A 1008743-nucleotide genomic window follows, 5' to 3' on the forward strand; every position below is an offset into this window, starting at 1 on the left:
ACAGTGTTTGGTTCCCACCAGCGATGGGGTCTTCTCTCCCTGGAATTCTGTTAACTTACCTGTTGAATAGCATCTTTATAAATGAGGATGGAAAGGGGCGTGGGGAGACAACTTGCTTAATATCCCTTTTCACTTAAAGTTTAACGAGAAGAATAAAATCAGAAAACTAAACTGGGGGTTCTGGTTTGCCAGCCAGTATCATCTGTCCCAGGCACTCAGCACAAGCCAAGCCTCAGAACCTCAAGGAAACCAGTGGTTAAATCAATTGGTAGCAAGAGGTGAAAGAAAAGTCTTCCCTCCTTTAATATAGCAGCCATCGCAGATGCCGGAGGACTCGGGTCCTGGAACAGCAGCTACCGTGCACACTGACCACCACAGGCCATTGCAGCTTCGCGAAGCCGGCATGACCCTCGTGAGTCGCAGTAGGCCTGTGAAATCCTCCGTGACCCCTGCGGGCCTCCGTAGAAGCGCGCTCTCAAGATGGCCTCTCGGGTCCCCGTGGCGCCCCACTCCAGCGTCGCGCTCCGTGACAGTACCGCCTAGAGACTGAAAGCTTTGACTGCAGCTCCGCGCGAGTCGCTTCCGGGGATGGGCGTGGCTCCACCAGGCTCCGCCTATTTCGGGCGGGCGCTCGGCCTGGTCCGTCCCCGCCCGTCAGTCCGCCCGGCGGGGCGGGCCGCAGACCCGGCCTGGGCAGCTGCACCGGGAACGCTGAACCGGGAGACTTCTGACCGGCCATAGGGCCGGGGCGCACAGGCGGCGGCACCATGTTCTCTCTCAAGCCGCCCAGACCCAGCTTCAGGTCCTACCTCCTGCCGCCGGCCCAGGTAAGCGCTCGCGACCCGGCGGGGGGCTCGGGACCCAGACGAGTCGCCGGCAAGCGCGCCTCCCGGGAGCCACGGGCGCAGTAGAAACTTGTAGCGCTCCGCGGCGGCGGCCATTCTCTGGCCGAAGTCCTGCGGTCCCTAGTCCTGCCGTGTGACGAGATCGTAGAACCGTCCGGAGCTGCATTTCTTTCCTTCCTTCGGGGCTGGGCACCGACCCTGCGGTGACTGCCAGATGGTTGCAGCGCTGTGGACACCTCGCAGAGCTTACCTGTCTCATAGCTGTGAATTCTTGAAAGCGGCTTGGGCTGTTGTAAATATGTTTATTGTGAGGCTCTCAAGTCGACGAGAAGATCTTAAAACGATCTCTATTTGGACCTGAAAGAGTTTTTAGTAGGGGATATATGTCTGTTGCATGTGTCATCACTTAGAAAATCTGCCTTAGTATCTTGTGACAGGGCGGTGTTTGGATTTTGCTTTATTTTGTTCCTGTATTTCAGACTGACGATAAGATCAGTTCCGAACCGAAGATTAAAAAGCTGGAGCCGGTCCTTTTGCCAGGTAAATTTCAGAATTTGAATGTGCCTTGGACTGAGATTGTACGGAATGGTATTGTGTAGTTCTCTTTCCCTTTCCATTATTTTTAACTTTCTCCAGAGAGTTGGCTAGACATAATTGATGTTTGTCTCGGAAAGTTTAAAGTACAATAGAAGACTTTCAAGAGAATAACTACCTCATTTCTTTTCTGTCTCCTGAAAGGGTAGTTTTGAAAGATGAATCTAATTGCTTGGGTAGTGAAAGTTCTTATGCTTTCCATATGTGTTACCACCTAATGAAATCATGATTAATAATCCAATCATTTTAATGTGTTTTGATAGTATGAAAAGCATGTCTGTGTTCTAAGATAATGACAAAGCTTAGCAGACATTGACTGACTCTGTAATTGGCTTTTGAAGTTGTCAGCTGTCTGCAAGTTTGCTTCTTTCAGTTTAGAACTTTGTTTCCCAGTAGAGACACTATTGACCTTTCAGGCTGGGCAATTCTTGTGAGAAGCTGTCCTGAGCTGACAGCCATCCCTACCTCTTTGGCCTCTTATCAGTTCCATGATAGTGGTGCCCCCATCTTCTGCTAACTGCTAACATCCTCAGTACAACCAGAATGTCTCCAGGCATCCCCGTGTGTGTGTGTGTGTGTGTGTGTGTGTGTGTGTGTGTGCTCGAGCCTCTTGGAAATCATTTGTTAAGAACAAATTTATCTTAGATGGAGACCTTACAAATAGAAGTAGGGATTCATAGAAAACAGTTTTACAATGTAGAAAAACTATTATTTGATTACTATTTTTGAATTGTGTAGCAATTACACAATAATTAAAGAAAAATCGGTGTTTTAATAAGATTATTGGGGCAAATAACCAGACATTTAGGAAGGCCTATCTATCTTAAGCTTAAATTATGATCAAATACCAGTTTTGTATGTCAGAAAAAAAAAGTCTCAAATTCATCCCTTTAATAAGAGAGTTACGACTTCACAAGTGTGGGAACTTGAAGTGTAGTAGAGATGAACAGTTAAAGCGTCAGCCTTTGGTTCCGTATGGCAGATGCCAACTCTTAAAAGTTCTTGTAGACTACTAGAGTTATATTTTTTCTGGCTTTTGTTAGTGTCTTCTCCTCAGTGTTTACTGATGAACCCTTTCTGCTGGTCCTGAGAGTGAGCTGAAGCAGTACTGAGCAACCCTTGCCCCCGTGCATGCTCCGTGTTGGTATTCGCCACCGTAGGCACAGCAGAGACAGCCAGGGGAGCAGTATGCGTGTTGACCAAGTGTCTGGAAGCTGTTGAACTTTGCCTTCGCTTTGAACTGGTTTTTAGACAGCCAGGTCTCCCCTCAGCAATTCTGTGCTCTGACACTAAAAAACAATGTAGTCCTAACTATAAATACTCAAGTTTTGTTTTTTTTTTAATTAGCTTTTAAACTTAAGCTATGCTTAGGAAAAATGTGATTATGAATATGGTTGAAGAATTTTCTTAATGAAGAATTAGTCTTTGAAATTACTACTAATACTACTACTATTACTACTACTACTACCATTTCTGGGGAAGATTTTAACCCCGGTTCCTGACTGTGAGTAGTATACTTTTCGTAGAAATAGCAGTGTCTTTTGTTCAATGCCCATTAAAAAACTTGCTGACCTGAATGATAACCCTGATTGATGTCCAGTTTTTCTTTGCTCCCTGTTTATCTACAGAAGACTGGGCTGCTCCTGAACTGTAAAGCCTTGCCCCTTGCCTAGCCTCTGCTGTTCTTACCGTCTTGTCCCCACTTTCCCAATGCTCTTTGAGGTTGCGCTTTGGCTGAGCCTCCCATTCTGGTCTCCCTTTCCTGCCTTAACTCTAATGTCAAATCTGCAATTCCTGCTAAAACCCCAGTGGTATTTCTTCGGCCTACAACGTGGTACTCTGCATGTGTAATCTGGAAAACGAATAGAAAGTATTGTGATCTAAGCCTGGGCTAGGGTGATGAGGCTTGCAGCTCGTGGTAGAGTATGTGCTTACCATGCTTGGCGTGCGCAAGACACTGGGTTTGCTCCCCACCACCACAAAAATGACAGTGAGCAAACTATAAAGACCTAAGCTAGAAGAGCACTTTTGACTGAGGGCGTGGCTAATACAGTTCTGCCCTTCATTGCCACTGGGGGCAAGAGAAAATCCTCTCAAGTCTCCTGTGGCTTTCTTTACCCAGGTACAAAGAACAAGAAGTAATTGTTCCGTGATATAGTAGCATACACTGCGTTTTGGCTTACTGCCTTGGGTCCAAGGATATCCTACTACGGTTGCCCGAAGTTTGAACTTTTAATTCAATAAGCAGATGAAAATTAGAACACAAAATCAATTGTTTACTTGTGGGCCTTGATCATGTGCTCCGTTGGGCCTCAATGCCAAGTTTAAAATGGTCCCCATCATTTATTAAGTAAAGAAAATTGAAGAAAATGATGAGTAATTGAATTCAGATTCTGGTTTATATTAGTAATTCTCAACTTTCCTGATTCATGAAGCTCTTTGAGATGAGGATTGTATCAAATATAGCTTTGTGAACCTGTTACCTTAACACAGTGCCTGAAATGTGACACTATGCTATCACTGAGTGAATGACTGGACAGTAGGACCCCACCCTGCTCAAACTGTTACCTTAGGTGTGCCTGCATGCAGAAACCAACTCCTGGATTTAGGAACAAGAGAAACACTGCTATTTCATGCTAGACATCTCCTGAGAATTACATCTGAACCTGTAATTGGAGTAAAGTACTGTGTCAGCTTAGTTACCATCTGAGCCGGCATTCTCTTTGTCATTAGCTCATTATATGAATCCTGTTCTCTTATTGTATAGATGTCAGTCATCCCATGCTTTTAGAAAGTACAGAGTATTACAGTCAAGTCTGTAACTCTGTATGTTATTTGTGTATGGGAACATATGAGCACTATCCAGGTTTTGTGTAGAAGGGAGAGTTTCCTGAAGTATAGTGAATCTGGAGGTTGTGGTCTGATAACCGGTTCCCAGATTCCAGGCAGGGCCTGAGTGATGTTTAGGGTAATTATCTATCTATCTATCTATCTATCTATCTATCTGATTGGTTGAAATCATATTGTCTATCGTGGTGTCAGACCCTTGGGGGCTGGCACTCCAGGCCATTGTGCTCTCAGTCTCAAGTGGTGTTTTCGCTAGGCTATGGTCAAAAGAAAAGTTAGGAATATAGAGCTTTTTTTCATCAGTTTGAAGTAATTTGATTTAAAAATTGCACTGAGATTACCTCCTAACTTCTTTGACATACAAAGTTAGGAACTCTGTTTTGCCCCCGAAATTGTTTTTAGGCATAGACATGGTTTGGAATGTAAACTGGAAACTGTAGGATGAGATTATTGTCAGTACGGTTTAGTGAGCACCGTGTAGAGATGACTAGTTACTTTGTCTGTATAGGTGTCCTCCCACCATCTTTCAAAACACATCTCCTTTTGACAAATTGTTCTAACCCAACTCTACGCAGCCATAATTCGGTCCTCACAGTACAGCTCTGCTCCCACACAGGCATATGTCCAGGTTCACACAAGGAAGGTGTTTGGCAGTGCTGCCTGTATTGTAGTTCCAGAAAATCCATGCCAACGAAGGAAGAACACCGAGGGGCTAGCATGACAGTGCGCAGGCAGAAAATCCATGCCAACGAAGGAAGACACCGAGGGGCTAGCATGACAGTGCGCAGGCCTTTGGGCTTTGCTGCCCTTGATATCCAGCTAACACAGAGCCACAGAATGTCCTCCTTGCTAACCTTGCTCCAGGCATGCTTCTGATACCTGAGCTTGAATCCTTGGCTGATAAACCTTATAGGTCAATCCTCACAACAGCTCTGTCAGGCAAGGTACTAGTTTGTCTTCAGTTGACAGGTGAGAGAATTCCTAGCAAGAATTAAGGAAGCTGCCCAGTGTTGCATAACCTGCAAAGGCAGAGATTCTCCTGTGCCTGCCTCCCACACTGTGTGTGCTGTTAGCCACTAAGCAGCACGGCCCACCTCGCTCCATTGGTGACTTTCACAGTCAGGTTTTTGCTTTGGAACTGTGGAGGGCAGCCTGAAAGCCAGTCAAGAGAAGATTCTTTTCAAGATTCTGACTTGAAAAGAGCTCTGCTTTCCTCACGACAGTGACAGATTTTGACCCAGCTTGAAGAAGAACTTTCAATGTCAGCTGCCAGAAAGAAAGTGGAATGTCTTCAGAGGTAGTGATTTCCTGTTGCTGGCCTTGCTGAGGAGTGGCTGGTAGAGTGCCACTGGCTAGCTTTGTGTTTGGGATGTAAGATTGCAGTGATAGGGCTCCATGACCTTTGCCCTCCTGCCTCCCTGAGGTGGGATCTTTTGAAGCATCCTGGAGGTGGGAGGAAGAAGATTGAAATGCAGTGACTAACTATAATGGATTTCTTTGTTCAGCAGGTGTGGAATGTATGCGAGTGTTGCTTGGCAGAGGGTTTTGGTTTGTTTTTGTTTTGGGAAGGTGGTGGGGCAGATAGAGTCTGCCCTTACACAATGTCTGATCTTTGGGGAAAGTGCCGCAGTGGATACCAAAGCTCGTGAGGGCCCAGGGTAGTCACCTAAGTCAGACCTGGGGCTCACTATGGACTGGCAGCAAGCTTTCCCAGGGAATGTTTGTGATCTGAACTTTGAGTGTCAGCTAAGCCCAGGCCACTGCTCTGAAAGGCCTGCGTCGGCTCAGCTCATTCTTCTCTTTCCCAATACAGAACCAAAGGCACTTGAGTTACAAACATTAGCTGGTAGGTCGGTAGCGCATGCCCTGACCAACAGTTCTCTTGTAGTCAGACCAGGGCATCCGCAAAGCTGAGAACATGTAGCTATCCTAATTTATACATATTCATTGTTTGTGCTGTTTCGATATTGTTCTTGTCTTCTGCCTCACCCTAAGTCTCATTTCCTCTGTTGGGTTGTAAGCCACTCTCTGGCAAAACATAAAACAAAACTGTCTCTTGACTCATATAATACCCATTCAAAGATGGCTACCTAGATGACAGACTGATTTTACTTCCACAGTCCCAGGCTTGACCATCACCTGGAGGCATCCTGTGTTTACAGCTGCCCATTTCTTATGCTCCTGCTAAGAACCTCAGGCCAGCATGATGCTAACTCTTCATACAGTCTTCCCACTGGTGCTTAAACGCTTTATTAACTTCTTAAATAAACTCTACCTTACTAATTTGTGTGATCCCAGGCACTGATGCTTGTTTCACTTAGTCGGGCCCTCTGCTGCCTCCCAGATACTTTATTCATGATTTGGGTCTTTGTTACTCTGACCACACACTCTGTACATCACTTTCCTGTTCACTACTGCATCCTGGTCCTTTCCTAAGACCTGCACTGGAACCCTGGTCCTGCTCCCACTGTGTGCTGCTCCCACTGGGTGCTGCCCTTACTGGGTATGATACCTGCTGATAGGCCTTTTTTTGTGTTGTGTATGCCCTGTAGGGTTACTACCAATGGCAGTACCACACATTTTGTTTACCTAATACATAGCTCAGACTTGCAGTTATAACTTATAAAACTTTAGGGTGAGTCACCGGTGCAGCTCATCCCATACTGTCTTTTAGTGCTGTAAGCCCCATGCCCAGGGAAGGCTTTCTGTATCAGGGAACTGGGGAGAATTGGTCCTCCTATTTTAAGTCATGTGCTAAATTACAGAAGATTTTACCCTTAACTATTTTCCAGCCTGCAATTTATGGGAAATTTTATTTCTATTTACCAGACATATATTGCCTTTTTAATTGCATGAGGAATTAAAGACAACATACACGATCCTTTTTGATATTGGAGATTAAAATTTTCCCTCTCTATATCATTTGGAGACTATTCTCTTTACATTTCTTTCTCCTTTTTTCTGTAAAGTGCCACACAATAAATGTTGTAGGTTTTCTGGGATAAGTCTATGTTACAAGTACTCAGTCTTGCCCTTGTCCTATGAAGCAGCCAAAATTAGCCCAAGAATAAAATGTCAGTAAAAGAGTATTACAAAGGCATCCGTGTAGCCCAGGGGCTGTGGTTCCCCATCCCATGGAGCCGCCACCCACCAATGCTCTTCCTGTGTCTCATCCTCACTGAATTCGCAGGCGCCTGCCTTGCTCCTGCTGCATGGGTAAGAATCCAGTGGCTAGAGAAGGGCTGTTGTGGGGCTGAGGAGAGATGGGCAGGTGGGTGGATGGATGGACGGACAGGTGGACAGACAGATGATTTGAGCTCAGGCACGGTGTCCTAGTCCAGAAGTTCTTTCTCCGTTTCTTACCATGAGTGCTTCTGCTCCCCGTCTCAGGAAATCCTGCATTGTGACTGGACGCTGTTGTTTTTAGGTGGTTTTTATCTGAGTGTAACATGCATGCAAATGTGAATGAATCCTATTTCATTGTGGCTCCTGACTTTCTGTAGCATTGTTTTCAAAGTCCCAGTTCAGGTAAATCAGTTGAGGGATGAGCAATGTGCGTTTGGGTTACAAAAAGGTGACTTCTGTCTGCAGCAGAAATAATTAGTTCCCTTATGAAAGTCTTATAATTGACAGCTAAGACTGGGGAAAGTGGTTGACTATTCAGTAGCCCAGATTGTGATAAGGCAGGTGATAAGCTCTCTGTGGAGGTTAGGAACAACATTGAGTCTTTAATTCAATGTTGGTACTTATTCCAAGTCACTACAACACATGTCCATTTATGAAAGTTTGTAGAAACAAGGACAGAATGCTTTTGTGACTGCGTTCCATATATGTGGAATCAGCCAATTCTTGGTGGCAAATCTCTGATCACAGGTACTGAACATGCACAGAGTTGTGTTCTTGTCCTTATTCCCTGAATACTGTGTAGCAGCACAGCACATACATTTATTAGGTACTTCAAATCATCCAGGATGCTTTAAAGACTGTAGGTAAGTTGTATGCAGTGCCCTACCATGTATATAATGAATGTTAGGTTTACAAGGTCTGAGAACCAATGCCCCATGGGTGCTGAAGGACACTTGAAGTTTCACATTTATTTCTGTCTTTAAAGGCTTAGGAGTATGTAAGTGATTTAACCTGTTCAGTGCCAAATGCCTGATCTTTGTAGTAGAGAAAACATCTGCCTTTCTTTCATAGAGGCTATGTAAGAATCAATCAAGATAAGCACTGCGTAGCCACCAATCGTAGATTACACTGTTCCCTGTGTGTTGGGGGACAGCCGTGGCAGTTCTGTTATTACATTCTGCCTTTGCATATCCAAACAGTCCTCACCTCCCAACTCAGCTGGCTGCTGGACCAGAGGAATTACTGGTCCCGCTTCTCTCAGAGCATCGTGAGTTCCACGGCTGCTGGTTGTCTGCTAGGAATGTCCCTCACTCACATTAAAAACTAGGCTAGAGAGAACAAGCTCCCTAGAGAAATAGAGTTAGGAAGTTTGGTGGTTTATTTCTTGGTTTGTTTTGCTGTTGGTCTAACTTAGGGTCTTTGTACATGCTCTAACACTTAGCTGTGTCCCCATCTATTGCATTTTAGGGACAGTCTCACTGTGTACTCAGGCTGGTCTTGAACTCTGGATCCTTCTGCCTCTGCCTCCTTAGTGCTGGGTTACACTGCCACATCTGATTCAGTGAGATGATTATAAGTAATTTATGTTTTTTATCCATTCAGATCGCTGGTTTTATTCCTTCTTTTGTAAACCAGAGGTACTAAGTGGATTTCAGTCCTTTATTCAGCACGTTCTTAACAGCCACCAACATGTAGTAGATGCTGTTGCATGCGTTGCAGTTTCAGCAAATGTCCATTTCCTCCCATCATTGGATATATAATCCTGACTGAGGCAAGCATGAACTTAAAAATAAACGTAAAAAGTAAACGTGTGTCAAGTTGTAGCTGTGATGAGCAGGGCAATTAATTACAAGTATATAGTGCTGTGATTAGGGAAATTTCATCTAGGCAGGGAGATTTATTTTAAGGCATTCTTTAACACAGTCACTGTCTGAAAGAAAGAATCTTCCAAGACAGGAGTGTGTTCAAAGACCCATAAATGGAAGCAGTGTGGTATATAAAAGGGGTTCACAGAAGGCCATTGTGGCTGCAGCGGGAGGGTAAGAAAGACAGCTGAGCAGGACTTGGCATCCAGGGCCTTCAGCCATGTGAAAGAAGCTTGTATTCAGGATGGAAATTTTCTCAAGTGATTTGAGCCAGGAATTTGACATGAGTCTATGAGTTAAATCCTCAAGTAAATATTAGCGGCTGTTCTTAAAATTAGCCTTATGAATTTTTAAGAGGGTTGAGTAGAATTTATTCATTGTCACTCAGTTTATTGTTAGCATTTTTGTTGGAGAGGGTTGTTTTGAGACTAAAGTTCCATTCTTCATGAATGAGGTGTTTGGGGATTGTCAGCAAACAGGTTCTGGGCATCACTGTGAAATCAGTTTTCTGATAATAGAAAGTGCAAAACAGATTGTATCCTGGCTTTCTGCCATTGACCAAAGAGGCTGATAGCTTAAAATGTGCCTTGTCTCATTGCATTGTAGATCTAAAGTGATGATCACGTTCTAAATGCCTTTGGAGAAATTACTCCTTTCCACGGCACGTGAGAGCCCTTGCTGGGGTTTCCAGTGTTTGTTCTTCCAGTCTTTCCTTTTAACTCAAGCTTGACTTTAAAGTTTTATTGTTTACTCTGTCACAGTTTGAGTGCAACGATTTCATGAAGTGTACTTTAAAGCAGATGAAACTGGATACTGGGTCTCATCCCTTACAAAATGATCAAAGACATGATTGTTAGTGAATGTCACGTCTTAATAAACCCAGATGTCCGTCACAAATGTCTCAGGAGTGCCTTGGGGGCTAGCTAACTAGAGGCAGCAGAACGGCTGAGGCCACCTTGCTGGTTCTGTCAGCTCCGACCCCAAAGCTTTTGGGGCCTCATTCTGTACCATACCCCAGTGCCCACGAATGCCAGCAGCCATGGCAGCTCTTCTTCACAGTCATTCTTTCAGCCACCAGCAGCCAAGAAGTCCTCTGCCAGCTCACACAGTGCTTTCAGGATTGTTGGTATAGTGTTTGGCTCACTGTGATTTCTTTTTTTCTTTTTAGGAGAAATTGTTGTAAATGAAGTCAATTTTGTGAGAAAATGCATCGCAACAGACACGAGCCAGTATGATTTGTGGGGCAAGTTGATATGCAGTAACTTCAAAATTTCCTTTATCACAGATGACCCAATGCCATTACAGGTATTTGCTTGTGTACTGTTTAATTATGTTAGGGCTTTAACTGTAAGTAGACTATACTGTTATATAATAAAAGATTTAGAAAATAGTAAGAATCATCAGCAATGCATTACTGCTAGAAATACACTGTAAACGGTGGAATTGATCGACTTAGCAAGACGACACAAGTTTGTGTGGGTAGGCAAGAAGTGACCGATCTGGGAGGAGGTGAGTGAGGGATGAATATGATCAAGATATATTGCACAAAATCCTTAAAGAACGAATAAAAATAATTTTAAAAAATCAAAATACAGTGAAGGAGAATGTCACAACTTTGCTTGAGGAGTAGAGTGAGTGGGTTATGTGATTGTTGGTTTGGTTTCGTCTGCTGTAATATTAGAGATCAGACTAGGGTCTTTGCACATGCTCTGCTACTGGGCGGGATTCCACTCTACAGAATCCCCCTGGATAGTTCAGACTGCCTTTGAACTCTTGATCTTTCTGCCTCTGCTTCTCAAGTACTTGATTACACCTCATATTAAGCTTAGTGAGATGACTTTAAGTCAGTTTGCTTTATTTATCCTCTGGGATTACTGGTTATAGATCTTTTTCAATAGGAAAGTTATTTTTTCCTTCATTTTTAGAAATATATTTAAAAATATTCCTTTTGACTAATCATGAGAGAAACTTAGTGATTTGGCATATGATATTATAAATGGTGAACAGTTTACTGATTTATTTGTTTGCTTGCTTGTTTTTTTTTTAACTAGCTAGCTCTTTTTCCCAGAAATTTAATTGATAGAATGTTTCTTTAATAACACAAGCATTTATTTGAGTGATCTGTATGTAAGTATTTTATTTCATGTAGTCATTCACTAATTTTTCAATATTTTCTGTATATTCATATATGTGTTAATCTGTTGAATTATATTTAGACTAAACTTAAGGCATTAACAATGCTGGGTATGCAGGCATACCAGCTCACCCGATGTGAATGTGAGTTTTCCCTTTGCTTTTGCCTTCATTGAAGAGTCTCTGGCCGCAGACTCCATTCAGTGAGCTGGGGAAACCTATACCTCGAGTAGCTTCTCACCTTTTCCAGGCTCTCAAGTGCCCCAGGCTAGCTGCACACTCCATGCGTAGTTGAGAATGACCTTGACCTTCGGATCCTTCCACCCCCTACCTCCTGAACCCAGGGATTACAGAAGTGTTCCACTTTGCCAGAATATTACGTGTTACTGAGAATCAAACCCAGAGCTGCTACTTACATCCCCACCCCCAAAGCTTTTTCTAAGGTTATTGTACTTAGAAAACTGAGGCAGGAGAATCACAGTTTTAAAGTGAACTGGAGCAAGACTCCTATCTCAAATCAAAACAAATCTTTTTTAAAAAAATGTTGCCGTCATTATGTTCTATGAAAGTCATTCCCCATACTAACTCTGTATCACAGAACTCAACTGTGATTTGACTCCTTAAAATCTGATGACCTAAGAGCCCCCTTTCATTATTTTGTGAAGATTCTTCTTAAACTAGGTATGTACTTGTTTACCTATGAACTAATTGATCACATTCCATCTCTCAGATGTTACAGTAGAACTGTGGTGTACATTTTAATTTCCTTCTGTTAGAATAAAAGTGTGGGAGCTAGGTATGGTGACCTGTGCCTATAATCCTAGCATCTAGGCAACTGAGGCAAAAGAGTTCTCAGGAGTTAAAAACCATCCTGGGATACCTGGTGAAACCCTGCCTCAAAAATCACAACACATATTCTCTACCTCAGCTTTCAACTGACCTGTGCTGTCAGATGCCATTTCCTTTGGATGGTCCTTGCTGCACAGCAAAGGTTTTTGTGCTCCTTGGCAATAGTATACTGAATTTCTTATTACATTTAACATAAGGCTTGTTATTACCAATTTGATGCCATTGAGAAAAGAATTCATATGAATATCATTTTTTTTTATTTCAGAAATTCCATTATAGAAACCTTCTTCTTGGAGAACATGATGTCCCTTTGACATGTATTGAACAGATTGTCACAGGTATGTAGATTCTGCACGTGCTCTCTCTAAAAGTCGAAGCTGCATGTGATAGCTCCACACATAGGATATTGGGAGCTACTTGGGAGGCTGAGGCAGAAGGGTCACTTGAGTCCCAAAGCTCAAGGTGAGATCATTTCGTAGAATGGAATGGGCCTCTAGCGGTTGATTGAAATCCAGAAGTATTCCTTAAAGGGCCAAGGTCTCAGATAGTTGAGTTGGAGTTTTATTTCTGTAGACTCACTTTTACATTTACTCCTTTGTAAGTCCCAAGAACTCAACTGAGAATCAAGACATGCTTGTAAAATGGAGATATAATTTTTTTTAGTTTATAAATTGTATTCTCTTTTTAATTAAAAATTAAATCATGAAGTGTATCAATGCAAAGACACTGTAAAATATCTCCAAACTGAGAGTTAGAGTCAACCTTCCAAAGTGCTCGGAGCCTCAGGCAGCCATGAAAAGGCAGGGCCCCAGCAATGGGTCTGCTCCAGCAATGGCGGCAGGGCCCCAGCAATGGGTCTGCTCCAGCAATGGCGGCACGGTGCTCGGAGCCTCAGGCAGCCATGAAAAGGCAGGGCCCCAGCAATGGGTCTGCTCCAGCAAAGGCGGCATGGTGCTCGGAGCCTCAGGCAGCCATGAAAAGGCAGGGCCCCAGCAATGGGTCTGCTCCAGCAAAGGCGGCATGGTGCTCGGAGCCTCAGGCAGCCATGAAAAGGCAGGGCCCCAGCAATGGGTCTGCTCCAGCAATGGCGGCATGGTGCTCATCTATAGTTCTCGGAGCCTCAGGCAGCCATGAAAAGGCAGGGCCCCAGCAATGGGTCTGCTCCAGCAATGGCGGCATGGTGCTCATCCATGCTGAGAAGCAGTTAGAACTGTAAATGAGCACCAGCAAAGAACTTTGTCACTTTTATTTCTTCTTCTTCTTCAGTGAATGACCACAAGAGGAAACAGAAAGTCCTAGGTCCCAACCAGAAGCTGAAATTCAATCCAACAGAATTAATTATTTATTGTAAAGATTTCCGAATTGTCAGGTTTCGCTTTGATGAGTCCGGTCCTGAAAGTGCCAAGAAGGTAATGCTGCTAAGCTGTATTGTTTTTGAATTCTATACTATTTTACCATTTTTAATCAGTAAAAGTTGCTATTTAGATAGAAGTATTCTTTATTTCATTTATTTGTTATGTATGTATATATACAAGCACACATGTGGCTGTCCAAGGGCCAATTACTGTAGGTGGGCTTTCTTTCTACCATGTGAATCCTAAGGATAGAACTCAAGTTCTGAGGCGTAGCTGGAAGCACCCTTACCTGCGGAAGCCTCTCCTGGCCATGTGTGCATGTCTTAGTTGCTTAGGAGTTTTAGAAATTATTATTAGCTATCTCTTCAAGTAAAACTAAAGCCAAACATATTAAAGGAACTATTTTCCTTTATAGGTTCATAGATACTTTAAAGTAATCTGGGTATTTTTTTATCAGCTGCTAAAAATATCAGAGACTCATATGTCTATATATACATATGCACGCATACACATAAACATACATGTGTGTGTGTGTGTGTATATATATATATGAAGAAATGAGTATATTTCCTTCTTTATGACCGCTACTAGCCAGTTCCTTTCTTGGCTGAAAAAAAGTTGGAGATCTACTATCATTACAATTAGTGAGGCTTTAATTTTAGGATCAGAGAATTTTCTGGACAAAGTAAAAGGTAGACTCTGGCTTCATACAGATTGGATAAATGGGTAGGTGTAGGAGGGGCCCAGTGATTACTGGTAGTTTAAAGAAGCCTTAATGAATTCATCTGGAATAAGTGGTACAGGGGCAACTCAAAGCCAGATACTTTGAATTGACCAGTTTTCCCCTTGACTTCTGGGAAATGTTTCATATTTATTCGTGGAGTAAGTCAAGAGCAGAAACCATTTCTTTGGTTCCTTGTTTTAGCTTTGTCAGTAGAATGAAGCCTGGAGGCCACCTGCCTCTCTGTTCAGTTTGATGCAGAAGACATAGAAAGCTAAGAGAACCCCTAGGAGAAAGTCTGCTCCCCCATTAGCAGGCACAGAGCAGCAGTGTCCTTCCCGATGGCCTGGGACTGAAGCTAGGTTACCATGGGTGCTGTTGTTTTCCATGCTCAGTAGACTGCAGGAAAATTCCTGTTGTTGCCAGTTAAGGCTGTCAGAAATATCTCAAGGCAGCTGGCTGTCTTCACATCCTCTGGTGAGGAGGTGGCAGATGTGTGGAACGCAAGCATGAGATAGCTCTCTAAGAATGCATGGCTGCTGGTGCTGACCTGAGTGACAGCGGTGTATCTGAGCAAGTGTCTTTATCCACAGTTGACATAACCATCTATCATGAACATTCAGCCTGGTAACTTTAAGGGTCTTCTCAGTAGATGGATTCTGCTGTTTCTGACTTTGGCATTTTACATTCACTATGCCTGTTCTTATATAGAAAGATTTCAAGACTGATTAAGTAAAATACTGCATGTAAAATATTTAACCAAGTCATTTTCTCAAGCTTAAATATATGCTCATAATTTCATTGACCACAGAAGCTGGAAGCCGTGAAAACTTGATCGCTGTGATGCACAGCTTGTTGAGAGTAGGGTTCGCACAGGGCTCATGAGATCAAGTTAGAGTGTTTTACCTTGAAATCCAGAGATGGCCTAAGTTTCTGTCAGAAAGTTCAACGCTCTCCCACTCTTACTATATTTTTCAGATGACGAATTCAGTGAATGGAAGTCATAATCATTTGGGTTGTTCTAGAGAACTTGTTGGTTATGTTTTGGTGTGTACTCTGTGAGGAAGCTTCCATTTTTCAGTTGCTCACATTCTTCTGGGGTGTCATGGTTAGAGTTTCTATTACTGTGATAAAACACCACATCCAAAGCGAGTTGGGGAGGAAAGGGTTTAGTTGGCTTATACTTCTACATGGTAGTCCAACATTGAAGGAAGCCAGGCAGGAGCTCAAGCAGGGCAGGAACCTGGAGGCAGGAGCTGATGCAGAAGCCATGGGAGGGTGCTGCTTACTGGCTTGCTCCTCAAGGCTTGCTCAGCCTGCTTTCTTACGAGCACAGGACCACCAGTCTAGGGTTACCCTGTTCACAGTGGACTGGGCCCTCCCCTACTGAACACTAAGAAAATAACCTACAGACTTTCCTACAAGGAGATTTTATGGGAATATTTTCTAAATTGAGGCTCTGTCCTCTCAGATGACTTTAGCTTGTGTCAAGTTGACATAAAACTCTCCAGCACTGGGTGTGTTGGGGTTAGGGGTATAGCTCACTCACACTGTGCTAGATTTTCAAGCTGGGAAAGACAGGCAAGCTATATCTTCTTTCCCTAAAGAGTGGGGATTTGGTCAAGGTGGACAGGGACAGTCACAGCATGACATACTGTGCCCATGGACAGTCACTGGTGAGCAAGCGCAGGAAGTGCCTGTAAGTTTAGGGTACCCATCCCTTGTTTGTAGTCATTGAGCTGTCCCTCCACCCAAACAGGCCAGGCCTTCATATGTTTTCCCTCAAAGCCTAGCTTCTAACAAAAATCTTTTGCCAGTGTCTTAAAAAAAAAAAAAAAAAAAAAAAAAAGTTTTACCTGAGGCCGGAAAGATATATGGCTTTTCTTTTGTGCAGTGATAGGAAAAATGAAGGGAAGAGGGGAAGCAGGGAATGAAGCTGAAGAATTTCCCCTGGTTTACCTGTTTTGAATATAGAGTTATAGTGGGTACCAGAGCTTACTGGGCTTTCTTAATTCATTGTTATGCATATCCGTCTGTGTACCACATGTGTTCCTGGTACCTTTACAGGGTGGAAGAGAGCATTGGATCCCCTGAAACTGGAGTTACTGCCATGTAGTGCTGAGAATCACACCTGGGTCCTCTGCGAGAGCAGCTGGTGCTCTAACCACCATCTCTCCAGCTCTTGGGTTTTTCATTTCGAGTGAAGGTTTTTGAGTCCGTTCAGTGGGAGCTAACACCATGGCATATACCTGTATTCCCAGTTACTTGGTAGCATGAGACCAGAGGCTCTAGAGTTAGGGTCAGCCTATGTTACAAACTGACATTCCATCTCTGAAAAACAATGAGCCCTGCATTTTCAGCTGGGCATGATTGTGTGGACCTATGGTCCCAAAGACAGGCTGAAGCAGAAGGGTTGCCTGACCACAGCCAGGAGTTCCAGGCTGGGTAAGCAGCACAGTGAGACCCTCTCTAAAGTCAGAATGCAGTGAGCGTCAGTGGGGGAGTGAAGGCTGTTTATTTGCTTCCTGGAATCTCTAATGTTAAGTTCCCTATGGGAACGCTTTGGCTTTTGTTAAGTTCTTTTAAATGGCTCGGATCCATACTTGGCATTCTGTGATGCGTGAACCATGGATCAGTTTTGAAATACTGAAAGGGCTTCTACTTTTTGTTTGAAATAAGAAGGCTCAGAATACTCGATAGCTCACTCGTTCACATTTTGTCAAGTATTGCCCTAATAATTGCTGGCTGTCTAATTGGCTCTCTGTCAATTGTGTCATGACTAAATTAGGTTAGTTGGTACAGCTGTAGCATAGCACTGTTCATCTTTGCTATTCTTGTGCTGTCATGGGAAATAATGATATTTGGTGAAGGTCTATCCATAGAAAGGAGTTTGAAGATACAAAATTTGACATTTTCCTCATAGCAGCTTTGAACCACCATTTCCTTTGGATATACCCTTGCTCAAAACTGAGGTGTAAAAAAAAGGGATTTTTTTATTAAAATATTTTAGATTATCTTTAATGATTTATTACTTTAAAAATACATAGGTAAATTGATGAATGGTTATTGAATTAAATATCTGACGACTCTATTTTATTCTCAGTTACAAATAAATTTCATTAATCTAGTTAAAGAAAGGGGCTGGAGAGATGGCTCAGTAGGTAAAATGTACCTCTGCTCTTACAGAGTCCCCGAGTTCAGTTCTGAAGACCACGTGAGGCAAGCTCGTAACTGTCTGTAATTCCAGCTCTAGAGGCTCTCACACTGTCTCCTGGTCTTTGTGGACATGGCAGGCATACACACACACACACACACACACACACAATTAAAAAATAAACAAAAACACCAAAAGGGGAACAAAGTTGGAGAGCCAGCCAGGCATGGTTAAATATCTCAGCATTTGGGGAGAAGGAAAGTACGGAACCTACAGGCAACCTGAGCTACATAGTAAAACTCTTTAAAAACAAAAACCAAATCAAAAGACCAAAGCCGTCAGTATTGCCCTGTGTCTGTGTAGGCTAAGGGTCAACCTCAGGAGCTAGCTACCTTTTTCTTTTTTGTTTTGTTTTGTTTTGTTTTGAGACGGACCTAGAGCTTGCCAAGTAGCAGACTAGGCTGGCTGGCCAGTGAGCCTCAAGGACCTGCCTGTCCTCCCCTCCCCACCTCTGGATGACATGTGGCCTCCATTCTTACTGTGGTTTGGGAGATCAAACTGGGCTTTATGACTGAGCAGCAGGCATTGTATGAACTAGCCTGCCCCACTGGCCCAGTTTTCCCAAGCCAGTCTCACTCTGCAGCCTTGGCTGTCCGTAAAGTGGTAATGCTGTCTCAGTCTTCAAAATGCTGATGTGATTGCAGGTGTGAGCACACCTGGCTGGCTGTCATTTTTGCCTGAAACCTGACACTCCTTCTTGGCATTAAGCCACGGGAATATAGGAAACTCTGTTTGCAAATGTGATAAGCTGGAAATTAATCATCTCTTGCATTTGATTTCTCCAGTGCTGTGCTTCCATTGAAGATAAATCTACCTTGGGTTTTTCCTTTGAAAATTATTAATTAGGGAATATTTATATAATAAGAATAACTTTACATGCAAACAAGATCTTATGAAGTCCCTTACAAGTAGAAGCTAGAAATTCTAGCATAGGCTTTTAAAACAGTGTGTTGGGAAGAGTGCAAAACAACGTACATCTGGCTTTCTCTTTTCTTGGCAACCTGACTGTCCTCTTGATAGGCAAGTGAACATCTCCCTGTGCCATACAATAATCTATGCATGCCTGCAATTACAGTTCTGAACAGCAAATTCAGTTTCGTCTATAAGCTCCCTCCTTATCAGAAAAGCAGCTGTCATGGAAGTCACTGAGCCAAGTTCCAATTTCACAATATTATTTTTTGTCTTTAAGTGTACGTGCTATTTGACATACTTGCTTCCTAAGCTAATGTGCCACTGTATAATTTTAAGGGAGACTTAGAAATAGTCTGTGTTGGGTTTTGCTTTGCACACAGGCTCTATGCTCTTGTGCTTCATAAACATACGTTCCACCATCAGTGATCTGTGAATTTCTCCTGTGTAAAGGGGCATATGCAGCTTTCTAATTTTATTAGAAGACACAGTAGAGTAGTTAGTGGTGGGTAGCACTTTCATGGTTCTCCCAATAACTGATCTGTCTACTGGCATGTTCAGTGCTGTCATCACTAGACACAGTGCCTGTCTAGAAAGTCACAGGTGATGCTACAGCATGCACAAGTTTCAGCTTCTTGAGCTCCAACAAGGAAAGTTTGGTAAGAATCATATTGACCAGACATGGCTGTTTATAAGTAAGGATGGCAGGCTGAGAGGAGCAGTGAGCATACAGAGGATCAGGCAGAATGTATGCGGGCTGGCCATAGGTGACTAAGGGAACCTTGGAAAAGTAAGAGTTTTCTTGTGAAGGGAGCTATGCAAATGACATGGAAACCAAGTTTACTGAGCAGATTGCCAAGACAGACAAAGAATTAGCAAAAAACACGTTTTAGAGACAGTAGTTAAGTATAAATTTTTGGAATTCAGAGAAGTCCATAGAGGTACCATAAGATATTTCTGGCTGGCAAAATAGAGCAGTCATGAAAATTTCATAGTGAAAAATACAGTGTTTGTATATGGAGTAAACCTGGTGCCCAAAGGAATAAGAAGAGATGCAGACTTTGTCAAGGGCATAGACTGCAGAAGGTTTTGCTGCTGGGAGTCCTTCAAGGAAGACTGTCTCAGTTTCTCTTCCTGTTGTTGTGATAAACTACACTGGCCAAAGCAACTTGAAGAAGAAGGGTTATTTGGCTCACAGTTGTGGGTCATAATCTGTCCTAGCAGCAAAGTCAAGTCACCAGGAGCTTGAAGTAAGCGTCAGCTCACATCACACCATAGTAACGAGACCTGCACCTGCACAGTTCAGGATCCCTTGCCCAGGGAATGGTTCTGCCACAGTTAAGATGGACCGTCCCATATCTAGCCTATCAGGGCATATCCAGAGTCTCATCCCAGTTAGTCTGGGTTCTGCCAAGGTGACAGCTAACACGAAACAATATACAGATTGGAGTACAGACTAGGAATTGCGAAGAGGAATATGGGCAGTCTTATAGAATTGTAAGTGGGACCTTACAGGATGCTCTGTGGTTGGGTACAGAGAAACCAAGGCAATAAACGTTTTAGGGAGCTTTTCCTTTAGTTAAAAAAAAACTAACGATAAGTTTTGTCTCCTTGGTTTTATGTTTTGACTTTTTATGGTGGGAAATGTTATTATCTGGAAGATGCTTTAAAATATAGTTTAAGCCACAAGCTGACATATTTAATGGTTAATAGATTTTTCATCAACTCATTCCAGACACCACTACTATGAAATGAGCTAACAATTAACTTTTCTTGTTTGAAAAGCATTTTATTCTTGTTTAATGCTTCACATCTAAGTCATAAATAACCACTTTAAGAAAGGCCATCTACCCTTCTTGTTCAACACACATCTCAGCTTTCTTTTCCCTCTTTATTCGCGTGGGGATGGTTTCTTTCTTAGTCTCATTCACAGCTTTTGAGCGTGGGGCACTGTCTTTCATTCTGTCTAGTAGTTTTTGAGAATAATAGCATTTCCATATACAGAGTTCCTTTGAGGCCAGGCATGCTCAGGTGTTAGTGTTAAAACAGCACAGGAATCTCCATCATTTCACAGATTAGGAGACTGAGGCTATGAGAAAAGAAACAATTCACACAAGTCCTAGCAAGTGCTTAATAGAGCTCTGACTTCCACCGTGACTGGTCGGTTTGCTGGCCATGCTTCTCTAGTCTCAATCCATTTCACTTTCTACATGCGCTTCTCTGGGCTGCCATGTCTTTTACCTCTATCTAACTATAGATATTGCTAACTTTAGATTTTTTACAATCCACTGAAATTGAAACTTGGGGTCTTGTTGTTGTTGAGTGGATATTATGTTTCTGTCATTTTGGAGAATGCTTCTTTAGCCTTCAAGTTTTATTTACCAGATAAAGTTCTTCCACTTGAAAAATGAACTCAGCAAATGCTGAATACTTACAGCATACTAATTAAAGATTAAGCATTGTTGTGGGGACAGAACAATGAATGAGATACTTGGCCTTAAGTAGTTCATTCATATTCTAGGTCAACAGAAAGCCATGTAAATAGTATCCGTAGTCACTGCCCCAGGATAACTCTCCCAGCGACCAAGGCCTTGTTGTACATTTCATTTAAGAAAGTGTGTTAAATTCAAATTCTAAATGTAGAATTTTTCCTAGGTATGCCTTGCAATAGCTCATTATTCCCAGCCAACAGACCTCCAGCTACTCTTTGCATTTGAATATGTTGGGAAAAAATACCACAATTCAGGTAAATATGAAAATACTAAATATTGTGACTAACTTTACATGTGTCCATTTTATTTGTATGTTTGTTAGTGTTTTAATGAGTGTAGGCTTATTAGCTTTGTAGCTGCTAAGAAATAAACACAGTGCATAAAAGAGCCATTCTCAGAGTTTCTTGAGAAACGACCAGACAGTCATGAGCACCAGTTTACAGGAGTCCAAGCACCTATTTCACCTGTAGGCACTCATTTGTATTTTATGCTCAGTAGATCTCTAGCTATTTTTATTCCTTAGTTGGATTTTAAAACTGACAGAAAACCAAAAGATAGTTGAAAACCACAAAACTTCTGGCAAAATATGATTTTTATAAAAAAGCTAAAATGCTTAAACCCTTTTAGAGAACTTTGTTAAGATTTCCAAAATTCTGACTTTCTGTTCTGAATAAGATCAATGGAAGGAATATGAGCATTTGTCAAAAACTAGAAACATTCTAGGCAGTATTGAGGTAACTAAATGATTTTCTCCACATATCTATGTTAACTATGACATCATCAAGAAAACTTAGATTCAGTCGTATAACTCCATTTTAAATAGTATGTTCCAGATAATGTAAGTGCTAACACAGAGGCCATGGATCTCCTGTTAGCCTCCCAGTAGGTTAGTGATTGCACAGTGACGGCCGCCTGAAGCACACATTCACCACTGTTCAAGGAAAGAAGATTAATGAAAGGTCTCTCTACCCACCATGCCTAGGGCAGTGGTTCTCAACCTGTGGGCCACACCCTCTGTGGCAAACTGCTTGCTCCAAAAGTATTTATATTCGTAACAGTAGCAAATTTCAGTCATGAAGTGGCAGTGCAAATAGTTTTATTGTTGGGGTCACCACAACCTGAGGAATTGTAGTAATGGGTGGCAGTATTAGGAAGGTTGAGAACCACTAGTCTGTCTGCAGTTTATAGATTATTAGTTGTACTGAACTTTTGCATTTCTTACCTTATTACACAAGGTAGTAACTTAAATAACTTAGGATGCAAGCGTGTTCCTGGTTCACTGTGGTACTGCTGCATTAACACTGCTGTTAGCACTTGGGACACAGAAGCTTTAAGTCCATCTTCATTACTTTGAAAGGTGCTTGTCACACTCTAGAAAGGATACATGAAAATAATGTCTCAGAACAGCTTTCAACTTGTACTTCATAGAAATTGGATACCACAAGTATCTGTGGCTTAATTTTTCTTATCCACATGCATAGTAATTATAATTTAGGCTTTAACAACAGTTACTTTTTGAAGTTGATATTTTTATGTAAATTCACTTCCTGTCTAAAAACCAGACATCCATCCTTGACAGTCAGCTACAGAGCAGTAATTATGAGATACCCTGTTTCCAGAGAACAGCTAGTGTGAAAGTTTCCAGAGTCAGTCTTGAAAGCCTGCTTCCGTTTGTTTGTGGCACAGCCCGCTTCTTCTCACTACTTTTCTGCTAGGAATAATTTGGTGGCTAGATTATGACTTTTGCATAAATATGGTAGCTTGGGTTGTTAAGTACAGCCATGCAGCTGGTGACCTGATGCCTGCAGTTACTTTTGACCTCCTTCATTTCCTGTGGGTGTCTCCAGTCTATGAAATTTGAAGTACTTTATGTTTTCTTATAAACTAGTCCCTCTTGCTTTCTTATAACTGGCTGATTAATAATTACTTAAATTATTAAGGAGTACTTTTTAATAGTTCTCCTTCAGCAAACCCTTCATAAGCATAGTTCTGGCCACAGCTATGCTCAGTTTCCTCGAGGGTACCATCCTGTGATGTCCTTCCATGCTCTTACAGAAGCATGAGCTGCATCCCTAAGAGCCAAAGGAGCCTGAGCTTTGCATACCCCGCAGTCAGTTCACTAATTTGTGAGTGAGAGATGCTCGGTTACCCTCTCTTGACCCTCTGGATGGCTCCCTGACTCACTGGCTGGATTAAAGAAGCCCCTTTTCAGGCAGGTAGGTGACAAAGGTGTTTCCACCAATAGGATCTGAAGTTGGAGAGTGTTCCCTGCAATTATCTGAAGAAGAGTCTCCTGCTCTCCTAGGTCGTGTGAGGTTTTCTTCTGTGGCCAGCATCAGATGAGTCAGAACCATTTCTGAAAGGATCAGTAGCCACACACACACACACACACACACACACACACACACACACACACACACTTCAGTGAGTATCCTGAGGGGTAGGGCAGTGTGCACACAAACACCTCAGCAGGTTAGCACAAAGGAGAACACAGTTCTGCCTCTCTTATTTTCAAAGAAGCTGAGGACCTCACCGTCATCAGTCAGATTGTTATGAGGCAGATGGTGTTCTAGAAAAGTACAGATTCACCTTTGTTCCAAAGCTGGCAAGGCGTCCGATTTTGCGCTGGACTAGAAGACCTGCAAACTTCACGAAGTTATGTGCAGGCTCGATGTTAGCAGCTTTCCATTACAACAGACAGCTGAAAATGCACTGCGGTCTAAAGCTGCCCATTAAAGCATGTACACTTCTAGTGAACTTCAAGACGTTTGTTGCTTCTAGCAATAGAAGTTTAGTATTTCAGAGTTTGTTTTAAATGCTTATTTGAAAAAAAAAAAACGTGGTATGCAACTATTTACAACAGTGTAGGAATTGTCAGTTTGTTGCTTGGGAACTAGCGTTCTCAGTGTGACTATAAATGATGTGATCAATCTTGTCTCTTGAATGCTAGCTGCCAAAGCAGCAGACTTGCTGGAGGGGCCTGTAGCAACAGAGCCATGCTGGCTCCCTCACAGGCTCTCAGGGTCAGAGCCTTCACTAAGAGCAGCCTCAGTATTCTGAGGTTACCTAGTCCCTTCCTTGTCACTTCTAATTCCCACTGTATATCTTAGTGGTAGGCTTTCTTTTCATATACTGTTCATTTTTTCTATCTTTCTTATTATATAAGGCCAGACTGGGTGCCAGTGTGGTCAATTACATACAAGCTCTAAAATAATGTCATCATTCTAGGGCTAGATTTCTGAAATACCGTAGAAAATGCCAGCCTCAAGAATGCATAGTGCCTAGGTTCATTTAGTCTGTTGAAGAGCTGCGTTGTAAAACCTCAGTCAGGTAGCCATCAGGAACTCCAGGTCTCCTAATATGACTCTGCTGGACAGGCTTGCTGCTGTGATCACATGGATAGAGCAGGCCTTGGGGCTTTTGTAGCCAGGTCTTTATTTAATTATAACAGTTTTTTGTTTGTTTGTTTGGTTGGTTTTTTGAGACAGGGTTTTTCTGTATAGCCCTGGCTGTCCTGGAACTCACTTTGTAGACCAGGCTGGCCTCGAACTCAGAAATTCACCTGCCTCTGCCTCCCAAGTGCTGGGATTAAAGGCGTACGCCACCACACCCGGCTCCTTGGGGCTTTTTAGGAAGCACTAGAATTTGCAGTCTGAGCCATCCTATTATTATCACCCACTGCACCATGAACTCTCTCCAGAGGAGACTCAGAGCTAATGACAGTGCAGTTCCAGCTGTTGGGAAACCTGCAAAATAGTGCAGATACATAGGATCCTAAAGAGCTTTCACTTTATGTTCAAAACAATCTGTCTATTCATAAGTAGGCCTAAAGATCTAATCTCATAAATGGGACAGCATCCTCAGTGTGGCTTCAGGAGTTCAGAAAACTAAACAAGAACTCGGCTGCGGATTTGCTGCTGAAGTTCTCCCCCACCCCACCCCAGATGAGCTCTCTGTTTATATCTGTGTTTTGGTTTCATGGTGGTCGTCCTGGTAAGTGGCCAAACTCTGTGCTACGATGCTGAGTAACAGCAGAGCTGGAGAGACGGTGCCACTTCTGTCCTTGGTTTTAATGTTAATGCTGTTCGCTGCAGGCTCTAAATAAACTTGATAACTCTTTATCAAGATGAAAAAGATGTCTTTTTAAAAAATGAGCCCTACCAAAAGTTTTTCTGTACTTACTGAACCAGTCATATGGTTTCCCCCTTACATTTGTAATGTAAGTCGCTTAGTTCTCTGGAACATTGTATTAATCAGTCACCTGACAAGCCTGTCAGCCAGCACAATTTCTAGATGATATGGTCCATAGAGAAAGTACTGAAGTGGAGTGGGATGTGAGGATACAGGCCAGTTAGCATGATCATCTCTGTCAGACCATCGTAAAATCAGACTCACTAAGTCTAAAGTGGAGCCATGTAGCGGGTAAAACTCAGACTTCCTAACATAGCACATCAGACTCTTGGTGATCTAGACTAGTGCTGTCCAGTGGTAGAAGTATCCCTTCTTCTGCATTGTCCTTAGAGGACCCACCAGCTCTGTGTGGCTATTAAGCATTTGAAATGTCCTTAGTGTACCTCAGTGACTAGCATTAGTTTTTAGTTCATTTTCATTAGTTTCAGTAGTTTACGTTTAAATGGACTCTGTGGCTGGTGAATGCTTCCAATGTCAGGTAGTAGGCCTCATGTACTCTATAGCTGCTCTTCCACCATGTCTGGCTTTCCTTCTCTAAGTATGTGGATTTCCTGAGGCTTTACCACTGTCCCAGTCTCTGCTCATCATGTCCACCTTCTCCTTCCCTGGCAACTCTTGATGTTTCCCTCAGGATTCTGTTCAGATGCTGTCAATCAGGACAGCTTTCATGGTCATCCTTTCTTGCACATAGGTTTTGGTGCTCATAGTTTTAGTATCTACCCCCTATTGTCTTGCTGCTGCTTTCAGAATAATAGGTAGAAAACTTGCGTTTTTGTTCTCAGGACTTAGCTTATCATAAGTTCTTCAGATGTGTCTGCCTCGTACCAGGAGTTAATAATTAACCACTGAGACTGAGGCTCGGCATGGCCATGTGATAGTTAGGCATCAGCACCGCTACAAGCTGCAGACAGTGGGAACCTACCGTTGCGCGATGGATCTCTGTGTCCCACAGAAGCCATTTAGATTGGATTCTTTTGAAAAAGGAGCATCATTGGAAGGTTGGGGTGAAACACCAATATCATAGAAGCATTATTTTGTGTGAAAACACTATTGAGCTTCATCTAGTCAGGACTGTCGGAGTAGGAACTGCCACTTAAACCTGTGGCAGTAAGACGCTGGACCAAGAAGAGTTTTGCCATCACCCTAAGGCATATCAGGCTGGTTGGCACAGCTCCTCTCCTGATGTTTTTCAGGTGCTCCCGGGCTCTAGGTACGCTCCTGTCTTGGGACACATTTTTTGCTAAGAAGTGAAGTCTAGACCTCCCTCTGACACACCATGTGGGACAGGGCTGTGGCTTTTAATGACGTACAAGCAGCTCTGTCAGCTTCTCAAGTTGAATAATTATACAAAGACAAGAATCATTTAGTGAGCAGATGAGATGATGCTTGAAAAAATAAAATATTTTGAGGACTTGAAAATTGTTGGGTGAATCCATGCACCCCTACTTCGTAGTGGAGAAAGTAAGCAGATGGCAGATTTCCCCTCAGTTTGGAGCAGTGAGATACTTGAGGCTCAGAAATAGTTTCCATAATTTGTTAGGAATGGGAGAGACTGAAAAGTAAGGGCAGTCAATGGAGACAAATATGGGCAGCAGGCTTCTGTTCATTGAAGGAAGTACCTAGTAGAAGAATGAGCTGTGTGTGGCACGGCAGCATTAGCAGCAAGTGGGATGGGGGAAAGGCTTCAAAACCAAGTTGAAGACTTGCTCAAGACCTGCTCACCTGCAAGCACGCAGGAGATAAAGCCAGTAGAAGATGAGGACAGTAAAAGGTGTCTATACAGTAGGAAAGTGCTGGGTGAAGACCCGGGTGAATTTTAGACGCAGAAGGCCACACATAGGACATGTATGTGATAGAAGACAGAGCAAGCAAATTCTGGGTGAGAAGGGAGTAGTTCAACAAAATTAATAATATTGCCTTTCCTATAGCCAACAAGGTTAATGGAGTATCCTCAGGAGGTGGAGGAGTATGGAGTGGAGCTGGCAGTACCGGCAGCCAGAGGACGCCACTGTTCGAAACTTACTCAGATTGGGACAGAGAGACCAAGAGGACAGGCGCTTCTGGGTGGAGAGTTTGTTCTATCAACGAGGGTTACATGATATCTACTTGGTAAGTCTTATTTTAACTTATGCATAACACAGACACACACACACACACACACACACACACACACACACACACACACACACCTGGAAAAGACCTCTGTGAAGAATAGTCTAACTCTATGTCCATTGATAAATTTGCCAGTTTTGGTTAATACCTGCTTTAAATGGGGTTTAAAATAAAAAAAAAAAAATTAAAGTTAAGGCTTTTGTAATATAAGTACACCATCCATAGCATTTAAAAGCTGTTGACAGCAATTCTTTATTAATGTCAGTAATCTAGTATTTGTTTGCAGTTTTTTTTTACAACTGTCTTTTAAAGTTGTCTTTTAAACTGTCTTTTAAAGAAAGTTTTACTCTAAATTTGAGTGATGTGTACCATAGGTTTTTTTATTTTTATTTATTTATTTTAATGGTTTTAGAGCTTTATTGTAGAAAGGCAGAGAGAAAGAGAAAAGGTAGAAGGAAAGAGGCTGTCCGTGGCCACGTGGAGAGAAGGGGAGAAAGAGAGCTAGAGATAAGAGTGAGAGGTAAGAGCTTAAGAGCCCCATAGGCTTTTTAACATACAATGTTCTTGTCTTACCTCTATTATACCTACGCCTTTACAGATAAAACCAGGTTGTTGTTCTATGGAGTTTCCCACATTCTGCCATTACTGGTTTTACTTCTGTGGTGTTCTTTAACATGTTCTTCTGCATCCTGAGGAGGAATTGGATCAAGCCTTAGTGTTTTTGCAAGAATTCTTCAGGTGGTGCTCTGTCCCCTGGGCATCCCATCCAGTCTCTGGCTTGCTTGCTGTATCTCCTCCTCTCTGTCCCTCTCTGCCTCCCCTTGGTCACTGTGTCTCTGTGTACTTAAGTGATGACTGACCGACAGGCCCCAAGGGTTATGTCTGTTTAATCTGTCTAGTGTAAAAGTTCCATTTTTTTATATCATGGTTTCAGTGTTCCAAGTAGTTTTCACACAGTGGAGGATGGCTGTATGGGTCTGCTATCTATGGTTACTTCTAGTTATATCCTAAGTCTGCCATCTGTCTACTTTCTATCAGACTTTATCCTTCAGCTCTAAGTATCATGAACTATAGTTCAAATAAAAAAACAAGATAACCCAGGCATGTTGGTGCACGTCTTTAATCCCAGCACTCAGGAGGCAGAGGCAGGTGGATTTCTGAGTTCCAGGCCAGCCTGGTCTGCAAAGTGAGTTCTAGGACAGCCAGGGCTATACAGAGAAACCCTGTCTCGAAACAAACAAACAAACAGACAAACAAGAAACAACCAAAAACCAAGATAAATCTTTCTTTTACCCAACAGTTTAGAATAGTGAGCTGGTGGCCTAGAATTTGATGGTACACGCCTTTAATCCCAGCACTTGGGAGGCAGAGGCAGGCAGATTTCTGAGTTCGAGGCCAGCCTGGTCTACAAGGTGAGTTCCAGGACAGCCAGGGCTACACAGAGAAACCCTGTCTTGAAAAACCAAAAAAAAAAAAAAAAAAACAAAAAACTGACTAGGGCTTTTCGTTTCTTTGGTTAACGTAATTTAGTACTGGAGAAATTTTGAGAATGCTTTGAGACCATTGAAGTCTTCATTGGCTTGTACTCAGCTTTCTTGGGGGCAAAATCATGCTGCCATTTACTGATCAGTGCTGTCGAGGGACCTCCTCGGTGTACATGTCTAGGTAGGTGCTTCGGATCGTGCCTTCTTTCCTTTGGATTTCACTGTTCGTCTTTCCAGCATGTGCAGCTGTCTGTCCTGTGAAGCACATGGCACAGCCTGGTTGGGCCTGCCTCTGTCTGCCTGCTGGGCTGTGTGGAGGAAAGAAAAGGACATGTTTCAAAGGGCAGGGAACTTTTCCACCAGTAACTGTGGTCTGGAGAGTGTCTGGGCGAAGAGGGTAGAAGAGGAAGACAGTGAGGGCCGTGAGCATCTTTGTAGAGTCATGGGCTGTCTTGTGCACTATTTTATTGCTGTGAAGAGCCACCATGACTCAGGCAACTCTTACTATAAGAGAAAGCATTTGATTGGGGCTGGCTTACAGTTTCAGAGGTTTAGTCTGTTATCATCATAGTGCTGAGTATGGCAGCATGCAGGCAGCCACCGGACAATAGCTCAGAGCTACATCCTGATCTGTAGGCAGAGAGAGCAACACTGGTCTTACTGTGGGCTTTTGAAACCTCAAAGCCCACCCCCCAAGTGACACACTTTCTCCAACAAAGCCATACCTCCTCATTCCTTTTCAAATAGTGTCACTCCCTGATGGCTAAACATTCACATATGGGCTTATGGAGGTATTCTTGTTCAAACCACTACAAAGGGCTTTGGTTTAGTTTGCCTGCTATCTTTTTTTCACCCCACAGCCTATCAAGATGTATATATACACAGAAAGATGCTTCCTAGACAGTGTATATGTATTTGATAGTCATTCTAGGAAATACGTTAAATTGTTCTGAATTTTTCTCATGGACAGAATTTAATTTTATGAGGACTGTGCACATCACACACATACACCCAGATGGTCTGGATTATCAGTGCCTCCTGAGATGGATGCAGTGCCATCCAACCAAGTGGAGATAAATGTGATTCATTCTGGATGAGGGCCACAGAACACATCACTGTGTCACAATTACGGGACTTTTCTTCCTTTTAAAGAAGTCGGTTGTGGTGGAGTGTATGTGTGCATGTGGAGGCCAACCGCTTCCAGTATCATTCCTCGGACTTTGTGCACCATTTTATTTTGAGATGGAGTGTCTTGGTTGGTTAGGCGAGGCTGGCCGGCCAGTGAGCTCCAGGAATCCACCTGCCTATGCCTCCCCAGTCTGGGATCCTAAGCAGGTGCCACCCATGCCAGCTTCGTCCATGGCTTTGGGGACGTCAGGGTCTGGAGCTTCAGTGGTCGAAGCTTTACTGCCTCACTTGTCTCCCAGCTCCTGCGACTAAGATTTTAGTTTAAAACAATGGGTTTCATAGTGCCGTTTTCTTACGTATGTGCCGTTGTATTTTGTTCTAAATCATCCCCAACCCCCACATTCCTCTCCAGTTCCTCTGTCCCCCTCTTGGTGGTTTCTTCCCCCTAAGTAATGCCCTCTTGCTTTCATGTCATGTGCATTTCATTACCTTTCCCTCTTCCCCACTTCCTTAACACATTTCATGTTTCATTTCCCCCATGGTCCCCTTCCTAGTTTCATGACCTTCACATACACTCCTCATAAATCTAGGTTTGACATTGAAAAAAATGTAGTATTTGTCTTTTTATGTTTGGCTTGTAACGCTTAACAAAATGATTTTCAGTTCAATCCATTTTTCTGCAAACGTCATGATTTCATTCTCCTTTGCTACTGAATAAAATTCCCCTGTGTATATGAATCATATTTTTATTGTCTAGTCATCGGTGATGGGCAGTATCTTAGTTAGGGTTACTGCGCTGTGATTAAACACCACGACTATAAGCAACTTGGGAAGTAAGGCTTTATTTTGCTAGTACTTCCACATATCTGTTCATCATTGAAGGAAGTCAGGACAGGAACTCAAACAGCACAGAGACCAGAAGACAGAAATGGAGGCTGAGGCCATTGATGAATGTGGTTTGCTGGCTTGCTCCTCATGGTTGGCTCAACCTTTCTCATAGCACCCAGAACTACCATTCTAGGACTGGTACTAACCACAGTGGGCTGAGTCCTCCTACATCAATCATCAATCAAGAAAATGCCTCAACAGTGTGCCTGCGCGCCAATCTGGTGGAGCATTTTCTTAGTTAAGGTTCACTCTATTATGACTAGAGTTAGAGTGGACGTAGGTGAGCACAAGACTCATGCATGACCTGTTTCTCTCCCTTCTAGCCTTCCAGAATACTTTGTTGTGCCAAGTTCACTAGCAGACCAAGACCTGAAGATCTTTTCCCATTCCTTTGTTGGAAGAAGAATGCCAGTAAGTGACTTCTGTTGGGTGTCATTGATGCTGAGGTCCAGCTCCTCTCCAGTTAAGTGAGGATTCTGCTTGTCTCCTAGTTCTGGTGCTGGAGCCACTCTAACGGCAGTGCTCTTGTGCGGATGGCCCTCATCAAAGACGCGCTGCAACAGAGGAAGATTGACCAGAGGTAACTGAGAGCAGGGTTTGTCTGAAAGGAGGCAGTAAGCCTCTTCCTAAGTGGGAATAGTTGGTATCACCGCATATTATATACAACAATTACCATTTTGAAAAGAATAAATATAGTAAAATGATCTTTGATAAAGCATTTGTCTTTGACATTGAAAGTACAGTGATTTCCATATTTTCAGGATAAATTAAACTTCTTTCAATTTTCTGCATCTTGTTTAGGTCAATGAAGTCAGAGTAGCTTAGAAAATGGTTTTAATGGGTCTGCGCATACAAGTTCAGCAATGTCTATAAAGTCAGCAGTAACCTCCCTGTTACTAGGAGGAAGCTTCTCTTGCTTGCTCTCATAGCTGTTTACAGTTGACCAGCTCTCAGTGCCCAGGATCCTCAGCTACTGCCTTGTTCCTTGCTGGGGCTGCATCCTCCACGGCTGGCTCTCATGACTTCTCCTTTTGATCTGTGTTCCTTTCTGCAGAAGGACACCAACGACTGGCTTTAGTAACCAGCACATTGACATCATCTCTAGTTAGCTTGATGTCTGCCATGTGGACACCTTCAAGGCCCTTTAAACTTTATGTCTAAAACTGAACTCAGGGATCTGCCCAGCATGTCTTCCGGCCAGATGCCTCTGTCTTCGTCCCGTTTGTCCACTTAGTTTTCCAGGAACGTTATAAACCCACGGACTGCCCCCCCAGCTTCGCCCCCGTGTGTTACTGGTGCTGTGTTTCTCTTTCTATGTTCCATTTCCTGGGCTCCAGCCACCTGAAATTACCTGGTCTTTTCACTCTCCCAACAGGGCTCTTCCCTCCTGCGTCACCTTCTTCATGCTCCTCCATGAACACGCTTCACCCCACCGCCTTGGCCTCTCTACCTCTTAGTTCTGAGGCACCTCACATTCCATATGCTTTATGTGTGATGGCCGTTTAATTACTGCCTGTCATCCTTACTAGGCCCCATAGGCTGACACCATTGTATGATTATCCCAGGAAGCATAAAATACTTTTGAATGTAAATGTCTACTGTTGAAGAAATGGATGAAGAGATACTAAAGGATTTTGTCTTTACTAGGATCTGCAATGCCATAACTAAAAGTCATCCACAGAGAAGTGATGTTTACAAGTCAGATTTGGATAAGGCTTTGCCCAACATCCAAGAAATACAAGCGGCATTTGTAAAACTTAAGCAACTGTGTGTAAATGGTAATGACATTTTTATTTTGTGCCTGTATCTATTTCTTTCTATCTATCTATCTATCTATCTATCTATCTATCTATCTATCTATCTATCTATCTATTATTTATCAATGAATGGTAATAAAAAATTATGTTGGAACAATCAGGAAAAGTGATGTTCCTTAAAAATATAGAAGATACATCTAAGGAGAGACTCAATCCCTAGAAAATGAAGTCTAAATTTCTCTTGGTTTTGGAGAGAAAAAAAAACAAACCTGTTAAATTCCCCCCAAATCCTGAAAGATATAGATACCTTAAAGAAGCGTTTGCTCAGCAGACAGATATAACTGAGATCCCAGTGCACACGCTTAATTTCAGGATGAGTGGCTCAGCTGAGTGTGTATTGTATGTGTGCCCTTAGAGTTCTGCCTCATAGACTCGGGGTTGCACTTTGCTCTGAGAAGATGTCTCATGGAAGCATCTTTGGAGTAGAAGGCCTGTGGAGCACTGGCTTTGTGGCAGGTCTTGGATGATGAGTAAGCCTTGTTATGGTAGGAGATCTTAGCAGTGTGTGGCCTTGAGTGGTTATGTGCACCCTGGGCAGGGCAGTGCTTGATCCAGGGCTACATGCACACAGAGATGACACTGGCAGCTGGGAAGGCGAAGAGACATCGGGAAGATGGGACCTGGGGCGGCAGGATTTCCTTGAAAATGCCAGAGGGTAGAAGACAAGACTTGAGGGAATGCTGTCTTCTGCTTCAATATAGCATGTGACCTTGGTGCAGTGGCCCATGTCTATGACTTCAGCATTTGAGAAGGTGAAGAAAGGGGACCCAGAGTTTTGAGTCCAGTCTAGGCTTCATGGCAAGGCACTGTCTTTAAAAAACCAAAAACAAGAATCATAAGCATGTCTTCCTAAGTGCTGACTGCAGTACAAGTGTGTGCTATTTCCTCAAAGCTAATTGTTTAATGTGTGTGGGACATTGCTTAACTCTGATGTTGACTGTATGAAGCTAAGCTTAACAGCACTGTTCTATGTAATGCAGAGCCTTTTGAAGAAACTGAAGAGAAATGGTTGTCTTCACTGGAAAGTACCCGGTGGTTAGAGTACGTCAGGTTTGTCGACTTTTCTTTTTTACTTTTTATTTTGAAATAATTACAAGCTCACATGAAGTAAAAGATAGTAGAGGTAGCCACGTGCCCTTCACCTAGCATCCCTCAGGGTAACCTTATCTAGCTGGAGGGCAGCATCCAGCCTGACCACCAATGTTGCCATCATCTGTAGATTTCATTAGCGCCCCCTTCAGCCTCTCCCCAGTCTTCCCCTGGATCCCTGCCCTCTGACAACCACTACTTCATCCTTGCCTCTGAAGCCGTGTTTCCTGAACATTATGTAAATCAGCCTGTTTTGTAATACGTGGTTGGTGAATTTCCCTGATACTATTCCCTAAAGAATCATCCTGTTAATACCAGAGAGAGCCATAAAAATCAAAAGTGTGTGCATAGAGGATGGGGAGCTTTGCTTGATTCTAAGCACGGTTAAAATATATTTATGCAGGTGGACAAGACGTCACAGCAGGCAAAGGCGTGCGTATGTGGCACAAGCTTGATATCTAACAGGGTTTTTTCCTTCTTTCTCTTCAGGGCTTTCCTTAAACACTCAGCAGAACTTGTGTACATTCTTGAAAGCCAGCGTCTCTCTGTAGTCCTGCAAGGTAATTAAAATCATTCCTGAGAATACTATAGGAGCCCACTGTGGCTCCTGGCTGTTCACATTAACATAAGTCTTAGCTGTCTCTTCTGCCACAGTGCTGCCGCACCACCCGGCACACTGCAGATTGTGACTGTGTCCTGTCACGCTGGACTCTCCCACTTAGTACGTCTTTCCTCTTTACTGGGAAAATGGGTCCCCATCCCTGACCTGACTGATATTCAATGTTAATTTGGACAAGGCATCCTCTCTAATCTTGCTATTTCTTATTCACATTAAATTGTGAACCTAAGGAAATAATTAGAAAGTACAAATTCAAATGAAATAGACAATGATTTTTCTCCTCTTTACAACTGAGTGCTCTCATCTTATTGGGAATGAGCCCCAGTTTCTCCATGCACACAGGCTTTGGGAGTACTGAGCCTGCTTTGCTAACACTTTAATGTGGTTTAACCCATTAGTTGGGGTATGATACATATTGAGCATACTGGTAACTTAGTAAATAGAAAGCCTCAGTATTTTGTTTGTGACTGTGGTCACACAAATGCAGTGTCGCCCAGGAGATCTGAGGAAAACCCTGAATGGTGGTTTTTGCCTTTCACGTTGGACAGGGCTTCTTTTGTTCATTGCTGTGCACAGCAGGCTAACTGGCCTGCAGGCTTCCAACCCTGCTGCTTCTGACTCATCTCTCAGTAGGGGAACACAGGAATTCACATGCCTGTCCTACCACTCTATCTGGCTTTTACATGGGTCCTAAGTACAAACTCACATCGTTCGTCTATACAGCAAGACCCTGGCCCACTGAGCCATCTTCCCAGCCCCAGTGATAGAAGTTTTCATCATTCTAAAGGTTGCTTTGTTTTAAGAGGTGATGGGGACAGTTGAGACAGGATTTCACTATATAATCTTGACTGGTTTGAAACTTGCTGTGTAGGCTAGGCTGGTCTTGAACTCACAGAGATCTGCCTGTGTCTTAGCACCAAATCAGTAGGCTACTTTCTGTCTCTGTAGATATGCCTTTTCTAGATAGCTTATATAACTGGAATCACACTGTATGTGGTCTTTTGTCTCTGGCTTTATTTATCTAACAAGTATTTATGATTTTCACTCATGTCATATGTATGAGTGATTTAAGAAAATTGATCCCATTGTTTGTAAATCAGTTTATGTATTTCCCTGTTGGTGGGCATTAGGTTGTTTCTATATGGGGACCATTACAGAGTGTGCTGTGTGGAATAACCATACAGTGTGTTTGGGATAGTTTTATGCTGGTGAGTTATGTAGCATGTTCACCTTGTTAAGAAACAGCAAACTATGTTCTAAAGTGGCTGAGTAATTGCAGTTGGGGATCACAGTTTGTGCACCAAGTCAGGTCTGGCCACTCATCCTCAGTGAGCCAGTAAAGGGTTAGATTAAAAGTGGAAGGTCAACTGGGTGTGGTGGCGCACACCTTTAATCCCAGCATTTAGGAGGCAGAGGCAGGCGAATTTCTGAGTTCAAGGCCAGCCTGGTCTACAAAATGAGTTCCAGGACAGCCAGGGCTACACAGAGAAACTCTGTTTCGAAAAGCAAACAAACAAACAAAAAACCAAAAAAACAAGACAAAACAAAAACAAAAAAGTGGAAAGTCGGGAAGGGGCTTATTCAGTGTGACCATATTGGGAAGAGGGACAGAGATCCAGCAAAAATCCCTCAAGTCCATCGGACTGAGTCCCGAGGTGAGATAGATCAGTGTTTAATAGAGGGCGTGCACAGCTAAGCCGTCCAGTCAAGGTGTGCTCCCACCCAGCACTGTCTGAGTCTCAGTCCCATCCTGTTCAGTGTCTGACCAGTTGTTAGTACTCTCAAGTCTCTCCCTGGGAAACAAGCTCACCCTCTGACTAGCACCTTTTCCTCCCCGGTACAAGATTCCTGGGGAATCCCCGTTTCTCTGGGGTCTGATACTCAGATCTAGAGATACAAGTGTCTCTTTAGACTATCTTCACCTGACAGACTAGTTACAGCTGGCCCACATTTTCCTTCTCAGCGTGGATGAGGATGCTGGCGTCCACACCCTTACAGCTCTGTTGGCTAGCGCGCCCCGCTCAGGCACAGGTGAAGGGTGCACGTCAGTGTGCTTTTCCTTTACGTTTCTCTATGGTGTTTCACCTGCTGTTGAGTTCTAAGACTTAGATATGCATTCTGGATGCACACTCTCTTAATCCTACACGATCCACGAGCATTTTCTCCTACAGCATCCTGTCTGTTCATTCTTTTGTCTTTTGAAACACTAATTTAATTTTTTTGAAGTATAATATCTCCATTTTAACGGATCATATTTTTCTTTATCATATTTAAGAACTATTTGCCCAACTCAAGGTCACAGAGGGACATTTCCTTATGTTTTATTTTATAGAATGTTTATATAATTTTAGCTCTTAGAATTTAGTCCTTTGATCTATTTTGAATGAATTTGTGTGTGTGTGTGTGTGTGTGTGTGTGTGTGACAGAGAGAAAGATAAGAGACAGAGAGAGAAGGTAAGAGGTTGAATTATCTCTTTTATGTGGATATTATGTGAAAAGACTTTTTTTAAGGTTTATTTATTTATCTGTAAGTACACTGTAGCTGTCTTCAGACACTTTTTCTTCTCTCCAGCCCTGCTTGCTCCAGCCCTGCATACTCTGGCCCAAAGATTTATTTATTTATTGTATGTAAGAACACTTTAGCTGTCTTCAGACACCCCAGAAGAGGGCATCAGATCTCATTATGAGAGCCACCATGTGGTTGCTGGGATTTGAAATCAGGACCTTCGGAAGAGCAGTCAGTGCTCTTAACTGCTGAGTCATCTCTCCAGACCCTTGAAAAGACTTTTATTTCTCCATTAAATTGCCTTGTTTTAATGAAAATCACTGAATGTAAATGGCAAAGTTTATTTTAACTATTTTACTCGGTTGAGCTATGTCAGTTCTTTATGCTACTACCACATTATCTTGAGTACCATCCTTGTTCAGCAAGCTTTAAAGTTGAGACTTTTAACTACACAACATTGTCTTTGAAACTGTTCCAACTACTCTGGGTTACTTATATTTCCATGTAATTTCTAGTGTTAAAAAAAGGCCCACTGGAGTGTGTATATGACTGTGTCGGTTACAGATCAGTTTAGAGAGGATATGTCTATGGAGTCCTCCAAACTGTGAAGGGAATGCCTCCCCATTTACTCTGATCTTCCTTCATTTGTTAGCAGTGGTTGCAAGTTTTACTGCACAAGGTTTAGGCGGAGTGTATTAAATCTCTTGAGTATCCTTAATGTATTCTTATGTTTCTGTGATTACAGTGTTTTCTTAACTGCAGTTTCAGGTTTATTCTATACTCATTATTTTAGAGAGAGAGTTCTTGTGAGCTTACTCTTTTATTTTGGTAGTTATTTTCTGAACTCAAACATTTTTTCTGGTATATGTGTGGTATGTTATGTGCATGTTCATGTGTGTAGAGGCCAGAGATCAACATTAAATGTCATTGTCCATCACTCTCCGCCTCCTTTTTTGACAGTGCCCTTCATTGAACCTGGAGCTCATATATTTGGTTAGCCTGGTTAGCCAGTGAGCTCCAGGGATCCACCCAGCACTGGGCTCATAGGTGCTTACTCAGCTTTTTATGTGGGTGCTGTGGGTCTGATGCAAGTCCTCCTCCATGCATGGCAAGCACTTTACTCGCTGGGCCATCCCTCTCTTCCCCATCCTTGATCTTTAACATACAGGGATTACAACTAATGACAAGTACAGTTTTTAAATCTCTTTGATACTTTTGCCTTTTATTTCCTTTCCTTTGTCTAATTGTTCTGACTCAGCCTCTTGTACAGCATGCTGTAGAAGTATTGATGGAGACATATTTGTTTCATTTCTGATTTCAGGGGGAAAGCATTCAGTCTTCAACCATTATGCATGGGGTATTAGTTGTAGGGGTTGGGAGAAGCCTCTGATATGCTTTCCTTTAATTCCTAGTTTGCTAGGAGTTTTTTTTTTTTTAAATTAAGAATAAATATAGAAGTATATCAGATGGTAGTTTGCCTCTAGATAATATTATTACATTTTATTTTATAATTATACTATTTTTTTGTCAAATGCTAAAGCAATTTTGCTTTCTGGGGAAAAATTCCTGGATTTTTCATAGTAATTTGTCTTATTAATATTTTATTAATGAGTATTACATTTGTATTTGCAAAGGCTGTCAGTTGATAGTTTTCTCATCATTTTACCTGGTTTTGATGTGAAGGTAATTCTAAACTCATTTAAAAGGACAATAGCTGCATGACAAGATGCACAACTGTGATATTAGCACTAGAGACATAGATATAGAAGGTTCATTGCCACCCTTGGCTTTATTGCAAATCTGAGGCCTGTATGGATTACACTGACACCTTGTCTCAAAAAACAAAGATCTGTGGAGAAACGGAAACTAGCTGTAAAGGGCAGGAAGGAAGTGCTTACTACCTTTTCACGTGATGGAGACAGTTCCGCGCCATCATTCACTTCTGAGTCATTGGCACGTGAAGGACGTTCTCTCTGGAGAGACAGTGTGTGGGTTGTCTTCTTTTGTTTGTTTGTTTCTCTGTATAACCCTGGCTGTCCTGGAACCGCTTTGTAGAACAGACTGGCCTCAAACTCATAGGAATCCACCTGCCTCTGCCTCTTGAGAGCTGGGATTAAAGACATGCACCCCCACTGCCCAGTAGAAGACGGTGTTTTATTTACTATCCTTGACAAAACAAGAGCAGAATGCATCCTAGAAATACATTCTACCCTAAACTATGAGAAGTAAAAGATGTGAGCACTGCTCTGCCTGCCGTTGGACCCTTTCCCTCCTACTGGGTGGCCTCGTCCAGCCTTCGTGTGAGGAGAGATGCCTCATCTTCTTGCAACTTGATATGAAATGTTTGGTGGATATCCCTGGGAGGCATGCTCTTTTCTAAAGGAAAGGAAGAGTGGATGAACGAAGGAGGGGTGGCCAGGACAGGAGAACGGAGGGAAAACTGGTTGGGATATATTACATGAGAGAAGAATAAACAAGAAAAAATGTGTGCAGTGAACTGCTGTTATCTGCCAATAGTGACATATGAGAGTGCATTTGCTACTGAGCCCCACGGTCAGTGCATCAGGGTGGAATGGCATCTTCAGTGTGGTGGAGTGAATTAGCATAAATATTGTGTTTAGTTTTTACTTACTGATGACTTGCTCTGATACTTCTCTTGGTTCATATAGATTTCCAATAAATATAGAACATGACTTGTAAAAAATAAGTTTATTATATTTGAGAGCTGCTGGAATCCACTAAATTTTCTTACATAGACTATTTTGAAGGCAATTTAAAGTATAGAATGTTGAATTACCTAACTTACATTCAGGATTTCTCTTGGTCTTCATTTTCTTTCCATTTTATTGACAGAGGAGGAAGGCAGAGACTTGAGTTGTCTGGTGGCTTCTCTCATTCAAGTGATGATGGATCCATACTTCAGGACAATTACTGGATTTCAGAGTCTGATACAGAAGGAGTGGGTCATGGCGGGCTATCAGTTCCTAGACAGATGCAACCACTTGAAGAGGTCAGAGAAAGAGGTAACTAGTCCTGTTGCTTTCCTAGCACTTTTCAAAAGTTTGTTTATTTGTGTGTGTGTGTATGTGTGATGATTAGTGTTATGAAATATAGTGTGGCAAGGAGATATGTTGGGCCCATGCTAAGGTATGCCCTGAGGAATTACACTATTGGGAGAAGGAAGGGGGAGTGAGGACCTAGAGAAGGGGTAGAGGCAGACAGATGAGAGCAGAGCCATAAGGGTAGAGAAGAGGATGGGGCACAGAGGACAGAAAGAGGGGAGGGGAGAGAGAAAAACTGGGTACAGAGAGATTGGGGGCTGGAGTGCCTGGCAATCCCTTTATGGGAAGCCTGCCACCTGGTGGTGGTGGTTGGTGTTGTAAGCCCTGGGAGGAGCCTAGTGGAAGCACCTATAATCTGACAATTAGGGCATGCCAGGACATGCCTGTAGAGGTCGGAGGACAACTTTAAGAACTCAGTTCTCATTCTTCATGAGATTTTTGGGGTCAAAATCAAGTCTTCATGTTCATGTGGTAAGTGCAGTTACACTGAGCCATTTCATAGACCCCCAAACTAGCACCTTTCAAATATGTATGAGATAAATTTTTACCATTGTGAAAATGACAAGGGCCTCTTTAATTTTTCAGTATTGATTTAACACATTGTAGCTTTATTAAAGCCTAACTAATAGATTAGAATCCACATTGATGTAGAAGATTACCGTAGATACAAAGATGACCCCCTATCCTCTGCATCTTAGAGAATAGAGCCAACAACTTCTCTTCAAGCCAGTTGCCTGTAGGGTGTGTTGCAGTTTGTTCCCTCATCCCTGCACCTTAAACACATGGTCGAGTGGCTACCAAGCTGCACTGCAGCCCAGTTGTCAGAAAGTCAAACCTAGTGTGTCTGCACCATGGTGAGTATTTCAGCTGAAAGAACACATGGCCAGTGTCCCACTCAGTCCTATGTAGAAGCACAGGAAACAGGAGAAAGCAGAGCAGCAGGGCCATCCACTGTGTAAGTCCACAGTAACTGAGCGGATGATAATGACTTCAAAAGAATGATTATACGGATGATCAGTGGAATCAAGGAGAGGGTTGAAGACCAGAATGTATTGGAAGAGAGTACAGATGAACAGCTAGATGTAACAACAGCAACAAAGACAACTCAGGATGTGAAAGAGGAATTCAAGTGTCTCCAAAAATATTGAATTTTAGAAAAATGAAACAATAAATTGAATAAACTTTGTTGGAAGCCTCGCCAATATCAAGCATCAAGTGAAAACAGATTACCAGGATGTGAAATTGTAATAGAGGAATGAACTGAAACATTCAAACAGTAAGTTTTTAAAAGCAGGCATAGTACATGCAGTATTTTTGGAATATAATTTAAAACAACCAAACAGTTTAAAAGCTGGACATGGTGGTGCATGCCATAGAGACAGAGGCAGATATCTCTGAGTTCAAGGCCAGCCTGGTCTACAGAGTGAGTTCCAGAATAGCCAGGGCTACACAGAGAAACCCTGTCTTGAAACCCCAGTCTTAAAAGACCAACTAACCAACCAAACAAACAAAACAACTTAAGAGTCATGGACATAGAAGAATGAAAAGAGATATGAGCCAGAGACTACTGAGTAAAATAATAGCAGAAAACCTCCCAAGTTGGGAGATGGACATCCAGATACTGGGGATTTTAGAATCTCAAGCACTTATGACTAAAAAAGTATCCCCAGCTATCACAATACAGCTTTAAAGTGTGTGTGTGTGTGTGTGTGTGTGTGTGTGTGTGTGTGTGTGTGCGCGCGCGCGCGCGCGCACACATGCAGTGCCTGTGGCAGCCAAGAAAGGGCATTAGAACTAGACTCTCCTAGAACTGGAGTTAGAGGTCCCTGTGAAATCACCTGACATTGGTACAGGGCATTAAATGTGGGTCCTCTACTAGAATGGTGTTTGCTTCTCTGTTTCTGTGATAAATACCATAAACAAAAGCAATTTGGGGAGGAAAGGGTCTATTTCCCCTTATACTTCTAGAGGACGGTTGGTCACTGAGAGAAGTCAAGGTAAAAAGTATGGAGGAATGTTGCCTATTGGCTTGCTTCCCATGGTTTGCTCAGCTGTTTTCTATATAACACAGGATGGGATAGGACTGGCCTAGGGGTGGGATGTCCACAGTGGGCTGAGCTCTCCTATAATGACAGTTAATTTCAAGATGCTCCACAGACACCCACGGGCCAGTCCAATGGAGGCAGTTTCTGAATTGAGGTTCTCTTGTCCCAGGCTGACAGAAACCGACCAGCAAATGCAGCAAATGCTTTTAATCACTGGATCATCTCCCTAGCCCCACAGTAAGGTAGTTTCTAATAGTAAGCGTATAGGAAAATAAAAAAGACTCTTGAAGGTTGCAGCCTATTGTAATAGCAGCGGATTTCTAAGCAGAAACTCAAATACCCCCCCCCCCCAAACAAACAAAACTATAAACCCAGGTTATTGATACCAGCAAAGTTATGCTTCATAATCAAAAGAGAAATAAAGACCTTTCATCATAAGCTTAATTAACTAAGTTAATTAAAATCCATTAAGGAGTCTCAGCAAAGGGCACAGAAAGGAATCCTAGACACTGAGGAGGACGAGAAAACAACCAGGAAACAATATGTCTCACTAGAGGGTTTGATAAGCAGATAAGACTGAATCCAGAGTTATAACAAATGACAGGAGCCAGTTCATATTTATGAATAGTAACTCTAGCGTTTTAACATTTCAAGTCTCTAACTGAAAGACGCAAACTGTCAGAGTGTTAGATTAAAAACCAAGACCCGAGTATTTACCAGCTGCAGTAAATATACCTCACAGGCAGTAGAAGGATAGAAAAGGATACTTCAAGCAAATCGAGTCAGTAAGGAAGCAGAACGAGCCATGCTCACACCCAACACAGCAGACTCCAAAATTAGTTATGAGACTTCACGAAATGAACGATTAATAAAAACATTTAACAGTTATAAACATGCATGCATCAGATTCCGGAGTTATACAAAGCCAACATTACTGGACATAAGTACTGATCCCAATACAACAATTATGGATGGCATAACCCTTTGTTACAGCATGAATATAAAAATGGCCCTTTTAGGTTTATATGTTTGAACTCCGTCCCTGAACAACAGGTTGTTTTTTTTAATTTATAATGGAACCTTTATGAGGTAGATCCTCACTTGATAGGTGAGTCACTAGGGTGGGCCTTGGGGTTTTTAACCTGACTACCCCCTGGTCCATGGGATAAACCACTGCCCAGCTTGTACTGAAGAGCCAGCCACCGGGTGGCATCTTCCGTACCATAATGCATTTTATTCCTTCAAACCACCAACCCAAATCAGTCACCTGTAGGTTGCCTTCTAGTCAGGTATTTGTCATAGCAATGGGAAAATTAAGAAAGGGAAATTTGATAGCAATCAGTGGAGCCACTGGTTGGCATTACCTGACTACAGTTTTAGGCCTCAGAGCTGGTGCTGTAGGGATGTTGAAGCACTTGGAGGTTCAATATGACAGCCCTAGAACTCTCTAGACAACTGATGGGCCATTCTGGTGTGAGTGGGAAAGACAAGAGTGTGGAAACATGGAGAGTGAAGGCCATGTTCAGGGCTTCAAAGGGCAACAAGGACTAGCAGCCATTCCTGTGTGTCAGACAGTCTAGCAGTGCTATACTCGGGTCCTAAGCCTTGAATAAGACAGAGCGCACAAGAGATGGGCTATTTTGTTTGGAAAAACATTTCAGAGTACCTGGCTGGCATACAGCAGCCAGGAAAGTGCTTGCCTAGGTTCATTGGCAAGGTACTCAGTACTAGCACCAAAATACTCAATCTGCAACTGTGGTCCAAGGGATTCAAGCAACACCGTGAGCTGTCAGTGAACCTGTTATTGTCCACATGGTCATGGTTTTGTAGGCAAGCAAAGTGCAACAGTGGGAAGGAATGGGCTGTTAGATGGGGGTTTGCACCAATTTCAATAAAACCATGTAACAGGGATGGCTTTCCTGTGTGGACACCTAGGCGTGCCATACCTGAAGCTGTGAAGGTGATACCTAAGTTGTAGTGGGTTCCCCAAGATACTGGAGATGCCAACAAGCTGCAGGCATTGAATGGAACTGACCCAAGAGAGGCCGTGTGTGTCAAAGGCACTGGAGCTGGAGGCTGGGCTACAGAAGCCCATCTGAGAACATGTGATCTGTCACATGTTCCAAGTGCCAGGCAAGGTTTCAGCCATGCTTTGGTACAGCCTTTTCTTCTTGTCTTTTTGTTGTTGTTTTTCTTGTTTGTGTTTGTGTTTTTTTTCCTTTGCTCCATCCCTGCCTTTTGAGTGGGAATGTTTACTCTATATTAGTCTATGTTGGAGGTAACTTACTGTTTAATTTTATAGGGGCTCACCAATAAAAGTTTACTTTGAGCCTCAAAAGAGACTGGGCTTTAACCTTTCAAATAATGTTAGAGCTGTAAGATAAAGGGACTAAGGGAGCTGAACAAAATGCATTTTGCATTGAGCTGGCCAGGAACCTATGGGACCATTGGCACAGTGTTGAAGTTTGAAAGTGAGCGTTTCCCATAGACTCATGTATTTGCACACTTGGTCCAACTGTCCTGCTGTTTTGGAAGAATCCCCACTATAGGAAGTGACTTGCAGTGTTGGACTTTGTGGTTCATAGCCTGGTACTGCTTCCTGTCTGCTCCCTGCTCCTTGTAGATATGTGCTAGCAGCTGCTGTAGCTGTCACTCCTACCCTGCTTTCTGCTATGCAGGAGACACCTTCAGACTGTGAGCCAGAATAAGCCTTTCCTCTGTGACTGCTTCTCGCCAGGCGTTTGAGTCCAGCCATGAGAAAAGCAGCTAACACCTCCCAGATTTATAGGCCATTGAGAAAAATACAAGCAAAACCATGACAATTAAGCTGCATTGCAGATCACATATGGACATCTACAGAGTATTCTACCTAACAGCTATCCGATACACATTTTTCTTAGTAGCTCATGGAACTTTCTCCAAAATAGATCCTACTTTAGGACAAGGATTATTAGCAGAAATAGAAGCAGCAGTGCTAGAGGTACAGCAATACTTCATCTCGAGTCTTACTGTAGAGCAAAGCTAACAAAACCAGCGTATGGCTAGCACAAAGGGAAAGAAAAGACAAGACAGCAATACTGAACTAAGAGATAAGTGCATGCAATTACAGCTATGTGATTTTCAGAAGTACGGAAAATCTACACTGAAGATAGTCTCTTTATTAAGTGGATGCAGGGGAAAACAGATTATCCACATTCAGAAGACTGGAACTTGATTCCTTCCTCTCCCTGTTAAAAAATCAATTCAGAATGAATTAGAGACCTTTAATATAAGCATAGCATCGAAGCCACTAGCGGAAAGCAGAGAGGAAGTGCTGGCATAGGCAAACAGCCAGTGCTGTTCAGATGAGTGCTGGCAGGAATGTAAACTAGTGCAGTCCCCACGGGAATCAGTATGGAGGTTCCTAAAAATCTAAAACAGGAGCTACCCTATGACCCAGCTGTGTCACTCCTTGCTGTATACAAGGAGGGACAACGATACTGTCCACGTTTACTGTGGCATTATCCCAACTTGGTAATGGGTAAGGAAAATCCAGCATATGTATGTATACAAGACACGGTACTGCACCATGAAAAAGAAGGAGTGGTGAGGGAACTGGAAATCATGATGGTGAAGCAGAATAGGCCAGGTTTGGGGAGACACATAGCACATGTTCTCTTAAGTGAGGAGGACTGCTGGGGAATGGGGAGGGGTACTGTGTAAGAGAGCAGGTGCTGACAATCCAAGGCACCTCACACATGTATGCAAACACCATTATGCAGCCCCTATTGTATACAGTTAGATGCTAAGAGTAACCCAACTAACTAAAATCACCTTTGGTGTCTCATTTCTGGGAAATGAGATTTTGAGAGAAACATCTTTCTAACACCTGTGTGGCTTCCTGGGCTCCCTGTTTGGCTGCAGAAGGCCAGCAGCCAGGTTGGCAAGCACCATGGACAGGTGGCAGTGCATCCAAGTGAGGCCCAGCAACTGCCTCCCAGGGGACTCCACATGGCCTAGGGCTGATGCCAAACTCTATAATCTTGGGGGAGTTCCTGGATGGTGAGCATGCAGATCAACCACAAGTTACAGAGTTTGGCTGAGTGCTTTGTGTTGTGTAGGACCGCTTACAGGATGTCTGAACCTGTTTGCTTTCTTGCTTCTGCACATGCCTGCACACTTGTTTGTTTGGTCTTACCACACTTGCCAAGCACAGCTCCCCCTTTTTTTTTTTTAAATTAAATGTGTGTCTTGACACAGATAGGCTTAATCTGTTCAGGTGGTCTTAGGTCAGCTCTGCCAACTGTTTGAGGCTTAGATTTTTTTTTTTTTTTTTGTTAGCCTCTATACCAGCAGTAAATCTGGAAGTAAATATGACAACCAGAGAGCAGCATTAAATAACCCCTTTGTCTGTCTGTTCTTGCCAGTCTCCTTTATTCTTGCTGTTCTTGGATACCACGTGGCAGCTGCTCGAGCAGTACCCAGCTGCCTTCGAGTTCTCCGAGACGTACTTAGCAGTGCTGTGTGACAGCACCCGGATCTCGCTGTTCGGCACCTTCCTCTTCAACTCTCCTCATCAGCGGGTGAAGCAGAGCACAGTAAGTGACATGCTGGCTGCAGCTGCTGTCTGTGTGTACTCGTGCGTACCTTTTGTGTGTAGCATACGTGTATGCATGTAGTCACGTGTACGTGCAGCTGTACGTGCATGTGAAGGTTTGAGGTGGATTGTGGTGTCTTCCTTAGCCTCTTCCACTCTGTTTTCTTGAGGCAAGTCTTATAAAATCTGGAGCTTCCAGTCTGTCTTATCTAGTTAGCCAACTTGCCACGGGAAGTCTCTCCATCTCCTGGGTTTGAGGATCACGGTTGCCACCAGACCTGCCCTATGCTTACATGGGTTCTGGGATCCAAACCGTCATGCTTGCACAGCCGGTGCTGTGACTACAGAGCCAGCTCTCCAGTGCCCCTCCCCACTTTACAACTTCAAAATATAACTGAAGTACAGTTAACTGTATGCTTAATATGTATAATTTAAACTTACCTTTCAAATTTTTCAGAATACATTAAAGAATTTAATAAGTTTATTTTTATTAGTGACCATTTTATTTTTGTCTATAAATTGCTCATAATAAATGTGTTTAGCCTGGCGTGGTGGCGCATGCCTTTAATCCCAGCACTCTGGAGGCAGAGGCAGGTGGATTTTTGAGTTCGAGGCCAGCCTGGTCTACAGAGTGAGTTCCAGGACAGCCAGGACTACACAGAGAAACCCTGTCTCAAAAAAAATCATAAAAAAATAAAAATAAAAAATAAATCAATGTTTTTAAAGATATCAATTAGTTTAACCACTTTAAATACACTTTTGGATTTCTTTGGTGAAACATCAAACACCAGGCCTTGTACATGCCACTGACCTACAGCCCTAGCTCAGTGCCTCCCCACTGACATCTTTTATTGTTTCTTGCAATACTGAGACAATGTCTGGCAGTTACTCAGACAGGCCATCCCTCAGCCTTAGCCTCCTGCATAGCTGGGCTCACAGACCTGAGTACTTCACTTGTACTTTTGGGGTTACTCGTTGCATATCAGAGTTGTTGACCAACAATTAAAAACATGTATTTCCTTATAGGTCAATAGAATAAAAGTTGTATTCCATCTGTTTCTTAAGAAGTTGTGGAATAAGTAGTTTAGACACAATGTTAGACTGAAGTTCTCTGCAAACACTATTACACTCCAGAGTACCTCAGGTCACGTGGCAGCCACTGTGGGTGGGATTGCATCTGTAGGACAGTTCATAGAGCTGGAGGACGAAGATGGAGGACTAAGAATATGGAGCCATACTGGAGACCCCCCTTCCTACTACTGGTGAGAGTGTTCTTGGTTTGTCTCATCCCTTGTGAACCCACACTGGGAAGAGCTCAGAAATGCTGCAGTGGCCGGGGGCTAGGGGGAGCCGAAGGGTAGCTTCTGTAGGCTTGAGGGAAACTAAGCAGGAGTCACCCGTTCTCTGGCCTTCGGCTTCAGCTTTGAGATCCCAGTCTAGGCAGTAGAGCCTCCGAGTACAAATTCATATATCTATCCCCATCTAGAAAATGCTAGGCCCATGTTTCTCTCAGAAATAGGCCCATACTCCCAGCTCCACATCTGCCATTGTGGCCATCAAGTGCCCCTGGCCTCATTGTGTATAGTGGCATTGCCAACTGTGATGCATTCACGTGTCCAGGTATGAGAGACAGAGAGCACAGCCAGGCTGCTTTGCCTGGGAACGAGGAGCATCCTAGAGAAGACTGGGCCTGAGCCTTGATTAAGGAGAGAGCAAATATTGGGGGTAAGTAGGGTGGGTAAAGGCCTTGTCTCACACTCACATGAATGTCCCCGGAACACAGAGGCACAGACTGCTCAGCACTGTGGCTTTAGGGAACCCAGAACTCAAGAGAAACTCTTGTTTCTCTGTTAGAGAGTTTTTAGATTGATTGGTTTGAGAAGGAAATTTTGTGAAATTTATTCTGTCTTCCTAGAAAGATTTAACATTTCCTAATATAAAACTGGGACCCAAAGGCTTCTGAGGTATAGAAAACTTACGTATCCCTAAGTTAAATGGGCTCCCAGTTGTGCGCCTGCATTCTTACCGCCTCGTGATGTATGTGCCTTCATTACTGGGAACTTATTCCTGCTGCCCTCAGCCATCTCTCTCTCTCTCTCTCTCTCTCTCTCTCTCTCTCTCTCTCTCTCTCTCTCTCTCACACACACACACACACACACACACACACACACACCTTCATGGGCTTACAGCTCTGTGTGCTCTTATAACCTGATTACTCTACATTCTTCTCATAACATTTATAATTTGCCCCTTCTCTAATTTCAAACAAATTCTTGGCAGTGTTTGTTTGTTTGTTTAAGACAGGGTTTTATCTTTACTATGCAGTCTAGTTGTCCTGGAACTTACTCTGTAGATCAGGCTGGTCTTGAACTCACAGAGATCCACTTGCTTCTACTTCCAGAGTGCTGGGATTCAGCGTGTGTACCACCACTGCCTGACTCAAATTCTTGGCCTTTTTAAATGAAAAAGTTTATAAAAGATTAAAAGGGGAGCTGGAGAGATGGCTCAGTGGTTCAGAGCACAGTCTGCTTTTCCAGAGGTCCTGAGTTCAAAACCCAGCAACCACATGGTGGCTCACAACCATCTGTAATAAGATGTAATGATGCCCTCTTCTAGTGTGTCTAAAGACAGCTACAGTGTATTCATACACATAAAATAAATTTTTAAGAGATTAAAAGGTACCAAGTAGACAATAAGAGTCAGTCATATTTTTTTCTCATCTATTTCTTTCAGGGAGCTATCTTATGTGAACTTGATATAACCTGCTGTCACTGTGCTCAGAGGAGGGTCCTTATTCTGTGTCACTAAGGTGACTGCTTAAGTTTTTAGAAAGCTTGAGGACTGCCTTCCAGAGGAGCCCATGTCTGTCCTCTGCTCCAGGAGGAGGACATGCTGTCACACAGCTGTCTGGGTTGTTGCATTTGCTGTGGTGTGAACCCAGGTCACTATGCTCAAAGCCCAGAGTAGGACATCGGTGCTGTCTAAGGTTTGCAGCGCCATTTCAGTGAAGGTGTTCCTCTCCGCCTAGCACCTTCCCTGCCCAGAGTGTAAAGCCTCCTTGGTTCACAGCTGGAACATGAACAGAAGTGTGCGTTCCTTACTCAAGTGCCCATCGTCCTCAGGGTGGTGCTCCCATGAAAGCCGAGTACTCTAGCAGAGAACTCCCCTTCGGGTAGAGGTGTGAGAAAAAGTGGGTGTGCCTCTTCTCACACATGTGCTTTGCTTTGCAGGAGTTTGCCATCAGCAAAAACATTCAGCTGGGTGATGAAAAGGGCTTGAAATTCCCCTCAGTGTGGGACTGGGCTCTTCAGTTCACTGCGAAGGATCGCACTCTTTTCCACAACCCCTTCTACATTGGCAAGAGCACACCTTGTGTTCAGAACGGCTCCAGGAAGTCTTTTAAGCGCACGAAGGTAAACTGTAGATAGCAGCATATTAGCAGTTGAGACCCTTGTTGCTGCAGCACCAGACAGTGTCTTTGTGAGTGTTAGAAATAGTCGCTTCGCCAGTAGACAGTGCAGCTTTTAACTGACGTGACAATATCTTGATGTTTTCTTGGTGAGCGAGGCTCTTAAAGCCCAGTCAGCACAAGAGTTGACAGGTGGCAGCCCTGAGCTGACTTCCAGCTAGTCTGCCCATTCTTGCTAGAAATCAGCCAGGTTAGAATTTCCCCTTACCCCTAAAGTCTTAGGAGCATGCATGTAAACAAATAAATAGACAGGCTATTCATGCCTTCCTCTCTCCCTCTGACATAGTAGTAACCTGGGAGAGTCAATCGAAAATACTGGTTCCAGAGAAGACCAGCCTAAGTGCCACAGGGGAAAGGACCATGTCCTTCAAGTCTAAACCCTCCTGTCACCTCTTTATCCCAGCTGGGTGCCATAGTGCCAGGAGTTCTGTTGGGAAGCAGCTGCTCCAGTAGCGTAATGCCAGTATCTGTGTTCTGTGCAGAAGAGCTACAGCTCCACACTGAGAGGAATGCCCTCATGCTTGAAGAATGGGATCATCACTGACCAAGACCTGCTGCCTCGGAGAAACTCCCTCGTCCTGAAGCTGAAGCCGGACCCGCCTCAGCACACCGACAGCCAGCACAGTGGAGCCGAGCAGTATTTTAAAGAGTGGTTCTCCAGACCAGCCAACCTACACGGCATTATCCTGCCACGTCTCTCCGGAACACACATAAAATTGTGGAAACTGTGCTACTTCCGTTGGGTCCCTGAGGCCCAGATCAACCTCGGGGGCTCCATCATGGCCTTCCACAAGCTCTCTCTCCTGGCTGATGAGGTGGACATGCTGAGCAGGATGCTGAGGCAGCACCGCAGCGGCCCCTTGGAAGCCTGCTATGCAGAGCTGGACCAGAGCAGGATGTACTTCCGGGCCACGGGGCCACATGACACGCTGGGGACACCAGAGTTCCTCTCCTCTTCATTTCCATTTTCTCCTGTAGGAAATCTGTGTAGACGAAGCATTTTAGGAACGCCATTAAGCAAATTTTTAAGTGGGGCCAAAATATGGTTATCTACTGAGACACTAGCAAATGAAGACTAAATTAAGGTATTTTTCTGGACATATTGAGAGAAGCTGGACATTTCCCTCTCTGAACTGAAATTGCTAACTGAGGCATTTAAAACATTTTATATGTAAGAAATTTGCACAAATATTTAAACCATGTTTAATCATGCTGCCTTCAGTTATTCTAAGGGCAGTGTGACTTTTGGGTTTGACCTTTGGGTCTGGCTCATTTGGGTCATTTGCAGCACGAATTTCCCATTGTTACACTTGATATCAAAATATTGAGGTTCCTCTGCCATGCGAATTTTGCCAACTTCTATTTTCCAACCTACTAAAGGTGATCTGATAGTCAGATTACAACCCAGAGAAAGTGGATAGGGAAGTTAATAAATTAGTGTATTTAATGCATTTCTAGATCATCTGATAAAACTCCCAAGAGGCCTCAGTTGGCATCCACGTGTTTAGCTAATATTCTTAGCTTGTGTTCTGGGTTTAGATTTTAGTTCACCTCAGTTAGGACCTAAGATCACTGTGTTTCAAAATCATGGATTTGCTTCAATTCCATACAACTAACTTAAAAGATGCACTGTAATTTTAAAGCATTCACTGTAGCTATTTAAACCTAGAAGTGCCTTTGACATTCAGATAAAAGTAGCAAAGAAGCTAGAATAACAAAATTTTCAAAATTGGGCTCTTTAGACCCCACTGTATAGTGGAAATAGCTTTTTGCCAACAAGCTTACATCAATAGCCAGGAGTCTCCAGAGCCACAGTTTTGTCCCTCAGAAAGTCACCCTGCCATCTTAGAGGCTCTCCAGGTAGAAGATGCCCAGCTCCAGCTGTGGCTGAGGGTGCCAAGTCCATGCACAGGAGCATGCCACAGGCAGACCGCAGGCTGTAGGGATGCTCTGGCCTCCTCCTGAGCACCTCAGCTGTCATGCTGACGCAGGCCAACACTTCTCCTCAGAAATGACAGGCAGGGTCACGAGATGGACACATGCACAGACTAGAGAGGAAGACTTCCTCAGTTGTTGCCATTTTAATACAGAGATGCACCCCTTCCTGGCTTGGGGGCAATGCCAAGAGGCTGAGAATCTGAAGCCTTGATCCAAACCATGATGAGAACCTGGTCAGCTTCACCCAGCCCTGTGCTTCTGCACTCACGAATGCTCGTGCGTGTGTGCAGGGCTTCTTCTCCCTGTTTAAAGGTGGACATGTCCTAATGGACAATGGCAGTGTCTTAAATTGCCACCTTGGATTTTGAAATACTTTATAGTAAAGTGTTGATTTAGTTTGTTTCTTTTTCAAAAACTGAATTTCTCAAAATAGTGTGACCTGTCTATATGCTGTTTAGCCATTTCTACTAAATTGACCTTTTCTAACTGTTTAATAATGTCTCTGCATTTAACAGGGCAGATGTTCTTATGTCTAAAAAAGTTCTTATCTTATGGCTAAACTTAATGTTTTCACTCATCTGTTGCTATAAAATAAGGGCTCTTGTCTACTTATACAAATAGCATTATCAGCAGTGAGGATGCGCCAGCCGTTGGCCACACAGTTAGCCCTGGTCCGAGACACCGGGGTGTCACCACTGGAACCTGACAGTAATGGCCCCCATTTTCATGAAGCTGCTTTGCTACTTCTATAAGTTGTTCTAGATTTATTTTGCGGTTGAGAATTCGTTTCTTTGTAATTTTCATCCCTCACATTTACTTCAGCTCCTTTCAGAACTTTTTTGCCAACTTACAAGAAGGTCAGGTACTATTAACAAACACTACTTTATGATGGAAATTGCATATTTTTGTATGGTAATCAATTGTAAATGTTCTTCTATTTTAACTGGGTGGTTGTTACATCACGATTATTGTACAACAGCTTACTATGTGAAACAGCTCCAGAGTCCTAGTGTGGCCTATGGGACAGCTGCCTGGCACCTCTGCAAACAAAAGTGACCCTGCGGTGACAGAAGAGGTAAGCGTGGCTGTGAGCAGCATACCAAAGAGCTCAGAAGCACTCTCTCCGAAGCCACCCGGGCAGAGCCTGTGCTGGCGGCGCCCATGCAGGGGCTGATGACACTGGGCATCCTAATGCTGACTCCAGAGGTCAAACTGTCTTACTGTTGCTTTATGTTGGGAACCAATTCTAAAACCAAAAATGCCTAACTTTACTTAAGGAAAGGACATTAATTTCTACTGACAGAAGATGAAAACTGTTCAACATGTTTTTCAACAAGATCCTCTTGCTGTAGCAGTAACCTCAAGCAATTAAAACTTGGTGTCGAGACAAAACTAAACCCTTTGTGCCTAAATCCAACTGCTGAGCCTAAGCAGGCTGAGCAGGTTGACTGGATCCTGCCCAACAGAGTGGATGTAAAGGGCTCTCTGACTGCTAAATAAAATCTCCATGGATACCGTTTGTAGTCGTCACCAGTATGAACCCATTAGAACACAGACTGGTGATGGAAGGCTGCAGCTCCCACCTGGATGCACACACCCTTCATTCGTCTCTTTTGAAAACTCTCTAAGGTGGGGTGGACTAACAGCTTTCACGTCAGTTCAGAACGGACTGCAGCTCTTTTGTTCTTCCCATTCACTAAAAACTAACATGGGCATTCTGCTTCCTCGAGTCCCTGGAGACTGGGACCCCACATTGAGTTGAGCCAGATGTACAGTTAAGTCACCCTTTTCTAGGTCCTTTGTCTAACCTGACTCTCCCAGCAGTGGTCGTGAGCAGCCCCATTACATTTACAGTGTATCAAATTAACCTGATCTAGCCAATGGAGATGTTCCTAAAATAAATGTACAAATGCCTTGGCATTGGTCTTGCCTTTGTTAATCTAGTCCCAGGTGCTTATAGAATAGAGATATAAGTTACTGGCATAGTTTTATTTAGTAATAATGTGTTATTAACAAGGAGTTTCTCAAAGGCCACTGTGGCCCAGGGAAGCAGGTAGCCTAACTGCAGACCTTCACTTCTCCCTGTTCTCCAAATCCAATCCCCCAGTCTCACCCCCAGCTCAGGCACAGACCACCTGCTACAGACTGTTCTTCCCTTCTGCCCCATCTCCACTAGCTCATCTAGACCTTCTCTTCCACCCTTTCCCCTCCTCATCCCATTATCCCATCCCAAACAAGCGCCTGCATACCCCTGCCTCATCCCTAACTGTGTAGCTAACCACCTACTGTGACCTCTTACTCTTTCCTGCTCCCATCTCCAGTGGATCACATAGTTCTTTTCCAGCCTTCCTCCCCACGCATCCTGTTACCCTAACCACCAACTCCAGCGGGCATTCCTGGGATCCTGCCGCCAAGCCTGCTACAGAAGCCAGTAGGCCAGTGAGGCAGGTAAGTGAGCTTCAGATCTTCATTCTCCCTCCTCTCCAAGTCCCATCCCCTCCTCTCATCCCCAGGTCTCTAGCAAACTACCTCTTATGGCTTCGCCTCCATCTCTGCCCCTATTTCCAGGGCACTAAGCAAAATTTGGTAGAATACCCTGTTTTCTTCCTTCATGTGAACCCCACTTACCCCTCTACCTCATTCCCTTTCGAATGCTAAGTGGCAGCTCCCAATACTTAGAATCATATTTTATCCAGAACCCCCAGTGGTCACACCTAGCAGTATCCCAGAATTCCCCTGTAGGCAGCACTCACCACACCATCTTAAGAGCCATAAAGGGCAACAGAAACCAAGGAACAAAACACCCACCCAATGAAGATAAGACCAAATGTCAGCGAGTAGAATTACGGTCATCTCAAACTCCTCCACATCAGCATAAAACCACATTAATAGCCAGGATAGTATGTCTCTACCGGGGCCCAGAAACCCTACCAAACAGTAGGCTCTGAGAATTTTAAGACAGCAGAAGAGCAAGACAAAGGCCTTAAAATAACCTTTATGAACAAACAATTGGCAGGAAATGCGCCAAGCCGTTCAAGACCTAAATGTGGAAGCAGAATCAACAGAGGAAGCCCAAGCTGAGGGATAGCTCAAATGAAAAGGAATACATATACCCAAACTTACGGAGCACAGTGGAGTCAGCTCTAAGAGCAAGTTCACTCCTGAACAAAGAAATTGCACCAAGAGGAGTGGAAGTCAAGGAATAATCAAACTCAGGGCTCAAATGAATGACACAGAAACAGAATACAAAGAATCACTGAAACAGAGTTGGTTCTTTGAGAAAAATCCCAAGATAGACAAACGCTTACCCAAACTAACTAAAAGGTCAAGAGAGAACATCCAAATTAACAAAGTCAGCGATGAAAAGGGATATGACATCAGACACCAAGGAAATCCAGAGAATCATACGGTCAAACTTTAAAAGACTGCAATCCAACAAACTGGAAAACTTAAGAGACATGAATAACTTTCTCAGTAGGTATCACTTTACCAAAGTTAAATAAAAACTGGTTAAACAATTTAGATAGACCTATAACCCCTAGTGAAATAGAAGCAGTTATTAAAAGTCTCCCAACTAAAAAATAAAAAAAGTTAACACCAATATTCCTCAAATTATTCCCATAATAGAAATAGAAGAAACGCTGAATAATTTTTCTTCAATCAGATTCAGCATATCTGCCTTTATGTTGAGGTCTTTGATCCACTTGGAGTTGAGTTTTGTTCAGGGTGATAAGTATGGACCTATCTGCATTCTTTTGCATACAGCATGGAAAATTTTGGGAATAGCCTTGAACTCCTTGGCATAGGAAAAGACTTTCTGAACAGAACACTGTTAGCACAGTCACTAAAATCAGCAATTAATAAATAGGACCTCATATATTTCATTTCATATATATATATATATATATAATTTAACACAATGTCCTTCAGGTTTATCCATGTTGCTATAAATGATAATACTGCCTTATTTTTAAATCAAAATAATATCCCATTATGTTAAATAAAATATACTAGAAATATTCAATTTTTTTCTCACTTTTAAATTTTTCTCGGGCTGGTGAGATGGCTCAGTGGGTAAGAGCACCCGACTGCTCTTCCAAAGGTCCAGAGTTCAAATCCCAGCAACCACATGGTGGCTCACAACCACCTGCAATGAGATTAGATGCCCTCCTCTGGTTTGTCTGAAGAGAGCAACCCTGTCTCAAAAAACAAAAATAAAAACAAACAAAAAAAATTAAATTTTTCTCTTCACACTGAAGTTTCATTACTGTGCATCTGCATATCATTGCATCGAAAGCCACAATGCCTAGCTTAGAATTCTGGACTTGCTACTGTTGTACTCTGGGAACATTACTTAACCTCTCTTGAGCTTCTCATACTGTGATGTGTGGGTAGGAAGAGAACCTTATCATGCAGGGATGCGTGAAGCCCTGGACGCAACCCTCAGACGTGCAGCAAAGTAGTGCACATCCAAATAGTTCCCACACTACAATATGTGTGAAGTAGTTAGAACCATGGCTGGAACTCAGTAGGAGCTACAGAATTATTTGTTTTGATATTATTAATTATTTGGGAATATTACGATAAGAGACATTCTAGAAACTTATACTGGAGATAATCTCAAAAAATACTAAAAAAGAATACTAAAATTTCATCATGAGTGCATTTAACATGGATGCATAATAAGCCAGAGAAAACCTTGAATGTATCAACATAAGATGAATAGATAGGTGCCTTAATAGTAAGTAATAACTTCTATTGAACTCTGCTCTTTAAATAGGCGAAGAGGTTGATGGGACTTAGGAAATTGACAAAATGTCCCATGTCTGGGAAAGTGAAAACTGAAAAGATTCTCAGAGTCCATTCTGCGGCATTTTAAGATGAGGTAAGCGGCAGCTGGCGGAGGACTCTGTGGAGAGCTGCCTGCCCGAAAGCTGTGCAGAGCTCTGGGTTCTGGCTCTCAGGAGTTGCTGCCTGTGTTGGAGGTGGGCTTTTGGGGTGGTATAGCTGCTTTTGTGAGTTATCTTTGTTCTATCAGCCACATTTCTGTTAATAACCCCCCAAAATTCATCAGCTTACCAAAATAAATAATCAACCAAACAAATTATATATATATAATGGGACTTGATGAAACTGCGAGGCTGCTGCATGACAAAGGGCACTGTCATTCAAAGTGGCAGCCTAGAGAAAGGGAGAAGGTGCCTGACCAGCTTCACATCCAATAGAGGACTAAGGACCAAATATAAAGAACTCGGAACTAGGTGTCATGAAAACAGATAACCCAAATCAACAATGAGACACATTGCAATGGCTCTCAAAAGAGGAAACTCAAACGGCTGAGAGTGCTTCATAAGCTAGCCGGTGTGGTGGCAACGTCCTGAGACCCCAGCACTTGGTAGGTGAAGGTAGAAGAGTTCAAGGCCAGCATGGGCTACATAAAGCTCTGCTCCAAATCTGTCCTGTCATGACAAAAACAGCTGCCAGCGGGACAGACAGCTGGTTTTGTCATGCTGCCTGAGCCCTCTTGAAGTTCTTTCTGCAGTCCACTGGACTCAGGTGGCTTCTGACTTCCTCATCTATCTGTGATGGCCTCCTTCTTAGGCCACATCTATTTCAGTAAGTCCCAGGTTAGTTTTCATGCATAGAAAGTTTCCTCCTTTCTGCATGGAGGAAAGATGAACATCTGAGATGGCTGCAATTTGGTTTGGTTTGTTTTTTAATGTAAGGGATCAGAAAAACCAGTCAGTATCAGTTTTGTTTTGTTTTGAATCTACATTTAATACTCTTAAAAAGAGTATTTCTGACACTTCAACTGAAATACTCTGGATCCTTCTCCACTTGAAATAATTTGTTTCACCCCCACCCCCATTAAGATCAGTTTTTGGGGTCAGAGTGCCTGGCTTAATATCCTGGCTATTTCCATCAGACCTGCCAATAGAATTATTGTAATGCCCACCTCCAGCTATCGCACAAATTCAAACAAAGCCCACTGAGCGTTGTTAACGTCTTAAACACATTTTTATTTATTGTGTGTATATGAGCCTGTGTATACCATGGCACATGGGTGAGGTACATACAGAGTCTGTTCTTTCCTACTGTGTGGGTCTTAGGCTTTACTAGGGTCTGGCTTGGGAACCAGCACCCATGCTTCCCTAAGACTTCACACCTCTTTGCTTATCAATCTGCTTGATCCACAGCACAGAGTGAGAAGAGCACTCACAATGAGCTGCTGCTTCCTTCCTTCCTTCCTTCCTTCCTTCCTTCCTTCCTTCCTTCCTTCCTTCCTTCCTTCCTTTTTCTCTCCCTCTCCCCTTTCTTTCTTTTCTGTCTTTCTTTCTGTCTTTCTTTCTGTCTTTCTTTCTGTCTTTCTTTCTTTCTTCTTCTTCTTCTTCCTTCTTCTTCTTCCTCTCTCTCTCTCTCTCTCTCTCTCTCTCTCTCTCTCTCTCTCTCTCTCTCTCTCTCTCTCTCTCTCTCTCTCTCTCTCTCTCTCACTTTGTAGCCTGGTCTGACCTTAAACTCAAGGTAATCCTCCTGTCTCAGCCTCCCAAGTGCTGGGATTACAGGTGTGAGCCACCATTCCCAGCAACATAATTTACTTTGACTAGCACAAACATTTTTATCCTCTAAATAAAGTCCCCCACCCCTTTTCCTTCCTCTAGTAACTGTTACCATGTATTGTATTGTATTGTATTGTATTGTATTGTACTTGGTTATTTTCATAGATTCCTCCTCCCCCAAAGCTTCTTTGTGACCACAGGAGACAAAAATCATATATTACCTTCCTGGCTTTTAAACTCCTATACCTGGCATACAGTAGCCAGTCAGTTCATGAACACATGAGTCGACCTGGTAAGCAGCTCCTTGGCAAATGGGCAGCAGAGCACAGGTCTCACTGTCCGTGCTGGGGCTGGGCTCAGCGAGGTGAGCAGGAGGAGGCGTGGCCAGCAGAGAGTCGACTTCACTTTCAGGAATGGGCTAATTCAGTTTTCTTTGATGAGGTAAACCATCTCACAGTCAACTGTGAGAGCTGAGTGAGGTTCCAGACCAACTTCTGGCAAAGTTAGGATACCTCAGGAAGGTACTGTTTTCTAATATCTTGGCACACATTTTTAATCACACATAATCCAAAAGCTTGAAGCTTGATACGTATTGTGATCCTTCCTCCCTTTAAATGAAAGAATTTGTTTTGGTTGTTTTTACTTTCCCCCTATGGAAATCAAAATTCCTACGGGTTCTTCCCTTCTTGGATAACCATAAGACAACCCCAAATTCAGGGATCACCATTGCCAGTGCATTTAGTAGAGAGACATTGTGTATTAAAACCTAAAGTGTCAACTAAATTCATCACGCTCATTTTCCCTCTGGCAGTTTTTTTTAAAAGCTTAACAACATGGAAGCCTTCAGCTCCTACGGCATCCACGCAGACGTCTATATTTTCAACAGCCCACCCACCCACCCACAGGGGATCCAGTGTTCTCCAGCAGAGACCAAGTTTTGCGACACACAGAAACTGTACAAGGATGAGTCATTCCAATCTCAGGTGTCAGGACAAGTCCAAGTGGAGCCCATGCAAACAGCTTTATCCTGTTGACAATCTTGTCCCAGTGGATGGCCAGATGTCCCCAGTGTGACAACTTTTATCCATCTGAAGATCTTGTCCCAGTGGATGGCCAGATGTCCCCAGTGTGACAACTTTTATCCATCTGAAGATCTTGTCCCAGTGGATGGCCAGATGTCCCCAGTGTGACAACTTTTATCCATCTGAAGATCTTGTCCCAGTGGATGGCCAGATGTCCCCAGTGTGACAACTTTTATCCACTTGAAGATCTTGTCCCAGTAGATGGCCAGATGTCCCTAGTGTGACATCTTTCAGCCAAGACCTTTGCTCTTAGCACCAACTGCAACCACATGGCACACTTCTACATCAGCCCCCAGCTTTTGGAGTTCGTACAGCCAGATCATCTGCTTACATGAAAGTCGATCACTGGGGCCTTTCACCTCCACCAGCTGCAAGAGAAGTTTCCAGACTCATCATCTTACTGATACAGAAAGGGCCCAATGAGTTTAAACTTAACTTAAACTGCTGCCTATCTAGATGAGTCACTGTACACATTTACAACAAATAGATATGCATCTAAGACATGCCTTAGGAAATTATCCTGTTGGGAACTAGATAGTACTTGAGTAAGAACTGAGGTGGTTTGAAGGTGCACACTGGGTTGCTCTTTCCTACTTTAACCCCCATTTGTTATGCTTGCATCCGAACCTAAACTTAACATTACAATATAGAAAGAAAGACCTGGTCCCTGCCAGTCAGTCCCAAGGCTTCATTCCCTCCAGTCCTATCCCCACCCAGGACCACATATGCATTTGCTGAGGACACTTCTCTCCGGCTCCCACATGCATTGTTTCTTAGGACTCAAGGCTCTGCTAATCTCACCTCAGAGATCTTCCTGTGCACCTTCTCATCATCATAAGACCAAACTGTTCCCTTTTTGATGTTTTTAAAACACTAGGGAGTTATCAGAGGACAACTTGCAGTCTGGCAACTTAACTCAGGTTGTTAGGCTTGGTGGCAACCGTGTTTACCTACCGAGCAGAAACCCAAGGTGGGAACCTGGACATAGAAACTGATGCAGAGGCCATGGAGGGGCGCTGCTTACAGACTGCTCTCATGGCTTGCTCAGCCTGCTTTCTTCAAGAACCCAGGACCACAAGGGGTCACAATCATCCTGTAATGCTAACATGCAGGAAGTGAGGATGGGGTTCCCAGAGCAAGCTGCCTAACTAGCTAGACAAGCTAAACTGCTGAGCATGTGGTTCTCTTAACAGACCCTGCCTTGACATATATGCTGGAAAGGCATCAAGGAAGAAACCCAGTGTCAAACTCAAGCCTCCATAGGCATACTCACCCGAACACATATGTACCCACATACATACATGTGAGCACCCCTCCCCCCAACACACATAAGACTCAATTATATGCTTCTTGGCTTGGAGAAATGCTTCAGTCAGTAAAGTGCTTGCTTTTCAGATCTTATTCTGGGTACCATGGGGGACCGCTTAGTCAGGCTCACCAGCCAGAGGCAGCTCACCTCTGACCTGGAAGCTTACATAAATGAGAGTAAGTGGACCTTGGCAAGGAGGAGGCTGTTCTTTCAAGGTCACAGTGTTAGATTCTGTCTGATACCAGAAAAAAAGCCAGTGTGGGAAACTTGGCATTCATGGAGATCTTATGCCCAAACCTACAGGGCAAACATTTCAGCAATAAAGAAGCCAGGAAGTTAGGTAACTTTTATAGCTAAACATTAAGGGAGAAACAGAAGCCCAGGCCAAAGAATATATAAATTCAGTTCTTCACTCAGTAACTCTGGAGTTCTACTGCATGAGGAACAAAAATATTCTCAGCAGAGGCAGCACCAATGGCACCAACAGTCAGCTACTCCCCAACAAAACAAAAAACCCACATCCCGGGCAGACAGAAGAAAGACCTAAACAGATCACAAAATATATAAAATGTAAACACAGGACTTTTAGAACAAAACATAAGAAAACCTCTTCGTGGTTTCAGATCAGATATCTCACACCAAAGGTATGATCCACTAAAGAACACTGAATTTAATCAAAATTTAAAACTCTGGTCATCAAAAGATACTATGGTAATAAAAAGATAAATCAGACTAGGATGAAATCTGAGTCAGAAAAAGGGGAGAGAAGGGAAGGAAGGAGGGGCAAGTGTGCCTCGCAGCTAGTGGCTTGTTCTAGTAACAGAATGTTGTACTGGTCGACTATCACCTCCATGATGGGCTGACATGAGACTGCCTGTCTTGCTTGCACCCCAGCTCCTCAGCCTGGTGGCTATCAAGGAATTTGATCCTTCCAACAGTCAGAAGAAAATGTCCAGCACGTGAACTGTGACATAGCTGCTGCTGAAATTACAAATGGTGTTCTCTACTGACCTTGCAATGGTGGCTCTGAGAATTCCACACCACCAAGTCTGGGAGGCCCCCTCGGCAGTGCCGAAAGTCAGCAGCCAGGCGCCTGCACACACCACTGAGGACAGGACCCCCGAGGCAGGAGACAAGATCCTAAGCACGATACAAGAGCAGAGTTAGCCACCTTGAGGACAGAAACACCAAGATGGGCTTGAGCGGCCATCAGAGGACACCAGTACAATTCAACAAACACGGGCCCCAGGAACCCCAGAAGTAGCTCTGCTGCCGACCAGGCTCCAGAGAGGCTAGCAGAAGCCCATAGGCAAGCTCTCCGTGGTCAGTTACCAACCTCTGCCTGGTGCGGGCATCCTGTGGCACATCTGACGAAGAGGGAGTGTGACTCAGCACTCAGGAGTGATGAGACCTTCTACAATTGCCAGAGTGCAGCCAGCACTGTGAAGGGATGACTGACCACATCGCGGGAAAGTAGTACCTGAGCTTGCTGTAGGGAGGTGAAGCGGTCCCAGCTGACCAGAGAGGCCACTCTGCCTTGCTGGGCCTGCCATGCTTCGCCCACCCAGGCCCGCAGGCTCTCAGCAGGGGCGCTGTGGATCAGCTGCAGCCTGGCTTCCAGGGCCTGCTCCCTGCTTGCGAAGAAGCTGTCCGTGAGCAAATCCAGTGGGGATGCCTGTGTGGAAGAGAAAGGGAACTTTCCTAACATGCCTGGGGAGGGCGCTTAAAAACAGGGGATGCTGGAGTTCCAGGAGATCTGGAAGCTGGCCAATTGGCTGACACATTTTTTTCCCCCTCAGAAGAGATGAGTTAAAATTATCAGACTCAAGGAATCTTAGCCTGGGTTTTTAGTGATTGTTTTTGCCCTGAGTGGAATTGGTTGAGCTCCATCCGGTGCTGGTGGGACTGTGTGTGAGAGCGCTTGGTTGGATGCTGGCATGAGGCCAGGTGCCCAGCTCAGGGTTCTCGGTGCTTGAGTCAAATGTAATACTGAAGGGAAACTAGGCTTGGGGTTAAGATCTACTAGTTCCTGTTTAAAAACAAAAGGTTTTTTTTCCAATGCAATTAGTACTACTGAGGGTAAAGCCCAAAGATGACCAAATGCCAGGCTGCTGCTGGCTTGAGACCCTGGTGCAGAGGAAGGCGTGAGGCACAGGCATACAGAGGAGAGGCCCTGGCACGATGGTGTTAGGAGTTACCTGGTAGGCATTTCTGAAGACGTCTGGTATTCCATCCATGAAGATGATATCCCACAGCAGGAGGCCACACAGGGTGCTGAAGGTGGACCCTTCTCCATGAATCCCTACAGCAGCGCCACAGGAGGAGAAAAACACCTGCTTTATCTGGTTGTTTAAGAAAATTGTGATGCCAACCAAAGAGTACACATGGAGGGACTCACGGCTCCAGCCGCATAAGCAGCAGAGGATGGCCTAGTCGGTCATCAATGGGAGGAGAGGCCCTTGGTCCTGTGAAGGCTCTATGCCCCAGGGTAGGGGAATGCCAGGGCCAGGAAGTGGGAGTGGGTGGGTTGTTGAGCAGGGGGAGAGGGGAGAAGATAGGGGGTTTTCAGAGGGGAAACCAGGAGTGGGGATAACATTTGAAATGTAAATAAAGAAAATATCTAATAGTAATAATAAAAAAGAATATCATGATGACCTAATGTAAATTTTTCTCTTTCAGGGAAAGAACTGAGATATTAGAATGTCTGAAAGACATGCTACTTCCAGCTTGCTCTTCACACTATATTCTTTGCACATAGAAGCTTTATTTAAGGAGAAAACTTCAAATGGGCATTGGAAGGTCACAGAGCAGTGGTTCTCAATAAGCAGGCTCTGGCACAGGCCTCTGGCAACCTACAAGAAATGATTCCCGAAGAGGGAATGACAAAAGGCCAGGCATTTGAGAGAGCCCCGCAGCCTCAGGTTTACCCAACACTCTTTCCATTCACAGGGCTCACCATTCATAAAGCCAATTTGGCCTGATGAGGTTACTACGGTGTTGCTGATATGCAAGGCTTCTACGGAAACCGTCATCTGTAAAGACCACCTAGTTCTGGTGCCTCCTCGTGCTGAAGACACAATCACCAGGAGACATCCTCATTGAACAGCTGGGTCCTAGGCCACTGCAAGGCAGCAGCACGGTGTGGAGAGAGGAAGGTCCTGGTATAAACTTCAGACCTGTGTCCCCGAGTGCTGCTTTATCAAGCTCCTCTCTCTAAGCTGGGTGTCTCTGCACAGCCACAAACAGCCCAGCAAAGGAAGACAGCTATGTGGTCATCTTTCCGCCTTCCTATCATGCTCACACTGGCAGCAAAGCTCCCAGGGAGCACAGGGGAGAAAGCAACGTGGGAGTCAAATGCTGGCACACTGGTCCTCCTGCCAACCGGGAGGCTGTGGCTGTAGCCTGTGGCTGTGTTCTATCCTGAACTCCAGAGCTGTGCAGGGCCTTGTTTGTTCCCTCCTAGTTCTGGCTCCCTTCCCTGTGGCCTGTTTCCATGGTACAAAAGGATGCAGTGAACAGGGCTTGCTCAGCCTGGCTGAAACAAGCCCTCCAGCTACCAAGAGCATTCACATCAAGGTACCAGGCTCTGGCCTGCCGGGAAGAAAGCTAGCTGGACCTAACTTCCAGGTTTCCATCCCTGTGTGAATAACGCTCCATCACTGACACGGAGGTCAGACTCATTCCTGACCGCTGTTATGCTCTGAATTCTGACTGAAGTCATTTTTTTGGAATAATCCTCCTGATCTATTCAGAAACAGCTTCCCCTGGAGGGTTTGAAATTTCCTCTACATAAATCCCTCTACAATAGAACCCAGCAGCAAGTCATATCAATTTTCCAATATATTAGAATGTAATATAAATTTAAAACATCTTATGTGGAGATATCTTATGTTCTGGAAAAAGAATTCCCTGCTGTTTTTCAAGCTCCTGGATAAACTGGAAATATTTTCCTGTGCTGAATTCCTCTGGCCAGGAGCTGGGACAGTTGACATGTCTGTGACATCACCTAGGGCCTGGAATTTCCATCCTCCTACATCTCTAAGCTTTTCAGGCTCGCTGCACAAGGACAGGATTTGGCTGTCCCCATGAGAACTCCTCAGCAAGCACAATGAGTGGACATCTCGGGCTGGCTGGTTAGATCCAGGGGGAGAGGCAAGAGGGAAGAGGAGGATGTGAGATGCTGAGTGGGTGTGGCTAGCACATACTCTCGGCCACCGCCACCATCTCACAACACTAGGATGAGTATTGTCCACCACAAAGCAGTCCTTAAAAATATAAAGTAAGCCAGGCGTGGCGGCACGTGCCTTTAATCCCATCACTCAGGAAACAGAGGCAGGTGGATCTCTGTGTGTTGGAGGTCAGCCTGAGCTACAGAGTGAGTTCCTGGCCAGCTGGCTACCCAGGGAGACCACCCTGACAGCCTACCCCACTGCGTTCCTTGTCTCTGGTGCCGACAGGGAGCTTCCGCTCTATTTCGTTCCTCCAGGGTTGACTTATGTTTTCCTGATTACTACGTTTTACAAAGGGGCCTGGGGTGGACATTTGATTTTTCCAATTAGAGGGCGTGTGCTCAAGCTTCCACTTCTAAAGCATTACTTGCAGTAAGTCTACTCTCTGAGACAAACTCTGAAGAAAGGCTAAAACGGGGAGAGAAACAGGTAGCGGGAAACGTACAAACTCAAGGAATTGCCAACTGACATTAGAAATGCACTATTTAAAACCAAAAGCCTCTTCACGCCTGTAATGCAGCAGGTCTCTCACACTGACGAGGGAAGCCAGAGCTGCTGTCACTCTGCGTGACTGTACCAACACTCAGCTCTGCCCACGCACATCGGACCACGACACTGTGGCCTCGCTATCCCACTCCCAGGAGGCATCCTGTGGCCAATGGCCCCTGCAAGAGCCGCCTATACACAGGCCAGCGAATTCTAAGAAGAGCTTGCCTGCCTGGCACAGAAGGCCCAGGAACAACCAAGTCAGGAATGCGGAGGTGTGCTGAGGGTCTGAGTGTGTATCATGTAATGAAGCACCCCAGAGCCCTAAGGGCAGCATGGCAGGAGGACAAGTGATGTGAGGGGCACCGTGGCAAAAGGACTCAGGGTCGAAGCCGTGTGGTGGCTGTGCAGCTGTTGTTGAAGCCAGTAGCATGTAGGCAATCTCACGACTCTGCATTGGTCAGCTCGCTACAGCAGTTTCTCAGTGGACATTCACACTCAATGGGCAAACCAGCAGGCCCTTCAGCACCCTCCTCTCCACCGGCAACAGACCACCAGGCTCTCAGCTCCGACACTTGTGTTCTTGGAAGCTAGCAGATTTCCTCTCAAGCTCCTCACACCTATGAACTTACCATGTGCCCACTGAGATATCTATGCCCCTCAGATGCATCCATCCTGGCCCTCAAGGACAGCTTCATTACCAGGCAGCCTTTTACAGGACAACTCTCTGTCCTCCTTCACATCTCTCCCCAATGCCAGCCTCTGGTAGCAAAGGCAGTCTCCTTACAGCGATCACCCTATCACAGAGCACCATCCACACAGCCGGCACAGTTGCACAACAATAACGGCCAAACACCAAGAGACAAACACCCTGACAACCAACCCAGTTCTTTTTCACACACCTCTAGTCAGCTGTGGCTGCTACTGAGGTCAGAGAGGAGAGCATCACCATTACTGATGAGCCATCCTGCAACACTCTTCCCCGACTGACCGGCTAGGATGCAGGAAGCACTGCTCAGCTTACCTTGGTCAAAGCCACTCTGCCTGTAATAACCCAGGGCCAGCTCCTCCACAGAACACAGGACTGTGGTGGGGTTGGCGCCGTCTCCACTCTCCATGACAAACACAGACTTGCCCATGCCATGCTGTGGGCACAGCCTGCCCGTGATGGTCACCTAGAATGGTAGCAAAAAGCATCAAAGTCGAGCATGGTGGCGCATACCTTCAGTCCTAGCACTCAGGAGGCTGAGGCAGGTGGATTTCTTTGAGTTTGAGGTCAGCCTGTCTATATAGTAAGTTCCAGGCCAGTTAAGGCTACATAGTGAGACTCCCTCAAAAACAAACCATCTGATTAGCCCCTGGAGACTTGCGTGCAGCATCCTGGGGATAGACCTGGCTACTGCAGAGCAGGAGTGAATGGTATGTGAGCCACACTGGCACACTCTGAAGGATGTGACTGTCCCAGCTTCTGCAGAGCATCTAAGAGGCCCCCCAGAGAAGCAGGCAAAAGCAGTGGATGTTCACGATCTTACTCAGAAGCTCTGTCACCCAGCTCTGGTGTGGCCATACAGGGTAGCCCAGACATAGCAGAGAAGAGGGCGTTAAAATGAAATGGACACAACGGTGACACCGCTATCCCAAATGAGAATCAGACCATTCTGAGTCCAAGATGGAGTTACATACTAAAAGGATTCAGGGGTGGAGGAGGCACACAGAGGAATCTAAGTAAATACGTTTAAATCAAGGGCACAGCAAGGAGAACTGGACGAGGCCTGGGTTTAACCAACAACAAACACAAAAGCACCCGAAGGGCACCTACATGCTTGACGTCTCCCACGGCAACCTCGGGCAGCCGGCTGAAGAGGTGCTTGTACTTCCTGCAGCTCGGAGACTCTCGCAGGCGCACGGCTCGCTGATAAAGAGAAAGTCGGTGTCCTGTCCTCACGTGTGGGTCTGCCAGGCCTTCCCTGATGCACCTAATTGCCTAGCAATTAACAAGTCACATGTCAACATCCCCAAAGTCCCAAGCAGCAGCTGTCAATTTACTTTGACAAGAAACCTCAAGACTAATTATTCTATTTTCACAAATGGGTAAACAGTGCCTGGAGAAAGGCAGGCTATTTCCTTAGGTCTCTTTTCCATGTCTAACCATGACCAGCCATCATTCATGTGGCCAGAGGAGAGCCACCTGGCAAGAGGGAAGACTTTGTTTGATTTTGTTTTGTTTATTTTTGAGACAGGGTTCTCTGTGTAATCCCAGAACTTGATCTGTAGTTCAGACTGGCCTTGTACTCACAGAGAACCACCTGCCTATGCCTCCCTAGTACTGGGATTAAAGGTGTGTGCCACCACGCCCACTGTAATGAGACATTTGGGCCCTTCTCTTCCTCAAACTAACATCTCCCCAGGTCTCAGGTTGGAAGAAAAGGCTGAGGCCCTGGGGCCAGCCAGAAAAGGGGCTTGTCTCCTGGAACATGATTGTACACAGCCCTGACAACTGGTCAGACCACCCTGCAGGAGAGGTTGGAGCTGAGACAAGGCTAGTCCACCATGCAGGGTGACACCGTGCCCAGCCAGATCTGTGTGGCTCTGCGGCCTCTTGGCCTGTTTTCCTTTGTGTACACATTCAGTTTTATCTTTTTTCTTTTTAAAATATTTTTTTATTATTTTATCTAAGTACACTATACTAGCTGTCTTCAGATGCACCAGAAGAGGGGGTCAGATCTCATTACGGTTGTGAGCGACCATGTGGTTGCTGGGATTTGAACTCAGGACCTTCAGAAGAGCAGTCGGTGCTCTTAACCACTGAGCCATCTCTCCAGCCCCCAGTTTTATCTTAACAAAGCAATCTGTATACTTTTAACATAGAAAACTGAGTGTCACCTTTGTCCCCAAAGTGAGAAAAAAATATATAAAATAACAAAATTACAGTGAGCAGTGGGGCTGGAGAGGTGGCTGAAGAAGGGCCCCAGCTGCATTACCAGAGGTCCCAGTCTCAGTTACCAGCATCTACACAACTATCCCTAATTCTAATTTCAGGAAATCCGATGCCCTCTTCTGGCCTCCTTAGGTCCTTCATGCATGCAGTACACAGACATAAATGCAGACAAAGCACCCATATACACAATAACTTTAAGAATCACAATAAAGAAAGTTAACTTCAAATAAAATTATTCAGGCTCTGCCGATCTCTCACATTGAGTGGCAGGGCTCCAGCCATCATTAGGAGAGAATTTTACAAGTGTCACCTTAGCAGGTTGGACAGAAGTTAAGAGCACTTGTTCTTGCAGAGGACCTGGCAAGACTGAGTTCCCAGCACCCACATGATGGCTTACAGCCGTCCTTAACTCCACGTACAGGAGACCCAATGCCCTCTTCATACCTCCAAGGGCACACACATGGTGAGCATGCATGCATGCAGGCAAAACACCCACACATACAAAATAAGTCTAAAAAAGAATTTCTAGTGTCATCTTAAAGTGTATTGTCTATTAAACACCTCAATTATACAAGCTGCAAGAGAAACTAGGTTGTCAAAAAAACTCCTAGGGGCCGGGCGTGGTGGCGCACGCCTTTAATCCCAGCACTTGGGAGGCAGAGGCAGGCAAATTTCTGAGTTCGAGGCCAGCCTGGTCTACAGAGTGAGTTCCAGAACAGCCAGGGCTACACAGAGAAACCTTGTCTCGACCCCCCCCCCCAAAAAAAAAAACACCAAAAAACCCCCCAATTCCTAACACACCCAACACCCCACCCTACCCAAGCTGACTTTCCATACACTTAAGTTTTTTCCCTTTTTATTAAAATGAGAAAATAGACAGATCCATGTTGGTAAATAGTAACCATTCATATTCACACAGAGACACAATGTAGTCTCTGAGCCCTATATACAAAAGGAGGAAAACCTAGTAGTGGTACTCTGGCAAGGCACAGGAGCAGGGTTTTCCCCACAGGCACAGCAGTGCTGTGGGTTCCACATGTGGGTTTGTGTTGAGGCAAGAAAGGATTCATATGAATTTAGAGTAGGAAAGTGGAGATTCTGTTTCCACTGTATTTTGCTTAAGTTAGGTTTTCCTACCTAGGTTGAGAGCTATGGTATTAAGAGACCTCAAAGCAGAGCAATTGAGCAGAATAGGGAACAACTTTTACCCCCCCTGGCTGGAGAAAATGAAGAAGGAAAAACCTTAAGGGTTAGACCACATCAGTGCTCAGCATTTTCTTGTTCCTCTCTCCTCCCCTTCACCATCATCCTTATCCCCTGCAGCACAATGGGTCAGGCCCTCCCCCAACTCCTACATCATCATCTTCTCCTCCATTGGCAAACCAGGAGGCGGTTGCACTGCAAGAGATCTGGCCGAGTATCACCTCTGACAACCTTCTCCTATCCAAAGAGAATGGGCAGGAAACCGCGTGATGAAAACCCCTGGTTCTTCTGGCTGCCTCTCTGCAGGCCGGGACTGCATTTGACTTGGGTTTTGTGGGGTCCTTTCTGAGTTTCCACCTGATGTCAGTGATGTCTGAAGTCAGATGGTTACTCTCACTGAGATGAAATTCTCTGGAGAGAATTTTGTTTGCAGAGTTAAGGATTCTCATGCAGATAAAACCCTGCACTGCACCCTCAGCTTCTGTCTCTTCTCGCCTGCAGATACTGCAACACCCCGCCATCCTCTTCTCCAGGCCGTGCACATCCCTGCAGAGTTGACAGATGTTCCGTAAAGGTCTGGGATTTGGACGATCAGCTCTGACCTCTTCTTTAAGAACAGTTGGCGAAGTTCGTTCTATTTCTGTTCTGCTCTCCATGTTCCCTCGCTGCCTTGTTCATTAAGTCTATTTCATCTGGCTCAGTATGTTCAACTGTTTCTTGATGTCCCTTTTCTGAGGTCTCGATGGTCCCCTCCATGATTGAAAGTGAGCTCTTTGTGTTGACTGGCGCCATGACGGTGCGGCTGGATCGTGGAATGGGGGAGAGCAGAGAGCTCTGAGGGGCATTCGCTGGATGGAGCTGGCTGCCTGGCCTTGGCTCTCTGCCCTGGAGGCAGGACTTACAGCCAGCTCCAGCCAGTGAGTGCCCTTCACAGCAGAGCCTTGGCTCTCTGCCCTCTGTTGACCCTGAAGAAGGATGTGGGTGGGGTGGGGTCACAGGACCTCTGCATTTGTTCCTTTCCCAATGTGGCTACAGCAAGTCCACAGCATGGAGAACGCTCTTTACTGTTCATCGCCTACAGTCGGCCTACATTGACAGAGCCTAGCTTGTCAGAGCTGTCGGTGCCCAGGTTCTGATCCTTACCACCCCCTCACAGAGACCATGGCCCGAGAGACGGCCAAGCCACAGGCTAGAGAGGACTTCCTGGAAGCCCTGGCTCCGAAGTTCTCAGGACACAGCTGGGAAGCTGGGAAAGCCACACACACCTGACCTCATTGACAGAGGCTGGGGGTCTTCAGAGCAAGTTACACGGTGATTCTAGATGCAGGCAGGGACAGAGTCAGCAGGATTCTTTACGCAGAGAGAGGAACCTAATGTCCTGTTTTCTAAGGTTCTTCCATGTTCAGCAAAATACAAAGGCTACAGCAGGACACCATTCCTTATCTTTCTCTACTCAGTTGAAGATGCTCAGAAAGTAAAAACTGTCTCGTGCTGGCCAGGATGTGGAAATCCAGAGCCCGAGTGGCTTACTGGCGGGAATATAAAAATGGAGGGAACACTGCAAACAACACTGGCAGCTTTCCTTTCTTTAAGATTTACTTATGTATATGAGTGCTGTCTGCGTGTATGTCCGTACATCAGAAGAGGGCATCAGATCCCATTACAGATGGTTGTGAGCCACCATGTGGTTGCTGGGAATTGAACTCAGGACCTCAGAAAGAACAAATGGTCAGTGCTCTTAACTGATGAGACAGCTCTATAGCCCTCAGTCTGGCAGCTTTTAAAGAGCCAAACATAAAGTTGCCACAGGAGGTACGTTCCTAGATCCATCCCTAAAGAATTGAAAATAGGCACTTGAGAATTACTCCATACCCACATCCACAGCAGCAATATTCCCAACAGCCAAAGGGCGGAGGGAGCCTGAGAATCCATTTACAGGTGACTGTACACGCCACACCACATCCATCATTCATCCATCATTCATCGCTGACAACAAATGAAGTCACAACATGCTGGAGTAACGATGGAACTCTGATGCAAACACCAAGGCAAATGAACCAGGAAACCGGGCCATGAGGGTGGCCAGCAGGATTGTTGGAAAAAGGTTAAAAAGAGCCAGACATTGTCAGCTTCCATGGGCAGGAGCCCAGGGAGACAGCTCTGTAGGTAAAGCACTTGGTGCCCAAGAGTGAGGAATCCTCGGAATGCATGAGAACCAGGGCACAGCAGCGACCATTCTTTTGTAGTCCTAGTATTCCTGCAGCAAGAGGAGGGGAAACAGGAGAAGGACCAGCTAGCCTGGGCCATGCTGCAGTGAACCAGACCTGCCTCCAACACGGTGAAAGCTGAGGCCCACCACCTGAGGTTGTCCTCCTGATCTCCACATGCACACTGTGGCACCTGCATAAGCACGGTCACGCGCAGAACACACACACACACACAGATACACATGCAGATATTCATGCACAGATACACACAGATACACAAATGCACAGAGAAATACACACAGATATTCATACACAGATATACACACACACACACAAATAAACACACAGATACCTACACACATAAAAACAGACATACAGATATGCCCATATACAGAAAAACACACAGATACACACACATAGATATACACACACACACACACAAACACACACAAATGTCCACACACAGATACAGATACACACAGATATTCACACAAATACACATACAGATACACACACAAATACAGAAACACACACAGAAATACACAAAGATACACACACACACACACAAATAAACACACAGATACCTACACACATAAAAACAGACATACAGATATGGCCATATACAGAAAAAAACACAGAGATACACACACACACACAGAGTTAAAGAGGCAGAAAGGCTAAGTTTAACTCTACTCCCAAAACAGCGAGGAAGCAGGAAGCCTATGGAACCCGAGGGGGAGGGTAGAAATGGGCAAAGACCTCAGTCTTTTCGTTTGCACTAATAACTAAACAGGTACAACAATGTAAGTATAACACACACCACAGAATCATATCTAAAGTGGCGTAAAGGGCAAACTTTGCACACATTTTATCCTAATAGAAAAATGAGAGACGGGCAGGATGGCGCAGTAGGTAAACCCACTGCAGCCAAGCCTGAAAACTCAAATTTAGTCCTGGGACCCATATGGTGGGAGGAGAGAAATGACTCCCCACAAGTTCACCTCTGACCTGCCCATGTGCACACGCACATGCATACACATTCTAAATATACTTTAAAACTTTAAAGAAAAACTTAAAAACAAAACGAAACCAAAGCCCGAGGAACAAACGGAAGCTCAAGCCTGGGGAACTAATGATGGGTGTAAAGGAACCGAGACGGGCGAGCAGGACCCTGCCGCGTATGCTGGTCCTGGAGAGGGGACCTGGCGTGGGGAGGGGTGTGTCCCTGCACGTGTGCCCTGCAGACAGACAGAAGACACAGAAGACAGAGGATGTGGGCACAGGGTAACAGGAGCTGTGTGGATGGTACTAATGCACTGGGAAAGGGTTAAAAGGAACTAGAACTTTCTTAGCATCCATGAACAATGAGCTCAGCGGCCTGTCTGGCCCTATGACTGCGGCAAAGGTCTGCAGAACTGTGAACAAGGAGGGATGAGTAACATCCTCGGCCATGAGTACAGTGAGAGCCGAGAGGTAGCACAACAGACACACGTGCTCGCCTTCCCAGGCTGGGTGCTGGTCAGCCCCGCCCTGCTATGCAAGCCTTAGCGTGCAGCAGGAGGAAGAGGCCCCATTCCCACCTCCAGGACAGAGATCAGTTTCCGTTGGCTTTTCATGGGCACCAGAGGCAACAAGGTGCTGGTTTAGTAGAAAGCTGTGAAAAAAATCCTACGGCATACCTCCACATTCCATGGGCAATTTTTTCCAGCCCTCTTTCCCCCAGATTCACTAAATGTACCACTGGAAAAACAAATCCTCCCTGAGACACAGTCCCTTCCATTCAGTTCAAACACGGGGCTGGAATGGAGACAGTCGGGGAGGGAACCCACAGGCCGCCACACAAAGAGTCACTGTTACCAGCCTGGCTCAGAGGCAGTGGCCTCAAAGGCCCCACCCTGCCCAGCCACAGGAGTGACAGGATCTGTCTATTTCAAGTCCCCAAGTTCCCTGGGGCCTGCCAGAGAAGGTGGCCTGTTCAGAGATGGGGCAAAATGCCCTGCAGAAGCACAGAGGATACTCTTCAAGCACCTGCAGTGAGAAAAGGGAGAGACTGACTCCCATCAGCCTTTGTAACAAGAAGCACTGAGCAACAAGTCTATTAAGCCACCATCTCCAGCCCAGACTGTGGCTGAGACACAGAGACAGACAGAGACACAGAGAGAGAGAGAGGACAGAGACAGAAGAGAACCACTATGAACCTGCAGACAGCTGAGACACACCGGTCCTCTCTCTCCTTGATTGCATTTCCTGGAGCCCACTATCAACCCCTTTCCTCTTCCACTCAGAGCAGACAGACATCTCCTGCCTTCATTTAATGCTAGTGTTAGAATTACCCCTGCTTTCCTGGGGTAGGGGATGAGGTTGGAAGAAATCAAAGAATGTTAGCCAAAGGAAAAATATCTTCTAATTATATTTGGAAATTTCATTTATTAAGTTTTGATTTGACTATCACATTTGTTATATTAGTGGTTTCTAAAGTTTTTTATAAAAACTAAATATTTAAAGGCTTTTGTTTTTATCTGGAGTAATTTTTCCATGTGTTATAGAGAAATACATCACTATTAATAAAAACCATACATTTTACTATTTTTTCTCAGGACCATAAATTACTTTTTTGGTGATAGCACTAACACAGAAATTAATGGGAAAGGAGAAGGAAAGGGGGAAGTGGTGCAATTACATTTTAATTAAAGTAAAATAAATGGCCAGTACGGTGCACGCCTTTTACATCAGCAACGGAGAAGCAGAAGCAGGTGGATCTCTGGGTACTTGAAGCCAGCCTGCTATACATGGTGAGTTCTAGGACAGCCAGAGCTACACAGTGAAACTCTGTTCTGACAGACAGACAGACAGAGTTACACAGTGAAACTGTACCCCTCCAACAAACAAATAAGCTAATTAAAGGAAGGTGCTTTCGTAGGCTTTGGTAGCTCAGTGGCCAAGTGTTTGTTTAACTATGCCTTGAGTTCCATCCCCGGTGCTGAAGCACTTAGAGTTTGCCATTAAGAACCAAATAAGCAGCGGGGTATGCTGCCAGTACCTCTTCCAGACGCTTCAGGTGCTGGTGCAGGTTAAGAGCCAGGCGATCCCACCAGCGGCCTCTGCTGTCAGGACAATAGATTTTCTGAGACAAGAGGTTTTCAAGTTCCTTGACAGCTTCCTATGGCAACAATGAAAAGAAAGGTGGTTAGATGCTGGGAACATGGGTTCTAATCACAGTCAGACGCCAACAGGGTTGCTGAGGTCCATCTGCAGTGAAGGCCAAGGACCAGCCCTGACAGGCAGCAGTTTGAGATGTTCTCCTGTATGACCATAGCTGCCTGAGCACCTGTACTTGACCCCAGGTCTCTGCCTAGTGATGCTGAGCCCTCAGAGTCTGTGGGCAGGTGCTGGTCTTCTCCACGTCACCTCTGGCAGCCCAGCCACCCAGGGTCCTGGCTATGTACAGGGAGCTAAGCACTGGCTGGTGCTGCCATACCCTGACACTCTGGGAAGCCAGCAGGCTCTAGACCCTCTGAGATTTGAGGCACGCTGTCTGTCAGGAAGGACAGATGGAAAGGGACAGAGGAAGGGAGAGGAGTCCTTCAGTCTGGGATCTGGCTGTGAGTCAGAAACTTCAACACAACTGATGAAGCATAACTTGCCAGGAGAATGCTCCTGTCTTCCCAGAGTAAAAACAGCAAACCAGGTGCCCCTGACCTTCACCCTGCCCCAGCTGTGTACCCAACAAAGCCACCTAACAATGTCAAAGGGAATCTTTCTTAAGATAAGGGAAACACCTTGAATTAATTTAATTTCCAACTTTGCTTTACCTTTAAATCTTGTCAACTCTAATACGTTCCTTGTGAAATGGGGGAGCTTTAAGAGCTTCCGAATGACAGATGCGGCATCTTGTCCATGGATCGTCCTGGGATTCAGGGGAGCTAAGTCAAAGACCCAGCTTGCCATTTTCCCGTTGTAAAAAGCATATACTAATACAGAAATACCAGACACAGTAAAAGGGAACTCTGGGATGTCTTAAGCTAAGGATGTCACCAAATTATTATTTGCAGCTACATCTCTAGACAATACCCCACAGATGACAAGGGGGTACGAGCTTTTTACCCACAAGATCTAGGGTAACTGAGTCTCCCACCAAGCTCCGAGACCCAGGTAAGCTGAATGGGCTCCTCCCAGGCTCTGTGCATGGCCAGCGAGCCTTCCCAGTGAAGGGTGGAGGAGGGTGCTCTAACCTCGTACATGTGAAGCCTCTCTAGGACTTCAACAGCCCGAGAGGAAATCCTTGTGTAGATCCACCCGACGGTAAAGCAGCGCAGGAAGGGCGGCAAGGCCTCGTGGTACCTGAAAGGACAAGGCATGCCAGGGGTTAGTAACTGGGCTCATACAAACTGTAAAAAGTGACAAAATGTGGGATTTCTATCTTTGAGATGATATATTTCAATACTTTGAGTTGTGTGTTCCATTTTCTGGACTATAAAATTAGATCATCACAGCCAAGCCCCTGTCTCAGGATGCTAGGAGAGGTGAGAAGAGAAGACATAACAAGATTTAAAATGGAGGTCAGCATTTAAACCTCATCCACAAACCTGGACAAGTCTTCACATTTCCTAAAGCCTGCAGCAAACGGTGACTTTACCTTCTTCAAACATCATTTAAAAATACACTCTACTATTGACCCTTCTGTATATGTTGCCACGACTACTTGAAACTAAGTTCATTTTGTAACTGACATATAAACACACAGAAACTGCATGAGGCTCTAATACATGCCAACTCTGTATCCAAGGTGAACGTTAGACATTTTTCACTTCTGTTTTGGGGCAGTGTCTCAGTTGGGGTTATTGTTGCTGTGATGAAAAGCAATTTAGGGAGGAAAGCTTTTGTTTGGTTTACACTTCCACATCATTGTTCATCACTGAAGGAAGTCAGGACAGGAACTCAAGCAGGGCAGGCACCTGGAGGCAGGAGCTGATGCAGGGACCAGGGAGGGGTGCTACTTACTGGCTTGCTCAGCCTGCTTTCTTAAAGTTCCCAGAACTACCAGTCCAGGAATGGCCCCACCCACAATGGGCTGGGCCCTCACCCATCATCACTAATTAAGAAAATGTCCTACAAGCTTGCCAAGAGCCTGATCTCATGAAGGCATTTTCTCAATTGAGATTCCCTCTTCTCAGATGACCACAGCTTGTGTTAAGCTGACATACAACTAGCCAGTGGAGGGAGGCTGTGTACGTTTGTGTTCAGGTGTGTGCAGACACACGTGTACAAGGATGGCCAGAAGCTGACACTGTTCAGGTGTGTGCAGACACACGTGTGCAAGGATGGCCAGAAGCTGGCACTGTTCAGGTGTGTGCAGACACACGTGTACAAGGATGGCCAGAAGCTGGCACTGTGCCTTCCTCAACCCTTCCCCTTGGTCTCTGGGTTTGCCTTTAATGTTGTTAAGTTATTGACTATTTCATATATGTTATACAATGTATCTTCCTTTCTCATAGCCTCCCTCCACCCCCATTACCTTCTTCTACCCCTCCAACTTTCTCTGAGCTCTGAGCTCAAGCTATGGGTCCCACCATCATCACAGGAAAGCAAACAAACAACAAACAACAACAAAAACCCACCCAAACACTCACCTCAGGGAAGGGTGGCTTTTCAGTTGTTCCCAGTCCCTTTTTGCACTCCGAGCAAGCTCCTTAGCGTCCTCCCAGTTCCCACTGGCCATGGCAGCTGAGATGTCACTCAGCATGTGTGCGGCTGCTGCGTATCTAAGGAGAATGCCATGCAGGTCTTAAGTGGAGGAACACTTACAGGACAACTGCAACCTCCTGGCCACTGGGCTTACCCAAGAGGAGAAAAGCATGTTTGTGAAAACTCAGGGGACATGGGGGGCACGGCGGTGCTCGCCTCCAATCCCCGCACTGGGAAGCAGAAGCAGAAAGAAGCAGGTGGATCCCTGGGTTCTAGTCCTACAACGTGATTTCCAGGCCAGCTAAAGCTACCCAATAAGATCCTGCCTCAAAAATTAAACAAAACAAAACGAAATGCACTAAGTGAGTATATGTAAGCTGCATCCTAGCAATAACATAATATAGGTCTCCCCTCTGCTCTACAAGAAAGGCAGAAGCATCTACACTGTAAGCTTACAAAGTTTGCCCCATTACATAAATGCCATACTGATTGAATCAGAGTTCCTGGGTCCTGGCATTCATCTATCCAACAAGCTGAGAGCCACCAAGCGAATGTGGAACTGAATTCAGCATTGTAGCGAGACGGCAGTTTGACACAGTAAGCAACGTAATCAGAGGTGCCATAGAGATACTGCCCAAGCCCACAGAACTGCAGGGTATTTCCAAATCGGGAACGCTTCAGGGAGAAGGCAATGATGAAATTTCATTAACTATTTAGTGGAGAAATATGAGGTTTCATTACTTCGTTAGATATGAAAACCAAAGACACGTGACTAACAGGATCTGAGACACTGAGAGCATAGTCACTGTATTTTGGAGAAGAACAGCATGCAATACCAGGAATACAAACACTAATATTAACAAGAAAGCACCTGGCAACCAGAAGTCACATTTGCTCACAAACCCACAGACCCAACTATTTAGGATAGTCTACTAGACTCCAAGGTCAGTAAGAAAACAGAAAAGCATGGGTAGGGGCTGTAGCCCAGTGATAGACAGAGCATGTGCCTGCCACACACAAAGCCCTGGGTCAATCCCAGCACTGCATGCAAAGGTCTGGATCAGTATTGATTAAATGAGTTACAAATCTTACATCAATGACCAAAGTGATGTCAGGAAATTCATTTTTCTTATAAAAATTGCCTTTTCTTTTTTTTTTTTCTTTTTAAGGAAATACACCAACATAGTGGTGCACACCCACATACACAACGGTCAGGAGTGTTAGGAGCAGAGGGCAAAAGGGTTGTGATTGCTGAGCCAGCCTAGAGTCCTAGACAAGAAAATTCCTATCTCAAAACAAACAAACAAACAGATATTTCTCTCTTGCTTTATGACCTCCACCATTTTTTCAATCAAAGCTCTTTTTGCTAATCAAGCCAACATTCATAAAACCCATGAAGTGCTGTGTAGACTCACACGTTCCAACTCACTGTGTACACACAAGCTCTCAGCAGCCAGGGCTGAGTGCCGTGACTGGAAAAACCACACTCTTGTGCCTTATTTGTCCCAGCAACCAATGCACAAGGCAGGGCTGTCAAACATCTGTGCTACAGAAGTGTTTCCTGCCACAGCTACTCAGGAACATCACCTAATGAAAATCTTTTGTGGCTTTAACTCAGAACTCACTGACTGGCGGCCATCGGCTAAGTGCACGTGAGCATTCTCCAGGTAGGTGCAGACGTGCATGCGAGGAAGAAAAAGGATGATAAACCCACAGACGTAAAGATGCCTGTGGCATGCACTCCACATTTCCACACTGGCAGGCAGGAGACAATAGTAAGACCGTTTCTTAAGTGTTAAAATGAGCACAGGTATCAGAGAGACTTAGCACGGGTATCAGAGAGACTTAGCACGGGTATCAGAGAGACTTAGCACGGGTATCAGAGAGACTTAGCACGGGTATCAGAGAGACTTAGCACGGGTATCACAGAGACTTAGCACGGGTATCACAGAGACTTAGCACGGCCCCACCTGATGAGGTCCTCTCTGTCCCTGAAGATCTGGGTCTTCCGGCAGATGGTGTACTGAGGAAACTCCATTCGGCCCAGATTGACCAATAGCACAGTAGACAGCTGACCTTGACCCCCACAAGCAGCTTCTTCGTCTTCCATGGAATCAGTCAATGAGAACAGAAGCAAGATTCGGGCAAACACAGCCCTAGGGCCTTTACAGACTCGAAGCGACCGGCCAGCCAAGTCTTTGGCTCTAAAATATGTACAACACAGAGTTACCTCTCTAGCTTTGAAGCATTTGGATATGAGATTTTACAAATTATCCTCAGTTAAAATGAAGAGAAATGTCAGTCATTGTTGGAAACACGCAGCATTTAGCATCCCCTGCTTGTGACAATGGAATGTTACTTAGTCTTAGAGCTCAGAGACGTACTTAGGGACATGGAAAATAAATAATTCTTTACCTCCAGTGGTTTCATGCATAGTTTTACTCAGTAATGATGCTTTCTCCCCCAGCCACATGTTATGTAGAGTTTACCATGGACATGAACACTAAAAACACCAGGGAAAACTCATAGGTGAACATATTGCCTCTGATATTAGCAATTCTCATTTATTGACTTGAATGGTCATCTAAAGACTAGGAACCCCTGGGACTGGCCCTCGGCACCACAAACAACACAGACCCCTTCCTTTGGGGCATTCACTTACCTTCTCATGGTGTCCATTACTGTAATACCAAACTCTACTCAGAGAATTCTAAGACCCCAAGCTCTCCAGCAACCTCTACAATAGGCCTTCTTTAAAAACAAAAGTACGTGTATTTCTCTATTTGTGTGTATGTGCACATACCTGTGCGGACACACCCATGCCCCGTATGTGTAAAGGTCAGAGAACACCTGTCAAAGCTGGTTCTCTCCTTCTACCATGAGGGTACTAGGAATCAAGTCAGGTTCTTGGAGACAAGCTCTTTAACTAATAAGGATTTAATTCTTCTCTAGGTCAATCCACGTTTTGTTTCCTGGTACTAGGGATTGGACCTGGCTGGGGTCTTGCACACACTAGGCAAGTGCTGACCACTGGGCTGTAACCCACCCTAAGACTTTATACATCTGAAATCAACTTCTTACATACATGATTTATTCAAAGGGAGTCATTTATAACATATGAAATATACAAGTATCTCATTTTATCCTCCACTGCTTTGGAATAATGGGCCCCATGTTAATGTAGATACACTTGGATTTTATAGATTTCACGGTAAAAGAACTCCACAGGTTTTTATGGCCTTTCCAAAAGTAACAGCTCAAGTGCTTTTTAAAGATTAACGAAACCGCCAGAGTTCTAGGTAAAACTTTTTTAAAAATGATGCATATTAAGTCTGGCTCATAACATTCCAATAAAAAGTTTACTAAATTAAAGGTATGACTGACAGTTTGCCCTAAAGTCTGTAAGAGCAGGCATTACAGCTATTGGAACATCCTCTCCTATGGCACATCTTAGATAATACATCATGATCATTTATACCAAAGGTTCTTTCTTTACTGCCCATATTGTAGTCTACCCGCCTCCTCCCCAGGAGCCATTTTGTTCCATGTCTGCCAGCTATTTCACATTGTTGCTGTAACATGCTTGCCAGTCACTGATACAGAAAAAAAACTTAATTCAGAGCAAGGTCATGCTGATCACATGTCCTATTATGTTTTGAGATTTGTTAATCTTCAAACAATTCTTTTTTTTTTAATATTCATTTCATTTATATGAGTACACCGTAGCTGTCTCCAGACACACCAGAAGAGAGCATCAGATCCCATTACAGATGGTTGTGAACCACCATGGGGTTGCTGGGAATTGAACTAAGGACCTCAGGAAGAGCAAGCAGATAGTGCTCTTAACAGCTGAGCCATCTCTCCGGCCCTCCGAGATTTGTTAATCTTAAGAAATTCCACAAAGCTTTATGTAGCTTTTACCCATCAAATTAAAAGTCAATATGAACTGTTATGTCTAAAATGGCTTGAATCAGAGCCAACCACTAGGCAACACTTCCTGCACCTGCATATGAGCTCACTGCAGTTTCTGTGGGTTTTTTACATTTTTTCTTTTATAAGCTGACAGAGAAAAATGTTCATCATCGTAGCTTCAGATAATTCTGAGCTATGTCCCTAATCTGATCAGTATTAGGGTGTCCGCTCAATAAACGATCCCTGTCTGGCTGAGAGCAGTGTTTGTGTGGTTTATGGGGCAACTCATGGACCCCAACAGCATACTGACTTTCTTACTTCCAGAAATTAGCATAGCCTTACACGAGAATTTTGGAGAAAGCACCAATAAAGCCCTGAGGAAAGGACAGTGAAGGCTTTCCACTGTCAATCCCAATACAACTGCCACAATCAGGCACAGTCTGAAAAGTTACAGAGTCTAGACTATCCAGTTAGCGTGTTTACGGATACAGCAAATGTTTTCACTGACACGATGACCACAGACCTTTTTAAAATCACTGCTCGGATTCCAGGCTGAGTCTTGCCCCACGTGCAGACTGAGCGCTGTTTGGCCAGTTTGTGAAAGGCGTCTACCAGCTGCTGCTTCTGCCCACCGGGACTCACCAAGTGGAAGGTTTTGGCCAGGGCTTTCAGCTCAGGAGCAGAAAGGAGTTCAAGTACATCAGAGAGTTCTTGCAACTCAGATTCTGCAACAGTTAAGACAACCAAAAGTAAGTTCAAAATAGTTCCCTAGAATTTCCTGTCATCTAGCATTATTTACCTGGGGTGGGAAGAGAATTAGCTAGATGCAAATGAAACGAAATTTTTCCTCTAGAAATTGTAGTAAGCTTTCCAAAACAAAGTGGAGTTTGTCAAGTATTCATCAAACTCTTTCCATTAAAGACTACAGTCAACAGCACAGTGGTGGTGGTACAAGGCCTTGAATCCCAGCACTCAGGAGGAAGAGGCAGGTGGATCTGGGCTGGAGACCAGTCTCATTTAGAGTCAGTTCCAGGACAGTGAGGGCTATGCAAAGAAACCATGTCTCCATAAAAACCAACCAACCAACCCTACTTCAGACAACAAACTATGAACAAAGTTTACTGGGCTACACCTTCCATCTTCCTCATCTGTAGCCATGTGAGGGGCCTCTCCGAACAGAGTGAAGTGGTCCTCAGCTCTCCTCCACTGCGCCCTCCGCCTACCATATGATGCAGACTGGGAAGCCTTACAAGGGCTCAGTCCTCCAGCATCCTGCTATGGTGCACACCCCAGATACCACACCAGGGGGGTGCACTGGGCTAAAGCAGACCCAGCCATGTGTCACCATGGTGAGCCAGGTCTTTGACCAAAGGGAGCTCATCTCCTACCACAATAATTACTCATGCCAGGCAGTAAAAGGTGGTAAAGAAAAGCAGAGCTAGGCACTGGAGAGACAGCTCGGCAGTTAAGAGCACTTGCTGTTCTCCCAGAGGACCCGGAATCGGTTCCCAGTAGCACAGGAATCTAATGCCAGCTGCCAGTGACCCCACACCTCTGGCCTGCTGTCAAGCACATAGTCACATGACAAACTCAGCGACACAAAAGTAAAAATAAAGCTTTTTCTTTCTTTCTTTCTCTTTTTTTTTTTTCTTTTTTAAAGGAAAACCAAAATTGTTCGAGGCCAACAAAGCCTGACAAGGAGGGTGGTTGCTTTACATACAACAGTCACGCAGATGTCTTCTAAGGATAGAATCAAATGTAATGTGGTTAAACAGTGGGCACTGTCCTATGCAGAAAAGAAATTAAGTCCAAGGTTCTGCACCAAGAACGCATCCACCATGGAGACCACTGAGGACTGAACTGTGGCTGCAAGAGGCAGAGGGACAGCCATGAAGGGTCCATAGTGAACCATCGGGGCTCTGGCTTTGTTCAGGCTTAGAGGTAAGTCCCCAGCAGCAGTCAAAGGGAGTGCCATCTGTCAACATGTTAATCTATATGCACTACATCTTCCAAGTCAGGAGAAAGCAAGATCAGCTTCCACCGGGGAATGAAAAGTACTGCGGGCCACTCAAGCTGAGCAGCTGCCACACCTCCCCATGCTTACCCAGCATGTTCCACCTGTATCCCATCCAACCCCACCCTGGCAATCACCCCAACGTCTTTACCTTCTGTTCCCACTATAAACTCTCCCCACTGAAGCCACCTGCTATGATTTGTTTATTTTGTCAAAAGTATCTACCACTTGACCTTGGGTGCCCACCCCTCCTTCTCCCTATGCCCATTTGCATCCCATACAGTACAGGATAACCCACGGTATCACAAGAGAAGGCGGATTCGCTAGGGTTCACACAGCTCTGACTAAACTCTAATGAAATGCTAAGGACAATCCGCATGCAGAGGTGGCATGTGTGCACAGGGTGGGGACAGATGTTTGCTAGAGGAACACTGGTTTCATCCCAGCTGGCTTTATTTTGTCAGAGATGAGGAGTTTGAGTAAGATTCAATCAAGCGCTCGCTGGAAGGTGGGGGCTCAAGAGGAATGGCCTCTTCTGAGGCCCATCCCATCTCCACGTGACTGAACTTACACCAGGAAAGCAATGGCAGTCCACCCTTCATGGCCCTTTCAGCTATCACCCAAGCACCCGAGAGCCTTAAATCACATGATAACCCACTGTCCTAAGTTAACAGCACTTAGATCTTTTTTTTTTAAAAAGTAGTTGCTATTTAGCAGATACTAATCAGGATACCACACCAACATTCCCATAAGTCCACTGAAAGTGAATCTTGGTGTTTTGGTTTGTTTGTTTTTTGTTTGTTTTTGTTTTTGTTTTTTTCAAGAGAGGGTTCCTCTGTGTAGCCCTGGCTGTCCTGAAACTTACTCTATAAACCAGGCTGGCCTTGAATTCAGAGATCCAGCAGCCTCTGCCTTTCAAGTGCTGGGATTAAAGGCGTGCACCATCATTCGGCATGAAAGCCATTCCTTAAATCCCATTTCCTTTTCAGGTCCTCCTTCTAACCGTACCTGTCTGTAGAAAGCCTGAGTCCTTCAATTCTTCAACCACAGGGGTTAAGTCGGAGGCAATCTCTTCATACTCCAGTTTACTCATTTTAATCCAGGTTAATTTACGTTGAAAGAGCCTCACATACAACTTTTGACCACTAGCTGCAACAAAGGCAAGAAAAAAAAAAAAACAGCAAAAAAATTTATTAACTTTCTTCTAAAAAAACATACAGATTCCATTTACTTCTAGATATGAGGCAAATATATATTATTAGAAATATACACATATACACACTAGCCAGCCGGTAGCCCATGTCTTTAAACCCAGCACTTGGGAGGCAGAGGGATCTCTGAGTTTGAGGTCAGGAGGCCAGCCTGGTCTACAGAGTGAGTTCTAGGACAGGCAGGGCTACACAGAGAAACCCTGTCAGAACAAAAGAACGAAAGAACAAAAGAAAAGAAAAGAAAAGAAAAGAAAAGAAAGGGAAAGAAAGGGAAAGAAAGAAAGAAAGAAAGAAAGAAAGAAAGAAAGAAAGAAAGGTAGGTCAAAGAAAGCTACTGCCATAGTAACTGAAGTACTGTTTGCACAGCAGATATCACCAGGCACAAGAACTGGTTTTAAATGGGCCTCTCCTTGACACAGAGAGCCAGCCCGCAGTACTCCCACAGTGACTCCTCGTGGTGGTCATCAGACTACTTACTGGCCCTCCCATGGCACACAAACCAGACGAGGAAGCTCTGAAAGCCAACAGGCCGAAGGTACCTGACAACTGGTAAAACCTGGTGATAATCGCCTTCTCCTGCTCATCGAAGAGCTTCATGTCCTCTTCGTTCCCAAGGAGGGCCTGCAGCACCACCAGGAAGCTCCGCAGGTAGTACGGGTGACTCAGTGCCAGTTGAGCTGTCTCACTGGGGCCACCGCAGCTGGACCCCTGCTCCAGAGGGCAGTGTAAGACACTGCCAGCTTCCCTGACAAGCTCTTGGTTGTTACTCCACGTAGTCATGTCAGACATGTCAACATCGGTAGGACCATTTGATTCTGCCTCCCCAGACACCAGCGTTTTGGCCGCAGCATCGAAAGTCATTTGTACTTCTTTGTGACTGCGCACCTCGAGCGGCTCAGCAAGCCCTACATCTGCCCTTCTGGCACTTTCTTGCTTTACAAGAGTGTCTCCCGGAGAGGATTTCGTGTTACTGACGAGAGTTGAATCTGAGGACAGTAATATGGAAGCATGCTCTGCAGATGCAGGGGTGAGGGCTGGCTCCCCGCAGGAAGCTTTCTGGCTTTCATCTCCCGTTATTTTATTGTTCTTTACCTTCTGTTCTGAAGCATTCTCTTCTTTTAGAGGTGCACATGAATAAATGTTTTCCTTTTGGGAACTGTTCAAAACCTCATCTTTGTCTTCCATCTCTGGACAGTTATCAGTCAGGCTGGTGCCAGGTGTGGACGGAGAAGTCTGTGGGCACTGACTGGCTAGTCCCTCATTCTTAGCGAGTGATTTTTTAGCGTTTAAGTATCGTCTGGACAATTTCGATGTCAGACTTCCCAAAGGCATAATTTCTACACTCTGATTTGGAAGCTCATTTTGATCTTTGGACACTAAGGCATCTTTAAAGTAGGGACTGGTCTGCTGTTGTATGCCCAGTTTTGAACCACATTGGACAGAAATTAAACTTCTCTTTGGTGGTGATAATTTCTGAGGTGTCACATTCTCTAAAGGACCACTGGGTAAATCTGATGTAGGCACAGTTGGACTCATTAATCCAGCCTGAGCAGGCTCTACTTGAACGTCATCACCAACACCGTTGTTAGCACAAGACTCATCAAGGTGCCGAATGAGGTCATACCTGGGCACCATTTTATGACAAGTTGAACATGCAAGTTTAGCAGGTGGTGCACTGTTAAAATACGAAGTAATCGAATGACACTGGCTTTTTGCAGTTTTGCTGGTAGATAAGCTTCTACGGGGTCTTTTTTGATCAGGTGATTTCCTTTGTGACGGCATGACTATTAGAGAAAGTGGGCGACCCAAGAAGAAAATCAGGTCATCTCAGGTAAGGACCGAAATGTTTTACTTTCATTCACTTGGCTTGAATTAGTAAAAACAACAACAAAAAAAAAGGGTCCCTGCTACCTCCTCATCAGTTAATACAGCGGCCACCCCAGGTGAAGGACCCTAAAGGGTTACTTTTACTCTCGCCGTGAACTAATACAAAGTGAAATAGCATTTGATGTCGTTATTCGTTCAACTTCTTCCTACAAAATAAAATACATGAGTTAAAAATATTTTTATACATTTACGGGGTCGGCCGACAACTGAAACGTAGAATGGCAACTTCTGGAACGAGAACCCTGAAGTGGATACAGATCGGAGCGGACCTGCAGCTCCGCGCATGCTCTGTGTCCCTCGCTTCGGAAGGACCAAGCTGCACTTACTTTCAGGGCCTTTCTAAGAACCGTTTGTCTTAAAAAGAGGACGCTGACTCGCTCAGACTCCCCTGAACTCACTGCAGCGGAACAGGCTGAGTCGCTCTCAAAGGGCCACAAGGCGGGCAGTCGCTCTGCGCAGCCCGGACCAGCCAGAGCAAGGCGCTACAGGCATCCCCAGCCGATCCCCGCGTCTTCGCTCCAAGGCTCAGCTAGTGGAGGACAGAGTGATCGAGCAGAAGGCGGACCAAAAGAGAAATGGAGTGTGTAGACTGAGGAAACTGTGACATGATTGTACTCTACTACCTCAAGAGCTTTACACTAAGGTAGCAGAACATTAACCGTTGTGGTGGTAATCCCTTTTTGTTTTGTTTTTTGAGTAAAGGTTTCTCTGTAGACCTACAGACTCACTCTGTAGACCAGGATCACCTCTAACTCAGAGATCATCCTGCCTGTGCCTCCAGAGTCCTGGGATTAAAGCCATGCCGTCATCTCACCCAGCATTCCTAACACAACTAAAAATTAATGAAACGCTATGATACGCTAATCATGATAAATATTTTATGATTAGTTTGACTTGACATGAAAGAAGGACCAGAGAAAGTTAGATGAACAGAGAGAAAATAAATAGAAAAACCAAATAAATCAGGTCAATAATGACAGGAAATGGTCATGATTAATATACTTTAAAGGTAAAACTAGTCCGATTAGACTTAAAATGTAGTTCCTAACTATGTGCACATACAAGAGCCTGGTATAGCAAATTGTTAAAATTTCCACAAAAATACAAACTATGTAATAGTTAAATCACTGCTAAAACTAACACCTTAAAGTGTGGGGAGATGAGATAATTACTCAAAAGTATTTATTCAGAGGAAAAAGATAAATCCTATTTTGAATAAAATTTAGGATGTTTTTGGGCGTGGTGATACACACCTTTAATGCCAGCACTTGGGAGGCAGGAGCAGGCGGATCTGAGATGGAGGGCAGCCTGGTCTACAAGGCTTCTTGTGGCTGCATAGTGTGACTCTGTCTCAGAAACAAACACCAACTTGGGGAGATTTTTAAATGTCCTATTAGTGGGGCCATAGTCAGAGAATGGCCCCCAAACTCATGTGTTAAAATATAATGGCTGGGACTGAAGAGATGGCTCAGCGGTTAAGAGCACTGACTGCTCTTCTGAAGGTCCTGAGTTCAAATCCCAGCAACCACATGGTGGCTCACAACCATCTGTTAGGAGATCTGACGCCCTCTTCTGGGGGTGTCTGCAGACAGCTACAGTGTACTTACATGTAACAGTAAATACATCTTTGGGCCGGAGCAAATGGGACTGAAGAAAGAAGAAAACGTAATGGACAAAGGGGAAAATGTTGGCGTATTTGTTGTATTACATCATTAGGTTCTCATATCTTTACCTCAGTTCCATCTCTTATTCCACCCTTCTCCCTTCCACCTCCCTAACGCTAGGTAGGAAAGAATATTAGAGGGGAAAGGAGGCATAGACTTCTATAGGCTACTTTCTGTTGCTGAGGGTCGTCCATCCTTCTTCATCAGAGTATCCAGCAGTCCAGCAAACCAGCAATTCAGCAATAGCAGATGCAACAGCAGCAGAGGCAGGAGCATGGGGAGCAGCAGCTACCACAGGCTCTCTCCGGGCTCTGGCATTTAGACCCTCTCCAGAGTCCCAGAAGTAAACTATCTGCAACTGGTAAAATCCCCCTAACCCCAACAGAAGACAGTAATATTTCACAGCTGTATATAATCTGAAGCAGCCCCGTATCCCACACCTGGGATTAAAACAAAAACATATTCATATAACCTAACTGGATTTTTAAAGAAACCAAAACTACAGGGGAAGGTGTAAGCCACACACATGAAGGTGCTGTTTTGTGAAAGAAGACACAGTAGTGGGAGAAGAAAATCAAGAAGTCAAAGCACTATGTACACAGACAGCTGGTTATGAGCAAAGCGGCAGGCTCTGGGTGCTTCTCATAGCAGGAAACACGGTGAGAAAGTGGAGAGCACCAGTGCAGGGAGAGGGTGTGGAAGCTCAGGCCTGTTTCACAACCACAAAAACCCACACGCTTTCTATTATTTGGTTTTTGTTCTTCTAGGGTCTAGTGTGATCCAAGCTGGTGTCTAACTCACTATGGAGCTAAGGAAAATCCTGAATTTCTTATCCTCCAGCCTCCATCTTCAGAGTGGCGACATTATGGGTATGCGCCACCTCTGGTCCCAGAAAGGCATTCCAATTAAGTTTGCCACAGCACCATGAAGTCTCAAACAGTTCCCATCAAGCAAATAAGGGTTATTTTTTGTCAACTTGAGGGGAAAAAAAGACCTCAGTTAAGAAAATGCCTCTAAAGACTCCTGTAGGGAAGTCTGTGAGACATTTCCTGGACCAATGACCGACAAAGGCAAAGCCTGGCCCACTATGGGCGGTACAACCCCTTAGGAAATAGTGCTGTGTTGTATGTGAAAGATGGGAAAGCCAGAGAGAACAAGCCCGTAAACTGTTTCTCCATGGTCTTTGATTCAGTTCCTGCCTCCGAGTCCCTCAGTGATGGACTGTAAACTGTAAGATGAAATAAGCCCGTTCCTGTACAAGAGACTTTGGTGATGGTCTTTATTAAAACAACAGGAAACAAACTAAGAGAGGGCTCAGGAATTTTATTATAAAACATAACGATGACAGAAACTTACAGATTTATACATTATATTTAAATATATTACAGCTTTAATTTATGAACAGAAATGTCCTGTTTTTTCTTCTTTATCTTCTCAGGCTGTTTTGCATCATTAATTTGCATTTTTACTTGATCTTGTAATTTAGAAAAGAATGCCTGAGATGACTTTAAGGGCTTATCTTTTCGTTCATCCTGCAGTTAAAACAAAACAGAGATGTTATAAAATGTGGTTATGTAAGAAAACCCAAAGTCTATAGCAGTACATTATGATTACAACAATGAATAAATGCATAAATATGAAAAGCCACTACAAGAATTCAACCAGCTCCCTTAACAAATATTTTCCAGTATTTCAACACCCTTGTATCTTAAGGGGGAAGAAGAGAGAAGAAAGCTTGCCGCCAGACCTGTTTTTGTAAAGATCTGAGAGGCTATAAGATGCTGAGACCACCCTTGAGTAGTATGTCTCTAGAGTGCAGAGGCAGCTCTGACATCCTAGTTGAGAAACAGCCCAATGCATACCCTGCATACTCCCTCGGGCTTCCCCTTATTTACCTTTAACAAGGACACCTTGCCCGTTTTGGTCAACTGTTTGAGCTTCTCTGAAGCTGCTGCTCTGCTGGACTTAGACTGATCTGGGTTGTTCTTTTCAAGCAATTTTTTCCGCTTCTCCTTCTCCTTTATTTTCAAACGCTTCTGATATTTCTTTTTCCTTCGTTCTCGTTTCTTGTCTGTAGCTGTTTTCTCAGCAGCTGTTTTTAGATCTCCAGCTTTATTTTTCTCCTATTAAATAAAACGAACAAACAAACCCTAAACCACCACCATACTAATTGCTATTCTTGATTGTCAACATGACTATACCTGGAATGAACTCTGTCTGCTAAGGGATGAGACGAGCACACAATGGCCAGTGACTGAGTGTCTATGGCAGTATGTGAGATTGCAGAGCGAGCCTTGTTTGGTTCCAACCTCTAGAAACTCTTAAAGCCTAAACTATGTTCTTTGCCAGAACTCCAAGTAAGAGTTCAGCCCCAAACTCACAAAGGAAACAGAGCTAAGGTCTCAAGACCCCAGATGCTCTCCAACATGGGTCACAGGATACATCTGTCTCAGCCTTCGCTCTAAGTTGTGACGACAGGTCCTGGGTTTGGACTAGTGTATCCCAGATATCAAGGAAGAGAGGAAGCAGGGAATCCTGTATCCAGTGAACACTGACTTCCTCATTTCTCCTGAGCTGTCAGCTCATCATACTGGCTTATCATTGGCATAAGATGGCAGAGGTTCTGACACAGGTAGTAGCTATATATTAACAACGCAGGCGAGACAGAAAGAGACCCCGATGCTATTCCACCAGAGCAGATATGGGCCTGCCAGAAGCCACTGTCTCTGTAAGGTAAGAATTTTGATGTTCTGGAGTCAGAAGATGTCAGCACCTGATTATCCAATGTGTTCCAGTGTCCAAATGGTCTACTGGATTCTAGATTATAACACTGCACTACACTAATATTGCACTAGCCTTACATTGCAGTTTATTATTATTACGGGCCAGGCGTGGTGGCACACGCCTTTAATCCCAGCACTCAGAAGGCAGAGGCAGGCGGATTTCTGAGTTTGAGGACAGCCTGGTCTACAGAGTGAGTTCCAGGACAGCCAGGGTTACACAGAGAAACCCTGTCTCGAAAAAAACAAAGCAAAAACAAATTTATATATATGCATGCAACTTTGATTGAGACTTGAATATACAGATTGATTTTTGGTATTGTATACTCATTTGGCTCACTATGTAGGTACCCATAGTCACAGAGGATCAATCCCAGGCCCCTGTAGACAGTCCAAGTTACTACATGCTCAAGCCTTATATATAAAATCAATCATTTATATCACCTACATTCAAGCTTCCATACACTCCAAATTGTGTATGGATTTGATCAATTCAGCTTCAGCTTTGCTGAATATTTTCAAAGTGCAATTAGCCGAATGCATCAATGTACAACTCAGGAGTATGGGGGGGTGAGGGGGATATACCTAGAAATTACTGAGATCTAAACCTCAAGGGAAGTCGCATTAAATCAATGCAGATCTTACTTGCAGGGAGTCACTAAACATCCCCTTACTGGCTTCTTACCTTGATTTCCTCTGGAGCCAGGAGGGCTGCATCACTGACACTCACTGGGGCCACTTCCTCCATGGTTATGGCTGGCAGATTCGATACAACTTTAATTTCAGGTACAGGCTAGAAAAGAGATAAGGACATTTAGTGGGGAGAAGGAAATGGAGCAAGCAAACATCCACACTCTTATTTTTATAGAGTCGACTTCCTCTGCATAGATGTTAGGGTTGTTGGCTTGGTGTCTGGGGAGTGGGGACTCCTGACAGTGTGAGGGGGAGTCTCTGACTCTTTCACTTGCTCTTACGACACTTTCCTCCTAATGGGTTGCCTCACCCAGCCTTCATGTGAGGATTTTGCATCTTGTGCCCTGTTGGGTTAAGATCCCTGGGAGGGAGATGGAAGAGGGGGCGGGCCTGGGGGAGAGGGGTGGGTGGTGAACTGAGAGAAGTAGAGGGAGGAGAATTAAAAAAAAAAAAATCACACACTGAAAACAAAACACCGTCCCACATCCCCCCAAAAACCCAGAAAACAAACAAAACATTACCATGCTGACTGGAATGACTATGACAATGGGCGACATTCCAGTAGCATTTACACCTACATATCCACATATCTCTGCCTCAGCCAAATACCACTCCACGTTTACCTATGTGGACATTTTCAAGCAATCCCATCCACTTAATAAAACTTGGTGATATGTTATGATGTTGCTTTTTGTTGTAAAAAATATCTAATCTTTCTGACGAAATATATGAAAAAAAATGCTTATGAGAAAAATACAAACTATTCAAGCTACTAGAAACCTATCTTTATATATCATCATGTAGTGGTACAAAACTATTTATAAAACCTAAAATAAGGTATATGAGAGAATGTTAGTATGCTCAACCTTATGAGAGGTACTGTATAGCTACTATCATTTCAAGATACCAGTGTCCAAGTCAGGTACAGGGGACAATGTTCTGGGAAAACGTCAGAATAGCAAAAACACATGAGAAACAGAACAGGAGTCCAGACTCTAAACAAGAAGGAAATGTGGAATGTGAAAAACAATCCCTTCCAAAGAGGCCACTGTCCAAACATGAGAAATACTGTGCTCCCCCACAGTCAAAAACAGAGAAGAAATCTCAAAATACAATACAACATGGCAGCTGGTGAACAGCTCATACCTGCACAGAGGGTGTGTAAAATACGGACACACATATGCAGGGGAAATAGTAAAAGACCTGTAACAGCCACATGCACTCCTAACGAGTTGAGGGGGAGACAACAGAAAATCCTTAGACCAAGGCAAAGCAGCGGCTGTGGAAATGGTCAGGGGGCTAGGTGCTTGCTATAAAAGCGAGATCACCAGTCTCCATGTAAAAGATGGGCATGCATATGTGCACAAGCCCCTTAAGTCCAGCTGGCGAAGAGGAGACAAGCAGAACCTGGGAGCTCACTGACAAGTTAGTCTATCTGAAATGGTGACCTTCAAATTCAATGGAGAGATCTTGTCTCAAGAAATAGGGAGGAGAGCAATAGAGGAAGACACCTGATGTTACCCTCTGGCCTCTGCATGCCTGCATCTAGCCTGGTCTTTAGTTCATCACAGTCAAAAGGACGGCAAAGGGCAACATGTGAGCAAGCACCAACAGGATGGTTCAAGCCCGTTTCAGGGAACTACAGACGGCTCTTAGTAGATGGCCTTTCAAGGAGTCAGTAGATTCTCAGCCAGCCCAGGAAAGATTCAGGACTGGAAAGGAGACTGAGAGGTCTGGGACTGGCTGGAGCACATTAAGCAGTGCAGAGCACAAGAGCCCAGTATTAGTTCTGCCCCTCCCACACCAGCTTCAGAGTGCATCTGCAAAATGGAAACACTTTCGAGCAGCCAAAGTGATGTAAGCAAAAGACTTAATATGACTTGCAGCGGGCACCAATCAATGTGAGGGACAGACACCATCACACAATTAAGCACTACTGAGCACCAGGAGGGGAGGAATCACTGAGGCTCAAGGCTGAAGGTGACCAGGGGCCTGCTGGAGACCAGGTTGCAGCAGGATGGAAGGCGGAATTAACCCAGGAACAAAGGGACGCTCCCTTACAGAAGCCCTGTTGTAACCTGCAGGTGTGTGTCCTGACACCAACTGAAATTCGAAGCTCTCCAGAGCTCAGAGCTGTTCAGTTCACATATGCTGTTTTTTCTACCGCACTGTAAACTCACATACCGGTTTGGGGATGAAGTGGAAGTTTGACAGGGCATCCAATTTTAGGAAGAGAGAATCCATCATCTTCTGAATTTCTACATGCTCTGGATTGTCTTCTTCTTCAGTTTTTTGCTAAATGAGCAAGGTCAACATTAGATGAAGTAGCTTAACAACGTAGCACAGGAAAAACACTACAGGCAATGAAGTTTCTCAGACCCACAGCTTTAACTACCCAGCAACATTCCAGCCCATCCTGGCAGCATGCCTTTAATCTCAGCTCTCCAGAGGCAGAGGCAGGCCGATCTCAGTGAGTTTGGGGTCACACAGGGCTACACAGTGAGATCTTGTCTCAAACAAAAATAAAAAACAGAAACCAATCCCAGTCAGGGATAATGGTGCTACCAGTAATCCCCCCACTCAGGAGACGGAGGCAGGGGTAGGAGAGAAGAATGTCCCCAAAGTAAAATTACAGGTATCAACACCATGATGGTGCCAGTGCCTGCCAAGGTTGCACATTTTAGCACCCATTGCCTCTGACATGTAGAACAAACAGTAAATCCTTTGGCATTTTCCAACAAGAGTAAGGCTAATCAGAGCAGGATCACTAAATTTAAGGGATGTTAACAAATGTTGCTGAGGATGAAGAAATTAGATCCCTGGGAATTATATGAACCCAAGGAAATGAAAGCAGAAAAACACACATACACACACACACACACACACACACACATACACACACACACACACGTAGGATTTGCTATATCCAGAAGTAGTGCAACAGTCCACACGTTCAATTAAAAAAAAATGAATCAAGAAATTGTGGCACATATATAAATGGAATATTATCCAATAATAAAATAGAAATGAAGTGCTGCTGGGCGTGGTGGCGCACGCCTTTAATCCCAGCACTCGGGAGGCAGAGGCAGGCGGATTTCTGAGTTCGAGGGCAGCCTGGTCTACATGAAAGTCACAAATTACATGACTTCATTTATACAAAAAGCCCCGAAACAGGCAAATTCGCAGAACTGTAGCAGAGAGGGTAGGACTAGGAAGCCGTACATCAGTGAGCTAGGATTTGGGGAACTACAAACAGGCAGCACTCGCTTAAGACCTGCGGTAGCTGCTTCTGAATTATCCATTTACTTAGTCCTGCCTTTTCCAGACAGTCTCACTATGTAGCACAGAACCATTGCAAAATATGACCATGTATCAGTCTTTGAGTCCTAGCATTTCAGGAATGTGCCATCACGCCTGACAGACTGTCTATGGAAAGCAAATGTTTAATTTTATGTTATGTGAATGTAACTTGTTAAAGATTTACTCAGACTTTTCCCATTGATATGGAAATGCCAGCCATTTAATTTTACAGAGTCAGGTTGTTTTATTTATATTTGTTCTTCCTCTAGCACTAAATGTGCACTGTGAAAGGTAAAATGGTCTTTGCTTGTTTTTCTTTGTCATAATTACAACATAGTAGAGGTGCCGGGGGGGGGGGGGGGGGGGGGCGCGGGGCGCACAGGAATAGGAAGTGAGCGGCTCTGCCTGTGGCCCAGGTCAGATAACATATGTCATTCATCCCAATAAACCCAGGTGAAGAAATAAGTCTTCCCCAGGATATGGCCTTGTTCTGCTATTTAACTAGAAACTAATTTTAGAATTTAAAAAACAAAAACAAAACAAACAAGAAGAGCCTAAAGGTCCAGATCATCTCATAAAGAAATAAAATACATCAATTATTTCAAGTATCAAGAAAATATGACTTCAGAATTACAACATCCTTTAATTGCCAGGAAGTCAATAGCTGATTATATAAATCAATGCTTTTGTAGAGCAAGCCCCAACTTGCTCACACTCAGTGGGAACACTGGAAGTCCTCTATTCCTACCATGTGCTGTGAAACAGGTATCTGAGAGCTAGGTTAGATCAGGACTGGCTGACGATCTGGTTCTTCAGTCACAACCGTGCCTTGGAGGTCACCTTACCTGGTTGAGTTTGAGATATTCCTGCTCATAAATCTCAGCAAGGCTTAGCTTACTCTTCTCATGGTCTAAGGTCAAACGCTTTTTATATTCATACGCATCCTCCTTAGGTTTTTCTTTTCGTTCTACGTCATCCCAAGCCTGAAATGCAAATAAGTCAATAGAATAACACATCTACTTCTATGCTTAGTAAGAAGTATAGCAAAGAAATTAATTTTTAACCTCAAAAGTGATTATCTGGGGCTACAGCTCAGGTGGTAGAATGTTTGTCTTGCCTACATAAAGCCTTGGGTTCAGTCCCTAGCCCCACAAAAACAGAGCATGGTAGTCCATGCCGGCTATACCAGCACCTGAAAGGTTGAGGCAGGAGGATCAGAAGTTAAAGATCACCCTCAGGCTATTTAGTGAGTTCCAGGTCTTTCAGGAGTACATGAAACCCTATCTCAATAATAACAACAACAATAATAATGATAATAATAATGACTGCTCAATGTAATGGCCCATGCCTTTAATCGCAGTGCTTGAGAGGCAGAAGTAAGTAGATCTTTGACTTTTAAACAAGCCCAATCTACACAGTACTCCAGGCCAGCCAGGGCTACATAGTGAGACCCTGTCTCAAAATAAGTGGTCCTTTTTTCATATCACAAAAAAGCACGATGAAAAGTAAAGAGAACATTAGCTTAAGTATTCCTTCTGCTTTTGTTTTAAATCAGTTTTTCTCTTGATACCAACTTTAATTTCCTTGTCACCATTTGCTAGGAATTTAGCCAGAGCTTCATACGGTTCTACCAGAGCCATACCACCAGTCCTTAGATTTCTTTTAGAGCCATTTCTCCAGCCCATCTTACTACATGGTTAAATAAACCTCACGTTTGTACTTCACTCTCACATGGTACTGTCTTGCTCTTGCTCCTCCATTTTAGACACACTAAGGAAGCATCTCTTACTATGCTTGTCATAGAATGCCTTTTCTGGGCATTAGATTTTCTGGGGCTGGGGCTCAAGTGGCAGAACACTTATGGCATTTAGAAATTTTATTCTAGGCTTACAAAAACAGATCAAGTCCCAAAAATTCTTTGGTAGGTCATTAACATCTGAAAAGATGGACCCTTAATTGACTACAGCATATCCTGTGTCTAGACTGAAGAAGGGTCTTGGATATGACCACAGCAGGCCAGATGCCCTAGAGTCCGCCCACTCAACAAGATTCAGAACAGCTGGTACTGGCCACCCTTCCTATCAGGCTCATTACTTTCTTGGGTATGAGCAAAGAGAGTGCCCTACATACAGTGAATGCAAAAATATCCATGTCCAGTGTCAAGGCTTTAAGGTCAAGAGGATCAACTAAAAATTTAAAAAAGCATCGTTTCTAAAAATTGCAGTGAAAACTAAAATTCACTCTGTTCTTACTGACCTGATCTCGTATCCTCTGTTTAATGATATCTTCTAGATGGAGGGTGGTCTCCTCTGTGATTACAGGGGCTAAAAGAAGCATATCATGTTTGTTAGAAAAACTACATATCAGACCAGGAATTCTCAAATCCTTATTGGACCCACAACATAAGCAGTACCTGTGAACTTACTAAAGAAACAAAATCTCAGGCCAACCTTACACCTTCTAAATCAGACAGTGGAGAACTACTCAGTGTTTTGTTTGTAAGCCTACACCCTGCACAGTTCACTGAATTGTTCACAGTTGAAGTAAAAACCCTGGCTATGTCATCAAGTTCTTGTAGCATTAAGTTCAAAGCTGGGAGTGGGGGCGCACGCCTTTCATGCCAGCACTGGAGAGGCAGAGGCAGGCAGATCTCTGAGCTCAAGGCCAGCCTGGTTCACAGAAACCCTGTTTTGAAGAAAAAGAAAAAAGAAAAAATAGAAAAGAAAAATTCTGTGTGTGTATGTGTGTCTAGGCTGGCCTCAAACTAGCCAAGTAACCTGAGGATGACTTTGCAGATCTGTGGAACTCTGAAACTTTTGCCTCAATCTCTCAAGTACTACGCTAGGCCACCATGCATTGTTTCTGTGGTACATGGATTCATATCCAGGAATTCAAACATTCTAGGCAAGCATTCCACCAACTGAACTGTATCTGTAGGCTCATCTGGGATTTAACAAGCCTTCTGATGTTCCTCCAAGTTTAAGAACCATAAAACGTAAATGGATCTGGTAAATGATAGCACTTCTATCCCAATGCCCTAGGACACCCTCCTTAGCAGTTAAGTGCCAAGATATTGGCAGCTTTCCTTCTGTGTGAGTGAGCACATGAGCACACATGTGTATGTTTTACGGAGGCCAGAGGTCAACACTGGGTACCTTGCTGGAATGCCTTCCACCTTATCTTTTAGACAGGGTCTCTAACTGAACCTATGACATGAATTCTACCAAACAGCTGGTCTCCAGCCGTCCCCCCATCACTGCCTTCTCAGCACTAGAATCACGGGAGCTTTTTGGTGGGGAATGGGGATCCCAATTTAGGTCCACATGTTTGCAGAGCAAGTAATTTACCAACTGGAACACCTCCCCAACTCTAACAATTACTTTTTAATGATGAAGAGCACATACAATCACAAAGATGCACAGGAGACCAAAGGCCAAGATTTCAACCTGTTACCAACTGCTGAATTCAGTTAAATGGCACAGGTATTCACCGCACTATTTTTTCAACTCGTATGTTAGCAAGTTTTTAAAACAAGCAGAGGAAAAAAAACGATCAGCACTCAAAATCTTTCTGAAAGGAACTACAGAAAAGCACAAAAGTAGACATGCTGTAGAAGCTCAGCAGACACCATACCCATCCTGACTGCATGGTCAAAGTGGAGGGTCTCTTCCAGCAGGCTGTTCTCTGGCCGCTTCTGCGCTGTCACTTCCCCTTGAAGCTGCCAAGGCTTTTTATCCAATAACTCTTTTTCCAAAGATGCGATTTTCTCATTCATCTAGGACACGAGCCAGGAGTTAGTTGCGATGCTGTGCTTACTGAGGTGCTAAGCTCCCTAGGAGCACCGTGGTTTACTTGGGGACTCTGTTCTGCTCAAATGACCTACATCTTCACAAGCCACTGGTATGCTGCATTATCACAACTTCCTAAAGTAATTTTTTTTGCCTGGAATATTAGTTTTGATGGAGACTGGCTCTTGACTCCACAGCCAATTTTCTCATTTCTACTCCACAACAGACATTTTCAAAGACATCAACAGACACAGTGCAACTTGATCTTACAGAATCTTCCTGTTTGTCTACTCGTCCTTCTGCTCACCTGTTAGGTCTGAAGTGGTTCTTATTCTGCAAATAACAAGTGTTTACTTTCACCTTATCCTTTGTTTCTTTACTGACAAGTCCAAAATAGAAGTTAGGTGACAGTGGGGACTGTAACGTGGACACTTTGTCCTATTCTTATTAAAGCAATGTTTCTAGAATCTAGCCAATAACCATGATGGCAGCTTGTGACCTGATGAATTTGTAGTTCACTGAATACAAAAAGGAATAAAATTTGGTCAGATCTCCCTGACTTATCTGCAGCTGATCATGTTTTACTCAAATGATCTAAATCTCTACAACAAGAATTATGCTTGATTCCCTAAAACTGAATTAAAAGAATGAGGTCCATCTGACTTTGTGGCAATGCTCTCACCAAATTCTTTTAGATTCTTGCTTTAGTACTCAACAATGACACTCAAGACAATGTGGATACTTACATGCTGAGCCAGACTTAGTCCCATTTATAAACACTGCTTTACTCTTTACATGTGGTTATCAACTAAACATTAATTACTTATTCCTCAAAGGTCTGTATAATTCCTCTGTGAAACCAAGTATTTTTTGGGATGTGGGGAGAAGTGATGTGGGAAGACATTAAGGTAGCAACACATTATAAAGCTATTTCCTTTAGACCGTCTACATCTTCTAGGGACAAGGTGACAATCGTGGACTTCAAATTGCCTTTGAAAAATAATTCTTTAGGTAATTGTAGTATTTCAGTTTCTACTTGCTCTCACTTCTGTGTGATGTAACTTTAAGATGAATTAATGACAGAACCAAAGGACAAGGGCTAAACTAAAGTTATTACAACCAGTTACATATTATCTGCCTGGTACTCAATAGAGAGACACCTCCTAGAGCAGCTCACATAGTTAAAAGAAGGTCACGGGATGGCTAAGCAGAAGCTCACACAAACAGGAAAACAAGAACAGAGAAACAGAGAATTTACAAAGCAGGCTCCAAATGAAGGCTACTGGCTAGAACATGGAGGTACTAACTTATGCAGATTACAGGGTGTTCTTCATGAGGTATCTATGTACAGCATATAGAGCACTGTTACTATTATTATTTCTACTTTATGAGAGAAAGTCAGCTACAGTTCGCTACTCACTATGTAGCCCAAATTCGCCCTGAACTTGACATAATCTTCCTGTCTCAGATTTCCAAATGTTGGATTTAAAGGAATACTCCATAATACCTAGCTCGGTATGCAGAACCTTTAGAAAGCAAGGTCTTTGCTTTTAAAAGGATAGGTTAGTTGTTTGAGCTCCTACCATGTTAAACATACAATATTCCTAATAATTACCTTCTCCTGTCTTTTTTCAAAAGAGGATTTAACTTCGTCAGATTCTTGCTTTACAGCTAAGGGACTTGTATCTTCAGCCTCATCATCTGGCAAAGCAAATGTCACTCTTTTCAAGCTGCCTTTATGTTGATCACTATTCTCATCTTCTTCCAAGTCATTATCTTCATCCCTATAATACCAAGATGGATCAAAGAAAAAATAGAAGCTACTAGAAACTCAAAGATAAATATCCCAATTATAAAGTACTTCTTAATACCCAATGACAGTCAACAGCAAACTCTCAGGGTCACTAAGTCTCTATGGAGCAAAAGACACTCTTTGTTTTTTTTAATTTTTATTATTATTCTGCATACATGACATGTATGGGTATATGCGTAGCCCACAATGTAGAGGTCAGAGAACAATTTCAGTGAGCATAGAGGATCAACTTTTCTGATCACTCAGGTTCCAAGGCTCACACAGCAAGTCCTTTTATCTGATGAGCCATCTCACTGGCCCAAAAGGAAGATTTTTTTCTTTCTTTCTTTCTTTCTTTTTTGGTTTTAGTTTTTTGTTTTTGTTTTTAAACAGGGTCTCTATGTAGCTCTGGCTGTCTTCAAACTCTCCAGGTCAACTAAGCTGGACTAAAACTCATAGAGATCCACCTCTACCTTCCAAATGCTATGACTAAAGCTGTCCATTATGATTAAAGGTGTACAAAATTATACCTGGCTAAGAAAGATATGCTTTAGGTGAAATGCTTGCTATGTGAAAACAGGAAAAAAAGCACTAATACACCAAATCCACACCATACTCCCTTAGAAAAATAACCCTGGGAGCTGGAGAGATGGCTAAGAACATGAGGATCAGGTTCCAGAAGACACATGGTGGCTCACAACTGTCTGGTGGCTCTGTATCTCCAGCTCCAGGGGATCTGACACCCTATTCTGGCCTTTGCAGTCACCACACATACATGTGGTGTATAGACATACATGTAAAAAAACCACTCATACACATACATTTTAAATACTTTAAAAAAATGTTTTATTGGCACAAAACCCAATGCAAGCTCCTTCTTTATAATATAAAGGACAAGCTGGGTAGTGGCTACACACATCTTTAATCCCAGCACTCAGGAGGCAGAGGCTCTGTGAATTTGGGGCTATCCTGCTCTATAGAACGAGTTACAGGACTTCTAGGGCTAAACAAGAAACAAACAAACAAACAAATAGCTGCTACTGGTGGTGCAAATTTTATTCTTTAAATGATCTTCAATGTTCTTTGAAATTCAGAGACATTTTCTAACTGTCTGATAGCAGAGAACCCTTTACTAGATTTGGAAGTTAACTTGTTATGTATCTGACAACCTGAGAAATACCTTACAGCTCTGACTGGATCACTCCTGCTTAGAAACTCAAGAAGAATTTGAAATGCTCACGTGTCAGAGATGCTTTCGTCTGCTTCCTCAGCGAACCCTTCCTCTTCCTCTTTCTCTTCGTCTGGGCCCAGCTCTTCATCAACCCCAGTTATGTCCTCGTCACTTTCAACTGGATCAAAGAAGTCTTTGTATTTCAGATTTCTGCTACTTTTATTTGACTAAAATAAAAAACATTTTTGAAAAGTTTAAAGATAAAAAAATATATAAACATACTCATGTGCCTATGTATATTACACACACAAACTGGTTCCTAACATCACCACTACCCCACCAGAAATAGTTATTAGGGAAACTGGCAACTAGTTGACCACCATAAAACCATAAGGACAACTGAAGCACAACTTAGCAAAGGCTGGCTTTGAGAAGCCACAATCTTCCTGCCTCAGCCTCCCACTTCTGAGGATTACTACACTCCTGCACCACTGGCTCAGCTCTTAATTTTAATTTATTTCTTTATGTTTGTTTGTTTTTTCCTTACTTCATTTGGGCTCAAATGAGGTCTGAGGCACATTACATTTCTCTGTAGGAAAACATGACTTGTACTTTAAAGAAACAGTTTTTGTTTTTTTCCAAAACATTACCTTAATCTTCTGCCGCCCAAACAGCCCTCCCTCGCTTTCATCTGAATCAATGTCTTCAAAAAGGTCAATGTCTTCCTCGTCCTCCTCTTCACCATCTGGTCTTTTTTCCTCTTCTTTTTCTACTTTTTCTAAGAAGCTCTCCATTTCAGACAGTTTGAAGAACTTATCATCTACGACAGACTTTTCTCTTGGTTTTCCAGGTGGCTTGATTTGCATCTTGGTCTGCTGCTCCAATTTGCCAATATCAAAGTCAAGGTCAGAATCTTCATCACTGAAAACTGGACTTTTCCTTGGGTCAGATTTCCTGGAGCTTTTGGCTCTGTCCCTCCCTTTAGGAACATCACCACCCTCGTCTGACAGTTGTTCTTCATCCAAGTCTGTCTCTAGGTTCTCCTGGTTGTCAGCCTCCACCTCTGAGGCATCCTCTTCGCACTCCTCATCTTCACATTCTGGGAGAAGGCTGATATCTTCATCCTCAACTGTCTCACTAACTGCATTCTGGAAGTATTGTAAGACAGGTTCATTTTGCAATTCGAGTTGTTGCCAAATCTGCTCATCATCAAAACTGTTTATCTCAAGTTTCTGTAAAGGACTTCCAGAGATTCGGCCATTCTCTAATACTTTATTAAAATCATATAGAACTTTTGTTAAAGATGTGAAGTTTGATGCTAGTCCATTCTGAATTCTATTGGAAAGAAAATTAAGTGAGAATGAATTATACACAATAGCATCAAGCATTTTTAAATAAAAGAAAAAGACATATCGTATTTGCAAATTAAAATGTAAATGAAGCATCAATTTTAAGTACAGACTCTAGTTCCCAACAGTACCCTGCTGATGAGCCAGACCGTAAAAACTAAAAACCTGACTTTGCTGTATATACTGAAGCTTACGCATCTACTTGCCTGGAGATACCCAGGAAGTCAGCCTTAAATCCTCAAATCTGCATCATACATACTCCTCACCTATTAGTCGTTTGGCAAGTGATTCCCACCTGGCTTTAAGCTTGAGAAAAATTATCTAAGGATATGATATCTGAAATGGGATTGAGACCTACAGGTAAAATAGAGTATCCTGTACAGATGTGGAAACACATAACTCTGGTTTTCAGACAATGTGAAGAACAGAAAGACCAAGACAGCTGTAGTGTGACTGAGGAGGCAGAGTGTACGGCTGAGGTTATAGAAGCTGGGGGGGGGGGGGTGGCAAGACAGAAACCACGCAGAGTTCTAAGACAGGAACACTTTAAGCGTAATGAGAACAGAGTTGCAGGCTGAAGTTTGAAATGATAATTTACAATGTGGAAACAAAAAGCACGATAGAGTTGAGTTGTTAGAAAGCTGATGAAGCATCGCAAAGGATTTTTATGTTGGAGACGCAGTCAGTATGACAACTAGGAATCAGTGTCTAAATATAGCGTAGGCAGGATGCTAAAGGGGATAGAGAAAATAGGACAGAGAAAAATGAAAGCATCAAGGAAGCAGACTAGCTGAATCTAAATAAATGAAATGATAGAACTGCCTTTTCGTGGGGCCGTAAACGTAATGGAAACAGGGAAATGACTTCAGGGGAGAGAAGAGTACAGGAGGGGGTAAGGAGCTCTATTTTGGACACAATGAGTCTGTGATACTGTTGCTAAGATTTTCATTATAAGTCAGAGTCATACGCAAACTTTATATGCCCCAGTACAGGGGAATGCCAGGGCCAAAAAATGGGGAATGGGTGGGTAGGGAAGTAGTGGGGAGGGTATGGGGGACTTTTGGGATAGCATTCTAAATGTAACTGAGGAAAATACGTAATAATAAAAAATATTTAAAAAATAATAAGTCAGAGTCATAATTTTACAGAACTTAATCAAAGTGCTGGGAAGAAAGAAGTCTCTCCTATTTTTTTTAAATTTATTTTTCTTTCCTACAAAGCATCCCAATTGCAGCCTCTTCTCCCTCCTCACCTCCTCCAGATCCACAGTACTCCTCCGTTTCTCTTCAGAAAAAGTAGGCTTCCAGAGATATCAACCAAACACAACCCCTCATTTCAAGGCAATCCGGCAGGGGTACAAGAGCTCCAAGAGCCTACTGCCACTGCTACAAGTTCCACAAAAATCCCAAGCTTAACAATCACAATATATATGCAGAGGACCCAGCGCTAACCAGCGCAGGCTCCTTGATAGCCAGTAAAGTCTCTGTGGGCCCCTCCCTGAGCCCTGGTTAGTGGATTCTGTGGGCCATGTTCTTGTGGTGTCCTGGGACCCCTATGGCTCCTACAGTCACCCCTCCTCCCTCTTCTGCGGGCTTCTCCGAGCTTCGTCTACTGTCTGGCTGTGGGTCTCCACCACAAGTCATGAAAATGCATTGACAAGCAACAAGTACGTACTTTCAGTGTGTATTTTGGGGACAAATTCAGAAAGCATATTCCGCCCTCAATGAGCCTCTCTGGACGCGAATAACTGGGCTTAGTGCAATAGCCCACAACTAGGAAATCTGCACCGAGCCGCTTTTACTTTTAGCATTTTGACAGGCCAACGGAGCAAAAACTGTCTGAAGTTGGGGCTAAGCGACCTGTACTTTCCCTTCCTGGCTTTCAGAAGTTGCCATATGCTGGCCCGCCCAGCACCGGTGAGATGCGCGCTGCTCTCTCCCAGACCTGGATCTGTACTTACGTGAGGAAACACTCCGGTCGGTTGGTGGCTTTCCTGATTTCCCTCAGACACCGTTCCAGAGTCTGTCGACGAAACACGCGAGGCGCCATAGCTACACACTACGGCACCACGCGAGTGCTGCGAGCCGGCCGGCCGGCCGGAAGCAGTACGCCAAACACACGCCTTATGCAACCTGAAGCTCAGAGCCTAAAGTTCCGCCACACACAGGTTCCGGCCTATAGCCGCAAACACTTCTATTGGGCATGCGTAGGGGTGGGGCAGACCACCGAAAAGAGCCATTGGTCATCTCAAGCGCCTTGGCACTTTCTCCAAATGTTTTGTATTTCTAAGACCACAGTGGTGTCGCGTGATTGCTTTCTGCTTTTGCATTCGATACAATAAGTATTTTAATGTAACGAAAAAGAAGGTCGCTTCACGCCGCACCCGCCACTCCCCCGCTCGTCCCGCCGTCAGTCAAGCTCCGCGTCTCGTGACCCCGCCCCAGGTCTCACGCCCCGCCCCTTGCTCGCCCAGCTCTCTTCAGCGGTCTAGCTCCCTGAAGGGTATTGGGCACCCCGGACTCGCGCCCCGTCCCTGCCCCGTTTCCACGCCCACTTCAGCTTTGACACGCCCCGGGCCTCAGTCCCCGCCCCCTGCCCACTCTCCCAGTTGTCTCTGCCCTAGGTCGCTGTGCAAGCCTGTAGCTTCTGGACATGAGGCGTGTAGTGAAGGCCGCCGCGTTGGCTGCGGGCGCTACAGGTGAATACGGGGCACCATCAGGGGCTCCGGGTGCGGGGCACGCTGGACGGGAGGCCGCGGGTGGCCAAGGCCTGGGTCTGAAGTGTTGGGCTCCCGGAGCTGCACTCTCTTAGCACGGGAGTTCCTTATTGTCCTCTGTGCACAGGGGTTGCCCTTGGCAAACGTGGACCAAACAGGTAATCTGCCTAGGAACACAGCAAGTCAGGACTTGCAGTAAATCTAGAGGGGACTTGAGTTATTTATTATATGTGTGCTCTAAGAGATAGGAGAAAAGAGCAAAGTGGCGAGTCCTGAAAGTGACTCCAAGCCTGTTTTACACACGTACCACACTAAATGTTTTCATCTGACATGAGCAGGAAAGGAACAAGCGGAAGGATTTGTAAGTTCCTTGAATTCTTTCGACCTCCATCTCTTTTATCGATAAGCAGAATCTTGGTGACAGATGCCCAACTTTCCCGCCTGTCTCACTTTCTCTTCCATTTTCTTCTTTCTTCATGATGGCAGTTACTACCCTCAGTCTGAGATTGTCTACCTGGAAGAAAATATACGGCAGTATGGTTCCAGAGTTACTCTGCTACAATTGTGACAAATCCATTAGCTAGCATGCTTAAAGGGTGTTAGGCGAATGAACTGGAAGGCCTGGAGAGTTCTGTCTGCTCACCTGTGGAAACTAGTCATCTTTCCAAGTCTGCTCTTAGGTTGAATTTGGTTTTTGTGGAACCCTCTAGCCTTTCCAGTCAATCACAAAATTCCTCGTCTGCATTAACAAACAAGTCTCCAAGGCAAAGTCATGGGCCACAAACACCCCACCCCCCCACCCCCCCACCCCCGCGCAAAAAAAATAAATAAATAAAGCTGGGCATGGTGGCGCACACCTTTAATCACAGAGGCAGTGGTAGGTGGATTTCTGAGTTCGAGGCCAGCCTGGTCTACAAAGTGAGTTCCAGGACAGCCAGGGCTATACAGAGAAACCCTGTCCAAAAACAAAAACAAAAACACCTTAGTACTGTGTGTATGTATATTGTAGCAAAAGCCAGAGCACAAAAGTGAAAATGATTTTCTGATTAACAGTTAATGCTGGAGTTTTGCTAATACTCCCTGTTGTATATATGCCGGGTCAAATATAAGCCACCTTCTTAGCTCACTCATCATACGTTGGGTTTTTTGTTTGTTTGTTTGTTTGTTTTTTTGTAAATATCTACTAAAGCAGAATCACTCCTCTCTTAGCAAGCTCTCTCTCAGAAATTAGGCATTACTCGTCAGACATACTAATGATACTAAAGACTGAGAATCTGGGCTGAGACTGTAGCTGAGATGCTGCAGTGCTTTCCTAGTGCACAAAGCCTGGGTTCAGCCTTCGTTCCCACATAAACCAGTGTGGCGGTGCATACCTGTAATCTCAGCACTTGGGAAATATGCATGGCTCCATCCTCCGGTAAACACCGAGCTTGAGGGCAACCCAAGATTCATGAAACTGCATCAAACTAAAATATGATTGTATTTTTCAATTGAGGGAAAAAGGGGTTTGCAAAGGACTCTGGGTATAATTTCATGAGAAGTACTTGTCAAGTTATATAAGGGCATAGGTTTGATTCCCAGCATGGAAGGAAAAGGAGTGAGTAGAACACATTAGTTTCTCGACATCAACTCTGATGTCTGACAAATCTGGACTCAAGCCTTTGCCATTTAAAGTGATGTTGCAAAGAACCTAATCTTGATAGGCCTAATTCCAGATTTCTAAAAATGGAGGCCATAATATCAACCTACAGAGTCCCAACAAAGATTAAATAGCTCAGGTATTCAGTGTGCCTATTTTATGGCAGTGCAAACTAAAAGGCAAGGCCATGCTACCCTCCCACCTCAGAGCTTGTGCTTTCCCAACCTAGTCCCAAACTACATTTTACGTTTGTGACTTCCCAAGAGTCGGAATACAAATATCTTTGAAAAGTTAGCTCGAGGCTGGGGGATGGCCCAGCCAGTAAAGCGCCTACAGGTGCGATGACCCAAAGTGTGATGACCTGAGTGCTGTTCCCCAGCACACGTGTAAAAGAAGTTAGCCATGATTGCACACATCAGACCGAGTTGTGGCCCTGGGGAAGGAGCACAGGCAGATCTCCAGAGCTCACTTACCAGCCAGTCTAGCCAGTCACCATGGGATTCATTTAGAGACTTGTCTCAGAAACAAACATATAAGGATAATGTAGAGGATACTTAATTTCATCTTCTGGCCTTTGTGAACACACACACTTGGCTTAATGTGGTAATTCATAATATATACTTATATCAGAACACCACATTGTAAATTTTCTCAGTGGATATGATTTATGCTCGTCAATCATACCTCAATAAAATTGAGGGAGGAGTTATATTATTTTAAACCTTTTATTTCCAGTTGCTTGGCCTACAAGATTTTATCCACAGCCTCTTACTGCAGAATCATAACTCTTTCTCCTTTAGATAAAGCTCACAGAACTATTAAAAATGTGCAGCATTTATTAGATTCATCATGTTGTACATGTGCCACCGTGGTCATGTTGTAAATGTTTTCATAACCCAAACAGAAGCCCACGTGTATTAAACAGTCTCTCTCCGTCTCAGTTATATTTCTATTGCTATGAAGACACCACAACCAAGGCAACATTGGAGAAAGAATTTATTGGGGCCTTGAGTTCCAGAGAGTGAGTCCATGACCATTACGATAAGGAAGCAATGGCAGCAGGCAGGGAGGCAGGTATAGTGCTGGAGCAGTAGCTTGGAACTTACATCCTTATCAGCGAGTGGGGAGCAGAGAAGGAGACACTAAGAAACCTCAAAGCCCACCCCCTCTGGCATAATTCCAACAAGACCACAACTCCTAACCATCCCCACACAGTTCCATCAACTGGGGAGCAAGCATTCAGATATATGGGTCTATGGGAGCCACTCTCATCCAGACCACCCCAATCCCCAGTCTCTCTTCCTTCCAGCCTTTTGTAATCCCGTTCTGTCTGTCTCTGTGCTGTGAACTGTTCTAGATGCTTGATATAAATGGGATCATACTGTGTATGATCTTATGTCCAGCTCTTATCATTTAGCATGATGTTTTAGAGGTTCTTCCTTGTTAGAGTGTCAGTAAGGTTGAGTGATAGACCATGGTTTGTCTGTGGGAATATGGCTGCTGCAAACATTAGAGTATCCATTCTGTTTGAATTTTGCTTTTCAGGTTTGTTTTGAGTACTCCAGAGTAGATATTGGGTGCTGTGATAATTCTGTGTTTAAATTTTGACTTGAGGAATTGCTGAACCATTGCATGACAACCACACCATTTTACCTTTTGTTCAACACTGTACAAGGTTTTTAATTTCTTTTTTTCCCCTTGCTTTCTTGTTGGTGTGAAGTGCATCTCACTGTGTATTCTACTTGCCTTCTCTGACAGTCACCTACTGGAGTGTCTGATGTGTCCATGGACTATTTTTGTATTCTATCCTTTTTGTTTGCCTATCTATCTATCTATCTATCTATCTATCAGTTTGAGGCAAGGTCTCGCTATGTAGTTCTGGCAGGCCTGGAACTGCTCTGTAGATCAGGCTGGCTGTGAACTCCTGAGTGTTGGGATTGAAGGTGTGCTCCCCCATGCTCCCTGGCCCTTCGTTTTTAAGTAAATTCTGTCACTGAGTTTTCACTGTTATCAGTTTTTACACCATTCCTAAAATATATGTTTTAAGGACCAAAGAAAGCCAATAAAAAGATATTTTTTTCCTCAAGTCAGTTTTCTCATTTCTAGAGAATCTAGTTACCACTTATTTCTAGAGAGAAGATGGTGTCAAAGGCTTAGCAACTACGACATAAAGATACTGTTGTCTTTCTCCCATATTAAAGAAAGTTTGTTTTTGGAAGATCAAAAGAATGAGCTGTTCTATTGAACCAAATGATAGATAAGAAGCTACAGAGAAAGCTCCAATAACTGCTGCTTGCACTTTTTTTGGTGTGCCGGAGTGTATGTTGTCTGTAGAGCAGAATGTATGGGTTATTAACGTTTGCTTTCATTTGACCACCCTATCATGTGCTCCTTGGACATTTCTTTATGTTCCTATTAGCAGTAGGACATCAGAGATAGGACCTGGACTCATTTTCTGACCTTTCCCTATAATTTCTTACTGCACACACTATCTGGAAAGCTTACTGACATTATCCATCTATATTGTTTTAAAACTACTGTATTGAACCCATTGTAAACTAGCACCTTCAGGAGAAATGCATAGAAGGAGAGGGGAAGGAGTTCGACTAAAGATGTTGCTCCCATGTGTGCATTGTCCTCCTGTGCGGGGTCCTGGAAACCTGACTGGGGTGACTCAGGAATAAAGAAAGGACAGACACACATACAGAAAAGCTAGGATGGAGTATGCTGTGCTCACTATGATGGAGGGCGGCAACACAACCTGGAAACTCAGCATGTGTTTTATGTGCAGCAAGAAAGGGGTAGGTTAGCTATTCTAGGTGGAGGTCTCTGCAAAGGATCAGAGTCAGGTTGCAGTCATCTGGGAGGAGGCAGCTGCTGTTGCTAGATTTGGTCCACATTGGTCAGTTGTTCCTAAACACACTCCTACTTGGACCAGAGGAAGGCTTGGTCATTCCCATGGGTTACCATTGGGGTCCTTGACATGGCTGTGCTCATGTCAACAAGACACATTCACTCAGGACTTCATCCTGTCTACCACACATTTGTAATACTGTGCTCTTTTGAAGTAGGTTTATGGAAAATAGTTCATGCAATTCATTGGCAAGCCATCAATGTATGTCCTTAGCTGACCCAATTCCCTGAGTAAGTGTCCCAACTGGTAAGGTATTGAGAAGGAGAACTAGGGATGCGAAAATACAGAAGACAGGGATCTGGGGCCAGGAGGCCTTGCACAAGCTGATGACTTATGCCAAGGAAGTTTATGAAGAAGTACAAAATATTATGTACTATTTATAGGGTAAGAACAGGCCATGGAGAGCAGAAAGCTCACCAAACAATAGTGACTAAGAGAACATAGCTGCCTTAGGACTGATAATTACAGGTCTTCAGAGGAGAAATTCAGGCTCCAGGAACTGAAACGTTAACTCCACGGAGGCCCTGGATCTGGTCCTAGACCCAGACCTTGTCAATTCTGCCCCTGGACAAGGACATAGAACTAATATCCCTTTGTCCTTCTGTCAAGGCCTTTGGTGTGACTCCCAACACTCAGCAGTGAGAATTTGGGAATTCACTGTGTACTTCCTCTAAGTGTCTGACATTGAGTTATGATTTTGGCACCACCTGTATACTCTTCACACTAAACCAGAACATTAAATATTTAGTGGATGGCCCTACTATGTTTTGAAAACAGAGATAGAATAGAAAACATTATGGCATTTCACTTTGTAAAGATTGGATATTCTCTTTGTGGGGATTGAGTTTCAATTGTACATTTCTATTTTTGTATCTTGGGTATTTATAAATTTAGATTCCATGATAATACAGAGAGTACATAGCATTGGACTACATTAACCTCTTGGTGATGAGCACTTTTGGGTGTTCTGGTAATTTGTCATACAAACTAAGTTGTAGTAGAAGACCTTCTTAAGCTAAATTAAGTGGTATATTTTTACAATATAATAGTTACACCATATGTATGTAGTTTTCATTCTGTAGAGCCTGGCTCTTAAAGCTTAGTGTTTAGGAAGTAGAGAAGCAAAGTAACAGATAGGGGAACCACCCTCCCCACTACCCACCACTCAGTCATCTTCTCCAGTTGCTGAATGTCTTACTAAAGTCTCGATTGCTGTGACAAACATCACAACCCAAAGTAACTTGAGGAGAAAATGGCTTCTTTTATCTTACCCTTCAGGTAAAAGTCCATCACTGAGGAAACTCAAGGCAGGAGCTCAAGGCAGGAACTGAAGAGGAGACCATGGAGGAGTGCTACTTACGGGCTTGCCTCTCATGGCTTGCTCAGCCTGCTTTCTTCTTATACTCAGAACCACTATCTGAGGAAAGGCAAAACCCACAGTAGGCTGGACTGGCCCACATCAGTCACTAATTAAGAAGATTTCCCCAAAAGCCCATCTGGTGGGAGCATTTTCTCAATTAAGATTTCCACTTCCCAAATGACTCTACCATGTGTCAGGTTGTCATAAAACAATCCAGCACATCAAAGAGGGCTTCTTCACAGCCCGAAGTAGTTCTGCTTCTATTCTGTCAAAATTATATAAAGAAATAATGTAAAAAACGACAACAAAAAAAACCTCTGGCTCAGAAGAAATCCCAACATGTTATATATACCTTGATCTTGTTTTCCACCAAAAAGTTTTATATATATATATATATATATATATATATATATATATATATATATGCATGCTATATTTTGGTGTAAAATATACACCAAAAGTATGGCATAGGTATGCCTTTTGTGAATTAATTCCCTGGTGTGAAACAAACAAACAAACAAAATGTGTACAGATTTGGAAAAAAATTGCCTGTTCTTCTCATTGAGTGTGTGTCGCTCACTATCACATTCAGATTTATGTAAAATGCAAACATCACAGAGTATTCCTAATATACAATTACTGTGCTAAGTGTTAGACTAAATATAGATTACTATGAAAAGTGGTGTTCTTTGTTCAGAGTGAAAGTGAAGCTTAGAATTGGATTTTTTAGAATGTGTTTTATGACTTTTAGTTATATGGATGTGTGTGGCTCTATGTACTTCAGTACACAGGTGCCCTTGGAAGTCAGAGGCATCAGATACCCCTGGTGCTGAAGTTACAGGTAGTTATTAACTGCTCAACATGGGTGCTGGGAACTGAACTCTGGTCCTCTACAAGAGCAGTGAGTGCTCTTTAACCTCTGAATTATCTCTAGCCCCGAGAATGAGATTGTAATTCTAGACAAATAGCTCCCTCCGTCCCCCACTGCAGTTTAAACCTAAAGCCTAATGCTTAATAGGTTACCACTAAACCATTCAGTCCTCTGAATAGTCTCAGTCCTCTTTATTTTTAATTTGGAGATAGTCTCACTAATCTGCCCAGGCTGGCCTTGAACTCATTCTGCAGCTTACTTCTTAGGCTTTGAACTTCCAACTCTCTTGCCTGTGCCTCCAGAGTAGTAGGGATTATAGACCTGGGTAGCACACAGCTCTATAATTCTTGGCAGAGAAGGGTGAGTAGTTTTCACACAAGTTTTTCCAATTAGCATCAAATAATTAAAAAGCATAGATATCATAAAGAATGAGTTTCCCAGCTCTTTGTTTAATTTTTAAAATTAAATCTAGAAGGACATTAATTCTCAAAAGAGAGATATCAGTTGCTGTTTCATTTTCCAGGGCTTTTCTCCAGAGTCCAAACTTCAGTTGCAATAGGGAGAAGTTTTTCCACACCACAGTCCCAGTTTCAAGAATCCAGTCCTGTGTGGAAGCTGGGTCGGCTCAATCACGTGGCTGTAGCAGTGCCAGATTTGGAAAAGGCCTCGTCATTTTACAGGGATGTTCTAGGGGCCCAGGTGAGTGAGGTGGTCCCTCTGCCGGAACATGGAGTATCTGTGGTTTTTGTCAACCTGGGAAATACCAAGATGGAACTGCTTCATCCACTGGGGAGTGATAGTCCAATCACAGGCTTTCTGCAGAAGAACAAGGCTGGAGGAATGCATCACGTCTGCATCGAGGTAGCCTGTCATCTCAATGTCTGCTCTTTGCAATCTTTCTCGTGCTTTTTGTGCTCTTGAAGATTACATGTGACCAGAAACTTTTATTACATTTTAAAAGGAACAGGACTATTCTCTCTCTCTCTCTCTCTCTCTCTCTCTCTCTCTCTCTCTCTCTCTCTCTCTCTCACACACACACACACACACACACACACACACACACACACACACACACACACATTCTCCTTTTAGGAAACTATAACAATAATGGATGAATTTTGAGGACAACTACATCCAATAGACTTAAAACAGGCCACCAAAGTGGCTGTTTGGATTAAATGTGGCCTCTCTTGTAATAGGAATGGAAGTGCTTTTCACTGTTACTATGAGGCAGTTAGGCACATGAAGAAAGTCACTGTCACTATGAGGCAGTTAGGCACATGAAGGAAGTCACTGTCACTATGACGCAATTAGGCACATGAAGAAAATTTCTAAAATAAGAATTTCATCAACTTGCCAAGGTTTGAGTTACAGTGCCAGGGATTGAACTGAGGGCCTCATGTAGGCAGGCTAAGCATGAGCTAGACACTGGTCTACATCCCAGCCAAAGTGTTCTTATAATTCTGTTCTAGCCTTAAAAACCCGAATGACTTGCTGCTTATTATAAAACCAAATCATTTTTAATTACTGATTTTTCTTTTAAATGCCCCTACTCCCAGTACCATGCCATGCATGTAGAAGTCAGAGGACAGCTTTCACGAGTCTGCTTCCATCGTGTGTATTCTGGGGATCAAACTCAGGTCATCAGGACTGGTGGCCAGCATATCAACTCACTGCACCATCTCTCCGGGCCCTGAATTGTAATGTCTCCTAAGCTGCATTTTGCTAAGAGCGACTGAAAATGTGAAGAAATGTTTGATAAGAGCATTCTCATCAGGGAACATTTATCTGTAGATGGTCATGTTTGACTGGTAGACTACCAGCAATGCCACTTAGGCTTTAGTTTAAAGTAATTCCATAGGACAATTCATTGGCTAGGCATAATCAGAAAATTAACAGAAAAGCCTCAGTCCTCATGCAGAAGAGAGTAGAATAAATCAAGGATATATTCATACATGAGTGTCTACGATCTGCCAAGTACCTGGAATTCAGCAAAATGTATTATAACCTGTCCCCAGTGAAGAGGGGGTACTTGAACAGTCAAGAGGACTCTACTATGATAGGGGAATTAAGATGTGCATCTTCTCTGCAATACACATGAGGTAGAAGGTAATTGCTCAGGCCAAGGAGCTGGACAGTGTCACAGGGCATTGGCTAGAAGGACTGTGAAGGAATCTCCCAGAGTGAAGGAGGCAAGAGCTACTACAGTAGAGGGATTAGCATGGGAAGGGCTGAGAGCCATCCTAATAGCTAGCAAACACATGACATACCCTTTGGCAGATATAAAGTATTTGATGTACATTGTTTTCTGTCATTCTCATTGTTGCTCTATTAGGATGCCACTGACCCATGTGACGGGTGCAAAAACCAAGACTTGGTTAACGTGCCCACAGATGTACACGGCAGGGCTTAGGTTCAAACCCAGATTTATTCTGTTTCCGGAGTGTGGTCTTAGCCGTGAGGCCAGTTGCCTTCATTGTATTATCAGACCTTGTAATTTGACCATAAGACCAGGGACTACACAGGCCTGATGCCTACCATATCTTTCATTCTTGGGAGGTTACTTTGGCCTCACATTTTGTCAGTGGTTTGTGGGAGCCCCCCAGGATGAAAAGCTGAACCATCTGCCTTTGAGTCTGCTCTCCTTTCTCCTACACTGTGGTCTACGTTCCACATCAAGAGCACTCATGCCATCAAAGGAGGCTAGCTGTGAGTCAGAAGTTCAGCTGAGTAGAGAAAAGTGGGACTCTAGTCAAGTAGCAGCCAATTCAAAAGTGGGGATGAGAAGAGGGAAATAGAAATGTTATGAAGGTAGGTGATAGCGTGGAAAGTGGTCAGTCACTACTTCAGTCAGATACTCGTCAGACCTGAAGTTGCCACACAAAAAAAGGGGCTTAATTACATCAATTTTATTTTCTGGTCCTGAACGAATAAACTCATGGTTTATCAGACTGCCTCAGGCATTGCTGTTCAGCAGCCAACTGGAAGGGATATCGGAAAGAGAATCAAGGCAAGTGCCTATGAGGTCACTCAGGCATTTATCTGTCACTTCAACTCATATCCCACTGACCTGAACTTAATCATGTGGTACATTTGGCCACAAGAGAGGCTAAGATAAGTAGTCTGTGTCTAGGCAGCTCCATGTGCTGTTGAAATAATAAGAAAGGTTTTTAGAATTAAAGGGAAGAAAGAGAGCATCCATCTGGGCCAGACTTGACTACCAATCTCTGCATCACTTGGCAATCGTATTCATTTATTTTTTTAGGATTTATTTTATGTGTTTGGGTGTTTTGCCTGCATATGTGTCTGTGCACCACACGCATGCATGCATGCAGTGCCTGTGGAGGCCAGAAAGGGCATAAGATCCCTTGTAACTGGGGTTATAGATAGCGAACCACCATGTGAGTGCTGAGAACAGAACTCCAGGCCTCTGAAAGAGCAGCAAGTGTCCTTAACCACTGAGCCATCTCTCTCCAGCCCCGACTTGGCAGTTTTAAAAAAGAAGTATTTCAAAGAGAGCCTACCCTTCTTTCCCAATAGACAGATAGTGCAAGATGAGGACATCGGAGGGTTGTTACTTCTCTCAGAGCTGTGGCATTTTCAGATCATGGTGTCATGAGGTGGACGGGGCTTGGTTCCTTGGAGAAGGCAGAGAAAAAGTTCTTGCCTTTCCTTGAACAGAAAACATATTTATGAGTATAAATATTGAGATTTCACTCAGTGTATTATAGAACTGCGGCCAGTCTATCTGGCTGAAGGCCCTGGGCCTTGAACTGTCTTCTAAAGTATAAAAATGCGATAAAATCAGCGGTCCGGCTCCCGTGGAGTGGAGTGGAATCGGCAGTACGTCAGGAGCATGCCAGAGAGCTGGAGCTCTGCTGCACAGTTCCTGCTCACAGCTCCTCGTGTGAGCCATGTGCTGTCCCAGATGCCTCGCTCGTGTGACTGGTAGTGAGAGCACTCTTACAGCTTGGAGCTCAGCTGGACTTCTTTAAGCTAAGCATAGTCCTGAGGATGGCTGGATTTCCTTCTCTCGAGTATATATGTGTGTATCCCCACAAAACCAGGGATGACTGTGTGGTCCCTTCTGATGGAACCTTCTGCCATTGCCTGTTGGCAATAGGTAGGTTTAAAGCAGGCCTTTTGTTTGTTTGGTTTTTTGTTTGTTTTTGAGAGCAAGCCCTAGATCCTGACTTTTATTTTTTTAAAGTGTGTATAAGTGTTTTGCTTGCATGTGTATATACCTGGTACCTAAAGAGGACAGAAGAGGGCATAGAGGGCACCGGATCCCCTGGAACTTTAATTACAGGTGATTGGGAGCTGCCACGTAGGTGCTGGGAACGGAACTTCAGGAAGAGTAGCCAAGTCAACTTGCAAGCTCCTAGATCCCGATTCATGGTAAGAGCCATGCTTTCAAAGAGCTAGAGCCATGAATGTGTTCTGAGGAAAGGGATAATGTGAAAATTTTCAAAGCTCTAAAACGATTTGAATTTCAAAATACCAGAAAAGAGGAAGTTGAGACCAGCAGTCTTCACGTACGCAGGAGGCAACAGCATAGATGTCTAGCCCTTGTGAACGTAAGAAGATTCAAGAGTGTTGACACTTGACAAAGTAGAAGGTTCATAAGCACCATAGCACGAGTTGCTTTTCCTCAGCTTTCTCTAGCATTTTGGTCATATACGCCTTAAGATATGTATATCTTTTTCGTTACATGACTTTCCTGGGGAGACATGAAAGAAATTTCTGTCTGGATTCAAGGGTATCAACAGCCCAAAGATTAACTCATCCAACTCCACCTTGATGAGTAGAGTGGCTTTAATTTGGGGTTCACTTACCAGGTGGTGGGTGGCTAAGGAGGACTGTATCTAATTGCAAAATTGCCAGCACCCTGCCTACCAAACCCTTATTTTATATGGCTCTCATTCTACAGCAGAACTGATGCCATAGACTTAGAGCACCACCTAGTACTAAAACAGCAGAAGTGACTCTGGGCTTAGATAACAAGGCACAAGCAAACGCAGAGCCAGCAGAGTTATACTTATGGGCAGTCTGTTCTTGCCATTACTGGGGATTCTGTTGGCCTCAGAAAACATTGTCCCGTGGAAGATGCCTTTGTTTTTCTGTAGGCTGGAACGTAGACAGCTTAATGCAGCTAGCTGCAGAATGGAGTCACTCTGGGTGGGGTTTGGAGAACTACACTCTGTAGGTGTTCCTAGTTCTTCTCTAGTGTACTATGTCTTTTGCCATTTCTTTCATAATACCATCCTTTCCTTGGTCCTCATAAGCCCACTCATTGGAAAATTTTGGCTTCCTTCTGTCTAGTATCAGGTATGTTCTTTCTCACTAGGACCTCATTTGAAACCTCTGATTGTGTAGTGTCTGAAGTGGACACACTTCATGGCTCGGGAAGTGTGTGGAATCAGCATCTGTTGATTGTAACATGCCCAGTTTCTGGCACCATGTGACACAGCTTGAACAGATGAGACACAGCCCTGTGTAGTGAGTGGAAGCCATACATGTTGAGAGGTCCACACTGGATTGGTGCATACATAAAGCAGTTTGAGGGAGAGTAGTGAGAGATTCTGTGTGTGTGTGTGTGTGTGTGTGTGTGTGTGTGTGTGTGTGTGTGTGTGTGTGTATGTGTGGAGATAGAGACAGACAGACAGACACTGACTGGTGGCCTCAAGGGGGTTGGTTAACCAGGTGAGTGGCAGCAATGGGAACAGTTGACAAGTACCATCACACTGGCTTTACATCAAGTTCATGTCCTCAAACTTGTGTGTCAAGTGTACTATGCTATCTTTCTGCTATCTTTTTAAGATTTATTTATTTTTATTTATATGAGTACACTGAAGACAGTTGCAGTGTACTCATATAAATAAAAATAAATAAATCTTAAAAACACACACAGCACTAGTTATACTTTTGATGTTGGCATGGTCACATAACAGGTGGGCTCTTTTCCTGTTATTGTTTTTATGTTTTACAGGTCTTTTTTCATTGAGCCATATATGCCTTATGAAAGTTATGTGACTTTAAAGTAGAAGGGTACTGAGGAATGTTCTTCAACCAAGAAGAGAGAGGTCTACTTTCAAAAATCCTAGGGACCTAGAAAGATAGCATAGTACACTTGACACACAAGTTTGAGGACATGAACTTGATGTAAAGCCAGTGTGATGGTACTTGTCTACAATCCCAACACTGGGAAGGCAGAGACGGAGGTGTCCCTGGGATTCACTGGCCAGCTAGCCTAACCTTATTTGTGGACTCCAGATTCCATGAGAAACCCTGTCTCAAAAAAAGGTAGAGAGTGATTGAAGAAGATATTGACCTTTGACCTGCACACGGTCACACAAATAACATCAGTCTACTCCAATGGTGTCACACACCTGTTTTCCCATCCATACTTGAGGCTAAGGCAGGAACATCACTTAACCCTACACACTCAAGGCTAGTGTGTGCAGCATAGTGAAATAGCCTTTTAAAAGTCTGTTTTCTTTTTGGCAATAACCTTCCTCAGGAAATCCTCCTGCAGTAGGACTGTGCCACGGTCTCCTGGATGTGGACATTTCATGGGACGGAAACATTTACAGAGAATGATGCAAAGCAGACAAACGGGGGGACAGTTTGGTGAGGTTTCACGTCATACTAACATTGTTTTATTAGTGTATTTTACTACAAAGAAAGATGAAAGGGCAGGATGTCATCAGGCTTGGTGGCAAGTAAGGAAGCTCAGGAAACGAGTGTCATCAGAAGTGGTTCCAAGGATATGCAGGGAACCTCTGCAGAGACGTTTAAAAGATTTATTATTCTAGGGGCCCGTGGAGGCCAGAAGGGGACACTGGGTCTCATGGAACTGGATTTACAGGTGTGCCTAGCCACCCAGCGTGGGTGCTGGGACCCAAACTCTGGGAACAGAGCTTGGGTGTTCCAGAAAAGCAGTTTGCACTTCAACTGCTGAGCAATCAATCCTGGCCTACTCAGAATAATGTTATGTTTACGCAGTTCACTTAGATCTAGCCTTTAGGGTAGGATTGGAGCATAAATATTTAATCTAGACTTTTCACGTAGCTTTAATAGATTTAAATCAGGTGGAAGACTGAATTCATTCATTATTGATAGCAATTAGCAACATTGTATTTTCATGTAAAACAAAGTCTCTGTTGAATCAATCAAACTATCATGAACTATTAAAAGTGGCACAATGTTACTTGTTTATAAATTTTGCTTGTTTATCAAACTGAGACTTATGTGCCTTAAGGATACAAGGTAAAACTTGCCAACCAGCCAAGAAAATATCACTGCCGTTTTATTTATTTATTTTTTTACATTTATTTATTTTATTTTGTGAGTGTTTGCTGGCATGTTTGTATGTGCACAGCTTGCTTGCCTGGTACCACGGAGGTCAGAAGAGGACATTCGATTCCCCTGGAGCTGGAGTTACAGGTGGTCGTGACCCACCACTTGGGTGCTGGGACTAGAAGCCAGGTTCTGTGCTAGAACAAGGGCTCTAACCACTGAGCCTTCTCTCCAGCCCCACACTGTCACTTTTCAATGGGACCATTGAGCACTTAAGGTGATGAAAACTTACCTGAATATTCTGAATCCTAATTATGATAATCCAAACATTTTCAAGCGTCGATAACTGCCATGCTTAACTCAGTGTGAGATGGGAAAATCAACCTCGGCTCCAGATTCTCATTGACAGACTCAGTTTCGGATAAGAAGTTAAAGTGGGACTCGGACAGCCCAGGCTTACACTAATACCACTCAGACCCCAGGGAGCTATCAGACAGTTCTGCAAGTGCTTTTGGATAGCAAAGACACTGTTAAAAATGCATTATATTGACCATGTTGTTTTTATTACTTAGGGGACTAATTCATTTCCCACAGCAAATTTGTTTGATGTTGTTTTGTTTACATTTCTTATATAGCTATTACAAGTACTTTCAATTAGAAAATACAAAACTTTATTTTATACTTTTGTTGGGGTCCAGGAGTCACCCCACAAACCACAGGAACACAGATCTCAGTCAGACAGGGATGGTTTATTGAACACACCTAAAGACTGATAGACCAGGGCAACAGCTCAAAGCTGTGCTCTGGACATTTCTCAGGGCCAGCTTCTAAAGGCTAAGAACACAAAAGCCACAATGAGCTCATATGCAGCTGCTGGAAGTGCTGCCTCGGTGACTCAAGCCATTTTAGACAGAACAGTTCATATTGACCTTTAATTTGATGGGTCCTATGTGAAGCTTATAGTTGTGTAATTTCTTAAGATTAACAAACCTCATAATATACAGAACAGAACAGAGTATGTGGTCAGCATGACCCTGCTCTGAATTAAATTATTTTTTTGTGTCAGTGACTGGCAGACATATTACAGCAATAATATGAAATAGCTAGCAGGCATGGAACAAAATGCTATGCTAGGGGACTAGCCTCAACACTTTTGTAATTGTCAAACAAAACTTCATAGTATTCTTAAAGAATTGTACATTTGGAGCTAGAGCAGTGGTTCTCAACCTGTAGTCATAACTCCTACAGGGGTGTCAGTGGAAAACATAGGTATTTACACCACAATTCATAAAAGTAGTAAAATTACAGTTATGAAGTACCAACAAAAATAACTGTAAAGTTGGGGGTTACTACAAAATGAGAAATTCTATTAAAGGGTTGTAACATTAGGAAGGTTGGGAACCACTGATCTAGAGAGATGCTTCCGTGGTTAATAGTATTTGATGCTCTGACAGAAGACTTGAGTTTGGTTGTCAAAAACATTTACAACCTCCTGCAACTCCAGCTCCAGAAGATCTGATGCCTCTAACCTGCAGTCACCTACACTCACATGCACATACTACACTCAGACACATAATTACAAACAATTAATATTAAAAATAATTGAAATTTTCACAGCAGCATTAATAGAAGGATGATGGATATACCACAAGATCTTTAAAATGAAAATGAGTCAATGAAAGAATTGGAAATAGATGCTGGTTTAATACTAAGATTTTTTTTAAAAAGTAACTTGTTACATCTTAGAAGTGTTTGCTAGTGTGCTGGCTATGTTTTTGTCAACTAGTGTCACCTAAGAGGAAGAAACCTTAACTGAGGAAACGCCTCCCTAAGATCAACCTGAAGGTGAATCCGTGGGGGATATTTCTTAATTACTGATAGATGTGTGAGGCCCTGGCCCATTGTGAATGGTGCTACATCTAGGCAGATAGTCCCAAGGTGTATAAGAAAATGACCCAAGCCCTCAAGAATAAGAGTGCCAAACAGTGGGTGAGGTGTTAGAATAATAGATAAATAAGAAGACAATGACAAAGCTGGGATGAGGAAGTCTTGTGTAAATGGCCAAGGTCAGCATAAAGCTGAACCAGACACTATTCCCTTCCTCCCCGCCCCCATCAGAGCCTCTAGAAAGACTTGGATTGGTCTCAACAAGAAAACAAGCCAAAGGAGCAAGACAGTAAGCAGCGTTCCGGCCCTGACTTCCCTCAGTGATAGAGTGGGATCAATGAGCTGTAAGATGAAATAAACCCTTTTCTCCCCAGGTAGTTTTTGGTCATGCTATTTATCTCAACAGAAGAGAGCTAATTAAAGCATTTAGTTTAGGATTACATCCTGGATTGTGGACAATTAAATAATACACCAGGATACAGCATCTAAACTGTGGATATTTGTGCTTAGCTAGAATGGTCTATAAATTTTTGCCATAGTTTGAATAGAAGTTATAAAAAGGCATTAAACTTATAAAATTTCAGCATGGGAAGTAGGAAAATGATGAACCCCTAAATTCTTACCACTCAGATCTAACAGTTCTTAAGATCTTGTTACATCTTGTTTCTTTGTTAAACCACCTCAAAGTAATTTCCTCTATGTCATTTTGCCCTTACCTATCAAACAGCACTCATTAGATGACATTATGCCAACCAGAATTGAAGGTTGCTCTCTGAAGTGAGCATCTATACACAGTCTATAAGTCAAACTAGAAAACTAAGTTATAGATGTCATTTTACGGTTGACTTCCTCTAACCAGTATTTAACAAGATCCAGTCTTTACAAGTGTGATTGATTTCTTCACATTATTTGTGTTAAAGAACTTCCTTATGTTAGTGGGATACCTCTGTTAGACTTAATGAACCAAGGTTCAGCCACGATTAGTAAAGTCTAGATTTTGTTTCAACTTTCATACTTTTAGCCGGGGCCTTTTTGCTTTTGTTTTTGTTTTTTCAAAACAGGGTTTCTTTGTATAGCCTTGGCTGTCCTGGAACTCACTCTGAAGACCAGGCTGGCCTCGAACTCAAAGAGAGCCACCTGCCTCTGCCTCCCGAGTATTAGGATTAAAGGTATGTGCCAGCATGCCCGGCTCCAGTGTACCTTTTGTTTTTGTTGTTCCAGAGTTTCATATTAGATTTAGCTGTCATGTTCCCTTAGGCTCCTCTTGCCCGTGACACTTTCTCAGACTTTGCTTGTTTCTGGTGGCCTTGACATAGGGAAGCTTTCTAGTTGCTTTAAACTGTCATTGAGAGGCGCCTGGTGTTTTCCTCCTGGTTGAACTGAGATTGTTGATTTGGAAAGACGAATGCCAGTCTCATGGCCTCACATCAATAAATATGACACAGTCAACAAGACACTGTTAATGTCATTGTTGACATTAACCTTGCGAATCTACCTGAGAAGTCAGTCCACTTTACCACTGTAAAGTAACCATTCCTTCCCCCACATCCCCCATACTCTGCCTTTGGAAAGCAGCCATCATGCAAAGTGGAAAGATGCATCGACCTGAACTCATGGCTATAGCCTTAGCTCTTGGGAGCTATTTAGATCTATGTGGGTTGACATATCACACCATTTTTTAAAAACTGCTTTCTATTATCTGAGGTGGGAGAGGTGGCTTGGCAGTTAAGAGTACTCGTTGCTCTTCTGGGAGACCGGTTCTGTTCCACATCTCAGCTCACAACTGTTTCTGGGTGTGCTTGTTGCTGTTGTGTTCCAAGCTGACTAATAAATGTATCCATATGTCTTAGTTAGGGTTTTACTGCTGTGAACAGACACCATGACCAAGGCAACTCTTATAAGGACAACATTTAATTGGGTCTGTCGTATAGGATCAGAGGTTCAGTCCATTGTCATCAAAGCAGGAGCATGGCAGTGTCCGGGGAGGCATGGTGCAGGAGTTGCTGAAAGTTCTACATTTTCATCTGAAGGCCGCTAGAAGACTGGCTCCCACATGGTTAGGAGGAAGGTCTCATTGCCCATCCCCACAATGACACACAATTCCTCCAACAAGGCCACACCTACTCCAATGAGGCCACACCTCCTAATAGTGCCTCTCCTTGGGCCAAGCATATTGAAACCACCATACTGTAAGAAAACACTGTAGAAGACATGAGTTGCCACTCAAAATCAGGAGAAGTGACCAATAGGTTCTTAGCAGTTTGCACATAGTAGGTACTCAGCAAATATGCTTTCCTGATTCCACCCCACCTCCCACCAACCTCCTACCTGGTTATGACCTTTGTGATTAAAAGTATAAATGAAAACCCTACAAAGCTGCCATCAAAATGCTGCTCTCCATTACAAGACCCCAAACTTGTACACTGTCTCCTTCAAAGGCATAGCCTGAGACCTTCCTCTAAGCCTGGCTAAAGGCCCACTATCTCCCAACAGCACCACCCTGGGGAGCAAGTGTTTACTAGTGAACTTTTGGGGAACTTAAGATCCACACATAACAACCTCCTTTTTTTTCTTTTTTTCATTATAGATGAGAAACACACCTCCCTGTGAAAAAGTTTGTTCAATATTAAAAGAAATCCATAAAGTATAATATACACAATGTAGGTTACAAAAAGAAACATCTACCAATATAAAATGTCTTCGGTGTTGTAGTTTTCATATTTTTTTTCTACTGAAAAACTTAGGCTTATTTTTGTTTGTTTGATTGATTGATTGATTGATTGATTGATTGATTGATTTTTGGTGCTGAGGATGGACCTCAGGGCTGACTACATGCACTCTGGGCTATGCTTCATGACTGAGCTACCCTACCCCAGCACATGTGATGGTTTAAGAATAGTCCTGTCCAAAGGCAGAGGAAACAGATGGCACAAGATCAAGCCAAACAGTAGCATTCGGTGTTTTATGATCTCAGATGCACCCATATTTTTCTCCTTTTCCCAGGTGGACAACATCAGTGCAGCTGTGATGGATCTGAAGAAGAAGAAGATCCGTAGTCTGAGTGATGAGGCCAAAATAGGAGCACATGGGAAACCTGTGATTTTCCTCCATCCCAAAGACTGTGGTGGGGTCCTTGTAGAACTGGAGCAAGCATGATTTATAATTATGAGAAACTTAATTAATTGACCCAAGCAACCCTTATCAATATTATCAGATGTATTGTGCTACTACTTCCACTACTTTAAAACTTTAATGGCAGAAAGATTAAAATATATGCACATGTATATACATTCATGTATTTGTTATTTGAATTTGGATGAAATCTTAATTACCAAGTACTTGACATTGTTAAAATCATATTCATAGGCACTTCATTTAACCTCTCCACTCAGACAGATCTCCCATATCCTTCTCCAGGATCTAGTCTAGTGAGGTTCCATGTTCTTCTTCATTCATACCTTCTCCTCAACCTACCAGATCCAGCCCAGGTCCTACATTGAGTTTCTCAGCTTAGTCAGGCCTCCTCTACTTGCCCTGCAACGGATCTCTAGGCTTTTGCTTTGACAGTCCTACCTATCTTCTAACTCACAGGCCCCTCCCATACCACATCCAACCTTTGTACCCAGCCATATCTATCTCCACACCCCTAAGCTTGGATGAGTAGGAACATCCCATACATCACCCCAGTCCTGGTGGTCCACCTGATTTGTTACACCCAATCCACTTCCAACAACTACCAATCTTCCCTTCCCCCACCCCCAACACCCTCTCATGTGCCCCATCCTGCTCTGTCCATCCTAGATAGACAATTAACCAAAGAAACCCACAAGTCCAAAGCCCATCGAAGACATACCAACAGTATGAAAGATCCAGCGTTAAAGATAAACACTGCCTTAGAGTAAAAGAATAGACAAAAGTACTCCAATTAAATGGCACCAGGAAGCAAAAGGGCACTGTCACCTGAATATATGACATCATAGACTTCAAACTAAAACTGATCAGAAGAGGTTAATTGGGGCACTACATTCTAATCAAGGGAACAGTTAACCAAGAAGATATTACTATCTTAAACACATATGCACTGAACCCAGGGGTACCCAATAGCATTTTTTTTTAAGCACTACTAGATTTAAGGACACAAATTCACATCAATCCATGAAGAGTAGGTGATTTCAGTATGCCACTTTCTCCAGTAGACAAGTGATCTGGACAAAAATAAACAGAGAAACATTTAGAATTAATTGACACCATACATCAAATGTACTTCACACATATGTACAGGGTATCCCACCCAAACATCAAAGAATGCACACTCTACTCAGCAGCATACGGAAACTTTTCTGAAACAGACCATCCTAGAACACAAAACAAATCTTTATAAATTCAAAGAGATTAAAATCACTCCTTGGATCCTATCTGATCACAATGTAATACAACTTAAAACTGACAGCCAACAAACCTCTCATAAATATACAAACTCATGAATATTAACTCATTACTGAATGAGAAATGAGAAAAAAAATCAAGAAATAAAAAATTTCCTGGAGCTACACGAAAATGAAAACATGACAAAACTTCTGAGACATGTCGAAAGCAGTCCCAGGAAGGAAATTTATAGCTCTAAGTGAGCACACTTAAAGAATTAGAAAGAGCACAAGTAATGGCTTAATAATGAAACTCAAAAAGTTGGAAAAACAAGAACATACCAAATCCAAACCCAGTTACTTGCAAGAAATAATAGCAATCAGAGTAGAAATCAGTGAAATAGAAACAAAAGAGTCCAAAAAAAAACCAATGACTCTATTGAGCTAGTGCTTAGAGAAGACAAAAAGATTGACAGACCCTTAGCTTAACTAACCAAGAGAAAGAGATGATCCAAATTAACAGAACCGGAAATGAACAAGGAAACATTACAACAAACACTAAGGGAAGTCTGAATATTATAGGAAAATATTTTATAACCCTGTCCTCCATTAAGCTGAAAATTTAAAAGAAATTAATGACTTTCTAGATTCAGTCAGATCATCAAAATTAAATCAGAAGTTAACAGCCCAAACAGACCCATAACAGAGGACATTGAAAAGTAATAATAATATTAATAAACATCTTCCAGCTAAAAATAAATGTCCAGGGCCAGATGGATTCACAATAGAATTCTACCAGACTTTCAAAGAAGATTTACAACTATTCCTTCAGAGACAGAGACAGAGAAGGACACACACAGAGAGAAGGTGGAGGTTGGAATTTCTACAAAGCAGGAGGGGGGAATTTCTACAAAGCTATTATCACTCTAATATCCAAACCAGATAAAGGCACAACAAAAACTATAGGCCAATATCCCTGATGAATATAGATTCAAACATGCTCAACAAAATACTTGCAAATCGAATACATAAAAATATTGCACACTGTGATGAAGTAGGCTTTATTCTTGAAATGCAAGGATGGTTTAATATATACAAGACAACATACTTAATAAATCACATAAGTGGAATTAAAAGCATTATCATCTCCATAAATGCAGAAAAAGTGTTTGACAAAATCAAACAGATCTTCATGATGAATGTTCTAGAGGGTGAAGGGCTAGAGGGAACATAACTTGGACATGATGAAAGTTATATACAAGAAGCACACAGCCAAAATCATCCTGAATGGAAAAAGATCAAAGTAATCCCATCAAAGTCAGGAATAAACCAGGGATGGCCACTATCCTCACTCCTTTTTGATACTGTGCTTTAAGGATGACCTAGAGCAATAATATTTAAAAGAAAGGGAAATTCACAGGCTATCAACAGGAAAATAAATTGAACAATTCCTACTTGTAGATACCATGATACGATACATTGGAGATCCCCAAAATTCAACCAGAAAATTCTAGAGATGCTAACCAAATTCAGTAATTTGGCAGGATACACAATCAACTTGCACAAATCAATAACTTTTCTATATATCAAATAAAAAAAATGTACAGAGAAGTGAGTCATGGACACACTCCTAGTCACAGTAAAAAGAAAAAAATATCTATGAACAAACCAAATGAAAGAAGTGAAGGACCTCCACAATGAAAGCTTTAAACCTCTGAAGAATGGTAGAGAAAGACACTAGAGGATGCAAGACATCCCATGCTCGTGAATTGGTAGAATTAATATTATGAAATTGACCATTTACCAAAAGTTATTTACAGATTAAACAAAATCCAAGTCTCTATCTCATTTGTCACAGAAATAGAAAAAAAAGCTATCCTAAAATTCATATGGAGCTACAAAAGATCCAAGAAAGGCAAAACAATCCCGAGCAAAAAGGAGCAATGCTGGAGGCATTACCATTTCAGATCTTAAGATATATTACAGAGCCAAAGTAATGAAAATAGTGCGAGACTGACACAAAACCATCATGTAGACCAACAGAATAAAACCAAAGGCCCAAGATGAATGCACATAACATCAGCCATTTAATATTTAACAAAGATTCCAAAAATGAAAAAAAAAACAACTTCAACAAATGGCCCAACCTAACACCATCATAAGAAACTTACTTAAAATATATAATATATTAATGGGTTAACAGTGAAAGATCAGAAGAATGACTGTCATGCAACACATCTTCCAGGATGACTGGAGTGGCAATGTTCTTGCAAGGTGAGTAGACCTCAGAACAAACAAAATGCCAGGAAGAAAAAGATACATTATGCAATAGTATAGAACCTCCAAGCACAAGATGACAAGTACTAAAATTATGTATAAGAAAATGATACAACTGGAAACACAGGACTCAAAATTGACACAATAAAAAGCTCATTGTGGTAACAGTTTGTAACATCAATGATCTTTTCTAACAACATATAAAAACCTTAAACAAATAAAAACCCTCTAAAGAACTGAACTGTACCACCTGCTGGTGCTGAGCACGCTTTTCTTTGAGCACGTGAGGGAGCTAACTGACATCATCAAACAACACGTACAGGGTTAGTGAAAACCTGCAGGCTATGTCTTAGTCCCGACTGAGTCAAATTGTGTCAGTAAAAGATAGCAGCGGTGTTCCAATAGCTTACACATCGAGATGAAGCAAGTATCATGGGGGCATGAAGGTGGAAGTGCAACAGTTATAAAATTCATACGTTAACTTATACATTTCTACTTTCATGAGTAGAATTAAGGAGTAATATGCACAAGATGGTATATATGTAGGTTTTGGAGAAATCTAGTACCCATCACTTTTTATGATTTTGTAAGATATTTGTCTTTATCCCTACCCACGTACCTGAAGCCTCAGGAAGACTGCCCTGTTGAACCTTAATTCCATCATTCTTGCCAGCGGTAGATGATCAGATCATCCATACCTGGACAAAGTGTGTGGGGGGGATGGGAGGGGGAGGTTCCCTAGAAGGATCTGGAAATGTTCTCTTCTACTCCTAAGTAAGAAGGGTAGAGGTGGAAGAAGTTAGCTTGTCATATCAGAGGTGAACAGGGAGACAGATATCTATGGTTGCTGCTAGCAACCATCCAACACCATGAAAAAATTAGAGTAATTATCCTTGTTGGCAGGGTAATGTGAAAAGGCTGACATTTAAAAATGTGTTTAGTATTGAATAGAAAATTAATTTAGTTATATTTGTGAAATGTTTAAAATTAAGAAAAAATTTTCTAGTGACATTATTTCTTAAAGTGCTAACTATCCAATACATTTACATAATTTTAAAAAGCTTGATTACGAGTCTTTGAACTTAAAATGAGCAAAATAATTACATCTTAATAAGTACCTTAGCCATATCTGTCTATTTTTGCTCATTCGTACATTTTTCCTGAAAGATTTGATATAAGTGTTGGGGTTCAGAAACCACCACACAAACCATAGGAACACCAATCTCAGTTAAGCAAGAAGAGTTTATTGAACACATATCCCAAGACCGAATGTTTAGGACCACAAACAGAACTCAGAAGCCTAATTGTGTCACTCAACCATCTGTCCTGAGAGCAGGGTTTTTACAGGAAAATCTGGGTTCAAACATTTTAAAGGCAAGAAGGGAAGCAATACAGCATTGTGGCTAACTAGACAAAGCATTATCAGCTAATCTTTAAGCTGACTGCTCCTGAGTGAGGGACCAGTAAGAGGGGAGGGGTACAGGTAGTGAACCATGGAATTCCAGTACATTAGGATAACAGAGCATAAGTAATTCAACCGTAACTTTTGGCTCATTAGTAGCATTTCCTAGTGTCAGCTGTGGATGCTCACTTCTGGGAAACAGAGTCTGAGAACCTGAACTTAATTTTACCTTAGGAACAAAATGGAGACTGAATCCAAAATGGTTCCAGTTGTTTTAAAAGGAGCAGGTCTCAACTGTAGGAAAATAACTTTAAAAATAAAATTTTCGTTTTTAATGTCAGTTTATAGTTAATATGTTGAAAATTGCTGATATCCAAATAATTGACTCTTTCTACAGATATACCATATACTTCTTTTCAAACAGACTCTACATTCTAGGGCAGTTTGGGGGCTTAGAGCAAAATTCAGGATAGCCTCATTACTGCCAGCCTCTCCCCAAAGTTCTTTACAATGAAACCTGTGCTGCTACAGCAGTCACCATCAGGTTCTGTGAGGTGCATGTTATGTGGTTTGAACGTATGTATGATGTCACGTACCTTCCACTCAGTTATACAGAAAAGCTTATGCCTGAAACTCCTCTGCGCTCTCTGTCCAGGTCCTGCCCCAACCTGCTAGCCACTGAGTGTTTTAAATCTCCATACCTTTTCCTTCCCTCCCTCCCTCCCCCTTCCTTTGTATTGTATTGTATTGTTGTTTGTTTGTTTGTTTTGTTTTGTCTGTTTGTTTTACTTGAGACAGGATCTGACACTGAAGCCCAGGTTGGCCTAGAATTCACTATGTAGCCCAGGATGCTTAAGAAAACGACAGCCACATATTCTTCATGTGGGTATGGTCTCCTCACAAGAGAGGTCGCTTCTTTTGGAATAATCTTAGTGTTCAAGGGATCTTTCCTGATGCCTCTCTCTCATTTCCGACATTAATAACAACTGCGGGGCCCTCTTATTGAGTCTGAGTAGAACCCACTAATTCTGTTGATCGTCTTCAAGAAGCAGCTTTTAACTTGATTGACTTCATTTTCTTTCTGCCTTCTGTTTGTGATGCCACTCACTTCTGCTCTAAGATTTACTTGTTTGTTTGATTGTTTTCTGGGTTTCCACGCAGAGAATGAACCCAGTTCTCCTTTGGGTACTCCTTTGTTGTGGCATTACTCCTCTGTGTAATGAGCTCTTCTTTGTCCAGGTCCTAAGCTGGAAGCATAGACTGTTAATGTTAGAGATTTTGTCCCCCCACCCCCAACATATTCATTCAATGCCATAAATTTCAACCTAGTTGCAGCATTTTTTATTAGTTCTGAGTATTTTTAGATTTGTCATTTCCTCACCCATCTGTGATATTTACAAGTGCCATGCTTAATCACTAAGCATTTTGGGGCTTACTAATTATTTCTGTCACTGGTTTCTAGCTTGCATGGATCTGAGAGCATCAGCTATGATTCCCCTCTCTTCAAACTTGCCCAGGCCCGTGCCCTGGTACAGAGCATGCTCTGGTGGCAGTTCCATGTGAGCTGTGGAAGAATGGACTCTGCCGTTGAATGAAGGGTTACAGATGTCCGTTAGCTCCAGCAGAAAGAAAATGAAGTCAATCAAACTGATGCTATCGAGTTTAACTATCTTTGCTGATTTTCTGCCTGGAGTTGAACTCTTTATCACAGTGTATTTGTCTTTTTGGCCTCACTTTTTAAAAATCCGATTTCCTCTCATATATTGGTGCTCTGCTATTAGCCACACACAATGGAGATTGTGTGTTCTTGGAGAATTATCCTGTTATTTTATCTTTCTGAACAGACCTCTTTATCTCTGAGAATTTTCCTTGCTTTACAGTCTACGCAGCCTGAAGTTAATACTGCTGTTCAGGGTTCTGAAAGTGGACATCAGCTTGTCTGTCTTCCCGGTAACTCTCCTTGTACTCTGAAGGTGCCTGGACATTTAAAGCAGATTTCTTATAGACAACATGTAGTTGAGTTGTTGTTTTTTTCCTTCTGAGACCGTTAATTGTGCATCTGAATGATCGCTAGTGTAGTAGAAAATACACCATTCACCTTACAGGCTATTGTTTTCTATTTGTTGCTATTTTTCTCATTATTTTTCTCTTTTATAATTTTTGTACTTTTGTGGCTTTAATAAACATTTTTAGTTCTATTTTCTTAGTTTCTCCTTTCTTAGGTACAGTACTGGCTAGTTTTGTGTCAACTTGACACAGGCTGGAGTTATCACAGAGAAAGGAGCTTCAATTGAGGAAATGCCTCCATGAGATCCAACTGTAAGGCATTTTCTCAATTAGTGATCAAGGGGGAAAGGCCCCTTGTGGGTGGTGCCATCTCTGGGCTGGTAGTCTTGGTTCTATAAGAGAGCAGGCCGAGCAAGCCAGGGGAAGCAAGCCAGTAAAGAACATCCCTCCATGGCCTCTGCATCAGCTCCTGCTTCTTGACCTGCTTGAGTTCCAGTCCTGACTTCCTTGGTGATGAACAGCAGTATGGAAGTGTAAGCCGAATAAACCCTTTCCTCCCCAACTTGTTTCTTGGTCATGATATTTGTGCAGGAATAGAAACTCTGACTAAAACAGGTACCCCCAATGATACATTTTGAAACTTTCTTAGCAATAGTCCTGCCATTTGTAATAGCATTAGCAAAATATCTAACTGCATGGATGATAAAATTATTCAAGGTGTACAACATGATGTTTTTGACATATGTATATACTGTGAGATAAGTGCTGCAACCAAGCTAACTAGCATATCTATCACCTCAGCTAATTACCTGGATATGTATAGTTTGAACACTTAATATTTATTTTCTTTGAAATTATATGATTTTCTCATACAATAAATACATTTTGACCATATTCTTTTCCCTTCCCACCACTCCTCTCAAATCCATCCCTCTTCCCCATTATCCACCTACTTCTCTCTTCCAGAGTCTCCATTTGCTACGCACACTCCAGTGAAGTCTGCTTGGCAGGCCGAGAGGCCTGGAAGCACTCACGAGGCAAAGAGTTTCAAGGAAACTCAACCTCCTGGAACCTTGGCATTCTCATAACCCGTATACGCATACCCTATCCCCGTGTTAGTCTGGTGTATGGATGCACATGCTCTCTTTTAGTATTATTTTATTATAAGTGCCCTTAAAGATTGAATTCTTTGCCAGCATTCCAACATCCCAGAAAATCCTTGAAGCCGACAAACTTGGAATTCAGTAAGAATGTTACCTATTCAGTAATGTTCAAATTTACTTCTAGTAGAGACGGTGAAACTAATTAGGCATTACAAAGAACGGAGCTAGAATAGCTCAGGACTAGTCTGCAGAGTGATTACTTAGGACAGTAGCCAGTCTCACCCAAACAAGGGAATACACAATGATTAGTTCATAATGTTGAACTAATCATTGTGTATTCCCTTCACTGGAAAGAGAGGCCCATTGGACACGCAAACTTTATATGCCCCAGTACAGGGGAACGCCAGGGCCAAAAAGGGGGAGTGGGTGGGTAGGGGAGTGGGGGTGGGTGGGTATGGGGGACTTTTGGTATAGCATTGGAAATGTAAATGAGCTAAATACCTAATAAAAAATGGAAAAAAAAAGAACAAGGGAATACACAATGGCCTAGCTAATAGGTGGGTTTACCATGTAAAAGTTAGGGACTCCCACTGAGACAGGAATCTTCACTACAGCCAGGTATAGCAGGCTACATTGTATATTAGAAGCAAGTTGGTGAATTCTTCTGACAAATGGAGAGTCTCCACAGATACTTAAAAGACAGCCAAGTTATACTCATAAAAGAATATACCAAGGCCTAGGAAATAGGGGGGTTGTGGTATTGCATTATTCATGAGAAGGTCTGCTAGAGCAGAACCCCCTGGTGCTAGCTTTCACAAGGCTCAAAGGAGTAGCACAAATTGTGACTAGGGTGTAAAATCCTTACCTGTCATTAGCTGCCCCTAGGCAGGGCAGTTTTATCTTTACTGTAAATATTACCTGGTTCCTGTAAGTCCTTTTGAAGTCATTCCTTTGTTTTGTGTCAGGTAACTTCAATGTACTTTGCCTGCTGTGACATCCTACCCCTCTGTTTTCTGTATTGTATAAGACTGGTGTTCACTGTGTGACAACACACTCAGATTCTACACAATCTCCTGTGTGCATCTGTCTGTCATTCATTTGCTGACTCCTTGTCCACCTGCAACCAGAGACCCGTTCTAAGACGGGGACCAAAAGGGTCTGTGGCATCCATTGAAAAGTCGTATTTAATATGCGACTTGGCTTATTTTCTTTGCAGCTTTCACTATTCTCTTTTTGTTCTGTACATTTGGTGTTCTGATGATTATGTTCCAGTTTATTTGTGTTCTGTATGCTTCTTGTGCCTTGATAGGCATCAGTTTCTTTAGACTGAGGAAATTTCTTCTATGGATTTGTTTAAAAAATATTTTCCCTGCTTTTGACTTGAGTTTCCTTCCTCTATACCTAGTATTTATAGACTTGGTCTTTTCCCTGGTGTCACAGATTTCCTGACTGTATTGTGCCTGGATATACATATATACATATAAATACATGTGTGTACATATATATGCATATATATATATATATGTATGTATGCATATATATGCCTATATAGGTGCATATATATACACACACACACACACACACACACATATATATATATATATGAAAATTGCATACTTTTTTCTTTGACTGGACTATTTCTATCTTGTCTTCAATATTAAGATTTGCTCTTCCATGTCTCCTAATCTGTTGGTGAGGCTTACTTCTCAGGGTTTTGTTTGACATCCTAAGGTTTTTATTTCCAGTTTTATTCCAGGTTGGGTTTTCTTTAGTGACCTTTGTTAGGTTTTACTTTCATGGCTTGAATTGTTTTCATTATTTTATTCAACTGTTTGTTTTTTTTACAGACTAAGGGATTTATTCATATCCTCTTTGAGGCCCTTAAGCATAGACATAATTGCTATTTGGAAGCCATTGTCTTGTGCTTCAGCTAAATTGCTTTTCTTAGAGCCCATTGCAATAGGGCTCCTGGATTCTGGAGGAAGCTTGTTGTCTTAGTGTACTGGCTGGTTTTGTGTGTCAACTTGACACAGGCTGGAGTTATCACAGAGAGAAGAGCTTCAGGTGAGGAAATGCCTCCGTGAGATCCAGCTGTGGGGCATTTTCTCAATTAGTGATCAAGGGTGGGAGGGAACATTGTGGGTGGTGCCATCTCTGGGCTGGTAGTCTAGGGTTCTACAAGAAAGCAAGCTGAGCAAGCTAGGGGAAGCAAGCCAGTAAGAAATATTCTTCCATGGCCTCCGCATTAGCTCCTGCTTCCTGACCTGCTTGAGTTCCAGTCCTGACCTCCTTTGGTGATGAGAGCAGTGTGGAAGTGTAAGCTGAATAAACCCTTTCCTCCCCAACATGTTTCCTGATGTTTGTGCAGGAAGAGAAGCCCTGACTAAGACATATACATAGTTATTCACATTTGTGTTTGTGGATTTTCCAGTTGTTCAGTGTTTTGATTCGTAGGGTTTACTGGCAGCTCCAACTCCTTCCCTTCATAACTGCAGTTTTCAGAGTCATTTTTTGTTTGTTTGTCTTTCGAGACAGGGTTTCTTCTGGCTGTCCTGGAACTCACTCTGTAGACCAGGCTGACCTCGAACTAAGAAATACACCTACCTCTGCCTCCTGAGTGCTGGGATTAAAGGCGTGTGCCACCACTCATTTTAAACCACTAGATTATTCATTTCTGAAATACTCATTTTAAACTATCTTTAAAAATTGTTTTGAGGTTCCCACATGATATGTTGGTGGTTAAAAGCACTGGCTGCTCTTTCATGGAACTCAGGTTTGATTCCTGGTATATGGTGGCTAACAACCATCTGTAACTCCAGCTCCTGGGGATTCAATGCCCTCTTCTGGAGTCTGAAGTATTGAGATATGCCTGTGGTACACAGACATACATAAAAGCAAAAAATGCCCTCTTCTGGAGTCTGAAGTATTGAGATATGCCTGTGGTACACAGACATACATAAAAGCAAAAAATGCCCTCTTCTGGAGTCTGAAGTATTGAGATATGCCTGTGGTACACAGACATACATAAAAGCAAAAAAAAAAAAAAAAAAAAAAAAAAAAACAATAAAATAAAAAAAAATTTTAATTATTTTTTTTTAAAAAGATTTATTTATTTATTTATTTTATGTAAGTACACTGTAGCTGTCTTCAGACACTCCAGAAGAGGGCGTCAGATCTTGTTACAGATGGTTGTGAGCCACCATGTGGTTGCTGGGATTTGAACTCCGGACCTTTGGAAGAGCAGTCGGGTGCTCTTACCCACTGAGCCATCTAACCAGCCCAAAATAAAAAATTTAAAGGCCCCAAAAGATTATTTTGAAACAGGGTTACACAATGCAGTTCATTTGGCCTGAAATTTTTTTATGAGGTTCAGGTGGGCCTCAACAATCAAACCAGCCCAAATGTCAGCAGCCCTCACCCCTTACATAGATGCTATTAGCTGTAAACAATTTCTGGGGGAAGAGAACCATTAGTCTTTGAGGGAGTGGCCACTGGTAGGTTTCCCATGCCCAGTGGATGCCCCACACAAATCCTTGTATGTGCAGTACTGACTGAGCTTACTGGGTTTTATATATATATATATGACGTGAAGAACCTGGGAGGAGGATATGTTGGGAAAGGCATTTGGAATATTGAGGGAGGAAATGGGGGGGGGGCAGATAAAAATCACATTTTGTTGTATTCTGAAGAATAAAAACATTATAATTAAAAACCTTACGGTTGCCCTGCCTCAGCTATCACAGTCAGCATTGAACTACAGTTTATACAAGCCAGTTGAGATACTTGTTCGAGCTTTTTGATTGTGTGCATGTATGCGTGCACACTTGTGTGTGTGTCTGCATACTAGTGCCAAAGGGTGTGTTTGTGGAAGTCAACCGTGTGGGGCCCACAGACTTTTTGGAAAAAACCTTTACCTACTGAGCCATTTGGCCTACACAAATTCCTTATTTTTACAGCCAACTTGAGTCGAAGCTTCTGTTGCTGGAACCTGAAAAGATTCTAATTACATAAGTATGAAGTACACAAATGCCAATGGAAAAGACCCAGCACCCATACTGATTAAGTCAAAAGTTTTCCAACAAGGGCAAGAACATGGAAATATCGCTTCACGTAGTGTCTGCCAATGGGCTCTAAATTGCATACTATCTTTTGAAACTTGATTTCAAATGCTTGATTAGCAGTGATTGTGGTTGGTCCTCCAGGAGTACTTCAGGGTGTCAGTTCAGTAAAAAATGTGCTATCGATGCTCGCTTAATTTATGGCAAAGACAAGTAGGTCATTTACTTTACCACAGCCCAAATAATCTAGCCTTGCCTAGTGGTGAAACCTGAAAAGAAATTTCCTCTTTACAAAAGCTCTCAGTACTTCAAGAATTTCATATGTCCTCCAGTTCATCTCAGTGATGGATATGGACCGTACTCCAACGTCTTCCCTGCAAATGTTTCTCTGGTACTAGTGGTACAGTGGTACAGTGGTACAGTGGTACAGTGGTACAGTGGTACAGTGGTACAGTGGTACCAGTGGTACCAGTGGTACCAGTGGTACCAGTGGTACAGCGGTACTAGCGGTACTAGCGGTACAGTGGTACAGTGGTACAGTGGTACAGTGGTACAGTGGTACAGTGGTACTAGTGGTACTAGTGGTACTAGTGGTACAGTACCAGAACACACCAGGAAAAGCGGTTGTTTAAGGCACCGGGGATCCTGGATCCACCGGAAAGAAAATGAGAATGTCACACTCTGGGACCTGGGGTCACACCCCTTGAGAGAAGAAATGACAGAGAGGAGACCAGGCTCCTCCATTAGGGGATCCAAGGAGGGGAAGCACACAGCTTCAGGTAAACAGCTCAGGGGCTTTGGCTAGAGCCCCCGGAGGCTCTGAGAGTGTCTGCTCTGCGGCGCCACAGAGCCAGGTAAGACAATCCTGCCAGAAAGCCAGCAGCAAAATATGATTTGGAACAGCAGCCTCCAAATTGCATGCCTTATAAAACCACCAGGTAAAGGCTAGCCACATGTTTGATCAGGTAGAAGCCCTTGTGCCCCTGCCTGGTGACCTTATTTCCATCTGGATCCCACAAGGTGGCAGGAGAGAACCAGTCGGAGAACTATCCTCTGACCTTCCTTGTGTACAGTGGCTGGCATGCAACTTAAAATCACACGTTAAAACAATTGTAAAGTCTATGATCTTTGGAATACTATAAACACTGTCTTTTAAAACCAAAGTGAATTGGTCTTTTTACACTTACCAACATAATTTTAACAGGCTGGAAACGGCTAGGGTGTAGAGGTGGCTTAAGCTGGTCCCTCATATGTGCATTCTTGTACTGAGAATTGGTTCTCAGTGCAGTGGAAGACCTATGGGTGATGCCAGTGCTCTCTCAGAATGGTGGGACACTAAAGAGATGTGATTCCTTCCCTCCATACTACAGCAGTTTCCTGTTACTATCATCTCCAGGAGTCTGGCAGCCAATGGGGAACCTTGATGAAGTCTGTTTAAATTCATAGCCTCAAAGCTCAGAGGTAAACAAACCTCCTTACTGTAGATAGCCTGCTTTAGGTTGCTTATTATAGCAACAACTGAAGGGACCCATGCACTGCAGGGTGTGCCCTTCTGGACACAGACCACATCCAAACACCAGTTTCCAACACAAAGAGATCTTTCATTAATCAGAGTCAAGATGTCTGAATCTGAATTGGGCAGAAACATCAGCAGATGGCTTTGCAGGAGTGATTTTTTTTAAAAGGGGGGAAAGGGAGAGGTCAATTTTAGGATGAGCTAGGATGAGTTGGTAGGCTCTGATCAGACACATTAGTCAGTGTAGCCAAATAGGAAATTTTGACTGCTGGACCTTGGTGATTAGCCTCAGGAAAGAGTCAGGCTTAAGGAAGTGGCAAATATTAGGAAATAGGAAATAGAGCTTTGCAGGCCAGCCAGCTTTAGGAATGTGGAGGTGCCTAAATGAAGGAATCTAACAGTTTCGAAGGGAAGAGGGAAGGGCAAGGACTGCCAGTTAAACCCTTCAATAATCATGTGGTCTAGGAACAAAGCCTCCTGTTGTCTGCAGTAAAAAGACCATGTGGAGGACCAGAAGTTTGTGCGTGTGCATATGACATTGGCTGTAGGTTAACTGTGTCAGCCTTTTGCTACACTGAAACACTGTCCTCCCTTTTCCCCTCAGGCTTTTTATTACAAAAGGTGCTGGATATTGTCAAAAAGCCTTTTCTGCATTTATTGACACGATCACGTGACTTCTGTACTTGCGACAATTCATGTGATGGATTATATTTATTAATTTGCTTATGTCGAACCAGCCCTACACCTCTGGAATGAAGCCAACTTGATCTTAGAAATGATCTTTTGGATTAGTTCTGGAATTTGGTTTGCATGTATTTATTGAGAACTTTCATAACTATACTCATCGGGAAGACAGGTCTCTCATTTTTCTTTTGTTGTCGTTGTGTTGTGAAACCTAAACAGGAACAAGAACCGTACACCTTCCAAGTTAGTGGGAGACCAAAACAGGAAACATATATCTTGCAAGTTAAGAGTTCTGTCTGCCATAAAGAATAAGTTCCTAACTTTGTCTCTGTAATTCCTTCCATGGGTGCTTTGTTCCCAATTCTAAGAAGGGGCATGGTGTCCACACTTTGGTCTTCATTCTTCTTGAGTTTCATGCGTTTAGCAAATTGTATCTTATCTTGGGTATCCTAAGTTTTTAGGATATCCACTTATCAGTGAGTACATATTGTGTGAGTTCCTTTGTGATTGGGTTACCTCACTCAGGATGGTGCCCTCCAGGTCCATCCATTTGGTTAGGAATTTCATAAATTCATTCTTTTTAATAGCTGAGTAGTACTCCATTGTGTAAATGTACCACATTTTCTGTATCCATTCCTCTGTTGAGGGGCATCTGGGTTCTTTCCAGCTTCTGGCTATTATAAATAAGGCTGCTATGAACATAGTGGAGCATGTGTCCTTCTTATCTGTTGGGACATCTTCTGGATATATGCCCAGGAGAGGTATTGCTGGATCCTCCGGTAGTACTATGTCCAATTTTCTAAGGAACCGCCAGACGAAAGGATGGACCATCTAGAGACTGCCATATCCAGGGATCCACCCCATAATCAGCTTCCAAACGCTGACACCATTGCATACACTAGCAAGATTTTGCTGAAAGCACCCAGATATAGCTGTCTCATCTGAGACTATGCCGGGGCATAGCAAACACAGAAGTGGATGCTCACAGTCAGCTATTGGATGGATCACAAGGCTCCCAATGGAGGAGCTAGAGAAAGTAACCAAGGAGCTAAAGGGATCTGCAACCCTATAGGTGGAACAACAATATGAACTAACCAGTACCCTGTACTCTGGACTCTAGCTGCATATGTATCAAAAGATGGCCTAGTCGGCCATCACTGGAAAGAGAGGCCCATTGGACACACAAACTTTATATGCCTCAGTACAGGGGAACACCAGGGCCAAAAAAATGGGAATGGGTGGGTAGGGTAGTGGGGGGGAGGGTATGGGGGACTTTTGAGATAGCATTGGAAATGTAATTGAGGAAAATACGTAATAAAAAATATTTAAAAAAAGAAGAATAAGTTCCTGTTTGTCAATGTTTCTTTGACCCATCTGCACCCGACGTGTTTAATCACACGTGGGAGGGAGATTTGTGGGCAGGGAATATGTCAGGATATTGCTTGAACCTGATTGGATGTAAGCAGGAGGTATAGAGGCAGCAAGTACGTCAGGATATATGCTTGCACCTGATTGGACCTGACTGCAAATATGGTGGTCTCATTGTTTTGCCTTTTTAAGCCCTTGCAAAATGTGAATAGTGGCTGTTTTCTGGGAACCCAGAGAAGGATCTGGCCAGAGTCCATCCTTCTGGCCAGTATTTAATTAAAGCTAGCTTCAAAGTTGGCTTTAAATAGTGGTAGTTGTCTTATTCTTGAGCAGTGGGATTAATAGTGTCATTTTCTGGCTTTGATATCAAGGTAACACTTCATGCTGTAAAGCCCTCCCAGAAAGCTGCAGTGAGTCTATTCGGAGCTGGGCTTTTTTTTTTTTTAATTGGAAGACTTTTAGTTACTGCTTCAATCTCATCACTCAATGTAGATCTGTTTATGTCTCTCACCTTGGTTTAACTTCAGGAGGCTATTTGTATCCACATAGCCATTTCTTTTAAAATTTCTACTTTGCTGGAATATACATTTTAATATCTTTATATTTATTCACTTGTGAGTGTGTGTGTCTGTGTGAAAGAGAGACAGACAGAGACAGAAAGACAGAGAGACAGACACACAGACACAGAGAGAGGGGAGGGGGACACACATGCATGGATATGTCTGATCTCTGTGGGGGTCAGAGGAAAACTTGCAGAGGTTGTTTCTCTCCTACCATGTGGATTCTGGGTTTGATGAAAGGTTTTAGGGCTTGGCAGCAAATGCCTTTACCCTTTTCATCTCTAGTTTCATTATTTTGGTTTCTTCTTCCCTTGTGTGTGTGTGTGTGTGTGTGTGTGTGTGTGTGTGTGTGTGTTAGGTTAGCTAAGGGTTTGTCCATCTGGTCTATCTTTTCAAAGGTCCAACTCTTTGTTTTATTGATTCGTTGTACTATTTCTTGTATTTTTATTTGTTTGTTTTGATCTCAATAGTTTCTTCCCTGATTAAATATTTTATTATAGCTGCTGCTGTGGCGTTGGCTTGTACTTGTTCTCGAAACCCTAAGGTGCATCACTAAATTATTTATTTGTGAACTGTTTTGTTTGTTACAATTTTACTTTTATTTTAAATTACGTGTGTGTGTGTGTGTGTGTGTGTGTGTGTGTGTGTGTGTGTGTGTGTAGGAAGTGGGATGAGTGCAAGTATGCACAGAGGCTGGAAGAGAGTGTTGAATCTCCTGGACCTGGAGTTCTAGGCAGCTGTGAACCATCCCATATGGATCCTGGGAATGGAACTTGAGTCCTCTCAATATTTGTTCTTACCCACTGATTCATCTCCACATCCCTCCAGGCTCCACTCTTATCCACTCTCATTTCTTTAAAAATATAGGCCCTTAAAGTCATAAACTTCTCTAGTAGGGATATTTTCATTGATCCTTATTGGTTTGGATTATATTTGTTTTTTTCTTGATTTTTTTTTGGGGGGGGGGGGGTTGTTGTTTGTTTGAGACGTGGTTGCACTGTATAGCCTTGGCTTGGCTGGAATTCTCTATGTAGGCTAGGCTGGCCTTGAACTCCAAGAGATTCACCTGCCTCCACTTTCCAGGTGCTTAGCAGGACTAATGGTGTGTACCAAAAAGCATGTCATTTGTCACGAGTTTGCATGGTGCCTGTGGTTTCTACTGCAGTTCATTTCTAGCTTTATTCTGTCATGGTCAGATTGAATGCAAGTAGTGATTTCCATTTTTCTGTATTTGTTGGGACTTGCTTTGTGTCCTAAGACATGATCAGTTTTAGAGAATGTTCGGTGTGCTGCTGAGAAGAGTGTTCGTTCTGTGGCATTTGGGCAAAGTGTTCTATAGAAGTCTGTTAAGCCCATTTGATCCATTTAAAACCAACATTTCTCTATTTAGTTTGTGTCAGACTGTTCTGTCCGTTGGTGAGAGTAGCGTATCAATGTCACATACTGCTTTTGTGCTGGGTTAACCTGTGGCTTTATATTCTTCAGCATAGCTTTATGAGATTGGGTGAACTGAGTTTGATGTGGATATGTTTAGAACTGTGATTCTCTCTTCCTGGGTCTTCCCTTTAATTGGTATGAAGTGACCTTCTTTCTCTCTTCTTACTAGTATCAGGTTGACATCTATGTTGTCAGATATTGGAACAGTGCTACCTGCTCCTTTCCTAGGTCCATTTGCCTGGCTTGCTTTTTCCATCCTTTCTTCCAAAGGTGTCATTTGTCTTGAAGGCAGGTAATGGATCCTGACTTAAAATCCATTTCCTAGTCTGTGTCTTTGGACTGGGGGAACTGAGACTATTAATATTCAGAGATATCATGGGAAGGTATATGTTAATTCCTACCAATTTGCTGATTTTGTAGTGTTCAGCTTTTTTCCTCCTAATCCTCTTTCATTTTATAATTTTAGCATCTTTTTTTTCTTCCGTGTATCCTCTTAAATGTGTTTTTTCGTCTCTTTGATCTGAAAATTTCCTGCCAATTTTCCACAGAGAGCTAACTTAGTGGTTATAAGCTCCTTTAGTCTTTTATCGTGGAATATTTTTATTTTTCTATCAATTGTGATAGCTTTGCTGAGTATTGTATCTTGGGTTAGCCATCGTGGTCTGGACTTGAAATACATCTTTCATTACCTATATGGCTTTTAAAGTTTGTATTGAGAGGACCAACTGTTATCCTGATGGATTGCCTCTGTGTGAGTTAATGTTTCTCTAATGTAGCTCTCAAAACACTTTTTTTTTGCTCTATATGCATAATATAATATTATGTGCAATTTTTTCTGATCCTACCTATTTGGTATTCTATATGTATCTTAATACAAGGATGAGTCTTTCCCTAGATTCAGGAAATTTCTTCTATGGTTGTATTGAAAATATTTTCTATACTTTTTGCATAGGGTTCTCTTTCCATGTTTGTGATTCATGCATTGGTCTTATGTCCTGGATCTTGCATATTATATTCCTGTGTGCCTTTGAGTTTATTGCCCCTGACTAAATGTCCCAGTTTCTCCACCTTATCTTCAGGCCCCAGTATTCGGTCCCAAGATGCCCTGATTGGTGGGGCTTCCTCTGACCTTCTTTTATTTGACTTATTGAAAAATGTCATGCTCAGTATAATTTCACTTTGGGTTTTTTGGTATATCTATCTCTTTCTAGAACTCCATTTTTATATCCTGCATTGACTTCCCTATTTCATTCCTCTGTTTTCTTTTTAGACTAACTCTGGAATTCTTTCACGCCCTCTTTCATGTCTTTGAACTTAGTTTTCCATCTGTCTTCTGAACTCTTTTTCTGGAATTTCATTTAAGTCACTCTCATTGGGGGTGTTTCCTCTGACTTTGGTAGATCTTAGAGAGGATATGCTGTCTTTGTTTTCCATGTTGATTGTGGTGTTTGCATTAGGATTTGTGTGTCAGGAGTTAGACCATTGTATGAATTAAAAAAAAAACTATTTGGATTACCTTTCTTCTTTCAGTTCAAAGTATTTGTGATGTTTTGTAAGAAGTAGGTCATAGTAGGGCTGGGGTGTTATTTTCCTCTATAAGACCAGTATCAGAGGACTCAGTTCTACCACCTGACTTTCTCTGTTGCAAGTCACTCTCAGGGGGATAAACCCACTTTGAAACAGAATAATAGCCAACTATACAAAAATGCTCTGCAAAGTGCCACTCATTTTATAGAGGAAAGGAAACTGATAGCATTATACATACTAACATACTAGTTATTGTGGGTATAAGTGGTAAGAAAAAGAAAATAGAAGAAATAGACACAGGGAGACTAGTGATTAGTATTGGGATGAAGGAGAAAGAGAGAGTAGAGGTGGAGGTGTGGATAGGAAGTGGAACTGTAAGATAAAATAATGGGAGTGAGGGAATTCAAGCTAAAGGTGAGAGAGAAACAGAGAGACAGAGGAACACAGAGATACACACAGAGACAGACACAGAGAGAATCAGAGACAGAGAGATACATACAGACAGAGGCTATCAAATAATGTGGAACATCTTTGAGAGACTGAAACACAGGGACCCTGAGAACCTAGTCAGACTATGTTTTTTTTCTTTTTTGAGGGAAAAATGAAAGAAAAAGATTAAGGAAAAAATGTGGAGGAAGGAACTGCAAAATAATAAAAATCAAAGAAGAGATCAGGGCCAATTTGGCCTTGGGTACTGAATTCAGATGGGTCAGATGGAGAGAGAAACCTGAGTGGGCCTGACTGTGGCTGTGTCTAGAGTCCAGCAGCCTCTGTCATGAGGTGGTTTTTGGATCATAGAGTACCATTCTCCAGTCCCTGGCTGTGCTTCACAGGTGGAGGCTCTGATGTGTTCACATATCTGCAAATTCCTCCTGGGAGCTGGATGTCAATGCTGACCCCACCTTGTGCAGCTCTCACTAGTGTCCTGCATGCTGATTGGAGCCAGTGTGTAAGTTCCATGTGACTTAGGTTCCCACCACCATCTTCTGCAGTCTTGACGCGTTTTGTTTGCCAGGGTTTCAGAGTTTACTCCAGTCCCACTTTGAAGTGGAATCTTAAGAGATCTTTGGAAAGTCATTTGGATGATGTTTTGCTGGGGCAAACACATGAAGGAACTTTTAGCTGAAGTGGAAACAGATGAAAGGCTAGGGCAGACTCGTAAAGGAATGTTTGGCTGAAGCAGACATAGAAGAGAGGATGTTCTGCTAAAGCAAACATGTAAAAGGATACATGGTGAAAGAGTCTTTGCTAGCAACACACATAATTGGTCCACCTTACATTGTGTAGTTGAGCTGCATTTGTCAAGACTCCATAGAGAGAAACACATCAAAAAACATCTGGTGGTGTGCTGCAGACTTGGGCTGATTGGCAGAATGATATGAGCTGAGACAGGTGCACATGCTGAGGCAAGACTCGTGGAAGACATGTGATTTTAGGAGGGAGTATAAAATGTACTTGACGGGCAGTGACAGAGGCTGAGCTAGGCTTGCTTATAGAACTAGTTGTGTAATACTTGGGGGTCTCAAGTCTTCGATGATCTTTGCTCCCCTGAGAGAGGCATGGCTGATGTTCCTCCTGGTCCCTCCACTGACTTGTGCAGAGGCTGAGGCCTGGCTGTCATGTCACCACTGTTGCTAACCCCACTCTACCGAACTGGACTGCTGGTGTTATCTGTGAAGTATTTGTGAGTGGAGCTGCCACTGGCTGCTAACCTGTGAACTGAACTGCTGATTTCCTGAGAACACAGGTGGGAGTTTTTCCAAAGAACCTTTCTAAACAGGTCCACTCTCCCACCCCACCCCCAGACCCCCACACCCTGTATCCTCTCTTTCCCACTACCTGTGGTGGGTGGTGGGCTGTAAAGGAGGTTTAAGCATTTAAGAACCATCATTAAAACTAGGTTTTGAAAAAAGTTACCCTCTTAAAGTTACCCTCTTGGTCTGAGTTTCTCCAGAGCATGGCTTACTAAATGTCTCCAGCTGCCTTGGAAGTCATTTAGTATGCTTTGTCAGTGGCCAGTGCCAGGCACCCAATGCTAGCAGGGAGGAATTTTTTGGTTTCTCAATCTTCTATTGCTGCTGCTGACCTGGGCAAGAGCGTTTCTCCAGCTCTTTGGTGCTGTCCATTATTTTTCTGATAATTTATTTTTCAGTTTTCCCCAGATTATTCCCTGGAGCCTCACCCTCTGCTTGAGTGTCATCCACCATCTTGGATTCCATTTTTACACGTGTGTGAATGCCTGCTGATGTGTAGATAAACAGATACACATATATGCATGCTTCTGTGGAGGTCAGAGGTTCACCTCAGTGTTGTTCCTCAGGAGCTGCCCACTCTGTTTTACTGGGACAAGGCTCCTCACTGGGACCTGGAGCTTGCTGATTACACACGTCAGATTGGCCAGAGAACCCCAGGGATCCACTCGTCTCTGCCTTCCCAGTGCTGAGATTACCAGTGCGATCTCCACACCTAGCCTTATGCATAGATGGATTCCAGGGGTGCAACTCAGGTTCTCACGCTTAGGGTGCAAATGATTTACCACTAGAACCGCCCCCCAGCTCCTTGTCTCAACTTTCGAATGAAAGTTTTACCTGCTGTTCTGGCTGGGCAGCCTAATGCATTGCAACATGACAGCAGACTGGAGACTTTATTGAGGGCTAAACTATACTGCAGTGTGAGAGCATTTCTCTTGCTAAGTGAAAAGCTCCAGTCAGGCTGAAGTGGAATGGGGAGATACTTGGCCACCATCAGTCCCACTACTCTATGTCCTTTAAAGTAGGTTACTTCACCCTGGTATTGGACCTACAGGTTATCTGTTCCTCAGCAGAGACTTCTGATACCTCACTGTGGCCTGGCTTGTTCTCCCATCCTGTGGCCGTTTGTTTGTTTTTATCTGATATTTGGGATATTTGTGCTTTAAAAAATTATGCACATCTTACTTCTTAAAGTTTAAACTGAAGGTGTTGTTCATAGACTTACCACCTAGCAAAAGCCCAGCCCTCGTGATAATCCTTGCATGTTCTTGGAGACAGCAATGTTGTCATCTCAGCTTCTGCATCTCCTGGGTTCTGGTGCTTGGCTCTCTGTTGACCTGTTTCCAGACTCTTCCTCCTATGGCCTTTTTGTACACGTTGCTGCTTGTGTAGCTATCTGGCAAGAGAAATTATATTTGTTTTGCAGCCTCCATGCATTGCCTATGGGTTTCAAACTTTATTATGACAATAGTGCTGGCTTCACTAACATCAGGACAGAGCTACAACATTCATTTTAAAACAGCTTCACTAGTATGGGTTTATAATAAATAGTGTGTACAATCTCATAAGTGATTATTTTTTCTTCTGGAACCAAATATCCTATCAGATAGATGATTTGTTTGTTTGGTTGGTTTTGGTTTTTTGAGACAGGGTTTCTCTGTATAGCCCTGGCTGTCCTGGAACTCACTCTGTAGACCAGGCTGCCCTCAAACTCAGAAATGCACCTGCCTCTGCCTCCTGAGTGCTGGGATTAAAGGCGTGTGCCACCACGCCCGGCGATTTTTTTAAAAGTATTTCTCTTCCATTTCTGTGTCTTGTCTTTTAATCCTCTTAACAATGTTGACTGTGGAACAGTTTCTCAATTTTAAAAATATTTTGTTGAGTCTTTGTGAGTTTCACATCATGCACCCCCAATCCTGTTTATCTCCTTGTCCCTTCATATCTACTCTGTGCCCTTACAACCTCTCCCCCAAAATAAAATACACACACACACACACACACACACACACACACACACACACACACACTAAAACAGCATAGCAGAATCTCATGGAAGCTGTAGTGTGTCACAGTATACCCCTCTGTTCAAACATCTTCCCTTGTAAATGTTCATTGCAATGAGTCATTGGTCTGGTTCGAGGTCTCTGGCTTCTGTGACATCATCAATACTGGATCATCACCAGGCCTCATCCCAGTTATCCTGTTGTTGCCCTGTGTCATGGAGATCCTGCCGCTTCGGATCAGCAGGACTGGCCCTTTCATGTGCCCCAACAGTTCATGGATGATGTAGACTTTGGGGTGGGCCAACTCAAAGCCCTGGATCTGAGACTGGGTGGTAGCTGAAATGGTCAGCTCATTGCCTCTCCCTTATCCTAACCACCAGAGTGGGCTCTCCAGAACTGCTCCAGCTTGGTCACCCAATGCTCCATGCTGCCATTGGCAGGAGGGAGGGCCAGCTTTCCTGTTCTCTTGTCCTCAGGGCTGGCTCACCAGCACCCATACCTCCTGATCTAGCTCCATTGTGCTGCCCATTCAAGGCTTGGGTACACTCTCTCAAATGCTACAGCTTTCAAGGGGCTGAGCCAGCTTTCTGGCTCTCACAACCTTGAGGCTGGCTCTTCTGAGCCTTCCCATCAGGGCAGGTGTGCTTTGCTGTCCAGGTGAGGAGCAGAACCAGGTCTCCTGCTCTCATGACGCCAGGGCTAGCTTTCCTGACTGCCAGAAGTGGTGAGGGGCAAGGAGGGTGAGGAGGGCATCACCTGCACACCTCTACCACCCCACAGCAGATGAACGGCAGGGTCAGCTCTCCTACACTCAAACTCAGCTGTGCCCCTGCTACCGGGGTCAGCTCCTGCTGCACAGGGCCTGCTCTCCAGAGTGCTGCCACTATTGAGGAATAGGATGGTGCTGTGGGTGGGCCTGGTGTTGTTCTTGTGAATCAATCCCCTAATGAATAAAGGAGCCAATCACTGGGCGAGTAGGAAGAATTTCTGGGTGGGATGGAGGAAGAGAGGAAGCAGGAGAGAGTTAAGTCCTTTTTGGACTTGGATGGTGATAGCATGAGGACAAAGTGTAATTACGAGTGTATCTTGGTTTCAATGGTGGATCTCTTAGGATTCGCCACTAGAGGATTTAGATTTAATAAGGCTTACAAGTTAGGATTTTACTTGTTGCACCCAGTGATTGAGTTATCATTGTTTCTGAACTAAGTTTGTGTTGTGTTCTGGGTTCAAAAGAGAAAGGTATGGTGGCAAAGCGTGGATTTGCCCAGGTGCACCACAAAAGGCCGTGGGGGATTTGAAGCAGGGAGTTGGTGTGGTAGCAACCTGCGAGTGAGAACTTAGCAAGCTGGGTGGAGACATTTCAGGAGCTCATGGCCAGAGAGTCTCCAAGAGATAAAAACAGGTTGGCCATTGACAGCCAGTAAATGGCTGGCCAGGCTGCTGGGACAGAGAGTTGCTGGCATAAGGGTGTGCTGGTTCCATTTTTAATATTTAACAGGGTGGGGGGGGGTCTCCAGTGAGGGGCAAGGCAAATTGTCCTCAGCCCCTGGACATCCATGTGCACCCAGGCAGCTGCCCAGATCAGAAGCATCCCCATGGTCTCTTGGAGCAATATGAGCCCCAGACAGCTACACTGACCCCTGGTACTGCATAGCTATGGCCCAGACATGGACCCCAGTGGCAGGACGGCAGGGACTTCACCATGGCCTCAGGTGGCAGGACTGGTTACTCACACTAGGCTATTCCTCTCATTCCTCCCACCTCTGGTTCCATCTTTCTTCATAATGCTCAAACCTTTCAGCTTCTCTTTCTCTCCCATCTGACCACTGCACATTTGTACATTGTAGTGGCTCCCACTCCAGGTGGGCCTTGTGGCTGGCAGGCCTCTGGGTGAACTCCACCCTTGCAGCATGGCATGGCGGCAAGCTGGTGTCTAGGTATCTATAGCCCATCCTGATGGCATGGCGGCAGGCAGATCTGTGAATGCCTTACTCCTCCCACACCCATGGGATGTGGCAGCAGGTGGGGCTCTGGTCTTTTCCTCCTCCAGCCCTGCATTGCATGGCAGCAGGTGGGGCTCTTTCTGTCTCCAAGTTTCTCATTTTTCTGAAGCTTGTTTATCGGCTATTTCTTCTATGACTCATGCATTCATATATTGCCCGAAACCCTCATTGAGTCCAAGATCACAGTTTCCTCTTAGGAAGCTAGAACTTTTATGAGTTTAGATTTTACGTTTAGATATATGGTCTATTTGAGGTAATTGGCTTGTACTGGTGCAGGATATTTGATTACATTGTGAACCCTGAGATCGTATACTGGAAAACCCCGTTTCTAGTTGTGGTGTGCCTCAGCTCTAGCCTGCCCCTTTCATCCAAGAGTTTTCTATTTATTAAATAAAGTCAACCATAGGTCAAGACTGTATTTAATTACCAGCAAGCCACCAGTTGTCAGAGTCTGAACATGGGGGGAAACCCATAGAGAGTGAGAGGAAGTCAGAAGGACGGAGAGATGCACAGGAAGTAGAAAGGATGGGCATTCAGGGTGAAGGGTTTTAAAGCAGTGTGGAGAAGGAGCATTTCCTCCTGAGATGTCGGTTGAGGAGGAAGGCCAGCTAGGTGGTTTCTCTGCCTATCGGATCAAGTAGGTTATCACCGAAGTACCTGGCTCCCAAGCTTTCATTTGGAAGTATTGAACGACTGAGGTTTTGTTTTAAAAACAATGTACAGTGCATAATATGGCTTAAAGTCTATCTTTTTGTGTACAGATACACCTTTATTCAAGCAATCTTTTTTTTTTCTTCAAATTTATATAAAAAAATCAATTACCTATTAGGAGAAGTATAGACTGGCGCAGCCTGGGGACTTGTTGACCAGCCAGTTTAGCTAAAATAGAAAGCTCAAGATTGAGAGTAGAAAACCCTGTCTCAGAAATAAGGTAATAAGGTGAAGATAGCTGGCCTTCATATGTGCTCTTATAGGCACAGGCAACACACACACACACACACACACACACACACACACACACACACACACACACACACAGAGCAAGAAACAGAGAGACAGAGACAACAGAGACACAAAGACACACATAAAGATAGACAGACAGAGAAAGAGACATAGGCACACAGAGAGACAGACAGACACACACATTTAGCCCATTGCCTATAGATGTGTGGTTCCACTTGAGGGCTGTATTCAGGTTTGTTGGTCTCTTTGTCTCTCTTTCTGTCTGTCTGTCCTTATGCTAAAGTTTTGTCACCTTTGTGATGTCTTTCTAAAACATACTTGTTTTTTTTTTACTTTCCCTTTTAAAAATTATTATTTTGTTTTTATTTTGTGGGTCTCACTATGTAGACTTGACTGGCCTAGAACTCATGTATAAACCATGCTGACCCTGAACTTACAAAGATCTGCCTGCCTCTGCCTCCGCCTCCTAAATGCTAGTAAAATGCACAGACAGAATTCCACTGACAGAATACCACTTGAACTAAGGCAGTGCAAAGCACTCAGCCTTGTGTGTCAGAGCTCTATTGGCTATTGTAGTCCTGCCTCAAATAAGTTAGCTCATGCTGTGTCTGTGTCTTGCGAGGCAACAGCACCCTACTCAAAGCTGGTATTCTTGATTGTTCATGAGGCACTGTGACCTGGGAGAACGGAGCCAGTAAATGAGGCAGACTGAAGTCTCATGTGGTCGCCAACTTTATTCAGAGCAACAGATGACTTATACATTGAAGGTGAGGAGAGTCACACAAGTGTCCAGTCACAAGGGCAAACCTCAGGTGGCAAAGGCATGCTTTTGCATAGAGGCATATAAACAAATAACAATACCCAGTGTAACGAATCATCCGAAGTAAGCTCACTTTCCTCCTGGGAGGAGCAGGAAGTCATGACCTAAGAGCAGTTCCATGGCTTTGGAGGAGCTGAGACTGTTGCCTTAGTCGGTTAGAGTTACATGCACTCAGAATTCTCACACAGCTCCTTTCCTGGACTGTGTTCCGGCAGATACAAACGCTGCTTTGTTTTAACTGTAGGAAATGAGCCAGCACACGTTACTAGTTAGCTGGTTACTTAAAGCAAGCAAGCTGCTTCATAAGCAGTCTGTTTCTGAAATATAGTAGTCACTTTATCCACCCTCTCCTGCAGTGTTGAAAACACAAAGTAGGAAATTTCAGAAATAAATATCTTCTGAGTCTGCAGTTGTGTCTGGCCTGAGCATTGTGACAAAGCTTGGTATTGTCCCTCACTCGGGCTGTGATGTGACTTCTCCCAGCCTGGTCACACTGCCTGTTTACCACTTACAGTCACTTTTCACTGCTCAGTGTTTTCTATTGAGCTCCCACTAGAAAAGACTTTTCTGTCTTTCTGTCTCTTCCGGGACACCCACCTGCTCCCTCCTCCCTTTCTTTCAATATTCCATTTTCCCATCTTCCAAACATAATTTCATGTAAATAAAAAAGTCACAGTGTGATCAAATATCCTTCAACAGTACATGACAGTTAACTCAAAGAGGCCATACATCTAAATGTAAAAATCTAAGCTCGTAAAAGTTCTAGATTCCTAGGATGAAACTGTGACCTTGGGCTCAGTGAGGGTTTCAGGCAATATATTAATGAGTCATAGAAGAAATGGCTGATAAACAAGCTTCAGAAAAATGAGAAACTCGGAGACATGGTATATGGCAGCAGGTGGGCCTCTGAGTGTCTACTGCTGCCAGCAAGTCTCTGGTCTCTTCCTCCTCCAGCACTGCATTTCGTGGCAGCAGTGTATCTGTGTGTCTCTGAGGTTTGTTTCAAAGATCCCTAGGGGACCCAGTCCATCCTGGTTTGAAAGGATGTCTGTCTGAGCATGAGGACAGCCTGTCACATCCCATCAGCAGTCTGGAAGCATATGGAGGACAGGAAGTAGGGCCAGACTACAAAGCCTCAAGTCTTACCCCTAATGACTTATTTCCTCTACCAAGTCTCTGCCTCCTGTAGGTTCCATGGCTTTCCCAAGCTTCCCCAGCAGCTGGGGACCAAGCACACAACCCAATAGGGGGGCATTTCATATTCAAACACAGCAGTCATGCTATTTAGAACACGCTGAGTCAATTAGGAATGGTTTCAGTTGCAAGAGAGAGAAACCATCTGAAGTGGTTTGCAGAAGGGGAGGTTAACATCTCAGAAAATGTGAGGTAGCATCTGAGGGCATTGGCTGAGAGACTCCATGACCTCAGGCGAGCCATTGTCCAGCCTCTCCTCCATGATTAGCACCCAGCTGTACAAAGACCATGTCTGCACATGCAGAGGAAAGACAAAGGAGATGTGGGAACAGACTTTACAAAGAAATTGATCCCAAACAGACATGGTCCTTTGACATTATTCTAAGTCTTGCCCATGAGGTCAGTGTGGCTTCTTCAGTGTTAGGCTAGTCAGTCTCCCACAGTGAGCAGTGAGTCAACCCCAGGCTCCCTCTGTGGCAGGCCGTGCTGTAGAGGCATTGCCCTCCGCTCCTTTTCCTAGAGCAGATCTCTAAAGAAGGAACTGTTGATGACATCATTTACAACATCCACATTTTTGCTAATGCCACCAAAGCAATCCTTTGCATTGCCACCTGCCATTTATAGAAAGAATGACTTGTTTTACTGAAATCCTTACCAAGTTGTGGTGTTATCTGAGTTACTAATGTGCCAGTGCAGTGGCAGGAAGTGGCAGTTTATTTTAACTTTAATTTCTGTGATTATTGGAAAGGCTCAGTCATCTTTTTTGCTTTGCTTATGGTTAAACCCAGGCCGTGTGCACACTAGGCACGGCCTCTCCACCCCCACTTCTATCAGCAGCTGTGTGTAAGACTGCTGAACAGGTCTATGGTTGTGTGTTTGCTTTGTTGTTGTTGTCGTCGTCGTTGCTAATTACCCGCCATGTTCTTGGCCATTTTTTCCCACCAGCAGGCTTGCTTGTTCCTACTGACTTCCAGGAGTCAGTGCTGTGATTGCTACACTAATTACGGACTTGGGAAGCATTTTGAAGTATTTCTGTTTGTGATTTGTCGTTTATTTTAGTGTGCTTGCTCTCACACTGGAGCTCTTTTTATTTTTTTTTAGAATTTTATTTTTAATGAAAATATAAATTATATCACTTTCCCATTCCCTTTTCTCCATCCATCCAATCCCTCCCATAGCCTCCTTTTGTTTTATTATCATTGTTTAAAGCATATACACACATATATATATGTGTATATTTGTGTGTACATATATGCATATATGTGTGTATACTGGATGGACTCAGCAGGTTGTATGTATATATGCATATAATACATATTAATGTATATATTATATATGTGTATATAGCATATGCATATACATACATACATACATACATACATACATACATACATACATACATTCTGCTGAGGCCATCTAATGTGGTTAGTGCATGTGTTTAATTCCAGGGCTAACCACTTCATATTGGATAACCACTTAGGAGGCTCATTACTGGGCAAGACTAGTTGTACCTCTTTCAGTGGTCCTTAACAGCTTGTATACCTTCATCGAGGGGTGGGATGAGGTGACATTCCCCTTCCACATTAGTATGTCTATTGGTGGTGTCACCATTCAGGTCTTGTTTAGGCAGCTGTGTTGTTCAGGTATCAGGAGTGTAGCTTTCCTGTCACCTGTTTGTTTGCTTTTGAGACAGTGTGGCCCTAGATAGACTGGAACCATGCAGGCAAACTGGCTTGGAACTTGGGGAAATCTGCCTGCCTCTGCCTCCCTAGTGCTGGACTGACAGTGTGCACCATCATGAAGGGCTCCCTTTCACTTAGACTTCCTGGTCCTCTGGCTCTTATAGTCTTTCTGACCCCTCTTCTAAGATGTTTCCTGAGCATTGGGCGCAAAAGTTGTGCTGTAGATGTATCCAGTGGGGCTGGGCACACCACGATCAGCTGCTCTCTGCATTTTGGCCAGTTGTGGATTTCTGTGATGGTCTCTGTCTGCTATAAAGAGAAGATTCTCTCTCACGACCACAAGTTAAGGCTTTGGGATAATAAGCTCTAGTCATGTTGTCTTTTTCCATTGTTATTGTACAAAGTACCTGCATTTGAAGGCACTTTCTTCATGCAGGTTGGGTTTAGTGGTCTCCTTAATGAGTTTAAAGACACTCTCCTGTATTTTTTCTAGTTACTTAAAATTACTTTAATGAATTTTTCTCTGATTTTTATTTTTAAATTATTTCTACATGGTTCAGCTAATTTCCCCTGTACTGTTGACTAGATAACAAGTTATTTGTCTACTTATTCCAAATATTCTTTCCAGTAGCTAAAATAACATCTATCTGTTGTTGGGTATTTTGTTTAACATTTTCTGTTGGCCCAATCTGTCCCTGAGTTAGTATTAAAGCATTTATTTGTTGTCTGTGATAAGGTTTGAGGGTATAGCTCAGTGATACAGCAAGCACTTAGCATCCATGAGGCCTTGGGTTAAATTCCCAACATGACCATCAAAAGCAGCAGCAGCAGCAGCAGCAGCAGCAGCAGCAGCAGCAGCAGCAGCAGCAGCAGCAGCAACAGCAACAGCAACAGCAACAGCAACAAGAACAGGGAATGTAGTAAGTCTTGAAACCAAGTTGGTAAATCCATTTCTCGGGATCAGAGTGATTCTTTTTTAATGCACTCTCAAGATGACTGTGAAGACAATTTGTTTCATACAAAGCCATTGAATTCTGACTGTGGTTACACTGAGATGTGGATGAACACCAGGGTCAATGATCCTCACAAAGCAGATGCTTCTGGCTTGGCCACTGTCTTAGCTGCACTTGTATTGCTTTGAAGAGACATCATGACCATGGCAATACTTATAAAGGACAACATTTCATTGGGGCTGGCTTACAGGTTCAGAGATTTAGTCCATTATTATCATGGTAGGAAGCACGGTAGCATGCGGCAGACATGGTGATGCAAAGGTAGTTAAGAGTTCTACATCTTGATCTACAGACATCAGGAAGTGACAGTGACTAGTGCTGCTGAGACCTCAAAGCCCAACCCCTAGTGACACACCCACTCCAACAAGACCATGCCTCCTAATGGACCTATGGGGACCATTTTTATTCAAACCACCACAGCCACTCACCAAGCTAATATAGTTAATATAGGTTTTACTACTGTGTCTTCTTTCATCTTATTTTTCATTAATCATAGATGTAGTACATAAAACTTTTGAATTTTATATATCTGGTATTGTGTCGGATCATCTTACTAAATCCATTTGATAGTTGGTTTTCTTAAGATTTCCAGGGAAGCTATTCTCTGTGAATAATAACGAGCGCTCGACATCCTTTCAAGCATTCATTCACCAATTCTTTTTTCTTTCTTGATTACAAATACAATGTTAGTCGACAACACTAAAAATCAGCACCATTATATTATTCCTGACTTAGGGTGAGAGACTTGAGCCAGTCTGACTCTATCACAGGTTGTAAGATGCCAGTTCAGGGGACTAGGCCTATGTTTCTGTTCCCCCAAACTGAACAGACCATTTCCAGGAAAAATCATAGCTCACCATCTGGCCTGAGCAAGAATAGTCAGCACATGGTTCTAGAAAGTACCCAGGCCCCCAGCGATGGTTTTGGAAAGCCCCTAGAGCCCTGACCAAACCCAGAACTACTCATACCCCTAGAAATAGAGCCAACCAATCAGGATAAAGAACACCTACTCCCTGGGAATTTCCCTAATAGGCTTTAAATTGAACCTGTGAGCTCATCCCAGGATTGCCATTTCGATGAATGGTAGACCCTGCGTGTTGGATTTCTGCAGAATAAATGGTCGTTGCTTTTACATACTATTCAAGTCTGGGGTGTCCGTCTTCGGTGATTCATCGACCCTTTCATGGAGATTTTGTTATTTTTATTTTCACTAAACATGATGCTTGCTATAGACTTTTGGTGGGCTTATCAGTTAGACCTGCATGACCAAATAGCCAAGGAACTCACTCAAATGTCCTGTAGATATACAGGCTGCGTGTCTGCCACACTGGTGTGCTGAGGGGTGTTGACGCTCTGCAGCTTTCTGGTTCTGTCCTAGGTGGCTCCTGTCTTTACAATGGCAGGGTGGCCACTGTGGTTGAACTGGGAACATGAAGAAGGGGAGAGTCAATAGGCATGCTTCATCACCATCTGACAAGTCCAAATATTTCAAGGCTATACTTTAATTTTCATCTTTTGGTTGGAGCTTTGTCATGGTAGCATTTTTGCCTACCTGAAAATAAGTGTTTTTAACTACGTGGTGGCCTCATTTGTAATAAGGAAAAAGGGAGAAGAGATATCATATTAGCAACTTAACAGTTCTGCCAGAAGGCTGTTTTCAGGTGAAGGATGCCCTTTGCTGGCTCAGCAATCTTGCTTATTCTTATTGATCACTCAGCATGAAATTTAAGTAGTTTTGTTTTTAATAACATCAGTTGGATTGCTTTTATCGTGTCATAAATTTTATAATGTGACATTATCTTCACATCTCCAGGATGAAAGAAACACATTTGGTCCTCTAACACAGTTCTTATGTTTAATAATCACTTTTCTGAAGTATGCACACATCATATACTTTGAGAAATTCCACAAAGCAAACCCATCCACATCCTCCTTTTCCAGGACCCTTTCTTTGCCAGGTTTTGAGCTGACCAACTTCCAGTACCACTCATAAGCTCTGCTTTATTTTGAGTCTTAACTTCCTGTATTTTTATGGACCAGCATACACTGCTCATGCGCTCTTTTGTTCATAGTGACTGTGAGCTTCACCCTTGTTATTATGTAACGCTTCCACTTGTCAGGTTTCATTCCTCTATAATAGTCCATGATAGGAAATCAAAATTTGCTATGTGCTACTTAGGTTGTTCTTAGATCATGTATATTATAATTAATATCAGGAAGAACACCCCCCCTCCCATGTGGTTTTGAGTTATAAGATATGTGAGTCTCTGGCTTTCACAGATATTGGCAAACAGTTTGGTTTGGTAAAACATTAAATCAAGTATTAAATAGCCCTATTGTATAAGGGCTAGGGAGATGGCTTAGTGGGGTAAGCATACTTACTGTGCAAGCATGAGGACTGAGTTGGGATCCCAGTACCCACATCAAACATGTCAGGTCTGGATACATGTGCTTCTGTAAGGGCTGTGTGGCAGAGTGAGGGGGATCCCTCAGGTTTGCTGGCTACCAGCTTTGCTCCAGGTTCAGTGAAAGATCCTGTCTCTAGGGAATAAGAGAGAGAGAGAGAGAGAGAGAGAGAGAGAGAGAGAGGCACTGGAATTCTCCTTTGGCCTCTGTAAGTACATAGGCATGCACACTCACACACATGTGCACATACACCACACAGTCTATGCTCACAATGCAGCCCGCCCCCAAAATTACTGAATTACTGTAGATGCTCATCCCCTAGCCTAGCATGATTTAGGACTTCATTGGATTCGTGGCCTGGCTAGTACTTGGTGTGTGTTACCTCTCTCTTCAAGTTTAGATGTCCTGAAAAGTGAATATTTCAATGTGAGTGTTGCTTGCCTTTGCAGTGTCAGAGATGAAGTCACTGCACAAGGCCTTGCACATGTAGGCAATCACACTACCACAGGGGCACATCTGCAGCCTCCCGCTGTGGCTTTATTGTGCACCTCATTGATTTATATGCACAAGTACCATCTTGTATGTTTCTAATATTTTGAGCATTCTTTTGTTTATATGTGCCTGTCCAGTCTTTTTTCTGGTTGTTCCTATTGATTCTCTGCCTTCTTTTTGTTGAGTTTCTTGACTATCTATAAATCTCAAGTGTGACACCTTTGTCACTCTGTACCTCTTCTTGGGTGATGATTTTCTGACCAACACAAGTCCTCCCATTCAAATGATAAGACCTGTCTGTATGCACACAGGATGCCAGAGTATTTTATTTTATTTTATTTTATTTTATTTTATTTTATCAAGGTTTCTCTGTTTAGCTCTAGCTATCCTGGAACTCACTCTGTAGACCAGGCTGGACTCACTCAAACTTATGGGGCAATTTGCCTGCCTCTCTCACCTGAGTGCTGGATTAAAGGAATATGGCTTAGTTTAATGTTTTTTAAATGATTTCTATTGTTTGCTAGTTTACAACTATAAATGGAATTAATGTTTGTGTGTGGTACAAATAGAGAGAGCTTATTTTTTTCATAGTTGACCAAATATCATTTATTTAACTAGAGCACCCTTGACCCATCTCCTGCAGCCTTCTTTTCTAGAGACAATTGAATGATTACAAATGTGCTGTCTACTTCTGGACGTGCCCTTCATCATACTGACCTGTGCCTGTGATTGCAATCACTAGCATGCTGACTTAGTTACAGATTGCTATAGTCTCAGCCCTTTGCACTTCTTATAACTAGTGTGTCAGTAACTAGGGTGTCACCATCCATGTGTGTGGCTCACATGCTCACACACAACTACCTAGATTTTGATTGAATTCTACTGAATCCCTCAGATGATATTACATAACTTTATATCTTCCCATCTCCACACAGTAGACACTTGAGTATATTCCTATGTATGGGGTATTAAAAATGGAATTATTCCACTTGTCTCTGCCAGTACTCTCTTCCTCTGTCCTCCCCACACCCGGTCCCTCTGATTTCTCTCCCCATCTCCTTCCCCATCCAGTATCTCCCTCCATGCCCCACCTTACCTATTCTATTTCCTCTTTTCAGTGAGATTCACATGTCCACCATTATCCCTCCTTGTTATTTAGCTGTTTTGGGTCTGTGGATTGTAGTATGGTTATCCTTTACTTACTGCTAATAGCTACTTACAAGTGAGTGTACACCATGGTTTTCTTTTGGGTCTGAGTTACCTCACTCATGATGATCTTTTCTAGTTCCATCCATCTGCCTTCAAATTTCATGATGTCATTGTTCTTAGTAGCTGAGTAATAATCCATTGTGTAAATGAACCACATTTTCTTCATCCATTCTTTGGTTGAGGGACATCTAGGTTGTTTCCAGTTTCTGATTATTACAAATAAAGATGCTATGAACATAGTTGAGCAAGTGTCCTTGTAGTATGATAGCCCATCCTTTGCATATAAGCCCAGGAACAGTATAGCTGGGTCTTGAGGTTGGTCTATTCCCAATTTTCTCAGAAACTGCCAAATAGATTTCCAAAGGGGCTGTATAAGTTTGTAGTCCCACTAGCAATGGAGGAGTGTTCCTCTTGCTCTACATTCTTTGCAGCATGAGCTATTGTTTGAGGTTTTTTTTTTTTTTTTAATCTTAGCCATTCTGATACATGTAAGATGGTATCTTAGAGTCATTTTGATTTGCAGTTCCCTGACAATGGAAATGGGGGGAGAGGGCAGGATCTCTGCAATGAGCTAGAGACCCAAGGCAATGGAAACTCCTAGGTATCTATGAGGGTGACCCTAGCTAAGACTCATAGCAATGGGGGATATGGAGTCTGAACCAGCCATCTCCTGCAAGACTTCCAAAGGAGGGATTGTGTTACTAATTCAGCCACAAAACCTTCAATGTACAATTTGTCTTGTCTACAAGATGTACAAGGGTAAAGATGGAGCAGAAATGGAGGGAATAGCCAACCGATTATTGGTCCAATTTGAGACTCATGCTATCAGAGGGAGCCCACACATGACACTGCTAATGACACTCTGCTACACTTGCAGGCAGGAGCATAACTGTCGTTAGGCTTTGAAGGAACCCCCGAAGGGAGACCCTCACTCCAGTCTCAGGAATCGCGAGCCCAGAAAGTCACAACAGTCAAGCTTGCTGCAAACACATGAGGTTTTAATGGCACACAAACCAGTATGCTGAGGTCGAGACCCATACACCATGCAGGGGTAGAGGAGTCCGACCACGACCCTATTTTCCAGCAGGCTTATAAAGGCAAAAAACACAACCTAGTGGGAGGATCGGAGAGGAAATAGGGGAAGTCTAGGGGCGGATATTTATTTCAAGGCACCTGGGACATTGAAACATTCTGTGGCTGTTTTTCCCAAAAGTTCTGGGGAATTAGGCCATCTGGCTGGGGGCTGGGGCCCATGTTCTCAGGGCAGTCATTATTTTATTTTATTTTTTATTCTTCAGCTTCACCCAGAAACTGATAGAAACTGATGGTGAAACCTATCAGAGAGGTCAAGGACACCACAAGAAAACCTATATTACCAACTAATCAGGGCCCACAGGGGCTCAGGGAGACTGAACTGCCTTCTAGAAAGCATGCCCGGGACGTACCTAAGCCCTCTGCACATATGTGACAGTTGTGTAACTTGATCTTCATGTGGCACTACTATTAGTGGGAGCAAGGCCGGTCTCTGATTCTGTTGCCTGACTTTGGGACTCTTTCCCACTATTAGGCTGCCTCTTCTAGGCTCAACAGAAGAAGATGCACCTAGTTTTACTGTAACTTGATGTTCCAAGACTGGTTGAAATTTACAGGAGGCCTCCCTTTTTCTGAAGAGGAGTAGTTTAGGGGCATTGACTGAGAGGAGAGGAGGGAGGGGAAACTGTGGTCAGAATGTAAAACAAATTAATTAATTAAAATAAATAAAAATAACATTTTAAGACAAAGAGGAATTATTGCAAAATTTTACCTAATTGTTTCTGTTAATGTAGAGAAATATGGTTGAATTTTAACAACATTATCTTTATATTACTAATATGAGTAATAATATTAGAGCATGTATTGCTTAAAAAATTTTAAAATGAATTTTATTTGTATGAATGAGTTCTTTGTCTGCATATATGTCAACACACCATGGCCTAGTACCCTTGGAGTCCAGAAGAGGCCATCGGATCCCCTGGGACTGAGGTCATGGGTGTTTGTGATTTGCCAGGTGGGTGCTGGAGGTTGATCCTGGATCCTCTGCAAGAGCAGTCAGTGCTCTTATCCTCGAAGCCATCTCTCCAGGTCCTTATAGATTATACCTATGTTTCTTTTAATTCTAGACATCATCTGCAAATAGTTACATTAACTAAAAACTTTAATAATTATATAATGTGACAATTACTTAATACCCAATTCTAAAAACATAGAATTTGTTTATGTGTTATGTGTCCTTGGTGCCCTGGAAAGAGCTGTGAAGTGTATTTTGAACTGAAAGTGAATTGTGTTGATTTTGATAGGCACTGTCTGGTCTATTGTTTTGTTTTATTTTTTTTTCTTTTGAGAGAGAGAGAGAGACAGAGAGAGACAGAGACAGAGAGAGAAGAGACACCAGTATTCCTTTTTGAGTTTATGTGCATCTTGTGTGTGCACTTTCCCAGAGAGGTCAGAAGAGGGCATCAGATCATTTGCTCTGGGGTTATAGATGCTTGTCAGCTGCCTGACGTGAGGTCTGGGAATTAGACTTGGGATCTTTTGCAAGAGCATCGAGTGTTCTTAACCTCTTAACTATCTCTTCAGACCTTTGTTTTGTATTTTTGAGAGAGTTTCTTTATGTGGCCTTAAACTCACTACTATCCTCCTGCCTCAATCTCACCACCATGTCTGCTTTTCCTCCTCCTACTCCTCCTCCTCTTCCTCCTCTTCCTCCTCCTTCTTCTTTAAGAAGAAAATTACTATTTTAAGTCCAAGGAGGACTCTTCCTCCTCCTCTTCTTCCTCTTCTTCTTCCTCCTCCTCTTCTCCTTGAGACAAGGTCACTCTCTCTAGCCCTGGATGTCTTGAAACTCAAAATTTAGAGATATTTGGCCTCAAACTTAGAGATCCCCGTGCCTCTGCCTCCTGAGCGCCAAAATCAAGGGCGCATGTCACCACTCCTGGCCTCAGGAGTCTGTTTTTTATCACTAGTCTCAAGCATGAATTTACTACTTTCCTTTAACCTATTTTATTTGCCATATCTCTGATGTCCCCTTGAGGGAGGGAGTGATTTTATTACGTGAACACACAATGTTGTGTTGATAGTAGATGAATCATGACTCCATAGAGAAGTTAAGTTCTATAGGCCAGCTCCCAGGGCTGTAGGCCAATGCAGATCAGAGTGGGGAGAAGGCTCAATGTCCTGGACTCTAGCTGGGCCCATGAGCTCATTCCAGCACTTTTGTGAGGTTTTCTCTCCTGTCCTAAGTCCTCCATACTGCTGCCTGTTGTAGACCTTGTGTCCCAGGCTTCTGCTGCCAGCTCTGTGTGTCTCATCACCAAACTGTGGTCAGCTTCGAGCTCTCATCTGGTTGGGTTGTGTCTGTATCCACCAGGCTTCTCTTCTCAGGGTGTTCCCATGGCCCTGCCGTGGTTTGTCTCCCAAGGGTTTATGTGATGAAGGTTTTGTTCCCAGTGGGATAGTACTGAAATGTGGTGGGGCCTTTGTGTGAGAATGGAGGCAAGTCTCTTGAGGTGGGCTGGGTCTCAGGAAATTCCATACAGCAGGCTGCTATGACTGAGCCTGGCTCCTCCCTGGTCTCCTACTCCCTCTCTAGTCCTGCATCTCAGTCTCTTCCCTGCTGCCCCTTCCATGTGGTGCTATGTGCTATGAGGGTCACACTGCTTCCTTGGAGTTCAACAACCACGAGGAATGAGAGCCCGTTTTCCTCTCTAAGATACCGAGTCTCCGTTATTTGGTTATGGCAGCAGTATCTAGTCCCTCAGCAGCCTTTCTTATCCTCCGTGTGTGGAATATCCGCTCCATAGAATGTGCCTAGTGTTCTCAGTGGCTCTAAAGCCCAGCGTTTCTTAGTCCTAAGTGTGTACCAGAATCATCCGGTGGGCTGGTAGGCGAGTTAAAGACTGCACTGCGCTGAGAATTTTTGGGTTAGTGGATCTGGGGTGAGGCCTGGGATTTTGTCCATGACATCAGCTATGAGGCGATGCTCACACTGCGGATTGGGAAGCAGTGTGAAACCCACTGACCGAGGCCCCGAGCGAGCGGGGAACCAAATGCGGTTCACTCCTTTTGTCTTTCATTTCTGAAGCGTTAATTGAAGCAAATTTGAAGCCAGGAAATTGTGTATGCTCTGATCTTTGCCAACTTGGGGATCGTACTCACAGCCAGTAATCTGAGCTGTTGCACGGGGAGAAGGGTGGGGTTCCTGGGAAATACCACACATGGACGGGTACATCTAACTTAGCTGCTGTTGGGAGGCGAGAGCCTGCTGTTCCAGTAGATAAACATACTATGTCATTGTGACCGATATGCTTTCTTCCCTGTAGTTGTTTTTCTCACTAAGCAGAGTAGACTCTGGGACTTAGCTGGAATCTGGCGCAGTCACCCAGAGAACACAAATGTCACACACACTATGAGGTTCAGAAGGACCTCGGAAGAAGAAGATCGAAGAACTTCAGATATCTCAAATGGGCAAAGATGGAAGTAAAAAAAAAAAATCCAGGTAGCCTGCCTCGCCGCACCCTCAGTTAGCAGGAGTTACTCCAGCATTGCATCTAGGTCCAGAGGTCCCTCTGGTGATCCTCCACCTTCCTTCACTGCCTTCTTATGCAAATGAGCCCTCACAAGTCACATACTATAGATGGCCTGGTATACTGGCTTGGTATTCGAAATAACTTAAATCTCAAACATGTGTTAAAATGTGAAACTCCACTAAGGTGTAGGAGGAAGACACAGGATATAGTAAATGCAAGTTCAGGGTTCTCATAGCAACCATGGAAACATATTGGAGCACCCTCTTCCTCAACCTGGCCCTCCTTCAGCTCTGCCTGTCTCCAGGAAGGCCACCATCTTCCCTCTCACTGCACAAGCCAGAGAATGGAGAGGAATCCTGGCAGGGCCGCTCCCTCAGCAGACCTCCCGCTAAGAGCACGCACACACTCACACACAGGCAGCTGACAAAGGCCTCTTTCTTTAGCTCTCAGTCCATCTGCCATCCGCTATCTCCCCCATCCCCCTTCATCTGGGCTTGCAGCATCCACTCTGGTCCCCACAATCTGTTCTGCACTTGGCAAAAAGAGTGTTATGCACTTGTGTGTCTATTGATTATCTATCTATCTATCTATCTATCTATCTATCTATCTATCTATCTATCATCTATCTGTCTATCAAAAGCACACCTGTGCTAACAGAATCATAGAAGCATGGCAAAAGATTCTCTGCCTCATACACAGTGAAGCAGACTGGCTCCAGGACACCCTGAGCTGCTATTTCTTACTGACCAGATTGGCAGAGATGAGAATGGTTTTATAACACTGTTGATGGTTGGGGGGCAGAGGGAGTGGTCAGCAGACACTGTTATATGAATCATGGCCCCTGAACGGGGAGGTTTCTGGTCCACAGTACTGTTGCTATGGTAGTTGGCAAGTTTGGTCCAAGTTACACATCCTGATATGGCTTGACCCACTTCTAGGTACTTATAGGGTAGAGTGTTTGTGATGACAACAGTTCGTAATGCACGTGGGTATAAACAATCTAACAGTGAATCACGAGGTGCTGGGTGGAGGGCACATCTGTTCATGGAATTCTATAGAGCTTTAAAAACACCCAAAAAAATCGTCTATGTTCCTTACCATATATGGGTATGTGAAAAAGGGACTTTGGAAAGGTGGTGTGAACCTACATATCTTTTTATCAGGCTCTTAGGGAAACAACAGGGCCCAGTGACGTAAAACCCTAACAAGCCAACCAGGGAGGAGGCCACCCACTCCTTATGTCCTCTGTTGCTCCTTCAGAACTTCAAACCAGACTCATTGCACTGCCCATTCCAAAGCGGTGCACAAGTCTTTCAATGCATGCTGTCAGCACTGACCAGGTAACTAGCACTTAGTGGTGCCTCACAATTTGTTGAATGGACAACATGCTCTCCCCCTACAGAGCACGTACCATGCTTAGCCATACTGTGATTTCAGGTGCACTTGCTCCAGGCCTGGCTGCCAGCCAAGGGTACTCCTGGGAATTTGAGGGATTTGGGGATACCAGATGCTTTCTGTCTTTCTTTTCGCTTTCCAGCCTCCATAAGATGAACAGTGTGTTTGCCCAGTGCTCCCTGCCATGATATACCCCATCCCCCACCCCCACCCCCCATCCCAAACAGTTGAGTCAGTCACAGGTGGAAACTGTAAAACTCTGGGCCCAAATAAACCTTTTAGCCCTCTAAGTTGATGGTCTCCATTATTTTCCAGGATAATTCTTTGCATAAAATGTTGCTCCCAGAGTTGGCAAGCTAACTAGCTCAGCTGCCACCCAGGCCCAGAGCCAGGGTTTGAGTTGGCCCACCCCAAAGTCTACGTCATCTGTGAGCTGTTGGGACACTTGAGGGGGCCAGTCCTGCTGATCCAAAGCTGCAGGATCTCCATGACACAGAGCAACAACAGGATCAAGTATTGATGGTATCACAGAAGCCAGAGACCTCAAACCAGACCAATAACTCATTGCAATGAACATTTACAAGGGAAGATGTGTGGACAGAGGGACAGAGGGATATACTGTGGGACACAATGTAATACGCTACAGCTTCTGTGAGGAGATGTTTTCTATGCTTTGTGGTTGTTGTTTGGTGTGTGTGTGTACTTGTGTTTTATTTAGTGGGGAATACAAGGGTGGAGGGTGCATATGAAGGGACTGGGGTACATGATGTGAACATGTACAAAGGATCAATAAAAATCAATAAAAAAAGAATCAATAAAAAGTGTTTTAAAGAGGTACTCTCAAATTTGACAACTCAAAAGAAACAATATTTCTTATCACCACTTTCTATGAGACAGTGGCCTAGGCATGGCTAGCTTGGCTGGGCATGGCTTGGTGAGTGCCCATGGCTTCCATCTCTCAGGAGATGGCAGTCTGATTACAGAGGGTGCTGCTACAGCCCTGGGGAGCTCAGCTTATAAATGTGGGTCACCAGGGTCACAACCGTGATGCCATTAGGCCTGGGTGTAAGAGAGGACATCACCTCTGTTGCCTGAGTGCTTTCTCAGTGTGGCAGCTGGTCAGCAAGAGGGGAGGAATGGAAGAGCACCCCCAACAGAAGCCATGGTCCACTTGTGAAATGCAGAGTCAAAAGGGTCACCCATCACTGTTGCTGGATTCCATTAATCAGAATTAAGTCAGAAGGTCTCCACACTTAAAAGGAAGGACGTGGGTCTCAGAAGGCATGAGCCCAATGGCTGTCCATGTCCTTCATTAGGATAAAGTGTTTGCTAAAGCTGTATAGGCCTGGTCTACTCCCTGCATACCACAACCACCCCTTCCATTTCTCCAGCCTCTTCCATGTGATCTCTTTTTATGTTCCTTGTGTGAAGTACTTTTGGACAGTCTCAGTGCCTCTGTCCATGATGTCCCTTCTTCCTGCAGCACAGGCCCCTCTCCCATCAGGAACCTTCCTGACATGGAGCCATCCCTCCTGTGTCTGCCTCATTCGAAATTTCTCTCTGCTTGAGTAACTGTTGCACACATGCCCATCTCTCCCACAAAGCTTCAAGGCAGTGAGCATATCTGGTCTTGCTACAATGGCACCCTCAAAGCCTAGCACAGATTGTATAGTGTGATGGTTTCTTTCAGGTGCCAAGTGGACCCAGGGGTGGAATACCCAGAGAACTGGTGGCATTCATCTCTGGAAGTGTCTGTGAATGTATGTTTACAAGGGTTGGGCATATGAATCACTGAACTAAGTGGGAAAGATACACCTTCAGTGTGGGTGAGTGCCAGCCAGTCAGCAAGGGACAAGAGGGAACACACACATAGGAAGGGGATTGGCTCTCTAAAGCACTCTCCTACCTTAGACACCAGAGATCCAGGCTTACATGTTGTATGACTTTACTTGGGGAGATGTGACTTAACATCTATTCACCCCAGATCAGTCTCCAATAGCAGATCAAATGAATGACTCCACTAGAATCCATAGTCTTGAACCAGTGGTCTTACTGGGGCTAATTATGAGGACAAAGATCAAGGGTTACATAGAAGAGTATGGATGACTCAAGATCAGCTGCATCACTGAAAGCCCACTGCAGCATGAGTGATAACTCAAAAATGCTCTTTTGTTGGGCCTACAGGCAAGACTCAAAGTCACCTTGGCTGCCCAAAGAATCTTTCCTCCTCAGCAGTTCTTATTGCTCACACAACCTTGGTGATAGAACTTGTGAATCTTGGTTGTTTCAGGAACTTCCTGAGACTTGTGAGTTGCTTACTTTGCCAGCCTACTTTTATTTACTTCTTGAGTTTTAATAAGCCTTGGTCCAGGGTGGGATGCTTTAATTAAAAGGAATTATTACTTCACAACACAATAGGAACTCTTCCTTCAGCCTCCACAATTCTGAAGCTGTTCAACAGTGACATGACCTGCATCCCAGGGCCCAGCTGGACTGTGTAGGATGCTCAGCCTCCATAGTCACACAAGCCATTTCCTTTAATATGTCCCATATTGCTTCTCCTTCCCTTTCTCTTTCTATTCCTCCTCCCCTTCAGTCCCCTCTCCTATCTACTGAGTCTGTATTTCTGGAGAACCCCGATTTATTCAGATAATAATACCATATAAAGTCTAGGTGAATAGATTAAGTCATTCTCTTCAGAATTGTGTAGGTCATGGTGTCAGCAGGAAGCCTGTAGTAATTTAGATAAAATAGAAAAGGGAAATTCAGTGAAAAGACTATTAGCAAAGGTGCATTGGAGCTAAAAGCCTAAAGGACCACACCCTGACGTTAGCAGCACAGAGTAGTCATTAGCATTCCAGGCCTAAAGGAGAGAGGAGGGGAATACTTTCTGGAACCCAATGAGACTGGGAAATGAGACTGAGCTGTGGGAAAGGGCTATAGGGCAGTGTCTTTAGTCTAGCAGGAGCCCCTGGCCAATTCACTAGGCTCTATAAGGAGAGCAGAAGTCAGGGAGAAACCCAATACCACTTCAACTCTCATGTCTTCTTACAGTATTCTCCACCAGACTAACCCAAACATTGGGCTAGGAGCTAGGGCTAGTTTGCATTCTATTGCTGTGATAAAATACCATCACCAAAAGCAACTAGGGAGGAAAGGGTTTATTCGGGTTACACTTCCACATCATGGCCCATCATTGAAGGAAGTTGGGGCCTCAACTCAAGGAAGGAACCTGACAGCCAAAACTGAAGCAGAGCTCATGGAGGAATGCATCTTACTGGCTTACTCTTCATCACTTGTTCATTCTGCCTTCTTACACAACTCAGGACCACTACCCAGAGATGGAACCATCCATAGTTGGCTGTACTCTTCCACATTAATCACCAGTCATGAAAATGTCCCATGGAGTTACCTAAAAGCCAATCTGATGGAGGTATTCAAGTTTTTCAATTGAGGGCCCCCGTTCCCAGATTGTGTCAAGTTGTCAAAAATCTAACTGGCTCAGAGTTAACATCTTCATGGAAATAGGGCACGGTAGGAAAGGGGGCAGAGTAGTCCCAGAGGAACAACAAAGGGACCCTGTGCAGCTCACTGCTGTTCCCGGGGGTGGAGAAATCCCACCAGCCAGTCAGTACATGAACACGATCATGTACTCAGCTATAGTTTTGCTTGGAGCCTAAGATGCTCACTTGTTCCATCACAGGAGGGAATGAGAGAAGCAATTAATTAATGCAAAGCTGGCCGGGTGCCAGGGACCACATTGTATGCTGTAGTCTGGCAACACATCTGGCATGATTCTGGAGCCACATCTGTAACAACAGGTGCAGTTGAAGTCATATCAAATGTACGGAAGTCCCTTATTCTCCAAGTCTCACAAGACATCTATCCAGAGTGAAGTCAAATCAAGTGGGAGGGAACAGCCAGCCCATTCTTACATCAGACCATTCTCATCCCACTAACAGAGGTCTCTGCAGCTTCCTTGTGTGTGTGCTCGGAGTGGGAGGGCGGGAGGTGGGTCCTTGGCCTACTCTTCCTACCAAGGCAGGAGCTTGTTTTCTGTGGGTATCGAAATAAGAGGGCCCACAGTGAAAGCTGCAAGCTGTTCACATATTTTGTAGGGCAAACAGAGCCTGGGATTAAAGGGAAGATTAGGGGTTAAGAACAGCAGAATCTGGAGCACTGAGGAACATGAAGAGGGCTCTAGCAGGGAGTGAGATAATCAAGCTAGACAGATAACGGGAGGGACAGGGCTTTGAGCCAATGATAAGCAGACCAGCTGGCCCTCAAAGCCCCCAAGGAACAGATATTAGGCACTCTTGTCTTTTCATGCATCATTGCTTCTAATGCAGCTCATGGTGGCAGACTCCATTGTAGGGATGGCTGTTAACAAGAAGTTTCCACGTAGGACACCATCCCTGACCATCCTATAGACAAGGAACTGAGTTTGACATAACAAGAAGGGCTGCGGCTATATCCTAGAGACTGGGATAGAGCTAACTTTCTGCCATGGTACAGCTACATGCTGATTCAGTAAATGTGACAACGAAAACAGTACCTGAGATACCTGCACGTTAGGGCAATTAATGCTGGCCGAGTGACTGAGAGCTAGCAGACACTGATGTCAAAATTGAAGCCAAAAATGAACTGAGCATGGCTTCAACTACTCCTGAGTGGGCAGCTCATGAGCAGCATATGAACACCACAGAGCATGTGGACACTTCCTTCCACCAGCATCATAGTCCAGGTAGCAACCAATCTCTAAAGCTGTTACCTCAGTCTTTTGTCCACTTTCTTCCCTTGCTCTGTAGAGACTCTGGGCAGAAGGGATCCTAGGATCTTCTCCTTCCTTGAAACCCCTCCCAACTCTTGGGAGTTTCTCACAGTTTTTTCCCTCACTTAAGTTCTCACTTTTCCTCGATTTCTCACTTTTATGTAATAATTCTTCATCAAGCCTGTCTCTGTTTTGTATACTCCCATGAAGAGCTGTGTCATTAATTTTCTCTAGAATGAGACAATGAACTTGGAGCCCCTGTCCTAGATCAATTTTGATGGCTGTGAGGGTCTGGTATCTTGGGTACTTGGTCATATACAACCAGGCTTTGAAGAAAGGTCTTGTTTAACTAAGAACACTGCATCACTACTGCGCTGGCCCTCGACCCATGGGTTGGGAGGGCCTATGGTGAGGGTGAGGGGCTTTGAATGTCTGTCCCTGTCACACTAGTCAGAACTGGGAGTAACTCCAGGGTAATACTTCAGCTCCAGGCTTGGGTCAAATGCCACCTGACTACCATGAACCATCTTGGCAGCTGAGCACGGTGACCTTTTGTTCATCTAAGGGTTTCCTAAACATGTCCTCAGGCTTAATGTCATTTTAGAGCTCATGTCTGAAAGTCTCTAACAGGTTTTGACATTTCCCTTATTCCAGTGCACATGTGTCCCTAGTAAAGGGCCAAAGATGTCTATAGGGAGGAGCTAAGGGGGAAGATTACAGCGTGTGATTGTTACAGTTGTTAAAAGGTCTTCCTGGGGACATCCTAACTCCCTGTGTAATCAATATACTCTGAGGTTTTCTTTTTTTTTTAATTTAAAATTATTATCATTTAAAAATGTATATGTATGAGTGTTTTGCCTGTTGTTAGAGGGCACTGGATCCCCTAGAATGGGAGATACAGATGGTTCTGAACTGCTACCTGGGTGCTTGGAATTGAACCTGGGTCCTCTCCAAGAGCAGCCCATGTGATTAACTGATGAGCATTCTCTTTAGTCCTAAGACTCTAGTTTTCAACTTTGTCTTCAGTCTGGAGATTTGGCTGCTATTTATTTCACCCCTGGATGAACTATCTTTTTTTCCCCCATGTTCCTGAAGGCTTTGCTATGGTCTATGTTTTGGTCTGAATGTTGTGTGTCCACAATATCCATAGGCTGAAACCTAATCCCCAGAATGCTGGTATTAGGGTGGCCTTAGAGGGGCAATTAGTAAATGAAGGAGCAGCCCCAAGGAATTTGATTAACACCCTTATAAGGGGGTTGCTTCAGCTAGTTTTCTCTTCATGTAGAACACAGTACAAAGGCAGGCCATTTGCAAAGCATGAAGATCAGACCCCAAATCTGCTTCCACCTTGATATTGAACTTTCTAGCTTCTAGAACTATGAGAGACAGATGTCTGTTGTGTATAAGCCATTTGGTTTCTTATTTTATTTGTTAACTAATAAAGTAACTAAATTAATTCATGGGAATGCTCACACACTACAGCATTTGCATGGAGGTCAGAGAGGACTTGTGGGAGTCAGTCCTCTCTTCATTATGTGGGTCCAACTCAGATCATCATCCTTGGCCACACACATCTTGACCTGCTAAGCCATTTCACTAGCCCTCTTCTTTTGTTATAACGTCCTCTGGAGACTCAGGTAAGCTGTTCAAAAGATTCTGGCATGTCAGGATCTCAGGTCAGTCTCTCCTGATAGTGATATCAAGAGAGAGATTACTCCTTAGCAATGATAAATGTTTAGCTAGCTCTACTGTGGTGACAATCCAAACTCTACTGGTAAGCACAGCCTTCTTCTCACTCTTCCCAGGTCTCCTTGCGACGGCGCGTAGCTTCCCAAGGACAAACAGTGGTATGAGTGGATGATCCATCAGACGAGTCCTCTGGCTCTCCTGTGGTCTCATACTTGCTCTATACTGTGTACTCTCTGGTAGGTATCAGTGTGAAATACCAAAATCTTGTCATGTGATACCTACTCTCATGCTCTCAGGGCTCCATCTACTGGGTGGGAGCCACATTATGGAATACCTAGTCTTGTTTCTTAGGCTACAATCAAGCAGTGAAGCATTTGCTACTTAAATATTTAAGCTTAGATCTCTTCTCTTCTCTTCTTCAAAGCGAGAGACCAGCTCTATTGCTTAAAGTTCTGCTCATGAGAGAAGTTCTCTTTTCTTTTTCAGGAATCTTCTGAGTGGGGCCCACCCCTTACCTATCAGGGCCCTGACCATGGCTCAGAACTGCTAAGGCTGTGAATCCAACCACCTCCAAGGTCTTGGTCCAGGTCTTCCATGGTTTAGGGAGGTGAGGGTATATTTAAATGCTGTCACTTGACTCATCTGGTCATCCATCAATCAACCTGAGTCACTTTCTCTCTTCTCTTCCCTTCAGTCACCAGATGCTCACAATGCAGGTATCATTGCCTTCCACTTGGCTTGTGTTTCCTACAGGTGAAGGCCTCAGGAGCTTTAGAGCTCTGTGACATGGACCACAAGTTTCAGGGTGCCTCTCCTCTGCCCCTGCCTGACCACCTGTGTACCTCTGAACCCTAGCTTCAGTGCTGGCCTCCTGAACCACTTACATCCCATGCACCACTAATGTGCTCCAGCACACCCAAGATAGAGCCTCCTGAGCAAGCGCCTCCCTGCAGAAGTGTGCCCAATAAAGGGGGCAGAGGGCTAGCAGGGCAGGGCAGCAGAAGATGTTGAGTTGAATGATCCCTAGTGAGTTCCAAGCTGTGGCTGGGTGCCATGAGACACTGTGGAGGATCTGGCAGCTCTGGATGTCTGTTCTACCTCAAGATAAGAGGGCTCCCAGACACCTATACCTGCTTGAGACTTGGCATAGGGAAGGTGGCTAGTGACAGTTCCAGTTCCGGGCTTGAGAAGGCTATGTGACTCTGGTGGTATGAAGGCAAATGCTCTAAGAGTCTAGGCATAGGCCTAGAAGAGAGTTTAGTGTTATGGATTGAATGTAAAATGTCTCCCATTGGTTCTGGTGACTGCTTAAAAAGGGGAACTCTGAGGAGGTGGAGCCTCCATAGAGGAAATTAGTCACTGGGGGTGAGCCTTGAGACCTTATAACCCAGCCCCAGTTCCTGTTAAGTCTCTGCATCCTGAATGTGGATAGCACGTGACCCCCCCTGCCTCCATGTTTCTGCTACTATGCCTTTCTTACCTCCTGTCATGTCTTCTCTACCATGACAGACTGTATCCCTCTGCAGCTGTAGGCCAAAACAAACTCTTTATTGCTTAAGTTGCTGTTGTCAAGGTATTTATCACAACAACATGTACACAAGACACCTACCCATGAAGCTGGTGGACACTGCATGAGACACCTGCTGAGCACCACAAGGAGGCTTCTGTGTGCCCCTACATCCCTATTACAGAAATGTAGCCTTTGCTAGTGTTGTAACAGTAATATACAGTTGCTGTCACTGTTTGTGGGGAACTGATCCCAGACCCCATAATAGATGCCCAAATGCATTTGTATACGCTCAAGTTTCTTGAGTAGTAGTTGTACAGAACATATACCCTGTGCTGTGTACTTTAAATCATCTCTAAATGACTTACAATATCTGATACAAGGTAAATGCAGAGGAAATTATCATTTGAGTAATGACAATAAACATGTCTGTACATGTTTACAATTCAGATACTTTTTTTTCCAAATATTTTTGCTTTGAGGTTGGTTGACCCTGCAGATATGGAATTTTCAGTTGTGGGACTGGCAGATGTGGGCAGTTGGCCATACCACAGATTACCCAATAATAATCAAATAACAGATAGTAGTTGTCCCACCATTTTGGAGGTTACAAGTCCATGATCAGGGTGCCAGTGGGACTGATTCCCTCTGAGACTGGAGGAAGAATGTGTTTCCCTGATGGGTTCCTAAGATTGTATCTGTGTCCCTGACATGCCAGCATTGTTCACTTGCTTTTCTTTTGGGACATGTCTGTTTCTGTGTCCTGTGTTCTCTTGATTGAGGACATCAACAGCCATCTAGTAGGATACCTTCCCTGTGATTCCAGTTTAACTTGTTTATCAGTTGCAAATAAGGCCATATTCAAAAGTGGTTGGGGATGGGGCTTTCAACATCTTTAGTGTGGGACAGTGGACCATGTCACTGGACAGAAAACCTGGTAAGGTCAAGAAGATTCAGGAACCCTGGCAATTCTCATAATTGAGATCAGTAGGCATTTAAATTTACTTGTGATCAGGTTTCTGTCCTGGAACACAGGACCACAACACCTCATTGAGAAGACTGACAACCAGTCACATAGGGACAATACCCAGAGTCCTTTAACATGCAGATGAGGCATCCCTAACATCTCAGACCAAGCCAATAGAAAGCATCTGCCTCTAGACCCCAACCCATCCTCAAATGTTTATAAGTCCTATCCACATAGAGCAAAGTACATGAGTTACTTCACCAAAGATCATCTGAGAGTGCCTGTCTTATTGAGCTGTAACACTCCAGGGAAGAGTTTTCTCTTACCAAGCTGTTGTCACTGGACCTCCTCTTGGCCCAACCAGCTGGGCGCATGAACTTGACCACAGCCACTTCCAGCTAGGTGGCCTCGACCTTTGCCCTGACCTTGGCTGCTAGCTGCCCACTGCTCTTCACTGCCTGCCACAGACTCTGGGGCAATGGCAGCTCACCTTGCTCTGGCTTCCCCTTGGAGAGCTGTAACACTTTAGCCATTCTGGCCATGCCTAAGCCCCAGGAGATCTTTTGCTTCCACTCTCCAGGCAAAGGAGTCCCCACTGGCTGTGCCCTACACAGACCGGCACTTTAGGAGGAGACACAATGCAACCAGTGACAGATGAGAAGCATTCTAAAGCTTTAAAGTTAATGCATTATGGCCTGCTCTGGAGTCTTCTAAGATAAGTAGATGCATGCATGCATGTTCATACAGTTTGATGACAAAAACCCCATCTCCTAAATGCATGACATAGCCCTTCAGTTGTATATGGCACTGAAGTAGCATCAAGGTGAAGTCAAACCTTAGACCCTGGCGAGGAATGGTAGCAGGGATCTATAAGCCCAGCTATTTAGGAGGAGAGTGAGTTTAAGGCCCACCTGGGCTATGCAATGAATTTAGAAGCTGGACAGATGACATCATGTGACTCTTGTTCTAGTTTGCTTTCTGTTATGGAAAAAAAAATATTGATCAACAAAACTTTGGGAGGAGAAGGTTTAATTGCTTATATACCCTGACCACAGACCATCACAGGGAAGCCAAGTGAAGGAAGCCGAGTGAGGCAAGAGCTGATGCAGAAGTCATGGAGTGCTGTTTGCCCTCCATGGTTTGTTCAGTCTACTTTATTGTAGAACACAGGACCACCTACCTAGGGGTGGCACCACCCATAGTAGCCTTGCCCTCCCACTTCAATCATTAATCAAGAAAATGCCCCACAGACACACATGAAGCCAATCCAATCCAGGCAACAACTCAACTGAGATTCCCTCTTCCCAAGTGTGTGTGTGTGTGTGTGTGTGTGTGTGTGTGTGTGTGTGTGTGTGTGTGTGTTGGAGACATGGAGACAGTGTATCCTAGTTAGGGTTTTACTGCTATAAACAGACACCGTGACTAAGGCAACTCTTATAAGGACAACATTTAATTGAGGCTGGCTTATAGGTTCAGAGATTCAGTCCAGCATCATCAAGGCAGCATCCAGGCAGGCATGGTGAAGGAGGAGCTGAGAGTTCTACATCTTCATCTGAAGGCTGCCAGCAAAATACTGTTTTCCAAGCAGCTAGGACAAGAGTCATAAGCCCACGTCCACAGTGACACACCTCCTTCAACAAGGCCACACTTCCTAATAGTCCCACCCCACTGGGCCAAGCATATACAAACCACCACACAGTGTTTCTCTGTGTAACCCTCTCTGGCTGTCCCAGAACTCTCTCTGTAGACCAATGTGGCCTCAAACTCACAGAGATCTACCTGCTAAGGAGTGTATCGCCAGTGCCTAGCTCCCAGATATGTTTATGTTTGTGTCAAGTTGACAAAAACTAACCAGCATAAACCCTTTCAAAATAGAAACAAAAAGAGGGCTAAGGCTCTGTCTCAGTGGAAGAGTACCCTAGGGCCCTAGGTTAAATTCCCATCAATGAAAACAAGCCAGTGAATAAGACCCCAAACCCTTTGATTATCATGTTATAGGAAAGATCATTCATTCAGAGCTGGGCCCCTAGAGCTGGATCCAGTTCAAGCAGCTGGGGGCTCCATGCTCTACTGATGCCCTAGCCAGATGCAGTTTCCCGTCCTGCCCATGGTGACTTGAAGGTCCTATAATAAAACCAGGGAAGGCTGATCTACGTCCTTAACCTCTGTTCTTGATGTCTCCACATCTGTAAGACAGACCATTAGGAGCCCTGCCTCCGAGTATCCCCAACACCCGGGGTCTCTATGGGACCCGTGTCTGGAAGGAGCTCCTGTGCTTGGTGTCAGGTGAAGCCATGCTGTGTGGCTCTCTATCTTGGTCAGGAGTCTCCTTTCTCCCAACCATTGCTCCCATTCTTTCTTTCCCTCTGCCAGGCTTCACTCAAGTCCCATTGTGTCCTCCAAGAACAACTGAGTGAAATGAATATGGGGTCTTGTTAGAACACTTTTATTTAATAGGTGGTTGGTAGTTAAAGCTGAGAGCACACTCGAGTCAAATAAAATAGATTTGGGGGATAAGAAAGATCTTGAAATTACTTCTTAAATATTTTGTGTCCTCTGCTCACATGTTCAATTGGCAAACCTTTACTGAGTGACTACTTTGCACAGGCACTGTTCATGAGCTGAGAGCACACAGTGAATATAGTTATCTAAGCAGGTCAGCTTGTCTGAGTGCAGGGAACTGCTACCAGTCTCTATGGGCCTCCTCTGGTATCTCTGGATAAATAAAGGATTGTGGATGCAACAGAAGTGAAAAATGGAAGGTGCAGGCTAAGACAAGCAAGCAGTCAACATTCCCAGGTGCAGGCTAATTATGTGGGCAGTGTGTAGAATAGAGGGCTTTCTTGGAGTACTAGGGAGAAGGCCCTGAAGGAGACATCAAGGACACCAGCAAAGGTCTCCATCAGGGACTGGACATGGCTGAGTTTTGTAAGCTGTAGTCTAGCAGAGACTGAACTTATCAGAGCATCCTGGGGTCCCTGCCTGCAAGGCTGGCAGGAGTGGGGCTGGAAGCTGCCAGGCCATGCTGGAACTGAGCACTAGGAAGGGTAGGCGCCCTGTCTTGTATCTTAACAAAAGCTCCTCTGAGAATGCATCAAAGGACTGCAGCAGAGAGGTGCCACCCCGCTGCTAAGGAAGGGCTCTTCTTTCTCTGGAAACTAGGAAGGCGCTTCCTAGGTTCATACAATGTCGTCTAGAGTGTGCCAAGAGCGTTTCTGAGCCAGGTGGCCAGATCGTGGACATGAGAGGAATCTAGCAAGGCCATTGGTGCAGGACGAGACACAGAGGACTGGTGAGGTGGAGAAATGGGGTGCAGGGCAGCATGCCTTCTCCAGCCCTTAGCTCATCGGGGAGTCAATTGCTGCCTATCTGCCCTCCATACATGTGTTAGTGATAGCTTGCTTCTCAACACTGGTCCACCAGGCCAGCCCAGGCTGAGCCTCAGGTCCTCTTTCAGGAGAACCTGAGAGAGAAGGACATTGAATTTGTTCCTTCTTCCTGTGCTGAGAGCATTTGCTTTTGGGTCAGGATGCTCCTTATCAGACCTGGTCTCAAGGATGGCCAGAGAGCAAGCAGAGTATGGGTGTGGCTGACCCACATCTACACTAGAGTAGTTTGCTGGTGACTGGGCAGACTGGAGAAGCACAGTCACACTTATGGTAGGCTTCTTAGAGTGTCTCTGGCTGAATCCAGGGGCTCCCTTTTGTTACATCTCTATCACCACTATACCATTGAAATGTAGCAACAGCTTTCCTTATTCTCAGTCACTCCCAACATGTGGCTCAAATTCTTATATTTGTACAACATCCCCCATGTAAATGGACAAACACATTAGAAGGGGCACAGTAGAACAAATGCATTACAATGGGTTTGTCAGTGCCAAGCCTGATGGCTCTTGGCTTAGACACATGCACCTTTCTCTAGACAGTTCTTCGGTGTCCTGCCATGGCTACCACTCTTCTAGGATTTGAAAAACCCACCTCTAGACTTTGTCAGATCATCACAAAGTTGACACCAAATGACCACTGACTGACATCCTGGATCAGTCCTCATATTCTGAGAGGGGACTGGGGAAATGTGGTCACTCGTGGGTAAGACAAGTTCATCAAGTGGTCACTCTGCTGTCTGTACTATCTACATGGACTCAACTGTGTATTACAGTCACTGCTGTCTGTACTATCTACATGGACTCAACTGTGTATTACAGTCACTGCTGTCTGTACTATCTACATGGACTCAACTGTGTATTACAGTCACTGCTGTCTGTACTATCTACATAGACTCAACTGTGTATCACAGACACTGCTGTCTGTACTATCTACATAGACTCAACTGTGTATCACAGTCACTGCTGTCTGTACTATCTACATGGACAGCAACTGTGTATCACAGTCACTGTTGTCTGTACTATCTACATGGACTCAACTGTGTATTACAGTCACTGCTGTCTGTGCTATCTACATAGACAGCAACTGTGTATTACAGTCACTGCTGTCTGTACTATCTACATAGACTCAACTGTGTATCACAGACACTGCTGTCTGTACTATCTACATAGACTCAACTGTGTATCACAGTCACTGCTGTCTGTACTATCTACATGGACAGCAACTGTGTATCACAGTCACTGTTGTCTGTACTATCTACATGGACTCAACTGTGTATTACAGTCACTGCTGTCTGTGCTATCTACATAGACAGCAACTGTGTATTACAGTCACTGCTGTCTGTACTATCTACATGGACAGCAACTGTATATTACAGTCATTGCTGTCTGTACTATCTACATGGACAGAAACTGTGTATTACAGTCACTGCTGTCTGTACTATCTACATGGACAGAAACTGTGTATTACAGACACTGCTGTCTGTACTAACTACATGGACAGCAACTGTATATTACAGTCACTGCTGTCTGTACTATCTACATAGACTCAACTCTGTATTACAGTCACTGCTGTCTGTACTATCTACATGGACAGCAACTGTATATTACAGTCACTGCTGTCTGTACTATCTACATGGACTCAACTGTGTAATACACTCACTGCTGTCTGTACTATCTACATAGACTCAACTGTGTATCACAGTCACTGCTGTCTGTACTATCTACATAGATTCAACTGTGTATTACAGTCACTGCTGTCTGTTCTATCTACATAGGACTCAACTGTGTATTACAGTCACTGCTGTCTGTACTATCCACATGGACAGCAACTGTGTATTACAGTCACTGCTGTCTGTACTATCTACATGGACTCAACTGTGTATTACAGTCACTGCTGACTGTACTATCTACATAGACAGCAACTGTGTATTACAGTCACTGCTGTCTGTACTATCTACATAGACTCAACTGTGTATTACAGTCACTGCTGTCTGTACTATCTACATAGTCTCAATGTGTATTACAGTCACTGCTGTCTGTACTATCTACATGGACTCAACTGTGTATTACAGTCACTGCTGTCTGTACTATCTACATAGACAGCAACTGTGTATTACAGTCACTGCTGTCTGTGCTATCTACATAGACTCAACTGTGTTTTACAGTCACTGCTGTCTGTACTATCTACATGGACTCAACTGTGTATTACAGTCACTGCTGTCTGTACTATCTACATGGACTCAACTGTGTATTACAGTCACTGCTGTCTGTACTATCTACATGGACTCAACTGTGTATTACAGTCACTGCTGTCTGTACTATCTACATGGACTCAACTGTGTATTACAGTCACTGCTGTTTGCACTATCTACATAGACAGCAACTGTGTATTACAGTCACTGCTGTCTGTGCTATCTACATAGACTCAACTGTGTATTACAGTCACTGCTGTCTGTGCTATCTACATAGACAGCAACTGTGTATTACATTCACTGCTGTCTGTACTATCTACATAGACTCAACTGTATATTACAGTCACTGCTGTCTGTACTATCTACATGGACTCAACTGTGTATTACAATCACTGTTGTCTGTACTATCTACATGGACAGCAGGTGTGTATTACAGTCTCTGCTGTCTGTCCTATCTACATAGACAGCAACTGTGTATTACAGTCACTGCTGTCTGCACTATCTACATAGACTCAACTGTGTATTACAGTCACTGCTGTCTGTACTATCTACATAGACTCAACTGTGTATTACAGTCACTGCTGTCTGTACTATCTACATGGACAGCAACTGTGTATTACAGTCACTGCTGTCTGTACTATCTACATGGACAGCAACTGTGTATTACAGTCACTGCTGTCTGTACTATCTACATAGACTCAACTGTATATTACAGTCACTGCTGTCTGTACTATCTACATGGACTCAACTGTGTATTACACTCACTGCTGTCTGTACTATCTACCTAGACAGCAACTGTGTATTACACTCACTGCTGTCTGTACTATCTACATGGACTCAACTGTGTATTACAGTCACTGCTGTCTGTACTATCTACATGGACAGCAACTGTGTATTACAGTCACTGCTGTCTGTACTATCTACATAGACAGTAACTGTGTACTCCAGTCACTGCTGTCTGTACTATCTACATAGACTCAACTGTGTATTACAGTCACTGCTGTCTGTACTATCTACATAGACTCAACTGTGTATTACAGTCACTGCTGTCTGTACTATCTACATGGACTCAACTGTGTATTACAGTCACTGCTGTCTGTACTATCTACATGGAGAGCAACTGTGTATTAGAGTCACTGCTGTCTGTACTATCTACATAGACTCAACTGTGTATTACAGTCACTGCTGTCTGTATTATCTACATAGACAGCAACTGTGTATTACAGTCACTGCTGTCTGTACTATCTACATAGACTCAATGTGTATTACAGTCACTGCTGTCTGTACTATCTACATAGACTCAATGTGTATTACAGTCACTGCTGTCTGTACTATCTACATGGACTCAACTGTGTATTACAGTCACTGCTGTTTGTACTATCTACATAGACAGCAACTGTGTATTACAGTCACTGCTGTCTGTGCTATCTACATAAACTCAACTGTGTATTACAGTCACTGCTGTCTGTACTATCTACATGGACTCAACTGTGTATTACAGTCACTGCTGTCTGTACTATCTACATAGACAGCAACTGTGTATTACAGTCACTGCTGTCTGTACTGTCTACATAGACTCAACTGTGTATTACAGTCACTGCTGTCTGTACTATCTACATGGACTCAACTGTGTATTACAGTCACTGTTGTCTGTACTATCTACATGGACAGCAACTGTGTATTACAGTCACTGCTGTCTGTACTATCTACATGGACTCAACTGTGTATTACAGTCACTGCTGTCTGTACTATCTACATGGACAGCGCTGTGTATTAGAGTCACTGCTGTCTGTACTATCTACATGGACAGCAACTGTGTATCACAGTCACTGTTGTCTGTACTATCTACATAGATTCAACTGTGTATTACAGTCACTGCTGTCTGTAATATCTACATGGACTCAACTGTGTATTACAGTCACTGCTGTCTGTACTATCTACATGGACTCAACTGTGTATTACAGTCACTGCTGTCTGTACTATCTACATGGACTCAACTGTGTATTACAGTCACTGCTGTCTGTGCTATCTACATGGACAGCAACTGTGTATTACAGTCACTGCTGTCTGTACTATCTATAGACTCAACTGTATATTACAGTCACTGCTGTCTGTACTATCTACATGGACTCAACTGTGTATTACAGTCACTGTTGTCTGTGCTATCTACATGGACAGCAGCTGTGTATTACAGTCACTGCTGTCTGTACTATCTACATGGACTCAACTGTGTATTACAGTCACTGCTGTCTGTATTATCTATATCGACAGCAACTGTGTATTACAGTCACTGCTGTCTGTACTATCTACATGGACTCAACTGTGTATTACAGTCACTGCTGTCTGTGCTATCTACATAGACTCAACTGTGTATTACAGTCACTGCTGTCTGTACTATCTACATGGACTCAACTGTGTATTACAGTCACTGCCGTTTGTACTATCTTCATAGACAGCAACTGTGTATTACAGTCACTGCTGTCTGTGCTATCTACATAGACTCAACTGTGTATTACAGTCACTGCTGTCTGTACTATCTACATAGACTCAACTGTGTATTACAGTCACTGCTGTCTGTACTATCTACATGGACTCAACTGTGTATTACACTCACTGCTGTCTGTACTATCTACATGGACTCAACTGTGTATTACAGTCACTGCTGTCTGTAATATCTACATGGACAGCAACTGTGTATTACAGTCACTGCTGTCTGTACTATCTACATGGACTCAACTCTGTATTACAGTCACTGCTGTCTGTACTATCTACATGGACAGTAACTGTGTATTACAGTCACTGCTGTCTGTACTATCTACATGGACTCAACTGTGTATTACAGTCACTGCTGTCTGTACTATCTACATGGACTCAACTGTGTATTACAGTCACTGCTGTCTGTACTATCTACATGGACTCAACTGTGTATTACAGTCACTGCTGTCTGTACTATCTACATGGACTCAACTGTGTATTACAGTCACTGCTGTCTGTACTATCTACATGGACTCAACTGTGTATTACACTCACTGCCGTTTGTACTATCTTCATAGACAGCAACTGTGTATTACAGTCACTGCTGTCTGTGCTATCTACATAGACTCAACTGTGTATTACAGTCACTGCTGTCTGTACTATCTACATAGACTCAACTGTGTATTACAGTCACTGCTGTCTGTACTATCTACATGGACTCAACTGTGTATTACACTCACTGCTGTCTGTACTATCTACATGGACTCAACTGTGTATTACAGTCACTGCTGTCTGTAATATCTACATGGACAGCAACTGTGTATTACAGTCAACTGCTGTCTGTGCTATCTACATGGACTCAACTGTGTATTACAGTCACTGCTGTCTGTACTATCTACATAGACTCAACTGTGTATTACAGTCACTGCTGTCTGTACTATCTACATGGACTCAATTGTGTATTACAGTCACTGCTGTCTGTACTAACTACATGGACAGCAACTGTGTATTACAGTCACTGCTGTCTGTACTATCTACATGGACTCAACTGTGTATTACAGTCACTGCTGTCTGTACTATCTACATGGACTCAACTGTGTATTACAGTCACTGCTGTCTGTACTATCTACATGGACTCAACTGTGTATTACAGTCACTGCTGTCTGTACTATCTACATGGACTCAACTGTGTATTACAGTCACTGCTGTCTGTGCTATCTACATAGACTCAACTGTGTATTACAGTCACTGCTGTCTGTACTATCTACATGGACAGCAACTGTGTATTACAGTCACTGCTGTCTGTACTATCTACATGGAAAGCAACTGTGTATCACAGTCACTGTTGTCTGTACTATCTACATAGACTCAACTGTGTATTACAGTCACTGCTGTCTGTACTATCTACATAGACTCAACTGTGTATTACAGTCACTGTTGTCTGTACTATCTACATAGACTCAACTGTGTATTACAGTCACTGCTGTCTGTACTATCTACATGGACTCAACTGTGTATTACAGTCACTGCTGTCTGTACTATCTACATGGACTCAACTGTGTATTACAGTCACTGCTGTCTTTACTATCTACATAGACAGCAACTGTGTATTACAGTCACTGCTGTCTGTACTATCTACATGGACAGCAACTGTGTATTACAGTCACTGCTGTCTGTGCTATCTACATAGACTCAACTCTGTATTACAGTCACTGCTGTCTGTACTATATACATGGACTCAACTGTGTATTACAGTCACTGCTGTCTGTACTATCTACATGGACAGCAACTGTGTATTACAGTCATTGCTGTCTGTGATATGTACATGGACAGCAACTGTGTATTACAGTCACTGCTGTCTGTGCTATCTACATGGACTCAACTGTGTATTACAGTCACTGCTGTCTGTACTATCTACATGGACAGCAACTGTGTATTACAGTCACTGCTGTCTGTACTATCTAATAGACAGTAACTGTGTACTCCAGTCACTGCTGTCTGTACTATCTATATAGACTCAACTGTGTATTACAGTCACTGCTGTCTGTAATATCTACATAGACTCAACTGTGTATTACAGTCACTGCTGTCTGTACTATCTACATGGACTCAACTGTTTATTACAGTCACTGCTGTCTGTACTATCTACATGGACAGCAACTGTGTATTACAGTCACTGCTGTCTGTACTATCTACATAGACTCACTGTGTATTACAGTCACTGCTGTCTGTATTATATACATAGACAGCAACTGTGTATTACAGTCACTGCTCTCTGTACTATCTACATAGAGTCAATGTTTATTACAGTCACTGCTGTCTGTACTATCTACATCAACTCAATGTGTATTACAGTCACTGCTGTCTGTACTATCTACATGGACTCAACTGTGTATTACAGTCACTGCTGTTTGTACTATCTACATAGACAGCAACTGTGTATTACAGTCACTGCTGTCTGTGCTATCTACATAAACTCAACTGTGTATTACAGTCACTGCTGTCTGTACTATCTACATGGACTCAACTGTGTATTACAGTCACTGCTGTCTGTACTATCTACATAGACAGCAACTGTGTATTACAGTCACTGCTGTCTGTACTATCTACATAAACTCAACTGTGTATTACAGTCACTGCTGTCTGTACTATCTACATGGACTCAACTGTGTATTACAGTCACTGCTGTCTGTACTATCTACATGGACAGCAACTGTGTATTACAGTCACTGCTGTCTGTACTATCTACATGGACTCAACTGTGTATTACAGTCACTGCTGTCTGTACTATCTACATGGACAGCAACTGTGTATTACAGTCACTGCTGTCTGTACTATCTACATGGACAGCAACTGTGTATCACAGTCACTGTTGTCTGTACTATCTACATGGACAGCAACTGTTTATTACAGTCACTGCTGTCTGTAATATCTACATGGACTCAACTGTGTATTACAGTCACTGCTGTCTGTACTATCTACATGGACTCAACTGTGTATTACAGTCACTGTTGTCTGTACTATCTACATAGACTCAATGTGTATTACAGTCACTGCTGTCTGTACTATCCACATGGACAGCAACTGTGTATTACAGTCACTGCTGTCTGTACTATCTACATAGACTCAACTGTGTATTACAGTCACTGCTGTCTGTACTATCGACATGGACTCAACTGTGTATTACAGTCACTGCTGTCTGTATTATCTATATCGACACCAACTGTGTATTACAGTCACTGCTGTCTGTACTATCTACATAGACAGCAACTGTGTATTACAGTCACTGCTGTCTGTGCTATCTACATGGACAGCAACTGTGTATTACAGTCACTGCTGTCTGTACTATCTACATAGACTCAACTGTGTATTACAGTCACTGCTGTCTGTACTATCTAAATGGACAGCAACTGTGTATTACAGTCACTGTTGTCTGTACTATCTACAAGGACAGCAGCTGTGTATTACAGTCTCTGCTGTCTGTACTATCTACATAGACAGCAACTGTGTATTACAGTCACTTCTGTCTGTACTATCTACATGGACTCAACTGTGTATTACAGTCACTTCTGTCTGTACTATCTACATGGACTCAACTGTGTATTACAGTCACTGCTGTCTGTACTATCTACATGGACTCAACTGTGTATTACAGTCACTGCTGTCTGTACTATCTACATGGACTCAACTGTGTATTACAGTCACTGCTGTCTGTATTATCTATATCGACAGCAACTGTGTATTACAGTCACTGCTGTCTGTACTATCTACATAGACAGTAACTGTGTACTCCAGTCACTGCTGTCTGTACTATCTACATAGACTCAACTGTGTATTACAGTCACTGCTGTCTGTACTATCTACATAGACTCAACTGTGTATTACAGTCACTGCTGTCTGTACTATCTACATGGACTCAACTGTGTATTACAGTCACTGCTGTCTGTATTATCTACATGAACTCAACTGTGTATTACAGTCACTGCTGTCTGTACTATCTACATAGACAGCAACTGTGTATTACAGTCACTGCTGTCTGTACTATCTACATGGACTCAACTGTGTATTACAGTCACTGCTGTCTGTGCTATCTACATAGACAGCAACTGTGTATTACATTCACTGCTGTCTGTACTATCTACATAGACTCAACTGTATATTACAGTCACTGCTGTCTGTACTATCTACATGGACTCAACTGTGTATTACAATCACTGTTGTCTGTACTATCTACATGGACAGCAGGTGTGTATTACAGTCTCTGCTGTCTGTCCTATCTACATAGACAGCAACTGTGTATTACAGTCACTGCTGTCTGCACTATCTACATAGACTCAACTGTGTATTACAGTCACTGCTGTCTGTACTATCTACATAGACTCAACTGTGTATTACAGTCACTGCTGTCTGTACTATCTACATGGACAGCAACTGTGTATTATAGTCACTGCTGTCTGTACTATCTACATAGACTCAACTCTGTATTACAGTCACTGCTGTCTGTACTATCTACATGGACTCAACTGTGTATTACAGTCCCTGCTGTCTGTACTATCTACATGGACAGCAACTGTGTATCACAGTAACTGTTGTCTGTACTATCTACATAGACTCAACTGTGTATTACAGTCACTGCTGTCTGTACTATCTACATGGACTCAACTGTGTATTACAGTCACTTCTGTCTGTACTATCTACATCGACAGCAACTGTGTATTACAGTCACTGCTGTCTGTGCTATCTACATAGACTCAACTGTGTTTTACAGTCACTGCTGTCTGTACTATCTACATGGACTCAACTGTGTATTACAGTCACTGCTGTCTGTACTATCTACATGGACTCAACTGTGTATTACAGTCACTGCTGTCTGTACTATCTACATGGACAGCAACTGTGTATTACAGTCACTGCTGTCTGTACTATCTACATGGACAGCAACTGTGTATTACAGTCACTGCTATCTGTACTATCCACATGGACAGCAACTGTGTATTACAGTCACTGCTGTCTGTACTATCTACATGGACTCAACTGTGTATTACAGTCACTGCTGACTGTACTATCTACATGGACTCAACTGTGTATTACAGTCACTGCTGTTTGTACTATCTACATAGACAGTAACTGTGTACTCCAGTCACTGCTGTCTGTACTATCTACATAGACTCAACTGTGTATTACAGTCACTGCTGTCTGTACTATCTACATAGACTCAACTGTGTATTACAGTCACTGCTGTCTGTACTATCTACATGGACTCAACTGTGTATTACAGTCACTGCTGTCTGTACTATCTACATGGACAGCAACTGTGTATTACAGTCACTGCTGTCTGTACTATCTACATAGACTCAACTGTGTATTACAGTCACTGCTGTCTGTATTATCTACATAGACAGCAACTGTGTATTACAGTCACTGCTGACTGTACTATCTACATAGACTCAATGTGTATTACAGTCACTGCTGTCTGTACTATCTACATAGACTCAATGTGTATTACAGTCACTGCTGTCTGTACTATCTACATAGACAGCAACTGTGTATTACAGTCACTGCTGTCTGTACTATCTACATGGACAGCAACTGTGTATTACAGTCACTGCAGACTGTACTATCTACATGGACTCAACTGTGTATTACAGTCACTGCTGACTGTACTATCTACATGGACTCAACTGTGTATTACAGTCACTGCTGTTTGTACTATCTACATAGACAGTAACTGTGTACTCCAGTCACTGCTGTCTGTACTATCTACATAGACTCAACTGTGTATTACAGTCACTGCTGTCTGTACTATCTACATAGACTCAACTGTGTATTACAGTCACTGCTGTCTGTACTATCTACATGGACTCAACTGTGTATTACAGTCACTGCTGTCTGTACTATCTACATGGACAGCAACTGTGTATTACAGTCACTGCTGTCTGTACTATCTACATAGACTCAACTGTGTATTACAGTCACTGCTGTCTGTATTATCTACATAGACAGCAACTGTGTATTACAGTCACTGCTGTCTGTACTATCTACATAGACTCAATGTGTATTACAGTCACTGCTGTCTGTACTATCTACATAGACTCAATGTGTATTACAGTCACTGCTGTCTGTACTATCTACATGGACTCAACTGTGTATTACAGTCACTGCTGTTTGTACTATCTACATAGACAGCAACTGTGTATTACAGTCACTGCTGTCTGTGCTATCTACATGGACTCAACTGTGTATTACAGTCACTGCTGTCTGTACTATCTACATAGACTCAACTGTGTATTACAGTCACTGCTGTCTGTACTATCTACATGGACTCAACTGTGTATTACAGTCACTGCTGTCTGTACTATCTACATGGACTCAACTGTGTATTACAGTCACTGCTGTCTGTACTATCTACATGGACAGCAACTGTGTATTACAGTCACTGCTGTCTGTACTATCTACATAGACTCAACTGTGTATTACAGTCACTGCTGTCTGTATTATCTACATAGACAGCAACTGTGTATTACAGTCACTGCTGTCTGTACTATCTACATAGACTCAATGTGTATTACAGTCACTGCTGTCTGTACTATCTACATAGACTCAATGTGTATTACAACCACTGCTGTCTGTACTATCTACATGGACTCAACTGTGTATTACAGTCACTGCTGTTTGTACTATCTACATAGACAGCAACTGTGTATTACAGTCACTGCTGTCTGTGCTATCTACATAAACTCCACTGTGTATTACAGTCACTGCTGTCTGTACTATCTACATGGACTCAACTGTGTATTACAGTCACTGCTGTCTGTACTATCTACATGGACAGCAACTGTGTATTACAGTCACTGCTGTCTGTACTATCTACATGGACTCAACTGTGTATTACAGTCACTGCTGTCTGTACTATCTACATGGACAGCAACTGTGTATTACAGTCACTGCTGTCTGTACTATCTACATGGACTCAACTGTGTATTACAGTCACTGCTCTCTGTACTATCTACATGGACTCAACTGTGTATTACAGTCACTGCTGTCTGTACTATCTACATAGACTCAATGTGTATTACAGTCACTGCTGTCTGTACTATCTACATGGACTCAACTGTGTATTACAGTCACTGCTGTCTGTACTATCTACATGGACTCAACTGTGTATTACAGTCACTGCTGTCTGTACTATCTACATGGACTCAACTGTGTATTACACTCACTGCTGTCTGTACTATCTACATAGACTCAATGTGTATTACATTCACTGCTGTCTGTACTATCTACATGGACTCAACTGTGTATTAAAGTCACTGCTGTCTGTACTATCTACATTGACAGCAACTGTGTATTACAGTCACTGCTGTCTGTGCTATCTACATAGACTCAACTGTGTTTTACAGTCACTGCTGTCTGTACTATCTACATGGACTCAACTGTGTATTACAGTCACTGCTGTCTGTACTATCTACATGGACTCAACTGTGTATTACAGTCACTGCTGTCTGTACTATCTACATAGACTCAATGTGTATTACAGTCACTGCTGTATGTACTATCTACATGGACTCAACTGTGTATTACAGTCACTGCTGTCTGTACTATCTACATGGACTCAACTGTGTATTACAGTCACTGCTGTCTGTACTATCTACATGGACTCAACTGTGTATTACAGTCACTGCTGTCTGTACTATCTACATGGACAGCAACTGTTTATTACAGTCACTGCTGTCTGTACTATCTACATGGACTCAACTGTGTATTACAGTCACTGCTGTCTGTACTATCTACATGGACTCAACTGTGTATTACAGTCACTGTTGTCTGTACTATCTACATAGACTCAATGTGTATTACAGTCACTGCTGTCTGTACTATCCACATGGACAGCAACTGTGTATTACAGTCACTGCTGTCTGTACTATCTACATAGACTCAACTGTGTATTACAGTCACTGCTGTCTGTACTATCGACATGGACTCAACTGTGTATTACAGTCACTGCTGTCTGTACTATCTACATGGACTCAACTGTGTATTACAGTCACTGCTGTCTGTACTATCTACATGGACTCAACTGTGTATTACAATCACTGCTGTCTGTACTATCTACATGGACTCAACTGTGTATTACAGTCACTTCTGTCTGTATTATCTATATCGACAGCAACTGTGTATTACAGTCACTGCTGTCTGTACTATCTACATGGACTCAACTGTGTATTACAGTCACTGCTGTCTGTGCTATCTACATAGACTCAACTGTGTATTACAGTCACTGCTGTCTGTACTATCTACATGGACAGCAACTGTGTATTACAGTCACTGCTGTCTGTACTATCTACATGGACAGCAACTGTGTATCACAGTCACTGTTGTCTGTACTATCTACATAGACTCAACTGTGTATTACAGTCACTGCTGTCTGTACTATCTACATAGACTCAACTGTGTATTACAGTCACTGTTGTCTGTACTATCTACATAGACTCAACTGTGTATTACAGTCACTGCTGTCTGTACTATCTACATGGACTCAACTGTGTATTACAGTCACTGCTGTCTGTACTATCTACATGGACTCAACTGTGTATTACAGTCACTGCTGTCTTTACTATCTACATAGACAGCAACTGTGTATTACAGTCACTGCTGTCTGTACTATCTACATGGACAGCAACTGTGTATTACAGTCACTGCTGTCTGTGCTATCTACATACACTCAACTCTGTATTACAGTCACTGCTGTCTGTACTATCTACATGGACTCAACTGTGTATTACAGTCACTGCTGTCTGTACTATCTACATGGACAGCAACTGTGTATTACAGTCACTGCTGTCTGTACTATCTACATAGACTCAACTGTGTATTACAGTCACTGCTGTCTGTACTATCTACATGGACTCAACTGTGTATTACAGTCACTTCTGTCTGTACTATCTACATCGACAGCAACTGTGTATTACAGTCACTGCTGTCTGTGCTATCTACATAGACTCAACTGTGTTTTACAGTCACTGCTGTCTGTAATATCTACATGGACTCAACTCTGTATTACAGTCACTGCTGTCTGTACTATCTACATGGACTCAACTCTGTATTACAGTCACTGCTGTCTGTACTATCTACATGGACTCAACTGTGTATTACAGTCACTGCTATCTGTACTATCCACATGGAGAGCAACTGTGTATTACAGTCACTGCTGTCTGTACTATCTACATGGACTCAACTGTGTATTACAGTCACTGCTGACTGTACTATCTACATGGACTCAACTGTGTATTACAGTCACTGCTGACTGTACTATCTACATGGACTCAACTGTGTATTACAGTCACTGCTGTTTGTACTATCTACATAGACAGCAACTGTGTATTACAGTCACTGCTGTCTGTGCTATCTACATAAACTCAACTGTGTATTACAGTCACTGCTGTCTGTACTATCTACATGGACTCAACTGTGTATTACAGTCACTGCTGTCTGTACTATCTACATAGACAGCAACTGTGTATTACAGTCACTGCTGTCTGTACTGTCTACATAGACTCAACTGTGTATTACAGTCACTGCTGTCTGTACTATCTACATGGACTCAACTGTGTATTACAGTCACTGCTGTCTGTACTATCTACATGGACAGCAACTGTGTATTACAGTCAATGCTGTCTGTACTATCTACATGGACTCAACTGTGTATTACAGTCACTGCTGTCTGTACTATCTACATGGAGAGCAACTGTGTATTAGAGTCACTGCTGTCTGTACTATCTACATAGACTCAACTGTGTATTACAGTCACTGCTGTCTGTATTATCTACATAGACAGCAACTGTGTATTACAGTCACTGCTGTCTGTACTATCTACATAGACTCAATGTGTATTACAGTCACTGCTGTCTGTACTATCTACATAGACTCAATGTGTATTACAGTCACTGCTGTCTGTACTATCTACATGGACTCAACTGTGTATTACAGTCACCTGCTGTTTGTACTATCTACATAGACAGCAACTGTGTATTACAGTCACTGCTGTCTGTGCTATCTACATAAACTCCAACTGTGTATTACAGTCACTGCTGTCTGTACTATCTACATAGACTCAACTGTGTATTACAGTCACTGCTGTCTGTACTATCTACATGGACTCAACTGTTTATTACAGTCACTGCTGTCTGTACTATCTACATGGACAGCAACTGTGTATTACAGTCACTGCTGTCTGTACTATCTACATAGACTCACTGTGTATTACAGTCACTGCTGTCTGTATTATATACATAGACAGCAACTGTGTATTACAGTCACTGCTCTCTGTACTATCTACATAGAGTCAATGTTTATTACAGTCACTGCTGTCTGTACTATCTACATCAACTCAATGTGTATTACAGTCACTGCTGTCTGTACTATCTACATGGACTCAAACTGTGTATTACAGTCACTGCTGTTTGTACTATCTACATAGACAGCAACTGTGTATTACAGTCACTGCTGTCTGTGCTATCTACATAGACTCCACTGTGTATTACAGTCACTGCTGTCTGTACTATCTACATGGACTCAACTGTGTATTACAGTCACTGCTGTCTGTACTATCTACATGGACAGCAACTGTGTATCACAGTCACTGTTGTCTGTACTATCTACATAGACTCAACTGTGTATTACAGTCACTGCTGTCTGTACTATCTACATGGACTCAACTGTGTATTACAGTCACTTCTGTCTGTACTATCTACATCGACAGCAACTGTGTATTACAGTCACTGCTGTCTGTGCTATCTACATAGACTCAACTGTGTTTTACAGTCACTGCTGTCTGTACTATCTACATGGACTCAACTGTGTATTACAGTCACTGCTGTCTGTACTATCTACATGGACTCAACTGTGTATTACAGTCACTGCTGTCTGTACTATCTACATGGACTCAACTGTGTATTACAGTCACTGCTGTCTGTACTATCTACATGGACAGCAACTGTGTATTACAGTCACTGCTGTCTGTACTATCTACATGGACAGCAACTGTGTATTACAGTCACTGCTGTCTGTACTATCTACATGGACTCAACTGTGTATTACAGTCACTGCTGTCTGTACTATCTACATGAACAGCAACTGTGTATCACAGTCACTGCTGTCTGTATTATCTACATGGACTCAATGTGTATTACAGTCACTGCTGTCTGTATTATCTACATGGACTCAACTGTGTATTACAGTCACTGCTGTCTGTACTATCTACATGGACTCAACTGTGTATTACAGTCACTGCTGTCTGTATTATCTACATGGACTCAACTGTGTATTACAGTCACTGTTGTCTGTACTATCTACATGGACAGCAACTGTGTATTACAGTCACTGCTGTCTGTACTATCTACATGGACAGCAACTGTGTATCACAGTCACTGTTGTCTGTACTATCTACATAGACTCAACTGTGTATTACAGTCACTGCTGTCTGTACTATCTACATGGACAGCAACTGTGTATTACAGTCACTTCTGTCTGTATTATCTATATCGACAGCAACTGTGTATTACAGTCACTGCTGTCTGTACTATCTACATGGACAGCAACTGTGTATTACAGTCACTGCTGTCTGTACTATCTACATGGACTCAACTGTGTATTACAGTCACTGCTGTCTGTACTATCTACATGGACAGCAACTGTGTATTACAGTCACTGCTGTCTGTACTATCTACATGAACTCAACTGTGTATTACAGTCACTGCTGTCTGTACTATCTACATGGACTCAACTGTGTATTACAGTCACTGCTGTCTGTACTATCTACATGGACTCAACTGTGTATTACAGTCACTGCTGTCTGTACTATCTACATGGACAGCAACTGTTTATTACAGTCACTGCTGTCTGTACTATCCACATGGACAGCAACTGTGTATTACAGTCACTGCTGTCTGTACTATCTACATGGACTCAACTGTGTATTACAGTCACTGTTGTCTGTACTATCTACATAGACTCAATGTGTATTACAGTCACTGCTGTCTGTACTATCCACATGGACAGCAACTGTGTATTACAGTCACTGCTGTCTGTACTATCTACATAGACTCAACTGTGTATTACAGTCACTGCTGTCTGTACTATCGACATGGACTCAACTGTGTATTACAGTCACTGCTGTCTGTACTATCTACATGGACTCAACTGTGTATTACAGTCACTGCTGTCTGTACTATCTACATGGACTCAACTGTGTATTACAGTCACTGCTGTCTGTACTATCTACATGGACTCAACTGTGTATTACAGTCACTTCTGTCTGTATTATCTATATCGACAGCAACTGTGTATTACAGTCACTGCTGTCTGTACTATCTACATGGACTCAACTGTGTATTACAGTCACTGCTGTCTGTGCTATCTACATAGACTCAACTGTGTATTACAGTCACTGCTGTCTGTACTATCTACATGGACAGCAACTGTGTATTACAGTCACTGCTGTCTGTACTATCTACATGGACTCAACTGTGTATTACAGTCACTGCTGTCTGTACTATCTACATAGACAGCAACTGTGTATTACAGTCACTGCTGTCTGTACTATCTACATGGACAGCAACTGTGTATTACAGTCACTGCTGTCTGTACTATCTACATGGACTCAAATGTGTATTACAGTCACTGCTGTCTGTACTATCTACATGGACTCAACTGTGTATTACAGTCACTGCTGTCTGTACTATCTACATAGACAGCAAGTGTGTATTACAGTCACTGCTGTCTGTACTATCTACATAGACTCAACTGTGTATTACAGTCACTGCTGTCTGTACTATCTACATGGACTCAACTGTGTATTACAGTCACTGCTGTCTGTACTATCTACATGGACAGCAACTGTGTATTACAGTCACTGCTGTCTGTACTATCTACATGGACTCAACTGTGTATTACAGTCACTGCTGTCTGTACTATCTACATGGAAAGCAACTGTGTATTACAGTCACTGCTGTCTGTACTATCTACATGGACTCAACTGTGTATTACAGTCACTGCTGTCTGTACTATCTACATGGACTCAACTGTGTATTACAGTCACTGCTGTCTGTACTATCTACATGGACTCAACTGTGTATTACAGTCACTGCTGTCTGTACTATCTACATGGACAGCAACTGTGTATTACAGTCACTGCTGTCTGTACTATCTACATAGACTCAACTGTGTATTACAGTCACTGCTGTCTGTATTATCTACATAGACAGCCACTGTGTATTACAGTCACTGCTGTCTGTACTATCTACATAGACTCAATGTGTATTACAGTCACTGCTGTCTGTACTATCTACATGGACTCAACTCTGTATTACAGTCACTGCTGTCTGTACTATCTACATGGACTCAACTGTGTATTACAGTCACTGCTGTCTGTACTATCTACATGGACAGCAACTGTGTATTACAGTCACTGCTGTCTGTACTATCTACATGGACAGCAACTGTGTATTACAGTCACTGCTATCTGTACTATCCACATGGAGAGCAACTGTGTATTACAGTCACTGCTGTCTGTACTATCTACATGGACTCAACTGTGTATTACAGTCACTGCTGACTGTACTATCTACATGGACTCAACTGTGTATTACAGTCACTGCTGACTGTACTATCTACATGGACTCAACTGTGTATTACAGTCACTGCTGTTTGTACTATCTACATAGACAGTAACTGTGTACTCCAGTCACTGCTGTCTGTACTATCTACATAGACTCAACTGTGTATTACAGTCACTGCTGTCTGTACTATCTACATAGACTCAACTGTGTATTACAGTCACTGCTGTCTGTACTATCTACATGGACTCAACTGTGTATTACAGTCACTGCTGTCTGTACTATCTACATGGACAGCAACTGTGTATTACAGTCACTGCTGTCTGTACTATCTACATAGACTCAACTGTGTATTACAGTCACTGCTGTCTGTATTATCTACATAGACAGCAACTGTGTATTACAGTCACTGCTGTCTGTACTATCTACATAGACTCAATGTGTATTACAGTCACTGCTGTCTGTACTATCTACATAGACTCAATGTGTATTACAGTCACTGCTGTCTGTACTATCTACATGGACTCAACTGTGTATTACAGTCACTGCTGTTTGTACTATCTACATAGACAGCAACTGTGTATTACAGTCACTGCTGTCTGTGCTATCTACATGGACTCAACTGTGTATTACAGTCACTGCTGTCTGTACTATCTACATAGACTCAACTGTGTATTACAGTCACTGCTGTCTGTACTATCTACATGGACTCAATTGTGTATTACAGTCACTGCTGTCTGTACTAACTACATGCCTCAACTGTGTATTACAGTCACTGCTGTCTGTACTATCTACATGGACTCAACTGTGTATTACAGTCACTGCTGTCTGTACTATCTACATGGACTCAACTGTGTATTACAGTCACTGCTGTCTGTACTATCTACATGGACTCAACTGTGTATTACAGTCACTGCTGTCTGTACTATCTACATGGACTCAACTGTGTATTACAGTCACTGCTGACTGTACTATCTACATGGACTCAACTGTGTATTACAGTCACTGCTGACTGTACTATCTACATGGACTCAACTGTGTATTACAGTCTCTGCTGTTTGTACTATCTACATAGACAGTAACTGTGTACTCCAGTCACTGCTGTCTGTACTATCTACATAGACTCAACTGTGTATTACAGTCACTGCTGTCTGTACTATCTACATAGACTCAACTGTGTATTACAGTCACTGCTGTCTGTACTATCTACATGGACTCAACTGTGTATTACAGTCACTGCTGTCTGTACTATCTACATGGACAGCAACTGTGTATTACAGTCACTGCTGTCTGTACTATCTACATGGACTCAGCTGTGTATTACAGTCACTGTTGTCTGTACTATCTACATAGACTCAACTGTGTATTACAGTCACTGCTGTCTGTACTATCTACATGGACTCAACTGTGTATTACAGTCACTGCTGTCTGTACTATCTACATGGACTCAACTGTGTATTACAGTCACTGCTGTCTTTACTATCTACATAGACAGCAACTGTGTATTACAGTCACTGCTGTCTGTACTATCTACATGGACAGCAACTGTGTATTACAGTCACTGCTGTCTGTGCTATCTACATAGACTCAACTCTGTATTACAGTCACTGCTGTCTGTACTATCTACATGGACTCAACTGTGTATTACAGTCACTGCTGTCTGTACTATCTACATAGACTCAACTGTGTATTACAGTCACTGCTGTCTGTACTATCTACATGGACAGCAACTGTGTATTACAGTCACTGCTGTCTGTGCTATCTAAATAGACTCAATGTGTATTACAGTCACTGCTGTCTGTACTATCTACATCGACAGCAACTGTGTATTACAGTCACTGCTGTCTGTACTATCTACATAAACTCAACTCTGTATTACAGTCACTGCTGTCTGTACTATCTACATGGACTCAACTGTGTATTACAGTCACTGCTGTCTGTACTATCTAAATGGACAGCAACTGTGTATCACAGTCACTGTTGTCTGTACTATCTACATAGACTCAACTGTGTATTACAGTCACTGCTGTCTGTACTATCTACATGGACTCAACTGTGTATTACAGTCACTTCTGTCTGTACTATCTACATCGACAGCAACTGTGTATTACAGTCACTGCTGTCTGTGCTATCTACATAGACTCAACTGTGTTTTACAGTCACTGCTGTCTGTACTATCTACATGGACTCAACTGTGTATTACAGTCACTGCTGTCTGTGCTATCTACATAGACTCAACTGTGTATTACAGTCACTGCTGTCTGTACTATCTACATGGACAGCACTGTGTATTACAGTCACTGCTGTCTGTACTATCTACATGGACAGCAACTGTGTATCACAGTCACTGTTGTCTGTACTATCCACATAGACTCAACTGTGTATTACAGTCACTGCTGTCTGTACTATCTACATAGACTCAACTGTGTATTACAGTCACTGTTGTCTGTACTATCTACATAGACTCAACTGTGTATTACAGTCACTGCTGTCTGTACTATCTACATGGACTCAACTGTGTATTACAGTCACTGCTGTCTGTACTATCTACATGGACTCAACTGTGTATTACAGTCACTGCTGTCTTTACTATCTACATAGACAGCAACTGTGTATTACAGTCACTGCTGTCTGTACTATCTACATGGACAGCAACTGTGTATTACAGTCACTGCTGTCTGTGCTATCTACATAGACTCAACTCTGTATTACAGTCACTGCTGTCTGTACTATCTACATGGACTCAACTGTGTATTACAGTCACTGCTGTCTGTACTATCTACATGGACAGCAACTGTGTATTACAGTCACTGCTGTCTGTGCTATCTACATGGACAGCAACTGTGTATTACAGTCACTGCTGTCTGTGCTATCTAAATAGACTCAATGTGTATTACAGTCACTGCTGTCTGTACTATCTACATAGACAGCAACTGTGTATTACAGTCACTGCTGTCTGTACTGTCTACATGCCTCAACTGTGTATTACAGTCACTGCTGTCTGTACTATCTACATGGACAGCAACTGTGTATTACAGTCACTGCTGTCTGTACTATCTACATGGACAGCAACTGTGTATTACAGTCACTGCTATCTGTACTATCCACATGGAGAGCAACTGTGTATTACAGTCACTGCTGTCTGTACTATCTACATGGACTCAACTGTGTATTACAGTCACTGCTGACTGTACTATCTACATGGACTCAACTGTGTATTACAGTCACTGCTGACTGTTCTATCTACATGGACTCAACTGTGTATTACAGTCACTGCTGTTTGTACTATCTACATAGACAGTAACTGTGTACTCCAGTCACTGCTGTCTGTACTATCTACATAGACTCAACTGTGTATTACAGTCACTGCTGTCTGTACTATCTACATAGACTCAACTGTGTATTACAGTCACTGCTGTCTGTACTATCTACATGGACTCAACTGTGTATTACAGTCACTGCTGTCTGTACTATCTACATGGACAGCAACTGTGTATTACAGTCACTGCTGTCTGTACTATCTACATAGACAGTAACTGTGTACTCCAGTCACTGCTGTCTGTACTATCTACATAGACTCAACTGTGTATTACAGTCACTGCTGTCTGTACTATCTACATAGACTCAACTGTGTATTACAGTCACTGCTGTCTGTACTATCTACATGGACTCAACTGTGTATTACAGTCACTGCTGTCTGTACTATCTACATGGACAGCAACTGTGTATTACAGTCACTGCTGTCTGTACTATCTACATAGACTCAACTGTGTATTACAGTCACTGCTGTCTGTATTATCTACATAGACAGCAACTGTGTATTACAGTCACTGCTGTCTGTACTATCTACATAGACTCAATGTGTATTACAGTCACTGCTGTGTGTACTATCTACATAGACTCAATGTGTATTACAGTCACTGCTGTCTGTACTATCTACATGGACTCAACTGTGTATTACAGTCACTGCTGTTTGTACTATCTACATAGACAGCAACTGTGTATTACAGTCACTGCTGTCTGTGCTATCTACATGGACTCAACTGTGTATTACAGTCACTGCTGTCTGTACTATCTACATAGACTCAACTGTGTATTACAGTCACTGCTGTCTGTACTATCTACATGGACTCCACTGTGTATTACAGTCACTGCTGTCTGTACTATCTACATGGACTCAACTGTGTATTACAGTCACTGCTGTCTGTACTATCTACATAGACAGGAACTGTGTATTACAGTCACTGCTGTCTGTACTATCTACATGGACAGCAACTGTGTATTACAGTCACTGCTGTCTGTACTATCTACATGGACTCAACTGTGTATTACAGTCACTGCTGTCTGTACTATCTACATGGACTCAACTGTGTATTACAGTCACTGCTGTCTGTACTATCTACATAGACTCAATGTGTATTACAATCACTGCTGTCTGTACTATCTACATGGACTCAACTGTGTATTACAGTCACTGCTGTCTGTACTATCTACATGGACTCAACTGTGTATTACAGTCACTGCTGTCTGTACTATCTACATGAACTCATCTGTGTATTACACTCACTGCTGTCTGTACTATCTACATAGACTCAATGTGTATTACATTCACTGCTGTCTGTACTATCTACATGGACTCAACTGTGTATTAAAGTCACTGCTGTCTGTACTATCTACATCGACACAAATGTGTATTACAGTCACTGCTGTCTGTACTATCTACATGGACTCAACTGTGTATTACAGTCACTGCTGTCTGTACTATCTACATAGACAGCAAGTGTGTATTACAGTCACTGCTGTCTGTACTATCTACATAGACTCAACTGTGTATTACAGTCACTGCTGTCTGTACTATCTACATGGACTCAACTGTGTATTACAGTCACTGCTGTCTGTACTATCTACATGGACAGCAACTGTGTATTACAGTCACTGCTGTCTGTACTATCTACATGGACTCAACTGTGTATTACAGTCACTGCTGTCTGTACTATCTACATGGAGAGCAACTGTGTATTACAGTCACTGCTGTCTGTACTATCTACATGGACTCAACTGTGTATTACAGTCACTGCTGTCTGTATTATCTACATGGACTCAACTGTGTATTACAGTCACTGTTGTCTGTACTATCTACATGGACAGCAACTGTGTATTACAGTCACTGCTGTCTGTACTATCTACATGGACAGCAACTGTGTATCACAGTCAGTGTTGTCTGTACTATCTACATAGACTCAACTGTGTATTACAGTCACTGCTGTCTGTACTATCTACATGGACAGCAACTGTGTATTACAGTCACTTCTGTCTGTATTATCTATATCGACAGCAACTGTGTATTACAGTCACTGCTGTCTGTACTATCTACATGGACAGCAACTGTGTATTACAGTCACTGCTGTCTGTACTATCTACATGGACTCAACTGTGTATTACAGTCACTGCTGTCTGTACTATCTACATGGACAGCAACTGTGTATTACAGTCACTGCTGTCTGTACTATCTACATGGACAGCAACTGTGTATCACAGTCACTGCTGTCTGTACTATCTACATGGACAGCAACTGTGTATTACAGTCACTGCTGTCTGTACTATCTACATGGACTCAACTGTGTATTACAGTCACTGCTGTCTGTACTATCTACATAGACAGCAACTGTGTATTACAGTCACTGCTGTCTGTCCTATCTACATAGACTCAACTCTGTATTACAGTCACTGCTGTCTGTACTATCTACATGGACTCAACTGTGTATTACAGTCACTGCTGTCTGTACTATCTACATGGACTCAACTGTGTATTACAGTCACTGCTGTCTGTACTATCTACATGGACAGCAACTGTGTATCACAGTCACTGTTGTCTGTACTATCTACATAGACTCAACTGTGTATTACAGTCACTGCTGTCTGTACTATCTACATGGACTCAACTGTGTATTACAGTCACTTCTGTCTGTACTATCTACATCGACAGCAACTGTGTATTACAGTCACTGCTGTCTGTGCTATCTACATAGACTCAACTGTGTTTTACAGTCACTGCTGTCTGTACTATCTACATGGACTCAACTGTGTATTACAGTCACTGCTGTCTGTACTATCTACATGGACTCAACTGTGTATTACAGTCACTGCTGTCTGTACTATCTACATGGACTCAACTGTGTATTACAGTCACTGCTGTCTGTACTATCTACATGGACAGCAACTGTGTATTACAGTCACTGCTGTCTGTACTATCTACATGGACAGCAACTGTGTATTACAGTCACTGCTGTCTGTACTATCTACATGGACTCAACTGTGTATTACAGTCACTGCTGTCTGTACTATCCACATGGACAGCAACTGTGTATTACAGTCACTGCTGTCTGTACTATCTACATGGACTCAACTGTGTATTACAGTCACTGCTGACTGTACTATCTACATAGACAGCAACTGTGTATTACAGTCACTGCTGTCTGTACTATCTACATAGACTCAACTGTGTATTACAGTCACTGCTGTCTGTACTATCTACATAGTCTCAATGTGTATTACAGTCACTGCTGTCTGTACTATCTACATAGATTCAACTGTGTATTACAGTCACTGCTGTCTGTACTATCTACATGGACAGCAACTGTGTATCACAGTCACTGCTGTCTGTATTATCTACATGGACTCAATGTGTATTACAGTCACTGCTGTCTGTATTATCTACATGGACTCAACTGTGTATTACAGTCACTGCTGTCTGTACTATCTACATGGACTCAACTGTGTATTACAGTCACTGCTGTCTGTATTATCTACATGGACTCAACTGTGTATTACAGTCACTGTTGTCTGTACTATCTACATGGACAGCAACTGTGTATTACAGTCACTGCTGTCTGTACTATCTACATGGACAGCAACTGTGTATCACAGTCACTGTTGTCTGTACTATCTACATAGACTCAACTGTGTATTACAGTCACTGCTGTCTGTACTATCTACATGGACAGCAACTGTGTATTACAGTCACTTCTGTCTGTATTATCTATATCGACAGCAACTGTGTATTACAGTCACTGCTGTCTGTACTATCTACATGGACAGCAACTGTGTATTACAGTCACTGCTGTCTGTACTATCTACATGGACTCAACTGTGTATTACAGTCACTGCTGTCTGTACTATCTACATGGACAGCAACTGTGTATTACAGTCACTGCTGTCTGTACTATCTACATGAACTCAACTGTGTATTACAGTCACTGCTGTCTGTACTATCTACATGGACTCAACTGTGTATTACAGTCACTGCTGTCTGTACTATCTACATGGACTCAACTGTGTATTACAGTCACTGCTGACTGTACTATCTACATGGACTCAACTGTGTATTACAGTCACTGCTGACTGTACTATCTACATGGACTCAACTGTGTATTACAGTCTCTGCTGTTTGTACTATCTACATAGACAGTAACTGTGTACTCCAGTCACTGCTGTCTGTACTATCTACATAGACTCAACTGTGTATTACAGTCACTGCTGTCTGTACTATCTACATAGACTCAACTGTGTATTACAGTCACTGCTGTCTGTACTATCTACATGGACTCAACTGTTTATTACAGTCACTGCTGTCTGTACTATCTACATGGACAGCAACTGTGTATTACAGTCACTGCTGTCTGTACTATCTACATGGACTCAGCTGTGTATTACAGTCACTGCTGTCTGTACTATCTACATGCCTCAACTGTGTATTACAGTCACTGCTGTCTGTACTATCTACATGGACTCAACTGTGTATTACAGTCACTGCTGTCTGTACTATCTACATGGACTCAACTGTGTATTACACTCACTGCTGTCTGTACTATCTACATAGACTCAATGTGTATTACATTCACTGCTGTCTGTACTATCTACATGGACTCAACTGTGTATTAAAGTCACTGCTGTCTGTACTATCTACATCGACAGCAACTGTGTATTACAGTCACTGCTGTCTGTGCTATCTACATAGACTCAACTGTGTTTTACAGTCACTGCTGTCTGTACTATCTACATGGACTCAACTGTGTATTACAGTCACTGCTGTCTGTACTATCTACATGGACTCAACTGTGTATTACAGTCACTGCTGTCTGTACTATCTACATAGACTCAATGTGTATTACAGTCACTGCTGTATGTACTATCTACATGGACTCAACTGTGTATTACAGTCACTGCTGTCTGTACTATCTACATGGACTCAACTGTGTATTACAGTCACTGCTGTCTGTACTATCTACATGGACTCAACTGTGTATTACAGTCACTGCTGTCTGTACTATCTACATGGACTCAACTGTGTATTACAGTCACTGCCGTTTGTACTATCTTCATAGACAGCAACTGTGTATTACAGTCACTGCTGTCTGTGCTATCTACATAGACTCAACTGTGTATTACAGTCACTGCTGTCTGTACTATCTACATAGACTCAACTGTGTATTACAGTCACTGCTGTCTGTACTATCTACATGGACTCAACTGTGTATTACACTCACTGCTGTCTGTACTATCTACATGGACTCAACTGTGTATTACAGTCACTGCTGTCTGTAATATCTACATGGACAGCAACTGTGTATTACAGTCACTGCTGTCTGTACTATCTACATGGACTCAACTCTGTATTACAGTCACTGCTGTCTGTACTATCTACATAGACAGCAACTGTGTATTACAGTCACTGCTGTCTGTACTATCTACATGGACTCAACTGTGTATTACAGTCACTGCTGTCTGTACTATCTACATGGACAGCAACTGTGTATTACAGTCACTGCTGTCTGTGCTATCCACATAGACTCAACTGTGTTTTACAGTCACTGCTGTCTGTACTATCTACATGGACTCAACTGTGTATTACAGTCACTGCTGACTGTACTATCTACATGGACTCAACTGTGTATTACAGTCACTGCTGTTTGTACTATCTACATAGACAGCAACTGTGTATTACAGTCACTGCTGTCTGTACTATCTACATGGACTCAACTGTGTATTACAGTCACTGCTGTCTGTACTATCTACATAGTCTCAACTGTGTATTACAGTCACTGCTGTCTGTACTATCTACATGGACTCAACTGTGTATTACAGTCACTGCTGTCTGTACTATCTACATAGACAGCAACTGTGTATTACAGTCACTGATGTCTGTGCTATCTACATAGACTCAACTGTGTTTTACAGTCACTGCTGTCTGTACTATCTACATGGACTCAACTGTGTATTACAGTCACTGCTGTCTGTACTATCTACATGGACTCAACTGTGTATTACAGTCACTGCTGTCTGTACTATCTACATGGACTCAACTGTGTATTACAGTCACTGCTGTCTGTACTATCTACATGGACTCAACTGTGTATTACAGTCACTGCTGTTTGCACTATCTACATAGACAGCAACTGTGTATTACATTCACTGCTGTCTGTGCTATCTACATAGACTCAACTGTGTATTACAGTCACTGCTGTCTGTACTATCTACATAGACTCAACTGTGTTTTACAGTCACTGCTGTCTGTACTATCTACATGGACTCAACTGTGTATTACAGTCACTGCTGTCTGTACTATATACATAGACTCAACTGTGTATTACAGTCACTGCTGTTTGTACTATCTACATAGACAGCAACTGTGTATTACAGTCACTGCTGTCTGTGCTATCTACATGGACTCAACTGTGTATTACACTCACTGCTGTCTGTACTATCTACATGGACTCAACTGTGTATTACAGTCACTGCTGTCTGTACTATCTACATGGACTCAACTGTGTATTACAGTCACTGCTGTCTGTACTATCTACATGGACTCAACTGTGTATTACAGTCACTGCTGTCTGTACTATCTACATGGACTCAACTGTGTATTACAGTCACTGCTGTCTGTGCTATCTACATAGACAGCAACAGTGTATTACAGTCACTGCTGTCTGTACTATCTACATGGACAGCAACTGTGTATTACAGTCACTGCTGTGTGTACTATCTACATAGACTCAACTGTATATTACAGTCACTGTTGTCTGTACTATCTAAATGGACTCAACTGTGTATTACAGTCACTGTTGTCTGTACTATCTACAAGGACAGCAGCTGTGTATTACAGTCTCTGCTGTCTGTCCTATCTACATAGACAGCAACTGTGTATTACAGTCACTTCTGTCTGTACTATCTACATGGACTCAACTGTGTATTACAGTCACTTCTGTCTGTACTATCTACATGGACAGCAACTGTGTATTACAGTCACTGCTGTGTGTACTATCTACATAGACTCAACTGTATATTACAGTCACTGTTGTCTGTACTATCTAAATGGACTCAACTGTGTATTACAGTCACTGTTGTCTGTACTATCTACAAGGACAGCAGCTGTGTATTACAGTCTCTGCTGTCTGTCCTATCTACATAGACAGCAACTGTGTATTACAGTCACTTCTGTCTGTACTATCTACATGGACTCAACTGTGTATTACAGTCACTTCTGTCTGTACTATCTACATGGACTCAACTGTGTATTACAGTCACTGCTGTCTGTACTATCTACATGGACTCAACTGTGTATTACAGTCACTGCTGTCTGTACTATCTACATGGACTCAACTGTGTATTACAGTCACTGCTGTCTGTATTATCTATATCGACAGCAACTGTGTATTACAGTCACTGCTGTCTGTACTATCTACATGGACAGCAACTGTGTATTACAGTCACTGCTGTCTGTGCTATCTACATGGACTCAACTGTGTATTACAGTCACTGCTGTCTGTACTATCTACATGGACTCAACTGTGTATTACCGTCACTGCTGTCTGTCCTATCTACATAGACAGCAACTGTGTATTACAGTCACTGCTGTCTGTGCTATCTACATGGACTCAACTGTGTATTACAGTCACTGCTGTCTGTACTATCTACATGGACAGCAACTGTGTATTACAGTCACTGCTGTCTGTACTATCTACATAGACAGTAACTGTGTACTCCAGTCACCTGCTGTCTGTACTATCTACATAGACTCAACTGTGTATTACAGTCACTGCTGTCTGTACTATCTACATAGACTCAACTGTGTATTACAGTCACTGCTGTCTGTACTATCTACATGGACTCAACTGTGTATTACACTCACTGCTGTCTGTACTATCTACATGGACTCAACTGTGTATTACAGTCACTGCTGTCTGTAATATCTACATGGACAGCAACTGTGTATTACAGTCACTGCTGTCTGTACTATCTACATGGACTCAACTCTGTATTACAGTCACTGCTGTCTGTACTATCTACATGGACAGTAACTGTGTATTACAGTCACTGCTGTCTGTACTATCTACATGGACTCAACTGTGTATTACAGTCACTGCTGTCTGTACTATCTACATGGACTCAACTGTGTATTACAGTCACTGCTGTCTGTACTATCTACATGGACTCAACTGTGTATTACACTCACTGCTGTCTGTACTATCTACATAGACTCAACTGTGTATTACAGTCACTGCTGTCTGTACTATCTACATGGACTCAACTGTGTATTACACTCACTGCTGTCTGTACTATCTACATGGACTCAACTGTGTATTACAGTCACTGCTGTCTGTAATATCTACATGGACAGCAACTGTGTATTACAGTCACTGCTGTCTGTACTATCTACATGGACTCAACTGTGTATTACAGTCACTGCTGTCTGTACTATCTACATGGACAGTAACTGTGTATTACAGTCACTGCTGTCTGTACTATCTACATGGACTCAACTGTGTATTACAGTCACTGCTGTCTGTACTATCTACATGGACTCAACTGTGTATTACAGTCACTGCTGTCTGTACTATCTACATGGACTCAACTGTGTATTACACTCACTGCTGTCTGTACTATCTACATAGACTCAACTGTGTATTACAGTCACTGCTGTCTGTACTATCTACATGGACTCAACTGTGTATTACAGTCACTGCTGTCTGTACTATCTACATGGACTCAACTGTGTATTACAGTCACTGCTGTCTGTACTATCTACATGGACAGCAACTGTGTATTACAGTCACTGCTGTCTGTACTATCTACATGGACTCAACTGTGTATTACAGTCACTGCTGTCTGTATTATCTACATGAACTCAACTGTGTATTACAGTCACTGCTGTCTGTACTATCTACATAGACAGCAACTGTGTATTACAGTCACTGCTGTCTGTACTATCTACATGGACTCAACTGTGTATTACAGTCACTGCTGTCTGTGCTATCTACATAGACAGCAACTGTGTATTACATTCACTGCTGTCTGTACTATCTACATAGACTCAACTGTATATTACAGTCACTGCTGTCTGTACTATCTACATGGACTCAACTGTGTATTACAATCACTGCTGTCTGTACTATCTACATGGACTCAACTGTGTATTACAGTCACTGCTGTCTGTACTATCTACATAGACAGCAACTGTGTATTACAGTCACTGCTGTCTGCACTATCTACATAGACTCAACTGTGTATTACAGTCACTGCTGTCTGTGCTATCTACATAGACTCAACTGTGTATTACAGTCACTGCTGTCTGTACTATCTACATGGACAGCAACTGTGTATTACAGTCACTGCTGTCTGTACTATCTACATGGACAGCAACTGTGTATTACAGTCACTGCTGTCTGTACTATCTACATAGACAGCAACTGTGTATTACAGTCACTGCTGTCTGTACTATCTACATGGACTCAACTGTGTATTACACTCACTGCTGTCTGTACTATCTACCTAGACAGCAACTGTGTATTACACTCACTGCTGTCTGTACTATCTACATGGACTCAACTGTGTATTACAGTCACTGCTGTCTGTACTATCTACATGGACAGCAACTGTGTATTACAGTCACTGCTGTCTGTACTATCTACATAGACTCAACTGTGTATTACAGTCACTGCTGTCTGTACTATCTACATAGGTACATATGTACTATCTACTATGTATCATCTATACTGTAGATGCTGTCTAGAGTCACACTATATCTGTGACCTGCTCTCTGTTCTCGCCACCAGAGAACAACAAAGATCTATACTGTGGTGATTTCCACTCATGGTAACTTCTCTTATAACAAGCAGAGGGCTGCTTTCTCCCAGCACATCAGTACCACACTGTGTCTCCTTCCTTACAGGCTCTGCCTCACTGGCAAGGGCTCTGTTCATTCCCCTCCTCAGGCTCCCTGCCCTTCAGTCTAGACACTGTGGCTCCACAGGCCAGGATTTGGAGGGCTGGGGACCAGAGGCTTCTACTTATGACTGTTCATTTGTTGCTACAAAGTCCTGTTTTTTTTTTCCTTTTCAGAATCTACATCCTATACTCAGCCAAGAAATCAGTAGTATTTCCTTCTTCAGAAGGTACTTTTCTCCTGAACCCATCAGAGGCATTCCCACGCCCTATATCTCTGTCTTCCAATACAAGGCTCTGGGCTGTAGAAGAACCTGTCAGCGTGTGCCCTGATGGGTAAATTTCTCGTGCTCTTAAATCCTAACTGTAAGCGTGCCTCAGAGCATCAAGACATGGTTGAGCTTTGCACTTCTCTTCAAATGTCCTGAATGCTAGGGATTTGAAGCCAATCTCACTAGAGAAGGAACAGAGGCGGACACTGCCGTACAGACTCTCGGCCAGCAGTTCCTGGCTCACAGGTTGAGACGGGTCCCATATCAGACATCCTGCATGTCAAATACTTGTGATTCATAACAGTAGCAAGCTTACAGTTATGAAGTAGTATTGGAATAATTGTATGGTCCCGGGTCACCACCATATGAGGAGCTGGAGTAAAGGGTGGCAGCATTAGAACCAGGACTCTAGGTGATTTGCCTGAGCACTCACCATACAGGGGACATGAATTGAGACAGACTTGAGCCTCGTTGCTGGGTCATAATCCTTTGGACTGTGGGGTGAAGAAGAGAAGCTCAGTGTCAGGCATTAAGGAAGGTGGAGCCCCGAGAGACGGATGCCAGCAGTAACTCTGGGATAGGGAGATGGTCTACCAACTCCACAGAACAGAGATGTGTCTTTGTCAGTCAAATGCATTATTTACATAGTCAGCATGGGAATAAAAGAAAAGTTTTCAGTTGCTTGCAAGTTATTAAGGTATAGCATCCTTCCCAGTATATAACTCAAAATGTCTATATTCTTCCCTACAGAAAAAGCGGTCTATGTTATTTTAAGAAATAAGTAATGGCAGAGCTGAGTAATCTGGCCTGCAGAGTTCCAGTGCCTTGCAGGAAGTTTGGCCTAGTCCGGGACTCCTCCCCTGCAGACACTGGCAGCAAGCCTGCAATTCATGAATACGACCATTAGGTGGCGATAGGTAGCATAGCCGTGTGGCCGAAATACACCTGCTACTTAACCTACTTTGGTTTCTCTCGCCAAAGAAAGGGGCCAGAAATTTCAAGAGTCCCTCAAAGGCCTCGTTAAGGCATGCTCTTGTGCTTGGCACTAGTGGACATTAATGGAACCGTTTAGGGGCAGGGATGCGTAGTGGTAAGTCTTCATGTGATTGAGGAAGTACCTGGAAGGAGACTTGATCCCCATCCTTTCCCATAGCTCTTCTGCTTCTCCTGACCAAAGGAGCAGCTTTTTTTTTTTTTTTTTTTTTTTGCTATGTTGAGATATCGTAAGTCTTTTGTCCTCCAAAGAGTTAAGAACTGAAGTTATGAATAATTAAAAAACCCAAATAATCTAATATTGGGTATTATACAGATATTGGATAACCAATGGAAACTTTTTCTGTTATTCTTATTTTAGCCACTATTTTTTATCCAGAGATGGCTGGCATCCTATTAATTTCTTGTGGTCTTCTGAAAGAGGCTTACAGTTGAATGAAGGCATCTACTGAGTTAACCTTTACTCTCTCCTCTCTTTGACTTCAGTTTTTCTGTGTACTTCAGGGTTATCTTGAACTAAATCCTCCTGCCTCAGCCTCCCAAGTATTGAGATTTCCATGTTCTGCTTCCTTTCCCTTTAATCACATACGTGAACACGCATGTCTCTCTGCTCCTTGTTCTTCGACTTAACAATATGTCCCAGACCCAAGCCTAGCAGAGTTGTCATTGAAGAGACCAGAGAGACTTCATCTAGCAACTGATGAGAACAGATACAGAGTCCCATCGCCAACCATTAGGAGGAGCTTGGGGAGTCCTGTGGAGGAGGGGGAGGAAGGGTTAGAGGAACCAGAGGGGCCAGGGACACCATAAGAACACCGGCCTCAGAATCAACTGACTGGGGCTCAGAGGGGCTGGCAGAGATCAGGGAGCCTGTTGGGGTCTGTCCTAGGCTCTTTGCATATGTGTTATGGTGGCTAGATCGGTCTTCTTGTGAGAATGCTAACAGTGGGAGTGGGGGCTGTTTCTGACTCTTTGCTTACTTGTTGGACCCTTTCCTTCTACTGGGTGGCCTCATCCAGCCTTGATGTGATGGCATGTGCCTGGTCTTATTGTAGTGTGTTACGAAGTGTTCAGTTGATCTTCCTGTGGCCTGCACTTTTCTGAGAGGAGGTGGAACAGGGAGAGGTGAGTTGGGGGGGGGTGTTGGGTGGAGATACCAGAGAGGGGAGAGAAAGGGGAATCTTCAATCAGGATGTAATATATGAGAGAATATATATATATATATATATATATATATATATATGTATATATATATATATATATATATATATATATATATATATGATTTCAGTGATTTCAGTGTTCAAATATTCCCAGTGCACATAGCTGTCCCCAATTCATGGGCACTAAAGCTGCTGATAGTCCCTTGCTTTATAGTGACCATGCTCCCAGCCCCTTTGCACATGAATACTATTCCTGTAGAAATGCACATGGAGATAGAAGTAGGTTAAAGGGCTTTCTGCCATTTAGGTGACAGCCTTCCAAAGCCCCGTGTGTTAAATATTTGTTCCCCAGTCTGGCAGGGTGAGGAGGTGGGGTTCAGAGGGAGGGAGTTAGATTATTAGAGGTGTGTCCTTCGAAGTGGGCTGCAAGTCCCCTGGTGATCAGCTTCTTCTGCAGTGTACTCCTGCCTCGGTGTCCTGTTTCAGCAGAGGTCAGGACCAAGGTCAACTGACCAGTGGACTGGAACCTCAGAGACTGAGCCTAAATAAACATCCCTTCTAAGAAGCTCTTTTTACAGATATTTGTTAAAAAAAGCTGAGGAATGCAAAATAATGGGCATGTGTGGTTTTAATAAGAGTGGTTGGATTTTCTTCCATAGATGTTGTGCACTTTATACTCCTGTGGCTTGTGAGGAGGTCTGCCAGCTTTCCCTTGACTTCTGGAACATACTGTGCTATTGACTCTGGAGTCTCTGACAGGTAAAAGCAATGACAGCTTAGTGTGGTTTCGGTTTTCTTTTTCTTTTTCTTTTTCTTTTGTGATGCTGGGGTGGATGCCAGGGTCTCATGTACTCTACAACGGTGTCCCATTGTGGAGCCACACTCCCAGCCCCTCGTATGTTTAATAGTTGTTTGTAAGCTGGTAGGATGGCTCAGCAATTAGAGGTGTCTGCAGCCAAGCCTGATGACCTGAATTTAATCCCCAGGATCACATGGTGGAAGGAGAGAACCAACTCCTGAAAGTTGTAATGACCTACACACACACACACACACACACACACACACACACACACTCATACACACACACACTCACATACATACACACTCAATACATACACACACTCACACACACACACTCATACACACACACTCATACACACACACTCATACACACACACACACACACACACTCATACACACACACACTCATACACACACTCACACACACTCATACACACACTCACACACACACTCATACACACACACTCATACACACACACTCATACACACACACACACTCATACACACACACACACTCATACACACACACACTCATACACACACACACACACTCACATACATACACACACTCACACACACTCATATACACACACACACTCATACACACACACTCACATACATACACACACTCACACACACACTCATACACACACACACACACTCACATACACACACACTCATACACACACACACACACTCACATACATACACACACTCACACACACACACACACACACACACACACACACACACACACACACACACTCATACACACACACCCTGAAAGGGTAATAGAAGTGCTAAGAGATTAAAAGTCGTTTGTATTTCCTTTCTTGTGAGTTGCCCATTTTATTTTTTAACTTGGGCAAGGTCCAGGTAGGGAGGTGGAGTGCTTGCTAGTGTGCACAATGTCCTGTGCCCTGCAGAGCAGACAGACACATCTGGATCTCACACTTAGCAGTCAGTGCAATGGAACAGTTTTGCATTTAGAGCTGAGCTGAACTTTTTGTCAGGGGGGTCAATAGAATATTTAAGGTGATGGACAACAAGCAAGAAGGAATGGTCAGCTCTAGGAGGAGGAAGAATGGCTCTAGGGTGGACCTATTTGGTCCCTGAGCTGCCAGAGCTGCTCTGCTATTGACTGGTGAGGTAGGGGTGGGGGGTGGGGTAATGGAGGGTGAAAGAGAGGGAGGCAGACAGGTCCCAGGCCTAGGAGGTCCTTACTAGGTCTGCCCCTGTATTCAGTTTTTCTCCAGGCCCTTCTCGGGGTCACCTCTGTCACTGTGGGCATCAGGAAGTTCTTTTCTCACCCCACTCACCCTCCTCTTCCTTTGGTGACATTCCTCTGATCTTCTGCCACCTGGCCTTCATCTCAGGCTAGGACTGAAGGAAGAGAGAGAGGAAGAGGGAGAACCAGGCCAATTGGAAGCATTTGGGGGCTGAAGTGGAGCCCCCCATTCCCTAAAACAGAGCACCCTGTGTGCCTTAAACCTGCAAGTTGCCACAAATGCATAGGGCTGAGTGAAAGGTCAAAGGTGACAATAAAGCCCAACGTTCAAGAATTTCAAGAGGTTTGTTTCTTACTGAGGGTAGCCAACTGGTTCTCATTGGGGGTATTAGAGGTTGGGGCCCTCTCCCTTCTGGACATCCCAGGCAACACAGGTATCAGAGACTCGGTGGTTATCAGGGACCGGGTGAGAAGACCTTGTGTGTGGTTATCAGGGACCGGGTGAGAAGACCTTGTGGCCAGAAGGCTTCTGGTGATTGACTGTGGGGAAGCAGGACAAGGCTTGCCCCTCAGGAAAGGCTTTCTGGGGCCACAATACCCTAGAGAGTCAAGGGATTCGGGCCGGCCGGGGCTCCGCATAGAGCGGAGCTGGCAGAGCAGGGCGCGGTCGCCGCAGCCCCTCAGCGCCGCACGCTCTCCGGAGCCCGCCAGGGGGCAGCGCGGCGTCAGGGGCAGGGTGCGGGCACCGGCAGCATCTCCTTCACCTGTTCTGCCTGCCCAGGACCAGACTGTTAAGGCTCCCCAACTGGCCGGTCCCAGCTCACTCCCAGGAACCTGTGTGCTCCTCAAGGGGCCACCGCGACTCGCGGAGCCTATCTCAGCCCGTATCCCAAGGACCCAGGTCCCAGGTGGGCTCGTCCGCTGTCCCCGCCGCTGTCCCCGCGCCGCACCCGGAGGCGCCGCGCTGGGCGCCGAAGCATCTTTGTCTGCGCTTTGCGCGGCCGCGCGGTCTTGAATCCCTTGATTCCCTAAGGTCTCTTTAGAAAGCGTTTCCACCCCGCGTGGCCGGGCGCAGGAGGAGCGGGGGCGGTCGGTGTGGCGGCGGATAGGGCGGTGCGGGTGCGGGTGCTCCCGGGCCGCGCCGCGTGCGCCCGGTAGAGGCGGCCCTGCGTGTCGTGCGCGGCGTCCGGGGCGCGCCCGCCGCTATCCAGCTTCCCGGGCTCATTAGCAGTCTCGGTGTGCGGCTCGGCGCGGGCTCACAAAGAGCTGCTGCGGCGCCCCGCTCTCGGCCTCGCCGACCCAGTCGGGGGCGGCGGCGCATCGCGCAACCCGCGCGGGCGCAGGTAAGTGGGGCCCGGGGCGCCAGAGTCTCCGCGGCAGCAGCCTGGGTTGCCCGGTTCCGCGTGGGGGGAGCCGGGGCGCAGTGGGGGGCGCGGATGCTGTGGTCCCAGCGCTCCCTTTCGGACCTTGTGGGGCTCTGGAGAGGCAGAGGGGCATCGTCGACAGAGCGGGCCACCGCTGGGACCGGGGGGTGCTACGGACCAGCGCCCCTCTCTCTCCGGACCCACCGGACCCTCCGAGCCACTGACCAGCGGCCGGGCGCGGCAGGGATCAGCTGGCCGCTAGGTTATCAGGGGCTTGCGAAGCGGCGGCGCGGGGCTACCTGGTGTGGCCAGAGGAGATGGTCACTCGTCTGGGTCCCCCTATTATTGCGTTGGGGGGGGGGTTGTCTAGAGGGGAGCTGCTTGGCACTGATTCCAAGTCCCGATGCTGGGCGGCAACTCGGGAGTTTGGGGTCGCTGCTGGGTTCGCTGCTTCCAGGCAACCGGTCTTTGATCTGTACCCCTCCCTCCCCTTTCCCTTTATAATGAGGCCCGGGGGAGAAACTCAGTTAAAAATTCCACACCCCGTATTCTCTGGGGGGATGCGGCGGGGACATGCCCCTTATCCTGGCTGCTTCCTCTTGGCAGGCAGAGCCCGGCAAGGGGACTTGGGTATGGAGGATGAAGGGGAACATTGATCCCAGCTTTTTTCAAGCCTTGTTTTCACAGGGAGCAGTATGGGCAGCAGGCCTCTATATGCCAAAGCTGTGGGTGAACTTCCCCTGAGTGCGGTAGGGATAGGAGCAGGTACCAGTGGGGCTCTGCAAGGGCTTGCCCTGGCTGTAGGCGCCTTAAATAAAGCCTACTAGTCTTAACTTAGAATTCAGTTATGGAAGACTTTTAATTCTTTAATATCTGTTTATTTGTATGTGACTTGACAGAGGCCAAACTTAAATTCGAATTTAAATAAAGCCAGCTCACTCAGGCCTTGTGCACGGTGAAGTTCTTAAACCTTGCTTGTTTTTCTTGGCCTTTCTTCATGTCTGAACTGATTTGTCCCGGTCCCCTTAGACCCCAAGACCCCTTCTTCCTTTATGGATATAGATTTGAGGAAGGATAGTGGTTTCGAAAACAAAGACCCGTAAGCTTTAAGGGTCCAAGTGAACAACTTTTTCTGAAGTACTGATCTGCAGGTGCCAAGAACCAATGGGCAGGCTCCCTTTGGGGCCCGGTCCCTCCAAAGAGGCAAGGATGGGGCTTTCCTGGACAGCAGCAATCTGAGGCAGGGGACTCAGGGCAGAGTGGCTGGGTGACTTTGTCCTGCACTCAGATTGCTGGGTGGTCATGGTGTGCTGCAGAGGGTCTCCTGAACTTTGGAGCTCTGGAACAGAGGGGTGAGTGACACAGACGAAGAACCTGCAGGGACTCCAAGCCACATGGAAGGGATTAGTGGGTCGTGGAACTGGCTATGAGCTGGAGGTACCAACACCTCTCCTTCCATGGCACCACCAAGTCCTTGTCCGCTTGTCCTTGGGACAGTCTCTGAGCTGGGTATAGCCATGTCCCCCCACCCCCAGCTTTTCTCATCTCTCGGGTGTCAGGCAGCAGTAGACTTACCCCACTGCTGCTTTTCCATGTCTGGGGTGCTGGGCCGCACTGAATCAGATGGTCTGTGAGTGGGTGTGAGCCTGAGTCTTTGTGCTGGAAGGGGCCGACATTGAGGACCATTCACTTCTGCTTGCCTTCTTCTTTCCCCTGTGAGGCAACCCCAGACCCAAGTGGTAGCTTGTTAACTAGTTGGCATAACACCCTTCTGTTTCTCTTCCTTCCTTCCTTCCTTCCTTCCTTCCTTCCTTCCTTCCTTCCTTCCTTCCTTTCTCTTTCTTTCTTTCTTTCTCTTCCTTTCTTTCTCTTCTTCTTCTTCTTCTTCTTCTTCTTCTTCTTCTTCTTCTTCTTCTTCTTCTTCTTCTTCCTCTTCCTCCTCCTCCTCCTCCTCTTCCCTCTCCCCCTCCTCCTCCTCCTCCTCCTTTTTTGAATAAAATATTAGTTTCACAGTAATAATTGGTAGGGATGGTCTGTGAAATGGAGGTGCATAAATGTCCAATTTGCCAACTGAGCTAAGAAATGCCAGATAAAAATAAAAGATAATTGTAAAAGACACCAATCACACCCCTGGAGGCTGAGAGGGAGTGTTGAAACACCTTGACTTTTCCTAGACAAAACTGAGGAACTCAGAGGAAAAAAGCATTTGATAGTAAGGCTAGCATCTACCAGGCTTTGTTTAGGTTGGGCACTGGTCACTGCGCCCTGTTGGAAAGGCAGAATGGGGGTAGGATCTACCTGACCACAGAGGAATCCTCAAGTCTTCAATTTACTGCTGCATCTTGTCTGTCCCCTGCTCTCATGAAGTTCAACAGGTGAGGGTCTCCACCGATACCACGTTCTTGACGATCCTAGGGACAGATGAGTGTGGAGGTTCTGAACAGCCTCACTGGCCTGGAGGGCCTTCCAAACCAAATGGCAGATACTTGCATATCCTGCCTGACAGCCTCCGTCCTTAGTATGGTGGCAGCCTGGGCCGTGTGCCCTCTTTTCCTGCTCCCGCCTCCTCTTCTTGCTGGTGATGAGGATTAGAGGCATGTAAGCCACTGGTGAGGAGTGGTGTGGCGGCTGGTTGGCAGGCAGGCATTTCTGACATAGGTTATACTTGGGATGCTGGCCCGGGGGCAGGGGCTAGAAGGGTGCTTACTCATTCCCTTGGAGGAAGATTAGGTGACAGCTAATCTGGGGGGGGGGCGGGGGGCTTCTCTCCTCCAGCTCCTCCTCTCTGATGCCCCACCCACCAGCTGGGCCAGGGCCAGCAGGAGTCTCCAGGCAGCCTGCTGGCTGAATCAGCAGCATTCATGGCTCCTCGCCTCTCCTGCAGCTGGTCCTCACTCTGTCCCTGTCCGGACATTCAAGGGAACACTAGGAGGACAGCACCCTCAAGGTCATGCTGTCAGGCTCTGTGAAACTTCACCCACTGGTGGATACAGATGGGTAGCCCTATCTAAGTAGGTTAGGCTTGACTGTGGATTTGTGACAGTTTTTTTTTTTTTTTTTTTTTTTTTTTTTTTTTTTTTTTTTTTGGTGGTTGTTGTTGGTTTTTGTATTTGTTTGTTTATGTGGCAGGGAACACACACATGCCACAGAGTAAAAGGCCAGAGGACAGCTTGTGGGAGTTACTGCTCTGCTTCGATCATAGGGGTTCTGGGGGTTGAATTCAGTTCATCAGGTTTGGCTGCAATGCCTTTACTCACAGAGAAAGCTGGTTCTGGGTTATACTTTTCGTGCTTGCCCTGAGGTTTCCTGGAGTTGAACTCTTGAGACTGGTCCACCTCAGTCAATTGGAGCAATGTTAGGCTCCTAAGTGGTCAGTGATTCCCCACTGTCCACTCCACCCACACCTACATCCTCTCGCAGCCTGATTTCTGTAGCTTTATTTCCCTAAGCACCATCCCTTGAAGCTGCCCAGCTCCTGGCAGACAGCCCCTGCCTGGTTTATCCTTGTTTTACCACCCACCCACTCTGCCACAGTCTTCCACCGTGGCCAAGCCGTAGTGTTCTTCCTTGATGACTCCAGCTAAGGTGGGCTCTTACCCTCTCATCCCTTGACCTCAAGTTGTTAGTCTTGTTTGTACCTCAGCATGGATTCCTGCTCTGTGGCCCCCTCAGATGCCTGCTTGGCTTGCTCTATGATTTATTCCATTGTCTGTTTATATACCAGCTCCCTGACCCCCCCCTCCATATGTTGGCTCTGCTTCCCGATTGTTAATGGAGCTAGTGTCTCTCCTTAGCACCCAAACCCATTGGCTCACTCATATATGCAGCACTCATTGTTTCTTGTCTGTCTCTTACTACTCAAATGTAAAGACCGTTCACTCCTGTATCCCTAGCGTCTAGAACTGTGCCTGGCACATGGCAGATCCTCGGTGCTATTGTGGGATGAATGGATGCCTGAACCCCAAGGGCGTTGTTATCTTTGCCTTTCCCTATAACTACGGCTGGAACCAAATGGTCTTCATATTTGGATCCTGATACCTAGTGCAGGATCTCGAGGTCAGGAGTAAAGCAGAGCCACAGTACTGGACCCTGCTAGCCTGCTTTTGATGGAGACTAGAAGAGAATGTGGTATAAGGCTCGTCCAGCTCATAGAATAGGCCTTCTGGCTTCCCACTGAAGGTTCTTTTGCATTTTTATTGGCTTAGATTGTCTGCAGTCAGGCAGCCCCCCCCACCTCGCCTCCCCAGCTACCAGAGTTAGCCTTTCTTGCTCTTACAGGTGCCTCCACAGCAATGCATTGGGAGGCAGGCCTTCTTGCTCAGGTCTCCTTATCTTCTTTCTTTTCTTTTCTCTAATAGTTTATTCTGTCCCCCATTGTTTGTTACATTTTGGTACCCTCATATGTGTGTGTATATGTGTGCACGCTTAGGTATGTGTGCATGCTTAGGTATGTGTGCACACTTAGATACATGCACCTGGAAGTTAGAAGACAACTTGGAAAGGCCTTTCTTTCTGCCTGGGTTGCTTAGTGTCAGGTGCCCTGGTTTTCTGAGCTGTCTTTCAGCTCTTCTCTCCCTCGCTGGATGTTTCTAAACCTGTCTTGTACACTGTCAGACCTAGTGTCTCAAGGGTGCTGAGTTTTTGCCTGTCTGTTCTGGCCAGGTCTCCATGCTGGGTGCCCTTTCTTGCCTGACTCCATTGCCTGCGTTCTGACCTATGAGCTGCCCTGGTTTCCCGAGGAAATGGAGGTAGGAAGAGAAGATGGGCTCTAGAAAAACAGGAACTTGACTCCAGCCTGCCCCTGCCTCTGTCTCTGGGGCTGTATGCAAGTTTTTGGCCTTGGAACCTTTCGCTCTGTCTAAAACTGTTTTGAGGCACGGATGGAAACCAGTATTGAATTCATGCAAGCTTCTGTTATGATGGCAGTGGCTTCATAGGGGTGCCTCTGTGGCTTCAGGCTGATTGTGGCTTTTTCTTCTTTGACTGGGGAATGGAGGTTTGTGAGTTTCAATGGTAGCCTGGTAAGAGAACCTAGCATAGATGCTTTCTGAACTCTCAAGTGTTAATCCAAAGCAAGACATACCTGTTGTTTTGTGATTGAAAGATCAGACGAGAAAGATAAAAGCATGCGGTTGAGCTGTCTTCATTGACTGACTACAGAAGTGTTCCTAGACACTGAAGCACTCCAGCATCTGAAGGTGGTTTGATGAAGAAGCCAGCAGAAGCGAGTCTGCATGGAACAGCTTTGCATGCAGAACTTTGGCTCTTAGTGTTTACTGTTTTAAATGATTTTCTTTCTCACTGGAAGTGCCTGGTCTTGCCGTAATTTACAGGTGAGAAGCTAAGAACCTGGAAACTGGAATCAGCCTTGGGGCTTGGAGAGGGTGTGGGCACATCTCCCTCCCACTGTTCGTTGGGATAGGAGGGATCATTTCCTAGGATATTATAAACTGGGCGACTCTGACTAGGATTTGGGACCTTTCCCTCTCCTTAGTGCGCACAGGGTTAGTTTGCCGTATGTGTTTGGAGAATCGGTTGCTGGATGGACAGGATGTCAAGTGCCATAGCGATAGGGATGGGGCTGGGGAGCAACCAGAAAGGCTGCCATTGATGGGACCCTGGGTGTTTTCCATTTCTGGTCTCCAGAAGCAATGGCAGAGGGCATGCTTGGTTTGGAGCCACCCAGCCACTTCTGAGCAAACCTAAATTAGTAGGCAGCTGCTAGGAGTGTGAGGCTGGCCTTTAGAAGTCTCAGTTGATGTGAGTACTTATATATGTGTGTTTATGTGTGCATGCGTTTTATTTTTGTTTCACTTGTTTGGCTTTATATGCCTGGAATTGATTCCCAGCAAGGGAACGCTAAATATGAATGACTCTGAACCATTGTGTGCATTGTTAATTTAAAAATATATATAGTTTATGGCTTTTCCCAGTTGGCTTGATTAGCAATTTTCTTGAGGAATTTATTGTTTCCCAAACAGGAGAGCCATCCATTGAGTGAGTGCATGCATTTAGGAATGATGGACTTCTCAGGTCTCTCTGACAGCAAACGTGCACGTTGTTCACATGAAACACAGTTTCTGGGTCTTTCGGTGTAGTAAGTGAGCCATGTGCTGTAACATCTGTCCGTATTATCCAGAGCTGCTGACAGCTGTCACGGGTAGGGCAGAGCAGCAGAGTGGGACGAGTGTGAGGAATCGGAGGCTTGGGAGGGTGGGCATGGCCTGCCGTCTTCCTTCCAGTGTGACTAGGCTTGTCCTGAGAAGGGCACACGTACATCTGCACTACTTTCTTCACCAGCCAGAGAGTGACAGTAAGGATGAAGTGGAATCTGCATGTGTGCACACGTTCCTCAGGCAGTGTAGTCAGAGTGTACATGTACATGTGTGAGCGTGTCATCTGAGCCTGTGTGTGTGTATGTGTGTGTGTGAGAGAGAGAGAGAGAGAGACAGACAGACAGACAGACAGACAGACAGACAGACATAGAGAGAGACAGACAGACAGACAGACAGACAGACACACACACACACACACACAGAGAGAGAGAGAGAGAGAGAGAGAGAGAGAGATATCCTGCCTGCCATGTGTCAGATACCTGGTGCCACCTTGGGCTATGGCTGGCGACCGTGGTAGCTGCTGCCTGACGGATGTGTAGGCTGATTCCAGCTGTGAGTCTGTCTTGGTTTCTGTTCTCCAGGGAATGGCACTGAATATGGTCAGTTTTCTTAACCCACCTCCCTGCTAAATGTCTCGCTTTGTGGTAAAGATTCCCCTGGGAACGCTTTCTGCTCTTGGAGTGCCCGGGCACCGTAGCTTGTGTGTGTGGGCTGCCATTGGATCTGGGGCCCTGTCTTTGTGATGTTTTAAGTTGGAAACTGCCAGTCTTGACTTACTCCTGGGCATTAGCAGATTTTAGCTTTGAAATTAATTCCATTTTAGAAAGTCCTGATTTTCTCCTTGATCACTCACAGGCAGATCTTGGCTTGATCAGCAGTGGTGAAGGAAGCCGCTATACTTGATTTGCTCTTCCTTGGGGCAGTCCCATCCCCCAACTTGCACTGATCCCATGTGGAGGGCTGTTCTGAGGGGGCCTGGACTGGTAACGTTCCCTGCCCTTTGCTTTGTGAAACTGTGCCTTTAGTCCGTGTATATATCGTTTGATTTATCCATCATATATACTATTTATTTAGTACAGGAAGTGGGGGATAGGAAGGTTTCTGGGCATTTAAGGGTAGCCTCTCACTTAGCCATATCATTCACTGACTGGATACACAGGAACTTCTCTATGCTCAAACTGAGGAGTCAAATGCTTTACTTTAATTGCCTCTAAGACCCTTTGTTGAGGGCTCTGCTCATCCATCCATCCATCCATCCATCCATCCATCCAATGGATATTTTCTGAGTACTTGCTAAATTTTTCTTCTCTGTGCCCTATGTAGAGCTGTATGAAGTTGTCATGGAGTGGGGTGGGGGTGGGGGTGGAGGTGAGGGTGGGGGTGGGGGAAGCTGCTGGAGAGTGTTTCATGGTATCAGAGCTGAGTCCTAAACATAGATCCAAGGTTTTCCCAGGAATTCATAAACTGGGTGGTGTGAGTGTGGGGCATGGGATGGGGGTACCGTTCACAGACCTCATTCTAGAGGAGGGGCTAAGTTTGCCCTTTTAGAGCAGAAGGGCTATCCTTTGTGGGGAATCCAGGGCACAGGGGAGGGACTAGTTTCCTGGCATTGGGATTAGTTAGTCTGTGTTGGTCAGGACCCAGATGGGTGCATGATATTTATGCATCCTGACTGATAGGCCTGGAACGGCCTTGGGTGGTCCTGAGGGGTTGGGAACAAAGCAGATGGAGTGAGCAAGCTATAGTGGATTTTCTGGAACTGTGCCTCAAGACCTGATAGTAGGATCATGGGTGAATGGCTGGCTGTTAGGGGCCTTATGATGGTCACATCAACAGTCGAGGTGATGCACACAGGGATATAGGGCAGAATAAGGCTCAGTTGGGGACCTGGGACCATGTTAAGGTCACCAAGAGGGGTTCTCTGAGGATATAAGAGCAGTTTTGCCAGGGTCCCCTTCTGTCCCCAGGGTGCTCTGTAGGAGGCCGTGGCTGCTGCATCCTGGCCTCATGAGCTTGGATGTTTAATTTCACCCTTTAGAGATTTATAGGCTTGCTAGATTAAATTGCCCCTGCACTTCTACAGGCACGACAAGATCTATGAGAAATCATACATCATATTATTAATTTGCTCACACAGAGTTAACCTGTGCAGCTTTGCCTGACTTACCCTAGGCTGGGCGCAGACCCCAGGAAATATGTTTCTGGTTGTCTGCTGAGAGACGGTGGCTCTCAGGACAGACTGTGGTAGGAGGTATCAGCCAAGCACCTCTTTGTCTGCACACAGCCAGCCTTGGCCTAGCTGGGACACAGGTGACAATTTCCTGGCCTCCCATGGCTTTCTGGCTACTGCCACTTCTGGGCTGGCTATGGCCCAGGCTTGGAGCAAGGCAGAGCTGTGGTTGTGGTCAGATATCCTGAACCCTTCTGCTGGGTGGGAGTTCCCAGCCTTAACAGCATAGCAGCAGTGAGAGGATGTTTGAGTGCTTCCTTGGTAGCCCAGAGACATGAGGGCTGCAGCTTCCACTTCCTCTTCCCCTTTAGTTTCCGACAGGATGAAGCAGCCATTATTCTCTTTGGGCTGCTTTTCCTCCAGCATGCCAGGTAGCAGTCTGGGCTGCAAAGGTACCCGTCTTTGGAAATGCAGCCGGCCTGTTTTATTCTTTGGCTCAGTGTGAAGGCGTGGAGCCCTGTTCTTTCCCATGAGGTCATAGTGCCCCGTCACCCTCTGGCTTCGTATTCTCAGGTACTAGAGCTGGGACTGACCTGCTGATATTTGGAAAACAGGAAGCTTGTACTTGGGGTGTGTGTGTGTGTGTGTGTGTGTGCAGTGTGTGCAGACCCTCCTGCCATCTTGATGGTTTTTATCAGACACTTGGGGATTCTACTGCAGTTCCCACTGACTGCATCTCCAGTCCACCTTCTTTGACAGCATGATGTGGTTAACGTCTCACAGGCCACAGCAGAACTGTTTTATTAACACGGCCACCTTGCTGTGTCCACCCTGGTGCGATTGCAGTGGGAACCAAGGCTTTATTCCAGACATGGGTCTTTGCTGTGTTGACTTGGTCAGCCACTCCCGTGGCACCAGGAAGGACCCACAGAAGTCACACCTAGCCGTGGAAATGCAAGCAGAATTTATTCTCCTAGTGACTGTCCCTCAGTCAGTAGGCAGCATCAGCTTTGGTTTCCAGGTTTAGATGGAGGCTCACTTTTGTCCTGTTCACCCAGTTCCCTGCAGTGAGCAGCGTACTGTCATTTGTATTCCTTACTGGAAGCCATCCAAGCTGATGTTCACCTGGAGTCCTTGATGGATATTCGTTTTCTAGAGTTAATGTTAACGGATTGTTCAGACCTTACATCTGAGACCTCAGCACCTTGTTTTTTTTTTTTTTTTCTTTTGCATATTTGTCTTCAGCCGAATATATTTTAGCAAATACTTAAAATTCAACAGTGCATTGTGTAATCTACAAGGAAAAAGCCAGGCAACCACATAGGGAAAGGGATAGAGAATGTTATATATGCACAGTACACAAATGCCCAGACAGACAGACAGACACACACACACACACACAGACACAGACACAGACACACACAGACACACAGACACAGACACAGACACACACACACACACACACACAGAGTACAATACACAGACAAAACGGTTCCAAACTCTGTCTAGCTATTAGGGAAATGCAAAGCAAACCCCACATACACCAGACTAGCTGTGATCAAGAGCAGGCAATGATAGGTGTAGGGAGACCATGGAGCAACTGGAATTGTAGTTGCCTATTAGGTATAAATCCTCACAGCTGCCTGAGGAAGTAATCTCATAGTATCAGCTAAAGTTAAACTCCCATGTTCAGCTTCATGAGCAGTATCAATCCCAGTAAATGTGCAGTGTGCATGAGGGCCCCAAACACTCAAGTGTCCTAACCCCTATGGAGGTTGCCTTCAGTGTCAGTGATTTACAAACTGATTAAGGATCAGTAAATGAGAGACTCCTGGGTTATCTGGGTAGGCCCTGAATACTGCACTAAGGGTCCTTATAGGAGAGTCAGAGGAAGGCTGTCCACATAAAGAAAAAGGGCAGTATACTGGGTAAAGTCAGAGATTCCTACCGTGCAGCTGCAATGTAAGGAATACCAGTAGCCGCAAAAAAAAATTGGATGACACAAGGGACGGACTGTCTCCAGGAGCCTTCTGTAGAGGCCATGGCCCTGCTGACACCTTAATGTCCACCTACAAAAAAAAACACCAAGAACTGTGAGAATGTAATGTGTTTTAAGCTACTCAGTTTCCTGACGATGTGTAATAGCAGTCAAGAGAAACTAACACAGCTGCCTGGTGTTGACACGCCATGCAGACACAGCACATAACTGTCTGCAGAAGAGAGGGTGAGGATGCTGGGCTTAATTCTCACACGGACTACAGTGCAGTGCAGCAAGTGGGGAACAGAGAATCTGCGAGTATGCGTCATGGGACCGATGGGTCTTTCCACAGGATGTCAAAGTCCTAAGTCCTAGAGTCTGTGCTGCGTGCATCAGTTTACATGGTGTTCAACGTCATCCATGTCAGGTGCTGTCCTTGCAGGTGGTGAGTGGAGGCCGCACAGGATGGAAGTGGACCGCCTTGGGGGCTGGTATGTTCCATGTGTGATATGTAGAGCCTTTTGCCCACAGACTGTATTTTAGTAAAAAGTAGAATAGTGTACCGCTTTAAAAATTTCATGGAGAACTTCAGTCGACTGACTGCTAACTTATTTTACTGCTGCCGTGACTGGGGCACAATGTGAGGTAAACTCTTCCATCACAATGAATGCTTATTCATTGTTAGACACCAACCGTGTTTGGAGAGTAGACAAACCAGGCAGTGCACTGAGATCCTTCCAGATTTAGTTGTGTAGATATGTAACTTAGGTAATGTGAGCTTTTCTTTCTGTACGCAGCACAAGTTGTGGTTTGGACGGGCATTCTCCAAAGGCCAGCTTCTTTCTAAAGCAAACCAGACCCAATTAACCCAAATGTCAAAGCATCCAAGTAGCTTTTTCATTGAGCGGGAATCCAAGGGCTTGAAGAAGTGTAATCAGGTACTTAATGCATGGACAACTCCTAATTGCACGGGACATCGCCTTTCCAGTGACAGTTCTTTCGGTCAGTCCCACATTCTTGCAGCCCAGGGATCATGGGTGGAGGCTCCGTTTAGACCAGGGCCCATCATTCTAGATCCCCAGAGGAGCTGGTTCTCTTTGTGTCTCTCCCTGGCATGGCCACCCTTCTGAACCCATGGACTTTGTGTTAGCTTTTTGTTGCTATGACAAACTTCCCAAGATAATCAATGCAATAAGAGTAAAGAGCATTTATTTTGGGTCATAGTTTCAAAGGTCTCACTTTGTGTCCCTTGGCCCTGTTGCTTTTGGCTTACAGCAGGGTGTGGTGGGGGAGCTGTGGTAGGTGCCAACTGCTTATGTCACAGGGGTCGGGAGTCAAGGAGAGAAACGGTGTTGGCGTTGGTGTATATAAAGTTCCAATTTCTCCTTTAAGAGCATACTACAGTGTACTCCTCACACTAGGCCCCACCTTTTAAAGGTCCTGCTACCTCCTAACATTGCCCCAGCCTCTGGAATCAAGCATAGGCAACCAGGGGACCCCCTCACTTACCCAAACAATATCCAGCTCCTCATTGCTCTAGACTCTGCTTTAGCCCTCCCTGTTCTGTGCTTGGTTCCCATGTACTGACTGTGAACCCATGACAGGTCCATGACTGTAGAGGGTACTCTTGCCAGTCCTGGCCACATTGGTTTCATAGGCTCGAGCTGGCTGACAAGTGTACCACCATGGCCAAGGGTCATTTACACCTTTGTAGAGTCCACAGTGGGCTGTTGAAGGCTTTAGTATTCTGTGTGTCCACCCTGCAATGAGAGGCTCAGCGCGTGCATGCATTTGTTTCCTCCTTAAGGTCCTGTGAAGAAGAAACAGCTCAGTGGGCTGTTCATGGTCATCCCAAGGTTTTGGGATGGAGGTGCCTCTGTGTGTGTGTGCACACTTGGCTATGGTAACCCTCATACCTGCTACTACTTCTTGGCTATGAGAGTCCGGTGCTGAATCAATCCTGCTCTATGTAAGAACAGATAAGAAGATGAGGGTCAAGGTCTAGGGATAGCAGAAGCAGGTAGCAGAGGCTGTGCCAGGACTTGACCTCATGTCATGGGTTCTCATGACCCTTCTCCCTGGCCTTTCCTAGTCTGGCCCGGGTTCTCCAGGCTCCTTAGACCCAGTTGATAGCATGGCTCTGGGTGGGGATGGTAACAGTGCCATTTCCTGAGTATGAGCCTATGGTGTTGCGCTTTGTGAATTAACCACTTGGTGGTGGCAGTGCTGGATGAATTCTAATGAAATGTGCTATTACCCTCTTAGATGCTCTGAAGGGTGGCATGTGCCAGTCCTGGTTGTAGACTCCAGGTCTCTGTATAACAATACAGGGATGATCTCTCACACTTGTTTCAACTGGGCTTCCATATCCTCCTTAGTATTTCCTGTCATCTTGATATTGTACTGTTGTGATGTGTCTGGTGACATTGTGACTGTGATTATTGTGCTATGCCGCATTTGGTGACATTGAGACTGCAGTGACTGGTGACATTGTGACTGTAGTGAACATACTGTGCTGTGTCTGGTGACATGGTGACTGTGGTGATGCTGGTGTGGTGTGCCTGGTGACACTGTGACTTCAGTGACCATGCTGTGCTGTGTCTGGTGGCATAGTGACTGTGGTGTTGCTGCTGTGGTGTGCCTGGTGACATTGTGACTTCAGTGACCATGCTATGTGGTGTCTGGTGACATCATGACTATGGCTATTGTGCTGTAATGTATCTAGTGACATTATGACAGTAGTGATGCCTCTGTGGTGTGTCTGGTGGTATCATGACTATAATGACCATGCTGTGGTGTGTCTGATGACATTTTTGCTGCTGTGGTGTCTGGTGACATTGTGTCTGTGGATGTACTGCCTGCTCTGATTTTTGCAGAGCTTCTCCAGATGTGGTGATGGGACAGCTGGACTCATTCAGCATGCTTTGACACCAGTGGCCCAGCAGATTACATGTGCATCCTGTTTTCCTTTGTGGGATGTCTGATCTCATCTGTTTTTTGTCACCGTGCAAGGACTTTGAATGTCAGACTCTTTGGAACCGAATAGCTGTTTGGTGGAGAGGGAGGCTCTTGTCTCCTTACCCTAATCCAAAGGCTATGGATGCTTCTTTGGACTGTCCATTGGCATGTCTTTCATTTGCGCTTATACTCTTCATCACCCTGACCATGGCTGGGGCTGCTCACGGACTCTCAACAACCCATGCTTTGCCTTTAGTTTAGTAACTGCTCAGTCAAAAAAAGGTCAAACATTGTTTCCTCAACTTTCCTACCCTCTCTGCTACACTGAAACTGAAGGATCAGGCACAGGTCTGCATCAGCAACCTCTTCTGCAGCTGTTCCCAGAAGATCAAATAAAATAAGATAGTGGCATGTGACAGGAGTCACTCTGTATCCCTGGCTTCACTCTGGGGCTCTCCTCCAGCCCTGGAATCAGAAAGTACAATCATTTAGTCAGTATCGTGGAAGCTTAGAAAGTGCATCCATATTGTTCCCCTGGACAGGCAGAATATTGGGTTACTGTGCCCAGGGTCTGGCACCTGAGCCCTTAGGATCCAGCCTACATATAGAGACCCCACAGCTCTCTTCCTGGGGATGTGTGCTCAAAGTGTACATGCTTATGATATGGATGGTCTTCTACCTCTAGGGGTCCTGATGTTGCCTTGACCATGACTGGAATTTTATGAACAGGACTCACGCGCGCACACTCTCTCTCTCTCTCTCTCTCTCTCTCTCTCTCTCTCTCACTACATACTCACCCACACACTTATGTACATGTGCACGTACACATTCACATACACATCTGTGAGCACACACACTCACACCTACACGCTCACACCCACACTCACCCACATACTTATGTGCACACACACACACACACTACATACTCACCCACACACTTATGTACATGTGCACATACACATTCACATACACATTTGTGAGCACACTCACACCTACACGCTCACACACACACTCACCCATACACACACACACCCAGAGCTCCAGAACTGAGTGTAGAAAGTCAGTTCTCTGAGTGTTCTTGTGCTTTCAGTCTCAGGTCTCCATCTGCATCTATTGGCATAGAGACTGTTGATCAAACTTGAAGGATGGAGTGGTCCAGAATGTTAGTCCTTTTTAAATTCCCCCTTCACTGATTATAATGTTGCCAATAGTTGTTTTTGCCCTGGACAATAAACAGAGGAGCCGGACTCCTGACAGAAATTCACCCCCCCCCTCCGTGTTGGCTTCTCCAAGGCCAAGACTTCTCACCTGTAGTGAAGAACTCAGTGATTTTTCTAGGTGGTTCTGGCACACATACCAAAGGCAGAGTAAGGAAGACTGGTTTCTGCCCTGAGGGAGCTTTGGATGTGTGTTGGTATATAGGTGGATAAAAGGTCAAACTCGGGGTACAGCAGCATGAATGCTTGGGGTAACGGTTGATGACAGGAGCAAAGCAGGTGACATTGGTCTTACACTTCAGGGGTGGGCTTCACACTGAGACATCTTGCCAAAGCTCAGTGTGCAGAAGGGAGACCAAGATGCTGCTTATCCTAGCCTAGTGGCCAAGGTTCACAGCCTCAGTGAATCACTAACAACATGTCTGTGGTACCGTGTGAAGAGAAAAGAGGGCTTGAGGTTTCTCTTCCTAGACCCATAACCTCTGTGTAAACATGAGAGAGAACCCCTTTAGACAAGTTCCAGCTGGGTGACATTTGACATGCTACCTTCCTGGTAGTCTTTAAAAGTGTCTAGGTCAGAGGTTTTCAACCTATGGGTTGTAGCTGTTGGGGGCTCCCATATCAGAGATCCTAAATATTACATATTTACATTACAATTTATAACAGTAGCAAAATTACAGTTACAAAGTAGCAACAAAATGATTTTATGGTTGGGGGTCACCACAACATGAGGAACTGTGCTAAAGGGTTGTGGCATTAGGAAGGTTGAGAACCATTGCTCTGGGTCATCATAAAGAAGGAAGGTCTGAGAGCTGTCACAGCCACAAGGAGGCAGATGACTGAGTCTGGTGTGCTTCTCTGGATAGGGACTTGGAACAGAAGAGGGACATTTGGAGAAAGGGCTTAATTAGTTATAGTGGACCAGTCTCGCTTCATAAATCGTGATAAACATATTGTCATTTTCCTGTAAGGCTCAGCCTTCAAAAACCATAAAGCTGGGGCCGGGGAAATGGCTCCTGGAGTCACATACTTGGCCAGACAAGCACATGAACACATGAGCAGGCACAAAGATCCAGTGCCCCAGTGGTCACATCCATGCTGGCAGGACATAGCTTAAAGTAACCTTGGCACGCAGGAGGTGGAGACTTCATCCCTGGTGCATGGTGGCTGGCTAGCCTAGCCAGATCAGGGAGGGTCAAGAGACAGACCTTATCTTTCACTATAATGTAAGAAGTGATCAGAGATGCATCTGACATCAGCCTCAGGCCTCCACATACATGCACACATATGTGCCTGTGCACCTGCAAGCACACACACACCACATGCATATATATATATATATATATATATATATATATATATATATATATGCACACATAAAGCAAAACTACAACCCCAAACCCCTATAAAAATCTCTTAAAATTCCAAGTCATATTGAGTCGCATTGCCCTTGGTGGTAGCTCCAGAGGTGGAGCTGGGACATCCGCTCTTGGCCTCTTATTTCCAAGAAAACAGGGACTGTGTTAGGTCTAGTGTTTGAGGTAGTCAGATTTCCATCTCTGTGACCGAGTATCTGAAGCAGAACTTAGAAGCAGAGAGGACTGAGAAGGAGAGAGGAGAGGACTCATGGTTTTAGAGATTTCAGCATCTTGGTCCCATTGCTCTGGGCTGGTGGCAAGGCAGGGCATCACCGAGAAGGGTCAGACAGACAGATCTCTCACTTCATGGTCATCCCGAAGCACAGGGTGAGCTTCTTTTTAGAATACTGTCTGTCCCCCGAGACCCTCTGAGCTGTTGCTACCTCACTGGATGAGTCCACTAACGAGGTCAGAGCCCTCCCATCTGGTCATCTCCATCTCTGAGCAGGGAACAAGCCTTCAGCACAATGGTGTGTTGGGGGTGGGTGTATAAGGTCCAAGCTATAACAACATTTAGGATATATATTTGTGTATGCCCCAAGTATCTGAGTGCTTGAAAAATTTTCTCTGATATAGTCCCTCTCCTTACTTAGAAATCATTGTCAAGAGAAATAAACCCAGCCACATGAGCATATTTCCCCATTTTCTGGCACTGGGTGCCTGGGGAATTGTACCACTCTGCCCAGCCCACTCAGGGTATGGTCACTTTTGATTTTTTTGATGACTTTGGACAGCTGAGCCTCTGACCTCTGCTTCTCTCTTATAATTAATCCCTGGGGCCACAGGAGTCTTTTTTTTTTTTTTAAATATCGATCCTAGTAGACAAAAGGCTGATGTGTGGTTGATGGTCCATCGAGAAGGCAGAAGGCTGAGTGTCTGCGTGGGTGGGTGGGGCTGGCGCTGGAGATTTATGTCCATGGTCACACCGATCCATCTGTTTGGTTCCCAAGGAGGAGGCTGCCTGAAAATTGAGCCCGGCGGCTAAAACCTTGGGCTGCAGAAGTTAGGTTCAGGTTCTTTCACTTTCCTAACTGTCACCTTCTACGTGTTTAGCTGAGGCATAGGAAGAAGTGGAAGGGAGAAGAAGCCTTTAAACAGGCTCAGACCTGCTGTGCAGTCTCAAAGTTGGCTCTGGTTCAGTGGAAGTTCACCTGGGCCTGCCAGGGACCCAAGCTGTCCCCGCAGCCTGGGTAGGTAGCAGTGCTTGTCCATCATCAGCTCCTCCCACCTGCAACACCAGTAACACCCTTTGCAAGATCATAGGAATGCTGAAGGACATGGGACTTGGTATGTGGTGCTGTGTTGCATGGGGCAGGGGAAGCAGGCAATAGGCTAGAAAAGGAAACATGCCCCTTAGAAGGCAGAAGACCCACTCTACTGTGGACTAGGGTAGTTTGGATAAATGTGCCTTAAAGGCGCATGTGTTAAAGGCTCATCCCAGTGGTCTGCCGTTGGGAGGTAATAATGTGGAGGACTTTTTCAGAAGAGGGGCCTGAATGGGAGTCCCTTATGTCGCTGGAGGCAGGGTGTTCCTCTAAAGGGGAGTATGAGATGTGTGGCCCCTTCTATCTTTGTCTTCTTGGCTATGAGGTGAGTAGTGTGCTCTGGAGCGCCCCCTGGTAATCCACCCGAGGCCCAAAGCAATGGAGCATCTATGTATGGAGTGCAGCCTGTAGAACTATGGACAGAATTTAGTTCTCCCAGGGCTTTCCTTATGGGGACTGAAAGCTGCTAGCATGGAGACCCTGGGTGCCCAGGGCTTGCTTGCTTGCCTTCTTTCTTTCTTTCTTTCTTTCTTTCTTTCTTTCTTTCTTTCTTTCTTTCTTTCTTTCTTTCTTTCTTTCTTTCTTTCTTTCTTTCTTTCTTTCTTTCTTTCTTTCTTTTCGAGACAGGGTTTCTCTGTGTATCCCTGACTGTCCTGGAATTCAATCTGTACACCAGGTTGGCTTTGAACTCAGAAATCCACCTGCCTCTGCCTCCCAAGTGCTGAGATTAAAGGCGTGCGCCACCACTGCTCGGCTCTCAGGGCTTTCCTTACTAGGAAAGCCTAGGGATTGAGAGCTGCTAGCATGGGGACCCTGGGTGAGTCAGAGTTCCCTCCTTTGTCCTGGAGGCCTGTCAGAGGAAACAGTTCCTACAGGTCTTACCACTTCTCTGGAGTTTTGGCAAAATTAGATGGAGCCATATGAAGCTGTTATTTTTATATGTCAGACTGATCAAATATAGGTAATTTCCTATGCTTCAAGCTCATTTTTAGCATTCAAGCAGCTTTGGTAAGAGAACATTTTTATTTTTAAAAATGTTATTTTTAGTTATTACATGTATACAATTCAGTGCATTAGGGGGAAAAGATAAGAAAAAAAAAAAACGGGCTTGGAGCTCTTTCCTGCTGGGGCTGATTTCATTGCCTCCTTCCCCTGGGCTTGGGCACGCAGCCACCAGCACCCTGTGTCTCCATCTCTATGGGGGCTTCATCTGTGTTCACAGACCCTTCATTTTGCATCCTGTCCTCTAAGCTTGTGCTGTCACATTGAACTGGTTCCCAGGGTTGTAGAGAATGTTTTCCTGTTATAATTGATGTCTTTGTAGTTGTGCTCTGTCTGTCTGTCCATCTATCCTCCTGTCTGTCTCTCTCAATCTTTTCCTCCCTACTACCCCAGCCTCTTCCCCTTTTCCTTTCCCTTCCTTTTCTCTTCTTTCTCCTTCTTCTTCCTCTTTCTCGTCTTCTTTTAATACCCAGGAGTCTTTCTTGTGCTAGGCTTCCTGAAATAGCATCGCCGAGTCAAGCCGCCATGCTTCAGACCACCCTAGAAATGTTTTGTTGCCCATGACCTGTGGGAGAGGTGGGGCTTCCTTCCTGACTCGACCTGCCTGTATTGCATATTTGCTTCCCTTCTTCCTTCATTCTTCTCTTCCCTCTTTCTATCCCTTTTGGTGTATACACGTGTGCTTGTGTTTATGTGCACGTAGAGCACGTAGAGGTCAGAGGTCAAAGGTCAACTTTGGATGTTGTTCCTTAGGTACCATTCATTTTTTTTTTGGTCTGCTTTTCTTTCTTTTTCTTCTTTTTGGTTTTTCAAGACAGGGTCTCTCTCCATATTCATGGTTGTCCTGGAACTTGCTTGTAGACCAGGCTGGCCTCAAACTCAGAGATTCACGTGCCTCTGCCTCCTGAATGCTGGGATTAAAGGCATACACCACCACCTGTGTTATCTTGGTTTTCTTTTGGTCTGGAGCTTGCAGAGTAGGCTAGGCTGGCCGGCCAGAGAGCCTTACAGATTCTACTGTCTCTGCCTCCCCGACACTGGGATGACAAGCACTTGGCTACCACTTCTAAATATTGACGTGGTTTCTGGGGATAATCCTAGTGATTTCATGGTGAGCACTGCACTGACTGAGCTAGCCCTCTTCTCTCATTCACTCATGTTTGTTCCATACCCCCTCCTCATCTCTCTCATTGGAAGACCCCACTGAGAGGAACTAACACCTCACACCAGCTACCATTCATATGTTGCTCCATGGAACACAGCTCCAACTTGGCTGGTGCTGTCTGGAGGGGAAAGCAAGGACTTGTGGAGAAACTTCCCCTTGGGTGGTGTTCCAGGGAGCCATCATTGCCCCTGGATGCCCTTGATTAGACCCCTGGGCTCTTGTGCTTTTAAAGATGTATTTCATTTTCCCTGTCACTTGGTAATAGACAGAGCCACAGGGGGCATCTGGGTCAGATGGCTGGTAGGAGCCGTTGGAGCCCAGCTGGTGTCCAGAGCGGCTGGCAGCCCTGGGCATCGGAGGAAAAGCTGCCTGGTTCTGTTTCCCAGAGGATCTTTGTCCTCCTTTTGCAGAAGTGATGAATTCCTGGATCCGCTCTGCTGGGCTGGAAGCAAGAACTTTTAGATTTCCTCTGGTTGAGGAACTTAAAATGGAACAATTTACAGCAGTTCCTCCAAACTAGACTTTGTAGCCATTTTCTATGCATGGAAACACATTCCATGGGAACCCTCTGGTGATGAATTTTAAAGCTTTTCATTCCCAAACACTGTGACCTCTTACAGACCAGAGGGTGTGGGACTGGGGATGAGGTCCATGTATGGGGGCAGTGCCCCCTCACCCAGAAGGAGAGAGAGGTGCAGGTCCTTAGCTTCACTGGGTCACTGGGTTGTTTGAACACCCAGGGCAGGGGAGGTGTGTGTGTGTGTGTGTGTGTGTGTGTGTGTGTGTGTGTGTGCGTGGTTGTGATCATTCCTTTCAGCTCCATGCAAAAGCTCACAAAGACTGCAACAGAACTGACTCCCCACAAGCTCCATGCTTCTGCTGTCTGTGGGAGGTGGAGATTTTGTGTATTGTTTCATTATCTAACAACAAAGAGCTAATAATGAAGATAAATAGATGTGACACTCCTCTGTGTGAAAGCCTGCCTCCGACTGCAGTTACCCTCTATCTTTAGAGGAGACACAGAGAGCTGTTTTCTGGCATCAGAGCTGGAGGATGACAAGACCTTGGTCCTGAAGGGACAGGGACTTCCTAGACTCAGGCACCATTTGCCTTTCATTCTGTACAAGCAGTTTTTTTTCCCACTTACTTTTTTCTGGTTATGACACAAATATGCACTAATTATAAAAATTAAAAGTGTAGAAATAAATAACCAAGAAAAAGAAAGCCTTTCTCCTTCCTCCCTTTTAACCCCTGCTTAGGCAGATATTGTCAGCTTGGTATTTAATCCTCCCATTTTTTCTCTATGGGAATTTTTCAACCCAAGGTTTTTTTGTTGTTGTTTTTTGTTTTTTGTTTTTTCGAGACAGGGTTTCTCAGTATTACCCTGGCTGTCCTGGAACTCACTTTGTAGACCAGGCTGGCCTCGAACTCAGAAATCCACCTGCCTCTGCCTCCCAAGTGCTGGGATTAAAGATGTGCGCCACCACTGCCTGTCAACCCATGTTTTATATGAATATATATACTTATTATTTTTAATATTTTTCAACAAAATGAAATCAAATTATAGGTTGAGTATCCCTCTTCTGAATGCTTCAAAACCTGAAACTTTCGGAGCAATATGATGTTGCAAGTGGAAAATTCCAACTTTCTTCCTTATGTAAATCTCACATCACACACAAAAGTCTTTTAAATACCAAATAAAACTGTCTACAGATAGAGTATTTCTAGAGTTCATATAGTTTCATACGGAGCATGGCTTTTTCATTTAAACTTCGGTCATAACCACAAGATAAACCTCAGCAAATATTCCCAAATCTGAAACACTTGGAAAGCCACACCACTTCTGGGATGCCAAGCCTTTAGATGAGGGGTCTGTACCCCATTTAGAGACTGTGATGTCTCTGTAGATGCAGCCTCATCTGGAGCAATGTGTCTGGCATGTTGTCGCCCTTTGTCAGATGTGCAAGGAGCAAGATGGATTCCAGCACTTGTGCAAGAGATGGCCATGGGCTTACTGAACTCTAGAGCACTTGCTTTTTCCCAGCGGTGGAGTGCAGTGTCACAACCGTGTCCTCGATAGCCACTACTGTGTTTGCACAGCACAGCACCCCTCTGCTGGGTGGGGAGGCTGATCATCAAATGTGAATAGGAAGGGTATGTACAGGTACGTATTGTGCAAGCATATGTGTACAGGTGCACACATGTGTGTTTGCATTTGTATAGAGGCCAGAGTATCATATCTTAGGAATTGCCCACCATATTCCAGACAGGGTCCCTTGGCTCAGAGTTTGCTGACTAGGACTGGGTTACACTGGCTGACTCATAAGCTCTAGGGAATCTACTTGTCTCCACCTCTGGGCCTCGGATGGCAAACATCTACTACCATACCTGACTTTGTGGTGACAATTGTAAGTGATGCTGGCTGTGTGGGTCTGCAGCTGCATGGTCTTGTTGCTAATGACTCTATCAGTCTGCAGCTCTACTGATCATGTGAGCGTCCAGTTACAGCCTTGCAGTAGATGCTCATCTGTAGCTCTCAGTCCCGTGGTTTCAAGTTACCCATGGTCACCTGTGGTCCTAAAATAGAAATATCTATCTACATCTGAGAAGGGGGCGTAGATGGAGAGGAGATAGAATATTCATGTAACATTTTAGAAGGGTGTTGTAATTGTTCTAGTTCATTATTAGCTCTTTCTGTGCCTAATTTGTAAGTTGACTCTTGTCATTACACACATACATTTAGGAAACAGTGCTGACAGTGACATTCCCTCAGATGGCTTGGTGTACATACCCCTAAAATAAAGATTTTTTTCTTTTTTTGTATGTCACTGTGCTACTTTTAAAATTATGAGTAAGGGCCAGAGATGAGACTTAGTGAGGAAGGGTGTTTGATGTACAGCCATAAGGATCTGAGTTTGGATCCCCCCCCCCCCACACACACACATAAAAAGTCAAGCATCACCCAGTGCACATGTAACCATAGTAACTGAACAGAGAGAGGTAAGAGGATTTCTGTGGCTAGCCCAGCTCCAGGTATTGGGAGAGACCCTGCCTCAAAAGAGTAAGGTAGAAAGTGGTAGGAGAGGAAGCTCAACTCGCTCCTCTGGCCGGAATTTCCATACATGCACATATACTCTCGCACAACTATACATACAAGTTTTTTTTTTTATTGCCAATTTTTTTAATTAGGTATTTTCTTCATTTACATTTCCAATGCTATCCCAAAAGTCCCCCATACTCTCCCCCACACTTCCTTACCCATCCACTCCCACTTCTTGGCCCTGGCGTTCCCCTGTACTGAGGCCTATAAAGTTTGCAAGACCAAGGGGCCTCTCTTTCCGCTGATGGCCGACTAGGCCATCTTCTGATACATATGCAGCTAGAGACACAAACTCTAGGGGTACTGGTTAGTTCATATTGTTGTTCCAACTATAGGGTTGCAGACCCCGTTAGCTCCTTGGGTACTTTCTCTAGCTCCTCCATTGGGGGCCCTGTGATCCATCCAATAGCTGACTATGAGCATCCACTTCTGTGTTTGCTAGGCCCCAGCACAGCCTCATAAGAAACAGCTATATCTGGGTTCTTTTAGCAAAATCTTGCTAATGAGTTCTATAGGCTTCTTGTATGTTCATGTGCATCTCTTTCTTTGGGTTTGGGAAGTTTTCTTCTATAATTTTGTTGAAGATATTTGCTGGCCCTTTAAGTTGAAAATCTTCATTCTCATCTACTATTATCCGCAGGTTTGGTCTTCTCATTGTGTCCTGGATTTCCTGGATGTTTTGAGTTAGGATCTTTTTGCATTTTGCATTTTCTTTGATTGTTGTGCTGATGTTCTTTATGGAATCTTCTGCACCTGAGATTCTCTCTTCCATCTCTTGTATTCTGTTGCTGATGCTCACATCTATGGTTGCAGATTTCTTTCCTAGGGTTTCTATCTCCAGCGTTGCCTCACTTTGGGTTTTCTTTATTGTGTCTACTTCGCTTTTTAGGTCTAGTATGGTTTTGTTCATTTCCATCACCTGTTTGGATATGCTTTCCTGTTTTTCTTTAAGGACTTCTACCTGTTTGGTTGTGTTTTCCTGTTTTTCTTTAAGGACTTGTAACTCTTTAGCAGTGTTCTCCTGTATTTCTTTAAGTGAGTTATTAAATTCCTTCTTTATGTCCTCTATCATCATCATGAGATATGCTTTTAAATCTGGGTCTAGTTTTTCGGGTGTTTTGGGGTGCCCAGGACTGGGTGAGGTGGGAGTGCTGTGTTCTGATGATGGTGAGTGGTCTTGGTTTCTGTTAGTAAGATTCTTACGTTTGCCTTTCGCCATCTGGTAATCTCGGTGGTCCAAAGATCATGTGGAGAGTCCTCTAGGGGACCTTGGAGGTGTTCGCAGACTCTGCACCCAAGATGACCCAGTGCTGGCATTGAATGGAAGGGACTTGTACATACAAGGTTTTAAAAATGTCTGTCAAATAGAGTACAGATGATAAACAATCACAAGCCAGATTCTTGTACTTGATAAGAGTTTGAATTTCTTCTTTAGCTGTTGTTGCCTCTTTCTCTCCTGATCTGCCCAGGGTTTCCCCATGGATTTATGGGTGTGTTTAGCATACCAGGGCTATTTCTCCTTTGTCGTTGACATTGTAAATATTTTCTCTCAGATGTCTCGGTGTTCCTCAAGTCTGTTTAATGACATCTTTGGCAATGCAAGAACTCAGAATTTTTATGTTATCCAACAGGTTCTCTTTTATGGCTCCTGAATTTCCTTACAGAAAAGATATCCTTACCTTACGTGCAGATACATACTCTCCATCTTTATTTTCATTTATTTCTACTTTAAGATAGGGTCTCCTGTAGGCCAGGCTGGCCGTGAACTGTTTTTGTTCCAAAGGTGACCTTGAACTCTCAACCCTCCGGTCTTTACCTCTTGAGTGCTGGTTGTCAAAGGTGTATAAGGCTTCCTTTCTTTTTTATACCCAGTGCTTACACACACACACACACACACACACACACACACACACACACACACACAGACTTTTTTTTACTCATCTGCAGTATATTTTTAGATACAATGTAAATTGAAAATGTAGGGTTTTTTTTCACATCAACATTCAGTTTTCCCATGTTACTATTAATGAGCTATCTTTATATCTCTGCTTTGATATCTTTTTTCCTTCTTTTGTTGATAGGGGTTGAATCCAGGATCTCATGCAAGCTAAGCATTCATTCTACCTTTGAGGAACCGCCAGTACTCCCTCTTCATGACACTGCTTTGTTAGATAATCCAAGGCCTTGAACGTGTAGAGTGTGAGTATTGGTTACTTTCCATAGTGTGATAAAATACAGAAATAAAGCACAAAGGCTCACAAGGCTGAAAGGACTCACTTTTGTTCATACTTTGAGGGTGCACTCCATCACCATGGCAGGAGCCTGAAGCAGCAGATTACTTTGCATCTGTGGTGGGGGCTCAGAGGGAGGGAGACGAGAGCTGATGTTCAGTTTACATTCATTCTGGGACTCCAACTCATGGAATAATGCCTGACAACAGTGGACAAATCTGCAGCTTCTATTAACTAAGAAATCCCTCACAGATAGGCCTGCCTGGTTGTTCGTCCACTCCATGCTCCAGATCCTCCAGGTTCACTGTAGCTAGACTTTTAGCTGCTGTATGGTTCCTTTCCCTTCCACTCTTATTCCTTCTTTATTCCACCCCCCAATGCTACATAGAAGAGAAAGAAGGCTAGAAGGAAAGGGGGCATCAATATTGGTAGAATACTTTCTGCTGATTGGGGCATCGAGTTCCTTGGGGCAAGTTTGTTCTTCACCATCAGGATATCCAATTTCTTCTTCTTGAGTCTTTGTGTATGACCATTTGACAAATGGCGACAAAACTAACCAGCAATACCACTGCCACCACTAGCAGCAGCAGCAGCAGGAGCAGGAGCAGGAGCAGTAGCAGCAGGAGGAGGAACAGCAGCAGCAAGAGCAGTGGGAAGAGGAGGAGGAGGAGGAGGAGGAGCAGCAGCAGGAGGAGCAGCAGGAAGAGGAGGAGCAGCAGTTAGCAGGAGGAGAAACACAGGAGGAAGAAGAGCAGTAGCAGCAGGAGGAGGACCAGCAGCCAGCCATCGCCTCTCTCAGGCTCTAGGATTTATATATCCTCTCAAGAGCCCCCAGAATTTTGAATGTCATACACTTGCAGAAACTATCTGTCACTGGCAAAATAATGCCCCTGCCAGAGCAGGAGGCAAATCATAGTCTGCTGCTCTGGACAATCTAAAGCAGTCCCATATCCCACACTTGGGATTAAAACAAAAACATATTCGTATAACATTTCTGTGTTTTAAAAGAAACCACAATTCTTAATACATTCACAGTGTTAGTCATTACAGCATGCCTAGTTACTAGTTGTTGAGGTGTTTGGGGCTATTTCTCCATGTGTCTAGATTCTTCTTTTTTGCTGTACTTGCTTATTCTTACGAAAATATCAGCTGTTAGAGTTGCTATGACTTTCCTTGTGAGACCAACATGGGGTGCCCTTACTGAGGTAGTTGTGACATCACTATATCAGAATTTAATTATCTATTCACTTTACATCCCAAAATCAGCCCCCCCTCCTCCCAGAAGCCCCTCACACAGATCCTCTCCCTGATTCCCCTCTCCTTGGTTCTCAGCCCTTCCCAGCACATCACATCACTGCAGGACTAGTTACATCCTCTCCCACTGAGGCCAGACAAGGGGGCCCAGGTAGGGGAATAGGATCCACAGACCGGCCAAAGATTCAGGGACAGCACCTGCTCCAGTTGTTGGAGGACCCACATTAAGACCAAGCTGCACATCTGCTGCATATGTGCAGGGGGCCTAGGTCCAGCCCATGCTTGCTCTTTGGTTGATGGTTCAGTCTCTGGGATTCCTCAAGGATACTAGATATCCCTCAACTGAAGAATGGATAAAGAAAATATGGTTCATTTGCACAATGAAATACTACTTAGCTTTTAAAAACAAGGACACTATGAATTTTATATGGTTGAAACTAGAAATATACTGAGTGAGGTAACCAGACCCCAAAGGACATGCATGGTATATAAGTGGATTTTAGCTGTAAAGTACAGGATAACCATGCTACAATCCACAGACCAAAAGAAGCCAAATAACAAGGAGGGCCCAAGGGAGAATGGTTGAATCTTTCTCAGAAGGGGAAATAAAATAGAATCAGAGGTGGATGGGGGTGGGTGGGAACTGGGTAGGAGAGGGGATAAGAAAGGGAGCAGGGCAGGGTAGGATCAATGTAGGGAGAGCAGGGGAGAGAACGGAAATCGTCTGTGGGGGGAGGGGCATCTCTAGGACTTGCCAGAGACTTGGGGGGAATGTTGGGACAGAGACCCCAGGATAAATATGTGGTTGACTATATCAGAATTTTATGGTCATACCGTGGTTTATATTGTTGACAGAAATGGCTCGTAAGCACGGGACTGCTTTGTTATCTTAGAGTCATGACTTCTTTCATTTTCTTCTCTTCCCATACTCCCCAAACTTTCTGTTGTGTGACTTTTCCTAGGGAAATGTGAACAATGTCTGTTTACCTCAGATGAGCACCCATGGCTGACCAAATAAATGAACCCACCAAAGTCCAGCTGAGTGAATGAAGGAGCTTACTGGGGTCATTTATGCAGCACGGGTGACTCACTGAAAAGGCCACCCAAGCACGTGTGTGGACTTCTGGGACCTGAGTCCTGTTGGAAGGAGTTGTCTTAATGGGTGTGTCTCCCCTTTACAGCAGTTGTTATTCTTGATAAACCTGGGGAAGCCCCTTGTGAATCCGACAACTTCCTTAGCTTCCATAATCTTTGTCATACATTGACAGATTATCTTGAGAGTAAGTTACTTCATCTCCAGCTTCCTTGGGATTTCAGCTGGAATGGCTCTGTTGGTTGATGCATAACAGAAGAGATGCTGTCTTTCATTTTTCTCCTTGTCTGGATGTTTTGATTCTTTATGCCCTTCACTGGGGCTTTGCTGTTTTGATTGTATACAACTGTCACATCTCTGGGTAGATTCCCATTTCAATTGCCAGACTCCTGTTATTGTTGTCACCAGAATCATCCCAGTCCCTCAACCCATCTTCTAGCTGGTTATGGAAATCACTAAACCCTGCTGGCTTTTACATATGGCGACTGGTTACTGGCTTGGGTAGGGTGTTATTGCTGTGAACAGATACCATGACCAAGGCAACTCTTTTAAGGACAACCTTTAATTGGCTTGGGACCCACTTGTCCACTCTGGCCTTTCTTTTGGATGTTCTTTCCTTTTGATACTTGTTTATAATTAAAAAAATATATATAGACATTTTGCTTTCATGTATGTCTGGGACCCGAGGAAGCCAGAAGACGGTGTTGGGGCCCATGGAACTGGGATATCAGATGGTTATGAGTCTCTATGTAGGTGCTGAGAATTGAACACTGCTCCTCTGAAAGAGTAGCCAGTGCTCTTAACTGCTGAGCCATCTTTCCAGCCCCTCTTCATGTGCTTGTGAAGAAGAGCATCATTTAATGAAATTAACCAGCCAACCTAGTTTAGCCTACTAGGTCTCTTTAGGATGGTTGTATCAGCTTGGTCCCTTGAGGGCTGGTTGGTAGGTGTTGTTTTAAATTCACATCTTCCAATTAGTGGGGATCAACAGGGACAGATGGCTCTGTGCTGCCCACTGCTGGGCAAATATGAGATTAATCTTCCTACTGCATGGTTTAAACTCACTGAGTCAGAAGTCTGATAGAAAGGAGAGGAAGCTGGCCTAGAGGTGTGGGCTCGCTTAGAGCTTTTATTTTATCAAAATTCTATCTACTAGAAATCTGCGCATTGTAGCATTCCATAGGATGCTTAATTTTTCATCTTGTTCAGTCTGGATTCCTCTGCTTACAGGGAGGATGTTGGGGTAGGGGTGAGGTTGTGGGAAGAACCATTGTCAGGCTATCTCAAGCCAACTGAGGCCAAGGTTGGCCAGCTTTGTGGAGGGCAGCCAGCAAGAGGATCATGCTGCCTGAGGGCAGACCAGAGCCAGATCCAGAAGTGCACATGGGCAGAGCTGGCTTCTGGGATGTGGGAGGCTGTAAGGGACATCTCTGGAGTTGGTAAGAGATGAAAGGAAGGAGCCATGCTCTCATGTTAGTGGTCAGTCAGGAGGATTGATCTCCTTTGACTCCAGGGTCTGTGAGCCTAATCATTAAGCTGCAGGATCACATTGGAAACCAACTGAGTGCCTCCAATGAGGCAGTCAATATACTTGACTTTGGGAATGGGTCATAAGAAGAAGATGACTGTGGGTTAAAATGTATATACTAGACCAATTTGGCCATCTTTTAGTGTGCTTTTCAGAATGGCCTATTTTCTTCCTATTATTATTATTATTATTATTATTATTATTATTATCTTATTTACTTTACATCCTGTTCATTGCAACACTCCTGGTCATCCCCTACCACAAACCTCCCCCCATCCCTTCCCGTCTTTAAGCGGTTGGGCACCTACCCCATCCATGTACCCTCCCAACCACCACTACCCTCCCAACCACCACCCCCCTCCCGGCACATCAAGTCAGTGAGGCTAGGCATATTCTCTCCTACTGAGGCCAGACAAGGCAGTCAGCGAGAAGAGCATATCCCACAGACAGGCAACAGCTTTTGGGATGGCCATCCCCCTTCAGTTGTTTGGGATCCTTATGAAGACTAATCTGTACATCTGCTACATATGTGTGGGGAGGCCTAGGTCCAGCCCGTGTATGTTCTTTGGTTGCTGGTTCAGTCTCTGAGAGCCCCAAGGGTCCAGGTTAGTTGACTCTGTTGGCCTTCTTGTGGAGTTCTTATCCCCTTTGGGGCCTGCAATCCTTCCTCCTATTCTCCCATATGAGTACCCAAGCTCCACCCACTGGTTGGCTGTGGGTGTCTGCATCTGTCTGAGTCATCTACTGGGTAAAGCTTCTCAGAGGACAGCCATGCTAGACTCCTAACTGCAAGCAAAACCAGTTTCATTCATAGTGTCAGGGATTGGTGCTTGCCTATGGAAAGGCTCCCAAGTTGGGTCAGTTATTGGTTGGCCATTCTGTCACTCTCTGCTCCATCTATCCCCCCATCCCCCTGTGCCTGCATTTCTTGTAGACAGGATAAATTTTGGGTCAAAAGTTTTGTGGGTGGATTCATGTCCCTATTGCTCCACTGGGGTTCCTATCTAGTCATAGGAGCTGGCCTCTTCAGGTTCCATATCCCAAATGCTGTAAGGTCACCCTCATTGATTCTTGGGCACTCCCCTTATCTCAGGTCTCTGTCTCGTCCTGGAGATGCACCCCACCTCCCTACCCCCTCAGTTGCAGATATCCATTCATTCACATGGCCATCAGCCATCTCTCCTTCCCTCTTCACACCTGATCCTGATCCCCCCATGGCCCTCCCCATCCCCTCTCCCATCCAGTTCCCTCCCTTCATCTGGCTGTTAGGACTGTTTCATTCCCCCTTCTAAGTGAGACTCGAGCATCCTCGCTTGGGCCTTCCTTCTTGTTTAGCTTCTTTGAGTCTGTGGAGTGTATAGTGTGTATTTTATGGCTAACATCATCTTAAAAGTGAATATATACCGTGCATGTCCTTTTGGGATTGGGTTACCTCACTCAGGATGATATTCTCAAGTTCCATCCATTTGCCTGCAAAATTCACGGTGGCTTTGTTTTTAATAGCAGAATAGAATTCCATTGTGCAGATGTACCACGTTTTCTTCATCCATTCAGAATGACTTGTTTTTAAATTAAATTATATTATTTTTAAACTTTTTAATTGATTCTTTGTGAATTTCACATCATGTACCCCAATCCCGTTCATTTCCCCATCCCTTTCTATACACCCCCACCCCAACATACACAGCCACAGTTGATCTCATGTAGCTAAAATGTCACAAAAGAAGGAAGGGGACTGGTGTCATGGACAGTAGCCTAAGCAGGGTACCCTTAGTACCTGTAGTGCTGTTGGTTGCTGGGGTTGTGGATTGTCATCTGTTGGGTACCTGCAGGCACCTGTTCGCAGGCTGAGGGTCTTGGAGCTCAGACTTCCCTCAGCTCTGCCTAGTTTTTTCTTTCTGTTTTCCTTCCTTCCATCCCTCCCTCCATCTCATCCTCCCTCCATGTCTTCCTCCCTCCCTCCCTTCCTCCTCCCATCTCTCTGTCTTTTGATCCAGAGAATTAAACTCAAGATCTTATATGTGCTAGGCAAGCTCTCTAGCCCTAAGCCACACCCCTTCCCATTTAAAAAAAAAATCTGGGTTACCCAGGGTGACCCTGGGCTCTTGTTCAAGCTCTGAAACTTGCAACAGAACCTGTGGTCAGAGGGTTCCTTGGCTAAATAGGAAATTGCTTTGTCTCCTGTTCACCTTTGTCTGAGTGCGGATGCCTCTGTCCGTAGGGTTCTATACACTGCCCGGTATTTTCTGGGACCGTTTGACTTTCCTGGTGGCCCTATCCAGATGACTGACATTAAGGGTTGGCAGGTTCCTGTAATTCTAATGGGAATCATTCCTCGCCCCACTGAATGTGAGATCTGCTTCATTTAATCCATTCCTTCCAGTTTGGGATTGGGTTCTAGAATTGTAGGGCAAATGCTGAAAATAGGGTGGCTTTTGGTGACAATAATGTTGGCTTTGTCAGTCACCCTTAAACTGGGGAGACAGCACTTTTCCAGGTAGGGATTCAGCTGGCACATCCCAGTCAAGAACACAGCATTGGCCCTCCTGTGTCTGAACATTGCTTGAGGGTGAGAAATCAGGAGTGACTTCTATTAGGGATTCCGGTACTCCTCTTGGGCAGCCCTTCGTGTGGGTGAATTTAACATCTGCCCACATGCACATCATTTCCTTTGTCTAAAGCTGTGCAGTGGCTCTTTGATTTTCAATTTGAAACCCTTATCTTCTGACAGCTGGGCTGACCCGGAGCACAGTACTGGAAATGGGCTGCCGTCGCAGCGCTCCTAATGGGATAGGTTTGATTTTGAACGGCTGCACTGTGACAGCCTTAAGCTGCCTTTGTGTGACTCTCCTCACAATAGCCCACTTTTCTCCCATTTAATGAGAACTGCATAGCTGAAGCCTGCCTTACAGTTCTGCCCCCATGGTGGCCTGGGTGGATCCTGACTTATCTCCTAGGACCAGGGTCAAATAGACCAGCCACAGCCCAGAAGGCTTGGGGCAGAGGAGAGACCACACCTGACCTCAGGGCCCAAGTGGCCTTTAGTGTGCTTTACACAACCCAGAACATGTTGTATTCAGGTCAGGATTGCTTTGCTGCAGGGTCCATGGGCTTCTGGATTGTGAAGATGCTTCCCCGATGAAGGGTCAGGGAGGAGGGCCAGGCAAGAGGTTCACTGAAGTGTTTCAGCATTTAAAATGATTTGTGTTTATGGCTGTCTTACCATCAGGAGATTAGTGTTGTTTAGGAAGGGTGGAGCAAAGATGTTGGGTGCCTTCTACCAGTGTGGTTCAGAATGTTTGGGGAAGGAAGGGGAATGAAGGGGCGTCTCTCAGCTCAAGTCTGGGAGCCTCAGGGACTCCCCTTGTAGCCTTGGTCTGCTTTTCACTAAATGGGTAGGGGCAGATGTTGTGCCTCTGATGAAATCATATCAAGGAGTATGCCAGAATGTCAGGACTTGGGCTTTCGACTGAACTGAGAAACAAGACTTTCTTTTTTATATATTTATTTTTTCCAATTTTATTAGGTATTTTCTTCATTTACATCTCAAATGCTATCCCTAAAGTCCCTCATACTCTCCCCCTCCTACCCACCCACTCCCACTTCTTGGCCCTGGCGTTCCCCTGTACTGAGGCATATAAAGTTTGCAAGACCAAGGGGCCTCTCTTCCCAATGATGGCCGACTAGGCCATCTTCTGCTACATCTGCAGCTAGAGACACGAGCTCTGGGGGGAGGGGGGTTACTGGTTAGTTCATATTGTTGTTCCACCTATAGGGTTGTAGACACCTTTAGCTCCTTGGGTACTTTCTCTAGCTCCTCCACTGGGGGCCTTGATCCATCCAATAGCTGACTGTGAGCATCCACTTCTGGGTTTGCTAGGCCCCAGTGTAGCCTCATAAGAGACAGCTATATCTGGGTCCTTTCAGCAAAATCTTGCTGGCATATGCAATGGTGTCGGCACTTGGAGGCTGATTATGAGATGGATCCCCGGGTGTGGCAGTCTCTAGATGGTCCATCCTTTTGTCTCAACTCTAAACTTTGTCTCTGTAACTCCTTCCATGGGTGTTTTGTTCCCAATTCTAAGAAGAGGCGAAGTGTCCACACTTTGTTCTTCGTTCTTCTTGAGTTTCATGTGTTTTGCAAATTGTATCTTGGGTATTCTAAGTTTCTGGGCTAATATCCACTTATCAGTGAGTACATATCATGTGAGTTCTTTTGTGATTGGGTTACCTCACTCAGGATGATATACCCAGAAGATGTTCCAACTGGTAATAAGGACACATGCTCTACTATGTTCATAGCAGTCTTATTTATAATAACCAGAAGCTGGAAAGAACCCAGATGTCCCTCAACAGAGAAATGGATACAGAAAATGTGGTACATTTACACAATGGAGTGCTACTCAGCTATTAAAACAATGAATTTATGAAATTCCTAGGCAAATGGAAACAAGACTTTTTAAAGTCTCTTTCAAAACTGTCCTTTGAGGGCTCAGGGATGTTTCTCTGTGGAGAGTTCTTATTTGGCATGCTCGGGGACTAGGAACCACTTCCCTGCACTGCATTGCACTGAACAAGCAAGCAAGCCAGCAAGCATGCAATTGTGCCAACTTTCATGCAGTTAAAAATGTCACCTTGTCACTGGTGGCAACATTCTCCTATGTCCTGTTACTTCTCTGACATGCCTGTGGGTGTGGGCCTGGGCCCATTTTTAGTTGTTGTCACAGGCCTGGTGCCTGGTCTGGTACCATCTGCTAACTTACAGTCGAGCTGAGAAGGTCATCTGTGTTCCTCAGTTCTCATCTCTTCCTGTGGCTCTCAGGGGTGCTCCTCTGAGCTCTTATTCCTCATATGTGTAAATTTTCCCCTTGACTGTTCCAGGCTCATGGTCACTCCAGGCTCAGGAATAAGTTGACTGACATGGCTCTCTTTTGATCTTTCATCAAGAATATCTTTATTTTTCTTAGTTAAAAACAAAACAAAACAAAACAAATACCTTATGGTAAAATACCTATAACATGAAATTCCCCATCTGAGTCATTTTTATCTGGGAGGTTAGTCCGTAAAAAATGCCTTCTTTCTGCTGTGTGGAAGTTGTTCCCCTCCCTGCAGAACATTTCACCTTATCCATTCAGTCATAACTATTCATTCCTCCTGTACTGGCTAGTTTTGTGTCAACTTGACACAGGCTGGAGTTATCACAGAGAAAGGAGCTTCAGTTGGGGAAATGTCTCTATGAGATCCAGCTGTAAGGCATTTTCTCAATTAGTGATCAAGGGGGCAGGGCCCCTTCTGGGTGATTTCATCTCTGGGCTGGTAGTCTTGATTCTATAAGAGATCAAGCTGAGCAAGCCAGGGGAGGCAAGCCAGTAAAGAACATCCCTTCATGGCCTCTGCATCAGCTCCTGCTTCCTGACCTGCTTGAGTTCCAGTCCTGACTTCCTTTAGTGATGAACAGCAGTATGGAAGTGTAAGCCGAATAAACCCTTTCCTCCCCAACTTGCTTCTTGGTCATGATGTTTGTACAGGAATAGAAACCCTGACTAAGACACCTCCCCAACCCCAGGCTGCCACCGTTTCACCTCTGTCCCTATGAATCTGACATTTCTCCACACTTCAAGTAGACTCAAACAGTGTCTGACATTTTCTGCTTGGCTCATTTCCCTTAACATGATGTCCTCAAAGTTTACTCATATTGTACCTGTGCCAGACTTTCTTTCTCTCTATGTACATTTATTTTTAACTGATTCATAGAAATCATTATATTTGCCTTTTAACTGATACTTCTACAAACAGAAGCTATGTATCTGTCTTAGTCAGGGATTCTATTCCTGCACAAACATCATGACCAAGAAGCAAGTTGGGGAGGAAAGGGTTTATTTAGCTTACACTTCCACATTCCTGTTCATCACCAAAGGAAGTCAGGACCAGAACTCAAGCAGGCCAGGAAGCAGGAGCTGATGCAGAGTCCATGGAGGGATGTTTCTTATTGGCTTGCTTCTGGCTTGCTCAGCTTACCTTCTTATAGAACCAAGACTACCAGACCAGGGATGGTACCACCCACATGGGCCCTCCCCCCTTGATCACTAATTGAGAAAATGCCCCACAACTGGATCTCATGGAGGCATTTCCCCAACTGAAGCTCCTTTCTCTGTGATAACTCCAGCCTGTGTCAAGTTGACACACAAAACCAGTCAGTAGAATATTTAAAGTACTGTGCAAAGTTTAGACACATGTATACATCATATAAGATTTAAATCAGGCTAAACATACATTTTTCTCAAACAAATACAATTTCTTTTTGTTGAAAACCTTCAAAAACCCTTCTAGCCTTTTGAAATGTACAGTATATTATGTACATTACTATTTATAATAACTCCTACTTTCTCTCTGGCTTACCTGTTTAAGGTGGAATAATATTTCATTTTATGTATGTGTTACCATTTGTTAACTTATTTATCAGCTGGGCACTAGAAGCATCTCCTGTAGTAAAAGAGGCCAAGAAGCAAGAGAGGGCTTAGTCCTTGGGTGCTTATAGTTTCTGCAGAGGCCGTCTCTGTGGACAGAGAAGGCAGAGTGGGGTATTTGTTCCTTCTGCATCTGAACAGCGACTCCCATGAGCATCCGAGTCTGTGCTGAGTGCAAAGGGTGCAGATGACCTCCAAGTCCGATCATACTTATTAGTGCCAGCTTCTACGCTGGGAGAGTGGAATGCAAAGGCAGGGCTTGTTCAGAAAGAAGAGTCTGTATCCGTCCTGGAAGCTGAGCACGTCCAGGCTTTCAGATGAATGTAGCTGTGTGCTCAGAACTGAATGGGCCGCTGGACGCCTTCGGTCTTTCTCGAGCTCTTGGAAACAATAGAAAACCGTATTGGTAAGAGCTGGTGTGGCCATGACCACACCACACCACACCACACCACACCAGGGCTCATGAGGTCTGTGGCTTTGGAGCTCCCTTGTCAGATGTGGATGTTGGTAAAAACTCCCTGCAGCTACATATCTGGAAGCAAAGCCGAATGTGTTTCGAATTCTGGGAACCACCAGGAGAGGAATTAAAATGGGGAGTGATAGGCGAGATTGCAGCTGTGGGCTGGGAAACCCAGACTGGGTGACATCATCTGCAGGAGACGTCTTGTGGCACCAGGTCACTTCAGTCTAAAGGAGATGATTGTCTTAATTCTTTGGGGCCATGCACAACAATCGGGTGGCCATCTGTCGACTTGCTCCTTAGGTCTCTTGGTAAGTGGGCGTTGGGGTATCCATTGATTGACAGGTAAGACAAGAAAACAGTCACAGTGGAAGATGTCCAATGACACCAGGCAGGAAATGGAAGGTGTCAGTAGTGGCTAGGGCCATGGGTTTGGCACAGGCTTTCCTGGCAGATGTGGTAGCCAATCATTGGAGGTGCTGTCCACAACAAGTATGGTGTGTTTTGAGGTAAATGCTTTGTCATTATCCTGTATATCAGGCAGTGGATCTCAACCTTCTTGATGCTGTGACGCTTTAATAGTATGGTGACCTCAATCATAAAATTATTTTTGTTGCTACTTCATAATTGTAATTTTGCTACTGTTATGATCTATAATATGAATATCTGACATGTAGGATATCTCATATGCGATCCTCTATGAAAGGGTCTTTGGACTTCCATAGGGGTCCCAACTCACAGATTGAGAGACACTAGCCTAAGGATTGGAGATGTTTCTGCCTATGGAAGGTTCTGGGGAAGGTGGTTGCCATGTAGCACTCTGGGCATGCTCAGTGCTTAGACCACAAGGCCTGGGTCGGCTGGGAGAGCCCCACAATGCTTCTCTGTTAACACTGGGCATTTGGGAAAGGGCTTTGCCTTCATAGGACCCACAGCTGGGTTCTAGAACATTCAGGAATCCTACTGAATAGCAGTGATTTTTTTTTTCCCCTTTTGGTTTGTCTGTGTAGTCACATCCGGTTCAAGTTTATTTCCTGTCAGTTGCCAGATGTCACTCAAGGTAGTTTGCCTTCTGTAAAACGGGATCCACTATTACTTGAAATTTAAAATTTAAATATTCAGTATTTCAGAGTTTAAAAGTCTTGGGTTTCGAGTAATATTTCAGTGTCATCCAGCCTCTTGAAAAAAAAAATCAACATCACGGAAATATTTTTCAATAGGTGCCTTTTAGAGAGAAAGAGCATTTCTATAGCGGCATCTAGGTTTTGTCATATGAAACGCCGATAAGTCGATGCTTGAAAAGAACCTCAAGCAGATGAGGTTCAGCTTTGACTTCGGCAGAGGCTGGCCGGCTGCAGCATGTTCTCAGTGGCCCTGGAGCTGTGGCGGGGGTCTGCTGTGCTCCAGGGGGGCCCCGGAGCTGTGGCGGGGGTCTGCTGTGATCCAGGGGGAGCCCTGGAGCTGTGGCGGGGGTCTGCTGTGCTCCAGGGGGAGCCCTGGAGCTGTGGCGGGGGTCTGCTGTGCTCCAGGGTGGCCCCGGAGCTGTGGCGGGGGTCTGCTGTGCTCCAGGGTGGCCCCGGAGCTGTGGCGGGGGTCTGCTGTGCTCCAGGGTGGCCCCGGAGCTGTGGCGGGGGTCTGCTGTGCTCCAGGGTGGCCCCGGAGCTGTGGCGGGGGTCTGCTGTGCTCCAGGGTGGCCCCGGAGCTGTGGCGGGGGTCTGCTGTGCTCCAGGGGAGCCCAGGGTCCAGCAGTTTTGACATCACTGGCTGCTTTCCTGTTCTCTGCTCATGTACACAGAATCTGAGGAAGAAGACACACAGCCACCAGCCCTGCGTCAATTTGCATCTCCAGAACAAATCCGTTTGTCACTTAGCCACACTGGGGTGATTGCCTATGGCTCAAGCTTGTCCGCCACCCTGCCTGGTGGAGATAAGATGCTGAAACCCAGTGGGTTATTTAGGTGCCACAGAGGAAGACGCTTAAATTAGTGCATCCTCCCTTACCAGCCTCCCCAAACCCATGTACTGTTCTGCTGTGAATGATACTGCCTCATTTTCTCTGGGGCTCTGTGTGGACTCCTTTTCGCTCTTCATTTTAAAGGACCGTTTAAATTAAAAAGCGCGTAGTTGGAGCCATTTGCTGATGTTTCACATTTAAGAAAACAATGGGTTGCAGTGGGTCCCTCAGCACCGACTCACAGTACAGCATAGCCTTGAGGAGAGTCCCTTCTCTTGTCTGAGGCTTTCTGGTGATGCTCTGAGCCTAATCAGAACAGCAGCAGCTTGGGGGGAATGGGGAGGGGGAGAGACGGCAGGTTCCTTTCTGTTTAAGTGGCAGAGAGATGAAGATGGATGTATTCCTGGGGTGGCCATTCTAAGCAATGAGGGTGTGGACTAGCTAGATTGGACATCACTTAGAGTCTCCAGATGGGTGCAAAGAGAGAATTTATTATTTTAAAAGAGGTTTTTACAAGCATTTCTGAAATCTAATATAGTGATTAAAAAAAAGATTTCTGTTGTCTTACTTCTGTTGCTATGTTTATTTGAATCGATTTGCAACGATGGGGTTTTGCTACATAGCCCAGACTGGTCTCAAAGTGGAGATCCTCCTGCCTCTGTGCTCGGATTACACCTGTGCACCATCATGCTCAGTTTTGTTATTAGTTTTATAACAATGCTCTGTAATAATGTACTTGCTTAAGATATTTGCCTTCTCTGAAATGGGTTTGAGAGGACCTTATTTTAGTAACTTTTGTTACTTCCTGGAAGACCTGAAAGTGTTTGCAGTGTTCATACTTGGATCTTAGAGATGCCTTCTTTCTACTTATTCTGTGGAACCAGAGGCCCCTCTGTCTCATGGGCAGAGCGGAGGAGAGAATTTCTGTGTCTCAGATGATCTCACAGTATGAAGCATGGGGCACTCTCAGGTCTGTGCTTTCCCACTTTGAATCTGAACTGTGGGAGCTGGGGAGGGGTTTTCATGTCCTTGGATGGGACTGCATCATGGGTTTGGGATCTGTATGCAGTCTGTAGAGCTTGCTGATGGCCACGCCCCGTGAAGCCCCATTCCTGGCCTCTCAGCTTTCACAGGACGGAGTAGAAGGGCACACACAGGTGACAGAGCCTGGGTTAGTCTGTGGAGCTCTTCAGCTCAGGCCTTATGATATTCTCAGGCTGTCCTTTCTGTTCTTGCTCCTGATCCAGGGAGATACAAGAGGAGTGAGCTTGTTTCTTGTAGGCCTTCAAAGGGCTAAGGAGCATCCGCTTAAGCCCCTGGTTAGTCTCCAGATCTTTATGCTCGTTCCCTGGGCCTTTCCCTGGATGGTGCCCTGAGACCTTGGACATTTACGTCAAACTACAAGGAAAAGATCAGAGACGTGGCATTCTCACAGTTCATTCATTCCCTTGTTACTCAGCAAATGCTTATTGAATACCTACTGTGTGCCAGGCCCCTGATGGGTAAGCCATAGCCAGATTGTATTCTGGTATGCTAGGTATGTACCCCAGTGTAGTCTGGGACAGGGGCTATATGGCTTTGCTATTTACTTAGTTAGGTTTCTAATACTGTGATCAAGACCATGCTCAAAAGTAACTTGGGGAGAAAACGGTTTATTTGGGTCATGTATCCAGAGTCATAATCCACTGAGGGAAGCCAAGGCAGAAATTCAAGGCTGGAACTGAACGGAGGCCATGGAGGAACACTGATACTTGTTTTATGCAACCCAGGACCACCTGTCCAGGGGTGGCACCACCCACAGTAGTCTGTCCCCTCCCACATTAATCATCAATTAATAACCCACACACTTGCCTACAGGCCAGTCTGACAGAGGCAGTTCCTTAATTTTTGAGAGTTCTTCTTTCTAGGTGACTCTAACTTGTGTTAAGTTGATTAAGATAAACATAATGACCAGCAGCCATGCATACAGTGGAATGTTCTGCATTGGCATTTGTCTATGGGAGGTCTCAAACCTTCTGTCCTACAAATGGCTAATTGAGGTATCCATTAATAGCCAACTCTGGCCTCCAGGTTCCCCCTGAATCCCTCGGCCCCTACCTGTTATGAGGTTTGGCTGACGTGCCCTACATTATACCCTAAACTTCTCCAGGCCAGGGCTGGGCTTGCCTCTTCACAGCTCCTCTGGCCCCTGAAGAACTCAGCCATTTTGGCTATGCCAGTCTCTTGGCCCAGACATGTCCCATTTCCCCTCCCTCCTTTCTCCACATGGCTCAGCTCAGGGTCATGTCCACTCTGGACTTTCCAAGCTGCCCCTGCCCCTGGCTATGCTCCCCTTTTTATCTGCAATAAAGTTTCTCCTCCACCATACTTAGGAATAGTCACGTCTCCCCACCTCTTTCTTTCATTCAGTCTGTATTGGATATGGACACAGACTAAAGCAAGAACTTCTTGACCAGAAGCAGTTGACTTGCATCAAGTGGCTCAGTGGCTGAGGTTAAAGTATTCTGCTATCCCAACCTTCCTGCCGTGGCTACCTCAGCTTCTTGTCACTCTGCAGTTTCCATGGCTTCCTGCTGGCTTTGTCTTCACCATAGCCAGAGGAGTGGCATGGCAGGTGAGGTTCTAGTCTAGTTCACTCCTCACTGGGGACCACAAAACTACCATTCTGCATGTGTTCCACCCCTAAGAGCATTTAGGTTTCAGTTCCTTGGCCTGTCCATTCCTTCCTCCTGAATGCTGTGGACCATCCTCTGATTTCAGCCAAGGAGGAAGTCCCTGGGGGCTTTTCTCGAAGGAGCTATGCCCTCTACCTCCTGGTTTGTCACCACCAAGAGGTAGCATGGGATAACTACTCAGTCACTTGTTAGTAAATTATTCTGCAGTTGAGTTCAACAGGTATTAATAGGGGCAAGACTATTCTTGGTTGTCAACTTTACTACATCTGGAATTAACTAAAATCAAGCAGCTGGTTTCACCTGTGAGGGATTTTTGTTTCTTATATAAATCATCTGAAGTAGAAAGACTCACTTTCAATCTGTATATTTTGAGCTGGAAGATCCATCTTTAACCTGGGCCACACCTTCTGTTGGCAGCCTATATAAAGGACACAGAAGAAGGAAGCTTGCTCTCTTTATCTGCTCTTGTGGGCAAGTCCATTCCTTCACTGGTATTAGAGTCTACTTCTGCAGTAATTCCAGTGTATTACTGAAGACCAGCTGAGACATCCAGTCTCATGAACTGAACAACTACTGGATTCTTGGACCTTCCATTGATAGATAGCCATTGTTGGGCTGCCTGGACCACAACCTGGAGGCCATTTGAATAAATCTCCTTTACCTGTCTGTCTGTCCATCTGTCCATCCATCTGTCTGTCCACCTATCCTCTTATCTATCTATCTATCTATCTATCTATCTATCTATCTATCTATCTATCTTTCTATCTATCTATAGCTCACGTTAAGTTGTATTTAACATTTGCAAATCAAGCAAGGTTAAGGTCATTTGTAGAGCCTTACTGTCTTTGCCTGTTCTGGGCATGCCTGGTCATCATTTTAAGTGAATGTGTCTTTATGATTTCTGTTGTTATTTCAGAACTTGAGAATAATTTCACCAGTTGCAGCATAAGACCACTTAAAGCTTAGTCTTTGTGTTTGGAGTTGAAACCTCTTTGGCATATTCTGCTCTGTGTCTAATGCTTGTTCTGGTCTAACATCTTGGTAAACAAGAGGCTCTATTCTCTTCTGGGCTTCAGGGACAGGGAATGGGTTCTATGTCACCCTCTAGGGGACACACACACACACACACACACACATACACACACACACAGATACCTTCCCCCCTCCCTCTATGAGGAAAGTCTTGAGAGGGTTCTTTAGAGAAATGGCAACTTTGGGAAAGATTTGGGGTTCCTATTATGTCTGGTCTGTGAATTACTTATTTACTTATGGTTACACTAAGATCAGAAGGATTGGAAATCCTCTAGGAGTTGCGGTTAGCAGTGTCTGGCATGCCATGGTTAGATGGGAGACAGAGGAGAGGCGGGGTCAGACTCTTGCTCCCTTCCAGTGCTCTCACGTCATGCTTTGTCATTTCGGACCTCAGCAGAGCAGCTCAGTCTCAAGCACGGGTTAGATTTGGCTGCAACCATATTAGGTCCCGTGAAAGGAAAACAGGTTTTGAAAGATCTGTATGTAGGAAAACACTTTGTACCTGAACACCAGCTCTGAGGCCTTGAAGCAGTTGCTTCAGTATGGGTAGAGCCTTTGGACCATCTGGGCCTTGGTTTCCCATGGTGTGTCTTCTTCTTCTTCTTCTTCTTCTTCTTCTTCTTCTTCTTCTTCTTCTTCTTCTTCTTCTTCTTCTTCTTCTTCTTCTTCTTCTCCCTCTCCCTCTCCCTCTCCCTCTCCCTCTCCCTCTCCCTCTCCCTCTCCTTCTTCTTCTTCTTCTTCTTCTTCTTCTTCTTCTTCTTCTTCTTCTTCTTCTTCTGGTCTCCCAGTCTCTCATTTGCTTCTGCCTTGCTAAGCTCTTGATGAGTGAGCTTGGAGTGGAGCCATGACACATGTACCATGTCCCTTTCTCTCTAAGTGGTATCCTAGTGCCTAGGAGGGCCTCAATGGTTGGGACTTGGCCACTGAGAAATTCATATCCTGAGGCTTGTTAGGTGCAGATGATCACTGGCATATGTTACAAGCTACCAATGTGCCTGTTCTCTATAATGCATATATACTATCTATAGACAGATACTCCATACCACAGACAGATACCCCACACTACAGATAATTCAAATCACAAGCACTCCATGCTGCAGACAGACCCTATATTATAGACATTTACCCTATACTACAGACAAATACCACAGACAAATACATTATACCTTAGACAAACCTTGTAGCATAGATATCCCATACCACAGATAAATATCACATACCACAGACAAGCACTCCATACCACAGATAAATATCCCATACCACAGATAAGATATTCTATACTAGCCGGGTATGGTGGCTCACACCTTTAATCCCAGCACTTGGGAGGCAGAGGCAGGCGAATTTCTGAGTTCGAGGCCAGCCTGGTCTACAGAGTGAGTTTCAGGACAGCCAGGGCTACACAGAGAAACTCTGTCTCAAAAAACCAAAAAAAAAAAGATATTCTATACTATGAACAAATACCCCGTACCACATACACACATCACACTTACACACACACACACACACACACACTTATTCTGTATCCCTAATAACACATCACACCCACATACTTGCATGCGCACATGTGCATGCATGGCACCTCACACCACACACCTTACCATTCTGTCATACACACAGACACACTCATATGTATCATGCCCACTCCACACTTAACAGACTATATTCCTTAATATGTATCAATATCACACCATATGTAGACACTGTAGCACATCCCGCACACATTCATGCACAGGCTCCAAGTGGATCCCGGGATGGAACTCAATCAAGGATGACTTTGCCAGCTGACTTTACGTGTTGTCCCCAAGTACTTTTGAGTGAAAAGAAGAATACCCCAAACCAGGGAGCACAAGCTGCCAAATGCAGATAGCAAGCTATCCTGCTGGCTCTGGACTGGGAAATCCTGCAGTTGGGAGAAGTTTGGGGTCCAGACAAAGGCTGGCATGGTCCCTGAGGCCTTCTGTGATGACCTCTCCCCTCCCTTCCCCTCCTCTCTTCCTCCCAATGAATATGGAGGAAGAAAGTGAAATTTCAAGGATTCTCATGAATCTTCTTCAGACTGAAGGGAAAGACCATGGCAGTGGGGAGCGTTAGAAACCCAGGGTCTGTTTGCACTGCCTTCTGGGAAAACTTAGCTCCATCTTCCAGCTTAGTGGATAGCTCACTAATTATGCCCATTCTTACACTTAGTCCCCTGAGTACCATATCACATAGGGTATTTTTAAAAATTAAGCTTTCTTTTCACCAGTTTTAGATTTGTAAAACAAAAAGCAAAAAAGCAAAACCCTAAGCATCAAGTTTCCAGTCCGCTGGCCATCTCCTCAGTGTATCCCTGGCTCTGCCTGCTCTTAGCATCTGACCTGGGCCACACTGGCCACACATGAGGCTGCATAGAACATGTCGCTATCTGCTTCTGTCCGTGGTGTATGTGGTGGCTCCCTTTGTGTGGCATTTGACAGAGTTGCGTGATTCGTCTAACTCATCTCTTTCATGCAAACACCTTTGTTTCATTAACTCACTCTTGTTTGAGGAACATCCCTTGTCACATCCTTTTTCATCTTTGCTTCCCGTGGCATGGGGAAAGGACCAGAAGTCCAGCTGTGGGGCTGGTGGGCTGGTGCAGAGAATGATGCTCACTGTATCCATTTGCCTCTCTGGTCTTAGCGCCTTCCCTGTGTTCCTCTGGGGAGCCTAGCACAGCTGGTCGCTGTTTAGGCTCCCTTGTGATGCACCAGAGCTTCCCCAGTTCCCTCCCTCAGCAAAGCAGACCCCCACAGTGATGGCGACAGCGGAGTGGTTTGTAGTACCTTCAGGAGGGTGCAGATGACCCTAAGAGCCTCATGAGCATAGGCCATCTCCATGACTCATCCCACAGCATTGCAAGAGGTGCGAGGTGCCTGTGTCCATTCCCTGGGTGAGGGAATTGAAACAGAGAGCTTAAGAGAAGAGGCATCCCTAGGATCACAGAGCCCAGGAAGTGGCAGAGCTGGGACTTACACGTAGGCTCCAGAGCTGCTTCTCTGCTCAAGAGTGACCAGTGGCCCACTGCAATGGTAGCTGGCATATGAGGCATGGCCCATACATTGTGGGAGAGAAGACAGGAGCAATGCTGATGTAATATGCCCCTCCCCCTTGTGTTTATATGTTCAGGACATTGAGGATCCTAAATGGGAGACATAGGGACTAGGCCTCCTGGCTGGGAGGTGCCCCTTTGCCCACTCCTTATCCTTCTTGGATCCTTGGTTTCTTTTGTTTGAGAACATTCTGGTGGGATGGAGTGTTTTCTGTCTTTTTTTTTTTGAGTTATGAATGGGTGAGTGGGTGAATGAGTGGGCATGGGTGCCTGGAGGCTGGAGAGGACCAGGCATTAGAAAGGGAAGCGGGGCAGTAGCCGTTGCCAGCTCTGCTGCCCCATGATGGAGCACGAACGGGTGACAATGCTATATTCCTCTCGTGGCTGCTGTCACTGCCCAGAGGGAAGCACGGTCTCCCATATCCCAGGAGTCCCATGTCATTTTCATGTCCCCGTTCCTGCCAGCTCACTGTGAGGATGAATAGACACGGGGTGGGAGGGGATTTTAGAGATTTTTCAGCCCCTCTCTTTGTTGAAACAGGAAATAGCCTGGGTGTGGGTGGCTCTGAGGAACAGGCTGTCTTCCTCACCCTTCAGGGAAGCTTGGCCTGTAGCATTTGGCTACGGTGATTCAGAGAGCAGAACCCTCGCCAGCGCTCAGGACCAGCTCCTGTGCAGGAACAGATCCTGGGGGCCTGTAAGGAGGTCGAGGAAGCTTTGGCTGCACCACCAAGATGTAGCTTATGGCTGCACTTCCAAGTCACACTCAAGGTTTCTGACTTATCTTGTCCCAGTGCTGGGACATAGGAGGGTTTGAGCATTCATAAGTAAGTACATCTCGGGGGTGTGTGTATTGAGTTGTGAGTGAAGCCTCCCAGATTCTGAAGTTGGGTCACTCAAGAAAACATTGATTTTTCTGAACTCTCAGTTCAGGGGCCAAGCCTGTCACTGAGTCCACAGTCCCTGGGTCAGCATCAAGTCCAGTTGTAAGTGTTGGGATGCATACCAAGGGACACAGCAGATGAAGACAGAGGACTTCTGCCCCGGTGCGTGAGGACAGTGGCAGATACTGACCTTGCTGTCAGACGTGCGCAGGGATAGGTGGGCGGGGCACAAGCGGCATCCACAGCACCCCCCCCCCCCCAGGAGGCCAGCCATGCTGGTACTCACCAGAAGCTGACCTGGTGGGGCTGAGGAATGACAGTGATCCCATGGGACTGGGACAAGATAAAGGCCAGGGGGTATGGAGAAAGACAGGTCTTTCCAAACAGTCTGAGGACTTGCTCTGGAAGGCAGTTGGGGTGCATCAGAGGAGGACGAGACCTCACGTCTGGTTGCTGTTTTACTAACAGTTTAAGGAGTTATAATTCACATATCTCCCTGAGGTTCGTCCCTTAAGGTATCTGATCCAGTGTTTTTAAATGTCTTCATGACTTTCACCATTGACCTCTACTGAATGAAAAAGAAAGAAATAAAAAGGAAAGGAAAGGATATGACTATTCCTAGGTGTATGGTGGAGGAGAAAGTTTATTATAGATATGTGGGAGAGCATAGCCAGAGGCAGACACATCTGGGAGAGTCCAGCATGGACATGAATGGACTGACTTGGGTCATGTGAGGAGATGGGTGAGGAGAAGGGAGAGAGAGGAACCAGGTAGCAGCAGGGAGACCAAAAGGTACAAAGAGGATGGACAAATAAAATGGCTGCATTATATAGGGAAGGGGAGGTGGGAGAAGGGCATCCCAGTCCCTGGGCTAGAGAAGTTTAGGATAGGGGGCAGGGTATGCCAATCTGAGGGCCCTGTAACAGGTTGGGACTGAAGGATGAAGGGAGAACTTGGTGGCCAGGTCTGCTTTGATATATTAAATAGGCACCTCAGCCATTTGTCCCAAGTCTGAAACCTAATGTCTGCATGTGTCCATTTCAGTTACTCCCCCATCTAATGCTGTGCTGTCTTTAATTAAGTGTTTGGTGTGCATTATCCCAGATAGGCCTGTGATTGTCCTGCTTGTACAGAGAGCATTGGTTTGTATTGATGGATACATCCTAGAAGCCAGGCAGAATGGACTGGGCTAGAGGTAGAAGCTCAAGACTGGGAGATGCAAGCTAGGGTAGGAGGTTGAGGCCAAGGTCCATGATGGAGGCCAGGGTGGGGTTGGAAAGGTTGTGGAAGAAGAGTCCATTTGAAGCTAGAGCCTGCTAACTCAGGAGGAAGGGCATCTAGAGGGACCTTAGATGGGTAGTGTAGCTGGGAGAGGGAGACTGTGGTTGGAGCAGGGTCCTGTAAAGGGAGGTGGTGCCCACCTTGCACCACTGAAAGGCAGTTGCCTGTAGATGTGCCTTGGGGAGTTGGTTAGGTGTGAACTCAGAGAGTGTGCAGCTGTCAGCTTAGATGAGCGCTGTTTGGTCCATGGTCTTGTAGTAGATGCACTGAGGTATGGAAGTGCCTCTCAGTCTCAGGGCCTCAGCTCCCAGCGATGGGTGAGGCCATGAGGAAGATGTAAGCCAGTGGTTTGAGGGTTCGCCATGTCTAATCTTCACGTGTCTGAGAAGCCACACAGGTGTCAGATTACTCTCAAATGTCCCCCAAATCTTCATCTGTCCAGTGCAGAGCACTTCATTCAACACACAGAGATATATAGCTCCTTTGGAGACTTTGTGCAAAACTTGTGACATTTCTCTGGCTTTTCTGCCCCTTTGATCATCTTGAAGATGTTTTTAGAAAAGGAGAATCTTCCTGTTGGTATAAAACAAAGCCCTCCTCTTCTCAAGTGCTGACAAAGCAGAAAAAGTGTGACTGCAGCCTCACGATGACCATGGATGTTCACTGAGCCCAGGTTGCTCCCAGCACATGGCGATACGCAGAGAGCTTGCGGGGCCCTAACTCCACTGGGACTTAGCTATGAGATGTGGAGCCAGTGACTGGCTGGTGTGACAGGACAGAATGAGACTAGAATTCCCTCAGGCCTGTCACTCTGTTCTGGCCTCCCTCAGGGGAGGCTCTGTCACTGCCAGCTCTCCTCATTGCAGGTCAGCCTGGAACTCTCCCAGAGGTAGATCCTCCCAGGCTGAAGTTTCAGGGGGCAGGCCATGCATCAGAATGAGTCTCCACCAGGGTCCTGGCCCCCTTCCCTGTGTGCCCCTCCTCACTCTCTGTGGAGAGGGGTTCATGCCCCTCCCACTCCATACTCTAAGGCATTCAGGGCTCTAGGTCAACACTTTCTTAAGTGGTCTGAGCAGTTTTGCCCCTGGTGCTTGTATAGGTGGTTCTGCCATCTTCAAAGCTTTTGGGACAAGGCCAGAGAGCAGCTGCCCATAAGGAGGGTGAGGGTGGAGGTTGTTCCCAAAACATGTCTGGCTTCCATGACTATTTGAAAGGGACCAGGACATTTTGAAGAGTTGAGAGCTGTTGATTTGAGAGCTTGGGATAGAGAGCAATTCCCCCCTCTCCAGTGAGGAGACACAGACATGGCTACAGTCAGTAAAAGGTGGGTATAGGTTGGGGCTGGTGTCAGGGGGAAGCACTAAGCTGAGCTGGGTAGGGAAGGCTGGGGGCATATTGTAGATTAAATAGTGTGGCCAGGAAGCTGGCACTTGCTTGGTGGAGAGAATGGAGGAAGGGTGCAGACATCTGAGAGAATGGCCCATGCAAAGGCCCTGGGGTAGCCCTGTTTGTCTGTTCAAGGAAGAATAAAGAAGCCAGATCATATCTGATGAGATTAGGAGCAATGCTGGCTTGTTTGTGGAGTTTAGAGGTGGAGCCTACATGGAATATGTGGGGGTGATAGAAGGAGATGGGTTCAGGGTGTAGATGCAGATACTTTGGAGGAGACCAGAGTGCTATCAGTTCATGCGGCAGGGGCATTCAAGTGGGCTTTCAGAGGAAGACATAGGAGGGATTCTAAAAGAGTTATTTGGAGCAGGGGTGTCCAAGGGGTAAGTGGTGTGTGGAAGATGCTCTTGCTGGCTGCTGTTTGGCTACTTGGAAGCTAGGTCATCTCATTGTCCTCCATGTCTGCAACCTGTTCCCTGTGCCCTGGTCCATGCAGTCCTGTTTGTATCAGCTGACCTACATGCCATGGTCTCTCACTCCAAAAGAATCTCCAGGACTTGGTGGAGAAGGGCTCCCGGAGGCTCCTGGGAAGGAGCTGGTTGGGGACACCCTAAGAGTGGAACATGGCTGTTGCCACTGTACCCGCTGACCTCTGTGAGTACACACGGGGTCAGGGACCGGGCTGGTAGCCAGGCTATAGCATGAGTAATGTTAGTCATTGCAAGTACTAACTCTAATGAGAGATGCAGCGGCCCTGACCTGGAGTCCCTGACCTTTGGAGCATGGCCTGGGGATGAAAGCTGGGTGTTACTCTATCTGGGCCTTTCCCAGTGGGCCATGTCACCTCTAACTGGCTTGGCGTGGCTGTTTCCACCTGGTCAGCATTCATAGTGAAGTGAGCCATGGTGGGTAGTATCAAGTGGCATTGAAGCAGCTTGGGATTCGGGAGCCAATCTCTTCACAGTGCTCTGTGGGTCAGGTATGGGGGAGGGGGAAGCAACTGGCCCTGGGAACTGTGCCTCTGTTGGCTGCTTTATACAACTGTGGGGATTATAAGAGGCCTAGAGTGGCCTGCACATCCCTGCAAATGTGCTTCCTGGGTGGGCCTGGAGTATGGCCAGCCTGAGAGAGAAGGGCAGGATGCCAGGGTACCCAGGCAGAGGAGGGTCATCTGCTGGGCAATGGTACATGGAAGAAAGCCAAGTACCTAAGCCCTGCTCCAGAAAGCCTGCCCTAGGTGGCCTACCCCACCAGGATGGAGGGCCTTTGAAGCTGTCCTGGCTCTCAGGCGGCCTCCATTTTCCCATGGGACATTCCTGGAGGAAGCTGGTGGATCTACTTTTAGCCCCAGGGACACATTGCTGGTGACACTCCCAGGTTAGTAAGGGCAGCTGTGCAGAGTGACAGCGGTGGGCGTCTGTGTTTGGGAGATGGACAGGCAGCTCCTGGATGCCCAGGATGCACGGCCAGGATCCAGAGGAGGCAGCCAAGGTCATGGGGACTTTTTCTTTGCATCTTTTTTTTTTTTAAATCTGGAATAATTTTACAGCACATCCTGGGTGGAGGGAGCTGCTTAGTGAGTGTCCAGTCAATCTTCTACAGACTCTACAAGTTCTTCACTAAGAGAGACCCGTGCCTTCTGTTCTAAGGCACCCCCAGTGAAGCCTGTCTCTCCCAGGTCATCATGTGCCTCACAGACACAATAGTTTCCTCCTATAGCCTGAAACCTCTCACGGCCCTCTGTGCCAGTGAGACAAGAGCCTGGAGCTGGCTTTACAGTGTCCCACCTTGTGGGTGCCCTATGAAACAGGTGCTTCGTCCCTACCCTTAGAATGCTCCCCTCCCCCCCTCTGTGAACGCATGTGTGTAGGCATATGTGGATGTGGACGTGCATGCACGTGGGTATATATGCACAGGTACGCTCCAGGTTGATTCTGGGACTCAACCTTAATGGGCCTATCACCTAATTCCTTGAGGCAGATCTAGTCAAACCCATGGCTGATGGTACCGCTAGCCATCTTGCCTTTGGGATACTCTGTTCTTTAGATGCTGGAATTACAGTTGGGCTAACACTCCCAGCTGGCGTTTATGTGGGTTCTGGGGGAGGGGGGTGTCTGAGCTCCTGTCTTCATGCTTGCAGGGCACACAGGTTAATCATGGAGTCTCACCCCCACCCCAGCTCTTTTGTTTATTTCATCTCCTTTCCTTTATTCTCCATTCTTGGAGGCTGCCATCGAGGTTTGCTGGTGCTGAACTACTTTCTCTGCCTTTTAAAGGTTGGGCCCTGGTGAGGCTAGGCAGGGTCTAAGGCGGAGAAATGAGTCCTATGGGGGACAGGGGAAATGTGAGCTACAAGGAGGCCAGGTGCAGAGCGATGTCCTTACCAGAGTTCAGGGAGAAATCCTCAGTTAGTTTTAAAGCATGACTAGAAGTGTGCTGGGGTGTCCATAGGAATAAACAAAGGAATACTAAAGATGGCGGCGGGCACGCCCACGCATGGCGTGCAGCCCCTCCCTCCCCGCCCACCCCCCCCCCCCCCCCCCCCGCCTGCGTGCAGGTGGGGTGAGGCCGTGGGGCTTGATAGGGCAAGGCTGTAGCTGTGCACGGCGCCTGGGTCTCAGTCACCTTGCGTGCTGTGGTTCAGAGTCAGTGTCTTGTATCTCTGCTGTATCTCCATCTATGCCGTGAGAGTCGCTGAGCAAAAGCAGGTTTCTCTGGTTCGCTGTGGTAGGTCAGGCACAGGTCTGGTTAGGCTCATGTTTCCTCCCTCCTCATCCTTGTGCATCCTAGTGGATCCCAGACATTGGGGAGGCTCCAGCTGGGTGACCCAGCTCTATGAGCAGGACAGAAAGCATGTCCGAGGAAGCAGCAGGAGAGAACCCTACCGTGGTCTGCCTTAAAGCTCAGCGAAACTCTGGTTCCCAGGCAGCAGCAAACTTTCACAGACAGAGCATTAAAGGAGGAACCAAGGGCATGTGCAGAAGGTGGCGCACAAGTCAAGTTTTAGGCCCCAACATCCTTTGAGGCTCAGACTCATGCGCAGCCTTCTCCAGCTCTCCCTGAAGAGCTAAGATGGAAACCAAGGTGTCTGTCTGTTTTTGTAGCTCAGGGCTGAAGAAATAGCAAGCCACTCGGGTGGACGTTGTATCCCTTGCCCACCCAGTGTCTCACTCCAAGCACTGAGCACAGTCACTGTTTCTTTGCAGAGTCCCTGTTCATCGAAGAATCACACGTGTCGAAAACACTATTGTGAGAGAAGTCACTTGAATCACCCAGAGCTCTGGGCCTTGAGTAGTATTTTGCTACTTTGAGAAAAACAAGCTGGGAACAGAGCCTTGGTGTGTGGGGGAGGGGATGCGGAGGTGGGTGGGTGGATGGAGGGATGTTTGGTTGATTTCAGGATCTTCCTGCAAAAGGGCTTGAGAAGTCGATTCCCCATATACTAACTGTGGCTCCAAAGTAGGCCTGTTTAATGGTCTATGCTGACCTTTAGGTGTGAATATGAAGGGCTCCCTTGAAGATTCAGGAAACTCATGACCAGCTGCATGCTGTGTTTCCAGATGATGTCTCTTCTGGAGAATATTAAAGTTCTGAATCTGTCCTTGTCTGTGAATGAGTGGACTGCCTTCCCAACCTGCTGACACCGTGTTATCTTTTTATCACAGTTCTCTGGATATTGAGGCACTGTTGAAGCTCAGCCAGGGGACCCCACCCCTACCCCCAAGCCGTCGGTGGTAGACTTTCCTGCAGACAGGGACAGGGAGAGCCATCCTGTGTGTGGAGACTGCCGGTGAGTAGGATACATTTCCCATCTCCAGCTTTTCCTCGTGTACAATTGGGACAAAGCCCCCATTAACATGCTAAGGAACAGCCTCGCCTTTCTCTACCGAGACTGTAGTGCATTCATGCTGATCTTCAACTTTGTTGGGTTTGAAATATTCTCGTTTACAGTTGTCTCTTGGTATCCATGTGGGTTGGTTCCAAGGACCTCTGAGGGTTCCTGGATCCGAGGGTGCTGCAGTCCCTTATGTGTGCAATGCTCAGTGTTTGCACAGGGCATGTAACACATGACTTCTGGTACTTCATATGTTACAGCTACTATGTGAATACTTGTTTTATTGTTTAGGGGATGGCAAGAATCACACTTGCCTGTGCTTGGTATGGACTGGTATGGACTGGTCCATTGTAAGCCCAGTACTATAGCACAAGAGGCACAATGCTGTGCTGTAGGGACATTGCATGTCTGGAGGGTTTTGTAGGTGAGAAACATTTTGTGTTTTTAAGACCTGTAAAAAAAAAAAACAACAACCAAAAACATCTTGATTTGTGTGTTGGTTGGATCCATAGATGAGGAGCCTGCATTTACAGAGGGCAAAAGACACAGAGGAGAACCAGGAGTATTTGAAGGACAAATGACCAGGAGGTCTTCTATTTGTGTCCTGCCCATGGGAGCTACTGTTCCTGGGTCTGCTCTCAGGGTCCCTCCAATCATCCACAGTGTATTCTCAGAGATTGTCCCTCCTGGTCAGTGGTGATGGTCTCAGAGCAGCCATTATTACCTCTGCAAGGGTTTCCGGAAGCAGGAGCAGACAGGGAATGGGCAGCGTCTCTGCTCTGTGTGGCAGTTCTTAAGTTATTCCGCATCCAGACCCATGGTATGACCCAGGTAGTCAGTCCAAGGCGCTGTGCTGTGGGCAGACCCAGTCAGCAGAAAGCAGGCTGGGGACTATATGGAAAGTCCCAAGCAAGTGCATCGGAAGCACCTGCAGCTATGTGAAGATGTGTTATCTCCAGGGCACCTTCCGCTGGGGAAGGAGAGTGGCCAGTTCTGAGTACCTCCAGCATGACAAAGTTATCACAGGCTGGGTGATTTAAATAACAGAAGTTTGTAGTCTCTTCGATTTGGAGGCCTGAAATCTAAGAAGACCAAGGTGCTAATAGGGTGGTTCCTTTGCGGGCTCAACAGGAAAGGTCTGGTGGTTTGCCAGGCACCTTCTTTGTTATTTGGTTTGCAACAGCACACCTTCACATAGCTTTCCTTTGATATGCCTGACTCTTACCATTGGTGTAGGAAGGAAGGGGCAGATGAATGCCATTCTGAGTCCTAAGGTTAACTCCAAGGCCAAAATCAAGACAGGCCATCCTTTGGACTGTCGGGCATCTCCTCAGGGATGGTGCAGATCTCGGTGAAAAGAAAAATCAGTCACTCGGGACTGTCTCAAGGGTCTACTCCTCAGAGAGTGCTTTTTCTTTTGTGATAAAACCATGTGTCTGCTTGAACCTACTCTCCACCTGTGGGTTTACTTACAATTTATTTTAAATGATTTATTTTTATTTCATGTGCATTGGTGTTTTGCCTGAATGTATGCCTGTGTAAAGGTGTCAGATCCTGAAACTGGTGTTATAGACAGTGAGCTGCCATGTGGGTGTGAGGAATTGAACCCAGGTCCTTTGGAAGAGCGGGCAGTGCATTTAACCACTGAGCCATCTCTCCAGCCTTGCACTTACATTTTTAATGCAAGTCCATGGTTCATTTTTAACAATCTGTTCTTTCACTACTGTGTCTTGTTTAGTTCAGTGTTTGAGACAAACGATAACCACTACCAACAAACCCACCCCGCCAAAACAAACTAAACAACTGCTACATAAAACACCTAAGACATAAAAAAAAAACCAAAAACAAACATAAAACACTGTATCACAGGAGACCCGCGAGCTCTGTCTAACAGGACACACTTCCCTTTTACTTTATATGATCATCAATCACATTACTTTCTATTCCTGTTGCTGTGATAAAATACCCCTCGAGAAGGAGCTTATTTTGACTCCTACTCTGAGGGTACAGTTCCCCATGGGGGCAGAAGCTTGAAGGATCTGTCTACACTGTCTGCCATCAGGAAGTAACGGGAGGTGAATGATGTACATCAGTAAGCTCGCTCCTTTTTATGCTGCCTAGGACCCCAGCCCAAGGAATGGTGCCACCCATAGTTTGGATGGCTTCTTCTACCTCAATTGATCTAGTGTAGATAATAGTCCTTTATAAAGTGCATAAAGATGTGTGTGTGTGTGTGTGTGTGTGTGTGTGTATGTGTGTGTGTGAGACTCCTCCATTGCTGGTGGGATTGCAAGCTTGTACAACCACTCTGGAAATCAGTCTGGTGGTTCCTCAGAAAATTGGACATATATAGCACTACCGGAAGATCCAGCAATACCTCTCCTGGGCATATACCCAGAAGATGTTCCAACTGGTAATAAGGACACATGCTCTACTATGTTCATAGTAGCTTTATTTATAATAGCCAGAAGCTGGAAATTACCCAGATGTCCCTCAACAGAGGAATGGATACAGAAAATGTGGTACATTTACACAATGGAGTACTACTTAGCTATTAAAAACAATGAATTTATGAAATTCTTAGGCAAATGGATGGATCTGGAGGATATCATCCTGAGTGAGGTAACCTAATCACAAAAGAACACACATGATATGCACTCACTGATAAGTGGATATTAGCCCAGAAACTTAGAATACCCAAGATATAATTTGGAAAACACAAGAAAATCAAGAAGAAGGAAGACGAACGTGTGGATACTTCATTCCTCCTTAGAATAGCAAACAAAATACCCATGGAAGGAGTTACAGAGACAAAGTTTGGAGCTGAGATGAAAGGATGGACCATCCAGAGACTGCCCTACCCAGGGATCCATCCCATAATCAGCCACCAAACGCAGACACTATTGCATATGTCAGCAAGACTTTGCTGAAAGGACCCTGATATAGCTGTCTTTTGTTAGGCTATGCCGGTGCCTGGCAAACACAGAAGTGGATGCTCACAGTCAACTATTGGATGGAACACAGGGTCCCCAATGGAGAAGCTAGAGAAAGTACCTAAAGAGCTGAAGGGGTCTGCAACCCTATAGGTGTAACAACAATATGAACTAACCAGTACCCCCAGAGTTTGTGTCTCTAGCTGGATATGTAGCAGAAGATGGCCTAGTCGGCCATCATTGGGAAGAGAGGCCCCTTGGTCTTGCAAACTTTATATGCCTCAGTACAGGGGAATGCCAGGGCCAAGAAGTGGGAGTGGGTGGGTAGGGGAGCAGGGCGGGGGGAGGGTATAGGGGACTTTCAGGATAGCATTTGAAATGTAAATGAAGAAAATATCTAATAAAAAATTGAAAAAAAAGATGTGTGTTTGTGTGTGTGCGTGTGTGCATGCACGCATGCATGTGTGCATGTAAATGATTCTAGATCCTGTTAAGTTGAAAATATTAAATATCACATCAGTCATACCAAATTAAGATGCAGCCTAATGGCCTTAATTGACTTTGATCATTAGCAAAGATGTTATATATATAAAGAGTGTCACAGCATAAGTTTTGAGAGTCCGGACCTCAGCATTATTTGGGGGCAGCACAGTATCAACTCATAAACACTCCCCTGCTTCAGTAAGTCCAGGGCCTGTTCTTGTGTTCTCTATGGGGTCCAGTCCCTTGCATAGAGGTGAGAACATTGCTGTCATCTGAGTAATAGCCCCACTTGCCCTTTTCCTGCTGGGAGTTCCAGGCTCAGGATATAGCAGCACATGGCTCTGCTCTTTTACCACACAGCCTTACCCTGGGCGTACAGTCTAACTCAAATTCTACCTGTATCTTTCAACACTGGTTCTGCTCAGCTCCCATCCCACAATACTTTCTTGGCTTTTTCCCCCATCCCCATCCCTGTCTCTGTCCCCGTCCCTGTCCCCATCCCCATCTCCATCCCCATCCCAGACCACATTCCCACTGAGCCAGCTCAGTTCCAAGACTACAGCTACCTTCCAGGGAGTGTCCCGACCTGCCTGTCCCAGGCTAGCCTGCTCTTGTCTGTTCACTGCTTCCCCCTCACTACATAATGATATTCTTGGTCAACAGTGGGCCACACACAGGAGTGGAGCTGAAGCCTTCCTATAGCCTAGGCTGTTGTGCTGTCACTGTCCAGCATGTCATCCATGTGTTTGCAGGCTGCACTGCCAGTCATGTGACAGTGCAGCTTGCAGCGACTTGGTGACAGTTGTTGTCATTTGGATCTGGAGTGTCCCATGAATTTCAATATATTAGACACTTAATCCCTGGAGTCGTTCCTTCATGAAGTTGTGGAACCTTTAAGAGACAGCATAGTGGGGGCTCCTAAGGTCACTGGAGATCTGCTGTAGAAGGGACAGTGGTACCCAAACCCTTCCTTTTCTTCCTCCTTCTGTGTGCCTCTTAGATGAGTAGCTTTGTTCTAACATGTGCTTTCTGTCATCATGTGTTATCTTGTCATAACCTAGAAGCAATAGGGTCACCAACTATGAGCCCAAACAAACCTTTCTTCTTTGTAAATTGATCACCTCAAGCATTTTGTTACAGTAGTAACGCTGGATTACAACACATAATTTACTATGTGATTGGCTTATGTATTTATACCTATATTTCTAAAAAAATGTATGTACCATATGTGTGCATGTGTGAGTGTGCACGTGTGTGTGTGTTCCATAGGAGTAAATCCAAGGCCTCTATGCATTAGGTTACTTTTCTACTGTTGAGGCATATTCCAGCCCTACACTGGTATTTCTTCAGTTCCTATTGTGGCAAAGGAGACCTCAATGCATAGCTTCTCCATCTTGGAGCTATACCATCTAACTAATGCATTTCTATAGTAAACTGCCTAGTGCCAGTCAGGGCAGTCAGAACCATGCTACTCTAACAAATACCTACCAGGTGTAAGGTGTAGGCAGCCACTGTTGATTGCCTTTCAGTCTGCCCTGTTGTGGGCCCTGGATTTTCCAGACTGAACAAGTCTTTCCAACAGCTCAGATAGTCATTAGAACTTTGAGCAATGTTTTCTAATGGGATATGTATGGTGTATATTTTTTAGCCAGAGTGTTATTGCACACGTACTAGGCATGGGGTGATGTAAACACAGATCTTGCATGCACCAGGCAATGAAAACCTCCATGACTGACTTTGTTTTGACATTTGATTCATTACGGTCGTCTGGAGCTGAGCCTGGATAACTTGGAGTATATCAAAGGACAGCTTTCTATCCTGGGCACAGGGCAGGGACAGACAAAGTTGGTGGCTGACACTGGATCTGGTGAGGGGCAGTGGAGCTGAGAACCTTAGCAGAGAGCACCCAGATTTCCTGCTGTCCCCCCATCTAGTATCCTCTCCCCTCGAGTTGCCACCGCTGGCCTCCTTGCAGCAGGGCCTCCTGTCCTGACCCTTTCTCATCTCTGCTTTGCTGGGGCTTTGTGCTTTGTTTGCTCTTTGGTAGTGAGTGGGCGGGGGGGGGGGGGGAGCTTCTCTACTCCCCTCCCCCAACTGGAGGGCCCATCACTCTGCACTGCCGCTGCTTGGTGCTTCCGTGCCCTGTCAAGAGAGACCTGTGTTTCAAGAGAAGACCCAGGAATGTGTCAACTGCCCCTTCTTAAAAACCAGAGGTCAGGATGGCCACTTTTGGCTTGCCCCATCACCCCTTCATATGTGAGGCCACCTAAGGTGGGGCACCCCATGCACCAAATCTCTCCTCATCTCCCCGGTGCCTAAGCTCTGGAAGCTGGGCATCCTGGCTTTTATCTTAGAGGACTCACAGTACATGTGCCATCATTGGTAGGGTTTTTAAATTGGGGGAAAAATACATATAATACAGAAATTTACCATTAGCCATTTTATTTATTTTTTATTAGATATTTTCTTCATTTACATTTCAAATGCTATCCCAAAAGTCCCCTATACCCTCCCCCATGCCCTGCTCCCCAACCCACCCACTCCTACTTCCTGGCCCTGGCATTCCCCTGTACTGGGGCATATGATCTTCGCAATACCAAGGGCCTCTAGTTGCATATATAGCAGAGGATGGCCTAGTCGGCCATCAATGGGAGGAGAGGCCATTAGCCATTTTAATAAAATGTAGTTTTATTTACATGTGTGTGTATGTGTGTGTTGTATATATGTGTGCATGTGGTATGTGCACCCAGATATTGATATCGGGTGTCCTCCACAGTTTCCCTCCACCTTGTCTTTTGAAACTCTCTGAACCCACTCCCTCGCTCATTGGTTACCTTGGCTGGCCAGGCAGATCCTCAAGAGCCTCCTGCTTCCACTTCCTGGGCTGAGATTACAGATGTGCATTGTCCCCATCTGGATTTTATGTGAGTGCTGGGACCCAAACTCGGAATCTTTACTGATGGAGCTCTATCCCAGCCCCTTGAATTTATTTCCTTAAAAACTGATATGGAAGTGTCAAACTTGTGTCTATGATGACTGGGTGATATTTTGATAAGTTGTGCATAATGTAATGTTCAAATTAGGAGAAGCATCTATCTCTTTAAACATTTATGGTTTTTTATGGAATTTGTGTAGCCTTCTTCTTTTACATATAGTTTGTAGTGTGTGTGTGTCGGGGGAGTCAGAATACAGGGTTTGAACTCAGGTTGTCATGCTTGGTGGCAGGCATTTTGGAATGCACAGTACATTACTGTCCTCACCTACTGTGCCACAGCATGCTTCTGGTCAGAGTACCTCCCTCCTGTGACCATCCTTCCACCTCAACTTCCATGGAATCAGCTTCATAACAGTTCTGCATGTGTGATGTGAGGCAACACTTTCTGTACATGGCTTATTTCAGTTAGTAGAATGATGTGCAGTTGTATCCACATGGTCTCAAGTGACAGGAATTCATTAACTTTTGTGGTAGAAAAATATGGGAGGAAAGGGTTTATTTCAGTTCATAGGCATTTTATTTATTTATTTATTTATTTATTTATTCATTTATTCATTCATTTATTTATTTTAAAATTTGTTTACATTTCAAGTGTTTTCCCCTTTCCCAGTTTCCCTCCCTTCTCGGAATCCCCTATCCCATCCTCCCTCCCCCTGCTTCTGTGAGGGTGTTCCTCTACCCACCCACCCACTCCCACCTCCCCTCCCTCGATTCCCCTACACTGGGGCATCTATTGAGCCTTCATAGGATCAAGGACCTCTCCTCCCATTGATGCCTGACAAGGCCATCCTCTGCTACATATGCAGCTGGAGCCATGTGTACTCCTTGGTTGGTCGCTTAGTCCCTGGGATCTCTGGGGGCTCTAGTTGGTTGATATTGTTGTTCTTCCTATGGGGTTGCAAACCCTTTAGCCCTTCCTCTAACTCCTCCATTGGGGATCCCCCACTCAGTGCAATGGTTGGCTGCAAGCATCCAACTCTGTATTTGTAAGGCTCCGGCAGGGCCTCTCAGGAGACAGCCATGTCAGGCTCCTTTCAGCAAGCATTTCTTAGCATCCACAATAGTGTTGGCATTTGGTGACTGTATCTGGGATGAATCCCAAAGTGAGACAGTCTCTGAATGGTACAAGTTATCTTCTATCATGGAGGGAAGTCAGGGTAGGAATCTAGAGGAATGAACTGAATCATGGCAGATCTCCATGGTCTGCTTACTACCTGCACTTCCAGGGTCAAGTTCATCTACCTTTCTTATACAGGCCAGGCCCACCTGCCTAAGAATGCTACCAGCAATAATGAGCTGGGCTCTTCTATGTCACTTATTAATCAAAACAAGTCCTTATAGACATGTCTACAGGCTAATCTGATGAAGACAAGTCCCTCTTTTCAGGTGTGGCCAGTTGACAACCACCAGAATGTCCTAGAGTATATACTGTTTTAGCTTTGCGTTGCTGTGCCAGAAAACTGGAAGACAGTACTTAAGTGAGTAAAGATTTATCTTGGCTTATGCTGTCAGAGGTTTCAGACCATGGTTAGCTGGCTCCATTGTCTGTGAGCCTATGGGGAGGTGGAGCATCATGGCAAAGAGCTGCTCTGGTGATGGCAGCTGAGGGGGTGGAGGGAGGGAGGGAACAACAGAGAGAGAGAGGCCACAGGGAACCAGTGTAACCTTTAAGGGCATGCTGCCAATGACCTGCTGTCTCCAACGAGGCCCCAGCTCCTGAAGCTTGTACCATGCCCTACTAGTACAAAGAGGTCAGTGTGTGATCTGAGGGCCTTCCAGACCCAAGCTCTAAATAAACCTGTACTGAGCTTTTTAATTTGTACCCATTCCTCAGTTCAACCATTCACGGTTTACAGCATCCATCCTGTTCTTGGTGTTGTGGCCTTCTTTTCTCTCTGGTTGTGCCAGGAAGGAGACACTTACTGCCCTCAAGCAGAGACTCCTCCCTCCTTGCTGCCCCTCACGGTCTCTGGAGACTTCCAGTTAGTGTTCTGCTGTTGTGAGTTTCTGGCTGTGCCAGACACGCTCAGTGATTCCTGTTAGAAATCAGCAGCTGTGGTTCTTTGTGGCTGTGGTGTTGGAGCCTGGCGGTGGTGGAAGGTGTGGGAGGAAAGCTTTCTGTCGTCCTCTGGTTTCATCCCAGGCTTCCAGTGGGCTGTGCCCCTCGGCTGTCTCCTTCACACATTTCTTCTTGTGTAGAGGCTTCTTCTCTGTTTACCGTGGGCTAGCCCTGGTGGCACTGTTGGGATCGGAGAGCATGCTGTCTGATGCCTGTAATAGACCCCAACTTCATGAACGTTGAGTAGAGATTACCTGATGGCTGGAAAACCATCTCACACAAAAACAGTTTCACTGCCAAGTGTTGAAGGCCATGGGGTTTGAGGAACACTATTCTGGAAGTGGGAAACAGGGTCTGTTTTGGCACTGGGAAGTAGAAAAGTCATAAGCCAGCCCTTCCTGGGAAGCACCTGTTTACGGCGAGGCAGGAAGACTAAGGGTTTCCACCCCCCACCCCTCCAGTTCTGAAAGGAGGAGTTTTTCCCACTCTCTACCTTGGCTCCTCTCAAGGAGAACCTAGTGAGGGCCTGGGGGTAACATTTGGACCCTAGGACTTGTTTTTTTTTTTTGGTCGCAGGAGTCTTCCGCTCCATGTGACCAGGGGGCTCTGAGTTCACCTGTCTCTTCACATCCTGGGGAAGGGAGGCATTTGCAGCCGAAGTTCACTGATAGGTCTAAGAAAGTTCATTGATTTTCAGATCACAGCTGGCTGATTCCCCTCTGAAGATGGGGTGACTTATGGCTCTTTACATGTTGGGGACCCTTCTCTAATTTTCCTGACTTTTTTTTTCTGGAGCTGTGTTCTTTTTTTTAAAATTTTTTATTAGGTATTTTCCTCATTTACATTTCCAATGCTATCCCAAAAGTCCCCCATACCCTCCCCCCCACTCCCCTACCCACCCACTCCCACTTCTTGGCCCTGGCATTCCCCTGTACTGAGGCATATAAAGTTTGCACGACCAATGGGCCTCTCTTTCCACTGATGGCCGACTAGGCCATCTTTTGATACATATGCAGCTAGAGACACGAGCTCCGGAGGTACTGGTTAGTTCATATTGTTGTTCCAACTATAGGGTTGCAGATCCCTTTAGCTCCTTGGGTACTTTCTCTAGCTCCTCCATTGGGGGCCCTGTGATCCATCCAATGGCTGACTGTGAGCATCCACATCTGTGTTTGCTAGGCCCTGGCATAGTCTCACAAGAGACAACTATATCAGGGTCCTTTCAGCAAAATCTTGCTAGTGTATGCAATGGTGTCAGCGTTTGGAGGCTGATTATGGGATGGATCCCTGGATATGGTAGTCTCTAGATGTGGATCTGTGTTCTTTACTTGACTCCATTTTCTGTCTTGTCACCTATTCCCAAACGAGTTCCAGAGCACAGAATTTCCACTGAAGATTGGCTCTTATCTGTACATTTATATGAGGGTCTGACAAGCTCTCGATGAAAGTACCCTGAGTGCCAACCAACAGGTCCAAGACTCGTGGTCTGCTAATTGGAGGGTTTCTCCTGTGGTTGATGGCTTTGGTGAACTTGACTGCTCGGTGTTTCCAGTATGGTTTCTCTTTGGAATTCATGTGTTGGATGACTGAGCCTCAGTCTGATGTCTATGAGGGGAGGGACTCTAGCCAGCCTGAACATGGCAAGCATGGCTCTGGCAGGCCTTGCCCTTCATCCCATTTCCTCTGCCTTGCAAAAAACCATTAAATTACATTTCTAAAGCTAGCCACTAAGGTCCATTCCTTATTTGGCAATTCCCTCCTCCTGAGGCTGACTACCAAGGTCAGCTATCAAAGTATTGTAGTCCAGCAATCAAAAGCCCCCTTTGACTCACCTAATTAACATGCAGAATCAAAATTAAACATCTCATTCTAACACGGGGCTTCCCAATTTGCTTTTATAAACTGTCATTTGCCTATGCGCCACCTCTTTCTCCTCTCTATCCAGAGGGAGTCCTTTGTCCCCACCCTGGACAAACACTCTTTCCCCTCTCCCTTATTCCCTTCCCCTTCTCTCTCATCCTCTATCTCCCATCTTCCTCTCTTATTCCCTGCTCTCTGTCCCTCTGGAGAAAATAAATTCCTTTTTGCCAAGAACTTGGTCTTGGGTTATCCTGAGCGAATGCTGGTTGCTTCAGTGAGAGATGGTGGAACTTAAGAGGTGGGGCTTACTGGGAGGATATCACATAATTGGAACATGTGCTTAGAAGGTATTAATGTCATTTTCATGGTACTCTACATAGTTCTTGTGACAGTGGCTGCTGTAAAGTAACTACCTGATATGTGTGGCCTCATCTGCATGCAGCTCTTTCCTTTGCTCTACCTTGTTCTGATGCTGTCAGTGGTGTACTTATCTGAGGTTGGAAGATAGATCCCCCAGCCATGGACTTTATGCTTCTAAACTTACGATCTTAATAAACCTCCTTTTTCTATAAAGTACACACTCCCAGGTACTAAGAGAGCCTGTGGGTGAGAGGTTCTCAGAGGTTCTCAGCCGGTCTCAGGGAGGAGAAGAATTAGCCTACAATCACCATTCCAGATGCAGGGCTATAGTAGCTGGCTTCTCACTAGGCACGTTGATCTGTGTGCCCTGTGGTGGTGCTGAAGCCAGGGTCCCTCTGTAGCCTTCCAGGCAGCCTGGTTGCCATAGGAGAAGGTGGCTTTTCTATGGTTGCTTCTGGATTTTGGGCTCTTACCCTCTCACTGTATGCTCCCGCCCACCCTGTCCACAGTCCCACTGCCTTGCTTTGGGGATTGGAGCGTGGGGTGCCCACTCATCCAGAGAAGCAAGCTCTCCCAGATTCCCACATCTTGTTGATTTAGTTCTCACAAACAGATTTGAAGTGCTTGCCATCTGCTCTCCTCTTAATTATTTTTCCCAGTTCCACAGAGAGAGGAGGAAGGACATCTCCCTAAAGTCCAGATCACACCAAGGAAGTGTGGCTCTGCCGCCCACCGTGGCTGAGGAGCACAGCTGCCGTCCCTGAGCACAGGAAACCGGAGCATGAGGCCAGCCCTTCTGCCTATGTGGGCCATGCCCCTGCCTGTTGCCCAGCTCCAATGCAGGGACCTCTGGGCTTCAGCAGCATCCTCCCGCAGATCCCTGTATCCTGCTCAGCCAGTGGCAGAGACTAGGGAGAGCTCTGTGCTTCTGGCCAGGACTGGGTCAGTCCCTGTGAATACCTTGCCTATGTGGAGTTTTGTGCTAGTGGATGCCAGGTTGAGAGCTTTATTGGGGAAGCATTAGTGTCTCCTGCTAGTGCTTCCCCAGGGCCATGGCTGTCATTATCTGATGCTGTTTTGCACCTTCTATTGTGTCACATTTATTATCCACTATGCTGGATACTAAAGGAGCCTCAAGCAGCATCCCCACCCCACAGTGTCTCGACACATGCCCTGTAGGCACACACATCCCCGACTAGGGAAGTCAGATGGGTTTTGGAGCTTTCTGGTATGAAATGAGAGTCTTAGCTTCTTCCAGCTCAGGGAAATGGTGTCCAGTGGTATGGTAGATGATTGCAGAGACCCCAAGTCTCCTCCCTAGCTAGAGCCTGCTTTGTCCTGGAAAGCAGTGTGTGTGTGTGTGTGTGTGTGTGTGTGTGTGTGTGTGTGTGTCCCTCCCCTCCTTAACTGTATCCCTTCTTGTCATCAGACCTGCACCTGATCTTGCTTATAGATGAGGCTGAGGGTGTGGTATCTGTAGAAAAGGCAGTCTGGCTCCTGATGTCCATGCTGTTATTTTTAGTATCCAGCAGGTGTTTAATTCTTGCTTCTTTTGGGGGAGACACCCTAGAGATGATCCTGCTGAGAACATATTGAGCCTGATATTCATGCTTGCTGTGTCCCCCCTAGATCCCTCGGAAGCCTCTTGGCTGGCTTTTTGAGATGCTTAGAAGAACTCTGTGTCCACAGTCTTTCTAGACAGGGGCTCTTTAACCATGCAGGATATGGCTGGGTGCTACCTCTCTAGAGGTTTAGGAGTGGCCCATGAGACACTGGGGACTTAGCAATTGTCAGGTACCTCTAGAAGTCTGACTCAGGAGGCAAAGCAAAGCCCCTGTCTCCCCCCCTGGGCCACCTATCTCCTTGCAAGTCTCTGGACCAGGACATTGGGAATGCAGGCTCTTTGGTGCTTATTGCCTCTGCTGGCCAGGTTATCATCATGGGCCACACTGACCACTGTGTCCCACCACATGGCCTCCCAGGAGAACTGTCTGAGCTGTCTATTCTGTAACTCCTAGTCCCCAAGGAGGCCCACAAATGGGAGGTTATGCACATCTACAACCTGTCCCTTATTTCTCTGGGGAAGGGCTCATAGGGTGACCTGGCATTCCTGTCCCACGTCTAGAACCTCATTTTATCACTATTGAAAGCTGTAGTCACCAGCCCTTCTGGGATGGCTTTCTCTCTCTCAGCATGTGGCTGGAGAGGCAGCCTAGCATCACTTTGTGGAGGTGGCACAAAATGTCACTTCTAGATTCACTGCTGGGCTTGCTAGGCTCAGGAGCCGTTCCTCCTCGGTGGGCCCGGAGGGTTCTTTCAGTTCAGCAGAGTGTCTGTGGGTTAACCAGGGTGTTGCCTGCATCTGGCTCAGGGATGCGAACGTTTTTATTTCTGTTGGAATTAACAGCAATTTAAAATAACGGCATCACTCTTAGCTCTATGTATTTGGAATCTTATTTGCATCATTGCAAGTATGTATTTTGGGAAGTTGTGTTTAAATGCACAGATGCTCACATAGAGGAAGTCTCCGTGGGAGAGTTTCTGTGCTGGCAAAGGGGCTTCTGGGACAGGTCTGAAGCAGCTGGCCCTTCCCTGCCTGACTCCCAGGTCTCAGCATAGCAGTAGGAGGCAGCCATGGAATCCAGCCTCCTTTCCCTGGTTAGCAGTCAGCGCTTGCTCATCCTTAGCACCCAGGGTGATCTGCGGGTACCTGAGGCCACTGACAGTGCTACCTGCACATCTTCGGAGTGAGGTACACATTAGGCACAGTGGGAGACTAACGATAACGAATAACCAATCATTACTATAGTTCATTCATAATCTCTAAGTGTTCGCTTCTGGAATCTCCCAATTGGTATTTTCAGATGGCAGCCGACTGTGAGTAGCCGAAGTTAAAAAGCAAAGTCTCTAAACAGCAGGGGCGGGGACTGTCAAGTCCCAGGAAAAAAGCCACGGATCATCTGCACCGCTGATAAGGGATGAGGGTGACAGTCTTTGGCACAGGACATGGTGGGTGTAGGTGGGGTGGTCCCCGAGACTGTGTTCACACTTATCCCCAGTTGTCTATACTTACAGTGGGCTCCAGGATGCAGCTACCGGCAGATGGGTCCGTTTCCCTTGGAGCTTTTCCAAACTGGCCAGCCTCTGTATCCCGAGAGAACATGCAGTCCCAACTTCCCAACATCCTTCCTCGTCATGTGAACCTTCCTTCCCCCCCCACCCCCCACACTTTCTCCAGAGGCTGGACCAATGGACTGACTGGTTTTAGACTAACAATAAACTATGAACTAAATTGACCTTTTTTTCTTCTTCTTCTTCTTCTTCTTCTTCTTCTTCTTCTTCTTCTTCTTCTTCTTCTTCTTCTTCTTCTTCTTCTTCATAAGAGTTCCAAGTCTCTGGTATAAATAAAACGAATATTTTAGATGCACCAAGACACCCTTAAAGCAAATAATCCTGCCCCCATGAAGACATACATACGTATTCATTCCAAGTCTGCCTTATTTTGATTAATATGATCATCTCTAGATGTGTCCATTTTCTAGAGACAATTCTATTCTTCCTGGAAAGTTGGTATAGCTGCTATTAAAGTCATTATACAGGGTCCTTAGAGGACTAAAAATAGAACTGCCACTCAACCCAGTTGTTTCTCTCTGTGTCCCCCTGAGAGACTTTGGGTTAGCACATCTCAGAGACATTTGCATAGCCTGGGTTATGGATTCATAATTCACAACAGCAGAGTCAGGGCCCAGCCCCACTGCCCAGCAGCAGAGGAACACGTTTACTGTTGCGCATACACACAATACTTCTGTCCTTTTGGTTAGAAGCTGCCACACTCCACTGACTGAATGGAGGCTGTGTTGTCAGCCTAACCACATTCTGTTCCTAGGGAACAGACAGAGATGGCTGCAGTCCTGTTGCACCAGCCCCCCAGAAACACCTCCCTACATGCTCTGCTAGAGTGAGCCTGCCTGTTGCCTGCCACCTCTCTTTCTGTTTCTTCTCTTTTCTGAGGTGCTGAGCATAAGTGGTCAGGCACCCTAGAATCAGCACTCCAGGGGTCCAGAGGCTACATGATACCTGCTCTGTTACTTAACCAGAGCCTGATTGGGAAGTGAGGGTCCTATTGTTGGACCTCTAGGATACAGCAAGGTGTTATACACATCACCCTTGTGACCATTATTACAAAGGAAACAAAGAAGCATTTTCCTCTTGCCCACAGGGTGAATCAGGATGAGACAAGACTTGTTTTTGCGGTGTCATGTTTCTTTAAATTGTCGTGTATTGCTGACAGTCCCTGGAGCACAGATGTCCCTAAAGAGGTCAGGAGCCTGGAAGTGGCCTGGCCCCAGGCTCCTGCCACCTGGTGCATTTGTCCCTAGCCCTCTCTAGCCTACGTCTCCCTGCTGTTGTGTCCAGCCCTGCCCAGATGGTAACATGAACTAGTCCAGTCAGGTGTGATTGGAATACTGAGCCTGAATCTTGGGGTCCAGAAAGGGCTGATCAGTTGTCCTGGGTTTCTAGGGATAGCCAGGTCATCCGTCACAGGATAGGACAGCCTGATAGGCTAAGCAGGACCTGCTAGTGAGCCACTGTGGGCATGGGCAGAGGCCATCAGACAGGGCTGAGCCATGGGGGCCAAGGAGGAAAAACAGGCCAGGAAGGTGGCTACGGCTTGAATGGGAACATTACCCACAAAGTCACATGTAGATGGCTTTGAGGATTAGATGAGGTCATCAGGGTTTGTGCCCGTTTTGCATTTGTATGAAGAGGAAGAGAGACCCAACCCTGCACACCATCTCCCCAAACAGTGCACCTCTGCCACATTACAATACAGCAAGCAGGCCCTCATCAGATGCCAGCGCCACATTCTTCCTGGTCTCCAGAACAGTGAGGCAAATAAAGAAAGCTCTATTCTTTTTAAGTTACCTAGCACCAGATATTTAGTCATGGCAATAGAAATTAAAGTCAGCCCAGACTGAAGTTCTGAGTTGTCAACTAGATTCAGCTGGACGGCTAGAAATTGAAGGCCAACCTAGAGGGTGTGACTGGAGTTCATTGGCTGTGCCTTCTCTCAGCACAGGACAGATTCCTGACAAGGCCTGTCAGGAGGGACAGCTCACCTCTATGGAGAACAGAGGGAATCAGGATAGGAGCTAGTCAAGGTTTTCTCGTTAGGGACGTCTAGTTGTCTTAGAGAAGACAGAACTTTTTTTTTCTGTTTAGCATATTTTTAACTGCTTTACTTCATAATCCCCAAGAATCTGTAATTCCAGTAATGAGAACGCTTCCCACGGATGAGGCAAGATCCCTGTCCTACCCACAGGGGCAAGAGGTGGGCGTGTCTTTCCATTCCTTTCTGGAGGCATAGCTTACTTTCCTTACTTGCTCATTGGCTGGTTTGTAGACCAATGACTGACAGTCCCAGGCGAACTGAAAACAGAGCTTGAAGGGCAGCCAGTTTCACTCTTTCAATCCCAGACCATGAATCTCAGTAGCTGTAGAGACTGAGGGGCTAGGAAACCCTGCATAGAAAGGCCAGCGATGATCATTTTGTGCTTCTTTCTCTGATTTTACCACATGTCGCTCCCTTTCCAACCATCTTGTACATTCACATGTTCTAGGGGCATGTGGCTGGCACAAGCCGAGGCCACTCAGTCCTGAGCCCAGAGACCCGTGACCTGTCAGAACAGCTCTCCGTGGGACTTAGGCGCTGACCTGCCTGGACGTCAGAGATGCTTCAGCTCAGTAGGCAGCGTCAGATCTGCACCCGTGGCAGAGCCCTTTGGGCCTGGCAAGGAGCTGGTCAGTTCTGTCCACTGGTTCTGCATATGAGAGGACGGAGTGTCCTCCAGGAGCCAGTTACAGGGCACCAGGCCTGGGTTGGCTGCTTAACGGACAGGCCCTCATGCCTCCCTGTGCTCCCTTCCTTGCAGAATGGAGCAAGGGTGCAGAGAACTGATGGCCAGTGTCTGCAGAGCCCTTGGCCTTGTTGTGAAGGGACCGTGCACCTGCAGACAAATTTGTGAGAAGCACAGAGGCCCTAGTGGAGCTGGAGCTGGAGGCTTCTAGAATGTTGGGACCATGGGAGAACAGGGAGAAAATGAAGGTCCATAGAAGACTAGCCCTGTCTAATCCCCACAGCGATGGTGGCCACCCTGAGCCTCAGTAGTCCTCCCTCAATGCTGTGAAATGGGTGTAACAGAAATGCTCATCTTACTAAGTTGTTTAGTCAGAAGGAGGCTCACAATGCATAAAATATCTTTTGGACCATCCTTTTAGAACAGTATTTTCATTATGTACTTGGTATGGCGCTGGTAGAGCCAGGCTACGTTAACAGAGAGGCAACCTGTTGCCAAGATGTAAGGTGGGTGTGGGGGGAGGCTAGATGGACATTGAAAACCTGTCCTGTTTTCTCCGTGTCCACATAGTCTGGGCATACTTTGTTCAGGCTGCTCTGGGGAGAGGGGAGGGGCTCAAGCAGTCCCTGCAGCAACCACATGAGAGTGTGCAACCTCTGAGGGACCCCTTGAGGCAGGTTTGCTGTGGAGTCAGTTCCATTGCATAACATGCTTGTTGTGTGGCTGTAAGTATCCCTGGCAGAGTCAGATGGAATGTGGCTCCCGTGGGATGGCCGCACCAAAAAGGAACAAGTCATAAACACAAGGCAGTGGTAAAAAGGCTTCTAGATGACAGCTATTTGAAATGAAAATGGAAACCAGGCATGATTGTTCCCAGTTAAACCACTCAGAGTCCTACAGCCTCCTGAGGCCCCGAGGTGGGGGCCTCTCCAAGGTGGTGGGATTGGGGTTACGTTGTTAGCATTAAGGATTTGGGAGTTTGATATGAATGTTTTCCATCATCAGAAAGGGTGAAAGGATGTTTTCTAGCAGTTAAAAACCTTAGGGAGACATTGATTATTGGTATACTCATTGATTATTGGTATGTGAGTCTCCATGAGGACTGAGGGTGGTGAAGCTCTCGAAGAGTGAGTTTGTGTCACAGTGTCTGAGTAGACAGTGAGAGATGTGGGCTCTGCATGAACTTGATTGTCTGGCTGGCTGTGCCCATGTTTGGTGTGGTGGGTAGAAGATAACGGATGGCAGAGTAGTCGCTGTCATGAGATGCCCTGTGTGGGCATTGGTACACATTGCACATGTGCTTGCTTTTGTGAGGGGCACAGGTCCATGTTCCATACATGCCTGCTTTTGTGTGGGTATATGTGTATGTTCTACAGTGCTTTGGGTTTGTGTGGGTGTAGCTCATGTTCCATATGTGCTTTGCCTTTGTGTGGACACAGCTACACATTTTGTATGTGCTTGCCTTTGGGTGTGTATAGCTATACATTCCACATGTGATTTGCTTTACTTTCTTTCATCATTTAAATTCAGGTCTGGGTATTGTTGTACAGATGTCATTTGAGGGTGTGATCGATGGCCTTCCGTTGGCAGTTGTGGAGGGAAGATGTTTGGGGACAGTTGTGCCTGTGTTGAGTTTGCTCAGGCCCTCTATGTTCTTGAGGACCTTCTTCATTGTGCGGATCCTGCATTAGTTACAGTAAGTCATCGGGGGTGGTTTGAAAGCCATCTGAGGATGCACAGAGCTTCTGGGGAAGTGTGCTATGCTGGCGTACACAGAGAAGCACCCACCGATTCTGCTGTCATCAGAGGGCCTCGTATTAATTCCCCAAGAATATCTGTTGATGGCCCTATATTACTGAGATGCTGAGGTAGGCAGGAAAATAGGCCCTAAAGATGCTGATATTCTGATCCTGGGAACATATGTGTCTATTCCTTTACATGGCCCCAAAGACTCCTCTGATTTGACAGTCAGGGTCTTAAGGTAGAGAAGTTATCCTCCATCTTCTGGGTGGGCACATGTTATAATAATTGTATTAGTTAACTTTGTGCCACTGTAACAAAGCACCTGAGGTAGTTGGTTTAAAAAGAAAATAAAAGTTGACTTTGGCTCACATCTTTATGGAGTTTTAGTTCATGCTCTTGGCCCATGGCTTTTGGTCTGTGGTGAGACTGGGCATCTGGCAGGAACAAGTGGTGGAGCCAAATCCCCACTTCCCTGCTACAGATGAAGGAGAGAGGAAGGAGAAAGGGCAAGATGCTACAGTCCCCTCCTAGGGCATGTCTCCAATGACATATGATTTTCTAATAGCTGCCGAATAGAAACTAAACCTTAAACATTGGGCCTTTGTTGGGAAATACCAGGTCTAGACTATAACAATGCTAATGCACTTTGGAGGGACATGGGAAGAGTCAGCTGACGGGAGAAGTTATGTGGTAACAGGACAGAGATTGGAATGATGAAGGTGAGCAAGCCAGATACTGGAGGTATGAAAGCCTTTCTCCCTGAAGCCCTCTGGCAGGAACCAGCCCAGTGCTATTGAAATGCCAGGGACCAGGTAACTGATGAAATGATAAGAAATGAGTTTCTCACAGTTCTGAAGCTGGGGAGCCTCATGGTGAAGGTGCTGGTCTCTGGTGATGGGTTTCTTGTCCCACCACACTGGTGGGAGAAGGCAGGGCAGCGAGGCAGTAAGAGAGACCAAGAGCTCTGAGCATCTCAGGGTCCCACCTCTTAACTGTACTGCATTAGGATTAGCTTTTGATAAATGAGCACTGGAGGCCCTGTTCAATGTCCAGAATCCATGCTGGATTTCTCAGCTACAGAACTGAGATAATGGTTAGATGTCATTTCCGGTAGTTTGTTCCAGCAGCCATAGGCTAAATCTCAGTGTGGCAGCAGGGCTGAACAGTGGCTTCTCCCACTAATGGCTCTGCCACTGTTCAAGTCTTCTCTCTGTTGGAGAGTAGCTGCTGCTTCTCATAAACCCCAGCTACTCCACCTGCCCCCCAGTCACAGTCATGATCACTCACATGTCTTGGGAGATGCAAGCTTACCTTCTGAAATGTTAAACTCTGAATAATACATGATGGAGTTGGGGCAGCTCTGTGGAGCCAGCTGGACCCCAACCCGGGACTGAGCAGTGAGTCTGCTGTCCTGTGGTTGAATGGGGTGTGCGTTCCAGGCCCAAGCTGGCAAAATCTGGTATTCATCTTGCTTGTGACCTGCTGTGGGGCAGGAGGATCAAAAGAGTAGAGACTTTCCCCCAGGTATCTCCTCCCACACTTAAGGATAATGTCTCAGGCTTGGCTCCTACCGGCTGGTTCATTTCTTCTCCCGTTCCTCTGGTGGTTGTCACTGTTGATAACGTTTTCATTGCAGAATACTTTTAGATGTGTGGAAAGTTTGCACTGACAATAAGATAATGTCAAGAACCCCCACCCCCAACCCTGGTTCCTCAGTAGGCCATTTACCACAACCATGGAACCCACCCTGGTCTGTGACAGTTTTTAGAATTTATTTGTTTCCATCTACTTGGGAAGATAGAGGCTGGAATTTTGCACCTTGGTTAGTTTGAATTTCCCTGGTGTTTTTTTTTCTTCTGGTTAGATGGATTTTGAGTTATGAAGAGGAAACCCACAGAAGGGAAGTGTCATTCTAATATCACGTGGTATCTTGATCAATGAAAAATTACCCACTTTCTTTCCAAAGGACTCTGCTGAAGGAAGGGATGGGGGCTGGAGGGAGACTGTGTGCATAAGTGATTTCGGGTGACTGTATGGGAGAATGATATTTAGTTATTCATTCATTCAGACGTTCATGAGTGTCAGAATGGATTCCTGGTTTTGCTTTCTGTTTTTGCACCACACCCCTCTAGATCCGGGGGTGCCACATCTCTGGCTTCATCCCCCTGTGATTGACAGCACGTGGGGAAGCTGCATCTGTGCTGCACGCGCACAGACTTTTCTCCTGTCACTCAGTTTCCTCAAGCGCTCGGCATACGGGCTACTCAGCACCTCCGTCGCATCAGGGATTGTGAATCAGCCAGGCTAGCGTGACTGGAAACACACGGGATGACTCGCAGAGGTCTGTGCAGTTAGCACAACATGTCGCCTGTAGGACTTGTGTTTCCCATGACTGATGTGTACAAGGGGTCCCGGATGAGCCCCGTGGATGCCAAGGGGCCATTGTGCCACAGGCTTGATTTGTTCAAAAATATTAGAAATTTCAGATGCCTTCTGAACCACTTTGACAAACCACTGCCTTCTCATGTTTTAAGCACTTTTTGTTTTAAAGGAAAAAATGATTAAATTATTTTATGTGTATGGATATTTTGCTGTGTGTGTGTGTGTGCGTGTGTGTGTGTGTGCATGCGCGCCGGGTGAGGGGTCCCTTTGAACTGGAGTTGCAGATATAGTTGTGAGCTATCCATGGATACTTGGCATTGAACCTGCATCCTCTGGAAGAGCAGCCAGTGCTCTTAACTACTGCTCCTGCTCTCTGGCCCTTGGTCCTTTCTTACTTTGAGACACAAGATGTTTCAGGCTTATCTTGTATTCCTTCCCCATCCCCAGAGTCAGCCATTTGTCCAATGTGCCCTAGTTTCTTTACTTGAGGATGCTATTTAGAAATCTAAGTCTGGTCAGGTTGAGTGGTACAGGCTCAGACACCATGCTCCTGAGGCCAGTCTGGTCAACATACAGAGACTCTACAAAAGGGAAAAGGTGGCTTTGGATATGGTTTTGTAGTAGATCACTAGCCTAGCGTGTATGAGGGGTTCAATTCTCAGTGCCACAAACATGAATGCATGAACAAATGAACAAATAGACAAGAAGCAGCTTATATGCTGAGTTCATTTGTTTCTACCAAGATACAGGAGCTTCTGGGCTTTCCTCTTCATGTATGTGTATTCAGATCCATGAGGCCATGCATAGGCACCTGGCTCCACTTAACAGTCAGGCTTTGATCAGCCATGAGGGCTCTGGGTGTCCACACATATCAGTATAGACATGAACAAACAAAGGTTCAAGAAAGTGGAATATTACCCAGGTATGAAAAATAGAATAGTGGGGAAGTATCTGGGCACCTATCAGTGAGTTTGAAAAACAAGACATGTATAAACACAGCTCATCAAATACGACTCCAGGCTGCCAATAAAACCATTAAGCTGAAGTTGTTGATCTCTCAGGTGAGGTGTGTTCTCATGATGACTGTTGATCAGTCAGGTGCATTGCGTGTGGTCACTCGGTCATGGGGGTAGATTGTCATCCTGTCTGTTGATCATGCTGCCTGAGTTGTTACATTGTCACACTGACTGTTGATCATGAGTGGGCTGTTATTTTGTTACAGTGAATATATACTCTATTTCACACATGCTATAAAATGCTATATTACTGTGTACCCGCAGCTTGCATTTCTGTCTCCTGAGAACTTCAGCAGTTTTGTACCCTCTCAGCACTTCTGAGAAAAGCAAACCTCCAATTCTTCTGTGTAGCTAGAGAAGCTGATCATTAAAGCAGTGGCGTGAACATCGCCAGCTCCAAGCTGGTGATAAAACAGGCTCACATGGGGCTAGAGAGATGGTGCAGTAGTTAAGAGCACTTGCTGCTCTTCCAGAGAACGGGGGTTCAGTTCCAAGCCTCTCCCCCAAATCTGGAGGCTCACAGCTGGGGTCTCCAGGGGACCCTGTCCTGGCCTCAGAGACATCAGTATACATGTGGTATACACTCACATAGGCACACACATGCATACACACATATAACAATAAATCTTAAAAATAAAAAAAACCAACAGGCTCACATTTCTGTGTGTTTAACATCACAGTTTATGTCAGGGCAGGGAAGTACAGAGGGTCATATGTGATTCTCTCACACCATTTCTGTTGGCAGGGATCTAAGAGCTTCAGTAGATTTTTTTCTTGTTTTTTTTTGGGGGGGGGCAGGGTTTCTATGTATAGCCTTGGTTTTCCTGAAACTCACTCTATAGACCAGGCTGGCCTAGAACTCAGAAATCTGCCTACCTCTGCCTCCCAAGTGCTGGGATTAAAGGCATGCGCCACCATTGCCTGGCAAGAGTTTCAGTAGAAAGGGGCCTCTTGTCATTAGTTGAGTCTCATCTTCCCTTGTAGTCCCAGTTTCTCTCCTCCCTGGGACTTAATACAAACTCTCCCCTGCAGAGGTGCCCCCTCTGTACCTCAGCACCAGATGTCACTCATTGCAGCTCTGCCCTGAGCATCACATTCTCCAGTCTTGGCTCATTCCCCACACAGCACATTCCAGCAGCTGCTTTTCTCGCTGAGACATCTTGGAGAGAAAAAGTCCCTGGCTCCTACTTCCTCCTCCTTCCCCTGTCCCATATTTCAGCTTTGTTTAGCTGTGGCTTCTGGAAGGTCTGTTTCTCCTGGCTGTCCCTCCTTCCCTCCCTCCCTCCCTCCCACTCACACACACCCCCACTCTAGGCAGACTTACCACACTTCTTACAACACTTCTGTGGGTGCCTTTGACATGGGAACTGTTTCCAGCAAAGCCACCCAGTTGCTTGTTTCTCTGGTCCAGTGGCCAGCCCTTAAGCCTCCCTGTACTGATATCCCCAGGAATTTAGTCTTTCTTGCTCCTAGGTTGCCAGAGCCTGGAATTTTCCTTCACCCCATAGGACTGAGTTCATTGAGTCTCTTCTCTGGACTCAGAGTCCTGGAGTGTCCCAGAAACCCATGCATGGGCCTCCTTTCTCCTCAGTCCATGTACACATGGTGGCTGGTTGCATACAGCCTTGTAGAGTGAATTATCACTGGACCCACGACATGGCTCAGTGGGTGAAGGTCCTTGCTGCTAACAAACTAACAAGCTTAGTTTGATCCCAGGAGCCCATATTGTGGAAGGAGAGAACTATCTTTGCTGGTCTGCCCTCCACATATGTGCTGTGGCATAAGTGCCCTCAGACATTTACTCTAATGAATAAATACATAAATGTGAAACCAGGTATAATAAAAATGTGAAAGTCCTCCAACATTCATAGCTTATCTGGACTCCTCTCCAGGACTCCAAACTGGTGGGTCCAGTGGACATTCCAACACATCAGCTGCCGTCCTATCCCCCACTGCCACCCCTCTCCCCCTCCTGCTCCTACTTGCCTCTGCTTCCCCTGCCTGTACCATATTCTCTGTGAGTCAGATTTGACTCCTGTCAATCTCTCAGGTCCTACCGCTAGCCTATCCCAGAATCCAGTGCCTGTTCACTGTTGCTGTCTCTGTGCAATATGACCCTGTCAACTCCCCTTGGACTGTATCACCTTTTGGTAGGGTTTCATTTTCAATCACAACCTATATCTTCAGGCTGTGTTCTTATGTCTTCTGGGTTATTCCTTTAGTTCTTAAACCAGATCATGTGATTCTTTGGTATAGAACTTTCTAGTAACCCCCACCCCCACCCCATTCCCCCCCACTCCACTTAGAGGAAAAGCCAGAGATCTAGCCTTAATTTATTTTCTTTCTGACATTATTTCCAAAAACTTTGCCCTTCCAAAACTTTCTTGGTTAACTTAGCACCTTCGGGTCGTGGTTTTAATTTCTCTTTTCTGATGGGCTTCTGCAGGCTGGCCCAGTTGGTACTAATCCTTTTTTTTTTTCTTTTTTTCAAAGAATTATTTATTTTATGCATGTGAGTACACTGTCACTATCTTGAGTCACACCAGAAAAGGACATCAATCCCATTACAGATGGTTGTGAGCCACCATGTGGTTGCTGGGAATTGAACTCAGGACCTCTGGAAGAATAGTGAATGCTCTTAACCTCCGAGCCATCTCTCCAGCCTCAGTGCTGATCCTTTTGTTCCTGCTTTTGCCATCTCCTCATCCAGTGGGCGCATCGTCTCTATAACTCTACAGCTTATGTATTAATAATGCCCTTCTTCTGCTCCAGAGTGGACGCTAGGGAGCTCAGAGCTTCACATTGGTCTCACTCAGCTCCAGGTCTGTTCTTAGGCCCTGGCACCGAGTTGGAAGAGATACTCACTGCCAGCCTGGGCAAAGGACAGGTTGCACTTGGCAGCCAGGGCCTCCTTGAGCTCTGCACTCCGACACCTTCTCATGTTCCTGATAGTCCTGCAGTTGAGTAAGGCAGTTTCCCATCCCAAATGCTCCCATGTGCGCTCCATACTGTCTGGAACCTTGGAGAGAAGTCTGGGATGATCTGTGAATGTGGACAGCTTCTGCATATGGATTTCTTAAATATGTATTTACTTGTTAGAGTGTATATTCGTGGATACTTATGCCAAGGCAAGTGTATGGAAATCATAGCACAACCCATATCGCACCATCAAGATGTCTTGGGAACTCCAGAACTTCTTGGGACTTGGTTGTCTGGTTGCTATGGATTCACACCCATGAGAGGGCCCTTGCTCTTATTAGGGTCACACACATGTAGACATGAAGGGGTGAATTTTGTGTCCTCCAAGGGAAGAGGGGACCTGATTTCACCTCAGCATCAGTGGGTAATCCATCCTTGGGTCTATCTGATGATTCAGTTGCCCTTGATGTCCTGGGGTGTTTGTTTCAGGAGGGCTGCCAGAATCCAGATACTCAGGTTCATTGTGTATAAAATGGTGGCATATGTAGAACTTAAAGCACATTTCCCTACATGCTTTAAATTTATTTATCAAAAATTATTTTATAAGGAGTAGGGTATGTCCCTGGCTGTCCTGGAACTTGCTCTGTGGGCCAGGCTGGCCTTGAAATCACAGAGATCTGCCCCTCTCTGCCTCCTGAGTTCTGGGATTAAAGGTGAACATTACCATGTCTGGCCCTGGGGGACAGAGTTTTAATGCAAGGACTCAGGAGGCAGATGCAGGAGGACCTCTGTGAGTTCAAGGCCAGCCTAGTGTGCATATTGAGTTCCAGGCCAGCTAGGGCTACCGAGTGAGATCCTCTAAAAAAACATTAGTGTACATTAATTGGAAATAAAAGAATGCCTTTCACTGTGACATCTTCATATGTGTAGGCCAAGCACTTTATCATATCATCTCTCAGTGACACAGAGTCTTGAACACAACTTGGGTGCTGTCACACTGCTTTGTTTCGTGGATAATGATAAGAAAAAAAAATGACATGTTCATGGTCCAGGGAGATGACTCAGTGGGGAAAGGTGCTTGCCACCAATCCTGACAACCTGAGTTTAATCACCAGGACCCACGTGATGGAAGGAGCGAGTGGGATTCCAGATGAGTGTGGCTGTCCTCTGATCCAGATGCATGCCACGGCATGCCCAGTGCCTACCCCTGGCAATAAATAAAATGTAATAATAATGAAAAAGACACCTTTAGTAAAGAGACATTTCTTTTCCTGGATATTTTGCCCAAGATTGGCTTATGATTGGCTAACTCGTAAGTTGCACACCCCAGGATGCAGGCTCGCTCTGCTGCGCTGAGTGGAGTCTGAAACTGTAGGCCTTTTCCACACTCTGATTTCCTTTCATCTCCACAGAAGCTCTTTGGTTCATTAGCAGTAATGTGATGTTCTCTATTCTGTGTTGGTTTTAGAATTCTGTTGCTCTCTAATGCATTTGCCCATGATGTGCCTGTGGGGTCTTCAGAGACCCACAAGGGCAGCTTTCTCCACCATGCCTACCATTCAGTAGGTGACAGGAAGCCTGCCCTGGAGCATGCGAAGGGTGACACTGTGCACTCAGAGGTGGATTTGCTAAAGAGCCGGGACTGGAGTCCTGTCCAGGTTCCCACTATGCAGCTGTCTGAGGCTTTTATAATTAACGCTAATGGCTGAGCCGTCATGGCTTGTTTAAATTACCCCAAGAGGAACATCAGGTCTATTAAAGAAACCTGATTGTAGCTGCCCACCTGCTCTATTCAGGGACATGCATCTTTTGTGGGAATTCTTCTGGGTAATTAAGAGGGTCTGAAAAGCTGGTTTTATAGTCATTGATTGAACTGTAGATAACAATGAAGTCAAATAATTTTTTAAAAAGCTGTTTCCATCTTCATAAGCATATGAGGAATTTGAATTAGAAAGAGTTCTCCACGTGCTGCTCAGGCATCTGGGGGGAGGGCACATATGGCCTCTGTAAGAGCTCTGGACAGGTTCCCACCATGGGTGTCTAGTGAGCAAGGCTCTGGTGGTTTGCAGGGCTATCTGTATCCCTCTCTTGGTTTGAGCCCACACAGGAGCTGCAAGATCTGCAAAGAGCTGCACCCACCTCCTCTGCAGACTCGGAAGCTGCGTGAACAGAAGACCAGTGTCACAGCCAGAGTGGCTCTGGTCTGAGGATGTGGGTCTCCCGTGCAGGCTTTGCCACCAGGTTGGATATCTGTAGATGTAAAGAATTGGTGCAGTTTGCTTACACGTGCAGGTGCTATGCCCAGTGCTGGTGTGGCAAAGGGACAGGGAGGGCCCCCGTTTATGTGGTCGAGTATCATATTTTATAGCACCATGGGCACTTGGAGGAAAGAAAGACAGGATGGTGTCCCAAGCATGGGAGCTGCATGCACAAAGGGCACAGACAGGTGTAGCTAGCAACAGCAGTAAGTGCAGCCAGCAAGGGCTTTGGAAGGCTTTATGGAATAATATCTAGAGTTTGGAATTTATCCAGTGAGTCCTGGATGCCACGGTAAAGGTTTAAAAAATGAGAGCATGTTTTAGCTTTAAACTTAACACACAGAGACACAAACCTATGCACACCCATGCACACGCACAGACACACACAGACACATACATGTGTATACACGCCGACACACAGACACACCCGTATCCCTATGTGATCAGTTCCAGGTGGACAGTGAATGGCACTCATGTGTGTCACATAGCACAGCTGAGAGCGAGCGGCACAGGGTGTTTATTTTTCCACTCATCTCCTGAACTTGCTAAGCGTGACTGACGCCCTCTCTCCCCACCCCCACCCCCAACCTTCCACTATCATTCTGTCTTCTTTCTCTCTGAATCTGACTGCGTGTGGAGCTATGCCTAAGAGGCTTAGGTGTAACTTCGGAAGAATCTTCACCAAATCACTGAGAGGCACACCCGGGGCCTCGAGTGTATGTGTGCTTTCGACTGGCGTGCTTCACTGAGGGCTCCTCCGTACAGCACATCTCAGAATTTCCATTCTGTTCGTTTGGTGTGCTTGTGTGTCTGTCTGCCTCTGTCTCTGTCTCTCTTTCTCTCTGTGTATATATGTGTGTAGGGTAGAAGCCAACACTGTCTTTTTTTTTTTTTTTTTTTTTTTTTTTTGGTTTTACGAGACAAGAGTTTCTCTGTGTAACCCTGGGTGTCCTGGAACTCACTCTGTAGACCAGGCTGGCCTTGAACTCAGAAATCTGCCTGCCTCTGTCTCCTGAGTGCTGGGATTAAAGGCATGTGCCACCACTGCCCAGCTAACACAGAGTGTCTTTTGAAGTCACTCTCCACCTTGTTTTTCTGAGACCAGGTCACCATCTCAGTGAGCCTTAGAGCCAGTCCTAGACCTAAGACTTAGATCTAGTCCTGCTCCCACCTTCCAGCCCTGTGATTCCAGATGTGTGTGGAGAAGTCCGATTCTTTATGTGGGGTTAGAGATATGAACTCATGACCTTGTGCCTACATATGGCAAATACTTTACCCACTGGGCATCTCCCTAGCCCCAGTATTTCCAGACGGGTCAAGGGTAAGCAATGCCCAGTGTGTGTATGGATCGTGTTTTGTCTACTCACTGATGATGTGATGGCGGCTGGGACTGTTACCGCTGTGAAGATCTTTGCTTCCAGTTTTCATCCATACATACATACCTAGCAGCGGGCTTTCTTGAAGACACATCATACTGTTTCCCACACTGGCCATGTGGGTTGAAGCCAACGCTCTTGTCTGTCACATCCAACACCAGGTGCACATGGGAGGCATCTTCACATCAAATAGCCATCCTCTGCCCTGGGGTCAAAGGAGACTGAGCAAGACAAAAATTATTACTGGGCCAAGGCACTACAATTTAGGGATTTCTTGTTGCCTGAAGAAGCTAGTCTCTCCTGATGGGTCTGAGGAAGCTGCAAAGAGCTGTAAGTGCAAATATGGGTTAGGACAAAATGATGCCACTTTGGGCCAGATCACAGGCTTAACGTCTCAGTGTAAAGAGCCCTCGGGGCGGCAGTGCGGTCTCTGGGCTGGGGATGGGCTGCCTTCTGTAGATGATGCTCTTGCAGGAGAGTTAATTACCACGCTCTAATGAGTGTATTTTGCAGGTGGTGCTCAGCTCCAGCTTGACTGCCCACAGCTGCCCTAGCAGGGCAGAGCTGCCCAGAGCTTGTGAGCATCGTAGCTCTGCCAGTCTTATCAGACCCAAGCCTACATAAACTTAGGAGACAGCCCCAGACTCTGCGGACCTCATTAGACTTTCAGAGCACGAGAGTCATTTTTTTAGTGGTTATTCCCAAGTTTGATTTGACTACAGAAATGTCTTTTTAATATCAGAGAATTTCCAAGGCTTTCTTTCATGTGGCTCCAAGTCATATACTTAAAACTGTTTTGGTCACTCAGCAGCCTTTTGCTAAGAAAATATTTTTGTTTTAAGCTTAAGTTTTCAATAAAGAAAAATTTAAATTTACATAAAAGCAGACAGCATGGCGCCATCAGTCCCTGGGAGGATCGAGCTCTGTCTTCTGCTGAAGTCCCAAACCCATACCCTTCATTGTGGCCATATGTGATAATAGATGTTTAAAGTGGTAATCAACTTAAAAATGAGGTCATCCCAGTGACTTCATCCAATTCACCCGATGCCCTTATAATAAGAGAACATTGAAATGCAAACCTCCGGGAAGGACAGCCATGTAAATACACAGGCACAAAGGGCCATACACACATTGAAGAGAGGTGCCACATACACCCAAGCGAGGGAGCATGTGTACACTGAGAGAGGGGGCAGTGTGTACACTCAGGAGAGAGGCCGTGTGTACATTGAGGAGACGAGGAGTATGCACAGAGGAGGGGCTCATGTGCAGAGGAGGCATGTGAACACTGAGGAAAGGCGTTAATGCACACTCAGGAGAAGGACCAGGAGCACCCATAGGAGAGGGGATCAAGTGCATATAAGGGAGAGGGTGGTGTGTGCACAGGGGGAAGAGCACTCTGGTGGGAACTAATCTATTCCATGAAGTCAGCGCCAGTCTCTTCTGAGCGTGGAGCCTTTGCACATGACCTAATTACTCAAGTAAGGATTCCCTTACTTCAAAGCTTCTAAGTTAGGTCCCAACCTTTCAACTTCTTTGGGAAGAAGCCATATCTAAGCCATAGCCAGCCTGAAAGAAGGAATGACAACTGTGGCCACAGTGAAGCCAAACATGTCATGTGAACCCAGATCCACACCACCTTTCGGACAAAGCTGGGCCCCAAGAGGAGCCAAAACAAGTATTACACAATCAGGAAGTGGGAGATGAGAAATCACAGTGAAAAGTGGTCCACGTGCTCACTGTTAGATCCAGCCAGGACTCCTTGAAATATCAAATCCCCATCTGTATTCAAAGCTATCACTCTCTCAAAAAAACACGCTGAGTGAAGGAAGCCAGACACGAAAGACTACATATTGTACAATTCCATTTATAGAACATTTCTAGAAAATGACTAAATATAGGCCCAGAAGGCAGAGGAGAGAGTGGCTGCTTAGGTCTGGAGCTGTACATGGGGGTTTGCTGCAGACAGGCATGTGGGAGCACTGGAGTGCCACGTGTTCTGAGTCATCGTGCAAAGCCTGAGAAACAGAATGCATTCATAGGAATGGTCTCCTACAGTGAGGATTGCGGGGGTGGGGGGGGCTATAAGCTGTTTGTTTATAATGTTGTGTCTTAGGGTTTCTATTGCTCCGACTGAAACACATGACCCAGAGCAACTCGGGAAGGAAAGGGGTTACTTCAGCTCATAGCTTGTAGTCCATCACTCAGGGAGGTCTGAGCTGGAACTCAAGGCAGGAACCCAGAGGTAGGAGCTGATGCAGAGTCCATGGAGGAATACTGCTTACTGGCTTGCTCCCCAGGGCTTGCTCAGCCTGCTTTCTTGTAGCACCCAGGACCACCTGGCTTTGAGCTGGATGGGGGAGAACCAAGCATCTTTGGAAGGAGGCTGGTGAACTCAATCCTGGGGTGTCTGAAGAAGGTGGAGAAGCTTGTCTGGCCGGAAAGTGTTAGGAGCCTGTATTAGTCAGGATTCTCTAGAGTAGTGGAACTCAGAGAATGAATCTCTCTCCTCTCTCTCTCTCTCTCTCTCTCTGTGTGTGTGTGTGTGTGTGTGTGTGTGTGTGTGTGTAGTCGATTTATTAGAATGATTTACAGGCTAATCCAACAATGACTGTCTATGAATGGAATGTCCAAGAATCCAGTAGTTGTTTAGTCCACAAGGGTGAATGTCTCAGCCGGTCTAGAAGGCATAGGCTCTAATGCTGGTGAAGGAGTGGACTCCCTAGCAAGGTGAGAGCAAGCAGGCAAAGAGCCTAGTATCCCCCTTCCAAGTTCTTCTAGCAGAGGGTGTGGCCCAGGTTAGAGGTGGGTCTTTCTAGATCTGGATTTAAAGTGTGTCTTTGACCGGGCGGTGGTGGCACACGCCTTTAATCCCAGCACTTGGGAAGTAGAGGCAGGCGGATTTCTAAGTTCAAGGCCAGCCTGGTCTACAGAGTGAGTTCCAGGACAGCCAGGGCTACCCTGTCTCAAAACAACAACAACGACAACAACAACAACAAAAGTGTGTCTTTGCTCCTCAAAGATCCAAGTTAGAAATTGATCTTCCTAGTTCAAATTAAGCAAAAATCCCTCTCAGGTGTTTGGGTTTCTGTTAATTCCAGATGTAGTCAAGTTGACAACTAAGAATAACCATCACAGAACCCGCATGGCGCCCAGCAGTTCTCAGTGTTGTCTGTCCACTCTCCCTAAATGACCAGAGTTTTAAAACAAAGCTGACCAGGATTTGGATTGAGCTAGTCTATGGTATACATTCCGGCTATTACTGTGTTTGTGACTTCTTTGATAATGAGGGAGGTTATAATTCTATAATTTCCTTTTCAGTCCTCAGCTGGGAACACTTCTATAAAGAGGTGGCCGGCTGCTGGTTTGTGGTCACACAGTGGGACCATCCATGGAGGATTCTTAGCACTTGTAAAGATGAACAACTGTGCTTCACCCTTTCCCACCCCTGGTCTATGGCTACACAGAGTTCCGAATCTGGGTAATTGATAAAGAAGAGAGGTGTATCTTAGATGTTAGTCCCATAGGCAGGAAATTCAAGGTTACAGTGTCAGCAGTTGCCTTGGCGGACATTAATCCCTGGTGGATGGCGGGGGTGGGGGGGGGGACTCGCAGCAAGTCCCCAGCATAGCCCACCTATCCCAGAGAAAAGAGCACCATACACTCACACTCCTTACTAGATCCCATCTACACAGTTACACAGAGGGGTGGGGGAACAGCTTCATACCACAGCCATCACGACCTTCCAGAGGTAGCCATTCAGTCTTAGCTGCCATTTTGAACTCATGGGCTTAAACACATTCCGTAGGTGTCAAGCTGAGGCAAAACTAACAGAGCAACTCATAAAAGGGCACTCCTCCAGCCCACCCAGAGGAGACCTTTACACTGAAAATACCACATCACCACATACAACCACATCAGATGGACGGAAAAGCAGAATTAGGAAAGTATTCATCAAACTACAAACCCAAGAACCAAGTGCCAGAAGAGCACTCTTGACCCAGGGTGGCTCAGAATGTGACACACAAATGGAGTGAGCTATATTTACAGCCAGAAAAGCACAGGCTTTTCAAAGGAAGCTTCCTTGATTGTTTCTAACGCAAAGATACTGATGTTGTCTTGTCAGAATCCAAGGGTTACAGAGTCTCTTTAAAGTTGTTACTTTTTATCACTCACTGGACTATACGAGGGCTTGGTATACAGACACCAGTAGGCTCCAAAGCTTTGCAGATCTTTGTGGCAGAGGAGGCTTGAAAATTCTGGGAAAGGCATTGCCTGTGTGGGAGGCATTGAGGAAGCTAGCTGGATGCTGTGGTTGAGACGTGGTCCAAAGCTCCTGACTGAGTAATGATCTCTGTGATACTCTTGACTGTGTTAAGATGAAATACATTTCATCTTGACTGTGTTAAATGAATTTGACCCAAACCAGTTTAGATAAAATTTGGCGCAAGACAACCTTTATTCATAGTGAACTATGATCCAGCTTGACAGGTAAACAAAATGCAAACTAGTGGTTACTCTGATAACTAAGCAACTGACCCCCCAGCCAATCATAGCAGCTTTTCAGCCACTCATAACAGCAGGCCCTTCCATCAGGCATAACAGCCAACCATTCAACCAATCATAACAGCAGGCTTTTCAGTCAATCATAACAGCCAGCCAATCACCCAAATCATAACAGCAGGCCCCTCCAGTCAATCCTAGCAAGCCAGAGCCATTCACCCAACCGTAACGGCAGTCCCAGCCAATCAGAGGCAAGAGACTGCCAAGTTATGCTCATAGAAGGCAAATGCCCAAGTGTACTCATCAGGTGACCTCTGCAGTAGAGCCTGTGCTTTTCCGGCTGTAAATATAGTTCACCATATTTGTGTGTCACATTCTGAGCCACCCTGGCTCAAGAGTGCACTTCTGGCACTTGGTTCTCGGGTTTGTAGTTTGAAGAACACTTTTCTAATTCTGCTTTTCCGTCCATCTGATGTGGTTGTGTGTGGTGATGTGGTATTTTCAGTGTAAAGGTCCCCTCTGGGTGGGCTGGAGGCGTGCCCTTTGATGAGTTGCTCTGTTACTCAGCAGTGGAAATAATCATACAACCAGGCCTGGCGAGAGACACACGTAAGACTCTCAGCTCCAGTCTCTCTAGCATCTACTTTTTCCCAGACCATCCCCATGCCCTGCACTTTGTTGAAGGCCGATCAAGACCATATCTCTGTTTAGTCTGCCCAACCCCTCGGACAGGTAAGAAAAACATTGAAGAGAAACTTCTAGACCACTGTTTCAAATTCTACTGCCCAGAGGTACCACAGGCAGGGCTAACCACAGGTCTAACATCTGCTGCTAAAAGAAGAGGGTGAGGAAGTCGATTCTAGTTCATCAGGGTTAGCCGTGGCGAGAGCCTCACTGACAGCAACTGACAGGCTTGCTATAGAAGACAGACTCCAAGAAAGCATTGGTCCTACTGACCTTGTGTTTGTGGGCTAAGCTGCTGTGCACTTTTTAAAGCTTATTGTTTTAAAAATGCTTTTGGATTTACAAGAATGGGCAAGGAAGTGGTAAGGAAAGTCCTACCCTTCAGTGTTGGCATACATCTCACGGCTTCACCCTGTTCTCCTACAGTGCTGGCATGTACCACACACTTCACCCATTTCTCCATCGTTATCGTTGAACGTATAAGCACTCTTCTGCACATACATTTGTGGGCCAGAATTGGGCATCAGATCTCCTTACGGGTGGTTGTAAGCTGCCGTGTGGTTGCTGGGAATTGAACTCAGGACCTCTGGAAGAGCAGCCAGTGCTCTTAACTATCTGAGCTATCTCTCCAACCCCATTATTATCATTTACCACATGCCTTCACCTCCTTCTTGCTTATTATTAGCGCCTAGAAAAAGTACTGTGGGAAAAGAAAACCAGGAAGTCGATATTGGTAAAGCTAGGAACTTACATTTCACCAGTCATACACTAATCTGTGCTTGTGTTTTGTGTGTGTGCAACACAATAATCTGTGTTGTGTTGTGTGTGTGCATTCCATGCTGAGCTTCATGGCACCATTCAACCATGCTGCCACCAAAAGACTTCTTCATGCTGTTCCCTGAAGCCACATTCTTATTTTTCCACCATGCATAACTCCGTGTGATCGCTGTTCTCCAGATCTACACTTCTCGCAAATGGCTTATATAAACAGAACCTTACAGCGAGGACCATCCCAGATTGGCTTTTATCACATGGCATCGTTTCTTTGGGGTATAAGGCTCATTTAAGTTACTGTGTGTATCAGTAGTCACTTCTCGTTTTGTTGTTGAGTGTTCCATGGTATGTCTCTGTCATGCTGGTTTAGTAAAGAACAGTTGGGTAGTTTCCATTTGGAATCATTATGAATGTAACATCCGTGACTCTGATAATGGACAAAGTTCTAGGTATAATTGAGTTTGATTTTTTTTAAATTTACAATTCCATTTTATGTGCATATGGGTATTTTGCTTGCATGTGTGTCTGTGCCTGGTGCCAGCAGAAACCAGAAGAGGCATCAGATCTCCTGGAAACTGAGCTCTAGGCAGTCGTGAGCTGCCACGTGGGTGTTGGGAATTGAACCTGGGGCTTCAGGAGGAGCAGCCAGTGCTCTTAATGCTTGTGTCACGGTTTAGCCCCTAAAAGAGTTTTCTCCCTCTGAAATCCGTTGTCTGTAGTTGCTGGGCTACATGGTGAAGATATCTTTAATTAAAAATGAAGTGCCTGACTCGTCCCCACATGCTGCATTGGCTCACACTCCCCCCACTGCTGTGCAGATGACCTGGTGTTTCGCTCCAACCTCGGCAGCATTTGAAGTCCTCACTGTTTTAATGTGAGCCATTCTTGTAGACACGCTTTGATATCCCATGGTGCTTTTACTCTGCGTTTTTCTAATGGCTAATATTGTTGTGCGACTTTTAATGAGCTCATTCTGTACCCATGTCCCTTCCTAGGTGAAATGTGTGGAACTTTCCCCCTAGAATTTTATTTTCTAATTAGGTTGCTGAGAGATTTAAGAAAAAAAAATTTTTTTTTTTTTTTGGAAAGTTGTTCTTCTGTTCTGCACAGGAGTGCATCAGTGGATGTGTGATTTGCCAAGTATCTCCTCTGCTGTAATCTGCTTAAGTTAAACTTGGCAGGGAGAAGGGTTTTAATTCTGATGGGACACGTTTTTACCATTCTCTCTCTTTATATTTTATATACACTGCATTTGGTGCTGTGGCTGACAACCACACTTAATCACAGCGCTCACAGTTCTCCCCTGGGTCTTTTTTAGAAGTTTATTGTTATATATTTATGGGTTTAAGCCTACGATCTATTCTGAGTTTCTTTGTTTGTTTGTTATAATATGTGAGATTCTGTCTCTCTTCTTTGCTACCTGCCTTCTCTCCGTTCTTTCTCTGCAGCCCTGGATGCCCCTACAGCCTAACACCGTTTGCTGAAAGATCTTTTGATTTACATTTGCTTTTTGTAAAGAATGATTTGGTCACGTTTATTTGAGTTGTTTCCCACAGTCTTTACTACTATGTCATTGTCCTGCACCTCACATTCAGGCAAAATGATTTCCTTCTCTAGGAAGACAAATACATTTTCAAAATTATTTAGCTAGTCTCCAGCTTCCCTGGTAAAACTGGAGTAAGTGTGCCTGCATCTACTAAAATCTTCAGAACATTTCACAGGACTCTTGAAACTTAGAAATAATTGTAGGCCCAGTTTAAATTTTATCCGGTTTGGTTTCCAGTCCATGAACATGGCATTTCTCACCATGGTATTTGTTTAGGACTTTTATTTGATTTATTTTAGCACCACCTTGGTTTTAGCTCATACATCCTAGGAGTGTTTTGTTACATTTGTTCAAAGGTATCTCATTACTATTTTGGAGGAAATTGTAAGTGCTAATTGCTTTCTTAATTTTTACTTTTTCTTTTTGTCTGCTGTGGGCATCTAGACAAAGCATTGACTTTTACATGCGGTCTGTGTGCTTTTGCTGATTCAACTGCATGCTTCCTCTCAAGGCTCTCTGAGCCACACATGATACATCTGGCATATCGTCATGTTGCTTCGTGTGTGTGTGTGTGTGTGTGTGTGTGTGTGTGTGAGTGTGTGTGTGTGTGTGTGTGTGTGTGTGTGTGTGTGTGTGTGTTAAAATTACCATGGACATTTCCCCTTTGACATATAGATTATCTAGAAGTTTGTTGGTTAATTTAGGTTTAGGCATCTCCCCTCAGTGATCTCTGTGTTATTTCAATTGTTTTGAATTCATTCATGTTTGTCTAGTTGGATATTCCATGAACCATTAAAATTGTGTTAAAAATGTGTTTAGATACTCTTCATTTCTGGTAGGTGTGTGGTCAGATGCACCTAGTTAATGTGATAATGCTGCAAGCTAAAAGTTCCCTTCATGACTTACTTACCATCAGGTCACTGCAGTGTGTTGGGGCGGCCCAACCTGAAGCTCCCACTCCCTACCCAGTGACCCATGGACCAGAACAAGGAAACAAAGTGTGGTTTCTACCACGTGTGCAGTGTCATGAGCCAGGACATCATTGTTCTGTGGCTTGTGGGTAGGATCTTCCAAGAGGGTCAGTTGGATCCTACAGACCTGGTGCTGTTGCTTGCTTTTGTATCCTTGCTGGTTTTCTGTCTAATAGTAGTCTTATTGATTATTGGGGGTGAAGTATGGAAGTTCGAGAACTTCACTGTGAGTTTCTCTGTTTTTCCTCTGTCAGGGGCAGTTTATTTTAGTGAAGCAGAAAGTGAACATTGAGAGTTGCTGCATCTTGGTAGCATTGTGTGATCTATGTTCTTGTCACTGTGTGATATATGTTCTTATCTTCATTAATTTCCTTGGTTCTGAAATTGCTTTGTCTGATCTCCACAGACATCCCTTTGCTCTCTCATGATTAATCTCCGGATGACATGTCTTCCCCACCCATTTACTTTTAGATGAGACTGGATAAGGTCAGGGTGTTAGGACTTGGATTCCATTCTTTTACTACCAATCTACTTGTGTTGCTGTTGGTTTCTTGTTGGCAGTGTATAGCTGGGATATACTTATCTACTCAGACAATTTTTTGTTTACTATTGCCAGACTTTTGATATTTAAAATGGCTGTTGACATGCCAGAGCTTAAGTGTGGCGTGTGTGTGTGTTTTATTTTGTTTCTCTTTCATCCATTTATTTTTCCTTGTCTTCCTATGTCTTTCCTCAGCATACCCTACAGTCTCCCACATTGCTTTAGTTACAATGTGCTTGAATATACATGTTTATGTAATTTTTGTGGCTGTTTAGGTGTTATCACAGCCTAGTGGTGGTATATTATCACCACTTTGAGTAGAGTGGAGAAGACTTCTGTCTTATTTCTATGAAGCCCTTGTTAATTGTCCTCATTGTTGTGACCAAATACCTGACAAGGCACAGGGAAAATTTTGTTTTGGCTCACGGTTTCATGGGCTGCAGTCCATCATCGTGGGAAAGGCACAGCAGTATCTGTTCATGGTGGGAGCCAGCCATTGGAATTCTCCCTTGCTTACAGATCTGCACAATAGGAAGCTGAGAATAGGTAGCATTCGGGTTTTGGCTATAAAACTGCAAGGCTCACCCGATGACTTACTTCCTCCAGCAGGGCTCCATCACCCAGACCTAGAAGTTTTACATCCTTCCAAAATAGTGCTACTAGCTGGGGACCAAGTAGTCAAACACATTTCACTTTCAGTCCATAATATTTCACCCCATGAACTCATGATGATCTCACAGTGCAAAATGCATTCCGTTCACTTGGGCAGGGAGGAGGCATGGGATGTAGGACAGTTGGAAGGTGGACCAGGAGGGGAATAAAATCTGGAGGCTTTTTGTTTGTTTGTTTGTTTTTGAAGTTCCCATAGTTCTGTAGTTCTAACACTGGCCAAAGGTCCATCGTAGAGCGTCTTCTGGTACTCAAGGCAGTCTCTCAGCAGTGAGCTCTAGTTATATATATATATATATATATATATATATATATATATATATATATATATATTGAGTTACACTTTTTTCCATTGTACACTGGTACAGACTAAACCTCTTTGTCTCTTTTTTTCTCTACATATCATCCCCCAAAGAGAAGAACTGAGGCACAGAAAGGACCAAGCAAGACTGAACTAAGCAAGGTGTACTTGCCTGGGTTTCTATTGCTGGGATGAAACATCCTAACCAAAAGCAACTTGGGTAGTTCAGGGTTTATTTCAGCTTAAAACTCCCAGGACCAAGAACTCAAGACTAGAAAGTATGAGCAAGAACCCAAGGCAGGAACCTGGAGGCAGGAACTAAGTCAGCAGCCCTGGGGGAGTGCTGCTTACTTCTTTGCTTTCCATTGCTTGCTCTTCTTGCTTTCTTATACAGCTCAGTTCTACCTGCCCAAGAATGACGCCAGCCATGGTGTGTGGTCTCCTGCATCAGTCATTAATCAAGGATATCGCCACTGGCTCGCTCGCAGGCCACTCTCATGGGGACTTTTTCTTGAGTGAGTTCACATCTTCCCAATTGATGCTAGTTTGTGTCAAGCTAACAGAGAACTAACCAGGGCACAGGGCAAATACCATACCCTATAGTGACATGTCTAACATCGGGTGCTCTTGGAGGCATGGTCTGTTCTGCAGCACACGTGGCCCTTTTTTATCTTAATGGTACTAATCTCATCAGCACTTATAAACCCTCTTGCAGTAATTACCTCATATGCCACTTGAAAGCCAGACTCCTTTCTTCTCAAACTGTACATTTTCCAAGTCTTTCTGTTTTACTTACTCAACATAAATCTGGCAAACGACCATGAGTGGTAATCATGACACAGCCTGGATGGTATTCTGTATTTAATTTTCTTCTACCAAACAACTGACTCCACTCCTTCCCAGTCCGGTCCAAGTCCCATAGGAGTCCCCATTCCCTCGGAGGCCTCATGAGCCGGACCTCCATTGTCTGTATTCTGTTGGCATTTGGACTTCTGTACCACAGTGGCTCCTTAAGCTCTCTTCACAACACTTCAGAACTTCTAAAGCTGCGGTTCCAAACTCTTCCTTCTGCCTATCTGTTCAGAGACCGGCAAACATGGTCAGGGCCCTACAGCAGAGACTCCAACCCTCAGTGCTGTCCTTTATCCTTCTTACTATACTAGAAATTACCTCTATGATGATGGGTATTCAGACTTAGAATTTTTAATGCCTGGTAGGCTGTTTCAGGACTTCATTAATTTTTTTTCTGTAAGGAGTATCTTGAATGAGCTTTCAATATTTATTTTTGCCTTTGCTTTGGTTTTCTTCTTTAAGCATTTTCACAATTATTAGTTCTTCTTGGCCCTAGCCAACCTCAATAGTTGTGAGTTTCTATAGGGAAGAAAGGGAACATTTATGTGCTGTGTGTGTTTGTGTGTGTCGGTGTCTGTGTCTGTCTGTATGCTTGTCTGTCTGTCTGTCTGTCAGTCACTGCCTCTCACACATGCCAGGCAGGTTCTTTAACACCGAGTAGCATCCTCAGATCTCTTGACTTTTTATTTTGGAGACAGGCTCTCACTCAGTTGCCCAAGCTGGCCTTGAACTTGTGACCCTCTCACCGAAGCCACGCCTGATGCAGAGGTCACAGGGCATCCTCCTCCTCCTCTCAGGCTTGGAACTATTTTTCCCCTCCCCAGTTCCAGCTCCCTCATCTTTGCTGCATTCGCTCTCTGTTTGCTGGCCTCACCTCATCTGTTGATTTGCTCATATGTTCCTTTGGGTTGCTTAAAATTAGAAATTTCATTACTAATAAAAACATTGCTAATTCCTCCCTGAGTTCTGTCACCTAGACCCTGAGCATTTCTAATTTGGATTACGCTGGTTTCCATGTCTTTTCTTCGTTTCTTCTTTCATTTTGGAGCACAGGTGACCTTTTGGGACTGCTCAGTGAGCATGTGTTTTGAATATTTTTTTACTTTTTTTGTAGTGTTCTTAGGTGACATGTGATCTCTGACTCTTTACAGTTTTTTTTTTCTCAAATGAAATAAAGTCCCTCCCCCTTTATTTCTCAGGAGACATCGTTCATAGAACTTTCTTGTTTGTTGTTTGTATTGGGTGGCTTTCTGAAAGGCCCTAACCCCCGGTTCCTTCTCCTGCTTCTCTTTCTTTTGTAGCCTCTGACCTGATTAACTTTGACATACCTCCAGCAGTGGCCATTTTCCACTCTGAGCATCCCATCCCCACTGATGACAGCCGTCTAGTTCCCTCCATCTTACCTCCTTCCCTCATCAGGCTCCCCCACAGACATCCATTCCTCTTATTCACAGGCATCCTAGGTCCCCACTGCATTCTGTGCATTGCTCTGCAGAAGCCCAGACCACACAGGTCCTGAGGACTGGGTGTTCCCACCTTGCTGCAATGTCTGGGTGTGTGTGGGAGACGCTCATTAGCTTTGTGTAAGCGCTGGCTGCCTGAGTTGCAGTAATAGCCTTACGTAGATTTAGGGAGATCTGACGACAGCACCACTGTTTTCTCAACTCCTGCAGGAGGCTTGTGCCCCGAGGATGTTGTAGCTGAGCATACAGCCTTTGGCAGCCAGCCCACGTGTTATCCGTGGTTCTATCACGGGGACAGTTTATGTCCAAGAAAGCACACGAGTGTGCGTTTAGAAACAGAGTGATGTGACCTACCCACTTCTGGAGGGCAAGCACCTTGGGAGCATGGCCTCCATCAGTCCTCTCTGTGTTCCAGAGAAGTATGACTTTGACGCAAAGGGAGGGAGCGAAGACACATTTGGAGCCAAAGAGTCCCATGGACATGAAGAGACTGTGCCTCAGTCATGGGGTGCAGTAGGGTCCTGAGAGTTGTTCACTGTTGTTGGCTGACTCTAAAACTTTCAGAGATAGTTGGAGGTGAATGGTGGTTAGGAAACCCAGGCATTATCTGAGCCCCTGGGTGATGGAGAATGGCTTCTTCAATGTGTTGGGTAGGTGAGGCTGCTTTAGCCTCTGTGTGTATATTGACTCCCTTGCTGGCCCTTCGAGTAGCTATGCTTTGATTTCCTTTTAAAAGCCTTACTCCGTATCCTATTCCATTGTGGGTTGCTGTAACGGCATGACAGAAGCTGACCCTCTATAAGAAAATATAAAAGTTGTTTGGTCCTAAGTTCTGGGGGTGGAGGGGGGGAGGGGAAGAGCACTGCACGAGGATCTGCTCTGCTTCTTGTGGGAGTCCCATGTGCAGGCGTGTCAACTCACAGAGGAGAGGATGCACGTGGAAGGCAGAGGGACATGGGGCTGCCATCCTCTGTCCTGAGAAATAGCCCATTCCTCTGAGAGCATATGCAGCCATACAAGAAAGAGGTTCCTGGTGAATCCTACTTTCTAAGCCTGCTGTATTGGGAATCTGATTTCAGCACCCATGTGGTGGGAACAGTTCCCATCCGAGGCTCTGGGTCTCTTCTATTGGCAGTGAGAACAGAGGTAGGAGGCAGCATCCCAGAGGAGCAAGGCTGGGGCTCGAACAGCATGGACTCTTGCACTGTGGTTCGATGGGGCTTCCGGGCAATGGGGTGGCTTCTGTGGTGCTCACAATGAGTGATAGAGATGTTATGGGTCTGACCAGGAGACTCCATGTAGTTAAGGACGAAAGGGCCAAAGGTTACAAAGCTCCCTGTGGTGCAAAGGGATGGACTTAGGTGTGTTTTCCAGAATGTTCCCAGGTAGATATGGAAGCCACATTTGGAGCCAGTGTAGCACTTCCTCGAATAGATTGAGTAGGATGTGGGCATCTGCCAAGGAAATGCCAGCTAGTTCTTCTCCAGGAGCCGATAGGTGGGGGGCCCTGCGACCACCTGCCTGGCTTCCAAGTTGCCTGCATTAAGCTTTATGATGCCTGTATGATGATCAGAGGGTTTGCCTCTTGTCTATTCTGTGGTTTCTTTTAAATGCCAGAGTCATACTGAACCTTTCCCATTATCTTCAAGCCCCAGATAATTCAGTGCTTACTGGCCAAGGGCCATGAAATAGTGGGGGCAGCTTTGTCAGCCACACACAAATGCACATAGCCTCGCACCCCTGTGGTTTTTACTTTGTTCTTTATCATTCTAGATTTTATATAACATCTTATTTAATATAAACTTATTCATGTAATTATACTGTCTTAACTACATAATATGTTAAAATGCATAAATCTGTTACATAATTACTGTTATTAAGATGATAATTTATTCTTTGTATTCCTAGTCTCTGGGTATGTGTGTGTGTGAGTGTGTGTGTGTTTGCTGGGATTGGCCACAGAGACTTCTATTTGTTAACTTAGGGATTTCCCTGAGTCCCTCTCACTGTAAGTATTATCATTATTACTTGTAATAAAATCACTTTATTCTGATTAACTCATAAATAAAAAAAGTCACACAGATGGGTTTAAAGAAGCCACTTCAATACCTGCTTAGTCCCAGCCTCTACATCTTAGTGCACTTCTACCAATAGAGTGGCTGTTCTGGGCAGGGCCTGTTAAAGGACAAGTTCAGAACTATTGCTTATGTTTCCTGTGTAGTCAGTTTGAGCTGCACCTTGTTACTTTAAAATGTCCTTGACATTCATCCTGGCATCTTATCATCAGCTGTCACGAGGACCAGAAAACGTCCCCCATATAAGGGAGGCTGAGAACATTTGGGTTTTTGATACTGTCTGGGTAGCAGTCCTTGGAGAGGGTTAGACAGACAAAGCAGTCCAAGGCTCTGCCTCCGAGGTCAGGTTTCATGAATATCCCATTCACAGGGATGGATGAGGCGTATCCTCAGGAGGCTAACACATCGCCAGTGCGGTATGTTGATATCCCGTGACCCTCGGAGACTCCCTCAGGCCACACCTCAGTCTCTCCCAACCACTGAGCGGGATTTCCAGGGCTCACTGCAGCCTCATTGTGTAATCAATACTTTTGCTTGTCTTTTCACTTCATGATGAATTATCCTCAGGGCTTATCATTTCCAAAAATCTATAGGTTCACCCACATATTTACAATGGATACGTTTTTTAGTAAAGATTTTTTTTTTAATGGCTTTACTTGAGGCATTTTAGAGAAGTCACAGTTGGATCCAAGAAGATTTTTATACAATAATGGCTCTTAAGCAGAAAACCATGGGCTCAGTAGGAACATGGGTTGCCACGATTACAGCACAGCCGAGGCCATCAGGGCTGCAGGCTCTGCTCACACCTAAGGGAGGGAGGGGTTCCAGGACTAAAGAACTGGTGTCTAGATCACAGGCCATTGGCCAGTGTTACAACAGGAGGAGTCGGATAGGGCCAGAGCAGGGTTGGTGGCCATGGAGCTCAATTCACCCAAAGGGAGGAACAGGTAAGCATAACTCCCATGCGGTGGCTCGCAGTGCTGGCTGTTGAGGGAGAGAAGGGACATCGTGAGATCACGTGAACTCTTCTAGGAGTAGGCGCAAGGGCATCAACAAAGGAGCAGCCAAAGGCAGGAGTGTCTTCTGACAAGACCTCAGCCAGCAAGAGTAAAAACCCGCACAGGATGTGAGGAGGTCGTGCGGCTCAGAAAACACTGTGCTTTGGGGCACGGAGGAGGCATGACTGAGCAGCCTTCAAAGGAGCAGACCCTTCCCTCTGCTCTACTTGGTCTCCTGCCACGCTTGTCTTAGCGCATTACAATGCCGCTCAGCCTTGGTCAGAAGGACATAGGCAAAAGACAAGGGACACAGGAGAAACATAGTCAAGGAACAATGACAGGCACTAAAGAACCACCCTGACTGTTCAAAGGGTCAGAAGTTCATGTCCATCCTCTGCAACTAGCAAGTTTGAGGTGAGCCTGGGCTCCCTGAGATCCTGCCTCAAACAAGCAAACAACAAAAGCAGAAGAGAATGCATCTGGAGGCTGAGGCAGGAGGATTGCAAGCTTGAAGCCTGCCTGGGCCATAGGGGTCCAAGAAAATAAAATGGTAAACCTAGGGTTGGTTCGTGGTTTGAGGGTCAGTCTCCAGTTTTAGGGAAAAAAAGAAGGGGGGAAGGGAGGAAGAGAGAGATAAAGGGAGGGAGAAGGTCTCCAAGTGGGCAGACAATAGAACATATAAAAGGGAAGGTAAGTACCCTACAGCGGTACTAGCTTCTACTGAACATGCATTGAGGGTTGGAAAAGGAGGAATGGAAACAAACCAGATGTGTTGACATAGGAAAATCTTCTCTAAGGAAAAGACTGAGTCGACATAGTCTCAATTCAAGGCTTACATGGAGCTGGAGAGATGACTCTGCGAGTAAGAAAGCTTGCAGCTCTTGCAGAGGACCTGAGTTCGGTTCCCAGACCCTGTGTTGGGCAGCTCCAGGGAATACAAATCCGTCTTTTGGCCTTTGTGGGTACCCACATATGTGTTGCATATACCTACATACACATACAACACACATAAATAAAAACAGAATTGAAATTAAAATATATACTCTCTGGAAATAGTCATTTTTTTAAAAATAAGGATGCGACCAGTTGGGGTTCTGGGCTAAAAGATTGGATTATGTGCTTATAGAGGGCAGACTGGGCTCACACTCAGGACAGCACTCCCAAAGCAAGATGGCAGGGCTAATGTCTTGGAGACACTGAAATGGGAGCTAAAGGTTTCCTGTGCCTCCAACAATCATCTGAGAGAAAAGAGGTCTAAGAGAATAATGCTCCCGACAGTGGTACTTAAGGAAATTGTGGAATGATGGTGTGTCAGGCCCACTATGCCTTCTGCAGATGGTTACAAAACCCTAACAAAAATGCTAGCCAGCCAGCCATCTCTGTTGACTCAAGGCTGCATCATATTCACAGCTGCTACCCATCAACAGTGCCACCAGAGAAGGCCCTCCCAAGCCAGTCTTTGGTTAGCTTAATGTCTAAGCAATTTCCCCAGTGTTGCTGCTTCCCTGTAATGTGAGCAAGCATCGGATGAGCACACACATCATCACACAGCATCCACTCTTAGAAGTCTCCTGATGCAGACAGGCACCAAGGCACATTTGGTGGTTTTCCTAATGTTCAGAATCTTTCAAACCCCAATCAGATGCAGGCTCTGTTCTCTGTGCAGTGTTGTCTAAGTATTCCTCCCTTGAGACAGCAGATGAGGACTCAGTGGTAGCTCAGAAGATGTAAAGTCAAGGGACAGAGACTGGATTTATTGTATTTAACAATTATGTGTGTGTGAGGGGGAGGAGGTGAGGGGGAGAGGGAGAAAGGGAGAGAAGAAGAGAGGGATAGAGAGAAGAAGAGAGAGAGTGAGAGAGAGAGCGAGAGAGAGCATGTGTGCTATAGTGCACATGTGGACATCAGAGGACAACAGTCCAATCTCTTCTTCCACCACATGGGTCTTGGGGCTTGAACTTGGGTTGTCAGGCTTGGCAGCAGGCTCTGTTGCCTGCTGAGCCATCTTTTGGGCCTTGACCTGGCTTTCATCCCTGCACCTCTTGACCCATTGAGGATGTAAGCAGTACAACAGGGAGCAAAGTGGCGAGATGTGACCTTCTTGCTTGACAACTGCCATTTGGACATGACACAGGAAATGCCTTGCAATATGCAAATTCTATCTTGGACTAAAATTCATCTTCAGATTTTGTTTATTGCTTTGGTAATTGCAGATCTGTCAAGGGAACACTCACCCTTGCTGATCATTGTGTGATAGTTACTGAGAGCTTTTTTGGTTCACAGAAGACAGAGGTGACAGAGGACGGCATGTATCAAATAGCAGGGGACAGGATAAGATGGTGCAGATAGTTTTGCAAAAGCTCTGATATATATTTTTTTAAAAGACCAAAACAAAGACAGAGGTGAATATGGCAGACTATATATAAACACCATGTTTTATGACAAGTGGAAATAATAAAAATGGCAAGTGATGAAGGAAGAACAGAATTGGCTTATTAAGGGCCCTCCAGGTGGTGACTTCAAAACCTGACCAAATCCAGGAGGAGACATTACTGGTGAAAATTTGACTACAGCAAGAAACAAAACCACTCTCGAGCCCCGGGCTACCTTGCCAGCAGAGTCTTGCCCAACACCCGCAAGGGCCCACACGGGACTCCCCACGGGACCCTAAGACCTCTGGTGAGTGGACCACAGTGCCTGCCCCAATCCAATCGCGCGGAACTTGAGACTGCGGTACATAGGGAAGCAGGCTACCCGGGCCTGATCTGGGGCACAAGTCCCTTCCGCTCGACTCGAGACTCGAGCCCCGGGCTACCTCGCCAGCAGAGTCTTGCCCAACACCCGCAAGGGTCCACACGGGACTCCCCACGGGACCCTAAGACCTCTGGTGAGTGGATCACAGTGCCTGTCCCAATCCAATCGCGCAGAACTTGAGACTGCAGTACATAGGGAAGCAGGCTACCCGGGCCTGATCTGGGGCACAAGTCCCTTCCGCTCGACTCGAGACTCGAGCCCCGGGCTACCTCGCCAGCAGAGTCTTGCCCAACACCCGCAAGGGTCCACACGGGACTCCCCACGGGACCCTAAGACCTCTGGTGAGTGGACCACAGTGCCTGCCCCAATCCAATCGCGCGGAACTTGAGACTGCGGTACATAGGGAAGCAGGCTACCCGGGCCTGATCTGGGGCACAAGTCCCTTCCGCTCGACTCGAGACTCGAGCCCCGGGCTACCTTGCCAGCAGAGTCTTGCCCAACACCCGCAAGGGTCCACACGGGACTCCCCACGGGACCCTAAGACCTCTGGTGAGTGGATCACAGTGCCTGCCCCAATCCAATCGCGCGGAACTTGAGACTGCGGTACATAGGGAAGCAGGCTACCCGGGCCTGATCTGGGGCACAAGTCCCTTCCGCTCGACTCGAGACTCGAGCCCCGGGCTACCTTGACAGCAGAGTCTTGCCCAACACCCGCAAGGGCCCACACGGGACTCCCCACGGGACCCTAAGACCTCTGGTGAGTGGAACACAGCGCCTACCGCAATCCAATCGCGTGGAACTTGAGACTGCGGTACATAGGGAAGCAGGCTACCCGGGCTTGATCTGGGGCACAAACCCCTTCCACTCCACTCGAGCCCCGGCTACCTTGCCAGCTGAGTCGCCTGACACCCGCAAGGGCCCACACAGGATTCCACACGTGATCCTAAGACCTCTAGTGAGTGGAACACAACTTCTGCCAGGAGTCTGGTTCGAACACCAGATATCTGGGTACCTGCCTTGCAAGAAGAGAGCTTGCCTGCAGAGAATACTCTGCCCACTGAAACTAAGGAGAGTGCTACCCTCCAGGTCTGCTCATAGAGGCTAACAGAGTCACCTGAAGAACAAGCTCTTAACAGTGACAACTAAAACAGCTAGCTTCAGAGATTACCAGATGGCGAAAGGCAAACGTAAGAATCCTACTAACAGAAATCAAGACCACTCACCATCATCAGAATGCAGCACTCCCACCCCACCTAGTCCTGGGCACCCCAACACAACCGAAAATCTAGACCCAGATTTAAAAACATTTCTCATGATGATGATAGAGGACATCAAGAAGGACTTTCATAAGTCACTTAAAGATTTACAGGAGAGCACTGCTAAAGAGTTACAGGCTCTTAAAGAAAAGCAGGAAAACACAGCCAAACAGGTGATGGAAATGAACAAAACCATACTAGAACTAAAAGGGGAAGTAGACACAATAAAGAAAACCCAAAGCGAGGCAACGCTGGAGATAGAAACCCTAGGAAAGAGATCTGGAACCATAGATGCGAGCATCAGCAACAGAATACAAGAAATGGAAGAGAGAATCTCAGGTGCAGAAGATTCCATAGAGAACATCGACACAACAGTCAAAGAAAATACAAAATGCAAAAGGATCCTAACTCAAAACATCCAGGTAATCCAGGACACAATGAGAAGACCAAACCTACGGATAATAGGAATTGATGAGAATGAAGATTTTCAACTTAAAGGGCCAGCTAATATCTTCAACAAAATAATAGAAGAAAACTTCCCAAACATAAAAAAAGAGATGCCCATGATCATACAAGAAGCATACAGAACTCCAAATAGACTGGACCAGAAAAGAAATTCCTCCCGACACATAATAATCAGAACAACAAATGCACTAAATAAAGATAGAATATTAAAAGCAGTAAGGGAGAAAGGTCAAGTAACATATAAAGGAAGGCCTATCAGAATTACACCAGACTTTTCACCAGAGACTATGAAAGCCAGAAGAGCCTGGACAGATGTTATACAGACACTAAGAGAACACAAATGCCAGCCCAGGCTACTATACCCGGCCAAACTCTCAATTATCATAGATGGAGAAACCAAAGTATTCCACGACAAAACCAAGTTCACACAATATCTTTCCACGAATCCAGCCCTTCAAAGGATAATAACAGAAAAGAAGCAATACAAGGACGGAAATCATGCCCTAGAACAACCAAGAAAGTAATCATTCAACAAACCAAAAAGAAGACAGCCACAAGAACAGAATGCCAACTCTAACAACAAAAATAAAAGGGAGCAACAATTACTTTTCCTTAATATCTCTTAATATCAATGGACTCAATTCCCCAATAAAAAGACATAGACTAACAGACTGGCTACACAAACAGGACCCAACATTCTGCTGCTTACAGGAAACCCATCTCAGGGAAAAAGACAGACACTACCTCAGAGTGAAAGGCTGGAAAACAATTTTCCAAGCAAATGGACTGAAGAAACAAGCTGGAGTAGCCATTTTAATATCGGATAAAATCGACTTCCAACCCAAAGTTATCAAAAAAGACAAGGAGGGACACTTCATACTCATCAAAGGTAAAATCCTCCAAGAGGAACTCTCAATTCTGAATATCTACGCACCAAATGCAAGGGCAGCCACATTCATTAGAGACACTTTAGTAAAGCTCAAAGCATACATTGCACCTCACACAATAATAGTGGGAGACTTCAACACACCACTTTCTTCAAAGGACAGATCGTGGAAACAGAAACTAAACAGGGACACAGTGAAACTAACAGAAGTTATGAAACAAATGGACCTGACAGATATCTACAGAACATTTTATCCTAAAACAAAAGGATATACCTTCTTCTCAGCACCTCACGGGACCTTCTCCAAAATTGACCATATAATTGGTCACAAAACAGGCCTCAATAGATACAAAAATATTGAAATTGTCCCATGTATCCTATCAGACCACCATGGCCTAAGACTGATCTTCAATAACAACATAAATAATGGAAAGCCAACATTCACGTGGAAACTGAATAACACTCTTCTCAATGATACCTTGGTCAAGGAAGGAATAAAGAAAGAAATTAAAGACTTTTTAGAGTTTAATGAAAATGAAGCCACAACGTACCCAAACCTATGGGACACAATGAAAGCATTTCTAAGAGGGAAACTCATAGCGCTGAGTGCCTCCAAGAAGAAACGGGAGACAGCACATACTAGCAGCTTGACAACACATCTAAAAGCCCTAGAAAAAAAGGAAGCAAATTCACCCAAGAGGAGTAGACGGCAGGAAATAATCAAACTCAGGGGTGAAATCAACCAAGTGGAAACAAGAAGAACTATTCAAAGAATTAACCAAACGAGGAGTTGGTTCTTTGAGAAAATCAACAAGATAGATAAACCCTTAGCTAGACTCACTAAAGGGCACAGGGACAAAATCCTAATTAACAAAATCAGAAATGAAAAGGGAGACATAACAACAGATCCTGAAGAAATCCAAAACACCATCAGATCCTTCTACAAAAGGCTATACTCAACAAAACTGGAAAACCTGGACGAAATGGACAAATTTCTGGACAGATACCAGGTACCAAAGTTGAATCAGGATCAAGTTGACCATCTAAACAGTCCCATATCACCTAAAGAAATAGAAGCAGTTATTAATAGTCTCCCAACCAAAAAAAGCCCAGGACCAGATGGGTTTAGTGCAGAGTTCTATCAGACCTTCAAAGAAGATCTAATTCCAATTCTGCACAAACTATTTCACAAAATAGAAGTAGAAGGTACTCTACCCAACTCATTTTATGAAGCCACTATTACTCTGATACCTAAACCACAGAAAGATCCAACAAAGATAAAGAACTTCAGACCAATTTCTCTTATGAATATCGATGCAAAAATCCTCAATAAAATTCTCGCTAACCGAATCCAAGAACACATTAAAGCAATCATCCATCCTGACCAAGTAGGTTTTATTCCAGGGATGCAGGGATGGTTTAATATACGAAAATCCATCAATGTAATCCATTATATAAACAAACTCAAAGACAAAAACCACATGATCATCTCGTTAGATGCAGAAAAAGCATTTGACAAGATCCAACACCCATTCATGATAAAAGTTTTGGAAAGATCAGGAATTTAAGGCCCATACCTAAACATGATAAAAGCAATCTACAGCAAACCAGTAGCCAACATCAAAGTAAATGGAGAGAAGCTGGAAGCAATCCCACTAAAATCAGGGACTAGACAAGGCTGCCCACTTTCTCCCTACCTTTTCAACATAGTACTTGAAGTATTAGCCAGAGCAATTCGACAACAAAAGGAGATCAAGGGGATACAAATTGGAAAAGAGGAAGTCAAAATATCACTTTTTGCAGATGATATGATAGTATATATAAGTGACCCTAAAAATTCTACCAAAGAACTCCTAAACCTGATAAACAGCTTCGGTGAAGTAGCTGGATATAAAATAAACTCAAACAAGTCAATGGCCTTTCTCTATACAAAGAATAAACAGGCTGAGAAAGAAATTAGGGAAACAACACCCTTCTCAATAGTCACAAATAATATAAAATATCTTGGCGTGACTCTAACTAAGGAAGTGAAAGATCTGTATGATAAAAACTTCAAATCTCTGAAGAAAGAAATTAAGGAAGATCTCAGAAGATGGAAAGATCTCCCATGCTCATGGATTGGCAGGATCAACATTGTAAAAATGGCTATCTTGCCAAAAGCAATCTACAGATTCAATGCAATCCCCATCAAAATTCCAACTCAATTCTTCACCGAATTGGAAGGAGCAATTTGCAAATTTGTCTGGAATAACAAAAAACCTAGGATAGCAAAAAGTCTTCTCAAGGATAAAAGAACTTCTGGCGGAATCACCATGCCAGACCTAAAGCTTTACTACAGAGCAATTGTGATAAAAACTGCATGGTACTGGTATAGAGACAGACAAGTAGACCAATGGAATAGAATTGAAGACCCAGAAATGAACCCACACACCTATGGTCACTTGATCTTCGACAAGGGAGCTAAAACCATCCAGTGGAAGAAAGACAGCATTTTCAACAATTGGTGCTGGCACAACTGGTTGTTATCGTGTAGAAGAATGCGAATCGATCCATACTTATCTCCTTGTACTAAGGTCAAATCTAAGTGGATCAAGGAACTTCACATAAAACCAGAGACACTGAAACTTATAGAGGAGAAAGTGGGGAAAAGCCTTGAAGATATGGGCACAGGGGAAAAATTCCTGAACAGAACAGCAATGGCTTGTGCTGTAAGATCGAGAATTGACAAATGGGACCTAATGAAACTCCAAAGTTTCTGCAAGGCAAAAGACACCGTCAATAAGACAAAAAGACCACCAACAGATTGGGAAAGGATCTTTACCTATCCTAAATCAGATAGGGGACTAATATCCAACATATATAAAGAACTCAAGAAGGTGGACTTCAGAAAATCAAATAACCCCATTAAAAAATGGGGCTCAGAACTGAACAAAGAATTCTCACCTGAGGAATACCGAATGGCAGAGAAGCACTTGAAAAAATGTTCAACATCCTTAATCATCAGGGAAATGCAAATCAAAACAACCCTGAGATTCCACCTCACACCAGTCAGAATGGCTAAGATCAAAAATTCAGGTGACAGCAGATGCTGGCGAGGATGTGGAGAAAGAGGAACACTCCTCCATTGTTGGTGGGAGTGCAGGCTTGTACAACCACTCTGGAAATCAGTCTGGCGGTTCCTCAGAAAACTGGACATAGTACTACCGGAGGATCCAGCAATACCTCTCCTGGGCATATATCCAGAAGATGCCCCAACAGGTAAGAAGGACACATGCTCCACTATGTTCATAGCAGCCTTATTTATAATAGCCAGAAGCTGGAAAGAACCTAGATGCCCCTCAACAGAGGAATGGATACAGAAAATGTGGTACATCTACACAATGGAGTACTACTCAGCTATTAAAAAGAATGAATTTATGAAGTTCCTAGCCAAATGGATGGACCTGGAGGGCATCATCCTGAGTGAGGTAACACATTCACAAAGAAACTCACACAATATGTATTCACTGATAAGTGGATATTAGCCCCAAACCTAGGATACCCAAGATATAAGATATAATTTGCTAAACACATGAAACTCAAGGAGAATGAAGACTGAAGTGTGGACACTATGCCCCTCCTTAGATTTGGGAACAAAACACCCATGGAAGGAGTTACAGAGACGGAGTTTGGAGCTGAGATGAAAGGATGGACCATGTAGAGACTGCCATATCCAGGGATCCACCCCATAATCAGCATCCAAACACTGACACCATTGCATACACTAGCAAGATTTTATTGAAAGGACCCAGATGTAGCTGTCTCTTGTGAGACTATGCCGGGGCCTAGCAAACACAGAAGTGGATGCTCACAGTCAGCTAATGGATGGATCATAGGGCTCCCAATGGAGGAGCTAGAGAAAGTAGCCAAGGAGCTAAAGGGATCTGCAACCCTATAGGTGGAACAACATTATGAGCTAACCAGTACCCCGGAGCTCTTGACTCTAGCTGCATATATATCAAAAGATGGCCTAGTCGGCCATCACTGGAAAGAGAGGCCCATTGGACTTGCAAACTTTATATGCCCCAGTACAGGGGAATACCAGGGCCAAAAAGGGGGAGTGGGTGGGCAGGGGAGTGGGGGTGGGTGGATATGGGGGACTTTTGGTATAGCATTGGAAATGTAAATGAGTTAAATACCTAATAAAAAATGGAAAAAAAAAAAAAAAAAAGAAACAAAACCACAAGCCCTCTGAAGTGTTCACAGAACTGAACAATGAGCTGAAGGTACAGGAAAGAGCGGTAGGGAGGGCAGAGTGGGAAGAGAGCCAAATACAATGATAGGGTACAGGAGAAGATCAAGATGAAGCCCAGCATGTGTACACTAACAAGAAATTAATACGATAGCTAAAACAACTATTAGAGGAGTGTACACACATACACATGTGTGTGTGCACACACACACACACATGGACCTCACAGTGAACTGCCATGTAGACATAGCACACATAAAGGCTGTGGAGTCAGCTCAAAGAGCAGAGTGCTTGCTATGCAAGTCTGGGAAACCTGAATCAGGATTCCAGTGTGTAAAAGCCAGGCATGGCTGTCTATGTTGATAGCCCTAGCACTGGGCTGTGTGCAGACAGGGGGAGTCCTTGGAGCTCCAGGTTCAGGGAGAGGACCTTTCTCAAGAAATAGGATGGAGAGTGACAGAAGAAGACATGTGATGTTGTTGGCATTGATCTCTGGTGTCTATAAGTGCACACATGCACACACCATGTGCTGGTTTGAATAAGAATGGATCCCATTGGCTCTGAATATTTGAATGCTTGGTTTCTAGTTGGTGGACTGTTTTAGGAAGGATTAGGAGGTGTGGCCTTGTTGGAAGAGGTGTGTCACTAGGGGCAGGGTTTTGAAAGTCCATGCCGCACCCATTCTCTCTCTGCCTCTTATGTGGATCAGATGTAAATGCTTAGCTACTGCTCCTGCACCATGTCTCCTGCCTTCTCCCATGCTTCCTGCCATGATTGTCATAGACTCGCCTTCTGAAACTGTAAGCAAGCTCCCAATTAAATGCTTTCTTTAATAAGTTGCCTTGGTCGTAGTGTCTCTTCAGAGCAGTCAAAAAGTAATTAAGACACACCTATCCCATGTACATATGCACATGCACACACACACACACACACAGAGAGAGAGAGAGAGAGAGAGTAGGAGAGAGAGAGAGAGAGAGAGAGAGAGAGAGAGAGAGAGAGAGAGAGAGAGAGAGAGAAGAAATACAATAAGCAGAGATTAAAATAAACCAGGTCATTGCATCAATAAATGTGAGACCGTCTCTGGTAGCCTAGGCTACCTAAACCCTAGATTGACCTTGAATTCTTGACCCTCCCATTTTCACCACTAGAGAGCTAAAATTACAGTCTGATGTATGCCACTCTGCCTGGTTTATGTAACCTTAAAATATGGTTGTGTTCTCTATTAATATGATTTTTAAAAGTCTGGTAATGCTTGGGACACATTTCTTTGTGCCCTTTCTTTACATGTCTCCAAGTGGCTGTAACGTTGTCCTGGAATTAGCACATGTTTGTGCCTCTCTGCCTTGAGATTGAATCTGGGGTCTTGTGTGTACATGGTCAGCACTCTACTAAATGAGCTACCCCGCTATTCTCACGTCAATAAATCTAAGTGAATTTAACTCATCGATCACAAGCAGAGACTCTTAAGTAGTTCTTCCAGTTCATCAACCCTCCACTTTATAAAACAATTCTATCTAAATTAAAGTGATGCAGAAAGGCCAAGGATGGCAGCAGGGCCTACAACTGTGAAAACCAAGGCAGACCCAGGCCAGAGGTGCTAGATTAAATAGCAGACACTAGGTGACAGCTCAACGTTCAATTTGCAGACAAGATGTGGCAACTGTGTTACACACACATCACATGGACAGCACCTCCACAAATGAATACCAGAGTCAAGGCAGGGAGGCACGGACATGTGCTAATTCCAGGACAATGTGATAGCCACTCGGAGACAGGTAAGGAAGGGGACAAAGAAATGTGTCCCAGGCATACCAGACTTTGTATCACGTTAATAGAGAATGCAACCATGTTTCAAGGTTGCATAAGACATTTATGAAATCTGACGTGTATTAGATTACAAAGACAACCTCAATCAGGCCCTTATCAGGAGAATAATATATACAATATTCTCCAGTCACAATGCAATAAAAGTAAAAATTAATCATATGGTAAAAAAGAAAAAATGCCCTACAGTGTAGAAAAATACAAGATTAAATTCTCCTCAGTATGTTCCGGGGTGAAAAACATACTAGCGATTTCCATAATTTCCAGAATATGGTGATAATGAAGATGTATCAATCCATAAGGATATGAATAAAGTTGTAGTTATCGTCTCGATAGTAATGTAAACAAATGGAGGCATTAAACATCTAATTCACAGTGTTAGGAAAAACAGCAGAGTCAACTGAAGCTAGGATTTGGGAAAGGCTGGGAAGTAATGGACCAGTCAAGAGGAAATTAGGATCCGTTAGTGCAAAGTACTGACTGTCCACTTGGAGATCGAGTGGACAGCACTCTGTTTGACATAGGGGTTGGCAAGAAGACAAGCCCACAAATAAGTAGCCATGTATGCACACACAGCACATGAACAAATCCATTGGAAGCTGCTTAATGCTGGGTTGAGAGCAAATGTGTTCTCTGGGGGAGAACAGACATGTTGCTAGGAAAAATGACAATTTATCTAGACTGACCTCAGGAGACACAATTTAAGGAAGCAAATCTTCATTTGGAAACAAAACAAAACCAAAACCAAGACTCTAAACTTGCATATTTTTACAAGGGAATTGTACTCAATCAATGTTTCCACAGAGTGAGAGTAATATTATTGCTACTTAGAACATTTCAGAGCATAGGAAAATTTAGAAACTTCTAGATTATGCACTGAAAGAGAGCCCTGTGCCAATCCCAGATGATGTGAAATCCCTACAGAGTCAACAGAGACCCTTTTGCAGGTAGACTTGGAGAAAGATAAATTTTAAGCAATGCTTTCATCTTACAGGAACAAGTTTCAGTGGCTCCAGACAGGTGGCCTCCACAAAACCCGGAAGAAAGCTTGGGGAACCTCTCACACTTGGCTGACAGACAGACTTATGATCTAGATTCTAAAAGCAAGGCAAGAAAAGATGGCTCCACGCAGCTGCTTCAGGGAAAATGGAGAACAAGTGGGAAGAAGCACAGCTAATAAGCCCCTAGAAAGCACATGCTAGCCAACACCCAATGCTAGCCAACACCCAATGCTAGCCAACACCCAATGCTAGCCAACACCCAAAGGCAGAGAGACAGATGATGTCAAGGATGAAGAGGCCTCTTACGCACAGCTTGTAAAATCCAAAAGGGGAGTAGGTGACAAAACTCCAAAAGGAAATGGACAAGAGATCTTAGCAGATAATTTATAGAGAAATAAGTGCAAATGGCTTTCTTAGTGTAAGAAAATATATCCTATCTCTCGCAGAAGAGAAATATGTATTAAAACCAGATGGAACACAGACTGAGGGAATGGCCAGCCAATGACTGACCCAACTTGAGACCCATCTCATGAGCAAGGACCAATCCCTGACACTGTTAATGATACTCTGTTATGTTTGCAGACAGGAGCCTGGCATAGTTGTCCTCTGAGAGGCTCTTTCCAGTAGCTGATGGAAACAGATGCAGAGACTCACAGCAAAACATTAGACAGAACTCAGGGAGTTTTGTGGAAGTTGGGAGAAGGACTGAGGGATCTGAAGAAGATAGGAACTCCACAGGAAGACCAACAGAGTCAACTAATCCTGGACTCTTGGGGGCTCCCAGAAACTGAGCCATCAACCAAAAAGCCAGCACGGGCTGGACTTACCTCCTACCCACCCCCCCATATGAAGCAGATGGGCAGCTTGGTTTTTATGTGGGTCCCTTAACAACTGGAGCAGAAGCTATCCCTGACTCTGTTACCTCTCTGTTGATCCCATTCCCCTAACTGGGCCACCTTGTCTGGCCTCAGTGGAAGAGGATGCACCTAGCCTTGCAGTGAGTGGATGTTCCCGGGTGGGTTGATACCCAGAAGGGTCCTCCCTACTCTCAGAGGAAAGGGCGTTGTGCAGGGGATCTATATATGAGGGGGGACTGGGATGATAGTGGGGTGTGTGATCAGTGTGTAAAGTGAATAAATAAATTAATGTAAAACACAAAACAAAACAAAAACCCAAGTACCATTTTGCTGCCCAGATTGGCACAACTTCAACAGCGCCCTCTGTTGGTGAGCTTGTGGAAAACTGCTCAGCTAGCTCCTGCCTCTCGAGACAATAGGCTAACCTTCCTCTAGAGACAAAAGGCTAACAAGGGACCCAGACTCTGACTCTGCCCTGACTCCTTTCTGAATCCCTAGGAAGACGACACCCCAGATCAGTGCATGTCTGTGGTGCACAGGGTCTTACTTTAATGGGTCTTCTTTTATGTGTCCCGATAAAGTAGCAACTATTTTCTCATAAAGCTCTTGCGTGCTTGCATCAGACTAGTTCCTAGGTATCTTTTCTTTTCTTTTTTTTTTTTTTTTTTTTTTTTTTTTTTTTTTTTTTTTTCCATTTTTTATTTGGTATTTAACTCATTTACATTTCCAATGCTATACCAAAAGTCCCCCATATCCACCCACCCCCACTCCCCTGCCCACCCACTCCCCCTTTTTGGCCCTGGTGTTCCCCTGTACTGGGGCATATAAAGTTTGCAAGTCCAATGGGCCTCTCTTTCCAGTGATGGCCGACTAGGCCATCTTTTGATATATATGCAGCTAGAGTCAAGAGCTCCGGGGTACTGGTTAGTTCATAATGTTGTTCCACCTATAGGGTTGCAGATCCCTTTAGCTCCTTGGCTACTTTCTCTAGCTCCTCCATTGGGAGCCCTATGATCCATCCATTAGCTGACTGTAAGCATCCACTTCTGTGTTTGCTAGGCCCCGGCATAGTCTCACAAGAGACAGCTACATCTGGGTCCTTTCAATAAAATCTTGCTAGTGTATGCAATGGTGTCAGTGTTTGGATGCTGATTATGGGGTGGATCCCTGGATATGGCAGTCTCTACATGGTCCATCCTTTCATCTCAGCTCCAAACTTTGGCTCTGCAACTCCTTCCATGGGTGTTTTGTTCCCAAATCTAAGGAGGGGCATAGTGTCCACACTTCAGTCTTCATTCTTCTTGAGTTTCATGTGTTTAACAAATTATATCTTATATCTTGGGTATCCTAGGTTTGGGGCTAATATCCACTTATCAGTGAATACATATTGTGTGAGTTTCTTTGTGAATGTGTTACCTCACTCAGGATGATGCCCTCCAGGTCCATCCATTTGGCTAGGAACTTCATAAATTCATTCTTTTTAATAGCTGAGTAGTACTCCATTGTGTAGATGTACCACATTTTCTGTATCCATTCCTCTGTTGAGGGGCATCTAGGTTCTTTCCAGCTTCTGGCTATTATAAATAAGGCTGCTATGAACATAGTGGAGCATGTGTCCTTCTTACCTGTTGGGGCATCTTCTGGATATATGCCCAGGAGAGGTATTGCTGGATCCTCCGGTAGTACTATGTCCAGTTTTCTGAGGAACCGCCAGACTGATTTCCAGAGTGGTTGTACAAGCCTGCACTCCCACCAACAATGGAGGAGTGTTCCTCTTTCTCCACATCCTCGCCAGCATCTGCTGTCACCTGAATTTTTGATCTTAGCCATTCTGACTGGTGTGAGGTGGAATCTCAGGGTTGTTTTGATTTGCATTTCCCTGATGATTAAGGATGTTGAACATTTTTTCAAGTGCTTCTCTGCCATTCGGTATTCCTCAGGTGAGAATTCTTTGTTCAGTTCTGAGCCCCATTTTTTAATGGGGTTATTTGATTTTCTGAAGTCCACCTTCTTGAGTTCTTTATATATGTTGGATATTAGTCCCCTATCTGATTTAGGATAGGTAAAGATCCTTTCCCAATCTGTTGGTGGTCTTTTTGTCTTATTGACGGTGTCTTTTGCCTTGCAGAAACTTTGGAGTTTCATTAGGTCCCATTTGTCAATTCTCGATCTTACAGCACAAGCCATTGCTGTTCTGTTCAGGAATTTTTCCCCTGTGCCCATATCTTCAAGGCTTTTCCCCACTTTCTCCTCTATAAGTTTCAGTGTCTCTGGTTTTATGTGAAGTTCCTTGATCCACTTAGATTTGACCTTAGTACAAGGAGATAAGTATGGATCGATTCGCATTCTTCTACACGATAACAACCAGTTGTGCCAGCACCAATTGTTGAAAATGCTGTCTTTCTTCCACTGGATGGTTTTAGCTCCCTTGTCGAAGATCAAGTGACCATAGGTGTGTGGGTTCATTTCTGGGTCTTCAATTCTATTCCATTGGTCTACTTGTCTGTCTCTATACCAGTACCATGCAGTTTTTATCACAATTGCTCTGTAGTAAAGCTTTAGGTCTGGCATGGTGATTCCGCCAGAAGTTCTTTTATCCTTGAGAAGACTTTTTGCTATCCTAGGTTTTTTGTTATTCCAGACAAATTTGCAAATTGCTCCTTCCAATTCGGTGAAGAATTGAGTTGGAATTTTGATGGGGATTGCATTGAATCTGTAGATTGCTTTTGGCAAGATAGCCATTTTTACAATGTTGATCCTGCCAATCCATGAGCATGGGAGATCTTTCCATCTTCTGAGATCTTCCTTAATTTCTTTCTTCAGAGATTTGAAGTTTTTATCATACAGATCTTTCACTTCCTTAGTTAGAGTCACGCCAAGATATTTTATATTATTTGTGACTATTGAGAAGGGTGTTGTTTCCCTAATTTCTTTCTCAGCCTGTTTATTCTTTGTATAGAGAAAGGCCATTGACTTGTTTGAGTTTATTTTATATCCAGCTACTTCACCGAAGCTGTTTATCAGGTTTAGGAGTTCTTTGGTAGAATTTTTAGGGTCACTTATATATACTATCATATCATCTGCAAAAAGTGATATTTTGACTTCCTCTTTTCCAATTTGTATCCCCTTGATCTCCTTTTGTTGTCGAATTGCTCTGGCTAATACTTCAAGTACTATGTTGAAAAGGTAGGGAGAAAGTGGGCAGCCTTGTCTAGTCCCTGATTTTAGTGGGATTGCTTCCAGCTTCTCTCCATTTACTTTGATGTTGGCTACTGGTTTGCTGTAGATTGCTTTTATCATGTTTAGGTATGGGCCTTAAATTCCTGATCTTTCCAAAACTTTTATCATGAATGGGTGTTGGATCTTGTCAAATGCTTTTTCTGCATCTAACGAGATGATCATGTGGTTTTTGTCTTTGAGTTTGTTTATATAATGGATTACATTGATGGATTTTCGTATATTAAACCATCCCTGCATCCCTGGAATAAAACCTACTTGGTCAGGATGGATGATTGCTTTAATGTGTTCTTGGATTCGGTTAGCGAGAATTTTATTGAGGATTTTTGCATCGATATTCATAAGAGAAATTGGTCTGAAGTTCTTTATCTTTGTTGGATCTTTCTGTGGTTTAGGTATCAGAGTAATAGTGGCTTCATAAAATGAGTTGGGTAGAGTACCTTCTACTTCTATTTTGTGAAATAGTTTGTGCAGAATTGGAATTAGATCTTTGAAGGTCTGATAGAACTCTGCACTAAACCCATCTGGTCCTGGGCTTTTTTTGGTTGGGAGACTATTAATAACTGCTTCTATTTCTTTAGGTGATATGGGACTGTTTAGATGGTCAACTTGATCCTGATTCAACTTTGGTACCTGGTATCTGTCCAGAAATTTGTCCATTTCGTCCAGGTTTTCCAGTTTTGTTGAGTATAGCCTTTTGTAGAAGGATCTGATGGTGTTTTGGATTTCTTCAGGATCTGTTGTTATGTCTCCCTTTTCATTTCTGATTTTGTTAATTAGGATTTTGTCCCTGTGCCCTTTAGTGAGTCTAGCTAAGGGTTTATCTATCTTGTTGATTTTCTCAAAGAACCAACTCCTCGTTTGGTTAATTCTTTGAATAGTTCTTCTTGTTTCCACTTGGTTGATTTCACCCCTGAGTTTGATTATTTCCTGCCGTCTACTCCTCTTGGGTGAATTTGCTTCCTTTTTTTCTAGGGCTTTTAGATGTGTTGTCAAGCTGCTAGTATGTGCTGTCTCCCGTTTCTTCTTGGAGGCACTCAGCGCTATGAGTTTCCCTCTTAGAAATGCTTTCATTGTGTCCCATAGGTTTGGGTACGTTGTGGCTTCATTTTCATTAAACTCTAAAAAGTCTTTAATTTCTTTCTTTATTCCTTCCTTGACCAAGGTATCATTGAGAAGAGTGTTATTCAGTTTCCACGTGAATGTTGGCTTTCCATTATTTATGTTGTTATTGAAGATCAGTCTTAGGCCATGGTGGTCTGATAGGATACATGGGACAATTTCAATATTTTTGTATCTATTGAGGCCTGTTTTGTGACCAATTATATGGTCAATTTTGGAGAAGGTCCCGTGAGGTGCTGAGAAGAAGGTATATCCTTTTGTTTTAGGATAAAATGTTCTGTAGATATCTGTCAGGTCCATTTGTTTCATAACTTCTGTTAGTTTCACTGTGTCCCTGTTTAGTTTCTGTTTCCACGATCTGTCCTTTGAAGAAAGTGGTGTGTTGAAGTCTCCCACTATTATTGTGTGAGGTGCAATGTATGCTTTGAGCTTTACTAAAGTGTCTCTAATGAATGTGGCTGCCCTTGCATTTGGTGCGTAGATATTCAGAATTGAGAGTTCCTCTTGGAGGATTTTACCTTTGATGAGTATGAAGTGTCCCTCCTTGTCTTTTTTGATAACTTTGGGTTGGAAGTCGATTTTATCCGATATTAAAATAGCTACTCCAACTTGTTTCTTCAGTCCATTTGCTTGGAAAATTGTTTTCCAGCCTTTCACTCTGAGGTAGTGTCTGTCTTTTTCCCTGAGATGGGTTTCCTGTAAGCAGCAGAATGTTGGGTCCTGTTTGTGTAGCCAGTCTGTTAGTCTATGTCTTTTTATTGGGGAATTGAGTCCATTGATATTAAGAGATATTAAGGAAAAGTAATTGTTGCTTCCTTTTATTTTTGTTGTTAGAGTTGGCATTCTGTTCTTGTGGCTGTCTTCTTTTTGGTTTGTTGAATGATTACTTTCTTAGTTGTTCTAGGGCGTGATTTCCGTCCTTGTATTGCTTCTTTTCTGTTATTATCCTTTGAAGGGCTGGATTCGTGGAAAGATATTGTGTGAATTTGGTTTTGTCGTGGAATACTTTGGTTTCTCCATCTATGGTAATTGAGAGTTTGGCCGGGTATAGTAGCCTGGGCTGGCATTTGTGTTCTCTTAGTGTCTGTATAATCTGTCCAGGCTCTTCTGGCTTTCATAGTCTCTGGTGAAAAGTCTGGTGTAATTCTGATAGGCCTTCCTTTATATGTTACTTGACCTTTCTCCCTTACTGCTTTTAATATTCTATCTTTATTTAGTGCATTTGTTGTTCTGATTATTATGTGTCGGGAGGAATTTCTTTTCTGGTCCAGTCTATTTGGAGTTCTGTAGGCTTCTTGTATGATCATGGGCATCTCTTTTTTTATGTTTGGGAAGTTTTCTTCTATTATTTTGTTGAAGATATTAGCTGGCCCTTTAAGTTGAAAATCTTCATTCTCATCAATTCCTATTATCCGTAGGTTTGGTCTTCTCATTGTGTCCTGGATTACCTGGATGTTTTGAGTTAGGATCCTTTTGCATTTTGTATTTTCTTTGACTGTTGTGTCGATGTTCTCTATGGAATCTTCTGCACCTGAGATTCTCTCTTCCATTTCTTGTATTCTGTTGCTGATGCTCGCATCTATGGTTCCAGATCTCTTTCCTAGGGTTTCTATCTCCAGCGTTGCCTCGCTTTGGGTTTTCTTTATTGTGTCTACTTCCCCTTTTAGTTCTAGTATGGTTTTGTTCATTTCCATCACCTGTTTGGATGTGTTTTCCTGTTTTTCTTTAATGATTTCTACCTGTTTGGCTGTGTTTTCCTGCTTTTCTTTAAGGGCCTGTAACTCTTTAGCAGTGCTCTCCTGTAATTCTTTAAGTGACTTATGAAAGTCCTTCTTGATGTCCTCCATCATCATCATGAGAAATGTTTTTAAATCTGGGTTTAGATTTTCGGTTGTGTTGGGGTGCCCAGGACTAGGTGGGGTGGGAGTGCTGCATTCTGATGATGGTGAGTGGTCTTGATTTCTGTTAGTAGGATTCTTACGTTTGCCTTTCGCCATCTGGTAATCTCTGAAGCTAGCTGTTTTAGTTGTCACTGTTAAGAGCTTGTTCTTCAGGTGACTCTGTTAGCCTCTATGAGCAGACCTGGAGGGTAGCACTCTCCTTAGTTTCAGTGGGCAGAGTATTCTCTGCAGGCAAGCTCTCTTCTTGCAAGGCAGGTACCCAGATATCTGGTGTTCGAACCAGACTCCTGGCAGAAGTTGTGTTCCACCCACTAGAGGTCTTAGGATCACGTGTGGAATCCTGTGTGGGCCCTTGCGGGTGTCAGGCGACTCAGCTGGCAAGGTAGCCCGGGGCTCGAGTGGAGTGGAAGGGGTTTGTGCCCCAGATCAAGCCCGGGTAGACTGCTTCCCTATGTACTGCAGTCTCAAGTTCCGCGCGATTGGATTGGGGCAGGCGCTGTGTTCCACTCACCAGAGGTCTCAGGGTCCCGTGGGGAGTCCCGTGTGGGCCCTTGCGGGTGTTGGGCAAGACTCTGCTGGCAAGGTAGCCCGGGGCTCGAGTCTCGAGTCGAGCGGAAGGGACTTGTGCCCCAGATCAGGCCCGGGTAGCCTGCTTCCCTATGTACCGCAGTCTCAAGTTCCGCGCGATTGGATTGGGGCAGGCGCTGTGTTCCACTCACCGGAGGTCTTAGGGTCCCGTGGGGAGTCCTGTGTGGGCCCTTGCGGGTGTTGGGCAAGACTCTGCTGGCCTAGGTATCTTTTCTTAACTCCTGTCTAAGCGACATCTGTCTAGAAGCAACCTTTTCTGATTGTTATTGAGGGTGGGTCTTCATATTCTGCCCAGCAACCTTGCCAGGTAACCTGTGGAATCTACTGGATTGCATGCCTCCTACAAACACTGACAGCTGGGCATGTCTACCCACAGCTGTCCCCGTCCTTGAATAGCCTCTGCTTTCTTGTCTCCTTGGTTAAGGGTGATGGGACAGGACATTGCTGTGGGAATTCTTGTGTAGTCCTCCCCACAGGATGCCCTAAAGGGCTAAGTCATATGTCATGACTCACTGTAGGTCTTTATTCTACTATGGAAATCCCCTTCTAATGCAAGGAGGGTAAAGTGCTTGCCCCTGCAAGCATGAGGACTGGGGTAAAGATGCCAGATGAGGTAGCACGTGCTTGGGCTGCTAGCACTGGGGAGGTGCAAAGAGGACCATCTCTGCGGCTTGCTGGCTGGCAACTCTAGTCCAACGGGTGAGCATCAGGATAGTGAGAGACTGGACTTAAAGAAAGACTGGATTCTTCATGAGGTGCCATATAAGGTATAAAGTATAAGGATATATACGTGCATGCACTTGAAACCCTGCCTCCCAACAGACATGCACACATTCTTCAGTTGCTGTTGCTTAAAGAGATTCTTGATTGGATCTTGTCCGTCAGCTTTCCATTGCTCTGACAAAGCAACTAAGGCAAACAGAGGAAGGGGAGATGTATTTATTTGGGGTTGCAGTTTCACAAGGGTCAATCCAGCCTTCACTGGATTTATTACTTTGGGCTCAAGGCAAGGTCCATATAAGGTAGGGAGTGGATGGCGACCTGGAGCTACATGCTTCATGGTGGCCAGAAGCAAAGGGAGAAAGGGACAGGGACAAAATTACTCTCCAATGGGACACCCCTGGTCCCACCTCCTAGTAGCCCACCCAATCACTGTGATTCATGGGTGGAGTAGTGCACGGCTGAGGTAAGTTTCTCCTGATCCAATCACCTCTCAATCTTGCCACTGGCTGGACATCGAGCCTTCAATGTATGACATTTTATATGCAAATCACAACATGGTCCTAATTTGTGAGGGGTTTCTGTTCTCCCTTTAATTCTGAATGCATTATACAATTTTAATTTTATGAAATGGTTTCTGCATCAGTTGAGTTCATCATTTCCCCTGACAAATTATTTGATGCCATTAGTAGCTTTTCTAACATCCCTGCTCAAGCCACACCCAATTGTGAAGCGTTTCCTACCAGATACTGGGCACTCGTGCTTTTTCACTTTTCGGCTTTGGGTGCCTGTGTTTATGAGTGAGCGTGGCCTGTTCTTTGTCTCTCTCACCAACCTCTTTGGCTTTACTGTGGGGCACATCTAAGACTTGTCAGGTTCAATACCTCACCCTCTTCTCTCCTGGACTGAGGTGATCTGTTCCTGGATGGCTTTCTTGATGAGACTCCTCTGTAGGCCTGATACATTGTCAGGAGCAATTTCCAGCTGCTCAGGAGGCTGTGGGAGGAATGCCCTTGAGCTCAGGAGTTCAAGGCCAGCCAGCTTGTGCTCCCACTGCGTTGAAAGTGGGTACATTTTAAACCACGGGGTTTAAGTCTGTTCCGAGTGGGGAAATGAGTTTCACCTAACTGGTCAGTTCTCTCCAGGGGTCACAGTGGCATGGCACAGTCTCCTGTGTGTGCTTGCTACAGCTCCATGCAGCACTTTTGAGCCTTCCTTGCTTAGAGGCGCTGAACAGTGCACATAAGGAGGGTCTTACTTACAGACTGTCAAAGAGTTGGTGACAGTTAGACTCACTCACCTATCTTCCCTGTCTTCTGCTTAGAGACAGTAAGATGCTGGGGCTATGGATTTAGCTGATCTGGTCCAATCCCAGCTCTGCCATGTAGGGGCTGCACATGGGACTCTGAAGATGGGACCTAAGATACTGTCTAAAGCCAACACTCAAGGGTGGGGGGTAAGCAGCCTATTTCCCTGGGGTATGGAGATGGCTTCGTCAAAGAGCAGTTGAGTGCTGCTGGGTCAGGTAGGTTAGCCTTCATCTCTTTCCCTCTGTTCCCATCTTCTATCTCATTCAAGGGTAAAGCCACTGTCACTTATCAAAGGATGGTTTTGATGTCCACCTCCCCACCGCTTGTTCACTTGTTCTTATTATGTAGCTGCTTGCCTTAGCTTTGTTACAGCATGGAAGATTTAAGCAGTGCCCATATAGTTCACCAAAAGAATGCTGCCCAAGCCATCTTTGCTTAGGTGGCCGCTTATCTGTAATTTGGACTTGCTGTGTTTCAAATGTTCTAGAGGTTGGGAAGGGGATGCTGACCTGAGCTGTGCACGTGAAGGCCGGAGGTAGCTGTGCTGCTGCTGGCTGCCCCTGGGGGGAGGGGGTGGCACACAGTTTTTATGATAGGGCAGAAGGAAGAACAAAGAGTTCCCAGGTGCCCAGCTGCCAGCCCTGCAGCATGTTTGGAGGACACCCAAGGGAGCTGGGAAGGAGGTTCATTTCTCCATTTTTTTCTTATAAAAATTGTGCCGGTAGCTTGTGAGCTGTAGCAGACCCAACTGTGAGGATGCTTATGGGTGCACTGGTACAGGGGACATGTCCTTCTATGGTGTGCCTGCTCCCCCAGGGCAGCAGGAGGATGGGTACTAGCTTCCTTCTGCACAGCATGCAGTTCAGCAGACTGGGGAAAGAACTTTGCTAGCTGCAGGAGTTGGGCTGTAGTTTTCTAAACCCATTAAGGCTCTTGAACAGCCGGTGTTGCTTAATGGTCCTGAAAGCATTTGATTAGTCCAAAGGCCTCTGCACGGCAGGTCCAGGGACTGAGATTTTTAAAATCCTCTGGGTCTGAGGCCCTGGGCTCTCTGCAGTGTCAGCATAGCCTGCGTCTCAGTCACTGCCACCTGCCATCTTTCCAAGGGTACTTAAGACTAGCTAGGTACAGGCAAGCACTTTTGAGGGTACACTTTGGCAGGCCCATCTATCCCTGATGGTTCTTCTACTCAGGACTCCTTGCGGTCTAGACCTCTGGCATGCCTCCTGCTGCCCCTCTTACTCTCTAAAGCCTTTGCTCTCGGGTCACACAGTGGCCTTGGCTGTCCTGTCTTCCAGCTCTCTCCTGACTGCTCTGCTCTGTCCTCGCTCTTCTTCATTGGCTCTGCTGGGCTCTTATTACTCTTGTCACATTGGGAGAAGGTCATTTCATCTCCTTGAGGCCTTTGTTCTTCCTTCAGAGGTCAAGTGTGTGGTCCTCTCAGTACCATTTGATTTATCCATCAAAGGCCCTTACCACCCACATCAGTCAGGGACTGGTGGCCCCTCCCAGCACTCCATCCTGTTTTCAGATAGTATGGTTCTCTGAGGCGAGATGTGGTGCAGGAAGGTAGGGGCCCCTTTGGGTAGGGTCCATCTTTTATGTCATACACTCCCTGTGTGTGTCAGCCTATTGCTGTATCTAGCATGGTTGAGGGTACTTGGCAGGAGTCTCGTGTACAGTTTCCTGCCCCTCTAGAGTCCTTCTGAAGCACCTATGGCCACCTACTGCATTAGCAGATGGTTGTAGGGTACATGTTACCTAATGGCCAGGAGACTGAGTGGGCTGATCTGTGCAGTACATTCTCCTGACATTGTGTTACACCTTGTCTATGACTGTAAGCAACTCATTCCATTCTGGGACCTCAGGTGTTTGAGCCCCGAGTGGGATGGGCAGAGGAGTTCCAAGATGAGTTTTCTGATTGTGCTTTGGTTCTTTGCATCAGTTACAGAGTGAGGCTAGGGTGGGGTGGGGTGGGGGGCAGTGGCGAGGGGATCGAACCAATGCAACAAGAGCCAGCTGACCAGCAGAACAGTGCTTATTTGAGTTGCTAATTAAAAGAAAATTCATTTCGGATGGCTGCCTTAAGATTTCCCATGAGCACAAGAGGGTGAGCCAGGGTCAAAGCTGCCTTTTAGAGATGGGAGCCACTCCATGTAGCCCAAGCACTTAGTAGACTCACTGCTGACCATTAGGCCCAGGGCAGTATGAGAGCTCCGACTGAATTTCATTTAAGACTGGAAATGTGGACCTGCCTCCAAGGTAATAAAGAATAAAGAAATTTGCATTTGTTTTAAATCACATGGCCCAATATTTTGATGTGAGTGTAGGGACTCGGTAGACTCTAATTTGTCTTTAACTTTTGGTTTTGGATGGTCTTGGTCATGCTGTCTCTCTGATACCATTAACACACTGTATGTAAATAACAAAACCGAATTTCCCAGCAACATGAATCTTTTTTTTTTCCTCATGCAATTGAGAAATCCAGACCAGTTGTTTGCAGACAAGATTTGATTTGACTGTGTTATCATAGTCCTGGTTCTCTTTGCTTGCTCTCTCTCTCTCTCTCTCTCTCACTCTCTCTCTCCTGTATTAACTTCATCTTAGACCTGCTTCATGTATTTTCATGTGCCTTGGTGCATACATTCTTGTTGTTGATATTTCGATTTTTTTACAATGGAAAGATTATCTACAGTCCTCAAAGTAGTCATGTGCTATTAAAACTTAATCATGGGACAAAGAATTGATGAAGACTGACACAGACAAACCAAAACAATGAATCCCATGGTCAGGAAAGCTAACAAAGAGGTACTGGAGAGCCTTGATAAACCTGGAGACATTTGGCGGTGTGCTGAGAGCATACACCCCTCCTCAGCTCACAGGAGGATGACATGGCTGCCCACAGAACCGGTGTCAGCCCGCTCTAGAAACCAAATTGAAATTTGGTAATGGGCCACTCTTGGCAATGACTCTAGGTTGCTGTCATCTCTTTGTAACAATGAGGAACGTGATGCAAGACTCCATTCACACCAGTGGAAGCTGTGCGTTGTGTTCCCCTCTGTATTAGGGTTCTCTGGGAGAACAGAATACAGCGAATGAGGATTTATTAGTGTTCCCACAATATGTTCTGGGTAAGTCCAGAAATTACTGTGTCCCCCTTGAAGAGACTGAACACTCAGTAGCTGTTCATTTCTTGAAGCTAATTATGTCAGCATTCCCGATCGGGTGCTGAAGGCCTGGGGGGATTCCAGGAGAGCTGCCTTTCTCTTCAGTCTATGTTAGATGCTTGAAGATGCTGGGTTCTGAGATCAGGGAGGGGATGGGTCAGCAGCAATCACTGCAGCAACAGCAGAGTAGCTGACCTCATCAGTGAGATGCAGAGGCAAGCAGGCAAAAAGCAAAAGCTCCCCCTCAGACCTCCCTGAGGCAGCCTCCCACATTGAGGGCAGCGTCTTCACATTTCAGTTAATGTACTCAAAGTCTCTCCTTAACAGCGATTCTCTGAGGCCAACCTTAATCTACACAATCCATCGCAGGTGTGTCCTGGAGGAGGCAGGATTCTTAAATCATTTGCATCTAGTCTGACAATGGAGATTAACCTATAGACGTCATAGGCATATCAAGATGGGGAGGGGCTGGAGATGTGGCTCAGCAGTTAAGAACATGTATTGCTCTTATAAAGGACCCAAGTTTGGTTCCAAGCTCTCACATCAGGGGCCTCATAATCACCTGTAACTCCAGACCCAGAGATCTCTGATGATCTGATGTCTTCTTCTGACTTCTGAAGGTGTTTGCCCTCATGCACACACACACACACACACACACACACACACACACACACACACACGAGGATGCATGCATTTGCACATGTGCATACACACTAAATAAAAAATGTAAAGAAAGCAGAACTAAATTCCTTGCTTTTATTTCTACTGGAGATGTGTATTCATGGTATATATGTGGCAGCTGAGTAGTTGGTTTTAGTGGTGATTTGGATGTCACAACCTGAGTGCCATTTAACAAGAGGTTTGAAGTGAAGTTTGGGGCCATACAGAGCAGTTTTCTGTCTTTAGCTTTCCGGTGCATTGTTTTCTAGAGTCTCTTAGCATATTGAAAAACAAAACAAAACAAAACAAAACAAACAAACAACCCAAACTCAGAAGTCACTTTTTTTTCTTCAAGGCTTGTGTGGAATATAGAAATCCTCAGGGTGCAGGATGTGAGAAAGGTCATCACCAGGTCACCCTCAGGGTGGGCCACCTGGGCTGTGATGATTAATCTTGATTGTCAACTTGATTGCATGGAGAGGTACACCTCTGGGTGAGTCTGTGAGGGTGTTTCTAGGGGCAACTCAGTAAGGGGGAGGATGCTCAGGAATGGAGGCACTCTGGTGGGGGTGGCCCAAAGGAGGAAACAAGGCAGGAGGCACAGGCATCCTCTGCTTCCCCTTCCTATCTGCCATGAGGTGACTAGCCTCCTCCCCAACCACGTCTGCAGCCTGGCTGTTCAGCTTGAGCTCAAGCCCCACAGTGGCAGAGCCACCTGCTACTCCCTTTGGTTGTTTATATAGGTTTTTGTCTGTTTGTCTGTTTGCAATTCAGAGTACCTAACACATCAGTTCTGCTAGCAGCTGAGCTCCTCCTACCTGTGAAAGACAAGTTCCAGGGCCCTGGGACAGACTCCGGGGAGCCCCATGACAGCAGATGGGACGAGTCTAGAGCACATGTGGGAAGGGCATTAGGAGACAATTCACAGAACCTTCTGATCCAAAGTACTGAGGCCATCTTGTGGTCCCCACTCCTGGACCAGATTTTTTTCTTGAGTATTAGCCATGCTAGAAAACCTGTGGCACCCCAGGAATATGGTCGGTCTCCTCTACTGATTTTCCCTTTAAATGTGTTCTAGAGAGTATTCAGACTCTCCTACTTGATGTGTGGCTTAGGCAGCTCACAACTTTGGAGATTGTGGGTACAAAGGTGGCAAAGTGGTGGGCTGTGAAGTCAGGTACCCTAGGCATGGTACTTGGTACTACTGATGCCAGGCATGGTACGGGGTGACTTGGAGTGCACATAGTAGGGATGGTGACTAGCATCACCTGTGCTGGGGATGGTGTGACTAAGGGTAAGGTAGCTCCAGCTTTATGGCTCTGACAGCCTTAGAACAAAATACATGTTTTTCACAGTTCATTTAAGCCACACAAGTCTGTGACACAGGTTCCTAGGGAACCCCCTTTTCATTTAATGACTGAGGTTGTTTCTGACCAGGGTTCCTATTATAATTTTAATGTTGAATGCCTCCTCTCCTCTCCCTGACATCCCTACCCCTCAAAAACAAAAACAAAAACCCATGCATGAGAAACTTGGTCTCCATCCTATGACATTATTGGAAGGAGGCAGATCTACAGTCAGGGAGGAAGTTAGGTTGGTGGAGACATGCCTTGCAGGGCACAATGGGATCTTGCCTTCTCCCACCTTGTGTCTAACAGCTCTGGTTGGTTCCCTTTTGCCATGACTGCTGCTTCCCAGTTCAGAAGTAATGGGACTGAAGCATTTGAACAGAGACAAAGCAAACTGTTCTCCCGTGTTCTGTCACAGTGACGAACAATGACTGCTACAATCACAGAGCCCCCAATCTCCATCTGGCACCAACCTCGGGCCTCCAGTGGCCCCTTGGAGTTGACTCCTCTCAAGAAAGGTTATTTTCTCAAAGGCCAGAGAGGAACTCCAGGGCCCTGTTTCCAAAGAACAGCTGAGCTCAGCAGTCGACATAGCCTGGTAACATAAGCAGATGCTCCTGCCTCTGCTGTCTATGAGGGGACTGGGTCTTGGGTCTCAAACCCCATAGTGCAAGGTTGCCTGTCATCCCCACCCTCTAAGATCTTGAAGGGCTGAGTCTGAGGTGGCAGTGGCTGGGAGGCTTTGGCAGCAGGCTCTTCAGGGAAGAGGAGGCAGCCAGTGACTGGGCTGGCCACATCCTACTGAAGTGCTAGCCCCCTTGGTGCTGACATAAGTGCATGTGCTAAGGACCAGCACACTTTTTTTTTTTCTGTTTGCATTTTTTACTCGACCTCAGTCCAGCTGGAAGGTGATGAATGATGAGAAAACACAATGTCATTTTCTGACAAACCAAGGTCAAAAGACATCAGGAAAAGCCTGGATTAAACTTTGTCAACTCAGCCCAAGAGCTCTACCAAAAGGGCATGGGAGCTTGGGGTTCATTAGGCATGATATTATGTCTGTTCTCAGCTATATGCTTGTGTGTGTGTGTGTGTGTGTGTGTGTGTGTGTGTGTGTGTGTGTGCATGAGCACACATGCATGCCACGCACTTATGTGGAGGTCACAGGATAACTTTAGGAGTCATTTTCCTCCTAAAACTCTGGGTCCCGGGAATTGAACTCATGTCAAAGGGCCTGGCAGGAGGTGACTTTACCTGCTGAGCCATCTTGACAGCCCGAGATTCTTATTTATATTCTCAGTAAAGATTTATAATAAAACACCTTCAGTAGCTTGTTGGCAAGATGTTGGGATGGATCTAGGCTCATATTACAGTGGCCAGGTCAACAGGAAGCATGGTGTCCCCAATGTCTGGTCTTAGTAGTCACAGTGTCAGGTCTGCTTTTTTCTTTTTACTAGGAACAAGACACCCTGTCCAGTGCCCTAGGGAAGGGGAGATGAGTCCACTTTTGAAGGGTTTGGCAAAAAGTATGGGAGCACATCTAAAACACTAGGGGGAAGATCAGTATCTGACCTCTCCCTGCTCATATCTTCCTGCCTCCCACAGGGAGCACTCTTCCTTTCATTTGTTACTTTCCTGCACTGCGTTTGTAAATATGCCTCTACCCGTTATTTTTACGGGCTGTCTGCAAAGCATATTGTAAATGATACCAGGTCACAGCATTTATTTTTTTCATCTGTAGCTGCCTTCTTTGCTTAACCTTCTGCTGGAGAGTTTCACCCACAGGAGTTGTAGCCAGAGCACGCCCTGTTGGGGTGGTGCTGCGTGGCGGTGTTGCTTGTCGGCTCCCATTGATGGATGTTCAGCTGCTTTCCAGTCTCTGGCTGTTACAAACAAGGCTGTCATGGATATTTATGTGTGTATCTTGGTGAACGTGAGCCAGATTCATGAGGCGTGCTTAACAAGGAATTGCTGTGGGGTTGAGGCTGTGAATCTTGAATTTTACTAGAAGTAGCCAAATTGCTTTCTGGACTGGGTGGGTATAGCAAGCAGCTTCCTCTGCAGTTCGTGTGAGGCTCCCCTCTGCTCTTTCCCTGACAACACTCAGCATTCCGGTTGTTTTTAGTGTTTGTTAGTCTGAATGCAGGCTCTGCCTGTGGTGGGTTGAATGAGAATGACCTCCACGGGCTCATAGATTCAAATGCTCTGTCCACAGTTAATGGAACAATTTGGGAAGGATTAGGGGGTGTGGCCTTGTTGGAGAAGGTGTGTCAATTACTGGGCTTTGGGGTTTCAAAAGCTCACACCAGACTCAGTTCTCACATACTCTCTATCTGGCTCCTGTTTGTGGATCAGGAAGCAAGCTCTCAGCTCCCATGCTCCTGCCACGGTGGTCATGGGTTTGCCCTCTAAAGTTGCAAACCCCCAGTTAACTCTTTCTTCTATAAACTGGTTGGTTGTGGTATGTATGCAGCAATAGGAAAGTCACCAAGACACCACATGTGGCTTTGATTTCTATTCCCTGCCTGCCAATGAGACAGTACATCTTTCATATATTTATGTTTATTTCTAATTGATTTTATCTACTTGTTCTTTTGGGATGGCTGGACCTACTCTTTGCCCCATTTTGTCTTTTCTTGTGGTCAGCCTAATCTATTGTTTGACTTATGTATTGCAGATATGTTTTCTCTCTTAACTGCTTTCAATGTGGCACAGGGCTGAGAGTGTGGACTCGAGGGCCATCCTGCCAGGATCAGATCTTTGGCTCGGTATTTCCTCTGTGGCCTTGACTGAGCTAATTCATCTGCCTCAGTTTCCTCCTCTGTGAATGGGGCTGAGAAGGGGAAGAGGTTTGTATCCATGAAGCAGATCTTTGTCCCCCTTCTACTGGGGTTGTACAATTCCACAGGTTTGATAACTTGTAAAGAATAGATGTTTCTGTGGCTCACAGTTCTGTAGTCTGGGAAAAACAATATGAAGGGACTGGAGTCTGATAAGACCTGTGTCACCTGTGGCAGAAGATGAAAGGGGAAGACAGAGAAGGAGACTGAGAGGGAGGAGAAAGAGAAGAGGGCTGAGCTCATCTTCCCTCAGAAACCCACTCCTGTGATAGATGAACCACCCACATTAATGGATTCATGAGGACAGAGACCTCCTGACCTAAATACCTTTGAAAGGTCCTGCAGCTCAGCACTCGCATTTGGGTTAGATCTCCTGTGGGTGAACTGTGGCGGACACAGCTGAACCCTAGCACACGATGATGAGCTTCATCTAGCCTTGCCCTTTGAGGTCACATGGGAGCCTATACACGGGCATTGCTGCCCTGTGCACACCCTGTGGGTTCTGTGTCATCCTTTGATGGGCTGGCAGGCCCTGCTGCGCTTGGCTCTCAGCCTTCTATAAAGCCCTCCCTTCAGTCCCCAAGCTGCCTGAATCAAAAGCAAAATCCTCTAGGGGACACCTGGGAATTGGGAGGCACCAGGCTCCCCACAGCAAAAATAGAAGCTTCATTTGCTTTGGAAAACAAATGACAGTGAGAAGGGAAACCAACTGGGGTGGCTGAGGAGGCTGGGGAGCCCTCAGTGGTCCTGGGCACTGTGAGGTTGGATGCAGCTGTGCTGATCTGCCAGCAAGCTGCCCCGTTCTCTTTCATCCTGGCCTCCCACTGGCATTGCGGTTGGTCTGTGACATCCACATTCTTGGCATCTGAGGCCCAGTTTTTTTTTAATACCTGCTGCACTGTCCTCTGGCCAGACTCCAGAAAACAGGACGGGTTTAATGTGGAGAATCATTGGGAAAATATGTCAGAGATTATAGGGAAGGCAGGCCTGCCAAGAAGGGTACAGAGAACTGTGCTTGGTCCTGTGATGGCGTAGGCTATGTAAGGGCAGAGTTACTGATGTGCAAAGTACTGCTGAGGCCGGCAACCACTAGTTGCAGAAGACCTGTTAATAAAGTAGCCAGGTTTGTAGTCATGTCTCAGTCAGGACATGTTCTGAGAAGGGTTGTGCAGACCCTACTTACAGACACTAAGGTGATCTACGCCTCGTGTCAGGTATGTGCCGTTTTACATCACATGGATACTGTGATATCACTGAGTGTCCCACACAGTCTCTGCTTCAGAGCTGGGGCCGGAAGTGAGAGGCTGAGAGCCCAATGATACTCGTTGCCGCGACCCATCACCTCTAGATTCTGAATGATATCTTTCCAAGTCTGGGGTTTGTACCCATCTTAGTAATAACAGTTTGCATGTTATTTTTAAGTCTCTCCAGTAGCGTTAGTCGGAAGCACCTGCTGTAACAAGCAGTTGTTTTTGAAACTTTGAGATCATCAAAGACCCACTTTAAATCCAGCTTGTTCCCAAAACATTTGCACAAATAAGAGTCTGGAGATTTGAGCTTTTTTATTCTGAAGATGCAGCTTGCACAGGAGGAAAATAACACACTCTCATCTTTATAAATAGTGTTATTAGCATTGAAGACTTTGCTTTGCAGTCAGCTTAGGGACTTGGCTATTTAGAATCTTAGTATCTTACTTATAAACAGTACCTGGGCCTCCACTGTGACCATCTCTCCTTCCTACTGGCTCTGAGGACCTGGTGACCCTTTTTGAGCTCAGTCTCTCTTTGCTCACAGAAACACTGCTAAGACCAGCTCTTAGAGTTATGCCTCTGGGCTTCTTTCCTTCTTTGTCCTGGAAGATACTTGTTCTGTTCACCTGAACACAGTCTCTATGTATCACATCAGTTAGCGGCAGCCAACGTGTGCTCTTGGTCTGGGGAACATCCATTTTCTTATCCCAAGAAGTCTCATTCCCCCATCCTGGGTAATGTATGGGCTCTGCTCCATCTGTGGAGATGTAAGCCATCTCCATGTGTTCTCTCCAGGGAAGATTGGATGGGGGGGGGGGGTCTCCAGTACCCGGTGCCAGGAGGCCATCTATTTTGTAGCCTACCTGTGCAGTGCCTGCTTCTCTCAGTGAGGCAGTCCCAGGGCAAGCAACGGTTACCCAACCAACAGTCCTGTGTGTGCAGACACAAGTTTGGTGCCAGGCTATGTCATGGGGTTACAGGAGGAATCCTTTGCCTTTGATGCTTCTAGATGTAGGTCAGCCCTTCTGTCAGGGCCTCCTTGAGCCATCCCAGGGCCTCTGCAGTATGTGGCCAGGTCCTGTTCACAGATGTCTGCAGGGTTATTATTCCCACTTCACGGTGTGCTCTCCCTCCATCTCCAACATAGAGTTACAGACTTCCCCAGACTGAGCCCAGCATCTAGCCCTTTACAATGTGGAGTTTCCCAGTCAGCACACAGACATTAATATATAGCTCTGTGGTATTAGAGGCAGCCACCCAGTCCTCTGCTGTGCTAACGGTGATTCCAGTGTGGTTGGATAAGATCAGAATTCTCCAGTGAGTTGGATATGTTCATTTCTCCATCTTCTTGGCTCCTCACCCCTTGCAGATCTGGGACTTTATGAAGCTGTAACAGTTGCCTTAAATTTCTTAAGAAAATGGTTTCTAGGTTGCTTTTGATGTGCCTGTGCCATCCCCAGGCTCTTTCCCTGGGGACCTTGGCTTTAGATGGATAGTTCAATGAGTTGTCCCGACAGGGGTGGGAGTGGGGTTCTGCTGAGTGTGTATGTATGTGTCTGTGTGTGTGTGTGTATGTGTATATATATATATATGTATATATATATATATATATATATATATAAATACATAATATTTATCTATTATATATAGCATATTTATATACTATATAATGTTTGTGTATATACTTATGTATTTATATAACTATATATTTATTTATATGAGTATGTTTATATAATTATATATTTATATATAATATATGTATATATTTGTATGTGTATATATATGTGTGTATTTATTTATGTGTGTGTATACTCACATCTCTATCTCTCTCTTACACACACACACACACACACACACACACACACACATGATTTGGGATCTCCCATTAGCCATCAAAAGTAACCAGTGAATTCCGAGTCGTCCCTCTAAGGAATCTTTCCTCCTGGAATGCCTGGAAACAAGCGTCTGAAATGCTAAGTTTGACCACGGATGAGCTCATTCCCAGAGCCTTGCATGTTGAAAAGCACAGGACCAATGGCAGCAGTTGAAGTGGTGTCCTATGAGGAAGTTAATGAGTTCTGGGACCTGATTGCCAGCAATCATAACGGTTATCTTCCTGTGAGAAGCTGGTTCTCAGGAGTGGTATATGACATCAGATAGCTGAAAGCTATTCATTGGATGTACCGTCTGTGTCTCATTCCCTCTGTGGACACAGCAATAGCCTAGAGTGCCTTTGCTTCTGTGGTGGCTCCCAAGGTAGGGTGGGAGGCCCTGTACCCTGGAGGATCCTAAGGTAGTCAGGGAGAAGGAAGAATCCTTTGGTTTGAATTTGCATGTCTTTCTTGGAAAGCTGAGCTGCGGGGTCAACCATCTCCCACCTCCATCCAAAACCAAAGCCTGTGAGTAGATGGATCTGGAGTGCAAGGCGTCCTGGCCCTCTGGGGAGTCTTCCAGTCTGAGGATGTCGAGGGCTAGGAAACGATTCTGATGATGGCTGTGGAGTGGAGGAACAGGCGCTGTCTAATCACAGATGGCTAGGGAGGCCTGCCATGCCCACTCCTGGGGAGGGAGAAAGGAGCAGAATAGAGTTTGGCAGTGATAGGAATGGCTGGACACGGTAGATGTGCAGAGAAGCCCAGGTAACCCAGCAGGCATGCTATATTTCTTTCTCTGTCCCTTTTAGCTATTAGCAGGGGCCAGAAATGTTTTTTTTGTTTTGTTTTGTTTTCTAATCCTAGAGGGATGGCTACCGACTCTTCTGGCCTTCAAGGGCCTTCCCCTGCTCCCATGAAGGTCTGGGAGAGGGTGCAAGAACCTGGTGGTGATGTGGTAGGTGACCTTGCATTTGAATTAAAAGGCTGTGGGGAAACTGGAGAAGATAAACATGAAAAGAATGCAAATGAATCGCATCAGAGTGGACAGGAGCCCTGACTCCACATCCACCAGGGATGGCTGCGTGGAGCCTATAAATAGGCACTTAAAGCCTGCTTCTAAATTGAGTTCAGATGTGGGCCTGTTTCCTCGCACGGAGAAGTATTTGTGTAAGGTATAACACACCCCACTGTTTCCAGGCTGGAGGATTTTGTGCTTTCTTGGGGACTCTATGTGGAGCAGGCGGGGGATGCGCTGTTCCAGATGAATGAGACTCTGTCCTTTTCAGGGGCCTCAGAGGAGAGAGAGCTTGTAGAGAGGGGCTCTCCAGGGAAGGAGGCAGCAGCAGTTCTCTGAGGGCAGGCATGCGAGTCCCTAGACAACTCCTGGGCTTCTCCCAGGTGTCCCTGTTCAGGAGCAGGTAGGAGAGTCTTAGACCCAATGCACACAAGGACCTCCACAGGCCCACAGTGAATTGGGATGATGCCAGATGATCTGGAATAGAGGCTGAGACACATCCTTAAGGGGAGGGGTGTAACCTATATGTATGGTGGGATGGGGATCCTGGTTTCCCAGATCTCTCTTCCTGCATTACTCCATTTTCTGCTATTCTAGTAGTCAACTCTGGATGGGTACTTTTTTTGGGGAAAGATGCTTTATTTTGGTTCTTGGTTCTGGAGATCCAGAGTTAAGAGCTGCATATTGGGATGGCCATTCTTCTGGCAGCGCCCAGGGGTGAGTGTGCGGCCTCAAGTGGTGAGCAAAAGAGCAAGTTGCTTGTGTGTTCAGATTTCTCTCCCTCTTCTGGTAAAGCCACCAGTGTGAGTTGTGGGAGCTCAAGATGGCTGGTCCTATCCTGATTATCTCCCAAAGTTCCCTCCCCACCCCATTGTCCCCCCAAGCACCATGGCCAGAATAAGTTCTCATCTCTAAATATCTCACAGCACAAACTAAACTCTGACAGTGTCATAAGGGACAAGCTGTCCTCGGGTCTCAGCACTGGCTGACTGGCTTGGGACAAAGCTACCTCTTATCTACTGCTCCGGAGCAGTGGTGCTAGTTCCCCGTGGGCAAGTGAAGTGTTTTGCCCACGGGACTGTACCAAGTATGCTATGCACCAACTCATTCATTAATTGATTTTGAAGGATCCTGGGTGGCAAGCTCGCACTGTGTCCCAGGGCATTTATTTGATGTGAATGTGGCTTAAGGTGCTGGTCTGGGGGTTTTGCTGGCTGTCACTTACCCAACTGCCTTTCAAACAGCTTTTTTTTTTCTCTTCTGCCTTATTTTCCTAATGTGTTTGTTAATATGCGTGCATTGTATTCTCCCCCCTCTTGTACCTTCCTCATTGGTGTGTGTGTGTGTGTGTGTGTGTGTGTGTGTGTGTAGGTCAAAGGTTAACGTTGGGTGTCATTCCATAGGTGAGACCTAACGTGCCTTTTGAAATAAGGTCTCTCAGTTGGCCCCGCATAGGGCTCACCAGTGCGTTCCAGGGATCTTTTTATCTCTACCTCCTCAGCTCTGGGATTACAAGTACAAACCACATTGGTTGGCTTCTCTTTGTGTGTGTGTTGGGGGTGGGGTGGTGGAGGGGTCTGGCTCTCAGTAAACACTGTGCTAACTGACCTATCTCCACAGTCTCAATAGTCACTCTCCTCCACAGCCGTGCACAGGTTGTGCAGGCCTCTGTTGATGCTCACACAGGAAGCAAGCAGCCCATACTGACTGCACTCTAGGAAGTGGGTATGTGGTTGAAATGCCTCATCTGTGTCCCCCACAAAGAGGCCTCCCCAGAGAGCCAGAACCTGTAAGGCACTGAAGTGTTACACATACACCAGACCGTTGGGAAGGACCTGTGTAGCTATGTGAATGCCAGACCCCTGACACTCCAGCAAGGACACAGAGGTGAAGGGTCTGCAGATCCCTTACCAGTCTGTTAGAGGATTCTAGTCAGGTTTGTTCCTCTGGACTGGAGGCGTTCGCATGGGCTAGGCTGGGACAGATGAGATTCTCCAGTGCTGGGAGGACCTGCCACTAAGAATGTCTGCCCAGGGAACCGAGAGTGACTGGCTTTGTTGGAAATGTGATCGTGCAAGTCCAGAGTAGAACCCATTGTTTGCTTGTGCCTGTAGAAAAGACTCATTTCTTTCTCCCCAGTGAATGCAGCTGAGCTCTCTGACCTCAGACCTCTCAGCAGGTAAGAGGAAAGTTACCTTTCTACTGCAGCTGCCTAGGGAGCCTCTGCCCTGGGTTTTCTGTCTTGGAAGGACTCAGGAGGTGGCCTTTTAAAGGGGAGCAGAAGAGCTGGAGAGGTAGCTCAATGAGTAATGTGTTTACCCTGCAAAGAGGAGGACCTGAGTTTGGACCCTCAGGTATGCATGTAAAACTCCGGGTGCAGGGGCCTGGGTCTGTAACCTCAGCTCTCAGTGGGCAGAGACTGCAGGACGGATGGATACCTGAGGATACGGATTAGCCAGTTAGTGAGCTCTGGGTTCAGAGAGACTGTCTTAAAAATAAGGAGAAAGACTGAGGAGGAAGTCGCGTGATGTTGGATTTTGACCTTCATAGGCATCCACACATGTGTACACACACACACACACCACACAAAACAAGAAAATCCTTTGTATTTTCATCCTGTTTTAGCTGTAGCATATGGAGAAGGGGATTAGAGTCAATTCTGAGGACAGATAAACCAAGCTTTCCTTTTGGATCCAACCCAGGTCTGTTGGGTTTTCCTCCTTAGCTTTTACTTGTAAAGCAGTCTCTGTTTAGGGAAGTTGAGGGGCCTGGTCCTCCTTCCTGTTGTCTAATGAACCTCATGGCCAGGAGGGAGGGCAGAGACCCCTGACAGAGAAAGTGAGGGAATCCTTTCTCTTCTTTTACTGACTCTTCATTGTCCTCCAACCCTCACATGGATCCCAGCCTTCTTTGAAAGTGTCATAGAACAAGGGTTCTGCCACTGCTGGGGTCAAGCTTTGTTGTGGGGAAATGCATATTCATGAGGCCTTTGAAGCACTTCATTAATATGCAGGTAGTCTCTCCTTCTAGAGTGGTACATAAGCCATCATTATTTGCCCAACATACTTTTTTTCTAAGGCAATAATTATGCAATGGAATGGCTAAAGAAACATTTTTAATTATTTGTTTAGGGTACTTTCTATCATCTCATTAGAATTATAATTCATTCGCTTTTCCAGGTGATTTGGAACCCTCACATTTAAATTTGTATTCATGGAAGAGCACTATACAAGCACTGTTGCCATTTTTAGAACTAAAGTCATTTCTTCTGTTCCTTCTGCTTTATTCCAGGAAGACTGGATCACCAGGGAAGTTCTCAGGACATTATCACGGCACTCATTTCTGGTAAGAAATCAGAGGCAGTCTTGTATCGAGCCAGGTGGTCTTACCTGGAATTCCTTCTTGCTTCTGCCATATGCAAACTGGGCTTGCCTCAGCAGAAGGATAATACAGGGCAGACGGAACGGTTCCGTGTCCATTTCCAGGGAAATGCAGGGGTTTAGTTCTGTGTTTCTGAGTACAGACCTTTGAAGTTGGATTTGATTGATGGCCAAGGAGTAGACAGACCCTGAGCTCACCGCTGCTCATTTGCTTTGCCTGGGATTAGTCTTTGCCCACCACGGGACATATAATAGTACGCATGGAGATGTTTTGTCCTTTCTCCCTCAGGCTAGTGTTTCTCTGGATACTTGTCCTTCTGGAGAGTCCTTTGTACTAAAGGTTGAGATGAGCAACTGACCCAACACAGACAACTGCTGTAGGTCTTGTTGTCCCCAGTCTGAAAATTAGATATCCCAAAGGCTGTTCAATCAAGTTGGCTTTTTGAACATTGATGTGCAAAGTCCAAGGGTCAATCTCTCACACTACAAGCAAAGCCAGTAAACACAACCCCCATCCCCAACAAAACAAACAAACAAACAAAGAGCAACCATGCAACAAAGAGTCGAGCAGAGATTTCCATGTCTAAACACCGAACTCCTAAGTACATCTAGTCCCAAGCGTTTTAGATAAGGCTTACTCAACTGGTAGTATGCTTTGAGAAGCTAGCCACTGGGGAAGGCTAGGAGGTCAAGCACAAGACATCCAATTCAGATCAGAAAGAGGCCAGGCGGTTCCAGGTTACCATCTGCCTGTGTTTGCCTTGCCCTGTAGGATCCTGCAGGACAGAACCTGAGGCCAGCCTTGTGTTGAAAGAGCAAAGAGGACGGTGGAAAGGTGAATTCTGGCTTGCAAGGGAACTAACTGGTTTATCTTCCTGGGCTAGAAGTGTACCAGGTGGCCTGGATATGGGGAACCTGTTGGATGGGTTTGAGAGTAGGGAGGGTTGTTAAGGTCAGGAAGTTGAGCATTACCCATCTCTGTGTCCTGACCCAGAGCCAGTCAGCACCTCCACTCAGCTCCATGACTTCCCCTGGATTCATGAGATGGAGCAGCCACTGGACTAGGATGGAGCAACTATGCCGTGTCACTCAAAGGGAGGTGATGGTCTGTGGTGTTCAGAAGGAGAGGGAAACTGAGTATCCTATGTGGGGAAGCTACGTAGCAGTTCTGAGGATGAAGAGAAGGCTTACCGGGGCAAGAGTGGGATTCTGGAGTCAAGGCTGTAGTCAGAAGCAGCAATTTGCTTTGCTCTGGGTAACACAGGTCCATGGATCATACATCGTGATTACTGTGTGATTGTTTGTTTGTTTTTGTAAAGCGAGGTAGCTCTATCGATCTCCCTCTCAAACCCAGCATCTACCTTTTTTGTTTGTTTGAGGGGTTACTCAGAAGGCTGGTGCAATACCCAGGCAGGACTTCCTATGCAACACATTGGCAAAGTTCTTGTCACAAATGTCGTGGATACATTGTCTCTTGGCTGTGGTGTATTCATAAGCAGCTAGAAGTGGTAGAACAGAGCCATTCGGAGGGGAAGATAGGGGGACAAGGCAGAGCTCGAGTTCCTCTGTGGCTTCTGATGGGTCTTGGCTGGGTGTTTTCAAACTGGTTCTGTCTTCGGTTTTTAGGTACTCTGTAGATTTACTCTGTACTCTCCACAGGCCTTTCCCATCTCATTATATTTTCTGTTAAGAGTTGTGCACATAATTCACCCTTAATCTCAAGGGGCACATTGGCCTTTCTCAGCTTTGAAAATGTTAGAACATTTAAGGGCCAGGTTCTGTAAAGGGACACGGTTTTGTTTGTAACTTGTGGGGAGGACAGTTTGTGAGGGGAGACCTCCATAATAAGGACGTAGCCTCGTGAACTGGAGTGAAATTCTAATCCTTTGGAGCCTTGGTCATACAGCCAGTTCATCCCTCCTACCCTCCAGGAACTATCCACTGTGGAATTGCCTCCTCAAAGTCTTCCAGATGAACTCCAGGTGTATCACAGTCAGATGGTTCCGTGGGGTGGTTCAATTTATACCTCCAAAGTAGAAGTTTTTTTTTTTTCTTCTGAGCCTATGAAGAGGCCTGATGTGTCCTGAAATACTGACAGAGGATCTGCAGCAGTTGCAATAGCCGAGGCCCTCCCAAGCGCTCTTACTTTCTGCAGTGCGATAACCCATCATTTACGTGAATGTGTTCATCACCCTTCCCTACAGTGTCCCCGAAGGAAAGCGTATGCCTTCTTAGAAAGAAAAGTGGTGATGAAATGGATAGTTTTAAATGTCAATTATGCCAGAATGGATCTCTGCTTGGAAAGGAGCAAAAAGAACCAAAGGCCTGGTTTTATATCTTTTTCTACTGCAAATGGAGCCATTTTATAATCGCAGAATACTAATGCCCATGATGTGCCTGGGTGTCTTGTAGTAAAATTATGTTATAAATGTGCTTCCACATTCAGTAAAGGTTTGAGATACCTTTCTGGTTTTGCCTAGGACAATTGATTTGTAACCCTCATCATTCTCTGTGTGTCTATTGGGCCTCTGTTTACGGAATGCCTGGGGAATAAGATCATAAGCTCAGTGGTTATCCTGGAGGATCATGGAGAGTCACGTAAGCTGCATCTAAATTGCAGAGGGCTCAGAGTATCAGGAACGAGGTGCTGCAGTCATGAACACAGCTGCTGGGATAAGCAAAACTGTTCCTGCCCCAGCACAGATGTGTGTCAGGGCTGTGTGAAGCCCTGACAACCATGTTTGAAAATAAGCACACAGAGCCAGATCACTGAGAGGGTGGCTTTAGACCAGGGCTGGGGGTTTTGGATGTAGGACTGCCATGATTGGGACTGTGGTATTTGTGTGGTGACAGAGGCACAGGTGACACAGACAGTGAAGTGACTCTTATGGTAAGATGTCATGTGTGTAGGAACGTCCCAGTAACAATGGCCCTGCTAGGTATTTTCCCTATTATATGACAAGAAGCCTGTCTTAGTTGCTTTTCTATTGCTGTGATAAAGCAGCCTGAGTAAGGCGATGTGTAGATGAGAGCATTTAACTTGGCTTACAGTTTCAGAGGGTTAGGGTGTAAGACTGGGGAAAGGAAGGAAAAACAGAGAGCTTACCTCTTGATCCACAGGCACAAGGCCGAGAGAGTTAACTAGGAATGATGTGGGCTTTTGAAACTTCAAGGTTCCCTCCAAGTGACACACCTCCTCCAGCAGTCATACTTCCTAATCCTTCTCAAACAGTGTGACCAACTACGGACCAAGCACTCAAACATACGAGCCTGTGAGGGCCATTCTCACTCAATCCACCACAACATAACTTGATACAGGCAACTTGAAAGGGGAAGAAGTTTTTTAAGCTCGAGGTTTCAGAGGTTTCTGTTCAGCAGGGTGGGGGAGGTGTGTGAGAGTATGGCAGATCTGGGGAGGTGTGGTAAGACGTGGCCATTTAATACATATTATGGTGTCCACGGAGCAAAGAAAGAACCAGAAGCATCCATTTAACTGTCAGCAGCCTGTCCTTAGGGAGATTCTAGTCTTCCAACTAGATCCCAAACTCCTAAAGTCTCCATTTTCCAAAATAGTGACCCCTAGCTAGAGGTCAAGAATTCACCATACGGACTAGTGGGAGATGGTTCATATTTAAGCCGTGACATGGAGGACAACAGATTGACTATCTAGCAAAAGGTAAAGTGGGATCCCATACTATGGCTCACATGGATGAGAAGACTTGTATATGAAGAAGAAAAGTACAAGGAAGACCTTCCCTCCCCGTCTCCATCTCAAAAGAACAATTAATTATATGTCAGTAAACATTTTAAAGAGATTCAGGCTGCAGTAGTCATAATGGATTACTGTAAGAGGTTAGCTTTTTGTCTGTGCAAAGAACCCTTTTAAATCAATAAGAAAAAAGATAAGAGAATTGAAAAACGGGCAAATATCATGAAAAGGAGACAAATGAACACTTCTCGTCTTCAATTGGGAAGCTGCCAAGATAGACAATGAGAGACTATTTCACACCCATAGTTTGGCAGATGGGGATGAACCAAGAATGGGATGAGCAAGGGAGGGTTTCGTGCCTTTCTTATTGAAGGCAGAGTGGTTAAAAGTGCCCCAGAGAGCAACTGCAGTTTATAAAAAGAACAGAATGTGGAGCCCCATGACCCAACCATTCCACTCTTGGGTGTCTATGCTTTGTGTTGGCCACGAGTTAGTCAAGATTTTCCGGAAAACCAGAAGTCAGGAGATCAGCCTATTAACCTATCATTTACACGTCTTAAGATTTACTGTAGATGGGTTTATTTTATTACAGTTATTGGCTCACATGTAACAAGGTCCTGTGATCTGCCCATCACTGGAGATCCAGCAGAGCCCATGCCACACAGTCTTAAGAACTAGAATGTGGAGTGAAGCTTCCTGCCCAGGCCCAACAGCCTCATAGCACAGAGGGCAGGGCACTGATGTCCAGTCTCAAGCAATCAGACAGAGAGTAGTTCCTGTCACCTCTTTGTTCTATGCAGCCCCTCCCTAGATTGTTGGTGGTACCCTAAGCCCGAGAGGGACATCTGCTTTATCTAGGACATCAGTTCAAATGCACATCTTCCAAAAATACCCTAAGCGAGGTGGCCAGAACTCACTGTAGTTAGCCAGGTGTGACCCAGTCAAGTTGACACATAGAAATTACCATAGGTCACATGAACTTTTTTTTTTTTTTGAAAGAAATGAAAACATTATAGAAGCTGCCAGGGCCCTTTTTACATAGGAGGGAATGTCTTTGCTGGTGTTGTGGGTCTAGTGGTGTGGGAAATACAGACTAATTATGGTTCAGCCTGAGTGGCGGGGGCTCATTGGTCTATGTTCTCTCTATCTCATTAAGCTGATGGAAGGAGAGGTTGGGGTAGGACTGGGGAGATAACTCAGTTGCTAAAATGCTTGCCTTGTAAACATAAAGACTGAAGTTTGACTCTTACAGTGCACATACAAAGACCTAGCTGTATGTTTTTAATAAATACCAGCACTAGGGAGACAGAGACAGGTGGATCTCTGGGGTTTCCTGGACAGCTCACCCAGTCCGCCCAGCCCACCCAGTGAGCAACTTTATATCCAGTAACAAGATGTAGAGAGTGGCAAGACAGCTCAGCAGGCTCTTGCTCCTAAACCAGATGACCTGAGTGTAATTCTGGGAGAAAAGTGAACTCCTCAAATTGTCTTCTGACCTCCACATTCTCACTGTGACACTTGTGTGCCTACACACACATACAAATATCATATAAATAAATGTAATAAAAGAATTTAAAAACCAATAAAAAATGAAGGGCAGATGGATGGTACCTAAGGAATGACTTCAGATTTTCACTTTATGTGCATGTGTACCTGCCCACACATAAACACGTACACAAGATTATGTGTGCACATGTGCACCTTGACACACATACACAACACAAACACATACATAAGACTGTGTATGTATGTAAGCCGACACACACACACACACACACACACACACACAAGACCACATAACACCACATTTGGCACCCATTCCCACTCTGTACTCTTGTGTCCCTTTGTGCCACTTTGCTTTCATTTCCTGGTGGATCCACTCACTGGCTGCCTTCGGCCCCACCTTTTCACAGATGGTCCTGCATTCGCTCCTTCTTTGCGGTGCTGGGATTTCTCATGAGCCAAGCTGTGCTCACTGACCTAGCTCAGTGCTCACAGCAGCTACATTCCAGGTTGCTTTGGGCCATGTATGCTCATCCATCTCTCATGCACTTCTGACCTTCTTCCCAAACAAGGCTCACAACTCACCCTTTGGGGTGTTGGCTGGAAGCCTGAGCCCACAGCCCTGCCTTCTGTTGGTCTTCTGCTCCTGAGCTCTAGTATTGGTGTGGACTCCTATGACCTCTGATCCATGTCCTTATCCCAGTGCTTCATGGGTAATGGGTGCTCTGGAAGTATGGGGTCATTATTTAGTTATACTTTCTTAGAATTAAGAATTTAATTAGAATTCAAGAGTTGTGGGTCCATTGGGGTGAGCAGCTGATGGGCGCTCTCTGATACCGGCCTCTAGAAAAGGCATGAAGGAGACATGGTGGTGGCCCTGATTATTTGTTCTCAGATTCAGAATGTGTTTTCAAATATTTGGAAACTTCTACTCTGACACAGACTGTGTGTGTGTGTTTTAAGTTGTGTTAAGAGAGGGGGAAAAATCATCAACACCCTGTGTAAAAAGATGAAAAATGTGTTAAGAAACTAGCACGGGGAGCTGCGACTAGGTTGAGCACAACATAATTAATGTGATTAAATTGAAGGAAGTCAGCCTTTTCTGTAGGTAATTTTTTATTAATGATATTCGGATCAGGTTAATTATGTCCAATTCTAATTAATGACAGCACTGTGCACGAATGCTTTCCCAAGCTGTGTTCTGTGGAGTCCCAGGCGATGCTCCTGAATATAGTGCACATATCCCCAACTGGACAGTCCCCAAGAGCCATGCTAAATGCAGGCCTTGGGAAGTTCTGTAGGGAAGAAACCTATTTAATTCAATCACGTGCAACTCTGCAAGCTTGTTCCCACCACAGTGCTGGCAGTTACCCATGGAATTGTTAAGCTATACCACACCTGTGCTTTGCACCTTTAGGGAATAACAGATACCCCTGTGAAGACACTCACCATTTTTTTATTTTCTTTTTTGGGGGTGGGGTGGGGGTGGGGGGGTCAGCAGTTCAGTTTTGGAATGAGCTGGAGCCATAGAAGATAGGCAGAATTCTCAGCCTGCCAGTCAGGGCTCAGCAGGGATGGGTTTTAAGAGATTGTGAGGAAGCAGTTTATGTGGTGATGATGCAGTCTGTGTAGACAGGCCTGAAGTCCATCAGAAAGGCTGTGAAGAAGGGTAGCTGAGCTTCCTGCACGGGCAAAGCTGCAGTCCACAGGCAGAACATCTTTCTAAAGGATGCCTCAACTTTGTGTTATCTTGAGTCCATCAATTGGGAGTGGTGATTCTTGGTAGGGAGGGTGTAGCTTTGCTGAAGTAGGTGTGGCCTTGTTGGAGGAAGTGTGTTCCTAGGGACAAGCTTTGAGGTTTCAAAAACCTAAGCCAGGCCCAGGAGTTCTTTCTTCCTGCTGCCTGAGGATCCAGATGTAGAACTCTAAGCTCCTTCTCCAGCACCAGGACTCTCTGTATGTTGCCATGTTTAACACCATGCTTGCCGCCTGCCATGCTGATAATGGACTAACCCTCTGAAATCGTAAGCAAGCCTTCAATTAAATGTGTTCTCTTATAATAGGTGACTTGGTCATGGTGTGTTTTCACAGCAATAGAACAGTAACTAAGAAGTTGGTACAAGCAAGCGAAGTGTTGCTATGACAGGCATAACCATATGCTCCTTGTCAACAGAATGGGGGTTTTGGTACATTGGATTAGGAAGGCAGTTGAGCACTTTAAGCAGGTCTTAGTGGGCTGTCCTCATAGGAGCATGGAAGACAGTGGAGCTGAGAGCAATGTAGACTGTGACAGCCTGGCTTGAGAGGTCTCAGAAGGGAATACTGTTGGTAAGTGTCCTAAAGATTGTTCTTGTGTCATTTTGGCAAAGACTGTGGCTGCTTTTTGCCCTGCCCTAATAATCTCCCTGAAGCTAAATTGAAGAGTTTTAGATTAGTGGCTTTGGAAGAAGAGATGTCAAGACAGTCTAGTATTGACTGTGTAGTATGGTTATTAGTAGTCACTGTGCAGATTTATAATGCAAAGGAACAGGCCAAGCAAAGGAAAAGTACAGAATGCAGTTTGAGGAGAAAAGGAGTACCTGGAAGTGTCGTGGAGCTGAGTCCAGTGCTCAAAGAGATAAAAGGGTTAAAGAAAAGCCTGATGCAAAGCAGAATAGAGGAAGTGTCTGTCAACCTTGGGGGAGATCCCACTGGCTAAGCTTCCAGCTGCTGAAAGGGAATGAAAGGAAAAGCTTCCACAGTGAAGGAGGCATTATGTCACACTTTGAAAGTCTCATAGTCTTCACCAAGCCTAACACCCCTGAAAGTCCAAAGTCTCTTTTGAGACACTTCTAGTTTGGTTTCTGTAGCTGTGATAAAATACTCCAGACAGAAAGCAATTCAGGGAGGAAAAGATTAGTTTCATTTTATACTTTACAATCCATTATTGAGGGAGGCCAAGGCAGGGACTGAAGGCAGGAGCTTGAGGCAGAAATCAAGGAGGAGAACTGACTGCTTACTGTCTTGCTCCTAGGCTTACAACCAGCTACCTTTCTTTATAGCCTGGGCCCAGTTGTCTAGAGATGGTACTGCCAGCCTACATCAGTGAGCGATCAAGAAAATGCCCTACAGACATGCCCACAGATGAATCTGATGGAGGCGGATGATGGTCTCTCTTCCCAGGGGCTTCAAGTTGACAACCAAGAATAACCTTCAGACACTGGAGACAACCTCCTAGCTGTGAACCCCTATAGAAAAACAACCACCAAAAAAAAAGTTATATACTTTTAATTAACAATAGCATAAAGAGTACCACTCGAAAGAGGAATGGGAGCATAGCAAAGAAAGATCAGTCCATAGCAAGATCAAGACCTATAATGGTATTCTTAATTTAGACTCTTTTAAATTAGTTTTCATTTCACAAGCAGGACCCTTTACTGGGTGAAGTCTTGCTCTCAGGATACCTTTCCCTTTGTCCCAGTGCAGAGCATGCAGTGTTTTATTTTCCATGATGTTAATTAATAGCAATACTGCTTACACCCTGCCTTGACGGCAACTGTACATTTCCTTTTGCAAACCATACACTTACATCTCTCTTCCATTTGACCTCCTTCATTGTAAACCCAGATAAATTCAATATGTAGTAACCATATTACAGGGTAGATGCTTTCCTATTTGAAAGATAGTCCCACCAAACAATGTAGCTGATTATATTTTAATTCACTCTCAAGGTCTCAGAACAGAGGCAGGATGGTGTGAAACTCTTTTCCAGAACATAACATGAATGCCCCTAGTCTCCATCTCTGAGCCCTTATCGTCCTCTCAAACCTTATGAGCTAATTCGCCACTGTTTACATTCCTCCTGGCATTATTTTCTTTAGACTCCCACTGGAATGGCACATTTAACTCTATTTAAAGCACATTAGAAATTTTCTAGTCCAAAGTTCCAAATTCTTCTATATTCCTCTTACAGACTAACTCTAAAGAGCTGAGAACCACACAGTCAGGTTCATCATAGCTATGGTCCCACGTTTGGTGCCAGTTTTCTATATTAGTTACTTTTTTCCTTGTTGTGGCAAAAGCAATTTGAGAAAGGAAGCAAGGGTTTACTTCAAATTGAAGTTTGGGGATACAGCCTCTGTGGTAGGGAAGGCGTGGTGTCAGGTGGTTCCATGGTAGCAGAAATGGGCATCTGGGACTCCTGACATGTTGGCAGATTAAGACACAGAGTGTGGACAGGCTATACTATCTTGATGACTTCCCGCAGGAATCTGCTTGTTGCAGTGAGGTTCCACTTTCTAAGTAGTTCTGTAGCTTTCCAGATGGTGCCATCAGCTGGGGACCAAGTGTTTAACACTTGACTCCATGGAGGAACATTTCCCATTCAAACCACAACAATGCCCAAAGGTTGCTAGAAATGTCCATGTGATATTTTTGCTGATTTTTGAATTTTAAAATAATGGATGTACTATTTTGAGGTAACTTCTTTCACATCATGTTGTGCTTTTGAGTTATCTACTGGCGTTGAGTATGGTTGTCATTTCCTGACGACTGCTGTTCTACATTTACGTGGTGTTGATATGCAAGAGTTTGTGTTTTCTTCATTTGATGGACAAAGATCCTCTTCCATTTTGTGGTCGTTATTGCTTCTAGGAATATCCTTATATGTTGGGTGCTCATGATTGCATTTCTAGGGAGTATCTTTCTAGGGATCTAATGGAATGGCTGTAGGACCTGAATGCATTTGCGTTTTTGCGAACAGGACGACTAATCCATTTTCTGAAGTGGTTGTTCCAAATTTCACTTTCAGCTATAAGTGCCAGGGTTGAGTTTGCTTCACATCTTGCTACTAATTGCTGTTGTCAGCTTTAATTTTATATCTGGCAGATGTGTAGTGAGATCCTGTAGCCTAAATTTGCATTTCACAGAATACTAATGAAGTTAAGTATCCTTTTAGAACTTTCTTATTGTTTTTGGAAATCTTACTTGAAGTTACTGTGCAGGTACTTGGCTCAGTTTTTCTGCTGGCTTTTTCCTTCTATCACCTTGTTGGAGTTCATATAGTCAATACATTTAGCATGTTATGTGTATGAGTGTGTGTGTATGTGTGTGTGTGTGTGTGTGTGTGTGTGTGTGTGTGTTTGCTATATTTCCCCCAACATATGTGTAGATGCTTTCTACCTTGGTTTCAAGGGTAGCTTTTGATGAAGGGTTATCAGCATTATATTTTAAGTCAATATGGTAAATGTCCTTGTAAGGACGTTATACACACTTCAAAAACTTGAAAGCACTCTGCAGTTCTTTTAAAAGTTAATTAATAACTACGTATGGGTAAACACCTGCAAGTACGCCCACATGGAGGACAGACAAGGGTGTCAGATGCCCTGGAACTGCAGCTAAAGTCAGTTGTGAGCCACCATGTTGGTGCTGGCAGTTAATCCCAGATCCTCTGGAAGAACAGCCAGTGTTCCTAACCACTGAGCCACCTCTTCAGCCCCTGTAATTAAAATGTTTGCAGCTTTGTTGTTTTGACTTTGAGTTGGTTTTTTTTTTTTTCCTGAATGTCTGGATTGAAGTATATGCCAAGATTTGCTCTCCTTTTCATGGGTGACCAGTGGACCGAGCATAATTAATCAATATCTTCACGGTTCTGTTTGAGGTTTGGCGGTTTTCAGAGTTCGTTCTCATTCTCTTTTTGCCCCACAGCCATCCTAGGAAGGGCGGGATACCATTGCTCTTGGTACTGAATACCATTGCTCTTGGTACTGACAACTTCAAACCGTGACAGCCCTGTTACTGCCTGCAGACTCCTCCAAGGCCTAATTTCCTAACCTCCAAGGCCCCTCCCACTTTCTCCCTTGTTATTGATGCCATGTGCCTTCCTGGCTGTCTGGTTCTCCTCTGGGTCATATGTGCCATCCAGCACCAGTCTCCTGTCTGAACTACATTTGGGTCGGAGACCGATCCCCCCTCCCTTGGCTTGATGTCAACACCGTGGTGTCATGTTTTCACAAATGAGATCATTGACAGCATTCAGCCCCACTGGCCTATTTGTCAGAGGATAAACACTGCAGCGTCTTAATTACCTCACTTTTATAAAGCACTTGCTGTCCTGTGTAGTTCTCCAGTCGTGTTCTTTAAGAGTATCTTACTGCATTTGTCCTTTGCATTTCCACATAAAATTTAGTTTAAATCTTTCAATTTCCATGTAAACACTTGTTTCTAAACACGAACCTTGCAGAGACTTGATGAGATCCTTTGGGGTCCAGCTCCATCTGGAAGTTGACAAGAGTATAACAGGAAGTTTTCCAGTCCCTTCATTGTGGTTTTTTCTTCCTTCCTTCCTTCCTTTTTCCTTTTCCTTTTCCTTTTCCTTTTCCTTTTCTCTTTTCTCTTTCTCTTTCCCTTTTCCTTTTCCTTTTCCTTTTCCTTTTTCTTTTTCTTTTTCCTCTCTCTCTCTCTCTCTCTCTCTCTCTCTCTCTCTCTCTCTGCTTGGCCTTGGTGGGGACAGAATGACATGGTTCCTGCCCCTGTGACAGGACCAGCCTTCACGAGTGTCCATGGCTGTCATGGACATAAGGCTTGTTTGTATAATAACATACATATTTTCACGTTCCTCCGAGGAATGTCCTCCCTGTTAACTATTAATGACTCCATGATAATCACAGCATGAGTCTGGGAGGCAAAGGTGTGGCTAATGTCTCAGCAAAATGGTAACCACTGGGACCTTCAGGGCAGCCCTTAAGGACGTGGAAAAGAACTCTAAACATATGAGCCCCAAAATATATAATTTCTCAACTATGCAAAAATTAAAGATGCAATATGAATTCTATGAGGAGCTTCACAGATCTAGAGGAACAGAGGCAGCTACACTATGAGCTACACTATGGGCCAACTTGTCAGAAAGATACCAAGAAAGGAGGTAAAGAAGTGTAGGGAGGGTATGGTTTTGGCTGTGGTATCAAGGCGTGTGTTTGGGATCTAGGCAATGGGTGCCTCATGATGTGTTAAGAGGTGCCGCCTCCTCCTCTCCTCGATAGAGTTTGGTAAATATTGGCAGCTTTTCCTTCCTTTTACCTAAGTCAAGGCAGGAATTTTTAGTAGCTGCCATTCAGGAGAAATGAATGTATATCCACTTGTTCACTTGTGCTCTGACATACTTCAGGACCCCCTCTCTAGGGAATGGTGCCATCCACTATGGGCTAATTAACTTAATTAAGACAACCCCCCACATACATGCCCATGGGCTAATCCACTGAAGACAGTCACTCATGAAGACTGTTTTCCCAGGTGAATCTACATTGGGTCAAGTTGACAGCACTTACGATCACAGTAATTTCTTCATCTCGTAAAAATGTCACACTTACTGGTATTGAGTTGCTCATAATGTTTATTACCATCTTATGAGAGCTGGCCACATTTTTACGATGACTCACATTTGTGAATTCGCATCTCTTCTCCCCCGCCCCCATTTTCGTCTTTCTTTGGGGGAATTTATTAATTTAATTTCCCCCGAAGAATCAATATCTGGCTCTGTAGAGCCCCCCTTTTAATTTTTTGAGAAAGGACTTGCTGTATGTTTCTAGCCCAGGGTGGTCTTTAATTTTCTATAATATTCCCTTCCCCATGCCTGGGGTTTTCCGATTTTAGATATTTTATCCATTTTATTTTCTGCTTTTTGTGTGTTTATTTTTTTTTAAAAAAATATTTCTTCTCATCCTTTTGTTTTTTTTTGGTTTTTTTTTTTTTTTTTTTTTTTTTTTTTTTTTTTTTCTCGACATAGGGTTTCTCTGTATAGCCCTGGCTGTCCTGGAACTCATTCTGTAGACCAGGCTGTCCTTGAACTCAGAAATCCGCTTGCCTCTGCCTCCCGAGTGCTGGGACTAAAGGCATGCACCACCATGCCCAGCCTCTTCCGTTTGTTTTATTTGGAATTAAACACGTTGTTACTTTAAAACCACATGAGAGAGAGAAAAAAATAGGTGCCTACTTTCCTACTCCCTTTTTCTAACATATGAATGTAAAGTTGTAAATGTCCCGCTAAACTGGCTTTCACATTGTTATTATAATTGTGGTAAAACACAGGCGTAGAGCTTAGGTCTTGACATCTTGCAGTGTGCAGTTCAGTGGTGCTTTTGTATTTTTAAAGCAGTCTCTAGAAGGTTCCATCTTGCCTGTCTCCCCATCTGCCATCTTCTGACACGACCTCTCTGAAATCTGTGTATGGTGCTGCCCTTTTTAGTTTCCCCATTCAAATGGAATCTAAAAGGTTTGTCAACTTCCTTTTAGCTTTTAAAATAAATAATGGCTTTCATGTTAGGACTTCCCCGTTTTAAGACTGAATAGTATTCCACTGCATATGAAACTATATCTTATTCCTCTGTTTATCCACAGACAGACACTAGCTGACTTCTATCTATGGCTATTATGAACAAGGCTACTAAGAGCATGAACATGAAACATAGTTTTTTGACACATTATATTTTCATCATTAACTAACCAAAAACATGTTTAATTGTTGCAGTTTATCATTTGATCTGAGGGTCATTTTAAAGGAGTTAATTTGCTCATGTTGTGCATTTTTTTCTCCAAGTTGTATTTTGTTTTTTATTTCCAACTCAATTATACTGTAGTCTGAAATGTCCTTTTGGTGTCAATGTTTTGAAATGTGTTTATTACATTTAGACTTCCCTCTATAATTAATTTTGATGAAGTATTCTGTGTGCACTGGAGTATAGGTCCCCGGTTCAGGAACGTGTGTGGCGGTGAGTGAGGGTTGCTAACTGTAGTGTGTACATCATTGCTTTCATTATTGACTGGCTACTTGTAAATCATTACCTCACCTCTGACTTAGGTCTGACTCTCCATGGCTCTGCCAGTTCTTGCCCTGTCGAAAGTGAGGCACACATCTGCCCAGCGCTCAGGACTGGTGGGCCGTTCATTTCAATGTGAATTCCTTCTCCTTTCCTTTGGGAATGCTGCTTTTTCTGAAGTCTACTTGAACTAATTATCAACACATCGATACTGAATGGATAAGCTTTGGCAGGCTTTCAGATATGCAGTGGTACTGGCTGATAGAGGCTGAGAGAGCCAGGTGCTCCCTTATCCAACACATTCATTCCTTTGTTGCTAGCCTCTGGCTATATGTACAGATATTGCAGCTGCTGAACCTGCGTCCATACGAGATTGTTAACTGATGCTTGCCCGTGAGTTATATTTTCTTAGATTTTTTTTTTAACCTGTGACCATATTAAGTTCAGGAATTATGCCTGTGGAGGCTTTTCCAGACAGCTATGTATATCTTAGTTGTCTTTGGTGACCTTGATGGTTTTGAAGAGCACAGATAAGGATCACAATGTCTGATGTTTTTCTTCTGGTTAGGCAGGTGATAGGTTGGGGCCAGGCAGTCACTCTAGGAAGTGCCACTGTGGACCTCTTAAATCAGAAGAGCATAACTTATGCTGCTGACAAAAACCTTGATCTTGTGGGAATGAAGTGCCACCCCCATGAGAGGACAGCATTCACACAGATGATTGGGGATTCTCTGTGGGAATATTTTTCTATGCTTCCAAATTTTTCTAGTATTGCTCATTTGCTTACATTCATATCAATTTGGAATATTCATTTTATACTTTGGGTTATAAGCCAAACCTATATGGTTGAGCATTTTAAATCTAAAAATCTAAACTATAAAATGCTCTAGAATCAGATCTTATGGGGACAAGGGTGGAAAGCTAAGTTGACAAAGGATGGAGTTGTGATGGCTAATCTTAAATGTCAGCTTGACACATGTGAGACTAACCTGGGAGATGGGCCTCAAATATGTCTATGGGGGATTATCTAGATTGTACTGAGAAGGGAAGACCTACCTACTGCCAGCAGCACCATTCCCTAGGCAGGGGTCCTGGAGCAAGGGAGCAGAGTGCATGCCTGTATTGTTCTCTTCTAATGATGGGGATAATGTGACCAGCTACCTCAGGCTCCTCGCTGCCTGACTTCTCTGCCATGATAGATGGTATTTTGATATGTGAACTGAACTTAGCCCCTTCTCCTTTAAGTTGTTCTTGTCAGATATCTTATCACAGCAACAAAATATTGCATAGATCAACTTCAGGCTATATGTATAATCTGTGAAATATTTAATGTTTTCACTTAGACCTGATCTCTACCCTTAAGTTTCTTACTATGTATATGCAAATGTTCTAAAACCCTAAACACGTCTGAAATGGAAACTACCTATGCTCCTAGGTATGTCAGGTAGGGGATGTATAAGCACACTGCTTGTCCTGTTACTATGTGTTGGGGGTGGGTTATGTATTCTGGTGCCGCTATGTATTCTAATGTTAAATTCTGTACCCCAAGATATGGCTGCCCTAAGACAAATGAATTCCTCCTAACACTTTGTTGTATAAACTTTGCTCCCCAACTTAAAACTGTTGGATAAATAAAAGTGCTAACAGCCAATTTCTGGGGAGAACAGAGGGAGTCAGGGTTTTAGTTACTGGGTTGGGGCGGGGGGTTACAGGTAAGGACCATGAGGAGAGAGGAAGGAGAAGGAGGGTGGAGAAGAAGGAAGAAGGAGAGGACAGAAGGTCTCCATTAGACGTGACAGACCAGGAACACATGCCTGAAGTAGAATGGACTCTGAGGACACACGGATGGGACAGAAATACCCCAGGAAGAGTCAAGCTGCAAGTATCTGAGGAACACAGCCGGGGAATTAATGGTCTAGTGTTAAAAGAATAGATTAGGGGGTTTTTTGCCCAGTAATTGTACTAAAGCTAAATAAATAAATCATAGACTGATTCTCATTCATTTGGAAGCTAACAGGGTTAGAAATAATTTAATGATCTACATTGGCTCCAGCATCTATCTTTCCCTAAGACTCCCAGGTTCAGGCTCACTTCTGTGTCCCTGGGAACGTGGCTCTTGGTTGTCCCTGCTGTATCAGTCACAGGTTATAGCTTCTCTCAGCCCCTGAGACAGCCAGAAGCTCCGCTTAGTCCTACTGTTGGGTTTTGCTGTCCTCCCACCCCACCCCACCCCCATCAGCCCTGTGGCTTGCAGATATCTGGTTTCCATATATTGAGTAGTAGGAAGCTAACACTGAGTGGTGAGTTACCCAGACATATTTCCCTGCAGGTCCCTACCTCAGACTCTCAGATCCTAGTTACTGTGGCAGCTTTCCAGTGCTCTTCAAATGCCATTAAGAGCTTCTGGGTGAAGGAGCTGAAGGGTTCTGCAAACTTATAGGTGGAACAACAATATGAACTAACTAGTACTCCCAGAACTCCTGTCTCTAGCTGCATATGTAGCAGAAGATGGCCTAGTCAGCCATCATTGGGAAGAGAGGCCCCTTGGTCTTGCAAACTTTATGTGCCCCACTACAGCCATTTCCTCTTTTGTAGCTGCTTTAGAATGTACAAAGTGTTATTGTTAGCTACGACTACCATACTATGTAAATGAATATGAAAACTTGTTTTTTCTTTTGGTTACAAGCCGGGACTCACTGATCAGTCTCTTTCTCCACAGTTACTAACCTCTTTGCTACCCTCTAGTACCCACTGCTGCAGTCTGTTTCCATGAGAAAACTTTTTCTAGATTCACATATGAGTTGAGATCATGCAACACTTATCTTTTCTTGCCTGGCTTATTTCACTTAACATCCCCTGGACTCATCCAGGCTGTTGACAATAATACAACTTTATCTGAGCAATATTCCACATGCTAATGGTTTTCAATTTTCTTTATCCATCCATTGACTGAACATTTAGGATGATTCATACCCTAGCTTTTCTGAACACTTTGTCAATAAAAGATGACATATGCTGCTGGGGATGTGGCAGAAAAGGATTCCTGGTATACTCATGGTGTGTGGGGGGGTGTTGCTTACTGCAGCCACAGTAAAGTGGAAGACAGAATGAAGGTTTCTCAACAAACGGATAAAGAGATACCATAGAGTCCAGCCATCCCACTGTGTAGCCCAAGGAAATGAGATCTGTATGCTGACGACCTGGAACCTTCTGGTAAAAGGTTCTCGGGGAGAGCCTTTACTTTGGGTATGGTCTTTATGGGTATCTTATGACAGGCAGTTAGTGGTGAGGGTTTCTGGTTAGTCTGTAAATGATTTGAGCCTTTCTGTGCAGGCTCACAGAGGACCTGGAGGAACGATTGTGTTGTCCTGTTCACGTATGAAGTGGGAAAGCTCCCTGCACTGTGCCTAATGGCTTCTATCCCTCAGCTGTGTGTCTGCCCTTCTGAGCATGGTTGGACTTCTTTGTCATCATTTGGGATGAAAAGACTCAAGTGCTGGGAACTCTCTATGGCCAACAGTTACCCACTGAGCAAGGCCTTTGTCTTGCTGTTACTCAGCCTTATCTGCCTCCTCTGATTTGCATATTTCTGGGCAGTCCCCAGCACTTGGGAGAAGAACCTCTTACATATCTTGCTAAAAAAAAAAAAAAAAAAAATCCAACCAATCCCTCCTACTTTATAGAAACCCAGGAGGACCTATTTCCATGGAACTCATCCTAAATTCTAACTGTTTTTCTTCTTTTCAAACCATCCCTTTAATAAGTGCATCTCAGAGCTAGACTTTTAATCTGACATCTGCTAGCCGGGTGCAGCTTCATAAATGAAGTAAAACATTAAATCTTTAGTTCCTTGGCTGAACAGGACACGTCTCTAGCCTTAGTGCCCACAGTATGGGGCAGAGCAGGTAACAGTCTACTACTAGAGAAAGTTCTCAAATTCTCTACACGAGGCTGGAGCACACCAACCTGCAGATTTTTAAAAATGACTTTCCAAGGTGACATCATTCCTTGCTTATCTATGTGAGACTAAAATTTAGGTGTGGAGTGTTTGTTGTCAGTATCCAGGCTCCAGCAAGCCTCCGTTCAAAGCCAGATTTGACGGGCATGGCTTTAGACCTGAAATGACACTGCCTAACTACTGATGTTTACCTGACCATCTCTGTTTTCCAGGGAAGCGAGAGCCACAGGCAATAGCCCAGGATGTAGGATGTGCTTGCTCTAGAGTGTTAGAGCTGAGATCTGTTCTTGCAAAGCAGCCTTCAGTTTTCATGACCAAAGACACTATACATTTTTAATTTTCTATGTGTTTGCTTATCATGTATGTGTGTGTAGGTATGTGTGTAGTCATGTGTTTGGCCATGTGCATGCCATGGGACACCTGTAGAGGTTAGAGGACAACTTGTGGGAGTTGGTTATTTCCTTCCAAGTGAGGCCTTGAAATTGAACTCAGGTCTTTATGTTCGTAGCAAACGTGTCTGCCCACTGAGCCACCTTACCTGGCCACTATAATCTTGTATAGCTTCCTTAATTTAAAATAAAAGGCAAGGGCATGCTGATCATGTCTGTGTGTCTTCCCAAGAAAGGCAATCACATGACTGAGTGCCCGGACTGTGAAGATGGTGAGGATGGTGGCCATGACAGCCCTGCTGAGCTTCTGAAGCAGGAGGGGAGCTGCGTTGCAAAGTCTGTGTTCCCTGCCTTGAGCAGGAGGCCTCAGACTTATGCTTCTGTGTCTGCTCAGGGCACTTGTAACCCCTGCCGCCCCCACACCCCACCCCCAGTCCCCCACCCAGAGGAAGAGACTCCAAGCAGCAGGGCGCTCAGCACAGAGCAAGCCTGCAAGCTTCTGCTCAGGTTTTTATTTTTTATTTTTTTTTATTGGATATTGTCTTTATTTACATTTCAAACCCTTTCCTGGTTTCCCTCCCTCCCAGAAACCTCCCATCACATCCTCCCTGCCCCTGCTTCTAGGAGGGTGTTCTTCCACCCACCCACCCACTCCCACCTCCCCGCCCTCGATTCCCCTACACTGGGGCATCTATCAAGCCTTCATAGGACCAAGGACCTCTCCTCCCATTGATGCATGATAAGGCCATCCTCTGCTACATATGCAGCTGGAGCCATGTGTACTCCTTGGTGGATGGCTTAGCCCCTGAGAGTTCTGGAGGGGGGATCTGGTTGGTTAATATTGTTCTTCTTCCTATGGGGTTGCAACCCCCTTCACCTCCTTCAGTCCTTTCTCTAGCTCCTCTATTAGGGACCCTGTGCTCATAACTACTGGGCCATCTCTCCAGTTCTGCTCAGTTTTCTTAATGAAGCTGCTGCTCTCTATCTCCCTGTCTTTCTTCCTGAAGCTTCCGTTCTCTGAGGTTCAACTTTCTGTTGACTTACCTGTTTGTCTTGCTTGTGCTTTCTTGCTGGTTTTGGCTCTGTCTTCCTGGTCGCCCCACTTCTCGAATACCTCTTTGACTTTATTATTACGTTGCTGCTTTGAAGCTCGCACATATTTTCTTCCTTTTCAGGAGTTGCCCCTCCATTCCTGTCCTTCTTTATTCCTTCTGTTTGGGCGGTGGCTGCTTTGTGCTTTGGAAGCTTTTCCTCCTGTCTGTCCTCCGTTGGAGGTACCAGTTAGCATTCTTTCTCTTTAGTAGATGCTTCGACTCCTGCTGCCGCTTTTGTGTCTCCCCTGGCTTCTTGCACCCACTCACCACACCTGCATTTTCTTCCTCCTTAGGCCTGTGCTGAGTGAAAACAATTGGCACCCCTGTCTGCACAGGAGCTAATCCTGGGGTCTGGGACAAGGTCTCTAAGGGGAGTGTGGGTACTGATAAATTAACATGGAGTGCTCTTGGTGAAGATTCATGGGTTTCAGCTCCCCAGTAGTTCCCATTGCAACTTGGCGGAGAGCTGGATGTGGCAAGCTCTTCCTCTGGAGGCACCCTGTGACTATCAGCACTGAAAGCATTCTAGTGTTTTTCACCAACACGCTGCCTGGGAGACTCTGATTGTATCCATCTGATTTTTGATTTCTCAGCTCCTTTGACTCATTACATAGTGACAGTGGTGCATCCCTATAGGGCCTGTAGAATTAAGTCTCATGGACCTATGGGTAAGAGGAATAACCTGCTCTCCCAAGGGCCTGGGACATCCTCTTGCCAGAGGCATCTTCCTAGGAGGAACAGGCAGTTGGGGAAGAGTAGCTGCAGAGAAGGAAGTCTGGGCATGGGGGTATCTGATGGCAGAGAGGCCAACGAGCAGCTCCTGACTGTGGATGGCAGGGATGCAGGGACGCTTAGAGGCCAAAGCTTTGATGATGAGTCTGGTGAACCATCACTTCTGTGTAAAAAGTGGGGTCCAAGAGGCTTGGGAGATGACAGAGCCATGAGCAGGAAGAACCTGATGCTGGAGAAATGTCAGAGAACGTGGGCTCTGTTCCATCAAGGGAGAGGTTACAGCCTGGGCCACTATACTACTCCAGTGTCACCTTGGGTCAACTGCACTGCTCCTGGGCCCTTGACCTGAGCTGGAAAATAAGGCCTCTGCCTTCTGCCCGCAGGAACATGAATGCCGGGGAGGGGCAGGGAGAGAACTGGAGACTAGACAGGAGCTCCGGAGTTTTCTGACTCTTGGAGGCTGATGTAACTTTCCTCCATGCAGTGGTTAGGGATGCCCTTAAGTCCAGCTGTGCAGGGAGGAGGATCCTGCACCTGCATTGCTGGCAGCGAGTTGGAAGCTGTTTTCACAGGCTCTATGTTCTCTCTGCCTTCTCCTTTCCTTCTGGGGCTGGTCCAGTACTGTATTCCTTCAAGGAGAGTGGCCCTTTCGTATTTCTCCTTAGCTTGGTTTCTTATTGCCTTCTATATTTGATATTAAGAATAGGCAGAAATCTGTGCTTCCTTCCTCTCTCTCTCTCTCTCTCTCTCTCTCTCTCTCTCTCTCTCTCTTATGCATATGGGTGTTTCCTCTACATATATGGTGGTGTACTGCTTGCATGCCTGGTACCCAAGGAGGCTATAAGAGAACATTGAATCCGTTGGAACTGGAGTAACTGACTGTTGTTAGCTACCATGTGGGTGCTGGGAATCAGACCCAGGTCCTCTGGAGAAGCATCCAGTGGTCCTAACCACAGAGCCATCTCTCAAATCCTGTATTTTCTTTTAACTAGAGGTTTGTTTTTTTTATTTAACTATGTGTATGTATGTGAGCATGTATGTGTGTGTGCGCAAGCGCTGGACCCTTGGAGATCAAAGGGATTGGATCTCCAGGGATTGGAGTTATAGGTGATTGTAAGCTGCTAGACATGGGTACTGGGACTAGAACTCAGGTCCTCTGCAAGAGCAGAGTGTGCTCTTAATTGCCTGGCCATCTTGTAGCCCTTATATTTTCTTTAAAAACATTTGTATAATTTTGTGTGACATCATGGTGGTGGTGGTGGTAGTGTGTGTATCATTCTCTCTCCTCTCTCTTATAAAACAAACAAACAAACAAACACCCCAAACAAAACAAAACCCTAGGAATTCATCATTGGGGCCCATCCTAATATGACTGTGTTTATAATACATCACCATAAGGCCCACCTCTGACCACCCTTAGAGGAAGTGGTTTCTGTCTCATAGCTCAGTGACAGTAGTCAATTGGATTGTTTCTTCCCCCTGGAAACTTTATTGTGGGGGTTAAATTTCAACACTTGAGACTATGGGGGAATACACACCTTATCCAAGGCTTAACAACAAACAGGCAAGGACAGAGTCCCCGAGTCTTTGTGATGTTTGCTCCTCAGGGAGAGCTACCCCATCAGTCTCCTCGGGAGCTCTGCCTCATTTCCGTTAACTGCAGCAGAGGTTTCCCCAAGCCGCCTTACTAGGTACCATGTAATGAATGCCTTCCTGCTAATGAACATTTAGATTGTTTCCTGATGGTTGCTCGCACCAACAGGATGCTTGTGGGCTAATGGTTCTCTCGAGGAAACAGCAAGGAAGTGGAATGGCTGGATCCTCTGCCTCCCGAGCTTCTCAGAGCCTGCCATGTTGCTTCCTCAGTGGACTGTGGCATTTGGTGCTGATACTGGAGCATTGCTCAAATGAGATGGAGGATTTCGATTCTCTGGTTTCCCAGATTCTTTATGAGGTCCGTAATACCAGCCCATCCGTCCCTCTCTTTAGTCAATTATCTTCCTGCATTTTTTTCTTATTTCCCATTGGGCTAATTGTTTGCTTTTTAAAAAATTGATATGCAAAGTGCAGTAGGTTGATACCCCTTTGAGGGGGCCTCATGTCAAACAACCCTTTCACAGGATTGCCTAAGACCATCGGAAAACACAGATATTTACATTATGATTCATAATGTAAATTTGAATTACAAAATTATGAAGTGGCAATGAAAATAATCTTATGGCTAGGGGTGGGGGAGGGTCGCCACAACATGAGGAACTGTATTAAAGGGTCTGCAGCATTAGGAAGGTTGAGAACCACCTGCTACTATATGGGAACTGATTTCTTCCAGGCTGTGATTTGTGATCCATCTTTTTTTCTTATAGGTCTGTAAGTTTTTCCTTCAAATGCATGGTTCAAATATTTTTGTGGTGGGGGTTACATGGTTGACCTGATACTCCATCTAGGAATCATAAATAGGAAATGTCAAAAGGAAAATTGCATATTTTTTTCATTAGTATCATCCAAATTCTTTTTCTTAAAAACCACAGAAGCTGTACATAATGAGCACACGCGACTTCTCAGCCTGAGAGATGGGGGAAAGCACTGTGCAGTCACTCTGTCACTTCAGTCTCTGCTGTTGGTATCCACCTGGAAAAACTGATCATTGCCACCCCCCCCCCCACACACATATAATAGAAACTGTACCTCCATAGCCAATTTGGAGTATGTGGTACAATGTTAACTTTGCTTTTCTTTGCCTTTCTAGAACATGCTCATTTGCATAACTGAAGCCTTGTGTCCTCTGCCCAACCCCTGCCTACCTGCTCTTGCCCCCCACCCCTTGGTCACTGCTCCACCCTCTGTGGCCCAGAGTTTGCCTGTGGTAGATTCCTCATGCCCGTGACAACATGAAATTCAAGGTTGTGTGCTTGGCTTATTGACTCTTCACACTGGGTACCATGGATGCCATGCTAATTTACATTGTCACTAGCAGCTCATAAGGGTGCCACCTCTCTACTGCCCCACCCACATTTCCTCGCCAGTTTTAGTCAGCAGCCTTCCCCACAGATGGGGGATGGGGCTCTCTTACTCTTGTCTGATGGGAGCCACTCTTTTTTTCCTTGAGGGCTGTGATGTCTGTCATTCACAAAGGCTGAGCACCCAGTGTTCTGGGGTCGTCTCCTTTCCACCTTAGCCTCTCTACGGTGCATCTTTGTGAAAAGTTTGGGTCTTGCGCGCGCTCAACTGGCCAGGAAGAACGACGCTGCTACAGGATCCTTCTGCACACGTTTATTCAGTCCTGTTTCTTCTTTCTCTATATTTCCCTTGTTTATATCTCCCTTGTTTATATCTCTCCCTTGTTTATATCTCCCTTGTTTTTATATCTCCCCCCCCCCCCCCCGAACCCTGGGCCTCTCACTCTTTTATACTCTCAGTTCCCATCCACGCACAGCAGGCCACGCCACCTCACCAGGCACGCAGCTTCAGCTAATCAGGGCAGCAGGGGCATATCTCCATCATAATGGATTCACCGGTATCCTGGTGCACCTGCGCAGCTCTCAAGATGTTTGTGGCTTATATGAGGAAGTCAGGTGCAAGTCATACGACTTAGCTACAGTCCCTGGCGCCTTTAGGACTGCCGCCACACCTGCTCCTAACATTTGGGGGCAGATATAGCTTTTTAACTAAAAGGGTTACAGAGATTATAGCCCTACCCTCACTATCTGAAAACTGACCATGATCACATGCTAATTTCCCACATGTGTTGGGCTGTTATGGATGGTCTTGATACTCCCGTATATTCTTATGCCGTGTAATTGTAATGTTCTGCCTTTTGGTGCTCTCCTACAGTGTCTCTGCAGTCCCTTCTCCTGCTGTCATGGGTTTGCTATTCTCACTGGGGATTCTGCTAGAGACGCACTGACTTTATACATTGATTTAAACCAAATTAAAAAAAAATGTTTACAGTATTCTTTCATCCCAGAAATATAGTGTCTATTTTCATGCAAAATGTTTGTCTTTCTTGTTTCTTTATAGATGCTTTCTAATTCTGTGCCCATGGGATGCTGTCCATTGTCACTTTTCCTAACTGTCGGTGAATAGGACAGCCAGTAAGTCTTCCTATTGAGGCACTTGGCATCTGGCTGAACGGTTTTCTTAGCTGCAGTGTTTCGTCTGTCCATTCTGTAAGACAGCCTTTTTGTCTGACAGATAGCTGGCCTGTCTCAACTTTTCAAGATCTCCACAGCGCAAGACCCGTCCTGTAGTGGCAACTGTAGCTGGGATGACCTGTACAAAACTGCTTGGGAACAGTTGCATCTGGGGCCCTGCTCCTCGTCCTTGCCCCTCCTCCTACAGAAAGCCTCCTGTTGTTTCCCTGTCCATAAGGACGTCCTGGTGTTGCTGTTTCAGAAAGTTGCTTCTCGGTCTGTTTTTTGTTTGTTTGTTTGTTTGTTTTAAAAGATTATAGGTATCTTTGTACATGTATATGTGAGTATGTGCACCCAGAGGCTAGAGGAGGAGCCATATGCCCTGGGCTACAGTTACAGGTGATGGTGAGCTCTGTGATGTGGGTGTAGGAACTGAAAAGCCTGGTCCTCTATAAGAACAGAAAGTGTTCTTAACTGCTGGGCCATCCTTCTAACCCCTTGACTTACTTTTAAATGTTTGCTTGTTTATTGGTTGATTGATTGACAGAGCCTCACTTTGTAGCACCAGCTGGTCCTTAACATTTATTTTTAATCAAGAAGAGTTTAGGCTTCATTAAACTGTCGGTCCTGCAGAGCTTCTGTTGACCTTGATGTTTTGGTCTAAGATACTAGCAGATAGCAGAGGATTCCAGGGCTGGTGGTCCATCTTTGCTGACCATTGTTTCCTTTTTATTGAATTTAAACATTGCTCATTCACAGTAAGAGGAAAGCCATTGTAGTTATCCACCATCATTTATCCAGGAGGTAGGAACCACGCAGTAGGTTAAATAGTGAGAGGTTTATATAGGGACGATTGAGCATGGTAAGAGATTGGCTGAAAGACAGAGGCAGCACTGTGCAGGGACGGGGCCAAGCGAGAGTGGTCAAGTTCTTCAGTGGGATGTGATTAGGTCCCAGAGGTTGGTGTGTTAGAAGCTCCATCTCCAGCTGATGGTCCTGAGAGGTGGTGAGGTCTGTAAGAAGTTGGCTCAGGAAGAGGCGGCTCAGTTATGAACTTCTAATGCTCAGCTCTGGGACTGGGAGTTCCTGCATGGCTGTTCATGCCTGATGGATGGTCTGACTTCCATCCTAGCAAACACGTAATAGTGAAAGAAGGGAACCAACTCCACAAAGTTGTCACTTGAGCTTCACATACGTGTACCAGAAGTGTGGCACCCCATGGCCCACACTCATACAAATTGTGAATATAGTAATAGTAACTTTTTAAAAAAATACATAAGGTTGAGAGTGATTGAGGAAGGTGTAGAATCTTGTGTATTGTATGGATGCATCACCTGTCAATTAAAGAATAAACAAACAAACCCATGACCTACAGGAAAGATTACAATAGAAGGTGGGAGATCCAGGATGCAGAAAGGATTCTGGGATAGAGCCAGGCATGGGAGAGTCACCCAGGAAGATGTGACGAGATGGATGCATGGTACCTGGGCATAGGTAACCAGCCACGTGACAAAATGTAGATCAGAATAAATGGGTTAATACTAGGTTATAATCTAGTCAGAGAAGAGCCTAGCTTTATGGTCAAGGTATTTGTAAATGTATTTCGAATCTGAGACTTATTTCTGGGAGCATAGGGCTGGCAGGGAGAACCAAACTTAACTTCTACAGAAAGGCGACACAGTCTGCCATAGGCCACAGACCTCCATATGTCTATGTGCACACACACCACCAAGATGAAATGATGTCAGCTACTATTCCAGGTCATTTCTCAAAAGCCCCACCTCTAAATAAGACAGATAGATGTAGGGGTGTGGCTTGGTGGGAGAGAACTCATTTCACAAATGTGAACCCTTGGGCTTAATCCCCAACACTACAGGAACAAACAACACCCCAATCAAGCTCTGACCCCTGACACACCTCACAGTGGGGTTTAAGTTCCAAACCACTGGGGTACTCTCTTGAACCACATCCACACCACAGCAGCACAGTGGCAAGCTAGAAGCTGTTTCTCAAAAGAACAGTTTCTAACAGGGAAGAGCCTGGGTTTGCTTTAGTATCCCAGAGGCCGGCCAGCCTGAGATTATCCTGTGTGCACTTGCTGTTTGCTGGGGACACCAAGTGTCCTCATGTCTGCTGTGTCAGGGCATTGAGGCATAGCAGAACAAATGGTGCTGCAGACTGAACACCACCGTGCCTCTGCTCCACTCAGAGGCAGGTGACTCTGCAGACAAACAGAAACTGAATGATCCCATGTGATTGCATTGCCCTTCAGTTAGACAAGGGAAGTCTTCAATATTGGGTCTCTTCCCCTTTGGAAGGTGGCACAAAGAGTATAGAGTTTTCCAGTATAGAGGGGAGTCCTGATCTGATGTGCTCTGTGCCGTGGAGTCCCCAGAGGCTTCAGAGAGGTACTGGGCTCAGGACTGTCATGGGGTGGCTTTCCTATCCTCTTCTTGCTGGATTCCTTACAAGGCCTTTTCTCACTGAGACTGCCTTCTTCTTCTTTTCCTTTTCTTTTTTCTTTTTTTCCTTTTGTTTTTGTTTTTTGTTTGTTTGTTTGTTTGTTTGTTTTTGAGACAGGGTTTCTCTGTATAGCCCTGGCTGTCCTGGAACTCACTTTGTAGACCAGGCTGGCCTCAAACTCAGAAATCCGCCTGCCTCTGCCTCCCGAGTGCTGGGATTAAAGGCGTGCGCCACCACGCCCGGCCGACTGCCTTCTTTCTAGTAAGAGTCGGTCAGCACAGAGTTGTTTGTGGAGCATGTCCTGGGATGGGTCTTTGGAATGTTAAGACAATTGTGAGTTTGACAGATTCACTATAGAAATGAGAATTGCCTTAGTCTGGATAAAGCACTGCAAAGCTGTACCGCTGGCCTAGCCAGGAAAAGACACCCTGTTTCTGCTTGATACTTTCAGGTGGTGTGGAGGGAAAGGCCTCCTCGGGGGCCATGGCTCCACACCACATAGTAAAGGCTGAATTATTTTCCTCCTACAGCCATGTCATATCTGAGATAACGACTGTAAATGAAATCACGATTTGACTGAGGCTATGATAGCCCATCATCCTTATCTAAGTCATCGGCTTTTGCAGAGGACAAAGCACTGAATTAAACAAGATGGTGATAAGAATCAGCAACCCCGCTTAGTGTGTCATTGACGGCGGTGTGGATTTCCATACCGCCCACCACACACACCAAAAATGGGAACTTATGTTCATTGTACTATCTCGGGAGTGTAAAGAAGTTCCAGAAACTTCCACAGTAATGGCCTTTTTTCCTATGAGTCACAGATGTGCTGAGTAGATTCTGTCATTTGCAGAAAATGTTTAATCCAATTGAATATTCAGGGATTGGGGAAAGTAACTCCATAGTGGGCCCATGCACCAGCTGGGCCCACTATGAGTCAGAACTGAGGTAAGTAGGCCCTTATTTTAACTAGTGGCTATAATGATGTTTTGGGTTGTCAGAAACTGTTTCTTATAATCTCTTAATCAGCATCTACTAACTCTCTCTCCCAAGGTGCAACTGGTACCCCACCCCATTCACAGTCTTCTAGAGAGTGTTGCCAGGCCATTTGTGGAACAGTTGGCAGTGGCACAGTACTTCCTCAATGGGATGCCTGCCTCCCCTTCGACATAGGGACTTGAGATGTGCTAACTGACTTAATCTGGAGTGGGGAGAATTCATGAGTCCCTCTTTCAGAAACTCAATACCATTTCTCTGGGATGCCCGTCTGTTGGTCCCCAAGGCACTGTGAATAATCAGTCACTCCCAGAGACCTCCTTCTGTAGGGTAAAGCATTCCGACTGTGACTAGAGCCCTGCTTTTCCTTATGGACCGCACGCGTCCTTTTGACATCTGGCCTCTACTATTCTGAACATCCTGAAACCTATCTCAGATGTGGGATTCCCAGAAGTCTAGGAAGCAGAGCAAACATGGACATTTCCAGGGTGCAGTCATTCACCTCACAGGTCTTTTCCCCAGTGCCTTTGTGAGGAGAATGTCTTTGAGGCTTTCCTAGGAACTAAGCTGGGGCAGGCGTTCAGGTCTCACATATAAATCATCCCAACAGTATTATCTTTGGATTTCTTCCTGCATGGGCCGATGTGACAGAGAAGCTATCATACAGGAAGTTGTCCAAGTTTTAGTCAGCTAATCAGGTGTCCTACTGAAGGCCACTCTCCCTATATCCGCCTGTATATTATGTTTGAAAGCTGCAGTAGGTTCCATTCTTCACAGCTCACCTACCATCCTCCGACTCCACTGTCTCCCATGTGTTCCAGAGTTCTGTCTATTTCTGCAAGATCTCATCCTCCTGGCTTATACTGTGTGCCTGGCCTCACAGCCTATCTGACGAATCCCAAGTTATGGCTGTCATGGTAACAGTAGTCATGGAGGGGGTCTCTTGGAAGAGAATGAGCATCCCATGGAGTACTGGTCCTCAAATAAGGATTCCATGAGATGTGAGCATAAAGTCTCTCCTCAGACACCTCTGGGAGAGTTATGTCTGGAGACATAGGAGTGTCAGCACTGGCTTGGACTTCACCCTGATCCCCTTCATTTGTGTCTAATTAGAAATTCCTGTTCCAGGTTTCAGGGTCTCCTTCTTTCCTCATCATTGCTGTGACATAAAGCTTGGCCACTGTGTGAATTCCTGTTCTCACTCAGCAGTTTGCATAACTCAATTTCATGTGTGACTTCTGGCAGCAATAGCCATGTGTCTGCAAGAAAGTCTTCTTTTGGTATCATTATGGAAGGGGTTTTATTCTCAAATCATGACTTGGTGAATCAGGTGCTCAAATGAACTCAAAAGAATCCAGCCTATTTCAGTCCATGTAGCCATTATGACTGCCCCTGGAGTAATTCCCAGGACACTCCTTGTAGTCCTAAAATGACGACAGTTACCCCTTTGACACAATGGCTGCAGATAATAACTGGACTGAGTGTGGTACTGTTGTGTGCTGCAGGACACAAGCATGTCGTTTTCCACTGGCAAGACTTCAACATGGCACTCCAGCTCATGGCACCGTGACCAAGCTAAGTTGCAAACTTGACTTCTAATGGGTATTTTTCTTAGGACCACACCAACCTGTAGTCTCCTAGCAGTTTACATCCAATCAGGAGACAGAAAAAACACAGCAGGTTAAAGAGAGGACAACTATGTAGAGAATGATTAACTATGAAAAAAACCAGCAATTATAGATATGGGAGCATAGCTGGACGTGGCTGTGCATGCATGTAATCCCACCACGCGATAGGCTGCGGTGAGAAGGGCATGAGTTCCCAGCCAGCCTCAGTGGCATAGTGAGACATCGTCACAAGCAGAATAGAACTGAACAAAACAAAGCAACACAACAACAACATCAACAACACACACACACATGCACACCCAGAAAAAAAAAAAAACAAAAAACAGATACAGCCAAGAGTAGACAAGAAAAAAGATAAAAACCAAACCAATATTCAAGCAAAAACATATAGTATTCTATGTGGAATCGTAGGGCTAAGAATACCCAAGTAGAAGGAAATATGGAAGGCCCAGACTGCACTGGGGAAGGCAGTATTCAGCCTGTGCCCATCACAGAAGCTTGCTGCTCTCAGAAAGGCAGAGCTGGTCTGCAGTTTCTGTTGTACCACCAGGACCACCCTAGGGAGTGCAGGAAGGGACAGAGCTGGCTGGCTGGAGGCAAAGGGGTCGGGTTCAGCCTCCAGCAAGGCAGAGGCTGTGGAAAAGTACAGGGTATGTGGCATGAACAGGAATGCCCTCCTGACCACATGGAGCTCATGGGTTTGTTGAGGGAGTGCAGCGGCTGAGACCGAAGCTTGGAGGTTGTAATGTTCCAGGCCTGTGGCCTGAGCTGGAAATGACAGCTGACTTTTTCTTCCTATCAAGAGAGCACAGAGCTTAGGGGAATTCTGCCACTCGTCATGGAGCATGCATGGGAGGAAGTGCTTTGAATTGCAAGGCAATGAGCTGATAACGGACATAAGCATTTTGTCATTTCTCATCTTTCCCCATACGTACTCAGTGGCAGGCACAAATTGCCCGTCATAAAATGTGGGATTTCCTTTGATGTTTGAGCTACCTACCCATCCAGGGCTTGCTTAAAGCTCAGCATAGATGTGTGTGTGTGTGTGTGTGTGTGTGTGTGTGTGTGTGTGTGTGAGAGAGAGAGAGAGAGAGAGAGAGAGAGAGAGAGAGAAAGAGAGTGAGGGAGCACATAGAAAGCTTAACATATGTATGTGTATATATAGGTTTATATATGTATGCGTGTATATGTATGTGTATACATGCACATTGGGTACAGAGTTCTAAGTAAGCCTTATTGTTATGTACATTTTATATCTTTCTTATTCTTATTGCTTTATTTTGTTTTCAGTGAATGTTTCACGTGTGGACACAGGTCTCCAGTCTCCCGTTCACTCACTGTCATGTGTGTTTGGAGGATGTGTTGCTAAGTGGATGCAGACATCATTTCCTTTGTATCTGTATATATTTCTCTGTTTACATCTGTCTTGCATGATCAGTATCACTTACTTTGTTCTTGTTAGCACTCGCTTGGTAGATTTTCCCTCCTTGTTTATTTTTGGCAGTCTTCATGGGTTTTGTTTTGGGCACAGGGGTCCAGGCATCTCAGTTTAAAAAGACAGTCTGAAAACTCTGTTTTTCTATGACAGCATTAAAGTGAAGTGTGAAGAATGGTGGACTCAGATCGTAGGGCTTCCAAAGCTGTCCCCGCTGGCTGTACTGCTTAGCTGGTGGACATGCATTTTCTTGCATTCTTGTGATTATTTTCATGTAGGCTCACCATTCTTGGGGGGGGGGGTGGTCCTTCAGTCAGGGTATGGTGGTGTACACTGCATTCCCAGCATACAGAAGGCAAAGGGTGGACGATTCTAAGTTCTAGGACAGCCTGACCTTAATAGCAAGACCTTGTCTGAAACAAAACAACAAAATCAGAAAGAAAAAAAAGGAAGTCTTCTTAGGCTGGCACAGGCATCATTGGTATCCATGGGGAGTTGGTTTCAGGATCTCCATGAGTGCTCAAAACCAGTGAGTATTCAAGTCTTACGTATCATGCGACAGTATAAACTATACATATCCATCCATGAGCTTTAATTTCTTAGTTCACTTCAAGTCTAACACCATGGATGCTAACTAAGTAGTCATGTATGCACTGTGGCTTATGGCAAAAATCCTGTCTGTGTTGGAGAATGGCAGAATTTCCTTTTGAAATAGTCTCAGTCCTCATTTGGTAGAGTTCTTGGGTGAGGAGCCCTTAAGTTGAGAGCCTTGAGTGCACTGATCAGATTCTAAGATGCATGGAAATCACTCACAGTGCTTTGTGCTTTGTGTGGTTTCCCAGGCCTGCCTCCCAGTGTTCCAAACAGAGTGGTTCAGTCTTCAGCTTGGTTTTCTGTTGGCTTCATAGTCTTTTTTTTTTTTAATTACGTATTTTCCTCAATGACATTTCCAATGCTATCCCAAAATTCCCCCATACCCTCCCCCCCACTTCCCTACCCACCCATTCTCATTTTTTTTTTTTTTTGCCCTGGCGTTCCCCTGTACTGGGGCATATAAAGTTTGGGTGTCCAATGGGCCTCTCTTTCCAGTGATGGCCAACTAGGCCATCTTTTGATACATATGCAGCTAGAGTCAAGAGCTCCGGGGTACTGGTTAGTTCATAATGTTGTTGCACCTACAGGGTTGCAGATCTCTTTAGCTCCTTGGATACTTTCTCTAGCTCCTCCATTGGGGGCCCTGTGATCCATCCAATAGCTGTGAGCATCCACTTATGTGTTTGCTAGGCCCCTGCCTAGTCTCACAAGAGACAGCTATATCTGGGTCCTTTCAGCAAAATCTTGCTAGTGTATGCAGTGGTGTCAGCGTTTGGAAGCTGATTATGGGGTGGATCCCTAGATAAGGCAGTCTCTAGATGGTCCATTGCCCCTTCTTAGAATTGGGAACAAGACTTCATAGTCTTTTAAGAACAGGTATCTCTGGTTGCCTTGGAAAGCAGGAGACCCCTAGAGGCTTGAGAGAGTAAACAGACCATTTCTAGGCCCTCTGTCCATGAATGGTATCTACTATAAGCGCTTAATTATGGAACACTTGCTTTAAATTCTACAGATGGAGGTCTGTTAGAAGCTCTGGTGAGCTGCTATTTGTATGTGGGTGGCAAGAACCTCTGTATGTATTTGAAAATTGGGTAAGTAAATTGAGCTCTGATGAAGACATCTACTGTGAAATACAAGCTTTGGTTTTTGGAAGATGTTCCCAAAAGAGAAACCCATGTCTTAGTGGGATCCTGAGGACTGTGCTGGAAGTAAATAGCAACCAACACCAATTACCACTGCAACCCAGGTTACATTAAGCTACTTCTGCATCTCAGGATGGCCACGCCTGCTGAAGGAAAGGTGGAAAGAGAGGAGGTAGGATGGAAGTGTGGAAACAAGGAAAGGGGTCTTGTTAACAGCTTGACCGTGGCTATGCAGCAAAGAAAGGACAGGGCACCTGGAGGATGTTAGGAAGAACAGATAACGCCTACACTGGGAAAGTGATGTCTTCTTTGCCGTGGCCCATTGATACTCTTGGCTGATGTGTGCTGAGGTCAGACGGATGTGCATGCATTTATGGTGCAGTTTTACATGGCAGCTTTGCTAGGCTCTGTGACCCTGGTGGTTGGCCCAAACACCAGTGTGTTGCTGGCACAGTATATCACTGGACTTTGAACAAAGTACACTGTCTTTCATGGGCTAGGCAGATCTCATTCATGCACTGGAGACCTTCTAAGAAATGACCAAAGTCCTCACAGAGGAAGGAACTGTCCTCTGGGCTGCCTTCAGACTCAAGGCGACATGATGAGGCCCTGCTCCTGTCTTTAGCTCATCCTCTCTCACTAAAACCTTCAGACTTTACAGCTTTCACAAGCATGTGAGCTGTTTATTTGGAACCAATCTCTACATGCCCCATTGACTGTTCTTACTTTTTTTCTAGAAAATTCCTAACAATCCTTCAGCTCTTCATCCGGTGATCTATGATTAACTCATTAATTTCTACCTTAGAACAGTGTCAGATTCAGAAAAGAGCTACTTGCTTTTAGACATTTTGTCCCCCAAATGCCATTGCCAGCCCTGTCAGTACCCTGAGTTCCCACAGGCCTCAGCACTTCCTCTCAGCAGCTTTCGTGTCTCTGAGGCTGCACCTCTGAGACCTATCCCTGAGCCTTCTGAAGGCATAGACCCTTCCTTAGACCCTGGTCCAGCCCTGCAGTAGGGATCATATTAGTGCTGGATAATGCATGTAGACAGGTCAGACAGGTACATAGACACACTGAATAAATAGCCATGGTGTGTGTTGTATGGGCCCATTGCAAGGCCTGTCTTCCTGCACGTTAAGGAATGAGACTACTTTCCCTTCCCTTCCCTCTCTGTCTGAGCAGCCTCACTGTGGCTGTATCTGGTCCCCACCCCACACTTTAGATCAGAATTGGAATATCAACAAGATGCTCAAGTGATATGTGTGCATAGGATGGGTTCAGAAGCTATGCAGTAAAACATCTTCAGAAGCCAGAAATTGACAAGGCGCTTGCCACTCTGTCCTTCCCTCTTGGATGTCTCTCTTGTGCTGGACACCTTCCTTATGAGTCCTTTCTTGGTTTATATCCTGAGATTCTTAATGCATCAGAAAACTTCTTCCTTCTCCACCACCCTTGTATTCCTTCTCCTCTTAAACCTGTGGGTCTTAACCTGTTGAGCCAGCTGTTTAATGTTAGACAAACATTAAAAGATAGTTTTCTGCAAGACCACCCTCACTTCTGACAAGTAGACCTCAGATTCTAGGTTTCTAACTACCAATCCTCATTTGGTGATTTTCCAGAAAGACCCCAGGGAAGCACTAAACTTAAAGGTCTAATTATAACCAAAAATAAACGAAGAGACATGGAAAGTAAAGGCTGTGAGGCTTCTAGACTCAAAGCTTCTATTACTCTCAGGGATTTATGATTCCTCCCTGCCCTGAAGGGTGATAATAAACAAGGTATAGCCACTAAGGAAGGCTCAGCTGAGCTTTGTCATCCATGATTATTGGGGCTTCATTGAGTAGGTATGATTGATGATGTCATTGGTTGAACGTCATCTCCAGCCTCCTTGTCTTCCTTTACAGATGTCAGCTTGTATCAGGTATCTCAGATTCAAAGCCTCCAACTCCACAGTAGTTTGGTTGGTCCCTTAAGGGTAAGCAGCCTATAGCCTTGATTTATAAATTTGGGGACCTATCATGATCAGCAGCAGAAACACTTCTATTGGGAAATATCTAGGATTCAAGGTCTCCCTCCCAGAAGCCAGGGGCAGAAGTTACCCAGTTGCTTATTACACAAAGGCTGATTGCTTTCACTTGGTGTTAATAAGGAGCAAGTGAAGACTACATGACAAGAGATGGGAAGGTTACATACATATATGTGCTTATTCCAAGAGTGATGTTTAGAATCAGGCTGTCTTCTGAGAGCACAAAGCTGCTATCCCAACACAGTAATGACATGTTAAGATAGATCTCAGATGTGAATGTACATCAAAACATTTTGGGGAGAGGATGGATTGCAGTATTCTGCCATGAAGTTTCAGCTTGCCTGGAGTGGTACCCAGAATTTCCCAGTCTTGACAATTTCCTAGGTGATGCTGCTGTTTCTGGCCCAGGAACCACATTGAAACACCACTGAAATAGGTGTCCTTGGGCGTTTTCATCTCAGAGTCTTGGCTATGCCTTTTATATTACAACGATAGAATAGAGAATTAGGCAGGAATAGAAATTACTTCCACACACAAGCTGCCAGCAAGGATTCTCCTGCCCTTCTGTCTCTCCTAGGGCCTCTTCTCAGCTGTCAGTGGGCATCCAGGCTCCGAATCTCTGGATTGTGATAGAATTTGGTGGGCATGTGTGGAGAAGTTCTGTAAAGGCTGCTTCTTTTGACATCTTTGAGTGGTAGGACATTGGGCTCTGGAGAAGGACACCTGTAGCCTAGATTTTGGAGTCTCTACCTTCCAGGAGGATACGTGACATTTGCCCTGTCCTTGAATCATAAAAAGAAGCCAAGCCTGATCCCCCTGGGCATCTGAACCTCCTTCCCTGGAGACACTGTCTTCCCTTCAGCCTGGTAGAGGCCACACACTAGTCCAGGAATGCTGTGAGGGAGGCAAAGGGGAGAAAACATCATGGGCTATACTCAAGGGTTCTATAGGATGTTTAGCCAATAGTCTTCAAATTCTGGGAGTGAGATAGTCTGGGGAGTTGTTACATTTGTCTGATGTTGACAGAAAACAGGAATGGGACTTTATTTCAGGTGGGTCCCATCACTCAGCTCTATCCTGTTCAAAACAGTGGACATGCCTTTGACATTACAAGTTCTCTCTCATGGTCAGTGGCATGGTGGGAATTAGGGATGGATCACATTTTAGTCTCTCTCAGATCTGGAATCTGTTACCTACTTTTCTGAGAAGTCATCAAAGACTTGAATAAAAGAGGTGAATTTTGTATTTAATGTCTGTAGGGGCAGTGAGTATATGTATGTAACTATACCATGTGTGTGCAGTACCCACAGAAGTCAGGAGAGGGAGTCAGATCTGCAGGTTATTGATGTCTTCCAACTGTGGGTGTTGGGACTGAACTTGTGTCCTCTAGAAGGGCATCATGTACCTTGAACTGCCCCGCCATCTCTCTAACCACATAGCCTTTTTATTATCAATTCCATAAATGTGACTGCTGAAGGATGGGCAGAGGCTCCTGTCACTTATCACGTGACAAGAAATCTATGTGGTACTTTGCATTTGAAGCAGTGGCTCTTGATAGCATTTGGGGCCCATGGTAAAAGCACACATTCTCAGTTCTGCCCAAGCCCTGCTGCATTAGACCTCCTGGGAGTTTTCCAGCTCTCAGATGGCTGTCACACAAAGGTGATGTCAAATGTGCATGTGGCATGAGGGGACAGAGAGAACTGAGATGAAGTATGACCAGTGGAGGATGATGAAGGGACACTTTCCCAAGTCCAAGCTGTTCCACCCCCAGTGACATCATTCCCCTGGCTCTGGCAATATTCTTTGGAGCAAGAGATTCTAGGAAGTTAGGAGAGTCCAAGGCTTTGTGTCTCTGCGGTGAAACTCCAGGCTCATGCTTCATTGTAACCTGTCAGCTATGGCTTGCTGCTTGATAGAGGATTCTGTTTTTAATTCTTGTCGTAAAAAGTCACAGCCAGGGCTTTTTCTTGAAAGTGCCCACTGTCTCTGCTCCCACCATGCTGTTCTTTGGAGAACACGTTTTTCCCGAAACACGAGATTTCTACACGGGATTGGAGAAAGATAGCATAGGCAGAAATGTTCTCCTGCAGAGAATGTCCCAGGAAACCACAGGGCACATAGGCCAGGAGGGATGACTGCTGTCCTGAGCCCAGTGCTAGAGAGAAGCTCAGAAGAGTCTGGTAGTTCCTTGTAAGCTGACCCCATAGCTTGGGCATAGGACACAGTCACCTTTACCTTACCCAAGGACATAAGGATCTCACCACAGTGGTGTTTATAACCAGAAGTGCCGTGGTCACTCCCACATCTCTTCTGTGAGAGTCTTCTGCTCTGTTCCCACAGGGAACATTTGTGTAAAGTCTGTTGTTCATAAATAGAACTGGATGATTTAAAGATAAGAAAGGCGAAACTGATGACTTAAAGGTACCCCCTTGGGAGATTGTTATTCCGCTTTGACAAGGTGATGGAATAGACCATATTGTATCCATTTGGAAGTTTTCATTTCAGCATTCTGAGTTTTCCTTCATCTCCTCTGCTATCAGCCATCACTGAGCCCCAGAGAAGAGCTGCTAACAAGGGACACAGCTCTTGCTGCACTGGCTTGGGGTTTCAGAGGTGTGAAGGCATCATGTATAGCTGTTACCATGGTGGGGAATGCAGGTCATTAAGATGCTTTGTAAGTGAGGGCCTGGGGGAGGCAGAGAGAGGCAGCTGGCATCAGGGGGGACTGGGACCTATGCCCTAAGTCCTGTCCTGCTCTGCTACCTGTGCAGAATCCTTGGGACTCTGCTCCAGCTGGACAGCTGGTGCTGTGATTTTTATCTCTGTACCATCATATTCAAGTTTCCTTCTAGTACCTTCTTCTGTAGCAGCTCTGAAGAACTTAACCCCTGGAGATGGAAGGGTGGCTGGGAGTTGATATGGACCCCAGATGTGGAGGATACAGAGTGTGGGGAGCTGGCACCACAGGCCATCCTGGATGCTTAGTTGGAGGAAATGAGTTTATATTTTTCCCCTGGCATAGATTGGGTTCTTATCCTGTCTCCACGATGCTGAGCCAAATTACCAACACCATACTGTGCAGAAGGGCAGTTTAGTATCCCTGTCTGTGGTTCAAGTCCCTAGGATGATAGGAATGAAGTAGTATGTTGAGCATGAGGGCACACACCAAGCTCCTTCACCTGGAATAGAGATCATGAAGGGATGTGCACATGCATATGTATATACACGTACACACACATACATGTACACATGTATGTACCTCTCAGCCCCTTACCCATCTGAGTGAAGGAACTTGAGATAGTGGTACTATTATTGATAAAGTTAGGGCTGGAGTCCCTGCCTCAAGTGTCCCTTGATCATACAGCCTTATTCCAGTGGTATGTTAAGGTGTAGTAAGAAAGCCATACTCGGGGAGGCGGCCTCAGCCTCAGCAGCAGCGGTCGCCATCTTGGTTCCGGGACTCAGCAGAACTTAGGAAATTAGTCTGAACAGGTCAGAGGGTGCGCCAGAGAACCGGACAGCTTCTGGGACGGGCAGAAGCATAGAGCCGCTGAGGCAGCACCCTTGGCGGGCCGCAGACAGCCGGCCACCGTCCGGACCAGAGGACAGGTGTCTGCCTGGCTTGGGAGGCGGCCTCAGCCTCAGCAGCAGCGGTCGCCATCTGGGTTCCAGGACTCCGCGGGACCTAGGAAATTAGTCTGAACAGGTTAGAGGGTGCGCCAGAGAACCGGACAGCTTCTGGGACGGGCAGAAGCACAGAGCCGCTGAGGCAGTACCCTTTGCAGGCTGCAGACAGCCGGCCACCGTCCGGACCAGAGGACAGGTGTCCGCCTGGCTCAGGAGGCAGCCTCAGCCTCAGGAGCAGCGGTCGCCATCTTGGTTCCAGGACTCCCTGGAACTTAGGAATTTAGTCTGCACAGGTGAGAGTCTACACCACAGAAGCTGACAGCTTCTGGGAACTGCCAAAGCAACACAGCTTCTGAGAGAGGCCCTGTTTTGGGCCTTCTTCTTCGACCAGGAGGAGGTCCAAAAACAAGATATCTGCACACCTTCCCTGTAAGAGAGCTTGCCAGCAGAGAGTGCTCTGAGCACTGAAACTCAGAGGAGAGAATCTGTCTCCCAGGTCTGCTGAGAGACGGTAACAGAATCACCAGAAGAACAATCTCTAAACAGAGTCAACTATAACTACTAACTCCAGAGATTACCAGATGGCGAAAGGTAAACGTAGGAATCCTACTAACAGGAACCAAGACCACTCACCATCATCAGAACCCAGCACTCCCACTTCGCCCAGTCCAGGGCACCCCAACACACCCGAAAACCTAGACCTAGATTTAAAAGCATATCTCATGATGATGGTAGAGGACATCAAGAAGGACTTTAATAAATCACTTAAAGAAATACAGGAGAACACTGCTAAAGAGTTACAAGTCCTTAAAGAAAAACAGGAAAACACAATCAAACAGGTAGAAGTCCTTACAGAAAAAGAGGAAAAAAACATACAAACAGGTGATGGAAATGAACAAAACCATACTAGACCTAAAAAGGGAAGTAGAAACAATAAAGAAAACTCAAAGTGAGGCAACACTGGAGATAGAAACCCTAGGAAAGAAATCTGGAATCATAGATTTGAGCATCAGCAACAGAATACAAGAGATGGAAGAGAGAATCTCAGGTGCAGAAGATTCCATAGAGAACATCGGCACAACAATCAAAGAAAATGAAAAATGCAAAAAGATCCTAACTCAAAATATCCAGGAAATCCAGGACACAATGAGAAGACCAAACCTACGGATAATAGGAGTGGATGAGAATGAAGATTTTCAACTCAAAGGACCAGCAAACATCTTCAACAAAATTATTGAAGAAAACTTCCCAAATATAAAGAAAGAGATACCTATGAACATACAAGAAGCCTACAGAACTCCAAATAGACTGGACCAGAAAAGAAATTCCTCCCGACACATAATAATCAGAACAACAAATGCACTAAATAAAGATAGAATACTAAAAGCGGTAAGGGAAAAAGGTCAAGTAACATACAAAGGCAAGCCTATCAGAATTACACCAGATTTTTCACCAGAGACTATGAAAGCCAGAAGAGCCTGGACAGATGTTATACAGACACTAAGAGAACACAAATGCCAGCCCAGGCTACTATACCCAGCCAAACTCTCAATTACCATAGATGGAGAAACCAAAGTATTCCACGACAAAACCAAATTCACACATTATCTCTCCACGAATCCAGCCCTTCAAAGGTTAATAACAGAAAAAAACCAATACAAGGACGGGAACCACGCCCTAGAAAAAACAAGAAGGTAATCCCTCAACAAACCTAAAAGAAGACAGCCACAAGAACAGAATGCCAACTTTAACAACAAAAATAACAGGAAGCAACAATTACTTTTCCTTAATATCTCTTAACATGAATGGTCTCAACTCCCCAATAAAAAGACATAGACTAACAAACTGGCTACACAAACAAGACCCAACATTTTGCTGTTTACAGGAGACACATCTCAGAGAAAAAGATAGACACTACCTCAGAATAAAAGGCTGGAAAACAATTTTCCAAGCAAATGGTATGAAGAAACAAGCTGGAGTAGCCATCCTAATATCTGATAAGATTGACTTCCAACCCAAAGTCATCAAAAAAGACAAGGAGGGGCACTTCGTTCTCATCAAAGGTAAAATCCTCCAAGAGGAATTCTCAATTCTGAATATCTATGCTCCAAATACAAGGGCAGCCACATTCATTAAAGAAACTTTAGTAAATCTCAAAGCACACATTGCACCTCACACAATAATAGTGGGAGACTTCAACACACCACTTTCACCAATGGACAGATCATGGAAACAGAAACTAAACAGGGACACACTGAAACTAACAGAAGTGATGAAACAAATGGATCTGACAGATATCTACAGAACATTTTATCCTAAAACAAAAGGATATACCTTCTTCTCAGCACCTCATGGTACCTTCTCCAAAATTGACCACATAATAGGTCACAAAACAGGCCTCAACAGATTCAAAAATATTGAAATTGTCCCATGTATCCTATCAGATCACCATGCACTAAGGCTGATCTTCAATAACAAAAAAAATAACAGAAAGCCAACACTCACGTGGAAACTGAACAACACTCTTCTCAATGATACCTTGGTCAAGGAAGGAATAAAGAAAGAAATTAAAGACTTTTTAGAGTTTAATGAAAATGAAGCCACAACGTACCCAAACCTTTGGGACACAATGAAAGCATTTCTAAGAGGGAAACTCATAGCTCTGAGTGCCTCCATGAAGAAACGGGAGAGAGCATATACTAGCAGCTTGACAACACATCTAAAAGCTCTAGAAAAAAAGGAAGCAAATTCACCCAAGAGGAGTAGACGGCAGGAAATAATCAAACTCAGGGGTGAAATCAACCAAGTGGAAACAAGAAGAACTATTCAAAGAATTAACCAAACGAGGAGTTGGTTCTTTGAGAAAATCAACAAGATAGATAAACCCTTAGCTAGACTCACTAGAGGGCACAGAGACAAAATCCTAATTAACAAAATCAGAACTGAAAAGGGAGACATAACAACAGATCCTGAAGAAATCCAAAACACCATCAGATCCTTCTACAAAAGGCTATACTCAACAAAACTGGAAAACCTGGACGAAATGGACAAATTTCTGGACAGATACCAGGTACCAAAGTTGAATCAGGATCAAGTTGACATTCTAAACAGTCCCATATCCCCTAAAGAAATAGAAGCAGTTATAAATAGTCTCCCAGCCAAAAAAAAGCCCAGGACCAGACGGGTTTAGTGCAGAGTTCTATCAGACCTTCAAAGAAGATCTAATTCCAGTTCTGCACAAACTTTTTCACAAGATAGAAGTAGAAAGTACTCTACCCAACTCATTTTATGAAGCCACTATTACTCTGATACCTAAACCACAGAAAGATCCAACAAAGATAGAGAACTTCAGACCAATTTCTCTTATGAATATCGATGCAAAAATCCTCAATAAAATTCTCGCTAACCGAATCCAAGAACACATTAAAGCAATCATCCATCCTGACCAAGTAGGTTTTATTCCAGGGATGCAGGGATGGTTTAATATATGAAAATCCATCAATGTAATCCACTATATAAACAAACTCAAAGACAAAAACCACATGATCATCTCGTTAGATGCAGAAAAAGCATTTGACAAGATCCAACACCCATTCATGATAAAAGTTCTGGAAAGATCAGGAATTCAAGGCCCATACCTAAACATGATAAAAGCAATCTACAGCAAACCAGTAGCCAACATCAAAGTAAATGGAGAGAAGCTGGAAGCAATCCCACTAAAATCAGGGACTAGACAAGGCTGCCCACTTTCTCCCTACCTTTTTAACATAGTACTTGAAGTATTAGCCAGAGCAATTCGACAACAAAAGGAGATCAAGGGGATACAAATTGGAAAGGAGGAAGTCAAAATATCACTTTTTGCAGATGATATGATAGTATATATAAGTGACCCTAAAAATTCCACCAGAGAACTCCTAAACCTGATAAACAGCTTCGGTGAAGTAGCTGGATATAAAATTAACTCAAACAAGTCAATGGCCTTTCTCTACACAAAGAATAAACAGGCTGAGAAAGAAATTAGGGAAACAACACCCTTCTCAATAGTCACAAATAATATAAAATATCTTGGCGTGACTCTAACTAAGGAAGTGAAAGATCTGTATGATAAAAACTTCAAGTCTCTGAAGAAAGAAATTAAAGAAGATCTCAGAAGATGGAAAGATCTCTCATGCTCATGGATTGGCAGGATCAACATTGTAAAAATGGCTATCTTGCCAAAAGCAATCTACAGGTTCAATGCAATCCCCATCAAAATTCCAACTCAATTCTTCAACGAATTAGAAGGAGCAATTTGCAAATTCATCTGGAATAACAAAAAACCTAGGATAGCAAAAACTCTTCTCAAGGATAAAAGAACCTCTGGTGGAATCACCATGCCAGACCTAAAGCTTTACTACAGAGCAATTGTGGTAAAAACTGCATGGTACTGGTATAGAGACAGACAAGTAGACCAATGGAATAGAATTGAAGACCCAGAAATGAACCCACACACCTATGGTCACTTGATCTTCGACAAGGGAGCTAAAACCATCCAGTGGAAGAAAGACAGCATTTTCAACAATTGGTGCTGGCACAACTGGTTGTTACCATGTAGAAGAATGCGAATTGATCCATACTTATCTCCTTGTACTAAGGTCAAATCTAAGTGGATCAAGGAACTTCACATAAAACCAGAGACACTGAAACTTATAGAGGAGAAAGTGGGGAAAAGCCTTGAAGATATGGGCACAGGGGAAAAATTCCTGAACAGAACAGCAATGGCTTGTGCTGTAAGATCGAGAATTGACAAATGGGACCTAATGAAACTCCAAAGTTTCTGCAAGGCAAAAGACACCGTCAATAAGACAAAGAGACCACCAACAGATTGGGAAAGGATCTTTACCTATCCTAAATCAGATAGGGGACTAATATCCAACATATATAAAGAACTCAAGAAGGTGGACTTCAGAAAATCAAATAACCCCATTAAAAAATGGGGCTCAGAACTGAACAAAGAATTCTCACCTGAGGAATACCGAATGGCAGAGAAGCACCTGAAAAAATGTTCAACATCCTTAATCATCAGGGAAATGCAAATCAAAACAACCCTGAGATTCCACCTCACACCAGTCAGAATGTCTAAGATCAAAAATTCAGGTGACAGCAGATGCTGGCGAGGATGTGGAGAAAGAGGAACACTCCTCCATTGTTGGTGGGATTGCAGGCTTGTACAACCACTCTGGAAATCCGTCTGGCGGTTCCTCAGAAAATTGGACATAGTACTACCGGAGGATCCAGCAATACCTCTCCTGGGCATATATCCAGAAGATGCCCCAACAGGTAAGAAGGACACATGCTCCACTATGTTCATAGCAGCCTTATTTATAATAGCCAGAAGCTGGAAAAAACCCAGATGCCCCTCAACAGAGGAATGGATACAGAAAATGTGGTACATCTACACAATGGAGTACTACTCAGCTATTAAAAAGAATGAATTTATGAAATTCCTAGCCAAATGAATGGACCTGGAGGGCATCATCCTGAGTGAGGTAACACATTCACAAAGGAACTCACACAATATGTACTCACTGATAAGTGGATATTAGCCCAAAACCTAGGATACCCAAGATATAAGATACAATTTCCTAAACACATGAAACTCAAGAAAAATGAAGACTGAAGTGTGGACACTATGCCCCTCCTTAGAAGTGGGAACAAAACACCCTTGGAAGGAGTTACAGAGACAAAGTTTGGAGCTGAGATGAAAGGATGGACCATGTAGAGACTGCCTTATCCAGGGATCCACCCCATAATCAGCATCCAAACACTGACACCATTGCATACACTAGCAAGATTTTATTGAAAGGACCCAGATGTAGCTGTCTCTTGTGAGACTATGCCGGGGCCTAGCAAACACAGAAGTGGATGCCCACAGTCAGCTAATGGATGGATCACAGGGCTCCCAATGGAGGAGCTAGAGAAAGTACCCAAGGAGCTAAAGGGATCTGCAACCCTATAGGTGGATCAACATTATGAACTAACCAGTACCCCGGAGCTCTTGACTCTAGCTGCATATGTATCAAAAGATGGCCTAGTCGGCCATCACTGGAAAGAGAGGCCCATTGGACACACAAACTTTATATGCCCCAGAACAGGGGAATGCCAGGGCCAAAAAGGGGGAGTGGGCGGGTAGGGGAGTGGGGGTGGGTGGGTATGGGGGACTTTTGGTATAGCATTGGAAATGTAAATGAGCTAAATACCTAATAATAAATGGAAAGAAAAAAAAATAAGAAAGCCATACTCCGTATGTGTGTATGAAGACTGGGAGCTGGGTAGGTTATGAGGGTCTGGACTGATTTTGAGGTCCACATGGTAGGTTAGTATAAGGGACTAGAGTCAGAGAGGCCTTTGAGAGTATGTGTATTAGTAGAGAGTGAGGTTTCTCATTACACATGCCAGTGGTGTCTAATTCCACATGACAAGGGTCTCAGATGCTCATGGCCATTAGGGAGTAAAGAGGGGCTGCTCGGCCAACCTTCAGCAGCGCCCCATCCTTCCTTAGCTCATCCCTGTCCTCTTAGGATGCAGGTGTACACCCCTAAGGGTTACAGGACCCTAATGCAGCATGGACCCTTTCCGGTTTTACCACATCTCACTCTGTCTTCAGCTTTAACTAAGTGCTAATCACCCAGAGACTTCCAATGTAGATGTTGGAACACTACTCAGAATACCGCTAGGATGTGACCCACAAATTGATATTTTTAGAACTGGTGGCTTCATTGTAACAGGCAACCTGGGTTGAAGTCCCCGGGGCTGGTAGAATTTGTTCATATCCCTGTGGTATGGCTGTTCCTGCTGCTTCTGGTGCCAGTGCTACCCGGCTGAGCCAAGCCAGCTGCATTGGTTTGATGAAGTGAATGAAATAAAAACACGTAGATTTTAGCTTCAAGTGCCTTCCCAAATCAATATACAGATCAATGGAGAGTGCCTGGCACTATTCAGATGCAGTCACCGCACCATGACTAGTCTCTTTGCTGGACAGAATTAGAGGAAATGCCCTGGGAAGGTTGGCCAGCGCTTCGGTGCCCAGTGCTTTGGCATTGAGTTCTGCTTTGAGGCTTTTTCTTCCCTTCAGTATTTGTGCTGGCTCTGATGGGAAACTGCTTAATGAGGAGGGAGGGTGAGACCCCGAGAATGGGCCTTTGAGGCCAGAGGACAGAAAACTTTGAGCAAGCTAAAGGGCTGAAGGAAGCACCTCGTCTGTCTCTGAACAAGCGAACTAATTAGGATGTGAACATCATGGAACTTCCCCTCTCCATGCCACGTTGACTTCAGCCTGACATCCAGCTGTACAAAGCCATGGAACTGGGTGTTAGGCTAAACTCTGAGAAGGTCTAACTGTGTGGCGAGAGAAGCCAGGGCAAGGAGTCATTTGGTGGTTGGACAATATGAAAGAAATCTTGGCGAGTATAGCTAGCTAGCTACCTACCTACCTACTTACTATTTACCTACCTACTATCTCCCTACCTACCTAATACCTACCTACTTTCTACCTATCTACTCCCTATCTACCTACCTACTACCACCTACCTACCTTCCTACTATCTACTTATCTACTACCTATCTGCCTACTTACCTACTACCTACTACCTACCTACCTACCTACTATCTACTTATCTACTACCTACTTACCTACTTACCTACTACCTACCCACTATCTACCTACATACTATCTACATACCTATCTACCTATCTACCTACCTATCTATAAGTCTCAACCAGTGGTATCCGTTGAATGCACCCACAGAACCTTAGCCAGGACTTTGGAACTAATCTGCAGTCTGAGCCATGGTCTTTGCCTGTGTTTAATCTCTAGGCATGTGAGGCAAAGACTCAGTGGTCACAACCAAGCTTTTGAAACTGAGTTGGCATCAGAGTCACCTCCTAAAGATACTAGGATGGAGATGACATCTTAATCTAAGTGGGTGGACTGCTCAAGGGATCAAATAGAAGAAAATTCACATTACTAGACCTTCAGAAGGGAATCCTGACAAAGTCTGGGGAAAGCCACAAGTTTCTTTGATCTTCAAAGCACCAAGAAAAATCTACATAATTCTCCAGTCAGTCACTGATTTTATTTTTAAAAGGTGACCAGCCCAAAGTTGGGAAAATAATAAATGTCACCCTAGGGTATCCTAGACATTGCAATCTTCAAGGACTTTGAGACGTTCCATGAAATAAATATTAGAGCAATTTTTTAAGTGAATAAAAAGAAAGACATTAAATATAAATTTTAAAGAAGTAGAAGAAAATGGAAACTTTCAAATGGAAAAGTATGTGTGAAATAAAGATATCCATTAGATGATATCAAAAGCAAAAGAGACATGACATAGGGAAGAGTTAGTTAACTGTACATGGTAAGTATGAATATAAATACCTTGTAGTAACAGAAAAAAAAAATAGCAAGTCCTTGGAGACTATTAAAATGATATCAGAAATGCTGGCATCCATATCATTGAAATTCCTGAGTGAAAGAAAGCTGTTTGTGTGTATCCCCTCTGTATGTGTACACACACACACACACACACACACACACACACAGTGATAGCACAGGCACATGTACCTGAATCAAGGTGTGGTGTTGTCACACTCCCACAATCCTAGCGTTCAGGAGGCAGAGTCAGAGGGATCATAAGTTCAAGGTCAGAGTTTCAAACAACAGTCCATACCAAACTAAAACTATTTGATGAAATAAAAGCCCTAAAACATCTCATGTGAAAGATAGAGGCTTACAGACTACAGAGGCTCAAACATCCCAATGGCATAAACCAAAAGAAACCATACATAGACACACAGTTATCATCCCTCTGAAAACTAATTACATCATCACAGTAGGCTCGGAAGTGAGGAAGCAGGGGCTCAGTGACTTGATTTCTCCTCACAAAGCAGAGAGGCCAGAAGTCAGTGGAATAATGTGTTTAATGTTAAGACGAAAGCACCCACAAAGCAGGAGCAGTGAAGTCTGTATCCAGTGAATGAGTCCTTCAGGAATGAGCATGAAATATGGGCTGTCAGATGAAGGGAGCTCACAGGATTTGTTGGCAGGGTCCCTGCCTTTAAAAAGTGGCTTCAGAAAGTCATGGGCAGTCATCAGATCATAATTAGAGATAGTATTCAAAGTGTGTCATTAAGGGTTTTGTTAAACAGAAATTCCTGTAGTACACATTAAACAAGCTCTGAAGAACATGTTATCACTAGGCCACTAGGGAGAGTTCTCTCTCTCTCTCTCTCTCTCTCTCTCTCTCTCTCTCTCTCTCTCTCTCTCTCTCTCTCTCTCTCTCCCTCCCTCCCTCCCTCCCTCCCCCTCTCTCTCTCTCTCTCTCTCTCTCTCTCTCTCTCTCTCTCTCTCTCTCTCTCTCTCTCTCTTCTCTCTCTCTCTCTCTCATATTAATCAGTACTGGGTGTGATGACCACTTTTCCAGCTGAGCAGAAGCACTTGAAATCTTAGAACTGAAAGAAGAGCAATGTAAATTGTGAAGACCTAATTAGATAATATCGACTGACTTCACTCCTTAGGCGCTTTAGCATGCATATGGGTGTCTTCCTCAAGCATGACCTTCATCGTGTGTGCTGATGTATGTAGATATAACGTATAGGATGTATAGTGTAAGAGACATGGGTAAGGAGTTCATATGATAGTAGGGCTTTCATATTTAAAGTGGTAAAGTATTTACTCAAAGTAGACCATAAAACACTAGGTGTAGAGAGTGCAGTCCATAGAATAAGCATTAAAAAAATTATACTAAAATCTATGTGTAGCAGGGCCTGCCTATAACCCCAGTGTTTGGGATGTTGAGGCAGAGGAATAGAGAGTTTTAAAACCTTTTTGGGATATATAGTGAGAATTGGGATATATGTATGTGTGTGTATTTTTTAAAAAACCCAAAAAGGAGAAATAAAGCCAAACAGGGAGTAAATAAAGGGAATACTAAAGACTTGTGAACAACAAAAAATCAAACAGGAAAGGCAAAGCAGAAGGACAAGAATGCAAAGCAAACAAAGAGGAAAATAACAGAAAGGCAGAGCCAAGTTCAACTGCATCCACTGACACACTAAATGTAAATGGCCTAAAAGTCAACTTAGAGTGCCTGTGACCAGGCTGGCTTCTAAGAGTGGCTTACCCCTGCACTCTCTAGTAAGGAACCACTTTTAAAGAAGTTTATAGCAAGAAGGTAGAAGCTGAAGCTGTAGTTTGGTGAGAGAGCACTTGCCAAGCATGCGCAAATCTCTGGGTTTTCTTTCCAGCACCAGAGGTAAAATGTTCATGGTTGAAATAGAAGGAAAGTGAATGATATAGTCTTCCTACCTCAACTTACAGAAGGTTGGAGTGGTTATTTTAGTGTTGGAGAAAGTCTTCCTGAGGATAAGGAGAATTACCAGCAGTAAAGAAAGACCCCTATCGATGACAGAAGTCTGATTCACCCAAAAGACATGTCATATGTATGAACGTGACTAACAACAGAGACCCTAAATACACAAAGCAAAGGCTGAAGTGCAAGGAGAAGCAGGTAACTACCAACCTCAGTATCACCCGGTCTGTGAGTGGTAGAGCAAATAGGGCAAGGTCAGTGGAAACGCAGAGCAGATGGGCAGACTGACCCACTAAAATGTTTTATGGTCATCTATAGAAAAGTCTTCCAATTTACAGCAAAGTAGATGTTGTGACGTTAGTATAGTGCTACTACCAGGGTAGATCATATTGTGTGCATTATAAAACATATCATAATAAGCATAAAAGAATTGAAATTTTGCAAAGTATGTTTTTGATCGTAGTGGGATTAAACTGAAGGATGTAGAATAAAGACATTCTCAAATATTTAGAAATGAAACAACATACTTCTAAAGGACTCGTGAGAGTCAAAGAGGAAATCTCAAGAAATGAAACACGTTGAGAGAAGTGAAAATTAAATTGTAATATGCTAAAACTTGTGCCATGCAGCTAAAGTAGAGTTTTGAGGGAACTTTATATTGCTGAATGAAAGATGTATACCCTCCATCGGTCTAAGCTGTTACCCAGAGAAATGGACCAATTCATTAAAAAGATGAACCACCAAGAAACTCATTAAAAGTAGATAGCCTAAATTTTCCTATAGCTATTAAAATTGTCAAATTTATGGTTTTAAAAAAAAACTTCCAAAACTTCCAGTTAATTTAAATGGCTTCATTGCCAAATTCTTCCAAATGTTTCAAAAAGAAATAAGATAATTATGATGATAGCCATGCTCCATAGACTCTTTTAAGGGAACAGAAAAGGAAATTCAGAGGTGACAGCAGCATTGCTTTCATAGGAGAGACAAATAAAGGACACTGGAAGAACATTTCACATCCGCTATCCTATGAAAATAGATGTGAAAAATCCCACAAAATGCGTGCAGCATACCTAAGGCAAATACATCATGGCTGCTAAATAGGCTAATCCTGGAAGTACATGGCTGGGATTCAAAAGTAAACAGTTCATTAGTGGCAGCAGTAAAAAGAAGAAAGCCATGAGTGTCTCGGTAAGGGTATAAACACTCAATGAAATCCAATATCCATTCATGCCCCTGCCCCCCAATAACCCATAAAACAGGGTTAGAAGGAAGGGAAGGAGGGAAGGAGGGAGGAGGGCAGGAAAAATGGAGGCACATGGGGTCAGACAGAAAGGGAGGGAGCAAGGAATGAAGAGACAGACAAGAGGGAGGATGGGACTGAAGGAGGGAGGGGTAGGTATGGACAGGGTCGGGGGAGGGAAGAAGGAGAAATACTGTCTGTGCCAAGTCTTTGTGCACACAATGGGATGAGCTAAGCCAGCTCCTCTGGCGTGTGTGTGTGTGTGTGTGTGTGTGTGTGTGTGTGTGCGCGTGCATTATTGTCAGAAGAGTCCTTACTATCTACAAAATCCTCCTGGTTCTAATGAATAATTTTAGTGAGGCTAATATTCAATAGTATGTGATATTTCTATACCAAACTCAATGGCCAGTTGTAATTTAAAAGAAGGCATTTATAATAACATGAGGAAGGAAAGAAAGAAGGCAGACAGGGGCATCGGGAGGGAGAGAGTAATTATATTAAGAAAACGTGCGGTGTGCATGCTGGGATGAATTGCTGTTGAGAGAAAGGGAAGATGACCTAAATAAATGAAAAGATTTGTCACATTTATGCACCTGAAGATTCAATATAGTTCTGATGTAAATTCTCCCAGATTGTTCTATGGACTCAAAGCAACCCTAGTCAATCAAATGCCTGATAGGACTTTAAATAGGAGTCTGGTATAGCTGTCTTCTGAGAGGCTCTGCCAGTGCCCAACAAATACAGAGGTAGATGCTCTCAGCTAACCATTGGACTGAGCACAGAGTCCCCAATGGAGGAGCTACAGAAAGGACCCACGAAGCTGAAGGAGTTTGCAGCCTCATAGGAGGAATAATGATATGAACCAACCAGTACCCCCAAAGCTCCCAGGGACTAAACCACCAACCAAAGAGTACATATGGAGAGTCCCATGGTTCCAGCTGAATATGTAGCAGAGGATGGCCTTGTTGGGCATCAGTGGGAGAAGAGGCCCTTGGTCCTGTGAAGGCTTGATGCCCCAGTGTAGGGGAGTACCAGGACAGGGAAGTGGGAGTGGGTGGGTTGGTGAGCAGTGGGAAGGGGAATGGGGTAGAGGGTTTTTGGAGTGGAAACCAGGAAAGGGAATAACGTTTGAAATGTAAATAAAGAAAATATATAATAAAATATCTCTAAAGAAAAAGTTAGATATTGGAAAATTGCATCTGAAATTTATATAGAAGGGCAAAGGAAATTGAACAGATGAAACATCAGGCAAAGACAGCCTGATTGCTTGTTGAGACCTGGGAGAGCTAACTTTGAGTGATGGTCACATTATCCTTATGGATAGTGCTAGTGTGCCAGGGCCACCATAACAAAGTCCCCACAGCAGTAAAGCAAACAGCAGAATGGCCTCACAGTTCTAGAAGCTAAATATTGAGGTGCTGTCAGTAGGTCCGTTCCTTCTGAGCTCCAGGAGGGGATCTGTCCTGCTTTCCCTTCTAGAGCTGTCTCCAGAAGTTTCCTTTCCAACACTCTCATCCCAGATCAGGGCCTTGTGGCTTTTGACTTTCATATGTGCATTTGTGATGGGGGTGGGGATGGGACCCAACATGTACCTGCATTATTTTTTTAAGTTTCAGTGGATGCATGTGCTTGAAAATATGGGCAAATAGCAGGACAGGAGCACAAACAACCCTTTAAAGCTATGCAATCTTGTAGCTGTTTTCTCTGACAATGCTAGACTTCTTTGTTACTGAGAATAGGTTCAGGGATGGTTGTAGTTAGCAGCAACATTACTATTCTTCGCTTGTGTTTGTTACGTGGGAAGTCGTTTCTCAACCATGGGAAGTCGTTTCTCAACCATGTTGAGACAAAGGAGAGTGTTGGGCCTGTTTTGTGTCAGTTACCACCTTTTCACCACTCTTGCTTGTCTCCAACCTTAGTCAGCTTCCCATTCCTATAACAAATATCTGCCACGATCAACTTATAAGCACAAAAGGTTGATAGCCAGGAAGCACAAGACAAGTAGAGGAAGGAGCTAGAGGTCTAATAGCCCTCTTGAAGAGCACATGACCTAAATGAGACACAGCCAGGCCTCTATAAAGGGTCTGCAGCTCTCAGTAGTACTATTTTGTAGACCAAAGTTTTATCATGGGCCTCAGAAAGACTTTCAAGACTGAAAGTGTAGCACCTACAGCATGCAGAACAAATATGACTCACAGAGGCTAACTTTCCTAAGCCACTACCTTTCCCACAAGTTACTGAGAAGTTTTTGAGTGAGAAAAATCATGGTTTTTCCTAGGTATAGGTTACCAGTGAGGATCCTAAAGTTTCTGGGCAGAAGTCCACACGTTTCCTGTCACTGACCTGTATGACGTTAACTATGGCTTCTGTGGAGCTTACACAAAGGGATTCTGGAAAATCAGTTCTTGTGGCCTTGCTGCTGATTGAGTGGACTTGACAGTAGTTTGTGACTGCATTTTCAGACCATTCATCTATACTCTTTCTGAGGTAAGAATGTGGCGGGAAAGCCAGCTGAGCATAGCGATATCCGGAAGGAAAGAAGAATTAGCCTGCACAAGTTAGTCCAAAACCCTACCATGCCTCCTGCTTTAGAAATGCCACCCGACAGTGTGCCTGCCTGTGCTCCATAAGGCCTGCAGAGGGACACTAGATTTTTTTATTTTATTTTTATTTTGGCTATAGTAGTACCATGAAGAAATGAAGGAAGGCAGGGGGTAAATGTCATTGTCCTATGACTCAAAGGCCCTGCTTGCTAATGTGTCTATGTATTTTCTCGGTTCTGTACGTACGTGACGGTAACTGAAATACAGCACTGCATTCTCTGTGTTAAACTCTGTGAATGTTTCCATTCTCACGCACTCATCTTGGTGCTCATGCCAACACTGGTTTAAATAGGATCCTGTTAATGAAGCTTTACTGTGGTCTAGACAGTCTTGTGCTTTCAAAGAAAAGCACATTATAGAGTCTTGCTTGACTGTGGTAGACATCAGCCTAGGTTCCAAAAGAAGAATTTATGAACTGGCTTCTCTGAACTTGAATTGCTTGGGATCTTGAAGAAAAAAAAAATAATTATCTGGTGGCTTCTGTCTAGGGCATTTGGACTGGTTGGATTGTATGAGTGTACTCTGAAGCTATGTCAGTGTGAATCATGTATAGTCAACGCAGCTAAGTCACACTAGAAAGAAACAAAAACGTATTATCTTTGTAACACGTGAGGCCACCCTGGAAGATGGAAGTGGTCTTGGCACCAGCCTGGCTGTGTCCATATGCTTTGATTTTACCCAGGCTGGACACTGGTGATTGAATAGCTGTTCTCATCTCTGTCTGCTCCATTACAAACTCTGCTCAGGACCAGCTAGTGCATTCTTCCATGCAGGAGACAAGTGTGACGTGTAATGAGGACATCGCAGCTCTTTCTTGTCCACAACGAGCCTTTATCCCGTCTCATTAGGATGCTTCCGGAGCCCAGGGCTCGGCCGTGTCAGAGGCTGTGTTTCCTGTTGATTTATGTGCTGTCACAGAATTAATTGAGTCTGGACACAGGGTCTCATTTTCTTGGACATGTAGCGGGTAATCGTGCTTCCCCTGTAACGTTCAAATAGCTTTCCAGATGGTCTGTTACGAAGGATCTGTCTTTAATATGACTAATCAGAAGCAAAGGACCTCACTATGTCTGTGTACATGCTTTGCAGTAGGAAGCCTCTGGACCCCTGTGCGTGTGCACTTAACTCTCTCCTGGTCACACTCCTCCCTGTGCTCTTCTGAGGATTGTGGGCCACTAAATGCAACAGAGGTTTCTAAGTATTCTGAACAGAGGACCTGTGGAGGGGGAATGGTTTCTGGCATATGTTAAGGAAGCCTCATAGCATCACCTATGCAAGATCAGGGTACCCTGTGGCCCAGCGGGGGTGGGGGGGTGGGGTGGGGTGGGGGGTGGGTTCTTTATCAGTAGAAGCCGCTCTAACAAAGAGACTGCAGGTAGGCGTGACTCACGCTGCAGCATCCATATCTTATAGTTCAGAGGCTGCCTGGAAGGGGACTGTCTAAGGTCAAAATGCTGGTGTATTGATAATTGAGGGGGTTCTCACCTGGTTTATAGATGGTTTCTTTATACTGGTTCCTTACATAGTGGAAGGGATAAGACAGGTCTTTTGAGCCTCTTTTATAAGGCTCAGAGGACTCATCTTTTTGGACATGAACCCCCCAAATCTCTACCTCCTAATGCCATCCTTTTAGGGTTAGGATTTCACCGTAAGAACTTCTGGGGGACTCAACCATGCAGTCTATGTATGACAGATTGTCTATTCATTTAGGACCTATGATGCAGGTACTAAAATAAAACTCATAGAGCATTTTTACCGCTTAGACTGTTGTGTTATAGGAGAAGAGGAGGGGCTGAAGAACATGGCTCAGCACTTAAAGAACACTTTTTGTTCTTGCAGAACACTGAGTTTGGTTCCTAGCACCCTCTTAAGCTACTATAACTCTGGCTTCATGGGATTGGATGCTCTCTTCTGGCCTCTGTAGGCACCTGTACACACACACTCACACATACACACAAATAAATAAATAAAAGTGTAAAATGCACTTTAAAAAAAGAAAAAGAGGAAAACACAGAACTGTCTTTCGAGCAAGCTCTCAGCCGTGTGAAGAAATGAGCGGAATAAAGAACAGAAAGGAATACACCACAGAGCCTGGAGTAGCTGCCTTTGCCTGCATCACATCCTCCTCCTCCTTCCCTCTGTCTTTGCCTGGATCACATGACCCTCCTCCTTTCCTATTAAATGCACAGAGCACCGGATCACCATTTTCATCACCAGAAAATAACTACCACTCGGCAGCCACCTCCTGAATATGAAACTGCCCATATCATTGCAGCGGACAGCATGCAGGGTTGCTCAGCCTCTGGCTCTCTCCTCCTGAAGGGAGAAAAGCTCTTGGAGGTCTCCCATAGGGAAGCTGTCCCCACCAGGTAGTTGCACCCCTGGTAGTATGCACTTAAGCAATTGAAACCTGTCCACCAGTTGATGAGTTCTCTGATGATGGCAGTTCAATAAATGTGCTGTCCTATGAAACAGTCTCCAAGCTGTGTACACCTGCCATACTCACCACTGCCCAAGACCCTGCATCCTAGTTTCTCTCCATCCTGAGTCCACTAATATGTAACGGCTGATGGGGCAGGGGCCCTAGTCTCTTTAAGATCTTCAGGCAGATACAGCATTTCCAGTTTCCTAAGTGGAGAAGCCATCTGAAATAATTTGCCCAAAGTCTCAAAAAAAAAAAAAAAATCCTGACTTCTGAGTTTGAATCCTGATTTCCTGTCTGTCTTCATCAGGAGAGTACCCTCTTTACACTGAAGATGCCCAGTTATGGAAATTGAATTTTTGAGATTCTTTGAAGATCCACTCCCTCCTAGTTGGCCACCATGGGTCATTTTTGTTTGTAGCCACTGAAAGGAGACCCATATTACAACTATGATATCACATAGAAGCCACAGACACATTTTTATAGTAAGACATTTACAAAAATAAACAAAACTAGATCCATGTGGGAACTAAAAGGGGCCTAGGGGAAAGGAGGTGGGGAGGATAGCCTGCACCCAGCCAGAATTCCTCCTATGCTCTGGGCAGGCAGATGCAGGAAGGCTGCCAAACGCTTTCCACTCGGCCCTGGGTGGGCATCTAAGCCTCTGACCCCACTCGACAAGGGGCAGTCCTCAACCTGGGCAACACCCTTATCACCCCGGGGTTATGGGAAAGAGGGCTTAGGGAGAGAGGTTCCCACACAGGCAAGAGTCTGTGCAGCAGGCCTTGATGAGCAGAGACTGTCTATGGTTTTAGAGCTTTATTATAGAAAGGCAGGGGGAAAGAGAGAAGGGAGAGAGAGAGAGAGAGAGAGAGAGAGAGAGAGGCCATGGCCAAGAGGAGACAAAGGGGAAAGGGAGAGAGAGAGAAGAAAGGCTAGGGAGGAAGAGGGAGAGAGAGGAAGAGAGAGGAGAGAGGAGAAGAGAAGACAAAGAGAAAGGAGAGAGAAGTGAGAGAGCAAGGAGGGGCCAAACAGCCCCTTTTTATGATATGCTGCTATCTTTTCTGTTGCTAGGTAACTGGGGAGGAGTTTAGCCTGAAGGTCAGAAGCTTGGGACATTGCCTACATGACTACTAGCCATGCTTCTCTTGTGGGGGCTGAGGGGGCGGTAACTTAGACAGGAACCAGAATTCCAGAAGATATGCAAGAACTCCTTCCGTTCCATGAAGGTGAATTATCACCACCGGTTCTGGGGTTCAACATTTAGCCTCAACTGGAAACTAGGCTGTCTGTTTATAGCCCAATGCCCAACAGATCCATACCAGTGCCCAGCTGAATCACATCACAGCTCAAAGCAAAATAAAAAAAATCAGTAATATCAAAGCTATCTTTCCTTAATATTCTAATATTTGTTTGTCATTGATTTTGTTGTTTTTTTAAACCATTGTAATTAAAATATTATTTATTTTGCTTCAGTAAAGTACAGCATAAACATTTTATTCAGGTTAGGAATAAGAGGGTGTGTTAGGGCTGGAGAGATAGCCTAGTGGTCAAGTCTTGCCTCCTTCTCTCCATTAGATGAAGGTGCATTTGTTATGCTCTTGAACCAATTCATTTTTTATAAAAAAAATGCTATTAGAATATAGTCTTATCCACCAGTAAAGGGAGAAGAATAACAACCGACCCACAAAATTTTGACGCAAAACTTGTTCAGCCTAAAAGAAGTGCAAGGACAAAGATGGAGCAGAGACTGGAGGAATGGCCAACCAATAGCCAGCCCAACTTGAGACACATTCTATAGACAAGCACCAGTCCCTAACACTATTAATGATACTCGGCTATGCTTGCAGACAGGAGCCCAGCATAACTGTCCTCTAAGAGGCTCTAATCAGTAGCTGACTGAAACAGATGTAGATACCCACAGCCAAACACTGGATAGAGCTCAGGGACTCTTATGGAAGAATTGGGGGGGGGGGAGATTGAGGACCCTGAATTGGAAAGTAACTCTACAGGAAGACCAACAGACTCAACTAACCTGGGCCCCGGGTAGCTCTCAGAGACTGAGCCACCAACCAAACAGCTTACACGGACTGGATGAAGGCCCTCAGCACATATGTAGCAGACATGTAGCTCTGTATCCATGTGGGTCTCCCAATAATTGAAGCATAGGCTATCCCTAAAGCTGTAGCCAGACTTTAGAATCCATTCTCCAGCAAGCCTGCATTGTTTGGCTGCAGTGAGAGAGGATGTATGTACCTAGTCCTACAGAGACATGATTACCCGGGGGTGGGGGGGGAGGGAGTACACAGGGTGGCCCACCCTCTTAGGGGAGATGGGGCAAGGGACTCTATGAGAGGGCCTGAGAGGAAGGAGCATTTGAGATGTAAACAGATAAATAAATAATTTTTTTAAACTATCATAATTTCAGTACATGTACATTTACTACTTAAAATAATAATTATAGTTATTAGAAAATAACGATTCTTTTTCACTTTATCTTTTTAAAAAATGACACAATACCTATGCTACTTACTATTATGGAGAGTGATGTGAAAGATTTCCTCTTTTCCTGACAATTTTATCAATAAACTTATTGTTATACAAAAAAAAGAAAAAAATATCATGACTAGAATCAACTTATAAAGAGTTTATTTGAGGCTTGTGATTTTGGAGGGTCTATCATGACCAGAACGGTGTGGTGGCAAGAACAGGAAGCTAGGCAATCACATCTTGAGTCAAAAGCCCAAGCAGGAAGCAAACGACATGGCACAGAGTCTTTCAACTCAAAGCTCACCCCAGTGGTGGGCTTATTCCAGCAAAATTGCACCCCCTAAACGTCCCCTACAGTGCTACTAACCAGTGATTAAGTGTTCAACCATGGAAGCCTGTGGAAGACACTTCTCCTTCAAATAAGCAAAGGTTGTCACATAATGAGAAGGAGAAGCAAGTCTGTGAGGACATGTGAGTGGTGTCATTTGCCTAGGGACATAACAGTATCAACTAAAATCAACTAGGAATAAGTATATATTAGTAAGATGTAATTTCCTATAATCAGTACTTTTTTTCTGTATATATACCAGCAACAACCAGGTAAATAAGGGGAGAGAAACTTCATTGCAACACAAGAATAATGCGAGAATAAAGTTACCAAAGGATGCTGATAAGTCTGAAGCAAACTACAAAGCCATTGAGATCCATTTAGGACTTAGGTAAATGTGGAGTTATTTGTGCCGCAAAATTGGATAAAAAGATCCAACATCGTGAGTTTTGAAAATTTCTCTAAAATAATGCATAATTGAAGGCTATACTAACTTCAATGATAATGGGATCCTGGAGGACGTTTGGACTCAATAGCTCTTCAAGTTCATCAGGGAGGAGGAATGTGAAAATAGCTAGAGGCCATTTAAAAATGAGAATAATGGAGAAAATTGACTTCTCTGGTGTTAAAAATCTCACAGCCGTGGCAATTAAAATGGCACGGGGCTAGGGGAGAACAGATAGCCTAGGCTGGAGTAGGAGAGAGCTAGGCTACACATAGGCTAGTGCACACAGCCAGTCTTAGGACTCAGGACTCAGGCTTATGAATGTGTGCACACAGCCCATCTTAGGACTCAGGACACAGGCTTATGAATGTGTACCAGTATAGCCACGCATCCACCCTGCCTCTCACCACCAGCACAGCATTGAAAATCCACATGAGTTATTCCATGACCAGTGGGGGATCTACCTTGTGTTATAGAATTTTCCCAACCGGGAGGTGAATCCAAGGACTCTGTGCATGTTTGGGGTGGAGGAGGGGAAGTACTTATACTCTAGGTTAGATGGATTGAATTTATGTTTTACTTATAGCATTTTCTTTCTTTCCTTTTTGTTAGAAAATTAATCCATTACAAAAGCGAAATGTTAATTTAGTTATAGGACCTATATACTAGATAGTTACTTCGGCATCAAATGACTTTCTCCGTGTGTCTTATAATCACAATGCAAGATTGACACTTTGGGCACAAAACATGTTCCATATCTCAAAGTGGCTATACCTGGTGGCTCATGCCTTTGATCCTAGCTGTCAGGATGCAAGGGCAGGAGGATCTGTGTGAGTTTGAGGCCGGTCTGATCTACTACAGAGCAAGTTCAGGACAGCCAACACTATCTCATAAAACAAAACAAAACAAAACAAAACAAACAAAAAAAAGAGCCAAAAAATGACTAATGAAGAGGTTGTTATCAAGAATTTAAAAGTTTCTAACAACTCATTCATGTGATAAATGTTTTTCCAGAATTTATAGAGACTTTATTTTTAAAGTACCAGCTCCTTTATCAACTACTTTGCCAGTGAGTCTCAAACACCTAATTCTGAAACAGTACTGGAAATAACCAGTGAATTTTTCAGACTTCCCTTGAGTTTCAAGAAGCTGTAGCTATAAACTACAGTCATAAAGTCCAAAATAAAATTATCCCATTAATCTTTTCAGTATCTTAAAAGTATCGGTGGAGATAAATTATGAACTTTAAAAATCTAAACTTTAAGCTGGGCAGTGGTGGCACATGCCTTTAATCCCATCACTCGAGGCAGAGGCAGAGGCAGAGGCAGAGAGGCAGAGAGGCAGAGAGGCAGAGAGGCAGAGAGGCAGAGAGGCAGAGAGGCAGAGAGGCAGAGAGGCAGAGAGGCAGAGAGGCAGAGAGGCAGAGAGGCAGAGAGGCAGAGAGGCACAGGCACAGATGTCTATGAATTTGAAGCCAGGCTGGTCTACAGAGGGAGTTCCAGGATGGCCAGGGCTACATAGAAAAACTCTGTCTCAAAAACTAAAAGCAAAAAACAAAACAAAACTATATATAATTTGATATATCTCATATCAGATACTATATATAAGTGCAACTGTATCAGGATGTGTCCTCATAGTAAGTCCAGGACTGTCCAGGGCTGTCTTTATGTGGTGTGTTGGGGTCAACAGCTGTCACAGTGTATGCTGTCAAAATATAGCAATGTGGTTTTGTTCACATAGCAAGTGGCACATGTCTTAGGTTGGCCATGGTCTAATGTGAGGCTCTCTCTGCCTTCCTTTCCACAGTGGCTGCTTCCAGGTAACAATGGCTGTGTGAGCGTCTGCCATGGCCCACCGCAAGCGTCAGAGCACTGCAAGCAGCATGCTGGACCACAGGGCCAGGCCAGGTCCTATCCCCCATGACCAGGAGCCTGAGAGTGAGGACACAGAACTGCCTCTGGAGAGCTATGTACCCACAGGCCTGGAGCTGGGCACTCTGAGGCCAGAGAGCCCCACGCCCGAGGAACAGGAGTGCCACAACCATAGTCCTGATGGGGACTCCAGCTCTGACTATGTGAACAACACATCTGAGGAGGAGGACTATGACGAGGGCCTCCCTGAGGAGGAGGAGGGTGTCACCTACTACATCCGCTACTGTCCTGAGGATGACAGCTACCTGGAGGGCATGGACTGTAATGGGGAGGAATACATAGCACACGGTGCACATCCCGTGGACACCGATGAGTGTCAGGAGGCGGTGGAGGACTGGACGGACTCAGTGGGCCCTCATACTCATAGCCACGGGGCTGAAAACAGCCAGGAGTACCCAGATGGCCACCTGCCTATCCCAGAGGATGACCCTACTGTCCTGGAGGTCCATGACCAGGAAGAAGATGGCCACTACTGTTCCAGCAAGGAGAGCTACCAGGACTATTACCCCCCAGAGACCAATGGGAACACAGGTGGCGCCTCCCCCTATCGCATGAGGCGTGGGGATGGGGACCTAGAGGAGCAGGAGGAAGACATCGACCAGATAGTGGCTGAGATCAAGATGAGCCTGAGCATGACCAGTATTACCAGTGCCAGCGAGGCCAGCCCTGAGCACATGCCGGAGCTGGATCCCGGGGATTCCACTGAGGCCTGTCCACCCAGTGACACTGGCCATGGACCCGGTAGGCAAGAAGCAAGGCCCAAGTCGCTGAACCTTCCCCCTGAGGTTAAGCACCCTGGAGACCTCCAGAGAGGACTCAAGACCAAGACCAGGACCCCAGAGGAGAGGCCAAAGTGGCCCCAAGAGCAGGTATGCCTTAACTACCTCCAGGGAAGGGGTGGCCCTAGAGAGTATGATATCACCCAGTAGGTAGTGAAGCCCATGGTGGGGGTGGGGGTGATGACAGGTGGAGGGGTGGGGTGGGGTAGGGGGAGCTAGCAACTATCCAGTTGACACTGTGAATTAAGTTAATTGTTCAGTAACTGTGATGATCAAGGAATGTCTTGTCACCTTAAGGAATCCATCCCTTAAATTCAGGAACCCATACCACCAAAGGGCTGATTGGCAGCTCTGATCTCCTAGGAAATGCCCTGAACCCAGGCTGTATTCCACTGCCTGACTCAGCTCACGATAGGAGAGGATCCATGCTACTCTTCTGATTCCCTGAGGTGGCCTCCTCAGGCCATCAGGACCCTGGTCAGGATGGCAGTAAAGGGATGCAGGCATTCACATACTTCCCTACCTCACAGTGCCCATTGCAACGTCTCCAAAGCCATCTTGACCCCATGGGCGCTTAGTTGTGAGAAACTACTGTCTTGGAAAAAGAAATCACTATTTCGAAATGTGACCAAGTCATAGAGAAGAAGTGCATACTAACACGAGGGATAGAACCACAATCATTCTTTATTTCAGTTACATCAAAGCAAGTATGTAGTCTAATAAACACATCTGAAAAACCACCATCCCACCCCACCCCCACACAAAACAGAAAAAGAAATCACTGTGAGCGTGTACAGGGAGATGTAATTACTGGATTTGTATAAAGGACTTCTCTTTGGCCCATTATATGGACAGCTTTCCTGGTTTGTAAAGCCTTAATTATTTTCCCCCAGAAGATTTCATGAGTTTGAATATTTATTCAATACATACTGAATTGAACACACACACACACACACACACACACAGGGGTGAAAGCTGGTGCTTGGAATGTAAATCACGTTGATTTGCTATGGGATTCGCCACACATTTCGGTGCCTTTTATTCTCATTGAGTTAGTAATTGCCAGCTGACTTCACTTTTGGGGTGCCCTGTCATCGACAGCAGTTCTGCCTTCATGGGGAGGGGCATACTGTGAGGCATAAACTCTATTGTACTCGTAAATGTTGGAGGCAGGGGCTTGGGACTCTGGTCTGGGCTTCAGGCCAAAATACCCACATTTTTATTCATTCGTTTTCAGAACACGAGCTTCTCCCCAACAACAGCGATGGCACTGCAGGAATGGGCGTGGGTCGTAGATCATGTGACACACTGTGCTTTGTTGTAATAAGTGGCCTCCCCATCAAAGGTCCGTCAGGAAAAAAATTATCTTGGAACCTGGTACGGAGTTAGAACACCTGGGTGCTGTTCTGTTGTGTTTCACTTTCCTTCATGATAACCAGATGAATGAATGAAGGTGAATAGAATTCCATAGACCTTTGGATTAGAGTGCTTGGGGCACGCGCATACATGTGCGCGCGTGTGCGTGTGTGTGTGCGTGTGCGTGTGTGTGTGTGTGTGTGTGTGAATGCAAATGGTTAAATAAATGAGTGTTGGTGGCAGGTGGAACTGGGGGACGTCTCAAGCCATCATGGGAGACAAAAATGAAATCTGTTCTTTCAGAGAAAGGTGTTGAATGGAAAAGCAGGTACTTCAATCTCTCAGCCCACGGTGTCCTTAAAGCAATGTTCTTAGCCAAGACATTGGAAAAACTTCTGAGAGCCAGTTAATGATTATATTCGGTTCTTTTGTTGTTTTGTTATTATTGCTTTTGTAGTCATGCATTCATTAGTTTGTCTGTCCATCCATGGACTAATCCTGTCCAGAGAGAGCCTAGAGGACCTAGCTCCAGACTGCCCAGGCCCCCAGGAATGAACGAGCTGTGTGCTCCTCTGGAAGGCTCTGTTGGGTCTTGCCATGCAGATGAGTTGTATATCCTGTTGTCCCGAGTTGCTCATCTCACACTAGGAATTCTGAATTTGGGCCATTAACATCCACTGGTGAATAAATTGAGCCATAAATATCCACTGGAATCACCTTGGAAACCAGATTCTCTAGAAAATGCACAGCGCTGGATACTTCGAAGGTGCTTCATTTGAAATCACAGCTGTGTTCCTAAAAGGAATCTTACTCCCCTGGGGACAGACAAGCTGTGCCAGGAACAATCAAAAGCCTGGTCTAGGACAGAGAGTCAGAGTCAGAGTGTCTGAGGCCCCTACCCAGTTCCTGGAGCCCCATCTGTGTGTTTAGTGCGGCACTGCCTAGAACCAATGTTACAGCAGAAATGAATCAGGAGGCAGGGGGTTGCGGGGGTGGGTTGGAGCAACCACCCTGGCCTCCTGGTAGACTTTCTCTGTAAAACTTGCCCTTGGCCTATAACATGGGCCCAACAGGGGGCACCCCAGAACTACCTGTTTGCAATTCAACAAGATGGCACATTCAAATCGGAGAAGCATTGCTGTGGAAGTCCAACTGGAGGGACATGGTAGCATCCCTTATCTCTCCCCTACTTGTTTTAAAGCTTAAAAATTATAGTCAGTGTTAGTTTTTGAAGTATGGTTTGAGTGTCTCTAATCTGAAATAGAGTCCTAAATACTCTAAAGCTGGTTTCTTGAGTGCTGACATAAGGCTATAGCAGAAACTATCACACCACCACCCTGAGACAGGCCACGATCAAAGCACAAGTGTGTTAGGTTACCCCCCAACCCCCGCTTTTCATTAGAAAACATACATGAATTCTCATGTTACAGTCTCATCCCAAATCTGAACCCAGGGATTCTCTCAGTCATTTTGTGCAGGATGTTTAGGCTGTCCTGAGGAACATCCTTCGGCCACTGTAAGTACATGGTATACATGTGAGACATGCACTTCCCACAGGACCACTACGCAGCATAAAGACCTGTCTTCGTGTGCTCTGTGTTCCCTGAAGACCCCAGGACTGAACATAGAGCACACAGCTATCATTACGGCACAGATGGTGGGTGGCCTTTTCTCCCATATGTGAGACTGGCACAGACATCTTTTTACATACGAATGGTGTTTTCTGTCTTTTGTACTTCTTGAGGGCCAGGGCCTGAGTGATACATGTTGTTGTAAAAGGGTCTGTGTTGACCCTTTTACATTCCCGCACCACTAACTTGCCTACTGTGTTCTCTTGGCCATGAGGTATGGTCCCACGTCTTATCTCTGTCTTGGATTTTTTTTCCTTTCCTATTTCATAGACTGCTTCATGCATTTTGCTACATGTTTCCTTTAGCCTGTTTTCCTTTGGACTGGGACTGTTCCATTCTCACCGTCTCCATAGTTATTAAGACACAGGTGACCCATCAGCTGTCAGTCTACCTCTTTGGGGCACAGAAGGAGTCAGTCAGATGATTCCTTCCCACACATGGAGGATGAATTTATAATAGACACTGCTTTAGTCTGGCCTCTGTAGAAAGCAAGTTGCTCATTGTGACAGTAAGTGGAGTGTATGACCTGTAGCATCTGCCTGTGCTTTGGATTGCTGTGCGTGCTCAGAAGGCTCCAGTTTCCTCTTACAAGTTACAGTCCATCAACAGGGGAAACCAAAGCAGGAATTCAAAGCAGGAGCTGATAGAGAGGGCATGGAGAGATGCTGCTTGCATTTCATGGCTTTCTCAGCCTGCTTATAAAACTCAGGACCACCATCCCAGGGATGGTACCACCCACAATGGGATCGGTTCTCCTGTAGCAATCATTAACCAAGAAAATGCCTTCCAGGTTTATCCATAGGCATTCTGATGGAGGTGTTTCTTCTTTTCTAGTTTGTGTAAAGGTGACAAAAAGCCAACCAGGACACATCCTGTGTCTTATGGCGCTTCCTTCCAAGGTGGAAGGCTGCAGGCACTGATGAACCCGCTACTCAGCACCAGCACCTTTGCAGCAGAGAGGCTTGTCTGAGAGGGCAGCTTCCAGGATTTCCTGAGATCCCCCAAACCCACCAGGCTCCAACCCCTGAGAACAGCTTAACTTATGCTCATATTTAACTCCCTGCAGCCATCTTTACTTTCGCTCCTCTCTGGGTGGTTTGTAATGCCTAATACAATGTCATGCTGTGCAAATTGTTGTCCTGCATTGTTTACTGGAATGTTGACAAGAAAGTGTGGATGCGTTCAAAGCAGAGGCAGTTTTGTTTTTATGAATATTTCCCACCCACACTCATTTGAATCTTTAGATGTGAAACCCACGAATGCAGAGGATCGCTGTGTTTTGGTTGGCAGATGAGTTGGGGAAAGTTCTTTGTTCTTCAGGCTGTCCATTCATTGCTGTGCAGGGCAACTACTGCTTGCTCAGCCAACATCCTGTAGCCTCAAGACCTTTTCTTTTCATTAGAAGAGAAATACACGGGGAATGGCAACCTAAATCTCATTCTAAAGTTCAGAATCCCTTACTCAATTCCAGGATGGCTTAATGCCAGCTCAGAATGCTGATAACGGACCCCTACCAGGACCCTTCATGGCTGAAGACTTAGTGATTGTTTGGCTTCAATTTATACAAAATTCTTGAGCAACTGTGAAGGGCAGGGGAATCTGTGTCATGGTACAAGGGGCTCAAAGTCTCTGAATTCCTCAAGAAGCCAAAGGTTTGGTGCTGAGGTTGTCAGCTAGTTCCTGTTCTATTGCTGCAGAGAGGCACCTGACTAAGGCAGCTTATAAAAGAAGCCGTTTAACTAGGGGCTTGCTTATAGTTTTAGAGTGTTAGTCCATGATCCTCATGGGAAGCATGGTGGCAGGCAACAGGCATGGTGTTGGAGCAAGAGCTGAGAGCTTACATCCTGATCTGCGGGCAAGAGGCAGAGTGATTGGGCCTGGCATGGGTTTTGGACACCTCAAAGGCCTCCAGTGATACACCTCCTCCAACAATGCCATACCTCCTAATACTTCTTGAACAGTCTACTAACTGGGAACTAACCATTCAAATATATGAATCTACAGGGTCAGTTCTCATTCAGACAAACACAAGGTGGTTGAGTCCTATGTAGTATAAGTAGTCCCCCACCCCGTTGTACAGCTTGAAAGGGCTGAGTTTTGTTCTGTGGGATTGTTGTTCTATGCTTTTGAGGAATGATGCAAGAACATGTCTGTCCAGTGCCAAAAGAGCCTGTCCTGTAGGTATGTATGGTAGTCTGTGGTGGCAGGTTTTCTGTGTGTGGTTTTAGCAAGTGCTACATGGCTTGCTTGAGAGTCCCCCTTGTTCCTGTCCTCTCATCTGCTACCTTGTATGATCTTTCATGAGGTAAATCTACCTAGAGAGATTTAGTCTGTTGGACCTTGGAGATTTCAGGCTGTCTAGTTTGTCAGCTCTACATCGTGGGTCCAGTCAACCAAATATGTGTTTTGATTATTTGTGGTTTTCATGATTTCTATTTATCACCACCCCAGCAGTGTTTTCTAGCAAGAGCCCTCTGATAATAGAAAAACAAGAAGATCAATACCTCATAGCCAGCTTAATACAACAGCTAAAGTGAAGTGTGATCCAGGGCCTTCGGCCACACTGAGTGTCATGTCCATCACTGTTCGCCACAGAGATGCTCTGTCTGTGACATTTCACCGAGGCTTGTTTTGCAAAGGACTCTTCAAGATTGCCATGTGAACATTAGTGCCAAATAAGCAGAGATAACACTACCTGAATGCCTGACTTTGACCTGCTTCTGGTGGAGCTGGTAGCACTATGTGCCTTCTGGAAAGGTGCCTCACTGTGTCCGATCTGATACTCCATGAAGCAAGGATTAGCTCCCACTTTATAGCAGAGGACTGACAGCAAAGCTCAATGGGATCATTAGCAGCCTGGTCCTTCTCTGATCTGTTTGCAGTGGGAAGAAGGGCTTTAGTGTTTGCTGCGCACAGAGGATGCAAACTATCCACGCTCAGATAGTGTTTTGGCAAGTGCCTAACGCCAGGGGTTTGGGGGTTTGCTGAGAACCACTCCAGTCTTACTCAGGAGGAAAGACTCTGGGAAGGCCCTGGGTCTCTGTGGAGGACATATGGTCTCTTTCTGACTATAACCCTCCTGCAATGCTTCTTTCTCTGCCCACACATGCCTCTGTTCACACATGCCTTCAGTGTCTGCACATCAGCTGGTTTCTGTAGTCCATACTGGTTGCACTCAGCCTTTATTTTTAATCACCTTTCTCTCTGGTCAGTGTGACAGGGTGACCTCTGAACCTACTTTTACAAAGTCCCAGGACTGTTTTGAAAGAGGAATCCCATGGGTGCCGCTTGCTGTTGTTGCCCGCCTCCTCTCCCAGAGCTTCCAAACTTGATTGTCGGGTCTTGTTGGCTCAGCTTGGCTTTCAGAATGGTTGGTATGTCACCAGAGGTGGCTGTGATTATCTGGAAGCAGAAAGTGGGAATGTGGGCAGGAATTTATGGAGTGCTGTTAAAGTCAGGGTCTAAATTGTTTTGGATTCCAAAAATTAATTAATATATACACATATTATTTTACTGCACAAATTAAGGGAGTTCGGTGTTATAATTTCATCATATATATGGTGGTTACAATGGAGCAAATAGGTGGCCTTGCTATCAAGATTGACACAGGAAGAAACAATCCTAGCTGATGAGGTAGGGCAGGAGAAGGGTCAGGACTACTTAGAGCCACAGAGGAGCAGGTGGGGTGAATGGGACAGCCGATCCTCTCTGAAGGTCACCTCAAGGAGTGGGGTTCTCACATGGCATCTCCTCAACCTCTTTCCAGGAGACACTCACAGCTCTGGTCATGGCCTTGGTTTTCTTATGCCTGCTTTCTGATGGAAAAAGTGATGGGGAACTCATACTGGCCTCTCACTGACTTCAAATGCTGCCTGGAGCTCTCTTTACTATAGGCATCTTCTCACCAGTGTCTCCTCTTAAAGTCTGTTTTCTTTAAGAGCCAACTCTCCCCTACAGGACACCCCACATCCTGGGCTAGCTGGCTGCACATCCCCTCTCACCCATTCAGATGGGCAGCTATGTGAATCAGGCACCGTGGTCGCCAAGGCGAGAGTGGCCCTACTCTTGCACTTGAGAACTCATTCTGGAGGGGGAAGACAAGGAGAGACTGCTGCCCCACCCTTCACCCAGGCAGAGCTGGGTACTCAAGAAAGTTGCCCACCCAGGCAAAGAGTTCCAGCCAGAAGTCAGACTCCAACATAGATGAGAAGGGAAGCTTTGGGAAATCAGTAAATGAGTGAGGCAAACCATGGGGGTTGGGGGGTGAGTGCCCTCAGTGTGGACTGCAGCTGTCACTGTGGTGGACTGTGGCTGTAGCTGTGGTGGGCTGCGGCTGTCACTGTGGTGGGCTGTGGCTGTAGCTGTGGTGGGCTGCGGCTGTCACTGTGGTGGGCTGTGAAGACAGGGAAAACAAGCTCCAGGTTGAGGATAGTGATGAGAGAGAGACAGAGAATGGTCATCCTGAGAGAGGAGCAGAGCTAGGAGAGATTCAGAGTCTAAAGGCCAAGTGCTAGAGACATCAGAAGACCAAGGTCAGCAAGGCAAGAGCTGTGGCCTGCAAGTCCCTGGGGCAAGGTAGAGCAGGTCCGGTGGGTTGGGAAGGGAGAGAGTTACCCTTGGAGATGGAAAAGGATACAAAACATTATAGGGGCTTACAAGGGTGGACCTGAAGTGACAGGTTGGAGAAGATGACCCACCCACTGTGTTTGTGACATTGACTAGAATTTCACTAATTTGCCAGTGGGAATGACTGTAGATGAGTGACCTGAGGCAGGGAGCTGGCCTCTGGGCACATCCCTCCCTTTCTCCCTGGTTGGTTTCCATCTGTGACCAACAGCATCTCACAGGGCCTCGTATTTACCAGAGTTTAGACCAACATCCAGTTGATAGACAAGGTTAGTCACGTGACATTGCCTGGGAAGTACAGATCTCCATGTAAGAAATTTTAGAAACCTCATCTGTTTGGGAGGGAAGGCAGCATGGATAACTGTGACACATGGAAATGCATAATGACACACATGGCGTGTTCCCCTGATGTGTGACTGACGCATGATGTGGTAGTCATAGGATTTCACCCCACAGCATTCATTCACACCCAGTGTTAAATCAGACACTAACAAGACAGGGGGTGTGGTAGCGAGGGGTTCATCAATAACATCTGTCCATATGGCAGATGGCACGGGAACACAAGCACAACCCAGGCACCTCAGGAAAGGATGTGCACAGGGCAGTGCCCTTAGAATAGATGGTGACATCCAATACCCAATGACCCCACGGTCTACCTTCATAGAAGGGAATCTCGTGTCTCTCCACCTGAGACTAAGCCAAGATACAATCAGTTGGAGCTGAGAGAAGGCCACACCTAAGTTTCCAAAAACTCGGTGCCAGCTTCCCCTTGTTTTAACCCCTGACATGTAGGTCAAGAACACAGAGGGTTGAGCTAAGGGCCAGCTTCTGATAGCAGGTGGGCACTGTCCTTGGTGCTGACAAAACTGCGTTACTACCTCATGATGGCCTGTACCTCATGGTAGTCTGCTCAGCCTACAGCTGGGCTGGGTAGACTGTCAGCCCACTCTGGATGATGGTGGATGGAGAATTGCTGATCCAAGAGAGGAGTTTAGAGCAATGGCTTTCTGGATGGATGGGCACAGGGTTGGGGGGGGACATTACCCATTAACCTTCATCATTCCCTTTGGCTTGTATGCTTGCAGGTAGCCTATGATTCTGCCTATGAGATCTGTGTGCCTGATCCACTTTCTGTACCCTAGCAATGCTGACATTTCCCACATAGCCCCGCTTCTCCTCAAAGCAATTCTAGAAAGCAGCTCAGGGACGCCCATCGGAGACCTCCGCTCTGAGTGCTGGGTGATCGTTGGGGGGGTGGGGCTGGTATCTGTTGATTTTGCCATAGTGAACTCCTACATAGCTTCTAGTGTCTAAGAGCTTCAGACTGAGACCACTCCCTGTGGCGGCCAGGACTCTCAAGTACCCTAAACCCTTTTGTTATCCCTTTCTTTCTAAAGACCTTGCCACAGTCTAGTTCCTGCTCCATTTGCTTGTCCCCTGACATGTTTTGTTTTGGTTTGGTTTGGTTTTTTTTGTGGTGTTTGTGGTGGAAACTCACTACCTTGTACATGCTAAACTAGCACTCTTACCACTGACCTATGCTTCTAACCTCCTCATTGTGCATTCATTCATTCATTCATTCATTCCTGACAGCCTCTTTTAAAAGCATCAGTCAGTCTTTAAGAAGGGAAAGATCATCCAGTCTTCAAAACTCAAAGGCACAAAAACAGTGCCTTCTACTCTTTAGTAGCTAATTAGCTTAGACTCCCTCCCACTTTTCTTCCCCTTTGAACTTCAGGAAGACTGTGAAAATCCATTACACCTCCAACATGGACAGTCTGGCTTCTGAAGGAGAGGCCGTGGGCTGGTTATGTTTTCAGGGCTTTGTGGATCATCTGCGCCTCAGTTGTTATGAGGAATGGACAAAGAAAAGCATTTACCTACACTGACGTTAGTCAGCATTTACAACACAGTAAGCCCTAAGGACAGGGTACAGACTGACAGAAGCCAGACACAAAAGGACAGATATCCTGTGCTACACTTCCATGATGTTCCCAGTACAGAAAGTAGAGTCGTGTCTTCCAGAGGCTAGAAGAGGTTTAAGTGGAGAGTTATAATTTAAGGGGCATGGGGTTTACAGTGGTGCAAGGGAGACCTGGGTATGAGTGGTGGTGAATATCTTCAAGCCACTCAACTGACAACCTAAAAGTGGCTGTCAGAGTAAACCTATTTACTATTGTAAAAGAAATAAATGACTTTGTGTTGTTGACTGATTTGAGCCAGTTTGGAACATCAGTACCCAAGCTGGGCCAGTCTGACTGTGAGTAGCCAGCATCATACACACAAAGCCATTTAGGACCAATCAAACTGGTTCAGACAGAACAACAGTGGCACTGCATACCCTCTTTTAGGATGTGAACACAGAACACACATGTGGTCATGAGGTAGTGGGTCTGCATTGTTTTAGCGTACACCAGGGCTATCACACTCGATGAGTAGCCCATCGCACTCTTTCTCGCCTGGGTTTTGGGTTGTGGTCAGTATTGAACATGCTCTCACCTTGGCAGGAGAGTGTGACACAAAAGATTATCAAAAAAATGTTATAAGCACAGACACATGGCAAAGGGAAGCAGCCGAGGTCATACCCTGTGCATACTAAAATCTGCACACTGACATGCCTTGAATTACAATGGATTTATATTATAATAAGCCTATAAGTCTTACTTTAGAAAGTTGTAAGTAAAAAAAAAAAAGAAAGAAAATAAAAAAAAGAAAGTATAACCACAGTCCCAACATCAGGACCAAGCTAAGTGGGATTCTGTAGATAGCTGTGCTCTCTGATCCTGACTGAGAGCTATGGCTCTTGCTATGGTGGCCAGCATCCTGACAGACAACTGCATTGCATGCTCCTAGCCTTCAGGCAGTCCAAGTCTACAATCTAAAGTGCAGTTCCTCCTGAATGCATATTGAATGTTGCATTTGCACTTTGTAAAGTAAAAAAAAAAAAAAAAAATTGGAAAACTCTCGTCATAAATTGAGACCCTCCTTTCTTGTAAAAATCTAACACTAAGCATTAATTCTACTCTTCCCCTTCCCACTAGCTTTTTAAAAAGCAAACATTCCATTTTTATATTCCCAAAAACTTGGCACGGAGAAGCTAACTGGGTCCTTGGTATCATCTTACTATATTATCTGGTGAAATGTCTTTTAAATTCTGAGTCACAGGATTTAGCTTTGGTGTCTGCTGCACTGGGTTGTTCCTGTGAGTTGGAAGTCAGTCAGTTATTACTGAGCACTAATCATACTGACTGAAGCTGGGGACTCTTTTTCCTCTTAGGAGAGCACAGCTCTGGTGGTAGCAATTCCGTGCCACTCATGGCAGTCCACATGGACTGATAGGAGTTAAATACAGAAGATGTCCCCTGGAAATTGAAACCTAATATTGACTTAGCATTAGTCACCGACTTTCTTTCTGACACTGGCACCTTTGTTTTAGATGTCAAGCTAGTTTTCTCAGAATGTGTGCACAAGGCTTGAGGCTAAGTGCAGGGAAGCTAAGGGAATTCAAAGGATGGTCCAGGTTCCTGGGAGGGCTCCAGGCTTGAGCTGTGGATAACGGCAGGCAATTGCATCTGTGAGTATCTGTATCCATCTGATGTCTTACCTTCAGGTGGGTAGGAGGAGTTGCTTGCAGCTGTTCATGGCTAGCTAGCAGAACTGGTGGTGGAAGAAGCCCTGTTGATACAAGGCAGGCCTTAAGAAGGTTAGGTGGAGATATTCTTGTCTGAGACTTCATCAGAACCAAATAGGCTTCTCCCTTGCTATATAGTATGCCTTGTGTGAAACCATGGAATTCCCACGTCCCCTTGACGTCCCTTTAATGTGACCTCTCCAGATGTGAGGCAGGTGCACCAGGGAAAAACAATTACGTGGGTCCCAGGTGTTTGTGAGCCACCCCTTCCCTTGGCCACCCCTTCCACTTTACCTGTATATACTGAAGCTGGAGGCTGACCTGCATGTATCAGGGTACTGCTACGCTGGATGGCTCATGAGGAAGGCAGGATGCTTAGACATCTGGAGGGCTCAGCTTATTCTTTTTTCCTCATATTTTCATTTCATTCATTTGTTTGGGCAGGGCTGTGTATATAACCCAAATCCTCACTCTTGCTAGGCAAGAGCTGAACCCCTACTGTATACTGACTGTCAGCTGCCATTGCTTTGAATGTATAATAATACACTCTAGATAAATGATTTGACATTGGGCCTATTTTGAAGTGAGGGTTCATTCAATGGCTTTCAGGAAATGCTTTGCAGCCATCACTGCCATCTAGACCAGAAAATCCCCACTGTTTCATAAGACCTCTTACCCTTTAACAGTCTTCCCTTGCCCTAACTTCTTGCAGTGGGACACTTGTTTTCTATCTCTATGCGTTCATCTATTCTGGATATCTCGGTCCTATGCTATGCCACCTTTTTGGCTGGCCTCTCCCTTAGCCTGCCTTAGTCTGGCATTGCAGTAGTGCATTGGGGGCCTTATTCCTTTCAGGCTGAATGACCTTTCATGGGATGAGTGGTGTGTGCCCTGCCCCTCTCCAACCACTGAGGAACGTTACGGTTGTTTCTACATTATAACTAAGGTCAAAGGTGCCGTGAACAAGTTGTCATGAACTCTCACCTTGAGCTTTATGGGATGCATCGGAAGTTGCAGAATTTCTGGGCTGTATGATCTTAAGCTCCTACACTTGTACAAGAGCAGAGCATTTCCGTTCCCCAGCACCAGCCAGTGGGGCCTCTGCTTACTCTGAAATTGGAAAACATGTAATAGCCCTAATCCTGCAGCAGACCAGACTTGGCCTCTCCAGCTCCCCAGACTTAATCTCTAGAGGATGGCTTTTGTTCACTGCAAATCTGTTTATACCCTGGCTTATCCCAGGAAAGGTTTAATCTTGGCAAAACCGCTAAGTGCAGCTACCATAAGTTCAGTTTCCATGTTGCCTGTGGAGTATCCGGGGTAGAGTTCTCACTGGAAATTTCTCTGTCCTTAAGTAGAAATGCCCTGTGTGGTGCAGAATGAATAAACACTTACTCAGGATTGGCCACCTGTGGACAGGACAGTCCCTTCACAAAGGTGAGCTTAGAGGAAAAAAATGGGATTATGCTCTGAAATGAGTAGCCAAGCACCTTCCTCCACTGCGTGCACTCTGCAAGGTTCTATGGAAAGGCCACAGGAAATAAAGTAGAGGCTGTGTCCGGCTGGTTATGCTGATCAGTAGTGGGGAGGATCTCAGAGGGCCAGGCCTAGTGTCCAAAGCCAGGCTGGAGAACAGGCACCAGCCACCAGTCCCTGGAAAGGTGTCCAGATTGACAAATAGTACAGTAAAGGGGACCTTTAAATTAGAGGGCTGAAGTCCAGCCTTTCCAAGATGAGAAGATAGTGGTAATGATGAAAATATGTAAATGCATTTAGTGATACTGAACTGTACACACACATAATTGAGAGGGCGAGTATTATGCAATGGAAAAGCTGGAGTTCAGGCAGATGATAAGTAATTTTGAGTCTAAGGTGTTCCATGAAATGCTTGGCATGAGCATGGGAGTGCAGTCTTTCCCTCCTTCCATTCATGAACCTACCTAAAGATTTAAAAAACAGATCGCCTGACCAGCTTGGTCCCTGGTGTGTCTGCCTTGACACTTTTAAGCCACACATCTCTTTGTAAAAGTGGTCACCCTGTGGGAGTGACTATCACAAGAATAAATACTTTATCCCAGGCCCTTTTGCTTAAGGTAAGTATTACAGAAGTGGCCTGAACTGTCAGAGGAATAGAGACAATGAACACTAGCATATTTGGGGTATATTTTTCCCCTGGGCCCTGTATGAGTCAGAGGGTCGATTCTAGGTGCTTTTGGAAGAATATGTCCGCATCCCTGAGATAGGCCCTGGCAGATGATGGTTTTGGCTTGTCCTCACTCAGAGCTGCCCTTGTGCAGCAGAATTGGTCGGATCCACTTTTGGATGGAGGAAGAAATCTTTGTAGGCATATCAGATGATTGGGGCTGGCTGACTCTTTTGAAAACAGTATGAAATGGTCCCCAGAGGACACAGCTGTCTGAGTCATCCATCAGCCCTGGGGTTTCTCTATTGTAGGGTCATGTTGGAGGGGAGGTGTGGCCCAGTGAGATGCTATGACTTCTCCAGATCTAAGCTGATGTTGTCAGTTCCCAGCGTGTTTGTCGTTCGAGAGGAGGCTGTTGTTCCAGATGGCGAGAGCTGAGTGGGTGTGAGCTGGTTGTCTGTGAGTTCATCTCAAGCAGTGTGGGTTATAGTACTGGATTTTCAGTTGCGTTAAGTAGACAAATCAGAATTGACACTTTACAAACTCCAAACTTTAGTTCGCACCAACTGGAGCCCACATATTTATTCCGATGACTTATTCGCATTAGTGTTTTTATGAAGGGTGTTTATCTCGGTGCTGAGCAGCTGTCCCTGGGTGCAGCTGTCCCTGGGTCCCAGTGTGAGCAGCCAGCTTGCACTATACCACACACTCATCAGTACTCCACAGTGGAGCTTCTCCACCTGAGAGCACATATCAGTTCACACGCTCTGTGAACGCTCTGCCCTCTGGTGGGTGGCTGATAGTTCTGGCCACAGGAAAAGGATGGGAACTCTGCTGGTGGTGTGGAGGAGCCCAGGTCCAGTCTCACATGTACCTTGCTGTTGTGCCCAAGGGAATGCCAGTGGGATTTCAGTGTCACGTTCACCGAAGAGGCTTGGAGCCCCAGATCCATGTGGGCCTTAGACACTGAATTTCCATTAGATCTTCCATGCTGGTCCCCTTAACATTCTAGTCTCCTGAAGGAAAACTCATAAGTCCACCTTTCTTCCTCTTTGAAAATCAGCTGTTTATGGAAAGCTGTGGTTGTTATGGTGATGAAGAGCCCACCTGGGAAAACCTTTAGAGGAGTTGTTGACATTGAGGAAGGTGGGGCCTAGAGAAGACACACTTTTTCGTGGATGTCCCATACTGTAGCCCACATCAAGCAATCCCAGGGGCAGGACATAAGGAGGGAGTTGACACCTCTCCCATGTCCTCCTGGCTAGTCATGAGCTCTGATCTAAAGTTACCCAGAGGCCTAATGGCTAGCCTGTTTCCAGCTCAGGAGGTGGGTATAGCCTCCTATTGTCCAAATCCCCATATCTGATATAAAGACCTCTCTTCCTATCTGAAGTTTAGGTACCACCACAGCTATAGCATGTATGGAAGGCTCTGTTTGTTGTTTGATAGTTGCCTTCTCCAGGTCTTCTTGGGGATGAGCAGACCTGATCAGCAGCAGGAAGCAGGGTAGGCCTCCAACAAAGGGAGACCCTGTGGGAGCCCATGTGCTAGAATGTTCCAGGTGAGCCACATTCTGGAGACGCCTAGAATCAGCAAGGTGCACTCAACAGTGGTGGATAGGGAATTTCTACAGCCAGTAAAGACTTAGAGAGATGTCTGAGGTATCTGAGGTGACATCTCAGACACGTTCATGGGTAGGCATCAGGATCCCCACAGCTAGACTTTCCCTTAGGGAGATCCTATCCACAGTGGAAGTGACATCCCAGTGGCTTATTTGGTGTTTTTCTCCTGGTCAACCTTGGCCATGAGATAAGGCTCCTCTATCGATGGAAGCTTAGCTCTTTCAGCTCCTTTCAGAGCCCTGTCCCTAGTCATTCTTTATGAGCCCTGTAGAAGCCAGCACTGTCCACAAATTCAGCTTGGCTGGCATGAGATTAGATGGGGTGGACTTCTACTGACATCCTTAGTGATTGCAGCCTACTGTGGTAAGAGGAGTGGGCTGTATTCCTGAAGGGCATTTGAGAAGGGAAGAAACTTTCCAGCAGTGTTGGCAAGCTAGATGCTGGCCCTGGAATGCACCAGGACAGAAGGACAAGGCTGGAGCTCCTCCTGGCTGGAGCTGGCCAGGCCTAAGAATCCATGTGGGTCAAGGATAAGCACAGCTGTGGTTTGGGTTTACTTTCAATATATATATATTCATATTTAGACCTCATTTTAAAGTATTAAGAGGTTGGAAACAGACCAGGGAGTAGTAGTACATCCCTTTAGTCCAAGCACTTGGGAGACAAAGGCAAATGGATCCCTGAGTTCAAGGCCAGCCAAGGAAGGAAGGAAGGAAGGAAGGAAGGAAGGAAGGAAGGAAGGAAGGAAGGGGAAGGGGAATCGGAAGGGAAGAGAGAGGGAGGGAGGGGAGGAGGGAGGGAGAAAGGAAAGAAGGGAGGGAGGAACGAAGGAAGGAAGGAAGGAAGGAAGGAAGGAAGGAAGGAAGGAAGGAAGGAAGGAGGGAGGGAGAGAAAGAAGAAAAGAAAAGAGATGAGGCGGGTGAGCTGGCAACACTTGAACCGACTATATGGGGTCTTTTGGAGGTAGTTAGATAAGCTTATCAGGTAGGGCGTCCCCATGACTAGATCCTGGTGGCTTTATGAAAGAGAAATCAGAAGAGATTCCTTGTCCCATTCCCTTTCTCTTGCCTTGTGACATCCCCAAAACATACATGTTCTTGACCTCCACTTCTCTGAACCTTTTCTTTAATACATACCCAAGTCTTGGGTATCACATTGTTAGCAATAGAGACTGAACTAACACAGGCTTCTAGAAGGGCCAAGGGAAGGAATGGACCAGCTAGATCCTAGACCTGCCCAGGTCCCAGTTGTGTCCTAGTACTTCCTTACTGTAGGAGGACAGGTTATGTGCAGGACGTCTGGGATGTCTGCCACAGTCATAGGATGTGGGAGGAAACACCCTCTTCATCTTCCCTGACCTCAGGAAGCAGCCTCAGGTCCTGGCTCTTAACCCACCTCACCTCTGAAATCTAGTAAATACTTTTATGACTGGAGGTAGCTACAGCATGTGGAGCTAACTGTATTAAAGGATCACAACGTTAGGAAGGTTGAGAACCTCTTCAGGTGACAGTATAGAACCTGCGGTATAGACAGGATAGGCAGGATAGACAGCTGCACCCTGAGACATTCCCTACACACCTCATGAGGCTGGCAGTTGCCCAAAACAGTGGCAGCCACTGAAGCAAGTGAGACCCCGCCCCTTCAGAAATGAGGGTCCCTGTTGTATAAATATGACCTCCTGCGACTGGGTTATCGTGTCAGCATCCTACTGTGTGCTACTATTTCCGGGAGATCGTATTACGGCTTACTGTTATTCCTTTGGAAATCATGTTACCAAATACTGTTAATTCCGGGAAGTCCCATGACTTAGGATGCTGCTCCCCAGAGCTGTTTGGTTAGGTTGGTGACCCTCAGTATCTTGGGTCTTGCTTCTGTTTTCTGCCTGGTGTAAAACATGAAATGCAGAAAATATATCTTGTCTTAGTCAGGGTTTCTATTCCTGCACAAACATCATGACCAATATAACAAGTTGGGGAGGAAAGGGTTTATTCGGCTTACACTTCCATACTGCTGTTCATCACTAAAGGAAGTCGAGACTGGAACTCAAGCAGGTCAGGAAGCAGGAGCTGATGCAGAGGCCATGGAGAGATGTTACTCACTGGCTTGCTCAGCCTGCTCTCTTATAGAACCCAAGACTACCAGCCCAGAGATGGTCCCACCCACAAGGGGCCTTTCCCCCTTGATCACTAATTGAGGAAATGCCTTACAGCTGGATCTTATGGAGGCATTTGCTCAACTGAAGCTCCTTTCTCTGTGATAATTCTAGCCTGTGTCAAGTTGACACAAAACTAGCCAGTACATATCTTAAGTATTAAATCATATTGTTTGAAATAAAGGAAGTTATGGGTTGAGATCATATTTTAAGAAGAGACTTAATGCTTTATGGCATTTTTGTGGTAGTAATAGTGGACTGGCTCATTTGCATTTATTCTCACCTGAGAACCTGGATTTATCCTAACAATATTTGACTCTGGAACAATGCGAAAGGAATGTACCACCATGGGAAATACTATAGAGTGTTCAAATACTATAGAGTATCCATTCAAAACAAAACAAGTGCATTCAGCATCTGACTCAGTGGTTGTAGGTCCAAGAAAACAGTCTCAAAGACATGCTCACACATCCGAGTTCTCAGCAGTACTACTTGGAAGAGTCGAAGGGTGAAGCAGCCCAAGCTGCCTTCAATAGGTGCATAAAACAGTGCATCACATACATACAGTGGAATACTGTTCAGCCTTCAAAAGGGAAATTCTGGTAATATAACGTGAATGAGTGTTGAGGACATTATGCTAAGTGAAACAGGCCAGTCGCCAACAAATAACACTATATAGTGCCATGCATCCCAGGTACCTAAAATGGTCAGTTCATAGATCTGGAAAATGAAGTGGATGGAGGTGGTATGGTGAGGAGGACTGTAGAGTAGGGGGTTGTAGTTGCATGGACTCAGATTGCAGGTTAATTTTTGAATGTTTGCTTTTATTTTTATTTATTTGTATGTATCTTTATGAGTGCCCACGAAGGCCAGAAGAAAGTGTCACATTCCCCTGGAGCTGGAATTAAAGACAGCTGTGTTTGTGTGTCTGGGAACTGGACTCAGGATCTCTGGAAGAGCAGTACACACCTTACTGCCAAGCAGTCTCTCCATCCCAGGTTCCAATGTTGTATTATGAAGTGTGTCCTTACAATGGATGCTGAAGATGGCTGGCTCTACCATATTAATGCACTTTATGCCCTTCAACTGTACACTGAAAATAATTCCAATGATTAAAGTATACATTTTACTAAAATAAAAATAATAGTAAACAACAAAAGGTAAACATTTTAGGAATGTAACAGTATATACATATTAGTTGCATAACAGTTGGGCACTTGTATACATGTACTCCCATCTAGGTATTTATAAGATTGGATCTCGTTGAATACCCAGTTTCCTGTTTTGTATCTGAGTTCATTTTTCTACTATATAAAAACATAATCAATTCTCTGGTTTCCAGGTTTGCAATGGCTTAGAGCAGCCAAGGAAGCAGCAGCGCTCTGATCTCAATGGGCCCACTGACAATAACAACATCCCAGAGGTAATGAAGAGTTCTGGACCAGAGTTCTCATGATGGAATTGCCAGCTGTGTTATGGTCATCTCATCTCTGGGAGGGAGTCCAGATCAAGCCAGCCTGGGACCACTGTCATAGGAAGAGATTTGGGTGCCCTGTCATGGGAGTAGGGGGAGGGCATATCCTGAGGACTCACAGCTGCACTGTGCACTGTTGGTGCACTGCTGATAGTGCAGGGAACCATGGTATGGGGATCCTTGCTGCTTCCTGATAATGGTGTGAACATCTCTGGTACTCCTGGTTATGGTGTTGGGCTAAGATCTCTGATAGTCCCTGGTGATTGTATTGGGATACCTGGTACTCCCTGATTATAGTGTTGGATTGGGTTCCCTGTGCTCCCGATCTGGTAGAAACTCAAGGTTAGCCTGGATTTCTCAAGAGCAGAGTCATTGTCATTTAGGGTGGTTCATGAGCATCCCCACTGACCACATACCAGCAGTCACTACCCTACACCTCAGTTATGACAACAAAATCTTCCAGATATTGACCTTAAGTGTGTCCTTAAGGAAAAAAAAATCCTGATTGAGTGCCATGGTTCTAAACCAATAATATGGTCATGTGATTCAAATTAGGGCTTAGGAAAATTACTTTGCCTCTTTGTGGGTAGTAGAAGCAAGATGTTCTAATAATTGTGATCACCAATGGACTGGCATCCAATCTCTTTTATTATGGTCTTGAAGACATGCCCGGGTAATTCTCATGCTTGGTGGTTTGAGAACTGTTGCGCTAACTTGTCTTTAGGCTTCTTCTAACCATGACATGCTAAGCTAGGTTTGGCTTGCAGGCTTTTGTGATCCTTCTCAGCATCCTGTTTCCCATATAAGTCACTACTGTGATGATCTGACTTCTTGGAAACATATATGGGTTTAGACCTTTTCAGCCTGAGGGGTACACGTCTTGAGAAGATTCTCATGAGTCAGCCTTTTGCAATCAGTATGTTCATTCTCTTTGTTATTTCCCAACAGACAAAGAAGGTGGCATCATTTCCAAGCTTTGTGGCTGGTAAGTGACTTCACATCTCATCACTGGGGAGGCAGGAGCACTTTATGTCAAAGCAAATGGTCCTTTTGTTCATGGGTTTCTCCTGAGAATCTTTCCAAAAAAGCACCATTTCTCAAGAAGGTGCCTTGTGCATTTGGCTCTTTGGTTTCTGCATTAGCCCACTGTGGGAGAGGGGTTTCTAGCTCATCTGCCTGGTTTGATGCAAGGGACAGTAAGGACCATTTATGTATGTGTCTTACCCTCATTAACTGCATCACAGATGACACTGAGGGCTAGATTAATGCATTGAGATGTCTATGTATGCAGTTCATTATGATCTACGTTCCATCAGCATGGTTATAATGACATCTAAATGCAGGCTTTCCTTTTCACAACCTCTTGCACTTTCTCCTCCCACCCTTATCAAGATTATCAGTGCATGTTTGCACTTTATAAAGACCTAGGCAGACTTGGTTGGTTCTGAATAGTGTTTGGGGTGAGGCACTTCTGCTTGGCACTTGATAGAGGTGACTTACAGTGGTCTGCATGTATCAGCTTTCCTCACAGGGTCCCTTGCAGAGCAAATAGCCCCGTAAGTAGGCCCTTTCTCAGCCAGGAGAATCCTTCCTGCCTCTTAATGTGCTGTAATAAACAATGTGAGTTTTATTAATTATTTCAATAAACTGATAATTAATTCTTATAAATATTTATAGGAACAAAGTAAATGGATCTTTGAAACAGCCTTAGACCTTTCCCATTCTGCTTTATATTTGTGGTAAATAACAGAAGCCTCCAAGTTCTCCTTTAAGAAAGAGTTCAAACCAGACTTAACCGGTTTCAACAGGTTCACTCTGTTGACTGTTATAAGCAGCTTAATGCCAGTTAATTTGCAAGAGAATTGGTTTTAACTGTGAGAACTCATATTTAAAACCTAAGTAGACTGGACTCTATGTAGCCCAATGCAAATAGGCTCAGATGGGTTTGGCCCAGCCTTTTGCTTGTGGCTGTAGATGTATTTTTGCTGGTTCTGACTGACTCAAGCTGTTTTGCATTAGAACACAGCAAGCTACACGATTGTAGCAATTTGTCTGGTTGTAGTTTTCCAGGGTCTAATGATTGGCAGGAAGAGACCACACCCACTCTCCTTGTCACTCTATGGTGGTCTGTGATTGGGTTCTGATTGGAAGGAGGCAACATAAATGAAAAACTGTCCCATTTTCCTTGTTGGACTGAAGCAAGGGGGAGCACGACTCAGTCACACCCTTCAGGGCTATGGAGTTTTATGGATCTAAGAAATGGACTCATCAATAAATTCTGGCTTCATTTAAAAATACCTTCAGTCTCTGGAGAGGGCATAGTTACCACAGACAGCCCCCAGTCTTATCTCTACAAGGAGGGAGGGAAGAGTGTGTTCTGGAAGCTGTCCACATATTCTGTCTGACTATATCTTGTAGCTTTCTAAAAGGCTTGTGTGTCTGGACCACTTAAGACTTTCTAACTGCATCAGAATGAGTTAAAGCTCTCATGCTAGTTTGGATGGTCTAAATTGCTTGTGAACAGCTCACACCAGTGTGGACAACTCAAAAATCAACCCTAATTTAGGAGCGAAACTAATCTATCATCATGAAATTATGGAAACCATAATCAAAAGCCCATCCCTTCATAGGAGATAATTGATACCCACCAAAATCTTCATGGACCAAAAGTCCTATAAAATGACAAAAAGAGATAGTGATAAGGTCACAGAAAAACCTAGACTATAATGAATGAGTTTACGAGAACCATCTGATGTTAAGGCGCCTTTGCAAGCTGGGATGGACTTGGGTTCTAGGCTGTGCTTGACATTCGCTTATATAGCAGAGAAGCACTTGAGTGGTGTGCAGAGGTCTAGCTGGTAGCTGCTGATCATTCAGTGACTGTGTCAGATTAGCATCCTTGCTTCCCTTGGTCTTCAGCCTCGTAACCTCATTGTCTGGATGGCTCTAGCCATTGCTTTCTATTCCAACAGAGAGAAGAAAGGGAAATGTCCAAACCACCTTTGGTGTCTCCCCTTTTATGTTAAAGCATTTCTGTGAATAAGCACAAGTAAAGGAGCTGGGAAGGCTCTGTTCTTAAAAGTGCCTGTCATGTAGGCATGAAGACCTGAGTTAAGATCCGCAGCACCCATGTAAGAAGTTGGGTGCAGTGATGCATGTCTGTAATGCCAGGGCTTGGAGATCCCTGGAACTCTGGCCACCAGCATAACCAAATGGATGAGCCCTGGCTCTCATGTTCAAATAAGGTGAAATGCAATCATGGAGCATGCCCAGTGTTGACTTTGGACCTCCACACACATGTGCTTATATGAACACATCTACACCACACACACACACCAGCATATAGCTGGGAACTGTGAACTCGGCTTTCTGTGGCTGCAGGGAAGGTCTGAGGAGGTGTTGATTGAACAAGCCCTAATCTGCTAAACCAGTGCCCCCAGCTAGTGAGCATGTCAGCCTTCTAGACTGAAGAGAACTGTGGTAGAAATCCCAGCGAACTGAAAAATACAGGATCGTGAGAACAACAGTCGAAACTCAAGCAAGAGCATCTTCATCCTAACATTGACCATGTGTCTTAATTAGGATTTCTATTGCTGTGATAAACACCATGGCCAAAACAACTTGGGGAGAAAGGGGCTTATTTCAGCTACAACTCTTAATGCCATACTTCATCACTGAGAGAAGTCAGGGCAGGAACTCAACACAGTGAGAAGTGAAGAAGAGGCCATGAGAATGCTTCTTACTGACTTGCTTGGCCTGCTTTCTTATACCATCTAGGACCACGTTGCCAAGGGATGGCACCGCCCACAATGGGCTGCCCCCCCCCAATATCAAATCATTAATCAAGAAAATGCCCCACATTGGCCTGCCTATAGGCCAATCTTATGTAGGAATTTTCTCAATTGTGGTTCCCTCCTCTCAGATGACTATAGCTTGTATCAAGTTGATAAAAAGCAAAATAAAATCCTAGCCAGCACAGCTAGACATGGTGTGACTCAACCCTGTGCTGTGTACTATGCCTTTATCATGCCACATGACCAGTAATGCTACAAGGAATATAGACTTTCTGTCTTACGGCATGGTCAGGCTAAGGTAATGTAGCTGATGGTCCATGGCTGAAGAGGCATAGTGCCATGCCTAGATTTAGAGCCATGTCTAGGTTCTTGAGGCTATTAGTTCTTAGCCTGTGATTTCTATCCATAGTGCCTCAATCATAGATGATAATATATGATATGAAATGAGTCTGCTGATAAGACTCATGCTTGGCATATGAAACTCCCAGATCAATCCCAGCACTCAATAGATAGATAGATAGATAGATAGATAGATAGATAGATAGATAGTATGAGTGAGTGAGTGAGTGAGTGAGTGAGTGAGTGAGTGAGTGAGTGAATGAGTGAGTGATAGGATAAAAAGATTGCAATATCTGTACAAGAAGGTAAGTAAAACCCTACAGGTGCTTAGCTTAAGTCAGGCACCAGTGATCTAAGTGCTCCAATAGATCAGCACTTCAGTCACTGTAATAGCAATAAGAGATAGGTGCCATCACAGAGGAAGGAGCAGGTTCAATGAGAGAGAGTCATTGGCTTGAAGTCACCAGACATGGAGTGGCAGAATGGATTGGAACTTGGGCTTTGATCTCAGCTTTTCATCCTCATGCTAAGATGCCTTAGCAAAGCTCGGTGTGCAGCCACCCCTGGAGCGGAAAGCGATGCTTCCAGAAGATGCACCATTCAGGTTTCAAGGAGTTCACAGGAAAAGAACCTGCAGATATCAAGAGAGATTTCTAGAAACTTCCCAAAGTGATGAAAGATAGAAGGTGCCTTCCAGATGTCTCCTTCTGCAGGAATCATTGGCTGAAAGCAACATAAATTTAGGAGTAGAGGATGTGTCAAGAGTTGCACCCTATGAACAATCTTATGTAAGAATCTAGCATGTATGTATTTTTTAAAACCCAAAGGTTAGCACTGATCACAAGCAATCACACCTAACAGTGGCTAGTTTGGTCTAAAATAACATAGCTCTAAAACTCATACTTCATTCTTCACACAGTCCTCTTCCCTCTGTGTGTGAACTGAAGCTCTTGTGGGATGTCTGCAATCCCAACTCCCTACCTTCAGCTCTGGGCTCGTCCTGCCATAGTTCTTGGCCTTGTGTGTTGGGGGCTAGGGTTCATTGATAGCCCATCTATAACTCATATATGTGCTATGCCTGGCCTGTATGTTGTCCATGTGAGAGAATGGGAATGGGAACTCCAGTGTCTGAGGCCTCTGGTCCTAGAACTGAGACTACCCTTTGAACCTTCCTTCTCTCAGGGGTCTTCACATGACAAAGCCACCTTGTTGGGTGCTTAGGTCCCAAGCAAGTTTTACTTGCTCTTAAAATGAATACTTAGAGCAAGTCTGTCCAAAGAAGACTCCTGAATAGAGGTGTCCTCATTGACTGTGAGTGGACAAGGCTCTGACGATGGCATGATTCTGGGGCAGTGTTGACAGGTTAGGAGTCAGGTGACTCTGTGGAACCACAAGGGTCATGGGAGGGGTTAAGAAAGCAAACAGCTTTTCTCTTTTACAAACACGATCAATTTTTCACTAGTAATCAATGACGGGCATTATACATGTTTTATAATGGGAACTTCTATTGCTTACATGGGGCTTTAAATTTTTCTTTAAGATAGAGTTTGGTTCAGGCCAAGATCTGCAGAGATGAAAATAAATTCCCTCTAGAAATCTCTGTGGAATGTCCTCCTTTTGTACCTGTACAGTATCGGAACTTCCAGATCCTGTCTTCTCTTCAGTGGACTCCCTTCGCCTTTGACTCCCTCCTGAAGCTTCCTGAATGTATACCAGCTTATATACAGACCTTCCCTTCAAATAGATACTGCCCTGGCCACATAGGGCCTTCACCTTGCTCTTTCTTTTCTTGGCAAATGCTGGATAGCATCCAGATCCAGCTGGCTGTTTAAGCAGTCACCCAGGGCATAAACCATGGATGGGCAATGGTGTATTAACCAGCCCATTACAAACCAACTCTTAGGAGGTTTATGGCAGCAGTGAACAGCCCTGTGTTGTGATGTGAGTTGTTTTATAAGAACATGTCCTGCATAAATCAGGGTTCACAGCTTATGTCAACTTTAGAGCATGCTAACTTTGATGGACACAGCTGAAGTGTCTTGCAAGAGGGGACAATAGAAACAGCCCTTGGCCAATGTGCTAAATTTTTATGTGGCTGTGACAAAATACCTGAATAAACAACTTAAGGGAGGAAACATTTAATTTGTGTTACTCTTTCAGACCATGCTTGCCCAGCTCCATTGCAGAGGGCCTGTGGGGGCCCTGCATGAATGGCAGACAGGAAGGGGCAAAACAGAGAGATGCAAGACCTACTTTCTTTAACCAGGCCTCACTTCTGAGAGCTTTCTTTACTTCCCAGTGATATCATCAGATTATGCACCCATTAGTGAATTGATCCATTGATTGGGTAAGAGACCACCATGATCCAGTCACCCCCAGTCGTGACTGATCACTCTCTGGGGACCAAGACTTTCAGTGAGACTCTTCATATCCAAGCCATACCAGCTCTAACAGCTGTTGATGAATTGCTGACTCGCCCAGACTGTGCCATCCAGCTAGATGACCTTACCCTGGACACTAGGTATACAGTGGCATCATGTTGATTTCACATGCATATCAGTCATCAGAAGTGAAGTCAAACACTATGTCCTAAGTTCATAAGCTAAGCTAAGCCGTCTGTGCCTCCCTCCTGCCATCCTTTCTGGTTTTGTGTCTTCCATAGAGTCTCTTTGTAACCCCTGTCAGCCTCAAAGTCATAATCCCCCTGCTTCTGTCCCTCAGATACTGGGATTAAGGTACAGATTGCCATGCTTGGTTTACATCTCCTTTGCTAAGCCTTTCCTGAGCAGAGTAATTAAGATTTACTTAAAGGAGGAAGGATTCATTTAGCTCATGGTTTCAAATGTTTCAGTCTGTGGTTGCTTCACTCTGTTGTTTGGGGGACTGTGGTGAGGTAGAACACTATGACAGTAGGCAGGTGACAAGAGTCTACCTTGTGGCAGTTAGGATGAAAGAGATCGAGGAAGGTTTAAGGTCCCAAATCCTCTTCAAAGTCACACCCCAATAGATAGCCTCATTTCCTCCAACTATGCTTCATTCTTAAAGGTTCTATTCCTTCATAATAGAGCCATCAGCTGGGGCCCTGGCCTTTAGTGCAAAGGCTTCTGGGGGACACTTCAGATCCAAATTGTTAGCATAGCATCTGTGGGGCTGAGGAGATGGCTCAGTGGCCAGCTGTTTACCGCACAAGCTCAAGGGCAGGAGTTGCGATCTTTAACAGCCACATAACCAGACACAGTGGCATATGCCTGTTAACCCCAGTATCAGAGAGCAGGAAGGGGGTGCTGGAAATAGGCAAATCCTGGGGAGTAGGAGGCTTGCAGCCAGCTAGTCTATCTGAAACCTCAAGCTGTCAGTCAGCAAGAGGCCCTTCCCTGAAACGTAAAGTAGAGAACGGCATAAGAAGTCATTTGGCATTGACCTTTGGCCTCCATATGCACACATGAGTGTCTGAACCCTCAAGTGTATATCTCTCTCACACACACATACACACATGAACACATCTACATACTCCCAAAACTACACTAACAAAAACCTTACCCTTTGTCCATTACTCTATAGGATCTAGCCCCTCCACCCGCCAAGATTTGTTGGAGGATAATTGGAAAATAGAAAATGTGCTTATAAATGTGTACAACATGGTTTTTGTATAAAAATACATTGTGCTCTAATTTCTTCAACTGAGCTAGTTAACACATTCTCACCTGTCACAGTCCCCTTTAGTGTGGAGAGAGAATACTAAGTAAGATCCATGGTCTTAGCAAATCCTTAACATACAATCATCCCTTTGAGATCCAAAGGCTCCTCCCAGATTCTCCAGTTCTGTATAGCAAATGGTGTAGTGTATGCTTGGACCCTGTGGTGTACATACTCAAGTGTACCTGACTGACCTCTCTGTGACATAGAACACCCAACGCAGGTAAATGCTGTATAGCTGATTATTATGCTATAGTGTTGAGAGGATAAGGACAAGAATATATTGCTGTACAGGTTCAGTTCACATGCAGTTAAAGGTTATTTCAGTCCACAGCTGTCTGAACTGAAGGTCGGGATTTGTATCTGCTGGTGATGGTCACCATGTTCTATGCTAGTTCTGCAGGGTTCACTCTCCTAGGCTGAATGCTCTTATACTTTGACCAGTGCTTGCCTTAAGCCCTGGATTGGCCTTTGTGTTTCCTATGGATCTGTGCTACTTTTTCACTTAAAGGAAGTGAGCTCATTGGGAAGTTTTCCTGGGTTATGCTTATCTATATTTTGGTGGTATTGCTTTTCTATGTTTAGACAGAATTTCACCCTGTAGCACAGCCTAGCCTTGAACTTGTAAATCCCCTGACTCAGTCTCCTCAGTGCTAAGGTCACAGGTATGAGCAACTGTACCCAGCTTTGGTTTCTTCTGACACACACACACACACACACACACACACACACACACACACACCCCACACACAAACTCCACCCCTTCACACCCCAACCCCACTCCACCCCATATATCCCACATACCCCACACCTGTGTACACACACTCACACACATGCCATACCACACATACGTTCTTACATATTGCTTTGCCAAAATTGTTATGGTTCCAAATGATCGATCTCCTCCTTTTTCAGTCTTTAAGGTCTGCGTAATCCTTATCTTGTTCAGGTTGTTTTTTAAAAAGTTTTCATCTAGAACTTTTATGATCTAAAAAATTAAATTCGATTCATCTGCCATTTTTTTGGCATATGGATACAAACAGAGGTTAGTTACATATGGAGCACCATGCACCCAAGCAGTTGACTAGCTGTGGCAGAACATCACTGGCGGAGAGCCCTGCCTTTGCTGTGTTTCTGGCTCTGAGTCTATGCAGGGATGGCTCACTAGGTTCCAACTGAGGCTGCTTTACACATAGGATTTATGTGCATTTTACAGCATGGTATAGTATGTTCCTGTCCCCATTTTTCAGACCTTCCCTGGAGACTTTGTATGGCTGTGTGTGTCTGTGTGTTTGTGTATGTGTACACCCCCACCCATATAGATAGATAGATAGATAGATAGATAGATAGATAGGATCAGCTTGTTTAGTTACACACACACGCATTTCTCTTGACATCTTTATTTGGTGTGCATTAAATTTATCTAGTTAGAAGGAGAGCAACAGTTCTACAGATAGATATCCATCTCCCAGCCCAAAGAGGCTTTCTGGCCCCATGAGGTCAAACAGGTTTATCTTTAAAGCTTGTTCATAAACTCTGACACATATCCCCTTTGTTTATTCTTTGGTATTTTATCCCACATATTGTTTTGATAAATGTTATCTTTTGCTTCATTCCATTTTTCTGACTTGTTTGTAAGTACAAAGAAAGTTATTGATTTTTTATATTAAATTCTAAACCATTGGTTCAGTCAATTTTCTTAGATTTCTTTTTTTTTTCTTTCAGCCCAAAATACATTCTTATTTGTTTTCTTGGCTTCTTCCTGGCATAGAATCTTACCATCTGCAAATTAGAATGTTTTCCATCCTCCTTTTCTGTTTCCTGTCTCTTTTTCTTCTTGTCTCAATGAATTGGGTAGAAAATAAGGAACAGTGTTGCATAATAGTGGGAAATGCCACTATTAAAGATAAAGCACCACCCTTTTGAGAGACCCATCCTTTTTCTTTATCATAAAATTTTCATACATAGAGAAATTAGCAACAGAACCACCCCCCTCACCCTACACGGTCGCCGGCGTCAGACTCACAGTCACCACCTCTTTACGACTTGTGGTGCTTAGCCTCTATCTGCTTTCTCCTCTGATCTCTAAAGCAATTCCATTTTTCCTTTAAGTATTTCAATTATGTATCTTTAAAATATAGGAACTCTACTAAAAATAACTTCAATGCCATTGCCACAACTAAAATAAAGCTAGCAATCTTTTCTGTGTCATTGGTGCCAGCTAGTGTTTGCTTTTGCCCATGCATGGTGTCCCTCTGAATAGAAATCTAAACAAGCTTCCCTACTGAGCCTGGTTGATAGATTTTATAATCCTCTTCTATCTCTTATAGATCCTGCACTAATCTTTTTCCCCTCTAATTTTCTTTCTGTAGCTGTGAGGAAAACACTATGACCAAAGCCAACTTTGGAGAGACAAGGTGTATTTGATTTACATTTGCCGGTGATGGTTCATCACTGAGGGAAGTCAGAGCAGGGACTTGAGCAGGAGCTTGAATCAGAAGCCATGGAGGGACTGCTGCTTGTTGGCTTGCTCAAAGACTATGTGTTTACCCAGCTTTCTTATATAACCCAGCATCAGTGTTAGGGAAAGTGCCGCCCATAATGAGCTGTGTTCTGCTCCTTCGATTAGCAATCAAGACAAGCCCCCACAGACATGCCCACATCTGATCTAGACAGTTCCTCCAGGGAGGCTGGTTCAGAGGACGCATCATGCTGAAAATTAAAGCTGGCCATGACTGGTTTCTTTTTCATAGCAGTCTTGTTGACACACAGTATAAATCTGCATCGTTCACCTGATGGCACTTTTTGCACCCTAGGCTAGTATGGTTGCTTCCCGATGGCATTGTCTGCATGGTCCTCTGTCTATGCCCAGGAAAATGGTCAGGGTTTAGATATGGAGCAGTCATAATCAGTCTGATTGTGTGGGTAGAACTTCATAAATATCATCTTTTATTAGGAAGCTCACAGAACCTGGTTATCTCTCTTTTGATGATTTTAGTGACAATCAATGATCATTGTCTAGATCCATTTACTGGTTACTGTGATAGCATCCTTTCCTGGCTGTTGGTTCTGTGAACTTCTATATGGACAAACTTCTCCATGTCAGGCATTTGGTTATCCTGATTATAGTGCACACAAGAAAAGCTGGCAAAGTCTTGAATCCTTCACTTTAGCAATGTTTAATAGAGTGGGTTTCCCCACCAACCTGTAAAAGTATAAACAGTGGGCTTAGGGACTATCACTGGGCATCCTTGGGTCACAGCCTGATGAAGTGGCCCTGAAGACATCTTGCTTATAGATGCCTCCATACCTCTAATCAACTGGCCTTTGGAGGTTAGTTCCTAAGTCTTCTCGTGGCAGCCTTAGTGTGTTCCAATAGTCTGACATAATTTATTTATTTTGTCCTGGGAGTGAAGTCAATTATTTATTTTATCGTGGAACAAGGTGAAGTACTGCTTAGAGACTAAAATCTGGGTGAGGTTGAGGCTCCTTGCTGCAGAGCTTAGGAAGTAGTCACATGTGGTATGTGGCACAAAGCTCACAGCAACCCCAATTCCTGATACTTACTGCCATGCATACCCCTCACCCTGACCATGAGCTGGTAAAAGAGTTGAATAGGATGTTGCTTCCAAGATTAGGTTATAGACAGAGCAGTTTGTGCTTCTCTCCCTCTTGCTTGTTCTGTAAGGGAGCCAAGCTGCTGTGCTATGGTCCTCAGCTGCCCTCCAGAGAGGCCAGCAGGCAAGGGACCTAAGTCTCTGCCAACAGCCCTGGCAGGGAAGTTGGAATTGGTTTTTCTTGTTCAGCCCTAAGATCGTAACAGGCTTCACAATTACCTTGACTACAGCCTCCATGGAGATTCTGAGCCAGAGGCCCCAGCTGAGCCATAGCTGGAGTCCCAAGATAATAAGTGTTTGATGTTTTAAGCCACTAAATTCGGGGGTAATTTTTATGCAATTATACTCAATAAACAATAACTAGTATGCTATATTTTCAAAGTTGCACTGCATAATGATTCACAGGGACATTTTTCCTGGGGCTTCGGAGTCCTTGCACTTGAGCTTTCTTGTTCCTTTGTCCCAGGTTCCAATTCTCAATGGGATTGGGGTTATGCTTTTGTCTTAACTCTGCTACTCACGCTCCAGTTCCAGAGACAGCAGTATCGATGTTGCCAAGGATGCAGCCCAGAGGCTCAGTGAGGAGTTCCTGGCTTTTATTCTTGTCTTTCCAGCACAGCCCAGCAGCAATGGACCACCAAATGGCCTCAAGTGGGGGAAGGAACCATCTCCATGCCCGGGGAGGCTCTGGGACCTATAGTTCCTCCCTTCCCATAACACCCTATCCTAGATCCATGCTGTGCCCGTGGCAGCTTTTTGTAATGCTTGGGAGACATAGTTAGTTTTTTGATTATGTCACAAATGAGTATTCAGATTCATTTACCCCCCCCCTTTTTTTGAATTCTTAGAAACAAGCATTTGGGGCTGGAGAGATGGCTCAGTGGTTAAGAGCACTGACTGCTCTTCCAGAGGTCCTGAGTTCAATTCCCAGCAACCACATGGTGGCTCACAACCATCTGTAAGGGATCCAGCGCCCTCTTGTCAAGAGTGCAGGTCTACATGGAAGTAGAGCACTCGAATACATTAAATAAATAAATAAATAAATAAATAAATAAATTTTTCCTTTTTTTAAAAAAACAAAATCTAGTTCAATAAACACCAAGCTTTTGTCAGTATGACTATGACTCTGCAAAGTGCTTGCATGGGTCTAAGATAAACACACAACACAGGGCATGCATAAAGGTGTTCAGTCCCGGCTGCTTCCCTCTTACCTTCTCTGTAGAAGCCTTCCCCATATAGACAGCCATATATAACATTTAACATAGTTAGTAGCATAGTCTTTTTAAGTTTCATATAGGGTCTTATGGGGGGGTCATTCGATGTTTCTTTACATACTTGGTTTATGCAATGGTTAATGTTTCATGTACCATCATTGTCAGCTTCTCTCCCCTCTTTCAGTGAGAGGCAGAGAATTTAGGTTTCCTCTCTCCACCACGCCTTTCTCCTAAACACCGGTCCTAGCCACTCACTCAGGTCCCGCATGGCTCTAGTCACCTTCCAGGCTGCTCCATCAGACCCCAGTGTAGGATGGCTGTGCCCGGGGAGCTCCCAGGATTTTGCGTTCACAAACAGTGCCACAGAAAATGCCCCTTCCTGTTTGTCCAGGTTTTATTTTTAATTTATTATCCTTTTTTCTTAGAAGTCATCCACCCGGATACAGGCTAATACTAGGGTGTCCTTGGCAGAGCTGGAGACTGACCTGCACTAGGCCCTGATCTTTTCTCCTCTGCCAAGGCTTCTCCTCCTTCTGCAGCCACTGACCCTTGTCACTCACTGTATTCTAAAGTACCACACTGTATCACTGTGACTTGTCCCTGTCCACGACAGTCCTGCCTGTCTCAGGCCTGGATTTACAGGTAGCGCCATCTGTTAGTAGCTGAGGCCACTGTGTTCAGGGGGCTTCTTGGAGGAAGGAGCTGCTACAGAGCTGAGCCTTGCTCTGGAATAAGCTGGTGTGAACAGGAGAGCACAGTAGGCCTTAGAGCCTTCCCAGCCAGCCTGGAAGCGATTCCTTCCACACTTAGGGGCTCCTTCTCATGGATTGGCTTTTCATTGACCTGGGTGGCTACCCTGGTATGTGGACTTAAAAGAGTAACACACCCCTCCCCCCAGAATGACACATCAGATGGGTGGCCTTTCTGAGGCTGTGGAAACAGGTGTCTGTCCCTCTGTACCATAGTCCTCACAAGATCTGAGGCCTATTCTCTACCCCCCTCTCCCTCCCACTGTATCCATCTGTCTGTCTCATATCTCTGCACACTTGCAATCCTCTTTTTCTCCTTGGAGCCAGAACTGGGGAATGGCTCACAGTCTGTCCCTGCCCACGTGCTTCACCCCATGGGCTGGCTCCCACCTGCTATTCCTTGAAATGGCTCCAAGGTCACCGCTGGCTGACTTGTCAGGATGCCCAGTACATGGGAGCCCCTTGTAGATGGCCTCCTGCCAGCCGGGTACAGATGGGCCTGTGTCTCTCTCTAAGCCCCTTCTCGTCATGATGCCTGGCAAAGCTAGTTCCTGGGGCCTCCTTCCACCCCCTTGCCCCATGTCCTCCTCGCAGTGACTCACCCATGCCCATAGCTTCAGTTGGCACCCCTCAAAGCTCATTCTTAATCTCTCGTCTAACGTGGGCGTCCTCCTGAGCTGTACCTGGAAGGTGTCCTGGCTCCTGCAGCTAATGGTCCAAAATCCTCACTCCAGAAGCCAGTCCTTTGCCAAGGGACCCCTCATAGTAAGTAGACACCCCAGTCATCCCTCCCAACCTCACTTCACATTCAGTGCAAATTTTGACTAGATCTTTCAACCCCCATCATCTTCCTGGTCTACACCATCTCTTGCTTGCTTGGACCACTGCAGTGGCCGCTCACCCACTTAGCAGCTTTCTGTTCTTCCTCTCGGTTGTTTGTCTCTCTAGAGGAAGTGGTGCAGTTGGGCCATGTCCCCGGCTGGTAACCTGAAATGACAGTCTCTGGAATGGCTCCAGAGTTCTCACATCTGGCCAGTGTTTACTTTACACTTTGACTTATTCCAACTGCTGACTCATTCCTTGCATCAGGTCAACTGGGCATCCTTTGGTCCTTCTGAATTGGTTCTCTCTCTGTGACCCCAGGACCTTTGTGCCTGCTCTTGCCTTAGCCTAGAAGGTTCTCTTTGGCATGCTGATCCCTTCTACTCACAGGCAGTCTCCTCCTGTTCCTTTAGCTTTTGAGGCCACACCTTCCCTTCCTGGTGTGCACCACAATTTTTCCTGATGAGTTTCTGTTGTCCTGTGGTCTGCTGTCAGCCTCACCCTCTGGCCAGTGAGCCATGTTTTAGGACATCACAAGTCCTCACAGGCAGGATACTGATTTGGAGAAAGCCATTTGACCTTGCTTAACATGGCCCTTCTCATAAAATGGGATAATGAGGTTGGTTTCATGGAACTGTAAATGACTGATGGCCGGGACCCTGCTGTCACACAGGGCTGGTGAGTCAGACAAAGCAGTGCACCTGGGGCCTCCCAGCTACACAAAGTTCTACTCATTTGGCTCTGTGCTCCAGCCCCACAACCATACCCTGGGGCACCCAGGCAGAAGTGGGAAGGTTTGGTGCTCAGGAGATATAACGGACTTGGCTGGCGTGCTGGCAGCCTCTGCCCACTCCTTACACGCAGGATTTATTGTCCCACCCTGGTAGCATGGCAGAGATGTGTGATACCGGGTACAGCTCCATAAGACCTCAGCACTTCCCTGTCCACAGAGCTGACAAGAAGCTGCAGGTCCAAGTGCATACCCCAGGACCACACAGAGAGCACAAGAACTCTGCACAGGACAGCAGGCTCGCTAAATAAGCTGCAAACAAAGGCTGCTTCCAGCAGGGAAGGAAGAACAGTATATCACACCCCTCTCAACTGCACACAGGGGACATGCACCTTGTGAGTCAGAGGTACATCAAGCAGGGGCAAGCTGCCCTCTGGGGACTCAGGTTCACCTGTCTGTTAAGCATGTGTAGTTGTTCGCTCTCAGTCGCCCTCTGCTGGTGTCAGCTAAGGGTTGTTGCCAGAGTTTGGCAAAGGAAGAGCAAGCGCTCTTTGTACAAAGGGTCTGCGCCCTCCACTGGTCTCAGATTAGTGAGAAGTAACAGTCCTGTCAGCAAAGATGAAAACATGAGCGTGAGCCTCATCGAGGTCCAGAAAGCTGGTCAGGTCGCCTAGATAACTGGCAGGAGTCATGGGGCAGCAGCTTCTAAAAGTGGGAGTCAGATTCAGAAGACAAGACCTGCCCCAGTCCCTCTCCCTCCCTTCCAAAGAATGGCGGACACCTCCATAGTATAGGTCATAAGTATTGGCTGAGACTCACTAAGGGCAGAAGTCCCTGCACCATCCATGGGACACAGTATTATACCCATCTCCTCTTTACACACACACACACACACACACACACACACACACTCACACACACACTTATACAGAGGTGGGGTGAGGGAAGGAAGGGGGGAAGAGATTATTATTGTATTGGGCCCCACTTGGAGGATGCAGGCCTGTGAGATGCCCGTTGGCCAGTAGACATTTCTGATCCATCTTCACTGGAGAGAATGAAGCTTATGGTGAGAAAACTGATGTCCTTCAGCCTGAAGCCTCAGAGGTCACAGTGGAATGCCCTGCATTGATAGTTCCTGCCCCTTATGTTGGGTGCCCTCAGAACCCCCTGGCTGGTCCACCTGTACAAAGGCCATAGCTGCCACCAGCCAGTTCCAGACCCAGGGCTACGGTGCCTTTGATCACAAGAAGGAGCCTGATTAGACTCTGACCATGGAGAGCTGCAGGATCAGTGAGGCTGTCTTGTCCTTGGAGGCAGGGTGTGGGAGACTTTTCGTGAGAAAGCTAGTGTGGGTATATGACCTTTCCAGAAGTGCTTGACCTGGAAAACCCCCAGCTGGGGAGGAGTCTCCTGACTGTGCTCTCTTCTACTGTGGCTATCTTTGGTTTGAGCATACCTGTACCAATCCTGGGTCTGACTGAGTTCTCATGGCCTGCTCAGATGCTGAGCAGGGTCCTTGATTCACCCCCTGAAGTCTCAGTTGTACACTCAGAGCAAGGTCAGAGTCTCAGGGGCCATAGGCTTGCGAGCCCAAGTCTGGATTCCTTCTCTTTATTCTTTGACCATTTGATACATGTATATAATTAACTTTGGTTATTTTTATACCCTGTTACCTACCCTATCTCACCCCTCCTTTTCCCCCTGAAACCCTTCGTTCCCAACAAGCCCACCCTCCCCTCCCATGTCTTTGTGACTTTTGTGTTCATGGTATGTGTGAGAGAGAGAGGGATGGGAGGGAGGAGAGAGAGGAAGAATCACACTAAGTTTCTTGGCAGCTTGTATGGCATGGACGGGCTTTATTTACTGGGACATGAGCAACTTGTCAGTGGTCACACCACTCAAGAGTGACTCCCCTTCCCACGCAACCATTTATAGATCTTGGGGAGGGGAAACCTCACGAGCCCTTACTTCTTTCAGGATAAAATGTTGATGGACCCAGTCTTATACCGGTGACCACAGCTGCCTCAAGTTCATGAGCCCTTTCTCTGAATGGCTCTCGTTCCAGGAGTTTCTCTGGGAGCAGTGACCCCTCTGCTCCCTCTGTCCCTCATAAGAGTGAAGTAGCTGGCTCACAAATGCTGTCACCCTGGGACTAAGCACCTGGCCATCAGATGCTAGACTTGCCTCCCTATGGGTGCCAGCCAATCCCTCAGACCTAGTAGCCACCTTCTCCTCTCATCTGAGTTTGGACTAAGATACTCAGACAGGTGGTTGCATCAATAGCTGAAGGTGCCTTCCACGGAAGCTATTCCTTCCCACTCAGAGCCATGAGCTCCTCATTGCTGGAAGCTCACACCTCTCTGCTCCCAAGAGCCTGGGGCCAGTGTGTGAGGTCCAGAACCACAGTATGTGCCCACACCTCCACCCCCAGCAGCTTCCCTTACTCTGTGTGCATGTATGCAGTATGTACATGCAGTATGTGTTCATATGGAGTACTGGTGGCCAGCACTATGGGATAGGAGCCTGATGATCTAGGATGGAATTCTAGGTGACTGGGACTTCATGAGAGTCCATGATGGACTTACATCCATCAGAGGGGATTCAGCCAGATTGGTCTTTTTGACCCAAGCCATCACAGAGCTAGAGGGTAGAGTGGGTGGCTGGAGGAAGTGTGATAACAAAGCTGCCACCCAAGTGACAGAGGATGCAGCTGCGCTGGCCATCAGCAAGGTGACAGTGGCATTGGGAGGAGCAGCCTGTGATGCGATTGTTTGCCAGGCCTCTGGGTGCTGTTGCTGGATCCCCTGTTAGAACCCAGAAAACCTGGTCTTATTGCCTTCACCTACATCCTGCCCAGTCATTTCCGTATCACCCATGGGAGCTTTTGCATGTCAAGTGCAGAACTCAGTCCTTGCAACAGACAGGAAAAGTCCTGAAACCGTCACCATCTGCCCCCTCAGTAGAGCTACAATGCCCAAGAACCACAAACTTGGCTTACTTTTGGTTTTTTGGGGGGAAAGGTTTTCTCTCTGTAGCCTTGGCTGTTCTGAAACTCGGTCAATACATCAGGCTGGCCTTGAATTCATGAGGAGACACCTGCCTCTGCCTCCTGAGTGCTGGGATTAAAGGCATGTTCCACCATGTGGATTTTAATGGTTTATTTTATTAAAATTATAGTCATTCCTCCTCTGTGTCAATGGAGAACTGGTTCCAAGACCCCTTTGGGAGCCGCCCACATCCCTTGTATAAAAAAATGTAGCTTGCACACTCTCCTGCACACTCAGATGCGTCACTAGATGGCGAAACAGTGCCTGCCATGTGAACAATCGTCACACTGTACAACCACAAGGACAAAGTCTTCACTTGCCCAGTGTGGATACAGCCATCTCCGGTCTCACGGCACAGTGTGTGATCTGAAGATACAGAATGGTAGCTGTGTGTTCAGGAAAGATGTCAGTCTTCCATTGAAGTGCTCAGAGTACGTGTGTCCATGGCCCTTGCATGAACAATAAGATGGAGCAATCCGTTGGCAGAGTTTCTGCTGTACCATTGTGGTCTAGAAATAGCAGATAGAGCCAGGACCATGTTGCCTGGCTAGGGCCTGGGATGGGTGGGATAAGAAGCTGTAGGCTAGCAGGAGTCCCGCTGAATGGTGGAGAAGGGACCTTCGCATACCTTCGTGAGAATGTTGAACGTGCTGCTGTGTCTGGGAAGCATTCCCACAGCAGGTGCCTGTCCCCTGGGAGGCTGAGCTATCTTGAGAGACAGTCATCTGGGGTCCTGGAGTACCCCTCACCCCATTTCTGCAGAGTGATCTAGCCATGTTTCAGTTATGTGGCTCATCCTGGCTTCCCCTGAGCTGCAGGTGCATAGCAGAGCTCAGCCCTCCAGCTTCACTATCCTGGTTGCCGTACCTTGTGCGGGGTACGTTAAGTCCCTGGTTCCTGGTGGTCCTCTTTCAGGAAGGTTCTCACTCTGCACCTCCTCAGTTCCAGGGCCCTGTGAGGCAGAAGACCTCATCGATGGAATCATCTTTGCAGCCAACTACCTGGGCTCCACCCAGCTGCTCTCTGAGCGCAACCCCTCCAAAAACATCCGAATGATGCAGGCTCAAGAAGCCGTCAGCAGGGTCAAGGTGGGGTACTTCTGGGCCCTGGGGGTTACTTGGGTGGGCCCCTGGAGGGAGCTCTGAAATGGAGGGAGTTGAGTGGGGTACAGGTGCTCTGTCCAGCACAGAAAGCAGGCGTGCTTTTCATTTCCACGTGTTCATTTTCAAATGCCCAGCATGTCAAAAGAGACCTATAGCCTGGCTGGCCAATGCTCAGCTGGACACCATTGTCACTGGCTCCTTAAGCATGGTCCACTCAGTCTCTGGGAAATGATTTTGCAAAGATAGCTGATAGCTCTAAAGCATCCCTACCTTTAAGCATCTTTGTATGGAGACTTAAATCCTGTCCCAACAGTGTATTTTTAGCACTTAAGTGCTTCAGGAAGCAGGGAAGAATCCATCAAATGTCACTCAAATGCATACCCTCGAGGAACACTGACACACTCAAAGCTCTGTAGGCTTTTTGGTCTGTGCGGTTTTTCCAGCAGGTGATGATGGGCAAGGGACATGTGAGGCCACATTAACACCAGGGGGAGGGAATGTGGCAGTATGCCCCACCCTGGGTAAAGTGGAGCCTGCATATACTACTAGCCCGTGGGAGTGTGGAACAATGTCAGCCCCCCATCTCACTCCCACCACACACTAGCCTCCATGGATGGGAACAGAGGGCACCATGAGACAAGACCATCTGTACTGATGAGGAGAAGATAAAGCACAGAGCGCCAGGGCTGAGCCCAGCCGGCCCTGTCCCTTGACAAAGCCTCTGGGCCCTATGGCTCCCGACTCAGCCCTGCCTGTTCCTTGGTACCTGATCCCATCCTCTGGTATAGTCATTTCTGCCACTGGGGCTGGTGTGCATGACTAGGTTCTCTTTCCTGTGTGTTCTCAGCACAGTGGTGGTGACAGTCCATCGGTCCCTGCAGGGGACTTGCCGAGTTGGAGTTCTTCCTATTAAGCACGAGGCTGAAATAAACCTCACCTCAGCTTCCTCCCTGATTTTCTTTTCTCTTTTTTGCTACTCAGAGGATGCAGAAGGCTGCTAAGATCAAGAAAAAAGCGGTGTGTAGGGCCCATGTGGGCTGTGTGTGTGTGTGTGTGTGTGTGTGTGTGTGTGCATCGGTGGGTTGGTGCATGCATGTCTTCTTCTATGCATGGGGGCTTCTGGTGGGTTTCAGACAATACCACAGAGTTCATAGGCTTTACTTCCTTATTAGGAAAATGCTGGATTTTAGGGGGTATAATAAACTCACCCCTCTCCCTCTGCCCAGGCAAGCTGGATGTTAAGAGTCTCTTAGCAAAGTAAGATAGCTTGCAGGTCTGGGGTTGGGATGTGCTTCCCTGTAGGGGAGAGCCTGCTTGCTTGCAGTCTCCTGTCCTCCTGTGTGCTGCCCAGAATTGGGGAAGGTGAGAGCACCGGGGTCCTTATGAATTTATGGGGTTCTTATTCTACTTCTGGGTCTATAGGCCCAGAAAGTCTATAGAGATACAGGCTCTGATGGAGCTAGACACAGGGCAGCTCTTTTCAAAACAGCCGTCAGCTGCAAGGCTACTTTGCTCAAGAGGACTTCTTTCTGGGCAGCACCTGGAGGTCATTATGCAGGGTCCCTTTTATGATCTGGCTACAAATAGTGGGGAACACTGCTGGCTGAGTCAAGGCTCATCCTGATCTCTGGTATCCTTTCATAGGATGTAGCTTCTTTCCATTTTTTGCCAGGGCAGGTCACAGATGACCAGTCCCATCCCTTTGCAGGTCACAGATGACCTACCCCATCCTTTTACAGGTCACAGATGACCAACCCCATCCCTTTGCAGGTCACAAATGACCTACCCCACCCTTTTGCAGGTCCTAGATGACCTACCCCACCCCTTTGCAGGTCCTAGATGACCTACCCCACCCTTTTGCAGGTCTTGGGTGACCAATCCCTTCCCTTTTCTCAGTTTCTCCTCCATGCATTTACCCACCATTCAAATCTAGTCCACATGAGTTGCTTCACTCAAATTCCTTTGCTGAACTCAGCCAACCTATAACATTGTTTTAATTTACTTCTGGCTTTTCTTACTTTTGAGCCACAATCCCATAACATAACATTTAAGGTATAGTGCCACCTATGTTTGAAGATGTCATGGTGGGATAGTGAAGCCCATTTCCATTGTATGCTTCCCTAAACAATTAATTTAAAATTGTGATGCTGGGGACTCCATTGATGTCAAATACAACCCAGGTTTTTTTCAGAGGGAAAAGCCCTTCATATTCCAGAAGATTTTTCTTCAACTGAATTGTCTAGAAGGTTTTCCCCCCTAATTATTTCAAAGTAGCGTTATCTTGTGGTAGATGGACAGCCCCAAAGATCTTTAAAACAGAACTAAAAATGTATATAGTCCCTAAAATACAGATCCTCTCTTTGAATTAGAATTCTCGAGAACGTGTCTGCTGGGGGAATTGCAATTGGAAGTTTGTCTTCTGAGTAACTAAATCCCACTTTCTGCTATGTTGTCATGGAGGATAGCACCGTGCCCCCACCCCCAGTGACCACCCTGAATTATTTACTCCAGCAGGCAAAGCGGTCCTGCGGGGGTGGGAGTGGGGGTTCTTTCTCAGTGCCTCTGTGAGGTAACCTGGATCCTCACAGGTGTAAAAACCAATTAGAAGCTGTCCTCCTTAGGGGCAGGCCTTGACTGCTCCTCAGCCTCCAGAGCAGGAGATTGAAACACAGCTGACTGACAGACGCAGCAGCTTCCAGTGATGGCCACAAACAAGGTGTGGCAACTTCCCCCTACCTGCATGTCACTGCCACTTGATGCTCCCTCCTGGTTCTGTCCTCTATCTCTCATGGTTTTAGGAAGGCCTAACCATGCATCCATGTGACTGTGAACCTTTAAGCAAAAAGGAAGGGCTAGGCCAGAGTCAAACCTCTCTGAGAACATTTCCCCCATGACCTAGATAGAGTCTCCAACCTCAAGAATATACCTGGAGTGTGGTGACAGTTACTGAACCCAGCAAGAATTAGCCAGGGGACCCTGCTTGCTGCCAAGGAGGGCCAATACAACCCCAGGCACCTTCACGGCAAGCTGCCTTTTCTCTCTGTGCTCTGGGCCTTTAGAAGGAATTCCTCACCAAGCAAACAGGCTTGCTGTGGCTTCTCCATTTCGGATTAGTGTTTCCTTGCATGTTGCCTCGGGTCACTGAGTGCCAGGCAGTGAACTGTAGTGGACCTTTGGGTTGTAACCACGCATGCTGTTCTTTCTTAGAATTCTGAGGGTGATGCTCAGACACTGACAGAAGTAGACCTCTTCATTTCGACCCAGAGGATCAAGGTCTTAAACGCTGACACGCAGGTAAGCACTTGAAAGACAGTGGTCCAGAGTCACCATGGCCAACTCCTACACCTGGGACCTCAGGAGAGCAACCAGCTAGCTGCAGAAGAGGAGTGTGCGTCTGTGCCCAGGGGAAGGGCACTTTTGCTTATCTGTCACTGTCAGGGAATCTGGGTGACGTGCTGGACTACTGGTTTTCAACCCTCCTAATGCTACAACCCATCTACATACATCTCATGTTGTATGACCCTGCCCCCAACTATAAAGTTATCTTCGTTGCTACTTCATACCTACTTTGTTATGAGTCAGAATGTAAATATTTTTGGAGATAGAGGTTTGCCAAAAGGCTTGCGACCTACAGGTCGAGAACTGCTGCACTAGACTTGCATCCCTTTCACCCTGAAACTGATGCTCTTGCCAACATTCCTTGCAACGTGGAAAGGACATTATGGTGATTTAAAACGACACCATTCTATTGCTGACTGACATCCTCCTATGCAATGCTACTCCGAGTCTTCCCTGCTCACTTTCTCACGAGACTCTGAGAACCTGATGGTTTGTGGTGTCACGTTGACGGCCTCCCGTCAACGTTTGAACACTTTTAATGTTTTGCATTCTGAGACTGTAAGATATCTGTCAATAACCTTATACTTTACCTTCCTCAGACCTGAGCCAGGCATGTTTCTTGGGGACCCATAGTTTGTTTTAGTAGATAATGACCATAGAGAAACGACCTGGCTGTGGCTGTGTGCCTATTACTGAGTGTTATTGCTACCGGGCCCTGGCAGTTCGCAGAGCTAGACTGAGCGTATGAGTTCATCATACTCGGGACTTGGACTGGGACTGTAGAGCTTGCCTCCTCATTCCACACACACTCCTTTGTCTTACAGTATGAACCCTGGTTACCTGCATCACTGTGTTTCTGGCACTTAATTAACTCTTCATTCCTGGGGTGGGGGTGGGGGATGCCCAAGCCAATCAGCATCAATGAGGAAAGGTTTGGTTGGCTCTCTGTTTGGGTGGTGAGAGTCTGCAGCTGTGGTTCTCAACCTGTGAGTCGTGACCCCTTGGGGTCCCATAGCAGATATTTTATACTATAATTCATAACAGTAGCAAAATCATAGTTGAGTAGTAGCAACAAGATGATTTTATGTTTGGGTGGGGGGGGTCACCACAACTTGAGGAGACCGGTATTAAAGGGCTGCAGGGTTAGGAAGGCTGGTCTACAGCCTACCGATCCTACTGCTCACACACCTATGGTGAAGCAGCCACGATAGTAGAAACACAGGGGAGAGGGAATTGCTTATTTCCTAGTGGTTTTCAAGAGAAAGGAAGGGAACCTGTGGCCTGAGGTTCTAATACCCCTAGGGTGTGTTTCCAGTGATGTAGCTTTTTGGCCTAGCTTCCTGAAGGTTCTGCCACTTCTCAGTAGCACCACAGGTAGGGCCCTTTGGGGACATTTCTGATCCAGCTGCAGCAGTCTACAGAGGGAAGGGTATCAGGGTGACTTACAGGAGAATCCTGCTGCATCAGGGACATGTCATTTCCTGCAGCAGTGAGTACCACCACCATGACGTATAGCTGCCAAGGTGGGGGCTGGCCACATTAGGACCCTCTTCCTGGCATGTAACAAGACTAGGGTCCCAAGAAGAATGGAGGCCCCTAGGCCCTGCCTTTGACACAATCACGTCAGGCAGTGGGGATCCCACTTGGCAGGCAGTGTGGAGGCGGCTTCTCTGAAATGTACATCCCATGTGCCAGCTGAGGGTGGGCACGGCCAAGGGGGTGGGGCCACCACAATGATAGGCGGCTTCTGCCCATGAGGAGCCAGAGCTGAGGAATGACTTAGGAGCTTCTGATAGTAGACAGTGTCTCTCATGCTGAAGACCTGGCTACCACTGTCCCTGGGCTATGGATGCTGAGCCCCTCTATAACCTTGACGAAAAGTAGATCACTGATTGGATCAGTGGATCCCCAACCTGTGGTCCTGACTCCTTTGGGAGTCAAACGACCCTTTCAACAGGGGTGGCATATCAGAAATCCTGCATATCAGATATTTACATTACGATTCGTAACAGTAGCAAGGTTACAGTTATAGAGTGAAAATGAAAATGATTTTACGGTTGAGGGGTCACCACAACCTGGGGAGCTGCATTAAAGGGTCACAGCATTAGGAAGGTTGAGAACCACTGGCCTGGACAGATGCACGCTTTGCAAGCCGCTGAGATAGATTCTGTGCAAAAGAAAAGAGCTCCCGAGGTCAGACTCAGAAACACCAGAGTTCCCTTTGTGACGGGAGAACAAAGGTACAAAAGGCCAACTGATTAGCTTCTCAGAGCCTTTGTGAGTAGCCTTGTTAGGAAGGGGTCATAGGCAAGATGCCCAAGGAGATTCCCGTCAAGTGACAAAAGGCATCAAGAGTTATAGGCCTGGCGAGGGATCGCTATGGAGATTCACTGAGGACCGCAGGCTGCCTCAATACTTCATCTCCTGACTTGTGACAAACTCATCTTTTGGCTTCCACGCAGGAAAGCCGAGAGAACATAGAGCCAGCCCGTGTGAGAGCATTATATGTTACTGAGATGGGGATGGAGAGCCCCTCCTCTACGTTGCACAAGTTACATTGTCCAGGACCGTCGTAAAACACTCTGTTTGCTAGAGCTGTGATTTTCTCAGCAAGGGCCACTTAATTAATGTCCCCTCCAGGACGTACTCTGTGTTCCCTGATGTGGGCCTCTCCTCCTCCTGACAGGAAACCATGATGGACCATGCCTTGCGCACCATCTCCTACATTGCAGACATTGGGAACATCGTGGTTCTGATGGCCAGGCGCCGCATGCCCAGGTCAGCCTCTCAGGACTGCATTGAGACCACGCCTGGGGCCCAGGAGGGAAAGAAGCAGTACAAGATGATCTGTCACGTGTTCGAGTCAGAGGATGTAAGTAGAGGCTAGGACGTGGGTGAAGGAACTGCCCCTCTCCCAGTAGCCAGCGAGTCACTCAACTCCACAGTCCACCCAATGGAGACCCCAGGAGAGGAACAAGTGTCTCAGTCCACACTTGCATCTCTGAACAGAGTGACCAGTTTTATTTCCCTTCCCCGACAGGTGCTTCCAGAGCTGTTAGATGCATAACTCCTGTCTTACCAAGGAAATCGTTCTACACAGTCTCTCACCCCTTAAATGAAGTTCATCTTTGCCTAAGTTTTCTGTTATTAAAATGCACATGCTTGCTTGCCAAGGTTGCATGGAAAGATGCACCTGTTCCGAGACTGGGTGGGCTCTGCCTTTGCTGTGTCATCTTGCCATATAACATTGTTATGATGTAAAAAGTTACAACATGGTTTTTCTTTTTCTTTTAATTTAAATATCATGGATCCACTAAGAGATCCTAGGGTTGTAGAAGCCTGTAATCATAGGTCCTCAGAAGCTGAGGTAGTGGGATCATGTCTGCCAGACAGAACTGCCAAGAGAAAGAGGAGGAGGAGGAGGAAGAGAAGGAGAGGAAGGAGGAAGAAAGGAAGGAAGGAAAGAAAGAATAAAGAAAATAAATATTTGTTTCTAATAACAGAAACAAAACTAGAGGTGACCTTTGGGGTGGGGTGGGGTGGGGTAGGGTGTGACACTCCAGCATCTTGATTGAGGCCCTTGAAGGCTGACCTTCCTCAAGCCTTCCTGAAAGACTGCAGTTGGGCTGTTATCTTTTCTCTGTTGACCTATTCCTTCTGTGAAGAGGCCATCCCAAGCTTTTGTCAATGGTGGCAATATTGTGACATCAGGAATCACCCAAGGGGCCAAGGCATGCTTGGTCACCGAAGGACTCACAAACGTCAGTGTAGGATCCATACATTTCACGATCTGAAACCCAGGAGGGAATCTTCATCTGAAAGCAAGGTTCAAAGCAGTGTGTGAGGACCGTGTTCCTTATTTTCTAAGGCATCAGTGGAAAGTGCTTTGGAGCAAGGGGTGTTTTATACAGACCAGTATTTCTGTATAGCCCTACCAGACGGTGCACAGTCTTACACTTCCCACCATTGCATGGAGATCTGTGGACAGACAGGCAGGCATGTTTTTATGGCTGGGAGTTTGGGGATGTCTCCGAGCGCCAGTGTGGTGAGTGTCGAGTGATAGGGAGAGCGAGCAAGAGTCATCAAGTAAGGCTCACGTGCAGACTGTGGAGGAGCCAAGCATGTGAGGAGCCCTGGTTCAGCTGGTGCAGACATCTTTGGGACTCAGTGAAGGTAGAACCCAAGTTACATAGACGTGAAGGAGTGAGAGAAAAGTGTTCCATCAATGTCAGGTACCCGGAGCAGCTGCTGAGAGAGAGGACATGATGGTAGCCTGTCCTGCTGTGTCCTGGGTAGCCCTCTGCAAGGCAGAACTCAGTGCTCTAGGGATAAAGGAAGAGTGGATGTTGCTATGGAGGTGACAGAGCCAGGAAGAGTAATGCTAGGCATGACCTCTTCCCACCTGCAGGAGGCCACCAGGCACCAAGGCTCCTGCACCTACCCCTCGGGCCATATGGGGTCTTTAGCAGCCTGTGCCCACAGGCCTGGCTGTGAGCTGGAACAGGCAAGAGACGCCTGTTGGATGGGCTGGCATTGTGCCTTAGCTAGTGAATTGGCTTTGAATTGGCTCCTGTTCTGGCAGGAGGGAACCAAGGACACAAGGGCAAGGGGCAGGGTGGGAAGGCAGTGGGGGGAGGGGAGATGTGGGGACAGTAAGGGCAGGTGGGAGACAGTAAGGGGAGGTAGGGACAAAAGGGGAAAGCAGAGACAGCAGGAAGTACAAACTCCATGGATTGTTCTTGAAGAGGGTGATCATTCTAATGTGTTAGCTGACTTAAGTCTCGGGGCATTTCCATAGGGAGAGGAGGAGGAGGCATAATATTGCAAGAAGAGGAGGTAGGAGGATGGGAGGTGGGAAGAACCCAGTCTGGAGCTTTCATGGTGAAGACGTCTGATGCAGTCATTCCGCCCTTCCCAGGTGGAGACACAGGGTTTGGAGGCTGGGGCACTGAGATATCAGTTAGGGCAGCCCCTCCAATCTGTGGTTCTTCTCTAAGACCTTCCCTCCTTTGTGGTTTCCAAAGTCACCACTTTGCAGGTTTACTACTGAGAGACCCTCAAATGCTGCTTTCCTTATCTGAGCCAACAGCGCCACCTAGTGGTTGATGGGCCACCACATCCACCCGCTGCTAGCATGCAGATGTGGGAACAGTGAGAGCATTGCGGCATCCTTTCTCTGAGCTGTTCAGGTCTGATTTGGGCAGGCAGTTCAACCTAGAATCAGTCCATATTTAAAGCAAGCCCTCTACCTCATGCTAAGATGTGATCCAGCCCAGCTTAATTTTAGATGAGCTTACTCATTTAAAAGCACCTAAATCACATATTGTGCAGAGGGAGAAAAGAATTGAAGCCAGCCCCTTTGTTCTCAAAACATACTGAACCAAGGTTTTCAGGGTTACCTGGCAGAGGCCCCTCAATGGCCGGTGTGTGGGAGGAGGGACATAAGGAGGACTTGGACTGGGTGGGGCTTACACAGCAGGGAGGTTGGGGCAAGGGAGGGGGATGTTGGTTTTCCTATGCACTGAGAGTTTCCACACCTTCCTGAGGCTGCACAGCTTGGAGCATGCTTGATGTGGTTAAGGAGATGTCCACCTTAGAGCCTGCCTCCCACTGTCCCATTTACACTGCAGGCAGGAAGGCCCTGCTATCTCTTATCAGTGTCCAGGCCTCCGTAGGCTTCTTTCTGCTGGCATAGAAAGAAGTAATGTCCCCAGTGGCGTGGAGTCTGCTCTGGGTCCCAGGTCCTGTAACCCTCAGCTTGCACACCGTCTCATATCATAGCAATGTAGTACACGCACTCGTCTCCTTATGTTTAGGTTTTGTACTTCTGGGGGGATAAAACAGACAGCTAACCATGTATGTGATACTTCTGGGGTTGGAGTGGGGCCTCAGTTCTGTTTTTTGGGTCTTTTTTTTTTTTTAGAATAAAATAGGTAAAAATAAGAATACATTACAGTTTCTAATTAAAGCAAGAAAGTCTGATATTTAGCAAGCACCATTTTCTGTGATTTTACAAAAACCTTGCTTTGTCCCAGTGTCTGGACATGAAGTAGCAGGGACAGCAGAGAGGCTCATCATGGTGGCCTGAGGCGGGGTGTAAGTGGCAGACAGCTTTCTGCCAGCCTAGAGCTCACAGTCACTCCCTCAGTCTTTTAAGTCCAAACGAGGACCCCTATGAAGGTTTATGGACCCCTAGTGGAGCCTGTGTCCGTGCTTTGGTCTAGCATGCCTTTCTTCCTTCCCACAGGCCCAGCTGATCGCCCAGTCCATTGGGCAGGCCTTCAGCGTGGCTTACCAGGAGTTCCTGAGGGCCAATGGCATCAACCCCGAAGACCTGAGCCAGAAGGAATATAGCGACATCATAAATACCCAAGAGATGTATAATGACGACCTCATCCACTTCTCAAACTCAGAGAACTGCAAGGAGGTAAGCCACATCGGCTGGGGCCTCCAAAACTTTCTCTGCTCGACTTTGCCCTCCAAAATGAACCCTCTCGGAGATGGGCTAGGCAGCTGGGATGTGGGGGCTATCTCAGTGCCTCCCCATCTCAGCTCACCAGGCAAAGATGAGAGCAAGGCTTCCTTCCTCACACCAGTGTGTCCAGCACAGGGACCCTCGGGGCATGCCTTGGTACTGCCTTGGAGGTATGCACTTAGATATGAGATGAGATACTTGCTACAGAGACAAAGATTTCAATCAGTCTTAGTAACCCTGAAAATGTGCCTTTTAATGTTGTTGTCTCCATCCACTGGGCTCAGCACTAGGAGATATTTCTGCAAAGCTCGTGGGAGGCATCTTTAAAATAGGGAGCTTGGGTGCGTCGGCAGGGAAGTTCTGAAATTGCCGGTTGCAGAGGCCCTAGCCGATCCTAGAAGCTTTCCCTGGGGGCTTTGGAATGAATGAATGTGCTCATAGGGGAACTAGTGAATGAATGCTTTTGTGTGTCTATGAGGGTGAGTGAATGAATTATCCTGGATTCTTGTTGAGTGCGTGCCCAATCCTGGCTTCTTGGATGGGTGGCAGATAGCTTTCTAATCAGGCAAAGAAAATTTATTTCAGGATGAGAGTAAGGGCAAGATCGTGGAGTAGACACCAGAGGGCATCTTCTGGCCTCCTAGGGTTTGGTGGGTGGGAGAGCTCCAAGGCCTTAGAGCATGGCAGGAGAGGGGACTCTATACTTCTCATTTCCCAGAATACTCCTGGGTCCCAGATAGTGTTGGAAGCCAGGGTGGGGTGAGCCCAGAGGAAAGGTAGTCCTCTCGGGCCCAAGTGTTTCTTAGCCAAGGTAAACTGGCCTTTGCCTAAGGACAGAACAGGAGCCACGGGACCAAATCCCTCCTGTCAAGTCTTTCCCTGTGCTTGCCCACAAGTGGGCCCTCTCACACTGTCCTTTCTCCTGCAGCTGCAGCTAGAGAAGCACAAGGGTGAGATTTTGGGTGTGGTGGTCGTGGAATCGGGCTGGGGCTCCATCCTGCCCACTGTGATCCTGGCGAACATGATGAACGGCGGCCCAGCGGCTCGCTCAGGGAAGCTGAGCATTGGGGACCAGATCATGTCCATCAACGGCACCAGCCTGGTGGGGCTGCCCCTGGCTACGTGCCAGGGCATCATCAAGGTGGGCATTCTGGGGTCCTGTGCTGGTGGCCTCCTCAACCCTACCTCATGTGACCCATAACCTTCACTTGACATAAAGCCCAGAGAGACCTCCCCAGGGAAAGGTCCATGACAGTCAGCTGAATCTAAGACTAACCATACCTGAAGTCAGAGGAAGACCCAGGCTTCCCCAGGATGGGAGGAGGGAGGTGTCATCTCACTCCAGGCAGGATGTTGAGAACCTATGTAAGTAGAGTGATGACTTAGTCTGCTGTGCCTGGGATATTCCCAGGTGACCCCACGGGAGGCACTTCCAGATGCTTAGTCATGGCAACCTAGAAGCTGGCCTTATGGACAGGGTACAGGGAGGCTGGCTTTCTTTCTGACTACCTGGCCTGTGAGCTTGGGACTTTGGGTGGTATCGAGGCAAAGGGAACACAAGTAGGTGGGGTTGGGTCTTCAGTTCAAGGCTCAAGGCTCAAGGTAGTGGTATTGGTGGCAGCATTACACGCTGTGCTCCGCTGCCCTGTCTCCCCTACCCTTTGTAGTCATGCGACTGGGGTAAGCCCCACTATTCTTTCAACACAAGGGATGTTTCCAAAGACTAGACTGTTACATGAAGGGGCTCTAGGGGCCTACCTGAAGAAGCCTCTATCCAATGGGACAGATCCATACAGGCCCAGCCTAGGTTTTTGCTACGCCATGTTTCCTGGTAGCTCTGTATACATGTCCATCTCTGGATAAGTTTAAATCACGGCCATGAAAGGCTCAGCCACTGTGGTCTGGGGCACTGGGAAGGAAGGACATGTCTGCAGAGCCTACAGTTCCTCTTGGCTCCTAACCAGCCTGTCCTGATGCAGCTCCAGAGTTCCCAGCAACTCCTCAGGTTCTCACAGAGCAGGAGTATTCCTCTTGGGACACCCCATCTCCCAAGAAGAGGGCGTTTGGTTAGACAGTGAGAAAGTTCTTTTGTATGCAGCCTGGTGACAGCCCCACCCCGCCCCGGGCCCCCTGAGTGTGATGTTGGCATTCAACTTTTCTTAACTAGGGCCCAGCTAGTGACCTCAGTGACTTGCCTCCATGTTCTGCAGGGCCTGAAGAACCAAACCCAGGTAAAGCTCAACATTGTCAGCTGCCCCCCGGTCACCACCGTCCTCATCAAGCGTCCAGACCTCAAGTACCAGCTGGGTTTCAGCGTGCAGAATGGAATCGTGAGTCGTCTCCCCCACCCCCACTCCCGGCCTGGGCTACCCACTCCATGTGTAGGGGCTGGGCTCTGAAGGCTGGGGTGCTACTCTGCCTATGGAGAGCCCTCCCAATAGGTCTGGATGGGGCAGGCTGGCCAAGGCAGACAGGAAGGGCCAAGGTGTGGCTGGGATCCCTTAAACCCATAGCGTCTTCCCTTGGGGACTATTCTCATCGAATGCTTACTTGTAAGGGGGCAGGCAAGGCAAGGCTCCCTAGCCATTGTAGCCTGGACACGGCCAGCCACATGCTGGCATCACATGCACTGTAGTGAACAAACGCATCTTTATCTAGTCATCGTTTCATCCATTCAGCAGGCATGTGTAAACTACCTGCTCCATGTCGGGCTCTGCAGCAGGCGTTAAGGACACAGGAGGACTTTCTAGAGGGAGAGATGCTGGGCCACGCACCTACTTGCTTGACTTATCCTAAGTATAAGTTCTTCCGCTGAGCACTACCTTCTCTGACCTGTTTAGCCAGCATGAACTGGGGCTCCTTGTATTCCTTCCTGCAAAGGTCCTGAAGGGCCCACTACTCCCACTGAATAAGTACAGATGGGGTTGAAGCCCTGTTGGCTTAAACCAGCTCTGAGTGCTACAGAGAGAGGATGGAATTTGTAAGGAAGAGAGGGTGATGTGGGTACTCTCCAACAGCCTTGAAGAAAAACACTAGGAGAGCATTCTAGAAAGACAACCACCAATGAGAGAATTGCCTTCACTGTTTCCTGTGGGATCATAGGCCTGGGGTCCAAGTTGCTTTTGGTTTAGGTCACATAGCCTGTAAGGATGCCTATGTCCTGGAGGGGGGCTCATGTGCTAAGAAGTAGGGGGAAGGGACTGGATTGAGCCTGTAGAGGCTAAATTAAATGAGTAGGGTCAGAAGGAATACCCGGTAGCAAGCCAAATGGGGCATGAGCCTATTCCTCGGAGGACAGAGCAGAAGGCATGGTGTGTATGTTGGCGGGGCTAGGCATGGGGGCTGTGGTCTAAAGGACCTGCAACACTGTCTTCCCAGAGGAGGCCTGTGGGATGGAGGGTAGCCGGTTGAGGACAGTGAGGTGTGGGTGTTGGAAGTTTGGGGTGCAGAGTTCCGAAGCCTGACTCTGAAGCGTTTGGAGTTGATGGAAGGAATGTATAAATTTGAGTACAAACTGTTGTTAGTCTCCAAAGGTCAGCAGCATATAGGAGTGGGTTTTAAGGTGAGGCTGGACCTTGCTCAGGGTCTGAGTTAGTGGTGATGGTGAGGACCCAGTCAAGTGAGACTGTGAAACTCTGGGATGTCCATGAGGCACCCAGCCCTACCTGCCATTGAGTCCCTCCCACCTTCCCAGTTTTCCTGGCTAAGAAATGATCCGAACATGATGAAGGCCCTGCTTAGGCTGTGAGTGGCTGTGGAGGTATCAGTGGAAGGCACACATAGATTCGGGGACACATGAGACACTGATGTGTTCTATCTAGGACTTAAGATTTCAGTTGCCTGTAAGGCTTTAGGTACTTCCATCAGCCACACCATTGACTGACCAGCCAGCCTCCCCCACAACCCCCCACTGAGCCTAGGGGTACATAGCCTCCCCATCCCCCCCCCCCTTATGCACTCTGAGTCTCCTGGAGAAGCCTGCCTCCCTCAGAACCGGTTTTGCATAAGTGCTTTTTCCATTTGCAGCCTCATCGAACTCCAAGTAGAATGCATTAGTTTGCAGACGGGCCCCAGATGACCCAATTAAGGCTATTTCCATATGGATCCCACTCTCTCTTCCCATGATATCTCCCAAGGAGTCAAGGATTTTTTCAGCTTAGAGACTCCCTAGAGTGCATACTGAGAGGTTAGAACAAGCAGAGGCCCCTGCAGTGGGGCGGGGAGGGGGGGGGTTCCGTTTGGAGGGCCAACAGCACCATATACATGACAGCTCCCTCAGGCCTCTCCTGTTCCCCTTCCCTGCTTCCATATTCCCAGTGCCTCATAATCCACAGCCTGAGTCTACCTCCCAGCAGACACCCTACTAAGGCACAAGCTTCATTCTTGCCTTCTTTCCCCTTTGTCCTTTCTCTCTAATTTCCAAGGGTCAGTGGCCACAAGGAATTGAAACAAAGTAGCATCCTCAGACCAACCTGTAACACTTGGCTCAAAATCTTCAAAGAACCTGTTGCTGTTATCACAAAATATCCTTACCCCACTTTGGAGAAAGACTCAAATCAAAGCTCAGTGCTTGTGTATAGTAGGTAGACCATCTGATAAGAAGAGTCCTGGTGAGACAGAGCTGGCCCCAGCTTCCTGGGCAGTGGTGACCTCAAGCTCAGGCTGACCCTCCTGCTCTGACACCTCTGCTGGATCCTCAGTGTCGGGGCTCTAGAATGGTAATTGGGCTCACCTGGTGAGTCCTGGTGGCCTGACACAGGCAGTGTCCCAGGGTTGTGACATCAGTATTCTTTCATGTCCCAGCCAGGGCACATGCCTCCTTCCAGGAAGGGAGGGATCCTGAGTACTGGGAGGGTTACACTGTGGGTATCACATAGGCTCCCCACTCACCCTGCTATGGAAGCTAAGCAAAACCCACCAAAGAAATGGCTACAAGAGGCGTGGGGCTGCCAGAGCCAGCCTGAGACAGTAGATTTAAGCTTCGCTTATGTGGGTGATGAGGGAGATGAGGGTGGGCCCAAGGGTCCCAAGGAGAGTTGTCATTAAGGCAAGATCATCTGTAATTAAGGAACACAACCATACCTTTCCTGCCTGGCTCCTCCCAGCACCCAGGCCCATGTCTTCTGAGGGCATCTGATCTTTTAGGGTGTCACAGTTTCCTACATTTAAATATATAACCTGTAAAGTATCATAAAATCATGAGACATTAGCTGGGCTGTGAGTGTTGTCAGACTAAGAAAGTACCATCAATAGAGCTTTAATATGCAGAGGTCATGAGGCAGCCTGTTGGGACTTTCCAACTTGGCAGGGGAGTATTGATACGTCTGGGCCAGTCTTCCTGTCTTCAGACCTAGCCAGTGAGGTGTGACCATGACCCTGACTGGGGATGCTTGAACAACATTGGGGAGATATATTGATTTGGGTTCTCTATAGAAACAGAACTGATTAATATATAGTAGATTCTAACTAGTATGCACACACATAAGTATGTATTTATTAGAGTGTCTGACAACTTATGGTCTGACTATTCCAACAATGGCTACTTCTGAATGGAAATTTCAAGAATCCAGCACTTGTTTAGTCCACGATGCTGCAAGTCTCAGCCGGACTTCAGCTTATACCGGAATCCTAGAATCCTGAGGAAGTAGAATCTAATACCACTGAAGGAATGAACTTGCCAGGCAAAGTGAGGGTAGGCGGGCAGAGACCACACGTCCTTCTTCCATGCCTTTTCTAGAAGCTGCCAGCAGAAGGTGTGGCTCAGATTTGAGGTGATCTTCCCACATTAAAAGCTCTGGATTTAGGCTAGGTCTTCCCAGTTCAAATGATTCAATCAAGAAAAATCCCTTACAAGCATAAACGTACCCAGCCACTTGGGTTTTAGTTCATTCCAGATGATCAAGGTGACAACCAAGAATAGCCAGAACAGGAGGTGTGGGAGGATCGCCCCCAGATGCTTGGGTAGATTTCAGGTTCTCCTGGGAGCTCACTCATGCAGGCCAAGGTGTCTGAGGCTGGGGGATAGGCTGATGAAAGCTCCTGGGTCTGATTGTGGCTTCTTTCTGATGGCCTCTCCTCCAGGCTGTTGCCTTTTAACCTGGCTAGCTAACAACCATGCTTCTGAGGTTTCATGAGGCCCAGTGCATCACATCTCCCCTCCTCTCCCTGGCCTCTCTGGAGGCCATTTTTCTAATGTCTTGGTTTTCAGTGAGTACTGTGAGGGAATGGGTACAGCCTTCTGGCTCTGTGTCATGTTCCCAAACTACATTTATGCCTTGAGAGTTTATCATCTCAGTCTCTATGAGGTAGGTAAGGGAGGTATGGACTGTCTTCCTTAGAAAGAACACTAGGGTGTGGCTGGCGGGGAGATGTTCACTGTAGGCAGTCCCAGGAAAAAACTCTCTGGTCTACCTTGGAGTTCTGACACTCACACAATGGTGCTGGCTCCTCTTCTTAAAGCCACATTCTAACTCACAGCTGTTCTTGCTCATGAGTCAGGGACTGAAATGCTGGGATCTTTTGCAACAATAATGTCTCTTCCCCCATCTGTGGGACATGGTGGAATATCTTCAGGGTGCATGGGAACATGTATGCTGACTTCACCTGTCCCCGTAGATCTGCAGCCTCATGAGAGGGGGTATTGCAGAGCGAGGTGGTGTCCGAGTCGGCCACCGTATCATCGAGATCAACGGACAGAGTGTGGTAGCCACAGCCCATGAGAAGATAGTCCAGGCTCTGTCTAACTCGGTGGGAGAGGTAAGACTGCTGGTCTGCCCCTCAAGTCCAGGGGTGTTTGAGCTCCTGTTTTCTCTGCCTAGCTAACCCTGGAAGCCATTTGATGTGTTTTGAAAAGCCACTGGTCCTTCCAACAGAAAGCAGCCCTGTTTAGAACAGAGTGGGCATGTGGGACCTTGGGCTTACCTCCACCTCCTGTTTCATGGGTGTGCCCCACTTTGACCTGTGAGCCAGTTACCATCCACTGGATGTCAGCTGAGGAGCAGACTGTGCCCCCACCTCACAGTGGGAGCAGAGTGGGGGGGTTCTCTTAGACTCTCTGGTATCTCAGGACAGAGGCTCCCAGGCACAGCCCCTAACCCCATTTCTGAACAGAATCCCGTACATCCAGCTCCCTACACCAGGAGGCCTGGTTAGCTCATAGCTGCTGTGTCATGGGTGTTGCTCTGTGCCCAGGGTCAAACTGCTTTTTCTTTTCATAGTTCGCTAGCTTGCAACCATCCCCTAGTTTGGCCCTTCTTTGGTCATTTGCATTCTAGCAAGACCCTTTGGTCCCCGAGGAGGGGTATAGCTGTCCTCAAGGATCACACAGGTGAGCATCATAGTGCAAGGTGTGGATGATGCTGCAGTGCACAGAGAGGAAACTTACGCAGTATGGGTGAGGTTTGTAGTATGAAGGTGTGTGTGTGTGTGTGTGTGTGTGTGTGTGTGTGTGTGTGTGTGCTCTCGCATATGCAGCTGGTGGAGAAGAGGTTATGAGTGTCCGGATGTTAGTGTGTCTATAGTTATGGGTAAGAGTGTATTGTGTAGGTGTGTATGATTGTGTCTGTGAGGGTGTGGGTGCTAGTCAGTATAGGTGTGTGGGTAAGAATGCGTGTGAGTTTGTGAAGAAAAAGTGTGTTTTGGTGTATTTGTGGCTATGTATGAGAATAGGTAGGCTAAGAGTGAGGTATTTGTGTTAGTGTTTATGTAGATGAGTGACTGAATCTGTGATATTGTGGGTTAAGTGTGTGCTTGTGACCTGTGCCTGTAGTTGTGTATAAGAGATGGAGTATGCTTGCCGGTTTGTATGAGTGGGGGTGTTAGTGTATGGATGCATGTGAATTTGTGGAGGAGGCTGTGTTTGTGATGTGTGCATAAATGTGTTAGAGTGGGCGTAAATGAGTGTAGGTGTGTGTGTGTGTGTGTGTGTGTGTGTGTGTGTGTGTGTGTGTGTGTGTGTGTGAATGCAATTAGAAACTTACAGGGGACGTGTATGGTCATGATGTATACATCTGAGTATGAGAGTATGCGTGTGCACATGGCAGTCCAAATTCCCATGAATATGGGGGTGTGAGTGTGGGAGTGGGAACTGTGGCGGGGTGGTCTCTGGGAAACTGTGAGTGCTGGCACAGAGTGGGAGGCTGGCGCTGAGCTGGAGAGGCTCTGGCTAGGGGAGTTGCCTGCCCGCTGATCTTTTCCTGGAATTCTGCTGTGGTCCCTGCAGGGCTGCCAGACTCCCTCTAGTGGCCACTGGGTGCTCATGCAGGGCAGATGGTCCAGACTCCCATTTCCTTTGGGCATGGAAGGATGGGAGTTGTTATTTCCTCAGGGGATCCTGGTTTATGTCCCTTAAATCACCTCTCTTGGGGCCACAATGACCAAGTCAGCATCTTTTGACATACCTAAAGGGGCTTGGGGGAAGAGGTACATTCTTTGGACTGGCTGCAAGTGATGGCTAACTCTCAAGGAGGGGACAGGAGGGGGCCATTGGCTGCTTCTAACTAATGGCTTCCAAGAAAGGACAATCCAATTTTCCTAAGTAGACATTCAGAAATGACTGCCCTCATGGGAGTAACCAGTCTCACACCTAAAGAAATCAATCCTGGCCGGGGGAGGGTGGGGGTGGGCCGGGGACCCCAAGAAATGACTCCACCACCTCAGGCCTGAGATTAATTGATAACTAAGGAAACAGCAGAGAGAGGGAGTGTGGCAACTCCCTTCAGCCTGTGGGCTGAGCAAGGCTTCACCCACCCAGCTGGTGACAGAAATGTCTGCCTGCATTTCCCACCAACCCCCAAGCACATTTGGAGAATGAGTCACCCCATTTTGAGACGCCCTCACAGGTTGTGGGTGGGGTAGGTTTTAATTGAAGAATTACGGCGAATGATGCTCCTGAGGGAAAGGCTGTCCTGTGGACTTGTGGAGGAGCTAAAGTATGAACGAAGCAAACATCTGCACGTTTCACCTGTATGAGCTCCGTCCGCAGAGTACAGTCTGGGCCAGAACAGACCTGGAGGCAGCTGAGACCCTGGCAGCTTCTTCCAGAGCACAGCACGGCCCAAGTCCAGGAGCACAACCCCAGTATGGGGAGTGGAAAAGGGGAATCAGAGCTCCCTGCTGTTTGTCTCTCGGGACTCAGAGTCATCCCACCACCCAGGAAGTCATCCCATGGTCTACCCAGCCCAAGTAGAGCCCAAGGGCAACTGGGTTGTTGAGAGTCATTTGTTAATTGAGGGACTCCTTGTCTCTTCAGCTCTTCCCTCGCCCCACATCCTCTTGCCTCATCCAGAGTCTGTGCATCCCCTTCTCAGAAGCACAGCACACTTCTTGCAGCTCGGGGGGGGGGGGGGGGAGGCGGGGGGGGGAGGACCTGTGCCCAGTCACCATCAGAAGTCTACTGTCCCATTCTTTTGGTGTCAGCTCCAGATGAGAGAGAGACAGAGTGTATCAGAAGCCCCGTATCGGAGGGGCACCCACCCTTCTATCCCAGCCTGCTCACTGAGAGCCTCTCGGAGACTGGCACCTGATGCATTCATTTCACTAAGGAGAAGCGGCAGCTGGCTCAGCCTTTCCTCTCTGTTTCCAGATTCACATGAAGACCATGCCTGCAGCCATGTTTAGGCTCCTCACGGGCCAGGAGACCCCGCTGTACATCTAGGTACACCCAACCTCACCGTGGAGCCGGGATACCAGGCAGACCCACCTGGGTCCGGACGAGCCAGAAGCCAGGACAAAGCCCTGACCCCCTGACCCCCTTGCAGCCACCCCAACCAGGACCTCTGGCTCCCTCAAAGGAAGGGTGTGTCCTTGTCACCTAGTTTTTTTGTTTGGTTGTTTTTGTTTTGTTTTGTTTTGTTTTAGTTTTGTTTTCAGTTTTGCTACAACAAAAAAAAGAAAGAAAGAAAGAAAGAAAGAAAGAAAGAAAGAAAGAAAGAAAGAAAGAAAGAAAGAAAGAAAAGGGGGAAAAATAGGTATGTCCTTACTGAAGGAGAGTTGCAGGGCAATCCTTTGTGAAACTTACCAGTCTTCTGCCACATTCTCATCACGGCTGATGAAGGGTGCTCACAGGTAGTTCTGTGTGGTGTGCTGTCTCTACTCCCTGAGGCTATGGAATGTGAATGTGGTGCCCACCCCTCCCGTCTCCGTGGCTGTGAAAGGAGTCCCCCCTGTGATGCAGCTGCAGCCTTTTCTGCCCTTGGCTGTGACCCCTGGGGTCCAGGGGTGTCCTAGAGGGCCCATCTGCTGGCCTTGCCTCCTCTGCACAGGCACAGGGGCAACCTGGCTTCCAGGCTGAGACTTGTGCCAAGTGTGGGAACGTGTGATTGATTGTAAGTATTTACGCAGCAAGGGGATGCTCCCGAGTTAAATAAAAAATCATGGTCACGATGTCAAAACTCCATATTTATTTAGCAAATAATACTGTTTGGACTTTGACCTTGGCAAGCCATTCTCTGGATGTTTAGTTTTCCGGACGATCTGTGACCACTGCTGCTTCTCCTGTCCTAGACTATTCTGAGTCCCCTGAGACCCTGTGAATTTCCCTGGGCATCCTTACCTTGACTGACTCCTCCACCACAGGACTTCTTGTTAGGGGGCAACATCCTGCCGGGGACAAAGGCAGAGGCATGGGAAATGTTCCTATTTAAACAACAACAAAACTCTACAGACACCTACACACACACACACACACACACACACACACACACACCTGTCCCCAATAAAGGAAGCCCACATCAGAAAACCCCACCTCTGCCCTTCCAGAAGGGACCAGCAAGAGTGCAAATTACTTGTCAAGCGAACTGCTTGGCCATCACTCACAGAGCAGTGTTAGCGTGTCATGGACCAAGGAGCGCAGGGGCTGGCTCAGCGCATTAGAGGTCAATGTTAACTGACGTCATTTTGTCTGGCAGCCTCTTTTTTTTTTTTTTTTTTTTTTTGGCTCAGGCCTTGAAGAATACACTGTGACTTAAGAAGCCTTACCACACAGTAACTAAAGATTTAGGATTACTGTACTCGAGGAGTAACCTGTGTGTTGCATGCAGCTGACCCTAGGAAGACTTCGTGCATATTGCTAATAAACCTCAAGTCGTGATCAAATGCACTGTGTGTGCCTCATTTGTCAGCTGGGCAGTACACACGCTGTGGGCCTCTCATTTCCACCGTTTGGACAGTGGCTCTGAGAGTCTGCCCTGTGGTAACAGGACCCCTCCCTGGTCTGCAACCTTAGCAGCTCCCACACAGGTGGGCACTGGAGGGGGCAAGGGCTAAAAGCCACCATGTGTCACTGATAGTGTCCGCCCAGCTTCAGGTTCTTCACTCAGCTGCAGCATGGAAGAGATGGCTGTAGGTTGACTTAATAAAGGAGCGGTGGAGACCAGGGATTCTCCGGATTGCTTACCTCAGAAGTATATGTATGTTAAAGGATATTGGCCTACACCTAGCCTTTCTCCAGACCTTTGGAATCCATACCTGTAGAGTGTTGGCAGGGCATCTTTGCAGTTCTGTACCTTGCTACAGGCCTGCTGTGCCTGATATGAGGAGGGAATGGGGTAAGCTTGGGGTTGTCTCTGGAGGATGAGACAGGGGACCTTGGCAAGTGAGAGTCTCCTCTTTGGCCCACCGCAGCAAAGCATATCCATGACCAGGTGTTTTCTTTGCTCACGATTCTGCAGGAACCGCCTGAGGGGCCTGAACCATGTGCCCCCTTCACTTTTCTACCCATCAGGAGCAGGCGAGAAAGAGCCTTTCACTGTGAACTCTAGCCTCAAACAGTGGCCTGAGAAATGCCATCAGAAATGCAACACAAAGGTCTCCAGGTCTGTCACCTCACTCCCCAAAAAACAGAAGAACTGAGAGCCAAGAAAACTGTTTCCCTATGCCAAGATTCAAAAACCAGTATCTAGATGGCTGGCATTCGTACAGAATGGGATGAACAGTCCCTGAGGTGAAGGCAAGACAGCAGAGGAGCTAGCGCCTGCTGCTAGGCCCACGGACTGCCCCTGTGTGTTCTAGACAAGCACGTGCCCTGCTCCAGAGAGAAGAGGCACAGTCAGAGATGATACGAGGGTACGATGTCTACAGACTGGTACTCAGCGTGTGTGCACAATGTGTGCATGTGTTTTCACCTGTGTGCAGGCACATGTGACCATTTGTGCACACATGGATATACGGTCCTTTGTCACGCCCCATCTTATTTTGTCGAGGCAGTCTTTTACAGAACCAGGGGCTTGCTATTCCAGCTGCTCCAGTCAGGAAGTGGTTGGCCTATCCCTGCACACCCCAGCACTGGGGCTACAGTGTGCCCCTCCCTCTCTTAATCCAAACGCAGATCCTTATGCTTGTCCATCAAGCAAGCACGTTACCCAGTCCCTGGTGCACATCACTCAGAGCCTTAAGTGAAACACTTTGGAATACAGGACCATCTTCCAGGTCCCCTTGAGTGCCGGGTCCACAGAGGGGCAGCTGTGGTTTGGACCTGTGAACATCGGGAGCTGCCTTCTCACCTCAGCTCCTGGCACTGGGCTACCACTCCTCGTGGGTAGCTGTGGCAGCTTCTTGCTCCCCCAGATCCAGCCCCTCCAGGACCCTCTTAGTCCCAGTTAGAACTCAGAGACCAGAAATACTTTTTATTAAAACACTGATCATTATTAAAACACCTTGAGGTACATTAAATAAATACAACCTTTCCAGTTGTACGAACAGGTCTCTGGTGGTCTGGAAACAACTTCCTATAAACTCTGCCTCAGCAGCAGCTGTGGGCTGACACAGCCACATGGGGTGGGGGAGAGAAGACCCAAAATGAGCTTTCCACTCCAGGGCTGGCTGCAAGCGTTTCAAATTCTACCAGCGTCTCCCTGGGAAGGAGACTTAAGTCCTTGTCATGAAGCCTCCAGCCTTCCTCACAGTAGAGTTGCTGCCCATCGTGGATTCACATCATCAGCATCTTCTTGCCCCCAAACAGAGTCAAGGGATGTCCTAGAAGATACTGATTTTGGGGGGGGGGGGTTCTGGGGGCCCAGGGCCTGGCAAGCCAGGCATGAGAGCATCTCCTCCCAAATGGTTACTATTGGACCCAGTTCAGATATCAACACAAGCAGGGACAGACCTTCCAAGATGGAAGGTTGTGCAGGCAATGTGAAGAAAGACGGCTTTGCTTCCGCAAGGGACCCACATAACTGCCTGGGGTTCTTAGCACTAGCTCACCACTGAGGCAGGGTTAAGGAACCCAGAACAGACAAGTCAAATTGCAAGACTGTTGTCTAGTGGCTGTTACCAGTACCTCTGGCTTCCTGGAAGCCTGGAGGTTGGGCATTTTTAATGCCCTCTTGGTCCATCTGGGGCCCAGAGAAGGTAAACAAAGACATATCTGTCATCAAACACCCACCCAATAGCATGAAGTGCTGTAGTTTCTTTATCCATCTTATAAGCCTGTTAGGGGAGCCATCTCATAACCTAGCTAGGATAGTTTGTGTGTACCACTTCCTTGAGAATGTCTGGGACTCGGGGCTTCCCGGTGGTAGTGTTAGTCTGCACCCGAAAAGAGGTGTGACTTGAGGCAGGAGTGCCCCATGATAGTTGAAGGCCATCTGTAAAGAGGCAGCATGAAAGCCACAGTGCCCTGTGCTGAATCCAGAAACTGGTCACCCTGGCCACACTATGAAAATACCTCCAAGCTTGGGTCAGTTGGAATGGGGTCGGCCCTGGCTTCTCTTGGATCATGGCTTGTTCTGAGATCCACAAATGTTTAAGCACACTGCTGCATGTCCCTCCAATCAGGCGACATCCTCTTGCTGCCTCCCTTCCCCTCATCTCTGAAGTGGTGAGAAAGCCCAGCAGCCAGGCGTGAAAGTACTTCGTGCTATGAAGCTTGGGGCAAGCCACTCTACTGAAAGGGATTTTCTCATGGGGGATTTTCAAAGTCCTCACTTGAGGGAAAATTAGAGAATTTTATAGTCTGAATAAAGTGCTCAAATATTCATCTCTATTATGTCTCCTGTGGAAAAGCCAAGACTACTGTCAAATGCCCGATTTATATTTTCCAGCTTGCTAACCTCAGAAAGGCAACAGCTTATGGCAATGGTAAAGCCATCAGGGCATGGAGAACTAACTGATGGCTGCTAGGGGTTTTCCGAGGCCATGTGTGGGCTGAAGTCCCACAACTTCCAAACACACAGAGGTCTTCAGCCTAGTGGATACAGGGAATTTGGGGGGGCTGAATCAGGGTAGTAGAGGATGAAGGACAGGCAAGGGCAGGCAAGATGGAGAGAAGAGTATCCTATGCCTACCAGCTGGCCACTGAACAATGGAAGGAACACTCTGGTCCACCCACAGACTTAGGGCTTCTGTGCCTATATTGAGGCTCACAGGCCCATGGCGGTGCAGTGATTGCCCTTGATTATACCTGCTGCTGTGGGGGAAGCAGATGTGGGCGTTTCTGGCTTTTGCAGGAAGTGCTTTCAAGCAGTGCTGCTCCAGACCCATTGCTGAGAAGTGGTTGCTGTTGATCTTGCCAGAAAATGCGGTCTGAAACAGCCAAGAATGTCTTAGGTGGCCATTTTGCCCCAAGCCACCTGGTTATACCTAAGCTGGGTTTGCCTTGCTTCCGGATGTCCACCATTGGCACTCTCCCCGAAATAAGGCATTGACCATTTGCATCCTTCAACACAAGTGTGCCTGCTGCCACCTGAGTTGAGAAGGGACAACTCTGGGTCATGAGAGAGGCTTGCCTAAGCCGGAGGTGCACATATAGCAGACAGTAGCTTCCTAGCCCAGACTGTGACCTACCCAGCACAATTAGGTGAGGTCAGATACAAGGGGAAGTCCTCCAAGGGAAGAGAAGGGAGCTTATTGTTAAAACACAAGTAACAAGTATTTGCTGTGGTTCAAGGATGGGAGACTGTGTGGGAGGGACCTAGGGAGGAGGTGGGTAGCAGCCCACAGACAGAGGCCTAATGGGGAGGCCCAGTACACACGAGAAGGTGGGCATTTCAAGCCCTTGTGACACGTGCTTGCTTCCCAAGAGTATGTAGGAAAGCTTTCATTGTGGATTTATTTGCATGATAGCCCAGTGGGCAAGAAGGTGGTCCCAGGCTGTGCTAGCATGACCTATTGCCTTTGAGAGGAAGTAATGGGTCGGAATCTGATAAAGGTGTCATTGCAGAGTGATACCAGCCACACGACTCCATTGCCACTGCTACTCTCTAATCTTAACACTGAACCAAACCAGGCACAGAGGAGCATCGAGTGTTAAAGGCCTTGACTTGGGACAGATGCAGTGTCTTTATGTTCCAAAAGTGTCCCCTGTCCCAGAATTGGTATTCCCATCACATTCTTCAGTTCAAGAGGTGCTATACCCCTGAAGCGACCAGAGCTCACTAAGGGCAGGAGAGAAACATCTCTGAGTTAGTGGGACAGGCGACAAACAGTCCCCAGGAAGACAACTGATGGGAGAAAGAGTAACAGTTCCTTGCCCAAGCCACCAGCGAGCTTCCTGGATATCCTGGATGTTCTTGACCCAGCAGGCCAAAGGCCTTTCTCTACCAAGCACGGTGGCATCTTGCAGGGCCAGACTTTGCAGGCTTATCAGTGTCCACATCCAGGCCCATAGCAGCTTCACAGCTGGTCCAAGACGCCAGCACCAAAGATGGCCTCCTCCACCCTGGGCTCCTCCGAGGTGGCCATTGATCGTATGGTGCCCACCACATGTCGCACCTCTGTAGGGAGGCTGCAGTGTGCGTGTTCCAAAAACTTAGCCACCAGAACCCTGGTGTCTGCATAGGCCTTGCTCTCCACTAAAGAGTGTGGCCGCTCTTTGGAGACGGTCTGTAAGGTCTCTGGCTTGGTCCCTTGGCCCGTTTTCCAGGTATCTGGGTCACCAGTGGATGAGTGCTGGTGCTGACAGGCAGCCATGGCTGGCTGTGATGTGGAGACTAGAAATCAAAGTGAAAGAGGCAATCTGAATACAACCGTGAACTTAATGAAACCGAAGTTCCAGGAAAAAAAAACAAACAAACAAACACAAGTGTACCAGGGGAGAGTTGCTACCACTGCGTGTGACCCCGTTCCCTGGGTCACTTAATTTCCTGTCAGCCTGGCGTGAATTTCCTGTTGACTTCAAAGGGTTGAAGTGAGGTGAGATGAGTGGTGGGCCTATGAGAAGGACTAGTGGGGGACCCTGAGCTCTCTTCGCAGCCTTCTCCAACTCTATGACCTCCATCCTTTGTGGTCTGGTGGCTTACAGAGGTAGAGTAGGAACATCTAGAGACAGTCTGACTTAAGACTACATCTGAGGTGGCAGCATGGCAATGAGATCCCCCACCATGTGTGTGGGGACAGCAGCCTCTATCCACAGTCCTCCCCCAATATCCTTTAGTCCAGGCCTAGAGTAATGAATCTGGTTCCAATCTGATGTCACAATGGCACTCTACCTCAAAATTAGGACACATACCGGTTAAATGGCTCCAAGAACTAGGGAGATCTTTGGATAGTGAGATATGGTCCACTGACCAAGGATCCTATTGAAAACCAGTTTGCAGAACAATGTCACTCAAAACAGACATGCTCTGGGTGGTCCATTCTGGGGTCCTGTGGATGGTAGTGGGCAAGATCCAATCCTAGCACTCCAAGACAGGAACTTGAGGTCGGTTTGGACTACCTAACATGATACTGTCTTAAAACAGAACTAAATGTAAGTTAAGCCATATATATGCTGTTAGTTACAGGCTTTGGTGGGATTACATTGAGTTAGAAATCACATTCTGAGTCCACAGTTGGAGCAGCTGAATGCAGAGGCAACAAACAACCACTAGTCAGCCTCCCCTAACTCCCATCGCCTTTCACAGAAAGCAGATGTCAATATGGTTGAGGAGTGCCTCAGCTCTCTCCAGAACAGCCCAACATGATCCTGACTGCACTTCAACCAGAAGAACGGCCACTTCCCACAGGAAGGGGCAGAAGGGATTACTGGGAAAATTCACCAGCTACTTAGGGCTGAGCAGTATGTTAGATGGCAGAGAAGCAGACACAGGTAGATAAAGGGAAGCTGTCTTGTAGTTCTTCAGGTCCAGGTCACACAGGAGCCCAGTAGGTGCCTGCGAATACCTCCAATTCTGGGGTTCTCTGGGGACCTAGAAGGCACATACCTTCAACACACGCAATAATAGCAATCTGATCTGACTAAGAGGAAGCTGAAGTGACAGGCTGCTCTGTGGACCTCAGGCATGGTGTCCACCCCTCACTCATTCCATCTCTGTGACTGTTTGTCACAGACCATGAATTCCACTGGGAGGGACATGCTAAAGAACGATATCCTGAGTCCCTCCAATCATATGTGATTCTCAAAGTTCCATAAGGGGGAGTGGACACAAAAGCCCACATGCTGCCCTTGGGGCAGAAGGAAGGGAAGCTCTGTGGCTCCACATAAGTTAGAAAGAGAGCGCTCCAGATTTCAGTTGTACTTTCTCCATGGGAGGTGCAAGGGGTTGAGGAATGTCTTTCCCCAAATCTACAGATTATGCAAAATCTGATGTTTCAACCAGGAAGAGGCTTCCACATAGCTGGCCCTCCAAAACTCTTCTGGTTCCTTCCAAAGACGCTGCTCTTGCTTAGCACGTTCAGACCCTAGGCTGCTTGGTGTTCAGCTGTACACAACCACTGAGGTGAGGCTGGCACCTCTCTTGGGCTCTTTCAAATCCATATCAGAAGATTTTTTTACTATGATGTGGTCAGAGTCAAAAGGCCATTAGCCAGTCATTATTGGTTAAAATTACTCCCAATAACATTCTCCAGCCTCAGGCACACAAGAGTCCCAAGGAAGCTGGTGTGGCATATGTGTCCCTGGGCAGCTGGCCACAGGAATCTTGTAGTCCTGGACAGTGCCCATTTGTAACCACAAAGGAAAATAAAAACAGCTGGTGGCTGAGGCTATGAAGTGTTGAATGAACACACTCAGGGCAGAGGACAGAGCAACCTACACACAGGAGTCACCCTTGGTCACCTACTCTGACCTGGACCTCAGATCATGCATGTGGCTCAGTGCATATGCTCATGTCAGAGCTGATGGTCACCTGCTGAGATCTCATTGCCCTGCGTTCTTGAATCCTTCCTCCCTGGGAACACAGCAAGGGCCCAAGGCTGCCTACCCCACTCCATTTCAGGGTCTTCAAACATTCAGATGACATGTCCCCAGGAACCAACACCTGGGCCCCAGCTGTCAGAGGCCACTTGATTTATAAGTTGGGTTCACCCTGAGGATCCAATTGAGCCATACCTGCTTCACTCGATGTGCAGGAGGTGGGGTCGCTGACTGAGCGGGCCACACGCCCTGGGCTTGGTTGTGCCTGTGCGCTCAAGCTGGCTGCCTCTGGAGACATGTGGTGAGGGACTGGAGTGGGTATAAGGGGCGTTGGGGTGTCTAAAGTGCCATCAGGGGATGGGTGGCTTGGGCCCAGTGAGGTGGCACCCTCTGATGTTGGGAGACTCGTGCTACTTGCAGGCACTGCAAGAAAATAAGCACAGTGTTAGATAAGAAATGACAAAGGTACCTGGATCCCGAAACAGCCAGCTGCCTGCCCCCAAACCACCATATATGTCTGTTTGTCTGTGTGGGGTATGTGTATTACGGTATATATATATATATGTATATATATATATATATATACACATATATATATATATATATTACAGTTAGGTTTTACACACACACACACATATTACAGTTAGCCATTCAAGCCTCAGATGGACTTGGATGAGCACTAAATGGTGAGCATCACCACTGTGGACCAGCAAAGCTTGTCAGGTCTGTGCCTCTTTCCCATTGGGAGGATGCCTGAAGCCTGCAGGCTGCACCAGAGGCTGTTTAATCCATGGGCATCCTAGACACACTGGCAGCCCATTGGCTCAGTCTAGTAGCAGATACTGCAAGGTATCCTGCCCGAGGTACACTTGCCCCATCGCAGCAGCCTGAATCCAATCAATGGTTAGAAGTTTCAAGCTTTGCTCCTCCCTTCTCTTTCCACCGGGCCCAATCCATGCTTCAGGCTCCCTTGTGACCATGACCTTGCCCTAGGTTGAGCCTTTTAGCCCCCTACCACTCAGTTCTCACTGCTACTCTTGAGGCAGCTCAGAGAAGAGAGGAGGGTCTAAACTGCCAAGAGGTAGAGCTAGGTGGAAGATTCTAAGGCATACCTTGCTAACCACTACAACCCCTATATAAAAAGTTGGAGACAATTGGTGGCCCTTTGAAAAACATAAATGGTACTACATACATCATATACAAACAGACTTCAGGATAATTAACCCTTCTTTTTCGAGGTTATAAAATTAGCAGAAGAAAATTCACAATAGTAGATCTGCAGCTAGAGGCAGAGACTTCATTGTTATGATAGAAACTGTAAAGGGAAGAAAGGAAACGGACAGAAGGAACTTGTGAGTTTTGGCCTATGGCTTCAACTCAGTAGGGCTCATGGAGGCTCACAGAGACTGAAGTGGCAATCACAGAGCCTGCATGGATCTGTGCTAGGTCCTCTGCATATCTGTTAGGGTTGTTGACTTGGTGTTTGGGGAGACTGCAGACAGTGGGAGTAGGGTGTCTCTGAATCTTTGCCTGCTTTGGGAATCCTTTTGCTCCTACTGAGTTGCCTTGTCCAGCCTTGATGTGAGGGCTTGTGTCTTATTGTCTGTTGCTGTGCTCCGTTCAGCTGATGTCCCTGGGAGACCTGCTGTTTTCTTGGAGAAGACAATAGGGGTGGGTGTGGGGATGGGTGGGTGGGTGTAGGGGTTGTGAATCTGTAGGAGAGGGGAAATTTGGGGTCTGGGAGAAGTGGAGGGAGGGGAAGACGTGCTCGGGATGAGTTGTATGAGAAGAATAAATAAAAATTGTTATGCAAGTTGTGTGCTTGCATAAATGTGGTACCAGTGGAAGCAAAGCAGACTGAGATTCCTGCCTTAACTAGGAAGGTCTTGGCCTTACACATTTTCTCATGACTTGATTTAATAAGCACTTTTTCTTATGAATCTAGTCCCAAAATATCTTCTAAAAAAGAAAACGCTTCAAATGAAAGAAATGAATCAAATCCAGATATACACATGGGCAACAGACCTGTAAGAAGTTGCTCAAAGCCAAGGCTGGAGAGTGGCTATTCCCTTGGAAGGGCAAGAGAACTCATCGGCAGTGAAGGCATTCTGGTTCTCACTAGTGGGTGTAACTTTTCTATAATGCAATTTGACTGCTCTATTAACACCTAAAATACATGCTCCCTTGGACTTAGCAGTTGCTTCCAGGAATTTATTACTGGACATAATTTGACAAATGCTCAGAGATGAAAAGAGTGCATAAAAAAAAAGAAGCAATAATTTATCATATCAGAAAACTTCAAAGACAGAAAGTGCATTTACTAACCCCAGCCAACCTCAGCTAGTTATCCCCTAGGGAACTACACAGTGGTATACACCAAAATCATCTTGGATAAGCTGAGCTGTATGGTCCAGGCCTGTGATCCCTGCTGCCGAAGAGGCCTGAGGCAGGAAGGTTTCATGATCAAGCCCTGTCTGGACTAAAGTAATATTCTAGCTCATCCTAGGCAACTTAGGGAAAACCTGTCTTAAAATAAGAAGTAACAAGAACACTGAGGGTATAGATCATTTTAGAATACTTGCCTAGAATGTGCAAGGCCCTGCCTCAAACACAAATACTGCTCCCAATATGTGTGTGTGTATGTGTGTGTGTGTGTGTGTGTGTGTGTGTGTGTGTGTGTTCACCTTTTTGGAAGAGATTTAAGTGTGTATGTGTTGGGGGGGGGGCACTGTGCATTTGAGGATGGGTACCTAGAGCTTGAGGCATCAGATCCCCAGGAGCTGGAGTGACAGTTATACATCAGCAGATATGGGTTCTAGGAACTGAGCGTGGGTCCTCTGCAAGAGCAGTAAGTGCCCTTAACTGACGTGCCATCTCTCTAGCCCAACACCAGAAAACATATTTTAGATAGTTTCGATTTATACCTCCTAACTCTTCTCAATCCAATCTTTTTTACCATCAGTGCTAACACAATCAAGTCACAGACAGGCGAGTGTGACTTTGCTCTGAATATATATAATTACTGGAAACACAAAATTACAGTAGACACTGAGAAAGCTCCCAGCCCAAGACTGGGGACTGTTTTTTCCTGCTGTTGCCAGGATATCAAAGCATGCCTGTTTTTATGACAGTTATGGTCCTAATGGACTTCCAATTTTTCATCCGAAAACCCACTCATATTTTCTTAATTAATGTAGAATAATGTATCTAGCACATGCCACCTATTTTTTTAGGACTCTCATTAAAGGTCTCCACTGTTCCCCCAGGTTTTCACAATAAGGAAGAATGAAAACACTTTCATTTTTATAGAGTTCTTTTCCTTATGTTAGACCCCAGGGCGCTCCCAGAAGTGTGGATTGCTTCATCTAACAATGTAAACATGGATTCTAGATAAAGAGCCCTCGAATGGCAGGCTGCTTTATAAGATGCCAGTGAAGAATCGGGTTCCCTGTGGTCTTGCCAATGTCCAATCCTCATCACTGTGACGTTATTCATAATAGTTTAAAACCAACCAGAATCTATGAAGAACTGTGAAACCGAACATCAAGATCTACATGGTAACAAGTGACAAGGTCAGCATATGAGTGAATCACATTCTATCACATCATCCATCACACTCAATAACAATGACCAGGGGACCTGGAAATCCCAAATGCTACATTGCTCCTCAGCGAAGAGAAGGGAATTCTGAGGCATACAGCTGACTGTATGCATGAGTTCTGCATCCATCCATTCAACCAAGTGTGGCTTGGAAACTTTTGTGTCTCTGCTCACCATGTACATACTTTGTTTTATTGTCCCCAAAACACACTGGAGAACCATTACAAAACACTGATAAGTACTCTAGAGATAACCTAAAGGACATTAGAGGACATGCACGTGTTACATGTAAGTATTCTGTCATCTTATGCAAGGGACTCAAAGCCCTTGTATCTTTGGGTTTTGACAACTGAAAAGTGACCTGAAACCTGTCCTCCAGAGATGTCAAGGGATGACTGTGTACCTAACAAACTATGGACACTAAATATCTAGAGGCTAAACATTATCAAGAGGAGTTAAAAGAAACCAAAAGTAGTCCTGGGAATGGGGCAGAATTCATGGATTGGAATGCTCAGTGTAGGCGAGCAGAGCCTCTCCAGATTGGTCTATGGGTTTAGTTTGGTTCTTATAGAATCCCAGCAATGGTTTTTGAAGGTAGAGATGACTCATTCGGAAATGCACATGGAAAATCACAGGCCGTAGCACTGAACCATCTTGCATTAAACAATAACATGGGGATGATATCCTTCCAGATTTTTCAGCCCACTCAAGGGCTGTTGTCATGAACAGTAATGCATGGTAACAGAATAGAGAATGCAGAGACAAATCTTCATAATTATGTCCAACTGAACTGGTTATTTTTTTCTTTCCAATATGGGAGTTGAACCCATGGCCTCACATATGACAGGCAAGTTCTCTACTCCAGAGATACACCCTCATAAAGTACAAGAGGAAAAAATGGGCTGGAGCAACTGGGCATACATAAGAAAAAACAATAGAAAAAAGACTTTGATCCAACCTCATTGTGGTATAGTAATTACCTGTGCAATGGCATCTTTTCAACCATTATGTCTCCTGGCCTGCAGGCCTCCGAGGTATTAAATACAAAGCTCCTAGTGCTTGTATCACCACCAGATGACTGGGTGCTAGAAGTACCCCTTGGTCTTACGGTCACCTCCAGAGTTCACTGATCAGGTCCTGACCAAGGAATACCCAGATCCATCTGCCCAACTCTATCTACCCTTGTGTAAAATCCAGAAAAGGGGTCCACTCTTTTAATCATATTTTCCCAAGAACTTGTAATGTGTGTAGGCATCTCGTGGTTGGGAACTGTGGGGCCCAACCCTTGAGGACAGGAAACTGATGTTACCACCAGAAGTATCACCTTCTAACCACATTAGCCAAACCCCAGGGAAGCTTTTGCTGGCTCCTTGGAGTGACCAGAGGAGAGACACAATCACTTCTGAATTCCATGACTGCAGAAACTTGGGGTTCCTTGCAACCCAGGCACCCTCTCTAGAGAATGACTTCTTTCTGTTTCTCTTTAGATGTTAACTCTGTGTTAGAGCCGGGGATTAATTGTGGTTAGTCATGAGATGGCATGAATTATATGACTTTGCTTTCCAAATAGGCTGTACCTCTGAGTGTAGATAGAATCCCCCCATAAAGGGGTCTCTGAAACCCTATCCTCTCCTTCCCTCCAATTCGGAGGTACATCTGCTTTCGGACTTCCTCGTTCCTCCCAGCTCAGTGCCATGGAGGTTCCAATGTGTTTAGGAACCTGCCCTTTCATATTTGCCCTTCAGAACTATCAAGTTCATGACTTCCATTTTATCCCCTGGCCAGCTTTGTCCTTGGAAGCCCCTTAGTCTAGCTTGCTTCCTGTTGAGGAAGGAGCCCAGTCACAGTAGCGTCATCAAGTTGTGGTCTCTGTAAGTGGGAAACAGATGTAGTAAATCTCCTGAGCGTCACAACTCAGCCTCATCTGCCTTCAACATGCTTAGACATGCTTCAACATGCTAAGAACACACAGCAGCAGCCTATGGTTGAGCACAATGCGAAGTTTATGCAAAGTCTCTTTCCTAGGAGTGTGCTGCCAAGTCGTGCAATTTATGAAAATATAAGATCTTAGCATTGAAAGCAGTTTCTACTGAACAGCATGTGACTTTTCTACCACCATAAAGTCCAAAAGAAGCCCAAGACAAATCGGCAGCAGCCAGTGACTGTCTAGAAATTCCTTTTTGTTCCCGAGAGGGTGGACCTCAAGTTGAGTAGTACTTTTTCTTCAAATTCACATCTGAAAATGAAGGAGGAAGGACACGGAGGGAAGAGGCGAAAAAATGCAGCCCAGAAGGAGGGTGAACTCTCCCAGAAACACAGCTTATGATATAGGTTAGGGAAGAAGGCTGCGGCTAAGACTCCATGTTACAGAGTCCGAGCTAGAGAGGAGGGAGCAGGAAGAGGCAGGAGGCAGGGACAGGGGCAGGAAGCAGGAGAAAATCCATATCTTGGAAAACACACAAGCAGTGCTTTGAACTGAGAGAGAGATGATTACCTGGAGTGCTGAAGTCAGCAGCGGTGTTTGGGTCCCCAGAGCTGGAGTCAACCACCTGGTGATCAACACTTGCAACCTACGGTGAGAAACACCAAGTATTACCCTTGCTCAGGAGAACACCCGGGCAGCCACCAGCCACACAGTCAGTCCTTCAGGCCCTCAAATTCCCTTGATTCAATCAGCACAGATTCCAAATGATCAGGGAAAAACTTTCCAGAAAGATCCAAAGGGTGAAATAGAGGTCTCCATGCACCATGTACTGTGCTGAGAGCATGTGGACACAACCGGTTGTGTGTAAAGTACAGGAAAGGACACAGGTAGATTCTGTGCAGACAGCAGTCCGGTTTACATAAGGGATCCGAGCATCTTTAGATTTTCATATCTGGGAGATGGGGGTGGGGATCCTGGAACAAATCCTCTGAGGAAAAACTGTACAGGTTCGCTTTAAGGCTCACCTGGAGAGGATTGGAGGCATATATACATACACTTCTTTCTTCTTGCCTAAACTATGGGGTGGGGTGTGAGAATTGAGAGAGAGCAGGTCATCATTGCTAAGATCAAAGCCCATGTCCCTGGCCTTCTGCACTCAGAGCACCTGCCAGGGCCCTGGCTACTCTAAGCCTACTCACCTTCCACCAGGGCACTATATGGAACCAAGAAGTGTGTTGGGTAACTTTCTGTCAACCTGACAGAGCCTAGAGTCATCTGAGAGGAGAGAACCCACATTGAGAAAATACATCCATAAGATTTGGCTGTGGGACAGCCTGTAGAGCATTTTTTACCATTGGTGGTTGATGGGGGAGGGCCCAGCCCATTGTGGGTATGGCCATCCCTGGGATGGTGGCCCTGGGTTTTATAAGAAAGCACTCTGAGCAAGCAATGGGGAGCAAACCATGGGGAAGTATGCCAATAAGCAGCACCCCTCCATGGCTTCTGCATCAGCTCTGGCCTCCAGGTTTCTATCCTGCTTGAGTTCCTGACATCTTTTGATGAAGAACAGTGGTGTGTATGTGTAATCCAATTAAACCCATTCTTCCCTGACTTGCTTTTGGCCATGATGTTTCATCACAGCAATAGGAACTGTAGCTAAGACAAAAGGTCACAGAGGAGTCTCCACTGTCATGCTGAGACTTAGGACAGCCAGTCCTCCATGCCTTTCCAACTACCTTCTTTCATTCTCTTTCCTTGTGGTTCCAGAAAGAATAAAACCATGGGATAAATGGCCATGGGACCTGACTTAGTTCACAGAAGCATGAATGACCAGGGCATGGGATGAATTATTCACTGCCCATAGGAAGTGATGCTACTAGGAGGTGTGGCCTTGTTAGAGTGGGTGTGGCCTTGTTGGAGGAAGTTCATCACTCTGCGGGTGGGCTTTGAGGCTCCTATGCTCAAGCTCTGCCCAGTGTGGAACAGAGATCCTCCTCCTAGCTGCCTGCAGAAGATGTAGAAGTCTTCTGCTGCTGCCTTCAGATCAAGATGTAGAACTCTCAGTTCCTCCAGCACTGCGTCTGCCTGGATACTACCATACTTCCTGCCATGATGTATGAAGTACTGAACCTCTGAAATTGTAAGCCAGACCCAATGAAATGGAGCTACCTTGGTCTCGGTGTCTCTTCACAGTGATGGAAACCTAACGAAGGCACCAAGTAGCCTTGTAGCCTCTCCTTGACCTGCTTCTGCCTTTTCTTCCCTTTGTTCCCTTGCAGATGGGATGAGAAGAAGCGCCTAGGCTACTCTCCTGACTGAGTCTAGGTGCACTGAGTCTAGGGTGGGTGCTAGTCCAATTGGCGGCCCACATCATGACAGTGATAACCCCATTAAGATCCACCCTTACTTGGTGGAGTGTGGACTTGGAGAGTTCTCCTCGAGTTGAAGCCATGGAGACTCCTCTTGGAGTGACTCTGACCTGGGGAGACTCCAGGAAACAGGACTCAGAAGGCTGAGCCCCCTAGCTTCCTGCCTCATCTTACTCTGCCCTTATCATGCATGCTGCAGTTTCTAGCCAATAGGCATAACTCTTCCAACTGTGTTGCAGGCATCTGGCGTGGGCCCTGGGCTTGAAACATAGCATGCCCCATCCACACTCCCTCCTTTACCAGCCCAGGAAACAATATCTGACTTCTTGTGTTATTTTGGAATTGCTTTGGGGACACACTGGCGAGTAATGAGCTCTAGAGGAGACTGGGGAAGGCGAGGCAAGCCCCTGCGGCTTGGTCCGATTCCAGCTCAGGTAATTACATTCCTGCCTCCTGTGTCACCCCGCCACTTCAATCAGAGAGCTGATATTCCTCATCTGTGCTCTGCACACCATGCTGGGGTGAGAGCAGGCAGCTCCAGCTGTGGCACTGACACAAAGGGTGTGAGCTGCTGCTCCCTGTTCTGGTGGCCGGGAAGTGGGGTGTTGAGGGGAGCTGGAAATCAAGCTAAGACCAGAGGGGAAAGCAGCCTCGTGCTGCCTTTCATCCTACTGATATGATTTGGAGCAAATGATGCAGATGCCATTCTTCTTCCTGAGCTTGTCCTGCTGGGGAGGGAGATGAGGGAGGGAGCGTTCACACCACCATCAGCATCTGCACACACCTTTTCCCCTTCTGTATTCACGCTGTGCCCAGAACCAATTCTGAAAATGTCTGCAAAGAATCTTCTACTAAATAACAAAAAAGAAACTGCCTAAAGGGCTATTTTATTCCAAAAACTCTCTTCCCATATCAAATCCCCGCTTGTGCCCCCCGACACACACACACACACACACACACACACACAAGAGGGGAGGGAAAGGGAGACATAGAAACCTGATGCCTGAGAAAGAAAGCTTTGGCAATAAAGAACTACAAATAAAACAAGAGAAATAAAATCCACAGAGGGACAAGGTCAAGAGGAAATTGGATTTGTTTCATATTCCCTCACTTCCCTCTGGCTCCCGTATTCAAGCACTAGGAAATGTGGTTTGGAAAAGAGATGGCTCCTGGGAGTGCATCTATCACTTCTGAATAGAGTGTTAGGGGCTTAATTTGAATCTGATGGCAGAGGCTACCTCACTGCACAAAGTGGTGGGGGAAATGGCCATTTGGTGCAGAAGCACAGCAGAGGCAGTAAAGAGGGTGGGGAGGGAGGACATCTGCGGAGAGGGGGACACTTGTGATATGGAATCTTAAGTTGAGATTTGAGTTGAACCATAAAAGATCATGAACAGGGATCCTGCCTGGAAGAGGGGTGTGAGGATTGTGAGAGACGATCTTCCTACATAACTTGTTCAGGGCTCCCCAAGGCATGTTGGGCTGTAGCCATTTTAGTGAAAATGCTGCCATAGTCTTGGGCATGTGAACACTTGGTCTCCAATTGTTTGGGGAACTTTTTTTTTTTTTTTTTTTTTTGTTTTTCGAGACAGGGTTTCTCTGTATAGCCCTGGCTGTCCTGAAACTTGGGGAACTTTAAGGGGTGTGGCCTTGTTGGAGGAAGTACGTCACTGGGGGCGGGCTTTGGAGAGGAAACACCATTCTGTTTCGCTTGCTCTGATTTCTGCTTGCAGCTCAAGATGTGAGCTGTGAGCTTGCTCCTTCAGCTGTCCTGCCTGCTCGCTCCCTGCTACTGGAGCTCAACCCTCTGGAACCGAATGCCACAAAAGCCTTCTGTCTTCAAGTTGGCCCGGTCATGATGTGTTGTCAAAGCAGCACAGAAGCAAACTAAGGAAGGGACTAAACATGGGCACTGCTAGTTCTGAGATGCCACTTGGACCAGTCATTGTAACTGAAGACCAATTGGAATTGAGGCAGATCGGCTCTGTGGTGAGCTCTGCCTGGGGATTCTGCTCTATTTCTGTGATGTGTTTCTCACGCCTGAATAACATCGAGTAGCAGATTTATGACAAGCTACTGTTTGGGGGCAAGGGGTCAGCTGTCCTGGAGAATGAAAGCCTTAGCTACTCAGGGTCATCTTTGAAACACTTGCTTGCCAGTTTTAAAACACTGACGTCATTTTCTTTGAACATACAATATATAGGAGTCAGAGCTGGCAATACCACGTCTGCCCATCTCCTTTCTCATAATTTCCAGTATCACAGTAGGCTCCTTTCTTAGCCATACTACTACCGGGTCTGAATTTCTCAAGTACTTCCTGGTCAGGGCAACGCAGACACTGAGTTTGTCAAGTGCACTTCCATCATAGTTGGATACGCAAGGTCAGAAAACCTTGAATTGCCCTGAAGCAATTTTGCTGACCTCAGATCTGTGGCACTTTTCAGCACACTTTACCTACCCTTTACGCTGTTTCTGTATGGTGTTTTCTCCACTGGGGTGACTTTCCTTGTCTCCCACATACCTCAGCCCTTTCCTGATGGTCAGGTGCAGTTCCCCACTAGAGTCCCAGAGAAGGTGAACTGTCCCTGTCCTGCTATCACAGGGACTGTTAATCCCACAAGGCAATAGATTCATGGTTTTATATGCTGTGGCTACGAAGCACTGCTTCAAGTGGTCCCTGGGGTGTGAGCTTGTGTCTAGTCAGGAGCTCTAGTGAGAAAATCTCAGTAACTTTGCTGGCATGGCTGGCGATTCACCTCTGTGACCTCCTGAGGAGCACAGCCTGGAGCCCTGGGGAAGAATGACCTCTGTGCCTAAGCTGCTCAAGGAAGGGAAGAGGTCTGAATGAGCACCCTCGGTTAAAAGACTAAAAATATCCTCTCAGGTGCACACTGGGCATCTCAAATATTCTGGAGGCTGAAGAGGAATGCTCCTTTGAGGCCAGGCATTCAGGGACAACATAGAACTCGACCTTGCATCAGAAAAGAAAAGAAAAGAAAAAAAAATCTTCCCAAGGCTGCCATCTCCCACTCCCCTTTGTCCTGTGTACTACAGTGACTTTACTCATATCCCTCTGTCTCGTTTGCCTTGCCATGACCAGTGCTGCTAGGCAGGTTATACACCCTTTGTCTTGCAGAGGCAAGCAATTAACTTATCCCCCCTCACCCAGAGAAAACTCTCACGCTGTGAAGGGGGCAGCTCCTTGATGTCTGGTCAAGGGAGATGGACCACCCTGGAGGAGGGGGCAGGTGGCTGGCATGGCCTTCTCTCTGAGGACGGTAATGGGTTTCACTCTTTTCTGGACCCCCAGAGATGTCTGTGGAATTGAAAAGTGCTCTGAGACCTGAACATCAAAGAAAACTGGCCAGGGGGCTGCAGGCCCTTAATCAGCAGATGTGTCCCTGCTACACAGGTGGTCTGGAGAGGGGGCCATGGGACATGCTACACACTTACCTGGCCTGCTCCACAGCAGATTGAGTTTGTGTCAGTACCCGCCGAAGGTGGCAGGTTTCTGAGCTAACATAAGCTAACATGACACGGCTTTGACCTTCAGCCCTTTTTACCCACGTTCTCTGAGAGAAATCAAGGAAGAGAGAAGTTTTCAGTGCCTTGAGAGTGTCATATTGATCTCAGAACCACTTATTAACCTGAAGCTTGCTGTGTTCTTCAGGGAAAGAGAAAATTGATGATAAAACATGAAACAATACGCTTCTAGTGTGTAGTGTGTAGTGTGTAGTGTGTAGTGTGTGGGGGGCTCACTAAATGTCCCACTCAAAGTCTGAAGTGACCACCTACACCTGCACTCAGGGAATTACAAGTCCTGCTGGCAAGCAGAAGCTCTGACAGAGCAGAGCCCCGCCCTGTCAGTGTCCACAGGGAAGGGTCCATGGAATCATGATCTGTCCACAAAGCCCTCTCTTTGGAAAACCCAAGTACCTTCTCACAAAGGGAAGCCAAAAAAGTACCTCTGTAGCAGGCAACTGGAATTCTACAGCAGCTGCAGGTCGGCTTGCTGAGGAGCGGGAGATGGCAGCGCCTCCTGTCTGAGACGGCACTGAACTCACATAGGACTACAGACGTGGCTTCTCGGTCCCCACTTCCCAGGATGGAACTGCCCAGTTGCGTCCTGACTTCCTAAGGTCCGCCATCCTCGGAGCTCCTTGCTCTGATCCCTCTGTACCTTCCTCTGGGTCCTGCCATGTGGGTTTGATGCTGCTGCCCCCTTCTGGGCCCTGTACCACATTCTCCTCTAAGGTCCATTCTGTTTTCATCCCTTCATTCACCACAGGCCTTCCCACAGTTCTTTGAGAACTCCAGTTCTCAAAGTCCCGGTAACAGCAGAAGCTGGGACCTGCTAGGGATGCAAATTCCTCACTCAGCCTTCTTCCCTAACCAATCGCTGACTTAGAAATCCTGGGAATAGACCCAGTATTGGGATTCAATTGCCAAGGCTTTGTGGGACTGTGATGTTCACTGGCATCGACAATCCATGGCACACTTCCTCACATCACCAAATCTGAGCTTTCAGCTCTGACATGGATGCCCAAATACAAACAAGGAGCTTCTAAGAACTAAAACCTGTCATCACGACCAAGGTCTTCACTGCTATGTTAATCATAAATGGAAAGCTAGGCCTCATTGCTGAGTCAGAGGTTCCTGCCCAGCATAGAAAGTCTAGGAAAATGGCCATCTAAACTGAGAGACTACAGGGTCTCACTTTCCCTAACCACTAAGCTACCTTGCCTCTCAGGCAAGTTCCCACACCATGACCTTTACCATGCATACAAAAAGAGAATAAGATCCTGGGTCTGCAGCTGCTGCCTGCAACCACTGAGCTACCCAGTGCATTTCAGGGCTGGAGTGGACTCAAAGATGTCACTCAAGGATCCTCTGGTTGTTTCGGGGCAGGTGGGATTCACCAGGCTGGAGCAGGGCTAAGGGAGAATCCCTGTGTTTCTTTTTCCCGTGATACCGACAGCCTGAACACAAGGTCTGTACTCCTAACTGTTCACAGAGTGCATGTACCTCGCTGCCTTTCCCTGTCCCCTGACCCAGCCCACAGAGAGTGATGCACCCTTGTCATCAAGGTTTATCTTTGTGGCGGTGGCGGCGGAGGTTGCACCTGTACAGTGGACAGGCAGCATTCCATCCACAGAGCTTCTTCACGGAATCCATTTCCTGTCAGTGGCTGAGATAAGCACCTGGAATGGCAACTCTCCTCCACCCCTGCAGGTTGCTGGGCTGTCCAGGGTACAGGATGAGAGCCTGAGGTGATGTCAGAAGGCTGCGCCTTGTGCTAGGGCGGTCATGCAGGGGCTAGCAGGGGTCCAGGGAGTAGAGTTTGGACATACCCCGAATGCCCTGTAGACCCCGCATGTTGTGATGCTATCCAACTCTGTGGCTTATGCTTGGGGCCAGCTCTTAGCACATACCGCCTGCGCTACCTGACTGTGTGCCCACCTCTGCCCCACTCCCTACAACTTCCACTTAAGATCTCCCTGGCCCTGCCCCATGACCTCACCTCTCGGTCACACTCAATAAAGACAACAATAATGGTCAAGATAAAGAGGCTACCAGAATGTACCCAGAGATATCTTCTGAGTACAGTATTACCATGTTCCCACCAACACCGTTCCTTCCCCACGTGCTTGACACTGATGTGATTTTGTTTTCCCTCGTCATTTTTCAGATGAGGAAACGAAAGCTCTATAGACACATTCCAAATGCCCGCTGACGGCTGGAACCATGAAGCAGCGGGAGCCCCCGGAATGCACAGCTCAGAGAAAGTCCCAGATACCTGGCAATAAAGGCACATTCCTGGCCTAGGGCTGACTGGCCTCTTATAGATCCATTAGACCATGTGTGCAACAATGGCCAAGGCAGGCCTTGGTCCACTAAGTCCTCAGTCCACAAGCCCAGCTCTTTCTGCTCTGGCCATGGGTTAGAAGCTGTCCCAGTTCCTTCTGTGCCCTCTCCAGACACACTGGGCAGCATGCAAAGCAGACGCATCTGAGTTGGCCGTGTGTCCTGTCACAGGCATTAAGCTGTGTATCCAACGTGCAAGCTTACACATTGATTCTGGGCCGGAGCTAGAATCAGCATCCTAAAGTCTATGCAAGGGACACATATGTTGCATGAAGAGGCTTCAACATAGGGCAGCCACTGGTGACTCTGTCTGAGAGAGGAGCCTTCTAAGGGCAGGCCAGGAGCAGGGCATGCAGAGGAACTGGCCTTGGCAAGGCCTGGGCCTCACCTGGCTGGCGGGCGTCTGACCCACCACAGCTTCATATGGTGGGGGTAGCTCAGCGGGGTACAGGATGCCAGGGCTGTTGATGGCAACATCATACAGAGTGCTGAATGGCGAGGAGGCAAAGTCCAGGTGGAGACCCCTAGAAAACAGAACAGTCCATGACACAGTCAGCCCCTCAGGATGAAGCATGGTGTCTGAGATGACATGGTCCTCCCCTGAGGATGGAACACAGTGTCTGAGATGACATGGTCCTCCCCTGAGGATGGAGCATGGTGTCTGACATGACATGGTCCTCCCTTCAGGATGGAACACCATGCCTGAGATGACGTGGTCCTCCCCTGAGGATGGAGCAGTGTCTGACATTTCCAAGTGTTGACTGTGATCAACTTGTCATGTGGAGAAACCAAAGCCTGAACGCTAGGGCAGGTTTAACTGTTGTCTTTCTTCTGGAACGATGTTCAGAATTTATTAAACACTTCAGCTCTGTCATTTACAATTAAAATAATGATGAAGCTGATGAAATTTCTAATTAATGTTCCACGCTCTGTGATGACTGTCAATCGGGAGCAGCCTTGCACATGTAAGGATATTTAAAAGCTCATCATTGGCCTATGAGACAGACTGTGTGATGCTTGCCTATAATTCTAATACTTGGACACTGAGACAGGAGCATTATAAATATGAGGCCATTTGGGGGCTACATAGAGATATCAAAGCCACCCTGGGGGGCTGTATAGTGAGGTTCTGTCTCTAATAACAACAAAGTAAAGCCATCATCTCACCACCAATATCCCAATGAACAATAACAACAAAATAAAAAAGAAGAAGGAAAGAAATATCCTTTTTGCTGTATTCTAGGTCACAGCTCCTTTCTTCATTCCCTGTCCGTAGGAGGCACAAGTATCTGTACTGGCTCTTACTCTAGTCCCTTCCACCCCTCCTCCCAAAGATGTTTCCTGTCTTCCTCCTTCTCAAACATCATGGGACTCAGGACACCGGACGGAAGACTGACCTGTGGGCCTCCGCTGTGGGTGTACAGGTGTACTCTGGAGGGTAGTAGGGCGGAGGCGGGAGGGGGGCGATAAACTCATCAAAGTCCAGAGTCTGGTGGAGAATGGTGCCGTGGGGAGTCACACAGGCAGCGTTGGCGGAGTGAGACCTATGTGGGAAGAACTGGAAAGCACAGAGAAGCAGCATTATCCCAGATCTCGTATGGCTGGTGGCCAATGGCGCTAAGTGCCCACACCTCACTGTTCAAGCTGCCAAGCCATGACCACTAAACACACACTTGACAGAGAGCAGCTCTGAGAGGGCCACCTTGGAAGTTGCCCTCTGGTCTGCTTCCCACATTGCTAGGCAGAATACCTTTGATTTTTTTTTTTTCTTGGTGAGGTTAAAAACTTCTTTAATACAGTTCTCACTGGGAAACCTCACTCCCGTGACTCTAATGCTTAAACAGTGCAGCTAAAGGACGCTTGCCATGCAGGCTTCAGAAGAAAAGCACTTCATGAGGAAAGGCTAGACTTTGAGCATGCTCACTCTGCAAGTTCCTATCATGTGCTGATCACTTGACACATGCCCCATACACAAGTCCTTCCAAGCCCTGCAAAGTACTTCAGGCCTGTATCTCGAGCCTGGCATGTCTGACACACTTCCCTGTAGCTCACTCTGGCCCCTTGGAACACTAGTGTCTAGGGATCCACACACTTTGTAGGACATTGCTCTAAAGGTGAAGAGTGTTAGCCATGAGCTCCAGAAAGTTCTGTGGGGCAATCAGGTACACGGGATGCCACTTAAAAGTATCAAGGGAAACATACTTTAATGAAATGAGTGCTGTCTGCCTGGATCGCTGTAATAGAAGTACTAATACTTGTTTCTCTTTCCACCCGTGGGTCATTCCTGCCAGAGATTGCATGTTCCACAGAAATACCCTGAGACACCGTTTCATCTATAGGTGTGAAATAAGCCACACTGCGTGGGCTCTGGGCCTTCCCATACATAGCATGTCAGTGAAGTAAGTGGAAAGAAACAAAGAGTCACTTGTACACAGTTAAGCTCAGGTTTGGTAGCAAATACACTCCTCCAATCAGTGTGGGAACAGGGGGTCTGCACTCACGAAGCAGATGATATCTAAATGGACCATCAGAGACTAGGGGGTAGCAAAGGCTGGGGCTACAGGAGAGCATCCAGGCTCAAAAACGGGTGACCAGTGAACGATGTGTTTCAAAAAGGCAAAACAATAAGGCTCTATTCAATTATAATTCTAGGGATATATAGGAGGCAGTGACGATGCTAGGGCTGTGTGGAAGGAAGAACCATGTGGGTGGCAGGGATAGGGTGGGCTGGTGCAGACACAGGGGCAGAGAGTTGGAGAATTTCTGTTCTAGCAGGGGTGAGTCCAGGGTTCAGAATATGATCTAATGCAGTGAAATCGGTGTGCTATGGGCTGATGGCTATATCTGAATGAGGGACGCATCCGATTGAAAACGGCCCCTACCAGCCTTCCCAACACATAGCACATTCCCTGCCCTTTCAGTTAGTCTGGCTCATTGCTGCTTCTTTAATTGTTGGAAATTAAAGGGGGAGGGGGTTGATGGCCGTGAGTGGGCTGGATGTGTGCTGTTATCCTCTGGCTGTGAAGCTGTTAAATCTCCTGCCTGCTCCACAATGGCTTCACAATGGCTCCGAAGTAAGGAGAGCACAAGTGTTCTTGAGGTCTAGTAAGGAAATATTTTAATTAGTCTCTACCAGACGTTAGAAGAGTCACTAAAAGTATACTCAAGCAAAACTAATGAGATGCAAAAACCACCCGACACACAGAGGCCTGACAAAGGTTAAAAAGACCAGGGCACCCATTCCGAGTGACTTTGCCTCTCTTGGGCTGTGCTGGCCCCATCTCTACAGAAGCTCCCAGAGCCCCAGCGCCAAGTGAAGCCTTTTCCTAGGCTTTTTGCCTTTTCTAAGAGGAAGCCCACCAGTCTCACAGGATAGTGTGTGTCCAGTCTCACACCGATAGTGTGTGTCCAGTGAAGACAGGGTCTGCCTTGCAGCTCAAGGTGAAGCCGGAGAGCTTTGTCTTCTGCTCTGAGATGCTGGTGCTGAAAGTCTCCATGACCACATCTCCCAGGCTCCCTGGCCAATGGCTTCATTTAGGCCCTACCCATAGTGGCTGCTAGAGAATTAAAACAGTCTTAGCTCTTCCCATCCCTATTGTCTCCCAGCTCTAAGTGGGTAGTTGGTCCCACGTAAACTCAGCACCTTTCTGTGATCCTTCACCTTCACAAACCTGGATAACCAACTGTCAGAAACATACCAGGTGGTTACTTCCTGTTGTGTTTCGGTGGCGGTCTGCATGAGAATGGCCCTCATGTTTTCACACAGGAGTTTGAACACAGTTGGTAGAACTGTTCGGGAAGGGTTAGGAGGTGTGCCCTTGCTGGGTTAAGAGTGTCAATGGGGGCAGACTTTGAGGTTCTTAAAGACTCCCTTCCTATTTCCACTTATCTGTCTGCCTCCTATCCTGTTTGTGCTTCGAGATGTGAGCTCTCATCTCCACTGATCCTGCCACCTTATCACTGTATCTTCATCCTACTGCCATGCACTGTGACCCTCTGGAACTGTAAGCCCCTCAAGATGCTTTCCTTTATAAGTTGCCTTTGTCATGGTGTTTTAATCCCAGCAACAGAAAATAATGACTACATAGACTGTCAGGCTGCCTTCGTTTTACTGCCCTATTCTTTCCTAATTGGAGCACAGCACACACTCAGCCAGCATTGGCTGAGTGGATGGATGGATACCTCTCTGCTATGGTAGTGTTCTTGCTCTTCTGCCCCCAAGAAGCAGCCAACAGGGCAGCTCAGAAAGCTAGCAAGCTGCCTAGTCTCTGCTTCTGGGATGCAGCCTCCATCTTGTGCAGGAGCTATTTTTAAAGCAGCCCAGATGAGCTCATGCTGTTGGGAACAAAAAAAAAATCTTTGATCATCAAGGTTCTTCGCACTGAATCCTACCCAGTTTCCAGCCTCCCTCCAGCCGGTGCCAAACACCCCCTGCTTTGAACAAGGTCTGTTCAGCCATCCTTCATACCACACGTTCTTTGTTTCCTCTTTCTAGCAACTTAGCTCCTTCTCACTTGCCAGGCCTCCTTCAGGCCCAGGCAGAACATCAGCGACTGGAAGGTTTGTCTGCCAGCCCACATCCTCCATACTCAGGCTCCCTGCTCTGGGGCCTCATGTCTACAACAACATGGGCAGGTATAAAGCGTGATTCTGCATCTCCTCAGGAGGGTAAGAAATGGGCTGTAAGACATCTCTTCTGTCTGTCCTGGCTGGTTCTGTCTTCCCTGGGCTATCTAAACCACACAGACACCAGTACACTTGTGGGTGGGAAGATGGCTGAGGTGTTCACAGATACACCCTGGGTTTGTCACTCATATAATAACAGTGTGCTCCTGAGACCCTAGGTCCTGTCTGTTAGGAGGGAGGGGACTTCTTCCGGGAACATAGGTCCCTGAAAGCAAGGGGCACCGAGAACTTCAGTTACTTGGCCCTGGGCAGCTTCCAAAGGCCTACAACACAAAGCTCCTAAATTTAGGCTCGGCCCACACAGCCTAGCTTCTATAGACTGGAGGAGACCATGAAGAGGTTAATGGACCTCAAACTATGAGTCAAATGCCTGGTCTACAGACACTGGCCAACCGCTGAGCACCACATGACTTTGGGCACTTTACTGACCTATCAGTCTCAGGCTCCCTTTGCTTGGAGCTACCAGGATTGTAATATGAAATGCCATCCTCTGTCACAGATTCACTCAGCAGCATCAAAAGGCTCAAACGGAAGCCTCTGTCATAGTCTCTAGCTCTGTCTGGTGTCTCCATGTCTGATCTGCTGCAGGGAACAAGGTGAAGAGCGGGGTTGGTCGGCAAAAGTCTGGATGTCTCCTGGTGGGATTTGCCTGGCGCCTGTTCAGCACTGCCTTCCAGCTCCCCCCACCCCCAGGAACAGAGGCTGTCCCCAGCTTTCCTTTGGCACTCTGGCTCTCTCTGGATAGCAAACTCCTGCGGGTGGGGTATGACCTTGAGAGTCCCACGCACCTTCTAGTTCCATGCTCACACTTATTAGGCCTATGCAAAGCGAACACCCACCTGCCCTTTCCTAGGGGGTTCTACTTAATGAACCCTGTGAGCAGAGGTGAGAACACAGAGCAATCCTATGAGATGACTGTGACAAACTAAGCTATGTAACAGCTGAGGATGCCTCTGAGGCGAAGGTGGCTCTGAGGGAAACGGGGGTGGGGGGAGGGGGACGAAATTACTTTTACAAACAAAACCAGAAACGACACTGGAGACACTTAGGAGGTAAAAAAAACAAACGCCATCTCTACTGAGCTATGTCAAAAAACGGAATTGTATCATCAGGCAGCTAATATTTCTGCACGTTAGAGTGTCTGGGCTTCAGTGGTTCTGACAACAGGAGTAACGCTTGCTGTCTCAGGCATTCATGATGTTAGTTCTAACTGCAGCTAATTATCCCCAACACGCATTTAAATTATAAGGAAGATGTGGGTACTTAGAATTCTAAAGTCCTAACGGTGCCGCTGAGCTCCGGGGTGTGGTAAAGACCTTGAGCTGCCTATACAAACTACAGAGCAAACTCCAGGAGCCCAGTGGCTCTGAAAATCAGCTAGGAAGGCCACAGAGCAAATAAAATGTGTCAGTCTGTGCCACACATTTGGGACTCAGCCCAGCACCTCCGTGGAGACAGTAGTTATGGAAGGCGTTTACACTCGGCAGCAGGAGCTGGGTGCGTGTATCCGAAGTACCCTACAGGTCTCTCTGAAAGCAGCCTTTAGAGAGAAAAAGCAGCCTTTGGTTATCAGAAGTGGGCACCAGGAGCCTGCAAAATGTTTACAGGGTCGGCTGCCCCATACTGTTCTTGTCATGAATTAGTACTTCTTAGAGGAGCTGTGGCTTTGGTATGGCACTTGTCAAACATGTCCATGACCTGGGGTCCAATCTCCAGTATCACACAGATACACAGATTCATATGTACATACAGACAGACATATACACACATACAGACATGCATAGAGGCACAAACATACACAGACACACAGACACACACCCTCCCTACATACATAGACACACCCACGCACAGACACATATACACAGACAAACATACACACATACACACATTGACACACTTAGACACACAGAGGCATGCATACTTAAATAATACTTCTCAATTTGAGAAGTAAAAACAACAGAAGGATGGATGATTGGCAAGTACCCACGAGACACAGCCGAGCTCACTGATGGAAATGCAGCCAGAACTGAGATGTCAAAACAAGGGACGATGACACTGAGATTGTGGTGAGCGGCTCGTGGCAGAACTGCCACACAGATTTAATACAACCTCAGTGTGATTATTTTTCAGGAATTGTCATACCGATTCTGAAATTCATAGAGGATACAGGGGGACAGAATTTTCACAACCATCTTGAGGAGAGATGAAGCTGGAGGACTCTCTTAAAAGCTCTTGTAACATGGTAACCAAGGCTCCATGGGATAGCCATAAAGGTAGACGGAAGACTGATGAACTAGAACCGAGGGCCCCCAGTAAAACCATACATCTGTGGTCAACTCACTACCACCCAGTGACACTAGTCAACTATTACTACTTGCATTTCAAGAAAAGGTGCTAGGAACCACACAAAACTGGCCCTCTGCCACACAGCGTATGTGACACTCAACTCAAGATATCCCTAAACATCAACTGAAGACTACAGAACTTTCAGAAGGAAATAATTTCATTTTCTAAGATTAGGTGACAGGGAGACAGGACACCAAAATAAAAGCAGGAACGGACACAAAAGACACACTGGGCCTTATTCAAACTAAAATGCTGTGGTTTGAGATGTGACCAAGTATAAAGATAACCAATGGGAGAGAGGGGAAAATATTTGCGCACATCTGAAGAGAGACGTGAATCCAGAGTGAACGAGGAACTCTACGACTCAGCAATAAGAGATGACTAAATGTTAAAAAAATGGGCACAATAAAGCCCATTTCTCTGCAGAAGATCTATAAGTAGCCATTAAACACACAGAAAGAGGATCAACATCATTAATCACGGGAAAAGTACAAATCTAAACTACCACGGGTAACACCTCACAACCACGAGGCTGGGGGAAGGGGGACTGGAGGGAAGATGGTTATTTATAAGCATCTTTATCGGCACTCAGATATAACGGATGAATAGAAGGGCTCGCTGCAAAGCTTTAGCATCTGTCTCTTCCATGGGCAGGTAAGGAAGGTCACTAACTTTTTTCTTTTTTTATGTACTGCTATATAATTTAGCTTCTTCCAATAACCATATAGTATTCCTTTAATTAAATAGCTGAATGAAATGCACTATGAAGCCTGAAAAGATTTCAAGGCATCCCCCTAAATATCATGGTTCCATCGAACAGGGTGCATTCACAACCCCCTTGGGCCAGCCCACTTCTTCCAGGATGCAGCCACCACAGCCAGCCTGGACCGACTGTGGCCCACCATGTGACCACCCTATTCTTAAAAAACTCATTTCCATATTGTGATAGTTTAATTATGCTTGGCCCAAGGAGTGGCACCATTAGGAGGTGTGGCCTTGTTGAAGTAGGTGTAGCCTTGTTGGAGGAAGTGTATCACTGTAGGGGTGGGCTTTGAGATCCCTCCTTTCTAGCCACGTGGAAGTCATTCTTATCCTGTTTGCCTTCGGAACAAGATGTAGAACTCTCAGATCCTCCAGCACCATGCCTGCCTGGATGCTGCCATGCTTCTGCTATTGTGATAATGGACTGAACCTCTTAGAACGGTAAGCCAGCCCCAATTAAATGTTGTCCTGTATAAGAGTTGCCTTGGTCATAGTGTCTCATCACAGCAATAGAAACCCTAACTAAGACACATATACTATATGATCCATCATCTCAGCAGTTCTGGCAGGAAAGAAAGGCTCAAATACTTAATGGCCTTTAACACTAAAGAACTAAAAGACCAGTAGGTGGAGATGTGACTACAGGTTTATAAGCTGGTCTCAAAGCTACCATGGCTATCACCCGCTCTTTCCTCTGACTCCCCCCCACATGGTTCTGGGCACATTATAGCTCAGTCTGACCTGTCCCATAGCATATGGCCACAGAAGGCCTCACCAGCAGCAAGCCTAAGTATTCCTACTTCTAAGCCAGGTTTCTGGTGGCACCTTGTTATGGCTTGTGTGCGTTTAGTCATTCACTGTCCCTGTGTTGGAGGGTTGGTCCTTAGCATGGAGGTAGTGTGGAACCTCTCAGAGATGAGGCCTCTTAGGAAGGTGGGAATGGTGGGGTGTCGATAGCTGACGGAGCAAGGCCTTCGGAAGGAAGGCATGCCATGCTTTCAGTTCAGAGAGTTTGTTATGAACATGTCTTCTCCCACTGTGATGCCATCCACCATGCCATCCGCTATGCCATCCGCCATGCTGTGACACAGGTCAGGGGTACTGATGAGTGCAGACGCCATGCTGTTTTGACCCTTTGGCCTTCAAAGACATGATTTAAATAAGCTTTTTATAGGAGTCTACCCTAGGGTATTTTGTCATCATAACAGAAAATTCAAACATAGCCTTTATAATTTCCATAATAATTTGCTTGTTTACAGAGCACCACAGTTAGTAAAATATAGTAAAACAGTATGTTCAAAACCACTTGAAGTCATAGCTGTGACAACCACAGCTGTGATGTCATTACTGTGATGTCATCACTGTGATGGGTACTGCTGTGATGTCATAACTGTGATAGTAGTGCTGTGATGTCATTACTGCAATGGTACCACTGTGGTGTCATTATTGTGATGGTGCCACTGTGATGTCATAACTGATGTTACCACTGTGATGTCATTACTGTGATGTTCAGTAATTGGCTGATATTCCCACCACACACACAAAAAAAGATAAAGCTAGGGGCATAGCAAAGTGGTAGAGCTTTTGCCAAGCCTATGCAAGGCTCCATCTCCTGCACTGCCAACAAATAAAAATATCAAACAAAAAAGTAACAGAGATCAGCATGTTTTGAGGAAACTACTGGGCAAGTGGGTTCAGTGATGTGCTCAAAGTCACCACATATGCAAAGACAGTAGGGCCCAGATGTAGACATGTCAGACACATGACCCCAGGCCTACTGTTCTACATGGCCTCCAATAAGAACAATGTTGTTTTGGTTTAATTCTAAAAGGTTACACAGTTAGAATATACCTTATTCTTATTTAGCTGGCAATTTTCATTTTCATGTTTAAAAGTAGGAGGAAACATATTGCTATCTTCTGCAGACTTTAGTTCTGTTAGTTTGGCTGAATTGGTGTGATATTTACAGATCAATAGCAAACTTTACTGAGATGGGTAGAACCTTCTGGTATTTAACCTTTCCTTTATACAGCATGCTGGAGAAAATTGCCAACACGAGGCCTCAATGAATGAGGCCAAAAGTTCATCCTGCTGAATAACTGCTTAATTAGACACCTTTCAGAATACTGTGACCTCTCTGAAAGGCCAGCTCGCTATGACAGCTGTGTGGATGTATGCTGTGGGTGCCAGGCTGCATGCCACATACAATTAGGACCAACGGAGTTTTAACATATTGGTAATGATGCACTCTGGCCTTATATCTTGATTAACAGATGCACTGCTAAAGGGTGGGTGAGGGGGGAAGATTTAAAAGAAAAACCCACTACAGGAATAAATTGTCCTTTTATGAAATGCAGAAAGCACTGGGTGGAGGGCACAGAGGCCTTGCAGGTAAGGCTGAAAGACATAGATATGCACATAGAGAGCCTTGGCTAGGATGTGGTTTGTCCCAGCTCAAAATGGTGTTGTTGGGAGGTAGGTCTCCTGGGAAGTACTTGGATAACAGGAATCAGCCCCTCCTGAATGAATAGATTAATACTAGGTAGAGGGAACAAGGACTCACTCTAATAAGCAGAGTTAGCTACCATTTGGAGGCAGGGCTGTTAAAAAATAAAAGAAGGTTAGTTCTTCCGTTCTATCTCCCACACATACCCCATTCCCTTCTGCAATTTGCCATGAGGTTTTACATCAGAAACTAACCGCACACTGTTGTGCAATCTTGGGCTCCCCAGCCTCTAGAACGGGATGTTAAGTAAAACTGCTTTCTTTATAAATTACTTGGACTTGGGTATTTTGTTACAGTAAGAGAAAACAAACTAAGGCAGACGGAGACTGCAAATGGGAGGGGGAAAGGGAGAATGGGCACAAGAGTGTCTCCTAAACTAAAACCAATCCCAACTTCTCTTTACTATGAGTTTCACAATAATGGATTGGACCCTAGGCTGTGGTCCATTCATGCTGAGACAACAAAGAGCAATCACAATTTATAAAGTGTGTGTCCAGAGATGTTTATTAATAAGCATGTGACCCCTGCTTTGGCCTCACCACCCCCACGGGAGCAGAAGGACTTAAAAAACAAAAACAAAAAACCAGACCCTGACCATGACACCAGATGAGGGTCACTGGACCATGATCTCAGGGTTAATTAGCAAATTTCACAAGTAAAGGACAGCCGTTTTTCATTTTCATCTAACAACCTCAAACTTCATCTATTACAAGGAATTCTGAAGAAGGACAGGCCTTGCTCTGAAGGTTCTGGGTCTGCAGGGTGTCCAGCAAGGCAATGCTTCCACTTACTCAGGGACACCTTCCAGGGACTCTGCAGGGGATGTACTCTATCATACCATGGAACTCTGCACATGTCCGAAGTAGGGCAACAGCAGCAAACAGAGAGTGCCTTTCTTAAGAGGGCAGCAGGAGGTGACTCCAACGCTCTCTGGGCATTTGGACTGACAGAACTCATGATTCTCTACCCAGAAGGAGCCATTTCTGTATTTCTGTATTGGACTCAAGCTGATTAGAGGAGGGATGGCCGGACTGGCCATTCTGAAAGGGCCTGGGGCAGACTGAGGGCACTCACCATCTGCAGGACATCAGCAGAGACCATCTGCATGCAGCACATGGCTGTGGCCAAGGCACACACAATGGTGGAGAGGACATTGAGGGCACAGACACTGAAGAGGAGATCCTGCAGGAAAAGGAGGAGGAGAAGGGTCAGTTCCTGCTCATCACACAGACACAGAGTCCAGGGCACATTTACGTAAGTCTGGGTCTGGTCCAGTACGGGCCCAGCAGTCAGCTGCTTCACAGGCTGGCTTTATGCATGGCTGTAGTTTATAGGCATACTCAGGATTAGCCTTTAAAATACACACATTTGTTTATTTCTTGACTGTGCAGCTCAAACTGTTCTTAATACTAAAATACGTCTTTCATAATTTTCATAATCGCTAAGAAGTCAGTAAAATAGTTAAGAAAATATTGGGAGATTCGTGTAAGAAGGTGGGTAATTTTTATCAATCATACTGACATTCCACACTCTGATGAATGTTTAGTAAAGTGTCAAGGTTTTAAATGGTGCTTTTTATATTCAGGTAAGTGCAGATTCACGTGTAATTGTCAGAAATAATGCAGAGTTATCGTGTGAACCTGTGGGTAGAATCTTGCAAAGCCATAGCTTAGTCCACTTTTACAGTACAGTCAAGACATTGAACACTGTGGGTCTCATATGCTACTTCTTATAAACACCCTTCTCACCCCACCCTCACTGCTTCCCACCCCAACTACCTTCCGTCAATGACTAGCTTGTTCCGCAATACGTGTTTCAAGAACGGTATATGAACAGAATCAGAAAGCATGAGACTTTTTGCATTTTGTTTTAATTCAGCACAGTTGTTTTAAGATCCACCAAGGCTGTTGTACACATTAGCAGTTCATTCCTTGGTATTAGTGAGTAGTAGTCCTCCATACACATGTCCCCCCAATTAGTTAACTATCACCAGTTGAGGAGTACATGGGCGATAAGCAATTTGAGACTAATATAAATAAAACTTGCAGGTGTTTATGTGAATGTAGGTTTTTATTTCTCTGTGGTCGCAATTGTTCGAGACAGCAATCGCTGGGTATGGTTATTGCATAGTTGGTTTTGTAAAGAAGAGTCAAACTGCTCTCTAGGATGGCTGGGCCATTTTGTATTCAAACCCGTGGTGCATGAGTGACCCGGTTTCCCCGCATCATTGCAAACATTTTATGTGGCTTCTGTTCTGATAGGTATGCGTGGATTTACCAATCCAGCTCGATTTTCAATTTCCCTGATGCGTAAAAGACGTTGAACAATTTCTCGTTGCTCGCTATTTGCCATCTGGCTCCCCTTTAGTAAAATGTCTTTCAGGTTTTGCTCATTTTCCCATTGACTTGTTTGCCTTTTCATTCCTGACTTTTAAATGTTCTTTATACCAGTTCTTGCTCAGGAGTGTGACTTGCAAATTGTTTTTTCAGACTGCAGGGTATCTTTCTGAGAACTTCCCGTGGTGCCTGAGATTTGGGGGCAATGACAAAAATGCCACCAGATGGGTGGCCATCACAACAGGGCATTTGCTTCCCACCTTGGAGGCTGAGGATAAGATCTGGTGAACAATTTCTTGCGGTGGCCTCATCTCATGGGAACAGGGCAGCAAGCTCTCTGGGTTCTCAAATCCTTGGAGAACTCCACCTTCATGACCCCATCACTTCCTAGAGGCCTGATGCCCTAACAACATCACACCGGGTCAGGATTTCAGCAGATGGATTTGGAAGAGGGAAATGTTCAATCTGCTGCATGTGAACATTTCATGGAGGATACATGAGTATTCGTGTACTTAGTATTTAGAATACATTTAATATTAAGTATGAGCAAACAGTACAAGTTTTTATGTTCTAATATCCAATCTCTCTCTTTCCCCTCTCTCTCTCCTTGCCCTCTCTCCCTCCCTCTCCCAGCTTCTCTCTCTGTGGACCATGCTTTGGGTACTAAGTCTGCCTAGCTCTAAATACTTAAACATTTTCGTATGTTTCTTTTTAAAACATGTAATGTATGTTCATGCCCATGATCCATTTTGAGTTAATTATTGGATAAGGTCTAGGCTGTAGCTCATTTTTTGTCGTTTTAATTTTAACATGCTCATTGTGAGTATAAAGAAATGTGATGTGTGTGTGTGTGTGTGTGTGTGTTTTCATGTGGTATCTTGTGGTCTTGAATTCATTAGTTCTAGCCATTTTTAAAGGTACTTCAGTGTTTTCTATGCAGAGAATCAAGTCATCTGCAAATGTTGTTTCTCTGAAAATTTTCTGCTGCTTATTTTTCTTTCCTTGTAGCACTAGTTGAGGCTCTGACCCCTGGGAGAAACAATGAGTCTAACGAGATGACAAAAGGTGCTTTCAACTTGGTCACCAAGCAACATGGCATTATTTTCCATCCTGGACAATCTACTTAATGGCACTGTTCATTGTCTTAGAGGGTCTACTTCATGGTATTTAACTGTCAAAAGGTAATTCATTCTTCTTCAGGAAATTCATTTTCAAATCCATGCCATAAACAGGAGTCAAAAATCTGACCAAAATTCACAAAACTGACCAATGATACTTCATTCAACTCCAACATTTTAGAGCAGGCAGAATATATTCATCCAAAAAGCTACCAATAAAGATTATCTTTTCATGGAAGGACAACGGTTTTGAGGTTAATTGTGATGCTCTACCAAAGGGTAAGCATCCTTGAAAGGAAATAGAAGATGATGTCCTAAGTGACTGACATCGTGCATGCGCGGTGATCTGTGTCTGTCCATCTGTCTAGTCCAGCAGCAATTCTAGGCCTATTCCTATAATCACGAGCCAGTGTTCTGTCTGTCACTGCAGAAGTGACTGTCTAGTCCCTTCTCTCTGAACCTCAAGGCCAGCTTGTGAGATACACAATAGGGGTGACTGTGACAATATTATGGAGGATAGATTTAGCTCATGGCATTCCATGGTTCACAAGGTTGTGTGGCCTTTTGTGCATTTGGAGTCAGAAAAAGGATTCTGAATTTTAAGATCTAGCAACTCTCAGTCTGAGGTTTATTATTCCCACCCTGGAGGTAAAGCCATCTTGATACCTTTAAACAATGTGAAAATCAGATTCTGCTCAGCCCTGTGAGCCCAGGCTCTGCATCTCTAATCCTTTCAAATGTCTCTCCCTGGCCTCAGTAGCTTCTTCCCCAGCATATGCTAACAGTGTTCAACAGAATCCCCAAGGGGCACCCTCCTCAGAGCCCACAGTTCCGTCTATGTGCAGGTCTCCTCTCTCCTGAACTCTATCCTGAGAACTCTACTCCATGGCTTGGTGATCTCACACTCTCAACTGTGTCTCCTCAGTCCAGGAAGTCTCAGGGGGGCTCCTAAGTTCCTTTCCTTAGTACTGATCCCTGGGAAGTTTCTTCAGGAAATTAGCAGAAGCGGGGACTATGGAACTCCCCTTGTTTGCTGACCTTCTCTCAGTCCTTTATTGCATCTCCATACATTTAGTGGTTGTTTCAGGCAGGAGGTAATTCCCTGGTTATACTACCTTGGGAAGAGGCTCTGGGTGGTATTTTTTGTTTCACAGCATGGCAGAGCTGAACAGGCTGTGCAAAGTTGCTATGGCCACTTCATGTGCTCTCTTTGTTCCTGCAGCCACTAAAGAACTTAGTCACGAAACAGGACACACGCACCATGCCAGAGAGAGGGTAAGGAGCTTGAGCTGTGTTATGTGGGAAACGTGTTACCAATGAAAATGGCCGATGTTGGAAAAATGGGAACAAGATCTTAATGTACAAATGAACAAGAACGAAATTTGAAGGGTGTGGCACCGAACCTGAACTTCAATGGAGCTCAGCAAATATTAGTTGATTGAAAGTCTGGAAACATTGAAGGGACTGGTGATGTGCTATTGGAGAGGGGTGTGATCAGGGACCACAGAAGTATGGAGATAGTGCCTGAACGAGACTTCAGAGGCCAAGACAGTCTTGTGTTGGGATTGAGTGTGTGTGTGTAGGGGGGGTGCAGGGGGGGAATAGTTGGAATGTGGAGGAAGAGATGGTGGGGGTGGGGGGTGGGGAGGTGATCCTCTTGAGCGTAAACATGAGACTCCAGCAGCCCCAGGGGGTTACAGAAAATGACCATTTCAAACAAGTATATCATGGAGAAGCTTAATTGCCAGGGTGCTATTCCATAGACAAACCAGACAGCCGTTGGAAAAGTAAGACTGCAGCTCATGATGGTGACCAGAGCTGGCAAATCAGAGGAGGAGCTGTCCTATGACCTTGACCTTGAGGATGTTCCTGATGTGGCCAGTGGCCTAGTTTTACCCTACTGCCACCACACTGCAGGGGTCAAGATTCCCCAGCCAATGTCCTGTAGAAGATGGGTCTTTGCAATGAGATCCATACTCTGGAAGATCACACAGAACTCTTCTTTATCTATTTTACATATCTCTGAGGGTAACTCTAAATTATAACTAACACAGTGATCCCCATCAATGCAGTGTAGCTAGAAATAGAATAAAACCACCTGGAATTTCAACTTTAATGACCACATGCCCCATTGTCATTGAAATGAATGTCCTAAAAATAGCACAAATTTTGCATACCTCCCACCAGCCTCATAACTTTTTGTTATGAATACACATCGTCCCGAGGCAAACACTGTTCTATGTCTTGTGAAGTATGTTTATCTGAAACACATGCCAAACTGACTCCTTTCCCACCGTTCCCCCAGCTGCTTCAGTGTTTGGCTTCTTCTAGCTGTACACCACTGGAGTTAGGTCTTAGTGTTTCCTTAAAGTCTCTTTCTGCTTTAAGCAATGCCTTTACCCCGGCGACAGCTTTCTCAGGAGAGCTCCATGGTGCTAACGCCCATGTAAAGTCCCTTTCCACGGCCGGTCGAAACGACAAGCCTGGAACCAGCACATCTCTCACTGCTGACAGTGAGTCCGGCCGCCGCACATTCTGCAAGTCACTCCCCAAGGTTATTAACACGAACACCTAGGGAACTCACACACAGACACGTCACACAGCGAACAAAAGCAAGAAGAAGAAAAAGAAAAGTTTGAGATACTTGGGCACATGATGAACTCTCTGAAAATTCTCTCCTTTCCAAGTAAATCTGGAGACTGACAGCGGAATTCCTAGAGACAGGTGTCAGTAAGGGGCACTCACAGATCTACACACTAGGAAACCCGAAGCTCACTTGGATGCCTTTGTCTTTCTGGGACTGCCCTTGTACAGATGACACGCTCCTAGATTCCTTTCTACTGGTTCATGTACTCGTTTTTCTCTCTTCTGACATATTATCTCTCTCTGTATAATGAAAGGGGTTTCGAAGGCCATTATCAGCAAGGGTGTTATAAGTGAAACTGAGATCCGGAGACAACACATATCTGATGTAATTGGATGTGGGTGGCCTTGGGCTTTACCTGGAATATCGTCTTAGATATCTACTCCTTGGACTGGTTCCTGCCTTGGCGTGTCTGACACTGACCGAGCACTCTGACCTGACATTTACTGATCTGTGTTGCGGGAGGGAGGCAGTCTGCCATGGCTGTGGGCACGCCTCCAAGTCCCTGCTGACTGAGACCTCGATTGCTCTGCACAGCTCACTTCCCTGGGCTGACTTTGCAATGAGCAATCTGAAGAAAGAGGAAGGAGGTGACATGTACCCAGGCAAAGTGTAAGTTTGGAATGCAGGCACTGACTCCTCAGGTTTTACATTCCTCCTCTGTCACCCGAATCACCGTGTGTGCAGGCATCAGAATCCCCATGTGTACAAGAGTCTATGATGGGAGCTCTGACCAAGGGCAGACACAGATCAACTCTGCACAATGCTTCTGTCGTGAGCAATTGGACTTCCCATCTCTAAACCAGGAGTCTCCTGTCTATGGCCCCCAATGGAGGAGCTAGAGAAAGTACCCAAGGAGCTAAAGGGAACTGCCACCCTATAGGTGGAACAACAATATGAACTAACCAGTATCCCGGAGCTCTTGTCTCTAGCTGCATATGTATCAAAAGATGGCCTAGTCAGCCATCACTGGAAAGAGAGGCCCTTTGGACTTGCAAACTTTATATGCCCCAGTACAGGGGAACACCAGGGCCAAAAAGGGGGAGTGGGTGGGTAGGGGATTGGGGGGGTGGGTATGGGGGACTTTTGGGATAGAATTAGAAATGTAAACTAGGAAAATACCTAATAAAAAAAAGGAAAAAAAAAAAAAAGAAATAACAGCAACCAGGAGCAACAGGCTGGTTTGTTAGTTTGAAAGGAGGTGAAGTCTCAGGCCCTATGGTGGAAATACAAAATATTCCTATTCCGTCTTAAAGAATATCAAGGCCAGAGGCCATGACTTCTACCGCTGCAGATGGTTTGTTTAAAACCAGGGATCCTAAACCATCACTTGAAAATGAATACGTTATCTCATTGTGCTCTTCTGAATTTTAAGTTGAAGCTAGAAGGAAACAGTGTATTTAATTCCCACATTTCCAACCACACACAGAGAAAAAAAAAACAAATTTAATGTTTTCATAAAGTAATGTAGAAAATGAGTCAGTAAAACAAGACACATGAAACAACCCTCTTGGTTTTGGTAGTATAATTAATGTGTATGTGTACATATGCATACTGTGACTTCCATTTTCCACATTTTTTTTTCAAAGAATTTGAAAATTGTGGAGCAGGTCCTGACCTACTTAATTTGCTTCTGCAGAGGGCAGTGGTTGGATGCAGAAGTCTGTCTGGATAGCTTGAGTTCAGACCCTAGGAAAGGAGCTAAAATAAGGCTGCTCTCTAAAAAAAAGCTGAATGACACCAGTTTGGGCGGGGGTAGCAGTAAGCTTTGTGTTCAGGATGCAAGCATCCTGTTTAGGACTTCGGAATGTAAGCAGAATGGTCTGGCTCTGAGCACTAAGGGCTGCTTCTCATAGGAATGCAGCACAGGCAATGGAACTTCAGCTAAGGAGCTAGACTAGCAATTGATAGCTTCTGAGAGAGGGAGAGTCAGTTTTATTTTAAAGTATAGCCCCCAGTGGGTCAAGCACACTCCAGTGAAAGACTATATATCCAAGAGGATATGAGAAGCACTGACTGACTACACCTGATGAGCTTCAAATTCTGAAAGGACAGGACAACAGCTGTGTTGCAGAACTAGATGTGAGAAGAAAAACAGAAGAAATTTCTTCCAGATGAATTGAGGTGCAAATACCCTACATAAGATGTTGATGAGCTAAACTCTATTACCTGTGAAAACTCCACACTGTCACCAAGCTTAGTTTATTTGTTTTAATATAATTCACTCTCTTAATGCTACTGGCTATGTTAAATGTAAAACACTATATAGTTATAGTCATCTCAATATGGGTATATAATATAGGATTTTTTCAACACTAGTATTAAAGAATTTCAACATGCTAGAAATTGACAGGGATTTCTGTAATTCAAGAAACTGCAGCGAAGATGTAGGACATGAGGCAGAATTCTTAGCACTCACTATTAACTCTGGGCAGGAGGCTGATGAGATAGTATAAGAACTGTTCAAATTAGAATGTAATCATTTGTATAGGAACAATAGTTAAGTTAAGTATGAAGCTCAAGCAGTGTTGTCCCAGACAAAGCAGAGCGCACTACACATTCTCCATACTGCATTCCATCCAGAACCAGCACAGATTCCTCAAAGAATGGCATTGGCATTAGCAATGAAAGTAGGTGCATACTCATGAGTAAAGATGGAAAAGGGTGGGAAGATTGTGGGTACTCAGAAAGAGAAGGTAGTCAAGACAGTCATGACAGTGTGGCACAGTCCCTTCTGTCCATGAACTCCTATCTATACAGTCAGCCAACTGTGGATGGGAAGATTCAGGGGACAATGAACCTAGAGTGAACACACACCCACACCTGTGTGTGTGTGTGTGTGTGTGTGTGTGTGTGTGTGTGTAGGGGGGTGACGCTGCAAGGAAACCTATGCCACGATGCATGTGTGGAGGTCAGAAGGCAACTTTGGGGAGTCAGTTTTCGCCTTCTACTGTGAACTCTAGAGAAGAACTCACAATGTCAGCAGGGCAAGCACTTTTATCCACTGAGCCATCTCACCCGTGGACTTTTGTTCTTGTCTTTAAACAATACAGTAAAACACTCATCTGCATAGAATTCACATTGCTGGAACCATGTTATTCTAAGTCTTCATAAGAATACAAGATATATGTTAACACTGCACATATTCTATAAGGAACTTGGGCATCTTCAGAAATACCCTGAAGATACTAAGGAATAACACTGTGGCAGAGAGAGGAAATACAGACATATTTGGCAGAAGAGGATGCAAAGAAATATTAGAACTTGATGTGTGACTAACGAGGCAAAAAATAGATTTTTAATGGAAAGAATGAATTAGTCAACAGTATCAAGAGAAATAGCTGTCCATACAGCACCCATGGAGAGCAATGCCAAACAGATGAAAAAGGTTATGCTCGGAAAATAGCAAACAAAACACACAAAACAAAACAAGCACACCCAGAGGCATAGACAGATACATACAGACAAGGAAACATACAAAGACACACACGGAGACACAGGCACACCCAGAGACACACTCACACAAACACACAGGCACACTCAGAGGCACAGATTACAAACAGACACACACAGACATACACAGGCACACACACAGAAACACACACACAAATAAATAAACAATTAATAAATAAAGACAGAAGAAGCAAAGGAAGGAAGGAAGGAAGGAAGGAAGGAAGGAAGGAAGGAAGGAAGGAAGGAAGGCAGGAAGGCAGGCAGGCAGGCAGAGCCAGATTTCAGTAATAGCTGAGAAATGCACATCAAAACCACAAGATAAGCTGCTGAGCAGACAAATTCTATAAATAACCATGCCACGTACTGGAGTCAACAAGGGCGCTGAGACATTTTAGGTGGAACTGAAAACTGTATTCATTATGGAAAATAATTTGGTATTATCTTTAAACGTTAAATATTTCTACCAGTCTTTGCGGGTTGCGCTCATCTCCTGGCCTGTTCATGAGCACACAGGCACTCGCTCACTCCAGCCAGCTCTGCTGCCAACAGTGAGTTTCCTTCTACAGGGCAGGTTGGAAAATTCCAGAGCAGTGAAAACAAGCTACCAACACTCAAAGCATAACTGAGGAACTCGTGGGTAAATGATCTAGTTATAATACCAGAGCGAGTAAGGTGGAACAGAAATGGTAAGAAAGCAGGAAATTGGACAGAGCAGAAAAGCTCTAGGAAAGAGTCAGGAGCCATACACAGCAAATCAATAGGAAAGTCTTAGGTCACAATAAACAACACCAGGCCCATCATCTATGGATGGAGGACCATAGGCAATGCCACACCACCCACAGGGGAGAATTTGAAGACCACAAATCTGAAATATGCAAATGAAACGTTTGAATGAAAATATGAAAGCAATCTGCAGCTCTGAGGGAGAAGCAGATAGGTGCCTCTCATTATTTGTGAATTTTGTATCTGCAAATTTGGCTACTTGTTAAGACTTATTTTTAACTCCCAAATCTTTCTCTCCTCCTTTCTCTTCATCTCCCCCCCCACTACACACACACACACACACACACACACACACACACATATCTGGATGCATGTGCACTGCGTGGGTCTGTGGCATGCTTGCGTGTGGTACATGCATCCATGAGTATGTGCATGCATGTGGAGGTCACAGCAGAATGTTCAGTGTTTTCCTTTATCACCCTCTGACTTGAGATGGGTCTCCCCCTAAGCTTGTCGTCTGGCTTGAATGGCTGGCCAGTGAGTACTCAAGACCTGCTCATCTCCCCTCTCCCCCATGCCGAGGCCACAGGCATCTGCAGTCATCTTGGTTTTTTCTTGAGTCCTAGAGCTTCAAACCCACCCTGGGGTCTCACACTCAGAGGTCACCTGCTCGTGCAAACTGAGCCATACCTTCTTTGCTCCCCCTCACTGTTCCCAGTGTGCTTTGGCACCTAATTTCAGATATATGAAGAGCAGCCATCTCTTTGAGTTACCCAATGAAGCCATTCCTAGTAAGGCTAAACAACACAACACCGTCTTTATGGTTGATTTAGTGTCATATGTCTCGTTTGTGTTCTTCTGCTACTGACTCACTGTGTACCCATCCCTGGGGCTATGGTGTAGTGCTCTCTAGAGTCCTTAGGTGTAAGAATGCTGTGATATGCCTTGCAGAGGACGTAAGCATCATAGGTTCATCTAGGCATGAACAGTAGCACAGTGGGCCATTAAGTCAATGCTAATGAATCAATGTTGTAATATTATATATATATATATTACAACATATATAATACAATATATACTATTGTATATAATAAATATATCAAATATATAAATATATAAACAAATATATAATATACATTTAAACAGAAACACATGTAAGATTATGTTTGTAAAAAATTACATTTGTAAAACATAATTACTATGAACAAAAGAATTAACTGCATTTCTTAAACAAGGCAAATGGCATAAATTATAAGAAAAATGATGAACATGATTGATTACATTAAAACATTAAGATGTCTTGTGAGAGAAAAACATTAAGGCTGAAAATGAAAGAAAATCAAGCAGCAGATGGAGTTTCTCTCCACTCAAAGAAGAAACGATTATTAAACAGAAGGCAAAAGAAACATTTCAAAGTTAATAACAAAGTGACAACTCAATACACGGGTAGTGAAAGAGATGAACTCAGCCACTCCATGGTCTTAGAACCTGATGGCTCAGGCACTCCCTGTGTCTGGATGAATTAGTCCATCGCCACTTTGTCCAGGTCCCCAGGCCTCTGTTTCCCATGCCTTCTGCTATGGCCATCAGGAGAGGAGGCCACCGCCTTGGTAGGTATGAAGCTATGTCCTCCTCTCTGCTCTTCTGTATTCCCTGTTCAATGCTTCTAATCTCCCAAAGAGAGGAGGTCCCCCACCCCGCTGCTTATGATGTCATGCCCCAGGTTAGGTCCAGATTCACAGAGCCAAGTAACTGTGGACAGAACCTTCTAAAACCATAAGCTCAAATAAACTCTCCCTCTCACAGTTTCTAACAGAGGTTAGACACACTAACACACATGTTCAAATGTTGACTGAAAGGTGGTGAACACGTAAATTAGCAAAAACAATAGGAAATCCAGGACTTAGCCAGAGGAGGGCGCAGTTATCATCAAAGGCCTGACCAAGGTCCAGCCAAAGCACAGGCAATAGAGAAGTGCTCCCCCACAGGGCAGGGTGTGTATCAAAAACTGCCTGGGAGAATGGGCAGCTGGAGGCAGATATGCTGCCCACCCTGTCACCCTTTCTCTTACTAGTGTCTCACTTGGGGCAAACCCAGCCAGATGTCAGAGACAAGAGACCATAGGGGTTGTAGGATGCAGGGTCAGCCCTGAAGCTCACAGAGAGGCTCAGAGCACAGGTGTAGGCAGTGGGGTGGGCCACCAACAAGAAACTTGTCCATCTGTTTGTTTCAGACTCTACCCATGATAGATGAATTGAAACAACAACGAAGTTGCTAAAGTGGTTAACATAGCTTGCTTCTTTATATGTTCTTAAAAAAAAAATGCTTGTGGCCCCGAAACATTAAATAGAAAATTCCAAAATAAAACAAAACACAAAACCCAACAACAACAAAAAACGACTGCACATTTAAAATAATGTATTATGGGGCTGGAGAGATAGCTCAGTGGTCAAGTGCACTGGATGCTCTTCTAGACGTCATGAGTTCAATTCCCAGCAATCACACGGTGGCTTACAACCAACCATCTATAATGTGATCTGGTACCCTCTTCTTGCATGCAGGTATACATGCTTGATACAGTATTCATAGATATAAAAATAAATCTTTTAAAAATGTGTTATAGCATATTTACACAAATAGTCAATTTTGCTTTTAGTTCCTGCCAACCTCTCACTTTGCTTACTGTATAAATCAAACTTTTATGTAAACGCATATGTATAGGGAAAGGCATAGTGTGGATATATGTACCTAGGAACCATCCCTGATTTCACGTATCTCCTGGAGGCTTTGGTGTATATTTTCCATATATGTAGGACACTGTTGTGTGGTATTATAATGGCTCTGGCTTTGGGTTAAACACTTTTGTGTATATAAATGGATACTGCATAGAAAAATATCTAGAAGAGAATTAATATACTGTAGGATTTCCTACTTCCTAGTCTAGCCTATCATGCATGCACCTGCCTATAATCTAACAAGTTTCTAGTGTTTTTACAGAGGTCAGATAGTGTTTAGATGTCCTCCACAGGCAAATGCATTTGAACCCTTTGTCCCCAGCTGGTGGCACTGTTTGGGGAGGCTTAGGAGGTGTGGCTTTGCCGGAGGAAGTGTGTCACTGGAGACAAGCTTCAAGAGCTTAAGGCCTTGTCATGCTCCCGATTGGTTCTCTCTGCGTTCAGTTCAAAACGTATGTCCTTGGCTTGCTGTTGCCACCCCCATATCTGCTGTGATGCCTGCTACCTCCTTGTCATGACGATGCCCTCTTATCACTCTGGGACTGTAAGACCAAGTACATCTCCTATCCTGTAAGTCCCTTGGATCATAGTGTTTGATTGTGGAGATGGGTGAAAACAAGTGCAGTCTAATATGCTGAGCGCCACTGAGCTCAAGGTTCATTTAGCAATCATAGAATATTGAGGAAACACCATTTACTGTGCAACGTTCTTCTCAGAAAAATCGTGGGATTCTGTCACAACTCTCTAGGTCTGTATTGAATCAGTCTTAAAACTACAGGGTTTTTTTTTTTTTTTTTAATAAATGCCAAGGTAGCATAAAGAAGGATGAAAGGAAAACATTAATTAAATTCTAGATGACAAATGTTTAGAGCCAGGCTGCCCTGGGACTTTATGGCGATGAGTAGCTTTTGGTTCTTTCTTTACCAACACAATGTGAAATAAAAAGGGAAAGGCCGGAGGTAGCCAATGGGGCACTGGAGACTTCAGCTGGTACTAGAGCTGGGAGTAGGAGGCCGCCACATGAAAAGCCACCTCCCACGGAGTGCCTCACACCCCTGTGCCTATCCAATTTGTCATCTGGCAGAAGTTTCATCTGTTCCTGACCTCATACCCAGAAGATGCCACTGGTAAGACCAGCAGCACCCTTGCAGCGTTTGCTATTCATGGTGTGCCATCCTGGGAAGTCTTGTAGAGAGTGCTGAGGACAGGCTGGGGACAGCATGGTTTGTGTTCAGAAAGGAGAAGTGAGGCTAAGAGCTAAATGGCTGCACCTGGGAGCCAGGGAGGAGGTTTGCTAGGCTTGGGGCCAGATGGGACATGACCAGACTGTTAGAGTGGGATCATGTTGGGGTGTGTGTGTGTGCGTGTGTGCACATGTGTGTGTGTGTATGTATGCATGTGCATGTACGATGTTTGATATGCTGTGGCATGAGATGTTTTGTTTGTGTCTGGCTCTAAAGAGATTTAAGGTGACTACAGAGATTTAATGCCCAGGCATAAAGGCACCTGAGTGGGAGGTCCATGTCTATGAGAGGGAAGGGACATCACCCCTCATCACAGAACCCAGGGAAGGGGTTTAGAGTGCAATTACTGTTGAGGTGGGAGGGGGCGGGCCTTTCTGACCCTTGGAATAGGCTGAGCACTAGGCAAGTTTGACACAATGCAGAAGTATGCCATCCATGTAGAGTCTGCCACAGACGCAGGGCAACCCACAGTATCAAATTCCTATCCTTCTGCCATGAGAGGCAGGACAGTCCTTCTGAGATCATGACCTGAGGCTCATGAGTAGTGACTACTGCCCAAGAGCAGTGACTGGAAATAATGACTAAGACCTGAGCTCTGAGTGGTGACCTGTGACCTATTATTGCCTATGACCTGTGGAGAGAGCTACGTGAAAAAGACCCAAGGCAGAAGAGCAAGGTCACAAAAGGGTCAGAACAGGGGTATGTTGTGTCAACATCTGCTGGAAAATTGCCTATGTCATTAACTTCTGAACCATTAATACCCTTAAAATGTATCTATTACATTTTAAGAAGAAAGAATGTCAGCAGAAATTAAGATACAATTTGCCATCTTAATATTTACATTTGAAAACATTTAGTTCAAAGCACAACAGTACATTGAAAAGATCCTTAATAAATTATGACTTAGTTATCAATAATATAGATGTTTTGGGAAAGAATACAAATGAAAGAAATTAATTCAGCTCATTTAAATGCACTGTAGTGTTAGTGAGTCCTGTGACCTGAATAGTTTTATCCCCCAGAAATCCATGTTTTGACAATGTTCCTGTCAGGGCCATTGCATCAGGAGATGGGCTCTTTCAGAGAGCAGGTCAGGAGGACTCGGCTCCTGTGGGATTAGTGCCCATGTGAGAGACTTGGGAAGAGGACTACCCACTCCTCCCTCCTCTCCCTGGTGTGTGATAGTAGAAACAAGGCGTCAGCCATTCATGAGCGGGGAAGGGAGCCTTTGCCAGAGCCTGACTTCACTGACTCTCTCACACTCCCAGCTCCATGATGGGGAGGGGGAAAGCCAGGCAAAGGTGTGGGTGTCAGCACCCTCAGGGCTGGAAGGATCACAGAGACAGGTGAATCCCCAGGGCTCGCTGGACAACCAGTCTAACTGAAACAGCCCCAGCCAGGTCCAGTGGGAGACCCTGTAACAAAGCATACACTGAACAGCGACAGAGGAAGACATTTGATGCTAACAGGTGGCCTGCACACATGCATGTACCGTATCTACAGCCACATGGTCTTTATAGAGAGAAGCAATGCTCTGCTGTTTAAGCCATTGGATGTAAGCAGTCTGCTGCAGTTGCCTGCACTGACCAAGCCAGGGCTGCTTGTAGTTCCTATCATTAAGATCACCCCCATGGCCACTCTTCTTCTGGCTGCAGGGCCTGTACCATTTTGTGCTTCCTGGGGTACATGTGCACCTACCAATAATGAGACACAGCCACCTGCACACCCGAAGCATTACAGTGAAGATTCACACCTGGTATTCCTGAATGCATCGTAGAGACATTCAAACCATCTACCCTGCAGGCGCCTCTCCCTCTCCTCCTCCTGCTGGAAAAGTCAGCGAGATGTTGGAAACAAGCTATTATTTTATCAGCTGTTTTAATCTCGACACAAGGAAATCTTTTATTTTCATTAGCAATCCCCTTTCCCGTAAGGGCGAAGGTGCTTATAAAATGTCTCAGCTGTTCCAAGCTAATTAGTCACAGGCTAAAACAACAACAACAACCCACAAGGCGTTTTCGCGTGGAATGATTTGCAAGGAAAATTTTTGATAAAACAAAGGTTTGCAGCTGAGAACGCCACAGAGCAGGCCAGTGAGGACCTCACCTGTGTATCAGAGCCCTCTCATCACTATGACCTCAGAACCAGTACTGAGGAGGAGCACTTAGCCCCATTCTGTCACACTAGGGGACACTGTTTTTTTAACTTGCACTGCCTTCAATTACTGTGTGTCATCTCCCACTGCCAAACAATACGGCAGGGACACATGGAGGTACAATGTGTTTGCTCTCAAAACAACCCTGAATGTACCTGTTTTGCTTAGGAATTGAAGGCCAATTAGATGTGGGCATGACTGAAACAAAATGTCAATATTGAAGAACTCAATTAGTTAGCCCTCTAAGCCCATGGTTTTGAGGCTGGGATCTCTCCAGATTTCCGCATCAGGCAAAGCAGCCAATTACTGCCCCTTCGTTAGTTATTGATTCCCTTTGCACTGCGAGGAGCACAGATGCATTGTGTAATTGGGCAGTGCTCTATTAATTCAGTGTTCATGTGTCCCACCTCTGTTAATTCCAGGATGGGAACTCTGGACAGCTCCAATGGCATGCTCCAATGTCTGATACACTCCTGCAAGTGGCCTGCTCAGCCACTGGGGATGCCCCAATATCCTCTAGTGGGACAGGGGAGCAAGGCCCCCTGAGGAGAGCTATGGGAAGGGCAGGGAACCAGGATGAATGCCTAGAGGTAGCTGCATTTGAGTTGGATCCACAGTCATCTGGATGATTTCATTTGAACAGAGAGAGGTCAGGCAGGTGGAGAAGCTTTGAGAAAGGCAGGACTCAGATCATAGCATTCCCTCTCGGCCAGTGACATCACAGGGGTGTGTGTGTGTGTGTGTGTGTGTGTGTGTGTGTGTGTGTGTTGGGGATAGGGAACAAAGATGCCTCACCTGGAGTAAGTCAGCAGAAATGGACAGAGAAAATTGCAAGTCCCACTGCCAGGATACTCAACAGGGACAGCAAAGGTGAGAGAGAGAGGTCGGAGAGGGTTGTAAGATCACCACCCTTTAGTCTTCCATGTTGTCCTTCTTTATTCTCGCTTTAGACTGTCCCCGAGGGGGTTGGTGGAACCAGAGCACTTGCGTCATCCACCCTCCAAACCCAACCTCTGTTCTTACGTCATATGCCCCCAGCAAGTATAAACTCTGTGCCAACTGAGAAAGACTGACCGGCACAGAGGTCAGAGGAAGCAGTGTTTATTTGGGAAGTGAAGGTTGTAATCTGGGAAAACTGAGATAGAGAAGACCTGACTAGTGTCCCATAAGGCAGATGCCAGAGATGTTTCTTACAGGGCATTTGCACAATAGTTATGCTCAGAGGCAGTTCACTGGCTGGGGAGAAATACTAACTTCAAACTGCTTCCTATTGGTTAGTGAATTACTATCCCCAGCAGAAGAGGTTGCCGGTCACAGACACCGACTTCAAGCTGTTCTAAGTCTACTGGAACATTCTGCCGTTGAAACCTTAGCAGGGGTGAGTACCAAGGCCTCTTGGAGCATTGCCACCGCAGTTTAGGAGAGCGCAGTCTTCATCCTGGCCTTTTTCTTTCACACAGGCTTTCAAGCTCACCGTCAAGCATGCCTGGGGCACTCATTAGCTGAACTCAATGCTCTCAGAACCTGAGACCCAGGTCCATTTTTGCTTCTCGTGGTGATGCAGACTCCCTGACTGTTGACGAGCCGGCTCCAGCAAAATCTGGCTTCAGTCTCTTGCAGGTTATAGTCTACAAAGGGTGGCCAGCCACTACGGGTTCACTCTGCACTCTCCAAAGCCTCCTTGCCTTCCTCCTGTCTCTCTCTCTCTCTCTGTAGAATAGCTTCCTGGTAGACCTCCTGCTTTGCCAGGACTGCACACAGCCTTAGTTTTCTGATCCCTGGTCCCTAGCTTAGGATGGGTATTTGCTTCCTGGGATCATCTGGTGAGGTATCTACTCCTGGGCCAGTCAGCTGTGTCCAAGTTACCTGACGGATAGGAGGAGCGCCTGTACCTGGGTGCTCACCAAGCCTGGGTGACTTTAGAGCTCAACACTGAACAAGTCCAGCAACTCAGTATTCTCTAGCCCCATTTCTATGTGACCATGACAGAAGCCACTCCCTCCCCTCAGGAATTCATTTCTTGGCCATATTGCACAAAGTCATCCTGGACAGGAAGCCTTCTTCGTGTGGCTTTGAGTGATTCCTCACTATTTGGGCTTACCTTTATCATCTGTCAGGCAATGTAGCCTTCTTACACGAATCCCTGGGACAACTTCCATCGAGCGGGTGCAGCTATCTGCCTGTGGCATCAAAATGCTCATTACTGGGGGCGGGCTCTCGGTGACAAGGGGCCTAGGCCATTAGGGGAGGGAGGGACCATTCATTTTCCTTGTCTCGATGATTGACTGTCACAGCTGGACTGATTTCACTCAACTCAGAAACTCATCCATAAAACCCATCCCAGAAAGCAGACAATAACAACTCGGTTATTCACCTCTAGACATTATGAAGTGCTTCAAGGAAGTTATGGCGGAGATGATTATTCCTGTATTTAAGTTCCTGTTGAGTGGAAACAAAGTTCTAATTGCTTTAAAGTATGCCTTGGAGTCTCTCATTAGCAATTACAGCAGCAGCTGATAACTATTCATAAGAGAGAAACTCTATAGTTCAGATTAATCTCTTGATAGCCAAAAATAGAAAGAAAAATCCCACTCTTTTATTTAGACGATAGAGGAATATTTAAGACTCGGGAAAATAACAGGGCTTATTTCAAACGTTATTTTGGGAGGAAAAGGCAATCTTAGCCCTTGAGAAAAAAAATTGCAAGTGAAGGCTTATTACATTAGTAAATTCCCAAATTCAGGCACCTGCAGCTCTAACTGCTGCTAGGTTAGGAGACGTGACCTCCCCGGGAAGTGGAGCCCTCGAGTCATGTGTAGTAATGTCTGTATCGTGGAGGAGGCAGTGTCCTTTCTCCTCCGTGTCAAAATGACAATTGACCCTTCACATGATAACAGAATGGTACACTGGGTAAAGGGACACATTGCCCTTTCTAAGGAGTCTGACAAAACTCAAACACTTTAGACCGGGAGCCATACAACTTTGCCATTACACTGTAAAGTATGAACTTCACTCAATGGCTATTTATTTCATAGGCAGAATTCATAGCACACTGAAATCTTGGCACAGGGAAAACACCCATCAGAAAGCATTCTGCTAGCAAGAGAGCATGCCTGCTCGATATGGAATATGTGAAACCGTGGCTTGTTCGTTTTCAGGTAATTAAAAAGAAAGATATTAAACACATGCAAGAGTGAGCAGGTTTATTTTACAAGTCCGGAAGGGAATCAGTTCCTCGCTGGGCTCTGCTTTGTTCCAGCCACTCACATGCAGCTTGCAGTGCCTGAGCGATTACCTCCTGCCTGCCCGGGACTCCCTGCTCCACCTTTTAATGCTATATGATTCTGGGATTTAATGTCACATGCCTTGGGGTCTTCGTCTGCTAAATGAGAACAATAATGCTTGTGTCTTGTAGCACAGTTTCAAGGGTAATATTAGTTTAGAAGTGTGCTTCCAGCAATGGCTGGCACACAGCAAGGTTCAATAAACATTACCTATAATTACTGCAAACTGTTAATCACCTGATTGCCCGAGTCTAAAAACAGAGGCACGTGAGAATGAATTCAACAGAGCTCATTTAGTCCTTATGTCTGATGCTCACGTCAATCATTACTATTGATTATTGGACAGCTGCATGGCTCAAGTGTCCCCCACCAAAACATGCTGAGATTGCTCCCTCTTGGGAGGTATTAAAATGCTGGGCCTTTAAGAGACAATTAGTGGTCATGAACAGGTTAAGCATTCATAGACTGATTAACGGGTTAATAGACTGTCTCAGAGCAGACTGTCACAGAAGACAATTTGGGCTTCCTTCAGTGGTACATATACCTTGTCAGCATGTAGCACCAGGCCCTCACCACTGAGGGAGATAGCAACATCACGCTTTTGGACTTTCCACCCTCCAGAGTTTCGATCCAATTAACTCCTAGACTTTATCAATTACCCAGTCTTGGGTATTTTATTATAGCAACAGAAAGCAGACTGAAACCACGTCGATCCAAAGAATGCTCTTGTGTGGCCTGAAGATTATGCCATGTCCTTTTTCTCTGTTTGATCAAATGATCAAATAAAATTCAGATGTCATCCCAACTTTCATTATTCTGCTATTTTTCTGTCTCTCAAGTGCTCTGTCTCATGGTGACTTGTTTTACCCTGAGAAGGTTAAGTATACGCAAGAGTAGTTTGATTAAAGTCTAGGAAGATTAAGAATGACGTTAAAAAGAATGAAGAGGCACTTGTGGGAAATAGTGACAGCACAAAAAAAGTCATTTAAGTGATCTTATTAACCTTTGCCTCCGAATGCTTGGAAAATGTCTATCACCAGAAGTAACATTCCTAGTCTATTTAACTCCTGTAAAGATGTCAGTGTGCCTCCCTCCTCGTTCTGCCTGCCTGGATAGCTTTCTTCAATGCCCTCCAGAGCCAAAGCACATTTTGGGATACAGGGAGCGGGTTATTAAGGATCATGGTGAGGATCGTGTGTGTGTGTGTGTGTGTGTGTGTGTGTGTGTGTGTGTATGTGAATGTGTGTAAGTGCATGTATGTGTGTGAGTATGTGAATGTGTGTATGTATGTGAGTGTGTGAGTGTGTATGTATGTGTGTATGTATATGTGAGTGTATGTATGTATATGTGTGTATGTATGTATGTGAATGTGTGTGAGTGTATGTATGTATATGAATGTGTGTATGTGTGTGCATGTGTGTGTATGTGTGTGAGTATGTGCATGTGTGTGAGTGTGTGCATGTGAATGTGTATGTGTGTGAGTATGTGAATGTGTGTATGTATATATGTGAGTCTATGTATATGTGAGTGTGAGTGCGTGTATGGGTATGAGTGTATGTGTGTGAGTAGGTGAATGTGTGTATGTATGTGAGTATTTGTGTGTGTGTGTGTGTGTGTGTGTGTGTGTGTGTAGGCTAGAGGTTAATGTTGAGACAGGGTCTCTGACTGACCCTGGACTGACTGGTTTTTGACTGAGTCTGTTAGCTCAGGCAAACTAGCTGAGCAGTGTCAGTCACCCTCCTGTCTCATTTCCCCAGAGCTGTCATTACAGACATGTGCTACCACACCCAGCCAACTTGTGTGCTTTAGGGGAATGAACGCAGGTCTTGATGAATGCCAAACTCATTACCAACCGAGTAAGCTTCCAGGACCAAGCATGGAGGTAAATTCAGGCCAGTGATTGAGAGTGGGAATAGGCACAGGGGGATAAATCTCACCACAGCATAGAAAACAGAAAGCACCAAGGACCATGAAGGGGCTGACACCTGAGCTCTGTGAGATGTTTGTGAGGAAAAGTGACAGATGCTAGGCAGGAACCTAGAGTCCCCACATTTTTATTACAGTCTTCAATTCTGTCCCTGGTCAAGTCCGTGCCTGATGGGTAATCCTGGGACTTCATTGTTGGGGCCAGGCCAGGAGGCCTTGGAATCTTTCTCCTCCTTGTCTCCTGGCTCCAGTCTTGACAGCTACTTTATGTCTCTGAACGATATCTGTGGAGGATATGTCCTAAGTCACACAGTGGATGTCTGAAACCCGCACACATAATGGTCCTGCTTCTTTCAGTTGCCAGCATCAACTACTCTTGCTCCCGGTGCCACTGTTGAGTGCTATGATGGTTATTTGCACTGTGATGCCTCTGCAGTTGATCCTATAACCCAGATGGTGTAAGTGACTGACAGCCAGCAGTGCGTACAGCACGGATACACTGGGCAGAAGCTCCTCCCTCCCCCTCCCTAGAGAACAGGGTCTTACAATGTTGCCCAAGATAGCCTTGGCCTTCTGGGTCCAAGTGAGCCTCCTGTCTTGGGTCTCATAAGAAGCTAGAATGGAGGCAATGTGTCAGCAGGAGGTAGTTGATAATGAAGACAAGATGCACAAAAGGGAGGAGGAGGAAGAGGAGGAGACAGAAGAGGAGAGAGGAGGTGACAACTCCCAGCTCTGAACCTGAGCAACCAAGAGTTATAATGATACTGCCCACTGGATGTTTTGGAGAGAGAAGGGCAGGAGATGAGATGGTCCCATTTGGGGACTGTTTAAGGGAGGATGGTGAGGACCAATCCCAAGGAGACCTGTTTGCATGCTGAGACTCTGTGACTTCACACAAATAGAAACTTGCAAAAGCTCACTTATTTGGGAATCATCATCTGTGATAGGGTCTAGGTCATCTCTTGAGTATGGAATGACTGACAGACCAACAGTAGCTTGGACCGGAGTGGACAGTGAAGGTCAGCCCGTGGTGAGTCAGCAGAATCTTGGATGTTGAGCTCTCAGGGGAAGGCATTTAGTACCTAAGGGAGTGCATTTGGGTAAGAGTCATCTCAAATATGGAAGGGACCAACCCAGAAATAGGAACTCATAGGACTGTGGAAGTGGGTGAACTTACCAAGGAAGGGTATGCTCCATAAAGAGTTTCCAGCCAAAAACTAAACCAAAACTAGATGTCTTTAAACAAGAAGACTCAGACTGTGTTTTGTAACAGCTGCCAATTATCTACAGACAAAAATGAACTGAAAATATATGTATGTTTGAGATAGGGTCTCATGTAGCTCAGGCTAGCCTTGAACTCACAATCCTGCCTCAGCCTCCTTCCTGAGTGTTAGGATGATAGCTGCATGCCTAGATTTATATTTGTAACATATACAAAGTTAAACCCCAGATGTGAAAGGCCAAGTTTTGAAACATAAAATCTAGCTTTTTCTGAGTTCACGACAGGAAAATATTTAAAATGTAACACAAAGATGACAACCACAAAGGAATTGAATTTTCTTGATTCACAGCTATGACAAACAGTGCCCAAACAATGTGAAGGGGTGAGGCACAGACCGAAGGACACTAGAATGACAGAGAATAATTGTTTAGAATAAAGAACAAATAGCCTACTGGGGAAAAAAAAATGACAAGATTAGCCATCCTCAGACTAGAGACACAAATAGCCACAAGTCATGTGTAAGGTGATAGCATCCAGAAGCCAGGGCACCGTTGCTAAGGCCCATGCCTGGGCTTTATTGCACTGACCGCATGAGTCAATGCAGTTGCCATGGAGAGCAAGACAAGAAAGTCTGGCAGGTGCATTCTTCCTCCACCACAGGCATCCGTGCTAGAGAAAAATCTAGCCTGAGCTGCAAAGTACACATGGCTATTGAGTGCGTGCTGCGACACCAGAGAAACTGGAAACCAGCAAGGTCCACTCACAGAAGACATGACAAGAATTGCGGTTGCCCATGTCTACATGGTACAGAAACAAGAAGATGAGTAGAAAGGGAGTTTCTCATGATACAACTAATGGGTGAACGGTCATGTAAATTTTAGTGAAGTGTGCAGCTATGCAGAGAAATGGTAAAAGTCACACACACTCACACACACACACACACACACACACACACACACACACACACCCCGCACAAAGGTTGCCTCTAGGCAAGGTGAGAGGGAATGCCATAGAGCTTTACAATGAACTATGGTTGACTGGAATGCTTTGTTCCCAAAGTTCCCGTGTTTAAAACTTAACTTCGATGGGGCTGGAGAGGTGGCTCAGTGGTTAGGACTACTTGCTGCTCTTGCAGAGGGCCTGGGCTGCATCCCTAGCACCCAGATAGCAGCTCACAACTATCTATAACTCCAGTTCCATGGGATCTTATACCCTCACATTTGACCTTCCTGGTCTCCTGCATACACATGTGCTACATCCACTCCAGTAGTGACAAATGCGACAGGCCCCGAAAACCTGGGCGCTGTCTCGTGGCGAAAAGTTCACAGAAACTTGAAACTCCTGGAATCGTGGCATCCTGTATAAAGAATGCTCCAATGTCCTTGCTTTAGTTGGTAAATGGATCTGTGTGCTTTCCCTTAATATTGCTTTATTACAAGTGTTCCTAAGGATTGATATTTTGACATAGCTAAGTTAGATTCTAGGCAGTCCTTGATCTGACCTTGGGCTTGGATAGCTAAGTCGCTGCCCTACACAGGAATTTACCATTATCCAGGAAGAAGGAAGTTTGTGACCAAAAAAAGGAACCAGAGTAGATACTTAGAACTATAGATAGCTGAGTTACACCCATACACAAGTATTTACAATGGTCTAGGGGGAAGGTGGACTATACAATAGACTAGAATAGGAACTATGGCAAGGGCACGAAGCCCTTGCCCCTGGCTTCTAAGATTAAGTGGACCTTAGGTGGAGCTGTTTTTGATCCCAGTTGTTAACATTGAATTTTATCCCAGTTGGTTCCTGCCAGTCCTTCCATGTTTGCATTCCTCTGTTTTGTGTAAGAATACAGTAACCTCTTTGTACTTGGAGGTGTGTCACCCAACTTCCCTATTTTCCTCTGTATAAAAAGTTTGATGCTCGATTTGACAAATTACATTCAGATTCAGCACACTCTCTTGTGTCTGAGTGTCTGTCAATTCTTGCCAACTCTGTGCCCATCTGTCCGAACCCCTGATTCCCACAGATTGAGAGAGGCCGACTAGGCCCGGTCCGTGGCACACATTTTGCCTATAAACTCATGTAAGCTCACAGATGTACACATAAAATAAATAAAATTAAACTTAAATGTACACATTGAAGGCAGTTGGAAGCGGGTTCCTTGTTGGGGGAGTATGAAAAGGACTAGATGAAGCCATGTGTGTGGGGACCCCCCCCTCAATGACAGAATTAGTGGCTTTATATAAAAATGGAGACCCAAATTAGCATGCTTGCTCTGTCTTAACATGTGACACCCTCTGCCTTACCAGAGACCAAATGTCACACTTCTGGCATCCCAGTATTTAGGACCATGAGCCAAATATAATTCTTGTATACTTTATAAATTTCTGTGTCTCAAGGATTTTGTTATAGCAACAGGAAGCATACTAACACAAGCACTGTGGCTAGACAAAGCTTGAAGTTTTTCATTACATTATCCTTGTCTCTCTCTCTCTCTCTCTCTCTCTCTCTCTCTCTCTCTCTGTCTGTCTCTCTCTCTCTCTCTCTCTCTCTCTCTGTGTGTGTGTGTGTGTGTGTGTGTGTGTGTGCTTGTTGAACTTGTTAATCAGTTCTCAGGGACAGGGTATATGTTAATTGATTCCATGATGTTCCAGCAGGTGCATGGACAAGGGCTGCTGGAGACATCCTAGTCATTTGAACACCAAGGCTTCCTTGGCTATCCATGAGTTGGCCATAGTTTTTCAGGCACCACTGTATCTCCATCCTCTAGCAAGTGGATTACCCTGTGGCAGAGGATGGATCAAATCAAGTATGGAAGCCAGAAATCTAGACCTGCCACCAGTTGTGAGATTATAGCTCTGTCTCTGAACATTATGGTTCCCTCCTCTGTCTTCTCTAGAATGAAAATTACAAGGTCCATCCCATTAACCTCACTGCCATTGAAAAACAATACAATGTATTAAAAGGGCTGTGCATACAAGCTCACAAGGATGCCACTGAGAGAACACACACACACACACACACACACACACACACACACACATCATACTATCCCATCTATCCTGCCTCTAAGTAGTTTCTGCCATGCTACGTTCCGTCTTATGCCACAGGCTTTCTCCTGTGGCCTCTCTCAATCTGACCACCTCCCCTGTGGCCTTGATATAACAAGCCACATGAAATAATTTTATTCAGTTCTTCCATGATTACATTATTCCTCCTCGGAAGTTCCTGTAACCGGTTGCTTACTGATTGCCGAATCATATCAATGCCCCAAAGAAACCTCCTAATTTCTCTTTCCTCTCTCTCTCTCTCTCTCTCTCTCTCTCTCCCTCTCCTTCTCCCTCTCGCTCTCCCTCTCTCCCCTTCCCCTCCCCCCCTCTCCTCCTCTCCTACCTCCCCTTCCCCCCCCCCCCCAGACAAGACACCTTTAAGGTAAGAGCACACATGTACTCACTCCGGAATTCATTGGTTTCTTGAGAAATGTTGATCCCCTAACCTGTGGGTTAGCTTTCCTTAGGTTATTTGGCTTAGTGTAGCTTGATAAATTTAATCAGGTACATGAAACCAGGTCTTCCAGTTTGTTTTGAATTAGAATCAGGTCCCTACAATAAATCCATGGTGACTTTTGAAATTAGCAAGGTTTTTGTGGGAGGGGGAGTCAGCACATGATACATATCCCACTAGTTCATTCTGATTTTATAACTTTTTAATTAATTTCTGATTTTATAAATTTTTGTTAATATTGAATAGAAAACGTCACAGGCTTTTGCTGGGTTTGGCCTGTGAAGAACTACAGAATCTTCACAATCAAAACAGCAATGGCCCTGAAAAGAGTCTTTAATTTTCCCTCTGAAATTTCACAAGCCAGTCCTCCATCTTCTGCACTGTTCTCAACAATATCTTCCAAGCTCCTACAAAACATCTGACAGAGCTCTTAACAACGAATGGATCTTCAAGCCCAAAGTTCCAAAGTCCTTCCACAGACCTCCCCAAAACATGGTCAGGTTGTCACAGGAATACCCCACTCTGCTGGTACCAATTTGCCTTAGTCAGGGTTTCTATTCCCGCACAAACATCATGACCAAGAAGCAAGTTGGGGAGGAAAGGGTTTATTCGGCTTACACTTCCATACTGCTGTTCATCACCAAGGAAGTCAGGAATGGAACTCAAGCAGGTCAGAAAGCAGGAGCCGATGCAGAGGCCATGGAGGGATGTTCTGTACTGGCAAATGCAATCTTTAAATGCCATTTTTTAAAAAAAAAAAAAGCTTATCATTTCTTCACCATCTTATCTTATAAAAGAATCAACAGTATTTCATCCAGAAAGATCCACAGACTTGATTTCTCAGTTACATCGACTCACCGCTGTCAAAGGTTTGAGAAAGCAGATACCCAATTTTATATCCTGTTTCCTGATGACTCAGAATGAAAAATGCCCTCCATCAGGGGCAGGGCAGGGATGGTGGGGGGCTGAGAGTCACAAAAGAGACCAGCTTACTGCCTCGACTGATGGGGACTTAGGGGTTCCTTCTGACCTCTCCCAGGTGGTGCTTTTCTCACCCACACAATGAGTACTGGACAGTAGGATATCACCACGCTCCTGTCGGTACAGATTTGAGAAACCTAGCCTGGCACAATGGAGTTCTGGGTCCCCTTAGGTTGCTGGCTCTGTTCTGTCTTCAACTTGGTGGCTACAGAATACAACATTTTGCTGTGGCCTGAGGTGTTAGGTTTACGAAACTATCAATATCTTTGACAGAGAGGGTTTCTGCCCCAAGGGTTCTCTACTAATGCTTCCGAGTGGTGAAGGGCAGGGCAAAGCAGGGAAGGGGAGGTAGGACAGAGCGAGGCAGAAGGCAGAAAGAGATTTATGGGCTTCTGAGCCTCCAAACAAGCAAGGACTACATGTTCTGCATCTTTCTCTGGATTCTGAGTTCCTTCCTCATCAGACACAGGAATAGCCCCCAGGCTCTTTCCCTGGCTGGCAGATTGTTCAGGTGCAGATTGTCCTGGTGCCACTCAGGAAACAGGGAGGGCACCCTGATAGGTGACAAGCATTTAGCCAACCCTCACTAAGTCAGTTCCAGTTCATTCTAACACTACCAAAATCAAAGCTCTTTGACTGTCAAGCCAATTATATGGGATTTTACCAGCATCAACTGAGTTCATTAGCTACAAGGATAGATAATCTATAATTTAATATGTAGACTTGGATATGGATTGTTACTAATCAGGTAAGTAAGACCTCAAATGAGACTATACAAAAGATCAATGAGCCCACTGTAATTGCTGTCCTAAACAGAGATCAAGGGAACCAATCAAGAAGTATTTCTCCAGCCTCCACCTCTGCTAGGTATAGGGATCTTTCTTCAAAGGCTAAACAAGGCTGCCATACACTTCTGTGCAGATCGGCCCTGCTTAGAATGGCCCCATTCCCTACCATGCAGATTCGTTCTGGGACCCGAGAGCTTTAATACTAGCAACGCTCCCTGAGAAGCCGCAGCTTCCAAGGAGGAAGTCATATACCACCACAGCATGTCTTAAGTTTCCAAAAGCAACATCATGTTAAAAATGATTGGGCCAGTAGTTATGAGAAAACTCGACAACACGATGGGATGCATGGGTCTCTCAGAAGAAGTATCTGTAATTGTGAAAAGAAAGTAAAAAAATCCTTAAGTAAAGCCCACTTAAAGAACACAAGTTTGTGTTAGCATTGAGGGGTCAGGAATCTGCTTTAGGGCTTTGACGTGACCATGTTGCTCAGAAGAAAGATCTAAGAAAGACTAGAAATGGTACAAGTTCTTCTGGCGAAGAGCCAGACAAAGGGAGAAGATGGCAGCTGCGGAGGAACTGTTTGGAAATGTTAGCCTGGCAGAGATGGAATCTTCTAGAACGGGATTCCTTATGCCCCATAGGCTAGAGAAAGCTGTCAAGAGCACTGTTCTACAGTTATGACAGAACACGGGAACACTGGGCACTGCAAAATCCCTATTTAGACTGAGCCCACTGACACTTCAGGCAACCAATCAAATTCTAAGAGAAAGATGGAGCCTCTGAGAAGAAATATGAGAACTCGCCTGGAGAAAAGACAGTCAGACACTAGCTGGAGTGGAGGAGATGGGCAATAAGTAGGACCATCAGGTAAGTGGCCAGCTGGATAGAAGCAAGGACCAGCCTAATGGAAATGCTAGGAACAGGGAGTGGCCAGGAGTAGTGGCTCAAACCTGTCATTCTAGCAGTTGAAAGGTTAAGGCAAGAAGATTGCCCAAAGTTCAAGGCCAGCCTAGGCTACATGGTGAGTCCCTGTCTTGAAAAAAAAAAGAGAGAGAGAGAGAGAGAAAAGGAGTTACAGATATGAAAAAAAAGCCTTAATATATAGTATCATCAATATAGCCAAAGCAAAGGGACCAAAGGATGGTATAGGGGATGCAGGTTGGCTCACCTCTGAGAAGTCTATTTCGTCACCATGTTATCAGACTGCAGAAGAGTATGAGATCAAAGGGAGAGAGAGAGAGAGAGAGAGAGAAACAGATGCTAAACATTTAGTATTCTGTGATGCTGCTGCCCTGCACTGTGATAGCTTACCAGTTTCTGCCTGAGAGCTACAAGATTTAGTAGAGCCATAGGATTAAGATGTGTTAACATTTTACCAGGCTCTGCTTGTATCCCTGCCTGTTTCAGTTGAATCCCTCTCCTCTTATCTCAAGAAAGCAAAGGTTTGCAGAGCATGTTTGCAAAGATGTCCTGTGACATGATTGACACAGCTGTCCTGTTAAACTGCAAGAGCCCATTTACTGAAGAATGGCCTAAGGGCTGTCTGCAATAGCTTCATCTCTAAGTATGCTTAAACTGCAGAAGAAATGTCCCTTCAATGGTTCAAGACACAGAGACCACCCTAGGATGCTCATATAGACAGAAACCAGAGATGTCATAGTCACATAGAGAATTCATCACTGTTGCTCAAACTGGAGAAGCTTAAAAACAAACAAACAAACAAACAAACAAACAAACAAGCTTCAGGATGGAGCTGGACTCCAGAACTTTAGCTCTGTCCGGTGCCTGCTGGGATACATCAATAAAGCTGGTGTTTGGTTTTCTGGGAGCCTGATTTCTATAAGGAGGTGACCTATGTCAATGTTGTGAGAGATCAACAAAATACAACATCTACTCATGGAGGAGTGGGCTTTACTATCCAATGATGGGAATCACTGATTTGGAGCAAATGGTATGTGCAAGATCTAAAATCAGGAGCAGCGAAACAATGTGTGCCCTTGACACCTCTGTTAGGCCATGTTCTGGAGTCTCCTGTTACAGAAAATAAATAAAAAATGGTCAATCAATCAATCAATCAATCAAGGAAAGGGAATGGACCATCCAAACTGGAGCACGTGACAGCTCATCTTAGGTGTTGACTAGACTGGATGAAGGATACCAAGAGAACCTGTTTCCAGGTGTGCCTGTGAAGGGGAGTTGCATACAAATCAGTGGACCAAGTGGGAAGGTCTACCCTCAATGTAGTTGCATACCATCTAATCAGCTGGAGTCTCAGAAATGACAAAATGTGAAGGTGACACAGCCCCTCTTTCTCAGCCCTCTCCTGCTGGGACATCAGAGAACTCAAAGCACTCTGAACTCTGAGACCTCCATCAGTGGCTTCCCAGGTCTTCTGGCCTCTGGCCTTAGGCTGAGTTACAATCTGTCTTCTTAATTCTGAAGGTTTTGGCATTAGACTGAACTTCACTCCCAGAATCCCAGGCTCTCCGGCTTGTGGACAGCCTATTGTGAGGCTTCTCGGGCCCATGGTCAAGTGAATGAATGAAGTCCCCTGTCCTGAATCTATGTCTACAAGTGCCCTGGTGGGTCTGTTCTCTGGGGAAGCCTGGGCAATCAGAATAGGACATGTAAAATGGCCTCTGCAATACCAAAGAGTTCTTTGGGGCAGCTACCAAAGAGTCCCTACTGCTGGTAACTGAGTTTACTAAGATCACAGGATACAAGTTCAGTAACAAGCGTCAAATCTGGATTCAATGATAAGAGATGATTCTAAAGTATTATGGAAATAGCATCAATAAATGGAAAAGAAGGACAAATAACTCAAAACATGTGAAGATCTATAAACTGAAAATTACATGCTGATGAAGATAATAAACACTGTTGAAATAAAAGAAGACCTAAATAGACACTTTCTTTTTTTTTTTTTTGTTTTTTTTTTTTTTTTTTTTAGATTTATTTATTAATATATGTAAGTACACTGTAGCTGTCTTCAGACACTCCAGAAGAGGAAGTCAGATCTTGTTGTGGATGGTTGTGAGCCACCATGTGGTTGCTGGGATTTGAACTCTGGACCTTTGGAAGAGCAGTCGGGTGCTCTTACCCACTGAGCCATCTCACCAGCCCCTAAATAGACACTTTCAAAGCTACGCGTGGGTTCCACACGATCTCAATCAAAATCCCAGCAGGGCCACCACAGGAACTGACAAGCTTATTCTAAAGTGTATGTGGTAATGCTAACGACCGAGGATAACGGAAACAAGTTCAGAAAATAGCAAAGCTGGAAGACAGCAATGAACCACAGACACTTCCGATCGTCCTCGTCTGGCTGATCTCAGGTACGAGCAAGTTTTTAATCCCAGCATCACTACTCCCTAGAGAGAGGCCTCCACCAGGGAACAGGGGTAACGGTATGCTTCTCCTAATTCCAAGTCACTGCTGTGGCCAGATCATCACCCTCGCACCTCAACCATCAACCCTGTCTCCCTTGAGCCTCCTGCCATCAGCTCTGACAGCCTCTTCCTGGAGAGTCTTTATTTTTAAGTAGCAATGAGGTTTGGGGGAGCCTTCCTTTGCCCTCATCTCTTACCAGTGTCCTGGGTATCTACATCTACATGAGGAAGAGTCACTGACAAGGTTCAGACACTCTGATAGGCTGGCCAGCCCTGACTTGAATTCCTACGCTTCCTGTGGCTAATCCATAAACGTATTCCCCGTTCTTTTCTCTTCTTAAGGTAATAGAACAGCACACAACAATAGAACTGCACAGCCCAGGCGACCCAGGCCTGAGCCTGCCACCTTAAAGAAAACATCGTTTCCCCAGACTACCATTACCTTTCAATTCACATCTCCTCAGAGGGCTCATGAAACTGGGTTCTGCGTCTCACTAAATAAAGATTCCAAGAAGTTGGGGGCACTGGGGGAACAGACAAAATACTCTATATAACCCACTATGTGAAAGTAAAATAAAATAAGTAGCAGAATGGTTTGATTAAATGTCTGCCTAAGGCCCACTGTTAGAAGCTGGGTCCTTGGGACTGGGAGAGATGGCTTAGCATTTAAGAGCACTTGCTGTTCTTATAGAGGAGCAGAATTTGATTCTCAGCACCCACATTCTATCTGGAATCCTCATCCTGTTCTGGCTTCTGAGGTCACCAGGCACATGCCAGCAAATAGCTGTACATATAAAAAAATAAATACATAGTAAAAAGTGGGGATTTAGGAGGAAAGACTTTAGAAGTTCTCAGGTCACTGGAAGATAACCTGCAAGGGGGTTGTGAGAGACTGGTCCTTTCTTCTTTTGCTTCCACTCCCTTGCCTGGGGTAAGATGAATAGTTTTATCCCACCACACACTCTAGTCGTGGTGTGCCGGCTCCCCATGGTCTAGAGAAGAAGGCATCTCTTGATCACACATTTGAAATACTAAAACTGTACAACAAACTAAACCCTTTTTCTTCCAAGTAGATTACACACACACACACACACACACACACACACACACATATTAAATCATATCAGAAAGGTGATTGGCACACATAAGTGGTCCCCAGAGCCTTAGATTCCCTGGGAGTTTGCAGGCCTCCCAGGAACCTACTGTCTGATTATATTCTTTACATATGGAAAGAAGGCACACCTGAGCTTAGGCAGTGACTTATCGGAATGAGATCTTAGAGTAAGCAATGTCTGCCTGCTCCCTTTTGCGGTGGGTTGTGAACAGCCATGCAGGCCCTGGGCACTGTTCCTAAGCAGACCCCAGCATGTAGGATGGTATGTCATGTAGGACCACAAGAGATAGTTGGTACCAGAAAAGCACCCTCCTGAACCTGCAATTCTGGCCTCTGCCATTCTCACTGGCTATGTCACTTTGGTGGGTAGCAGGCCTGTGAACTTGGTCCATTTCTCCATGTGGACAAGGCAGGTATTGGGGAAACTGCCTACAGACTAAGCAAGCACAGGTACACCCCAAGTGGCCATCCTTTTTCTTCTTCCCCAATTGGAGGTGGCTGTCTTTGGAGCCTATGGCCCTTGGAAACCCTGCTTTCTGCCATGGACAATAGCTCCCCACATACTGTAAACAAGCCTCACCCCCAACCAAGAGGTCTCTTAATGTCATTGTGGCTTTTCAAAACATTTCAGGCACTTCTGTTCAGCAACAAGAAAAGACCTGCATTGACTGTTCAGATGTATTTTTAAGCAGCCAGCTTGGGTTTTCAGTAAGGTAACCCTTATAAGAAGCCAGATTGGGGGAGGATAGCATAGATAGCTTTTCCATGTGCTCTTCCCACCTTTATTTTGAGACAGGGTCTCACTGTGTATCCCTGACTGGCCTAGAATTCTGTATGCAAAACAGGTTGGCCTTGAACTCAGAGATCCAACTGGCTTCCCTCCTGACTGCTAGGATTATAGGTGCTCCATCATGCCCAGGCTTCTATGCCCCTTTATAAAAGATCGAATGCTCTATATGAGAGTAGATTACCGTGAGACTTCTTGTAAGACTTCTTTCTTTAAATATCTTTTAATCACTTTATTTATTTGTTTGTTTGTTTATTTCTTGTGGGTGTACACGAGCATGTGTGTGAGGAGAGAAGACAATTTTCTGGAGTCAGATATCTCCTTCCTCCACGTGGTCTAACTCAGGTCATTAGCTTGGTGTCAAGGCCTTTACCCACTGAGCCATCTCACCTGACCTAAATATATTTTTAAAACTAAAATGAATAACCATGTGATCCTTGTCAGAGTTACATCAGAGACTGTGACGAAAGGAGAAAAAAAAAATCACAGCAACCTCATGTGTGAAGAACTCACTCAGCCATTCTTATCAGAGGCAGGAAAATGACACAGCAACGATGGAAACAGGGGCCAAAAAGCAGAGCTTCCAAATCGTCTACAGCCCTTTAAGGTGCTCTTTCCTGAAGGCTGGTCCCTCAGCATCCAAGCGCCCAGATGAATCATGAGCAGAAAGGAATCTATATGCTAATAAATCTTCCTTAATGTCTTCAAGAGAGGGAAGAAATGCATGCGCAGGCAGTGCCCAGCCTCACCTTCAAGGTCAGCCGCACAGCGTTACAGTTTTCCTGCAGTGGGTTCAGCTTCAGTGTCTCCCCGAGGTTGCTGCATCCGGATGAGTGGTGTTGCAGCTCACAGCATACACACACCTCCACACTGTCGAACTTGATCTAAACAGGGACACAGACAAGCCTCACCGTTAGCACGGCATCTGGCCTCTGAGGTATGACATAGGAAGGACATGTGAAAAGTGACATATGATTACAGCTAAGACAATCTCCATTGACCAAGGCCATGAATGCCACCGTGAATTAGTTCAACTTCTGTTTAACAAGTAATGATTAGAAAAGGAGAAGGCAGAGCTGGAGAGCTGGCTCAGTGGGCAAGGCACACCAACATCTAAGTTTGAATCCCCAGAGTCCATTGGAAGCTAGGCAAGGTAACATGTGTCTCTAACATATATGTCTATGTCCTTGTCTATATCTGTCTATGTCTATGTCTATGTCTATGATGTCTAGGTCTAGGTCTATGTCTATGAGTTAAAATAGCTTGGAAAACTAAGGGCCACAGAAGGAGACAAATGTATCCAAAGAACTTGGAAAAATAATGGCAAAGCAAGAAAAAAAAATAGGAGATTTTCAGCTATAGGGAAAAGAATAGATTTAGCAGTGCCGGAAAGAAGAAATAAATAAATAGAGGGGGAGGAGGGCGGGAGGGAGGAAGACAAAGAAAGAGGGAAAGAAAGAAGAAAAGAAAGGGAGGAAGGAAGGAAGGAAGGAAGGAAGGAAGGAAGGAAGGAAGGAAGGAAGAAGGGAAGAAGGGAGGGAAGGAGGGAGGGAGGGAGGGAGGGAGGAAGGAAGGAAGGAAGGAAGGAAGGAAGGAAGGAAGGAAGGAAGGAAGGAAGGAAGGGAGACAGACAGACAAAGAAAATCTGGATATAAAATGCCTAACCAGAAAACATTCACTTAAATCTGGGGGATTTTATTCAAAGCTGATGTAACATAAAACATATTCTCTTCTGTAGATGAGCAGGTACCCCACTTTCAATAAATCCTGATGAATGTTTCACACCAGGGGACTCGTTGCCTGTGTTTTTTTCCTAGACAAGTATTAGCCAAAAGTAACTATAACAAATGATTTTCCATTGTACGGTGTACTGCAAAGGATGGTGCCACAGGCTTCTATGGATCATGCCTGTCATTCTTTATCACTGGGTGTGGGGTCAGACCACATCCACAGAGCTAAGGGATGTCCTGGGATTCAGCGCATGCTGGCTTTCCCTACAAAACATGTCCCCTGCAGGTGAGGCACTCAGGGCCCTGATGCCATGTTGCTTAACCATTTGACCCACTTAAGCTGTGTCCCAAGACAATGTCTACACCCAGGTCTTTCCCTGAGTCCCTATGACCCGTTCATCCTGCTTCTTACCTGGGCTTCTGCTTATCAGAAGGGCTTTCTCCTTTTAGCTTTTGCTAGCCTGTGTTCCCAGCTTCTCTACACCAACCCACAGGAAAACAGCCTCAGATTCAACCCAGTGCCCCCCTCAGGATGATTCATGTTACATCAGGGGGATGGAGGACTTTGTGACGGGCTCTCACCAGCCCAGGCGGGCAGAAGCGATGGGCTCAGAGCTCTGAGCCTCAATCTTCCTTGGCTTTGTGATTTTTGTACTCGCCCCCACTTCTAGAACTAAAGACCTTCAGAAAGAAACAAGACAAAGCCCAGGGGAACTGAAGGGCCCCAGTCCAGGCCTTAGCAGGAGATTCACACAGTATAGCTATATATCTTGTTTGCCAATTGATACATGACATTATTATGAAAAGTCTGATGGTTTTCAAATTATCCAAATGAAACTTCTACCAACAAGGACATAAGCATTCAAGCTCACCTGCATCTTCACCAACGCTCCCTAGGTGATGCTAGACTTTCACACTCTTGTCTGTGGGGTGTAGGTATGATAAAACAGCATCACATTTTAGGACATAGGGCTGTTTTCATCCTTCCCCATGTTCTTTATCATTCATCCTGTGAAAGCACATGTGTACACACACACACACACACACATACACACACACGTGTAAGCACACAGACCTCCTACTCTCTACCACCCAGAAAGTTCACCACATCCCTCCCTGCTTTGGTGAGCACTCCAATGTTTCCAACTGTATATTTTTACCATTGCCATTCTGATTAATTTCACGTGTTTTCCTAGCTTTATGCACTTCAAGACTGTTACTATTTTAGATGCAGTTGAGTGATGCTTGTTGGCATCATATTATACAGTATGAATACACTCTATTTTTTTAATGCCTAATCTACTGATGGACACTTCAGATGTTGCCAATGTTTGGTAGTTGAGAGTACTCTGCATTCATGTCCCAGGACACGCACATGGCATTTCATTTGAGTATAATATACCTATTGGATGGAGCTACTGGGCCTCTAGGGATCTTTGTAGTAGATAATGCAGGAAAGTTTACACAGCACCAGAATAGTGATGGCATCCTTAAATTTCACATCCTGGCTTTTGAATTTTGGCAGGAAAAGTGATGAAGGGAGAACCTTACCAAAATGAGAGAGTAGGCCAAGAAAAAGAGGAGGGGAAGTGGGAGGAGGGAAAAGAAGAATGATGTACACAGACAAGAGATAAAGGAAATTCTAAGGCCATGAGAAAAGAACAAACAGACCACCTCTGTGACCAAGCAAGTCACACTGAAGCAGGAGTCAGAGGCTCTGGGAACTATTCTGAAAATGGCAAACAAAGCTTGCCAAGGTCACTGGAGCAGGCTCACACGGACAGACCTCCAGTCCTTTTGGAGCAACTGAGGAGAACTGGAAGCAGGAATATAGGACACTAAAACAGCAAAATAAAACAATTATAACTTCAGAATCTAAGAGCCAGTACACACATGCATGGTTCTGTTAAACACGTGGTTTGCGGATTTTACGGTGTCTCATGTTATACAGCTTCTCTTCATTACCCAAGACAAGCATTTGTACAGCAAAAGTTTCCAATTTTGGTGATTTTGGAATTTTTTTACTCTTGCATCCCAACCATTAATGAAAGAACTTTTTGCTGAGCCCTAGATTCAGATGATTTTCTACTGATTTTCTTTAAAAGTTTCTCAAAAAAAATTTTTATCATTGCTTTTTGATTCATCAGGATTTTCCCTGATTGAATTTTTGTGCAAGATACAAGACTTTGGTTGAGGCCGATTTTGCCTAGAGATGTCTAACTGATCTAATGACTGGCAACGCCTTTTTTTCTGCATTGCTTTGTCAAAACTTAGCACATTGTATCTGTGTGAATCCATTTCTGGTTTCTCTGTTATATCCCACTGGTCTGTCTATCTGTCTTTCTCCACTACACACAGTCTTGATTTCTACAGCAATAATGCAGAAATAGAATAGGTAAATTTTTCCCATTTTATTCTCTTCTAAATTTCTTCCTCCCATATATGCTTTAGATATGATTGTCAATGTCTATAGAATTTTTGGCTGGGATTTTGGTAGGAGTCAAACCTACACATCAATTTGGGAAGAACAGATACTGTTTTTATGTTCAAATGAAAGAATAGAGTACATATCTCTACTTTTTTTTTTTTTTTTTTTTTTATTTTTTTTTTCTTCTACTAATATTTTAGTGTTTTTTTTTCCATTTTTTATTAGGTATTTAGCTCATTTACATTTCCAATGCTATACCAAAAGTCCCCCTTACCCACCCACCCCCACTCCCCTACCCACCCACTCCCCCCCTTTGGCCCTGGCGTTCCCCTGTACCGGGGCACACAAAGTCTGCGTGTCCAATGGGCCTCTCTTTCCAGTGATGGCCGACTAGGCCATCTTTTGATACATATGCAGCTAGAGTCAAGAGCTCAGGGGTACTGGTTAGTTCATAATGTTGTTCCACCTATAGGGTTGAAGATCCCTTTAGCTCCTTGGGTACTTTCTCTAGCTCCTCCATTGGGAGCCCTGTGATCCATCCATTAGCTGACTGTGAGCATCCACTTCTGTGTTTGCTAGGCCCCGGCATAGTCTCACAAGAGACAGCTACATCTGGGTCCTTTCGATAAAATCTTGCTAGTATATGCAATGGTGTCAGCGTTTGGATGCTGATTATGGGGTGGATCCCTGGATATGGCAGTCTCTACATGGTCCATCCTTTCATCTCAGCTCCAAACTTTGTTTCTGTAACTCCTTCCATGGGTGTTTTGTTCCCACTTCTAAGGAGGGGCATAGTGTCCACACTTCAGTCTTCATTTTTCTTGAGTTTCATGTGTTTAGGAAATTGTATCTTATATCGTGGGTATCCTAGGTTTTGGGCTAATATCCACTTATCAGTGAGTACATATTGTGTGAGTTCCTTTGTGATTGTGTTACCTCACTCAGGATGATGCTCTCCAGGTCCATCCATTTGGCTAGGAATTTCATAAATTCATTCTTTTTAATAGCTGAGTAGTACTCCATTGTGTAGATGTACCACATTTTCTGTATCCATTCCTCTGTTGAGGGGCATCTGGGTTCTTTCCAGTTTCTGGCTATTATAAATAAGGCTGCTATGAACATAGTGGAGCATGTGTCCTTCTTACCAGTTGGGGCTTCTTCTGGATATATGCCCAGGAGAGGTATTGCTGGATCCTCCGGTAGTACTATGTCCAATTTTCTGAGGAACCGCCAGACTGATTTCCAGAGTGGTTGTACAAGCCTGCAATCCCACCAACAATGGAGGAGTGTTCCTCTTTCTCCACATCCTCGCCAGCATCTGCTGTCACCTGAATTTTTGATCTTAGCCATTCTCACTGGTGTGAGGTGGAATCTCAGGGTTGTTTTGATTTGCATTTCCCTGATGATTAAGGATGTTGAACATTTTTTCAGGTGCTTCTCTGCCATTCGGTATTCCTCAGGTGAGAATTCTTTGTTCAGTTCTGAGCCCCATTTTTTAAGGGGGTTATTTGATTTTCTGAGGTCCACCTTCTTGAGTTCTTTATATATGTTGGATATTAGTCCCCTATCTGATTTAGGATAGGTAAAGATCCTTTCCCAGTCTGTTGGTGGTCTTTTTGTCTTATAGACAGTGTCTTTTGCCTTGCAGAAACTTTGGAGTTTCATTAGGTCCCATTTGTCAATTCTCGATCTTACAGCACAAGCCATTGCTGTTCTGTTCAGGAATTTTTCCCCTGTGCCCATATCTTCAAGGCTTTTCCCCACTTTCTCCTCTATAAGTTTCAGTGTCTCTGGTTTTATGTGAAGTTCCTTGATCCACTTAGATTTGACCTTAGTACAAGGAGATAAGTATGGATCGATTCGCATTCTTCTACATGATAACAACCAGTTGTGCCAGCACCAATTGTTGAAAATGCTGTCTTTCTTCCACTGGATGGTTTTGGCTCCCTTGTCGAAGATCAAGTGACCATAGGTGTGTGGGTTCATTTCTGGGTCTTCAATTCTATTCCATTGGTCCACTTGTCTGTCTCTATACCAGTACCATGCAGTTTTTATCACAATTGCTCTGTAGTAAAGCTTTAGGTCAGGCATGGTGATTCCACCAGAGGTTCTTTTATCCTTGAGAAGAGTTTTTGCTATCCTAGGTTTTTTGTTATTCCAGATGAATTTGCAAATTGCTCCTTCTAATTCGTTGAAGAATTGAGTTGGAATTTTAATGGGGATTGCATTGAATCTGTAGATTGCTTTTGGCAAGATAGCCATTTTTACAATGTTGGTCCTGCCAATCCATGAGCATGGGAGATCTTTCCATCTTCTGAGATCTTCTTTAATTTCTTTCTTCAGGGACTTGAAGTTTTTATCATACAGATCTTTCACTTCCTTCGTTAGAGTCACGCCGAGATATTTTATATTATTTGTGGCTATTGAGAAGGGTGTTGTTTCCCTAATTTCTTTCTCAGCCTGTTTATTCTTTGTGTAGAGAAAGGCCATTGACTTGTTTGAGTTAATTTTATATCCAGCTACTTCACCGAAGCTGTTTATCAGGTTTAGGAGTTCTCTGTTGGAATTTTTAGGGTCACTTATATATACTATCATATCATCTGCAAAAAGTGATATTTTGACTTCCTCTTTTCCAATTTGTATCCCCTTGATCTCCTTTTGTTGTCGAATTGCTCTGGCTAATACTTCAAGTACTATGTTGAAAAGGTAGGGAGAAAGTGGGCAGCCTTGTCTAGTCCCTGATTTTAGTGGGATTGCTTCCAGCTTCTCTCCATTTACTTTGATGTTGGCTACTGGTTTGCTGTAGATTGCTTTTATCATGTTTAGGTATTGGCCTTGAATTCCTGATCTTTCCAGAACTTTTATCATGAATGGGTGTTGGATCTTGTCAAATGCTTTTTCTGCATCTAATGAGATGATCATGTGGTTTTTGTCTTTGAGTTTGTTTATATAATGGATTACATTGATGGATTTTCGTATATTAAACCATCCCTGCATCCCTGGAATAAAACCTACTTGGTCAGGATGGATGATTGCTTTAATGTGTTCTTGGATTCGGTTAGCAAGAATTTTATTAAGGATTTTTGCATCGATGTTCATAAGAGAAATTGGTCTGAAGTTCTCTATCTTTGTTGGATCTTTCTGTGGTTTAGGTATCAGAGTAATAGTGGCTTCATAAAATGAGTTGGGTAGAATACCTTCTACTTCTATCTTGTGAAAAAGTTTGTGCAGAACTGGAGTTAGATCTTCTTTGAAGGTCTGATAGAACTCTGCACTAAACCCGTCTGGTCCTGGGCTTTTTTTGGCTGGGAGACTATTAATAACTGCTTCTATTTCTTTAGGGGATATGGGACTGTTTAGAAGGTCAACTTGATCCTGATTCAACTTTGGTACCTGGTATCTGTCCAGAAATTTGTCCATTTCGTCCAGGTTTTCCAGTTTTGTTGAGTATAGCCTTTTGTAGAAGGATCTGATGGTGTTTTGGATTTCTTCAGGATCTGTTGTTATGTCTCCCTTTTCATTTCTGATTTTGTTAATTAGGATTTTGTCCCTGTGCCCTTTAGTGAGTGTAGCTAAGGGTTTATCTATCTTTATATATCTCTACTTTTTAAATAGATGAATCTGATATATGCTTTGTTAGATTTATATGTATTTTGAGTAACTATAAATGCTATTTCAAGGTTTCCTGAAGTGTAAACTTCTGGTTTCTTTGGAAAGGCAGTTATGTCAAATTATGTCTTGTTGGGGCACACAGGTGAAAGGATGTTTTGCTATAGCAAACATATGAAAGGACACATGATGTTCAGAAGAAATATAAATATGACCCCACAGACAGTGAGAGCTTGCTTTGCTCTGCCTCAATATTCTTTGCTAATGACATATACGCACTTGTATGCCTTACATTGCATTGTTGAGCCTTGCTTGTGGCTTGTGGTCATAGAGAGAAACTTGCCAGAGAACTTCTGAGGTTCCTAGGGCTTCTTGCTGTGCTTCCGAGGCCTCCAGCCGGTTAATGAGCCTTGCAGTTTCTTCCAGATTGAACTTCCCTTGCTGGTTCATGTGTGGCGACTGCCTAGTGGCCTGGACTGCAGCTGCTGGTTCATGCGTGGTGTTTGCCACTGGACTGAACTGCTGATATCCTCAGAACAAAGACTGGACTCGTCCCCATAGAACTATTTTTAAACAGCTCTACTTCCCCTGAATCCTGATGACTTTTCTACTACCTCTGGTGGGAGGTGGACTAGAGGGGAGGTTGAATCCTTATTAACGAAAAATGTATGCCTACATTCTCCTTTCTCCTTTCTAAGGTAGAGTAACTGATCAAATTGTGTGTTTCTATGTGTCCTATAACCTTGCCAATCCCATTGATTAGATAGCTATCTTTTGGTGTTAGCTATTTGTATTGTTTGCTGTCTTTTAAAAAAATTTCATTGTGATTTTACACATCTATACCAATATCATATAAATTGAATTGATTTAATGTTATCTTTTGCAATGTGTATGTCTCTTATTTTATTTTCTTGTCTGACTACATTGGCTTGAGCTTCCAACACTTTGTCTATGTTGGATAATACCTGTGAGATTAAGCATGCTTGCTTTGTTCTTGATTTTAAGAGAAAAGTATTCAATCTTTCACATCAATTGTGTTGATATAGGATTTGGCAGTCACTTTTCTAGCTTGAGGGCATTACTTAGGCCTATTTTCCTAAGCTATTTCTTGACTTTATATTTTTCTTTAAAAATATGAGTTCACCGACAAGTTAGGGAAAGCATTGAAGGAGCTGAAGAGGATGACAACTCCATAGGAAGACCAACAGTGTCAACTAATCTGGACCCCTGAGAGCTCCCAGAGACTAAGCCACCAATCAAAGAGCTTACACGGGCTGGTCCAAGATGCCCCCACCCCTACCCCTATACATATGTAGCAGAGAGCTGTCTTATCTGGCCTCAGTGGAAGAGGCTGCACCTAATCCTGCAGAGACTTGATGCCCAGATAAGGGGCATACGCAGGGGAGGGGAGCACTCTCTCAAAGTCCAAGGGGAGGGGGAATGGTGTAAAGAACTCTGGGAGGAGGGCACCTGGAGCAGGGGCAACATTTGGAATGTAAATAAATAATTAGTTAAAAAAGAAATGTTAAAAAAAAAAAACAAAACAAAAAATATGAGTTCACTTTAATTCGTTTAAATATTATTCAATGAGAAAAATGCTAATATAGTTGGTACATAGTACCCTAAATTACAGCTAGATTAAGCACAATTGTCATTTCACAAAATAAAATTATTCAAAAATAGTCTTGAGCTGGGCGTGGTGGCACACGCCTTTAATCCCAGCACTTGGGAGGCAGAGGCAGGCAGATTTCTGAGTTCGAGGCCAGCCTAGTCTACAGAGTGAGTTCCAGGACAGCCAGGGCTACACCTGTCTCGAGAAAACCAAAAAAAAAAAAAAAAAAAAAAAAAAAAAAAAAGAAAAAAAAAAGTCTTGAATGCTTTCCAATTCTAAAGATTAGATCAAGGATTTCTGATTCCATTTTTCATGGACAATATTTTTTTTTCATACAATATTTCTGATAAGTTTTTTTAAATCACAAAAGGATATTCAACTTTGTCAAATGTTTTTTCTGCATTAGCTAACATAGCCATGTGGTGTTTTCTTTTTCCTGTTAAAAAGTGGATTAAATTGATTGCCCTTGTAATGATGTGTATGATTTATAAACATGAATATGTATTTCCTTTTGCTATTTTCAAGGACTTTTGCACATTTATTACTGAGTGATCTGTGGACTTTTTTTCCTGCATTATCTGTGTCTACTTTTGGTAAAATGATAGTAGTTTCATTAAACCAATTAAGAACTGCAATGTTCTGGCCCGGCATGGTGGCACACGCCTTTAGTCCCAGCACTTGGGAGGCAGAAGCAGGCGAATTTCTGAGTTCGAGGCCAGCCTGGTCTAAAGAGTGAGTTCCAGGACAGCCAGGGCTGCAGAGAAACCCTGTCTCGAAAAACCAAAAAAAAAAAAAAAAAAAAAAAAAAAACTGCAACGTTCTTTTCCATTTCCATAAATAGTGTGCAGAAACAACAATACCTTTTGAAAATACTTGGTGTATTCTCCAGTGAAGCCTCTGGCTTGGGTGTTTTGTTCTGGGCAGCTGTGAAGTGATGAAGTTCCTTCCCTCACTAGATTTATTTCCTAGTCCCTGTTATAGTAGCCTGCATTTTTAAAAAGAGGTTGGCAATTTGAATGTAACTTTTGAGACTTGTACAGGGGTCTCACATCACTATCTTATTATCCATCCATTTGACGTCCACAGGGCCTGGAGGTGATCTTCTTTGCACTCACAATCTTGGCCATAAGTGTCTTCCATCTTTGTTTTGCTAGATGTTTGTCAATTGCCTTGAATTAATATGGCTATGCTATATTTTCAACTAAAATTAACTATATACATTGTAAGTCTGTGGGGGAATCCAATACAGTGTTGATTTTACATTGTGAATTATAATGTTACACTAATTAACAAATCTATCAATCATTCCACAAACCAACTCTTTTGTGGTAAAACATTTAGTTTTAGCAAAATTGAAATATATACATTATTATTTTTTATTATACCCAACATTGCACAACAGCTCACTAAGGCTTATACCTTCTTTCTAACTCAGTGATTCTCAACCTTCCTAATGCTAGGACCCTTTAATACAGTTTTATTGGGGCCCCATGGTATAGTGGCCACAATCATAAATTTCTTTTTGTTGCTACTTTGTAAGTGTAACCTTGCTGCTGAGATAAATCATAATGTAAATATTTGATATTTCCAGTGGTCTTAGGCCACCATTGCGAAAGGGTGATTCAACAGATGGACTTCTGCTGAGCCTACTGAAGAGCACAGCTCAGCCTCACGCATGCTCAGAATGCTCACATTCGCCTCCAGTTGGACTTAACCGAAAACAGAGTCACCACTTCCTGCCTTATATGATCTATTGAACAGTGAAAGGAAAACACAGGCTCGGTGGGTATGCTTCCAACTGACACAAAGCAAAAAAAAAAAAAAAAAAAAAAAAAATGAAGTTGTGACTTTGGTGTGCCCTCTGTGACTCACCAGTTCACTCACATCGGCCTCTGTCCCCTCTGTCCTGCCTTGCCTCCCCTGGGCTAGTGACTTGACTCCTAGCTCAGCCTTCCCCCAAGCTGTCCTTTTGGCAGCATGCAAAGGTCACACATCCAGCTCATTTGTGCTTCTATCAGAGAATGGCAGGGGTGTAGCATCCCTCTTTTTGTTGTGTAAGCCCTTTATCCTCCCAGACAGGCTGATGGAACATAAATAAGGGGGCAGGTTAGCTTTTAAATGCTCCAAAGAGATTCACAGAGAATTACTGTGGTTGCATTTGCAAAGCTCTGCTGTGTTTTTCCCAGTGACCCCAACGCCAAGGGGCACTCTTGAAATAAATCTGTCAGTTGCCTGCACATCTAGATGTCAAGGTCAGGGAACTAATCATGAGGTTTCCCGAATTCTCCTTAGAATTAATCACAAAGTCAGTGAAATAACTGATGGAAAAGATTTATTTGGATGTCTCTTCCCTGGAGCCACTGGAGGGTTCTTTGGAGAGGAAAAGCAAGCTTTTCAGCTAAGCCAGCCCACAACCTTCCTCTCCCTGGGACTATCCTCCACTGCACAAACAGTCTTGCCTTTTAAATGAGCTGCTTCAGTGTCAACGCTGAGCACAGAGATGAAGATAAGATTGTGTGATTTCTAAGCATTCATGAGATGGTTGAAAATAAACGAGTCATCCCCCACTATCCACTGGATATTGGTTCCTGGACACACACCTCCCTCTGAGGATCCTCTATACTACTGTATCTGTACACAACCTGTGCACCTCTTCCTGTGTGCTATCAGTCACCTCTAGGTGACTTATAATGTCCACTGAAATGTAAATGCAACTTATTGAGTCAGCAGATAGAGCTCACAGAGAAGGGGAATTGTTTTTAAAAAGATGTATATTGGGAGCTGGAGAGATGGCTCAGAGGTTGCAAATACTGTCCATTCTTCTAGAGGACTAGGGGTTTGACTTGCAACACCCATTCTGGAGCTAACAACAGCCTGTAACTTCAGTTCCAAGGGATTTGACATCCTCTTCTGGTCTCTATGGGCAACAGGCATACATATGGTACACAGATATACATGCAGGCAAAACACCCATACACATAAAATTTACACACACACACACACACACACACACACACACGAGCCAGGTGTGGTGGTGGAAGGATTGTGAGTTCAAGGAGATCCTGATCTATGTAGTTGAACTCATTCTACAAACTAATTAAAACAGCAGAACTGTAAAGCAGCTGAAGACATTGACAGCCAGGCTCCGAAGTCCTGCTGCTGTGGTTACAACCCACCTACCTCCTTGTCCAAGGTTATAATGTATTGCAAACCAGACAGTGGGACTGGAACTGATGTAATCACAAGGAAGGGAGAAAAGAACAAACATGTGGCATGATTCTTATAGTTTCTTCCTGTGGGTTGACTAGTGCTGAACCAGAGACCTTTTACAGCCTTGTGACCACCCATGGCATTCACACCTGGTGCATGGTGTTTACTCAGTCAACTGGACTTTTCCAGGAATCGAGAGCTTTACTCAATGGGAGGGGGATTCAGGTTGTGTACCACATGGATGCAGGATATGTATCATGAGGATTTCACCTGTGTACCACAGGGACCCCAGCTATCCATTTAAAGAACAGGATAAGTTTGTCAGGCCCCCCGCAGGTCCTCAGCTAGTCTTCCAAGACCCATTGTTACTGTGCTGTAGTTAAGATGTCTTTACCACTAATAGCGTCTCCTCTGTAAAACTGGGCATGCTTGCGTCTGTTATGTACACGTTGAAAGCTGTAATGTGTTCTTGATAAATTGTTCTGATTAATGTGGAGTGACCTTTCTTTCTTCTGACTACTTTTGGTTGGAACTGCATTTTGTCAGCTATTGGAACAGCGTTATGCTTCTAGAAACACTTGCTTGGAACACCTTTTCCACACCTGCAACCTAAGGCTGCATGAGTCTTTGACGCTGAAGTATGCCTCTTCTATGTATCAGTAAATGGATCCCATTTTGTAACTGAATCTGATAGCCTGTGTCTTTTGAGTGGGATTTTGTGACTGTTAATAATTAGAGTTAATACTGAAAGGTATGAATTCAATGCCACTCAGTTTGCTGATTTTGTAGTATTGGTTGTTTTCCTATTCTTCATCTGCTTAATTACCAAACTAGCATAGCTAACTCATATTTCCTATCTTGGATAATCTAAAAGAAAGGAATGAATGTCTGAATACCTATAACCTACCAAAATTAAACCAAGATGAAAAAAATTATTTAAAAAGGCCTAGAACAAACAATCACACTAAAGCAGCAATTAAAACAAGAGTCTCCCAACTAAAAACAAGATGTGGGCCCAGATGGATTCACTGCTGAGTTCTATCAGAACTTTGAAGCCAAACTACTATCAATAATTCTCAAACTAGTCCATAAAATAGACAAGAAAGGGACACAACCCACCTCTTTATAAAGCTAGATTTATCCAGATACCAAAATCAGATTTAAAAAGCAATAGGAAGAAAATTATATGTCAGTCTCTATGCTGAACATAGATGCAAAAGTTCTCTATAAAATACTTGTAAACCAAATTTAAGAGTACAGCATAAAGATCATTTACCATGATCAGATTGGCCTTATCCCAGAGGTTCAGGATATATACAAATCAAAAGATGTAATATATCACACAAGTCAAGCATAGAAATTACATTATACTCTCAATAGACACAGAAAAGGCTCGTGACAAACAGCAGCATGTATTTATGATGAGACTATGAATAGATGAACACATCTCAATACAGTAAGGGCTACATATGACAAATATACAGACAAATTATACTATGTGGGGAAAACAAAGCATTCCCACAAAAATTAGGATCAAGAAAATGGTTCCACTGTTTCCACACTTTTTCAACATATTACTTAAAATGTTACCAGGGTCAACAAGACAACAGAAGAAATAAAAGAATATAAACAGAAAGGGATGGTATGATTATATGTATAAAAAGCCTGAAAACTACTTTCTCCTTTTCTATGGGATTCCTCCTTGACCTGTTGATTGAACACTAACGATTTCTAGATTTTAATATTTTAATACTGCTGCCTCGTTATAGTCCTAAAGAGACAAGCAATCATGGGCAGGCATCTCTAGAACTCTGAGCGAAACTAAACCTCAATTCTTTATAACTTGATCTTCACAAGCATTTTGTTACTCCCATAGAAAGCTGACTCACACATTTATGCTGGAGATATGTCACAGGTCCTATAGTTCCCAGGTGGAGTATGGATTCTGTAAACATGGGGTTATCTAACACACAAGATCAGAAGACGTGATAGAGGGCAATCTTGTATGAAACTTTCAGTCAGTCACTCAGGCTGCAGAGATGGCCTGTTACATAAGCAAGAGAGGACCTGAGTGTGGGCTCACAGTACTCATATAAAAAGCCAGGTACAGCAGCACCCATTTTAACTCTAGTTCTGGGGGGACAGAGACAGGCAGATCCGCAGATCTTATTGATGGTTACTCTAGTCAGTTGGCAATTGTTGAGTTGTATGACTCTATCTAAACAAAGATAAGATGATGAGCAATGAAGAGAGACTGCCCAGTGTCAACCTCTGGCCTCTTCCCTGGGGCCTGGGAGTTTGTGTTTGGGGATGGGGGACAGGGGTGGGAAGTAGGGCCAGAGCAAGAGTGAGGTCGAAGTGTCCAAACCCCAGAAATCTCATCCTGATTGGCAGGAGTAGGATTGCACCCCACCACCTTGGCCTGCACAGGTAGCCCTGTGCTCCTACCTTTGCCCCACCAGAGGAGGTGACGTAGTCTGGTGGCCAGGTTAAATTTTCTCTCTCTTTATAAGGTCATGTTCGGCAGCACATAGAATTCCTCCTTATGCAAATGAGGCATTCCCAGTACCCTGTCCTGTACCAATGATGTATGCTCACCCCAATAGCCCCTACGTACGCACCCCCAAAGGTTTAGATAGCCCTCCCTGCCACATCAAGATGAGCTATCTCACTAAAGATGCCTCCTGAGGATCTGTTCTGTTCTGTCCTCACTGCTACCTGTGAGTCCCACTGTTTCCCACACTCACAGGCTGATCACACTTCTATGTGTAGGGAAGCAGAGCCAGCTGATAAGAACCAATTACTATTTCTGATGTTCATACCTTAGAACATAGGAACACAGACTAGGAAGAGTAATCATCTGTTCAAAGGCTGCACTCTTTGTTATCCTAATAGCACATTGGACATTCCACATGTATACACTCATGTACCCATATACACATGACCAGACATGTACATATATACACACATACTATAGTCTGAGAAAATGGGAAAATAAAGCTTTAGTTAAGCTGTATGAGAAAGTAAGTAGAGCAGGGCTTCTCTACTTGATGCCAGGTGTGTAAAAATAACTTTTATTTACTAAGTAATTGTGTTCTCAAGCTTACTGCCTCCATCTGCTAACCTAGGCCTTGTTCTGGAAGCTTCTAGCTACCATTCCATCTAATCTAGACCTGGAATGTTTTCAGCTTCTGAGATTTGCTGCTGAATTAGCTTGCCCTATCTTCTTTCTGAAATTTGGTTGGCTGATTCGACTAAGCTGTTCTGGCTCAAACTCCTCTCCCAGCTGACTTAGTCTGGCTTTTCTCTGAGCCTCTGAATTGCTCTGCTTGGCCTCAAACTAACTCTAGAAATCTTTTCTTTCGTTTGTTTGTTTGTTTGTTTTTCGAGGCAGGGTTTCTCTGTGTAGCCCTGGCTGTCCTGGAACTCACTCTGTAGACCAGGCTGGCCTCGAACTCAGAAATCCGCCTGCCTTTGCCTCCCAAGTGCTGGGATTAAAGGCGTGCGCCACCACTGCCCAGCTCTAGAAATCTTTTCTAATCTTCTGGCTCCCTCTCATTCTCTTGTCCCTTCTGTCTTTACCTGTATCTAGCTTGTTCTCTCTTCGATCTATCTCTAAAAAACTCCTTCTCTCTCTCTGCATGGCTATACTCCCCCTCTCAACTCTAGTGTACTGCTCCCCACAAACTCTACTGTATTCCTGTACTATACTCTCTTCTTCCTGTCTGTCTCTCCCTTAAGTAGCTTCCCTTTCTTCTCTCTCCTCCTGAGAGTTTAAGTATATCCTATTCTGTCAAATCTTTCTCTGATTCACCACTTTGTCTGCCACTCAATTAGACATCACTTTCAAATATGAGTACTTCCTTCTACAAACTAACTTTACCTTCATTGTTTGGAATTAAGGGTGTGTCTATATTCCAGACAGAGGGATTAAAGGTGTGTGCTTAAGGCTGAGCCACACCCTAACCTGAAGCAGATTCAAATAGCCCAAAACACCAGGCATTCCAGTCAGACCCCTGCCCCCTCACTGGTTATTTGAGGAGACGGTTTCACTATGTAGCCTTGGGCTAGCCTGGAACATACTATTTAGACCAAGCTGCCCTCTGCCTCCTGAGCAGTGAAATTAAAGGCATCTTTTATCATGCCCAGTGCTTATATATTTTAAATTGACAAATAACACTGTATGTCTTTATCCTATACAATATAATGTTTTGAAACCTCCACATACACACAGAGGGGAGAGAAGCCTAAATGCAGCTAGTTAACAACACATGGCCTCACATACTCATATTTGTACCCCTCATAGTCATTCTTTCTGCTTTCTTCAGACCACATTTTACCCTATTGCATGATCTCACTCAGGTGTGGAATCTAAAAGCACTGATCTCACAGACATGGAGGACAGACCTAGCATCAGGATGGGAGCGTCCTGGGGAGTTGCTGGTCAAAGGCTCATCACTACAGACACACAGAAGGGAAACCTCTCAAGCTCTGCTACACAGTAAGATGACAATAGTTACAAAGTACTACATTCTCTTAGAGCTCCTTTGCACCTAGGGCAGGGTGAGCCACCAGCCCACCCCAAGTCTGTGTGAGCTTTGCTCTGCATCACTGACCTGTCAGCTCTGGGGGCTGGATTACCCATCTTTGGGGTTTAAGTGTTCTTATCCAGCTCGTGTGAATTCGGAGGAGCTGCAAGCATAAGGATGCTTCTAGCCCTGACCTGGCTCCTCCTAAGCTTCCTAGTTGAAATTTACCACCCCCACCCCCGACCCCTGTAAAACTGAGCAGATGTTCCTCAGTGAGTCACTTTCACTACAATGTTTCAGGCCATCCAGGAAGCCTGCTGATAAGAACCGATTACTATTTCTGATGTTCATACCTTAGAACATAGGAGCACAGACTAGGAAGAGCAATCATCTGTTCAAAGGCTGCACTCTTTGTTTTCCTAATAGCACGTTGGAGCATACACAGGCAGGGATGGTGGGAGACATGTTTAAAAAAAAATCCATTCCTTTAAAATGAACAATCTAAAGAAAGTCTACATTTGTTAATTTTTCGCTGCTAAGATAAAGTACCATAGATAATGAACTCAAAAGGGAGAAAGATGCATTTCAGCTTCTTGGTTGATTGGCTGTGTGGTTTTGAAGTGTGATGAAACAATACCTCATGGAGAGATGCAGCAAAAGGGAAGCAAGAGAGAAGAAGGAAGCAGGTATTTCCAGGGTTCTAGTGTCCCCTCCCCAGAACACGCCCCCGTTGACATAACTTTCTTCTGCAAGGCCTGACAGAGTCCCATAAGGCTTGACCCTAAGTCTTTTGCACAAGAGGATTTTGAGGGACACTTGTAATCCAAACTACAGCACTAGTACTTTATATTTATTTATGTGTGTATTAAAATATTCAAAGAACTACTCCAAAAGATAGGGCTTTTATTCTTTATGTCAGACAATTACTGAAGTTATCCTTAACCTCATTGGGAAGAAAACGACCAATTTATTTCCTTCATCGTCACCCTGGGCCTTTGCTAAGCACTCCGATTAACTGTGAAACCGCTAGCATATATGTCCTATCCTGATAAGAGACAGAGTGAGAAAGAGGATCTGAATGTGAGGCTGGGTGACACCAGCTGGAGCTTCTGACAGTGGGACACCCTCACCAACTTTCCATGAACTCTAGCTTATTCCCAGGGGACGTGGCATCAGTCCTGGGCCTTCTCACAGACCTCCAAGACCACTGTCAATAAGCCAGGCATGCTCACATGCTCCCTAGCTGAGCAGAGGAGCCAAGCTGCTTGCTGTTCCTATCACCTGAGAGGAGTTGGTAAGCTTCCCTGTGGAGAGCAGAGCTGTAGAGGAGGTTGGAAAGTCCGATTTTGTTAACTATGTGGACTAGGTCGAACTTTTAGTCGAAATCTTATCAACTTGCACAATCATCAGAGAATGGCTGCATTTTGCTGGCAGAAATAAAGAAAGGTCTGAAGAGAATGGTGCTAGTTAACAGGAAAATAAACACTGAACATCTTTCTTGATGGAGATTCAAGCAAAAACAGGAACAAAAGACAAACCAGTGAGATGCCTAAAAGAGGAAGGTTCATAGTCAAATTCTCTAGGAAAGTACTGTTTCTCAAAGTTTAATGATTGGGGAGGTGGAGGCAGGAGGATCAGAAGTTTAAAGTCTTCAACTACAGACTACACAGGGTACTTGCCTCAACAAACAAACTCCAAAGGGTAAAATGGCTGTCCAGCTCAAATTTTCTAACTGGTCACATTCTACAGCACACCGACACCTCTAGGAAAAGAATCAAGTGTCTCCTACCCTGCCTGGTCTGTCTCATCTCTGTGCCTTCATGTGAAAGAGCACTAACCCACCCCCACTGTCACTAGCCCAGGAGCTGTGCTGTGAGGAGTGCAGAGCAAGGAGCCAGGGGAAGCTTGGCAGGTGCCAGCCCTCCTCACGCAGGGCTTGGTTTGCAAGGGCCACATGCAGAACGCAGGCTCCCTCATCTCATGCTCCGGCCCCTCTCTCCTCTACTCCCAGACACAAATGCAGGCCAGGTAGCATTGCATCTCTTCCTTCCTAGTCTGAAAACACAGTGCAACAAAGCATAACATTTTTATGAGTTAAATGTCTTTTTCTAGTCTCAAGCTTAATAATGTGGGACAGTTCCTAAGCTTTGGGTTTTTCCACAGGAAAGCACGGCTCATAGAAGTGAATGCATTTCTGGGAAAACTGGAAACGTGCATACAGCACCTACAGATTACAGTTATAATTCCATGCCCATGGAATTCTGGGACTCCAGGACATGTTCAACTCTAATCCCAGAATACCCAAGTCCCTCCAAGTCCTTCACACACACAAAAAAATTGCACAGTATTTGCATATCTACACCTTTCGATTTTAAATAATCTCCAGGTTATTTATAATTTAGAACAAACACGATGCCTACACACTTCACTTACATGGATTCTGTAAAGTACTCAGTCTAAAGCACATTTGAATTTCATCTTTTTCTGGAATTTTCTGGATTTTTTTTCTTTCTTTTTTGCTTTTGAGTCAGGATTTCGTATAGCTAGCTCATTTTGGCCTTGACTTGAAAATCCCCTTGTCTCAGCCTCCTAAGTGCTGTGTGTTGTTGGGGTGTTCATGAACTGGGGGTGTTTAGATCTGAAGATGCAGAACCAGTGGCATTAGGTTCTGTGTCATAGATCAAAGTTAATGGTGCATACACATTAAATAAAAAAGTTGGGCAGAGTGCCAACTGGTTGCCCTTGGGCTAGGGGGGCAGTTATTCAAACTTAAGGTTTCTTTCACTCCTCAGAGCTGGGAAGGCCACACTGTGCTCGAGGTAAAATATGGGAACGCCACATAATTTTCTATTTCGAGTTTCTTTTGTAAAAATGCTGAGTTCCAGGCCTGTAGGCCTTTGTGGGAGCGCTAGTCCATCAAGATGAGGCCTCCAGATGTCACGAGTCTGTGTCTAGCCTGGTTCGAAGAGACTGTGAGTTTCACTCTACTCTTGACAAGTCAAGTCCACTCTCCAAGCACATTGCCCTGGCAGTAGACACCTCTCCTTCCCTGACACACTGAGGGACCCAGGGAGACAGACGCAATATAGGGCTGTGTCAGTTATAGAGCCTGGATGTCAGTTTCATGCGGTCTAAAAATGAGCCATGACTCCACACAATGAGGGGTCTCCCTCTCCTCCTCCACCTCCACCTCTCTCATAAACATTCCAACAAGCATTAAAGCCTCGTTCAAGGGAGTAGAGAGACAGTTCTACTGTCTTGATGCTCTTCCTGGGTCCTTGGTCCGTTTCCCAGCCCCCCACATAGTGACTTACAACCATCAGCAAGCAACTCCAGATCCATGGGAATCTGACACCCTCTTCTGGCCTCCTCCAGCACCAAGCAGGCATGTGGTGCACAGACATGCATACAAACACAACACCCACACATAAAATAAAATTAGAAAGTAAATTATAAAAGGCCCCTGTTAAACACCCTCCTCTCCAGAAGGCCTGAATACAGCAGTGTCTGGGAGAGGTAGAGAGAAAGGCAACATCACCCTATACCTGCAGCATCTCCCAAAACCCTGAATGGGGAGCTTCTCACCCCACTACATCCCATAGATCCCGACAGGTAGACACTCTCTGGAGAGCACTCAGCTGACAGAGGACGGATGGGGATGAAGTCCCAGCGGGAGTTAAGCAAAGTCCAAAGCCACAGGCAACCAGCCAGAAACTTGGAAGACCAGATAAATCCAGGCTAACAGGTGTGAGCTGGACCACACAGGGTGATGTGGGCTCCCTGGAATGCTAACAGATTTATCCCAGTTCCTGTTGCAAAGCGGAAAGGGAGTTACCCTCTGAGTTCCTCCGTTGTCCTCCCCGGAGCAGCTGTGAGAGGGAGGCTGACAGTCACAGACACGCCTCCTAATTATGCATCTGGTGCTGGCTAGAGACAGAAGGATCTTAGTGTCCCAGCCCTAGAATCACAGAGAAGAAAACCCACCAGAGGGCGGCCTACTGAGCGCGCTGCCCGACAAGCACCGCAAAAGTACAAGGGGACCTAGGACCTGGTGAGGAAGCCAAGACCAGACTCAGCTAGGTCACAGCTGCACACGCCCGGCACCTCAGCTCCAGCGCTTCTTTCCAGCGGTGGCTACAAGGCCTTCCCTTCAATTCCGAGACCACACAAGTTTGCCCCGGGCCTTTCCCAGACACCTGTGGACCCGCGATTCACAGGCCACCTGCTTAGACGCCCCTTATCTACACACATTCTGCTCCCCGCCCCTTCCCCTCCCCCACCACACTTCTCCCCACCTTCTGTCCTTCTCTCCTGGTAGCAATTTGCCTAACACTGCCCCCTGTTGGAACATGAGATTTTTCTGGGGTAGGGGAGTCAGAGCATTGTCTTTGAACCAGGAGCATGCTGGATATGGGGGCCCTCCATGGGTCAGAACGAACCAGTCCAATGAGCAGGAGATAGCCCATCTGGGCAGCATACTGAGAAACACTTACCTGGAACTGTTGCTGGGTTACTGTGTTGTTACTATATTTATTTTGTTAGGGGGTATTTCCTCTGCAAGGAAACTTTTGAGCTTGGAATCAACTTTTGAGTCATCCCTTTTGCCGTGAAATCTATTTGTTCACAACAAGGCAAATTCACTTGATGATAAAGTAAAATAGAATCATATTCTCAGGGGAGAAAACAAAGTAGGTATCATTATAACAAGGTACCAGTGGAAATCAAGCTCTAAATTTCTCATGAGGCCAAAAGAAGCCAAGACTGCTCCTGACCAGTGGTTGGTATACTAAACCATTAAAAAACAACAAAAAGCAAAACCAGAAAAACTTTAGCACTTCTAAAATCCACCATGAAACAAAGGCTAGCAAGACCTCCGGAGCACTGTGCACGTCAGTCAAGCCTCCCTTTACTTTCAGAGCCAGACCTGTCTAACTGCCCCAGCCTGAGGCTGTGTCCTTTTCTAATTTACTATTCAGAGTCATGAAGCTAAATCAGGGTTTCCCTGGTTACTGACAGGCTCTTCTGAAGGATGTGGCTATGTAATTGGTGTTGGCTTGGTTACTGGATGTATTCAGAGCTGAGAGCACTGGTAGTAAATGCTGCTATGAACCTGCAGAAGAAACTAACAGGCTCTGGATAAACTAAGGCAGTCTCAAGATTAAGGTCCTCCTCGAGATGTGCCACTGAGCGCCCCTCCTATGCTCCTGACATCCCCAGCGGCGGTCTATAAAGGAAGTGGATCATGGAAATGGTTAGCTCTGAAAAAAAAACCCACAATCGACCCATGGAACTAATTAGGCAGCTTCAGCCACCTGCTGGACTGTCGCACAGCATTGGCCATGAATATTCTGTCCAGATCACCACTCAGCAAATGTTTCCTGAGCTCTGTCATCACCCCGTGTTGGATACAGACATGAGGAGATTTGGGAGCAGCAGCTTAGAGGACAGGCGAGCAGGCAAGTGAGAATGGTGTAGCCCCAGAGCTGACAATTTTAGAAAGAGAAAGATGGGGGCCTCATGGTTCCTCCAGGCTGAGGAAAGGCAGAGGCTTAGTTGTCTGAGAGATCTGAAGTCTGGGGTTGTTGACGAGCAGCTGGAGAGCTATGCCCATGGCAGGAACCTGGTCTTCTGCCCCAGATGCCAAACTCATGCCGAATCTACTGCCCACAGGGCTATGTGGCTCCGAGTGGGTTCACACACCCCTGCCATGATGCTCTGTGTCCTCCCCATGCCCAGGAACCATGGGAAAGAGGGTAAAGAAGTGACCACCTCCTGGAAACAGTGTTTAGACCAGCTGACTGAACTTCTGTGCAGTGCTGAAAATCACATTTATTTTTGTCTCCCCATGAAGATGTGAGTCATAGAGAACAAGGTATATGATTCCACATGTCTAATCATATTGTGAATTGTAATTATTCTTATATAAGAGATGCCAATAGGATCACATTCAAACACTTCCCATAATTAACCTTACCAATAAAAAAGAAAAATGAGATCTTAAAAACACACTTAAAAAAAAATGTCATCCACTAAAGGACAGACACTTTGTAACTCTACTTAGACAAGTTACCTAGACTGGCAATCACAGGGACAGAGTGCTGGTTCCCACTGGGTGGAGGAGGGGACCCTGAGGTCATTCATGACCATCAAGTTTTGATATAAGATTATGAAAAAGTTCTGGAAGTGGGTAGGTGCTATTTGCACATAGTATGAATGTCTTTAATGGCGCTTTTTTTACATGAAAAATTGTTAAAAATGAAGCATTTATATCATGTCTATTTTACCATAATAAATCCCCACGCTCACTCTCACAAGCAGAATGGCAGATCATTTCATTATCAGTTTACAAGCTAAGCCAATGAAACATAGCAAAAAAAAAAAAACAAACAAACAAACCTCAAAATATATAAATTATCAATGGATAGTAGATAAAATTTGGCCTGGCTTACAGGATCAGAGGCTGGAGGAGTCAAAAGTTCTACATCTTGATCCAAAGGCAGACAGGAGAAGACTGGCTCCCACATGGCTAGGAGGAGGGTCTCAAAGCCCACCCCCACAGTGACACACTTCTTCTAACAAGGCCACACCTCCTAACAGTGCCACTCCATGGGCCAAGCATAGACAAGCCACCACATCACCTCTTCACTGAAGTAGCTAAATAAGCAAGACCAATCTTCTTAACTGTTCCTGAATCCATCGGTCTGCTTCCGGACTGTGGATGCAGTGGGACCCTCCCCTCTGCTGCAGTGACTTGCCCTGTGATGGCACGGCACCATCACACTGCGAGCCTGAATAAGCCCATCCTTCCAGGTTGCTTTTGTCAGATTCTTCATCACAGCGATGAGAAAAATAACAAGTACACTGACTATCCTAAAGACGAGGAGAGACTATGCTGTAGTACACTCGATAGAACAAATATTAGCCCAATACCACAGCCAGATAACCACAGGACTCTCAGTTCCTTGGGAGATGGAACAGGAGAATTACAAACTGAAGGCCTACTTGAGGGGTTTGGTGAGATCTTGCTTTAAAATTAAGAAAGAAAGAAAAAAAAAATGAAGCAGGCTCTCCAGATAAAATGGTGGATTAGAAACCATGATGGAGCTAGTGGTTGATTAAATTTAGGGAAACAAAGGCAAGAGAGTATTTGATCACCGTATTCTTCTGTCCCCACGATCACAAGGTTTATTGTCCCCAAGGAAATCCCTGACTCCCTGCTGCCACTATAGCCCATGCAGCTGGAGCCACCACTGTGGATGTCTGCTGGAGCGTGAGCCTTCAGGACTTCTTCCGTGTCCCCCAAACCTACAGAAGCTTCTTCAGTTGGGCTCTTAATCTAGGGGTCTCCAGTAAACTGCTCCCTGGGACTGTCTTCAGTGTGCAGCACAGGATCATGAAATAGAAGGATACCCAAGTTACAACGCAGAGTGCTGCACCCCCACCCCATACCTACCCTCACCCAACTGACCAACCTCGGCTAGGGCGGGGACTCTTAAATATTTCTATCTCCCAGAGTAGGAGTAATTACTTTCATGAGAGAACTTCACACAAAGGGTCTCCAAGGGAAGCGTGAAAAGCAACTTGGAGTGTAGTCTAGAGCAGGACTTTAGGGGAAGGCCAGGCAGAGGTTTTCCCAGGGGTGAGACAAACCCAGTGTTGAAGCTGATCACATTCATTCTTTTGTATCTCCATCCAGCGCCAACCCCCCTCTGCTATTCCTTATTCATAAATACACAACATTAATAGCAGCCTACCCAGGTCCCCATTCTCTGCTCACTATATCCTTTTTCTTTGTTTTCTCCTTTCTCTATCCTTTTTTCCTTTTTCTTAGTCCTCTTCCAAATAACACAGCTTGATTGGTTTACGAGGTCTCTACAGCTTGACCTCCTAGGAGACTAGACCATTCTATGTGATCTAATTGCAAAGCTCTACCCTTTTCTCTTTGGTTTGTTTTTTAAGCAAAACTCCTCCATCTTCCTGCTACCTTTAACCTTTTCTGTGCATCTGTCTTTGCCCATTCTGTGTGTGTTCCTCGCACTTCCTATCCAGCAGCCTAATCCTAACCAGTAGCCCCCTGAGCTCCCCTCCTCCCCACTCACACCCACAGTAACTCACCTCTTAGTGCCCATCATGTCTCTTTGCTCCTAAATCAATTGCTACTGATGGAGTGGCTGGTTTGTAGTAATAGGGAGGCTACTGCTGAGTAGTGCCTATTGCTGCAGGCAGTGTTCAGTTCTCAGTAGAGGACAACAGATAGAGCCTGATGCTCAGAACACTAATCTAATGGAGGAAGAATATAACCTCAATCATACCACAACCCAGTTTCTTCTGAATGCTACAAACTCCTACAGTGGAAGATAACAAGTAACCTAATTTAAAAACAACACAAACCAAATCAACAATCTAACCACAGATGGTAAAGTCCCCACACAAAAACATAAGCAACAGGAAAAAATCAAGACAACAGTCTCCTCCGAAAATTACAAAAACAAATTGCAACCCACAATAAGAGTGATTTAGACTAAACTCTGAACAAAGAACTCAAAGAAAATGCAATAACCTCCTGAATTCCAGGAGAATACACACAAATGAGTAAAATAAGAACATCCATTTGGGCTATAAAAATAGAATTCAATAAAGACAAATACTGAAGAAAGATGAAGCCAAAATAATGTGAAGAAAAACCGGTAAATCAAAAGCTCAGCAGAAAGCCTGGCTGCTGTGCAGGAGCGAATGCCAGGATTGAAGACAAGACGTTCTGATTAGTCAGTCAAGGTCATTGATAATGGTGTTTGTTTGTTTGTTTGTTTGTTTGTTTGTTTTAAATCTATGAACATAGCATGCAAGCTCTAGGGACACCATAAAAGTGCAAAATATACCACTATGAGCATAAAAAAAGAATTCCATTCCAAAGGCATAGAAAATATTTTCAATAAAATCTCAGAAGAAACTTTCCAACATGTGTGGAAAGAGAGGCTGATCTGGATACAAGAAGCATACAGAATAGCAAATACACAGGACTAGAAAATAAACTCACTACATCATGTTATAGTAAAAAACACTGAAAATATGAAAGAAAAAATTTTATTTAAAGCTCTAAGAAAATAAGGCAAATTCAGACATAGAGGCAGGCCCCCAGAAGAACAGCTGATTCTCCAATGGAAAGCTTAAAACCAAGAAGAGCTTAGAGAGATGCATTTTATATTTCAAAAGGCCACAACTGCCAATCCAGCCCAACAAACTCTCCCAAACTATCTGTTATAACTGAAGGAGCAGGAAAAACATTCTACAGTACACAGGCTAAAAGAATTTATGAGCACCGAGCCAGCCCCACCGAGGAGACTAGAAGAAATACTTCAGGGTGAAGCAAAAAATAAACACAGAAGACGCTACAAGGAAAAACTAAACAATGCTAAGGTAGTCATTAAGCAAAAGAGGGCTAAGAAAACACAACATCACAAATTCAACAGAATGACAGATAGGCATGCATGTCTTACAGAGAGAACTCTGAATATAGATAGTCTCAACTTTCCTATCAAAAGGCACAGACTAGCAAACTAGATTACAAAACCAGAGTTTTTTTCTTTTTGCTTCCTCCAAGAAACGCACCTTGGCAACCAAGCTAAATATTATTTTAGGGTGAAAAGGTGGGAAAGGAATTTCCAAGCAAATGGATCCAGGAGACAAGTGGGTGTGGCTGTTATAATATGACAAAATAAACTTCAAACTAAATCAAGGCAGAAGATATAGATATACAGGTCACTTGATACTGACCAAGGGAACAATCCATTAAGAAGAAATTATAATTCTGAATATACTTGCCAAACACTGGTATACTCAATTTCAAAAACAAAAACAAATAGCATTAGCTATAAAGATACAGGTTAATCTCAACACAGCAATAGTGGCTTTGATACCCCACTCACCATTAAGCAGATGGACCAGATAGAAAAATAAATGAAGAAGCACTGGAATTAAATGACATCATAAGTAAGATGAACTAAACAGATAGTACACAACATTCCACCCCAATCCGAATGGCCTAGAAAATGAAGCCAACAAAAGCTTGGCAAGGTTGGTGGAAATGTAATTTGGTACCACCACTATGAAAATGAGTGTGGAAGAGCTTCTCAAAGGGCTAAAAATAGAACTGTCATATGACCCAGTCATAGCAGTCCTGGGCACAGGCCCAGAAGACTCCATATTCTTTCTACCAGAGAGATACTCACTCCGTCAACTGACTCCACTGCTGCTCTCTCCATAATAACTCGGAGATGAAAGCACCTAGCTGTCCATCAGTTTATGAATGGATACTGAAATTGGGGTACATCTTATTCGGGTATAGACAAAAATGAAGCTCACAGGTACTTGAAGCAGAAGATATTTGGAAGAAGCAGCCCAGGCCCAGAAGAGAAATGTCACATCCTCTCTCTCAGATGCAAGTCTTAGCTCCAAGTCCTTACAGCAGTGGATTTCACTGGGAGTGTACGTAGAGGCCAAGAAGCTATTGTAGGAGAATGGGGTGGGGCTTTGAGGGAAGGGATATCAGAGAGGACATGTGACATGAGAGTTGTGATGCTGAGGGTGGGAACATTAGGTGAAGAGGGATTGAGAGGATACAGAAGAGACCAGTAGAGGAAAGTTCACCCAATAGCCATGATAGTTAAAAAAGACATGTGTAAACCTTGAAGGTGAATGTCAAAACACACATTTTTAGAAACAATTTGAACAGAGGTGAACAGTATGGGTGAATAACATTTCACTCTGAGGCCATAGCTTATTAAATAAAACTCCAATACTGGATTTGGAGTGCCTCCTTACACGTTGTTTGTCACAGAGGCCTCACTAGCCCCCAAAGCAATACAGACCAGGCCGTAGCTCTTGGTTGCCTAACGGGACTAGACATGAAGACCCTGTTGCTGAAAACACCTAATATTTGGGTTGCAGGACATAGAGAAAACGGTTGGAATGTAGCTGGAAGCTTTCATCCTGCTGGCTAATTTCCCTAGTGCTGCAAGGTGCCCCGTAAGCTGCTGGGGAGAAAAGTATCAGAAGTCCTACCCAGCTGTGAAGTCTGGGGGCTACGACACTGAAACTGATTATGGTAGCATGGCGCCTGTAATCCCAACACTCGGGGAGGTGGAAGCGGATGTTCATTATCATCTCTGGCTGTATTGTGAGTTCAAAGTCAGCCTAGACTATAATGAGACCCTTTCTCAAAAAGAAAAAAATAGAGGTGGTATAGAAATTATAATAACCAAGCATACCAAGGCTTCTCACGGCACTACATGATGCTTGGTTTTCTTTTGCCATCCGCTCCCCTGGGTTGAAAAAAAGAATCCTTTGCCAATTACTCCTAGGAAATGGCTGCATTCTGAACTGAGAAACCAGGCACCATACGTGGGAGGCACAGACAGAGTCTGAGGTTAAGCACATCAGGCAGAAAGGAGGAGGCAGCTGACAGGTTTGCATGCAATCGGCTGCAAACATGTTGGATCTCCTGGGCTACCGCTTTTGTTCTGGGAGACACAGGTGCATACCAGAAAGCCTGGATAGTGACTGGAGAGACATCCAATTACTGTGCAGATTATGGTCAAAGGAGGGATAGGGACACCCTGGCTTCACAACTAACAAGGACAGATCACACTATTCCTGCAGATCAGTATAATTTAAACAGAGCCAAAATCACTGGCATAGCTGTGGTTAAACAATAGAGGTCATGTTATTATTTGCTGGGGGTGGGGGGTCCTTTCCCCACTTACAGGCGTACAAAGGAAGTGCTCCTGCTTTGTAGAAAGCAGACCATGGTTGCCTCCACACCTCTTTGTTGTGACAACTGGTTTTAGCTTAGAGTTTCATGGAAACTCTGTTCTATATGGAGGCTGTGTTTATGCACTCATAGCGTTGCCTTGTTGTGTAACATCTGTGATGCCCTGGGTTCTATCTCTCAACATTACAAAGATAAATGGATGAATGAATGAATGAATGAATGAATAAAATTATTTAATTTTAACGTCTACTCTGACCAAAAATAAACAAGAAATAATTCTTTGCCATCTACTGTCCAGCACGTAACGTCAATTCCCCATCTCTTAATAGTCAGCATAATTCTAAAGGTCAAATGGAAAGATTTGCTAATGGTTAAGGGCCGAGGCTAGAATCAGATGCTCACAGGTATAGCCGCCAGACTTTAGAACAATGCACTTAACCCCTGAGGACTCTGTTTTGCTGCCAGTAAGATGGGGTGCAACAGGAATTGTGTGTGTTCAGAGTGGCCTGGAGTAATTAAATGGGCACATGCAAGAGGCTAAGACAGTGGTTCCCAACCTGGGGGTCAGGACCTCTTTGGGATCAAATGGTCCTTTCACATAGGTATCTGATATTTACATTATGATTCATAACAGTAGCAAAGTTGCAGTTGTAAAGTAGCAATGAGATAATTGTATGGTTGAGCATTAGCACATGAGGAAATATATTAGAGGGCCACAGTGTTAGGGAGGTTGAGAACCACTGGGCTGAGGGCTGTGCCATGCACATAGTAAAGAAGGCAGCCATCACAGCCATCGTTAGTACCATGTATCAGACACGGTTGGCAAAAACACATTGAGCAGCACATCTGAAGACTGGAACTGAATGAAATGAGTCAAACCTATGCCTCACCCTTTACCTGCACTCCTGGTGTCTGTGACAATACTAAGGACAAATGGCTCCACTCCTCCATTCAACAGTGGTTGGCTCTATTCTTTATAAAAACAAGCGTTACCTGTTTGCATCCAAATTTGCCGGACATTCAGACAACAGTGCTTGCTTATAAGGCTGAGTAACAGTGGTAGAGGGCAGGACAGTGCATCCTGCGTCTCTAAGAGACACATGGCAAGAATGAAACACAGCCCTGAACAGGAAAAGCACCCCATGTAAATACGCACATCATGAGCTTCCTCATTAAAACATAAAGTTTATATTGGGGCACATATAGGCACATATTTTTGCATGTAAACATCTATGAATATGAAAGACATGCTTGTACCATTAAGCAAATACCTGTGTGGTTGGAGTGGGAAGCAGAGAGATAGAGGGACTTACAGTTTTCTTCCAATTTATGTGCTGCTTGCATCTTTTATATGAGACTAAATTCAGATTGTATTTCACATTTTAAAAGGAAAAGGAAGAGAAACTGGCGTCTTTTCATTTAAGACAGATTAATCTTCAGCGATTGCACTGCATTTGGAAAGCATTCTAGTTAGACTCATTTAAAGATCCAGAAGAGGTGTGACAGTAACCCCAAACACACTGGAAAGCTTTCATCATTAGAAACACACCTTCATTTAAACAAAGCTGATGCCATCACGGTTTGATGCACAGCAGTCTGGAGTTAACATGGGGAGGCATTTGGCAACAAGCTGAAAATCAACACTTCTGTCTCTTCCTCCTCCTCCTCCCCTACTCTTCCTCCTCCTCCCCTTAAACATCCCCCTCCTCCTCCTCCCTGTCTTCATCATCATCTCCCTCCTCCTCTCATCCTCCTTGTGGTGGCCCTCCTCTTCTTCCTCTTCTTCCTCCTCCTTGTTCTCCTCCTCACTCCCATCACCATCCTCCTCTTCCTCTTCCCTTTCACCATGAATTTAAGTGTAATAGCATGTTTGTTTTAAATCCTTAAATGATTTTTCAACATCCTATGAGGGCTCTTAGGGGAGGAATTTTTGGGAAAGTGCTCATGTGCTCCTTGCTGGAAACGGCTCCTACAGGATGCCACTCACCATGATGTCCCCACTTGCTGCCCACCTGTGTGTTCTTTATTGTCACTGTTAAGGTGTAATAATAATAATAATAAACCTAGCGGATGGAGGGATGGCTCTGTGGTTAAGAGCACTGGCTGCTCTTGCAGAAGACCTGGTTAGATTCCAGCATCCACATGGCAGCTCACTGCTGTCTGTAAGCCCAGTTCTAGGAGGCCTCTGTGAGCTCCTACATACACACAATATACAGACATACAAACAGGCCCACGTACATCCACACAAAGTAAATAAATATTTAAAAACCAAAAATGCAACATTTACCAACATTTAAGAAAAAAGTCTCTAAAATTTAGAGAACCCAGAAGACTGTTCATAAACTTAAAGTTGGGAAGCTTTTCTAGGCAAACCACAGATCTGGGGAGTCAGACGGGGATGCAGATGGACAGGAACTGGATACAACATAAAATCTCACCGCAGAAAGAACACTGTGACAAACATCAACTTTTAAATAACAAACATTAGAGAAAAAGAACCACTATAACAGATATAATAAAGTCTACACTTCTTGACACAGTAAGTACATATTAACTGTAAAAGTGACAGCAGAATAGAAAAATAAATAACACTGGCAACTAAACATAAAATATAAATGACAAACAAATGTAAATCTTACTTTTAATTAAGGCAGGGAAAATCATGTAATGATTGATACTCCACTTTCCTGCCGGATTCTTTCTGGACATTTTAGATAATGCACAAAGCATTGCCTGGGGATGGGCAGCCACAGTGTTGGCAAAGGTGTTACGTGGTACCTTGTTTTTGAAGATGAACTAAGGAGTAAGTTGATAAATCTTATTCATTTGTGTGTGGAGGTGGGGTGGGTGGAATTCAACCCAAGGCTTTGAGCTAGCTTACTAGGCAAGAACTCTCCCCTTGGTTTTCTGAAATAAAATCTCTGTATGGAGTCCAAGGTAAGTTGTGATTCTTCTGTTTAAGCCTCAAAGTGATGAGACTACAGGTATTTCCCCCTAACTGAGCTACGCTATCAAACCAAAGTGCGTGCGTGTCCTTTATCTTCTCCATGCCTGTTTACAACTTCTGGTCTCACACACAGCCATGCCTTCAGCACCTAGGTCAGCTCCCTGCAGCAGGTACCCCACTTTGTGCTTGATGACTAGTGAGTGTGTAAGCAGGGCCACATTCTCTGTCATCTTCCTTTGATCAAAAGACCAGGCTCCTTCATGAAGGTGTAGAAACTAAAGCACCACACATCCCCCCAGCTGTATGCCCCACTGGTCTCTAGTTAACACCAAAAGTCTTTCCAAGAATTCATGTGGAAATTCAGCAAGGCACACAACTGTCTGGCAAAAGCAATGTGCCTATGTGTAAATAGTGATACACGTAATAATGATATACTCACACACACACACACACACACACACACACACACACACACACACACCACACCATGCATGAAATAATGGCTAGAAAGGTAAGAAGAAACTGTTGGTTGCTACTTCTGGAAGACAGGGCATATTTGAGATGTTTAGAGTAAAAAAAAAAATTAATTATTTTCACTTAAATATCTTTTTTATGCAGAGAAAACTAGATGACTTTAAATTATGCATAGAAAAGAGACATAAACACTACATGTCCATATGATTATGTATGAGCTATTCTAAAGAGAACTAAAAACCACAATTAACTATTAGTTGAGAAAATTTAGATAAAACAAAACATACACTGTGTCTTGGTTGGGAAGGCAAAAAACTGTCTAAGATCAATTCTTGAAGCTATGTATAAACATTATATGATTCCAATTAAAATATCATATCATTTATTTTGATTCCTGGCTCCCTGAAAATGTCAAAGGTCATCTTGGAAAGTAAACATTTAAGAACAGCCAAGAATGATTTTAAGAAGTAGGCTAAATGCTTGTGACAGGTATGAGGGCAGGGATTTCCAACCAATTATAAAACTTGAGAAGATAATTTGCTGGACATGAGATGTACCTTTAACCTCAGCTCTTGTAGGGTGGCACCAGGTGGGTCTCTGTGGTTTTGAGGCAAGCCTGGACTACTTAATGAGTTTCAGTCAAGTCAGGGCGACAAAATGACATCCTATCTCAAAAAACAAGAAGATAAAAAAGAAAGTAATGAATGGCCAGAAACAAAATTGGGACAGAATCAGAAGCCCAGAAGTAGATAAATGGGTCTCCCTGCCCATGTGTATCTGAGTTCATGCATCCAAGGGCACTGGGAGGGTAGACACTAGCTGCATGTTGGTTGATCATCCATTATACACTTCTTGTTTCCACCACTTTTCCTTATTGTTGTAACAAAATACATGACAAGAAACAACTTAAAAGAGGAAGGCTTAGTTTGGCCCACAGTTTGAGGTTACAATACCTTGGGGGGGGGGGGGAAGCATGGTGGCAGAAGCCAGAGACTGCTGATAACTTAGCAACCAGAAAGCAGAGACAGGTGAACTCTAATGCTCAGCTCAGTCTCTTCTTAATGCAGTCTGGATCCCCAGACCATAGGATGGCTCCACTCACATTAAAGGAGTGGTTCTCTCTTCTCAACCAGAAACTCCACTCATGGCTATGTTCTAAATTTGTCTCAAAGGAGATTCTAAACCTTGTAAAGGTGACAATATTGATCACCACAGCTTCTGATTTTGAGTTGGTGAGTTACCTCTTGAATGCTACTGAATTCAGTTAGCTCTAAAAAAATGAGAAATAATATTTATGACAATTACAAAGCAAATCACAAAGGAGCATGTAGAGCACACATGACTCTACATTGTATACAGACTCGGCTGTACATATGTATACGTGGTATGCACAGAGAAGGCTGGGAAGATACTGTACACTGATTGGGGATGGACTTAGTTCTTTCTATCTTACAGTAGAAAAAAGATTCTGTTTTCATATTTTTGTAGAATTCTATCTCATTTAATACTCTATGAAGAACAGAGGGGGCAGGTAGTCATCACATACAATATGAAAGAGAAGGAAGGACAGCAATATCAACCAACCAGACCCTCCCCATTCCAGAGCTCCCAGGGACTAAATCACCAACCAAAGAGTACACATGGAGGGATCCATGGCTCCAGCAGCATATGTGGCAGAGGATGGCCTAGTCAGTCATCAATGGGAGGAGAGGCCCTTGGCCCTGTGAAGGCTCAGTGCACCAGTGTATGGGAATGCCAGAGTGGTGAGGCGGGAGTGGGTGGTGGTGGGAGGAGCACCCTCATAGAAGCAGGGGGTGGAGGGATGGTATGGGGGTTCTGTAGGGGAAACCAGGAAAAGGGATAAATGTAAATAAAGAGAATATCCATTTAAAAAAAAGTAAAGGGAAGGAAAGTTGGGGAGAGAAGAGCATTGTGTAAAGTCAGATCCCATTAGCAGAAGGCCTTGGCTCCAAAACCAGAGCTCTCCATGTCACATCCATGACCCCTCAGCCTATGAGGACTGGCTTATATGTGCCTGAGCAGAGAGACACCGTGTCCCTCTAAGTGAGATAGATGGTGATGCATCCACAGCACCAGCTAGCCAGAGACCTGAGGGAGAGGACGCCAGTGCAGCCCTCTGTGTGCATATGATTGCTCTTCTCCTTCACTCATCAGAGGGAGAAGGCACAAGGAAACTGGAGCTGGCTTTCCTGTTCTTTCTTACAGCTCGGGATGTTCAGAAAGAAACAGGGTGGGTCTGAGATTGACAAGGTGGCTTGGAGGGACCCGACACTGTGTGAGCTTTCTCTTCTATCTGGCTGTCAGGCACTACCACTTCACCTAGGTTTCCCATAGTGCTTTGCATAGGAAAATAAGAATGCCAAATGAAATCTCCTGCCCCCTTCCCTGTAGACAGCTAGATTATCTTATGTCCACTGCATGAAGTACTTAGGATCAAAGAGAATGCCGAGTTATGGAGACAAGATGGCCAGTCTCCAATGCTGATAAAGATGGCATCCAGGTTACATGGGTTCTTAGTAACTGTGAGGACACAGCACCTTGGGAGGATGGTGCTGTGATCGTCACAGTGAAAGAAGCCTAGTCTGTGATCTCTAGAAGAGTTAAGACTAAGACCCAACAGATAGGTTTTGTAACTCAGAAGCTTCCTTAGTGCTGAGGAAAACTGTGCCAGTTTTCTGCCTTGAGCCTAAGCAACATGGACAAGAGGAAAGACAGCACAGCCCTGTCTGAGAAATATATTCTTCCCTCCCGACTCCCAGAGTGATCCCTGATGGGCACAGCAAACAGCCCAGCAGCTGGGGAGTAACATGTCTCCAAAGGGGAGCCCAGCACTGTCTTCAAGATGAAGCAATGCCATTGCCCCTGCCCCTGCTCCTACCCCTGGGAGCCATGGCCCTTCTAGGAGTCTAACTCCACCCACACATGATGCTCCTAGATACACTTTAATTGCTGTTCTAGAGAAGATGTTGTAGAATTATGAGCTGACTTACCTTGAGGTGATAATTCTGTTCAGCAAATCACTTACTGATCCTCTTTAAGGTGCACCACACTGCATCCAATTTTCCTAGCGCATACATCTTTTGAGTGCCTACAAACAGGCACAGGCATACCCATGTACATGCACAAAGGTGTGAGTGCACAACCCCCCCTCCCCCCCTCCCCACACACTGTGTTGGCCATTTTATGTCAATGTGACATAGCTATAGTCATCTGAGGAAGAAACCTCAATTGAGAAAATGCTTCCCACCTGGGGATCCATCCCATAGTCAGCCACCAAACCCAGACACTATTGCATATGCCAGCAAGATTTTGCTGGAGGGACCCTGGTATAGCTGTCTCATATGAGGCTATGCCAGTGTCTGGCAAATACAGAAGTGGATGCTCACAGTCATCTATAAGATGGAACACAGGGCCCCCAATGGAGAAGCTAGAGAAAGTACCCAAGGAGCTGAAGGGGTCTGCAACCCTATAGGTGGAACAACAATATGAACTAACCAGTACCCCGAGAGCTCGTGTCTCTAGCTGCATATGTAGCAGAAGATGGCCTAGTTGGCCATCACTGGGAAGAGAGGCCCCTTAGTAGTGCAAACTTTATATGCCCCAGTACAGGGGAATGCCAGGTCCAAGAAGTGGGAGTGGGTGGGTAGGGAAGCAGGGTGGGGAGAGAGTATAGGGAACTTTCGGGATGGCATTTGAAATGTATATAAAGAAAATATAAGAGAGAGAGAGAGAGAGAGAGAGAGAGAGAGAGAGAGAGAGAGAGAGAGAGAATGCTTCCATAAGATTGGGCTGTATGTAGTCAAACCTGTAGGGCACTTTCTTAATTAGTGATTGATGTGGGAGTGCCCAGCCCATTGTGGGTGGGGTCATTCCTGAGCTGATGGGCCTGGGTGTCATAAGAAAGCAGGCTAAGCAAGCTATGAGGAGCAAGCCAGTAAGCAGAAACCCTCCATAGCCTCTGCATGAGTTCCTGCTTCCAGGTTCCTGCCTGGTTTGAATTCCTGATTTGGCTTCCTTCAGTGCATTGAGATTCGGGATATGTAAGCCAAATAGTCTTTTCCCCCCAGGCTGCTTTGGCAATGTTTCATCATAGCAACACTAACCTTAATTGTGAAGCATACATTCTCTCTCTCTCACACACACACACACACACACTCATACACACACAGGTGCATGCACACACACATATAGGCACACACATACATACTCATACTCACCACACACACATACACACACAGGCACACACATTCATGCTCACACACACATAGGTACATGCGCATGCACGAGCACACACACGCACATGCACACACTCGGACAGGGGTGGGGAGTTGAAACTAATTGCAGTCAGTGCTTGTCTGCAATCCCAGGACTTGGGAGGCAGATGTGGGAACACTGTCAAAAGTCTGAGACTATCCAGCTCTACATAATGAGTTCCAGGCCAGCCATGGTTACTTAGGTGAGATCATGCCTCAACGGGGGGGGGGGGGGGGGGGCGGGGGGGGCGGGGGGGGGCGGGGGGGGCGGGGGGGGGGAAACAAAAGGAATAATTTACATGCGTAAGTTCTAATCAGGGGAATTTATAGACATGAGACAGGAACCAGTGTGACTGAAATTCCCTAAGCTACTAAAAGCTAATGAACGGATAGGAGTTTCCCTGAGACGTGAAGAACATGGTACAATTTGCCCTTAAACGTCTCCCCGCACCATCCCAGCCTCTGACCTTTCCAGAAGGTTTTCACAGGAAGAAAACCTTCACTACTCACCAACTGGCAGCCTTCGAGGGAGCTGACGAGCTGGGCGTTCTGGCAGGAGAGGATGGAGCCGGCCAGGTTGAGCATCACGCACACTGCCGAGAGCAGCATGAAGAAGGTAATCTGGAAGCCAACCAAACACAAATTGATTACCCACTCGGCGAGCCGAGGAGAGAAAACGGCTTGGCTTTACAGACGTTTTAGCTTAATGAAGTAATTACACCAACAATATTTATGTTTTAGAGGGAAATGTGATTGTTTCTCAAGATGTCACCTTCCTATTACCCTGAATAGCAAAAGTGAAAGCACTGAGAAACCACGGCAAGTTACCACGACTTTCTTTGGAACCTACAATTTTAATTTTAGAAGCTAAACCTGAAAATACTATACATTCCAGGCACTCAGTGGGAACACGCCAGAACTTATTAAACAAAACCGAGGGAGAGGGCTGTATTGATTAGAAGGATGTTAAATTGATTTTGTTTCGTTTTTAGTGTGGAAAATTTTGCACATGTGCAGAAGAGAAAATGCAAAGAGGCCCTGGGCACTCGTCAGCTAGCCTCAGGAATCAGCCAACTCTGCGCCAGCTGTCCCTCAGTGCCTCGCCCATGGGGAATATTCCGCCATAAATGGAATCCGTATAATCGCATCCCTAAATGATTCAGTGTGTATTTCTAGAGAATTGTGAGCCATTCCTGAAAATATTACTGCGTTACTGTTGTCACGGATGTTAAAAGTAACCACTTGTTAGTATCCAGTTCTAGAACTGCTTATCCTGCTCTGAGTCAGCTCACACAGGATACAGTGTAACCGTTAGGACTCTTCCCTCCTCCTCCCTCCCTTGCTCCTCCCTCCTCTCTTCTCTCCACACAGGGTTTCACTACTTACCCCAGTCCAGCCTCGAACTCACAATTCTCTACCACCTGCCTCCTAAATCTTATATCTATGGGTTTTCACCTTCCTGTTTTTTTTCCTTAAAATTTACTGAAGAAGCCAATTCATCAGCCCCATAGAGTGGATAACCAGGCTGAGTCATAATATACCCTTTTTGCAATCAAGAGTGATCTAAGGCTAATATGATCAAAAGCAGGCAGCATGTCAGGAAAACTTGATAAAGACTTTGAAAGAGGTGAAAAATACTGACTGCCAATGGTTCCTAGTACACCCTTCTGGGCTCCTTTGCCCTTCATAGTCATTATGCCATTTCAAACCATTCTGAGCTACAGAAAATGGACATCAGTTGGAATGACTCCTGGAAAAATGCAAATGTAAAGACATTTTGTCTGGTGGAATGGAACTAATTGTCACCCATGGCTACCAGCAACTTTTACATCTACTTCTAAGTGTATTTTAGGGTCACAGGATTCAGGACAGCCCTTGCAGACAGTGTTTGAATTTCTAATACAAATGCCTAGAAAATGTATTGGTTCCTTCTTGAGATCGTAAGTTTTATCATCTTTAACCTATGTTTAGCATGATGTTTAAAGCTGCTTCCTGAGCAATAACTAGTAACTAGTAACTTCACTGTGTGTTTGTGCGTGTGTGTGTGTGTGTGTGTGTGTGTATGTGCACGTGTACTGCGTCATTAGGATCCATGGACTTCAGTTCAGTGAACATGTTTCAATCACGTGACTCACTACACACTCAAGTTGACCCCTGGGCTCTTAGGGTTTATGGGCTTCAACTTCTTGCTTGCTCCACGGTTCTTCGGGGCCACCAGGGCTCACCTTACACACTTCCTGCCTCAGACCTGGAATAGTGTAGGCACCTTTCAATGAGAACAAGATTTAGATGCCACAATGCTTGTGTGCAAGTTGCTCTTCGCTCTTTCGATGGTCATTATTTCCAACTTTTCAGTTGCCAGGCATGCCTTGAGTTTATACTGACATTTCTGAATCTAATAGGAAGCTTTTAACCTAACCTATCTATCCTAGGTCTGCATCTCCTTTCAACCATGCCAGAACCCTTTGTCTTCAATATAATTGTGGTTAATTTCACAGCTCCATAAGCAGCCTCGAACTACCTTACAACCGCCAAAACACACCATAGAGACAGTTTAAGATGGAGATCTCTTTGCATCTTTAGAAAGCGTTCTACTAAGAACAGTTAAAAGCATTTCGCTGTAAACCCATATGTCCTCTTCTGTGGGAGCCGGGCTCCCTTTTCGCTGTTCTGCTATGGTTTCTAACAATTCATGGTATTTCTGGTTTCCAGAATAACTGACACAGGTGAAGGGACTGACCCTTCCCTGGAACACTGAGCAGGTGGTAAAAAGTTGTAAAATTTAGTGTCAACCTTAAGTTAGGTTTATATTGTAAGTGATCATTCTGATGTTCATTTCCTACAGATAAGAGAAGAACTGTAGACCATTCAACTTGACACCACTCAGCAGCTGTTGGTCTGCCCCTTGCGTCTCTGGCTTCCATGAGCAAAGGGGCTTTCAGTCAAGCAGCCAGACAAACCAACCTTCTGCTAACACTGGCCATTTTGAACACTCCAGGGACACTGAAGAAATTACATGGAGATCACAGCTCTTTACTCTGTCTCCTGAAGATGCAGCCCCAGTCAGGACTATTTCAAATAACTCATACCCAGTCTTTCGCTATCATAAGCCTTGCTGAACAAGCAGCCATTTGTTCCCAGGCCAGCGGAGGAACACTATCCCCATGGTCTAATAGGACTATTGTGACCAGTAGAAGAGATACTGTTGTGATTGGTGCAAGTGCCAATCTTTATTCATCTGAGAAATTTGCTGTGATTAGGGCAAGGACCATTTTTCTGGCTGTTCTGTCAGCACAAGTAGCTGGGGACACCTTCCTGACACCTCCCCTACTTTTGCAACATTAGGCCTGGTAAAGGCTTCTCTTGTTGCCTGTTTTCAATAGGATGTGCTATGTCGGTAACACACAGGAAGAAAAGATGAAGATAGAAGCACCAGAAACAGTGGAGTGGTGGTGAGGGCAGAGGTACCGGCACAGTACCAGCAGCGATGGTGGGCACAAGAACACTAAGCTGCAGGATTAGCTAGTGGCCACCTGTCTGGCTTCTGTAGAAGAGTCAGAGGTGAGCAGCTCGCATGCTCGGCTGCAGAAGCAGCAGACTAGCTGCCTATTTCACAGCTGAAGAAGAGGCAGGGCAGAGCCATTAGCAGGCCAAACTGCAGAAGCACCAGAGAGCCCGGTTGCATCGATAGCTGCAAGAGATGCAGAACTGCTAGAGAGTGGCAGCAGGTAAGAGCAGCTATAGACCTCTCCTGAATGGTAGAACTATGACAGTAACCACAGTCCCAGGAAGAGGCTGAAGAGTCCCAGAGAGTAGCCATAGCAGGGACAAGAGAGATGACAGGGTAGAAAGAGGGTAGGAAGCTGGGGCTGAAGGACAGAAGGCTGTAAAGAGAGAGAAGATAAAAAAAATGTAGGCTCTGGTGACAGAAGAGTCCCAGAGAGCTGTGACAACTTTCAGCAAAGATGTTAGACCTCCCAGGGTCAGGAACTGTAGTACTGATCTCTGTCAAGGGCTGAGAAATCCTAAGGGCTGAGGAATTCTAGTGTCTAGGACCTGCCCAGAAACTGCACCAATGGTCACTAGTAAGGGCAGAGAAATCCCATCTTCCTGGAGCCACACAATGGCTCTAACAAAAGAGAAGAGCCCTACTACCTGAGGCCTCAACACCATGTTAACACTAGCTCCTGCTGTGGCTGCTGCTGCTGGGGCTGTCCTCAAAAGCCTAAGGATTAAGACACCACCAAACCCCAATACTTGAGGGGCTTTTTCTTTCCCACCTGTACTTTATATCTGAGCAGAGCAAGCAAGCTAATTGGTACTGGGCATTGATTCAAGGGTCCCAACAACGTTCAATGAAAAGTTACAAAACATAGGAAGAAACAGTAAATTATGGATACTCATAGCCGTTGCCACAGAAAGCATCTACAGACAGCTCAGACATGGTGTTTTAGTTGAAAACCTCTTAACCCTCAATGTTCTGAACATGCCTCAGGAAACCCAGGACATAGAACTAAAGCAAATCAGGAAAATGATAGATAAGATGGTGTCAATGCAAGGGAGTACAAAAAGAAAAGAGACAGAAACTGAAGAGAGAGAGAGACATAGTTGAATGGAGACACAAAAAGAGGGCAGCTGCAGACAAGGGAGAAGAGAAGCTAAGGAACCTACAGAATGTACTAGCCATAGGTGCAGACTACAGATGGCAGATCTAGGGGAAGCAGGGAAAGACAAACCGTATCTGAAGGTCTCATGGCTAAAATCTCCTGGTATCTGCTGAAGACATGCTTGCATATTCCAGATGCCCCAGAAACTCCAGGCAGGGGACTTAGAGAACCACAACTGAACACAACAAAACCAAGCTAGCAAATGATGAGAGGCTTGCAACAAGATGAAACTCTTTACTAAGGAAGTAAGATTAGTAGCTGACTGTCCTTTAGATACCACTCAGGTGACAGGAAGTGGGATAATACATTTATAGTTCTAAAAGGAAAAAAAAAACCCAACAATAACAAAAAGAAAAACAATCTGCCAACCCAGAATTCTATATCCTGCAAAACTAGCCTTGGAAATTGAAGGTGAAAGCAAGACACTTCCAAATAAATAAGCTAGTGCTCAAAAGCAGGAAGGTATGGTTGGCAAGAAATCTCACAGAGACTCTTTACCCTGAAATGACAACCTACTAGAGTCTAACTAAAGCCAAAGAAATGTATTGTGTTAAAAGGATAATTACATGTTTAATCTATTATTTCTCTTTTGTCATTGTAGATGGTGTAAAAATGAATTAAACAAGTCAATGGTCACACAATATTAAAAGATGTGATAAGGAGGGAGTGGAGTCAATAAAAATAAAGTTAACAGACACTGCTGATATTAAGTTGGGACCAGATGATCAGAGGCTTAAAGTGTTGCTAAGGTTTGGATGAGAGTTATGCCCCAAAGGCTGGTGACTTGAAGCTTGGTTCTTGGAGTCAATACTGGGAAGTGATGGATGTTTAAGAGGTGGAGCTAGGTGGGAGATTCTTGGGCCTTTGTGAACACTGATCTTGGAAAGGATCAACAAAGCTCCTGAGCAAACCCAGTTAGTTTCTTTGAAAGTGGATTGCTAAAAGAGAAGCCTGGCCCTTTGCCCTCTGGCTTCCTGCCTCTCCAGGGTATGCCTTCTCTTTGCAAGTCTCCTCAGGACACCATTCATCATCAGGGTTTTAGCAGAAGCTAAACCCAGAGGGCACTTCATCTTGGACTTTTCTGCCTTCAAAATTGTGTGCAAAGTGTCCAGTATTGGATACTTTGTTATAGCAATTGAAAAATGATCAATATAAATGTTAACTATAACTTTCTAGCTTAACCCTGAAAACAATTAAAAGATATGCAGCAGGGTCTGGAGAGATGGCTCAGCAGTTAAGAGCACTGGGAGGACCTGGGTTTGGTCTACAGCACCAAATGGTGTCTCACAACTATCTGTAACTTCAATTTCAAGGGATCTAACACACTCTTCTGGCCTTTATAGGCAATGCACACATGATACATGTGGTACAGATATGTAGGCAGCTAAAAAACCCATAGGCACAAGCAAATAAACATAAATAAACAACAGGGTACTTAAGATAGTGAACAGATATAATAGGAAATAAAATAACACACTAGGAAAATTGATCCAACCAAAATGAAATAATCATTGAAAAGAGCTGAAATATGAAATATATACAAAGCAAATGAGATAGTAATCACTTAAACCATGATAGTTTAAATATTTGATTTGCAGTCAGTGATGGTATAGTATGTGTCTTTTAAAAAGAGATCTAAATTATATGTTGCAAAGCAGGACTAACTTTAGGTACAAAGACACAAACATTTTTAAAAAATGTTTAAAAGGACAGCACAAGAAAATAGGTCTGGCCATTAGCCAGAGAGTTAGTGAGGCTACACTAATGTCTTCAAAACAGATAAGGTGTGAAAAACCTTGGTTACAAGGACCATAAAATGTGCAGTAATGCAGAAGGGGAAAAAATCTAATTCATAAAAATAGGCAACTACAAACATATGTATCAAAACAACCCCGTCCTCCAAATGTGAATCAAACCAAGACAGGACTGACACTTTCATAATTTATTTTTATTGATAAAAATGTCTACATGGAATACCAATAAAGAATAAAGACCCAGAAGTATCATAGGCAACGAAGACCGATAGAGATAAAGGACATCCCAACCTTGGGGACACATCCCAACCTCGGAGACATATGACCTCACCAAATAAAGACCAGTGAGATCTAGGCTCTGCCTGCAGAAGGCAGGTGGTTCTCAATTCACTGTGAAGGACTGGGTCCAGGTAGAGCACCTTCCCTCACTAATAGGACGTAATGCCAGCAGTCAAAACAGAACCCAAGTGTGCCAGCTAGCCAGACACCCCTAAGCAACCAGCACGTCAAAGAGGAACTCACTAGAAAACAAGAAAAAGAAAAAGAAATCTTTACAATAAAAGAAAGGAAAGCGAGAACCACCACAAAGCATGCGGAATCCAGGAAAACTGTGTGCAGAGAGATTTCAGGCAGTAAGTATCTGTCTATGTCCAAAAGAAAAAAGACCTATGACAAGATTCTGACATTTCAAAGTAAAGAGTGAAAAACTAAAAGAAAATGAATAAGCAAACCCTCACGAGCAGGAAAGCAATACAGAGCAGATTAGAGGCAAGTGAAGTCCATGTAACAACAACAACAAAAATATTACATATGGGCACAGAGAACCAATGTTGGGTCTTGGCAAATATTACCAAAATTGGCAAGCCTTCAGCTGAAGAAAAAGAGAGAGAGAGAGAAGATTTCCATGAAATTAAAAAAATGGAGCTATTAATACTGGCCCCACAGAAATCTTAAGGACTTTTTAATATTAGACAAATGTGTTCATATGATAATGTGTTCAGTCATAAGTTAAATATGAATGTGAAATTGGCAAGTTTTGAGACTGAGAGATTTTCCTCTTGACCAATTCAGCGGGTGCTCCTCTGTGTCCTCTTCTCCGTAAGCTTTCATCCACAGCCCATGAGATGTGAATGGAACATGACAGTCTGGTAGCTCTGGACACAGCCCTGGGATGGAACGAATTCTCCTTGGCATGACCACTGAGCAAGGTCTCCACAGACTGCTTTTTGTTCCAGCACAGCTGGAAGATGGAGCCTTGCCTCCAAGAAACTGGGATATTAGCAGGAGCCCAGCTTTCTGAACAAACAGAGATGAAACTCTTGCACATCAGGTCTCACTTCTGATTCTGAAATCAGATTCCTCCTCAATGCACACTCACTCTTCCTAACTCTGTCTTCAAAATGCCCAAGTCTCCCCTGTGCAAGTTCCTGACCCCTCAACAATAACATAGCGTCAATGACAGTGTGTCCTTACTACCCTAACTGGTGTGTAACTTCAGCTTGGGCGCAATGACTCAAAAAGAATTAGAAGGGCAGCGAGATGGCTCAGCAAGTAAAATCCTCAGCCGTGCAACCCTGAGGACCTCAGTTTGTTCCACTGAACCCAAGGAAAAAGTCAGGTCTGTAATCCCAGCACTCCTGTGGAGAGATAGGAAGTGAGAATATGGACCTGAAGCATCTCTGTGCAGAACAAATGCAGAAGTCACGAAGAGGAAGCAGGGAACCAACTTCTCAAAAGCTGTCCTCTTCCTTCCCATGTGTGGAAGCTTCAGCACACACACACACACACACACACACACACACACACATTCATGCACACATACATTCACATACATACACACACATAGACTCACATACATTCACACATATACACACATCTTATACACACCACACATACATGCACTCATACAGATGCCACATACATAATACATGCACACACACACTACATAGACACATACCACCACATATACAATACACATGTGAACACGTACTCCTACATACACACCACACCACATACACACATATAAAGATGTATTCATATATATTTCATGAATACACACAGCATGCATATGTACATACATACATATATACATACACACACACCACACATAAAAGTAAATGGTAATGAGGAGAAGCTGCTGATACAGTCACAAAAGATTAAACAGAAATCAAAATCCTAGCAAAGACTAAAAAAGTTCAGCCCTACCCTTCACTTCCCAGTGAATTGTCCTAAGCACTTAAAGAGTGAATCACAATCCTACTTTTTCCAAACTTGGAAGAAAGGGAACACTTCTTAACTTGTCACACAAAGCTGTCTTTATCATGAAACCAAAGTCAGGCAAAGAAAACTGTAGACAAATAAACAGCTAGGGAGACACACAGAAAGTCCTCAACAGATACACAAAGATTGTAATTATATGAAGTGCATACTCTGGTCCAAACGCAGCAGAGCTAGAAATGAACAGAAGACAGTGGGTCCACACTACAGCCAAGGGGGCTCTGTTTCAGAAGAGCAAGGGAGTCAGTGTGAGAAGCAACACAAACATGCTGAAAAGGAGAGGCATCCCAGCATCCAGCAAATACAAAACTCATCTCTCTCGCTATGAGAACCCCTGTCCTTCCAAGACACATCTAAAATATATGCAGATGATAGACTCTAAGGAGCCTATGAGGAGACACGAGTGGAACTTAATTACCCAAGCAGTAAAACGATTACACTGGCTTTCTCCTTTTAAATGTATGGAATTTTCCAAAGAAAGGAATTAAAGACATAGTTGGATTTCACCCCCCACCCCCGCCCCACCCCCACCCCCACCCCTAGGTACAGTGCCATATACTAGTAATCCCAGAACATACGGTGCTGAAAAAGAGAACAGTGAGTTCAAGGACAGCCTGAGCAGGCTGTTGCCGCTGCTGTGTTGCTCACTGGGACTTAATGGTAAGACCCTATTGCTGCAGATACTGAACACTTTAGTCATAGGAAACAGAGAAATCAGATTAATCCTGGTCAGGAAGCTTCCTCTGAGCTGGCTAGATTTATAGTACTGGAAGGTGCCATGCAGACTGTGGGATCCTGGGAGGTCACCAAGCCTGACTCAGCTGTGGGCCCTGTGGGCTACAATAGTGAGCCAATGACTGTCCCTAGGTGCAATAGTGGCACAAATGTAATATACACGACCAACTGCGATCTGATTGGATTTAAGCCCTGTGCACTGGAGGAAACACACATGTAGCACTGTAAATCTGGTCAAAATACCCATGGTATGACTCTATTGCTATTATTCTGCTAAATGGGCATAATGTCCAAGTCCTCAAAGTTTATATTTCTCACCCTATAGATCAGCGCTGTTTCCAAATTTCAACAGAGACGTTCTTTGTGTGGTAGATGGTGGCAATTACAGAAACTCACAATGGGGCAAGAAGCATGAAGTGACTGTGGAGTGCTGAGCCCCAAATGAGACATCTCTATCACGCTACCTTTCTCAAGGGCTTCAGGGACATCGTGGAAAGATAGTAGGACTAGAGGATGTGGTGGACTGGAGCAAACAGTATCTTCTAAACACAAGAGGACCAGCTGCCAGGGGAGGAAAGAAAGTCTGCTCTAAGGATGTCCTAGGTGAACTACACTCCTCTGATTGACACCACACCCTACTGTGTATGGGCAGCACAAATTGAACTCTGTGTGTTAAAAGTATTTTTAGAGGACACCAAGTTGGGAGCGGATCTTGACTGAATTAGGGGAAAGGGTGGTTGAATATATTCCAAATATATTACATACATATATGAAATTCTCAACAAATTATATACTTTATTGTACTCACAAATATCTCTGGGCCAATATAATCTTATACAGGTGAGGTCCTTTCAAACAGTCAAAAGCATACACTAGTTAAGTAGCTCTTACACAATATGGCAAAAGAAAGTTTCTCAGTACAGTTTTTGAGATTGGAATATTTTGTTTCTTGAACAATTCACTGTGTCAGCCATTAAAAGAGGAAGAGAGAGCCAGGGTGTGGTGGTGCACACCTTTAATCCCAGCACTTGGGAGGCAGAGGCAAGTGGATTTCTGAGTTTGAGGCCAGCCTGATCTACAAAGTGAGTTCCAGGACAGCCAGGGCTATACAGAGAAACCCTATCTCGGAAAAAAAAAAAAAAAAACAAAAAAAACAAAAACAAACAAACAAAAAAGAGGAAGCAAGAATGGGGGGATTCTTAGCAAAATGCTCTCTACACAAGCATGAGGACCTGAGCCTCATCTCCAGCACCTATGTGAAAAATCCCAAGTGTGGTGCATGCTCACAATCTCACAGGTAGGTGGATGCAGACAAGAGACTCCTCAGGACTTGCTGGCCACCCAGCCAGCCTGGCCTATCCAGCAAGTTCCAGGTGGGTGAAGAAAAACTGCCTCAAAAAGCAGATAATGCCAGAGACATGGCATCTGAGGTTATCCTGTCTTCACAAGTACTTATACATTATATACCTTACCAACAGAGAGGGTGGGGGGAGGGGAGGGGAGGGAGCACTGTTAGGATAAAGCCCGAAGATATAGATTTCTGTTGGGAAAGACACCTATGCAGGTGAGAAGGGAAGAACTAGACACAGTGGGGTTGGGGTACAAATGGCACTGCAGATGTAACCTCAGTGTTGAGAACACGGTGGGCAGATGGCTCCCACAACTCTGCCACCTAGAGTGTTGGAGGAAGCACTTCACCAGGAATGAGCAAACCGTACTTCTTAACTCCAGTCTTCTAAAGGCATGGGAACTCCCAGGAGAAACAGCCACCTCCACCAGGGTGAGAGCAGGCAAAGTTCAAGTAAGGCTGATCTTGTACTTTAAAGAAAAATAAAGTAGTGCAAGAATAAAGGGGAAACATTAAACACACAAAGGGCTTTCATTGGCCAAATCGGGTGGAATTTGTGATTGTGTCTACGTGATATAACCTGAGGGTGACTACAGATATAAATAGGTAAACCCACTGAAATTTAAAAATTTTGGAAGAAAAGTGATATTTTATTTCAATTAAAAACATTTTAAAAAAAGAAATCTTTATTGAAGAAAAGTAACATTTATTTGGAGGGAAAGCATTCATAGATTAGGGCACTGTATTAAGAACAGCTTCTAGGAGTCAACTTTTTCTTTCTGCAGTGTGGGTCCCAGGGATCCACCTAAGGTTCTCAGGCCCTGGTGGCAACTGAGGTTCTTTACCCACTGCTCTGTCTCATGAGATCCACATTGAGATTTTGTTGAGACATCTAATACCTAGGGGGTTTCAAAAATATCTTTATGTAAGTTATAAAGACGGGAATGAAAAGTTCATAGTGACTGGAGAGGACTAGGCAGGTGCTTGTCTTAGCTCACTAACCAGAGTTGCAAACTGACAGCGTACACTGAAATTTTACATCACCCAATAGGGTCTGAAAACATAACACAGCACCATTTCTATGATATTCCTGCCAAAAATGCATAATTCAAGTTTTATCAAGAAAACGCATTAGTCAACCTAGGCTAAGGACTAATCTAATACAAACTAACAACCAATGGCCTAGATTTAAGTGTCAAAATCAGAGTATCCAGAATCTACAAAGAACTCAAAAAGCTAAGAGTCAAAACAAAACAACTTCTTAAAAGTGAGCTAGCATCTAATCAAAGAATTCTCAAAAAAAGACACAAAACTATCTTTAATACGAATTAAAACTACTTTTGAGATTTCATTAACGCCAGGTCAGAATGGCTAAGATGAATAAAAAAGCTGACAGTGAATGCTGAGGAGGGGGTGGGGAAGGAAGACTCATTCACTGCGGCTGAGTTTGCAAACTGGTGCAGCCATGATAGGAATCAGTGTGGAAAATCCTCAAAAAACTGAAAGTAGATTTATCACATGACCTACTACACCACTCCGCATCCTATTCCATAGACACCTGCGCAGCCATGTTAACTGCTCTGTTCACAATAGCTAGAAAACAGAAACCAAATGTTCTTCAGCTGATAAACTGACAGTGAAGATGTGGTGTATAAACACTACAGAATACTATACATATATAAAGGAAAAATGAAAGGCAAACAAAGTGAACGAGAGATCATTATACCGAGTGAGCTAACCCAGACCCAGAAAGACAAACACTGCATATTTTCTCCTGTTTGTGAATCCTAACTCTGAATCCTTAGATGTGAGCATATAAACTGGAGTAGCTGCAGATACCAGGAAAATAAAAAGGGCAGTGGGAAGGAGGAAAGAGTGAGCTCCTAGAAAGGGGAAAATGGGAGAGGGAGGGATTAACTGGGAAGGATGCTGGAGGGCAGGGCTGAGGGAGAGGAAGGGATAAAGAACACTGAGGATGTTTGAAAAGGTCACGGGGAAACATACTATGCACTTCATGTACATACATACATACATACATACATACATACATACATGCATGCATACATAATGTGTGCAAGCAATGCCAGCTGTGGGAAACGGCTTTGAGTTGTTGGTCAAAGGAGTCAGAGACTCCCCAAATAACAGGCTACTGTCATTGCTCTTGGTCACTTGAATTAGATTTGAACTAGAAGCCTTCTCCCTGAGGACTAGCTTTCATAGTACCCAGAGATGCTGTGAAAACAGCCAAGAGAGAAAAGCAGTTAATAATGGCATCCAGTGCAAAGCCTATGAGCATAAACCATTGCAAGATACACCCAAGGGTGCAAGAGTGGCAGTTGCCATCTTGGGGGTAACTAAGAGTTGTCTAGTTGAATGTAAGACCCACTCCACAGGAGGGAATTCATGCTTGGTACTAAGACTCACCTGTGGCTGGGGAGGTCATGAACCCTAGAGAAGAACCTACTCCTGCCACTTCCTTAAGCCACTGTAATTCCTAACTCCTCTTTCAACACTTATCCTTAAAGCCACAGACAAGCGCAGCCCTCCCCCGCATCAAAGCAGCTCCTTCCTGCAGTGGATGGAGACTATCACCAAAGTCTTCACCGGCTCAGAGAGCAGAGAACAGCTAACCACTGGGTGCTCAACACAACCACCACACCCAAGGCTCGGAAGTGGCATAGAAGACGGGGCAGGAAGGTTATAAGAACCAGAGAACCGGGATGTCTGCTGTGAGATTGTGTCCTTTACAGATGACAGAGAAGCTGAACCTACATAATCTTAACAGTATGACTACCTAAACAAGATCTAAAAAGTGACAATACCAGTTGATACACCAGTGCGGATGGGGGAATCTCTTAAGGCCTTGCCCCTAGATGAAGAACCACTGGCTATTAAACGATGGCTGAGAGGGAGAATTAGTCTTCTTCAGGGATGAGTCCCTACTTGATTGTCTATCCCAACTGGTCAGTCTAATGTTCTCAGCAGTTAGGATTTTGAAGGGGGGAGGGGCATAGGAAGAGTTGAAGTGGGGAGGGTGGGATCAAGGTGAATAGAGTACTTAGTAGGAAATTCTCAAAAATAAATACCTTCATAATTAAGATTAGAATTTTAAAGAGGTATTACAAAATACAGGGCTACAATACTGATAATTAAGACACATTAAAGTAAAATATGACAAAACCAAAAACCGCAGATGGTATTTGCAATTGGACTGATGCACAGAAGATACAAAGAGTTCTCACAAACCAACAAACAAAAACATCTGCTGTTTAAAATCTAATGGTCAAAATGGAGAGTAAAAGGCAGGCTGATGCTTAATGTCACCTCAGGAGAGCAGATGGCACAGTGAAGTATTAACGATGCACCCACATCCACCACAGGGCTGTAAAAGCTGAGTGTTCACATGGGTTGCAGAGCGTGGGGCGACTGGCAAAAACAGTAAGAACTGTCTAGGTGCTGGTGAGGGAGCAAATGGATGGGTTCAGGAGCCATTTGGCAAGTGTCACTGATAACTGTTGGCTTCTGGCTTGAACTCCTGAGGCACACACCTCCCTGATGGGAAGACATTAGGAAGTTGTACTCTCCCTTCATGAAAGGAAGTCAAAGCGAATTAATCAGATTATGCATACATTAACTTCAATGTATACATGTAACTTCAAAGATACAGTAACGTCAAAAATAGCTGGTTAAAAAAAACGCTGTGCTGTGATAAAGGACACAAGGCAACTTATGTAAGCCATGAACGCCCACAAAAGAAAAACATATTCTCCGTGAACGTGCACATACATGTAAAGTTATATAATGGCATGATATGCAGTTCTGGAACCTGTCAAGAAAGATAAGAGTTTATCTAGCCTCTAATGTAGCACAGCATCTCCAACAAAATAGCTTGACAGTAAACTGTGAAGCCCTCGGAAAACCGGGATACCATTACTGTACCTGACAGTTCTGAGACAATGGGCACAGAGGACAACTTAAGCAGCACAGCACAACCGAAAGCTGACTCAGGTCAGGAGCCCATGGGCAGAAGGTAACTCATACACTAACCTAAAAAGTAACCAAGAAGGGGGACTCAAGGATAAACTAGTCCTTGCCTAAAAATTTCCAGATCTCCTCGTGCTGTTTAGTCAACTTGACATAAACTGGGGTCATCTGGAAAGAAAGACCCTCAATTGAGAACATGCTTCCACCAGGTGGAACACTTTCTTGATCGATTTTTGATGTGGGAGGGCCCAGTTCACTGTAGATAATGCTATCCCTGGGGCAAGTGGTCCTGAGCTGTTTAAGCAGGCTGGGCAAGCCAGTTAGCAGTGTTCCTTCATAGCCTCTACTTTATTTCCAGCCTCCAGGATTCCTCAGTGATGGACTACAACTGAAATAAAACCCTTACCTTCCAAGCTGCCTGTGGTCATGGTATGTCACAGCTGGAGAAAGCATCCTAGGACACTACTGCAACACAAGCCAACAGTCAGTAGCCCCTCTCGTCCCTTCAGACCTCGTAGCTACCACAGACTCCTCTAGTTGGCCTCTAGTTCAGGGCTGATTAAAGTCACCTGTCCTCACTGCCACCCTGTTTGTTCTTCTGATGACGAACTTGCAACTCTTCTCAGAACAACAGTACTTACTGCCTGTGCCCAGTGTTTGGCCAGATACTATGAAGAACTCCAAGGAATCTGTGAACTTGTTTCCTGACTCACCTATAGCAACATAAAGTGCCCCTCATCTTGTGGTAGCCTTGTTCACACTGGTCTGTCCGCACCAGACATCACCCTGAGTTCTTCTAAAGAACTATTCTTCCACACCAGGGCTTTGCTCAGCTTTATCTCGTTTCCTATTTATTCACCTTAAGGGCACACTTGATTCTACAGATACACAAGCTAAATTCTTCTGGTGGAACAGGATCTGCACTTGGGCAGTGTGGTTCCCAATCAGGCCTGGTTAATCGATACGACACGACACTGTTTTATAAACCGGAGACCTAACGATTTTTACAACTTGCTCTAATACACATTCACACACTTCTGCAACACCATTGACTTAGCTTATCATGGAAAAAAAAAAAAAGTCTGGAATCATGACATTTCCTTTTTAGCCGCAATTTCTAACAGGGAAACAATAATAATAATAATGGTGAACTGACTCAAAAGTATAGTATTTGTTATACTAGAAAAGAATCTTAAGTAGAACCCATAGGACAACAGAATTATGATTATGAATATAAAAATGCTAGAAAACACATCACATAGATTTCGTGGGACCACAAGTGCTCACACCCAACAGAATATGTATATTTAAAGCTGTGTTGACAAGAAGCTAAAACAATTTTATTTTCAATTTTAAAAAGACTTTTATTTTTCCCCAGGAACTAGTCATTAAGATAATAGCTACCCTGTTTCTTTATCGTCTAGAACATCAAAGCAATTTACCAAAGTGTTCCTTCTTGAATATGTTTGGCATCATACAATTTCATTTAGGTTTAGAAAGTTAGAAAACTCTTTATAAACAAAAAGACAATTAAATGAAAATTTAAAGCTCCAAACCATAATAATAATAATAAAAAAATCAAACAAAAAACCCTGCAACACATCCTAACGCTCCAAGGCCTTTATGCGTAGCAGAATCAAGCTTCCTCCGACCCCCATTCCCCCTGTTCTTTTATACTGGATCTCCAGAGTCCCTCAGACCATAACTCAAAGAGTTCAAGAGGATGTGGCTGGGGCACTAGCAGTTGCAGGTCTAGCCCTACTCTCCTCATCTGCCAAAGCCTCGCAGTATTGTGTGGGCCAGTCTTTGGGGTCCTGGTTATGGACTTTGGCCACAAACTTAAGAACTTTCATCTTGCTGGTTTCCAGGTTGGTTCGCGGGCCCCACTGTAATTCATAGTCCACAGGATCGGTGTGGGGTATCCTCCGGTACTCCAAGTAGCGCTGCCGCACAAAGTCTTCGGTAATGAGTTTCTTTGGGTCGCCAAAAATTAAGTGTTTCTTAGTGGGGTACACTCCGAGCCGTCGCAGGAAGTCCCAGACCTCAGTCTCGGTGATGGTGTTGCCTTTCATGAAGATAAGCCCCAGGACTATCATAAGCAGGCCCGAGATGGGGGTACCCTGATCGCCCCTCATCTCCGCATCCGCCTCCACCGGCTCCAGCATGTTGATGAGGATGTAGCTGTGGCTCTTGGGCTCCAGCTCCACCAGCTTGTACCCGAACACGTATTGCAGGCGCTCGGCGGCCAGCTTCAGAAGGTTGGGGTACACGTCCCGGTAGTCGCCCACCACGTGCTTCAGGATGTCCGTCCGCTTGATCGGGATCTTCTTCTGGTCCTTGATCAGCAGGAACTGCACCAGCTCGGCCACCTTCAGCTCCAGCTGCTTCTGAGTGCGCGGCCCCACGGTCGGGGCCGACAGGGAAGCGCGGGAGCCCTGGGAGGAGCCGCCCGCGGCGCGGGACGTGCTGGGTCCTTCCTCGCCAGCGCCTCCCCAGTCCCGCTCCGGGTCAGCCTGCGTGCTGGGCCGACCGCGGCCCCTCGGCTTCTGCAACATGTCCCCGGTCGGCGGAGAGCAGGCCGCGATCGGGAGCAGCAACCGCCAGAAGACTCCGCCGAGCGAGCGCGCCCCAGAGGCTGGGAGAGAAGCTGCGGCGCGCGCGTGACGTCACGTCGCCGGCGCGCTGCGTCCGGGAGGCGGAGCGATACGACTGGGAGCCAGCCTGCGGGGGCGGGGACTCTTCATAGCTACTGCGCATGCGGAGGGCCTCGGCGCTGGCAGCAGCTCCTCCTGGGCTTTATCCCCAGTTTTAATGAGAATTGAATGGTGTTTATGAGCTCATATAAATAGAAAACAAGAACCAAAACTTCTCGGCAAGTGTGCGGTTGAGTTCTAGGGCACACCTGTTTAGACACGTCTAATAGTTTTTGGTTAGTTTTTAAGCTACAAAGTTTGTCTATGGAACACAAAGGATAAATGTGTGCGGGTGGGAAAATAAAGGGAGAGGAGGAAAAGATCTGGAAAGTCAAGAAAAAAAAAAAAAGAGTTACCGGGCAGTGGTGGCGCACGCCTTTACTCCCAGCACTTGGGAGGCAGCGGCAGGCAGGTCTCTGGGTTCGAGGCCAGCCTGGTCTACAGAGTGAGTTCCGGTGCAGCTAGGGCTACACAGAAAAAACCTGTTTCGAACCCCCCCCCCCCCCCAAATAAAAAAAAGTGTTGACTTGTGCACCAAATGCGGGACATGACAGACTAGGGGACCCTGTCCCGGTATCTGTCCTTGGCAGAGTTCATTCCCACCTGGCCAGTTAATTTCTGTACAATCCCTTGAGTCTGTAAGGGAAGTTATTCTTAAAAGCAAGACTTCTGCAATTTTCAGGTTCACATTCTCTTCATTGAATTTCAGTTAGATGACCATGAGAAACCACGTAAGCACTGCCAATAACGTGACTTAGTTTGGTAATGTGGACTGACCTTTTGGAAGACATGTTTGGGAAAACTGCCGCGGACCCACATCCACAATTTTAGCAGAAACATGTTAGAGGAATGCTAACCCCAGAGGCACTTGCTCTCTCCAGAGATTACCATTTAATTTAGGTTACCAATGATTGGGAGTAGCAATAATGTGAATTTCTTAATTCTCTCTCTTAATATATAAGCTTTAAAATCTCAATAAGAAAGAGAAGAGCTATCATCCTTTATAATTTGTGGTGTGTGTGGCTTGTAGATGGTTTAAATTGTGCAACTCTAATAGACAAAATGAGTCATTTCATTAACTCAAACCATCAGCAGTCTGTTGCTATTACTGCTGTGGATCTCAGCAAATGGGTTTCTTCTCCATTTACTGACAACGGAACTGAGTTTTCCTCTCTCTTTTTTAAAGCTACCAAGAAAATAGGTAAACTATTCAGAGAACGAACTCAAATTGATTTCCTCCTTAATGCAAATATATTCAGAGGAAAGCAATTCAGATCACATTATTTGAATAATAACACCAAAACATGGCCTTATTAAAATTTCATTAAATGTAAGCAGCATAAAATTTTTGTTTATAATTCAATATGAAAATGCACTCTGATAATGGGACCTGCAATGCTAATATAAAATCCCACCCCATGTTGTGATTCAAGTGTTCTGAAATCTAGTGAGCTTTGAGCAGTAACTTTCTATTCCATACAGGGTCTACGAAGACATCATCAAAGGTTGGTCGCAATGGCAGAGGCTGCAACAGTTTGAATGTGTCCTTTAAAGCTTGCATGTTGGAAATGTAATCCCCCCACTGAAGAGGGCTTTGTCCTCATGAGTGAATGAATGCCATGTTCTCTGTAATGAGTTAAGATTAAATCAATTTTGCCATTGTACTCTCTAAACCTCTCACGACACAGTGATGCTCCACAGATGTGGTACCTGGCCCCTAGTCCTCCCACCCTTCAGAGTCACGAGTGGAGGACAATTCTCCTATTTCCAGTTTACTCACTCTGTGCATTATTTTACAGCAACACAAAATGGACCGAGACCAACTAAATAAAACACAGCATCATGACACTCTTCCATTCATCTGCTTCAGTTTCCCTGCATACTGAATTCTGTATTTAAGTTCATCAAAGCCTCCTGCGATCTAAAAAATCTGCAAAAAGGTCCCTCCAGAAGGATCAGTTGTGCCTTGAGCCAAACAATTTCAGCAGCCAAGAGATAAGAGAGAAAAGGAAAATAAGATGAGAGCTGCTGTCAGCCATCAGGCTGCGTTTCAGTATTTTCTGTGTTAATTTCTTCACAGAGAACCATGCGACTCCAGAAGCTAGGCTAGCACCCAAGACTAGAAACCACAGCATCTTTTAGCAGCACCCCCCACACAGACAGCAGATGATCATGACTCAAAACACAGGAAGAAGGATACAGTTTTAAATCTCAAAACACCTTTCTCCATGCCATCCAGGATGCAGACGAGAAAACACAGGCACAGAATGATGTTATTAAAATGGAGGTTAGAAGTTGCAATGAGAAGGTCACCCAGACCCTGCATCCTACTTCCAACCGACAATGGAAACTATGAAGTCCTAACACGGAAGGTGGCAAAGGCAAGAGTCAATGCCTTTGCAAAGGTAACTGCAAACACTGCCTCTTCAGCCTCACACCAACCCTGTGGGGCCTGTTGGTCTATTACTTTCATTCATGGAGAAACAGATAGGTAGAACGTAGACAAGGTGACCCTGAAGAATATAACTTTGGCCTCAGGGAATCTAGACTACAATTCTGGAAAAGCTACCCACACTCCAAATTTCAGCTTCCAGACCAACAATCTGAAACCAAGGAATTCCGAATTCAAAGAATTAGCTGGGATTTGTTTGCTAAGGACCTAGCACAGGGGCTGGCAGGGTGCTTAGGTACTGTTAGTTTCTGTTTAGGGGTTGACTTTCTTAGGGTCCTGGTCGGGCTGCAGAATTAAATTCATGAGGCAGTTTTAAAATTTAGTTTGGTTTTTGCAGTCCTGGGGGTCAAATCTGGGGCCTCTCATACATTGGGCAAATGTGCTACTATTGTGCTATGCCCACAGCCCAGGAGACAGATTAATTAAATAAATGTATACACCTTTAGTCCAAGTGGAAGGAGACACAGTCCCTTTTTTAAAATAACAAAACCAAGTTTCAAAGAAGACTGCGGGGAAGTGGTGGTGCACACCTTTAATCCCAGCACTTGGGAGGCAGAGGCAGGCGGATTTCTGAGTTTGAGGCCAGCCTGGTCTACAGAGTGAGTTCCAGAACAGCCAGGGCTACACAGAGAAACCCTGTCTCAAAAAAAAAAAAAAAAAAAAAAAAAAGGGAAAAGAAAAAAAGGAGAAGAAGAAGAAGAAGAAGAAGAAGAAGAAGAAGAAGAAGAAGAAGTAGTAGTAGTAGTAGTCATCGCAAGACCTAGGTGCTTTTGTATTTGAACAAAGAGAGGTAATTGTGGAAAGGTAACTAAATTATATGGGAAGGCTAAAGGAGAGTAATTATAAGAAGAAGCTGACTATGACCTCTTGGCCAGGACCCGGTAATGTTTCCTTTCTCTGGCTGTGGGCAGGGACCTTGCACTTGAAAGTTTTTATCTCCTGTTTTCAAAGGAAGAGAGGAGCTAGGCTGCCCTTCTCACAGCTGCTGTTTTTCAAGTGCTTTAGCTCGAAGTAATCCTTATGCCAAAGTGACATATTCTGGGTGGCATATTCTGCTACCTAGCACTAGAAAGATGTTCATCTCAGGGGAGCACATGCACATATAAAAATCAGGGAAAGGTCAGGAAGGAATATATAGACATGACTATGCCATTAAGGCTGTGTGCTCTGAAAAATAAGAAGGTTGATTTTTATTGTTGGTTAGAAGATAAATGAAAACCATCTCCTTGGTGAAGCCTCACTTCGCAGTGTCATAATGCTCTGCCCGTTAGGAGGTTCAGATTTTCAGTAAATCCGATGCCATTGGAATATGGCAAGTGCAACTTTCTGTGGAAGCCTTGGAGTCATGGAGATAAATGACTAAAGCAGAAAAGAAATGTTCAAATGCTTGTGTAGATGACCTTTCTGCGTTTATCGCCAGACCCCAAAAGGAGGGAAAATAAAAATTCTTTGAGGCAAACCCCACACTATCTAAGATTTCACAGGCACCGAGCAAGGCTACACAGAACTCCTTACATTTCTCTAAGTAATTAAATGCGTTCTCCCATCTCCTTGGCAGCAGGTGCCTGCCAGCAAGCTCTAATCATCTATATTATCTACTAGGGGCTACTCCTCATTCACTGATGTTTCTTGTTGAAGCAGAACACGATTTTAAGTCCTCTAACAGCAACGCAGTGCTAAAAGCAGGTGAGGACCTTTTGGGAAGAAAAGGGATAATCAAAGCATGCGGCTAGCATGCACAAACAGCTTCCCCGCCTTTTCTGTGTGGCAGGCATGCGATGGAGTTGAGGCACAAATACTGGTTTTGGTGCTAGGTAACAATGGCCACCATGAAGATTCAGTGAAGTGCTTCATGTCCGCTCATTGTTTACTCGTAAAAACCATGTCTACCTATCCCTAACAAAGGCCCTCCAGATTGGACCGCATGGTGGACCGCATAGAACATTTTGTCCCTCATAAAGGTTGATCAAGCCTAACAGAGCTTCCCTTGACTAGGAAAGGGGTGGGCTGATGAGACAGTGCCTTGCTAGTACAGCAGCCACTTGGCACAGAGCCTCTTATTAAACTCTCTTCTCAAGAAACAGAAAGTACACAGTGACCAAGGGCCCTGATGAAAACCATTAAGGTGTATTGAATTATGATCATACAAGGTCTCAAGCAGGAATAGGACTTGATTTGCTTGCTTGGTTTCTTCCTCCCACTGCATTTTTTTTCCCTTTAGAAATTGCTTCTTCCACCTCTAGGAGACCTTGATCCTACTCCTTCCATTGTTGGTTCACATGATTTGTGCCAGGCACAGTAATTATGCCATTCAGCCAGCATCTGACAGGAGGGGCCCACACAGGTCCTCTTTCCTGCATTAACAAGATAAAGGGTAACATACAGCTAGCCATTATTGCTATGGTTTGCACAAAAAAACCCTAACCAACCAAACAAAAAACAACCAACCAACCAACAAACAAAAAAACCCTCCATAATGGTGATGCCAACTCTAAAGATACCTTGAGAGATGGAGAAATAGTTCAATTCCTGCCATCTGAATCCCTGTGTCCTGGGTTCAAGGTTAGACTCCTGCAGATAACAGAACACTGGGGCATCTTTTGCTAATCTCCTTTGTGCTGCTATCTGGCATTTGAAACTGGATGAGCTTTAGCTAAGTCTGCAGCCAAACCAAATACTCAGGGGAAAGAGGATGTAAGGAGGACGGCTCTGGTGCACAGGAATGAGGGTAGGTTAAGTTAGCATCTCCTCTGAAGACATTGTAATGCCATGGGAAGATAACTAAAAACAATCTGACATAGTATTCTGTGGCAGGGGAATTTGCTTATTAGTTTACTTGTTGGGATACAGACAGGGAGAGCCAAGCAATGAGGGACCACACTTTTGCATATAAATGCATGTATGTGCTTTCTGGCCATTTACCCCTGGACAGCTTGGAGCACACAGTCATATGTTATTTAATGATAGAATATTGTTAGGTGATTCTGTCATTGGGTAAATACGGAGTTTATTTACACAAACTAAGATAACCACAAAGGGATCAGGCGACTTAATCTTAGAGGGTGGCCATCTCATGTGAGGTCCATGGCTGACTGAAATGTTGTATTGTGTGACGTGTGGCCCTGCTTTAACACACCTGATACTCTAGACTGTCCGTGTTATTTAACCCAAAGCATTTTTCCACAGTTCCCTCCATGTAAGAAACAGGCCCTCATTCTTTGAAACTACATCTAGGCAGGTAGTTGAACTACACTCACAAAGCAAGGGCACCAAAGAGAGCTGAGAAGGCCAACAATGCAGATCTTTTTTTTTTTTTTTTTTTTTTTTTGCAAAAGCCATCCACATCGGGATGGGAAATAAAAGTTGGCAGGAAGAAATGATTAAAATGTTAGAAAAATTAAAGAATCCAAACATCACATTGTTCTTCATAAATATCATAACATCTGTGAAAATATCAAAGCAATGAGAATATTCAAGGCAGTCAGGAAGATCTGAGTACGCGAGGTTGAGGGAGATCACCACAGACAGTAGCAGATGAGCTGTGGGATCCTGAAGCATGGTAAGTTTACACAGCCCATGTCTCTGCTCTCTTCTCCTTTCAGGCTTCCTCCCTTGACCACTAAGCTACATGGCAGGCTTTCGGGGCTAGCATGAGATAATCAGGGGCCATGGGCTCTCCAAGGTCTGCAGAGGCAGGGACAAGTGGAGACTTCTTTCTTCCCAAGAACTTGGGTGCTGATTGTTGAACTAGCAGGCTACTTTCCAAGGTCAGGGGAGACCCAGGAGTATGTTGTAAGGCCTGAACTAGTGGAAGCTTAGGTCTCTATTCTGAGAACTACTATAACCATCTCTAGTTTGTGGATGTCCTCCATGCCTAGGGTTCGATTGTTGGTTAACAGCCTCCAGGGGAAACTTGATGGGCAAATGAAAATGAACCAGGCCTTGAGGTTGGGGAAGTCTTGGGCTCCAAGAAGCTTCTCTGTGAGGTTACCGTCCACTCTGCCAGAACCCCCTAGGTTTTCATTACCTGGCAGTCTAACAGTCTTCTAGTGATTCCCAGCCACGTGCTCAAAACAACAACAACAACAACCCAAACAAAAAGACGAAAGGAAGAATCACAGCACCCTTCCATATGTGGCTGAAGTGAACGTCACCATTACAGGTGGTCCGAGAACTTGAGTGAGGAACCAGGAATCTTCAGATACCCTGACCAACCTCTGAGCCCATCAGAGAGAGAACACCCAAATAATAAATCCATGAGAGAAAGTAAGACATCACTACTGATCCAACAGAAACGATTTATAAGGAAATGCTAAGACCCATGCAATGCACCAATAACACTGTTTACACCAAGGCTCCTAATGTAGCATTACATGGCACAGCTCTGTCATGGGCGCGTCTGCGTTCTTGCCAAAGTCTATATGTTTAAGTTCCATTCATAGTGCCCTAGACTGTAACTGTATTTGGAGGTATTTTCTAAACATAAACACACTAAGTTAAAGTGGGACATTTAGGATGAGGGCCTAAACCAGTAGGACAGGTGCCTTTATCAAAGAAGAGAGATCAGTAAGCCACATGCATAAACAAGAAAGTTCTAGGATGATGTCATAGTGGAGAGTGGCCATTTTACATGCTAAGAATTGAAGAGATAAGGAGACATCAAACTTTCTTCTTGGCTTTGTGGCCTCCAGATCTATGAGATCTGTGTAAGCCACCCGTCTGCAGTATTCTGTTACAGTAGCTATAACCAACTAATGCATATACATATTAGAGACAGAGATCAGAAGTGAGGGTTCAGAAATATTTCCACACATCTGTGATCAATTTTCAGGAGAGGCTACAATAATCCAATAGATTAACAGCAAATGATACAAGCCATCTGGGACAGTACAAAGCAACGAGTGGATTTTGACCTTGACTTTACACCGTGCATAAAGCAATGCAAAATGAGACACATGCCAATAATGAGAGCCAGCACTATAGAACTACAGAATACAGCGCCATAGAACACAGGAGTAAATCTGTGTGAACTTCGGCATAGTGACCTTTTAGATTCAAGACCAAAAGCAGACTTGATAAATGAGAACACTGAGAAGGCTGGGCCTGGTGGCTCAGGGCTGTAACCCCAGCTACCTAGAGTGTGACTCATCAAGGGTATGCGATGTGGACAGATGAAAATATCAGGAAATTAGACAGTGCTACAATAGCTGTAAATGTCCTAAAAGAACTCTAAAACCGTTCTATCAATGAGTATATTTTATGGTGTATTCATTGTGACTCACTAAACCCAACCTTAAAACATAACAACTTGAAGAGTAAGCCAGAATCCGATACTAAATGTAGTGAGATGAAATGGGATAACAAACCAGCATTAAGACCAACAAGTGGATCAAGTCATGTGCCAAGACTTTCTGCATTAACAACAATGTAAAAACATTTCGAATTATAAAATCAATCAAAATCCAACAAAGGAGAGTCTCTTGTGGAAATAATGATTTCAGTCACAATCAGGAAGCGTGCTTATTTGCATCTTAGATTACATCTAAAATGGGCATTTTTAAAATATGCCGCACTGTTCAGGAATGGTGAGCTCTGATTAGAGCTCTTGCCACCAACTTCCCATGGGTCCAGGAGGAAAATATCAAACTGGTTAGGGCTCAGGCTTTCCTGACAGAAAGAAGGGCTTGGGCAGGTAATAAATATATTTCAGTTCTAAAGTACAGTATTCTAGGAAAGAATTCAAGACGAAACTAAACAAAAAGCACAAACAAGAATTGGAAAGAAAATTAAAAGCCATTCTAAAAGTTAACACTTAAAAGTATTTATGGGTGTGTGTGTGTGTGACAGAGATAGAGAGAGAGAGAGAGAGAGAGAGAGAGAGAGAGAGAGAGAGAGAGAGTTTGTGTTTATCACGTGTATGTAGGTGTCTGTGAAGGGTTAGGTACCCTGGAACAGACAGTTGTAAATTCGTTTGGGAACCGAATCTCGATCCTCTGCAGGGGCATCAGGTGCTCTTAAGCCATGGGGCATCGCGCCAGCCCCAATAGCTAACAGTTCTTAAGTGAATTCCTACTTCCTTATTTCTTGTGTAAGTCACTGGCAGCAGCTGGTGAGACACAGTAAGTTTCCTTCCTATCTTGACTCTGTCTTCACTTATGCCACATAACAAGATGACTTCTGGAACACAGAGATGCTTTCACGTAGAACTACTCAGAAGTCAGACTTCAAGAAGGACAGTGACATTCCCTGTGGCAATGGAAATGGGAGCTCTGGCTGCCACCTGCCCCCCACCCCTCTCTGTATTTAACTCATCATCTATGGAAGAGTCTGGATCTCTTTCCTGACACAGGTGGAGGCAGAAGTTGTCCTTCCTTACAATTTAGACTGTTGAACTTAGCTGTGTTAGAAGCAAGAATCTTGTGCATAGTTTCCTTTAGGGTGGGGGAGGCTTTGGGGGGAAGCTAGTGAGAGCCTGCTATTATTGAATCCCCAGGCGGTTTGGTTATCTCATACCTAGCCATAAGCCTTCATATCCATCTTCCTCCGTGCTTCAGGCTTTGCCCCTTTAACCCTTAATTTTCCTTTTAACCCCAGCCTCTGTCTTCACTGAAATCTATGGGAGCAACTTGTAGCTTCTCCCATGAGTCAATTTTGCTTACTACCTACAGAGAGCAAGCTCCTGCCGGTAAATATAACCCAATCCAGAATAATCTGAAAATTTTAAAATAAATTGACATCTGTGAACATTTGTGGTAGATATGACTTAAAACTAAATTTTCCCCCTGTGTTTTATAGACACATTTTAAAATTCCACACACAGCACCGAAGAAACCTCGACTGTAGTTAAAAACAAAACAAAACAAAAAACCAGCTGTTCAAGTAGAATGGATTAAGCAAGTCACACTCAGAATTACATACACATCTGCTGCTCATCTGGCCCGAACTTCATAGGTTTCACATATCCCAATACCATCTGTCATAGCTTGACTCTTGAATCCCCCCAAAGACCTGTGTGTTAAAGACTCGTTTCCCAGATCATTCTGTGATTGGAAAGTGGTGAAGCCTTTCACTCCTAACAAAAGGGTATAGTTGAAAGAAGTCGGGTTTACACGGGTAGAGTGGGGTGGGGCAGAAGTGTCGCCACTAGAGACGATACTCCGACCTTGGCCCCTCCTCTTCCTCTGTTTCCTGATAACCAGAATGATAATCTAATAAGAAATGTCCTCGCTGGGCGGTGGTGGCGCAAGCCTTTAATCCCAGCACTTGGGAGGCAGAGGCAGGCAGATTTCTGAGTTCGAGGACAGCCTGGTCTAAAAGAAAATGTCCTCAGCTGTGTACTCCCCCAAGGTATACTGTCCTGCCAGGAACCCGAACGCAACAGAGCCAAGCAACCTCAGACTAAAACCCTGAAACCAGGGACCAAAATAAAGCACCCTCCATCTTTTTAAAATCAGAGGTTCCGTAACAAAAAGTGGACTGACACTCCAACTCTTCACTGAACCGTGCGCCTCCGCTTTAACCGATCTGAGTGCCAATCGTTTCCTAACTGTGCCTACTGAGAACAGTAAGTTCTACTGAGTGAGGTAAGGGAAGCACAGAGACCCTAAAATGAGAGAGATGGGGGAGAAGCCTGTCCACTTAGCTGACTGGCCAGGTTTCTGTCTGGCTGCAGCTCACGACGCACTAATAACAGTGGCAGCAATGATTACTCCTTTGCTTAATGTAGACAAACAAATCTAACGCTGTCTCCCTGGAACAATCTGCAAACTGTACATTCACCTAGATGCATCTTCACTGGAGGCAACTAGCTTCAAGAGTACTGTGCTTGGAGCCAGAGCAGCCCAAACCTTTCCGAGAATATCTGGTTTCTAATGGACAGTACATAAAGGTCATAGAGAACTGTGTAAAGTCTCTGCTTTTCTTAGAACGAAAACCGTTCAATCCAGAAACCTTGGTGCCCAAACTCCTCATCTTTATCTTGATGCAGTTATACTTCACGGTGTAAATCCTGGGACAGGTGTGTAGATGAAAGTGAGATACTCCTGGGCAAGTGGGTCACTTCTGCCACAGAATTAAAAGGTTTGTCCCTAATCCCCTGCCAATGTGTAGATCATATATATGCTGGCTCGCAATCTCACTCAGTAGCAAAGCTGACTGACTTCATCAGTTATAACATTAAGTGGACAATGGCTAGAAACCCAGCATAAAAGGAAACTTCACTTTCTCCCCAGCAGCTACGTGAGCGTGCGTGACATGATTTCTATTTTTAGTTAATATATATTACCTACTCAAGACAATGAGTTTTGTTTCTAACATTTTCCTACATCCAGCAATTCTTCTCTGATCATGTTTGCTCCTCTCGAGTCCTCTCTCGAATCTCTCTCCTGCATGTCTCCCTCCTGCTAGCATCCAGCCAGATTAGGGGATTGTGTTGCCAGCTTCAGGGAAGCTACAGCTTTTGATCTATATGAAGCTGTCAAAAGCCTTGAGGAGAAAAGAAGGAAAGAAAGACAGAGGGAGGGAGGGAGGCATAGAGAAAGAGACAGACAGACAGACAGACAGACAGACAGACAGTTAGACATTCATTTCAGGGAATAAACAAATGTACACTCAGTAAGACTAAAGAAGGTACAAAGTTCAGATAAGAAAGAAGCAGGAAATGGAAAAGACAAGAGAGCCCCTGTAACACCATGAAAAATACAAAGATGGCAAAAGCTAAACACGAGTGAGCACTTCTGTTGAGAAAGTAAGGCGAGGGCCAGCTCTTCGGATGAGACTCGAATGAGCCTGCTTCGTGGCTCCGCCTCAGCTGGTCTGGCTGAAACCCTGCTCATCAGTCAAGGACCCACCCTTGGGAAGATGACCCTAACTGCGTGAAAAGAGCAGTATCTGGACTTGCTGGAGCTTTTCTGCGCCCTGAAGCTGTCAACACAGCCCCCTGATTTGGCTGGATACACCAAGGCTCTTGCTTTTTTTTTTTTTTTTTTTTTTGAGATCTTATTAATCCCACAAGCTTGAATGATATGGTGTGGGAAAAGCAAACAACAACTAATTAGCTGCTTCCTTGGATCTAACCAACCACTAGCCACATGCCAATGAATTTTTCTCTGATGGCCCAATTGTCTATAATTATCTAAATGGTCCACACTGTTCATGCATCTTTCCCCCTAGCATATTTACCTCTAAGCAAATTACCTAATTCAATGTGGTTATTATTCTGGACATTTAAGAGCCGTGCACTGGGAAATTTCACATAGTAATTAATTAATGTGGCTACATCTGTTATGCTAATTCTTCATGTCTAAGTGTGATTATTAGATGCAGCTTACAGAATTCAGCACGACTCGCTGATACTTAATATCAACAACCACCCACATTCTTACTTGATGAACCTTATTCAAGGATGATATTTCTAAATTCATAAACAAATTATGCAGCTCATTGCGAATGGACATGTGACCCTATTCAAACCAATGAGCAGTGAGGGATATTTTGGGCAACATCTGAAAGCTATTTATGTGCTCTTAAAAAGAGGTTTGTAGGCAAAAAAGAGAGAAAACTGTCCTTTCAAGCTAGCCATTTCCATCTGCATGATTTTTCCCTAAATAGTGGCAATCACCTTATTGACTAAGAAGAGGTAAGCTAACACATTAAGAACAAATTAAAACTGGCAGGATGGAGACCTAGAAAGAATGCAAGTCCTTGACTTTGGTAGGCTGTGACCTACACATCTGTACTACACATCTGTACAGATGCTACACATCTGTAGCAGCCTCTCTCTATATTGTTTCAGCATAGCTACCTTTGTTAAGATTTTGTAAGCTACATTGTATTTCACCAGCTGCTAAGAGCAACTCTAAAGCTTCCCAACCAACACTGATAGACTTGGTAGATTAGCAGGAGGACTGGGTACCCAGCTGCATACTGGCTCCATATAGTAATACTGGGACTCCAACTGTACCCATGTGCCAACTGGTCTACCTGTCTCAGCTCTGAGCACACTTGAAGGTTGAACCTGAAACGTTGCTGAAGTCCAGACCTTAGTGCACAAACAATGGCAGTTGGCTTCATTCTCTGTGGCAAAAAGGCATCTAGCTGTTACAGAGGACTTGGGTAAAGGGGAAAGCCAATGGCTTGACCAGTTGTCTAGTCAACGTCTGTAGATGAGAAAGACAAAAATTGCTTCAAAATTGCCCCATGTCTTCATGTTGTGTGGACATAATCTTAGCATACGTGATCCCTGGAGCCCAGCAGTGGTTCCTTGAGAGCATCCACTAAGGCTAGTCCCCCACCTGACACTGGGCCTTAGGGGTAATCCTTGGACTAGTACTTCTGTATCTGGAGTCACCACTTCTTCACTCACCTAGTAGTCTGATATCTAGACACTGACTGTGACGTCACCTGGAGCTGATCCCAGCCTTCGGAGGCTTTACTGTGTAGTAAACCCTGGGCTCTGTTTAGGAACAGACAGGAAGTTATCACCCAATGTCTGAAAGTCTTTAGGAGTATGAATGTCTCTGACATCTGGACTCCTGCAGAACTTCCAAATTTGGCCTTGTTTTCTGACCTCTATATTGTAACGAGCAGACCACAGGAAAACATAGAAAGTTCCTACCCAGCCAAATACACATTCCCTAGTCTCCAATGGTCACTAACGATACCTGAGATATAGCTTTGTCACAGTCTATGGTGGAAGAACGCATTCAAGACTGACAGTTATGCACAAGGATCCGAATTCAGCAACAGTCTGCAGGTCACAGGTCACATGAACTGGAAAGACACCATATTTGTGCTAGAGCTCAGGATACAGCCAGGGAATAGCTATACCAGGACACAGTGTAAATCGGCTGACCTAACGGTTTCCAGAGTAGCCAGACAGGAACAAGAACCATGCAAGGAAACTAGGTGTTAGTTCTGGAAGGGTTCAGATGTCCTCTTTGAAAGGTACGTTGTAAGTGAGGCCTGAAGATGATTCCAAAAAGAAACTATCTCATCTCCTCCCACCCTAGCTATATATAAAGAGACAGATTGGTAGAACGTTTGCCTAGCATGTCTAAAGGTATAAGTTTAAATCCTAAGAGTGTACACACACACACACACACACACACACACACACACACACACACACACACACACAGAGAGAGAGAGACAGAGATACACAGAGAGAGACAGAGAGAGACAGATACACACAGAGAGACAGAGAGACACACAAACACACACAGAGAGAAAGAGAGAGAGGGAGAGAGAAAGAGAAGGAAGAATGAAGGGGAAAAAGAAAAGAAGAGGGAGGTTTGCTGGCTTCTTTGGTACAGCGCCACAGAGAGAAAGCTATCCCTGCATGTGTCCATGACTTCCTAGTAATGCATGTGGCCTTATATGGGTTGTAACTACTACAGTCTAAGCTGAGCCTAAACCAGCACTGGGGAAGATCTGTACCCAAGACAATGATCAGAGAAAGCAGACCTGCATGCCACCTAGATATACAGTGGCTTCAAGGGAGGAGGCAGCCAGAATCCAGAGCAGATGTCTGTGGTGGAGCAGAACTAATGGCAGAAACAGAAGTAGAGTTTATAATAAAAAGACATAATGAGAACACATAAGGAGTTATTATTAGAGTGTGATAAAATACTCCGAGGACAGAACAGTGCTTGGTATTTTAATTTAAAATTTGAGGAGAGGATCTGTAAAAAAAAAAAAAAAAAAAGGACTGGTGCCCACTGAGAACGCATTACTGTTTTAGGAGACCATATGAGACATGAGTCATATAATACAAGACAATGAGTTAATGAACTAAAAATCACAGATGAAGAATGAAGACATGGAGGACAGGAGCAGGCGGCACCCTGGGTAAATAGTAGGAGTTAGGGGAGGACACAAAGCAACGATGGGGAGTAAACAGAGTGGGAACCAAACTGGAGACTCAAATCAAAAGAGACCTGAAAAGTCCACATTTCAATACACCCCAGCAACACATCTGAATTTGAAGACTAATAAGAAACCATACAAGCTCCCACACAGAAAGAACAATGAGCTTCTGGGGAACTTTTCATACCACAGTTCTCACCTGTGATCATAGAGAAGCACAGAGCAGGAAACACCGAGCAGGTAAGCTGAGCAGGGCTCAGTAAGAAGTGAGAAGGCTGGGCCAGGAATTTTCTACCCAGGAACACTAACTATCATTATGCTAGTATAGAAGAAGAGATTATTGGGCGCCCAGAGTCAGGAAACAAAGACTTTCTATGTAAACTAAATAAAACTTTACACATTCCCACCAGAAACAATGAAAACAAGGATTTTAGGAGGGAGAAAGAGGATAGTAATGTTAACAATGGATTTTACAATGTAGTTACATGCCATTTAACAATGAATACACTGTGGAGAATGGGTTGTCATGTGGCTTTCACTTACAGATCAAAGTATACTTAACAAAAACCTACATGGCCTAGCTTATATAAACATACTTTGTATGGGCTAGCCCACTGTTCCTTGGCTATACATCTGTGCAACATCCTAAATACTGTCGTCAATGCTAGGGCAGTGGTACTTTTATATCTAAACACAGAGGAGGTATAACGATATCATTTTATAGGAGTTTTCATCTCCAGTACTCCAATGGAACCACCATAGATCCTGACCATCATATATAGGATCCTGACACTAATCAAAAGGCAATGGCCATATTTTTAAAGATCTTAGTATTGATCATAAGGATCCTTGAAGTGAGGATAAAAAATATCACGGAATTCTGAATCCAGACAATCCTGGAATTCCCTGGGAATAAGAGCAGAAGAACACAGATGAAGCTAAGAGGAGGGCCTTGCAACACAGGGGGGTGGAGAAGGGGATGTGGGAGGTAGAGACAGACATTGATCTCCACTGCTAGAGCTGAATCTCTCCACAAGCTGGGGCTATGGATAGGGTCTGAATCCATTTTATACAGTGATAAGAGCAGGAGAGAGAATCTGGTACTTTAGGGACAGGGACCACAGCTCTTGCCCTTGGTCAGAGGCCTGAAATGCAAGGAGGGTTTGGGCCCTGGTTCCTGTTCTAGTTTCCTATGATCATTCTCCTGTTACACAGCTGCCTAGAAACTATCCATGAGGCTGTGACCAAAACTCCAATCCAGCCACTGTGATGGAAAAAACGCACAGACACCTCAAGCTTTGCCAACTAGACCAGCCAGCTCCCCTGCCACAAGCCCTATTAGAAAGCACTGAAACCGGAAACGTGATGGCACCCATCTTTGGGACTGGCTCCTGCAATATAGGAGATCTGTTAGGCTCCCGCCTATGAATTCAGAGTCAACTTGTTTCTAAATGCCTGCCTCGTTGTGCCCTGTGAACTTCAGCCTTTGAGTTTGCAAGACAAGAACCTGGAAGCACTAAGTGAAAGCTTTGAACAGCGGGGTGCTCCTGGTATCTTAACTCAAGGTAAATCCACTCAGCTAGAGCTCACCCCTCACACGGAAGGGCTGAAATTTCCCTGCACCAATGAATTCCTGTGTTGAGAGCTTTGTGCTAAGTGTGGTGATGTCATGAGTATTGGAACCTTTAAAATGAAGGTACTTAGGTCACACTGCAAGCATGAGACCTTTTTTCTTACACACTCTGCTGGCACTATGACACCACCTGCTATAAAGTTCTTGGCTGAATGAAGCTGATGCTGGCACCATAAACCATGAGTTAAATAAACCTCTTCTCTTCAGAAACTATCATCTCTGAAGAGAAAGTATTAAAGTATAGTTAGCAGAAACCAGATCAATATCCCAGGGTGCCTCACAGCTGGCGTGCATGGAGCACAGCTGGAGTGTCACCAGCAGGCTGCTTGGGGGAGACTGAACACAGTCCATCATGGGGGCTCAGTCCCTGTTTTCTTGGATGGGAAACGGTGAGGTCTGAGAAGATTGTTGCGGTCCCCAGTGTCCTGTGTACTCAGGAGACACTGGGGTACCACTGGGAGTTCAGAACGGGGCTCCCCAGTCCATGCTCCCCCTCAGGACATCCACATGGCAGGCAGGAAGGAGAAGGTTGAACCCTGAATGGAGGTGGGACCTGGTTTAGTTCAAAGTGAATGACAAGAATATGGAAAGGCTGAAAGAGAGGCCTTCTCCTGGAAATTTAGGTGCAGCTCTTTATCAGGAACCTCTTCCCCTTGACGAAGAGGTGGTCCTTGTTTGTCAAGACTGCTTTACTTGATGTTGAATGTAAATGCATACACGGTACTTGGGGTGAACCCTGACTCAATACTCTTTGCAGGAAGGGATGCCCAGGTAGGGAAGCTCATCCGCTAAACACTCGGGGCCTATCTAGATACCTCACTAGCATGGAGAACTTCCATGCTACCCGACTGACCGCCATGGTCCTCTCAGTGGGGTGTCATGGTTCTGTATTCCAGAGCAGTTAGTTAGGCAGGGAGCTGACCCCACACCTACCATACTCAATTCTGAGTTTCTCAGGGTTTGGATTCTTCTGTCTGGTGGCATGGTTCACTTGCCCCATACAAACATAGACGGAATTCTACTGAATTCCTCCAATGGGAGGCAATGGCGGTAACCTGAAATGTGAGGCAGAGAGGGCATCCTGCCAATTGCTGTTACTTACTGCTCTTGTCAACACCACTGGCAGAGTCTCTGCTGCGCTTTCCAGCTTCTTTTGGCACAGAATCATCTCTGTGCTCCCTCAAAGGAGTGGCCAACAGCAGCAGCACAATAGTACGCATAACATTTGCCAACAAACGTGAAGCGCGCAGATGAAGCTGGAAAGTTCTAGGATGCAACCAAACAAAATTAGTCCGAACCCTGAAATTCGAATAGTCCCTATAACTCACGAACTCAGAATTTCAAAACTAACTTTAAAATAAATTCTAGACCCAGATGACTGTACTGGTGAGTTCTTCTGAGCATTTATAGAAGAAATCGCATCAGCCCCAAGTAAATGTTTCCAGAAAGAAAAAGAGAACTACCTCCTCAGTATTTCTTATGAAAAAAAAATATAAAAATATGTCAAAGGCATTTTAGAAAAGGAAGATCAAAGGTCAACTTCCCTCATGAGTATACAATCACAATCTTGAATAAACTCTGAAAATAAAAACCAAGAGAGTCTGTACAAGCAAGGTGAGTTCCAAGAAGGAAATCCCCTTCATTTGACATTCAAAATGCAGTCACAAAAGCTTACCATATTACCAGAATAGAGGAGTCACCTTGTATGATCTTCTCAAAAGAAAAGCATAGCATATAGTTATGGCCCAACAAAAACTTAGCAAGCTTGAAACAGATGAAAACTTAGTTATGCAGACAACTGCACAGAGCCCGCATCACTGCCACACACTGGGAATGTCCTGCTGCGATGAGAAACAAGCAAGGACCCTCATGCCCACACTTCCCTGGAGGACCAGACAGTGGAGACAGAAAAAAGAAAGAAAAGCCAGATATATCCCAAAAGAAATGATTTTGTTCTTCAAACAACTTAGTATAGGCAGAGATTTCAGAAGTAATACAGTTAATAACTAGATGTATTAAAGTGCTAGGATATAAAAGTTAATATGCATACACCAGTTTTATATCTATTTTCTCATAACAAACAGAAAATGGAGTTAAAAAATATGTGGTACATTTTTTTTTCTAAAAACTGAATGCAATAATATGGCTTAATGGGGCTGCCTGATTTTTCAACGAGGAAGCAGGGACTATTGCTCCATTTTCAAATGTGATCTAATTTTGGGACATGGTTTGAGTAACAGCATGTGGCAGAGGTTATATTTGTGCATGTCTGGGGCCCAGGCCTCTAGAGGCTGGCACTGTTTGCTTGTGTCCTCTGGAAGGGCCTTGGCGGTTTCCAGTATCACAGACAGAAGCCCTGTCTAGACCAGGAGCTGAGTGATGACTGGCTCCCCCAACTCCCAAGGCCACTAAGTCCACTAAGCTTTCCCAGCCCCCATCAATGAGTGACTGGAAGCAGGACTAACAGAAGAAAACCACACCGAATCATGAGGAATGTTAGGCTGGTGCTGTCTCAAGTCACTGACTCTTGCAGTGGTTTGAGGTACAGAAGTAGATAAGTAGTTTGAAGTACAGCACCAGCATGCACACCACACACACACACACACACATACAACATACCATACATATCACATACCATATGCCACACACACATATACTATACACATACATACCTTACACACACACATATATACCATATACACTACAGACCACACACATAAACACACTATACCGTACATATATACTACATACACATGACACACACTACATACAAACTACACAGCACATACTACACTACACACACACATACATACACACCATACCATACATACATCATATACACACAACACAAACCACACATACACACACATACATGCTCACTACACATATACCATGCATACACCACAAACACACACACCCCACACATCATATACATACATATAGCATAGACTCACACACCCCCACAATACACAAACACCCACCACATACCATATACACTACATATACAGATGAACATATAATACATAAAATATAATCCACCATACACACATACCACACATACACTACATACAACACACACACTCCACATACCACATACCATATACACTATACACACACATACACACAACAGCACACCATATATGCACATATACCATAGACACATACCCCATGAACCTTAGACATGCACACACAATATACCACACACACACAAACACACACACTTACTTTAAATTAGACATATAGCTAATGAAAAATAATGCAAGACTCAGAACACGGTAGACCATTAGTGAAGGTTCAAGAAGGCCTGACTAGAAGGCTCGCTCCACTCAGGGTGACAGCTGTGCTCATTCTAGTCTCTGGCTCCATCCCAGTCCCATCAATGTTTCCAGAAGGGTTTCTTCCCAGAATTTTACAAACTATGACTCTGAGCCTGTCTGACAACGTAGAGGACAGAATAGCTGGACGCTGTCAATGAGCACAGTGCTGATGGTGCGAGCAGAGACTTCTGAAGCTACCTACAGGTATTGAAACAATGAGGTTTTACTCAAGAGTACCTGAAAAGATCAACAATTCAAACAATGAACCTAGAGAGTAACCTAGGACACAGGCTACATCATTTGTCACCAAATCGCAGTGCACAGCTGTGGGGAAAGGACTTTCTCTTCAGTAAATAGTCCCGGATCCACTCAGTGAATCTATGAAAAGATGAAACTGTGCTTTTGAGACTGTCAGAACTGAGTCTTGGTTCTTCGTGTGGAAAGGAAGCTGGTGATGCTCTCTGACACCAGGGGACAAATCCCGGTCATCTTGAGATAAGAGCAACTTCTTTTAAATCATAATACCACCAAGACTACACTGAAGTGGAAAGGCAGGCTCTTAAAGGTAAGACATGTATGCGTGTGTTTCTGCATTAGGGTGCATGTGTGTGTACGTACATGAATATCCAACAAGCCACGGAAGCAGACAAAGTGTTCATTTCGAGAAAACACAATTATTAAGAAAAATGGATTTTGCTGACAGGACCCTGATATAGCTGTCTCCTGTGAGGCTATGCCAGTGCCTGGCAAATACAGAAGTGGATGCTCACAGTCATCCATCGGATGGAACACAGGGTCCCCAATGAAGGAACTAGAGAAAGTACCCAGGGAGCTGAAGGAGTCTGAAGGAACAACAATGTGAACTAACCAGTACTCCCAGAGCTCGCGTCTCTAGCTGCATATGTAGCAGAGGACAGTCTAGTTGGCCATCAATGGGAGGAGGCCCTTGGTATTGAGAAGATCATATGCCCCAGTGCAGGGGAATCCCAGGGCCAGGAAGCAGGAGTGGATGAGTTGGGGACCAGGGGAAGGGGGGAGGGCATAGGGGATTTTCGGAGAGGAAACTAGGAAAGGGGATAGCATTTGAAATGTAAATGAAGAAAATATCTAATAAAAAAAAAGAAAAATGGAAACAACACAATGGAAATTGGGCAAGGTCTTCAACCAACAAGGTATCCAAATCTTTAATAAATATGAAGAGAAGAGACATTTGGTTTCATTAACACAGGCAAGGACATTATTTACCTTTTTGTATCATCTTCCACCCAACATTTGAGTAAAGCTTCAGGAGAGTGTGAACCTTGCCTGTTTTATTCCTTGTTGTTAGGCAGAACATCGAGAGCGTTTCCTAGTGTACGGGTGCACAATACTTTACAGAGTTACGACAGCAGCCCCAGACAAATCCCAGGGGTTATTTTTTCTCTTGAGCCTTGAACTTGCACACTAGAGCCCCCATCAGTCCCTTGCCACTGTGGAGACTTGTAGCCAGCTTCACAGGAGTCAAAGACAGCCAAGGGCAGTTATGCTGAGCAGGTAAATAGCAATCTCACACTCCTCTCCATAGACTTCTGCTCCATCGCAAGAAATGGGGAAGACCCATGTGCGCCTAACATCCACAAATGCTCATGTACTTCCAGCCTTCTTTACAGTAGGTAACTGGACATGTGTAGGAGGCAAGTCTCACCTCTGCTTGGGCACACTCACCATTAGGGTGACTTCCTCTATGCCTTTCTACCCTCCAGCAGCAGATCTGGGAGCCAAAGGTAATGAGCAGACCCCTTTTTAAAATTTTTCTATTGATGCTCTTTGAGTTTCTCATCATACACCCGAGTCCCAGTCACCTCCCTGTGCCTTCATATTCACCCTATGCCCTTGCAACCTCCCCAAATAAAACACACACACACACACACACACACACACACACACGCACGCACACACACACACACACACTTACAAAGCATAGAACATATCTAATCATGGAAACTGTAGAATGTCACAGTGTGTCCCACAGTATATCCCTCGGTCCACACATTTTCACTTGCAAAAGGTCATTGTAATGAGTCATCGGTCTGTTTCAAGATGTCTGGCTTATGTGACACCATTAGTACTGGACCTTTACTGGGCTTCCTCCTGGTTGTTGCCCTGAGTCATGGAGATTTTGAAGCTCTGGATCAGCAGAATTGGCCCTTTCATGAGTCCCAACTGTTCACAGATGATACAGATTTGGGGTGGGTCAACTCAGAGATCTGGGCCCTGGTAGTAGCAGAGCTGGTCTGCTTGCAGGCTCTCCTTGGTCAGCACCATCACAGGCAACCTCTCCAGCACTGCTCTACTCTGGCTAGACCACCCTGCGCTGTCATTGGGGGCAGCAAGCAGGGTCAGGCTCTCCTGCTCTCATGGTCTCAAGGCCAGTATACCTACTCCCTAGCCACCAGGGTGGGTCAGCTCCACAGGGATGTCCCCATGTTCTTTAGTGGTGATATGAGCCCTGGACATTGACCCTTGCTGTTGCATAGTCATGGAACCAGACATGGCCCTCAGTGGCAGCTTGGACTGGAAACTCACCATGGCCACGGGTGGCAGAGCTGCCCACTCACAATAGGCTACACACCTCCATCCTCGAGTCTCCAGTTCCATCTCTCTTCACAATGCTCAATCTACTCCACTTTTCTTTCTCTCCCATCTGTCCACCACATACTCACACATCATGGTGGTTCCTGCTGCACACTGGCCATGCATCTGGCAGGCCCCTGGGTGACATCCTTTGGCAAGGGATGGCTATGGCCTGTCTGTGTAGTGGGCAGGTCTAGAGGGCAGGTCTGTATAGTATGGTGATTTATAGGTCTCTGTCTTTCTCCTTTAATGCTGTACTTTGTGGTAGAAGGCAAGGAGGGCTCTGTGTGCCTATGACCCGCCTGTGGGTGGGGAGGAGGACAGGTCTGTGGGCTTCTTTCTCACCCACATCGCATGGCAGAGTGGAACACAGGTATCTGCTGGCTTGCTCCTCTTGAGCTGCATCGATCTGCTTTGCTTTGCTTTGCTTTGCTTTGCTTTGCTTTGCTTTGCTTTGATGTCTCCTAAGCATAAAACAGCTTTGGCCACCAAGCCAGACATCAAGCTAGGATGAACAAAGGACTGCCATCTGCTCTGCCCCTGACTGATATGAGAGCACCACCACCAATAAGGTGTTTCCAGGGGGCAGGCAGGACTTTCCAATGGAAGCAGTCTCCTGGGCTCTCTGGCCATGCAGGGGAAAGCTGCCCTGCAGGCTCAGGGGAGCTTCCGAGGGTTTTCGGTTACTGCAGTACAGACTTCCATGCTATTGGGCAGCTCCCTCCTGCCTCAGCTAGACTTGGCATCCCTAGGCTCTGATGTAGCAGTCTGGTTTTTCACTGGACTCACACGGGTCAAGTTCATTGCTGTATTAAGGCGGGCCATAGGTACACGGAGCCTGGCCAATCACCACCATGCACAGCATGGGGGGAGGAAGACAGAGACTCTGAGCGGTGTTCTCACTTATCCCAGACTGTAAACCAATCTTTTAGTGTTTAAGCTCCCTTCAGCCAGCTGCTGACTAATTCCAGAGCCTCTGTAAGACCAGGATTCAGGCAGTCAGATTCCTCCTGGTACCAAGCTTCTCCCTCCGCCCCCAGCAGGGTGAGAAGGCAGAGAGAAGCCCACCCAGTCACCACACAGTGGCTGCTGACATTTCCCATCTGTCCTTTTCCTTAGAGACTTTCAATCTTTCTCCTTTTGTTCTTTTAATGTCATTTTAATGTCCTTTGTTCCTCGATCTTAACTCACATCATCTAATTTTAATTGTGTTTCGGGAAGGGTGGCTATAAAAAGACATATTTGTCGAGGGTGTGTTTACTTTGAATACGCATTGTAACTGTTGCTAATACCAGCACATCTTTTTGGCTTACGAGGGGTCCTTTTCTTCCCAGAAGTTCAAAGCACATTTTAAATGTCAGGTTGAAGAACAAAAGGAAAATGTCATTATTACCATTTTAAAGTTAGATAAAGTGAAACCTCATGAGACCCAAGAGGCCGCCACCACCTCGGCTGCCATGGCTGTGGTGCAACCTGCTATTCCCAGGTCAGGGTCTCCTACTTTTCCACTGAGGTCCCCGTTGTGAGTGTGCCATTTATATTCCTTTGGGAACTATTTAAAATTACAGTTATTTATCTATTATGTATGGGGGGAGGCAGGCATGTGCCACAGCTGGAGGGCAAACTTTGGATCTGGTTTTCTCCTTCTACCATGTGGGTCTCGAGGACCAAACAAGGACTTGTCAAGCAAGTGCCTTACCCACTGAGCCATCCTACCTGCAGACTACCGCATTGAGACCTCAGCATAAAGTTGTGCATCCTATGGCTCGTTCCCAATGATGAGGGCCATTAGGGTGAGCTGCCAAGGGGAAGGTAGACCTAAGTGTGCAGCTGAGACTGGATTGGAGGGGAAGAGCCCCACGGCCCCACAAAGGGGAAGTGGGCAGATGGTTTTTCTTTGGCTGCCAAGCCTACCGTCCTGAGTGGATCAGTGGACAGATCGTTAGACTTTGCCTCCTTCCTTTGTCTTTGCTGCCTGGGAGACAATTAGCTACATAGAAACAATAATGGCCAAACTTTAGGAACAAAATTATGCAGACCACTACAATCTCCCGAGAGGAATTACTGTGAATGACTTGAAGAAATAAGATCTCCTTTTTCACTAGGAGACTGAGTGTGTATCATGTACACTTATCCAAAAATCAATGAACATGGCAGGGTGTTCCCACCCCAGGTGCCAGAGCAGTGTCTGTGAGTAGACAGTTCATCCTGGGGAGAGACAGCCTTAGTCTGTGAGGCTGTAGGAGCCTTCCTGGTTCCTGGCCCACTGGTCTCCTGTGGGCGGTGTAGAGATACATGGCATTAGCCAGGCTGGAGGGGTTCATGGGATCCCACCCAAGGAACCAAGAGGTCACTGGAGCCACACTATCTGGAGGGGAAAGAGGAGGCCAGGCATGGTGACAGGAAACAATTTGTGAAGGACTTCCAATTTGATTTCATTCCAAGAACACTGAAAACAGTAAGTCACTCATGACAGGACCTTGTAAACGTATTTCTGACTTCCATCGTAAGTGGCTAATGACCCTGCCTCTGCCTCATCTGCAGTGTAAACTCTAGTATTAGGCTAGAGTTGGGAATCAAGGACAACAGGGATCAGAGGGTGGCTGGGACAACATGAGGAATGTGGTGCAGACAACTAAATTCCCCAAGACTGGGAAGGCAGAGCCAGGTAGGATCCTACAATGGCAGTGACTAATTGTGTCAGTGTCCCACAACCAACTGGAAGACTTCACAAGGTGCCTATGCAAAGCAACATCCACAGATACACAATTTAGCACAAAAATTTAACATTATCCATTTATGTTCTTCATCCAACTACCCAACGGCCTCAGTAGAATAAACACTACCGCAGGGCATGGTGGCGCACGCCTTTAATCCCAGCACTTGGGAGGCAGAGGCAGGCGGATTTCTGAGTTCAAGGCTAGCCTGGTCTACAGAGTGAGTTTCAAGACAGCCAGGGCTATACAGAGAAACCCTGTCTCGGAAAAAAAAAAAAAAAAGGAGGGCTCTACTGGCAGACTGCCCTTGTCCTTGATATTCTTGTGCCTTGGATCTTCTTGCCAGCCATAAAGAGTTTGAATTCACCAAGCCTCCAAAACCCCATGAGCCAATCCCTTCAGATGACCTTTTTGTATGCATGTCACACACACACACACACACACACACACACACACACACACACCCTTGACTCTCTATCTGGAACCTCCTGATCAATATAAACTGATCCAGATAAGAGATGCTGATGGCTCGGACTGGGACTAGCACGGAAGGAAATAAGAAATGACAGATGATAAGTGATGTTCAGGCTTTCAAAAGCCTAGATGAGAGGACAAGAGGAACAGAAAGGTTGAAATAAAACTTAATAAAGAATAAACTTTAATAAAATAAAAAAAACTTAATAAAGAATATAGTCAGCCTTCTATATTAGCAAGTTCTGCTGTCACACACTCAGTCAAACCTGAGCTGAAATACTGGGGAAAAATGCATCTTTAAAGAACTATAAAGACTTCACCTATGTCATTACTCCCTCAGCTAATACTACAGAACAGTCATTACATAGCGTACACACACACACACACACACACACACACACACACACACACACACTAAAGAGTCGGAAGCCATCCAGAGATGATGCAAGGTACACAGAGACAGCGTGAAGAGGTTCTGTGAAAACACTACTCACCTTACAAAAAGGGACTCAGGAATCAAAGGATTCTGATATCCATGGGATGTCTCAGAACTAATTCCCTCACAATACCCTCCATGATAACTATACTGAAAAAGAGAGCCTTATAAAAAGCTATGGAGTACCTACTCTCAAAAGAACAAGAGGTATTATGAACCTATAAGAAAATAAAATCCCCAAACTGTACAGAAAACTACAAAATGTAATTTTTAGAAATGCAAATAAAAATAATATTTAAAAGATTTATATACTATGTTTAGTGAATAGACAATCAGATGATTCAAGGCCATAGTAAATTCGGGGCCACTCTGGGTTACCTAGTGAGACATTGTCTTTAAAAACCTATAACATGAAAGTTCAGTAATGCAAATTAAAATGACAATTGGGCTAGGCTATGTGTCAGTCAGTGTCCTAGTGGTGCGTAAGGAAATACTGCACACTGGCTTAAGAGCACAGAGCATCCATTAGCACAGAAATGGAGAAAAGTCAGGGCTTTTGCTATAGATGCATGGGTTAAACTGTCTTCAGGACCACTGGGTAGAGTTTATGGCCAAGGCATTAGAGGACTCCACAAACCAGGTTTTAATGCTATACACCATGGAGTCACAGGTAACAGACACAACTAGAACAGACAGCTATCATTCATCTACCATGATGTTCTGAATTACTTCTGCTCACCAAGCTTGAAGGGCCCAGAGGAAAGTGCTTGTATTCTGGGTCCCCCAAGGTTGCAGTAACATGATGTACAGAAAGGCCGTAGAAAGACCAGATTCCCAGAAAATACAGCTTCAGTTAGTGGCATCAAAACTGACTTCAGCTGAACTGTATCATCCCTGCCATTTGGGCTCACATATGCATTTAATAGATCCAGGGTAGCCACCGCATAAATAACTGCCATAGAAAATGCAGAGCTGGGAAAGGGGAGTCAGCTTTCTTCAATGGTGTGACCCCTGCTAGATCAACCACATTCTAGGGCAACGGGATCTCTTTGAGTTCAGGGGTAGCTTGTGCTATGTTACATAGAGACTTCCAAGCCAGTCGGGGGCTACTTGGTGAGATACTGTCAGAAGGAGGAGGAAGAAGAGGAGGAGGAGAAGGAGGAGGGGGAGGTGAGAAGGAGGAGGAGAAGGAGGAGGAGAAGGAGGAGATGGGAAGGGGGAGAAGGGAAAGGGGAGAGAGGGGGAAGAGGGAGAAGGGGAGGGGAAAGAGGAGAATGAGAAGAAAGAAGGAGACTGAGAAGGAGAAGACAAGGAAAAGGAGAAGGATGAAAGAGAAAAGAAATGTAAGAAAGCAAACACAACCCAGGTTTTGCTGAGATATAGCTCAGTAATAAAGTGTTTTCTCAGAATGTATGAGGCCCAAGGATCAGCCTTCAGCAACACACACACACACACACACACACACACACACACACACACACACGCAGTTTGTTGTAGCAGGCATGATGGTACATATTTGTATTCCAAATACTTGGGAAGTGGAGTTACATAGTAAGGTTCATAATGAGTTCTAGGCCAGTTGGGCTACATGAGCCCCTGTCTCAAATACAGAAGAAGGAAGAGGAGGAAGAAGAGGAAGAAGAAGAGGAAAAAGAGGAAGAAAAGAAGAAGAGAGAGAAGAGGGTAGTATGAGAACACAATATTTGTATTGTTTTTATCAGCTCCTTGTACATTTCTCACCAACAATGACTATCAAATGTAAAGAAATGACTACTTTAGAAGTCATCCTGCAGACTGCTTTCTGCTCTGATGGAATGAACTCATCTCCCACTGCCAGCACTTGGCAGAAAAACGAGGCATCGCTTTCCTAGGTTGTACAAAAGCCCATCTCTCAAGAGCCAGAAAGCATGCATTTCAAGCTGTCTGAGTTTTCTGCCACATGCAATGCACATATTACAGGATACAGCAGAAGGAAGTTGAGCCCAGGCAGGGCCACATATCTCACTGAGCCTGGTTAGGGGGACCACTGAGAGTATCACTGTTCATAAGAAAGGACTTTATGGAGAAACATATTAGAATGAAGGAACTATGTAAGCAAGCTCTAGGAATCTTCAGAGCTAATTATTTTCTAGACCCAAAGATGCACACATCAGAGTAAGATCCTCAAGGACTTGCAGAACACATTCAAGAGCTGTGCTATGAAACAGGGATTCTAGCCACAAAGAAACAGCATCCATACTCTTTAACACTCAGCCAACTGCCCAGAAAGCCATGCCTTAAAGTAGGTCACCTGATCCTTGGGGAAAGAGTGGCTAGCAAACTGCCACAGATGAGTCAAATATGACCTGCTGACCAACTATTGTAAAGCCTGTAGCTAGATAGAGCTTTTATATCTGAGTGAAGAAATATATATAGTGGATACCATGAGTGGTTCCCAATACTGGCCATTTATAATAGGTTTTACAACCTTTGATTAGACCCATTGAAATAAATCTTAGATATTCAACCTTGGCAATCCTTGGCATGACAGGTGCTATAGCCAGATAGCCAGCAAAGGGGTTTTGAAACAAACCCTTAGAGACCAAATCACAACAAAAATGGAGAACTCCCCTTCCCTCCAAAAAAGACAAAAGAGGCCACAGAAACAAAAATTGACAGATATGATTAGATCAAACTAAAAAGCATCTGTACAGTGACGAAGATAATTCATAAAGAAAACCTACAGAACATGGTAGAAAATACTCATCAGAAAAGGATGAACACCCAGAGTCATAAGAGACTAACAGCATAATTATAGTAATCACAATCATCTGATTCAAACAGGCAAATGATCTAAGTATACATTTCCTACAAGTGGCCAACCAGCTCTGGAACACTTGTTTAGCATCAATAACCACAATGGAAAAGCTAAGACCACACTGCTCCATTCAGAAAGGTAAGGAGAGAGAGAGAGAGAGAGAGAGAGAGAGAGAGAGAGAGAGAGAGAGAGAGAGAGAGAGAGAGAGAGAAAGAGAGAGAGAGTGTGTTCCTGTATGTGAAAGGTAGAGATATAAATTAGTATGGTCTTTACAGAAAACAGGATGCATATGCGTCAAGAAGTGTAAGTAGAACTACTGTAAGACTCAACAAGCCTGCCATAGGGTAGCTCCACAAAGAGAGGAAATCCATACGGCACACAGGCCCCCCTAAAGACTTGTTTATGGCAGCATGATTCACAATAGAAAAGATGCATACATGGCCAAGCCAAGATTCCATCAACAGATACGTGGATATAGGCAGTGTGACACTATATATACTCAAATGGAACGTTAGTCAGCCCTATAAAGCAGGACTCTGCCATGTCCAGCAACACGGATGGGATGGCAACACACTATGTCAAGTGAAGTAGGCAGGCCCAGGAAGATAATGTCTCAGGTCCTCATTCCTGTAGGAAATCTTAAACAGTGGATATGAGTGAAGAATACCAGAGGTGGGGAAGGAAGGGAAGAGAAACAGAGGGGACAGTGAGTACAAGGCTCCAGGCGCATTAGAGGCACAAACTTTAATGTTCTATTCCTGTACAGGACAGTGACTGTTATTTATATCAATCAGTTGCAAATTTAGTTAGGATTTTGAATAGTCTCATTCCTCAAAGACAAAATGTTTGGTGTTGATGGCTAGGCCAATTATCTGTTCTGAGGGTTATAAGTTGTATACAAATGTTGACATTTCATGGGACACTCCATAAATAAATACAGCTGTAATCTATTGATCAAAACTACAATAAGAGCTACTTGGTTGCCCACCACAGCTATATGGTAAGACCCTCTTGCTGAAGACATGATACATGTTGGTTGCTATATAAATTGATGACAGAGAAACCAAGCAAGAACTAATCTGGAAAGCCCCTTCCTTCTGTTCAGCTTTCATAAAACCACTAGACTGTCCCAGCCATGGACATGTTTCAATAAATACTGACCGACTAAGCAAGATGTGTCTGTTATAATCGTGGTATAACTGTTATGGGGCTAACCAATGTTTCCAAATGAGAGAATTCACGCCTAGTACTGTAAGCCTACTTAGAAGCCATGGCTGGGAAGTTCATAGGCCCTGTTGGAGACCTTACTACTGTTGGGTTTTGCTAAATGGACATGCCAAGCTGCCTTCAACATATTTGTATGTTTATCCACAGATTAGTGCTACTTTCCATCTTGTTCAGAGAAGCTCCTGCCTGCAGTGGACATCAGTCAGTATTGAGCGGTATACATGGTCAAAGTGCTGAGAATGAGTGGCTGTCAGGTGCACTGCCCTAAATATGGCATTAATATCAACACACTCTCCCCTCCAGCTACTGCTCAAGGAACACTGTGAAAGGTGGTGATGGGGGGCTATAAAGACTGTATTATCTGAAGAATGTGGAGGGACCCTGAGAAATGCTGTCTTCCAGACACAGTGTGGCCATTGCACCCATGAGAGATCATGCCCATCAACACTCTGGCTTGGATGAGGGCGGGCTCATGAGCTTCTGCTCACAGCTGAGTCGCTGCTGGCAACTGATAGCCACTAGAGAGGAGAATTTAACTTTTCTTCATGGTGTGGCCTCTGATTGGTTGCTCAGGTGGATAGTCCTACACTCTTACAAATTCTGGCGAAACTAATTGGATTTAATGTTTGCTTGTTTTGTAGAAGAGAAGATGAAGGTCAGAGGGGAAAATATTTGGTGGAAGGATCCAGAAGGAGCGGGAGAAGGGATTCTGGTAGAATATGATTGAGGTACATTGTATACATGCATGAACTTGTTAAAAGATTAAAAAATAAATAAAAATAATGAAACAAGAACACGAGACAAAGCTCAGGGATAGAGCTGCTGCCTAATGTGCAAGGCTCTGGAACTGGCTCCTGTCACTGAAGGTGAATAAATGTATAAGAAATTACACAATGGCATATGTTTATAAAAACTCAGTGTAGATATAGATATAGATATAGATATAGATATAGATATAGATATAGATATAGATATAGATATAGATATAGATATAGATATATGCTCACACACACATATATGGTTAGATAAGGTTAAAAGTATGTTTGGGGTTCTGGGCTCAGTTTTTTAAAGTGAAAAACAATGAAAATAAAGGTTTTTTTTTAAAAGACAAAGGAGAAAGCAAAGAAATATTTTTCATGTCAATATTAAGCTCTTTTTTCTATATATTTTTTAAAACATGGATTTAAAACTTTTTTGAATAACACTGCCCTAACCATCTTTGGCCTGAATATTAGAACCCCTCTTTCTACAAACTAAAACAAAGATCTAGGAAAAGGTCACAGGAAATGAATAGACTTCTTCATTTTAAATTTTTAATTTTTTTTCAAAAATGCTACATGTATGCATGTTTTTGCTTCCATGTATATGTGTGTACCACATGTACCAGGTACCCATGGAAGTAAGACCAGGACACCGGCTCCCCTTGACCTGGAGTTACAGTCAGTGGAGACATACCTGAGAGATAGAATGCAAAAATCAAATTGCCCAGAGCTAAAGGATGGCTGTTGTTAGACACTGAAAGCAGAGGAAGGACAAATCTGACATGAACCCTGACAGAGGACATAAAAAAGAATTATTCTCCCTTGTGTTTCATAAAGACAGCATAAACTCTGGCAAAGATCCATGGTAAAGGAAAATTACATAATCATTTTCTCTTTTGTGAACCTAGATTCAAAAATCCCTAACAAACCTTAACAAATATGGCTTAAAAAACATTAAGAGAGAGGAGAAAAAAGGAAAGTAATATTCATGTAAATTGGAGATTTGTACAAAACAACAACAACAACCAAAAAAAAAAAAAAAACCCATCATGACCCTGTAAGATTGGAGTCAGCGAGCTTTATTTGCCTAAGGCAGCTTTAAGGAATACTTTATGATCCTCCAAACTGAAGACCAGTGTAGAATGATGCTCTGCGGAGCATCCAAATGAACTTGGTATAGGTGCTGTGGCTGCTGGCGGCAGAGCAGTCCTAATTTGCATGTCTGAAGTCTAAAATGCTAACGTTTCAAACTGGAAACTTCCTGGGTACCAATATGACATCACCAATGGAAAATCCCTCCCCTGACCTCATGCGACAGCTCCATCAAATGCAGGGGCAGCAAGAATGCTATATAAATTGATGTTCATGCTCTGTGGATGTGGCACATATGAAATATAAATGATGTTTGTATTTACACTTGAGTTTTACCAAGATTCTTATTATCTGTCTAAAGTCTTCCAAAGTTCAAACAAAATTTGAAATCTGAAATACTTCTGGTCCTATGCATTCTGGGTAAGAGTAAGCTGACCTGTACTCACTTGGCTTTTCTCATCCTTGTGAATTCTGCTGCTCAGGAATTCTCAGAGGCAAAATGGTAACTTGTCTGCTCCATCGTATCTGTTCGGTGGCCATGGTGCTCTGCTACCACTCCAGTCTCCTCTTACCATCTGCTCACAGGCTCTTTGAGTTTCTAGCCTGTTCCTCCAATTCTCTAGGAAGCATCTTGCCACAAAGCCTTCAGGTCTGTTCTCCCTTCCATCTAGAGCCCTCTGAACCCAGACATCCACCAGGCTGGACATTCAAGATGCCTCTCAGAAAGCTTTCCTTGGTCAACCTGTGAGAGACTGAGTCTTCTCCATCCCCCGGAAGCTCCCTATAGTCTTTCTGCCTTTAATCACTTCACATAATCTAATCGTCTGAACAATTTTTTGTTCCCTGGTTGTATAGGTATTCCCTCCAAACTGAAATAGTCTACCGTGAGGGAGGTTCATTGAGACTCAGGAAGTGAATCACACTTATTCCCAAGTCTTAGGAAGTTCCTGAAATCTGTAGGATTAATGAGTCCTCCCAAGGCAATATAAATAGGGATAACTGTGGGTGAGAAGAGAGTTGTTGTCCATTGTAGAGTGGGAGTGTTGATGATGAATCTGCTGACAGTCCACCACATTCCTGTAGTTAACCCCTTCTCAGGCTCCTGTAAGTAAACCCAACACCCTTACTGGTTCACTAAGTTAGATTTGGGCGGAGCTGTTTCTTTACTCTGTCATCAGTGCCCTATCTGGGGACATTTATTAACCTCTCCCAAGGAATAATTACACAAGCCCCAGTGTTTTCTTAGTCACAATGCAAGCTTTACAAAGACAGCTAGCTATGTTGCACCTGATTTGTTCATTGTCAAATTCCGTGAGCCAGGCTGTCTTTCTGGGTGTGGTGTCTCATACCTAGAATTCCAGTACTCTAAAGGGTATGAGTTCAAGGCTAGCCTCCGGACTCTGCACAAAACCAAACCTTATCAACCAACCAACCAACCAACCAACCAACCAACCAACCAACCCCCTTGTTTTTTTTGTCAAAACAGTGGCTAAAAAGACAGCTGAATGAGTAAAAATTCAAGGTATGGTCTCTGATCTCACACAGCAGGAGATCACTGGCTTCAGGACCTTAGACAGAACAGAGTCCACCCTCTGTATTCAAGGGAGAATAAAAACCAGAACTTTCCAAATAGCAAAACTGGAATTTATTGCATGCAGAGCACCAAGCCCTCAGGACTATGGTGATGTATACGCAGGCCTTGCTCAGGCCACACCAAGTCACATAGCCACTGTCATGCCCAACACTGGCTGGATAAGCACCCCACTTCCTGTGTCACTCAGGGGCTGTGTAGTTAGGCCCCAGAGAATGCATCTGTAATGACCTGCACAGGCTTCTCACATTGTCATTCCTAAGAAACACTACATATCAACTCTCCATGTGGAGTTTACATGGTATGGATGTTACAAGTAATCTAGATAGGCTGTACAGTGTATGGAAGAAGGCTGAGGGCCACACAAGGACACTATGCCATCTTTCACAAGGGACATGAGCTTCTGAGCATCTATCACAGGGGTGCTTGCCACCCTCCCAGGATACTGACGGATGGCTGCATATGTGGCTGTTCAGAAGAATGGGTGACACTGTGCAGGTATGAACAATCACCACTATCTATTGTAAAAAGCAAGTTATGGAGCAGATGCTGCCAGGTCACTTTTGTTTCCATTAGAAAACAATTTGTATATGAATAAGTGTGTAGATACAAAATCACCAGAGATTTCCAGGAGCAGACAAAGCCACTATTCATAATAGAGATGTTCGGGAGGATTGGAGTAGAGGTGTCATACTGGCCTTACACCATTATTGGTTATTTTGCATTTTTCTGCACAGTTGGAATTTGCTAACTATGTCTCTTACTTTTTTTTTTATTAAACTATCAATATTTTTTTCCTGGTAAGATTATAGGCTACTTAAAAAGAATTTTTCCTTTGTAGTTTTTGCTACTCACTGTTATAAAAATAGAGGCTAGAGGCTAGAGGCACTCTTATTTAACAGAATTCGAGAAAAGCATTGTTAGTTTTTAGGAACTTCCTTGACGTCCCGAGAGAGTTTCATTTATCAAATAAAGCTTCTATCTGAGAAGGCAAAAATACATTTTCTGTATCCTCAATGTTTTCAGCCACAGGAATCTCAGATATTCAGAGCACTTGGTTCTGAAAACCGTCTGCTCTTCTGTAATTCTCCTGCAATTTACAGTGTAACAGCATTGACAGGGGAAAAAAATGTTTAGCAAATGGATGTGGTTTAAAGTCTTTTATGGTGAGTCTGTATGTCTCCAGACATTACCTTCGTCTGGGTACTGGCATTGGTGTTGAGTCAATGAATGACTCAGCAGAGTAGAATTTTGGAAATGCTGGTCTGATAGTCCAAATGGTCTCTCCCACCCAGTTCACCTGTCGGAACCTAATGCAGAATACAACAGTTTTAAGAGGTGATTCGGGGTGGGGGGTAGTGATTAAATCATGCTCTGTCACTGACCTGACAGTCATGCCTCTAAAACAGAGGCTTGGGGGAACCTCCCTGACAATGTGTATGCAGAGCAGTAAAAGACCATCCTGGGCCAGCAAGATGGCTCAGTAAGAAAGGGGCTTGCTGCCAAGTTTGAAACCCTGAGTTCATTCTATAGAATCTAGACAGTGAAGGAAAAAAAAAAAAAAAAAAAAAAAAAAAAAAAAACCAACCATGCACACACATGCATGCACTACAAGTATTTGTAATTCAAGAAAAAAGAAAAAACAACCCCTGGAGCAGAGACCTTCACCAGCCCCTAAAGCTGCTGGGATTTTAACCTTACGCTTCTGAGGCTCTCATAATGTAAGCAGTCAGTTTAAATGACGTATATATTACCCAGTCTCGGGCATTTCGTTATCATAGCTGGGATGAGCTCAGACATCCAGGATCATGTTTAACTGTGCATATTTAAGCTCCATGCGCGGTGTTCATTTTTCCTTGTGCATTTGTATTTCTTTGTTTGCTCAGCTATGGAACAATTTCACCTCAACCCTACACTACAAATGTCTGAGATGAGAATTTGGTGAGAGATTCTTTTCTAATACCATGAGAAAAAAAATGGGAAAACAGCTTTGATAGAAGCCTTCAGAAGAAATTAATTTGGATAAGATAGCCCAGATAAAAACACTTGCCACTCAAACCTGTGGACCTGAATTCCACCCCTGGAGTCCGTGGTGGAACTGACTCCTGCAAGTTGTCACCTGATCTCCACAGACGAAATCTGAACATGCACACCCTGTGAATATGTGTGTGCACGTACACACATGTGCACACACACACATACACCACACACAGATTAATAATGAATTAAACTTTCAAAAAAGAAGTGTATTTAATTACTAACATTGAGACTACAATATGCTACTGTTTATAAGGACTCCATCCATCTTTTTACATTCAACTGAGAGCTATGAAGGCCCTGCTCACTGCCTTGTAGTAAGTGGTGATGCTGTTGGGACAGAGAGGTTCAGACCCCATTGTCTAAAGACACTTAGCTCCTTTATACTAATGTAGCAATATCTTCAGCAAGCTGACGGCAAATGAAAATTAATTTCACTGCAAGTTGATAAAGCGGAGTCCATTAAAAGCTAGACTACTTTAGATTAGATTTCCAAATGAATGAGACGAGAGCCCTCACAATGGCTCCAAAATGGGCATATTTATAACCTTGCCCTGCCTGCCAAATATAATTACATCTTTTCCCTGCCAACCATTTCAACTCATTTCACAGCAAGGAGAGAGAAAGAGAGAGAAAGAGAGAGAGAGAGAGAGAGAGAGAGAGAGAGAGAGAGAGAGAGAGAGAGAGAGAGAGAACACCCTGTTGTAGACTTGTAGACAGGGTGCTCCCCACAAGAAGAGAGAATCCCTTTTGAGATCTTTGAGCAATTAGAAGGCCTGTCAACTTGGAATGTTCTGTCTTGGATTTTTCCCATGTTTCTGTGTATTTGTTTAGATATCATTTAGTATCCAAACCAATGCCACACATTTTCCGTAGCCACACAGTGGAAGGCCTCCTGCTGGGAGCTGTTTCTAATGGACCTTCAGCTGCAGCCAATCACACTGACCACCAATCTGACTGAACTCTGGCTATGGCCTCAATTCGTTTTCTCCTTTCAGCTGTTGCTGTGATAAACACCATGGCCAGCAGTAACTTGGGAAAGGAAGGGTTTATTTCAGCTTACAGGCTACATACAATCCCTCTTCAAGGGAAGCCAGGGCAGGAACTCGAGGCAGGAACCTGGAGGCAGAAACTGAAGCAGAGACCATCAAAAATGCTGCTCACTGGCTTGCTTAACTACTTTTCTCACATACCCCAGGCCCGCCTGTCCAGGGATGGCACAGGGAGGGCTGGGCTCTCCTACACCAATTACCAATTAATAAAATATCTCCAAGGCATGGACATGAGCCGATCTGATGAAGACAATTACTCAATTAAGGTTCTCTCTTCCCAGGTGTGTCAAGTGGCAACTAAAGCAAACTACAGCTATCACCCTAGAGGAAAAGCTACTGTGTATGAGCCGGAAATGCTCCAGCAAACACTGCTGTGCTAACGCATTGGTCCCCAGCCTGTGGCACTATTGAGGTGTGATGCTGATACACCAGCACTTCTGGTCTCTCTTTTCTTCCTGGCTGACCTGAGGTATGCATCTTCCTCTGCTATACGTTCCTGTCATTGGTGCTCCCTCTCCACAGACACGATACAAGTGGGTGGTGAGAGAACCGCAAATAGAAACCTCTGAAACAGTGAGCCAAAAGAAAACGTTCCTTCTTGTAAATAGCCTCAGTTATTGTGTCAGTGACAGATTGCTGCTTAACCCAAAGGATCATCTGCCAAGGCAGGCCGGGGAGGGCTTACTCCTCTTAGATTCATCTTGCATCCAGCATGCCCTGGACCTCTGATACACTCCAAAAGCCACCCAGCCCTCCCTCCCCCTTCTGGGAGCTTGCTTATCTATCTAACAAGATAGATGGGCAACGGGGCAGTGCGGATGAATGTCTGAGGAAAGGGTGCTCTCTAATGACTGAGAGGTTGGAGGGCTCCACATCTGCTGTTTCCTGCTGATCAGCTGAAAGAAAACACAAGGGCCATTTTCAGTGTTGTGACTGTCCTTGGCGAGTTCATGTTTTTGCATGGTTATTTTTACTTCTACACACTTGTATCATGTCATATGATCTGAACCGGTTGTCATTTGTTTTCTTGATACAATCAACTCCACAGAAATGTCTAATTCTTTTCTGGGGTTCTCTCATTGTTGTGGTTGGATATGGTATAAGTTCCCCAAGGGCTCATGTGTTGGGGCTCTGGAAGTTGTGTAGGATGGGACCCATTGGAAGGACTGGGAAACTTGAAATAGGTACTTGAAGGTTGTTTCTTAAGAAGTCCCCTCCTCGATTTCTGGTTTCTGTTTTACCATATGGTCTGTTCTGAAATTGCTCCTGTCATTGTGATGCCACCTGCAGGCCACAAAGCCCTCAGCAGAAGCTGAATGGGGATGCCCTATCTTGAAATTCCATCCCCCACAAGAGTAGGCTAAATATATTACATTCATTACAGCAATGGAAAATGGACCGATACACCAGACATTAAGAACAATTGTGATTCTGGACAGATATCCCAAGGGCCAGCCATATGGATACAGAACAGTAACTGTCATGATTACCAGCAGCTTCTCAGGCCCTTCCAGCCACACTTGATCTACTGTCCATTCCTGCCCAGTAGCCAAAGTAACCCCTTAAAAATACTCAGTCAGGGACAAGTGTACCTGGATGGCCTGGGCAACTGAGAAAATGTCAGTGTGTGGGCTAAGCTGGAACACTGTGAAGAGAACAGACATGGGTGGGGGATTCCCCAGACTCCCCCGCTGTGTCCCCCAAAGCCTGTTCTTCCAGCGGCACTGTTCATAGCCAAGATACAGACTTAACCAAGATGGTTTGCTGACCTACTAATCTACTGACCTACGGATGAACAAAAGCATGGTGTATTAACACAAATATTACTCATTCACCAAATGACAAAGTCCTATCATTTGAAACAACATGGGTGGACCTGGAGGACATTATGTTAAGTGAGAGAAGGTCAGACACAACATGTTCACTTGCCGACTGTAGAAGTTCAAGGAGGTGGCCATGTTGAAAGAGAGATGAATGGTGTGCTGCTATAGGAAGAGTATGGGGAAGGGAGGCAGAACCTGGCTAACAGGAACCAAAGTATATTTACTTACGAGGCTTTTATGCTACTGTCTCCAAGCACAGTGGTGCAACTCTAACAAGAGTGGACCCTGTGGATTCCTAACACTGAGAAGCAATATTGTTTGCAAAGACAAAAATGGAGATAACTCTGATTTGATCATTAGGTCTGCAGGAGTATACTAAACTGTTAACACCCTGTAAGTAATTATGAATATTATAAGTCATCTTAATTGGCTTTTAAGTCCTTGAATTATTCTTCAGTTGTGGTATGTTTAGCCAGAAATTCACATACACACATTGCCTAGGCAGTAGAATGCACAAGTCAGGAGCCCAAGACATAAAACCAGAGACATTATTAAACTGACAAATGTGGCTGAAATCACAGTAGAAAGATGAAGTGGACAGAGAAAATGACTCAGGACTTGGTCTTCAGGACATGGTGAAAGCCAGAGAGGGAGGGGGGAGGGGGAGGACAGTAAGACTCTGCTGACCTGGAAGCCACACAGAGAACTCACAAGGTTAACCAACAGAGGACAGATTTGGAAATATAATGGGAGTGCCTCAGGACACCAGTATCACAATGCCCTGGGTGGGTGCTGGTAGTGTTCCTTGAGGATGGATGAAATACAGAGCAACATTCAGTGAGGCAGGACATCCGAGTCCTGGGGATGTCTCCATCACAGGTTTGGACCCTTGGTGATAATGGGGAGGGATCAAGGATGCTTAACTATGGAGTGTGGGGTACGAGGCAGTGTGGATGAATGTCTGAGGAGAGGGTGCTCCCTCATGACTGGGAGGCTGGAGGGCACCAAGAAGCATCAGTCTGTGGGAAAGAATGCTTGCTGGTGGGGAAGCCATGTAGGATGGACACTTCTGGAATGTTCTGTGCCAAGGTATTTCTTTTAAGGAACTCGAGAATTCACTTCTAAAAAGATGAGCCTCTTTCCACTCACACCCTGCCAGTTTTTTATATTTTTCTAACATTTTTTCCCCCAAGAGCAAGTTATAGCAAGGTTCCTACGACCTACAGAAAAATTCAGCAATGTTCTATTTTTAAGCTCCATTGCTAAGAACCCAACTGTTTAAAGCTGTATTTCTCCCTGGTTTTCTGTAACTGAATTAGAACATTACATTCAAATATATATCTCTACTTATACCATATAGGACATCCTCTCCTTTTTATAAAAAAAGAAAGAGAGAAAGGAAGAAGGAAAGAAAGAAAGGAAGGAAGGAAGAAGGAAAGAAAGAGAGAAAGAAGGAAAGAAAAGATTTTTACTTAACCACAATCAAAATCTGAGAAGCTGAGTTTAAAAATTGGTGACCTGTTATTTTTAAATTAATATGTAAAATGCCCAAAGTCAATTTAAATGGGTAAGTAATCCAAGCATACTGATAACTACCCATTATTTCCTTTAATTTTAGGGAGCCATATAAGATAGAGTGTTGCTACGTAGCCCAGGCTAGCCTGTAACTTGCTATGTAGTGTAGGCTGTCAGGGACCTCATCATGACCCTTCTGCCTCAGCGGCCTGAATTCTGGGATTACAGGTGTGTGCTTCTGCCCCAAGCTCATTTCTCACTACTTCCTATCATTACTATCCCACGACAATGAAAAAGTAAGTAGAAAATTCTAGATGGCTTGTAGGTCAGACATTTAGAAGCAGATGTTCATCCCTCTGTTTTGCAATTTAATTATAACCAATATTAGATGTGTGTTAAATAAACGGGGCCAAAAACAAAACTGGAAGAGATTAGATTAAGAGAAAAAATAGTTTCTCCATTTCTATACACTGATTATGACTAATGCCACCTTCAGTCCATATCCTGCTGCCAAATCCCTACTGTGACCAGATTTGGAGTTTTAGTAGGTAATCAAAATCACATGAAATTATAAGGTTATAAAGGTGATTTCTGTCTGACAGAGCTACTGTGCTTAGAAGAAAAGAGATGTCTGTGATCTGTCTCTGGTTGTCCTGTGATCCCCCCTCACCATGTGTACACACACACACACACACACACACACACACACACACAAAGTTAGAAAAGACCCTGTGAGCACACATAGCCCTCACCTGGCCATGTCATACTTCTTAAAACATACTTTGAGAATACCATGCATGAACAGAATGCATTTCTGGTTTTGTTTGTGGTTTGAAAAACTACTTCTTTTATTATTAATTATGTGTATGTGTGTGTGTTGTGTGTATGGATTTGGGCACATGAGTACAGGTACCCACAGAGGCCAGAAGACTGTCTGATCCTCTGGAGCAAGAGTTACAGGAGCGTTGTAAATCACTGGACATGGGTCCCCTGCTAGAGCAGTAAGCACTCTTAACTCTGAGCCATCTCTGTAGCCACAAATTCAAAGCAGTTTGGTCATATCCTCCCTTCATTCCCCACTCCAACCCTTCACTGGTTCCTCTCCTATATTCTACTCTTAAATTCACACACACACACACACCACACACACACACACACACACACACACTCACACCTGTTACGTTGCTATGGGTTGCCAAGCAGAACTTGATCCTGGCACCCAATTGCTGAAGGCACCAGACACTTTTAGTGTTTGACTTGGAGAGGTGGACATAGTCCTGACCTGGAAGTCTTCTCCTTGCTGGCTGGCTTTCATGGTGCTGAGAGGTACTAAATAGGGGGATAAAAGTTATCCATCATCTAACTCAGCTCTGTGAGCTGCAATAAGGACCCACCTGTTGAGACAGGCACAGTGGTACCATGAACACCTTGCAGGTGACCGATGACTGTCCAATTTGATTTAAAGCCTACACAACAGGAGGAAATCCAGGTGGACTTGAGGTTTCCAGCCTCTTTCCAGGCTGAACCTTAGAGAATAAATGTCTGTTTTGTTGTTTTGTTTTGTTTTAAGGAATCCAGTCTGTGATGTTTTGTTACAAGTCTGAGCTAAGACACCTAATTGAAGAGGTTTTATTTGTTTGGTTTTTAGTTAGAGAGAGAACATATTGTTGTGATGTGATGTCACTGTTTGGCTTATTGAGACAGGGTCTCATTCTGCAACCCAAGCTGGACTCAGACTTGCAGTCTTTCTTCTTCAGCCTCCGGAGGGCTGAGTTTATAGATGTGTATAGCCCTGCCTGGCAGTGAAAATATTTAATACACATATATGACATTTTTGGAAGATAAACAACTGAAAATTCGACAATTTCTTTCCCTTAAAATGCCTGTCTACAGGTTACTTCATCTATTCACTCCAACCCTGCCAGTCACCCCTGGCAGGAACGTGGGTGGCCTCTCCTGGTGTTTGTTTGCCTGGCGATGCCTGGTCCTAAGAACAGGCAAAGCAGAGGGCTGAACAGTGACTCAAAGCAAGCCTGGCCTTGAGAAGTGAAGACCTGCACTAGATTTCAGAGGCCTGCCTCCCTCGTGGGGAGGACACCGCTCTCTCCTTCCGATCCCCTGTTGGTTCCTCGGTCACACAGTTATGCCTGCTCCCTTGTAGGTCACCCAGGAGAGTGAAGGAGCCACACAGGTTAAGTGTTCAGGACAGGGCCTGGCACAGTAGAGGGAATATTTCCAGACCAATGTGAAATAGTTTAGAACACCCCATCTCAAGAAGGCTGCCTTAGTGTGCTGCCTAGTTTACGTTAAAGTTTCTTGCACTTCTGTGAAGAAGGCTTTATTATTCTTTATAGTACTAGGGACCAACCCCAGAGCTTTGTGCATTCTGGGCAGGATCTTTACCACTGAACTGTCTGTATTCAGGTGTACATGTGTGTGTATGTATGTATTCTTGAGACTGGGTCTTACTCTGTATAGTTCAGTATGGCCTAGAACTCACTATGTATTCCAGACTGAACTATTTAATAACACAAACAAAAAAATAACAGAAATAGTCTAAATAAATAAACTCATAACAAACTTCTTCCTAGTCGTCGTCCCCCCCCCCCCCCATGCTGGATCACAGGCACACCTAGACGAAACAAGACTACCTAATCTCCTTTTGTCTTCCTGAAAACAAGACATAGGAAAAAAAAAATCTCATCTGAAAACTACTCTTCCCCCACCAGGGGAAAAGAGACATTATCCCACAAGGAGCCACAGCCAAGAGAATTTGGAACAAACAGCCTTGTTAAAATAATTATCTTCCTGTACGTTCCCCACAGTTTTCCGGCAACTGCCTCCCTTGTTCATCCAGGATAAAAGCATGTGGGCTTAGCTGTTTCTGCTAGCTGTAATTTTTTTATGAGGGCTCTTATGTGCATAAAGCTGTGTAAGTCTGTGTGCTTTCTCCTTCCTGTTAATCTCTCCTATGTCAATTTAATTATCAGACCCAGCTGAAAACCCTAAGAGAATAGAGGGGAAAATTGGCTTCCCTACAATTCAGTGTATATTTATAATGTGAGAAAATACACTCAGAAGTCATGGCGTGGAGGATAGTGATAGTGACAGCTACGAAGCCAAGTCAGTGTCAGTCCCTGTGACGCCAAGGCCCGGGCAACTGTCACTAATCCAACACCATGTTACAGGGTTTAGTGGAATCCCTTACTCCCTTCTCAGGGGCAGCTACATTGGTGTGGATCTAGACAAAGTCTCTCTGGGTTCCATCCAAGTGGGGAAACCATGTACCTCAGGGTCCTTGTCTATGGAAGGTGTGGGATAATAATGCTGATCGTGCAGGGCAACTGTAGCACTGCTCAGAGTAAAATGCTACACTAGTTGCACACAAGTACCCTTAGTCACTGCTCATGCTAACTACATCATGGTGGGAGCACAGGCTGGAGGAAACATTCCATCTTGTGCTCCCAGGAAGTAACGTGCAGGAGAGGGGAAGAGGGAGGGGACAGCTGTGTGCCAAGGATGAGGCACAAAGCTATGTTTCTCACCAGTTGAGACATAGGGTCAGAAGTTCAATGCCAACCTGTACCACAAATGACTTATCACAAACAAACAAACAAACAAACGACCAAACACAAATAGTCCAAATGTCCCCTCCAAGAGCACACCCATAAAGGCTTAACTTTGTTCCCTAGGCTTTGAAGGACAATTATCTGAACTGTCTCACAGACCACAGTGACCTGATTCCTCACATGAACAAATCAGACATCTTAGGACTTACCACTGACAGCAATTAAAGAGAGGAGGAGAATGGTATCACATATATGAACCAGAAAGGTCACCAGGGACAGCATTCAACAGAGAAGGGGAGACCACACTGCTGTCTCCCCCTACCCCCTGCGAACCACCACCTCACACCCAAGAGCACTGTGAGCAGACAGAATCAGGAGAATTCTCATCACCTCACCGTTTTTCAAACCTGAGGAGGTAGGAGCTGAGCTGGCCATAAGCAGCGCTAGGGAGTTTAAAATTGTCCTCTGTGTTGTAAATTTCATGCACGTGATCAACCAAGAAAGAAAAGTCGAGGCTGAAGTGAGTGATGCTCACAGCTCTGGTCCACACCCCTGCCTGCCTCAGCCAAGAGGACACACTACGGGGCTTCAGAAAGGACCCAGGACTCCAGAGCTGTAGCAAGAGACTGTGGAGTATCTGTGCACTCTGCATAGCCGTTCTTAGGTGGGACAATCTTTGATGACATCATCCATGTCTGAAAGTGAGCTTCTGACAAGAAGAGACATGTCTCCATGGGGGTACAGAGCCTGTCAAGAAGCATCCACACACACCCCAGCCATGTTCAAGAGTGCAGGGAGGGACGGACTCTATCCAGCTTGAGCAGGACAAAGTGTTGGCAGGGCACATGTGCAAACACAGATCTATCAGACAAGGAAGCAAACGGACTCAGACGTGTGAAAACAGAGCTCACACACAGGGAAGAAAGCGTCCAGAGACAAGCTCCCTCCAGCAACTGCCTGGAGCCGAGGAAGCTAATGAGAATATGAGACCAGCAGAAGAAAAGATCGGAAGTGATAAAAGATGAGGCTAGGATGAAAAGGAGACCAGAGACAACGCTAAAGAAACCAATTACAAAGTGAGAATTAAAACCCCACCATTGCAAACCTCATAAATAATTTAGAAGCAGCCAGGAACAGAAGAAGACAGGAGTGAAAATCAAAGCACTGGCATGGGAGGAAGTGTGACACTTCCAGAGTTAGTCTGAGGAGGGAAGGGGCTGCCTGCGCTAACTTACAGTGAGAGGCTTTGTATAGACCCTGGAAGCCTTTTGTGAACTCTAGAAATGGAATGCTGCATAAGGGAAGACATAATCTGAAGACTGCTATGAACTCCAACTCCACTTATTTCAAAGACAAATGTTCAAAATGTAAACAGGGGCTCTGTGGTATGGTAGGGAATATGCTTAGTTGAGTGGGGGGATTCAACCCTCAGCACTGCAAGAAATAGAAAGGAAAAAGAAAATAGAAGAATTAATACTATCTATCCCATTAAACTAAATTTAATACAACTTCTTAAAGCACACACACTAGGCAGGCATGGTAGAGTATGCCAGCACATAGGATATGGAGGCAGGAGGATTAAGTAGTTCAAAGCCAGCCTCAGCTACATGAGAAGTATAATAGTCACTCCCAATTGTCATTTGATGGGCACTGGGTTTGCCTAGGAAATAGGTATCTAGTCACTCCCATGTTGTTCATCAATTTCCTTAAAAATGAAATACCCTGTCATAGGTAGAGGTTCCTTAAAACTCGGTAACTTTTGTTTTTCATTTAATTTAATTTAATTTAATTTAATTTAATTTAATTTTTTTACTTATTCACTTTACATGCTACTCCTGCTCCCTCCCAGTCATCTTTTCCCACAACCCTATCCCCTTTGGGACTCACAATCCTTCCTCCTATTCTTCCCTAAGAGTCTCCAAACTCTGTTCACTGTTTGGGATGTGGGTATAATGAATCTATCTGAGTCAGCTGCTGGGTGAGGCCTCTCAGAGGACAACATGCTCCTGTCTGCAAGCATAACAAAGTATCATGAACAGTGTTAGGGATTGGTGCTTGCCTATGGGATGGGTCTCAAGTTGGGCCAGTTATTGGTTGGCCATTCCCTCAAGACTCAGTAACTTTTAAAGGGAAACTTGTTAAGACTCATGAAGTTCCACTTTGAAGCTTCCATCTTAGAAGGGGGCTCATTAAGACTTAAGAAAACAACTCACAAGTCTCAGCAAATCCCTGAAACTTAACAGATTTTTTTCCTTCCCCAAGGTTATATATGCAGTAAAGACTGGAGAGGAGACTCTCTGACCTTTCAAGATACCTCATCTTGTCCAGAGGAGTGTTGGTTTTCATTAGCCCAAGCTGGAGTAGGCTTTTGCTTGATGCAGTTAACTGCCTTTCTCACCCATACTCCAGTAAGTAACCCTAGCAAACTCAGTGCTTCAACCAAACTGGACTTTGGCAGTTGTTAATTTGGCCTGATATCCATGCTTTATCTTGGGTGAATAAATATTTGTTCCTGTCCCCTCAGTAATAGTGTCACGTGGCAGCATGTGGGCAATTATCTTGATTAGGTTAATTAAGGTGGGAAGAACCACCTACTGTGGGTGGAATTACACTTGGGCTGGGGTCCCAGGCTGATTAAAAAGGAGAGGTCAGGTTGAACATGAGCACTCATCCCTCTCCACATCTGACTGTGGGTATCATGCGACCAGCTGCTTCAGGCTCCTGCCACTGTGACTTCCCTACCAGGATAGTGGACAATCTTGAGCTGTGAGAAAAAACAAACTCTTTTTCCTTTCAATTGCTTTGTCAGGGTATTTTACAATAGCAACAGGCAAAGGAAGACAGGGAATTCAAGGTCAGTTTGGGCTGTATAGAGACCCTGTCTTATAACACAGACAACAAACAAAGAAGTAACCCTCCGTATTGTTCCTTCTCAGCTCAAATCTGTTATAACGATATCAGTAAGTGCTTCTGAATTTATGGACACATAATATTAAACTGATCATTTCTGGGGACTCTGGAAATTATTGTTGCTTTTGCTACTTTTCCATTTTGCTTAGTTTATTGGGGAAAAAATGTACTGTCTTTTTTAAAAAGCATATCTTTATCGTAAGGAGAAGGAAGCGGATACAACATTCCTGCAATAAATGAATATTAGAAACTACTACAGACAAAGGAGACAGGAACCAAAGACCATGTCATGCTGTGACTCAATTTATGGAGGGTGGCCAATTCAGGAAGGCAAGAACCAGTCAAAGTAACTTCACTCCAGAAACACATGCATGATTCACTACAAGGAAACACATGAATACCATGTTGACAGAGTTGGGGAAAGCAGCTAAATGAGGTAGAAAATTCGTGACAGTCCTTCATTTCAAACCAGTAAGCGAGAATTGGAGGACATTATCATCATACTCTAGCATGGATGTATATTCGCTTGTAATGAATGCATCTTAACAACCAGCATTTAACTGAACAGAGCCAGCTGGACTTCTCATACCAGGATATGGAGTAAAGGGGCATGGACTGTGCCTAGGGAGCTTCAACGTAGAGTCCATGATGTTAGCCCCACACAGGTAAGCAAGAGATGATGACTAGAGGAGTAAGGCACGTGACTAAAGTTCAATTCTCATATTTGTAGAATGCGTGGCTATATTTGTATAAAAATTTTATATAAACAATAAAAAGCACAAGAAAACGCTCAAAGGGTTGTAAAACAAATATATAAACATTGGTAATGTATATTCGAACCACAGACATCCAGTTACAGACTACAATAAGAGGGAAAGCATATCTACAGTAGTAAAATACACAAATACAAGACAGAACATTTCAGGTATCGCCTAAAAGCCATGTGATGAAATGACACCATGCTCACAAAAGGAGAGAGCTTAAATAGGCAGAAAGGTAGGCTGTGTGCAGGGATAAGAGTACATCAACACCAGAGGATAGGTCTGTGTGTAGCTCAGTAGAGTCCTTGCCTAGCATCATGAAGCCCTGGGTTAGAACCACAGCACTGCATAACCAGGTGTGGTGGTGCTTGCTTGTAATCTCAGCTGGAGATAGGAGGAGGATGAGCAGTAAGTCATCCCAGGCCAGTGTGATGGTTAATGATGATAGGATCCAGAACTACTTAAAAGACACATCTCTGGGCGTGTCTGTGAGGGGGTTCTAGGTTAGGTTAGTTAATGTAGGCAGACCCACTCCAACTGTGGGAGGTGCCATTCCATGTGCTTGGGTCCCTGGCTGAATGGAAAGGAAAAGAGGAAAGCACTAGCTGTCATCGCTACCTGCCGCCTGGCTGTGGATGCAGTGCGATCAGCAGCCGCAGCTCCCGCGACTGTAACTTCTCTCCATCACTTACTGCAGCTTCAAATGGTGGGCAGGGTAAGCCCCTCCTCCCTTAAGTTGTTTCCAGAGATATCTTGGCTCAGCAAAAGTAAGTAATACACAGGAATTAAACATAGCAAGTTCGAGGCCAGCCTGGTATCCATTAAACTCCATTTAAAAATAAAATAAAATAAAATAAAATAACAAGAAAGAAGGCAAAAATAAAGCCAGTTCTCCCAAAGTTAATCCATAAACTTAATGTCATTATGATAATGCAAAATTACCATCATCGTTTCCTAGAGAGCGGGAGAATTGATTATATGCCTCATCTGGAAGAACAACTAAGCAAAATCAATAAAGAATAACAAGGAAGGCTGGCCCTGGAGATATTACAGTATCCTATAAAGTGTCTGTTGGGATGAAACTGAGTGATACTGATCTGTGAACTGATAGAGAAATGGAACAGAAATGAAATCTCCCGAACCAGACACATTCATCTGCAACCATCTAGTAGATGAGGAGTCACTTCAAGCCACCGAGAAAAGGCAGGGCTCATAACCGGCATGGTGCAGCTACGTGCTGTACAGACAAGGGAAACAATGCATCTGCTTCTTGCCAATTACATCAAAATGATTTCCAAGTTGAACAGAAATGCAAATGAGAGGGTAAGTAACGGACAGGAGAGGGAGGGGGGAGGGGGGTAGCAAGAAAAAGAGAGACAGAGCAGAGCTATTTAAGTACTAGAAGAATATTGAAATCCCTCTGTAGCTTTCAAGTTGAGGAATAGACCATATAACTGGATTTCCACGACAACAAAAACCTGATCCATTTAGCCTTACAAAATAAAAATCTTATGTACTCTCTATAAAAGACACTACAGGTAAATCAAAGACACGGGAGGAGAAGAGGATTTAGCGTCCATCCCACTGATGGCACCAATGATGCAGCCGTGGAGGGCTTAAACACGTCTACATAGCCACCCTCTGACCCCCAGGATGAGGCACTGTGTGCATGCATGTTACAGAATGGAGAGCGACGGCTGCACACAGGGAGCGCATGCATACTGCACTCTCGATGGACGGAGCGGAGCACTGTTTACTTGTAAGTTCTCACAAAAGCAGAACGTGGGTGAGGTTTAATTCCAAGCATTCAGCAAAACTGAGAAAAAACACAAAGGAGAGCCCGTAATCATGGGGGATTGGGATTCGGAGGGAGGGTAAAGAAAGAGGTTAGGGAGAACAGGGATGACAACTACAGGTCTCAGGAGATCCTGAATTGTACATGTTCACCTCTGTAACAGTAAGTGTTTTATATACCTGTGAGAGCAAACTAATTGAAAAGGAAAAATGAAAATTCATAAAAACAGAATCATCATCATCATCACAACAACAACAACAACAAACCAAAGCAAGCGAGCCTCCTGGAGAGTGGTCTTAAGTGACTTTAAAACTAAGTACTTAGTGGTAGCCATGAACTGTATGAGGATGCTTTGACTGACCTTTCCCTTCTTTTCTCCCGGCCCCTACCTTTCTGAACGTTAGTCACAGACAATCGCCAACACTCCCAGCTTATGTGGTAGTGAAGACCAAACCCAGGACATTGTTCAGCCTAGGTCAGCGCACTATCAACTGAGCTATGCCTCTAGCCTGCATGCTAGAGTTTTTAATCATTATTTAGAAGGGTACTCCTACCTATCAAAATTCAGCTGACCACTGCCCACACTAGCCTCCCAAGACCTCCCTGTTTCCTGGCTACACCAACAGGCCACTTGCTTATAGCCTCCTGTTTCTGCAAATGACTTCATAATATTTGGTCAATGATGAAATCAATTGGCATCCCATTTTCTGAATGTGCCTCCACTGTTAAGCAGTTTAAGACTACATTTTTCTAGCACGTGGATGTAAGGATCATAGATGGGCATATGGTTTCCAGAAGCAAGGAAAAATAGAAAGGAGGGGTTTAAAAACAAAAAACAAAAAACTAAGCGAGACATCCAAAAGCAAAAGGAAGAAAGACAAAGAGAAACCTGAACACAAGGCACATTTAACAATAAAAGCAATTAACTATACTTACAGGACAATCATGGCAGACTATTTTGAGAAAGGGCCACGTTCTTTGGTATCTGAAATGAAATAGTCCGATGTCTCATGCTGGCTTCACTCATTATAGGGGGAGCAGCAACGGGTACCAATGACAAGAATGGCCAGGAGCAAGTGCTGCTCACAGCAGGCAGCAGAAGGCCAGCTGGGCACACTGTGCTCTTCTTCTGCATACATATAAGGTTGTCTGAAGTTAACACCTTTTAAAAGGTGAGAGATGACGGCCTAGATCCCTGTTATGCTTGGTAACATAACCCATCTGCCAGAACCTCTTACATACTCACAATCCGAAGCCCTCTCAAGTTACAAGGCAAATTAATGACATTTTGGAAGCCATATGCAACATGATTGTATTGTGGACAAATTTTTGGTACAAATATAATTTTGCCAAGCAGTAAAAGCATTGTATTAAAGAAAAGTGAAAGTAACCATTCAAAGGAAGTTTTAGAGGGAAAATAAGGAATTCAGTGTTTGATAATTAAACTGCAATGGTCAAACAGAACTCAGTGTATGGCCCCAAGTACTTTCAGTTATTGCCACTTTCAAATGCTAGGTCAAATGGAGCTACTTTATATGGTTACTACCACCAACACAATGAAATGTGTAGGAGCACAAATGTCAACTCTGCTATACCTCAAATTTTTCAGGCATATTTTGCCTATTGGTCCATTAAAAAGTATAGTAATCAGATTATGGTAATTACAAAGCCAAAGGCAAAACTATGTTCTTTTTCAAATGCCCTGGTAAATGGAATAATGTAAAAATAAAATACTTGAATCAAAATCCTCAGAGGCAGACCACGAAGCATTAAGGAATTCTATCTTTATTCTCTGAGGATTTGCATTCAAAGACTCAATCAAATTTAAATTCATCACTTATGCAAAGTGGAACAGGAATCTCCCATTAAAAGTACCATAACTGCTGGCTTGTTTAAATGCTCAAGTGCATTAGATATACCATAGAAAATCCCGATTGTGTGATTGTGTCCATGCCAATAATATTTATGTATTAACCCAGAAAGCTTGTACAATGGCTGTGGGGCCAACTCATGGTATACCTTGCTGTTCTAGTGGTCTCAAAGAAACCTACAGAAAGGTATGGGGTAATGGTCAAATGAATGAAATAAGGTCACATGCTGCCTCCTCCCAAGGTGTCACAGTGTGGCTTCTGTACAGGGACAGTACAGGTACAGGAAATTTTGAAGCTCTGTGGTAACATCCACATCTTGTCTGCCCTGTCCCCCCTTTTATTTGCAGTTTAGATCCTTCATAGCTGAGTGTCTACCTGAACTTGGTTCTCTCAGTGACCCCACAGAAGTGTCCTGATTTGAGCTACTATTTTTTCAATAGAATAATATACACATCGCTGGCAAATTCTCAGCAGTACAAATAGGGACGATTGTGATAATGTAGCTTCTGGCTTAGCGCAACAGACAGAAGCAAACTGGCAACAAATAAGTAGGAACCAGTTTCTGCAACCAGATGTCCTCTTCGAGAAGCACATAGCTCCAGCCCTTTCCTCTGCAAAACTGAGCGACTAGAAGCCAATTTGCTTAAAGGCCCATATAAAAAAAAAATAAAAACCCTACATTTTGACTGGATGCCGTTTAAAATAACTATTCTATTCAAAACAGAGGTATAAAAAGCAAGGCTGTTCTTATTTTGACATCTGTGCCACCCACTCACACTGAACGGGGAGCTCCCAGGGAAGGTTCCAGGAGCACCTCCATGCTGCCCGGGGCATTGCCACAGGCATCAGAAGACAGTTTACTGCAGGCTGTCATTTAATTTCAGATGTATGAGAAGAGAGTCTTAGGAGCTCCAGAAGCTCTTGTGTTTTCAAACCAGACCCAGTGGAGAGAGGGAGAACAAGAGAGCCAGACACAGTTATAAAGCATTAGCTGTTCTGGAACCTGGCGTTGAATGTTAGGGTTTTGTTTAGTTGTTGCTTTGAGAAAAGGCCTTTCTGTCTAGACTGTCCTCCAATTTACAGTCCTCCTCCTCCCTCAGCCATGCTCCACCATGCTCAGTTATGCACCCTAGACTTTCTGTCTAAGCTGCTTAGGAGAGCTCCAATTCCTTTGCAAGAATACAAGAGAATTCAGGTCGAGTCAACCATGACATCCTTGATGGTTCAGAGCCCTGATTCTCCAACCACTGAAGCTAATGGCTGCTGTCAACCGAAGCACAGCAGAGGACACTTACATCCCAAGACTAGAGGTAAAGATGCCCAGATTCTGGACACACAAGTCACTAGTGAGAGAGTCATGTGGAGTAATGATTCCTATGTAAAATGCAAATGGTGACATCCACCCTCTGTTCCTACAGGTCGGCACAAAAGAGCACACTGCAGATGGGTGGCTTTGCTCTGATTCTCTAGAGAAGTGGAGTCCAAAACAAACTTCTTTGAGATCTGAATCCTGTGAAGCCAGAGTCCAGCATCTGCTTAGCTGGAGAAGATTTTGGAGCCCTTGAAAGACTGGTTGCCAAATGCTGGGAGCTGCGCCTAGGCTGGCCAAGAGTAAAAAGGTGCTGAGTGCCTGTTTGTAGGAATCCCCAGACTTCAGGACATCCTGTCTCTAAGAACACCCTACTGTTCTCCTGGCTAAGAGCCCAGGAAGATCACCTGGGCTGTGCATGGGGAAGCCTGGTCTTGGTAGAATGTAGACAAAAGCCCCTGTATTAGTCTATTCTGCAGAATACAGACTGTACCAGCACATTCTCCCATCTGGATAAAAGGTCTTTCCCCGGGAGAAAAGAAGTCTAAGAAGCATTTGTGATGACCACAGCCCAGGTGCACGTCCCACAAAAGTCTGTCATCAGATTACATCACTCCACCCCCACGGCTTCCCACACCAGCAAAGCTCCAGGATGATCACATGAAACAAACAACAAAAACAAAACAAAACAAAACAACCTCCCCCGCCCCCCCCCAAAAAGCCCAAGGCAGACAAGATGAGCCCCTGGTACCACAGTTAGAGCTAAACAGCCTACACCTGGCCCATATCCTTTATCTCACCTCACACTTGATCTGTTTACCTCAGTTCTCATTATCCATTCCAGTGATATGGCTCACAGTCAGGAAAGTCAAAACTACAGCCATAGTGATTGCAGCCTAGTGGAGCCAGTGCTTGCCAGGCAGTGGGGAGGGATGGATAGCTGAACTGTGCATGGAAGCCACTTTTACAATGCTGAGACAGCGGACATGTGGCAACAGGCACGTGTTTGAGCCAATGCTCCAAACAGCACAAAGAGCAAATCCATACACTGGCCAAAAAATGTAAGCATTTAAGATGACAGAGGATCCTAGAATGGAGTGATGAGTGTGTAGGAGGAAGAGGACTATGTTAGAAATGTGTAAAATGGCCTCATGGAAGTAGGGGACAGGCTCATACCAGCAATTTGCATGTGTGTGTGTGTGTGTGTGTGTGTGTCTATGTGTGTATTCTTTCTGAATTTCACATCATGCGCCCCAATCCCACTTATCTCCCATTCTCTTCATGTCTGTCCTCCACCCTTGCAACTTCCCATTCAAAATGAAAATAAAAAAAACAAACAGAAATCTCACTGTGTGTGATGGTTTGTATTTGCTCAGCCCAGGGAGTAGCACTATTAGGAGGTGTGGCCTTGTTGGAGTAGGTGTGTCACTGTGGGCATGGGCTTTAAGACCCTCATCCTAGCTGCCTGGGAGCCAATCTTCTGCTAGCAGCCTTCAGATGACGATGTAGAACTCTCAGCTCCTCCTGCACCATGCTTGCCTGGATGCTGCCATGTTCCTGCCTTGATGATAATGGACTGAACCTCTGAAAGTGTAAGTCAGCCCCAGTTAAATGTTGTCTTTTATAAGACTTGCCATGGTCATGGTGTCTGTTCAAAGCAGTAAAGGCCTAACTAAAGCACTGTGGAAGCTGCAGGTTGTCACTGTGTGTCACACATCATACCCTTTTGTCCACACTCCTCTGCTTACAAATGTTCACAGCAATGAGTCATGGGTCTCGTTTGAGGCCTCAGGCTTCTGCTACTCTATCAATACTAGATCCTCCCTCCTCTAGGATATCCTGCTGTTACCCTGAGTTATGGAGATCCTCAAGTTTCAGATCTGCTGCAGGACCAGCCCCTCATGCACTCCAGCAGTTCATAGATGGGTAGATGTTGGGGTGAGCCAACTCAAAGCACTGGATCTGAACCTAGGTGATAGCTGAGTTGGTCAGCCCAGCAGCTTTCCTGTACTAACACTGCCAGGGTCAGGTCTCCGGGTCTCTAGCTAGCTCACTCAATGCCATAGCTGTTAATGAGCAGGGCTGGCTCTCTTGTTCACATGCTCTAAGGGCCAGATCACCCATACCCCCATACCCCACAAGAGCCAGCTCAACTGTGCTGCCAAGGTGAGGTGCAGGGCCACTCTCCCAAGTTACATAGCCAGCAAGCAGCAGGGCCAGCTCTGTGCAGCCCTTGAATATCAGCATGGACCCAGACACCAGCCCAGACCAGGGATGCCCAAATGGCCTTTGCTGGTAATATGAGCCACAGACATCAACACAGACCCAGACATGGCCTTCAGTGGCACCACAGGCAGGGAATTCACCATGGCCTCAGGTGGCATCTCAGGCTACTCACATCAGGCTGTTCCTCTCCAGCCTCAGGTCTCCATTTCTGCCTCTCTTCATAGTGATCAAGCCATTCTGCTTCTCTTTCTCTCCCACCTCTCCACATACTTTTACTCATAGTGGCTGGCCTAGCCTCCGAATGTCTACTCTCTGCTGGCAACTCTTAAGGATGAGCAGTCTGCACAACTGAGTCAAGTTGTATGTGTGTGCCAGCACCCTCCTCTACTTGCTAAAGCTGCCTCTCAACCAGGGGTACCAGCTAACAACTAGCACCCCCCACATGTGTGCTGGAATTAAACAATGAAGCAAATAAACAGCAAACGGCAAGGGCTATCTCACTATTGAAGTGAGAGCAGGGGAAGGAGGCTAGGATGAGCCTGTGGCCCAGACTGTCACAGAAGCCATCACTCTGACCTCATGTTTAGGTTTAGGTATAGATACAAATGGCTACTGAGAGAAACATTTGAAGATACAAATATATAGTGTTGACCCTTCACAATAGTCACAAATAATATAAAATAGCTTGGTGTGACTTTAATTAAGTAGGTGAAAGATCCATATGATAAGAACTTCAAGTCTCTGAAGGAAGAATTCTAAGATCTCAGAAGATGAACAGATCTCCCAAGCTCAAGGATTGGCAGGATTGATATAGTAAAAATGGCCATCTTGCCGAAAGCAATCTACAGATTCAATGCAATCCCCATCAAAATTCCAACTCAATTCTTCACAGAGTTAGAAAGGGCAATTTGCAAATTCATCTGGAACAACAAAAAAACCGAGGATAGCAAAAACTATTCTCAACAATAAAAGAACTTCTGGGGGAATCACCATGCCTGACCTCAAGCTGTACTACAGAGCAATTGTGTTTAAAAACTGCATGGTACAGCGACAGACAGATAGATCAATAGAATAGAATTGAGGACCCAGAAATGAACCCACACACCTATGGTCACTTGACCTTTGACAAAGGAGCTAAAACCATCCAGTGGAAAAAAGACAGCATTTTCAACAAATGGTGCTGGCTCAACTGGCAGTTAACATTTAGAAGAATGCAAATCAATCCATTCTTTTCTCCTTGTACGAAGCTCAAGTCCAAGTGGATCAAGGACCTCCACATAAAACCAGCGACACTGAAACTTATAGAGGACAAAGTGGGGAAGAGTCTCGAACATATGGGCACAGGGGGAAATTTCCTGAACAGAACACCAATGGCTTGTGCTATAAGATCAAGAATTGACAAATGGAACCTCATAAGATTGCAAAGCTTCTGTAAGGCAAAGAACACTGCCAATAAGACAAAAAGGCAACCAACAGATGGGGAAAAGATCTTTACCAATCCTAAATCTGATAGAGGGCTAACATCCAATATATACAAAGAACTCAAGAAGTTAGACTCCAGAGAACCAAATAACCCTATTTAAAAAACGAGGTACAGGGCTAAACAAAAGAATTCTCAACTGAGGAATACTGAATTGCTTAGAAGCACCTAAAAAAAATGTTCAACATCCTTAATCATCAGGGAAATGCAAATCAAAACAACCCTGAGATTCCACACCAGTCAGAATGGCTAAGATCAAAAACTCAGGTGACAGCAGATGCTGGCAAGGATGAGGAGAAAGAGGAACACTCCTCCATTGCTGGTGGGATTGCAAGTTAGTACAACCACTCTGGAAATCAGTTTGGTGGTTCCTCAAAAAATTGGACAAAGTACTACCAGAGGATCCAGCAATACCACTCCTGGGTACATACCCAAAAGATGTTCCAACTTGTAATAAGGACACATGCTCCACAATGTTCATAGCAGCCTTATTTATAATAGCAAGAAGCTGGAAAAAAAAACAGATGTCTCTCAACAGAGGAATGTGGTAATACAGAAAATGTGGTACATTTACACAATGGAGTACTACTCAGCTATTAAAAACAATGAATTTATGAAATTCTTAGTCAAATGGATGGATCTGGATGATATTATCCTGAGTGAGGTAACCCAATCACAAAAGAACACACATGATATGCACTCACTGCTAAGTGGATATTAGCCCAGAAGCTCAGAATACTCAAGATACAATTTGCAAAACACATGAAACTCAAGAAGAAGGAAGATCAAAGTGTGAATACTTTGATCCTTCTTAAAAGGGGGAACAAAATACCCATGGAAGGAGTTACAGAGATAAAGCAGAAACTGAAGGAATGACCATCCAGAGACTGCCCCTCCTGGGGATCCATCCCATATACAACCACCAAACCCAGATACTATTGTGGATGTCAACAAGAGCTTGCCTGATATAGTTGTCTCCTGCTAGACTCTGCCAGTGCCTGACAAATACAGAAGCAGATGCTCACAGCCATCCATTGGACAGAGCATAGGTTCTCCAAAGAAGGAGCTAGAGAAAGTACCCAAGGAGCTGAAGGGGTTTGCAGCCCCATAGGAAGAACAACAATATGAACTAACCAGTACCTCCAGAGCTCCTAGGGACTAAACCACCAACCAAAGAGTACACATGGTGGGACTCATAGCTCTAGCTGCATATGTAGCAGAGGATGGCCTAGTTGGTCTCCTCAAGGGAGGAGAGGCCCTTGGTCCTGTGAAGGTTCTATGCCCCAGTATAGGGGAATGGCAGGGCCAGGAAGCGGGAGTGGGTGGGTTGGTAAGCAGGGGTAGAGGGTAGGGTATGGGGGGTTTTCAGAGGGGTAACTAGGAAAGGGGATAACATTTGAAATGTAAATAAAGAAAATATCTAATAAAAAGTATATAGTGTTGATAAGAACATACATTTTCTAATTTTGTCAACTGAGGAGACCTAGAAGCAAAGAACTCAAAACATACTCATAGGCCAGCACCCAGGTTTCTCAACAGTGTTCTCCAACAAAAGAAATCCAGAACTGAGCCTCCGAGCCTCCTAGGGGAAACAGCTGATTTGCTCAGGAGCTTGGTGGGAAACAAGATGAGCCAGGATGTATTTTAATACTAGAAAGTAAAGAAATGATGAGATGGATTGGGAATACATTTGCCTAGCACAGGGGAGATCCTGGGTTCAATTCCCAACACGCACACGCACACACACACACACACACGCACACACACACACTACACCAAAGGTCAACAGCCTAGCAATGCTGGAACTGTATTAGCATGGCACAGGAGTTGAATGGAAATAAATTCAACAATATAAAGCAATGTTGAATAAACATTGAGTAAAAGAGCACAAATAGAAGAAGGTTAACCTTTCCCAGAGATATCTTAGTACCATTCCGTCCACCATGTGAGCAAGATCAACCTCCAGACTTTACTGTGCATCATGACACTGTGAGCCCATGAAATTATGGGATGAGGATGGCGTTTTCCCCTGTAGTTTTTCCTCCAAACTCCATTGAATACAGGAGCCAAACATCAAACTGAGGAGGGGAAGGGGAGGGGGTAAGGGGAGGAGAGAGATAAGGAGTAGAGGGAGAGGAGAGAGGAGGGGAGAGGGACAGGAGAAGGAAGGGAGGAGGAAGGAGACAAGGAAGAAGGGAGAGAGAAAAGGAGAGGGAGTGGGAGGTGAAAGGAGAGAGAGAGAGAGAGGGAGAGAGAGAGAGAGAGAGAGAGAGAGAGAGAGAGAGAAGGAAAGTGAGAGGGGGGAAGAAAGGGAGAAGGATAAGGAGGGAGAGGGATGGGGGAGGGAGACAGAAAGGAAGGGAGAGGAAGGGAGAGGTTGGGAGAAGAAGAGAAGGGAGGTGGTGAAGGAGGGTAGAGGGATGTGGGGTCATACCAGATTCAACCCCTAACGCGGCATCCTGGATGAGATCTGGGCATACACTAAAGAACTATGAGTTAACTGTGGGCTTGAATTAATAATGCTGCATTAGCACTGGCTTATTAACTTTCATAAATGCACTGCCCAAATCCAAGATGTGACCAGTGGAGGAAACCCAGGGCATACTTTAGACAGCCACCCTAGTTTCCCATACATGTGAAACTGCTCTAGAAGATGACGTTTATTTTAGAAGTCCAAACAGCAATCACAAAGCATAAATATCTCCCACAGTCCCACTCTACCTCCCTGTAAGCTGCTTTTATAAATAAGTGGATGCTGGCTGCTCCAATCCCCAGGGCTGAGCACAAGTACTGTATTTTCACAACACCTACAGCATGCCAGTGAGCTGTCAACTGCCCTGATTTCATCCCTGAATCAAATTAATTCACAGAGGAGATGAGTTTCAGTCCAAATGAATGGGCTTAATGTAACGTTTGCTTGCTTGATGTAGGAAGAAAAAAATGTTAGCGTGTGGTTTTTAGCCACACCAAAGAGGGGTTGCTTCTCAGTTTGCATCGGGCATGCTGATCACCAGCTGGCATATGCCTTCTGAAAAACAGGCCCTCTGAGCACGCAGGGAAGACCCAGCACTGCAGGTTGGGCATCTTACCACCCTAAGAACAATCTAGACAACTAGAGGCTTCCCAGATGACATCTGAACAGGAACGTACAGCATTAATGCTGGCATACCACGCCCATCAGTGACAGCATGGTACTAACATACCAAGAAGACAAGCTGAGCAGCTGGGCTAAGACAAGCTATTCACCTGTGCACGTGCCATCTTCTCATGGCGGCAGAACTACCTAAGCCAGAAATAGAGCATTCATATGTCAAGTTCCTGGTAACCCAGGGATCTCAGGGATGGGGACTGGTGCCTGATAGAACAAAAGTCCAGGTTTCACTACAACTAAGTTGCGGGCAGATTTAAGGTATTTAGCCAGGAGTACCAGAGAGAAGGGAATGCTAGCCACGGGAGGCTTAGAAGAGCCCAATTGCTGCCTTATGGCTCTAAAGCAGGTTAAAAATGAGCTATGTGAGTGTGTGTCTTTTATCCACAGATCCAAGGAAACAAGGGCAGTGGCTAGTAGCGTGGCCTACCCAGATCTTAAAGCAGGGAAGTAGAAACTACATGGTGCCCAATGCCAGTCATGCAGCATGAATCCACCTGAGGCAGTAGAGGTGGATAGTTGGGTGTCTAAGGAGAGGAACATGGTATTGCCCCAGAACAAAACTGCATTTCACTAAGTTCTTTTGACACTGTCAGCCATCACCTCTGTTAGGCCTGGGTGAGGAGCGCTGGCTCAGTGGCACTAAAGCACAGATGACATATGTCAACAATTTGCACAGTCAATGTGATGATAATCTATGGTTCGCTAGGATAAAACTACTAATAACCAACAGAAAATGTGCCTTAGTCTAATGTATGCCAATGCTAGGCTCACACAAAGGTCACAGGGAGTTGCTAGGCTCCTCTTCTTGCCCTGGGGTGGGGGGTGGGGGGTGGACCAGATGAAAAAACAAAAAACAAACAAACAAGAAAAACAAAACAACAACAAAAAAAACCAGGCAACGCAAAGCCTGGTGTGTGGCTCACATCTGTAATCCCAGCTCTGGGAGGCTGAGGCAGGAGGAGCAACAATGGTCTGGCTACACAGCAAATCCCATGCCAGTGTGGATTACAGTGTGAGATCCTGTCAAGAGAGGAAGGGAGGGAAGGAGGGAGGGAGGGAGAAAGAAGGGAGGGGGAGGGAGAAGGAGGGAGGAGGGGAGAGGAGAGCACAAGGGAGAGAAGGAGGGGAGGGGAGGGGGAAGGGAAAGAAGAAAGGGAAGGGGAAGGGGAAGGGGAAGGGAAGGGAAAGGGAAGGGGAAGGGGAAGGGGAAGGGGAAGGGAACGGAAGGGGAAGGGGAAGGGAAGGGGAAGGGGAAGGGAAGGGAAAGGGAAGGGAAGGGGAAGGGAAGGGGAAGGGGAAGGGGAAGGGAACGGAAGGGGAAGGGGGAGGGGAAGGGGAGGGAAAGGGGAAGGGGGAGGGGAAGGGGAAGGGGAAGGGGAAGGGGAAGGGGAAGGGGAAGGGGAAGGGGAAGGGGAAGGGGAAATTCCAAAAGGAACACGAATTGAAAGCACACCATTCTGAAATGGTGACTACAATGCAGTCTGGTGGCCGTAACTTTACAGGTGAGTACTGGGTGTCAAATGTGAAACCCAAGATTCCCTGCCCAGCACTGTGGCCTATGCATTTACGCTGCTTACACATAGGTACCTGCTAAGGGAAGTGCAATGTTGGACAGTCTTTAAATAGGACAAAAGAGTGGACTCTCATTTGGTGAAAGTCTACAGAGTTTGGGGTTTGTTGTTGCATTTATTTTGTATTCCCTGGCAACTGACTGGGTGGCTCAAGAAGTCCTCTTTCAACCTGTGGTGCTGTGGTAAGGACTTGGCAGTGTCATGATGGGCCTGGTGGCAGACACCCTTAATCCCAGCTCTTGGGAGATGGAAGTGTGAGAATCAGAGGTTCAACACCATGCTCACAGAGAGCCTGAGGCTACCCTGGGTTACATAAAACCTTGTCTTAAAAACCAACAAACAGACCAATCAAGCAAGTAATAATTGCTAAGAAGCAATATTGCCAAGAACAAGAGCAGAGCAATAATGTGGTTCTCGGGCTCCTTCTTTGGGGAACTCAGAGAGCCGCACTACTTTCCTAGGTGCTTTTAAACGTGTTATCTCTAACACGCTGCACACCACAGTTCACTGCAAGGATCTGGGCCAGGCCAACTGTATTCCTTTCAGACAACTAGTGCGGTAAAGCAGTGAGACCCTGATGAGACCCTCAGGGACATGAAGCATGACAACAGTAAATGGCTGCTCCTGCCATGCTGGGAAGCCAGGAAGAGGCCTGGGGGTGGGGGTGGGGAGTGGCCACAACCTGCCTTTGGAAGAATTGAAAGCAACATCTCAAGCTGGGTTAAGAGCTGATCTTGCTGGGGCTGTGGTTACCTGGGCTGGAGAAGGTGGTGAGGGGGTACAGAGAGGGGTTGAACGATGGCACAGAAGTGGCCTGGAACAGGATGAATGACTCCTATTCTCTAGCACAGTACGAAATCCTCAGTGATTAACAATTATGTACTTAAAATGGGTGGCAGAAATGATGTTGAATGTTCCCAACACAAAGATAGAAATGCTTAAGTTTATATGTGTGTGTGTGTGTGTGTGTGTATACACCATATGCCAGTTACCCTATATGACATTATACATGGCACACATTCTTGAAATGGTACTCTGTCATACAGATATGTACAATTACAATATTTTCACTAATTAAATAAATCATGATAACACTTTTAGAAGATATGAATAAGTTAGAGCATAAATAACAAAGAGAATAGATGACTCATAATCTAAATTAAATAACCATTACCCACACAGCCTCTCTGAAGCCTCCTCCACACGAGTGTATTCAACTCCTGAGCTGTGAGACCAGAAAAGTCTGTGAAGGGCGGGTGAGGAGGCTTAGAAGTGAATCATTAGTCCCAGAAGAAGGAAAGGCTGACTGTCAACTGGGCCTTATGATAAGGGTGGCCTGGACAGCTATCTGGATGCATAGCACAGAAAACCACCTCCTTATAAGTCACGTTTCATCCCTGGTGAAAAATACATGCACTTCTTTCTGGGGAACCTGGTCTTGAGGGACAAATGGACAATTACATGCATTTAGATGCATTAATATTAAAATTCAATGGTCTTACTTTCTTCAGCACAATACCTCTCTGTCTTGATTTATATTTGTTTTAGCATTACATTATTCTTGTGGCTTTATCTGCTTATTTTCCATGGAAAAAATAAAATCATTAATTTTCAAAGACAATCCCATGTTGTGAGTTGAACTCTGTCTTCCTTGACATTCATATATTGGCATCCCAAACCCCAAGACCTCACCTGTGGCCTTATTTAGACCACCACAGTCAGCATCCATAGAGATGAAGCAGTACTAGAACAGAAGGGTCCCAACCCAATCCAACTGTGTCCTTATACAAAGAAGAGAACCGAGCAGGGACATGGGGAGGATGTCATGCCACCAGGAAGGTAGATACCAGAGTGACATATCTATGAACCAAAGAAGAAAAGTTTGCCATCGAACCACCAAAGCTTGTAGCTGTTCCTGGGAAAGGCTGTTGGGAGGGAGCAACTCTGCCAACACCATCACCTCCAGCTTCAGCCTCCAGAGTACAGAGAGTACTGAGACAGAGTACTGAGACAGAGTACTGAGACAGAGGAAGTTTCTGTTGCTTGCCCTGTGCAGTCTGCAGTACATTGAAACAACTTTCTCAGAACATAGCCACCCAGAGAACAAGCACAGAGGACCCAGGGCATATGTATAGTTGTCACACATTTATGGTGACCATTACTTATAAGCAGCTCCAGCCTTTTGCTGGAAACCAGGTGACTGTCCCCAGCAGGACTGGAGATGAGCCTGGCTCCCTGGAGACAGAATGCTTTGCCCCAATTTACAGCAGCCAAATTTCTTTCTTTCTTTCTTTCTTTCTTTCTTTCTTTCTTTCTTTCTTTCTTTTTTTAAAGACTTATTTACTTATTTTATGTATGAGTACACTGTAGCTGTACAGATGGTTGTGAGCCTTCATGTGGTTGTTGGGAATTGAATTTTTAGGACCTCTGCTTGCCCCACTTGCTCCAGTCAACTCCATTAACTCAGTGCCCGCTTGCTCTGGTACACTGTAGCTGTCTTCAGATGCGCCAGAAGAGGGCGTCAGATCTCATTACAGGTTGTTGTGAGCCACCATGTGGTTGCTGGGATTTGAACTCAGGATCTTTGGAAGAGCAGTCAGTGCTCTTATCCACTGAGCCATCTCACCAGCCCCCAGCCAAATTTCTAAGACAGCCATTTGTTCGTTTGTAGCAGTTTCTCTTCACATATCCGCCAATTCTAAGAAACATGTCTTTACAGTTTGAAGATCTTAAGGGCTAGGATGAAATGGTCTCTGCTCTTATGTGAAACATTTGAAAAAATATTAAATATTAAAGTAAGACATTATGTTGAATCTCATCTGAGGGTATTAAAACACTTTAAAGTTGGAATTTAAAAGGAGCCTTTTGTAGAACATTAGAGGTGGCTTCTCTTTCTGTTGAGCAGGAAGGTCTAATTCCTTCCCCATGCACGCGGGTCAGCCTTTGTGGCTTGCATGAACAAGAGAAGGTACTAGAGATGATACTCAAAGAAAGAGTTGAGTCATGAGAATCCACGCAGCTTTGGCCCAAGCTCACCCCATACGTGTTGTATGCCACGTAGCAAATATGTCGCCAGGAAACAGACACACCCTGTAGACAGATCAAACAGCCACGTGGGAAGACCATGCAGCAGGAGAAAGGTGACTGGGCAGTGACTCCCACCTTTGCAGCCTCCTTCCTGCTATAATGTGTGAAAGGAACAACTGTGTCTCTGTCACCTTTCAGCCACGGTGACAAAGTATCCAACCCTAACATATTTCTATAAACCAGCTCATGGTTTGAGTCCAAGGTTACTTGGCTCCATCTTCTCCTGGGCTTGTGGTCCAGAGCGCTGGATGGAGAGGAGCTGCTCACGTCTTGCAGTCAGGAAGGAGAGAGAAGGAGACTACAGGACCAACTGTTCCTTTCAAGGACATATACCAGTGAGCTCTCTTCTCCAAGTAGCCTTTCTGTCACCTCCCTGCAGCCTCTTAAGCTATTATTCCATTAAGGGAGGTCATCTCCTGCATGACTCAGTCGCATTCCGACATTCCACCTTTGAACTCTCATACACTAGGAAACCAAACCTTCAACACCTGTGTTTCATGTAAGGTCCAGTCCATAACAAGAATGTTCTTGGACAAACCACCCCAGGAGGAACACCATGGAGAACCAAGAAAGTTGACCAGTAGACAGAACTGTGGCCCCAGTTCAAACATCCCAGCTATCTTTGGGAATTGATGTCACAAGCAAAACGTTTCTGCTGTGCCCTTCCTAAATTCCTCCATCACAGAATCGTGAACACAAATAAAAATGGGGACTTTTAATGTTACTACATTTCAGGGTGGTTTACATCCACAACAGAAAACCAAAGCTCAGCTTCCCTGTCAGTGAAATATGTTTTCATCTCGGGCTTTTTAACAGAGTTAGGTAGGTTTATCCAGGGGCTGCAGTGCAATTGAAATTCCATTAGAGATGCTTTTTAACAATCAAGTGGGATTAATATAGCTTCTCGCTACAAAGGACTGCAGGATCTCTGCCAAACCACATCTTACACAGTGCTGCTGCTACCCAGCACAAAAGCATCTTGTGCTCACTCTCCTAACAGCTGCCCAAGGAAGGTGGCAAGGACAGGGAGCCAGAACACACTACCGCAATGCTCAAAGACCAAGCGAGACTCTGCTCCAAAGCTGGAGTCAAACAGTTAACAGAAATGAACTTCTAGGGGCATGGATGAAATGCAGGGCCCTGAATTCAAGGAGGCAACAAAGATGCTGGCCAAAAAACAAAAACAAAAACAAACAAACAAACAAACAAACATGGCTCAAGATGCTAGCAATGTGGGCTCTTTGACACAATAGGGAGTGGGAGTTACCTGTTGCAGCCAGAGCCAGCTCTTGAACTCAAGTGTTCTTGCTACAGCCAGTGTTCACCCTACAACCAGAGAGCTGCCTCCTATTGTCTCTCAGTTGGTTCAAAACACACTGAAATTTGAATGCAAACAAGGACGGTGATCTAACTGTACTACATGCTCACCATTGTCTTGCATACTGGAAGCCTTGTTTCAAGCCTGCTTCATCCTCATTTCAGCAGAACAGGAGGCAGCTTCTCCTTGATCACACAGTTGGCTCCTGGTATGTGAGTCCAAAGTAGCTTGACCAGATGTCAGCTCATGCAAGATAAGGGACTGGATGAAACCAACCTGTGCCTCAACCCTCACCAAAGCATGCCGGTGTCTTCCATCTATGCTGGATACCCACCTCTACTCCGTGCACTTTGCCTCTAGAAGGCCTTGCTATGCATCTCTTCCTCCAAGATCCTCTGCAGAATGCTCAGAACCTCCAGGTCTGAGGTTGTCCGCTCCCTTGTTTATTGCAAATGAGGTTTTATTTCGGTTATCTTGTTGTTAAGGGAAAAAAATTAATTTATGTATAGCAAGGAAATTTAATTTGAGACTATGAATTTCTTGCAGACTTCAAAGAAAAGCATTACACTGCTGTTAAGACAAAATCACAGATCCCCACTGATAGACTTGGATGATTATGCAAATACTAATTGAAAGTATAGGGCTTGGGGGGCTGTGGGGAGTGTAAATCCATTTCTATTTAAGATGAAGCCAGAACACTGAAAGGCCTCGGGGGTGGGGGGGGGGAGCACAGTGACCTGCGTGGCTGTGACTCTCAAGACCTCACTGAAGCTGGAATGGGAGAGCTGAATTGAGCTAAAATTTTTCTTTCTCCAACATACCTGCCCTACTGCAGGGCTGGCCACAGGGAGACTCTGTTAAGCCCCATAGACATCTGCTGTTCTGATCTGAACCTGAAACTTTCCCTCCAGGCTTAGAGTTTGAAAGCTTGGTCCCTAACTGGTCATTGCTGGTTTTGCAGGTTCTGGAGTCTTTGGGGAGGTGGGGCCTGGCTGGAGGAAACAGGTCACTGGAAGTCTACAGGGAGTCTATTATTCCTGGTGCCTTCTTCTTTCATTCTTTGCTTCTGGGTCCCCCTCAGAGGGAACTTCTCCACTGTATACTCCCACACTCTCTGCCACTGTGACATTCCATCTGAGCAACCATGGACAGAACCCTCTGAAACCATGGGCCAAGGTAAACCTTACCCCCTTAAGTTGTTTCTGTCAGGTATTTGTCACAGTGACAAGGAAGCAGATAATACAGACAGAGGCACAAACTAGCAGTCACTGTTGGAGCATGGGGTGAAGGGGACAGTGTGCATATTTCCTATGACTAGATGCTCAGCACTGAGCTTAACTCCAAAGACAATAAGAGTCAACATCGCTGAAGATTTAACCACACACTATGCCTGAGCTTCCTGCATACAGTAAGCCAATCAGCTTTTATAATTGCCCATAAAGTTCTATCTCGTTCTACCAATGATAAGCTAAAGAATGGAGAGATAGTAATTGACCTTTGACCCTAAAGTGATCAGGCTTAGGGCTAGGATCTTGACCCAAGCACTGCAGAGCCTGAGCTGTCAAATACTACACTGTGACATTTCATAGCAGTGTTGACTCTAATAAAAGCATGAAATGCAACCTCGGTGGAAGGCACTTTCCTTATCTGTTCAGTGAGAGCTACCATACCATTTTTTAAAACAATCCTTGAGGTGGGATATGCCTGTATATGTGTAGGCCTGTGTGTGTGTGCAGAGTCCTTTACCTGTATCCATAAGAGACTGGTTCCAGGATATCCCACCTGCCAAAGGGACCAAAACACAGAAATGTTCAAGTCCCCTACACCGAACAGTATGCTAAGTGCATAGAACTTAACTGAGCTGTATCTTCCTATATACTCTGTGCCATTTTTAGATGACTTTCTACAATGTAAATGCTATATAAATAGTTCTATTATTCTATCAACAGAACAATAATAAGAAAAAAGTCTTGTTCATTGTAACAATTGCTTTTTCTTGGAATATATTCTATCTGTGTCTGATTGAATCCATGAAGGTAGAAGCACAGACATATAGCGCTTCCTGTATATGTTAATATGTAATCTACTATATATACTAATACACATCATATACATATATGTGGAATATAAGGTGTATATCATATATATGGAATTGTATATAGGTATATTATATAACATGTTATATATGTTTGTTATTATAATATAACATATATACCCATATAATATATGTAAAGCATATTATATATTCTGTACACACACACACACACATACACATAGTTCCTGCATAGAGGAGTTTCTGCAGGATTAAGCATCACCTATATAAAAATCTATAACAAGGACACACATCACTAATACCATATCATAGCTATGGCCATGTTGGCATCAAAAGCATCAGCAGAGAGAAAAAAAACCAAGTGCCACTCTTCTGTCAGATCTATAGAGTAAACAGGAAGGTTGTCATGGGATGGGACAGGGCTTGGAGACAAGGCCAAGACACCATGCAGGTATGGGCAAAGTCCTTGGAGCAGGGCAGTTTTCTTGGACAGAGCAGAGGGAACTGCCCCAGAGGCAGGGAAAGCTTCACAGTTATTTCTTCATTTTGCTTCACAGGACCTCAGTCTCTCCAACTACTTGGCTGTCTGTGACTCAGATCGACAATGTCTTAGTTACCTCTCTTCTGCCATGACAAAACACTGTCCAAAACCACCTAGGAAGATTTATTTTACTTACACTTCCAGGTCATACTCCATCACTGAGACAGTCAGGACAGAAACTCAAACAGGACCTGGAGGCAGGAGCTGATGCAGAGGCCATGGAGTGGTGCTGCTTACTAGATTGCTCCTCATGGCTTGCTCAGCATGCTTTGTTTGTTTGTTTGTTTGTTTGTTTGTTTGTTTTCCCTGAGGCAGGGTTTCTCTGTGTAGCCCTGGCTGTCCTGGAACTCACTCTGTAGACCAGGCTGGCTTTGAACTCGGAAATCCACCTGCCTCTTCAGCCTGCTTTCTTATAGAACCCAGGACCACCAGCCTAGGGATGGTACCACCCACAATAGGCTGTATGCTCCTCCATCAATCAATAATAGAGAAAACTACCTAAAGGCTTGCTTATAGCCTGAGCTCATGGAAGCAATTTCTCAATTGAGGCTTCCTTTTCTCAGATGACTCCAGCTTTTGTCAAGTTGACATAAAGCTAGCCAGCACAGACACTAATTCACAGTCTTGCTGATCACCTGTTACGGCCTCTTTCCTCAATATCTCAGCTAATGGTCTGAAAATAACAGTTCAACACTCAGACAGAGGGACTGAAGTCAACTGTCAACTGGATTTCTCTTAATTAAAAAAAAGTTACATTCTTCTCTTTGCTGATAAAGCAAGCTATTTGAAGATACCATTTTTCCAAATAAAACAACAGAAGGAGGCATGAAAAAATGGGTCTAAATTTAGGTCTTAAAACAGATAGTTGATTCCCAGCAAATGGTACATTCAATTCTGTTTCAGTTTTCAACTGATATATTTGGGCCTTGGAGCCTACAGCTTGCTGCCCAGTCTTCTCCATCGCAGGGTCAGAGAACACCGGGAGTCAATCTGTTTTCCTGTTGTTGGCATTGCCTCAGGTTTCCTGCTACTCTCAGAAATGGGAACACAGTTCTCTTAATTGATCGGCTATGGAGAGTTCATTCCCTGAAGACACTTCTATCCTGGACCTGCATTTATGGTCCTGCCCAGTGACATCTGGCTGCCCAGCCACATAGGGCTTTAGTTGCTGCTCAGTAGGCTCACCCAACCGTGCAGCTCCAATGTCAACTGGAAGGGACCGGTGAGGGTAAAAGTCTGGGGACCACGCCTTCTCAGAGAGCACTGACATGAAGGAAAAGAGAAATCCAGAGGGAAGAATCGGAAGAGGTTTGAAGAACTAGGGATGAAGAGACGGAAAAAGCAAACAGCTTTTCAGGGGGACAGACAGTGGGATGTAAGAGCCCACAGGAGGACCCATGGTTTTCTGGGAGTGTCTTTAGCCTTGAGATGCTCAGAACTTTGACATGATGCTACAGCAAGAAAATCCACATAGGGGAGCACTCAGTCCTTCCTCTGCCAACTGTCACAATAATATTTCAATCATTAGAACTGAACTAAATACAGATCTAATTTACCAAATAATGTTTTAATGACAATGCCAGTGGCACCCAGCAGTGCTCCAATTTATGCATAACTGCAAGATAAATTACATCTTTTGACTTGCAGAAAAAGATGTCTAATTAGGGAGGTTTTCAAATATAAAGAATCATCACGGTGAGGCATGCAATCTTGTTGAATCTTGTTGCTACAAAGTCACTCGTTAAGATATGAAATGTTACTGTTTAATAAACTGCTACATGAGGCATGATCCCAGTAGCACCTGAAAATGGCCTATGACAGCAAGGCACTTCAGAAGGACCTAGCTAAGGCCCAGGGCTTCCCATCATCTTCAGGTGCAGCCACAAACCGTTTTTGCCACAAAACATATTTGGTCAAATTCTAGTTTTCTAGCTAGCTATAAATTAGGGTTAGTATAAGGGTAAGATATTTAGGACTTTTAAAAAGCCCTGATGTTTAACAAAGCCACCTTAAGGGCTGTTTCAAACCTACTACAAGATAAAACCACATTGAAAAACTCTGTCCACCAGATGTATCCAGAGCAAATAGCCAGAATTCTGCAACTTTGCACCAAATAAAGGTGAATCTGAGATGGGTGTTGGGGTGGAAGGATGGATATGAGAGACCCAAGGAAAATGGCAGCTGGGTCCTGCCAGCTGTCTCCTGGTTGGGCAGGAAGTTAGACATGAGGGATCCAAGGACACCGAGCTCTGTCTTGGCTGTTATCATCTCCAACAGTCAAACTGTCCCTCTGTGCCAATGCATGCTTGAAGCTACAGTTACAGTCTTCATCCTACGTCAGAAAATGGCACCCTGGCACTTTTCCAATTGTGGCACATGTGCACTAGCAAAAAGTTCATGACCTAAAGAGATCTTGGGTTCATCATAACATGTCATTTGCAGTATAATTTTGACCTCCTTTGTTAGCTTTTCAAGAGGGTCATGGAAATAAATATCCTAAAATGGAAAGCTAGCCCACACTGATTAAGGGTTGGGATTTAAGGAATATACCACCCACCTCATAAATATTCATAAAAACTCCTCTAAAAACCACAACATAGGACCCAATGGACTGTTAATCATCCTTCTCCGAGACCACCCACCGCAATCTCCCTAGGAGTATATTCTTCGCTTTGATTTACCAAGTAAACTTCTGTTTAAGCTGCCACTGTCTCTGCCTCTCAGCTAAATTCTTTCACAAAAGGAAGGATGGAGGAGAAACCTTCATCCATTTGCAAAATGAACCAGAATACAAGCCAACAAGCTCATTGAGTCCTGCAGGTCGGACAGGAGTTTGTCAAATGGACCAACTCCAAGAAGAGGTCACAATCACACAGAGCCCCTGAGATGAAGCCACACAGGTGTTGCAGGCCGGCCATGTGCCAGCTGACAGACACAGAGGGGAGCAGGAGAGCACTGAGAAGCATGCAAAGACATCTAGTAGGAGGTTCCAAGAGAGAAGGGTTTGTGGAGGAATGGAGGCAGGCAAAGTGAGAGTAAGGAAAACTTCGGAAGACTGGTACAGTATTTTCTGATTATGCAAGGTAGTGGCCTTCTTGGGAAAGTTGAGTCACTAACTGGAAAGACAATTAAGAAAAACAGGAATGGCCATGAAGAGTAAATATGCCATTCAGCATGCAGAGGTTCGCAGGTTTGGGTGACTCTAGCACTATGACTTTCATAAAAACATTCACTGTCCAGGGAACCCACTAGGACCTTTCAAATGTCCCCTAACCATATTTGTGAATAGAAATATTGCTAAGGCGTTAAGTAAAAAGGCAACAATGAAGATCTGGCAATGTGGCTGAGGACTGACATACATGAGAGATGTTTGGGTTCCATTTCCAGGAGCCAAGACAAAACAAACTGGCCGGGCTGACAGTCCAGGGGGAAAAGCATCTCTCTGCAAGCCCAATGACCTGAGTTTTAGCCTCAGAATCCACGTTAAAAAAATCCATGGCCAGATGTAGTAGCTCACATCTGCACCTTGCACAAGCCCAAGGCAAGAAGGAAGGAATTTAAAAAAGAATCAGCCAGGAGTTTGCCAGCTAGCCTGAACCATGCAGCTCAGCAGTAGAATCGACTCTGCTGCCACAAGGCAGGAGAGAACCAACTCTCTAAGTCATTTTGTGACCCCCCCCCCATAAAATAAATAGAAATGAAAATGGTTTTAAAAGCCTCCAGAGCTGGGAACTGCTCATAGAAAATCCAAAGTGCAAGGTTAGTGGTTAACTATCTATGCATCCTGCTTTAGTTTTGACTTTCTTTTCCTTGTGAATTTAGTGCTTCACTTACTTATGATGCATGAAGGCCAGACACCATAGAAAGAGGGGGCTGTGGTACATTCGTGATCCAGCCAGAACCAGCTTCCATGATGCAGGGCTTGTGCTCCATCCAGAGAGGCCTAGGTGGAGAAGAACTCTGCGATACTCCAAGGAGAGGTTGAGAAGTCTAGACACTCCTGGGGTTGGCTCATCACGCTGTTCCAAGCTTTGCACAGAGGGGTAGCTAAAGCTAGAACCCCTAATTCCTACCACACTCACTTCTCACGTTCATTCAGGACTTATTTCTTTGTTGGCTCCTTCACTTGTATTTCCGTTCCTCTCCCTGTTCGTTCTTGCTCTGTTAAGTCAGTTATTCATCTGTAGCCACATACGGCGCAGGAAATGAAGATACAGTGCCCTGTCAGAGCTCAGCTGTGGAGTCAGGGACCTTAGGAGGGTGATGAGCGTTTGATGGGTCAGGATGCAGGTGCCACAGGCACACTGAACCAGAACCCATTTGCAGCAGACTGAGCCCAGCAGGGATGGAAGACTCTCTCCCGAATCTGCAAATTCAATTACATCCATGATGCGCCATACATGCACACACAGTCCTGTGCATCTAGTGCTGAGCTCTACAGAGGGAAGAGACAGGCTGTGCCCACAGGGGTGGGTGAGGATCATAAGCGGAGGAGGTGGCAGAACTTGGGACCTGGAGTCCCTGGGACAGGAGGAAAGGTAAGGAAGTGCATTCCAAACACAGGAGAGAAATCTCAGGTATTTCCAGAAACTGTCAGGGGGCCACGGCTAGAACACAGGACAGTATCAGAAGAGCAGACAGTTTGGCAAACCCACAGGCCAAGGATAAGACTTTCACTTTCTTCCTACCTGGGAGAAGGTAATGTGCTGACAGGTAATGTATGACTTTAATGAAGCTCACTTGGGCCCTCACTCCCATAATGGAGTTTGCTACAAGTAAAGGCCAGCCCAGGCTGGGAAGCTCTGAATGCTGCAGCCCTCTGCCACGCCTCACACAGAGCACACACTGCTCAGATTCCGGCTGCTGTGCAGATTGGGAAATGGTGAGCAGAACCGTGGAGGTGCAGTGAGGATGAGATGAATGGACTGGCGGATCTTATGTGCACATTTGTCAGGTGAGGTAAAGGCAGTGCACCCACACCTTTAGGCTATATTATCTGTGCAGCTCTAACCCAGGCTTTCCCTTTACAGCTTTGCTAATTAAGTGACTTCCACCCAGCTTGGGTCAAAGTCCACCAACTCCTTCCTCAAGATGGACCCCGGCGCCTTCTGCATCTCATGCATTGCTGGGTTGAAGTCTTACTTCCCAGCACGGGCCTGACTTCCAGAGCAAATCCCACAGTGAAGATTGGGAATTAACGCAGAGCTAGTTACACCCTGCCAAGTTCTCCTCCTGGGGGCTGTTCCATTTAAACCCCTGTTAGCAAAGCAGAAGAACACAGCTGTCCCTATGGCCTCGTGAGAAGACTGTGCTAGCCAGCTTGTGGGGCATTTGCCCAAACGTGTAGGTAAAATTCGGTGTTTCCATGCCACCCCTGAAATTTCTGGTCCCATAAGAAGCCTGCCGTGTTCACATCTCCTTTCTCCATGAAGTCTGTATGTTCAGTTTTGTTTTGGATATTTGTGGCCTTTTTCTAATACGTTCCTAGGAAGTCTGACCTGTGTGTGATCTGACTTGGAAATATGATGTTTATTATGCTTTGGGGTTTGTTTGCTTTTGGAGATAATGTTTTATTTATTTGTTTAGTCATGCAAAAGTTGGTTTTTTTTAACTTTGATATAATCACATTTATTCTGATTTTATAGCTGCAAAGAATGTTATGTGAGTGTGTAAAAAGGAAAAGGGGAGCTCTTGGGTCCCGTTTAGAAAGATCTTGGAGTGAAACGCCAGCAGGAAACCGCAAAGCTCGGTGAACTCCTTCCCCGCTAAGCCAAGAGAAGGACGAGGTAGCTGCTCTTCCTTTCAGACGTCTTCATTAAGGAGCCGCTATGGACTATTTTACATGCCAGCTTGGGCAGGCTGTGGTTCCCGACCACCCTGACACAGAATCATCTGAGTGGAGTTGTGGTGGTATCCTTTAGATTTGGTTAATATCTAGAGGAAGATTATGTAAAGCAGATCTTGCTCCAAAATATGTGGGCATCATCCAATAAGTTGGAGGCTCTAAAAGCAAAGACTGGGATCCCCCAAAGTAGAAAATTCCTTTCCAGACTATGGCTTGGGGTGGAGGGGCGGGGGGGGGGTGGCGGGGGGGGGGGAGGGACATCTGAGTTCCAGCCTGCTGCCCTATGGAAGTGACTGCTATTTGAGCCTGTATCTGCAGCCCACAGGTGCTTTATGCGTACCACACTGGCTCTAAAGCTTTCTCTCCTGCTGTCTGTCTGCCTCTGTCTCTGCTTCTGTGCCCATCTCTCCCTCTGAGTCTGTGCTTTAGAGAACCGTGAGTAATGCAGGAATCTTACTATTTCTCCATTAAGAAATGAATAAAGTAATTAGGTGTGAAGGGACGGGGCTGGGGCAGCAGAGGCAGAAATTCTCTATTTAAGTGTTGCTATATTTAGATTTTTTTTTCCTGGTTCCGGGAATCAAACCCAAGGCCTCAGGCAAACTCAGCACGCACCCAATCACTGAGCCAAACCTCCAGCTCCATACTTAGAAATGTTAAACCGTGTAACCACCTACTCAGGATGGGGGGTGGGGGGGGGTGGGGAGGAGCAGAAATAACTTTCAGGTATAAAATCAATTCCATGTAGAGTAAGAAGCAAAGGTTATATATTTCTATAAGAAATGATTCAAGTGCATTCTGAGGAATTCTCAGGGAGGAAAAAAACAAACAGTTTTTTGTTGTTGTTGCTTATTGACAGACGGCAGCAAACCCAGTCCCTCACACACGTTTGGCAAGCGCTCCACGACGACCTGCACCCTGGCCCTTAGAATACACATGTACTAGTCCTGTGTCATATCTGCATTATATTTAAAATATATAGGATATGCAAGAATCCTGGTTTCTCCTAAAGACATAAACTTTATTCCTACTCCTGACCCCAAGCCAGACACACATAGTGTGTGTCTATGGATTTCTCACAGGGCCACTGCTGGCCTGAGAGACTCCAGAAACTGGGGACCACTTCCTCAAGAACTGTACACATGTGCATCCATACGCAAGGATCCAGGCGGTCCAAGGCGTTCCGAGTGTGGGTGGTTACTATGTAGTTCCACCTGGCCTGCAACTGCTATGTAGGCCAGGCTAGCCCTGTACTCACAGAGATCTGCCTGCCTCTGCCTCCTGGATGACTGCTGAGCTGTACAACCCCAAGGAGGACAGTTCTACAAGCTACTGCCTCAGGCAACAGAGCTAGCTAGTCCACCAAGGCTGGAGAGCAGAGGTTCTTCCGATAAGCTGAGAATTCTGAGCCCACGAGAGGATACACAGTGGCCATACAAACAGCCTGCTCTCAAGCGGCCGCACACATTGTCCACAGAGCAGCCTAGTGCTTGTGGATAATGGGAGTCTGCACAAAAGCATGTGCTAAAAGGATAATCCATCTACTAAGAACACACTGGAAAGAAACTACATTAGTGGCCTCTGAGAGCCCGGGAGGTCACACGGAGAATACTGTGGTCAATTAAACAGAGACATCCTATGTCTTAGTTTGCTCTCTATTGCTGTGATAAACAGCATGCCAAAAGCAACTTGGGGAGGAAGGGGTTTATTTTAGCGTACAACTCTAAAGCCATAGTCCGCCACTGAGAGAAGTCAGGGCAGGAAATGAAGCATGGGCCATTGAGAAATGCTATTTACCGGTTTGACTGGCCTGGTTTATTATATAGCTCAGTACCACGGTCCAGAGGTGGCACTGCCCAAAGTGAGCATATCACATCAATTATCAATTAAGAAAATGCAACAAATAGTTAAAATATAAAAGAAAATCCCCCCACAGATTGCCTATAGATCAGTCTGAATGAGGTGGTTTCTCCATCGAGATCCCTCTTAGGAAATAAGTCCAAGTTTGTGTTGAGCTGGCAAAAACCAATACACCCTACATACATGCAGATGCCACAAAGATACATGCTCAGACACACACACTACACACACACACACACACACACACTCACCCACACACACACACACACACACACACACACACACTCACCCACCCACCACTCAACCATACAATGTCAGATACTCATACAACAATGTATTTACCACATACACAGCTACTTGGAAATACCTACACATAGCACAGGCATAGAAAAACACCCACAGCAAAAACATATATACACAGTGCACACACATACACTCATAGCACATAGACATTCAAACACAGCACACAGGTATAAACATACATAGAAAGATACAGCACACACACATGTACATTCAGACAGGCACACACAGCACACACCATGCACACACACAGTCTCACACACTCACAAGCACAAGCTTGTCTACACCAAGATCTACTCACATATGCCTTTGGGTAAGTTGCTTCACTTTGTCAAGCCTGCTTTTCCCTTTGTAAAGTGGGCAGCCTTGTCCCAGCCAGATGAACGGCAAATGATGACTGCTAAGGTTCCAAGCCCTGAACAAACTGTGGCTCTTTTACCACAACCTTAGTTCTCACAGGAGATAACTAAGGGCTTATGTGTCACCTGGGGCTTATGTGGGGTTCTGCAAGTGGATCCCTTGAATGGAGCCCTATGCCTTCTCTAGGAGTCAGAATGGATGCCCGAGGGGCTTTCTCAGCAGAGTGTGGCAGGGAGGGGCCTGGGGCTGGAGAAATAAAGGCTTGGCCCTTGGGTGGTACAGCCAGGGTTGAGAGCATCTGACCTCAGGTCCACACTCCTCTTTGCCTCCAGCAACAAGCCCCTCTACACTCAACCAGGGAAAGAGGACCACTGGACCAAGTCCTTGTTGATACACAGCCTGAGACATGCCAGGACAGGTATGTGAACACGAGCATACTGTGAGCTGAGATTCCTTGGTGGGGAAAGCCACAGCTCACCTGTGTGAAGACCCTGCAAAGCTGACTGATGAGAACGTCCATGCTTGTGGAGAGTTGGAATGTTGCAGATGATGAGAAAGAGAGATGCTCTTGGATCCACTTAGCCCCCTGAACAGTACTCCTGGACCATCTCTGTGTGTGACTTAGCATTGTTTTTAACTACCAGATGCCATTGTCTATGGAATGCACTAACAAATCCTAGCTACCACCAACCCAAAAGCTAAGAATTTAACCGGTTGTCAGGCAATACCTGATGCCTTTAACACAAATGTCTTTGCTCTGCTGTAACCCGCCTACCTCATGTTCCCACCAATGTACTTTAAGAGTGTCTTAGCGTATGACTTTTTTTATTCCATGTCATTAAATACTTGGGAACCAAAATCCTACCATGTTAGAACATGATATTTAGGGAAACCTGAATTGTGTTTCTGAGCTATAATCACTCAGATTTGACTTCAGAATAAACTATCTCCTTCATTCTTTGAAGCAAGAATTCTTTTCATCAATAATATACAGGCAGTCAGACACACACTACACATCTAGGCACACCCGGACATGTCTCTCTCTCTCTCTCTCTCTCTCTCTCTCTCTCTCTCTCTCTCTCTCACACACACACACACACACACACACACACACACACCCTTCCAGGTAAACATAGTCCACACACAAGCAGCCCCTTCCTGGTGTGCCTTTAGCAGGGGACTTTTCCTGGTTCACACACACCTGTGCTGGCTCTGCCAGCTACAAGGTCAGCTAATGCCTCTGTGGACATTGTGTGTTACTTAGGAACAGACTCTCTGCCCAGGTGCCATGTGCTCTTTGAGTTCCCAGACTTCTCTGTGTGCCCAGGGTTCTCTGTGGTAGATTCCCTGTCTGAGGACCCTGTGCCCCTGGCCTTTCCCAGGGACAAGTCTGGGTATCCTGTACAAGTTCAGGTCACCAGATCATTCAAGTTCCAGCCCATATGAGCATCCTTACTAATGCCCTTCAGAGAATCTTCCAGCATCCTGGCTTGCCCTCCTTGCTTCCTTGTCTATGGTTTAGAGATGATGGAAAACCAAAATGAGTGTGGAGAGTTCTTATGGCCCTATGAACTCTAGGTCTCAGCTCGGCTGTCACCTCAGCTACCCCTCTGGGAGTGCATGCCCCTGTCCTTCAACTGCACATGCCCCAGTGAGGCAGACTCACGATGGCAGCTTAATTCCTCAGTAGAGACTGGACTGAGCACTTTATTATCAACTATTGAAATTATCGTGACAGCCATTTGAATCACCATGGTGATCGGCAGTTTTCAAATGGGAAAAAGGAGACACAGAGAGTGAGTGACTTTTGGAGGTCTGCCCAGCTGCTAAGCAACGGAACCAGGGTCCAATTCAGGCAGGTGCCTCGAGAGCAGACAACGAAAGAAAGGCATGATGGGAGCTTTGGAGGTTCAAGGTAAACAAAAATCAAGGAAGAGGTGAACAGCCAGGCAAAGTCGAAGATAAAACAAGAAAAAAAAAAAAAAAAAAAAAAAAAAAAGCAGATGCCTGTGACCAAAGCCCAGGGAAGAAGCCAGTGGGAAACAGAGAAAAATCGCCACTTCCTGGGGACATTACAGAGAGAGAGAGAGGATGCAAGGAAAGGCACCAGTGAAGCCCCTCTGCTTCAGGGCAAAAGCTCCTATTCACAGCTCTCCACACACCCTACCCCAAGATGGCAGCAGAGAGCAGCGAGAACAAAGGGAGCCGCAGACAGTGTTGGATGTCCCTTTACTAGGACAGTCAGTTTGCTAGCATCCACTTGTCTCCATAAATTATGCCCATTAAATAAAATGTTTGCGTTATCTACATTCTTTATTATTTTATGGATCGGCTCCATGAAAGAGTATCTTCCTTTAGCTTTAAGTATCCCTCTCTGCCAACTTCCAAATTCATTTCACTCTCCTATCATCTCTGGTCATGACTCCCAACCTGCTGAGTAAGCAAAGCTTTGTGATAGCACTGTTGAGAGAGTTCCCTTCCTCTTCTATGAATGAGGTGATGTGATGTTCAGAAAATGCTCTCATTTGGTAGATTCTCAGCAATAAAGAGGGGCAGACGACCTTAAATGAGATCTGATCCCAGCTAGTCTGTCCCACTCTGCTTGGGCAAACCTGAGAATTTTAAGCCACAAGTCAAGAGTGCTAATTTGCTTCCAATTGGGTTAATAACTAGTTATTTACTGGTCATAGAAACGTTTGGAGCCGATTGAGGTTGGCCTGACATAAATAGCCATCTAAAATGCCCTTGAGATGCCCTGGTTAAATGTAGCCTGAGGCTCATGCTTGCTGATCTTAGATTTCTATTAGAAGAGGAGAAAGAGGAGGAGGAGAAAGAGGAAGAGGAGGGAGAAGAGGAATTTGTTGTTGTTGTTGTTGTTGTTTTATTCTGAACACTCCTGCATCTATGATAGGGTCATGTCTTGATAAACTTGTAGCAAACTGAAAATACCACAGGCTGCAAATGTACCAAGTGTAGCTAACTTACTGAACATCATAACAAACACACTGCTCAGCTCAGTACCCTCTGCAGTGATGAGCAGGTAACTGGGAGAGCAGATTCCTGCCACTGTCCAGCATGCCTAGAAAAGCCAGGATTTCCATGTTTATGTAGGAACTAACATTGGCTTCTTCTAAATGTCTATCTCCTTCACATCAGAGGGAAGTTAAAAAGTCACTACATAGAACCTTGATAGTAAGAAATTCTGGTTTTGGTTTCTTAATTTTTAAGTTTTCATTGCTTACCTGTGTTATACAGGGCCATTAACTATAATTTACTTGCAAACATATATAAACACCAAGAAGCATGTGTTGCAACAGACCTGAGACATAAGTCATCCCACCACAATGTAATCGGTGTTTTTGTTGTTATTGTTATTTGTACACTCCATAATAACCTTTCAAACAGATGGGGGAATGGTATCTCTTGGTTCTGAGTTGCATTTCTCCACTGATTAGTGATGTCGATCCCTCTTCCTCCTCCTCCTCCTCCTCCTCCTCCTCCTCCTTCTCTTTCTTCTCCTCCTCCTCTTCATGTTTTTGGTTTTTTGAGATTATAACATAATTACATCATTTCTCCTTTCTCACCTACAAACCCTCTCTTATACCTCCCCCATTCTCTTTAAAGTCATGAGTCCTTTTCTGTAACAATTGCTACATGTGTATGTTCCTAAATACATAAACACAACCTGATCCATCTGTATGATGTTACTTGTGAATACACACACACACACACACAAACACACACACACACACACACACACACACACACACACACATATATATGCTTCATTACTGACTGTTTTGTTATCAGAGAGCCAACTGGTGTGCTCTTCCCTGGGGAAGACTACTTTCCCAGCATTCCTCAGTTGCCTGTGGTTGAGGCCTTGTGGGCTTCCCCATTCACATCAACATCTCTATTGTTGTCCTTGTTCCGGTTTGTTTAGGAAGCCACGTTGGTGGTGAGACTTTATGGGTGTGGTTCTGATACTTGCAGCAGACAGTCTCCCAGCAAACTCCCTGTTCCTTTGGCTCTCACAATCTTTCAGTCCTCCTGTTTTTCAATGATTCCCTAAGTCTTAGATACAGGAGTTATGTTGTAATGTATCAGTTGGGAATGGGCTGTATGACTCTACATTTTGATTGATTGTGGCTTTCTATAATAGTTTCTGTCTATTGCAAAGAGAAGTTTCATCATGAGAGGTGATAACTACACTTGTCTGTGGACATTGGACAGATGGCTTAGTAAAGGGACAGTTGTGGGTTCTCCTCCAAGATCCCTGATTTTATTAGCCCTGGGCACTTGGCTAGGTTTCCAGTGCCCGGCACAATCTTTATCATGAGTATCATAAAGGGTCTGAATGTGTGATCTCAGCATCCAGAACAACCAGTTGTTCAGTAAGAGCCTGGACTACATAAAACATTTCAAGACTCGCCTGGGTTATGTTGCAAGAACTTGCCTCAAAAACAAACAAACAAACAAACAAACAAACAAAAAACCCCAAGAGTCAGCACATGTGTATCAGTGGCAGAGAACTTGCCCGGCATGCACAAGGCACTGGGTTCCATACTAGGTGCTTAGAAACAGAGAAAAGAAAGTACTAGAAGAACACATTATTATGATATATCATAATGTATTACTATGTACATATACACATACATACATATGTGTATACATACATACATACATACATACATACATGCAACTAGAAAGAGCCAGGGATTCAGAGGAGTTAACACAGGGGCTTATTAGATATCTCAGATATCAGCAATAGACGAATGGCAGGCTGGTTTTCCACAGTGGTGCACACACTGTAATTGGTCAGGCAAAGATAAGCCTGACTTTTAATTTCGGTCTTTCAGCAAAAAAAGAATTAATTGAAGAATGCTATGGGGGACCAAACTTCCAGCTCACTGCCATGTGTCTGGGGAAGCACAAATCACAGAGGCACAGAATGGGATGAACAAAGAAGATGTTCTGAGCCAGGGTCTAAGAGGTCGGTGGGCTCCTTAGGGAAACCTGTTGGGAGTCAAATGCCCCATCTTGAGCCTGTAGTTTATAAATTCTGAATTCATCTATTGAGCCCCAAAATAAATATCTGAGTGTAGCCTCCCCTCACAACATCTGAGCATATGTTCCATGTCTCAGTTTGGAGGTACACAGGAATGACCCTAGTGAGTGACCCTCAAAGAGTGAGAGAATAAACAAATCATAGCATTTAGTGTGGTGCTGTAATTTGGTTGAGTATTTATTCCTCAAAGGTCCCTGTGTTAAAGGCGTGGTCCCTAAGTGGTACCACTAGGATCTTGAAGACGCTAGAGGAAGAGCTTTAGGTCCATCAGGATTACGCTACCCTCAAACAGGGCCATGAGACCTACCTGTGTCCCCTCTCACTGCCTCATGAAGACATGGCATGTCCTACCACGATATATTCATAAGTAGCGAGTGTCGAGTATTGCACTATAGTGACACAAAACTATACAGGTGGGACATGGAGGAAACCAAAGAAAGAGGAAGCCCAGAGGAGGAAGGGCGATTCTCAGTGGAGTTGGCCTCAGTGAAATCCTGATAGTTTAATAAAAACTTAAAGTTGAGGGCAGTGACTATAGCTATGTCAAGAGAGAAGGTTCTACACTCGGCGTACAGGAAGGAGGGGTGTGTCTGGGGTTTGATGATAAGGGGAGTCAGGTGGAGTATGGCAGGGAGAGAGATGGTGACATATTGAATGGACTGACTGTTGGAATGTGGTGATGGGGATATTTGGAGAGTTTCCAACATAGAAATGACCAATTTGGAATGAACTTGGAAAAGGACTTTGTTCCTCACAAAAATCACACTGAGAAACAGCATTGTGCAGCTTCTGTAGCGTGGCTCACAACTGCCCACGCCCGGGTAAAAATCCAGGCCAATGGAAAACTGCCTGAGGCTACAGAGAAGAATCACACAAGAATTCAGAGATAGTGATTCCAGCCACACCGCGTCATGTAAGTAAAATATTGTAGTTCAAGTTCTGCATTGGGCAAGGACCAAATCCTTATCAAGCCCTCCTAACTTTAAAGGCCTGAAGGAAAACTTAGTGGCCATTTTTTTAAAAGTTCATATAAATGTGAACTTTGATCTGAATTCTAATCAAATAGTTTAACGTGGCTAAACAAGAACATTCAGTGTTACCCCATATCTAATTTAAGGGCTTCATCTCAAGTTTACCTCATCAAGGATAGTTGTGGTTGACAGGTGGGAGGGGACAGCTGCTGTGGTGGAAGCTGCTCAGCCAACGGGGTCGCTTGATCTCACATGCACAGCTGATAGGCTGGCTGTGGGGCAGGCCTTACTTCACAATCTGCCTTCCCACACCTTCCAGAAGGTTCCTGATACCTTCATATATAAACAGCACTGCCTCTGCCCTGAAAAATCTGCCCCCCACCAAGAAGTGCACATGCCCCACTCACTGTACCATGCTCAGGTGTGTCATGAGTCACACAAAGCAAAGCAGTGACATCTACCCCAACAGATGGAGGGAAATCAGAAGGAAGCTCTGTGTTTACACAACTGCAAAGACAAAACAAAGTCGGGATGCGGAATCCAGATTGTTCGCAAATCTACTAAAAGAAACAGCCTAATCAGGAACAGATAGAAGCTATATTGCATGTAACTTGGCGTCAATCACGAATACATACATTTTGGCTTGGAGATTGCTATATATGGCATACTGGCAAAGCCCGACTGTAAACTAACAATATAAATGAGACCACGGATTAGAAACATCTCTAAGCTGCCAGAAAGAGGGAGAAGACACTGTTTTGGCTACCAGTAAGAAAAACTCAGCAGCAAGGCAAGGGATACCCCAGGAGCTGGGGGGGTATAGCGCACAGACAGCAGAGCGGCCTGTTAGTGCTTCTCACGTGTGCAAGCAGTGAAAACATTTATCTGAGACCAGAGATACTTCTCCTTAAGGACTCCCTATACTGGAAACACAAGTGCTGCCGACAAAACTGTAAAGCACACAATGCTTTCTACTGTTTCTTAAAGTAAAATTTACCTGTGTAGTTGAGGTCTGCTATCCAGCAAGGAACGGCAGAGTCTCAGCCTGACTCAGACATTGGAATAGGTATTGCTCTATTTGGGTCTGCTTCTTGGGGTGAAATTGGCTCTTTAAATTACTCACTAAAACTAAGCATTTCTTCTAAATTTTCAAATATATTGGCACAATATTTTTGATATTTTTGATGTACTGATATTTGATACATTGCTGGTTATCACATCGAAAGCCTCTATATTGTTTTCCCTTTTTATTGATTATTGTATCTAACAATAAGATATTAACACAGCAATGACTATAATCAAAGAATGTTGAGTTTCTTTGATTGTTTCCATTGTTCTTGGATTTTTAATTCATTACTAGTCTTTTGTCTTTAGTTTAATCACTCTTTTTGAGGATTTATGCATTTGCTTTCATTAACAATAATAAACAGAAATTTAAATTCATCTCTGGTGTTAGTAAAGTTTGAAAATTCACCTTGGAAACTGCAAAACAAAACAAAACAAAACAAAACAGAACAACAATCCTTTGCAACTCCCCCAGAGTCTATACTGCTTCCTACTACTGTGTGTATGACATAGTGAATTCATCACTGTTCCATGTAGCCAGCAGACATGACTCAAGAACTCTTGGAAGGGTGGCATTTGCTTAACTAGGATATGAAGGTGTATATGATGTGAATGTGCACTCCAAGAAGGAAAGAAATGAAGAGTTAAACATAGGGTGCTGGACTTTCCTGAAGGAATGGAGGAGGAGTGGATGGGGGCGGGGGGAAGAAGGGAGGTGGGCAGGAGGGTCTGGGAGAAGAGGAGGGAGGGAAGCTGCAGTAGGGATGTAAAGAAGAATAAGTAAAAAGGATAATAACAATGATAAACAACAACAACAACAAAAATAGGGGGTGGAGAGACGGTTTAACAAATTCTAGTTTCAGGGGACCTGACACTGTCTTCTGAACTCCATGGACATCTGCGTGCATGCATGCACATGTGTACGAGTATGCACGCATCTGTGTGTATGTGTGTATGTGCATGCACAATCACACACACAAATAAGTAAATAAATACACACAGGTCACCTTTTTTAAGTTAAAATGACTAAGGACAAGAGGTTAGCAGCAGCATCAACAACAAAGAGTAGTCTTAGTTACCTATATGTTAGTAATATTTTCAGCATTTTGAAATTCGACCTTCAGATGACCTTTAAGGGAAGGATGGATGGTGCTATCACCATCACTGCCACCTTACAGACAGCAACCCTGAGGGATGAGGATGGGGAGTGTTAAAGCGTTAAACAGGATGCACATCACAGCCAGGCCCACACTAGATGGTCTCAGGTTTCCCTGAACAGGAGTTTCCCTCTGTTGAGCCAGCAGTCTGGGCACCTACTACCTGCAGGATCCTTCTGCTCTTGAGAGAGCACCTCAGATCCTTTGATCCAGGAGTTGACATGCTGTCTTCTCCATTTCTTTCCTAAGGATCTTTTCCCGACACTTGTCAGTGTGTGTCACCAGCTCATTCATCATCCGACAGATGTACTAACTCATCATCTTGCCACTTGTGAATGTGTCCGTCCCCACTCCTCTATCCTGGAGTTGACATTCTGAAGCCTGTCTGCTGGCTACTGAAGCCAAACTGGTTCTTTTTAGAGGTGTCTGCTATCATCTCATTTATCAAATTATATCCTTAATAAACCTTTTGTTTATTAAGTTCCCCTTTTGATATCTTAGGTTTCCCTTTCTTCTTGTCCCCCTGAAGCCAATGTTTGGCCCATTTAGTGACTATCACAGGGCCTCACTCCCTTATTTTAACAGCCTTTCACATCCCATTAGTCAAGATGCACCAACAGTGGAATCCCAGATTTTGTTTCTGTAGAGTAAGCCATACAGATTTTTGTGATCAAATGACTTAGAACTCTGTAAAGATGATATTCAAGGTGTATCCCCCATGGAATATGAATACCCGTGTTTCTTCAAGTGCCCACTTCCTTTCATATGGCTGTAAACTTAGGAGAGAAACAAGATTTAAAAAAAAGATCACAAAACAATATTTTCTAAGAACTCTGTATGTGTGTGTGTGTGTGTGTGTACACAAAATAGCAACAACGTCTTTGGGGTTTTGGTTTGTTTTTTGTTTTGTTTTGTTTTGTTTGGGTGATGGGAAAGGACTCTCTTTGCTCTCCTATGGCTCAGGCCATTTGATGGAATGTACTTCGTGGAAATGGTATAACTGCACTATACAGCAGAGGCCATATAAAGCACCATGTGAAGATTGTGTTTTTGCACTGGAGTGATAGGACCTACTGAGACAGGCTTATGTTTGCAGGTAGGTGGGTAATTTTATATTGTGTATGAGAACCTGTATGTGTGCCTCTGTATGTTTGTATATGCATGCATCCGCACATTCTTATGAGTGTTCTTGCAAAGTTTTTGTGCATATGAAGCTCTTGTGCATGCAAGCAACACTGGCCGTGCGTACTGTGCTAACAGACCCCTGTACTCAATACTGAGTGATGGGGAATTTCAGGAGAAATTTTGACAGAGCTGAGAGACTTCCAGATAGTTACCTGAACACTATTTCTGGATGTGGTTGAGCTATTTTGGGGAGAGGTTAACATTTAAGTCAGCAGACTAAGTACAGGAGATCCACCTTCTTTTATGGGGAAGGTAGGGCAAGATCTAACTCATTTGGATCCAGAATAGAATAGAAAGGCAGAGGAAAGGAGAATCTGCCTCCTTGGGTTTGGACATCCATTTTCTCCTGTCCTGGTTCTCTGGCCTCCAGATTCCAGAATCTATAGCCCCCCTTAGGTTTTCATATCTCCAAACTCCACTTATTGGCACCACTAGATCTTCTGGGTCTCCCTACAGGTGTCAAACTGTAGACGCACCGTGCCTCCATGATCTTGTAAGCTATAACACTCTCTCTACTGATATATTAAGTAGATACTCCACTGGCTTCTTGGAAGACCCCTAACTCATTTTGAATTTCCTTTCAAAATGTCTACAAAGATACACACATACAAACCAATGAGCAAACACACACCACCTAAAAAAGGCCTTTCTATAACAGACCGGAGGCATGTTCCAAAATACTAAAGGCTGCCATTGGTTGACTCTAAGATATTTTCATGACAGCAGAAGAAATCCTTGAGTAATTTTGATGAATCGTTTGATGATAAAAGGACATTTCCTCTATGAAACTGCAGTTGACTCGCAAAGACAGAAAGGGAAGAGATGGAAATAGCTGCTCGCCAGAAGGAAAAGTAACAAGACAGGAAGGGGCTTCTCGAGAGCAGAGAGACAGTCCCAATTAAAATCTGTGCTGCAACTAGTGAAAGGCAGGCCAGACACTTCCACCAATTAAAATTAAAGTGCTTCTGTAGTATTGAATGTTAAATTTCCCCAGTTTTTCTAGCTTCATTTTCCTCTCTCCGGATCTACCATACATCCCTTTCAGCTGTGTGGAAACTGGTCTCAGTGGACTCAGATTCCCTGTCTCCTATGGGGACGCATAAGTGAATACACAGTCAGTGTCCCCTTGAACCCTTAAGGAAATAGTATTACAGCCCTGGGCCTTGGCCAAAAGCAGAGCCACTGTGTCTTTACATCCCTTTTATAAGCTGTGGTTCTGGGTTATAATTTTAGTTTTTAAAGAGTTCCATGCCCTTAAAAATAGTTTAGAGCCATTGATGATAAAGAACTCAAGCATTCCTGAAAGTACTAAAAGGACAGGAAGTGCACGAAAAGAGAGAGGAATGTCACAGGTGGAGGATGAGAAGCAGAGACTTGGACAGCCAATCAGACGCATTTTCCAGGGAGAACCCAGAGCAAACATTCTGCTCTCGTTACAAAATGAAACTGCCTTGGCCTCAGGATTTTCTCAAATTACTAACGCCAGAGAAGCTAAAGAATTCCGAGCCTAACTAAACTGCTCTTATGTTAAAGTGGCACACGGCTGCTTTGTTCAGACTCAATGGCTTATGTATGGATGTATCTACCCAAAGAGATGAATGGACGCTCATATTTGTAAGAAAGCTACAGTAGTCAGTCAGGGAGCCAGTGGTGGGAGAGTGGAACCGGGGCTTGGTAAGCAGTTCCTGAATAAGTTCTCAGTAAGGAGACCTGGGGATGGCTCCTGTTGTCAACCTGACAGGACCTAGAACCACTTAGGAGAGACTTCTCTGGACACACCTGGGAGGGATTATGGAGAGTAAGGTGAGCCTCTGAGGAGGAAAGCTGTGAGGGATTATCTTGATTAGGTTAATTGAGTTGGGGAGACCCAGTTTAGCTGTGGGTGGGACCATTCCCTGCCTGAGGATCCTGACCTGTATGAAAGGGAGAAAGCCAGCAGAGCACAAACACATCCCTCTCTGTCTCCTGACCCTGGGCATGATATGATCAGCTGTCTCAAGTTCAGGCTACCTTGACTCCTCCCACCATGAGAGACAGAACCCTTAAACTGTGAGTTAAAAGCAAGTCCGTTCTCCCTTAAATTGCTTTGCTTGGGGTATTTTATCATAGCTACAGCAAAAGAAATTCAGTCAAGATGTTTTCATAATCTGAATATCTATACAAAATTGAAATAGGAAGGGGTTTACACAGACAGGATAAAAAATGCCAACTTACTCATTTTTCATGTGGATTATCTTTAAATTGGTGCCCTTCGGAGTGTACTGTACCTATGATGCAATGCTTTCTCTTCTAATGGTGATGGGGGAGGGTCACTAAAGCATTACCTTTTGCTGAAAAAAAAAACACTACTAAAATGAAAGACTGAAAATAAATTATAAAATCAGAAGATAGACCAGAAAAGATATCATTGATAAAGCAGTTAAAAATAAGATGCATTAAAAGGCAGGCAAGTCCTCCTCAGAGAAATCATTGCTTTGTAAAAAGCCTAAATAAATGAAAAAAAAATTATAGTATTCCATGGTAAGGACCACTCAGCATTACAGATGTAATGTCTGTCACAGGCCCGTGTGTTAAAGGGTATAATCCTCTCTGAGCCATGGGGTGACTGAGAGATGGTAAAACCTTTGAGAGGCGGAGCCTGGTGAGAGATGCTTAGGTCACTGAGTCTCATCCGTCAGAGTAGGACCACAGCCTTTCCTGTTTCCCTTTTTGTGCACCCTTGCGATGACCCGGTTCACTATGCAGTCCTCTCATCGTGACACACCCAAAGTGATAGAGCCAACCAACCAAAGATTGAAAGCTCTGGACCACTAAGTCACATCAAACTGTTCTTTCTAGAGGCTGGGTGATCTTAGCTGCTTTGCTAGAGAGACAGGAGGCTGACGACCACACTTTCTAAGGGATAGACAACATAGATCCAATAAAATTCAAGAAAGGACTCTTCATAGCATCAGAAAAGCTGCTCCTAAAACCTCCATGATGAACCAAGGACCAGGAAAGTCAAGACAATATTGGAGGAAAACATTCTAAAGACCTTTGGTGTCTTTGGTGAGGAGAACATAGATGTAGGAAAGGCTCGGCTTCCACAGTCACTCTGCACCTAACATCTTCTGGTATCCATCAGAGAATACTGTGTATGCAAACCTCCTTCAGTCAACTTCAGTCAGTTCTCGGCTGCTAACACACAACCCGAACACCAAAGCAAAGTTGAGCCTTGTGCTCATCCCTAATCGGGATTTTTTACCTTTCGATTTCACTCTTAAGCCTACAGCGATTTGATTCACGCACAGAAAAATCAGAATCCAGGATGATTTGCTACTGCCACGACTTCCTGGATAGCAGGGGATTACTCAGGGATCAGAGATAACGCACATGAGTGATAGTCTTCATTAAGAGAAGCTGGGCATTAGAAAGACAATTTGATAAGTAATAGCTTATGTGGTCGACAGTGTTCTAAGCTGCATAAGTAGGAACCACTCCTCAGAACTGCATATTAAATTCACTTTCAATTAATATGGTTCAGCATTTTATTCTGATGATTTGTATGGTTGGTGATACTTTTAAAATTAACTGTGCCGTGGACAGACAGATCACATACTTCCCAGCTGTAATAATTCTCCTAATGCTATATCTTTACAACAGTAATTACCTTCTTTCTGAGAGAATATGCGTTTTGAATCTCGTGACACTTCATCTATTACTTTTCCTATATTAGAGCTACCTCAGCGTATTACATTTTTTTCCCCTTAACGACTTTTTTCTATTAGGAGACCACAAAGGCCCCAGGGCAAAGGAAGTGCATTAGGAAGGGGAAGCATTTCAGCAGAGCTGGGATTTCTAAGGTGCACACCAGACCACTCTTGCCAAGAACAAGCTCAACAGCTGAGCCTCAATTTCCTGACAATCTTGACATACATTTCAAAAGAAAAGACTATGAAGTTCACCATTAGTGGAACAAATGAAATTGTCAACACAAGGGCTGGAGAGATGGCATGGTGGTTAAGAGAACTGGCTCTGCTCTTCCAGGAGGCCTGGGTTTGACTCTGCATCAACCTGGTGGTCACAACCAGTTATACCTATAGCTCCCGGGGCTAGAGTTATATGATGCCCTCTTCTGGCCTCTGTGGGCACTAGGTATGGATGTGGTACATAGACATACTCACAGGCAACACACACAACATTGTGTGTGTGTGTGTCTATGTATGTATGTATGTATGTGTATGTATGTATGTATGTATGTATCTATCTATCTATCTATCTATCTATAAACTGGGAAAAAGATTGCCTTCATGGTAATACACACAACAACATTCCACTGGTCACTGATTTCACATTCTTCTCTGAGGAGTCCCCCTAATTCACTCCCCTCAGCTGGCTCACTAGCTGGCTCAACCAGCTGAACAGAGAGGAATCCATTTGGCCTGCCGACTGGCTCTTTCATTTGCTGACCATGAACATCAGGTGCTCACTTACTAGGAGGACAAAAAGCCTTCATAACCAAAGACCTACTTACCGGAGCACTTCAGAGAAGCTACTGCATGGTGGGAGTGAGCCTTCTGGGGTTCCTGATATCAGAAGTGCTCAAGCACAGCCTGAGGGCTACGGCAAAGCTGTGGAAAGGATCCAAGAGCCAGCCAGAGGTGCCTTCACTCCTAGGCTCTCTCTCAAGAACTTTGACAGCTGGTTTTACCCCAGACCCTCCACCCTGTGCTTTTCCTGCTTCCTGGATTGTGTTTGTTCTGCTCTGTTGACCCACAGGGAGTGTCCTCTGATCCACCTGCCCACATGCCACCTATCAATGCTGACGCTCAACCCCACTGTCACTAAAAGATTCACTGTGCACCCATCTTTTTTATGTCAACCTCAAAGGAAGCCGCCGAACATGATGGACTACATACCCTTGGAAAGCAGATGAGACCAACTACCCATGCTGTGGCGGTTACTGCCCCAGGGCTATAGTCAATTATGAGTATGAGTATGGAAGGCCACCTTCTTCACGTCTAGCAGGACTCTAGTCTTGAAAACATGTGGTGGGCTCACATGTACAAAAGCCTCCTTTTTTTTCTTATACTATATGCATAGAATTCACCCTTGATTAAATAAGTTCCAAACTGCTACAGTTTCTTCACACTCTACTTACACAACCAGCCCTTCACAGCTGAAGGTTCTGCATCTGCAGATTCAACAAACTATGGATTAAAAATATTTGGGTGGGAAAATTGCTTCTATACAAACACAAGCCTTTTTCCTTGTTGCTATTCTCCAAGCAATACAGTGTAACTATTTACATGATATTTACATTGTATTTTGTATTATAAGTTTTCTAGAAATGATTTACAGTTTATCAGAGAATAATTTGTACGCAAACATTATTCCACTTTAATATAAGGGACCTAAGCATCCACTTACGTTGAAACCTACAGGGAGTCCTGGAATCAATCTTCTACAGATATGAGGGATGACTATAATACTATTTTAATATTTTATAGCTTGCTGTGGGTTGGATAAGTGCCCTCAAAGGCCCATGTGTTGAAAGCTTGGTCCCCTAGTCTGTGGTGCTTCCAGGAGGAGGCAGACCTTTGAGCAGGTAGGGCCTAGTGGGAAGAAAGTTGAATCACTGGGGTTATGACCTTTGAAAGGACCCAGTCCCTGTGCTTTTCTCTCTCTCTCTCTCTCTCTCTCTCTCTCTCTCTCTCTCTCTCTCTCTCTCTCCCTCCTCTCTCCCTTTGACTTTCTCTCTGTGCTTCTCAGCTACATAAGTTCTGGCGCTTGCTCTACCACAAGCTTTATTAGGGTTATTCTGCCGGCCACGGGCCCAAAGGCAATAGAGCCAAACCATCACAGACAGATCCCTCTAAAATTCCAAGCCAAAATATACATTTCCTCCTTTAACACCATCTAAGGTATTTTGTTACAGTGATGGGAGGCTTACTTATGCATTCCCAGCTCACACCACTTCCTTATCTAGAACTCAAACTTCTTTATTTTATTTATATGAGTAAACTGTTGCTGTCTTCAGACAGACTAGAAGAGAGCCTCATATCCCATTACAGTTGGATGTGAGCCACCATGTGGTTGCTGGGAACTGAACTCAGGACCTCTGGAAGAGCAGTCAGTGCTCTTAACCACTGAGCCATCTCTCCAGCCTGAACTCAAACTTCTTGAAGGCAAGAATCATCTCTCATGCTTCTTATTTCCAATCTACCACACAGCTCAGGGCTTTGCACAAAGTATTTCATTGTCTATGGGATGCTGTGGGTTAGGAGACTCAGTCCTACTACTTGGTATTTCTAAGAACTACTGTGAGGTGTCTGTCTTTCACTATACAGACAGAACAGACAGTATGAGAAATTGTATCCCATGGTCACCCTCTTCAAGATCAAAAGCACACTAAGACACATGCAGCCTACACTGTAGCAGCTGGAAAACTCTTCTCTGTTGGAAACTTGTTTAAGCTTTATTGACACTCACTGTAGGGTCCTAAATAGTTGATGATACACTGATTACTTATCAACGTCTTGGGTCGAGATACACAGCTCAGACCACATTAACCAATAGGCACAAATTACATTAAAGCAGTCATCAATATAAATATGAATACTCAGTGTAGAGGGTGTTTCTGATGCTTTGGTCTGGAATCAGTGTTTACTGGTCCTGAAGATCCTTGCCCCCAATTGATTTTGGATCTATCAATAAAGATGCCAGCAGCCAGTGGCTGAGCATGGGGTAGGACATGGAGAGTTGCCCAGTAGGATGAAGAGAGAATCGGGAGGACTGGAGAGAGAAGAAGGGGATGCGGTAGCAACAGGAAAAAGGCCAACCAGCCATGCAAGTTTTCAGGGAAGTGGCCTCTGGATCAACAGGGGAAGATTTAGAAGTGCTCAGTCATTGAGGTAGCCAAGGCATTTAAAAAATAACCGGTGTGTGTGTGTGTGTGTGTGTGTGTGTGTGTGTGTGTGTGTGTGTGTGTGAACGAGTGTGTATGTGTTTTCTATTCGCAGATCCGAGATAGCTCCTGGGTGGGTACACACATGCCAAGAACACAAGACAGAGTAGACAAAACTACCTGCTACAACTCAGGATATGAGACCTCATTCCAGGGCTCCTGAGCTCCCAGAGAGCCCATCTCTTCAGCACTGTTTCTATGGAGGTTGCCACCTATGTTATGGTGGAAATGATGCAACATTCTCCAACAGAGCCATGGAAATAATTAATTCTTTCTGAGAACATTCTCGATGGCACTCAGAAGCAACAATCAAGACAAGCCCATTACAACTGTTTCCATGTGAATTTTAAGATTATGCATTTAACTCACTGTGATGTTGAATGCATAATTACCTTATCAAGAATCTTTGTCAACCTTGTATATAATCTGTTCATCGTCTCTTGCCAAAAGTTAAATATTAGTACATTTCTAACTAAAAAACATGCCTGGTGGATCAAAATAAAATGCTTATATTTCTCACTAAAGTCATTTAAGGAACTCTAGATCACTGTCAGCTTCAATAAGAAGGAATGTTTACCCATGGCAACTTTTAATGTCATGCAGTGTCTTAGTGTTTTGTTTTGTTTTGTTTTTCCTGTCATTACTGTAATGAGATATCTGGATGAAAGAAACTTAAAGAAGAAAAGGAGTATTTTACCTCAGGAGCTTGAAGTAGCTAGCTCCTATCTCCAATCAGAAGAGGAATATAATGGATGTATGCGTACTAGTGCTCAGCTCAATTCTGCTACTTTTCATACAGTCCAAGGAAAGCTGCCTAAGGAATGGCGCTACCCACAGTGGATAGATCTTCTCACCTCAATTATCACAGGCAAGATAATCCCACAAAGACATGCCTAGGGGACCATCTCTTAGGAGATTCTAACTTCTGTAAAGCCATCAATCAACCCTCATCATCACGCACGATTTGGAATGGTCTGCTTAAATCTGTTTTCTAGGTAGACACTTTTTCCTTGTTTTTTTTTTTTTTAAACTCTTTATTTATTTATTTATTTATTTATTTATTTATTTATTTATTATATGTAAGTACACTTTAGCTGTCTTCAGACACTCCAGAAGAGGGCGCCAGATCTCGTTACAGATGGTTGTGAGCCACCATGTGATTGCTGGGATTTGAACTCTGGACCTTCGGAAGAGCAGTTGGGTGCTCTTACCCACTGAGCCATCTCACCAGCCCCACTTTTTCCTTGTTAACATGACTAACTGCTAGCAATTTAAAGGGAACAGGGACTGAGGCACTGGCTCAGTGGCCAAAAGCACTTGCTATGCAAGCATGAAGACTTGAGTTCAAATCCTCAGCACCTACATAAAAAAACCTTGACAAGTATGCATGCATCTATACACCTGTAGCCCTGGCACTGTGAAGGATGGAGACAAGAAGATTGCTGTCAGTCTAGCTCCATATTCAGTAAGAAAGCCCATCTCACGGAAAGAAGGTTGCTGTAAGTGATGGAAACTTATGTTCTCCTGTGCCTCTGAACACACATGTGTATTTATCACATATACCACACACATGAAATATACACAAGCAGGAAGTGAACACACATGTGTATGCATCACACATACTACATACGTGAAATACACACAGGAGTGAACACACGTGTATGCATCACACACATCACATACATGAGATACACACAAACAGGAAGTCAACACACATGTATCCATCACACATACCACATACATGAATTACAAACAGAAAGTGAACACACACATATGTATCACACATACCAGATACACTAACTACACACAAACAGGAAGCACTCAGATCTACTTTCATAAACAACATGGGCATTTTATATACTTAAACAGCTTTGCTCGAAGAGTAAAATTTCCCATAGCTTCAAAGACCTGTATGAGTAAGTATGTGCACACCTTATTCCTTCTCTCTGACAATTAACCCATGAAGATTCATCTTTAATATGACCAAGCAAAATATACTCTCTTAAGAAGAGGTCCTGCTCTTTCCTGACTGTAAGAAACTCCCAAAGTGGATTCATAATGAATTTCCTGAATAATGACTTCAAACAGATTTACATTAAATATATTAACCTTTAACTCACCTATATTTTAATAGCATATTAAAGTTATATTTGAGATCAATTCATGGCTTAGAAAGAAAGCCCCACAGGCTTTCTAGAACTCATATTAAAGGTTAAAGTGATTCGTAATTTTTTCCCCCACAGAATCTGGTCAGACATATGACTTTGTAGTATGACTAGGGATGAATTTCTGATAGGCACAGCAGGAATCATTCCTGTTGGTACAGAAATTCAAAGTCACTTTTGGAAAGAAGATAATGTATGCAGCCCAAGGTTTTAAGCCTTCTTGCATTAAAAAAAAATGATCAGCATAGCAACGAAGAGAGAAAAATATAAAAACACTAATTCTGGATGAAGTCCATCCATCACATAGCTCCCATTCCTTGGTGTGTGTGTGTGTTTTGTTAAATACTGCAGTTGCTGAAAACAAAAGCAAGAGAATCCAGCTGAATGGGGGGGGGGGGTGGCACGGACAGGCAAAGCCATTTCTCTCCATCTGTGCGTTTCTAATAAACTCCAGACCATGACAAGAACTAGTCAGTTGTGGTTATTCACAAATACATAAGGTTGTTTTCCCCAGTCTGGTGATCTACTGCTTCCATTCCAGGATGACACCAGTAAGGTCTAGTGACTTAAAAGAATCTAGTCAGAGTGCAGAAGAGTGCTCAGCTGATGTCTCTTAATGCCACACAGGTAGGCTTATCGGGGACAGAACGTAACCTTGAGCCTAAGAATTATCTCAATACCTGCCCGAATTAATGTAAAACTCTACAAATTATGTCGGTGCTATCCAACAGCTGCCCAATTTGACTTAAGTCCCACTCAACCAGAGGGAAACCATGCCTTGTACTGGAAATCTATCAGCTTCCCAGGGCTAGTGAGCTCATGTACCTTAGGAAAGAATCTATGACTGACACTTGGCTAGCCTAGTATAACTCCTTACTACAGTCTAAATCCTGTGCTCATGCCCACAGATAAGTATAGCTGCTATCTTTCATCAAAGAAGCCTGTTTGATAGCAAATGGGAGCCAGAAAACCACAACTGAACATGATGCAAGAGATTAACAACAGATCACAGAAAGCTCAGGCCCAACAGATACATCTGCATCATGGCTCGAGTATCTACAGCTTTGAGAACATCATGGGGGAAAGGGCAGAAAGACCATAGAAGCCAGAGTTCAAGGAGGCTGCTGTGAAACAGTTTCTACTGAAAATGGCTTCATAGACAAAATAGGAACAATGGCAATATCAATGGACGTGTTAGTGTGGAAGGGGGACAATTTCTTAGGATTCAGCCCTAGAAAAGAACCATAGGAAATAATGACTTCTGGGAAAATGAAAGTCAGCTTATCACAAGGGTCAGCATCCAAGTAGGTGGTCTAATGTAAAGTGGCCAGCCTTGAAATCTCTCTCTCTCTCTCTCTCTCTCTCTCTCTCTCTCTCTCTCTCTCTCTCTCACGCACACGCACACACACACGTGACAATAATAAAACCCTGAGCACAGGGTCCCTGGTCCCCAATGAAGGAGCTAGAGAAAGGACCCAAGGAGCTGAAGGGGTTAACAGCCTGTAGAACAACAATATGAACTAACCAGACCCCCACTCCCAGCTCCCTGGCACTAAACCACCAACCAAAGAGTACACATGGTGGGACTCATGGCTCCAGCTGCATATGTAACAGAGGATGGCCTAGTCGGTCATCAATGAGAGGAGAGACCCTTTGTCCTGTGAACACACTATGCCCCAGTGTAGGGGAATGCCAGGACCAGGGAGCAGGAGTGGGTAGGTTGGTGAGCAGGGGAAGTGGAAAGGGATAGGGGGGTTTTGGAGGGGAAATCAGGAAAGGTGATAACATTTGAATGTAAATAAAGAAAATATCTAATAAAAATAAAAAGAGGCCATGTATATATCCCCATGTATGACAATAATAATCAAAGAAAAAGAGGCTATCAGCTTGAGTGGGGGAAACAGGAGGGGTTTGAGTGAAGGTAGTTGGGAGGGGGTGGAGGAAGGGAGAAGAGAGGGAAAGATGTTTCAATTAAAAGAATCTTTTTTTAAAAAAAGGAAAAAGAAAATAAAGGTAGGAAAAATGAAAACCCTCCCTCTACGTGATAGCTCCTAATCAAAACAAAAGCTGAAAGAATCCTTGGCCTCACATTTATTTTTTAATTCTGATATTCTATGATCTCAGTCTGAGCTAGGGTCTGAATAACCTTAGTGAGCTGATGAAAGGAGACTTTTGGCTGCATAGGGACCTCTGATTATAAACCAGTTTGTCCTGACTGGAACCACACCTACATGTACCTGCTGTATACCTGTCCTGGGCTTCAGTTTCCCCTTGGGTGGGACAACAGGGGTGCTTCACTGGGTATCGGGAGAACTAAATGGAAGCAGTATGTGAACAGGTCTCAGCCCACACCCTGTGGCATGCCCAACTTGTTACAGCGGTCACCCTGAAGTGATGGCATTGTGTGACTGTGGTTTCTGCCCATTCAACTCTCATATGGTCCATCGTCTCCAGAGCCTGATCCCACCCATCTGGAATGCAGAAACAGCTGACATAGGAGCTACCAACTGCTCCTGCATTTCCCATAATTACTAGTCATTTCAAATAAACTGGATGCATCCTAGTTTCAGTGTATATCTTTGCAATGTTTATAATTTAAAGCCTTTTCATAGATTTTATTTTTATAGTTAAGGTCCATAGTAAAATTGAGCAGGGGGACCTGAAACTTCCCCTCTGTTACCTCCCTCAGCATATTCATAGCCTCCCCTGCTACCAACACCCCCCACCAGGAAGGCACATGAGTTATCATCAGGAACCCCACTGATTAATCATTAAGACTCCAAGTCTAGGGCTTATGTTGGGACCCACTCTTGGTGTTAAGCATTCTGTGGCTCAGACACATGTGTAATGATGTGTATTCACAGTCACAGCAGCAACAAAAGCATTTCACTGCCCTAAGAACACTGTTTTGCCTACGTATCCCTTTTCTGTAACTCCTGATTATTGACTTTCTCTGCTCCCTTGTAACTTCCCATCTTTTGACCTTCTCCACTCCCTTGTAACTTCTGATCTTTTGACCTTCTCCACAAATTGACTTTTATCAAAGCCATGCAGCCTTTCCTGGATGGCTCCTTTGCTTTGGTGATAAGCATTTCAGGTTTTCCCTTGTCTTCTCCTGGCTTGATAGGTCATTTCTTTTAACACCAAGCACTACCTCTCTGTATGCACCTGCTAATTTACCCATCCTACTGAAGGACAGAAGAGACTGAACTTTTAACCTACCATCTGAGACTCTGATTTTTAAACACTATAAGAATACCAGAGAAATTTCAGTGTTTCTGAAAGCCGCTATGATGTGTCTTCCTCCTACAAAAGACCATAGGAAAATGGTATATAAATGGTGCTTCTAACATGTTCACGGTATGGACACTTGGCATTATGGCCTTCCACACCTTCCTGACTACTGTCACCTCTGTTAACTATTTCTACTTAAGACACAGAAGCCAGAATCCTAGCACCTGCCAGCAGCCCCCAAGCCTGAAAGCCTGCAGTAAATTCCAGCATTCATTCTACCATTCTGAATGAATGTCATTGGTGCTTCCTAGACACATGGTAGCTTAAGCGCCATTGAGGAATTCTTCAATGACTTCTGGGTCTCCTGGGCTTGCTTGGTTAATAATGATGAATGCAGTTAAACAGAATGAGTTATTTAATCTGGGGTGTTCTTATTGTATTTATTAAGGTCTAATTTACAGAAAAGAAAATTTAATTATTTTAATTGAACAGTTGGTGAATCTTAACACACACACAGGTAGCCATGTAAATGCCACCAGATGAAAGCATAGAATGTTCCAGAGAACCCTTAAGTTCCCCAGTTCCCCTTTGCTCTCAGTCTCCTCCAAGCACTAAAGCCCTAGGCAAGTAGCATCTACTGTCTATCACCAGAATCCCGACAACATGGTCTTTCATGCTTGGTTTCCTTTCCCTCTCTCCTTTCTCCTTTCTTTTCTATCTTTCTTTGAAAGTGGCCTACCACACAACCCAGGCTGACCTTGATATTGCAATCTCCCAAGATCTAGGATTACAAGCATCTGAGATCACAACAGGTCTGGCTTCTTTAGCCTATTTCTTTTGAGATTCATCCATGTTGCATATAGCGGGTACAGTGACCTCGTCAGCCCCAGCAGAGTTCTATCAGAACCTAGAGAAATCAAGCTAATACTGACATGGAAGCCCCATCCTTCTGGGCTAGCATCCTAGTTCTGAAGGTGCTCTGCATACTACCAAAGGGGAAAAGTCGTCAGTTTAATGCAGGTGTGACCCCTATGTGTACTAAAGTAACAACTGACCTGGAAATACATGGCAGCTGGTGCAATGTCATAGAAGCAATCAAGCACTTTCTGATTGGATTTAAGGTCTCCTTCACAAAATTAATTGCATACCTGTTACTGTCACTGGACCAAGAGCCTATAGCTGGATAGGTCACAGGTCCTAGGAGAGAATGTACTACTACTGTTCTGCTAAATGGGCATAGCATTAAAACAACCCCTACTGACCTGGATTATGCCTGTAGATTAGGACATTTCTCAGCCTTTATCACAGAAGCTTCTATTTGCAATAGATGATGAGAAACACAGAGACCCATAATTGGTCAAGGTACAGAGAGTGAGAAACTACAGAATGCCCATCCATAAATAGAATATATATATATATATGAATTATGTACATATATACATATATATATATATATATATATATATATATATATATATATACACACATATACATACACACACACACATATATATATATAACATTTTGCCTCCTCCAAAGGCTCAGGAACAATTGTGAAGAGCAATTGTGAACAAAAGAACACAAGAGCCAGAGGTGGCAGATGACTACAGGGAAGCAGTGTTTTGCTGCACATAGCAACTCACAGCAGATGCGACAGCATGCACAACCTGTGTAAGCCCAAGCCAAAGTCCCAACATTAAAGAGGGGAGTTGAGCGTGAAGCCCCACCCCTAGCCAAGAAGCTACTGGGAATTCTTAGCTGCTGGGAGTAGGACGGTCAGCTTTCTCTAAAGTGTAGGCCCTGATGAATTGACCACAGTGCAGTGGAAGCCCACACATCCAAAACTATTTGAACAATACAGAAAAGCCTTGATGTGGGTGTCAGGAGCCTTAGACACAACATTGTGTGGGAAGGGATAGAGGGTGATTCTGGGAAGAACTGGGGAGGGAAGGTGAATATAATCAAAACATACTGGAGGAGAGTCTCAAAGAACTATTTTTTAAAACAAAAAATACAATGTAGCAAAAGGTGCTATATGTGCTACATTCAAGTACTCCAAGAGGATAAAGGCCTGTGTTCAACATGTTCCCAAGGACACCCTAGGACACCAGGTGGGACTTACTAGGGGATATCAAGAGAGCAGAGCTCTATGGGGTAAGAGAATGGTCTTTCCAGATGTGCCATCCATTGGTGAACCTGACAGACTTCACTTCTCACCTCACTAACTGACAACTCTGGAAGGGGTTTTCCAGGGCAACATCAGGACAATGACAAAGTGATGACCTGAAAACTCACTGCTGCATAAAAGGAAGTAAATTCCCAGACACATTCCCAGGATCGATTTGCTAGGGACTCTGGAAGTGATCCAGGATCTGTCAGGCAACCTTGGGATTCCTTTTTCAAAGTAAACGAATCTTGAGTTGGAAAAGTGAACTTTTTGGTTCTATGGCTTGCCCTCCTACACCCCTCCCCCCTACTCCATATTAACCTAGCAAACCATCAGTTCACGTTCTGGTACACGTTGAGAAGCCACCTGAAGGAAGAAGGCAACTACAGCCTGCTTTCAGAGCCACTCCCAAATGACTGCCACCCACATGGCCATTACAGCAATTATCTGAAGGCCATTCTCCATGGTGATCTGTACTTGACCTTACTTGTAACCCACCCAGTAATGAAATGTCTGACCCCTGGGGGAGAACTGTCACATATATTTATAGGCAAGTATTTTCATACTGTAGTTGCCTACGTAGTAGATAATATCCACGGCAGATTCTGTAACCTTTAGGTCCTTTCTATGTCTGTCCCAGATCCCAAATAATGACATGGAGGCTTACTTATTTATGAACTACTGCTTTGGCCTTAAGCTAGGCTTGTTCCCCAACTAGCTCATAACTCAGTTAACTAACCCATTTATATTATTCTATGTCTGTCACATAGCTAGTTACGTCTCAGTTTCATACCTCCACCTTCCTCTAGCAAATCTCCTGTGCTGACTCTTTGCCAGAGTTCCTAACTCTTCCTAGAAGTCCCACCTTTTACTTCCTGCCTTTGCTATAGGCCATCAGCTTTTTAGGAAACCAATCAGAAGGTGAGAGAGAGGGAGTGTTTACAAAATATGATGTATCGTATGAATAACAATAAGTCCAGTCTGCACTCAATTCTCTGTTGGCACAGAAATCAGCATTTGAACAATACAAACACAATCTGTACACAGCATACAATAATATTATCCCAACAAGATTAAAAGGGACCATCTAAGAAGACTATCAGTGAAAGCTAGGGAGTAATATGACCATAAGCCTTTGGAAAGCCCCAGTGCACTTCTGGGCATACAGTATGCAACCTGGACACGGAGAGTTGTGTAGATACCCTGGATGGACTTGAGACTGTTCTGAACTATAGCCTCTAAGTCTTGAATTCATGTAAGCAGAAACTAAACACTAAAGCAGATTGTCGACTGCCTGATATTATGCCCAAAGCACGCCCCAGCAGACAAAGCCCCTCAGCAAAGGCTAGGCATTGGCTGCACACATTTAAGGGGATTATTGCCCAACCATGATTGGCTAACTACCAGCTTTACTAAACTGACACTTCAGTATGACAAGGCACCCTACTCTGCAGAATTAGTTAAGAGTCACTAAACAAGTGACAAAAGCTACAGTAAACAGTATCAACAATAAAATATAGAGAGGGGTAAAGTTAATTGCCATAGGTGACATGCTGTATTCTTGAAAATGTCTGGTTTGCAACAGGGAGTTATAAGACATGCAAAGATATCACACGCATGTCACAGTGGGAAAAGCAGTCAGTGTAAACAGTCCCAGAGGAAGGCCAGATGGTGGGCTTAACAACTTCAGCTTAGCTCTTTTAAATACACTGAAAAGACCTAGAGGAAATCTTTTATTTTTTTTTAAATCTTGTTTTAAAAACTAAAGGAAAAAAAAACAGACAATGATGTATCACTAAGTAGAAGAAAAATACACAGAGGTTAGAAGAAAGTATCAATTGCAAATTACAGAACTGAAGAGAACAGAACTACAAACAAAAATGTCTTCTGAGAAGTTAAACAGTAGGACTGGATGGACCTGAAAGGGAGGCTAATTGACATCATCCCCTCTGCACAGAAAGAGAAGCAAAGAACAAAGAATCACAACAGACCTGAAGCAAGCGGTTCTTAGTCTGTGGGTTGTAACCCCTTTGATAAACTTCTGTCTCCTAAAATATCTATAATACGACTGATAACAGTAGCAAAATTACAGTGAGGAAGTAGCAATGGAAATAATTTTATGATTGGGGTCACCACAACATGAAGAACTATACTAAAGGGTCACAGCATCAGGAAGGTTGGGAACCACTGCCTTAAACAATACACTGGCCACCTCCAAGGAGGCTAAAACACACAAGACAAGAGTATAGGGAGGGAAGGGGAGAAAAAGAGATGAAGGTTAGAAAAACATTTTTAGAAGTTATGGCCCCAAACTTCTCAAATTTGATAAAAGACATGTATCTCAAGTAGGTCAAACTCAAAAGGGCTGATGCCAGGCGAGCCTTAAGTCAACTGTCAAAAGCTAAAGTCAAAGAGAAATCAAAGAAAAAAGAACAAGTGTCCCTCACAAAGAAGCCCCAAAAGATCAATAGCTTCTCTCACACAAATCACACATGATAAAGGGCGGCCAGGCCATATTCAAGGCCATAAAACACAAGAGAGAGAAGAACCTATGAATCAAGACTTCTATAGATAGCAGAAGCATCGTTTTAAAATTAAGGAAAAAATTTGAACCATTCCAAGATAAAAACTAAGAGCATTTGTTATGCGACATATCTTATAAGAAATAAGAGAAAAGGATAGCATCACACAGAAACATAACTTTTCTTCTCCTATCTTATTGAAAAGACAACCAAGTAAATCAAGAATGGCAAGGTTGGCGTGAGAGGCATACAACATACAAAGACTTAATTTGTATGGAAACAGCATAAAGAGGGAAGCCAGAAATCACAGAAGGCCATCTTTTGTATAATATTGACATTAAGTTAGAATTCATCTGAAACACCTAACTATATGTTATGATGTTCATCTTGTTACCAAGGATAATAAGTAGGGAAATGACACAAAATATATTATTTTTTAAAGATTTATTTATTTATATGTATGTATGTGTGTGTGTGTGTGTGTGTGTGTGTGTGTGTGTGTGTGTGTGTATGAGTACACTGTAGCTGTCTTCAGACACACCAAAAGAGGGCATCAGATCTCATTATGGATGGTTGTGAGCTACCATGTGGTTGCTGGGATTTGAACTCAGGGCCTTTGGAGAGCAGTCAGTGCTCTTAACTGCTGAGCCATCTCTCCAGCCCCAAATATAGATTCTTAAAATAAGAGAATTAAAGTGTGTGTATATGTGTACATACACACATACACACATATGAGTATATATGTGTGTATACACACACACATATATATATATGACTAGATCTAGCTATATTGACACCATCGAGAGAAGGGCCCAAGAAATGATCGATGAATGTTAACAGTTAATATTTTCATCATCATAACCATCATCCACCCATGATGAGCACAGTTCGAAGTCACTCTGAACCTTCAAAGGGGACCATGATGATCAGGAGCAAAGGAGGAGGCAGCTTTGCCTGACAGAAAAATTCGCTCAGCCATGGCACCATGAGGTTACATCACCCCCAAGAACACCTAAAGCAGACGATGTAGTCATTGTTGGTCTTGACATTCAGGGAGCCCCAAGATGGAGTCCTCATCCTGGGTCTGGCTGATTACAACGTAGTTAAACGGGAGAGACGGGGCTCAGAGCTGAACAAAGAATTCTCACCTGAGGAATACCGAATGGCAGAGAAACACCTGAAAAAATGTTCAACATCCTTAATCATCAGGGAAATGCAAATCAAAACAACCCTGAGATTCCACTTCACTCCAGTCAGAATGGCTAAGATCAAAAACTCAGGTGACAGCAGATGCTGGCGAGGATGTGGAGAAAGGGGAACACTCCTCCATTGTTGGTGGGATTGCAAGCTTGTACAACCACTCTGGAAATCAGTCTGGCGGTTCCTCAGAAAATTGGACATAGTATTACTGGAGGATCCCGCAATACCTCTCCTGGGCATATATCCAGAAGATGTCCCAACCGGTAAGAAGGACACATGCTCCACTATGTTCATAGCAGCCTTATTTATAATAGCCAGAAGCTGGAAAGAACCCAGATGCCCCTCAACAGAGGAATGGATACAGAAAATGTGGTACATTTACACAATGGAATACTACTCAGCTATTAAAAAAATGAACTTATGAAATTCCTAGGCAAATGGATGGACCTGGAGGGCATCATCCTGAGTAAGGTAACCCAATCACAAAGGAACTCATACAATATGTACTCACTGATAAGTGGATATTAGCCTAGAAACTTAGGATACCCAAGATATAAGATACAACTTGCCAAACACATGAAATTCAAGAAGAACGAAGACCAAAGTGTGGACACTTTACCCTTTCTTAGAAATGGGAACAAAACACCCATGGAAGGAGTTACAGAGACAAAATTTGGAGCTGTGACGAAAGGATGGACCATCTAGTGATTGCCATATGCAGGGATCCATCCCATAATCAGGTTCCAAATGCTGACACCATTGCATACACTAGCAAGATTTTGCTGAAAGGACCCAGATATAGCTGTCTCTTGTGAGACTATGCTGGGGCCTAGCAAACACAGAAGTGGATGATCACGGTCAGCTATTGGATGGGTCACACGGCCCCCAATGGAGGAGCTAGAGAAATTACCCAAGGAGCTAATGGGAACTGCAACCCTATAGGTGGAACAACAATATGAACTAACCAGTACCCTGGAGCTCTTGACTCTAGCTGCATATGTATCAAAAGACGGCCTAGTCAGCCATCACTGCAAAGAGAGGCCCACTGGACTTGCAAACTTTATATGCCCCAGTACAGGGGAACGCCAGGGCCAAAAAGGGGAAGTGGGTGGGTAGGGGAGTGGGGGTGTGTGTATGGGGGACCTTTGGGATAGCATTGAAAATGTAAACGAGGAAAATACCTAATTAAAATAAAATAAAATGTAATGGAAGTTAAAAAAAAAAAAAATCGGGAGAGACGATGAATTCAATTCAACCTTCCCATCCACTGAACAATCCTAAGGAAGCCGCCAACCTACTGTGTGCATTTATCACTTATACATTATCCTTTCTTCAGAGAGGAGAAAGGGGCAGCAAGATTGCTGGCACTGAGGCAATAGGCATTCTCCTAGGGAAGGCCTGGGAAGGATAGGCTACAAACTGACCTGTGGGCTGTGGGTGCGAGTTTCATAAGATGCAAAAGATGCCATGAAAAGGAAAGTCAGCCCAGAAGAACAGAAAGTTCTTAACAAGTTGCACAGCTGTCTGTCAAAATGAAAAAAAATGAAAAGTTCAGCACTGGGGTTAACCAGTAGAATGGATGTAGTTGAAGCCCAAATAGGCTGTTGGGGAAATGAAAGAGGAAATATACCTAGAGAGAATGAAACGGACGAGAGAATGTTAAAGATCCTAGAAGGTCATTCCAGCAGGAGAAATGTCCGCTTGGAATTGAAGAAACAAAGAAAGACAAAGAAAAAATAATGTTTTAAAATTGCAGCAAAATATGTTTTGAATTATCTAATAAACAAATAATCAGAATGAGTCTAAGTCTCTGCAGCATGTGGCACCAGATCTGAGGTCAATATATTAATAGCTTTTTCAGGGAATTTTAACAGGTAGTGTTTCTCAATATTAAGTTATCATTTATCCAGAAATTCATTGGTAAAATCAATCCATTCACAATGAAAATTAAGACAAAGTCATTAGGGAAATTTATACATTTATTCTAAATTTTATTAAAGAGAAAAATGCACAGAAGTAGCCAAGAACATTACTCACAAAACAAAACCATGACTTGTTAGAAATGTTACCGTATTAACGAGGATGACAGTGGCTTCAGGAGAGACCGACAGGTTCATTCAGCAACACAGGTGTCAATAAACAAACTGGCATCCAGCAGTCACAGGGGGAAACTCCCACCCAGGAGAGGAAACTCTGACGTTCAAAAACTGCTGGGACAGTGACTACCCATCCTCGGCTACATGAAGAAATATACAGAGTCTGGGGTATATAAAAATTTCCCTTATAAATGGGTGGGGGGACAACACAGATTTTACAAGATAAAAAAGTAGTAATAATAACAACAACAACTAACAGGGCTGGAGAGGCGACTCAGCAAGGGAAGGCACATACTGCCAAACCCGAGGCCCTGAGTTTGCTCTACAGGGAACACATGGTGGGAGGAGAGAACGGACTCCTGAAGGTTCTCCTGACCTCCTCACATGCGGCCTGACACATGCATATGCACCTATACATGCACAGGCACAGACAGACAGACAGACAGACAGGTAGATATAGACAGATAAGACAAAAGATGTGCCGCTAAAAATTAAAAGACAACAGCATTCCACACTATTATTCATTTAAAACTAAAAGGCATCCATGTATTAGGAAGTCCCACCAACAATGACAGTCTCCTGGAGATAAGAAGGAGCAATCACAGAGGATCTGGCCAAAACGCCAGATTCCTATCAGAAAAGGCAACCCCTAAATCTCTATGGTACCATATCACTACCGATCAGGACTCTTTAAAATAGACTCCCAGTGATTTGCAATACATGAGATTATCTGTAATTTGTTATGTGTAAGAATAGTGCGATCTTGTGGGTAGTTTCCTCTTGGGGGGAAGATAAGGGTTTGTTTTATTTTTAAAATTTAATCTTTTTCATGTAAAAGCCTCTTAATAAGTATTGTAATTATTGCAAATAAGATAGGGAGGCAGGATTCAACGCACTGCTAGTTTACATATGCTTTTTTTTTTTTAATTATGTATCTGTGATTACACACGAGAGTGTTGCCATTAGGATCATGAATGTCACAGGGTGCTTCTCCAAGTCTTTTGACAAGTCCTCTAATTAGACCTGTGTGGTCTGGGTACTAACTTGAGATTTGTTTACTGCAAAGAGAACAAGTCCCTCAATCACAGGAGATACTTCATATGACAAATGACACACAAGGATGCACACACTCAGGCACACACAAACACATACACACACAAACACATACACACACACACGCGCGCGCGCACACACAGCATTTTTCTTCTACTGATCTCTCTGGAATCATGCTCACAAAGTCTTCTTCCCCAAGTGCTGGTCAGATGCCTGCTGTCCCTTCCTCTCCTCCCTATCAGAGCCTTCTTCCTCCAGTATGTCACCAGCTTTGTGTTAGATGTTGTCTTAGTCAGGGTTTCTATTCCTGCACAAACATCATGACCAAGATGCATTTGGGGAGAAAAGGGTTTATTCGGCTTACACTTTTCATCTTGCTGTTAATCACCAAAGGAAGTCAGGACTGGAACTCAAGCAGGTCAGGGAGCAGGAGCTGATGCAGAGGCCGTGGAGGGATGTTCTTTACTGGCTTGCTTCCCCTGCCTTGCTCAGCCTGCTCTCTTATAGAAAGAACCCAACACTGCCAGCCCAGAGATGGTCCCACCCACAAGGGGACCTCCCCGCTTGATCACTAATTGAGAAAATGCCTTACAGCTGGATCTCATGGAGGCATTTCCCCAACTGAAGCTCCTTTTTCTGTGAAAACTCCAGCCTGTGTCAAGTTGACACACAAAACTAGCCAGTACAGATGTCTTGACTGCTGTTCAAACCACAGTCCATGTAGAGGCTCAGAACCGTGCAAAGGGACAGACACATCCCAGATAATAAACAGCTCATTTGTTAGAGTCTCTGGGGGTACCCACCACTACCAACAGCAGGGTCTCCTACAGGCATCTTACATTGCTTCTTTCTAACCACCATTAGGGCCACTTCTCTTCACAGAAGTCCACTCACTGTCTCCACAGAGGATAAGAGAGGCCAGTGATCTCCCTGGGAATGAGAAGGCCAACTGAGTAAATATTGAAGTCGTAAAAATGAGACCCTAGAGATGAGTAGGAAAGACAAAGATTGAGAGGAAAGGGACATGAAGATAGATGGCTCCACAGAATCCGGGCTGGATATGGCAGTGTGAGAGACGATGTGCAAGCCAAAGGATGCACAGTTAGAGGAGAGCCAGTAGGCAGAAGGAATATCTATGAGGCTGCATGGGTAGGTTGGGTGGAAAAAAGGGAGGACTTTGGAGTCAAAGACTTGGGTTCAAGTATAAGGTAGGTTTGTTAAAGCCTGGTGGTTGCCTCTTCTCTTCTAAAATACGAAACTGACTCTTGCCTATATACCAGGAGAAGTTTGTACATCACACTTGACCAATGGCCACCACCATTACCCATAGTATCTCACTGGAATTTCTACAGATAGATCATTTGAGGCCATTCACCTCAGAATCCTAGGTGACAGCTACTTTCATGTGTCAGTGTAGCAAGCACATAGTTCCCAGCCAGATACTTGGTGAGACACTACTTTGGATGCTGCTATGAGTTTTAAAAGATGAAATGAACATTTAAGTCAATAATCTTTGAACTAAGAAGATGCCTTGCCTAATGTGGTAGGGCTTCAGCCAATCAGATGAAGGCCCTATGAAAAGAAAGGAAGACATCCTCTAAAGAAAATGGACTGGGCCTCCAGACTCAAGGGACATTCATTCTCTCCTGAGGCTTTAGCCTGTAGGCTGAGGCTATAGAATTTGACCTTGTTAACCATCCCAGGAGATTCGATAAAGTTAATACTCTAATAGATGAGCAGGCAGAGATTAGCTAGCTACATCCTATTTGCTGTGTTTTCTGGGGAATCCCTGGCTGACACACAGATATGTAGGTATGTAGAGTTTGGTCTTTGTACCCACAGATTCTACCCAGGCAAAAGGCCATTCTTATGGGAGAGACAACTAACTACCTATCAAAACTTCCCATCCTCCACAATGTGCAGCTGCCTCTGAGAAATGTCTGTCCAGACAGGCAACATCTGCAAGCTTCCTATGGAGCAAGAATGATTTGGTGACAAGTTCTTACTGGGAGATGCACACATGATGTCCATCACTGTTAGGCCAAGGAGACCCATCCATCTATCCCAGAGACTCCCCAGGCATAGGGAATAGGGGGGCCCCAAATGTTAAGACCCACAATCTCTGAAACCTTCTGAGGAAAAAGTATCTGCTGAGTGCAGTGCCTGCACTGGAGAGCCAATGAGAGCCTATCTCTGCTGCACTGAGCCACTACAAATCCGAGGTTTGGCAGAGTGGCTAGCATTTCCCTAGTGAAGTCCTTCATCCTCCAGCTGGGGCCTGGGAGGAGCTCAATCAAGGCAAGGTGAATGTGAGCATCTTCCAGAGAGCAGCTGGTCCTACACTCATCACCCAGCAGGACTTGGGAACAAGCCCTTGGAACACTGCCTGGGCAGGTCCAGCTGCTGCCATCCCCTCCTTCCATGAGGCTACAGACACTCTCCCCCTGTCTCTCCCAGGACACACCTGAGCCACATCCATGAGGCATTCCCCAGGCACCTGAGTCCTGGCCACCATGTAAGCATCTCCATCCTGGGGCTAGGACAGGAAGGGAGTGAGGGGGTGGCAGGCTGTTTCTTTCTACATCCACCCCAAGGAACACGGTTTCCTTTTGTTAGTTAGGCATCATAGATCTTAATCTGTATGTCCTGTTGGGGTATTGAGGAGGAATGGAACAGTCTGTCCCTGTGTTGCTAAGGATGGCTCAGAAGTTATGGCTGGTCTGCAGCCAGTGTGTGTACTGCCAATCCATTCTGCACAGAGCCAGCTCCTTGATCCCCATGCTGGAGTTGCCATAAGGTCATCCATCCAAGAGAGGGGAAGAGCTGGGGGCTGGGATAGAGAGGGCACAGAAGAAACAAGAAAGACCAGATGGTTGTGGTTGTTGTTGTTGTTGTTGTTGTTGTTGTTGAATCTGGGTGGAGGGTACACCAGGATTCACTATGCCAGCTCCCCTCCCCAATCCACTTTTCTGCACATTTGAATTTTTCTAGATTAAAAAAATATCTAAGGCAAGCTGTCCTGTGAACTGAACTATACAGGAGGAGGCTCAGCGGAATCCAAGCCACTCTCCCCTCTGACACCATTTCAGGATATCAGTCACATTCCTGAAGGAAGTATCTTCCTCAAACACATTTGTTTTCCCCCTACTTGCATTAATATTTAGAACGCATCACTATGTCCGAGTCCTATCACTGAAAAACAAGAGTTTAAATAATTGATTAATACAAAAGGGGAACACAACCACCCTGCCTTGTTCAGTGCCCATCAAAGTTCTTCTGGTCCTGACACAGATACATCAATATATTAATGCACACACAGAGAAGACCAAGCTACAGATCAATACACACAGAGATGCGTGGGGTGCTTCTCACAGGGAAAACCCAACACCCTCCCCCACCCCTGGTGTGGTCCACGCCCCCATACCCTGCCCAGTAATGATCCTCCTCAAGAAAGAATCTTTACCCATGCAGCTTATAAAGTGCACACGCACACACACATCAGTGCTGACAGTTATCCTCCACCCGAGGCTCTCCAACAATGTCTTCAAGATATTCTCTCTCTAATTCTGAGGAGGCCCTTGGCTTCTAACTCTCTGGCCTCTGGGCATCTGAGTCTAATTCTTTCAAAGGTCTCTAGAGCCATACACTTGGCTTCTATCTCCAACCCTCCCCCCCCATACACACACACCCCAAAACCTAACATTTCTTGAACTCTGGTAGAATGTGTGCTGCTCTATGCTTCTATATAAGTATCTGCACACACACAAACAGATCTTAGTGTCTGGAAAAAGCAGCCTCCAGACTTTCAATGTCTTTGTTTTCTAAATGTCCTCAAGGAATGTCACTAAAGCAAAGCAAGCAGAAAGGGTGGGAGAGGATGATCTTAGGAATCTTTCAAGTGCATGCTGGGAAGTTCCACATGCCAATGTGCAACAGCTCTTGAGAGTCAGCCCATCAGCACGCAGTAGACACTATGCCCCACCTCCTGCCAACAGCTGAACGCTGTCTGTTACTGCCTCTGCCTCTCTCAATGCTCTGCAGGTAAAGCACTGTCTTAGGCCACCTGGGGCTCCAGGTGTCACTTACCACAAGCGAGAGAGGCCTCTTCCAGGAAACAACACCAATGAGTCCAGACAGCAGCACCTGGGAAGAAGGAGAGTAGAGGGAGGTGAGACACTTGGAACCATCTTTCAGACCAACTTCAACCTGTTCCACCCAGAAAAGGGCATGTAAAATCCATACAACACAAGAGACAAAGCTACTCTCCTTCCGACATCTAGAATAAGCCTCGGCAACTTAACAGAAACTCTGCTTCTCAAGGTCACAGAGAGGTCACCACATCCTACAAGACACTATTCTATAAGGTCCATCACAGGACTATCCACCAAGAAGACCCCTTCCGTCCAGGCAGGAAAGGGAAGGAGACCCAAAGAGTCCCTCAAGAGCTTGTGTCCAACTACTCGAGGGCTTCCCATGTGACGTCTCACAGCTACCATTTTCCAATCACACCAGTCAAGAAACTGAGACTTCAACACATTGGCCTCTAGGGGACATTTAAGATCTAAATCACTGCATGTATTACTCTACCTGGAGTGGGGCATTGGATTCTACAGTATCAACCTGCTCTTTCCCCATGCTCCACAGAAGCAGCAGGCATCCTGTCTCCCAATGTAGAAACACTGGGTCAGTTCTAAGGGCAGCAAGGGCCATGCCAGAACAGATCAGAGAAGGATTCTCAAGCTCAGGGGAGGGGACGCTTCCTGCCTTTCTTGCCCTTGTCCATTTGTGACCCAAGGGAGCAAGGCCCATCCTTCAGGGCACAGTTCAAAAGACGTTCAGAGCCTCTGCTTCTTGACTATTGGTTCTTTGAGCTAAATTTTACCCAAATCCAGCTTCCAGGGAGGATCTGTGGCATGTTCTAGTGACTCAGTAATTCTGTAGGTTTCTTTTATATCATGCCTGTGAGGAAAAGGGTTGTGAATCAAGCTAGCTGTGAAATTACGGTGCCACGAAACTGCTAACCCGTTTAATTGACCGATTTTGTTACTCAAAGTCCACAATTTGCCAAGAATACAGAAAAACTACAGAAGGTCAGAGAAGAGTAACATATAATTAAACAGTTGTGGAAGAAAAGGCAAAGAAAATAGAGGAGGCAGGACGATGCTGCCGGAGAGGGGAGGCGTCACCTTTCAAGCATGTCGTGTTATAAGAATACCAAGTCACTCTTTCCCATTCCCTACCCAACCTAGGGGACACCACAGACTAAAATCAGAATTGAGACAGAAGTTCCTGCTATAGATTCGATGAAGCAGGCAACAGACTGTCGGGTAGCAATGGCCCTGTTAGAGCCAAAAGTCTTTTCCATTGACGGTACCACTGCTGGCCAGAGAGGCCTGGAATACGCTAGCTCTGTAGATCTCGTCTTCTCGGTGCTAGAATGTTCTTTTGATGCCGACAATCAAGAATTTTGTTCAGATCATCAGATCTGATTCAAAGGCAAATGACGAGGCGACGTTTTAAGCAGCAAAACGCGTCCTTCTAGAAGGAAGATGAGAGCCAATTCAATTACTTCCCCCAAACACATGGCAGGTGTGCCCGACAGCTATTGCGAAGTCAGCTTACTGCCAAGAAGCCGCGTTTGCTCCGTGCCTAGAGAAGGAAGCTGTTGCAGAAATGGAGCAAGTGATCTATCTGCCTGGCTGAATGATGCCTAGTGAGCTGTAACCGCTACAGCACTTCAGCCTGCAGCTCCGGCTCCAGCCTTTCCTGGTCAGGTTCACACAGCGGGAGAGACCCTCCTAGCCCTCCACCTTCTTGTCTGTGTTCCTCTCCTTGTCTGGCTTTCAGCCACACGGCATGGTGTATCTAACTGTAGTCTTGCATTATTCTCTAGCACCAGGAAACAAACTCACCATCATGCCAGCCCTGCCCATGGCTTCTCTTGAACTCAGTCCTCACCATTCCCTCTCATTGCAGGCTACTTCCAGCCTGTGGTCCCAGCCTCTTCCACACCATCTCCTCATGTGGGCTGCACCAGTCTACCACACTCATAATTTCCCAAAGAAAGCCCTTAATGTGCTATTATGGGGTCTGTCACTTTAAGGGACCAGATCTCACAGAAAGAGAAATCAGGCTGTGTCCCCTCCACAACTCTTTGAAACTGAGTTCAAAAGCTATCTGTGCTATGATTTTACAACCTCTAATTGATGGTCCAACCTGGTACCTGGCTCCTCCATGCTCATTGTCACACAGGCTATCTCAGACTACATTATATTGCATAGAATTTCCTATTACCCCTCAAAAGGATAGCAAGGTCATATATTCTCCTTTGTTTGGGGCATCTCTCTAAAGACTCCTCCTCTGCCTCTCCTTCCTCACCATCCTGGCCATGACAGCTGTCTCTGTTATTCTTACTTAAAGCTCTATGTTAAATTCTTTAAAAATTTATTCATTGAGGGTTCTGTGCAATTATATCTATCTATCTATCTATCTATCTATCTATCTATCTATCTCCCCGATGATACTCTCTCTCTCTCTCTCTCTCTCTCTCTCACACACACACACACACACACACACACACACACACCTGGGCATGGTGCCTGCTCTGGAATGTGGTTGATGTACCAGGTGTCACTCCATTAAAGAAAACTGACATTTACTCATCCAGGAGCTATCAAATGCCAATAAATCTTTAGCTCAGGGTAGGGTTCCACGCAGGGATGCTGTCTGGCTTGAACTTGCTTGCACACGGTGCATGCTGTCACAATCTCTGAGAGGTCATATAACTATCCACCCTCTTATGGTTGGAAAACACTAATTCCTTGACGGCAACAATCACCTCTGGCTCCTACAATCTTTCTGTCCCATCTTCAGCATAGATCACTGAGCCTTGAGGGGGAGAGGAATAACCTAGACTCATAGTTAGGACTGAGCATTCTAATGTCTTTTATTCTCTTTACATTGTGGGTTCCTATGTTAACTGGCGTCTACTGTCAGAAGCCTCTCTGATGAGGACTGGGCAATGGACTGATCTATGAGTATGGCAATATGTCATCAGGAGGCATTTTATTGACATAGTAGCAGTAATACGTTTCCCCCTAGGGTCCATCTGCAAATAAGGACCCCCTTGATTGCCCTCAGTTGTCTTATTGCTCTCATTAAGATGTAAAGCACTGTGTTGAACAGAATGGAGAGAGTACCAAGAATGAGTTACCAGAGGTGCTATTGCCTACTCTATAGAACTGGATGGCAAGATCCTATTGGTAAAGAGACCACATACTTGAGTTATAAAACATGGAGAAATGTAGCTGGTACTCTACTAGAAGTCTCATCCCCATTGGCTAGCTTACACAGTGCTTGAAGGTGCTACTGGAGGAGGATCTAGCATCATCAGTCTCAGCCAGCTGTGAATCTTGAAGCTGCAATAACAGCTGATCTAGTGGGACATGCCCACTGGTGCAATAGCTGCACAAATGCTACGAGAAGAAGCAACTGCTGTTTTTTGCTTTGTTTTTAAACGAGATTTAAGGCCTACTCCACAAGACAGAACCCATACCTGACACCATCAATAAGACCATGAACCTGTAGCAAGCACTGATAATAGTTAGTAATGTTTTAAGGGGTCTCTGGTACCCCTTTGGCCAACAATTCAAAAAAAAAAAGATAACTCATTCTTGGTATTCTCTCCATTCTGTTCAATACAGTGCCTTAAGGCTTTGTTAGGGCAATAAAGCAACTAAGGGCAATCAGGGGGATCCTTATTTGCAGCTGCTATAGTTTTATACACAGAAGACCCTAAAGATCCAAGAGGAAACTTATGAGTTAGAAAATACATTCAGCAAAATAGTGGGATAAAAATTGGACACATAAATATCAATTGAATTTGCAACAAACATACTGAGAGGAAGACATCAGGGAAACTATTCCATTCACAATACCCTCAAAAGAAAAATCTTGAGATAATTCTAACTAAGCATGTGAAAGGCTTGTAAAATAAAAACTTCAAAACATTGAGGAAATTGAAGAAGACACCAGAAGATGGAAAGGCCTTCCAGGCTCATGGGTTGGTAGGATTAAAATAGTAAAAATGGTCGCTTACAAAGCAATCTACAAAGTCAATGCAGTGTCCATCAAAATCCCAACATAGTTCTTTATAGAAAATGAAAAAAAAATCTTCAATTTCATATAGAACCAAACACACACACACACACACACACACACACACCCCAAAAATAAAAACACAGCTTAGGTAAAACAATACTGAAGAATAAAAGAACAGCTAGAGCACTGCCATTCCTGGTTTTAAATTATACTCAGAGATAAAGTAATAAAACCAGAATGATATTGGCATGGAAACAGACTGTTGATCATTGAGGTTGAACTGGGAAAAAAAAAACACCTAAATCCATACACCTGAGAACCTGAAATTTGACAAAGGACCCAAAACACACACTAGAGAAAAGATGGCATCACCAACAAATGCTGATGGTCAAACTTGGATGGCTGCTTATATAAGAACAAAAATAGATCCATATTTATCACCTGTCAACTCCAATGTAGACCTGGTACCCTGAATGTGACAGAAGAGAAAGTGGGAACAGGCTTGAACCCATGAGCACAGGAAAGAAGATTGGGGTTCTATGGGAAACAAAAAGATAGCTCAGGAAGAAGACATGCATTAATAAAAGTATTAATTAAGTAAAGTATTAATGTAGCAAGAATCCTGGGAAGACCAGAGCCATGATCCTACATAGGTAGCCGCCCATTTCTCAGGGCTGTTGGTAGTATTTATTTTGGAGGTAACATGATGTGGATCTTGTCTTTCTGTCTGATCTTAGCTGTTAGACACAGTCCAGCCTGGCTGTATGTTTCCTTAGGGTAAGCAGTTAAAACCACAGGGTTCCTCTCATGCGTCACAGCTTTGACATGAGTTGTGGTCTAAGGTTTTCAGCAGGCTAGGCCCACCAGGATAACCACTCCTTGCTCCATCAAAGTGATCTGAGACCTAAAACACAATACTGCCAATGAGAGACCACATATATGATAATGGGTGCTCCAGATTCTAGAATGTTATTGTTAGGAGTGTAATATTCTGTATTTTTTGTTTGCTTTGTTTTTGTTTTTTGAGATATGGTTTCTCTGTATAGCCCTGGCTATCCTAGAGTTTACTCTGTAGACAAGGCTGGCCTCAAACTCACAGACCCACCTGCCTCTGTCTCTGTCTCTGCCTCCCAAGTGCTGGAATTAAAGGCATGTGCCACCACCACCTGGCTATATTCAGCTATACTCTGTATTTTTTAATCGTTACTTTAGAAAGCACACCCATTAATTAACAAATATAAAGCTGTATATTTTATCACAGAGATGGCAGCAGCAACTTTGCTCATCTGGCTCCTCATTATCAAAAAGCCATGGGGGGGGGGGTCACATGCCTGTAATCTCAGCACTGGGGAGGCTGAGGAAGAAGCCTGGGAATTGGAAGCCAGTCTACTAGATACTCAGCAATTCATTCTCTCTCTTTCTCTCTTTCTCTCTCTCTCTCTCTCTCTCTCTCTCTCTCTCTCTCTCTCTCTCTCATACACACACACACATACACACACACACCCCAAATTATAAAAGCAAATGAAAGAAACAAAAGAGTAGCACCATGGAATGGCTGACTGGCTGCAAATAGGTTTGTAAGCACACTCCACGATGTTCCCTCAATGGGGGGATTGCTAAGACACTTCCCACAATGTGTCCCCTGGATCAGGAGCCCATGAACTGTACATGATAAAATTCTTTCTCTTCGTCAGAGTGTCACTCACTTAAGGATTCCATCTTAACCACAGCACTGCCAACATGCAGGGACAAAGGTCAAATAAATGTGTACGTAATGGGGGAGGATATTCCAGGCCATCACATAGTTCTGTAAGTAAGAGTAGAATACCTACATCTTGAACATTAAGTTTTATCAACTGTTTTTGCATCTACTGAATAATCATATTTTTTCATGAACATTGATATACCTCTCCCTACCTGAAGCATCACTGCACTCTTGATATGAACCCCCATGTTATTTCCTTTTAAAGTACTGATGAACCCAAATTCCCAACACTTTCATCAAAGCATCACACCCTTCTGTTCAGATTTATTGTTGTTTTCTGTTCTTGTGCTAGCTTAGGTTTGAACTTTTCACGCTGACATCTGCAAAGGAATCTGGAGCGCATTCAGACCCATGCAGGAAACCAGACCCAAAGTTCCCAGACTCCTGACCCGTGGAAATGCAGAAATACTAACTTTGTGGTGTTCTGAGCCACTAGGCTTGTGGAATTCAGACACACAGCAACAAAATCCCAAAGCAGAGAACTGATATGCTAAGTGGGAAGAAGAAACCTGTAAGGACTGGAAAGAAGGGGGCAAGACTACTCCTGTTAGATAAGGCAAGGCTTTCTGAAAAGTCTATGGGAATTATGCGAGAGAGGAGAGGAGGAAGGAAGGGGGAGGGGGAGAAGGCAGGAAGGAAGGATTGAGTCGGTATACTACCTGCTACAAAAATTAGTATGCTGAACTATGATGTCAGTAGTTATATTTATTGAGCATTGGCTGCACACCAGACACCTGCCATGAATTTACGTTTTAACTCTGCCATGACCATTCTCAAAGGTGTGTGTGATTGCTGTGTCCATGCGCAGAAGGACAGGGCACCCATAGTGGTTAACTTTCTGTCCCTGTTTTGTCACAGAAAGGTGTGAGGACATGTGCCAAGAAGAAATGAAAAAAGGAATGAAATTTAAAACTCCATTTATAACAGCAAGCAAAGAGGTAGAGTGGCCTCACACCAGCAGACCAGATAGGAGTAAAAAGGCAGCAGTGTCAGGAAGGCTTAGAGGCTCTGGATGGTCCTTCCTTCAGTCTCTGCTCTGAACGTTGTCTCTGTAACTCCTTCCATGGGTATGTTGTACCCCCTTCTAAGAAGGATCAAAGTATTCACACTCGGTCTTCCTTCTTGAGTTTCATGTGTATCTTGCAAATTGTATCTTGGGTATTCTGAGCTTCTGGGCTATTATGCACTTATCAGTGAGTGCATATCATGTGTGTTCTTTTGTGATTGGGTTACCTCACTCAGGATGGTATCCTCCAGATCCATCCATTTGCCCCACCTGGGGATCCATCCCATAAACATCCACCAAACCCAGACACTATTGTGGATGCCAACAAGAGCTTGCTGACAGGAGCCTGATATAGCTGTCTTCTGAGAGGCTCTGCCAGTGCCTGACAAATACAGAAGTGGATGCTCACCGCCATCTATTGGGTGGAGCACAGGGTCCCCAATGAAGGAGCTAGAGAAAGTACCCAAGGAGCTGAAGGGGTTTGTGGCCCCATAGGAGGAACAACAATATGAACTAACCAGTAATGCAGAGCTTCCTGGGACTAAACCACCAATCAAAGAAAACATGGTGGGACTCATGGCTCTAGCTGCATATGTAGCAGAGAATGGCCTAGTCAGTCATCAATGGGAGGAGAAGCCCTAGGTCCTATGAAGGCTCTATGCTCCAGTGTAGGGGAATGCCAGGGCCAGGATGGGAGAGTGGGTGGGTTGGTGGGCAGAGGGAGGGAGAGTAGATAGGAGGGTTTCAGAGGGGAAACTAGGAAAGGGGATAATATTTGAAATGTAAATAAAAAATATCTAATTAAAAAAGAAGAAGAAAAAAGAAAGGCTTAAAATGTTGTTTCTCAACCTTTGGGTCATGACCCTGATATGGGTGGCTAAATAACCCTTCACAGGTGATGCTTAAGACCATCAGAAAACTCAGTACAATTCATAACAGTAGCAAAATTATAGCTATGAAGTAGCAAGAAAATAAATTTATGGTTGGGGATCACCACAACATGAGGTACTGTATTAAAGGGTCGCATCATTGGGAAGGTTGAGAACTGCTGTCCAAGAGAGGACACAGGAGGTTTTATTATTAGATGGGGGAAGCATTCCTTGTTAAGATAGAAAGGATTAAGTAATGTGCATATGCCCTGCAATTCTAATTAAAATATTTAAAAGAGATAAAATGATCCATGCAATACAAAGTGAACCAGCTTAGTCTCTTGGAAAGCAACAAAACTGAATCTCCATTTTATCTTTTTATGAGAACAAACTGTAGCGGAACCAAGGAACAAAACCCAAATGTTCTAGAAGAAAACAGGACAGACATTTAAAAATGTTCCAAAAGTCAGCCTTAAACATAACACAGCACGAGGGGGCTTAACAGGAAAAACAGATGTGTTGACACTTTTCAAGTTTGTGGTGAATGTTTTTTGCACACTTGTGTGGGTGACTAAATGCTGATGTTTTTTACACACATGTGTAAGTGACTAAATACCGATGTTGTTTACATGCTAGTGTGGGTGACTAAATGCTGTGACCTGTCATTCTTGAAAATCTAAGTCTGTGCTCTGATGTGTCACTGGGTGGAGTGCCTGTCCCCATCTCAGGACTGGGCTTGGCTAAAGACTTGCCTGGCCATGCTGGGTGGAAGCAGGGCCACACTGTCACGACCCTGAGGCCTGGGGACTCATCATCCATGCCTTCTGGTCTCCTCCTCACACATGTATCTGCAGTCCCTTCAAGCCTGGGTCCTAGAACTGTCCTATGGTTTAGACCCTGGAGGAAGCTATCCACACTGGTCTTCAGACCCAGAGGAGAACAAACCACTAAGTTTTGGGGTGATATTTAAGTATAGTATTATTTATGGCAAAAGCCAAAAAGCAAATTTATAATTTTAAAAGAATATAAAATCCCCAAACAACTTTTATTGGAAAAATAAATTAATAATGGATGGAATAGAAAGGATTGATTTTCTTAATTTATAAGTTTGTATAACATTACTAAGAAAAATGAATAACTCAATAGGAAAAATAGCTGAACTCCAAATTTGAGAATGTTCATTTTGAACAGAGAATAAACCAGCCTGCTTCAAATGCCTCAAAATATCAAAAGTTAGGACAGCAATATAAATATTTACATCCATCAGATGGCAAATATTTTTAGTGAAGTTTTGGCAAAGGACATAAGCGTGAACCTATACAACTCATCGAACCTGGAGAAGTCAAATAGTGCCTACCGAGGGCCTTCACCCCTACAGACTAGTGGTCATATTACAGAGAGGTACTCTGCACACTACCAACTCTGCTACAACCCCTTCAGTCTACAAGATATGTGGCACAGAGCTTGTGGAAGTAACCAACCAACTCCATGAGATGCAATCCATCCCCAGTGGAACCTGAGACTACATATACTAGGAACCTAGGAGATAACCAGGAATGACTGGTTCTGCTAAAGAAACCAAGCAGTAACTCCTAATGCCATTGTGTTATACTCATAGATCAGTGCCCTGCTCAGCCATTCTAAGAGAAGCTTTCTCCTACAGCAGATAGAAACATCACAGAAACCCACAGCCAGGCATTATGAAGAGAGTGAGAGACCCCGGAACACTCAACACTAGAAGAAATGTCTCCATCAAATCCTTTCCCTCAGGGATGAGGAAATCCCGCGGGAGAGACAAAAAGGGTGTGGATCTGAATTGGAGGGGGGAATACGGAAGACTGGGAAGAGAAACCATAATTACAATATAGTGTGTAAAAAATCTATTTTCAATAAAAGAAATAAGGAAGCACAGAGAAGGCCCTCTGAAATCTTAACTGATGTTGGTACAGTTTGGTGTACACTTCCTTGGTTTGAGGCCCACTCCATGAGATATCCATACTATCTTTCAATAAAATGGGCACGCACACTCACACTCCATAGGGCACTTATCCTATGGGTACTGTGCCCTTTATACAGGACTTTTCTTTTTACAGTAAAAGACCTGTCTCTGGACATAGCAACAGAGGACTACTGAACTAAATACTGTTTACGTCTAATGTGGATGCATGCAGTATGGCACTGAAAGCAAATCTGTCCAGGCTGGTGTCCAAGGTTGTCAAGGGTAACTGGTCTAATAAGAAAGACAAGGCTGAGTGTGTGGAGAAGCCCTCCCTCCCTCTGGAGTATAGGAAGAAATGATGGGAGATGACATCAGTGTTCCTCTTTGGAAGGGTGCACAAGAGATTCAGCCCTGAGAGGCAGAATCAGAGCTGAAGGGACACTTGCCTTCGAATGTGCAACTTCCTATACTACTAAATTAATATAACAATAATAATTGTAATGCCCTATGATTTAGATGAGCACCGTCATTTTTGCATGCCATTACTAAAACCACAGTACTACTTCTAAAATTTGCCGCTCCTAGGGATGACGTAGTTGGTAGAGTGTTTATCACATGAAGATCATGGCGTGAGTCAGATCCCTGGCACACACATGCATACTCATAACCCCCACACAAACACATCCATGTCCACCCTACACAGATATGGGGTAATTGCTGGTGTTAGCCAAAGGGTTGTATTTGAGGACTGGAGATAACCTAGGTGTTTACCAAGAGGGGAATGCTGCCATTCGCTGAATCCTTCCCCGTGGCCACCATGCAGTCATGGCTTGGAAATGCAGTTATACCCCAAAGGCATGTTTTCTCTCAGTGAAAGACAGAGAAGAGCAAAGGGTAGTTCCAAAGGGCTGGGAATGCGGTTCGCTCTCCCGCTAAGTGCGCAAGTCTGTATGGATGCCAACGCCCAAGTGGGCAGAGGAGTCAGGACTGTAACTCAAACCCATCTCCGCTGTCTCTGCACAGTTCATTTGGCTTCCTCTCTTTTCATTTTTTTTTTACATATAATAAAAAGCACATTATTAAAACCCAAGCCAATGACTGCTGGTTCTATCTTCCTAGGTGGATGAAAACCGATGTCAGTGGGAGAAAAAAAGAAAGAAAGAAAAAGAAAAAACAAGCAAGGCCAAAAACTACTCCCGAGTCTTCCTGTTACATGTAAGAGAAGTGGGTAGTCAGAGCCAGGCAGCAAAGGCCCCTGACTGTCACTCAGAGAGGACTAGGTTCCTGGTCATAGTAGCCACTGGCCTGCATAAATAGGCAGGGAAATAGATCATCTTTCTGTGGGACAGGCTGGCCAGAGAGCAATGTGGCAGGGTGGGGAGACCTGAGTGTCCCAGAAAGGTGCCCGCTGGGTAGCTGTGACCTCCCTGTCTGAGTCCAGTGCCAGCGGGGAAACTCAAAGCGGACCTATCACCCAGCTCAGGGGAGAATATTATATGAGCTGCAAAGCATTTTAATTCTCTCATTTTAGAAGTCTCCTCTTCCTTTGCACAACAATAAAAACAATGTATTTGTTGATACAGAACATTAATTCCATTAAAATCACATTATGTATAATGAAAAGCGACCAGACTATAATTACAACAGTAGACTCATGGACCCACACCAACTTTTAAATCCACTGGAATTACAGCAGGAATAGAAGCTCTCTGGAGGAAACACTGCCACCTCCTTTCCAGACAACTGAATAAAGATCCTCTGTGCTGATGTCACACTTCACACCCAGTGGCAACTCCAAAGGCAGGCCCATCCCTGAGACCACCTATGCCCAGACAGACACTGCTGTGCTATGCCTAAACCCAAAGGACACACACACCCTTCTGGGAATTCTTCCCCTGGAGTGAAATACCCAGAGACCAGATTCTCCAGCTCTCATAGTGGCCTCTGGGGCTTGGGACTCTTACTGTGCCACACAGGCTAGCCTGTCCAGTGCCCTTACATTGGACCCTCAGGGCAGAGTGCATCCTCTGTCCTCTCACCTCGGGGCTTCTGAGAGGAGGCAGAGGGGAGGGGAGGGGAGGGGGACACAGAGTGGTTCTTGGGTCTTGATACTCCCACGAATCACTACCCACATTGAGATCCTGGTGGACACTGGGGTTCAGTGGATGCTTGCTCAGTAGGCCAAGTGTATCTTTATACAGTGCCCATGCCCCACTCCCATGATCCTTCAGCATCCTCTACTTCCATCACCCAGGTGTGCCTACCAGAACCCCAGCATCACACCAATTCCCCTGTCCTATCCACCCAAACCTCAGAAACCCACTCCTAACAGGTGTGCCTTACTAACCATCTCACAGCAGACTCTGCAGCACACCTGCATTGCATGCCTGGCTATCACCTCCTACAGAAGTGCTCTGCCACTCCTATAGAGGTCTCCCTGCTACTTTGGGTTTATTTTCTATGCTGTAGACTAGTCCAGTTAAAGTGCAAGTCTAACCACTCACTTCCCACTCCCATTACCCTTCTTTTCACCATAGCTCCAGCCTCCAGCACTGAGAGCTAAGTACACATTTTTTTTTCTTTATCAAGTACTCAGCCTTGGGTTATTTGTTACAGTAACAGTAAAGGAACTAACATAGCTTCTCTGAACAGGACACCTTTCCTCACTACACTGTGACCAGGACCACATGCCCTGTAAGTTCCATGTGATACCATGACCATCTTATTCTCTTTGTCAAATGAGAATATCATTTACTCCCAGAGACACCTACTATTGGTCTATGATTGCCTGGAATCACAAAGCTATGTAAGTAAAACCATGTGAATAAAATACCCAGAGACAGACTCAAAGAAACGGGAGTTACTTGATTTCATCTTCCTGATCCCAGTCACTCTTATCACTGCTCCAGAAGTCAGGCTGCTCTTCAGAGAGCTGGGGCTGGCCCTGCTGCTGTTTACAATCGTCCATACTTGACCCTTCAGGAAAGCTCAGGGCTCCATTTCCCCAACACCCCCATCCCTGCTGGCAGCCACAGACCCTCACATTTCCTCCGCTGAGCAACAATCCAGCTTTTACTTCATCATTCAGCGCTGACACTGTGATGCTGAAAACGCCATCCGAGGCTAAGCCACAGGAGTCTGATAATTAAAGGCATTTAAAATACCTTTTCAGACCGCACTACTGTATTTCAGGGCAGCTAATTGCTTTGTGCTTTGCATCAGCCAATACTCATGGTGAGTTCTCCTACAGACCTCAGACACACCCCCACCCCACCCCCCACATGTCTCAACAGACAAGTGCCCTCCTTGGCTGTGTCCCTACGGGAGTCCCATACCCTGCTCCTCTTCGTCTTGGCTGCTCCCCAGCCTAAGAATGGGCTCTCGTTTCCTTGAACTTTCCTCTCTCCTGGAGTAAAGCAGTTTTTCTGAATCCTTGGCTTCCTTTTTTCTTGACTGTATTTGTTTTTAGCCCAGGCTCTCACTATGTAGCCCAGACCTGGCCTGGAACTCATGGTCCTATACCCAGCAGTAAATGGCTAACCCAAAATAAATGCAGTGGTATTTTTGTAGATGTTTGTCTCATATTGCTTTGCCTGGGCATGTTTTTGTCATATGGGTCTTTTGCTTGTTTATTATTGTTTCTAATTTAAAAAAATATTTGTCTGTTTCTTATGTTTTTTTTTCTTTTAAAAAATTCTAGTTTTGAGGGGATTTTTCTTTTTTGTTATTTTCTAAAGGTCTGTTTTCTAAAGACAAGGAGAAAAAAGGATATGCGGCTGGGTAGATAGGTAGGTGGAGAGATCTGGGAAGAGTCAGGAGAAGGGGAGCAGTGATCAGAATATACTGTATGAAAAAATATTTTTCAAAATAATTTCTCCCTTTGAGAGCAGATTGATCAATTCATCTCCAAATGCCACTGAGTTTCTTTAGCTATTGTGCAGCTCTTTTATTAGATGTATATAAAGTATAAAATTATATCTGTGTAGTACAGTAGTGAAGTTTTCCGAGGCATGCATCTCCTTTGATTGTGAAATAACTGCCAATGTCCTGCTGGGAAATGCCTGCCGCTGGCTTCTCCCTGCCTTTACTTCCTTCCAGTCTCCCCACCCTAGGACTAAGGCATGCCTGTGGGACAGACAGCATGGCCTGGCTGTGGGGTTGGGGAATTTGTTTTTCAGCCTTACCTGACAACTCCAAACACCTGGGTCTGTTCCTTGTGCATTTAGTGATATCACTAAAATATTGGGATCTCCTCCTTTTTTGTTGTTTTGTGCGCGCGCACACACACACACACACACACACACACACACACACACACGCACGCGCGCGTGTGGTAGTGGTGTTGGAAAATGAAACAACAAACCAACTAAAACCCTTACCACAGCTACCAGAAATTTTTTTTCCTACACCACTGAGAATTCCAGGATCCTAAAAGTCTTGTTCAGATATCCAGTCCCTTCCTTTGAGTCTCCTACCCAAGTCCCCTTTCCTGTCCTGACTCATGTCCACAGATCACGCTAGTGAATTTCTTAGTGTCAGCCCACTCTCAGCCTGCTCCTTGCTGGTGTGTCTACAAATTATGTTTCCTTATCTATGCCCATGCCTTTCAGTTCACAATTCCTCAAAAAAAAAAAAAATGTATCTAGTATAGTAAATTGTATTTCAAATGATTCTCTCTTACACCACCTGTTGTTTCTCTGGGGTTCTGGGGTTCTAACCCAAGCCTAAACTCTATGGTATCCAAGATCTATGTGACTTGAGCTTATCAATGAGCCCTACCCACAGTGCACTTCTTCAGAGCCATCTCTTCTGCTCTCCCACCAGACTCGGTACAGCTTTGTCACTTTGCTCATCTTCCAAAGATGACAATGACTAAGCAGGAATGTGCATCAGGATAGAGATCCCCTGCTGAGCCCCAGACTAGAGCCCAAGGGACAACTCAGCTGTAGACAACATGATGTCATTAGATCTCAACTTCACAGAGATACCAAGTCTCCAAGGGGAGAAGGAACTCGCCCAAAAACACAGGTCTCATGAACCATGAAGTCAACTCGGAGAAGCGTCATCGATTCCATGAGTGAGTCAACACTGGTGAACTGCACAGCTGCACCAGAGAAGTGTCACTCCAAATGGGAGTGAGACAATGTTAGGTCTCCAGGCTAAGGTGTCTGAGTAAATTGAGATTTTAAAAAAGAAACTTTCATATGGTCACGGTAGATAAGTAGGTGCATATTACCTTGAAAATATAATTCATGAGGGCTTTCCATATAAATTTTCTCAAACCAAGATTCTATTTTCTTTAATAACATGAATCCTCAAGGAACATTACAAACAGGGCAAAGATGTAGACGGTCATGCTTCTTTAACTGCATTTTCTGCACAACTCTGTAATTCTATTTTTAACATTTGATTACACTGCCAATGAGTGTATATTCCACAAAAGCAATTATGTTTTGCTTAGCAAAATAAAATAAAATAAAATAAAATAAAATAAAATAAAATAAAAGCAGAATGGAATAATATGGCATACTAACAACTATAAGAACAGAAGTAAATTCAGAACATTTTAGAGTAACGATAGGGATAAGTTATTCCAAAATTACAGCAGACATGTTTTAAAGACAGGGCTGTGGCGCCTACTCCAGGTCTAAGCTGTATACTGCACAGAGCAAGAACGTACAGAGACAGCATTAATAAAACATAGTATGAAAGCCCACACATTTATCCCAGTCACGGCTCTCTCCACATACGAAGACATTTCATTGAAATGTTCTTTCCCACATGTCTAAAAGACATGAAGTAGAAACGTTCAACCAACAAGAATGGCAAACAGGTGGCTGCCTCTCTAGCGACACACAGAAGCCAGCCTCATGGCTCACACACAGTTTCAAGCTGAAAGTCAATGCCACCTCAGGGGCCTTTAACCTTAACTTTGGAATGTGGCTTAGCGTTTGATTGGCACATCATATCTCACCTATCTGCTGGCCACAAATAAGCTACTACAGCCTCCAGAGGGATGGAGCTGCATTTGACTGTTGCTTATGAAAGGCATTCTGTGGTATTACAGGCCCTCCCTCTCCAGAGAGCACAGAGAAGTTCACACACAGCATGTTTGTCCCCAGCAAGAAGAGGAGGGAAAGCTGGAGAAATTACAGTAATCAAATCCCAGGGTTTGCTTGTTTGTTTACTCATTGGACACCAACAAGAGCCTGCAATCTGGGGTTTAGAAAGCCACCATGAAGGAGGTCGCAGGGTGGGCATGGGGTCCTAGCAGAGTCTGGGTTTCCCACTGGCACGTTTTCAGATTTAAAGGTAAGAGACTTAATTCTTAGCAAAAAACAAAAACAAAAACGAAAAAACAAAAAAACCAAGCAACATCAACAACAATAACAAAACAAAAAACAGAAAGCAACATAAAGCAAACAGTTGTAATTAGAAATTTTCAAGGCTGTGACATAATAGAGGGGATTCCCAAAGGCCAGGAAATCAGCGCCATCTTGCCCCTTACAGGCTCCAGTCACCTCTGAGACAACTCAGGCCTGCCTGGTGAGAGGTGACAGCTACCAGAGAGTCCAGAAAATGAATTTGGTGGCCAATTTAAAAGCAAGTTTATATATTATCTTGTCTACCAAAATGGAGAATTAAATGAAATGATGAAAGTAAGAATTTCACCAGAAAATTATGACATTTAAAAAATAACTGGAAAGAAGTAAAACTAAAAAAATGTAAATTCCCTAAATGAATAACTCAACACACGAGTTTAACAAAAATTAGACACAGCAGAAGGCAGTTCTCATAAGCTAGAAGATAGGGAAATTTAGACATGAATTCCCCACAACAACATAAAGATGAAGTAAAGCTTTCGGCTTAGGAGAGCAGCCCAGAAGGAGGCCCACATGCCCTGGGAATAGGGCTCTGCTCTAAGTCCTGCAAAGACCAGAGGGCCAGCAGAAAAGCCTGTGTGTAAGCTGAGATGGAAGTTCCAGACAGAGAGAAAAAGAATAGTTTTATTACTGTGGCAGCCTTATGTCACCATGGCAACACTACTGATCACGTATACAGGGAAAGGGTTTATTCAGCTCACAATTCTAGGAGAACTGCTCTGTGACCGAGTGGCCACATTTCTTTGGTTTCTGTTAAGAAACACTGTGGCAGGGATAGTCAAGAAACCAACCATTCACTTCATCAGACAAAAGTAAAGGGAAAGGAAAATACAGTGAGGCCAGGAAGACCCTTTGAGTCAATGTCAGAAGGTTGCCACTCCCAAATTGTCCATTACTTTCCAGCATACTACCCTGGAAAATAAGCCCTAACAATATGGATGATACGGGCATTCAGCACCCCAACACAGCAGGTGTTATAACAGAATATCTGGGGCAGGGTGATGTTAGGAAGACAAGTGGTTGACTTTGGCACAAGCTCTAGAATCTGGTGATAGCCATCAGGCTGACCATCCTAAGTCAGCATAGCACACCACCGTGTGACAAGGGACAGGTACCACCTACCACACTGACCTTACAAAAGCCTCTACACACCATCATCAGATTAAATTTCCACGCTCTCAGAGCCTCACAGGAGGGTCAAAATTTAACACCTCAAGCCTTGTGGGGGACACTCAAACCACACCCAAACTAGAGAAACAAAGGATATGAAAGGATGGTTAGGAATTTAGAAAAAGGAAAACTTAAGAAAGCCAGCAAAGCCGGGCGTGGTGGTACATGCTTTTAAGCCCAGCACTCGGGAGGCAGAGGCAGGCAGATTTCTGAGTTCGAGGCCAGCCTGGTCTACAAAGTGAGTTCCAGGACAGCCAGGGCTATGCAGAGAAACCCTGTCTCAAAAAAAAAAAAAAAAAAAAAAAAGCTAGCAAAGCCAGCTGGCCAACCACATAAAGAGAAAATAATGGAAAGTGGAAACCATCTTAAAAGATGCAAAGAAATGCAAACACACTCACACATACAGTACACACACACACACACCTGAACACACATATTTACAGACCAGCACACATGCATACACACACACATACAATCACACACACACATACACACATATCTTCACATATACAAATACACACATATCAGCACAATACATATGATACACCTGCATACACACTTACATATGTATACACACCAGCACACACACACAGATACTCAAAGGAATGGAAGCACACACACACATGAAACACACATATAAACACCAGCACACATACACACACCTGCACACACATACACATACATTAATGTAATAGGTGGTAGGATATTGGTGTTTTAATAACTAGAGGCAGAGAAATCAGAACATGCATAAGCTTCCTATCTCTTGTCACATGGTGTGCTGTGCCTATACTCACATATCTAGCTACCTCCATATACACATACACCTGTATGCATACTCATACCTGCACACACACATACACACACCTGCACAGATACCTGTATACAAGCTCATACCTACACAAACACACATAACTGCATGCATACCTGAATGCACAAAAACACACTTTCATGCACACACACATATCCACATTTACATATACCTGCACATGCACCTACATAAACATTTGTACATATATACATGAGAACATAAACTAACACACACATACACCTGCATACAAAAACACACACACACCTGTGCGCATACACACATACACCCACATACACACACACATGCACACCTGTGCGCATACACACATACACCTGCATACACAAACACACACACACACACCTGTGTGCATACACACATACACCTGCATGTACACTCATACCTGAACACATGGACACACACACACACACCTGTATAGACACCTGCATACACACAAACACACCTCCATATACACACATCTGCACACACACGTGTATAAAAATGCAGACCTTTAAGGAAATGACAAAGTCTGACAGACAACTTCAGATAGAAATGATGGAAAAACCTTTTGGGGGGGGGTTATTTCATTTATTTACATTTCAAATATCCCCTTTCCTTGTTTCCCCTCTGCAAACTCCCATCCCATCCCTTTCCCCCTGCTTCTATGAGGGAGTTCCCCCACCCATCCACCCACTCCCACCTCACCGCCCTGGCATTCCCCTATATTGGGGCATTGAGTCTCCACAGGACCAAGGGCCTCCCCTCCCATTGGTGCCAGATAAGGCCATCCTTTGCTACATATGCAGCTGGAGCCATAGGTCCCTCCATATGTATTCTGGTTGATGGTTTAGTCCCTAGAGCTCTGGCGGGGGAGGGAGGTCTGGTTGGTTGATATTGTTCTTCCTATGGGGTTGCAAACTCTTTCAGCTCCTTCAGTCCTTTCTCTAATTCCTCCATTAGGGTCCCCAGGCTCAGTCTGATGGTTAACTATGTGCATCTGGATCTGCATTGGTCAGGCTCTGGCAGAGCCTCTCAGGGGACAGCCACACCAGGCTCCTGTTGGCAAGCACTTCTTGGCATCAATGATAGTGTCTGGGTTGGTGTCTGCAGATGGGATGGACCCCTAGGTGGGGCAGTCTCTAGATGGCCTTTCCTTCAGTCTCTGCTCCACTCTTTGCTCCTGTATTTCCTTTATACAGGAACAATTCTGTGGTAATATTTTTAAGATGGTAGGTGGCCCTATCCCTCAACCAGGGGCTATGTCTAACCTCTAGATATGGTCTCTACAGGTTCTCTCTCCTCTTTGTGAGCCATGTCTCCAGCCCCTGGAGAAAAACCTTTTAAGTGTTGAAAGAAAACAATCTCCAGCCTAGAATTCTATACCCAAGAAAACATTCTGTTTAAAAAATGGAAGTAAAACAAAGGCCATTTTAGGAACTTAAAGTGGAATTTATCCTCAGACGTATGTGCAGATGTGTGTACTGTGCAGGTATGAGTGTGCATACAGGTGTTTGTGTGCATGCAGGTGTGTGTGCATGTGTGTTTGTATGTGCAGGTATGTGTGTGCAGGTATGAGTGTGTGAACAGGTGTATGTGTGCATACAGCTATGTGTGCAGTTACACTTGTGTGTGTGTGTGTGTGTGTGTGTGTGTGTGTGTGTGTGTGTGTGTGTGTGTGCTGCACTAAAGCAAAGCAGAATGGCCCAGAGGAAAACCAGATGAACAGGAAGGAATAAAGATGGAAGGAAGCAGACAGTAAACTCTTCTAAAATTCCGGAAGCCACGAGACAGATCCCTCTCAGCATAGCAAGAGTGGCAAGACAAACCAACAAACAACAGTCCAGTGTGTATCCGAAAGGAAACAGAACTCAGATGCAGATCCATTGGGCTCCTCGGGAATTTAACTTGCATAGAGGGATAGGTGGGCTGAGGGAGGAAAGAGACACAGCCAAAACAATCAGGGATGCCTGAGCTTTTTCAGGTGGTGCTTGCGCAGGCTGACTGGGATGAACAGCCTCTCACGGTGGGAGTTGTCCAGACTCTAAAGGTCAAGTTCACCACTGAGAAGGGGAGGTGGAAATGCACAGAATGAAGGGAAGTTAAAAATGGGGCTTCCATACCCAATGAGGGTGGCACTCACCAGCACAGTGGTCATCCCTGGGTCAGAGCCCTGGAGAGCAGTGGTGGCTTCCAGTCTTACAGCCACTAAGGACTGTTTTATCAGCAGTCAATACGTGCTGGGGAGGTCTTACGGGGAATGAAAAGCAAGAAGGATTTCAACAGCTAGGATCTCCTTAGGTTATGTTTTTTCAAATATTATATGTATGAAGTTTTGAGATAGGTACCAGGAGTCTTTCAAACCAACAGGTTTCAGCTTGCTTTGAGGAAATTAGCAAGCCAGGCCCCTGAATTCAGAGGCCATCAGGAAAGGCTTGGGTATGATTTGAGTGAGTGCCCAAAGGCTCATGTGGTGGAAGCTGTCTTCAGTGCGATGATGTTGAGGGTGGGGCCTTTAGACAGTGAGACCTGGTCAAAGGTCTTTAGGTCAACATAGGAACTGTGGGACTCAGTTTCTCTGGCCTCCACCCTTGCAAAGTGATCTTTCCTTCTCAAACCTCACCCCTCTCAGTGCTAGTCGCCATGAGGTGATGCCGCCAACAGGACCTCACCAGAGTTGTTGCTGTGCTATTTGATTTCAGCCTCTACATCCATGGGCTGAACAGACCTCTTTGCTCCAAAAGTACTCAGCCTCTGGTATTTTATTATAGTAATGAAAAACTAGTAAGGCATTGCCTTTGGTCCACTTTTCATAACAATTAGGAAAGAAGGGCCAGAGTAATGAAAGGGAAGGGAAGGGGTAACAGTCCCCGGCTTTCATCACCTGAAGAATTCCAAAGGACCGTTCCCTAAAAGCTTTAAAACACAAGGTCTGCGACATGGGGACTGACTGGCACCAATCTGCATGGCAACTGCATGAGCAAAAATGAAGAGTACTGAGGCAGAGCCCATCATGCCTTCTGCCACTGCCACATTTGTACGTGCATGTTCACACAGGTGCACATGTGTGTGCAGGCGCTTGTGTACCTGTGTGTGCATGTGGAGGCTGGAGGTTAACCTCAGAAGCCATTCACCTCTTTTTCTTTAAGACAAGTCATTTTTTTGCATGAAGACTGTCAAGTTCGGTGGCTGGCCAGTGAGGCTCAGGGATTCTCCCCACTCCACCTCTCCAGCACTGGAACTAGCATGAGTCATTTGTTTATATTAAATTATTTCAGGATGTTCTCCATTAATGCAAGGGAGCATATCTAGAATCAGAAACAACAACTTGAGTTCACACACACACACACACACAGAGTCAATGGAATGCCAGAGACAATGTCAAGGAAGAGTCTAGAATGGAAGCGTGTGTCATGCCTGAAGAGCCACACACCCAAGGAAATAAATGAATTCTAGAGAAGAAAGCAGAAATAGAAAGATAACCTGCTGAAGCTGACCTGGTACAGAATTCTAATAAGAGGCAACTACAAATGGAGGTCTGGGTCAAACCAATGAAAAAATGAAGGCAACTGAAAACTTCAAGAAAACAAAAAGTTAGGTAGCAATCATACAACCCAACACAGGAAGCTCTCTGTGAATAACTTGTGCATAGATATGGGGATGTCAACTCAAGCACTGAGTTAACTAAACACACACCTATTCCGGCAGGTAAGGACGAGGAAACCCAAGGGAAAGTGGAGTAGAGAGTTAAATGTTCACCCCCCCCCCCAATAACAAGCCCAAAAAGAAGCCATGTGTGGGAGTGCATGTGTATAAACCAGCTACTCAGAGTCTGAAGAAAAGTAACAATGTGAAATCTGGGCTGGGCCACACAGTGAGACCATAGAAAGAGGGAGAGGGGGAAGGAGGGCCAGAGGTGATGCTTAATTTAATTAATCAAACATCAAGATGCCTGCATCGTTCTTAGGAATGTGATACCACGGTGCCCGGATGTGGGAAGGCTGAGAGTCAAAAGTAGTTCCATTTGGGCAAATTAGGACAGAGAATCACCATGTTTTCCTATTTGATATGTGACTTTTAAAACTATGTTATTTTGCTAGATGACAACACATTAATTTAAAAAGTAGACACGGATGCATTTTTTCCCTTTTAGTAGCACAAAACAGATTATGTCCAAATCATATTAAGTGGCCTTGGCATCTGTAACAGTGTTGGGAGAACTGTTGATCCCTTTACATTTTTTTTTTTTTTTTGATTTGTTGAGACAGGGTTTCTCTGTGTAGCCCTGACTGTTCTGGAACTCACTCTGTAGACCAGGCTGGCCTCGAACTCAGAAATCCACCTGCCTCTGCCTCCGGAGTGCTGGGATTAAAGGCATGCACCACCATGCCCGGCTACATTTTTTAAATACAAAAAAGAAAAAATTATTCTCTTCAATTATGCCAGAATCCTTAAATCTGTCTATTTTCATGGCACCATGAGGAAGGAGAATTCTGATATTTCTATACCTCTAACTACCAAAAGGGTTAAGATAAGCTGGTTTCTCCAATTATCATTTCATGAATAAAGTACCCTTGGAGCTGGAGAGAAGCCAATATTTAGTCAGTTAATGAAGACAGAACAGACACAATCCTGGAAAATCACTCCAAATGACGACACACCAGCTGAATGGCTGAGCAAGATTCTTCTCACCTGAGATAAAGACACAATACACTGATCAACTACTGCTCCGGGGATTTTAATACCACTGAAGTCTGAGAGGGGCTACAGAGGCTAATCTAATAGTCTTTGAATTATAGTGAAGAGCTGAAAAAACAGAAAATCAGCCAGTGTAACAAGCTCTGGGAATTTCAAGGAAGAGTATCATGTATCAAGTTTATATGCAGTTCTGGTTAGTCAAGGGTCAACTTGACACAAGCTAACCTGAGAGTCTTAATGGGAAATTATCTACTTCAGGTTGGCCTCTAGGCATGCCTGTGGGGGACTGACATGTTAATTGGGACTGGAAGGTCCAGCCCAGTGTGGGCAGCAACATTCCCTAGGCAAGAAGTCCTAAATAGTCTAACAGAGGGGAAAGGTAGCTGACAGCAAAAAAATCTTGGGTGCATTTAATGTCTCTTTGCTCTTGACTGTGGATTCGATGTGACTAATTGCTTAAGTTCTTGCCCTAAATTTCACAAAATGATGAACTGGTCTTTATAAAAAACAAAAAAATCAAATGAGCTCTCTCTATAGAATGAACTTTGGCTATGGATACACTTGACTATACCCACTGAAATTTTTTGTGTGTGTCAGCCTTATGAGTGATTTTCATTTTCTTCTCTGTAATTTTTCATATTACCTAATTTTAGCACCATAAGTATGCATTACTTATGTAGTCAGAAAAGTATATTTTCATTCTGAAGGTAAGTCAAATAAACGCTTTCCTCTCCTATGTAGTGTTTTGCCAAGATATTTGCCACGGCAACAGAAATGAAACATGTTAAACCAGGGAAGTCTCTGAAAGATGCCAGGTGGCTGTAAGGCAAAAGAAAACCATGTAAGGTTGGAAATCTCTGGCTCTCTTGGCTGTGCAAAGTAAACACTGTACCTATTCCCCTACAGAATCATGAGGAAGAATATGTGTGTGTGTGTGTGTGTGTGTGTGTGTGTGTGTGTGTGTGTGTGTGAGAGAGAGAGAGAGAGAGAGAGAGAGAGAGAGAGAGAGAGAGAGATTAATCTGGCATAAATGAAAGTAAAGAAACACCTATGCATATTAATCTGACTATCTGACTACTGAAACAAAGGACCCTAAATAAATTGTAATTTCCCCAGAAATCTCATGCTGGGAGGAGCAGGAGGTACCAGCTGGATGGGGAAACTTGTCTCTGGAAAGAAATGTCATAGAGTTCTAACAACTTGTCAGACACCGTATAGGATGAGACTGAGGCCCAGACAGTGCTGGGTCAGTGCTGGGAAGGAGCACGCTTTGACTGGACGGCTTAGCTGTGCACGTCCTTGTCCCTCTATTTAAAAGTTAATCTCATTTCAGGACCTGGAACACAGATGGGCATTTCACCAGATCTCTGCCCCACTTCCCAATTTGGCCATGTTGAATAAATCTCCTTTTTCTGCTTTCTTCTTGCAGTTTGGCTATTTTAATTGGCTTGTTAAAGATGGGTGGCCAGATCTGGCAAGCCCCATAACAAATGCATGTGTGGGTATATGTATATGTGTATGTGTATATTTATATGTATATGTATGTATGTGTGCATGCAGATGCCAGTGCACATATAATTAACTGTAATTGGGGGTTTGTGTGTGTGTGCTTGCAGGTACCTGAACACATGTATTTAGTGCACGTAGAAGTCAGAAACTAAACTTTCTCAATCGTTCTTTGCCTTATGTTTTGAGAGAAGGGTTTTTGTTTTTGTTTTTCTGATCCAGGCCCTTACCACTTGGCTAGACTGTCTGGCCAGAGATCTCCAGAAACTGCCCATCTCTGTTAGCTCTACAAAGGGATTACAGGCGTGCATAAGAATACCCAGCTCTCTCTCTGTGTGCTGGGCATCTGAACTCAGCATCTCCCGTTTGCACCACAGGCACGTTACCCACCTCTCCAACTAATTTTTGTGTTTTGTTGTTGTTGCTTTGGAGAAAGACACTGTCGTATGTAGGGACCAAGATAGAAAGTGACAAAAACTCAAAACGACTGCTTTGAGAGTATAAAATTGGAGTAAGTACTAAACAAGGCCCTGGGCCTAGGGTTCAGAAGGAGCATGGAGCCCACGAAATGGGAGAAAGAATGGGAGGGATGTTGAGCTAGGCATGACGGCCAAGGAAACCAGGTATGTCCAGTTAGACTTACGGGAACAGGATAGAACTGAACCCATTGAAGAATCGAGGGCAGTAGTTCTCACCTGTCAATCTCAACCCCCTTGTGGGTCACATATCAGATATCCTGCATATCAGATATTTACATTATGATTCTCAACTGTAGCAACCTTACAGTATGAAGTAGCAACAAAAATAATTTTATGGTTGGGAGGTCACCACAACATGAGGGACTGTACTAAAGGGTTACCGCATGAGGACAGTTGAGAACCACTGCTGCTGAGTGGATGTGTCTGAAAATGTTCTCTACGTTGTATGAGCTTCCAGGGAACATACATACAGTGTGTTCCATAGCCACTGAGGCCTAGAAATAGGGTGTAGTAGATATCTCCACCAGGAAAAGTCAATATTGGTATAGCTAACCAATCTCAAGATGACCGGCAGAGAAACAGCTCAGCCTGGAGAACACAGGCCTGGCCCACTCCCCAGTGCAACCTAATGGTCTTAAAAAATTATTATTCAAAATGCATCCTTAACATCTCTCCTAGGCAGGCACTACTGCACATGCCTCAGAAAATACTGGGGAGGAAAATTATAGTGGAGACTCAGGGAGAGAGAACTGCGTTTTACCTTCAGAATGAAAGCATCCTTTTCTGACTACATAAGTAATGCATACTCATGGTGCTAAAATTAGGTAATATGAAAAATTACAGAGAAGAAAATAAAAATCACTCATGAGACTGACACACACACACAAAAATCAATGGGAATAGTCAAGTGTATCCGTAGCCAGAGTTCATTCTATAGAGAGAGATCATTTGATTTTTTTTTAATAAAGACAAGGCTGAGAGCTTTTCATTTAAAAATATATTACAGTCTATCTTGAGATGTTCCCCTATGGAGCATGGGGACTGGGGATTAGACTGAGAACTTTATATACGCTTGTCAATTGCTCTAGCACCAAGTTACGTCCACAGGCTTTCTTTATGTCTAACTTCCCAAGGCTAGACTTGAACTCTCAGCGTAGCACAGAGAAGTCCTGAACATGCAATCCACTTGTCTCAATTTCCTGAGTAGCTGGACTCCACAGGCATGTGTGACTGTGACTAACTTAAGACTTTCTTTACCATGGAAGGAGATGCAGACTCCTGCTATGGATGCAGACATGCTTTTGCCCTTTTTGGACACATTTTAACTGCTCAGTGTGGAATGAACAAGACAGGATAAAGCATGCCTCATGCTACTCCCCCAAAGAGAGAGAACCAACAGCAGGGAGGAGGCCAGAGGAACCGCCACAGCTAACAGCATAGCCCATCATATTTCCTTTTTGTTGCTGGGATAAACACACTGATCAAAGGATTTATTCGGTTTATGCTTCAATGTCATAGTCCATCACTGATGGAAACCAGGGCAGAAACTTAATGCAGGGACTGTGGAGGAAGGCAGCTTGCTGGCTCGCTCGCTGGCTCTTTTATAGCCAAAGATCTCCTGTCCAGGGATGGTGGCACCCACTGAGGACCAGGCCTTCCTGTATGAATTAAAAGTCAAACAATCTCCTACAGACAATGCTAGGCCAAGCTGGTAAAGACAATTTGCACATTGACAGTTTCTTTTCCAGGTGACATTAGGCTTGTGTCTGTCTCCCCCACTGACATCAGAACCCAGATTCTAAGGTCTTCAGATGTCTACTGAAGAGCAGTGACTCTCCAGGAATCTTCCTGCCCTCAGTGCTAGTATGACTGCTAGGTCACCCAGCTATAAACTCTCAGGCTCCCCAGTATACAGACAGCCATTGCTGCCTACCCAGGCCTTTTGTGCGAGCCACTATAATAAATCCCCTTTTGTTATATAGCCATGCTACCTGTTACTATTCTCTAGAGATGCCTGATGAATACGCTCTATTAAGACCACCTTCATATTGCACACTAATTGATCTCCTATTGACAGCCATGCTTTCTTCTTCTTGACCTGTGACACTGTCTTTGTCAGTTAATATTTTTGGTGAATAGCAACAATCCATTTTTTTTTTAATTTTTATTTTTAATGAATCCCGAAACACTGTCACAGATGTGTTAACTAATTCACTTTATGGTGATGAGATGACATGTCTTCTGCCTTTTTTTTTTTTCTTTTTTTGGACTTTCCTATTTTATTGCCTTTGGTTCTCCAACTTTTTCTGACTTTTGCTCTTTTAACAATTCTTTTTTTTGGTTGTTGCTTTCATTCTCTAGTGAGCAATGCCTGTTACACATACATCAATGGCATATACCACAGCTTTCAACTGACTTCGGCTCTCCACTCTGCTCTGCCCCCACCCCCCACCACCCCCGGATTCTATCCAGGAAACCACATTAGCATCTGGAACACAAACTTCACTTTACATTGCACGGCTTTCACTCACCGCTGACTTCTGCATTATTGATGCCAATGCCTCCCACTTCCTGATTTATCTTTATTGATAAATTTTTCTATTTTGCTTATGCACTCCAAGTGGTTTCTGCCGTCAGGAGTGTTCTCAGGGGCGGAGGTCATTGTCCTGCTGAGAGTGACTTTCTTGTGCACTCTGACAGGGATGAGCTGAGAAGCCTGGAGAATCTCCACTTAACAATCAAGTCCCTCTAAAACATGGAGACACTGGCACCTTTTCTTCTAGCTCTTGGTCTTCAGCGTTCAAAGCTAGACCAGGGCTAGCTGGCAAGGTGGCTCAGCAGGTAAAGGTATCTGCCGCTAACTTGAGGACTCACGTGGTGGAAGGGAAAACCTGACCCACAGCTACATCACAACAAGCACACACGCATGAATTAACTAACTAGCTGACTAACTGACTGACTAAATAGATGAATAAAAACAATTTTCAAAATCTTGTATCACCTGCTTTGCTTTTCTCATAAAGTACCCTTCCTTTTCTGCCGATAATTATCTTCCGTTATTTTTATTTACTAAAACTCACAGAACTTTCTAGAACATCAAAACCAAAGCCGAGGCACCTAGCCATGCCTTTCCGAGCCCCTGCTTCCTTCACGGTTCCCATTCCCAGCCTTATTTCTCTCCTCTCAGTGTGAGGTGTGACCCTCCAGCTGGTCTCACACCCTCATCCAGTTTGGGTATCCTGGTTTCTCTCTCCACAGTAACACATTCCTGCCTCTGTCATGCCTCACTGGTTTTTCTCTTTTGACATGTGGCTTCCGCTCAAATCTCGCTGAGCTCATAGACCACAGTCTTTGTAAAGTCTTTTCCCAGTCTCTATTTATACACACAGCATTAACTCCAAAGCCGTTGGAAGTTGGAATGTAATTGCTGTCGGGGGAGGGGAGTCTCCACATGGGCTCTAGTCTAAGTAGATGTGTTCAGTCCTGCAGACACATGTGGAGGTCAAAGGTCAATGTCAGGTAGTCCATCTTCTTTGATCAGTTTTTCACCTTGTTTTTTGAGACAGAGTTTCTCACTAAACTTACAACTTGCCGTTTTGTCTAGTATCCCAGTGGCTGGGATACCGATGCAAACATGCCAGCTTCTATGTTGGTTCTGAGGAACCTGAACCTTAGCCCTTATGCTTCCACAGCAAGCATTTTCCCTACTAAACCAGCAAGCACTAAAACAGCTCTGTAGCTCTTAACTGCTATGGTTGGATTGTGGTTTGTCCACAACCCACCTCTCTCATCCTCACCAGTGTGGGGAATTCCCAGCCTGCCTTTGTGTTGAGGTGTGATTGCCACTGTGCTGTTGGGGGAGCTGAAGCCCACTGGGAGGTAAGGAGAGGGTAGAGTCTAACGCATGGATGAAGACCTTCCTTGAAGGAGTGAGTTATCATCCTCATGGGACTACATGAGTCTCCTCAAGAACAGATTTTTAAAAGGCTACTCATCCCTCCATGGTTTCTCACCATACCTTCTGCTTCCTACCATGAGGAGAAGCACACAAGGTCCTTGTTTTATACATTCTCCTAATAACCCACTTCCCAGGCCCCAGAGCTATCAGCCCAAATCACCCTCTTTTCTGTATATATTCTGTGTCTAGTTTTAGGTATTGTTACAACAACAGAAACAGGCTCAGGCAATGACAGATCCGAAACACTGACAAGTGCTACCAACATGATGAGTTGGATGATGACCAACTCATCAGAGAGATGCTTGAAACCACAGGCAGTACTCCACATGCACAGAGAGAAAACAACTGTTCAATCAAGATTAAGCATGAGGACTCTGCCTAATGCCCACTGGAAATAAGTGAGGTGGGAAGGCCAAAGGGGACTGTAGAGACTGGGTTCCCACATGCTGTGGACTGTGGTATCGTTTAACTAATTTCCTTTTGATTTTTGAGCTTACATCATTTATTTATATTTTAAGCAAACTACGCATTTCTGCTATATAATTACAGAGACTCTATATTTTACAAGCATGAAGTATATATTATCAATTAATGTGTTCTTAATTTTCCCATTCTCAAAGATCTTCAGACTTAACTATTATCCTGTAGCTACAACAGATTTCCAACATATTTCCCCTACTCCACTATTCATATAAAACACAGTGGGGATGGAGTTAAGAAAGGTAGATCGCTCAAGCCCCAAATCCCAGCATCTAATTTGGTATACCTGATATGTGGTCAGTGTATTAGCATCCTTCTGCTGTTGAAATTAACTGCCAAACACCCAAGGACTTGAAACAATACAAATTTAGCATGTTGTCCTTCTGGAGGTCTTGGGTCCCACATGGACTTGTGGGCCTGTGCCTTATCTGGAGGTCAGAAATCCCAAATGGGCTGGTGAGGCTGCACCCCATTCAGAGGTCAGGAGTCTCACATGGGCTGGTGGGGCTGCACCCCTTGTGGAGGCTCCTGGGAGTATATCTTCCCTCGCCTTTTTCCAGCCTTGGTCATTCTCATTTCTCTGACTGAATCCCAGTATCCCTTTTCCTCCTATATGGACCCTAGTGGCTACATTGGGCACCTCAATAATCCTGACAGTATCTTTACCAAGGGCACCTTACTTAACCATACTCGAACTGTTCCCCTGTCATGGAAGGCAACACATCCATGGGTTCTCTTGGTGAGAACACACAGACTTTTGCTTACACAACTAGGAACATTCCCCGCCCTGCCCCCCACCCCCTCTTTCCCCTCTCTTTTTCTCTCCTTCCCATCTGTGCTAGGGATGGAACCAGGAACCAGAGCATAGCATACACACCCTGCCTCTGTGTGCTTCATCGCAAGCACCCAAAACTGTACCTTCAATGAGGCCAAACACACTACAAAGCAAGAAGTACTGACACGACATCACCACTTGGCCACTAGAACCTGCTCTTTTAGAACCCCTCACCTTAAAAGCAAGTCACTAGACTTGATGTTAGCCAAACGGCCCAGAAGCAGAATTTGAGGGAAGGACCAACCGATGACTGGCCCAGCTTAAAGGAGCATGAGACGGAAACCACTCCTGACATTACTGATGCTATTTTGCTATACATGCAGACCGAAGCCTAGTGTAAATGTCATCAAAGGGGCCTCACCCAGCAACTGTTGGAAGCTGATGCAGAGACCCACAGCTAAACACTGAGTGGAGCTTGGAGAATCCTGTGGAAGAGGGGGAGGAAGAACTGAGAAAACCAGAGGGGTCATGGATGTCACAAGAAAACCTACACTCAGCTACCCAGGCCTATGGGGCTCATGGAGACAGAACCACCAGCCAGGAAGCAGGCATGGGATGAACCTAGGGCCTCTACACATGTGTAACAGTTGTGTAGCTGGGTCTTCATGTGGGACTCCTAAAATGGGAGCAGGGGCTGTTTCTCAGTACATTGTCTGCTTTTGGATCCCTTTCGCCTAACTAAGCTGCCTTGTCTAGCTTCGGTGGAAGAGAATATGCCTAGTCTTGCTGCAGCTTGATAAACCAGGACTGGTTCATGTCCTTAGGAGGCCTCCCTTTTCTGGGGAAGAGGGGAAGAGGGGCGAGTTGGATGGGGAGGGGAGAGGAGAGATAGTGACTGGAAGGAAAAGAGGGAGGGGAAGCTGCAGTCAGAATGTAAAGTGAATACATTTTAAAAAGTAAATAAAACCTTTGACGCTATGATGATCGAAAAAAACAAAAACAAAAACAAAAAACAGATTACATCCACCCCACCCCAATTACAAAGAAATATATGGTATATACCTAGATGTACCTATTTCAAAAATTAAATTTCAAGTAAGAAATCAAATTTATTTTAAAAAATGTTGGTGAATCAGTGAACAAAATAAGAAGAAAATGAAAAACCTGGAATGATGTATCCCTAAATTCAGGTCCACTTCCTCAATTAAATACAAAGAGCCCTTGGTTAGACTGATAAATCCCTTCTTAGCAATTGCAGTAATCTTTTTGGCTAACTAGACTCTGTCCAACCGAAATAGAGTTCAATTTTATTTTTAAGACTGACTTTTCCATTTCCTCTTAAAACTACTTCATCAAAACAGCAAGATTTCGGAATTGTTTATGTACATTTTTAGGCAGAAGAAAGAATGTCTTTGCAGTCCATGTGCCATATTCCACGTGTGTCACTATTTCTATTTAAATGTCCCCCGGAACTGACAGGCTTCGTGATCGGGGGCTTCCTGAGCTGTCTTCCACTGGCAGATAGAAAGCTGGGGATAATGAAAATGTCATGGAATAGCACCACATTTAGGAAGCATGGAATTTTTAAAAAATGCACCTATCAGTCATTCTTAATGCTTGCCAAATACAAATACAATGTGTAAAATCGAGTCATGGATCATCAGACACCCAAGTTGCAGCATTCGCTGCACAGAAGACGCACCAGGACAAGCAGTGCCTGAGGTCCGCTGGGCAGCTGGTCCCCTGTGCCCACCTTGAAGTTGCTTCAAGCTGACCCATCCTGACCTGTCTGCACACTGTCGAAACATCAGCCAGTCTTCTCCAGCTTAGCCATGCCCACCTACGATGTGGGTTTTGAGTCTGAGTATTCTGTGTTAAAGTCAGGACTGGGAGAAGGTGGCCAGGGTCTTATAGTGTAGCCCAGACTGGCCTGGAACGTGCACCAATCCTCTTGTCTCATCCTCTGGAATACTGAGATTACAGGCATTTGTATTCTTAGCTGGTTTTATGGGGTGCTAGGGACTGAGTCTAGGGCTTCATGAATGAGAAATAAACATCCTACCAACTGAGCTATGTCAGTCTGAAGTTGAGAGTTTGATATCAATATATTTGATGTGTATACATGACATTGTCTTCATCCCATTAGAAATGCCACTCATAATTGTTAGTTGAACTTCTTCCACCCTTCTGTCTTAATTCTGGCAGGATCTAGGAGGAAATGTCAAATCAGTTTATGGTTAAAACCTGTCGTGATGATTTGAAACTACCGGTCACATGGTTCTTATAGAAGTAACTGCATCATCTGTGATGTCATGCAAACAAGATGAAGAGCTGCCCCATACTACCCACAGCCATGTGAGGATACCTCCACGCTTAGGCCTGATACAGGCCACTAACTCCCACCTGTTCAACAGGATGGCCAGGCTTTCAAATACTCCTTAATCTTTATCTTCTCTGAACACCAGAAGCCTGTGTTAGAGCCCCAACCATCTTGCACACTTCTCCAAGAAACTGACTTCTAAGGCAATGTTCAAGGAAATGCCCAAAGTGGAAGAGAGAACAAGAACTTGTGTTGGCCATTCTGCCCAGGGATCATTCTTCAAGGAGCTGATAAGGAACCAGAGTCTCTGTAGATGTGACTGACATTCAAGGCCAAGGTAGACTTTCTTGTTGTTGCACACCCTGAGTGATGTGGAGGCAAAAAACCAAGAAAACAAACTGCCACTAAGATGCAGAGATAAGAGATGGCAGAATGCTCAGCTCTAAATAGGATGTCTATCTCACATCCTTTTCTTCCCAAGGCTCGTGAATCATTTTGGAAGGGGAACTGGAAAGACTGTAAGAGCCAGGTGCACTGGATGGATATATCAGGCAACACTGTCCTTAGAACATGGAAGAGCAGCTGCACATATGAACTCATAGCACTTGGGACAGCACACACAAGTCCTACACAAGCTCAAGTCAGGCCAAATCCCAACATGGAGTGGGGTTTGGGCATGAAGTTCCACCCCTGGCTGAGGAGTGACTGGCACTTGAAAGCTGCTGGAAGGGGAAGTCAGCTTTGTTTAAGAGTGTGGCCCCCGATAAGTTGACCATGCTCTAGTGGAACATCCATATATGGGTAGCTCAAGTTGGACTTGATAGGTACAGGGTAGGAGGAGACACAAAGTTGAGTGGGTAAAGAAGAAGGGGTGGGTAATTATGATCAAAATGCACTGTGCAAAATCCTCAAAGAATGACTTTTAAAGTTAAACAATAATAACAAAGTATATTGGTGATCTCAACAATACAGGACGTGAGGAGAAGCCAAAAGTCTTTCAGGGCATAATCTAGAAACTTGAGTATTTCTACTATTGATAGGCAGCTTCTCCCATGCCTGGATGTATCTACATATTCAATGCCAGTTCAAATGTCATCAACACAAGGAAGTTTTCAGTCCAAAGCAGAGCCCAGTGCCTTCTATGGCAATGTAGTCTTATTTACAATGTATTTGTCTGTAATTCATGTCTCAATATCCTAATCTTGAATATGTACTCACTAGGCAGAGACCCAGTCTGTACTATCTACATCTCTATCTCCAGAAGCTAGAGAAGGCCTGGCCCACAGCAGCATTCTAATGAATACAGATACATGTGTGGCTGGGTAGGTAGATGGGCAAATGGATGGGTGAGTGAATGGACAGATGGAGGGAGAACAGAATGGGAGAGAGGATGAGAGAGTACAAAGAGAAGCTAGAAAAAGCTGTGGAAGCTGTGGCATCAGTCATCTCTGTACCACCAAGCCCAATCTACATCATTGTACCACCAAGCCCAATCTGCATCATTGTACCACCAAGCCCAATCTAATTAGCTTTAACTTTTCCTGGAGATCCTCCCCTCCCCACAAAGAGCCATCGACCATGCTGAGTCTTGGATATGGTAAAGGAAGTGAAGGGAAGACAACAACGTATTGAATGGAAATGCTCATGGTCTCTGGGTTGTCCTTTCCTGCCTGCAAGAGTTCCGCCCTCCCCAGTGCCTAGCTGCAGCTCCCCTTTGTAGAAGTCTACTGAAGCTGGCTTCTGTTGCTTGCTCCAAAATACAACTGTCCCAAGTTGTATTAATTGTATTAATGGGTTGTTGGTACTCACTGTGTACCAAACTGTTTCCTTGCTCACTCCATCCTCACAAGGATGCGATGGAGGACAAACCATTACAACAACTCAGTATTCTGAAGATGATAAACAAAAGATCTGGAACAGGTCACGAAACCTGAATAAGCCACGTGAGCAGTAACAGGGGTAGGGGTTAGAGCTCGCCTTCTGGCTTGGTGCCAGATGCCTAAACTACTGGAACATTCTCCTCCCCGCTAAGCCCCAACCCATATAGCTCTACTGTGTAAATAAAGAACAAAGCATGACAGAGGTTCCTTATGAACTTGCTTTTAGTGGACTCCACCTATGTCACCTTTCACAGCTGTGACCTTGCTGAGAATCACTCTCTCATGATAAAATCTTACAACTGGCTCTAGGTGCATTTTATAGGCAAGTCTTAAACAAAACTAACAACTCCAAGAATAATTACTTTTTTCGGGACCCTCTACATCTAAATGGATGTAGCATATAGAACCTTTATTTTAAAAATCATTTTTAGACTTAAGTAGCAGTAAACCCCCTCGTTTGGTTAGAATCTTATACTCCCTGGCATCTACAGGTACAGGGTATACAGAACCACTTGAGGGAATGCGACGAGTAAATTGAAAAGCAAAATAAATCTTATAAGCCTATTTCCACACACACAAAATTTTAGATAACAAGTTTTTAAAGGCCAGGAGTGGGAGGCAGACGTGAGGAAATCAATCCAATTGCCTCTCGTTCTGGGAGTAGGAAGCCTCCTTTTCAATTCTTCAAATTAATGAAATGAACACAAGACCACTCTGATTAGAGAGTCTGTAATAATAACAGCCTGCCATGCATTTGCATTTTCTTTCAGTGCGAACAGGCTATTTTGATAGTCAGGAAAACCATGACAAATTGGCTGAGATTCCACCCTTTGTTGCTGTAAAATGGCTCTCTGGCTGTAGCAGGCAGTATCACTGTGAAACACACTTACCTTCCAACAGACGGGCAGAGTGAGGCCGTTAAACACAAAATTCCTGACATGTTCTCTCTGTGCAGTGGCTCTAATTGTAACTTAAAAGACTTCTGTTCACTCCAGGCAATGCCTGCACATTTCTATGTACAACTTCAGTTCACGTGGCACCACAATAAGCTGCATGTCTGGTCCTGGGCACAGCCATTGGGTTCAACATCCCAGGCCCTCCCTGCCCACGCAAGTCAGGTCAGAACCATTGCATTTATTTTTCTGTTATTTTTCAGCCCGCTGTTCACCAACCCTCTCCATTGATGCCTTCTCACAGTCTCAGTCTCCTTCTGAGCATCACCTCTGGGTTTTTTGCCTGGACAGATGCCCCAATGCCTCTTCTTGCACCATGTTATATCTTAGGACAAGTGAGTTATTTCCCACCCGAACTTCTCTCTCACTTGCCACTTCAGCCCATATCTGGTCACTTGTTCCAGCAGGCATCACTGCTATGGAGGGGTGTGAGAGCTGGTGTTCACATAGCACCCAGGGTGGGCTGTGAACACCACTGCAGTACACACATGCAGGAGCTGGAGGGGCTGTCTCAGAACCAGCCTCAGTTCACATACTTCTACTTCCTGGTGTCAGCTGTGGCTTCTCCTAACTGCTATCAGGGATCTTTAACTAATCATGAAAGCTTAGAATTGGCCAGTTCCACTGTGGTCCATTTTTGGCTTCTGACACATTCCTGGGCATCAGTCTCCAATGGGGAACCCAAGGTTAATCATTGGTTGTCGTCTATGTTCTCATCATATTCTCCCAGCATGATGTGTCAATCATGCCCAAGGTTCTTACCAGAACCCAAGCTATCCACCTGAGCCAGCACACTGGACCCAGAGTCGGCACTTAGGGCTGAGACTGTATGCCATATCCAGAATCACGGACAGGAGTGAACTGAATTCAGTAGGATACACCACAACCAACCTTAGTTAACTCAACCTTTAAGCTACATTTTCCTTTCCACATAGTGAGTAACCACAATCTAATACAGCTTACCCTGACTTCAAATGGTTCCACTTAATTATTCTCTTCTGAATGACAGTGCAGACTTGATTAAGTACTCAGTAGAAACCATACTGGGTTATGAACTTTGTCTTTTCTTGGACTAAAGATAGGTAGTATAATGAATTCTTAAGATGTGGAGTAGCAGCAGTGAGCCAGAGCCCCCACTGAGCCAGCAGATCCCCAGGGGATACAATTCAAACATTCTCCAGTGCTGTTGAAACCTATAGTGCCCTGGAGGTCATGGGTAGTAAGCACACTTTGAACTCGTGACATATCTGTATCAGGACAGATTTGTGACCCTAACACAAGTGCAATGTGACAAAGTCTGTGCCTGCTCAGGAAGGATCACAGGCATCTCTTTCCTTTATGCTCCTTTCCATTCAGAACTAAGAGTAGGTGGCATGGGGACGTGTCTCAGTGGTAAAGTGACTGATGAACATAGTCAGGACTCCAGCATCAGGAAATAGTAACAGCAATGCTTAAATAAACAAATGGTCAAAAATCCCCTTTGCCCTTTGCAATTGCAAACTGCACTGGCAATTTCTGTGCATTTCATCTTAAGACTGTTTATGTTAGTTCACACATCCCCAAGAGAAAACCAAAATCATTTCATGGTGTCTTACTCTGCAGCACGTAATATAGCTAGTTTAAAATGATTGTTTTGGAGTCAACATAATCTCCACAAAGTCTCTTTCACTCAGATTTCATTCTTCCAATGGTAGAGGAAAGCCACCATCAGATGTTCTGGGCCTGCCACAGAGTCCATCTGGACTTGGGTGGAGATTCCACAGGAGAAGCCCCCCGGCACCCTTACTCCTCAAGGCACAACCATGGAGACACCAAAAGAGTCTTCAATATGGGCTTGCCATCATGAAGAAGGCACAGCTACTTTTTAGCCCTACATTCTGAACAGCTTCCTTACCTAGAGTGGGCCACCCTCAGCATTTCTGCTAACTCGAAATTGCATACCCTGGAAAGATGGCCCATGACTGTCTTTATACATTGTATGAAATAGATGACTAAAATAAAAACAACAACAACAAAAGCAAGCAAACACACTGTAGAAAAGCTTGTGTTTCCTATAGCTCTTGCTATCATGCTGCTTGAGTGCATCTTGAGGAATTCAAGAGTCCCTGGAAACCTTTCAGAGCTGTCCTACAGGCTTCCCTGATTGCAGAATTCGGCAGTATAAGCAAGTACTGATGCGTTTCACTCATTGTTTCTGCTTTGAAAGAGACCGCTGTTCCGTACTAAGCCCAATGTTCACTTAGTCTTTGAAAAAGGGGTTTCCCAGGTGCACAGGTCTATGCTGTAAATTGCCTCAACCTCTCCAAACAAGCCTCACATCTGACAGTTTATGATTCACGAGAGCTGGATAATTAAAGTTATATTACTGCCTTTCATCGGCATCCCTTCACTGGTTCAGGGTCCCAAGCTAATCTACAACCTCACAATTTATCATAACTAAGATTCTAGGTCCCCAAGAAGACTGCATACGAAACATCAGTGAGCATTCAGATGCACACAAAGCACCTCCGCACACTGCCAAATAAGCCACCAGGAAAAGAATGTCACTCTGGTGGGTCCAACCCAAGGCAAACATGAGCAAATGACTTCTACCTGAATTAATTCTACCTGGAGCTCATTTTGTGCTTTTCAAGCTAAGATCACCAGGGCAGGGCAAGAAGGCAGCAGTTGGTACAGCCAGGTTTCACATCTGGGATCTCGTGATTTAGCCTCTGAAGAAGCATCCTGTGTTCAATTGAACAGTTCAGGGTAGAATTTCTGATAAAAGAATTCACAAAGAAACATGACAGACCTGGCTCAACTGTTATGAAGACTCCATGACTGTTTCTCAAAGCAGTTCATGGACCCAAAAAAATCCCAGTTAGAGCCATGGCTGCAAGGGGCTTCCAAACTAGCAATTTGCCTCCCTCAGATGCCATTATTTACCTCAGAGCTACTGAGCACCCTGCTTTCTGTTCTTTCCCATGTTCCCCCATCTTCCCCACCACTCTCTAAGGCACTTCCTTCTTATCCTGTTCTACTTGACAAAGAGGCATTTTCTCCTGTCAGCAAAATTCCTTCCTCCCCATTGTCCTTTCTGGGGAAGTCTGTTTTTGTCTGGAGCTTTTGTTTTCCAGCTACTGAGTATGTGGGAATAGAGATCACTGGCTGCACTGTGGTAGGGACATGGTCCAGGCAGAGAACAATGAGTAAGACTCCAGCCTCTCCTGCAGATGCTCCTCAAATCCGGATGCTCCTCAATCCATGGGAAAACCCTGATAAAAAGCACTGTAAACTGAAATAGCAGGAATTCGTTAATAAACAAGAGACAGGAGACAGAGAAGGGCATTTTGTAAACAGGATGGAATGTGAGATCATAAACTATAATGTCCCCAGATACTGGCAAGATATAATACTATAGAGTATGTTTCCCTTCATGACTCTGTGGCTGGCTAGAAACACAGCTCACTCCACTTCCCAGCACCACAGAGAGGTATGGAGCACACACTGCTAGTCTCTGAAAATATCAATATTCAAAACTAAAATATTTCTCCTACTGAATATTAATCATTTTGACATCATGTTAATTTAAATATTACAAAGCAAATTATCAAAAGTTGGAGAACCAGTCATCTGTGATGTGGATATTAAAAAAGAAACTCTCGAGAGGACAGGTGTCTGCCCGGCCCAGGAGGCTTTTGCCTCAGGATCCGTGGGAGCCATCTTGGTTCCGGGGCTCCGCAAAAAGTAGTCTGCACAGGTGAGAGTGTGGACTACTGAAACTAACAGCTTCTGTGACAGGCCAAAGCAACACAGCTTCTGGGAAAGGTCCTGTTTTGGGCCTTCATCTTCGGCCAGGAGGAGGTCCAAACGCCAGATAACTGTGCACCTTCTCTGTAAGAGGAGAGCTTGCCTGCAGAGACTGCTCTGACCACTGAAACTCAGAGGAGAGAGCTAGTCTCCCAGGCCTGCTGATAGAGGGTAACAGAATCACCAGAGGAACAATCTCTAAACAGAGACAACTATAACAACTAACTCCAGAGACTACCAGATGGCAAAAGGTAAATGTAAGAATCTTACTAACAGAAACCAAGACCACTCACCATCATCAGAACCCAGCACTCCCACTTCGCCCAGTCCAGGGCACCCCAACACACCCGAAAAGCTAGACCCGGATTGAAAAGCATATCTCATGATGATGGTAGAGGACATCAAGAAGGATTTTAATAACTCACTTAAAGAAATACAGGAGAACACTGCTAAACAGGTAGAAGACATTAAAGAGGAAGCACAAAAATCCCTTAAAGAATTGCAGGAAAACACAATCAAACAGGTGATGGAATTGAATAAAACCATCAAAGACCTAAAAAGGGAAGTAGACACAATAAACAAAACCCAAAGTGAGGCAACACTGGAGATAGAAACCCTAGGAAAGAAATCTGGAACCATAGAACCCTACCTATTCAACATTGTACTTGAAGTCCTAGCCAGAGCAATTAGACAACAAAAGGAGATCAAGGGGATACAAATTGGAAAGGAAGAAGTCAAAATATCACTTTGCAGATGATATGATCGTATATATAAGTGACCCTAAAAATTCCAACAGAGAACTCCTAATCCTGATAAACAGCTTCAATGAAGTAGCTGGATATAAAATTAACTCAAACAAGTCAATGGCCTTTCTGTACACAAAGGATAAACAGGCTGAGAAAGAAATTAGGGAAACAACACCCTTCTCAATAGTCACAAATAATATAAAATACCTTGGCGTGACTCTAAGGAAGTGAAAGATCTGTATGATAAGAACTTCAAGTCTCTGAAGAAAGAAATTAAAGAAGATCTCAGAAGATGGAAAGATCTCCCATGCTCATGGATCGGCAGGATCAATATAGTAAAAATAGCTATCTTGCCAAAAGCAATCTACAGATTCAATGCAATCCCCATCAAAATTCCAACTCAATTCTTCAACGAATTAGAAAAGGCAATCGGCAGATTCATCTGGAATAACAAAAAACCTAGGATAGCAAAAACTCTTCTCAAGGATAAAAGAACCTCTGGTGGAATCACCATGCCTTACCTAAAGCTGTACTACAGAGCAATTGTGATAAAAACTACATGGTACTGGTATATTGACAGACAAGTAGACCAATGGAACAGAATTAAAGATCCAGAGATGAACCCACACACCTATGGTCACTTGATCTTTGACAAGGGAGCTAAAACCATCCAGTGGAAAAAAGACATCATTTTCTATAAATGGTGCTGGCACAACTGGCGGTTATCATGTAGAAGAATGCAAATTGATCCATTTCTATCTCCTTGTACTAAGGTCAAATCTAAGTGGATTAAGGAACTCCACATAAAACCAGAGACACTAAAACTTATAGAGGAGAAAGTAGGGAAAAGCCTCGAAGATATGGGTACAGGGAAAAAATTCCTGAATAGAACAGCAATGGCTTGTGCTGTAAGATCGAGAATCGATAAATGGGACCTCATAAAATTGCAAAGCTTCTGCAAGGCAAAAGATACTGTCAATAAGACAAAAAGACCACCAACAGATTGGGAAAGGATCCTTACCTATTCTAAATCAGATAGGGGACTAATATCCAATATATATAAAGAACTGAAGAGGGTGGACTCCAGAAAATCAAATAACCCCATTAAAAAATGGGGCTCAGAATTGAACAAAGAATTCTCACCTGAGGAATACCGAATGGCTGAGAAGCATTTGAAAAAATGTTCAACATCCTTAATTATCAGGGAAATGCAAATCAAAACAACCCTGAGATTCCACCTCACACCAGTCAGAATGGCTAAGATCAAAAATCCAGGTGACAGCAGATGCTAGCAAGGACGTGGAGAAAGAGGAACACTCCTCCATTGTTGGTGGGATTGCAAGCTTGTACAACCACTCTGGAAATCAGTCTGGCGGTTCCTTAGAAAATTGGACATAGTACTACCGGAGGATCCAGCAATACCTCTCCTGGGCATATATCCAGAAGATGTCCCAACCGGTATGAAGGACACATGCTCCACTATGTTCATAGCAGCCTTATTTATAATAGCCAGAAGCTGGAAAGAACCCAGATGCCCCTCAACAGAGGAATGGATACAGAAAATGTGGTACATCTACACAATGGAGTACTACTCAGCTATTAAAAAGAATGAATTTATGAAATTCCTAGCCAAATGGATGGACCTGGAGGGCATCATCCTGAGTGAGGTAACCCAATCACAAAGAAACTCACACAACATGTACTCACTGATAAGTGGATATTAGCCCAAAACTTAGGATACCCAAGATATAAGATACAATTTTCTAAACGCATGAAACTCAAGAAGAACGAAGACAAAAGTATGGACACTTTGCCCCTTCTGAGAATTGGAAACAAAACACCCATGGAAGGAGTTACAGAGACAAAATTTGGAGCTGTGACGAAAGGATGGACCATGTAGTGATTGCCATATCCAGGGATCCATCCCATAATCAGTTTCCAAATGCTGACACCATTGCATACACTAGCAAGATTTTGCTGAAAGGACCCAGATATAGCTGTCTCTTGTGAGACTATGCTGGGGCCTAGCAAACACAGAAGTGGATGCTCACAGTCAGCTATTGGATGGATCACAGGGCCCCCAATGGAGGAGCTTGAGAAAGTACCCAAGGAGCTAAAGGGATCTGCAACCCTATAAGTGGAACAACATTATGAGCTAACCAGTACCCCGGAGCTCTTGTCTCTAGCTGCATATGTATCAAAAGATGGCCTAGTCAGCCATCACTGGAAAGAGAGGCCCATTGGACTTGCAAACTTTATATGCGCCAGTACAGGGAAACGCCAGTGCCAACAAGGGGGAGTGGGTGGGTAGGGGAGTGGTAGGTTGGGTATGGGGGACTTTTGGGATAGCACTGGAAAAATAAATGAGGAAAATACCTAATAAAAATTAAAAAAAAAAAAAAGAAACTCTCCCAGATCTACCCAGATGCAGTCATTGATGCATCTATATGATGGTTTGTATATGCTCAGTCCAGGGAGTGGCACTTTTAGGAGGCATGGCTTTGTTGGAGTAGATGTGGCCTTGCTGGGGGAAGTGTGTCATTGTGGTGGTGGGCTTTAAGACTCCCTGGAAGCCAGTTGTTTGCCTTCAGAATGAAATGTGAAAATCTCAGCTCTTCCTACATCATGCCTGCCTGGATGCTGCCATGGTCCTGCCTTGATGATAATGGACTGAACCTCTGATCCTCTAAGCCAGCCCTAATTAAATGTTATCCTATATAAGAGTTGCCTTGGTCACGGTATCGCTTCACAGCAGTAAAACCCTAAGACAATCTACCTGGGTCTAGGATGGGGCAAGGGTTGTTTTCAGCATTACTTGTTTAACTTCTGTTGTATTATTGCTCCTAGGGAGAATTGAACATCCATTCACTCATGTTAGGGCACTGGCAACCAGCCAAAGACATGTCTCCACCCACACCAAGCCTGGACAAACAATGATATCAACTAGGGTTACTTACAGGAGCATAGAAGAAAGACAGGTTATAGGACCTTAGTTGATTCTGAGCTACACCATTGAAAAAGAGTCTCTGTCCTCACCCCAGCAGTTGTTAACCATTTATAGCTATTCTGGGAGGGAGGAGCTCACACGGTGTCTTATCTGCTCTCTCATTCACTATCTCATGAGCCCTACTGGGTTTAGTTCGTGTTAGTAAGCCCAACTCTGTGAGGACCTTGTAAGGGTACTCACAGCTGCTCTGATTTTTGCCAGCAGTAGTCATGTCATGTCTGAAGGACAGAGTTCTAGAACATTCTACCCTTCCTCCGGCTCTTATGCCCTTCCTCTTCTGTGATAATCTTGGAGCGTTAGAAGGCATAGTATAGGTGTATGGCTGTTTTCTAACATTTAGGGCTGAGCACTGGGCCACCATGCTACAGAAAAAGTCACTTTTTCATAGTGCATTAACTGGTTGTGAGTCTTCCCAGTAACTACTGCCCACTTCAGAAGGAAACTCCCCAGAACAACATCAAAGACTATGAAGACAAACGTAAGTATTTAGAAGGCAACTTGAAAGATGCATCATTATCCACTCAACAAAAGAACAGCTGGAGCTTCTCACTAGACCTGTGACTTCTACAAGCCCCAGGCTTGCCCTGGCTTACAATACTAAATGTGGGTTCCTTCTATAGAACAAGTCTGAAGTCCAATTAGAATGCAACTGTGAGCCATCAACCAAAGAGCATACAAGGACTGGACCAGATGTGCAACTCGATCTTCATGCAGGTCCCCCAACAACTGGAGCTGGGACTTACCCTGACCTTTTAGGCCTTCCTGTGGATCCAGTTCCCCTGACTGGGCTGCCAAGTCTGGCCTCAGTGGGAGAGGATGTGCCTCGTCCTGCAGTGACTTGATGTGCGAGGGTGGGTTGGTACTCAGGGGAGGATCTCCTTCTTCTCAGAGATAAAGGTGAGAAGTGCTGGGGGGGAAGGCCATGTGGGGAGTGGAGACTAGGAGAGGTGGGACTGGGATCCGGATGTAAAGTGAATAAAATAAATAAATTGATGGACAAGAAGAGAGCAACTGGTTGCCCTCACAACAGCTGTGCCAGTGTTACAGACCCAGGTGAACCTTCCCTGGCACATTGGCAGTGGAGAGTATTGGGTCTATAATTGAGCAGGACTTGATGACAATCCTCTCCCAGGCACCCTGAAAGTTAGACACAGCTTGACTCCGCGTCTTGCTACAAAAGTGTGGGGTGACTTAGCAACAGGTTGTCCCATCTTCTTCTGGCATTCAATCAAGAGAAGTGACAACAATTGTACTGTTTGGGGGTGGGGAGGGGGAGTCAGGGTTCTCCCAGATGACAGCTTGGAGGGAGGCTGACAAGTCCGACTAATGGGATTTCCAATCAGTGATTGTGCCTGCTCCTCTTACCTTCTCCCACTAATTCCCGAGTTAGTGTTTTTATACTTATGGGCACAGACTGCTATGGGATATTCTCCATCACCTTCTGGGCATCTGCACCTTACCCAGTCATAATACCTCCAAGAACTCCCAACTGTGCCTGCCCTGTGCCCTGTGGGCACTGCTTTCCACTCCTTGTTTTATTAAAGTATTTCATACATCTCAGATGCTTTCCCAAATCTATGGGACACTTATAGGGTTAGCATTACACAATGAAACTTTTTTACAGAGTGGGGAAAGTTTTCCAAATCCACACATCATGCATTCCAAGCTATGGCCCAGTTGATCACAGAATTAAGAGATACTAAAAATGTTAGCGTGGTCCAAGTGTAGTGGTAAAGATCCCATCTCCCATGCTAATTCTAACTACTTCCTCTAAAGAGTGTTTGGGGTAGAATGGCATGGAGAGCAGGCATTGTTCTATTTATCCCTCGGGAATCCACCATTCTTCTTTCTCAATGAGCCATCCAGCCTGCTCACTCTGAGATCACTGGGCATTTCCTCATTCCAAATGGCTAAGCTGGTCCACGCTGTCCCACCTCTCTTTGAGCTAAGAAGGGAGAACTGGACACTGTGCTGGCAGCTCCCACGTTCTGACAGGATTGGGACTCAGACTGCCTCTCTATTGAATACAGTAGAGAAGGGGAAGGCAGATGATGGGGGACCATAGAATTCTGGGCCACTCAGAACTGAATTTGGCCAATGCCTCTCCAATGGCCACAGTGCCTGCCAAGGGGTCCTAGACTTGATAAAATGTACATAGTATACACAGGGGACTGGGGTAAACTGCTAAACTTCCTAATCTGTACTGTCTTATCATTAATGTCCACACTGCCTTGTTTCTTTTAGGCCTCAGACGCACAAGCACAGAATCTGGCTGTCAACGTTTTCACTAGGCATGCCAGCCTGTCAGAAATTTGTTTCTGAGTGAGCCAGAACTCTACAGGCCCCATCATAGGCACCCCCCCTTTTCATTCCCTCCTGAGTGTCTACTCACCTTGAGTTACCCAGTGATGTCAATAACTTTAGATCTGCCAGAGCCCCTATCCATCATGAGGCTCAGCAAAGCCACTAAAACCTCACAATAGTCTCTAGGTCCCTGCTATACTAACTTCTTTCTTAACTTCTGCAAGCACAGGTCTAGCCAGACCCAAGTCAGCATTAAACACCACCTCTCACATACCCAGTGTCCTCAATAACACCTGTCCCTCTGTCACCTTCCAGTTGCAGGTATTCCTTGGTACTTTCACCCAGTGGTAACCAGCCAGAGTCCTCACTGGCTCACATGAGTCACGCCATCAGGGACTGGTCCCTCGCACATTACTTAGGATTATGTAGCTGTTGTCTCAAAAAGGGATGAGTAACTATGTTACTCCGTTTCTCTGCTTCCAACTCATCAAAAATGACTCCTGTGTCCCTCTTTTACCTCTTGGTTAAAAGTCTTCACAAAATCAATCGGGTTCAGAGGGAGAGTATTCCCTGGTAATCACAGTTTACTGTAATATGCAATATTAAAAGTAAGGCCTCGGGGGATCCTCTGCAATGCATCCCCGCTCTCTTCCTCCACTCTGCAACTCTTCCTAAGGATCCTGGGAAGGGACATTTAACACAAATCGAATTTGTACTCCTTCCTTTATACATCCACCACCCACAAATAGCAAGGAATGGCAGGCCAGCCTATCCATCTCACCCTGTCCTCCTTTTTACCCACTTTTTCTCCCAACTCAGAAACCAGTGTGAAGGGTGTCATCCACACATGTTGTCATGTGGCCAAGTTCTTTGTGGACAGACAGCTGAACATCAGTAGCACATCACATTACCCACAACCTGCTTACAGTTATATCCCATAATGCTCTGGGGATTGCAGTCCTTTCTCTATTCCATCATCCATTCTGGGGCATCCCATACTTACACATCTGACATCACCTCTCAAGGATAGGTGTGCTGCTCCACACCATATAGAGGAAAGCCAACCTGAGACTTCCTCCATGGATACCCCAGCTTCAGACACAGCAGCCTCATCTCTGACTTAACACTAAGTCTGCAGCAACAAGGCATGGTAGCCCAGCACTCAGGAGGCAGCGGCAGGGAGAAGAGCCACACCAGGACTGCTCCTATGACTCCACCCCCAGACTGCTTAACAAGGGTCATGCAACCACTCCCCCAAATTCATCTTAGATTCTGTTATGTCCCTGTTTCGGGTGCCAAGTATTGTATAATTTTTTACCCAGGCAGAAGCAAAAAAAACATCTATTTACCTCAGATAGTATACCAAAAACAGATCAAGGAAATGATTCTGCTCATGTGTAGCTAGGTAAACTAATATGTTTAATTGGGGTTCCTTACAGGAGCATAGGTGAGGAACTGCCTACTAGAACATGGCATGACTCTTATGCAGCTATACCTTAAGGAAGAGTCCTCTCTCCAGAATTGTTAAAAGGGGGGGGGGGGAGACTCATGTGCCACTTTGCAAATGGAAGGCTAGTGTGATCAGCCTGCAAGGGTCTCATGTAGGTAGTAAGTGCTTTGATTTCAAGGGGACAATGCTCAACATCCAGGTTCCCTAATGTATTCTTTGGAGGTTAACAGTTGCCCAAGCTTTCAAAGCATCTTGATAATATAAGTTTAGAGATCCTCTTTTGGTTCTGATCCATCATTGTGATGGAAGAATAAGAAGGGCGGGCCCGAAAATAAGACCCTCAGCTTCTTTCGAGACAAATCCTGCCCAGGAATACATGAGTGGCAAATGCGCACAGGGCCTGGAAGGCGCTCCCTCACTGTGGCTGAAATGAAGCGCCACACCTAGCGGTGCTCTCCATCCTGGTCGGCGCGGCACGGCACGGCGCTCTGGATGTGGCCACTGGAAACCCCTCATCCCGTGAAGCCCTCAGGCCTGGCTGCCCATCCTGATTTACTGAAACATGACAGCAGGATGTGCGTATCAGCTGGGAGCATTAAACCCCTGGCTGCTGCCAAGGCAGACGCTGCAGCAGGGAGACCAACAGTAACAAGCTGGATGTTGGCTCTGGGCTAAGAAGACTCTGATGTCAGCAAAATCATCCTCACTGGCTATTTCACTTACAGGATGAGAGCAAGTGAAATTCTTGGCAAGAGTTCAGTTGTCACCTTTTGTCATTTTCTGTACAGTGTCAAGTGTCATATTGTAAAACACCTGACATTCAACTAGAGAAGTGTAGCTGCTTGATTCGTTTATAACATTAAAATTTTTCTCTTTCCTATGCCAATAATAATACCTCATGGGTCTTAGCCATATGCAAAGAGACCTGGGTTCTGTGACTGGAGAATAGGGATGTGGGGAGAGAACCATTAAGATTAACATATGAAAGAAGCCATAGACTAGAAACCCTTCTGCACCTTTGTACACGCAACAAACAAAGCACATATGATAAAGAGACCAGGGTATCCAAACCTAGAAATAAAGGAGTTGCTATGTAAATGATGAATAAAAGGTCTTGAGACTGGTAGCACAGTGCATTTGAACTTGAACCTCTGACTTTCCCCTGGCCACTGGCTTACCCGTATTTTTCTCTTTCTTAATAAACGACTTCTCTTTATACTACCTCACTATGTATCCCTGATGCTAGTCTTGTCCTGGGTCCCAAGAACCTTAAGATCCCAGTGAGCAATATCCTCCCACATCCACACACAAATACCTTCAATAGATCCACCTCTGAGGAGGTGTCAGGCTGGGCCCTCACGTAACACAGACAGTTTTTGAAACAAACAGCAACAAGACACCTTCTTTTCAGTCTCTAGCTCATAGTTTTCAAAGTGTGTGACAATTTCTATTCCCTAAAGCAGCCCAATGTACTCAAATACATAAATCAGTCAAAAGTGGCTATTTCGTGAGTGGAGATAGATTTTATAAATTCATATTTTAAATATGGGGCCCCGGGGAATATAGATGAGCGGCAATGCCTTATGTGAAATATGTATTACATAATTAGTAAAGATATTTATACTGTCTTTTAGAGTTTCTGTTCTGCTCCAGGAGCCATCAAGCAAAGAGGATGTTTCTGGCTTATCCTGTGGCTTGCCAGCGTGTGCCAGCCATGCCAGAGACTGGTGTGGAGTCAGCTCATCGAGGTGATCTGTGGTTCCTTCCAGGAAATAATGACTTCTCAAGTCTGCAGTGGACTGTGAAGCGTTCTCTATGCAGCACCTCAACCAACGGCCAGGATTAAATCATAATAATGATGGCAGCAGTTTCCAACTAACTACAAAATATAAATTGGTAAACATGTAGATTGTAAAATCAGCTCACTTAAATAGATTCAATGAAGAAATTAGTAACCACTTCTAAAGACAAAAATAAATCCATAAATGTCAAGGATGATTTTTTTAAAACGCTGTTTCTCTTTCACGTGGCCTGCTAAGGGTGGACTGTAATGTTCCCGTTCAAACTTCTGTAACTTGTCACAGTTCTGAGACTAGGCTTTGAGTCTGGATAATTAATAAAATCTTCCCTTTCCACCCACTCCTGATTATCCTCCATCAGGGCTGTGTTTGCACTTCTCTTGTCAATTGTAATCATTTATTTGAACCAGCTCGGCGGTTCATTAGCTCTTCATTAGCGCCTGTGGGTTAGGTAAAATGAGCCTGGGTTTCCAAAGAACAAATCTCACTGGCAGTGCGGCACGACACGAATTCCCAGAATGCTTTACTCAAGACAGTTGCAATCAAGACCTTGGCTCTTGAGGGAGACAAGTGGTGTCCTTGAGAATGAAGAGAACTCCCCCTCCCATCTAGTCACAAGCATCCATTCTAAAGCCCTTCAGTGACCACAACAGACAGGCTTCATCGCAGACTTCACCTTGGCTCACATACTGATATTTCTTTGTCACTTAAATACAAAAAACACCCTGCAAGGCAAAAGAACTCAACTCAAATTTGGACAGCCAAAGTCACCTTGTCAGCAAGTTTTGTTTGGTTTGGTTTTGTTTAAATTACAGCTGCCAGGTGCCACTCTGGAGGTTCAGTGAGCAGCTTGAGCCTTCCACAAGACAGAGACAACTGATGGGAGAGACCACACAGCCTCGAAGCCGCACAGGCCTCCAGAATGGCTGCCCTTATAGAGACCACGGATTCAATGTCTCCAGAAAGTGAGAAGTAGAACTCAAGGGGTTGCAAAGAGACAGAAGGGCAGGCCAAGCATCCGCACGAGGAGGTGATTACAGCCACCTAGAATCTGAGGCCTCCCACAGGACAACTGGCTGAACCTCCTCAATCTCTCCAATGAGCTGCCATCTCTCCAATGAGCTGCCATCTCTCCGATGAGAAGCCCTCACTAAAGTGTAAACATTCAAGCACGGAGATGGAGACATGGTGCAGTGGTGAAGGTGGGTACCATAAAACTGTGACATAGTGAGTTAAAATCTACAGGATCCACATGAAAGCATCCGACATCCCAGTTCTCCTTTCAGCTGAGATGGAGGAGTTCCCCAGATGCCTGTGGGCCAACGAGCCTGTCTTATCTAGTGGCAACACCCCATCTGAAATAAGGTAGATGGTGAAGCCCGGCAATCAAGGCTGTCCTCTCACATCTACATGCATGCATGCCATGGCATAGACTTGTAAACACATGCATGTACACACACACAAACACACACACACACCCTTATATGCATCAAGCACCCAAAGACACAAACCAACAGTCAATAAATGAGAGTAATTAATTTTTTTTCAAAAATAAACATCAAGGTAAAAGCAAAACTCTCAAGAAATAGCATATTCTTAAGCCAGTTATGAATGACCATGGCCCAGAAACAAAAGTCCAGGTTACCCCAAATGCCATATTCCAACAGGGTAATAGCTTCACAAAGAATTTTACAAGTTAAGATATTGTAAAGACACAAGGGAATAACAAGGTGATGTGGGGTTCTCTGCTGTAGGCTGGGGATGCTACAAGACAACATACTCAGCCTTTGGACTAGTGTACATTAGAAGTCTGCAGCATGTTCCAAAGGGACTTACCTAATAGTCACGGGATAGATACTGGGTCACACACAGAGGTGGGAAATGAATAGCTACTGAAGGGCTACAGGTGGCTCCAGTAACTTGGCCCCAGACCCGTGGCATCTAGCTTCCCACAATCATAGGAGTAGGTATGGCTTTGTCTCCTGGAACTTCTGTTCACATCAATAAGCAAAGTGGGGAACGAAGTCCCCTAGTGCTGGCCTAAAGCTGGAAATGTCAGTAAGAGTGCATGTCCAGCTTGAGAATAGAGAGATATAGAAGCAGGCATAGAAGTGTGTGTGTCTTTGGGCTTGTGTGTATACAACAGAGCCTTATTATTCACCAGTTGCACACTTGCCAGTTCACCTATTTATTAACATTTGTTTGCAACCCAAAGTTCAATAGTTAGGGCCCTTTGCAGCTCTGCAGGTACAGGCATGCTGAAACAAATATCCCGTGTCACCAACATGTGTGTTCCCACATGAGCTAAGAGGAAGGAGCTCCTGTCTTCCCCCAATAACTCTCACATGTCTATTTCAAAGCCTAGTTGATGTTATTACATTTTTTGTTGTTGTTAATGTTGAGTTTTCTTTATAGGTGACTCTTCTACTTAGGCAACCTCAGAGCAGAGTATCGAAGGGCTGTTATGGTGTTCCTACGCACAGAAAAAAGATTATATAAGTAAGTTCAGGCATGAATGTTAGTGCTATGGGCTATAAGGCCAATGTTAATGAATCTACAACACACACACACACACACACACACACACACACACACTCACTCTGTAAATAGAAGGACATAATATAAAACAAGGTTTACTATTGATCCATTGACAGAAATATGACCAGAGGAGGGCATCTGGCCCTGGATTTCCCTCAGGAACAATACAGCATTCACTACTTAAGAATCTTTGAGATTTTACAGAACATAACAGCTTCCAATAATTAGACCTAATTACATGTGTATTTCCTTCTTCGGTCCCCTAAGAGAGCCTAGAAGCAATTATATTCCAGTACTTTCCAACAAGATTTTCTGATAAAAGAAATAGATAAATAGCTCATGATAGGGCTAGGGCATAGGAAACAGAGATGAGGCCAAAGACTTTCCTACTGTGGCAGAAAATGGGAAAATGTTAAGGAAAAATAGGTGTGTAAGAAATAAAAGAGAACATATGTTGGAGGGAAGCAAGAGCCAAGTGGCCAGGAGTCAAGCAATATGAACATCAAAACAAATAACCACAGTATTTAATTATGATCTAAAAAATAAAATTATCATCTGTGAGCCACATGATATACAAATTACAGACAAGTAAATAGGGGAGGTGGGACAAACCATCCTTTAGGAAGAATTCAAAATGATAAAATGTATAAAGAAGGAATAAAGGTCAGGCCTAGACTTCCAGCACCCAAGAAGGTAAGGGAGCTGAGCTCCAAATCAGCCTGGCCTATACAGCAAGGCCCTGACTCTCACACACAGAAGAGTAAAGAAAGAAGAAAATGAGAGAGGGAGGAGTAGGGAAAAGCAGGCAGGAAGGTGGGAAGGCAGGAGGGAGGAGAGTGGAGGGAGGGAGAGAGAGAGAGAGGGAAGGAGAGAGGGAGGGAAGGAGAGAGGGAGGGAAGGAGAGAGGGAGAGAGCAAGAGAGAGAGCAAGGGAGAGAGGAAGGGAGAGAGGAAGGAAGGAAGGAAGGAAGGAAGGAAGGAAGGAAGGAAGGAAGGAAGGGAGGGAGGGAGGGAGGGAGGGAGGGAGGGAGGGAGGGAGGGAGGGAGGGAGGAAGTGAGGGAGGAAGAAAGGAAAGAACTATGCTCCTGTCAGAACACCACCACTGTGGTAGCTGCTGAGCCAAGGCCCACAATCAATGGCGCAAACATTAATTCTTGAATGGTCAGGAGAAGCGTTTGCATTTCACCAAAGTGCCTCACCTGGGTCATTACTAACCACTGCGTGCTACCATGTGTCCCTTAACTGTGTGATGCTCCTTCCTCTGGGAAGCAGCCCTTACTCCTCTTCCCACTAGCTCAGTGGGCTTGTAATGAATACAGGAAGGATAAGAATAGTAAGCACAAAGAGAGGATGAGCAGTAGGTACCACCTTGCCCAGATGAGGGAGGAAAGCATCACCGGCAGGATCACCATATGACAGGCAGAAGAATGCCTTACCTCTGTGAGGCTCTTCTCCAAAGTCCACAAGCCCAGTCCAATCACAAATAAGCATTTAGAAGTACAAACCCCAAGTCAGGGGGTTTTCTACAAAATATATAGCCAGTATTCCTTAAAGTGCCAAGGGTATAAAAATCAAGCAAAGACTAGGAAACTATCAAAGAGTAGGGAGACTAGTCATGATGATAAAGAAACAGTACACTAAAAACCACTCGGGAAATCCAACTGTAGCCTAGTCCAGGTTGTTTGTTTTGGTGGTCATACCTTGGTTATATGAGATGTTAGCCCATGGGGGATCCAGGTAATGGGTTAACATCTAAACAAATCTCAGAGCAGTTCACAGACATTTCAACCTCTGAGTTCAATCACATTAGCTGGGTCAAAAGTGAATGGGAGTTTCACCATCAATATTCTAGTAATGGAGTTTGTTGGTTTTAAAATGCCAGAATACGCCTATAAATGAACATGAAATTATGGACTATCATTAAAGTCACATGAGAGGCAGCATCAGGAAGGCAAAGGACAGGAGTCATAGAAGAGGGCTCTACTGACATAAAGAGCTCAGAAGATCCTGTCAGAGAAGTGTGCATCAAAAGAGGGCTCTAATAGACTCTTAAAGTGATAAAGTAACCATGAAAAGAAAGAACAATTACAAGCAGTAGAATTCAAGAGAACACAGCAAAGGACTAATTGAGACTATCCATGCCCACCGATGCCTGTGACCAACAGATGCATGAACAGATGGGGACCATCATTCATGACCAGAGAATATAAACCCCAAATCCTTTTATCTTCATCTCATTGTAAGGAAACATTAAAAGCTTGATGATACCTGGGACTAGAGGCTATGACGCCATGAGAGAAAGGTGTAAGAATTGAAGGAGGGAATGGGATAAACTGAAGGGCATGCTCCCAGGAAGACTGCAGCAGCATCTCCTGGCACTACACATCTGCAATCCTATCCCAGATGTTGACTCTTGAGCACAGAACACAGAAAACCAATGGGCACCTGTACCTAGAGACTAACAGGAGAATGCTTTCAGTGGGCTGTTTACAACAGCAACAACGTATAAAATGCCCCACATGTCCATGCATAAGATACCAGATCAAAAAACTCTGAAATATAGCTGGGCAGTGGTAGCTATATTACCCAATATCAGTTATGAAAAAAACAAAATCTAAGGTTCATAAACTTAAGGCTAACTGTTGGTAAGAACCAAGAACAGAACAACACTTCTCTTACAAACCACTATTTTCCAACATAAAACCTAGACTTGTGTTTGTGGTATCTCTATAGGAACTGCTTGTTAGAGAAGACCCAGAGATCTTCTAAACAATACAGGCTCCTGCCATTTCTTTTTGATGTCCACTATAACTAGACAATATGAGCCTACTGCTGAACACACCATGCCCTTGGATTGCAAGATATATAGGAAGCAACCTGGAACTGAACTGGAATCTTCCTTGCTGTTAGCTAGCTTTCACAATACCAGAAGTCATTCTCTAGGTTGCTGGAATAGAGAAGGCATCAATGATGTTATCCAACTGTGAATTCTACCAACTATCATACTAATATGCCAGGCAAGATGTACCCACTGGTGCAATAATGGTATAGATGTATGGGGACAACCAAATACTCTGAATTGCTTTGAGACCAATTCTACAAGGAGGGAATACATACCTCTTATTGTAAGCTCAGTCAAAATGCCAAGGCTGGAGGTATCCCAGGCCCTAGGTTCACACAAGTAAACTCCCTGCTTTTGTGCAGCTAATTTTATATGGTACAAGTTGCATTCTAAATATTTATGATTATATCCACAGACAAACACTGTGCTCATCCTTAATCAGAGAAGCTTCTCTTTGCAGCAAACAGCAATGAACACAGACTCTCATGGCCCTTGAGATACCTAGAATAACTAACAGTTAAGTGCTTAGCCCTAATCAAGATACTGAGACAAGAGCTAAAAGACAGGGAGAAGGCTGTGAAATGCTATGTTCAGGGTATGGCACAGCCATTGCACACATGATCTCACAGCAGCTGTGCTTGCCTGTACTTGGATAGCCAATCGTAGAACAAGGAGGGGCTCATGGGTCTCCACCCCTCCATGCTGAACTATTTTGAGAGAGGAATAGTCATTTCCTTCACTTGTATATACACTGGTGATTCCACTAGATACTAGTGTATAGATGCAAACATGAGGCCACACAGACAGTCTTAGTTAAAGCCAGTGAGTCACAAAACAAAATAAAAAGGCCTAGATGTGGGAAGGAGAGAGGGATGGTGTCTTAGTTAGGGTTTCATTGCCACGAAGGGACAACATGACCAAGGCAACTTTTAAAAGAAAACATTTAACTGTGGCTGGCTTATAGTTTCAGAGGTTTAGATCATTATCATCATGGCAGAAATCATGACAGCCTGCAGGCAGATGTGGTGCTGGGGAAAGAGCTGGGAGTTCTACATCTTGATCTGAAGGCAGAATGAATGTACCTTTCACAGGTAGCCAAGAGGAGGGTTTCTTCCACACTGGTGGAGCTTGAGCACTAAGAGACCTCAAAGCCTGCCCACACAGTGACACACTTCCTCCAACAAGGCCACACCTTCTCCAACAAGGCCACAAGCTCCTAACAGTGTCACTTCCCGTGGGTCAAGCTTATTCAAACCACCACAGACAGCAAGGATAGGAAGGGACAAGAGGGTGGGAGTAAGAGTAAACAAGATGCATGAAACATGTGATGGAACTGTCAAAGGAAGAATTTAATCAATAGGAAATGCAAAGACTAAAAGAATTGAGAAATAGAAACAATATATGACTATTGGAACCCTGATCTTCCTCTTCCTCTCTTTACTTCCTGGGCATCATGGGATGAGCAATTTTCTCAACATTCATGACAACACTTGATTTCTGGTTCATCAAAGGCACAAAGAAACAGGGCCAACCAAGTGACACACAATAAGGTAATTACTTGTGCTTGTTACTGTAATTCTTACCTGGTTGATCTGAGGAAGTTCAAACACACACATGCACACACATCCACATACACATACTTGAGAGAGAGACAGAGACAGACAGAGACAGAGAACACAAATACTCTATCCAACCCTACCTCAGAAACTTATTTTTTCAAATATCTACCTTCTGTCATTACTATGCTGTCTTAGTTAGGGTTTTATTGCTGTGAACAGACATCATGACCAAGGCAACTCTTATAAGGACAACATTTAGTTGGGGCTGGCATATGGGCATGGTGCAGCAGGAGGAGCTGGGGGCTCTACATCTTCAGCTGAGGGCTGCTAGGAGAAGGCTGACTTCCAGGCAGCTAGGATGAGGGTTTTAAAGCCCACACCCACAGTTACACACCTATTCCAACAATGACACATCTACTCCAACAAGGACATACTTCCAAATAGTGCCAATCCCTAGGCTAAGCATATTCAAACCACGACATATGCTTAAAGTTGTAGATCTCAAAAAGAATCTTAAGTTTCTGGGATTATAACAGACCTCAAACACAATTTTCTCATGTCTTTCTGTTTGTCTAGGACCTGAAAGGGTAGCACAATTCCATAGCTTGGCCTTCTTCCATGTTACCAATGGCTACTGTGGTAAAACTTACTATCATCAAAGCCAGCATCTGAAGATGACTTTTCAATCGACCCCAACTCCATGGCAACCACTCCTTGGATCTCTATCAGTAGAAATTAGTTTTGCCTATTTTCAAATTTTCTATAAATAGAATCCTAAAAATTACTTTTCTTTATGGGTGATTTTGAACCACTGCCTTGGCTGCCTCGCTGCTGAATTAAATGATTGCTACAGTAGTGACCTAGTTTGCTTTTTTCATTTGATTAACTGGTCCCAGAGAATATGCATGTCATTTCACATACTCCTATGTGTGATGAAAACAATTTTTATTCTGCATATACTAGAATGCCGTCCATTCATCATAAAATTCTCTGCAGTAACCTTGAGTTAACATTGTACTTATGCAGTTACAACAATCATGCTTTTCAACAGGTTCGTCCCAGCTATGATGGCACCTTTCTCCTCGGTTGAGTGAGTCTCAAATCATCTAAACCTTCAACTTCTACCATTGATGACTCCCTCTACCACAGGACTCCCCTTCAGGGGTCATGCTCACCCAACTTTCAGAACAGCATTCCCACCCCCACCCCCACCCCCGTCGCCACGTAAATCCCACCACGCTGAAACCTTCATGGGTCAGCAGAAGGCATAGCACCGTAAAAATCATCCAGCTTCCAGAGTCCCAGCTCTTGGTGTGTCCACGACCAATGGAATAATGAGAAAGCAATTAAGACAGAAAAATAATGCTCTTACTGGCTGGTGGTACTGCACAGTCTTTAAAGACAAAAGCACTGAACAGACAACCCCTAGGATGTCCAAGGGCAGCTGATCCCAGCAGAGTACAGTCAGGGCAGCAGCCTTGATCTTCAGTGGACAAAACTAGGGTCTGTAAACAAATTCCCCTCATCTCAGTTCTGTACTATGAAGACAAGGTGTCTAAGAAGCCCCCTGGTCCTACAAGCTGAGAACTAGGTAAGCTGTAACCCAGACCTGGCAGTGTCTGGGATTTCAGGTCTACCTGAGCAAAAGGTATTTGCAGTGCAACAGAGGACTCTGAACTTTGACCTTCCTATTTGCCACCACTTATATAGTCACCCTCCAGACATGGCTATATACCATCCTGTCACCCACACACTTTAAATCCACAACCAATGGCTCTTGAAGGATCCTCCAAACACCCAGGAAGCTGAGAAAGTATGTGGTCTCACCAGTTCCTTCAAGACTCAAGACTTTCTGTACTGACTTCAAAAGACTTGGGTGCTGCTAAATGAACATCAGATGTCCAGGGAGAAAGAGCCTACAGGGGTATTAGTAAGTTGGGGAAGAGCCAAGAAACAGGACAAACCAATTGCAAGTTAGCCCATGAGAGGAGACCCAGCCAGGACATAGCATGGGCATTGCAGCCATGGCCAGTGTCTCTGGCAGAGTTGGGGCTGGATCAATCTGTGTTCTACCAAGAAAACCAACAGGTGAGGATGGCTGAGAGATTGCCAATCAACCACTGACCTCTGGAACAGAGACCAGGACTTCAGAAGAGGAAGAAATGGTAGATGATAATGAGATTTAAACGTGAATAAAGTACACTGAGGGAAAAGATTAGAAAAGACACCAAGATGAGTACCAAGATGTTTGTGTGCCTAGTCACTTTTATGAATTCCTGTGTCTAAACATCAAAAGATACAGCTTCCAGGGGATGATTAGATGCTCCACCTCCTACTATTTAAATGAAGGACAGGATTAATGCATAGACTATAGGAGTTTCAGTAGGCTACTGAGTGAATGACCTGCGTAGTCCAGGACGTCTGGGTGTCTAAACATGGGGGATGGTTGTTAGGAAGCCAACCATGTGATTAGAGGGGTAGAGCTTTGGGGTCACTTCTGGCCTCAAAAGAGAAGAGCCAATGTTTTAACCAATAATTCCAAAAAGAACTGGATGTAGAGTTTCCAAAGACTGAAAAAATAGAGGTTCCTGCAGGATGACACACTCTCAAAGGGCACAGCAGCCCCACACCCTTCCCACATGCCTTGTCCTGAGAGCAGCTCTTGCCCTTTGCTTGTCATCCACGCTTCCATGGCCTTCATAGTAAATGGATAGAAGTAAGTAGAGTGTTTCCCTGAGGTCTGAAGCTATCCTGACAAATTAATCAAGTCTGAGACTGAGAGGTGCTGACCCTAATCTATAGCTGGCCGGTCAGAAGCGCAGGTTACACATGAGAATTGCGAATGGGCTGTGCCTTCAGTCTGTGGGAGCTGGTGATGCTTGCCAGGCAGACAGGTGGAGCCAGGCTGAATCGTAAGGCATCGTGTCAGTGTGTGCCAGAGACGCTCATATGTGACGAGTCAGTCCAAACATGGTTTGGTGACCAGAGGTAACACATTATTCAATATTGAAAGTAAGAGTACCAAATCACTCTGAGCTGTTTCCTTATAAAGCATCTGTTAGAGCTTCTTCCATCCCAAAAAGGTGCTGCCTTTGTGGTGGTTTGAATATGCTTGACCCAGGGAGTGGCACTATTAGAAGATGTGCTTTAGTTGGAGTAGGTGTGGCCTTGTTGGAGGAAGAGTGTCACTGTGGGGGTGGACAATGAGACCCTCCTCCTAACCAAATGGGAGCCAGTCTTCTCCTGGTGCCTCCAGAACAAGATGTAGAACTCTCAGCTCCACCTGCACCATGCCTGCCTGGATGTTGCCATGCTCCTGCCTTGATGACAATGGACTGAACCTCTGAGCCTGTAAGACAGCCCCAATTTAAATGTTCTTTGCAAGAGTTGCCTTGGTCATGGTGTCTCTGCACAACAACGGAAACCTTAACTAAGATAGCCTCTGAGAAGGGAAGATCATCATTAGAGTGTTTCTGCAGGGACCTTGACCTTGGACGTTCTCACATATAAATCTGTAAGCAATGATTTTTTTTTAACTGTTTCAACTACCCAGTCAAGGGCTTTTTGTTACAGTATCCCACATATACCAAGACACCAATTAGCTCTTTTTTTTTTCAGACTACCTGTACCATTGATTGCCATGTGAACCAATTCCGCCAAAGGGATATGTGTAAGCCTGCTTGGCTGGGGTGGGGGTGGGGGGGTGGGGTTGGAGGTAGGTAGGAGGGGGTGTGTCTGTGAAGGTTGCTACTTGTTTCTACTTCCAATTCCTGCTACTTAGAAGACAGACGTGCTTCTTGAAGAGACAGTGGCCCTGCAGGAATATGCTTGAGGCAAAGCCAGCATGTTAAATGCAGCAAGGAGAAATGGGGAGCCTGGGCACATGGCACTGTGGAGAGGGTCTGGGCTGGATTGGCATTTTTCTTATAGAAGTAAATACTGTTTCAGTCAGACATTTGTTTTCCATAGCTATCATGGCAAATGGCCCCATATTTAAGCAGCTGAAAGCAATCTAAGGTTACAGTGTCTGACATGAGTCTCACCATGGAGCCTCACAAATGAAGCCACATGCATCACCCCCTAGTTTCTTGGTGGCATGCACATTCCACATAAACCCACGGCCCTCCACGCCAAACCACCAGTATCACATGCCTCTCTGGCAAGTCCTCTACCTTCTCAATCCAGCTACTGCCTCTGTCTTCCACCCAGCCAAGTAGTACAAGGTCATTCCTGTACTGGGTACATTGGGTACACTCAATAGGTATACCTCCTTATCCATCTAAGACCTTAATTCCTCCTTCCCATAAATAACACAGCAGGTTTCAAAGGTTAAAACATGAACTTGTTGAAGAGACCATATTCTGTTAGCCATACATATATGCAACAAGCAAACTCCACTTACAGTTTGAGACAGAAATCCCATAATTACAATTAAAATTTTAAATTCAATATAAAAGGTGTTATGATCCAACAAATGTTTACATGGTGAATCAAGAAGGCTACTGTGGTGCTTAGAAGGAGAATGGCCCCTGTAGGCTCTTGTATTTGAATGTTTGGTCTCTGGTTGCTGGACTGTTTAGGAAGGTTTAGGAGGTGTGGCTTTCTTGGGGTGGGTGTGGCCTTCCTAGAGAGGATGTGTCACTGGTGGTAGGCTTTAGGGTTACAACCACATCAGTGCCAGGCACAGTTTCATTCTCTCTGCATCCTGCCTGTGGATCAGGATGTAAGCTCTTAGCTGCTGCTTCAGCACCATGCCTGCCTGCCTGCTGCCATGTTCCCCACCATGATGATCATGGACTCACCCTCTGAAATTGTAAGCGAGCTGCAAATTAAAGGTTTTCTTTTATCATCTGCCTTGGTCATTGTGCCTCTTCAAAGCAATAGAGCAGTAACTAACACAGCTACCTTGAGCTTCTCATGGAAGAGATATATCATTCCAACATTAGATGAGATTGGACCAAGTCTGCCTATTCGAGAGTGATGTGAGTGCTCACTGAAAGAAACCAGGAAGGCCTTACACAGCACTCATTCCTACCTTAGTCAGCATGACACTCCTTCGCTGTGTGTCTGTCTGAGCTCAGGCTTAACATCAAAAGCATCCAGTATCAAGTGGGGTAGGGTGTAAGCTCTTAGCTGCTGCTTTTATTATAGTCCTAGCACTCAAGAGGCTGAGACAAGAAGACTGCCCTGAGTTGGTGGCAAGTGGGGTGGGGGTGGGGGCTACATAGCAGGTACCAGACTACTCTGTGAGACCTTGTCTCAAACTCATCCTCACACCCTCCCCTCCAAAATTAAATGTTATTCAGAACCTCGCATCTTTTTAGTTAATTTTTTTTAATGCCACTTTTTGCAACTTTCAATTGGAGCTGGCTCTCTATATCCACAGGTTCCTCATCTGAGCATTCAACTAGTAGCAGAATCAGAATTATAAAGAAAAATGCCATCCATACTACACACGGAAAGACTTTTTTTCTTGGTACCGTTTCCTAAACAACACAGCATGACAGCGATTTACAGAGCATGCACACTGCTACAGGCATCCCGTGCAACTAGAGAGGAGGAAAAAGACATAATAAGAGGTGAATACTTCTGAGAGAATGGGACTTGAACAGCCACAGATTTGGGTATCCTCAAGGGGTTCTGGACCCAACACCTGCAGTTACGGAGGAGCAAGTGCTTAATTTAGTAACCCTAATAGGATGGCTCACCTTGCTAATTAAAGGCATCAGCTGTGCTTCTTAAACAGGAGCCTCTAGACACAAGCCCTGTGTGTAAACAGAAAGAGGAGGGGGAGTCCTAAGGCTCCAACCACTTATGGACAGGGGGGCCTTGTGGATTTAAAACAAAGAACCCAAGGATCCTGGCATTATCTACCAAGCCCTTACTTAGTTCCCTCAGTTCTGGTCTCTGGGTCTTCACAGTGTGGAGTTCACCGCCCTCTGGGACTCGAGGCTAAGCATGCTGGACAGTGCAGGGCAGCTCTAGGCCCTGCTGTGTGGAGTGAGGCCAGGTCAGATCACTCTGTACCAAATGCTAACTGCACACAGACTGTTCCTGTGGGGTCCTGGCACGGGATGCTGCCACTGACCTATTGAATGTTAAGTGTGATACTTCCTGTTAGTCAGAGAAATCAGCCACAGGCCACAGGCCACAGGCCACAGGCTTTGTTCCAAGAGAGAATCAGATGAATGAATAATGCAGAGGCTCATTTTTTCAAATGAATAATAAAATAGTTCATACGCAAGCTCCGAGCCCTCCTCCGGATGATAAATATCCCATTACATCAGCAGAGACGAGAATTAGACTGTTCAACCAGGTGAAGCAATTTAATCACGACCGGCTCTTTTCGTCCTGTTTTCTTGGAGTCTTAAGTTCTTTGAAATGGCTTTGAGAAAAACTAATCTGAAAACAACTTTGAAAGTGTAAAAGAAACAAATAAAACCTGGATCCTGCAGAAAATCCAGGAAGACTCAGCTATGAGTGTGACCCTCAAGACCCAAGGTTCCCCCAGCCTGGGGTCAAGAAACTTCTTCAACATAGCACTTTCAAAGCATGAAATTACCCAAAAGAGAAAGACAAAGTCTTGCAGTCGCTGCAGATCGAGCTACGCGAGGAAGGCATAATCAGTAGACTTAGCTCATCCCTTTGTTATTGTGTGGATGTACAATGTGTCCCCAAAGGCTCATATGTTGAAGGCAGGCTCCCAGAGTGGTGCTATTTGGAGTTAGCAGGGCCTTAATGAAGACCGGCCTTTTGAGAGGTCCTCAGATCACTGTGGACAAGCTCTCAGGGGGAATGAGCAGTCCCTGGTGTGTCTTCTTTCACTCCTTCCTGACTGATGAGGTAATGGTTGGTCCCATGATGCACACCAGCTATCAGGTGCTACCTAGTCTGAGGCCCCTGCAATGAGCCCCCATCGTTATGAGCCGCAGCACGGAACCTAAACAAGTCTTTTCTCTTTATGAATTAATTGTTTCAAGTATTTCATCATAGCAATGGTAAGCTAAAATGCCCTTTATTTAAGGGAACAGAATAATGAGAACAGAAGGATCAGAGAGAAGAGGGGAATGCTAAGACAGCTCTAATTAGAGAGGACAACATTTACAGAAGTCTGCAGTCAAGATAAAGAGATAAGGAAAAGCAGAGTAGATGAGAGAAGGTAGTATGCAAAGTCGGCACAAAATAGGACAACATCCATGGCACTCTGGGGGGGTCAGCTCAGGAAAGGGAGAGGGGCACTCCTCAAATGACAGAAACCTTGTCACTATCTGAATGGCAAATGTCCAAAAGAAGGAGCCTGACAGGTGAGCACAGAAACAAATAATCAGAAGGGACCAAATGTGAACAATGGCCCTTCATTCTTTCATTGTAGGAGACAAGTCTCAGCAAGATTAGTTAAAGCATCAACACACCCCCAAAGCCATGTGGTACAGAGGAATACACCCGAGGAGAAAGGCAAGGAACACCCAGTGCTACGGCACTGGTTACACTTCACCACCAGGCCAACATGGTGGCTGGCCCAAGGCTACTACCCTCAGCGGACATCCCAGAGCACTGTAAGGTTTCAGTCAACCACACAGTTTGAAAATGATGATGAATGGCACGGGAACACTTTTTAAAAATATATGTTCTTCAACTTACAATGGGAATCTATCTCAACAACCAGAAAATATTTCTAAATCAAAAATACACTTAGCAGTATAGTCATTGGGACTGACATACACACACACACACACACACACACACATATATATGCATATATATATGTATATATATATATATATATATATATATATATATTTCATTCAGGAAGCTCTGGGTTCTATTTCCAACACTGCATACACTAGGGGTAATGTAGGATACCTATAAGGATAGCTATAGCTATAACTACAGATATAGATATATAGATATGTATGTATGTATTCCAGTAGGTGAGCACTTTCCTACCATATACAAAGCCAGAATCTCAATCACCAGTATAGGGCCAGGGTGGAAGGAAACTGCATCTAATGCCTCTCACTTACCTCACATTCTAGCTCAGCCCCATAGCACAGTGTGCAACAACTTCTCTAGTGTTCACAGGGGTTCACTGGGACTCACCATCACCATCACAAAAGACTCATGTCACTAGTCACAAAGAGCTCAAACTTGGTGTAACTCTACTGAATACAAATGCCTCTGTCCCATTTATAAGGTCAATTACAACATCCAATCACAGTAAGGCTGAGGGAACCTGTATTCTTTTACCTATGAGGACAAGAGGATTCCTCTGTGCGCCCATCTGCATTACACGGTGCTGGTTACTCCAAATAAATAAGGTAAACTGGAAGCATTACACCAAATGCACCCAAGGCTCCCACTGAAGCCAGATGGGGCTACTCCCAAGACCCAGCAAGAGCGTTAGCCTTCCTCTGGTCCAGGGTGGATGCTGTGGTTGCTCCCATTACACACCCCGCAGCTCCACATCACCACCTCAGCTGTTAAGTGCTCCCCTCCCTCTCACCCCTCCTCTCTCTCCTCCCCCTCCCAACAGTCTGCAATCCTAGTCAACAGGGGACCGCCAGAGCAGCTATACACACACACACACACACACACACACACACACACACACACACACACAGAGAGAGAGAGAGAGAGAGAGAGAGAGAGAGAGAGAGAGAGAGAGAGACCTTACAGAAGCCAAGCCCACCAACACTGACTGCACTGGGAGCTTCTGTGAGAGTGAAGAGGACAAGGAGGTATGCAGAGAGCACACATGGGTAGCAGCTGAAGATGCTGTGTATGGCAGAGGTTTAAGGACAAACAAAACTCAGGCTGCCTAGCACGGAAGGCATCAGTACCTCTATAGAACAGAGTCCCTCCCTGCCTGCCTCCTTAAGAGCTCCCCCAAGAGTCTACAACCTTCACCTGGTCCTGAGAGGCTGGCTCAGGAAACTGCTGAAAAAGCGATTACAAGCATCATCCATCACAGAATGGATTTAAAACTTTTCTCCTAGAAAAATGAGTCTGAAGCATACAGTGCTGACTTCCCATGCCTACATGGTTTTCTGGCTAGTCTTGCAGACTTGCTTTTCTAGGTGACCCTAAATTAATTGCAAGCCAGAACAAGGGAAACAACACAGTTCATTTAGAAAAAGGCACAAAAGACCAGCTCAGAGCCACTGAGCTCTGTACACTCCTCTCTCTCACTGGCAGACAGTGGGGGAGTGGACACTGGGAAGCCCTAAGCAGCTGTGGTTTTAAGAGAGAGGTAGCTATGCCCGTGTCCTGAATCCACAGCCTCTGGTTTTGGAAGGCTTTCTTGATACCTTGAAAGGAGTGGGCTTACATACTTGATTGTGCCCAATAGAGAGAAGGTGTGGGAAGATCATGGGCCGTCTGCAAGTCCTATCTGCTTCACTCTGCTAAGCAGGAAAGGGAAGGGCACTGTACCACATTCACAGCCTTGCCCACCTTACTTATGCCCTAGGATAGACACAGCATGGGTGGAAGGACAAAGGGAGGGCAGGAGGGAAGGAAGGACTATTCCGGGTGCAGAACTGCCCACATGACAAAGCCTCCTTCTGTTAGTAATTGTATTTGTTTTAGATTACCTGTTAACTATCGGGAGCAATTTTATCTTTAGAGTAACGGCTGCAGTTCTCATATTGGAAGGCCCATAGCTGATGTCTGCACATAACACTCGAAGCCAAACCCCAGAGCAGGAATAGTCAAAGGGAAAGCAGCTATATTCCAACGAAGTACTAGGAAGGAGTCAGAGCCAGAGAGAGCTGGCCAGGCCAGCAGGCAGCATGTTGGGGGTGGAGATGAGATTGAGGGATCAGGAACACTGAGAGAAAGTGGAGGGAGAAGAGCCACAGAATCTGTCACCATGAAAGGAGCATGCCCCCTGCTCCCTGATCTTCTAAACTCACCCACAGGGAGGACCAGAAACACCTGGGGCTGCGATAGCTGTTATCGCAGCCATCTCCAGCATTGCCCTGCACGGTTGCAGGGGAGCCCTGGTGTTTCAGCCTGGGTAGAGCAATTTCACAACCATGTTCTAACAGTGGCAGAAGGACTGGGGACCACGGGTCAACTTGAACCTCATGTCTTTTTTGAGAGATTAAGAACATCCATTTCTTTAACTGAAATGTGAGCTATGGGTCTCTGGCCATGGTAGGGAAAGCAATAAATCCTGAATGCTGAGCAGTCAGACTCTCTGGCTGGCTGGGTGCTTCCAACAACCTCTTTACATTACATGGGTAATATATACTCAAGGAATGAAACAGAGAAAACACACACTCACATGCGCGTGCGCACGCACACACGCGCACACACACACACACACACATACACACACACACACACACTAATAAAATAACACCTCTATTCAGCAAAAAACAGTTAAAACTTTGTTCTGTTTCCATTCAAGCTTTTGTGTGTTGGGGCCATGTGTTTGTATATGGTATGCACATATGTGTATATGTATGCTCATGTGTAGGAGCATACATATATGTATATGACAGAACATGGGGTGAGAGACAGTTGATGCCTGGTATCTTCCTCAATTCCTTTTCACTTTAGGGAGGCACAGTCCATCACTGACCCCACACCTTTCCTACTCTTACTGGTCTAGCTAGCTGGCTTGGCCTGTGTCCATCACCCACGTGCTAGCCCTACAGGTAGCTGCCACGCCTACAGGCTTTGACCTATGTTCAGAACTCAAACGCTAACACTTCCATGGTAAGCACTGTTTGTTCTGAGCAACTCCCCCAGCCCCTCCATTCTGGCCTTTTCATATCTCTACATATTGATCACAACTAGTAGGAATTATGTTCTGTGCACTTAAAATAATGTGAGGACGCGTAGGCAACTGAATAGACTTTGAAAACATAGTCTTCATGGCCGCGGCATGGGGAATAGCATTTTATAATCACCCTGCTACTGTTTGTGGTATTTCAAGTAGTGTGCAATATTCAACTAAGCTAAATAAGGCAGGTGACTATTTCGTTGTAAAAGTTTTATTGTGGTCTCAGATTTCATGGAAACCCTTAGCGGGTGACTGGAGCAAAGGGCACAAACATTTACTTTCAGAAGGTTATACCCGTCAATCTCTCTCCAGTTGTCTGGAAACACATTTGTTCCTCGACACGCACACCCTTATTGACAGCAGATATTTAAGTTGCTTTACCCAGTTTCTGGACCTCTCAGAGCCCTACCTTGCTAGGGGAGGCTTTTCATTTGCATTTCTATGATTACGGGTGAGGTTCAGTGTTTTGTGTTTCTTTGCCTTTCGTATTTCTTCAGCAGCTGGCTGACTGGAGGCCATACAGCCCCTCTCCATTTGATGTTAATGTTTCCGTATTGATTTATGACTGCTTTTAGTATAATAAGGATGGATTGGCAGGTAGATAGCATGTGTCCTGATTTGGCAATTCTGTGATGGTGTTTGACACACACGGCACACTAATGGATGTGTGGTCAATTGTATCACTCTCTCCCTGTATGATGCCTTCCACCTCCGGTGCGGCGTCACTGTCCTTCAGCGTGGGATCAACCGCAGCTCCAGGACTTGCCATCAGTGTCTCCATTTCCGAGATTGAATATGGAGGATAATGAGAGTACATTTAATGTGCAGACATGGGAGGTGGCAGGCAGTCTCAGAGACACTTCCAATGGCTCTGTCTTCTGATATTCACACATCAGTTCCAACTGGGGAGAACCAGTTATCATGGAGTAATCTTAGAAGCTGATCTCTCTGGTGGCAGCTAAAGATGACACAGAAACACTCAGGAAAGTTGGGCCGGGACTCCTGATTTGAGGAGGGGGGAGTATGAAAAACATGCAAAGATACAAATGTATGAAAGTATCATAATCAAGCCCATTCTTTATTTTTGATTTTTGTCTTCCTTGGCCCACAGAAACTGAAAAAAAAAAGCAAATATTTGTTTTTGATGGCTATGTCTGAGGCCATTTGTTATATAGTAGGAAATAACTAATGTGTTATACAGAGGTGCCTCCTTAATGGTTTAAATGGATGATGGCTTATTTCTCAGTGTGGTTATTGGAACATTAAGTGCATTTTCAATTTACAGGGGTTTGGGGATACAACCCCACTGTAAGTCAGGGAATATCTATACATGAATGCATATGACTGCAGCTATGGTAGATTACAGAGGGTTGGGAAGGAAGGCTTATCGCTCTGTCCATGAAAAGAAAACAATGTAATCCTTCTCCACCTCTGAAACTGGGCTTGACTGTGGGACTTGCTGTGGCCAAGGGAGCAGTATCAAAGATGAGGCAGAAGCCAGGAAGCCACCTACACAGGAACTCACTGTCATAGAACTGTGCCACTACTTCAGGAAGGAACCAAGCCTGCTGGATAAGACTACATGACCTGCAATCCCTTCCAGCTGACCACCTATCAATCCTATGAGGAGGCCCTCGGCAGCAGGCTCAGCAGCTTATGAAAGGCCTAGATAAAAGAAACATGTGTCCATGACCACACTAATCTTCCACGCTAAATGTCCCCGTGAGTGTGTGTCAGGGAAAGCCACAAAGCTCTTGGCTGGTGTGTTACACAGAATTTAGCAACTGGTGTCACTGTGACTGTTACCGTTCTGATTATGGGTGTGGGAACAGTTCAGTGGTTCTGATTATGGGTGTGGGAACAGTTCAGTGGCCAAGACTGTCTCTTAGAAGTATGCTCCAGGTTGCCCTGTTGACCCATCCACTGGAAAATCAGTCAGGTAAATGACAATAGGTGAGCTTCTAACGTAGTGTTCCATTTTCTTTTTCCATAATCCCCGAGACTTTGTTTCAGGATGCCGCTTCTACTGATCACTTCTATCAATACAAAAGCAAATCATGGTCCGTCACCATGACAACTGTTTTAATTTTTTTCCAGAATAATGTTATCTGATCCTCTTCTTAGAGACATGCTCACAATTACCTGTGGGAGCAATGAGGCTTCCAATGAAGGGCTTCAAAGAAGGATGCTGGTAACATCGCTAGCTAGATGGACAAACGGACAGTCAATGGAGATGACTCCATGGCAGTTGCTTGCCTACAATCAACCAAACCTCTAAGTCACTTGGCAGCCAACTTCCCCAAGGTCATTCCGAGTGCAGCCCCAAGTGGGGATGGCGGGCACGTGTGAAGGCATGGTACCACGCTCTACAGCTTCTGTGAGAAAGAGCATCATAGGAAAAAAAAAAACCCTCAAAAGCACCACTTAAAGCTCAACATGAACCAAATGACTAAGACCCAAGCAACAGACAGCATGGAAGAAGTTACAGTCACTGCAGGCCAATTGCAGAAGGATCTTTTGGGGGGAGGGGCAGTGTCCAGATTCTGAAGAATAAGCGTCAGCACAGAGCAGATGGGTTCAGGAGCAGGAAGCAGGACCAAGTTCTGTGGGGTTATCAGTTTTTGAATAGAAGTTTTGTCTTTGTAAAGAAAGGAACTGTCTAAGTTAGGGTTTTACTCCTGTGAGCAGACACCATGACCAAGGCAACTCTTACAAGGACAACATTTAATTGGGGCTGGCTTACAGGTTCAGAGGTTCAGTCCATTATCATCAAGGCGGGAGTATGGCAGCATCCAGGCAGGCAGGCATGGTGCAGGAAGAGCTGAGAGTTCTACATCTTCATCTGAAGGCTGCTAGCAGAATACTTACTGCCAGACAGCTAGGACTAGGGTATTAAAGGCCACACCCACAGTGACATACATACTCCAAGTAGGCCACACCTTCTAATAGTGCCACTCCCTGGCCCAAGCATGTAGAAACCATCACAGGAACTCACCCTTTTGTTGAAGTCCTCAGCATACCACTGACGTTGCCATAGTGACTGAGACAGGTCTTTTACTCAGTCTACCAACCCAGATGCTCACTTTTTTCAGGCAGCACCACCACAGGTACTTCTGCATACAGTCTTTCCAGCCAGAACAGCATCCCTTAGCTGGAGCCAGTCACTACCTTACATTAGCTATTATAGAACCTTAGATTCCACAGGAAAGGGCCAATCCTACGCATACCTAAGCCCTGATCCAATTCCTTTAACTCTTCTACCAGATTTGAAGCTTCTAATCCATTTCAGAAGTGTTATGCCAGCTCCTAGGACTCCTTCCCCATCCAACTTCTCCCAGCTCAGTGTCAAACAATCATAGTTATGAGTACACTCTTACAAAAATGGTGAAGCAAAATAAAGATCCCTGCTCTGCTTAATGCAGTCCTCTTCTTGTTCATGCTCTTGTTCAGAGGAGGGCATCACTGACTCTTCAGGAAAGCACCCTTTTATTTGGTGCAGTAGTAGCTTGGCTGGGTTTGATTTTTGATAGTTTTTGTCGTTATGTTGGTCTTCTCCAAGGTGATGAGATGCAGCTGGATGCACAGCTTGTTCAGAGCTGGCAAGTGCTGAATTCATGAGCATCCACCTTCTGTTCTCACACTATCTCAGGTACAGAGCTATAATGACTACAGTTTCCAGTGTGACCTGGCTGGCTGCAAGGGATATGTGCTGATTCCGTCCCAGTCTACTCAGTAGAACACTATAAATGCCACCACAGCCAGCCAAAGCACATCACTAAGCCTTCTAGTCCCAGTCCCAGACCCTCTGGTCAACCCAGCCTTCTCCTAAGAACATAGTCTCATAACAGAGCAAGAAATGGTGGGAAGGAATAAGAATCTGGCCGTAGGCAGTAGTGGTGTGTTGTGTCACAAAAGGTCTAGTATGACATGGTGATGGTGGTGGTGAAACAACAGAATGTCATCTTGCCTTGGGGACAGATGCTTTCCCCTAGGAGCTGAAGTGAACTGGGTTAGTGACTTTACTTGGTAGATCAATTACTTTTGTTACCGAAACCACTTCCTGCAAGCTATGTTGAAGTAGTCAGCCCTTACTAAGAGATGGAAGGGATCCATCTTTATCTTCTGCACCAATATATACACACCTAAGGACAACCATTTCAGACTCAACAGTTAAATTTCAAACTATAAGACAATATACATGTCAGACATCATTCCTAAGTGATTGTTTGGCCAGAGTCAGCCCACTGGAACATTTCCAAAATTTAGTAGTTAAAAAGAAATGTGGACACCTCTATGGTTCCAACTTCCAACTGAAAATCCAACTCTAGCTCACCACCATAAAGGAATGTAATATGCAGGGTATTCTTAAACTTTTTCCAATTAATAAGTGCTTGGTGGTGAAGGTCACATACAAGTCAATCTCCCACCAACTATTAGCTGACAGGAAGGATGCTATCTGCCTTCATGTGCATTTCTGGATCTCTTGCTGGCTTTCATTTAATGAACGGCTTGTCAAGTTGCACCTCTCTCGTGTACCTTGCTATGAAGCATTTATTTCCTGCAGATGGGATATTCTCAAGACATCAACAGTAGACTGGCAGCAAGGAATCTATTTTACCCATTTCCCCAGGTGTCGGACAAGCCTGTCTTGAAGCTCTGAAACTGTGTGTCACCTTGCTCTGTAGGGTCACTTTGATCAACATGTTGTCACAGAGAATTTTTCTATCCTTTAGTTCCCTTCATTACTTAAAGGCCAAGTTTATTTAAATCTTCTGTCATAAAAGTTTTTCAGCCAGATGTAATTGCTTAGAATGTGCTTTGAAACAATGTCTGATCATTACTGGTAAATAAGACAGTGTAAGTTGATTCAAAAAATGTTTTTATTTATTAAATTTGTTCTTTAACAAATTCGTGTGTGTGTGTGTGTGTGTGTGTGTGTGTAATACTTTCTGATTGCATTCTCCCCTCAACTTCTCTTATCTCTCCCTTCTACCTCTCCAGCCACCCACCCCACCCCCATTCCCGTATTTCTATCTTTTTGTTTTGTGGTTGAACCGCCACCTTCTATGTGAATGTGGGTTTAGAACTATTCATCAGAGCCTGGAAATCCCCATTTTGCCTGCCATTTTGCCTGTGCCTCAGCCCAGACCATACTTTCTGTCCCTATCCCTTGCATTCAAGGCTCTGAATACTCTGAATATCTTACAGTATGTGATTGGCTTATCTCATTCAGTCCAATATCTTCAAGATTCCTCCATGTCACCCTGTATCAAAAGTCCTCTCCCTTTATGGCTGAATAATATTCTAGTCCACAAAGATAGCACATTTTGTTTCCATAAGCGTGTCAGGATACTGAGGATAATGCTGTTGTGGACATCGGTGAACAAATATCCCTGCTCCCAGTTCTTTCCTGTAGAAACTAATTCTGTCTAATCCTCACAAAGGTCCACTAATCTATTCTTTATTTGATGTTTTAGAGATAAAAATCGGCTTCCTCAAGAGGACGTCTGATGGCCGAGTAAGTCCTGTGCTTGGAGCCACCAGGAGACCCACCATCTCAATGACAATGCAGCCTCCTCTTGGGCATGACCCCTGCTGGCCCAAGTGTACGTGAGCTAGGCCTGCAAGGTGGTGCCACTTACACAGAACAACAGACATTCCAACCATAAGAATCCTTCACATTATCACATAGCTCTAAAATGTGTGGCTTCTGGCCCCATTGAAGCAAGTGTTTTTCAGTATAATGAAGAAATTCTGGCTATAAGTGATTACTTGACCTTTTATCGCCTTTCTCCCTCTTGAAATCACAGAGGCAATAGATTCACAAGGACAGAGAAACAGAGCAATCACAGGCCAGGGAGTCCAGCTCCTTTATGGAAGCCTAAGCATGGACACAGTGTGTGGGGTGACTGTGAAGGACAGCCCACATGAAGGACACACTGAGGAGGCTCTGCTCGGCTCCCCTGAAGGAGAAGGAGATTATACCGCATCATCACAGGGTATCTGGAAGGCAGGCTGCAGAGATGCCCACTGGATGAGGTCACAGATGCCCCTGCCCATCCAATGAATCCACATGGCCATATCCTGCTCTAACAAATACCAAAGATCAGGGGTTATTTCTTTGTTTGGTTGATTTCTGGGTTTTTGTGTGTGTGTGTGGTTTTTTGGTTTTTTTTTTTGTTGTTGTTGTTGTTGTTATTTTGTTGGGGGGTGTTTTGTTTTGTTTTGTTTTTTGACATGTAACCTGGGAAACAAGAGGTTTGGGGCTGAGGTAAGAGTTAGGCACAAGGACTCTTCGTCAAACTTCCAGGAGGCTACTTAAGGGATTACCCCTACACTAGGTAAATGACCACAAAACCATATAATTTAGTAAAACCAGCAAGCTCTGCACTTCCAATGGGATAATGGTAAGACTTATAGAGTATAACTTACCAAAATAAAGGCAAAGAGATGACAGAACTAAAGTCAAATAGCAAGCTTTGGATGCTGTCCCATCAACCTGGGTAAATGTAAGCCAAGACCAAGACATGGCCAGTTTTAAGTTTTAAATGGCTACCACCCAGTACGACGTTTATACTCAAGCACACAAATCAAAATAATTGAAACCATGGTCTCAAATATTCATATACCTATGTTCCCCCAAAGACTACACAATAGCTGAAAGGTGGAAACAAGCCAGCATCTATCAGTGGTTGAGTGGATATACAAACTGGCATGAAAATACAAAGAACATAATTTGGCCTTAAACAAGTAAGGAAATCTGAAATGTCACACATAGATGAACCTTGAGAGCTATCAGTCCTATGACAAAGAGAGGGAAAGAGAGAGACAGAGAGAGAGACAGAGACAGACAGAGAGACAGAGACAGAGAGAGACAGACAGACACTAGGTAATCTACAAACAAAGGAGGTTTAACCCTTATAGCTTGGGAACCTAGAAAGTCCAAGAGCATTGCATTGGCCCATGGTTAAGGACCTGGGTTACGTCATTCATTGAAGAATATGGAAGGGCAAGAGATCAAGAGAGAGAACAAGGAGGGGAAGGCCAAATGAATATAACAAACCCACTGAGCAATCAACCTATCAGCTCCTGCAGTAACACCAGTAATCATCTGCTCAAGAGGAGCTAGACTCCACCTGCCACCAGTGCTGCTCTGGGGATGGACTTCAAACCATATGAATCTTGGGGGACATTTTCAAACCCAATGAATACTAAGTGACATAAGTCAGCCTTAAAAGGACAAAGAGTATATGGTCACACTAATAGAGTTGCCTCAAGCCACCAGATTTCTACAGACAGAGAGTAGAATGGCAGTTGTGAGGGGCTAAGGACTGGGAGACAGGGGAAGGTCAATGGTGAACCACTGTTGAAGGGTTCGGAGCTCTGGAGATGGGTGACAGAAATGCCTCTGAACATATATCCAGAAGTGGCTGTACAGTAAATTTGACTATTTTACTGTGACATAACATTAATTAGGAGGGCTTTTTAAAAATCATCTTAATTTACAAAAGCATACAAGAAAGCAAAAATCTCAGGAGTATGTAAGTGGGGAACTCAAGTGACCCCAGGGTTGGGCTGGGCGTACCTTCCTCGCCATTTGATTTCAACTGTGTTGTGTGCTCAGTGGATTCTTAAGTGTTAATTTTAAAACATAACACAGGACAGTAGAGATGAAAAGAAAAAAAAAAAAAGCATAGACGCTGCGTACCAATAAACCCCTTGTCAATCACGGACTAGAGCCGAGCGGGGATTATCAGAGCAGAAGGCTCTGAGTGCTTCAGGAAGCAAGTGCCGGGCCAAACTCATCTCATTTTCTCTTTTAATAAGGTTACAAGATTGGCATATTAGAGAATGGCTAAGCAGATGAGGGCCTTTATTTCAATATGATGTTAACACTGTCTTTTATGTGCCCTGGGAGGATGGTGGAGAGAGGGAGGGGTTGGCAGGCAACACAGGCTGGGAGACAGCAGGTGTTGTCTCTCAGAACTCAAGAGTTCAGAGCCCAGCCAAGTGGCAGGGTCAGGGAAGAGGACTATGACATCAGAGCAAGACACCAAATTTCCATGAGATCACCTCAACAGGCTGGAATGTTGTTGACTTTAAAAATGAACAGCTGAATCTACCCATGATACAAATGTTCTACATTTGGGTACCAAATTTTTAAAATACTATAGCGGCCTGTGGTGGAAAGAGAGAAGGCACGGAGCTTTGAGGGCTCTCAGCTCCTCCTGGGGCAGTGAGCTGTTACAGGTGCTAGCTGCCCATTCCATAGAGGAGTCTGTCTGTCCAATGTCTGACAACACCCTCCCCTCCCCCTCATCAGTGATGGAACCACCTTCAAAAGGACTCTAAGCCCAGAAGAGAAGAGCTGGGTGATGAGAAGCCTTCTAGTGCACAAGTAGATAAGAGCTACAGGGAGAGCAGATGTGGAAGTGTCCCCCAACTTATAAGACTATAATAAGAAGTTTGCCAGCTCCGTGGAATGAACTAGGGTAACTTAGTCATGGGGCAAAATAGTTTGCCTGACAGTCTTGTAACATGCTAAAATGCATCAGTGGCTCAAACAGAGCAGAGTCCATGTAGCTCCACTGGGTGTCTGGCTGGAATAAAATGCAAACGTATTCTAATGCCCTACAGCTGAATATTAAGGTCAGCTGTGAGAAGAACAACTTATATTTGTGAAGCTGTGGATTTGAAACGCTGGGGCTAGAACTCAGACCTGGAGATTTTAAGCAAGCACTCCATCCGACCTGAACTACATCCCTTGTCACATCTTCCATTCGTGCTTTATTGCCTCAGCTGGACCATCTGAGGTGCAAATGTTTCTCTGGAGGTCTCTGGTTCTATCTGTGTCCATTGTAAACATAGCCAAGGATCAAAGCAAGAACTCATGAAGCTGTTTAATGTAGACTGTGAGTTCTTCTGGGTAATCGTTGTATTTAAAGCTTTAAAATTCTTCCCACTCAACTTTCCATTGTAAACTTATCAATTTACAACAAAAAGTAATTGTCTTCAAGAGATACAGTCCTACAGCCACAGGGGAGGAGTGAAACCTGGTGTTTTTATAGCAATAGCACATAAGAATAAAGGAAGCTAGCAAGAAAGTGTAATGTATCACAGAACAGCTGAAAGAGATGGCTTCAAATGCTCTCACCATCAAGAAATGATAAAAGTTTAAGGCAATGGATATGCTAATTGCTCTGATTTTATAATTATAAAATGCATGCATGAATCAAAATACCACATTGTATCCCATGAATATGCACAATTATTATATGTCAAAAATAAAAAGACCAAAATCAAACAAATGAAAACTAATTGCCTATCACTAACAGCTAATCAGCGGGAATATCTGGCAGCTTTGTCAAGTGATGTGACTCCATTTCAGAGTCAGTGAGTTTTTGCTTAACTAGAGTGTTCCTTCAGCTTACTGCATAGGACCTGGGGATAGCTGATAGCCTGGGCCAGGCTTGACTCTGGTGAATATTTATGCAACAAATATTTACTGGATATCTGTTGTGCGCAGGCACTGCTCTATATGTGAGCAGAGTGGGCAGTGACCCCATTAGGCAAGAAAAATCCAGCTTAAGGGTCAGGAAAATGAACCTAAGGACATGGTGGAGCAAAGCAAGAGTACACTGGGGAAGAGTAGCCTAGAAGGCAGGAAGCACACAGGCAAAGGTGGAGATGAAAAACAGCGAAAGCAACCACCCAGGAGCACACTCAAGTCTGGCTCAGGCATTTATAGAGGTTGTGAAGATCTGCAAGGAAAGATGGTCGGCTGATGGGCAGAGAAGGCAGCAAAGGCACAAACCAGTGAGAACGCCAACAGTCCAGGAGAGAGCCCAGGGAAGCATGCCGTGTGACACACCAGCAGGCGTCCTAAGGAGGCTGCTGTGACATACAGATGAGAGCCCAGGGGATGACTCTCCCAGAAGAGGATGCTGTAACACCCAAGGGAGATCCCAGGGAGGATGCTATGATGTCTAGATGAGCGCACAGATGGGGATATTGTGGTACTCAGCTGAGAGAGCCCAGGAGAGGAAGCCGTGATGTCCCAAGGAGAAGGCTGCAGAGACCCAGGTTGTTGTTCTACCCCATGGAGGGCCTAGAAGACTACACTATGACCTCAGGTGACAGCCTGGGTGTAGTGTTGCTGTTCATTCATTCAAGATGATACACGATCTTTGCAGTCTTGGATCAGAGCATCCACAGGCTCCTCACAGGATTCAGCCCGTTAAAGTCCTCTCACAGTCGGAGGGTGGCCTTCCAGGCTAACTGGTTGCGTCCCTCTTCCTGAGTTTATGAAGTGTTCATTGCTAGGAGGTGGTGGGGTGCGTAGGAAGTGGGAGGCTGACAAAGCCGCACGCAGCCCTTGTCATGCAGCCTTTATGAGCCGTCAGCCAAGTCGGGGCAGGCTTTCGTCAGTGATGCAGCTGCCCAAGCTGATTTACCTGAAGCCCCGGAGGCTGCTCTGACTGGTGTCACCCAGGCTCCCATAGACTCATTAGTCCACTAGGCCGAGTTTGGATCAAATCAGTTCTTTGGACTACTAAGAGAATAGACATTTCTGAGCCTCTTCCCTAGAAAAGTCACGTGGTACCAAATAAGGATGTGACAGTCCCCAAGAGAGACCCAAGAGCTTGAACAAAAGAAGCAGAGGTAAGGATGGAGAGAAGGGAGAAGCCCTGGATGTGTTCAGGTAAACAGGCAGCGCAGACAGGAAGGCCAAACAAAAGAAGTTGAGGGGCCTCTCAGGCGTGGGAGCATGGGTAAGAACAGTATTCCTGGCACCCAGGCAGTGTTCTGACCAACGTTCCAAGCCCAGGGTCTGTGAGTGCAGCAGATTTGTAGCATATTTATCTACTGCTGAACACAGGTAGATAAAGGCAGAACATCCCTGTCACCCTCGGAGACAAAATGTTCAGAATAAAGTATTAGCCTGCTTCCTGGATGGCAGCTCAGTTAAAATGCTAAACACACACACACACACACACACACACACACACACACACAAACGGGGTGGGGTTGAGGGTGTTCTTTGGAGACACGGTGTGAAATACAGAGGAACAACAATGCATTTGAAGTCTGCAGGGTTTCATGGTTGGTCTGTCCTAGTTAGAGAACCTTCTAAGGCTGGCAGAGGCATTGCCTTACAGAGCAAAGCCGGTAAGGCAAAAGGACCACGTCCTCCACTTCCATTACATCATCCCTCACAGGACGGACAGGAACCCTTAAAGATTTAAAAGGCGAGTGTCCACAGTCCAATTAAGACTTCCATGGTTCAGCAGGTCACACATTGGCCAGCCTCACTCCTCTTGGCTTGGTCTACTCTACATCCTTGGATGTATTCTGTTTCTATCACCCACCCTAATTCAGGGGTTACCACACTCCCAGTGCTCTTCTTTGTTGTTGGCTGAGTTAACTCCTCCCATCCATCACTCCTGGCTCTGGCTTTCCTCCCAGAAACTACTTGGAATGCCATGACCAAAGAAACTTGGGGAGGAAAGGGTTTAATTTATTCGCCTTCTACTTGCACAGCACAGTTGAACATTGAAGGAAGTCAGGACAGAAACTCAAAACATGGAGGATCCTGGATGGAGACAGGACTTGATGCAGGAGCCATAGAGAGGTGATGCTTACTGGCTTGCTCCTCGGGGTTTTGCTTAGCCTGCTTTCTTATAGAACCCACAAATTACCAGCCCAGGGGATGGCACTGCCCAGAATGGACTAAGCCCTCCTATATCAATCACTATTTATGAAAATGCCTTTCAGCTGGATCTTACAAAGGCATTCTCCCTCCTTTCAGATGAAAGGCTTCCTCCTTTCAGATGACTTTAGCTTATGTCAGGTTGACATAAAACTAGCCAGGACAGGAAGCGTCTCACACACACACACACACACACACACACACACACACACACACACACACACACACACACACACGGACTGGGAGGCCACAGGCTAGCAGAAAGCTGAAGAATATAACAGTCACAGTTTCCACTAAGGTAGACGAGGCCATTGCATCGGGAATGCACTGTGAATGTCAGAGTGGTTCAGGCGGGGAACTCACACCTGCACTCTTAACCGCCGTTACAGCCTTTAAAGACATGCGAGTAAATGCGTCCTACTGTTCTGCGGCACAGCTGTGACCATGGTGACAAACACACAACTTATTTTACTAATGACCAGAAGAGAAAGATTATAAAATTCCAAACACAAAGAATGGAGGAGATGAACATGGCAAGCAGCCTGACTTTACCTGTATGAACTATATGACAGAAATATCACACGTACGCCACCTTAAACCTGGACCACAATTAATTTCTGTTAGTCAAACTTTTGAAACAAGAAAGGCCAGTGGATGAAGAAATGTACGTATGAGGCCCCTTGTTTTCTCCCTTTCATCCTGAGCATAAATAAATAAAAATAATTAAATAAATAAGTTTAAGGAGGAAAAACTTTAAATAAATAAATAAAGTTTAAGGAGAAAAGAAAACCCTTTAAATACATTAAAGTTTAAAACAAGATTTTCTTCTAGCTCAGAAGGCTTCCTTCAACACATTCCCAGAGACACTGGCTCAAGTCACAGAATTGCACAGAGAAATCACCACCTCTATATTTCTTTACAGCTACATTGTTTCACCACCCTGGAAGCTGTTTGCTCCTTTCCCAGAGTCCATGTCTGTGAGAAGTCAGAAGTGCTTAAGCACTGACTTCCAGCAAGCGATGGAGGTTCGAGATTATGTTAGAGCCAGTAAGACTATGAAAGCAGAAGAATGGGTTTCTCTGAACCACTTATAAAGTCTCTGACAAGATCAAGGGGTTGGTACAGAGTTAAATAAAAGCTCTCTATCACGGCAGAGAAAATCACAGCATACATACGACCATTGGAAGAACAAGGCAGAGGCCTCTGGGTGGGTGAAGAAGCACCCCAGTGTGCCCCCAGTGTGCTGCCATTACTGTGTCTACCGTGAGGTGCAGGACATGAAGAGACTGGGTAGTGAATTCAAAAGATCCGGGGCCTGCTGTGCCCTGTCCCAGGGGACACAGGACACATGTCAGCTGGTCATCATTTAGTCCCCAGGGCCTTGCTACTAACTCCTGTGCAAGCTTTGTCCCAGCTGCCAATGCATCTATCCCATCCTCACCCTGGGCAGCCATCTCTCCCACCCTCCCCCTGGGTAGTCAGTTCTGTCTACCTCACCTCCAGCCACCTCCCTGTACCATGGCTGATACTGCAGGCAACCATGTCACCTTTTCAGAAGTCCAAACACTAGGGAGAATTCTTTGCAATCTTCCAGAAACTACCAGAGTTGCAATCAAGTAATGAACAGGTCATGTGACACCCACGATTGACTTGGACAGTGACCTCTCAGCAGCTAGCTCTCTCAGTGTGAAAAAAAAAAGATATTTTGCCTTCATGATGTCCAAGAGGATGGAGTGTAGCATAGAATGCTTGAAACCCAGAGTTACAGCCCTCAGTACACACACACACACACATACACACACACACACACACACACACACACACACACACACACAAAATGTTTGAGATGAGATACACCCATAACACTGAGTGTGATGCTTCTTTCTCTTTCCTCCTAGATTAATTTATTATTTAATTCCCAATTCATAATGGCAAATCACAACTAAAATTGCTCTGGGATCCCACAGTCTTCTGACAAATGTTATTTCTTGTTTTACATTAGCAGATTCACCATTACACACACTCTCACACCACTGTAGCAGATGAACCTCTGCTCACAGTAAGTTAGAGCCCAATAAACCCACTTAAATGTAAAATGAGGGGGGCAGTGAGAGCAAGAGAAAGTGAGTAAGAAAAAAAAGAATTAATTTTAAAATTTTTTTAAAAGATTGAAAAACACAATTTTTAAAATGTAAAAACAATGAATTTATGAAATTCTTAGGCAAATGGATGTATCTGGAGGTTATCATCTTGAGTGAGGTAACCCAATCACAAAAGAAGTAACTTGATATGCACTCACTGATAAGTAGATAATAGCCCAGAAACCTTGAATGAATACCTAAGATTTGCAAAACACAAGAAAATCAAGAAGTAAGACCAACGTGTGGATACTTCATTCCTCCTTAGAATAGGGAACAAAATACCCATGGAAGGAGTTACAGAGACAAAGTTTGGAGCTAAGACGAAAGGATGGACCATCCAGAGCCTACCCCACCTGGGGATCCATCCCATAATCAGCCACCAAATCCAGACACTATTGCATATGTCAGCAAGATTTTGCTGAAAGGACCCTAATATAGCTGTCTCTTGTGAGGCTATGCCAGTGCCTGGCAAATATAGAAGTGGATGCTCACAGTCATCTATAGGATGGAACACAGGGTCCCCAATGGAGGAGCTAGAGAAAGTACCCAAGGACCTGAAGAGGTCTGCAACCCTATAGGTGGAACAACAATATGAACTAACCAGTACCCACTGGGAGCTCGTGTCTCTAGCTGCATATGTAGCAGAAGATGGCCTAGTCGGCCATCATTGGGAAGAGAGGCCCCTAGATCTTGCAAACTTTATATGCCCCAGTACAGGGGAATGCCAGGGCTAAGAAGTGGGAGTAGGTGGCTAGGGGAGCAGGGACGGGGGAGGGTATAGGGAACTTTCGGGATAGCATTTGAAATGTAAACAAAGAAAATATCTAATAAAATAAAAATTTTTAAAAAATGTAAAATATCACGAAGTCAAAGCTGTGCTTCAGATCCAGTCTCCAAAACACTCTGCAGTGAAGAAGTGAAGTGCGAGCTGTCGGTCCTCACAATGGCGGGGCTCACCAGGAGCTGCTGGGTAAGAGGACAGCATTGTGCTTGTGCTGTAGGCTCAAGAACAGATCAAAATTCAAAACCTGAGGTTTGGCCCCTATCAAACGCATATACTGGTTAATTTCCATCCTAAAGCCAGGGCCTCCTAACTGGGACTCTGCAGATCAGAAGTGGCCTGTACTGGTGGCTTTGGGCTCCCAGTGCCCTCACATGTTGAAAATAACTAAAGGCAAAGGAGTGGCATTGAGATTCTCTTGCCTGCTCCCGAATTCATCAGGTGGAGCTTGGTCTAATACAATGGCTATCAGTGGGGGGCCCCACAGAATTCCGGAGGATTTAGGGAAGAATTTCATGGCCTCACAGGGGAGAGTTGGTAGGTGGTGGGGGGTGGGGGCAGATGTTGCATGACCTGTCTCCTACCTGCACACAGATAAACTCCATTTTCCCAAAATAAGATAACTGGTAAGATCTCACTAGAAGAAAGAAAAGGCTCCATTATCTACAGAATTTAAAAAAAAAAATCAAAGAAGCAACAAACAAAACACCTCCTATTTTAATATACTGTGCACACAGATAGGAAAGCCCCAAAGAGCCTTTTTTTTTTTGAGGCGGCCCAGAGACCCTGGAGCTGCAGAGGTGATTCAAAACAGTGAGGGTCTCGGGGAGTAATACTCATATATTTCAGAGCCTGAGTGGCACCAGGCATGGGAGAGAGGACCAGAAGATCTCTGCTGAACAGGACCCTGAAGGGCAGCCCTGATGATCCCCTGCTGAGGAGGCAGAGTCTTTCACAAAAGGACAAAGGAAATGATCCTTCCATCGCCTAGAAAAAAGAGGGGGACAGGAAGCCAGGAGGGCAGAAGCTGAGGGAGGAGACTAAAGGCCAGGGAGCTGGGAATGTCAGTGTGGGAGAGAGTAGGAGGTCAAGGGCAGGGAGCAGCGGGCAAGGACAGAGGAGCCATCTGAGAGACGGACAGACAGACTGGCAGCCCCTCGAAATACAGGGAGTAGATGGCTCTGGTCACAGCTCCACCAGTGCCCCGATGCCCAGCAAAATCCCCACAACAGGACAGGGACAGGAACACCAGGGCCAAGGCACAACCCAGACAGGTAAGGCTGAGTACCCCCCCTCCCCCCAGTGTGATAGCACAGGCCTAGTGGAGAGAGGCTCTCTGGAAATGTCGCATGAGTCTACAAAACAGTGCTCCCCAGTTCTTTTTCTCCTGAGAGTTTAATGGAAAACATCAGTAGTATGGCTATGTGTGCCTTCACTCATACACCCAGAAACAGTGTGCGCAGCTCCAGCAGGATGACCAGGTTCAGGAGGTGTAGACAAGTGTGTGCAGCCAAGGTGTATCAGGCAGGTGTGTGTCTTAGTAATTTCTCTAGGCTTTGCCCAAACGCTACCTAGTAATCCAGGTGCCTGATCTGATGCCTGCCTCTCTTCCCCCAATAAACCATCATACTAGCTCTGTCATCCTATGGCTTGATTGTTCAGGAGGACACCTTGGCTGGGCTAACGCTCTCTCCTGCTGCATTATACTGCATTTTATAAAACACAACAGCATGGAGTGCTGTTTTAAGGATAATGGCTCTCAGACAGGACGCAAAGAGCCCAAGGGCAGGAAGAGATGGGTACAGTCCAGAGTAAGGTACACAGTGGACTGCTTAGCAGGCTCTGCCCAGACAGACAAGCACTGCAGTGGAATGTGGCAGGGCAGGCTGCATCTATACAGCGTGGTTCTCTTGATCTTTCTCTAGATTTGCTCAAGAGCTGCGTGCAAGCAGGGACCATGGCCAGTGACCTCGATACGTTCATTTTACAGAACAAATCTCTCCTGACATTATCGACTGTCTCACCTTCTCCATCCCTGGGGATAGCTCATCTGCTGAAGCTGGGTCCCTAATCTAATTCAACCAATGTCAGCAGGAGCAGTTCAGGGTGAGGGGCTGGAGGCAGAACACAGCTTGGGTTTTAAAAGTCATCTAAAGCTACATCAAAGATGGCACCAAACAATGGGCTGTTTAGACAAGGCATCTAGGCTTCAGTAGATATACTGAGAATGTAATTCATGTAATTAATAGTAACAGTTACAGCTACATTAAAATGGCAGAGCCATATTATGCTCACAAGTCTCCATTTGATTGGCAGAAGGCAAATGAAAATGAGGTTTGACTCATGAAGCCGAAGGCATCTGCTTCACAAGGCTTCACAGCGATTCCTGAGGGGCGGGTTAGGAAGGAACCGGAATGGGCTAGAAATGTCTCTCAGCCCTCCCTGGAGCCCTTCCACCCTCTGTCCCCTACCCCAAAGAGGAGCTGCAGTCTCCACCCCTTCCCGCCCCCGCCCCCTCCCATGTCAACACTGGTTTTCCTCAAGGCCACACACCAGGATCAAGCATCTCCCCTCCCTGCCCTTCCTTGCCACTTCTAACTACCTCTTTGCCTGGGGCAAGATAACTTGTTCCTGCACAGTTGTGATGGGCCCTCTTCTAGGGCTAAAGGCTGGTGTCCACTTTCATGGAAACCATAGCACTTCCAAGCAATCAAGGAATCAACTGACTCACGCAGGGAGGCTTCATGTCATGTGAGACCCTAGTGTCGGGCAGCTTGGTACACACCTCACACTTGCTAGAGGGTGTCTAGGAAGGCCATGGCTATGAGGTACAGACCGGGCTGTCACAGAATGAAGGATTCTTAGGAAAGCATGCTCCATAGCTCTTCCCAGAGAGACAAATCCCTTCCAGGGAGGTGGCTACTCTACCCTGTGCACAGCTCCCCACATATGAATGCTCTGCCCTGCTGCCTCACAGACTCCAGATTTCCCTATTCTTGCCTAAAGAACTCAGAGTGTGTTTTACTATGGACTCTCTCAAGTTTCATTAACTAGTACAAAACCATTTTTGTTCGTTTGTGTTTTTAAGGGAAGTTCTTACTATGTAGTCTAGGCTGGCCTTGAACTCATGATCCTCTTGACTCGGTCTCTGGAATCCTGGGATTATAAGCCTGGTTAAGAAATTAAACAGTGCAGCAGCTAAATAAAACTCAACAGAGGCCAAAAGGCTACTTCAGAGCCTTGGTTAAACAACCCCACCAGACTGGGGAATGGTGGCCTAGGCTTTACTGCCAGCATTGGGAGGCAGAGGCAGGAGGTCTACATATGGTCTACATAGTGAGTTCCAGGACAGCTAGGACTAGAGAAAGACTCTGTCTCAAACACCTGCATCCCCACCCCCAAAATAACAAGTCTACTCGTGATAAAAAGACACAAATTTAAAAACAAAGAAACAATGATTGCCAGAAGGCCTTTTATCCTGACTCTTTATGTCAGCACCAGGACCTTCCTTCTTGTGCACATAAGGAACATTATTGACCTATAAAACCTGCATGCCCTAAATTTTATAATCTAGAATAGGTTTATAGGAATAGGAAGGAGGTGGAGGACCAGAGTCTGGCCATGTCTGTTTTGGATCCCAGGTGGCTGCTAAGCTTCTTCCTAGTGGGCCAGCAGCCTGTTGGTGTGGTAGAAACTCCCTCCTTATGCCTCCTTCTTGCTTACTTAGCAGGGAAGGTAGTGGCTTTCAGGATTAAAGGGGAGCCATGGAAGAGTAGATAGCATCTGCTCTGTAGGTTTTGATAAAAACAGTCAAGATCCAGAGACTTGGACCTGGACAGGAAGAGGCTGAGATGGTGCAGCAGGGGACACATGTCGAAGGCCAGTCCCATCTGGGCCATGGCACCTTGGTGGCTGGGCCAGGAGGATGAACAGATTCTTCTTCTCTGAGGCCCTACACAGACCTTGCTGCCTGGGGTAGAAGACACTCAGTGTCTGCCTGGGGAATGAGAGTTCTGGTGTCATTTCTCCTGGGTTCTAAAACAAGATGAGCCCGGACCTTTTTTCCTTTTGCAGTGGTGGTGGTAGATACGTTGGTAAGCCAGTTTTAGAGTGGTTCTCATCATTGTAATTAATATAATAAGGTATACAAAATACCTCTTCAAACTAACCCTTGTATATAAAAATCAGCCGTGCATGAAAACACCATTTCTTAGGATGAAAGGAATTCCAGATTTCCATTATAAACATGATGGAGGTAGGGACTCATCTGGAGCACCCTACAAGCTACCTACATTCTGCACGTGCTTGCACGTCACCGACATTCAGGCTATCTGACTCATACGTGTGTATCTTGTATGCCATTGTTTTTATTGACAATTTTTGCATGTTCTTTAAGTGAATTCCTGCACATATTTCTTAATGCCATTCTGACCTGGATGGGCAGGGGCATCTCTGAGATGGAAACTAAGGGACCTGTGGCCCTCCTTCTGTTGGACTATGATTGCATAGATTCCAGAGGTACACAGCAGGATCAGCAACAATCAGAGACACAAACTTGGGTCACCGGATTTGCTTCTCTGTCTCCTGGCTATTGGCTTTTGTTTGTTTCTTTTTAGATGTTTGGGGTTGTGTGTAGCCTTCCTTGGCTCCCACTTTTCCTGGCCAACCCCATTACCCATATTTTAATCCATCAGCCTTAGTGGAAGATGGCTTCAAATTTTAGGGTTCAGTGTAGCCCATGGTTTCTTTGAGTTGATGGACCTTGCAGACCCTGTTCTGCGTCTGGGACCATGTGAGGTCACCAAGGTGGCCAACCAGAGCCAGGCTATCTATTAGCTGCACTGTGCTCACAAGACTCAGCTGCCAGGAGAGTCAGGTTCAGGTAGGACTTCCTAATCCAGCCAGTAGTAATAGCAAGCATGCTGCCAGTTTGCCTAGATTGTGTGCTTGCTGGAATCCTGAGGCTGGCTGAAGGTGCCAGTCACCATTGGGCTCCTTGGAAGCAGCTGCTCTCATCGGGGGAGAACTGGAGTGTGGACAGGCTCTACCCACAGGCTGTATTGGTCATCCCCACTCACTCTGTCTCTCTGAAAGAAGTCCATGCTTGCTTCCCTGTGTGTTCAGTGTGAACATGTGGCTTTGTGGAGTTTCTACCATACCAACAAGCTGCTTGGCCCACGAGGAAGAAGCTTAGCAGCCACCTGGGATCCAAAACAGACATGGCCAGACTCTGGTCCTCCACCTCCTTCCAACCTTCACAACCAAACACAAGCCCTGTCGGGTTCTAGCAGCTGCCCTTTGCCTGCTGTCCCTGACTCCCTGGCCCTGAGAACAGAGATGAGCAGCCACAACAGTGAGAGTGTGCTGCAGAGCAGGCTGGGGACCAAGCTCCTGGGACTGCTGGACCCAGGCTGCTCTCACATGCTGGTTGCATGTTGTATCCACAGTGGTGGATGTTCCTGTTGAACACACAGCCGTGCCAGTCAGCAGAACAAGTGCCCCTCCCCTGTCAAACCTCTACAAACGACTCATCTCTTCCTTGACATAAATACTCGAGAATTTTTCCAAGTATCAAAATAAATATATGTTGACTAAAGAGGCTCATCCTAGACATAGCCTTTTATGAAGTTATCTTTACTTAATATATCATAAATATATTTTTCATGCCAACGGAGGTGCTCATGGAATATTTCATGACCACTTACAATTTTCATGGTAGGTAAAACAGAGCATCTGTGTTAACTGCTGTTCTGTTACGGGGACAACATACCTGGCATATCAACTTTAGAGGAGGCAAAGTTTATTTTGGTTCATAGTTTGTCCCTAGGCCCTTTTTGAGAGGGTGGTGGTGCAGGAGTCATCACAGAACCATGAGGAAGAGAGATGTTTATTCTTTATCAGTCAGGAAAGACGGACGGAGTGGATGTGGGAGAGAAACATGAAGAGGGAGGAGGAAAAGGTGGGAGGGGGAAATGAAGGAGAAGGGGAAGGTGGGGAGAGGAAGGGGAATGGAGGGGACTCTAGAGGCCAATATCCCTTCCAAGGGCATGTGCCCAATGGCCTAACTGCCTCAAAGACCGGCCAGCATCGCCTGACATGTGTGATCAACAGCACCCATGAGGACCCAGGGGGCACATCAAGAAGGCAGCCATTGTCACTGTCCTCGGAAGACAGTCAAACAAAGGGGCATGCAAGAGAGTCTGAATTGCTTCATCTTCGCCAACAATGGGTTTTACCATTCGTCAAATCATCTGGGATTTGTCAGACAACAATAAAAACAGCGGTCTCACTGAGGCCCATATATGGTATGAAGAGTTTTATACACGTCCATTCTCAGAATGGCTCAGTTGGGAATGTTGACACCCACCTCGTACATGAGAAAACTGAGGGTTGGGAAATGAAGGGGACATGACCAAACCACAAGCTGAAGGTGACCAAGGGGACACAACACAAGCTTGCATTCATCGAGTTCCAAAGTCCGGAAGGTGCTGGACAGCCCAGCCATCTTTATAAGCCTCACTGCTTTATAGGCAATTAAGTTTTACTAAGATTCAAATCCCATGTCTTATTTATTCTCTAATGATGTGTTTCTCCTTTTTAAAACTACTCATTTGCACGTTTCCTAACTGACTTTTCTACTCATTCATTTTCTGTTACTGATTTGTTAGACATTTTGTTAAGGCTTGAATATGGTTCCTATCTCGGGCAAGCTCTCCTCAGAGCATCCTACTGGCACCTAATTTTAGTGAAATACGTTAATATGCTTTAATGACTGGCTGGAGCCAGCTCTATTTTACATTATAAGTATCTCCCTGATAGCACCTTTCCCAAGCCCTCCTTAGATGTGATGGTATCTTTTTAGAGAAAACCCCTCAATTCATTATCATTTTTGAAAACACTGGAGTGGCTAGATGTTCCGTGTGTGTAACCACTTCTCCCTCCATCGCCCATCCTTTCAGCGTGGTGCGTTTTCTTTCTGCGTCTGCTTTGTGGGGAGGGAGATTTATTAAGGCAGGATCTTAATCACATTTGTCTTTTCTGCTCTTATTTTCTGTTCCCTGTCTCATCTCCACTTCCCTCAGTGCCATCCTCATATATTCCCTCAATTGGAATATTATTTTTTTTCTAGTTTGTTTACAGTGATAGGTGTTCATCTTATTTTTTTAATTGTTTCCTTTGGTTGATTATGGTGGTTTGAAAAGGTACGGCTCTCATAGACTCATGGTTTGAACCCCACAGACTTGAATGCTTGACCTTTAGGGGGTGGCACTCTTAGGAGGTGTGGCCTTATTAAAGGAAATGTGTCACTGTGAGAGCCGGCTTTGACATCCTCTATGTTCAAGAATGCCCAGTGTACTACACAGTTCCTCTTTACTGCCTGCAGATCAAGATGTAGAACTCTTTGCTCCTCCAGCACCTTGTCTGCCTGCACAGTGCCATGCTTCCCACCATGATGATAATGGACTGAATCTCTGAACCTGTAAGGCAGCCCCAATGAAATATTGTCATTTATAAGAGTTGTCTTGGTCATGGTGCCTCTTCACAGCAGTAAAACCCTAAGACATTGAATGCTTGTATGTTTATGTGTTTTGTGTTTGTGTGTGTGTGTGTGTGTGTGTGTGTGTGTGTGTGTGAGATATATGTATATGAGTACAGGCATGTAAATGTCATGGCATGTGTATGAAGGTCAGAGGACAGCTTTTGATTCTCTTCTTCCACTATGGGACCAGAGACCGAACTCAGGTCAGCAGGCTTACACAGCCTGACTGAGCCACGTCAACAGCCCCCAAATTGTTTTTTTTCTTGATTAGCCATAAAAGGACTAAACCTGTAGATACACCTTTATGGATACATAAGTATCTTTGTATACATATGCATACATGTATGCATGTTTGCCATAGGGTGGTGATGTCATTTCTTGAAGAGCCTAACATGGGTTTCACCTATGGTTTAAGAGTTACTTTGACCAGGTGTCTACTTGATTGTTGGGCTAACTAACCAAACAACTCATTGTCCAACTCACCCCCTACTGACTGAAGTTTTATAAAATGGTGATCATAGACAAACAATTTCAACATTTTTAAATAAGCTGATGTTTTCCTTGAGTCCTAGATTGCCATGGGTGTTTAAATGACTCATCAATACTTGAATCGCATGGTATGTCTGTGTTGCCAGAATTGACTATTAGTATGTAACTACTAGATTATCCTTTGAACCTTACATCATTGAACATCATTCATGCAATTATTCACTTTGTTTGGGGTTTTCAAAAAGTGCACAACTTTCAGACAGCTGTGGTCTTGTAGGTTTCTTACTACTGTTTTTAGTAGTTTTTATTGTCCATATTTGTAGTGAGTCCATTTTCTCTTCATTGCAAAATGCACCTTTGTTAGCATAAAATACCCTGACGTGTTTGTTTCAGTGCCTCCTCTCTAGGTATTAATGCCGGTCCGTTCATCCTTATAAATCTTTGCTCATTATTTTTAACCTTCCTTAACCCCTTTGTTTTACCCATGTTGCTTTGTTAAAGGTCGGGGATAAATTTTATTTGCGCTAACCTAATGCAATAGAGGAGTTGATGCTGTTAGTGCAGGGACATCAGCTTCACCTTTCTGCCTTCCTTGTGTGAGTGTGTGTTTGATGCACAGTCCTGCAGCTAGCCCCCTGGGTTATCTCTTACTGTGTCCACGTGTCTTGATTGCTGTTTCTTGCGTACCTTGCTCCTCCTTAGCAATCTGAGGTCTGCGCTCCACCAGTACAATTCACTGGAGTTCCTCTATCCTGCCTATGTCAGAGCTACAAAGATGGACAGAAAAGGAGAACTAAAATTCTCCAGTGAGTGACAACTGGGGAAGGAGAAAAAGGTGCCAGAGCCCTAAGTTAGAAGCAATGGGTGATGCCAGCAGTTATGAGAAGGGACAGAAGTTCTGCAAGCTCCACAAGGGCCATTGATATCTCACTAAGACTCTCAGTTTCAGCCAAAACACCTTGCATGTCTCTTTACTGCAGGCGGTTTAAATCCCTTTACTGTAGGCAGACTGCTCTCTGTCCACAGTTTCCAGGAGAGCTCGTTCCTTGGGTAAAACTGCACATCTCCCATGTATGTCAGGCAGAAGAGGTAGCGCAGCCACCCACACAGATGTGTATGCTCACCAGAGGTTGTGAACGAGAATGCATCTGACCGTGTCGAGCCAGAGAGAACGTCCTGCAACCTACCCAGATGTCCATCAACAGTGGATCTAACAAATGACCCTGCCTCGTCCACCCAGCATTGAGCACAAACCAACCGCAGCTATACAACAAAGTAGGTTTTCAGAAGACCCCATTGAGTGGAAGAAATCAGACACTACAGAATACCATTTGTATGATTCCCTGGTGACAGATTCAAAACCAGCCACAATGAATACATGCTGCTAAAAACAAGAACTGGGATTCCTGGGGGGTGGGGGGGAGGCTATGACTGGGGAGTCATGAAAAAGCTCCTGGAAAACAGGTAACATCCTGCCTTCTGATCGGTGGGGGCTGGTTCTCCTTGTAAAAACATATTAAGCTGTGTTCTCAAATATTTGTTCAGCTCTCTACATATCTGTTAGACTTCAACACAAAGTTAAAAAAATAAAATAAAATAAAAAAACGGCTAAGGGCTAGGGAGAGGATCTGTTGCTAGGAGACAAAGATCCCAAGATTTAGGCTTTTGTTGTTAGCCTGTGGAGCTGGAGATGAAGGCAGTGAGCTCTGAGGAGATTTTTTTTTCTGGGAATGTTCCTACCAGGTCTTGCTAGCTTATGGATTCTTATCACCTTGCATCCACCAGTCCACAGTCCCCTAGTCCACGGCATATGCTGCCTCTCCAAAAGAGCTCTTCTGCAGGCCACGGACACCATCAGGGCTTAGGAGAATCTGCACACCAGGGTCCACACTGGAGAAATTGATTGCAGCGCCCCCTGGTGGAGTAGGCAAGTACACCTGCAGCATCCCTGCGCATCCCCAAGGTGCAGGAAGGGAAGAAGTGGATGAGGACCACACAGACAACTAACTGTTCGACTTTTGAACACCATGATGGCATCTCTCTAGGCTACACCATTCAAGAGAAATATAGTACACGCATTGGCTGGAGTTCTAACTTCCTAATAATCACAAATAAATTATGCTAAAAATTAATTTCTATTCTTCCTCCTCCAACATAGAAATCGTATGATTTCAACAAGTAAATAGCCTTAAAGATCATTTACTCATTGTACATATTTTTAGCATAGCCAGTCTTTGATATCTACTAGGGGTTTGAAAGGTATGGCCCATCTCAATCACCTCTGACATCTCAAGACCCAACCAGCTAAGCATGCAGCTTCTCCCTCATCTCCACACCCCAACATGGCTTAGATTTCTCTGGAATTGTATCCCCATTGAGAACCAGGATGTTCTACAGTCCTCGCTGCAGGGGTCTAGTCAATATGAGGCACTGAACACATGCTACGAATTCTGCCAAGCAGAGGCCACTCTTCCTGCTGAGCTGGCATGGGAGAGGAGGGGCCCTGAGATGAGGGGGCGGGGCCTGAGACGAGAGGGGAGGGGCCCTGAGATGAGAGGGGAGGGGCCCCGAGAGTGTTGCAGCTGGGTTGGAGCAGTGAGGGCAGACAAGAAGGGGGTGGGGGCGGGGGAGAAACCTGGTCTCATGGACACTGCAGGAGTTTCTGCATCAAGACATACTAACCCTACGTTTAGATTTTCCGCTTTTTTATTAAACAGCTTCGGATTACACTGGTGTGACTTTAGATTAAAACAGAACTAAACAGTAAACTTTGTTATTCAGATCGTCTGCACTTTGTTTTCTCTGGTGATTTTAAAGTTTCATATTATGGTTGTATTATTCATAGTGGTTCTAGTTATTAGCATAATTCCGATAGCACGTCTGAATATATCTAAAGCTAAAAGTATCGTACCTCTTCAGAGGCCAAGATTTCACTTTCAGGTTCATCCAAAGAAAATAACCAGATAAGTATTCAAACGTGTACAGAAAAAAATGTTCATGACAATATGAAGAGAAAACACAAACATGTACCAGGAGAGAACTAGGAAGCCAGAGGATGGCTCAGAGGTGACAGCGCTTGCTGCACAGGCTTGGGGACTGGAGTTCAGATCTCCAGCACCCACTTAAACGTTTGGTGGGTGTGGCTTCCTGCCTGCAATCCTGGTATTTGGGAGGTAAAAATATGGCTTCACCAGAGCGAGCTGGCTAGGAAGATTAGCAAGAGAGCCTGCCCCAAAATAGAATGTGGAGGAACATACTCTATACCATAGACCTCCACATGCACGGGCGTATGGCTACACACACACACACACACACACACACACACACACACACACATGCCAATACACATGCACATGCTCATGCACACTCATGCACACACACATGCACACACATATAGACACACCTGGGACACACTATAGGAGTTCCTATACTATAGATCTTAAATGTCCTTGCATGTTAAAGTCTGAGTCCCTAGCTTGGAGCTTACTGGGATGCAATGGCACCTTTAGTAGATACTGGCACCCCATCCTCTTCTCTTTCTTCTCTTCCTGGCCATGAGGTGAACAAATAGCTCTGCCAGGCACACCCTGTCATGAATCACGACAGCCCCAAAGCAACAGGATTGATCTGCAAGGAGCTAGAAGCCCATAAACTGTGAACCAGAGAATCCTCCTTTCCTTGAAAGCCCTGAGCTCGGAGCTCCTAGAGACATGGAAATCGTCTAGAGTTGTCAGCCCATTCACCAGCAAGGGGAGGGGTATGTGCAGGAAGCAGAGCCTCACTCATGCCATGGGGTGCCACGGGGTGCCACGGGGTGCCATTTGTGAGATAAAGCATGGAATACCAAATCTCTCTGACTTTCCAGACACTGGGCAGAACTCAGAAAGGCCACAACCACAGTGTGAAGGTGGCAGGTGAGAAATCCGAGAGTCAAGGAACCCCTAGAGAGAGCAGAAAAGGGGGTCCCCGAGGGTCTGCTGGGAAAGCATCAAACACAGAAAGACCCTGGAGAAGCCAAGGAGCTATGTGAGTGAGTGGGGTCCTCAGCCACAGCCAAGCACAATGGCCAAGGAGCCAAGTGCGTCTGGTGCAGACCCAAGAGGCTGTCACAGTCCCATTCCTCAGCTCTGACTAGGTCGGAGAGCCCCAACGCCCCCACCACCTGATGCCACTGGGGAGGGAGGCCCGCAAGGTATGGAGGGAGCCAGAGAGGCCAAGAGACTTGATGGGATGGAAAGGAATTTTCCAAACTCAAGTATGGATACAAAAGCCAAGGGGATCAGATCTTCTAGATGGGACCCGAAGCCTTGAACTTCTAATCCCTCCCCTGCCACACACACACCCCGTAGATGCAGAGAACTCAAATATATGGGCTACACACTGACAGAGAAAGAGCCCAAGAAACTAGCTTGAATTAACAGAATTAAAGCATCCTCCCTCACATCCCCCCTCCAGAGCAGATCAGCAATATAAAAATGAAAAACCAAAGAAGCAGAATGTTCCCTCCACATCTGCGCTCAGTGTGAATAAACTCAGGAACTCCGTAATACCTACTTATGTAATCTAATGAAAATTCTGAAGGAAACATTTATAAGGCATAAAGATGGAAAATATTAAATTATATGCTTCACATAGCCTGCTTAAGTACACTCTGGGGGTTGAAGCAAGGATACGGCCATAAATAAGAGAGTGGTCCCTTCATCTTCCTTTATAAATCATGGAATGGAGCCCTAGACAACACCTTCCCTGATAAGAGCACTCTCAGATCTGATGAATAAGCAGATACTGCCTTCTACCCCACACACTGCTGAAGAGTATAGTTTTTAAAATGTATTTAATTAAAGAAACAAAATGTACAGAGTTCCTACACATACACAGGCATACACACATACACATACACAGAGAAACACACACAGAAGCACACACACACACACACACACACAAATGCTCATATACACACACATGCACAGGCACACACACACATATACATGCACATGCATAGGCACATACACACACACACATATACACGTACATGCACAGGCACATACACACACAGGCATATATATACACACACAGGCACACGCATACACGTATGCACACACACACACACACACACACACACACATATACACTCACATGCACAAGCACACACACAAATACTTGGCTCACCCTTCTCAGCTCACCCCCACCAGAGAGGAACATTTGTGGCTCAGTTAAATACAGTACTTGCACAAAATAAAGTCCAGAGTCCAGATTCCAGTTCTTACATTAAGAGGAGGAGGAGGAAGAGGGGGAGGGAGAATAGGAAGAGGAGGAGGAGGCAGAGGCAGAAGAGGAGAAAAAAAAAACAAGCATGGCAGCATGCATCTGATGGAGAAATGGCAGCATGTATCTGGTGGAGGAAGAGGATCCCCAGGGGTTGAGAGAGCTGGCCCAGCAATTCAGAGCACATGCTGCTCCTGCAGAGGACTCAGGTTTGGTTCCCAGCACCCACGTCGGTTGGCACACAGCTGCCTGTATCTCCACCATCACTGCATCTAACATCCTCTTCCTGCCTCCCCAGGCACCTGCTTTCATGGGCACACACCCACACACCCACATCATTTAAAATAATAAAAATCAACCTAAGAAAAGAGAAGCTCCCTCAAAACTAAGGTGAAGAGGAAGGAAAATTCCCAGCGTTGATCCCTGACCTCCATTTGCATGCATATGCACACGCACCACACACCACACACCACACACACACACACACACACACACACCACACACCACACACCACACACCACACACCACACACCACACACCACACACCACACCACACACACACACACACACACACACACACACACACACACACACACACACACATGCGCGCCCGTGATGAATCCACAGAGGGGCAGTGGTCATTACTGTCCACACTCACACTTCACAGAGCGGCTCACCTCATTTCTGTCCACTCTGTCTGTCTGGATGAACAGCTCCTGAGATTGCTCATGCTCACAGGATCAATCACAAGAGCTCCTCGCCTCCACACTCCTGAGTTCTTCCTTTTTATGCATCTCCTTTGCTCTAGCTCCTGAGAATCACGGAGGCCTTTATTATCTGAACAGTTCTGTCTGTCTGGTTTGTGGCCGTTACCAACCAGCTCCTGTCACCTAGTCAGACTGAGTCACAGTCCACCTTTGGATTGGCTGTGGAACATTTATCCACTCACCCCTGGAGGACATCCCCACTGCTTCACATTGTCTCAATTATGAATAAAGATGCTGTAAATATATACCTGAGTGGGGCTGGGGAGACAGGTCGGTCAGTAAAGTGCTGGCCTCCAGCACGAGGACCTGAGATTGAATCACCACCCACATGAAAAGCTGAGCAGAGTGGTGCATGATGTAATCCCAGCACTGCAGAGGCATGATGTAATGGCAGCACTGCAGAGGCATGATGTAATCCCAGCACTGCAGAGGCATGATGTAATCCCAGCACTGCAGAGGCATGATGTAATCCCAGCACTGCAGAGGCATGATGTAATCCCAGCACTGCAGAGGCATGATGTAATCCCAGCACTGCAGAGGCATGATGCAATGCCAGCACTGCAGAGGCATGATGCAATCCCAGCACTGCAGAGGCATGATGTAATGCCAGCACTGCAGAGGCATGATGCAATGCCAGCACTGCAGAGGCATGATGCAATCCCAGCACTGCAGAGGCATGATGTAATCCCAGAACTGCAGAGGCATGATGTAATGCCAGCACTGCAGAGGCATGATGTAATCCCAGCACTGGAGAGGCAAAGATAGGAGGCTTTGGGGACACTGAAAGCCAGCAAGAATAGCTCAATCTGTGAGCTATGTGTTCTGTGAAAGACTCTACCTCAAACAATAAAGTGAAAAGCAACCAGGAAGATAGCCAAAGTCACGTTGCATATACACACTTGTATACATGTATACACACACATACACACCACACACACAGGCACACACACACAATCATGTACTCACATATACACATGAACATATACTCATACTACACACATGAGTTTTTGGGTGCGTGTGGTTTCCACTTCACATTTGTAAATAGTAAGAACTGTGATTACATGATCAAGTCATAACGGTGTTTGGCTCTGATATGCTCCTTAGAAACAAGATTTCATAAAGACTTGCTTACCAGCCTGTGGCTTACTGGAGTTAATGGAACCTTCTGGAGGTCAGGCCTAGTAAGAGGAAGTCATGTCATTGAAAGGTGACTTTGAGGGATAATGGGACCATGGCCTTTTGTCCTCTCAGTTGCCTATCCACTCGAGGTAAGAATGTTGCCCATGTCAGGCTGTCCCACCATAATGCTCTGCCTTGCCACAAGCCCAGAGTGACAGACCCAAAATACTATCAACTGAAAACTCTAAAAGCATTGGTCAAAACAAATTTCTTATCCCTTTAAGTTGTTTGTCTCAATTGTTTTATCACAGCCAAAGGCTGATTATTATATACTATTATAATAATTATTTTTATATACAGTGCACTTGCCAGGCATGGTGCATGTGGATGGCTGAGAGAGGAGGGCCATGGATTTGAAACTAGCTTGGGCTACGTGTCATTAAAAAAAAAAAAAAAAAAAAAAAAAGGTTTTATTCTTAAGAAACTGAAGTTCCCTGCGTTCTTCCTTTGGAGAGCATGGCGCAACCTCCAGGGTCCAGTCTTCCTGTTCTGAGGACATCCAGGGGAGCTCATCACTATAATGTGACCTTCCCTGGGGCCACGTCATGTGTGTCCTGATGGCCTGTCTGCAGTCTGTGCATCATCTCTGCGAGGTATCTGTTTCCATCCCCTGCCAAAGCTTTAACTTGGCTGTCTGGCTTTGTATTTCTGCGATTAGAGTCTTGTATATGTTGGAGATAGTCTTTCACATTATATGACTCCAGCAAACATTTTCTCCTAATCTGTGGCTCAACGGGGAGCTTCCACAGAGCACGCCTTTAACTCTAATGAGGTTTAACCTACCACTTCTCTCTCCTACGTATCATCCCTCTGATCAAAAGAGTCACTGCTGAAGTCCTCTGGATTTTTTTCCTGTGAACTACTAGGATGCTACACAGGGAGGTTTTGCATTTGGCTCTGAGATCCTTAGTTCATTTTGGCGAAGAGTTTGAATGTGGATAGCCAGTACAGTTTGTTGAACACGCTGTCTTTTTCCCACTCGATTGCTTTTGTTCCATTGTCAGGGATGAGTTAGCTCTATCGAGTGGGTCTATTCTTGGATATGATGTGTTCCACTGATCAGTCTGTCCGTTCTCCATCAACACACTGTCGTGATTACCTTTACAGTAAGCTTCAAAGTCCGCAGCGCTGCATTTCCGCCTTTATTGCTCTCCTCATTACCCTATCAACTGTTCTGGGTCCTCAGCCCATCACACGAATGTCAGAAGCCATTTACCGACAACCATAAAAGGGCCATCTCAAATTTCTGATAGTTATAGTTTTAAATAACCACAAAATAAGTGATTATATTAATCTGTGGAAAATTCTATGGATATATACAGGGATTATATAGCTTATGTTTAATACTAATATAAACATTGTGACTTACATTAATGTAAAATTATGTTTTTTAAATCTCAGCTCTTGTAAAAATAGATATACAATATACTTTGTAAAATGTTCCTAATCCCATATTTTTTAAAAAAAAATCCTCCTGTTTTGCTCACTGTACTGCTGTAGCGTCTCCCATGGTCCTGGGGTCCCTGTGGGGTACGCATGACTTGTATGGGTAACACGTGCAGCCTGAAGCACGGACAGGGTTTCCTCTGGATTTTAAAGCCCAGGAGCAAGGAAACATGTGTTTCAAGATTTTATGGTTTTACATGTTTTAACTTGTTACAACTCAAGTTAAAGAAAACACGCTCCTTCAAGGGCTAGAAAAATTAAACCTTACACCTCATCATGACAAGAATTCCATTAAAACAGAAGCCCCCCTTATTCACAACACTACACTGCACACCTTCACCTGGACTTCAAGTACATTGGTTGGCCCTGCCAAGGTCATCACTTGGAACGTTGTGACGTCATTGTTCTCCTTTGTTACCGTGTCTATTCTCCTGGCTCCTAGAGGAGTAAGTCCTCAGTCAGTGCTTGCCCACCCATTCGGGAGGCCTCGGAGCGTGGCTGTAGAAAGAGTTAACTTTCGTGCTTTTTGAGCATCAGGCCCAAAGCTGTCCACGGTGTAAACATAAACTATAGCAAGTACAGAAATTTTCACAGGAAAGTGCGGGTGTTCCCAGACATGCCCATCCTGAGCTGAAAACCAATGGACACATCACACCATAGTGACAGCTGTCTCCCTCAGCATCCCATGAATGTCTAGGATCTATTCAGCCAGTAGAGCAGGATATCACAGATCACTAGGATCAGAGTTCAAATTTCTATTGAATATATTTAATTTCTGGATCATTTTCACTAGGTTAAAACATCCCAACGTGGAACAAGGTGAATCATTGTACTCCAAACACACACACAGATACATAGTGAGAGATACATAGAGATACACACATACACAAACAGAGAGACACACAAACACAGAGATACACACACACAGGCATACACACATGGACACACACATGGACACACACAGAGACACACACAGACACATACACAATGGAGATACACACAGACACATACACAGATACACAAACACAGACACACACAGAGACACACAGAGACACACACAGACACATACACAATGGAGATACACACAGACACACACACAGAGATACACACACAGACACACGGATACACACGAAGAGAGAGAGAAACAGATATACACACACTTTTTATTTGCTTATATTTTTCTGTGAAACAAACTTAACATTCATTCATGCCACATTCTACTCTGTTAATTTACACCTTGCTCCCCCCGACCCCCCCAAAGCATGCCACGCCTCATCCCATACAATATACTTGTGGAATAAATTCTTTAGCAAATGAAATATGTACTAAAGTAACAAAGCGTCTATTGACTACAACATGGAGTTAAGAGCCCTGAAAACAACCTTATCTTCATGCCTAAAGATACAAAAAAAAAAAAAAAAAAAAGATAAAAAATAAAAGGGCTCTAGCGGGAAAGGATATACAAGCAAGTTATAAGTTAGCTGTTTTTATTGTTCCATTGTTTATTGGGTTCTATTGAACAGTTACTCTGTTTAAAATCTAAAAGCTTTAACCCTCAGCCTCACTCTGCAAGCCAAAACCATATTTTGTTGACAACACTTAAACACATCTGGATTCTGGCCAGAAACATCAGCAAAAAGGCCGACCAGGCATCTCCAAGGGCTATCTCTCTGCAGAAACATCAACAACTCACAGAAATGATCAACTTTGTCAGAAGCCGGGAAAACAGTAAAAAGTTCACAGTCACCACAAAAATGCTGAATCAACGAAAAAAAATGTTAAAACAGAAGAAAGCCTCTGTGGGTCATTGCTGAGTTTTTGCTTTTGTTTATTGTAATGCAGGAACTCACAATGGCGCTGAGGCCAGGGGGACGGGGCTCTTGAAGACAGCAACTGAATGCCCAGTCAGGCCCTGGTCCTTGGTTCTAAAGGGCACACAGAAGACCTGACTCACATGGAGCTGTGCATCTGTGGACTGACCTGTGGAAGACTGATGTAAGACTGACCCAAGACTTGGGGGGGGGCAGGAGGGACTCACTGTTTCACAAAACAGAACTCACTGGGGTGGAAGAGAGTGGCAGGTGTTCCAGAAAAACACAAAGCACCGCCACCTGGGACAGATTAGCACTGAGCCACCTCAGGAGAGGGTGCTGAGGCCATAAAAGGAAACCTCACAGAGAGTGGAGAGGGAAGAATTTAGAAAGGCAGATAGGTTGTGAGTGCCCAAGAGAGGATCTATACTCAGGAGACCTGAGAAAGCACTGAAGGTGTGATGAGCAATCTTAGTATGAACAGCAAGTAAGGGCTCAGGCAGAGCTCTGTGTGTCCTGGCTAGCTGCTGGCCCAGAAATGATATGCAACTGTCAGCAAATCAGCCTGTCTCTACTCACGTCCCCTCCCAGCTCTACATTCCCCCGTCCAGCTCCCTTCCCTCCCTTCCCTCTGAAGATACTAAATGAACGTAGAGACCTCAGAGACCAGAAATGACAAGGAACACAGACCTTAGAAACAAAACAAAAGAACAGTGGCATAGCCTATAGCCCAGCTTTTTAAACTGTGGGTCACCATAGCATACAGGGTCATATAACTGGATTGGATACAAGGAATGAGTCACACACACACACACACACACACACACACACACACACACACGAGACACAGTAAAATCCATCTGAAAGTACAAGAATCAGAACTTAATTAGGAGTCAGATGGGGACTGGACCTCCACTGCTCACCCATGCTGAGTCATGTGACTTCACTGCAGCCTGAGTCTGAGCACAGAATGTACACACTTTGCACTGTGCACACCTCAGGCCTCGCAGGGCACAAGAACTGCAGGAAGCATCTTGGCATAGACTGTTGTTACTACATGGTATAGACTTTCTGCTCTTCTAGAGACAGGGTGGAGAAGCAGACAAGCAGAGACTTCTTATGATTGTCCTACTATCTTTCCTAGCATGCAAGGGTCATATTGTCTATCTCTGGATGGCATTGTGTTGGAATGCTTAATTTTAGAAACTGTTCTCTGAGTTCCATAGAGAAAATTTGCTAAATACATTTTGGCTCAGGATTAGGTTAGCATTTCCAACAATTTCTACAATGGCCCTAAACACATGCCTGCTGTTTGGTATTATGTATTTATGCAAAGCAGCATTCTCAGGAATAACAATCAAAAAATCAAAATATTGATCAACTATGAAAAACATTGAAGATGTTCTGCATCCCGCAGTATCAAATATGCAGCCAATTCTTTATGTAAAAAATCCTTTATGCAAAAATCTAAACAATCGCATCTACTTTACTAGTATGCAAGTTTGTTTTTATCTTCAATAAATAGTAAAATTATATGGACACTGAAGAATTGTTTTAAAAGAAATTGCTTTATAATTTATTATCTGTGGTTGTTTGATTTGCTTAGCTGTTGCATTTACCTATATACCCAGAATAACATGACAATGTCTTGGGTGAAAAGGAGATCACAAAAAGAAAAAGTCCAAGAAGCTCTGGTCTACAGTAAGCAACAAGGACCTGATCTACAGTAAGCAACAAGGACCTGGTCTACAGTAAGCAACAAGGACCTGATCTACAGTAAGCAACAAGGACCTGGTCTACAGTAAGCAACAAGGACCTGGTCTACAGTAAACAACAAGGGGCCCTGGTCTACAGTAAGCAATGAGAGGTTTTAGTCTACGGTAAACAAAAAGAAGTACCAAGGAAGGAAAATAGTTTACTCTCTAAAGCTTCTATTCTATAATATAAAAATGTCCACTTTTCAACAAAACCAAGATGTTAAGCATAATAAGAAACAAGAAACCATGGCTCTTGAGAGATGGCTCAGTGGTTGAATGCACTTGCTGTTCTTCGGAGGACCTAAGTTGAGTTCCAGCATCCACATGTCACCTAAGCACATGCTATAAACATTATTGTTGTGGTTTTAGGGACTATGGTCACGTGATTGTCTATATTTGCGTACTCCATTAGATATAAGTGCTAATTTTATTTTTGCATTAGATGTCTAGCTTTCCCAACTGTGTTTACTAACGACCTCCTCCTTTCCTGTGTGGGCTTCTGGTCATCTGAGGCTTGTCGCTGGCCTTTCTGCTGTGCTTCATTGAGCTATCTGTGCTTTCTATGCTCATGTCTCATTAACCTCTTTAGAGAAGCATACCTTCATAATATATTTGAAATAAAGTAAACAGAACGACTCTATCTTTATTCTGTTTATTAAAAAATAAATAAATAAAAAATGCTAGTTCTTTGAAGACTCCAGGGTTCTATGTGATTTTGGTAATTGTCTTCCATTTCATTTTTTTAACCTTTCTTACTGAAAATTTTTCATACATTATTCTGATCACAGCTTGCCTGCCCTCAACTCCTCCCAGATCCTCCCCACCCCCACCTCCACATCATTTCTTTCTCTCTTCAGAAAGCAAGCAGGCAAATAAACAAACTATAACAACAAAACAATAATAAAAACAGAGAGACACACACACAAAGCCAAAATTCATAAAAAACACAAAATTAGAAACCATAACATATAAGCAAAAGGCCAGCAAGACAAAAATAAAACTCAATAAAAAGTGGTAAAGATTCTATTCAATCTGTACATTGGGCTGTATGGATATCTGACAATACTGAGTCTCTATTCTTAAACACAGGCTACTTCTTGTTTGTCCTCAGTATCTTTCAGTAACAGTTTAGTTTTCTTCATGTTGCCTCTTCCCCCTTCCCTGGCTGAACTTACCCATAAGTTCCTTGCTATATTTATACTAATATAAATGGTTTTTGTTTTTCAGTCCTTTTTCAGATGATTCATTGTGACTGCATAGAAACACAACTGATTCTTCCATGTTAGCTTCAAATTGTGCCGTGTTACTGAATTTATTTATGAATTCTAGCCATTTTTGTTATGGCTTTAATTTTCTCTGTGCAAGATGTTGTCATCTGAAACAGGCACTTCCATTTCTTCCTTGGCAACTGAAGTGATTCTTCTTGCTACGGCTTCCAGCCCTGTGTTGAGTGGAAGCCATTGAGAGTGGCTTGGGTCTTGTCCCTGATCTTAGCAGAAACACTTTCTTTCACCCGTGGGTGTGAGGCTCAATGGGACTTGTGTATATGACATGTGTGTGTGGCTTTACTGCGGCAATGTACTTTCCATCTAACATATTTGTGAGGGACTTTTAATCATGAAAAGATGTTAAGTTTTGCTCAGCTTGTCTTCTATCTCCTGAGATGATGATATGTTTATCCCTTTTATGTTTATGCATTATGTCTTGGTTTGTGCATGTTGAGCCATCCCTGGCCAGGAGTAAATCACTCTAATCATCTTCAACACTCCTCTAAAAGTGTTGCTGAAGTCAACTTGCCAGGACTCTGTGAAGGATTTCTGAACTGTGCTCATGGGAATAACGGCCTATGTTTTCCTCACTCTCAGGATAATGCTGGCTTCATACAGGTAGCTTAGAGGTGCTCTCTCCCTACCCCCATTGTGGAAGAATTGAAAAGTTCCAGAGTAGGTCTGATTTCAGCCTTTTGTAGAACTCCTCCAGGAAGCCAGCAGTCCCGGGCACAATCAGTTCTTAGTGAACCAATGCAGTTCTTTATTCTGTTCAGATGTGTAGTTCCTGAGTCACCACCTACAGCTTGTGCGGCTCTAGGAACGCATCCGTTTCCTGTAGATTACCTAATTTGTTGGTGTATAACGGCTCACAGCACTCTCCTCCCAGCCTTTGTTCTCTGCGGTATCAGCTGTCATTTTTTTTTCATGTCTGATTTTATTGGAATCTTTTCTTTCTCTTAGTCTAGTTAAAGTGTATTGCTTTTTAACTTTCTTTTATTTTGACAATTTCAAACATTAACAAATACACTGTATTTGTGTCATTTCCTTTTCTCCCCAATTCAACCCCTCTCACGTCCCCCAACCTTCTCTTGAACTCATGGCCTCTTCTATCACACACACACACACACACACAAAACCAACCAATTTGGATTTTTTTTTTACCTTATTTGCATGTGTTTAGGACTAACCACCTAAACTGAGGTCTCATCACTGAAGAAACAAACAAACAAACAAACAAACAAACAAACAACAACAAAACCAACCTGGTTGTCCCTCAGCAGCCTTGCTTGCCTACAGCTTTCCATTTAGGTGTAAGGGCCCTGTGAAACGTTCCTCCATTCATATTGGTGCATGAGTTGGTGTGGTTTGTGGAGGTCTTGTACGGGTAACCATATTGTTCATAGAAGTAATATCCCTGTCCAGTTGCCAGGCAGGAGTGATCCTAGTCTTCAGAACCTTAATTCCCAAGCCTTGAATGTAGTTGTGTAATATACACCCAATTCTTGGCTGGGCGTCACACAGTCATGTGATATCTGCATTTTGATGGGGTGTAGATCTTTCTAATTGCCTCTCCACCTTCTGTTAAGAAAAACAAGTTTTGTTGGTGGTGGGAGGTGAGGGCTGCCTTCATCTATGGATTAGAAGGCTCTATGCAAGCTGCCAAGGGAGAAAATGCATCCATTTAATCTTTTAAGAATGAGTTTTGCTGATTTCCTGTGTTTTTTTTTCTTGTGTGTATTAAGAATGTATATTCCGTTACCATGGGATGGAATACTATTATGTCTGTAAGGTTCATGTACTCTTCAATGCAGCTGAAATCTGTTTCCTTAGTGATGTTCTGTGCTGATGAACTGTTGAAAATGAGGTGTTGAGACCTTCTAGTGTGAGTTCTGTCTTTAAAAAAATGTTTGCAATAGCTAACCCAAGGACATCTCCAAGAAAAAAAAAATGATAGTAAGCACACAGTTACAAAATTTTTAGCCAAGAGAATGAATAGTGTTGTGGGGGTTTGAAGAAGATATCTCCCATATTCTAGGCATTTGAGTACTTGGTCCACCTTTGGTCATAATGCTCATGGGGCTTTGGGAGGTACAACCTTGCTATAGGAAGTATGTCAGTGCAGGAGGTCTTTGAAGCCTCAAAAGCCTCCTGGCATCCCCAGGTAGCGCTCTCAGTTTCCCCTCTTGCATTTAGAGATGTGAGCTCTCAGCCTCTCCTGCTACCATGCCTGCCAGCTGCCATGCTCCCCACCATGATGGTGATGGTGATGGTGATGGTGATGGTGATGGTGATGGTGATGGTGATGGTGATGGTGATGGTGATGGCGAAGGTGAAGGTAACAGACTCACCTCTGTGGAACTGTAAGCCCAATACACACCCTTCCATCTATAAATTGCCTTGATCATGGTGTTTTATCAGAGTGATAGATAATAAATACACATATTAACGGAATTATATATTCACCATGACCAAACAAGACTTGATTCCTAAAACATAAAATATGCCAAACATACAAAAATCAATCAACATAATAGAGCTTCTTAACAGAAGGAAGCACAAACCTACGTGACCATCTTGATTGATGGAGAAAAGGTACTTGACCAATTCCAACATCTTTTCATGGTCAGAAATACTCAACAGAGAACAGAAGGCAATTCCTCAGCTTGCTACCGGACATTCTAAGAAACTGACACTGATGCTGAAGACGGAAAAGATTCCCCACCTAAGATCTGAAGAAGGAAGCCGGGCATGGTAGCACACATCTTTAGCCTCAGTACTCAGAAGCCAGAGGCAGGTGGATCTATACAAGTTTGAGGCCAGCCTGGTCTACAAAGCAAGTTCCAGAACAGCTAAGCATACATAGGGAAACCCTGTCTCAATATATATATATATATCTGAAGAATGTGAGGATGTCAGTTCCCATGCAGCATTATTCTGGAGGTTCTGTCCAAGTACAGAAGTCACAGGCAAGAAAACTATATAAAAATGCATCCATAGACAGGCAGAAGTTAATTTCTTCCTGAAGATGACCCAACTTTGCAGTAGTAGTAGTAAATCTCTATAAAGAACACACACATATACATACAATTGAAGCCAATAACCCAAGCTACAGAATACAAGTTAAATATACAAAAATTCATTATATTTCTGTATACCAACAATGAACAATTTGAAAATTAATTTAAGGAATATAGCCAAAACTAAGGTATAATCTAGTGCCTCATGTAAAATGGCCTGGTCCTCGTACAGAACCTGTAGACACCCTCCAACATATTCGTAGGTCACAGTTAGTTGACTTAAGATACAAAATATAAGGAAAAATACTATATAAGTACTTTTGTAACTGAACTGTTTAGCAAGCAGTGCCAGGAAAATGGGAGCGTGTTCAGTAGAGATACCAATTATTTTCTCCAAATATTTTCATCCGATTTGTTTGAATTGGCAGTTGTAGAACCCTAGCTGGAAAGCCACACACATTCTCAGGGGGAATTACGAACAGGAATTTATGCAAATCAACCTGGATGCATGCACTAAACAAAATCAAGTTGCTAAATGCAAGTTTCAGAGTGGCACACACAGTTAATAATGCTTGTGTGCTTCTTTTAAGCACGGCACATCGATTATAAGACAGAGAAACGCAGCCTTGGACATACCCTATTATGACAGGACAGGCTAGAGGAGGGCACAAAACAAACAAACAAACAAACAAACAAAAAAGATGAAAAACTCCAAAGAAAGAAAGAAAGCTGAGGCAGGTATTTATAAGCGTAGGCAGCCAATACTCTGCATTATGTATGTAAGCTTCCGGGGAGTTTTAGCCTCTCTCTGACCTTTTCTGTTTGAAGCTCGATTAAGAACATTTTACCTGAGTGGAAGAAATATTTGAATTTTAAAGAGCAAATGCCAATGAAGAAGAGGAAAAACAGGCACGAGATACTCATGAAATGCTAAGCAAGACAGCAGCACACCGTTAGCATTTTTCGTCAGTCAAATCAGAAATGCTGGTGTCGCTTTCCCCGTGCCCAGCACTCGAGGTGGTACCCAAGGCTGGTGAGGACATAGGGGTGTGGTGGCTCTATCAGCTGGTCTTTACAATCCTGGGAAACACAGAGATCCCGAGCAGATTTGGGGAGAGGGGAAGGGGTCCTAAAGGAGCCCCTCCTAAAGCTGTGCAAGGATTGTGACGTGCAGACAAGCACTAAGCAGCCAAATGCCTAGTAAATAAGAAAATGAAAACCTCTAGTGAACTGAGATTTATGAAACAGGCTATGAATATACAGTGGTAAACATGAAGACAATATTGTGACACGTGGAACTGAGAAGATGGTTCAGTCCGTGAAATGCTTGCCAGAGAAGGCCAAGGACCCCAGTCCTGAGCCCAGTGCACAAGTAGAAATCTAGACAAACACCTGTAATCTCAGTGGTGAGGAGGTGGTCACAGGAGGACCCCTAGGCTAGCCACCAGTCTGGTCAAGTCGCTGAGTTCTGGGTTCTGTGAAAGGCAATATCTTAAACAACAACACACATATGTAAAAAACACACACACATATGTTTGTGAATATATCTATGCATATCCTTCAAGTCAACCAAATGTAAAACAAATACACTTTTGAGTAACACCTATATTGAATGACTGTCTCCACTCATTTACTACATACCAGATATTATAAATCATCAAGAGATGGTTTAATAGGAAACACAACATTTTTCAAAGGTTCTACACAAATGCCATGCCATTGTGTAAATGGACACACATCTTAGAATCTGCAATGTGCTGGAATCAGTCTCTGGGACATTCTAGAGAAGGCTGTACTTAGAAACCACCCCAAATGCACATAAATATCTCAGTCTCTGTCTAGGCCAGGAACCTGATAGGCTACTTCTAAGGAATAAACAATGGCTTGATGGAGGAAATGAAGCATCTATACTCTTGAGCGAGCGCGCGCGCGCGCACGCACACACACACACACACACACACACACACACGTGTGTGTGTGTGCAGATGCTAGGGATCCTCATACTTGAATATTAAGTGTTCTTACCAATTGAGCCATCTCATGTCATGACACTATTCCCAGGGAATACTGAATCCCAGACAGAAGAAACAGCAATAGACCAAAGTACATATACACTCAAAAACCAACGTCCAATTTCTTAAACCAACAAGTTTTATTGGGGTTACTTAATGGAACTAAAATGACTCGATGACAGCCACATCACCAACATCACCAAAGCCCACATCGGCATGAGCAATGACTCACCAAAGATGGAAACCTGGAATTCACTGTACCACCTGCAGGCAGCTTAACAAGTTGAAGGCATCTCTGCCAGGCAGCTTGGCTTTTCTGAACCTCGTCTAGGTGGCTCTTCATGTCTGGTAGTGCTCTCAACAGTCCTTACTATTTAGGGAAGAAGAAGCCTAGAATATCTGGTCAGTTTCAGGGACTTCCTGAAGCTTTTAAGTTGTTTATTTCCTGAGTTTCAAGGACCCTTCCTTTAGAATACCCTGAGTCTCTTTAGGAGCTTCCCTCCAAGTTGAAATGTTTGATCTCAGAGGAAACTGCTGAACAACACATCTGAATCTCAGACAGAGAAACAACAATAGACCAAAGTGCAGATACACTCAAACACCAACGTCCAATCTCAACGTCCTCAGCCTCCAAACCATACTTTTAAAATGCCTGACAGATGAAACTCATCCAATCACCTAATGATCCCACTAGGAAATATATTCTAATCTTCACAAGAAGACAACAGGAGGGCAGTAGCAGTGACACGTCTATCCATCCAGAGGAGCATGACAGACAGTGAGGTGACTTTGCTACTCAGTTACCTTGGAATCACTGATGTCTGGTCTTCCATCATCTTCAGCCTTCACAGAGGTTCTCAGTGTTGCACATGTAGGACACTCTCTTGCCTCAGCCCATCTAGAACACTGACTGAAAGGCAGTCAACAGTGGGGCAGTGTGTGCTGACATAATGCCACACACCCTTTACTATAGAGATACATTCAGCAAGGGGGTGCTACAATACTCAACTATCCCATTCTGCAATCAAGATACCTATACACAATTTATTCCCAGCCAAGTGTTCTCACACAGTTATGAAATTAAGCCAAATGTTTTGCCTCACCTGGAGTTTCTAAATTTCCTACAGTGACCGATGTTATTGCTAAAATTAGAAAAAAATGTAAATAAACATTATTTTTAAAGTTAGAAAAAAGAAAAGGAGTGAACCCACAAGATTTTCAAGCAACTAATGAAGATGAAACATTGGAGACTCTCACAGGCCCAGGCTCCACCCACAGACACCTGTTGTCTTTGCCTTGTGCATAATTACATTTTTGTATTACTCATCATGGAAAGGTTCCCAGAGTGCATTGCTTCAAGCTCCATACAACTAAGATGTTTCTTGGGAAAAAAACAAAAACAAAAAAAACGAATGCATAATACTAACCAATGTCCTCTAAGAGAGAGACGTGGAGAGAGTTCCACCTCGTTAAGGGCTAATGCAAACCCAGAGAACCACATTCAGGCAATAACCCATCACCATTCTCCTTCTCTGTAGGCCATACGTTTCCCTCAAACTTGATCACTGGCGTTCTGCTTCCCAATGGGATGGAGATAAGGGTTAGGTAAGCCATGACGGTGGAACCCTGTGTGTTAGAAAACAATAAAGCTCTTCCCTCTCATGGAGGTGTGGGTGGGGCACAGCACAGAGGCAGCGGTCTGCAGGCCAGGAAGCATGTCCTCACGAGGAACCAAATCCACAGGGGACTTGGCAGTCTCTAGAGCAGGGGGACTGTGCATCCGCTGTTTAAGCCGCCCAGTCTGTGGCATTGTTATGCGGCAGCCCAGAATGACTAATATACCTGTCCTCCATCTCTAATAGCTACAGCAGGACATGCCCAAACCCTGTGGACCCTCCATTCTTCAGACTTCTGCCAAGCTGTGGACTGCTGAGGTTTTCTATGCAAGTGGTCCACTGCCAACACTTGGTAAATGCTCCAGGGAGTAATCGGGCAGGCACTCCTCCTTCTCTAGAGTCCATTAGGGTCTTCACAAGTCCTCTTCTCACCTACAGTGAGACTTCCTTTTGAAAGACCTCTCGGAACACTCTCCTTTGTGTGAGGCCCAGACCTTAAGTGCTGAACCTTTAGGAAAAGCAGCTCGCTCGCTTGTTCACTGCCTTGCTTTAACTGAGTTCTCTCTGACCTTCAAGATGGCAAATAAAGAATCTTGGCAACAAGGAGGGACCCCAGCTTTGCAGGACCCAGAAACAAAAGGGCCAGCTGGCAAGCCTGGCTGAACACTTAGCTCCCAGCACCTTTGCCACATGAGTCATTAGACTGAGCGTCAAAATGTGACGTTGCTAAGAGCTCAAGTCCTGTAAGCTGCAAAGGCACCAAGAACACTAGGGTTTCAGGGAGGCTTGTTTGAAAACCGAGTCTATACTAGCAAGGGGCTTGGAGAAGGGAACACTAGTATGTTTGTAAAAGCCATGTCTTCCCTGTCCTCGGAGAGTGGGCTGCACGGGTGCTAGACACACCTGCCATGCTGCAGGAATTCTCCATTCCAGTGAAGCTGCCCTATCTTCATTCAGCCAATGGTGAAGGAACAACTCGAGATCATAAACACCGCTCCAGATCAAAGAGAGACATTGGCACTGCCCACAGCCTGCCTGGCTGTCCCCATACAGCACTGCTAGCGAAACGCAAAGTCTCAATGTAGTGAACAGAGCTCCCCCCTCCTCTTGCCAGAAGCCCCTCCAAAGTCCATGTCTGAGCTTTGGGGAGCAGGGTCGGCTGGGACCAGATTTAAGGCACATACTTATGAACCGTCTTCCTGGTGCTAAGCACTTTTCTAAACCTCCAGAGAACAAAACAGGAATCTCAGCCTTGTGGCCTCTACGCTCCAGAGGAGAGACCATCAAGGTAGAAAAAGGAGGCCCACGAAACAGATGCATGTTCAAAGGAGCAAACGGCTCAAACAGAGGCACACGAGTGACGGGTGAAGACAGAGTACTTTTTTGTTTGGTCTTGGCTAGTTTTTAAATAGTAAGAATGCACAGCATGAAAATTTCCAGCCTAACTATTTTTAAGTGTGCAGAAATGAAATGTTAAGTGCATGCAGTTTGTTACACAACAGATCTCCCAAACTTTCTCATCTCTATATTTATTAAATAACACCCCTCTCACTCCTTCTCTGGAACCCTACCCACACTGTTCTTCCCTGTCTCAGTGAGTCTGACTTCTCCTGGTGCCTCACTGAAGTAGAATCACATATGATGCACCCCTCTGATGACTGACTGGACTCCACAAAACGCCCTCCAGGTTCATCATGCTGCAAGCTGAGCCAGAACCTCTTTCCTTTTTTGTCTCATGGACAGCATTCCACAGTACATGCGTGTCACATTTTGTTTATTGCTCTCGTGTTCATAGATACTTGGGTTGCTTCTGCCTGAAGGTTATTAAAGCACTCCTCTTGAAACACGTGTGCACCAAAATTTGCTCTAAAGCAAAAGTTCTCAACCTATGTGTCGCTGCCCCACAAGGGTCACAAATCAGATATCTTGCACCTCAGCTACTTACATTATAATTCATAGCAATGGCAAAATTATAGTTATGAAGTGCCAACAAATTCATTCTATGGTTGGGGGTTACCACAACACGAGGAGCTGTATTAATGGGTGGCAGCATTAGGAAGGTTGAGAACTGCTACTCTAAAGAAAGGAATAACTTTATAGACAGTGATCAAGTTGGTTTCAGTGAGAAAGACTTCATCATAGCACAAGCTACTCAAACATTCAACAACCCTAACTGAGGGACAAACCTTGAGCCAGACAAGGCAAGGAGCCAGGATAGGTCAGCAGACATCCTGAATTAGGAGCACAGATCTCCAGTAGAAGCGAGACACTCCAATGCTAACAATACCGTAACTTTCTGGGAAAGAAGGGCCATTTATAAGAAATTTAACAAAACGTGCACAAAATCTATTTATTTTAAATCTATTTATTCTCTGAGAGTTTCATACCAATATACAAAGTATTCTATCACATCACCCCTCCAGCTTCTTCCAGAGCCCCAACACATGTTCCTTCCAAATTTATGTCCTTTTTTTTTAAACTCACTGAATCTAGTTAGCGCTCTCTGTGTGTGCGTTTGTGTGTGTTTGTGCGCGTGTGTGTGTGTTTGTGCGTGTGTATGTGTGTTTGTGTGTGTGCATGTTTGTGTGTGTTTGTGTATGTGTGTGTGTGTGTGTGTGTGTGTGTGTATGTGTGTGTGTTTGTGTGTGTATGTGTATGTGTGTGAGTGCAGGGCCATCTACCAGAGCATGGGCAACCTACCAGGGCCCACATTGCTAAAGAAAGATAATTTCCTTCCCCCCAGCAGCCATCAACTGCCAATGGCTCTTACAATCTTTCTGCCTGTTCTTCCACAATGGTCTCTGAACCTCAGGGTGGGAGCATGGGGGGGGGGGAGCGATGTGGATGTCCTATTGAGGCCTGCATATCTCAAGATCAGCTATTTTCAGCATGTGACCAGCTGTGAGTCTCTGCTAAGGAAACTTCTCTGGCACGGGGGAGGGAGCGGCACAGACAAGATGGACCAACGCATGAGCATAAGTATTCAGAGAGCAATGTGATGCTACATCCATGTAGTGAAAACACAGTAACAGGTTTCCTTCCTAGGGCCTATGAGTACCTTTGTGGACTTTCTGTTTTGTTTTGTGTGTATGTGTGTTTCTTGGCTTTCATTTTGGCTTTGCTTGCTTGCTTGATTGCTTGTTTGCTTGCCTGTTTTGGAAAGAGAGAAAGAAAATAATGTAAAGTTGGCTGGGTAGAGGGGTGGAGGAGCTGGGAGGGTCTGGAGGGGAGGAAAACATCAAAATATATTGTATGAGAAGATTAATTTAAAAAAAGATTCTCTCTTCCCAGATCTATGCAGACTTGTGTCAAGTTGACAAACCAAACAGTCCAGACAGTAGATCTATGTCTAGCTTTCTGAGGATCCTCCACACCAATTTCCATGGTGACTGCAGTAGTTGATGTGGGTCCAAGTTCCACCTTACTGCTAGGGTGTGCAAGCTGGCATTCCCAACAGCAGTGAATAAGGGCTCCCCTTTCCCCACATCCTTGCCATCTATGGTTTAAGTTCAAGAGAAAAGAAATCCCATCACTGAGATGGCCAATTCCAAAGAACACACTCTATATCAGAGTCCAATGGACTCCTGGGAAGCAGCCGAGACAAGCCTGAGTCACTCTGCAGGGGTGATGGGACATGGTGTATGTGGAGACGGTCCCCAGGGCAGCAGCTTGGAAAGGGGACAGCTGAGTTCACAAAGGACTGCATCTGACACACTGCTATGCATGCCCAGGCACCAGGGCTCAGAGAGCAACTGGGAGATGAGACCACGTGGCCTGTCACTCCAACTAGAGCAAAGGAATCCTGTCTTTGCCAACACACACACAGGATAAAATTAATCATAGCAGGAAGACTGGGGGGAGGAGAGGAGCCAGCACAAGCTTCTCTGGTGGCAAACAAAACACCGTATGCTAACAGTGACACAAATGTTCCCTTACTTGGCTCTGGAGGCCTTGCTGGCATCTCCGAGGGGCTCTCATTTCATCCCTGAGAGCATCTGTAGAAACCTGCCCTGAGTCTGAAGAGGCTCTCTGTTGTGGGGAGGGGCCTATGTGTGACTGACCAATCATGAAGTAGAGCTGCCTGTCAAAATGGACCGTGCTACAAGACCTCCTGCCTAGGAGCTTGAATTTCGAAGAGTGATTAGATGACTGGACACTCCAATGCAAAGTTTATCTTGAAACAGTATGCTTAAGGAGGAGGTCACTCAAAAGGGAAGCCTTCTCCTCCCCGTCCCCTTCTCTCTCCCCCCAGCCCAATCCTTCTCTACCTTGATGTGGAGAGCTAGTACCACGACTCAGGTATGCCCACCATGACTCAGGTATGCCCGCCACTGAGCAGAAGCCCAGGGCGGCACAGTAGTAAGTCCAATACCCTCTGCTTCCGACTCTGCGCTTTTGTCTTCCAAGCTGTTTACAAATGTTGCACTGACAAATGAGGAGAGAAAACGGTAACATTGATAACTTCCATTTTGATTTCATGGCCAGACGGACTAAAGGAATATGTTCCCTTCTAGTTTATGAACCTATATCGTAATATGGGTATGTTCTCACTAGATGCGTGGGATTTGGTCTCTTAAGCTTTTTAGATGTTGTTTAAGGCACTGTGATCTTCACCGACCATTCACAAGCCCTCTAGACAGTGTTCTAGACACAAGGGAGAGCAGGGAACAAAGGAGACAGAAAGCCTCACCTTCATACAGTGGGGTACAGGAGAGGGCAGACAAGACTAATACCCACAACACACAAGCAGATCTTTCAGTTTGACAGAAGACAAGTTATGAGACCAATCAACTTGGGGCAGGATGAACAGTCATTGTTGTCATCAAGTCAGACCCCACCAAAAAAAGCCTCTTGTGATAAAAGATCCAAGTCACGCTGACATGCTAGGGGAAAGAAATTTTATCAGAGGGAACAGCCCCTGAATATCAGTGAGCTTCAGAGAATAAGATGTTTAAACATGGGTTTCAAAGTCTTTTTAATTTTAAATTAAAAAAAAAAAAACTTCTCTAGTGATGTGTTAAATATACTTACATTCTTTTTGTGACAATAAAATAAATTTCTAGCTGAGTAACTATCCTTAAAGTAAACCACACACACACATGCACGCACACACATATACACGCGCACACACACACACTCCTACCTACCTACCTCTTAGGCACATGTTCTCTGTTTGCATCTATATCAGAATATACTCCTGCATCAGCAGCACCTGGTACTTCACTGCATCCTGCATTCTTCGCACCTTCCTGAATTCCTTGGATGCTCCAGGATGAGAACTGATCGCTCTTCACTGTAACAGAAGTTATTCCAACTCAAAGCCCATGGTGACAAGGAGTAGAAGTCAGAGCAGGACTGAGCTCCAGGGAGGTCTGCAGATACCTGAAACCACAGATGGCTTCACCATGTACAGATGAGGCTTCCTATACCTAGTGTGGGTTTGATTGATAAACCAGTTACAAAATAGTAACAGCAGCAATGATAAAACTAATCATTGTAACAACATAGTCCTTAAAAGCAACTTTGAGCTGATGAATTGGTTATTTCTAGAGTTTCCCATTTGGGAACATGCTTGAGCTCTCAGAAAGGATGCTGTGGAAAGACCAGGGCAGGGGATTGGGGGTAATACTGGGGCATGAGCTGGGTACTGTACCAATCATCAGGATACCTGCAGACATGGAAGGCAAGTGAAGCCCTGTGGACAGTAAGGAGAAAATATCTCCTAAATTGATCTGAAGGCCTTTCTGGGCTGCCATCCTGGTGGGCTGTAGGCAGGCACAGACATCCTGAATCAAGCGCCTGAACACATAGAAGCTTATGCTCAGAAGGTACAGAATGGGGCCTCATGCACAGAACTAGGCAAGATAAGGAGGCGTGCCGCGCAGACTAAAAATACCACCGTCGCAGAAGAAAAATCCACACAGAAGGAAGTGCAAACTCGTGATACAGAGGAAAGCGTCTGGGATCCTCACAGGATGGCCTGATGAGAAGAGAAGGTGCCTAAAGAGAATCTCATGCAGGGACAACAAGGAAGAGAGGGTCCACAGGGACGGCAGGGACAGCGGATACGCGGAGAGGGCGGGGACACTGCGTGGATAAGAGGAACTTCAGACTAAGCTAGGCTTTCCAAACCCATGTTCACACTACTGCAAGACAAGAGGAGTCCCCTTTCCACAGGAGAACCAAAAAAGCTCTATGCTGCAACAGGACCAAGTCACGTCAACAAGTCAGGGAACACGCCCACATATGCAAAGGCAGCACCCCTCTCTTGATATTCTCAAACAAGGCATACCACCACCAATCTCTCTCAGACCCTCCACACTCACAGTAGCCAGGAACTCCCCTCCAAGCCAACTCAAAGGGGACTCAAGCCCACCCTTAAAATGAGTAGCTTTTTAAACGGCTAACCTACAGCCTATACACTGAATAACCATTCTGGCTTTATCTGAGACATTAAGAATAAAAATCACTCCCAACGTACACAAAAGACAGCAGAAGCACATAGACTTCAACACGTTTCGGCCGACATTTGTTGGGATAATTACACAGCAAATTAGCCATCAAAGATCCAGTCAGCCCGTGATGCATGAGCTACGAGTCCACCATCCACCTGGACCCTCTCAGACTTATTTATATCACCCGTGATGAACAACTGTCATCTAGCACAAGGGCGTTTCGAGTCTGGTAAGGTGGCCCTGTATGAGACAGCATTCATCAGGGCTGGGAAGACAGTTGTCTGGAGGGCCCTGGTCTCCCAAGCAAGCTTTGACGGTGAGCTTTGAAGATTCTCAGTGAGAAACTATCCAGAATATATTCATCTGTAAGTATGTCTGGGTGTGCACGTGAGTGTGCGAGTGTGTATGTGTCTTAATTGTCTTAGTTGATGTGGGATGGCAAAGCCTGACAGGAGGCAGCACTAGTCCCTGCTTTGGGTTCTGGACAGCAGAGAATAGAGGAGGGAGACTCTCCATACACTTGAGGCTCTCTCTCTGCTCTTGTCTCTGGGTGTGTCTAGAGAGTTCAAGTTCTGCCCTTCGCTGCAATGATACACTGGTGGCTGGAATCACAACCAAGTTAATACCTTCCCTTAAAGTTATTTTTTTTTAAACCGGAGGTATTTTATCCCAGCAACAGAAATGGAACAGAGACATGTGAGGACCTGAATTCAAACACCAGAAGTCTCATAAAAAACGTGGTGGTTCACGCTTGTGACCTCAGCACTGGGGGCGGGAGATGGGCAGGGCCCTGGAGCTTACTGACCAATCAACTCACTCGACCTGATGAACTCCAGGCCAAAAAGCAAGGTGGATGATACCTGAAGAACAACCCAGGGGATTGCCCTATAACCTCATATATGCACTTACGAGTGAACTCACAAGCACACACACACACACAAATACACACACACACACACACACACACACACACATGAGCGTGCCCACACACAAAAACCATTCTTATCGATTCTACAGAACACTTTCTACAATGGCTAATTAAAAAATTAGAATTTTTTAATTCTAAAAATTGGAAGAGAAAACCATAGACAATCTAAACCTAAAGCAGAACTAGAGGATAAAAAAAAAATACTAAATATTTAGCCATGTTGCAAATGAAGGTCAATGCAAAACAGTCCATTCCATTTCTAAACCCCAGGCACTGACAACAAACGAGGTTTGGCTGAAAGCCCCTAAACCCGGTGTGCAAAGACTGAAATGAAGAAGGACATATAATGTCTTTAGAGCTGAAGACTTGGGAATTTTTTTATGTCATCAATTGTCCCCAAAATTGATCAACAGAAATGACTTTTCAACCACGGGTGATTCTCCCACCCCAGGCAATATCTGTCATGTCTGGAAACATCTCTGCTTATTAATCCCTGGGGACAGGGCACTACTTTGATCTGTGGGTCAAGGCTGAGAATGTCACAAAACACCCTTCATGCAGAGGACAGCCTCAACAGAGACGGTCCAGCCTGCTCATCAACCATAGCCCTGTGGAAATCTCCTGATCGACAGAGCCAATGCAATTTCAATCAAATCACAGCAGTCTCCATTGGCGGGGGGTGGGAGGGGGTGGGGGGGCACCAAAACAACCAACTATCGCTAAAATTCACATGCATAGTCAAAAATCATAGAAGATAAAATCAAAACCATGTAGAACACTAGCTCAGCCTTTCAGAGGGCTGTTCAGAGGAGCCCTTCTCTGTGAATCCCAGGTATCAGGGCTGTCTAAGGAGGCATCAATGAACACATGTCTAAAGTGCAATCTGAACACCATGAAGGACAGAAATAGTGCCTTAGCAAGGGTTAGATGCTGTCCCCCTAAAGCTGTTGGCTGCCTTTCGGTGTAAGGAGACTGGGCATCTCTAGAGAGATGTGTTCCACCAGGGTCTCTCCCTTCCATTTGCTTTGTCTCCCCTCCCCTCACTGCCTCTCATGAGATGGTTAACATTATCACCTTGTCAGGATCTACAATTACCAAGGAAGGATTATCTAAATTAAGTTAACCTCTTGGCATACCTATGAGGGTTTACCTCAATTAGATTAATTAAGGTGGGAAGAAATTATGGCAGGCACCATTCCATGGACTGAGATTCTGTCCTGAATAAAAGGGAAAGCAACTCCACACTCAGGTTCCCTGATGGCAGACACAATGCATATGCCCACATACAGACACATACTCAGATACATAATTAGAAATAAAAAAATAAATAAAAAAGAGCCAATTTACAAAGACACAAAATGTAAAATGTTAAAGTTTATAGAAGAGAGGGTCAGCAATATGGCTCAGCTGGTAAAGGGGCCTGCTGCCAATCCTGACAACCTGAGTTCAATCCCCAGGACCCATGTGGAAGAAGAGAACACACTTCCACAAGTTGCCTTGTGTCTTCTGCATGCATCCTCTGGCACACACGCTTGCCCACACACACATACACTCATGTACGTATTAAAGAAAGATTGTATAAGGAACAAATCTATACATCTCTAGACTAAAGAAAAACTTCAGTATATCAAAATATATCATGTCTTGCCTTTAAAACGTGCTGTTATAAGAAAAGGCAATCCACTTCCTGGAAGGAAATATTTGCAAAGTACAAAACTAGTACAAAATTTGTAGCTAAAAAAGAAGCTTTCAAATTAATAAAAAGATTAATGTAAGCAAAAAAAGGAAGAAGAAAATAGAAAAAAAATAATCTCTGTTCCATAGACATGATGAGAAAATTGGCAGAAAGTTGTCAAATCAACTTTTTTTAGAACTCGAGATATTTTAAAGCAACTTGTCGCAATCTGCGCACAGTTCTTTGAGTGGATAAGAGGAACACTGAGGCGCAGGGCACGACCTTTGACCTATTTTCATCTCACCTGGAATTCTCTCCCTCACCCTGAAAACCAGCACACGGGTCATGCCAGTGCCTGGACAGACACAGCAGGGGTTCCTTCAAAGTCAAAGTCATAGTCCCAGAGAACTGTCCTGACTTGACCTGTCTGCTGTTCATCTTGTAGAAACACTAGGAAAACATAGTCCACTCAGTGTGACAAGGCTCTTCCTGGTTGGGAGGTCCCCAAAACAAGAGAAGGTACCTGTTGGCCACCAGAGCTGTAGAGATTTTTTTTAAAAGGGGGTTGGGGTGGGGTGGGGACATAATGACTTGAGGACATGAGACATCTATGTCTCCTGAATAGGTCCTTAGGAAAGTTCAATATAGTCCTGAAAATTTAAAGGGCATCCACACAGGCAGGGCCATGTCCCTGACAGAGATTGTGTCTCAAGCCCAGGAAAGGCCTGGGAAAGCTCCTGACTCCCTCCTCTGACTGATGTGAAGGCTCTATCCAAACAGCAAGCAAAGGCCATGGCAGACTTCCAAGTGCCTGGCTGGGGAGTCAAATCCTATCTGTAGATGACTTGATTGTCTCCATAGGAAACCCTAAGCCATCTACCGACGTACCAGCAAAGGCCATGCATGTGTCCAGCCAGGTTTCCAATACAAAATCAATACACAAAACCAGTTGTCTTTCAGTACATATGCAAGGAACAGATCAAAAATAAGAATAATTCTACCAATAACATCATAAAAATACTCAGTAAAAAAAAAAATTATCAAAAGTGACCCAAGCCTTGTATATTGAAAACTGAAAGTGATAACTCAAGCAAAGGAAGGGAGACCTGGATGAAGGAAAAGATGTCACATTTCTGGGCTGGAAAACTTAACGTTGTTTAGATGCCAACGTCTTCAGAGTGATCTACAAATCAAATGGAATTCCTACAGAAACCTAGCCAGATCTGTATTAAAATAGACAAGACCATCCTGCAGCTCGTATGGAAATGTGATCCAGAGAACATGGAGAAAGTAGAACAGAGCTGGACCACTCAAGACTTTTTGGTTCCAAAACCTTACCACAGAAATACGGGAATAAACCCACACTTCAGTCAGCTGGCTTTCAGGGAACGCTAAAGTAACACAATACAGAAGGAGTACACTATTCAAAGAGTCATACAAGACAACTGGAAAGCAGAATGAAAACGAATAAAACTAAGCTCTGGTCTCCCATCACACATAATGTAAGCCACCACGAATGGCTTCAAGACTCACATATAAAAGCTAGAACCGTGAAACTCTTAGGAAAAAAACAAAAACAAAAATTAGTGAATGCAATCTCCTATTTTTGGATGAAGCATTGATGGTTTCCTGACTGTGACACAGAAAAAACACTGGAGGAGCAGCAGCAGCAACAACAACAACAACAACACCATAGGGAAGCTGGATGCATAAAATGAGACGCCATTCCCTTTGAGGGACACCACTGAGAAAATGAGAAGACAATTCACAGGACAGGAGACCATTTTTGAAATCATGTATCTGACATGGATCCAGCACCCAAAATACATAAAGGCACCTCACAGGCAGTAGTGATCAAAACAACACAACTGAGGGGGAAAAAATCAAGCAAAGGATTTGAGTAACAACATCTCCAAACATGATACTCGAAAGGACAAAAAGTTTGGCATCTTTATTCATGAGGGAAAAGTAAAACAGAAGCAGAGTGTGGCATAGGCCCATGGTGATCCCAGCTACTAGTGATGCTGGGGCAGGAGGGTCACAAGTTCAAGGCCTGCCTGGATTGCAGTGCCTTATGGGTCAGCCTATGAAGCTAAGCAAGACCCTGTAGGGAGAAAGAGAGAAAGGGAGGGGGGAGGGGAGGGAAGGAAGGGAGACAGAGAGGGAGAGAGGGAAGGAGAGGCGAGAACAAGATGGGGGAGGGAGGGAGAGGTGGAGAGGGAGATGGAAAAAAGCACTCTGGGATGTAGCCGAGTGGTACTGTGCTTATTATTAGTGAGACTGTGGACTCAAGACTCATTATCATGAAGAGAAAAATGAAAAAACTAAGTGTTGGCAAAGTAAGAAGCTTGCCCTGTGGCTGGTGGGAGGCGCCACTCTGGAAAACGATTCGACAGGCCTGGGATATTCAATGTCAAGTTACAGATGACGCAGCTTCGTACCTAAGACCGGAGAGCATCTTCTCCCTCAGAGATCCATACAGAAAGGTTAGTATTGGCATCAGCCACAGTAGCCAGAGAGGCAAAACCATGACCAGGCAAACACAATACATCACCATGGACCCAACTCAGCCACAGTATGAAATAAAACCCATTAGGTGCTTCAGCTTGTGCTAACGTCGTAAATATTTTTTGCCAAGGACAAGAAGCCCACCATAAAAGGTGACTTCAAAACACCTTGTTGGGGGAGAGTGAATCATACGTAGCAAGTCCATCAGTCAGTTCTGCTGTGGTGACGGTTCCAATGCCATCAAAGTTTCCAAAGCAAAAGTACAGTGTAGAGAACAGGCCAACGAGAGGCCTTACAGAGGGGCAAGGGCCACCAGGCAGCTTTAGAGTTAGTGGTCTCCATCCTGCCTTTGGTGGCGTTTACAGGAAACTTTTCTTGTGGTAAGAGGCACAGAAGTACTCACTAGAAAACAAAATCAGTACTCTATCCCCAGAGAGCCAACAGAGGAATCAGGCCTCCCTCAGCTAACACGCACATTCCTCCATAACTACGAAAGAAACTTCTGCACATCCGGTATGAGCAAGTTTCACCGATTTACCTCAAGAATGAGCTAATCAATTCTGTATTCATTAAATCCAAATGTTTCCAATGGGTAGATTTAATACGCTATGGCAAGTGGGGGGAAGGTGTGTTCTACATAATGAAGCACAAGAATTAATTGTTTAAGCTTGGATGCAAAAACAGGGAAAATTAAAATTCCATGCGCATGATATAATGCCACACTCGGAGGGAAACATTTCTGTAGAGTGAGCTGAACGGCAACTGTGAACATTGCAGTCACCTGGTACAAGAGAACGAGAGTCTGTTGCAGCGAAAGTGTCCCTTGCTCAAGACCAAACCCTCCCCCAGGCTGCGACGTGGTTCTCTTCTTGCACAACGTTCTCTGCAAACTATTCCTTTCCTTCCCTGAGTTCCCTAGCAAACCCCAGCTTTAAGACAAGCCCGAGTTGGGCTCCCCTCTCTCCAAAAACTGATCTACACTCAACACATAAGGCTCTGTGCCTACTTGAAACAGTCAGCCTGTTCAGACTCCCGGGACCCGACGTGGGCACCCTGCCCAGTGGACTCTTCTAAGGTCCCTTTGACTCACACAGGCCTCCATCCTTTCAAACTTCTCAGGTCTGCAAGTGAGACTATAAGCAACTGGTCCTGTTGACCAAAGGCTTGATACCCATCAGTCCTGCCAAGACTTTCATGTAATTCATTTAGCAAAGACCTGGAGAGCCTTCCATGTCGGGGGAAGGGGAACGGAGAGAGAGAGAGAGAGCTCTAATGAAGACTGCAGATTCAGTGGTTCCCCAGTCTCACAGACAAGAGCTCCAATGAAAGGCTGTGTATTAAGGACAGTAGCAGAAGGCAGGGATGGCCAGACAGGTGTTCCCTATTACTACTGTGACACCATACAGCATCTGACTTCACAAAACTCCCAGTGAGGTCTGTAAGCCCTCTAATACCTTCCTAATAACAAGCAACGGTTTCCACGTTAAAGGCAGAACACAAGATTAGATGAACTAAAAACGATGAGTCTGAAGGAGTAACCATGTGTCCTTGTGAAGTAATGAGGTGATGCCCACCCTCCTGGCCAACAGCTTCCAGCAGAAAGCCAGCCTCTGACACCCAAGTGAGAGTCACTTGGCATGCTGTAGTCAAGACCATCTGGTAGGATGGCCTCATGCCCACATGAGAGATAACGAGCCAGTTTGAAATGGGAAAGGAACCCAAAATAAAGATGCCAAAACAGAACCCATCAACTGAGCCAAATGGTGCTTCCTCAGCAAAGCACTATGATGGAGAATCGGGGTCTCGTGGTAAAGAACTGCAACTCTGGACAGAAGGAGGTTGTGTGCCATGATGGCGTTCTGTATGCTGAAAACCCCTTGTACTACAGTGCCCTATAGATCGCTGCACATTTCTGTATTCCAAATGCCAAAAAGAGAAACTAGCTAAGCCAAGAAGAATGACTACAAAGACTGTTCATAAGACAGAATAATATGCAGCCATTAAAAATAACTGGGTAATACCACATGACTCAAATTACATGTCATTTTATCTGCCTAAAACTCCATTCTTATAAATGCTCTTCCATTTCATGCGATTCTGCTTAGGAATCTCACTCCTACTCTTTAACCCACGAGCCAGTGTGGCTGGTCCAGGAATTACACCATATAATGCCAAGCAGGCCAGTCTGTGTCTTCTCCAGGATCAAAAGCCTCTTACACAGCCTCCTTGCTGTGAACACACTAGGCCCACCAGAGTTGCCAGGGGCAGAAGTCCACATACACACCTGTGAAGATGTGGCACAGTTGCACTTGTGTGCACACACGGCTGTCTCACTAAGGCACATACACACTGAACTGAGAAAGTCTGGCATGAGTGTGCATTAGTGGCATGGGGGTGCAGTTCTGTGCACACTTGGCTGTCTTGCATAAGACCCAGGATCCCCCACATTCACAGGGATGAGAGGCAGGAAGCAAGGTTACCCCACATGCCAGATTCAAATGAAAGGGTTATCGCTGATGTGTTTTAATAAGTTTCAAATTGAAGGGAAAGTTCTACGGTCTGTCATTGCCAACACAGCAAGCTATACCCCATAACTTCTCTTCTGGGTCAGCTTCCTTAAACTGGAAATATAGTAAAACAAAACAAGTTATAAACAACAAAGGTCAGACCTCCACCGAGGCCACAGACACATTTGAGCACATACTTACTTTTGGGAACTATGTTTCCAAGGCCTTTCTCTGTGTCAAGCATGAGATCCTCCTAGAATATTAACTCTTTACTTCTCAAAACACTCACTGATGAAGGTCCTTCTACTCTGGGAAGCTATGAGGGATGTGATGTCCCTTAAAAGGCTGATTTTCCTGCCTTCGGCCATGGCATGCCCAAATAACAGGCAAGGAGGAAGAGGGTGGAACTTCTTCCAAAGGTTTTCCCTGTATATTCTGGATCCTGGGTCTCCATTAGTGTTCTTGTGTGTTCTCTTTGCTACATACACACACACACACACACACACAGAGAGAGAGAGAGAGAGAGAGAGAGAGAGAGAGAGAGAGAGAGAGAGAGAGAGAGACCACCACCACAACCACCAAACCTTGATATCTGCTCCACCCCAATCATCTCTCTCCCATCTCCACACACACCCCCAAACACACTCTACTCAACAGCACCCTCATAAAATCCAACATCTGTTCTGAACTCTGAGAAAGTTCTAGAACAGTGAAAACTCGTCAACCTTCCTAATGCTGCAACCCTTTAATACAGTTCCTCATGTTGTGGTGATTCCTAATCATAAAATTATTTTCATTGCTACTTTAGAAGTTTAATTTTGCTACTGTCAGGAATCATAATGCAATTATCTGTGTTTTCAGACAGTCTTAGGTAACCCCTGTGAAGGGGTCGGTGGACCCAAAGGGGTTGTGACCCACAGGTTGAGAACCACTGTTTTAGAAGCTCTAGGAAGTAGATTCAGTAAAAGGTATGTCACTGGGGGTAAACCTTAGGGTATAATACCCTTAGCCCTTCCCATCAGTCTCTCCATCCTGTTGCCTGTGATAGGAATGAATATGCTCATCTCACACCCACCTACCCACTGCCTCGATGGTCCACTCAACACAAGGAGCCAAGTATCCAAGGGCTGAGCCCTCTGAGACCATGAGTCAAATGCAACCTTCCTTAAGGTTTGGCTTTTTTTTTTTTTAACTATTCTGGTTACAGTAGTGCCAAAACAAAAACCTAACAGAATATATAAAGACCTAGAAAATCCGCTGACTATACTCCAGGCCTGCAGCCTGAAGCTCTACAGAGTAGGCACTGATGGCCATACCTTTCTCTGTCGTCTGCACAATTTCTCTCTTCCTTTTCTGCCCCCACTTCTTGGACCATTCCTCTGCCTCTTCTAATTCTCTGCCCAGCTCTAGCATTGCTCTCCGGGATTCTGTCTCAGCCACAAGTTCTCTCACACGGTCACTATTGGGAAAACACATCTTCTCCTGCAGCTTAGCCACCATCTCTGACCCAAGGAAACCCAGACATCACAGCATGAACTAGAAATAGGAATCACCACAAAGGGAAAAGGACCAACTCTGAGCTGTCAACCATCTTCTAGCCTTATACTCTATGGAGCTTCACCCCCAAAGCTCCATGAGGCCAGAATGTTTACACACTAGGAGATCCTTAGGATGGAGACATAGTAATATTTGTGGGGTTTGAAATATTACACAAATCATAAACAAAACTTAGGGGAATTAATACCAAAGATTTAAATAAGCCCTCTAGATTTACTTCACATTCTCTTAAAACCACTAATTATGGAGGGCACACAGCTGAGCTATACATTGTCAGTTTCCTACTGGCTTTTTCATGAGGCAATGCCTCTGGTGTGAGGCTTATAACAGGTGGCTATCCCAAAGGAGCTGAAGGGGTTTGCAGCCTCATAGGAGGAACTACAATATGAACTAACCAGTACCCCAAAGCTTCCTGGAACTAAACCACCAATCAAAGAAAACACATGGAGGGACTCATGGCTCTAGCTGCATATGTAGTAGAGGATGGCCTAGTCGGTCATCAATGAGAGGAGAGGCCCTTGGTCCTGTGAAGGTTCTATGCCCCAGTATAGGGGAATGTCAGGGCCAGGAAGCAGGTGTGGGTGGGTTGGTGAGCAAGGGGTGGGGGGAGGGGATAGGGGGGAAACTAAGAAAGGGGATAACATTTGAATGTAAATAAAGAGAATATCTAATTAAAAAAAGAAAAAAGAAAATAAAATAATGCCCTAGTCTGATCATAATGGAAGTCTGTGGATCCATCTACCTCCTGCTGGGAATGACAGATACATCTCATAAACAACATCCTTAGTGGGAGTTCAGGGCTGCCTCACCAAACTTCCAGCCTTCCAAGAGATGACCTGAATGCAATGACATGTCATATGGAATGGCAATGCCCACTCTTCCTCAATTCTGGTGAAAACAATATAGAATCATTTCCAAATGTCAGGGATCATGATTTTACCTTACCCAATTTTCTATCAATCATATTTTCACAGAATTATGGCTCAAGAGTACCCCATAATAAAGCTTTAAAAAACTATGCCTGGCGGTGGTGGCACACGCCTTTAATCCCAGCACTTGGGAGGCAGAGGCAGGTGGATTTCTGAGTTTGAGGCCAGCCTGGTCTACAAAGTGAGTTTCAGGACAGCCAGAGCTATACAGAGAAACCCTGTCTCGGAAAATAAATGAATAAACAAACAAACAAACAAACAAATAACTAAGTTTCTTCATGGAAACCTGAGGCCACTCTGGCCAAGCACACCACTTCCTCACCAGAGCTTATCAACAATGATACTGAACATGAGGAAAGACTGGACATCTTTCTCCACATCACACCTGTCCTCTCAAGGCCTTCCATTCAAGCTCTACTAGATTAGCTCTATTAGATTAGATGCAGCGATGCTGGGGAGCCACCCTGTGCAATACCACAACACTGAGCTAGCTTGGCCTCCTCCCCACTGGGGCAGACACATGTTTCCTCTTCCTGACCTCATGCCTTCTCACCAACTCAGTAACCTCCAGTCCCTCAGACTTACCGTAAGGCCCATCATCATCAGATAGGATGTTTATGAGAGATGAAGACACCACCAGCAGGAGGGACTCAGCCATTCCAGAGTGAAGTCACTGTGTATCCACACTTTGTATATAAGAAGGTAAACAACTTTAAAAACCTCCCCATGACCAGAACAATCACCAAACTCTGTTTGGCTCTGCTTCTTTCAAAAACCAACCAAAGTCCAACTTTCCCCTTTTGTTCAAATGAGCAGCCTGGCCACCTCAGTCAGGGTTAGTGTCAGATCCCTTCAGCCCAAGTCTGTTGACTCCAGATTTCATCAAAAGCACCATGACTCTCTTGTCTGCAACATGGGACTGGTCTCTTTTGTGTGCACACTGTGATCTTCACTCCTATCAACATGATCCCAAACTGAGCTTAGGATAGGTTCTCGACATCCCAGCTCTGCCCCTGACTCACTACAGAAGGACCACATGCACACCATCATGCCACTCGAGGCTGCCATGTACAAGGATGGTGCTTTCAGGAGTCCTCCCTGAAAACTGACAAACTAGCAGGGGCAGTCTCCATGTATGTGCCACGTTTTGAGGGTACTTGTGGTTTATTGTAATCAGTGCGACACACAGACCCAGAAGTGAGTGTCATAAGGAGACTTCATTCAACAGTTCTCAAGAAACTACAGGCACAGCTCATGACAGAGTCTACCAGAGAACCACCCACCTCCAGACAATGGCTAATGGCTCTTGGTTGCCTGCCTGCCAGAATTCGATGGTAAGACCCTATGGCTGAAGGCTGAAGACATCACGCACTTTGGTCAAGGGACATGAAGAAGTAAAGCTGGTACTGACTAGAAAGTGTCCTCCCTCCCTGCTGGCCTCCATTCCCAGTACCAGAGAGTGCTATGCAGACTGCTGAAAGGGGAAGGTCAGCCATGGTCTTACCCAGGTCTGAGTGTTGTGAACCACAAGAATGACCATCCTGACAAGACCTGCCTATGGGTGTAACAGTGGCACAAACATCATGGGGGTCACCAATTGCTCACAGCTTGGGTTTAGGGTCCGCTTCACAGGAGAAACACATGGTACTGTAAGTCTGGCTAAAAACTATAGTTGGAAACCTCACAGATCCTAAGGGTGAACCTATTAATATACTGATAAGTAGAAAAAATATCAAACTGCCCTCTAAACTTATATCCTATACCTAAAGATTAGTTTAACTTTCAGACTTCCTTAGAAAAGTTTCCTTGTATGGTGGCTCCTATAGAAATTCACAACTGTCAAATGTAGATGATGTGCCTGTGGTGTTCAGCCATAAATGGACCATCTACGTCACAGCTCGCGTCAAAGCTCAAGGGCCATTCCGTGAGAGGACTGAGTAGGATTAGAAGAGCCAGAGATCAGAGATGACTGGGTGGAAATAGTATTGTGCAGACATGGAAGGACCATCAAACTCATTGTACCTCTGGTATCAGCACAAGACTAAGCCATCAGCATTTTACCATGGAGTGGAAAGGGCTCACAAACCTCCATTCCTAACTGAGGAGCTGTATAGATGTGTGTGCGAGGAAGCTATGGATGCCTTCTGGTAGACTGAGAGTCACTTTTCTTTAGTGATGAGGGCCCTGGTAGGTCAACCACACTCCAGTGGATGGTTCTACACCAGGACTATATGTGCAACAAAACTGGACTCAGTGGATTATGTTTTTAATGGGGACAGGAGGCTGGCAGAGGGCACAAAGGTGGTGGGGTGACTCAGTAGTTATTGGGAGGAGTGGTCGTGAACATGGCCTAAATACATTGTATGAGACCCTCAAAGAATGAGCAAAAGTATTTTAATCGTATATAGATATACTGTACAACATAGCTTGAAATATGTACACACTGGAGGAAAGGCAAAATTGAGCTAATTAATAAATCCATTACCTCACACACTTCTTTCTCCATGCCAGCAACACTTCAAATGCACAGCAAGTCTGCAGTACACACTGCCCAGTTGGGAACTGGAGCTGTCATCCTGCACACTGGCCTCCTGAACTGAGCTGAAAGTCTGCACTCTCCCACTCTCAGCCTTCATCCTACAGTAGAGGAAACATTCTAGTTCTTCTCACTTAACTGCAACCTGAAGGAAATGGTCTCCTTGGGAAACATCACCAGCAAACTCAAAGCTAGACTAGCAGTCACCTGCGTTTATTAAAACTTCCCAATAAATTTTAAATACACTGTGATGGTTTGTATAAGCTTGGCCCAGGGAATGTCACTATTAGGAGGTGTGACCTTGTTGGAGTAGGTGTGTCACTGTGGGTGTGGGCTTAAGACCCTTGTGCTAGCTGCCTGGAAGGGATTTTTCTGCTAGCAGCCTTCAGATGAAGATGTAGAACTCTCAGCTCCTCCTGCACCATGCCTGCCTGGATGCTGCCCTGCTTCCACCTTGATGATAATGGACTTAACCTCTGAACCTTGAAGCCAGCCCCAATTAAATACTGTCCATTATAAGGCTTGCCTTGGTCATGGTATCTGTTCACAGCAGTTAAACCCTAAACTAAGACATACACCCTGCACAGATAAAGATGTAACGATATAAAGAAGGAAGCTAAGCATGCTCGTTTAGAGTAGTCATGGCTGAGGCATACTACAAACAACACTTCTCTGAGTGACTTAGGCTTCTATTTAGCATCGTGGGCAGAAAACATGGCTGTACCTTCCTGCTGGCTCACACACAGTATTGCCTCCCACACACTCGCTTTAGTGATTTCAACACCGGCTGTTCGGGCAACTATGGAGAGAAGATGCAAGTGTAGGCTGAAGATTGGTCACTGGTGTGCCGAACAGCATCCAATTCTAACTGAAAAACCAAAATCTTATTTGGACAAATGGGCTGGCCATGTGAAATCGGGTAAACAAGCGGTCAAGTCTGAGACATTCATCTTTCAGCCCCTCTCTGTACATGCTCTAGCAGCAAACGTGAATGCAGTTGGCTGCAATCCCTACCAGACTTAAACACCTATAAATCTGAGACATTCCCAAGAATAAAAAGCAACCCTCAGACTGAAAGACTTGGAAAGTATACACAGAAATTAAGCAAAAGACAATAAATAGCATGATAACCCTTACAGCCAAGAGTCTCAACTACCCAGACGAAAACTGGTAAATATCTTCAATGCACAGGCAGCAGACTGTACCGAGCTACAAGCCTTCAGAGAAGGCAAGGATCAGCACACCCAGAGCACATTCCACGCCAGGTACACGTGAAACATTTCATTCCTCTCTCCCTGATCTTGTTGTTCCCCTGGGCTGGTTTATTACCACCACTCTCCGGGCTCAGAACCCAAGCCTCTGTCTTATCCTCCTGCCCAGCCAGGAAGAGCTCTCAAAAGGTTAGGACTTCTGGTGTGCTGTTTCCACTCTCAGAACCATGCCATGTGTACCTTTAGTTCTCCAGACACTGCTTGGCCACTGGCTCCATAGAACGGTGTGTATCTTAGCTACAGTTTTATGGCTGTGAAATTATCATGACTACAACAACTCAAATAAAGGAAAACACTTAATTGGGACTGGCTTACAGTTTCAGGGATTTAGCCCATTATCATTGTGAAGGAAAACATGGCAGTATGTAGGCAGACATGGTGCTGGAGAAGGAGCTGAGAGTTCTACAACTTGATCCACAGGCAGCAGAAGGAGACTGGGTGCCACACTGGGAGTAGCTTGAGCATAGGAGACCTCAAAGCCTACCTCTCACCGTGACACACTTATAAGACCGCATACACTCCAACAAGGCCATACCTACTAATAGTGTTACTCCTAATGGGCATTCAAACACAGGAGTCTATGGGAGCCAAACCTATTCAAACCACCACAGTGTGTTTTGGTGGTAATAGGGTCATGGTCAGAAACAGGTTTTCTGCATTGCAGCTGTTGCACTTTGAACCATGAGAAAAATGATGGAATAACTAAGGGACAAGAAGTCGTTTCTTATCTTCTCCTAAATGAAATAGCCATGTTTCTTAATGACAAGGATCAGAATTCTTATAGATGAATATAAAAACACACACGACACACTCACCTGTTTAAAATCCCCAGCTGGTGGCACATTGGAATACCATAGGACCTTCTAGATATGAGGACTAGCTGCCAGATACAGGACCATAAGGGCAGGACTTGACTGGCCCTGCCCTGAGCTGAGCTCATCCTTCAAGAATACATCCCCTGAGAGGATACTTCTGCAGTTAATGGCCCCACACCCATGTACATACTAGCAGTATGAAGAAGGGTAATTAGGAGGGAATAGTGTTGTGGTTGTATTGGGGAGTGGAGGAAAGGGAAGGGAGGTGGGATTTATCAAAGCAGATAATACACATACATGAATTTCTCAAACAATGAGAAAGAAATGCGTAGGTCAGCATCGGGCTGGTTGCTCTCTTTGGACATGGTACACTCAGGCAGGGCCCAGGATTCCTCACAACTCAGGAACAATAGGAGACTCAGTAGGCAGACGCTAGCCTATATGTGGCCTACAAAACTATCAACGTGTCAACCCAAATGACACACTAGTGATCTACATATGCACATTCTCCTTAGCAGAAAGGGAGATGGCACACGGGTCTTGTTCTCCTTCCCCATAAAGGATGAACAGGAGAAGTGGAGTAAACTGACTCTTAAAGATGGGTCTTAAATCTCTGTCTGGCACTTTCCACCTCTAGATCTCTGCCAGAATCAAGATGAGGATCTGGTTGTAGTGGTACCTACCTGACGTCAACCCGAGGGGAGGAGCTGAGACACAAGGCTGAGGCAAGAAGACCACGAGTTTGGCCAGTGCTACAGCAAGACTCTCTCTTGAAAAAGAAAAGAGAGTGTAGTGGACCCTGGGTGAGGTGTCATGGAGACAGCCTTGTGTCTCCTTTTGTGGAGCTAACTTCTGAGGTACAGCTGCCTCACTTGACTGAGCATCACGTCCACCTGCCCTAACCTGGAGAGTTGCAGTAGCTCGCATTCCCTGGTGGGCCTTTCACCTGCCTCCACTCCATACTGTAACCTGGCTGATTCTGGATTTTTCCTTGAAAGCATCAGACTCTATATTAATTGGGCGAAATGGGAAAAGGAAGTATTCCAAACAATGTGGAAACGCTTTCAAAAGCCCTAAGAAGGAAACTAGAAACTAAGTGGAAACTTCTAGTTTCTCTGGAAAGTTAGTTATGTCAAATGATGTTTTGCTGGGTCACACAGGTAAAAGGATGTCTTGCTAAAGCAGACTCGTGAATTTTCCTGAAGCAGACACAGGTGAAAGGATGTTTGGATATAGCAAGCATATGAAAGGATGCTTGATAAAGGAGTATAAGTATGAACCCACAGAGAGTGGGAGACAAGCCCTGAGCTTTGGTTTGGTTTGTTCCACCTTGCTATTCTTCACTAAGGACACACATGTATTGGTTTGCCTCACATCACACTGTTAATCTCTAGTAGTAGTGACACCAGAGAAACTCGCCCAAGAAGTGCTCATGAGGTTACTGCAGCAGTTTGCAGCTGCCACCGCCTCACCTCAGGCTGGTTAGTGAGCCTGACGATTCCTTCAGGATTGCACTACAGCTGCCAGTTCATGCCTGGTGTCTGCCTGGCTAGAGAACTGGTCTGCAGCTTCTGAGTGTATTTGGTGTTTGCTACGGGACTGTACTGCTGCCAGAGAAGATCAAGCTTGCTCTCAAAGGACTATTGCTGAGCAGGTCCACTTTCCCCATATCCTAAGAACTTTTCTCCTCCACTACCTCTTCTGCTCTTCTGGGTGGTGGGCTAGAAGAGAGGTTGAACCCTTATTAAAAGTAACCCTTATTAAAACCCTGATTAAAATATTTGCAACACACACACACACACACATATATATAGGAAAACTTAATGCCACCTGGGCATGGCCAGAGATAATGGTCTCTGTCCTGCCCACAGCTGGCAGAACACCCTCATGTTGCTAGTTTACACACCACACTCCACCTTGGAAGTCGTCTAGCTCCACACATGTTACACTAATGTTCTTTTTCTTGAATGGCTGGTCACCCAGAATGAGTAGACAAACAATAGGGCACACACACACACACACACACACACACACACACACACACACGGCAATACCTGAGCTGTCCAGGGGCTCTAAAGTCTGAGTTAAGCATGGAGCTGAAGCTGAGGCAGGTCAGTTCCTTAGACCACACTCCAATCACTCCACCCTTTCTAGAGCCTTTCCCCTCTGTGTTTTGTGTTTAGATGAAAGAACACAAACTTCAAGGGGAGGTCAGTGGGGGAGGCATTCAAGCTTGTACCCATCATGGCTCCATGGCATTGTTCCTTGGCACCATAAAGGAACAAGGAGGGGGTACATCCCTCAGGGGGGAAACCAAACCAAGACAAGTGGACCTGTCTCCTGCTTGGCGTCCAGCCACTCTCACATGGAATTGCAAAGGCCTGGTGCTTTGATGGCCATCCAGTACAGACTGGCATGATGACAGGTCCCGACATGTCTCTAATCATCTTGGTCATAAGCATTAAGATGCCATTTATAAAATGAGGTAGCCACACTGCACACTGCAGGGAGCTCTCCTCACAGTGGGATCTGAGGGGCACGCAAGCACAACACCAGAACTGTTAAAAGCTTTCTCTAAAGACAAGAAGTTGAAAAGCTACCCTCAAAAATAAATGGAAACCAGACAAGTTGATCCTGCGGCTTGAAATAGTTATCCTGGGCAACATTCTAAAGACGGTGGGGCTGGAACAGACTCTGTCCATGGCTATGAGGAAAGTTATCTTTTTAAATAAAAAAAAGCCCATTTAAAAAAAAAAACCCAGTTGGCATCTCAAGATGACAGAGCTGGTGCTGTCCTTTGTCACCTGCACCATTCCGGACTTAATGATCATAACCCACCAGGCATGTACGGGGTCTGCATTGGCCAGAGGACATCCTTCCTATCCAGAGATGAAATGCTTAGCAAGAGGAATGGCAAAATGAGAGGAACCAACCACCCCACTTCAAGACCCAGAAAACTGACCCAGAGCACTGCGTGTTCTCTGGCCTGTATTCTATAAGCTTCACTAAGCATCTGTAAGACTGGAGATGAGGTGAACACATCCACCCATCCCCTCGCTAAGAAGCCTGTGTTCCAGGAGAAAACCAGATACCAAGAGAAATGTGCTTTCACGTAGTGAGAAGTGTTGAGCAGAAGACAACACAAAGAGAGACAAGAGTAGAAAGGCTGGGGTGAGGATAGGACAGGGTCCTCTGCTAAGAAGAATAGGAACAACTCCTTGGAAAGTCAACAGTAATCAGACCTAAGGCAGAAAAGGACATAATGGATTGCCTGGTGTAGTGGTACGCACCCATAATCCCAGAACCTGGATGGTAAAGACTGGAGGATTTGGAGTTCAAAGCCATCCTTCACAACAAGCTGGAGGCCAACCTGGGCTACATGAGTCTATGTATCAACACACACACACACACACACACACCCCATAGGTTTACAGGGACCTGGAGTTCAGTGTTAGAAAAGAATAAAAGTGTCCTAGGCAGCAGGAAGGAGAGACAGGGAAGTATATCTAATGGGAGATGACTGGATAGGCAACTGATTTGGGCACACACACAAAAAAGAGATCTTCAGGCCTGCCAGAGGGCCACAGAGGACCCTAGAGCCTAAGCAGGAGTCTAAGAACCAGACATGGGGGTGGGAAGGTAGGGAGTGGCGCTTGGTCCAGGAACAGCAGGATGGAGACAGGGTTTGAGCTGCTGGGGTGATGTAATGCAATGCATGCCAACATGGACTGGAAGTAGGGCAAGTCTTTCTTCACAAAAAGAGAACCAAATTACATCCATTTTTAAACTGACATGTAAAAGCATCCAAATGCGCATATCGGGCCGGGGTATAGCTCAGCGGCAGAGCATTCATGCCTCTCACACATAAGGCTGCAGGTTCAGTGCCTGGCACCACAAGAACAAATGTAATAGGGAAGATGTCTGCACTGCATATGTGACTCTCCTCCCTGGCATTTCAGCACATGCCGAGTCTGTCTTTGCTGTGTCTCTGAATGAGACAGTTCCCGTGGTTTCACTTGAATGAGTAAGCTTGCCAGAATTTTGATCCATCCAAATACTGTTCTAACCTTCTTACTTAAAAAGTTAACAGTGACGTTTTTAGTATTTTTTTCTCAGTCTTTAAAAACTATAGCAAAACATAGGCAACAAACATTTACTGGGAGCATCCTTTTTTTAAGATTTAAAAAAAACATTAAATCGCATATGCATGTGTGTGTCTACATATGGGTGTGTGCAGGTGAGTAGAGGTGCCCATGGAGGCCAGAGACCAGAGGCACTGGACACCCCTAGAGCTAGTGTGAGCTACCTGATGTAGTGCTAGGAACTGAACTCAGGTCCTCTGGACGAGCAGCCCATGCTCGTACCCACAGATCCATGTCTCTAACTGCCAAGGACTGACCACTCAGTATTGGATAACCAACTGGAGTACTATCCACTTGGTAGTGGATAAGCGACTGGTGCACTATCCCCTGGGGAAGACTATTTCCTCCATTCTCAGCATTCCTTGCTTGCCTGTAGTGCTGTATTTAGAGCCGAGGCCTTGTGAGCTTTCCCCTTTCCATGTAGCTAACATGTTCATTGGTATCATCCCTACTTGGGTCATGTTTCGCAGCCATGTTGTTAAGAATCCAAAGGTATAGTTTCTCTGACATTTCTAGGAGACACAGTCTCACAGCAAACTCCCTGTTCCTCTGCATCTTACAATCTTCTGGTCCTTCTAGAATGTTCCCTGAGCCTGAGTGGTGGGAGTTGCCCAGTATCCATTTTCCCTGGGATTGGGCTCCACATCCCTGGCATTTTATTGCTTGTGATTTTCTGTAATGGTCTCCATCTGTTGCAAAGAGAAGTTTCCTTGATGAGGGATGAAGACTGCATTATCTGTGGGTATAAGGAAGAATATTCAGACTGTAACTAGAGTTTGTGCTGCTTTAGTAAAGTGATGGTTGGGTTCTGCTCCAAGAGTCATGACGTCACTAGCCATGGGTAGTTGGCTAGGTTTCCAGCACAGGTGTGGCTTCCCTCTTGTTGGGTGGTCACACTTTTAAGTGAAGAGTTCGGAATCACAAAGTACATCCACTGTGCAGCCACTACTATCCACTCCAGCACTCTACATCTTCCTGACATGAATGCCAGTCCCTGTGAAAGAAAAACATGCCCACAACCTCAGTCCCTGGCAACCAGCAGCCTCTACCTTGTGTCTAGGAGCCACCCGTAGGTGTAATAAGACAAGCTTGGCCCCGAAACTTAGAATACCCAAGATACAATTTGCAAAACACAAGAAAATCAAGAAGAAGGAAGACCAACGTATGGATACTTCATTCCTCCTTAGAATAGGGAACAAAATACCCATGGAAGGAGTTACAGAGACAAAGTTTGGAGCTAAGATGAAAGGATGGACCATCCAGAGACTACCCCACCCAGGGATCCATCCCATAATCAGCCACCAAACCCAGACACTATTGCATATGCCAGCAAGATTTTGCTGAAGGGACCCTGATATAGCTGTGTTGTATGAGGCTATGCCAGTGCCTGGCAAATACAGAAGTGGATGCTCGCAGTCATCTATAGGATGGAACACAGGGCCCCCAATGGAGGAGCTAGAGAAAGTACCCAAGAGCTGAAGGAGTCTGCAAGCCTATAGGTGGAACAACAATATGAACTAACCAGTACCCCCAGAGCTCGTGTCTCTAGCTGCATATGTATCAGAAGATGGCCTAGTCAGCCATCATTGGGAAGAGAGGCCCATTGGTCTTACAAACTTTATATGCCCCAGTACAGGAGAATGCCAGGGCCAAGAAGTGGGAGTGGGTGGGTGGGGGAGCAGGGCGGGGGAAGGGTATAGGGAACTTTTGGGATAACATTTAAAATGTAAATAAAGAAAATATCTAATAAAATAAAATTAAAAAAGAGAAGCTTGACCTTTGGGGTTTAGTTTGTTTCACTTAACATCAAGTCCTGTTGGAGTATCTTTCCTTTCCAAGGCTGGGTGATAGACTATTGGGAGTATATGTGCCCATTTTATTTATTGCTTTGTCAGTGGGCATAGCTTGCTTCCATTCTATTGTGAACAATGCTTCTATGAACATGAGCATCTGAGTTCATTTCTCGCTAGTCGTCATAGCCCACATTCACCGGTTATATGTGACGCACAATGGTCCAGGTCCAGAGCAGGCTACTGAGTTGTGACTGTGTCCATTAGCATGTGTGAATGGCACAGGCCTCCCACTGTGGACAGAGATGCAGAGCCCTGCTCCCAGGGATCTACCACACACAGACACAAATCATCACCTCCATGCTCACACAAACCATTTGGTGTCAGGAACCTGATAAGGACAGTTTTCCTCTAAAATTACAAACCAGGGAGAGAATGCTTTGCTTAAGTCTTTTGGAAACTCAAACTACGACTTCAGAAACTTCATGCACATCTCAGGCTAAAGAAAGACAACAACAAAAAAATGCCACCCTATCTCTTGCAGATGGGTCTGTCTTTAAATCACATGGAAAGTGACTGATAACAACAGGCTTTCAAAGTTCTCAAATACTCTCAAAGTTCATGTCCTAGCTCTTCGTTTGCATGCGTGTATGATATGAATACACTGGTGAATAACTGTATGGGTGGTATGTTCACACATGTGTAGGCACATGGGTAGACATTCTCTTTTGCTCTCCACCATATATGTTGGGGCAGGATCTCTCTCCAAACCCAAACCTCCTATAGTGTGCCCAGACAGGCTTCCCTGTCACCACTACTTGTAGGCAGGGATTACAGCTGGGCCCTCACAGCCGTGGGCTTCAATGTGGAGTATGGGAATCCAACCTCAGGCCTCACTCAAAGCCCTCTGACTTGCCGAGACATTGCCTTGGCCTGTTCTGTAATTTTTGCTACTTTTCAGATTTTTTTTTCTTCAATTGAGGTTTCTTCAAATGAGGCTGAGCTTAATTCGACCTATTTACAAAGCACATTCTATTAAATATAACTGCATGTATAATATTTGTGTTTTGTTTTTTATTTATTTTATATAAATTTATATTGACCAAATCTTTTATTCGAAATGTTATTTTGAAGCTAGATATGGTGACTCACACCTCTATGGCAGCTTCTGGGAAAACCGAGGCAAGAGGACCAACCACTTGGGGTCTAGTTTAACATAGAGAGACCTTGTCTCAAAACAAACAAACACACACACACAAAAAAAACCCACAAGTAATATTTCACTTTAGTACAGTGGTAGTCCATTTATACATGCAAGGCCTTGAGTTCAATCCCTAGGGCTGAAAAATAGTAATTGTGAATAATTGTATTCCTACATTTACATATGAATATTGCCAAATAAGACTTTAAAATGTAATAATTTTACAAAGCAGTGTACTACTGAGAAGAGAAGAAATCACAAGTTTTAATGCTTAACTGGATAGCTAGATACTAATGCAGGACATGTCCTTGTTCTAGGCTAATCAGCACTAGACAGGAAATAATTCACTAATCATACCGCAGAGGCAGGCCATCAGATGGTAGTTACTAGAGGCTGTCTGCGGAAGGGGGGATGGGAGGATAGAGTTTCAAATTTGCAAGACGAAAATTATCCTAGTTGTTAGTTGGCTGTGATGATGGCTCAACAACAATGTGAACTGAAGCACACACTTAAAAAATAGTGAGGTAAAAGTGACATGCACACTGGACCGCAATTACACTCTTCCATATAAGAAGTTCATAGTTATTCAACTAATACAAGCTAAAACAGTCACTGGACAGTGGTGGGGGCAGGGGAGACTGCTCTAGGTGCTACATAAAGGGGCAGTCAATCTTTGGCTTTGCTTTCAGCAGATCGATGACAGAAATCTTCCTCCAAGCAGGATGTCAACACCAGGATCCATTCTGCATTCCCCTCTCACAGTGCCTCTCCTCCCATGTTAACACTCTGATGTTGAGGTGCCTCGTGCAAGCAATGTCAAAAGAAATCTGCTATCTGCCAAGCAGAGGAGCAAACTGAGAAAGAGCTGTGCGTGCCCCCGCTTAGCCAGGCAAGAGGATTCTGGTAAGAGGTGGCTGTCTGCACCAGCGATACATGGTGCAGAATCTGGACTTCAACTGAAACATCTGACTATCCCGTTAAACACAGTCAACAAGCTTACATTGCAATAAGCACTAAAACTAGGCATTACTGGATGGACAGACGGCTGCCTTTCACGTGGCTAAGTTCTGAAGTTAAATAAGCATCAGGTCTTTGGGGAAGATCGTAACGCATTTACGTCAGGATAGGTTGATGAGACCAACTCATCCACAATAAGGACCATCACTGAACATTTTCCAACGCTAAGTTCCAGCTGGCTTTCCTGAACAGCTGTTTAATTTCCACAGACACAGAATGCAATTAAGGATAAGGTGAAATTCTCAGATTAGCCAAAGAGGAAAGGCAGGACATCTGGTGATTTTTAATACGCTTTGAAAAGGCAGGCAAGGTCAAGATCATGTGTACAGATTTCCAGCAGTATCTAAAGTGCTAACAGGAACACAAGGGAATTCTGTGAAAGAAAAGAAAGCTTACCGCTCAAGCAACATGGCATTTTCTGGGTTTGGTAGTCACAGCTTTAATCCCAGCATGTGGGAGGCAGAGGCAGGTGCATCTCTGTGAGTTGGAGGCCAGCCTGGTCTACAGAGTGAGTTCCAGGCTAGTAAAACTGCAGAGTGAGACCCTGTCTTTAAATTTTTTATTTAATTTTTTTTTTCAAAAAGAGTGTGGCATTAAAGAAGAAAGTGGGGAATATGGGGGCGAATGTCACTTCCATTGGCTGGAGTTTTCATAAAAGAAACATTTACCATGGTATTTCCTTTTCTAAAATACTTCCTAGAAGAGCAGCCTTCATATAAGGGTGAATCACAGTACAGTACACTGCTCCAGGCATGAGCCAAGAGACTTTTGTCACAAAACAGTTGCTAATGGCCATCTTGTCTGCTACTTCTTATTATTAATATTCCACAAACTCTTCTGATGACCTCACAGTGTAGGAGTCCTTCCTTATCATCAGACAACACATTGCCTGATCCTGAGCGGATACTTCAAAGTACCTTCCACAGCAAACTAGCTACTGACCTAGCCATTCGTACTGCTTTTCATAAATGCATACATCTGCAATAAAATTTCATTTATAAACCAGACATATTAATAGATCAACAACAAAAATTAATAACAAAATGGAACAATTACAATATCCTATAATAAAAATTGTATGCGCATGCTCTCTCCCTCATTCTTCTTCCTTTGCACGCACCCTTCTTGTGCTGATATTAGAGGATACAATGTATATGTGATGAGGATACAATGTATATGTGATGAGAGAAAATGAATGATGTAGGTAGCTGTGACTCAGTGCTGGGTTACTTTGTGGAAGGTGCTGGAACAAGGCACTACAGTACCATCAAAGTCTATGTGCTAAGCAAGGCACCTATCAGGTGACTAGGGTGGATGGTACAGACCATGTGGATACCCTGTACAAAGGAATAATTCAGTAGAAGACCACACCAGTCAGAATGGTATACAACATAAAACATACAAATTGTTTATTCCTATATTTCTCCACTTTGTGATGTCAGGTTGTGGTTGACAATGAGTAACTGTAAACGAAGAGAGAAACCATGAATACCGATATAGTTGTATTTTTTTCTGCAGATAGCCGAAAGGGGACACTGTAAATACAATCTCCATTCTAAATAGAGCCCAAGCAATGTTGATGCTGAAGGCTTGTATAACCAACCAGGCTCACTAGAGGAGAAATCGTATGCTCAATCAAGAACCTGAAATCCATGATATTTCTGCTTCACTACCAGACATTAGCATTTCACAAGAATCACAACCCGATGAAGCTGTTGTCGCCTTTCCCACAGAACCATGCTGTCTCAACAAACATAGACATCAGATATGACACACTGTGAGATGACTTGATACTAGAAATTCTAAATAAAATGTCTGAAATGGTACCCAAACTGACTACTCTAATACACGAAGAACAGCCCTGACCCCACGGCATTTAAGAGGTAGAGTAAAGGAAGTGACTTCTCTAAGGTCAAAGCCACACAAGGTGGAAGGAAGGCAGCAGGAGGAGAATGGTAGAAAGGATCAGAAGATGCTCAGAGTCACCAACAGAAATCTGGAAAACAAACAACTACAAATGGAAGCCAACTGGGGATGCGCAGGAGTAACAGAGGAAAATAACAGGATTACTAGAGAAGGGTTGAGAAGGAGTCTGATCAGGGCTAAAAAGACGGATGAGTGGTTAAGAGCACTGACTCCTCTTCCAAAGGACCTGGATTCAAATCCCAACACCCACAGTGAAGTTCACAACTGTCTGTAACTCCAGGTTCAGGGGAATCTGACAGACTCACACAACACAGATATGCAGGCAAAACACCAATACACATAACAAATAATAAACTAATAAATAAATAAATGGATAAATAAATAAATTTAGATAAAGTGAATCTCAAAAAAAACTCACGTACAAAGTATTCGCCACTTTATGAAACTAACAGAAAAATTAGACACAGATACACGTGAAGTTCACATTGCTGAGAACTGATTGCTTGAAATGAATGAAACTGGAAATATATTCTCTCTACAAAGAGATGATAAAGTTAGGACATAGAACAGATGGTGGTTTTAGTGATACAAACAGTGCAGGGGCGACGGGAAGATGGATCTGTGGGGAAGGCACTTGTTACATAAGAATAAAGGCCTGTGTTTAGATCCGGAACACCTACACAGGAGCCAGAGTGTCTGGGAAGCCTATAGCCACAGGGGATGAGTGGGCAGAAGCAGGTGGCTCTTGGAGACACAGTGGTCAGTCCACAGTGGTCAGTCAGCCTTGCTAAAATGCAAAGATCCAAGCTCAATGAGAGACTGTCCCACAAAAGGTAGAGTGATGTAGGAAGATACCTGAAGTCAACCTACAAGCAAGCTTACCCACTCACAAGTGCATGCACACACACACACACACACACACACACACACACACACCAATTCAACGCTGAACAAGATAGAACATTTGTGAGAAAATGGTAAAGACAGGTAAAGAAGGGCCAACATAGGCACAATGGGAGTCCTGACAAGAAAGAGACCCCAGACACTCAAATGGTAACAAGTGAAGCTGCTTCCAAAGGTACTTTCCAATCCCATATTGATCCATTTTGTAAAGTAGGCAATCAACCTGAGCACACATTCTTGAAAGAAGATGGACTAATCTCACCAGGTGTAAGAAGAGGGCTCCAGCATCCCTAATGCGGGAAAGGTGAAGTGAACCCACCACAGTAACAGGTGGGGATGCAGCTCAATTGTTAGAAGCCATGGGTATGAAAGAGACTGATGTACATACATACATACATACATACACATACATACAATACATAGGTATACACACATACAGAGAGAAAGACTCTGTAGAGCACATGAAAAGATGGAGGAGACCTCACATCGCTATGTAGCACTCCTGCTAGGAATGTGAAATGCTGTGGATATGGCCTGGGAACCACCTGCATTGCAACATCACTGAACCTCAAGAGGGAAAGGAACTCTGACCCCTGCGGTCACCTGGAGGAGCCCCAAGGGCATTGAGCTAAGTGAGTAAGCCATTCCAAGAAAGCACACAGACTGTCGGGCTCCATTGACATAGGCTACATACAAATCCAAGCTCATAGAAACAGGAGCTCCACCAGTAGCTGTGAGGGCCTAAGAGGGGAGGGAAATAGGGACTGTTGGATGGGAGTGGAGTTTTAGTTCCACAAGACGAAAGGCCCCAGGACATGGTGACATAGCCAGTCTGAACAGTGTTGAACTCCACTCTTCCTGTCCTTGACAGACGCTGCTGTGTGTGTTCCAGCACCGTTTTAAAAGAACTATGCTAATGTAAATTAAACTGTGTATTGAAAGAATGCATCACACATTCAAAACCAATAAAATCCAGACCAGCCATACCAACTGAACGAAGTTATTAAAGAGGAGAGGATAATGAAGCTCCGTGGTATGAGGGGGATCCCAATTCTATCTGTTATGCTTCCGTTTGTTGGGAGGAAAACAATTATGTTCTGAAGCAGATAAAGATGAGCTGTAGTTTTCATTACAGAAGTCCATAATCAGGCACCTCTATCCTTATCTCTGAACTCACTTGCATGCACATAACAGTGGACCATGCTTGATGGATACAATAAAGAGAACCCATTGGCTCTCAGGTTGACAAGCTTGGATATGTTGTCAGGGCGATGCTGGACCAGGAGCTCAGAGTCACTAGAGTCGTGATTTTTCTACACCTTCTGTTCTGCCTCTAGTCTGGTGGTCCACATAAGTCCCCTCAGGCTATCTCCTTATTGTGACCAAGTGTCTATGATGGCGTATCCTAAATCCTTATACTATGGAAGACAGTGGCATCTGTTCTAGAAACTTCCTCTGGGTCTTAAATCCACTGAGCCTGGCTGGTGAACTCATTCTTTGAGTGGGCTATAGTAACTGGCTCAAGTGTCCCAGGATCACCGTGTGCAGCTGAGGTAGAATCAACTCTAAGAATGAAAAGGGGAAAATGGAAACAGACACGGGAAGGACATACATCATTACTTCCTTCAGAGAAGGGAAAGCCAGCCGTCACAGCACTGAGTCGATCAGAGCAAATTAAAAATCATTGTTCCCCACTCTCCCCTAACACTTGAAAAAGCAAATTAAAGGCGAGCAAACGGACAGGCAACTTAAGAGCTAATGAACAAGCCCTCACAGAGGCAGCCGAGGAGAAGTCACTCAGCAAGCGTTGCTCTACTCTACCCACAGCTAAGCGGCACTATAAATAACTTAAGTCACTAGGGAAGGTCTCCCAGGGGCTTAGGGGAAGGTTTGTTATCTGGGTATGCCTCACTGAAGTCGGACAGCTACCAAAGCAAATAATAGTCTCATGTAAATGCTACAACTATGTTTATTGAGATGAAACTCCTTGATAACTGTTACTTCCTCGGTCTTGTCATAAGTTAATTCTCTTTAACATGTAAAAATGTTGAAGACTTTTAAGACCACCAGAATGCAAACACATTTTAATTGAAAAACAATGATGGCTCAGCAGGTTAACAGAGCTCACCATGAAAGCCTGGCAACCTAGGTTCAATTCCCAGGATGAGTTCTGGGAAACAAATGACCGGCTCCTATAAGTCTTTCTACGATCTTCATACATGTACCCAGACACTCATATCTTACGTGAATGCACATGTGTGCATGTCCCCCTCACACACACACATAACTATAGGCAGAGTCTAATCCATCAAAATACCAGAGGACATACACTACATATACTCACAATGGAGATATAGGTAATAAAATAACAAAGATAAAGTAGATGGTTTATGGGACAATGGAACAACCCAAAAGATCTGTGGTAATAATAAATGGAGAAAAAAAAGGTCATTAGTATTATCCCTGGTAAATGACAAACTACATTCCTAAAAAACACAAAAGAGTAAAATAATTAGCTACTAGAATAATTAATTAAGAGTCTTCATGAAATTGATTATAAAATGTGAAAGTTATCTTTCTCCTATAAGCAAGCAAAACTAGTTTGAAAGCCCACTGGGAGAGAATTAAAATTTAAATAGTCCCACCACTAGTAACACCTGAAAAGAACTTGTCATATGTGGGCAAAACTCTAAGAACTGGACAATATAATAATTATAATAATATCCTAATATAGATAGGATGATATATCCTCCAAGGGTCATGTTTCAGAAGCTCGGTGCTGTGGTTTGAAGGTGAAATTACCACAGTCTCACCCGTTTAAAAACATGGTCCCCTGTTAGTGATGCCTTTTGGAAAGCTATAGAAGGCAGAGCCTGGCTGGAGGAAGTGGGTTCCTGGAGACTGGCCCTGAGATTTCATGGTCCTTCCACTTCCTGTCTGTTGCCTACTTCCTGACTTCCTGACTCCAGCCCCACGTGACCAGACTGCCTCACACTCCTGCTGCGCCTTCCTTATCTTGATGGGGTGTGTCCCTTCTTAAGCTGTGAGTTGTTATAAACCTACCTTCCTTCCCTCTTCCTTTCTTCCCTTCCTCCCTTCCTCCCTTCCTTCCTTCCTTCCTTCCTTCCTTTCCTTCCTTCCTCCCTCCCTCCCTCCTTTCCTTTCCTTCCTTCCCTTCCTTCCTTCCTTCCTTCCTTCCTTCCTTCCTTCCTTCCTCCCTCCCTCCCTCCCTCCCTCCCATCCTGCCTCCCTCCCTCCCTCCCTCCCTCCCTCCCTTCCTTCCTTCCATCCTTCTTTTCCTTCCTTCCTTCCTTCCTTCCTTCCTTTCTTCCTTCCTTCCTTCCTTCCTTCCTTCCTTCCTTCCTCCCTCCCTCCCTCCTTTCCTTTCCTTCCTTCCCTTCCTTCCTTCCTTCCTTCCTTCCTTCCTTCCTTCTGGTGCTTTTGTCCTTCATTTTGTCACAGCATGGAAAAAAGTAACTAATACAATTGGGTCCCAGGGTGGCCATGGTAGGAGGCCAAGGGACAGACAGCTGGTAGAGCCTTAGGCTGTTATTAGACTGTTTCAGGGATCTTGGATCGATTGTTATGAGGGAGTTATTACAAAAGACCAAGACTGGCCAACTACATCCCCTACCTCCTTACTCTCTACCCACACTCCCCAGCCCCCACCCCCGGAATTCCTGTCCTGTCACATGATCTCCTCTCACAGCCCCACAGTACCATCCACCATGATGTGAGGCAGCCAGGGGAACCACACCAGAATGAACAGCACGGTATTTGGACCTTCCACCTTCAAAACTGTGAGCACTAAATAAACCTTTTTCTTATGGACTATCCATCATTATATATTTCATTACAGAAATGGAAAGGAACCAAATGTGAAATTAAATGAAAAATAATAATATTCTCCCAGAGAAGAAGTTCAGAACTAAGAAGCTATTAATTCTCCCCTAGATTACCTCATAAATTTACTGCAAGGTAATTAAAATATCAGGGCGATCTGGGAAACTGTTTTGTGGCAAGTAAATTAGCAATCTAGGGGTTGGAGAGATGGCTCGGTATCTAAAAGCACTGGCTGTTCTTCCAGAGGACCCAAGTTCAATTCCCAATATCCACACTGCAGCTCACAACCATCTGTAACTCCAGTTCAAGATCAAGGCCACCTCTTTCTGGCCTCTGTGTACCAGGCACCTAAGTGGTGCAAGGGCATGCATGCAGGAAAAGCACCCACGCACGCAACGTAACATAATATTTTTAAGTTAGTAATGTAGAAAGAATGTAATAATCGCCATGCGTGGCCAACTATGTTATCTGTTGATGGCCATGGTGATGTGGCCTGCCAGAGGTTTCTCGAGTTGTGACCTGCCTCCACAGGCCAGGAGTGAGGAGGGAACATGTGCCTTTCCCTCAGGTGTGGGCAGCTTCAGCCAACAGAGGAAATGACACCAGGGGACTTCTGAGACTGGGCTGGAAAAGGCTTTCCCCTTCTGCCTGGTACTCCTAGGTCTCCTGGAGAGACCCAGCCCAGCTGCCAGCTGGCCAGTAAGGGCTGCCAGTCCCTTGAGTAAGGAAAGCATTGGGCATTTTACCCCAGAGACTTCAGATGATCACAGTCCCAGCTGACAGAGACATAATCGCAAGAGACATTAGGCAAAACACCCAGAGAGCCTTTCCAAGTCCTCCTTAGCAAAACCACGAACAGAACAAAATGCCAGTTTTAAACTGGGGGGAGGGGGCAGGGGAGTGAAGAAGCAGATATCCCAGTAAACTGAAAGGTAGGAAGAGAAGGAAGGAGGGAGGAGAGAGAAGGGAGGAGGGGAGAGAGGGAGGAAAAAGGAGGAAAAGAAAGTAAAGAGAATGAGGGAGAGATGTCAAGAAGGGGGAGGGAGGAGAAGGAGGGGGCGAGGGATAGAGAAAGTGAGAAAGGACCTCACATACAACCCATCAGTCTCTTTGCCACTTCCTCTGACAAATACTGAAGTGTCAGACATTCTAGTACAATAGCATACAAAAAACTATGTATTTATGGAGTTTGTATTAGTAAGAAAGACAAACAGATTTATCTTCTCAGGAAGAAGAGAAAAACCAGAGTAACTGGCCAGAAAACACTGCTTAAGACCTAAGCAAGGCCCATTCCAGGAGGTGAGCAAGGAAGAGGCCAGGGTGGGGTTGTTCATTCCCTCCACTGTGGCTGTTGTTGCTGCTAGTCTGCAGACTCTAAGGACATGCTGATGTGGTCTGAACAATGTTTCAATCTACGTCATAAACCACCCTTGACCTAGAAACCTCAGAGGAGCTCGATGGTCTAACCACCTTTCAGGATGCGTTTCCAAGGGCAGTATGGTAACTAGGAGAAACAATGCACTGGCCACTACAGACGTCCCATGGAGAGCCAGAGACTTTCATAACTGTAGGAGAGGAATACACTAACGAAGAGTGAGCTAGGAAACCCCATGTCATGGGTCAGTGAAAAGATACACATGGACACAGTGAAAAGATACACATGGACACAGTGTCTTCTAACTCACTTCTTTTTATTTTTATTTTATTTATTTTTTATTTTTTTTTGGTTTTTCAAAACAGGGTTTCTCTATATAGCCCTGGCTGTCCTGGAACTCACTCTGTAGACCAGTCTGGCCTCAAACTCAGAAATCCACCTGACTCTGCCTCCCGAGTGCTGGGATTAAAGGTGTGTGCCACCACGCCCAGCTCTAACTCACTTCTTAAAAACTTGCCCTTTGGGAATTTCATACGATGTAGTTTGATCATAGTCACCAACTCCCCTCCCTAACTCTTCCCAAACCCACCCCACCCACCTACCCCCAAATACATGTTCGTTTTTATTTTTTAATAACCTATTAAATCCAATTTCTACTGTCCATATAGTCCTGGTGTGGGTTCACCCACTGAAGCTTTATCAACTTACCGGGAGCCACATCCTTAAAGAAAACTGATTCTCCTGCCATTAACCATCCACAGTTCCTCAGTTAGGGCTTGGGGCTCCTTAAAACCCTCTCAGCCCGTGACAGAGTGTCGGTGGCTTATAGTTAACACAATTCTAAGAGACTGGGTCTGAGAACATATTCACATTAGTCTTGAGGAAATCCGCTCTTCCTAGGGGAAGACATCTCAGAGGGGAGAGCTTTGACTCTTCATTGTGTCGCTCAGGATCACTTGGCTTTCTCCTGAGATGCTGTTGAGGTCTTACTCTGTCTTCTCAATGCCCTCGGGGGTCACCTAGGCTGGGTGAATCCAGTGCATGGCAGTTCCCAGCAAGGGAAGAGAGTGGGTGCCGGAGGTTGGGGCTCCGTTTTGCACTCACTGTACCTGAACAGCAGATTTTTTTTTCAATAAAAAAATTAAGAAAGGAAACTTTCACACAACAAAATATTAAATTGTGCTAATAATATTTTCTTTCTATTTATTCTAAGAAAGACTCCAGAATTCTACTGTGGCATACACAATTAGCCATAATTTAGTATATATATACCACACTTCCATACTGTGGCATATCACCTGAACCTCAAGCTTTCATCCCTGCCTGGTCACCCACACATACCCCTTACCGGAATCTTGAAGTGCCGTGGTTTCCTGACCCTCAGCCAACAGAAGAGAGCATCCTCCAAGATGGTGTCAGACAGAGAGCACATTTGTGCAACATTCCATTCATTTCAGTGTTAGAGTTGCCCCAGTTTGTTATTTTATTAATATTATTTATGACTATTTAGTCAGGACTGGTGGCACAGGTCTGTAATTACAGATATCTGAAGCTGAGGCAGGAGCATCACAAATTGAAGGATATTTTTAGCTACGTTAGAGGTTGTTAATCTCTTAACTATGGCTAATTTGTAGGTTAAGCCTTAACGTGTGTGTATCTCTCTCTCTCCCTCTCCCTCTCCCTCTCCCTCTCCCTCTCCCTCTCCCTCTCCCTCTCCCTCTCCCTCTCCCTCTCCCTCCCCCTCTCCCTCTCCCTCTCCCTCCCCCTCCCCCCTCCCCCTCCCCCTCCCCCCCCTCTGTGTGTGTGTGTGTGTGTGTGTGTGTATACAGTCATGGTATATATCAGGGTCTGCATCCTTTGAGGACCTTGGATAGCATCTCCATGGAACCGGGAGACATCTGTTTTCCAGATCTGCTGCTCCAGCCAAACATTCTAGTCAGTTTAGAGCTGGAGCAGATAGATGCCCTGTCCTCCTGTCTTTCTCTTATCTCTTGACTTCCCTCCTCCTTCTAGAGCTTAGTTCTCTCAAACAAGGCCAACACAAAGCTGGGCACAAAAGGACAGCCCATTACACACCAGTGCCTCTGCTACACACCCATTAACTCCTCCTCCAAGGAAGAGATCTCCCCACATTCCCAAAGCACAGGAAGATAAAGAAAATACTTCCTATCTCATTGCTTCATCCAATGTTTTCATCCCCAGAAAAATGTCAGTAAGTGTTCTGACCCAGAGTTGTGGAAAGATGTTTTCTCTGGGCCTTTCTGGCAAAGTCTTCCAGGAGAGCCACCTGGGTATCCCATAGATGTTGTCTCTCACATCTTCTAGAATCATCTCCGCCAGAGGTTTGTCCTCCATCCAAGGATCTTCCTCTATGCTTGGGTTCCAACTTCAGGGCAGCTCCCTAACCTGATGCCCGGCCTTCTGATTCTCAGCTGGGAGACTCTGTAAATAGGTCACTCATTGAGGGCCAAGAAGGAGTGGCTAACGAGCCTTCAGGGTCTACATGCTAAAGACCTAGCATGACCTTGCTCTACCCCCTGCATGTAGAGGTAAGAGCCTGCATATCCCTGCTATTACATCAGGTGAGAACTCTTGGAATAAAAAACAAGCAAACAAAAAACAAACAAACAAACAAACAAACAAAAAACAGTGCTCTGAGAAACCTGTACCACCTGCCCCTGTTTATCTCAGAACAACAGTACTGCATTATCCACTTGGATATAATTGATGAGGGATGAGATGGGTTTCAGGGTTTCTACCAGGCTCAGGATGGTCTGCTTGGGAGGAAGCACAGATTTAACACTCACCCCCACTTCCACAAGTGGACAGGGACACCTGAGAAGCAGCAGGCTGCCAGCCCTCTGATCCTTCTCTTTCCGCTGGCACGACTCAGCAGATTCATTTTGCTGCTGGCACCCCACCCCACCCCACCCTGCCTCTTCACTGGAGCATTCAGGACCACCAGGTAGGAACATGTGAAGCCTCATGGATTTCCAAACACACATGTGGGCTCTGCTGATTACGTCCATGTCCGTGGCCCCAGCTAGGTGCCCAGCACCCAGGCCCCACACCCTTGTTCTCTACATCACCATCCCAGACAACCCTGCAAATCTCCTATTTTCATTTTCTGCACAACCACCCACAATCCTCTCCTTGAACAGATCTCCCCAGAGAGAATATGCCTGACAACATCTAACCTTCACAACAGGCAGAAGACACCATCTCAGTCCTCCACAGACTACGGAAAGGTTTGAATGAGGTAGTATATGACTCTCTATGAGCAATGTCCCAAAGGACACAACAATACTAGGCCTTATGTCTGCCCTGATTTGCTTACACTGTGGCCGCCCAGACACATCTCTTCATTAGCTGTCACCTAAGCCAGTCCCTAGAAGTAAGACTGTGGTGACAGCTTCTGATCTATTCTGATTCCAGCAAACCTGGGCTCCACCAGGCTGAAGTATAACTAGATTGTACATATTTCATGCTTGGGCAACCAGAACAAAAACTACTGTCTTCTGTTTGCCCCGTATCCCCCCTGAACTTCTCATCCATATCTCTTCCCACTGATCTTCAAATAAATTACCATCCTACTTGCTTCAAAGCCACACCACTGTTTGATACCACAGTTCTGGGAGTCAGAAGTCTAAAAGTAGGTCTGACTCAGCTACCTTCAAGGTGGCAAGATACCTCTGCCACTCCTTGTTGAGACATGAACAGCGAACCCTTCTCCCTGTCTTGAACAGAGAGGACCATTTCCTGTCTTGAAAAGAGAAGCATTCCCCTGTCGTCATTTCCTGTCTTTCCCAGCTTCCACAGCTGCCTTTGGCATGGGACTTTCCCTCATGGCATCCTCTTTCAAGTCTTTCGACACAGACCTGCCTGTCTCCCTCTCTTGTGCCGACACTGGCCCACTGGATAACCTACCATGCGCTGGCCATTTCAACACCCATAGCTTAATCACATATGCAAAATACCTTTGTCAGAGAGGACACACATCCACATCTCATTATTCATCCCTGTCACCCTAATCTCATTGTCCAATGTATAGAATCCAAGGCCTCTCTCATTCATTGCAGAAATAGGAAGAAAAAAAAACCTATCCTAAAATTCACATGAAACCAGAAAAAAATCCACAATAGCTAAAACAGTCCTGAACAACAACAAGGATAGGGGTGAGGGAACCATTCCAGATCTTAAGATACACTACAGAACCATCCTAATAAAACAACGTGGTACTGTGGACCAACCGAGACATGTAAACCAATGGAACAAAACTGAAGGCACAAACATGGTACATGTAGTGTTGGCCACTTGCTATTTAACAAAGATGCTGAGCTGGGCGTGGTGGCACACGCCTTTAATCCCAGCACTCGGGAGGCAGAGGCAGGCGGATTTCTGAGTTCAAGGCCAGCCTGGTCTACAAAGTGAGTTCCAGGACAGCCAGGGCTACACAGAGAAATCCTGTCTCGAAAAACAAACAACAAAAACAAAACAAAACAAAACAAAACAAAACAAAACAAAACAAAACAAAACAAAAACAAAGATGCTGAAAGTGCACTGGAGAAAAGAAAGCATCTTCAGCAAAGGGTGCGGGGGGGGGGGGGGGGGTGCGGGGGGGTGCGGAGGGGAACTGGATATCCACATGCAAAATGTGCCATGAGAGCCACATCCCTTACCTTTCACAAAGGCTGACTTTAAATGGATCAAAGACCTAAATGTGAAACTGGAAACACTGAAACTGACAGAAGACAAGCTAGGCAGAACCCTGCGTGATATCGGTGTAGTCCTCAACAGGAAGACTCTCCTTGACACATGCCCAAAGGACTCAACATCCTACTATCCAGATACTTGATCAGCCATGATCATTGTTCACAGTAACTGAGAATCAGAAACAAACTGTCCTTCACCTGAAGACCGGATAATGAAAATGTGATACACATACACCATGAAACACCATTCCCCTGTAAAGAAAAATGAAATCACAAAACTTGCAGATACATGTATTGAACCGGAAAGATCATATGGGGCGAGGTAACCCTGACCCAGAAAAACAAATGTAGCATGTCCGTCCTCATTTGAGGTTCCTACTTCCAAATCTTCAGACCTGAGTTCATAGCCTGAAGTAACTGAAGAAGCCAGGAAAGTAGGAATGGACCATTGCTGGTGTCAGGGAGCAACAGGGAAGGGGTCAGCAGGCTATTAGTGGTCTGATGGGTGAAATGGGAGATGTGTGGGTGATCCACTGTGGGAGTGAGACAGATACAGGAGAAGGAAGAGGCAACATAACACGGACGGTTATAGTTGAATCTGGCCCTGGATACTTTTTGAGCTGGAAGGCTTTCCATAATTATTTCAGTCTCATTGTTATGGGTCTATTTAGGTTGCTGAATTCTTCTTGTTTAATTTTGGTGGTTGGTCTGAATCTAGAAATTCATTTATTTCTTTTAGGTTTTCAAATTTAGTGGCATACCAGTTTTAAGTGTGTTCCCTCATAACATTCTGAATTTGGTGTCTGCTGTAACATTTTCCTGTTCATTTCTAATCCTGTTCACTTGTATCCTCTCTTTTTTTCTTCTGGGATTGGGCCAAGAGTCTGTCAATCTCGTTTATCTGCTCCAAGAACCCCGCTCAGAGATTCATTGATCCTTTGGAGTTTTCTTTTTTCTGTTTCTGGACCATTAACGTCTGCTCTGGCTTTTATTATTTCTCGATCTCAAGTGGATTTGGGTTTGGTTTGTTCTTCTTGTTCCAAAGTTTTGAGTTTCATCATTAAGTCATTTATTTGTGTTCTCTCTGACTCTTTCATGTAAGCATTTAGAGCTATAAATTTCCCTCCCAGGACGGTTTCCATGCGTCCTAGAGATTCTGTTGGGTTGTGTTCTCGTTTTTGTTTAGTTCAGGAGATTTTTACTCCTTTCTCTATTTCTTCTTTGATCTATTCATCATTATAACGGGTTGTTTAATCTTCATGAGTTTGTGTATTTACTAGAGAAGTTTGTTTTCCTGTCAATTTTAGGTTTTATTGCATTGCATTCAGATAACACTGAGTTATTTCAATCATTTTGAATTTGTGCAGATTAGTTTTGTGTGCCAGGATGTGATCTGGTTTAGAAAAGCTTCCACATGCTGCTGGGTAGAACTGATCTCAGCGGATTCTGATGTTCCTCTGCTTTTGGTCTGGATGACTTTTCTATTGTAGAAAGTGGAGCACTGGCATCGCTACCATTGATGGGTTAATGTTAGTCTGTGTCTTTGTACCCAGTAGTATTTTTTCATGAGATTGGGTGCACCAGACTGCACATAGAATGCATATATGTGTTATATATGTCTTCTTGGTTCACTGTTCTCTTGATCAGAATGAAGTGTCCCTTTTTCTCTCTACTGAATAGTTTTAGTTTGAAGTCTACTTTGTCACCTGCTTCCTTCCTGGTCCCATTTGATTAGACTGCTTGCATCCATCTTTTTATCTAAGGTGGCCTAGCTTTAAAGCTAAGACATATTTCTATAGGGCATGTGTGACCCTGCTACTAGGCAGGCATAAGAGCTGGTGGGGTGAGATCTGAGAGGTTAGGAGCTGCCCCTCCCAGCCTCTAGTTCCAACTCCGAGGCCACCAAGGAGAGGACCACATGTACTCAGTAAGGAAACACTGAACCTGCAGTTCTTCATGCTAGTGAGGCATCTAGGTACCCTTGAGCCTTCAGCCCATGACCTTCCCTTCCTGGGTATTCTCACACCCTTCCCCAAGAAGTATAGAATCCCTGGGCCACCACAAATAAAATGTATGCATTCACATCCACCCCCAATAAAGCAATATGAACAAGCAAGGGTTGTCTCAGAGAGGTGCTTCGTTAAGATCGACACAGGGAAGGCCTTCCCCTAAAAATTTCTGGAGAAAGGGTTTTCCTGGTACTTGGCACTCACTCCCAATTGGACTAGACCCTACTTGTCTCAGACTCAGCTTTTCCTTTCCTGCCTGTTATACAGATGCTAGGGGGTCGGGGGGGGGGGCGGGACCTGTGGGCCTGCAGTGCCTGGGTACCAAGAGACAGGTAACTGAGACATTCATCTGATACCCAGAAGGGAAACAGGCTGTAGACTCCCTTTCCAGACTTTGCTCTGCCTTCTCTAGGCCAATGTGCTGGTGGTGTCTGGACACCCATGGCAGAGAGGCAGAACGCAGGAAGACATATTTCTTGGAGGATATATTTCTTGGAGAAAATGGATGTTTATTTTTTGAATCTTGATCCATTCAGTCAATTTGTGTCTTTTGATTGTAGAACTGAGGCCATTAAAGTTACTATTGAAATGTTTCTGTTAATTGTGATCATTTTGTATGTGGGGACGCTTTTGTTGTTGTTTTGTTTTGTTTTGTTGTTGGTGTTGGTGTTGGTGTTCTCAGTGGTACTTTTGTTTTAGTACGTATGGCTTCATATTTCTTGCCAGTGTCTCTGTTATGTTTATTTCTCTCCTCAGCCTGGAATACTGCCTCCTATATTTTCTCCATGTTTGGTTTGTTGACTATATTTTTTAGACTGTTTTGTGGAGAGGTTTTCTTTCTCCTTCAACTACAAAAGATAGTGTTGATGGGCATGTTAGTCTAGATTGGCCTTCATGGCTGTTTAAGACTTGGGATGCATTGCTCTTATGACTTTCAATGTTTCAACTGGGAAATCAGCTGTTGTTAGTCTGATGCCTTTGCCTTTATACGTAACTTGTGCTTTTTTTCTCTTGCAGCTTTCAACATATTTCCTTTGCTCTGTATACTTAATGCTTTAGCTATGATACACTGGGGATTTTCTTTTTCGGTGTTGTCTATTTGGTGTGTTGTGTGTGTGGTTCTTGTACCTGTATGGTGTGTATTTGCTTAGCTTGGCGAAGTTTTTGTCTATGATCTTGGTAGAGATCTAGCCTCTGCCATTGACTTGGGATCTCCTTCCTCAGCCCTGCCCATATTTTGAAGTCTTAGTCTTTTCATGGTGTCCTGCATTTCCTGTGTGTTCCTTTCCTGTAGTTTAATTTTTTTATATTCCTTGTTTATTTGTTATCGAACCTCTTTGAGTCCTCATATCCTATCCTCTGTTTAATTCATTCTACTTGTAATACTTCCTTTTGAACTTCCTAGTTGAATGTTGGGTTTTTGTTTTTTGTTTTTGTTTTTTTTCAATTCTTGATTTCAGCTTGAGTCCTCTTCACTGTTTCTATCCCTACTGAATTCCATTTTCAAATCCAGGACTGTCTGCCTGTCCATCAGCCTTATCTGTGTTTCCTTGACCACCACTCAGGCATTCACTATCCCCAAGTTCTTTCCCTTTCATTTCATTGAAACGTTTCTTTTGTGTCTTCTTAAAAGTCCTTGAATTTTTTATTGAAGTTTATGATTGTTCTTTGAAAGTCTGTGTCCTTGGCTTGCTCTAGGTAATTCTCATTGGCAAAAACTTCCATGGGACTAGTGGGCTGTGGAGAGGGTATATGACTTGGTCTTTCATATTGTTTGTACTTTTGTGATGAGATCTGGGCATACGGATTTCTTGTGTCTGATATGGAAAGAGTGGGTTGAGACAGGAGCGAGGATGTGAAGGCACGTTGGACCATGAGGCTGGTAATGGTGTAGGTGGGATGAAGTCAGGTGGATTGAGAGGACTGGACTGATGTGTGGATGTGCATCCTGGTACAAGCCTAGAGTGTGGTGGTACATCTGACTGGGCAGAGAGTTTGGGTGTGGCTTGGGAGTGGCCTGAGGGTCAGGAGCAATTAGGTCTAGTCTTGGAGGAAGACTAGAGGTTGGTTGTGGCAGAGGCAGGGGTGGCCAGACTAGCAGGAACACTGGATGCATGAACCAGGCTAAATCAAGTAGCTTGAGGAGGAAGAAAGAAGGGAAGGGCAGTGGACTTGCCAGGCTAGACCCTGGAGAAGGATTTAATCTACCTTCAACATGTCCCACACATGTTGAGCTCCGTATATTATATATGGAAACTCCGTATATATTATTCTCATACATATAATTCATAAGACATTTTAGAACTAGAGTTGTTGACCAGAGGCCAACAAATTCTGACACTTGCCTGCATTGCCCTGCTACACTGACACATAGTGTTACTACTGAGCTTTGGCTATTCAGTTTGCTTATGCACGACCTCTAGCTGCTTTCTCATTGCAACAGCAGAGTTAATAGTTGCCACTGAATCCCCCCACAGCCCACAAAGCCCAAAGTATTTACTATCCTGTGCAGAAGAAGGCTTAGCATCTCCCACCCATGAGATACTTTATAGCTCCTGCAATAGGCTGAAGAACACAGAGTGTAAGAGAACTGATGGCTGCTTACCTATCTGCTGCCTACTGTGTGGATCCAGAAGAAGGCTCCTTCCCTTTCTTCCTACTTCCTGTTCCTTTTCCTTCCATCACGTCTTCCATCCAAGCGTTCTCCAGCTTTGCTCTCAACATACAAAGTAAAGTTTCTGTAACAATATTCTTTCTTTTCCCTTGTAATAAATCCTGCTTTTCATGGCTATAGCCTCTCTAGAGACTCAAGAAAGTTAGCTTTGGGACTCGAGGTAGAGTAATGAGTTCTTTGTTCTAGATAGTTCTCTGCTCCTCTCCCAAAGCAACAACTGCCCTTGATTTCGCTGGCACAACACGCAGTAACACACTTCCCAGGAAGAATAAAAAAAAATGGGTCAATTCAAATTTTCAGAAATATCACCCTTCCAATAACTATAATAAGGGCTAAAATATTTCCATCAAACAGCAGGAACTGAGACACAGAATGCATAGGAAAACTGGGGCCATGCTTGAGGGACGGCCGCTGGAATCAGGCTCTGTTAACCACCTCTGGACTGTAGCCACTCCCCAAGAGTCCTGCTTCATTCCATGACAAGGAAGACAAGTGAATATGGGAATGAGTTCGCATCAGTTATGGATAGAGGTAGTAGAGGGGAGAGCCTCAGCTCACACCTTGAGAAACTTTGGAGGGGTGCAATGTCTGTATCCATACGTCTGTATGGCCTGCAGTTATGAAAGTATATATGTACCTCAGCCCCTCACACTCCTGGCACTAACATAACTAGCAGGTGTTCCAGAAGCCAAATGAACAGACCTTCAACAACAACAACAACAACTGAACCTTCTGTCTCCAGCGATAGGTCACAGCACAGAGCAGATTCTTCAACACAGTTTCAAAAGAGCAGCTCACTATGCCTAGCCCATGCATTCTCGGGTGGAGCCTGACAGCTGATGAGCCCTAGGCACACCCCAACAGAACTAAGCCAGGCCCTCATTCAATGGAAAGAGCGAACGTGTAAAGAAAACATGCCCGCATCTCTTCACATCAACCCTATAGACATCAAAGGAGAATCAAGAACCATGAAGCCATTGAAGAAAAACGAAGTCACAAAAGCTTCAGATAAATGAACAAACAAAACTTATCCCTGATGCAAACAAGAAATTTATTACACTCAATTCCAATTAAGACTATCAAGAAGAAATGAACAAATACTGCAACCAGAAAGTAACACCAATGTTAAGAAAATGAATATAAAATATGAAAGAGGTCGGGCGTGGTGGCACAGGCCTTTATTCCCAGTACTTGGGAGGCAGAGGCAGGCAGATTTCTGAGTTCGAGGCCAGCCTGGTCTACAAAGTGAGTTCCAGGACAGCCAGGGCTATACAGAGAAACCCTGTCTCGAAAACAAACAAACAAACAAACAAAAAATATATAAAAGAGAACAAAAGAGTCCCTATGACTATTGTCCTGGTTGCTTTCTGTTGCCATGATAAAATGTAGACCAAAACCAACTCGGGAAGGAAAGGGGTTCCAGCCCATCCTCCAGGGGATCTGAGGCAGGACCTCGAGCAGAGTCCATGGACAAGCACTGCTTACTGGCTGGCTCCTCACGGCTTGCTCAGCTGACCTTCTTATACAACCCAGAACCACCACCCACAACGGGCTGGGCCCTCCCACATCAATCAATCATTAATCAAGAAACTATCACATAAACAAGACCACAAGCCCATCTGATGGAGTCAGTTCCTCAACTGAGGCTGTCACTTCCCAGAGGACGCTAGTTTGTGCAAGTGACAAACATTATACAGAGCAATTAACTCCCTGGAAGAACAGATGACTCACCTGGTCTGCTGCCCCCAACTGCCACCTTGTAGGAGTCTCGGATAACACAGTCATCATCTTCAGCTAAGCCAGGAGAATGTGCCAATCAGCAATCATTGTCAGCCTCTGCTATGGAGGATCTGAGACAGCCCAGAGGGCAGCCCATAGCGACTGTTAGATGTTTGCAGAAATGTTTGGCATAGTAGCTTATACCTGTTTCCTATTAGTCTTTGCCTGAATTAGTCAAGAAGCCTGGGTCTCACTACATATCCAGAAAAGGTAAAAGCGTTTCCATCTCTGATGAGCCTGTTGCTCCTAAAAAGGACCCTGAGCACCTTGCATGGGTACCCTGGACACTGAGACTTCCTGTGCTTCTCCCCCACTGCCCCATGTCCCTTTAATAAAGTTTTACACAACCATACACTGTCCAGTCTCTGTGCCTCATGACTTTCCTGGAGGAGATATGAAGCACCAAAGAAACAATCCCTCCCAAATCTATCCTGGCGAACCTGTGAGCTCACTGGAATCAGGCAGGAGTGTGGGTGGAGGTTGCTCACAGACGCTCAGGAACTCAAAAGCAGCTGCACCACCCAAAAGCACATCGCTGGTTGTCCCTGCACAACAGGCAGGCAAGCCCATACAAGTCTCCTCTTCTCCAGCAACTGTTTACTGCTTATAGAACATCACAGAGGAACCTAGAAGGTCTCGTGGGCTTTCTAAGCATGCGGAGCTCCATCATCTTCCTCAGGCCAGTGAGCACCTCTTCACCCTCCAGGAGGAAGCGCTTCATTTGGAGGAATGGCGGTGACCAAACACTCCGGAATCTTTCCCATCATTCACCCCGACATCTCTGATGCAGTTATCATTAAAGATTTCAATAGATGGTTCAGAAGATGGATCTGAACAAATGTCCCAGATTGAAAAGCCAAAAGAGCAAAGAAATGAAAACTAGGGGAGGAAAAAGAAGAAAAACCCACACGGTGAACATGGGCAGTCAGATACATAGCTGGAGTTCCCTTCAAAATAATAGTCTGCACTGCACGGGTTAGAAAGCAAGCCCCGGCACCAAAGAAGAGACATTTGAGTGGCTATGGCCTCCTGAAAATGTGGGGAAATAGATATATGAGGACCTAGAATGAGAGGACCCCGGACAGGAAAAACAGGTTTTTTAGGTCAGTGGCATGAGATGTGCTTCTGTGGTGTCAGATATGAAGTCAGAGATGCTCAGGACACCAATGAGGAAGAATAAAGTTCGAAAAGTCTGACCTTTGAGCAAATGAGAACAGGCAGGAGCTCAGGACCGGGTTTTACATTTCTGCTTGTGCCTCTGAATTTTAATTGCCATATACTAAAGTCAGAATTGTGATCATTATCACGTCCTTAAATATATCCAGTAGCCTCCACTTTGCTTTCTGGCCCTTGTTTCCCACAGTCAATCATGGTCTGAATTTCTAAGGAAAAAAATTCCAGAGATGATTGGTGAATTTCAAACTGCATGCTGCACTAAGCGGTGCATTGGCCTCTCATACCATCTGCCCTGTCCTGCCAGAGACAGGAATCGTCCTTTCATCCAGTGTATCCACACTGCCAGCTCTGGCCATCTAGTCACTAAGCCATCTGTGTTTCCACGTCAGAAGTTGTGGTATGAAGCATCTGTACTGAGGTAACCATTATTTTACTTAGTAACAGCCCCGGCACACAAGAGTAGTCATGCAGGGAGCTCAGATGCAGCAGCAGAAAGGAGGTGGGAAGTGCGTCCCTGTGTAAACAACAGAAAACTCTCCATTTAGTAAGAAAAATACATGTGCTAAGGCTGCTACAGTGTAAAGAACAGATCTCCTATTCATGAAATCAAAAAGGAAACATTTAATGCCAGTTTGTTGTTAGATCTCAAACTGCCAAAGTTATGCCTAGGGTGCAAGGTAAGTACAAAGAAGCACACAGTCTGCAAAAGGCTGGACACTAGCCAAAGTTTTGGCATCCCCTGGGAGTCTTAGGAGTAGCCCCAGTGGACAAGGCAGGGCTGACTACACCACTTCCAGTGCCAGAGAGTGCATGGTGCCAGGTTCTTTCTCCACAGCAGAGCACCGCTTGGCTCCCTCATTCCCTGAGCTCTGATTCCATCCCTGTCATTGAAATCCATCCATCATCTGGGCTACTAAGAAGAACCATGAGTGTAACTCTCAACATCACTGGGCACTAAGGATATTCTGGGATTTCTCTATGGTTGTGGTTGGTTGATTGGCTGGTGTTTGGGTACTGATGATAAACGACACACACACACACACACACACACACACACACACACAGTAACAAAGTAGTAGTGTGTGTATATTATATATGTACACATGCAGGCTTATACTTACATGTGTGTATGTACATATGTGTATGAATGGATATATGCATGGATGTGTGTGTATTTGTATCATGTATGTATTTATATGTACATGCATCTATGTGAATTTGTATGTATCTGTATGTGTATACATTTATGCATATATGTACTTATACATGTATTAATCATGTATTTAGATGTAATATGTATATGTATGTATGTATGTATGTATGTATGTATGTGTTTATATCACAAAGAACATGACAGCTTTGAGCAGCAACTGTATACTACATGTCATGACAGATTGGCTGCTCTGTCAATGTATGGCATTTCTTTTTTTTTTTTTTTTTTTTTTTTTTCCATTTTTTATTAGGTATTTAGCTCATTTACATTTCCAATGCTATACCAAAAGTCCCCCTTACCCACCCACCCCCACTCCCCTACCCACCCACTCCCCCCCTTTGGCCCTGGCGTTCCCCTGTACCGGGGCACACAAAGTCTGCGTGTCCAATGGGCCTCTCTTTCCAGTGATGGCCGACTAGGCCATCTTTTGATACATATGCAGCTAGAGTCAAGAGCTCAGGGGTACTGGTTAGTTCATAATGTTTTTCCACCTATAGGGTTGAAGATCCCTTTAGCTCCTTGGGTACTTTCTCTAGCTCCTCCATTGGGAGCCCTGTGATCCATCCATTAGCTGACTGTGAGCATCCACTTCTGTGTTTGCTAGGCCCCGGCATAGTCTCACAAGAGACAGCTACATCTGGGTCCTTTCGATAAAATCTTGCTAGTATATGCAATGGTGTCAGCGTTTGGATGCTGATTATGGGGTGGATCCCTGGATATGGCAGTCTCTACATGGTCCATCCTTTCATCTCAGCTCCAAACTTTGTTTCTGTAACTCCTTCCATGGGTGTTTTGTTCCCACTTCTAAGGAGGGGCATAGTGTCCACACTTCAGTCTTCATTTTTCTTGAGTTTCATGTGTTTAGGAAATTGTATCTTATATCGTGGGTATCCTAGGTTTTGGGCTAGTATCCACTTATCAGTGAGTACATATTGTGTGAGTTCCTTTGTGATTGTGTTACCTCACTCAGGATGATGCTCTCCAGGTCCATCCATTTGGCTAGGAATTTCATAAATTCATTCTTTTTAATAGCTGAGTAGTACTCCATTGTGTAGATGTACCACATTTTCTGTATCCATTCCTCTGTTGAGGGGCATCTGGGTTCTTTCCAGTTTCTGGCTATTATAAATAAGGCTGCTATGAACATAGTGGAGCATGTGTCCTTCTTACCAGTTGGGGCTTCTTCTGGATATATGCCCAGGAGAGGTGCTTCCCTCCTGTTTGAAGAGGCAATACTACTGGATCCCAAGCCCTCTAATGGCACCCAATGGTGCTGGCAAGCCAGGAGAGGGGATCTGTTGACACCAAGTCTACACTGAATGTGGCAGGTGTAAAACATACTCTGTTTCTGCTGACGGAGGTCAAAACATCAGTTTCTATAGAGATACTCTCATTGTGTGTGGCTGAAAATAAACCTTGGGTGTAACTGGAAGATAATGGTTAAATCAGAAGATTTGGTAAACTTACGTTCATCAAGGCCACGCTGCTTATCAACACGTTAAATACCTGTAACCATTAGAGTCCTTCCAATTTTGCTGAGCTCCTAACCTGTATCTCAAAACCACCATGTATGTTCAGTGAGAGCCACCACAGCTGTCCCTCGGTGTCTATGGCTGTCCCTCAGTGTCCCTTGGTGCTTGTAGCTACTCCTTTATGTCTGGAGCTGTCCCTCAGTGTCTGTGGTTATTGCTTTGTATCTGTGACTGTTCCTCTGTGTCTGCAGGGGCTGTTTCCAGGACTCCACTCCCTAATAGACACCAAACTCCAAGAACACTCAAGCCTCTTATATAAAATTGCACAGTGTGTTTAGGGAGATGGTTCATCTGGTAGGAACACTTGCTACACACACCTAAGGACCTGAGTTTGGCTCCCAGGCACCCACATAAAAAGCTGGATGTGGCTGTGCACACTTCTGCAGCCCCAATACTGCAAGGGATATGGACATAAGGTTCCTTTGCTAGCTTCCAATCTAGTTCCAGGTTCAGTGAGAGACCTTAGCCTCAAAGGTAAAGGGCCAAAAAGGATGGAGCAGGGCACTGGATATTTTCATCTGCCTTCTCAGGCATGTTTTGGAACACACACACACACACGGTTGGCCTGTCGGTCTTGGCACAGAGCCTGCACACATCCTCCCGTGTACTTTAAATTGCACCTGAATGACATGCAATGCCTAATGGAACAAAACGTCACACAGGCAGTTGCTCTGTGCGCTATTCAGGGAACGACTCAAAGAATCTCCACACATTTAGCACAGATGCAGTGGTTTTTATTGGTTTTTGTTTTTTTCTGAGCATCTTTGATCTGCAGTAAGAACCACAGATGCAGACCCCAAACACACAAATGACTCACGCTGACTGATCTCATTAGAGGTGACAAGCCTGAACTAATCTTATAATTAGATGATGACCAGGTTTATTTTTCAAATAAAAGTTTACTGTCTCGTCATGTTTAAATTTTTTTTTCTACTAGAGAATCAGCTTAAGTTTTAAGGATTCATTTCAGAGCCATTAAGTTTCATGTCCATCCGAATATATTATTTGGGCTGAAGAGATAGCTTAGAAGCTCAGAGTACTTGCTGCCCTTGCAGAGGGCTAAGGTTCAATTCCCAGCACTTCACAATGGCTCCCAACCCATGAACACCAAGAAGGGACATTTCATAGACATACATAAAGGCAAATATTTACCCCAAAAATAATAAAACTAATACATATTTTTAAAGTTTAGGTTTGTTAGGGTAGACTCAGGTATTTTAAAGTACGTGTCTGGAATCTGAAAGTGTGGTGGCATATTTTCAGAGACCAAGCACTCAGAGAAATAGAAAGCAGTAGGATCAGGTGTACAAAGCAAACCACAGTTAGCTACATAGCAAGTGCAAAGGTAGCCTGTATTACAAGAGACACTGATTCATACATACATACATACATACATACATACATACATACATACATACACAGAGAGAGAGAGACATAAACACACACACACACAGAGAGAGAGAGAGAGAGAGAGAGAGATGGAGAGAGAGAGAGAGAGAGAAGCTCTGAGACTATTCACTATAGGCCCTTGCAGTCACTGATACAATGAAGTGCTTTATTTGTGTTCACCATCCCCCGGTATCTCTCTCTCTCTCTCTCTCTCTCTCTCTCTCTCTCTCACACACACACACACACACACACACACCTAAGAATGCCAATATTTTTATTCTACACACCTGTTTCCCCCAGGCTTACTTCATACATCACTGACTGTCTCACCACACTGTGTCCCATAAGTAAAATATGATCCCTCTCAGCTACAGATGAGAAAAAGGAGCCGAGTAGGTCATCACAACATGAAGCCACCATCTCAAACGTGACTCAAAAGTGAGACGTGGCTCACATGCACAAACCTTCAGGTACGAGTTCTGGTACCTAGTCCATTCGGGGACAATGGCAGCTAGTGATGAGCTGCATACTGGAAGCTGACCATGGGGACTCTATGATGTATTCACCACACACCCACAGGGAACTGCTGTCCGATGCATTTGTTAATTAGTTTGATTGTGGGATAATCATCACAGGAGATACACTAAAACCCTATGTCGCCACTTAAGTGCATATGATTTTCTTTTATTGTTGATCGTAGCTCAATAATGCAGAGGGTAAAAGATTGGCTAAGATACCTAAATGCAGAAATGGAATCCAGGTAGGTCTGACACGCTAAGAAGACAGGCATATAAATCCCATTCTCAACTTGCCAAGTCTCTACACAAGAAGTCTAGGACACAGGAAGGTACATAGCCAGTGTCCCCAGGAGAGCAAACAGAACCCATGACAGCCACCAGCTTGAATATTCAGTGATCCCCAAAGAGGTATGTGCTGCAACCTTGTTCCCAGAGGTGATACAACTGGGAGATAATAGGACCCTTTAGGGGCTGATGCCCAATGGGAGATCTCTAGGTCACTGCAAGATCATGCTCTTAAAAAGAAGAAAGCATTACACACACACACACACACACTCTCTCTCTCTCTCTCACACACACACACACACACACACACACACACACACAAACACACACACATACACACAAACACACACACATACAGGCACACACACAAGCACGCGCACACACACAAGCACGTGCACACACACACAAACACACACACACCAGATGAGCAGTGCCACCTTACTACCTGCTCCCCATGAGTTCCCCATGATGTCTTTTCTCACTCTAGGCCTATCAGCCCCAGGGCCAACCAACTATTGGCCAAAACCTCTCTAAATGGGAGTCAAACTATTTCTTTCCTCTTTATAGAATTATCTCAAGGTACGTAAGGCTTTGTTGGTTTGCTTGTTGGGGGCATGGATGGGCATGGATGTTACAGTACATGTGTGCAAGACAGGGGACAACCTACAGGAAGTGGTTCTCTCCTTCCACCTTGTAGGTCTCAGGGACCTCAAGCAAGCCTGCAAACTCGGTGGCAAGTGCCTTTACGCATCGAGCCATCTTGTCACTACTCAGAGTATTTGTTAAAGGTAAACAAAGCATCCAAAGAGCCTGAGGGTGTCCCCTATTCATCCAGATGATAGCCTCTATGGTAGCCGCCCAAGGGGCACCAAGAAGGAATAAGGTTCCAAAGCAGTGGTTCTCACCCCTCCCTCCTACTGCCACAACCCTTTAATACAGTTCCTCATGTTGTGGTGACCACCCCCCACCATCAAGCCATTTCATTGCGACTTTATAACTGTTTTGCTGTTGTTATGAATTATACTGTAAATCTCTGACATGCAAGGTATCTGCCATGCAACCCCCTTTGGGGGTCGCAACCCACAGTTTGAGAACCACTGTTCTAGCAGCTGAGAGGAAGCTGTGTCAACATCTTTCTTCCTAGGACCATCACACTTATAATGTGAAGCCATCATTAAAAAGCAAAACCGAGTACAGGCTTCATTTTGCTCCCTCTACTCGGGTAAAGCCCGAAGGTGCAGTGCTGTTGGACCTCTGCAAAGCTCCCAATCAAAGGCCCCCAGCAGGAACCTGAAATACAGAAGAAAGCATCTTCCTTATACAATCAAACTATACAGATCGGGGCTGTTCCAAGTCTGCTTCCCTTGGGAGAAACTTTTAGGATGAACCAGCAGAGGACTCGTCCTGTGAGCTGTAGGTTTGAGGATGGTGATGACCACAGAGAGAAAGAAAAAAAAAGTGTAGCTGTGTGATGAAACTGGAATGGAGTCTGCAGATTGAGAAGAAAGGTTGTTCCAATGTTGATTTCTTAATCCAGAGAGGTCTGCACTGGTCAGACAGTACCCTTCCGTGGAGAAGGCACACTGAACCTGGCAGACATGATGTCACACCGAGCTGGCAACCTGGCACCCACAACGTTCAGAGAAAGACGAGGCAAATGATGTCATGTTCGCTTTTGATAGAGAAAGCACTCTCAAGCACGAGAGGGACGTGTGGTTGAGGCACAGGCCCCCATTCCTGCGCCGCCACCTGACAGGGGTTGGCAATCATTTCAAAACTTTCCAAAAGCATCTTGTTTTAATGAACAGACTCTCTTAGTCCCCAGCATGGGATTTGGCTATGGCATTCCAAAGTGCCTACCAGAACATAGGATGTTTGTTGTGCGGCGCAACTGAACCTTGGTCTCAAAAGCCTACTTGACAGCCTCGTCTCCACTCTTTCTGCCTCCTGATGATTTTCCTGCCTGCTCAGTGGAGCCTCTCAAGGATTTTTTTTTTTTTTACTTCAGGAAAATGCTTTCTTGCATCGTAGTTCTAAGAATTTATCTCACCTGCTGCATGGTTCCCCTTCTCTGCACACAGGATCCCCATGTGTTGAGCCCATTTGCCTGTGTTCTGTTTTCCATTTTATCCCATCCTTATCTTCGTGACATTCCCCCTCTTCATCCTGTTTTCATCTCAATGGGATCCATTTGCTCCTGCTTTCCTTATCATTCAGTCATTTCTAAGTTCATTTTCTTCTGAATAATCCCTGTTGTCTCATTCCATCTCTTCTCTACATGTATTTTTGGGACCCTCCTGATGTCTGACCGGTACGGCTCCTACAATGCTGCTAGCATACACTGAAATATCACGTTTTGATCTTCTGGCATGTGTGCAGTGTGAGCACATGATTGCAATTGTACATGTGCACATACACATGTGTGCATCCATTTGGGGACCGTGCGTTGACCTCAGGTGGCTCCCTCAGCCCCTCTCCCCCTTAATTTTTGAAACAGGATCTGTCACTGAACATAGAGGTCCTTAATTCAGCTAGGCATGTGGCCAGCACACTCCTGAGATCCACACGTCTGGGCCCCATCCACACTGCCACAGCCAGATTGTTCTACACTGGTGCTGCGGATCTGAACCTAAGTTCTCGGACTTGCACGGCCAGTCCTTGAACAAGCCAGTCATCTGCCAGCTCCAACCTTTCCTGCTTGTAAGGTGGCTGCCTCGGGGGTTCCGTTGCCATAACAGAAAGGTGACATAGCAGTTTCTGAGATCCGTTTTTGGATGATCCTCCTTCTCCTCACCTCCCCCACCTGAGCCTACTCTTCCTCACCATCTGTGTCCCTGTCCTGCTCAAGTCAGTATACATGTCTAGACATGGTTTCTCAGAGGAGGCTTTTTGGACTTATTGTGTCTCTAAGGTTTGCCAAGGTGGTCTGCTGTTCTCAACTACATTTAAAAAAAACCCTTGAAGACCTTTTCAGCTTTACCATTTGCTCTTGAAAGGGCCCACCACTGTACTTTTAGGAGTAACTCATGGCGGTCCTGGTGCTGCCAGTCTATGGCCTCTTCCATCTAGTCTTGGAACTGCCAGGAGCAGCAAGTGCATCCTCTCTGCTGTGATGTCATATCTCAGCTCATCCTGTGGCAATCTCACCCGCTGGCTTGATGTTCAATGGAAGTCTAGGAAAAGAGTGAAGAACTACTCTATCATGAAGACCACATCGCCACGGGATCTTTTCTAGAATGTTTTCAATGGGCAGATTAATGAAGAGATGCAACACAGTCCTGACCTGGAAGATTCAGAGCTTCTGAAACCTACACAGATAATGTGTTTCCAACCCTAAGTCAGCCTTGGTCAACAGGCAAGCATTTGACACGGATACAGAAGAACAGTCAGATCGACTCTGAAGCAGAGACATGGTGTAGACAGACTTGCCTTACCAGCTAGCAAAACTCACCGTGAGATCTGCAAGATCAAAAATGTGGAGCTGGAGCTGTGGTCCAGTGGCACACTGCCTGCCTGGTGTGTATATACAAGGTGGCTGTGGTCCGGTGGCACACTGCCTGCCTGGTGGGTATATACAAGGTGGGGGATCCAATCCCCAACACCTGAAGGAGGGAGGGAGAGAATGGAGAAAGAGGAAAGTGGGCCAGAGGGGAGGGGAATATTTGACCATAAAATAGACAAGGGAACAAAACTGAATAGAATCCAAAATAGGACTTGTTTACATAGGAACTTTGAAGGCAAACAGATTTGAGGATCTGAGTTTATCCCCAGTACCCAGGCACACAGTCAGGCGTGGCGGTGCAGGCTCTCAGTCCCAACACTGAGGAGGCAGAGACAGACAGACCCAGAACCTAATCAGAGCGTTCCGGTGAGAGACTCTGCCTCAAAACACAAAGTAGATATCGCCTAAGGAGGAATGGAGGCCAAGGTTGTCCTCTGGCCTTTTCGTGAGTGTGTGTGTGTGTGTGTGTGTGTGTGTGTACAAATAAAATAAAAGAGAAAATCCGGACTAGTAAATATGTCGATATAAAAAATTATCAGAAGGGAATTCTTGGGGCTATCTGGGTGGCCTTTGTAATGATCACTAAGTGTAAACAACGGAGAAACTCTGAAATGGAAAAGAACGTATGACTGTGGGTGTCTTAAATATTGCAGAAGACAGCAAGAACTGAGCCCAATGAGGAGGTATGTGCAACACTTAATAAAGTGGCCAGGAAAATTCACATCAAATGAAAACAGATGTCAATCTTCCTCCATCAGATTAATAAAAGCACTCAAGGCTGCTAATGGCCTATGTCTCAAGAGTGGGGAAAGTCAAATCCTTGTGCAAGGCTCCTGGGGGTGAGAATGATTTTTCCTCAACGAATCTAACAACACCTAACTAAATCCCAATCAGAACAGCCTTTGACTACTAACAAGTCACTAGAGCTCACTCTCAGTAGCAGGCACTGGCATCTAGGGTAAGCAGCATCAGACACCAGAAAGCGTCACCAGAAAGCTCCCAGCAGCAGAGAAATGGAATACAACACAATAAACTGCAGTTTGCACTATTATTACACACCCACTCAAAGAAGGGGTTCAAATTTGTCACCAGTTATGGGCAAGGGACACATCACATTTCAAAGGGAGCGACAGAGTAAAATGTGGGTGGTAGACTCCCATTTTTCTATTCTAGAAAGAAAAGGAAGCATTTCACGTGTAAGCATTCTGATATACTTGTGACTGTGAAGTTTGTAGAGGGATATTAAACACCACTGGTGATGTCAGCTACCGATCGACAGAGCACTGATGGAGAAGAGAATCCATGTTTGTACATTTCCTGGGTTTTAGTTATGGCAACAGTTACATACTGCTTTAGGAATATTTTTAGAATTCTAGCAGCATCGCTCTTAAAGGGAACACAAAGACTGAGCTGCTTTGCCAGCAGCGGCTGTGCAGGTGACTTCAGTGTCCTGGCACTGGCAAGATTAGTCGCCTCAACTCAAAGGCAACGTGTCAAGACCCCACCCAGCTCAGTGCTCTTGTATAGTCAGTCACTGCAGAAATGTGCCAGAGGTTCATGCGTAGGGAGGCGACCCATCTCCTAACATGCCAGACAGTATAGCCTAGGACAGGGAACTCTACAAGGTGCTCCTCAGAATCAAAGCGCCATGTAGATTTTGCTCATCACTGACCTCTGGCCACAGCTTCTTCACCTCACCAGCCTCCAGCTTTGCCAAGCTCCCCTCCTACAGTTTAGAGCTAGAATGTCCCCTAAAGACCCATGTGGTAAAGACTTAGTTCCACATGGCATTTCTAGAAGGAGGTGGAGCCTAAGGGGGAGTCTTGAGTGACCTACAAGGGAACAGTGGGGCTCAGCCTCTTCCTCTTCCTTTCTCCTTTTGGCTATCTGGTTCAAAGTAAGCAGCATATACACTCCTACCACAATGTACTGCCCTGCCACAGGTCTGCCTGAGGCCAGGGACTGAAACCTCCACGTGGCAATTCTGTGAGTATACACAGACACACATATATACATATACACACCTATACACAGAGACACATACACACACATTCACACACATACAAACACATACACATATACAGATGGATATAAAAGTATACACACATATATACACAGACACATGTATATATATATATATATATATATATATATATACATATATATATATACACACACACACATATATATATACACATATATATATACAGACACACATATATACACACATTCACACATATACACATAGACAGACACAAACATGTACATACACATAGATATACATACACAAACACACATATATATACACATACATACATACACCTATATTCCCACATTCTTACACATATACACAGAGACAGACACGTATAAATACACCTACACATATAGTCACACAGACACACACAAGCACATACAGTACACACATGCACACATCTTACACACATATACACATGCACATAGACACACATATATGCACAGGCATTCATACACACACATACAAACATACATATACATACATACATATACATGAATACCCACATATATAAACATCTTACACAAATACACATATACACACAGAGAGACAGGCACACACACACACAGAACTTTTTAAGTTTTCTTAATGTCCCCAGCGTAATGTGTCTTCAAATTTCTTGACCCTTCACCTTTCAGGCATGGTTAGGGTTTTCCTAAGGAACAGAGGGTGTGGCTGCCTTGCCAAGGCAATTTCTTCACCAGCAGGCTCTCGTCCACCCTCTGCCACATGGACAGTTAAGCATCATCTTCAGTTAGGCACCTGGTGTTTCTAAAGTGAGAGCAGCTAAGTTCAAAGCCACATCCTGGCTCAGTGACCTTGGGGAAGTTACTGATTTCATCTTTATTCTTCTCAGATCACTCACCACAAGTTGCCAGGACTGCTTGAGGAGCAGCCCCTGAAAGAGGCTGGTGTGGCATTCCCCTGGCTAAGACAAGTGAGATGCCTGATGGAAACTCAGGGAGGGAATCAATTGGCCAAGGCCGAGTACCGGGAGGTACAGTCCACTAGGCTGCCAGTGAGCGGGCTATCGTCCATATAAAAGGGACTATCAGGTCCAGTACATAGTAAGTGCTCAATAAAGAAAAGAATTGTTTTTCTTCATATTACTTTTTCCTAAATACAAGAACTGTTGATATAACAATTCTTCACCAGGTCTAAACCACAAATGATCAAGAAGTTTGAGGCAGCAATTAAGTACCCAGTATCCTTTCAGAGGGTTCATATAGCAGAGTCCAGCACTAAGCCTAGTGTGAGTTTCCATAAAAACCTACCATCTTGGTCACCTATCTTAAAGACCTTTCAAGGTAGTTAGAGCAAATATATCCATTACCTTGGGAGACTGATCTCAAGAACCTCCAACAGCGGAGGTTCAAATCCCTTCTATGTCTTACAATTTGCATATAACCCACACACGGTTTCTTGTATGCCTGAAAATCATCTCTAGGCTGCCTAGAATAACTAATGCAATATAAATACCATGCAAATGGTTGCTATATTCTATCATTTGGGTATGAACTGACCAGGAAAATGTTGTGCATGTGTCTGTACAGATACAGGGCTTTCTGGATACTTTAGGTGTCTGGTTGATTGGATCCTTGGCTACAGAAGCCGCCGATGCTAAGGGCAGGCTGTATACGGAAGGCAAAGAGCCCGTGTTACTCACTCACGATCACATCAACATGCGAACCTGTCCCAACTGGAACTAAGCATTCTTTCTGCGGGGCAGAGACAACGTGTGAAAATTGCTATACGCTGTATTGAAAGGATTTAAAGGCTGGAGATGTAACTCAGTCTAGCACATGCCTAGTATGTATGGAGAGATTCCATCCCCAGCATAGAAAAAAATAAATTTCAAAACACTTGTAGCTGATTCAATTCTGAAGGTTAAAAAGAAGCCTGTGGGAAGACAGAGGGAGGGACAGAGGGAAGGAGGGAAAATGTGTAAGCATTTTATGCTGGGTTCATGCTATTCTCCAGAGCCCAGAGAAATGGAAGCCCACAGCCTAACGCCAGGACAGGACTCAGAACTGTGGGAAACTAGAATTAATCACCTATAGATGTTGAAGACAACAGCATTTGACATACAAGCCGAATTACTGTTTTTCATATGTAACTTAACTCCTGAAACAAAATGTAGGGGATGTGTATTTTGTATGTGTTTTTCTACTGTCTCTAATTAATGTTTTACTTTTGAGGCTATATATATGTATGTATGTATGTATATATATATATATATATATATGAAGAAAAGATATATTTCCATATATATATAAAATCTCTCTCTCTCTCTCTCTCTCTCTCTCTCTCTCTCTCTCTCTCTCTCTCTCTGTGTGTGTGTGTGTGTGTGTGTGTGTGTGTGTGTGTGTGTGTGTGTGTATAAAATCAGTTCTCTTAGAACACCCTAGGGAATCCAGCTAAGGCTCAGAGGAGGTGGGGGAGGCTCCGGAAAGAGCCAGGAATCCTTGCTAATTCACCAGCCTGCCACCTGTAGGCTGGTTCCAGCAGGCTGAAACTCAGTACCCACTAGACAGACATGAAAACAACGCATATTAAGTAATGCTAAAAACCGAGCAACAGATGTGTGGAGACTATATATAGGGGCGGGTTTGGACCACGGCTCCCTGGAGGCTGCCTCCCACCTCCTCTCATCGATCTGAACACTGGGAGCTGTGACCACACGTTCTGCCTTCCTATTCTGCTCTCCCAGATGAGTCCCCACCCCTGTCTGAAATAAGCTTTGAAAATTAATACCCCCATTTGGATGAACAGCCACACCTGTATCGATCCTTGTTTCCAGGGTAGTTTGGCTAAGATCTCATTTTAAACCAGACAAGGAACTTGCCAGAACAAAGGCCATTCCAAACTAAATAAATAAATAAAAGCCATGCAGGACTGGACTTTTTTTTTTTTTTTTTAATTACAAAAGTTAAGAACAAACGACGAGCATTGATTGCCAAGGCTTGTTTTGGGTCTTCGTAAGCGGAATTTAAACGCAGAAGGTTCACTGTAATGTATTTGTGCACCACTGACCAAATGTAGTTACAGATGTCAAGAGTTCTCGAAACAAGTGCCCATCGTTATAAATACCCGTGCCACATTTATCCCTATTCCCATATGTCCATGCTTTATTAATACAGAATATAAGCAACTTTCACCAAAACAATACAAAATACCAAAAAAAAAAAAAAAAGAAAGAAAGAAAGAAAGAAAGAAAGAAAGAAAGAAAAGAAAAGAAAAGAAAAGAAAAGAAAAGAAAATCATCTCGAACCAATGGCTTCTTTAATAAATGTTTGCTGGAGGAAACATTTGAGGGTCAAGAACCCGAAAATCAATCTGGATTTTAAATAGCACGCTCCTGACTCCGGATCTCCAGCAGGTCCAGCCAGACCGTCCTGGGCTTAAGGGGAAACAAGATGTCCCTGCGTCCGGGAGGTGCCAGAGCGGGGACCAGTCGGTCCTCTCCAGACTGACCCACAGCCCTGCGCGCCCCCGGCGAGAACCGCAGCGAAGGGAGCCGTGCACAGCGGGTACTGCACCGGGCTCGGGCGCCCCCGTGCCGCCTTGGTCACAGTCGCCCGCTGCCCGGGTCGGTCATCGGCGGCGAGTGGGGATCCGGGCAGTTGTCCCAGGCAGGCACCAGCCACCGACTGCTACCCACCAGGTGGCGAAGGGAGGGCGCCTGGCTGTTTTCCCCTCAGAAAAGTAACTCCGGGCGCAACGCTTTGGAGCGGCAGCGCGACGCGCGGCGGTCCCCGGAGTTCCCCGGCCCGGACTTGGAAACTGCTAGCCGAGCCGCAGCTGCCAGACCCGGGCGTCCGCTCCCCCACTCGGCGCCGGCCGCGTCCCCCGCCACTGCAGCTCCGGGTCCCAGCCCGCGCCGCCGCCGCAGACACTCACCGAGAAGCCGGCCCAGAAAGGGCAGGAGTGGCGCACGCGGGCGGAGGTGGTGAGAGCCAGCGCCGCGAAGCTCACGGCCACGATGAGGCATCCGAGCGCCATCTGCGTGGCCCCGAGAGCCAGCACGATGCGGGAACGGCCCGGGCACTCGCGCAGGCGGGACAGGCTGCGGGGCAGCGCGTGCGGACGCGGTGTGCGGGGGCCGCCGGCCGGAGGCATCTCGTCCCGCAAGCTCTCTCCGCGCTGCGCTCCTCTCACCGAGGCGCCGGGGCAAGTTGCGCTGGCTGCGGGGACCGCCTCCCCGCGGGCAGCAGCAGAGGCTGCGGCGCGCGGCCGACGCGAGCGGCTCGGGCCGGGCGGAGAGCCGGGCGCCCGCAGCCCGCACCGGTGCCCGCGCCCATGCCACCGCCGCTGCGCAGGGCCCGCCGGCCGCGCTGCGCCCTCTCCCGCTCGCCCGCCCGTCCGCGCGCTCCCCTGGCCGAGCGCGGGCGCGAGCCGCCGTGCCGGGCGCGAGCCGCCGCGGGCTTCGGGAGCGAGCCTAGCCGCTGTGCGCCGGGGCCCGGGAGGGAACCGAAGCCGAAGGGGGGGACAAGGCAGGGAGCAGGAGAGGTCGCGGGTGTGTCCTCCGCGTTGGTGCCTCCTCCTGGGCCGAGTCGGATACTGGGGAGAGGACGGACGGAGCCTGGACACCGGCAAGGACAGAGGACTCCGAGAGGACCCTTTGGCCAAGGCGTGGGAGCGGGGTTGTGGGACCTGAGGCTCTGAAAGGGCTTGGATGTCGATTTCCTGCGCTGAGCCCCAGGCGTGGCGACCTCCAGTTAATAAGCCTAGCCGCCTTCGTGCAGAATCACCCTAGAAGCCACCTAGGACACCCCTGGGGCAAGCAGCTGCCTTCTATCCACTTCTCCTTTGCGGGGCGTTTTATAAAACAAGTCCCAAGTTTAGCCTTTAAAACAGTATACAAGAGCAAATGTAAATGGAGGTTGTATTAAACAGCCTATACTCCCTCTTGCCCCCAGATTTAATGATTGGCTTCCTTGAAATTGCAAGGAAACCTGGAAATTCGGTTGTCCCAATGCCTTTTGTGGTCCTGTTGATGGGACAACTTTAAGCCTATCAGTGTTGAATGGAGTCTGCAGGGTCGGAAGTATGAAGGACTGGCCGAAAAGGAAAGTTGCAAAAGATGAAATTCAAAGGTCATTCTTCCATGACCTCTTGGCAGGACTTATGGAGTCCTCCATCCCTGTCTGCCTCCTCCCCCTCAACCCCCGCCCCATTGGATTGGAAATACCGAACAGTGTCCTCCCGAAAATATCTCAATTGCTGGTGCTTGAAATTTCAGCGTTAGAGATATTGATTCCTTTGGGGCTTGACGAGCCCCTATTAAAATGCAAATTCCCCTTGAAGGGGCAATAGCTCAGCCTTTATCAGCCAACACCTTACCAGGGATGGGATTTATTTTCCAATTTAACTGGATGGCCAAGGGATGAAGAGAGAGAGGGTGGGAATCCCAGGATAAAGTGGATGACCTCCAAATATTGGCCCGTGGCCAACTGCTGTCGTCTCTCCCAGTTCTTTATAAAATGAAATAAGCCTCTGGCCAGGTGTTTAGAGCGCCCTAGTACAAATTCCAATTTCCTGGAGGTATTTTCTATCTAGAAGTTCTCAGGAAGCATTTTTGTCAGTGCTTGAAACAATATCAAAGCGTGATACTCGACTGCCCTCACCTCCCTCGCCCATTCAGGCATTCTTCTGAAAACCGGCTCAGACTAGGGGGTCTAAGCAGAAGCCACCCATTTAAGGCTCTTAGAGGTAAGTACCTCAGCAAACAAAAACCAGACAGAAGCCTTGCCTCTAAGACATCAAAAGAGAGATAATCGGCATTACAAATGAGCAAATTACTTAGCTTATCCACATTGTATACTAGTCAAAATTATGTTTAAAAGTCCACTGTTTGGCAGGGAGAAGGTCTGAGACAAGTAAAAGCAGGCAGGCCCCCCGGGGGGGGGGGCGCTTTTTGGTCTCCGGGGGACTTTGTCAGCACACAGATAATTGCTCCAAAGTCAGTTGCATCTGGGTTCAGTGGGATAGAAAATACTGCTACACCTGCCGCCCCGGCGATTGGAAAGGAGCTTTCTGACCACACTGTAATCCAGAAGATATTGCTATCAGCATGGCAAGAGAGGGTGACAGGGAAGGGTGGGAGTGGTTCCAGAGGCGAACAAGAATTCTATTTGGAACTAGGTTCCATGATACATTCTGTCAAAGAAACTGGCTGCAATCTGCCATGTCTCAAGACCTTGAATAATGTTGAGCTGAAAAATATGGAACTAGTTTGTTTGGAAGACGAAGGTTTAAGACAGTAAAGCATTCAGACCAGTTGTAAGAAAGCTACTGTAATTATGAAAGAGACAATGACTGAAGAGAATCCTCCTGCACTGAATTAGGATACTTGGAGAGATGTCCTTAAGGTGGTAAGGGAAGACCCCATACATCTAAAACTCTACTTTGTGAAGATTCAAATTCATTTAAAGAAGAAAGCCTGTGCTAAAGGGTTCACTGTTCAAAGATGTGTCTGGGGACACATTTCCCATAGCTTAGCTATGGTCTAAAGCACCTGTGGTCTCAGGGTACCAACTTGAGTCTCAAGCTGGCAACAGAGCTTTGCACCATCATTCACATAGAACTGCTTTGGGAGGTGTGGAAGATTGGAGGATTATGGAGTCCCATTCTACTGCTTCAGTGATCAGCTGGGGACAGGATTGGGGTCCTTGCAAGAAGACCCTATGAGACCTTCTGGGTGATGTCAAGTTAAGTCAAAGTTGTAATTGGAACCCCAGGATATTGCAGATGCCAAAGAACATCCAATGGTGAAAGCTATAGTCATAGAGTTGGAGTAGAGCCAGCCTAAGAGAGGCTATGTGTGGTGCACATAAAAAGGTTGGGCAAGTGGGGCTAACTTAGGCCTTTGGAGCACAGCCAATTTCATCAAAAGCCAAACATGGAGTTACAGGATTTGTTGTTTTCCCTGCTGGATTTTGATCTTCCTTCGGTCCAAGCATTCCTCTGTTATACTCCTGTTCTTCCATGCTGAATGAGAATGTATATCTGTGCTAATTGCATGTCGGGAAGATGTTATTTTTTTTTTTTTATTTTATAGCAATTCACAGTTAGGCTATCACCTTGAATCTCAGATGAGGTGTGGACTTTGGGGTTTAAAAAGTTGGAATTCCTAAAGAGTGTTAGCAATTTTAAAGTTGGATTGTGATTTGCATTATGTGATAAGCATGGGATTCTGAGGACAAGGGATATATGGTTTAAAATGTCATCTTTGGGTATCAGACTGTCAGGGTGTGGAGCTGTGATGGTTAATATCAAGCCTCTGCTTGATGAGCTCTAGAATAACCTGAGGGTGCAGCCTCTGGGCATGCCTGTGGGGGATTGTCTTCATTAGGTTAACTGAGATGGGAAGACCTGCCCACTGTGGGTAACACCATCCCCCTGGCTGGGATTCTAAACTTCACAAACAAGAGAAAGTGATCTCAGCACAAGAATCTTTTGTTTTCTGTTTGCTAACTGTGACTGTGATCTGACAGATGCTTTAAACTCCAGCAGCTGTGGTGTCCCATCATGGTGGACTACAACCTAAAGCAATGAGTCAAAATAATCCCTCTGTACTCAAGTTCCCCTTGTCAGGGCACTTATTACAGCAGCAACAACAACAACAACAAAAAAAAAAAAGAAAGAAAGAAAGAAAGAAAGAAAGAAAGAAAGAAAGAAAGAAAGAAAGAAAGAAAGAAAGAAAGAAAGAAAGAAAGAAACTAAGACAACACTTAAGTTTGTGGAGCCTGGGACCTCCATTTTTCTGTTTTCTTCTCTGGAGATGAGGTTTGCTTTACCATGGAATCCCTGCCTTGTCATCGGGTGCCATCCAATAGATGAATCAGAGACTCAGACCAATGAGTCCACTCTATTTTGCATCAAAATCTCCAAAACAGTAGGTCAAGGTAATCGCATTTTCTTTATAAGCTAATTGTATCAGGTTTTTTACTATAGTAACAGAAGACTGGTAAATCATGACAATAAGAACATGAGCAATGAATGAAAAATTAGGTAGATCATACTCAAGGAACTAAAACCTTTTTATGAATCAAAGAACATTATTAAGAAAATTAAGCCCAGAAAATAGCATGTACTTGCAAGGATGTGAAGAAATAAGACCAGCTGTGCATTGCTACAACGTAATAGAGCCTTTGTAGAAAATGACTCTAAGGATTCCCCAGTGATTTATCAAGGAATTCCTAAGCACCTCTGGGTACCTACCCAAAAGAAATTGAAAGCAGAGACTCAAAATGTTTGTACATTCAGGTTCACAGCAATGTTGTTCAGCTATCCAGTAACAAATTAGTGGAGTCTGGGAGGTTTTTGGTGAGGGAAACCCTTGCCATGCAAGCTTGATGACCTGAGTTTGTATACAAATAATAATAATAAAAAAAAACCATTTAAAAGCCAGAACAGTGTACATGTGTCTGTATATAGGTCAACACACACCTATGTGAAGATGAGGGACTGAGACAGGAGAATTGCTAGAAGCAAGGTAATAAAAGAGACCCCATTCCAAACAAGGTTAAAGGTGAGACCTGTCACCCAAGGTTGCACTCTGATCGCCACATAAATACCATGTCATATGCATGAGTACACACACACACACACACACACACACACGATAAATGAGTCAACAAAATGTGATATATACAGACAGAAGAACAACATTCAACATTGAAAGGTGGGAAAGTCTCATGTACATTGCATTATGGGCAAGCCTTCATCACATTATGTTAAGTGAAACAAGCCAGCCATAAAAAAACAAACAATTGTTTTGTTTATAAGAAGAGTCCAAGCCGGGCGTGGTGGCGCACGCCTTTAATCCCAGCACTCGGGGAGGCAGAGGCAGGTGGATTTCTGAGTTCGAGGCCAGCCTGGTCTACAAAGTGAGTTCCAGGACAGCCAGGGCTATAGAGAAACCCTGTCTCGAAAAACCAAAAAAGAAGAAGAAGAAGAAGAAGAAGAAGAAGAAGAGGAGGAGGAGGAGGAGGAGGAGGAGGAGGAGGAGGAGGAGGAGGAGGAGGAGGAGTCCAGAATAGTCAGACTCATAGAAGAATTGCTGTTCTGCTCCCTGGAGGGGGGGTCAGAGGGGGGAGGGGGAGGGGGAATAATAGAACGCTGGTGTTGAATGGGTACCGAGATTTTACTTGGGTAAACTAAAACTTTATACCATATATGATGGTCATACAATACTTTATTATACCCTACGCCACAGAAATTGCTCACTTATAAATGACTAAAATGGTAAGCTTTCTGTTAAATGTACTTTACCACAGTAAGAAAAAGACACGCTGAAATGCCATTTCCTATGCACCAGAGTGGCTGTAATTTAAAAACAAAAACAAAACAACAACAACAGGAAATAATTGTTGGGTAGGAAGTGGAAAAATTGAAGCTCATTGCTTTGGATATTTTAAATAGTGCATCTGAAAAACAGTGTGGTAGTCCCCCCCCCGCCCCAGGTATGTGCCTACAGGGGCTGAACTGGACCACTAGCATCCCCTGCTTGTCACCACCAACTCTAGAGCATGTTGGCTCAGACAATCACTGTCAGGGAGTTGGATGCATGAGACTCCCAAGGCACTGAAGAGAAGAGAAGAGAAGAGAAGAGAAGAGAAGAGAAGAGAAGAGAAGAGAAGAGAAGAGAGTCAGAATGAATGTGGCTTGTTTCTGGTTTTGTCTAGAAAAGAAAAGAAAAGAAAAGAAAAGAGAAGAGAAGAGAAGAGAAGAGAAGAGAAGAGAAGAGAAGAGAAGAGAAGAGAAGAGAAGAGAAGAGAAGAAACAAGCCTATCCTTTTGCCACCAAAATAACTGAAAGGCTGCCAAGTCAATGACAACCAAGCTACAATGTGTAGAACCACAGGGGTTAGGTATAGAGTAATTGACCAGAGGAGACAAATCTTGTTAGGAAAGGGAGTCAGAATAGATAATGATGGATGAATAAGGGGGATGGAATGAGAGAATCAAGTGAGGAGGGGGAGGGGAGAAAAGGACAGAATAAAGGGAGAGATGGCTAAAATTGAGGGCCATCTGAGGGGTAGTATTGAAATGTAATACAGTAGAGGCTCCTGGAAATATACAAACATAGGAAGGCAATCTAAATAAAATTGCCAAATAATGGGGGAAACAGAGCCATCTCTTGTCACCAAAGGAAGCCTCCAGTTCCGGGATTGGATTATGTCTAATTGAGTTTTTGTCCAAAGGAGTCGCACAGGAATCCCTAAACAACCCAGTCTTGTTGTCAAGACTGTAGGTTGCTCTCCACACACTGATGGCAAGGCCCCATTGCTGGAGTCAGCACCTCACAACTCATTGAACATGAAGAAGTTGAGTTGGTGCCTACATAGAGCCTCCACCACCTACATCCCAGTCTTTAGTACAGGAGTGTGGTCTGTAGGCTACAAGAAGAGAAACATGAAGACTAACCTAGCCACAAATCCTCTGATCTACAGTGCAGCCTGCCTGCAAGGTATGCCAGGGCAATGCTGGCACAAACCTTGTAGGAGTAACCAACCAATATCTGATTTGACTGAAGGTCTACTGTTTGCAATGGAACCCACCATATCTGACACTGTTTGGATGACTTTGAACCTGAGATTAGATAAACCAGAGACCTGGGGGGAAAACCAACTGCTACTATTCTAAAAAGAAATGTAGCAAGAAAATAACTCCTAGTGACACTCTGTCTACTCACAGATCACTGCCTTGCTCAGCCATTATCAGACATGATTCCTCCTGCAGCAGATGGGAACAAACACAGAGAGCCCCAGCCAGACATGTAAAGACCTTAAAATACTCAACCCTAGAAGGGATGTCTCCATCAAATCCATTCCCTCATGGCTAAGCGAATCCTGTGAAAGAGAAGGCAGAAAGAGTGTAAGAGCCGGGAGTGGGGGTGGGGGACAACTTTAAAACACAAACAAACAACAACAACAACAAAAAAACCAAGGCCCTGTGAATCAACATAAACAAAGCTTATATGAACTCACGGACACTACCGCAGCATGCACAGTACCTGAATGGGTTTGCACCCGATCCCCTGCACGCGATCCTCTGCATATTTATTATGGCTTCTGCTGTATTGTTTTTATGGGATTCCTGGGTGTGCAAATGAGTGTAGTGGGTCTCTGATTCTTGTGTCTTCTTTTGGGCTCTTATGTTTGTTTTGTCCCATCCCAATGTGCTAGCTTTTGTTTTATCTTATTATACTTTCTTTTATTACCATCCCCGAGATGTTTGTTTGTTTTCCTAAGGAGAGACAGACAGGAAGTGGGTCCAGATTGGGGGGTGGGACTTGAAGAAGGACAATCAGGATACATTATGAGAGAAAAAAAGTTTATTTTAGATAAAAGGAAAAAAATAACTGAAAGGAGATCAGTCATCCCGCCAGACCCTGAGAGATTGTTACTTCACAGGCTCTAGGATGAGACTTTAACTCACTACGCATAGGAAAGGAGACACTGGGAGCCGAATGCTGAGCCACATAGTTCTACCGATCTTGTGCCCAGCCCAGTCATGCGTGCCATCCTAATGTACCTGGCACAGCCCTCCACAGATAATGTTAGTCACCTCTATTTATTAAATTAACCCCGTACCCTAAGCTCGGTGTTGAAATGGAAATTCTTATCACTTCCAAGCTGCTATTGACTAGAGTTTTCTGAAAATCCCCCGAGAAATAACTGATGCTGGATTATCCGGAGAGGGTAATGAGGCTAAGAGGGAAGTTCCAGTTAAGTTAATTCAACTCGCATTATTAAATCAGGTTATTAGAAATCTATGTATTCTAATGATTTCATTAGAATAAGAAGCTATTCATATTCATACACGCTGATTCTGACAAAATTATACATGAAGGAAATGTTTTGCCTTTAGGAAAACTATCAGAATTATGAAGCAAGCCACATGAGACTTGGTGATTCTCATCCATCAACTGAACAGAAAATAATGAAGTGAAATTTATCATTTGGAGTTGAAGCATGAGAGTCACCTTCAACCAGAACTCTTCCACTAACAATTTTTAAAATAAGGAAAACACTTTGCTTGTGGATAAATAGAAAGTCCCCAGAAAACAGTCATCAGGATTCACTGTCCTGTCCTCTCTGTTTCCATATAGCAATGGTGAGATGACAGAAAGCCCGAGACCTAATCGTCAGAGAATGGGGTGGCCTTTCCATTCACCTAATCTCGGGGCTTAGTGGAAGCAGCTTCTCTCCACACTCTCCGAGAGGTCTCCCCAGTGCATGGCTCCAAAACACCCACAGTCTTTGCCCTTCCATGCTCCCAGAAATCAGTGGGTCATTCTTGCTAAGGATGACTTTGTTTGACCCCTATGTGACCTTCCTCCAAGCTTTGGGGTTCTTCTTGTTTGTGCAGAAGTCGGGGCCACCCTGCGTCATTGCCTTGGTGTGATTCCGCATCCTTCTGGAAGCACTGATGGTACCCACCTCTTGAGTCCCTGTGAGAATTAGATGATGTGATAGTGTAGAATCCTTAAAACAGCACCTGGCTTATGGCATACCCTAAGAGCCAATCATCTTTCTGTTATGTTTCTATTATTACTCTTCCCTAAATTTACCTCTCTACGCTCCAGCTTCTCGCCTAAAAAAAAGTTAAGTGGGAAGAGAGCAAAAGGTAACTTTGAATCTGCTACAAGAAGAAGCAAAAAGAAGCACTACTATAGTTTAAGTCACATATTCATCCTCACATACTGACCGTAACTTCAATACCACATTCTCACCAATGGACAGGTTATCCAGGCAAAAACTAAACAGTAATGTGGGAGCTAACTGACATAAACCAAATGGATTTAACAGGTATCTATAGAACATTTTACCCAACTACAAAAGAATACCCCTGCTTTTCAGAATCCCATGGGAGCTTCTTCAGAATTGACCACATACTTGGACAAAAGCAAATCTCAACAGGTATAAGAAAATTGAAATAACTCCCTGTATCCTATCTGACCACCACAGATTAAAACTGGATATTAACAACAAGAGAAAGAACAGAAAGCTTATAAACTCATGAAAACAGAACAGCTCTCTTAAAAGAAAATGGGTCAAGAGAAAGATTAGGAAAAATTTTTTTGACTTTCTAGGACTGAATAAAAGTGAAAATCCAACACACCCAGACTTATTGGACACAATGAAGGAAGTTCTACGAGGCAAGTTATAGCACTAAGTTCCTACAAAGAAACATTGGGGTGATCTCATACTAGTAATTTACTAGCACACCTGAAAGATCTAGGACATTCAGTCCTAAAAGGGATGTCTTCATCAAATCCCTCCCCCTCAGTGAAAGGGCTCTGACCAGCTTGAGCATGGCAAACCTGGTTCTGGCAGGCCCTGTCCTTCTCCCCATGCCCCCTGCCTTGCTAAGAACCACTAGATTACATTCCTAAAGCTAGCCACCAAGGCCTATTCCCTTAATTGGCCACTTCCCCCTCCTAAGGCTGACTACCAAGGTCCAGCTATGAAAGTGTTAAAGTCTAGCAATTAAAAGTGCCCCCTTGGCTTACCTAGCTAACATGCCCAATTCAAATTAAACACCTCATTCTAACACGGGGTTTCCCCTTTTACCTTTATAAACTGCCATTTTCCTATGGGCCATGATCATCTCCTCTTTATCCAGAGGCAGTCCTTGTCCTGTTTCCCTCCAGGACAAATATCCCTTCCCCTTCTCCCTTGTTCCTTTCCCCTTCTCCCTCATCCTCTATCTCCTGTCTTTGTCTCTTATTCCGTGTTCTCTGTCCCTCTGGGGTAAATAAATCTCCTTTATGCCGAGAACTTGGTCTTGGGGTTCCTGACCAACACCATTTCTTACATACAGGGCTTACTCTGTAGAAGAGGAGACAGAAAGAGTATAAGACCCAGAGGGCATGGAAGACACCAAGAAAACAAGGTCATCCAGATGCAACAGGATTGGAACAAATATGAAGTCACAGAGACTGAGGAAGCACGCAGAGGGACCCGAATGGGTCTGCACCATAGGGTCCTAGAGCTGAAAGGAGAAGTGGACACATGACCCCCTAACCCAGAAGCTGTCTCCAAATGATAGCCACTTACCAATCAAAAATTACTTGTCTCCAAGGGAGTCTCACTGGAGACTTAGGAGTAGGTCCCATGCCCAACACAAAGTTAAATCCATGGCATTTTGGGAGATTCTTTGCCTCATAATGTTAAGTCAAGATGCTGTTTGTTTGTTTGTTTGTTTGTTTGTTTTCTAGCCTACAGGATCTTTGCATATATACTATAACTTCTAGGGTTTTTAAAAACAGAATTCCTGGGTGTACAAAGGTGTGTGTGTGGGGGGGGTGGATTTTGTGCTTTTCTTTGGCTCTTTTTCTTGTTTTGTTGTTTTGTGAACAAAAACCAGATTGGAGGGGAGGTAGGAAAGAACTGGGAGGAGTAGGGAGAGGGAAATTGTAATGAGAATATATTGTATTATAAAGTAAGTTTTCAGGAAAAAGAAAATGCTACTCACTCAGATGTTCCTCAAACAAAACTAGGAGAGGTAAGCAGACCAAGACATATAACAGGAAAACAAGTAAACAAGAAGAGGCGACCCGACATGATTCCTTGGAAGGATCAGAACTCCTCACCGACTGAACTCAGGATAGTGAAGTCAAATCTTGGATGAAGGCTTCAAAAGTGATTCCTAAGAATTATCAGTTGGCCCCAGAGAGGATAAAAAACTAACACATCAATTAAATGCAGAAACTGGAGAAGAAGCCAACATAGAGGCACCAACATAGATAAAATAATCAACAACAGATGAAAAGGGGAACAGCAGAATGGAAACAACCCAGGAAGGAAATATATTTTGGAAAAATAGAAGTTTTAGGAAAGGAAAACTCAATGAAGAAAAAAAAAACATGAAAAATATATCAACCTAGACTTGAACAAGCAAAAGAAAAAATATCAGGGATAGAAGACAAGACTGAGGAAAATTTAAATTTCAAACATCAATAGAGAAAAAAAAATAAGAGAAGTATGACCACAATGTTCAAGAACCCTGGAATATCAAGAGGTCAAATAGAAGAATCCAAATCTGAAATAAAATCTAGAGGCATAGAATATGTATTCAGTGACACTATCACAGAAAACTTCCTGATCTAAACAAAAAAATAAACATTCAAGAACAAGAGTGTAGTGAGACTTCTGGAATTTTTTGTCTCTTTAAAAAACAAAGAAATAAGAATGCACTTCTGTTTTAATCCCAGTATGGGGACGTGATACAGTAGCTAACTAGGATTTGCCTACTACTCTAAGTAGTCATATGTAAAGAAGAAATAAAAAGAAATTAGATATCCTGACAGTGAGATCAAACTTGCCCCCAAGGAACTCTGTTTCCTAATCAGCAGGAAGTAGTCTAATGATACCACTGCCCCTTTCTCACCCCTGACTTTATTCAAGGATCTCTTTCCTCTCACCTCCACCTTTTTTCTCTTCAATCCACTGTTAGGGGGCTGAAAGGGTTAAAAAAAAAACAGTGGAAGAAAGAAGAACCCACAAGGTAGCAAAAAACAAGTTATAAATGGTGGCCCAGATGTGGACCTAGGCAGAATAGGAAGTTTAATTTTAAATGTCATAGAGGAATTGGCAGGGGACAAAGGAATGGAGTTTTTTCAAGAGGCCTGTAAAAAGTTTATTGCAGTGGATACTGAAAACTTTGCTCCCAGAGGGGAGCTTTTCATTTCTTTTCTTTTTCATTTTCTTCGTTCTATCTCTGTTCAAAAGCTGAAAAGACAGGAGGACATTTTGAGAGAAAGTGTTCATCTCAAACCAACTACACTGCTAGATGGGGAAGAGGGGTAGCCCGGGTTTATAAAATCGCCATCAGTTTTCCCAGTAGCCATGCAGCAAATGCCTGCTAACAGTGAGGAACAAGGTTATGATGAGATAGGATGGTGTCCTACAGAATCAATAGATCTAAGCTGTTTTAAAGAGGCCATCATTTCATATGGGATGCACTCGCCTATGGAAAAAAAAAATTCTGAATACCTAGGCTACTCAAAGTAGCATTATTCCCCAAGTGTGGAAGGGACTGATACAGCTGTACTGGAAGCCAGTCCTCAGTTGCGATGGTTAATATGGTGGAGGGAAGAAGACTTGAATATTGAACAGCTAAATAGAGGATCAGTTACTGGGTGAAGGGTGGTACTCTGGTGTATAAGAACAGATTCAGTTAGATGACACTGCTACAGAGCAATGTTGTTGTGTGGCTTTAAGAGCTTGGGGCAAAGTTGAGGAGTCTAGCAAAAGTCTACCTCACATACAGAGATTTTACAAGACTCTTGAGAAGTCTTCACTGACTTTTTTTTTCCAGACAGGGTTTCTCTGTATAGCCCTGGCTGTCCTGGAACTCACTTTGTAGACCAGGCTGGCCTCGAACTCAGAAATCTGCCTGTCTCTGCCCCCCGAGTGCTGGGATTAAAGGCGTGTGCCACCACGCCCAGCTCAACTTTTTTTTTCCACAAAGATTAGTCTTAATTGTGAACAAAACTGTATCAGACCCTGACACAAGATAGGTGTTGATAGAGACCTTGGCATATGAAAATGTGAACACTGAATATGCAAAAGTTATTAGACCATTAAAGGTGTGGGCAGCATGGAAGGAGTTACAGAGAAAAAGTTTGGAGCTGAGATGAAAGGATGGACCATCCAGAGACTGCCCCACCCAGGGATCCATCCCATAATCAGCCACCAAACCCAGACACTATTGCATATGCCAGCAAGATTTTGCTGAAAGGACCCTGATATAGCTGTCTCTTGTGAGGCTAAGCCAGTGCCTGGCAAATACAGAAGTAGATGCTCATAGTCAGCATCATGGATCACAGGGCCTCCAGTGGAGGAGCTAGAGAAAGTACCCAAGGAGCTGGAGGGGTCTGCAAGCCTATAGGTGGAACAACAATATGAACTAACCAGTACCCTCAGAGCTCATGTCTCTAGCTGCATATGTAGCAGAAGATGGCCCAGTCAGCCATCATAGGGAAGAGAGGCCCTTGGTCTTGCAAACTTTATATGCTCCAGTACAGGGGAATGCCAGGGCCAAGAAGTGGTAGTGGGTGGGTAGGGGAGCAGGGCAGGGGAGGGGGGAAGGGCATAGGGGTCTTTCAGGATAGCGTTTGAAATGTAAATGAAGAAAATATCTAATAAAAAATTGAGAGAAAAAAAAACAAAGGTGTGGGCAGCTCTTATCGATGAATGATAAGGGATACAATGGATATTGGTTCTCATAGGTACCATACTAGTATTGTAGGTCAAGATATAGCTAGAGGTCTCAGATCTCAAAATGCCCAGTGCTTTTACTATGGGGTCATTTGTGAACAAGCATCTCTAAGAGCAATGTTTTTTCCTAAATTTATATCGGAAAGATGGACTAGGATTCTAGAGGTGTACAGTTCATGTGGCAAGGGTTGCCATTACACCAATGAGTGTAGGTTCAAGAGAGATATCCAAGGTGATTTCTTAGTGTCAGTAAATAGCTTTGGAAGACTGGCTTGAGGCCCTGAATCAAAAAACGCAAGCTGTTTCAGCCAAGAAGTGAAATCAGCCTACATATTATATACTATAATGGAAGTCCGTGGAAGTTTTGCATTAGGAATGCAGATTTTTTTTATGCCTCACAGGAAATGAAAAGCTGTGGATATCATCAAAACTGATAAAGAACTGAGCAAGAAAGGTCTCCTGAAAGCCTTGGCCATTGAACCAAAAAGTACTTATTTCATTTAAAATGTCTCTGTTTATGATTTCCCATTACATGTGGCACAATTAATGGCTAAAAACAAAAGGGAAGAAATTTAGTGAGAATTCTGGAATTTTGGTTTCTTAAAACAGAGAGAGAGAGAGAGAGAGAGAGAGAGAAATAGGGATGTGCTTTTGTTTTAATCCAAAGTCTGGGGACATGAGGCTGCTTCAGATTGTCCACAGCAGCTGACTATGATTTGCCTCCTCTCCAGTAGGGGCATGGTTTGGCCAGCTGCAGATACTTTCCACAATTGTATAACATTTAAAATTATGAAGACTTTTCAGAGGTTATATGAATGCTAGGGTCCCAGAGGTTGGTTGTTGGTGGTCAGTTTTTGGTGAGTTATTGGTTGGTTGTTGGTTGTTGTTGGTCACAGTTTGTTAAACAGCTGTGTGCAAAGGAAAAACAACAAGAAGAAATTGGATATCCTTATGGCAAAGATCAAACTTGCCCATCATCAGCAGGAAGTGGTCTAATGATACCATGGCCCCTTTTGTGACCCCTGACTTTATTCGGGGATCTCTTTCCTTGCCCCCTCTATCCTTTTTTCTCTCCTATCTAGTGTTAGGGGGTTAAAGGGTGCAAAATGGTGGAGAAGGGTGGAAGAAAGAAGAATCCACAAAGTAGCCCTAGTCTAGCTACACAGTGGCATACAGGGCATCTGTGGATCTCGCCAACATGTACCCTTCATCCCTGGAGCAGCTGGGAGCCCTGGGCAATGTGGTGGAAGACCCAATAGATGAGGAGACTGGGGAAGACCAGAAAGATGTCTACAAGATGGTAGGAAATAATTTTTTGTTGAAGAAAATAGAAATCAGTATTGCAGAAGCAGAACGGGGAGGGGGGGCTGAAAGATGTTGTGAATATGAAATTAACACTTAGTGCTTATGGCATCAAGACTTGGTCAGCTGAACATGCTGACAGTCATGAGTTTCAGCTATTGAGTCTCATTTCAACAGCTTCCAGTGTGCTTCCCACACACGTGGTGCCACCTCCTCCAGAAAAGCAGGCAGAGTTCCTTTGGCATAAAGTCTCCACTGACATGCATGGATCCAGACATGTGGAGAGATGATGACACAGACGATTGGAAAACTCTCTTGAGGGTCTTTTCATATCTGACTCTTTGTAGAGATAAACTCTTCTATTTGTTTCTAATGCAGGAAAGTAACTGGAGGGCGATTGAGTGAGATGACATTTCAGCTGAAGGACAACTCCAGGTTAAAAGCACTTAATGCAACATTCAGAGTGAAAACCCAGATAGAGTCACTGAATGGAAGCACCACAGTACTAAGTTACAGTCCGTGATCTCACATCCCCTTCGAGTAAGAGCTGAAGTAGCAAATGTGCTCTATGGTGTGTATAAAATACATGGGAATTATGGGACAGTTTTTAATGAATGGAGCGCCATCAGAAAAAGAAATGGGTGATGGACTGTAGAGTGCTGGACATCACATGGGCACATATGCATCTTCTTTTGATGCTGCTTTGGAAGATGAAGAATGCTATGCAGGTCCGCTAAAGGGGTATCTGTTTTCGCAGAAGCACCCCGGGCTGCCTGCAGCAGGAAGCACGAGCTTATGCAGTATGACTTGGAGATGGATGCTCAGGATTTGGCTTCCAACCACTGGGGAATGTGAGAACATTCATGTTGAAGGGAGTGACTACTAAACTCTTTGGTTGAGAAACTCCAGAGAAGAGAGAAGCCAAAATAAAGGTGCTAGAAGAATTGATAAATGATGGGGAATAGCAGCTGAAGTCTAAAAGTCTAGAGGGCAGAGAATTTGTGGAAATTGCATGGGCTAACACCAAATGCTTCAAGGAGCAAACCAGCCAGGACCTGTAGGGAGCCCTCATAGGATATGAGGTCGTGCAGATCAGCACACGAAAAAAGAGGAATCCAAGTTTGTACCCATGCCAAGGAATGCTTCAGCAAGATTTAATCCTGTGAAATGACTGTATCTTCAGAATACCCCAAAACAGAAGCAAAAGTCAAAAGAAATTCAGTTGCTACCTAATATACATAAACATGTATAGTAAATTGAACAAATCAGCCTTCTTTAACCTAAATATAGTTGTGTTCATATAACAAAAAAGAATATATTTTAATGAAGACTAAATGTTACAAATTAAGTTTGGGGAGACTGGTGCTAATTACAGAACGTTAAGTTAGTAACATATAACAATGGATTATCACACTTCTGAACCAATAACTGAATGTTGGGATGTTAGTTAATTTCCACCTGATCCTCTCAGTCCCATTTGTTTCAGATCTTCTCATGTAGGGAATCTTCCAAAGATGAAATTCCCATCATTGTCTGGAAGGATCCACTTCTTCTGTACCATTTTATTCTGCCTAAGAGTCTATCTGTTTGGTTTGACAAAGCTCAGCAGAAACTTGTCAGGAGCCATAATAGTACAAGCTAATAACTAGCAGGTGATCATCCTGAAGTGGCCTGCCTCAGATTATTATATAATCTGCAACCGGGGAGCCCTCATTAAGCAAGGCTGTGAGGGACTAATTTTAGGAAAGATTTCTGCTATTAATTTGCTTCTCCTGTTATTATTAAACATATATAACAATCACTAAGTAGAAGCACACCTCCTTTGAAGCAAATCTCTGCAGATCCACGAAGATGTACTATCTTGTAGTGATGCTATATAGACAAATAGATGGCTTAAGTCTTAATGATGATCCTATAAGAATTCTTAAAATTATATCTGTGATTATTAAGCTCTTTTATAATGGGACTGCTATTAGGTCCTTTTCTGATAGTCAAAGCTGCAGTGAGAACTCTGCCAGTCTCCCAAGTGTCACCAGTTAATTGCTCTTAGATGGTAACCAGACTTTCTCCTACTCAGAGCACATTCCAAGAGATTGTAAAACAATTAACCAAAGGTCATTAAAAGACAACTAACGATTTATTGTAGGTGCTAGGACAGAAGATAAAATATCAACTGGGTTTACCTATACAAAACTTCACTCATAAGTTAGTTATGGTTTAAATCTTCAGTGAACCTGTGGAGCTGAGACAGGTGATGGGTATTTAGCCAGACAATTACTCCTAATGGGTATGCATGTAAACATTCGCTGTTGTAAACTTCTATTTCAATTTATGATTTGAATTTTTGTGTATGTGATGAACTTTGTAACATGTGATCATGTATTCTGAAAGATGTAAAAGTACTGAGCACAAAGAGAAGCAAGAGAATCATAAATTGAGAACTAAGATCAATAGAGAGCTAAGATCAATAGATGAGACTTTTTTGTTCCTTTCCCCACTTAGACTAGATTCTTTTCCCTTTCCCCACTTAGAGAATTTTTCCCTTTACCCACTTAGGATCTTTCTGCCTTTCCCCTTAGATAGCTTTCATAGGAAACTTTTTACAACTTGGTAATAAACTCTATAATCACTTATCTAAGTGTCTTCTCTTACTGTGACTTCAGACTAGCAGGCTGAAAGTTAGAGCCCAGCAGTTCCTGCTGAGCTAGACAAGGCTATTTACTTAATCCCTTGTGGCTTGAAGAAGAAAGCCAGTTTACTATATCCAATACTGATTCTGCCATTTGTCTGTAGAAATACTGATTTACTGTCTGGAGTTTCCAATGTTTACCTATAACTGATTAAAATGGGTAGAGCATGGAGTTTTCTATTTATTTTCCAGGTGAATTCTTCACATTTCCTGGCTTCTGAAAAATTTGCTTCCACAAATCTTTTACAACGATGTATCCTCATAATGCCCAGTCATATAATTTCTCTCCAGTCATCTGGGCAAAGGTAATGGCTTGTTGTGGGTCATAGATAGACATCAAATCTCATGAAAAAAGGAGGATACACCAGCTTCTTTATTTTTGAGCCTCTAGCAAAAAGGAGTCCAGCAAAACCAATAACACCAAGTCTTGGGAAAAATCAAGGAGGCACACTTTGAAGATAGTTATAGTTGTCTACTCCCCAGTGGACAAAGTATTCTATCTTGGGTATAATATGGGAGTATATTTCCTGACACAAACTTGTATATGGCTCCCAATGATGTCGGAGTTGTGAGATGTTTCCTTCAGTTGGGTCCTTGGCTCTTCCACATATTTAGTCTGGCCCTCAGGAACTGAACAGAGTGAAAGCTTATTGATCTTCATGTAGCTTTTGTTAGGCGAGTCCATTTTGGGTGCTGCATAGACTCTGAAGGTGAGCAGGCTCAGGCTGGCAGTCCCCACAGATCTCTGAATTACCTTGAACATGTCACTGGCAGCCATGGCTCAGGCAGGGTCACCTCTCCCTTGGCCCCTCCCACTATCAAAAAAAATTTTTTTAATTATTTAAAAAAAAGCAGTTCATGACCACCAATTCAGCTAGCTCTGAAAAGGGCACTCGATAGGAACCTTGAGTATGGAGGAAAGTTTTACCATAGCAAAGATGGCAGACAGCAAACCATCCCAGAAGAGCTAGTCAGAGGGTGGAGGCAAACACCACAACAAAACGCCGGAGATTAATAGGCACTTCTCATTAGTAACTCTCAATATTAATGGTCTTAATTCCACTAATTAAAAAAAAGACATAGATGAACAGATTATATTAGAAAACAATATCTATCTTTCTGCTATATCCAATGATAACACCTTACCACTAAGGGTAGATAATCACCTTATGATAGAAAGATGAAAAAGGGTGTTCCAAGCAAATGAAACAAAGAAGCAAGCATATGTAGCCATTTTTATATCTGCAAAACCAAAACTAATCAGAAGAGATAGGAAGGACACTACATACTTATTAAAGGAAAATTTTAAGAGGCAGGTTCAATTCTAGACATTTATCCACTAATCTCAAGAGGACCCAAGTTGATTAAGAAACAAAACAAAACAAAACAAAACAACCCACTCCTATAGCTAAAAATTACATATTGGCCTTCATGTGGTGATAGTGGGTGGCTTCAGTACTCCACTGTAGACAATAGACAGGTTATCCAGTGTGTTGGTTTCAGTAAGAAATTGCCCCCATAGTTTCATATATTTGAAAATTTAGTCACCAGGAAGTAGCACTATTTGAAATGATTAGAAGAATTGGGGGGTGTGGCCTTGTTGGAGAGGTTGTGTCGCTGGGAGTCAGCTTTGAGGTTTGAAAATCCTATACTAAACTCAGAGTTTCTCCCTCTGCCTACCGATAAGGATGTAACTCTCAGTTATTGCTCCAGTCTGCAGATATGTGGCCATGCCCCCTACCAAGATGACAAAGGCTAAATTTCTGACATGGTAGCAAGTCCCCAGGTAAGTTAATTTTATTTCTCTTAAAATAGCTATCATGATCATGGTGTCTCTTCATAGCAATAGAACAGTGACTAAGACATCCAGACAAAATCTAACAGAGAAATGCTGAAATTAAATAATATTATAAATATGATAGACCTAACAGACACCTACCGAACATTCTACTAAAGAGTTTGCTTTACATACTTATAGAATATGTATGGAATATACTTATACAAGCACTAGAGTTTGTACTTTCAGGAGGACAACAACCATCCTGAGATCCACTTGATGCCAGAGGCCTATCTGCCTCCACACTATGTGGTGGTGCCTGTAAGCAGAGGACATTCAGAGGCTGACTTGCCTATACACACACAGAGATCTTCCAGCAGCCACCCCAAAGGTGTGAGTAGGTGGAGGACACCCACAGACCTGCCTGCCACCACAAACATAGCACAGGTAGAGAACAACATCCTGAGGCCCATTAGCCACCATGCCTGTGCAGACCCACAGTAGCTCACCCACAGTCGTCATGTGGTGCAGGCAGGCAAAGGACATCCAGAAACCCAACAACCTTGTGGCCTGCCCACAGCAGTGGGAGCCACTAACAATATGCAAATATGTGGTGGACAGATCAAAGAGAAGGAGAAGCAGAATCGTTTGAGCATTATAAAGAGAGGTGGAACTAGAGACACAAGGGTGGGGAGGAATAGCCTGTTGTAAGCAGCTAGGCCTGCCACCTGAGGACATGGTGAAGCCCCACCCCATGCAGCTGCTGAGAGCCATGTCTGGGTCCAAGACCATGAAGCAGCAGGGGTCTCTGTTGATGTTCATGACTAAAGATCATGTGGACATCTCTGGTCTGGGCTGCCACCTGGGACCAAGTACATGTCCAAGGACTGTGCAAAACTGGCCCTGCTCCTCACTGGTCTTGGCATTCTAGAGAGGTGGCCCCACCTTTTGCGTAGGCTGCAGCACTTGGGAGAATGGTCTCTGCATCTCACCTAGGCAGCACGGCACAGCTAGTCCTCGTGGTAGGGGTGAGGATGAGCTGTGTCAGGACAGGAGAGCTGGTCCCAACTGACATTGGGGAAATATGGGTCCCTTACCTCTCACCAGCTGCAGCACTCAAGAGAGTGGGAGCCAAACCTCAACTAGGCAGCATAGTAGAGCTGGTTCTGGTTGTGGGTGAAGGTAAGCAGACACCAAGGGCATGAGAGCAGAAGAGTTGACCCTGCCCCTTGCCAGCTGCAGCATTGGGTGAGCTAGCTGGGACAGTGCTGGAGAGCTTGCCCTGGTGATCCCAGTATGGGAGAGCTGGCAGGCTCACCCACTCAGCCATCACCCATGCTCAGATGCAGGGTTTTGAATTGGCTCACTCAAGATCTACCTCATCTCTGAGCTGCTAGAGCATGTAAAAGGGCCAGCCCTGCAGCTCCAAAGCTGCAGGATCTCCATGACACAGAGCAATGGCTCGTTGTAATGAACATTTGCAAGTAAAGATATATAGATAAAATGGTATATTGTGGGAAACACTGTGACAGACTACAGCTTCCATGACAAGATGTTTTCTATGCTTTTGTTGTTTGTTTGTTTGTTTGTTTGTTTTCTTTGGGGAGGGAGGTCGCAGGGCAGAGGGTGGATACATAAGGGACAGGGAGGTAAGTGGGATTGGGGTGCATGATGTGAAACTCACAAAGGATCAATAAAAAGTTAAAATAACATAAAAAAGGAATATACTCCCTTCTCAGCATCCCATGGAAATTCCTCTAAAACTGACTATACTACATAAATCAGGTTTCAACAAATAGTTTTCTAAACTTGAAATAAAACCCTGCAGCCTAACTGGCCACCATGAATTAAAACTGAAATAGAAATTTCAGAGAATATACAAACTCATGGGGTCTTAATGAAAACTGGGCAAAGACAGAAATCAAGAAAGAAATTAAAAACTTTTCATAATGGATGGAATTGAAAACACTGTATACTACAAATCTTTGTGACACCATGAATTCAGTCCTAAAAGAAAAGGTCATAGCATCAAATGCCTACATAAAAAGAATAATCTGGAGAAACCCCACACTGATAACTTAATGACACACTTGAAAGCTATAGAAAATCAAGAAGAAATACTACCCCAAGAGAGCAGAGAAGAAAAAAAAAAATCAACCTCAGGGCTGAATTCAATGAAATACAAACAAACAATTCAAAGAATCAATATAATGAAAAAGAGGGGATTTTTTTGAGAAAAAATTTACAAACTTGATGATTTTTAGACTAATTAAGCAAAAGACTTCACCAAACAAGAATCCAAATTAATAAAACTAAAGACAAAAAAGAGGGAATTACAATAAATATGGGGGAGATTCAGAAAATCATAAGGGTGTTCTTTAAATAAAAATCTTTATTCTACCAAAATGGAAAGTCTAAAAGAAATAGATGCAATTTCTTGATATATATATATAACCTACCAAAGTTAAATCAAGTTGAAACAAATGATTTAAACAGACCCAAAAGCCCTAGTGAAAGAGAAACAGTAATTTAAAATATCCCAACCATTAAAAGCTCAGGACCAGATGGAGGCAGACCAGAATTCTACCAGTTCTTCATAGAACTAACACCAATCCTCACTCCTCAAATAACTCTGCAAAATAGAAACTGAAGAAGAATTTTTCTAAAGATTTTTTACAAAGCCATGATTACCCTGATACCAAAACAACACTATGAGCAAGAGTAAACAATAAAAGAAAATTACAGACCAATATAATATCTCAGATGGACACAGATGCAGCAATTCTCATTAAAATTCTTGAAAACAAATTCAAGAACCCACCAAGAACAAGTTGGCTTCATCTCAGAGGTTCAGGGATGGTTCAACATGCACAAATTGATAAATGTAATCCACCACATTAAATTAAGACAAGAATATAACATGATCATTTTATTTAGGAAAGGCATTTGACAAAATCCAATATCCGTTCATGGCAAAATTTCTGGAGAGACTAGGGATACAAAAGACATATATCAATGTGATAAAGGTGTTTTACAGGAAACCTGCACTAAACAGCATCCTGCACAGAAAGAAATTCAAAGTATTTTCACTAAAATCAGGACCAAGATAAGGATATCCACTCTCTTCATACCTATTCAATACAGTGATTAAAATCTTAGCTAGAGCAATAAGACAACTGAAGGAGATAAAGGGAATACAAACAGAGAAGGAAGAAATCAAAGTATCCTTATTTGCAGATGATATGATTTTATACATGGAAGACCCTTAAAACTCCTTCAGAAAACTTCTGCAACAAATAAACACTTCCAGCAAAGTAGCAGTATACAAAAGTCTGTAGTCTCACTATTCACAAAGGACAAATGAACAGAGGAGAACAAAAAAGATTCAGGGAAACTTTTTATGATAGCCTTTAAAAAAAAAAAAAAAGAAAAGAGAAACAACAACAAAAACCCACCCTCTGTGGAGTACAGTGACTGTGCCAGGAAACTTTGTAGGATTGAGTGCATTTGCATACCCCAACACCCAGGCACCAATCTGAGGATGGTAGGCATCTCTCTGCTCCCTATCAAAATTCTTGGCCCAGAACATGTGACTACACTCCCCATAAAGGGACTTGACCAACAGTCACATAGCCCAAAACAGAGTTCTCCATGTTAATGAGGTATCTAGAGGCCCCAAGAGTTTAGCCAGTAAGCTTCAGTTCCTGGACATTCCTCCCTGCAAAAGGTATTTAATCTCTGGTCCACTGTGAGGAAGTGGTATGCACCCATTTTCCACAATGAACAGTCAATAAACGCTACGGAGAAGCATGGACTGTCTCTCTTATCAAGAACTGCCACGGGAAACATGGAGCCACACTGCCTAAGCATCCAACAGAAGGCTCCTCCACTTTCCTGGCCTTGCTGCTGCTGAGCTAGGCTGGAATTCCCCATTCCCCAGGCCCAGGGCTCATCCTCAGCCCATAAGATGCATTCTCTCTCCCGCTAAGCAGTGCAGTGCACTGGCACTTCCCACAAACCCAGCACCCAGTGACTGTGTTGGGTAAAGGCCTGGCAGAGTTCCCACACCCCAGAAGCGATAAAGACTTGTATAAGAAAAATGTCTCAAAGATTGAAGAAAGAAATTGAATATTCCAGAAGATGGAAAGATTTCCCATGCTCAGTAGGGTCAGTGGGATTATTGTGAAATGGCCCCGTCCTACCAAAAACGATCTCCAGATTCAACACAATCCCCACCAAATTTCAGTTTAGCTCTTTACAGAAAGGCCCGCGTAATAAAACCAGGCTGTCATAACAGACCCCAGGGAAACCCAAAAGTTGATTAGCAAATACTTTCAAAGCTTATATATTCTTAAACCTGGAAAATACAAAAGTAATGAGTAAATTCCTAGACATCTCTCACCTGAAATCTTGTCAAGAAGAGAGAAAACATTTTAAAAGATCCACAACAAGCAATGGGGTTAAAGCAATACTAAAGTCTCCATGGAAATACAGCCCAACAGGCAGATGGTTCCATTGGGAAAGTGCTTGCAGGAGTTCAGCTCTCCAACACCCACATAAAAAGTCAGGTACAGCATTGTGCAACTGAAATTCTGGTGTGTGGTATGGAGTAGGGTTGAGGGCATTGTCTCCAAAACCAACCAACCAAACAAACAACCAACCAACCAACCAACCAACCAACCAACCAACCAACCAACCAACAAATCAACAAGATGTAGTGTGGGGGAGAGAAAAAGACACTTGACATTGATCTTTACCATCCACATTAAACAAATAGTAAAAATAAAGATAGAAATAAAAGTTTACAACCAGACATATTTATTCATAAATGGTCTATCCAACATTTAAGAGGGAACTCACATCAATACTTCTTAAACTGCTCCACAAAAATGGTAAAAATAAAAAATACTGCCAGATTAATTCTACAAACCAGTATTCTCCTCGAACTAAAACTTGACAAAGGCACAACCGAACAAAAACAAAACTATAGATTAATTCTCCTGATAAATATGGGCCCAGAAATTCTCAGTAAAATATTTACAAATTGAATTCATGAGGGCATGATGAAGATTACACCCCATAATCATCTTGGTTTTACTTCAAGGACTCAAGGTTGATTTAAGCATATAACATATGCATAGCATATTGTGTGTAACATAGCACATAAACAAACTGAAGGACGGAAATTACATGATTAAAGGGTTTGTTAAATCTCCTCTTCGATGGTGTTTGTTCAGCATTTGTATTCTTGGCTTGTTGAGCATGACCTTCCTATGTGATGACTTTTGTGCTTGCATTTGGAAACATGTTTTTAAACAACACAATGTTGTGTCTGACATCGCTGAACAAAGATCTATGTGCTATTCCCCTGGAATCTGCCTCTGTGTGTCTTCATTCTTCATGAAAAAGTGGCTGCATATCATCTCACAGATGGTGTTTGACAAGTGAACCCTTTGTGTAATGAAAGGAAACCAGGGTCTGTGGACACCTCGTTCGGCTCTCCAGAGCTCTGCCACCTCTGCAGCCTTTGAGATGCTAACACACTGTCTGCCTGCCATAGATTTATAGCTATTATAATGTCACCTCTCTAGCCCTCCCAGTTTTAATCTACAGATTGATCGACACAATCACAGTCATACAGACTGGGCTGAAACAGCAGACTCAGAATCTAAACATTCAGCTACCCTGGCAACTTCACCCTGCTGTGTAACCAGGGGCAAACAACTCAATACTCCTGCATCCCTTTTCTTGTGTGGACATGGTGGTGATGACTAGGGTTGCCAGGAGCCTATAAGGAGGGAATGGATGGAAAATCAGCTCGATACACAGCAGTGAGACGCCACTGTGAGATGACAACAGCATGCTTATACAGCTGACTCTCAATGAGTTTCTTTCTTGGTGTCATTTTCTACAGTCACGAGTAGATTTTAACACCTCCCTACCAGATACCACACAAAATAAAGACAAGAGCTTACTGTCCTAAGCCTGTGTCACAGCTGTAGAAGCTGAAGATAAGGGAGGTAGGGTCTTAGAATATCTCACAACCATCCTGGCCTGAGTGTCACATTTCTTCTGAAAGGTGTGAAACATTTCCTCTGATGGTCCTGGCACTTCCTGGCCAGCATCAAGGACTATTGATGGATCAAGAAAGAGAGGCAGGCACTATGCTAACCCTCTACTTCTGCTTTGGCTGAACTAGCTATGTGTCATTTAATTGGTTTCTTTGTTTGTGGGAATTTTGGGGGAGGGGGGAGGGGGCATGGTTTTTATATGCTCAGCCCAGAGAGTGGCACTATTAGAGAGTGTGGCTCTGTTGGAGTTGGTGTGGTCTTGGAGTAGGTGTGTCACTGTGGATTTAAGACCCTCATCCTAGCGACCTGGAAGTCAGTCTTCTGCTAGCAGCCTTCAGATGAAGATATAGAACTCTCAGCTCCTCTTTTATCATTCCTGCCTAGATGTTACCATGTTCCCACCTTGATGATAATTGACTGAACTTCTAAACCTATAAGCCAGCCCCAATTAAATGTTGTTCTTATACGAGTTGCCTTTGTCATAGTGTGTGTTCACAACAGTAAAACCCTATCTAAGACAGGGGGCTATTGTCTAGAGTTCTCGTTTGTTTGTTTGTGCAGAGTCTTAGTGTGTAGCCCAGGCTGACCTCAAACTCACAGTCCACCTGCCTCAGCCTCTCAGACATAAGACTACATCTATGCACCACATGCCTAGCTCATTCAATCTATTTCTATATGACACACCTAAGAGTCCATGTTTCTAGACTGAGGAGGGGCAGACAACAACAACAAAAGATATGTGTTCTAATTCTTGGTTTACATCTGAGAACGGAAACCTAGAAGAAGCAACGGCCATACAATCGTGCTACATAGGCCCGTAGCTAGAATGTATTTCATGTCAGTATCTTATCAACTCCCTCTCCACAGTGCCTCAAGACTTTGTCTCCACCTTAGGACTAGAGATGAAACCAGTCACTGGCCAGAGCAAGAAGTCACATCAAAGACTTCTTTTTTTTTAATTAAACTATTAAATTTATTTTAAAATATACAACTCAGTTTTGACATTTTTTAAGTCATTAAAATAATTTATAATAAATGCCTCTTAATATACATGATAGCTTCTGAAGCTAAAAGTAATATGCACTCAACCAGTTTCTAAAATCTATTTAGAACATTAAACACGATAGCAGTAGAAAAAAAATCTCTTATGAAGTCCTCTATGAAAAGAAATTGTGACAAGTTCCTGATTAAACAGAAACCGTTCCCATCTCCAAAGGAGAATACACAGCATAACTATGGCTTCATAGAATGAATTGGGTAGTGTTCCTTCTGTTTCTATTTTGTGGAATAGTTTGAAGAGTATTAGCATTAGGTCTTCTTTGAAGGTCTAATAGATTTCTGCACTAAAACCATCCTTTGATGAGTATGAAGTGTGTGCTTTCTTATCCTTTTTGATAACTTTGGTTGAAAGTTGATTTTATTTGATATTAGAATGGCTACTCCAGTTTGTTTCTTGGGACCATTTGCTTGGAAAATTGTTTGCCAGCCCTTTACTCTGAGGCAGTGTCTGTCTTTGACACTACAGTGTGCTTTCTGTATGCAGCAAAATTTTGGGTTCTGTTTATGTATCCAGTCTATTATTCTATGTCGTTTTATAGGGGAATTGAGTCCATTGATATTAAGAGATATTAAGGAATAGTGATTGGTGTTTCCTGTTATTTTTTTGTTATTTTTATGTTTGTGTGGCTATCTTGAGTTTGTTGAAAGAAGATTACTTTCTTACTTTTTCTAGAGTGTAATTTCTCTCCTTGTGTTGGCGTTTTCCATCTATTATCCTTTGTAGGGCTGAATTTATGGAAAGATATTATGTAAATTTGATTTTGTTATGGAATATCTTGGTTTCTCCATCTGTGGTAATTGAGAGTTTTGCTGGGTATAGTAGCCTGGACTGGCATTTGTGTTCTCTTAGGGTCTATATAACATCTGTCCAGGATCTTCTAGCATTCATAGACTCTGGTGAGGAGTCTGGTGTAATTCTGATCGGTCTGCTTTTATATGTTACTTAACATTTTTTTCTTACTGCTTTTAATATTTTTTCTCTGTTTTGTGCATTTGATGTTTTGATTATTATGTTACAGGAGGAATTTATTTTCTGGTCCAATCTATTTGGGGTTCTGTAGACCTCTTATATGTTTACAGGCATCTCTTTCTTTAGGTTAGGGAAGGTTTCTTCTATAATTTTGTTGAGGATATTTACTGGTCATTTAAGATGGAAATCTTCACTCTCTTCTATACCTATTTTCCTTAGGTTTCATCTTCTCATTGTGCCCTGGATTTCCTGGATGTTTTGAATTAGGAGCTTTTTGCATTTTGCATTTTCTTTGACTGTTGTGTCATGTTTTCTATGGTATCTTCTGCACCTGAGATTCTTCTATCTCTCGTATTCTGTTGGTGATGCTTGCATCTATGACTCCTGATCTCTTTCCTAGGTTTTCTATCTCCAGGGTTGTCTCCCTTTGTGATTTCTTTATTGTTTCTATTTCCATTTTTAGATCCTGGATGGTTTTGTTCAATTCCTTCACCTGTTTGGTTGTGTTTTCCTGCAATTCTTTAAGGGATTTTTGTGTTTCCTCTTTAAGGGCTTCAAGCTGTTTACCTGTGTACTTCTGTATTTCTTTAAAGGGGTTAATTATGTCCTTCTTAAAGTCCTCTATCATCATCATGAGATATTATTTTAAATCAGAGTCTTGCTTTTCTGGTGTGTTGGGGTATCCAGGGCTCACTGTGGTGAGAGAACTGGGTTCTGATGATGACAAGTAGCCTTGGTTTCTATTGCTTATGTTCTTCCCCTTGCTTCTCAACATCTGGTTATCTCTGGTGATAGCTGGTCTTGCTGTCTCTGACTGTGTGTCAAAACTCCTGTGAGACCCATTCTCTCCTAGAGGAATTTGGTTATGGAGAGCTGTGGCACAAGGTCATCTCCAGCGTGCAGAAAAAAACCAGAAGGATCCTGTGTCTGGCTGTTTCTATGTCCTGATGACTCAGGACGGGTCCCTCTTGGGCCAGGAATTTGAATAGAAGTGGTGGTCTTACCTGTTCTCACAGGTGAGTCAGCACTCCTGGGAGACCAGCTCTCTCCAGGCAGTGTTTGGGTATGGAGTGTTGTGACACAGGATCAGCTCCAGGCACAGATGGAAACTGGAAGCCTTTTCCAGTGGTTTTCCCAGGGAGTGTTTAATCAGTTTGCAGTCATTCAAGACTTCTTCAACTTTTGAAATAAACCTTTCCCGCTCCTAGGCTGTGGTGAAGGAGGCGTTAGGCCACAGGCCACATCAAAGACTTTTAAGTCAAAGAAGCAGTGGCCATGAATAAAGGCTGATTTAGCTCACCTTCACCTATGAGGCTGAGCATCCTTGCCTAGGGCTGGTTCCTTTGTACTTCCTAATTAGCATAAGGATTCTGTATCAACTAGCCACAGCCATGTCTCCCGAATAACCAATGCAGAATGCCAAAGTCCTGCTTCTTTCTTCTGACCGCTTTCAGAGCATTCCCAATTCAGCCTGACAGCATGCTAACTCTCAGGAATAGGATACAGTGAGTTTGGGATGAAGCCAATCTGGTTTTGTTGTTGTTGTTGTTGTTGTTGTTTGGTTTGTTTATTTGTTTGTTTCTTTGTTTGTTTCAATGAGCATGCCTTTCAAGTTAAGTAGGACTGGAAACTGTAATAGCTAATCCAAGCCACTAGGGTGCCATTTAGGAAATGATTTCCTTGGTAAAATGGTGCAAATTACTATTGTAATTTAGTGAGAGAAGCCTACTCTTGGGCAAATTAGTGCTTCATGGCTGTGGGCTCACTTAATGCATGCAACTGAGTGACATCCTTGTGACCCGTGATCCTTAATGCTCTTCTAAGTGGTCCGCATACAGGAGGTATTCCTATTGGAAAAACCCATCCAGGTAAATTACAATCTGTGGAGAAAGACTAAGCATCTTTCAGAGGCCACAGAGTGCCCCCTCTCTTCTCTAAGTAGGACTGATCTCAAACCACCACAGACAAATGGTATAAGCCACTTTCAAAAAAACAACCTTGAAAGCAGAAAGGAGGCGAATTTTGCATGGTTGCTACAGTAGTAGATTTTAAAGGACTCCAAATGCTCGTTCATGCCAATAATAAGAATGCTTTAGAAGTGTCCTGGCACAATTTCCTGTTGGTATGCAGATAACACCCAGGAGGCCTGGGATGAGATTCTCCTCAGCTCAGCAAACTACTGTGCAAGGAGGTAACTAGTAATACTTCTAACATTCATCTTATACATTAATTACAGCCCAGTCCCCCAACAGATATCAATAAGTACAATTTTGCCTTCCTATCTTTCTGAAAACATATATCTTTCTCCCTAGAATCTTTTTTTTCCATTTTTTATTAGGTATTTAGCTCATTTACATTTCCAATGCTATACCAAAAGTCCCCCATACACACCCACTCCCCCTTTTTGGCCCTGGCGTTCCCCTGTACTGGGGCATATAAAGTTTGCAAGTCCAATGGGCCTCTCTTTGCAGTGATGGCCAACTAGGCCATCTTTTGATACATATGCAGCTAGAGACAAGAGCTCCGGGGTACTGCTTAGCTCATATTGTTGTTCCACCTATAGGGCTGCAGTTCCCTTTAGTTCCTTGGGTGCTTTCTCTAGTTCCTCCATTGGGGGCCCTGTGGTCCATTCAATAGCTGACTGTGAGCATCCACTTATATGTTTGCTAGGCCCTGGCATAGTCTCACAAGAGACAGCTATATCTGGGTCCTTTCAGCAAAATCTTGCTAGTGTATGCAATGGTGTCAGCATTTGGAAGCTGATCATGGGATGGATCTCTGGATATGGCAATCACTAGATGGTCCATCCTTTCGTCACACTTCCAAATTTTGTCTCTGTAACTCCTTCCATGGGTGTTTTGTTTCCTATTCTAAGAAGGGGCAAAGTGTCCACAGTTTGGTCTTCGTTCTCTTGAGTTTAATGTTTTTAGCAAATTATATCTTATATCTTGGGTATCCTAAGTTTCTGGGCTAATATCCAATTATCAGTGAGTAAATATTGTGAGAGTTCCTTTGTGATTGGGTTACCTCACTCAGGATGATGCCCTCCAGGTCCATCCATTTGGCTAGGAATTTCATAAATTCATTCTTTTTAATAGCTGAGTAGTACTCCATTGTGTAAATGTACCACATTTTCTGTATCCATTCCTCTGTTGAGGGGCATCTGGGTTCTTTCCAGCTTCTGGCTATTATAAATAAGGCTGCTATGAACATAGTGGAGCATGTGTCCTTCTTACCAGTTGGGGCATCTTCTGGATATATGCCCAGAAGAGGTATTGCTGGATCTTCCGGTAGTACTATGTCCAATTTTCTGAGGAACCGCCAGACTGATTTCCAGAGTGGTTGTACAAGCTTGCAATCCCACCAACAATGGAGGAGTGTTCCTCTTTCTCCACATCCATGCCAGCATCTGCTGTCACCTGAATTTTTCATCTTAGTCATTCTGACTGGTGTGAGGTGGAATCTCAGGGTTGTTTTGATTTGCATTTCCCTGATGATTAAGGATGTTGAACATTTTTTCAGGTGCTTCTCTGCCATTCGGTATTCCTCGGGTGAGAAATCTTTGTTCAGTTCTGAGCCCCATTTTTTAATGGGGTTATTTGATTTCATGGAGTCTACCTTCTTGAGTTCTTTATATATATTGGATATTAGTCCCCTGTCCGATTTGGGATAGGTAAAGATCCTTTCCCAATCTGTTGGTGGTCTTTTTGTCTTATTGACGGTGTCTTTTGCCTTGCAGAAGCTTTGCAACTTTATGAGGTCCCATTTATCGATTCTCGATCTTACAGCACAAGCCATTGCTGTTCTACTCAGGAATTTTTCCCCTGTACCCATATCTTCGAGGCTTTTCCCTACTTTCTCCTCTATAAGTTTCAGTGTCGTTCCTGGTGAGAGCACGGGGGTCTGCCAGGCCTGAGAGGTTTGTGGCACAGGCGCCGGCGGGAGCCTTCTTGGCTCCAGGACTCCGCGGAGGGCAGGCTGCACGGGTGACCGTGTGGAATACAGAGTGCCAGCCGTTTCTGGGACGGGCGAGAGTCGCAGAGCTTCTGGGCGGCGCCATCTTCAGCTCCAGATAGCCGGCCACCTTCCTGGTGAGAGCACGAGGGTCTGCCAGGCCTGAGAGGTTTGTGGCACAGGCGCCGGCGGGAGCCTTCTTGGCTCCAGGACTCTGCGGAGGGCAGGCTGCACGGGTGACCGTGTGGAATACAGAGTGCCAGCCGTTTCTGGGACGGGCGAGAGTCGCAGAGCTTCTGGGCGGCGCCATCTTCAGCTCCAGATAGCCGGCCACCTTCCTGGTGAGAGCACGGGGGTCTGCCAGGCCTGAGAGGTTTGTGGCACAGGCGCCGGCGGGAGCCTTCTTGGCTCCGGGACTCTGCGGAGGGCAGGCTGCACGGGTGACCGTGTGGAATACAGAGTGCCAGCCGTTTCTGGGACGAGCGAGAGTCGCAGAGCTTCTGGGCGGCGCCATCTTCAGCTCCAGACAACCAGCCACCTTCCCGGCAAGAGCCACAGAGCTTCTGAGGCAGCGCCATCCTCAGCTCCAGACGGCCGGCCTCCTTCCGGACAAGAGCCACAGAGCTTCTCAGGCGGCGACATCTTCGACTCCAGACAACTGGCCACCTTCCTGGCCAAAGCAACACAGCTTCTGGGAAAGATCCTGTTTTGGGCCTTCACCTTCAGCCAGGAGGAGGTCCAAACACCAGATAACTGTACACCTTCCCTGAAAGAGGAGAGCTTGCCTACAGAGACTGCTCTGACCACTGAAACTCAGAGAAGAGAGCTTGTCTCCCACGCCTGCTGATAGAGGGTAACAAAATCAACAGAGGAACAATCTCTTAACAAAGAAAACTATAACAACTAACTCCAGAGATTGCCAGATGGCGAAAGGTAAACGTAAGAATCCTACTAACAGAAGCCAGGACCACTCACCATCATCAGAACCCAGAATGCCCACTTCGCCCAATCCAGGACACCCTAACACACCTGAAAAGGTAGACCTGGATTTAAAAGCATATCTCATGATGATGGTAGAGGACATAAAGAAGGAATTCAATAACTCACTTAAAGAAATACAGGAGAACACTGCTAAAGAGTTACAAGTCCTTAAAGAAAAACAGGAAAACACTGCTAAAGAGTTACAAGTCCTTAAAGAAAAACAGGAAAACACAACCAAACAGGTAGAAGTCCTTATAGAAAAACAGGAAAACACATCCAAACAGGTGATGGAAATGAACAAAACCATACTAGACCTAAAAAGGGAAGTAGACACAATAAAGAAAACCCAAAGTGAGGTGACGCTGGAGATAGAAACCCTAGGAAAGAAATCTGGAACCATAGATGCCAGCATCAGCAACAGAATACAAGAGATGGAAGAGAGAATCTCAGGTGCAGAAGACTCCATAGAGAACATCGGCACAACAATCAAAGAAAATGGAAAATGCAAAAAGATCCTAACTCAAAACATCCAGGAAATCCAGGACACAATGAGAAGACCAAACCTACGGATAATAGGAGTGGATGAGAATGAAGATTTTCAACTCAAAGGACCAGCAAACATCTTCAACAAAATTATTGAAGAAAACTTCCCAAATCTAAAGAAAGAGATGCCCATGAACATACAAGAAGCCTACAGAACTCCAAATAGACTGGACCAGAAAAGAAATTCCTCCCGACACATAATAATCAGAACACCAAATGCACTAAATAAAGATAGAATACTAAAAGCAGTAAGGGAAAAAGGTCAAGTAACATATAAAGGCAAGCCTATCAGAATTACACCAGATTTTTCACCAGAGACTATGAAAGCCAGAAGAGCCTGGACAGATGTTATACAGACACTAAGAGAACACAAATGCCAGCCCAGGCTACTATACCCAGCCAAACTCTCAATTACCATAGATGGAGAAACCAAAGTATTCCACGACAAAACTAAATTCACCCATTATCTCTCCACGAATCCAGCCCTTCAAAGGATAATAACAGAAAAAAACCAATACAAGGACGGGAACCACGCCCTAGAAAAAACAAGAAGATAATCCCTCAACAAACCTAAAAGAAGACAGCCACAAGAACAGAATGCCAACTTTAACAACAAAAATAACAGGAAGCAACAATTACCTTTCCTTAATATCTCTTAATATCAATGGACTCAATTCCCCAATAAAAAGACATAGACTAACAGACTGGCTACACAAACAGGACCCAACATTCTGCTGCTTACAGGAAACCCATCTCAGGGAAAAAGACAGACACTACCTCAGAGTGAAAGGCTGGAAAACAATTTTCCAAGCAAATGGTATGAAGAAACAGGCTGGAGTAGCCATTCTAATATCGGATAAAATCGACTTCCAACCCAAAGTTATCAAAAAAGACAAGGAGGGACACTTCATACTCATCAAAGGTAAAATCCTCCAAGAGGAACTCTCAATTCTGAATATCTACGCTCCAAATGCAAGGGCAGCCACATTCATTAAAGACACTTTAGTAAAGCTCAAAGCACACATTGCACCTCACACAATAATAGTGGGAGACCTCAACACACCACTTTCATCAATGGACAGATCGTGGAAACAGAAACTAAACAGGGACACAGTGAAACTAACAGAAGTTATGAAACAAATGGACCTGACAGATATCTACAGAATATTTAATCCTAAAACAAAAGGATATACCTTCTTCTCAGCACCTCACGGGACCTTCTCCAAAATTGACCATATAATTGGTCACAAAATAGGCCTCAACAGATACAAAAATATTGAAATTGTCCCATGTATCCTATCAGACCACCATGGCCTAAGACTGATCTTCAATAACAACATTAAGAATGGAAAGCCAACATTCACGTGGAAACTGAACAACACTCTTCTCAATGATACCTTGGTCAAGGAAGGAATAAAGAAAGAAATTAAAGACTTTTTAGAGTTTAATGAAAATGAAGCCACAACGTACCCAAACCTTTGGGACACAATGAAAGCATTTCTAAGAGGGAAACTCATAGCTCTGAGTACCTCCAAGAAGAAACGGGAGAGAGCACATACTAGCAGCTTGACAACACATCTAAAAGCTCTAGAAAAAAAGGAAGCAAATTCACCCAAGAGGAGTAGACGGCAGGAAATAATCAAACTCAGGGGTGAAATTAACCAAGTAGAAACAAGAAGAACTATTCAAAGAATTAACCAAACGAGGAGTTGGTTCTTTGAGAAAATCAACAAGATAGATAAGCCCTTAGCTAGACTCACTAGAGGGCAAAGGGACAAAATCCTAATCAACAAAATCAGAAATGAAAAGGGAGACATAACAACAGATCCTGAAGAAATCCAAAACACCATCAGATCCTTCTACAAAAGCTTATACTCAACAAAACTGGAAAACCTGGACGAAATGGAGAAGTTTCTAGACAGATACCAGGTACCAAAGTTGAATCAGGATCAAGTTGACCTTCTAAACAGTCCCATATCCTCTAAAGAAATAGAAGCAGTTATTAATAGTCTCCCAGCCAAAAAAAGCCCAGGACCAGATGGGTTTAGTGCAGAGTTCTATCAGACCTTCAAAGAAGATCTAATTCCAGTTCTGCACAAACTATTTCACAAGATAGAAGTAGAAGGTACTCTACCCAACTCATTTTATGAAGCCACTATTACTCTGATACCTAAACCACAGAAAGATCCAACAAAGATAGAGAACTTCAGACCAATTTCTCTTATGAATATCGATGCAAAAATCCTTAATAAAATTCTCGCTAACCGAATCCAAGAACACATTAAAGAAATCATCCATCCTGACCAAGTAGGATTTATTCCAGGGATGCAGGGATGGTTTAATATACGAAAATCCATCAATGTAATCCATTATATAAACAAACTCAAAGACAAAAACCACATGATCATCTCGTTAGATGCAGAAAAAGCATTTGACAAGATCCAACACCCATTCATGATAAAAGTTTTGGAAAGATCAGGAATTCAAGGCCCATACCTAAACATAATAAAAGCAATCTACAGCAAACCAGTAGCCAACATCAAAGTAAATGGAGAGAAGCTGGAAGCAATCCCACTAAAATCAGGGACTAGACAAGGCTGCCCACTTTCTCCCTACCTTTTCAACATAGTACTTGAAGTATTAGCCAGAGCAATTCGACAACAAAAGGAGATCAAGGGGATACAAATTGGAAAAGAGGAAGTCAAAATATCACTTTTTGCAGATGATATGATAGTATATATAAGTGACCCTAAAAATTCCACCAGAGAACTCCTAAACCTGATAAACAGCTTTGGTGAAGTAGCTGGATATAAAATTAACTCAAACAAGTCAATGGCCTTTCTCTACACAAAGAATAAACAGGCTGAGAAAGAAATTAGGGAAACAACACCCTTCTCAATAGTCACAAATAATATAAAATATCTCGGCGTGACTCTAACTAAGGAAGTAAAAGATCTGTATGATAAAAACTTCAAGTCTCTGAAGAAAGAAATTAAAGAAGATCTCAGAAGATGGAAAGATCTCCCATGCTCATGGATTGGCAGGATCAACATTGTAAAAATGGCTATCTTGCCAAAAGCAATCTACAGATTCAATGCAATCCCCATCAAAATTCCAACTCAATTCTTCAACGAATTAGAAGGAGCAATTTGCAAATTCATCTGGAATAACAAAAAACCTAGGATAGCAAAAACTCTTCTCAAGGATAAAAGAACCTCTGGTGGAATCACCATGCCTGACCTAAACCTTTACTACAGGGCAATTGTGATAAAAACTGCATGGTACTGGTATAGAGACAGACAAGTAGACCAATGGAATAGAATTGAAGACCCAGAAATGAACCCACACACCTATGGCCACTTGATCTTCGACAAGGGAGCTAAAACCATCCAGTGGAAGAAAGACAGCATTTTCAACAATTGGTGCTGGCACAACTGGTTGTTATCGTGTAGAAGAATGCGAATCGATCCATACTTATCTCCTTGTACTAAGGTCAAATCTAAGTGGATCAAGGAACTTCACATAAAACCAGAGACACTGAAACTTATAGAGGAGAAAGTGGGGAAAAGCCTTGAAGATATGGGTACAGGGGAAAAATTCCTGAACAGAACAGCAATGGCTTGCTCTGTAAGATCGAGAATTGACAAATGGGACCTAATGAAACTCCAAAGTTTCTGCAAGGCAAAAGACACCGTCAATAAGACAAAAAGACCACCAATAGATTGGGAAAGGATCTTTACCTATCCTAAATCAGATAGGGGACTAATATCCAACATATATAAAGAACTCAAGAAGGTGGACTTCAGAAAATCAAATAACCCCATTAAAAAATGGGGCTCAGAACTGAACAAAGAATTCTCACCTGAGGAATACCGAATGGCAGAGAAGCACCTGAAAAAATGCTCAACATCCTTAATCATCAGGGAAATGCAAATCAAAACAACCCTGAGATTCCACCTCACACCAGTCAGAATGGCTAAGATCAAAAATTCAGGTGACAGCAGATGCTGGCGTGGATGTGGAGAAAGAGGAACACTCCTCCATTGTTGGTGGGATTGCAGGCTTGTACAACCACTATGCAAATCAGTCTGGCGGTTCCTCAGAAAACTGGACATAGTACTACCGGAGGATCCAGCAATACCTCTCCTGGGCATATATCCAGAAGATGCCCCAACTGGTAAGAAGGACACATGCTCCACTATGTTCATAGCAGCCTTATTTATAATAGCCAGAAGCTGGAAGGAACCCAGATGCCCCTCAACAGAGGAATGGATACAGAAAATGTGGTACATCTACACAATGGAGTACTACTCAGCTATTAAAAAGAATGAATTTATGAAATTCCTAGCCAAATGGATCGACCTGGAGGGCATCATCCTGAGTGAGGTAACACATTCACAAAGGAACTCACACAATATGTACTCACTGATAAGTGGATATTAGCCCAAAACCTAAGATACCCAAGATATAAGATACAATTTCCTAAACACATGAAACTCAAGAAAAATGAAGACTGAAGTGTGAACACTATGCCCCTCCTTAGAAGAGGGAACAAAACACCCTTGGAAGGAGTTACAGAGACAAAGTTTGGAGCTGAGATAAAAGGATGGACCATGTAGACACTAGCATATCCGGGGATCCATCCCATAATCAGCTTCCAAATGCTGACACCATTGCATACACTAGCAAGATTATGCTGAAAGGACCCTGATATAGCTGTCTCTTGTCAGAGTATGCCTGGGCCTAGCAAACATAGAAGTGGATGCTCACAGTCGGCTAATGGATGGATCACATGGCCCCCAATGAAGGAGCTAGAGAAAGTACCAAAGAAGCTAAAGGGATCTGCAACCCTATAGGTGGAACAACATTATGAACTAACCAGTACCCCGGAGCTCTTGACTCTAGCTGCATATGCATCAAAAGATGGCCTAGTCGGCCATCACTGGAAAGAGAGGCCCATTGGACACGCAAACTTTATATGCCCCAGTACAGGGGAACGCCAGGGCCATAAAAGGGGAGTGGGTGGGTAGGGGAGAGGGGGTGGGTGGCTATGGGGGACTTTTGGTATAGCATTGCAAATGTAAATGAGCGAAATACCTAATAAAAAATGGAAAAAAAAAAAGTTTCAGTGTCTCTGGTTTTATGTGGAGATCCTTAATCCACTTAGATTTGACCTTAGTACAAGGAGATAGTACTGGATCAATTCGAAATCTTCTACATGATAACAGCCAGTTGTGCCAGCACCATTTGTTGAAAATGCTGTCTTTTTTCCACTGGATGGTTTTAGCTCCCTTGTCAAAGATCAAGTGACCATAGGTGTGTGAGTTCATCTCTGGGTCTTCAATTCTGTTCCATTGGTCTACTTGTCTGTCGCTATACCAGTACCATGCCGTTTTTATCACAATTACTTTGTAGTACAGCTTTAGGTCGGGCATGGTGATTCCACTAGAGGTTCTTTTATCCTTGAGAAGAGTTTTTGCTATCCTAGGTTTTTTGTTATTCCAGATGAATCTGCTGATTGCCCTTTCCAATTCGTTGAAGAATTCAGTTGGAATTTTGATGGGGATTGCATTGAATCTGTAGATTGCTTTTGGCAAGATAGCCATTTTTACTATATTGATCCTGCCGATCCATGAGCATGGGAGATCTTTCCATCTTCTGAGATCTTCTTTAATTTCTTTCTTCAGAGACTTGAAGTTCTTATCATACAGATCTTTCACTTCCTTAGTTAGAGTCACGCCTAGGTATTTTATATTATTTGTGGCTATTGAGAAGTGTGTTGTTTCCCTAATTTCTTTCTCAGCCTGTTTGTCCTTTGTGTAGAGAAAGGCCATTGACTTGTTTGAGTTAATTTTATATCCAGCTACTTCACTGAAGCTGTTTATCAGGATTAGGAGTTCTCTGGTGGAATTTTTAGGGTCACTTATATATACTATCATATCATCTTCAAAAAGTGATAATTTGACTTCTTCCTTTCCAATTTGTATCCCCTTGATCTCCTTTTGTTGTCTAATTGCTCTGGCTAGGACTTCAAGTACAATGTTGAATAGGTAGGGAGAGAGTGGACAGCCTTGTCTAGTCCCTGATTTTAGTGGGATTGCTTCCAGCTTCTCACCATTTACTTTGATGCTGGCTACTGGTTTCCTGTAGATTGCTTTTATCATGTTTAGGTAAGGGCCTTGAATTCCTGATCTTTCCAATACTTTTATCATGAATGGGTGTTGGATTTTGTCAAATGCTTTCTCAGCATCTAACGAGATGATCATGTGGTTTTTGTCTTTGAGTTTGTTTATATACTGAATTCCGTTGATGGATTTCCGTATATTGAACCATCCCTGCATCCCTGGGATGAAACCTACTTGGTCAGGATGGATGATTGTTTTGATGTGTTCTTGGATTCGGTTAGCAAGAACTTTATTGAGGATTTTTGCATCAATATTCATAAGGGATATTGGTCTGAAGTTCTCTATCTTTGTGGGGTCTTTTTGTGGTTTAGGTATCAGAGTAATTGTGGCTTCATAGAATGAGTTGGGTAGAGTACCTTCTGTTTCTAATTTGTGGAATAGTTTGTGAAGAACTGGGATTAGATCTTCTTTGAAGGTCTGATAGAACTCTGCACTAAATCCATCTGGTCCTGGGCTTTTTTTGGTTGGGAGATTATTAATGACTGCTTCTATTTCTTTGGGGGATATCGGGCTGTTTAGATCATTAACCTGATCTTGATTCAACTTTGGTACCTGGTATCTGTCTAGAAACTTCTCCATTTCAACCAGGTTCTCCAGTTTTGTTGAGTATAGCCTTTTGTAGAAGGATCTGATGGTGTTTTGGATTTCTTCGGGATCTGTTGTTATGTCTCCCTTTTCATTTCTGATTTTGTTAATTAGAATGCTTTCCCTGTGCCCTCTAGTGAGTCTGGCTAAGGGTTTGTCTATCTTGTTGATTTTCTCAAAGAACCAGCTCCTCGATTGGTTGATTCTCTGAATAGTTCTTCTTGTTTCCACTTGGTTGATTTCGCCCCTGAGTTTGATTATTTCCTGCCGTCTACTCCTCTTGGGTGAATTTGCTTCCTTTTGTTCTAGAGCTTTTAGGTGTGTTGTCAAGCTGCTAATGTATGCTCTCTCTAGTTTCTTTTTGGAGGCACTCAGAGCTATGAGTTTTCCTCTTAGAAATGCTTTCATTGTGTCCCATAAGTTTGGGTATGAAGTGGCTTCATTTTCATTGAACTCTAAGAAGTCCTTAATTTCTTTCTTTATTCCTTCCTTGACCAAGGTATCATTGAGAAGAGTGTTGTTCAGTTTCCACGTGAATGTTGGCTTTCTATTATTTATTTTGTTATTGAAGATCAGCCTTAGTGCATGGTGATCTAATAGGATGCATGGGACAATTTCAATATTTTTGAATCTGTTGAGGCCTGTTTTGTGACCTATTATGTGGTCATTTTTGGAGAAGGTACCATGAGGTGCTGAGAAGAAGGTATATCCTTTTGTTTTAAGATAAAATGTTCTGTAGATATCTGTCAGATCCATTTGTTTCATAACTTCTGTTAGTTTCACTGTGTCCCTGTTTAGTTTCTGTTTCCATGATCTGTCCATTGGTGAAAGTGGTGTGTTGAAGTCTCCCACTATTATTGTGTGAGGTGCAATGTGTGCTTTGAGATTTACTAAAGTTTCTTTAATGAATGTGGCTGCCCTTGTATTTGGAGCATAGATATTCAGAATTGATAGTTCCTCTAGGAGGATTTTGCCTTTGATGAGAATGAAGTGCCTCTCCTTGTCTTTTTTGATGACTTTGGGTTGGAAGTCAATCTTATCAGATATTAGGATGGCTACTCCAGCCTGTTTCTTCATACCATTTGCTTGGAAAATTGTTTTCCAGCCTTTCATTCTGAGGTAGTGTCTATCTTTTTCTCTGAGATGAGTTTCCTGTAAGCAGCAAAATGTTGGGTCTTGTTTGTGTAGCCAGTTTGTTAGCCTATGTCTTTTTATTGGGGAGTTGAGACCATTGATATTAAGAGATATTAAGAAAAAGTAATTGTTGCTTCCTGTTATTTTTGTTGTTAAAGTTGGCATTCTGTTCTTGTGGCTGTCTTCTTTTAGGTTTGTTGAGGGATTACCTTCTTGTTTTTTCTAGGGCGTTGTTCCCGTTCTTGTATTGGTTTTTTTCTGTTATTATCCTTTGAAGGGCTGGATTCGTGGAGAGATAATGTGTGAATTTGGTTTTGTCGTGGAATACTTTGGTTTCTCCATCTATGGTAATTGAGAGTTTGGCTGGGTATAGTAGCCTGGGCTGGAATTTGTGTTCTCTTAGTGTCTGTATAACATCTGTCCAGGCTCTTCTGGCTTTCATAGTCTCTGGTGAAAAATCTGGTGTAATTCTGATAGGCTTGCCTTTATATGTTACTTGACCTTTTTCCCTTACTGCTTTTAGTATTCTATCTTTATTTAGTGCATTTGTTGTTCTGATTATTATGTGTCGGGAGGAATTTCTTTTCTGGTCCAGTCTATTTGGAGTTCTGTAGGCTTCTTGTATGTTCACGGGCATCTCTTTCTTTAGATTTGGGAAGTTTTCTTCAATAATTTTGTTGAAGATGTTTGCTGGTCCTTTGAGTTGAAAATCTTCATTCTCATCCACTCCTATTATCCGTAGGTTTGGTCTTCTCATTGTGTCCTGGATTTCCTGGATATTTTGAGTTAGGATCTTTTTGCATTTTCCATTTTCTTTGATTGTTGTGCCGATGTTCTCTGTGGAATCTTCTGCACCTGAGATTCTCTCTTCCATCTCTTGTATTCTGTTGCTGATGCTCGAATCTATGGTTCCAGATTTCTTTCCTAGGGTTTCTATCTCCAATGTTGCCTCACTTTGAGTTTTCTTTATTGTGTCTACTTCCCTTTTTAGGTCTAGTATGGTTTTGTTCATTTCCATCACCTGTTTGTATGTTTTTTCCTCTTTTTCTGTAAGGACTTCTACCTGTTTGATTGTGTTTTCCTGTTTTTCTTTAAGGACTTGTAACTCTTTAGCAGTGTTCTCCTGTATTTCTTTAAGTGATTTATTAAAGTCCTTCTTGATGTCCTCTACCATCATCATGAGATATGCTTTTAAATCTGGGTCTAGGTTTTCAGGTGTGTTGGGGTGCCCTGGACTGGGCGAAGTGGGTGTGCTGGGTTCTGGTGATGGTGAGTGGTCTTGGTTCCTGTTAGTAAGATTCCTCCGTTTACCTTTCACCATCTGGTAATCTCTGGAGTTAGTTGTTATAGTTGACTCTGTTTAGAGATTGTTCTTCTGGTGATTCTGTTACCGTCTATCAGCAGACCTGGGAGACAGATTCTCTCCTCTGAGTTTCAGTGCTCAGAGCACTCTCTGCTGGCAAGCTCTCTTACAGGGAAGGTGTGCAGATATCTTGTGTTTGGACCTCCTCCTGGCCGAAGAAGAAGACCCAAAACAGGACCTTTCTCAGAAGCTATGTTACTTTGGCAGGTCCCAGAAGCTGTCAGCTTCTGTGGTGCAGACTCTCACCTGTGCAGACTAAATTCCTAAGTTCGGTGGAGTCCTGGAACCAAGATGGCGCCTGCTGCTCCTGAGGCCGAGGCCTTCCAAGCCAGGTGGATACCTGTCCTCTGGTCCGGACGGTGGCCGGCTGTCTGCGGCCCGCAAAGGGTGCTGCCTCAGCGGCTCTGTGCCTCCGCCTGTCCTAGAAGCTGTCCGGCTCTGTCTAGAATCTTTTTTTTAAACACCCTAACACACCAAAACACTGGAGATTATCTTTCTTTGATAAATAAGTCTATGACCAATCAGTCCTTTCTAAATAACGGATACCCTCAAGATGGATGCCTATGTAGTTCCTCAATGAAATCATTCAATTTAGAGAACTCTTGCCAAGAAGAAACTTTCTCCTCATCTTCACAACACAGAAAGGGAGTTATTGAAGCATATCCCCTACCTCTCTCTCTGTCTCTGTCTCTGTCTCTGTCTCTGTCTCTGTCTGTCTCTGTCTCTCTCTCTCTCCCTCTCTCTCTCCATTTTCTAGTGAATCTATAATCATCTCCAAATAGCTAAGTTATTCAAGCTTCATTCCTAGCCCGTGACCAGTGTTCAATATGCAACCCAGAGCCTACTTTATCTTCTTGTCTTCACATTGATGAGAGGGGACAATGAGATCAGTCATGGCTCCCATTTCTCTTGGAGAAAAACAGATCCTTAGACGCCAGGCTCCCCACTATGCTCTGCCAACCTAGCCATCTCGCCACCACACAGTCTCCACCAATCACACTGGAGTGCAGCAGGCTTCCTTCTGGATCGTTTCCAACTTGTTCACCCTTGAGAAGCTCCTGATGGATTCTGACATGGTAGGGTTCCCGACCATGCTGTCCTGGCTCCTTGAATGTTTTCTCCCACGGAACAAAAAAAGCACCCCTCATATCCCTTATTACATGAGAGACTCAAAGTTGTCTTTGATCATGTTTAAATCCTAAGCATCTTGTGTTGGGGACTAGAATCTAGGAAGCATTTGGTATGACTTTTTTATGAATGGGTGAATGGCTGGAAGGGCTTTAAGCAGGGCAACAATTTGGCTTGTCATTTTAAACCTAGACTTGTCTTAGGACTTACTACAGAATAAGTACAAGAGCAGAGCAGTGCTTCTGTTTCCTAATTATGAACATCTTACTTCATCGTGGTAGATTCATCACAATTACTGAACTGATGTTGACATATTATGATGAATGGAGTCCATACTTCATTCATTCAAGTTTTCTCCCAAGGGTTAGCCCATAGATACATTGTACCTAGTTGTGGTGTCTCCTTTGACTTTTCCCAGGTGTGACAATTTATCAGACATTCTGTATTTTTTTAAGGCCTTTATATTTTAAGAATTTAGTACTAGTTGTTTAGTATACTTTCACTTGGAAATCTGGGCGTGTTTTCCTCACAATTAAACTAAAGTAATGTCTTTTAAGGAGGAAGAAGTAGCAGAGGGCTTTTTCCTACCATGTCATGTCAAGGCCATATACTGTCACCACTATCACTGTTCACTGTTCACTGTGACTTTGACCCTTACAGGTTGTGTGTCGGTCTGTCTGTGGTGGAGTTGGTCCTGTCCCTCATATTGTCCTCATAGCATGAAAGCTACAGAGTATAGCTCACACTTGGTTTCCATCTTCTTAAGAACGAGATGGTCCATACATTACAATGCTTCTGTTCAGTACAGCTGCCCCCTTTCCCCACCAATGTGGAGATGTATTTTGTGAGCACTTCCTAGTTACCAACAGATGCACCAGCTTCATTCTAAGAAACATTTGTTGCTTCAATTGAAAAAAATCACATCAGAAACCAATATCTATATACCATACATACTCCTGGCTGCTGGGGAGTCATTGCGGTTGAGCCTTCCCAGTTGACACATGAGTAAATGCACATCTGTATATTGACCTGTGGTCATACCTGTATGTATTTCTGGATGTAACCGTTTCTGTGTATGTTAGAAAAATCATGAATCCATGTGGTGCTCTCTACCCCAACATGGGTCCTTACAGCCTCTCCTCATCATCATTTATAACTCCTCATTCTTACAGTGAGAAATTTTCATCATTTGTTTAACTTACTTTATTTTTTAAATTCCAAATACACAGGTGCAAGTTTCAGAACTGTCAGGCCACACTGCACTGGAATAACCTCATCACATGTGCCTTTATTCTTGTAAACTCTGTGTCAATTTTGATGATTGTTACAAAGTATTGGAAAAATTATTGTAAAGAAGGAAGATTTCTTTTGCCTCATGGTTTCAGAGTGCTCTGTCTGCATTTGACCAGTTCTGCTGCTTTTAGGCCCGCAACAAGGTAGAAACTCATATTGCAAAGGACTTTGCTCAGTTAATTGTAGACAGGAAGAGACCAGGATAAAATACACCCACCAAACACAAGCTGGTGTGACCTACTTCCTCCAGGGGTCCTATCCCTGAAAGTCATTCATTGAGGGATTCTTTAATGGAAAAGTCCCTTTGTGAACTTAGAGACCTTGGGATCCAATCCCCTCTCCACAGAGCCACCATCTGAAGACCAAGTCTTTAACACTGAACCTTTTGGGAAATAATGGACTCCATTGGTTTCAAACAGGATTCAACCAGTGCTCTATTCCTTGCTACCTTCAGTGAGATTCATTTACACAACTGCATTCCATTTAGATCCTTCGGTCAGATCTTATATCTCATCCTAGGTTCCCAAACTTCTCATTTAAAAAATTTGGCTAAGATTTGCTCTGTGCTGTAAAGTTTTTAAAATTCTCTCACATGACTTGGACAGATTCTTGAGTTCACTGTTAGTCCCATTTGCCCTACAAAGTTCCCCATCCTTCGCCTCTTTGACTCCTTCGGTCAGCTTTGGCAGCCATCGATACCTCTATTTTCTCCATATTTTTGTTTTTTCATGACTGTCATAGGGTTGGAACTTTACAGCACGTCATCTTTTGGACAGACTCCTTTCAATTATCGATACGTATGTGTGCAGTAAGATCATCCACGCTTTCACTCCTGCTTTTCTTCCTTGCTTCTTGACCCCTTGCTCTGGTCCCACCTCTCCCCATTCCCTGCCCTCTCTCTCATGGCCAGCCTCTGCTTCTCTCCTCTCTCCTCTCTGCCTTTCTCTGCCTCTATTGCCCTCTTAATTCCCCTCTCTCTTACTCTTGCTTCCTGCTCCCCCCCCCCCCAATTCCTTTCCTCCCTCTCTCCACATGGCCATGACCGGCCTCTACTTCTCTACTCTCTCCTTCTCTCTGCCTTTCTCTGCCTCTGCTACTCTCTTAACTTCCCTTCCCATGACCTAACTAAACTCTATTCTATAAAAATAAATAAATAAATAAGCAATGCGTGGTGGCGCATGCCTTTTCATGCCTTTAATCCCAGCACTTGGAAGGCAGAAGAAGGCAGATTTCTGAGTTCCAGGCCAGCCTGGTCTACAGAGTGAGTTCCAGGACAACCAGGGCTACACAGAGAAACCCTGTCTCCAAAAACCAACCAAATAAATAAATAGATAAATAAATAAATAAATAAATAAATAAATAAATAAATAAATAAATGAAAGCTCATCCACAGTCACACTTTGTGGCTCGCTATTTCAGTCTCCTGATTGCTGAGTACTCTTCTATCCTGTGGACTGACCTTGGTGTGGGCGTGTCTCCCACTGAGTTATATATTGGTTGTTTACAGTTTGGGGAAATTATGAGTAAAGCTGTTGTAAACATTTGCACCAAGATTTTTGGATGGACAATTTCAGTCAGGTAAGACCGTGGCCTCTGAATCAATGATGGGCTTGCTTAGTTCTGCAAAATTTGCCAAATTATCTTCCAAAGTGTCTGTAAAATTGTCATATCAATAGCAGCAATGAAGGACGGCCCTTCTGGCTCCTCCTCTCCTCTGATAATTTGTATAATCAGGTTGGAGATGAGGGTTATTGTTTATAGGTGTGGGAAGGCATCTCATTTATGAACAACAATGGAAACGTAATTAGTAATTCTCCATTAACAAGGGATGGTGAGCTACAACCTATCCTAAAAGCATCAACTAGGCAGATGTGCCCACTATTTAACTGTCTTACAACTAATGATCAGATTGATTCAGAAATAAGATTCAGCCACAGACTCAGGAGGAAACTTAGCTCCTAGTTTTGCTTGTGGCATCCAAGGGGTCATTACATAATATAAAGTGTTATATTTACATTGCTAAGAGATTTTTATCACCAAGATTTACTATTTTCAAACAAAACTGTGTGTGTGTGTGTGTGTGTGTGTGTGTGTGTGTGTGTGATTTTGAAGACTTTTATGCCCCTCTATTCATCCATTGCTGAATTGACCTAAAATCTTGATCCAATACATCCTGAACTGATCTACATGCGGGAAAGCTCATCTTTTTGTAACATGCTAATAACAAATACGTTATTTTACTTAAGTGTCTAGTTAACCATAATTGTTAAATCACGTCACTAACGTGAGTCGGCAGCATGCTCTCCCTCGAAGACAGGCAGACATCGTAGGTAGAAATAATTGAAGGCAGTATTGATCGCCCACCTGATTAGACTAATAAGGGCAGACAGATTGAACACATTCCCAGCGATGCAGCCCCGGAGAGACACACCACGAGGACCTGCTTTCCACAACCCCATTATCATGCTGGGCCACACCCTCTGCAGGCTGATAGCTGAGCTTCTCTTTTGTTCTCACGGCTGATGAACAAGCAGCAGTTCCTGGAGTAGAGACCAAACCATCATATGAGACATTAGATGGCTGAATCCTAACCTCTGTCCTTCCTGGGTAAGCTACTTCAGCTTACTAGGCCTGTGTCTTCACACCTGCTGCGAACTCTTGCTTTAGCAAGACCAGATAAATGCTGTGTATAAATAAAACAGCACCACTCTCCGGCAGAGCAGTTGCCACTGGCAGCCTGAACCAGCACAGGACTGTGCTGTGTTTTCTGTGCCCAGTGATCCATTTTTTTTTCCAAAAGTTTCAGTCAACCTTTTCTTTTTTCTTTTTTTTTTTTTCAGTCAACCTTTTCAAAACAGGAAATTTCATAGAAAATCAAGGATTCTAGTTTTAAAAAATATATATAAGAATTAATGAGTCGTATCCTCCTGGGTCTACATGTCCAAGAGCTAAGTAGCAGCCTAGCTCATAAGACTCCGTAGCTCTCCATGATATCATAACTCTGAACCTTCCCAGTTGTCTCTGTTTTATAATAAAATCATAACTGAACTATAGGATTATAAGTGACAAGTATTGTTAAAGGGGACTTGGTTACAGAGGACTTCTTAATGCCTGAGCTGCGGCTACATGTTATTCTGAGTAGGGCTGAGGGGACCCTCCAGTGCAGTGTTCCTCAACCTGTCGATTGAGACCCCCTGGGGTTGAACAACCCTTTCACATATCTAATTATCAGATATCTTACATATCATACATTTATATTACAATTTGTAACAGTAGCATAAAGTAAATTTTTCTGTTTTTTTTTTTTTTTTCTGGAGACTCAGTTGTATGATATGGTGTTTTTCTGGAAACTGTCTTAGGAGAGGATGTTTTTGCTGAAGCAGACATGTGGGAGGATGTTTTGCTGAGAACAGATGCAATGTTTTTCTGGGAGCTCGCTGGAAAGGGGCAATATAATGTTTTGTTAGAGCAGATGCTTGAGAAAACACGTAAAGTGTGGAAAGGGTGATAACCCAACAGACAGCGGATGATGCTGTGTGGTATTGGTTCGCCTTGCCACTCTTTGCTGGTCACCACAGGGCTTGACTGGCAATGTCTTTGGTGACAATGCTGTGTGGTATTGGTTCTCCTTGTCATTCTTTTCTGATCATCATTTGCTGTGATGTGGTAGAGAGAAATGCATCAAAGAACTTCTGATGAAGTTCTGACAGCTTCTTGCTGCTTCCACAGACTTGGACCAATTGACAGAGCCTTGAGTTTGTTTTGTTTGGGTTTTTTTTTTTGGGAGGGGGGGGAGGATGAAACTTCCATTTCTGATTCACAAATGATATTCGTGAGTGAATCAAGCGACTGCTGCTGATTAGTGTGAACTGAACGGCTGATATTCCTGACAATACAGATTTGGATTCACTCCAAAAAAGTTTCTAAACAGGTCCACATCCTCCATTGCCCTATTAACCTTTCCTTTCCGCTGCCTCTGGTGGGTGGTGGGCTAAAAGTGAGGTTAAGGCATTTAAGTACACTTATTAAAGTAGGTTTTTAAAAAGTAAGCCCACAGTAGCAATACTGCAGTTATGAAGTAGCAACAAAAATAATTTTACGGTTGGGGTCACCACAACACGAGGAACCATATAAGAGGGTCGCAGCATTAGGAAGATTGCATTAGAAAACTGCTTTTTAGACCCGTACTCTGACATCAAGAAATTTGCCAACAAAGTTTCTTAAGGGTGAAAAATGTCAAAGCCAGTGTCTCTTCCGACACTGAAGGGTTACTGTGTGCTCTGTCACTTTGTCCTGTCGATTTGCTGCTCTCCTCTGTTGCGCACCCCTCTCCCCGCCCTTCTTTCACTGTTCTGTTCAAATTGGAAATCCCAAATCTTACATCATCATTGCCATCATCAGCATCATCGCCATCATGATCATGATCATCATCACCATTATCATCACTACCATCATCAGCACCATCACCGCCTTTATCTTCTCTCAGTCTACTTAGTGGATCTCTCCCTGTTATGAGCACACAAGGAAATAAATTCAATTATTTTGTGTCAGGAACAGTGTCACAAGCCTTTAAAGCCAGTACTTGTGAGGTTGTGGCACGAGAGTTCAAAGCAAACCTGGGCCACATTGCCAGTCTCTATTTTTTAAAGTTAACTAATCAATTAGCCATTAATCCTAGGTTTTTGATGCCTTTTGTATAATGTCTTACTGTATAGTCTGCACTTTAACTTTTCACATGTAGGTGAGCCCCTGATTCAGCTAGAAAGGGAAGAGAAAACAAGTTCACATGTAGGTAAAGAGTTAAACTATAGACTATAATGGGAACGTAGAACTATTATAATGGCCATGAAATCTGAAACCACACAGAGAAATATTATTAATCAATAGGGAAAGCAGGACTTTTCAATGACACTGAAAAGCACTCGTCCGAACATTAAAAACCTGTCTTACCAGCAGTTAGGAAATGTATAGAGAAATTGGGTTAGGAGTGTGGCCCGATGATAGATGCTAGCCAAGTATGCCTGAGGCTCTGGGCTGAATCTAAGCACCACAAAAATGAACAAATCAGTAAAGCAAATAGAATGTTTCAACACATTATAAATTTAAACAATGGAATTTGAAACCTGAAGTTCTTCATTTCTTTGTTAGAAATTTGACAGGACAGACTGGATGAGCACAGCCTACCTCCTCCTCACTTAAAGGGATGACGAGGGAGAAGAGGTGGCCTTTGTGTCTCAGGGCCTCGGTGAGCTGGCCCACCCTCCCAAGTGAGGATCCCGCCTGCTCTCCCCTGTGCTTTGAGTGTCACTGGAGTGTCCGGACAGACTCCTTTCCTGTGAAGTGTCTTTTTGCTTGGGTTTGGAATTGACTGACCTTCCTTTCCCGGGATACATCCACCCTCGTCACTTCCTCCCTCTGCTTTTAAGTCTGTCCGTTGGGCGTCAGCAAATCCCTTCTGTGGTCACCCCTAGGGTTCTCCAGAGGTGGCAGGATTATTGACGTGACAGAGGAATCCCCAGGGTCCAAGTGGAACAGCTATTTCTCTTAAGCTTGTCATTTCTGGAGCGCTGATCTTTTATGGCAGGCTTATCACCTAACTAGCATAGGCTCCGGAGGACACTTAAAAGGCCAGCGCAGGTAAGAAGCAGCTCCCCTCCCCCCAAGCAGGGCAATGACATCAGTTGTTCAGCCAAACTATACAGCCCAAATCTGCCAGCACCCGATATGACATGCATGTTCCCAAAGCCAGGGGACATACGATAAACTCCTCCCCATGGTTTGATCAGGATCCCTCTTCTCTGGGGTCTTCCCACCCTGGATGGCTGAGGTGGTTTGAATAAGGAATACCCCTCCACTGGCTTGGGTTTTTGAACCCTTGGTTCCCAGTTTGGTGGTACTGTTCAGGAGGCGTGACCTTGATGTAGGGAGTAGTTAGCCTCTACCTCTGCTTCGTGTCTGCGGTTAAGGGCATGATTTCTCTGCTTCCGGTTCCTGACGCCATACTTACCCCTTGCTGCCCAGTGTGATGGGCTCCTGTCTTTGGAACCAATAGCCAAAATAAACTGTCTCTTCCTTAAGTTGCCTTTGCTCATGGTGGTGTGGCCCATCACTGAGTGTGATCTCAGTCCATGGACTCGTGGGCTCTGTGCTTCCAGAGTTTGTACTCCGCAGTTTGTATTCTCAGCTAGTATGCCGTGGCAACTGAAACCGGAGCCCGGGTTTTTGGAAAATGGAGTTACTTAACAAAACCATATTAACTGAATTTCACGCGTATCAGAACAATGAAAAGAGAAGACTGCCAGTGTTTGTGTTTTGCCTTCACAGATCCAGTATGAGCCCGAAGCCAGCAAGACCCCTTGACCTGACACAAGCCTCCGACCCTGACCTACAAACACCTACCATGGCACCTCGTGTCAAAAACAAAAACAACCAAACCAAACCAAACAAAAGCCCCACTCCATAAGATTACTGCCTACTTCCTTCATCGGAGAAAGGACTCTGCAGTTGTAACATAGCTTCAGAAGCCAGGAGACCTCAGGTCTTGGACACAATCTGTCTGGCGTGGATTGTGTATGACTTTCAAACTCTCAACCTTAAAAATAAATGACAGACTATGCACCTAGTCTTTATGTATTACCTATGGATATGGTCAGAACCCTAGCAATTATAGTGCCTTAGTTACTTCAAAATGCAGTAAAGTTCTGTCTGGTGGGACTAAGCAGTGAACTCCCTCCCCGTGCAACAGGTCTCACGTGGGAGGTTTCTTAGGAGGGGTAAGGGGGGCACAGAGGCTGCCTCTGGGTGGAAGAAGGGAAGAAGGGGTTGCGGGGAGGAAAAACGTGGCTTTTGATCGGGCGTGGTGTATGTGTAGGAAGATATGGAACAGCAGCGGCAATGGGAATGTGTCACTTCTGCCCTGCTTACGGTGACACGCCTTATTGTTGCCAGGTCCTTAAGGGCTGGCCACAGAGCTGGCTGATTGCTAACATTGTCCGCTAGCTGCTTCTGTCAGAAGTGTGAACAACACAGCCCAGTATCAGCCCTGCCTACGCTATGAGAATCTGCTTATACTCAGTGAGTCTGCTCTACAGAAAGAAGGCACCACCTGGCCAGTTTCCATTCTCCACTGAGGCTGGCCCGCTCACCTAAGTCTCCATGTGCCTAATACATGTAATATGTCGCGCTGCTCCCTATAGTACAGAGAGGGAAAAAAAATGATCTGCTTGAAATGCAATCTAGAGCCTTACCTGGGTATTCATGAGGCCCAGAGACCAAAACTTTGCAGATTTTCAAAGTAGCGCCCCCAAGTGGCTCTGACGCGTGTAGATTTCCCCTAAGACTAAAATGACACCTGGAACTTTCTGGGGACGTTTTAGATCTGAAGCTAGTCCATAAATGTTGGAATAAAGTCTTTTGTGATTTATAAAGCTAATTAAAGCCCAACCGTAGGACCCCTGAGTGATATTAATTATGAGTTCTTCCAACTGCTGAAATGAAGCTCTTGAAAGGCTACCACCTTCGCATTTTGCCACAAAGCAAGAGGATGCCGTAGGTTTAGTCATTTGATGAAAGGCTGAGCCGGGAAAAAGCTAAGGCGAGCACAAGTGACAGCTCATGTTGGTGAGGACAACGGGGAAGCACTCTCCATTGCTGGTGCGACTCCTAACTTGTGCAGCCACTATGGATATCGATGTGGTGGTTTCTCAGGAAGTTGAGGATCGATCTACCTCAAGACCCAGTTATATGGCTCTTGGGCATACACCCAAAGGATGCTCCATCCTACACAAGGATGAACCATGCTCATTGCAGCTTTATTCACAATAGCCAGAAACTGGAAACAACCTAGATATCCTAGTGTCCAACTTGGCTCTGATAGTTTTTCTCCATCTTGTCATTTTTTATTTTGTCATGATTGGTTGTTATCTCATAGAAGCCTGCTCTTCTCTAATGAGAGACAGAAAAGGAGTGAGTGAGTCCCCATGAGAGGTGAGGTAGGGAGGAACTGGAAGGTGTGGAGGAGGGGAAACTGTAGTCAGGATATACTGGATGAGAAAATAACCTATCTCCAATAAAAGAACGAAAACACTTAAAACAACAACGAAAAAAAATCAATATATTTCAAAGGAGATTTTCTTTAAAAGAGATGACCACCTTCTATTGCTTTTCCTATAATCCCATTAGTTCTCAAATAAAACCATCAGAGCACCTGTGACTGACATGCATCTCTGTTCACTGGTTAAAACTTGACCTGCCTTATTTGTGCCACATCTGTATCAGTCCAGAAACATAACAGTTCAAATGATGCAAGTCCTCAGACAGAATAGGCATATACAGTGCTCATGCCATGCTCTGTCATACCTTAGGCTCAAATGCTGGTTCTTTTACATGATTTTTGGGAAGTGGTTCATTAGCTTGCTGCAATTTCTGAATTTCCTTGTAGAGGAGGTATCGTAGATTTGATCTGCAAGAGCTCTCTCATGTCATCTGTAATCTGTGCTGAAGGTGAAATGGCCACATTACAGGCAAAGGCATGGCATCGAGTGCTTCAAATTAAGCTTCAGATGATCTCTAGGGTGTTGGAAAACTTAAAGAAAACCTCTTAGAGGTAACAATAAAGAAATTGTACCAATGAAAGAAGTTGTCATAGCCTGGGATCCATCAACCGGTGGGGTTAGAATGATTCTCTGACAACAGTAAACAGATCAGAGAACTTCAAATTATGTATTTCATCTTATTTATCTATATTAATATCTACTTATGGCTACTGATACAAATTTTTCACTTAATGTATTAATTTAATAATTCATGTTTTAAGCTAATTTTTTTTCTTTTGAAGTGTCAGAAACTATACCTGTAAAGTCTCACCAAAATGGCTACCTAAATAGGACCAGAGCAAGGATGTTGCCAGCAGACATGCTGATGTAGTGAGAGGAAAGATGACAAGGCCTCAACTCTACATTAGAACTAAATGCACTGAAGGAATGCAGGGGGTGGGGCGGGGGGGACATCTTCTTTAGCAAAGAGCACATCAATCAATTATCCAATACTAAACGGCCTGCCCTGAAAACATATACATGGAAGTAACGTGACACACACATGTAAGTAACGTGGCATACACTGGGCAGATTGTATGTCTTTAAGAATACAAACATATATATATAAAAAAAGAATACAAATATATATTTGTCAACAACTAGTGATAAAAGAAACAATGAATTTGAAAAAGACAAGGGAGGGGTATAAGAGAGGATTTGGAGAGAAGAAAGGGAAGGAGGAAGTGATATAATATTATAATCTTAAAGCATAAGGTCCCCTGCACACACGTAGCAGATGTGCAGCTTGGTCTTCATGTGAGTCCCAAACAACTAGAACAGGGGCTGTCCCAAAAGCTGTTGCCTGTACTATGTGGGGTATGTTTCTCTAGGTGCCTTGTCTGGCCTCAGTGGGAGAGGATGCACCTAGCCTCACAGAGACTTTAAGTGCCAGAGTGGGGGGCCTACCCAGGGGGACCCCACCTGCTCAGAAGAGAAGGGGAGGGAGGATGGGGAGAAGGGTTGTGGGAAAGGGTGACCAAGAGATAGGCAGTGAGTGGGATATAAAGTGAATTAGGAGAATTATAATAATAATAATAAATTTAATAAATAAGAAAGCACAGTAGGAATCACACATTTATCTTGAAGGGTTTAAATAAAAGTACACAGAGCTGGGTTGGGAGGAAGGGTGAGCAGATCTAGGAAGATTTGGGAGGGGGATATAATCAAAACACATTATGAAAACTTTCAGTGAACTAATAAAAAATTTAATATCCTAATCTCAATAAATAAAAGGAGTAATTTTTAAAATGTCATTTGAGGTGGTGCAGACCTGTAATCCCAGAATTGATGAGGCTGAGGAAAAAGAAGAGTTTTGTGCCCACGGCCCTAGGCAGCTCTCATCCCTGCCCAGAGGCTTCACTTGGAAGTAGGCATCAAGTCAGGGAAGGATGCGTGTTAGGAGAAAGTGAGGAGAAGCTGGTCATGTGCCTGGCTCTAAAAGATCATCTATAGCAATGCCTGCAGCGTCGTGTCTCGGAGAACATCGTCAAGAAGGAGGGCAAGAGAACCTAAGAGCTGGAGGAAGGGAAGCAGGGTAAGACACGCTATCTAAGACACACTATATAAGGCACATAGGCAGGCTGTATTCTGTACTTGACGTGGGTTTTGTACTCATCAACTCTGAAGCACTGGTCGCCTGCACAAGACCCGACAAAGATCAGCCAGATAAAATCCTAGGATAGATGGGTTAGAGCCAGGTTACAGGCATTGCTTGGGAGCTATTGGTAGTTAATAGGTGCTGGAGAAGGGACCATCTTTTTGAGGATGTAGCCACGTGTGGGTTTCCCATGCCCCAAAGAATAGACCCTCATCCATGCATGGATGGGCAACACCAGCTGAACCGAGTGGGTTATCAAACAAATATGACCTTGGAAAGGGGCAGTTTGGGTGGGCATGAGGAGAGCTGGAGAGGGAAAAGGAAGTATGATCATATTCATAATAAAATGTATGGAATGCTCAAAAGCAATATGTTTTTTGGTTTGGAGACAGGGTCTCTCTGTCTAGCTCTGGCTGTCCTGGAACTTACTCTGTAGACCAAGCTGGCCTCAAACTCAGAAATCTGCCTACCTCTACCTCCCAAGTGCTGGGATTAAAGACGTGCACCACCACTGCCTGGCCACATATTTTTTAAAAACTAGACACAGACACTCCTGTTTTCATTACTCTCATCATTGATGTTCATTTTCTTTAAAGGCCATTTTTCTCAATGGAATATATGTACTGCTTCTTAGAGTGCTCCTGGGGGCCACTTAATGAACCCAAACGTAAGGCTGCTTGGTCATGTGATACTGGCAATCAGTAGCTTCGGTCTGAGTTGAGTTAACACACACACACACACACACACACACACACACACACACACACACACTCGGCCCTGAAGCATGGTAGCCATCCCTTCCAGCAGCTCCTTCATGGCTACCCAGGATTACTATTGGCGACTTCTGGCTGCAGAAGTGTGAAGTTCCGGGGAGATGTGCTGGGTACCCAGGAGACACTGTGCCCCACTGGTGGACCAGTTTTGTTTTTTTGTTTTGTTTTGTTTTGTTTTGTTTGTTTGTTTGTTTGTTTGTTTTCGGGAAACCTACTCTTCCATTCATAGCTACAGTGTTGGAGTCTCCTGAACACACACTCCCACAGGCCTCCAGAAGCCGGATCACATCCATCCTGGGCAGCCCAACAGCAGAGCCCTCCTCCTGATCTGTCAGAATCAGCAGCCTGCCCAAGCTTAAGCGGTGCTAGGCCAGAGCCCACCGTCTCATCCCTCCCTATAAACTAGGCAAGCTGAACAGACACCAGCAGGAGCGGGAAAGAGCCCCGTCTTGGTTCACAGCACTCAGCTTTCCTGACCCCATAACTCTGTCTTGCACAAAGCAGAAAATAAACTCACAGTAGCTATCAGATAGATAGATAGATAGATAGATAGATAGATAGATAGATAGATAGATAGATAGATAGATAGATAGATAGATAAAGGAGGGGGAACGCTTTGGAGCAGGTGACCGCAGAGAAGAGAAAGTGGAAGGTAAGCTAGAGTCACTGTGCTCAGGACCTGACTCTGACTAAGGAAGGCTCTCCCAGAGCCAGAGAGAAAGCGCTGCCAATTACTGAGCAAGATAACACAAAAGCTGCCCCAGAACAAGACTTGAAATTCCTATTTTTCTCTTGAAGGTTGAATTTGGTAACATAAAATCCTAATTTTTCCACGTGGTAAGATTTCTCAGCAAACATTTCAATATGCAGCAGAGGTAGTGGCAATAGTTGTCACTCTCTGTTTAACAGGAATTAAAAATGCAAACTACTCATAATATGCAAATAAGTCAATTAAAAAAAAAAACCAACCCAGTAGAAAACTGGGTGAAAGACATGTAGACAAAAACTGTTCACAAAAAGGAACGGAAAGGGACAGATAAGTGGAAGACTAGTCACCCTGGCCACCAAGGAAATGTAAACGGGACTGGGCATGGCTGGGTGTGGTGGCACACACGTTTGGTTCTAGTACTGGGTGGCAAATGGATCTCTGTGAGTTCGAGGCCCATTTGGTTTGCATGGAGTTCCAGGCCAGCCAGGACTGCATAGTGAGGCCCTACGTGAGCGCTGTGACTAGGAATTATCTAGACACAATACTGTTTAAAACTGAACTCTCCTGGGAAGGGGGACGGGGGGAGGGGCGGGGGGGGGGACGACACAGGAGAGGCCTGGGAACAAGCAACCATCAGTCACAAGGTTTAGGAAAGGAGCTGACCCTGGATTTCCTTTCAGATCAGGCTTTATTGGAAGAGAGATTTTGGAGATGGGGCAGGGCATGCTGGAGACTTGAGGCTGGAGAGTTCTAAAGAGCTTCACACCAGACAGCTCGATGCTTTCCTGAAGGGAGAGAGTCTTCAAAGCCCGGAGGATCTGTGAGACAGCCGCCATGTGGCAGGGAGTCCGAAGGAAAGAGCCTCAAATCCCACACACCGAGGGGTTTCTGACTCCGATTTGCAAAGGGGTATGAGGAAGTTCCGTACCATGTGACTTAGCTTGGCCTAGCCTACAAGTCAAAGGGAGCAGCAGACAGTGGGTAGGACTACAAACTTACAGGGGAATGGTTGGGAGCATTTGCCATCGTTCTCTGTCTCACAGACTGCAGTGAGGCAGTCTGACTGTCCCCAGCTGCTGCATATGACAGATCTTAAAATGGCAGGTCTAACCTGTGACAGCTCCAGAGTGAGACGTGGCCACCTCAAGCAGTCACCGAGTGGGATGGGCCAGATGCTGACAAGCCAAAAATACGTCCACGCAGTGGAAGTCTCAGCTTGGGCAGTGGAGTGCTTAGCTCTCAGAGATGACTTCATCACTGCAGAAAGCTCCAACTTGAGATCAGCAGGCGGTTTAACCGGTTTAACCGCTGGAGCCAGAACTCTTAGAACTCTGAAGCTGGTCAGGTGACACAAAGGCCGGTCTCTCTAGCAGGCTGTTTAAATACTCCTGGAGTTTAGAAGGACACAAACAGATCTGCCTGTCCAGCACTGTCTTTCTCTAGTCCTTCGAAGTGTGCTGAGAATAGAACACTCCCGTTAGAACCTTAGCCAGCCCGGAGGGTAATGGCTTCTCTGGAGAATGGAAGAACCTGCTTGGCCCAACAGACTGAAGAGCCAAGTGTGTCCAGCAGAGGCCTCTGGTGGGCAAAAAATAGAATCTCCTGAAGTGAAGACAGTGCTGGTGGGCACTGTCCAGAAAGGCTCAGCAGCCAGCCGGGGCATAGGAAAGACAGTTCACAAGGGCAACTGACCGTATCTCTGTCTGTCTGCCTGGAGGATGGCACTTTAGAAGACCCAGAAACAAACGCTCCAAAATCCATTTTCTTTGCCCCTTATGTTTCCCTTTTTTCTTTACACTACACTCTTACAAATACTTTGACTCTTAGAGAGACAGAGAGAGGGGATGGGAGCTTTGGTGATGTTATTGTTTTTCATTTAATTTTATGTATGCATTTTATTTACTGTCCAATCAAATTTATGTTCTCTCTCACTCTTCACAACCCTCCTCCCCTTTCATTCATCCTAGATTTCCACACAGAAATAAACCCCTTATTTCTTCATCTGTACAAATGTTGAATCAAAATGGATAAAGACCTTAACGGACGATCCCAAACTCAGAAACTACCAAGGGGAAACTTGGGGGACCCTTGAGAGTCAGCTTAGTATAGGAGAGGTGTTGCTGGGAAGAACTCCAGAAGCTCAGGAAATAATCTTGAGATCTGACAAACAAGATCATATGACATTTCAAAGCTTCTGCACCACGATGCCAAGAGTTGTCAGGGTAAAGTGGGAGCCTATAAAACCAGAGATCTACAGCTGTACATCAGAAGGGGACTGATACCCAGCATCTGCGGAGACTCCTCTGAATTAAATACTATCACCACAAAAATTAGCAAACAAATCATCCACTCCATAAATGGACAAATGAATGACACCATTCTTAAAAGCAGAAATACAAACATCCAATAAACATTCCAAAGCCAGTCAATATCCTGAACCAGGAGGGAAATGCAAACTGAAATCACATTAATAGACCTTCTCACCCCATCAGAGTAGACATCGTCAACAAAATGAACGGGCAGAAATGCTGGCAGGGATGTGAAAAAAGAGGGACACGTAGGCACTGCTGGTGGGCGTACACTGCTGTGGCCACTGTAGAAATCTGTATGGAGTTTCCTCAAAAAATAAAAATCAAATCACCAAATGACCCAGATGATCCTTGGTGGATACCTGAAGGAATTTAAGTCAGCCTGCCACAGAGATTCTCACATGAATCTATTTATGGTAGCTCTGTACACAATACTGAGGGAGAGTCTCAGGAGAGTGGCACATGGCTCGTGTTTTGTCCTGTGGTTGAGATTATACATTGGTACAACCGTTGACAATAGCAACTGATGGTTGGTTGGTTGGTTGGTTGGTTGGTTGGTTGTGGTGCTGGGGATCTAATCCAAAGCCTTGCATATTCTAGGAATGGCTGTACTGCCGAGCATTCTCCAGCCTTGACTGTCTCTTTTGGTGTAAAAATGGTGAAACATGGGCCAGCAAGATGCTCAGTGGGTGAAAATGCAGCACAAGCAAGCCTGAGTTCAATATCCAGAACCTATGGTGGAGAGAGAGAGCCAACTCCTGAAAGCTTTCCTCTGTCCCCCCTCCCCCACACACACGTGCCCACATTCACACACACTCATTATATATATAATACACACACGCACACGCACATAACTAAAAAAGAAACTGTGTCATGTCCTAAAAAGTGGGCAGACTTGGAATGGTGGCACACTGCTCATAATTCCAGCATCTGTAAGATTGTGAGTGGGGGGGTGGGGGTGGGTCAACCCGGGCTACATACAAATCAGAGAGGGAGAGGGGGAGAGAGAGAGAGAGGGGGAGAGAGAGAGAGAGAGAGAGAGAGAGAGAGAGAGAGAGAGACAACAAATATAAAGATGTTCAATTACATGGCCCAGGAAAAGAAAAAGAATATCTGTGAAACACAGGCCACAATAATTTTTAAAAGAAGCAAAATAAACTTTAAGACAGTTTAACTTCTGCGTAGACATCCTCTTATTCAGAACACACTGTACCAAGTAATTCTCAATTTTCTTTTCAGATATTATAAACCTCTGAAGTCACTGTACATGTCACCCAAGAACGTATAATGCTGAGGAATAATGGAACATATTAAAGAAGCAATCTACCAAAACCATTTTGAATATTGAAATTCTATGTGAAATGTAGCCTAAGTTAAATACCTCAGTGCCAAGCTATTTCTCTAGGGGGGAGGGGGCTGTGTGAAATCCCATACATTCTAAAGCAGGTGGGTAAAGAAGAGAGCTGACTTACTGCTAGGGAGACCAGCCTTTACCAGACACAGGAAGAAGGGCCTCTGGAAAAACCAGGGCTGCTGCCCACAGTGGATAGTGTAAGGAACACACTGCTAGAGTTTGGGTCTCTAATTCCATAAAGGTCCATTGTTGAAGCGTTTTGGTCCCCAGAATGGTGCCATTAGCATGTGGTGGGGCCTTTAAGAAGTGGAGCTTGATGGGAGGTCTTTGGGAGTGTTTTTTTTTTTAAGAATTAATTTTTTTATTAGGTATTTTCCTCATTTACATTTCTAATGCTATCCAAAAAGTTCCCAATACACCCCGCCCCAACTCTCCTACCCACCCATTCCCACTTTTTAGCCCTGGTGTTCCCCTGTACTGGGCATATAAAGTTTGCAAGTCCAATGGGCCTCTCTTTCCAGTGATGGCCGACTAGGCCATCTTTTGATACATATGCAGCTAGAGTCAAGAGCTCTGGGGTACTGGTTAGTTCATAATGTTGTTCCACCTATAGGGTTGCAGATCCCTTTAGCTCCTTGGCTACTTTCTCTAGCTCCTCCATTGGGGGCCCTGTGATCCTTCCAATAGCTGACTGTGAACATCCACTTCTGTGTTTGCTAGGCCCCGGCATTGTCTCACAAGAGACAGCTATATCTGGGTCCTTTCAGCAAAATCTTGCTAGTGTATGCAATGGTGTCAACATTTGGAGGCTGATTATGGGATGGATCCCTGGATATGGCAGTCTTTAGATGGTCCATCCTTTCGTCATAGCTCCAAACTTTATCTCTGTAACTCTTTCCATGGGTGTTTTGTTCCCAAGTCTAAGAAGGGGCACAGTGTTTTAAAACATGCTGTTGACTGGGATAGTGGAGCCCACACCCGCTCTCTGCCTCTCCTTTACTTACTGTCTGTGAAGGGAGGAACTCCGTTCACTGTGCTCAAAGCAACACCTAACTGACCACGAACTGCGACCTCGAGAACCAAGCAAAACAAACGTTTCAGAGACGATCATTTCAGGCATCTGCTCCCAGGTCAGAAAGCTAACATCCCCATACACACACAGTGGTGTTCCTGGGGACATCCAAACGCAAGCTAACTTCAACCACACTCAGCCAAGAAACTATGGCAGAGTCGGGATGCTGAAATGAGAGAAAGCCTTATATTTGTGTAGCCTCAAAAGGCATTGAAGTGGAGGCCCTGCGCCCCTGCCCTCTGAGCTTCTGCCCCTGCCCCTTCCCCCTCCCCCTGTTCTCCGTCCCCTTGTCCCCTTTCCCCTCCCTCTGCGTCCCTTCCCCTCCCCCTGCCCCTTGCCCTCTGAGCCCTTGACCCCTCCCTCTAAGACCTTGCCCATGCCCATGCCCTCTGAGCTTCTGCCCATGCCTCTTCCCCCTCCCCCTGTTCTCCTTCCCCTCCCCCTGCCCCTGCCCCTGCTTTCTGAGCTCCTGCCCCTCCCCCTGAGTCCCCGCCCCTCCCCCTCCCCCTCCCCCGCCCCCACAGCTGTCAGCCCCTGTGTGGCAGCAGAAGATTAAAGGGAACAAATCTTCTGAGTCATTGAGAATGGTATCCTTTTTTTAAAGAAAGAAAGCAACAACACATTAACTCATTTTTTTTTTTTTTGGAGGAATAACCAGGGGCAGTGAAAGTTCAAGAGGTGCATAGTGAAAGTCTGTTGGCTTTTCACCTTTGTCCCACATTCTCAACAATGTGTCCTGAGAGGGGATTTGCCTACACACACACACACACACACACACACACATGTGCACACACATGCACATACACTGTCTTTCCCTTAGCACTGCCCCGTTCCATTTTAATTCCTCTTTCCAAACTGACTGCTTCTGTCTCCTTGCTCCTTGTCCTTGGGCTTTCCCATTGTTCCTTGCTGAGCAGACCTCATGGTGCCACCTTCTCAGTTGGTCCCCTGAACTTTTAATTGTTCTGAGACTCCTTTGTTGTTGGGTCCATTGCCTCTACCTTTCTCGATTCCTTACTTCCTTTGAGAGGAATATCCTTCCGAGAGGATAGCATGCAGGTCTTGGTGCTACCTGCTTATATACATTGATGTTAGCAATGCAGATTTGTGGCCTAGTTTGCTGCAGGTATTGCCCTTGGGCTTTTGATTTTGCTTTCTTGTTCTCCTGGAGAATAAGGTCAGTGGTAATGTGTTGCAATTTCCAGTTAGGTGGTATGAGTTTATCTATCAGAGTGATGTCTTGTTCAAAGGGATGTGCACAGGTATCCACTTACATATTCAAAATGTCTCAGGTTCTTTTTCTTACAGGGGATCACTGGTCCAACGTTCTGGGTTCTCAAATGAAAGACACACACACACACACACACACAGAGCCTTATATTTTAATATATGCCTTAAACAGCTCAATGGCTGAGCCACTTCCAAACCTCCACATGGCTGACATACTCCCCTCTGATATTCCTGAGTTATTACTTGCTAAAAATCTATATCCCATCTCTGTTTCTCTAGACCCAGTCCAGGGCTCCCTGGGGCAGCTCTTCCCAGGCTCTTCCATGTTGGCTGTCTCTCTGTCCTGCACCTCTCAGGCATGATGTTTCCTCTCCTGCCTCTTCTTCCTGTTCTTCCTCATTTCTTTCCCTAGGGAATCCTAAAGTCCCGCCTCTGACTCCCTGCCCACAACTTGATTTACCAATCAAAGCCAACTGGAGGCAGGGTCCTTCAGTGTCTTACATGTGCATGTGCAGATTCTTGTGCAACTTTGGGGACCAAATTAACATAATATAAGCGGCATTAGACCAAATCCACAACAGTAATGAGCATGTACAGTTATTCCAGAAGACCTGGTATTGATTCAAAGCACCCACATGACAGCTCACAACTGTCTATAACTCCAGCTCCAGGGCATCTGATGGCCTCTTCTACCTTCCATAGGCACTAGACACATGTGTGGTACATACCCTTACATATATGAAAGAAAAACATCCATACAGATAAAGTAAAAACAATACCCTTTTACTTAAAGAATAGCTGTATCTCTTGCAGAGGGACTTCTATACTCACTGTAACAGTCCTTGGTTGATAACCAGGTAGGTTAATTCAGAGCTTTGTCATCACAGTCAATACACAATGCACAAGTGTGAGTGTATCTGCACAAATGTGGACATATCTGTACCACTGTGCAAGTGTGAGTTTATCTGTCAGAGTGATGTCTTACTCAAAGGATATCCACTTGCATGTTCAAATTGTCTCAGATTCTTTATTTTTTCCTTAGTGTCATACAGGGATTGCTGCCATAAGAAATACTTCTGGCAAACAAACTTTCCTCATTTGTTCCCTACTCCTATCACTACATGAGGCTAACTTGCTTTTCCAGACTTTCCCAGCTGGTAATAAAGTCAGCTTAAAACTCAGCAACTTCCCCTTTCAGGGACTTTGAATTACAAAAGTTCAGAATCAGCCCAGAAATGACTGTCTTAGTTAGGGTTTTACTGCTGTGAACAGACACCATGACCAAGGCAACTCTTATAAGGACAACATTTAATTGGGGCTGGCTTACAGGTTCAAAGGTTCAGTCCATTATCATCAAGGTAGGAGCATGGCAGCATCCAGGCAAACATGATGATCTCGATTAACACACACATTCAGGAATAACTTGAAATTTTAGTGACCTCAATTCTCCAATCAAGAAACATAGGCAGAGCTGGGTAGTGGTGGCTCACGCCTTTAATCCCAGCACTTGGGAGGCAGAGGCAGGCGGATTTCTGAGTTCGAGGCCAGCCTGGTCTACAAAGTGAGTTCCAGGACAGCCAGGGATATACAGAGAAATCCTGTCTCGAAAAACAAAAAAACAAAAAAACAAAAAAACAAAAAAACAAAAAAAACAAAAAAAAAAAGAAACATAGGCAGAATGAATTTGTCAAGAAACAAAATAGGGCATGTTATCCTAATATCTGAAAACACAGACTTCAAACTAAAACAAATCAGAAAAGATGAAGAAGGATATTTCATTCTAATCAGAGGAAAAGTTAACTAAGAAGATATTACTATTATAAACATATATGCACCAAACTCTGGTACATTCAATTTTGTTAAAAATGTACTACTGGATTTAAAGGCACAGATTAATATCAATCCACTAGCAGGTGATTTCAATACACTTTATTTAATAAACAGATCATCTGGACAAAAACTCCATTAATTGACATCATACACCAAATAGACCTGATAGATTTCTCTTTTTTTTCCATTTTTTATTAGGTATTTAGCTCATTTACATTTCCAATGCTATACCAAAAGTCCCCCATACCCACCCACCCCCACTTCCCTACCCACCCACTCCCCCTTTTTGGCCCTGGCGTTCCCCTGTACTGGGGCATATAAAGTTTGCAAGTCCAATGGGCCTCTTTTTCCAGTGATGGCCGACTAGACCATCTTTTGATACATATGCAGCTAGAGTCAAGAGCTCCGGGGTACTGGTTAGTTCATAATGTTGTTCCACCTATAGGGTTGCAGATCCCTTTAGCTCCTTGGCTACTTTCTCTAGCTCCTCCATTGGGAGCCCTGTGATCTATCCATTAGCTGACTGTGAGCATCCACTTCTGTGTTTGCTAGGCCCCGGCATAGTCTCACAAGAGACAGCTACATCTGGGTCCTTTCAATAAAATCTTGCTAGTGTATGCAATGGTGTCAGCGTTTGGATGCTGATTATGGGGTGGATCCCTGGATATGGCAGTCTCTTCATGGTCCATCCTTTCATCTCAGCTCCAAACTTTGTCTCTGTAACTCCTTCCATGGGTGTTTTGTTCCCAATTCTAAGGAGGGGCATAGTGTCCACACTTCAGTCTTCATTCTTCTTGAGTTTCATTTGTTTAGCAAATTGTATCTTATATCTTGGGTATCCTAGGTTTGGGGCTAATATCCACTTATCAGTGAGTACATATTGTGTGAGTTCCTCATTTGTGAATGTGTTACCTCACTCAGGATGATGCCCTCCAGGTCCATCCATTTGGCTAGGAATTTCATAAATTCATTCTTTTTAATAGCTGAGTAGTACTCCATTGTGTAGATGTACCACATTTTCTGTATCCATTCCTCTGTTGAGGGGCATCTGGGTTCTTTCCAGCTTCTGGCTATTATAAATAAGGCTGCTATGAACATAGTGGAGCTGATAGATTTCTATAGACCAAACAACCAAGAATACACATTCTACATAGCAGCACATGGAATCCACTTCTGGCATTCAAGATAAATTTTTACAAGTTCAAAAAGGTTAAAGTAACTCAGTGTATCCTATTTAAACACAATGCAATAAAACTTAAAATTGACAGAAAAAAAAACTCTAGTGATTATATACAAACTATTAAACAACTCATTACTGAATGAGTCAAAGAAGAAATCAAGGAAGAGATAGAAATTGCCCTGAACTAAATGAGAATGAAAATATAACACAAGTAACCCCCAGGGCACACTAGAAGCAGTACATAGGAGAAATCCTAATCTCTAACTGCCTACATTAAAACTTCAGAAAGAACACAAATAAATGAATTAATGGTGCAACTTGAAACTTTGGAAAAACAAAGAAATCCAAATCCACTTGAGAATAAGAAGTAACAAAGCTCAGAGCAGAAATTAATGTAATAGAAACAAACAGTAATACAAAGAATCAGTGAATCTAAAAGCTGGTTCTTTGAGAAAATAAACAAGATTGACAGATTCTTGGCCTGACCAGCCAAAAGAAAGAAAAAGCAACATGAAAATAACAGAATCAGAAATGAATAAGGAAATGTTACTACAAACACCAAGTAAACTCTGAATACATTTAAAAAAAAACAAAAACAAACAAAAACCTGTACTCCTTTAAGCTGGAAAACCTAAAAGAAATGGGTGAATTTCTAGATTTATACAAGCTATTAAAATTAAATCAAGAAGAATTAAATAACCTAAATAGACCCATAACAAATGAGATTGAAATTACAATAAAAATCCTCCCAGTGTAATTTTTTTTAAGTCCAGGACCAGATAGATTCAAAGCAAATTCTTTTTTTTTAAATATTTTTTTTATTACGTATTTTCCTCAATTACATTTCCAATGCTATCCCAAAAGTCCCCCATACCCTCCCCCCCCCCCACTTCCCTACCCACCCATTCCCATTTTTTTGGCCCTGGCATTCCCCTGTACTGGGGCATATAAAGTTTGTGTGTCCAATGGTCAAAGCAGAATTCTAACAGACATTGAAAGAAGATCTACAGCCAATTCTTCTTAAACAATTCAAAAGAACAAACACAGAAGACTTCTTCTATGAAGTCAGCAGCACTCTGTGGTAGTTTAAATGAGAATGGCCTCCACAGGCTTATACCTTTGTATGCTTGGTCCCTAGTTGGTAAAACTATTTTGGGAAAGTTTAGGAGGCATGGCCTTGTTGGAGGTATGTCTCTAGGGGTGGGATCTGAAGTTTCAAAAGCCCACATGTCAGACAGGCTGTTCTAATTGGATGGGAGCTCTCCACTACTGCTCCAGCACCATGCCTGCCTGCCTGTCTGCCGCCTTTCTCACTGCAATGATGGTCATGGTTTCACCCTCTGAAGGTGTAAGCAAGCCCCCAATCAACCATCTTTTTTAATAAGTTGCCATGGTCACAATGTCTCTTCACAGCAATAGAAAAGTAACTAAGACATATACTAATGTCAAAACCAGCAAAGACACACAATAAAGAAAACTATAAGTATACATGGGGGAAAAAAACAAAATATCCACAAACAGAATACAGACAAATAATAATAATAATAATAATAATAATAATAATAATAATAATAATGATAATGAGCATTCCAAAAGTTCTTATATGCAGAGAGATTCACTCTAATATCAAAACCAGTTAAAGAGGCAACAAAAGAAGAAAACTGCAGACCAATATTCCTGATGGGCATAGATTTAAAAATGCTCAATAAAATAGTTGAAAACAGAATAAAGACATCCATCAAAAAGACTATCTGCCAGGACCAAGTTGGATTTATCCCTGAACTGCAGGGATAATTCAACATACAAGATCAATAAATGTAATAAAGTACATAAATGGACTTAAAGATAAGAAGCATATGTTTATCTCAATGGGTGCAGAAAAAGCCTTTGAAAAAAACCAGCATGTCTTCATGATAGAAGTGTTAGAGAATTTAAGACTAGAGGGAACATACCTCAACATATAAAGGCTATCTATAAAAGAAACACACAGCCAACATCATCTGAATGGAGAAAAACTCAAAGCAATTCTACTGAAATCAGGAATGATATGTGGCATCCACTATCCCTGTTCATTTTAATTTATGTTCAAAATACTAGCTGGAGCAATAAGACAAGAAGAAGGGATACAAATAGAAAAAGAACAGTCCAAATCACCATTTGCAGATGACATGATATCATACACTAGAGATCTCAAAAATTCTACAAGAAAACGTCTAGAAATTATTCTTTTTAAACTCGGCAATATGGCAGGATACAGAATCAACTTGCACAAATAGCTCTTCTAGACACCAACAGCAAACCTACAAAAAAAAGAGATCATGGACACACTCCCATTCACAATAGCCTCAGGGAAAATAAAATATCTAGGAATAGCCTAACCAAAGAAGTGAGGAATGAAAACTTGAAACCTCTGAAGAAAGAGATAGTGAAAGACACTAGAAAATAGAAATTTCATGTTCATGAATTGGCAGAATTAATATTGTGAAAGTGACCATTTTACCAAAAGCTACTTACAGATCCAATGCAGTCTCAATCAAAATCCCCATCTCATTATTTATAGAAACAAATTAAAGTTCATTTAAAACTACAAAAGTCCCTTGAACGCTACAACAATCCTGAACAAAAAGGGCAATGTTGGAGAGTTATAAGTCCAGACTGTAAGACATATTGTAGAGCCATACCAATAAAAATAATATGGTACTGGTGCAAAGACAGACATGTAGACCAATGGAACAAAATCAAAGACCCAAACACCAGCACACATAACCACAACTACTTACTATTCAACAAAAATAGCAAAAATGTAAATGGGAGGAAAGAAAGCATCTTCAACAAATGGCACTAGGAAACTTGGTGTCCACATGCAGAGGAATGAAATGAGACCCACATCACCTTGCACAAAACCTAACTCCAAGTGGATCAGTGACCTAAACATGAAATCTGAAACACTGAACTACTAGAAGATAGATAGGTGGTACCTACATGATATAGGCATAGAAAAGGACTCTCTGATAGGACTCCATTTGCCCAAGAATTAAGGCTGACAGTTGACAAATGAGACTTCAGGAAAAGATTCTGCACAGCTGAAGACACAATCAACTGGATGAAAAGGAAGCCCACAGAATGGGAGAGAATGTTTACCTCTGCCGTGTGTGTGTGTGTGTGTGTGTGTGTGTGTGTGTGTGTGTGTGTGTGTGTGTGTATTATGCAAAGTACACATCTAGTAGAGGATTAATATCCAGCATATATAAGAAACTCAAAACACAAAACAAAGAGTCAAAAAACATGTGACTTATTAAAAAATTGGCCTGGGATCTGAATAGAGAATTATCCAAAAGAAGAAGGAAGAGGAAGGAGAGGAGGAAGAAGAAGGGGAGGAGGAGGAAGAGGAGAAATGAGAACAGAGAAAAGAAAAATGGCAAGATTCTACCCAGCTAAATTTAGATCCAGGCATAGTGGTACACACCTTTAATCCCAGGAGACAGGCATGCTGATTTCTGCATTCAAGGTCAATCTACAGAGCAAGATCCAGGACAGCCAAGCTGACGCAGTGAAGGTGTCGGAAAACAGAAAGCCAGTGACAATGTAATAGTACAAGGGGGTCATGTTCTAGTTCCTGCAAGCAGCAGAACTTGACAGCTTCAGCCATGTGGCTCTGACTCTAGAGTTAAAAATGGAAGGAACTACTGGGACAATTGATGCTGGTTAGCTGGAGCTAAGAAATTAACAATGATTAAGAAGAGACCAGCATCACTGAGGTGAAATCTGGGAATTGTTTTCTGGGAGCACAAAGAAGCTGTGTTCCAGAGAGAGCCAAGGTTGTACCTCGTGCTGCAGCTGGACTTGGTAATGTGTAAGAGTCATCCAGGTGGTACTGGTTTTGAAGGCATGAAGGTGTCATGAAGAACAGCTGAGGCATGGCACTGTGAGAGGTCGTGGGAGGCCATTGGAGAGGTACAGCCTCAGTTACAGTTGATGGCCCAGGACTGAAGGGGTCATACAAAAGATTTGAGGCTTGACACCATGAAGAGAGCCTATGAAAGGCTATTGGTGAAGCCTAGATGGAGTGGAACACCCCAGTGTATTGGAGATGTCAGTACCATGGGATGATCACCAAGAGCAGCAGCTGTAGTGGAGTGGATTAACCTGAGCTTAGAGTGCTACAGAGGGCAGAGCTGGAAAAGTGATGACAGCCCTTAGGAGGAGCCCAAAAGATCAAGTGGAATCCCAGACACTGAAACAAGAAGTTGTAGCATCAAATTGCCTTGGAGACTCAAAGATGTTAAAGATGCAAAGATGCCAGAGCCATGGGATACATGCTGAGGAAAGCTGCTAACTGGGAGTGGAACCAGCCCAGGAGAAAGCAGTTTGTTGCAGTCAACAAAGAGGAAAAAGGAGTGGAGATCTGAAGACTGCGTTGACATCAGCCATGGTGATGCAGAGTTTGAAGTTTGCCCAGCTGGTTTCCCGTCTTTCTTTGGAGATTACAGTTAAGTGATTGGATTAATCTCAGAAGAGGCCTTGAACTTTGGACTTTTAACATTGTTGAGACTGCTATAGACTATGAGGACTTTGAGAGTTGGACTAAATGCATTTTGCATTATGTTATGTTTAAGTATGGCCCCCATAGACTCATGTTTTTGAAAAAGTCTATGGGGACCAGGGAGTGGAATGTGATGGTTTGTATAGCCTTGAACCAGGGAGTGGCACCATCTGGAGGTGTGGCCTTGTTGGAATGGGTGTGACCTGGTTGGAGTGGGTATGTCACTGTGGGTGTGGGCATAAGATCCTCACCCTCGTTGCCTGGAAGTCAGTCTTCCACTAGCAGCCTTTGGATGAAGACAGAACTCTCAGCTCTGCCTGTGCCATGCCTGCCTGAATACTGCCATGCTCTCACCTTGATGATAATGGACTGAATCTCTGAGCCTGTAAGCCAGCCCCAATTAAATGTTGTTTTTTATAAGACTTGCCTTGGTCATGGTGTCTGTTCACAGCAGCAGAACCCTAACTAAGACACTAACCAAGTCTCACGAATCTGACTGACTACACATGAGCTGAGCAAAGACGACGACAACAGACATGCTAATGTGGATGACCACACAGATGGCACTGCCAAGACTGGGTGCCAGCTTAGGATGGAATCCCTTGGATCACATTAACCGGAACACTTCTATTGAATTACTTTGTGGGAGCAGAACACACTTTAGGCTCTCTTTCACACACTGGCAGCCTAGCTGGATTGGATCATGCCCTAAGGGGCACCCTTCCCTTTGTCCAGTACAGAACATGCCTTTTCTTAATCATGTTAATCTCATTAAAAGTTGCAGCCTCTCTATCAGTACATGCCCAGGTTTCCTGTCTCTAAGTATTCAGGTCTCTGCCCACGCCCACATCCTGGTTCTTTTATGATGTTTGTTACGTGGTGTGTCCGCCAGCTTTCATGTCACTGTAATGAAATACTTGAGAGAGAGATCAATTTAAAAGAAAGAATGATTTGTTTGTCTTATGGTTTCAGTCCAAGGTCACTTGTCCCGATTGTTTCGGAGTCTGTAGAGAGGCAGGGCATCGTAGCAGGGGCGTTTCCTGGAGCAGGACAACTCATCTCATAGCAGCTCTGGAGCAGAAACAGAGAGATGATGGTGAACAGGAGCAAGCTTCTCCTCCCCACCCTCTCCCTGCCAGTGACTCTACTAAGTCTCGTCTGGTAAAGTTTCGTCCACCTCCTAAAAGCCCACTAAGCTATGAGCCCACAATTAGAGAATCTACTGATGTGTCTCCAAAGCCCCAACTCTGAACGTCGCTGCGCTGGGGTCCAAACTGTCAACATATGCACTGGCATTTTAAACGTAAATCACGTGTTAACAAGGTTAACTCAAACCACATCCCAGTTGCCTGGAATTCTGCTGCTCCCCCTACATGCTCTGCATGTTCACTAATCTTCACTCAATGAAAAGATAACTCGTCCCAGCCTCATCTTTCTCTAGCACAGAAATCTCACTCAGGAAATGTCTTTGAGCAACTATCAAGTGTCTTCTTAGCTTACCTTTTACTTCAAGCTGAGTGGCTGTTTCTGCCATGGTATTTTATTCCCCATGGCTATACCTGTGTCCCTAATCTTCTGTTCTCTGATTTAATCTGGACAAATTCCATATATATACGTGTGTGTGTGTGTGTGTGTGTATACGTGTGTGTGTGTGTGTATGTATGTATGATTTTGTTCCTATTTTGCTATGCAGTGTATCTCTTGATTGCCTGCTGGATTCCTGCATATCTGAGGTCTTCCTTCTCCTTGAGAGTCAGGTGCCATGGCTTTCCCTTTGTTTTTTGATCCTATCTTGGACTTCTGCCATTTTTGCTACTTATTCTGCAAGTACTTAATGGTCCTAAAATAAGATTCCATCTTTCCGTGTTAATTACATATTTGGAACTCTGCTGCAGGAATGCTTCGTGGGCTTCCCATCTGTACTGGGGATCCCTTGACGTCTCTCTGAAGCTGTTTAACAGGGAGACATCTCATGCTGGTTGTATGAGGCTCAGAGGAGAGAATGCAGGTCTGGTTCTGACCCGGTATCTTCATGCCTCGGCGCTGCAGTGTGAAGATATTCTTTCTAAGAGATACAAACCCTGTTCAATAGCACATTTGTTGATGGCCTAGATACTTGAGGAATGGGTGCTCAGAAAGTTGACTTCCCGCTATGGTTCACATATCACTTGAGGTGACCTGGACCTCGGGGGCTCCTCTGTGGCAGGATTACACAAGCATCACTACTAGACAATACACCTCCAACAATAGGACTATTTGGCAGCTTGTAGACTTCAGAGCAGACAAGTCCCTTTTGATGTGTAACCCTCATTCTGGAATAAAGCCTTTCAGGCTGAACAGCCCCTTGTCCATCACAAAAGCTCCTTGCTATGGCATGCCTTTGACAGACTAGCAGCACCTAACCCTAGGGCAGGCTTCTTTTTGCTAAGATGGAGCAGAAGGAAGCAAGCTTGTAGTATGTGAAGAAGAGGCTTTTGATACCATATAAAAGGCCACGATGGGCCCCACAAGGCTGCTGGGAGTCGGGAGACTGTACCTGGGTGCTGCATTTTCTCTTAATTCCCCTACTCTAGGAGTCACTGATGTTCACACAATGGTCTCTTTGAAAGATTTTTTTTTCAGTTGTCAAACTTGTTTTGCAAAATGTTAACCTACTAGCTTATTGGTGCTTGTCTGGGTGTGTGTGTCAGGCAGAGAGAGAGAGAGGGGCAGAGACAGACAGATACATTTCCTGACGTGGTTAGTTCTGTCAGGTGAGCATCAGAGGTTGACAAAGTGTCCGTGGAGATGAGAACAGTGGGAGGCTGAGACTTGTCAGTCAGGGAAAACGTCCCTGAGCTGGAGACTAGGAGTTTCAGTTGGACAGCTAGGTGGCAGCCAGCCCATGAGCATCCCCACAATCCACGGCCTCCTGACAACGTTGGAGGTCCTCTTGAAGCAATTGGATTGCATTTCTATTGCTGGTTTTCACTTTGTTTTTAAGTTACTCGAACAAGAAACTTAAGGAGAGTGAAGGGTTCATTTCTGACGCCTTGAAAACACATCAACGTTCATTAGCGGCATTGTGGTGTCTCCCCTGAGAAGGCTTCTTTGTAGACTCAACATCTCAGCGAGGAAAAGTTTGGCAGCCATGTCCTCAGTGGGTTTGAGTGTGGATTCCAATGTGAGACTCTAAGGTCACGGTACCCAGGCTACAGGCTGCTGACGTTAGCACAATGCGGTGGTTTGCTGTGATCCAATTTGCTTCCCACTGACAGTGCTAACGAGGTTAGACTGCCTCTGTGTTCCAGCAGGAGAGCTGAAGCTGAGAGACACAAGGGGCAGGTTTTGTAAAGACACACGGGCACTAAATCGAGGGGAGAAGACTGGAACGCAGTTTGTCTAGCCGTACAAGCTGAAGACCCCGCCAGGAGGCAGCAAGGCTTGAGATAACACCACTAACAACACATACAAAAATGTGTGGAGATGCCTACTCCCGGAAGGATATCTGGAAATACCCGTGAATGTTTTGTTTCTTTCTGTTTTGTAATTTTTTTTTATGTTTTGCATACAAAGTAATGGGTTCCATCCTGTTCGTACATATGTGTTACTGGGCTCTGTTCTCATTCGGTCCCCACTTCTCTCCTCTGCCTCCTCTCCCCGGCTGCTTCCCTTCTCTGACAGTCTCCTTTCTGTTTCCCTATCCCAGGTACCCCTTTCCATGTCCCACCTCCCTTGAGATCTCTTCCTTTCTGGGCTGGCTGGGGGAGGGAGAGCTCAGTCTAGAAAGATTTGCCTTGCACACAGTAGGTCTTGAGTCCGAGCCACAGAACTGACATAAAAAGGTTGTGCATGGTGGTGCACACTTATGGTTCCAGTGCTAGGGAGGCAGAGTCAAGCAGATCCCTGAACCGCAGTGGCCAGCCAGCTTAGCCTGTGCACGGTGAGCTCCAGGTCAGCGAGAGAGCCTGACTCAAAGGGAGTGGCTGGTCTTCCTCTGGTTTCCATGGTTTCCTAACTTTGAGGGCTGCCGGTGCTGTGTTGATGTTTCTGCTTCTGTAGAAGAGTTGGCATTTTCCCCTTGCAGCTTTTAATGTTGTGTCTTTGCTTTGTAGCTTGGGCATCTTCACTATCATGTGCCACAGGGTGTTCTCCTCTGGCCAATTCTATCTGAGGCACCAGATGCCTCCTTGGGTCTGAAGGCCTATTTTTTTCTCTAGATTTGTGAATGTTCTGCATTGAGGTATGAATGTGTGTTTCCTCTCTGTCTCAGTTCCTTCTCCTTTCGGACTTCTACATTTGGTATCTTATACACATTCTTAGATGCCGTGGTCATACCCTGTCCCCTTGCCTCCATGCTGAAGTCTGAGCACAGCATCTCCTCAGCCTTCTCCAGCCTCTGGTATGGTTCTTCTGCTCTGCCAAGTTGGTTCTTAACGTTTTCCACTGTGTTTCTGTGTGATCACCGAGTTTGCCATTTCTTTCCAATGTTTCTTTTTTCTTTCTTTTTTTTTTTTTTCAAATTTGAAGTCCCTTGCTGGCTTCTCCTTCCATGTTGCTGACTCTTTCATTGGTATGGTTGCTGATTTTCTTATTCACTCTGCTGACTTCTCTCTCTGTGGTGCTGACTTCTGTCTCTGGGGCCTGAATTGGATCGATATGATTGTTTGTAACTTCTTTGGGGTCGTCCATCATTTTTGCCACAAAACTTGAGTCTTCGTCTGACATCTTGCTCTTTCAGAATCTGAGTTCAGCAGCTGAGAAGGCCGGGTGATCTTTCGAAGTCATGTTGCTCTGCTCTTCCACACTCCTTGACTTTCTGTGTTGGAATTTGTGCATCTATCAGTTTGGACATCTCTTCATGATCTAGAGTGGGGCAGGGAATCTTCCTACTGAGAAGCTTAAGCCTTGAAGACACAATCCCTAATATACCACTCAGCACGATGGAAACAAACTACCTTAGCAGAGCGCCACCACACTGTGCAAGATAGAGCAACATAGTTGAAGTAATTACAGTTTGCTAATGCATTGCCAATGACCACAGAACTGGAAATACCCAAATTGTTGTAAAATGTGCTATAAATGATTTGGGGTAAGTATGGGAACAGTAAATAAATAAGATAAGAAAGGAGATAAGCAAAGGAGGGAAGAGGGAAAGAAAGTTTGAAAGATGAACAGAAAATAAAGATGGGGTAGAGAAGAAAGCTTCAGAGAAGAGAAGAGCAACAAAGAAGGAAGAAAAGAAAAACAAAACACAACAAAAATTTCCCAGAATTGAAAAAGTTCTAAAATTTAGGTAAAGTGTAAAAAAAAGAAGGAATAGAAATCTAAGCTTACTTTAAAAATCTGGTAAGCCGATGTAAAAAGATTGCTGAATGTGAAGAGATAGAACAGAGGAGACACGTAGGAAAAGACAATGTCCTTCAAAGGCCAGTGTGACCAAGGCTTAGTGTCCAGGTGGCACTGTTGGGAGGTAGTAGAAACATCAAGAGGTGGTCCTATGGACAGTCCTTAGCTCACAAAGATGTACCCCACATCCTTCCTCACTTATAAGGTAGGCCTAGCAGATAATCCTTAGCTCACAGAGATGTACCTCACATCCTTTCTCCTTTCAAGTTAGGCCTAGCAGACAGTCCTTAGCTCACAGAGATGTAGCCCCACCACATCCTTCCTCATGTTGCTTCCCAGCAGGAGTGAGAGCTTTTGCTCCATCACACGCTCCCTCCTTGATGACTCACTCACCCCCAAGCAAGTGGCACAATCAGTTGTGAGCTGAGACGCTCAAAGCTGTGAACTAAAAATAAACTTCTCTTCCCAAGTAGACTGTCTCAGCACGTGCTATGATGACAGGAAGATGGCGCTCACCTTCCATCACCACTGAGGTTCTTCATGTCCACACTCTGTAGTCTCCCCATCTACACAGGCCTGCCCTGTCCCCTGGAAATGCCCAGTCTGCACTTTACCGTGCTTTCTTTATTCTGAGGACAATGTTGGTGAACAGACAGGCTGTTCTCCATGAGCCTACTATCGCTAAGATTGATTCAGGGTGTTGCATATGCAGATGTCAGTGGCTCATTCCTCTTATTATTCGGTAAAATTTCCTTTGTGACTCTTCCAGAATTTAGTCAACCTCTTGCTCTTTGAAGAACAGTTGGGTTAATTCTACCTTTTGATTATTATAAATAAAACTGCGAGGAGATTTCATACACAAGATTCTACATATTCAGTTATATGCCTACTGCATGTTTGGTTTTTAAATTAACTGTCAAACCAGTTTTCAGAGTGGGCTGCTTTTACGTTTCCACGAGTACACATGAGAACTCAAGTTAGGATGTACCAAGGTTAGAACCTACTATGATTTGCCTTTTAAATGCCAAACACCCCCACTCCCACCCACCCTACCTCACCTTGCACCACAAACTCTTGTGTAGGTGCCAGCTAACAGGGCTATTGGTAGATGGCAGGGGCCTTAGGAGATGTGACCTAGTGTAGATAAGCCATTAGGAGCACACCACTGAAGAGGGTGTTAAGTCCCTGACCCTTCCTGTTTCTCTCTACTTCCTGAGCACTGTGTGGTGAGCACCTCTCCTACTTTCTCTGCCATGTTCTGCTTCACCACAGACCAAAGTGATGAGGCCAAATAACCAGGGACAGAAACCTCCAGAACTATAAACCAAGATGGACCTTTCCTCCGGTTAACCTGTTTGTCTTGAGTAGTTTGTCACAGCAACAGAAAGCTAACTGGATCCTAACAGGCTTACCTCAAGATAGCTTTCAGAACTTCCATTAGGACCCTTGCTACTTGCTTTGGGGGGGGGGGGGGTAAACAACCAAATTCACATATGCATATGTTTACGCAAATCCTCTGAATGCTGTCTCAAGCTAATAACACATTTTAAAGCAAATGACTCCTTAAAAGGGCAGAATCCAAACAAGAATCCAAAAGGCCTATTACCTTACTAAAAAAAAAAAAAAAAAAAAAAACTTGGATTTTTACATTGTATTTTCACTGGATATTCCCATAGGATGTTGCTTTTTATAAGTACTGCTAAACATAGTGTCTTTTATTCTTTAAAAAATAATGTAACTGTTATAGTTAGAGACTATAGTTAAAGATTATTAGAAGCATGAGTTAAATGTCAACATTTTGAGAACTCTGAGAATGCCTGGGAATGCTGGTTTATTGCCCTGAATGCCAAAGAGTAGCACGTCAGAAGTTTGAAAACACTGCAGGATTACATGAGTGGCCTTTGACTGGGGGGGGGGGGTCTTTGGGATGTTGAGAGAGGACTCTGGGTGCTGTCTGCCACTGTTTTAGATGCAAGAGGAAGGGGTCAACTTACTTCTGTTCAGAACTCCTGCAGTGATGTTCGTTAGCATCAGGCTTGTTTTGTTTGTGTGCTCCCACAATTTCCTTTAAACTCTGATGGCCGACTGTGTGTGTGTGTGTGTGTGTGTGTGTGTGTGTGTGTGTGTGTGTGCTCGCGTGCATAAATACCTTATAGCAATTTAATTAAAACCTTTTTGGACATTTTGAGTCTAGTTGGTTGTCTGTTCCCCATTTTCTATGTAGGTCTGAAGGTTGCCCTCTTCCAGGTCCTGCCTCTCTAAGACCTCCTTCCTGCTTTCTGACAAGGATTGAGGGCAGATGTCCAGACGTCCCTGGTCATCCTGCCACCATCATGCCAGAGGATAAGAGGATTCTATCCATTGGTCACAAGGTGCTGAGAGGTGAGAATGGGAGTCAACATTCCCTGCCTGGTTTTTACTTGGTCCTCTAGGTCCACTGGGTAGGGGTGGGAGTTAAGACTTTCTGTACAGAGTTCCCTGCAGCTGTGGTGCCAGTCATTTATAGTGTTCAGCTAGGAGTTAAGGGGGCATGGTTAAAAAAGTATTCTGTCTTATGAGCTGCCCATTTCCCAGTCTTTCTGCTAGAAGAAGGAAGCTTTCTTACAGATTTATTTATCTGAGCCTTCAGGTAGGTCTGCGTGGAGAGTGGATGAGGCCTTCAGTGAATACACATTGATGATGTAATGACAGCCTTATGCCAATGCCTTAGACCCAAGAGAATAGCAAAGCTTTCCCTTGGCCAGAATAAGAATGACAACCGTGTGTGCAGAAAGTATCAGCCACAGCTTCCTCATCCAGGATAACTGCCCCTTGAGACTGGCCCCCTACAGAGACCTCCTACTGAGACTGGATAATACCCTGTCTCATCCCAGCTGTATTATAAAGGCTGCTGGCGGCTTCTCAATCAGGGAGTGTATGGTCCTCCAGGGGCCACCTTTGCACACAATGCTTGTGTCTGGAGTGCAACTTCTTCAGAATGTAGACACGAATACATGGAAGACAGAGAGCCCTAGAGGAACTCAGGCAGCCTCAGCTCCCATCCCTGATCTCTCCGACCAGCCTTTCTTCTGTTCCCCATGTTGAGTCCCCGTTTGGTACCCTACCGAAATATTTCCAGGGATTTTAGCTGTAGCACCAAAACAGAAGCTAGGAGGCCTGCATCTGTGCATGCTTGCCTAGACCTGAGAGCCTGGCTGCTTTTCAAGCCAGATATTTTCTCTACAGTTGCTTTGGGACTGAAAAGTTCCTCAGCATTTTTGTTTCATTTTCCCATCCATAAGTGTTCCATGGTGAAATGTGGTGAAGAATCGGGCTAACAATTCGTTTTTAAAGTGCATTGCAACTTGCAGCGGAAGAAAGCCTGTGCATGTATTGCAGCCTTTGGAAGGGAGGTTTCTCTGCTTGGTTCCTCGCTGCTCTGGTATTGAAATGAACAGTGTGTGTTGTCCCTGACACAAGTCCCTCTGCAGGCACTATCACCTCAAATAGAAATCTGCTTCCCCCACACTTAGAAATGACAAATGACACTGACACAGAAGTCCTCAAGTGCTTGCTGTTAGCCAGACAGCCTGTCACAAATCCACCTTCACAGAGGAACAAGCCCAAGAGTCAAGCCTTCCTTCCCACGGGGAGACTGAGAGGAATGGGAAGGAAGCAGTCCTTTCCTCCCTTAAATACGTGCACCATTTCCCACAATCCCCTAAATGCCAGTATCAGTGTTTCCCAGTGGTCAGTATCGAGGCTTGGAGTCACCCTGTGTGGGGGTTAATGCTGCCACAGCGGTGCTAAACTGCCCTTGTCTGTAAGGGCTTGAAGCCCTCCACCCCTGCCCATTCAGTAGAAGGGAAGAGACACAGACATAGCACAGGCCTGGTGCACTGTACCCCAGACTTTGTCTTCAGACCCCCAGTAGACAAGGCCTTGGTGACAGACTCCAACATTAGGCTGAGAGGCCACTGGCAATTCTGTCACTTGGCTTAGATCCTTCCTGAGCCACCTCAACCTGCTTCTTCCCCACTTCTTCTTTGCTGTCTATATAAAGAAGTCTAGTCTTGGGAAGAAGGCACAAGCGATGGGAATGGTAAGAGAAACCAGCCATTCTTCACCCAGCTGCCCAGCCATCCTGAGGGAATCTGCGAGAACATGAGACTTCCCACATCTGGCCTGGTTTGCTAATGTTGGGATTGGAGCAGACATTGCCATTAGTCCTGCACCCTGTTGGAATGAATTCTGCTTGCTGAATGAGTCACCACTCTGTTGGTTATTTCAGCTCCAACATCTGTCCTGTAAGAGTAAGTTCTCTAGGAGACTGCCTGCTAGGAACCCCAGAATTCTGTGCAGAGGTTGGAACCTCCAACCCTCCACTTTCTCTGAGATGAGAGGACATACACACCAGCTTTCCAATGGCTTTGAGGCTTGGGGTAGGAGAAGCATTGATTCCAATGCTTCAAATATTATTTGTATCCCATTAGTGATCAATAAGACTTAAAATTATTTTTGGTGCTAAGAATTGAACTCAGGGCCTCGAGTATATAGGGCCCGTGTTCCACCGTTGAGCTATGAACCATCCTTCCAGAAGATACATTTTTATGCTAAATCAGTAAGTCAACTTATGCATAGTAATTCAAAAACCACATTTGATTTTGGAGTTAGGGACAGTTGAATGTATTTATTATAACATCGGGATGGCAGTAAGCAGTGTTTTATACAACAACTCAATCAAAGCAGGAAAGCAAAGAACAAAAATAGATGAGTGGGTCGGGAAACGCTGAGCCTCAGTAAGTGTGTGCATAGCTTTGCAATCAGACATTGCAGAAATTAGCTATTTTAATATTCCTATGCACAGAAGCCTTGACAAGTGGGTGTGGGTTTTGTGATGGGCTCCATGCCCATCCTCCTAGGTTCTGTCAGTTGCAGGGTTGGTACTTCCCACTCCTGACCAGACACCTCTGGTGCTGTGGGGGAGGAGGCCCCAAGTATGAGATCGTTAGATGTCTCTTCAAATATATTCACCAGTTGCAAATGTTCACAATGAAGGAGACAGGCTCTGAAGGCCAGCACAAAGGACCAATGGGTTGCAAGACAAGATACCCATTCTTGCCCAGCATGTTAAGAACTTAGAGCTGTGCAGACCTTGTGCAGGCTTTGGGCTCTATGAGTATGTCAGACTTCTGTTCCCTTCTTGCTCTCAGACAAGGAATCAGCCCAAATAGGGCCATCTCAATACTACAGGCACCACCTGCAATTTGTAGCTGGCTCTGCCCACTTCTTCCCTATTTAAGCCACCTACAGTTCTTATGTACTTTGGATCTTGAATGCTGCCCTAGACAGCCTGTGTGTTAAATGCTCGGTAGCAGCCTTGTGGAATACTACTGAGCAATGATGGAACTCCAAATAAGTAAGCCCTAATGGAAGGAAGTTAGGTTCCTGGGGATGTGCCCTTCAATAAGACACCAGGAATGGGTCTCCTTCCCATCTCTCAGCGTGCTTAAAAGTTACAAAAAGGTAAACAGCTTCCCCCACCATCCTTCCATGACACACTCCTTAGCACAGGCCCAATTCAGCTGCGCACTGACTGGAGTCACCACGACTGTGAGCCAAAGAAACCTTCCCTCCTTATAATTGTTTTTGAGTTTCCTTCTGTTGTGATTTGAATAGGTTTGGCCCCCACAGACTCATTTGTTTGAAGGCTTGGATGTAGGGAGTGACACTATTAGCCTTGGCCTTGTTGGAGGAAGTGTGTCACTGTGCAGATGGGCTTTGAGGTCTTCTATGTTCAAGCTCCAGCCGGTGTGGAAGACAGTCTCCTCCTGCCTGCCTTTGGATGAGGATGTAGAACTCCCGGCTCCTCCAGCGTGCTGTCTGCCTGCATGCTGCCATGTTTGATGATGATAACAGACTGAAACTATAAGCCAGTCCCGTTTAAATGCTTGCCTTTACAAGAGTTGCCTTGGTCACAGCAATAAAACCCTAATTGAGAAGACCCCTTTAGAAGTTTTGTCACAGTGACAGAAAGTTGATTATCACAGGGCTTATGAGCCTGGAGCACTGCCTCATTTACAGTGTGCTCAGGAGTTTTTGTTCCATAGAGCAGGGCATGTGTCCCCTACATGAGACTGTGTCATATTTACCCATCCTCCTACCAACAAGGAAGAGGATGTTCTAGAGGGTAGAGCCAAGCATACCACATGGAATCTACAGGAGGAAATGCATGAGTCCGGGCCCCACAATGTGACCCTGCCACATAGCACTGCCCCCATTGAACTGGCCATCCTCCCTGATCATTTGACAACCACCAGCTGCTTTTTTAAAAACATAGTGAGAAATCAGACAAAAAGAGCATGGGCCAGCAAGATGGCTGTGCCAGTAAAGGCACTTGCACACAGCCTGATGAATTGAGTTGGATTCCTGGGACCCACATGGTAGAAGGAGAGTGCTTATTCCAAAATGTTATCCTTGGTTCTCCACTCATGCAAAGTGGTACACATGTACATGTGCTTATGTATATACTCCCTCACAAATACATACACACCATAAGATAGATAGGTAGAAACCAGAGAGATGGCTCAGCGGTTAAGAGCACTGACTGCTCTTCCAAAGGTCCTGAGTTCAAATCCCAGCAACTACATGGTGGCTCACTACCATCCGTAATGAGATCTGATGCCCTCTTCTGGTGTGTCTGATGACAGCTACAGTGAACTTACATATAATAATAAATAAATCTTTGGGCTAGAGTGAGCAGAGGTCCTGAGTTCAATTTCCAGCAGCCATATGATGGCTCACAACCATCTGTACAGCTACAGTGCATTTATACACATAAAATAAATAAATAAATCTTTTAAAAAAGATACATACATACATACATACATATGTAGCATACATACATACTTAGATACATGCATATTACATAGATACATACATAGATGGATACATACTGACAGAGAGAGAGAGAGAGAGAGAGAGAGAGAGAGAGAGAGAGAGAGGTAGATAGATTCATACATATGTCCAGACTCATATATAGATAGGTATAGATATAGCTATAGTTTAAGAGAAATGGAGCAACTGCCTCACTGGTGCAACTATGGGCTATGGCTGTGGATTTGCTCTTTCCCTGAGGAATCAGGACACAGCCTCTCCTGGATCAAGAAGTTTGACCTAAAGCATCAGCTCCTAACATTAATCCTGGGTTCTTTGGGCCAGGTGACTTTTGCATTCTGAAAAGAGAAATCTGTTCTTGAAGAACAATGCTTCCAGAACGAAAATCTATTTGTCATCTAGTGTGTATGTCCTACTTTGAACCAGCTCCAGCATAGATAGATAGATAGATAGATAGATAGATAGATAGATAGATAGATAGATAGATAGATATAGAAATATATATCAATGGATAGAGAGGGAGAAATAGATAGATAGATAGATAGATAGATAGATAGATAGATAGATAGATAGATAGATAGATAGATAGATAGGTGCATAGATAGATACATAGATAGGGCATATATTCAAACCCAGAGCAACTCTCTGACCTTTGGCCTCCAGGGCTCACACCACGGATTTCCAGGCCTTTGGGCTTTCAAATCTGGACTAAGCCAAAGACACATCACAGCATCTCTGGCTTGCAGGCCTGTTATGGATTCTGAGCCTCTGTAAGGGCATGAGACAACTCCCCTACGAAGTTCCCTATCCTATCAGATCATAAATACAGAAAGGCTTGGCCTATGTAAGACTCAGTAACCATTCATCAAGCTGTTCCCAGGTTTTCAGGAGCATCTGGTTCTGATAACACGCAACCTTCGATTCGTTTGCAGTAAACAGCCGGCTGCTATAGATGGCCCTCAGCCTTTGTTCCATCTCCTCATACAGACTGTTCCTTGTTTCCCTGCATTCCTGTAGGCATGTCTCTGAGGCATGGGCTGTGTGCATGTCTCTGCGTGCTGATTCGCTCATTACATGTGGTATAGCTGCACAGAGCTATCACACTCCTCAGAAGTAAGCACAGTTATGGAAACACTTTGTAATGTTTAGTGAGATGGAAAGATGTTCAGTAGCCACACGTGGCTAATATATTTAGCAATGTAGCTAAATTTCCAATCTCTTCAAAAGTTTCTGTTGGTTAATGGTTGTCTCTAATCACTCCAATATTGCAGTTGGTGTTGTATTCAAACAAAATAAAGATGACTTATTGTACAAAGAGACAACATTCCCAACAAGAAATGCCATTCAATCTAGCAGCCCTCACCTTGAGGTCATTTCCCCTGGATAAACCTTTGAGAGGATCCAACCCATCCTTAAAGTACAAATGGCAGATATAGAAAGAAGAAAAAAGGAAAAGAAAAAAACATCAGAGAGAAAACTCACCATTTAACCAAAAAGGCAGGGTATCACTCAAGAAATTACTGCCTTTGCTCAAGGACATAGGTTGATCTAGTGGGGCTGAGTGAGGTAGTGCACAACTGTAATCTCAGCTATTCAGAAAGCTGAGGCAGGGGGATCACTTTAGCCAAGAGTTTTAATGAGACCCATTCTGAAGAAAATATTAAAAATAAGAAAATGATATTTAAGGATCTTAAGCATTAAAGTCAGGGCTGGAGCAAGGGCTCGGCAGTGTATGGCCCTTGTTGCTCTTGCAGAGGACCTAGGTTGAGTTCCCAGTACCCTCATGGTGGCTCACAATAGTCTATATCTCCAGTTCCAGGAGATCTGATGCCCTTTTCTGGCTTCCACTGGCTCCGGTGGACATGTGGAGCACATATAAAATTAAATAATATAGGCCCTTTGAGCATACTTCCTGTAGCTGAAGCCAAAAGGGTGCAGAGGTGTTGACCAGAGACTGCCACAGACGCCACCTTCTGTTTAGAAATTGCCTTAGTATCTGAAGCTAGGGCTTACTCACCTCATTATTCTGTGGAATGACAAAGGTAGGAACCACTGTGAACCTCGGGGTTCACATGTGGCTGGAGCCTTTTTATCCGCATGCGGGTGCACAGCAAGCTAACAGATGAGGAAAATTAAGGGGCCCTACTGCCATTTTTTTATGGACCATTTAAAACTATTGTCGATATGACAATGTCAGTTCTGGAGTGGCCCTTCCACCACCTGACACACAAAAGCCCCAGGAAGTTTTAGCAGCAACTAGAAAGCAGAACGTATCCAAAGAGCCCCACGTGGTGTTCTATTAGTTGTGGAGAGTTGCTTCCTCCAGGTTGGACATGATCACGGCCGTCTTGAATCAGAAGAGCTGTGATCACCCAAGGAAGCCCACCCTCACAAGGTTGGGGTTACAGGCATTCCTTTCTGTGGAGGGATGAAGGCATGGGGTCTCCAGATTTCACAACTTGCCTCCCTTCCTTGAGATCCTATCAGAGGTGAATAGTCGCTGTGGCGGAGATGGAGGTAGAAGAACCAGGGGAGACACTTTCCCAGCTGTCACTGCGAGCACTTGCCCAGGGAGACTGCTCCATGGAGCATCTGATCCCTCATGTTGTGGGTAGGACTCCTCAGTGGTTTATCTAACCCATGGTTTTCCAGTGACTTCCCAGTGGTGCAGCTCCCTGAGTCCCCGTCCCCACCCTGTGCTCCCCAAGCCAGTAAAGTCACTGGCTTCCCAAGCTTGACTTAAACAGAATCCTTCCTTCAGCAGCTTCTCTACCTGGAGTGAAGGAGCGCCATAGGAAAAGTCCCATGAGGGAATACGGGCCAGATGGTCTTTTTAAATACTCAGTGGCACCGCCACTGGGCTTATGCGGTGACTATGGAAATGGCGTTAGAGACAGTATGCTCCTCAGAGTCAGGCCAACCCATGGAGGGGCTCCCTGTCCTCGTTGGTGTTGGACTGTGACACAGGGGAATAGTTGGTCTTGTTTAGGTAAACATAAAAGTGGGGAAGAGCCTGTTTCAGACCACGCCCCTTCTGGTGCCTCAGTTTCTTCCTTTCAGTAAGGACTTCTAAAAAGAGGGGACACAGTATAAAATTATGTGAACACTTCTATGGTCACAAAAGGCATATAATGCTCTTGCTGTGGTGGTGGTGGTGGTGGTGGTGGTGGTGGTGGTGGTGGTGTTTCTTTTTTAAACTACATTAGAGTATCAGCCACACACTTGGGGGCTTTCTTGTTATTATTAGACATTATCTTAAATATTTTTAAGTGGAGAAAAAGATTCTATGCTTTCATGAGGTATGTCCACATTAAAAGTTTAACCAAGTAGGGGCAGTGGTACAGAAGGTATCAGCAGATCATAAGATCAGAGCAGTGGACTTATTTGTGAAGGGAACAATGAGAAAGACAAACAGGCTCTCCCGTGTGATCTGTTTCATTGTGCTTAGTCGCAGATGCAAAGAATAGAAACAGCAGCTGGAGTCTGACCGTGCTATTCTTCTGCTCTTCCAAAGAACACTTACCACCGTGTTCTCTAACACAGCTGAGATGGTTGCTCTCGACACCACAAACGGGTACAAACGCCAACTGGGACATACAGGGCCACCTCCATAATGACTAAGCGTGGGGGAAGCTTTTTCCCTGAAGCTGGAGATGGGGAAGGTTTATTCATCTGTGCTGTCACAACCCAGAAAGAAAAGCCATGAGGGTGAGACATATCCCAGGGACTTTCAACACTTCCAAGATGGAATTCATCCTCTTGGTCAAGTTACAAGACTATGAGCAAATGCTAGGGATTGCTTGTAAATTCTCTGGATGGGGAAGCCATCTCTTAAGGAAAAGTCACTGCAAAAAACAGGTAAAAAGAAAGAAAAAAAAAAGCTTAGACAGTGTTTCTCCCATCAGGGCAAACTACCACTGGTCCCCCGGTGTTAAAAATGCACAAGCAAAAAGAAACTTGGCAAACTATCGTCATTTAATAAAAACTTTTATTGCCCTGCTCTCCAGCTTCTAAGAAAAGGTAGACGTAACTGTAAAACTCAAATTGGGTACATTCTCTGGAACCCTTGGAGGGCCCTGGCTGAGAGTCTGAACCCAGGAGTCATTAGGGTAGCCTACTCTAGGGCCTGTGGACTATAACCTCATGAATTAATAACTAGAAGACTCACAAAACTAAGACTAAAACTGCTACTATCTGCCCTTACTTTAGGCAGACCAAACTCAATACTATCAAAGAGGACTTAGCGTACCATTCTTACCTTCTAAAGGAGAAACTTGTTTTTTAAAAAACTTGTTCTTTTGAACCCCTCAACCCAAACATTAGGTGTCCTGGAAAAGATACCGACTGGAAGCAATCTCTTGAAGCATGCTGAAGGTGTCCTTTTCAGAGGTGCTTAACAACTAAAAATACAGCAAAGCCACTCAGTGTGGATGCTTGGATTTGTGGATACTCTACACACACACACACACACACACACACACACACAAAGGGCCAAAAACACCGGTTTGCTAGCAGATGATCAGGAATCCAAATCACTTAGTATCTTAAACTAACCTGAAAGCCTTCTTACTGGGGATAAAACAAATGAGTATAGAAACCTTAAAAATATTTTCTCAGGGCTGGAGAGATGGCCCAGTGGCTAAGAGCACTGGCTGCTCTTCCAAAGGTCCTGAGTTCAGTTCCCAGCAACCACATGGTGGCTCACAACCATCTGTAATGAGATCTGATGCCTTCTTCTGGTCTGTCTGAAAATAGCTACAGTGTACTCATATACAAAATAAATAAATCTAAAATTAAAAAAAAAATGTAATTCCAGTTCCAGGGGCATCTGATGCCTTCTTCTGACCCCTATGAGTCCCAGGCACAAGTGGTACACAGACATGCATGTAGGCAAAACACTCACATACATAAAATACATAATAATAAACAAAAAGAAAATAGTTTGTACTATTATATGTAAACACAGTAATATTTCTAAATCTGTAGGTCACCTGGATTATTCCTCACAGGCATGCTTGATACTAGATGCAGTCAAGGTGACAGCCAAGATTAGCCATCACAGCTCGGTTCACATCCTCAGCACCTACATTGAAAAGCCAGGCATCGTAGCATACACCAGTGACTCCAGCACTGGGGAGGTAGAAACAGTAGAATCCCTATGGCTTGCTGGCCAGCTGGTCTGTCCTTATCAGTGAGTTCCTGGGAGTTTCAATGAGTGACCCTGTCTCAAAACACAAAATGGACAATTGTGGAAGATGACCTATGTTGAGTTCAGGCTTCCACATGCACATTTACATACATTTGCATGTACGCACAAGAACACACACAAATCTATATGTATGTGGGGCAGTAGGATTGGGGAAATCAAGGGGGTAGGAGAGAACCCAAGTCCCGCCAGAGTTCCGGTGCTCTGGGTGGGCAGATGTGGAAGACTGCTTTTCACACGGCCCAGGGTGGGTATCTGGCTGTGTGAAGCTATGGACCCAGTCTGCAGGGGGTGGACAGGGGCAGTCTGGGGTCTCTGGGCCTCATGGAGGCCAGAGATAACAGGTCCTTAGTCTTGGACATCCCAGATGCCGCTGTATCAGAAGAGCTGAGAACAAAATGGGCTCCCCACTCCCCTCGTGGTGGCTTAGTCAGCCCCAGGGCCAAACGAAGAGGGCAGGGGGAGAGGGGGCACTGGTGGTTCCCACTCGGGCGAGAGTCCTTGGTCCGGTCCATGGCTAGAGTGCAGGAAGGCCTTCCGGCGACACAAATCTTTAGGGGAAAACCTATTCCATCGTTCAAATATGACAGGCCTGGATGAACAGATACCGTCTATGGTTTTAGAGCTTTATTGAAGAAAGGCAGAGAGAAAGAGAAAAGGTAAAAGAAAGAGAGAGCCGGCCATGACTACGAGGAGAAGGAGGGGAAGGGAGGGGGGAAAGGAGAGCTAGAGATAAGAATGAGAGAGGTGAGAGCTTAAGAAAGAGAGGAAGGGCCAAGCAGCCCCTTTTATAATGGGCTGGGCTATCTTACAGCTGCAGGGTAGCTGTGGGGAGAAACATACCTGACTATTGTCAGGTTAACTGTGAGGGTGGAGTCTAGCCAGGAGCTTGGGGCTTTGTCTGCCTGAATTATAATCACAGAATTATGGAGTTGGGGGTTCTGTGGTGTCAGGCACCTGTCTCTAGGAACATGGCTCGCTGTTCCATCCCTTGTAGAGTTTTCTACTGGGTCTCTGGAGCAAGCCTCACTCAATCAAATTAGGCTGCCTTTCACGGTCCCACGTATGTAGGTATTCAAATCAACATTATTCATAATTACACAGCTCTGAAATCAGTCCCAGTGTCCACTAGCTGGTGATTTTAAAATCACCACGTGTATACGTTGGACTGCTGCTCAGCCATAGGAAGGTGTGAGCGACTGATCCAGAGCAGCAGGGATGGATTTCAGGTCCGCTGTGCATCCTGAAAGGAGCCAAATTCGAAGGCATTCGGTGAGCTGCAATACGCAAGGTAGGGTCTGCCACGATCTGAATCAGGTGAGCTACAGTCTAAGAAGGGGCATGAGGGAATTGCTAAGGGTGACCATCGTTGTGTCATGGCATAAGCGGCTGGTAGTAGCAGGGGTCACACAATTGGATACAGTGCTCAAATCTTATAAAGTTCCACATTCAAATGAAAATTACTTTGTGGAGCTGGGGCTGGTAGCTCAGTAGGTAGGAACTCCTTAGCATCCACAAAGCCCTGGGATTTGCCCCAAGGACAGCATAAACTGTGGTGGTGTGTGTCTATAATCCCAGGACTCAGAGGGTGGAGGCAGATGATCAGTGTTATTCTCCGCAACACAGTGAGTACAAGGCTAGCCTCAAAAGATTAAACAAACAAAAGGTAGAGATAAAGTTGTACTGTGTAGATTGATGAGAAAAAGCCAAGATGGCAGAGATCGCCAGTACCCACCCTGGGAGCCTGAGAGCCATAGAGGCTTCGAGGAGAGACAGTTCAGAGGAGGGTGAGTCTATAGAGCATTCAGATCTCTGAAACAACAACAACAAAAGAGCCAAACCAAACAAACAAACAAAAAAAGGTCTTATGGAAAGATGTACACAACTATTAAAAAAAAAAAAAGATGGTGGAATGGATCTGCTTGCTTCAGAGAGAAGCAGACTTAGAGATACAACAGCAGAAGCAGCAAGTATGTAGCACTGGCAGGGTGATGCGCAGCCTGGAGCTTTCGAAGGTTCTGCCCCCAAAGGCTTTGCCCAGACCTCCATGGTCCATGCTGCTGCTGGGGGGCCATGTTTATGTCTGTTATCAGTGCTACCTCTGTCGACCGTGTTGATGTCTCTGATCAGGGCTGCTGCAGGAGACCATCTTGCTGTCTATGGTCTGTGCTGCTGTCAGAAACCATGTGAAGTCCATGATCAGTGGGTGCAGCTGCTGGCTGATATGGGCATGGAGGCTTCTCTTGCAGTGGTATGGGTAGCTGCAGACTCATAATTGAGAATAAGAAGCGATAAAGGTCTCTGTGACACACTACTCCCTCAAAAACTTAAAATTAAAAAAATAAAAATAAAAACAGTTGCTAGGCAGTGGTGGCACATGCCTTTAATCCCAGCACTTGGGAGGCAGAGGCAGGCAGATTGCTGAGTTCGAGGCCACCCTGGTCTACAGAATGAGCTCCAGGACAGCTATGGCTACATAGAGAAATCCTGTCTCAATAAAACAACAACAACAAAAAACAAAACAAAAACAAAAACAAAACAAACAAAAACAAAAAACAAAAACACCAGTCCAGACCAGAGCTATTGAATAGAGTCCTTAAAAAATTTTTGAGAAAGATGCTGAAGTGTAGCTCTTCACAGTTGACAACTTCTGGCAAGGTTGTGGGGTGGATAAAGACTCAGTTTTCATTAAGGGTCTGACCACTGGGAGTTTGACCATGCTCCAGTAAGTATTTTGGACAACACAAATTGGACTTGGTGTTTTTTTTTTCCTTTTTGCAGAGAGGGAGCAAAGGTGTGAGGGCAGACCTGGGAGGCATGAGGAATTAGCATGATCCAACGCATTGTATGAAATTCCCAAAAGTTGTAAAGTGTAAAACATACCCTTGCCAAATCAGAAGAAAAGCAGCAAAACGAAAAAGAGCCCTTGTCGCAGCACCCAGCAATGACCTGCGCTGGCCTTCTGGGTCACCTTGTATCTTGGATAAGTTAAGACTGTTGAGAAAGACCTGCAAAATTAATTATACCAACACCTGTCTGTGCTTATCAGAACTCAGTCTGCTCTAGGCAGCCAAAGCTGATGTGTAAAAGTGGCTTTGAACAATGGTAGCAAGATGATGGGCCACCAAGAGTATATGGCTTGCCAGATCATAGCAAGCCTCATGAGAATTCCTTCCTAACTGCAGCAGGAGGCTCATGACATATCCATGCACACTGGCTCATCCTACCCTACCCAGGGACAAGGTGCAGCTCTCAACAGACAAAAGCACAAAGGCCCTCCGTTCTTGGGGCTCTTTAAATCTCTAGGTTGTCCTTCTGCAACTCACTTAATGAAATACCTAAGTGCAGAGTCCGCATCGCTGGTTGCTAAGTGGTTCTCATCTACAAGTGCCTTTCCAACCCAGCATTTCTGTCCCTCTGAAAAGGAAACCAGTTAACTTCTAACGCCATAGAGCAGTCTTTTCTTACTTAGAACTTTATATAAACCAAATCACATCGTCTAAATAAGTTTATACCCAAAAATAGTTGCATGGGGACTGGAGAGATAGCTGTCTTTAAAGAGGCTTCCATGTAAGCATGAAGATCTGAGTTATATCCCCGGTGCCCACGTAAAAAGCCAGGCATGGTGGCACACATATATAAGCCTGGTACAAGGCAGCCAGAGACAGGTGGGTCCCTGGAGCTCAGAGGAAGGCCAGGGTAGCCAAGTTCAGTGAGACACCTTGTCTCTAAAACCAGGTGGAGAGTCATCAAGGAAGACACCTGGCATCAACCTCTGGCCCCACATGACACTGTTCCTTTTTTTATTGCTTTACGATATTTTATAGCATGATTACTCTATATCATTTATCTACCTGTTACCACAAATGATTTGGGTTATTCTGGCTGGAGTTATTTATTACAAATGATGCTAAACATGTGCCTTCATGTGACTTTCAGACACATATAGTTCAGGCTGACCCATGAAAATGTATTCCTTCTTTCAAGCCAATTAAACGAAAAATGATGAGTACTGTTAAAACTCGGCAGACTTGGGCTTCATGCTGACAAGCCATAGCTGACATACTCTGTGTGTAAAATAGGTTTTATGGAGTATTGTCATCTTTTCTAATTAGGATCAAATAACTCTTCTAAAGCGTTAATGTTAGTCGCATGAATTAAGAGCGTGGTTCCAATTACAGCATTTTTGCTGATCTGTCACAAACTGTTTCTATAATAAAAACTAGCAGACACGGTCAACAATGCCCTTTAGTGTTTGGGTGGAGGGAGGAACCCAAGGTCCATTTGGAAGAATCCAGGGGTCGCTGTGCTGGTTGGATATTGTCAACTTAACACAAACCTAGAATTATCTAGGAAGAAAAAAAAATGACTGAGAAAATGTCTCCATTGGATTGGCCTGTAGGCAAGTCTGTGGGCATTTTCTTGATTAGTGACTGATGTGGGAGGACTCAGCCCTTTGTGGGCAATGCCATGTTGGGCAAGTGGTCCTGAGGTACAGCAGAAAGCAGGCTGAGCAAGCTACAAGAAGCCAGTCAGCAACACTCTTCCATGGCCTCTGCTTCAGCTGCTACCCCAGATTCCTGCCCTGACTTCCCTGGACAATGAGCTATGAGCAGTAAACTAACCTAAACCCTTGCCTCCCCAGGTTACCTTCGGTCATAGTGTTTCATTCCAGCAGTAGAAACCCTAAGATGGTTGTACACTTCGAGAAGGCTACCTGTCATAAGGCTTGGATGTGATTTACATCTGACTAATTTATCTTTAGGATTATACTTTAACACCTGACTAGAATAAACAGCAGGAAGCAAGTGATGTCGGGTCAGCTGTTATAACTCCATGGAACAACTAAAGAGCCGTGTGCATGCATGCATGCATGCGTAGAAATGCATGTGCACCCAAGGCTGCGGGACACAAAAGTCCCAAAGCCATTGGTGGCTTTTGTGCTGCATTTACCTATTAACGCTTACCCTAGGGTCTTTACCAAATTAATGTAGAAAGTGAAACTCGGCTATGCTACCTCCTTGTCTCGTTGCAACACAAGGCACCTGCTGAGAGTTACTTAAGGAAGGAAGGGTTATTTTGGCGCACAGTTGAAGAGCAGACATTCCATCACTGGGGAAGTCTTGGGGGCAGGAAGGTGAGGCAGCTGGACACACTGCAGCGGCTAGGAGTCAGGGAGACATGAATGCCGTTCATCCCGCCTTTGTTGTTGTTGTTTTGTTGTTTTGGTTGATTTTTGTTTGGTTTGGTTGTTTTTGTTTTTGAAGCAGTCCCCCTATGGTGTAGCTCTGGCTGTCCTGGGACTATTTATGTAGACCAGGCAGGCCTTTAAATGCACAGAAATCCACCTGCCTCTGTCTCACAACACAGGGATTAAAGGTGTGCATCATGTTGCCCAGCTTTACTCCTTGTATTTGGTCCAGGACCAGAGGTGGAGAAGTGGGGCCGCCTGCACTCAGGATGACTCCACTCACCTCTGTTAACCTTATCCAGACACTTCCTCACAGACAAGCCCCAAGGCTTGTTTCTCCAGCGATTCCGGAGCCTGTCGTGTTGACTCTCAATATTCACTATCACAGCAGTGGAATAAGTGCTCTTGTCCGTTGGGATACAAATATTAACCCTTGAGATACTGCCACGTTCCCTATCCACAGCTACCTAAGATCTTGGTCAGAGCACTCTTCCTTTAACCTGCAGAAGTTCAATGGAATGATCACAAGGCTTCTCCCATGGGGATGCTACAGGAATTAGAGAGTTGGGGCGGGGGTGAGTAGAGCTGTTCAAAAAGGAAGTAGCGTTGTGTGGGCTTTCATACTGTATTATTGCGCTTGCCTGCCAAAATTCAGACCTCTGAGGATTTTGTCTGGGATGGAAATAATTTTTATAATCGGTATATGTCCCACAGGGCAATATCCATGGAATACCCTATATGTCCACTCATTTGTGTGGTATTCTTCATAGCTCCCCTCCTTCTTTTTTTATTTTTTTAAAAATTTATTTATTATTATATGTAAGTACACTGTAGCTGTCTTCAGACACACCAGAAGAGGGCATCGGATCTCATTACAGATGGTTGTGAGCCATCATGTGGTTGCTGGGACTTGAACTCAGGACCTTTGGGAAAGGAGTCAGTGCTCTTAACCTTTGCTGAGCCATCTCTCCAGCCCAGCTCCCCTGTTTCAGTGATTGGGTTCACCTAATCCCAGATGGAGTGACTGCTCCTCTGAACCCTGAATTGCTGGAGCATCTTCCTCTCTCTGCTTGCCCTCTGCTCTCCCATTCTAGGCTTAGGACACATTTCTGAGCTAGCCCGCACTTGCAGTTCCTCACCCAGGGGCTAGCCCAACAAATTCATATCTTAACTGAGTGCTTGATGCTTGATCTGTGTGGTGACTGCCCAAGTCCCACTGGTCAAGCTGTAGGACCTTCACAGACATAGACAGAGTCTTAAGAGAGAGGCACGTGTATGGCTGGAGGTATAACCCAGTGATAGAGCACTCGCCTGGCATGCACAAGGGCCTGAGTTTGACCCATCACCAGAGATGGGGGGGGGGGGAGGGAGGAGAGGGGAGGGGGAGAGACATGGGTTTCTCAGAATCATTCCTAGCAATAGCATCAGAGTGAGGTAGACTCACTTTACCGATAAATTCCTCTTGTATTAAAAACTGAAGAATTCTGCAGTGTAAAACTTACTTGCTGTACTTTCTCAACACTGTGCACTCTTTACTCTCAGAACGTGGTCACGAGTACACACAGCCGCACCCGTGCCCACTTGGCTGTTCCGCATCTCAGATGTGAGAAGGGTCACGGGCCGGCTTCCAAGAGCTGTGGTCCTAGGAATTTACTTTCTTCATCTGCCAGAGCTTCTCAGTCTCTTTAAATTTCACTGCACCAAGGCAGATGTAGTCTCCCAGAGGATCTGGCCCACACTCAAGGTTGGTTTTCAAGCTCTCTCTCTCTCTCTCTCTCTCTCTCTCTCTCTCTCTCTCTCTCTCTCTCTCTGGAGCTTTCTGGGGTGGAAAGGAATTGGTTTTCTAACCCCACAGACGACTCTCATCTCCCTGTCACATCTCACGATTCCTTACATCCGAGGGCACTGATGGCTGAACCTGGATCCACCTTTTCACCCAATGCAACGCTACACAGCATTTCCCAGTGGCTCTTGCTACCAGTGAAGGCAAGGGCTATGGCCTGGTGCCTTTAAAACCATTCTTGCTCTCTGCCTGATGTTCCTGCCTCATCCTTGACTGGATGCTGTGACACAGGCTTACAGAAAGGTTCAACTAAAAAGGTTTCCTTCTGACATTTCTATATGGCTTATGCCCCGCCCACAGTCCCTCCTCTCCCCCACCTTCCTGTTCCTGTCCCCACTGAAACATTCCACCCCCCCCCACTACCCACCCCTTCCATTTTCATGTGAACTCTCCACACCCCTCTCCTTGAAAGTCTTTTTTTCTCCTCTCAAAGGCTCTTTCCCAGTTTCTTGGTTTCTGTATGCTCTCGCTGACATAAACACACATGTATAAAATGGAGATGCTAAAAACCCTACCTATGAGAGAGAACACGCAGGTACTTGTCTTTGTGAGCCTGGCTTATGTCAGTTAATTTGATATTTTCTAGTTCTGTCCGTTCCCCTGATGTTTCATAATTTATTTTTATTTATGGCTGTGTAATTCCATTGTGCATACCTCGTTTTCATTATCCATTCATGTGTTGACAGGCATCTAGGCTGTTGTGGATAGAGCATAAATGTGGATAAGTGTGGATGAGTGTGGATGTGCATGTGTCTCTGTAGTGGGATATAGAGTCCTTTGAGTACATGCCCAAGACTGGAATAGCTGTGTTTATTTTTAGCATTTTGAGGAATCTCCACATTGTTTTCCATAGTAGCTGCATTAGTCTACACTTCTACCAACAATGAGCAGTGTTAGAAGGTAACTCCTTCAGATAACACACGGACTCTTAAAGCCATGTCTTTATTTGCTGGCTGGCAGGAACTTGTCTAAGTCATACAGCCTTGAGCCGTACCAATCTTGGCTTTTATGCACAGAAAAACATATCCTGGTTGACACACTTCAGTTAGCAAGAACAGTTAGCAAAGATACGAAAGGCAAAAATCAAAGTTAGTACATTTAGGGGTTTTCCCACAACAATGGACTATGATGGCCTAAGGCTTTGTTCTCATTTTTGGCAGGTGTCAGGGTCTCTAGAGTAACAAAACTGACAGAATGAATGAATGTGCGTGCCTGTGTGTGTGTGTGTGTGTGTGTGTGTGTGTGTGTGTGTGTGTGTGTGTGTGTAGATATATATGAATGAATGAGAGGTTCAGCTAGTCCAACAATGGCTGTCTACCAACAAGAAGGTCCAAGAGTTCAGTTGCTGTTCAGTCCACAAGGCTGAATGTCTTACCTGGTCATCAGTATACACAGGAATCTTAATGCCAGTGACTTGCCAGCAAGAGTGAAAGCAAGCAGGCGAAGACAGCAAGCTTCCTTCTTCCATGTCCTTTCTATAGGCTGCCAGCAGAAGGTATGGCCCAGGGTGAAGGTGAATCTTCCCAGCTCAAAAGTTCTGGATTACAAGTGGCTCTTCCCACTTCAAATGATTTAATTAAAAAAGAATCCCACTTAGGTGTACCTAACCACTTGGGCATTAGTTAATTCCAGATGTAGTCAGCTGACAATGAAGAGTAGCCGTCGCAGCCTCTTAACATTCTCACCCCGATTCTGGTTTCCACAGGAAAGCTGATGATGTTAAGCCAGCTGTTCTCTTCATTAAATGGTTTCCTAACCCATACAAGATCAAACTGAAGGCTTCACTGTGTTCATGTGAGTAGTCTGTGCAGGATTGTTTTATGTCAACTTGACATAAGCTAGAGTGACTGGAGAGAAGGGAGCCTCAATGAGATTGGGCTATATGCATGACTATAGAATACGTTCGTAATTAGTGATTAATTGGGAGGGCCCAGCCCATTTTGAGTGCAATCACCCCTGAGCAGGTGGTCCTGGGTTCTATAAGAACAAGCTGAGCAAGCCAGGGGAAACAAAACACTCCCCCATGTAAGTAAATAAGCAGCAGCCTCCACCCCCATCCCCACCCACACCCTCTGCATCAGCTCCTGCCTCCAGGTTCCTGCCTTGCTTGAGTTCCTGCCCTGATTTCTGTTGGTGATGAACTGTGATGTGGAAGCATAAGCCACACTTTCTTCCCCAACTTGCATTTTGGTCATGGTGTTTCATTACAGCCATAGAAACCCTAACTAAGACAGGGTATAACCCTTAAAACTGCCTGTCTGTTCCATGCTGCTTCCTGAGTTTGCCAGACAGTCCCATCCAAAAGGCCCATGTTACAGCCTCTGAGCTACCAAGGAAACCCTCAGTACTCATGTTGGTGCCCCAAGGCTGCTACCACCATGTGCTCTGTGCTTTTAGCAGCAGACTCAGTCTCTATGGTACCCACAAACTCAAACTGCAGGTGTTCACAGGCATGTACCCACTAAAGGCACTTATGAGGGAATCAGCTCTGCAGTTTTTTGTTTTTTGTTTTTTGACTGCTTGTTTCCATTAGGTCTTGATGTCCTGTGACTACAGCTCTGTTGTTGTTTTTTTTTTCCCCATGTTAAGATTTTATTCCAAAAGCTTTCTAGCACCATCACAGCACGTGTTTTTTTTTTTTGAAAGTGGTTTTTTTTAATTAGGTATTTTCCTCATTTACATTTCCAATGCTATCTCAAAAGTCCCCCATACCCTCCCCCAGCTCTGTTGTTTCAATCCATGCACCCATGGTGCCTGGCTTTCTCCCTGGGCATTTGCTTCCTCTTCCTATTAAAGCAGCATTTTATACCCAGCCACACTAACCTGGTCTGAGCGCACATTAACTCGGCTACCTGTAGAGACTCTCTTCTCTCTCTCTCTCTCTCTCTCTCTCTCTCTCTCTCTCTCTCTTTGCCTGTCTCTTTCTTTCTTTCTTTCTTCCTTCCTTCCTTCCTTCCTTCCTTCCTTCCTTCCTTCCTTCCTTCCTTCTTCCCTCTTGCCTCCCCCCTCCTTCCCTCTCTCCCTCCCCTCCCTCCCTCCAGCCCCATCTATTTCTTTCTATTTATTATACAGGGTTTCCTAAGGCCTTTGTTTCCCAGACAGTTTCACTTTTAGGGACTCTGTTTCTAAACAAGGTTACTTTTGCTGATATTTGGGGCTGGGATTTCAACATGGCTTATCAGAGAATGCAAATCAGCCCATGACAGCATCTTTATGCAAGTGGCCTTTTGTTAAGTCACCTTGCCCTGATTTTTCCCTTGCCCCCCCCCACCCCCGGCACTTTTCGCTACCTGAAAATAAGCATTTGACTCTCCCAAAGGATAAGGACACTAACTAGCTGCCTACTTTGGAAACTTTTCTTTCATCCTTCTCACAACTCTGCAGATGACCAAGGGGACAAGTTACCACTGCTCACCATTCATGGGCATTGTACACACAGGGGAAAAGCAGCTGGAAAAACAAGGGCCCAACTGAAGCAGGGGAGCATGATCAAACGGGAAAAAATGGGCGCTGCTCAGACTGTGTGATCCCAGAGGAAGGAGATGTGTAGAACAGGTAAAGTCATGTAGAAAGTTGGTTAGTGGCTGCCAGAGCCTGGAAAGCAGAAGCCCTGTGGAGTGATTTCTTGTGGGGTGTGAGGACCACACTTGAGGGATAATGGAAATGTGCCACACACTTTGTGGCCCCTGGAGCAGAGCCAGCAGGACATGGGTCTCCATGAGTGTTGACAGTTGCTGTGGGTGTGGGACACACAGGTATGAACACCTGAACTCAGATCCCAGTGCCCATAAAAAGCTGGGTCTGCAGGCACTCACCTGTAATCCCAAGCGCTGAGGAGGCAGAGACAGGGCATCACTGGGGCTTGCTGACCTGATAGTACAGCCAAAATGGTGAAAAACCCTGCCCTTAAAAAAAATCAAGTGACAGGGCTAGGGAGATAGTTTAAGGGGACTCTACTCTTCCAGAGGACCCAGGTTCAACTCCCAGCAATGCTAACTCACTACTGTGTGTAACTCCAGTTCCAGAGGATCCCATGCCCTCTTCTGCTCCACAGGGATCCTGTATGCATTCAGGGCACATGATCTCACATATCCACACACATACACATAAAAATAAAAGATAAACATTTTTTTAAAAAAAGAAATCATGTGGAGTTCCACTAAAGAAGACACATTGGCTCTGGACTCCCCCCAAGCACACATACCACACACAAAACACCTGACTAACTTAAATTGCTTGATTTAATTGACTCTGGATCTACCTGGAATCCCACATGGAGAGCTGGTGTGGGAGTACAGGGGAGGAAGTGGTGGGGACATGAAGTGTAAAATGGTGCTCATTAGTAATGATGCCAGGATGCTCCCATGTCATAAAAGGGGGCACAGAAAAGACTCCAAGGAGCATTCTAAGATATTAACTATGTTGTCCTAAGGTGAGACATGGATTTGTATACAGTAATTTTCCTGGTTTGTGCTCCCCCATTTTCTTTTATTTAAAATGGATACTTTTCTTGTATACTATATCCTGAGTATAGTCTTCCCTCCCTCACCTTCCCTCCCCTCCAGAAAGACTCCCTTTCTGTCTCTTATTAGAAAAGAACAGGCTTCTAAGAGATAATAAGCACACATGACAAAATAAAATATAATAAGATGAAACAAACATCATATTGAAGTTGGATGGGGAAACTCAACAGGAGAAAAAGGGCCCCAAGAGCAGGCACAAGTGTCAGAGAGCCACTGGTTCTCACAGTCAGGAGTCCCATAAAAATACTAAGCTAATACCTATACTATGTATGAAAAGGACCTGGTGTAGACCCACACAGGCCCTGTGCTTGCTGCTTCAGTCTCTGTGAGCTCACATGAGCCTTGCTCAGTTAATTCAGAGGGCCTTGGTCTGCTGGTGTCCTGTATCCCCTCTGCTTCTCGAACTCTTCTGTCTCCTCTTCTTTAATATTACCTGAGCTCTGAGGGGAGGGATTTAATGGAGACCTCCAATCTAGAGTCTCTCCCCATCTAAAGACTGGCTGTGAGTCTCTGCACTCATTCCCATCTGCCGCTGATGGGACCTGGCCTCTGATGATGGCTGGCTAAGACACTGATCGGTGAGTGTAGCAAAATATCATTAGGAATCATTTTATTAAGTTTTTTTCTTTTTTTTTAGACCAGTAGTGTTTGGCTCTACCCTAGATCTCTGTGGCATCTAATCTCTGGTTCTTGGTTACCCTAGCAGTGTTAGTTGGGTGTGCTTCCTTCTCATAGAGTGGACCTTGTAAGTCAAAGGTTTTGTGGCTGGGTTGGTGTCCACATTTCTTTTTTTGGTACCCTGCAGGGTACCTTTATCCACCAAAGAGACTAGAACATAGAAGTGAGGGTTTCACGTAGGCACCAGATTGACTTCTCCGTGTTCAGTGCGCTGTGTGGGTATTGCCCTTGGCTATGGGCCACTCCCCATCCCACCCCTGCTGTACATTTGTAGAGAGCATATTTTTGTCTTAGCCATAGTCTGGGTTCTTTGAAATTTTCCATTGAACTCCCTTGGCCAACATCTCAACTGAATACATCCTAGTCCCAACACTGGAAACCTGGCCCTGGCTGCAAGAGGTGGCCACTTGAAAGTCCGTATCCCCCATTAGAGGAGTCCTCGTGAGAATCACCTTTGTAGACTGCTAGAAGTTTCCATTGCACTAAGTTTCCACACCACCCCCAAGCTCTCCTCCCAATTCCAACTTTCCCCACACTCCCTCCCTCGACCCCATCTCTCCCCAAACCCTGCACCTGATCGCCCACTCTGCTCCCATTCCCACCCACCCCCAGTCTGCCCATAAACCTATTTTATTTCCCCTTCCCAGGAAGATCTCTATGCTCCTGATAGACCCCTTTTCTTTACCTAACCTCTCTGGGTCTATGGACTGTTAACATTTACTTAACAGCTAATATACGCTTATAAGCAAATAAGTACCATGTTTAGCTTTCTGAGTCTGGGTTACCTCACTCTGGATGATTTTTTTCTAGTTCCATCCATTTGCCCACAAATTTCATGATATTATTATTATTATTTAAACAGCAAAGAATACACTACTGTGTAAATGTACATTTTCTTTACCCATTCTTCTGTTGAGAGGCATCCAGGGTGTTTGCAGTTTCTGTGGGCTATTATGAATAAACCCACAAAGAACATAGTTGAGCAAGTGTCCTTGTGGTAGGATAAAGCATGCTTTGGGTATATGCCCAAGAGTAGTATAGCTGGATCTTTAGATCGAAGCCAATTTTTTGAGGAACCATTGTATTGATTTCTGCAGCACCTGTACAAGTTCGCACTCGCAGCAGCGATGGGAGAGTGTTCCCCTTGCTCGACATCCTCAGTAGCATGTGCTGTCACTTGTTTTACTGATCTTAGCCATTTTGATGGATGTCAGATGGAATCTCAAAGTAGTTTTGATTTGCATTTGGCTAAAGATATTGAATATTTCTTTTTAAGTGTTTCTCATCCATTCTATTGAAAATTCCCTGTTTAGATCTGTATCCCAATTATTTAATTAGAATTTTTGGTTTGTGGTGTCTAGTTTCTTGAGTTCTTTATATATTTTGGATATTAACCTTTGCAGTGGTTTGAATGGGAATGGCCCCTGTAGACACACAGGGAGTGGAACTGTTAAGAGGTGTGGCCTTGTTAAGGGAGATGTAGCTCTTGGAGGAGGTGCAAGAGTAGGAATGGGCTTTGAGGTCTCAAAGGCTCAAGCCAGCTCTCTCCCTGCTGCTTTCGGATCCAGATGTAGAAGTCTTGGCTCCTTCTCTAGCACCTGTTGCAGGAAATATTAAAAAATGGCCTGGCTCATTCCCATGCTTGTGCCTCCAGCTCTGCCCCAGCAGCCTGTCTGACCATGCACTGGCAGGCAAAGGCCAACCTGGTTTTATCCCATGGAGACTCTGGCCTGGAACTCCACAATCTCTCCACCCAGCTCGATAGGTTCTCCACCCAGCTTGGGTCACTACCACGCCAACCCTGTGCTTCAAATCACCCATGGCCTTTGTGGTGCACCTCAGGCAAACCCAGGCTTGTCGCCGTACCTTTCTCTCTTGAACCCAGACAAGATGAGCCACCTTGTGAAGGAAAACGCAACACAAACTTAGTTCAGAAACAACAGTAACTCAATCTCTGGGCACAACAGCTAAAGCCTAATCTTTATTAAAATAATCTTTATTAAAGTAAGCCTTATTAAAATCCAATTCCTCCGGTGACGAATCCTTGTGGATCCTCCATGATACCAGGAAACTCTAGCAGCTACATCTTATTCCTCTGCTGTTTACCTGCATGCTGCCATGCTTCCACCAAGATGATAATGGACTAAACCTCTGAACTGTAAGCCAATTCCAATTAAATGTTTTCTGTTATAAGAGTTGCCGTGGCCATAGTATCTCTTCACAAAAATAGAAACCCCAACTAAGACAGCCCTTTTTCCATTCTGGAGGCTGCTGTTTTCTTCCAATTGACAGTGTTCTTGGCCTTACAGAAGCTTTTCAGTTTCCTGAGATCTCATCTATTAATTATTGATCTTAGTGCCTGTGGTGTATGTGTTCTGTTCAGGAAGTTGTCTCCTAGGCCAAGATTTTTCAAGGCTGATCCTCACTTTCGCTTGTATGAGATTCAATGTATCTGGTTTTATGTTGAGGTCTTTGATCCACTTGGAAATGAGTTTTGTGCGGGGTGATGAATATGAAACTATTTGCATTCTTCTACATGCAGACATCCAGTTAGACCAGCACTATTTGTTGAAGATGCCTTTCCTTTTTCCATTGTGTATTTCTGGCTTCTTTATTAAAAAGTCAGATGTGCATAAGTATGTGGATTTATGTCTGGGTCTTTGATTTGGTTCCATTGATCAACATGTCTGTTTTTATGCCAATACCATGTGTTTTTTATTACTATTGCTCTGTAGTACAGCTTGAATTCAGGGTTGCTGATGCCTCCAGAAGTTCTGTTATTGTACAGGATTGTTTGAGCTATCCTGGGTTTTTTGGTTTTCTATATGAAGTTGAGAATTGTTCTTTCAATGTCTGTAAAGAATTTTGTTGGAATTTTGATGGGAATTGCATTGAATCTGTAGACTGCTTTTGGTAGGATGGCCATTTTTACTACGTTAATTCTACCAATCAATGAGCGTGGGAGATCTTTCCATCTTCTGTGGTCTTCTTCAATTTCTTTCTTTGAATCAAGTTTTGTCCCACAAGTCTTTTTTTTCTTTTTTTTTTAATTACGTATTTTCCTCAATTACATTTCCAATGCTATCCCAAAAGTCCCCCATATCCTCCCCCTCCCACTTCCCTACCCACCCATTCCCATTTTTTTGGCCCTGGCATTCCCCTGTACTGGGGCATATAAAGTTTGTGTGTCCAATGGGCCTCTCTTTCCAGTGATGGCCGACTAGGCCATCTTTTGATACATATGCAGCTAGAGTCAAGAGCTCCAGGGTACTGGTTAGTTCATAATGTTGTTCCACCTATAGGGTTGCAGATCCCTTTAGCTCCTTGGGTACTTTCTCTAGCTCCTCCATTGGGAGCCCTGTGATCCTTCCAATAGCTGACTGTGAGCATCCACTTCTGTGTTTGCTAGACCCCGGCATAGTCTCACAAGAGACAGCTATACCTGGGTCCTTTCAGCAAAATCTTGCTAGTGTATGCAATGGTGTCAGCGTTTGGAAGATGATTATGGGGTGGATCCCTGGATATGGCAGTCTCTAGATGGTCCATTCTTTCATCACAGCTCCAAACTTTGTCTCTGTAACTCCTTCCATGGGTGTTTTGTTCCCAATTCTAAGAAGGGGAACAGTGTCCACACTTATTCTCCATTGTTAGTGAGATTGCAAGCTTGTACAACCACTCTGGAAATCAGTCTGGCAGTTCCTTAGAAAATTGGACATAGTACTACCAGAGGATCCAGCAATACCTCTCCTGGGCGTATATCCAGAAGATGTCCCAACCGGTAAGAAGGACACATGCTCCACTATGTTCATAGCAGCCTTATTTATAATAGCCAGAAGCCGGAAAGAACCCAGATGCCCCTCAACAGAGGAATGGATACAGAAAATGTGGTACATTTACACAATGGAGTACTACTCAGCTATTAAAAAGAATGAATTTATGAAATTCCTAGGCAAATGGTTGGACCTGGAGGGCATCATCCTGAGTGAGGTAACACAATCACAAAGGAACTCACACAATATGTACTCACTGATAAGTGGATATTAGCCCAAAACTTAGGATACCCAAGATATAAGATACAATGTGCTAAACACATGAAACTCAAGAAGAATGTCCCACAAGTCTTTTACTTGCTTGGGTAGGGTTACTCCAAGATATTTTACATTATTTGTGACTATTGTGAAGGGTATTGTTTCTCTGGTTTCCTTCTCAGTTCATTTGTCATCTGCATATGGGAGGGCTACTGATTGTTTTTGTTTGTTTGTTAATTTTGTATCCAGCCACTTTGCTGAAGCTGTTTATCAGCTGTAGGAGGAGTTCTCTGGTAAAAATTTTGGGGTCACTCGTGTATACTATTATATCATGGGTGAATATTAATACTTTTACTTCTTCTTTTCCACTTTGTATCCCTTGATTTCCTTTAGTTGTCTTATTGCTCTAACTAGAACTTCAAGTACTATACTGAATAGATATGGAGAGAGTGGGCAGCCTTGTCTTGTCCCTGATTTTAGTAGAATTGATTTTAATTTCTCTCCATTTAATTTGATGTTGGCTATAGGCTTGCTATAAATTGTCTTTATTATGTTTAGGTATGGGCCATGTATCCCTGATCGCTCTAAGACTTTTAGTATGAACCGGTATTAGCATCCAATGAGATGATCACGTAGTTTTTTTTTCTTTCAGTTTGTTTATATAGTGGGTTACATTGATATATTTTTATATATTATACCATCACTTTCTTTTAGGTTTTCCAATTTGGTGGAGCACAGGTCTTTAAAGTATGTGTAGTGGCTATTCCTGGTTGTCAACTTGACAATATTTGGAATGAACTACAATCCGGAATTGGAAGGCTCACCAGTGACCCTTATCTGGAGGCTTGGAGATCCTTATCTGGATCTTGGTTTGAAGATCTTGAGCCATATTGGCTATGGATTCCAGAAGATTGAATCTCCGAGTTTAAGGAACACAACTTTAATCTGGGCTACGCCTTTCATCTGGGATTAAAGGTGTGGTGGAACACACCTTTAATCTGGGCTACACCTTCTGCTGGAGACAATATAAGGACATTGGAAGAAGGGAGTCTAGCTCTTGCTCTTGCTCCTTCGCCTGCTTGCTGCGTGAGACTGAGTAACTGCTAGATCCTTGGACTTCCATTCACAGCTGCGACTGAACAATTGTTGGGAATTGGGCTGCCGACTGTAAGTCATCAATAAATTCCTTTACTATCTAGAGACTATCCATAAGTCCTATGACTCTAGAGAACCCTGACTAATACAGAAGTTGGTACCAGGAGTGGTTCTAGAGTAACAGAAATACAAGGATGAATCTTTTAAAATACTGGAATTGGCTTGTTGATCCACCAGCACTTTCAACTATTGAAACCTCTCCAGATTCTCTCCCTCCTGGGAGCTCAGAGAATTTTGAAGACCCATGGTTGAAACTATATTCCGAACTTAATGAAGCTAATGCCCTTGATTTTCTTAATGAATTAGGTGATTCAGTGCACAAAGCTTTCTACAAGATGGGGAAAAAATCGGAAAATGATTTTACTGGCTGGCTGCTCTTAGTATCTGTGGAAAGAATGATGAATGAAAGGAAGGAGTTGTGTGATAAAATCGAAAGGCTTCAGACACAAGTAAACGATCTAAAAGTTGCTAAGTGTGTCCTTGAGGAGAATCTTCTCTCTTGTAGCAATAGAGCTCAAGTTGCAGAAAATCAAACAGAAACTCTCATTGTAAGGTTGGCTGAACTACAGCGAAAATTCAAGTCTCAGCCTCAGAGTGTGTCAACAGTTAAAGTAAGGGCTCTAATTGGCAAAGAATGGGATCCTACAACATGGGACGGGGATGTGTGGGAAGACCATGTTGAAGCTGAGAATTTTGAATCTTCAGATTCTCAAGGGTTTGCCCCACCTGAGGAAGTAGTACCCTCAGCCCCACCCCTTGAAATAATGCCTTCCCCACATGAGGAAATTAATTTTGCAGAGTCTGATAAACCAGCAATGACTTTCACTACTGATGTTTCTCAAGGCCCACCAATAGTTTCTTCTAGACCTGTAACCAGACTCAAAGCAAAACAGGCTCCTAGAGGGGAGGTAGAAAGTGTAGTCCATGAGGAAATTCGCTACACTACTAAGGAGCTTAATGAGTTTGCTAATTCATTCAAGCAGAAACCTGGTGAATATGTGTGGGAATGGATTTTAAGGGTGTGGGATAAGGGTGGAAGGAACATAAAACTAGAGCAGGCTGAGTTTATTGACATGGGTCCTCTGAGTAGAGATTCTAGGTTTAATACGGAAGCTCGCATAGTTAAAAAAGGTGTCAAAAGTTTGTTTGAATGGTTAGCTGAGGTGTTTATCAAAAGATGGCCTACTGGAAATGACTTGGAGATGCCTGATATTCCGTGGCTTAGTGTTGATGAAGGGATTTTAAGACTTAGGGAAATTGCAATGCTAGAGTGGATATATTGTGTAAAGCATAATTGTCCACAATGGGAAGGTCCAGAAGATATGCCTTTCACCAGCTCTATAAGACGAAAATTGGTGAGAGGGGCACCAGCACATTTGAAGGGTTTTGTTCTTTCCCTTTTCCTTGTGCCAGATCTTAGCATTGGAGATGTTTCTGCTCAATTAGATGAATTAAATTCACTGGGTTTAGTTGGATTCCGAGGTAACAAGGGCCAGGTGGCAGCATTGAATCGCCGGAGACAAGGTGATTCTAGTTATTATAATGGACAGCGTAGACAAAAGAATGTTTATAATAACATACCCAGTAATGGTCAGCACAGGAGAGGTGAAATTTATAATGGCATGACTCGGTTGGACCTTTGGTACTGGCTAACCAATCATGGTGTTTCCAGGAATGAAATACAGAGGAAGCCTACTGCATATTTGTTTGATCTGTATAAGCAGAAAAATTCTCAAACAAATGAAAGAAAGGCTACATTAGATCGTGGTAAACAGCCAAATGAAAGAAAGGCTACATTAGATCGTGGTAAACAGCAATCTCGGCCAGTGAATCAATTTCCAGACTTGAGACAGTTTGTAGATCCAGAACCCCTTGAATGAAGGGGTGGCCAGGTTCTGCTGAGGAAGGATCTTGATAAGACACCCAAAGGTTTTGCTGTTACCCTTTCTCCAGTTCTTCCCCAGAGGGACCTACGGCCTTTTACAAGGGTAACTGTACACTGGGGAAAAGGAAATAATCAGACTTTTCGGGGTCTGCTGGATACTGGTTCTGAGTTGACACTGATCCCAGGGGATCCCAAGAAACATTGTGGCCCTCCAGTTAAAGTAGGGGCTTATGGAGGGCAGGTGATTAATGGAGTTTTGACTGACGTCCGACTCACAGTAGGTCCAGTAGGTCCTCGGACACATCCTGTGGTGATTTCCCCAGTTCCAGAATGTATAATTGGGATAGATATACTCAGAAATTGGCAGGATTCTCATATTGGTTCCCTGAACTGTAGAGTGAGGGCTATTATGGTTGGAAAGGCCAAATGGAAGCCTTTAGAGTTGCCTCTGCCAAAGAAAATAGTGAATCAAAAACAGTATCGTATTCCTGGAGGAATTGCAGAAATTACTGCCACTATCAAGGACTTGAAAGATGCAGGGGTGGTGGTTCCCACCACATCTCCGTTTAACTCTCCTATCTGGCCAGTGCAGAAAACAGATGGATCATGGAGAATGACAGTTGATTATCGAAAACTAAATCAGGTAGTAACTCCAATTGCAGCTGCTGTACCAGATGTAGTTTCGTTACTTGAGCAAATTAACACATCTCCTGGCACCTGGTATGCGGCTATTGATCTGGCAAATGCCTTCTTCTCAGTATCTGTCCATAAGGACCACCAGAAGCAATTTGCTTTCAGTTGGCAAGGCCAACAGTAGACCTTCACAGTTTTGCCTCAAGGATATATTAACTCTCCTGCCCTGTGTCATAATTTAGTTAGAAGGGATCTTGATCGTTTGGATCTTCCACAAAATATCACATTGGTGCACTATATTGATGATATTATGCTGATTGGACCAAGTGAGCAGGAAGTAGCAACCACTTTGAACTCATTGGTAACACATATGCGTATCAGAGGATGGGAAATAAATCCAACCAAAATTCAAGGACCATCTACCTCAGTGAAATTCTTAGGAGTCCAGTGGTGTGGAGCATGCAGAGATATTCCTTCTAAGGTGAAAGATAAGTTATTGCACTTGGCCCCTCCTACAACCAAGAAAGAAGCACAACGTTTAGTGGGTCTATTTGGATTCTGGAGACAACACATCCCTCACTTGGGTGTGTTACTTAGGCCTATTTACCAAGTGACTCGGAAAGCTGCTAGCTTTGTGTGGGGCCTGGAACAGGAGAAGGCCCTTCAACAGGTCCAGGCTGCTGTGCAGGCTGCTCTACCACTTGGACCATATGACCCAGCAGACCCGATGGTACTTGAGGTATCTGTGGCTGATAGAGATGCTGTTTGGAGCCTCTGGCAGGCCCCTGTAGGTGAATCACAGAAAAGACCTTTGGGATTTTGGAGCAAAGCTCTACCATCATCTGCAGACAACTATTCTCCCTTTGAAAAACAGCTCTTGGCCTGTTATTGGGCCTTAGTGGAAACTGAACGTTTGACAATAGGACACCAAGTTACTATGCGACCTGAACTACCCATCATGAGCTGGGTACTATCAGACCCTGCAAGTCATAAAGTGGGACGCGCACAGCAGCAGTCTATTATCAAATGGAAGTGGTATATACGTGATCGGGCCAGAGCAGGTCCTGAAGGCACAAGCAAGTTACATGAAGAAGTTGCTCAAATGCCTATGGTTTCTACTCCTGTTACAATGCCATCTGCTGCCAAGCATGCGCCTATAGCCTCATGGGGTGTTCCCTATGATCAACTGACCGAAGAGGAGAAGACTAGAGCTTGGTTTACTGATGGCTCTGCACGTTATGCAGGCACCACCCAGAAGTGGACAGCTGCAGCATTACAACCCCTTTCTGGGACAACCTTGAAAGACACAGGTGAAGGGAAATATTCACAGTGGGCAGAACTTCGGGCAGTACACATGGTATTACAGTTTGTTTGCAAGAAGAAATGGCCAGATGTACGATTATTCACTGACTCATGGGCTGTAGCCAGTGGATTGGCTGGATGGTCAGGGACTTGGAAAGATCACAATTGGAAAATTGGTGAGAAAGACGTCTGGGGAAGAAGTATGTGGATAGATCTCTCCAAATGGGCAAAGGATGTGAAGATATTTGTGTCCCATGTAAATGCTCACCAAAAGGTGACTTCAACCGAGGAGGAGTTCAATAATCAAGTGGATAAGATGACCCGCTCTGTGGACAGTCAGCCTCTCTCCCCAGCCATCCCTGTCATTGCTCAATGGGCACATGAATAAAGTGGCCATGGTGGTCGAGATGGAGGTTATGCTTGGGCTCAGCAACATGGGCTTCCACTCACCAAGGCTGACCTGGCTACAGCTGCTGCTGATTGCCAGATCTGCCAACAGCAGAAACCAACACTGAGCCCCAGATATGGCACCATTCCTCGAGGTGACCAGCCAGCAACCTGGTGGCAGGTTGACTTCATTGGACCACTTCCTTCATGGAAAGGACAGCGTTTTGTTCTTACGGGAGTAGATACTTATTCTGGTTATGGATTTGCCTTTCCTGCACGTAATGCCTCTGCTAAAACCACCATTCATGGACTGACAGAATGCCTTATCTATCGTCATGGTATTCCACACAGTATTGCTTCTGACCAAGGAACTCATTTCACAGCCAGAGAAGTACGACAGTGGGCCCACGATCATGGAATTCACTGGTCTTACCACATTCCCCATCATCCTGAAGCAGCTGGGCTGATAGAAAGATGGAATGGCCTTTTGAAGACGCAGTTACAGCGCCAATTAGGTGGTAACAGCTTGGAAGGCTGGGGCAGAGTTCTTCAGAAAACAGTATATGCTTTGAATCAGCGCTCGATATATGGTACAGTTTCACCCATAGCCAGGATTCATGGGTCCAGGAATCAAGGGGTGGAAAAAGGAATAGTTCCACTTACTATCACTCCTAGTGACCCTCTAGGAAAATTTTTGCTTCCTGTCCCCATAACTCTAGGTTCTGCTGGCCTAGAAGTTTTGGCTCCAGAGAGGGGAGTGCTTCTACCAGGAGCTACAACAAACATTCCACTGAATTGGAAGCTCAGACTTCCCCCTGGTCATTTTGGGCTTCTAATGCCCTTAAACCAACAGGCTAAAAAAGGAATAACAGTGTTAGGAGGGGTGATAGATCCAGATTACCATGGGGAAATTGGATTACCTCTTCACAATGGTGGTAAGCAAGATTATGTCTGGAGTGTAGGAGATCCCTTAGGTCGTCTCTTAGTACTACCATGTCCTGTGATTAAAGTCAATGGGAAACTACAACAGCCTAATCCAAGCAGGATGACAAAGGACACAGACCCATCAGGAATGAAGGTATGGGTCAATCCTCCAGGAAAAGAGCCAAGACCTGCTGAGGTGCTGGCTGAAGGAGAAGGAAATACAGAATGGGTAGTAGAGGAAGGTAGTTATAAATACCAATTAAGGCCACGTAACCAGTTGCAGAAACGAGGATTATAAAGTAATGTGAATGCCCATTGTAAATTTACTAATGCGTTTGCGATTGTACGAGGGATAGTTATATCATGTTAGGCGTATTTACAACCTTGTTATTGTTTCATGTGAACATGAGATATTATTTGTGTCAAGTTGACAAGGGGTGGATTGTAGTGGCTATTCCTGGTTGTCAACTTGACAATATTTGGAATGAACTACAATCCGGAATTGGAAGGCTCACCAGTGACTCTTATCTGGAGGCTTGGAGATCCTTATCTGGATCTTGGTTTGAAGATCTTGAGCCATATTGGCTATGGATTCCAGAAGATTGAATCTCCGAGTTTAAGGAACACACCTTTAATCTGGGCTACGCCTTTCATCTGGGATTAAAGGTGTGGTGGAACACACCTTTAATCTGGGCTACACCTTCTGCTGGAGACAATATAAGGACATTGGAAGAAGGGAGTCTAGCTCTTGCTCTTGCTCCTTCGCCTGCTTGCTGCGTGAGACTGAGTAACTGCTAGATCCTTGGACTTCCATTCACAGCTGCGACTGAACAATTGTTGGGAATTGGGCTGCCGACTGTAAGTCATCAATAAATTCCTTTACTATCTAGAGACTATCCATAAGTTCTATGACTCTAGAGAACCCTGACTAATACAGTATGTCATCATAATACTCTGGATTTCCTTGGTGTCTGTTATTTTCCCCCTTTCAATTCTGATTTTGTTAATTTGGATGTTCTCTCTGCTTTTTAGTTAGTTTGGCTAAGGGTTTGTCTATCTTGTTGGTTTTCTCCAAGAACTGACTTTGTCTCTTTGATTCTTTGTATTTTACTTTATTGATTTCAGCACTCATTTGATTATTTCTTGCCATCTACTCTTCTTGGGTATGATTTCTTCTTTTTGTTCTAGAGCCGTTTAGGCGTGTTGTTAAGTAGCTATTATGAGATTTTTTTTCGTTTATGTAGGCACTTAGCACTGCTTTCATTGTGTCCCATAAGTTTGGGTATGCTATGCATTCATTTTCATTGAACGCTAGGAAGTCCTTAATACCTTACTTTATTTCTGTCTTGACCCAGTTTTCATTCATCTGTGAGTTGTTCTGTTGCTGTGAGTGTGTAGGCTTTCTGTTATTTCTGTTGTTGTTGTTGAAATCCAGCTTTAATCTAAGGTGGTTTGATAGGATGCAGAGAGTTGGTTCAACTTTTTTGTATCTGTTGAAACTTGCTTTTTGATCAAGTATGTCGTCGGTTTTAGAGAAAGTTCTGTGAGGTGCTGAGAAGATTTATTCTTTTGTGTTTTGGTGAAATGTTTTGTAGTCTTCTGTTAGGTCTGTTTGGGTCATGGTATCTGTTAGCTCCAGTATTTTTCTGTTTAGTTTTTTGGGTTTTTTTTGGGTTTGGGGTTTGGGGTTTTTTTTGTTGTTGTTGTTGTTTTGTTTTTTGTTTGTTTGTTTGTTTGGTTGGTTGGTTGGGTTTTTTTTTTTTTTTTTTTTTTTGGTCTGGATAACTTATTTCTTGGTGAAAGTGGGGTATTGCAGCCTCCCACTATCAGTGTGTGAGGGTCAATGTGTGATTTAAGTTTTACTAATGTTTCTTTTACAAATGTGGGTGCCCTTGCACTCAGGGCACACATGCTAAGAACAGAAAAGCCATGTTAGTGAGTTTCTCCTTCAGGGAGTTTGAAATGTCCTTTGAGGTCTATTTTGTTAGATATTAAAATAGCTATACCAGCTTGCTTCTTAGGTGCATTTGCTTGGAATACCTTTTTGAAACCCTTTATTCTGAGGTAATGTCTATCCTTGATGTTGAGGTGTGTTTCTTGGGTACAGCAGGATGGATCCTGTTTTCACATCCATTCTGTTAACCTGTTATTGGGGAATTGAGGCATTTGGTGTTGAGAGATATCAATGACAAATGATTGTTGTTTTCTGTTATTTTGGTGGTGGTTGTGGTGGTGGCGGTGTGTGCCTATGGCAGCTCTAGGAGTGAGACTGGAGGATTGGGTCTGGGGAACAGAGAAACCCTTGTTTGTGCTCTTATTCCATTAATTCAGTGATTTTTTTTAACCTTCCTAATGCTGCAACCCTTTAATACAGTTCTTCACTTTGTGGTGACACCCAACCATAGAATTATTTTAAGTTGCTACTTCATATCTGTGATTTCACTACTGTTATGAATCATAGTGTATCTGATATGCAACCCCTGTGAAAGGATTGTTTGACCACTCAAAGGGATCACAACCCACAGGTTGAGGACCACTGCATTAAAGTGTTAATATTTAGTAGCCAGAAAGTTTAATGTGATATTACTTTGTTTTATTTTTCTTGGGGCAAAGAACAAATAAAATGTTACTGACAGTACTCGTGTGGATTTCGGTCGTTCCAACTTTGGCAGTGCAACCTGACAACTGCTTCCAGCTGTAGGCCTCTGTTATAGGTCTTGCAGAAAAGGAAACAGCTTGATATACCCAAGTACATTTATGTACACATACACACACACACACACACACACACGCGTACACACACACATGTGCACACATATACACATGCACACATATACACATATACACATGCACACATGTACTCACACACATACATGTGCACACACACATACACACAAAACACATACACATCCAGATACATACACCCACTCACATACATGCACACATACACCCACCCACACACGCACAAACATGTGCCTCTTTTTTCTCACATAGGCACCCTTGCATGGGCTTTGACACTCCAAACCAATCTCACTGTTACTCGTATCCATACAGAGGTTCTTACACAACTCACATTCACACATGCTGCACTAGTATCCTCACTGATGAAGTTCAGTATATCACTGGGTAGAGGAGCAGAACAGGTCACACCATGGAAACCAAAGGCAGAGAAAGATGGGACACAGGAAGGAGTCAGGGCAACATAGAAACCACCCCTCCCCCAGGACGCATACTCAGTGCCCAGCTTCCTCCAACTACACCTTATTTCCTACCTTTAATCCCCTCCCAAGAAGGCTATCATTTTATGATGCTCTCAAGGGATTTATATAGTAGGCCAGAACCCTAGACATACCCGGAAGTGTTCTTTCCTTATTTCCCTGGTTACCTGATGATGAAGGCTAATCATTGCATGTCCATCTGCCCTTTCTAAACTCAAACATGTTTTTCACTCTGATACCCTCACAATCACACACACACTTTTCTCTCATAACTCACACCCACAATTTATAGCCCCCAACCCCCATGTTCACTCACAGTTTACACAGACATGCTCTCTTATGCACATTCACTCACAGTGTTACGTTTCTTCTGTCAGGTGGGTCTCCCCTTCTGCCTAGTTTGCAGGACTTGAGAGAAAGCCTGAAGCTAGTGGGCACTTCTTCTTCTTCTTCTTCTTCTTCTTCTTCTTCTTCTTCTTCTTCTTCTTCTTCTTCTTCTTCTTCTTCTTCTTCTTCTTCTCTGGTTTGGTTTGGTTTTTCAAAACAGGGTTTCTCTGTATAGCTCTGGCTGTCCTGGAACTCATTTTGTAGACCAGGCTGGCCTCGAACTCAGAAATCTGCCTGCCTCTGCCTCCCGAGTGCTGGGATTAAAGGCGTGCACCACCACGCCTGGCCCATAGAGGGCACTTCTTGCAGATTGGCTTCTGGAGGAAAAAGCCTTTGCTTTGATTGCTGGCCCTTGAGCACCTGCTCATTGCCTCTAAGGCTTACCCAGGGGCCACTCTTATCTGGTTCCTCCCCAGGTCCTCTAGGAAGTGAAGGGATGGCTCGTCCATAGAGAGAGAGGAGGGATCCGAAAGGAGCCAGTGGCCTTTCTAACTATTTTAGAAGTTGCTGGGAGAGAGGAAGTTGGATTACTTTCTGGGCATGGTTTATTTCTTTATTGGAGGTGCTGGGTCGGGGTCGTCTGTGGCATCCCTGTTGTTCCCCATCAGTGCTGAAGCTCTAGCTGAACCCAGAAGTGGCTGTTCCTAGTGCTTGACCACCAATCACCATGGCTGTGCTTACACATGACACTCTAAGCCTGCTGCATCGATCACCACAGGCCTTCATCACACTGAGTCAGGGCTTTGAGAGGCTGAATGCCTGCAGCCACATCAGCTTGTCACCGTGGCTGTCAACACAAAGCAGCTGATTGCACCTTGTATTTGTGATAAACTCGATTGGCATGCAAATTTCAAATGTCTTATTTTGAAGCAATTTTAATTTAGGTTAAATGTAGCCTGTCAAATTCCTACTCCTTCTGTGCAAGAGCCACAGCAGGGGTGAGGAAACTCAGGGGAAAGTGGATCCTGTGGCAGGCAGGGGAGAGGGAACAAGAGTGACAGAGAAAAGTGCCCATGTCCCCAAAGAGACCTCCAGTCCTAAGAATCAGGGTGGCACTGGATACGTTGAGGGTCTAGCCTGGAGTAGGTCAGAAAGACAGTTGAAGCTCTGGTACCCAGGCAGTGGCTTGTGGAGGAAAGCTGAAGTCTCCCTGAGAGCAAGGAAGGGGCTGAGTCACAGTCTTTGCAGGACTTTGTACACAGACGACGCCTGGGATATAAAAGTGTCTGTGCTTACTAACTGGAAATAGTATCAAGTATGATGGACTGGCCAGGGATGGTGAATGTTCAAAATCTTCCCTGCTAGAGACTGGAGAAATGCCTGTGTGCCTGTGTGCGAAGTGCTTGCTCTCCAAACATAAGATGGGATCGCCACTGCCCACAGGAAAACCGCTCACACATCTGTAACCCCAGCAAGGTTTCAGGATGGTAGACAGGTGATCCCAGGTCTCAGGGGACCAGCCAATCTGGCCCAAATATGGGCCTCAGGTCCAGAGAGAACTGTGTCTCAAAATATGATGTGAGCACCTTGATGTCAACCTCTGGCTGCTACATTTGTGCACAGAGGCAAGTTCACACACACACACACACACACACACACATACACACACACACCTCTTCTTACTGCTTGAGGTAGACAGAGCACTATGTTCATCCTACTGGTGGTATAACTGCAGATCATTGAGAACAACTGTCATCATGCAGGTAACGTCCACTTTTCCTTCACTACCTTGGCCTTTCATTTCATTTACTGTTCCAACATGCTCAGGCTCCCATTGAGAGACTATGAGGTAAGGACTATATACTATAGTGCCTTCAAAGACTTCCTATTAAAAAAAAAAAATTAAATCCGTTTTTCATTTCCCAGCCCTGGCTCCCAGAATGATGATTCTGAGACTAATTATTTCCTGTTGAACACCTAGGCCATAGGCTTTGGCTCATTCCCTGACTAGCTCTTAACTTAGTTAACGAATTCAAATTATTCTATGTTACCACTTGGTTAACTACCTCTCCTTCAGTCCCACCCACTTCTTCCTTTGCATCCCCTCAGTGTCTCAGCATCTCCTCAAATCTCTCTATCATATCTTGAGATCAGTTACTTGTTGGTTTACATTTGTCTCCCTCAAATTTCTTCTAGAACAAAACAAAAAGCAATAACAAACAAAAAACAACGAGGCAAGCAACCCTGATGATATTCACCCTTGGGATGCTGCGATGCTGAGGCTATTGTTCCAGCATCCTGACTGATGCTACCTCAGACTGTTTTAATAGCTCTTTCATCAGAATTTGCTTCCAGGATGGTTTCAAAGAAAGCTGCAGACCCCAGATGACCTCAATTCATCCAGCCTTACAGACTGATCCAGTCAGGACTTGACTTAAGCCTGAACTTTCTCAGCATGTAGAGTCTGGACAATAACTATTACAGCTAGCTCTCTTAAGACTTGACCATTTTCCAAGTTTTCTTGCCCCCCCCAAAAGAAAAGCGATGGCCCTAATTATCAGGGATCGATATCCCATGTCCCATTCCTAAGAGGAGAAATGGGTGGTTTTTGGTTGTTCCATGGATGGCCAATGTTTGTCACCATTTAAGGAGTGGTAACAAATTGTAATGGTCTTGAAAAGGAAGGATAAAAATAAGGAAGGTCAGACTCAGGGTTTTCTCTTTCTTCTTCTTTCCTCTGTCCTTCTTTCTCTTCTACCTAGTGTTGGGGGAGATGGGGGAAAAGGGATGAAGAGAAAAAGAGGGGATATGGAATGATATAGAAATAATAGAAAAAAGGGTAGATTATTGAATCTACTCTTAGATCAATGAGTATTAAGAAGACAAAAATCTTACATTGTTATAGATCTTTGTATATCGATACAAAATTAAGGTTACATACTATGTATCAACCCTGTTTAAGGTATTGTACCTATGTAATTCTTAAAAATGCAATATTAAGTTCTAGTCCATTTGAAATCTGCTATTACAAACTGTTTAGGATAAGTAAGAAATGCCAGTTAGTAGTTAATCATTCAAACTCATGGTCATGTTAGATATTAGCCTAGTTTATTAGATAGTAGATAGCTAGAAACAATTCAGATATACTATATATAGATAGTCCTCAAAACCTCAGAGATCTACAGAATATGGCATTTAGAGATGTTTTATTATTTAAAGATCTTTTTTGACTAGGAGACCAGTCTGCTCCTGGCAGCATCTTCATTCCACTTCAAAGATGATAGCCGCTACATGGAGTTTGCTTCATATGGGACCAGAAAATGCCCTTACATCAGTTGCAGACAGAATACTGTCCAAACCTGACAAACAAGGTGCAGGGAAGTCAACTGCCAAGCTTTGCAATGACAAACTAAGTAAGTCCTTCATAATTCCTGCTTCACAAAACAAACAAACAAACAAAAAATCTGTCATATACTGGGCCAGAAGACTGAAGATGGAAGCACCAGTATTATAGAGACAATTTGTTTCTGTAACTATCCAGGCAGCCAGAAACCTCTGTCCTTTCAATCATTCTGGAAGCTGCTCGCTCTGCACTTCCTACACACTCACAGGTCTCCGATGGGTTGAAGACTAGATAGTCTCACAGTTAAGCTAAAAAAAATGTCCTCAGGCCTATACAAATTATGGTAGAAAATGGTTTAAGAACAGAACTCTAACTCACCAAGATAGGACAGATCATCGAGGTGGCCAAGGAGCTGAGGCAGGAAATAGGAGGTTGGGCACTGACAGGAAGAGAGGGGATTCTGGGAAATGGTGAGAGTGTAAGAGAGAGATTCGAGAGAGCTCCCTGGAAAGATGTGAGGAGGCAGGCGTAATCCAACAGGCAGCTGAACTCAGGATGGAAGAAGGAGAGACTGGAGGGAGATGCTGAGAGAGACACTGAGGAGATGGGAAGACGTGGGCGGGACTGGAGGAGAGGTAACTAACCAAGTGGTAGGCATAGAGTAGTTGAAATGGTTAAGTAAGTTAAGGGCTAGACAGGGAATGAGCCAAAGCCTATGGCTTAGGCATTTAATAATGAATAATTACTCTCAGAGTCATCATTCCAAAAGAAAAATGTTTTGCTTTGTTTTTTTTTTTTTATAACTTCTTCCATTTCTTCACATCCTACCCACAGGAACACATGGTGGCACAGCCGGCTTCTTCTCTGAGGACCCATCGAGTCTCAGCTGGCATTCACAATCTCTTTTATAGGATTGATTCTTAATTGCCAACTCACATGGCTGTGGATGTCCAGAGGCTAGAGGTATTGGATCCCCCGGAGCTGGAGTTACAGGTAGTTGTGAGCCTCACAACTTGGGTGTTTGAATTCAACCTCAGGTCCTCTGGAAGGGCAGTGCGTTCTCTTAATTGCTGAGCCACCTCCCTGGTCCCAAAAGTTTTGATTAGTTGTTAAGTTGTTCTTACTTGCTAAGTTCTGCTTTATCAAGTAAATTGGTCATCTTCTTTTTTTCAGAAGCCCTCATCACTCCAAAGGTTAAAAGTCTTTGAAGAGAAAATCAAAAAAACAAGACTGCTGTGTCCTGGGTTTTGGCCATGAAAGTCAAACCATGGAGGGAAATCCCAGTAACTTAACATTAATAGACCAATCAACAAGTCTTGAAACTTGAATACAATGCCACATGAGACATGTTAATTTGTTAACATGTTGACTTTTAAGACACATCACAGGCTTTCTTTGACAGAGTTCGGGTTGGAGTGTCCCACCACTGTGTCCGGTCGATATTCAATGGATGGAGGTAGAGGGCAACTGCCCCTCCCTTGGCTGACCCCGCCCTCCCTCTGCTGACCCCGCCCTCCCTCTGCTGACCCCGCCCTCGGCTGCCCCTACCCTCCCTCTGCTGACCCCGCCCTCCCTCTGCTGACCCCGCCCTCTCCTGCTCCCACCCTCGGCTGCCCCTACCCTCCCTCTGCTGACCCCGCCCTCCCCTGCTGACCCCGCCCTTCCTCTGCTGACCCCGCCCTCTCCTGCTCCCACCCTCGGCTGCCCCCTTATGTCTGGCGCATTCTACATGTAAGAAATGGAGTTTTAGGTTTCTTGCCTGCCTCAGTCAGAACTCACCCCCGCCCCCAGCCCATAGAGGGCATGTCCCATGGCTGCCTGGAAACTGAATATCAGCTCTGGGGAAGCGAGGAGCAGAAGGAGAAGCCAGACCTGAGACCTGGGCCAGGGGCCAGGTATATGTTCCAAGAAGCTAGGCAGCCCTGCCAGATCCACGCATCCAGACCTGGCAAGGGCCTAGTGGGGTTGTAGGCAGATTTTTCTGTCTTTTAAATCCCTGATCAGACCAACTGCCTTGTGGGCTTAAAAATTTCTAGGTATGACGGACTAAAAGTCTTCCTCTCAGCATAAGAATATATGTAACTTTTAAAACAAGCAGGGGGGGTGGAGGGAGAGAGAGAGGGAGAAGAAGGAGGAGGAGGAGGAGGAGGAGGAGAAGGAGGAGGAGAAGGAGAAGAAGAAGGAGAAGAAGAAGGAGAAGGAGAAGGAGAAGAAGAAGAAGAAGAAGAAGAAGAAGAAGAAGAAGAAGAAGAAGAAGAAGAAGAAGAAGAAGGAAAAAGAAGAAGAGGAGGAGGAAGAGAAGGAAGAGGAGGATGGAGAGAGGCTCAGAGGTAAGCAGAGGCCCTGAGTAATGGGGTAGTGCTCCACATAGGGAAAGGGGATAAGGAAGCCCAGCTGGAGGAAGCCCCTCCCACACATGGCTCCTCCTCCTTCCCTGTTGCCCATCCCCCTCCATGTCCGTATCTCCACCACATCTGTGGCCCAGATCTTCCTCAGCTACTCTACCTCCCCCTGCTTCTCTCCAGAGGCCTTCTTCCTGGCCCCTGATGGTCCTGGTCTCAGCTTTTGTCAACCTTGGCCTCCCCAGCTTTCCAGACCAGCATCCTCGCCACTGCTAGCTGGCCAGGGAAGACTCCCACAGTTCATCTTCACCCCCCACCTGCCCGGCCCTGCCAGGCCACTGCTCCTCTGTTTAGCTTACCCTGCAGATCTGTGCCCACCCCAGCACTGCACACTAGCACGCTCCTCTCTCCCCTGCAATCACCCTGATGTCCGCAGGGGACCCAGATGGGTCTCTTGGTATCACTGCCTAGGGGCTTCTCTCCGGCTAAGGACACACTGTACATCATTCCCCAGGCCCCCTACTTCTGCTCCTCTCTGTGAGGGGAGGCCTCTAGCCTGGAATGCTGCCTCCTGTCACCTAGGGTCGAGTTCACTCAGAGGTGGGCCTTGCCCTGTCTTCTCTGGCTGCCCCGAGTGACTTCTCCATATTTGATTCCCAACATAAATGGCCTGCCAGTGTTGGGTGGTTCCAAGGACGTTGTTGAACACTGCCTCAAGTGTGAGCAACCCTCTTGTGAGCAAAACAAAAGCCATAGGTAACAGGCAGAAGGGGAGCATGCCCCATCTGCTACACCTTACAACGGCAGTGGGCTCAAACGTACACACAGTGTCCGGTGCCTAACTCCAGACCTTCAACACAGCCCTGGCAGCCTGCACAGGGAAGGAGATCCTCCGGGTCCAGCTGTTGTACAGTAATGGGCTCTTTGTGGACCACAGTAGGGATGCCTGAGGCCGCTATGTAAGGGCAGAGTCACCTGTGGTGGCCATAAGGCATTGGAAAGTCTTGATGAGAGTTGAGCCCTCCTTTCTCAGGAGATATCCAGGGTTATTCCAGCTCCAAGTTCAACCACAGCAGCAAGAGAGATGATGGTGTAACCTCTTGTCATCACTGGGATGGTTTCTGCTACGGCACAGTGTGGTCTATAAACGTAGCCAGATTTCAGAGTCCTCACAGTGGCCTCTGAGAAGCCTCCCCTATCCACAGTAGCTATCCATAAATGCCAAGCAGTGTTCATCACTGAAGAAGATTGTTTCTTCCCCTCCCCACCCCCAGGGCCACAAATAGTCCCGTGCACAGTGACACAGGGATAGGGACTTCAGTGTAGTAACACAGATGCAGGCAATCAAGGAGGTGACACAGGTGCAGAGGCCGAGGAACCGTGGCTCAGGGCCAGTGACACAGGTGTACCTCAGACCCCCGAGCAGCTTTGGTTGATTGCTGGAACTCACCTTCTCTGGTGACTGCCCTCTTAGAGTGGGGGGAGAGGCAAACTGGATATGAATACCCTGCAGTTACCTCAAGCCTCTCACTAGGTTCCAGGGCATCTGGGGACCCGGGCCAGGACGCTAGTGCCCTCCCAATCAGCAGCATCTGTTACAGCTGTTGTTGGCTCAAGACATTAAAGAAACCAAGGGTCGTCAAGGAAACCACTCAGAGATTTAAGGGTCTACCTAGAAGCTCAGTATCATTGCAGTTGTCTCCAGGAGCACCCTCAAAATCTCTTCTTAATGTCTGTTGTGAAAGCAAGCAAGGCCCCTTCGCGGCCATGTTTTCTGGCTTGGCTCTTTAACCTCTGAAGTCTGTGTTTCCCCGTTAATTTGACAGCTCGGGATATCGATTTCTAAAAATCAGCTCAACTGCCCATGGCTGTGTTTCCTGACTTAGCAGGCAGAAGAGGGAACGCCCACTCTTGAGCACTGACGGGCAGCCTCTGTGTGGAAGACAGGCAGGAAGCGCAGACAGCTGGGACATGGCGTAGACACAGAGGCATACAGAGGCCTAGGGTTACCGTCATAGATCAGCTGTTGGGAGCAATTAGGGAAGGCTTCCTAGAGGAAGTGAGACTTGAGCCCTGAAATCAGTCCCCAGCTAGAGAAGATGGGAACCCAGAGGAGAGGGTGCTACTGGGGAACACAGACAAGACCTGGTGGGGACTGATGTCGTTGACCTAGGTGGGAGAAAAAGAGGGATGGAGGGAACCTGATTCATCCTTTCATTCCCTGGAGCCTGCTCTTTACATGTGGAAGCCCCGAAGAAGGAAGCAGAGGGCCACCTTACCTTCAGAACTGTGTGCTCGGAGGGGTGAGACCCAGAGTGGGGACATCCACAGTTGTGCTGCCTGTAGATGAAGACCTGGTCCCCAAGGCCCCAGTGATGGAAACAACTATGAGTGAAAGACCATACTGGGGGTCCACTGGGCTCCAACATCTGTGAGAGACAGATGGGGGGGCTAAGCACCGTCCCAGCACCCTTCCAGGTCAGCATGTGTGGTACTAAAGTTGAGGTTCCCCTGTGGTTTAGAGCAAGCCCATGGTCAGGAGTGACCTTCCTAACCCAGTGACCCCTGGGTGGCGAATCCTCAGGAAGAGGGAGAAATGGAAGCACGCAGAGAAGCGTGCTGGCAGCAGTGTGTCCAGGCGGGTCCCTTCCATGGAGCAGAGTGAAGGGTGGAGTTGAACCTTACACCACACACTTCCTGTGGCCTTTGTGTGTTAGATCCTCCTGTAGGGCAGAAGGGTCTGAGCAGGCTGTGCTGTGTGCCGATGGTGTTGGAGCATCATGGTGACCACCTGACCCACCCTGCTCTGCAAGGCCAAGCACTGTAACTCACAGACCTTGGTCTTCTAATCAAGCTAGCCAAGAGCTCCAAATACAGTGATGGCCCAAGATAGTTCATTACTGAATCCAGTCACTTGCTTCTCTCCTCAGAAAGCCTCATGGAGAGTGGCAGAAGGAAGGATAGAAGGTGAGGAGAAGACAGAGGAGGGAGGGGGAGAGAAGGGCGTGAACAGATGAAGACTCGGAGCTCTGAGACCCTGGCAGTTCAGTGTGCCTCTGTCCCCACAGCACCCTGCTCCCCTGCCCCCAAAGAATTGGGTGGCAATCTTCACGGTACAGTTAGTAGGAATAAGGAAAGACATGTCCTTCATAGAATGTCATGACCATCACTCCTCTCACGAAACAAGGACAATAAAAGGAAAACAAGGTTAACTTGGTTGGTCTTTTGTAACATGGAATTGAGGTGGGAAAGACCCAGGATGGACTAACTGCTCATTTTTATGCTAAGGTTGGGGGCAGCCTGGGCGACCATGTAGATGCAAGGTTGGAAACAAGCCACTTACAGGTTGTGATCTAATATAACAGAGAGAGGGGGGACCCAGAAAGACCTGTGTGGCAGTTACTTTACTGTCACTGTGCTAAAGTGCTATATCCAATGCAATTTATAGAGGAAATAGTTTCTTTAGGCTTACCATCCCAGTGGGTAAGAGTCCATCACCATCATGGCTGGGAGGCACAGCAGGAGGCAGAAGCAGGGACAGGAGCTCTCAGTTCCCATCTTGAAGGCAGAGCAAGCAAACTGGAAGTAGGGAGATACCTTAAGTTTTCAAAGCCAGTCCCCAGTGACAGACTTCCTCCATCAAGGCTGTGCCTCCTAACCCCAGCAACCAAGTGTTCAAAGGCTTAAGGCTATACAGGGCATTCCTCATCCAAACCAGCACAGCATGTCTTGACTCTTCTGAGTTGCGTTTTTACAAATCACGGCGGCCATGTTACTTGACAGGAACAGCCTGAAGGAAAGCGGTTTACTTCACTCACAGTGTTAAGAGTTCTGTCGGTGGCTGCTTGGCCCCATGTGCCTGGGTGGAGCTCATGGGGCACAAGTGGAGGGCACTGTTTCCCTCATGGTGAGCATAAAGGAAAGGGAGAGAAGGGGAGAGTAGATACCCAGGAATCACCTACCTCAAACTTTTAATGTTTCCAGCCATCTTAAAATAGTACTACCATCTGAGGCTCAAATGGTCAACACATGAGGGGATTTCACATAGTCTGTAATAGTGACCTCTCTCAGGGTCATTCCTCTCTAAGAATGGGCAGGATCCTTCTGGAATGGGGCTAGAGGCGGGTCTTATGACCATCAATCAAATAGCATAACCCAGGGGGATTGCTTTCTGACAATTCTCACAAAGAAAGGTGTGATAACAGCAGGAGTTTGCCTTGAGGTATGGGCTTGAACTCAGGAACTAGCATGCTCTTGGCTTCGGCATGAGCTACCCTCCCAGCTCCAGGGGGCCATGCTCGGGCTTTGTAGTTGGCTCCTTGGAAAGGGGTTGCCTCAGGAAAGAGACATTCTAGTTTCTAGCTCATCTCAAAAGACAATGCCCATCAGGAGACAGAACGTGAGCCTTTGAAGTCTTCATTTGGAGACACCATCTTCCTAGCCCCAGTAATACCAGGCTTCTGGAAGAAGGCGCCAGAGCTGTCAAGCAGGGAAGCAGGGTTTGGCTTTTCTCCTCTTCCTGCTAGTGGCCGCTTGCAGACGGGGAGCAGCTGCCATCTGTACAGAATCCATCATCCTGCCGCCCTGGGGAAGATGGAGGATTTTAGCGTAGGATGTAGCGCAGCGGTGCGATTCAAACTGCAGGAAGGTGACAAGAATGATGATGTCGTTGAAAGGCTCATCTAGGAAACTGATGAGATGGCGTGGTGCTGAAGCCTCACCCCCAGAGATGATGCTGCAGTTTTACAGTGGCAAGGTCTGCCCGGGCCCGCTCTCCCCTCCCGGATACCTGACTTGGGTAGCTTGCTCTGAGGCTGCCTTTTAAAAAATAGACTGAGTGATGTGAGCAGAAAGAGAATCTCCCGGCAAGTAAGCCACCCTTGGAGAATGAGCCACGTGGACAGAATTCTCAGCTCTCCTCAGGCCCTTCATGTCTTCTCAAAATCGCTTGTCTTAAAAGGGCTGCCAACCAAAGAGCAAGCATGGGCTGGACCTAGGCCCATATGTACATATGTAGCACATGAGCAACTTGGTCCCCAACAACAGGAAAGGGGGCTCTCCCTGAACCTATTGCCTGCCTGCCTGTGGATCCCATTGCCCTAAATGGTCTAGCCTCAGTGCCTAGTCTTGCAGTAGACCTGATGTTCTGAGGATGGGGGCTGGGGCAGGGGGTGATACTAGAAGGAGGCTCCCCTTCTCAAAGGAAAAGGAAAGAGAGGAATAGGGAGAGGTTCTGCATGAGGGGGTACTGGGAGGAGACAGGGAGCTGATATTAGGATGTAAAATGAATAGATAAAATATTAATTTTTTCTTTTTTTAAATTTTTATTGACTTTTTTATTAGACATTTTCTTTATTTACATTTCAAATTTATCCCCTTTCCTGGTTTCCCCTCTGAAAACCCCCTATCCCATCCCCCCTTACCTTGCTCAACAACCCACCCACTCCTGCTTCCTGGTCCTAGCATTCCCTTATACTGGGGCATCAAGCCTTCACAGGACCAAGGGCCTCTCCTCCCATTGATGTCCGACAAGGCCATCCTCTGCCACATATGCAGCTGTAGCCATGGCTGCAACTCTTTGGTTGGTGGTTTAGTCCCTGGGAGCTCTGGGGGTACTGGTTGGTTCATATTGTTGTTCCTCCTATGGGGCTGAAAACCCTTTCAGCTCCTTGGGTCCTTTCTCTAGCTCCTCTATTGGGGACAGCTCAGTTAATTAATTTTTTTAAAGGCTGCCAATCACACTCTGGGTCATTCCAAAATTGGCCCACTTGGGCCTGAAGCCCGGTATTTAATCTCAGGTTCATAATGAGGAGGGAAAGAACCTTGGAGCCTCCCTAACAAAGGCACACAGGAGATGCCGCTACCGAGTGACCATTAGACAATGGCCCGAAATCCAGAGTTTTGACTCTAAGAACCTACATATCATTGTTTGCACACAAAAGTCAAAAACAGGTTTTAATTTTTTTTAAATAGGTTTCAATTTTTTTTTTTAATTCAGAGGCTGGAAAACGGTAGGATGCCTGTGGTCTCGGGGGGAGGTGGGGCTTAATCAAAGTGTAGCAAATTAGGGAGTCATGTCTTGGAGCCTCTGTGCTCATGGACACAGGGCCTGGCTTCCCTCTGGGGTTGTTAGTCACTTTCATGGTGACTGTGACAGACTTGGAACATGGCTCGCACTCTTGGCCATTCAGATTCTCTGGCACCCATAGCACAGGGCTTTGAGCTTCCTAGAGGGGCAACAGCTGCAGGCATCTGTACTAGCTGGCAGTCTGTCCAGGCAGGCTGGTGGGTGTGACTCACAGTAGGCTGAACCTTCATTGGCACATCCTTGCCAGTTTCCCCAGTTAGCCAAGGGTTACCAGGGCTCGGGGCAGCCACACTGATTGCTTCTTCTGCAACTCTCTGCCCCAGCCACTACTGGATGGGATGACATGGTGTAAACGTATCAGACTAATGTGCTTCTTGCTCATTGCCGTCTCCCTCCCAGGTATGGGTGGGGAGAGGGGTGGGGGTTGCTGAGGAGGGAGCATCAGGGGCCTGTGGGAGGCCTGGGCCCTGTCAGAGGCATGCTCATCAACACAGCATTGGCTGCTGGGTAGTTGACAGAATATCATAAACAAACCAAGAGCAGGCAATCCCCACAACCACCTGACACAATCACCCACAGCTTGAGCAAAACTGTGGCAAGCCTGAGATTATGATTTGGCTATACAAACATCAGCGCTACAGACTAGCCAGAAACTCAACCAGAGGGATAGGGAATGGGAGCCCTAGGCCTTGGTACACTTAGGACGTTCCCTACATCCCCTTTGTCTAGAAACACAGATGGCCAGGGTAAGGCAGCGCACTCAGGAAGGCAGGCTGCTTCTCTGGTTGAGTGTGAGGAGTTGTGCCTGCACTGGGGTGGGGGGTGGGGGGCGTGTCCTCTAGACCACACACAAGTCCAGGCAGAGCAGTGGGAGCCCAGGGGGCTGTAAGACCTTTTTAGTGTATGGCTCCATCGTTGGCTGAGCATATCGCTGATCCTGAGGCACCCAATGGACAAAACAGACAAGGCCAGACCTCCGTGGCAAGCACCAAGATTCAGAGACTGTAGGGTTTGTTCGGTAGCATCAAGTGAATAAATTTAGCAACAATCCCCACATACTGTGTATGTAAGAGAAAGAGGGGGTGGAGGAGAGAATTCGGAGTTGCTACAATATTATATCTTAAGTGTTCCGTTTTCAAAAATTGGAGATATACAAGTAAAATGGGACCCCCACTTTGCAGGCTGGGGTAGCAGCCAGCAGATGGTGGGCTCTGATGCTGCCTTTTAGACAAAGACTTCAAAGCAGCCATTGTAAGTATGTTCAAAGACCTAAGGGAAATCATGGCTAGGGAGCTAAAGAAAGGTTATAACAACAATAGCACAGAATCCAGCCTAGCAACAAATAGAAATGGTGTGTGTGTGTGTGTGTGTGTGTGTGTGTGTGTGTGTTTACTAGAAGGTTCAACAGCACGGACTTGGCATAAAAACTAAAAAATAGATGAATAAAAACCATCCAGTCCAAGCCACATGCACTACTGGTACTCAGGAGACTAAAGAGGGAGGATCTAGGACCATGGGTTCAACTCTAGCCTAGTCTGCACAGCAGGATATCTGTCTAAAAATAAAAGGAAGAAAGATTGTATTATGGCAGATTCAGGTGAGAGAAGAAAGGAGGAAAGAGATGAAACTGAATAAAAATAGAATCAAGAAAGAGAGAACCCCCACACACACACTGAGAGAGAGAGAGAGAGAGAGAGAGAGAGAGAGAGAGAGAGAGAGAGGCACTAATTTACACATCAGCGAAGCACAACGAACTCTAAGTAGAATAAACATGAGATCCATACCTAGACGCAAGCATAGTCAAACATCTGCGAGACCAAGACAAATCTCTATACAGCAGCAAACCTCGGCAAAAGCAAGCAAAGAACCATTGGCTTTGCTGCTGCAGCAGCAGCGGAGGAGGGGCCCGGAAGCTGAGAGATGAGAGGTGCTGAAGGAAAGCCTAGTGGAGCCTTCTCTGTGGAGGCGAAGCAGAGAAACATTCGGGAGCAAAGCGGAAGAAGGTTCACCTCAAGTAAATCCTTCCAAACTACCCTAAAGGGAGTCCTTTGGCCAACACCAAGCGACACGAGAGGTGACTGAAATCCACGTGAGGGGCGGGGGAGGTGCCTCCACAGGCGATGCTGCCACATGCTGACAACCAGAGTTTGGCTCCTCAGAACTCAAGCGAAAACTGGACAGAGCGGTACAAGCGTCTGTGGCCGCAGCTCACCCATGGGCGATGAAAGGCAGAGACAGGGAGATCTCCAAAAGCTCGAAGACCCACTGGTCTCCCAGGACTAGCACCGAAAACTGACAGCTGACCTCCTCACATGAGCTCGGTAATGAACACACAGAAATATCATACCTATGTACACACACGTGCACGCAAATACACACACAGAGTACAGCTTCTCTATCTCATGCATTTAGTGAGAATCCAAGGTTGACTGGAGTGAGCATTCATACTGATTAATACACACACACACACACACACACACACACACATATGTATATACATGTGTTTGTGTGTGTGTATTAAAAAAATGTTAAAAGTAAACAAGTTTATTTATGTATTTGAGGTAGGGTTTTGCTCTCTAGCCCAACCTGCTCTAACAACTACTCCTCAGCCTCCTGAGTGCTTGGTTTACAGTCATGTGCCATCATGCCTGGCAAAATGAGGGGATTAAAAAAATTACACTAGGAAATATTTATTTTACATAAAAAAGGATAAATGACAGATTAGGAACAGCAGCAAAAGACCTAAAACTAATAAATGGAGAGATAGTTGACAGAAGTCAGACCACATTGTTGGCCTGTCTGGGTGTGAGGGACTCAGTGCTCCGTCAGGCAGCAGACGCGGGGCTCACATGCATTTCCCTTTCTTCTTTTTGTATTCAGTGCAGGACCCCAGCCCATGCAAAGTGCCACCCACATTTACACTAGGGGTTTCCACCTCAATTAACCCAATTCAGAAAACCCCTCACAACATGCCCAGAGATTTGCTTCCAAGGTGATTCCAACTCCTTCGTGTTGACAATTGAGATTAACTGCCACACAGACTAAGTCACAAAAGACCAAACTAAATGATTTGCAAGGGACTCCATGCACTTGAGATTCAAAGACACAGATAGAAAACCAGGACTGCAGAAGGTCTACTCTGCGAACAGGGGCCATAAGAAAGCTAGAATGGCTAAACTAATTCCACTCAAAGTAGACTAACTCATAAGGCAAGATTAAACTGTGTACTTGGTAGAGAGCCATAGTTTAGAGCCAACAGCAGACTGAAAGCAAAGAACAGGAAAATGCACCCTATAAACTGACCTTAACAAAGATGGAAGAACCGCACCGCCCTCATAGTCCACATAGACCATGAGCAGGACATGTTAATACCATAATGGCCATAAGGCAAACACAGCAGTGTTTGTGTTCCCAACACTGGACCCCTGAATACACAAAGCAAATACTGACCATGGGAGGAAGAAACAGGCATGAGAACAACAGCGCTCAGAAACGGTCATGCTCCACCTATGGCTGAGAAGAACTAGACAAAATAAGGGAACAGAAGACCTGGGCCCACGTGGCTTGCCAACAACCCGACTCCTCCACATCTATACAACTCTCCCCACACAGATCCATTCTCCTCTAGGGTACCAGAGGTTTCTTTTGAGGGGGGACTTATTTCATGTGCATTGATATTTTGTCAGCATGTACATATGTGTGAAGGTGTTGGATCCCCTGGAGGTGGAGTTATAGACAGTTGTGAGCTGCCATGTGGGTGCTGGAAATTGAACCCAGGTCCTCTGGAAGAGCAGCCAGTGCTCTTAACTGCTGAGCCATTTCTCCAATTCCCTCCCCTCCCCTTCCCTTCCCCTTTTTCCCTCCCCTCCCCTCCCCTTCCCTCCCCTCCCCTCCCCTCCCCTCCCCTCCCCTCCCTTCCCTTCCCTTCCCTTCCCTTCCCCTTTCTCTCTTTCCCCTTTTCCCTTTTCCCTTTTCCCCTTTCCCTTTTTCCCTTTTCTCCCTTTTCCCTTGTTTTCCCTCTTTCCCTCTTTTCCCCCTTTCCCCTCTCCCTTTACCCCTTTTTCCCTTTTTTGCTTTTTCTCTTTTTCCCTCTTTCCCTCTTTCCCTCTTTTTCCCCCTTTCCCTTTTCCCCCTTCCTTCCCCCTTCCCCCTTCTTCCCCCTCCTCCTCTTCTCTTCCTTCCCCTTTCCCTCCCCTTCCCTTTCCCCTCCCCTTCCCCCTTCCCTTTCCCCTCCCCTTCCCCCTCCCCTTTTCTCTCCCCTCCCTTCCCCTTCCCTTCCCTTCTTCCTTCCCTTCCCCTCCCTCCCTTACTCCCTCCCCCTTTGTTTTCCTTCCTTCCTCTCTTTTGTTCTTTCTTTCTCTTTCCTGCCTCCTTCCTTCCCCTCCCCCTCCCCCTCCTTCCTCCCCCTCCCCCTCCTCCTCCTCCCAGGTAGTCCTAATTTTAGACCCTGTCAAAGTCCTCATGTAAGTGAAGGCCATAAAGAAGGGGCTCGGTGCTGCACACCTGTAAGCCTAGCACTTGGGAAGTGGCAGTAGGAGAACCAGGAGTTCAAGGGCATCCTCAGCAACAGAGAAAGTTTGAGCTAGGGTCTCATAAAATAAAGTCAAACAAACAAACAAGTTAGGGTAACAGAAGTTTAGTGTGGTGATAACCTCAGGTTGAGGTGTGGGTGGGGGGAGGGGTGGGGAAGAGTTTGATGTCAACATAGAACATACAATGTGTCCTGTCTGGGGTCAACATGTGCTTTATAAAGTGAAACCTTGTCACAAAGGAGGGGAGAGGGGAGGGGAGGGGAGGGGAGGGGAGGGGAGGGGAGGGGAGGGGAGGGGAGGGGAGGGGAGGGGAGGGGAGGGGAGGGGAGGGGAGGAGAAACAAGAGAATCTAAGTTGAAGTGGGTTTGGCCTAATGCTGCTTGTGTTATAATGTTAATTTTGGTCCCCAAAACTGCTTACACAAGCCTGTAAGGCACTGAGGGACCCTGCCCCAGTTGGCTCTGATCAGTAAGTAAAGTTAGCAGCAGCCAATAGCTGGACAGGACAGACAGGCAGAACTTTTAGGATACCCAGGCTTGGGAGAGAGAGGAGGAGGCAGAATCACCATGAGAGGGGCTTAGGAAGGACCAGCCATGTAAGAACTTGGGGAAGTGGCTCTGGTGGATCTGGGGTAGCAGAGGTGAAATACAGATTTTAAGGATGTTAACCCCAGAATACTGGAGGGGATTGTTTGCTAGCTCTGTGTGTGTGTGTGTGTGTGTGTGTGTGTGTGTGTGCGCGCGCGCGTGCGCGCGGGCGCGCGCGGGCGCGCACACAAGCATGTGCACGCATGCACGTTTCATTAGAAAATCCAAATAGCTCTTAGGCAAGGAGGGAGGGGGAATTGTGGGAGCACAGGGCGGATTAACAAATTTGCCACTACACTAAGTCACACAAAGAAGTATATTTTCTTATCAGAAAGGAATTAAAATCAATAGAAAGAGATTTGGAGAAGCCCCAAAGCATTTGGAAAAATCTATCAATTCTGGGATAAGAAATCAAAAGGAAAACTGGGAAATATATTTTGAAATTAAAAAAAAAGTAACAATTTAAGAACAATTGAAGCCAAAGCACTCTTTTGGAAGATGTTACCGGTTTAAAATGTCTATTAAAAAACAGAAGATCTCAGATCAATGAGATAGTCCACTTCCAAAAATATAAAAATAAGCAAGCTAAGCCCAATATAAACAAAAGGAAAACAATAAAGACTGGGACAGAACTCTACACAGCCAAAAATAAGATGCCAATAAAATGAAGAAAACAAAGCCATTTTTCTCCAGGATTTCTGAGCCTGAGTGTACTATTATTGTGGATCATCAGTATTACTGGGAAAATGTCAGGCCATCTGAAATTTATACTCAAATTCTTCAAAAAATTTGTGTTATGAGCTGAATGGCTGTTCCTCAAAAATTATGTTGAAGGTCGACTAAGAATGGCTCCCAGTGGCTCACAGGCTCACTGGATGCTTGGTCACCAGGGAGTCGCACTGTTTGGAAGGATTAGGAGGGACAGCCTTGTTGAAGGAAGTACGTCATGGGGGTGGGCTTTGAGCTTTCAGAAGCCCATGCTAAGCCCAGAGTCTCTCTCTTCCTTCAGGTCTGGATTTACAACTTTCAGCTGACATGTCCCCTGCTGTGGCGACAGTAGACTAACCCTCTGAACTCTAAGCCAGCCCCAATTAATCAATTGCTTTCCTTTATAGGAGTTTTCATGGTCGTGATGTCTCTTCCCAGCAAGAGAACACTGAGACAGGCAGGTTCTAGAATCTACAGAAGGAGGAAAACAAAAAAACCTCTGGACCTGTGCATAGGGCTTCCCTAGGTTAGGAAAGCTGAGATAAGAGGACTCACCCCAAATGTTAGTGGCTTTGTTCCATAGACTGGAGTTCTTGAGAGAATAAAAATGTGAGCGGAAGCTGAGTGGCAGTGTAACACTTGTATTTTGTCACCTTAACAACAAGAGTCTCCTGAGATGACAGCCTCTCAGATGAAGAACTGCTTCCATCAGACCTGCCTGTCAGGATGTCTTTTTATATATATTAATAATTGGTGTGGGCTGTGGACAATACTGCCCCTGGGAAGGTGATCCTAGGACACACACACACACACACACACACACACACACACACACACACACACACACAGAGGATGAGAAAGCAATGGGGAACTAACCAGTAAACAGTGGTCTTCCATGGTCTCTGCTTCCATTTCTCTTTCAAGTTCCTGCTATGGCTTCCCTGGATGAACTGTAAACTGTAAGCCAAATATGAATTTCTGCCCTGAGTTGTTCTAGGTCATGGTCTTTGCATGTGAATGGCTCTCACAGACTTAGCTAGTTGATAGGATTAGAGGGCATTGCCTTGCTGGAGGAGGTGTGTCGCCTTTGCGACTGGAAGCCACACCATTGCAATTGGAGCTCTCTCGGCCTCTAACTTTCAAAATAGAAGTAAGCTGGGCATATATCCAGAAGATGTCCCAACCGGTAAGAAGGACACATGCTCCACTATGTTCATAGCAGCCTTATTTATAATAGCCAGAAGCTGGAAAGAACCCAGATGCCCCTCAACAGAGGAATGGATACAGAAAATGTGGTACATTTACACAATGGAGTACTACTCAGCTATTAAAAAGAATGAATTTATGAAATTCCTAGGCAAATGGTTGGACCTGGAGGGCATCATCCTGAATGAGGTAACACAATCACAAAAGAACTCAAATGATATGTACTCACTGATAAGTGGATATTAGCCCAGAAACTTAGTATACCCGAGATATAAGAGACAATTTGTAAAACACATGAAACTGAAGAAGAACGAAGACCAAAGTGTGGGCACTTTGCCCCTTCTTAGAATTGGAAACAATCACCCATGGAAGGAGTTACAGAGACAAAGTTTGGAGCTGAGACAAAAGGATGGACCATCTAGAGACTGCCATATCCAGGGATCCATCCCATAATTATCCTCCAAACAATGACACCATTGCATACACTAGCAAGCATTTGCTGAAAGGACTCTGATATAGCTGTCTCTTGTGAGACTGTGCCGGGGCCTAGCAAACACATAAGTAGATGCTCACAATCAGCTATTGGATGGATCACAGGGCCCCAATGGAGGAGCTAGAGAAAGTATCCAAGGAGCTAAAGGGATCTGCAACCCTGTAGGTGCAACAACATTATGAACTAACCAGTACCCCGGAGCTCTTGACTCTAGCTGCATATGTATCAAAAGATGGTCTAGTAGGCCATCACTGGAAAGAGAGGCCCATTGGACTTGCAAACTTTATATGCCCCAGTACAGGGGAATGCCAGGGCCAAAAAGTGGGAATGGGTGGGTAGGGAAGTGGGGGGGAGGGTGTGGGGGACTTTTGGGATAGCATTGGAAATATAATTGAGGAAAATACGTAATAATAAAAATTTTTTAAAAAGTAGAAGTAAGTTCTCAGCTACTGCTCCAGGGCCATACCTGCCTGCTACCACACATGAACTCACCCTCTGAAACTATAAGCCAGCCCCAATTAAATGTTTTCTTCTGTAAGTAGCCCCGGTTATGGTGCCTCTACACAGCAATAACAGCACAGTAACTAGGACCATCTCTCTACAGCAGCAACAGACACAAAACTAGGACAGTAGCATTCATCGCTCTGTACCTCCTGACTCCAAAACACGACCAGCTCCATGTCCCTGCCGCCATGATGGACTGTCTCCCCTGAAACTGCAAGCCAAGCAAGCTTTGCTTTCTTGTTGCTTCCTGTCGGGCATTTGGTCACAGCCAAGCAGAAGGTAACTAATACACCTGCATCTACATACTAAGCTTCTAAGTAAAGTTAAAGGAAGTCCTAAGCCTGGGGCCCTAATCCAGTGGTGTGAGTAACTCGATTTGTGTGTACTGGTGAAGACATAATCACCACATAAGAAACATAAAGATTCATTAAGAAAATGGTCACCTTTGATTCAGGAAGGAGATCCTCATCAGAAGGTGACCAGGCTGTGAGCCTTATCTAGATTGCCAGCCTCTAGGTCTCCCATAAGTCAGGGTCTTGTTATGGTGCCCAGCCTGACTTCAGGCTCCATCCTCCTGCTCCAGCTGCAGGGTTAGGATTGCAAGTGTGGGCCACACCAGAATGCGGACCTCTATATCTGCCAGGAATGCTTGCTGTTTAAGCCATCCACTGTGTGACGTTTTACTGGGGTATTCTCAGCTGTCTCTCTAAGTACCTCCAGTGCATGTACCTACAGCAGAAGGATAATACTTAGGGAGTCTGGGCAGAGACATTTTGTGTCTACTCTTATAAAATGTTGTTACTCTTACAACCCATGTGGAAATGTTACAAAACAAAGATAACCCCCCCCCTTGACAGCCCTGATCAAGTAGTAGGCACTAAGATCAAGGCTACACAGAGAAACCCTGTCTCAGAAAAAAAAAAAAAAAAAGATGCTGAGCTCCTGAGCTGTGTCTCCTAATCTAGTGACAGCTTTTTGTCATGGCTCCTCCCCACATCCCCAGAAGGCCATCAAGACAGTGGACACAGGTCTACCCTCTGCTTTCTTGTGGCACAGCCTACATCCTGGGTCTTCTGACTCTGGGATACAAAGTAGCATTTCCAGGGGACCTATCTGTGAACTTTTGCAGTTAATGCACTAGGTATGGTGTTACTGATTGTAGACTCTGGGAGGCAAGTAACAAAGCCTTAGTAAGGACACTCAACTATGCTGACTCAAGTACTCTAAAGCAAACCGCAAAGGCCTGTCCTCAGGGACAGCAGGTTCCCTGGACTCTGCTGAACCTATCAAGGACCAATGAACCCTTGTGATTGCTCTGTTACATATACCCACAGTTAAAAGTAACTGCTAAGAAATTCAATTCTGGTTTAAATTTTCTTGCCTTCAAATGCCCTCTTAACCCTTTGTTGTATTCCATTCTGAGTTGTTCCATTCTGGTCCCAGTCCAGGCCTCCCCAGGTCTCAAGCTTTGTTTTCTCTCTGATCCCTGACCTCCATCTGACATCCCTCATCCTTAGGTTGTTGTTGGACAATATATTTTTACTAGTTTTTTGAGAACTTCATATATGCATTCGGTGTTTTTTGATCATCACCAAGCCTCCCCCTAATTACTAACAGGTCCATTCCCACCTCCCTGCCCTTCCCCAGCCTTTTCCCTTTTTAATTGTCCATTGAGTCTAATTTCTGTTGCCCATATACTTACTTATCCATGTTGGGCCAGCCAGTGGCATGTGGAAATTCCAGGAGCCACACACTTAAAAGACAGCAAATCTCTTTCTCAGAAGCCACCAAGGATCAACAAAGGTTCATTCTCTGTGTGTGTGTGCGTGTGTGTGCGTGTGTCCTGTAATTCCTGCTCCCCTCCATGCTACAGTGATTTGCCTGGTCTTGGGCAAATCATTACAGCTGCTTGAATTCACGATTGCAGTGATCCTGTCATGTCCAGAAAACACCGTTATGCTCCATTCTGCCATGATCACTCTCTTACAATCTTCCACCCCCCTTTTCCATGATGGCTGGCTCCTGGGCTTTGGATGGTGGGAATGTAAGATACAGACATTCCATTTGTGTCTAAACACTCCACGGATACTGTTTGTATGTTAGCCAGTTGTTTCGCTAACCACTGTTCATGACTCACACTTCTTTGATGCATTGAGAGCTGCACTAATCTACGGGTGTAGGATACTAATTGAGATGGTGTTTTGATACTCTGTCCATTTAGCAAAGTAAGAGTATGGGTTCACTCCTGGAGCCTGTGAGCTTCCCAGACGTGGGCTCTTGGTCAGATTTATAGTACTAGGTATGATTCCTCTGTGAAGTGGGCCTTAAATCTAAACAGAAATCATTTGCTAACTCCCTGATATCTATGCCATTACTATACTGATGGGCACACCTTGCCACTCTGATGGTCACAGCTCACAGGGCTGTAGCTGTGTAATACTGTGATGAACCCCCAATCCCAGCAGTTTACATGACAACTGTCTGATACCGTGAAAAGTAGCCAGGAGGGAGGAAGCTCCCTGGCCAGGACCAATGTAATTTCACCGAATCCCGTAATCAAAGCGTGGCTTCAGTAGTAGGGTCTTACCATCAAGTTCTAGTGGGTAACAAGAGCAATGGCGATAGTCTTGGGACAGCCTTGATCAACACTGGAAGTGGAGGGACCCGCACCTAGAACTGGGCTTTTCATTTGGCGACTTGTGGCTTCTGGAAGGGTCATTAATCCCTGTATAAGGTTTGAATGGGAGCGCCTCCCCTTAGGCTCATATACTGGAATACTGTGCAGTCTCTAGTTAAATTGTTTGAAGGATTAGGACATGTGACCTTGTTGGGGAAGTTGTATCACTGGCAGTGAACTATGAGGTTTCAAAAGACACGTGGATCTCCATTCTGTCTCTCTCCAGAGCTCTCAGCTACTGTGTCTACCTGCCAAACATCCTCAAGATAGGTAACCCTCCCCAGACACCAAATTCTTAACGTATGTTCTGGGAAACCTTCTGACCTTAAAGCTTCTCATGGAAGCCCCGATATGATGGTTACTATTTAACTGCAATTTGACAAGAACTAGAGCCACCTAGGAGGCACAATTCCAAGCTTATCTGTGAGGGCTGGACTGATCACCTCTGTGCAGATGAGGGATTCTGTTAACTGAGATGGGAAGAGCAACTAAATGTGGACAGCAGCTATCCAGAGCTGGTTCCTGGACTGAACTACAGAGCAAGGAAACAGAAAAGCAGCAGCAGCACTCATTTTGTTGCCTCGTCTTCTGTGGGTATAAGGTGACCATGTGCCTCAAGTTCCTGCTGCCAGGACAGATTGTACCCACAAACTATTAGCTGAACACATCCATCCTCTCTTCCTTCAGTTGCATTTGTTAGTGTAGACTATTGTGGCAGAGGGGAAGCAATTATTAAACTCAATGCCAGGTTCCCATTACAAACTGGGCTGTCACATGGGAACTGCCAGTTGAATATCCAGCTCCTAACCACAGAGGACTTGTAAGCATATTGCTCACATGATCATTTTCCCTTGTTGTAAGAATTAAAGAGTTCTTTATTCTCTTCATCTTCATGTAACCTGGGCTGGCTTGAAACTGAGTGATAGGATCACAGGTATGTAAGACACACCAAGTTTTATGTGGTACTGGAAATTGCACCAATGGCTTCTTGCATGGGAAATTAAACCCTCTACCGACTGCCAATTGACAACTAAGCCTAGGATAAAACCTATCAACCACAGTATCTGTACCTCTGTCTGTAATGTCTCCACGGACAAATGCAGAGGGCAGATCTTAGTGGAAGGTCTTCCATATCCTGCTAATTCTGTCTCAGGTTATGTCATATCTGTATATACATCTTCTCAGCCTGGTACTGAGTAGACAAAACACCTGGGCTAATAAGAACTAATTTCTAATCTTCATAGGCATGTGGTTTTCTAGGCAACTATGAGCACACTAGCTCAGGGAATTTTATACAGCATGTGGAGTGTTAGCACGTAGAAGAGTGTAAATTTCACTTCCAGGTAGCTTAGATGTACCAGTGTCCCCTTGACTTGAGTGATCACAGATAACTTGGAGGGAACAAGTTCTAGATGTAACCTGAATGCTGTTTGTGGCTACAAGTTTTATCTATCTCTGTGATTCTAAAAATATTAACTCTATCCCTTTGAGTATTGGTTCCTTTGACACTAAGTAGCTTTAAAGGAAAGCACACTGAGGAGTAAAAATAAGCGAGCTACACGAGCTTTTACTGTGATCCAATCTGAGATGGCGTAAGGCTCTGGGAGTGACAGCATATTACAATCATCTCTGTAGCACCCTCCTCCTGAGCTGAACGCCCTCAGAGCTTCTGTGACCTATGCATGGCCCTCCAGTGTACTTCCTGAAAACTATACAGAAAACACACCTCTCTGTTCCTATCTAGTGATTTCAAACCATGGATTAAGGCAAGCTAAACTCACTTCACCTGCCTGCTTGTCAGCCCTGGCTGAATTTGCAGACACACCCCCTTTACTGGCTACTGCATCCCTGACTAGAGTCAAATATCTGGTGTGTCGAGGTCTATCTCTTACCTGGGTACCACCACTTGTGTACTATGCCACGAATATATTTGTCAAGAGGTCAAAATGAGAAAGAACTGACTCAACACTAGACATTAAATTTCCCACCAGTACTAATGGTGTAAGAAAAGGGAAATGTTAGGTTTCCAGCATGAGAGCACTCCACAAATTACGAATGCTCAGTACTGTGCAAAGATGGTATTAGGGAACAGAAATGGTCTTATTCCTGTCAACTCAGAGATGCGTAAGATACATAAGTCGGGCAATGGTGGCACACACCTTTAATCCCAGCACTTGAGAGGCAGAGGCAGGAGAATTTCTGAATTCGAGGCCAGCCTACTCTACATAGTGAGTTCCAGAACAGCCAGGGCTACACAGAGAAATCCTGTTTCAAAAAACCAAAAAACCAAACAACTCCCCCCCAAGTGTTACCTGGCATTTCTACCATGTAATAAAGGCAGATAGGCATGAATAACAGACTTGCTGAGTTACGTTCTAATAACTTATGTGTGGAAGCTCAATATCTAGGTTAAGTCATATGTATTTACAATACAGACATGCAAACACAGAACAGACTAAGTCTCAACACACACAGCTCATGCTACATATAAAACCAACTCAGGAATGCATTATAATAAAAGTCAAAAAAAGAAGTCAGTGAGAAAAACTTAGACACAAAAATCTTTGTACCACAAGTTAGGCAAAGCATTCTTAGGCATGTAGTCAAAGCTGACTTTGAAAGAACCAACCAGACTTATCAAGTGAGTGATTCCCCCCATGAAAGGCACCATTTTGTCTTAATAACACATTAGGCAATGAAATCTGACTCTCCAAACCCTTTTGTGTATGTGGAGCATTAAGACCAGACACTGAGGTCAGAGGGCTTCCCCTACTTTATTCCTTGAGACAACATCTCTCAATGAATCTGCTAGGTTGGCTGGCCAGAAAGCACCAGGAATCCTATCTCAGCCTCCCCAATGTCAGAATTACAAGGGCTCATTGCCATGCCTGAGCCACTGTCGTGGGTGCGGGGGTTCCTAACATGTCCTCATATTTGAGCAATAGGCACTTTAATGGCTGAGCCATCTCCTTAGTCCCCAACGACTTACCTTAGAAACAGAAAAGATTTCAATGTTTACCAAATGATGAGCTATCATGAGTCCCTAGACAGCTGTATATCAAACCCCAGTGACAGCTCAGCAGAGATGCAGAGCTAGAAGACAACTGCCAGGGAGAGTGGGGAACTGGACCCTCACAGGCTGCAACTCCAATCAAAAGGGATAAAGGTATTGTGAAACAAGCTTGTTGGACTTTTGTAATTTTTGTTAAAAAGACAATGTATGAGCCAGTGATCACTTTGTTAGGTATTTAGTCAAGTGAAACCAAAGTTATACTCCTAAAAAAATTTCTAAGTAAATGTTTATAGCCTCTGTACTGATAATCTCCCAAATGTGGAAACAACCCCAAAGATCCTCAAGGAGAATAAACTATAAACTCTAGTACAGCCACACTCTGGAACTACTACTGTAACAAAAGCTGCCAAAAGCTGTAACTGTGTCATGTGATGTGAAAGCAGCCAGGCTCCAGACCCCACAAAGGCCAAGCCATAGCAACGGTAAAGAGACTGGGTTCCTAAGGCCTGGAAAGGGAGTAGTGTGTGCCAGGGCACAAGGTATGGGGATGAGCAGCTCTCTACGAATTAACTATGGTAATGCTTTAACAAGTCAGCTTTAGCTTTCATAGGTAAATGGCTTCCTAGGCAAGAACAATGTACTTCTCAAAATTTGGAGAACTATATACCTCAAAAAGGATAATGTGAATAAACAGAAAGAAGCAAAACCCACAAAGGTGGGCTACTATTCACAAATATGTACCAAAAAAAACCACAAAAAACAAAAACAAAACCGTATAGAAATGACTTCGATGTCAGTAATGTGGTACATAAATAAGATTAGCACAGTGGATATCTGCAGCCATTAAAAACCATTTTCTTCTCAAAGGTGGTAGTATAACACAGGGCCCAGGGTATAAACTGTTCCGGAGAAAGGACTGCACAAACAGGTCCTAAAGAACAGACATGGCATAGAGGACACCATGATGCCTAGAGTTTGCCTACTAGCTTTTGATTAGCATGCCCGATCCACAGTACACAGTGGGTGTGGGAAACAGGACTCAGCATGTACAATATTTAACTAGTGACATGGTGATTACTGCAAAGGCTCCAAACAGAA

The 1008743-nt window shown here is 44.6% G+C and overlaps 7 protein-coding genes, 2 long non-coding RNA genes and 4 pseudogenes across 28 annotated transcripts; 5 read left to right on the forward strand and 8 right to left on the reverse strand.

Annotated features, from left to right (window-relative positions):
• Positions 1–655: 655 nt before the first annotated feature.
• Positions 656–53792, forward strand: Mtmr10 (myotubularin related protein 10). 2 transcript variants are annotated; one of them, NM_172742.2, is made up of 16 exons: positions 656–827; positions 1325–1385; positions 10446–10582; positions 12525–12597; positions 13526–13668; positions 21114–21204; positions 27070–27250; positions 31077–31164; positions 31245–31333; positions 32401–32531; positions 33551–33620; positions 34149–34219; positions 39638–39807; positions 46298–46468; positions 49698–49880; positions 50419–53792. In NM_172742.2, the coding sequence occupies exons 1-16, from the start codon at positions 768–770 to the stop codon at positions 51013–51015; spliced, it is 2316 nt and encodes a 771-aa protein (NP_766330.2). In that variant the 5' UTR covers positions 656–767; the 3' UTR covers positions 51016–53792. The 2 variants fall into 2 exon arrangements, with proteins under 2 accessions (NP_766330.2, XP_006540900.1); XM_006540837.3 differs by lacking the exons at positions 656–827; positions 1325–1385; positions 10446–10582; positions 12525–12597; positions 21114–21204 and having other exon boundaries at positions 13579–13668; positions 50419–53393.
• A 4578-nt stretch (positions 53793–58370) lies between these two features.
• Positions 58371–87114, reverse strand: Fan1 (FANCD2/FANCI-associated nuclease 1). Of its 3 annotated transcripts, NM_177893.4 has the most exons (14): positions 86921–87042; positions 85247–86740; positions 84505–84645; positions 82006–82207; positions 79541–79774; positions 77516–77647; positions 76118–76226; positions 74926–75045; positions 67357–67521; positions 66562–66712; positions 63021–63124; positions 62303–62497; positions 61834–61962; positions 58371–59881 (listed from the first exon to the last, which is right to left on the reverse strand). In NM_177893.4, the coding sequence occupies exons 2-14, from the start codon at positions 86487–86489 to the stop codon at positions 59744–59746; spliced, it is 3063 nt and encodes a 1020-aa protein (NP_808561.2). In that variant the 5' UTR covers positions 86490–86740; positions 86921–87042; the 3' UTR covers positions 58371–59743. The 3 variants fall into 3 exon arrangements, with proteins under 3 accessions (NP_808561.2, XP_006541021.1, XP_006541022.1); XM_006540958.4 differs by having other exon boundaries at positions 58963–59881; positions 85247–87112; XM_006540959.4 differs by lacking the exons at positions 58371–59881; positions 61834–61962; positions 62303–62497; ... (2 more) ...; positions 67357–67521; positions 74926–75045 and adding an exon at positions 75054–75792 and having other exon boundaries at positions 85247–87114.
• On the reverse strand, positions 69764–70463 carry Gm17930 (predicted gene, 17930; annotated as a pseudogene).
• A 2412-nt stretch (positions 87115–89526) lies between the features above and the next one.
• Positions 89527–105222, reverse strand: Mphosph10 (M-phase phosphoprotein 10 (U3 small nucleolar ribonucleoprotein)). Its single transcript, NM_026483.2, has 11 exons — positions 105092–105222; positions 102433–103117; positions 101852–102009; positions 100435–100603; positions 98665–98806; positions 97288–97355; positions 95877–96014; positions 93916–94026; positions 91724–91831; positions 90154–90381; positions 89527–89790 (listed from the first exon to the last, which is right to left on the reverse strand). Exons 1-11 carry the CDS (start codon positions 105178–105180, stop codon positions 89641–89643), a joined length of 2046 nt encoding a protein of 681 aa, NP_080759.2. The 5' UTR covers positions 105181–105222; the 3' UTR covers positions 89527–89640.
• A 385-nt stretch (positions 105223–105607) lies between these two features.
• Mcee (methylmalonyl CoA epimerase) lies at positions 105608–125107 on the forward strand. 2 transcript variants are annotated; one of them, NM_028626.2, is made up of 3 exons: positions 105608–105829; positions 113155–113492; positions 124821–125107. In NM_028626.2, exons 1-3 carry the CDS (start codon positions 105784–105786, stop codon positions 124971–124973), a joined length of 537 nt encoding a protein of 178 aa, NP_082902.1. In that variant the 5' UTR covers positions 105608–105783; the 3' UTR covers positions 124974–125107. The 2 variants fall into 2 exon arrangements, with proteins under 2 accessions (NP_082902.1, NP_001342053.1); NM_001355124.1 differs by having other exon boundaries at positions 113155–113330.
• Positions 125108–214545: 89438 nt separating this feature from the next.
• On the forward strand, positions 214546–466864 carry Apba2 (amyloid beta (A4) precursor protein-binding, family A, member 2). Of its 15 annotated transcripts, none has more exons than XM_030242006.1 (16): positions 214604–214804; positions 239731–239848; positions 266633–266757; positions 348017–348070; positions 408010–409003; positions 427417–427497; positions 428497–428533; positions 446499–446644; positions 447641–447676; positions 449867–449953; positions 452685–452870; positions 456246–456425; positions 457402–457614; positions 458684–458803; positions 463089–463229; positions 466057–466858. In XM_030242006.1, exons 5-16 carry the CDS (start codon positions 408050–408052, stop codon positions 466126–466128), a joined length of 2253 nt encoding a protein of 750 aa, XP_030097866.1. In that variant the 5' UTR covers positions 214604–214804; positions 239731–239848; positions 266633–266757; positions 348017–348070; positions 408010–408049; the 3' UTR covers positions 466129–466858. The 15 variants fall into 15 exon arrangements, with proteins under 15 accessions (XP_030097873.1, XP_030097866.1, XP_030097868.1 ...); XM_006540573.4 differs by lacking the exon at positions 214604–214804 and adding an exon at positions 214881–215239; XM_030242007.1 differs by lacking the exons at positions 214604–214804; positions 239731–239848 and adding exons at positions 215086–215239; positions 219923–220008.
• Positions 466865–469076: 2212 nt separating this feature from the next.
• Fam189a1 (family with sequence similarity 189, member A1) lies at positions 469077–869514 on the reverse strand. 2 transcript variants are annotated; one of them, NM_183087.4, is made up of 10 exons: positions 869091–869514; positions 696367–696423; positions 569095–569205; positions 532751–532885; positions 499676–499783; positions 489699–489859; positions 488690–488825; positions 480638–480713; positions 474739–474966; positions 469082–472399 (listed from the first exon to the last, which is right to left on the reverse strand). In NM_183087.4, exons 1-10 carry the CDS (start codon positions 869307–869309, stop codon positions 472083–472085), a joined length of 1548 nt encoding a protein of 515 aa, NP_898910.2. In that variant the 5' UTR covers positions 869310–869514; the 3' UTR covers positions 469082–472082. The 2 variants fall into 2 exon arrangements, with proteins under 2 accessions (XP_006541260.1, NP_898910.2); XM_006541197.2 differs by lacking the exon at positions 532751–532885 and having other exon boundaries at positions 469077–472399; positions 869091–869508.
• Nsmce3 (NSE3 homolog, SMC5-SMC6 complex component) lies at positions 584668–586026 on the reverse strand. Its single transcript, NM_023239.5, has one exon. It carries the CDS (start codon positions 585902–585904, stop codon positions 585065–585067), a length of 840 nt encoding a protein of 279 aa, NP_075728.1. The 5' UTR covers positions 585905–586026; the 3' UTR covers positions 584668–585064.
• On the reverse strand, positions 608378–608510 carry Gm51521 (annotated as a pseudogene).
• Positions 760157–767950, forward strand: Gm32963. Its single transcript, XR_391538.3, has 2 exons — positions 760157–766198; positions 767667–767950. It is a non-coding gene; the product is annotated as a predicted gene, 32963 (long non-coding RNA).
• Gm17908 (predicted gene, 17908) lies at positions 883625–884880 on the forward strand (annotated as a pseudogene).
• On the reverse strand, positions 886468–887221 carry Gm17918 (predicted gene, 17918; annotated as a pseudogene).
• Positions 925800–926406, reverse strand: 1810049I09Rik (RIKEN cDNA 1810049I09 gene). Its single transcript, NR_166507.1, has 2 exons — positions 926242–926406; positions 925800–926081 (listed from the first exon to the last, which is right to left on the reverse strand). It is a non-coding gene; the product is annotated as an RIKEN cDNA 1810049I09 gene (long non-coding RNA).
• Positions 926407–1008743: the final 82337 nt, after the last annotated feature.

This window comes from Mus musculus, chromosome 7 (genome assembly GCF_000001635.26).
Source record: "Mus musculus strain C57BL/6J chromosome 7, GRCm38.p6 C57BL/6J".
In the NCBI taxonomy this organism is placed as follows: domain Eukaryota; kingdom Metazoa; phylum Chordata; class Mammalia; order Rodentia; family Muridae; genus Mus; species Mus musculus.

Coding starts and splice junctions, on each gene's coding strand:
- Mcee (NM_028626.2), top strand. CDS start 105,784: ATGAGGCGTGTAGTGAAGGCCGCCGCGTTGGCTGCGGGCGCTACAG. Junction 105,830..113,154: donor GTTGGCTGCGGGCGCTACAG/GTGAATACGGGG, acceptor TTCATTTTCCAG/GGCTTTTCTCCAGAGTCCAA. Junction 113,493..124,820: donor TGCATCACGTCTGCATCGAG/GTAGCCTGTCAT, acceptor TCCTTTTCCCAG/GTGGACAACATCAGTGCAGC.
- Mphosph10 (NM_026483.2), bottom strand. CDS start 105,180: ATGGCGCCTCGCGTGTTTCGTCGACAGACTCTGGAACGGTGTCTGAGG. Junction 97,356..98,664: donor TGACCATGCAGTCAGGATGG/GTATGGTGTCTG, acceptor TGCTTCTTTTAG/CCCCTGTAATCACAGAGGAG. Junction 90,382..91,723: donor TGGCTCCAGAGGAAATCAAG/GTAAGAAGCCAG, acceptor TTTATTTAATAG/GAGAAAAATAAAGCTGGAGA.
- Fam189a1 (NM_183087.4), bottom strand. CDS start 869,309: ATGCCTCCGGCCGGCGGCCCCCGCACACCGCGTCCGCACGCGCTGCCC. Junction 474,967..480,637: donor TGCTGACTTCAGCACTCCAG/GTAATCATCTCT, acceptor ATTTTCTTGCAG/TGCCTGCAAGTAGCACGAGT. Junction 472,400..474,738: donor CTGCACATCGAGTGAAGCAG/GTATGGCTCAAT, acceptor TTTGATTTCTAG/TCTCCACATCACAGCCAGCC.
- Mtmr10 (NM_172742.2), top strand. CDS start 768: ATGTTCTCTCTCAAGCCGCCCAGACCCAGCTTCAGGTCCTACCTCCTG. Junction 13,669..21,113: donor GTCCTGAAAGTGCCAAGAAG/GTAATGCTGCTA, acceptor AATTTTTCCTAG/GTATGCCTTGCAATAGCTCA. Junction 39,808..46,297: donor TGAAGAGGTCAGAGAAAGAG/GTAACTAGTCCT, acceptor TGTTCTTGCCAG/TCTCCTTTATTCTTGCTGTT.
- Nsmce3 (NM_023239.5), bottom strand. CDS start 585,904: ATGTTGCAGAAGCCGAGGGGCCGCGGTCGGCCCAGCACGCAGGCTGAC.
- Apba2 (XM_030242006.1), top strand. CDS start 408,050: ATGGCCCACCGCAAGCGTCAGAGCACTGCAAGCAGCATGCTGGACCAC. Junction 446,645..447,640: donor AAGCCGTCAGCAGGGTCAAG/GTGGGGTACTTC, acceptor TTTGCTACTCAG/AGGATGCAGAAGGCTGCTAA. Junction 456,426..457,401: donor ACTCAGAGAACTGCAAGGAG/GTAAGCCACATC, acceptor TTTCTCCTGCAG/CTGCAGCTAGAGAAGCACAA.
- Fan1 (NM_177893.4), bottom strand. CDS start 86,489: ATGCCGTCACAAAGGAAATCACCTGATCAAAAAAGACCCCGTAGAAGC. Junction 84,646..85,246: donor CAGGTTTTACCAGTTGTCAG/GTACCTTCGGCC, acceptor CCTTTGTTGCAG/CTAGTGGTCAAAAGTTGTAT. Junction 76,227..77,515: donor AAAAGCCACCCTTCCCTGAG/GTGAGTGTTTGG, acceptor TTGTCCTTTCAG/GTACCACGAGGCCTTGCCGC.